Source organism: Mustela lutreola, chromosome 7 (genome assembly GCF_030435805.1).
Source record: "Mustela lutreola isolate mMusLut2 chromosome 7, mMusLut2.pri, whole genome shotgun sequence".
Taxonomy (NCBI): Eukaryota; Metazoa; Chordata; class Mammalia; order Carnivora; family Mustelidae; genus Mustela; species Mustela lutreola.
This window is the reverse complement of record NC_081296.1, coordinates 101,671,078-102,776,900: the sequence shown is the minus strand read 5'-3', so window position 1 is coordinate 102,776,900 and position 1,105,823 is coordinate 101,671,078. Positions and strand designations below refer to the sequence as shown.

At 35.8% G+C, this 1,105,823-nt stretch overlaps 2 protein-coding genes, 1 long non-coding RNA gene, 1 other non-coding gene and 2 pseudogenes across 4 annotated transcripts in view; 3 read left to right on the top strand and 3 right to left on the bottom strand.

Moving 5' to 3' along the window:
- LOC131835354 (uncharacterized) overlaps positions 1-2,599 on the top strand; it is a 4,639-nt gene extending 2,040 nt beyond the window's left edge. Inside the window, exon 3 of the long non-coding RNA XR_009355146.1 lies at positions 2,381-2,599. This is a non-coding gene — a long non-coding RNA (uncharacterized LOC131835354). The remainder of the gene's footprint in view (positions 1-2,380) is intronic.
- Positions 2,600-131,171: 128,572 nt separating this feature from the next.
- Positions 131,172-155,550, bottom strand: LOC131837230 (sterile alpha motif domain-containing protein 1-like). Its single transcript, XM_059183425.1, has 5 exons — positions 155,428-155,550; positions 154,781-155,025; positions 154,112-154,690; positions 141,411-141,504; positions 131,172-131,340 (listed from the first exon to the last, which is right to left on the bottom strand). Exons 1-4 carry the CDS (start codon positions 155,548-155,550, stop codon positions 141,441-141,443), a joined length of 1,011 nt encoding a protein of 336 aa, XP_059039408.1. The 3' UTR covers positions 131,172-131,340; positions 141,411-141,440.
- On the top strand, positions 154,682-1,034,295 carry MDGA2 (MAM domain containing glycosylphosphatidylinositol anchor 2). Its single transcript, XM_059182014.1, has 17 exons — positions 154,682-155,946; positions 512,744-512,883; positions 610,321-610,495; positions 688,101-688,297; positions 712,446-712,578; positions 734,078-734,347; positions 777,026-777,355; positions 802,820-803,113; positions 901,873-902,142; positions 937,324-937,472; positions 980,384-980,561; positions 988,656-988,676; positions 997,232-997,387; positions 997,883-998,041; positions 1,014,065-1,014,195; positions 1,027,360-1,027,465; positions 1,029,919-1,034,295. The coding sequence occupies exons 1-17, from the start codon at positions 155,667-155,669 to the stop codon at positions 1,030,005-1,030,007; spliced, it is 3,078 nt and encodes a 1,025-aa protein (XP_059037997.1). The 5' UTR covers positions 154,682-155,666; the 3' UTR covers positions 1,030,008-1,034,295.
- LOC131837385 (U6 spliceosomal RNA) lies at positions 499,291-499,396 on the bottom strand. The gene has a single exon (XR_009355998.1). It is a non-coding gene; the product is annotated as a U6 spliceosomal RNA (small nuclear RNA).
- Positions 543,235-601,104, bottom strand: LOC131835423 (large ribosomal subunit protein uL24-like; annotated as a pseudogene).
- LOC131837365 (U4 spliceosomal RNA) lies at positions 606,966-607,032 on the top strand (annotated as a pseudogene).
- Positions 1,034,296-1,105,823: the final 71,528 nt, after the last annotated feature.

Here is a 1,105,823-nt window from a genome sequence, read left to right as displayed (position 1 = left end):
TGCTGGAGCCAGAAGATTGAGCATCATGAGGAACAGACCTGAACCCAGTCTGTCTGGAGTTGGGATCCTGAAGCCTAGCTTCTGGTATATAGCCCTACCCAGACACAATGTTGTCAATCCATGACTCATGCATGTGAAAATTATTTTTTCTATCTTTAAACCATGGAGTAGTTTGTTATATAGCATTACTGTAATAATAGCTGACTGATGCACATCAGTATTTCAATTAAATAATTTCATTTCTCGCCATAATACATTGTTATGACTCATCTACTTTATAAAATTAACATAATGTATTTGGGTAAGGAGCTGATGTTAAAATCACCGTGAGAGAAATAATTAGAAAATAACTTTTCATAAGTAAAAATGAGAGTAAGATTTTAGCACAACTGACATTATATTCTCTAACCTTGCACAAATTTTTCTTGCTTGTGCAGAGTATCTCCCTTTTGTTAGTTTGAAGACCAAGTGTAAATATCTTCACAAATAGAAAAATAACTGAACTAATAGCAGTAAATTTATAGGGGGATTTGTTGTTTACTGGGATGAATATTACCAAAAACAGTCTTTAACTAGAACTCATATTACTTATGCCAATCATCAAAAATATTTATGAAATAAAAATATATACAAATTTCACATATAAGCTAAATTTCCTATTTTTTTGATCTGTTATTACAATGCTGAGACATTCTTATTTTAATAATCATTCCTTTTTCAGAGATAGGAAGACTGAGGTCAAATTTTTTGCTAAAAAATGTTAGTAAACAAAGTTTGTTTACTACTTGAATCAAATATGCTCTTAATATGTTTAATAGATAAAATTGAAAACATTTAAAGATTTTAAAACTGTTAATATTATATCCCCCTCACCACTTTAAAACTAGCTATTTCAGCCACTTCCTAAACATCAGTACTCCACATGTGTCAAGGTGATGATGGGTAAAATATATCCTAAAATTTCTATCAAAGAAGTTCTTAGAAAAATCCTTCAACATAATAATACAATGGATATCTTTTTTTTTTTTTTAACATATAATGCATTATTTATTTCAGGGGTACAGTTCTATAAATCATCAATCTTACACATTTCACAGCACTCACCATAGCACAGACCCTCCCCAATGTCCATCACCCAGCCACCCTATCCTCCCCTCCCCACCCCTCCAGCAACCCTCAGTTTGTTTCCAGAGATCGAGAGTCTCTTACGGTTTGTCTCCCTCTCTGGTTTCGTCCTGGTTCAATTTTCCCACCCTTCCCCCACGACACCCCCTTCCACCTCTCAAATTCTTCATATCAGTGAGATTATATGATAATTCTTTCTCTGATTGACTTATTTCACTTAGCATAATACTCTGCAATGACTATCTTTTTAAAATAAAAAACAACAAAACAGCCTAGAAAAATTAGTTCCTTCAAGAACATGAATGTTCTTTACTGTAAAGAAAATATTTTAAGGAAATTAATGCCACTAACACCTTTACTTCTGTCAATGAAACTGACCCAGGTGATCTAAAGAGAAAAAAATATTTAACTCAGAAATTTACAAGCAAGTCATAAAGCCTAACAGGCAAATGGTTCCATATAATAAAAGCAAAGTAAGAGCAAAGGGACACAAGAATGGCAAGTTTTGTAGGACCAGTGTAACTGGTGTGTGTGATCTGAAAACAGTGAGGCCCTTTCCCTTTGAGATGTAACTGCAGCCCTGTCATGCTCTAGTACTCCACAAGGCAGTAGAATAATTGGAGCTAATATTGACTTGGACAGTTCTAGGGAGTCTCTATTTAGCAACAGCTGTATGACTAACAAGAACCTAATATTGTACAACCAGATAGACAGTGAAACAGCACATGATCTTTTGGTCATGGGGCGCTTGTTAGATAAAAGCGTCTATGTTGTTCATTTGAGTGCAGCCAGCAATTGCTTATTAGATTAACAATAAAGGGCTAGAGTGGAAACTACACGACATGCGATTGTAATAATCTTCCCTTCGACCCTACACAGATGTGTTAGTGTGGAGCATCCATCCATAGGTTAAAAGCCCATTTCTATTTCTTTGTGAAGTGGTATATCAGTGCTTAGGATGAAAGAATTTAGGAACTAAAGGTCTGAGTGCAATTCTCCACTTAGCTACTTACTACTGATCTGACCTAAGACAAATATCAACTTCCCCAGTTGTAAAAGGAGAGAAACAATGTACTTTACTCAAGAGTGCTTTGCCATATGTCAACTAATAAATGTTAAGCCCATAACAGACTAACTCAGATGTGGTAAGCTCTTGAATATAGTTTTTCTTCTCTTTTCATTTTCAGTGCTATCATTAATCCATTTTCTTGTGCTTTTTCTTAGTATTTGAAGTTTTTCTCACTTCATGTTTTAGACCACTTAATTAGAAGACATAGCTCATGTGCTCAGAAAAAAACACGAGATGGTCAGACATGATGATGAGGAGAGAGAGAGAAGAAGTGAATAAAGAACATCCGTGTAAGAGCTGTTAAGGTTTTTGTTGTGTTCAGATTTGCACTGATGTAGTAGTTCAACAAGTCTAGAAATCAATCAGTACAATTCTCTCATTAAAACCCAATAAAACATGTCTTGCTCTTCCTGCCACATACAGAAGAAAACCACCATTATTGCCTGATGTAGATCAGTGGCTCTAAACTATATAACAACTATTTTCTAAAATTCTTTTATTGCCAAAAGACATTCATAGAAAACATAACCTAAAACCACTCACTAGAATAACTCCAAAGTCACATGTTATTGATGCAAAATCGTACGTTATATTGATTCAGGAGAATCAAAGTAATGCTTTAACTGTAAAGGAAAGAAAACCTGATGTTCAGTAAAGTAATTGGCTACGATGTTGGCTATTAATGAAGTACTTACATTTTTGTACCTCCTTACAGCACAATTGGTGCAGGGAAATAGAAGAACATGGATGTGTGTGGACACTAAAATAAGGACTTTGTTAGGCTGACTAATAGTTGCTCTTTGTTGATAAGAAAATAAATAATAATAATAATAACTAAAACTACAGACCAGTGATGTCCAATATGGTAACCAATAGCCCTGAATGGCTATGAAGCCCTTGAAATATGGGTCGGTGCTACTGAAGAACTGAATTTTAATGTTATTTATTTAAATTAAATTTACTTAAATTATACTAAAAGCTAAATCAGCATTAAGTTCCTCCATAATGTTTACATTGATTATGGGTTGAAATAATAATTGGGAGATATTATATGTTAAATATATAATTAAAATTAGATTCCCCAGGGTTTTTTTTGTTTGTTTGTTTGTTTGTTTTTTACTTCTTAAAATATGGTCACTAAGACCTTTTAAATCTATATTGCTCACATTTGTGGCTTGCATTATATTTCTATGGCACAGTGCTGCTATACAAACTGAATGGTAAACCCTTGAGGGTAGTAGCAGGATAAAATGAACAGTTAGGAAACTTCCTAATTTGTTTCAACATGTAATCTCTATAACCAAGACACAATATTTCAATAATTAATTTCTACTACCTAAATTTATTTCTGCATTATAAAAATTAAATTACATATATATAATTTTAAAACAATCTTTATTAATGAAATTCAGTGAGAACCTTGAATTTTATCTATACTATTGAAGTTCAAAGTATGTTAAAAGGAATCTCATGTTTCCTCTGTTCTATAGACACATTGGTGGTAACACTTTCACCAGAATTTTTCCAAAATTACACTACAGACCTGTCAGCTGTCAAAATGTTATTGGAAATCTAGAGTAATTTGCTTCCAAAGAAGTGTATATGAGTCTTAGCAACATCCACAAGTTTTCCTAAGTAGATTGATTCAGAGTCCTTTGGCCCCAACATTAGATTTCAGTTCAGTTAAAAAATTCTAAAAATTTTGGCTAACATGTTCTTCATCTGCTTCACATGGATTAACTACTCAATCCATTTTTATATATTAAACCAAAATTCTTAAAAAATCTAATCATCCTCTCTTTAGTAGCCATTCAAATGAAAGCAACTTACTTGCATCTATCTAGCTTCTGCGAAGATAAAAGCTGTAAAATGTTTGGTGCAAAAAATAGTTTTAAATAATACATGTTTGTTGACAAATCTTATGATAATTCTGTACACTATGAAATTGATCATAAATTCTAGGATCCCATACAAGATCCCATTTAACTTTGCAAACATATAAATACATTTACAAGAAAAGTCATCATTTTGAGATATGTGAATTGTAATGCCCGATTTTTTGTTTAATAAATCAAAAGTTATTTTAAATAAGAAAAAAATTAACACTGTACACTGAAAAGTCACCTTACTTCCTAGTATAAACTCTAGTATCATTGCAGCTTACTCCTAATTTTATTATTAACACTTTACTAACTTTGAAATATTTCTTCAGCATCCCTGATATCAACAAAAAACACAATGAATTACGAAAGCACCTACAGCCATTAATGTCAACTTTAAACTCCCATTATACACCCATCACAGCTGCTATTGAAGCAGTGATATTTGGAAAGCTGATGTTTTCACATGAACTATTTTTAAGGGCTTTTTAGTTGACAATCTCTACGTATCCATTCTCAATAATTTTGAAAGTTCCATTCTCATCATGATTTATTACTCTTTACAACCCCTACATATATATAAGCAGTAATGATTCATTTTCACATAGAATACTTCTATGCATTGTATGAAAATTTGCCCAACTGCCATTCATTCCACAGCTGATTTTCACCACCTTTCACAATCTCATCAAGCCTTCTTGATAAAATATCATTGCTCAGTGAAACACAAAAATTTTTCCCATTTGAGCTTCTTCCTGTAAGTAAATATAACTTCTCAATCAGCTATAAAGATTTTCTTTAATATTTTTTATTTTATATATCTTATAATGCATTGTACTATTCTGTAAGAAATGAGGCCTTTCTTTCTCTGATTAGGGTATATTTAAAACAGTCTGGTCATAATAAGACCGTTTTCAAACTTTTCCTATAAATTTCAGTAGGATGACAGGTCCTTGCTAATTGAGTCAGTGTGTTCATGTAATTTGCACTAAATTTAAGTGGTTTAAAGGTTTCCTTTAAAAATGTGTTTTTAATATTAAAGTTATTGGTCTACCTGGGTGGGTCAGTTGATTAAGTGCCCTCTGTGCAGGTCATGATTCCAGGGTCCTAGGATCAAGCCCTCATCAGGCTCCTTGTTCAGTGGGGAGCCTGCTTCTCTTTTGCCCTCTCCCTCTTCCCCCAACCCCCTTCATGTTCTCTCGCAAATGAAATATTTTTAAAAATAAATAAAAAATAAGTAAAATGTGTTGTTATATTAGAAAGATGAGAAATTGTTCAGTTATCGGACAGACTATAAAACCCAATGTTAAATAATCAACTGAATACCATTGATATATTTCCTTTATATTGACATGTTAAAATAAGGATATTTTTAAATTTTTATTTATTTTTTTAAGATTTTGTTTATTTGGGGCACCTGGGTGGCTCAGTGGGTTAGAGCCTCTGCCTTAGACTCGGGTCATGATCTCGGGGTCCTGGGATCCAGCCCCGCATCAGGAATCTCTGCTCAGCGGGGAGCCTGTTTCCTCCTCTCTCTGCCTTCCTCTCTGCCTACTTGTGATCTCTGACTGTCAAATAAATAAATAAAATCTTTAAATATAAAAAGATTTTGTTTATTTGACAGAGAGCTATACAGTAAGAGAGGGAACACAAGCAGGGGGAATGGAAGAGGGAGAAGAAGGCTCCGCACGGAGCAAGTAACCTGATGTGGGTCTTGACCCCAGGAACCTGGGATAATGACCCAAGACAAAGGCAGATGCTTAATGACTAAGCCACTCAGGCACCCCTAAAATAGGGATTTTTAAAAATACAGTTATATAATTTCCATAAATGTAATAATTTTAAATACAAATTGACACAAGTATTTTTACATTGGTGACTCAAATATCACAAGCAACATTGTCATTGTAACCTAATCTTCCAAAACAGAAATCAACCTCTGGCAAAATTTGATCAGAACAAGGGATAATGTCCCTTTAATTTATAAATGAATTCCAGAAACTTTTGGTATATATAAAACCATGGAAAATATTTTGTGTATACATATAATTGAGTTAGGTTTTAGACAATGAGAGACATTCGAAATGTGTCTTCAGATTGAAATTTTTTTTTATTATGCAGGATTTCTCTATGCTTTATAGCATGTATAACATTCTTGGTTTCTACCTACTAAAACAGCAGCACCTCCTAATAATTTAACAATGAAAGAAATGCCTGCTTCTCCCTCTCCCAGTCCCCTTACTTGTGCTCTGTCAAATAAATTAATAAAATCTTAAAATAAAAAAGAAGAGAAGAGAAGAGAAAAAAGGAAGAAATGCTTCCAATAAGTTTCCAAAATGACCACAAGGGTTGTGCCTTTCCCAAAGAGAGCACTAAGCAATAGAACAGTGAAATCTGCTACCCATATGCAAACTGTTGCAAACCATGTCTTCCACCTGCTATTTAGTGTATTTATTTATTCGTTCATTTGTTTGTTTGTCAGACAGAGAGAGCGAGCACAAGCAGGGGGAGTGATAAGCAGAGGCAGAGGGAGAAGCAGGCTCTGCCATGAGCAGAGAGCCCTGACATGGGGCTCAATCCCAGGACTCTGAGATCACGACCTGAGCCAAAGGCAGATGCCTAACCAACTGATCCACCCAGACACCCCAGTGTCCTTTTATATTTATTGAGTAATCTTTGCTAAATCTCAATCCCTTTCATAAAAGCAGGGGTTATTTAAAAATTAGCATTTGAAAGAGACTTTTGGGTTTGTCACAAAAAGGTATGGGGGAACTTTTTTTTTTTAAGTTTTATTTATTTAAGAGAGAACATGAGCAAGAGAGCAGAACAGGGGGAGCAGCAGAGGAAAAGGGAGAAGCAGACTCCCTACTGAACCTCAGGGGGTTGCTGAATGCAGGGCACGATGTGGGGCTCCATCCCAGGCACTGGGATTATGACCTGAGCCAAAGGCAGATGCTTAATGGACTGAGCCACCCAGGTGCCCCTGTTGCTGGGATACTTAGAACAAGTTCATGAAAATGAATTTTCTTGCTTGTCTTACATGAAATCTGTAATGCCAACTTCATATTTTTATACTATAATACAAAATACATAGACTCATCTTTATATATCTTTTAGACAAAGACAACAATTTTTAGCAAATTTTGCAGTGACCACTATGCATTTTAACATAAGAAAAATCAACACAGCTTTCCTCTATGATACACATATAAAAAGGAATCACAGATGTGCTTCTGCAGGAAATATTTATGTCTTTGCTTCAAACAGAGGAAGGAAGACTAACATTTAATGTGTACCTCATATTGGCAAAAATATTAAAATAATTCCTTAATTCTTACAATAATCCCAAGTTGACTTTTTTTTTAAATGGGGGAAAAAGTCTCAGGGAGTTAAATTAGAGTGATGAAGGCTTAGTGAAAATCCAGTTTAGTTCAGTCTTTCTCCTCTACCGTTCTGTCCTCCATCTTGAATGCCCAGGAAGTGTTCCAAATTTTCCTTTTAAAAGGGCCCCTTATACTTATAATATTACAATTCTTTTTTCCCAGAATATCAAAATAATTTTGGAAGTGGTGTTTTAGTATATTTGGGGGTGGTGATGATGATGATTATTTGAACATTCTGCCCCTTTACTTACTGTCCTTTCATTCAAGGTGGCCCCTGCTGAAGCATCCAGCTATCCTTAATTATGTCCTCTTTGATACAATGAACACTGAGGTTATAGAATAAGTGATATGTGCATATACCCCCTAAAATATGTTTGGTATAGTCTCTGGATTAGCAATATGGATTTTGAAGACAAAGCTAAGATTACTGTGTTTTATATTTACATGTAAATATTGATTTTCCCTTAAAAGGTAAATTTAAAAGTTGTACAACAATGGAAGGATTTTAAAGATCTCGATGATTTCATAATTAGTACTGTGGGAATATCCCCTTTAAAAAAAAAAAAAAGATTTTATTTATTTATTTGAGAGAGAGTGAGAGAGAACATGAGAGGGGAGAAGGTCAGAGAGAGAAGCAGACTCCCCGGAGCTGGGAGCCCGATGCAGGACTCAATCCTGCAACTCCAGGACCATGACCTGAGCCAAAAGCAGTGGCTTCACCAACTAAGCCACCCAGGCACCCCAAAATCCCCTTTCTGAAGGCTCATCACAGCTATCCATGTCAACTAAATCTGTTTACTCTTTTTTAGACTATTGTTTCTCAGTATTTTTTTTTTCTCCTGAGATCCTGCCTATAGCCATAGTTACTTTTGAATACCCATAAATTGTCCATTCCATCTGCATTAGTCTCATCGACAGGAACATTTATGATGGGCTAATTTGGAAGGCTGCTTCTCATCTTCCTGTGCTCACTCGGACTTTCACCCCTCGCTTACTGTGGCGGCATTTCTTCTTGCCTTTGCAGGGACAGTCTCAGCCCAGCCAGGCTATTCATTAGTCCCCGTATAAACTAACATTTTTATGTGCTTGCTTCGGCAAAGATTTACCAATTTCTCTCACTGCTTTACTTTGCTAATTGGTCCAGTCAGTGTTCCTTCTCACAGCTTCTATCCCCATCATCTTCCTTTAAATTTTCCACCACAGAGTAATTTTCCAGTGTCCCAGAATAATTAACAAATCCTCCCTCTGATTCCACTATGGGTTCTCTAGGACCTAAAATGCTCCACATTCTATGCCTAGACAAAATTCTTATCCTTTAAGCAGGTAGAGCTAGACCCATTTCTGGGGCGGGGATGGAGGGAGATAAAATATTCCTGGCCTGGGCATGCTAGGGTAAATACCTGCTGTATGTCAGAGTTTGAGATTGTCTTCAAGTGGTGCCTGGCTGGCTCTGTTGGTGGAGCATGTGACTCTTGATCTCGGGATTGTAAAATTGAGCCCCATGTTGAGTATAGAGATTACTTAAGAAAAAATAAAATCTTAAGAATATTAAAAAGATTGTCTTCAAGATAACTGATTATCTTCATTATCATGCTCTCTGGTATCTCATTTTCCTTTCTTCCACAATTTCAACATTTCACCAGTCTCTCAAATCCATCGTGGGGGGAAAAAAGCTTCTTAATATTAAGGGAAGAAAGCTGCATAAAATTGTCTTTTCCTCAATCTTAGTATTGATACGCTTTAAAATTCTATTTGTGCATCTGAACATCATGAGGCTAGATAACTGCTTTTTGTTGATTCTTTACATCTATATAAAGTTCTTTCATTCAATGGATAGTCCATAAGTGTTTGATTTTTATTAAGAAATTAATTAATGGTATACTGGTAAAATTTCAAAACAGCTTCTATTATTTTCTACCATAAAAATAAATACTTATAAATTGGATGCTGTGTGTATATTTTGGTTTATGTGGCATTGGCTGATGAAAGAAGTGATGTGACAGGTAAAAAGTGTAGGGGAAAAGGCAATTTCTATGACTTTTAAAGATAAGAGGAAAAACTAATAGGAAGGAAATTAATACAGCCTATTTTGGCCATAACACAAAGCAATTAGCCTGGTTAAAAAAGGAGAAAAGAAGGAGAAAATCAGATTACTGAACTTATAAGTGAGGTATAATATCAAATTCTTTAATAGGATCAAAGAGTCTCATTTAAGTTATATAGCAGAAAATAGGTATAAAATTCTTAAAATTAAACTCATTTTTATAATTAAAATCTAATGTAAGGAACTAAAGCAAGAATATAGGGAAAAAAAAAGTTATATACATTGTACAAGTGTAAATATTCCAAAAGAAAAAAACCTTAAGTGTCAATTCATTTCATGTTTGCAAACACATACATTGGGATACTTGCTTTGGCATAATTAAAAATAATAACTGAAAGCAATTTTAAAACATCTTATACTGCAAAAAAAAAGGCTGTTCCTAAGAAAAGGACTGTAGGAAAATAAACATTCCAGAACAGATTCTCCACAAATACACCTTTTACTAAATCATTTCCCCCAATCCTTGCATTCAGACCCCCTGTAGTTTTCATTGATTTCTGTGAAACAGAGAAAACATACATCTGCCTGTTAAGAATACCTCATTACAGTGATTTCTGGAAAGAAATGTGCTTGAAAAACCAACATATGCAATATATTCAAAATGTCTAACTTCATTAAAAACTAACAGAAAAAGATTCAATATCACTAAAATAACCAAGATCTATATGTTCAATATCACAAGTAAACACATGTACATTTAAACAATGAGATAACATCATACCCTATAAAATTAACAAAACTTAAGATAAAATTTATTTAGATTATTTAAATGAATTATTTTCTATATAACTCTAAATAATGTTTATAAAGTATGCTAGCACAATATTGCCATAGACATTACAAGTTAAACTGTCTATATTATCAGAGCAAAAAAAAAAAAGAAATTTTGTGTGAACCTACAAAATTGATGTCAATAAAAATAAATGAGTAACCAAGGAGACCATGCATTCTGGATGATCTCTGAATGGCTGTGAAGCATAGCCCCTTGAAGATCCATTAGGATCATGTATCCTCAGAGAAAATTCAATGTGGTATCGACATACTGAAATTGTGGGGTCTCCAGACCCCTGAGAGTCTGAATGTATATGTGGATACACAATACTTCCTGAGCCCCTCCAACCAGAAAATCCTGTCCTCTCCTCTCAGAGTGAAAGAGAAGGGCTTTATTGAGATCACTGGTATTTCCAAGGAGTTAAAGCTAGGATTAGACATAAATTAAGGGTTTAAATTAAGTATTACTTTAATATTCTCACTACTTAATAGGCCCTCTGGGAACAACAGCCTAAGAGGTACATACTTCTTGAGTCTGAAGATGACTTAGGATATAGATGAGTAGATAGAAGAGTAAGTTTGGAAGTCAGGACATCTGGATTTAAATATTCATGTCACCACATATTGGCATTGGCCATGTGAACATGAACCAGTTATGAAATGTCTGCAACCTCACTTTGCTCATTTGGAAACCAGGGATATTAAGTCTGTTTCCATACAGCTGTTCTTTGGATTGAGTGAAGTACACTAGGAAAGCACTTGGCACAGTATCTAGCATGTAATTAGAATGGGTAGTTATCATATGCTAACTAAATAAAGAGGAAGTATAGTATTACTAACATACCTTGATTCTTCCACCAAGATACTCTTTGATAATTCATAATTTATGTGTTGTAAAGAATCACTGTTTTACTTCCTGCTTTTCTATTCTCTTTTCCTTAAAAGTTCGAGATAATATTAATTTTTTCATGACACTCTACTCAATATTTTAAAATTTCAGACTTTTATAATTAGATTATTACATATTGGTGATTAAATATTTAATGTGGCACAGCCATAGCAACTTCTTAGAAACATAGCCAAAGGCAAGGGAAGCAAGGGCAAAATTGAACTATTAGAACTTCATCAAAATCAAAAGCTTTTGCACAGCAAAGGAAACAGTCAACAAAACCAAAAGACAACCTACAGAATGGGAGAAGATATTTGCAAATGACATATCAGATAAAGGGCTAGTATCCAAAATCTATAAAGAACTTACCAAATTCAACACCCAAAGAACAAAGAATCCAATCAAGAAATGGGCAAAAGATGTGAACAGACATTTCCACAAAGACAACATCCAAATGGCCAACAGATGCATGAAGAAGTGCTCAATATCACTTGGCATCAGGGAAATACAAATCAAAACCACAGTGAGATACCACCTCTTACCAGTCAGAACGGCTAAAATTAACAAGTCAGGAAATGACAGGTGTTGGCAAGGATATGAAGAAAGGGGAACATTCCTACATTGTTGGTGGGCATGCAAGCTGGTACAGCCACTTTGGAGAACAGTATGGAGGTTCCTCAAAAAGTTGAAAATAGAGCTACTCTATGACCCAGCAATTGCACTACTGGGTATTTACCCTGGAGATACAAATGTAGTGATAGGAAGAGGCACATGCACCCCAATGTTTATAGCAGCAATGTCCACAATACCCAAACTATGGAAAGAGCCTAGATGTCCATCAACAGATAAGTGGATAAAGATGTGGTATACATACATAATGGAATATTATGTAGCCATCAAAAACGAAATCTTGCCATTTGCAACAACATGGATGGAACTAGAAGGTATTATGCTAAGTGCAATAAGTCAATCAGAGAAAGACAATTGTCATATGATATCACTGATAGGAGTATTTGAGAAACAAGACAGAGGATCATGGGGGAGGGGAGGGAAAAATGAAACAAGACGAAAGTAGAGAGGGAGACAAACCATAAGAGATTCTTAATCTCAGGAAACAAACTGGGAGTTGCTGGAGTGGAGGGAGGTGGGAGGGATAGGATGGCTGGGTGATGGACATTGGGGAGGGTACGTGTTAGGGTGATGATTGTGAATTGTGTAAGACTGACGATGCACAGACCTGTACCCTTGAAACAAATAATACATTATATGTTAATAAAAAAATTCAGTGTGGCCAAAGGTTGTACAAAAATTAATCACTGTCTGACTTATGAGTTTAATATGGTGCCTAGCCCAGAGTAGGATTCAAAAAGGGTAGCTTTATAAACAAATCAATCAATATTTCACTTGACAAGCAATTTCAACACATTAACTAGAAAGATATACATGATATCCTCTGGCTTTCATTATTCAGCATAACCTCAAGATCTCAGTTAAGCAAAACAATAAACCTCTGGATTTCAAGTGGGAGAGAGGGTTGAGCTAAGCAGGAGTGCTTTTTGAGAATTGAGAGGTAACTGAAAAAAATCCTATTGAGCATATCTGTAATCTTGAATCATTTTCTGTTTTGTCCAACAAATTTCTTTCACTGTTTGCCATTGATCTGTGACCTGCCCGAGACCTGCTTTACAACAAAGTGTGTCCAAGTCATCTTTGTCTTTCCCATTTTCCCATTTATGACGATTATCTTTCTTTCTTTTTCTTTTTTTTATTTGTTTGACAGATTACAAGTAGGCAGAGAGGCAGGCAGAGAGAGAGAGGCAGAAGCAGCCTCCCCACTGAGCATGGAGCCTGAGGTGGGGCTCGATCCCAGGACCCTGGGACGATGACCTGAGCCAAAGGCAGGGGCTTTAACCCACTTAGCCACCCAGGCTCAGGGGCCCCTATGACAATTTTCAATGAGCCATACATGTCACATACTCCATATATTAAAAAAAACTAGCAACTTCACCTCCAGAGCTATTTAAATTCTCACATTATTCTAAAGAGTCTTAAATTTCACTTCCACAAAACACATCTCCTATTTCAAATGGGATCACTGAAAGGCAAAAGCACTCATCACATTTTTTTTTCCTTTTTGTTTTTTTCTTTGTTTGTTTTGGGTTTTTTTTTTGTTTTGTTGTTTTTTTTTTTTTGTTTTTTGTTTTTTTGTATAAGAGTGTGGAGGTTCTAGATGGCAGTGTGTTGTCTCTTGAAAATCTGCTGTGTACTGGAGGAGTTTAATGTTGAATGACTTTGTCAACAGAATGTGGCACCGCTCTGGGCTGTGCTTCATGTTTGTAGTGCAATAGGGCTCGGAAACATTCTGGGAAAGCAATCACTTCTGCATTGTCTGACCTGAGGAATCTACCCCTCTTGTTCCTCTAGCTCACATCTCTTACCTGCTGGGTGTCATTTCAAGAAGGGCCTTGATTGCAAGTGGCCTTAGCAGCTGGATAGCTCTGGAGATAAATATTTTTCTGTTTCTCCTCTATTTTATCTATCTTCCAGTTTTTCTTCATGCTTTGGATTCCTGAGAAAGAATGAATGAATATATATATATATATATATATATATATATATATATATATGCCATTTGCATGGTATGCTGTTGATAGGAAGTTAAATTATCATATCAAAGGTTTTACTTTTTTTTTTTTCCCAATCTCATAAAACCAATCTTTTATTTTGACTGACCCTCTTCAATTTGAGTTATTTCACTTCTCTTCTAATACATTTAGAAATCACAAAGCTTCCCAAATCTCCCTTAACATTTTTTTAAGACTCCTATGTAGGAAACATACTCCTATGTAGGAAACATACTCAACAATGTAGCAAATAGGTCAGCTGGAAACTCCCTGGAGGAAGTAGAAAACATATCTATCAGTTTGGTATGCTTTTTACTAGAAGCCCATTTGAAATCTTATTAATGCCGAGTATGGCGATTTTTTATTTCCCTTTCCCTTTGGCTAATGGTTTATTTACATATTGACGTATTCCATGGGATTTGGGAGGTACGGTGGGGGGTGGGGACACTAAATGGACATTCGTCTGGAGAATAAAACAGTATTTAAGGGTATTCTTCGTATGAAAATCCTTCTTTTGTTGCATTAACAACTTTGAAATGATCATTGTGTCATGAAATAATCGCTAAATGACACATGGTTCCTTAATCAGCATTGTTCACTGCTGGCAGAATCATAGAATCATTGGACTTGCAAATGCAGGTTTTGACTTATGATGGCTTAGTGTAATGTATGAAAATCGGTGATGGGGTGTTTCAAACCAGGAAAATTCAACCTTGATTTTACATGCATGGATAGCACAGCCCTGCACAGCAAAATGAAATCCATTACCCATTTTATTGTTTTCTATTTGGTGTGGTTTGCTTCAGATTTTTGTGTGAGATGCTATATGAAATGAAAGATGTATCTTCAACTTTTTTTTTAAATTCTGTATATTTAGAGATAATGCAGCTAATGACAGAGCTAACATCACCATAATGTCAATTCTCCATTCCACATACATTCCTCATATGATTTATAGAAATGCCTCTCTCAGGGCACCTGGGTGGCTCAATGGGTTAAAGCCTCTGCCTTCGGCTCGGGTCATGATCCCAGGATCCTGGGATGGAGCCCCGCATCAGGCTCTCTGCTCAGCAGGGAACCTGCTTCCCTTCCTCTCTCTCTGCCTACTTGTGCTCTCTGTCAAATAAAATAAATAAAACCTTTAAAAAAAAAAAAAAAAGAAAGAAATGCCTCTCTCTAGGAAATACCAGCTCCCAATATTGGTCTGGCTAAGGTAATCACAAATAGAAACTTTTACTTAGATATAGTAAATATTACAATAAACTGAAATATTATCTGCTCTAATAACTTGGTACTAAATACAGGAACATTATAGTTTTACTTTTTTTTTTTTTTTAAGATTTTATTTATTTATTTATTTGTCAGAGAGAGAGAGAGAAAAAGAACACAAGCAGGCAGAGGCAGGGAGAGAAGCAGGCTCCCTGCTGAGCAAGGAGCCAGATGTGGGACTCAATTTCAGGACCCTGGGATCATGACCTGAGGCAAAGGCAGTGGCTTAACACACCGAGCCACCCAGGAGTCCCTATAGTTTTACTTTTAAATGGCAACTGTATTACTGATATCAATAGCTTTTACAAGTAGATATTATTGATACACAATATATTAAAGATTATTCCAATAAAACAGCACTGCATATATAGTTTATACAGGTGAAAAGAATCTGCCAAGCAAACACACATCAATTTTGTTTGTATTCGAGATGCAACAAACAAGACAACACAAACTTGATGTAACCTCAAAGTTGCCTCAATCAAATTGCAGTCATGAAGCATTTTTTTTTTTTTTTAGATAAACCAGACATTCCAAATATATGCTCATTTTCATGTGTTTATCTTGTTTAGATTTGAGTTATAACACCCGGAGATACTTTATTTTTTAGAAAAATAAAGTAAGTCTCACTGAGGTTAAGTGGCTTTTAGAAATTCAAACAACTAGTTAATGAGAGAGAGAACATTATCTTCTGTCTTCTTTTCCAGCACAGTTTCCATGAATCTACTGCAAATTGAGGAGAGTAAAAAAAGCAATCCACAATAAGAATATATCAATTACATCTATATTAAACAAAGCCTATATTTCCATTATAATCTCTCAGAAAAATATCTTTGTGTAATGAGACAAATTTAGGTTTGTTGGCTTCCTGGATTACTTTGTTGGAATGGATCTTAAGAACTCAGTTTATTGCCATGGCTTAGAGTAAATATCTGGACACATATGCTGCTCCCTGGATTTGTTTCAGGGACACAATTTGGCAGTCTGAGGCCTCGCTGGGAATGGTAACAAATTAAGAATGCCATTCTAGTAAGCTTTGCTCCTAAGCTTAGCACACAGAAAGAAATAAGAAGCCTGTGAATTTTTACCCGTACTATTCTTCTTATTTCTAATTGGTAATCTCTAAGACATCCTGGTTCAAAAATATTTGACATCATAGTTCAAAAAATATTGCTACTTATAAATCCTTTCTTCTGATTTGTTCTTTACCTCCTCAGTTAGAATAGGAGCTCTTTGATATCTGAGCAGTATTTCATGCCCTTTGCCATTCATAGTACACCAAAACAGAGTCTTTACACAGATTTTGAAATATTTCCTGATTTTTGATTATTTGATTCATTGGGTTTGACTTAACATGTGAAAATTTATCAATAGTTTAGAAACATTGTTATTTTATTATGTGTATCCAGATAAAATTGTTTAAATAATATTGCTTATTTTTTCCAATGATAATTCTCTCCATATGAACTAATTTCAGTATTTTTATTCTTAATTTTGATAAAAAAAACTTCAATTTACCATCCTTTTGCTTCACTAAGACTTCATTCATGTAACTATCAGAAATGTATTCTGTTAATAAACCAAAATTGTGTGCATATCTTCAGAGGTTCAATTTTAATTAAAGTCACTATTAACTTCTAAAATTATACTTCAGTGCATACTTTTATATATCATACCTATATATTTTCAAATCAGTATTCATAGTTTCTTTCATTAAATGGGCTCCATGTTTATTTTTAAACCATTTCCTACAACTGTATTTTAGACATGGTTTTGAACAATTTGTGTCTTTTGGGATCTATTGCCCTGGAAGGACTGCTCTTCTGTTACCGTGTTTCTATTTTATAAAACAATGAGGTATTTGGTTTAGGAAAGCAACATTCTGAGCTTCCACAAATAATGTTATCAATGTATTTTTCCCCCCCTCAGGCTTTTACTATTAGCTCTTGGGTTAGGTTATTCAATTTCTATTCATTGTTGAGTGTGTAGTAAGGTAGAAGTCAAGGTTCTATTTTTAAAATATTGGTGGATTCATAGTTGTTCTGGCACAATTTGTCAAAAAGAGATTTGTTTCTACACTGACTTATCTGTTTTAGATACTATTTTATTTGAAGGTATGCAGAAGCCTCTTTTCTTTTACTTTTTCTTCTGTTCATTTATTCATCTATTCCTTCACAAGTTTCACACTATCATGATTAGTCTACTTTTATAGTCAATCCTGAAATCAATTAAAGTAAGTCTTTAAATCTGCCTTTTCTCAAAACTGATTTGCCCTTTCCTATATAAATTTTGGAAACAGTAAGTCAATATCTTCAAATGTGTTTACTAAGATATTGATTGAAATGTTGCTAAATTTATACAGCAATTTGGAGAAAATCAAAATGTTAAAATATAAATCCTTTCATCCATGTACATGGTATATCTATTTTATTAAGTCTTTTTTCATTTCTCTTCCATCCCTAAAATGTCTTATTAGAGTGTAAACAATGAGTTTTCAGGGAATAGGTCTTGCATATATTTCATTAAATTTACAATGAAGTATTTTATGTTTTTGAATGATATTATAAATGATACTTAGTTTTTTGCTTTTTAATTAATCATTACTAATATATAGAAATTTAATTTATTTTTGGATATGGAATTGTTGACCTGAATTGCTGCTGAATTCACTTACTACTTCTAGTAGGTATTTTGTAGATTTCTTTATTTTCCAATTAACTGCTTGCATTAAGGAATAGAAATAAATTTTATGTAGAATTCAATTTTATGTATTCATACTGTGACCTGAAACACTGATAAATTCACTTTTAATTCTTCTAAGTATTTTTGCAATTTATTGTTTCTTTCTAATCTCTATATCTCATTTTTTTTCTTGACTTATACTAGCCAGTATTTCCTTACAGTGTTGAATTTAAAATCGAAAGAAAAATTCTTTGCAATATGGGGTGCCTGGGTGGCTCAGTGGGTTAAGCCACTGCCTTTGGCTCAGGTCATGATCTCAGGGTCCTGGGATCAAGTCCTGCATCGGGCTCTCTGCTCAGCAGGGAGCCTGCTTCCCTCTCTCTCTACCTGCCTCTCAGTCTACTTGTGATTTCTCTCTGTCAAATAAATAATCTTAAAAAAAAAATTCTTTGCTACGTTTCCAATTTCAGGAGGAAAGCATTTAGAATTTTATATCAAGGAGGATATTAGTTCCAAAAGTTTTTAAACACTTCATTTAAGGATATCTCCTCATATTTATAGTTTGGTGAGACATTTTCCATTATCAGATATTGAGTTTTGTCATATTTTTAATCAATTTCAGTAACTACATGACATTTTTCTTTTTTTTAATTAATGTGATGTTACATTCAATTATGCTTGAATACTTTTGAATACTTAAGATGAATCTTACATTCTTGAGCTAAACCATATTTTCTAATAATATATCTTTTCACGTATAATGTGTCTTATTACATTCAATTTGCTAATTTTTTAAAACATTGGATCCTTAAAAAATGAAAAAGAATGTTTGTTCCATCTTCAGGAGGGCTATTTGTCTGTAATTTTCTCTGTTGAACAGCCTTGTCTGGTTTTGAAAACAAATAATCTGATAATAAATTCAAAACACTCTTTTTCTTCTATTTTCTAAAATTATTTACATGTTATTATTATTGTTTCCTTAAATGTTTGAAATTCATTAATGAAGCCTAATGGCCTAGAGTTATATTAGCAGGAAACTTTCATAATTAAAAATTCAATTTCTTTAATATATGTAATGCTATTGAGAATTTCAGTTTTTTCCTATAGCAATTATGTCTTTTAAGAATTATTCTATATCATCCACTTGAATTTATTCATGCAAAATTGTTTATTACATTTTCTTATTATCCTGTTAGTATACACAGAATTTGTGTTGGGATCCATAGTTTCATTCCTTATCTTTGTAATTTATGGCTTCTTGCTATCTAGAGGACTTCAAATTTTATTAAATTTTTTTAGGATCAGCTTTTCACTTCTCTACTGTTTATTCATTTTTAGTTTCAGTTACTTCTACTTTTACCTTTATTTTTTCCAGCTCATATTTTTCCAGCTAATAAATTTCCAGCTGATAAGTACAGTACATAAATTTTACATATTCTTAATTTTTTAAAAGATTTTATTTTTTTATTTGGCAGAGAAAGATATCACAAGCAGGCAGAGAAGCAGGCAGGGAGAGAGGAGGAGGAAGTAGGCTCCTTGGTAAGCAGAGAGCAGAAGGCAGAGGCTTAACTCACTGAACCACCCAGATGCCCCTATTTTTAATTTTTAAACACAATTACTTAGAGCTTTAAATTACCCTGTAATGACTATCTTAGCCACATTCCACAAATTTTGATATTTATATTATTCATATCTATTCACATCTAAATATGCTACTCCTATCTAAATATTTTCTAAATTCCCGTGTGATTTTTCTTTCATATAGCACGTGGGTCATTTAGAGGGTTCCATCTAAGTTCCCAAAAGTTGTAGTTTTTCAAAATATCTTTCTGTTACAGACTTCTATTTTAATTCCCATGTGGTCAGAGAACATATTGTGTTTATTTCTGTTCTTTGTAACTTATATTGACACATTTTGTTAGATTTACATCCGAGCACCTCATTATTTGTCCTTTTGTAAATGGTATTTCTTTTTCATTTCAAAATATATGATGGTATGCATTTGTCAAACTCCAAAGAACATTACAGCACAAAAGTAAACTAATATATGCAAATTTTTTAAAAATTGGCCAGAAGATTAAATCTAATGCAATAAATACCCTTACAAAAGATTCTAACCGTATTACAAATGTATGCATATCCTTAGTAAAGTGGATGGGCAGAAAAGGAGCTGATCTCAGTAACTTTGGAAAATAGTGTTTGATTGGAAACTATAGGACGTAAGATTAAAAGACCTATACATAAATGTTATACTCCAGTGGTTTCTCTCAGGGACATGGGTTAACTATTCTGAAAGAACTATATCTGTATAAATAATAGATGCTGGATGTCAACTTTTAATAGTTTAATTAGAGAGCAAAGTTACATATAAGCAAGGAGATAGGTGACTAGAATGAACCATGATGTAATGGACTAGCCAGAGACTAACATGAACCCATGCTTAGCTTAATATATATATCAAAGTACAGAAAAATAATTGTTTATATTTGTGTATACAGGACTTAGAATACATATATGGGTTTTTTAATTATGACAGGTGAGAGGCCTAGAAGCACCTCTATTTGAAAATTTGAAAATTGAACCACCCCAGAACATCTGACTTCCAGGTCTTGCTTTCTAAAACCATTCTCTAATAAAATGTATTTCGAACTCCTCAGAGAAATGGCTTAATCTAGGGATGGGGCTGGAAATATACAAAATGAACCTGGAACCTCTCATAGTACTGGAAAGTAAGGAAATGAGCAGAAAACCAATAGGATTAGTAAATGCCCAGGGACACAGTCACCAACCTGAAGGAGCACCCAGTGGCCAGAGCAACAAAATAAAAGCTTAGTACTTCAGTTAGATTTGTGATAACACAAAGTAGAAGATAAGTATCAGTGAGTCCATATCAATATAAATAAGTAATTTAATGAAGGGAGCATAAGAGATAAATCTACTCAACCTAAGAATTCTAAATAATTTATGTAGATATTCTTCTCTCAAGAAGGTGGAACTTAACTCCTTGAATGCAGGTTGGACAAAACACTCACTCGCTTTCAAAAAAAGTAGAGTATGGAAGAGGAGGGAGTACCTTTCTAGAGGAAAAACCTGCCAAACACTATTTTAATGAAGGTCAATATCATCAATACTAAGTCATGTTGCATGCGCCATTGTTGTGATATAAATGATACCTCCCAATTGGAAGCTCTTTTTACTCAATTAATTTTCCTTTCATTTCTAGTTTTACTGGTATTCAACAAACTTTGGCAACATGAAGTCTTCTGGTGCTTATTCCTAATGACTCTCCCTTTCATTATTCACAGGTATTACCGTGGGTAAATATTTTGAGCTTCTAACTCTGTCTTGAGTAAATTTCCTGGAGGAACCAAATGACATTTGCTTCTAATGTAATAATTGATATGTTTGTGTTTAAGTCGACCAACTGGTATTTGTTTTCTATCCGCCTGTCTGCTCTTTCTTATTCTGTTCATCTTTTCCTGCCATCTCTAGAGTGAATGGATATTTTTAGTATCCCAATTTATACTGTTGACTTTTTAGTCACATCTTTTTGTGTTATTTATTTTGTAGTTTCTCTTATGCATTTTTAATTTATCAAGTCCACCTTCAAATATAATCTACTACTGGGGCACCTGTGTGGCTCAGATGGTTAAGTGTCTGCCTTCAGTTCCGGTCCTGGAGTCGAGCCCCATGTCAGGCTCCCAGCTCAGAGGGGAGCCTGCTTCTCTCTCTCCCTGTTCCTCTCCCCCTGCTTGTGCTCTCTCTTTCTCTTTCTCTCTCTACTAGAAATAAATAAATAAAATCTTTTAAAAAATGTATTATCTACTATTCTATAAAGAAACCAAGAATCTTACGGAAGTATACTTCAAATCACCACCCTCCTGGGCTTTGTGACTTCATCATACATTTAACTCTACATATGCTATATATCTCACAATCTATTGTACTTTTACTTTAAAAAGTGGTGCCTTAAAGATACTGAAAGAGATGGATTAGATCAGATACATTATAGATAGACATAGATTAATACAAAGACCTGGACATAAGTGAAGTGTAGATATTTAGAAATAGCTTTAAATCTATGTTTTTGATATTTACTTATTTATTTTCTTTTTCTGGTGTTCTTTATTGTTTCCTACAACCTGAAGAACTTCTTTTAACTTTCCTTGTAGTGAAGATATGGAAGTGATAAACTCTCTGAGCTTTTGTTTATCTGAACAAGTCTTTATTTTACCTCTATTTCAAAAGGATATTATCTCTGAATGCAGAAATCTCTGTGCATAATATTTATTTTTCTGACAGTGAAAGGATGCCATTTCAACATCTCTTTTTAATCATTTCTAGTAAGAAATCAGCAACACTCTTATGTTGGTCCTCCATAATGCCTTTTTTTTTCTCTAGGTGTTTTTACTATTTTTTTTCTTTTCTTTTGGATTTAAGTACTTTGACTGGGATATGCCTATGTGCAGTTTTGTCATATACATTATGCTTAACTTCTGAATTGAGGCCATGTCCATTTTTCCAAGAAAAAAACTTGCTATCATCTCTTTAGAAAGCAGGAAATATTTAATGATAAGTTTTTTTTGTTTTTTTTTTTTTTCCATTCATCTGTTTTTTTTTTTTTTATTTTTTATTTTTTATAAACATATATTTTTTATATACATATATTTTTATCCCCAGGTCTGTGAATCACCAGGTTTACACACTTCACAGCACTCACCAAATCACATACCCTCCCCAATGTCCATAATCCCACCCCCTTCTCCCCAACCCCCTCCCCCCGGCAACCCTCAGTTTGTTTTGTGAGATTAAGAGTCACTTATGGTTTGTCTCCCTCCCAATCCCATCTTGTTTCATTTATTCTTCTACCCACTTAAGCCTCCATGTTGCATCACCACTTCCTCATATCAGGGAGATCATATGATAGTTGTCTTTCTCTGCTTGACTTATTTCGCTAAGCATGATACGCTCTAGTTCCATCCATGTTGTTGCAAATGGCAAGATTTCATTTCTTTTGATGGCTGCATAGTATTCCATTGTGTATATATACCACATCTTCTTGATCCATTCATCTGTTGATGGACATCTAGGTTCTTTCCATAGTTTGGCTATTGTGGACATTGCTGCTATAAACATTCGGGTGCATGTGTCCCTTTGGATCACTACATTTGTATCTTTAGGGTAAATACCCAATAGTGCAATTGCTGGGTCATAGGGCAGTTCTATTTTCAACATTTTGAGGAACCTCCATGCTGTTTTCCAGAGTGGCTGCACCAGCTTGCATTCCCACCAACAGTGTAGGAGGGTTCCCCTTTCTCCGCATCCTCGCCAGCATCTGTCATTTCCTGACTTGTTGATTTTAGCCATTCTGACTGGTGTGAGGTGATATCTCATTGTGGTTTTGATTTGTATTTCCCTGATGCCAAGTGATATGGAGCACTTTTTCATGTGTCTGTTGGCCATCTGGATGTCTTCTTTGCAGAAATGTCTGTTCATGTCTTCTGCCCATTTCTTGATTGGATTATTTGTTCTTTGGGTGTTGAGTTTGCTAAGTTCTTTATAGATTCTGGACACTAGTCCTTTATCTGATATGTCGTTTGCAAATATCTTCTCCCATTCTGTCAGTTGTCTTTTGATTTTGTTAACTGTTTCCTTTGCTGTGCAAAAGCTTTTGATCTTGATGAAATCCCAGTAGTTCATTTTTTCCCTTGCTTCCCTTGCCTTTTGCGTTGTTCCTAGGAAGATGTTGCTGCGGCAGAGGTCGAAGAGGTTGCTGCCCGTGTTCTCCTCAAGGATTTTGATGGATTCCTTTCGTACATTGAGGTCCTTCATCCATTTTGAGTCTATTTTTGTGTGTGGTGTAAGGAAATGGTCCAATTTCATTTTTCTGCATGTGGCTGTCCAATTTTCCCAGCACCATTTATTGAAAAGGCTGTCTTTTTTCCATTGGACATTCTTTCCTGCTTTGTCGAAGATTAGTTGACCATAGAGTTGAGGGTCTATTTCTGGGCTCTCTATTCTGTTCCATTGATCTATGTGTCTGTTTTTGTGCCAGTACCATGCTGTCTTGATGATGACAGCTTTGTAATAGAGCTTGAAGTCCGGAATTGTGATGCCACCAACGTTGGCTTTCTTTTTCAATATCCCTTTGGCTATTCGAGGTCTTTTCTGGTTCCATATAAATTTTAGAATTATTTGTTCCATTTCTTTGAAAAAGATGGATGGTACTTTGATAGGAATTGCATTAAATGTGTAGATTGCTTTAGGTAGCATAGACATTTTCACAATATTTATTCTTCCAATCCAGGAGCATGGAACATTTTTCCATTTGTTTGTGTCTTCCTCAATTTCTTTCATGAGTACTTTATAGTTTTCTGAGTATAGATTCTGTGTCTCTTTGGTTAGGTTTATTCCTAGGTATCTTATGGTTTTGGATGCAATTGTAAATGGGATTGACTCCTTAATATCTCTTTCTTCTGTCTTGCTGTTGGTGTAGAGAAATGCAACTGATTTCTGTGCATTGATTTTATATCCTGACACTTTACTGAATTCCTGTATAAGTTCTAGCAGTTTTGGAGTGGAGTCTTTTGGGTTTTCCACATATAGTATCATATCATCTGCGAAGAGCTATCATCTCTTTAAATCATTTTTTTATGCATTCTTTTCTCCTGCTTGGGCTCCAAATAGAGGTGTTTGACCACTTTATAGTCCCATAAAACTTGCAAGCTCTTTCTACTGACCTATATTTAAAGACCCTGATTCATGGACTCTTTTCTGCTGATAAGCTCATCATATGAATTGTTTGTTTCTGTTACTGTATTTTTCATTTCTAATTTTTATTTTTGAGTCAATTTTATAATATCTATCCCTCTGATGATATACCCCATTTGTTCATGCTTGTCATCTGCCTTTGGTCTAGATCCTCTAATATATTTATCAGAGTTACTTTAGTATAGTTGGCCTTTTCCATGAGGCCCTTTACCATTTTTATTAAGTAACTTTTAAATTGCTGATAGATGGGGTGCCTGGGTGGCTCATTGTGTTAAAGCCTCTGCCTTTAACTCAAGTCATGATCTCAGGGTCCTAGGATCGAACTCCACATCGGGCTCTGCTCAGCAGGGGAGCCTGCTTCCCCTTCTCTCTGACTACTTGTGATCTCTCTCTGTCAAATAAATAAAATCTTTAAATAATAATAATAATAATAATAAATTGCTGATAGATAATCCCATAATCTTTTGACTGCTTCTTTGTTGGGTATGGGACTCTTTCTTCTTAATCTGTCTAATAAATATTTTGGTCTTTTTTTTTAAGTGTTTTTATTGTAAGAAAAGGATAGGACCTATGGCCAGAAAGAGGGAAGATCTGCCTAAAGGGAATGAGTTTGTTTTATTCTGTTTCTTAAGCAGGCTCCATACCTAGCATGGAGCCCCATGCTGGGCTTGAACTCATAACCCTGCGATGAAGACTGGAGCAGAGATCAGGAGTCAGACATTTAACCAACTGAGCCATCCAAGCACCCCATGTCTAATAAGTATTACTTAAATGTCAGACAATTTTTGAAAAAAAATATGGAAAAACAATATTTACACCTATGGAAGAATACTTTCCCGCTTTTGAGTCGATTTTATCTGTAGATGAGGTTGATGTAGAATCTGTTGCTTTAGTTAGATTTAGTACACTGGCATTTCAAATGATTTCACATTGAGTTCAAAACCTTTCCTTTACTAGACGTGGAATCAGAGTATCTTGCGCTATTTCCCTGTTCTCCTGTCCTCAGACTTCAGCAGGCCCCATGCTTATGCACCCTGGGGAGTTCTATCTCCTCTCTTTCCCGCATGCACTCACACAGGACTTCTGCCTCATGCACATCCTAAAACCTAGAGGGTTTGTAGAGATGCCCTCTATTGTTCAGCATGGAGAAATCTCTGTGCACCTGCACCTTGAAAGTTACTCCAGCCCTCCTCCAGGCAGAGACAGATGCTTAGCCTGGCTGGGTATGAGGCGCGGAGGGGCTGGGGGCTCTCTCTCTGTTATGCTTACCCAGCCCTCACATTTTAGCGGGACCTTCCCACCACTGGCCAGGGAGTACCTGAAGTGCCTGGGGGTTTCTCGCAGTTCAATCATCCTCCCCTCAGACTTCAGCAGCCTCTACACACCTGACTCTCCCGTGAAATCTGTCTCAGCTCTCCTGTGCTGTTCACAGTGTTTCCCAGGAGTGCTTGGTGAAGCTTGTGCAAAAGACTTGGCAGGTAGTTGCAGATTTTCTTTGTCTCTGCCTCCCTGGGATTCTAAACTGTCATACCAGCCCATTATCAGTCTTTAACAACTTATTATAAGTATAACTGTTTTCCCTTTAGTCATAGCTCTGATGGCTTTTTCCTCCCCCCTTTGTTTCACAAGACTTAAAGCAGCCATGGATCACTTCTCTTCTAGGACAGGCTAACCGCTTAATGGGTTATAATTCATCTCTCTCAAGAGCTTAAGAAACTAGGACTTTAAGGTTCTTATTGCTAGGGTGGAGGGACATTCTCTTGCAACTCTATATATCCCACGTGGAAGCAGAAATCTTCATTTATTTGGGTTTTTTTTTTTTCTGTTTTGTTTAAGACCTATTTGTTTAAGACCTATTTGAGAGGGTAGGGAGCAGATGAGCAGGGGGAGGGACAGAGGGAGAGAGAGAAACAGACTCCCCACTGAGCAGGGAGTCCAACATGCAGGTCTATCCCAGGACCCTGGGCCAAGACCTGAGCCAAAGGCTGACGCTTAAACAACTGAGCCACCCATGTGCCCCCGTCATTTGCTATTTTTTAATGGACTAATTTCTTCAAAAATATCTTTGAACAATGATAAATAAAAGATGTTTTAAATTTAAATATTTGCAATTAATTTATCTAACTCCTGGAAGTTTATCACTTTTAATTTCTCTGACAATATTATTGAGATGCCCACCATTTGGAATTTCTCAGAAAGATATACAATTTCTAGGTCCTGGGTTTATGAAGCCTTAAATCATAAATCCAATATACAGTGGCTGAGTAGCATACATGGCTAACTGCTAAGAGAATCTTTACGAGGGGTATTTCCCTGTATGTAAAGCTAGAACAATATTGTTATGGAACTACGAGAAGATTATGAATTCTGAAGTGTAAGTACAAAAGTTCAGGTGAGATTAAGGTAATTGCAGAGACATTAAAAGTCTTGTTGAATACAAAGATTTATTGCTTAAGTCTAATTCTAGAATAATAGAAAACTACTGCAATTCATTGAAATAATAAAGGGCCCATTTCTTAGACCTTATATAAAGCGATGTGTAAAGCTTAAGGGAAGCAAGACAATATGCTTGATATAACCTGAATATAAAATATTTCCTGCATTTTCAGATACAGTCACCTTGAATATAAGCTTGAAAGCTTCATGTTGTTAAAAAAAATGCTAATAAATTATTTGGTCATCAAAATAAATATTATTAAATAAATTTCAAAATGCATGTAATCATCCCAATATAATGACAAATTGATATTGCTGTATTTCAACAATGCATTTCTAGTTTTAAAGATGCATAACTGTCCAACTAATCAAGAAAGTTCTGAGTTAACGAAGTAACAACCAGGTAATCCAAAAACAAAGAGAAGAAACAAATACTTGATTCAATATGCAGATAAATATACAATAATGGTAACCAAAAATTGCATTTATTATTAAAAATCCCTGATGAATGAGTCCTTCAGTATAAAAGGACTAATTATAACTGCAATATGAGTAAAAGGAAAGTAAAAAAAATACTGAATTTGGAACACCTGGGTGGCTCGGGCGGTTAAGGGTCTGCCTTTGGCTCAGGTCATAATCCTGGGGTCCTGTGGGGAGCCTGCTTCTCCCTCTCCCTCTACCCGTCCCCCTGCTCATGCTTGCTCTCTCTCAAATAAATAAATAAGATCTTTAAAAAAAATACTGAACTCTACTTAAGGCATGTACACTGTGCCTGGCACAGTCACATCAGAGCTCGATGTACTAATCCTATTGCGCATTTTATAGAACTTGGGGCTCAGAAGCCAATATCCTGGCTCAAGTTAAAGACAAACGGGGCTTAGTTTCAAAATCAAGGGCTATCCACTTTTAATTCCATGTCCTGAGAAAAAGAAAGTGGAGGTGATAGTATCAGAAGGAGCAGCAAAGAAGGCCTAAACTTCAAAGACAGGACGTTTCTGTGAAAGCAGGGAAAGCAGATATCAGAATGGGGAAAGCCTTCAAACAATAAAATTCTCTCAGGAACCATTAAATCAATTTTTGGCCACAGAGAAAGGAATACAAATGTTGCGGCAGCTCTACGCACTGGTTATCTAATAGTGAAACAACTTGGGCAGGATTTAAAATATCACCAAATCACTGAGGGTTACGGCCAGAAGCATCCATCAAAAAGAGGCATAAAAATGCCTCTTCGTAGAGTCTAGGGACTCTTTATAAAATAAAGTTTGGTTAAAACAGAGCTAGAAAATCAGCAAATAGCTTAAATATCCTCCAGCGATGCTCAAGGCAATGGAAGAGTTCACTCTGTTCATATACACAGCTCCAAGATATCCGAGTAGTAGTAAGGCTAGCAATTTAAAGACACAGAATGATCCTGAAATACAAATCACCTGGAAAAGAAAACGACCTTTTATTTTTCTGAATAACTGTCTTCCTCCTGCTACTTACTGCTCCCTGAACAGTCTTTATGAAATTAATTAAAAATTAACTTTATGCATATTAACTTTCTAAACTCAGTTCACTAGTCATTATCCTCATAATCCGTAAAAGCTTAGAAGAATGCTCTACATTTAGATCACAGATTTTATTTATGCCATTAAAATGTAGATGTTTGAAAAAAATTAGGAGCTTTTTATCTGGCCTATATCATAGGACAAAAGGCATAAATGATTGGAAGTGGAATTTTGTATATCAGAATTCAAGCATATAGATAAATACACATATGCATATATGAAGTCAAGGACCAAATAGAAAGGAAATTTTCCTGTGAATGTTTACAACCCTTCCTGGAGATTTCCTGGGATAGTCTGAAAACAGGCCCCACATGCTGAGGGCAAGGAGAGCCTAAAGAAAGAGACAAGCCACTCACTCCATGTTGCTAGGTGGCAATTTTAATAACAGCAAAAGGGACTTACACACAAGGCTTGTCCTGAGCTGCAGCAAGATGACTGAATTCCCACACCTGTCCTCCAAATCTTAAAAGCTTATAAAGAGGCCCTGACTGGGCTCAGTCACGTGTACTGCACAGGTGTTTCCAACACCACATCACTATCACAGTTACTCTTTCCATGATGTAACAAAAGTATCAGAAATCTGAGTCGGCATCAGTATTAGCTCAGATTCATTTGGATTTAAAGGACAGGAAACCCAAAATTAAAATGAGGTTAAAAATATGGCAAATCTTTATGACATAAAAGCTCAGGCACATGATCTCTTGCCAGAAAAGTGCTTATGGAATTGGGACATCTAGCCTCCTCCTGTCTTGTTTGTGCCATTTCTATTTGGCTTTCATTCCCAGTTTTGGCTGGAATTATATAATCTGCATTCTAGACAACAATAGGAAAAAAGAGGGCAAAAAAAAAAAAAATCAAAAGTGGCCGATCTTTCATCAGAGTTCAATGGTGTGACAGTGACAAGCATCAAGAAAAGTTAATAGAGGCTTTATTCCGAGCACAACTAAAATTCAGAAAATCTGTTATAAAGAAAAGGGTGGAATAGCGGTTCCTACTACAATATTTCAGCATTTTTCGTGTTTTTCCTGAGATAGTAAATGATTGTTCCAGAGGCACACATATGCACAAGATTTCACTTGGGCACTGCCATCATTCAATGGCAGGAGGCTGGAGAGGGAAGAGCTATCTTCGCATACCTCTCCCTCTGTTTTCTAAGGGGGGCAGAGGTATCCATTATCCTTTCCCAGTGCCCCCTCAGCAGACCTCCGATTGCAATTCATTTGGACTGAACGAGGTCACCTGCTCATCTGTAACTGCAAGGACAGCTGGCAGAGCAAAGATCTGTCCAGAGAATGAGGGGCCTGTTTGAGCAAGACCAGTGAGAGTTAATCCTATTAGACACTGGAGTCAAAACAAAATTAGAGCTTTGTTAGTAGGCAATTTTGGAGAATAATATTCGCTAAGTAAACCACAGCTTTTGCCATTATAATCCAGTGTTTTGTGTGTCCTGTTAAACATGAAGGTGGAACTTGCGGTGCCTGGGTGGCTCAGTCAGTTAAGCATCTATCAACCTTTGGCTCAGGTCATGATCTCAGGGTCCTGCTCATGCATCTGGCTCCCTGCTCAGCAGAGTCTGCTTCTCCCTCTACCTGCCTCCTGCTTCTGCTCACTCTCTCTTTCTCTCTCTCTCTCTCTCTCTCTCTCTATATATATATATATATATATATAAAATTACAGTGGAACTTAGGACCAGATAAGGTGAATGTTCTTCAGCTGCTTTTAAAAATTCAATGGCATATTATAGCAGCAATGTCCACAATAGCCAAACTATGGAAAGAACCTAGATGTCCATCAACAGATGAATGGATCAAGAAGATGTGGTATATATACACAATGGAATACTATGCAGCCATCAAAAGAAATGAAATCTTGCCATTTGCGACAACATGGATGGAACTAGAGCGTATCATGCTTAGCGAAATAAGTCAAGCAGCGGAAGACAACTATCATATGATCTCCCTGATATGAGGAAGTGGTGATGCAACATGGGGGCTTAAGTGGGTACGAGAAGAATAAATGAAACAAGATGGGATTGGGAGGGAAACAAACCATAAGTGACTCTTAATCTCACAAAACAAACTGAGGGTTGCTGGGGGGAGGGGGTTTGGGAGAAGGGGGTGGGATTATGGACATTGGGGAGGGTATGTGCTTTGGTGAGTGCTGTGAAGTGTGTAAACCTGGTGATTCACAGACCTGTACCCCTGGGGATAAAAATATATGTTTATAAAAAATAAAAAATTTTAAAAATAAATAAAAAATAAACCAGAAAGGTCACCTAAGCAGAAAGACAAGATAATTAGAGCTGTTGTTTAAAATAATGAAGTAGTACTCTATCATGGTACTCTATCAATTACCTGTTGCTATGTACAAACCATCCCAAAATACAGTGGTTTAAAACAGCAAAAAAAAAAAAAAAACTCAATGGCATAATAAAGCCAAGAATAAAAATACTCAGCACACATATTCAGTTTTGGAAAGTGGTATTAGAAAATGGAAGAGAAATTTTTTTAAAAAGAAAGAAAATAATTTTTTTTGCAGTTCCTAAATATTGCTTGAGTTAAATAAGAAATCAAACCATATTGTAAACTATTAGAATTGAACGAAACTGGGACTGTAACATGCAAAAATACTAAATGATAAGGCTGAAATTTTTCAGAAGAAAATTAGAAGTCTTAAATGTTATGAGAAAATAAGAAAGAATGACCAATAAACATTTCATTTTGGAAGTAATAATAACAATGTATCAAATCAAATTTTAAGAAGAGATACACAAAAGTGAAAGTGAAATCTTATTTAGGGATAAAAGCCAAGAATGTTTTAGAACTAAACATCTATTAGCCTAATTTACTATATTACTAGGTCAAAAGATAACAATATTAAATATATCTTTAGATGTTACAGGAGAATTTGAAACCATCAGTATGCATTCTTGATTTTTAAAAAAAAATCTTATAACAAACTAAAAATAAGAGAAAAATACCTTTAAGAGTATTATGAATCAGGGCACCTGGGTGGTTCAGTGGGTTAAAGCCTCTGTCTTTGGCCCACGTCATGGTCTCAGGGTCCTGGGACAGAGCCCCATTTTGGGCTCTCTGCTCCCCAGAGAGCCTGCTTCCCCTCCTCTCTCTCTGCCTGCCTCTCTGTCTACGTGTGATCTCTGTCAAATAAATAAATAAAATCTTAAAAAAAAAAAAAAGAGTATTATGAATCAATAGGAAACCCCTTAAGAGTGAACAAGTAATGCCTCAAGTCATCAATTATTTTTCACATTATTCTTCTAATAAATATAGTATGAAAATTAAAGAATTTAGTCATCTAAATGATGGAAAGTTAATAAAAATGATTATTGTTATTATCATTAATAATAAATAGAAGTATATTATAGGTTATAGTATCATCTTGGGGATGATGCTTGTTTTTACGGGTGTCTTTCTCACAATTTCTAAGGGCATAAACTTGTACACTGCATACTCATGCTTCCAGAGACCCTTGGGAGCACAAGAAGCAGCCAAGAACATTCTGATAATCTGGTATTGAGTTCCATCTCAAGAACCAGAACTGTCAGCCAGTACCTGGCTATAAATCTAGTATTTACAACCTAAATATCTCTCGGTCTCCAGCTTTATTTTGTGCACCAAACTCAAGCTTGAAATAAAATTCTAAACACTGCAACAAACAAAGAGTTTGATTAGCACAGAGTAGTCAAATTTACGAGCAAAGTCAGAAAGATGCAAGACAAAATACACCATACTTTACACTGTGTCCTTGCTCTATACCAAAGGTCAATAATATTATGAGAAATAACCAGTTTTTATAAAGCTCATACAGAAGTATTTTATTTACAACACAAATAAATAAGAGTAAAACAAACTGTACATTGAGATGCAACACTTTTACGAAGAAATAATAAATATTTACTTTAAAACATAAAACACGATCTTGAATAGAGAGAGATCACGTTCCTAAAAAAAAAAAAAAATAGTAGTGTGGAAAAGATTTCACTAATCTTCAAATCTATATAAATACAGTACAATTAAGTTTTTTTTGTTTTTGTTTTTGTGATTTTGCTTTAATGATTTTAATTTGCATTCACAACAACTTTTTTTAATTTTAAAAAAATTTTTTATAAACATATAATGTATTATTAGCCCCAGGGGTACAGGTCTGTGAATCCCCATGTTTACATACTTCACAGCACTCACCATAGCACATACCCTCCCCAGTGTCCATAACCCCACCTACAATTTTTTTATCATCCAATAAAAACTGGATTTATGGCTTTCCCTAAAATATAAGCTTTACAGAGTTCCTAAAATTTAATTGGGAGGTCCTGGGTAGACTTCAATAACTGATCTGAGAAGCAACAGAAAACTTCACAAAACTGCCAATTTCAAAAGATATGCATTAACAGATCATAGTTCTACAAAATGAGCCATGATTTCTATTATAACGACCATTCCTCCCCCACCCCCCACAGAACACCAAAAACCACAAATCCAACGAGTTCATATTCCATGTAATAACTTGAGATATAGCTACTGTTCACTCTATGTTGAGAAGCCATAGATCTTTTTTCAATAGTAGGTGATAGTTCTGCTGAGCCAAGCCAACTTAGTAAGTTTAACATAATGCCAGTGGCAATCCCAAGTTAATTTTTTAAGTTGAAAAAAAAGAATGCTCCTAAAGTTAATCTGGAAAGAGTAAATATATATATTCTAAAGAAAAATCATAATGGGCTATTTGTCTTACCTGTTAAATTTAAAAGTAGTCTGAAAAGATATCATAAATGAAATGTTCAGTCACAGCACCAGATAAAGGAACAAAACGAAAAGTACAGAAACAAACTCCTAAGGAAATGTAGGATTTGATGAAGCATTGAAGGTAATGATATTTGTTCATAAAATAGTGTTGGAATAGGCAAGTACAAATTCAGGGAATAAAATCTTTTATATCTGTTCCTCATACCATAACCAAAAAATGTATTAAAGTAATAAACACTACACATTTCAGAAATACAAACAAAACACAGGTAAATTTTTAGAGGAATGTATGCCAAATATTCTGATGGAAGTTTTTCCTAAGCGTAGATGATCAGAGACAGCAAAGAGAATATAGTGAAAAGCTATAAATTACCAGACCCTCAGACCTCTGTAAGAAACCTCAGGATTAATCCTTACAGGAGACATCTCACAACTTTTTTCCTTTCCTAGAGCATGATAATTTGAAATTTTTATCAGCCCTTTAAAATACGTAACAAATTATCTGGCAAAATGAATATTTGGTGTTAGAAGTGAGGATAACAGTCGCCCATGGTGGGGGGAATAGTGACAGGAGAGAAAGAGAAGAGGGGTGCCTGGGTGGCTCAGTGGGTTAAAGCCTCTGCCTTCAGCTCAGGTCATGATCTCAGGGTCCTGGGATCAAGCCCCATACAGGGCTCTCTGCTCAGCAGGGACCCTGCTTCCCCTCCTTCTCTCTCTGCCTGCCTCTCTGCCTGCTTGTGATCTCTGTCAAATAAATAAAATCTTTTAAAAATAATAAAAAAAATTTAAAAAGGAGAAAAAGAGAAGAAAGAAAGAGAGAGAGAAAGGCAGGAAGGGTGGAAGAAAGGAAGGAAACTCTTCTTTAATATTTAGAAATCGTTCTTCTTTTTTCATCTTGAACCCATATTTCTGTTTTACTTCCAGCACTAAATTGCAAGCTAATATGATATCGTTTTATGATTAAAGATTTTTTTTATTGCACCCCCTTCTTAATTCTGTCACAAAATATGTATATGCTCTAAAATTTTACATTTTATTATAGAAACCTTTGCTAAACCATATTTCTTTTGGATTAAGTTGTGTTACAATTGTTATTAGTACATAATTGATCTTAGTAAAAACATTACAAATCTAAAAGCAATTTTCACATGAAATTAAATATTTTTAGAATGCATATTTTAATGAGATTAATAAAGCTATTTTTAATTACTGAACTTAACCATGGATACCTATGAATTATTGCTAGAATATGACAGTTTGCAATCAATCTTACTGATACTTTTCATTTTATTATCTGAAATAATAAAGAAACATTGATATGTATGTTGATTAAAATGAAAAATGTTTAACAACGTCACCTCATTCTCTGAACTCTTAAGAATTACATGCCAAAATAAAATAGTGTATAATCAAAATTATTATTAATTATAAATCAGTTGGCAAATGGATTAGTTAATACATCTGATTTGTGGAAAGCAAAGAACATGAAACAACCTTTTTTGGCTTTTTTTTCCCCTCTTTTAAACAGGTATTAGTATCATTCCTTGTTTTGATCTGGGGGAAATTTGATGCTTAATTTTAGGTGTCAGCTTGACTCAGTTAAGGGATGCCCAGATAGCTGATAAAACATTCTGGGTATCTTTGAGGTGTTTTTCAGAAGAGATTAGCCTTTGAACTGGTAAACAGAGTAAAGATTGTCCTCAACATCCCAGGTAGGGATCATCCAATTCTGAGGACCTTCATGAATAGAACAAAAAGGCAGAGGAAGAGAAAATTTGCTCTCTTTGCTGGAGCTGAAACATAACATCTTCTGCCCTCAGGTATAGCTTTTCAGGTTCTGGGGCCATGAGACTTGGACTGGGACTTACACTACAGTTCCTTGGTTCTTGGGCCTTCAGACTCTGACTGAATTACATCACAGGCTTTCCTGGGTCTCTAGCTTGTTGATGGCAGATAGTGGGCTTCTCAGCCTCCATGATCATGTAAGCCAATGTCTATGATTAATCTTTTACATATATCTATGTATAAATTATTGACTATGCTTTTCTGGCGAACCCTGACAATACACCATTACTAAAAAAACCTGCACTGAAAACCATCCTAAAATGATGGGAACATGAGTGACTCGGACAGTTGGGAATCTGACTTGGTTTCAGCCCAGATTGTGATATCAGGATCCTGACATGGAGTGCACGTTGGGCTTCATGCTCAGTATAGGGTCTGCTTAAGATTCTCTCTCCCTCTCCCCCACCCTGCAACCCCTCCTTTCTAATAAATAATGTTTTTTAAAAAATCATCATAAAATGATTAGAATTTATGCACTTGGTTAAATTCTTTAACCATGCACATTGGGTGAGTTAGGTAGGGGAATAACCAGCAAAAAACACTGACAACCAGAAACAATAACATAAACAAACCTTTTATTACATTAGGAATTGTATATCCATTTGAATCCAACACTTAATGGCGTTTTGAACTATGAAACACTAGAAGCATTCCAGTTAGAATCTGAAACATGTTATCACTAACATTTCTCAGTTTTGTAACGGAAGTTCCTGCCAGTGGAATCTCACAAAAAGAAAAAAGTGGAGAGGCATTACTACTGGAAAGAAGCAATCAAAATTATTATCATTGCAAGCTATATGATTCCTCACTTGCTGATAAATTTAAGACCGTTAAAAAAAAAAAAAGGAAGAAAGAAAGAAAAATAGACCTAATAACCAATTTCAGCTGGTTATCAAATAAAGTGATTAGCATTTGAATCAATAGACCTAGTAAAGAAGATTACTCTCACCAATCAGTTGGGCATCATCCAATTCACTGAGGACCTGAATAGCACAAAAAAGTCAGAGAAAGGGTAAATTCGTCCTCTGCTCCAGCAGGGACATCCATCTTCTCCTGACCTCATATTGGGTGCTCCTGGCCTTGGGCCTCAGTCTTGGTCTGGGACTTACACCATTGGCTCCCTGATTCTCAGACTTCAACTCTTAGAGTGGAACTATCCACCAGCTATGGCAGGCGTCCCTCTTGTTGACAACAGAATCGGAGACTTCTCAGACTCCAGTCATGTGAGTCAATTCCTTATAATAAAACTGTCTCATTTCTATTTCTCTGTACTATATTTCTCTGAACATATAGATATCCTACTAGTTGTTTCTCTGAGGAACCCTCACTAACACAGGAGGGAAACCCAAAGATGCTTTATCCAGATTTTGCAAAGGCAATTTACCGTACTTGTTATTTTTTCCCTTCGATGCATCTTGTTTAACCTGACATGCTAAGAAAGGGCTCCTTTATATTGGGTAACTTCTGTGTGCCCCTCTGAATTTATTCCCTCGTCTTTGCTCTGCTCTCTGCTCCATTGTATCACGTATTTGGTGGGCTTTCGTGCCTGCTAATTTCTCTCTGCTTTGGTTAATAGGAAGCCCTAGCAAATTATCTAAAAGAGAAAAGTGAGTGAAGTCAGGGTGTTTATTCTCCAGGATCCTTCCCTTCAAGGCTGCCCAGACTGCGTCCCTAGCCAAAGGTCAATGCTCATTTCCAAAGGGCCTTGTCTACAAGATTAACTCTCCTTCCAGGTTCCAATAAGCTCTCTCTTCTTTTGTCCCTTTGGTTAAGTGCTGGTGACAGCTTCACTGCTGCCTGTCCCTAGTTCCCATTTTATTCCCGCAGTTCCTCTGTAACTCCAGTGCTCCCCTTTAATTAGTCCCTTTGTGAATCAACGATCCTCAAAAACTCTAAATTCCATGTCATCTTTTGAGATCTTGAGTGATACAGAGTTGAAGAAATGAAGATATTTTAATTAGGTTACAATTTTATTAACTTAGTATTTTAAAATGTTCTTGAACTTTAAAGAGACTTTTGTCAAGATATATTGGAACTGCAAACATTATTAAATGCGTAGAGTATTAAATTTGAAATAAGGTTATGCAATGTATATAGCCAAAATTAGTCATTTACAAAGTAAAGAACATTATAAAATAAATAATTTCCTTTGATAAACTTGTGTGGGTACATATATTATTGGCTTTTATTTATTTATTTATTTTGGGCTTTTAGAATGACTAAATAAGAATCAAGAAAAAAAATCAGAAACAAATCCATTTAGTTTGTTATAATCATTACCAAATTTTCTCATTTATTTAACAAAAGAAACAATGATTATTAAAACCAATAGATCTGATAGTCAGAATACAATTTAATTTTTGCAAATTAGAGGCAAAAAAAATTAAATCTTTTATAAGTGTTAATAAGATGAGAGTTGGTTGTGATTGGAGATATAGCTATTGATATGATTTAATAAAATGGGTTTTAACTTCCTTATTAAATAAGCAGAAACTAAAAATCAGAAATCTCTCTCTCACACACACACACATTTTATATTAAAACTTATACCTTGAAAAATTTGTTATACAACATCTCAGATACATTTACGTTGATTCTACAGTTTGAAAATGCTTTCATTACGAGGAAGAGTACTGAGAATAGCTTATAAAAATTGCTTATGATTAAAATCCTAGGGTCAGAGAGGATCAAAGATAGTGGTAGCATTCAGTAATTTCTTTGTCTTTTCTTGGGCTCACAGAACTCTCTCTTAAGTATGATGAATTCCTTACTAATAGCCAGGGGTTGGAAGAGGTGATGTTATTAAAGGAAATTTGTCATCATACAAACCATCCCATTCTGCCATATATCAGATCCATTACATTGCATAAGAGGTCAAATGTCCCCTTGCAATGAGCATGTTTTGTATGCTTCACATACTTCATTCTTAAAAGACATATTTATGATAGAAGAAGACAGTAAGCCCTGTGGGTTTGGGGTGCATTAATTAAATCATTAAAAGTAGTCATTTTTTGGTATCAAGTCTTTATCTAAATTCTAGTTAGTTGACATGTAGTGCAACATTGGTTCAGGAGTGGAATGCAGTGATTCATCACTTACGTAGAACACCCAGTGCTCATCACAAGTACCCTCCTCAATACCCATCACCCATCTAGCCCATCCCCTGCGCACCTCTCTCCATCAACCCTCAGTTTGTTTTCTATAGCTAAGAGTCTCTTATGGTTTGCTTAAAAGTAGTCACTTTATTTGATGTCCTGAAGACTGTCAAACAATACATTTTTGTGGTTAAGTAAACTCAAAGATCTAAAGTTCATTTTCTTAAAACTATCTTACAGATTGTATTTGAAATGTGTGTAACAAAAGATTTGACCTTAACCAAATAGAGGTCTGACCTCCACCTTTAGCTATTAGTCAGTAGAAGCTGATCTCCAGACCCTTAGAATGTCCTCCCCGATAAAAGTATCTTTATTTACTTGGAGAGCTTTGGCACTAGACATCTAACAATGTCAATTATGCTAAGGACTTTGGGCCTTATGGTAGTCACTCTGACCCAAGGAGCTTGAGACTAAGTGGGAAGTCAAACTTCAGTTCAGTTCAGTTCAGTTACAGGAGCTTCAGTAAAAACTGGATACTATGGCTCGCATGAGCTAACCTGGTTGGCAATATTCTGCTTATGCTATTGCATGTTGATGCCAGGAGGGTAGTGTATCCTAAAGAAAATGAAAGCTTCATGTTTGGAGCCCTCCTTGACTCTGTCTTATCTTTCTCTTCCCATGGCTGATTTTATTTTATTATTTTATTTTATTTTATTTCATTTTATTTTAGGGTTTTTTTTTTTTAAGATTTTATTTATTTATTTGACAGAGAGAGAGCACAAGCAGGGGAAGCAGGGGGAGTGGCAGAGGGAGAAGCAGGCTCCTTGCTGAGCAGGGAGCCTCATGTAGGGCTCAATCCCAGAGCTCTGGGATCATGCATGATCTGAGACGAAGGCAGTTGCTTAACTGACTGAACCACCTGGGGGCCCCACTTTGGCTGATTTTACTCTATATTCTTTCTCTGGAATAACTGTGTATATAGCTTTCAGTAAGTTCTATGGGTCCTTCTAGTAGTTTAGTAAACCTAAGTGTGGTTTTAAGGAACCCCAAACTTGTGATTGGTATTAAGGACAGTCTTGTGGACTATGCTTCCTAGCTTCACAGGAAATATTTCACATATTCCCCCCTTACAAGTACTGCCTTTAATGACATTGTACTATAGGACTTTCAATGCATGGAAATTCATGGCTAACATAGATCCTTAACATGATGTTAAAAAAGTAATAATGAGGAGTCCCTGGGTGGGTCAGTGAGTTAAGTGTTCAACTCTTGATTTCAGCTCAGGTCCTGGTCTCAGGGTTATGAGATTAAGCCCCCTGTGGGTGCTCCGTGCTGGGTGTGGAGCCTGCTTAAGATTCTCTCTCTCTCCCAGCCTCTACCCCTTTCTCCCTCTCTCTATACATACATACATACATACATACATACATACATACATACATACTGTATTGAGCTGTCCAGCTACCAAGAGATCATAGGAGGTAAAAGGATTCTCTTAGAGTGTTGTTCCCAAAGGTACCAGTTCCTGGAGAAAAGAGGAAGCACTGGGTCAGAGAGGATCCTGCTGGCAACTATAGCTATAACTTGTGCTGCTGGTATTTATTGACTGGGGCATCCCCCAGGAGGATGACAAGCTAGAGAGACATGGTAAACTGGAGGAGCCTGCTGACGTCCATCATCCCAAAGTGTAAAACAATGAACATCTGGGGAAAAGGCTAAAGGTAGATCTGCGCTATGAAATATTGCTTCACAGTGGAGAGTTTGACCCTCCAGTAAGCCTGGGCTTGGAAGAATTGTAGAAAATCACCAAAATTTGAGATTGTAGCCTAACATTTAAATTTTTAATAGAAGATGTGGTCTCTTAAAAGAGCCCTTTAGTGCTATTTTCTAATTGGATTTCATATAAAATTAGAAATGCATTCATCTGGAAAATAATTTCCTCCTAAGAATTACAAAGCACTTCACACCTTATAATTAAGCCAAAGTTTAAAATTTATATATATACACCTATATGAGTATACAGATGTTTAAAAATAATTCTAATAAACTAGTAATAATATTTAAGTAACAATATGAGCTGCAATTTACATTTGGCAGAGAACCTTAAAAGTCTAGGAAAGTCAATACAAGTTTAACTAAAAAAAAAAACAAAAGTGAACTAAGTTCCCTTTGAATTACCTCACTTGTGTGACAGAATGTAAACATGTAAAGTAGTCTTTTGTGGATCCTATTTGACTGTTTCTGCAATGATTGGTTTTTAGTAAGAACCAATTTACTTTGGGCTTTACGGGGGAATCAAAATGCTATGTCAACAATAAAAGATAGGGCTTTACCATTGTAAGAGAAGTTAAGGAAATAATGGGAGAAATACTTATTAAAGTATGTAAATTTTAAAAATGTAATATTAACGCGGGCAATGCATATTTAATAAGTTCATTGTTTTTATTGTTGTTTTGTTTTAAAGATTTTATTTATTTGAGAGAGAGAGTGAGAAAGTGAGCACAAGCAGGGGGGAGCAGCAGAGGGAGAGGGAGAAGCAGGCTCCCTGCTTAGCAGAGAGCCTGACATGGGGCTTCAATGCCAGGTCTTTGGGATCATGACCTGAGCCAAAGGCAGATGCTTAATCAACTGAGCCGCCCAGGAGCCCCTAACAAGTTCATTGTTTAAAAATCCTGTGACAGGGGCACCTGGGTAGCTCAGTGGGTTAAAGCCTCTGCCCTTGGCTCAGGACATGATCTCAGGGTCCTGGGATTGAGCCCTGCATCAGGCTTTCTGCTCCGCAGGGAGCCTGCCTCCCCCCCCCCTCTGCCTGCCTCTCTGCCTACTTGTGATTTCTCTCTCTGTAAAATATATAAATAAAATCTTTTAAAAAATAAAAATCCTGTGACAATGTATTTCTGAGTATTATTTCTATATAGTAAGGTATATTTGTGCCCAGTGTGCCTAATAAAATGCAAAAGTACAGAAGCATACAGATGAAAGTCATCTATCAACTTATTACCCAAGAATCCCCAGTACCTTGACTGAGTGGGGAAAAAAAAATTAGGCACTGAACATAGTACTCAAGGAACCATAAGGAGACAAAGAATTGAGAATACATTGGGAACATTCAGCAATAATTGATCTCTGATTGTAAGTGCATTCTATGGACTACACACACGCACAGAGTTTATAATGACATCTGATCAAACTGGTAAATTATATGAAGTACTATTTAGTGGCACAATCTGACTCTCCCACTCTCCAGTGGCAGGAAGAAGGCTGAGGAATTTGCATTTGCAATTTTGGGAGCTTTCAGGGAAAACGATCTTTGTCTTTTGATAAAATTAAGAACTGTATAAATTTCTATGATGCGAGGGATTACAGCTATCTTTCTTGGACTTCTGGAAGTTGATGTTTTAATTGCAAGGTCATAACCAGGCATAATACATGTTTCTGAATGGGTGTAGTAGATTTTTGCAATGTTCTCATACGTAGAGATGTAAGGCCCTGAATGACAGCAGAATGACAAAGGTGGCTCAGGAATAGCTCACCAAAAACCTTCAAGACGAGCAGCTAGTGAAGAAATGTGATCCAATATCTCCACTGGGCTCTTAAATCATTGCATTTCGGCAGGAGATTGGGGAGAGAGGGAAAGAAGAAAAGAACAATAACACAAAGACCAGAAATAATGAAGCTATAGCCATTTTAAGTGATTTTAAATAACTCCCTTTTATCAAATTTTACCTGTGTATGCAAGGCAGTGTTGTCTGACATAACAGTTGAGAAGTAACATTTATTACTGATAGCCATTCAGGCTCTTTCCAAGGGAGGCAAATCTAAGCACTTCTCCAATGCAGCCTTATCTCTCTGAGGCAGCGGCCCTGGGAACACAGGCGCTCTGTCTGTGTTACAGACTCTGATCTTAGCAGCTGAGCAACAGCAGGTAAGAGACTCCTAACCTCTGGGGAGCTGGAGCAATCAGACAGCAAATAAATAAATACTCGGCACAAATAACTCATTGCATCATCACTGTTTACCTATCTAGAGCTCTTTGGAAATTATGCATTATCAGTTTCAAATCATACACCTTAAGCTGCCTGATGTGTGAGGCTGTTGTGTTTGGCCAGAAGCCTGAATTTCAATGGGCTTGAGATTCTCAGTGTTTTATGAATATTGTGGCTTTGATGCTTGTTTCATTTCATTATGATGGACAATGCTCACGTTATTTAATGCATTTTACAAAATTGGCCCTGTGCGAGGAAGTGTGATGTTTGAGTGAATATTTTTGTAAAAGTAAAAGGAAGAACTGAAAAAGAATTTTGGTTTTAAATTGCATATTATTATTTGTTCAGTTGTTGTTGCCTTAATGAGCTGTTTTGTTTTTGTCTTTGCTTTTTACCTATTATTTGTTCTGTTTGTTGAAAAGAGGAGCAGGTGGTTTTTCTTCACACTTAAGTAGCCTGATAAAGCATCCAAGCTGGAACAGGGAGGGAATATAGAATCCCTTGGGACTGAGCAGTAGGTCTGTATAATTATTTCAGGTACTCATTTTACTGATGTTTGTGACATATATTGAATATTTTTAAAGAGATACAGATTACTATGTGCGACATAAAAATTCTGCTTTCTAGGTCATGAAATATTGATGAATTGGGAGAGAATAATTGTTAACTATGAGCTGGTGATGGTGAGTAAAGGATTTTTTAGTAGGTGAGGACTGGTGTGTCAAGCCCTTCCCCAGCTGAATGTATATATCTCACTGGCTTCCCTCCCCACACTAGCTCTGTGTACTTGGGCAAGTTCCATAATCTTTATGTTATCTCTCAGTTTCCTCATACAAAAAAATATGTAAAAGGAGATTAAGCAGGACTTTTGTGAGGAGTAAATGAGATAAACCCTGTTAACAGCCTAGAATCATACCTGGAACAAGGGGAGTGCTTAAAAAATGCTAGCCATTATCTCTGCCCAAAGTCCCTTCAGCAAGTCACCAGGTAAAAAACTGACTTAGCTAAATTATAAATCCAGTCATTCTAATTCTTGGGATTTGGTCACTGGAAAAATGCTCATTTTGTTCGCTTAAGTCTTTTTTGTTATACTGTTCATAAAATGTGGGGATAATACCTAGCATTCTATGTTCCTTCTAGTTTTCAATGACAGTTGTTCAGGTTTTAGGGAGTATAACATGACGTTCACGAGGGAATAAATTTTGTGTTCAAACTGAGAAACATTTGGCATATGAAGAGATTTTTGAAGTCTTTTGTAGTATTGGCACACATTGCCTATTTTGGATTTAATTAAAACTTCAAAAATGTAATTTTCTTAGAAGTAGTCTCCTTAATGTCCACTCCAAATACATTATTTTTATAAATAAAGCACTTGGCTTTGTAGGGTAGCCGAATATGCCACCCCAGAGTACACCACACTGGCATAAGCCTTATTTTGAGCACAAGGCAATGGAGAGGAAGTACATACAAGTGAAGCTCTCTGCTCTCCCACTATATGCCCAAAGGCAGGACATAAGCTTGCAAAGGTGCCCTCCATTCCTCTCTCTCACAGGAAAGACAGAATTATCAGAGGCAACTCTATCATTTCTGAAGAAACGAATTAACCAGAAGTTATTTATTTATTTATTTAGCCTTTCCTTCCTTTCTTCCTCTCTTCTTCCCTCTTTCTTCTTTTTCTTCTTTCTAATCTCTAGGCCCAAAGCTGCATGCTCTCCTGGCGGAGTCAGCCCCACACCCCTGGTAGAGACAACTCTCTCTCCTTATCCACCTGAAGGCTGCACCAGAGGAATCTCCATCACAAATCTTCCTAAAATGAGCCTTTACCTAGCACTGGTTTTCCTTATACATTTGCCTTCTCACAATTTGAATCCCTAGAAACTTAGAGTCCTTTTCTTTTGTCTTCTCCCTTCTCTAAAAATGTATTATTCTTTTGTTAAAATGCTGTGGAGGCCCAGTTCTCCATCCCTTAGAGTGACTCAACTCTGGCTGTTCTCACGTGTAAGCAGGATGCACACACTAATACACTTGTGTTTGTTTTTCACTTGTTAATCAGTTTCTGAGACCCTCATCAGAGATCCTAACTGGGTAGAAGGGAGAAGAACGGTTTCCTCCTCTACAGCCTTCTGGGAAAAGCCATTGTGTGTTTTTAGTTTGTTATATTCTCAAATTAACTTTATGCAGAGTTCAAGAGAAGGTAGCTGTTACAAAATTTTAAGATGCTATAGAAATTTATTAAAGGTTTAACTGTTCACCTACTGGCTGATACTCCAGATTTAATATTTAGTGTTTTAGTTTTGCTAGCAAATGTTTATAAAATAGAGACTCTTTGATGTTTATAAAATAGAGACTCTTTCTGTACAGAATATGTAAAACCCACTTAGCTGATATTAACTATTTATATGTCAGAGTGAATGAGTGCATTCCACGAATTTCCTCAATATTTAAAGATGTTAAAAGGGAAAAGTACCATGAAAATATGAGTATCCATGGGTGGGAAAGGGGCATAATTAGGAAGTAAAGTGAAATAAATACGAATCTGAAGTACTATAAAACATCTTAGCCTAGTTCATAATCCCCTCGTGTTAGCCCTTTTGTACTTAGAAGTTTGGGGAAAGGAGACCCCAGCGGCTACTGCCTAGTGACAGTGCGGGGAGGGAATGAAATCTCATCAATTTCAGTCATTGTGGTTTAAAGAACAGATCATGGAGGTAGACCAGGACTGGGAAAACCCAGGGACAAGAAGAATTTAACTCTTTGTTTGTGTCATGCTGAGACATACCTGTGCTTGACAGGCAAAAGAAAAAATGTGCTCCCTGATACGCGCTTATCCAAAATAGTACCAGATCCCACTTGTTAAACCAGTAAGAAAAAGTAAATGAAAGCTCTACAATTTAAAAAAAAAAATTATAATTAGATACAAAGCCCTACATTGCCCAGCGTGGTTCTGTGCTATTGTCAACCCTCATTAGCCCACCTCAGATCATGTGACAGATCTGCAGCTCTGGTTGGAACCGGGGGCTCATTAGAAACCACTATTCCTCCTCCACAACACAGGGTGCTGAAACAAGCAATAGCCCATCTTTATTTATAATGTGTCCACCAGAGATTTTTTCATTAATGTTTATTTATTTATTTTTTTTTTTTTGCTGTCCCTGTGCATTTTAGGGCAAGTTGAGAGCCTCCTGTGCCTCATCCTGATCAAGGCCCAGCTGCTCACACACAGGTTTCCAGATCCACAGAGGTAAAGGTAACGGAATGGGACTAAGCAATTATATAATTTGTGACAATTATACAACAAATATACAGAGAGAATTTTATAATGTGTGATTCATGTTTTCTTTCTCATCAACCTTTTGGTTTTTTATTCTTTTTTATTGTACTTCTACAGTGATTAGGAACCCTATTACTTATTGATTTGAGGTACACTTACTGTATTTTTACCATATTCACAATATTAAAGAAATGTTTCTAACACTTCCTCATTAGGAATCATTATTACTGCAGGATATTGTTAGTTATTGTGTGTTAGGTTAAGGAAGCTTCCTCTTATTTAGCTAAAAGTTTTCATCAGACAAATTGCCAAATTTTATCAATTGCTTTTCATATGGCTACTAAGTGGTATTTCTCTGTTTTATAATATAAATTACAATAATTGGTCTTGTAATATTAACTATCCTGTCATTGTTTTTGAATTATGCTGATTAAATTTCCCTGCGTTTTATTTAGGATGTATCCTTCTAATCAACTTGCTATTTTCTTTTCTCATACTGCATCTGATATCTGTATCAATGTTACACTGTACTCAATAGGAGTTGGTAATGATGGGGTCAGGGCAGGCTGCCCTAATAAATTCTACTTTGGCATACAGATTATTTCCAGCTGAAGACAATCAAGGCCCATCAGACTCCAAGAAGAGCCTTTACCTCCCCTTTAATTGCCGAAAAGAAATTAGATGGAGGGCCTGTACCAGGAAGAGAGCTATTATTACTAAAGATCAATTTTTTTTTTTTTTGAACCCAGAAAGACTTCTCTCCATCATTTCTTCTCCCATCTTCCTATAAGTTGTTTCCCTCCCCTTTGAGGTCCCAGACATCGGTCTACCAGCTTCCCCTTAGGGTGCCAGAGATGCCTCATTTGCCTGCCTGGGAGTCTAAAGAGAAGAAGAGAAAAGTTTTCCTTCCCTACAGAAAACTTTCTATCATTTTCTCTCTTCTGGAATTTTGTAGACAATTTAAATTATTTATTCCTGGGGAGCCTGGGTGGCTCAGTGGGTTAAGCTTCTGTCTTCAGCCCTGGGGCGCCTGGGTGGCTCAGTGGGTTAAGCTTCTGCCTTCAGCTCAGGTCATGGTCTCAGGGTCCTGGGAGGGAGTCCTGCATCAGGCTCTCTGCTCAGCAGGGAGACTGCATCCTCCTCTTTCTCTGCTGCCTCTCTGCCAACTTAGGAGCTCTCTCTCTGTCAAGTAAATAAATCTCTTTTACCACTTTAATCATTTCAAGGAAAGGATTTGTTGCTTTGTTGAGTCTCACTTTTGTGTGTCTATTTTCAGGTTTTAATGTTGCAGGTCATGCTCCCTGGGAAGCAGACTACATACAGGTGAGATTTAGCACAGGAGGTTGATGGGGGCATGCTCTTAGAATTACCAGCTGCAGGGGAAGGGAAAGGATAGAAAGACAAAGAAGTCGCCTTCTGCTTCTTCCATGGCAAAGGCTTCAGCTAATCCCACAGAGAGTTCTGGATGGCTTTTAGAGTTCTTCTGAGTTATTAAGACTGAGCCAGGACTTTATAGCCTGCTTTCCACAAATGTTGGATGCAGTGTGCTCCTGGGAAGTAGAAAAGACTTCTAGCAAGGCACTCTACCAGGCAGCAGTGATCTAGCAGCTCATGGAGTAGTAATTTTTTGGTAGACGTGTGGTGAAGTACAATGTCAACTTTAGAATTTAGAATGTCCATTTTTATTTTTTTAAAGGACATTATTTTTTATTTGAGAGAAAGAGTGCACATAAGCAGGGAGTAGAGGCAGAGGGAGAGGGAAAAGTAGACTCCACGCTGAGCAGGGATCCCAAGGTGGGGCTCGATCCCAGGAAAAATCATAACCTGAACCACAGGAAGACGCTTAAAAGACTGAGCCACCCAGGCCTCCCAGAATGTCCACTTTCAGAATTTATTCTGCTCTAATCTACCTCCACATGTACATTGGAAGCGAATAAGGGGCAGGCTGGGCTAGGTAGGGAGAGAGAGGTAGGAGGCTACTGGTTCAGGCTCACAAAAATAAAAAAATGCAGAGATGTAAGGAAATCAGAGATAAGTGACAAACCAGTCCGCCCCACCCTAGGTGTCAGAGGTGGGCTCTTGTTATAATAGCTACTTTGGATCAACAAAGAATTACAAGACCCTAAAAAGGAAGTAAGCCATTAAAGGAGTTATCACCAGTCCTTACTCAATGGTGCTATCAATAGAGATGTTAAAAGGATTTAAGTCCTCTGGTTAGCACTGAATAAAGAACCAACCCTTAAAACCCTCAATGGCAACCCTCTTGGGACCCCTCTCACTCCTGAGAGCTTTTCCTATATCCTCACTTAATAAAACTCTATTGCTTTACTTACTCCCCTTTGCAAGATTCATTCTTCGACTCCCAAGACAAGACTCTCACTCTCCCACTTCATAAGGAGCAGCGTTTCCATGGTTGGGGTGTGCTTTTTGTTTGTTTGTTTATTTTTAAACATTTATTCATCTAATTGAGAAAGAGACCACACATACATTGAGGGGGTGGGCAGAAGGGAGGGAGAGGGAAAGAATCTCCAGCAGATTCCATGCTGACCTAGAGCCCTATGGAAGCTTGATCTCAGGACCCAGATATCATGACCTGAGCAGAATCCAGGAGCCATCCAGGTGCCCCCGTTTATGGTTTTTTGTTTTTTGTTTTTTTCCACACAAATTCAGAAGCGAAAGGTACCATCACAACCGTCAACTTAGCTGCAGAGTCAGAGGCTACAACTGATACTCCACATCTCCCTCCTTGTTATGGACTGAATGTTAAGCGTCTCCCCCAAATTCATATGTTGACACCCTAGTCCCAGTCTGATCGCATTTGTAGGTGGGGCCTTTGGGAGATGATTGGGTTTAGATGAGGTTGATGAGGGAACAGAAGGCAAACTGAGGACAAAGCGGAAGCTGAACCACCCCCAACCCCACAATGGAATATATGTGACATTCCTCAGGCTCTCCTGGCTGCCCTAAAGGAAAAACAAATAGTCAACTTGTGGAGATCACAATCCTGCAAGACAGGAATCTCCCCCAGTTTACTTACAAAAGCCTTAGCAGTAGCTTCCAGAAGGGAATGCAAATACAATTACATGTCTTTATAACTTGCGGCCCATCTGCAGATATTTCAAGTGGGCAGAGTGTCAAGTTCTTCCAGGGACTCTCCCAACTGTCTTCATGTTAATGCATTGCTAGAGGGGTAAACAACCTTAACTTGATCATTGCAAGGCCTCTGGTATCTTGTAGATCCATTTAACATATGAAAGTACTTTCTTGAAACCTCCCTTTTTCCTTACCTCTACCAACCCCATAGTACATAATCAGCCATGCTTCACCACTCCAGGGCAGCAGCTCTTTCTGCCCATGGGTCCTGTCCCCATGCTTTAATAAACCACCATTTTGCACCAAAGATGCCTCAAGAATTATTACTTGGTCACTGGCTCTGGACTCCAACCCACTGAAGCTCACCTATAGTCCAAAACCAGAATAAGGAGGGTAGGGCCCCATGAAGGGGTTAGTGCCCTTATAATAGAAGAAGAAGAAAAGACCAGAGCTCACTGGCATTCTCTCTCTCTTTTCTCTTTTGGTCATGTTCTCTTTCTTCCCTGATCATGTGAGAACCAGCAGGAAGGTAGCTGTCTGCAAACCAAGAAGAGGACTGTCACCATCAGCACCTTGCCAAACCTGCCAGCACCTTGACTTTGAACTTCTGGCCTCCAGAGTTATTAGAAATATCTGTTGTTTAAGCCACCCAGTCTAGGGTATTTTATTATAGCAGCCTAAACTGAGATACTCCTCAACTCTCCATTTGCATTCCCTTCCATCTTAAACAGCCCCTGGGGTGGTTCAGATGGCAGAACTCCAGATGACTTAGACCTTCCCCCATGAGGGATCTGTAGTCCTGGTTACAGTATCTTCTCAGGCTATGGCAGATGTATTATTACACGTGCTCTCCTCTTATTACACAGCAGTATTACCTTTTCCTGTTGTTCAGATCAATTAGCCTTATCAGTTTGGGAAATTCTCATCTGGCCCCTTGAAGAAAAAAATTGCCCGAGAAGAAGACATAACTTAAGTTCCTTGGCATTTTTGTAGGGTCCTGGAGTCAATGGATTTTATCTTTATCAGTCAGAACTTCTATAATCTGTTTGAGCTCTAGGACTGTTCGCCTTAAAGCTCCCAGCTTACTGAGTTTCCCCAATAGAAGTGCAAATTAATATTCAGCAACATACTCAAGGGGACCCTGTGTGTGGTCCTAGAGTTTCTCCTTCAGATATTTTCCTTCTTTGGTTATCTGTCTTACACATTTCTCATTCTAGGTACTTTAGCATTCCTTTATTCTGATCTCTGTCTCTGCAGGTCAGTGAGTTCAGGCTGGGGAATATACTCTTGCACCAGGGTTTGGAAAATGCTTCCAGGCAGATCCTAGGGCTCACTTTGTTTCCTTGTCCCTTGGACCACAGTTTTATGTTGCTTATTGTCTTGTTTCTGAAAGTGCTTGACTCACACATTTTACATGTTTTCTAGATATATGTAGTGTTGGGAAAATTGTTACACATCACAACCAGAAAAGGATTCTATATCTTCTCATTCTCGAGAATATTTTGTCATTTACTTATTTTGTGATTTCACCCATTGTGTAGACAGTTAATACGTCGTCATTTCATATTCCTTTTGTGATTGATGAAGTCCCAGAACCTAAGTCAGGTTCGGTGGGGTGAGGAGGTTCGGAGCCAACGACTAAAGAAAGAATTCTTAAGACGTCGTTGGTGCAAAAGGTGATTTATTAGAGCACGGGGACAGGGCCCGTGGGCAGGCAGAGATGCGGCTGCCCCGGGTTGTGAGGGGTGGTTGGTTATATACGCAGGAGTTGGGTAGGTGAGGACAAAGGGTTATTGGGGCAAAGAATACTATCAGGATATTGAAGGCTTAGTTACTATTAAGTAAAGACAATTGAGAGTCTCCTGGTGGAATGTTACATTCAAACATCCTTGTTTTTTTTTTTTTTTTTTTTTTTTTTTTTAAAGATTTTATTTATTTATTTGACAGAGAGAAATCACAAGTAGATGGAGAGGCAGACAGAGAGAGAGAGGGAAGCAGGCTCCCTGCTGAGCAGAGAGCCCGATGCGGGACTCGATCCCAGGACCCTGAGATCATGACCTGAGCCGAAGGCAGCGGCTTAACCCACTGAGCCACCCAGGCGCCCTCAAACATCCTTGTTAATGAGATTTAGGTTTAAAGAAATTTAACTTTATTTGCTTTTCCTTCTACCTCCGCCTCCTTCGGTTTTTATGGAGGGGAGGGTGACATTAGGCTTGAGAAACTGAGTTCTGTGTCTTTGGAATTTGGGCTATTGATAAGGTAACTTCTTTGTTTGTAAATCTCAAGGACATTTGCAAACCAAGGGAGATTCCTGTCTTGTAGGATTGTGATCTTAGCAAGTTAACTATTTATCATTTTATGGCAGTCAGGGGTGCCTGAGGAATGCTACACCTATGGAGGGGAGCGGATGAAGGGGGGGGGGGTGCAAGGCGCCAGCTCTTGCTTTGTCCTCAGCCAGCCTCCTGTTCCCTCATCATGATCATCCCAATAACCGAAACCCTTCGGAATCTAAATTAGGTGTTTGTTGTTTCTGATGTTTCACCCACTTTGGCTTAATTTATTTAATCTCAATCTTTGGGTATTGTAGGATCAACTTTTTCTCCAGGGATTATTAGAAATGATTTCTTTTGGAGACCTGGTCCCAGCTTACTAAAGTAATGCGAGGTTCCTTCAGACTTAGTCTAGAACATGATGTTGATAACAACTTTAGTCTCAGGCTGACTCTAAATTTCCCTTTTGTGTCTTAAAGGCAATTCACTACTGATTCTTTCTCAGGATTCAGATCATTTTTGTATGTTTATTAGGTTATCTAATTTTAGAGATTTACTTATTTCCATGTAAGCACAGCAATGCATTGAAATGTAGATTTTATGAAGAATCTAGAATGTGAATTTATTGCACTGATGCTGGACCTTGTGGTATATCTCTCCCTAAATAAGTGTTTTCTTCCCTTCAATCTGACTGTAAACAGTAGCACCCATTGTAGCATATGTTTGATTTGTTTTTTATTTAAATGTTTCATATGAAAACTACATACTACCTTAATTTTTACATGTTTCCTCATTGTAGATAAGCCTGTCTTGCTCTCTGGATTTTTTTTGTGTATATGTGATCTACCAATTAACTACTTTTGCAGTTTTAATCTTGTATTATTTCTTCAACTTTGTTTTGTGTAAAAGGGGAAAAATTTAAAAAGCTGGAATCCACCCCCAACCAAAATAAAAGACTGAGCCACCCAGGCACCCCCAGAGCTTGTGTTAACCACTGTGCTTAAAACTGTATCACCAACACAGAATCCTTTTTCTTTAGGTACAATGGATAAAACGCCTGGAGTCGGATTGTGTTTGTTATCTATTGCTGCATAACCACTGGCTGAGAACAATGAACATTTATTATCTCAAAGTTCCTGTGATTAGAAGATTCTTTTGTTGTTTATAAGCAGATATCATTTGAATGATATGTCATTTACCTGCTGTCTAAGATGTTCACACATATACAAATACGGAGAATAATTCTACAATATAGAAATATTGATTTTAATGGAGTTTCAGTTAAGGCATAAATCAGTGTTCCAACTCTTGGGAAAGTGGAGGGTTTTTGTTGTTTTTTAAATGGAAAACTGTCAAATACAGTGTTTGGCCATCTGAAATGGGAATTGTAATAGCACTATTTTGATGTAGTTCCACCAATATTATGTGGCAATGCTATTTTGTTTTACCAACAAGCTCTGGAACATTTAGCAGTCATTTTCACTGGCACAAGAGCCTTTTATATGTCATTCAGTTTAAACTTTTAAACCAAAAATTTTGTGGTCCAGTGTCTTTGGCAAAAAGATGCTGAAGGGAGGGGTGCCTGGGTGGCTCAGTGGGTGAAAGCCTCTGCCTTTGGCTCAGGTCATGAACCTGGGTCCTGGGATCAAGCCCTGCATCAGGCTCTCTGCTCAGCAGGGAGCCTGCTTTCTCCTCTCTTTCTGCCTGTCTCTCTGCCTACTTGTGATCTCTGTCAAATAAATAAATAAAATATTAAAAAAAAAAAAGATGCTGAAGGGAAAGTAACATACAATTACTATGTAACTATATAGAAAAAGATACAAATTGCCATGTTATGGTCCTGCCTTGAAAGAGCACAATGAAGTATATCAATGTATTGTGTGATTCTTTATGAAACTTCCATGTTGTGTTGTTTTGTGTAGACCATAGCCTGTCCTTTGGGCCAGATGTGGCACACTTAAATGCAATTATCATCTCATTCAATGCAGATGCATATAAAATGTCCTTTAGTGCTTCAACATTTTACCTAACTTTTTGTACGTTTTATGACCGTGAGTTGTTGTTTTCCAAAGCTGTTCCTACCTCACCAGGAGGCTTTCTGGATTGTTATGTATTATAAATGTTCTTTATGAGACAGACTACTGTTTTTCTTCTCATTTATTAAAAGTTAAGTAGAAAAAATTTTTAAAAAAGTATTCCTGATGGGTTATTTTTGTTGATTCTAAATATCTTCTCTTTGTCTTGGGTGTTTTGGTTTTTCTGCATGATATTTATGTGTAATTTTATTTTATTTTGCTCCAGATTCAGTATACCTCTCAAAGCTTAAGATTCATGTGACATATATTTTGAAAAAAATCCTAATCTTTTCCTTTCCCCTCTTGTATCTATTGTATTTTAATCTATTACTTTTCTTCGTGTCTTTCTCTGCTTTAGTCTGTGTAAAATTCTCTGCTGTGTATTAATGATCTTTTTCGAAGTGTCTTACCTGCTTTTTAACCATTGTGTCAGAGACACAATATTCACATTCTCATTTGCAGTAACGCAATTTGTATATGAATAATTGAACACCTACCTTAAGACATTTGCGAGGCTCCATGGCAACTATTTATGGCTAGATCAATGGGAATTAAGTAAAATTGATATGTGTAACTTTTGGATCACAGCCTTAAAAGGAAAGGAACCGGCCTCCTATTTTTTTCTATCACTCTGGTACAGTCGGGTGCAGATGTGATGGCAAGATGTGAAGCAGCCTTGCAGGACACAGATGTAAAAGCTTAACGGAGATGTTACACAAAGAAATCTGGTTTGTTTGGCAATGTGGAGATGTGTTATCAGCCACAGGATCAGCCACAGGAGCCCTGAATTGCTGGCATTTATGAGAGAAATAAATATTGATCTTATTTGAATAACCGTTTATTTGTTATAGTTTCCTATATCATGTTCCAAGTCTATATCTAACTATTAAACCCATATATTAGAAGGTTGCTCTTTATTTAATATATTTTTCATTTTTATAACTTGCATTTGGCCCCTTTTCAAAGTATTTGCCTTTTTATGCCATCTTATCTCTTATAGTAATTGATTTCTTCTTTCCTGCTTCATTCAATTTAAAGCTACTTATTTTATAGTCTCTGTGTCGGTCAGAGTTTGATCTGAAAAGCAGAACCACCAGATTTGGGTATAATAAGGGATTTATCATAAGGATTTGCCTTCATATATTTGTGGGAGTTGGTTAAACAATCTTGGTGAAGCTATTATTTCTGTGTCTTGTGCTAAGCCTGAAGTCATCAGGACATGCAGTGAGGGAGCAAAGATGGGTATGAAATGAGGGAGCAGGGACAACCAGGTACCTGCAGGAATAAACCAGAAACCATCAGGACAGACCGAGGCCAGTTTAGTCTTTCATTGCTTCGAAGTCTTCAGCCTCAAAGTTGGGGTGCACCACAGGAGGCACTGATACCAGTTCAAACATGTCTCATTCAGAAGTCAGAGAAGTTTTAAGGGGGAATCTGGCAGGGGTGGCCTTACTGTGGGTCCAGCTACCATTCCAATTCAGCCGGATAAGACAGCATGTAAATGACAACCCACTTGAATGGCAACATTGCCTCCCTGATTTCTGAGAATAAAGGGAATACAGCTCCTGCTTCATTTCATCCTTCCAAATCTCATGCAATATCTCTTTCCTGGTCCTCATTCACACAGAACTATGCTAGGACGGGGAGTCTGGGGAAAATATTTTTTTGAACATAATTTGGCATAATACAAAGCTATCACAGTCTCTGGGTTTCCCCAAGAATCATTGCCCCCTGGTGTTCACACCCCTGTGAAATCTCCTACCACATTTAATAGGACTGACCTATGTGACAAAAAAAGGTACTGCATAAGTCACAGTGTATGATTTCTGAGGTTAGCTCATTAAATACATTACAGCCTCCTCCTTGGTCTTGTCTCTTAGACTGATCCTTCTGGGGACAGCTAGCTACCATATCATGAGGATGCTCAAGTAGCCCTATAGCGAAGACCATTTGGAGAAGAGCTAAAGTCTCCTGTCAACAGAAGCACCCATTTGCTAGCTGTGTAAGGGAGCCATCTTGGAAGCGGCTCCTCTAGCCCCCATTAAGTTGCTGTCATAGTGAGGGTTTGTGTCCTCCCAAAATTTATATGTTAAACACTTAAAGTCCAAAGTGATGACATATGGAAAGTAATTTGGTAAAGTTATTGGAAAGTAATCGGGTAATGACAATGGAACACTCACAAATGGGATTAGTGCCTTTGTCCCTTCGACCTAGTAAGGATACAGGGAGAAGTTGCAGTGTAGTGGGTCCTCATGAAACACTGAATATACCAGCACCAACGTCTCAGACTTCCAGCCCCAAACTGTGAAAAATAAATTTATATTTTTATATACCACTCAGTCTACAAAAGTCTACAACTTTTGTTGTAACAGCGCAAACAGACGAAGCAAGTCTTCAGGTAGTTCTAGCTAGTCAGCCCTTAAGTTTTCCAGCTAATATCACAAAAAATCATGGAAACAGAAACAAATTATCCCCTCCTCACTGTGTTTGTGACCCATAGAAACTGTGAGATAATATGATAGCATTATTTAAGGCTACTCAGCAACAGTTAAAAAATATAATCCTTAGCTCTTCATATTGCTTTGAATAGATTATTTCTTCTCATGCTTTGTAATTTTGTATTTGGAACTCATTTTTGAGGGGCTTTATCTGAAATGACCCTAGGTGTCTTGGTTTGAGGGTATATACCACCAGAGTGTTTTGCATTTGTTTCTGTCAGGTGAATGAATGACCTGAGTATAACTTGACATTGATACTTTCAGCTTGAGAATTCACTGAATTACATAAATTCGAGCCCCAAATGTACATGAGGTAAAAATCCATTATTTTAATTTTTATTTCTCTGAAAGCATTACTTACAATACAATAACTTGTGTATTGGTGTCATATCTGGGAGGTGATCCCAGGAAGTTGGATTGAGGAAGTAAGTACAATAAAGCTGGGCAGGATGTGATATATCTTCCTGGGGTGGGGTTTGTCTTCTAAGAAACAATGTTCCTCAGAATCTTCCTTAGAAGAGAAGGAGTTGAGAAATGTTTTTCCTGGCTCTCCATCTTCCATTGATTGAGGGTGGCCCAACATGTGTTAGGGACTTCAGAGAAAAATAGGGGGTGGGGGGCAGTAATATGAGATGGAAAATCTGCTAAATGCATGGAAACTGAATAACACAGCTGAAGGTGAGATTGCAGATGGGCCCAGAGCATGAGATAGAGAGCCTCAATAGCATCTGCTATATATATGGTCTCAGATTCTAAGGGGAGTATTTTTTCTCTCCATAAGTCATGATTTTAAAAGTTTTTGGATTATCTTACTCTGTTAGGTAGAAGATTGTTTTTCAATTCCATCATTTCATTGAAGGTTTAGCACTTTGTGGATCCCAGCTTTACATGGCAGGCCTGGCTGCATTTCCACTACCATCATCCCTACTTAATCTATTCTGATGTGGACATTGGAACCAAGATACTACATAAAGTTTCTTTGTTCCCTGACAGTAAAGCTGCAACATTGGCCTATAAGTTTACCACTCTAATATTTTATCCCATCATCAGTCTGAACCATAGAGATTTTCTTTACTGAAAGTTCAGCTATACATGTACAAGATTTGTTTCCCAGTATTTTTATTCAGTATTTTAGGTATTTTACAATAGGAAGATATTCAATACCTCTAGTCCAACACGTTAGCAAAATGGAAAACCCTGATCCTCCTGCTAGATGGTAGTGTGGAAATTGAGGAAAGAGACATTAGTCTGTCTGTCACTAAATTCTAATCACTCTTCAGTTGATAGGGAAGGCATTTTGGATACAAAAATCCTAATACTACCCATGAAATAATTTTGTTTTGGGGGGAAATTGAGAGGGGATGGACAAAAGCTGTTTTGGCTGCAAAGTATTTCCCTAATGTTTAACCTAAGATTGAAACCATACTTAACTTCAAGCTAAATGAAGTAGAGCATTGCAGTGATTATCTAAACAATTCACACCAAAATAAAACCTAAGTATGTTTTACATATATTATATATCTATTTCAGAATACTATCTATTTTTAGGAAGTAATGGCATAGGGAAAAAATTATTTCATCACCCTAAATTTCTACAGTTATATTCTATAGTCATATTTTTTATAGTTATACCCTCTAACTATATAGTTATAGTCTATATAATCATAGTCTATAGTTATATTTCATTTCCTTCTATCAGGGTATAAGTTAAAGAAGCACTTAACTTTTCTCCACTTCATTTTATACTTGCCCAGGGATCCTAGCCAAGTTTATATTTTCCCCTTTTCTTTCTGTAGCTAAGGAAGCTTAGATCTTTTTACCAGGTTTGAGAGGTTATCTTATCTAAATTGTTAATCATAGTTGTGGCTCTCCTTTGAAGAAAGGCATATCCTTGATCCCATAAATTGATGCAAATTTACTTTTCAAGATTTTTTCTAGTCTTACTCACTGCTTCTAAAGAAGTTCTAAAGTTCAAAAATGACCAATGGTTCCTAAGACTGGCCACACATTAAGTATCAGCGAGGAAAGCTTTTAGAAAATTAAAAGAATCCCCACCCCGACAGGAATTAGTATTTACAAGGAGGTGGATCAAGTAATGATACTTTTAAGAACCTTTCCAGGTGATACATTTAATTTTTGATTAGTCCTAATCCTCAGATTAGCAGTAAGAAGCAATGAGTTAGAATAAGCAACCTATTGTTACTCAAAGATTTAGACTAAATCAGGTAGGTATTCTAAAATTAGAGGTTCTCTACGGGCTTAAAATGTCCTGGTATAAAATATTTTTGAATGAACAGGGGAACTGTAGCTTAGAGGAAAGGAATCAAAATTATTAAAGTCAGAAAAGAGTCCAGTCACTAAGGAAATAGATCACCACCACCCCCAACAAAAAATTCAGGTCAAACTTCCAGTCATTTTTATATGATCAAAATGGATTTATATGTGAGTACAATATATGCATTTTTAGAATTAAAAGGCTTCAATTTTTCCTTCAATAATTGAGGTATAATCAATATATATCAAATACACATATTTGTAGTTAAGATTTATTTTTTAATCAAGTTTTTTAATTTTTTAATTCCAGTATAATTAACATATCTTTTGTTAGTTTCAGGTGTACAATATAATGACTCAACAATTCTATACATCGCTCAGTGCTTCATCACAATGGGTGTACTCTTTAATCCCCATCATCTATTTCACCCATCCCTGCACCCACCTCCCCTCTGGTAACAACCAGTTTGTTCTCTCTAGGTAAGAGTCTATTTTTTTTTGTTTGTCTCTTTTTTTTCTTTGTTGGTTTGTTACTTAAATTCCACATTGAATGAAATCATATAGTATTTGTCTTTCTCTGACTGACTTATTTTGCTTAGCATTATGCTCTCTAGTTCCATCCATGTTGTTGCAAATGGCAAGAATTCATTTTTTATGGATGAATAATATTCCATTGTGTGTATGTATCACCTCTTCTTTATCCATTCATTTATCAGTGCACGCTTGGGCTGCTTCCATGATTTGGCTATCGTAAATAATGCTACAATAACCATAAGGGCACATGTATCCCTTTGAATTAGTGTTTTTGTATTTGGGGGTAAATACAATAGTGTAATTACTGGATCATAGGGTAGTTCTATTTTTAACTTTTTGAGGATCCTCTGTTTTTCACAGTGGTTGCACTAGCTTGCATTCTCACCAACAGTGCACAAGTGTTTTTTTCTCCACTTTCTTGCCAACACCTGGTGTTTCTCATGTTGATTCTAGCCTTTCTGATAGGTGTGAGGTGATATCTCATTATAGTTTTGATTTGCATTTCTATGATGATGATGTTGAGCATCTTTTCATATACCTGTTGGCCATCTGTGTGTCTACTTTGGAGAAATTTCAATTCATCTCTTCTGCCCATTTTGTAATTGGTTTATTTGTTTTTGGGGTGTTGATTTATATAAGTTCTACCTATATTTTGTATACTAACCCTTGATTGAACACTTCATTTCAAATATCTTCTCCCACTCCGTGGGTTGCCTTTTAGTTTTATTGATTGTAGCCTTCACTGTTCAGAAGTTTTTATTCTGATGTAGTCCCAATAATATATTTTTGGTTTTATTTCCCTTGCCTCTGGAGAATATCTAGAAAAATCTTGCTATGGCTGATATCAGAAAAATGACTGACTGTGCTCTCCTCTAGGATTTTTATGGCTTTAGGTCTCATACTTAGGACTTCCAACCATTTTGAGTATATTTTTGTGTAGGGTGCAATAAAGTGGTCTAGTTTTATTCTTTTGCATGTAGCTATTTCAATTTCCCAAAACCATTTGTTGGAAAGACTGTCTTTTTCCCATTGTATAATCTTTCCTTCTTTGGTAAAGATGAATTAACTGTATAATTGTAGGTTTATTTCTGGGTTTTCTATTCTGCACCATTGTTCTATATGTCTATTTTTTTTAAAAAAGATGTTATTTATTTATATGATACAGAGAGAGAGAGATCACAAATAGGCAGGGGGCAGGCAGAGAAAGGGGGAAGCAGGCTCCCCACTGAGCAGAAAACCCAATGCAGGGGGTCAATCCCAGGACCCTGAGATCATGACCTGAGTTGAAGGCAGAGGCTTAACCCACTGAGCCACCCAGGCACCTCGCTGCATGTCTATTTTTATGCCAGTGCCAGACTGTTTTGATTACCACACTTTGTAATATAACTTGAAATCTGGAACTGTGATCCCTCCACTTTTGTTTTTCTTTTTCAAGATTTCTTTGGCTATTCAGGATCTTTTGTGGTTCCATACAAATTTATAATTGTTTGTTCTAGTTCTATGAAAAATGCTGTTGCTATGTTCATAGGGATTGTATTAAATGTGTAGATTGCTTTGGGAAGTATAGACATTTTAACAGTATTTGTTCTTCTAATCCATGAGCATAAAATGTTCTTACCATTTCTTTGTGTTGTCTTCAATTTCTTTCATTAATGTTTCACATATTTTAGAGTCTTACACCTCACAGGTCTTTCACCTCTTTGGTTAAGTTTAGCCCTAGATATTTTATTATTTTTGCTGCAATTTTAAATGGGATTGTTCTCTTAATTTCACTTTCTTCTACTTCATTATTAGTGAAATTATTAGTGAAATCTGTTGCATAGGAATGGTTGAAATCTGTTGCACAGGTACCTTGATTTTGTATTCTGGCAGTTTTTTGGGAGTCTTTAGGGTTTTCTATGTATAGCAAAACTTGATCTTTTTAAAAATTGAGATATATTTTTCATACATTATGTAAGTTTAAGGTATATAACATACTGTTTGATTCATTTATACTGAAATATGATTCTCTAATGGAAGCTCAAGCTCAAGTAAATGTGAATTACACCACTATAACTCAGGAAATCTCACTTAAACATGTGTCTTAATAAGTTTGGAAGAGGGACAGTAGAGAAAAGCCAATATATTAACATTATTAATCCCTGAGCACTATTAATTTAATAACTCTGTAGAAATTTAGGAATATCCATGTCGGGTTGCTTTGAGAAAATTTTGGGGAAAGCAAGACAGGTAAATATGGAAGGGCTAACAAAAAAAAAATGGGTTTTAGAATATTTAGAAAAACATAGAATTTTTAAATGGTCAGTAAGATTTCTCATTTCCTAATAAGAGTTAAAGGGGGAAAAATGGGTAATTCTGAGAAGTTACTTACCTTTTGGTTATTTAAACTATGTTATTTACAAAATTACAGAGTAGTTCAATTCTATTAGTAATTTACAAGGTATTGTAACATTTCCTTCATATTGGCATCATAAGATTATTTTCAGCTAGGAATATTCAAAATTACAAATATGACATTAATTACAGGTCCACATAACCATTGAGATTATGTTTCAATCTTACTTAGACACACTTTAGAAATAAAATGTTATTTTCATTCAAACAAACTGAGCTGATCAGCTCATCCGGGAAAAAACCCTTCATCTGCTTAATTATTTGATAATCATTACAATTATTCCTTATTAAATGTTAAGAAAGCTCTATAGTGTGATTGATCCATTCTAGCTAAACTCTTCATGTAGCAAATATTCAACATTTTTCATGCCATTAAATTTCCTGTCTTTCATTTTTCTTTATATCCCATGTAATCATTTCAACTATATTCCTTTTCCCCAACATATTTTTCTCATTAAAAAATAGCCATATGGTAGCATACCTGTGTGGCTCAGTAGGTTAGACATCCAATTCTTGGATCTCAGGATTTTGAGATCAAGCCCTGAGTAGGGCTCCACACTTAGCAGGGAGTTTGCTTAAGATTCTCTCTCCCTCTCTCTTTGTGCTTCTCCCCCATTTTCTCTCTCTCTCTCTCTCTCTAAAATAAATAAATAAATCTTTTAAGAAATAACCATATGGAAATCCAAACAATATTGAAAAATATAAGGGAAAAATTTAAATACATAAATATAAGGAATAATGTTAAAATCACCCAAAATTTCACCCAAAATTTTCACAAAATTTCACAATTATATATATTTTTGAAATATATATGTAAATATATATACTCTGTTCAGAGCCAAACTACTTTCAAATAACTTGACCTTAGTACTAAGTCTAGCTAAAATGTCCTGTCTTCTTTATAGTAATTTTCTTCTGATAGGCCTTTTGGGTTTTCTTACGCATGTCATTACAATTCTAAATATCAAATATAGTATATTTGAACCTCTACTGGGATGCAAGAGAGTGTCCATTTTCTAGTCCAGAAGTCTTATGACCTTCACAGATGCAGAGACAGAAGATAAGTGCATCCACACTTCACATGGCAAGACCAAAGTCACCAAACACCATCTATAGAAAACATGTCTAAACCATGCCCAGGCAATGGTGGAGAGGAGCAGGCAACAGAATCAGTGTCCTCTTCTCCACTGCCCATCTCCCTCTACTCCTTCCAATCTCAAAATTTCAGTCTCTTGGAGCATCTTTAATGACCCTGAAAGCAAATACATTTGTAAGTTGCAAATTTGGAGCTTACAGCTAATAAGCATTTTCCTAAAAGACCACAGAGAAATACCACAGAGAAATTCACCACAGAGAAATAAACTTCATTTTCTTTAACTATCTTTGAATGATAATTTCAAACATGAAAAAAGAAAGAAAGAGAGAAAGAAAAAAAGAAAGAAAGAAAGAAAAGGAAGGAAGGAAGGAAGGAAGGAAAAAGAGACTTTCTGTTTTGTTCTCTAATCATAACATGAAGGTTTGGCCAATTTTTCCCTAAGGATGTTTATTTTCTTAGGAAAATAAAATTAAAGGATCTTTCTTTTTGGCTATACACATAAAATCTGTTATTTAATTTATGTTGAATTTAACGAGGAATTAGCCAATGTGTTATAACACAGTCTGCTGTTAATGGGGAATGGCAATTCTGTTTAATGATTATTACATAGCTTTATTGCCAAAATGTGTCATTAATACACATTACTAAATTGGCATGGAATCTGAAACACAAACTACATTAATCGTTTCCTTTTTGTCTTCCCCATATTTTCCCTCTGCACCACTGCAAACAGGTGACACCTACAGAGAGCTGGTTGCAACGTCACTAAGTTTTCTGAAGCAGAAGTCCACTCCAGCTTCATAGGAACTGTATCACTCAGATTCACTCACGTATTGTATTCCAGAAATTAATCACAGAGGATGAGAAAGCAGATTATGTGGGTTTTTTTCCCTCTGGAAAATTTAAGTTCAGAAAGAGAGCTCATGCGGACATCATGTATCACCCACCCAAACTAAGAGGGAAGGCTAAGAACTAAATATGAATTAGGAAGTGAGTTGATTCTGCCCTGCAGCACAACTGCTTGCTAGTAGCAGGAAACTATTTCCAAAATATGAGAGTCAGGACAAAATGGAGTTGAAGTACTAATTTCTTTCTTCTGTTTGTTCATTATTGGTACTCTGTTAGAATTCTCAGTGTTTTTTTTTTTTTTCCCCCAGTGCTGTCATGTTCGTAAAATGAAAGCAAATAAAATTCAATCATAATAGAATAAGCACCATGACAGAGGGTAGCTAAAATGATATATCATGAATGACATGGAAATATGATTTAAGGAGAAAAAACTTAGTTGCTTTTAAGCCATCATTGCAGAATATATTAGTGAACAAGGACAGCTTTTCAGTGTTTTCCATGGCTCCCCTTATCAACTTAATCTGAGCTCTCCAATACTCCCAACAGTTCCTTCCAGTGTTATTGTTACTTAGCATGTTTCTTTATTATGCGACAGAGGGCGGAATATACACCATTCTTTACTTTTCCCCTAAGATATAAAAATGCAAAGATAAAGTTGTCTTAAGTTGTTTTAAGCAAATAATAAATATAAAAGTTGAAAACAGTTTCTTTGAGGACCTAGATCTGAAATCTTAAGACAAAAGAAAAGCAGTCTAAAACTGATTGCTGGAAAATGGTAAATTATTATATATCTCAGTTTCTCTCTCTGTCTCTGTGCATGTGATGTATAAAATTGTTTATAACTTTGCTTTCTTTTCATTTCCATATTTCCATTAAAATGAAGCAGTATTTTCCCAGAAGACTCTACAGTTTGCTAGGAACTCATAAAATTGGAGACTAGAAAAACTGAAAAAGAAATGAGGAGAACCACATTTAGCTCCTCTTTATTGCCTATAACAGCATCACATAATATCAGTGATGAAACAGCAGTTCTCATTTCGATCTTTTTAAGTCCTATATGTGTAGTGTATCTCAGCTTTGGCAATCATAGTTATGTTTGCTGAAGATTCATTATGTTCTTTTGAGTAAATAAATACCATAATTTGACCTAAAATGTTACTTTACTTGTATTCAACTCTTATTGTCTTCAGTGATATTCTACAGCTAAATGGAAATCATATTTCTGGGTTTACTGATGCTCCAATGGTAGTATAAAAAATACTAGCCATATCTGGACATGAAGTATAGCTCAGTGATTATTATTGTATTTCAGATCATAGAACACCCTTTGTACGCAGAGCAACTCATAAATGTTGTGAACACTTTTACACATAGGTAACTGGATTAATTGCCATTTGAGACCACAGGCATGGAGACACCTTTCTTTAAAAAAAAACCTAAAATTTGTCGTCTTTTTTAAAAATTTATTTTTTTATTTATTTTCAGCATAACAGTATTCATTATTTTTTCACCACACCCAGTGCTCCATGCAATCCGTGCCCTCTATAATACCCACCACCTGGTACCCCAACCTCCCACCCCCCCGCCACTTCACCACTTCAAACCCCTCGGATTGTTTTTCAGAGTCCATAGTCTCTCATGGTTCACCTCCCCTTCCAATTTCCCCCAACTCCCTTCTCCTCTCTAACTCCCCATGTCCTCCATGCTATTTGTTATGCTCCACAAAAAAGTGAAACCATATGATAATTGACTCTCTCTGCTTGACTGACTTCACTCAGCATAATCTCTTCCAGTCCCGTCCATGTTGCTACGAAAGTTGGGTATTCATCCTTTCTGATGGAGGCATAATACTCCATAGTGTATATGGACCACATCTTCCTTATCTATTTGTCCGTTGAAGGGCATCTTGGTTCTTTCCACAGTTTGGCGACTGTGACCATTGCTGCTACAAACATTGGGGTACAGATGGCCCTTCTTTTCACTACATCTGTATCTTTGGGGTAAATACCCAGGAGTGCAATGGCAGGGTCATAGGGAAGTTCTATTTTTAATTTCTTGAGGAATCTCCATACTGTTCTCCAAAAGAGGCTGCACCAACTTGCATTCCCACCAACAGTATAAGAGGGTTCCCCTTCCTCCACATCTCCTCCAACACATGTTGTTTCCTGTCTTGTTAATTTTGGCCATTCTAACTGGTGTAAAGTGATATCTCAGTGTGGTTTTAATTTGAATCTCCCTGATGGCTAGTGATGATAAACATTTTTCCATGTGTCTGATAGCCATTTGTATGTCTTCATTGGAGAAGTGTCTGTTCATATCTTCTGCCCATTTTTTGATATGATTGTCTGTTTTGTGTGTGTTGACTTTGAGGAGTTTTTCATTATAGATCCTGGATATCAACCTTTTGTCTGTACTGTCATTTGCAAATATCTTCTCCCATTCTGGGTTGCCTCTTTGTTTTTTTGACTATTTCCTTTGCTGTGCAGAAGCTTTTGATTTTGATGAAGTCCCAGAAGTTTATTTTTGCTTTTGTTTCCTTTGCCTTTGGAGACATATCTTGAAAGAAGATATGCTGTGGCTGATATCGAAGAGATTACTGCCTATGTTCTCCTCTAGTATTCTGACCTCTCACGTTGAGGTCTTTTATCCGTTTTGAGTTAATCTTTGTGTACGGTGTAAGAGAATGGTCGAGTTTCATTCTTTTACATATAGCTGCCCAGTTTTCCCAGCACCATTTATTGAAGAGACTATCTTTTTTCCATTGTATATTTTTTCCTGTTTTGTCGAAGATTAATTGACCATAGAGTTGAGGGTCCATATCTGGGCTCTCTACTCTGTTCCACTGGTCTATGTGTCTGTTTTTATGCCAGTACCATGCTGTCTTGGTGATCACAGCTTTGTAATAAAGCTTGAAATCAGGTAATGTGATGCCCCCAGTTTTATTCTTGTTTTTCAAAATTTCCTTAGCAATTCGAGGTCTCCTCTGATTCCATACAAATTTTTGGATTATTTGCTCCAGCTCTTTGAAGAATACCGGTGGAATTTTGATAGGAATCGCATTAAAAGTATAGATTGCTCTAGGCAGTATAGACATTTTAACAATGTTTATTCTTCTGATTCAAGAGCATGGAATGGTCTTCCATCTTTTTGTGTCTTCTTCAATTTCTTTGATGAGTGTTCTGTAGTTTCTTGAGTACAGATCCTTTACCTCTTTAGTTAGGTTTATTCACTGGTATCTTATGGTTCTTAATGCTACAGTAAATGGAATCAATTCTCTAATTTCCCTTTCTGTGTATAAGAAATCCACAGATTTCTGTACAATGACTTTGTATCCTGCCACGTTGCTGAATTGCTGTATGAGTTCTAGTAGTTTGGGGGTGGAGTCTTTTGGGTTTTCCATATAAAGAATCATGTCATCTGTGAAGAGAGAGAGTTTGACTTCTTCATTGCCAATTTGGATACCTTTTATTTCTCTTTGTTGTCTGATTGCTGTTTCTAGGACTTCTAATACTATGTTGAACAAGAGTAGTGAAAGTGATACATCCCATTGAGGATATTATTTGCTGTGGGTCTTTCATAGATAGATTTTATGAAGTTCAGGAATGTTCCCTCTATCTCTATACTTTGAAGCATTTTAATCAGGAACGGATGCTGGATTTTGTCAAATGCTTTTTCTGCATCAATTGAGAGGACCATGAGGTTCTTCTCTCCTCTCATATTAATTTGTTCTATCACATTGATTGATTTGCAAATGTTGAACCATCCTTGTAGTCCAGGGATGAATCCCACCTGGTCATGGTGGATAATCTTTTTAATGTGCTGTTGGATCCTGTTTGTAGAGATCCAGACATGTATAATTCTGATCTCAGGCTGATATCATGGGTGATCGGAGTTCTTTGGTGGGTAATCAGCTCACTTAGGGTACAAATTGAAAAGGTGCCTCATCCTACTTCCCCGCCATCTTGTCCCCCCCTAAAATTTGTCTTCTGCATGATAGCAAATAACTACTATAAAATAAAGGAGAACAATTAAAACAACCTTTAAGATTAATAAGGTAGATAAATGAGTTTGATGTAGATATATAGATACATAGATGATTGCTAAATAAATGGATAGATAGGTAGATAGAATCTATATGTGAGTTTCAAATTTAGTTTCTTAACTTGGTAACTCTAAAATTGCTTTAAAATTTTCTACCCAGCTTAAGCAGTTGACCTGTATATTTAAATGAAATGCAATCCACTGATCAGATACCTCTTACCTGCCCATGTCTGCTTTGTTTCTGAGTGGTACCAGACAGTGAGGTCTTGCCTTGACTCCAGGAACTACATACTGTTTTGAAAGTACAAATTTCCATGAATGAGTATCCCAGTACCTGTGGAAAAATCTCTCTCTCCCTCTCTCTCTCTCTCTTTTTTTAAGATTTTATTTATTTATTTGACAGAGATCACAAGTGGGCAGAAAGGCAGGTGGGGTGGTTGTGGGGATAGCAGGCTTCCTGTTGAGCAGAGAGCCTGATTCAGGGCTCAATCCCAGGACCCTGAGACCATGACCTGAGCCGAAGGCAGAGGCCCAACCCACTGAGCCACCCAGGTGCCCCAAAAATCTCTCTTGCTTTAACATATGCCTTTCTGTGGCTTTTCTCTGGCCATTTTATGGCCTACTGATTGATTGACAAACTATAACAGCTGAGATTCCACCCAGAGTTAATGATTCTCTCCCCACAGAAAAAAGCTCCCGATTCTGTGTGATATTCATATTACTTTTGCTAATTAACTACCGAGAAGGTAAAAATTCTCTCTAGACTAGTTTTTAGAGACTTCTATTCTATAGCTTTCCTTTAGTTGCAGACTGAGTGTAAATTGCTTAACTATCACCATGCTTGTCATTACAGTCTTTTATTTTATGAAGATGTTAGCCAAAACAGACCAAATGATAACAAATGTTTATGTTAGCTGTTCTGTTTTAAATATAATTTATTATGGAAAAGGAGACTTTTTTTTTTTTTGGAAGTATAATCCCATTGCAGAAACTCTTCCTATACTGCAATGTTTTATCTCCACATTGTACTTTCCCAAATACAAACACTTTTAAGAAAGAGACCATCGTAGATGGATATGAAAAAGCACATGTTTTGGATTGGGTCATATGAAAAGGCAGATTCCAGACCACATAAGAAGGCACATTTTAATGGCTGATCTACTCCAAATGGAATAAGATCATTCAAGAACAAGTGAGTAAAACTGAAGATATTAAAGTATAGACTAACCAAGTACTAAATGGTAATGCTATATGTGAGTCTTAAAATCTAAGGGCTAGAATAGTTTGGGATATGATCTTTAAGATAAATCTGAATTTGATGATTCTATAATATTATGGAATGGTGAAAGTGTAACCAAGTTTATAAACCCAGCTTTCTCCACATACCATAGTCCCTTGTTAAATCTGCTAATTTTTTCTATCTTCTGCACACTCGTGTGCAAAAATCATGCTTGCTTTCAGGGCTGTGGTGAGGATGAAAGAGTTTGTAAACTTCTGAGATACTTTATTTGTAGGCAACATTATAATTTCATTACAATTCTTATTAAAACAGTGTTTGAAGGTGTTTAAGGGCCACCTAATTCAAATACTCCCTTAAGTGCTTAAATTTTCTTTATAACATTACCGCCAGATGGTTATGTAATTCAGTACTTGTAAATTGAACCATAGTTTTTTTTTTTTCCTTTTGAAATTAATCTTACAAAGGCTGGATATATAAAGTATATAAATGTGGGATTGTTTTTATTGAGTTAGGGATGGAGATCCCTTGTCCTACTAATTTGCCTCCTTGGTTCTATAGTATCTTCTAAACTTGAAAATCACTGCTTTTTAATATATTTTCACAGCAGTATAACACTCATTGTTTTTTAAGCTAGTGAATAGCTACCAGTATTAGAAGGCTTTTTCATGTGGTGAAAAAAAAAATCTGCTTCTCAGACTCTTCCTCTTCACGATGGTGGCTCAATAATTTAGGCCCACAAAGGGCAAGTCTACATATCCCTCCAGTGATCATTCTCAAATGTTTGTAAACAAAAGTTAGATTTACCCCCAGTCTATTTTTCAAAGATAAAATTTCCCAATCTTAAGGAACACTCTTCATACACATTTGTAAATGTCCCTAAACCTATCAACATTTTTTTTTATTTATCTTATTGTTGTCACTATAACACCCAGGTTATTATATGATAAAGTATAATAAGACTATGTCCTCTCTTATTCTCAAAATATAATGTAAATTTTTATCCATTTTAAAAATCATATACCATTATTGAGTAATTTTGAGGTTTCTGCCAATGAAAAGTCCTAAGACTTTTTTTTACACAGAGTGTTGCTAAAATTCAGCTACCTTATCCTGAATAGGCAGGTTATTTTTTTCTTTTGACCTAAATCTACTTGATTTTGTTTTTAAAAATCTGTCAAGGATAATAAGTATGAAGAACTATTTATCCTAATATTGATTAAAAGTGTAAAGATAGGGACGCCTGGATGGCTCAGTTGGTTAAGCAGCTGCCTTCAGTTCAGGTCATGATCCCAGCGTTGTGGGATCGAGTCCCACATCAGGCTCCTTGCTTGGCAGGAGCCTGCTTCTCCCTCTGACTCTGCCTGCCACTCTGTCTGCCTGTGCTTGCTCTCTCTTTCTGACAAATAAATAAATAAAATCTTTAAAAAAAAAAAGTGTAAAGATAGATGTGGGGCACCTGTGTGGCTCAGTGGGTTAAGCCTCTGCCTTAGGCTCAGGTCATGATCTCAGGGTCCTAGGATCAAGCCCCACATCTGGCTCTCTGTTCAGCAGGGAGCCTGCTTCTCCCCCACCCTTTCTCTCTGTCTACCTCTCTGCCTACTTGTGATCTGTCTGTCAAATAAATTTTAAAAATCTAAAAAAACTAAAATAAAATAAAATTAAAATAAAAGTGTAAAGACAGATGTAAATGCAAAGCTTGGCAACCTTTGTCCAGGATGACAATAAATAGTCGTTGAATGTGGTTGAACACAGTTATTTCAGCCATCCAAAGCTACTATAAGCATTCAGCTTTTATTTCTTCATCTTATGCATTAAGGACAAAAAAAGACATATTCATAAGTCAATTTTAAAAATGTTCATGTATTAAATTTGTTGTGCCTTTCTCTACTTGTTCTATGATTGTTGATGATGATAAAAGGAAAGGTCAGCCCAAGTAAAATCTACTAACCATTTGTTAAATATTCATATCTTTGACTCCCACAGAGTCAGTACATTTTTTATATATAAAAAGCAAGGAGGCTGAACTTTTGACATCTATAGAATCTGAGGCATGATCACTGGGTGATGGTATTTGCATATTTTGTATTATAGCACAACATTCAAATTCAACCATTTATTCTTATATTAATAGATATGATGAGAAAGGGATATATTTATGATATAAAGGAATAATTTTTCAGTTTCTATATTTATAATAAAAGCTTCAAGTGAGACAATTGCCTTGTTAAAAAGATGTCTATAATATAATTTCAAGAATGAAAGTTTTTACCATTGCTACAGGATTAGAAATTATAGAGGATGGTCAATAGGTACAAAACAACCATCAAGTTAACTCTAGTGCTGATGAAAATTGGATCTCAATGCCTGAGTAAGATAATATACTGTGAGAGCGATGGTCAGTCATTCGAATTTAGATAAATAGACTAGTTCTGAAAACATCATGAACATGTAGAATATTTCCACAGAAAATCATACTTCATATTTTGAGTGATAAACATTCATTTTCTTCTTCTAAGGGGAGTATAGCAAAGCATTTTTAAAGAAAATAGTTGTCAGGATGGAAATATAGGTGTCTGGTCTTATGCAAAAATGTATGTCAAAATCCAGGAAGAGAAATTGAAGATGTCTGATACCCAAAAGGATATATACTTTAAAATCACAAGTGAAGCCAATGGAGTTTATTTCCTCTGCAGTAATGATGATCTTTATGCATAATTCATTTCAAAAGATCAAAATATCAATCAAGCTTAGTATGTAGAAACTATTATTTCTAAAATTCAGAATGATATAACTTTACCATCTTTGAGTCTGCTTTTTAAAAAAAATGTCAAAGGTTCTGAATATAATTTCAAAAAAACATTTAAAATGGTTAGATCAACAGCATTCTTTAAATATATTTATGTATAAATACATACATTTAATTTATTCATTTTCCTTTTCCAAAAATCTTTAAACCCAGGAGTGACATATTTTGAAGAAGTGAGCAGTCTCTCAAAGTGCATGATACCTTGAAAAACAGTTTTTAATGATACAAGCTTCTGGAAAATTTATTCATAGACCACCTTACACCAGTTAGAATGGCCAAAATCAACAGGACATGAAACAACAAGTATTTAGAAGATGTGGAAAAAAGAGAACCCTCTTAGATTGTTGGTGGGAATGCAAGTTGGTGCAGCCACTTTGGAAAACTGTGTGGAGATTCCTATCATAGGGTAGCTCTATAAATAGAGCTACCCTATGTCCCTGCAATTGCACTACTGGGTGTTTACCCCAAAGATGCAGATATAGTGAAAAGAAAGGCTATATGTACCCCAATATTCATAGCAGCAATGGCTGCTGTGGAAAGAGCCAATATGACCTTCAACAGACAAATGGATAAAGAAGATGTGGTCCACATATACAATGGACTATTATGCAGCCATCAGAAAGGATGAATACCCAACTTTTGTATCAACATGGTGGGACGGGAAGAGATTATGCTGAGTGAAATAAGTCAAGCAGAGAAAGTCAATTATCATATGGTTTCACTTGTGGGGCATAAGGAATAACATGGAGGACATTAGAAGAAAGAAAGTGAAAAGTAAATTGGGGGAAATCAGAGGAGGAGACAAAGCATGAGAGACTATGGACTCTGAGAAACAATGAATCTTGGAACACTGAAAAAAATAAAAGTTAAGATGTTAAAAGAATCATTAGTATTATTTCATGAAAGTATATTAATTTCTTTAAATACAACTTAGAAATAGTAAGCACCATAAAGAGACAATCTTTATGGCTGAATTAATATGGATTTCCTCTCTTTTCTTATTATATGGATGAATTTATATTGTCAGTAATTTACTTGCTCTTATATTAAGAAATTAGAAAAAGAGTTTATGCCATTTAAAAATTATATAACATCAATAACTGTTTATCTTCCTTTATTTAAATAATTCCTGAAATGGAATTAACTATTTTAATGGACTTCTGTAAAATTAGTTTTTAATAATCTATTTTTTAACTACAACTGAAAAGATTTTATTTTCAATTTTATTTTTTAATAATCCACAAAATAAAGTTTCAACATAGTAATTATTCATGTGGCATTTCATTATATATTCCATTTTATAAGAACTGGCTATTTTATTCTGATGGGCTATTAACATTAGGGCAGATAAATTGAGTGTTATTAATAAATGTGTATCTCCATGAAAATGGGATGGATGAAGGAAAAAAAATGCTATGACATGAATATTTGATATTTTTATGCAGTAGTTGCAAGCAAACTATTTTATAACCAAAGTACTTCAAGCTGCTGTACTTTGTGGTCTGTATTTTTTAACCCTCTAAGTTACTATATAATGGGACATAGGCAAACATTTAAATTGTAAAGTCTACTTGTCTTGAGATCATATATTATTGTGTTAATTGTTTTTATTTTAATAATCAAGAAGATTATATTTTAAAATCATTCAACAAATCTTATCACTATCTGCTATGTCTTAGGCAACATTCTGGGAACTGGAGATACCTCAGTGAATGAAACATTTGAAAATATTCCTGTTCTCATTCTTAAATTCTAGCATGCATGTTTGAATAAATGGGCAGGAAGTGGATGTCACCTTCCTTGTACACAATAAATATTTTAATGCTGTTGACAATTCCACCTTCTTAATAGAGTCTCTCTTGGCTTTACTTCTTTGCCAAGTCCCATTCATGGTTCTTCTTTTCTCCCTACTTGATCTTAGTCTCCTTTGGTAAGTCTTCCTTTCAGTACTTTCAATATTGGTGGTTCTAAAATTATATCCTTTAGGAACTTTGCCTCTTTCTACTCTTGCCCCAAACATTTCCATTTACTCCCAAGGCTTCATATAGCATCTTTATGTATGTGATGTCCATTCTAATCTCTGCTCTAACCCATGCTTTGTAATTCAAGATCATTATTTTAACTGCTTCTGGATCATCTTCCCCTATGTGCTCCATAGGAAAGTTCAAGGCAAAAGCATTGTGTGAGGCAAATAGGGTAACTTTAACTGATAAATAATAAATTTAAGAGAACCTGTACCCCTGGGGATAAAAATATATGTTTATAAAAAATAAAAAATTAGGGCGCCTGGGTGGCTCAGTGGGTTAAGACGCTGCCTTCGGCTCGGGTCATGATCTCAGGGTCCTGGGATCGAGTCCCGCATCGGGCTCTCTGCTCAGCAGGTAGCCTGCTTCCTCCTCTCTCTCTCTGCCTGCCTCTCTGCCTACTTGTGATCTCTCTCTGTCAAATAAATAAATAAAATCTTTAAATAAATAAATAAATAAATAAAAATAAAAAATTAAATAAAAAATTAAAATAAAAAAAAAGAGAACCTTAGGTACCTAACAACATAACCTATGTAAAATGTAAAAATTGGGTATTTCAGGAGGGAGGAGTCAAGATGGCGGAGTAGTAGCAGGCCGAGACTACATCAGCTAGCCGGAGATCAGCTAGATAGCTTATCTAAAGATTGCAAACACCTGAAAATCCATCGGCAGATCGAAGAGAAGAACAGCAATTCTGGAAACAGAAAAACAACCACTTTCTGAAAGGTAGGACTGGCGGAGAAGTGAATCCAAAGCGACGGGAAGATAGACCCCGGGGGGAGGGGCCGGCTCCCGGCAAGCGGCGGAGCAACCACGCACAAAATCAGGACTTTTAAAAGTCTGTTCTGCTGAGGGACATTGCTCCAGAGGCTACCCGGGGCAAAGCCCACACAGGGTCAGCGGGGCCTCAGGTCCCACAGGGTCACAGAAGGATCGGGGGTGTCTGAGTGTCGCAGAGCTTGTGGGTATTGGAACGGGAAAGCCGGCTACAGAGACAGAGCCGACAGTAAGCTCGCAGCTCGGGGTGACCTTGAACGGGTCACAGGCTCCGTGAGCTCGGAGCGCGGCTGGAGGTCAGGCAGACGGGAGTAACTGGGCGCAGTTCACTGAGCGCGCACTGAGGAGTGCGGCCCTGGGCTCTCGGCTCCTCCGGGCCAGAGACCAGGAGGCCGCCATTTGTATTCCCGTCCTCCGGAACTATATGGAAAGCGCTCAGGGAACAAAAGCTCCTGAAAGCAAACCCGAGCGGATTACTCACCCTGGCCCCGGGTAAGGGCGGTGTAATTCCGCCTGGGGCAAAGACACTTGAGAATCACTACAACAGGCCCCTCCCCCAGAAGATCAACAAGAAATCCAGCCGAGACCAAGTTCACCTACCAAAGAGTGCAGTTTCAATACCAAGGAGAGCAGCAGAATTCTAGAGGAGGAGAAAGCAAAGCGCGGAACTCATGGCTTTTTCCCTGTGATTTTTTTTAGTTTTGCGGTTAATTTAACTTTTTTCTTTTTCATTTTTTGTTTTTTTTACTCGCCTTCGGGTAAAATTTTTTTTTAACTGTTACCTTTTTCTTTTTTAACGATTTTTTACTAGTTTATCTAATACATATATTTTCTCTTTTTTATATTTTTCGTAGGTGTTTTCTTTTTTTAAATTCTTTTCTTTTTTTTTTCTTTTTCTTTTTTTTCTTTCTTCCTTTTTGAACCTCTTTTTATCCCCTTTCTCCCACCTCACGATTTGGGATCTCTTCTAATTTGGTTAAAGCATATTTTCCTGGGGTTGTTGCCACCCTTTTAGTATTTTACTTGCCCCTTCATATACTCTTCTCTGGACAAAATGACAAGACGGAAAAATTCAACACACAAAAAAGAACAAGAGGCAGTACCGAAGGCTAGGGACCTAATCAATACAGACATTGGTAATATGTCATATCTAGAGTTTAGAATGACAATTCTCAAGGTTCTAGCCAGGCTTGAAAAAGGCATGGAAGATATTAGAGAAACCCTCTCGAGAGATATAAAAGCCCTTTCTGGAGAAATAAAAGAACTAAAATCTAACCAAGTTGAAATCAAAAAAGCTATTAATGAGGTGCAATCAAAAATGGAGGCTCTCACTGCTAGGATAAATGAGGCAGAAGAAAGAATTAGTGATATAGAAGACCAAATGACAGAGAATAAAGAAGCTGAACAAAAGAGGGACAAACAGCTACTGGACCACGAGGGGAGAATTCGAGAGATAAGTGACACCATAAGATGAAACAACATTAGAATAATTGGGATTCCAGAAGAAGAAGAAAGAGAGAGGGGGGGTATACTAGAGAGAATTATTGGGGAGAATTTCTCCAATATGGCAAAGGGAACGAGCATCAAAATTCAGGAGGTTCAGAGAATGCCCCTCAAAATCAATAAGAATAGGCCCACACCCCGTCACCTAATAGTAAAATTTACAAGTCTCAGTGACAAAGAGAAAATCCTGAAAGCAGCCCGGGAAAAGAAGTCTGTAACATACAATGGTAAAAATATTAGATTGGCAGCTGACTTATCCACAGAGACCTGGCAGGCCAGAAAGAGCTGGCATGATATTTTCAGAGCACTAAATGAGAAAAACATGCAGCCCAGAATACTATATCCAGCTAGGCTATCATTGAAAATAGAAGGAGAGATTAAAAGCTTTCAGGACAAACAAAAACTGAAAGAATTTGCAAACACCAAACCAGCTCTACAGGAAATCTTGAAAGGGGTCCTGTAAGCAAAGAGAGAGCCTACAAGTGGTAGATTAGAAAGGAACAGAGACCATATACAGTAACAGTCACCTTACAGGCAAAACAATGGCACTAAATTCATATCTCTCAATAGTTACCCTGAATGTGAATGGGCTAAATGCCCCTGTCAAAAGACACAGGGTATCAGAATGGATAAAAAAACAAAACCCATCTATATGTTGCCTCCAAGAAACTCATTTTAAGCCCGAAGACACCTCCAGATTTAAAGTGAGGGGGTAGAAAAGAATTTACCATGCTAATGGACATCAGAAGAAAGCAGGAGTGGCAATCCTTATATCAGATCAATTAGATTTTAAGCCAAAGACTATAATAAGAGATGAGGAAGGACACTATATCATACTCAAAGGGTCTGTCCAACAAGAAGATTTAACAATTTTAAATATCTATGCCCCCAACGTGGGAGCAGCCAACTATATAAACCAATTAATAACAAAATCAAAGAAACACATCAACAACAATACAATAATAGTAGGGGACTTTAACACTCCCCTCACTGAAATGGACAGATCATCCAAGCAAAAGATCAGCAAGGAAATAAAGGCCTTAAACGACACACTGGACCAGATGGACATCACAGATATATTCAGAACATTTCATCCCAAAGCAACAGAATACACATTCTTCTCTAGTGCACATGGAACATTCTCCAGAATAGATCACATCCTCGGTCCTAAATCAGGACTCAACCGGTATCAAAAGATTGGGATCATTCCCTGCATATTTTCAGACCACAATGCTCTAAAGCTAGAACTCAACCACAAAAGGAAGTTTGAAAAGAACCAAAATACATGGAGACTAAACAGCATCCTTCTAAAGAATGAATGGGTCAACCGGGAAATTAAAGAAGAATTGAAAAAAATCATGGAAACAAATGATAATGAAAATACAACGGTTCAAAATCTGTGGGACACAACAAAGGCAGTCCTGAGAGGATAATATATAGTGGTACAAGCCTTTCTCAAGAAACAAGAAAGGTCTCAGGTACACAATCTAACCCTACACCTAAAGGAGCTGGAGAAAGAACAAGAAAGAAACCCTAAGCCTAGCAGGAGAAGAGAAATCATAAAGATCAGAGCAGAAATCAATGAAATAGAAACCAAAAAAACAATAGAACAAATCAACGAAACTAGGAGCTGGTTCTTTGAAAGAATTAATAAAATTGATAAACCCTTGGCCCGACTTATCAAAAAGAAAAGAGAAAGGACCCAAATAAATAAAATCATGAATGAAAGAGGAGAAATCACAATTAACACCAAAGAAATACAAACTATTATAAGAACATACTATGAGCAACTCTACGCCAATAAATTTGACAATCTGGAAGAAATGGATGCATTCCTAGAAACATATAAACTACCACAACTGAACCAGGAAAAAATAGAAAGCCTGAACAGACCCATAACCAGTAAGGAGATTGAAACAGTCATTAAAAATCTCCAAACAAAGAAAAGCCCAGGGCCAAACGGCTTCTCGGGGGAATTCTACCAAACATTTAAAGAAGAACTAATTCCTATTCTCCTAAAACTGTTTCAAAAAAATAGAAATGGAAGGAAAACTTCCAAACTCATTTGATGAGGCCAGCATCACCTTGATCCCAAAACCAGACAAGGATCCCATCAGAAAAGAGAGCTATAGACCAATAACCTTGATGAACACAGATGCGAAAATTCTCACCAAAATACTAGCCAATAGGATTCAACAGTACATTAAAAGGATTATTCACCACGACCAAGTGGGATTTATTCCAGGGCTGCAAGGTTGGTTCAACATCCGCAAATCAGTCAATGTGATACAACACATCAATAAAAGTAAGAACAAGAACCATATGATACTCTCAATAGATGCTGAAAAAGCATTTGACAAAGTACAGCATCCCTTCCTGATCAAAACTCTTCAAAGTGTAGGGATAGAGGGCACATACCTCAATATCATCAAAGCCATCTATGAAAAACCCAACGCAAATATCATTCTCAATGGAGAAAAACTGAAAGCTTTTCCACTAAGGTCAGGAACACGGCAGGGATGTCCATTATCACCACTGCTATTCAACATAGTACTAGAGGTCCTAGCCTCAGCAATCAGAAAACAAAAGGAAATTAAAGGCATCCAAATCGGCAAAGAAGAAGTCAAATTATCACTCTTCGCAGATGATATGATACTATATGTGGAAAACCCAAAAGACTCCACTCCAAAACTGCTAGAACTTATACAGGAATTCAGTAAAGTGTCAGGATATAAAATCAATGCACAGAAATCAGTTGCATTTCTCTACACCAACAGCAAGACAGAAGAAAGGGAAATTAAGGAGTCAATCCCATTTACAATTGCACCCAAAACCATAAGATACCTAGGAATAAACCTAACCAAAGAGACACAGAATCTATACTCAGAAAATTATAAAGTACTCATGAAAGAAATTGAGGAAGACACAAAGAAATGGAAAAATGTTCCATGCTCCTGGATTGGAAGAATAAATATTGTGAAAATGTCTATGCTACCTAAAGCAATCTACACATTTAATGCAATTCCTATCAAAGTACCATCCATCTTTTTCAAAGAAATGGAACAAATAATTCTAAAATTTATATGGAACCAGAAAAGACCTCGAATAGCTAAAGGGATATTGAAAAAGAAAGCCAACGTTGGTGGCATCATAATCCCGGACTTCAAGCTCTATTACAAAGCTGTCATCATAAGACAGCATGGTACTGGCACAAAAACAGACCCATAGATCAATGGAACAGAATAGAGAGCCCAGAAATAGACCCTCAACTCTATGGTCAACTAATCTTCGACAAAGCAGGAAAGAATGTCCAATGGAAAAAAGACAGCCTCTTCAATAAATGGTGCTGGGAAAATTGGACAGCCACATGCAGAAAAATGAAATTGGACAATTTCCTTACACCACACACGAAAATAGACTCAAAATGGATGAAGGACCTCAATGTGCAAAAGGAATCCATCAAAATCCTTGAGGAGAACACAGGCAGCAACCTCTTCGACCTCAGCCGCAGCAACATCTTCCTAGGAACAACGCCAAAGGCAAGGGAAGCAAGGGCAAAAATGAACTATTGGGATTTCATCAAGATCAAAAGCTTTTGCACAGCAAAGGAAACAGTTAACAAAATCAAAAGACAACTGACAGAATGGGAGAAGATATTTGCAAACGACATATCAGATAAAGGACTAGTGTCCAGAACCTATAAAGAACTTAGCAAACTCAACACCCAAAGAACAAATAATCCAATCAAGAAATGGGCAGAGGACATGAACAGACATTTCTGCAAAGAAGACATCCAGATGGCCAACAGACACATGAAAAAGTACTCCATATCACTCGGCATCAGGGAAATACAAATCAAAAACACAATGAGATATCACCTCACACCAGTCTGAATGGCTAAAATCAACAAGTCAGGAAATGACAGATGCTGGAGAGGATGCGGAGAAAGGGGAACCCTCCTACACTGTTGGTGGGAATGCAAGCTGGTGCAACCTCTCTGGAAAACAGCATGGAGGTTCCTCAAAATGTTGAAAATAGAACTGCCCTATGACCCAGCAATTGCACTATTGGGTATTTACCCTAAAGATACAAATGTAGTGATCCAAAGGGGCACGTGTACCCGAATGTTTATAGCAGCAATGTCCACAATAGCCAAACTATGGAAAGAACCTAGATGTCCATCAACAGATGAATGGATCAAGAAGATGTGGTATATATACACAATGGAATACTATGCAGCCATCAAAAGAAATGAAATCTTGCCATTTGCGACAACATGAATGGAACTAGAATATATCATGCTTAGCGAAATAAGTCAAGCAGAGAAAGACAACTATCCTATGATCTCCCTGATATGAGGAAGTGGTGATGCAACATGGGGGCTTAAGTGGGTACGAGAAGAATAAATGAAACAAGATGGGATTGGGAGGGAGACAAACCATAAGTGACTCTTAATCTCACAAAACAAACTGAGGGTTGCTGGGGGGAGGGGGTTTGGGAGAAGGGGGTGGTATTATGGACATTGGGGAGGGTATGTGTTTTGGTGAGTGCTGTGAAGTGTGTAAACCTGGTGATTCACAGACCTGTACCCCTGGGGATAAAAATATATGTTTATAAAAAATAAAACATTATATTTAAAAAAATGTAAAAATTGATAGAAATATATACATATATTAAAAGCATAGCAGTAAAGACAGCTTTTAACACATCCCTCAGCTTGTGATAAGTTATACTAATAAATGGTCAATACGATTACCAAACATCAAAATGCATTAACTAGTAGAAAGATAATGATTTGTCAAATATTGTAATCAAAAGAGACTAGATTTTTTTCAAGAACTTGTAATGCCTTTATGAAATTTCAAATGTAGAAAGTCTGTTCAGATAAAAATCTGTAACTACAACAACAAAAACAGAAATTCTATGTGAAAATTAATAACAAGATTCTGCTACATAGAAAGTTTTAAGTATTCTCTAAACAACATTTAAATCATGGTTAGAAAACCAAAGCTATTAATAATAGTTACAAATTAAATACTAACAAATTTAACTCAACAATAACTTAAAACATTAAGATAACTTTATTAATTAGTGTTCATTATTGAAGTTGAATGAATTTATTAATGCTATTGATCATATCTACAGTGAAAGTAATTATACATTTTTAAATCCTAAAAATTAAGTTTGATTAAATTTATCATCTATTCCTCATAAATCTCTTAACCAACTTGAAGTGGAAGGTACTTGCATAATATGTTAAGGAATAAAATTTAAGACAAGTAATTAAGATTGTATGTAATGGCAAAAATTTTAAGACATTTTCATTAAAATTAAAAGGAAATAGAGTTCCTTAAGTTCTATAGGAAGAATCAAAAATGTATTTATATTAGAAATTAAAATTATAAGAACTTGAGTAAAAAATTAAAAACGGCAAGATCTCTATGAAGAAAAATTTAAAGTTAATATGAAAAACATAAATGAAGATTATACAATAGTTTTAATAGATATAAATGTTGCTTTCTCACCGGACCGCTCCATTCCTGGGGTAACTCTAATTCATACTCATCACGAGGCTGTGTTCTTTTGTCTAACTGGGCCACTTTGTTCCTATCACCATTAGTAGCTTCATCTTAGAAATTTGGATCTAGCCTCATTGTTACCTCCCTTGGCTTTTTTTGACAATCCAATTTAACCTAGAAATTCCAAATGTCACCTTTACCCCAAATCACCACCAATCACTCTTAAGTTTTCATAGTAATTATCAATATCCACAATAATTCTGAGTCTAAAGTCATTTTCTGGTTTACTATTTGTTTCATGAATACTAATTTTGCATTTCCCACAATGAGACTAGAAGTTCTAAGAAAGCAGGCAACACACAGTCTTGTCTTCTCCTGTGTCCCCAAAGCTAGAACAGGGCCCAACCCAAAAGAGGCGCATAATAAAATTCTGTTATAGTCATTAATCAGCATGTCTAGACACATCTCATCTCATAACTGGTTGGTGCAGCTTCTAAAAGTTGATTTATAGATCCACTAGTTGAATTAATGTTTATAATATCTAAGCCTGGGAAGAAAAAGTAGTCACTGGAGAAGAGCTGGGTCTGTTTTGAAGACAGTTTCCCGGCCATCCCTCACCTCTATAGGAACCTTAAGGTGAAAGAACCTGAATGCTGTGTCTGAGACTACTATGGCCTCGAGGGGCTCAGAAACACAAGCTTAGGAATCAGTGCTTCAATATTTTGGTGACAATGTGTGTGAGAAAGGAGTTGTCCTTGTGTATGCAAAAATGTGTCTTTGGCAGATTAAGAACTCAGTATTTGAATATTCTTTATAGTGTCATAGGCTTTTGTATATTGCAAGACATAGTAGACAACATTCTTAGAGTGGCTGTCAATGTTATCAAAGCAGACTTTAGACAAAACAGGAATGAACACATGTAGCAGCTACCAGCCATCAACAGCTTCTAGTGAGTGAGGTAGATTTATGGCAAATAATCTAAGAAAGCTGAAAAACATTATGCCAAACATTTTAAAAGTTAGGTGCAATTAACAAACTTCTAGAAAAAGTTCAGTTAAGAAACCACTTCAAAAACAAATAGATAATTTGCATAGCCTATACCTACTAACAAAATTAATTCATCAGATTATGTCTTCCCACAAAAATGCACTAGACTTACTTGGCTTTATTGGTGAATCCTACTAAGTATGAAAAAATAAATGATGATCTGTGCCACAAAGAAGAAGAGGGGAAATAAGTCACAACTCATTTATGGGATTAGTGTAACATTAATACCAAACCAGATCAGGATAGGATGGGAGAAAAATTTTCAGATCAATCTCATTCTTGAATGGAAACACAAAAATCCAAAAGGAAAATCAGCAAACAATAGAAAGCATTATGAAGAATTTGAGGTTAACCCAGAATTTCAGGGTTGGTTTAACACAGAGTTTGTTAATGTAATTCACTACATTAAGATACTAAAGGAAAAAAATCCAAATAATCATTTGGATAAATGCAGAGAGAAAAATGTAAAATACAAATCTATATTCTTTCATGTTAAGTCCCTTAACATAAGGAAAAAAAGGAAACTTTCTCAAAATATGATAAAGAATACTTACCCTAAACTTATACATGAAATATATTAAAATAATTTATTCCAGACATTATAAATCCTGACTATGTATATCCACTGTGAACAACTGTATCCATCTTTTATAGAAGGTTCTAGTCAGAGTAAGAGAAGATAAAGAAATAGTATGCAAGAACTGAAAAAGAAGAAACAAATATTTTTAAATGGGCACATTATGATACTTTGAATAAAAAACCAAAAATCTATAGATAAATAATTATAATTAATATACAGTTGGTGTCTTCTGCCTGCTTAGAGATCCAGAAGTGTATAATCCTACATCTCAGGCTGATTCCATAGGTATTCAGAGTTTTCTGGTAGATATTTTGCTCGCTTCAGGAGACCGGTTGAAACAGGGTCTCCTACTTCTCTAGCATTTTGCCCCTCTCCTCCCTACAATTCAAGTTATTGTAAGGAGAGCAAAAATGACAAGAGGGATTTAAGTTACTAAACTGTTGGGTAGAATGGAGAAGCAATGGAGTTTACATGGTATCATGGAGAGACCAAGGAGGACAGGGAAGGAGATCAGGGACCATAAGAAGCAATGCCTACTCCAGAAGGAGATCTGGTGATCTACCCCAGTGTCAGGCATTCCTTTAAAAGACTCCAGCCTTGCCAAAGCCTACATTCTTCTGAGACCAAGTGCCTCTGCGCCAAGTTACTATCTACTCAGGACAGAGCCAGAATGTGCTTCCAGTTACCAGCACCACCTTTGTTAGAATCCTCAGTTTCCTGAAGTAATTGCTCCTTTGGTTGTTACCATTAGGAAAGCCCAGAGTTGCCTGTGGAAGCCTTTGGCTTCTATTTTACTCCAGCATCCTTCTCTCTCCCTTTTTGAGAGTGTTGCCTTTGGCAGAAGCTAATCATACTTGAGCTCTCACTGGGAAATACATTTTTAAAGCACCTAGCTCCAATGGTAGAGAGAGAGTACAGGAAGGCGAGTGTGGGCCTAGAACCAGTAGAAAATGACAGGTGGAGTTAATAAGAGAGATGAGGAAGTTTGCTAGATGTGGAACTAGATTTAGTCACTATAGAGGGGCACCGGGGTGGCTCCGTGGGTTAGAGCCTCTACTTTCAGCTCAGGTCATGATCCCAGGGTCCTGGGATAGAGCCCACATGGCAGGGGGGGGTGTGTCTCTGCTCAGCAGGGAGCCTGCTTCCCCCTCTCTCTGCCTTTCTCTCTGCCTACTTGTGATCTCTCTCTCTGTCAAATAAATAAATAAAATCTTAAAAAAAAAAGTCGCTATACAAAAATAAATTAAGTTTTAATATAAATGATCAATCAGAAATTAAGTACTAAAATAGAATTTAAAACTTTAATAAAAATGGATAACTATGGAAGATGCTAAAGCACTAAAATAATAGGACTAAAACTAAAATTATGAAACTTTATCATAAGACATTAAAGAATACCTGAATGAATATCAAATTACAGCAAGATTAGACTCAGTATTACCAATATGTAAAATTTCTCTAAATTGACATGTAGGATCAATGCAACTTCAATCATCATTATATCCTCTTTTTGTCATTTTGTTTGTTTTAACAACTCTAAAATTTATATGGAAGATCTAGGTCCAAGTCACACCAAGAACAGAATTACAAAATTGTTCTATGTTGAGATTTGAGTGTATATGCGTGTGTGTGTGTGTATAAATTAAGATCAAGTTATGGTAAGTGGAACAGACTGCAGTACCCAAACTTATATATATATGCCAAATTGATATATTATAGAACTATCACTATCAATCAATAGGAAAATTATAGACTATTAAAAATATGCTAGCAAAATTAGTTGATGTTATTTTAAAAACTAATTGGGATTCCTGTCTCTCATCCTATACAAAATCATCTCCATGAAGACCAAATATATAGCAAAATTAAAACTTTTAGAAGGAAACATGAGGTAGGAAATAATGATATCTGTCTATCATAAGTCAGTATTAGACAAAATATAAATTGAAGAAACAAGTATTTTAAAAATAACAGCCAACAAATACTGGTACCCAGAGACTACAGATAATTTTTACATATTAAATACAAATAATTCAATAGAAAATGAAAAAAAGCATTTCATGAAAAAGAAAATATGTCTGTTCCAATAAACACATGAAAGGATACTCAGCCTAATTAGTCTTTGTAAAATACCTCTTACAGCCACTACATAATACAATTTTACACCCACCAGACAGAAAATATTTAAAAGTCTGGCAATATTAAATGTGAGCATGAGGAACAAATATTGGTAAACTGTAATTTGACAAAATAACTTTGGAAAATTATTTGACATTATCTGGTAGAAATTAAAGATGTGCATATCCCATGACACCAATATTCAACTTCTGAAATAAAGCTTGAGAAACTCTTGCACATATAGAGACCTCACATAGATGTTCACGGAGGTCTGGTTTGTCTTCGCAAAACCTGGAAACAATCAAAGAGTTCACTGAAAGGAAAATGATTAAGTAAATGTTTATGTAGTTAACGTACTGGCTTACTATAAAGCATAGAATATTCCAGAAATCTAAGACACTCGAGCACCTGGGTGGCTCAGTCACTTAAGCCTCTGCCTTTGGCTCAGGTCATGATCTCAGGGTCCCTGCTCAGCAGGGAGCCTGTTTCCCCCTCTCTCTCTGCCTGCCTCTCTGACTGCTTGTGATCTCTGTCAAATTAAAAAAGAAAGAAAGAAAGAAAGAAAGAAAGAAAGAAAGAAAGAAAGAAAGAAAGAAAGAAAGAAGTCTAAGACGCTTAAATGCAGGGGAGAAAAAATATATTTCTCAGACACTGCTAGTGGAAGCTCACGTGGTTAAAGAATAAACTTGGACTACCTTGTCCTGTGGTATAGCCATGCCAGATAATTTACCCCAACTCCATCCCCTCACATACTCACACCCTGATCTCATCCCAAAATGTACTTTCTCACTTGTGACAGAAACAAATTCCACCTAAGTTTGCAAAGGAAGACATTTACCAGTCTCTCCCAGGAAGGTTAGGAACAGTGTGAATATGTTCTTGTCAAAGTCCTTATACTAATTTTCAGGGCTGCACATATTCTAACCACCATCTATCTCTTTGGTCCTGATTTCAACTCCAACTACTCCTTACTTTGCTTTTTCTGTTCTATATGACTCCTCAAACCCACCCAGCAAGTTGCCAGCTCAGGGCCTTTGAACTGGCTATTCCTTGTAGCTTAAAAGCTATGCACAGGCTCACTCTTTCACTTTATTCAAGGCTATTCATCACCACAATAATTCATCCTTGATTACTTGATATAAAATTGTAACTTTATCCTTCATCCTCAGGAGTCCATATACCTTCATCAATGCTCTATTTTTTTCAACAATGCCAATCAGCTTCTATATTACAGTTTTGTTTGCTTTTTTACGTATTTATTCATTGACTCTCTCTTCCAAATACAATGTATCTGCCATAAAGTCAGGCACACTATTTTTTTCTTTTTGTGTAATGATGTTTCCTTGGTCTATTTTAAATAGTATCTTAATGCTGAGTGCATGACTTATCAAATAGATATGATTTTACTCTTATGAATTCTGGCTGTTACTGTCAAGAAACACCCTCACTGTCCCTACTGCAATGAACAAACACCGCTATGTTATATATACATATTCCCACATTCACAGAATATCCCCATATTCTGGGAATGTGCCCTTAAATTACAAACTCAGTGCAGCCATTTTGCAATAAAAATTTCTGTTTATTTCAGTCTTACCATGAATCACAAATCCTTTATCTATAAAATTGAGCCAGAACATATTACCATTAGACAGATGCTTGCTGGTTTGCATGCTTGTTGAGACATATAATACTGGACTATGATGCTTGCTTTCCATGCAAAACATTTATTCCAGTATAGGAAATAAATATTCTGCTTAAAATTTTTTTTAAGATTTTATTTATTTATTTGACAGAGAGAGAGAGATCACAAATAGGCAGAGAGACAGAGAGAGAGATGAGGAGAAGCAGGCTCCCTGCTGAACAGAGAGCCCTATGCAGGACTCGATCCCAGGCCCCTGGGATCATGACCTGAGCCAAAGGCAGAGGCTTAACCCACTGAGCCACCCAGGTGCCCCTCTGCTTAAAATTTTTGAGATAATAACTAGATCACCACATATTATCTATCTTTCCATGTACTGGAAAAAAAAAACCTCTTAGAAAAAAGTTCACTACAGTTTATTCTAGCAGTAATAAATATCCTTGGGTTTGTTTATTTTTTATAGATAAGAGAAATGAAATCTATCTAAGTTATCAAAAACAGAAATGCTAGAATGACAAGTTGAGAACAAAAGAATAATAAATCTGTGGCACATGGTGGCATATATCTGAGAGTTCTGAAGGTTCTAAAGTACAAACCTTTATCTTTACAAAAGATAATTAATACTAAAACAATAATTTTCTAGAAGCACTCAAAGTTGTCTAACTTTGTTGTGGAACTTAATTTTTTAAAAAAAGATTTTATTTATTTATTTGACAGAGATAGACACAGCAAGAGAGGGAACACAAGCAGGGGGAGTGTGAGAGGGAAAAGCAGGCCTCCCACAGAGCAGGGAGCCCAATGTGGGGCTTGATCCCAGGACCCTGAGATCATGACCAGAGCCAAAGGCAGCTGCTTAATGACTGAGCCACCCAGGCACCCCTGTTTAAGAACTTTAAAGATGAGGGAATTATGGACCAGTAGGATTTATAATTGCTACTCCCTTTTCCCTCAATAAAAATCACAAGGTAACTGAAAGAAAAAATAAACCTAGTAATAAAATACATAAGTGAGTGTAATTACCCAGGAATAAACTATTACATTTCTTATGAAGGCACAAAAAACACTGGCCTCAATAGGTGAAAACTAACATGTAAGCCATCTCAAAACTACAACATATATGTGAAAGAGTTCAAAACAACAATGAATAAAGAAAGGAAAGTTAGCCTTTTAAAAATCAAAAGAAATTTTATAATTTCTTAGTGAAAAGATGAAAAAAATAATTAACCTTGCATTATAGAAAGTCATAGATTAAATATGAAGTGAGAGCTACAACACAAAGCTAAAATAAGCAACTAAAACCAAACTGGGGAAAAAAATAGTTAACTTAAGGGCCATAGTCCCTATCTTAGCACTACAATTCCTAAAAATGTCTTTAACAGCTATATATATCTCTCCACCATACATATTGAAACTTTTAAACATATATGGTAATATTTTTTAAGGACATTAAATAAGATTATTTAGTTTCTCTTTTATGCATTAACATTATTATAGAAAAGAACAAGTTTAAATATTTCTTAGGTGCTTAGTATAGATAAGTGTAGTAAACAGTCTTTTAAGATGGTTCCATAGTTCCCAAGGACTCCTGCCTCATTATTCAGGTCCCTCTATATGTGTGGACCTGGACCCAGTGACTTGAATTTAACCAATGGAGTACAGCAAAAGCAATGGAATGTCACCTCTGTGATTAAGTTACAAAAGATTGTGACTTCCATCTTGCTAGCACATGCTCTCTCTCTAATGTCTTCTTGGCTTATACAGTTTGATGAAGCAAGATGCTGTGCTCAAGAGGTCCATGTCAGTCCCAGCCCAACAAGCAGCAATAAACAGAGAATGTCAGTCCATCAACCCTTGAGGAGCTGATTCATACCAACAACAACACAAGTGGCATGGGAAGTAACTCCTTGCCTAGTCATAGCTCCTTTATGTAAGATCGCCACCCTAGATTACATATTGAATGCAGCTTTGTGAGAGAAGCAGAGGACCAATCTAGCTCTGCTGAGAATCCTGACCCACAGAAACTGTGAGGTAATAAATGAGTTTTAAGCCAGTAAGTTTGGGGCAAGTTGTTAAATTCAGCAGATAAGTAATGCAGCAAGAAATATGTATTTAGCACTTCTAATGTGCCGGGCACTTTTCTAAGTGTTTAGCATCTTTTGAAGTGATTTAATCTTTTAAACTCCCCCTTTGAGATAGATGCAGTTATTATCCCAAACATACGCTGAAACAAAGTCACATAGATGAAACATCTTCAAAGTAACATCCTCAGCTAGCAAGCAAAAGATACAGGATGCAAACTCAGCTCATCTCAGATAATCTGACTTTGTTCATTAAAAAAAATACATAAGTATATGGTCTTCACTATTCTATATCACAGTTCACTTAACTCTCACATCTGACATTTGTATATTTCTCTGTGAGAGATTGAATTTTTTAGCTTATTTCAGGGGTGCCTGGGTGACTCTGTCAGGTAAGCACCTATCTTTGGCTCAGGTCTTAATCTAGAGGTTCTGGGATTGAGCCCCACATCAGGCTCCCTGCTCAGTGGGGAGTCTGATTCTTCCTCTCCCTCTGCTCCTCCACCCCCACTTGTGTAGTCTCTCTCTCTCAAATAAATAACTATTTTTAAAAATTAATTACCTTATTTCCTTCAATCTATGAAATAACAGAGTATTTTAAAAATCCTGTTTAAAGAAAGATGGAGGAGGTACCCGACCTGATTTCAAAGTTTATTTTAAGTTACGCTAATCAAAGTAAGTGAAGCAGAGAAAGTAAATTATCATATGGTTTCACTTACTTGTAGAACATAAGGAATAGCATGGAAGACATTAGAAGAAAGAAGGGGAAAATGAAGGAGGGGAATTGAAGGGGGAGAAGAACCATAACAGACTGTGGACTCTGAGAAACAAACTGAGAGTTTTAGAGGGGAGAGGGTGGGGGGATGTGTTGGCTCAGTGATGGGTATTAAGGAAAGCACAGATTGCATGGAGCACTGGGTGTTATATGCAAACAATGAATCATGGAACACTGCATCAAAAAACTAATGATGTACAGTATGATGACTAACATAACATAATAACAATAATAACAATAACAACAACAACAACAATAATAAAGACAATGTGGTAACACTGTAAGGATAAATAGATCAATCAGAAAGAAAGAGTAGAAAAAGGAATCCACAGATATTTGTTCAATTGATTTTGCACAAAGTCACCAAAGGAAGTCAACAGGTAAAGGAAAGTCTTTTCTATACACACCAAAACATGAATAGTGGGATAGCATTATAGGAAAAAATTCTCAATTCCTATTTCACACCACACCATACCTAAATAATAATTTGAAATGGACCATTGACCTAACATAAAGGTTTAAACAATATATCTTCTAAGAAAAAAAAAAAGTGAATGATGTCTTTACAACTTGAGTAGGTAATGATTCCTTAGGTCACGAAGGGGTTATCACAAAAAGAAAAGGGGTAAATTGGATATATTCAATATGAAATCTTCTGCCCATCAAGAGATACCACTAAGAAAATAAATAATGGAGCCACACACTGAGAGGAAAATTCAATACATAGGTATGTCAAAGGACTTTTATCTATAACATAGTCAATATGACTGATACCCTCCAAAGAAAAACAACCCCCACTTAAAAGTGGGCAAAAGCTTTTAATAGAAACTTCACAATAAAAGATGAACAAATGACTAACAAGCACATGAAAAGATAGTTGACATCATCAGTAGTCAAGAAAATGTAAATTTAAAAACATTATATACCATTTTACACATACTCTGATTAACTTTCTACAATTAAAAACACCAAACATTTCTGGGAATGTAGGTTACCTAAAATTCTCATACGTTGTTGGTGAGAAAGTACAATGGTATAACTAATCACTTTTACAAAGTGTTTGGCAATTTCTTAGCTATTTCCTACACCTACCCTGTGACCCAGCAATTCTGTTTCTAGATATATATCCAAGAGAAATAAGTGCAAATGCCTTCCAAAATAAAAAGGTTTGTGAAAGAATGCTTGTGGAAGTTTTTTTCATAATGTGTCCAAACTGAAAATGTCCATCACTGCAGGAAAATTAATTAACAAATTATTATATATTTGTACAATGAAACATAAAGAAAAGAAACAAACTGCTAATCACATGACCTATAAATTTCAAACACCTTGAGTGAAAGAAGCCATATATTGTCTATGTAAATATTGTATGATTTCATTTATATAAGGTTCTTTTTTAAATTTTTTTAAAGAATTTATTTATTTATTTGACAGATCACAAGTAGTCAGAGAGGCAGACAGAGAGAGAGAGGAGGAAGCAGGCTTTCTGCAGAGCAGAGCCCAATGTGGGACTCGATCCCGGGACTCTAAGATCATGACCTGAGTCGAAGGCAGAGGCTTAACCCACTGAGCCACCCAGGTGCCCAATATATAAAGTTTAAAAAAAAAAAAAAAAAAAAAAAAAGCAAACTAGGGGCATCTGGGTGGCTCAGTGGGTTAAGCTTCTGCCTTCAGCTCAGGTCATAGTCTCAGGGTCCTGGGATTGAGCCCTGCTTCGGGCTCTCTGCTCAGCAGGGAGCCTGCTTCCTCCTCTCTCTCTGCCTACTTGTGATCTCTGTCTGTCAAATAAATAAATAAAATTAAAAAAAAAAAAAGCACACTAGGGCACCTGGGCAGCTCAGTCGGTTGAGCATTCAACTCGATGTCAGCTCAGGTCGTGATCTCAGGTCCTGGGATAAAGCCCACATAGGACTCTGAGCTCAATGCAGTCAACTTGAGATTCACTCTCCTTCTCCCTCTGCCCCTCCCCACCCACTCATGTTCCCTTTCTTTCTCTCTTTCTTTCAAATAAATCTTTTTTTAAAAAAAAATAGCAACTAGTCTGTTTGATAGAAAGAGGTATCAGGTGAGTGAGACTCACAAAAAAAGCGTCATCAGAAAAGTTTCTGGCGTGATGAAAATATTCTAATATTGATCAACATGATCATTGCATGACCTTTACACCTGTCAAAACTTAATAAAACATATACTTAAGGTCTGTGCATTTTTCTATATGTTAATAACACAAGAAAGAACAAACAAAAAAGCCCTTCATATATGCAAAAAAAAAAAAAAAATGAAACTCTGGTAGATTAAGTAATTTGCCCAGGATCACACTGTTAAAACATGGTAATATCTGGCCTGGGTCATAGGTCTGCTGCTTCTAATTTATTGACTTTTTTTTTTTTTAATTTGACAGAGATAGGCACAGAGCCAGGCAGAGAGAGTCGGGGAAGCAGGCTCCCCGCTAAGAAGAGAGCCTGATGTGGGGCTCGATCCCAGGACCCTGAGATAATGACCTGGCCTGAAGTCAGAGGCTTAACCCACTGTGCCACCCAGGTGCCCCTGAAACCTTTTAACTTAAAACCTATCCCAAGCCATGTATTTTAGGTGAAAATATATTTGCTAATCCAGAAAAAAAAAAGCCTTTGGCATCATGATAGTTTCTCCCTTAATATTTTACAGCTGTCTGCTGTCGCTTAATTCAATGTTTTTTTGTTTTTGTTTTTGTTGTTTTGTTTTATTTTGTTTTGGCAGCTTACTTAATCCAGTCTTTTTTAAAGATTTTATTTCTTTATTTGACAGAGAGAGAGAGAGATCACAAGTAGGCAGAAAGGCAGTCAGAGAGAGAGACAGGGGGAAGCAGGTTTCCTGCTGAGCAGAGAGCCCAATACGGGGCTAGATCCCAGGACCCTGAGATCATGACCTGAGCCAAAGGCAGAGGCTTAACCCACTGAGCCAGCCAGGTGCCCCCCACCTTTTTGTTTGTTTGTTTGTTTGTTATTGACGTTTCTTATTATGCCAGTTGCTTTCTAGTATGCTTTAGAATAAACACTCATTTCTTTTCAAATGAAATCTTATTCTAACAGCTTGGTAATATATAATGTTTGAGAGGAAAACATAGCTCTTAACATGTATATATTTATGTGTGTGTATGTGCAGTGTATAAACTAGCGTGACCTTTTGGTGGGTATATTCAAAACACTTATTAATAGTAAACATGTATAAAAATATCAACTAGAAAGTCCATTATTAGAACTTAATTTCATAGAAAACAATAACAAAGAAAAGTTATTGATTATACCTTCCTTATAACAGCAAAAGAGTAAGAGTAACCAAAACATTTATCTTTGGGGAATTAGTAAATAAATTATGTAACATCATTATAACAGAAACCAAGACATTTCTTGAAACAATGTTATAGATCTATATATGGTGACAGAAAGATCCTTGAGACACAATAAGTGAGAAAGCAGAGTGCCTAGGAATGTGTGTATCACAACTCTATTCAACTGAAAATATGAGCATACAGATATATCTAAGTGCACAGAATGCTTCTAAGAAGACACAGAAGTTATTAAGGAGAAAGGGTTGTAAGAAAGGGATAGAAGGAAGATTCATTTTCACTGGATGATTTTTGACCTGTTAAATGTTTTTTTAACAGACTGTGTACATTTTTCTTTTACATCCAATAAAAGAGCTCCCAAAGTTTATGTCAACTCATAAATGGCAGTTCCTTTTCTGCGAATAAGAGTGTGTTGAGATGACCCAAGGGCATAGCAGCAAAGGGGTCTAGAACGTAAGCCATGATGACATACTCCTTTCAAAAAGAAATTGGAAAGTATGTTAAAGATCAATTATTCTAAATGCGGAGAAGAGGATGGATTGGCATTTGACATTCTATTGTTCTACAGTTTTTTTCTCCAAGCTCAGGAAGAGAAGGAATAAGAGAGAGAAGAGGGAGGTGAGAAAGGGAGGACAGAAGGAATTAAAGAGAGGGAGAGCGAAGAAGCGTGCAGAGCAATGGAAGGAGACATGAAGAAAGGGAGGAAGAAAAAGAAGAGGGAAAAGCATCTTATATGGAACTCCAAGCAAAACAGGAGAGAGCAACACCACTCTTGATGCAGCTAGGAGGAATGTAGATTCCCAGATTCCTGACCTGGTTCTGTTGCAGCCCCTGTGTATCTCAGAATTTTTGCACTCTTTAGAGCACAGTACATAACTTCTACTCTGTATCGTAGCAGGCCTCAGTGTTTGCAGTTAGTATTCACTCTCTGGACATGCTAATATCTCCATCAGTGGGCAATCTCCAATGAGATCAAGACGTGTTTACATGCAAATTCTGGTCTTGAGAGCCACATTGGAGTTGCTTACCCTCAGTGTGTATTAAGTTTTCCATTTAAAGTTAATAAGGGTACACAAGGATACAAACTCACCTCATAACACTGGGGCTAGAGTAGAGAGGGAATAACATTAGATACAAAAAAAAAACACAAATTCTATAATATGACATCTATGGAAAAAACGGCTGCCTTTGGTTGTGAGGGATATGGAAGTTAGCATTTATTCTTCATGTGCAGTTTTTGGGAGAAACTACCATCTGCTGAATTTTTTAACACTGGACAGTGGTAGAAAAGTAAAGAGAAAGAAAATCTATCTCAAGTAAGTGAGTTAACTGCTGACTTAGCTGGATCATAACCTGAATAGTCCTCAGATTCAGTCATTTTTAAAAAAACTTATAAGGAAAGCTTTCCTGGGAGTCCATTTACATAAGAGTCTGAGAAACTTACCTGAAAAGGAGTCATTCTATGATAACATGAATTCAATTTGTACAACATCCTACAAGGTAAGTAGTGGCCAGTACTGGGGTATTCTTGCTTGAGTCTTAGGGCAAAAAGTCTGCAGTAAAAACACAGGTAGGGGCACGTGGGTGGCTCAGTCGATTCTGAAATTCTTAATTTCAGCTCAGGTTATGAACTCAGGGTCCTGGGATCAAGCCCCACATTGGGCTCTGCACTGGGTTGGGTGTGCAGCCTGCTAGAGATTCTCTCTCTCTCTCCCTCTGCCCCTCTCCATCCCCTACCCCCATTCTTGAGCAAAGTGCACACTCTTTCTCTCTAAAAACAAACACAAAACCACAGGTAAAACCTTTTCACTCTGACACTGAAAAAGCAAAGTATGCAACAAAAAATGGGTGCAAGCGCCTTCTGAGAGGAATTGGGGATATTGATAGAACTTGCTGTAAAAGAACTGTGTCTGAAATAGCCAAGAACAATCCTCAGTTATAGACAGACGCAAGAGGGGAGAAGAATCAGTGATGGCATCACCCTTGGGCTCTGGCAAGAGTAGCTGTTTGTTTACATCACTGGGAACCAAACCTATCACTACAGAATGTTGGCATGACAGAGGAATAAAATGGTAGGTGCTAAAGGGAAATTAAAAGTTCACATCCAGAAGATTTAAGGTCTTGAGCACCATTCCACAGAGGAGATAAAGATATATAGTAATAGATATACTCCCTCACTTCACATAAGTAAATGGAAGTCAGGGGAAGACTAGTATATAATAGACAACAAATAATGTTAAAAATGAAGTGTTTGGATAATAACATAAAAGCAATATTAGCTTACAGTACGTACATAGGAAAGAATCTGTTAAAAGCCCATAAGAAATAAAGCATCAATGAGTGGTGCCATTTCATGTATTATCTGATATATTTCTCCAAAACAGACAATGTTTTCACTTAATGTTAGAGTTCCTAAGGCTCTGGTGTCACCTTTTTTCCTCTTCATTCTTTCCATAGGGAAATGCCTCCATATATCCCTGCCCTATTTTCTATCTGTCCTATGACTTTAAAATTCATATCTTCATCCCAGACCTCTCCTCTGGGCTTCAGACCCATAAAGCCAAATATCTATATTTCAGATACCTAAAAAGTATCATAAAATGGTATGTGGAATAATTAAGATCCTTCCCATACCTTGAAGAAAGCCATTTTCCAATGTTTCTTCCTTCAATTACTGATGTCACCGTATTTCCTGCACTTCATGCTACAAATCTACCAGTCACTTTTGGTGCCTCTATCATTTTCATCCATGGCAAACTCCCTCAGTGCCTTTTGGTCTGTCTTCATGACTACCTCTTTAGTCCAAGCTAATAGCAAGCATCTCTTATCATGAATCTTTCTCCAGCCTCCTAATTCATCTGCCCTCCCCCTATGACCAATTTCTTTTTTACAAATTGTAAGATATAGGATGACGCTTTCAAATTTCAAGTGTAATCATATCACCCTGATATTTAAAACCCAACAGCAGCTTCATACCATTTTTTGGATAAAGACCAAAATCTTTAACCTGGCATGTGATGGCCTTGCATTGTCTGGGCCCTGACAAGTTTTTAAGATTTATCAATATTTCCTCATTATCTGCTTGCTCCAGACACTGTGGCTTTCTTTCAGAGCCTGAGATTCAACACTTTCTCTCTATTGTTAAGACCCTTGCTTAGGTTTTCTCTTCCGCTCAGAACACTCTCCCCTTCCCCAAGCCCACCGTTGTCCCCTCCATGCTTCTACTCCCAATTCACTCTCAGTCCTCTGTAAACTCTGGCATAAGAAAAAATATTCCTTGAGCCTCCCCCATTCTATACTGAATACTTGAGCACGCATTTTCAGAAGGCAACATAACTTTCCTCTCAAACACTTGGGCAAGTGTGAATTATACATTTAACAATGTGACTGTAGGTTTAATGTGTGCCTTCCCTCATGAGACTGTGAGCTCCACACGGCCAGAGACATCCTCTGGTGTTTATCTGAGCAACAAATCCCCAACATTGCCCAAAATCATTTTTTTATATAAATTATAGACAGATACCATGAAACTACTTTGTATTAGTCCTCACAGCCTCTAGAATTGTGTACTAACATGAAATAGATCCTCTCTTTTTCCCTCTCTTTGAAACAGAGCTGTACACACAGTAAAGCTTACAGCATAATTCCTTCCCACGGAACCCAGTGGCTTCCCTTTACTCCTCTCTATGAACCAAATACATAGTTCTATGTTTTGTAGATTTATATATTTCTTGAGCCATTCTAAATGAGATATGCACATAGGGTGATTCAAATGGTTCTCAGCAATTCTTAAAATTCAGGCAGGTATTTCTTCTGATGAAAAATCTGTAAGCAACATTCAGGCAGTTGTTGATGATGGCTATCTCTGGGCACAACCAGCACAGCTATCATGACTCCTCAGAACAAGCAAAATATAGCACTAGTGTCCATAACACTAGACAGTCTACAGAGGTCTTACGGATATTTCATTTTGCTTGACTTCCTGATACCGAGCCAGGCAATGTAGAGAAAGTTCTCCTTGCTGACTTCGTCTGCTTCAATGGCCGATCAGATTCAGTCCCTTTACTGCCAGCCCCACTGACCATATAGTCCTCGCCCCATCCCAGGCTAGATGATGCTTACCTACTCTCCCGGAGGTCAATGTGGTATTTATCTTACTACTCTACACTAATTTCAAATCTCTCAGATAATTTGACTTTTTTATTTTCAAGGGCTTTTTTTTTTTTTTCCTATATGTGAATCCTTGTGGTTTTGTTTTGTTCTGTTTTTGAGAGAGAGAAAGAGAGAGCGAGAGAGCAAGCTCACATTTGTGAGCAATGAGGGAGGAGGGGCAAAGGGAGAGGGAGACTGAGAATCTTAAGCAGACTCCACACCCAGTGCACAGCCCGACTCAGGGCTTGATCTCACAACCCTGAGATCATGACCTGAGCTGAAACCAAGAGTTAGACACTTAACTGACTGAGCCACCCAGGTGCCTCCAAATACTTGTTTTTTTAAATGAATAGTTTTGACTTTTAGAATGATTGTACTGATGTGGCTTTTGGAACTCACTTTGGAATTCTAAAGACTTTATTTATTTATTTGACAGAGATCACAAGTAGGCAGAGAAGCAGGCAGCCTGCTGAGAGGAAGAAGCAGGCTCCCTACCGAGCAGAGAGCTCAATGTGGGGCTCGATCTCAGGACCCTGGGATCATGACCTGAGCTGAAGGCAAAGGCTTTGAGCCACCCAGGCGCCCCTTACTTTGGAATTCTAAATCAAAATATTGACTGGATCTTTCTCTTCATGTTCTTGCCATAAAAATTTTATTCTCCTACAGATGATGTAAGTGTCTTTGATTACACAGAAAAAGAAAAGTACATTTGCGAGTATTATAGTATATCATCTCACTACACATGTTCATTAAGCACCTACATTAAGCCAGGGAAATGGGACATGAATCTCAGGAATATCCTCTCAATGAGTGTTCTCCTTCAGTCACGCGGTCAACAAGGAAATACTTGTGTAAATCACTTGAAAAGTGAAAGCAGCCAGCCACGTGTGTCACACTTACAGCATGAATAAGTGGTTTAATGAAAAGAATATTCCTCCAAAAAGAAACCTAAGGACCATTTAAGTTACCATAAACAGGAAGAACTGTAATCATCTAGAACATTATATTTAGATTATGAAGTGGTATGCTTTATGATATTTTAAAAGATTTTTATTTATTTATTTGACAGACAGAGGTCACAAGTAGGCAGAGAGGCAGGCAGAGAGAGAGAGAGGAGGAAGAAGGCTCCCTGCAGAGCAAAGAGCCCGATGTGGGGCTCGATCCCAGGACCCTGAGATCATGAGCTGAGCCAAAGGCAGAGGTTTTAACCCACTGAGCCAACCAGGCAACCCTATGATTCTTTTTCGTATTAGCTTCATTTTGGTTTCATTTTATGTTCCTTCCTTTGTTTTTTCATATTTTTCCTGTCTCACACATTTCTAAATTATGTTGTATGTGTTATATATGTATGTTATGTGGTGTATTTTCTGTATTATTATATAATTTTTTTATTTTTTATAAACATATGTTTTTATCCCCAGGGGTACAAATTATTGATTTCCTTTACATATTTTTGGAACAAGAGAGTAGTAAAATAACTAGGCATAATGCAAAAATAGGGCATTTCAGAAAAAGTTAAAGATATACACATGTATGTTAAGAGTGGAGAAGCAGATCAGCAGCTAGTCTAATCCAACAATACCATCTTACCCAAATAATTATTGTCTCTGGAGGGTCTTTTTATCCTTATAAAGTACATTCTCAACCAAAAGTGCTCAGTATGCATGGGGTGCCTGGGTGGCTCAGTTGGTTAAGCATCCAACTGTTGATTTTGGCCCAGGTCCTGATCTCAGAATGGTGAGATTGAGGCCCTGCTGGGCTCCCCTCTCAGTGGGGAGTCTGCTTGAGATTCTCCCCTCTGTCTGCCCCCCCATGCTATCTCTCTCTCTCTCTCTCAAATAAGTAAATCAATCTTTTAAAAAGTAGTTCTCAGTATGCATTAAAATCAGATGTGTTATATACCCAGTAGTGCAATTTATATAATGGAATATTACTCAGCCATCAGAAAGGATAAATATCCAACTTTTGTATCAACATGGACGCAACTGGAGGAGATTATGCTGAGTGAAATAAGTCAAGCAGAGAAGGACAGTTATCATATGGTTTCACTTATTTGTGGAACATAAAGAATAGCATGGAGGATATTAGGAGAAGGAAGGGGAAAAAAGGGGGGAATTAGAAGGGGAAATGAACCATGAGAGACTATGGACTCTAGGAAACAAACTGAGGATTACAGAAGGGAGGGGTGGAGGGGATGGGCTAGCCCAGTGATGGGTATTAAGGATGGTACGTATTGCACAGAGCACTGGGTGTTATATGCAAACAATGAATTATGGAACACTACAGCAAAAACTAATGATGCACTCTGTGGTGACTAACATAACATAATAATAATAAAAATAAAGCTCATTGAGGGCAAACAAAAAAAAGCAGATGTGGACAAATTCACATGGGCTGAAATATATGAAATAAGTTGAGAAGAATGGCTCTGCACTGGGAACATGGCAAGCATTGCAGTCATGAATATAATATTTGGATAGGAGTTTAGGTCATGGAGAAAGTAAAAGAAATATTGATATCAGATTACCAAGAAGAGAGACATCAATGTAGGGCATATACAGGAACAACAAAAAGAGATTCCCAGACTGCTGGTCAGGAAGATATACACCATCAGAAAAAGTGCAGAAAAAAAAAAAAAAAAGTGCAGAAAAAACAGGTGGAGAGAAGAATAAAAGCTCTATTTCTACATATTAGATTAAATGGTGGGAGATGCAGCACATAAAATGAATAATAATTGAAAATATTTAGAACATGTCTTAGCTCAGACTGCTCTAACAAAATACTACAAATTAGGTGACTTAAATGGCAGACATTCATTTCTCACAATTTTGGAGGCTGGAAAGTCCAAAATCCTGGTGCTAGCAAATTCAGTTCTTGGTAAAGACCCTCTTCCTGGCTTGTAGAAAGCTGCCTTCTCATGTATCCCCACAGGGCAAAGGGAAGAATTTCTGGGGTCTCTTTCTCTTCTTATAAGGGCACTAATCCCATGATGGGGCTCCACCTACAGGATCTCATCTAAACATAATTACCCTCCAAAGGCCTCACTTCCTAATGTAATCACACTTGTGATTAGGCTTTCAACAAATGATCAAGGGCACAAGCCTTCCGTTTGTAACAGAGCATGTTGCAAGAAAATGAGGGGCAGATAATGCAATCAAGGCAAGACCACTTGAGGCATTCACAGAAAAAAACGGGATAAATGCCAAAAGGAGTTAACATGTTGTAAGATACTGACCACATGTATTTTTCAGAGGACGAAAGGCCTGTGGACACAGTGAAGACTTTGTTTGCAAAATGTTCAAGTATGAAAACACTGCTTCTGAGCCTAGACTTCCAGAAGGTAACAAAGCTGACTTCAGCAACAACAATTTCCCTGGAAGTAGCCAAACTGAACAAAATTTGTTAACTGTCAAAGAAATTTAGCAACACAGTGAAGAAGGATAAAAATGGGGAGAAGTACTGTTTACTAACATCCTTGTGCCATGTTCTGTGTGTTTGCATTCCTATACCTCAAATACTGTAGCGGTACAAACGGGGTGGGATAAAACAAAGACATTTATAAACCAGATGTTAGGAATGTCACCAATCAGAAAGCATTTCTTCATTTAAAGAAATTAGGCAAACCAGGTTGAGGGTTTACAGAACCACTGACTTAGAATCTTTAAAAAGGCTAAGGTTATAAAAGACAAAGACGGATGAATTGTTCCAGATTAATGAGGACGAAGGAGACACGACTGCTAATGGTATCAGAGGGTTCTATGAAAGTTAAATAACAATACCAGAATTTTTCTAGGTTACGTGATACTGGTAGTATTTTTCAACTTTTTAAAATTTGTCATGTGTTATGACTTTTTATTTTCTTTTATTTTATTTATTTTTTTAAAGATTTTATTTATTTTGACAGACAGAAATCACAGGGAGGCAGAGAGGCAGAGAGAGAGGAAAGGAAGCAGGCTCCCTGCTGAGCAGAGAGCCTGATGCGGGGCTCGATCCCCGGACCCCAGGATAATGACCTGAGCCGAAGGCAGAGGCTTTAACTCACTGAGCCACCCAGGTGGCCCATGACTTTTTATTTTAAAATAAATATTCTTCCCAATCCCATCTTGTTTGGGAGGGAGACAAACCATAAGTGACTCTTAATCTCACAAAACAAACTGAGGGTTGCCGGGGGGAGGGGGTTTGGGAGAAGGGGGTGGGATTATGGACATTGGGGAGGGTATGTGCTTTGGTGAGTGCTGTGAAGTGTGTAAACCTGGTGATTCACAGACCTGTACCCCTGGGGATAAAAATATATGTTTATAAAAAATAAAAAATTAAAAAAAAAAACTACCCAGCCAAAATATACAGGGGTAGAAATATTATAGAGGTGAGCCAGGTACTTAATACAAAAAATTATTTTTCTCTCTGCATTGTATTTGTATTGTCAACTTTTGGAGATTTGTAATTCGTTATTATTTCTTTTTTCATTTGAAATCAATATTCATATTTGTACTGAAAAAAAATAAATATTCTTTCACCCATTTTATTTTGTAAAGCTGTATTCTTTTTCTTTTATGGCTCCCCTAAAAATATCTGAGCTTCAAGCCCTCCAAAGCCTTAATCTCCTAGAAGATGAATAAAAGAATATAATAAAAGAAAAGGGGGAACGTTTTTATAGATAGTCATGTACAAAAGAAATGGGGGTGTTCATCCAAAAACATGTGTTCATCTTCTGGCTGAAGTGATTCCAGACCTTTAGATGGATACAGTTAAATTCTAATCTTGAAGATCAATGCACAATATTTAAATCATCAGTTAATGTGTACAGAGAACTTACAGATACAGTAAAGAATTACTTACCTATATTACTAGAGAGCCATTTTACAGAACGGCATTTTCACTTAAGCAGAATGAATCATTAGGTCTCTACTGGAGTGTTTAAACTGTGACAGAAAAGAACTAATTTAAGGACTGCAGAAGTTAAAAATGCACAACTTAAAGCAGGATTACCCTAGACATTTGCCTTTAATTTTCTAGGCTCCCTTTTCATCCTGTCCACCTAGTATTAGCCAATTCTGTAATGACAACATGAACATCAATAAGCATAGGCTCCAGGCAGAGGTTTAGGTACCCAGTGTTTAAAAACCAAAAAGTTCTCATTAGTGGGTACAACTATTAGCTTTCTTTTCATACAAGTAATCAAAAGAAGAAGATCTGGCTTTCTTCTATGTCAGCTACATTTTAAAAATCAGCATACATGTCCTTAAACTATTATAGTGCTAGTATTGCTCAGTAATTTTTTTGTCCATTTGGATTCTCAAGCTATGTCTTCGTTCAATTGTCCTAAAAACTAGGCAGAGTTTATTAGTCATTGACAGAATTGCATATTACAGAATCTATAAAAGTAAACAAATAATATATTTTATTCAATTATATATTTGTACACAGACTTTTGTGTTCTGTCCAAGTGAAGGAATGCTTTGAGTTTCAATAGCCTCTTCAATGCTTCAGAATAACATGTGAGATACTCTTTTTTTTTTTTTTAATATTTTATTTATTTATTTATTTGACAGAGAGAGATCACAAGTAGGCAGAGAGAGAGGGAGAAGCAGGCTCCCTGCTAAGCAGAGAGCCCGATGCGGGACTCAATCCCAGGACCCTTAAATCATGACCTGAGCCGAAGGCAGAGGCTTTAACTCACTGAGCCACCCAGGTGCCCATGTGAGATATTCTTACACGGTATTATGGCATAGCCTTCTGTGGGGCATTCGAAAGATTTGAGTATAGTTTCTAAGTCACAGTCACTCATTATGTTAAATACATGGTGCTAAACTTTAAATTCATCAGTCACTCCTTGAATGTTGTCTTAGTCAAAAAAGTCTTGTTGCTGGCTTTTCCCTGGAGTATACCAATAGGGTATTAGTACATTTATTTGTGACATCAGTCATTAAACTCACCAACAAACTGTGACTCGCAAACAAGAGATGGGCCTTTCGAAAAGAGCATTAAAAGCCTGTCAAAATTCCATTAAGTACTGACTCCTCTGGGAGGGCTGCCTTCTTAGCATCCACTCTCTGACATTGATTAGAAGCATAGGATCCAAGGGCAGCTCACACTTAGTTAGCCCCAAAATTGTACTCTAGAAAGAGATACACGGCATCTGGCTGAATTCTATCAGAAATTCTTTCAGACCAGGGCCAAAAAGAAAGATTCTGTATCTTATTTTTGCAGCCAACACACTGTTAATTTCTAATCTAGTACAAAGATCTGATTAGTCAATGAACATATTTTGTTGATAAAAGTTCCAGAAAACAATTAAAATGCAAACTACTTTGTTTTGGAAACTATTGATGCTGTCTAAAAGACTTGCATCTGGCACCCTAAACATTTCAGCTTTCATCAGACTCCGCATGTCCCAGTTTTTGGCCATCTCAATTCATGATTATTCTCAAAATTTTTGGAAATAACCAAAAGACTAATTAGGTCATTTGTAGCTTGGCTTCAGTGCCAGGTCCAGAATCCCAGCTGGAAGTGAAGGCACTTAGGAGAGCAATCACCATGTCTAACACTGCCGCCTGGCTCTGGGGATGATTGACATCTCAAGAGCAGAACAAGCTTAGCATTGAATGAAATGCATTGAGGCAGAGCGGACAGTAGGAAATGAACACATTTGTTCTACAAATATTTGCCAGGCATTTGCTATGTGCTATCCATTGTTCTAGGTGTTTGGAGATAGAAAGGTTAAAATGAAATACCCCTGAACCCCCAAAACCATAGCCTATGGATACAGACAAGTATGTGATTTACAAGATAGTGTGACAAATGCCACAACTGAGGCAAAAAAAAAAAAAAAAAAAAAAAATTCAAAAAAGGTAAAGTGTTGAAAGGAACAGCACATTTGTTAAAAAAAAAAAAAAAAGCATGATAATGGAATACATGGCATCTTCTGGGAAATCAAACTGTTTAAAGTATGGTGTACAAGCACCTTACCAGGAGTTTCAATGCTCTGCATTGTTTACCAGCTTCTCCCATTTTTAGCATCCTTCAGCTGTTCGTTGTTATTGAGTTGCTCAGGCCTTTGTGCAGATCCTCCAATGCTTCACGCTCTTTGCCCACATACTTCTGCCACGACTGAGTCAATCTTATCCTTCAGCACAGCTTCTCTATCACCCCTGCAAAGACACATTTAAAGGATAACATCTCCCTTACATGATTATTCTCCATCATGGCAACCTAAAGAATCTCCATATGACGAGGCATCTCATTTTGTAATTAGTTCTTCTTGCATTTATTTGTTTATTGCTTATGTAATGAAAATCTCTATCTGAAACTTGGTCATGTTGCTTTCTTTCATGCCTCTAATTTAGTAGTATTTTGATGAGTATTGAAGCCTGATTTAATGGTCCCAGATGAAAGTGATCTAAAGTTTTATTATATCCGATATAGATGACATTCTCATTGTACAGTATACTTAATATTAAGTACATTTCATTATTCACTGTAACAAAAAATAATGATAGGTTCCTTGAAACTTAATAAAATTTTTTTTATATCTAGATAAGCATTATAAGACTTTTGGTCATCTTTAATCTCTTTTTAGGATATCATGTATATACAACATAAGTGTGGTATATGACCAGAATTTCATAACAGATTAGCAGTAGAGCTCAGGTTTGAAAGCACAATATTTGTACATAGACTTTGGTTTGGCCTTAAACTAGGCTTGGTTTCTTTTCATCCTTCTTAGCTTGGTATTTCTCAGATTCATCAGATGAAAGAAAAATAAATGTGTCTCTCAAAGCCTTCCTTATTCAAAGAAGTTCTTTTTGCATTGCAGATCTTAAGTTCTTTTTGTGAGCATCTTGTATGAGCTCGTGCCTAAATAAGCTGCAGAGAACTATGTATTTATAAATCTCATTGTCTCATAAAAATTCACAAGTCCTTAAGTGTGGCTCAAAAACAAGTGATCAAGAAAGAAACTTTTAAGTAAACACTAAGGAAAAGTGACATAGCAAGTGACTAACAACAATAAACGAATAAAATCTGGCCTACCAAACTAAAATAAAATTGAGACCATCTTAAAGAAGATAATAATCCTAATAGCTTTTAATTGTTAGAAACCTGCTACTAACAAAAGAAATTAATCATTTCTTAAATCCATGCTTCTATGATCCATAAAATTAGAATCTGCTTTCCACAAGCTAAAAAGAAGACATCAGGGCATGAAAATGTTGTGACTATGCACTTTGATGTTCTATGACCTTACTAGAATATTCTGTTTCTGAAAGGTAATTTATTTTTATTTACTTCTATTATTTATACATCATTGATTTCGCTTGTCAAGATCAAGTTCATTGACAGAAATCTTTACAGGATGGCTGAACATTTCCTAAGGAATACAACGTGAAGTGTACCCTACATTTCTAAAACGGTGCCTACAAAGAGAAGATAGGACCTAAATGTCTAAATGTCTTTGGTCAGGGACAAAATATCATAAGGCAGTTTTACTAGAGACAAGAAAATGAGTTATTGAAGCAGTAAGCCAGCCATGTCTCCCTTCCTTACAGACAATCCACATTTTATAGTCTGTCCAAATATCTACAGAAGCAGTAACCTGAATTAGGGCTCATGATCTATTTTCTTGTTGCACTTACTTTCTGGCCTTTTATAGTAAAATATAAACTTTTAATTCCACTTAATGAATAATAACTTTCTCACTATTTTTAAGAAAGCTATTATTTGCCAAAAAATATTAAGCAAGAAAGTGGTCTTTTTTATTGATATTATTTCTAGTTTTTGTGATATCATTGATTATTAGCTTTAAGCAAATTATTAGCATTAAGCAAATCAATTGATAATATGGTTTGGGTGGGGGGAAGAATTTCATAGCATTTCTAAAGCCTGTATGATGAATTTATTTCTATGCCACAATAAAATGTGATTGACTGAATATTTACAACGGTTAGGGGTGGGATCTGAGGGGGCAGAGGGCAACAACTGGACAAACGTCTTCTCTGCGGAGTCTAAACCGCATTCTTTTCCCTTAAAATGAGGCAGAGCCAAACCACCATGGTGCTTTATTTCTTGTACACTACCTCCCCTTATCTGTGGAGGATACGTTACAAAATCCCCCAGTGGATGCTTGAAGCTGCGGATAGTACTGAACCCCACTGTTGCTATGCTTTTTCCTACACATATATTCCTATGATAAAGTTTAACTTATAAATTAGGCACACTGAGAGATTAACATCAATAGCTAATGATAAAATAGATAGGTAACAATATTCTGTAGGGTAAGTTATGTGAATGTGGTCTCTCTCTCTCTTCAAACCTTACTGTATAATACTTACCTTTCCTGTTAGGATGGGAGATGATAAAATATCTACATGATGAGTTGGAATGAGGTAAATGACATAGCCATTGTGATGTAGTGTTAGTCTGTTTTTTACCTCCTGACAATACATCGGAAGGAGAATCATCTGCCTCTAGACCATCAATTGCATGGAAGTAACTGAAACGACAGAAAGTAAAACTGTGGATAAGAGGGATGGCCATATTCTGGGGCTATTTCACTTCTGAACTTCCCAGCCAGCAGAGTACCATCAAACACATCCATGCTGGCAAAGTTCCCTGAAGAAACAACTGATACACACTTCTACCTGCTTTCACAACTGCTGGGTATTTTACAGGTACTTTCTTTTAAACCAAAGGGAATGTTTAATATCATTTTTATGTATTACTTAATATGTATTCTTCCCTTCCCTCCCTCCATCACCACTACCTACCCCCCCAACACACACACACACACACACACACACACACACACCATTATTTTGTGGCCCATTTCAGGTTCCATGAATCAGAATTTTAATAGGCTCAGCTGAAGGAATCTGATATTTTATTAAGGAAATAAAAATTTGAAAATCCACGGCTCCAAGCTTTTAATAGCCAATAGGCTATCCACCCGTATACTTTAAGAATTTTAATGATTCTCAAAGGTTTGTTTACCACCAGACACAAAAGGAAGGAATTATCTCACCTCCCTAGTTAAGCTCTGAGAATATTCTAAAATTTATATGATTGATGAAAAACTACAACAATTTAAGCTATGAAAGAACAAAATGTATTATATAATCTTAATGACAGTACTACATTGGTTGACTTTATGACAGTTTTCCCAAAATAATAAGGTATTTAATCATAGTTCTTTCAGTTAATAAGAAATGTGAATGTTTATGTCTGTCCTACCTACTAGCATCTCACAACTGGTAAATGTAGTCAGTGTTTTATTTCGCACATTCAGATGTGAGCCCATCCTTTCATCTAGCCACTGCCCAGCATCAATGCTGTACTCCTAAAGGAGCAACCTTAAAATATCCTTTTATAATTTTAAACATCCCAAAGTTCATTTTACTTATGACAACCTATGTTTTGAGTGAGTATAGAAAGAGCTGCTAGCAGATATTCAAGGTTTCATAAAACAGAGCAATTGGGGAAATGGTTTTAAAGTCACTTGATTTGACTTGATTTAGATAAATAGGGTAGATTAAAAATTAAAAAGGTGGCTTTTATGTATATGTGAATTGGCAGGAGAGGTGAAAGGTAACTGACCTGTTTAACCTCCTTTCTGAAATCGACTAATAACATGCTGTAGTTGAAGTAATACTTGGCAGACACAAGAGGCTCATAAACATAGGATGACTTGAGTTCTTCATTTTAAAAAAGCAAATGGCACTGTAAAAAACTCTTTTCAACTTTTAAATTTAGAGTATATAAAAGATCGAGAAATGAAAAACATGCCTTGTATAGAAAGAGAGCAAAAAGTTGCATTCAGAAACAGTCTGCCTCAAAGCAAACTGGGTAACACCTAAAAAAAAAAAAAAAAAAAAAAAAGGCCAGGTAATAATTCTTACGAATTGTGGTGAACCAAATAATGCTTTTTATGCTTTTTATAATTTATATATTTGTATAAGGCATTTTATGTTTGTGTAATGTTAATTGATTATATATATTTCATGTTAGAGAATGTGAGCTATAAAAGAATTGTCATCTTAGTATATTCACCATTGGTCCTTTCTTGTTTTTGTTTTCTGTTTGTAAAACTGGGGAAGATGACTGAGCAAAATTAAGTCATTTAGAAATTCAGTAAAGGAGGGGTGCCTGGGTGGCTCAGTGGGTTAAAGCTCTGTCTTTGGCTTAGGTCATGATCTCAGGGTCCTGGGATCCAGCGCCCTCAATCAGGCTCTGTGCTCGGCAGGGGGTCTGCTCCCCCCGCCCCCACTTCTGACTACTTGTGATCTCCCTCTCTCTCTGTCAAACAAATAAATAAAATCTTTAAAAAAATTTTTTAAAAAGAAATCCAGTAAAGGAACTAAGAATAGAATAGTTTTTACTAAAATTCTTTTTTTCCCCTAATTCCTAAAAGAAGTCAAATTTTGAAAATTATAATTTAATTATAAAATTGAAGTTTTTGCTCTGAATTGTAAAACACTAAGTATGACAAAGATTAGCTGTGAAGCATGGATTCCTACAAAGTCATGTGCTAAAGCAATTTTTGGGAAACTCTAATTTCTTTTTTTTTAGAGAGAGAGAGACAGTGAGAGAGCAAGCATACACGTGTGAGTGGGGGTGAAGGTCAGAGGGAAAGGGAAAGAGAGAATCTTAAATGGGCTCTGTGAGTGTGGGGTTCGATCTCACAACCCGGAAATCAAGATCTGAGCCAAAACCAATAGTCTGATGGGTTAACAGACTGAGCCACCCAAGTGGCCTGAGAAACTCTAAAACACAGCAAAAACAAAAACATCCAATATGAGAATTATGTTTTGGCTTCAAGGCCCACAGGTTATGAAGATTTCCAATAAGGATTCTCCATAGCCAGTCTGATCAGCTCACTCTAGGTTTGGAGGATGTGTTTCAGTGCCATCAATTTTGATCCCAAGATCTCATCCTCCTTGAATACAAAGTAAATCATGCTTGCCATTGGTCCCATATTTTGTACCTTCATAACTACAGAACTTCAGCCCCTTTCTAGGAGAATGTCCCTTCTAAAATCTGTCGAACACTGGATTATAGACCCAGTGAATCACAGAATCATCAAGGCCAAGTTTAGCTCCACTGAGTTGTCCATACTCTGCCAAGCCCACTCCTCTGTTTCCCACTCAGGTGACTATCAGAGTACCATTCAGGCTAATGCTCAGGTTTTAATGGAATTGCCCCATTTGATGGCATCATCTCTGTTGTATGAAAAGGACAGTGAAATGTCTTCCTTATTTTTATTGTGCTTCTGTACAGGACAGCCTCAAATTAATACAGACTTTAGGGACATGCTCTTCCAGAATTCACACAGCAGATTATCCCCGTGGCATATGCCTGCTTCCAAAAAGTCTAGGTGAAGACTGCCTCAGGCTGTGTTGTTAAACCTGCCTTATCATACAGCACCTCACACATCCCAAGGTAGAATTCTCTCTGAAAACTCACAATCCCGCCGCCCACCTCCACTCTTGGGTCTCAATCTATTAACCTGATAAGTCTACACATACCACTTTCCTATGAGGCATTTCAACTTCCATGTAAATCAGGAGTAAACACACTCTAGGTGTTGAGAGGATAAGTGAGAGCAAATCATTACCTATTTCTATAAACCATTCTTCACATTAAACAACCCAGCACAAAAAAACTTAGTTGCTATGATGTGCAGAAAATTATTGACAAATGAGTGTTATCAACTTAACAAGGCCTGCATTGTTGTATATTCAATTTCATAACCTCTTAGGAAAGAAAGTATTTATCTTTCTCAAGAATTCACCAGGAAATTATTTTCATGGTACAATGCCATAATCATGATTTTGATCATCCTCTACAACAACATCAATGAGAAAAACAAGCTTTCAGGCTTATACTGTTCTTTCCCCCATGGTACCAACATTTCACAAATATTTTAGGATGCTTTGCTCTTTGCAACATACCATCTTGTGGCTCTAGGAACATAGTTGGAGTAGAATGGACATCTGCAGTAAGTATTTTTGGAATAAATAAATAACCTCTGTCAGTTTACTAGGTACATCATAATAAAATACGCAGACTAAGCAAGAGAAATTTATTTTCTCACAGTTCTAGAGGCCAGATGTCCCAGATCAAGGTGTTGGCAGGTTTAATTTCTTCTGGAGACCTCTTTCCTTGGTTTATAGATGGCAGCCTTCTTGCCATGTCCAGATGTGGTCTGTTTCCTGTGCACATGTCACTGGTGTTCCTTTGGGTATCAAAATTTCTTCTTCTTATACCACCAGTTAGGTTGGATTAGGGCTTACCCTACTAGCTTCATTTTAACTTAATTCTTTCTTTACAGGCCCCATCTCCAATTACACTCACATTCCAGATACTGAGGTTTAGGGCTGCAATGTAGTAAGTTTTAGGAGAACACAATTCAGCCCATAACATAAACGATCAACGTTTATACCATCCAATCAAAATTTATGATTATAATATAAGAAGCAAATGCTGACTTCCTTATGCATATAATTTCATTCCTCTCTGGTTAATATACAGGCATATTCTACAAGAAATCTAAACTATACAGAGAGGAAATTCAATAAATACCATGAATTTTAATGAGAAAAAGTAAAAAACTTAGTTCAAATGCCAGTGTGTGTGCAAGGAAACCAGTTAACAGTTTTTGGCAGTTCTCCTAAGAACCTCTTACAAGTATATTAAGTGAGTAATCCTGAGAGAAATTGTGAAGAATGAAGAATACCAAGCAAAGGAGAAAGTGAAAGCAAAACTCTAAGGGTCTAAACCCAAGGGCAGCATTTATAGTTCAGAACTTAATTATATAGATGGGGTCCATAAAAAAAAAAAAAAAATTCCTGAAAGCACTGGGAGAGAAAAGAAAACTCCTGCAGTGGTTAAAAGCAGCAACCAGGAACAAAACTGACCTGTGCCTGAATCCTTGTCCCACCACATCCTGGCTGTGATTTGGAAGAATTTGTTAATCTTTCTGAAGCCATTTCCTCTTCTGTACAGTAAATAATGATTGGAAATTAAGGAAAGAAGTTAAGGAAAGGGCTTGTGCAATGGCTAGAAAACTATGAATATTCAATGAATGACAGTGAAAAAGGATATAAATTAAACAGAATGCTAAATATTCCACTATCTCATGCCAACATATGATTATGCACATGTGGTTCATTTGGCACATATGTAGCACTGATACAGAGCCAAGGGTACAACAGATTGAATCATCATCATCTTCAGCAGCAGCAGCAACAACCTTTATGTAACTTAGAGGTGTTGAATATTTACTCTGTGACATAATATTCTTGAAGTTTTATATGCATGATCTAATTCAGTGTTGTCTCTCTCTCTCTCTCTCTACACACACACACACACACACACACACACTCACACACTCCTTATAAGGCAGTTATGTTATGTTATGTTAATCAGATTATTAAAAATGTCCAGGGTTAAAATATATTAAAATTATCTTTTATTGGAAATCTGAATAAACAAAAAAAGTCAAGTGTTTTCTCTTGTGTCCTATTTTATAAAGAAAACATAACTGTCATGTAGAGGAGTTGACTTTGGACATATACTTAAGAAGGTAACTAATCTCGGGCTCTTTCACTGAATTGGAATGGGCCAAGGGATGATCCCCCTAGAGGACAGATCTTTGCTATTCACCTTCAATAAACCCTTTGCACTAATCAAGAGATGGTAAATTAGAGAGAACCCATGCTCTTTCTTCTTGCCTACCTTGGTCACTGATATGGAAAGACAAGATGCTTGGAGCAGCGTCTTGATGACAAGAACCATTGATCTTGTCAATTGTCACCATGACAGTAAAGCCAAGAGCTTCTCAGAGGTGCTGAATTCAACAACTCCCAAACAACAGGCATTAGCAGTTCTTGTTATAATTCTTAAATTAATTGTCCTTATTTTTTGTCATATTTCTTTTTCTTTTTATAAGATTTTATTTATTTATTTAAGAGAGGGAGAGAGAGCAAGCATGAACGAGGTTAGTGGCAGATGGAGAGGAAGAAGGAGAAGCAGACTCTCCTCTGAGTGGGAAGCCAGACATGAGGCTTGATCCCAGGACCCTGAGATCATGACCTGAGTTGAAGACAGGCGGTTAGCTGACTGAACCCCTCAGATCCCCCTTTTAAGCCATGCTTAATTGAGTTTTCTCTCAAAGAGAGCTAAAAATTTCCCTGAATGACCCGTTTGTTTCTCTGTGCAAAAATCTTGACTAATTAAATGTGAATTAACTGTGATAACTTTTTACATTGATTGATTTTTCTCTCCACTTCACATACAAGCTTTCTATATTCCTTCCCAGGGAAAAGTAGATGATAATTTTAGAATAGAGAATATGGAAAATTGTTCTTACACAAAAACTATTTTTATATATGATTAAATTAACAAAAAAGGCCCTGGGCAAAAAATGAAAAAATTCAGCAATAATTTCACCGATGATGTAAAAATTTTCCATGAAGCTCTAATTATGAGTATATTGCCCACAAAACAATTGTTACTTTCCATTGTCAGATCAATATCATGCCACAAACTAAAAAGTAAAAAATGCCTCTTGCCATAATTTTGGATAGTTTTGCTAGCAAGAAATTTATTTAGTTTTGTGTATACTCTTTCATCGTCAGTAATATAAGAATTTATTCTATCTTTCTGCAAAAATTGTCACACAGTATATTCTCAGTGCAAACTATTCAGAATTTGAAGGCTTGGTTGCCTATGAACGGTGTGTAATACTATTGCTGATACTCTCCCTGGCACTTATTATCCATGAAATACTTTCCAAAGTTTTCAAGCTATCATCACAGAATGACTTGACACCATGGCCTCTGCACCATCATTGAAATTTCTTTTAAGGGCAAATGAAAGAACAAGAGAAAACATTCAGAAGCCAAAAAGACACTCTTTTTCCCCTAAGAGGTTTAAAACTATCACAGATTTTCAAGCAGAACGGAGCACATGTGAATACAGAAGAGCAACAATACATCACGGATTTGAAGGGCACATCACCCACAAGCAAAACAAAAATAGTTCTTTTAATGTAAGTAGTTAATATACATTAGACACCCATGAGAATCTTCATAATTTACCACTTTCAAAAAACGGTAGAATTTCTTTTTCCCTTCAAAGACTTCACAGACATATCCATGGTATACTATAATATCCCTGAAGATAGGCAATGTGCTGTAATACAAAATAAAATGCTATGTGTTAACCTGTCTGCAACAGAGGTTTTAGATGTTTAGCATATATTCTTTTATATCTCTTTAAATTTGACAATTCTTTATCAGGAGAGATTTTCCTTTATTCTATGATTTTTTTAAAAGATTTTATTTATTTAACAGAGAGACAGATCACAAGTAGGCAGAGAGGCAGGCAGAGAGAGAGAGGGAAGCAGGCTCCCCGCTGAGCAGAGAGCCCGATGCTGGACTCGATCCCAGGATCCTGGGATCATGACCTGAGCCAAAGGCAGAGGCTTTAACCCACTGAGCCACCCAGGCACCCCTCCTTTATTCTATGATTATAATTTTCCTATTACATATTCAAAGATAATTTCCATTATGTTAATGATGGCAATACCGCTGACAGTTTCAGCAAATTAAGGCCTGCCAATAACCATGTGAATGAGCTTGAAAGCTGATCCCTCAACCCTTGTTAAGTCTGGAGATGAATGCAGATCTAGTTGACAGTTTGACTCTACTCTCATAAGAGACCCTAGACTAGACTCTCTCAGATAAATTGCTCTAGGATACTGTAACTTCAGAAGCTATATTGGATAATATGTTAAGCTGCTAAGTTTTGAGGAATTTGTTACCTAGCAATAAATAACTTCTACAGACAAAACAAGAACAATTCTCTTGGTCATATTATTCAAGAATAAATAAAAAAGGACTTGATGACTATAATCACATTGTAGCATTCACAGTTCATGGTGAATGGTAAAAATTGCTTATTTTAGACTTTGGGTTTGATGAAGGTCAACATGTTCTTTTGCCTTTGTACAACAAAGGCCCAAGTTAACAAGGCCTTGTATGAATGCTTATCCATCTAATAGGTTTTCTGCCTATCTATCTATCTATCTATCACCTGTTTTTCTTTCTACCCATCTATCCATCAACTGATCTATTTTTCTATCTAAATATTTGAGCCAAGTGAACTCTACCTGAATGTTAGTCAAGATTATTGAGTCTAGAGAGGGAAACATCTTTCTGTATTACTGATTCTATCTTCAAGAGTTTAAATTCTTAATGTGCTATATATTATATAATGATACTTACTGGTGTTAATCTATAAAATCCTAACATGCAATCTTGGACAAAGAAAATGAAAAAAAAAAAAAAAAAAAGAACTGTTGAAGATCAGTTAAAATTTAAGTAATAGTAAAGACATGGCCAACAGATCTAATCAATCTTACTGAGGCAGATATACTATGGGATTTTTGCTAACATAGAAAGTTTCACTTTAACCATATCACACTTTACCAATAAAATTCTCTTGAAAACATTGTGGATTTTCTATGAGTTTTCATGGGCTTTATTTTATTTAATCAAAACTACACTCACAGATCTTGTTAAGGCAAGACCTCTTATACTTCATTTTGTGAGATTTGGTGCTGTGAACTATGCTTTCAAGATTTACAACCTTAAGGTGGTTAGAAATACCTTTCTCTAGATAAAAGAATTTCATTCTAAACACTGCCTTAAACTTTTCTGAGATCTTAATTCTCAATTTGGAACTGACTCTAAGTTCATGATTTACTAGCAGTACCTTGGAGTGGGTTTTTGTTCTGAAGTCATTCTTGCTTTGAAAGTCTTGCTGTCTAGAGATAATGTTAAGTCGAAAATTCTTGCTTAGTGTCCTTGACTACTGAAGTATTCTTTTTTTTTTTTAAGATTTTATTTATTTATTTGACAGTCAGAGATCACAAGTAGGCGGAGAGGAGGCGGGGCGGGGGCAGGGGGGCACGGAAAAGCAGGCTCCCTGCTGAGCAGAAAGCCCTATGCAGGGCTTGATCCTAGTACCCTGGGATCATGACCCCAGTGGAAGGCAGAGACTTTAACCCACTGAGCCACCCAGGCACCCCTGAAGTATTCCTTCTTTACGTCATTTTTCTCCTGTAATATACAATCATAGGCAGTTAAATGTCACCAAATTCAGTGGCAAAATTCTGCCTAGAAATATATGCATCCAGATGTACAATTTCACCAAGTCCAATTTTTATTTTCTATATTATTGGAGATGACAGTCTCACCAGGTGTTTCAATAATACCTAACATAGGTTTCCTATGTTCCAGTAATTTCAGTAATGCCTTCCCTTCTAATCTCTACAGTCTCTTTGCTGCCTTTTAGACTGAAACTAACACTATATGTTTTAGGTTTTTGTCATGACAATATCCAACTTCTAGGTACCATTCCATCCCAATTTTTTACTGCTGGATGAACAAACCCAAAACTTAGTTCATTTTTAAAAAGCACAATTTATTATTTCTCATAATTCTTCAATCTGACCTAAATTCCTCTGTGCAGCTAGTCTGTTCTACATGGACCTCAAGGTGTGGGATCACAAAAGAAGCCTTCTTCATTCTCAAGCTTCGTGCCTCAACTCAAAGAATCGCAGTTTGCAACTGACCCATCATTTTTCTCTCCCCACTTGGACTATTCACATGTCTAGCTTAGGCTTCCTGACAGTATGGTAATACCAGACTTCTCACATGGTAGTTGGCTTCCAAGATTACAGAAACTGAAGCAACCAATACTTTAAAAGCTAGGTCCAACAGATGAATGGATCAAGAAGATGTGGTATATATACACAATGGAATACTATGCAGCCATCAAAAGAAATGAAATCTTGCCATTTGCGACAACATGGATGGAACTAGAGTGTTTCATGCTTAGTGAAATAAGTCAAGCAGAGAAAGACAACTATCATATGATCTCCCTGATATGAGGAAGTGGTGCTGCAACATGGGGGCTTAAGTGGGTAGGAGAAGAATCAATGAAACAAGATGGGATTGGGAGGGAGACAAACCATAAGTGACTCTTAATCTCACAAAACAAACTGAGGGTCGCTGGGGGGAGGGGTGTGGGGCAAAGGGGGTGTGGTTATGGACATTGGGGAGGGTATGTGCTTTGGTGAGTGCTGTGAAGTGTGTAAACCTGGCGTTTCACAGACCTATACCCCTGGGGATAAAAATATATGTCTATAAAAAATAAAAAATTAAAAAAAAAAAAGAAAGCTAGGTCCAGAACTGACACAGTGTCACTTCCATCTCATTCAATTCCACAACCAATTCAAAAGACAGCTTAGATTGAAGAGGAAGGGAAGTAGTATATATAGCTTCTACTTTGCTTAGACTTCATTTAAGAGAAATACATGTGGGTTAGCTCTCTTTGCAGTTACAAACTGCAAAGAGAGCTAACCCCCAAATTCAATCCACTGAGTTTTAGAGAAAGTCATATTTGTGATCATGCTCACTGTTTTACATTATGGCTTAATGATAATCACTTTAACTGCTGTCCACTAGTTTCTCATTTAACTAGAATCCTGGAGAACACAGTCCACAGGTATTAAAAATAAACCTAAGGGGAACCTGGCTGGCTCAGGAGAATATGCAACTTTTGTTCTAGGGGTTGTGAGTTCAAGCCCTGCACTGGTAGTAAAGCCTACTAAAAAAAGAAAATAAATAATAAATACATTGGAGCAGTTGCTTTTCTTTTTTTCTTGTAATGTGAGTCTGTTGATTTTTTTTAATTTAAGCAACATCTTGATGCTGTATTTTACATGAGTGTTCATGAGAAGCAAGTACTCTAACCAATCAGATGTTTCCATCTGGGAGTTTGAATCTTGAAATTCTGAACCAGTGTCTCAGGGTGATGGTAGCCATTTCGTTGACACTTCAAGGAGCAATATGAAGAGTTGAATGGTATATTGCAGTAGCAATGTCCTAACCAAATGATTTCTATTACAAGGCCTTAAGCATGACCTCTGCTACCCGTCTCCACTGGGCTCTACCTAATTTCTGAACTTTCTAAGTTCTTTTTCAGTTTTTCTGAACAACCTAATTATTTTTCAACTGATTTTCTGCTTGGGTTACTAAGGATATGTTTTCTTAGCTTACAACCAAGAAGCCTAACTAATACACATGCTTAATCACAGTTTAACCCAATTTTATGTGTTAATACAAAACCAGAGTATATCCAAGATGTTTCCTTAAATAGCAACACATGATTCTCCAAATATTATTAATACGTTCTCTGACAGGTCCTCTATTGTACCAGTAGAGCCATTGCTAAACTGTGGTGAAGTTTGTGTGTGTGTGTGTGTGTGGCTTTTTTTTTTTTTTTTTTACAGAATCTCATTGATTTTATTTATTTTAAAGTGTCCTTAGATGAAAAGACCTCAATAGTTATTATGAACTAGTGATCAGCAACAAGATTTTAAAAACAAGTTAACCTTTGGCAAGTCACACAAACTCAAAAACAATAATGAGAAACCTTTCTTTGTTTAGATATTCAGGAAATTAATTACTAAATTAGTAGAAATTTCTAGAAAACAAAGAACTAATCCTTTCCCTTCAATAGCCAAAATATTATTTTTATTGTCATCATTACTTATATTTATCTTTAAGTTTTATTGAAAAGTACACTGGTCATAAATGTTTAGGTCATTGAATTATCACAAAGTGATCACATCTTGTAAGCAGCATTAAAATAAATAAGCAACTATTACAACCACATGGTAACTTTTGAGTAATCCTTGATTACTTACATGTGTATGATTTTTACTTCTACGGTTGTTTACTCAATTTGTTTTCATTTCGTCTCAGCTTGACTATAATATAGGTGAGAAAAGTAACATTTTGCTCTTTCATTTTTTTTTCACTGTTAAATAGGACATGTTCAATAAATGATTAGTTAATGGATGAAATAATAAAGTGGTGAGTGGTTGGAGGTTGTGTGAATGTTATAAATTCCCTATTACTGTTTAAAGAGTATTTGATTCCTGATTTTGACCTGAGTCCCTAATAACTGTTATTTCAGTATCTTTTCTGTTGGAGAGCCTGTTTCTGTACTTATCATATAGCAAGAGTTGTTATTTGTAGACAGATATATGTAGTGTATGAACCTGTTGTCTTGTGATCAGTAGAGATGACCTTCTACCCCTCCAAGCCCTGCTAAAGCTGTGCACAGTGCATGTATTTCAGTTAATGCTTTTAACCTTCCCCCACCAAGTCAATATTTTCTTCAGGTTTTACAAAGTAGCTGTTTTCTCCAAGGACCTTTTTCTCCTTAATTCTTAAATTTTAAAGTGAGAAGAGCAGGACGTAAGTTAGAAAGCATGCTTCATAGGAAACATTCTCATTGCAATAAGTGAATAGTAGAATCTCTTATTACTATTGTGATATTCAACATTATCTCTTCTGATTATTTCCAATACTAATACATTTCATATTGGCAACAGCAGGTAAATAGTCACATATGTCAAAAGGAAGAGGTGTACAAATCACCAATTTATACTGTCTACAAAAAAATTATGTTGATTCATCCAGTATCACTAAAAACAAAATGTATTAAAATATATTACCTTAAATCATTCAGGATTATATTACTCAAATGACTGTTATCTAATTACTCTCTTTGGTAGTCAGAACATGTATCCTGGAACCATATTATGCAGTAATTAGTCTACATTCATGTTAGTAACAAGTGTGGCTAAAGATTTTTTCATACTTTGTCATTTGACTAATAAGGCCTTACCTTAGAGATTTGAATAGATTTTTTTTCAGTGTTTCTGTAAAATTTTTTCCAAAATAAACGTATTGAGTGCATAGCAGACATTTCAGTATTTGGGGAGCTGCTTAGTATCTTAGTATCTTTCCATTTTTTGAGAATTGTCTATGAGTCTTGACTGGAAGTATCTATCATTGGTTATATTAATTAATTCTCAAATTCATTCAAGGCCTTTTGGACTTACTTTAAGGATATATAAAGATAGATATCTAAATATCTACTATCCACATATCTATCTACCTACCTACATGCATTTTCTCTTTCTTCTCTATATGAGTTTGTTGAGGTTAACTTTGTAAGTCTTTAAAATATATATTATATATCATATTATTTCTGTAATTGGTCATGAAGAAGTATCTGTGACTTCCTTCTCCCAATATTATTTCTTAAATTTCCTTTCCAACCTCAGGTGGTTTTGATGTTTTACCTGGTAAAGTACATCAAACCATCATTTCTGAAGTATCTGAGTCCTTAGTGGTTTTGACTTTTTGTTGTTGTAGTCATTGCTGTCATTTTCCATTTACATTCACCAGTGATCGTGGAAGCATTAAAAGGCACCTCAGAGACTCCTTTATTGTGTGGCAGCAAACCGATCTCTCTTTAATAATTAGGATCAATCCAATCACTCCACCAGTGATATGCAAAAACTTAAAATGTGCAGTCTTCTCTTCAAAGTGAATGGAAGTATTATTATGTTTTTTGATGGAAATATCCTCTCCTTGGGAACTAATATCTCTAGTCCAGAACACTTCAAAGTCTTCAGGATAGGATGCAAACATTCTGTGACTGGTAAAATAGTGAAAGGAGTTCCTTCCTACCTTTGATTCTTGGAGCCATGTATTCTGGCTGTGGGGGAGACACAACCATATAATATTTTGTTTAATTCAAAGTATATACTATATCCTATGAAACAACATCACTTTAAGCTGATGTCTTACAACTGCCACTATAAATGACTCCTAAGTAAGCCATTTCATACTTTGTATTAGGTGAGCTCTGTCTGGGTGAGAGACAGGTAGTAAGACCTGAGAGTAGGTAGTAAGACCAATTAATGCCACGATTCTTTTGTAGCTCATGCTGAGAAATTGGTTTCTTCACCAGAATCAATGCTTTATAAAATTTCATGACAGTGATTAAAGTACTCTGTGAGTCTGCAGGTGGTGGTGCTAGAAGCATCATGGGCATTGAAGGCAAATTGATATTCAGAACATATTTCTATTCCAGTAAAGTTAAAACTTTACCTGCTTTTTCATGGTGAGGGTGCAATGTAATCAATCTGTTTTCAAGTGGTAGATTCCCTATGTGAGTGGTGACATACAGAAAACTCAATGTTGGCCAATGTAACTGGCAGATTGGGCACTCAGCATTAGCATTCTCAAGGTTAACCTTGGTTAAAGAGTCCTATATTATTAAAGTCCATATTTCATACCTACTGCCATGACCTCTTTGCTCATGGGCCCATTGAGTAGGCATTGTGTTGGCTGGGAAAGACGTTATTGAAAACTGTAGAGTGAGTAATTTGTCCATCTTATTATTTTGAGTGTCTGCCTTTGGGTAGACATCCACAAGTCAAATAAAATATCTTCACATTCTATGCCCATTCAGAGAGGTCCATACACATACCTCTTGACCCAAGAGCTCCTTTTCACCAATCTTCCATTTTTGTTCTTCCAAGTTTGTATTTATCCAGATGACTCATCAACAACCATTAACAACTATTATATGAACAATGTAATCCATCCTTCTTCTTATCTCTCAGTCTATCCAAAGTAAAATATACTGTTTGGAATTCTGTCTAGTGGAATGTTGTACTTCATTATAGTCTCTTAGAGCCATCATTATGGAGACTGTAAATATAAAGTGTTCACTTACAGGTGACATGAGCATACTGTCCAGAATCATGTACAACAGCATAAAATTTCCTTTTTTCCTCTGAGTTTATGAATCATAAGAACTCTCCATTAGGCCAGAAATGTGGATTGAGAGAGTGGATTGTAGTAGGAGTTGTTTTCAAGTAAATCTGAACCACTGACTCATATAACTCTTTTGTATCTTTGGAATCTACCTAAGTCCAGTCTCTTATATACTCTTTCCACTTGATAATGTATTGTATTTGTTCATGCCCAACATTTAGTTTGATAGGTCAGAAAACAACTAGTTGATGACTGAAAACTCAGACTTCACAGTTACCTGATATCCCATAGTTAGCATTAAGGCTTTATCAAAGCCAAGTATCAAGTCAGAAGCTGTTTCTCATAAGGAGAATAGCTATCTCCTTAAAGGCATAGTTACGTCCCAAATCCTTAAGGATTGTGTTACAATTATCCTCCAAATTCTTGCCAGATTTTCCATACAGCATTCTTATTTGCCACAGATAATGTGAGTATCATTGGATCTCCCGGATTATAAGGTCTGAGGGGGAAAGCAGATTACACTGAAACCTGACTTGTTTCAAAGCCTTCTTTTGTGCTAATAGAGCAAATTAGCAGGAAATTTGTATATAGGTTAAAGTAGAACACACAAATGTAGTATAGGCCATTTTCAAATTCCAAACATCATGCTTCTTTTGTGTATGTGTCTGTGGTAGGTTGTATGCAATAAACTGTTTCACCTTGAAGGATATATCTTGTGCTACAGACCATTGGACTTCCAGAAACTGCCTTGAGGTGACAAACTTCTGAAATTTTGTGGCATTATCTATGATTCTTTGGCTCAGATTTGTCTTATTAAGGAATCTAAATTATTTACAACTTACAGCTCATCTAGACCAATCAGAATAATATCAATTTATAGAAACAATGCGATGTTTTGTGAAATGACAGCATGATTAAGATCTTTGCAGACTATGTTATTGGGGAAAACAACAACAACAACAAAAACAAGAGAGTAGACATAACTCTGAAGTATGACCATGAGCATATACTGTTAGTCCTGTCAAAAAAAGAAACTATCTAGCAGTCCTTGCAATTTTTTGTATGGAGAAAAATGGATTGACCAGGTCAACATCTGCAAACCAAGTCCTAAAGGCTGTGTCAATTTCTGCCAGCCAAAAGAGGCTGTAATATTGGCTACAAACAGTCACCAAATTCATTCTCCAAGATCTATCCAACTTTTGCACAGGCCAATTATATATTCAAGAACTAGAGAAATTGCTATGGGATCCATATTCTAACCATCTAGGTATTTGCTGTGAGTTAAACTTGGGCTAAAACTTCAGGTTTACCCTAACTACCATGAACTTCTGGTTTGACTGGTGAGTCACAGCAGTATTTAGAGTGGAGGAAAAATTTCCTGGAGAGTGCTAGCTTCAAAGAAGCAATGAAGTTTGCCGCTTTGGGACAAAGAAAATTTCCCAGAAGTCATGGACTTATAATCCACGAGAGCTGGTGCTGTAATGAATTATCCCAGGATCCTGCATGTGAGTTCAGGGGCTGCCATGTTGAATAGAGCACACCGGTAAAGAAAAAGAGATCCCTTCCTCCTGTAGGGATCTTGCAATGGCCTTCCAGTGCCCTATATTGGCAAAATCTAACATCAAGTCAACTGGCAAAGGAGAAAAGTCTAGAAGGTCCACTTCAGGATCACAAAGCAAAGCAAAGAAAGGTGAATTTGAAGCTGAGAAATAATAAGTAAATAACTGGCACAAGATGACATTAATTGAGTGAAGTATGTGACTATATCTCTAATAATAGATTTTAGAAAGAAAGAATAGCTACATCCCAGGTAAGTAATAACCCAAAGACTCCCATTGCTATATCATTAAGTACAGAAAGTAAGCTTCTGCGTGGTTGTCATTTGACCTCTCTTCCCTGCCAAAACAGTATTCCATGAAATTTCAAGTCCTTTATATATATCACACACAAATGAAATATCTTTTTCAATTCTTTTAACATTTAACTTTCAACCTATATCTAAAGTGAGTCACTTTAGTGTAGATAGCCTTCAGTTGGGTGGTCTTTAAAAAAAATACGTATTTCCTTTTAATTTGGAGAGTTTACTAGACATTAACCTAATTACTGATAAACAAAGTCTTATTTCTGCCATTTAGCTATTTGTTTTCTATAAGTTTTATATTTTTTTGTTTTTTCTTTTTTTTTTTTTTTTTTTTTTTTTTTTTTTTAATTTTTTATTTTTTATAAACATATATTTTTTATATACATATATTTTTATCCCCAGGTCTGTGAATCACCAGGTTTACACACTTCACAGCACTCACCAAATCACATACCCTCCCCAATGTCCATAATCCCACCCCCTTCTCCCCAACCCCCTCCCCCCGGCAACCCTCAGTTTGTTTTGTGAGATTAAGAGTCACTTATGGTTTGTCTCCCTCCCAATCCCATCTTGTTTCATTTATTCTTCTACCCACTTAAGCCTCCATGTTGCATCACCACTTCCTCATATCAGGGAGATCATATGATAGTTGTCTTTCTCTGCTTGACTTATTTCGCTAAGCATGATACGCTCTAGTTCCATCCATGTTGTTGCAAATGGCAAGATTTCATTTCTTTTGATGGCTGCATAGTATTCCATTGTGTATATATACCACATCTTCTTGATCCATTCATCTGTTGATGGACATCTAGGTTCTTTCCATAGTTTGGCTATTGTGGACATTGCTGCTATAAACATTCGGGTGCATGTGTCCCTTTGGATCACTACGTTTGTATCTTTAGGGTAAATACCCAATAGTGCAATTGCTGGGTCATAGGGCAGTTCTATTTTCAACATTTTGAGGAACCTCCATGCTGTTTTCCAGAGTGGCTGCACCAGCTTGCATTCCCACCAACAGTGTAGGAGGGTTCCCCTTTCTCCGCATCCTCGCCAGCATCTGTCATTTCCTGACTTGTTGATTTTAGCCATTCTGACTGGTGTGAGGTGATATCTCATTGTGGTTTTGATTTGTATTTCCCTGATGCCGAGTGATATGGAGCACTTTTTCATGTGTCTGTTGGCCATCTGGATGTCTTCTTTGCAGAAATGTCTGTTCATGTCTTCTGCCCATTTCTTGATTGGATTATTTGTTCTTTGGGTGTTGAGTTTGCTAAGTTCTTTATAGATTCTGGACACTAGTCCTTTATCTGATATGTCGTTTGCAAATATCTTCTCCCATTCTGTCAGTTGTCTTTTGATTTTGTTAACTGTTTCCTTTGCTGTGCAAAAGCTTTTGATCTTGATGAAATCCCAGTAGTTCATTTTTTCCCTTGCTTCCCTTGCCTTTTGCGTTGTTCCTAGGAAGATGTTGCTGCGGCAGAGGTCGAAGAGGTTGCTGCCCGTGTTCTCCTCAAGGATTTTGATGGATTCCTTTCGTACATTGAGGTCCTTCATCCATTTTGAGTCTATTTTTGTGTGTGGTGTAAGGAAATGGTCCAATTTCATTTTTCTGCATGTGGCTGTCCAATTTTCCCAGCACCATTTATTGAAAAGGCTGTCTTTTTTCCATTGGACATTCTTTCCTGCTTTGTCGAAGATTAGTTGACCATAGAGTTGAGGGTCTATTTCTGGGCTCTCTATTCTGTTCCATTGATCTATGTGTCTGTTTTTGTGCCAGTACCATGCTGTCTTGATGATGACAGCTTTGTAATAGAGCTTGAAGTCCGGAATTGTGATGCCACCAACGTTGGCTTTCTTTTTCAATATCCCTTTGGCTATTCGAGGTCTTTTCTGGTTCCATATAAATTTTAGAATTATTTGTTCCATTTCTTTGAAAAAGATGGATGGTACTTTGATAGGAATTGCATTAAATGTGTAGATTGCTTTAGGTAGCATAGACATTTTCACAATATTTATTCTTCCAATCCAGGAGCATGGAACATTTTTCCATTTCTTTGTGTCTTCCTCAATTTCTTTCATGAGTACTTTATAGTTTTCTGAGTATAGATTCTGTGTCTCTTTGGTTAGGTTTATTCCTAGGTATCTTATGGTTTTGGATGCAATTGTAAATGGGATTGACTCCTTAATATCTCTTTCTTCTGTCTTGCTGTTGGTATAGAGTAATGCAACTGATTTCTGTGCATTGATTTTATATCCTGACACTTTACTGAATTCCTGTATAAGTTCTAGCAGTTTTGGAGTGGAGTCTTTTGGGTTTTCCACATATAGTATCATATCATCTGCGAAGAGTGATAATTTGACTTCTTCTTTGCCGATTTGGATGCCTTTAATTTCCTTTTGTTGTCTGATTGCTGAGGCTAGGACCTCTAGTACGATGTTGAATAGCAGTGGTGATAATGGACATCCCTGCCGTGTTCCTGACCTTAGCGGAAAAGCTTTCAGTTTTTCTCCATTGAGAATGATATTTGCGGTGGGTTTTTCATAGATGGCTTTGATGATATTGAGGTATGTGCCCTCTATCCCTACACTTTGAAGAGTTTTGATCAGGAAGGGATGTTGTACTTTGTCAAATGCTTTTTCAGCATCTATTGAGAGTATCATATGGTTCTTGTTCTTACTTTTATTGATGTGTTGTATCACATTGACTGATTTGCGGATGTTGAACCAACCTTGCAGCCCTGGAATAAATCCCACTTGGTCGTGGTGAATAATCTTTTTAATGTACTGTTGAATCCGATTGGCTAGTATTTTGTTGAGTATTTTCGCATCTGTGTTCATCAAGGATATCGGTCTATAGCTCTCTTTTTTGGTGGGATCCTTGTCTGGTTTTGGGATCAAGGTGATGCTGGCCTCATAAAATGAGTTTGGAAGTTTTCCTTCCATTTCTATTTTTTGGAACAGTTTCAGGAGAATAGGAATTAGTTCTTCTTTAAATGTTTGGTAGAATTCCCCCGGGAAGCCGTCTGGCCCTGGGCTTTTGTTTGTTTGGAGATTTTTAATGACTGTTTCAATCTCCTTACTGGTTATGGGTCTGTTCAGGCTTTCTATTTCTTCATGGTTCAGTTGTGGTAGTTTATATGTTTCTAGGAATGCATCCATTTCTTCCAGATTGTCAAATTTATTGCCGTAGAGTTGCTCATAGTATGTTCTTATAATAGTTTGTATTTCCTTGGTGTTAGTTGTGATCTCTCCTCTTTCATTCATGATTTTATTTATTTGGGTCCTTTCTCTTTTCTTTTTGATAAGTCGGGCCAGGGGTTTATCAATTTTATTAATTCTTTCAAAGAACCAGCTCCTAGTTTCGTTGATTTGTTCTATTGTTTTTTTGGTTTCTATTTCATTGATTTCTGCTCTGATCTTTATGATTTCTCTTCTCCTGCTGGGCTTAGGGTTTCTTTCTTGTTCTTTCTCCAGCTCCTTTAGGTGTAGGGTTAGGTTGTGTACCTGAGACCTTTCTTGTTTCTTGAGAAAGGCTTGTACCGCTATATATTTTCCTCTCAGGACTGCCTTTGTTGTGTCCCACAGATTTTGAACCGTTGTATTTTCATTATCATTTGTTTCCATGATTTTTTTCAATTCTTCTTTAATTTCCCGGTTGACCCATTCATTCTTTAGAAGGATACTGTTTAGTCTCCATGTATTTGGGTTCTTTCCAAACTTCCTTTTGTGGTTGAGTTCTAGCTTTAGAGCATTGTGGTCTGAAAATATGCAGGGAATGATCCCAATCTTTTGATACCGGTTGAGTCCTGATTTAGGACCGAGGATGTGATCTATTCTGGAGAATGTTCCATGTGCACTAGAGAAGAATGTGTATTCTGTTGCTTTGGGATGAAATATTCTGAATATATCTGTGATGTCCATCTGGTCCAGTGTGTCATTTAAGGCCTTTATTTCCTTGCTGATCTTTTGCTTGGATGACCTGTCCATTTCAGTGAGGGGAATATTAAAGTCCCCTACTATTATTGTATTGTTGTTTATGTGTTTCTTTGATTTTGTTATTAATTGGTTTATATAGTTGGCTGCTCCCACGTTGGGGGCATATATATTTAAAATTGTTAAATCTTCTTGTTGGACAGACCCTTTGAGTATGATATAGTGTCCTTCCTCATCTCTTATTACAGTCTTTGGCTTAAAATCTAATTGATCTGATATAAGGATTGCCACTCCTGCTTTCTTCTGATGTCCATTAGCATGGTAAATTCTTTTCCACCCCCTCACTTTAAATCTGGAGGTGTCTTCGGGCTTAAAATGTGTTTCTTGGAGGCAACATATAGATGGGTTTTGTTTTTTTATCCATTCTGATACCCTGTGTCTTTTGACAGGGGCATTTAGCCCATTCACATTCAGGGTAACTATTGAGAGATATGAATTTAGTGCCATTGTATTGCCTGTAAGGTGACTGTTACTGTATATGGTCTCTGTTCCTTTCTGATCTACCACTTGTAGGCTCTCTCTTTGCTTAGAGGACCCCTTTCAATATTTCCTGTAGAGCTGGTTTGGTATTTGCAAATTCTTTCAGTTGTTGTTTGTCCTGGAAGCTTTTAATCTGTCCTTCTATTTTCAATGATAGCCTAGCTGGATATAGTATTCTTGGCTGCATGTTTTTCTCGTTTAGTGCTCTGAAAATATCATGCCAGCTCTTTCTGGCCTGCCAGGTCTCTGTGGATAAGTCAGCTGCCAATCTAATATTTTTACCATTGTATGTTACAGACTTCTTTTCCCGGGCTGCTTTCAGGATTTTCTCTTTGTCATTGAGACTTGTAAATTTTACTATTATGTGACGGGGTGTGGGCCTATTCTTATTTATTTTGAGGGGCATTCTCTGAACCTCCTGAATTTTGATGCTTGTTCCCTTTGCCATATTGGGGAAATTCTCCCCAATAATTCTCTCCAGTATACCTTCTGCTCCCCTCTCACTTTCTTCTTCTTCTGGAATCCCAATTATTCTAATGTTGTTTCGTCTTATGGTGTCACTTATTTCTCGAATTCTCCCCTCGTGGTCCAGTAGCTGTTTGTCCCTCTTTTGATCAGCTTCTTTATTCTCTGTCATTTGGTCTTCTATATCACTAATTCTTTCTTCTGCCTCATTTATCCTAGCAGTGAGAGCCTCCATTTTTGATTGCACCTCATTAATAGCTTTTTTGATTTCAACTTGGTTAGATTTTAGTTCTTTTATTTCTCCAGAAAGGGCTTTTATATCTCTCGAGAGGGTTTCTCTAATATCTTCCATGCCTTTTTCGAGCCCGGCTAGAACCTTGAGAATTGTCATTCTGAACTCTAGATCTGACATATTACCGATGTCTGTATTGATTAGGTCCCTAGCCTTCGGTACTGCCTCTTGTTCTTTTTTTTGTGGTGAATTTTTACGTCTTGTCATTTTGTCCAGATAAGAGTAAATGAAGGGGCAAGTAAAATACTAAAAGGGTGGCAACAACCCCAGGAAAATATGCTTTAGCCAAATTAGAAGAGATCCAAAATCGTGAGTGGGGAGAAAGGGGATAAAAAGAGGTTCAAAAAGGAAGAAAGAAAAAAGAAAAAAAAAAAAAAGAGAAAAGAATTTTTTTTAAAAAAGAAAACACCTAAGAAAAATGTAAAAATATATATATATATATTAGATAAACTAGTAAAAAATCGTTAAAAAAGAAAAAGGTAACAGTTTAAAAAAAAAAAAAATTTTACCCGAAGGCGAGAAAAAAAAAAAAAAATGAAAAAGAAAAAATTAAATTAACTGCAAGACTAAAAAAAATCACAGGAAAAAAGCCATGAGTTCCGTGCTTGGCTTTCTCCTCCTCTGGAATTCTGCTGCTCTCCTTGGTATTGAAACCGCACTTCTTGGTAGGTGAACTTGGTCTCGGCTGGATTTCTTGTTGATCTTCTGGGGGAGGGGCCTGTTGTAGTGATTCTCAAGTGTCTTTGCCCCAGGCGGAATTACACCGCCCTTACCCGGGGCCGGGGTGAGTAATCCGCTCGGGTTTGCTTTCAGGAGCTTTTGTTCCCTGAGCGCTTTCCGTAGAGTTCCAGAGGACGGGAATACAAATGGCAGCCTCCTGGTCTCTGGCCCGGAGGAGCCGAGAGCCCAGGGCCGCACTCCTCAGTGCACCCTCAGAGAACAGCGCCCAGTTACTCCCGTCTGCCTGACCTCCGGCCCCGCTCCGAGCTCACCGAGCCTGCAACCGGTTCAAGGTAACACGGAGCTGCGAGCTTACTGTCGGCTCTGCCTCTGTAGCCGGCTTTCCCGTTCCAATACCCGCAAGCTCTGCGACACTCAGACACCCCCGATCCTTCTGTGACCCTGCGGGACCTGAGGCCACGCTGACCCCGCGTGGGCTTCGCCCCGGTTTAGCCTCTGGAGCGATGTCCCTCCGCGGAACAGACTTTTAAAAGTCCTGATTTTGTGCGCGGTTGCTCCGCCGCTTGCCGGGAGCCGGCCCCTCCCCCCGGGGTCTATCTTCCCGTCGCTTTGGATTCACTTCTCCGCCGGTCCTACCTTTCAGAAAGTGGTTGTTTTTCTGTTTCCAGAATTGCTGTTCTTCTTCTCTTCGATCTGCCGATGGATTTTCAGGTGTTTGCAATCTTTAGATAAGCTATCTAGCTGATCTCCGGCTAGCTGAAGCAGTCTCAGCTTGCTACTTCTCCGCCATCTTGACTCCTCCCCCTTTTTTTGTTTTTTCAATTTCACTTTACTGCTTTCTTTTGGCTAAATATATTCTGGTGGACTATTTTAATTTCCTTGTCATTCTTCTTACTATTCTTAGTTATTTTGTTTAGAAATTGAACTGAAGATTGTGATAAACATTAATAGCAAATAAATTTTTAAAAATTCACAAATATGTGGAAACATACTCCTAAAAATCAATGCTTCAAAAAAAATCAAAAGGAAAATTAGAAAATTCTTTTATATGAAAGAAAACAAAACACAACAAACCAAAGCATGTGGGATTCTTTAAGGTGAGTACTCAGAGGGAAATTTATAAAAGGGAATATGTGGGGGGTCCTGGGTGGCTCAGTGGGTTAAAGCCTCTGCTTTTGGCTCAGGTCACAATCTCAGGGTCCTGGGATCTAGCCCCGCATCGGGCTCTCTCCTTGGCAGGGAGCCTGCTTCTTCCTCTCTCTCTCTGCCTACCTCTCTGCCTACTTGTGATCTCTGTCTGTCAAATAAATAAATAAAAATCTTAAAAAAAAAAAAGGGGGAATATGTGTGTTGAAAAGGTTCTCAAATTAATAACCTAATCTTCTACTTGAAAAAACTAGAAAAATGAAAGTCTAAACTTAAAACATGTAGAAGGGTGGGAAAGAATAAAGATTAATGAATTTATAACAAACTTTCTTAAACTCTTCCAAAAAAATAAGAGAACACTTTCTAATTCATTCTATCAAGCTGTCATTACCCTAATACCAAAGGCAGATGAAGACAACACAAGGGAAAAAACTACAGACCAATACCCATTATGATGATAATCCAAAAATAATCAATAAAATACTAGCAAGCTAAATATAACAATATATTAAAAGGACTATACAACACGACCAAGCTGGATTTATCTCAGGAATGCAAGAGTCATTCACATATATGAAAATCAATCAATGTAAAAACCATATTAACAGCACGAAGGGCAAATCCACATGGACATTTCAATAGATGCAAAAAAAGTGTTTTAAAAAATCCAATATCCTTCCATAGTGCAATTGCTGGGTATAAAAAATAAAAAATTAAAAAAAAAATCCAATATCCTACCAAACAAACTAGGGACTGTAGTAGGATGTTGCTTAAATGAACAAAAGGTATTCAAGAACATATTACTAACATCACACTTCACAGTGAAAAATTAAAAGCTTTCTTCCTAAGATGAGGACAAGACATGGATGTCTGCTATTGTCACTTCCAGTAACATTGTACTAAAAGTTCTAGCTAGAGAAATTAGGCAAGTAAATAAAATAAAAGACACCCAGATGAAAAGGGAAGGAAAAACCATCCTGACTTGCACTAAACATGATCTTATGCATTGAAAACCCTTAAGAATTCAGACACACGGGGCGCCTGGGTGGCTCAGTGGTTTAAGCCTCTGCCTTCGGCTCAGGTCATAATCTCAGGGTCCTGGGATCGAGCCCCACATCGGGCTCTCTGCTCAGCGGGGAGCCTGCTTCCCCCTCTCTCTCTGTTTGCCTCTCTGCCTACTTGTGATCTGTCTCTGTCTATCAAATAAATAAATAAAAATCTTAAAAAAAAAAAAGAATTCAGACACACACACACACACACACACACACACGCATACATACACACAAAAATTAGAGCTAACAAATGAGTTCAGCCAAGTGCCAAGACACAGGATCAAAATACAAAAGTCAGTTATATATCTATACAATTTCACTGAAAATTTCACATTTTCACAATCTGAAAATGAAATTAAGTAAACAGTTCCATTTATAATAGCATCCGAAGAATAAAATGCTTGAGAAAATAATTGACCAAGAAAATACAGGACTTACACACCAAAAACTACAAAACAATATGGGAAGAAATTAAAGAAAAAAGTTCAAGTGGAAAGATATCCCACATTCCTAGATTGAAAGCTAATACTGTAAGTTGACATTATTCCCCCAAATTGATCTCCAGATTCAATGAAACACCTACCAAAATCCCAATTGATTTTTTTTTTGAAGAAGTGAACACACTGATCCTAGAATGCATGTGAAATTTAAAGGGACACTAGGCAGCTAAAGCACACTTGAAAAGAAGAACAAAGATTCACACTTGCAATTTCAAAATTTACAAAAAGCTACAGTAATAAAAAGATGGAGATTCTGGTACAATGATAGATATATAAAGGAATAGAATTGAATAGAATTAAGAGTATAGACATAAATCTATACTTATTTGGTTAATTGATTTTCAAGAAGGATGCTAAGACCACTCAATCTAGAAATAATACTTTTCAGCAAATGATGAAGAAACAACTGGATATCAATGTGCAAAAGAATTAATATGGATCCTTATCTAACATCACATACAAAAAATTAACTCAGTATAAAGAATTAAATGTAAGAGGTCAAACTAAAAAAAACCTAGAAGGAAACAAAAGTGAAATCCTTATGACCTTGGATTAGTCAACGGTTTCTTAAATATGAGACCAAAAGCACAAGTGTCAGGGGAAGAAAAAAAAGATAAAGGAGACTTTATTAAAATTAAAACTTTGTGTATTGAAAGACACTATCAAGAAAGTGAAAAGACAACACAGGGAGTGAGAGAAAATATTTGTGAATCACATGTGTTTATTATACAGAATAAAGAATTCTTACAACTCTACGAAAGTTGAACAACCCAGTGAAAAGGTGGGCAAAAGGGTCGTCTGGGTGGCTCAGTGGGTTAAGTCTCTTGCCTTTGGCTCAGGTCATGATCTCAGGGTCCTGGGATCGAGGCCCACATCAGGATCAGCAGGGATCCTGCTTCCTCTTCTCTCTGCCTACTTGTGATCTCTCTGTCAAATATATAAAATCTTAAAAAAAAAAAAAAAAAAGAAAGAAAAGGTGGGCAAAGGTTCTGAACAGATATTTCTCCAATATATACCAATGGCCAATAAGCCCATGAAAATATGCTCAACATCATTAGACATCAGGAGAATTCAAATCAAAATCATAATAGTATGCCAATTTATAGCTGGTAGGATAGCTATATTTTTTAAAGGAAAATAACAAATATTCGTCAGGATATGGAGAAATTGGACCCTCAAATATTGGTGATTGGAATGTAAGATGTTTTAGGTTCTGTGGAGAACTTTTGGAAGAATTTTGGTAGCTCTTCAATGAGTTAAACATAGTTACTATAGGATACAACGATTCCACTCCTAATAGAATTAGAAACACACATCTACGGAAACATGGACATGGATGTCCATAAAACATCTTTCATAATAGTCCAAAAGTGGAAACTACCAAAGCATCCATCAGCTGATAAATTTATATTACAAATACAGTATAGCTATACAATGGAATACTATTCAGTCATTAAAAAGAAATAAAGTAATGCAGTGCATGGGTGGCTCAGTCGGTTAAGCACCAACTCTTGATTTCAGCTCAGGTCATCATCTCAGGGTCCTGGAATCAAGCCTGCTTTGGGCTCCTCACTCAGTGGGGAGTCTGCTTGTCTCCCTCGACCTCTTTCCACTCTCTCAGTCTATATCTTTCAAATAAATAAATACACTGAAAAAAAAAAGAAATTAAGTATTGTTGCATGCAACAACATGAATAAACCTTAAAAACATGATGCTATCTTAAAGTAAAACAAAAAGGCCACATATTGTAAGATACAATTTATATGATATGTCCAGAACAGACAAATCTGTAGAGACAAAAAGTATTAGTGATTTCCAGAGACTGGGGAAAAGAAGAAATAAGGAATGACTGCTCAATGTGTATGAGATTTCTTCTGGGGGTGATGAAAGCATTACAGAATTAGGTACTGTTGATGGTTGCAGAACATGATGAACATACTAAAAACTAGTGAATTGTATACTTTACTATTAAAAATGCTATGTGAATTTTATCTCAAGAAAAAAGTGAAACAAATTGAAGACAGTTTTTGCTATATATACAAATATATCAACATAATCATGATGGTGTTATTTCTTCTTTACATATCTTTATATAATTTTAAATAGACTTTTTATTTTATTTTTTTTAAAGATTTTATTTATTTATTTGACAGAGAGAGATCACAAGTAGGCAGAGAGGCAGGCAGAGAGAGAGAGAGGAGGAAGCAGGCTCCCTGCTGAGCAGAGAGCCCAACGTGGGACTCGATCCCAGGACCCTGAGATCATGACCTGAGCCCAAGGCAGCGGCTTAACCCAGGCACCCTTAAATAGACTTTTTAAAAGCAATTTTACATTATAGAAAAAAAGAAGATACTACAAAGGGTTCTGGTTTACCCCACACCAGGTTTCTCCTATTATTAACATCCTGCACTATTATAACACATTTGTTACAATTAAGAAATGATACTGATGCACTATTATTAAGTCCATAATTTATTCAGATTTCCTTAGTTTTTGCCTAATGTATCTTTTCTATTCCGTGATCCCATTAAGGATACCATGCTACATTTAGTTGTCACGCTTCTTTAGGCATCTCTTGGCTGTAACATTTTGCCTTTCCTTATTTTTGATGACCTTGACAGTTTTGAGAAGTATAAGTCAGTTATTTCGCAGGATGCCCCTCTGTTAGAATTTACTGTTTTTTCTCTTGATTAGACTGGCAGTAGTTCTGCTGCTATTAAAAATTTAAGAACTTTCTGTCTCCTGTATTATGTCAGAGGAATTAACTCCATTATCTAAGAGGCTAATCAAGAGATATTTTTCATCTTTATTGAGGTTTAACTGACAAAATTTTCCAATTTTTAAAGTGTACGATGTGATGATTTGATTCACTTATAAACTGTATAAGGATTCCTCCCAGAGATCTTACCTAAATAATCCCTTCTCAATTTTTGCTTCTCCCAATATAGCTGAGGGACATTGCCCTCAGGTTTCCTAGAGGCCACAGTGTAATGGAGGGGATCTTTGAGTTATTACCCCTTATCTCTCAGAGTCACATCGTGTGACTAAATATTCTGATCTTTTGATCTCTCTGATGTTTCAAGGGAGGACTTTAGGGTCACATCATCAGTATTTTCTGTAGAGTATTTCCTGATAGTGAATTTCTTAATTTTGACTTCCTTTGTTATTTGGGAGAACCAGTAGTTTTCCAAGTTGTCACTTCTCAGTTTTAACAATATTCTCAACTTACATTTATTCTCTCAAATTTTACTATAAGCAGTTAGAATAAACTAGGCTACATTTTCAACCCTTAGCATGAAAATCTCCTCAGCTAAATATCATACAATACTTTAGACAATCTACCCCTGTTAATGGATATTTTGGTTTTATTCTCTTCTACTATGACAAATATTACTGCTATAGAGTTTCTTGTACATACATCTTTTTATATATCTTGTCAGTCGGTATTTCAGATGGATTTATAAAAAAAGAATTTCTTGATAAAGGAAAACAGAATATGTAATTTTGCCAAATTACTTAATTTCCTTCCATGTTTTTAAGTGATTTTTGTACCACATGATAGTATCTGTTCCCCAAGTCTTGCTAACAACATTTTCAAACTTCAGTGCTTGGCATTATGATACATAAGATATTTTTGTGCAGTTTTATCTTGCATTTTGTAAGATAAAATGCATTATCTTGCATTATTGTAAGCATAAACATTTTTTTTCTACTATCAAGATCTCTTCATTTTTTTTTAACTTTTGAAGAATATTTTACCCAAAAGTTAAATATACTAAAATATGGTATGTTTAACTTCTTTGAATACTTTGAAGATTTTATTTCATTATGATATGGTTTCAATTTTGTTTTTCTGTTTCAGGGATCTGGCTTCAATCCTATTGTGACTCTTTTGTCAGTAATTTTTCTTTTTTCCTGGATGCTTTTATCATTTCTGTTTGTCTTTTTGTTGTTTTTAGCACTTTTACCTTGTTATGTGTAGGTACACATTATTCACTTCTTTTTAACCTGAGACTTTATACAATTATTGTTTTTTAAAGATTATCAGCTATTCTATCCTATTTACTATTTCTCTCCCCCCCCACCTTGGATCTAGTTATTTTGGCATAGACTTTTTTTCTTCTTACTCACTTGTTTCATATGCTTTCTTCTCTATTCTCCATCTTTTTTACATTTTCATGCTTCATTCTACAATTTTTTTTCTAAACTTTCATCAGTTCAATATTCTCTCTTCGTCTATATCAAATATATTATTAAACTCATCTGTGAGTTCTTAGTATCAGCTTCTGATTTTTTTAGTTGGCTTAGTCTAATAGTTTCTCATTTTATTTCTTTGGATTTTTTTTTTTTAGGTCAGTTGTTGAAACTCTACTATCTAGATTCCCTGTAAATACTATAGGTATTTCTGTTTTCTGTTGTTTCTCTTAGACTTAGATCATTGTAAAGGTGTGTTAGGGTGTGCTACGGCTGTCACAAGAAAGCATCACAGACTAGACGGCTTACAGAACAGAAATATATTATCTCATAGTCATGCAGGCTAGACATCCAAGATCAAGGTCAGCAGGTTTAGTTCTTTCTGAAGCCTCTCTTCTTGGTGGGTAGATGACCATCTTCCTCTGACATCTTCACATGGTCTTTCCTTTGTATGTGTTTATGCCCTAAACTCCCTTTCTCATAAGGACATAAATTATATTACTTTAGGGCCCATCCATAACATAAATTTTATCTTAATTACCTCTTTACAGACCAGACTGTCTCTATTAACAGTTATATTCTGATGTTTTAGGGGTTAGGACTTCAACATATGAATTCACAGGGAAACAATTCCATCTCTAATTATCACTTTGTCTTATTTCTTTATATCTTTGTAGGACTTATTGAAACTTAAGATGACAGTGCCTTTCTCCAGAGGATTTGTAGTCGTCTCTGGCATGTGGCCTATACATTAAAAATTCTAGATAACCTTAATCCAGTATGTGCTGGAGTTGATTCAAAGCTGTGATTCAGTGAGGGTAGGTCTATTTCAATTTCATCTTTACTCCTAACCTGCAGTCCTGGGGTTCCAATTCAAACCAGTTTTTGTTTGTTTGTTTGTTTGTTTTTTGTTTTTAGAGGTGATTTCCAAGTTTGAAATCATGTTTGAAATTTCAATTTCTTTATTTGTTTTTTTATTTTATTATTTTTTTCGGTGTTCCAAGATTCATTGTTTATGCACCACACACAGTGCTCCATGTAATATGTGCCCTCCTTAATACCCACCACAGGCTCACTCAACCCCCCACCCATTTCCCCTCCAAAATCCACAGTTTGTTTCTCAGTGTTCACAGTCTCTCATGCTTTGTCTCAGACCTGGTATCTTATCAGACTTTATTTTTGGTGACCAAAATTCTGCCCCTCTTGGTCTTTGAATTTGTTGAAAATTTTGCTTAGCTTTTCAGTTTTTCATCTACTTCTTTGGGAATATGTTTATTGTTCTTCAGCAAAAGTGGACACAAATGCTGGATTATACTGTGTTTCCATCTTTTCTTAGCACTTAGCCTTGCACTTCTCACTGAACTGTTTGTTCTCTGTTGTCTATATAGACAGACAAATAGATACATATAAAGGCACAGATATGTAGAAAGTCACATTTCAACTTCCTAATTATGCTGTCAGTGGAAGAAATGATTGAGATTACCTACAATGCCATCCCTAGGAACAAATTTCCACCCTTATCACTTAATAGGCTCAAACTAGACATATAACAATGACAAGAAAGGAAAAATACATTTAAATATTAATTTTTTTTTCATTTATATATAATTTCAGTGTTAAAATAATTATTTGAGAGCTAGAAGATTAATGCTAGGAAGTTTTACCATATTGTTGTTTTTTTTTTAAACAACATCCCTAGAAATGTATACTCAAATATTTTCTTCATTGGTTGATTTAGATGGATAGATTAGATAGCTCTGAGTAAATGAATTTGGTAGAGAAATGTGTATAGTTTAGATACTTGATAAACTAAAAAAAATGTCAAATATATGTTATCTGCAGAATAAACAAAGTAAGTGAGAGAATTTTCAATTCTGTATACTGGAAGTCTGTTTCTGAGAATGAGGTCTTTAGGTTGAAAACTAAGGTCAAAATAATAGTTACTATAAATTATCGTCAATAATTAAGGATCTGTGTGTAATTTATTTTGTACTTATTAATTTTTAACAATGGGTAAGAAATCAATATTTTGTGTTTACTTGAATGTTTTAGTAACTAAAAATGATAATGGTATTATTTGAATAGCCAGAAGATATATTTGTTCCATACAATCAAAGGAAGAAAAACATGAAAATTTTATTATGGGCCTAGAGTTTCTCAAAGGGTAATGATTAGTCAGATATGCTTTACCAATTTCCTATTTACAATTTAATTTTTCTTTTAAAAATTTACTAATTCAAGATGTAAAAGGAACATAAAATCCAGACAATATTCTGAAATGCCAATAAGTAGCTTGGTAAAGTTTAATATCAGTTCTTCATATCTGTATTAATGAGAAGGCTACATTTTATCTGAAAAGATCATGCACTGAGTCAGATGCTGCAATACCTGTCTCCTTTGACTTTTCTCCATAAGGAAGTATCTGGTGAATATGGAAATACTTTGTACTGCAGAGAATGACTGCTCCAGAAATACACTGCATTATGTCACTTTTAAAATTAATTACTTTGAGCACTTTATAAATTCAAAACTAGTTTTTTAATTAACAGATGTATCCTAATAAAAAGGAAATTATCATTCTGAAATGTCTCTAGTCTTCCTAAAATAAAACTGTCAACATAGATTACGACTTAAATCCAAATAAAACAATTACTTGCAAACCTAAATTAAAGTTAGAATGTAATACTTCAATATTAGAAATTATTAATGGGATTACAGGGTTTCTTGGCAAAATAATCCAGCTCCAGGTGGGAAGTGGTAGAGTCTCTTAAAAAATCAGTGTATTTCTTAGATGATCTTTGAATATAAGATACTACTTCCCCACTTAGTTCAAACTCATATAGTGAAAATAATATTTTTTAATCACTTATATATCTCTCTCCAATTCATTAAATCCAAGTTTTAGTCCATTTCTAATTGAGGAAAGCATTCTCCAACAAAATGTTTGGAAAAATTGTATTATGTTTCCATGTAAAATATGGTGGAAACATATTGGGGAGCAGGTTCATCTTTAGATTAGACTTAATAATATACAACAAAGCAGGGGCAGTATGAGTAAAATGAGAGGATGTGTGCTATTTGCTTAAAAGACGCATACAAGGTAGAATAGTGTTTATTTTTGTTAGTCTGAGTAGTAACTGAAAGTGAGTGTGTATGTTGTGGGAGAATCGGGGAGTGCTAATTCTATTTGTTTTATCTGGATGCTGTTTCCACAAATGTATTCAGTTTGAGAAAACTCATTTTGTTACATATTTACAATAACGTGCAGTTTTCTGTATGTATACTGAAATTCCATGAACATTAAAAAAAAACAAGATATATAAATCAAGCATGGCAAATACTGGTATTTATTGAAACTGGGCCACAGTTGCAGCATTATTTGCAATAGACAAAAATGTCAGAACCTAAATGTTTATCAACAGATGAATAGATAAAATATTATCTATATAATGAAATATTATTCAGTCTTAACAAAAAGGAGATGCTCCTTCTTACAACAACATGGATGAATCTGGAGGACACTATGCAAAGTGAAATAAGCCAGACACCAAAAGAAAAAAAAAAAAACTGCACGATTTCACTATATGTGTAATCTAAAAAAGTCGAATATGTAAAAGCAGAGAAAAGAACAGTGTTCAGTAGGGGCTGAAGGTGGGGAGGAGAAATCGGGTGATGTTTGTTAAAGGGTATAAAGTTTCAGTTATTATGTAAAATGAGTAAGTCTAGAGAGCCAACATATAGCATGATGACTACAGTTAATAAAACTGTATTGAATACTTTAAGTTTGCTAAAAAAGTAGTTTTAGGTGCTCTCATCACCAAAAATAACGATAACTGTGAGGAGATGATATGTTGTTAGTTTGAATGTAGCTATCATTTCATTATGTATATGTATAAGGAATCATCATTTTGTACATCTTAAGTAAATATAATTATTTTTAAAAATATGGTAAAGACTAAAAAAGGAATTGGATGACAGAAAATGTATTTATGTTCTACATTTAGAATTCTAAGCATTGTAGAATTTTCTAAATAAAAACAAATTTTAATTTAATTAATTAATTAATTAAAACTTTAAGTAGGCTTCACACCCAGCATGGAGCCCAAAGAGGGGTTGGAACTTCTGACCCTGAGGTCAAGACCTCAGCTGTGATCAAGACCTCAGTTGAAATCAAGAGTTGGATGCTTAACTATTGAGTCCCCCAGGTGCCCCCAAATAAAAAATTTTAAATGACACCAGGCAGATAGCTGATTCAGAAACCATTGTTGACTTCCTGACATGAAGATTTTGCACAGAAAATAAACACTATTATTTTTGTGTAAAACAATGGCTTGGGGGGAAAAAAAGAAAACACTTAAATAAAATGGTCTGGAACAAACAATTCATGAAACATCATATTCCTTGACTGATGCCTCTCCCTAGTACTAGTTTGCGATCACATATACGTCTGGGACTTTCCTCCTTTTTTAGGTGGGCTTCCCTTAAAAACACAGGAAGCACAGGAAAGTGGGGTCAGAAGGGGAAGAAAGTCAATAAAAGATGCATTCATGAATGGGCACTGCTGTGGACACCTGGGGCTCAGACTCCCTGACTATAACTTGAGAGAATTTTCCTACCAAGGAGTGAAGAAATTGAGGTTATTTATCTACCAACAAATGTCCCTTATTGTTTTGTTTTTGTGGGCATTAGCTCCTTTGCATTTATGACCTGCTTCTTGGCAGAACTAATGTGTTTCTACAGCAACAGAAAGCCTTCAGACTCAGGTGTTGAGGTAGGAAGCCATTCATTCATTCAATGACTTCTTCATTAAATAGCAGGTGACCTGCAAGATGGACCAAGAGACCAAGGCCAGACCCTTATACAGATAAAACACTTTCTTATGTATAGGTTTAATTTTTAAAAAAATGGAATGAATTAATATCACTACCCATCTAATAACTTTTAATTTGGGTTTTGTGGTTTGATTCCTTTTCTTTAATACAAAGTTGATAAAAAATAAAATAGAAATTTAGAACATATGGAGTACAGGGATTTTGTATACTTTCATGGTTCTGAGTATTTTCTCCAAGATTTTGAAATAAGAATTCTCCCACTTTCAGAGCTGATGACATGCACTGAATCCACCTCCATTTCAACTCTGTTGTTCTAGAGTGAGATTTGTATTCTAAAAGATTTCACTTATGATTCCATCATTCTATTTATAGGTCTCTTGTAATAAGGACAGTTTAATTAACAGAATTCAAAATAACCTAGGGAATATAGACCATGGAAATCCATTATGCTTACCAAGTAACATTTCTTTTTTAAGAGATTTTATTTATTTACTTGACAGACAGAGATCACAAGTAGGCAGAGGTGCAGGGGTGGGGAAGCAGGCTCCCTGCTGAGCAGAGAGCCCAATGCAGGGTTTGATCCCAGGGCCCCACCTGAGCCAAAGGCAGAGGCTTAACCCACTGAGCCACTCAGGCACCCTAGCAAATAATATTATGAAGAGGTATACAACTCATTCTAGGCTTGCCTATGTATTAGAAGTACAGAAAATAACTTAAAGTGAAATAAGATTAGAAAATTCAATGTGATAATTCCCATTTAAATAACATGTGGCTAATTGGCACTAATGCAGGCTCATTCCTATGGAAAACATTCAGGAAAAGACAAAAATTAATAAGTAAAACAGACACTTAATCTTAGGCTAGAATCTGGGAGAAACTGGCATATTTTAAATATAAATAGTAGTTGAGGGGGAAAAAAGAAAGAAAGGAAGAAACCTACTATGAATTTAATTCTTCACTCAAGTCAAGAGCCTTACTGAAAGAAAAAAAAGAACTAAGAAAGATGCTTTATCTGTTCCCCAACTAAATGGCACATTTCAGGAGCTATTTGCAGAGGAAGCACCACAATACCTGCATTCTGGAAAGTATAGCTCACTACAAGGGAGCACTGAAGAGGGGACAGACACACACACACACACACACACACACACACAAAAGAAAGAAAGAAATTCTGTTGCTGCATGCTGGGACTTATATATTTACCTATTTTTTTTTTTTTTTTTGGTTTAGAATCAGAAAAGCAGATAAGGCAAGTAGTAGAAAAATCCCCTGGAGTATTCGAGAATTGCAGGGCCTGCTCCTTAAGGCTCCAGTAGTCTGCCCATTATGATGACTCTCAGAAGAGCATTTCTCCATTACTCAAGTGGAAAGGGAGTGGGACCCAAGACAATCCATATATTCTGTTAAGAAAATTACATCCTGATAGATCTAAACTCTCTTTAAGAAAAATAATCAGCATTGGGCTAGTAAAAAATTACTGCCACAGAAGAGAAAGAGACTAGCACAAAGACGAGTACATCTCTGACAATAATTTATTGCAAGATCCAGAAGAAAATTACAATTACTTATTTGAAAAGGCTTAAGGCCTTGCCAGTGTCAGGTAAAGACATAAGAAAATGGGATGAAGAAAAGAAAGCAATAAATGAGTTGTCCAAGGGCTTTAAGGACAATTTTAAATTAGTGATAAAGATAAAATTTCCATTTGGCCCTGGTGTGGATATCCACTGCTGTGGAAAAATCAAAGCAGTGATGTGGACCAGAAGCATGGGAAGTTTTCCCAGAACACAGAGAAAAATGACAGATTTGATGAAAGAAAGTGAATACTCACATCTTATATATATCAAAATGAATGTATGCAGAGAGAGAGGAAAAAAAGAGTAAAGATAAAGTCAAGAGTAGTTAAATCCCCAAAGAGTATAAGCAGTCTAAACAGAGAAGATATAAATAAGAGAAAACATTTCAGGATATCAGGGGTGAAAAAGGATTTACCACACATAAGGTATAATTCCAGAAAAATCCTTATCCAGGCAAATCCTGATAAAATATGTGAATCACCGACATGAAGTGAAAACACTGAAACCACCTAAGGAGAAAAAGCAAATGTCTATAGTGAATAAAAATTCAAACTTGCCACAGACCTGTCCTCTGTAGTAATGAATGATAAAATACATTGGTGTAACAGGCATTAAATATTATGAAAATATAGAAATGTAAGTAATCTAATTAAGAAGGTTGGTTTTATATATTTATATATAAAACTTCGTATCTCACATTAAGGATTCACAGTTACTTTCCGAGTCAATAAATATTTACCTGGAAAAGATCTTCTAACTGGCCACAAGGAAAATTTCAACAAACATAAAAAAGAAGTTGTACAGTCTACATTTTTTGTGCAATAATTAGCATAGCAGATAATTAATCACAGGCAGCGATTTTTCCTTGGCAGCTCCTTAGTTAAGCAATAATTCAAGACTATAATTATTGCAATCTACATTGAAACTAACAAAAGAGATAACATGTTATGTCAAAAATAAAATGAAACAGTGAATTCTATACTCAGGACAAGATGTATAAATCTAAATAGTTTCATCAGTCAATAGGTAAGAATAAACATAAATAAACTAATTATTCAGTCTAAGAAGCTAAAACTGTTATGCCAAAATTATCCCAATTAATCTAAGAGAGAGATAGGAATAAGGAAAGATGAAAACTAACGCACAACTTGATTAATTATAAAGCATACAATGGTATAATTGACAAATCTGAAAGCTAGTAGATTGAAGGGACAAAAAAGATGAAAACTCAAGAATTCACAAAACATATATATGAATACATATACACACAAAGAAAATAAAAGTACAAGTTTTGAGAATGAAAAAAAAGTGATGTAAGCATAGATTTAGAGGAGCTATTTATTCAATTTTAAGACTGTGCTACTCATGAAATTATATTTTAGTAAACATTCAGAAATGCATGACTTACTATGATGCCACAAATTGTATAGACTAACAGGGAAGACCCTTCAAAAACACATGGGTCCAGATGACGAGCAGGTGAGCTCTTTTGAACCTTTGTATAATAATTTCTATGATACTCTGGAACTCATAAAAATCATAAACTTCCCAGCTAACCTAAAAAAAAGAAATTTCAGACAAGTTTCAGAGAAGAATATAAATACGAGAAAATTCTAACTAAAATTATTAGTAACTCTAGTATTTCATTGAGGTCTTTTTTTTTTTTAAGATTTTATTTATTTATTTTTTTTACAGAGAGAGAGAAAGAGAGTGAAAGAGAGAGATAGCAGGAGGAGAGTGGGAGAGAGAGAAGCAAACTTCCTGTTCAGCAGGGAGTCAGATGTGGGACTCAATCCCAGAACCCTGGGACAGTGACCTGAACCAAAGGCAGACCCTTAACTGATTAACTACCCAGGAGCCCCTATTGAAATCTTAATACAGTATTACAAGTATGTTTTTTTGTTTTTGTTTTTGTTTTTCCTGATCCACAAAGCTATTCCAACATAATAAGCTCTCTGTGCCTCAGTTTCTTCATCTATGAACTGGAATTAATGAGAAATTCTTACCTTATACTGTGATTTCAAAGATGAATGTATTAAGTTTAAATGGCTTAGATATTTTATTTATATGTATCCACTGGTGGTATTTCTCAGGAGAATCCTGACTAACAGATCTTCACAAGAAACCCAAGTTTAAAATTACCATAAAATAACTATAACTTATACCATAAAGGCATTTGATTAAATTCATTAGTCATGCATACTGGGCGAGTTAGGGGTGTGTGTGTGAAGGGGTGTATGGCTAGGAAAAACAAACCTACAACCAGAAACAATAGCACAAAACCTTTTATTAAACTAAGGATTGTATACCCATTTGAAACTAACACTCAATGGCATCCTGAACTGTGAAACATTGGAAGCATTCCAATTAAAATCTGAAATACGTTATCACTAACGTTTTTCAGTTTTATGACAGAAGTTACCGCCATAAACTACTGACAGAAGTTTATGACAGAAATCTCACAAAAAAGGAGGAGTGGGGACTCATGACTCCTAAAGAAAAATCAATAGAAACTATCACTATTGGCAGATTATATGATTGTTTTGCTATCTGATAAACTTAAGACAACTGAAGAAAAAGAAAAACAGACCTAAGAAGCGATTTCAGCTGGTTATCAAATGAATATACAAAAATGAAATAACTCTCTTACCTACCAACAATAACAACTTAGAAAACATAATTTTAAAAATTTCTCATTAGTAACAATAAGGTATAAATTTCCAAAATATATAAGGCATACATAAACAAAACTGCAACATAGTATCACAGTCTTTAAAAAGGCTAAATGAATTCAGAAACCATCAATGTTCCTAGGTGTATGAAAATTGTTTGTTCAAATCAAAACTACATTGAGATCCCACCTCAATGACTGTCAAAATGACTAGCATAAACAACACAGGAAGCAATGGATGTTGGCAGGGATACAGAGAAAGGGGAACTCTCTTACACTGTTGAGGTAGGCAAAGTGGTGCAGCCACTCTGAAAAAAGTATGGAGCTTCTATGCCTAATAGGGCATAGAACTGCTCTATTCCTCAGCATTTGCATTACCAGGTATTTACCCAAAGGATGCAAAAAAACTGATTTAAAGGGGCACATGCACCCTGATGTTTATGGCAACATTATCAACAACAGCCAAATTATGGAAAGAGCCTAAATGTCCAACAACTGATGAATGGATAAAGATAGGTAGTATGTGTGAGATTAAGAGTCACTTATGGTTTGTCTCCCTCCCAATCCCATCTTCTTTCATTTATTCTTCTCCTACCCACTTAAGCCAAATAAAAAAAATTATAAAAAAAAAAAGATAGGTAGTATGTGTATATGTATGTATGTATGTATGTATGTATATATAGTATATAACAATGGAATATTTTTCAACCATTAAAAATAATGAAATCTTGGGGCACCTGGGTGGCTCAGTGGGTTAAAGCCTCTGCCTTCGGCTCAGGTCATGATCCCGGAGTCCTTGGATCAAGTCCCGCATCAGGCTCTCTGCTCAGCAGGAAGCCTGCTTCCTCCTCTCTCTCTGCCTGCCTCTCTGCCTACTTGTGATCTCTGTCTGTCAAATAAATAAATAAAATCTTTTAAAAAAATGAAATCTTGCCATTTGCAATGACATGGCTGGAGCTAGAGTGCATTATGCTAAGCAAAATAAGTCAGTCAGAGAAAACCAGATACCATATGATTTCACTCATAAGTAGAATTTAAGAAACAAAACAGATGAACATAGGGGAAAAAAAAAAAGAGTGAGAGGGGGGTAAACCATAAGAGACCCTTAACTACAGAGAATAAACAGGGTTGCTGGAGCGGAGGTAGGCAAGGGATGGGCTAAATGGGCGATGGGGATTAAGGAGGGAACTTGTTATGTGCACTGGGTGTTGCATGTACAAGTGATGAATCACAAAATTCTACTCCTGAAATAGTATTACATATTATTACATATTAACATATAATATTACATTATATGTTAAGTAACTAGAATTTAAATACAAATTGGAAACATTAAAAAAAGAAACTGAAAAAGTAAATAAACTCTGAAGTTGACTGTAAATTTTATATGACTAGTACCGAAACTGATTCATTTGTTTGTAATCATACCCAATATACTTGTTGACTATAGACCCTTTTCCTTCTTGGGATAGTCTCTCTTTCTTTCTCTTTCTCTCAATCTCTTTCTCTCTATTTCTCTTTGCATCTCTCTGAATTGTCTAGAGGTTTCCCCTGCGTGGAGAATAAAATCTTCTTTTCATACTGGTCTATGGAGTTCTTCATGAGTTGGTCCCTAATGACTTTCTAGAAAGCTATCTTCCTGTCCTTCAATGCAATAGACTCCAAGAACCAATGTTTTGCCATGTGTCTGTACATCTCTTCTCACATCTATATGTGGCCTTTTGTTTTTCAGGTCTATCTCAAAATCCATTTCCTAATGATACTATCTAATATAATCCTCAATGTTTTCATACTCTATTATATCCCACTTTTTAAAAGTATTTATTGCAATCTGCAATTATCCTTATAGTTTGTTTGTCTGATTATTGGCTATTATGTTTCATTCCATTAGAATGTAAGCTTTTGAAAGAAACCAAATGCTCAACAAAGGGAGCTTGGTTAGGCGATTCCATTGCACACACACACTGGGATTGTTGTTCAGTCATTAAGAATGCTGCTAAAGGGGCTTCTGGGTAGCTCTGTAAATTAAGCATCTGACTCTTTATTTTAGGTCATGATCTCAGGGTCCTGGGATCCGGCCCCATGTGGGGCTCTGTGCTCAAGGTGGAGTCTGCGTGAGAGTCTCTCTCTCCTTCCCTTTCCCCTTCTGCCACTCCCCTCATTCACTCTCCTGCTCTCCCTCTTCCTCTCTTAAATAAACAAACAAACAAACAAACAAATAAGTAAAGTCTTTTTAAAAAGTGCTTCTAAAGATGATCACTTATTGCCAAGGAAAGATGTCACTCTATATAGAAGAAAAAGAAAGGATACAAACAGGTAAAGAAATATATCATTCAAAATATGTATCTGTAACAATTTTCCCTTTTCCAAATCCTAACCAAGAGATTTATTGTTTCAGGACATGAGAGTTAGGGTATATGCTCTTTTCAGAATTTTTCATTAGGAAGAAAAAAAATTTATTAATATTTTAGCAACATTTTTTAGCAACATTTCAACTTGTAAAAAAAATAGGCATTTGCATTAAATATGCTGCATTACACATTAAGGACTTAGAGAACTAAGTTTAGTATGGTCAGGCCATATTTTTTTTAAAAGTATAATAATACAGAAGATAAAGGAACTGAATAGAACAGAATGGAACATATCAAAATACTTTGGTGCAAAGGGTAATATTATGAATAAAAATGTGTTTTGGATGTGTGTATGTGTACTGAGTCAGGATAAAAATATATTTATTATGCTGTAATGGAGGTAAGTAAATGGCAAGAAAAGAAAGTTTGGAAATGGCTGCTATAAATGAGTTTTACTTGGGGGGGTAGATGGGAAAAATAAGAAAATTCCCCTTTTCTGGTTATAGGAGTGTAAGAAAAAGAGGGGGAAAGAGAAATATGAGAGGTCTCCTATATCCCAGACTTTTGCTGAGTAGAGGGGTTTGTCAGATACATGGAGAACAGAGGTCAGAGCTACCTCTGCTTCTATTCTTTTCCATGAGATCCCAGGCTTCTCACTGTTTTATATGGGAGCAACTGCATCCAAGTGAACTTGAAATAGGAGAACTTCAAATCTAGTTTTGGTTCTCCTTTTGATTCCCTAGGAAGGGAATGATCCCCTCTGTTTTAAACAAGAACTATTCCATTTAGCTCTCATGATTACTCTCCTGAGTAACACAAGTACAGCTGAGGTAGGTTGATTTGTCCAAGCTAGGAAAGTGTGATTCCATAAAGATTTCGAAGAAAAATTCCTAAAGACAAAGGTCTGGATAGCAGGCTCCAGAGGGCTTGGCCAAACAGTTTTTGTGCAGACTCTTGCCCAAGAGACACGTGTGAGCTCCTGCCTTTGTTTCTTTTGGCTGCTGGAACAAAGCACCCCAAACTGGGTGGCTTATGACAACAGAAATTTATTCTCTTAACGCTTCTTGAAGCTAGAAGTCCAAAATCATGGTGTCGGCAGGGCCATGCTCTCTCTGAAGGTGCCAGGAAGGAATACGCTCCTTACCTTTTCTTAGCTCTTGGTATTGCCAGCAGTCCTCCACCTTCCTCAACTTACAGATGCATCACTCCAGTCTCTGCCTCTGTTGCTGCACGGTATTCTCTGTGTGTGTCTGTTTCTGTGCCTTCTTCTCTTCTAAGGACATTGGTCATATTGGGTGAAGGGCCACCCTACTTCATGATGACCTCATTTTAACTAATAACATCTGTTAAAACCCTACTTCCAAATGGGGCCAAGGTCTGGGATTCTGAGAAGACAAGAATTTGGGGGGACACTAACCTGGTACAGCTCCCTGCGCCTCCTTCCCTCTTCTCATCTCTATCTTGTTGTATTCTTCCTGGTTAACCTTCAGACTACTTAGCCACATGTTAGGCTTGTCTTATTTTCTTTGCCAATTTGGTGGCACACTGGGCTTATTCAATCTCCTAATTACTACTTTCCTATCTATAGTTTTGTTTTTCTTTCTCCCTCCTTTGATGAATCTGTTATGAATTTCCCCTGGAAACCCCCAACCCTCCACTTCTTTGGATCTGCTCCTGAAGTTTGAACTTGGATAATAATGTTTTGCTTCCTTGAGCCACCCGTAATAGACAGAACCCAGTCCTATTCCCTTACTGACTTATTTATAGAGGATCGGGATGTACAACTCTAGCTAATATTTTGAAATATTATCTTATATTCAATTTGTTTCTGATTTCCTGTAATTCTTGCTTCTCTAAGGTTCTACACTTATCAAAGCTGAGCACACCTTCAGGGAAAGGGCAGAAACCAAGGGAAAAAGAAGCGTCAGGCATTTGAAAGAAAAAAAGGTTTTTTTTTTTTTTTTGGAAGATCTAGGCTTTAAATTATTAAGCTTTAGCTTGGAGAATTCAGACCACAGCAGTTTTTCTATAAAGCAGAGAGTAAGAGAATGCAAGATTCAAATGACTTTCATTTTTCCCTTTGCAAGGATGGTCAACTTCCCTCTGGCCTGGTGGGAGTTTTATGGCCAGGAAGAATAGAAGAGCATAGAGAGAGGAAGGAAAATGTGATGTAGAGTTGGAAGATAGGGATATACATATTTCTGAGGGGGACTTCCCTGTCCTCTCTTATGCCTGAAAGGTAGTAGTGACCTTCGTATACGTTAGGTATTCCATGGTATAGAAAGCTTATTTTTTTCAATCTTGCCTTAACTTTTGGATGAAAATATCTCAGAGTGTAAATCAGGGAAACTACAAAGGAATATAAAGATCAACATGGCATAGTCAGGTAAAGAAAGAATAAAGAATAATACCATATGGTTTCCAAGGTGTGTGGTGTGGAGGAGATCCAGACTTTCCTGATGGCCCCAGAGAAGAATGAGAAAATTCTTCAATGTCAAGAAGTCTGGGAGAAGCCTGAGGTCAGAAGAAGGTAATAGCTGTGTCCTTATCACTGAAAGACACTGGGTGAAGATGTGAGCCATGGGTGCCATGGGGTAAGTGGCAGACACTCAGAAATCAAATGGAAGTCTAATGATGTTGGGTGAAAGAACACACTTCTCTCTAATATAAGGACAAAACATGAACCAACCATTTGTGGGATGAGGACAAAGTGAAGGGCACATGAGAGAAACCCTGAAAAACTAGGTAATTAGATAAAAGGTGCTAAATTAAAAAAAAAATGGTCTAGAGAGAGAGAGTTCCTGCACAAGCCCAGTGGGGGAGAGGTAAGGAGGGGGTGGGTAGATAATCCCAAGCAGTGTCCACACCCAGCACAGAGTTCAGTGTGGGGCTGGATCCCCCAATCCTGAGTTCATGACCTGAGCTGAAACCAAGAGTTGGACACTCAGCTTACTGAAATACCCAGGCAACCCAACATATGCTAAATTTTAAATCAAGAAGAGGCTGTGCTTCCTTGAGTTTTCCCAACCATTAGCTGATGTGAGTAGCTTGTCAAGAGGTCAAGTTCAATTACAATGTTTAAAGTCTATGTTATGTTATGGCATATTATATTAATTGTATTGGTGTTGTGATGCTAAATTTTGAAACCAGTACCTGATATGACCCAAATTTTCTTTCCTTTATTTCCTGTTACATGCACAAATATAAATTACTCCAAATATAGAATCATGGGGAACATTTTAGCTCAACTCTCTTCTAATCCTTTATATCTTATCTGTGGCTTAATCAAATCGCTTTCTTGTCAGAAACAGTGGGCTTCTTTACATTTCTACCACAAAATTGCTAATCCAACTTTGATGTTGATCTTTAATCTAGTCTACTGGTGACCTAGAAGTGTAAGCATTACTTCATACCAATCTGTTTTTAAAAGATAGTAAACCAAGAAAAATGATAAGTGGAAACTTCTCTGTGTTAATATTTAAGCTGTGGAGTTTTCAAAAATAATCTTGAAGTAGAATTGTACTCTCAAATTTTCAAGTTTTCAGACAATCTTAAGCTTTTCCTAAGTACTAAAATGCCAAACCATTACAGATAAACTGTAGGAAGACTTCAGAATTCAATGTAACTGGACAGAAATGGGACAGATGAACTTTGAATGAAAGCAAGTAACGTCATGCCTTTTAGAGAAAACACTTACTTCATCATGCTTATAAAACTAAAGATTCTGAGCTGTTAGCTAACGTCAAAATGGAAGTGATTCAAGTCGTGGTCACATATACTAATGCTCTTTGACAACTAACAAATATTATCAATAAAAATATTAGGAGTAATAATATATTATTAGAGTACTATGTGTCAGGTGCTGAGCTATGTATCTTATGTGCACTACTTTACTTAAAATTCTTAATAACCTCTTGCTCTTTTTGTTTTATGAAATAAGGGAAACATCAAGGTCAAACTGACGTCAGATATTCAAGCTCAAGGCAGTCTGATGTCAAAGCTCAGACATTTACCTACTATGTTACACTGCCCTGAACTGAACATCTTCTACTCTGGAACAAATCTGCATTTTTTTCTGTTCCTGAAATAGTGTCAGAATCAAGGGAGACGTGCCAGAATAAGAATAGATCTAGGGCAGGGCTACTAAAATTGTCAAGGCTATGGTATATGAGGGTAGGCTTTAAAAAATAATAATTATAGGTTCAAGATACAAACTATAGAAAACATGAGTGGTTCACAAAATCCTGGAGGTCTAGAACTATAGACTAGCATATCTGTCTTAAAGAAGGAGGGCATATGAGAGAGAACGTTCTTTACTAAATCTCGGAGATTTGCTATTTTTAAGCTGAAGATAGAATATAGAATATCAAGACTATAAAGACCTTGCCTCATGTTTTCTACCTCTGCCTCTACTTTCCTGTGTTTGTGAGGTACTTCTCACCAGCAGCCACAATATATCTGAGACCTTAGCCCCATCATCTGGTAACAAATTACCTTGGCATTCTCTCAAAACAGTCTCCTTATAGTCAGCCTTTCCTAGGTACCTCCTTTTTCATTTAGACCCTGGATTTGCTACCTCTGGGGATTATCCTTTGGGTATTTTGTTACTTCCTCAAGCCATATATCTCTCCTTGATTTCTTTCAGTCCATACAATGGGGATTTGATGTGCTTCTTTATTTCTAATTTAGCAGTTGCCTTTCTCACTCCCCTTTTTGTTCTCACTAAAGCCCTGTTGAGGGACAATCCTGTTTCCCAAATGAAATCCTGAGTTCTGCTGTTTATGAACAAGTGCCCCCTGCCTGTCTTCTGGAGATGACCAGACCCCCAATACTATGCTTTGTCTCACTGATAGTAAATCATGTCTCGCTGTCATCTGAAACAGTCAATTCTAGGTGATGCTGCTTAGGTTTTTTCTAAGCTTGGATGCGGTGAAGCTATTACCAAGTGGGAGAAAATGAAACTAGGTGGACAGTCATTTGGTTAGAGAAAACTTATCAGAACAGAATATTTTGTAACCTACAGGAATGATTCAATTGTAGGGTTTAATTAGACTTTATTATAATCTGAGTTAGCTTTAAAGAGAACTGGTCCATTGGGCAGAGGTTGAGGAAGGGATAGTTTTGGGTCTCAGATTCATATCCGAGCCACAGAAAAATGGAGTTTGCATTCACAGATTTTGGAAATATCAGAAGTAGATTTAGCTTCAGGATAAAAGGATGAGGCCAGAGATCTGTATACACAGACAACTGAGATATGATTCAGGGTGAGTTATAGTCCAAATAAGATGTGATATAAACCAGGAATCTGTGATCAAGAAGAATAAGGCAAGCACAAGGAAGTGTGGGGCAACAGATTAGGGTGTGTAGTTTCTGAGAGATAACCTATATACCCATGATGATTTCTACATTCTTGCTTAGTTTTATAAACCAGACATGGAATAGTGTATATGTGATTTAAAGGACCACTGGTGGAAACAGGGAGTAACCGTAAAAATACACAAGACTTGGTATTTGCTTTATGGGAAGAGGCTAGGTTAGAAAGAAAGGACAGATTTGCTACTAATATTCTGACTTTGCCCTACTCCGCAGTATCTCCTGAATTACTAGCTTTTCTTCTTTCCGTCCCACTATCTGGGGTGTATCTTGTACTAAGCCCTGATTCCCTCCGTGACATTGCCTCTCCCACGTTATCTAGGTTGGAATGTCACGCTCATGCTGGAAGATGGAGATAGAAATTAAAAAGAAACCATAGTTAATAAAACTATAACAGGTTATTAAGGTAATAAGGGTTGTCAGAGGAGAGCCCCTAAATTCTCATGGTCCTGTAATCAGAAAAGATTAAGTGTTCACTGCTGTTCTTATTACAAGAATACTCTTCAGTGAGCCTTAGCAGATGCAACGTGGGATTCCTTTGGGCTCAATGCAGCGTCCATACTCACAAGGCAAAATCCAAGAAGCTGGTAATCCATAAAGTTATTTACACTGCTCCTACAGCAAACTACACTAATTGGGCTGCAGAGTGTCCTGGGTCTGATTTCATTGCAGCCTTTGGACCTGTCTTCTAAAACTCCTCTCCTCTCTGATAAATCTTCTCCCTGCCAGTCATTAAGTCTCAGCTCAGGCTCACCACCTGGAGGCCTTTAGTCGCTAGTGCTAGGTGTGGCTGAATACAACACACTGGGTTGGTCAGGGCAGATTAAAAAAATGTTGAATTTCAAGCAGAAAACAAAAAAACAAAAAACAAACAAAAGACCTTGATTGGTTGAACTCGCCATTTGTTTCCAAGAGTTATCTATCCAATGTTTTCATAGGAACAACAACAAAAAATATTAAATCCAGTGCAATTTTTATCCTCATTGCCATGTTACTCAATTAACGGTTGCATGTAAAATTTGCCACCTAGTGCCTTGGGACTTTATTTATATAATACCCATAGTAGTGGTGCATATGTTGACCAACACACCCTGTCCACTATGTGTGTTTCTTTAAAGGAAGGGATTCTGTCTTATATATTTTTGTATGTTTCAAATCTAGAATTAGGCCTGGCCCAGAGTACATACATCTGGCTGTTTCCTCAACTGAAATAAATTCTGCAATGTCCAGGTTCTCTAAGTTCTCTCCAAGCTCCAAAGAGTTCATTCAGGAACTGCTGAGGTTTCCATGGCTGAGATGTGCACTACGTGGAAAATAAAGGCCCTGTGAGTTCCCAAAGCTTATACTCTAATGTTCAAGGTTAAGGAAAAAAATCTCCATTAGGGATACTCACTTAGTCTGGATTCCTTTGTAAATGGGATATACACTGAGATTCTGTGATAATAAGATATTTAAATCTAGAGTTCTGCAAACAGTCAAAGGGCCTAGGATTCCATAAATACCCCCCCCCCCCCCACAAAGGACAGTGCCGGTATGCAGGTGAAGTACTATTTGCAGAACATGAGCAGCTAAAATCTGGAAGTACCTCGTGGACATACTGTGAGCTGCCATCTGAGAGTTGCAATTTACAGTCCCTTGAAGCTGCTGTGCTGTACTACGCAAGAATGATTTACTTTTAAAAGACAGATCTTCAGAAACTTAAGACAATTCCTACCGCCCACCTTCCCTACACAAATGACTAGTGAACTTCATTCTCTTGAGAAATGACACACATTGAGTTTTAGTTCTAAAATGATACTTAATTCCATCCTTGAAAGTGGCATTTCAAAAGAAGGGGTCCCCAACAACATGTGAGTCATCCATTGGGACCCTCTCAACATTCTTGGTTCCTCCTATCTTGGAAAGCCAGAGGGTAAGCACTAGATCACACCCTAAAAAGATAAAATGCATAATTCACTTAATTGAGTTAAAGGACCTCATTGGAGACAATGGGGACTATTCATTTTCATGTGTTTGGAGCTCCCTCCCCACAGCAGAAGTAGCAGGGGGAGAGGGAACTGCAGTATGTTATGCTAATTTATTATGGGAGCAGATAAATGAATACTATGCTCCAGATTCTCCATAGCAATTACTTTTGTTACCCATGTATAAATGCACTTTTTTTAAAGCTATTTTAATCACTTCCTTATCCATATGCCGTTTGAATTGTGAAGAATATATTCAAGAAAGTGAATTGCACGCAGGAAGCACTAATTATTGTAATTATAAAAACAACTCACAAACCACTTCTATATTCCCAGTTTTCCCTAGCAGAATTTGGTTAAGTATTCCTACACTCGCTCCAATGTAAATTAAAGATGCCTCCAATTTTCTGATCCTTTTCTAACTACGAATTTCTTAAACTCAGTATCAGAACTAGCTAGCTCTGCTCCCAATGAGAGTCTGTCTTTCACAAAAGAGAAAAGATTTTCAAAGCAGCTAACTTTAGTAGGAGACGTTGCATATTAAATAAACTAAGCTCTGAACTCCTAGTGTTTCTCCCCTAGAGAGGAGAGACACCTCATCGCCACGATGACCACATTTCCATTTAAAAGGATGGAAATGGAGAAGAAACGAAGGCACTTCCAAGTGGCTGCTGGCCTGTTCTGCCCTCTAGTCAAGCAGAACGGGTCCTGGAAGACCTTGGCCGGCGGGGAGGAGGAGGTAGTGTGTTGTAATTACCCTGATCTAGGCTGGTAGCCGGCCCTTCCGCGTGCAAGCGCAAACAGCGGCATCAGGCATAACAGCGGCGGCAGCGCCGCGGAGCTCCGAGTCCGGGGAGGGCCTCGGCGGGGAAAGCTGGAGGCCGGATGTGGCCGGCCTCGCGGAGCCTCTCGGCGCTGTCCATACTGATGAGCTCCTCGGCTGACACAGGCAGGCTGAGCGAAGGCGGAGCAGAGGAGGCAGAGGAGGCGCGGAGGCAGGCGGCTGAGCCGCGCACCCGGCTTTGACGTCGCCCAGCTGCGGCTAGCAGCTCGCGCTCTCAGCACGTAGCGCGCAACGTGACCACACACAGCCTCTCTCTCGGGCAGCCCGGGAGCCCGTCCGCCTGCTTTCGGCTTCGCCCTCCTCTTCCACCTCCTCCTCTCGCCTCCGCGGCGCGCACCCCCGCGCACACCCAGAGATTCCGGCCGGCGTCGAGCCCTGGGCGCTCCGCCGCCCGGCCCGGCACCTCTGCCGCAGCTGGGGCCCGACCCGCGGCCACGCAGCTGGGTGTCCTCCTCGGGCGGCCGCTCCCGCGTCCAGCTCTGGATGCCAGCACTACGTTAGCCCAGGCGGGGAACCCCTTCGGCGGCTCCCTCCTCTAAACTCCCGCCTGTCCCGACCGCCCCCACCCCTCCACCCCTCCACCTGGCGGGGGCGGCGCGGAAGCCCAGAGGACGCGCGCGGTGCCGGTGGGCACGCGTAGACGTGTGTGCGGATCCGGTCTCTGCTTGGCATTCTCCCTCTTTCGCAAGTGGCGGTGCCTGGACTCTGCTTTCGGCTCCCGGAATTGGTGCGGCCGCCCGGAGCCCCTTCTTCGCTGGCAGGGCGCTAACGGCTATTTTGGAGAACGGTGGTGGCGGCGGCGGTGGCGGCGGCGGCGGCGGCGGCGGCTGAGGCTGGTGCCCGAGAGAGCTCCAGACGCACACTCTGCTCCGCGTCGGTCCCTGTCCTCCTTCCTCCCCCTCCTCCCATCCCTTCCTCCCCACCCCCGTCTCCCTAGCCCCACTCCTCCTCTTCCTCCTCCTCTTCCTCCTCTCCCTGCTCGGCGATGCGAGCCTGTATCGTGTAACAGGATTGGCGTTGCAATGGCAACTGATGGAATGGGGGAAGGCAAGACAGCAGGGCTGGGGGCTCCGGACTGCGGGCGGGCGGGCCGCTGCCGCCGCTTGACGCTGCTCCGGGGACCTTCGCGAGTTACTTTGTAAAGGCGAACCCAGGCGAGGACGCCCCTGCTCGGTGCCCCGAGTCAGAGGCCACTTCCTGCTCCGTGGCTGCCCGCGTCAGGCTCGCACCGCTCGGCACCCCCGGACCCCGGCCCGCGCCCGCTGCCAGCCCAGCGCGCCGCCGCCGCCGTAGCTGCGGAGACTCGAGCCCGCTACCCTGAAGAACACTTCGCCTCGCGGCCCCCTTCCCATCACGCCCCCTGCTCCTCCCCGGCGTCTGCGATTTTCCTAGGCGCCCGGTGTGAGTGCGGCGTGCGTGTGAGTGTGTGTCAGGGTATTGTGTTGTGTGTGTGTGTGTGTGTGTGTGTATGAGTGTGGGGTGTGCGGGGCTCCTGCGCTCCGCTCACGGACGCTGCCGGGGAAGGACGGACAGACGGCGCTTTCTTCTTCGGCGAGCGGTTCCCGGGCACCTCGGCGCGGCCCGGGCGCGAGTGGAGCGCGCTCGGCTAGCCGCCGGCCTCCGGAAGGTCCCGCTGCGTACCCCCTGGGCTGGATATGTTCATGTTCACGTGAAGATGGATTTAGTGTACGGTCTCGTGTGGCTGCTGACAGTCCTCCTGGAGGGGATCTCTGGCCAAGGAGTATACGGTGAGTGGAATAGCGACGCTATCGTGACCTTGTGATTCTTAGGCAAGATGGGCTGGCGAGCGAAAATGCACGACTCGCACCGTTGCGGGGCCCCTCCCGGCGTGGTGTTTGATTTACACTTCATCACGTTATTGGGAGCGGTAAGGAGGCAGCGAGCGTGCTGCGGATTGGGCTGCGAGCCGCTCCCCCGGCGCCTCGGCTGGGGCTGGGAGTTGGGTCGAGCCGGCAACATTGCACTCTTGCGAATGAGTGGCTTTGCGCTTGGTTTATCCCCGCTAGGGCCCCGAGCTCTAGCAGTCTTTGATTTAATTATCAGTTGGCTCCTTGCATTGCCGCGGTGTCCGTGCCGCGGTTTCCCCTGAAGGGAAGCTTCGAATGTGACCCTAGTGAGCTTCCCATCCCTCTCTGTCTCCCGCCTTTTCCTTCTCTCCACCTTTTCTTTCCTTTTCTCCACCTTTTCTTTTCTTTCTCTCTCTCTCTCTCTTTCTTTCTTTTTTTTTTTTTTTTTTTTTTTTTTGGTGAATGCCTCTATGACTTGATTTTCCGGCTCAGGAAGTGGGGTGACAGTTGAGTTGCGTTCTGCACCAGCGTTGCCATGAATACTGACTTGGGGAGGGGAAAATAGCAGGCAAGACTCTCGATGCCAGACACAATTAAGGGACATGTTTATGTGAATGGATGAGCAAAATGCATGAATGAACGGTTGGCCAAGTCTGCGCGTCTGGGCTCCAGGGCAGGACACCAGCTCGCTGCAACAGGAACACAACCTCAGTTTTCTGGAAAACCCAGGTCTGGGCGGGTTAGGACCAAGGCAAGCTTGTTAATTTGGAGATTTTTAAGTCCTCAGGAGCAAATCCAGGTTCCTTTGCCTGTCAGCAGTTGGCACCCTTGGCTTTCGGGACTGAGAGATAGACTCACATACACATACCCAGGCTCTGGTTGAAATGTGGGTCTTTTCCTGGGACAAGCAGGCAGTGCCACAAGGGGAACATAACTTTTATCTCAAAGATATGGTAGAGAGGTTAGGAGGATAGCTCTTGAGGGTACAGCAGGCCAAAAACTCTCCCAGAGCTCCCCTACGGTCCCTGTGTGCTGGAAATCAACCTACTACCTTTGTTATCTATCAAAGTGCTGGGGGTGGGGGGTTGGACCCCAGCACTGCAGTGCTAGGTCAATGGCTGTTCTGGAGCAAAGGGCATGAGTGTTTGTGGAAATGTCAGAGCTCTCCTTGCAGACCCCAGAACTAACTGCAGAGAGGGCATGGGTGCAAGGGGACCTTGAATACTCTAACTCTCTGGGAATGTGGTGTGCGCCTGGGTAGATGCTGGGGAAGGGATGTGGGAGATCCCATAGTAGCCTTTACTGTCTCCACTGTGTTCTTCCTGGTCTGAGCAGTGGGAGGGGGTTGTCCGGAGGGGGTTCTAGAGCCACGGAATTCCATCTGCCACTCCCCTTTCCTGTCTTCCTAGTTCCCTTTTAGGCTTGGGCCGGGAAATTTTCACTTTCTCCCACTTAAAGACATCTTAATTTCTTTTCTCTACCCATCCCCTCATTACCAAATGAAAGAGAACTTGCTTGACAGAGGTGGTGGTGGTGGTGGTGTTTGTGTGTGTATAAAGGAGATGTTGAGACTCCAGGCAGATCTTACTGCTTGGGCTGACAGCAGGAGGTGAGGCACTGAGGAAGGCAGGAATGAATTGAGTGCTCTTTTGACTTCTGCTGGTCTCTGGTGTCCCTGAGATGAGAGTGGCTGAGATTCTAGGGATGGAGGAACGCTGAAAGTAGAGGCTTCTGAAGGAGCTGTTCCTTAGCATGGGGGAGCCTGGATTCCTTTTATCTCAAGTCTAAGTCATTTATTTCTCTTCCATTTGTTAGGACCATCCCAGCTAAACGGATTTAAAAAAAAAAAAAAACAACTGTTTGTGTGTATGGTGTGTGTGTGTATGTGTGTAGGAGATAATGAAAAGTTATCGGGGACAGGACGTTCGAGAACTCTCTCGATTAGAAAGGCACGGTTCCATTTTTCCTGTCACTTTTTGTCATTCATATTATTGTCCTGGCAAGTTTCATGTTGGGCAGTGGAAAAGGGTAAGATCTAGGAGTGGAGATAAGTAGGAAATAATTACATGGAAATAATGCCAATGGTGCTTAACAAAAAAGGGGGAGGCAGTTCTGCTACTGAACTGATCTTTGCGATGAAAGTGGTGGTCTTGTTTTGCTTGTTTTCTTTTAATATTGATGTGGGTATTGGGCATCTGACTTGGAATAGAATGAGTTTTGTATGAAAATTAGTCAGCAACTCTGGTCGTTATGAATGCCACAGCTATTAGGTGGGTGAACAAATATATTTATGTGTTACTTTTTAAGTATGTCTTAGCACACGTTAGGTTCTTACAGTGGGAATCCCTAACCTTCAGCATCAGCATCACCTGGGAACTTGTTAGAAAGGCAAATTCTCAGGCCCCCCTCTTTTCTAAATCAGAAATTCTGGATGTGGAACCCAGCAGTCTGTGTTCATGACCTCAGGCCATGATGACTGTGATGCTTGCTGAAGTTTGAGAACCACCAACATGGACTTAAAATTTCATTGCGTTGACTTTGTAAATCATGACCTTTCTTAATCTAAAGTAGTTTGAATTTTATTAGTGAACGTGTGTATAATGAAGAGAACAGGTTTTTTTTTCTTTTAATTTAGGTATAAAATATTGATCAATTGTGAAAAGGACACAGAAGAGTTAGTATAAGATTATAGATGTGTTTTGAACATTTTACATGAAAAGCCTTGAAAATGAATGAATAAAAAAGGGCAATTATAGGGGCACCTGGGTGGCTCAGTGGGCTAAAGCCTCTGCCTTCGGCTCAAGTCATGATCGCAGGGTCCTGGGATCCAGCCCGAAGTCAGGTTTTCTGCTCAGCGGGGAGCCTCTTCCTTCTCTCTGCCTGCCTGTCTGCCTCCTTGTCATTTCTGTCAAATAAATAAATAATTTTTTTTTTAAATGGGCAATTATAAACAGACTTTAAGACCTACATAGGAACTTTGCTACCATAAAAATCTATATCGCTCTATCCTTTTGTCTGTGTTTGCTAATGAAAAACCATTCATGTAACACACAAAGTATTATTTCTTAATTTTGTTTTCTAGTAGCCAGCTTTAAGAAGTAAAAATTATGTGCAAATCAAGCGAAATTATTTCTTTGCAGCTCAAATTAACTTCTTGATTTAGTAATTCAGGTTTTTTTTTTAAACAGTATATTTGTTTTAAGGCACAGATGATATTATCTTGAGTTACTATAATCTTCTTTCTCTTATGTTCAATCAACTTGACACCATGTGCAGTACTTATGTGTGAAAGTTTATGCTGTAGACCTAGAACTGATTGTCATTTATCTTGGGATATTGCTCAGCAAACTAACTGCACGCTAGCTGAGATTTGCATATGTGTGGCATTTGGGTAAGGGAACTTATCCTTCACTTCCACCGATATCCTCCCCTCTACCAATAATTTTGATGTCATTTAAAAAGGACATTAAAAAAACTGACATTTTCCCCGTTTATTTCTTAAATACTCTGTATCAGTCATGGCATCGCAGTGATATAAATTGTTTGAAAACACTTCTGAAGGGAAGATCACAAAAAAATAATTTTTTATAATAGAGCTGCATCAGAAGAGTCGATGTGGACTTCCTGAAAAAACTGTTAACTATTCTAATGGATAATGGTCATTTGGAGGTATCTGTATTTGTGTAGTTTTTAAAAATCCATTTTCTTGAGTTACAGATTTGACTTTCTTGAGTTTTAGATAGTTATTTGCATTCAAAAATTTTTTTCCTCAAAATAGTCTTCGAATTTTAGTGTTTTAATTTTCCTTACACCGAAAACCAAGTCATTAAATGAATAATGAAATGGTATCCATTGCCGGCATTATTTTGTTGGACTTCCCTTGTATGAGGTTGAGGATAACTAATTAAACATAGGATCAGAGGTCATAGTAAATCCCAGCTATGTGTCTATTTAACTGAAGTACCTAGAACCAAGTGATCCAAAGCATTTTTCCAGTTTTGAAAGTTTTCTTTGTAAGTTATTCTGTGTCGTAAATTGTTTGGGCTGTTTAGCTATGTTTCCTTTTCTTTTTCTTTTTAAAGATTTTATTTATTTGTTTGTTTATTTAGCAGAGTCCTTAAGTGGACTATTAAGTATTTGGATTGAGCAGGTGTATGTCAAACCTAAGGAATCAGTAGGAGAGAAGGAGAGAGAATCTCAAGCAGACTTCGTGCTGAGCACGGAGAGGGACGTGAGACTCTACCTCACTACCCTGAGATCCTGACATGAGTCAGATGCTTAACCTACTGAGCCACCCAGGCACTCCCTAACTATGTTTTCTAGAGATCCTCTTGGTAAGGCAGCATACTGAGAATCGTATCTCCTGGTAAACTTCTCAGTTGTTTTGCTAAAGATAAAAATAGCTCTATTGCCACACACTGTATTTTTACCTCTGACCCATCAGGTCCTTAATTTCCAAGGAGGCTCATAAAAGATTATAAATGCATTAGCACAAGACAAATCTACAAATGAAAAACAGAATTATAGTCTCAGTCTGAGTAGTTTTTAATGGGAGCCAAATCAGCCAATGACTGGGTATCCTGAAATGGTTAATGCACCCTCTATAAATAGCTCCCAGGATGTGCAGGAAGCAATAAACAGAGTAAGCTTATCAAACATACTATAGTCACTCAATTCCAGTAATATCAATTATAGCGAGCTATATTCACTCAATTCCAGTAATGTCAGTTAATATCATATAATTTAGGAATAACATCCCAGGCAGTAGCTATATAGAAAAGACTTGGTGGGATTGAGAATCAGGGGATAAGGTGGATTGGAAGGGTCTGGAAGGTATTTCAGACTGTCAAGGGATTGAATCTGAATGGATAGATTGGCCCAAAAGGTTAGGTGCTCTGGAACGTCTGTTAACCATTACATCCAGTCCCAGGATATTGCCACCCTCATGGCAAATTTGTTCCAAGTGCACGGAATTGTGATTTTTGTCCAGTTCGAGTTTGGAGATCTTATTATATTATATGCTGCTTTTGACTAAACACATATATAGGATGTCAGCCTGTGGGAGGAGAGGCAGATATGACTTTAATAAGTGTTCCTGAAAAAAAAAATTGGTCTGAAGCTCTATCACATGTAGTCAGCTTTTTCTGTCTTTCCACTACTTACCCCACTGCTCATACACATTCACAGACTAATATCATCACATCACCACCTTGGCCAGCATCACAAGGAAAAGTGACCTGCCCTTTGTAACCAGGATTATTTTTGTTCATTCAGAGTCGTCCTTGCTGGTCACATAACTGAGAATTCACAAGTAAAATAGGCAGATTATTTTATGTAGTATTACTTGCTCATGTCTTATAAATCCCTAGGAAAATCCTTAAGTGGACTATTAAGTATTTGGATTGAGCAGGTGTATGTCAAACCTAAGGAATCATTTTCTAGAGAATAAGTCAGAAAGGATTCCAGGGTTCAGATAATTAAGAATCAGAGGTAAACTTAGAAATGAAGTTCTGGTGAATAAATGTCACAAAACAAATCCAAGGAAGGAATTTTTTTTTTCATGATCTTGATTTCTTGGCTTAATTTTATTGTCCCTTGTTCTGACACTTCTTATTGATACTGTAGAATTATTTTGGGGTGTGTGTGTGTGTGTTATAAGGTGAACCCCCTGAAGTCTTCTTTGAGAAACAGGATACAAGCAAAGTTTTCTGAGAGAACATGCTTTGTATTCTTTGAAAAATTAGTTTTGATGTGATTGTGGTAGCACACATGGAGATGGGACTTACCAGCATGAGCCCTATGGGTTGAGTTTATGTCTTTTTAAGACAGTGTTAGGAACTGTGGTCCTGGGTTGTTTTCCAGCTGTAGAGGTGATTCGTCATTCACATTCTTTGGTCTGGTCCTCGTGCTTTGGGAAGGTCTTGAGAGAGCTGGTTTTAAGGCTTGTTACTTACAAAGGTGGAGGCAAACAGCAAACATACCCACCTGGTTCTGATGTTGATGCTGGTGTTGTTTAGCAGCTGCAGTAAACTGAGGGTATGGGCTCTCAGCTGGGAGCTGAATTGGAGCATGTCTTACTCTCCTTTTAGGCTATTTTGGAAAGATAAGCAGCGTATTGTATTGAGCGCATTTCAGGTATGAATAGGGTGAACATTTTCAGCTTCATTGTAATTGCTGTTAACTGAATAGTCCCACAAAATGAAATTTCATTTCTTTGTCTCAGTGTCAGTGTAAATACACAGTTTACAGCAGACAGGAATGATGGCATTTATAGAAAACTGTGTCCTATTTTTATTTTTGAATCCAGTTAATAAACTTCTGGGCTTCTACAATCATAAAGTTGTAAGTGAGCAGAGACTTTAAGATATTATTGAGTCTTCACACTAATTTAAGATAGAATATGTCAGTCAAATAGTGGTCTTAGGTTGTTTGTGAGATTTGTTTACAGAAAGAAATTTCACAACTCTTTCAGAATCCAGGCACATCCATTGGATGGATATTTTTTTTTTCAACTTACTAATAGAGCCCCTCATGTTCCATTATTGGGGCATGCACTTATTTTCCATTTTATACTAGTACAGTTCCATTTCTTTCTTAACTCTACCACCTTGCACTGATGCCAGTTAATCTCTTTTTATGTTGATTTCTTTCTACTTTTCCAAGACACTATGCCTTTTCTAATCTTGGTTTTAAAACACTTCAGTTCCTTTTCTGTTAATATCATTGATTGAATTCAGTAAGAAGAAGATTTTCACTTTATAATCCAAATCATACATTCCCCACAAGTTTATAATCACAGAAAAGGATTTCAAATATTAGGAGCATACTTTTGGTCTATTACACATTTACTGTAAGTATATTAGTTGAAGACATATTATTAGGTAGGAACAAGGATACTGGAAATTATGATGTAACTTATTTTTGCCTTTTAGTGTGTAACCTTTATAACTTTTCATAAAAATAGGAGACATCAGTTTCTTACTCTTTCCACTCGAAATTATACCAGAGGTTGCTGTGTGCTAGACAGATAGGGTCAAGTATGTGACATGTTACCGTATTTACAAGCGGCATATTTTTTGTCTTATTTTTTTTGTAATGAGAATGGGAGGTATAAAAATAATTGAGTGATCCTGCGGATAGGAAAACATGTCTGTCTGAAAGAGGAAAGGTTGGTTCATAGCCAGGCCTCCTAGAGTCCTAAAGGACAGCACTAAAGGCAGCTGAGATCTCAAAGAGGTAAGTAGAAAATAGGATGTCAGCCTGGAAAATGCTGTTAGGAAAATGTATCTGCGCCTTAAGTAATGGTAAAAGCAAAATCATTTTTTTCTAAAGTAATAAGAACTTTATTCATGTGTGTCAAACAGAAGAAATAAAATGGTTGCCATCTGACTGAAGAACATCTTCAGGGAGAATTTTCTGATCTGAAAGGGAAAGATGAGGAACTCTTAAATAGAGCCTGTGGTCCCTGTGGACCAGATTATCATGCCTGCTAATTAATTGTATGACTCAGGTACATAAGGAGAAACAGGAACAGATTAAACATCAAGACATTCTATCCATTATTTTGAGTAGAACTGTGTACTGAGTCTATACCTTGCCTCAGGTAGATTTTCTCCTGAAGAAGACGAGGCTTCTGTAAGTATCCTGAGAAGGATAGAAAAATCTGAGGAAGATATGCAGCTTTTGGGAAACTATGGCCAGTGGGGATTCTGCACAGATTCTGGGAGGATGTAGGGGAAGTTCTGGTAATTCAGTCAACAAATTAATGTATTACTGCTGTGGGTAACACATGTGGTTGCGTGAAGGGCTGTGAACGCAGAGAGTTTACAAGTTAATTGAAGAGATAAAACTAAATGGAATATGAAGTAAGACTATGAGAAACATATGAGTTTGTGCCTAAACAAAAGAGAGCAATTACAGTAGGTGTCATGGTTGGAGGAAACTAAAAAAAGCCGATACACCATACGTTGAGCCTTGAAAGTGGGTTGGCACAATATAGGTAACAAAGAAGGAAAAGAAATTGCTACAGCGTGGATCCTAGCTGTGGGAATAGTGGTACAGAAAGAAAAATAACTCTAGAATGCATATCTAAGAAAACCTAAGCTATTCCTCCAAAGTATGCCCCAACTAGAAAGATGTTTTCTGTCATTTAACCTCTCCCATCCCCCACAGAAGTCTGTAAGTCTGGAAAATAAATTTCATTGTGTGATACTCTAGAACTTCCTGAGATATTTAGGTCCACCAAGATTTGGGTTTTGTTCAGTTGGGAGCTAACTGAGTGCTCATTAGATGATAAGACAGTTGTGTTTAAAGTTCCTGGGAGGGGTGCCTGGGTGGCTCAGGGGGCTAATGCTTCTGCCTTCGGCTCAGGTCATGATCCCAGGATCCTGGGATCGAGCCCCGCATCAGGCTCTCTGCTCAGCGGAGAGCCTGCTTTCCCCTCTCTCTCTGCCTGCCTCTCTGCCTACTTGAGATCTCTGTCTGTTAAATAAATAAAATCATAAATAAATAAATAAATAGATAGATAGATAAATAACGTTCCTGGGAAATACTGTGCCCTTCCAGATTCTAGGCAACCGTAGGAAGCTTTGAACCTACACAGCAGCTCCTCTTGGAGTTAAAGTCAAAAGACTTTTCAAAGCCTTTTTAGAGTGCCTACTACTTAGAAGCAGCGAACCATGGGTCTAGAATGACTTGAAATATCATGTTGATTTTTACAAATGTATAGCCTGGGAGATGAATGCATTGCCCTTATAAAAAGAGAGGTATGTGTTTTCATTATTGTTTTTTATCCTTGTGCAAAGCAGCACAATGTGGTAGAAACCAGGGAACTTGGACTTGCTCCTTGTTCAGCTATTACTTTATTGGGTGACCATAGACAAAAATCTTAATCTTCTATCCATTAGTTTCCACATCTAGTAAACTCTTAGGAAAGAGAGATGTTACATAAAGGATGGCAAGAGTGAAAATGTATGGTTGCTTTTTTATACCTGGAATAGACGGAGAGTGCATGGAAAGTGTTCCCCATCTTCTTAAGAAAGTACACACAGGTGCTCTAGCAATTGGACCTCCTAACAGGATGGCCATTTGGTTCTTAGAACCACGTAAAGGGCTAGAAAGTATCAGAGAGCAAGTAATTTTTTCTGGAAAAAATATTCCAGTGTGTCAGCCTAACAGAAAATAAGTGGTCTATTTTAAAACAGTATATCTAACATTAATCTGTGCATGCAAATGCTACTTGATATTGCATCTCATATACATGTATAGCTGACACTGCTCTTCAGGCTAACCCCTTCTCTCCCATCAGCGTAACCCTGGAATTTCTCCTTTTGCTTCTTACTGGTGGGGTGGTAGGGGGAAACTCCTATGCCCCCTCATTTAAAAGCTCCACTCAATATTAGTATTACCCAAACTTTATGAGTTTATTTATGTATTTATATTCAAATGTATATATAAATCTTGCTTTAGTACCAAGAAGCAAGAATATTCCTAATGTTGTGTCATTTTTGAGACTAAGTGAAAATTAGTAGTCTATAAATATTAATTTCCAAGTGGGAAAAAAGTAGAAATTATTTGTAAAAATATAAATATTTGAGAGTGTAAAAATAAAAACGGAAAATGAGACTATATTACTAAAGAGGCTATCCCATATTTATTGTGTAGCATCTAATCTTGACCCAAAAGTGACCCAAATTGCTGTTTTTCACCTACTCAACTAATCATTAAAAAACAAAAACAAAAACTTTTAGATTTAACTGAAAAGGCAAGGATCTTTTTAACATTAAACTGTGACAGCTATATATATATAAGAAAATATTTTTCTACTTAATGATTTTTTTTTAAAGAGTTTATTTATTTATTTGACAGACAGAGATCGCAAGTAGGCAGAGAGGCAGGCAGAGAGAGAGGAGGAAGCAAGCTCCCTGCTGAGCAGAGAGCCTGACCCGGGGCTCTATCCCAGGACCCTGAGATCATGACCTGAGCCAAAGGCAGAGGACTTAACCCACTGAGCCACTCAGGCACCCCTACATAATGAATTTTAAGTATACTTGGCAAACACTGTGTTTTTGAGGGTGATAGGTAGTTTATGTCGATAATCCCTATTCATATAGCTAATAAGATAGGAAAAATTAAATAGGCTAGTCATTTGAGTGTCAGGATATTAGTTAGATATATTAGTTAGAAATATCTGCTACAAAACCAAAAGGTCATATTTTCTTGAGACTTTAAATAGACAACAAAATTATTAGTTGAGAATAATTTTCCCTATTATGTGGAATGAACAATACTGGCTTTGTGAAGGAAGTCACTATAAGCGTTGACATACGGTAGATTCTGTAGTGTGCACAGATTTAACTGACGTGTAGTTTTGGAGTTCTCAGTCTTTAGTCTTTTAGAATTAGTCAAGTTCTTATTAAGAAGTCATAGAGTGCTATTTTTGTCTTGGTTTTGAACTTGCCCTTTGTTTTTTTGTAGTTATTCTACACTGCTGTTGTGATTCTCCCCTTGTTCTTTTATTCACATATTTATAATCTGGTTCATTGTTCATACTGGACTATTCACCTGTACCCTTTCCCTGTACAGAACTGTTATATTAAGTTTAAAGTTTTCAGTCTTACTTCACAATTAACCAAAGCTCATCCTTTGGCTAATTTTGTTCTCACTTTGTCACGCATAGATTGATCTTCGTATAATTGCATAAGGAGATGCAACTCTCTTCCATTATAACCATTCCCTGCAATATTGTAAGCTACATGATGACATCATCATTGTGAAGACTGAGTTTTATAAATTTCCTATTCTTTACCTAAGACAAGAATATCTCCCAATGGGCTGCAGCCTTTTATTCAGAGGCTACTTATTCTCTGATTATTTCCTGTGCTTCTCTGCAAACATCCCTCCAGTGGCAGCAGCTGGGGTTGAAAGTGGCCTTCTTTCTGCTCACTGTGATTTTGTAATTTTACCATTGAACTCTATTCTAATTATATGTGATTTGGGTTACCATTTCAAAAAGCATGTAAGTTTTTAGTTTTCTGTCATCATTAAAAACTCCGCTTGTTAATGCCTAAGATCTTCAAGCTTACTTATGCAAAGATGTACTTTGAAACGTTTATGCTCTACCACCTCTCCAGTTTCAGAGAAAGGTTAAAGAATCTTCTCTATCAATCAGTGTCTGTCTAGATATAAATAGATATACACACACTACAAATATTTATTTATATGTAGAGTATATGTGTATATGCTCTAAAAATATATTCACATATATTAACTGTATTTAAGTATGTGTGTTATGTGTGAGTGTGTTTGTAGATCTGTAGAGTGGGTGTCGTGGGTTAGTAGCTATACTTTGGATTAAGCAGGAGGAATCGAGTGGCTTTCCAGCTTTCCTTGCCAAGGTGACTCTGATTCAGTGTTGATGGCAGAACACGCAATCTCTTACCTAACTTTCATTTTGTTTTTAAATACCATTTTGTGATACTTACATGTTCTTAATTGTTCACCAGTTTAAAATATTACCTCTAGAAGCTCATCCCTTCTCTTCCCGTCTATTTTTTTTTTTTTTTTTTTTGCAATTGATAGGGGAGAAATGTTTCTTAGCTGCATAATAGCACTACACATGCAGTCTCTTTTACTTGCAGAACAGTGAGGAATACACTTGAAGCCCAATGTTACTGGTATGCTGAGAAGACCATCCCTCTTGTCTGTTAGCCAATTCTTTATAGTAGGTCTTTCTTCCTTTTCTCTGTATTCAAATGAGGACAGTAAAATAAATCCATAAACTAAATTTAAGTTACTTGGATTATCTACCTTCTTTTTCCTTCTATTATTGAAAAATAATTAAAAATAGGATATAGTATTTTTTCCATAAAATAATTGCCATTTATTAATTGTCTACTATTGCCATACCTTGTACTAGGAGTTTTATGTCTGTTGTGCAATCCTTTAATCTTGGAATGAGATGATGAGAAATTAAATAACCATTGGATAGTTACTATTGACTAAATTTCAAATCAGATTTGAAGTATATGTAAAAATAAATATTTGTATACTTATGTGTACTGTTAAGTTACATTCATGTATGTGGATGTTTATAACTATGATTAAAACATGCAAGTTAGCTAGCTCATGTTCCATGCATGAAACTTACCTCAAGCAGTGTATGTTTGAAATGCAAATTGGATAAATTCTAGCTTTTTGCATGAGGAAAATATATAGGTAGTTAATGTCAGCATTTTATATCATGCAGTTTTCTTTCTTAGAAAAGAGGGTTAGGATTTATAATTTTGGGTTTTTTTTTTTTCCCTTTCTTTTTAGAACCAAAATGCCCCTACTGAGGGCTCTCCCTGGTATAATTTATTTTTGGACTGATAGGATATTTTAAGCTTATTCATAATTAGTGACCTGTAAAAGTGAAGACATGACTCTACTAGATATTCTGCAGAAGTAGTTCTTTTCTTCCATGTAAAATAGTAGGCATGTGCTTATAAAAAATAACCACTGTCGAGTGTACTACTTTATTTTTCCCCAGGCTGATTAACAATCACTGGCCTTGGTAAGATTGATAGTTAAATGTCATATTTGGCCTGATTTTGCCTTGAGTTCCCTGGGGGTATTGCTTGGGCATTTTTTGCACAGAGTTAATTGAGGGGACTATATCAGCGGGTTCCTTTTCTTAAAAATCTTGTTGTGCTCAAGAGGACAGTTGATTGCAAGCTCTGTCCTTCTCTTAGCTGCCAGTGAGTTCCTCAACCCTCAAAGCTTACAAATTAGTGCAGTTTAGTGATTTGTTTTAGGCTTTTAGCTACAGCATTTGCTGCCATAAAAGCCATTTTTTCCGATACCTTTTGAATGCAGTGATTGTGTCGTATAGTATAACCCTGTACCATTCTGGCTATTGTGTGATTGATACAGAAACTGCTTCGATAGGAAACCATTTCAAGAGAGAACAGGAAAGGTATTATATTCGGCTGTAGTGCCATGCATTTCTAAGCAGCTGATGTTTTCTTTAACTGATAACCACCCCCTAAATTTTCAGAGGCAATTGAGCCTTTAGAACTTTAACTCTTAATTCAGTCTGGCTGCAGAGAGCAGTGTCCTGGAGTTCATTATACATTCACATTTCATTAATTCATTCTGGAGTATGACTCTGTTGCTTCTGTTGTATTTTCAAGTCAAACCTCTTTAAGAACATGGAGAAGTATAAATTTAATGAATTTTTCTCTAAACAATGACTCCTTCATACCTGAACCAGATACTTGAAACTCTTGAGATAGTACAACTTTTTAGCATACTGAAAATTGTGATAGTATTCTCAAAATGGAGTGGGCCATCATGTGTTTTTAAATCTTTTTTTCCCCCTAAAGCTTGTGGTTTTTTTGTTTGTTTTTGGTTGGTTGGTTTGTTTTTAGGTTAACTCTACCCACAACATGGGACTTGAACTCACAACTCTGAAATCAAAGCCACATGCTCTCCCGGCTGACCCAGCTAGGTACCCCATGTGTTTTGTTATCTAAGAATCTCAAATTAAACTGTAAACCTCTGTGAAGGAATAGAGTCAAAGATGAATCAAATCACAGTTCAAAAGAGTTTAACCTTAGATTTTATGTTTTTACTACCTCACACATTTAGCAGTATATTTGGGAGTATTTACAGTAGATTTTAGACCTTATTTTTATCTTTCTCCTCTTTAGATTTTTAAATTTTGTGATCCCTTAGATGCATAGTTTAATTTGGATGAAGGTGGATAGTATCTTGGTGATTGAGCTATACAATTATATACCTAAGATGTAAGTACATCTGTATGTTACAGTTTATCATTTATTTTAATATTATATAATACTGGCAATTAATACTCATTCAAATGAATGTCTATAAAAGCTGAAATAAAGATCCTTAAACAAAATAAAGGCTGAAGTACCTTGTGAATCTGAAAATGCCATTTAAATATCTTCACTTGTTAGAAAATTTAAAGTCTAGATATTTTCAAAGGTTATTCTCGGATTGCTCTAAGAGTATTTTCTGGTGGCTTATATTGATGGCTTCTCGTTCACTGTATGTAGGTGTCATCCTCCCAGCAATTATCATGGTATTGCAGAGGTTTGCTCATTATTAATAAAAGATTCAGGATTTCTCTAAATGGGAAGTAACTGATAAATTAAATAAATAAAAACCATTAAAGCAGACTTCTGACATACTACTGCATGCTGGTTCGGGAGATTAGATTTCAGGTGGCATGGGGAAGAACAGGTATGTTAGCCTGGTCATAGTATTGGCCTAGAAATAGGCAGAATGCACTGGAATAGATTTACTATTGTAGGAGATAGTTATGGTTGTTATAGGAGATATGTAATGGGAACTAGTAGGATGGATCCAGGCAGAATGAGGTGTCTACATGTCAGAGTTTGGGTTCCCTAGGAAATGAACACACAGAAGACGACTTATATACAGATGGTTCATTAGGGAGTACTCTTGGGAACAGTACCTGTAAGGGAGGAAGGGAGCCTAGATTGAGTAGAGGGTGATTCAGTTACAACAGAGTTCTAAGCTGAGCTGATGGGTGCTCTGAAGTTGGGATGGACATGAGAGATGTCACAGATAGAGGAAAGGTCCTTTGTACCCACTTTTCTAGCAGTCATTGGATGTATGCTGCTTCTGGGTGAGGTGGCTCCCTTTGGTTGAAGGCAAAACCTGGGAGGAACTCAATGGGAAGCAATCAGTAGGTTACGCTCTAAGGAGCTGGGAGAATTGGTGTCTTCATGCAGAAAGATTCTGAATGATGCATCACATTTTCTAGATGTCAGTCTTTATGGTGATTGTACTCGGTTGTTTATGAGAGTTCATCCCATTGGGGAACTGGTCCTCTGGAAGCAAGTTTTCTTTTCTTAAGGAAACATAAGAAAAAAGTTAGTGGACTTAACTTAAGCCCCTGCTACTATGCCGGATCTCAGAACAATTTCTGACATTTATCACGCTCTTTTCTACCACCCCTTTTAGAGGTTCCGCCCCACCCACCGCTAGTAACTCTGAAGTGACCAGGAATGGTCTGTGAATTCTGGTCACACTTCCCATCTCAGACTGCTTCTACAGATACTGCATCAGTCATTTTGCTTTCAGAATCAGTAGGGGAGCATAAACAGATATTTAAGTGGGTCCCTGGGTACCAGATGTCATTTTCCATCCTTACAATGTGTTACAGCAGTCTTGCCTTTTCTTAGCAATCAGGGTTAATTGTCTCTGTGTGAAAGTTGTCTCCTTTCTTGGCCTATTGTCTTTAGCCCACAGTGGCTAGTTGGCAATATTCATAGGAGTTCAGAGTTCTGGCTTTTGTCCTGGGGGAAGTGTTCCCCCTCTGGGGACCAAGGACATCTTAGCCACACAGAATTTAGAATTGTGGAGACTGAAAGTCCAGGTACCCCATGTAGGTTACTAGGAATGAAGTTAAATGGGGCTCTTGGACTTGTGTATTCTACTTATTAGGGATGCAGCTCCACATAATGGTCATTAACCTAGGGTTATCCCAGATCCTGGGCGTGTGGTGACCAGTCTACTCAGGGCATTGTCTTGAAGCTGCTGTATCAGCTGCTCCTTCAAAAGGCTGTTCTATTATTTTGTCCAGCCCGTAGCTTTTGAGTGGCACATGATGTGATAGGACCAGTGAATTTTATGATCACATTCATCGTTACACCTTTTATCCTCTCCAGTGGATCCCTTTGTTTAGTGCAATTTTATGAGGGCTCCTGTTTGGGTAGGTGGCATATACTGAAAGATCTCGAGCTGAGGTGCTTGCAGAGATTGTTAGACAGTAGAGATAAACCCAGAACTGGAATATGTGTCGGCCCTAAAGAGGATGACTCTGCTCTCTCATGGATGAGCAGGATCCAATGTAGTCAATTAACACCAAAAGACTGGTTATTCTCCTTCAGGAACGGCATATATCAGGGTCCATCTTACTGGTCAGTTGGACACTTAGCAGCAGCAGTAGCTGGATAAGCCTTGATGAATGGGAACTTCTGTGGCTTGGTACATGCATATTGCTGTATGTTTCTCTATGGCTGCTTCCTTCTGGGCATCTATTGAACCAAAACTGTGGTGACTGACAGCAAGCCGACTGATGTCAACTGGCCAAGTCATTCTGTCTATTAGGCTGCTTATTACCTTCCTCTAATTACTGTTGCTCTGTAAAACACCATCCCAGTTTAATGCTATAAAATAGACATTTTGTTATGTTCATGGATGGTATGGGCCAGGAATTCATATAAAGGACAGCCAGAATGGCTTATTTTTGCCCCATAGTTTCTGGGCCCTTTCCTGGGAAGACTTGAAAGCAGAGGATGACTTGACATCTGGAGACTGGAACCATCTGGAGATATCACTTCCATGCAAGGTGGTTGATTCTGGCTGACAGCTGGGACCTCAGCTGGATTGGCAGATGGAATACCTGAAAATGACCTCTCCATCTGGGCTCTCATGTTTTGGACTTCGTTACAAGCATGGGGGCTGAATTTTACGAGCATGTATCCCAGGAAGGTAGAAGTGGTCTCTTGGTCTTGTCTGAGAAGTCACATGTGTCAATTCTGTGGTATTCTGTTGTTGGAGGCAGAGACAAAATTCCACATAGGTTGAAAGGAAGAGAATACAGATCCTACTACTTGATGGGAATAGTGTCCCGTTCACATTAGAAGAAGGCTTCTTTTCTGGGATTAGAGAAACTGTTGCAGGCTTCTTTAGAAAGTGCTGTCTGCCACATGCCTCATTCATGGTGGATACACTGTTGGGGGCAGTAACATGCAAGACGAAGATCTGTGGACTTGGGGTACTTGGGTGGCTCAGTCAGTTAAGCATCTGCATCATGATCCCTGGGTCCTGGGGACAAGCCCTGCATTGGGCTTCCACTCAGCGGTGAGTGTGCTTTTCCCTCTCCCTCTGTGATTTCTCTTTTTGCTTTCACTCTCTCTCTCAAATAAATAAATAATTTTTTTTTTTTTAAAGAACTGTGGACTTTATGCCTACTTGCATAGGTACATTTGCATGTCTCTTCTCCTTAGTTAATGTTGCTGATACTTGTTCTCTTTCCAGTCCTCCATCTCACTAGCCAGCCAATGTATGTACTACCATCAAAGTGCGTGTGTGTGTGTGTGTGTGTGTGTATGTGTGTGTTCTCCAGCCACTTTTCTTTCCACACAAAGTGTGTGATTACTGAAGCTGTGCCTATTGAGTGGATTTCCCTTTTTTTTGCTGGCTTGAAGGCATCCCTTAGTGGAGCTTCAGGGCCAGTGCAGTACCTTTTTAGTTTGCACTGCATACCAAACCAACCCACCCGTGGAGCATCATTGGACTTGGTGGTTATATGGGACTTTCCATGAAGTCATGGGTATAAGTTGAGGGTAATGAGCCAGTGCTTTTTACCCAGGGTAGGTGCAGTAGATGCAGGGGTCTAACGTACTTGTGCATTCTCTGTCTACTCAGGTGCTGAGCCTCAGATGGACCATTTTCATCTAATAATGGATTGCTACTGGACCTGCTTTATCTTGTATGATTTAACTGACAAAATCTACCTTCTCATAGACATTTTTGGTTATAAGGTCTTTTAATAGCCTATGGTCAGGCATTCTGCCTAAACAAGGCCCAGTAGTGCATCATAAACTAATTTTCAAATGGTTTATAATTCTCTATTGCAAATGGCATGGGCTTGCTCAAAAACCTTATGTGTCTATGTTGTGATTCTCTTTTTGGGGCTCGCCATGAACTCTGCATGGTGACTGCTCTCACCAAAAATACTTCTGATATGGAATTTGTAAGGTCATATGGCCCAAGCTTCAGGATTTCTTCAGTACAGTTTGTTCCTCTGTAAAGTCTTTGATTTGCTTAGTCTATATTCCAAACCAGCATCCTTCTGTGGTGTATGGTAAGTGGGTGAGAGTAGTATTTCTGGCCAGGGATATGTCGCTCCTGAATCAAGAGTCCTCTTAGGGATTTTGCTTCCTTCTTATTGATGCATGATGTGAGATACAATAAGTTGTTCTTTGGAAGAGTTGTCCTTGCGTTAGTGAGGCCTTAGATCCTAAAACTTTCACTGATAAGGTGTTTGTTTTCTATCCTCCGATAGAAGGATGTCTTACCAACTACCAAAGTAGTTGCCACTTTTTGCTTATCTAACTCACTTAGTTGAATGCTATAGATATAATGGGGTAATGTAATATTTTACACAGTGTTCAGTAAGTTCAGATACTTTCAGAAGATATTATGACAGAGGATGAAAAACTTAAAATTGAGTCAGCATGGTAGTTTACTGTGGTTTGCCCTATACTGGTTCTGGTTATCCAACTTTATGTTCCATTCCCTATTGACCCAGCATCCACAGACTCAGTCCCAAAGTTACTCTACTGACTTTGTGGGCAGTGTTCACTAGGTCCTGTGGCTCTTGTCAGCCACTGATTGCTCCTTTCCTCGCTTTGTAGGCTCAGCATGTGCTCAGCCAGTTATGACTTACTCCTAGTTATTGGCCTTTAGGAGGAAGAGAACATAGTGGTAAATCCTAAGAGGGGCTTATGTCCTCTTGGAGAGAATTGTCTTCTGAATTGTCTTCAGGGAGGAAACAGGAAGCACTAGCCTTGGGCAGGAAGGAGTATACCACTTCTGTAGGCACACAGAGTCCAGGGGGGCGCAATGATTGAGACTGTTGAGTGTATCAGACATGATGTTCATTTCCTGAATATCCACAGCTTTCCAGTTAAGCCCTTTATTTTGATGTAGCAGCCTTTTCAGATGAATTTAACTGTATCCAGAGCTCCTAACCTTATAATTAAGTTCTGGACATGATCCTCAGGATTCTTTTACCCTCTGTAGGAAATGAGATTGCTTTCCTTTACTAACAAGGAGGCTCTTTGGTGTTCACATTTCACTTTAAACTGATGATTGTATTTGTTTTCTATTGTTGTTATAACAAATAATCAGAAACTTAGTACTTCAATACAATACAGTTTTCTTGTAGATCTATAGGTCAGAAGTCTGATATGGGTCTCCCTGGGCTAAAGTCTAGGGGTCAGCAGAGTTGTGTTGACTTCTAGAGGGTCTAAATGAGAATCCACTTCCTTGTCCTTACCACCTTTTAGAGGCTGCCCTTATATCTTGGCTTATGGCTCATTCTTTAATTTCTAAAGTTAATACTGTTGAATCTTTCTGTTCCTTTCTTCTATAGTCATATCTCGCTCTGATTACATTGGTCTAACCCTGATAATCCAAGATATTCTCTTTTAAGATCAGCTAATTAGCAACCTTAATTACATCTGCAACCATAATTTCTTTTTGACATGCAACCTGATACAGTCACATTTTCTGGGCATTAGGAAGTGGACATCTTTGGGGAGAGGCAGTTTTCTGCCAAGCATAATAAAAAAATTAATGTCAGCTTCCTATTGTCTTTCTCAAGTGAATGGGTAGTTCCTGGAAATAAACATCTATTTCTGTACTTCTGGTAACTAACTGCTTACCCTAACCTCTCAAGTACCTGAGACATTGTACACATTCCTTTGGTATATCATTTCAGTTCAGCTAGGTAAGACATAGATAAAATTGCACAGAGCTCAGGCAGTCTTTTATAGATCTCAGCAAATCTCAGCAAAAAGCTATTGTCTCCACAGTATTCACCTTGATAAATGAATTTTATTCTCCTGGGAAATTTGTTAACTACTCTCTTATTTATAGTTTTTGTGTTCTATAGAAAATGAATTTTTTAATTCTAGAAAAGCTTAACTGTAGCAATTTCAGCTTTTATGATAAGAACTTTTTTTTTTTTTTTTTTGGTCCATCTGTGATTCTTATTAGATAGTAATAATCTGCCAGTATAGCATTCATTACCACCTGTAGCTCCATGAATTGTTTATTAGAAGTTAGGGAGATGAAAATGCAGAGAAGATGGTCTGTCAGACAATACCTTTTTCTTAGCCTGAATCTGACTCAGACTTTCAGCTACTCTGGTGGTTTGGTAATTTGTTGGCCATGTCTGCCAATTCTTTAGGGACTTTTGAGATCCTTATTTCTGAGTTTGAGTCTTAGTCCTTATTCATTTTAACTTTTTTGAAAAAAATAAAAGTGATATATTTCCTTTCCACTATCAATTTTTAATTTCTGGAGAAGTGTGTGTGTGTATGATGCCAGAAAGATCTTTGCTGTTTTTAAAGTTATTAAAAAATTATAAGATACTATTTTCTTACACAACCACAATTTTCCTGTTTTGTTGGTATTTGACAGGACTTGTTTTCCCTCAAGAAATAATTAAATGGAGGTACCTGGGTGGCTCAGTGGGTCAAGCCTCTGCCTTCAGCTCGGGTCATGATCCTGGGGTCCTGGGATCGAGCCCCACATCGGGCTCTCTGCTCAGCGGGGAACCTGCTTCCTCCTCTCTCTCTCTGACTACTTGTGATCTCCGTCTGTCAAATAAATTAAAAAAAAAAAAAAAAAGAATAGGGAAAGGTCCCAAGTCAAAACTGATGTGCTGAAGCTGGAATGAAGTCTTTGATACAAGACATTAAAAAAAAAAGAAATAATTATATGAATTTGAAACAATTTTAAGGTCAACTTTATAAGCTTTACACATATAAGTCAAAGTCTAATTCTATTTGAGAACATATGTATACTATAAATGTTGAATAAATTAATATTTGAAGATAAAAGAAAATTACTCACTAAATTTCCCACCTTTGGGGCTAGTCTTCTTTATATATAATTTAAAAACATTTATGTGTCATCTGATACTTTCATTGGTTGTTAGGTATATATAATGAAAGTTCAGGTTTCTCTGTGAATAATTTATTATGTCTAATAGAACTCTTGTTCTCAGGAATAATAGATGAGAAGAATATCAGCCATATTTAAGTTTTTTGTAAATAACTTTCCATATTCCAAAAGAATGTGAGATGTCCTAATAGTACTTTATAGGAAAGGAAAATAATACTTTCTAACAACAACAAAAAATCTTTCATAGATAATGTTTCCCTGTATCCTTCACTAGTTCTTCCTCTTCTTAATTGCAAGATATTATAGATCCTCAGAGTTCTGTCCTTGTCCTTGTCTTTTCTCCTCACTCTGCACCCTGTTGCTTTGGGCATTTTAAATACCATCTCTGTCTAATGACTTTCAAACTTGTGCTCCATATCAGATCTTTGTTCTGGGCTCCAGACCAATAGAGGTAATTGCCACATTCACATTTATATTTAGGTTGCTTGAAGGCATCAAAATTAATATGTCAGAAGTTGGAGTCTTGATCTTTGCCTACATCTTTTTCCTCAGCCTACCCCTTCTCATTAAAGGTCACCCATGTCTGTACATTTCTATAGTGTATTATATCATCCACCTGGATGTCATGCTTTTGACCTGGCCTCTCCTTTATGCCCCTGTAACCAGTCTCTTACCTTTGTTGTGGATCAGGCTGGTGGCACCATACTGATCAATGCCATTTTTATACTTTGTCTCTGTAGATGCCCTGGTTTCTTAACTGGTCGTCCCTAACCTCTGTGGAGAACACCCTCCCTACTTCATTTATCTCCATACACACATCCATACATAAAGCCTCCATGATTTTTGAAAACATAAATCAGATGATATCACTACTTTAAAAATCATTCTGTAGTTTTTCAATATGAAGATAAATTTGAAACTCTACTCTTATCCTTACACATTCAAGATGTGTCTACCTCTAGCCTCATCTTGAATTGCTTCTTTCTCTGTACATAGTGATGGAGACATAATTGTTTTTATTTTATCCTGTAAAAGCATTAGCTCTTTCTTGTTTCATAGTCATTGCGCATGCTTATCTCTTCCTCTTACATTTTCTCCCCTGTATTAGTCAGGGTTCTTTAGAGAAGCAGTACCATTAGGATGTCTGTATCTACATCTGTATCTATATCTATATTTTTATCTATATCTACAATGTGAGAGATGTATTATAAGAAGTTGACTCATGTGATTATAGAGGTTGACAAGTCCTAAGATCTGCACTTGGCAAGCTGCAGACTTAAGAGAGCAGATGGTATACTTGCAGTCTTTGGGCCAGGAGCCTTGAGACCCAGAAGCAACCAGTGTTTCAGTTTGTATCTGAAGGCAAGAAAAATTGATGTCCCAGCAGAAAGGCAATCAGACAGGAGTAGTTCCCTCTTATTTGGGGGAGGATCAGCTTTTTGTTTTAGGTAATCCTTCAACTGATTAGATATGGCCCACCAACATTGGAATGAACCAGTTGCTTTACTAATTTTATCAATTTAAATGTCAATTTCACAGAAATACCCAACAGTGCTTTATCAAATAACTGGCCACCTGATCACATTTACACATAAAATTAACCGTTACATTTCCCTTACCCCTCCCAGTCCTCTCTGCTTAATTTATTCTGATTTTTCAATTCTCAGATTAAAGAGAGCAGCCCTCCATGACCATCTACTTGATTTAAGTTTAAGTCCACTATTAAGCTGTCATAGCTTTGTATATTTTATCTCTGAGTGGTTTTTATGATTTATTATTCTGTATTTATTTGTGAAATAAGTTTGATATGTATCTTCCCCACTAAATCAGGTGACCCAGAAGGACAAGGTCTGCTCTGACTTGTTCACTATTTATGCTACATAGAACAGTTTGTAGTTTGCCTGACATAACGGTTATTTTATTAGGGGCTGGATAATGAATGGAAAGATTTATGAATGATTTCTAAATTTGTCATAGATAATGTTCATTAAAGTCTCAGGATAATAAACAAGAGGAAAGTTCTTCCTATGTTAACCATTTTCCCCCTTATTCCTTAAGAAGAACAAATTACCACATGGATCTTTTGATAAAAGTTACTATGAATTATTAGGACCATAGAAGTAATGATGAATTAATCCAGTGAATACACAAGTATTTTATGGAATTGATTTTAGAAATTTTCTAGTGTATTGACATTTCTAAAGAAATAACTGTTCTAGCTATAAGACATGAGGTTGGAAGACATAGATAAACCATCACTGTTAACTTGGTGGCTCTAGATACAACAATTGTTACTGGTATAATTTTAGGTTAAAATACATGATCTTTCTTCCATTTCTGTTTACATTCCAAAGAATGGTTTAAATATGGTTTAATAAAATAGTATTGAAGACACTTGAAAAGAGCAGAAAATTAGGTAGACTATTATATGAAAACTTCATTTAGGTTGAAATATCCTTCTGAAATATGTTCTGTGGAGACCATTGTGTAATTTTATTTATCCAGTCTTATTCTATCTGGAAAAGCTTCCACTTTCCAATTCTGGTCCTGCCTACCATTGATACTTCCTTTACTACACCAGCCCACTCAGATCCCATCCTTTGAACTTTTCTTGTACTTGTTTTTCAGTGCCTTATGGTTTAGTACTTAATTGTTCTCTATTTCTGGTTACAATTATTCATTGAGTAAATAATAATTAGACATAGTATGTTACTTTCCAGACATTCAGGAAAATATTCTAAGAATTGTGATAATGATCTTTGTCCTCAAAGAACATATACTCATGTTAAAGAGACAAGTTTATAATCATGCCCATTATAATACTATTCATTGCAAAATGAACTATGTGGTAGAAACTTTATTTCCTGATTTCTCAAAATACTTGTTTAATAGTACCCCAGAATTCAGAGGAAGAAGATGAGTCTCAGACAGATTGTGTAATTTGTGAAAAGTTATGTAGCTAATAAGTGCCAAAGCCCAGATTAGAAGCCAGAATGTCTAACTCTACAATCTGTATTCCTGTCTCTTAACAGTGTGAAATAGCACATCATGACATAGGCAGAGAATCAGAGGAGTCACATGAAACATACTTTGAAATTGTGTGTATGAAAAAAAAAAAAGAAATTGTGTGTATGTGAGTGGGTATTTGAGGACACAATCTGACATGGTAGTCATAGTATATTTTCTAGGCTTTTAAAAATGCATCTGTATTGGGGTACCTGGGTGGCTCAGTGGGTTAAAGCCTCTGCCTTGGGCTCAGGTCATGATCCCAGGGTACTGGGAAAAAGCCTGGCATTGGACTCTCTGCTCAGCAGGGAGCCTGCTTCCTCCTCTCTCTCTGCCTGCCTTTCGGCCTACTTATGATCCCTGTCTGTCAAATAAATAAATAAAATCTTTAAAAAAAAAAAAAAGCATCTGTATTAATCATGATTACTTTAAAGAGTTGAAAAGAAAACAGAAGGAGGACCAAGATGCTACAGTGCATATAGCTGATTCTCCATTTCAATATAGTTCATGTTTAATGCTCCAGAACTCTTAAAACATTTATAAAAGATATATTTGGGACATATGGATATTAAATTTCTATGTTATTTTATGGTAGTATAACAGAGGCAAGCCACCCTATCATAATAGTATTCTCTGCCTAGAATACTATAATTGTCAAAATGGGTGATATGACTACTTTTGTCTACAAAAGGAGATCATATTGTCTGCAGTGTTTATAAAAGGCCAAGTTTTGTTTCTGAAGTTCAGTTTTACTTATCCAAGATAAGATATCTTAAGATATCCACTCCTTAAGTCAAATGGTAGAGTGGAATTGAAAGAAATGATGATTTATTTTTTTACCTTATTAGCTTGTATCTGATGTTATATGATATGATTACAGGGAAGAGCCTTCCCAAAGACGGCATTACAAAGATTCAGGCAGTTCAATAAAACAAATAATTCCATGAAAAAGTCCACATGTTACTACTGATCATCTAATATCATGCACTGAAATTAATAAGAAAACTTTGAGACAGATTTCATAAGGTGAGGCTTTAAAATATATGTGCAGACTCAAAATAGACATACGCAATTATAGACTTTTTAATCTTCCTAGTTTATGAGTGGCATGCATTTTGGCAAGTGGATGAAACATATATTCATTTGAGATATTAGAACGCCATATGTGAAACTAGAGGTAGAGATTCATCCAAACAGAATTTTCCATCAGCAACCAAACTTCCTGTGAGAGGACAGTGTGTTTCATTAGTGAACTACCTCTGATTTAGATATCTATGTAAATTGCAGTGTAGTAGAGTGCTTCTAAATACTTGAGTTAAACTTAGTTCCATGGAAGCATGGAATTCAAACACTATTCATCAGTTGTATACACATTAGATAATGGGGACATAAGGAACTAGTAGATTCTAGCTTCGAATTTCAGATTGATGAGCAATTTTGTTTTATTTTATTTTATTTTTCTGATTTATTTGAGAGAGCCTGAGAGAGAACAGGGGGAGGGGCAGAGGGAAGACGGAGAAGCAGACTCCCCATTAAGCTGGGAAGCCCCGTGTGGGACTGGATCCCCGAATCCTGGGACCTTAACTGGAGCTGAAGTCAGGTGCTTAACTGACTGAGCCACCCAGGTGCCCCTGAACAGTTTCATTTAAATAAAACTTCTTGGTGATGTAAATTCACTCCTGAAATCAAACATGTGCCAGACTTTGTGGTGAGTGTTGTAAAACAGAAAACCATGTATAAAATAATAACATAAATAATTGAAATTGCTCTTGTGGTAGTGCAGGCACTTTATAAGAATACATGTATGTTGCATACTTTGATGAACAGTGCACTGTTGTTATCCCCATTTTACTCATATGACACCAAACTTAGGGAGAATAGTTATTATAATAAATATAATAGGGAGGGGGTGCCTGGGTGGCTCAGTGGGTTAAAGCCTCTGCCTTCGGCTCAGGTTGTGATCCCAGGGTCCTGGGATGGAGCTCCGCATTGGGTTCTCTGCTCAGCGGAGAGCCTGCCTCTCCCTCTCTCTCTGCCGACTTGTGATCTCTGTCTGTCGAATAAATAAATAAAATCTTTAAAAAATATATATAATAGGCAGGATGAACGTTCATCCAACTAGCAAATATTTATATGGCTATATACATACATATACACACACGTATATATATTTGTATATAGGTATATACATGCATATAGAGCTTAAAGCTGGTTTTACATACATAAAAACCTTAAAAAAAGCTGAATGTGTAGATTCCTGAAGTATGCTTTAAGAAAACTAGTTCGATAATCCGTCCTCAATACATCTTTAGCAGGTAAAAATATCGGTATATTGTGTGTGTTTATATCTTGGTATTTAACATTGACTCTTTGAGAAATGAAAGTTTTTGCATTCACGATGGTAAAACTGGGGGCCCTTGTGTGGCTCAGTTGGTTAAGCGTCTGCCTTCCTCTCAGGTTATGATCTCAGGGTTTTTGCATCCAGCCCCACATCCTCTCCCTGCTCAGCAGAGAGTTTGCTTCTTCCTCTCCTTCTGCCCCTCTCCAGATTCCCTGTCTCTCATTCCCTCTCAAATAAATAAAAATAAAATCTTTAAAAAAGATGATAAAACTAGAAATTTTTCTCTTTTTGTGTTGTAAATCTTTTTTGAAACATTGGGAGTTACATTTTTTTTTTTAAATTTTATTTATTTATTTGAGAGAGAGACAGTGAAAGAGAACATGAGCGAGGAGGTCAGAGGGAGAAGCAGACTCCCCATGGAGCTGGGAGCCCGATGTGGGACTCGATCCCGGGACTCCAGGATCATGACCTGAGCTGAAGGCAGTCGTCCAACCAACTGAGCCACCCAGGCGCCCCGGGAGTTACATTTTGATTGAATCTTATTTTGATCAGTGAAGACTTTTTTGTTAGTGCTGGTACTAGATTTATGAGAACTTAAAAAAATTGTGTAATAATAAAACATACATGTCTACCTGAAATTAAGTCCTTGAAAGCAATTTTTTTTTCTGTTTAAAATTTTCACTTTTGGGAGAAAAATGAAGGTGATGATGCAGAAACTCTTGCAGATAGGAAAGAGGCAAAAACAGTTTTTCAAGAGTGAAATAGTTCTAAGAAATAGAGCTATAAGGATAGCTTTAAGATAGTGTTAAGATGCAGGCTCCGTTGTTTTTGTAAACACAGTGCATTACTTTCCTACTACTGTTAGAACAAATGGCTGTAAACTTAGTGGCTTAAAGCAGCTCAGATTTGTTATGTCACAGTTCTGGAGGTCAGAAAGTGAGACGGATTTTACAGGGTTAAAATCAGTGTATCTGTGGGACTCTGTTTTTTCTGGGGCCTCTAGGGGAGAATCTGTGTCCTTGCTTCCCCCTCCTCACCCCAGCTGCTGCTGCTTTTTTTTTTTTTAAAGATTTTATTTGTTCATTTGACAGAGATCACAAGTAGGCAGAGAGGCAGGCAGGGAGAGAATGCGAGAAGCAGGCTCCCTACTGAACAGAGAGCCCAATGCGGGTCTAGATCCTAAGACCCTGAGATCATGGCCTGAGCCAAAGGCAGAGGCTTTAACCCAGGCAAGCGCCCCTCCTCACCCAGCTTCTAGAGACTGCCCTCATTCTTTGTGTTAAGTCTCCTTCTTCCCTCTTCAAAGGGAGAATAGTAGCATCTTAAAATCTTTCTCCGCTCTGATATTCCTGCCTAACTCTTAATAGGAATCCTTGTGACTCTGTGGGATCCTTCCGTTGGAGGATAGTCCAGGATAATCTTCACATTAATTACATCATCAAAGTCCCTTTCGCTACATAAACCAAAATATTTACAGGTTTCCAGTGTTAGGATGTAGACATCTTTGGGGGACTTTATTCTTTCTACCACAGCCAGATACCAAAATATAGACTAAATGATTGTTTTCATATAAAAACATATCTTTATAATTCTTATTACATGTGTATAGGTGCTCTAATAAAGTAATTTAAAATTAGCCGTGAGAAAACTCACCTGCTCCACACTCTGATCTACTGAATGACCTTTTAATGGCTCATTTCCTCCTTTTCACTATGTAAATTATACCCAACAAGGAGAGTGCTTGGTAATAAGCTTTTAGTGATTACTGCATTAAAAAAAAAGACCCATTTAATCAGTTTCCCTCACATATTTTTTTCCTGTTTAAATAAAGAGGAATGAAGAATCAACCATTCCATTTTTATTTTAGCACAGGATTTTCTTTTTGAGTAAAACAAAAAAGTTAACATTTTGTTATTCTAGTAAAAGATCATTATTTATTTTTTTATTTTTTTAAATTTATTAATTTGACTGAGAGAAATCACAAGTAGACAGAGAGGCAGCCAGAGAGAGAGAGAGAGAGAGAGGGAAGCAGGCTCCCCGCTGAGCAGAGAGCCCGATGCGGGACTCGATCCCAGGACCCTGAGATCATGACCTGAGCCAAAGGCAGCGCGGCTCAACCCACTGAGCCACCCAGGCGCCCAAAGATCATTATTATATAAAGAAACTACCAGTCTAATTATGACTTCTTGATATTTTAGGTATACAGCAGAGCTTTTAAGGAAAGATTAAGAGTTTTCATCAAGTATTGTTAACAGTTGGTACCTGCTTAATTCTCATATTTTGAGTGGCTGGTGATAAAAAGATGCAAGGTTATATTCCAATAACTAGGATGCTATTCCCTTGCATATTAAACTACTTCTGAGTGATGAATATTGAGAAATTATTGGGAAGAAATTACCATTTCATATTTACATCATTAGCTTCCCTACACTAAACCTGATGGGCTTAGAGAAATCAGTGATTTGCATATGCATGTACAAAAATGGTGAGTGTTAGTGATTTCTGCATCGTTTTTAATGATTGACAAGAAGTACCAGAGATGCTTAAATAGTCTGCTCATTAAATATCTTTCAACTCGATAGGCATTTTATTAAAATGGTATAATGTAGTACTTTAAAATATTTTCCTTTTGCTTCATGAACAGAATTTAAAATAAAGTAAAGAAACATGCACAGAATCCATTATATATTTGGCTTTTTTTTTTTACAAGTAGAATATGATTTCTCATCAGCAAAGAGAAGGAGTATAGTCATTGTGCTTTATCCAGAATAACAATCATGTTAATAACAAAAGCTCACTTAGCACTTGCTATTTGCCAGGTAATATTCCAAGTGCTGGGTCACCTGGGTGGCTCAGTGGGTTAAAGCCTCTGCCTTTGACTCAGGTCATGATCCCAGGGTCCTGGGATCAAGCCCCGCATTGGGCTCTCTGCTCAGCAAGAAGCCTGCTTCCTCCTCTCTCTCTGCCTGCCTCTCTGCCTACTTGTGATCTCTGTCTGTCAAATAAATAAATAAAATCTTTAAAAAAGAATGTTCCAAGTGCTATATATACATAATATTCCAAGTGTTTTATATACATACATACGTTGTCGATATCCTCATTTGATATATGAGAAAATGAGGCAAAGACAGGCTAAGTCTGAGGTCCATAACTAGTAAACAACAGGTCAGGTTTGAACCTAATCTGTCTCAAAAGTCTGAACTCATCACAAAAGAAATTGTTATTGTATTTTTAAAAGTATTGTTAAATAGTAATTCCAATGAATATACAAGAAATCTTCGGCTTGTTATTTACAAAATTAACTTTTTTTTAGTTAGTGGAGGTTAGAGTACTTACAATGTCTATGGTGTAATGCAGGAGCTGTGAGGAGCAGTGAGGGCTCTAAGCCTTCTCGTGGTGGGGAAGGGGGGTAGGAACTGGAAGGGAGGATATGAAGTTGTTTTTTCCCTACCTATGTGTATGAGGTTGAGAAGATGTTGATTTTTGATTCAGCTGTATCTGATGGATAATGAGTGGGAACTGAATCTCTCAGTCCTCCTGTGGAATGGCTGCTGGATATAGGTTCTTGACTATTTTTGGTCTGTTGGAAAGTCATGTTTTTGAGCTCATTTTGTTATCTTAAAAGGCATACATGTATATTGAACACACATACATGTATCATGCTCATTATGTACCAGGGCTATTCTCATTGTCTTGGGAATATTAATTTATTTAATTCTCATAACAATCCAGCGAGGTAAGTACCACAATAATCCCCCATTTACTGGCAAGGAGACTGAGTAGGGAGAAATAAAAAGAACTACCCAAGGTTGCCAAGATAGTAAATGGCTGATCCAGGATTTGAATCTAGGCAGTCTGTCTCCAGAGTCCGTCCTCTCTTTATAAACAAAGTAGTCCAAATCTGTGAGAACAAATTCTTCTTGGGAGAGGAGCCTTTCACCTTCTGATTTCAGCCCAGTTCTCACTTTTTCCTACTTCCCTGTCACAACTGGAATGAGATAATTAAACATTATGGCACTCTCCCCTCACTCTTCACCCCTTCCTTGGCTTCTAGCTTTTATTCTCATGCACAAATGCTAAGGCTTCTTTTCTCTCTTCTCTTCTCCCTTTTCTCCTATCTTTGCCTCCCCTTTTCTCTTTCAAGAAAGTTAAAACTAAGGTATGGGTAAGTGAATTTGTATACAGTAGTTCTGTAGTGGCATTTTATGTTAGGTATGTAAGAAGCTTAGCTCAAGTTGTAACATGGGAATGAAGTATTAGTATGTTGTTACATGAGAATGAAGTAAAACTTTCTAATTATTCTGTATCAGGTTTATGGGGTTATCATAATACCAACCCAAATTGATATGTAGGATGAGGGTTAAATTCTTATGATGACGAATAGCTAGTTAGAGGACAGCCCGTTGCTCATCAATCTTTCCATTGATCTCTTATTAAGTGTGACCTGGACTTTTGAACTCTTAGTCATCATTCAGCTCTCTAGTCAAATACTGCTTTCTTTTAGTATCACTTTCTTACTTTAGAGTTTCTCTCTCACTTCCCTTTTTCTCTAATACTTGATCCCCTCATTATAGCATTTTCAATAATTTACCTTTTATAGTCACATTCACCCTTAGAATTAAGTAAGTAGAAAGGGTGAGACATCTTTAGAAACATTCACTGACTCAGGGATTATGCTCCCAGATAGGCAGAATGGATAATGTAGGTGAGGAAACAATCGATCATGCTTTGGGAATCAGACTTACATATACTTGACAAAGGGACCTATTTTATTCTTTGCACCAGGCATGGTAATATAAGCATCAAGGTAGTGATCTGTATCCGTGATTATACTATGGAGTTCTTGGCTTGACTTCAAGTGTATCAAGATTAGACATATTTAATTTGCATTAGATGCATACATATGTATAGGTGCATTCATCTACTTTTGCAATTTCTTAGTTGAATGAATAAAAGAAAAAAAAAATAGAATGCCTGCTTATTTCATTCACTGGGAATAATGAAATGAATACCTTGCCTTGAGAAGTTATAGTAGGAGAGGCAGAAAAATTTTTAAAAAGTTGCAAATTAGTTTACTCAAGAAATGTTTGATAATATATATATATATTTTAAAAGAGTTTATTTATTTGAGAGAGATACAGAGACAGAGAGAGAGAGAGCACAAGCAGGGGGAGTAGGAGAGGGAGAGGGAGAAGCAGATTCCCGCTGAGCTGGGAGCCTGACATGGAACTCCATCCCAGGACCCAGAGATCATGACGTGAGCCGAAGGCAGACGGTTAACCATCTGAGCCACCTAGGTGTCCCTGATAATATACTTAAGAGGTGCAAGTCCTACTAAGCTCTGTATATGTAGTTGTAAACCAGAGAGGTGGTGCTCCTGCTTCTGTTGTACATAGGCTGTGATTTTATGTGATATGTGCAGTAAAGGAAATGCACAAAAGAATTGATGATAGCAGAAGACAGGAAGTCTTTGGGTTTTTTAAAATATTTTATTTATTTATTTATTTGAGAGAGAGAGAGAGAGAAAGAGAGAGAGAGAATCTCCAGCAGACTCTGCAGTGTGGAAGGAGCTACATCTCATAACCCTGGGATCATGACTGAGCCAAAACCAAGAGTCAGACACTTAACTGACTAAAGTGCCCAAGTGCCCCAAGACAGGAAGACTTTTAGAAAAAATGATATTTGAGTGAGTGTTTATAAAAGCACCAGTAGAGGTGAGTGGGGAGAGTGTATTGCAGACAGAGGAACCAGCATGGTAGTTCTTAACATAAGAAGTAATAACTCCATGAATGGACATATTTGTGTCAATATTAAACGAGGGAGGACTCACTGAAGAGGCACTCTGAAGAAAGGACCTATAGAAGCTGGAAACTGGATATGCTGGTGAGAGAGGAAAAGTGATTTTCCAGTCCTTGGTATGTGTGGATTCCATTTCTCAAGATCTTGTACGTAGAACAAGGGGCCATTTGAGCTTAATACTAAGGATGAAAGAAGAAGAGATGGGGAAATACATGACTTACTTTTGAACATGTTGTGTCTTAAATGTTCAAAGACATTCAAGGTGAAGGAACCAGACTCAGTAGGAACTGTGGCTCGGAAAATCTATGGAGAAGTCTGGCTTCAACTTATGTAGAAGTAAGCTGACTAAATCTGAGGGTGAAATAATTTGGGAGATCTGTGATTCCTACTCCTTTACGGAGGATTGGGGATTGCAGGAACTAGAGAACCTCACACTTGGTACGCATTTGATGAATGTTTGCCTTAGACTCAGTTCCATCTTCAAGGAAGCACAGAAGAGAAAGTTCTGTTTAAGGTGCTAAGAATCATTCTAGGTACTGTTTGTTCCTAAGTTCTCTCATAGTAGAACTGGATTTCTAAACTATCATCCTGTGAATTCTCTCTGCCCCTCATTCCTATTGCTCAGATTATATTTATTTCGAATGATTTCAACTGCAAAATGGGTTTTACATTGATATCTAAAAATTGCATCTACATACACATCTGTATGCACAGGCGTAATTTGTGGATGCACACAGAGTTATTGGCACTAATTTCTTTACTACTGAGTATTTCTGCCTCTGGATGTCAGGGGCTTCATCTAAATTCTTTGTGTTAGGCATCATTAGGCCAGCTTCTTTGACTCTGTTGTAGCTTTGAAGACCATAATCACATGTTCAAAGCCTGGCAGGATTTGATTGAGAATGATGATGACAAAGGAGACAGTAAGCCAAAGAATCAGAGTTGTGTCATTTCATCTCCTTGGGTAACCGCACAGACATTTAATCTGACCGTGTTGCTGTTTGCTGCGCCAAAGGCAGTGTGGGAACAGAACTATGTAATTAGTATGATAGTTCATTCAAAAAGAACAATGAAAGGAGACCAGCTAGCATTTAGGATTATATATATCACATCTGAAATCTGACATTTGCCCGATCTAAAACTATCTTGCAGTCAAATTTGAATAACATTTTCTATGGTGACTTTATACTGATTTGTATTTTATATAATATACTACATAAGGGCATTTTTATACAGAATGGCACATTTAAAATAACAGTATTTTGATTTCTTAGAGGTAAGAGCGGTGTGACCTTTCTTGGGCATTTTTTAAGTTTTAAAAGTTCTTTCCTTGGGCGCCTGAGTGGCTCAGTGGGTTAAGTTGCTGCCTTCGGCTCGGGTCATGATCTCAGGGTCCTGGGATCGAGTCCCGCATCGGGCTGTCTACTCAGCGGGAAGCCTGCTTCCCTTCCTCTCTCTCTGCCTGCCTCTCTGCCTGCTTGTGATCTCTGTCAAATAAATAAATTAAAAAAAAAAAAGTTCTTTCCTTAAAGTCTTTACAGGGATATTAGTCTTAGAAAAGTAAAATTATAATTTATACTAGTTATTTTAAGTGATCATTTGGCTCTGTTATTCCAGAAGGGACTAAACCATAGAAGAGAGGTCATTTTCTCTCAAGGTATTTTGCTATGTCTCTCTTATTCATTTTCTTTATTGACAACTATGCCAGTCAGTTATCTTTTTTTTTTTTTTAAGATTTTATTTATTTATTTAGCAGAGATCACAAGTAGGCAGAGAGGCAGGCAAAGAGAGAGAGAGGAGGAAGCAGGCTCTCTGCTGAGCAGGGAGCCCGATGTGGAACTCGATCTCAGGACCCTGAGATTATGACCTGCGTTGAAGGCAGAGGCTTAACCCACTGAGCCACCCAGGCGCCTGCCGGTCAGTTATCTTAAATAATTTAGTGTCCAAAGTTAAATAGCTTATCCCTAAATTAAAATTGTTTATACTGAATTTTTAACTATGGGCATCTTAACCACAGACAAAACCGGCATTACGAGGTAGATAGAATTAGAAGTTCTGGGTTATCTTATTGGATTTGAATCCTCTTTGTACTTTTAGCCAGCTTGGTGATCTTGGGGAAGTCATTCAACTCTGTATTCTCTTCTCTGTGTATGTGTATATTTTATGAGACTGTTCCCTTACTTATAAAATGTGAATAGAATACTAGATTTTATAATGTAGCCTTGTAGACTGAATCCAGAAAATACGTATATAGTCATACCATCATGCTTAGCACAAGTCCTTAGGAATTTCTTTGGTTGTTTGAAGTTGTTGGGTATATAAATGTACAGAATCATTTATTAATGCTGGTTTGTGGACACTCATATCTTCAATTTATGTAGCTGTCTCTAGTCTTAAAATAATTTTTGGTAGATTTTGCTCTGATGATTTATTCAGATCTAGAAACCAGCAAAAGTTCTCTCCTTCATTTGTATTCAGTGAAAGCAGATTAGGCTACATTGTGGTTTCATATATTTTCTTTGCAGTTATACTTAGAAGTTGTTGCTTTTAATAGTAAGATTAATATTCTCTGTTATCTTTTTGTTTAAGTTCAAGTTATACCTTCTGGAGGCTATCGTTTTAGGAGTTGTTGAGTCTGGGAGAAACAAAGTACTTGAAAGTACTATATTACCATGAAAAGATCAGATGTAGTAATAAGATAACCATATTATAAGAAATTATTGTCCTTTACTGAGAAGCGTTATTCCGTCGGCAAATTTTTGAAAAATGTTCCTTGCTTTCTTTTAGTTGCTCATGGAGAGTTTTAAAGCAGGCAAGTTTCTGAATGAAGATTTGTTCACATATGTTTTTTTGTCAATAGGGTTTAATCTCTGACTTCCATTCCTTTAGATTATGTATTGCATAAGGTGTGTCTGTTTTTACCTTCTCTAAAATGATACCTTTCCACAATTTTCTTGGATATCACATACACTGCTTTGGATGAAACATCTTCTCTCTGGAAGGTAACAACAAAGCATGGATATTTTTTATGATGGAAAATCAGCACTGAAGGCCCTTGTTGTTCCTGAAAATTTGAGTTGCCAGGCTATAGAAACTGCCACTAGTGATTTCAAGGACCATTGAATTTTGAGGGTTGATTATCTTCTGTGAAGATAGATTCAAATCAGAAAATGACCACAGTCCTCTCTATCACTGCAATGATATTTTTCATATTCTTATAGGAAGGTGTTTGTATTCTGGCATCTGAGTACATTTAATACCTAAGAGATAGTGACAACTTAAAGACATTTGACTTCAAAATGAATTACATTCATGTTCCCTTGGTAAACTATGTTTTTTCACAATTTTACCTCCTTTTAAAAATTATTGTTTGCATGGGCGCCTGGGTGGCTCAGTCCTTAAACGGCTGCCTTCTGCTCAGGTCATGATCTCAGGGTCCTGGGATGGAGCCCAGCGTTGGGCTCCCTGCTCAGCAGGAAGCCTGCTTCTCCCTCTCCCACTCCCTCTGCTCTGTTCCCTCTCTCACTGTGTGTCTCTCTGTCAAATAAATAAATAAAATCTTTAAAACAAATCATTACTTGCAAGCCATCTGATGTTCTTTAGATGATTTGCCAGGCCATATAAAATTTAAGGAAGAACAGACTGATTACATTGCGTTGATTTCTGCTTTATAGGTCTTATTTAATACTGTCTGAAACTTATGATGTAGGTATTTATCCCATTCGGTTAATGAGGAAACTGATTCTTAGAGCAGTGACCTGCCTAAGGTCAACTTTGAGATAAAGAGAAAACTGGGGCTTTCTTTTAGGAAAATAGCATAAAGTTTGTTTTTTGCCATGGACATTGTAGAGTACTTTATTCATTTATTTATTTTTAAAGATTTTATTTATTTATTTGATTGAGAGAGAGAGAGAGAGCATGCACCTGCAAGCAAGTGAGCCCCTGGGTGGGGAGGGGCAGAGGGAGAGGGAGGAGCAGACTTCCTGCTGAGTAGGGAGCTCCACAGGGGTCAAGGTCCTAGGACCTTAAGAAGGTGACCTGAGCCAAAGACAAACGCTGAACCAACTAAGCCACTCAGGCGACCCTGTAGAGTACTTCAATCAAGAAAAAAAAAATTTATAAAACCTAGTTCTGATTAAAATTTATGTTGCTTACCTAGTGCCTGTTACTGTTCAAAGTGCTTGCCAGCTATAAACTATTGGGTAGGCATTATTATTACCCATAATAATAACCTAAATGAGCAATTGAGCAATTTGAAGCACAGAGATATTAAGTAACTTGCCTAAGGTCATACAGTTTAATAAGTAAGTAGCTGTGATCTGATTTCAGAACCTTTTTTTTTTTTTTTTTTTTTTTTTTTTTGTCTTTTTAAAAGATTTTGTTTGTTTATTTGAGAGAGAGAGTATGTGAGTTGGGGATCTAAGAGGGAAGGAGGATGGGCAGGGAAAATAGACTCCTTGTTGAGCGCAGAGCCCAAAGCAGAGGTTCCATCCCAGGACCCCAAGATTATGACCTAAGCAGAAGTCAGCCATTTAACCAACTGAGCCACCCAGGCACCCCTCTGAGCCTATTCTTAAGTTCAGTTTTCTTTCCTGTTAATGGCTTCTTCTGAAAATGATTCAGTTAAAGGACCAGTGCATAGTAATGATTTTGATAGAAGACTTTGTAAACAACGGTATGCCTTTTCCCTAGCATCCTACATATTGTTCATTTTCACAAAAAATAAAAATAGTTTTCATGCTGTGTAAACTGTGGCTGAATAACTCACAAAGTTAAATGAACTGATATTGAAATGAGCCTTTCTAGCCAAAGTCTATGGTTTAGACATGAAATATAGAGGTGAGCATTTTTATTTTAGAAAATATGGTTTATAAAAGCTAAAATAACTTTTTTCTTTTTTTCTGGAGACCAGACTTACAGAAATTTCTTTCAAAATAATCACCTGGGACTAATTTTTATATTTGGGGAAACTAAAAAATAGATTATTTTAACAAACTTGCATATTTTACAGTATTTATTACAAATGACTATTCAGTTATACACCTCTAATAAATTATTGCTATCCATATTCTCAGTTATTCCTCAATGTGAATATATCATTTTCACATAACTGAGATTGATATACTTAAAATAGGCTCTTGATTTCATACTATATAGCAACATAATGCTTACAATATAGACATAATTTTAATTTTAAGGGCTATGTATGATCTGTCATAATACTAAACAGTTTCTTCATTTTGAGTACAGTTTCTAGTTTTCCCCTATTTTAAGAAATATCACAGTAAACTTCTTGATGCATTTGGCTCTTTTGTTGTTCTAATGTGAATTTACAGAGGCAGGAGGACTAGGTCCAACTACACAAATGCTTCTCGAAAGACATGAACCTTATGTTCTTTCTTAAAGAATCCATTTGCTGGTTGGGTACACAGTGCTCTGTATTTCATCTTAAAAAAAGGACAGTCTGTTTTTCAAACCTTTCGCCTTCACGGTATGTATATCAAGATAGAGTTTCTCATCTGAAACTCTTACCCAGTTAATGTAGTTTGCATTATCCCTCAAATTATGAAAGCTTAGGTTGTTCCTAATCTGTGGGGAACATTCTTGCAGGTGATTTGGGTAAGAAAAAATCTAGGAAAAAGGATCTGCTTTATGTTTAAGGTGAATTATAAACTAGAAACTGTAGTGTCTTTATGGAAACAATGTTAGTAGAATTCTGCAAATTTCCCTCAATGTGCAGGGTAGTTCACTGTAGAAATTACTGATATGACACCAGTATTTCAAAATGTATCAGAATTATCTTCTTCAAATTAAAATTTCATGGTTTTTTACATAGGCTTATTGAGTGTCTTGGCAAAGGTTTTTCAATGAATTGATTGAGATTTTACATTTGCTAAAATGTGTACAACATAAAGTAGCATACCAAATTAAGAATAAAATTTAACATTTAAGATTATTCCTGAATGGTTTAATTTACACACACACACACACACACACACACACAATGGTTATCATTCCTTTGGTAAGCAGCATGTTGCTTTTAAAAGTGCACAGCCCTTGCAGTTGGAAAGTTTCTTTTTAATTCTGTAGCCCTTGCTTTTTTACTGAACTACTGTTTAATAAGTACTGTTACAGTCTCATCTGTGTGCCAGATGTCAGGAATTCAACATTAAATAAAATGGACATGGTCCTAACCCCCAAAGAGCTTCCATATAAGTGGGAGATGACCCAAAAGATAAAAGACTTTGTCATTCTGTGTAATGGAGACAGTGACAGGTGCAGGAGAGGCCATGGTGAGAACACTTAGGATACTGACCAGAAACAATTGTAGCTTCCCAGGAGCACATGGATTAATAATATTTATTGACAATATGTGCCAGGCAGTGTGCCAAGCACTTTACAAGCTTGCTTTCATTTCATATTTACACAGGTCTGTAAGATGAATATATCTGTTATTCTCATTTTAAAGATAAGGTGACCATGAATTAGAGGGGTTCACATGGTAAGAAATGAGAGTCCAAAGTATAATCACCTCCTGTTGAACTAACATCTGAAAGCTCAGTGCAGTGTTATCCAGAAGGGAAAAGAGTTTGGGGGAGCAGAAAAAGAGAATGGGGGAGGGAGGGGGGGAGAAGAGAGAGATAGAGAGAGAGAAGGAGGGAGCGAAGAGGGAAAGGAATGGGGAGGAGGCAGGGAAGGTGAGAATGAAAACAGACATGTAGAAGTAAAGAGGAACTGGATAAGTTAAGGATCTAGGTTAGAATGGTGACAAGTTTAGGAAGTGCTTATTTGATGGCTTCTACTTTCCTAGTGAAATGAAAAATGATGGGATGCCTGGGTGGCTCAGTTGGTTAAGCGGCTGCCTTCCGCTTGAGTCATGATCCCAGCATCCTGGGATCGAGTCCCACATCGGGCTCCTTGCTCGGCAGGGAGCCTGCTTCTCCCTCTACCTCTGCCTGCCATTCTGTCTGCCTGCCATTCTGTCTGCCTGTGTTTGCTCTCTGTCTGATAAATAAATAAAATCTTAAAAAAAAAAAAAAAAAGAAAAGAAAAAAAAAGGAAAAATGAATGAGCCATGCTTATACCGAGAAGTGAGTAGAGCAAAACTGAGTTATTCAGATGCTCTAGAATGCTGGTTCCCAGTTTTGACACAGGTTAGAATCACCAGAGAAACTTGTGCATTCTGTGTGTGAACATCAAACACCAAGGCTGTTGATGTTGGAATCCCTGTAAGGTTGGATCCAAGAATTATTACTATTTTTTAAGTAAGCCCCACACCCAGGTGGAACCCTATGCAGGGTCAGAACTCAGGACTGACCCCGAGGTCAAGAGTTCAAGGCTTAACCAACTGAACCACCCAGCTGCCCCCAGGAATTGTATTTTTAAAAATCTTTCTTGGAGATTCCATTGTGTAAGGAGGGTTGAGATCTTGTAAGAGAATTTTTCCATTTCTTTACAAAAGACAACGGAGTGACCTTGCTCTGTGACCAAGAGCAGTTACTTAATGTTTCTGTTTGATTTGTTGAGTGGGCATAATGGGACCTATTTGGCATGGTTGCCTTAAGGAATGGGTGAGTAAATGGATAAAAGCAGCACAGTAAATCCTCATGAATATTGGTTCTGTTCTTCTTTGGATACAAGTAGAAAAGAATCTCAGAAATGTGTTTCCTTTCTAGTACCTGGCTCTTTCATGTACTCAGGACATTCTTTGGAATGAAGGGAATGAATTCTGGATGCTCCTGTTTCCTTTAGTACTGTCCTAATCATTTAAGACTTCGACAACACATGGCTTATTTTGATATTTGGCTTTGTTCTTAATATTCTGACACCTGAAAGTCTAGCTTTCTTCTTAGAAAGTCTTTGTTGTATAGATAATTCCATAACCATAGAAAAAAATGAGATTTTTACTAAAGAGTCATGGAAAAAAGAATAGTTTGTGAGCAGCCAACTTGTATTATTTGTCATTTATCATATAACATTTGGTATACAAAATTTGACACACATATACACATACATCATAATATATATCTACATTTCCTCCTGAAAATAGTTTCTGCAGTATGAAAATAAATTAGGAAGCTATTCATCGCCCCATGTAATTCATACTTCTTTCTTTCTTTCTTTCTTTCTTTATTTTACAGAGAGAGAGATCACAAGTAGGCAGAGAGGCAGGCAGAGAGAGAGAGAGAGGAGGAAGCAGGCTCCCCGCTGAGCAGAGGGCCGGATGCGGGACTCAATCCCAGGACCCTGAGACCATTACCTGAGCCGAAGGCAGCGGCTTAACCCACTGAGCCACCCAGGCACCCTTGTAATTCATACTTCTAAAAGCGTAAAATTTTGAGGTTTACATTAGAGAAGTGGTTTCATTTACTTCCCACTACTCATTAAGGTTGACTAGGTTTCTGGTATATGCATTTTATAAATTACAGTTAAGTGGCTAAGTGACTTTTTAAAAAAAATATGCTTGTTGTGTATGTGTAACTTTTTACTTCAAAAAATGGCATATATCCTTTTTTCCCCACTGAGCAGTATGTCAGAAATATTGCTTTCTATCTAGATCATATTCTGTGATTCCTAGTCACATGTTCTTATATTTTTTTATACCCTGGCTTCTCACATTATGGTCCAGAGACTGTCAGGATCAGGGTGCTTGTTAGAAATGCAGGCTCTCAGGTCTCACCCAGACCCCCTGACTTTGAATCTGCATTTTAATGAGATCCTTTGGGTGATTTGTGTGCACAATAAAGTTTGAGCAGCCCAGATGCCTCAAGGGAAACTTGTTCTTCCCAGGTAGACATTTTCTAATGAGCTGCAGAGGAAGAAGAGTATATATTCCTTTAGAAGAGTATGTGCTTAATTTTAATTGCTTAACTACAAAATATGCATAATTAAGGCACAAAACAGAAAGTAATAAGAGTTAAATTTTAGCTCAGCTAGCTTGCTGAAAAACAACTGCCAAAGTCAGCTAGATAATTCTTTTATTATAATAATAAACATTTATACCTTTTTTTCTTTTGTATAAGGTATCCCTTCTTATTCTGGAACTAGTAATATCTTTATCCCACAACATTTATGCCTTTATAAGGGTGACCTTTCATTTTCTAGAAAGGTAAACAAATCACTGTGGTGTGGTACACATATGGCATATTTACTCTCTATTATTTCCTCCCTTGACATAAAACCATCTTCAAAAATGTATTTGTTCTCTTCAGGCAAATACAGACGACAGTGCTTAATATTAAAGAAACCTGGACAATATTGTCAACATATCTATAAACATCCAGTCAGCTCAAATTAATCAGAATTGCTATTGATACAATGCTTTTGAAAGAAACTTCTGGTACCCTGCTAAGAGCTTTAAAATTTCTTTAGTAATAATCTGTACATCTTCACAACACTGACATGTCACATGTTCTTTATCTACCATTTTTATCCACATAAAACACAAATGTTTTTTTCTTGTCACAGATGAGTTTGCTATGAAACATACCCTGAGATGGAGTTGAGCATGCAGGATGTCTGTTAAGACTGGCTATTAGGGGGCGCCTGGGTGGCTCAGTGGGTTAAAGCCTCTGTCTTTGGCTCAGGTCATGATCCCAGGGTCCTGGGATCGAGCCCCACATTGTGCTCTCTGCTCAGCAGAGGACCCTCCTCTCTCTCTTTCTCTGCCTGCCACTCTGCCTACCTGTAGGTAGGATCTCTACCTGTAGAGATATCTGTCAAATAAATAAATAAAATCTAAAAAAAAAAAAAAAAAAAAAAAAAGACTGGCTGTTAGGATCAGTGCTTTAAACAGGGAAGGGATGAAAAGTATGAGTGGGTAGAGGGAGAGGCTGAATGATGATCCTGTCCCTCTGCCAGCCTCTGAGGACCCCATGGAGAGCTCCAGAGGTTGGATGGCTTTTCAGCATTGTCTCAAGGTGGGGTAAAGGGGTTGGGCCTTTAGACACCCAAATGCAGGATGTCCCAGGAAAGAAGTTGGACCTGAAACAGTGGCTTCCTTCAGCAGAGATGATCCCCCTAAAGTGAGCTTACAAAGGAGGGTCTTCTTGCAACATTCCCACCAGATTGGGGGATAAGTCTTCATTCCTGAAGAAGGGGGGATGGGGTGGTATATCACTTCATGGTCATTTTTCTCTTTAAGATGGAAGTCTAAAGTAATATGAGGTTCTTCACTATCTGTAGAGAATCAAAGGAAGGTTAATGTTGGTCTGCATAGTTTAAATATTAGGATTTTTGATTCGTCTTTGAAAACTGCCCATTGATTTATCTAATATTTAGTGAGAAGCCACTATAGGCAGTTCCGCACTGTATAATTCTTTATCCTTAGAAATTCAAATCAAATCATGAATTCTCCAGAACAGTGATGCTTAGTAGGAGTCTTTCAGCTCCTTTAACAAATATCTCTGAGCCTGCACTGTATATCACTAAGTCTAGAGTGATGAGCAAAACCAACATAGTCTTGGAGCTCATGGAACTTATAGAAGTTGTAGAGACAGACTAAGCAAATAGTCACGTGAGTAAGTAAAAATAACTATAAATTTTGGTAAGTACTATGAAAGTAAAGCAAAATATGTGAGGGGATGAGAGGTGAATTTTCTTTTTTTTTTTTTTTTTTTTTTTTTAAAGATTTTATCCATTTATCTGACAGAGAGAGATCACAAGTAGGCAGAGAGGCAGGCAGAGAGAGAGAGGAGGAAGCAGGCTCCCCGCCGAGCAGAGAGCCCGACGCGGGGCTCGATCCCAGGACCCCGGGACCATGACCCGAGCCGAAGGCAGAGGCCCAACCCACTGAGCCACCCAGGCGCCCCGAGAGGTGAATTTTCTTAAAAAATGGGTAAGGTGAATGACTTTCTGAGGAAGTATCATAAAAGATCTGGGGATGAACGAAGGCACATGGGTGAAGAGGAGCACTTGAGACAGAGGGAAGAGAGTATGTTAAAGCTGAGGAAGAGTTCAGGTTTCCTCCCCCCCCACAATGGCAGGTGGCATAGTGGGCAAGAAGAACAAATTTGTCAGGTAGGTAAGGCTGGAGACCTGGCCTGGACAAGCTCAGGTAGGGCCCGTGGAGGCTCTTCAGAATTCAGAGGGTGACTCTGGACTCTCTTTTTAGTAATGTGATCAGTTTAGGGGGGGGTGGCTCTGGCTGGCTCTGTTTGTAGAACACGTGACTTGATCCTGGGGTGGTGAGTTCAAACTCCCATTGGGTGTGGACCCTCCTTAAAAAAATAAAAAAAATAAAAATAATGTGATTAGGTTTGCATTCTTTTATAACAACACCCTAGCTGCCATGCAGACTCAGCCCTCAGACTGAGAGGCAAAGTACACTTGAACAAAGCTTTAAGTGTGGTGAACTCAGTTGTACCAATGAGGAACAAGAAAGGATCCTAGAGTGAGGAATTGGAACAGTGTATTGGAATTTACAGAGACTTAAAACTGTCTTAGGTCCTGGGTTCCTGTGACTAGCTGTATAAGGCTAGTAGAGGAGCCTGGGGTTGAAGAAAGGGAGGGGCTAAGTCCTAGGGACTTAGAAATAGACACTGAGGGATTTTTCCTTTATTCTGCAAGTTATCAAGTAGTAATGAAGGCTGAAAAGCAGAAAAATGAGTCTAATAAGCCTATTAGACAGGTAACTCTGATAACATGTGAGGTAATATTGGAGAAAGGGGGATAGTTAGACATTTCAGTAATCCAGATAATAAGTGATGTGGCTTATTTTAAGGCACTGAAACTAAAGAAGGAGGAATGGAACTTAGAAATATTAAGTATAAATGTATGTATGTCTCTTCTCATATTATTCATCTCTCTTTTTTTTTTTTTTTAAAGATTTTATTTATTTATTTGACAGAGAGCGATCACAAGTAGGCACAGAGGCAGGCAGAAAGAGAGAGAGAGAGGAGGAAGCAGACTCCTCACCAAGCAGAAAGCTGGACGTGGGACTCGATTCCAGGACCCTGGGATCATGACCTGAGCTGAAGGCAGAGGCTTTAACCCACTGAGCCACCCAGGCGCCCCTCATCTCTTTTCAATTATCAGTTTTATTTAAGAGTCAAAAGTCATTGAACAACTTTGATAGAAACTACAGTGACCCTATTTAAGACCTGAAAATAAATATTAAATATTGTATAATATTGCTCATTGCTTTTGTTGATATTATGAATACCACCATTGGTATGTTATTAGAAGGTACAGTCTAATATAAGTTTTAATAGGAGACTAAGTGAGACATTGTTACACAAAACTTTTAGTGCAATAAAGAATCTTGCATACAGACGTTAAATGAATTTTTTTTAACTTACACATTGTTTAGGTATCTGTGTTCTATGACTCTACTCTTGTTCCAAATAAAAGAAGTTTTGACCAAATTTTAATAGAGACAACTACAGTGCTTCAAAATAAAAAATTTCAAGATGAACAAAAACTGATCTCAGGAACGATTATACTGTAACCTGTTGTTGAGAAAGGAAACATAAATTTCAAGAGACATAGCTTAAAGGTTTTTAACTATAACTAGAAGCAATATCTTGGGAAATAATCTAATTTGGGGGACTTATGTGTTGGTCAGAGCAAGTAAATTACACTCAACTGCACAAGCAAGGAAACAAGAAAAATTGGAGTTTGAGTGATTTGTTTAATTTCATATGCTAAGGTAATGGTCGAAACAGGCCTAAATGAGGGTTCCATTTAATTATGACTCTAATAGAAATGCCTATATGGGCAAAGGTAAAATGAATCTGTACAAAGCCAACTTGCCCTGTATTTGAAAACAGTTTTATATGATGCCTGCCATTTTGTCTACTTGTTTCTCTGTGGTATAGTCTTTGTTTTATCTGAAAAGCATTTATTAGGTGTAAAGAAGATAAACTGAAGTGTGTATTTCCTAGTTTGAGATTAAAGGAACTAAATTGGGTTTTGACTTCTACCAGTTCAGTGTGACCTCAATTTTAATTTAAAATTAGGAGCACATAGGAAAGTTGTTTACCATCTATTTCATAGCCTGGAGCTTTTTTCAACTGATTGGTTATAAGAATATTCATTTATTTTCAGGTCTTGGAACCAACCCCTTGGTTCTATTTATATCCTTATAATTTGATAAAATGTATAGATTGTTTTTTTCTTAAGGGTGAATAAAAAGATCTCTCAAACAAAAGGAACAAAGTTTTTTAAAGTTTATAGTAGTTAGGGGTGCCTGGTAGCTTAGTCAGTTTAAGTGTCTGCTTCGGCTTAGGTCATGATCCAAGGTCTTGGGATTGAGCCCTGCATGGGGTTCCTTGCTCAGCAGGGAACATTCTTCTCCATCTCCCTCTTTCCTTCTCCCCTGCTCATACTTGCTTTCTCTTGTGCTCTCTCCCTCAAATAAAGAAATAAAATCTTAAAAAAAAACCAGTTTATAATGATTAAATTAAAGCAATATTTGTCTCAGAAGATGTTAAGGCAAAATCAGTACCTCAAAAAGGGTGTTAAAACTGACATAGATTAATAACTTACTGAAGATAAGATGCCTGTGAACACAATTCTCTCAGGAGTGACCAGAAGTCAGCCATTGGCTTCTGGTTTGGGACATGTTTGAGGTCATGGGCAATTTCTGTTTATACTAGGATTTTGTCATGTGAATCAACCTCTGATTTTTCTTCATAGATTTCTGCTTAGGAGGCATATATCAAAGAGTAATACACTGGGTTCTACCTATAATCGATCACAAACACAGCTTGGGACCTTGGGCAAGTTTTAAAATTTGCCTAAACCTTAGTTTTTTCCAACTACAAAAGGGAGATACTAATATTGTTCCTCTGTTACTCACAACATTGTAATGACAGTAAAATGAGGTATTTGCAATGAATGTGAAAGCACTTGAAATAAAGGGAAGTGCTAGATAAATAAAGTAGTGATAATCTCTTAGATCACTTAAGTCATGCCTGTGTTTGGTGGTTGCGGAGAGCAGTGTCTGATACATCCTAATGATACTTGTAGACAGCCACTCTTGTCAGATAGGATAGGATACAAAACCTAAATTTAAAAATTAAAAAAAATTTTTTTTAAATGCTTCAGCTTCACTGAGACCTCCAGTCCCTTGATACCTCTCCTTTGCCGTATCTGGGAGTAAAAGCACCTTCCTTAGTTTCCTGACTTAAACGTCATGGTCAGCAGCAGTAGCCGCGTCCATGCCAGTCTCAACAATTCCAGTTCCTGTTGGCTTCCGTGCAACCATCTGGCATCAGAAGCGAGTCTGGCACAAGCCACCTGCCTGCTTGCCTATGACTAAAACCAGTCTGAGTGTCGCTTTTGAAAATCATACCACTCCGTAGACCAGTGCCACTCTCATGCTCTGCTTTCCAATAAACTGGCAATAGTGCCTTGAAAACTTTCTCAGTCCTCAGTCAACTTCCTCTCTTGCTCTCTGTAATGGTGACATCAGGCCTTATGTAACTTCCTGAGGATCAGGTTTATGTCCTCCACCCTTTTAGTGACAACAGATGGTTTTAACTGTTTTCTCTGGGAAATAATAACCATTAGCTCTTAGCTTTTCATGGAACATTCTTTCCATAGCTATATTTTCTCTCCTTCATCTACCTATCTCCCATTTATTCTTGAGGCTACAACCTGAAGAAAACTTTTCCATTCAGAAAGATGCAAATAATTGCTGCTTACTTTTTTTTATCTTTTGTCACTTAAAAATTTTTTTTTATTTTTTATTAACATATAATGTATTATTAGTCCCAGGGGTACAGGTCTATGAATCATCAGGCTCACACACTTCACAGCACTCACCATAGCACATACCCTCCCCAATGTCCGTAACCCCACCACCCTCTCCCTCCCTCCCTCCCTTCAGCCACCCTCAGTTTGTTTTGTGAGATTAAGAGTCTCTTATGGTTGGTCTCCCTCCTGATCCCATCTTGTTTCATTTATTCCTTTCCTACCCCCAAAACCCCCCATGTTGCCTCTCAACTTCCTCATATCCGGGAGATCATATAATAATTGTCTTTCTCTGATTGACTTATTTCGCTATAATTGCTGCTTACTTTTTATTAGTTACTCATCTCAATGAAGGTGTGATTGCCCCATTCACAGTTGTCTCCTTAATGCACATCACTGTGTTTGACTCATGGTTAGTGTTCAACAAATATTTATTGAGTAAAAAAGTGATGTCCTCATTCTTTCTTCCCTCCTGCCTCTAAATGTTACTGTTCTTCCTACTGTGGCTCTGGTCACGTTACTTTTTATTTCTTTCTCCTTTGACTTTATTTAATACATATTTATTAAGTGCCGGTCAGTCTTCTAAGCATATCAGGAATTACTATTTAGACTACATAGTTCTCTTTGAAGAACGTGGAAATATAAAACAGATACCTCTGGAAGGTTGCCAACTTGACAGTAACTCACACTGATTGAATATTTCCTGTGTCATTATCATAGTGCTTATCTCCATTTACATTCTCTCATTTAGTTATCGCCATAAACCTGGGCAATAATGTACTAGTTTTCTCTAAATTATGCTGTACTAACAGATAATCCCCAAATTTCAGCAGTTTACAACAACACAAGCTTATTTCTCCAGTACGTGTTGGCTGAAGTTTGACTGTGATTCTGCCCTATGTTCTCTTTACTTTGGGAACTAATCAGAAGGAGCAGCCCCTATTTGGGACATGCCTTTCTTGTGCTCACAGTTCACTGGCTAAGGCAAGTCATTTGGCCAAGTCTGATACCTGCGCTTTGTTGTGTTGTATGTATAAATAAATGCTGTTGGGGCGCCTGGGTGGCTCAGTGCGTTAAAACCTCTGCCTTTGGCTCGGGTCATGATCCCAGAGTCCTGGGATTGAGCCCCACATCGGGCTCTCTGCTCTGCGGGGAGCCTGCTTTCTCCTTTCTCTCTGCCTGCCTCTCTGCCTTCTTGTGATCTCTGTCAAATAAATAAATAAAATCTTTTAAAAAAAATGCTGTTTGCGAAGGGGACAAAGTCAAGAAAATTACATGAGAAGTGGAAAGAATTTGTGATTAATATTGGGTGGGCGGGATCCTTTGGGTGCCTGAGAATTAAGAAAAGTAAGATGGAAGAATGGAGAAGAATGATTGTTAAGGACTACATCTTACATGTATTTAATAAAGAGTTTAGGGATCTGTGAAGGGGTTGAGGATGGCGAAATAAAGTTCAGATAATGAACATGAAGGTCTGAGTGGTGGGAAAGGGGGTTGGGAGTTCATGAGACCATGTGGTAAGTCATGTTAAATGTATGGATTCAGACATCAAGATTATTGAATTTGGCAAGTCCTAGGGGGTGACCAGAATTTCAAATGATTTGTTCCATTTAACGAATCTTCAAAGATTTGTCCTATTAAAGTATGCTGGAAGTAAGTGACTGAACCTAATTTTCAGCATTGGGGATGTTCAGTGATGATAGTTATATTTAAACTTTAGGTGACGAATGTGTGCATTTGCCCACCCATAGTTTACAGTGCCTTGATTAGAATGATGATACAACTTAGGCAGTCTGACCACACAGAGTGAACACGAATATCCAGCCATGAACTGCTGGGGGAATTCAGTTCTCTGCTCCAAAAGCCTTGAAAGCTACTGCCTTTCATTGTTTCATTCTCTCCCCAAACTTTATCCTACATGCAAGCCATAAGGTGGAATTTGACTCTTATTTTCTTTCAGATTGCTTTTGACACTTAAGAGCCAAATGTATTTGCTAATCGTATCAATTTTAAATAACTATATACAAAAATTGTAAGGCAAAGCATATGGCCCTGTAGGCAGAAAGCACTTAAGTTTTTCAGCTTTCTCATCGTTACTTGCAGAAGGAGGCAGAGTGGTTGTAAGCATGTGAAATATACCTATTACCTGAAATGTACTTACATTTAGGTGGATTTTTATGATTTACAAATTTAGAAGGCAAATTTAGAAAATTAAAAAAAAATTGTTACTATTCATTTAGAATCACTAATCTTTCCATTTCTTTTGAGAAAAGAGTATATATTGTATTGATTTAGCATGATACATTAGGAAAAGGAGAACTCAATGTGTTACCTTTAAAATTTAGAGACTAACTGCATGGAATAATTTAATTTGCATTTGTCTTTGCATGTGTTAACATTATTTTATATGGTACACTATATATCATACTGTTCCCCCTGTCCTTGAGTAGGCCACAGTATCTTTTTTTTTTTTTTTTTAAGATTTATTATTTATTTGACAGATCACAAGTAGGCAGAGAGGCAGGCAGAGAGAGAGGAGAAAGCACGCTCCCTGCTGAGCAGAGAGCCCGATGCAGGGCTTGATCTCAGGACCCTGGGATCATGACCTGAGCTGAAGGCAGAGGCTTTAACCCACTGAGCCACCCAGGTGCCCCACAGGCCACAGTATCTTAACTAATATAGCTCTAATTCAGAAAGTCAGAGCAATTAATACTTACCTCTTCAATCCAAAACAGTGGTTGGTAGTTTGATAAAACATTGATATTAACTTCTTAATAATTCACTTATTTCTAAAAGCTGGCATTTATTTGGTGCCTTGGTTGTCATGATACAGGCACTGTTAGATCCTAATTCATTCCATTCTCCAGTATTTATCTCTAGATCTCAACCATCAGCATTAAGCCAAGGATAGTGTGTGCATCCATCCCAGAGTTTCCTAAGAACACTTTGTAGGGACCTCTTTCATGGCCAAGATGTGAAGGTTTGGGCCAGCAGAATCAAGTGGATGGCCGTATGCTGTGATGAGGACAGCAACAGATCAATCTCTGGATCAATCATGCTCCACCGTGGAGAGCAGAGCATCTGTGGCTGACAAAGTAATAAGTGAAATTGCAATCACATTTAGTATCCGTGTTGAAAGCCTGTTCAGATATTGACTGTGTGGGGAAAAGTGTCCAATCAGATGGTTGAGTTTGTCAAAGGAAACAAAACATAAAATCGACAGCCTTTTTAAATGTCAGTACCAGGCTTGAAAAGGGCAGTGTGGTCCCTTATGCTCCGTCTGAGTACAAGGAAGTACCTACTCATCTGTGAGTTGTGCTGTGTGGTCTCTTGAGAGCTGAAATTTCCAGTCATTCTCAGATTCTGTCTCTGCCAACATAAAGTTTGAGCACTGTTTCACTGGGTTCTCTGTCTACCTCCTTATGCATATTCTGATTGAATACAGAGCCCTGATTCATGGTTATTTTTGCCCTTCACCTGATATGTGGTAGAAAAGCCTTTGATTTACCTATGAAATTATTACTATTAGCTTTAAAGTACTTCACTCTCTTTGCTTACATATTCAAAAAAATCAATCAGCCTGCCCTCTATTAGCAGCCTACTTCATACTGATGACAATACAGGTGATCACTATTCCATGAAGAGTACTGTTTTCATTCACGTGACTTGTGTTTTGAATATTATTATTATTAGGTACTAAAATTATTAGGTACTATTTATGAGTGGCTACTTAGAGTCTAACAAATGATAGGTGTTTTACATATATACTTTTCAGCCATCTCAGTGGGTTCACAGAGAAAGTCTTGCTATATATATTTAAATTCAGACACTGAGGCTCAGAGATTATATTAATATATCTAACCCAGAGATTTCCATTCCTGTCTTTGTGCCAGAATCTTTGGGCCTTTTGACATGCATAGAGAGGCCTAGCCGAGAGCCCCTGGTTGGGTCTCATGTGACCACCAGGAATGGCTATTTTATTCCTTATTTGTGTTTGTAAAGCACAAACACGGTCCTTCTCTATGAATCCTGTCAGTGGGAAGTTTGGAAGTTTGGAAGCTTCAAAACCTGTAGAAGTTGTGGTACTGGAATTTCAGCTTCAGCCTAAGTTCAAAGCTGCATTATTTTGCCTTATCATGGCTGATTTTGTTATTTTGTTTTGTTTTGAAACTCTTTGTTTGTGCTCTGAGTTTAATACTCTTTGTTTTTATGGCTGGTTAAAAGTACTGGACCAGCTCTTGTACCAAAGCAATGAAAAGAAGAAACCCAAAGTCGTTAGAACATGTACTCGGCATTTAGAAAGATTGCAAAGATGAGCAAGCTAGAGTGCTTACTTACAACAGACTGTGAGTCTTTGATAGAGCACATGTTATGTCAAGAGAGGTACAGAGGGAGAGTTTTAGACTATTGAGAAAGGATGCATCACTTTCAGGGAAGTGATTGATGGAAACATCTTGATTGATATCCAAACATACATGCATATCAGCTGGTACTAGAATTTTTTTGCATTTAATGTTCTTCGGGCTCTTCCCCAATAGTGGCATCGTAGTTCTGATGTAAAATTTGCATTAATCCACTCATTTGTGTACAATGAATATGAAATGACCTGCCACTCTCCAGTTAATTGTTCTTCAACATGTTTCTAGCTCTATTTCTATCTATGTATAGTATTTAATACACTCATGCATGTTGCATGCAAATATGTGAATAATATGCATCTGACCTAAGAAATTGGCAATAACTGTAAGTTATTTTTGTACCACACAATCTAGTAACATATTTTTACAGTTTTACCCATAAAGAAATTGTCTTAGGAGTCAACAAAGACTCAGCCTCTTTCTCCCTCTCTCTCTCTCTCTCTCTCTCTCTATATATATATATATATATGTATGTATGTATGTATGTAGTGTCTGTGGTGACTGCTGATAGCAGCATGCAAGTTCACTATTTCCTCCTTTAAAATAGACTAATAAAAAATTTAAATTAGAAATGCTTTATTATTCACCTAGCTTGTCAGATTATATCCACTCTTCTCTATATGTAAGAATGTTAAATCATTTGGAGGCATATGAGTTGAACTCATTCAGGTCTGTCATTTAACAATTAGGTTATTTCAGCAGTGATGCTTTAAAATCAGTGGTGTGGGCTAGAACTTACTTTGATGATGGATATGTTCTATATATTTACTGTCCAATAGGACAGTTGCAAACCACATTTGACTTTTGAGTACTTTAAATGTGACTTTTAAACTTTATTTACTTTTAATTAATTTAAATTTAAGAAGTTGTATGTCATTCGTGACTACCTAGTGGACAGTGTGTAGCTTTAAGTGCTAGATAAGGTCATATTTATAAGGCTTTGGACAAATGTGTGTACAAATGAGGAAACTTGCAGTACATTCTCTTAACATTGCTGTGTTTCTTATGTTATGGTTACTTAGATGAAAATTTTAGAATACCAGTGGGGTTTCAGTTACCCATTTGTGTGACAACTTCCAAAGTAACAGAAGTCACTGCTTAGCCCATTCTCTTGTACTTAAAGCAGACTCAGTAATTAGCAGGAGAAACATAGAGAAGAGTGTTTGGAAATTCAAGCATGCCTCGAGTAAAAAGTTTCCTCAGTGAAAGCGGTTCTAGCCTTGAAACAACACTGGCAGTGGGGAAGAAGGAACAAGAGTTTAAAAACATTATAATATCAGATTTTTTTTTTTTTTTTTTTGGTCAGGTTAGTCCAGTGTCTAGATAAGTAATAAATTGTCTGTCTCAGAAATTTTATAAAATAACATAAGTGCATTAGCAGATACTATTAAAATAAACCTTGTAAATAGCTAATTCAGAGTTTACTGCCGGGAACAAGGTAATCTGGGAGTTTTAGCAGTGCATCAGAGGAGGAGCAGACAGTGCACAGACGTTCACTTTGATTCTTCTGTCAAATTTGACAGTAATGCCCCATCATATTTTATTGTCTGCTTCAAAAGTCAGAATCAAATGTATTTTCGTGATAACATTTCAATGCATAGTGCTTATTGGTCATAGGCTGAGATTTTAGTGTCCTGATCATTCCTCCTAGGAGAGGTGGAATGACTTTTCTTCTTGGTGAGGTTTGAAGGAGAAACATGGTTTTACTCTTTAGTGTTCTCAGGTCCTCCACTCTAACATCAAAACCCAGCTCCAACGGTGGACGCTCAGACTCTTCATTTGCTCTCAGTGTGGAGATGGTTAATCCGTCAGGTCTGGGGTCAGCCTCAGGAAGCCCAGTTGCTGGCACATCTCAGCTATGTCTTTCAATTTCATTTTTATCAATAGTAAACGTGAAGTTTGGTCTTATTTCCCAGTTCATAAGTCAGGTGAGGAAGATAGGATATTTTCTAGACTCCTTTGAAATCCAGTGGTTCTCACCTGTTCTGGGGAGGAATGCAGTTGAGAGTTGGAGGTTGTCCATTAAAATCACTGGAGTTGCTTTTTCAAAGTGCGTTTGTCCTCTTCCTTCTGTCCTCTCACAATTAACCTCACTCCACCTCAGCCCCGGTACCTGCCCCCATTGCAGGCTGGCCTAGATGTTGGAAAGACCCAGTGACAGTTTTGCTTAGAGTTTATTTGCACACCCCACAATTCATACTGCACCAGGCTACTCTACTGTCAAACATCCTGTCTAATTGGCTTGGGCTTGTCAAACATGTTAGGTTTACCTGGGAAGCCCCTCAGTATTTGAGGGAGCTGTTGATCTGGGTAACCAGAATTATTTAAAATGTTCATGTTTTTCAAATGCTACATTTATTTTAAATAACTATACATTATCATAGAATGGTCAAATCATTATTTTGATAGGAATTAAAGGCACTTCAAAGTCAAGTGTTATTTTTTTTTATATTCTTAAGTGTATCATTTCATATTCAGGTTCTATTCCTGAGAAGGTCAAGACAAATAAAATACATGTACTTGTCATTTCTGATGACCATGGGGATATAAAAGAGAACTAAAAAATAAAATAAAACCAGAAATAACACACCAGAAAGATGGATCAACCTTACTATAGATTATTTTTTTAATGTATATACTTTTTTTTCTAAATGAGTTTTTAGTAAATAAGTTTTTAGTTAACCTACCAATTAATTGGAGGAGAGTCCACTTTATAACTACCAAATAATGATGATGATGACAATAATATTTAACTCAGGGAACACCTACTGTGTAACCAGATATAGAGCTAAACCTTATGGATACAATCTTTTAAAAATCCCAACCCCACTTGAATTGAGTACTATTATTGGGACAGTTTTATGGAAGAGAGATATGGAGGAACTGTTTCACTGCTAAACCTTAAATGCATGGATGTTGACGTCTTCCAAGTGTTCTGAATGGATTAATTGATATTTGAGATATATTACAAAAACTGCTACCCTTCTTATGTACACTTTCCTTCTTCATTTACCCAGTTAAAATTATAAGCCAGTAGAGATTTGATCTGACTTGGTCGTGTTTTAGATACTTGCTCTACTGGAAGGTTCTAAATTAGGAAGCCTGACATTGTTTTCCACCTGCAACCATTTCTGAAGATTGCTGAATGGTGGACCTTCTAATTTATATGGTTTCATTAAAAAATATTATATTAGAATTTATCTGTAATTGCTCCATTGGTTAGCACAATGAATATGAAGATAAATAACACAAATATGCATAACAAAGCCAGTATTGGCCTCAAGTATGCTTTCTGCTCTGGGAAACTGAATGGAATGCATCTGAGGGAAAACATTAATTTAAAAATTGAATAACCAGTTTCTGGCTAAACTTAACCAAAATTTTATTATGGGAAAAAGAGTTTTTGGGGGGTCACAGTTTATCAACTTTATGTACTTTATACTATATTAACAAGTTTATACACTTTTAAATAACACATATATATATATATATATAACACAAATTTTTATATATATATATATATATATATATATATATATATATATATAAATTTCTTCTAGAATGGCACAAATTATGTTCTCAGTTGCTCCAGTACAGTTAAAGAGCATAAAAAGTGAGAAATTACTTGGAGAAGATTTAATGCTTCATAAGTAGAAGCACACTTAAATAGTTATGCATAGACAGTGGTGAAAAAAATAGTAAATGTACTTCAAAAAGCTTAAAGACAGTATACTCTTTGGTTTTAATAAAATTTAAAATTCACATGCGCAGTTACAACCTTGGGCATCTGAACACAACTCCAAATATAGCAAAGATGCTTTAGATGTGTCCATATCTAATGAGGGAAATTTAAAATATTTCATATAAAAGTATAAGTTAAATAATCCTAATAGTGCATAAAGTTTTACTTTTAGTGTGATGTGAGAAGTTAATAATATGAGTTTGAGATGTTTTGTTAGTAAAGGAAATGATATTGTCAACTCGTGTGAAGAATATTGACATGACAGATGTGTATTATTCACAAAGAAAATTAGGAAAGCTATATGTAAATGTAGGTGTAGAAAACATATATAGTTGACCCATGAACAACATGGGGGTTAAAGGCACTAATCTCCCTGCACAGTGGAAAATTGACATATAACTTTTGACTCCCCCAAAACTTAACTACTAGTAGTGAGTCTACAGTTGACCAGAGGCTTACTGATAACATAAACAGTTAACATGTATTTTGTATGTTATATGTATTATATATTCTATTCTTACAATAAAGTAAACTAGAGAAAAGAAAATGTTATTAAGAAAGTTATAAGGAAGAGAAAATACATTTACAGTACTGTACTGTTATTTATTTATTTATTCATGTATAAGTGGACCTGCATATTTCAAACCCATGTTGTTCAAGGGTCAACTGTAAATCCATATTCTAAAATGCTTAGATGATATTGGCCCTAACAATATGAAATCAGTCCCTCTTTTGTGATAAATGGTACTGTAGCGAGTTCAGGATTTGCTTTTTGTTGTGTATATCTCTTGAATGTATGTGCACACTTGCATGCATGTGTAATAAAAAGTTGCCAGCAAAGTGTGAATTCAGAGCCTTTCTCCCAAAATATGTACTCTCCTCTCTTGGTGATTGTTTGACATTCCACCACACAGCTTCTTTAAGAATTTGTTAATTGGTTAATGTGCGAAACTCATTTGTTAGGAGATGCCTTAGGCAGTTTGCTATCTAATGAAAACAAGGCCATTAGGGTCAGACAGAGCAGGACTGACCTTGCCAGATGACTGTCCATAGGGAAGTTATTTTTTCTATAAGGCTTTTAATTTTCCTTTAGGGAAATAAAGTAAAGTAGTTATTCAGAATTGGTGTGAAAAAGAAATGAGAAACCTATAACAGTTATCACCATAGCTGGTATATGGTTGGTGCTTAAAACTCACTGTGAATGATCTGAAATTCTTCCCTGACTTTGTGTCAAACCTAGGTAGTAAGGGAAAGAAAACATGGTATCTGTAGGTTTCCAGAGGATGCTCAAGAGGAAATGTCCTCGAGGCCCTGGAAGGAGAAATCCTATAGTCAAATTTGGTCTACTTTTAAGTTGTTCAGACAGATTTGCCTAACAAGTTATAAACCAGCCCCATATTAGATGTGAGTCTAATGTGTAACCTAAGCCCCAAACTAGAAGAATCTTCATACTTTTTTACCTGTGGAAATAGATTATGTTTAAACTACACTTTACTTTCTGTATATAACATATTTTCTGAGCCAGAAATATTATTTCAACACTTTGTTTGGAAATGTTAACTTTAAAAATAAAACTCTCCATTCTGTTACCTGCAAAAATGGGTTTATTTGAGAACAGAGAATGGTAATTCTGGACAAGAAAGTTATGGCAAAATTCTAGGCAAGTCCAGCAAAGGACAGGAATGCTATTTTATGGAGGAGGAGAAAGTTGGGAAAGGTTTGCTTTGAAGGAAAGTCCATTGGAGAAAATCAAGCTTTCAGGGTAATGATGGAGAGTCACAGGGGTCATCGATTTCTTGTAGGAGATGCAATGTATATCTTTTCCTGTTGTGACTTGTAATTGATGATCCTTTCCAGCAGACCATTCTTCTGTTGTGTTCTGTAACTGACAGTTCTTCCGTAATTGACATTGAGTGCTATGGCCCTTCTAGCCTTGGGACTCTACTATAGTGAAGTTTCCCTTTCTTAATTTTCAAAGAAAAAAAAATACAACACAGGTAGTGCTTAAAGAGCATAAAAAGTGAGAAATTACTTGGAGAAGATTTAATGCTTCATAAGTAGAAGCACACTTAAATAGTTATGCATAGACAGTGGTGAAAAAAATAGTAAATGTATTTCAAAAAGCTTAAAGACAGTATACTCTTTGGTTTTAATAAAATTTAAAATTCACATGCGCAGTTACAACTTTGGGCATCTGAACAGCTTACAAAAGTTATAGAACCTAATTTTTTGTTGTTGCTAAAACTTATGACTGTTTCCATTTTAAAGTATTTCTAACATAAATTGTTCTTTTATACCTTTGGTCTTTCTCTAAGTGTGTGTAACCTTCTAAATTCCTTATATGAATTCTGTGCAATAAGATCCTGTTCTTACTAGATGTTATACTGAATTCCAGAGTCTGACAATTAATAAAACACATAAAACAGGTACATAAACATATATTTAAAATATAAAATCGAGGGATGCCTGCGTGGCTCAGTCAGTTAAGCATCTGCCTTTGGCCCAGTTTAGGATCTCAGGGTCCTGGAATCAAGGCCCCGTGTTGGGGTGCCTGCTCAATGGGGACCCTGGATTGCTTTTCCCTCTCTATCTGCCCTCTGTTCGTGCTCACTCTATCTCAAATAAGTAAATAAAGTCTTTAAAAAAATATAAAATAGTATGTGGTGAGTGCAGTGCAAAAATAGTATTAGGGTGCAGATTAGAGGAAATACTTTCCTTGGATTAAGCGTTCATTTCGAACTTGGGAAATATTTCCACATAAGATAGCCAGAGTTTTTCCCCACTAAATGCTATGAAGATACCCAAATAATTTTTAATATTGTTTGTTCTGTGCTATCAACGTCTTGTGAAACACGGGCTTCTACTTTCAGGAAGTAATAGGCTATGGTGAATCTCTCCTCACTGAAAAAGTACTATTCACACAGCTGACACTGCTTGCTCCCCAGGATTGCTGAGAACTAGCCTTTTTTATGTGCTATGTTGGGTTTGCTGACCAAGAAGAAGAGACTGTAAAACAACCAAAGGTGTTTATTTAGGGCTTTAGGGATTGCAATCTGGGAGATATAGAGTGGCTGAAAATTGAAAATGTGCTCAAATGGCAAGTGGAGAGTGCAGGCTTATAGAGGCAAAAACCACTAGATTACATAATTTGCTTTGCAGAAATTATGATTGGTGCCAACAGAGCTAAACTGACTAACACACATTTAGCTATCTAGCTAATAGATGTTACATTATCTCTGTTTCAGTCCAGAGTACAAAGATGTGTTCCAGAAGGTGGTCAGAGGTGCAGTTGGCAAAAGTCAGAAGTCCAGGACGTTATAAAAACGGAAACAGGCAATGTGCATGGGTCTTCCTTAGTATCTTCCTAGCCCCTACTGTGAATGAAGCTCGTAGCAATGCTTCCTTCACTTTGGAATCTTCTTTTGTATGTTGTTGGCCAAACAACCAAAATTAAATTGCTCTACTATTCTTGGGCCAATTAAATGTTAGGATAATTTGTTCGTACTAGTGCATGGGTTTTGTTGTGTTTATTTAAGCTTCCTTGTGTTATAACCTTTCCTAACACATGACATTCTCTTATTCATTAAACTGCTAATAAAATGCTGAAGTTTAAGAAGTAGGCAAAACTGGTGAATTATTTAATAAAAAAACAAAACCAAAAACTAATTCTCTGTGGTTCATGGAGAGAGGCATTTTAGATTGGCACGAGATGTGTGCTTTCTGACTCATTCACAGCAGTTCTTTTTGTCCTACAAACCATTTCTTCCCAGTGGGAAACAAATCATATCCTACATCTTTAGAAGTGTCTTGCGTGCTAAAGGGAAGGGTGGTATCTGTTCACAGTGATGTGGGTGGGTCTGCTGAACAAAGCAATAGTACCTTGAGTATTTAGCCTCAGATATGAGTTTTGAGCTGGAGGCCGTGATTCTGGCCTTACTGTGTGCAGTTAGGTCTCAGTTACCTCTCCTGATGGAGACGGCAGGTGTCTTATGCCCTGACACCATGATTACTAAAATACTCGAATATATGAGATGTATATTTAGCTTTTGGATTAAAGTATATATATATATATATATATATATATATATATATATATATTTTGACGATTTTATTTATTTATTTGACAGAGATCACAAGTAGGCAGAGGCAGGCGAAGAGAGAGGGGGGAGCAGGCTCCCTGCTAAGCAGAGAGCTCCATGCAGGGCTTGATCCCAGGACCTCGAGACTGTGACCCAATCCGAAGGTAGAGGCCTAACCCACTGAGCCACCTAGGCGCCCCTAAATTATATCTTTTTTTTTAGTGAGTAATATTAAAAATAGTTTGATGGCCATATCGAAATTTGGCTTTCTTTTCCAAGTGGTGGTTTGATAGAAAAGGGAAATGATTCCAAAGGGTGTTCTGTGGTAGAAACTACATGGGATTGATTTTAGTCTGGTTACGCAGCCAACTGTGTACTTCCTGTTTAGTTCATTTACCATTCATTCAATAAATTTGTGTATTCTGGGTGGTAAGGACATAGTAAGGAGCAAGAAAAGGAAGGTCCCTGATTTCATAAACTCTATCATTTAGTTGAAAATAAAGAAATAAAATACAAATAAAAATGTAAGATGATTTCAGTGAGTCATTTGTGAAATGTGAAATCTTATAACCAGATTAATATGTGAAACACTAACTTGGGCGGGAAGGGGTCACCATTAGCTAGAGCATTGGGAGCCGGCCTCCCTGAGAAAGCAGCATGAAGGGTACTCGGCGGATCACCAGGAGACAACGGTGTGAGTGGGCCAAGCATATTTGAGAAAGACCAAGGCCATGAAAAAGAAGGGGAGAGTTGAGGGACAGGAGGAAATATGGGGAAGGAGCTAGCTAGCTTCCTTAAGACATGATATTAATGGAATACACATGTACCTTATAATCAATAGCAGTGTAAATTGTGGGTACCTACTGTAAAACCTGTTTCTCTTTTTATGGGGGATACTTAATCTTCAGTTTGTGAGAAAGAATCTAGGGGAATCACTTCCCTCAGAACCCATGTTAAAGTTAATTTTGGGAATCCTAAAATTTATTCATTGTAACCATTATAAAGCTTACCTAGAGGACTCTGGGGATGTTGCATATTATCTTAATTTTGTTTTTTTGAGTTTTTGCTGCATTGATTTGATGTAATTTTCCCCATTCTTGTTCATGGTGTTCTATCTGTAATATCTTTTTTTTTTTTTTTAATTTTTTATTTTTTATAAACATATATTTTTATCCCCAGGGGTACAGGTCTGTGAATCACCAGGTTTACACACTTCACAGCACTCACCAAATCACATACCCTCCCCAATGTCCATAATCCCACCCCCTTCTCCCAAACCCCCTCCCCCCAGCAACCCTCAGTTTGTTTTGTGAGATTAAGAGTCACTTATGGTTTGTCTCCCTCCCAATCCCATCTTGTTTCATTTATTCTTCTTCTACCCACTTAAGCCTCCATGTTGTATCACCACTTCCTCATATCAGGGAGATCATATGATAGTTGTCTTTCTCTGCTTGACTTATTTTGCTAAGCATGATACGCTCTAGTTCCATCCATGTTGTTGCAAATGGCAAGATTTCATTTCTTTTGATGGCTGCATAGTATTCCATTGTGTATATATACCACATCTTCTTGATCCATTCATCTGTTGATGGACATCTAGGTTCTTTCCATAGTTTGGCTATTGTGGACATTGCTGCTATAAACATTCGGGTGCATGTGCCCCTTTGGATCACTACATTTGTATCTTTAGGGTAAATACCCAATAGTGCAATTGCTGGGTCATAGGGCAGTTCTATTTTCAACATTTTGAGGAACCTCCATGCTGTTTTCCAGAGTGGCTGCACCAGCTTGCATTCCCACCAACAGTGTAGGAGGGTTCCCCTTTCTCCGCATCCTCGCCAGCATCTGTCATTTCCTGACTTGTTGATTTTAGCCATTCAGACTGGTGTGAGGTGATATCTCATTGTGGTTTTGATTTGTATTTCCTTGATGCCGAGTGATATGGAGCACTTTTTCATGTGTCTGTTGGCCATCTGGATGTCTTCTTTGCAGAAATGTCTGTTCATGTCCTCTGCCCATTTCTTGATTGGATTATTTGTTCTTTGGGTGTTGAGTTTGCTAAGTTCTTTATAGGTTCTGGACACTAGTCCTTTATCTGATATGTCGTTTGCAAATATCTTCTCCCATTCTGTCAGTTGTCTTTTGATTTTGTTAACTGTTTCCTTTGCTGTGCAAAAGCTTTTGATCTTGATGAAATCCCAATAGTTCATTTTTTCCCTTGCTTCCCTTGCCTTTTGCGTTGTTCCTAGGAAGATGTTGCTGCGGCAGAGGTCGAAGAGGTTGCTGCCCGTGTTCTCCTCAAGGATTTTGATGGATTCCTTTCGTACATTGAGGTCCTTCATCCATTTTGAGTCTATTTTTGTGTGTGGTGTAATATCTTATAGAAAAAGAGTAAGGATACAACAGTATCTATCTAGTATCTTTTCTATCAAGTGACTCATAAAATCCTGTATGTCCATATACCCCGCTTATAGTTAGGACTTCCTATATTTTACTTAAATTTCATATAGCTATGATTAAAAGTGTGTGTGTGTGTGTGTGTGAGTGTGCACGCGCACACGTGCGTATGTGTGTGTGTGCGCACGCATGTATCCACAGACTCAAACACCCATGTTTTGCCACTTAATTATTTTGCATCTTATCTGTTAAGTATAAGTCGTGATTGCCTTCATTCTGTCTCACTGAAGTTAAATGAATTGATGGGTGTATGGTTAAGTGCTGTGCTACTTATTAAAAAACTTACTTACCCAAGGACACTCCTGTACCTGACACATGTCAATAGCATTGTAGCACAAGACAATTTAAATCATAGAGGGAGAAAAAGAGAGGAAGAGTGAAAGAAAACAAGACAGAAATCAGAGCACAGTAGTTGTATGTTGCTTTGTAACAGACTATTCCCCAGTGCAGTGGCCTGAAGACAATGACCATTGGTGACTTTGTGGTTGGTGTGATGGTTCTGCTGCTACTCTTATTGGATTCTGTTATGCACACGCTTCAGCAGGCAAGTCTGCTGGGATAGGGGGGCCTCTCTGCATGTGGTCTTTCAGCCTTTAGGAAGCCAGACCAACTTTTTCAAAGCATAATGATCTCAGGGTTGTGAGAGGATGAGAATGAGACCTTCCTGGAAACGGCAGGATATCATTTCCATGAAAATCACAGGGCTGGTCCAGATCCAAAGGGTGGCAAATAGACTCCCCTTCTTGAGGGAAGGATCACCAAACTTTTTAATCTGAGAGAGCTAGAGTGAGATCATGATTAAAGAAGGAGGAACGGGGGTGAATGGTGTGAGGTGGGGAGAAAAGAGGGAAGGAGGAGATGGGAAGGAAGTGAGAAAAGTGACATTTGAAATACCAAAGCAGAAGTTGCAAGTATTCCTTCCATGTCTTATCCTGATTTGGCTCAATTTCATGTCTGTTCAAAGTCTTCCAAGGGTTTGGAGACAGTGGGCCTGGAACGGAAACAGGAAATGAGAAAGTGGGGGAGTGGGCAGAGAAAGAGACAGAGGGACAGAGTTACTGAGGGATGAGTAGGGGAACTGGAAATGAACCCACATCTAATTTTAGCTCAGTCATTGGACAAAATGCATTTGCTAGGCAATATACTACAGAATACAGATCTCTTGTTCAGAGGAGCAATGTGGCACAGGAACACTTCCCAATGTGACGTCAAATAGTACCCCTGTTTGAAGTAGCTTTTCTTTGAACAGTGCTGATTTTTGTCTGCTATACATAATTTGAGGATATGCTCTGATGCTTTGGACTAATGCATCACTCCGTGGAACCGGTGCTGACTGATGTACTAGTTTAATAAAGCATTCAGATGAAATCTGATAGTTTCATTAATGTCTGGTAAAGGACTGTAAAAGCAAAATCAATTAGTAGTGGGACAGAGGAAAAATTAGGATCCCTGTCTTTAAATCACTGAAGGTGGAAGAGTAAATATTATTGCAAGTCTCTCTTTGCATCTTGGCAGACAGACTATATTGTTGCTTCTAGAGCAGTGGTCCTCATCCTCGTTAGGGTCGATTATATAATAGACTCATTAATCCAAACTCTTAAATTGAGCAGCTGAACTTGAGAAGATAAACAGGCTCCTATGGTTTTGTGTGGGCAATAATTGGATGGAAGTCATATGTAGATTCTAGATTACATATGACTTACAATTTTTCTTTCTCCTTTCTTTTTCTTTAAGCTTTCAGACTTACCAAGTACTTCACTTGGACTCCAGAGAACCAAGTTCGAAAGTGCTATGCAGCATTCAACCTCACTTTCTGCACTCTGGGGCCTCTTCTCTCTAGAATAACACATTTCACAGTCCTGGAACTCTGCACCTGGGAAGCATGGTTGTTGGGTTGGTTTTACTCCCCAAGGTCTATCTTTTCATCAGTTTTGCATACCACAGATAAACTGTTGGTAAGTTTTTCAGCCATTGGAAGCCACAAGACAAAAGTCCAACAACTTTCTCTGTTACTTTTATTCCCCAAAGGGACAAAAAGAAATTCCTGTTCAAAGTCTTCTTTACTGGAAAGAGTTTTCCGTAGAGACATGGTAGGAAACTAAACATACACAAATTTTAACCTAGTAAGAGAGGAAGTTTGGTGGTCTCCTTTTTTTCTAGCTTTTAGAGGAATTATAATTGTTTATATTTTATAGTACTTCTGAGTTCTGTAAACACCCTCAAAAAGTTAAAGTGGAATTGTTCTACTGTTTTAATGAGCAACTCATGTGATCAAAATGAAAGCTCATCCCTCTTGGTACTGTCTGATCTAAAAGCAGGCAATAATCCATGCTTCCGCTACATTCCCTCTGTACTAGGCTTCTTGGTCCCCACTATCCTTTTTGGAAAAGCTGGTACTCACAAAACACCTTTGTGATTGGGCCTGTCAGTTGCCTAGTTGTTTAACATGGTCTTTTCGTAAAAACATGAAGTTGCTGGTACAAGAGAGAAGAAAAACATATGCCACTAATTTAAAAAAGTAGTTTCTATTTAGATTTAAATTAGTCACAGGTTTCCACAGTCCAGAGAGGAGCTTTCTTACAATAAGTATGTTAACATAGGTTGTGTTCTTTCTAAATGAGTGAATTTCCTATAGTGGTCAGACCTGAAACAGTACATGATGACTCCAGGAAAATAATTGTAAACCAAAACTCCAAAGTCACAGGAGAGAATATAATTTTTGTACTTGCATGAATTGAAGAGATTTCAAGTTCAAATTTTATTAAAGACTATTTATTAGTATGGGCTCAGACATACACAGGCTTTCTTTTATTCCCAGAACTACATATGCACTGGGATGACACATCCAAGCACTGGTCAATGATGTCACTGGATCATGACCTTTAACCTTGACTCAGATACCACTGAAACTGGAACAAAAAATCTTTTACTTTTACCCACACTTTTTAAGAACAAAATTTGAGCTTCCTCTCAGCTATGCATGTAATTCTGATGGAGTACTGTCTTTCTTATTTAAAAGAAAGAATTTTTTTTCATAAAGGCATTAAGTTTCAATGTTAAATAATGGACAAGGAAATGAATATAGCTACTTTATTCTAGACAAGTAGACTAGTAATAGAAAATAGATTTATATGTAAGGACACTTTATGGTTTCAGAGCCATCCCTTAAGCTCTTGCTCCCTGAACTTTTATAATCTTCCTGGAAAACAGCCGCCCTGGATCAATACATTTATTTTTTCTTCTGTATCCAGGATGCAGACTTATTGTTGGGAAAGTCACAAGTGTTGATTTCTAGCATAGTAGATACAGGGCCTCCTTGAGTCTTTGATCTTGCTCAGTAACCAAACCAAAGCTGTTCCAGACATTGGCACCTAGAACACTCTGCAACTATGAGACGCTTTCAGTATTTTCTTTATGTCTTCTGTCTGACTCCTCATATCTAGCTGATGGCATCAACTAGTTCTTACTCTGTAGAGTAAAAGGACATACAGCATATTTGGTGCTCAAAAATAAATGTTAAGTTAAATGTTTAGTGTGGCTATTTGAGTTGATGTGAAATATGTGTCAGCGTGCACTTTCTTTGAAAATCCTGTGAAGGCAGACTTAAACTATTACTCTCTATAGCCATGCAGTCTTACAGACAATAGGCATTTTGTGGAACATAGCTCCATATGTCTTAAGAAGTTGCTGGTAATAACAGCATGTGATTTTTCTATCATTAAATTAAAATTTCTTGTTAAGGTTGCCCATTAAATCATGGAAGACTTACTGGGTAGCGTGATATTTTTTTTTTGTTGTTGTTAAATGGCTTTGATTCATTCATCAGAAAGATATTTAAAGATAATTTAAAGATTTTTTTTAGCAGGAGTGATGGATTTATACCAATTTAAGTACGGTCTTTCCTGCTCTTTTCTGTGATCTGATAAACAGACATAAATAGTTAATGTGGCTTACAAGGAAGAGAATGATGGAGGCTGCGCATCCCCACCGATGGGTTTTGATTTATTTCTTTTGTCCCAGCAGTCTGAGACTTTAATGAGTCAACACTATTGAGAGCCCTAGAGAAGGTGTGGGTCTGATTCCTGTTACATCCAAAAGCAACCATGTCACTCTTACTCTTAATTCAGTAAGAGTTAGGTAAAGTATTAAGCTATTCTCCTGGGAAACTATATCCAATATTAAAGAGGAAACCCACAATAGTCATGTAGCCAATATGGCCACAAATCAAATATATTTCATTTCCTTGTAAATTTGAATTATAGTTCTTTATTCTGTGTAGTATAAGCTAAAAACTAAATCTATTATTTTCCCTCTGTGGTAGTAATATTACTTACCCAAGATATTCAGAACATACAATAGGTTATCTACCTAAATCTATATTAAATTTTTACTTTTAGTTGAATATATTTTATACATTTCAAACAGATTTATTCTTCATTTCAAAGCACAATGAGGTGAGTTTATAATGACACAAAATAATTCCTCAGTAGACTTGATACCTAACCTGGCTCTCTTCTTATCTAGCTGGGTGATATTGAATAAGTAATTAAACCTCTTCTGGCTTGAGAAAGAATGGGGTGGGAGCAGGCTTATCTCTAAGAATCAATTCTAATTATAAATCAATATAATTTAGAAACACAACCTTGTAAAGTGCATGAAGGAGGTATTATATTTTCCAGATGGGGAAACTGAGGCAGACAAAGATCTGTTACTTATTTAAAGCCTTTTTTTTTTTTTTTTTTTTTTTTGGTGGTATGGAGTAAAACTCATTGGTGGAGTTGAATGAAAAACTCATGACTCCTTATTCCAAGCACATGCCACTTTCTACTACTTCTTGGAAGAAATATTGAATGCAGTAAAATACTCAGCCTCAGCTGTGTGGAAGTGCTTTGAGTTCCGTGTACTGCCTTTTCTTTTTGTGCCTAAGTATATATCCGTAATTATCTTAATTTGATTTGCTGCCATTTGAATAAAATGGAAGAAACCAGCACTTGTCTTAGTTTCCAACTGACTTCATTCTTTCCTGCTAGCAGATTTTCTGTCTAGTTATGTTTCAGATGGAATGACTTGACAGATTCCTTTTAAGTTAAAATCATTGACTCAATTATGGAATATCCTTCTTGTGCATAATGATGTTGTGAAGCATACTAGCAGAGGACAGACATGATGTCTTCCCAAAACGATCGTAGTTTCTAGTTTAGCAGATGAAACAGATGGGTGGGAAACAGAGGCTGAGACACTGCTGGTGTAGCACCTCAGTTCTGTGATTTGAGCTGACATTCCTTCTCTTAACCTGCATTCTGTCCAGCTATTAAAAATAACCCTTTCTTATATCTGATGACAGCTGACTGTGTCTGTGGAGAAAGGCTCTGAACCACATTTGTGTGGGGAAGAGTCTGGAGCTGATTACAGGCTTTCTTTTTCAAAATTAATATGATTTTAGTAAAATATACATAGCATATAGTTATCATTTTAACATTCATAAGTGTGCAAATTCGGTGGCATTAAATACATTCTCAGGGTTGTCTAACCATCACCACTATGTATACTAAAAACTTAACTGTCCCCAACATAAACTCTGTACTACTAAACATTAACTCCTCCCCACTCTTCCCCCAACCTCTGGAAACCTTTACTTTCTGTCTCTATGAATTTGTCTATTTAGGTTCTTCATATAAGTGGAATCCTGCAATATTTTCCCTTTTGTGTCTGGCTTATTTCACGAAACATGTTTCTAAGATTCATCCATTTTACAATATGTATCAAAATTTTGTTCCTTTTGGGGGCAAAAATACTCCACTTTGTGTGTGTGTATATATGTATGTGTACACCATATTTTATTTAAACATTCATCTGTGGACTGACTCTTGGGTTGTTTCCATCTTTTGGCTAGAGTGAATAATGCTGCTAAGCACATCAGTGTACAAATATCAGAGTTTCTGCTTTCAGTTGTTTTGTAGATATACCGAGGAGTTGAATTTCTGGGATAGATAGTAGTTCTGGTTCAACTTTTTTGAAGAAATACCAAACTGTTTTTTACAGGGACTGTACCAGTTTACATTTCTATCAACACTATATGAGATTTGCAGTTTCTCAATATCCTTGTCAACACTTGATATTTTCTGTTTTTTTTTTTTTTTTAGCTTTGTTGTTTCTATTTCATTTTTTGGAATATTTATTTATTTTTTAGATTTCTTTTGTGTTCCAGAATTCATTTTTTATGCACCACACCTAGTGCTCCATGCAATATGTGCCCTCCACAGTACCCACGACCAGGCTCACCCAAAATCCCACCCCGCTCCCCTCCAAAACCCTTAGTTAGTTCCTCAGAGCCCACAGTCTCTCATGGTTCATCTCCCCCTTCAATTTCTCCCAACTCCCTTCTCTCCATCTCCCCATGTCCTCTGTGTTATTCCTTATGCTCCACAAATAAGCGAAACCATATAATAATTGACTCTCTCTGCTTGACTTATTTCACTCAGCATAATCTTCTCCTAGTCCTGTCCATGTTGATATAAAATTTGAGTATTCATCCTTTCTGATGGAGGCATAATACTCTATAGTACATATGGACCACATCTTCTTTTAATAGCCTTCCTAGTAGATGTGGAGTGGTATCTCATTGGCTTTGATTTATGTTTCCCTAATGACTAATGATGTTGAGTGCCTTTTCATGTGCTTATAAAACCTTTCTTTTGTAGCACATATAATAAAGCATACTTTGTCTTTATATCTTATAGATATATTACTTGATAAAATTTATACATACTCTTGATGTCTTATTCAATCAATATCTATCCTTTCCTTGGGCTTGGACAGTTCTATCTCACAAGTCCAGACTCCTGTGATTTTTTTTTTTTTTAAGGAAGCTTCCATATATTTAACTTTTTCATTGACTATAATCTACTACATTGGAGTCTGACATGGAGCTTCACCCAGGAACTGAGCCGAAGGCAGACACTTCACCAATGGAGTCACCCAGACACCCCTACTATATTTTTTTAAAGGAAGTCATTGTAGTAGCCCTGGAATCCAGCCAAAGATACATGAAAACATCTTGAAGTTTTTATAGTAATGATGGTTAGCAAGAAGAGTATTAAGCAAAGATCATTTTGAGTCAAATGACAATTAGTGTGTCACATTTATGTTTATAAGGTATCTCTTTGGAAGGGAGGCCTTATAAAATTATTTTCCAAGTTTTCAGTTTTTGAGATACAAAAATACAAGGTGAAGGCCACTCATATAATAGTTGGAATATTTTACCAACATTATTATTTTTAGTTCATGTTGGAAAAGACTGTTGATGAATTTGTTAGAAGAAAAAAAGAATGTGGGAGAGTCTCATCTATGATATTTTTTCTTATTGATTTGAGTTTTACTGAAGGAAAATATTTAATTGAAATATTCATTCTGTTTAAAAAATGGGCAGACAAGTACGTAGATATCACTTCTTGGTAATGGAAACAGACAATCTGGAAAAATTTTTAAGAAATAGCCTTAGTGATTTATTTTGATGATTACTTTAGATTTTTCTTAACTGACTACCTAGATAATTTACCCTTACAGGGAAAGTTTTCACGACCTCAGTTTCAATAGTGACAGGGTCTCTTGACTACTTGAGCACATGTATCTCTTATAAAACATTTTCATTTTCTTTAGAAGAGTAGGATTTTAAATGTCTGGCCTCAGTGGGTAACACAATGAGACACTGACACATTAGCATGAAGGCCTCATTTGGTGTAGCTACTCCTTAATGCAGAGCAGAGTTCTTATAGAATGTGCTTAGGCACCAGAACATTTTGATTATGGATACAGGCTCTTGATTTGGACTTGAATCAAGACTCCTTAACTTACTAATTTTTAGAAGTTAAGAAAGTTGCCTAATTACTACATGACTAGTTTCTTTATCTTTAAAAATGGACATAACAAAATACTGACTTTGGAGGGATATATTGAAGATTAAATAAATGAATCCAAGCAGCAGAATGTGTGGGAAATACATGTTGAGTCAGTATTAGCTAGCTAATGATATTAGTAATAAGTTTGGTAGCGGTATAAAGAGAAGAGACAAGTGCAGTTTCTAGGCATTTGCTATTCCTTAATTCTAGATGGAGCCCCACAGACAAGATGGAAGACAATGGATTTCCTGGGAGGAGGCAGGGTAGAAAGTGATGCCAGAGGTGGAGCTGGATATTGCGCAATGGCAAACTTCCCCTGGCTCATAATTTCACCATGAACCTAAACGTATGAAACACTAAAAACCATAAATAAGAAAAAACACCACAGAAAATGACTTTCCAGAATGAATCAGAAATGCTTTCTGGAGATGATGAAGAAAGAGTCGCCTGTTTTTAGGTTTCAGTTCTTAGAATGAATCCGTTGCATGAATTTCATTAGTTCTCATCAAGTCCTGCTTCTTGACCATAGAATTACTAGGACAGAACTGGAGGCCTTTTATTTTATTTTATTTTTTCAACTTTAAAACAAATTTTATTGAAGTATAATTAGTGTACAATTAAATGCAGCCTTCTTATGGGGCACCTGGGTGGCTCAGGTCATGATCTTAGGGTTGTGAGATCGGGCCCCATGCTTGCTTTAGATTCTCTCTCACCCTCTCCCTCTGCTCCTCACTCCATACTGTCTTTCTCTCTAAAACAAACAAATAAATCTTAAATGCAGCTCTCTTACATGTACAGGTGAGGGAGTATTGGCAATGTATATACCTGTGTAACCACTTCTACAATCAAGATATAGAAGAATACTAACATCACTCCCCCCAAACATCTGGTTTTCCTTTGTAGCCAGTCCCTACCCTACCATAGCCTCAGGCAATACCTAGCCTACTTTTTGGAATTATAGACTAGGTTTGGTTTGTTGTTGTTGTTGTTCTATAATTTTATATAAATGGAATCATATAGAATATGCTCATATTTGGCTTATTTCATTCAGCATAGGGGTCGCATTTAAAATGAGATTTGTTCCTATAAAAGAAGGTATTGTCGGGTATCTGGGTGGCTCAGTTGGTTAAGCGACGGTCTTCAGCTCAGATCATGATCCTGGAGTCCTGGGATTGAGTCCTGTGTTGGGTGCCCAGCTCCATGGGGAGTCTGCTTCCCCTCTGAACTTCTTTCCTCTCATGCTCTCTCTCACTCTCTTTCTCAAATAAATAAAGAGAATCTTCAAAAAAAAAAGACCTTGTCACCCAAACTCATTTTTTGTTTTAAGTTAGGTCTTTGAAAACTAATGAATTGTGTAGGAAAATTGAGTTAAGGGACAGAGATTACTATATGCCTACATGATTCTGTGTAGTGTGGGTATGGCCTTGGTGACTCATTCCAGGTGACAAACATTTAAGATGCATGCTTGAAAGTGGCTTCTTCAGAGTATAATTAATGCCTCGCCCTCCATTATGTTGTCATGTCTTTGAGTGAATTCTTCTCTTGGATTCAACTGGAAACATGGTAGGATGAGTTTTTGTGGGTTGCTTCTCTTTTTTTATTCCTTAGAGTATATCAGTTTTTATATTTTCCTTTAGTGCTGGGGATAAGCAAAGAAAATGTCTATTGGATCATCTTTTGAAAATCCCAGTTATCATGCTTGGTTGTGTCCAAAATAATCAGCACCCTAAAGTATGCATAATATTTTGTTAGACACTTTGGGGTATGAGAGAGCTTAAGTTATAAGCCTTGCTCTAGAAAAGCATATATATACATTGGAGTGGGGTTTATGAAAAAAGTTAGGTATTTACTTAGACCTTGAAAATTGGTAATGTTTTAATTGTGATGAGTGAGAAGACATTCTCAGATGAGGGGTGAAAAGTATTGATAAAGGCTAAAAAGTTGGAAGGATATGGAGGAAATTGGTAAGACAGATTAATAGTGATATATACCATATCATCTGTTTTATCCATTACACTGGAAGTAACTTGAGAACAGAGATGCTGTCTTCCTCTACTCTATTTGTAGCATTTATTTACTTTTTATTTTTTTATTTTTTTAAGGTTTTATTTATTTATTTGTCAGAGAGAGAGCACAGGCGGGGGAGCAGCAGGCAGAGGGAGAAGCAGGCTTCCCGCTGAGCAAGGAGCCTGAAGTGGGACTTGATCCCAGGATCGTGGGGTCAAGATCTGAGCTAAAGACAGACACTTAACTTACTGAGCCACCCAGGAGCCCCTATTTGCAGCATTTAGCACAGTGCTAAGTATGTAGGAGATACTCAATAAATACTGGTTGAAGAAATGAAGAGGTGCATGAAATTTCATGTCAAGTACTGGGCCTAGTGGGGAGTAGTTCTGTTTCTCTTGTGCCTGCACAGTTAAGAACCTAGACCAAATTCTTGTTTAAGTAATGAACAGAATTGCATATGACTCCTGAGTCTATGAAAACCAGGTAGGAGGCAGCACTCCCCCTCTAAGCTCTGAGGAACATTAAACCTAAAAACTCCATTTCAAAAAATTGACAAGAGACCCAGTTTGTTCAACCTGAAACTTGATGTTTCTGTTACTATATACTTTAATATTGAAATAACTTCATGGGTTATTCAGAGGAATCTGTAGAAGAATCTATCCTTAATGGGAAAGCTGAATTTATTTACAAGCTTTCAAGACTTTCTCTTTTTTAAGTGCTCTCCACACCCAGCATGGAGCCCCACATGGGGCTTGAACCTAGGACCCTGAGATCAAGACCTGAGCTAAGATAAAGAGTCAGATACTCTTGGTTAATTGAGCCACCTAGGTGCCCCTCTCAAGACATCCTACTTCCTAACACGTTAAGAAGAAAAAAAAAAATCAGAACAAAATCAGTCATCAGAAACAGTAAGCTATTATAGAAAAAAAATAAATAAAATCTAGTTAATATATAGTATAATACTGCTGCCTTTACATGGGACTGAGTTTTTCAGATTGTTTCGGTTGGTGTCAAACTTAGCAAATAAGTCTGAAAGCATGAATGGAAGATGTCCAATCCTAGCAGTTAAACCTAGGAATTTTCACATCAAAGATTATCAGTTTTCCTTTGCCATAAGGATGAGCAGAGAAAGAAATTTTCTTTTGTAAAATTGGTACTAAAATTTTATAAGATTCTATAGGAAAGAGTAATTTCTTATGACATATGAAAGTTCTATTCATTCTAAGTATAAAGATGAAATGTCCTGTCCTGCTCCAAAATTAGTCTGTACTTGGGTTAAATTTTCTCCAACAGTTCATCATTATTTGTTGGTTAATCATCATATTTCCAAAATATTACTTTGTGGAGTCAATGGAAGAATTTCCTTGTTCTAACTGTGGATGTTGTGAGCACATTATGAATATTGCAGTATTAGTATAGTTGTCTCAAGATACTGCATATGAAAATTTCTTGGTTTAACTAATCTGAATTATCTTCTTGGTATTTTAATAACTGAATTTACCATAATGAGGTCAGCCCTTCTTTTTCTCTGTTCTTTAAAAAATTCAGATATACCTAGTGTTGTTCATAGTCCTGCCCTATACCTTTCTCCCTAAATATTTTTGCTTATACTTTTCCTTCTGCCTAGAATGTATTTTATCTTGTCAAAATCGAACTCATCTCTTAAGATCCATCCATATTCTTTTATTCGTACTAACAAGTGGTCACTACATGTCCTGAAACTTCAGTTATTTGCATTTTCTTTTGGCATTTATCAGATTCTGCTTTTCATTTATTTGTACTGAACATCAGATACTAACCATACCATGAACTAGGGCACTGCTGAGTTTATATTGTGATGGGAAAGGTAGGTAATTTAATATCCTATTAAATTAAAGGATGATATCTGCTTTCACAATTTCTCTTCAACATTAGGGCCTAACTAGAGCAATTAGACAAGAAAAGTAAATAAAAAGCATCCAATTTGGAAATGAAGAAGTGAAACTATTTCTATTTGCAAATGACTGGAGTTTGCTTATAGAAAACCCTAAGCAATAGATGCATAAAAACTATTAGAACTTATAAATGAATTCAGCAAGGTTGCAAGATACAAGGTCAGCATACGAAAACTACTTGCATTTCTATAAACTGGCAATGACCAATCTGAAAATGAAATTTAAGAAAGCAATTTCATTTATGATGCCATCAAAAGAGTGAACTGTTTAGTAATAAATCTAATAAAAGAAATGCACAATTAACCACTGAAAATTATTAAACAATATTGAATAAATTAAAGAAAACCTAAATAGCTGGAAAATGTGTCATGTTCATGGATTAGAAGATTTACTGTTAGTTAATATTATGATGATCTCTAAGCTGATCTACTGATTCAGTACAATCCATCTCAAAATCTACACTGCCTTTTTTGCAGAAACTGACAAGCTGATTCAGAAACTCACATGGAAATTCAAAGGAACCAGAGTAACTAAAACAATCTTGAAAAAAAGGGAACAAAATTGGAGGACTCAGTCTACTTGATTTCAAAACTCACTACAAAGCTACACTAAACAATACAATGTGGTATGATCTATTAGTATAGACCAGTGGGATAGACTCTAGTAATAAACCCTTATATTTTTGACAAAGTAATTTGCTTATTCATATTGTATTCTCTTGAAATCTGTGAACCCCCTTATGGCAAGGACTGTATTTCTGTGAGATGCTGTATCAGATAAGATAGTAGTTGAAGGGAATAGGACAATAGGACACATAGTCAAGCCAACAGTACTGGCTATATGTCGTAGGAGTAGATTCAGCTATATGGCTAGAAGTAAGGAATCCAGCTATCTGTAATCAGGATTAAGCTATTGAGCTCCAAGAGAAAGACAGTGGAGTATAGCTGTGGCTATCAAGAAAGTTTGAACATGACTACTAGTCAGGGACTGGATGTTCACTGAGAATGGATTACTGGACAGAGCAAAGGAGGTCTCAGTCGTAAAAAATACATGGGAAGCCACTTCTAAAGAAGACTCTGCAATGAACAGCCCAGGTCCCCTTGGCACTCATTGTCCTCATATTGATATCCTCCGTATGCTCCTATGACTTTTTGCTTGAAGAGTGTTCTTTTAGCTCCCATGGAATATTAAGAAATGCTTGAGGATGGACATACCCTGGAGCTGCCCTCAGCAGCTAACAAATGGACATTGAATGATAAATATTCCAAATGCCTCATTCCTTGGAAGGGGCAACCCTGAGAAGTATCCCATACCATTATCTAGAGGTGCCCAGTGGAGCTGAGTCCCTGATTTTTGCAGAAATAACCTATTCTTGGGGAGTCTGGGTGGCTCAGTGGGCTAAAGCCTCTGCTTTTGGCTTGGGTCATCATGATCCCAGGGTCCTGGGATCGAGGTACTGCATCGGGCTCCCTGCTCTATGGGAAGCCTGCTCCCCCCCCCAATCGCCCCCGCCTCCACCTGCCTCTCTGCCTATTTGTGATCTCTCTCTATCAAACAAATAAATAAATAATAAAATCTTAAAAAAATTAACCTATTCTTTAATGCATACCACATTGGTTTTCTTCTGTTTCTTGTCTTGTCTTGTTTCATACTGATTCTTCCTAGGATCATCTTACAAAATACTCAGACTCATCCTTATATTTGGGTTGGCATCTGGAAAAATCATTTCAGATACCACCAAGGCAAAGACTATGAGTTAGGATATTAGGGAGCAATATGGGTGATAAACTAAATCTCACTGACTCACTTAAGTGGCTAGGGTAGAGCATGAAGACGTGTTCTTAGGGTTGTGGCAAAAGTAGTACTAAGGACAGTCTGATGCCAACGGTTAATGCTGCGCACCACTTCTTTAGGGCATAATCAATTGAAAGAAAAAACAAGCTTACTTTAGCTAAAGTCAGGTAGAAAATGGAAATATTATTAAGAAGGATAATATAAAAGCTCTCGTTTCTGTCTATCCAGTCTCTCTCCTTCCCCATTCTGGTAAAGACTTCACTGGCCCTCTAGAACTCAACAATTACCATGTGATCTAGATTGGACCAGTTCTAGTAGCTTTTCCTTCCATCTATAGTGTTTGGTTCCAAGCTGCCCATCTTGGTCCATTCAGGTTGCTATAACAAAACGCCATAAACTGGGATGGTTTATAAACAACAGAAGTTTACTTTTCACAGTTGAGGAGGTTGGGAAGTCTACAACATGGTGCTGGCAGATTTGGTGTATGATGAAGCTCCACTTCCTGGTTCATGAATGGCTGTCTTTTCACTGTGTCCTCATATGGCAGAAAGGGAAAAGGAGCTTTCCGGGGTGTATTTTATTAATGATGTTAATCTCATTTTATGAGGGCCCAGCTTTAATAACCTAATCACCTTCCAAAGGCCCTATCCCCAAACACCATCATTTTGGGGATGTGGAGTACACAGACATTGTGGGGTACACAGTCAGCCTATAGCACTGACCAGTTAAAAACCTCACAAAAATTATATAAACTGAGGCTAAGAAAGTGCATGTTTCTTGCCTCTTATTTTGCTAAATGGTTTGCCAAAATTGAATGATGTAAGCTTTGAGCTATGGGACTGATGAAAGCCATATACAATGCAAAAGAATTGGAACTATATACAATTTGGAACTATATAATGAAGAGAGCAAGACAGAGAGAAGTAGGGAGAGGGAAATTGATTCTGAAAATGGAAGAAAATTAATGAATTACGGCAATCTATTAGACACCACACTTCCTAGTCAATCACTTTGTTTTGGCTTTCGTTGATTTATGTTGGGTCTATGAATTACAATTGAGTGTCATAACTATTAAATAGCTGTTTTTCCTAAGCACTTTCTCTGTGTTAGACTGTGTTTTCCATACTATGTATATATTCTCATTTAATCCTGACAGCAGCTTTGTAAGATATGTATTGTTGTATTCGCCATTTTACTGATAAAAAGACTGAGGTTTAGAGATAAGTAGTTTGCTCAAGCTTAGGTAGTTGTTAGTGGTGGAATCAGGGTCTTAAACATAAGTTCAAGTTCTTTCATAACCCAACATTGTTCTGGAAGCTAAGTGGTGCTAATGCCTCAGAGAAAATGTTGGCAAACCTGTAGCTGGAGAGTTAGAGAAACTCTCAGGAGTTTCTCCTGAGGAGAAGTCTCTCAGGAGGCAGCCATCACAGTTCATACATATTTTTGTTCTCTACCATACCTGTATTCTGCCTTTCACATAGTCATTTATTCTTCAATGTATTGTCATTGAATGCCAAATTACCTATGTAGAAAAAAGATTCTGACTTCAACAGACTTTATTCAACCAGGAAGGGATATATCTGTATACGTATACATTTTTAGAAGTGCGTTAGAGTCTGAGCATTGTGATTTAAGTCCATATTAATGGTTATAAGGAGCATTCAGGAAGAAATAAGTTTTTACTTGAGGGAAGTAGGGTTCAGAAAAAGCTTTACAGAATGGAGTCTTGATGTGAATAAATCTGTGCTATCAAGGTGAAGAGGAAGACATTCCAAGGAAAGAAAGTAAGTGGCAAAAACATGAAGCCATAAAACAGAATTCACATTATGGGAAGTGTAAGGAGTCAACTTGGCTGAGTTGTGGGGTATTGATGGGATGTAGGCAATGATTAATTCATAGAAGAACTTCCATGTAATTCTAGGAAATTTTAATTCTATCCAGTAGAAAAGAAGGAACCATTAAAAATTTGTATTCAGAAAGATGAAATGCAAAGATAGACTTAAAAATGGAAGGTGATTTTCACTTAAGGAGGACCGGAGATGAAGAAATCATTTAGAAGACTTTGTGACAGTCGAGACACGAGACTCTTGAGTTTCTGAATCAGTGTTGTAGGAGAGGGGAAAAAGAGGCAAATAGATGGAGATGTTGAGGAATTATTTTTTTTAAAGATCTTATTTATTTATTTGACCTAGAAAGAGAAAGAGAGAGAGAGAGAGAGCACGCACAAGCAGGGGTAGCAGCAGGCAGGGAGAGAGGGAGAAGGAGACTCCCCGCTAAGCAGGGAGCTGGATGTTGGACTTGATCTCAGGACCTGGAGATCATGACCTGAGCTGAAGGCAGATGCTCAACTCACTGAGCCCCCCAGGTGCCCCAATGTTGAGGAATTTAGTTGTGGTTTTTTTTCTGAAATATGAAATTTGGTTATCTGTACTGCAATAAAACAGTGCTTTCCTCTGTATAATACTTATAAGTAAAGCTGTATCTGATTTATGGTTCCAATCTTAAGATTATCTCTACATAGCATAATATTATCAGTAAGCAAGTACTGATTGAACAACCATCACATGCCAGGTTAAAGTTTAATCTGTAATAAGTAGATGGTTATTCATCGGTGTGATCATGTTTTACATTGTATAACATTACATCAAAAAAAATGACAACAGTGATTGCCAGGAGAGACCACACTTGGTCACATTTGTGTCATCACTGCTTAACATTATTTATGGATAATAGAATGTGCACAGTACATGCTTGTTCAGTGAAGCACAGATGAACAAATTTCATGGAATTGCTGACTTTAAAAGAAATGAAAAGTTTTATAAAAATGGATTATTTCATTACTTAAAGAAACATCTATATGTTTATTGTCATCAGGAAGGTAACTATCTAAAGATGGTTACATTTTATCCAGATACTTTGAAACTATGAAAATACAGACAACAGGCTAATCAAGATTAAGTAATTTAATTGCCTCAGTTTACTCATTAGAATAGTTGGGATAAGATTGTTTTCCTTCTACATTACTAAAATGTGTTGAGGATTATTTGGGTTTAAAGTAATTAAAAATACGTCTCAATGGATGACTAAGCTCTTCAGAGAAAATGCTGTTTACACACAAGGTAATCATTTCAACTTCTAAAGTCGACTAATAAAGAATTCATCTTAGAAAGTAATCACCTGTTATCTGGTGATCTTATTTTGGCTTGAAAACAGATGCATTTTTATATTATCTTAATCCAAGATCCAAACATAGGGATTTAAATAAGGCGTAGGTAGTCATTAATAAACACATATATTTAAAATCTACCATTTTCTCTATCCTTCTGAGAGTTAAAAGCAGACAATTTTGTTCCTGGGACCTAGACTTTTCATCAGTTTTTCAAGGTAGAGAGGATTCAGCATATGTATTTGGAATACAAATATGTTTCAAAAAAATTTTGATTATTCAACACCCAAAGTCTGGTACACTAAAATCTCCAAAAATAAATTAGAGCACAATTACATAGTTTTAAAGAGAATTGTCAAGACGAGTGAAAGGCTCCAGTTCACATTTAAGCTAGGAGTTATAAATCTCTCTCTGTTGCCACTGGATTGCTGCTGCTTGTCATTCAGAGCTCAGTGTAAATCTCACCTCTGAGAGAGATGTTTTCCTTGGCCATCTAATCTAATCGAGCGGCTCTCTATCACAGCACTCTGTCTTAAGTCTCTACATCACACTACATTTATTCATTTATTTACTTGCGCATTATCTGTTTCCCCTTAAACTCTGTGATACTGGAGACCTTGTCTGTCTTGCTTACCTCTCTCTCTCCGTTGCTCAAAACACAGTGCATTGTGTGTTCTTGGTAAAAGTTTATTGAGTTAATGAGATAGGAATAAAAACTCACAATTTGGTTCTATTGTCTTTAGAATAAATATCTTCAGTTTTCACAAGGTGGTGTTATTTACCCACCAAAGAGTGCTGTGGCAAGCACAATAAGATGCTCTGTTGCCGTAGTTAGAAGTTTTTAAACCGAGTTGAATATGGCAAAGCAGTTGAAGTGGTGACTAATTCTGAATTATGAGAAATATTTTGAGGGGTGCCTGGGTGGCTCAGATGAAGCATCTTCCTTCATCTCAGGTCGTGATCTCCAGGTCCTGGGGTCCAGTCCTATTTGGGAAAAAAAAAAAAAAAAATTCCTGCTCAGTGGGGAGTCGACTGCTTCCTCTCTCTCTGCCTCTCCCCCTGCTTGAGCTCTCTCTCTCTCTCTCTCCTCTGTATCTTTCTCAAATGAATAAATAAAAATCTTAAAAAGAGAAATATTTTTAAAAAGATTTTATGTATTTATTTGACAGACAGAGATCACAAGTAGGCAGAGAGGCAGGCAGAGCGAGGAGGAAGCAGGCTCCCCGCGGAGCAGAGAGCCTGATGCGGGACTCGATCCCAGGACCCTGGGATCATGACCTGAGCCAAAGGCAGAGGCTTTTTAACCCACTGAGCCACCCAGGCGTCCCACGAGAAATATTTTGAATAATGCTATAATATCAAATGGTACTGATAAAATATAATTTTATTAATAATACGAAAGAACTTCTAAGAATACTGATTTATTCTTTGGTCATTAATTTGTTTTGGGTTGAAAGATGGTCATGGAGAACTAGCCTAATAACCATACATACTATGCTCAACTTTTATTTAAAGTAAACCAAAGAACAAATATTACATAGATTGCATTTAGAGTAAATGTAAGTTATAGTATTTATTCTATAATCAGCATTGATATCGCAAATTTATATTAAAAATATAAATTATTATAATTTTTAAAAAATAGATAAGAAATCAAGACATAGAGTCATGAAAAATGGTTAAAAATAAATTCTTATACAGAGGAAGGGTGTTTAGCATATAATAGAAACACTTCTCTCAAAAGGATTAATACTTTCAGTGTGAAACAGTTCATATTTGATCACATGTAAAAGTCATTTGTTCTCAATATCACATCTTAAAAGCGCTAATTTATTTTTGTTCCCTTTTGCTGTTGCATTGTTCTTGGAAAATCTTGAATAAAGTGTTGAGGTCAATTTTCATTGCATGGCCATGGATGACTGACCACTGGAAGGATGCCCCAGCCCTTCTTTCCTCCTACTTTCATTTCGTATTTCCTACGAAAATGACAGGCCCTTATGCAGGCTCTGTCATGTTAATATTGTCAGTAATTAAGACACAGATAATGCGAAAAATAATAATATCATACCTAATATTTGCTAGATGCTTACTGTATACCAACCATTATACTAACGATTTTAAGTCTATTATCTTACATGGTCTTCATGGTAATAATAATAATAATGAGATAGGTAGTATTGTTATGCCAATTTTACTACTGAATAACTAGGTTTGCAGAAGTTAGCTTACCGAAGGTCCATCTTATTTCAGAGCTTGCATGCTTAACTGCTATTGTTTTGCTTACTGTAGTGAATGTAGTTCAAGACAGAATGAGGGGAATGAATATGGAGAATAATTCTTGAAAGACGTGTATTAGTTGGGTTTCTGTAATAATGGACCTTAATTGACAACTTCAAAATTTCAGAGACTGTAAAAACAAAAACACTTATTTTCCCCATAGGTTCAAGTAACTCCATGTATTTTCATTCTGGAACTGGTAGCTGCTGGGGCATACTCTTCCTACGGAGGAAAAAAAGAGCAAAAGAATTTTGTGCTAACTGTAGCCTATGCTATAAGTAGACACACTGTCACTTCTGTTCAGATTCAAATGATCAAACAAGTCACGTGACCAAGGCCAACATTAATAAGGCAAGAAAGTGGACTTCTCCCACAGAGTGAGAATTGTGACTAGGCTGATGTCCTGTATATATTTTCATATGGCAGAACCTTCTTTCTTCTCCCCATGATTTCCAAATGTATGGATCCCATCAACCTTCTTATTCCTTTTAAAAGACTCTATTTGAACATATTCTCATAAAAACTTGATTAGTCACAATCCTCAATTCTCATCTCTTCAGGTAATCAAAATAGTGGTCCTCAACCAAGAGCTGGGTTATTAGAAATTTAAAGATTGAGCGAAGTTAGCAGGCAAAGGTGCTTTGGAAATGCAGTCTCCTCATCCTACTCCTACCCTCAAACCTTGTTGAGAACTGCTTTCCTAAAAATACTGCTTTTCTCTATTCAGAAAGTAGGCCCCCATGAAGAAAGTAACATAGGGTAGTTTGGAGACTGAGTTGAGGTTTTTTTGTTTTTTTTTTTTTCCCTTATATGTTCGTGGAGATACACAGTTAGGACTTCCATTAGCTTGAAAGCTGAATTGGGGGACAAATCTTATAGAAGAGCAAATTGCTGAAGAAATGTGAGGCAGTATGATAACTTGTGAATACTTCCTGATTTTAGATAATTAATGTCTTGCTTTACCCAGTTACTGAGCCATCGTGGCTTTAAATTTATTAGCAGTCATTTTTCTTTTCTAAAACAATGTGTGTTAGAGAAGGCTGGTAAGCCAGGCAACTGTTGATGTGCCTCTTCGATGTGGGCCCTGTGGTGAGGGCCATTGTCACTAAGTTGGCTGAGAGGCAACAGGCAGCATGTTATGTGGCAGAAGCATTATTCCTCATAATTGCAAACCATGGGGTAAGAAAACCAGTGCCTTGTTCTGACTTAAAACCTCAGGAAAATATAAATCCATATTGTTTCAAAGAAAAAGAATGACTTCCAAGGGAAATACTGGCATTTTTTTCTTTGTGCTTTTAAATATGTAGAAAACCAATATGGATTCTACTCTTTTCAGAGATTACTGGCAGGTGAATATTTTCTCTTTATATTCCTTTTCCACAATTTCATATTGTTTCTTGATATGGTTTAAAACAGTGTGTGGAGTGAAATTCTATTTCTATGGTTACATTTTGTGAAAACTAACTCACTTGTAAAACTTGAATTTTGGAAATATGAAAAAAAAATAAATTAGGATAAAATAAAATAAATATGTAATAGAGTAAAATACAATAAATAAAATAGAATAAAATAAAAGTACAAATAAAATAGAGATGTGTTCAAATAATTATTCTGTCATTTAATTGTGATGTGAATTTAGCAGAAAAAAGGAATTTCTTTGGAGCTGTTTCCCCAGCTATAATATATGAAGATTATAATTTCTCCCTCTTGGACCTACCTTATAAATTAAATAATAGCATAATACTCTATATATAGTATTAGGTGTCTAATTTCTGTCTCTAAAAAAAAAAAAAACTTTTAACTAGAAAATGGACATACAGAAAGAACTATCTACCCTCTGTCCATTAGGGTCCATTGGATCCAATTTTAGCTTTTAGTGTCTTTTGAGAGCTATTCTAACTCTTTATAAAGATTGATATACCATGACTTTTATGGTTTCTTAGAGGTCTTCCAGAGGAAAAAGAGACCATTTACATTTTTTTAATTAGAGTAAAACTCATCCTCTCTTGTAATTATCATATGAATCCATTGAACCCTCTAAGATATCTTGTGGGATTTTAGTGATATTATTTTTTCCATACCTTGAAACATTTTGCTATTTCATCATCCTAGGAATTATTTCAGTATTCAGCTTGTATTCTCAACAATTCCAAAAAAGACTTAAAAATACAAAATTAAAAGGGAAGATGTTTCACAATTATTAAATGAATCAGAAGATGAATGAAAAGAACACAATAGACTTTAATGATGTTGCTGAAATTTTTTATGTGAGATCTCAGCACATGAATCTTCAGATTATGATATTCTAGATAAATTTTCTCCAAATCAAGAATAAGAGTACGAATAATGCATTTTTAAGGACACAAATATATATGACATTCTCACTTCATTAGTCATTCAACTGGAAACATTTAATCATATAATACTTTACTACAAAACCCTGATCCATTCCATTTTGATAAAAGTTTATCTTTTTTAATATTTATATCCCAAAATTCACTTAAGAGATTGGTATATTTAAATTCTTGTCATAAACTATACTAAAGTTTTTCACTATTTTTATACTGACGTAAATTATTCATAAAACTTAAAAATATATATTAAAAAATTAGATGCAGATGGTAAATGGTGATGATTAATTTTCCTGGCATGATATGGGTAAGATAGTCATATACTTCGGGATGCCTGGGTGACTTAGTTTGTTCAGAGTCCCAACTCTGGATTTCAGCTCAGGTCATGATCTCAGGATTTCAAGATTGAGTACTGTGTCAGGAGCCTGCGTAAGACTTTTTTTTTCTGTCCTTCTCCCTCTGCCCTACCCTCCTCACCTTCCCCCACCTCTAAAAAAAGATATTTATATACTTTGATAATGTTGTCCCCCAGATACTTGTCCTGAGAAAATATTTCAACCCAAGGAAGAAGAAATTCACTACAGCACAAAATGGAAACAAGCTAAATGTATAACATATAAAATGCTTTAATAAATTATGGTTCACCAACAGGATAGTACATCATGTAGCCTCTAATAATGATAATTATGTAGACCATGGAAATTTAGAAAAATATTTATGATGCTAAATAAAAACAACAGTATGTTAATATATACTTAATGATTATAGATGGACTAAAAATAAAAACTTTAACCATGTGTGTTGTCCTTCAATTACAAAACAGAAAGCAAATTATCAAAATTGGCTAAGCTTAATTCTGCTCTTAATCATGTCTTACTCTCTTTGCTTGGCTGTGGAGGTGAACTCAGATTTTGAAAACGTCCACAAAGTAGAACTTCATCATGTTTATGGGACATTATGAAGTCATTTTGGATAAATTGGTTATTTCTACTCTCCACTTCTATCTCCTGTCTCATTTAACTTCCTTCTTCCAAGAGATATGCACAATAGCTTGAGCTATTTTGCAAACTTTCTTCAAGAATACTCTGGGTAGGGGTGGTTGGGTGGCTCAGTGGGTTAAAGCCTCTGAGCCCCACATGGGGCTCTCCGCTCAGCAGGGAGCCTGCGTCCCCCTGCCCTGCCTGCCTCTCTGCCTACTTGTGATCTCTGTCTGTCTAATAAATAAAGTAAAATATTTAAAAAAAAAAAAAAAAAGAATACTCTGGGTAGGCAGGAAAGTGTATGGGCTTTCAAAGAAGGCCAGCACATTTGTTTTAAATTTGAGAATCTAAAGAGTTTCATTTGATGCTCAATGGCGTATTCTTGCCTGTTTTTTCCCTTTCCTAGTTAGGTTGTAAGTTTTTTGAAGGCAGAGCTGTTTTCCCAGTTCATATATGAGAATAAAGTTAAATGCTTCTGAGAATAAACCTGGTGCAATACAAACAATACATCTTGAGACAAGGGAAGTTACTGAAGAAAACTGAGATTTCTTTAGTGCCTGAAATATGCCAGTCGTAAGGATGAAAATTCTGTCTATTCCTACAGTGATTTTTCACTAAAATTTCTAAAATATATATTTTCACCCATATTTTTAATAGATGATAGATTTCAGGCCCCTAAATGTTACATTTTCAATATCACACTGCTGTTAAGTTCCTGGACCAAAATTCTAATACTAGTCTTACATTTCTACACATGGTCTATATACCGTGCACTACTCCATACTGTGAAAAAGCAGAGACTGTTCTCTAAGGTTGAGGACACTTAACACAATTAAGTGTTAAATTGGTTGCCATCTTTTACAATAATGACAAAACCTAGAAAATGTGCAATGACTTTGACTAGTCCAAGGTTGTAGAATGGGCCACTGGGGAAAAAAAATGAACTTTGATTGGGTTTTAATTCCCAGTTTTGTGTCCCATAACATACTAGTCGGTTTGGCCTTATGAAACATACACATATTCACAGGCACACACACACACAGACACACGCCAGTGTGACATCTTTACAAGGAACCATCTTATTACTACTATTAAGTAATAACTGTTAAGTTACTGAAGCTGTTGAGCTGGATGTAGCAGCTCTGCGGGCATACGTCATCTGTGATAAAGTTCAAATAAGTGGGAATGAAGACAGGCAATAACTAGGTTACGATGACAGATGTTTGGGGGCATTTTTCCCCCTTCTGTTTTTATTTGGAAAAGGTATAGCAAGCAGGTCATGGGTTTGTGTTAGCATTTCTATAGTCTGCACTCCAGGAAAACCATAAGTTTACAAAAGCACTGATCTGGCTGTGGCGTTGGGAGTGCATTTGTGGAATTTCATTTATAAAGAAAGAAAAGACTGTAAATGTGATGATTTGAAGAAACAAAGGAATATTGGGAAATATTTCCAAGTTACATTAGTGTGCTGAGGTTTCTTCCTGACCTTATTAAATCTTACCTCCTTTTCCCACTGGATTTCATAGTGTTTCCCCAGCTTTGTTTGCCTCGATAGATTGTGGGTGGGGCATTATCTCTGTGACATGACCGGTATTTTTTTTTAAGACTACAAAGCTGAAAAGAGGAAAGGTGAAACATACTGATGGAGAGAAGAGAATTAGCAAACATAATCTTGCATTCTTTGGGGTAGGCTGATAAGAGGTGATTAGTTAAATGAGTATTGCTATTTTTATCATCTGTACTAATATTTTATTTTCTCCCCAAAATATCCCCCCCGGTATATTTATGCAAGGCTCTGTTCTCATGTTTGCTCCCCACGGGCTCCATTTGGCTTGCATTCTTTCCAAACTGCCTGGTTTACTTTGGGGTATAACATACTGGAACTATGGCTCTTTGATTTTTATACTCATTGAAATACTCATTTTATACTCATTTGATTTTTATACTCATTTTATACAATACTCCTATTGTACCATCAAGCATAATTTGATTTTGTGGTAAGTATAAATAGGGAGACGAAGAGCCAAAGTTACAAAGAAGAAGAATCCCTCTATTTTTAGTTGTTCTTAAGATCATACCAATTATTCACATTAAGACTACAATAGAACAGCAGTTTTTAAAATATTGATCTGTACTCTAGAAAGATAGATTATTTTTAGGGTAAACTTATGTTTGCATTTGTTTATTTATGTTTAGGGCCTACTGTTTCATTAAAGCTCTGAGGCTGGTTTAAAAAAATAGGAATCAGAAATAAAATAATAAAAGAGAAGTTGAATTAAAAAATCCATTTCAGGGGCTCCTGGGTGGCTCAGTGGTTAAATGTCGGCCTTTGGCTCAGGTCATGATCCCAGGGTGCTGGGATTGAGCCCCACATCAGGCTCTCTGCTTGGCAGGGAGCCTGCTTCTCCCACTCCCCTCGTCTGCTGCTCTGCCTACTTGTGCTTTACTCTCTATCTCTCTGACAAATAAATAAAATCTTCTAATTTAAAAAAATCTATTTCAAATATAAACATGCCAAATTAGAAGCATACAGATACTGTCTCTGAGTGACACTCAGATTTGGTTCTTAGCTTCCAGGAAGCTGGAGTTGGGTTTTAGGAAAAAGCAAACATGGTATAATTATGTGGTTTATGATACTGAACAGGAATATATATACCAGTTCTTCAGAGGAAGCACAGATTTCTTTAGCACTGAATTCGAAAATGCAACATGTGGGTTTCTAATGTGCTTGGATATGAATTTATATAATGGAGTCCTAAATTATATTTTTACATGATATTCAATATTGAATTTCATATATGTTTTATATGCCACTCAAAAGCTGTTGGCACAATATTAAAATGTGTTTCAGGAAGGTAGATTTTGTGAGGGGCATAACTGATGTAAGTTAAATACATATTCTTACAGGAGCTGATTTTGATCTCTAATAAAACGTAAAGTACTGAGGAACAGATGGCTTATACCTTTTTTTTCTTAAATGTGACTTCTTATCCTAGAAGGTTAATGGATGGCAGAGCATCCAAGGTTTTATTTTCTGATCAAAACCTATGATGCTGATGTGACAAAAGTAATTTTTGCCTGGAAATACTTGAAAGTTGATATTAACAGTCACCATTGTTCAGCCAGTTTGTTCAGTGGTTCCAAGTGGCCTGGTGCACTTCTCTGCGAGTCTATGTGATGTTTAACAGAGACCAAATGATTTTAGCTATTTGCTGAAAATAATGCTTTTCGCTTTTGATGAATTCATGTTGAGCTCTTCTTTCTTTGAGTACTTAGGCCTCAGGACCAGGTTCTTGTTTTTTGCTACTTTATTTGGAAGATATCCATTATGAGAATACAAAGCATTGCAGTATTCAAAAGGGTCTTCCTCTCTTACTCTTCACAGTGGCAATTTTTACTATTTTTTTCAGCTACCTAATGAAGTGTTTCTGTATCCTTTAATATACCACAGCGGTGTCCTCTGCAAAATTAATATATTGATGGCCTTTTGTAAAATGGACATGGTGATTAGAAATTATCTTCATCTACTTACTCAGAAAAATGATTTGGAATGGAAAAGTCAGCAGCTGTTTACGTTAATAGTAGTACTAGAAATAGAGGCAAGGAACATTCCTTATTTTAAGGAAAGAGTTTAGACAGTACAATTGTGCTGTCATGGACAGATTAACTAGAATTGGGTTATAGTTCATGATTAAGAAAATCAAAGTAGGGGTGCCTGGGTGGCTCGGTGGGTTAGGCCGCTGCCTTCGGCTCAGGTCATCATCTCGGGGTCCTGGGATCGAGTCCCGCATCGGGCTCTCTGCTCAGCAGGGAGCCTGCTTCCTTCTCTCTCTCTCTCTCTCTGCCTGCCTCTCAGTGTACTTGTGATTTCTCTCTGTCAAACAAATAAATAAAATCTTAAAAAAAAAAAATCAAAGTAAATTGTTTAATAAAAGGAATAATTGTAAATTGTATTCAGGCCATCAAAGTGGAGTCAGAAATACAGAGCTGGGCTGTAGGGGTGGATGAAGTAGACTGAGAAGTCAGGGGAAAACGTTGCAAGTCCTGTTGCCCAACCAAGGATAAGAACCCAGGGGAGCAGAAAGGCACTTCTGAAGCTGGCTTATGCACAGGATTTGGGCGTGGGGATCTTAGCAAGGAACCTGGGAGTATAAAGGAGTAGGGAAGTATTACAATTTAGGCTCATGATATGGGTAGAGCCACAGATGCCAGTCTTTAGCATCCTGAGATCCTAATATATGCTTGCGTATAATCCACTCTCTTCTTGGTCTGCCTCCAGTCTGCTAAAAAGCCTCAGTGCACACAACCCATCTTTCCCTCCATAGGAATTTACCTAGTGTCTTTGCTTATACCTGTATATATATATCATCTGGATTTTATTAGCAGAGCAAAGAGAAGAGAGAGCAGTGAAAAAAGGCAAACCACGTCAGTTTGGGTTCAAAAGCGCTCTTGGTATAGTCCATGGAATCCCAGATATTTTCTTCCCACAGTGTTAAATTTTATCCTCTACAAGGTGGTGAGGTTTCACTTTTCTGGGAATTTTAAAGATAGCAACATCCTACAATGAAAACATTTCTTAATTTTTAAAACAATGTTAACAAATTAACGAGTTGTATAAACACTCCTTCCATGTCATTTCCTCCAATCAGCTCTTCACATGCTTTTAGTGGGTTTCCTACTGCTTATTAGGAGCAGCTGTGTTGAAGCAGCTGGAGCATAAGTTGGCCAGTAAATGCATGCTATATAGATATTTAATACCACTTAGTGTATTATCAGGCTTTACAACCTTTAATTAGTTAAACCATAGAACACCCGGGCACATTAGGTAATTATTACTTTCCCCCCATTTCACAGATAAGGAAACTGAGCATGAGAAAGATTTGTTTTGTACTAGATTCTAATAGTTAAATGAAGATGCGTGTAAGCTGAATATTTGGTTTGTGAAAAAAACGTGTTGTCTACTGAGATGGCAAGTCCTTGGGGCTCTGGCAATGAGAAGTCTAATAACATGTCTTCCGCTTTATCTAAGGATTATAATGTGATTAATAACATGCTACTTTTCCAGGGCTAGAAATAGTCTATGTCTATTATGTTGGATTCTCTACCCAACAGTTCATGCTTAACTGCTTGGAAAACACTCCCCAGAAGAATAATGCTCGTTTCTTCAGTGTTGTTATCTTAATTAAGTCTCACAGTATTTCATATTTTCATTGATAATTTGATGGAATTGATGTCTATAAATGTTGCCAGAGGTATAAAATAGGCAGAGAAGCATGTTCCTTGATGGATATATTCAGTTACAGAATTATGTGTTAAATGAGAGAAATAATCAATTGTAGAGGGATCGGTCATTGGTCATTGTTTCAAGGGACCTGTTCAAGGAAACATAAGATTATGGTAAATGAATTAAATTTTTGATTCTTAGCACTGTTTCTGTCTTTAATTACAGCTTTGCACTGGAGACAATATGAAAATATCAAAAGATAAAGAACATGTGTATCAAAATGCTAATCAAAGTTGAGTAAATTTGTTTTTTTCTTTTTGGCTAAATTTATTTGTTAAATGAAATTTAAATGAGCCTGTTGGTCTGGTTGGTTTACACAGTTGAATAATGCTGCTGAGGCCAAATTTCCAGTTCCATATTTATATGGACAGATTAATTTTCACTGAGAAAAAAAAAATCTGTTTCTGTAGCCTGTATCCCCACCTCCAGCTAAGCATCTTCCCAGGAAGTAGGTTGGCTGTTCTGAGTATGGAGGTAGTGAGATCTCCCTACCAAGAGACTTAAAAAAATGAAATACTGACTGTTATAGGTTTTGGTGGAACTTATACCTGAGGGATAAGTTACTTGGTCTTTTGTAAGCCACCTCAGGAAGAAGCTGTGTATTAACTGGGGAATACTATTGGTTTATCAGGTGAACAATTTAGTGAATAAGCCTAATGCTTTAATCAGGTTGGAGTTTTAAAAAATTGTCCAACTAAAGCTTGAATCATATTCAAGTGATCATTATAATTAATAACATTACAGATTTTCTAATTCAAGCAAGATATATGGCTAGGCATTATGAGGATTTCAGTGCATAAAATATGGCTCACGGTTCATACATCTTAAAGTTTATATGGGGTTTTGATTTTTGTAATGAGTGGCATATAGAGGTCAGAATCATTGCTCATGGCTCACTGTGCATACACATACCTTGTATTTTGTAGAGAAGGAAATTAGCGAGGCCAGACATCATAAATATTAGATGCACTGCAGGAATTTGGAGGAGCAAGGGATTGGCTAGCCTAGGATTCAATTTGGAACTTTCTAAAGTAGAACAAAAGTGAAAGGTGTGCTATGCAGAGAGAATATTGAAAGTAAATAATGGAGCCCAAAAACCAGATTCTGTATTATTACTCCGTTACTTTTTAGATTTGACATATGAGGAAAGTGTGTATATGTGTGGATAAAAATGTACTATGCTGGTATATTCTGCTGTGTGTGTTCATATATGCTGTACATTTTTGAGAGAAGATGTGTTTTCAGTTGAAAGTTTGAAATAGAAATGTGGAAAAATACATTTTGTCCCATAAAGTATCATTTAATCTTCTAACAAAACTCTATGGAAGAGATGGCATAATCCTTGTCTGACACATGAGTGTGCTGAGTTCGCGGGTGAAGGAACTTTCCTAAGGTGAACATACATGTCTAACTCCAGGATCTGTGTTTACTCAGATTCCATTTTAGGAGCTTACGTTAGGTAGAGTTTATACTTAGGGATAGTATATTCAGAAAACGAAGTATGAACTAGTATATCTTGTTTCCTTAACATAGGAAAGTGTTCCTCTTTTAAGTTTTCCATTAATCCTATGGCATAAAGGACAGAGAATTTTTAAGATTGTTATTTTAAAGCAACTTAACTGGCTACCCTTTTTTAAAAAAAATTTATTTGAGAGAGAGTGGGTGCACAAGTGGGGTGAGGGACAGACAGAGAGGGAGAGGAAGAGAGAGAGAACCCCAAGCCGACGCCCTGCTGACCACGAAGCCTGCAGCCCAGCAGGATCCCAGGACCCTAATTTTGTGACCTGAGCTGAAATCAAGAGTTGGAACCTCAATTAACTGAGCCACCCTGGCACCCCTTAACTGATAATTTCTAATAATATATTTAAATGAAACACACCTCCTGTTTTCATTAAATTTGGTTAATATACAGAGTTAAACTTTTAATTTCATTTTAGAGATTTTTTTCATCTTCATCAACAATGTGATTTGTTTTGCCTAAACATTTCACTTAACACTTCACTAAAATTCTTGCTTTGAAAATTTAACCATAAATCTTTAAAAGCACCTCCAGTTCCCATGCTTAAAATAAATCTTTCCTCAAAATTTATCTTTTTGAAATTAAGACATTAAGTAGTATTACTTTTCCATTACTTGTGGAATATAAGACCCCAAAAGAAAGATCAGTATCTGCAGTAAAATTAAGTTTGAGGTCTCAACTGGGTTATTACTGAAGTATATTGAATTAGCTATGATGCTGTGAACTGTAAGTAGTGGAAATCTGGCAAAAAATGGCCTAAGAGGGGCACCTGGGTGGCTCAGTGGGTTAAAGCCTCTGCCTTTAGCTCAGGTCTTGATCCCAGGGTCCTGGGATTGAGCTCCGCATCGGGCTCTCTGCTCAGTGGGGAGACTGCTTCCTCCTTTCTCTCTGCCAGCTTCTCTGCCTACTTGTGATCTCTGTCTGTTAAACAAATAAATAAATAATCTTTTAAAAAAATGGTCTAAGAAATAAGGATATTTCTTATCTCCAGAATTTGTCAGTGCTTAAGAATTTATTTTGACTGAACCGAATCACTGGGCCTTTCAGGCTCTTTGCCCTGCCATCTTGTTCCTAGGCTATCTCTCATTGTGGTTGCAAGTGGGCTGAGAGTGTGAACTAGTACTGTGTGCATGTTTTGTTGCCTTTTTTTTTTTTTTTTTTTCATTTTTTGTTGTTGTGTGAGAGAAAGAGAATCTATTCCCCAATTATGAAACGTAAATCCTCTCTTATGTAACTGGGCCAGATTAAAAAGTAGTTGCCATGTTTAATGCCATATATTGGCTACCTCAGAGTAATCAAGATCTTTTTCCTGGAGGTAGTGATGGGGAGAATATCTGAACAAAATTATGGATTGAAAGAGGAAAACAATGATCAGATTTTGGACCCTAAACACTACATATATGCATTTTAAATAATGTTATCAAAGTTAATCTGATATAGGATCTTTGATTATGAGACAGAATTATTTTTAAAGGCAAATATAGGAACTAACAACACAAGGAACACAAGGTTAGGTTTTATTATTTATTTCAATATTTAGCCAAGCTTTTATCAGGAATGGCAGTAGTTTTAAGTTTTAGCTAAATGTGAGAGAAGAAACTTATGTAGCAAAAAGAAGTAATAATCTCCAAATACTGACTTAGTTCATGAGCATCAGTGCTATCTTAAAAGGTGTATGTTTTATAACCAGCAAAACAAGTGCCATCTAAAATCGATCATATGAAAATTCTGCATTATTTTGACTCCAGCAACAATTTCAAATATGCCAGGCTTTTCTTATTACATACTACACTCATTGACAGAAAGACAATTTTATTAGTCTACAAGGATTTCTTAACAATGATTATCTAAATGCTCTTCATTATTTTCCCCAAAGAAAACAAGTTCAATAGTTTTGGGGGGTAGTTTTTATGATATGGAAGTTGGTATAAATGACCATATCAATATGTGGTGAATATTCCAGTGGTGAATCACCTATGTACCTTCTCCAAAGACATGTTTTAGAGTGTTTCTTTACCATGAAGAGAATGTTCTTTTGTGTGTGACTGTGTGTGTGTGTGTGTGTGTGTGGTGACTTTTCTTTTTTTGCTAAAAATTGATGGTTAGTCTACATCTCATACTGTCATATTCATTATTTAGACATGGTTTTCACAAAAAGAATTTACAAATAATTGCATTTGTTACATTGGAATAATTCATTCAGTTTTAGCTTTTATTTTAAAATAATTAAAAAAAAAAAAAAGACTGATGGTGAATACTTTAAGTGTATAAGAATAAAGTAAGCCGAACACCCTTCATTCTCTGACTTGTAGTACTGGAGTAAAATTCCCCAGAACAGCAGTTGGTTGATGACTTTAGTCTATATAGACAGCATGAGGGCCATAAAATCCACATGTGGTTTTAACACTTTTAACTTTAATGACCCTCCTTGTGTCATAACTCAGGCAGGCCAGAACATAATCCATACTGTTAGGGCCCCAGCAGTACTGGCTAGTGAAGAAAGCAAGGGAACCAGGATCCTTTGGAAATGTGGGAATGAGCCCAGGAAAATTGTAGGGCTGGCTCCACGTGGGAGCAGCCAGGAAAGTCCATAGTAGCCAGTTTTTTGGTGCATGCCAGCAGGCAGAGGGACAGGAGCTTTTAGTGAATTTGACAACTTATAGCAGAGTTCCAGTCAGACGTGGGAGTGCAGCAAATAAAATACATCTCACCAACAAAAGGGACATGATTTCATTTGTTTATGTATATGATTAAGTAAACAGTAAATATATTTATATAATTAAATATGTTATATATTATCTATAATTAAAATCTAAATATGTACACACACACACAAACATATAAACACAACAAAGACAGAGATACCATGTCAAGTTAAGTGGGCTGTTCTAGGATCAGGCCTCCTGGCCCAGCTAGAAATGGGTGTTAGGGAAGATGAAGTCAGAATCCTAGGAATTTTTTGGGTCAAGCAGATGCAGATGGTAGCAGCTGCCTCAAGCGGGTGTGTGACGCTCAACTCTCCCACCAGGGCTAATGCTATGAGCACCGGACAGCATAAAACAAGACTCTTAATTTCACCTTACCCATGAGTATTGACTGTAAAGGCACTTCCTGTAGTGGTTGGCATGGACACAGAAAGTTGTTGAAATTTCACTTTTCAATTAGAAGTATTGTTGCTTGGGTAAGCAAATGTTGAATGGTTGCTAGAGTTTCACCATTTACTGTCTCTGTGACAATATATGATAAATGTTTGCCTCTCAGTTGATGTGTAACTCATTTTAGCTAGTTGTAAGTAAAGCTTACCACTTCATTCTACTGCAGACACTGGTGTTGGACAGATTCTAACATAAGAGTATATTGCAAATGCTCATATATGATGGGTGTCTGAATTATCTTTTTAAATACTTTTAAGTAGTGTTTTATTTTAACCTTTTGTCTATTATCTTACTATCTTACTCATTTTTAACATTTAAAAATGCTTAATTATTTGAAACTTGTCCACAAAACTTGGACAATTTCATGCAGAACTTTTTTCTTTTTTTTGAAAACCATATGTATACACTTTTATGAAAATTTTTAAGAAAATGAAGTAATTTTATATAATTTTTAAGAACACGAGGTCAATTTTACATATAGCTGCCTATTTTACTCCCTTACAAAGCATAATATGTCTAAGCAAGAATTCTCTAATCAGGGCCCATGAAAAGTTCTATTATTAAAAATAATCATTTATCAGCATAAATTTACCACTAGGTTTTATTATAACTGTCATTATGTAATGTATATTCCAGATCTGCCCTAAGGGAAAGAATAAATTTATATGCACTTATAAAAATGCAAGCGTATCACCACTGACTGGCAGGCAACACATAGTAACAAGGGCAGAAAACTCATCGAAATTGACAATGATGTGCATATATATATGTTGTCCCTGAAGACAGAGGCTAATTATAAAATTTACTACTTAAGGGCCTATTTTCTTTTGTCAGTTCACATCATTTATTCCTGAAATCCAGAGATGTTTACTCATTATTTTTGGAATCTTGACAGTTGTTCTTCATTTTGTTTAGGTACAAATAATGCACTCCCCCAGGGAACTGCATGGTGAGTTAGTCATTTGCAATAAACATCACTTTTCTATTGAAAATACAATTTCCTTCAGATAGAAGCTGGGTTAAAATCAAAACTGACATTATACCACACTAGACCTAAAATTCAAGGATATCAGAGTGGACTTATTTTGTCCCTACCCCTGGCCACCCATACTGCAGATCTTTTTAAATGAGATTGGAAGTTATTTCAAGAATAATGTCACTTTTAGAAAGCATTATACTATTATCCACAGGCATAGATGACAATAGTCAGAATCCTCACCCAATTATAAATCTTGCTTAGAATGACTCTAGAAGTTTTTGGAGTCATGGTCTCGTTGTGGACAATCCAAAAATAAATTTACTTAGCTTACGGATCTGTTTGTAATTCTTTTGTTTGACAGTGTGGAGAGGTGGGTTTTGCATGTATGAGCTAAGAAGTGAAGCCAAAGATCACTCACCAGTCTCAATCTCTCTCTCTCTCTCTCTCTCTCTCACACACACACACACACACACACACACACACACCCCTCAGTTGTAGACTCGGGGTAAAGCGTAGTGCTTGCTAACAGACAGATCTTTTGTTCATCATTATAGCCATAGTGTCTGATAGAGAACATGGCACATGATAGGTACTTAGTGAAACTTTATTGAATGAATGAATAAATTAACAAATGGACTTAGTTGGACACAATGTGACATCTATAAAGAATTTTCTCTTGATTTGAAATTTTTAAAAAGATTTTATTTATTTTTTAGAGAACAAGCACAAGCAGGGGGAGCTGCAGGTAGAGGGAGAGGGAGAAGCAGGCTCCTCCATGAGCAGGGAGCACATTGCGGGGCTCAATCCCAAGACCCTGGGATCATGACCTGAGCCTAAGGCAGATGTTTAGCCAACTGAGCCACCCAGACACCCCTGATTTGAAATTTTGAAAGATGATTCAAGCTACCTAGCATTATATCTTCCCATCCTCGTCTGCTTCCCCACCCCAGCCTGCCTAGGAGCTCGAAATAGAACTGTCTCATTCTCTGGTTCTTAAAGGCCTACTGTATAAGAGTCTTTGCTCACAGATGATTTCTGATATTGGACTATCAGGAAATTTTACAGACCTAAGATTCCAGATGAGAGTCACTAAAACCAAACCTATTGACTTTATTTTACATGTTTATAATCGATAATATACTAACTTTTGTCCATCAAGTTTTTGTGAATTTTACCTCCATTTTGATTTGTAAATCTTACTTCCATCATGATGCTCTTTTTGTTCCTATTTTATCACTTAGTATTAAGTAATTCATGAAATGTGTATTTTGTGCTTACTTCAGACAAAACAATGAGCTGTGTACTCTGGGGAGTAGAAACATCTAGAAAACGTGGGCTTTTCCTTCCAAGGAAGCTGTGACATGGGGCAGAGTTTGTGGAGATCGCTATCAGGGCAGGTAGCATTTATTTAACTATGTGTGTCTTTGCATCAGCTACTTGATCTCTCAGGATCTTTGTTTTCCTTATTGGTGAAATGGGTTAACTGGCAGATCACAGTTATTGTGTGGATAAAACTTTTTTTGAATGGGGAAATTTTAACAAGCTGTAAAATACCACCTAAAGGTACTAAACGTCCTAGAAAAGCTTAGAAAAGGACAGAAGTATTGTATAATCATAAAATGTTTTACTTTTCATATAATAAAAAGTATCTTTGAGATTTAATTTTAATAACAGTAAGTATTTATTGGGCAGGTATTATATGCTAGGCATTTTTATTTTAAACTCAGATTATCATTCCCAAAACTCTATGAAGTTGAGACTGTTACTGTCCCTACTCTGCAGGTCAGAATATAGAGGCTAAAATAGCTCAAATAACTTGACCAGTGTGTTCCAGCTGGTGTTCTAGTGGAGAAGCAGGGATTCAAACACAGGCAGTGTAGTTACTGCTGTTTTGCTCAAGGTGGAAAGGTTTTGGAAAATGAGAGTTTACTTCTGGCTGTACTCTGAAAAATTGGCTCTTTGCTGTCTAGCCTTGAAAATGTATAGAATTCTAACAGTGGAGATGGAATTCTGAGAAGGGTTTTCTCAAATCGGAATTGTATGAGGGAAGCTTCAGAGTGGGAAAGCCTTGGGTAGGGTTTGGAATCACTGATACAGTTATCTGGTGAGAAGTGGGGAGGAAATGAATTATAGGTTTTGATAGTGGGGTTAGGTCAGATTGTAGAGTCTTAAATGTTAGTGAATGGAATTTGTGTTTGATTTAATGAGCAACATGGTCCTATATGCTATGCTTTGTGGTATTTGCAATAACAGAATCAAGTTTAGGGCCAAAGGTAATGTAGAATCTAACAACTGATTCTGAGAGACACCAGTGAGCCTGCCCACTTGAATGCTGCTGTGGTGAAAATATACCCAGGAGTCAGAGAGCAGGTATCTGGATGGAAGTCATTCAGCAAGAGTAATTGAAAGAACCCAAGCCAAAAGGAGACTCTAAATTAAAAAATATGGGGTGCCTGTGTGGCTCAGTGGATTAAGCTTCTGCCTGGGGCTCACTCAGGTCATGATCTCAGGGTCCTGGGATGGAGGCCCGCATGAGGGCTTCCTGCTTGGAAGGGAGCCTGCCTCTCCCTCTCCCTCTGTCTGTTGCTCTGCCTCCTTGTGCTTGTTCTCTCTCTGTCAAATAAATAAATTAAAAGTAAATAAATTCAGGAATGTGAAGATGCAAAGCAAAGGAAATCTTCAAGCTCAGACAGTGATTTTATTAGGTTGCAGCCTGTTTGCAGAGTCACAGATTGCTCTCAGTTATGGCTGGGGGAATGGAAGGATTCTGGGGTTTAGAAATGGGACAGACATGGAAAAGAGGATAAATGACAGAGTTGAATTTGTGGAAAAATTAATGGAACCATAGGTTACGAGATGGGTAGAAGACATTGAAGTTAGAAGAAGCAATTTGAAAAGGAATATAGCAAAGTTTTCGCCAACTGAGTTATTTTGGGAGGTGGAGAAGAGATAGTGACTCTCATTTTTGTGGGCTTCCTGTTGCTCTGTTTTCTTTTTGAGGAAAAAGAAAAATAGGTACTTTTCAGTGTAGAGATCATAATTTTTAGAACTTCTTTAAAAATCACTATAATGGACTATTATACTCCCACTTCTGAGTCTTCCTCCTAAAGATGTAGTCAAGTGTTGCTAGCACACATATTGGTCAGAATAAAAATGCTGTCTTTCCCGGAGTTAGGAGTATGGATTCTTAGCTCCATTTCATGCCTGATATCATCAGCCTCTCTTAAATATAACTCACAAGTTCTCCACAACATCACACCCACAGTTTTCATGAGTATGAGACCCCCATGACTGATAATGTTGCAATATTGATGAAGGGACAGCAACGGAAAGTCATGGTTTCTTGGTTCGAATTCTAGTGCTAGTGCTGGCTAGCTGTATGGCCTTGGCTAAAAATATTTGCCTTCAGTTTGCCAGTTTAAGCCAGAGGAGGCACTGGCAATCCTTCACACTCCACATCACTCCCTGCCACCATGAGTGAGAATGCACGCAGTATTAAGGCTATCTCTTGTTGCCAGCCTGCACTTGGACAAGACCAACAGTCTTGCTCCAATAATCTTCTTCCCATAACATCTATAGGACATAACTTAGCATTCAGAATATTGCTTTGGCTGAGCTGAACTTCTTTATTTATGTATATTTGACTTTATTCTACTGAGGGAAATTAGGAAAGAGAAATATGAGAATAAGGAAAGTACAGGTAAAATAGTGCCATGGAAGCCTGTGGCTGAAGTTTTCTCATCAGTAAAAGAGAGGGACTAAAGGAGGTAATGGATGTTCAAGGCCACTTCCAAGTATAAACCTCTAAGATTCTGTATTTGAATATAACCAAAGTGTCCTGAGGGTAGTGGTTTAGGATAGAAAGAGTCCAAGTGTAGTCATTGACTCGGGTAAAATGAAAAATGAATTTATTTTAAAATTAGAAGATAGGATGAGGTCATCATTAAAACACCTGCCAGTTAAAAAAATTCTTTATTGTGAATACACTTAGGGAAACACAAATTTATTGAAAATACTGGTAATAAAAATAACCTGCTCCTTGGAAAATTTTCCAAAGAAGTTTTACTAACTTATTGGCCATCTAGCATACCTCTATATGCATGTCTTCATCCATCTGGGAGAGTTGAGTTCTAATGTTGCTGGGTGGTCTGTGAAGACAAGATGATTTTTCAAAATTTTTTTCATTCTTTTGAGCTTATTTTTCTGTCCTTTTATGCAAATATAGTAAAAAACATACACTTCAAAAATAAGGAGTGTTCAAAGTTATTTTTTCCTAGCAGCAAAATTTCCATCCATATCTCTGTTTTCCGGTGAAATAAAATACAGACAAACTGCTAGGTGTGCAATATACTCATCACACAGTCAGATGGCAAATGTAGAGTCTGACTCAGAGAAAGGAACTCAGCCTAAATCAATAACACCTGTAATGGAACTCCCACGCTGAAACCCAGGACACAGGCATCCAGGGAATCAAATGCTCTTCCATAATGGAGAGTGATTTCAGCAACTGAATGCTCATTGAAAGTAAATGGATTTCTTAAATGATAACAAAAAAAAAGAAAAAAAAAATAGGAAGAAGGGTTAAAACAGCAAGACCCAAACTAAAGTGTATAGAACTGCCGTATCCCCACAGGAAAGTCAACAGATTGCTTGACTTCATTTTATCTCTGATTCTGGTATTAAGAAAGTGTAGGGTATTTGCATATTTTATTTATTACTAATCATGTTTATTGAACACTTATATGTAGAAAACATTGGAAATTTCTAGAGATGTAAAAAAGTGTAAGAAAGCCTGTATCTTCATATGCTATAAATAGGTAAATTACAGTTCTGGGAAATCTCTGATGAATTATAACTAGACTTGAATTGGTCTTTCAGAAATAGTGTTTCAGAAATGGTCTTTCAGATAACCTAAATTTCAATAGTATGGGATTGTCTAAATAAATTATGGACATTCAGTGGCCTATGGTGGCACTATTAAAATTTTTTTTTTAAAGATTTATTTATTTTAGAAAGAGAGAGAGTGGGGAAGGGCAGTGAAGAGAGAGAGAGAGAGAGAGAGAGAGAGAGAGAGAATCCTCAAGCAGACTCTCCACTGAGATACAGAACCTGACATGGGGCTTGATACCAAGACCCCTGAGATCATGACCTGAGCTGAAATCAAGTTTAGCCCCTGAACCCACTGAGTTCCCAGGAACCCCTATTAAAATGTTTTTGACAAATTGTTAATGACCTGATAAAGTGTTTAAAATTCAGTGTATTTTTCTTATTATGTTATGAATTATATCTTACAGTATTGGCAAACATTCACATATATGGGTGTGTGTGTGTATGTGTGTGTGTGTATGAGAAATAACAAATATTTCAAAATAACAATAACATTAAGAGATGACATTATCTTTTTATCTTTTGGAATTTTGTAAAAACTTTCTAATCACACACTTGTTTGTGAAGAGGAGCTATTTATACATTTAAAATTTTTTTTAAAGATTTTGAAATCTTTTTAAAGATTTTTTTTTTTTTTTTTTTGGACAGAAATCACAAGTAGGCAGAGAGGCAGGCAGAGGGAGAGGGGGAAACAGGCTCCCCACTGAGCAGAGAGTCTGATGTGGGGCTTGGTCCCAGGACCCTGAGATCATGACCTGAGCCAAAGGCAGAGGCTTAGCCCCACTGAGCTACCCAGGTGCCCCTTATACATTTTTTAAAAGATTTTATTTATTTTGAGAGAGAGAGCGAGCTCTCATGTGTGAGTACATGTGAGTAGGAAGAGGGGCAAAGGGAGAGGAAGAGAATTGCAAGCAGACTCCCCACTAAATGCAGAGCTCAACTTGGGGCTCAACCCCACCCTAAGATCATAACCCAAGTGAAACTAAGAGCCAGTGTTCAATGGACTGAGCCACCCAGGTGCCCCCCAGCCCAACAATAGCATTTAAAAAATTAAACAAATAATGAAATGTTTTATGCATTTCACATATTACTTAATTAGTTAATTATTTGTTTCTATCACATAATGATACAAATTATTGACTATCTAGCAGCAGTTCCAAGTGGCTGAGCATAATATACTCATTGACTTCTGGACATCTCCATGCCTTATCACCATATTTGTCAACCACTTTTTTTTTTTTTTTCCCCTAGGAAGCAACAATATAACTAGCAAAATAGACAAAGTCTTTTGCCATCAAAAACTTCACATTCTAATGGGGAAAGTTACGTAATGATAACACGTACACAAAAAACACATCAGTTGATAAATATATAGACAAAGTAAAACAATACAGTGGCACAGAGAGTGCCACAAAAGAGGTCAGGGCTGCATTTTAAAATTAGGTGATAAGGGAAGGTCTCACTGAAAGGGTAATATTTGAATAAAGATCTGAATTGTTTGAGGGAGCCAGCCAGCAGATAGCTGAGAGAGAAGAGATCCACAAGATTCTGAGGCAGGTGGTTTCTTGGGGTGTTTGAGGTATGGAAAGAAGCCAAATGCAGAGTGAACAAGACTACACTGAGAGTGGTAAGACTGTATAGTGTTTCCTAAGCCACTGTAAAGAATTTAACCATTACTCTGAGTATAATAAGCCATTGGTGGACTTTGAGCAGAGAAATGACATGATCTGCCTTTCCCCCTCTTTTCTTTTTCTTATTCTTTAAAGGATAGAAAGATAAAGATCAGTTAGGAGGCTATGATAGTTGTGTAGTAGGGAATGGGGTGGTGATCTGGGGGCCTGGGCCAGTGTGGAAGGAGTGGGAATTATCAGATGTGATCAGATTCTGAATATGTTTTGGTGTGACCTATAGTATTTGCTGAAGGGATTGGATATTGTGGGATGAGAGAAGGAAGGGAATCGGGGATTGCCCTTATATATGATTGGACAAAAGAGAGGCTGTACTTATAATTTCCAGAGGCCAGTGAGACTGCTGGAGACCCTCTCCGCTCCTTTCTACTCCCCTCTTCTCCCCTCCCCTTCCCTTCCCTTCTCTTCTCTTCTCTTCTCTTCTCTTCTCTTCTCTCTCCCCTTCCCTTCTCCCTTCCTCCTTCCCTCCCTCTTTCCCTTTTTCCCTCCTTCTCTCCCTGCCTTTCTCCTTCTTCTTTTTTCTCTTCTTCATTGGGATAAATCATGAACTCAGTTTTAGACATATTGATTTGGAAATGCATATATAACATCCAGATCATATGAGTAAGTAGATAGTTTGGATAGTCAAGTCTGGAATTCAGGGGCGAGGTCCAGGCTGGAGAAATCCATTTGGGAGAGGTTAGTTATGAGACTGAAATATTGAAAGGGGTCCTCTAAGCAAAGAGAGAGCCTACAAGTGGTAGATCAGAAAGGAACAGAGACCTATACAGTAACAGTCACCTTACAGGCAATACATTGGCACTAAATTCATATCTCTCAATAGTTACCCTGAATGTGAATGGGCTAAATGCCCCTGTCAAAAGACACAGGGTATCAGAATGGATAAAAAAACAAAACCCATCTATATGTTGCCTCCAAGAAACACATTTTAAGCCCGAAGACACCTCCAGATTTAAAGTGAGGGGGTGGAAAAGAATTTACCATGCTAATGGACATCAGAAGAAAGCAGGAGTGGCAATCCTTATATCAGATCAATTAGATTTTAAGCCAAAGACTATAATAAGAGATGAGGAAGGACACTATATCATACTCAAAGGGTCTGTCCAACAAGAAGATTTAACAATTTTAAATATCTATGCCCCCAATGTGGGAGCAGCCAACTATATAAACCAATTAATAACAAAATCAAAGAAACACATCAACAATAATACAATAATAGTAGGGGACTTTAACACTCCCCTCACTGAAATGGACAGGTCATCCAAGCAAAAGATCAGCAAGGAAATAAAGGCCTTAAACGACACACTGGACCAGATGGACATCACAGATATATTCAGAATATTTCATCCCAAAGCAACAGAATACACATTCTTCTCTAGGGCACATGGAACATTCTCCAGAATAGATCACATCCTCGGTCCTAAATCAGGACTCAACCGGTATCAAAAGATTGGGATCATTCCCTGCATATTTTCAGACCACAATGCTCTAAAGCTAGAACTCAACCACAAAAGGAAGTTTGGAAAGAACCCAAATACATGGAGACTAAACAGCATCCTTCTAAAGAATGAATGGGTCAACCGGGAAATTAAAGAAGAATTGAAAAAAATCATGGAAACAAATGATAATGAAAATACAACGGTTCAAAATCTGTGGGACACAACAAAGGCAGTCCTGAGAGGAAAATATATAGCGGTACAAGCCTTTCTCAAGAAACAAGAAAGGTCTCAGGTACACAACCTAACCCTACACCTAAAGGAGCTGGAGAAAGAACAAGAAAGAAACCCTAAGCCCAGCAGGAGAAGAGAAATCATAAAGATCAGAGCAGAAATCAATGAAATAGAAACCAAAAAAACAATAGAACAAATCAACGAAACTAGGAGATGGTTCTTTGAAAGAATTAATAAAATTGATAAACCCCTGGCCCGACTTATCAAAAAGAAAAGAGAAAGGACCCAAATAAATAAAATCATGAATGAAAGAGGAGAGATCACAACTAACACCAAAGAAATACAAACTATTATAAGAACATACTATGAGCAACTCTACGGCAATAAATTTGACAATCTGGAAGAAATGGATGCATTCCTAGAAACATATAAACTACCACAACTGAACCAGGAAGAAATAGAAAGCCTGAACAGACCCATAACCAGTAAGGAGATTGAAACAGTCATTAAAAATCTCCAAACAAACAAAAGCCCAGGGCCAGACGGCTTCCCGGGGGAATTCTACCAAACATTTAAAGAAGAACTAATTCCTATTCTCCTGAAACTGTTCCAAAAAATAGAAATGGAAGGAAAACTTCCAAACTCATTTTATGAGGCCAGCATCACCTTGATCCCAAAACCAGACAAGGATCCCACCAAAAAAGAGAGCTATAGACCGATATCCTTGATGAACACAGATGCGAAAATACTCAACAAAATACTAGCCAATAGGATTCAACAGTACATTAAAAAGATTATTCACCACGACCAAGTGGGATTTATTCCAGGGCTGCAAGGTTGGTTCAACATCCGCAAATCAGTCAATGTGATACAACACATCAATAAAAGAAAGAACAAGAACCATATGATACTCTCAATAGATGCTGAAAAAGCATTTGACAAAGTACAACATCCCTTCCTGATCAAAACTCTTCAAAGTGTAGGGATAGAGGGCACATACCTCAATATCATCAAAGCCATCTATGAAAAACCCACCGCAAATATCATTCTCAATGGAGAAAAACTGAAAGCTTTTCCGCTAAGGTCAGGAACACGGCAGGGATGTCCATTATCACCACTGCTATTCAACATCGTACTAGAGGTCCTAGCCTCAGCAATCAGACAACAAAAGGAAATTAAAGGCATCCAAATCGGCAAAGAAGAAGTCAAATTATCACTCTTCGCAGATGATATGATACTATATGTGGAAAACCCAAAAGACTCCACTCCAAAACTGCTAGAACTTATACAGGAATTCAGTAAAGTGTCAGGATATAAAATCAATGCACAGAAATCAGTTGCATTTCTCTACACCAACAGCAAGACAGAAGAAAGAGATATTAAGGAGTCAATCCCATTCACAATTGCATCCAAAACCATAAGATACCTAGGAATAAACCTAACCAAAGAGACACAGAATCTATACTCAGAAAACTATAAAGTTCTCATGAAAGAAATTGAGGAAGACACAAACAAATGGAAAAATGTTCCATGCTCCTGGATTGGAAGAATAAATATTGTGAAAATGTCTCTGCTACCTAAAGCAATCTACACATTTAATGCAATTCCTATCAAAGTACCATCCATCTTTTTCAAAGAAATGGAACAAATAATGCTAAAATTTATATGGAACCAGAAAAGACCTCGAATAGCCAAAGGGATATTGAAAAAGAAAGCCAACGTTGGTGGCATCACAATTCCGGACTTCAAGCTCTATTTGGGAGAGGTTAGTTAGCGATGGTATTTAAGGCTTTGAATCTATGTAAGATCTTTGAGTTGAGTGCTTATCTAATAGGAAAGAAGGTCAAGGGCTGTTTATGGAAGCGCTGTAATATATAGGGTCACTGAAATGAGACAAAAAGCAAAGGAGATTAAGATGGGATGGCTAGAGAGGAAGGAAGAAAATGAAGAGAGATGAAATGTCGAGATATTACCATTATTATTATTTTAAAGATTTTATTTATTTACTTGACAGAAATCACAAGTAAACAGAGAAAGGAGGAAGCAGGCTCCTCAGTGAGCAGAGAGCCCCATGGGGCACTTGATCCCAGGACCCTGGGATCATGACCTGAGCCGAAGGCAGAGGCTTTAACCCACTGAGCCACCCAGGCGCCCCATTGAAATATTATTTTTAAACTAATTTAAAACTAAAACCCAAATGACCATAAATCCTTTAGTAATGTTGGAAAACAGAAAAATAACTAGAATCTTTTCATAATTATTGTTGTGGATGTTATTTCTACTGTTGCTTCTCCCTTTCCTCTATACATATAATAATTTCCTTTTATTGCTCCAGTAATAACAAAGATAGACTATACTGGGAAAGGGTAGAAGATAGTTGATTTTTTTACCTAATAAGCTTTCCATAAAAACATAAAAAATTTGAAAAATATGCTTATAGCTCCTTTTGAAGTTTTGTTTTCCACTATGTCAAGGAAGAGATGTGAACATGTAATATTAAGGTCTTGGGAGACTTGATGTTGAGTCTATTTCTATTATTTTCTATTTTTGTGTCTTAATTCTTGGGCGATACTAGATTTGTAAATACAGAAAACATTTGATAATGTAGAAACCTCCTCATTGGAGATTAGTAAAAATCAGATTGGGAAATGGTTGGAATTTTTACCAAGGTGTAAAAATTTTACTTGAATAAAATGCCACCAAGAGATTTCATGGAGACACAGAGGAGCTATATGTATGTACTTAGCTGGAGTGGGAAGAAGTGAGAACATCATAGTATTCAGCCTGAACTGTAGCCACATGTAGTAGAAATTTTTAATAGAACAGAAAAACATAGAAAGCAAAAATGTGTATCTCCAGGCAAAGAGCAGGCTTAGTGATTTCTGAGCTGGTAATCAGATATCACTCTACTAGATTAAAGGCTAGTCTGTGACAAAAAGCAAAATGAAAACCATCTACCTATCTGGAGGCAGAGTTTAGAAGTATGTATAGTTCGAAATATTTTTTGAATCAAACACAGTCTCCTCTGAGTTATATTGAATAATTATTAATTAGAAGATGTTATATTGTGCTTAATTTCTTTATAAACTTTGTATCATTACTGAAAATTTAAAAATATATATGTATATATTTTTAAAATTTTATTTATTTATTTGAAAGACAGAGATCACAAGTAGACAGGCAGGCAGAGGGAGAGGAAGGGAAGCAGGCTTCCAATGGAGCAGAGAGCCCGATGCAGGGCTCAATCCTAGGACCCTGGGATCATGACCTGAGCCGAAGGCAGAGGCTTTAACCCACTAAGCCCCCCAGATGCCCAAGAAAATTTTAAAATATTTTTAATAAAATAAAAATATATTTAATAAAATATATATTTTAATAATATATAATTAAATAAAATGCATCTTTCATTAAAAATACTTCATTGAATATTATATCAAAAACTAATAATGTACTATACCTTGGATAATTGAATTTAAATAAATTTTTAAAAACACTTCAAGCTATGGAAGTGTTCCAAAAGCAAGAATGAAAGAGACTCTGCTTTAAAAAGACTGGATTGGCTTTCCTCCTTGATGCTTCATTGGGACATTGTGGGAGGCCAAGACTTGACTTGTAAAGGGAAAGGATCCTCAGAGAGAGACTACTACTCTTTCAATGTGTACCTTGAGCCAATATCTGAGCTTTAAATTTAATGAGGGAGTGTTTCTTGATATGTTATCGGTCATTGAAAATGAGATTATGCTAGGCAGAATTGGATGTAACTTGTAGCAGAGAAAAACCATTGTGCCTTCTGCTAAATGCAGAGAAGGCGTCTATTTATAAACAGTCTTATGAAGATTATGGGTGAGACAGGAATTTGGTTATTTTATGTGTTTTCAGAACAGTGAGTTGAAAGTTGAAAAGGAGAATCAGTGTTGACTTACTCTAAGGATTATTGTGGTTTTTTTTTTTTTTTTAAAGATTTTTTCTTTATTTATCTGACAGAGATCACAACTAGGCAGAGAGGCAGGCAGAGAGAGAGCAGGAAGCAGGCTCCCCGCAGAGCAGAGAGCCAGATGTGGGGCTCGATCCCAGGACCCTGGGATCATGACCTGAGCCGAAGGCAGAGGCTTAACCCACTGAGCCACCCAGGTGCCCCAGGATTATTGTGGTTTTGTTTATTCTTCACCATTGTCAATTTTACTGGTAGGTTGTTTGGAGGTGAAAAGATACATATTTAATATTAAGTCCACATATGCATTAGCAGTGATGGTGATAGCAATTTTGCCTCTCTATGCTTGATGATACTGATTCTGAAGAGTGGTGTAAGTGTTAAAATGTTGACATACCTTGCCAAACACACCATACTGTATCTTATAGCCATAGCCACATACATGGGGAAGAATGTGATCATTTTCTTTACTAAGAAGTCACAAGAGAAAAAAAAAAGTACTATGTAACCTTTAATCCCTTGTTTTAGAAATGGACACTAAATAGCTTTAGAAAGCATTTTTATAAAATCACCTCTGCTAGAATATGAGTCCAGTTAGCTGGGAGTGGGAATCATTAGTAAAATTAGGAAAGGCAAGCAGATTGCTGATGTATAGTTATGAGGTCTAGTTGGAACATGCTGAGATTATGAGCCCAGAAGGACATCAAAGAAATGATATCTAGAAGGAAGTTAAAAATATATGATGATAGGGCACCTGAATGCCCTCGGCTCAGGTCATGATCCGAGAGTCCCAGGATCAAGTCCCACATCAGGTTCCCAGCTCCATGGGGAGTCTGCTTCTCCCTCTGAACTTCTCCCCTCTCATACTCTCTCTCACTCTCTCTCTCAAATAAATAAATCAAATATTTAAATATATGTATGCTAATAATTTACAAGTGAGTTTAGGACATGAGAAATAGATTTGGGAGATAGTTATATTCATCAGGTTGGACTGCCATAAAGAACTACCACAGACTAGGTGGCTTATTTCCTCACAGTTCTGGAGGCAGGAAATCTGACATCAGGGTGGTGACAGGGTCAGTTTCTGGTGAGAGTTCTATCCCTAGCTTGTAGATGACTGACTTCTCACAGTTGTGCTCACATGGCCTTTTTTCATGTGTGTGTGTGTTTGTGTGTTTGTGTGTGGAGAGAACTCTCTCTGGTGTTCCTTCTTATTAGGACACTAATCCTGTTATATCAGAATCCCACCCTCATGTCTTCATTTAACCTTGGGTACATTCTTAGGGTCCCTGTCTCCTAATAAAGTTACAATGGGAGTTAGGGCTTTAATATACGAACCTCGAGGGAACTCAGTTCAATCCATCACAGTAGCCAAAACCAGGGAGTAAGTGGAATCACTAATGCTTTATGTATGAAGACCTGAAGGAAAAGTCTGGTATTCAAGAATAATGAGGACTAAAGAAAGCCATTGACTCTACATATTAAAATGTATCATGAAGGAAGCACTTCTAGAATGGCAAATAAGACTACCCTTCCCTCCCCATGTTCCTGCTATTCAGTTAAGGGAGAGAGTGAGAAAAGAAAGATAGAGAAAGAGGAAGACGAAGACAGAGAGAGAGAATGACTATTGGCAAAAACTGTCAATCTGAACTTTTTCAGAACTCTGTATATCAAAAAGCTGCAATAACCTAAGCATATTTATTCAAGAAGGAGCATTGAATCTCTCTAAGAACAGAGTTTTTGGCATTTTTTTACCTTCTCTGTATTCATCTACCTCTCTCTAACTCCACAGCAACTATGAAAACCATCAGCCTCCCAAATGCAGTAGCAATGAGAACTAGCAGCCTATTAACCACAGGAAGGGGAAGACCATTTTGGAGCCCCTCAAATATCTCTGTTCCTTAAAACAACAATGGGATACTACTATGCACCTATTAGGGTGGCCAAAATCCAGAACACTGACGACACCAAGTACTGGTGAGGATCTAGTGTAATGGGAGCTCTCATATATTGCTGGTGGGAATGCAAAATGGTACAGCTAGTTTGGAAAACATTTTGGTGGTTTCTGACAAAATTAAATATACTCTTACCATATGATCCAGCAATCATGCTCCTTGATATTTATCCAAAGGAGTTGAAAACTTATGTCTACACACAAACCTTCACATCAGTGTTTATAGCAGCTTCATTCATAACTGCCAACATTTGGAAGCACTAACATGTCCTTCAGTAGATGAACAGATAAATAAACATTGGTACATCCAGACAACAGAATGTTATTCAGTACTAAAAAGAAATGAGCTATCAAGCCATGAAAAGACCTTAAAAGTATATTACTAGGTTTAAAAAACCAATCTGAAAAGGCTATATACTATATAATTCCAAATACATGACATTCTGGAAAAGACAAAACTATGGTGACAATAAAAATTTCAGTGGTTTCCAGGGGTTGCGGAGTAGTAGGGAGAGAAGGATGGATAGATGGAGCCCAGGGGATTTTTAGGGCAGTGAAAATATTCTTCATGATACTCTAATGCTGGTTATATGTCATTATACATTTGTTCAAATCTACAGAATGTATAACACCAGGAGTGAATCTTAAGGTAAACTGTGGATTTTGGGTGGTTGTGCATGTTAATGTTGACACCATCAGTTGTAACAAATATATCATTTTTGTGGGGAATGTTGATAATAGGGGAGGGAATGCATGCATTTGAGAGCAAGGGGTATAAGTGAAATTTCTATACCTTCCTCTCAATTTTACTATGAACCCAAACTTCTCTAAAAAAATAATGTTTTTGTTTTGTTTTGTTTTAAAAGCGTCATCTCCACTGAATTGCCACTATCTGACCTATTTGGTAGATTCCTGGAAAAAGTCCATTAATGAGGCCTGTCTTTTTAAATTTTTTTTTCCAAGAATTATTTATTTTAGAGAGGGAGAGTGTGTGCATGAGTAGGGGGAGGGACAGAGGGAGAGAATTTTTAAGCAGACTCCCTGCTGAGCACATAGCCCAATGCAGGGCTTAATGTGGGGTTGGATCTCAGAATCCATGAGATCATGAACTGAGCCTAAACCAAAAGTCTGATGCTTTACTGACTGAGCCACCCAGGTGCCCCAGTAGGGCCTGTCTTTATTTGACCTCATTTAAAGGTTCCTCAGTGATAAAAACCTTATCATCAAGGGGGTCAGTTGAAAAAAATTTTAACTACCATTTTAACAATTGAGATGGTGACACCAGTTGGGCAAAATAAAAGACTAACCAAAATCTAAAAAGAAAATCTGAGGAATAAGGAGTCCATAGGGAATACGAAACTCTCTTCCATACTCCTGGGAAACTAGAAGCTCACAGCCATACACATGGCTGTATGCATGCCAAGGAAGTAATTCAGAAGAACTTAACTTCTTACCTCTGGCTGACCTTTAGGGTTTAAACAAATATTTAAAGACTAAGACAGAGTTTAAAACTGCTGTAGTTTTTTTTTTTGTTGTTTGTTTGTTTTAAGATTTGATTTATTTATTTCAGAGAGAAAGAGAAAGTTAGCAAGGGGAGGGGCAGAAAGAGAGGGAGAGCAAGAAGCAGGCTTCCTGTTGAGCAGGGAGCCCCATGCAGGGATTGATCCCAGAATCCCTGAGATCATGACCTGAGCTGAAGGCAGATGCTTAACTGATTGAGCCAGTCAGGCACCCCCCAAACTGCAGTGGTTTTAAAGGCATGAATCCCATGTACATACAGAGCTTCTCTTCAAAGGTTTAGAAACTTTATTGGTTCAAGGCATTTAAAGAAATCTCTGTACACTGAGTTGATACTTCAGTGGCTACACATGACGAAGAATACAGACTTCCATAATGAGTCCAGGAGATTCATTAAACAAACAGCAACAATAAACTATGGGCATGAGGGATCTGATTTATTAAGTTGCATAGTTTCAGCAGAGAAAACCAAAAATATGACATATAGAAACAAGAGGGAAAGTGTGACCCATATATAGGTTAAAAAAAAAAAAAAAGTTGAAAGAAATAGCGCCTGGGGTGCCTGGCTGGCATAGTCAGTAGAGAATGGGCCCTTGATCTCAGGGTCATGAGTTTTCAAGCTCCATGTTGGCTTAACAATTACTACCAAAAAAAATGAAAAAATAAAAAGTAAAAGAAACTGTCTCTGAGGGATCTCAGATGATAGGCTCACTAGAAAGAGACTTTAAACCAGTTATTATAATAAATACGTTTGGGGTGGATCAGATGTTAAGCATCTGCCTTTGGCTCAGGTCATGGTCCCCGGGTCCTGGGATCAAGCCCTGCACTGTGTTCTCTGCTCAGTGAGAAGATTGTTTCTCCCTCTCCCACTCCCCCTGCTTGTTTTCTCTCTCTTGCTGTTTTTCTCTCTGTCAAATAAATAAAAATCTTAAAAAAAAAAAAGAAATTAAAAAAATAATAAAAAGTAAATAAGTTTACCAAATAAAGGAAATCATGTCTAGTAAACTAAAGTATGAGAATGATGTTTCACTGAATAGAGAATATCAGCAAAGAGATCAAACTTAAAGAGAATAGTTAATTAGAAATTCTGGATTTGAAAATGTAATCAACTAGAATAAAAAATTCATTGGGTAGGGGGTGGTGGTAGTGGTTGGCTTAACAGCAGATTTGTGCTGACAGAATAAATAATGTGTAAACTCAAAAGGTAGGTGAATTGAGGTTTGAGGACTAGAAAGAAGACAGAAAAATGAACAGAGCCTTAGAAACCTGTGAGACACTGGTAAGTGTTCCAAGATACACATAATGAGAGTCCTAAAGGAGAGGGGAAAAGGATAGAATGAATATTTGAAGAAATGATGGCCCCAAATTTGATTAAAAAATATTATTCTAAACACCAACTCCAAGTAGCATAAACTCAAAGAAATTCAAACCTATGCATATCATAAATAAACTGTCAAAAACCAGAGACAAATAGAAAATCTTCAACACTCCAAGAGAAAGCATTTTATAACACACACAGGGATGCTCAATACGACTTTTAGGTACTTTAATCAGGAGCCATAGAGGCCAAAAGAGAGTGGAATGATCAGTCATGAATTCTGTATCCAGCCAAACTATCCTTTAAAAGTAAGGTGAAGGGGCACCTGGGTGGCTCAGTGGGTTAAAGCCTCTGTCTTTGGCTCAGGTCATCGTCCCAGGGTCCTGGGATTGAGCCCCACATCGGGCTCTCTGCTGTGCAGTGAGCTGCTTCCTCCTCTTTCTCTGCCTGTCTCTCTGCCTACTTGTGATCTCCTCTGTCAAATAAATAAATAAAATCTTAAAAAAATAAATAAGGTGAAATTAAGAAATTTATAGAGAAACAAATTGAGAGAATTTATCAAGAGTAGACATCCCCTACAAGAAATACAGAATAAAGCACTTTAAGATAAAATGAAAGAACACTAGGCAGTATACCCAGACTCTCATGAAAAAATAAAGAGCACAGAATAAAGGTAACTACATACATGCATATAAAAAACAGTATGATAATATTTTTATTTGTAACTCCTCTGTTTGACCTAAAAGACAAATGTATAAAACAATAGTTTTAAAACTGTGTTGATGGCTTTATAATACAGTAAGTTATAATTTGTATGACAATAATAGCACAAAGCCTAAGAGAAAACAGATAGATATATTGGAGGAGAGTTTTTGCATGCTGTAAAATTCGGTTGGTACTAATACTGACTAGATGGTTTTTTAATTCTTTTTTTTTTTTTTTTAAGATTTTATTTATTCATTTGACAGACAGAGATCACAAGTAGGCAGAGAGTCAGACAGAAAGAGAGGAGGAAGCAGGCTCCTGGCTGAGCAGGGAGCCCGATGCAGGACTCGATCCTAGCACCTGGGATCATGACCTGAGCCGAAGGCAGAGGCTTAACCCACTGAGCTACCCAGGTGCCCCCTGACTAGATGGTTTTAAGTTAAGACATTAATTGTAAACCCCAAGGTAACCTTTGAGAAAATTATTTAAAAACATACCAATAACATCAAGGAAATGACAATAGTGTCCTTGCTAATATCCATTTAACACAAAAGAAGAGGATAATGGAAGAATTGAGGAAGAAAAAAACCCATCTAAGATGTCATCTAATATGTGTAAAAACAAGTAACATGATGACAGGTATAACTTCGAACTTATTGGTAATTGCATTGAATGTAAATTAAAGATTCCAATCAATATTAAAAATAAAAAAAAATACTACAAAGGAGATTAGAAAAATAGCACGAGATGAATGAAATGAAGATGGAGAATACCAGACTGCACTGGATGCTGCTACACTGGATGCTGAACTTACAGGGAAGCTATAGGTGTTTTTTGTTTTTTTTTTTAAAGATTTTATTTATTTATTTGACAGACAGAGATCACAAGTAGGGAGAGAGGCAGGCAGAGAGAGAGACAGAGAAGCAGGCTCCCTGCCGAGCAGAGAGCCTGATGTGGGGCTTGATCCCAGGACCCTGGGATCATGACCCGAGCTGAAGGCAGAGGCTTTAACCCACTGAGCCACCCAGGCGCCCCTGCTATAGGTTTTTAGCTGTGAATATCTCTATTAAAAAAAGAAAATATTCTTAAGTCAGTAACATTTCACCTTAAGAAACCAGGTAAAGAAAGCAAAGTAAAAGGAGAGCAAGCAGAATGAAGGAGAAACAAACAAAAAAAGATTAAAATAGAAATAAAACAGAGAATGGAAAAAGACTAGAGGGCATCAACAAAACCAAAAGTAGTTTCTTTGAAAGATCAACAAAATTGGCAAACCTTTAGCTAGACTAACCAAGGAAACAAAAACAAGCAAACAAACAAACAAACAAAAAAGGAATCTCAAATTACTAAAGCAGGAAATGAAGAAAAAGAGAGATCACTATCAACTTTATAAAAATTAAAAGTTATAAGAGCATGCTAGTGCCTTGGGTATCTTTGATTGCTGTCTCAAATTACCACAAATTTAGTGACCACAGAACAAATAAATTTACTATCTTACAGTTCCATAGTTCAGAAGTCTACAATGAATGTCTTTTGGTTAAAATCAAAGTATCTGTCAGGTCGCATTTTTTTCTGGCAGTCTTAAGGAGAACTAGTCTCCTTGCTCTTTCCACCTTTTATAGAATACCCACATTTCTTTGCTTGTGGCCCTCTTCTTCCATCTTGAAAGACGGCAACAGCAGGGGAAATTGTCATATCACATCATTCTGACTTCTTCTTCTGCCTTCCTTTTCCACATTTAAAAAATGTGGCCTCACCCAGGTAATCCAGGATACCTTCCCTAATTTTAAGGTCAGATAATTACCGACCTTAATTCCATCTGCTACCTTAACCGTCTTTACCATGAAAGGTAAAATATTCATAGGTTCCAGGGATTAGGATATGAACATCTTTAAAGGACCATTATTCTGCTTACCAATTATATAAACAACTGTATGCCAAAAAATTAGGTAATCTAGATGAAACTGACAAATTCCTAGACATACGGAATCTACAAACTGATTTTAGAAGAAATAGAAAAACCTGAATAGTTATATAACAAATAAATTTTTTTTTTATTTGTGGGAATAATTTTTTAAATTCCCACAAAGGAAAGCCTGGGTACACATAGCTTCACTGGTGATCTACCATACTTTTAATTGAGAATTAATTATATTCCTTCACAAATTTCCTCATCCCCCAAAAAGAGTAGGAAATACTTCCCAACTCATTCTATGAGGTCAGTATTACTGGTTACTGAAACCAGGTAGATATCACAAGAGAACTGGGGCCAATATCCTTTATAAGTATAGATGAAAAAACACCAACAAAATGCTAGCAAACCAAATCTAGAAACATTTATAAAAGATCACTCAGCATGACCAAGTGGGACTTATCACAGGAGCTCAAGGTTGATTCTATTTCTGAAAATCAATCAGTATTAGTAAACAACAAAAATTATGTGATCATTTAAATAGCTACATTGAGCAATCAAGGAATAGATGTGAACTTCTTCAACCTGATAAAGAGAATCTACAAAAAAAGAAACCCAGAACTAACATTATACTTAATCATCAAAGACTGACCACTTTTCCTGTATGATCAGAAACAAAAATGTCTCTATTCAACATAGTACTACAGCTTCTAGGCAGGGCAGATAAGCAAGAAAAAGAAATGAAATACATTTGTTTTGGAAAAGAGGAAGTAAAACTATCTCTGCAGAGAACTTGATCTCATTTATGGAAAATTCTCAGGAGTGCTTAAAATTTAGAACTAATAAGTCAGTTTAACAAGATTGTAGGGTACAAAATCAGTGGAATATAGGTCAATGGGATAGTATTGAGAGTTCAGAAATTAATTCTTACCTTTATGGTCAGTTACTTCTCAGCAAAGATGCCAAGATCATTCCTGGGGGAAAGAATAATCTTTTTTAAAAAAATGATGCCGAGACATCTAGGTATCTACATGCTAAAGAGTGGGGTTGGACTTTTACTTGACACCATATACAAAAATGTTTTCAAAGTGGATCATAGACTAAAAGCTAAAACCATAAAGCTATTAAAGTAGGAGATACTCTCGACTTTGAGTTAGACATTAGTTTCTTGTATATGACACCAAAAGCATAACCAGCTTATTAGTAGGTACATTTGATGTTTAATTAAATTGAATTTTTTTTGTGTGTTCTAAGGACACCATCAAAAGGAAAAAGGAAAAAAGGAAAAAAACCCACAAAATGGGAGAACACATTTGCAAATCATATATCTTACAAGGGACTTTATCTAGGAAAAAATATATTCATTGCAATTCAACAGTAAAAAGAGAAATATTACAATTTTTAAATTGACAAAGGATTTGAATAGATACTTCTCCAAGAAAATATATATATATGATTAATAAATCTCTGAAAATATGCCAAATAATTAAGTTTTCAGGGAAATTCAAATGAAAATCATAATGAGATACCTCTTCACAACTGCTAGAATGGCTTCAAAGTTAAAAATAAAACAAAAAATAGAAAATAAAAGGCACTTGGATGGCTTAGTGGGTTAAAGCCTCTGCTTTCTGCTCAGGTCATGATCCCAGGGTCGTGGGATCGAGCCCCACATCGGGCTCTCTGCTCAGCAAGGAGCCTGCTTCCTCCTCTCTCTCTCTGCCTGCCTTTGCGCCTACTTGTGATCTCTGCCTGTCAAATAAATAAATAAAATCTTTAAAAAAATAGAAAATAGAAAATAATAAAGTGTTGTGAGAATGTGGAAGAAACTCAAATCCTCATAAATTGTGCGTTGGAGTATAAGATGTTGTAGCCACTATGGAAAAATTTTGGAAATTCCTCAAAATATTATTTATTGACCACATGACCTACAAATTCCACTCCTATGAATATACCTCAGAAAAGTTAAAATGTATGTCCCCATAAAAACTTATACACAGATGTTCATAGCACTAGTATTCATAACAGCCAAAAATTGGGAATAGCCTAAATAACTATTAACTGATGAACTGGTAAATAATATATAGTATATCCATACAATGGAATATATTTAGCAAAAAAGGGAATAGAGTACTGATACCTGTTATACCATAAATGAATATACAAATACTATCCTGAGTGAATGAAGGCAGTCACAGAAAACCACATGCTTTACTTTCCACTTACGTGAAATGTACTGAATATACAAATCCATAGAGAAAGAAATATTAGTGATTGTCAGGAGTTATGGGAGGGAAGTAATGTGGGGAGTGACTGTGAGTGGGTATTGGATTTGTTTTGGGGGGGTCATGAAATTTTCTAAAATCAGATTTTGATGATGTTAACACAATTCTATAAAACACTAAACATTTAGTTGTATAATATAAAAGAGTAAATTTTATGATATGTAAATTATATCTTAAAGGCTTTTAGTTAGAAATATCATCATTAGACATTTTGCTAGAAGAGTGGTAAAGAGAAAAGGAAAACTGCAGAGAGGTTGAGATTGAACCATTATAAAATATACTATTACCCTTTTAAGAACTTTCTCTGTAAACAAAGAAGAAAGAGGACAGTTAACGTTTAATGGAGAAAAAGAATCCTTGATAAGTTCTGTGGAGACTGAAATGTTTGTAGACAGAAGGAAAGAAATTAAGAGAATAATGGAAACTGTAAATGTGGTAGTATAATTTGACCATTTTATTTCATGTGAAAAAAAAACTTTCTTTAATACCAACAAGTTGCTTCTAACTATAATTGATTGCTATTGTTATCAAATTAAAATGATCTAACTATCTAATTTATGTTCAGTTCATTTCTTTCCCCAAAGTCTGAACGACATCTAACCCCAGCCAGACCGGTGAGTTAGGTCTATGCTAATACTGTGAATAGCAAATTGGAGAGTCATTTTAACCTTGACCCTCTGAGCTATGAGAGGTGGCCAGGCCTGGCTAAAATCTTCATGGTTTTCTCATTTTTCAGCACATGCTAGTTCTTTACCCTTTGCTGAATGGTTAACAGTTATCAAATGTTGAAAATAGGAATTTGTGAATGTCATTCATCTGCTTACAACAATTTGATTATTGGCTTTAAAACATCCCAAGGCTGTTATTTTTTTGTCAATTCTAGGCAAGAAATATATTAAATATTTGTTACCTTATTAGAGCATTTGACTTTTGTATATTCTATTCCCTGGTATCTCCAAACTTAAAATTCTTTGAAATCCAAGAAAATATTATTTAGAGGTTCATAACTAGCTGTATTTTCAGTATGTCAAAGGACTAATGGAAGCCTATATTTACCTATCATCAGGCTACTCAGAGTACCTAAGGAATCAAGATCAGTTGTTTAAACTGGAAGTATATCCATGCAACGTGGAAATGCAATCCTGTGGTTACATCTTGCAGGATAGATGCCATGATTGTATGTCTAGATATCTTTCTATCTATATATTAAAAATGGAAAGTTACTGTGTTCTTTTAAAACCAAGTAAGTTGGCTAAAAAAAAAAAAAAATCCCTTTCAAAAATCTCTTTAAAAAGGCAATATAGAAGTCATATGGGACGTCTAGGTGGCTTGATTGGTTGTGTCAGACTCTTGGTTTCAGCTCAGGTCCTGAGATAAAGCCCCATATCAAACCCCTCCCCCACAACAGACCTGGCCTCCATGCTCAGCAGGGTGTCTGCTTAAAAATTCTCTCCCTCTGCCACTCCCGATTTGTGCTCTGGTTCTCAAACACAAAAGGCAATATAGAAATCATAAACAAAATTCTTCAGATATTCATTTGTTGATGGACATCTAGATTCTGTGTAAACCTGGTGATTCACAGACCTGTACCCCTGGGGATAAAAATATATGTTTATAAAAAATAAAAAATTAATTAAAAAAATCTTCAGATATTGCAGTGCCTACCTCTTTAGAATGGAGAAAATGTGGGCAAATACATCAATAAGTAAATTAACTTTTATTCTTAAAGGAATGACTGGCATCTACTTTAAAAACTAGTAAGTTTTGACCTAATGAGTTCATTAACTGTTTCTGGAGTATCATGGCAGATTTACAAAATAATATATCTCAACCAATATGTTTGGTTTGCTTGTGAAGATTTCCAGAGTGGTGTAGTTTCTGTTTTGCCTATGTTTAATGATAATGAATAATTAAGAAAAATTGTTCCTCCCAAATCTAAAGAGACTATATAGATTTAAAATGAAAATATTAGAAGAAATAGGAGTTAATTTATATGTGCCAGGCAACCTTCTGGGCATTTTTCTTTCCTTGTTAAGTCAGAAAATCATTATAGCCACCCCATTATCAAATAAGACACAGAAGACCTGGGAGGTAAAGGAGCATTCAGAGACATGCAGACAACCAGGTTCCAGTGCCTTCATTCATAATCATGATTATGCACTGCAGTTTTCATCTTTGCTTTCATTAAAACAAAATATTTTTCTCAATCCTCCTTCTTCCCAGCTTTACCAACACCGCCAAAGTGAATGCATTAAAAATACGTTAAAATCATGATTATGGGGGACCTGAGTGGCTCACTAGATTAAGTGTCTAAGTTTGGCTCCGGTCATGATCTCAGGGTCCTGGGATGGAGCCCTGCTTTGGGCTCCCTGCTCAGCGGGGAGTCTGCTTCTCCTTCTCCCTCTTGTGTTCTCCCTGTCTCTCCCTAAATTAAGTATATTTTTAAAAAATCTTTAGAAAATTGTGATTATGTATTCCTTTTTCTTCTTTTAGGAAAAGTGTATCTAGATTTTATGGCACTAAAATTATTGAGTTATTCACATTTTACTTCTTGTCCACACATTTAATGCTTAAATTATTCAGATAGATGAGCAAGTTCAGACATTTTTTTTAAAGAAATACTATATGACAGTGGGACCCAAATGTATTAAGACTCATTTCTCATTCTGCACATGAAAATCGTGTTCATTATTAGCATGGTTGTAGCAATAGTTGATTTTAAAGGACAGCACTGATTATAGAAGTTGTCTTTACATTTAGCTTCTTGAAAGAATTAGGTTTGACATAATTTTAAAAAGTATAGAATAATTTTTTCAAGGCTTGTTGAGAAATTACCTTGTTCCTTTGAAACTCAAGACATTGTTATTCAAGGGAGTGAGGGCATAACATTGGCAGTACGTTATTATCTCATTTGAAGGACTAAGTACTCATCCTTAAAGTGATCAAATTAAAGTCTCTGACTTTTGGGGCGGTCCACTTAAGAAAAGAGAGGATAATCCAGGAACTAGAGGGACCAAGAAACACTTAAAGTTTTGAAGTAATAGAAGCCCCAGACACTTAACCCTAATCCTAGAGCTCTCCTCCACCCCTTCTCTGGGTTGTCCAAGTCCCTTGTCAAAATCAGAGGCATTTTCTATGTGCCTTTCTTTAGAGAGTTTCCATTTCTGATATTCTTCAGATAGAGTTGGAGGCAGAAGAAGATCTTCACGGGTATGGAATAAATGCTTGATGGTCCAAATAAGGGCCTTGAATTTGTTTTCGCATAGGAATGTAATGGCTGTCTTCATACTCAATATTCAGTGAATATTATAGCCCACTTCAACAATGCTATAACACTTCAGATTTTGTGTATGAAGAGCTCTGTGTGTGGGTATATGTATGTGTAAACACACACACAGACACAGCCTCAAGTGAGCTGTGTGTGTGTATGTACTTCTACACTGTCTTGGGATCATATGTTCAGAAGAAAATTGCCCATCAAATCAGTCCATATTATTGGTTGATGAATAATTGCGTGTTCTATGCCTTCCCCATTGCAGCCACCTGACATTCTTTGGTGCTCTCTACTAGGACTCTTCCCAGCATACATATTACATGCTGCTTTCACACTCTGCCTTGTTAGTTTCTATTTCTTGCCTTTGCTAGATTGTCTTCCTTGTTAATTAAACTATGTCATCTTGCATGAACTGTGTTTTCCAAGTTCATATGGAAAGGAACCTTCTACAGAAAGTATTTCCCTCCCCCATCTAAAAACTCCTTTCTTCTGAAGATTTATAGGCTTCTGTTTGTATTTATTTCAGTGATGCTCATATTCCATTTGATTAATAGTTTTGTTTTTCTCCTAGGCTCAGTACGTTCTTCTCCATTTCATCATCATACCAGTCATATAAAAGGCAGGGGTTGTGTTTTAAACATCTAAAATATCTTCAAAGTGCCTAGCACAGCATTGCATGCTTAGGTGAACACCTGAAACACAGCCTTTTCATAAACCTAGAAAAACATCTCAGTAACCTCACACTATTCTGAAATCATTCACAGTGCACTTTCAAGTCTCTCCACCTCCCCACAACCCCTACTCTCCCCTTTATTTCTGTTTGTAACATACTGTTACACCTGAGACTGCTGCTGGTTTTTCTTATTCTCACTTTTAAAGATGCATTGTAAGGATCTAAGCAGGTTTCCCCCCTCCTCCCTTTTGACCATGACAGAATTGTTAAATGTCATTGATTGATATTGTGGATTTGAACTGTATTTTGAGGAAGAAAGCCTTGTTGGCAGAAAGTCACCTGTGTAAATAATATATCATAAGTAACACTCTGCACAGTTTTCATTGGTTTTTGGTATATACAGAGCTTTAATCTATGGCTTTCATTCTTGTTTACAGTGTATACCAAATCATGAACCTATTCCTTTTTGAAAAATAAAGTGTTATCTAGCACAGGATCTCTGCCCCCTCTCTAATCTTTTCTAATCTGTAAAAACATGAGATGTTTTCAAACCAAATATTGAGTTTAGCTGACCACAAAATGGAGATTTCCTCTTTCAATAAAAGTGTGTGTTGATGGATTTTATAGTGTGCAGTTTAAACTGCTTCCTAGCCATTAATATGGACACTTAAATACATCTAGAGCTTAGCCATCAGCTTTTAGTGGTATCAGAATTCTATTTTGTTCTTTTATTTGCACAAATTTATTAAACACAGCCAACAGTGACTTAGAATTAATTCATGGATATGAAACCCATTTGTCACAGAATTTGACAGATTTTCACAATATCAACACAAGGCCAGAATTTTTCATTTAAATATTGAACTTAGTGTTGCATAGTTGAATAATGGAAATGATCCATTTCTGGAAAAAAAAATCAGTTTTAGGTGGCACCGATCATATAGATCATTCTTTTCTATGCACTTCTCCTAATACCATTTTGTTGGTGAATTAATTTAAATCTAGAAAAAAGTTGGTTTAACTTTAAAAATAAACCTATCCTGTACCTGCATATCTCTGGTGCTCTAAAGTAGTTACAGGAATCACTTCTTTCATACTGGTTCTGTGATATGACTCTCAGTTCATCTTTATTTTATTATACAGGTTTGATTCCATTAGATAATCTTTGTATTCTCCAATACAGATTGGCTGGAAGAACACGTCTGATTAGTTATGCTAATTAGCTTCTTCCCTCTGGTGGGAAGAAAGAGGCCTTATAGTCTAATACTGAGAAGTTATTAGCCTGCTGATTTGCGATTTAGCACACACCTCTGGAGGGAGTGTGACCATCTCTCTATAGAACAGACAAACCAACAAATTAGCAACAAAGCAAACACAAAGAAGCAAAAAGCTCAGCAGTAGATATACTAGGCAACTTAGTTGGTGGGAGATATTAGGCTTTGCCGACTTATGATGGACATATCCAATGTACCCATTCATTTGGAATTGGATTTGAAGTGGCTATGATTATTTCACATTAGTTTTTTGGCACTGAAAAAACATGGGAAATTTAGGAGGCACGTATTACAGTTGTTGGCCCATGATTATGTGTTTGAAATAGGCAAATCATGCATTTTACATCTGGAAAGCAGGTTAATAAATACAGGCCATTCTTTTTTATCTAATTAATTAATTAGCTAATGAATTAATTTTTTAAACATTTTATTTGAGAGAGAGAAAATATGTGTGAGAGAGAAAGATTGAGAGCACTAGCAGGGGCAGGGGCAGAGGGAGAAGCAGACCCCTTGCTGAGCACCGACCCCCCTCCCCCCACCCGGCCCGCCACTCTGTTTTGGGATCCTGAGATCATGACCTGAGCCAAAGGCAGATGTGTAACCGACTGAGCCACCCAGGTGCCCCAGTAAAGGCCATTCTAACCTTCTAATGCCTTTGTAAAAACCAAAGGTGCCTAAACACTTTGTCTTATAACTGGTTAAGCCTAAAGACAATTAAAAGATTTTTGATTACTGTTATTTTCTCACTGGTGATATTAACCCCAGCATTTAGTCTCTGATATATTTTCTATACTCTCTATCTTTTAAATATTTGAGCATTATCTTTAGTTCATTTGAATATATTTATCATTAGAACTTTATATGAGCCAATTTCAAACCTTCAACATATTCCTGTGAATGAGTTTGGTTAAATGTTTCATGATAAATATATTGGAAAATGTACTGGATTAAATGAAGTTTATAACATTTTCTCAGAGCCTTTTTATGTTAATGTACTTTGAGACTCTTGCAGGGTTTATAAGCTGCCCCTGACTCCCTACCTTTTTTTTTTTTTTTTTTTTTAAAGAAAATCTCACTGGACTATTCTGTGATATTCACTTTGCTGAATGATCTTCAGTGCTTAATATCTTACAAAGCATCTTTCAAACACATCTCTCTTGATGATTTATAGATTTTTTTATGGGGTCTGGTAGCTAGATTACATGATTTATGACTATAACTTTAACAGACTGGATGAGAGAACTCAAGATACTTTTGAATTATCTGAGTAAATTCATTGGAAGTGGCCAGAATAAGGGTCATTAACTTATTAACCATGGGGAAAAACAAAAATTAATGGTGTCACCTGCTCAGAAAGTATATTCCATTTACTGTTTTGGACCAGACCTATGTCCTTAACTGTCTTAAATCGGAGTATTAACATCTTTACCAACTTTCTCCTTGTCTCTGAGTTAGTGCTTACACTCTGCTTGACCCCCTTAAGGCAGTAAAGTGTTATTCATGACATAGCTTTGTACCTGAGGGGCTTTGTTATACTTTTGTAATTGAAATTATTAATTATGTTCTTTTCTGCATCTTTTCAATGTTTTTTTACTTCCCATGTTTTTAAAAAGTGTGACGCATCACTTTTGTTACTTGAAAATCAAAATGCTCTTATAAATCTATTTTCTAATTCAACACAAAGCATGCTACATCTTTGTGTTATCAGTTGTCAATATCCAGAAGTTGATAACATAACAATATAAGAACATTTTTTATAGCAACATTTTGGAAATTCTGTCTCAAAAAATATTTTAATCTAATATGACTTAGAAATATATGACAATTTTTCTTATATTTTTTTAATCAACTCATATTTACTGTTGTTAAAGAAACCCTAAATGATGTCATTATGTCTTCAGGCTAGGCATGATCTTAAATCGTGTCTTTCTTTAAGCTATACTACAGTCAAAGGCTGTAATAAGTGGTTGGTTCTGAATTTAGCGGCAATAACATGAAATATCTCCAAGGTGAAAGGAAAGCTAAAAGAACATCAACTAGACCTGTTGTAATCAACCTCTGACTTCCCTTGTGTGTTAGCATTCTGATCAAATTTGCTTCCCAGAGGTTATTACAAAACCTGGGGAGAGTTTGCTACTTACACATCTTTTTGGAAATAAACACGAGTTTTTAAGTGTCTGTTAAAGGCATAAGAAAAGATATTGTGAGTAGAATACCCTTTCCATGGACTCTAAAGGAGAAACAACTACTTTGTTAAAAAATAAATATTTTGGCTCTATAAAATACTCTTTCCTCTCGGGTTGTTATTTTTTTTTTTTTTTTAAGATTTTATTTATTTATTTATTTGGCAGAGATCACAAATAGGCAGAGAGGCAGGCAGAGAGTGAGAGGGAAGCAGGCTCCCTGCTGAGCAGAGAGCCTGATGCTGAACTCGATCCCAGGACCCTGAGATCATGACCTGAGCCACAGGCAGAGGCTTAACCCACTGAGCCACCCAGGCACCCCTCCTCTTAATTAGTTATTATGACCATGTGTTCACAGAACCATGGAGCACAAGTAGTGCTTTAAGACTATGGAATCCATTCTTTTGTCTTTAAAAGGAGCTACTTTGTAAGAAAATAATTACCTATTTCTTTTTCCCTGCCCCTTCTCTCTTTTCTATCACTATTTCTGTCTAGTTCTCTTGTGTTGGGTGCTGAGGAAAGAAGATGATAGTGAATTAAGAGAATAGTTCAATAACTTTCAATGTTAGGTGGCGGAATGGAGTTATGGTGCCAGGTATTTGACTTTTATAAGAGGACAAGCCTTCTGTGATTCTCCTTATTGAGGAGAAATGGACTTAGGCTCCTCAGGGGAAGAGCAGCCAGTGGCCTGGGGAACAACTAAAGGATTATATTGGGAAGTGATGGAAAGGCTTAAGAATGATATGGCAAGGTTTCCAAGGGAGTTCAAATACTGTGAGGAAATTAAACATTGGACGTGTAGAAATGTATTCAATTTCTCATAGCAATCAAGAAGTAGAGCTGTAATTCAGTTTTTGTTTTTTTTTAAATTCCAAATTGATGTTCCTTCTGAAAATTTACTAAGGGTCACTACTGGTAGACAATACTGAAAGAATCGAGGATACACAGAGGGCAGAGGGAGAAATGATATCTTTATGGTGGCAAAGAGAGAGGGTTGAAACATTATGAGTTCGAGCACAAGTACAGAAACAATGAATTTTGAAATCAACAAATTCCATTATCTACCAGTGAAGGAGAAGCGTGTGGCCTCCTGGCTGCTGTGGCTGTGTATATTTTGTTTATATTTTGCTTATTTTTAAAGTGTTTACATTTTATTTTTGACTTCTTTTGTTCTTAGAACAAATTTTTACAAAAGATTTTACTTTTATTTATTTGAGAGAAACAGAGAGAGCAGGAGTAGGGCGAAGGAGAGGTCCATCCCAGAACGCCGAGATCATGACCTGAGCTGAAGGCAGAGGCTTAACTGACTGAGGCAATCAGGGGCTCCTGTCCTTAAAATGAATTAGCACCTGTATTTACAAACTAAGTGATTATGCCTGAAAATTCTTATTTCCTGTCCCTTTTGAAGTCTGAACATGACAAGGCTTGGCTCTAATTCTTGTGTGGCTATAGTTCCCGAGAGAGAGATGATGAATAGCTGCTCCCTTCATACAGGGCACACCATATTCCCTTTACCCAACTACTTACGTCAGCCAGCTCGACTGTTTATATTACCTGCCTGATATCTGTACTCATTGGATTTTTTAACCTCTAAATTAAGGCATGAACAATAATAATCTGTGCCTAGATTGTAGAATGGAAGTCATTCCACATATATTTATTGATCACCAAGCATGTGTTAGATACTGATCTAGTACCTAAAACACAGTGTAGTGAAGACACCAGGAAAGTTCCTTCTCGGAGTTTATATTCTAATGTGGGTGGCAGGCAATTACCAAAATAATCAACTAAAATATATAGTGTATTGGTGATAAATGCCAAGGAGAAAAATGGAGCAGAAGAGGGGACAGGAGGTATCTATCTGTGGGTTGTTATTTTAAGTAGGGTATTTAAAGAGTCTTATCAAGAAGGTTACATTGCTAAGAACCTGAAGAAGAAAGTGAGTGAGCAACCACTGTACCTCTTGGAGAGAGGGATTTTTTAGGCAGAGGGAATTACCAAGTGCAGTTGCCCTGAATGGATTTCTTAGTGTGTTAAAGGAACCTGTATGGGGCCAGTCCTGGGGGAGGGATAGGCAGGGCATGGAATCAACCAGTGGGAGAGTAGCAAGGGTTTGGAGCTGGAATGCTGTATAGATGATTGATAGTATCCCAGCTTTCATTCTGAGTACGACCTGTATGACCATAAATACTGGGCCCTAAAGAAAGTGATTGTATGCCAGACCTGCTGGAAGCTACACCATGAAGCTGTACATGACTTACCTTATCTAAATACCCCTAGGTCTTTCAAATACAAGTAAAGGTAACTTAAGCCCTTTGAACTACCTAGATATGCCACTGCAACAGATTGGTTAGAAGAGAGAATGTGGGTAGGTCCAAAAGATAAAAGTATCAGAATGATTGGGTGCTAATATAAGGTTTTGTTGAGGATAAATTCCTCTTTTGCTGAGTGATGTTCCAATTATTGATTCATTGCCTCTGAGTTGCAAATCCACCCTTAATTACCTGCTCTGCTCTAGTGGAGTTAGACCCTATAAGCAATTTTTTTCCTTTGCAGTGATGTCAGAATTGAGCTTTGTCAGTAGAGGGCACTAAAGCAAAATTGTGGAAGGAAGAGTGTTTCCCTTCTGGTTCTGTTGCAAATCTGTTTTTGCTGCTGCTTCTGTTGCAAGAATGCCAGTTTAGGAATGTGCAGTTATACTCTGCTTCAACAACATACCCAGAGCGTGTGGTCTGGTGTACCACTTGGCTGTGGCTCTCCCTGTGGGATTCCATATACAGTAGGTTTCCTGCTGATCTGACAGTAAGCAGGCTTCTAGTACTCTGACTCTATCTGTATGCCCACCTGCCTGCACCCCAAGGCATGTTCTTCCCTAGCAACTGTAGACCAGCTCTGGTGTGGACAGCACAGCAAACTTCACTGTCCAGTGGGCTGAAGCCATACTTTCTCCACTGAGATATGAATTCCAGACATGGGGAGTTCTCCCCACCTGGGCAGATTGTGCCATCTTTGGGTACACATCCTCAGCTTTAGAGTTTTTCTTGAGTTTTTATGATACCTTTATAATTTATATTAAATAATTTTTTGTTATTTGATAATTGAAAAATTATTTCATTTTTCTTTGCTATACTTAGTAATTCTTTTACACTTTGTCAGTTCAAATCATGCATTTTCTAAATCCTGATTAGACCCTCAATGATACAGTTGGTAAGATCAAAGAAGTCTAGAACTTACAGACACATTTTTTTTTTCAGTATTCTCAAGGATGCATCAGGTTGAAAAACTCAGCCACAGTGTTGTTTGAGTTGCAGTTATCAGAGAAGTCAAGAGTAGGACTAGCATGACAGGTGGAGTAAGAGGCAACGGACTTAAATGTAAAGCATTCTTGACTAGCAAAGTTTGTGCACTTAACAAGGGATAAACAGAGGTGGTTTAATTCATGACCATGCACATTTATTGAACAATTTTTTACATGCAAAGCAACTGTGCCACTTGCTTTGAAACTTACAGCAGTCCATTTATTCAAAATGCATTTGATGCTTGAACTATGTGGATCTACTCATATGTGACTTTTTTTTAATAGTACATAGTATAAATGTATTTTCTTCTATTCCTTATGTTTTCTTAATAACATTCTCTCTATTTTAAGAGTACAGTATGTAATACATATAACAAAGTATGTATCAGTCGATTGTGTATAGTATTTAGGAAGGCTTCTGGTCAACAGTAGGCTATTGGTAAAGTTTTGTGGAGTCAGTTATATGTGGAATTTTGATTGCATGGGGACATCAGGATCCATAACCCTTGTTATTGTTCAAGATCAACTGTATATATTCATTGAACATCAAGTAAGTGCTGGCATTGGATTAAAGCTGGGTAATTGCTCTGATAATCACACAAGGTAGATAGGGACTTTTTACCTTTCAAATAACATAGAGTCCTGTGTGGGCGGGAGAGAAATACACACACACACACACACACACACATCAATCACATCATGATGTGATAAGATGATGATGGAGGTGACAGAGTAGAAATGTAATAGAAAGGTCAAGTGTTCCTGTCCTGAGACTTAGAGATGTTTTTGAGTGTGAGCAACCCTTCCATTAAGACCCTAATCTAGACATACTGCACTGTTATCTTTACATGGTAGAACACTAAACCTCAATGAGAAAGGTAATTTCAGAGTCCACTTACAAGACTGGGATCCATTGATTTACCACCCTCTATTCTAGAACAATAATTTATTGAATCACCTGGTAGTTGAATACGAAGTCAACTTCTTAGATGCTACTCAACACACACAGAATAATTTACTGTCCAGGTTCTGTTGATTGGAGAAAAAAATTGATTTACAAATTTGAAATACCATGCCAAACCAGCAGTCAAACTTGAATGAAATGTTAGTTCAGGAGAAACTTCCCGTAATTTTGTTTCATCAATAAGCCATGTATATCCAAGGCATATATTTGCATATGGTTAAAATGTGCTAGCATAGATTCAAAATATCATATCTTTATTTAACTACTGCCTCTTTTAAATAATTAGGACATAAAACAGTCTAACATTGTAATTTAAATTGCAAATAGAAAAACACAGAGGACCTATTTATCTGAATCTGTATTGTCTTAAACATCAGTGCTGGTAACAGTGCTTTTCATTTAACAATACTTTTTCCTATCATATAAATAATACATTAGGATATAAAACTGCCCACCTGTGTTGTACATGGTTATTATTCATTATGTTGTCCTTGGGAGGTCTGGTTCCTAAGTATTTATTGGTATGAACTCATCAAGTTGTTTTAATCCTTAAGGAGTATGTTGAAATCTTAATTCTGTTCTTTTGAGACTCAGCGAACCCTAGAATTAATGTGGTAGCCAAAATAGGGGGAAGTTTAAACCACAATTCTTTGGCACAGGATCAATGGATCTGTTCCACTGTAAACAAAGGTTGGTTTAGTCAAATCAGCCATCTGTCTCTGATGAATTTAAACAGTGATGTGACATATTTCAGTACTGTAACAAGCTTTTGCTTATTTTTAATTTGTTTTTTTATAGAGAGAAGGTATCAATGGGATAATAGGTCCCAGGTTTCTTCTTGAGAGTAATTCTTGAATTGCATGGTGGCATCCCTTTTCCATGTCAGCAGCTGGTGCAATTTGTTACAGTTACATGTTTGAAGAAACTTCCATTTCTAGATTCTGCTGTCCTTAAATTATTTCAGTCACTTGACTTCTTTTCAGTCTTTTTTCTTTGTGGATTAACCGATTAAGTCTGACATTCTTTCGTAGTGGTCTATAAGCTTTTCATTACACGCTTAGGTTTAGTGCCATAGAATAAATAGCAAGAGCTAGAAGGTGTCTACTTATTTTGCTCAGTGACTAACTTTGGGGCAAGATCATATATTTAGAGAAATTAGACTACTGAAGTACCATGATGGCCAACCTATAGGGAATATCAGACTGAGCTGTCAGTATTGTTGGTAATTTAAAGATAAACCTTTTACTTCTTATAAAAAAAGTTATTAGTAGTTCTCACTTGTCTACTGGAAGATTTTCACTTTGTTACAAGCTTTCAATTATGTCTCACAATGGTATAAATATATTCTGCTATTTATTCTACTCCAGTGTTTGAACTGGTGTGATCATTGACTTGTGGGATCAGTCAACGGAGTACTTGTGAACTCTCATTCTAAGTAATAGAACACTTGGAAACTCTCACCTGTTCTAGCAACATGAGACTCACAAGAACCTTCATACTTCACAGTAGGCATATGTAAGACAATTATTACTTTGTGTGTCTGATGTTTATATTATATGTGTACACCTAACACCCAAGGTTACAGATGTGCTCTAAAAGATTGGACTGCCTGTTGGAGGGGAAGCTTATGTCTTAGCTCTTTTGGGGCTACTTTGACAAAATATGAAAGATTGGGTGAATTTAAAACAATAGAAATTTATTTTCACAGTTGTAGAGGCTGGGAAGTAAAGATCTATGTGCCTGCAGATTTTGGTCTGGTGAAGGTGACTTTCTGGTTTATAAATGGCTGCCTTTGGCTGTGTCCTCACAAAAGGGGCAAGGGAACTCTTTGGGTGTCTTTTATCAGAACACTAAACTCATTTATGGGACCTACCCCCTCGTGACTTAATCACCTCCCAAAGGCCTCACCTCCAAATACTGTACATTGGGAATTAGGTTTCAACAAACGAGTTTGGGAGGGGTGGGGGAAACACATTTAGTCTGTAGCAATGTTTAAGTCTGTTTTTTGTAATGCATTTGTCCGTATTTCACTCGGTAGTTTTCATTCGTTTGACCGTGGTTTTTTGTTTGTTTGTTTGTTTGTTGTAGATTAAATTATAGGCCCTAATTCGTCACCCTGTCCTATGTTGTCTGGTTCATGGCCCAGGGATGATTAAGGCAGAGGAATATTTTCTCTTGAGTTGTGGTGGCCAGATAGAGGAGATAGAGCTCTGAATTAGTTTGCATATGAAAGGCATGCTTCTGGCTGAGCCTTTTTTTTGCTGTCTCTAAGAAATGGCTAGTCCAGGGAGGATCATTCTCTCTCCAGCCAGAAAGATTTTTAAAGATGTGAAAATATAATATATATAGAGAAAAAAGAACACACACACACACACACACACACACACACACACACGATATGCTAGTTGTCAAATCTTCAGAAATAAGAAGGTCTAGTTTTAGCATATCCTGTTACATGAAAGAAATTGTGTAAGTGATATAAATGGAATTTATCTGACTTTTTAAATTTTTTTCATTTTGCTTGACAGAGCTTAAAATATAGGCTGAATCAATAACCAACACTGGCAATTCTGATGATGACCAATCGATTCTGAAGAAACAAAACTGAAAAACATGTTGTTATATTAATATGGTTTTCTGGCACGTAACTTTTCATAACAGCATTTCTAATTTGGAGACACAATCTGTGTTTCCCTAGGCCTTCCCCGAGTGGCATTCACAAAGGGCTGCAATACTGAGCAGATAAGAGCAGCAACATTGTTTTCTTGAGCTTTCTCCAGAGTCATCTGCGAGACATCCAGGCCCTTCAGTTTCTCTGCAGATAGTTCGGGAGTTCCTGGGGAGATTCTGCATTACGTGCTTCAGTGCCATCCTCTAATCTCTCATATGTTGTCTGACATTTTCTGCTTTTCCTGCTGTTGGTGCCCAGTACATTCTCTAAAAGTCCACAGACCTGGTTCACAGAGCCAGGGTCCTCACCAAGACAACCTGTGCCCAGGAAGCGGTTGTATTGGTTCTTGCCAAAGCTGTCGAACCCAAAGCCAGCCCTTTTCATTGTTACTTGCTTTTTTATTAAAGCCACCAGCCTCCCAGTCACCCGCACCTGCACTTTGGGATTTATGTGTGAATTCATGAAGAGTGGACTATAGATCAATCACAGCGATGGGATGTTTTCCTAGTTTAGAGCACTCCGAACTCGTCAGCACTATCTCACTGCCCTTGAACTTCTTTGGAGCCTCACATCTCACCCACATGGTATATTTTCCCAATTTTCTCAGTTCTGTGATGCTCCCTGGGCATATTCCCACCCATTTGATTATTATGGTGTAAGATTTAGTCTGCTTAAACTAGGACCTCCTGTGAAATACAAAGGATATCTCCCAGTGATTGAGATATTTGACACCTTTAGCTGTATATACTGTGATTAATGCAATGTCAAATGGTACTCTTTGCCTTTGGTCTTTACTAATTGAAGAACAGAATAATAATTACTATTATTTAACAAATAGATATTTTGGACTGATTATGCATCATGTCTTGCTGAACTTTGGAACTAATAAAATGATCAATAACACATGATTTATTCTTCTGAATATGTATACTGTCTACTAAGGACACATGTACAAAGGAAACATATTTATTTAAAATATATGGACGTGATAGGATGGATATCAGGGCATAGGCAGTGTAATGAGGTCATAATTCTCCAAGTTTCAAATTAGACCCCAGCCGTGAAAGTATGTGCTGTTTTCATTTACATGCCAGATGCCCAATTGCTTTAAGTATCCTTCCTGTGTTTGTGAAGGTGGAAAAGATGGGTAGACAGACACACACTCTTCTATTCCCTTGATCCTCCAAGCATCTGACCTAGTCCTAGATGGATTTATATAAACCATTTGCTCCAAATATGTCTGTAGGTTGGATATTGATCAAACCAATAACTCCCAGCATATGTATTAAGAATCAACTAATGGATCTTCTGCAGTGTTTAATATTGTGGGAATGGAGGAGAATTTTGTGGGAGGGAAGATTAGGATTAGGATTTATCCATGACCTGTGTTCAGAGTCTGTAATCTGATTGGTACATGTCTCAGCGACTAGTTCCCTTTCTCTCAACATAGTAAAGTAAATTGATTTTCCTTTGAAGAATTCTGCTTCCATTCTAAGCCTGGGTTATGGGAAAACTTGAAGCTACCTCTGACTTGGTAGACCTGTCTCTGATCTCAGTGATTGACTTAGGGATGTACATGTGACCTAAATTAGAACAAGGGAGAAATAATTCCAGGATTTGTGTGGAGGCTGTCAAAAAAAGGTGCAAAATTCTGCTATGGGGACTGTGATATGGGAGTTGGGGACATAGAGCTAATGCAGCCACTTTGCTACCATGAGGAAGGGCATGATGTTGTTTAAGCAGCCACAGTATGAAGGCTCAGATATAACTTATTCTCTGGAAGATAAAACAGGGAAGTTCTGAAATCAGATCCTTGATAACATTGCTTGAGCCACTGGATAAAACCTCAGACCAAATCAAATCAAAACTAAATCTAGATTTTAATTTGAGCCAGTGAATTCCCTGAGTAAAATGAGTTTGGATTGGTTCTACTTTACTTAACTGACATAAAGAAAACATATTCAGAGGTATAAATAGTAGGGGAAGGCTCAATATCAGGAAAGGAGAAGAAGAAAACACCCTGGCAAGCACAGATTAATTTTAATGGGGAGGTGCAGGGAGACAAGTATGATCTGGTGGAAGCGTACTAAAGCAGATTTTCCCTGTCAGTTCCTGGAAACATAGGACTGGAGTAGGGATGATGGGAGAGCTAGAGAATCGGATTTGTGGGCAACAATGAGAGTGATGCTTAAATTCATTAGAGATGAGCTCACAGAAAATGAACATGGTAAAATGCAGTGGACTTAAAGAAGAAACTTCAGTGCCAAGGCAAACCCGGCGTGTGAGAAGACCATGGAGACCCTAAGAAAGAGGGAAGGAAGACAAGGTCAGGAACTGTCCAGGTTATAAAATCTGAGGGAGGACGTTTTATTTCCTGGTAAAACTGAACATTCATAATGCCAGTTAAAAGGAATAGACCTGGTGTATTTCTTTAAAGCTACAACTATCATGGTAATTGGCTTGGAGGATAAAAACTGGAAAATCGTCTCCACCTTTAAATCAGTGCAGAGGGGTTTGTAGTCAATCCTAAGTATGTAGGGGTCAGAGGCTGCTGTTTGAGGCACAGCTATCGGCTTCTTTAGCTCTTCCCCACTCACTGTGCACTGTTAGCTTCAAATTAAGTGAAAGGCTTCACAGCCTCAAAGCTGCCAGCTCTCTTCCCCTCCCCCTTGTGCTGCTTATTCCAGAAATGGTGATTTGTATTGAATGACCCTCAAGGTGGTCAATTTTCTACAACATTTATTTTGATCATAGAAATATATGTGTTGGCCTTGTCTTCATCAAATCATTTTCAGGATCTATCTCCCTTGATCTTTCAGACTAGTGAATATGTATGCACACAATTCCCTGAGCCACTTAGGGTATTTAACTTCAAACTTAGAGGGGTTTTACCTAGATGGAGAGAAGTACCACAGATAGGAAACCATTATTTCCTCAATTTCAGAGGCTGAAAGTGTTGTGTTGCCATCAGCATTGGACAGAACTTTACCAACATGTTTTATGTGTAAGGAGGCCTCCCCAGTGACTGAATAAGATGACTAAACTAAGCAATACTGCTTAGTTTAATGCCTTCAAGTAACAACAGTAGATACACTGTGTCCCCAGCACTGTCGTGAATACTCTCTATGCATTAGATTATTTAATCCTCATAACCATTCTGTGAGGTATATTATAATCCCCTTTTTATAAGCAAGGGATTGAAGCCCAGATAGGTTAAGTCATACACCTCATAATATTGTATTTATCCAGTGCTGGTCTGAAATAGTTCAGATACTTCTCTTATCCTTTTTTTTTTTTTTTTTTTTTTTTTTTTTTTTTTTTTAAAGATTTGTATTTATTTGACAGAGAGGCAGGCAGAAAGAGAGGAGGAAGCCGGCTTCCTGCTGAGCAGAGAGTCCGATGCAGGGCTAGATCCCAGGACCCTGGGATCATGACCTGAGCCGAAGGCAGAGGCTTAACCTACTGAGCCACCCAGACGCCTCCCCTTTCCCTTCTAATAGGGGTTTTTATTAGTGTTGGCTTTTGAAGGACAATGTAACACATGCACATTTTGTGATTATACATCTTGAATCCTCATTTTGAAAGTGATCACATTTGAAGTTTGCTGAAAGACAGGTACCAAATGCCAAAGAGTGGCATCTTCTGCCTTAAAACTCAGTGTTCATTTCCTGGGCATTTTTTAACCTCCTTTGCAATACTAATTTTATCCTGGAAACTTAATGGCATATGTATTACATGAACTTAATTAACATAATTTGGATAAGGAAGCCTTTAAGGTGAATGCTACAAGAAGTGATTCCCTGTTTTATTTTATCTATCATTCTGACTGCCGCTCTGTCATGTTTGCAAGCAACAGATATTCAAATTAAGGAAAATATGATTCATGTAACATGTACAGAAAATGTATAAATTGTATAATTATGTCATAGTTATACATACCCTATAACTTCCGAGCAACTGTACAATTGTTTTTAATGACAAGATTTCCAAATTAGGGAAGTATCCAGCTGTGACAAGTATAATAACATTTAGTTAGATGAATGTTTAAATTTACTCCTACCCACCAAAAAAGACTGTCCTTCTAAGTGTAGCTCTTGTTGACCATTCACAACATTTTTCATGAAAGAAAAGAAATCAGAAGTTCAGGTTAGGAGTTCAGAATGCTGAAATAGAGGTCTTTGTTGAAGGTTACTAAGAGTGTAGAAATAATGAAAAAGGGGAGTAGCATTTTATGTTTTACATTTATAAAAATATTTTTTATTAATGAAATCTCTGTAAAAAGTACAAATAATAAATATTCATGGCAGATTTTCCAAGAAAGGATGGAGTTAACGTGTGTGTCTGATTTGTAGTTTTTTTGGGGATGGTTAGCTGCAAGGGAACTCAGTATGGCTATACAGTGCTAGCTGTGTTTCAGATATAGTTTGTTATCACTGATACGATAGGAGATAATGCTACCTGCCCCTTGCCCAGGATTCTTTCTAAAACTTTTTCATGGAACCCAAAGAGTCTGACCTTAAAATGGATGTTTAGATAGATTATTTTCCTGGCACAGTAGAGAGGGTTGTTTTACAAAATAAAATCTATTGGTAATTCTTCCCTGTCAGGAAGTGCTTCCCCGTTAGATGCAAAAAGAACATTTTATTTTAGACGAGGTAAAATTATAAGAGCATTATTTGATTTGACCAGTTTAGTCTAAAAACTAATGTATTTGAGAGAAACTAAATGTTAACCCAGTTGATCATTTCTATTATAAAGATCATTTAAAAAAATCTGTAAATGTAACTTTTTAGGCATTTATTTGTTCACTGAATTTTTTTTTAGAGAGTATTTATTTTTCCAGTCTTAGTACTTAAAAATCTGCTGGAAACCTATTAGGCAATGACAAGAGACCATGACTTCTTTCTTTAATTAGAAGATGGGAAATGCCACGGGTTTCTACAGCCAATGACTGAAGAGCTTCCACATTTTCGACCCTCATCAATATGGTGGTCTGATGGAAGAATACACCATTCTGTAAGCAGCTAGAGTGTGAACACTTAGCAGGGCAGGGATGTGTCTGTTTTGTCCACTACTGCATTCTATATGCTAACCATCATGCTCTGCTTGCAGGAGGCACTAATTAAATATTTTCTTGAATGAAAATACTAGATGGTAGACATGGAATTTAGCAGTGCTGTGTCTTGGTACAAGAGAAAGAATATGAACCCACTTGGGCACAGACAAATGGGGAAAGGCCTGACTTAGTAGCAGTTCTTCTACAAAAAATGTGGTGTTAAGTCTGATGTGCTCCTGCTCTGAAAACAAAAGAAAACAAAAAGTCAGGGATAATCGTGTTCTCTATTATGACATCCAATGAAAGGATCTTATTTGGTGAGCTTTGTGTTCTCTCATTCATTTTCAGTTCCTGCCTTCTGATTGTTCCTCTTTTCAGTCTTTTAAGGTGCTCAAGTCTCTCCAGAGTTAGAAGTAAAGAACTGTTTGGGCTTTTACCCACTGCTTTGATCTCTTTCCTTTATCTCATGTCCAAATTATGAAGGAGAATCACTGACAGTTGATGTCTTTTGTATCTCCTGTCTCATTTCCTCCTACCTTCTGCCGACTCACTCTGCCATCACTGCTCTGCTCAGAATATTTCCATTTCAGCCTGCAGTGTTGGCATTATAAGGGTCAGATACAGAAGGTATTTGTCAGCCATTGTGGATACTACTGGAGTCTTCTGCTTGTGTCTTCTTTCCTGAAATGCTGTTCTCTTGCTCACCGAGATCCTCATAGTGCCCTCCTTTCTATCTGCTCCACCCTCCCCTCTCCCCAGCTTTCTCCAAGCTTCTCTCCTGAGTTTTCTGCCTGCAGCGTTTCTCATGTACTTATGCTTCATAGATAATCCTTCCACTCTTAGCGTTTTCAACCCATCCTATGTGCCGATGGCTGCCTTTTCCTTACTTTCACATCTCCTGTCCTTTCTTTCTCTCTTCTTTCTGTCCCTCCTTTGTTCTTTCCATGCATCTATCTATAAAAGTCTTGGTACATAGACTATAAAGTAGTGGCTGTCTCCTGGTGGGAATCAAGAGGTAGTCTCTACTTTCTTCTTCCTCATTTTATTCATTTTCTGATATTTGCACAGTGAATATGAATAGCCGTTTTAATCAGAAGGAAAAACTAAAATTACTTCTAATTAGAAACAAACAGAAAAGGGAATCTGCTCAAGAATGAATGCTTTCCTTGACTCACCAGGAATCACCTCGCACACTTAACCCTAACTCTCTGTGTTAAACAAAAGGAAGAATGTGTGGGTTCCACATTGTAATCATCTTTGTAGATTGTTCGGTGCAATGTTTAGGGTTTAGCAAATACTCGGTGAACGTTTTTGAAGTATGACAACTCATTGCATGCTGCACAATTAAAATAACATTAAAATCTTGAAGACATGGGTGAAAACCCAAAGCAGGCAGGATGTGGGCCAATATCCTGGAGAAGAGAGACCACCATGGTGATCCTAATAATCATTCTACTTTTCCCTCACAGAATCTGTCAGTATTCAGCAAGGAGGAGAGAGACCTAGGAGCAAGCCCAGCTAGAGGCTTGTAACAGATTTGGGCACTAGATAGAGAATTTAGCATTCTGGGCTACTGGGTAGATCAGGACTTGACACAAGGAAGAGATCTCTGAGACGGGAACTACAAATGAGGAATGTGGTTTCCTCTGAAAGCATTTGCCAGCTTTTAGGCTACATATGTGTAGAGTGAAGTTCCTAGAAATCAAGGAGGAATCTTTCCCAGGAGACCAGAGAGCTTCATAGAGATAGCAACCTGGTGGTCTTGGGGAGAGAACAGTTAGAAGTTAGGGCTGATGAAAGTGGAGTGGCCCTTGTAAATTCCACAGGCTTACTGTCTTGATCCCAGAAGTACTATGACCTACGAATGAGGACAAACTGGAGAAAAGGTCAACCCTAACAAAACCCCAAACCCACATCTGCCTTTTAGAATAAAATTCTCTATGGAAATCACATCAACCAGAGCCTTTACAATATTTTATATATAATATCTACTAGTCATTTAAAATGGCCTGGCATATGCAAAAACAAGTCCAAATTACTGAAAATGAAAACAAATGTCTATATACAGAGACCTGGAGGATGATTCAGATATTGGAGATATCATATAGGAGGCTCTAAGGCACTATGATCAATAGTTTTTAAGAAAACAAAGGGGGAAAAATGTGACTTTTCCCAGAGTCCCAGAATCCAAAAGATGTAGTTAGTGAGAAGTAAAGATTTGGTGGTTGGGTTAATAGCAGATTTGACATAGTAGAAGAGGAGATTGGTGAACTGGAAGATAAATGATTTAAAATATCTACCTATCAATAAATGGTGCTGGGAAAACTGGACAGCTATATGTAGAAGAATGAAACTCGACCATTCTCTTACACCATACACAAAGATAAACTCAAAATGGATAAAAGACCTCAATGTGAGACAGGAATCCATCAGAATCCTAGAGGAGAACATAGGCAGTAATCTCTTCGATATCAGCCACAGCAACTTCTTTCAAGATATGTCTCCAAAGGCAAAGGAAACAAAAGCGAAAATAAACTTTTGGGACTTCATCAAAATCAAAAGCTTCTGCACAGCAAAGGAAACAGTCAAAAAAACAAAGAGGCAACCCACGGAATGGGAGAAGATATTTGCAAATGACAGTACAGACAAAAGCTTGATATCCAGGATCTATAATGAACTCCTCAAACTCAACTCACATGAAACAGGCAAACATATCAAAAAATGGGAAGAAGATATGAACAGACACTTCTCCAATCAAGACAATACAAATGGCTATCAGACACATGAAAAAATGTTCATCATTATTAGCCCTCAGGGAGATTGAAATTAAAACCACATTGAGATATCACCTTACACCAGATAGAATGGCCAAAATTAACAAAACAGGAAACAACATGTGTTGGAGAGGATGTGGAGAAAGGGGAACCCTCTTACACTGTTGGTGGGAATGCAAGTTGGTACAGGCTCTTTGGAGAACAGTGTGGAGATTCCTCAAGAAATTAAAAATAGAACTTCCCTATGACCCTGCAATTGTACTCCTGGGTATTTATCCCAAAGATACAAATGTCCTGAAAAGAAGGGCCATCTGTACCCCAATGTTTATAGCAGCAATGGCTACGGTCGCCAAACTATGGAAAGAACCAAAATGCCCTTCAACGGACGAATGGATAAGGAAGATGTGGTCCATATACACTATGGAGTATTATACCTCCATCAGAAAGGATGAATATCCAACTTTTGTAGCAACATGGATGGGACTGGAAGAGATTATGCTGAGTGAAATAAGTCAAGCAGAGAGAGTCAGTTATCATATGGTTTCACTTATTTGTGGAGCATAACAAATATCATGGAGGACAAGGGGTGTTAGAGAGGAGAAGGGAGTTGGGGTAAATATTGGAAGGGGAGGTGAATCACCTGAGACTATGGACTCTGAAAAACAATCTGAGGGGATTAAAGTGGCAGGGGCGTGGGAGGTTGGGATACCAGGTGGTGGGTATTAGAGAGGGCATGGATTGCATGGAGCAACTGGGTATGGTGAAAAAATAATGAATACTGGTTTTCTGAAAATAAATAAATTGGGGGGGGGGGAGGGATATCCCAGCTATCTTAATAGCTTGCTAAAAAGGGCAGAAGGACCTTGGTGATGGCAAAGCCTCTGGTATCCTGTCTCTTATAGGTCCTCTTTAGCATATGAAAGTTCTATTGAAACCTCCCTTTTTCTTAATTCCCCCACCCCCATGGTACATAACCTGCCATGCCTCACAACCCAGGGCAGCAGCTCTTCCTGCCCACAGGTCCTGTCCCCATGCTTTAATAAACCACCATTTTGCAGGGAAAACAAACAAACAAACAAACAAACAACCTACCTAAAATCCCAGAGGGGGAAATGAGGAAGAATATTAAATGAATATGTGATATATGATGAAACTGGAAGTTTATGAGTTACCAAGTAAATGGCCAAGAAAGAATTCTTGAGTTGCTTTTGGTGCAAAAAGTGATTTTATTATAGCATGGGGACAGGGCCCATAGGCAGAGGAGCTAACAGGGTTTGTGCAGAGTGAGTGATTATACACTTTTTAATTAGCAGGGGTTAGGGATAGTTTTAGTCTCTAAGGAATTTGGAAGCAAAGTTTTCAGGACCTTGAGAGGCTGACTGCTGTTAAGATAAGGTTACTTTTAGTCTTTAATAAAACATAAACATTAAGGCATTAAGGCAGCCAGTGAGTTCCTTGAGGAAGGTCACACTTTGTATGTTTCAGGTATCCATCAGTGGGCTGAAGCTGTAAGGAGATTTAATTTAAGCTACATTTCTCTTGCCTTTGTTTCCCTCATCAGTGTGTGCCTAGCATACATATAATTGAGGGTTCTAGGAAGTGAAGAGCAATAGAGACAGAATCAATGAAAATCTTCAAAAACTGGCGATTAAGACACAGATCCAAAAATCCTCAGACTCCAAGGAGGTAAATATAATGAAAAACCACATCTAAGTGAATTATTGTAAAACTGCAAACAAAGAAGAGAACTTCTTAAAAGCAGTGAAACTATGTTTTAATTGTGTTCATTTTTGAGTTCCACATTTATAGAAGGTGATTGAAAAACTAGAGTGTATCCAGGGCCACGTGGATATGGAAAATGTCCGGAAATCATGAAAGACTTAGAGACTGGCTCTGGAGACCAAAAAGTAATAAAAAGGTGAGGGAGGTCGGAATGTTAAACCAGAAAGGAGTAAGAGAGACAATTTTGGTAGTCTTAAAAAATTTGCAGTGTTGTCAGAATGAAAGGGCAATTTACTAGGTCATTGTTATCCAAGGGACAGAGGTAGAATACAAGTTGAAATGAAGGGGTTTGTGGGGTGCCTGGGTGGCTCAGTTAGTTAAACGTCTGCCTTAGGCTCAGGTCATTATCTCAGGCTCCTGGGATCACCCACGTTGGGCTCCCCACTCAGAGGGGAGTCTGCTTCTCCCTCTCTCTCTGCCCCTCCTTGCCCCTTCACTCATGCTCTCTCTCAAATAAATAAATAAAACCTTAAAAAAAAAAAAAGCAGTCTGTGACTCAACAGAGGAGAGTAATAAATAGATCTAAATGACAATGTAACAGTGAACTCCCAATCATTGAGATTTTTAAACTGAGGTTTAGATGACCAAACTTCAGAGAGGAAGAAGGTTTTCTTGTTTTGTTTTTAGATTTTATTTATCTATTTGACAGAGAGAGTAGGCAGAGAGGCAAGCAGAGACAGGGTGGGCGGGGGGAAGCAGGTTCCCTGCCAAGCAGAGCGCCTGATGGGGGGGGGCTCCATCCCTGGACCTGAGATTAGGGCCCTTAAGCCACTGAGCCACCCAGGCACCCCAGAAGAAGGTATTCTTAAATTGAGTGTGAGTTTAATGAGCTCTTCTGTAAGACTCTTTGTAACGCCAAAGTTAAATAATTCTGTAATGTGCATTCCAGTGAGTGATGGTTGTGTTTTCCTGACTGCGACTGATTTAAGAAGCTGTTTATTTAATCATTAACTCAGCAAATATTATTGCATACCCACTTCATGTAAGGTCCCATCACAGACAGGGGAGCTACCAAGAGACATAAGACACGGTTCCTGGCATCATTTAGATCGTGCACTTGAAAAAAGCCAGTTCTGGAGAGTTTATAACTTATTCAGGTCACTATAATATAACTTAGTACAAGGGAAGACAGGACATATATTATTAAAATGGAGCTGAATAGTGTAAAAGAATAATTCATCTCCACTAAATGGGTATTTTATTCCTTTTTACAGAGGCGATTACATGCTGTTTGTCAAATTGAACACAACTGCTATAAATATAACCCTTTTCAGGGCACCAGATGATCTTAGCATACTATTGCCTCAGTGTTCTAGAAGGCATGCTTGGAGCCTCAGCGGCATTGAAGCATCTGTATGTCTTCAACAATCCCTAGTTTCTGTGTCAGCTGTTAACGTAACCAATTCTGTCATGGAGTGATCAAATGTGTCCTTATGTAATGGCAGAAGAAAGAGTTATTAATAGTAATTTTTAAATGCACTTTCTGTGCCATTAAATCAAGACACTGCAATTATTTTCTACCCCAAATATTTTCTCCTAAATCTAATGGGATTGAGGATCTTTGATCCTATCATTTTAATAACCCAGGCTGAGGTTGGTTTATACTGTAGTCTGAAAGTAGAACAAGGCGTATCTTTAAAAACTTACTTTTCATGTCAAGTTGCTGTTTTTAAAACTATCTTCGTAGTAGACAATATATTTTACATTTTAAGAGCACCTTTTTAACTGGAGGGGGAAAAAAAGGTTGAAATACCACTTGCTTTGGGTGTTTTTTATCTGTCCTTGATTTGCCCTCAAGCATTACTGAAAAATATTGCCAGTTCCACTGCCTGAAGATTGTTTTCTGGGGAAAATAAATGTTTCAACTGTGACATTGTGTTCTCATTTGATACACCTTTCAACTTGTAAGCTGCTGAAGGAAAAGATAGGGATATTTTGTTTCAGTCACAAACTAAGGCAAAGGCAGCCTCCAAAATGATGGATAGCAAAATAAAAATGGAGATGTCCCTTCGTTGGGATCATGTGCTGAAGACTTAATGAACCTATGTGTGCTCCAGCTACATGCCTGTGTGTGGGAGGTACCTGAGCTGGGAATTCCTGTGGGATGGGGTGTCTGGAAATCAAAGCCAAGGGCCCTTGTCTTTCCCTTCTCTCTGAATGGGCCTTTCCTATAGTTCATGTGAACTTGACTTCAGAGAATCTGACAATTCTGTGGACTGATTACAGAGGTAACCCCTGTGTGTTCCCATTTAATCTCTATCAACTCTGTTTTCTGCTGCAAATAGGAGAATATACTAACAAGTGTACTAACCTAAGGGGACTTCTCTAATACTTCAAATATTTAAAAAATTAATAGCTAATAATTTAGGGTCAGTATCAATGAAATTATATTCAACCATTCCTGTTCGCGTAAACCCCTACTGTATGCCCAAAACTATTTTTTTGATTCTGATTAATGTAGGTTTTACATTAATAAGATTATGTACTTATGTACTTACTTTGTCATTTGAAAACTCAATGAGCAAAATAAATGGACTTGATTGTATTTTCATCTTTTTTTTTGGTCCTCCATGGCCTTTGCTTAATTGGCATGCCCAGATAGGGAGGATGGGCTGTTGCCTATTTCAGAAGTCTGTTGGTAGTGTTTGATAACTATATAAATGTACACAACAATACTGATGAGCCAATGAAATTAAGCTTTTCAAAGGGCAGCTTTAATTTGTTGATTTGGAGCTTGAAAATGTGGGTTATTTTGTGATTGAATAACATTCTTGAATGTTTAATGCATGGCTCCATTTACCTTGATTAGCTCAGCAATTCGCTACACATTATTTCCAAAGATGCTAATCAATTTTAAATCAAAATAGATTGAATTGCCTCTGAAATTGTGAAGATTGCCCAAAAGTGTCAGTCTCTTTGGGAAATTGAAATTCTGGCATCTTAATGAATATAACCTAGTTATGGAAGTACTGTATAAGAATAATGGGTTTTTGAAATACTATAAACCAGGGATAAATTTCTGAACATAATAGTTACAATAAGTATCGATTTTATCTCCCTTGGAGGAGGTATCTGTGGCATTATTGTAGATCTTACACCTTCTAATTGATAAAATACGAAATTTAGAATTACCATCTCACTAATTATTTGTTACCTCATTCACTTCTTCTGAACTGTCTGAACTTTATGATTTTAAAGATTATCCCTGATTAAATGTCAGGGACATTGCTCAAAATTACACATTTAAAATTAAAACAGAAAGAAAAGACAATTTCTTTAGTGAACATATCCAACTGAATATAGCATTTCTAGTTACATTTAATTGTGTTTACACACACGTATTTATTTATATGTACACATATAACACAAATATTAACATATTTAGGGTATTCAAATATGGGAAGACAACATTGTGCTTTTTATTAACCTATTTAACATATTAAATGCAAGCATTTATACCATAAAAGAAAATCATTTGCTTCTCTGTAGAAAGAAATGGAAATGCAGAGTCTTCTGACCATGAGTTTATTTTTATTCAGAACAGTATTTAGGATAAGAAGGGAATGGAAAGGAGGAATCTGTTCCCACTGAAGATTTATTCAGGGTCTAAGATATTAAGAAGTGGAAGGAGAGGTTTATCAATACTTTTTCAGATTTTATTTTATTTTTTTAAAAATATTTAATTTATTTATTTGACACAGAGAGAGAGAGAGATCACAAGTAGGGAGAGAGGCAGATGGTGAGAGAGGGGGAAGCAGGCTCCTTGCTGAGCAGAGAGCCCGATGCTGGGCTCCATCCCAAGACCCCTGGGATCATGACCTGAGCTGAAGGCAGGGGCTTTAACCCACTGAGCCACCCAGGCGCCCCTCAGATTTTATTTTTAAGTAATCACCCAATGTGGGGCTCAAACCCACAACCATGAGATCAGTAGTCATATACTCGTCTGACTGAGCCAGCTAGGCACCCCTTGATTTTCTTAAATATGAAGGTATTCTGAGAATGGTTGTAGCATTTTGGAGTGTATAAGATCCCCTTCCAATCGTGAGCTCCCCTCATTACTGTCTTTGCTGCTTTAGTCAAATTATCAGAATCTTTAAGCCTCATTTTTCTTACCTATAAAGACTAATCACAGTGCTAGTGTGTGTGTGTGTGTGTGTGTGTGTGGTTTTTCTATTTTTTGCAAGAGAGACTGTAGTGACAAGATCAAGATTTACTGCAGTATGTGTAAAGAACTTAGCACTGTAACTGGTAACTGTTCTTCTTATAAGTGCTGTGAATGCATGAATGATGAGTCAGGGAACTTTGCAAAGTAGAGCGAGTAAGGCAGAAAAGATAACGTGTGTGAGCTTCCAAGAAATAATTCTCCAAATCCAGTTTCTATTGTCTCATCCAATAATTGAATATTAAGAATAACAGTCATTGAACCAATCATTAAGATATTCTGGAAGGTGGAAGCAAGTCTTTTCATGAGAAGATTAAAACTAGATTTGAGGGAAGTGGGAAATCAATTTTAGTTTCTGTGTATGTGTGTTTGCAGAGTGGAAGTTTATTAATTATTATATCCATGGCAGGTTATCCTATTCTTGAATTTAAGTCAACGACAAACTATCAATGCTTTTCAATAAACATTAGAAAAGAAATAAAATTCTGATGTGAATTAAAATTCATTCTGTTTTAAAATTGTTTTACAAATTATTTTTCCTCACTTCTGGATGACACAATTCCTATACTTCAGGAATGGTTGATCCTTTAATTTGGACTCATCTTTAATTTGAAGAAAATTTATTTGTGCCTTTCATGTAATGAGTCCAATAGTTCGGAATCATATTTGAAGGAATGGTCACTGATTCCTTCAGTGTTCTGAAGTATACATTCATTTCCAATGTGTCAAGCGGTTAATTTAAAGCACTTATTGATTCTTGATTTTTGCTTGGCTGTGAGCTCATTTATTTTAATGGAGTTGTTAATAAAATGTCAACTTTCTCCTGTTCTGTGTTCTGTATCTATTTTCTGACTACACTTACTTGTGATCTGTCATAGAGAAAAATGATTAATACAATTTCTCAGGGCTTGCAAACTACTTGCACTTTAATGTCCATCTTATAGATTTTTACATTACAAAGTTCACATGGGTTCATAATATGCAGTTTTACTTATCATTGACATCAGCCTCTTCCGGGAAATTAATCCCATGAGTTGCCTCCAGTATGCTAATAGCCAATATGGTTTTGGACAATTATTTTCAGTGCTTTAAGATTTTAGATTGACTGATTGATTGATTTTCAGATATCCTTGAGTGCATTGTGTTTGGCAGGTTTCTGGAAGGGCAAACTTACTGAGTCCAAAACTTACATAACTTAAAAAAAGAAAGGAAAACATCATTAAAGAGAGAATAGTCCTCAGCGAATCCTTAAAGAATTCTTAGTGCTGAGAATAAGTGAAATAGGGTGATTTATTGGAGTGGTGCCTCACAAGGAGGTTGGCTTACCTATCGGCCCTTCATAGATCTTGAATCAGCTTATCTACAAAGCCAAGTGCATAAACATGGACGTACCTTTTGCCAAATCAGAAACAAATTTTTTAAAAAAATTATTAGTTCTGGTATAGTTCTCTTTGTTTTCAAGCAGTGAGCTCAACTGGTTTAGTATCTGGTTTCATAGAGAGAGAGAGAGTTTATTATCAACAAGAGTCATGACCTTCCAACTTAAAGCAGTGTTTTACCTGGAATAAATATTAGAGAGATAGGGCGGGAAACTATTGGACTTCTTTATTGGTTTAATTCCAGAAAAGAGGAAAAAAATAATTCTTACTGAGTTGGAAATAATTTTCTCACAAACATTATAGCTATTTAGATACCCAAATGTAAGAATGCCTATGTATGGTATAAATTCATAATTTGTTTCTAGCTGATAGGCTGACTCTAGAAGGCCCGGTGAAAGGGCTTTAGAAAGTAATCAGAAGGAGTAATGAGAGATACAATATCTCCTCTGGTCTTCTGACAAGAAAGGAAGTTAAAAAAGTCAAATGAAATCTTGGGAGAACTTAACCTTTGCCATTCCTGTACTGTTATAACCCATTTTATTCAAAGAAAAAAATCAACTATTTCAATTAGCATTATATATAAATTCAAATTCTTTCTCTTAAGATGGAATTTAATTGTTCAGAATTGTTCATATGTCATACATAAAGTTGCAATTTAGAAGAATTGTACGAGAAAACGAAACAGGTGGCCTAAGGCATGTACATCTACCATTTGATGAAAACCTTTGGAAAAGACTGAATCAAAAAAATGAAATCAGCTCCTTAAATTAGAATGTAGCCATGTGTGAAATGCAAAATAGGTTAAGAACTAAAAATAAAATTGAATAAAATGTTTTTTTTCACTTGAAGGAATTTTAAAACTACTATAGTAATCATGTTCTATGTTTTTGAACATTCTACATAAAACAGAAATGAATATTCTGTAAGATACTCACCAGTGCTTGCTAAAATAGGAAGCAAAATAGCACTAAAACATTTGGTTGGGTCTAATAGCAAGGATTTCAATTAAAAAAGGACATGTGGCCGCCAGAACAAGCCGCAGAAAGTGTAAACAGTAAAAACGGTGATGGCTGAGCAGTTAGTTTTGTGTGTCTCCTAAATGTGTGTTTGACAAGCTTCCCATGTCACCAGACCTTACATAAAGCAGATTGCTGCTGTAGGTGGCTCAGTGGTTTTAAGTAACTATTTGTCAAATTCCTGTAAGTGTTCTGTGTCTTTCTTTCTTTCTTTTTTTAAAAGAAACCTTCTCTGTAGGGATATCAAATGTTACAGAATATTAGATAGGAAAAGCATATAGAGTATTGTAAAATAACAATTATGTTTTCCTGGCAAATACACTATTGCAAATTATGTACACATTCCTATCCATTTTAAGGTGTAATGTGTAGATCAATAATGGAAAGTCTAAAAAGTCATAAAATAGTGTTTTGTTTTGTACTAAACAATTATTTAGTGTCAGGTAAAAATTTATACCAATTTTTATACCTATATAAACATACATCTATGCATATATATAAAATTTCAGCAGGTCTTTTCTCCAGAAATCATTAGGTAGATATGTTACAAAATTGTTACTATTGTTTTCCTCTTGTTCAAAGGAAATTTGCCAAATCTTTTTTACCTTATCATCTGTAAAGATTGTTGACCTTACCATCACCTGCACTTCCCCACCCCAACAAATTTGATATGTTTTTGTGGGTAGAATATTCTGCTTCTAGAATTCTGGAATACCATCTGTCAGTTGCTGGGGAAGAATTATTTCTTTGATCGAGAATTATTTCTTGATAATATATATACGTATGTTCACTTGTATCAGCATAACAGTATTTCCTCACTGTTTACTGGTCTAACCACCTGTAAAGTCATGCTCTCCTTAGCTCATCTATATAATTCCCCTTCCCTCCAATACACATAACCACTCTTCTTACACACACAAGTGTGCATACATATATTCCTTCTCATCATGGTCATTTATACCTTAATTTTCCATACTGTTGGATTTCAAAGGTAATAATAATAAAAAAAAAGAAAGAAAAACAAAAAAAATGAGGAAATTTAAGACACACATTACATTGGAGTTGGTTTTTTTTTTTTTAGATTTATTTATTTATTTTGGGAGAGAAAGAGAAAGAGCTCGAGGGTGAGTGGGGATGGAGAGGGAAAGAGGGAGAGGTAGAGAGAGAACTCAAGCAGACTCTGTGTGAGTGTGAGCCCCACCTTGGGCTCAGTCTAATGACCTGGAGATCACAACATGAGCCAAAACCAAGAGTCAGATGCTGAACTGACTATGCTACCCAGGTACCTTGAGATGTTTTTTCTTTATATCAAAATATTCCAGTTTTCTGGTTAGGAAGTAATATTCCATAAGATCGTAAATAGGGGATTGATGAACTCATACAATAGGTTATTAGGCATTTTGTAATTTTTATGCATCCAAATTTAAGTTATTCTTCATGATATTTGAATAATATGATGCTACTCAGTGGTTTTATATATAAATGTGTGAGGTAACTGAAGGTCAGGTGTCTATGTACTACTTGAGTTCACTGAGCTGATTGCATGGCAGAATCTAAATTAGAATTCATTATCTCTGTCTGTCTGTAATGGTCTAATTTTATATTGAATCATCTAACATAATATTTTGCATGTGATACCAGTTTAACATATATGTGATTTTTTAATTTTCTCTCTGACTTGTACGTTACTTTTTAAAAATGAAGTTAAGCAAAGTTAATATTTTTGGAAGTTATAACCTAGCTTCTAAATATTTTACTGTAAATATTCTGCTTTCTTCTCCCTTCTTGTATTCTTGGGATAAGTGTACACATAGTGGCACACTAACATCGGCGCATTAACTTTTGCTGAAGGATATATTTTGACATCATAATTTCCCTTCAGAGTTCTAGGGTGTTTTAAGCTTGACTTGTCTCGATTTTAGTCATTGAAAGACTCCCACTTGCAGTCAGAGCTAAACTGTAAAAGTCAGGTGTAAGCATTTTTGGCAAGCATGGTTTTTTCCCCCATGTATTTGTGAAAAAAATTCAGTTTAAGATGCCTTTTATCTGACTGTCATTTTCCGTCTAAAAGGAGGATAAATAGTCATATGTGAAGACATTTATTGATGTTTGTAAACTATTTGTTAATATCAAAACTACTCTGAGTTTCAATCTGCAATTCCTTCTGATTCAACTTCTGATTGTTTGTCTGATAGATGCATTGCATTAGATAATTATTTTGGTAAATAAAATGTTCAATTTTTGTTCTTCTGTGTAAGAATATGTTTTCTAATAACTTTCTATTTTTGCTCTTGATTTAGGAACATTCCAGTTGCATGTGGTAGGAAACAACACAAATTGGCTTAAATAATAACAAATGATTTTGACTCATGTACCCACAAAATAAGTGATTTTATGGACTTTGACTCAGTTTGATTTAAATGTTCTCAGTGTCATCCAGATTTTGGTTTCATTTCCCGCAATTCGCTAGCTGTGCACACCCTGTATTTTGGCTTAATACCCAGGTCAGCTTCCCACATGGTGGCACAGAGGGTCAGACTTTATAATTTCACACGATGAAGTTCAGAGAAATCTCCCCTGAAAAAGAGAGAGGGAAATTGCTTTTCTCGGAGCCCCAGCAAATGCCTCCTTTATGGTTCATTGGCTTAATAACTATTTCTGAACCAAAGTTTATAGCTCAGAGTATAGAATTTACTACCTGGTTTAAGCAGTGTGGCCTCCTGAACTTGTGACTTCAATGGCTGGAGATAAGGTCAAGGGGAGTTGCCAGTGGAAAGTCTGGGGTTGTTGGTAAGAGAAATGGGGATTAGATATTGAGGAGGTGGCCAACCCAGTTGTCTTCTACAGGTTTATGTACAATACTCCTTGTGAAAAGTAATCATTAATGTGCTAATGGTTTTACAGAGGGAGGATAGGCTTCCAGTACAGGTTTTATTAAGGATTAGCGAATACATAGGGACGCCTGGGTGGCTCAGTCCTTAAGCATCTTGGGCTCAGGTCATGATCCCAGGTCCTGGGATTGAGTCCCACATTGGGCTCCTGCTTGGCGGGAAGCGTGCTTCTCCCTTTCCCACTACTCCTGATTGTATTCCCTCTCTCATTGTCTTTCTCGCTCTCTCTGTCAAATAAATAAATAAAAATCTTAAAAAAAAAATAAAGAAGTAAGGAATACTTGAATGGAGGCATACTATAGATATAAGCATCCTGTAGAGAATGAGTCTCATTTCCAGTAAACTATACATAAATGCAGTCAGTGCATAAGAAAATGTCCTTAGTCTTTTGAATTGGGGTTGATGATTGAACTATACTTATTTTTTATTGACTCTAGCAATAAAGGGTCTTTATCTGGATTTCAGAGAATTCTCTTTAAGTTCCTAACAGTGAAATTCAGGCGTCCTCCACTTAGCAATTGATTGTGGTAACAAAATATATTTTGTTATAAATATATTTATATTTTTTATTTATATTTTATATTTTTATATATTTATATTTTATTCCACTCCTTGTAGTGAGCATGTGGTTATTGATTCTGTACTATTTTCAGATGCGAAGACTGAGGTTCAGAAAACTTAGTGAATTTGCCCAGGGTCACAGAGCTATTTAGGTTTGGAAACAGTATTTATACCTATGCAGTCTGTACTCTGAATCAGCTGCATGACTGTCCTTCAAACTTGGTGCACTTTTCTCTTTAAAAAAAAAAAATGTGGTACTTGATGATTCATATTTCCAGACTTGCCTGTGATGCTTATTTATCTCTTCATTGTGATGAAGCATGCTGTTCTAAGCCTTGAAATTAACCCACCCCCCCAAAACAGGAGACTCTCCTTCTTATCTTAATCATTTATTGATATTTGGCACCTAATTACTGACTACCCATTCTATTTTTGGTGCGTCTGTGTGGATTACAAGAGAGTTAGAAAGCCATGCCCCGCTGACCTCTGTGCGGATGAAGGCAGCAGACACTTCATTTTCCTGCTTTCTTTCTGCTAAAGGGCCCTCATGTGAAGCTGCCCACCCTCCCCGATCCAATGTGAATTTTATATTGTGATGTGTGCAGGCTGTTCACAAGTGATCCCTGTTAGTGGTGACAAACTTGAGAATCTAGCAGTACTGCTGGAAGTTACTGTGATGATGCTAGTGGCTCCCTCCTCAATAGCAGTCCTGTGGCATTACCTTTCTGTAAAACCAACTACCAAGCCCTGCAACCCAGGTCTAATTCTTTAGATTTCTACACAAGTCTGTGAGCCACCCTAAATTCCTTTTCTTCCTAAGCTCTTCATCATTACTTTCTTTCTTTTTTTTTTTAAGATTTTATTCGTTCATTTGAGAGAGAAAGAGAGAGACCGAGAGAGAACAAGCAGGAGGAGAGGCAGAGGGAGAGGGAGAAGCAGACTCCCTGGAGAGCCAAGAACCTGACAAGGGGCCCGATCCCAGGACCTGGAGATCATGACCTAAGCCAAAGGCAGACGCCCAACCATCTGAGCCACCCAAGTGCCCCTTATCATTACTTTCAAACTCTGACTGGCAGTAGCATGTTTTGTACTCCCTGTTCTTTAACTAACCTGTTCATGCAAGAAATTTATAGAAGTAAATACAAAATGAGTGCATTTACCTTTGCATCTATGAAGAGACAAAGTATAGTCAGTCTGTATCTCAGAGATAACCAGACTTAGGTTATATCTAGAGCATTGCATCAGAGGAGATAGGATGAAGCCACTGGTTTCCTGGGGCATCAGAATAACTAGAGAGGTGAGAAAAAAGGAAGAACTTGGGGAGAATTTTTCACACTGTTTTGAGTCCTTGTAATCTCTAGCTTGGCCTGATAAAAGGTTTATCTTAAGGTTGCAGAGAAATAAATGGAGAGGAGAGATGAAATAAGGAGAGGGAGACGGAGAACCTTTCGTTGGGACTATTATTCACAGATGATCATTCAATCCTAAGGGAGAATTTACCTTATGCAGGTGAAATTAAGTACCAACTATATGAAATGTGCTGCAAGGCAGGGGATAGAATGCAGGATACTTAGGATAGAATTTCAAGATATTGTTTAATTCCCAGTACTGGTGTTAATAGGTTTGTGATTTTTGGGGAACATCTCATGAGTTTTCACTGTTGTCATTTACAATACAAAGATCAGAGACATCCATAGCTTCCTTCTTCTCCAATCATCCTGGAAAACTCAGAAGGAACATAGAATTCAAGAAGTTAGTTTTAGCTTGGAAGGGTTTTTTGATCAAATTTTGCTTGCTTTCTAAACCCACTGGAAGCTCACAAACCAAGGCTGCCTTGCACACACCACCTTCCTCAGGCATCTGGGGACATTCCCCATCTGTCTTTTAGACTTTGAGGGAAGAGGCATGTTAAAAGGATGGGGGTGAATGTGTCAGGTGGAGTTTCTTACTCTGTAGGTAGTAATGATAGCAAGTACCCTTCCATCTTTCTGAAAAACAAAATAAAGTGAAAACTTCATAAAAGACTGTTAAGCTGCCCCAGCTGAAGTCAGAACCCCTTATTAATTGTGCTGTTGGTTGCTTTGTTGTCAGTGTCATTGGATTTTACATGGCATTTTAGCCCAATAGGCTGTTTCTATAAAATCAACAAATTTGTTGAGCATTCGCTATATTTCAGATATTACATATTATCTCAGTATATTCCAATAGCATCCAGGTACTTAAAGAGGAAAAACATAATAAATGTATGTTGAATTGATTTGTGAGTTTCTGACTATTTTAATTTGGACAAGCCATATAATATTAATTTTTAAAGCATTAGAAACAGAGGTCAGTTAATTCATAACTGAGGACATAGGGAATGCTAACTTAATGTACTTTTTAGTCCTTTGAATTGAAAACATTCGGCAACTATCACTCATGTATGGTTATTAGCCTTAGGGACAATACATATTAGAGCATACACGCTAGGGAATGTTTACACTGTAATTGATTCTATTACTGATGAAATGCTCATTTACCCATTAATATATTTTAGACCCCTAAATTATCACTCTGTTTCTCTTTGTGGTTAGAAAAGTGATCACTAAAAATACTAAGTAGGAAAGAACATACTATTTCAACATTTTTTATATCAGGAGCCATAAAACAAAAATATTAATTTATCCCATGAGATTATTATAATAGTTGTTTTAGAATATTTCCTTTCTTGAAAGCTCCATTAGGACATAAACTATACTATTACTGTTTTGTTCACTGCTGTATTGGGCGTATAGAAAGTTCTCTAAAAATATCTGAAGAATTCAGGAGGCTGGTTCTCTTACATAATTTGTTGAATTTCCTACTTTCAATTAGCTAGCACAATCTCTCATCACAGATTTTACTTCAGTAGCACAGCTGTCTACGATACACTGTTTTTGTACAATTCTTACAGTATATTAGATTTGTTTGAAAGATATGTGTATACTAAAGACACTGAATGAATGGATACAACAGGACAAGATAATACAATTCTAACCAAAGTGTACATGAGACATAAATTATCTAACAACTAAGTTTTGTAATATATGATATTATTAAAATTTTCTTTGTGATGACATTTGGCTAATTTTTTATGCTTTTGTATAGAAACAAAGCAGAGTTTCAAAGGTCAGCTCTGAACTGTGATGAGCTTCAGAAAAGAAGGTACGATAACATGGGATGTTTTCTCCCCATTCGTTCATTCAACTCAAAGATGGCGACACCCTCACAGTAAGAGAAAGCCATGGATTTTGAGTGGCTGTACAGGGAGTCTGCTGTATAAGAGACTGACATCAATAATTTCAACATTATGCTGTCATCTCTTAAGAAAATCATTGAACTGTGGATTTAAATTAGCATTTCACAGTTGAAGTACTGTTAACTATGGACCTTGGCATAGACTACGATAGATTTATGATGTCGATAGAACAAGGCATCTCTTCATAAGTCATTCAAATCTTTGGCACTTGAAAGGTTGATACCATTTCAGTAAGTAAAGTGGATAATTTGATTTATGATTTTGTAGTCCTCTAATTTTGGGATCTCTTTGAATCTTTATGAGCAATTTTGAACTATAGCTGGATTGAGATCTTATTAAATGTTTATATCCAGTGAATTACTATTATACCAAAATTTTTAGTGATGTTTCTAATGTAGAAAATTAGGAGAAAAGTTTTTCAAGAAATAAATCTGCAAATCTGCCATTTTTTTCCAAGCCAAGACATAATTCAGTTTTCATTTATTGTTGGAAGTCAAAGTCAGACACAAACAGTAAATATTTGACACTTTAATACTTTTATGTGTCTAAGTATGTTACACGAACTTAAAAAGGAAATATTAGATCAATTGATATGCTGTGTTCACTGGGCAGTTTTTAGTAGTTCCAATGGTGTCCCATGAAACAGTAATATATACCAATTCTGTTCTTGGCCAGGATTTTACTACGCTCAGGTTTTATTATTTGTGGGTTTTTGTCCTCATGTACTCAAGATGGCTAGAACAGTTTGGAGTATGTAAGCTTTTCTATTGCTCTCTCTCTTCTGTGTTTGCCATATTCAACAGTTATAAATTTTAAAAAAATCATGGAAACATTTTTATTTTCAGGAAAGTCTATATCATAATAGGTCTGTTGAAACAAGAAAGGGCAAATGAAAACAAAACCAAAACTCTCCTACATGTTAATTGTTTGCACATCAAATAAATAATAAATATTTAAAATATTTAAATATTGTGGTGCTTGGGTGGCTCAGTGGGTTAAGCCTCTGCCTTAGGCTCAGGTCATGATCTCAGGGTCCTGGGCTCTCTGCTCAGCGGGGAACCTGCTTCCCCCTATCTCTCTGCCTGCCTCTCTGCCTACTTGTGATCTCTCTCTCTCTGTAAATAAATAAATAAAAACTTAAAAAATAATAAATAATAAATAAATAAAATCCTTTAAAATAAAATTAAATAATTAAATATTTAATAGATTTATTTTAATAGATGATCTCTGTATTATAAATTGTTACATTTTTCCGTAGACATATTTGATACTCACTTTATGGTATGGCCTTTCAAAATTTAGCTTCCTTTTCACCAGTAATGAGATTTCCATTGGGCCACAGTTACAAGTTGGCTTGATTTGTTTTAACTCATTTTAACATGGTTTGTTTACAAAGAGCTTTCTGCCTGTTCAGTACTATTCCAAGGTTTGGAAATATACTAACAAGTAAAACAGAGTCCTTGATTTCATGGAGTTAACATGTATAGGTAGATTGGTAGACACAAATCAAACCAATAAAAGTAAGAAAACTGTAGTTGATGGTGATATCTGCCATAAAGATACTAAGATGGGACAATAGAGTAGAGAGGAACAACTTGTATGGGCAGTCAGCTTTATCTAAGACTGTTTGTACCAAGAAGATAACATCTGAGCTGAGATCCAAACTAAGGGAACAAAGCCCTCACATTCACAGGCAGGAATTCGTTGGAGAATACCAGGGACAGAAGGAAGGCATATTTGATGGAAGGTAAAATGTGATGAGGTCAGAAAGGCAGGAGCCAGATAATGTAAAGACTTACGGACAACCACAAGGAGTTTGGAGTTTATTGCAATAACAATGGGGAGTCATTGGAGGGCTTCCCGTTTGTCCTTACATCACTTGGATGACATCAGTCTTCAGTTCCAAAAAGAAAAGTGGGTGAGAGGAATAACTAAAGAAAACAAGATTATTTGAGGCGGTGCTGATTATGTCAGATTTTTAAAAGAGACAGTGAGGTAGAAAATAAATAAAATTATCTTGGAACACTGAAAAAATAAAAATAAAGAAAAATAAAGAAAATTGCATAGAACTCTCAAGCAATATCAGAAAGGCTTCTGAAGAACCAAATAAGTTGAGGCTTATAAACTTGTTATCAAAAAGGGCTTCTTTTTTTTAAGATTTTATTTATTTATCAGAGAGAGAGAGTGAGGCAGCGAACGCACAAAAGCTGGGAGAGCAGGAGGCAGAGGGAGAACCAGACTCCTCACTGAGCAGGGAGCCCAATGTGGGACTCCCCTCCCAGGACCCTGAGATCATGACCTGAGCTGAAGGCAGATGCTTAACCATTTGAGTCACCCAGATGCTCCCCCAAAGGGCTTATTTTGAATCTTATTTAAAGCAACAAGTTAACAGGGAGAACTCTGCCTCTTTTTCACTATTTGCCTCTCTTCCATATTTCATTGCCTCCCCACTTTTGAAATATAGGAACTCTCCAAACCTCCCTCTTCTGTGCAATACACTGCTTTCTTTGAATGATCTGATCCACTCTAATGGATCATAACTATGCTTATAATCCCCAAACTGATATCTTTAACTTGTTCTCTTTAGTTTCAGGGAAAGTATTCCTGGGGTTTTATTGGATATATCCACAGTCAACCCCACCCTATCCTACAAAGCTGCTTCTAGCATTCTGTTCTCTGCGGTACATGTATATTTAAGCACATTATGTAACAAAATGACTTTTGAAAAAAATGACAATATGGAGAAATAATATGTGAATGACAAAATACATTAGGATAATTTCATAAGTAGCTTGAATGGCTGTAATGAGATCTTATGAATGAGCATACATCATCCCCGAGGGAGGTCTTCTGTACCATTCTCATGGGTTTAATTTTTAATTTTGTTGTTTACAATTCTTGTTTATTATTTTTAAAGGAAGATTGCTAGCATCTTGGTAAAATCTGCAGATAACAAACAATCTGCATACAAGATTGGGATGCAAGTATTTTTCTCAATAGTTTGGAGTCATAAGAATGAGTCAACAAAGGTAAAATTGAATAAAAATTAATATAAAGTGTTTTTCCTTTGCTAAAAATTTAATTTTACATATACAAAGAACAGCATATTTTTTAAACCTAATAATTTAAAATGAGTAATTTTCTTGTGTTATTTGTTGTTATACAGGAAAAGCTTTAAGGGTAGCAAAAGATTGTACTGGTTTTAGCATAACGCTTTGATCATAATAGATAAAGTAATGGTTCGTAACTATTCTTCACTGATCAAACTCTCTTTTAATTTTGTAGCCCCTTCTAGAGGTCTGCAGAATAAAGATCCATGCTCCGAAATGAATGAGCAATTATCAATCATTTATCAATATCATCTATCACTTTATTATTTATAAATATCAATTATCAATATCATTTACCTTTACTAAACATTACATGTTTATTCTGAAAAGCAGACTTATCGGAGATATAACTGTCTTTGAATATTTGAATTGTAGTCTTGTTGAAAAAGAATGAACTTTTAATCGGGAACCTTCTTTAGAGGATTGAAATGATCACACTACTCGATCAGGAAGACTTCCTAACAAATAGAGCCATTCAAAACTAGGATTCTTTTTCACTGATGTCAGGAAGTACCTGGTGATGTTTAGGCAGAGGCAAATCCTTATCAAGGATTCAAGCATGAGGGTGAGTTGGACAACATTAGATTTCCAGTCACTGTTTCAATCACCATTTCAGTTCTGATTCTGTGTTGGGATGGAGTAAAGAGCAACCTAGGCAACAAACTTTAAGCCAAAATTTAATTTCATCAGTCACCGACATAGTCTTGGCAGCCACAAAATTTTTGTATGAATTATTTAGGCAGTTCTGACAATGAAGATAAGACCTATCTGAGTATTAGCTGGAAAGAATCCTTTAGGTATAAAGAACACCGAGAGAATAATGCATTACCTTTATCACTAGGGAAAAGTTGAAATTACTCTTCAGCACCTTTCCTCTACTGTCTGATAATCTATAGCTAACATGTTACAGCTACTTGAAAGGAACTTAAAGTGAGAGGTTTATCAGCTGCTTTTTAGTTAGGATCACACATGGATAAGTGAAATCCTGTCTTCTTCCTTATTCAGATCTGGCCTGGCTTGAATGTTGTTTACATTTGGTTTTATACTCAGCTTATTTTCTAAACTTATTTCTAGGCAAAAGGGATTCTAAACTGACTTTTCAGTCCTACTTTCTTGCAAGTTACTCTTCTGATTTTTTAACTCACTATTGAATTTTTTTCATGAGCTATATTAGTAATTCCCTCTTCTAAGTCGTTTTCTGTATTTTATGTTACCTAGTTTGAAAGTAACCTAGTCTCTGTTACCTCCTAGGCTAAAATTACAGCTAGATTAATCATCTGTTGTAACTGCAATTCTGAATTCTCTAGTTTCCCACTCTCTTCCCTCTTACACACTCTCCTTTGTGATATTAACTGATTAGATCTTGTAATCTGTCCTTACTTCACCTCATTAAATGCACACCTGCCAACCAGTGTTTGTCAAATTATAATGGAATACTTGGAAACACATGTGATAGCACATGGTAGGGGCATTAACTGCTTTGTTAAGAATTAACTGCTTTGTTATTTCTTCTTCCTCTGTCTACTACAGACTGTAGGGAAAGAAGGTCTGAACAGCCTGCCATCCAAGGCCACAGCATGAAGTCTGGATGTTAGAGGTCTAGCCTGGCTCTGCTCCAGGAAATCATCTAGGGATCTTGATTGTACTCTTCCCTTGGCTCCATATTTTAGAGCATTTTTCTCACATGTGTTCCTGAACCTGATCAAATGCCAGAAACTTCCAGCCTATGGGAAACAGAAAGTGAGAGAAATAAAACTTAGGGCAAGAAGTACATTTAAAGGAACAAAAAGGGGCACCTGGGTGGCTTAGTGGGTTAAAGCCTCTACCTTCAGCTCAGGTCATGATCCCAGGTCCTGGGATTAAGACCCGCATCTGGCTCTCTGCTTCGCCAGGAGCTTGCTTCCTCTTCTCTCTCTGCCTGCCTCTCTGCCTACTTGTGATCTCTCTCTGTCAAATGAATAAATAAAATCTTAAAGAAAAGAAATAAAGGAACAAAAAGGGGATTTGCACACAACATTTGTTTTTGTGTGCCATGACAAGAAGTTGGTCACATGGCCATGTCTAGCTGCAAGTCAGGAAATACAGTTTTTAGATGAGTGGTCAAGGGAAAAATAGATTTTTGAGGAGACAGTTTGCTGTGTGCTATGTCCTTCATCATTTCTATTTTCCATATTTCTTTTATTGTTTATTTTATGCATCAGCTCCAGTTCTTTGGTCATTGTGGTCAGTCTACTTGAATGTGGTCTCTAACATCCAGACTCCATTTGTCCAAGCACTTCAAACTGAGCGCCACTTTCCCCACAAAGAATAAGGTGACCATTCCAGCCAATAGTAATCCATTGAACTGCTCTGGTTCTTTATCTGTACTTTCTCCCACTAAAACCTTCCACATTTTATTAGTTATTTATCTGCCTGTCTTACTTTTTCTATAAGCTTTTGGTTCAAAGATGATATATCCTTTGTCCTAGTAATAATTTTCTACCAACCACTGAAAAGAATGTGCTTTGTGTATAATTTCTGCTTAATATTCATTCAGTTGAATACATGAGTAAGATGACTATTTTTTTTAAACTTGGGTTCAACAAAAGAAAAAAATAGTAAACAAGACACATAATGGAAATATACAGAGTAAGTGAAAGCTTTTCTAGAGATTGGAAAGTATTCTGTAAGTAAATGACTCTGCATTCCAATTCCAATTATATTCAAACATTAATTTTGAATTAATGTCACAAAAGACTGTATATAAGTTGGAATTTGGAGTTTAGTTGAAATAAGGGTAGATTAGTCTGCATTTTGCAAATAATGGCATAAAAAATCCCTAGCATTTTTTTTTACTAGAATGGATTATAATAACCTAGATTATTCACTTGAAGTTTATTTATTCATTCAACAAATAGTTATTGAGTGCTTGATGCTGGAACAGGCATTTTCCTAGGTGTGGAGATGTAGCACGAATAAGTCAGATGCCATCCTCAAATTCTCCTTCTCAGATTATAATATGATATAATATAATATGGGGAGAATAGAGAAGATGAGCATTGGAGATACATATATCTGTATTTTCCCACCTGTTATGAATATTATCGGAACTAGTAAGTGTAGCAGTTTCTTAGTTTATAATCTAGTACTCAAAAATGATTTCCATGTCCAAAGAATAATTTGGGGACCATCTACTAAAAAGATAATTTTCAGAATGAAATAGTGAAAAAATGAAATCACTAAACCGGTTAAAGCACCAAAATCTTGAAAGAGTTGGTTTAAAATTTTTTTTTTTTTTTTAAGAATGACTTAAGGGAGGTCCAGTGAGTTAAGAGAGGTTCTTGGCCTCCCTTAACCTCAGATATATTGGTTTTAGTATAGAATAAACATTAAAGAGCATCATAAAGTTGTCATGTACACTACAATATTAAAAATATCTTAGGTTTACACGTTTTATGCATCTCTTCTTAGCAACAGGCCCTATAAAGCATGGGAAATCTTATTTCAGTACAAAACCTAAACTTAGTATTCACACACTGAACACAGGCTAACCACATTCTAAAAGAGAGTCACAGGTAAGTAATGCAAAAGAAAGTGGTAAGCAGGGCATTCAATGTTCGTACTACTCAGACATATTCCAGAGAACAAGTTCAGTATTGGCAGCCAGAAAGGGACCAAAAAAAAAAAAAAAAAAAAAAAAAGTGGGGGGAGCTAAGAACCTGGGATGAGTTTGAGATAGTAGAGAGTAGTGTAGTGGGAAAGTAGCGAATCAATTAATTTTATAAATCATATTCCTAATATAAGACTGTTTATACAAAGTCACTTAAATGTGGCTTGTAGAAAATGGTATCTGAGGCATTTTTTTCTCTTTGACCCTTTGGTTGTTCCTGAAACTAATTCTGAACATGGAAGTCACCTATCCACTATATTGATTATCAATAAAACTTTAAAACAGCTTTATATTTCATATATTTAAAAAAAGAGAATGATCTACCTCTTTTCAGTATAGCCTGTAACTGCAGTGGAGAATTGTCAGATCACTCAGTATTGTTTTGCAGATTTAAAAAAGGTTTTTAAAACCTTTATTTAAAAAAAGTGTTTTTTTTTAAATAAAGGTATTTAAAATACCATATTTAAAAAAGGTTTTTAGTTTCTATGAAGCACCCAGGTATGTTCTTCTTAAAATTACTTTTAATTAGGAAAATGGATTTTGTATTTAATATTTTGTGATGATTCATAAAATATCTATTTTTTTCATAATATGCATAAAAACTTTTCCAGAATGTGACTTGCTAAGGTCAGCGTAACAATATTATAAAAGGAATGGATTTGTCATCATAGAACTTGATGAATGGCATTTTTCTGGCTAGATTCTTCTAGCCAGAAGTTTCATGCTTTGATCCTATATGGATGAATCCAAATGGAGTTTGGGAAGGCAGCCTTAATTTCAGCTATATGTTCATGGCCTAAGTACTCATTTTCTTTTTTCTTTTCTTTTCATTTCATTTCTTTTTTCTCTTCTCTTCTCCCTTCCCTTCCCTTCTCTTCCGTTCCCTTTTCTTCCCTTCTTTTTAAGCATTTCTTATGGATCTTTTAAGTCTCATCAAATGAAGCAATATAATATAATTAACCCTATGTACCCATAACTCAGCTTCAATAATTAAGAAGAGTTTTCTACTTTCATTTCTTCTCCCAGCACACATTTGCCATATATATAGTATGTATATGTACACACACATACATATATACAGGCATACACATATATATATATATATATATATATATATATATATATATATATAGTGATTTAGTTATTTTAGAGAGAAAGAAAGAGAGAATAGGGGAGGCGGAGAGGGAGAGAATCCCAAGCAGATTCCCTGAGGGAGAGGAGAGGGAAAGAATCCCAAGCAGATTCCCTGCTGAGTGCAGAGCCCAACTCAGGGCTCTCCATCTCAGGACCCTGAGACCATGACCTGAGCCTAAATCAAGAGTTGGATGTTTAACCAACTGAGTTACCCAGTTGTGCTCATGTTTGCCAGATTTTTAATTGAAATCTCACATATCACACCATTTCATGTGTAAATACTTGATAATGGATTTCTAATTAATAAGGAAATTTAAGTGGTATATTAGTTTAGTAGGGCTAAACTATAACAAAAAATACAACAAAACCATAACAAAAAATACAACAAATTGGAGATGTAAACAATAGAATGTTATTTTCTCACAGCTCCGGTTGTTCGAAGTCTGAACTCAAGATCTTAGCAGGCCATGTTCCTTCTGAAGGCACCAGGGAAGGAGCTGTTCTGCACCTCTCTCCTGGATTGCAGATGGCCATCTTCCCTGGTGTCTTTTTACATCATCTTATCTCTATGTGTGTCAGTCTCTGTGTCCCAAGTTTCCCCTTCATGACATCATTCTTATTGGATCAGGGCCCACCTTAATGATTTCATTTTAACTTGATTACCTTTGTGAAGACTCTCTCCAAATAAAATTATAGTCTGAGATATTGATGGGAGATTTGGAGTCCAACTTACCATTTTGGGAGGGGCACAATTCAACCATAATGAGGAGTAATCCATTTAACATGATTATTACACTAATAAAATCCTTAATAATGTCTAATACCCCAGTTCCTATTCAAGTTTCCTTGTTTAACTCTAAAGTAACTTTGTAGAATTAACTTGTTCAAATCAGGAGCCAAACATATATTCATACAGTACACTAATTTGTGATTTTTCTTTTTTTATTGTATAATGGGCTGTATTCATCTCTTTTTATAAATGCCATTGACTTCTCAGAATGATTCATTTGTCCTGTAGAATGTTCTGCATTTTGGATTTGACTTAGTAATTTCTCATGGCATCATGGAACCTATTCTGCTCTCACCAATTACCTATAAACCAGTAGTTATATCCAGAAGACTGATCATATTCAAGTTCAGATTTTTTATATTCCTTCTATTAAAGGCCCACTTTTGGTGATGCTAAAATTTATCAGTAGTTTCAGAGGTTGTTACCCTTATTTCTCCATTATAAATTCACCATCAATGTTTAATCTAATAAATTCTCTGATGATTACTACCCAGATCTCTTATTTCATTAGAGTTATAGAATATCATTCTTCTGATAATATTGCTTTTCATAATTTATGAAGAACTCTCTCATTATCCAGATTATTTTAATTATGGTATATTCCCTTTACTTACCAACTTGCAGGATGATAAGTTGATCGTAACTAACTTGAATTGTATTTAGTTGGTCCTAACTTTTGTTAGTATCATTGTGAATATATGAACTTTTAAATATTTGATGGGTTTGATCAGTTGTAGTCATGATTCCTTTTGATGCTAAAATTATCCCATCTTGAATCTGTTGCAGCCCTTTTGGCTTGGTTCTGGCAACTTCCGTATTTGCGAACACATGTCCTAGGCTCATCTTTTATGTATCCTGTTCAGTTATTTCTTCAGGAAACCCCAGTTTCTTTAATGGAATTAGTATTTAGTTAACACAACCTTGGTACTAGGGGTTGAATTTTGATTTTTAATGAAGTCCTACTTTAGACTTTCTAGCTCACATATCTAATCTAAATATCTAAATGAGTATATATTCTTTTTTTTTATTTTTTATAAACATATATTTTTATCCCCAGGGGTACAGGTCTGTGAATCACCAGGTTTACACACTTCACAGCACTCACCAAACACATACCCTCCCCAATGTCCATAATACCACCCCCTTCTCCCAAACCCCCTCCCCCCAGCAACCCTCAGTTTGTTTTGTGAGATTAAGAGTCACTTATGGTTTGTCTCCCTCCAAATCCCATCTTCTTTCATTTATTCTTCTCGTACCCACTTAAGCCCCCATGTTGCATCACCACTTCCTCATATCAGGGAGATCATATGATAGTTGTCTTTCTCCGCTTGACTTATTTTGCTAAGCATGATACGCTCTAGTTCCATCCATGTTGTCTAAATGAGTATATATTCTTAACTACCAGTTTTTATCTATCTTCGATTGTGGTTTTAATTTTTTTTTAATCTCAACAAATAGAGAAGACTCCTAGTCACATTTGTAACATTCAAAATAATTTAAATTGGGAGGGATTTCCTGTTACTGTATTAGGCCTTTAAATGTTCCTTCAGTCACAGGATTAATTTAACTTTTGAAAGAACTTATAGCATAACCAAGTAGTTCAGTCATTGGGAGAATGTGGGGAAATTTATATCACATGGGTTTTGCCCTAAATTTAAAGTGGTATGAGCCTAAGACTTATGTGTAATTGTACATGCTTTCATGTATATTGTCCCATGTTTTATGACCATCTGCAAATGATTTTTTGGTAGACTAGACTTGAAGATAAAAAAAAAAAAAAAAGCAACTTTAAATATTTTTATATTGGTGTATTTTCCAACACTGTTTACCTCTAAATTTCACATTTTCTTTCATCTTTGAGTTAAATATAGGTGCGTATTTCCCTATGGTTATCTGGGCAAAGATAAATGCCAGAACACAAACCAGATAATGCACAGTTTTCATAGACTAAATTAGATCTGATTGAAAAAGAAAATCTATTTGTAAATTCTGAAGCCTGGAATTACAGTGCCCATGAACTGTTTCTTCTCAGAAGGCAGTTCCTGGCTGTCCTGATTTAGTAAGTGCAAAAACTCATCAAAAGATAACTGTAGGTTCTGCTCCCATTGGGGCTTTTATTCCTCTCATTATCTTTGGAATAGCCAATATCTGCTCATCTTTGTTGTTGGAAGCTATAGGAATATAGGCTGATGGTGGTAGGGAGCTTTGGTACAACAGCACTGTTAAGATTCTAGCAGTGCACATTAAAATTGATTAATTATCTGCTCCCCATTTGTAAAACACTTTCTTGATCTAGAAGAATAGAGAGGATACTGTGGCTATAAGTAGAAGGGCATTAATCTGACTGATTGGTTATAATTCTGCATGAATTAGAGAAGGCAAAACTGTTTTTCATATTGGACCAGAAATATAAAATAATTTTTCGATAACTTTTCCAAAAGTAAATAAAGATATGCAAGATCTATATATAAAGGACAAAGCTAAAAAAAATTTAAAAATAAAGGACAAAGCTCCCCTTGATATCTCCAGTACTCTAGGATTTGCTCTGGGCCCAAGATATCTCAATCTAACAAAGACCAACAACCAGTGGGAAGAGAGCCAGCACTTGTATGCAACTTTATTCCATTATATTATGGACCAGCTCCAGCTGGAATGATTAGGAAGAAATATGCCTAAATAATGAACATACACCTTTGGTTTAAAAAATGAACTAGGATTAGTTATCCTGGAAAAATACGAACATAGTAGCACATGATACAATGAAAAGAAATCCCACCCAAGAGAAAAAGTGCCAAATTGTTAAGTATTAAAATCCTGGCTGACTCCTTCCCTGTTATATGATTCATAAATTGTGGTTTCATAAACTGTGAATGGCGATGTCATGACAATGAGTAAGAAAACTTTTTTCTTTTCTCTTCTCTCTCTCTCTTTTTTAAGTTTTCAGACAAAAATATTTATGATACACAGGATATTTGTATGCCAAAAACTGCTGTGCTGGAATCCTTCTCTTTATAACAACATCTTCCTCCTTTCTTCCTTCCTCCCTTCCTTCCTCTCTTCCTTCCTCTTTCTCCTTCTCTCTTTCTTTCTTCCTTTCTGTCTTGATTTTACTTATTTATTTAAGAGAGAGCGACCACAAACAAGCAGAGGGGCCCTTGGGAGAAACAGACTCACCACTGAGCAGAGAGCTGACACGGGGTTCAATTTAGGACCCTAGGATCATGACCTTAGCCAAAGGCAGATGCTTAACTGACTGAGCCACCCACGCAGGCGTCCCATCATTTTCCCAGCTTTCAGTGCAAGTCTTGACATGTTTATTTCTTAATATTTTTATTTTGCTAAGCATTAGGTACCTTTATTTTCATATGCCATTTGTTACTGTGGAAATACTAGTTCTAGTGCATTTAATAATAATTTAAATAATGCCATTATTTTTTTATGACTTAAGACTGTATCTTAAACAGGTACTTTGTTGGTGAGTTCCTGAAGGGAAGTCATCTTCTGTTCCTTTATGAAACACTGTTTCCGTTGTATCTACCATGGTGGGAAACGCATTGTGAGCACATGTATTTACTAACACTAGAGTATAAGGATGAGAATTTCTTCCTAATAGTACAGATGTGACTAAAGAATTCAGCATCTTCTATATCTGTATTGTTCCAATAACAGCTTCATGTTAAAAAGCTTTTGTTTGCCTTTCGCTCAGCACTTTGTAGTAGGAATATTAGTAAGTGAACATGTCAGCAACACATAGAATTGATAAGAGGGAGTAACTGTCTCCAAATATTCCATGGATTTGAGGCAAAAGAAGGTACATATAGGAGATGCTGGTATCCAGATGTTGCTAGGAAATTCAGAGATGTACAATTGCTATATCAGTCATCTTGGTCCTTGCCCTCTTTCATCTGTGCTTCTGCCGTTTGCTCGTTTCTCCCAGTGGAGCTTATTGGATAATTACTTAACTTTTGGAAAGAGCACCCCAAAGAGAAAACTATAACTGATTCTTAAGGGAATTTTTACCAGAAAAATAATATACAAAATGCAGTACTGCAAATTATCTTGTATTTTTCTATTGATCTCCACCAATAGTTCAGACCTATTTGTTAGTATTTGTAATTTATTCTCAGTTTCAAGAGGCTCAGACCCTGTATTTTTATAGCTTTCCGAGCTTTGCTAATATCAGAAATCAGTGGTAACAGATAGTTCTTAGATAATAGATAATCAATTTAAAGAGAATGTTCTGATAAAGTAATCATACAAGAAAAAAATATTCTAATAACACTAGTAATTTTACACTGATTTCTTTATTTTTAAATTAGAGTTTTACTATGCTGTTTTTTCAATTAGAACATATCCTATTCATAGTATATAAAGTCAAATTTTAAGCCCTCCATTAAATTGAAGCTCGGAGTCAATCAATTATCCAAAATCCCTCTCCAAGCCAATGAGTTAGGTAATGAGGGACTTGTTTTTAACTGAATTTCTGTATTGAGATGCTTGATATTTAAAATTTCAAAATTAGTCAGATCTCATTCTCAACAAACGGTTTTCAGGATTGATAAATTTATGAAACAAAAGTGACCTGTGGAAAAATATTTGATGCAGACTTTAAGCTTTTCATGTTACTGAGATTATTATACTTAATTAAAGAGGTTATGTGAGTGTATTTAATTTCTAATTAGAATGCAAATCAAATGTCTTCCTTTGAAAATGGTCTTACATAAATTTCTTATCTTACTTTTTCAAAGCTAAAAGTTAGGATTTTATAAAAAATAAATAGGCCATAGGATACTATTTGTTCCACCTTCTCATGATCCTAAAAATAATTCCTTACAAGCATTCATTCATTTGAATGAAAAATTTTTTACTCAAGAAAGATAAAAACACAAATTATTAATATAGTTAGTATATAAGTACTAAAAATATATCCCAATTAGTAAACGTACCAAGTATATGAAGAAAGAATTTATCGCAAAATACAAATGTCAAATAAACTTTTGAAAAAATATGACATCTCACTAATTTTTCAAAGAGGTTAAAATGAAAATTCTAAGTAATTTTTCAATGGCCAAATTAACACAAGTTTTAAAAATGATGAAACTCAGGGGCACCTGGGTGGCTCAGTCGATTGAGCATGGGACTCTTGGTTTGTACCCTGGTTATGATCTCAGTGTGCTTTGATTGAGCCCCTTGGGGAGCCCATGTAGAGCCCTGCCTGCAGCCTTATGTGGGTCTCTTTGCTGAGCGAGGTGTCTGCTTCTCCTCTACCTCTATCCCTCCCTGTTGTGCAAGTGCATACTACTGTGTGTTCTCTCTCTCAAAGAAGTAACCTTTTTTTAAAGATTTTATTCAAACAAATAATCTTTTAAAAAAATGATGTAACTCAGTGATTTTGAAAGAACAGTGGAATGGACATTTGTATACACCATTACTGAGAATACAAATTTGTTTCCTTTTTTGAAAAACAATCTGGAAATATGGAGGTGAAGTAATGATAATTTCTATATCCTATTGAATGATCGTCATCCTCATCAATTGTTCTGTAAAAATAAGCAAACATTACTTGACTAGTTACTCTGCTACATTACACATAAAATAACACTTAATCACCACAAATGCCATTTTATGATAATAAAGATAGTTCTGTTCCATTTTGAGGATAGAAAACTGAGGCCATGAAGAGTAAATAAAATTGTTCAAAACTATGAAGATGATAAATAGGGCACACATGATATGAAAATACGGTCGTATGTGGTTGATATGGCTTACTAGGCAATTATCTGTGGAGGACTTACAGGTAAAATCAAAACAGCGTGGTACCTAATTTACCAGAGCAATGTTACCAAATGTCTTTCTTAAAATTTTGTTCATGATCCTCTGAAATAATATAGCTTTGGCCATCAGCAATAGTTTCAAAACAGTAGGGTAGTTACCCAGCCGTGGTCATTAGGGGATGAATTTTAGGGAAATTCAGTATATATTACACCCCTTACATGGATTTCTATAAAACTCAATTAGATATGTTTCAGAGTGAACCATATCTCTATCTTCCTCTTGAATGGCAGCTTGATGCCTTCTTTTTGAAGACTTGCAATTTATTTTTAAAATGTTTAAATCATAAGTTCTGTTGGATATATCATATGTATTGGTAATGGCAAAAAGAACAGTAATTTAAGTGTTATTAACTATTAGTGGAATAGGAAAATATTCCAAGGTAGAATTTTAAAAATATTTGAGAGTTACTTTTTGAGATATTTAATTTTAAACAAACAGATACTTGAGATCTATTTTACTTGATTTTGATATATCAGTGTTCCAGACACATTTTAATATTAAAATATTGTACATATATATTGAGATCTTTCTGAGATGGGGAAATAATTGGTTAAATTGTAAGTACTCTATATTTGGCTTCCTAATAGAAGTCTGGAAATATTGAGGTAATTATATTAAATGTTTCATAGATGGATTAAAATGTAGAATTAACAAGTGTTAGAAAGCCACATTCATGAGAGCTTTTATTGTATTATGATTCTGGTGGTAAAATATTATTAAAAGAGGTATAGTGTTTTCAAAAGTTTAAAAAAACAGTTAAATGGTAAGTGTCTGCAGTTTGGGAGAAAATAAAGTGAAACACAATTTCTCTAGACTCATGTAAAGTAAGTACTATGTAAGTTTTCAGTTTATTTTAAGATATAGCTGACTCACCTTGAATTATAAACTAAAAGACTCTAAATGTATTATATAAGTCCAGTATCATGGAAATGATACTTCTGTTATTACTGGTAAAATTCAGTAGGTTTTACAGGGGGTTCAGAATATCTTTTTAAAGTTTCCCTTATGTTTTTGATAGCACTACTCATAGAAGGGTTTTTATTCTATGCTTATTACAAATCAACCATATTTTAACTTATCTATAGTGATCAAAAAAATCTCTTTAAAGCTAACCTTTAGTGAAATGAATGAATAAAGCCAACTAGCCAGAAATGATATTTCCTTCCATTGAAGTAACAGACATTTTCTTTGAATCTCTGTTGTTACTTTTTCATTTTCTGTCCTGAGTCATAACTTTGTACATATATTGTGACCATTCATATTGTAAGTTTGTTGAGGGTGTGATCTCTTATTTGCTTAATGCTTGTATTGTACGAAGAACTAAGCTTGAATGTTGTGCTTAAATGTGATTAAGGGGGTACACTATTCCAAAGTGTGGAGTCAGGAGAAGGTTTCCATATAACAAAGCAAGAAATTCTTCAACATCAGTTGGGTGTCCTACACTAACTGGAGATGGTGTTAGATCCCACAGGTTAAGGGGTCCTACAAGACTGTCCTCTACATTAAATGGTAAGTTGCAACCCCTGGTTGTTACTTGTGCTTCTATAGGATCAACTGGCTATAAATTGTAGATTCCCATGAGCTGCTCTTTGGGTTTCAGATGGCAGTCAAAAGTCCTGGTTGTTACCTGTATGTTGACCAAATGGCTATAAATCAGAGATTCCCATGACCCCTGACTTGGGTTTGATTAATTTACTATAGTAGCTCATAGAACTCAGAGCAATATTTTACCTACTAGATAACTAGTTTATTATAAAAGGATGTAACTCAGGAACAGGCAGATGGAAGCAAACATAGGACAAGTATGAGCTCTCTATGAGCATACTGTCTCTGAGAATGCCATTCTTGCTTAAATCTCTCTGCATTCACCAACTGTGCTCTCCAAACTCCCATCTTTTTAGGTCTTTATGGAACTTCATTTTATGGGCTTAATTGATTAACTCATTGATTCAATCATAGCCCCTCTCCATTTCCCAGAAATCAAGGGGTGGGACTGAAGATTTTATCTCTCTATTCATGGTTAGTTTCCCTGGAAACCAGCCCCCATCCTTAGATACTTTCCTAAAGTTACCTCATTGACATTAACCTGCTTGTGGTGGAAAGGATCTTGTTATGAATAACAAGACAGTCATTTGATCTTTATGCCTCTGGGACAGTTTTAGGAACTAAGGACAAAGTTGTTCATACTGCTCTCATCAGTCAGGAAATTCCAAGGGTATTTGGAATCTGTGAGCCAAGAACTGCAGATGAAGACCAAATGTATATTTCTTATAAACCATAATATTTCAGAGATAGAAAATTAATAAAATTTTAAAAATAGCCGAAGGAATGAATAAACTATTTCCATCTTCAGTTCATCTCTACTCTGATAGCTTTGAGATCAGAAACAACAGCAAATTTAATTGGCATCTTTGGTTTATTATAATAAAATCAACATTATCAATCTATTTTTTAAAGATTATTTATTTATTTGTTTGTTTGACAGAGAGAGATAGAGAGCCTAAGTAGTCAGAACAGCAGGCAGAAGGAGAGCGAGAAGTAGGCTCTCCATCAAGCAGGGAGCCTGATGCGGAGCTTAATCTCATGACCCTGGAATCATGACCTGAGCTGAAGGCAGACACTTAACAGACTGAGCCACCCAGGCATCCCAGATTATCAATATATTAATACTGGAAAACTAAAGATTAATGAAAGTTTGAGACAAGGGTAAAATTTGGACATTCTTGGTATGAAGAAACAATGGAAGGAAAGAGGAATTTTTATTTTTGTAATACCTGGTTCAAAAAGGCTACGTGTTCTTGAACGGTCATAGATTGCTGGAGACTGCAGACAATTCCACTAACTGGTCTAATGTAGCTTCCAATGTCATTGCCATAAATAGAACAACTTATTTATTTGTTGAAAGAAAAATGGATATTACCAGGAATATGTGAAAATACTATCATCATTCTGTGGTCTAATGTGGTAACTCTTTGTTAGATTTTTTGAAGAAAAACTACTATATACCTTGAAAATTAATAATGGTTTTAAGGTCTTAGATGTGTTACATAGTGACTGTGGTACATACATAAAATAATAATTGTCCAAAGTTACTGTTTATTGGCAAAATATATTTATCATCTTGGTAGAATTCCTGGGGAGAAAATAGATCTTTGTTCCCTTATCATGGCTATACATCCAGGTCACCAGTTCATCTTTAAAAAAAAAAAAAAAACATGAAAACAGCTACATCTTCTTAGGCCTTTATTTGAGTTGATCTCCATGTTTGCTATCATGGAATCTGCTGAGTTAAGCTATGAAGCAAATCTCTTGCTTAAGTAGAGGTTCTGGAAGATGAAAGGTTTATCTCTCCTTTCTGTAAGCATCCTTCATCTTCATGGTTAATACATTGGTGCCCTTTCTCACTTAGCTTTATGTAGGGAAAAGTTTCTATCTCCCTTTCTTCCCAGAGTGAAAAGAGAATCTTTCTCATTGAGAAATCCGTATTCCTCATAAGACCCTCAAAAAAAAAAACTGAAGAAAATTTGATGCCTTGGTGTTTAGTAGTTGTAGGGTCAGCTGTGCAGTAAACTCTGTATGGTGTTTGGTCCTGACTCTGAGTTTATGCACATCTCTTTAGAATGAAGGCTAATTAATGAATTTCATTTTTAGCTAAAAATTTCATTTTCCTTCATAATTCTAGGATAACAAAAAAATTGCATCAGTGTCCTGCTAGAATTATTCCCTAAAAATCAAGCTTTCTTTAGAAAGGGATTTGATTTATTTATCTAGCTCTCCATCCATCTGTAGCTTAAACTATTGTCAAAATGTCAAGGGCCAGTTCTCTCAGTTTTTTAACAGACAAAAAACGTGAAATTAGCTAGTTTCTAAAGAAAGAAGATTTTCAACAGGAATCTTGTCACAGACCCTGTGAAATGTTCTACTCTCTGATTGCATATAAGCAGTTTATGTCTGCACCTGCACTAGACCTAACTATCTGATTCCTAGAAGGGGAAGCATTCTACCAGTGGCAGAGAATTCTCTCCAGTCTCCTGTGACAAGGTGATATTTTGCTTATTACATCTAATCTGACTTTCTTCATTGTCACTTAACTCATGTTTTTAGATTTTCAAAAATTTTTTTTCTTTTGTAAGCTCTTATTCTATATTTCCTTTTGCTTAAAATTCTGCAATCTAACACCTCCCATGTTGCTTCTATTATCACCTTTTAGCAACTCTTTCTTATTCCCACAAGTACACCTCACATTGTGAAAATGAGATCTGGCAGTTGTTGAGTTAATGTGATCTGCATAGAAGAGACAGACTACACCATCTGATTTGGTTTCAAAATGAATCTTCATTTAGTCCTCAAAGAGGTATTATATGATGCCGTCAGTCACCAGTTATTGAACAGTGGCTTATTTTCTTGAAATGTATTCAGAGTAAGAGTTGTTGTTGTTGTTGTTTTTTGCAGCTCTTTGATTTCTTTAGTTTCCCTGATAGTATTTCTTTAAATAAAATGTTTTTAAATCACGGAAGATAATTCCTCTGGGTATACATACACTATTTTTACAGTAGTCAGTTACAATTCAACCTTTCTGCAAATAGGGGGGGTGATTTTGTATAAATAATTTTAACAAACACAAAAAACTAAAATTCAATAACATGTCATAGTAGCTAACCCCAGGAGTTATAATTTATCCACAGTTTATGGACAAAAAAGGCTCCCTACTCACATTGTTGTAGGCCTTTGTTAGGGGGAATAGATTTTACTGTTGACAATACTACTTCTCATTAAAGCCACTATCACTGTCTCATTTTCATCTTCCAAATTAAAAGTATGTGCACGTAATCATTCTTTGTTAGAATCCCTGTAGAAAGCAACCTTCTGCAAAAGTGTATAGGAATGTGAAGACTGCTGAGTAGTTTCTAATCTTGAAAGTTGTATAGTTTTCAGATATAACCCATTAAGTTGTAAAAGAATACTGATGATGAGCTTGAGCTATGTAAAATCCATCCCAGTGATTAAAAGAATGCTGAAAACTTGAGACTTGCAGAGAACAAGTGCTACCCAGCTCTTTCATTGAGTACTTGTGTGACTTAGGCAGCACAGCATCTGCTGCCTCAGTTTTCTCTTTATAAGATGGAAATCATAACTGTCCTGAATGCTTATAGACCTTTTAGTGGAAAACAATATTTAAAAAAAACTAGAAAATTTTAAAATTATATTATTCCAGAATTACATATGCAAAATACTGTGTGGATTATCAGTCTCATTTGCCTCTCTTCTGATGATGTAGGCATTTCACCAATCACTGGGACCTCTGCCAAATAGATAAGGGGCAGAGAGTAAAAATGGTAACCAAAAAGGCTATAGCATGTGTGAAATGTCTTGTCTATTTTTATCAACTAATTTACTTAGCTATTAGTTTTTTGGTTAAGCATTCAGGGACAAAGCAAAAAGTGAAAGACTTGTTCCCTTTTAAATAGGTGAATCCTTAAAGATACACCAAAAAAAAAAAAAATCATGAATTCATTGTATAACAATTTAATGACGACCATTTATAAATCTGAGAAGAAAACATTTAAGATATGTTTTGTTTTGGTTTTCTAAATAGTACCCCTTCTTAAAGTCATCATCCTAAATTTTTCTAGTGTCACAGTAGTGCTAGTTTCTCTTTAAATATTTATATGGTTAAATCCCATCTGTCCTTGAAATTGTTTTAGCATAACAAGGAACTTCCATTGTCCATAGCTCTAGATATAATTTTAGTTAAACCTATATCAGAATAAATACCAGGGTTGATAAGCATAATAGAAACTACTTAGAATAGTGCACAAGAAGAACCACATTTCATAATTATATTGTGTGGTCAGTTATCAGATTATAACTTTTTCCTGTCCTCTATAGGAGGGACACCTCTTAATAGTTCATGAGGAGTACCACAATCATTTCTCTCGTTCAGCTGATTATGCTATGTGGCATAATCATATTATGCTATGTGGCATAAACATGGCACATTTTTAAATCTTTTCCTAGTCAACTTGTATTCTGTGGAAGTGGATTAATTATCATCCTTGGTTCATTACATATTTTCAGGATTTTTCTATGTACCACTTGTATCGACTTATTTATTGTTTATTAACCTTCTTATTTACTTATAAATCTTTAATTAGTGCTCACTAACCATACTTCAAATGAAAACTAGGAACTTGACTGTGACCTACTTGTAGTTATGTGGTCCTCCATCTTCTCATTCCTTCCGTATGTTTTTCTCTTGTTCTTTTTCATATAGTTTTAAATTTATTAACATGATGCATTAGAAGTCTACTTATGTGAATTGTTTTTAACTTTATAAAAGGAGTAGAATGACTTTTTATGGTACTTTAACCATAGGAAGTTTTCAAACTGGTTGCAAAGCACACATGTAAAACAGTAGAATTATATGAGGCAGGATGTCAAGAGCATAATAAATTCTTTGAATTTGATCTATGAACAAAATGCACTGGCCAGATGCTTCATTGGGAGAAAGAGTTATTCAGTTTATGTCCCATGCTTTGCAAAAGTTGGCTTTGCAAAGAAATTTTACTTACTGTAGTTTTGAAATTCAAGGGGTCTATTTCTTCTCTGGCCTAAGTGTACTCTGTCTTAGCTTGAAATCTCACATGTCAACTCATGCATCTGACCGACAAGATAGCTCACACAGTGACCTACTGAATTCACTAAAATATGCATTTATACTTAGAATACACAAGGGTCTAACTAGGCTAGAGAATGAGTGGCTTGGAACATGGAGATAGCCCGGAGAGCCCCCAGGGCTCAATAGCATTAAATAATTCCTACCAGGTGATATAGACAGCCTGTATTCAAACAGATATTCCTAACCTACCAATAATTTTATTTTCCTACTGTAGCAATGAGGGCAGAGGCTTAACCCACTGAGCCACCCAGGCGCCCCAACTGTGAGTCTTTTCTATGCCCCATGTTCTACTTAGCTTAATTCATTCAACCCATACAACTACGTTGATTATTTTTATAATTTTGTTTCATACATGAGGAAACTAACTGAGAAATATTTAGTAAATGACCTAGTTGTAAGGTTTTTTTTTTAAGATTTTATTTATGTATTTGACAGACAGAGATCACAAGTAAGCAGAGAGAGAGAGAGGAGAAAGCAGGCTCCCTGCTGAGCAGAGAGCCCGATGAGGGGCTCGATCCCAAGACCCTGAGATCATGACCTGAGCCGAAGACAGAGGCTCAACCCACTGAGCCACCCAGGTGCCCCTCTAAGTTTTGATAATATATTGCTCACATTCTTTTTATGAAAAAAAAAATGCTGAATCTCTTGAAAGTTAGAACTTAATGGTTCTAGCCTTGTGTCTGATTGAATGTGATGTACTGTACCTCTCTTGCGATCATCCACAGTAATGTTGCTATGCCTGAACATCTATCAGGAGGATTTGAGCAAAGCAGTGTTTCATAAGGTACTTATTTATGTCCCTTGTTTTGAACAGACTCTGTGACACTGTTTTCTCTAGGTTTGCCTGAGGAAGGCATGATTGAGATGAAATTAGCAATCATTCAAACTGAGCAGTTATTTTTCATAGCATATCATAAACAGAGATTTTTTGTGTTTCTAATTTGTGAGTTGATGATGAATGCATAAACTTTCTCAAACACATTTACACATGAGAGTGATAAAGGAAAAAAAAATGTAGTGTTAATTTGGTATTTTTGTGTCAGTTTTGAAGAGCTATCTTAGACTGAAGAAATCTCCATGAATTTAACATCAAACAGGAAAGCAAAATTAACAGATAGTACTGTATCCATTGGCAATTTGAAGAAAACTTTGTTATTAAACCCTCTTTTAAATAAATAAGCATCTCTGCAGGTTTTTGACAAATCTGTCCTCTTATAAAGCACTAATTTATGAATCATTCATTTTTACTAACCAGTTTCCATCAAAAGCTGCTCTACTGAACGGACTCAAATGTTGTACTTTATTTTTCAGCCATGTACAGTAAATGAATGAAAACTGAAAACCAACATGCATTGTTTCACATCTCATTGTCTCTTTGGAAGGAAATTCGTTGGAAAAATATAAATACCTGACCCATAAGTTTTGTATCATACTTACGGTATGACTTGGTATGATAAAGCCGAAACGTTAAAAACAATTGCTAACACAAAAAATATTATAAGGTGATACAGGTATGTAGCCATGTACTTATTCTTCATCTTAGGGTTTCTCACATTCATTGGCCCTTGAACTTATATTATTAAAATAACGAGATAACGTTTCTTTTTAAAAACTGTGAAATGTGGGTGAGACAACTGCTGGTTAGAATTTGTACTCAAGGGTTTTGACGCCAACAGACGTGTACACTTGTCACCAACTCCAAGCAGTTAAACAACAAAAAAAAAATTGATGAGGAGTGGGAATACTCGACTCCTTCTTGGGGACTAGAATATGTCCTTGGCACTTGTCTTTGTAATATCACGCTGTTTAAAAAGTGGAGACTCAAGAACTACTACATGGTGAAAATAGATGCCAGCCACTCGCTGCCTGCTGAGATCTGCCAGTGTGAGTGGAAAGTAAGGAGGAGTACTTGTGGGAAAATGAGGTAAATATGAATATGTTAGCAGATGGAAAGCCACTGTTATTTTGACTTCTGTGATGTACTCACGAGTTTTCAGCTTTGTCTGTCACCATCTGTACTTCTCGGTACATTCATGGTAGACCTCAGTGCTCTGTGAAACGAGATTTACAGCAGCTCTGTGTTGCAAATGTTTGAAATGTGGTGTCTCAGATAATTAGAATAATGCTTCAAATTGAAGGCTCTCCAAATTGATGGTCCGCTTTGGACACGAGAATGATGGGGCAGGAAGAGTTGAGGGAGAGGAACAAAGCAGCTGCAGTGGTCATGATTATGATGATTTGGGGGGGGGGGCTGGAGGCAGGCTCTTGCTCCTCAGGGTTTCTGATTGAGGGTTTGACAAAGGCAGGCCAGTTGGTGTAAAGGGAAGAGTGAGAACAACATGGAATGTGGAGTCCATATGTGGCCATTGAAAATAAATACAAAATAAATACAACATGGAATATCTGTAGTACATTAAAAAAAATTGACACGTGTTTTAGAATTGTGGAAAGGGAAAGAGAGGGTCAATAAAGGCCCTTAAAACAGCGTTCTCTGGGATTCCTTCATGTGATGGTGAGCACTTGGGACTCTGAAAATGATGTTCTTACCTTATGATCACCATGATCTAAAAAATGTAAGTGAAAAGCTTTCTGAAATGTTAATTTTTTAAGACTTGAAAGTATGCCATGAACCTCAATTCGGTATTGCAAAAAAAAAAAAATAAAATACTGTCATTGATTTGTAAACTTGAAAAGGAAAAATAAATGTGTCTGTAGAAGGGGAAGGGTTGGGACTGTAGAAAGGGACACTCCTGTAATTCCCTTCCTTCCTTTCCCCCAATTCGGTCCTTCAGCAAATCTTGTTGGCTGTATGTATCTTCAGATTATATGGAGAAGCTGACCATTCTCTCACCGCCTCTACTACTGACATCCTCATACACGATATCATTGCATAATATATGGTCTCTAATAAGTCTCCCTGATTTCATTGTGCTGCTGCTTCTTCTTCTTCTTCTTCTTCTTCTTCTTCTTCTTCTTCTTCTTCTTCTTCTTTTTTAAGATTGTATTTATTTATTTGTCAGAGAGAGAGAGAGATTGAGAACACAAGCAGGGAGAGTGCCAGCCAGAGACAGAAGCAAGCTCTGTGCTGAGCAAGGAGCCAGAGACAGGACACCATCCCAGGACCCTGGGATCATGACCTGAGTTGAAGGCAGACACCTAACTGACTGAGCCACCCAGATGTCCCCCCATGGTGCTCCTTATAGTCTGTCAACATAAAAGTTAGAATGATCAGTGGTCAATACTACTGAATGGGTGAATGAATGGAAAATGAAGAAAATGGTATCATGATGTGATGTCTTTGTTATCTTTCTTTTGTTTCACAATGTAAAATTTATTTTTTTAAAGATTTTATTTACGTATTAGAGAGAGAGGAAGCATGAACAGGGGGAGGGGAAAAGGGAGAGAGAGAAACAAGCTCCCTACTCAGCAGTGAGACCAGTGTGGGATTATGTGGGATTATGACCTGAGCTGAAGGCAGATGTTTAACTGACTGAGTCACCCAGGCACCCCCACAATGTAAAATTTAGTTTCAAATTAGGTTTTGTCAAACAAATTACTGTTACTTTACATTTAAGAAATAGAGGAGCACCTGAGTGGCTCAGTGGGTTAAGCTTCTGCTTTTGGCTGGGGTCATGATCTCAGGGTCCTGGGATTGAGCCCCACATGGGGCTCTCTGCTCAGTGGGGAACCTGCTTTTCCCTCTCTCTCTGCCTGCCTCTCTATCTTCTTGTGATCTCTCTCTCTGTCAAATAAATAAATTAAAAATCTTAAAAAAATAAATTAGAGATTTCTAGATTTTTCAAGGTTGGAATGAATTCTAGTCCTATTCTCTCCGTGCTAAATGAGGAAGCTGATGCCCAGTTAAAAAGGTGTAGATATTATGTTCTGTGCCATAGTTTTATTTATACCTGGAACTAATTTCCAGTCCACGTGCTCCTTCCAAAATATAATACCAATCCCAGTGTACAAATGAAAATGGTTGGTAAGAAATTGATTGGTGTCCTATGTCATGCAAAATACTGTTTTGTAAATGGTCCTTTTTAAAAAATTATTATTTCATTTAACTAACATTTAGTATATCAGTAGTTTTTGATGTAGTATTCAATGATTCATTACTTGTATATAACACCCAGTGCTCATCACAACACATGCCTTCCTTAATAGCCATCACCCAGTTACCCCAGCCCTCCCCACCCCCCTTAATAAATGGCTGGTATCTGAGATGGATAAAGAACTTATTAAAGTCAACACCCAAAAAACAAATAATCCAGTCAAGAAATGGGCAGAGGACATGTACAGATACTTTTCCAAAGAAGACTTAGAAATGGTTAACAGACACATGTAAATGGTTCTATTGTAGAAATGTATAATCCTTTATGTAACGTTTTTTTATTATTATTATTTTTTTTTGTCGTAGGGAAACTTTGGTCTATTCCTCTCTTCCTAAATGTGTGTCATTCCTGAGACCATATAATTTTTCTCCATACTTGGAAGTCAAAACTTCCAGAGCCAAAGGCTTCTTTTTTGCCTTTCACCTAGAAATGATAATGCCTTTAAGAACCAGCTGTGGAGCCACACTCACTGTTACAAGCCCGTGATGAATTCTAGCTGGAAAATCTAGGTTCATCCTATAGAACTGGTTCATGAATAATAATATTTTACTAAAATTATGTCATATAAGGCCTACTTCTATATTACAGATCATGTGTATCTATAACATTGTGAAAATGTGGGTTAACTATTATCACTGTAAGATTTTAACTGCTTATTTCCAACAATTTATGTAGTCCTTCATATATAGTACCTGTTGGGTATTTTATCTTTATATTTTTCAGAAATAATCTATAGTACTTTTAGTAAAAATTCTGTGTTTTCTGTGATGTTTTAATTTTCATCGATGAAAATATGTGATGCAATATTTTTATTACAAAACTTCTAAGTCAAATACAATTCATTTCTGAACCATAAATGTTTCTCTGTCTTTGAAGACTGTCTACTTAAAATGGATGAATTAAGCAAAATTTAATTTATCTTATAATAAAAAAGACTTAAGCCATTTGGCCTGGCAAGTGATTATGTAACTTGAGGATAATTTCATTACTTTTGTCTGTAGGTAAAGAGTGGTATTTTAAAAGCAGAACTGCTTTGTACTGTGTCAAGGCACAAAGGAAGCATACTAGCAGTTCAGGATATTAGTATCTGTTTGAACTCATTCCCCTTGGCTATTAATGTGTTGGACAGATACCTTGCATCTGTAATCCTTATTTTACGGTATGGTTAGCCATATAATTTGCAAATTTCATTTCCTATAAACTAGTGCATCATGTAAACACTGTCAAACAGAACTCTGATAGTCTGCTCAGCTAGATGTTGTTTTTAAAATTTCTAAGTTGAATCTGTTTTCTGCACCCTGGAAATAGTACTGGTTCTTTGCCATGTCAGATTTCCTCCTACGCTTATCACTTTATATGTGGCACAGGGAGTAAAAGAGTAGGAAGAATAAGGCTGGTATCTTTTCTTAGCATCACATTAACTTAGGCAAGGGATTGGACCTACTTAACTCACATTTGCAATGGCAGTGTCATTACTTATGTACCTTTTAGGGATATTACTAGTTCTCAAGTGTTAGGTATTCTTATATAAAGACTTCTAATTTCTTGTGCTCCCTCCTTCTTTTATCCATTGCTACTCTCATACAATATGAGATTACCATTAAAATAGCAAGATAATTATTGCTATTGGAACAATTCTCTGGGGTGCTTTTGCCTATCAGAGTAAAAGTGAATCATATAATCATCCTATAGTTTGAGAATTTTTACAATAACACATTGCCCTAATTACTACAGTAGAATTTATAATATCTCATTCTTCTTAAAGATTCCTATTAGAGAAAAAAAAAAGTCTTTCCTTAGTTTGTCTTAAAACTACTTTTCACGGGTACCTGTGGGTGGCTCAGTTGTTAAACATCTGCCTTGGGCTTGGGTCATGCATGATCCCAGGGTCCTGGGATGGAGCCCCTCATTGGGCTCCTTATTCGGCGGGAAGCTTACTTTTCCCTCTCCCACTCCCCATGCTTGAGTTCCCTCTCTTGCTGTCTCTTTCTCTCTGTCAAATAAATAAGTAAAATCTTAAAACAAACAAACAAACAAACAAACCTACTTTTCAGAAGGTACAGAGGGGACCAGTTTTGGTGGACCAATAAGTTTATCTATTTCTTCCTGTCTTGTGAATGATAGTTAAGAAATGAAATGCATCTTTAACACTTTTGAAAAAAAAAAGTGAGAAAACAGTATTCTTTTTTTCTCATAATATAAATATCATAGTAAACAATCCAAACCGTAGTTTTGATTTAAAAATTGGATAATTAGTACTTGTTGCATGAAATGTTAATTCCTACCATTTTACTAACTGATAACAGAAATTGGGGACTAAATGTTAATGCTGTTGGCAAAAATCATTTATTGCAGATACATTGTAGGTATTACTTTTTTAGAACTATTGCTACTTAGGCTGAAAAGATGTGCCAGGAATGTTAATTATTTTATATATTAAAACAGTCATCCAATGCTTAGTTTAAATACTGTTAGAGGCTAGGGCACCTGGGTGGCTCAGTTGTTCAGCATCTGCCTTCAGCTCAGGTCATGATTCCAGGGTCCTGGGATCCAACCCCACATAGGGCTCACTGCTTGGTGGGAAGCCTGCTTCTCCCTCTCCCACTCCCCCTGCTTGTGTTCCCTCTCTGTCAAACAGATAAACAAAATCTTTTTTTTTTTTTAAATTTTTTTATTTTTTATAAACATATATTTTTATCCCCAGGGGTACAGGTCTGTGAATCACCAGGTTTACACACTTCACAGCACTCACCAAATCACATGCCCTCCCCAATGTCCATAATCCCACCCCCTTCTCCCAAACCCCCTCCCCCCGGCAACCCTCCGTTTGTTTTGTGAGATTAAGAGTCACTTATGGTTTGTCTCCCTCCCAATCCCATCTTGTTTCATTTATTCTTCTAAAAATACTATTAGAGGCTATTTTACCTGAAATTATGCTTTTCTTAGTTTGACTCTAAAACGTAATACGTTAGGTTGTTTTTCCTGGAAATGTTTGGCTGTATGTGTGTGTTTGTGAATTGATTTTACATGTGCTAAAGTATGGCTAATTTTTGAAGAGCTGTCCATTAGAAGTTTTCAAATAAATATTAAAGAGGGAATGCACTACATATGTAGTATAATTTTTAAATAATGAAAACACTTGAACCTTTTCTTCTGTAAATGGACCACATTATTTACAATTTTTTATGCCCAGTTGAACATAACAATTTGAAAGGGATGAACCTGTATGGAGAGAGAACAGAAAGAATGTAATTGCATAACCTTTGGAAGATGAAATGTGAACCTTAACAGTAGCAAGGGTGATAGAAATGGACCAGACGTGATTTGATTTCAGAGATATGGTAGGCACTGGGAAGCATAAACTTGTAGTATAGGGAGGATTCTGAAGTTTCCATGTGGTTAACTGGGGGCATGATACCATCACTGGGGGAAGGACTTGAGGACATGTTATAAACAATTAGTATTTGGAATAACTTTTTTGTTAAGCTATGTGAAATTTTTTCCATACTTGTAAGATAGTGAATGTTCACCAGTGGTTATTTAGAAAAACATTTCACCAAAGATAATGTTTATGGGAGTAGGTTTTTATGTTGTATGTTTTAGACAATAATTCCTTCTACAAAATATGCCTGTAATTAAAATTAGATACCAAGAGGAGGCAGAGGTCCTTCATTCGATTGGACAGTTTGCACCTTTGGGTTTACTAAGACTATAGCATGGAAAGTGTTGTCGAAGTGTTTTCTTACCTAGAAAAAGCTAGAGCTAGCTTTTGAATTGATTAGAGCTTCATTTGAAACTTTTACATTTAGTGTTGTAAATTACTGTTTAAATTACCATCATTCCATTCTATATCTCAAAGGGGAATATGCTATTAATTTTAAGATATATTTTAGTTTATGTTAAGTTCTAAAAAATGATCTTGTATTCATCTATTTGATTTATAATTAAGTAAGGAATTACTGTTTCTGTGCAGAGCACCTTGCAATTCAGTTTAATTGGTTAAAAAATGATCATGTTTATAGGTTTGCTATTATGAAGAGGCTACTACTCTTACTCTCAAAAAATAATTGTTTTAAAGTGAGCCATGTGTAATATTTCCTTTAGATGAAGGAGTGTACAGGAAACTACTGCCAAATCTGACTTGCCTACAAGGAGCCAAAGGTGAGGCTCTCTAGAAGTTAGCTGCCATTTCAAAGCCTTCAGGATGTCAAAAGATCTCCAACACTTCAAAGCCATGTCTTTCCCCCATCTATTTAGCATGATCTGTCATCCACTTGTGAAACCTTCTCTGCTGAATTCCTAATTCATAAGAGGCTTTTCTCAATGTATTCTCTGTCAGAAAGGTATCCATTTGAGTTGATTGTTGCTTGAGAGGTACTGCTCTTGGATGTGAAGATATATAAAATAATATTTGTAAATACAATGGGATTTCAGTAAAAGTATCACTAAATACAATTTTCGATATTGCATAACTGTCTTTGCTTTGGCCTCTAGAATATATGCATTATATCTGCATCTTGAAAGATAAACTTCCCACAAGAAAGTTCAGCAATGAATTTCGGTTGATCTAACATATGAAGGACAAAATTTCTACCAAGTAAACTGCAGCTTTTTATAGCTGAACTAAGTTTTATTTTCTTCAGAAAAAATATGTAGGGTTTTGCCTTAGACATTGTGAACTAGAATACCAGAAGTCTTGTCCATTTTAAAAACAAAAGCAATGAGTTTGAGCTGTACTGGGTTATTCTAAAGTAGCTTAAAAGCAGCAAGGGGGACGCCTGGGTGGCTCAGTGGGTTAAAGCCTCTGCCTTCCGCTCAGGTCATGATCCCAGGGTCCTGGGATCAAGCCCCATGTCGGGCTGTCTGCTCGGCAGGGAACCTGCTCCGTTCTCTCTCTCTCTGCCTCTCTGCCTACTTGTGATCTCTATCTGTCAAATAAATAAATAAAATCTTAAAAAAAAAAAAAAGGCAAGGAAAAATAAAGCAACAAGCTATTGGGGGAAGAGAAATGGCCTGGGAATAAGAACAGCTGAACTCAGTTCTCTTACTAATTAGCTGTTTAACCATGGATAGGATACCTTAAACTTTGGGGGCAAAGTTCCCTTTTCTGTAGAAGAAATAGGTTGTGCTGGATGGCCTATCAAGATTCTTAGCCCTACATGTGTGTTTCATATTTATGAAATAATGATTTTTTTTAGATTGGCTAGAGCTGGAAAAGAGCCTTCTAACACACGAAGTCTATTGGGATTTCTCTCTCTACCTAAAAATGAGTGAATATCAGTCTTACATCTCAGAGGATTAGCACAGAAAAACAAAAGTTGCTATGATGGAGGGACATAAGTTAAATATCACATATAATTCAGCAAACAAAAACTAGCTCCAAGGTGGAAATCAAAGTTGAAAGCCAGTAATTACTTACATTAAGTAAAGAAAAGCCCTGTGAAACAAAAAACCCATAGAATCACACAGGAAAATTTGGTAAGAAGAATCAGGGTGTGGACTTTGGTTAAGATGTTATATGCTCCAGGAACATAATTTCCACATCACATATTCATTTTTTCTTCCATTTAACAAGTATTTAATTTGTATTTCACATTACTTTAGGTTCCAGCAATTGAAAATTAATAGGTTTCCTAACATCTAAAACTTAAGCTCTTACAAATCAGATGTCTAAAAATTGAATAATCAGATATTTATTGAACATTCATGTCAGTAATTATCTTAAACATTTTACCTGTATTGTTGCATCTAATATATATATGACTCTCTAGTACAGATGCTATTAGTTTATTTTTAAAAACTGATCTTTATTCTTTTCCTACCCCTCCACCCCCCACATTGCATCTCCACTTCCTCATATCAGGGAGATCATATGATAGTTGTCTTTCTCTGATTGACTTATTTCGCTAAGCAATAATGCCCTCTAGTTCCATCCACATCGTCGCAAATGGCAAGATTTCATTTCTTTTGATGGCTGCATAGTATTCCATATATATATATATATATATATATATATATATATATATATATACCACCTCTTCTTTATCCATTCATCTGTTGATGGACATCTAGGTTTTTTCCATAGTTTGCCTATTGTGGACATTGCTGCTATAAATATTCGGTGCACATGCTCCTTTGGATCACTACGTTTGTATTTTTAGGGTAAATACCCAGTAGTGCAATTGCTGGGTCATAGGGTAGCTCTATTTTCAACTTTTTGAGGAACCTCCATGCTGTTTTCCAGAGTGGCTGCACCAGCTTGCATTCCCACCAACAGGGTAGGAGGGTACCCCTATCTCCGCATCCTCGCCAGCATATGTCATTTCCTGACTTGGTTAATTTTCGCCATTCTGACTGGTGTGAGGTGGTATCTCATTGTGGTTTTGATTTGTATTTCCCTGATCCCGAGAGATGTGGAGCACTTTTTCATGTGTCTGTTGGCCATTTGGATGTCTTCTTTGCAGAAATATCTGTTCATGTCCTCTGCCCATTTCTTGATTGGATTATTTGGTTTTTGGCTGTTAAGTTTGATAGGCTCTTTATAGATTTTGGATACTTGCCCTTTATCTAATATGTAGTTTGCAAATGATGGGATTGGGAGGCAGATAAACCATAAGAGACTCTTAATCTCACAAAACAAACTGAGGGTTGTGGGGATGGGGGGTGGTTGGGTTATGGACATTGGGGAGGGTATGGGCTATAGTGAGTGCTGTGAAGTGTGTAAACCTGGAGATTCACAGACCTGTACCCCTGGAGCTAATAATACATTATATGTTTATAAAAAAATAAAAAATTATCTAAAAAAACTTATCTTTAAATAGATTAAGAATATTGCTGATGGAAGAACTGGCTCTCAGTGCCTCATCTGACTGTCTTCAAAGATCATGCTATTACACCTTCAATAATACTTTGTCTATTATAAATATCTATACATATGTCCACATTTGTTACTGGAACTATTTAAAACATGATTAAGGAAAAGAAAGCTAATTGAAAAATATGTAATCTCATGCTGATGATGTCTGTCATATCTTTTCTAGGCACACATATATAATTCACCCATGAAAAAACAAATGCTACTGCTATGTGCTTTCTATTTCTTTTCTTTACTTGAAAATATCTATTTTTTATGTCAATAAGAATTCATGAATTCACATTCAACAAATGTATTTCCTGTGTCATTTTTTCTTTTATTTGCTGTGTTATTAATTAATCCCTACAGTAAGAATTTATAATATCCTCAAACTTTTCTAATATTTAAAGTTCTAAGTATATTACCTTCGTATTTAAACCTTTAGGAACATCCTAATTTTATTGTCTAGGATATTATAGATAAAGTTGTATGGATACTTCTCACAGCTTTGTTACATTTTGTCAAATTGTGCTAGCTATGACTGCTTCTTTTCTCTTGTCCAACATGAGATTTTTATGCATGTACATATTTATATATTTTTGATAATATGCAAGTTTTTATGACCTTCCACTGTTACTCAGGTTGAATATTTTTGTCAATGCTTTAGTTAGTCAATTTTTAAAAAATAAATTTTGTCCTTGAAGCTTGTCCATTTTTCTTTTTTTTCCTTCATTTTTCTTTTTTTTTTCCAATTTTTTATTTAGATTTTAGTAAGTTAACATGCAGTATAATATTAGTTCCACATGTCAGATTTAGTGATCCATCACTTCCACATAACACCTAGTGCTCATCACAGTAAGTGCCCTCCTTAACACCCATCACCCACTCAGGCAGCCCCCACTCAGTTCCCTTCCAGTAACCCTCAGTTGGTTCTCTATTACAATATTTGTCTTTCTCTGATTGATTTATTTTGCCTACCATAATACTCTCTAGCTCCCTCTATGTTGTTACAAATGGCAAGATTTCATTCTTTTTTATGGCAGAGTAATATTCTATGGTATGTATATATGTGTGTATACACACGCATATATATACATAAAATGTCTTCTTTTTTTTTTTAAGATTTTATTATTTGACAGAGAGAAATCACAAGTAGGCAGAGAGGCAGGCAGAGAGAGGGGAGGAAGCAGGCTCCCTGCAGAGCAGAGAGCCCGATGTGGGGCTCGATCCCAGGACCTGGGATCATGACCTGAGCCGAAGGCAGAGGCTTTAACCCACTGAGCCACCCAGGCGCCCCCATACAATGTCTTCTTTATCCATTAATCAGTTGATGGACATTTGGGCTCTTTACATAATTTGGCTTTTGTTACAAACATCGGAGTGCATGTCTCCCTTCAAATCAGTACTTTTGTATCCTTTGTTGAATACCTAGTAGTGCAATTGCTGAATCATAGGGTAATTCTATTTTTAACTTTTTGAGGAACCTCCATAGTTTTTTCCAGAGTGTCTGCACCAATTTGCATTCCCACCAACAACGTAAGAGTGTTCCCTTTTCTCTGGAGCTTGTCCAGTGTTCTACTGGAGTATTCGTTTCAGAATTTGCTTTGTAGGTTTTTGTTGTTTTTTTTTTTTACATGTAAAAATGTTAACCCTTTTATACTTTATATTTTAGTCCCCACTCCTCCCATTTGTCCTTATGCCTTCTAATTTTCCACATAATGCCTTTTCTCCTTTTTAAAGGAGGTCAGTATTAATGTAGTCAAGTCTGTTGAGGCTTTTCCTTGAATTTCTGGCTTTGGTTTCAAAGAGTTTTATTTTAAAATATGAAAAAGACTTGTTCTCTCAAAAATTGTTCAAAGTATATGTGCATTTTATTAGGTACTGGTAAGACTATTATAAATTGAACTTTTATCTTTTATTTTTTAAAAGATTTTATTTATTCATTTGAGATGGAAAGAGACAAAGAGAGCTCAAGTAAGGAGGGAGGCAGAGGGAAAGGAAGACGCAGACTCCGCACTGATCTGGGAGCCTGATGTGGGGCTCCATTCCAGGACCTGAGCTAAAGGCAGATGCTTAACATCTGAGCCACCCAGGCACTCCTAAATCTAACTTTTAAAAAAATGTCTACAGAATGGGAGAGTTGTTACATCTATGGTTTATTGTGTGATGTCTTAACTCAGATGAACAGAATTGGGAGTGCCCAACGGGGCTACCAGCTGGCAGAGCTGGTGGGCCTTTACCTGATCAGTGCCCCTCCTTGTTTATAAATGCTTTGTCATATCCTTCCATTTATTCTGTTAAGCTCAAGGTATACCTTACTTCTAGGTGTCCTCTACTATGAGTGGCTTTTCCGCCCTGGGAGCATGCATTTGCTTCTGCTCACATTTTCCGAAATGAACCTCCTGGGTTCTCATGCTCAGTCATAAAGCCCTAGACATGGTTTTTTAATTGACTAAAGAATTCCACCAAAACAATGATGAACACTTTTTATTTTTTGTTTTTGTTTTTGTTTGGAACATGCTAAAGACTCTGGTAAGCACTCTTTATGAATAAACTTCTTCAGTCTCCCAATCATTCAATGGAGTAGGTATTTTAAAATTATTGCCATTCCACAGCTGAGGAAATGAAGACTTAGGGCTTTTAAAGTTGCCTAGCTGGTGAGAGAAGGAGTCTTTTCCCCAGTTTCTCGGCCTGAACATCTTTATCCCTTCTCTGTATATTTAACCTGCATGAGGATCAGGTTTACCTAAACCTTCCCTTACCTTTACTGCCACTGTTTCTAGCCCATGCCTAGTTAACATCCCAAATCCACTTTAAACATCTCAACCTTAACCACCACTGGCATTAACTGAAGGTAACCTATCTGTTATGGCTGCAGAACTAATAGTCTGTTCACTCACTTTTGGATAATCAATTTTGTATGTGTCTTCAAGAACTTTTGTATGTGTCTTATAAATTATACAAATTATCTTATTACAAATTATCTTATCGTTGGCTGAATAGCACAGTAAGTCATACAAAGGAAGCACTTTGTGGGTTTCTGGCTGGCTCTGTTGGTGGAGCATGTGATTCTTGATATCAGAGTAATGAGTTCAAGCCCCATGTTGGGTATAAAGTTTACCTTAAAAAAAAAAAAGTAATCACTTCATAACTGTATTACAGAAATGACAAATATACAATGATAAGAATTAAGCATTCTATGTTCTAAAATTGAGACCTACCTTTATTTCCTGGTAGACATAATACAGTGTTTAAACTCTGTGATTTTAATGTCCGTAAGTTAAGCAAACATAGTATACACACCAGGAAAAAAAAAGAATAAAAATCTGAGCAACTCTGACAGCCACAAAAATGTGAATGGTAACATATTATGGAACATATAAAGGAACTAAAGTTGTATAAATACTTCACTAAGTTATCATTTCACTTTTAAACAATCTCAGATATTTTAGTTAAAAAGGTATAGACTAGTTATTTCACAGAGTAGCATGTAGTCGTTATTAATGGCATTAGAACATAGAAAAGCATATGAAATAAATGTTAAGTGAAAAAAAGTACAAATTCTAAATTTGTATATATACTATTATTGTGGCTACATATTTTGCAGCTAAAATATACATATAGGCATAGCTGAAAACCTAATAAGCCATAATAAATCATTGTGCTGGGATATTGGGATTATTTTTCCCCCTTTTTCTGGATTATCATTAGTTTTGATATGTTACTTTTATGATTTAAGGGGGGAAAATCACATTGTTGTTTTTTATTTATTTCCTTTTCCCCAATATAGCTTCCTAGACTATCTTGAATAAAATGAATAAACTTAAATTCAATATAATAACACTATCGATATTTTACTTACAAAAGTCTGGCCTATGACAGGCTATAAGTTATTTGAAAAGAGATATAAGTGATTTTTTTAGCTATCATCTTCCAATTAAGTAAATTATTTTCTGACACAAGATTGGAACTCATGGAACACAAGAATTATTGTACTTGCCAAATCTTTAAGGTTTTCTCCATTCACAGAGTTTATTACTCGGTTAGTTCCCAAAGAGTAAATATGCCACTAAAAAGATTTGAGGCAATTTTAAAATTTGGAATTATATGAACATTAACTGAGCAAAATTATCTAATATTAGATATTTTATTTAAATTTGAATAAATCAATTTAAACAAGAGTAGGTATTTCTTTCTTTTTTTTAAAAAAAAGATTTTATTTCTTTCTTTGACAAAGAGAAGGATCACAAGTAGACAGAGAGCAGGGGGCAGCAGGCTCCCTGCTGAGCAGAGAGCCATATGTGGCAGCTCCATTCCAGGACCCTCAGATCATGACCTGAGCCCAAGTCAGAGGCTTAATCCACTGAGCTACCCAGATGCCCCAGATTAGGTGTTTCTAAATGAAAAGTGGAAAACATTTTGCCAGAGAAGATTGTTCTGAAAAGGGAGAAAAGCTACCGTGATATAACTTTCTTAAATAAATAAATGTTTTGCTAAATTATATTTCTTGGACTTGTTAACATGATAATTTTCCTCCTCATTTTGCTTTAGTTAATTTTAAAATATGTTTAACTAGTTTAATCTAGAGTAGAAATAAGTTGATATATTTTAAATGTGAAGACAGATTTACAACTTTCTGCATTAGCATAAATGGTGTTAAAATGGAAATGTGACGTCATCCAGAGTCTGTTACTAAACAAACAAACAAAAAGCCCTTCCATCAGTGCCATTAGTCACAGGAAATAAAAGAATGCTCAAGAAAATCACTCTCCTTGAGGTGCCCAGGTGGCTCAGTCTGTTAAGCAGCTGACTCTTAATTTTGGCTCAGGTCATGATTTCAGGGTGATGAAATTGAGCCCTGCATTGAGCTCTGCACTGAGATGGAGCCTGCTTGAGATTCTCTCTCTCTCCTTCTCCCCCTGCCATTCCCACTGCTAGCATGCACTTGTAGGAGCTCTCTCTCAAATAGATAAATCTAAAAAAAAAAGAAAGAAAGAAAGAAAGAAAGAAAGAAAGAAAGAAAGAAAGAAAGAAAGAAAGAAGTAAAGAAAGGAACATCTCTCCTTCCTATGTAGATTCTATTCTGAGAGCCCTCTGGCTTTTACCCGGCAATATAAAAACAACAACAACAACGTCAGCGCACCTGTTTCTTGCACTCTCCACCCCATAATATTTTGGGATACTAAAACAGTGGTAAGGGTGATCTTGAACCACTCCCTAACACCACCCCAAGTAGAGAAAGGACAGTAATCTTCCCTTACTCTCTCCCACCAACTTTGAGATGAGACCTACTGTAAACACATCCACTGTTGCTGGTAAATCTAACACAGGAATTCACTCCATGAAAATTTCTACTGTAAACTTTCGAAAGAAATTGCTTTCTGTTAGCTGAGTATAAATTCAGCTTCATTTGATGCTTTCATTAATTGATGCCAGTATGGCCACTCAAAAGAGCTACTCCTGGGAGAATTTTTCATTATTACTCTTGACACACATTGTGGGTAATCCTTTAGTGGACGTCCCAATAACCTGGAGAAACCAGTCCCATAGGAAGTCTTATAAAATCTGCCAGCTGACACTGTGACAGAGCTGAACCTTCACAGTGAGTCTGGCTGTTGTGTCACTGGCTATTGTAACGTCATACAGAGGAGGAGGAAATACCTGAACTGTCTTCATAGACATTAACTTTTAGGTTGCCCTTCGAAGATAACAAGAAGATGCTAATTTCTTCCCAAATCTAATTCAGAATTATGTTAAATAAGCCTGTTGAGATAGCAGTTTCTAAGTATTTGTATCATGCTTTCATGTAGGTCATTGTATGCGATTTTCACATTTCTCTGGGGTATTTTATATATATAGCAATCAAATAGAATAGAATTGTATTTATTTCCAGAGCTCTCCAATGGATGTAAAACCTGAAAAAAATTATTTTTTCAAATTTCCAGTCCTCAGTGTGAAACAGATTTGACATTTCAAAGGCAATTTTAAGTGATTATTATTTGCATAGTAAATTCTCAAGATGCCCTATATGCTCCAACACTTTGCAATGAGCTGAAGTCATTTGAAAAGCAATGCACCTGGCATTTATATCCAACAGAGGTGCCAGGTTTAACTAAAACATACTTTTAGAAATTTCCCCATTGGTTTACACTAGATTATGATATTTAAACTCCTTAGTTAAAGGAAAAATTAACCCCAAGAAATTCGATTTTTGAAGTCACGAGAACCTCTGCTGGGCATGGTTAAGGACTCCAGTCTACCTTTGTTTTACCTGATTTATTTAGAACCAGATTAATTTTGGCCTCAGCTGCCAACCCTCCTCACAGTCGGAGTTGCTGTCCACATTCATCGTTCCTGGAAGAGGCAGAAAGAAAAACTACTTATTCCAATTAGCTGTGATTAAGAGTTTTCTAGCATATAGGGACAAATAATTGGTGTCAAGCTTTTCAGGTTAGAGATAAGATCAAGGGGCAACAAAACCCGTATGAGGGTCCATCTGCTTTGAAGCTGACATAATTGTATTCACTTTGTAATTTCCATTAAGAACAAATCTACTCATCTCTGTGTCTACTTCCTTTAGACACCATTTGAAGATCACAGGTAGACAAGGCCATAAAAAATTGGACTAGGTCTCATGAGGTTAGTTTGAAGCCATCCCAAGACTGCTTTTGTCACAGTCACTGCCCCCCAAAATGCTTGCACTGGGGGCTTCTGCAACATTCTCCTGATGGCTCTCACTCCTCAGCTCTTTGCTCTTCTGTATGCCTCTGATGGCAGTGCAAAAAGTGTTCACTGTGCCACCGCTGCAAGCTTCTGCCCTTCATGGATACACGTTATTATGAAAGTAGGTCCACTTTCCTTAACCTGTTAGTGACCCAGTTCCTTAGACTTTTGGGCTCCATCATGACATAAACATGTTGTTATATGAGAGAGAGTGTGTCCGAGTTTTCCCTTTAATCATCTTTTAAGTGCAGAGCCCAAGTTTATTTTATAAAGATTATGAATAAGAAGAGTTAATGTTAAAATAGTAAATGATATATATGATTATTATGTATTAGGTTCTGTTCTAAAAACACACACACTTATTTGATCATTAGAACAACCGCACTTATTCCTCATTTTGCAGATTAAAAAAAACTGAGGCACAGAGGACCAAATGCCTTGCCCAGGGTCAAACAGCTCGTAAGTGGGAGAGTGAGGGTTCATATCAGCAGTATGGCTCTAAGACACTATCCATTTACCCACTGCATTATGCAGCTTCCTTAGCTACTTCTGGATCCAAACCTATGCCAGGCTATCAAAACCTTTAAGTGATGCCCTCATTCAAGACATTGCAGGGCACCTTGATGGAAGGGGGAGGACGTAAAGGGACAGTCTCCTTCCCTAGAGCCCTTATCCAGAACCTTTATTGTATGTCATGCTGCAAGATTCATGTCTCTGCACTCCTAGATTCCCTATTGCTTGGAACTTGATTGTGTTACTTTTGCATTTCTATAACACATGTATTTTGTATGTCATTATTTTGATCATTCAGCTACTAATAGTAGCCACTGATATATACTAATGCTTAGTCTTTGAGGAGGGTAAAGGAAACCTTTCTCACATACTAAGAGGCTTCGTTTTTTTCCCCCGTCTCCAAATGCCAGCCTTATTTTGGCTTCTCCTTTTTACTGTTTTGGCAAGTATTTGTCATAAATCTTTGTGCCTTTTTGTTGAGAAAGTAGGAATTTATGATCATGGTGCCATTTTAAAGAATAGAATTACGTCCTTAGTGGCATCTTCTCTATCTGTCTTTAGTATTAATTGCTCCAATCCACACACTCTGAGTTGCTGATGTGTCTCAAACACTTGGCTTCGTTCCTCCTAGACGTGATTCAGTTGCCATTCCTACTTCTTTGCAATCCCCTCCATTACTTACACTGTTCACAATAAAAACAACAAGCTTTAGAAAGTGAAATTGGAGAGACCTATAGAATGAAGGAATGTGTGTGTGTGTAGAGCTATATAATATTACAGTATTACTAATATTCATTAGTAATGTATTATTTATGTATCTAATACATCACATTTATGTGTACAGACTACCATATATCAGAGGAAGATTTTGAGGACTTCACTTTGAAAAAACATTCCGCCTGAAAGGTATCTCTGTTATTCAAGGAATAGGAACCCACTCTTTCTAATGTAAGGTGAAAGAGGACAGCAAGTTATCTCACGGACATCCAAGTTCCATAAGTGAGGCACAGTCTTCTTACAGAAAGACTGAAACCAACATTGGAAAATCAGGGAAGCTGACTCCTTTGTCTACCTGTCAAGGATAACACCAGCACTCACTTGCTTTCTCTCTCTGTCATCCACCTGTCCGTCTCATCTTTCTCCATCTTTAGTCTTTGTTTTCCACCTTTAGTCTCTGGGAATCTCTGAGTAATCTAAGTATGAGTATCAATTAAAATACTTGGAAGAGAGAGAATTGGACTGATTTTTCCTAACCTCTGGGTTGTTTCTTCTTGGATGTTATGTTCACCTCTGGCCCATTAACAGTCCAATCAACTGTGATTCATGTCTTCTGTCAACAACAAAGCAACATAAGCCATGTGGGTGCATGTGCCTAGTAAGTTAGAAATAAGTTTTAAAACTAAACTTCCCAGATTACCTATAGTAATTGTTCTAGAGAGAATTTGTAAGTACTGTTATAAGATTCTAAGATTAGGCACATTGGTGATCTGTCTTAAGTGTGGTTTCTCTTCAAGCATTTGGCCATTAAATTGAGCTATTAGGTACAATATTATACTCTAAGTCATACCCATTATAGGCTAAAGGAATATCATTAAATAAGGAGTAATCAGAAGAACACTAGAGTTCCTATGCTATTGCAGGAAAGGAGTCAAAATAGTAATAGGAGTATTAAATGAAATGAAAACTACTTGGCATAATGGATGGCATATAACTGGTGATCCAAAAAGTATAGCTATTATTTTAACAATACTGTATGTATATATTCCTCTCTTTAGAAGTTTCTTAATGTCTAAGAACTCTTAAGTCCAGGGGCACTTGGATGGTTCGGTTGGTTAAGCATCTGACGCTTGATTTCATCTCAGGTCATGATCTCAGGGTCCTGGGATTGAACCCCACATCTGGTTCTGCTCAGGGGGGAATCTGCTTGAGGGTTTTCTTTCTCTCCCTTTGTTCTTGTCCCTCCCCACCCAAATTAATTAATTATTTATTAATTAATGTATTTTTTAAAAGAACTCTTAATTCCAGAACACCCCATGTTCATCTCTTTGTATATACGAATTTCCCCATTTTTCAAGTTACCTTATCACTATTTCCTACGTGAAGATTTAGCTGATCAATAAGGCTCATATACATGAAATCCCCTTTCATTTCACTTTTCTTAGGATGATACTCAGTGGCTTCCTATTGTATCACATATAACTGGACTCTTATATATTATTGACTGCTACTATTATTGTAGTGTTTGGATGTCTGCGCCTCCTCTTTCTCCACCTAAATTATGAACACCCCGAAAATAAGAGCTTAAATTTAAAATGCGCACTCTGTCTACCATTGCACTCCTTGCTTGGAACAAGCATTCATGTGATTTCTTTTAGGTATTGTAGATAAATAACTCTCAAGAATTCAGTAAAGTGGGACAGGAAATAGAGTAATTTAATAGAAATTCAGTTTAATATACAAATTTGTTGAAAACTGCTGTCTATGACATAGTATTTATTTTCATCATTAGGTCTATACTAAGTTTTCAGGAATTATAAACTTACTGAATTATCCCTGTTCTTTTCCACGGCTTAGAGTTTACCTTATTTCCTCAATACACACATATACACACACATACAAATATATATTAGAGATTTCTTCTCTAAAACTATCATTAACTTATATAGAATTTTTTGTAGCAAACCACAGCTCTACATAAATGCTTCAGTGTTGCTAGTAAAATCCAGTTTTGAAACTTTATGTGCTCTGAGCATCTATGATATGTTGCTAATGTGTTCACTTATTTTAGTGTGAGAGATAGGAAGGGGAGAAGCCAAAATAATTGTTTAGCCTTGAAATCTTCTAAGCCAAATTGTAACTTACATTAGTCAATTATTTCCGTTTTTAAAACACTCTATTATTGGTATCAAGTAAGTATTTCCAAAACTTCCATGTTGATGATACTTGTTTGGGACACTGAGCATTCAGCTTCCTGTCCCTAACTTGGAGGATTCTGAGTCAGTGTCTCTCTTAGGTAGAGGTTGCAGTTTTATCAAGAATTTATATTTTTAACCATAAATTCTATTCTGGCAGGATTTCATATTTTTAAAAATTACCTCAGGCAAATCTTATCATTCAGGAAGTTTAGAAAACATCTGTATAAAGCCGTTATCCTTCTTGTCTGCTTCCTTCCTTGCTACTTAAAAATCCTTGTAGATATTACCTACCACAATCACTGGCTTTATTGGGAACATCGCTGGTGGGATGAATTTAAAGGTGGCAGAGTGGTTAGAGTTTATTAAACTTCTTTTTATGGCAAAGACCTACGAGTGCTGTTAGCTGGTGAATTGTCTCATCACTTATAAAATATTTTTAATTAGAACAATTTACTGTCCTCCATCAAACACTATAGGGAACCGACAGATTTGAATTTGGAGACTGTTCCCGAAAACACATTACTCACCTATGAATTTATTTTATTCTTATTTCTGTCCTTTTAAAGTGCTCTTCTTTGAAATTACTTGAAATTGGGTTTCAGGAAAAGCAAATGGCTTTGAACTTCAGTAGTATCATTCACTTCCCATAAAAATAAGAAAACCAGGATCATATGGTATTCAAATATTTTTCATTAAGTATCTACCTTTGGTTTTCTTTCCCTTTTTTTTCCTTTTTTTTCTTTTTCTTTTTTGATGCCTTATTGTGGTTCAGTCTGTAGTCTGCAATCATTACAGGTATTTGTGGGGCTTGAATATGTTTGAGCCTCTGAGCACAGAGTCTGGGAAGGAGCGAATGCTCACAGTGGGAAGCCACTTTCCTGAGAAATAAATGTACCACAGGAAATTTAAATTGCTTCTATTTTTTTTTTTTTTACAGTGGTATTCTGTTTATAAAACTAAGACATGCTCTCCGTTGTTATTTCCAGGTCTGAATTCCCTCTGTTCTAAGATTATCATTCTCTTTCTTATTTCTATTTTGAATAAGACGTTTGACCAAATGTTCTTCCTGGCGCAGCTGTCTAGACCCTGCTGGCTTTCTGTTTCCATTTCACAGTGTGGATATTTTTTAACTTAAGGTGCAAGGAACTCTGAAAGTACTTAATTTTGACTCTTTAATGAAATAATTCAGAAACTTGGGGTTTTTCTGATTGGACTTCATGCTTAGACTCCTCCCTTCACCTCCTTAGCTGGAAATCGCTGTAGCTTAGCCACCTGTGTAGGGGGAGCTCTTCAAGCTGAGGTGTAACTGATAAGCGGTTTTATTCTTGCATGACCAGAGTTTATTCCCTCAGCTTTGGAAGGTTTCCTTTTTTTGTTTGTTTTTTAAGTCAGATTTGAGGCAGTTCCTTGATAGAATGTGAAGCTGTGTGGAAGGAATGACATTGTATGCACACTTCTTATTTGAATGTTTATAATTAATGTTTACACAACTGGGTAGGTAATAAATATACACCCTCAGTCCAAGTAAGTGAATAAAACTCACTTTCTTGGGCTGTCTAAATTTCTACTGATGGGACTTGTGGACCACGATAGTTAGCTTGGGAGGTGTTCCTAGGTGAGCAGATATGGACCAAGAATACTCATGTTATCCTGTGTTCTGGTCCATGTGACTAGTCCCCACGTAGAACGAGGGGCTTCCTGACTTCTGCCTTCAGTGACCATGGCATGACATTAGCTGATACCTCTTCTTCTCAGGGGATGAGATATTAAACATTGCAATACAATGCTTACTTTTTTATGTATTTTTCTTTCAATTTTAACACATTTTACTTTGCTCCTATTTTCTTTTCAAACTATTTCAAAATCATTTCCAAGCTCTACATTACCTTTTCTTTTCCTTATGTATTCATATTTGCATGCAGAGCAATAAATGTATTATTGCATACGACTCAAGGTCACTTAAAGAATCACAGGTTATAACACCTGGAACAGGAATGAGATCCCCTCAGAATATGTTGTGTATTAGACATAGCTAAAAAAGAACATTAAGTCTCTTAGGAGTCAAATTTAATAGTGAGTATGGGTGAGAATGAAAAAAATGGTATTACCTTTTTTTCCAAAAAAGGAATCAGATCAGGTGAAAATATTTCATTTTGTAATTCTGAACTTCACAATAAGAGATTCAAATTAATGTATACAGCTTTTACTGTACTGAAAAATCTACTCTGGATCCATAGAATATAAATTACCCTGGTTTGCAGATTATGAACACACTATTTTCCTATCTTTTCCTACTACTCTGAAAATAATTCTCCTTCTTAGCATCTTTAACAAAACTTGGCAAAAGTAGCTACCATAAGATTTAAATTAGTTCATTTTGGTATTAATGAACTCTCATAAAATTTTTGATAAGATCAAGAGAGTTTGAGACATAAAATTATGAAATAAAATACATTTAGATTACTTGGCATTTTCCTTTCAAGGTATTATTTCAGTTTAAGACTTTGATATATTCTTTCTACAAGTTTCTCCCATTGAGAAACACACACATACACAAAAAAAGGAAAAAAAAAAAAAACCAGGAAAGAAAAGGAAGGAAAGATTAAAGAGAGGAAGGAAGGTGATTGAAAGATCTATGTCATAATTCTGGAAAACAAATGAAATTAACCATTGCACAGTGCCATAGTATACAGTGAAATAATTAAAGAGGAGTTCTTCACCTTTTAAAATGTTACAGTCTATAGGCGCCTGGGTGGCTCAGTCGGTTAAGCTTCCGCCTTTGGCTCAGGTCATGATCTTGGGGTCCTGGGATTGAGGCCCACATGGGCTCCCTGTTCAGTGGAGAGTCTGCTTCTACCTTTTCCTCTAGCCCCCACCTTGTGTGCTATCTCTCTCTCAAGTAAATAAATAGAATCTTAAAAATAAAATAAAATAAAATAATAAAAATGGTACAGCCTAGGGCGCCTGGGTGGCTCAGTGGGTCAGGCCGCTCGCTGCCTTAGGCTCAGGTCATGATCTCAGGGTCCTGGGATCGAGTCCCGCATCGGGCTCTCTGCTCGGCAGGGAGCCTGCTTCCCTCTCTCTCTCTCTCTCTCTCTCTGCCTGCCTCTCCATCTATTTGTGATTTCTCTCTGTCAAATAAATAAATAAAATCTTTAAAAAAAATGGTACAGCCTAGTTTTTAAGTAATTGTTCTTGGGCAAGTCAGAGAAATTTTCCCTTTACTCACTGTCAATGAATGAACAATTCAGAGATATTACAGAGTGTAATAAAGGGGGAGTTGATGGCATCACTTTGCCTTCTGGAGGTATATCTCCAGCATGTAATATTCTGCAGAACAGTAGAAACAGGCTGAGCCATGATAATTTAGAGATTTTTTTTGGTCGAAGAATATAGACAGCCTCAAATTCACTAGGACATTAATATATCTCTTCCTAGTTAAAAAACCATTGGAGGGCAGAGAAAAATATACCTTCTTTCCACAAAACTATACTAGTTGAATTTTAGGCCATTACTGGAAATTGAACTGGAAGCTCTGCATATCAACCCTGTCAAGCAGTAGAATATTCTTACAGTCCCAGGAGACAATGGATGTGCAGATACTGATTCATAACATCCTCTCCTTCTGTGAAAAGACTTGCTGAGTATCATTAACCCAGGATGTCAGAGCAGTATAACAAAAGTGGCATGGTAGGATCTTGTGGAAAAGATAGAAAAATTAAAAAGTTAGCTGCATAAAAGTCAGTAATATCTTCCTAATCACTTGAAAAATGAATGCTCTTATGAAAATAATAGTACAGTAAATTTCTTATAGTAACAGTGGATGATTTTTAGAAAATATCTTCTAATGCCATTAAAAAAAACCAAACAACAAAATTCAAATAAAAAGCAAAATAAAGCAACAAAAATGACCATGTGCCCCAAGAATAGGTAGCTATAATAAAATATTAAAATTATATTTTAAAAAAGCGTAGCCTGGTTCAAGCTCAGATTAAAAAAAAAGAAGAAGAAAGCTAACTTTTTAAAATAGCAGCAAAATTAAAATAAAATGGCATAACTAACTCCAAACATGGGACAATGAACAGCAGAGTTAACAGCAGAAAAAGCAAGTAAGTAATCTAGAGGAATACCGGTAGAAGCTTCTCTGTCTTCTTCAGAGAAAAACATTATCTTCTCCCTGTCCAATTTTTTCCCCTCAGTTACTATTTATAGCATTCCCAAACCACTTACTCCATGGCAGCTTGAATTGGAATTGTTTGTTTTCATGTATTAATTCAATTCATGTATTAATTAATTTATGGGAGGTAATGAGTTTGTGTTGGTGTAGTCCTCACTATATTTATTAGATGTTTGCTGAAAGCTTGTCTTCTGAAATGCATGTCATTTGCTAATATACGGTACATACTTTCTTTTCTGGAAAACCACATACCAACAAGGAATACTACATTTTTTCCAGTCTGAACTGGTAAAATACATGTTAAGACATTTACAGGTAGTGCCATTTATCTAACTTCACCACGTAACCCAGTCCTTTGACCATACACTACTTTGTTAATTCCTATGTGCTTTACCAGAACATTCCCTCACTCGTCCCTCCAGCAATTGGATTCAGGCAGTTGTTGCAATATGTCAGCATTGGTTCTAAATATTTCCCCATGCTGGCTGATCTAGAACATCTGCAGTGCTGACATATTTTTATCCAGAGTCTACGTATAGCATGACATTTTTTAGTATGTTTTAAGCTTTTCTTAAGTAAACTTATTCGGGAAGGCCTGGTGCTGTTTCAAACCAAATACATTCACAAGCTGAGAGTCATCGAATTTCTATTGCTCCTGTATAAAACATTAGCGATAGGATGTCCTTGAAAATTTTCAGGCATCATATTTCTTTCCTAAAAGAGGTTACTCCATTTAATCATTTGCATTTATTTATCTCTCACACAGGGACATTCTAACTTGCCATTTGTCTTCTGATTCATCCTTCACCCTATGGTTTCACATCTCTCTAACTCTTTAAAAATGTATACAACTTTCTTGCTAACGCTGACTCAATTGTCTATTTTAGTAGAAGCGTTATAATCTGTTCTTGAAAACTTTTCTGTGATCTCTTAATATTCTAAAATGTCATACCCTCTAAAACCTTATAATAGACATTAGAGTTTGAAGGCTTCTCCTTCCCTCCTCACCTTTCTTTCAGTTACAGTATTGGATACAAACCCATTCAAGCAACTTCATATTTTATTTACCACAGCCCATTCTCATTCATATCCTACTATTTAACCATAAAAGTAAAACACAAAACAAAAAAATACCCTGTTTCTGTGGCTCGTCTTCAAGATCCTAACTTGGTGCATCAGAATTCTTCAGTATGTAATTTTATATTGTTTGTTATATTTATAGTATTTCCTCCCACTTCTTTAATATACTGCATGTCTTTTTAACATAGTTCTACTTCTATGAATTCTTAAAATCTAGAGACTGTGTATCCATAAATACCTTCATATTCATTTCAGTTCATTACTTTATACGACAGAAATGTTACATCTCATGTTACCATTTTTGTTTTTACATAATGCACATGCTTTGTATAGTCTAATGTTCATAGTTTTAAAAGGCCTTACATGATATTGTTTCCTCATCTCTTTAGACTGTTGAATAAAGCTGAATGAAATGTATACATGCTTCTTCAATCATATTATTTTGTGGACTTCTCCAGTGTCGTTTTTGGTGTTCATTTGTTAGCACTACTCCCAACATTCCCCATTTCCAGGTGTTAATGTCTCCTGATTCTTCAAATTTATTTTCCCTTGAAATCATCTTGATTGGAGGAGTCCAAAATGATCTTACTCAGAAGAGTGAAGTTCAGATCTGATGAGACCCTGAAAGATAGCATTTTTTCTCATTCATTACTTCAGGCAGTCATTCAACACCCTTTCAAAGTCCCCTAATTCTAGGCTTCATAATAGGTGCCCTCAAGCCAGCCTCTCAGTTGGAATCCTTTTATCTAGACAGCACCACTGGAACAAGAAACGATTATATAGCTCAGAGAGTCAGGCATAAATGTAAAATTATATTCTTACTGGGCATGAAAACTATATACGCAGTTAAAAAAGTGGGAGAGTGAATAATAATTTTTACTGATTCCTTAAGGACATTAAGTATTATAGAGTTAGCTTTTGGATAGTTTTGGTTCTACATTTATATATTTAAAGTATTAAAGAAATACTGACGTTATAAATATACCACAGACCAGTCATTCCTCTTTCTAAAAAGCAGAATGTAAAACTTCATGATTTATGATAAACAGTACTGCTTTTTTTCCCACCGAACTTTCTCCTTCATCATAAATAAATGTTGATGCAGTTTGGAGGGGAAAGTAAAGTCTGTCACATGAATTTCTTTTGCTCTGTCAGACATCAAAAATTACAGAGTCTGCTGCCTAAAACACTCTCTCACCTCCCCGGATGAAATAGAAGCTTCCATCCATCACATGGATCAGTAGTCTGAGGAACAAAGCAGCTACATTTATTAAGCTAAACCTCCCCATTGGGGCCCATTTCACAATTCTAGTAGCAGAAGGAGTGTATAGCATATAATATGACAAATCAAAGATTTTCAAATACTGTATACCATAATTTCAGCATGACATTTAGCATCTGTTCCCTCATCTTTTTAAATGTTCATCTATGTGGCTTGAATATTCCATGGGATTCAAAGGCAGAAGCAGAGCGAGCCCTTCCTCTGCCATCAGCTAATAGCACCTGTTTATAGAGATGACTGCACCTGTTGGGTGTCAGCTCTCACCCACAGTCAGGTCTTGTCAGACATTTCCAGCTCTTTCTAGCTCTTTAGATCATTTAATACATTGGTTATGGGTTAGGCAACTATTTAGTGGTTTCAAAACAGAAGTGTTTCAAACATACTATAATTACATGACTAAAATAATTCTTACCAGAATGACTCTTTTAAAATTTAGTTAACTAATATTCTTTTGGCTTGAAATTGTATGGGACCTCAAACCTTGCATTTTTCAGTTTGGCCCATAGATTTTCAATTTGGTCATAGATGAAACTGAGAGGTAGATGAATCTTCAGCAGGGAGGGAAGAGAGTACTATGTACGTCCATATGGTGAGAAATCTGAGTAAAAAAACAAAAACAAGCAAAAAAAAAAACCAACCAAAAAACTTCTAGAACATTTAAGATTTAAATTAAATACTCAACTCAATGTTTACTACATGAGGAAGATGCTGTGAAACTTGTTTCTTATCTTTTACCGAGTAACAAATCACCTCATATTTAGCAACTTAACAATAACACACATTTGTTGTTTTCTAGGATTCTGCAATTCACATCTTGAATTTGTTAAAAACAAAAGACCTAATATGTATTGAAATTCTACAAAATCCCTTTGTAAAGAAAAATTTTATATTTAAAAATAAGAGGGGAAAGAAAAGGAAAGTTAAGATGTAAGAAAACTAGAATAAGCAAAAGCTAAACCGTGGCCTGGTCAACGGTTGACCATACTTGAAGAGGTTAGGTAGCTTTTACTTAAAATTACTGTTTTGACATTTCTTCTGTTGCCATTATTGTGCACAGTAATAGAGCACCCAGTATACTGCAGTATGGTTGTGTGAAATATGTTAAACTTCACTAAAGAAAGGAATTTTTTTAATTTCTATTACTCAAGGTGGACTGTTATAACAAAGTAACCCCAAAATATGAGTGACATAACAGAAATATGTATTTTTTAAAAGATTTTATTTATTTATTTGTCAGAGATTAAGCAAAGCAGTTGGAACAGCAGGCAGAGGGAGAAGCAGACTCCCTGCTGAGCAAGGAGCCTGATGGGGGTGTTGACCCCAGGACCCTGGGATCATGACCTGAGCCTAAAGCAGATGCTTAACCAGCTGAGCCACCCAGGTGTCCCCAGAAATATAGTTTTCATTAATGTAACAGTATAATATGCTTGTAAAGTTGGTGGATTTCCACAGTGTGATTCATGGACTTAAATGCTTTCAGTCTTATGTCTCTTATGTCTCTACCATCCCTCACGATGCTGGAGTTTGGCCTTCTAGGCAGAGGACAAGAAATCAGTGCGTGGAGAAGGAATTCCAATTTCTTATCCTTTCATTTTAGAAATGGCATATGTCACTTCGGTTAACATTCCATTAGAGAAAATTAGTTATATGATCCCATGTAGTGTAGTGGGACTGGGAAGTACACTAGGTTGGGCTGGTTCTTTGGAGCAACAGTTACAGTTTTTAGAAAGAAATGCTAAATCTTTAAAAGACCACTGGTCAACACCGGTGGCAGTATGATAAAATCTGTTTTAGGAGGGATACTAAAACTCATCTAATACAACTGTACGTCAGATACTTGAGTCTTTTCATGAAATTCAATAAAGTGGTCACCTAGCTCACAGGTTCTCTGTGGAACAGAACATATGGGTGTACATCTACCAGTTAGGAGATAAGTCAAAATCAGTGATGTAAGTAAAAACTAGTAAAGTACTGAAGTTTTCAAGGAATTTACTTCTGTTATAAGATGGGTGGGTGGATTTATGGTTACCTTCACTTGTATTTGTTCATGTTCTTTCATTGTTCAAGTCAGATGGTGGAGAGTCTACATAATTTATAGGCTGTCTAATCTGTACATTGGTTCCCTTCAGCAAAGTCTGGGGAAGGTTGTGAACATTTTGCAAATATCATCCGTATATATGTGTGTGGTGAGGAGAAATGCTGAGAAACTTTTAATCTACTTATTAACCCTCAAGACTACGTTTTCCATCTTTTTTTTTTTTAAGGTTTATTCATTTATTTAATGGGATAGTGGAGGGGCAGAGAGAGAGAGAATACCAAGCAGACTCCCTGCTGAGCACGGAGCCTGATGTGGGGCTCGTTCTCAGGACCCCAAGATCATAACCTGAGCTGAAATCAACAGTCACATGCTTAACTGAAAGACCCACCAGAGCATCCCTGTTTTTTCCATCCTTAAAGACTCTTACTAGAAAGTTTTTTTTAAGTGGCCAGAAGGCCTGTCTTCTTGAAGTCTTTGGCCCTTAATTGCACACCATATTGAGCAAATCTACTACTTCTTCACTTTGGCATTCTTCAGATATTCCCAGAGAAATTCTGTCTCTGTGTGACTTCAACCTTCAGCATGGTATATCCTCTGACTATCTTCCCCATTCTCCTCTGAGCCTTGGGCAGTCTTTCCAAGATCTTATACTATGACCATATATCTCCATTTGTTTTGGTTTTGTGTCAGTGTGAAAATGGCAAACAATTTCTTATGTTATTCAGGATTCATTTACATAGGAAAGGATAAATCTATTGGCCAGGACCAAAATTTCATTACATTGAGCAGTGAACTGCCTAATGTATCAATGTCACCTCTATGTAGTTAACAAAGAATAGATTCACAACGAAATCTGTGACTAAACTCTTCATTACCCTAGGTTTTTAGCCCATCATCTGCATTCATTTCCCTTCTTCATAGCCTGGTTGACATATATGTTAGCTTCATAGGTTCTTTTTTTTTTTTTTTTTTTTTTTTTTAAATTTTTTATTTTTTATAAACATATATTTTTATCCCCAGGGGTACAGGTCTGTGAATCACCAGGTTTACACACTTCACAGCACTCACCAAATCACATACCCTCCCCAATGTCCATAATCCCACCCCCTTCTCCCAAACCCCCTCCCCCCGGCAACCCTCAGTTTGTTTTGTGAGATTAAGAGTCACTTATGGTTTGTCTCCCTCCCAATCCCATCTTGTTTCATTTATTCTTCTACCCACTTAAGCCTCCATGTTGCATCACCACTTCCTCATATCAGGGAGATCATATGATAGTTGTCTTTCTCTGCTTGACTTATTTCGCTAAGCATGATACGCTCTAGTTCCATCCATGTTGTCGCAAATGGCAAGATTTCATTTCTTTTGATGGCTGCATAGTATTCCATTGTGTATATATACCATATCTTCTTGATCCATTCATCTGTTGATGGACATCTAGGTTCTTTCCATAGTTTGGCTATTGTGGACATTGCTGCTATAAACATTCGGGTGCATGTGTCCCTTTGGATCACTACATTTGTATCTTTAGGGTAAATACCCAATAGTGCAATTGCTGGGTCATAGGGCAGTTCTATTTTCAACATTTTGAGGAACCTCCATGCTGTTTTCCAGAGTGGCTGCACCAGCTTGCATTCCCACCAACAGTGTAGGAGGGTTCCCCTTTCTCCGCATCCTCGCCAGCATCTGTCATTTCCTGACTTGTTGATTTTAGCCATTCTGACTGGTGTGAGGTGATATCTCATTGTGGTTTTGATTTGTATTTCCCTGATGCCGAGTGATATGGAGCACTTTTTCATGTGTCTGCTGGCCATCTGGATGTCTTCTTTGCAGAAATGTCTGTTCATGTCTTCTGCCCATTTCTTGATTGGATTATTTGTTCTTTGGGTGTTGAGTTTGCTAAGTTCTTTATAGATTCTGGACACTAGTCCTTTATCTGATATGTCATTTGCAAATATCTTCTCCCATTCTGTCAGTTGTCTTTTGATTTTGTTAACTGTTTCCTTTGCTGTGCAAAAGCTTTTGATCTTGATGAAATCCCAGTAGTTCATTTTTTCCCTTGCTTCCCTTGCCTTTTGCGTTGTTCCTAGGAAGATGTTGCTGCGGCAGAGGTCGAAGAGGTTGCTGCCCGTGTTCTCCTCAAGGATTTTGATGGATTCCTTTCGTACATTGAGGTCCTTCATCCATTTTGAGTCTATTTTTGTGTGTGGTGTAAGGAAATGGTCCAATTTCATTTTTCTGCATGTGGCTGTCCAATTTTCCCAGCACCATTTATTGAAAAGGCTGTCTTTTTTCCATTGGACATTCTTTCCTGCTTTGTCGAAGATTAGTTGACCATAGAGATGAGGGTCTATTTCTGGGCTCTCTATTCTGTTCCATTGATCTATGTGTCTGTTTTTGTGCCAGTACCATGCTGTCTTGATGATGACAGCTTTGTAATAGAGCTTGAAGTCCAGAATTGTGATGCCACCAACGTTGGCTTTCTTTTTCAATATCCCTTTGGCTATTCGAGGTCTTTTCTGGTTCCATATAAATTTTAGAATTATTTGTTCCATTTCTTTGAAAAAGATGGATGGTACTTTGATAGGAATTGCATTAAATGTGTAGATTGCTTTAGGTAGCATAGACATTTTCACAATATTTATTCTTCCAATCCAGGAGCATGGAACATTTATCCATTTCTTTGTGTCTTCCTCAATTTCTTTCATGAGTACTTTATAGTTTTCTGAGTATAGATTCTGTGTCTCTTTGGTTAGGTTTATTCCTAGGTATCTTATGGTTTTGGATGCAATTGTAAATGGGATTGACTCCTTAATATCTCTTTCTTCTGTCTTGCTGTTGGTGTAGAGAAATGCAACTGATTTCTGTGCATTGATTTTATATCCTGACACTTTACTGAATTCCTGTATAAGTTCTAGCAGTTTTGGAGTGCAGTCTTTTGGGTTTTCCACATATAGTATCATATCATCTGCGAAGAGTGATAATTTGACTTCTTCTTTGCCGATTTGGATGCCTTTAATTTCCTTTTGTTGTCTGATTGCTGAGGCTAGGACCTCTAGTACGATGTTGAATAGCAGTGGTGATAATGGACATCCCTGCCGTGTTCCTGACCTTAGCGGAAAAGCTTTCAGTTTTTCTCCATTGAGAATGATATTTGCGGTGGGTTTTTCATAGATGGCTTTGATGATATTGAGGTATGTGCCCTCTATCCCTACACTTTGAAGAGTTTTGATCAGGAAGGGATGTTGTACTTTGTCAAATGCTTTTTCAGCATCTATTGAGAGTATCATATGGTTCTTGTTTTTACTTTTATTGATGTGTTGTATCACATTGATTGATTTTCGGATGTTGAACCAACCTTGCAGCCCTGGAATAAATCCCACTTGGTCGTGGTGAATAATCTTTTTAATGTACTGTTGAATCCTATTGGCTAGTATTTTGTTGAGTATTTTCGCATCTGTGTTCATCAAGGATATCGGTCTATAGCTCTCTTTTTTGGTGGGATCCTTGTCTGGTTTTGGGATCAAGGTGATGCTGGCCTCATAAAATGAGTTTGGAAGTTTTCCTTCCATTTCTATTTTTTGGAACAGTTTCAGGAGAATAGGAATTAGTTCTTCTTTAAATGTTTGGTAGAATTCCCCCGGGAAGCCGTCTGGCCCTGGGCTTTTGTTTGTTTGGAGATTTTTAATGACTGTTTCAATATCCTTACTGGTTATGGGTCTGTTCAGGCTTTCTATTTCTTCCTGGTTCAGTTGTGGTAGTTTATATGTTTCTAGGAATGCATCCATTTCTTCCAGATTGTCAAATTTATTGCCGTAGAGTTGCTCATAGTATGTTCTTATAATAGTTTGTATTTCTTTGGTGTTAGTTGTGATCTCTCCTCTTTCATTCATGATTTTATTTATTTGGGTCCTTTCTCTTTTCTTTTTGATAAGTCGGGCCAGGGGTTTATCAATTTTATTAATTCTTTCAAAGAACCAGCTCCTAGTTTCGTTGATTTGTTCTATTGTTTTTTTGGTTTCTATTTCATTGATTTCTGCTCTGATCTTTATGATTTCTCTTCTCCTGCTGGGCTTAGGGTTTCTTTCTTGTTCTTTCTCCAGCTCCTTTAGGTGTAGGGTTAGGTTGTGTACCTGAGACCTTTCTTGTTTCTTGAGAAAGGCTTGTACCGCTATATATTTTCCTCTCAGGACTGCCTTTGTTGTGTCCTACAGATTTTGAACCGTTGTATTTTCATTATCATTTGTTTCCATGATTTTTTTCAATTCTTCTTTAATTTCCCGGTTGACCCATTCATTCTTTAGAAGGATACTGTTTAGTCTCCATGTATTTGGGTTCTTTCCAAACTTCCTTTTGTGGTTGAGTTCTAGCTTTAGAGCATTGTGGTCTGAAAATATGCAGGGAATGATCCCAATCTTTTGATACCGGTTGAGTCCTGATTTAGGACCGAGGATGTGATCTATTCTGGAGAATGTTCCATGTGCACTAGAGAAGAATGTGTATTCTGTTGCTTTGGGATGAAATATTCTGAATATATCTGTGATGTCCATAGGTTCTTTAGGTTAAGATTAGAAGGAGGTTTCAGTGAAAAGTTCCACATTGCCTTTCCCCAGAACCATACTTTGCTATTTCTGTGACTTCCAAAGGCAGAGAAATACAGGGGGACATATTCTCAGTCTATGTTGAAACACCAGGTACATAGAATGGAAATTAGCAGGAATTTGATCAGGAGAAAAAAAAAAAAAAAGCAGAAACCAAACCAAACCAAATCAGAACACACACACACACACACACACACACACCCCAGTTTGGAGTCATATGTCCCTTTATTCCGCTCATAAAACCACTGCAGTTTCTCCCTTTATTACAGGTGTCTTCTTTCTGTGTTCTTAAAGAATTTTTGATGGGCTTGGTTCAAATCAGGGAACTCCCTTCTGGGGTAGGAGAGTTTGAGCTTAAGATTTTAAAGTGTTCACATATACAATGGACTATTACTCAGCCATCAGAAAGGATGAATATTTACCTTTTACTTTGACATGGATGGAACTGGAGGGAATTATGCTACATGAAGTAAGTCAATCAGTGAAAGACAATTATATGCTTTCACTCATCTGTAGAGCATACGGAATAGTGCAGAGGACAAAAGGGGAAGGGAGGGAAAACTGAATGGGAAGAAATCAGAGAGGGAGACAAACCGTATGTGATTCTTGAATCCCGGAAACAAACTGAGGGTTGTGAAAGGGGAGGTGTGTCGAGGGATGGGGTAATTGGGTGATGGGCATTAAGGAAGGCATGTGATGTGATGAGCACTGGGTGTTATATGCAACTAATGAATCGTTGAACATTATATCAAAAACTAATGATGTACTATACATTGGCTAATTGAATTTAAATTAAAAAGATTTAAAAATGTGCAGCTCTAGTTAGCCTTTTGATTCTGCAGATGATAAGCATTATGGCAGTATTTTTGGAAGGGGATTTTGGGGTTTGGAGGGGTGTAATAATGGAGAGATGTGGTGAAGAATCTTCTGAGGTACTTTCCTAGAGTGGCTACCATTTTAGATCCCTCTGTGGCAAGCCATGGTTACTGACAGATAGATACCTGTCTCTCTCAGGTTCCTCTGATGAGTTAGGAAGTAAAAGAAGTCGAGAGAGTACCTGCCCTAAACAAATGTTAACTCAGTACTGCCCCAGCTAACTATGAATTTTGAATTTGAATTTTTAAGTTTATTTGAAAAGCAAGTCCTTAGGTTCTCTATATCATTAACCATTATTATAAATTCCAATAGCAATCACTTGAAAAAAATTATACTATTCACAATTTTGTGCAACAATTGCACTTCCTTCATGTTGAAAATAAGCAGTCTTTATTCATATTCACTAATGCAACATTTCTTCCATTGTCATAAAAGCTATGTGTAACTGCTCTGAATTTTCTAATGTATCACTCTGGAGTCTCTTCTCAAAAATGTCTTAATAAGCAATGAGAAAAATCCTAAATAACAGGTAATAAAAAAACAGATTGCATTATTTGACCTTGGTATTTTTAAATTTCACCCTTATATTTATTCTGGAGATTCTCCTCAGTGGCTTTGATGGTGACAAATGACGTCAGTGTAAATGTAACACTGCTGGGAATCTACTTCCCAATTTCTGACCCAGCAGCTCCCCTCTGCAGCTTACTTAAGGCTGGAAATACGTGATATTCCTTTAAGTCCAATCTGTGGGATCAACCTTTTCTCTGCTTGCATTGGCTTGAAGGCAGTGTGTTTCCAAGGACTTTGCTCAGAGAAAGTAAAAAGAGAAAAGTGACAGAACCACAAAGCTGTGTTTAAATACATTGAGAAGTTAATATTTACTACCAAATATTAAGTAGCTCATACTTCAGTAAGGTGAGAGTAAATCTCAAAAAGAAAAAAAAAATGAAGTGCTATTTATTTTCAGATCTTAGCAGGAAGATATGAATTAAGAGCATATTCCTTGTCTTTCTATCCATGAGGACTGCAAAAGGAGTATGAGGTGATTTAAATTTATGAAGTCCTGTTTAGAGTGAGTAAATAGTTCTTCACATTTTTAGATAGTAATTGTTTTTTGATGATGACGATGATGATGATGATAATGATGATGATTTTGCATACGAAAAAACACATTTAACAGAGAACAACATGGTGGTTCCCAGAGAGAAAGTGGGTAGGTGAAATGGTGAGGAGCCCTGACAAATGTATAGAATTGTCAAATCACTATATTGTTCATCTGAAACAACTATAACACGGCATGCTGATTATACTTGAATTTAAGAAAAGAAAAAGAACACATTTATAGGAAGTTCTGATTGGGATCTTTTTCAGAAAAATGAAAGGAGTTGGTGTCAGTATCAGCCAGAAACTCTGCTTCTACTCTGCTGTTATGTATATTTAGAAATTCTGAAGCTTAAAAAAAAACTTTTTTCCATCCTTCTTATTATCTTTTGGCTGTGTGATTGTTAGTGACTAAATAATGCTAGTGATCTTTCAAGTGTTTTCACGTTCTTAGCTAAATCTATATTATTAGAGAAGGTAAACAAACTGATTGCTAAGTTCATTTCTATTTCCAAACAAAAAATGATGCGCTTTGGAACAACACACCCACGATGGGTCCCTCCTCATTTGTCCCTACTTTATGAAAAAACTTTGCTAGGCATGAAAATTGGTTTAGAGATTGTCATAAATTAATTTGTAATAGGGATGAATTTAACTGTATTTCTGTAGCAAAGATCTCATGAACTCCTGCTTAAGACCATGTCATTTAAAATACGAACGTAAAATATGAAACACTCTTTCTTTGGTCTAATAAATAGACTCTTTCGGATATAAATAGGAGTGAGGTTCTAAATATAAAGAACTAAACAAGTTTCGAGTACCTCCACGTTGTTAAGAACCGTACTGGACTATTTCTGGACAGACAAAGGCAGTGGCAAAATACCAGTTTCGTGAGTCTTAGTTGCTCATCTTCTTCCAAGGTATACAAGAAGATGAAGAATCAAAGGGAGTTAAGATCCCCTGGAACGAATTGGGGAGATGTTTCCTTCTTACCCCAAGTCACATGAGAGGGTTTTTAAGATATCCTTCTTCGATCTTGCAGGAGGTCACCTGGGGTTTAGAAGAGCCCAAAGCTGGGATATTCTGTTTCTGCCTGAGCAATCCATAGGCAGTTGGCTCTGACTGTAGGTGCTGGCTTGACTGCCTGCCTAAGAGGTTACTTATTGCATAAGAATGAAATCACTTCCTGCTAATGGTAGGAGCAAGACTCCTCCTTTTCTATGAACCATAGTGGAAAACTGGGGAGGAAGTCAGCCCAAGTTGAATTTAAAGGGGATTTTGCTAGGACTGCTGCCTGGGGGTAGAGTTTCTGGGAGGTATACCTGGTTCCAGTCTTGAGGATTAACAGAAGTGGCCAACTGGAAAAATGCATTGCCATATCTCCAGTCACAGTGCAGCTTTTCCATGTGGCCCTTATAAGATCCAACAAGATAAAAGTATTACCTTTACCTTGCCTTGCAAGTACCATGGAAGGGAGCCCGGAAGCCAGGTGGTATCTCCCCTCCCTTAGCCTTTTCCATCCCTTCGTATAACTCCCTAAATGGATTCAGGGAACAGAGGGAGATAATGGGGGTAGGCATGAGAGAAGATCCTGACCTATTCTTTGTCCTCAGAGAAAAAGGCTAAGAAGTACTAAGCTGAGCCGAGGTAGAGACTGTGGGAAAGCCTTAAGTTTTGTTGGGAGAAATTAGGAGTTCCCTGGACCGGACAGTTTTTTTTTTTTTTTTTTTTTTTTTTACTAAAATGGTGATATTTAGCATGTGAGAGTAATGTGAAAATACTGTATTATCTGGAAATAAAAGGAAAATATTTCATGTAAGGGTTAGAGAAGCATGAGTCCGTGGTTCAGGTTTAAGAGAACGGTGTGGGTTAAAAAAGTAAATTGTTTTCTGGTTATATTCCATGGAGTTCCGCCCATTCACTATAATGATTAAAGTGACTACAAAGATGCATGAAATTCATTCACAGTGTGTAAGTAGAATTCTAGTCTTCCACACGTAAGTCTACAATAGAGGGGGATGATAGAAATGTGACAGATATTAACATCACATACTTAAATTTGACTTTGGAATGTGGCTCTCCTTCAATCTGACACCCCCCACTTTGTTTTTACTTCTCTATTTTGTATACCACATATCCTGGTTCAGGCTTTTTAATTTAACTGAATACTGAGACGAAGCTAAGGAGATGTCAAAGAAGAGAGTGGATGATCTCATTGACAAGTGGTGAAGGTTTTTTTTGAAGGTTTATACGTTTCACTACAGTCTTTCAAGTCTTCATGAAGGGAGAACGTTCTTTCACTTTTTTTTCCTAGCCCCTAACCACACTCTCTACTTTCCTTTTTACAAAGATTTATCATTTGGGAGAAGCTCCAATCAAAATGTTTCTGTTTCCACTTCTGTTACAATGAGCCACACCCCAAAGGGAGGAGAATTTCACAGTTTTTCGGTGTAAGCTGCAGTTTTCTTTCCATGTTGTTTTGAGGAACCTGTATAAATTATGGATCACAAACACATTATTTTTGCCAGTAGTCCACTGACTGGATAATTTTCCACTCATTTCCTGTATAATCTGCTCACCCATCATCACAAGAAGTTTTCCTTTGTTACAGCAAACCCAGTGCTCATACACATCTTCATGGAAAGTTTGTGTTGGCAACCCATTTCTCTTCAAAGTTCCACACTGGGCCAACTCTGTGGTACAAGTTAGTTAGTTAATTAGTTTTTTTTGTTTGTTTGTTTGTTTGTTTCTTCTTTATTTTCTTTCTTTCTTTCTTGGCAGTAAGTATAAAACTGGCCAGTGATTTTTATGTATTATTACTACTACTAAGTCATAAATAATTACTTTCCCTTCTGTTGGCACATAGAGATAAAGCCTGGGGAATGGTAGTATTGTGAGCGCTTCTTGGAGAAAAAAAAAAAAAAAAAAAAAGGGATATTTCATTCTAAAACCACAAAGCTATGCACTTGTCACATGAACAGTGTTGATCCACATTGCTTTCTGTGTCCTTAAGAGATTTATGGAAATAAATTATATTTTGTTCCATTGTATTCCTTTCTTTTCTATTTGTCAGCCATCATACCCTCTACTATTGTGGTATCGAGAAATTGAATTCCATTTCTGACTCATTGCTTTGCTTTTCCTATTTGTGCTTATCATTGTCCCAGACCATTTACAAAGGAGCCACATGGCTTCCACTGAAGCTGATGTGCGGCACTTTTGCTCTTTCCCCTCCCCTCCTCTCTCTCATCCCCCAATAACTTCTTCAATTTCTTATTTTCTTTCTTATTACCATCTCCCTCTGGAATTTTTTTTTAATTTTGTCTTATTATGTTTCATGATCACAAAGGTTGAGAAAGAATGGGTAAGCATGCAAACTGAGAAATTAAAGTTCTGTTTTTTAATAATACTTTTCCATGAGTCTTTCCTTGCCATCTAATAATAATTAAAAAAAAATGAAGTTGGTGAAAATGAACTCAACTAATTAAAAAGAGAAAACACTCCAGTTATGCTGTAAATGGAATTAGAATACACTAGGTGTGACTTGAAGCCGTAATCGTTGCACTTGTTATTCTTTCACGTTCAGGGGGGGATATATGAGGGGAAAAAAACCTCTGCTTTCTGGACATACAGAATTTTGTTCCTTGAATGACTTGCATACATCGCATAGGCAGTTACAGTAAAATGACAGAGGTGGCCAAGGACAGATTCTCTTTCATGACCTTGCTGCTGTTTCCAGTGTTTTATTTCTTCCATCTTTCTTTTTCATCATACAAAACATCAGTATGGAGCTTGGCTGTGAGTACCAAATGCCCCCGTCCTGAACTTCACTTGTCCTCTAAAAGGGAAAGGCATAGCAACAGATTGACGAGGCAAATAGAGTTACACTTCCTCCCCTCAATTTTGTTCATCAGAACCCCAGATTCAGCACTTACCTGTCTTTCCCTCTTTTCTTTTTCCATGCCTATCCTCTAGACTAGATACTCCCTGAGGAGCAAATACTGTGAAGACTGTATTATTCTTTGAAATATTCATCTTCTGGGAGGCAAAGTAGATATTATGACAATACTCAATGAAATTGTGATATATAATGATTTCGATGTATAACCGCTACTTTAAATCTGAGAAAGGTGTTTGATCCCTCCTTCAGAGAACTATTGCTCTGCTGTTACAAGTGAAAACTATGATGCTAAGTGCTCAACTTATTTAAAACCTGCTGTTACCAAGTTTGTCCTTCCTTTTGTCTAACAAGTTTGGTAAATAACCTAAGCTCCAATACCAGGTGATTCTGGAAAACTCCCATACCAGCTTTATAGTCAGTAAACTAAGAAGTTTTCCTCTTCAGCAAGGAGCTTCCAGGAAGGGGAATCACCATCAAAAATAAGATGATTTCTTGGAGCAATTGGGTGGCTCAGTTGGTTAAGCGTCCAACTCTTGATTGGCTCAGGTTATGATCTCGGGGCCATGAGATTGAGCCCCATGTCATGCTCCATGCTTAGTGTGGAGTCTGCTTGAGCTTCTCGCTCTCCCTCTGCCTTCCTCCCACCAAATAAATAAATAAGTCTCAAAAAAGAAAAAAAAAAAAAGAGTAAGATGATCTCTCATTTAAACAGGTATTTCTTTGATGTCTCTTGCTACAGCCTGTGCTATGGGGTGAAAAAACCTACACAGTGAGGTTATGATCCAGTAGATATATAATAGAAATGGAGCAAAAACGGTAGCCCTAGAACCTATATAGGATAGAAAAGTAAGACTGCCAGGGAAGTCCTAGGGTTGAAGAGTGTCCCTGGGTGTGTCCATAGCAGAAGGTCTTGGACCTTCTCACGCACTATGTGGATATCTGAATTCCAGCACTTTGGGTCTCCTTTCTGTGCTGGAGATCCCCTCATCAGGGCACCCCTAGTCAGTTGCAGGTGAAAGGTGTTTTTCCTTGCTGGGGATAATTTACTGGCATCTCAGCTTTAACTCTGGATTTATTCTTCATTGAAACATTGTTATACAAAGTTGATAGTTTCTATAGAATTGCCAAAGCATGAAATAGTGAAATTTCATGTAGTGAAATCTCAGTGCTGAAATACAGAGATAGAAACAGAGATAGGCAGAGAGAGAAATGTAATTCTTTTCATTTTATGAGCCTAATAACACTATTTTTATTTCCCAGTCTATTTTGAAGCTAGAAATTTCTTAATGCTTTATACAAACACATGGTATCTGCAAGGAGGTGGTAATTGTGGGGGGTAGGGCACACATTCTGCATGTCACTCACTGTGCCCATTGAGTCCATATCTTTATGCTTTTATTTGTCCAAATGGAAATATGCAATATAATAATAAAATCATTGTGAGATAAATATGTCTTTTTTTTTTTTTTTTTTTTAAGATTTATTTACTTAACAGAGAATGAGAAATCACCAGTAGGCAGAGAGAGGGATAAGCAGGCTTCCTGCGGAGCAGAGAGTCCGATGCAGGGCTTGATCCCAGGACCCTGAGATCATGACCTGAGCCGAAGGCAGAGGCTTAACTTACTGAGCCACCCAGATGCCCCAAGGATAAATATGTTAATCCTCAGCTCCTGCCTTCTTTAGGCCTCATGGGCCACTCTTTTTGCTCACAGTACCCCTGGGCACAGGCCTCCACGTTGGTCTCCGACCTGGGTAAGTGTGTCCCTTACTCCTGGCTGTCCCCTTTCTTTTCCCTCTGTCAGGAATGCTGAGCCTCCAGACAGCTGCCTTCCTTATGCTCTCATTTAGGTTGCTCTTCAAATCATTAGAGGCCTTTCTTGGGCTCCTTAGTAATGATTGGCTCATTATTCTCTTACCTTCTTGATTTTACTTTAAGTGCACCTGTCATTGGAATTAGATTACATTCTTCCTCTTTTAAGTACTTATCACTATCTCTCCACCACTAGAAAGTAAGCTCCAAAAGGACAGGAACTTTGGCTGTTTATGCATCATTATATGTGAAACATCTGTGGTAGTGCCGGGCACTAAAAAGACATTCAGTAAGCATCATTTCAGTGAATAAAGGAACAAATGAATAAATGTTTATGTATCCCTGAACTGACTGCTTGTCATATAATAAGAACTCAAATTATGTTATCCATTACCTTTATTACCAGTATGATTATTACAAATTGATGCCAACCTATGATAAATCATAGGATGAATCCTGTGTTTGGTTCTCAAAAGTTTCTATACACAGTCCTGTTTATCTTTTCTCTACTACAGGTTTTTTTTTTTTCCCCTAAGTGAGAGCTAAAATCAATATATTTGACTGGTTTTATCTATTTTCTGAAATCAAATAGAAAAATATTTATTCTGCTGCACAGAATGTGTGCATCTGACATTGTGAGCCTATCCCGGGATAGACTGTGGCAGCTGTTTTCCATCATTCTTAACTTTGCACTTGTGGTATTGTGTCTCCATGATAAGTTTCTTTTAAATTTCGGGTATTGGTTTATATTTCTGTTAAGGCTATTCTGCCTTTTGGCATAATAACCTGTATGCACATATACACTTTTTCCACCAATTACTGATTTTGCTACTCAGCTAGTTGTCACATCTTGTACCTACCATCAACCTGATTTTCAAAAAATTGTAAATTCCGTGAGGAAATGAGTCTGTCTACCTCAACAGTGCAACCCTCATGCTTTATTATAGGTGTTTAATATAACGTTTGCTGAGAAAGTATTTATTTACATGCTTATTGTGGTAGCTAAAATTATATTATCCCTTATCTTAATCTTTCTAACACATCCTTCAGTGTAGCCAAAAAAATTTAAAAAATGGCTTGCTTCCGTTGCTTATTGACTTTCTAAGAAATTTGTGTTATTAAGTGATTTTATGAGGTTTATGCAACTTTATTTTCTCATGTTTAGATTAGTTATCAAAGGACTGTGGTATTGTTTCTAGTTATAACTTCTCATTACATTTTTATTGTTTAAAATTCCACAATTTATAACTGATTAATTATTGTGTTAGATCCAAAAGTTTTTCATGAAAAGAATTTGTTAATATGCATTGTTAATGATTACTGTTCCTCTTTCCTTCTTTGTGGGAAAGAGTATTTTAGGTGTAAGTTTTGCTCTGTTATTCAGTTATGATTTATGGCTATTGCAAATGCCTGCTGAAATTTCCAAAGTTTTCAACGTAAAAAGTGTGCTTTAGATTTCCCCTTACTCTTTGTTCACTGACCTACTCTGGCCTAGGAAAGTAGTAATTTCATCTTACCTTCCCTTTCTCTATCAAAGCTAGCTGTGACTCATAATATTTCAGAAACCATTCACTCTAAGATAAAAATCACAACTGTGCTAAAATTCCCCTTCTTTGCAAATTTGCATTTGTAAGGACCTCAGGTCCGTGGCATTCAGTCACAGTGAATTCAGCCAGTGAAGTCTTCAAGGCATTCCTGAAAACTTACTAACTACCCTGCACCCCACCGCCACCCCCAACTCCAGTCTTGCTTAAACATTTTAAGCTAATGCTACCCACATGACCCATTCTGTCTCTGCTCTCCATGGTTGCCTTCCCCCACCTGCTGCCCAGTCTCCATGCAGCACATCTTGTCATGTTGTTTTCACCTTGGACGTCCTCTCCTCTTCCCTGACTCAACTTTACCAGATCTCTTATGTTAGAGGACCTCAGCAGCCGTCTTGGGCATGCTGCTTTGCCTGACTAGCCAGTTCAGAGGTCATCCATCTCACCTTTCAGCTCCCATAAGCCTTTGTTTGTGTTTCTCTGTGAGGTGTGTATTTTCTTCCCTGCTTTATAGTCTCTGTGCACAAATCTGTCTTTCCTATTATACTGTACTCCTGAAGGTAGGAAATGCTGTTGAATGTGAATGTGCAGTCCCCAAATGGAATCAGGACTTGCCATATTCAGTTATTAGCTGTGACCTTGAATTTAATTCTTCCTCTGGAAGAGATAAGGGCCTGAAATAGGAAAAATGATGAATTTCTATAAAATAATGCCTTGGAGTCCAGGGAAAACAATCATATCTTTCCCTCATCTATGCATAACTGTGGAGGCAAAGGGCACTCTTAGAGGAAGGTCTTTTTGTTTTCTATTTTTTGACACTTTTCTTCCCAGGGTATCTCTGGAAACCTAGAACAAGGGTACAGTTCTGCTGAGTAAACCAGCTTTTCTTTTATGAACTTGGAGCTACCAAGATACAAACTAGAGGAGTCTATTCTCTTTCACTCTCTTCTAGAAGAAGATAAAGTTGTCTAGTGATTCTCAGTTCTTGCAGGTCTAGATATAACACACATGTGTATCTGAGGTTGCCCTAACTCTCACCAGAGGCGGACCCTAAGATAAGGTTTCATGAAAAAGTGGTTTATTGGAAAGCATTCTCAGGAGTGAGAAATGGCACGGGGAAAGGAAGGTCAACAAGTAAGGATGTGAGATCAAACAAAGTCCCATGGAAAGTACCTAGGACTTATCCCTAAGGGGATTCTGGAGATAGTGGGGATCACACTTTCAGAGCTGTTCTTTCAGGACATGGTATCTATATGTTCTCACTGAGATCTGCCTCCAAGGATTCATCTCTTCCTGTGTGCAGGCAAAACCAAGTCCAGAGCTTGAGGGCATCCCTTCTCTGGAGAACCACAGGTGCTTGCTATTGGGGGTGAAAGCATGTTGGAACCAGTGCAGAGGACGGTTAAAAGAATCAGAAGCATTGTAGATAGAGCAGAGGCATTGTCTGAAACAACAAGCCTACATTCCTGCTATAGGTTTGTGCAGAGAATCCTGGCCCAGAGGGGAGAGCTGATAGCAGTGCACTCTAATAAGGCAGCACAGGCAATAAGGAGGTGTGATGTCTGTCAAGGATCCACAAACAAAAATAAAATAAAACTGGCTAAAAGTAGATCTGCTTTTTTTTTTTTTTTTTTTTTTAATCACCATGCACCACCAGTTCCTAATACTTAGGCTGATAAACTACTTCCAACCTCCCTCCCTCCAGCCCCCGACCTCCATCCGCCCCCCCGCCCCCAACACACATCCTCCACTGTTAGGTACTCAGGTATATCAAATTTGAATCCTGCCATGTTTAAAAAATATTTAGATAAAAATGCATCTTTTTAAAAATGTCAGTCATTATCCCTATAGTTACAAATTATTTGGTGTTCTTTTAAACCACATCACGAAAAGGAAAATATTCTTCTGTATCTATGAAGTAAAATGTGTCCTCCCACTACTGAATCATCATAGGCATAGAGGGGGTTGGGGCAGCAGAGAGGGAGGACCTATTGACTATGTGGGAATGCTAACCTCACATTTCAATTCATCCATTTCACGGATGTTTCTTGAAGAACTGCTGGGTGATTGCTGTGCACATTTTGTGTTAAATGATTATGTAAGTATAAATTATTGCATACATATGTATAGGAAACACACACACACAACATATGTATGTATACTAATTATGCACATTTCTATCTGAACTGTGGTTCATTTCCTTATTTGACTTAACTCAATGCCCTGTCTCCCAATATAGCCTGCTATATTTATCTCCATCATACCAAACTCTTCTAAAGAAAGACTCTTCTTGCCTTTGGAATAACTTTTCTCCTTATTTTATTTTATTTTTTATTAACCAGAGCGCTACGGCAGTTCATCTAAGCATCCTGAGCAAGACAAAAGGACCTAATTCACTACAGAAACCTAATGCATAGTTAAATTCTGCAGATTATTTGCTAGTGAGTCAGCCTATTTACCAAGATAATTCAACTTGCAAATTAGTCATGTAGAAAGATTTAGTTGGCGAAGATAGAGTAGGCACATTTGCCCTAAAAATAGACACACTATGCTTGTTCCTAAAGCAGTACAGTAGCACCACACATAAGAGACAGTGAGGCAGCGAGAGACTTTTTTTTTTTTTTTTTAACTTATCCAAATGATCAATTCCTTTCCCTGATAGAGCTTGGAGCACATTGCCAAGCATTTGTGCCAGCTTTTCTCTACACTGGAAAATAACCCCTGGCCCATGGTAATGAATCCGGCGCTAGCAGTACCAATTGGTCTGGTTCTTCTTTTGCTTTTTGCATTGCTGGCATTTCCTCCTTCCAGCTTGCGAATCGCAGCTGCAGGAATAGAGATGCAGCATATTCTCGACTTCTGCCTCTCGAAAATGGCATCGTGGAGCTAGAGGAGTGAAGTAACTGTCTTGGCTTACATAGCTCAGGAGTGGAGGCTGTTTAGAGCTTGATAAGGAATATTTGAAATCCTTTGCAGAAATGCAGTGTGCTGGGCTGTAAGGTCAGAACACAGTGTCCCCCTCCTGGGTTCCATCAGTGGCATTTCTTTCAAGGTTATGGGGTACACCTGAAGGTTCAAGCACATAGGTGCCAACTTTTCTTTCTGGAGTGGGACATTTGTTCTTTGTATGTTCTTGGCTATCCCTATTTGCAGCACTGCAAAAACACCTTATCTTGGAGGGGAGCTAAAATATTTTGCATTTAGTTTATTCTTTTAGGCTTTAAGTGTGTAAATGAAGTAGGAAGTTAAATCAGTGCACAAACAGCTAAAAACAGTACGGTTAATAAATGGATAGGTTGAATACATCCATCCATTGGTATGTCTGAATTGTGTTCCAATGTGGACTAGAATGTGACAATTCAGTCTAGAGGTACTTCAAGATGAGGTGTTGAGACATGGCCCCATGTGTATATGACAAGCTATCTATAATGGGAAAAGATTCTTGATGAAGAAGACTGGCATTTTGTGGGGAGAGACACTTATGACCTTATGTAGTACTCAGGAAAATGTTGCCTTTATTAGAGTATAGCATGACTGCTCAGAATAAACCAGTGCTAGAGCTCATTAATGAGGCTTCTTCAGTAAATTACTTCTACTGTGGATATGCTTGCATATTGCTGGACCGAAATACCAAAATTTGCATGTGTTTTTCCAGCTGTGCTTGTTTGTTTAATTTAAAAGATCAGCTGCAAAAGAAATTCTGATCATATTCTTAAATTATGAGAATGGCCCCAGTTCCCTGATCACATTTAAAGGCTGATTTGTTTCATTCAGTGCATTCCTGTCATTTGTAGCTTCCACTCTGCCCTGTACTCCATTTGAAATTTGGTGAACCCATTCTATGTACAAACTGTGGGTGTATTTGAGTCCAAAGCATGAGGAAATACTATGGCCGCTAAAGAAATGCAGACATAGTTATTGTCTTCTAGCAACTTGCGGTATTTCTAGAATGGCATCATTTATATATATATATATATATATATATATATATATATATATGTATATATTCACACACACACTTTGCATATAAAGGAAAAATATATAATATGGTTTGAATAATTAGAAGCCTATCAAAGATATGAAATAGAATACAAAGCTATAAAATAGAATACAAATAATAGCTAGTATTTACTGAGATTTACAGTTGGGTGCATTACCACATTTAGTTTTCTCAGTTCAGTTGAGATATCTGAGGTACAAAGAGGTAAAATATCTTGCTTTAAAATTCCAGGGGTGTCTGAGTGTCTCAGTCGGTTAAGCATCTGCCTTCAGCTCAGGTCATGATCTCTCAGGGTCGCGATCTCAAGTGGGGAGTCTGCTTCTCCCTTTCCATCTGCTCTTCCCCCCAACTCATTCTCTCTTTATCTCAAATAATATCTTTTAAAAAAGATTCCAAAAAAGCTAGCCCTTATAATTTTCCATTAGTCAGTGTTTATGCCCCTATTTAACTAGTTTGGAAAGGAGAGGATTACTTCACATAGAGGTGAGTTTAAAGAAATTAGAAAAAGGCACAATTCTAGGCACCAAAGGTAGAAAAATGATTCATGTGAAAACTCTTTCAGCAGCTTTCCACATGGTGGTGAAGACAAACAAATCGACCAACATTACACTCTGTAGTCAACATTGCAGAATGAGAAATGTCATGGTCTGTGTGTGTGTGTGTGACTCTGAGGAATACACAGAGGGCATGCAAAACCCAGAGTAGATCCTGTTCTCCCTCCAGCAGGTGTGGATCAGTGAGCTTGGATGGAAAACTCGGATCAGAGCCAATGCTTTATTTAAGAAAGGATCTGTCTATGGAATACTTTGTATGGTTTCCCTGGAAACCTGAGATATTACAAGGAGATGTGGTAGGTTGACCCATAAAGTGTAGTCTACTGTAGCTGACGATTATGTCCAGTTTCCTGACTTTTTTCTTCCTACTCTACCTATGAAATCCATTTTGGGTTATTATATATAAATGTATTTAGAATTAGATATCTATTTATCTGTACATATAGTTATACATGTATATGGTTACATTGTATAGTATTACATACAGTATATATTATATGTAGTAAGATATTGTATATTATAGGTAATATTATGTATACTATAGATAAAAAAGAAAATGCCATCTACTCTGGACTACTAGAAATGGGCTATAGTTCATACATAAGCGTGGACTATATATAGCAACATTAGACATCTTTCTTTCTAACCCCCATTCCATTAGAGTGCCTAATGTATTAATCCAGGACTAAAACCTCCAGCCATTTTTTTAAAACCAGAATCTCTTATTTTTCAATTTATCTTTACGAGAGGAGCACCCTCTTGAATAGAGAGAAGAGAAAGCTTTGGATATTAGAGATATATTCATGATCAGCTTTTCTGTGAGATGACCCAGTTTAAAGAGAACCATAAGCTAAGATCTTAACTGTTGAAGTATTGGGTGCACAGAATGCAGTCGAGCTTGAGGAGGCCTTTCTTGAGGAGGACAGGCTGTGTGAAAGAAAGGAACCAGCTTTAGGGAGTGAGAAAGAAGGAAGAGTCTTAGAAAAAGGCTGAAGGTTTTTGATAAGTCAGGTGGGAACAATGTTGACTTTCTAGAAGACAACTGAATGATACAAATACTGTTTTATGGGCCATGTCCTGCCAAGTTCATAAAGAATGAATTTGAGAGGGCTGAGTCCAAAAGCACAGAGCTCAGGGAGGCTATTTTAGTAACCTGGTCATGAAGGAATGTGGTCTTTTATTACAGCGCTGGTGACAGAAACATAAAGTCATGTCCTCCCTAGTAGAGGAAAGATTCGGGAGGCCTAAATAAGCCTTGGGTATTTGCCAGTTGTTACCGTAAATGCAAATAGCAACTTATGGTGACCCTAGACAGTTTTACAAAGTAAGTTAAACACTATGAAGGCAATGGGAGCTGTGCTTCATGGGTCACAGAAAATGCTAAGCCAGGTGGCTAAACTATGGGTAAAGGGTTTTGTCACCGAAAATAACTTGATGCTCAAGAAAGCTGATTTCCAGGCATGCTAAGACATGCTGGTCTACACTTAAGAGACCAAACTTAAAATAATGTGTGGGTCTACTAAGGTGAAAATATGCCCAGTTCCCAATTTAAGAAATGATGGAAGGTCTGGGGGAAAATATATTTGCATTTCAGAAGTGCATTCAAGAAATGTCTGGCAATACACAAAGGAAATCTTGGCTTCGCTAAAATTGAGCAGATCTGATATTTTTAGGAAGGTGTAGCCACTCTTCTTTGTGTGTGACACTCCCACTAGAGCTAAGTATAATAACTGAGTGGATTGCTGTCATAAAGTACAATTTTATTTTGCAGGATTGGTTTTAATTAAAGCACTGCATTTTTTTTTCTTACTGGGTGTTGAAGTATTGGGACCCAGAGTAATCATACCAAAATTTATATAACCCACACTCAGATGTTGCTCTTCAAATACTTACCTGGGTGTGTGTGTGATAGGTAGGTAGGTAGGTAGGTAGATAGATTTTACTTGTAATTATACCAGCTAATTGCCTTGTCTTCTCTTTACCACCCGTAATTTAGTAGCTAGTCCTCTCTTTGATATATAGGGAGTATGCTTTTATGATTAGGCAATTTCCAGTACTAAGATATATAGATTCCATTTTCTCTACTTTTTTTCCCTTCCAAATGACTCCCATTTGTATAATGCATACATTGATCTATATTTATATATTAAATAAATTTTATCCCCATTGATAGAACTATGAACTAAATTTGAAATTAATTTTTTACTTACTAGTGTTTAGAAAAATAAGGGAAAAGGTCAAAAACATTAGCAGAATGCTTTAAATCCCTAAATAACTCTTTTCTGTGAGTCCTTTTTCTCTCTTCTCCATATTGATATAAGTATATTCAATATCTATTAGTAACGACTGGGAAAGTAACATGTATTAATGATAGTATCCATGTACCACATAGTCTGCTAAGTCCTTTACATGGATAGGTGTAGGAAATGGCAGGTGAGGAAAATGAAGCTCAGAATTGTTAAGTGATTTGCCCTGGGTAACACAGCTACTAGTTTGCAGAGCCCTGATTCGAACTCATATTTCTCCCTCTGTCTTCCTCCTTCTCTGCCTCTCCCTTCCTCTCCCCCTTCCTTAGTCTCTCTTCCTCTCTTTCCCTCCTCACTGTGTACATGTATGTGTGCTTTTTTGTCTTTCTCTCTGTACTGCTCAACTTTAATATGGAAATTACATGGAAGCTGAAAATTAAGTTTCTATTCTTTGTATATTAAGGTGCTTTATTTTCTTATGTAGTTTTTGAAAAGTCATATGGTAGAACTCAATATATCGTTTTTCTACTGAATTTTTTCAGCAACTGAGATTGTTAAAGCCAAAAGATATGGGTGTATATGTGTACCTGTGTGTATACACACGCGCACACAAACACACAGTGTTCTGAGAACATTCAGTTTATCTCCTTTCACCAATTTAATCCTTATTTAATTTTAAAAGAGAATATTTTTGAAGTCCAGAAAGATTATCCAGTTTTCCAGAGATCACTGAATATGTAAAGGACATAGATGGGCATTTGGACCAGACTCTTGACTTAAGTACTCTTTCTACCCATCTTCCCATGGGCATCAGGACTTTATCATCACTTCAACAATATGATTATGTATGTTAGAAATTAGAATTATGTCACTCCTAAGCCTTTAAATTGTGGTCATGGTGATTCTGATGATTTCTTAAGCAAATAGCGGAATTCTAGATGCCACATGGACTCTACAGTGGATTGTACAGTGTATGGTCAGTGCAGTGCAGACGTAACGGATTCTTACACAGAAGCAATGCACATCTGTGTAGTTTGGGTAACTGGTCTCTTTTTGTTTCTTTTTTCATAAATTAATTTAATTAATTTCATGATTTCAGGCTGATGTGAGAGCTCACATCCTCTACCTGTCTGTTCATTGCCCAGCTATCTATAATCCAGAGCAGATAATGACCAGTAATTTCATAGTTTTAGTTTTTCTAACTAAAGGAAACATGATGAAAAGGCATCATGTGTTGATAAGTTGCAGGAGAAACCAACCTGGAGTGTGGAGAAAGAGGTGGGGGGTATAAGAATATAGAAAGTTAGGGAAAAGAAGTAGCCCAAGTGTGATGGGAATTGCAGCAGCTTCCAAGGTAGATCTTCAAACAGAAATTTTCATTTAAAGTTATCAGACGATTTAAATTTAGCTTATCTGATAAGTCTCTTAATCCCTTGTGTATTTCTGTGAATTTGCAAAATCCTTGTCCTTGAAAAATATGGTTCAATGTTAATGTCTTATTGGGAAAGGCTGCACCAACACTGACATTCACATCACAAACTTCAGATTTGGGATAGCATTTTTCATACTACCTGACAAAACTGTCTCAAATAATAGTGCACACATCCACTTAGACAATAAAATGAAACTAGGTAAATAAACCTTCACTTAATATCAGTAGGAAATAAATGTTGAAGAAGTCACCTAGAAGGACAAAATGATAGTGTCTATCATTATCAAATCCTGAGAACACTTTCTAGTGGAAAGTGTTGAGAACTAGTCAATTTTATGTCAATAAAATGTCTAGGAGTAAAGGAAATATTAAATAAACACGTAGAAATACCACAGAGGCTGGAAACTTCCAGGAACAGGAAACAAAATTGTTTTCTGTATAGGGATGTTGAAGATATTTTTGGTGTTAAGATATTTTTCACAAAGGTATAATTTAAAAGCCCATTTTCTTCAGAGAATTTAAGGAGAAAAGTTCATTTTAGTGTAATTATGATATACTATTCTGAGCCTCTCTATATGTATATGTGTGTGGATATATATGTGTATATGTGTATATATATATACATATATATATATATAAATTTTGACATGTTAGACTTCTAGAAGAGTTAAGAAATAGTGTAGCACTCCCATATGCCCTCTACCCAGCTTCCCCTTATGCTGATATTGTACATAGCCACAGAACATTTATCAAAAGTAAGAAATTAACTGTTACACAATACCAGTACTAAATCAACAAAATTATACAACTTTTAAAGATTTCACTTTTTTTTTAAATTTAATTAATGCCCTTTTTGTGTCCTAGGATACAATCTAGCATCGCACATTTAATTTAGTTGTCATGCCTCCTTTGTCTCCTCCGACTGCGATGATGGTTCCTTGTCTTTCATAGCCTTGATGCTTTCAGAGTACTGTCATTTATTTTGTAAATATCTATCAATTTGGGTGTGGCTTATGCTTTCTCATGGTTAGATTTATGGCTGCATATTATTTGAAGAATACCAGAGAGATGATATGTCCTTTTCATTACCTCATATTTGGGGGGTGGGGTGGGGGGGACGGTGGTGATGTACATTAATGATCATGTTAATCTTGATCAGGGAGCTAATTTGCCAAGGTTCTCCATTCTAAACGTTTTTTTTTTTTAATTATTTCTTTTAGTAATTAGTGTATCTTTTTAAATTTTTTTTAAATCACTGCCATAACAGATTACCACAAAACAACTTAAAGCCACATACATTATCATCTTATAGCTTTTTTATTATTAGACACATGCCTCACTTGAATACAATCAAGGCATCTATAGGATTGTGTTCTTTTTTGCGGGCCCTAGAAGAAAATCTTTTTCTTGCCTTTTCTAGCTCCTATAAGCCACCCGTATTCCCTGGTCTGTGGCCCCTAACCTTCATCTTCAGAGCCAGTAAGGGTGGATCTAGTCTCTTTCACACTGCAGAGTTCTGACCTCTTCCATCTTCAAGGACACTCATGATTCCACTGGGGCACACCCAGATAATTCAAAATAACCTCCTTAGTTTTAAGGTCAGCTGATTAGGAACTTTGATTTCATCTGCAGCCTTAATTGCTCTTTGTTATGAAGAATAACATTCACAGGTTTTATGATTAGAATGTGGACATCTGGGGCACCTGGGTGGCTCAGTGGGTTAAAGCCTCTGCCTTAGGCTCAGGTCATGATCCCAGGACCCTTGGGATCGAGCCCCGCATTGGGCTCTCTGCTCGGCAGGGAGTCTGCTTCCTCCAGTCTCTCTCTCTGCCTACTTGTGATTTCTTTCTGTCAAATAAATAAATAAAAATCTTAAAAAAAAAAAAAAAGAATGTGGACATCTTTGCAGGGACACTATTCTGCTTACTGCACACAGTATTTTTATTTTTATTTTTTTTATTTTTTATAAACATATATTTTTATCCCCAGGGGTACAGGTCTGTGAATCACCAGGTTTACACACTTCACAGCACTCACCAAATCACATGCCCTCCCCAATGTCCATAATCCCAACCCCTTCTCCCAAACCCCCTCCCCCCGGCAACCCTCAGTTTGTTTTGTGAGATTAAGACACACAGTATTTTTAGGTGATGTCCTGCTTACTAAATTTTTGCTCACTAACGTCCCTCAGGCCTATGGCACTTGTTACAAACTGGTGATATGATGGTGATTTTTTGAATTCTCCCATTTCATCTATATTTTACTGATTGAAATTTTATTTAAGAAATAATTGCCATTTCCATTTATGTCTTCAGCTTTTTATTGACATAAATAGAGAATCATGGATATTTATTTTATTCTTTGGGTTGCAATCTAAAACCATCATTATTTATTTTCTTGATCGAGTTGTTTCAAATTTGGCCAGTGGGATATATTTCAGGTTGGCTTCTGTGCCATTTTGATATTCCCCTACTTTATCTTTTCAGTACTTTTTTTTTTCCTTTGACCATTTTGTTACTCTTTGGTATCACAATATCATCTAGGTATGAGGTCCTTTTAATGGAATTACAGTGACCCTTTCAACTGTGAAATTGCTAAAAAATGAAAGTTTCTAGACTTAAAAAATAGAACCTGAAATTATTTTCTATAAAGGCAATAGGTTAATATTTTGGAAAAATAATTCTTTGGAATAGTATCTCTCTGTCTCTCCCTTTCTCCATGTAAATGTTGTGAAAAATCTCAAATTAAATTATAGTGTTTGATATATGTAGCCTTAAGTATGATAAAGATCCATTTTTATAGAGGAGGAAGGACATTCTTTATATATTACTTGGGGAAGAAGAGCAAGCTCTGGTTGCTTTGCAAGTTATCATGAGTTGCCTTAGAAAAAAATTTTTTTGAAGTAAATATACCAAAGTAATAATAGTAGACCATGGCTGGTGAATGTCAGGTGCTCTTTAAACTGTTGGATAATTTAAGTAAAAATGTTATGAATTTGATTGTTTTTAGATTGGCACTGTTTCAATAAATCTGCTCTTAACAAATAAACTTCCCATAAACTGCCATTGTGCCACCATTGTCAATATAGTAAAATGTTATGAAAAGCCGTTACTTTTTTTGTACTTTTACAAAATGTCTCAGATGTGTTCTCTGAAGGCAAAAAGAATGTAATACCTACTATTTCTCCTAGAAAAGGCTGAGACTGATGGGAATACAGAGAAAAATTTAAAGAAAATGACATTTTTGGTTATAATAGGAATAAAGAGCTGAGGCAGGGTAGGTAGAGGGAGGAGAGGAAATACTGTGATCTCTGAGGGTTAGGGTTTACAGATACTTTTTGCAACACTATTCTAAATACTCCTAGTGCTCACCAATTTGATTCCTGTAATAAGGAAAAAAGAAGTGTTTGGACCATGTTCTCCTTGTCATTTTGTTATTATTCTTCCAAACATAAATTGCAAACACACCATCTCCCCTGTTCTCCTTGTCATTTTGTTATTATTCTTCCAAACATAAATTGCGAACACACCATCTCCTTATTCTCTGCAGTTTTTTTTTTTTTTTTTTTTTTTTTTTTTTTTTTTTTTTTTTTTTTGTAATGTTCTCATTTGAAGTAAAACTTAACTGCAACTGAGTCATTGTTTCTAAAGTCAATGGTGGGATTCAAGACAGGGTCAGAAAAGCCAAACCGTTTTTCTCTTTCCTGGGACATAATGTTATTCCAGGTACTTACTCAAGTGCTGAATTTGTTTCAATTGTCTAGCAATACTTTCCCTTAGAAAGTGCCAATGAGCAGTGAGTTAGGGGCAACATCACATGGTTCTGCTAATCATCTGATTCAGTGCAGATTGTGTGAGAGATGTTCTTCTCATTATTGAGAGATCTATCGTTGAAACATGCCAAGATTAAAATTTATCATGCAGTTAGTCTAGATCTATGGATTAGCTGCACCTAAGGAAGAAAGAAACTATTGCTAAACACCTAAGAAAGATAAATTATTCTTTGATTTCACTAAAGCACATTTATTGATCTTGCCAGATTTTTCTTTCCTTTTTTTGAATTGCTATTTTAATTTGATGATCAGATCACAGAGAAGCTTTTCTAGGGATGTGTTGCATTGAAAATATATCATTCTATTTTGTGTGCCAGTTCAAACAATACTTAATTGGAAATTGAAGAGAAAAATCTAAAAAGCTTTTTTTTTTCCACTTTGTTGTTTGTTATTACTTATGAGTTAGGATAATTAATCAGGAGAATACCATATCAGTATTATCCAGTTGTTCTCATAGTTGAAAAGATTAATGTGCAGTTCTGAAGTTTAATTGTGTTTCGCAGAAATTGTTGTTACGAATTGTTTGAAGGTTTCAATGAGGCCTTTTCTCCTTATATTTGAGAAGTACAGTAATTTTCATGATGAGTTATTATGCATTCTCACCACAAAATAAAGACATTCTCTTTAGCCTATATAAAGACTAATTTTCAGAATAAAGTTTATATTTGCTTTTTAATATTTGGAATGTGTTTATTTCAAAATGAAAAATATCACCTTAAAAAAGAATACAGTTCTCAAGAATCTGCATCTAGAACTTTCATACATACCTGTTTTGTAGTCTAATATCTTATTATCCTTCAAACCCAAATAATAGATCTTGCTGAGATAGCCTTCTCTAAGTAGTGTTTTTCCCTGTTATTCTTCTCTTACATAGAAATCTTTATATACATGGAGCTGTTCTTCATATATGGAGCTTTCTCTTATTCTTCTTCTCCCCCCCACCAAGTTATTAGCCTTAATAACATTTTTGTAAAATGCTACATGAAATAATGATTTATACAAAGTAATAAGGGCTTTTTGAACATAGTTCAAATCACAAACTGACAATAGGACCATCCATATGTTACTGTACAATAAAATTGAGGAAATCATATAGGTATAAAATAAAAGAATAGATGTATACATAATGCACATATTTTTATATATACACTTACACATATACAAAAATCTCTGTATTTATGTATTGGTTTCAGATAATGGTGAGATAATATAAAAAGATAATATAGAAGTCTTTGATATTTAGTTCTAATTCTTTCTCACTAAGGAAATTATAAGCATTCTTTGCAATTGTATGTCAAATAATGGTCATGCATCCTCTGGGCTTCTCCTTTATTTATGTGCAGAATTCCCTCCTAGGATATTCTCATCTCATAGTATTGTGTTCTGGAATGTTCTTAATCTTGTTATAAAACTTACACCTTCATCTGCGTCTGTGCATTAAGGATTATCAAATGCTCAAAATTCACTTTAGTACAATCTTTATAAATTAATTTTTGTAGACTTGATTTTCCAGACAAAATTAATAATGGTAGTTTCATTTACTACCCACATAATGGTGTATTCATTCATTGTAAGAAGTTTTATAGGGCTTCTCAATGTCCTCAGCACCATTCTTCATACTGAGGATAAATCAGTGAAGAAGAGAAAAAAATATTTCTATCCAGTGGGAAAGATGGGCAGCATTAGCAAATAATTTCATGTAATAATGAATCCTAAGAAGAATATAAAATAATGTAATAGACTTAGTGTCTAAGTGGGAAATGAAGGGCGGGTATAGCACAGTATAATGTAATTGGTTGAAAAGGTGACCTGGATGTTAATGACAAGAAAGAGCATTCTAGAAGGAAAAGCAAGGACAAGGTCCCTGAGGTAGGAAAGCAATAAGGACAGTATAACTAGCATGTAGCGAGTAAGGGGAGAACGGAGTAAAAGTCAGAGAGATAGGCAAGGTACAGATCCTATGCCCTTTGTTGGCTCTTCAAAAGAGTTTGGATTTGATTCTAAAAGTATTGAGCATACTTTTTTAAGCAGAGCAATTACATGATCTGTGATATATTTGTAAAAGACTGTTATACAGGGAGAAGCAGGAGATTGTGGAAGTAGTTTAGGAAATAATTCAGAAATACAGAGTGATTCAGAATATATTTGGAAGTAGAACTATTAAAATATGCTGAATAATTGATCAGCATTCATAAAGTAAGAAAGGAATAATATTTATTTATTTATGTTTCTCTTGACCAAATGAGTAGATTGAAGTGTCATTTATTGAGATGGTGAAGACAGTAACAATCTTCCATTTCTGTCCTTAGCCAAGTAGTGTTCTATGACCAGATTTGTCTTATCTGGCATATGATCTCTTTGCCATGATCTGTATTCCTTTTGCTAGACTGAAAGAAGTGCATATTTAGTAAATTTGAGTGGAAAGAAACACTTTTATTGGTGTTAGAAATTTTAAATATCTAAATAAAAATATTTCTTCTCTATGGAGGAGAAAGTAAAAGGAGTATCATTATTTAAGGGAATCATGATTCAAAATCCTGCTCCAAACTACATAATAGAGCTACTTAAAACTCATTTCTTTTTTTTTTTTTTTAAGATTTTATTTATTTATTTGACAGACAGAGACCACAAGTAGGCAGAGAGGCAGGCAGAGAGAGAGAGAGAGGAAGGGAAGCAGGCTCCCTGCTGAGCAGAGAGCCTGACATGGGGCTTGATCCCAGGACCCTGGGATCATGACCAGAGGCTTTAACCTGCTGAGCCACCCAGGCGCCCCTCAAAACTCATTTCTGTTTAAACATGTGAGATCCTATGTCAAATAAACAGTGTGAGTTTATTTAAACTTCTTTATTGAAGTTTAAAGTCCTATTCAAATGCCGGTATCCTGTTCATTGAAATGGTGGCAGTGCACAAGGTGATCAAGTGTGAGATTACCTAAATTCAGTTCCTAGTACCACCGTTCAAGCTGTTCTGCCTTGGATACATCATTTCATTCTTTTTCACTTTCATCAAGTGTAAAGTGTTATCTATCTCATAGGGTTCATTTCAAGATTGAATGAGTGCACACAAGTGAAGGGCTTATAATTATTCATGGAATAGGAACTCATCAAGCATTCACTATTGCTTTTATTGTTTTTATATTATTATCTGTTTTCATTTGGAACCGTCTGTGTACACACAAACACATGTGCACGCATGTGTGCAAACTCTAGTGTGAATAGATAATCATGAAACAGTTAAACAGAGATTACAAACACCACCATAGGCAATGGCAACTCACTTAATCTTGGGTACTGCTTCACAGGGGAAGCTGGTTTGGTTTTTTTTTTCCTTAAGAGCAATCTTAGGTTCACAGCAAAATTGAGCTGAAGTGGTGTAATGTAAGTTTTAATCACTTGGTTTAAGGAGGGGGAATAAAGTTATCATACAAAATTTTCTAAATTTAGTAATAACCCTGCTTAAAAGAAATTTTGGATATTTATCTTCTCAGTCAACATAAACATAGAGTTCTAGTACCCATATCATATGAGTATTATGTGAATTTTTTGTGGTGATACATAAAGTGTTAGTCCTGGTATCTAGCACATAAAATCCATTATATACTATGTTTTTGTTGTTGTTATAATAGAAAAAGCATAACACTAGAGGTAAGTCCAACTCCTGGCTTTAGTAATAATTATCTCTCTCTCTCTCTCTCTTAAGATCTTGTTTATTTATTTGAGAGAGAGATAGTGAGAACACAAGTGGAGAAGAGGGGAAGAAGCAGGTTCCCCACTGAGCAGGGAACCAGACAGGGGAAATCCCAGGACCCTGGATCATGACCAGAGCCAAAGGCAGATGCTCAATCCACTGAGCCACCCAGGCGCCCACACTAATTATCTCTTAAATATATCTGATCCTGGGGACACCGGGGTGGTTTTGGTAGTTAAGTGTCTGCCTTAGGATCAGGTCATGATCTCAAGGTCCTCCTCTGCCCCTGTCTCTCCCCTAGCTCTTACTCTCTGTCTCTCTCTCAAATAAATAAAGAAAATCTTAAAAAAAAAAATCTGATCATGTTTCAAACCTTCCCTGAAGTGCTCTTCTTTTTACTCTGCATAAGTGAGGATTTCTAGAGTAATAATATCATATTATTACAAAAAATAAGCTATGCCTTACCATAAAATTTTTTGAAACAATAGTAAAAACAAAGAAATAAAAATAAGTAGAGAATTAATAACTGAAAATTTGGGATTTGTTTACATTCTGTTTTTTTTTTTTTTAATGACAATTAAAATTGAAAAGACCCTGCAGTAGAGCACCCTCCTTAAATTTGCCTAATGTAGGCAAAATAGGCAAATATTCTACAACATATTTGACTAAATTCCTTTATTTCAAATAACCCTGTTACCCTCCTGAGGCATTACTACTTCAAGGGACAAAGTTAGGGAGATGCAAATGTAGCTAGTAAATTATTTATGTCAACATTTTTACCCAGTGAAGATTAACATAAGTGACCAGCTCTTGAAAGAGAATGTCCATTAGGTCTATATACTCTATAAATAGTTTGGCTAGTCTCTGGGTGTCTGTGCAGATTTCTATCTCTGATTTTAAAAAAGATTTTGTGGAGTAATGGGGTTTCATATGGACATTTTAACCTCATGATTTTGTGGTAAAAGAAAATTATTAAAAATCTATGACACAAAGCAAAAGTCTATTTAATCTTTAAAGTTTTGAACTATAACTTTTAAAGTATAACTTTCAAGTTTTAAAGTATAAACTTTAAAATATAACTAAAAAGTTATACTTGAATTAACTTCCATTTGTGATGATTGAGGAAATCTCACCCTTATATGTTAGGTCACAGTTCTGCTTAAATTTTATCTAGCAGTTGAAATGTCTTCTATTATGTTGTCTCATATATTTCTGCCAAATTAGATTTATAAGCTCTTGGAATCAGAATCTGTATATTCAAGTGATTTTATGTACACTTTCTGGCTCCCACTGTATCTCCATTAGAGGAGGAAGGGATTTCTCCACAGTGTGTCTGGTGGAAAGTACATGCCAAAAAAATGATAGGATCTCAGTCCACCAGTGTATTTCCATTTTCACTTATATGAACAGAGGCCTTATGAACTACCTGATACTCTCTGTGTCTTTCTGGAAAAAAAAAAAAAAAAAGAAAAAAAAAGAAAAAAAAGAATGCTGTCCCAGCTGAGAAACTTGAAGAGAAAGAAAATTCTTAATGTGAATACTTTGAAAATTGCCCTCTTAGTCTCAATATGACTCATATATGTAGCAGTTTAAATAAATCATATTCCAAACAATGGATTTTTAAAAGAAGACATTTTAGAAGATTTAGTTTAAAACTATTACCCTTATTTTATTTTGTCAGATGACCTAGGTAAATGTAAATAGAAATTTTAAAGATTTAATGATTATTACGGAGATTGTTTGCAGATCAAGAGCCAATTATCAATAGATTTTCAGTCATGCATTTCTTCCATATTTTTTGAGTACCTATCATGTTCCAGAGTGGGGCCAGATACTGGGATATAGAGATGAAGAGAAATGAACCATTTTCCATGCTCTTAGGGAACTGTTCTCATGGTTATATGAGGAAGACATGTACTAAGCTAGTGATTACAGACATAATTGCTTTTTCAAAAGGGAAGGGGCAGGGTATAAACAGGGCAAAGGAATTTGTAAAGCACAAGTATTTGAGGAGAGATACTAATTTGGGTAATTGGGGTTTGGGAGAAGGGGGTGGGATTATGGACATTGGGGAGGGTATGTGATTTGGTGAGTGCTGTGAAGTGTGTAAACCTGGTGATTCACAGACCTGTACCCCTGGGGATAAAAATATATGTTTATAAAAAATAAAAAAAATTAAAGTCTAAAAAAAAAAAAAAAAAGTGGTCACAGTGACAACAGTTTTTCATTAAAAAGCACTTTGATAATATTAGACATAGAAATCTTAAAACCAACAGAGATGCCCTTCTGAGAAACAGAGGCACCTCTGTATACCAGTTGGTTTCTGAGCCAGGACTGTCTTCTGGAAACACTAGGTACTGACTGAGAAAGCAAGCAGCATTCCACCTGATTGAATTTTTTAGAGAGTTTGATTACTTCAACTAAATGCATAAGAAAACTGAGAAGACAAGAAAACTGAAATAATTTAGAATTACTTTGAAAAATATTTATAACCTACAAAATAATCAACATGACAATGTCCAATTTTGAAATAAGTAACCTGATAGCTTAATGAAGATACTCCTTAAAGTTTTATAAAACCTAACTCAGGGGGCACCTGGCTGGGTCAATTGGTTTAAGCCTCTGCCTTTGGCTTGGGTCATGATTTCAGGGTCCTGGGATCGAGCCCCACATCGGGCTCTCTGCTTAGCAGGGAGCCTGCTTCCCCCTCTCTCTCTCTGCCTGCTGCTCTGCCTACTTGTGCTCTCTTTCTCTCTGTCAAATAAATAAATAAAATCTTTAAAAAACAAAACAAAACAGAAAAACCTAACTTAGGACTGAAGAGACATTTGGAAACCTATTCACTAGGGAAATTAGAAATTCTGGTTCCAGGACATCAGGGAATTGAAGTGTTGTGGGACCAATGCTGCCATTTACATTGTTACTCCATGAAACTGGCATAAAGCTGTAGACTTGAATGGTAAGCACACTGAGAAAAATGAAATCATCGTTTTGTTATTCAGAGCAGACAGAGCATTCTCTGCTATTTAAATATCTCATCTAGTTGTGCAGAAAACAAATGCATGTGCTAATTCAGGAATGTGTTGAAGTTTCACAGAGCTTAGCCCAAGATACGGTCAATGATACAATTATCAGGCATTGCTGAAGCTTGGCAGGTGTCGGAGAGTCATGGTGGATAGATCTAAAGTTAGCATCAGCATCCATGATTATTATTTTCAAGTTAATTTTGTACCACTGCTAAGTAAAGATAAAGTAAATGTATCTGTTAAAAGATAAATAAAAGGCCTTTGGTATCTGAAGAAGAATCATGATACACAAAAGTCACTTTGCTGGTAAAAAAAAATAAGAGCTTTAGCTGTGAGATTACTGTTAAGTTCTCCAATTTTAGAATAATAATCATGTAAGAACAACCTGTCCATGGGGCTCCTGGGTGGCCCAATCGATTAAGAGTCCAATTCTGGACTTCAGCTCGGGTCATGATACCAGGGTCACAAGACTGAGCCAAGCGCCGGGCTCCATGTGGTGTGTGGAGCCTGCTTAAGACTTTCTCTCCCCTTCTCCCTCTGTTCTACCCTCCCCCACAAAAGAAAAACCTGTCAATTATTGAATAGATGATGTCTATTTTTCTTGCCAAATGGCTCCATTTTTCTGTGATATTTTCAGTTTCGACCAAAGTTCAACTGTCGCCACAGTATTCAGATACAGACAGTCTTGAAAATGTAAGTTAAACACCTTACAGTAATTTGCCAGTTGTAGGTGTCTTGTGCTACTGGGGATTTCATTGTTATCCTTTAATTTGTCTCAAAACCAGACTATAAACACTGCATCTGATACATCTGGGATTCTTTGTAAAGCTTTATGAAACGCTGTCTTTTGAACTCATTGCTTTCCAATGGACTTTTCAGTTGGAATATTAGCATATGGTTTATGCATTCATCAAATGTTTCTTTCACTAATTTTAGACTATTTCACGTAAGTCAAAGAGAAGGCAACATTTATTCCAAGTGGGCCAATCTGGATCTTTATATTTATTGTCTAAACTGTATTTTTCACAAGTAACCATAGGGTTTCCTGAGGATGGCAGGAATGTTTACTGGGCTCAGCACAGAGATATGTGGGAAATAGAAATACAGCCATTTATGTTGATTGGGCTAGTGTGGTTTCTGCCTCCTTGACCTGTTCCCCTTCCATTGTAATTCAGTCCTTATAAATGGCTGAACAAAAGAAGAGGCATGAATTGTGGCTTTCATGGTGGTGGCATTTGGAAGAAAGGATCAAACTTGTTTTTCATGCAGAGTTTTAGCTAAAACACCTCTAAATTTTATGTGAATGCTGAAAGGATACCTGGGATTATGAATGGGGTAGAGACAGATACAAAAAGTGTACATCATAGAAATTATAAAAAGTTAGAAAACTTCAGACCTAGTTTTGAATGAGGGAAACAAAACTCCAGCTACTTTTTTTTTCATTTGAACCTTACATTTTAAAATCTTTAAAATGTACTTCAGAAATATCATGGCAGTTCTGTCATTTTGGGGGAGATGTATTTGACTAACTCATTTTACCTTTTTACCTGGAATCTGGTAAAATTTTACCAGATTACATTTTACCTTTGTTAACCTGCAATCTGGAGGAGAGTAGTGGGGGTGACTGGGCGACCACAAAGATCTTCCACATTTGCCTTGCTAATCAAGATCAATGGAAAAACCTAGATTTCACTGGTAAGAAAAGCATTGGAAGGTCAACATCAGCACTCATATTTTCTCTTTATTTAACAGAGACTTTGCTCTTGAGTAAACTCAACTACTTAACTCATTGCTATCACATGTTGAGAATGCTTGCTGAAAGAGAGAGCAGAAAATTTGAGTTTAGGGATAAAAATCAGAAAATACTCAGGCCTGAAAATTTAGTAAACAGAAGAGAGAAGGTGACTATCTATGCTGTAGCACATGGAGAGCAACTCCTATGTTTTATAAGGAGATCAGTATTCTGTTTAGTGACACTACAACTTCAAAGGATATTGTAAAAGTTGTAAAATGCTTTATTACAGTCATCGCACCTCCAAAATTGTCTGGTACATGATTTCTTTTAACTCGGAAAGATGAATTACAAAGTCAACACAATTTGCAGACAATTTAACACCAAAGCAAACACAAAACAAAACACACACTCTGAAATATTTGAAAAAATTAAAGGTGTTTCTGAGTAATCTGGTGTTTGCAATGGAGATGATCAAAACAGTCTTCAGGATGATGCTCCACACACATTTCTTCTTTCTGATAGAAGAAATAGAGTTTGTGCTATTGTGGCTTTAAAATTTTTTTATTTACTTCTTGTTTGTTTCTAGACATTGCTTTTACATCTAAGGAAAATGAAGTCCTTATAAAATTTGTGCCTGATATTAAAAGTAAAGGCCTTTTTCAACTCGCAAAGCCTATAATCCCTGCCAACTCCATGTAAAAAGAAATACAGTGAAAAAGGTTTCTTAAACGCTCATAGTCTTTGAGCCCTTCTGGCTAGAAGCTTTACTTTTTCATCTGTTGTAAATTTTAGTATCTTGTTTTTTGTTTTTGTTTTTTCTCTTTTCTGCTATCCTAGGCTCATTAAAAGACCTAAGGCACTTTTCATATTATTTCATTACGTGATCTTTTTCCAAAATGTAGAATTTTTTGGAATCACAATAGATTTTGTCATGCTTAAAATACCATAGAATATTAGTAGGAGCAAGGAGCTATCTTAGACCTAGTCTGTTTCTTTCTCTTCATATTTGAACTTTTTATCATCCATATTTATCTTGTTATGTGGACAAGATTTATTTTTTGAAGTGATTTATGTGAATGGATAACTTATTAGTTATCAAACTTGAATTGCTTATGTGACTTTCAATTTAAAATAATTATTCTGGAAGTAATTTTTAAAATTCTGTTTTAAATATTGTTACCATACATATCGTATGCCAGTGCTATTACACATACATATGGGCAACCTTTGGATTCTCTGATTACATATCTGGTAACTGTTTTTGTTCTTCTTCCTTCTGTCCAAACCCCACACTTACATAATCTTGTCTTGTTATCTTCCTTATAATCAGAGCTTTGTCATCTTTTTAATACTTGGATTATTCCTTACTCCTAGCTTTTATTCACACTTAGAAGGCTTATTTCTTATTACCTTGTATAATTTTTGGATTATCCTTCTTCGTATTTGGATGCCATGTTCCCTTACAGAGATTCAGGCTTTAGTATGTATGCCTAGCTCCATAGAAAGGTCCCTGCATCCCAAAGAAATGGTCCTTATGGAAAAATATTTCTTACGCTTTAATGAATTATTAAATTAATTCTATAACTATCAATTTAAAATTTAAATTTGAATATTTGTTATATTTTGTTGAATAATGGACTTAATCTTTCCTAAGCGTATTGAGTGGTATGGTATATTTTCTTTACACGTTTTAAAAAATCTAATTAAATTCACTCAATGCTGGACTCATACTAAGCATATGTAAATGAGCAGTGAACCTGTGTAAGGAGTGGGTAAGGGAAGGCCATGACTAGTGGGTATGAGAATATAAGAGCACTAAAACCAATCGAACTCATCCTTCTGTACTCAGGTGTGTTATTTAGAAGAGGCTACTATAAAGGGATATTTTGTACATTTTTCTCATGATTACTGGAAACTTAACCATCTTACTTTCTTTGCACTGTGTTGGTATTTCAATATCTAAATCCTTGATAGAAACAAGAGAGAACTCCATTTTCCTAAATTCTTCTCTCAAGTGAGCAATACTGATAACATAGGAACACTGGTTTTTATTTATGGTCCTGTGTCTTTGCATTTAATACCACTTCAGTTTGGAATCGTCTTTCCCTTACTGATATACCTTTGACAATCCCAGTAGTCTTTCATAGCATGTGAGTATCAACATAAAAACCAATTCTAACATTGGCCGATGGATAACTGATATACCCATATAAAGTGAATGACTTGCTTAAAGCTGTGTTTCTTAAAAATAAATTGGAATTACTTAGTTCTGTGCCCAAATATCTCTTTAATTTCCCTTTAATATCTCTTTAATCCTTTTTACATCTGCAATCTCTGTATATGGCAGAAAATGAATATTGCACTACTTTTTGTCACCAGAATTTATAGGGTGCTTAGAGTATAGTAGCAAAATGTTTATGGGACAAATGAACCCTCTCCAATGAATCAATTTCCTTGACACCTTTTCTGATCTAATATCTTCCTGTTCTCTTAGACCTAGTTTCTGTTGCTCCCATACCAGCTACATATAATGCATGGAAAGTGAGGTAAGAAAGTAAATTGCAATAAGATGTTAATAAATGATGTCTGAATATGTTTTTCCTACTAAAGTTATGTTTGTTTTACTTTTAATAAGTCAGATAGAAGCTGGGCTGTATAATTACGGGGGATAAATCTCTACTGGTGAAATGTCAGATAGTCTGATTAACTGTCCAAGAAGATAGTTTGATTAAATGAATCTTTCATCCTGGAAATTCTCCCATTTTTTCTCAAATTCAGCCAGGGTGGTGACTGCTTATTTCATTTGTGCAAGGTACATTGGGGGACTTTGCAGTTTATGAAGGAAGTTCATTTTGCACAATGCCTTGAGTGTATTCTGTTTAGATTTATACAATAATTCTTACAGGGTTAGCAGGACTGGCACATCTGTAATGAAAGAAGGGTCTTATGGGTTTAGAAGGAAAGTTGAAAATAAATCCTGAAGAAGGAAACATTTTAATGTATTGTTTAATTTAATTTGCTGTTTAATTTACACATACGAATATGTGTGTATATATGTAGTTATCTAACTTTATATAATATAGATACACAACTCATTTTAAGCTAGGTAGAATGACTAAAATTGGCCAAATATAGAACATATGAAAGTGTTTGCTGTCTGTGACAATGAAGCAAAGACAAATGACTCAGTTTGTCACTCAGAAACAACTCTACTGATTAATCCACATTTCTTCTTTATATGCAAAAAACCAAAATCATATATGCCTTAAAAAGGTTATTGGCCTTTAGATTGCTCTGCACTTGGATCCACTTGGGTTTATCCAAACAAGATTTTCCAGAATAGGTTTCATCATGTCAGAATTGTGACATTAATTTTAAAGGGAATGCATGAACTTAAAAGCAAGTCATGCTAATTAAAATACCCAAAATTATATGTAACTATATACAAACATTTAAATTTTAGCCAAGGATTCTTTGAACAAAAATGAGTTCTTCTTTTATGGGTTTTTTTTTTATTTGCCATAAAATTAGATTTGAATCCTTACAACCTTAGTAAAAATGATGATTGCATTAATCTTAATGATTATTCTTTGACTTACTTTTATCTCTTTTTCAATATCTGTTTTGTTGCATCTAAATTTTTGTTGGGTCCTTGGTTACATGGTATGAATTTAAATCAGGATAGAACTTCATAAATCTTAATAATGGTCAAATGTTCAACATAGTGATGCACACAATGAAATATGAATCTAAGAAAGTAATTTTGAAAACCCAAATCTTGACAGGGTTTATAGTCACAACTACAAATGTGCATTAGCATTTTTGTAGAGCTCTAGCAACTTAATACTATTTTTTTCAGTTTTTACATAAATTAGCGAATCAGCAAGTATTTAATCTGGTTCTATTTATTTCCATTTTCTTCTGTCTCTGTATATATATCAAGAAATTTATTTTTAGGCACTGATTTGTAATTTGACAAAGAACATTATCCTTGCTATTAGTAGCTAGCAGTTATTAAGTATAGTAGTATATACAGGGATCATTTTTTGAATTATATAATTTAATTCTAAAAATTAACCTACGGTGTATATGTCTGATTATTCTCATACTATGTTGAACATAATTAGTCTTAGAAAGGATACATTATATGACTAAGAACACAGAACTCATAAGGGATGGATCTTGAGTTATTAAGAAGATGTTTGTTGTTTGTGAGTGGTTTTGACAGCCACGCTCATAAAACTTATGGAGATGAAGAAGTTAGATTCAGGATAAGCAGCTCAGTATTATCCTAGGACCATAATTTCATTTCACAGCACAAGTCCACACTACCTTATCCACTGGGATTTCACACTTAATTTCTATAGGAATTAATGCTTATCATTTTCACCTTTTGGCCTTTAAGAAATGCTACTTAACATTTTATAAATGCCATCTCCTGAATACTTCTAAGTCCTGGAGAGTCTGCATCATTTCCTCTTCTCTCCTTGGAACTTAAAAGAGTCTGGGACATAAACCCTGTGTATTGTTAGTGACACTGAGGACGAAAATGAAACTTAAATTCTCTCTGTTCCCCAAATTCTAACACCTGTCTAAATTTGCTGTTACTACAACTGATTCACTTGCTTCCCACTATGTTCTCTTGTTTGCTTAATGTCCTTTTGCAACATAGGTTTCTCTGAGCAGGTAATTTTATCTTTGGTTCAGCCTCAATGAATTAATAAGATGCTTTGCTTTTTCAATTTTCATTTTTAGTCTTTTCAATTTTTATTTCTTATTGACTATTGCTGGTAATGAATAGACCATCAAGCAAGCTGTCCAGTCTGTGTTACCGTGTAAGTGTTTGTGACTTTCTTGTAAGTGTTTGAATTCTTCCAATTACTTTGTGGGCATTTTGTGCTCTTTAATTCATAGACTCATTGAGGATATAGGCAGTGGCTTTAGGGATTTTTTTCATTCCCTCTTTCCATGGAACTTCTCTTGTTACTACTACCCTCCCCCTTAAAAGCAGAGATGACAGACATCTTTAGAAACTCGAATGACTAATACAATGCATAAAATGCTTTGTAATGACTTTTCTGAGCCTAACTTTGTTCAAGGACATCTTCACAGCCTCAGAAATTTGGCAGATACAGGCTCTAGCCGAAGTACCAAGAGTTTAAGAATGTGCTTTCCTTGATGTCTCTTGTTTACTTCCAGTCAAATATTTTGCAGTTTCATGAAAACTTTGGTTGTTTGATAGATATTTAATATTGACAGACCAGGTTTAACAGCACCTTAAAACCCTGAAATATGATTCCAATGTATAATCAGTCTAATGGAATGATATTACTCACATGGATTTTCTGGACTAATACAAAAATAGGTCTGAAAAAATCAAATGAAATTTTGATGAGATGTTGATAGTCTTCAAAGGCACATTAATGAATCTCTGAGAGATCAGTTTCCTTTATTTTTAATATATTCAGCTTTGAAAGAACACATGGATGAAACCCTTTGACTTGTGATTAAGGAGGAATGCAAAACTGTTTAGCCCAAAGCTGTTTTGCAAATCTCACCTTGAAATTGTGTGAGCAACATGTGGTTTGGTTTGTGTGTACACATGAGCAGCATCTGAAAACCTTGGGGCCTCTTTCCCAGGGAAGTCCAGGAATCCTGATGTTGATGACAGCCTAGAGCACTACTTTCATTCCAGCCTGTCTTTTCCTAAGCAAATCTCCTGTCAAAATAATTTATTTTTCTGCATAATTTATACATTATCAGCAATCTACAACATTTCAAAAGTATTTTTGCACCTTGAAATATTTCCATTTCTATTTCGTTTTTCTTCTGAATAATTGTAGAGCTTCCTGTCTCAGGCTTTCCCTGCCTCACATTATTCATCCTACTCCTTTCCCATGAAGATTGACAGACACGTTATATCAGACAAACTGAAGACTGTTGTGAGTGAGTGCTTTGATGGTTGCATTTTCCTTCTTCCTTCCAGAAAATATTAGCAAACTAACAGGAACTAGATTGTATTGGATTATTAGATGTGGGACTTTAGGAAAGGTTTTTAATTTAGCTTTGAGTTTCAGTTTCCCAATCTGTAAAATGGTAATACTGATAACAGGAGTACTGCTAATAAAGGTACCTACTTCTTAGTGTGATTTATTATGTGCAACAGTGCCTGGCACGTAGCCATATCCCACAGGCAACATGCCAGACCTTTATGATTTTATCAAATGCCCTGACGTAGCCAGGGCTCTGGTTCACAGATAAGAGCCTATGTTTGAGGATCCATCTTAGAATATGCATTGATAAGCAGAATGTATGAATTGGAAGGAACAATAGAGCAGATGGCTGTGATCTTCCTGCTTTCCACATAGATTACTGCTGACATTTTTCTTATCTGTGCCTTCATGAGCCTACTGCCAGTTAATATTTTCCATTTTCACATGGTTTTTTTCCCGTCTTCTGGTCTCCTATGAATTTGCCTTTTCAGCTGTTGTTTCTTATTTCCTGAGACCAACTTTTATGGTCCAACAAATGAAATGAAATTTAAATAATGGCAATCAAAAGTTTGGGTAAGCTTATACTTAATCATTTTAGGGCATGCAAGATTTGGCCACAATCTTCCTACCCAAACATAGAAGTAAGGGGCCTTAATTCTCTCTATGATTATTTTATCCAGATTTCCAGGGCATTCTAGATTGTTCCAATCCAAGTGCACATGCCCCTCTTATACATACCTTTGTTTTCTTTTTCCTAAAAATACTGTGTTCTGCAGTGTACTTTCAAGGCCTAAGAATACTTTTTGACCATTCTGACAAGGTGGTTCCCCTTTCTCCACACCTTGCCAACACCTGTTGTTTCTTGTGTTGTTAATTTTAGCTAGTCTGACAGGTGTGAGGTGGTATCTCATTATGGTTTTGATTTGTATTTCCATGATGATGAGTGATATTGAGCATCTTTTTATGCATCTATTAGCCATCTGGATGTCTTCTTTGGAAAAATGTCTATTTATGTCTTCTGTCCATTTCTTAACTGGATTATTTGTTTTTTGGGTGTTGAGTTTGGTAAGTTCTTCATAAATTTTGGATACATAACCAGTTATGTTTCAACCAAAAACAAACAAACAAACAAACACAAAAAACGAAAACCCTCAAATATACAACCCAAGCTTACAAAGGAGCTAGAAAAGGAACAGCAAGTAAAGCCTAAAGCCAACAGAAGAAAGGAAATAATAAAGATTAGAGTGGAAATAAATGATACAGAAACAAACAAACAAACAAACAAAAAAAACCCAATAGAACAGATCAACAATACTAACAGATGTTTCCTTAAGAAAAAAGATTTTATTTATTTATTTGTCAGAGAGATAGAGGAGGGGGGAGCACAAGAAGAGGGAGAAATAGGCTCCCACTGAGCAAGGTGGCTGCTTAGCCAATTGAGCCATCCAAGCATCCCAAGAGCTGGTTCTTGGAAAGAATTAATAAAATTGATAAAACCCTAGCCAAGCATATAATAAAGGACCCAAATAAAATCACAAATCAAACAGGAGAGATCACAACCAATACCACAGAAATATAAACAATTATAAGAGAATATATGAAAAATTCTATGTCAACAAACTGGACAATCCGGAAGAATTGGACAAATTCCTAGAAACATACAAACTACCAAAGCTGAAACAGGAAGAAATAGAAAATTTGAACAGATCCCTAACCAGCAAAGAAATGGAATTAGTTATCAAAATATCCCAAAAAATAAAAGTCTAGGGCCAGATGACTTCCAGGGAAATTCTACCAGACATTTAAAGAGTTAATACCTATTCTTCTCCATTTGTTTCAGAAAATAGAAATGGAAGGAAAACTTGCAGACTCCTTCTCCAAAGCCGGCATTATCTTGATTCCAAGATCAGACAAAGAACCCACTAAAAAGGAGAATTACAGACCAATATCTCTGATGAACATGAATGCAAAAATTCTGAACAACATACTAGCAAATCAAATCTAATAGTACATTAAATTATTACCACAATCAAATGACATTTATTCCTTGGATGAAGGGGTGGTTCAGTATTTGCAAATCAATCACCGTGAAACAGCACAATAATAAAAGAACGGATAAAAAACATACTATCCTCTTAATAGAGGATAGCATTTGGCAAAGTACAGTAACCATTCTTGGTAAAAGCCCTCAACCAAGTAGGGTTAGTGGGAGCATACCTCAACATCATAAAGGCCATATACGACAGGACCCCAGCTAATATCATCCTCTGTGGGGAAAAACTGAGAGCTTTTCCTCTATGGACAGGAACAAGACAGGGATGTCCACTGCCACCATTACTTTTTAACATAGTATTGGAAGTCTTAGCCTCAGCAGTCAGACAACAAAAAGAAATAAAAGGCATCCAAATTGGCAAGGACAAATATTTCCTTTCTGATTACTCCTACTCCTAGAAGAGATTAGCCTTTTCTCCCCCATAAACTGATAATATCTCTGTCTACAGGAAACATACTGATATCCCACATACGAAGGAGCCCTACACCAAGTTAGTCAATGATCTGCCAAATATATTATGATCAACATTCAAGTAGAAAAAGACATAGATTTCACCCAGAGTTGAAAGCTTAGTTACAGACTAATGTTGAACTAGAAAACTGTGAAATCATCAAAGACAAGGCCTGTATCTTATATTTTATTTTTAATGATTGGCATAGCTTGGTGAATAGTAGCCATTGTATAAATACTTGTTAGTTCAATGAAAAAAGTATGTTCAATATTAGACCAACTTTATCTAACATAAAATACTATCAATTTTACATTAGGGAGAACTTGTGGTAAAAGTGATGTTTATTATATAGAAAAATCAGGAATGGAAACACATCACAAATATTTTACGATAGAATGCTTTTGAAAGTTTTTGCTCTCTGAAATGCAATACTTTCTCTCTTCATCCATTTATACATTCATTACATACATGTTCAAAAATATATGTATATATCAGATCTCTTTTATATAAATGATTATAGTTGGTATGTCATTTGTTGTTTGAAATCACTACTTATAAGTTTGGGAAGAAGGAGTTGAGCTACAGACATATAAAAACAAAAGGAAAACTAGTAAATTCCAGTATCAAATTAGTACAACAAAAATGAAAGGAAAGGCTATAGATCATCTCTTGGTCTCTTTGAGTGACTTTTAACATTCTTGTTTCTAAAAATTCAAAGTAGTGATAATTTGCTCATCTTTTCTTCTTCCTCTCTCTCGCTCTCTCTCCCCCTGCCTCTCCCCTTCTTTCTTTCTTTTCATATTTCATCTTCCTGTTAAGTAAGCTATAAAAAACAAGGCTTACTCTGGATTAAATGCTTCTCTGGGTACTAAATGGTTAAACCTGTTAGTGCCAGACACTAATTTATAGGTATGTCTTATAACCAGTGAGTAGAATGCAAAATGGTCCTTATTCACATCCTGACAAGCTTCCTGTTTGAAGATAACATAAATTAGTTGACTTTGTTACTATTAGATTATTGGCAGAAAAAAGAAGTTTGTTAAACAGAATGAAACTCATAGACTATGTTGCTTATGATTGAGCAGCAATCAGTTATGCATACTTCACAGACTTTGGACATTTTTTATTCTTGACTCCTCCGAGATATGTAAACATTGTTTACAAAGACTGCCTACTTTTTTTTTTTTTTTTTTTGATTGGATTGTTCTGTGCTTTTTCTTCTGAATGCTCCAATCCAAAAAGGGGAAAATGGTGAATTAAAATCAAAGAAGCAGTTTTCCATTTAGACTCTCTATTGATGATTATACTCATCTTGAGGTTTCTTCATTCTAAAAACAAATCAAAATAATATGAACCCGTTTTTTTAAAATAATTAAAAAAATTTTTTTATAAACATATAATGTATTATTAGTTCCAGGGGTACAGGTCTGTGAATCACCAGGTTTACACACTTCACAGCACTCACCATAGCACATACCCTCCCCAATGTCCATAAACCCAGCCACCCTCTCCCTACTGCCCCCTCCCACCAGCAACCCATACATAAGAGTCTCTTATGTATGAACCCTGTTTTGACTTCTAAGTGCCATCTAAGTTGTTTGACATGATATAGCTTGTGAGAGAAGAGGTCTGGAGGACCTCTGGCATCATAGAAGGTCCCTCTTCTCAAAGGCCTGGGCTGTACCTATAGTACTGATTTGAGGTAGGGATGGCCACATGCAGCTTTTTATTAAACTCACTTGAAAATACACAGTTGACTTTTTAAGGGTCTAGTATGAAGTTGAGAAAGAATACACATGTAATTTTTGACCAGTGTGATATGTGCTAATAATAGTGTGATGTGTTACAATAAGTCAAACTGTGTAGAGGTGTCATGGAAGCTTCCTGGAAGAAGAACCCCTTAAATGTTATATGTAAATTGAAAAATTATTATTTCCTGAATAGAATCCCTTCTCATCTCGATTTTCACTGCCTTAGTTTCTGCCATTATCATCCTTTGTGTAGATTAATGATGTAATCTCTGAACAAATCTCCTGGCTTTTGTCCCTGCTCCTCTAATAGCCTATCCCCTGTACAGCAGCTGGGTTTTCTAGAAACATTTATATTAGATCATATCACTGATCCACTCAGAACCTTTCAGTGGCTTCCTATTTCACTCAGAGTAAAAGCTGAGTTTCCCAGGACTAAGATGGCACATGCTACCATTTCCCATACTTCTCAGACCTCCTCTCCACTCCACTCCTTCTCAAGCCCTACCCCACCCTACTTCAGCCACAAAAGGCCTCTTGCTGTTGTTGAAAGACACCGGGTCTGTGTTAAAGTCTTACCTCTAGCAAGTTCCTCTGCTTGGGACGACTTCTCTCATATGTCCACTTGGCCAATGTCCTTACATCCTTTTCTCAAATCTTACCTATTGTGAGGCCCGGCCTGGCTACCTATTTAAAGCTCCATCTGCCCAGTCTCCTCACACAAGCATTCCTGATCCCTCTGACCTTGCGTTAATTTTAATTCTTCTTAGAGCATTTGATGCCTTCTAATATCTTACCTAATTTACTTACTTATTACACATTTTGTATTAGTTTCCTATTGCTGTCAGGAAAATTACCACAGATAAAGCGGTGGCTTCAAATGATACAAATTTATTATCTTGCCGTTTTGTAGGTCAGAGGTCCAGATTGGCATGCTGGTTTCTGTGCTCTGGATTTCATGAGGCTGAAATCAAATTGTTCATCACCTGAGCATTTCTCAGATGGCTCTGGGCAGAATAGACTTCCAAGCTTAGGTCTTGGCAGAATCAAGTACCATGTGTTTAGTGGAACTGAGGTCTCATTGACCTTGCTGGCTGCCAACTTGGGGCCACCCTTAGCCCCTAGAATTCTTTCTCCAGTTCTCACATGTTGTCCCCTGCATCTCAGAGCCAGAAATTTCTTATCAAATACTTCTAAGGCATGGAATATCTCTGACTTTCCTTCTGCCTCATCTGTCTTCCACTCCCAGCCAGAAAACAGTTCTTTCTTAAGGGATCATCTGGGTCTGCAAGATAAATAAAAATAAATTCCCTGTTTTAAGGTTCATGAACTAAATTTTATCGGCAATGTCCGTTTTGCCATACAAACTAACATATTCACAGGCTTTGGGGATTTGGGTACAGACATCTCTGAAAGCTGTTTTTCTATCTTCCACACAATATTGGTTGCTGTCTCTAGAATGAATGCAAAAACTCATGCAGACAAGAATCTCCATCTGTTTTGTATATTGATGTACTCAGGGTGCTTCAAAGCAGGCCATTCCCCTGGTAGCTGCTCAATAAATATCGTTGTATGCATGCATGAAAAATAACTATCATTTTCCATATAATAGTAAGTTGTTATGCAGTTGCTTAATGATGACTCAGATTAATGGTGACAAGAAAATTTTAATTAGTGTATAGAACATTTAACCTTGCTATGAATATGTGTCCTTGGTTAGAATCTGATTACATAAATGCATTCTCATACTTTTCTCTAAGAAAGATTAATATTAGAAAATCTACTAAAAGCCAAAACACTACCAAAAACCCTGTTTTAGGGGTAAAAAACACTAGTTTTTGGTAACATTTGAAGATATCACCATAATCTGTAAAGAACAAAAATTACAGTTGAAAAAGGCAACATAAGAATAAACAATCAGAGAATAAAAAGATATCTAATAAAAAATAAATGATTAACTGCATTAATTAAATATTAGAAAACAAAAGAGTTCAAGTATCAAAAGTAGTAACCAACTTATAAATGGTTACACTAAATGCTGGTTACAGTGCCATAAATATCTAACAAGTAAGAGTATAACTTCTTATATTCTACAAAGCAAAAAAAAAAAAGAATATGCTATGAACTTTCAAATCAGTCCTAAGTGTAGCCTGCAATGCACAATGGAGGAAACATACCTAATGCAACAGAAACTTGAACCAAAATTAATATGCAGATCTATTTATTTCAGTGTTCCAAGGAATTAGAATCAACCAATATCATGTTCTGATAAGTGAATGAATAGCATATTACAAATAATACAGTAATTTTACGTGACTTGAGAAAATGTGCACAATATAATGTTAAATGAAAAAAATGTAGAATTAAAAGTGTGTATATAATATAGTATATGTTCCTATATTTGTATATCATCCATAACAAGGGAAAAACATCAAAATGTCAAACAGTCTGTGACCTTCCCCAGGTAGAAAGATTGTGAATGATATTTATGTTCTTTATACCATTATGAGACTTTGTAATTCTCTTCACTCGACTGTATTACCTTAATATTCAGGGGGAAATTATTTAAAATATTGAAGGAGAATTCATATTATCTTCAACATGGAATGGGAGTTTTATTCATTTAAGCACACATGTTTCTTCGGCTAAGTACTAAGAATAGACAGAAATGAAGAGGAAACAACCCAATTATTACTTGAAATATTTTGTAGCTATTTCTATACCTTCTTCATAACGGATGCAGAGAAGAGGAGGAAATAGAAATGGAATGAGATATGAAGACTAGAAAATGTCATGTTTTTCTTTGGTCCAGCCTTTTCAGGTAAATTCTGTTCCTCAGACTTGCATTTTCTGTATCTATACTTGCTGCCATTTTAGTGATCACCTAGGAAGGCATTCTAGATTTCTGCCACAATTAAGTGGATACTGTATTGTCAGCCATGTCAAAGGATGCAGCAATGAATTTCATTTTAATTTAAATGTGAGTTTCTGATTATTTTGTTAGGACATATTTCTTAATTGGGTAAAATTTATTAGGTTTATTGAAAATTATTTCCAAATTTCTCTAAAATGAAACACTAACTTTCACTCCTCCAGCAGTGTGAGAATGTCACTTTCTTATATTTGTGTTAATTCTTATAATTATGATAAATTCCTTTCTTGCTCTGGGCCTTGTCTTGGGTTAAACTACTTTGCATAGAATTTCCTCATAAAGAGATCAATGTATTTCAGTTTCTGTGGACCACATAATCTACGTTTGGAAATTTATACTTTACAGGGAGCTGTTAGTTGTACTTAAAACTGTTGGAAATCTATGCCCAAGTTTGAAGTTCTTAATTACTTTTCCTTTATTCAAATATTGACTGTATAGGTACTGTTAAAGTTGAGTCATGAATGTTCCTTGGTAATTTTAAGAAAGATCATTTATGAAAGTAAATCTTTTGACTGAGTTTATGTGATTGCTTCCTGTGTCATTTATACTCTCACAATTCAAGCATTTTAAATCTCCCTCTCATTGTCTTCATGCTCCAAGTGCTTGGAAGATTATGTAAAATGATGTGACAAAAGGCATAGATTCTAAAAATAGAATTTGTAACTGTCAAAGTGATTTTGCAGTTCATAATTCAGGAAAGGTGCTTGGAAGAGACTCTGAAATTGGACAAACTATTGCACCTTCAAAGTCAAGTGTGTAGCTTTGTTTGGGGTTTGATAGTTCCATTTTCTTCCACTGGTGAGGATAGCAATATTGCCTAACATTACTACTCTCCTTATCTTTGAAAAACATGCAAAGCATAAAAGAAATGTCAGGAAAGGGAAATAAATGATTAATTCTCAAACATTTTTTAAGAAACAGCATGTAACCATCTTTTTCATGGCTTAAGACTTTGTGAAATTTATAGATATGACAGAATATTACACTCTAGCAGTAATGCGTCAGAGTTCATATTCATCAGGAGAGAGCCAAGTGGAAAACACAAGATGAGGATATGACTTAAATTTTATGTAGGAATTCAGTTAAAAACTGTAAGATGAAGGATGTGTTACAGTTCCTTGATTTAAAAGGCAGTTTAATTAATTACTTTGTACCCTTGACAAAGCTGCATCGAAGCACACTTGTTATTAATCATTTTTACATAAACACAATACATGTATACATCGGAGAAGAAATAGATAAAATGTTGTTTTTTTTTTTTTTGAGATAGTGTTTAAAAGCACTGTTTAATGAATGATTGCTGTAAAAACATCATTCATTGCTTTAGACTCCAAAATTTCAGAATTATTTTTAATGTGTACAGAAACTGAGCTGAAGCTTTTTTTTTTTTTTTTTTTCTATTATTGCTGTCTGGGTTCAAGGTTTTATTACACAAACAGATGACCTAAGATTCATTTTGGGGTAAGATAAGAAGTTTGCTTAAAATCCTTAAAAGATATGTATCATGATTTTCTTTTGTCAAAATCTATAAGGAAATTAAATAAAACAACAATTCCATAATAGCTCTTTTTTCTTTTTTCTTTCTTTCTTTCTTTATTTTTTAAAAGATTTTATTTATTTTATTTGACAGAGAGCGAGATCACAAGTAGGCAGAGAGACAGGCAGAGACAGAGGGGGAAGCAGGCTCCCTGCTGAGCAGAGAGCCTGATGTAGGGCTTGATCCCAGGACCCTGAGATCATGACCTGAGCTGAAGGCAGCAGCTTAATCCATTGAGCCACCCAGGTGCCCCATAATAGTTTTTATTTTTTAATGGCAAGTTGGAAAGCCTTTTAAATAACCCAAATTCAAATTCAATTGAGGGAGTTTTGGGAAAGCTTTGATAAGGATATGGCCTCTGAACACCAGTCGTGGAGAGGGTATTTCTAGGATTGAAGGCATGAAAGAGTAGCAGGATCACATAGGGGAGCAAGACATCTGGGTGAGCTAGCATAAGAATCCATGCTGGAGATTTATGATGGAGGATACTAAAAACAGTAGAAAGGAATAAGACCTTAGAAAATTCTTTTGCTGTTTTGAAAGTTAACATCTTAATTAGCATGTAATGTTGGAAACTAGTAATTTTATTTGGATCTGCACAGAGGTTAAATGAGTAGATTTGATGGTTGGTGGTGGTATTTCTGGTGGTAGAAATGGTTGAGAAAAAGCAGGAAGAACTGTTAGCAAACCTTGTGGTGGTCCAAGTGGTAGAGGGTGATCGGTTGAGCTATGGCAATGGTAGTGGAAATAGGGCACATCGGAATTTGAAGTGATTACTGGTAGAATGGATAGTTCCTTGTGCTCAGTGGATTGCAGTGGGGAAAGGGAGAGGGAATGTGACTGTGATCGTGATTGACAATGGTTCCTCTAGAAAGCAGAGGTATGGGAGTTTGCAAAAGAGATTGATAAGGAGTATCCCTGGGGAAAAGAGGAAGAGTGGGGTTTCCAGATTCCAGGATGGCAAATGAAGAAGAATTAGAGGAGGAGGGCAGTGTTAACCAGAGTAGGACAATCAACTTGGATAAGAAATGAACATGCCAAATTGAATGAGCAGTTAGGGAAGCTTTGGATTTAACTAGAGTGGTTTCATAGATTTGGGAAGGATGAAACAGAGTTGCTGGTGAATATGTTCCAGGGTCAGAGGATGGTGACTGGAGGTGAATCGCAAACAGTTATGAAGGCTAGAAGGGAGCACACAGCATGGTAACCAGAGAGAGTTCAGAGGATGGTTATTGCTGTTGTTTTGTTTTTAAGATTTTATTTATTTATTTGACGGACAGAGATCACAAGTAGGCAGAGAGGCAGGCGGGGGGGTGGGGTGGGGGCTGGGGGAGTGGGGTGGGGTATGCTCTCTGCTGAGCAGAGAACCTGATGCAGATCTCAATCCCAGGATTCTGATATCATGGCCTGAGCTGTAGGCAGAGGCTTTAACCCACCGAGCCACCCAGGCACCCAGATGTCTATTGTTTTTTAGCAAGCTTTAGAACGAGCTCTAGGATGATTTTTTTTTTTTTTAAGATTTTTTATTTATTTATTTGACACAGAGAGAGAGCGATCACAAGTAGGCAGAGAGGCAGGCAGAGAGAGAGAGGAGAAAGCAGGCTCCCTGTCGAGAAGAGAGCCCCATGCGGGGCTCGATCCCAGGACCCTGGGATCACAACCTGAGCTAAAGGCAGAGGCTTTAACCCACTGAGCTACCCAGGCGCCCCAATAAGATGATTTTGTGTTGAGGAGAAAAGACAACTCAAGAAGGAAAAAATACATATGGAAGAGAAGAGAATTAAATGATGGTGCCGAGTACCTGGAAAGATGAAAAGGTACAGAATATTAATCCACAGGATTAGGAACTCTTTTTTTTTTTTTCTTTTAATAGAACAGAAGAGACTGTGTTTTGAAATTAGCTGCCATTCTTAATGGATACCGTTTTAATGATCCCTGTGTTTCAGTCTCCTCATTTGTAATTTCCACATTGCATTCAGTTTTTAAGGCAAAATGAAATGTGTGTATGTCATATTGTATAAATTATATAATGCTATATGAATGCAGAATACCCTTTTTAAAGGAAAACAGTTCATATTCTTTCTTCTCATTCTGTTTGTTCTTTCATTTTTTAGTCTCCCCTGCCACTTCCTTTTTCCACGTTGTTCTAGAAGTATTATGGAATAAACATGTTTTGTAGCCAAAGAGAGAGCTTCTTATCATTTACAGAATTGCATGGGAGGGATAATGTACTCCTTGGTGAGATGGAAATGTGGCACCTGAAGACAAGTTTACACCTCTGCTTGCGGCAAATAAAAAGGGTCTGTTAGGGTAGCATGCCTTTTTTTTCTTCTTCTTCTCCTTTTTTCTGTAAGGCTTATGTCCTAGTGTAAGTCAGTTATTTATTTTGGGGTATGTGGAATTCAAAATCAGGTTTGTGGAAACACAGAGGCAACAATACCACTTCGGTGTGATTTAACTTTCTCCTGTTCTTGCAACAATGCTGGAGGCTCCTTGAGATCTGGAACTCTTGTCTTTAATGACTTTTAAAAATATGCTGAGGCTACCTGGGGCAGATCTGTGAATCTGGGTATAGAAACAAAGTTTAATTTGCTGAATAAGAAACAAACCATGAGAAAGGCTTAAGTACTACTGCTGGTCTGTTTAAAAGAGGCATTGATAAAATACATACTGTGATTAACTTTTGACCACAAAACAGAATGTGATGGTCAGTGATTTTCATACCTTTAGGCCATGTTCTAAAGTCAGCCTGTCACTTGTTATGAGGCATTTGATTAGTGTTTATTTACTATCTCTCAACTGTTACTCCTTAGAGATTCATTGCATTAAGTCTGCATTACAGTAAAGGAATCTTCACAGCAGACATCATAATTTATCGCTTAATTAAATCAGAGAAAAATATGTAATCAGTGGTCCAGCCAGACCTGACATAGACTGTCATGGGTTTCTGAAAAAGATCTCTCAGGGGACGGTGCTGGAGATGTGGCTTACGAAGATGGACATCAGGCTTCTGAGTGAATTGATCTGATTGAGTACGTAGAGAAGGCCACTCAGCACTTGTGGGTTATGGCCTGTGGGTTATGTTCCTTTGCTGCCGGGTAGCCTGATACCTAACATGATCATGCCCCAAATTCAGTGTTATTCCATTTAACCACTTGATGCTGACATGTAAACAGAGTCAAACTACAGGAATTTACTGTTAAAATTCAAGCATTTTAATGAGTGCCAAACACTAAGATTAATCATGCTGTTTGTAGATAATTGGGCTGCCTTATTGCCTTTCTCAGGCAAGGAGAATAAAACTTGCTTTGCTGACTCTCTCTCCCCTTAACTCCCATTTATCTTATGGCTCTTAATATTATGGTACCCTAAGCTTTCAGTTTTAATATACATATTCCTGTCATCTTGTGTAATAGACTTTCACTGCTTCAAGAGGCTGGAATTCCATTCTGTCTTTTCATCCCAATAGTCCTGTTGGGATAAATGGATGTAAGAATTAATGAGTATCTGAATAGATGAGGCAAAAAATGAGCAATTGTTTTGTTATGGTATTTGGTAATTTATTCACTTACTTGGCATGTTTTTAGTGAGATTCTACTATTAATTAGGCAAGAAAGACACCTAGAGCAAAACAGTTACTGGGAACATAGAGGGGAAAATATTTGCCTTGCTATCCAGGATTTAAAAATTGATTTGTTTGTTGTTTTCTTTCTAATGTTCTGTCCATTGTTGGTAGTCACCAATATAAACTCTATAAAGTGTATTTTATTACTGGCTAAACAAATATCACTGGTAGTTTTCCAGACAGAGCCAAATATAAATGTAGAAATGTAGGAGAGTAGACAAAGCAGTCTAAAAGTCTACTCTGCATAAATGGCAAGTGATGAAATAGGAGTTACAAAAGTAATTTTAAAAAATACAGTCATGAAAAGCAGAGAATTTAAACATTGAGTATAAAGTTGGATGAGTTTCGGGGAGAATTCTGATTAAATGGTAACTGTGGTAGCTTGGGGCCAGGAGTATATATGCAGGCAAGTAAGATTTTTAACATTAAATTGTGAAAGAAGCAGGGAAAAAAGCGTACTATAAGAATATGAGTATTTCAATAGATTTTTTTCATGATAAACATGCATTTTTAAATGCTCTAGACTTTGACTTTTCCCCCTGTATACGATTGTTCTGTCAACAAGATTATTTTTACCAGAGCATTATGCATTCAAACTGGCAGAACACTGTCAGGGGAAAAAAGGAAGTAAATTGGAGATACATGCTATTCTTGTGCCATGGGTCAGGCTTTTAGGTGTCACAGCTTAATTATATATTCTTGGTACCACACTAAGAGACTTGGATGGTGACCAGACCCACCTCCTTATGGATGCCTTCTTTGACCACATCAGCTGACCCATGGTGATTTTTCCTTTCCTCTGAAATCCTAAAGCTTGCTATTTTTACATCCCTAATGTGATACTTGCATATAGCGTTATACAGCATTAATTTTCTTCTAAATCAGACGTAATTTGTTTCCTGAAGTTTATGTAAACTCTTTTGTGGATGTAAAGAGACATTTATTGAATATCTGGGCTTTGCTAGGCACTTCTCAGTATTACGCACTCCATCAACCTCCTCTAGCCCCTCATTAATGTGCTCTGTGTGCCATAGGGGAGAGAGAGGCATTTCCCTTAGGGCTGGACACTGTGGTGGTGTCCAGCTGTAGTGTTCCCAGTGTTTCAGAAGTAGAGTTTATCATATTAGGAGTTTTCTAAGGTCTCAAAACAGATGGAAATAGATCTACTTCTAAGGTAATGGAAAAGTGGTTACTTATTTTGAGAACAAAAAGGCAGGTATCAGACTATTTATTACTCCCCATTCTCCCTTTTCTTGTTAGGCAGATAGCCATTACCAATCCCGAGTTTCTTTACCAGAATTTCCCATTCTGTAAACTCTATTGTTCTTTCATCTTCTTATCCCCACATGGTTGTATACAACGAAATTCCAAGTAATACCTGTTCCTCCTCCTGTTCCCGTCTCTTCCTTCGTCCTTCTTCGTTGTGGTCCTTTATGCTGTTCTTTAAGATCGATGCTGCTTTCTCTCTTTTGTCTTATTTTTGACACTCGTCTTTAACATGTCTGACTGAAAATTTCCCTTTTGTGTCACCCATGACATCCGAAATATTTTCAGTCACAGGATTCCTGGTGTAACCAAGTATTACTTCTTGGCTGGAGAGGAAAAAAAAATGTCGGGAGACACAGAGGGCCAGGCAGATCAATTCAAGTAGACCCACACTATTTGCCGAAACTTTGTTCTATAATGAAATATAGTAAGGTTACTTGTTGAGTACACAGGCGCTGTTGTGTATAGATACCGCTTATTTTTCCCTCAGGAAATTTGTGGTTTTATTGCAGAAGCAACACCATACAAAGCTAGAAATACCTAAGTCCTAACTGATAACTTATAAACTGTGTATTACAGACATATTCAAAATCTAGAAAAAGGGGTGGAAAATTAAATAACTAGGGGAGAGAATGGAAAAGATGAAGTGTATGCTTTGCACTGAAGGAGTGTTTAAAGCAATGTGGTGCCCTACAAATTGCTTGGAATATAGCATCAGAGAACCTGGATTCCAGACCCTTCGCTACTACTTAATAGCTGTGTGCTCTTAGGGAAATCTCTTATACATACCCTGATCCTTGATTTTCTCATCTATAAATGGAATAATAATGACAGTTTAATAATAGCTATGGTTTATAAAGTACTTTGTTATGTACCAGAAAAATGTGTGTATACTTTCTCTCATCTCCATAACTACCCTTCTAAGAATGCGTTTTTCTGATATAGTATAAAATAGTAAAATGAGGCTGAAGAAGGTTAATACACGTAGTTGGACACCCACGTCTGCCTGGTTGGATTGTGCCTCATATGAGAGTGTCAGGAGAAATCAATGCAGATGAAAGTGCATCTCAGAATAATGTCAATTTCTATACTTCACTAGTTTCTGAGTTATAAGTAAACTGGATAGACTATATTTAAGTTCTAGATCATGAAAAATTTGGGCTTAGACAGTTAATTGAGGGACGATATAGCATAATGGTAGAGCGCATGGACTTTGAAGAGAAACCACTCATGGGTTTGATTCCTTATCATGGACCTCAGTCATGTTGTTTACATTTTTGGTGCTAGCGCCTGGGTGGCTCAGTTGGTTATGTGACTGCCTTTGGCTCAGGTCATGATCTCGGAGTCCCGGAATCAAGTCCTGCATTGGGCTCCCAGCTTCCTGGGGAGTCTGTTTCTCCCTCTGACATGCTCTTTCTCTCTCTCTCACTCTCTGTCTCAAATACATATATAAAACCTTAAAACAAAATGAATTTCTGGTGTGTCAGGTCTTCTTCTGTAAAATTAGGATATTAGTAATATGAGGGTACTTAAGATTAAAGGGAGACTAAATCAAAGTGCTTGGAACAGTGCTCGGTGGGGTAGTGTTAGCTACTAGACACTGCTGATCACTGAAGCATTGAACAGTTGAGACAAATACACATAACTGATAATGAGAATTCTATATTCCTTGCATTATACCTTCCTAACCTGGGTCTCTTCAGCCAGCCCCCAATGCTACCTTGTTGCTTCTAGAACAAAATTATACAACATTGGGGATATTTACTGGTCTATAGAGAAAAGAAGCTCTTGATATGCCTACACTCTATTTTATTTTGGTTTTTGAAGAATGTCTAGATACTGTTCCCATTGGAATTCAACATTAGGTCTTAGTTTCATTACAGAGTACCTATAAAAGTCTGTGAGTATGAATTGGACTACAAACTAAAAGCCTTCTGAAATATGTAAAATACTAATAGGAAAAAAAAAAAAAAAAACCTTTAAAAGTATCTTAACTTTGTTTACCAGAAAAATTTTTAAAGTGTTTAAGGAGGCCTAAATAAATGATATAATATAACATTAAAATGAAATTCTTAACTTTGAAGATACGCTTATTAAGAAAATTTTGTATATTTATTTCAAGTTATAGGCTGTGTTTGCTACTGGAAATTGATTTGTGCACTCCTCTTTTGAATATTAACACATAGTTTACTATCTCATCTTGACTTTATCGAATCTAACACTTATGAAATATGTAAGTTACCATATTAGTCAGAAGATATTCAAACTTTGGGTTTACTTTCTTCCCTCCCTACTTATACACAAAAGTAAATATGGTGACTAGTGGCAGAAATTGCTAGTTACTTTCCAGTTAGGAGAAAATGTCTTTTATACAATTAAACATTCTGGTTTAAACATTCTGATTATTATAATGAACTTAAAACTAAAATGGGTGACAATACTTTTTTTTTTTTAAAGATTCTGTTTATTTATTTGACAGACAGAGATCATAAACAGGCAGAGAGGCAGGCAGAGAGAGAGGGGGAAACAGGCACCCTGCTGAGCAGAGAGCCCAATGCAGGACTAGATCCCAGGACCCTGAGATCATGACCTGAGCTGAAGGCAGAGGTTTAACCCACTGAGCCACCCAGGCACACTTGACTATACTCTTTTTATACATGAATGTGATTTAAAACTTATAATTGTGTGTGAACTAATGTTTAACTCTCACGCTTTATCAAGTAAAATCTACTCAATTGATATTTCTCACCCCATAATTTATAAAAGTGAGTTATTAATATTTTCATTGTTCATAATTTGTTCATGTTTATTTTGCTTTCATTCCATACATTTTTAAATTGGCCTACAGTTTTCTTCGTAGCTTCTAAGAATCATATTCATGTGGAATAATATCATTTTCCAGTAACTTGCTATTTACTTTAGGCTAACACATTAAAAATTATTGCTTACCAGCACATTTAATCTTGTGTTTGGTAAGAGCCATAAAATAAGAAACTTAAGTGTATTACAGACAAAATGTTATATGTAAATACATACTGTCATGTGACTCATAATGTTTTTTGGTTCTGTGCAGAACACTTCAGAGAAATACATGTACATCTCTACTTTGAGTTAACTCCACTTTGGGAATTTATTTTCAAAACTGGTATAAATAATTTTAAAAAATCTTTTTATTCTGCATCAAACTAATTTCATTAGGGGCCTAACTTGTGTAAGTTTGAGATTTAAGTTGCAATATATTAATATCTAGGCATATCAGAAGTTGTTTTCAAGTCGCTAATACATAACTTTACATTTGTAGTCAGTAATGTTTCATTTTAAACTTTTGATCCATTGTGGTTTTCAGCATAATTTACGATCATAATATATTTTTTTCTAATTGCCTACTTTATATTTTAATCATGTGAATAAATCCACACATTTTAATAGTTACATGGTTATTAAATTCTCAAGTTGAACTGTTAAAATTTTGAAAAGAACCACTGAATAGAAATGGAAAAGCATGGGTATTAGAATATATTAAGGGAAATAATACAAATTCTTTGTGTCTGTGTCAGATGGATCCACTCAAATGGCAACATAGAGTTTCTCTGGTTTGGGATTGATTTATGTTTTCAGTTTTAATGAAATAACCATTCTATGCAAGATACTTTCTGGTATGGTTAAATTGATAACATGGTTGAGATTAATTTCACAATGATTTTTGACTGGTAAATATTTGGAGTTTGGGACATTTTCCAAGATGTATCAAATGCCTTTTTGCTAATCTATTGTGTTCAAGAAGCTTTTGACTCTAGTCCAAGATGAACTATCATCCTTCAGTTGGTCACTCAAAGCCTCAGTAACATAGTTGCCTTAATACTAAAAACAAGTACAATATATTGTTCCTACCTTGATAGATTGTTTCAAAGCTCAAATTAATGAACAGATGCAAAAGCAATTGAAAAAAAAAAAAAAACCAGTGTCAGATGCTAACAAACATATAGCATGTTTATTACATAAAAATATTATTTTTCTTGTGATGTTAACTTTTTTTTCAGTGGAAGAAGTTGTGGTTTTTATTTTCACAGGGGGAAATAGAGGGCCAGAGAAAGGCAATTTTGTCTTTGGAGAAAATGTTTAGTTTTCCTCCTTCTGTTTCCTAAACCACTGCCCAAACTGAAGGTCCAGTGACCAACTGGCCTAGTTTTAGCACTGAATGTCTCTTTTCCCAAAAGAAAACTCTTAGTCCTTGGGAAATCAGTAGGATTAGTTAGGCTGTGGACACATTTGTTTACTTCCTGTTCAGGCATAAATTACATGATGCTCTCACTATTGAAAGACGGACAAGTAGTTGAGGATCATATAGGTAGAATGTTAATTCATTATAGGCATCACATTCAGATTTTATTATTCTCTGATGCTTGCACAATTTTGAGGTTGAGAGGAAAATGCTTCTACAGAAATAGCATAAGGACCCATACATATGAGGGATCTTAAGCTTAAGCTTCACGGGAAGATTGCTTCTATTGGTAAATCCACCTTTTTCCTTCCTCCATATATGCAGAATTTAAAGGAAATAGCTATTATTTGTGGGTTTTAAATTTTTAAATGGGAAACATTCATGCATTAAATATGTAATTATATTTTATTTAAAAATCAAAGAAGCATAATTTTAAAACTTTTTAAAAATTAAAAAAAGAGAAACTTCTGAAATAATATACTAAGAGTTTCAGGTCTGGAGGTTACAGCAGTATGATTTAGAAGTAGATTACATTGCAGCAGCACATACATAGATTCTTAAGGATGTAAAAGGAATGAAGGCTTTATATTTTGCATCAAAGCAACTCTAAAGTTGCTTTTTCCCTCCAAGCTAGCTATTTATATACCTTTTTGCAATTATTTTTTTATTGTCTGGTCTATTTAGCTAGTAACAACTTAGGGTTTATCTAACAAACACTCATGTTTTTGAGACTTTGGAAGACCAAGTTTTCATTTGTCACAAAGGCTTCTCGAGAAACACTGGGCTAATCTGATGTTTCTTTCCAGAATTTTCTTGGTTGATGATGAAGAAATGAGTAGTGAGACCCCCAAACACACATTATTTCCACACTCCTGAGACTTCATCTCTCTAATTTCATTCACACAGGAATGGACTTATGTGCTTTTTGCTTAAATTCAGAAATCTCATTCATCAGGTAGTTTTTTCTTTTCTTTTTTTTTTCTTTCTGCATTTTTTCTTTAAAAAAATTTTTTTAAAGATTTTTATTTATTTATTTGACAGACATATATCACAAGTAGGCGAGAGGCAGGCAGAGAGAGAGATGGGGCAGGCTCCCTGGTGAGCAGAGAACCTGATGTGGGGCTCTATCCCAGGACACTGAGATCACCACCTGAGCCGAAGGCAGAGGCTTTAACCGAGTGAGCCACCCAGGCGCCCCTTAGGTATTTTTTTCTTAAGTGTTTCTTGTTTGTCAAAACAACATTCCTACCACTGGACAGCAAGTTTAAGTGGAAATATAAGCTGAGCCCAGATCACCATGCATGGCTCCTCTTTCTCTCTTCCAATGAGATGCTCACAGAGCTTCATTCTGGCCCTTCTTGCGTCCCAAGAGGAATTGCAGGGTATGTGCAGCTCAGAAGGCCTCTCTGGATTTTTTGCCCTGAAAATCCACCTGCTTCTTTGAAGGCAGGGTCCACATTATTTTGTGCATCATTAGATCTTTCACTCAAAGATGTTTATTGAAAGAATAAAGCTTTTGCTGAAGTCAGTATTCAAAGGATCAGTTGCATGATTCCGTATTATAAGGAACATTCTGTTGTGCCAGCAGGAAGTATCAGCAAAAATCAGGTCTTGCATCATAATATATATGACTAGAATTTCCCATTATTAAGGTTGGATCACTAGCTTCATGAAATGAAAAAAATTAATCATTTCTAAGCTTCACCACTTCTTCACCTTTGACTTTAATAAACTATAATAAACTGTCTTTTCCCTTTCCTCAACTTCACCCTATACTAATTATGTAATTACTTATTTATTTATTTATCCATTCATTCACTCACTCATTTACACACACCTGTTTGATGCTGTCCTTGGGAGATCTCAGGGTTAAGAGACTGACATTCTGGACGTTTGATAAGATCGAAGAGAACTTAGTTTAATGTCTCCCTCTTACAGGTGATTTGCACAACTTTGGCTCACAAGCATACCATGAGCAACCTTGGCATCTTGTTGACCTTCTGGCCTTTTGAGGGATGCATATAAATATAAGTACCAAACAAAAGAAAGAATATTAATAGAAAATAAGTTAGTAAATAATCTTTATTTTTTTTAATAATGAGAATGACCCAGAAATTGTTCTTGGGGAAAAAGAAAATGAATGGAAAAAATAACCTTTACTTAATGCTCCTCCGTTGCTTATATCAGATCTTTGAGATGCGTATGCTGAAGGGGACTTACAGTCACAGCAGCCCACCAAGGAGAAAATTGGGTGTCTGACACTAATCATATATGTCTAAGGGTTTCTAGTATTTACTGATGTTGACATTGAAAATTACTGTGGGAGTGACTTTTAGAGATAATCAAGGTCACACCTAACATTTTCTAATTGGCAAAACCAGTATCAGAGAAATGCCTTGTCTCAGTCATTAAGTTAGTGTGCTATATTTATATGCATTCCTGTGGCTAGAACAAGTGCAATTTAAATAGATGTTCAAAGTGCAGTGAGATTGTCCTATAACCAGACAAACCCCACTAGATGGTATCCACAGAGTCCCAAAGGCTGCCATTTTCTTGGGTCTGACCTTCACTGCCTCAAAAATTCAGAAATACTATGAATAAATCATTCTTCTCAGAGGCAGTTTCACAGTCACCTACTCAAAGAAACTGATTCATAAAAATTATGACAATACAATGCCAGCCAATTTTATAATGTGAGATCACTATCATGTGAATAGGATTTCTAGAGCAGACTGGTGCATTTTCTCCCTTTAGCAAATCTATACTACATGCAGGTACAATGAGAAGATTCCTTGGGGAGGAGGGGGGGGCATGAAATCAGAGTGGAGATTGCGGTGAGTTAACTGTTTCCAAAGTCTTGTTAGGAAAACTTAACAGAGGAAATCGTGCCAGAGGACAAGGTGATCCAACCAGAACAAACAGCATCTTAAAGGCTAGAATCAAAACTAGATGCTGTGTCTCTAGTCATACCTTGGATCATAAAGTCTGCAAGGAAGGTCTTCTGCTGGCTGGGTAGTAGTTGAGAGGGCTAGAAATGGCATGTGCTAGGTTTAAAAAGGTCAAAAAGAGCCAGACCTTGAAAAATTTGGTCCATTCTATGGCAAGAAAGAGAATTCAACTAAGGAGACAGAAAATGAACAGGCAGAGAGAAGTAGGAAAAATTCCAGAAGTTGGTGTCCCAGAAGTTAAGAGCTGGTTTTGGGGAAATATAACTGAAAACAAAATCTTCTCCTAACCCAGAAAACCTCTGAACTCTTAAAAGATAAACTGAAGTGCATTAAAATTTCCAAGAGTTTATTTGAGCACACATCCATTTGAGTCAGCAGAGCAAACCAAAAGTGGTTAGAAGCTCTACAGGAGCTCTATGGGAGCTTGGGGAGAGGTTTTTACAGAGAAGCTAGGGAAGCAAAGCATGGGAATTATTTGACTGGCTGTAGGTTAAAGGGGTTGCTTTATTTGGGAAAGCCTCACTGACTGTTGTGACTGGTTGCTCTTCAATGTCATTGTCTCAGATTCCAGGGCATTGACTCTGGCTTGGGTGTTAGTTGCTATCAAGTCATGAGAGCCACTTCAGTCTAATAATCTCCTTTTTTAATTACTTTAACATCACAAAGGTACCAAGGAAAGAAAACGGCTTTAGTATTGAATAATCATGAAACCAGAATGTGATGTACATCACAGGCAATCTGCTAAGAGACTGCAAAGACAGAAGGAGGTCATGTACTTTGAGATGGCCCTTGCATACACTCTGTCAAGATAAACAATAACTAGTTCTTCAGTAAGAAAACTTGACAACCCCACTTGGCACACACAGTTCATCCTAAATTTACTTGGCAATTGAAGTGACCCTATGTTTAACTATTTGGCTTTATCCAAAGGAAAAATAATTAGATCTTTATGACAGGAGGGAGTTTTGGTGCTAGGCATCTGCCAAGGTTAGGCTTCTGTCTGCCCAGAGACTAGGAGATAGGGGTGCTATGTCCTTGATGATTACATTTCAAGGCTTTGATTCCCAGGTCCTAGAGGAAGACATTACTGGGTTGTAAAGCTGACAAGAGGCTAATCTAGCTTTAAAAAAGAGTTACAGGGCTGCCTGGGTGGCTCAGTGGGTTGGAGCCTCTTCCTTCGGCTCAGGTCATGATCCTAGATTCCTGGGATCAAGCCCCATGTCGGGGGCTCTCTACTCAGCGGGGAGCCTGCTTTCCTTCTTTTTCTCTGCCTGCCTCTCTGCCTACTTCTGAGCTCTGCCTGTCAAATAAATAAATAAAATCTTAAAAAAAAAATAAAAAAGAGTTGCATACATTTCAAAGAGACAGAACATAAAATACAAGTTTTCTAAAGAAAATATTATAAGAATATGGAGTGCAAAGCTGTCTCTTCCCTTGTATTCAATAGGGAGAATTAAACTCTTAGCTTATATTTGTCTTTATGTCAGGGAAGGGTATTCAGTTGATCAGCTACCTTTGACTCATGTACAGGATTTTTAAAAATGGAGAAGGGCAATAGAGACATGCAGAGAACGACCTATTTCCAGTTTAAAAGGGGCTGGTCTGCTTCCATGAGTTTTCTCAGAGAAAACAATGCAGCCTGGTTCCTTCAGTGTGCTCTTAAAAAACTCATGGAAGCTGAGCAGAGAGCCCCCGACGCAGGGCTTGATCCCAGGAATCTAGGATCATGACCTGAGCCGAAGGAAGAGGCTCCAACCCACTGAGCCACCCAGGCAGCCCTGTAACTCTTTTTTAAAGCTAGATTAGCCTCTTGTCAGCTTTACAACCCAGTAATGTCTTCCTCTAGGACCTGGGAATCAAAGCCTTGAAATGTAATCATCAAGGACATAGCACCCCTATCTCCTAGTCTCTGGGCAGACAGAAGCCTAACCTTGGCAGATGCCTAGCACCAAAACTCCCTCCTGTCATAAAGATCTAATTATTTTTCCTTTGGATAAAGCCAAATAGTTAAACATAGGGTCACTTCAATTGCCAAGTAAATTTAGGATGAACTGTGTGTGCCAAGTGGTGATGCAACATGGGGGGTTAAGGAGGTAGGAGAAGAATCAATGAAACAAGATGGGATTGGGAGGGAGACAAACCATAAGTAACTCTTAATCTCACAAAAGAAACTGAGGGTTGCTGGGGGGAGGGGGGTTGGGAAAAGGAGGGGTGGGGTTATGGACATTGGGGAGGGTATGTGCTTTGGTGAGTGCTGTGAAGTGTGTAAATCTGGCGATTCACAGACCTGTATCCCTGGAGATAAAAATACATTATATGTTTATAAAAAATAAAAAAATTTAAAAAAAAGAAACTTACTACTAAATAAGTAAATGGCCTTTTTTTTTTTTTAACTATCTTTTAAAAGACATCTGGATTAATTCTTAAAATATTGTTTGTATTTGAGGGATTTATGTTGGAATCCTCTACCCTTAGGCATTTTGAAGTACTTGACTGTGACAACAATTTTTATTCACAGCTCTCTGGGAAATTATCCACCCCCCCCTTTTTTTTTTTACCCTGAGGCCCAGGGACTGCAAAGTAGGGCAGAGTTCTTACTTCTCATTTCCACAGCTGCAGGGGGTGAGTAAGTCTGCTTTTCTGTCTGAAGGCTTTTTTTTCCCCCAAAAGAGAAATCTTCAAGTCTTCTGTAATTGTTCACACAGCATTTTATTTTTCATTTATTCTGTTGACCGAATACATTCCTAGAGAGCAGTTTCTTAGAGCCCACATTACAGCATTAACAGCAATAAAATAATCTATATTGGTTGAAACAAGTATTTCTGTATGCCTTTTAAAATCACAAAAATTGGTAAGGTCAGCTGAAGAAACATAAACAATGTATTATTAGATACTTTCCTAGTCATTATATGTTAGCTTGGAGACTTAAAAAAAAAATATTTGGATAATACCTCCTTTCTTTTAAGAGTCAACATATTTATATGTTTACACATAAGTTTTTCTATCCAGAATTCATATAACATTTATGTTTTTATTTCATCAATCAAAATGTACACAATGTTTATTAAAAGCTATTATGAAACATCAACTATTTGCTAGTACCATGCTGTGTATATTGGGAAACAGGGAAAAGTAAAGACTTGATATTGGTCACAAAAGCTTACAATCATGGTGGTGAAATATGCCTAATGGTCATAGACAGTGCATAGTACAGACTTTTGTGACTCAAAATCTCTTTTGGAATGGAATTTCCAAGACAGAGGAATCAATAAGCAAAATCCAGGAAACTTGACACAGATGGTAAACTATGACCTTTAGTTTGATAGTCAATGCCTGTGTTAGGACCCATATTTATAACTAACAAATTCACTCAGCTGTCTTGGGCAGAAAGCAGCCACTACTGAGAGAAGGCAGACTAGGTCATCATTATGTGATCATAAGTGATGATAAGGCATTAAGTGCTAAGAACCAAAACAGCTCTGCTTTGCCCTCTTTTGCTCTGGGGCCACCTATTCCTCTACCTAGACTTTTCTAGGAACACCTCTTCCACTTTCTCTTTTTCCCAGAATCTATTTTGTTTACTTTTCTGTACGTGTTGGCAGATTACAACTCATACCCCATCCTGAGTTTTTGTGTTCTCAGTTTAAGTGCCTACCAAATCCTGACTGGCATTTTACACTCCTAATCTCAGTATCCTAAGACAAAGTGGGTGTGACTTGACCAGCAAGGTCAAAAGGGCAGCCAGATTGGGTAGATGCTGATGTAGGAAAGACTTTAGGGTTCGAAGCCAACTGCCAAGATAATTCTTGAGACATCTTTGGTGTAGAGAGGTGTTTTATTAAAGCACAAGGACAGCACCCGTGAGCAGAAAGAGCTGCTCTGGAGTCATGAGGAGTGGCTCATTATATACTTTCAAGCTGGGAGGGGATTGGGGTAGTGGAAGACTCCCAGATATTTTGGAAAAAAGGTTTCCAGGATCCAGAGGGGGCTAGTTATTGTTAGGAAAGGTCATTTATTACTTTGAGTAAAAACTCGGTCATGAGACCATTAAGATGTATACTGGTGGGTCATTTGCTTGGGGGATGTTTGCCAACATGTGTCTTGGGCAGTAAAGATAAAGGAGGTTTCCAAAGGAATTTTATATATTACAGTAGACTTGCAGCATCTGGGGGGGGTGACCTAAGATTGTCTTTTGTGCTTAGGAAAGTATCAACATCAAGGCGGCAGTTGAGTCCCTAGAGGAATTCACTCTACCAGTATCAAGGACTTGTCAGTGGGCTGTGAGTAGTAAGGAGACTTCATAATTTTTCTCCCAACTTTATTTCCCACATCAGATGCCATTAAAGCATCCCCTAGAAAAGGAGTGAGGTAGGCAAATGACAGAGAATTCTGGTAGAGATGGAAGTTGTGGGAGTGCACACAAGCAGGAGGAGCATTTATTGGTATGTAAGAGAGAAAATCACATTGCAAAATCCAGTATGCCTTTCTATGAAGGGTGTGTGTCTCTTATAGAAGAATATCTTATTGAAAAGCTGTGGAATCTGACAGTGTTCCAAGTTGAGAGACAAATAACAAAGACCATTGAGGAACAGCGTGGTACAAATCCTCTCCTTCATTGCCTCTCTCGAGGGCCTCATAACACGGCCCTTTTGCCCCATTTAATAGCAGAAGATACTGGATTGTGTTGAGTCCAAGTTTAGAGACTGGGCTGTGGGAAGGAATTGAGTTCTTCTGGGTATGAAAACAAAACAGATCTAAGTCAAGGTTCCAGCAGATTAAAAAGACTTGAAAGATAAAACTGGGCTCAATAAATCAATCCAGTCAATGTGTGAAAATAAGGGACTTCTAGTTACTAAGATCAGTAACCCATATGAAAAGTTTGGTCCATAAGCCTTTAAAATGGTCTCTGTCAAGAGCAAGAGACACTCCTTATGTCATGAATGAATCATTGTCTCATGGTTTCTTGGCTGGAGAAGGAAAAGTAAAGGGATGAAAAGCCGGGTTCTTCCTGTCAGTTGATAGAGCCTGATCATTCAATATAGTCGAGAGTCAGCAGCATAGAAAAGAGGGTTGAAATCATGAAGAGAAATAAAATATATAGTATGAGTAAGTGCATGCAGAGCAAGAGGAATAAAGGATCTAGGCTCAGCCGCGAGGAATGTGCATGGTTATAGGGAAAGAGGACACAAATCTTACAACAACCACAACAAAATCTGTCAAAATGTCAATGGAGAACCAGGATTTGAAACATCACAGAAAAAGGTGGGAGGAAGCAATTCAAGGAGGGGGAGAATGTATGTCCAATGCGGCAAAAAGATGAAGAAAATGAGATTAGAGTAAAGGCCATTGCATTTGGCAATAAGGAGGCTAATAGTGACCTTTGGGAGAGTAGAATCAGGAGATTGATTTGTTCAGAAACCAGGTTTCAAGGGGTTAAAATAAAGAATGGATGTGAAGAATGAAGTATAAATCAATGGTTTTACATGCTTGATAGGGAAAGGAAAGAAATAGGGAATAATAGACTTTTTATTTTAAGTTAGAGGAGGCAAATATTTGAAAATTTTGTCTACCTATCTCTACCTTCCATAGTCTTCATTCTCAAGTATCTTTGATTTCTCTAATAAATTTTTAGTCTCTTGGGTTCCCCACCCCCTTTGTACTGCTTATTTGTCTACTGGTTTGTATAACTTCCATTTTTCTGTCACTGATACAACTTCAAAATCACATACCTATACATTTTTAGGAGGAATTGGAACAAAGTTTGAAACAGTTGATTTTGTGTTAATAAGGAATTACTTGAGGATTCAATTTAATTTACTACTATTAGCATGGAAAATAGTGGGCAGTATTTAATTTCAAACTAGATTTAGAGAAGAAATTCTAACTAAGGAATCATTTGTAATACCACTTATTATACATCTCCATCTCTAGTACAATTTCAACTAGCATTATGGGAATACCTAATGGAAGAAATGAAAACAACAAAAAACAAATGAAAACAACAGACTCTCAAAGCATCTAGTGATGAGTTCTCAGGATAAGAAAGGAAAATATGCTATTACTTATTCCAGTTTGTGGTCTGTCAATAACCAGATATTGAGAATAGGGGACACAAACAGTGTATCTGATGAATGTTCAAAAGTGTGGCTTGTTGACCAAAAGGCATGTCCCACCCACATGATATCTATCATTTTCCCTGGTAGTAGAGGCAATACTATATCTGGGCCAACCCTGAATGCAGATGGGTTTGGAAATAGACAAGGGATCTTCTTATATATAAATATACCCTCAATCCAGAAAGATGGTAACATCAATGACTTTCAGAGATGGCATATCCATTCTACAGAGGGCCTGGAGTATTCTACATTAAGAGTACAGGATGTGTTTACCCTGACTCAAAGATGTTTAATGTACAAATACGTTTATCAAAATTATGCCCACATGATGACTTTTTAAAAATTTTTATTTATATATTTGACAAGAGACAGAGATACTGAGAGAGGGAATACAAGCAGGGGAGTAGGAGAAGGTGAAGCAGACTTCCTTCCGAGCAGGGAGCCCAACGCAGGGCTTGATCCCAGGACCCTGAGATCATGACCTGAGGCGAAGGCAGATGCTTAACGACTTAGCCACCTAGATGCCCCTGACATGATGACTTTTGAATAAAGACATGTTTTCTGTTGCAAAAGTTTTTAAAATAATTGAACACTTAGATGGGTTTACTAAACACAATCTAGAGCAACTTCTAGTATTTTCTTTTTAAAATTTTATCTGGCTATAATTACGTCAAGAAAATGTAAAAGAGGGGCGCCTGAGTATCTCAGTTGTTTAAGCAACTGCCTGTGGCTCAGGTCATGATCCTGACCAGGACTGAGTCCTGTATCAGGCTCTCTGCTTGGCAGGGAGTCTACTTCTCCCTCTGACCTCCCCATTCTCGTGCTCTCTCCCTCTCTCTCTCTCTCAAATAAATAAGATCTTAAAAAAAAAAAAAAAGAAAGAAAGAAAGAAAGAAAAAAAGAAAAAGAAAATATCAAAGTAATACAGAGAATTGTTGGGTGAACATAAGATGTAACTGTAGAGACGTCTGGATGGCTCAGTGGGTTAAGGCCTCTGTCCTTGGCTCAGGTCGTGATCCTAAGGTCCTGGGATTGAGCCCCGCATTGGACTGTCTGCTCAGCGGGGAACCTGCTTCCCTTCCTCTTTCTCTGCCTGACTCTCTGCCTACTTGTGATCTCTGTCTGTCAAATAAATAAATAAAATCTTAAAAAAAAAAAAAAGATGTAACTGGTAGACAGTGATGAGAGATAGGAAGAAAAAGTGAGCTATTCTGAAGTATTGATGACATATGAATAATAGAGTCAAAATATTATTAGTTCCCACCTCCAACCTCTGATCTTTCCTCCCCAAATGGTGGCATGGAGTGAGGAAAATGGTGGGTGTGGCCAAAGCAACCCACTTTACTCTGCCTTGGTCTCAAAGTATCTGTTCATGAATTAAAGAAAGAAAACCAACTACAGAATCAATTTGGCCTACAAAATTCTGAAATACCTGTTATAGAAATCCTTAATGTTTTCTGAGGTGGTATAGTAATGAGCTCCTAAAAAGAAATTCTAAAAATAGCATCAAAAATGACAGTCATGCCCTTGGAAGATGACTTTGAAGAATAGAACTTACGGGGTTGAATAGTCTGGCCATAATGTTTTGTTATTGTTTTGAATTCATTGTTATTGTTTTTAATATGCTAAGAGATGTGACTTACTGAGTGCTTTTCATGTGTCATATATACTTTCTGTCATTTAATCCTCATTTAAAGCCCAGTGAAGTAGGTTACTAATGCCCTTATTTTGCATATGAGGAAAGTAAGACACTTTCCAAGATCACACAGCTAGTGAATTGTGGAGCTGGATTTGAAGCCAGGCAGACGTCCTTGTGAGTTCATCCTTAGTGCCACTCCTTTACACTGAGCCATTCCATGTCTCAAGTATAATCTCTGAATGATCCAGAAGTCGTAGTTGTGGATAACCTTAAAAGGTATTGATAGTGTTGGTACTTGACTGTTCATTTGTCTCTTTTCTCTTTACGTGTTTTCAGTCTGCTTCTGTAGCTAATCAGTACCTTTCAGCAAGGTTCCCATTTTATATTGTCATTCCCTAAGGACTCTTTCACCTTGTAATTGTTACTTTTGTTACTTTTTTTTTCTGGGATGATTACCATGTTCACATCTTTGAGGAATGGTGGCCATTTTATTGTGAATCTAATGGTAATGATTATCTCTTCATTAACTACATGTTATCAATCAATGGTTGTGTTTTTTCCTTTGATAGAATCCACTATAATCAGTTCCTATGAAATCAGAATCATTGAAAAGATTATAAATGAAATCTATACTTTTTTAAATTAAAAAAGTGACTGATGAATATAATATGGGTACCCTTATTTCATTATACTGCTCTGAATGATAATCTGCATTTATTATTTTTCCCTCTGTCATGCATGTGAATGGATGGATACAGCCCTGGGATTTACTGACATTATAAAGATGAGGCAGCTGTCTCCATTGTAATCATCACTGACTTTCTTTAGAACATCTTAGCAATTAATTTTTTCATTGTGGTCACACAAATGCTCTGTATCTCTCCATTCCTTCCTTCTTCAAAAGAAGACAAGTGTATAATTTTTCTGCTCGTAGTATTTAGAGACAGGAAGGCATTGCCAATGGGTGAGTGAGGAGGATGCATGAAGGAGGAATCATTAATGGTCACTTGCCTTTCTTTTGCATTATCTAAAACATTGGAAAGAAAAAAAAATAGCTTTTTAATTATCATTATTTGCTCCTTAAATAACCATATATTATGGCTCCATCTTTGAAACAATGACCTATAGGCCATTCTTGAAAATATTTTTTTTCTTAATTTTTCTTAAAGATTTTATTTTTAAGTATTCTCTCACCCATTGTGGGGCTTGAACCCACAACCCTGTGACCAAGAGTCACATACTCCACCAGCAGAGTCTGCCAGGCAACCCTCTTGAAAATATCTCTGACTGTGTTTGAATTTTTCATCTTATAAGTACTTTCATATGCAAAAGTTATGATGTCTGATATTACTCACAATAAATTATTCTTATCACTTATTTAGGAATTCCTTGTCAATTTTTACTAAAAACATTTTTCTGTCTATAGGAATGAATGTCAGTTCCTAATCTTGGTGTACAGGACATTTCTTACACCAGAAATGTTTTGTTTGGATCCAGAACCTACCAGAAACACTATAGATATTTATATCTCTATGGTTAAAATCTTGTTTAATAACAATTTGTATAAAAAATTCTTAGAAATAAAAAAGTATTATTTTATAATTCTAATTGGGTCACACATATTGTTACAAGTGCATTGTGTATGTGAGATGGATCCATATTATCACCCCCTGGGACTCTGATTGTTCAGTTGCTTTGCCCAAGGTTACACAAATAGCTAGTAATATAGCTAGGATGTTAAATCATGTTGGTTCACATCAAGAACAGCATTTACTCCCTTTTAGGAAACCCTGGCAAGACAGATTTGAAATAGCTAAAGGCATCAGAAGTGTTCATTGTAAGGCTACTCCATTGTTAAAGGCTCAGCTGTCTTTGTGTTCCCAGGTTGCATAGTTTCCTGATTAGCTCTGCAGTGTTCTGTTCATCTGGTCCACCCCACTGGGCTTAACACCCGCATTTGTTCAGTGACTTTCAATTTGTTTTGCAATGTTTTCTTCTGCACCGGGGAGTCTCTAAGTGGGTATATCAGGTGGGATGGAGCCACTGGGAGCCGTGTGGAAGTACCGTGGCACCCACCCTAGCAATCAAGAGCAGTGATTTTGAAGGCAGTAGGTGGTAAAATTGTTCTCTCAGCCATACTGTAGAACATAAAAATATGAAGTATTCTAGACTGGAGAGGAAAGGATGCAAATAATGGTAAACCTGATTAGTAGTTCCAAGTGTCATCACTACCATACCAGGGAGAAGTCAGAAGAGCAGGCGAGGAAAGGAAGAGCAATACAATGTAATCGCTCTATGAGAAATGATCCTAGAAAGTTAATCTTGAAGAAAAATAAAATAGAATTTGTACCTTTGACTTTTTCTAAGTTTTGAGACTATGGAGTTTAAGATTACTGTGAGTTTGCAATAAATTAATATAAAGTATATATAATATTCTATATTACATATAAAAAAGTATAAAAGTACAAAAAAGCATTAAAAATGTATAAAAGTGTAGGGACCTTACTTAGCTTTGGTACAGCCTAGTTTTATTTTATTTTATTTTATTTTTAAAGATTTTTATTTATTTATTTGACAGACAGAGATCACAAGTAGACAGAGAGGCAGGCAGAGAGAGAGGAGGAAGCAGGCTCCCTGCTGAGCAGAGAGCCTGACATGGGGCTTGATCCCAGGGACCTGAGCCAAAGGCAGAGGCTTTAACCCACTGAGCCACCCAGGCTTCCTGGTACAGCCTAGTTTTAGCCCAACTTCAGAGTTGTCTGGATACTAGAGCCCCTTTCCTAGCTTGGCAGCAACCCTCATAATATTCCGTCCTCTTGATTCAGTCCTTCTGCCTCTGTTAGTGATACTGAATCTGAGATCTCTTACTTTCTTCACTGCATTCTGAACTTTGCTGTTAGGTCTATAGGATTAGCAGTTTCTATTTTACAGTACTTTGTAAGCCTCTAGGCATGTTTGCCTATTCAAATATCTGAGAGACTGTTTGATGAACTACTCACTAACCAATAGAGCACACCGTCATGCTATATCTGTCTGTGTATGAATACCACACACAGAAGCTTGATGCTCTAGGCTGCCATTAAGCACTGGGCAGTCCATAGAGGGAAGCATTCTGTCTGAGGCATTTAACCCATTAGAGTGACCTGTGCATAAGAGGTTCTTGGGAATCTGTGTTCAGAAGAAGGATGTGTTTTTGGTCAACCACTAAAATAGAATTTTATTAATTGTTTCCTTACATAAGCACAAATTGGATACAGTGGTTAGTTAATTCCTAGACCTTATTAGATAAGCATATACCACGAATTAACCGAGTCTGTTCATCTTCAATTTTATCATTTTCTTCTTTTTTTAAGATTTTATTTATTTATTTGACAGACAGAGATCACAAGTAGGCAGAGAGGAAGGCAGAGAGAGAGAGAGAGGAGGAAGCATGCTCCTTGCAGAGCAGAGAGCCTGATGTGGGGCTCGGTCCCAGGACCCTGGGATCATGATCTGAGCCGAAGGCAGAGGCTTTAACCCACTGAGCCACCCAGGCGCCCCCAATTTTATCATCTTTGATCTTCTGAACTTTCTGCTTCCACTAACTCCATGTGTTATGCCTTAAATTTCAGTTTCCATATTCCTCCTCTCTGCTTTTTCTAGCCCTTCTCCCTCTGAATAGCCATCTCTCTCTTCCCTCCACAGAAAACCACAACTTTTTTGTTATGTTAATTTATCTCATTCTATCCAGGGCTCACTGCTCTAAAATTTGCCTCTTTAAATCCAGAAACAATAACCCTTTCTGTATTTCTTTGGGTCATATTTCAATAATGCTTTTAAAGAAAAAAAATATTTATGACACTTGTTAAAAGACAGTAAGACTTCATCCAAGGAACCTACTACATGGAGTTTTGTGTTGGAGGACAGAGATTGGGCTCAACTCCAAATACAAGAATAAGTGAGAATTTATAGCCAAAAAGCAAGGTGGGGGTCAGTGGATGGAAAATCACTAAGAGGAAACGTTAAGGGTAAAAAGTGGGGTGAATTCTGGCTAAATAACCTAACAGAATTCTTCATAAAAGCAGGCCGGGAAGATCTGACATCACTTGGGAAATAGTAAAGAATAAGAAGCTTGGTCAGATATCAAGGGTGATCAGACATCGCAGGTGGAGATTCTGGTTGAACTGACTCAGCAGGATTTTTGCTAAAGTTGGACAATGCGGAGCCAAATATGGAAGCTAAAATGTCAGGACATAGTGGAAAAGAGAATTCAGAGGAGCCTGACTAATTTGATCAGGGAAAGATTGTCAATTCTTATTGTTACTCTAGCTTGTAACATGTTGGTTTTTTCAATTGCTTGTAATTAATCTTTATGAAAATTCACATTTGTTTATTTTTTTCACTCCAACTGAATTTGAAGCTCTTTAAGACTATGCATTTTTATTTTTTCTGCATCCTTCTATGGTCCCCAATTCAGTTCCCTGTATAGAGTGACTGCTCAATACTCTTGCTCTGGAACTAATTACATGTTTTGTGGGAATAGCATGATATGTGTGGCATAGTGACATGGAAATCTAGTGCAAGAGCAGTTGCACAAAAACGAAGGGGCCAAAGAAAACCAGTAAGTATTTCCCAAATTTTAATATTCCTATTTGAGGAGAAAATTAAAGTAAAAGAAGATAGGATTTTGAAAGTTAGCATTAAAGAAAAGTTGTTCTGAAAAATAAATTTGTGCTTATAAGAAATTTGTGTTTGTAATTTCTTTGCAACTTGCAAAAGAGAACAAACCTAGGTCTGAGTTTGACCCAATAATAGTTGGGTTACACAGCTATAGCTTTATTTTTTCTTTTTGTTAGCTATGTTGGCTTTTATATACAACAGACATATAAATATAGATGATAATGCTGTTTACTAGGAAAACAAGTGTGGAATGAGCCTGTGTGAAATATTTGGCCTCTTTGTAGGAGGTGAGGGCCAGAATCTTTTTTTTTTTTTTTTTTTTTTATTGTTTGTTTGTTGGTTTTTGCAGTTTAACTCTTGGTGTTATGCACATAGGTATCCACAAACAAATGATCAAAACCCCCAAACTAATTAAAACACAATTAACATAAAACTGATGGATATCCTTTGAGATTGAGGCATTGGAATAAATTGCATTTGCTGTTTAAGTGAAATGCTGTATAATTCCTTTTCATTGTTTTAAAGATGTTTAACAGAATCTTTTCTGTTTTATAAAGTGAATACAATGAAATTTTATTCTCTTAATGATCAGAAACATGCATTACCTTGAACAGTCTTAAAAATATAGATAGAACTCATCTGGCAGATTGAACTGAAAGGAAAAAGACAAAGGAAAAGCAAATCAAGTTTTCCAGTTGGCCATGGACTAACCACTGAGCACAAGGTACTTTTTCTGTGTATGTTGTGCTTTTTGTGTGTGTATAAAAAGCACACATAAGACACACAAAAGTGAAGAGAAACATTGGGAAGTAGCTTCCAAACACTTAGTAAAAATACAAAATTAACCTTATGAACTCTAAAAACTATCATTTTAGAGGTTAGCTATGGCTTCTAGTTAGAATAATTAGGAAAATTTTTACAAAGTAGGTAAAAATTGAGATCTGGATATTTGTGATGATTGGGACAAGCAAAATTCCATATTGTGTAAAAGGAAACGGAAATTATAAAATGTATGTAATCACAGATTTGGTGATAAACAAATTAAAAGTTAGTATTCCTTTTTTATTTTTCCCCCCTAAGGACTGACATCAAGAAAATGGCAGATTTAGGAAGAACGAATTATTTCGAATATATATCAGTTTTACTGAAATGGAAGGAAGATGAAGCCAGATTAAGAAGGATCTTAAAGGTCAAGCTAAAGCATTTTGAGTTTATTTGGCAAGATAATCCCATAACCTGGCACTAAAGATTTTGAGCAGTGAAGACGAATTATATTTTAGAAAGATAAAACTTGCAGTAGTATGTGGTATAGAGTGAGGATTAAGTTAGGTGTAAGAGCTTTGATTAAGATGGAAATCGTAGGCTAAGAAGTTAAGAAAAAGAGAATTAACAACTTTTGAGTGGTTTTTCTGGGGAAGAGGCACTGTATTAGACTTTTTTTTTTTTTTTAATGATGACTAATTTAACCCCTTTGCAGAACTACAGAGTAGATATAGTAGTCTCTGCTTATCCATAGGGGATATATTCCAAGATCCCCAGAAGATGCCTAAAACCGATGATAGTACTGATCCCCATATATATTGTGGCCATTCCTACACATGCATTCCTGTGGTAAAGTTTAATTTATAAATTAAGCAGTTAGAAATGAACAACAATAATAATAAAATAGAAGAGTTGTATCAATATACTGTAATAAAAGTTATGTGAATGTGGTCTCTCAAATTTCATTATAAAATACTCATTCTTCCACTTGTGATGATGTGATAAGATGTAAGATGAAGTGCTTACATAGTGAGATGAAGCAAGATGAATGACATAGGGACTGTGACATGGTATTAGGTTTCTACTGACCTGCCAACATGTCCGAGGGAGGATCACCTGCTTCTGGACAGCAGTTGACCCCAGGTAGCAAAGTCAAACTGTGGGCAGGGAAAGACTGCTGTAGTATCTTCCCCATTTTTATAAGTGAGGAAATACATTTGGGAACATTTTTTTTTTTTTAAGATTTTATTTATTTGACAGACAGAGATTACAAGTAGTCAGAGAGGAGGGCAGAGGGAGAGGAAAGCAGGCTCCCTGCTGAGCAGAGAGCCCGATGTGGGGCTCTATCCTAGGACCTGGGACCATGACCTGAGCGGAAATCAGACTTTAACCCAGTGAGCCACCCAGGCTACATTAGGGAACATTAAGTAAGCGACCAAGTAAATGCTTAGAGAATAGCTGAGCTAGAATTCAAGATAAACTCTATCGGACTTCAAAATTCAAGTTCTTAACCACTAGAACACACTCGCAAAAAATATATTTGGAAATGTTGATAAATGATCAGTTATGGGATAAGGTCAGGTTAAAAGAAAATTGAATTGAAGATGACTGTTCCCGGGAGGGGGCACACTTGAGCAAGTAATAGGCTTTATATTTAATATATCTGGCATCTAATAAATATATAGGTATGTGTATAAATTTTAGAAGACATACCATTTCAAATACAAAATTGGAACTTAAAGGATCATGTACATCGAATTCTAAATAATCACTTTTAACACTTGAGGAAGAAATGTGCAGAAAACTGAAGAAGCAAATCCAGTGTGTGTTTTTCCCCAGCACCTGCAACTTTTTCTTGCTTGCGTGTAACACCCCTAAATTTATCTGTCACAGATTTTGAAACCATTTTGATATTTAGTTTGGAAATGTTAGTGGCTGAATTCATTGCTGAAAACCACGTTTGGAAAACTGCAGTCTGAAAGTCAGTATCCATGCAGTAATTTTAATCCCCCATGAAGTAAAAATAGACAATGAGTATTTTAGTAATTTGAATACCAAGGAATATCCGGAGTCTTGCCCAGATTGAAAATTGGGATATTATATCCCATTTGTCTCATCATCTGGCAATCTTACTTACACAAAGCAGAGAAGAACCAAAAATTGAGGAAAATGACATTTGAATAATCCAAACTGATCTCACAATATGTTATATATTTAAGGTCAGGTACAACATTTGTGGAAACTCTGGTTTTCTCTTAAATGAAATTTCTTTTACTCTTATTAAGAAGTATATTTAATGAGCTCTGCTTTCAAAGAAAATTAGTGGGAAATCTTAAGAGAACTCCTGTTGTAACCTTGATTTACATTAATATTGCACTTAAATTAGATTATATCATAATGTTAAAGGTGACGTTTGTATTTTCAAGAAAAGTATGATATATTTTTATTAAGCACTGTTTGAGAAGTCAAGTAGCTTTATAACAAAGTATCAAAGCTTCCCAGCTTAAATAAATAATAACTAAATAATAATAAAATAATAATAAATACATTTTCCTAATCTAACATTGAAGAGAAAATATTGATAATTCACGTGGAGATTTTCAATCAACAGGAAATTTTACTTATATGGAGTATTTTTTTCTTGTTTAATGTCAGATTATAGGCTATGTGGTTTAATGAGCATTTACATTTAAAACTCAATTTGTTAGGAAACATTTTACATGTTCAAAAAATACTCATTATTTTTTCAGCTTCCTTGAGCTATCTTTTGTACGTCATACGGTTCACCCATTAAAGTGTGCATCTGGGGGCACCTGAGTGGTTCAGTGGGTTAAGCCTCTACCTTCAGCTCAGGTCATGATCTCAGGGTCCTGGGATCAAGCCCCTGTCATATGGCTCTCTGCTCAGCAGGGGGCCTACTTCCCCCCGCCCCCCTCTCTGCCTGTCTCTCTGCCTACTTGTGATCTCTGTCAAAGAAATAAATAAAAAAAATCTTACAGTGTGCATTTGAATGTTTTTTATATATTCACAGGGTTGTACAACCATCACCACAATCTAAATTTAGAACATTTTTATCCTCATCAAAAGAATCCCTCTGTTAGCAGACAACCCAACATCCTCCTCTTATGAGACTTCTCAGCCCTAGCTCAACAATAAATCTACTTCCTGCCTCTGTAGACATGTCTTTGCTGGGCAGTTCACATAAATGGGATGAAATATCATGTGAATTTTTGTGACAGGCTTATTTCACTTAGCATAATGTTTTCAAGGTTCATCCATGTTGAAGCATGTATCAAACTTTATTGTTTATCATTGCTAAATAATATTCCATTTTATGGCTATGCTGTAGTTTATTCATTTGTCAAGTTGATAGAAGTTTGACTGTTACAGATAATGATTTTATGAATGTTTACAAATTTTCATATGGATGGGTACTTTCATTTCTCTTGGATATATCCCTAGGATCACAGACATATTTGGACTAATATCCTGGAACTTACATACTTTACCTTTTAATGGTCATAATTTTAAAAGGTGTCAAAATATTTTCCAAATTAATTAAATGAAATACTGTTGATATCTATGAAGAAAAAATAATCCTCCTTAGTCTTTCTTTCCATCACACCCTCCAAATAAGCAAAGGTAATTGCCTATTGAAGTCTATCCTATGCTGTTCTCAAATACTTATATAACACATATATACAAACTTTTAAAAATACAAATTAACTTATGCACACATATGAGGAGTTAATTGCATGACAAATTTAGAATGGGCTAATACTGGTGTTTGAATTACTCTGCAATGCAAATTGATTTTCTTGTTTAAAAACTTACCAAAAAAAAAAAAAACTTACCATGAAAAATGTAAATATGACAAAAAATGTCATAACTCATTCTTCTAATAATGACACAATATTTCCTAAAGTGGTATAACAAAATTTAAATAAACATTTGATAGTCAAATATAGTTATTTCACCTTTTAATTTTTTGCAACTATAAGCAAAACTACAGCCATCACCCTTGTACATATGTTCTTTATAAGAATATATTAATTTCTATAGGCTAGATTCCTTAGAATAGGGTTAACGAATCAATAGTCATCCTTATTTGTAATGCATGTAGTTAAATTAATATAAAGAATGAAACAATTCATACTCCCAACCAATAATTCATGCAAGTAACTGTTTCACAGCATCTCTACAACACTGGATATAATATATGTTTTTATGTTTGCCAATTTTATATGTATTTCATTGTTGACAATTTACATTTCTCTGACTACAAATGAGAGGAAATGTTTTTTTCTTCTGTTTTTTTTCATCTTCTCATACATTGATTAGCAATTGAAATGTCTTCTTTTGTGAATTGCTAATTCTTTTCCTTTGCCCTTTTTTTTTTTATCAAGTTTGTTTCCTTTCTTATTACAACTTACTAGAGCTCTTTATATATTAGGGATAGTAACATTTGCTTATCATTTGTGTTGCAAATTTTTTATCATATTTTTGGAATTTGTTTTTATTTTCTTTCACATATAAGTCTTAATATACTCAAAATACATCTATTTTATTTTTCCTTTCAGTCATTGTAGTTTTATCAGGAAGGTTTCTTCTACCCATTAATGATAGAAATATTTTCATACTTTTTTTAACGCATTTCAGCTAATATTATGTTTAAGCAAAGGACATAATGTTTCTAAGGTATTCAGTAATTAGAGTTCATGTAAAATCCACCATTTTCTTCATGAGTCTTTTTCTAAATACTGAATGCTTTATAAAATCTTAGAATATTTTATAAAGTGAAATTATATATTTTATGTATATTATGGTTCAAATGAATAATGAAAAATTTTAGTACATATTATAAATGTTTAATTCAAAAAAGTCAGGCTACTTAAAATATTAACAAACATGAAATGGAAAAAAAAAAGATATTTTTATCCAAAAAGGAGACATACTGATTCCTTTGATGCTATAATATAAAATTTTAAATTATAGACCTAGAAATCACCTTAGTATATACTATTTTCTGGTACCTATGCAGTGAAAATGAGAATCCATTGTTCTTAGAGTTGAAAAACCCTTAAGGCTATGGAAAACTTAAAATTCATATGAGACCTCTTGATTAGCACATTTTGGGGTTGAGGGGATTACAGGAATATTATCATCTAGGAAACACTTTTTGCATTATTATTTTCAAGCTATTTATCTGTTTCTGTGCTTCTCTGGGTTCTATTCAGAATATAAAAATGTGCCTGGGGCCAAAATGATTAATTACTATAATGTTAATATTTTATGAGAAAATATATTAAATCCTGTCTGGAATACAATTCATGGTTGGAAAGAGTCAGTACATTAATTTAGATGACTAAGAGAGATTGATACTTCTAAATAAGGAACTTGGGTATGTATTTGAGACTTTATGTACTAACTTTAGATTTTATAATTTTATACTAAATTTTAGTAATTATTTCATTGAATTAGAAAGGTCAGTATTTGGAAAAGGATCATGCATAACTTTTAAAAGGTCATAATTGTTACGCTACTAATATGATTCCTTAAACTAAACTTCCTGTAGGAAAAATCCAGTGTCATACCACTGACTTTTGCCTTACAATTTTATTTGAGAGAAGAGTAAAAGTGTCTCCTTACTTCCCAAGTTTATTTCAAATTGTAGAATTATTTTTATTTTATGTGACTCCTTTTTTGCCTCCTATTTTATTTTGGCGTCTTTTAAGGACTATTTCAAGTCAAGAGATATTTTTAAATTCCTTTTTTGCTGTCTACTAGATACAGGTTATATCCCTAACTCTGGATGAATTTGTTATAAGGTTAGAGATATAAAATGTACCCTCAGGAATGTATTAACTGGAAAAACAGGAGACAAGATTTTATAAGCATTTAGATAATATAAAATCAACTTTGTAAAATGGAAATACAGAAATACAGAAAAATATACCATTTGAGTTTTGAGGTTTAAGTTTCACTGGAAACTTAAAACAAGTGTATGATTTTCATTAGTGTGTACATAAGGGGTGGCTTATACACTGGTCGTTGCCAGAGGAAAAGAAGAAAAGCAAAAATGGTTAGCTGCTATGTTTAGAAGTTGGGGTAGGTAGGATATTTGAGAATAATAGTTTGCAGAATTCCTGTTGGAGCTTTATGAATTTGGCAACAGTGAATATTTCAATGACTTGAATTAGTTTGAATAATACAATATAAATAAAAACTATTTTGGTGAACAGCACGTTATTTAAATTTATTGAGAATATTTAATGATATTAATATGGTAACTTGTATATGAATTTCTTTATAAATATCTGTACACAGAATCTTAAACACATTTATAGTTACACAAATAATAAATAGACCAATAAAATATTCACCCAGAGATCAGTGATCTAATCTAGATGGAAGAAATATTTTACTTGTAAATGCATTTTGTTAAAGTTGTGTTTGCTATGTCTGTAGCATCACTTATTCAATTCAACTCCAGATTAATGTGGCATATCTTCCTTTTTCTTTTTTTTAAGAGTGTGGCTACCATAGGGTAATTTAAACTGAAACTCAGGGGGAAAATAATAAATCTTATATTTAAGACCACTTTACCTTTGCAAAGATATATTTTTACTTTCCCAGATAATAGGAACATCACCTTAGTAATTGACAGTCTTATTTAGAGTCACTTACTCTGAGGTCAGGTTTGGAAAAATGCCAAAAAGGAACACTGGCCAAGTAAGGGAATTAACTAAAACAAAGAAAACTAAATTTCAGAAGGGGATTAAGAGGTCAAAATGTGCATGCTTATAATTGTTGCTCTTGTTTAAATTAGATTTGTTTTGGTGTTAACCAACTGCAGAAGAAAAAGAGTAATATTATTTTTTGGAATGGTTCCACCATAGTAATCTGGTAGTTAGTTAATGAGCTATTATTCTGTACTTTTACTTTGCAAAGGTGTTACTCACAACTAGAAAATCCACATTTAGTTACCCGGGAAGGGTATTTTTGGTAGTAATGTCAAATTAATTCTATATGAAAATAGAAACTAATGATATCTTAATGTAAGGGTTTCCTGACTAATGAAGAGTTTACTACACATTAGTCCTTTAAGAGCATTTTAATGTCTGTCTTCTATATGGTTCTAAATGGTGGGTTTCATGAAGATTTTTGTTTAGTTTTGTTTCGTCTCTTAAACTTAATTCAAAAGCAGTCTGTTTTTCCAGGATAAGAAACTTAAAACACTTCTCCCCTCTTTCTGACTGTTGTTGAAGTTGGAAGTTATTTTAGGAATTTATATTGAGTAGTAACTACTCCTATTTAAAAAAGTGAGATAAAAATTGCTCTAGCATTTGACATCTGTGTATCTAAATTAAATGGAAGTCAAAAGCAGATGATTTATGATTCAGATTAGGTGGTTTGCAAATGGAGTACCAGTGAATAAAATATTACTGGTTTGAAGACATTTTAAGAGACCTACATGTGTAGGAAAGATATAAATGATTTTGAAAACTCTAGGCCTTATCATTCGCTGAAATAAAGATTGATGGGTATTATTGCAAAGACACAAAATACAAGTTTCTGTGAAATTACTTATGAGAGTTAAGGGGTGAACCAATCCCACCATGTTTTATCTCCATACTATAAAGTGAAGAACAGCAAAGATAGTCCAGTTATGTTTGTATTCCTCTGTGCATGTTAATAGTAATTAGCTAATAAACTCCAACTGAGTTCTTATTTACAACTGTCAGTCTTTCATTTGATAATTAGACTATGGAACTCAGCTATTTGTCACTGTCCTAACCGTATAAAGTTTCTGTTCATCAGTTTTTACTTCTACACGCATATTTGTTTTCTTTCTTTCTTTTTCTTTTTTTCTTCTGCTAGAAGCAAAACTGGTGAACCAACATCAAACTGAAAATGATTGCAATATGTCTAAATTTTGGCAAAACACATATCACACATAATCTTTAAGGAGTTCAGATATGCTTAGATAGAAGTATTGTTATATGGATTGAAGTATATATAACATTTTTTATTTTTTTTTTTATTTTTTTTTTAAAGATTTTATTTATTTATTTGACAGAGAGAAATCACAAGTAGATGGAGAGGCAGGCAGAGAGAGAGAGAGGGAAGCAGGCTCTCCGCCGAGCAGAGAGCCCGATGCGGGACTCGATCCCAGGACTCTGAGATCATGACCTGAGCCGAAGGCAGCGGCTTAACCCACTGAGCCACCCAGGCGCCCTAAAATTTTTTTTTTTTTTAAAGATTTTATTTATTTGTCAGAGAGAGCGAGCGAGAGCGAGCACAGGCAGACAGAGTGGAAGGCAGAGTCAGACGGAGAAGCAGGCTCCCTGCGGAGCAAGGAGCCCGATATGGGACTCGATCCCAGGACGCTGGGATCATGACCTGAGCCGAAGGCAGCTGCTTAACCAACTGAGCCACCCAGGCGTCCCTATATAACATTTTTTAAAACTCTGATGAAATAATATGTTTACTTGTGCAAAGGCAAATAATGATAAAAAAAAGTAGTAATAATAATAATAACAAGAAAGTGAAGAACCTGGTCTGTACTGATTAATGATAAGTTAGCCAGAGGTAAAATTTAATTAATTATATATACTTTAAAATATATATTACATATTATTTGTAACAGATGAATATGTTATATTGACCATTTTTTTGACCATTTAATAGGCAGCTTATTACAGTATAACTCTCAGTGTATAAGTAACCAGGTGAAAGATGAAGAGAATTAGGAAGGGATATCTATTTGACTGTTAACTTTTGCCTTCTACTAGGACATACCATGGATAATGGGTTTGTTCTGGCTAATCCTGGGATTAGAAGGAACCACTCTCTCTAGGAAAATTCGAGAACAGATCCCTTTTATCTTGGCTCTCTTGTGGACTAAAAAATCAGACCCAAATTCCTTGGGGCATTAACATTTAACAATTCTCTCTACCCTTTATGCAGAAAAGACACTCTTACCTAGAAGGGATTGGTGCTTGGGACTCTCCAATCCAGCACTCTTCAGTGGGTTTCCTGACCTCCCTCCTAAATCCCCAAAGCCTTCAGTGGGGGAAGTTCTCCGCTAAGTGAAGGGACCCTCGACTGCTCCAGCTGCTGTAGCAAGAATAGGTTGTGTTGCAAGGAATGCAGCTATTGGAAGTATGACTTACAAGACAGGTTTGGAGCTAGAATTTTTTTTCCCCTTCTTTTCTCTTGCCGGCATGGTTATTGAGATTGCCTTTGTGATTGAAGTTTTGGCACCTCCGCTCTAAAAAAGATTTAGATAAATTAAAAGAGCTTCCGAGAACAGCCACAAAAATGATGAAAGAGTTGGAAGTATTGATTTATAAGGAAAGATTAAAAGAATGAATATGTTTTGGCTTGGCATCAAATTAGGATGTGGTGGCATACTATGGCTATAAATATTTGTAAACAGAAGAAGGAGGGAAACTTCTTTACAGTGAGCCAGTGAAGCAATATGTTATGCAAGAAAGAAAAGGTTAAGGCCATATTTAATGCCCTTCCTTCTGGGTCTTCTCTCTACACACTTGGAAACAGAGTAAGTGACCATTTGCTATCTAGAAGAACTACCTTCTCTTGCTTACCATGGGAGAAAAAGAATAAAACTGAGGGAATTATTATTTAAGTAGAAATGCTGTGTGGTGTTTCTGAGCTTTCTTGACCTTTCCCAAGTTTCTGTCTGCTCGTGCTGGTCACAGTGCTAAGCAGCTTAGCAGTGGCAACGGGTCATGCTGTCAGCAGTATCACCTCAGCTCTTCATGTTCCACAGGGGTGAAGAGCTCCACTCATTCATTATGGGCAAAGCTATCTCTCCCTCAGCAGCTGTGCATGCTGCCAAATACAGCTTCCAGGGGCAAACCTTAACAGACGGGAGAGGCAGGGGTGGGACACCAAGAGGCACATTATCCAGCTGTGCTCAGGAAGGCACGTCTTCCTTCTAATCCAGAAGGAGTGGGGGGGGGGGCAAGATCCATCCTATGTCTTTCAGAAATAATACAATACTGAGAAATGGATGGAGGTGAAGGAATTAAATTTTATTTGATTTCTATGATAATATACTTGAGCACCTGTTTAGTTGAGATCACACTGAATAGTGTAGAAAACAAAGTACAGGTTTCCCCAGAGGAACTCTGTTGTGTTTACAGGTTTTGTTCAGATTTTCTTAGTTGTTTCTTAGAATTCATGCATATTATGTCATGAGAGCCGTGTTATACTTGCTAATTCAATTTTAGGCAAAGCTATTAAATCCCATTTTACCTACAAACTACTACTAATTCCATTTTGACTTTACTAGGCAACTTTTCTCACACCATTTATATAAGAAGATGAACTCTAAGATCCAACTTAGAATTCAAGGAGGACATTTCTCTGGAGGGCCAGTCTGCTCAGTGAAGATCTGTGCAACACAGGTTAGCATCAGTCCCATTTGCTTTAAGAGAGGATCTCATTTGGTTGTCACTCAGTTAGAGAATTGTACTCTTCTAATATAATTCAGGAATAGCAGATTAGTGGATTCAGTATTAGGGGATTTAGGATTACTTATATACCTACTCTTTAGAGTTGATGCATACATATTGTTGGAACAGAATTGATAAAACTCAGAATCACCACAATGATTATGTGAAATAAAGATGACAAAGTCAAACACTTGGGAATGCTTGAATTCTATTTGAGGTTCATCTTTAATCAGGGGATTTGGATAGGTGATCTTTCTTTCTTTCTTTTTTTTCTTCTTTAACTCAGAATTTCCAAGAAATTCATTTTTGTTCAGGCAGCTACTGTTTTGAAAGATATGAACACATTTCGATCCTTCCTTCTTTCCTTTTTTTCTTTTCTTCCTTCCCCTCCTGCTCCTTCTGCTTCTCTTCCTTTGTTATCTTTCTTCTTCTAGCCCCTGTTTATAAAATAATTTGATTGGGTTTAATTGAGTTTCTGTATTAATTTAATAAGCAGGAACTTTGAAACTTGGATCTGTAGTCAATATTTATTAAAGCATACAAATTCAATAAAGCCCAGATACAGAGGCATTTTTAATAAAAGTGAAAATCTGAAAGTGTATATAAAAATATATGAAAATAAAGTATATACAAGTGGAAGAAGACATTCTTGCACAGCTTATCCCATCACCAAGATGATAAAAAGACTCTCATATGTTTAGCTTCTACAGAGTTTTTCCTAAGGGAGAGAAAAGGAGGCTGGTTTTGTGAGCATATAAAGTTATGCATTCTAATCAAATTTTTAAAGTATTTTCAAAAGCTTTGCTAATTGCTTTTGCATCTGATGCAAATATTCAATTCAAAATAAAAACTATCAGACAATTTTAGTCCTAAGTGCTCTTACAGAATGTAGGAATGCTAGTTGCTAACAGTATCCAATCCATTAGTACTATAGTGTATGATGCATTTATTTTGAAGTAATTTAGGATAAGTAAAATAAAATAATATCTATTTTCGAAACTTGAAAAAAAACTTTTGAGAAAGCTTCCATCTTGAATATTATAATAACATACACAATGTCATAATGATAGGAGATAGCAAATATGGAACATAGTTTTGCTAAATATAATGAAGTTTTGGGAAGACCTAGCAGCTGATGACTTTCACTTTACACAACAATTTTGTAATCTATAGAGTCAGAAAAATCTTGTTAGAAGAAAAATACAAGGGAGGGAAAAATCTACATAGGCAGAAAAAAAAAGTAAAAAGTAAATACACCCAATTCAATCAATAGCTAGGTTGTATTAAGCATATTAAGAATATCAATATTCAAAATGTTATTTCTTATAGTATACTTAGTATAGCTAATCCATGGACTGTAAAGATAATAAACATGATATAATCAAGAATTAGATTAATTGAAAAAGGAATGAGTTATGTCATTGTGTGCATACATAGTAAACTTCTTCAAAATTATTTGATTTTTATTATTTTAAAAGTCTGCTTATTTATAATTTCATTTTAACACATATATGGAAAGGAGTTTGCTTGAAGGAAAGGGAAAATAAGGCTGTTTCAAAATTCAAGGACATGTTAGTACTCCCTTTATGAGATTCAAATTAGTGATGCAAATATATTTGTATGAGCATGCATTAAATCCAACACCACCTGGGGCAGAAGGCCAAATCAGGCTTCTGGTTCAGGTTTAAGGACTATTGAATTTAATGGTAGATAAATATTCTATCTAATCTGAGGTTTCAGACTTTCTATTTTGCTAAGTATGGTGTTAAAAACAAAAACAAGAACAAACCCAACTAAGATGTTCTTTCAAAGAAAGGACACATTTTATTTAAAAAAAAAAAAAAGTTTTTTAAGATTTTATTTATTTATTTATTTATTTGAGAATGAGAGAGAGAGAGAGAGAACGTGAAAGGGGGAAGGTCAGAGGGAGAAGCAGATTCCCTCTTGAGCCGGGAGCCCGATGTGGAACTGGATCCCAGGGATCATGACCTGAGCCCAAGACAGTCGCTTAAACAACTGAGCCACACAGGCGCCTGAAAAATTTGTTTTAAATAAACAGAAGTATAATATATCAGAATAAAGAAAGTGCTTCAAACTATATAACTAGCCTTTTATAAAACACCTTGCAATATTCTTATTTTTGTCTAGTTTTCCTGTATTCTGGTGAAAACCTTGCCAGAGAAGGATGTCTGTGTGGCTCATAGGTTGAGTGACCGAATCCTGGTTTTGGCTTAGGCCAAGACCTCAGAGTCCAAAGATCTAGTCCCTAGTCAGCCTCTCTGCTCCGCGGGAAGTCGGCTTCCCCTCTTTAGCCCTCCCTTCGCCCAGCTCCTGTGTGCCCTCTCTCACTCAGTATTAAATATTAATGACAATATAGGCAAAATTAAATTTTAGAGAATAATATAGTTACTTTACTAAAAATGCTCATTAATACCTGTTTAGTAATTTATAATCTACAGATAGCTTTTACATGTATAATCTCACCTATTCCATATAATAATCCTATGGGATACATAAGCTAAATTACAATATATATAAGAACATATGATATTTATTTTTTGAAACTACCATGTGTTGGGCATTATGCTGGGCATTTTATAAATGTTGTATCAATTAATCTTTTAACTCCATATCTCCACCCCACATCAAAATAAACCAAGACTGGGGAGCCTGGCTGGCTCACTTAGAAAGCATGTGAGTCTTGATTTCTGGGTCCTGAGTTTGAGACCCATGTTGGGGTTGGAGATCACTTGAATAAATAATTAAACTTTAAAAAAAAAAAAAACTCAGGATAAAAAACAAATAACTTCCCTAAAATGTCATACCTTCAATTGTAAGTCCTATGGAATTATATATTTGTTTTAAGGACATTTGAAATTGAGAAGTTCTATAATAAAATGTTTAGTTTGGACGTGACAAGGCTTACTAGTTATTGTTGTCATTTGTAACTTTAAGTATTTTGGAAATATCTTATAATTTCCCTAAAATCAACTATGAAGCTATTTCCTTTCTAAGTTAGTTGGCAATTCATCATAATTAAAGGAACATATTCTTAATATAAGACCTATGATGAAATGACATAATGCTGTATTTTCAGAAATAAGAAGGGGTGGTGATTATACAAGAAATTCATTGATTTAAAGATTGCCTAAACATCTAGACAGTTGATATTCAGACCCTTGTATCTCATTTAAAACTGTTTTTGAGCATTAACAAGCAAGGTTATATTCTTAAAGATATTGAATCCTTGCCCTTGGGAAGTTTACAGTTCACTAAGGGAAGAAGAACTAGAATTTTATCCGGTCATTATGACAGACTGTTTTTTGGCACCTGTCAACTCGGTACAGGTTATGAAATTCAGGGATACCTAATCATATAATAGAAATCTACACGCACAGGATGCCACTCTTATTTCTCTCACACTGGTTTTCCCACAACACTGTGAGAATTCCCTTATCTTCTATCGAAACCTTTCATTGACATTTCTTTCTACTCCCCAGACCCAGCGACCAACTGAAACCACTCAGGAACTTGATAGCTACTGAAATGGAAATTCATTAAAATGATAGGGTTTATATCTCTGTCTCAAAGACATATTCTTGCAGTGGGATTAGAAAATTCAGACATTCTTTGAAAAGTTTTTTGAATGAAAGCTTTATATACATAACTATTATATATAGGCATAACTTTATACACATAACTATATATATGCAGAGGAATGTCTCTTACAAAAGCATGTTAAAAAAATGCTCTATTTTGTATATTTAGAATTTGACATATGACATTATGTTTAAATACGTAACTTTGGATAATTCCAATATTCCATCAATATTCTGGCTCCTACGTAGAGTCCTAATCTTTTCACCTGTCATTTCCAAATACCTGACTATTCTTCAGCCTAACTGGACAGCTCTACTATCTTGAAAATGCCCTGCCTTCTTTGACCTTACTATTAACTTCTGTCAGAAAAGGAGGACCAACAGATAGAATTATTTCTTTTTTACTGGACCAGAAAATTCACTGGTGCCTTGAGTGGACGGATCTCCATATAAACAGGGTTGCAAATCATGGGTTGGAAGAGCAGTGACAAATGACTGTTTAAAAGATGGCAGTGTCTGTCTTAAGGAAGTAATAAAGTTAACAAAAATACTGCTTAAAGAACAATGGCCAAAGAAAGTTACAGTCATCTCATCAAAGTAGAAATGTCTTTTGTGGTGAAGAAGTGGAAGTCCCTTGAGGATTAACGTAGTTCTCCATGATGTCAGAGACCAAGGATTATTTCTTCTATTCTCAAAGCCACTTATTATCCAAGGAGGCTGTGGGAATGCTCATCCTTATTGCCTCTCAGTCATCAGGAAATCATGAAGAAAGGCTTGCTTCCTCCCTTTAAAGACGTTCTTGGAAGCTATATTTGTAACTCTTACTTATATCCCATTGGACAAACCTTAGTTATAGGACTACAGTTAGTTGGAAGGGAGATAGAGAGATGGAATCTTTTGTAATATCTACTCCTGCATTTCTGTGGCAAGGTAAAAAATACATTAAAAACTGAAGGAAAAAAAGAATAAGAAATATTGAGATTAATTGGCAGCTGGTCACATGAATAAAATAGAAATTACCCTTCTAGAACTAAGATAAGGCTAACCTTATCTCAACCAGGTTGAGTCATTTGGCTTACTGATGTAGGTTTTTTAAATTTTCCCAGGTAGGAAAAAACTAGTCTCAAAGCTTGAAACATACTGAATTTGTCATCAGGGATCAAGTATCTATAACTGGACAATAGAGTTTAATGAAAGCAGGAAATCAAATAACTTACTTCTAAGATCTTCTGCTGGGAGGAGATGGTCAGAAATAGGAGAAGCTCTTGGAAGAGGGATACTAAAGAGCCCTACAAATTGACATCTTTGGAAAATAAATCTTAACGAATTATGTGTTCTAGCCACATCTGTTGAATAGAATTTCTCATTAAATTCTACTTCTTTTTTCACCAAAATAGCCAGAAAATGGTTAACGTTTAATAAGGTCTAGTTAAAAGTTCAGCATATTTTGCATACTTTCAGATGTGACCTAATGAGTTCCCTAAATCTAAATGGATAAAACGACCTTTATATAGCATAGGGTCCTGGCAGAGTTTATTCTCTAGTGCCTGTCCCATCTTTTAGTGCTTTTACAATGTTCTGATAGTCTGTACTTCTCAGATCATAGGTCATAACTCAGTTATCCCATAATAAATTAACTGTTACCTCTTTTGTTGATTATTTACTATATCTAAAGAACAGAGGATTATGTATTGATAAGAGTCCCAGCAAGAAACAGATGGAGCAAATAAGGTAATAAAAAAACAAAAAACAACAATAAAAAACTTTAATAAAAAGAGTTGGGGGCACCTGGGTAGCTCAGTCATTAAGTGTCTGCCACCGGCTCCTGTAGGTCATGATCCCAGGGTCCTGGGATTGAGCCCCTGGGTCTGGCTTTCTGCTTGGTGGGAAGCCTGCTTCTCCATCCCCCCCTCCCCCCCAGCTTGTGTTCCCTCTCTGGCTCGCTCTCTCTCTCTCTCTCTCTCTCTGTCAAATAAATAAATAAAATCTTAAAAAAAAATAAAACAAGTTAAAATAAAGAGGGTGAAAGATAGCTGACCTTAACAGGATGAGAGAAAGAAGTGGTTCCTGCAACTCTGTGAGTGCCTAGCTGGAGGGGAGTGCCATCTAACAGGAGTTCTAGGTTTTGGTAGAGAAACTGCAGCCAGTAGAGAGGAAGCCAGGGGAATCAGTACCCAAGTTTGCATTTTCTTCTGCCCTCCCATTTCCTGCTGTTGCTTCCCACTGGCTGAGCAGGACTAGAAGGCAGAGGACAAGGGAGAGTCAGGTTGATGGCATGACCTAAAAGATTAGCCTTCTGGGAATACAGCACAGCGTGAGAAGGGGATAGAATGGGCACAGAGAGGTCAATAGTTTATAACTCAGGAAAAACCACAAAGAACTGATTCTGTTACTTGTTATGGTTTTTTTTTTTTAATCTGTAAATAGTTAATAATTTATCTTTAGATGATAAGATAAAATTTAGTCACCTAAAATTTAGTCACCTAAAATTTAACATTTTCTTAATATCATCAGAATTAATGATCAGATGTTCTGGATTGTTTCCTGGATTGCAGTTGGTTTATAAGAATCAGGATGCAAACAAAGACCACATGTTACATCAGCTGACATTTCACTTAAGTCTCTTATGATCTACAAAGCCCCTTCTCTCTCTCTCTTTTAAATATTTGTTGGAGGACTTGGGTAAGGTATCCTCTAGATTTCCCCTGTTCCAGATTTTGTATATTGCATGCGTGTGAAATTTAGCATGTTCCTCTATCCCCTGTATTTCCTGTAAACATTTAATTTAGGTCTCTAGCCATGAACAGATTTAGGTTTATAATTTGCTGAGACTACTTCACAGGGAGTGTTGTGAAGCAGTGATTCCATCACTTTAGCGGTGAGATGACATCTGATTAAGGCTGATCCTTTAATGTTAAGATTTCATATACCATCCCTCCTAGAAACGGGAAATATCTGGAGATAGTGACATTCTGTGGTCTTAAATTACACCACATGGGTTACTTGCACAGTTTTTTGCGTGAGTGCTTCCTTAGAACTCTGCTATTAAAATGTTTGTTAAAAATTACTTCCTGGGACGCCTGGGTGGCTCAGTTGGTTAAGCAGCTGCCTTCGGCTCAGGTCATGATCCCAGCGTCCTGGGATCGAGTCCCATATCGGGCTCCTTGCTCGGCAGGGAGTCTGCTTCTCCCTCTGCATCTGCCTGTGTTCACTCTCTCTCCCTCTCTCTCTCTGACAAATAAATAAAATCTTTAAAAAAAAAAATTACTTCTGACTTGGGGTGCCTGGGTGGCTCAGTGTGTTAAAGCCTCTGCCATTGGCTCAGGTCATGATCTCAGGGTCCTGGGATTGAGCCCGGCATCGGGCTCTCCACTCAGCAAGGAGTCTGCTTCCCCCTCTCCCTCTGCCTGCCTCTCTGCCTACTTGTGATCTCTTTCTATCAAATAAATAAATAAAATCTTAAAAAAAAAATTACTTCTTACTAGGTAGACAACATGTCATAGGCCAGATTTGTACTGTTTCCCGAGTTAAATTCATGACTCTGTATAGACAAATTTCTCTTGCCAAATTTTTTTGTATAGATCATCTGATCTTCATAATTAGGTAAGTTGACAGAGAGGGTCTTACTTTGATGCTGATGAGATTTAATACAGATCTTCTCACTTGCTTTAGTCTTTTTAAATACCATGTACCAGATGTGATTTGTATTTTTATATATTTTGATAAAAGGGGCTCTTATATTTTATAAACCTTTGGTACCATAAATCCTGAACTGGTTCTTCATGTAATCAAAGCTGAACACACTTGACTTGCTTTCTGTAATTACTGAAAGTAAAAGAAGATTTCTTTACCTTGGGTTTCCTAGGTTTGGAAGGCATCCCTTTTCAACCATTAGAAGATGGTTATTGAGAGACCTCTGCTTCTGTTCTGAGAAAAGTCTAATATTCTTCTCTGATTTTACTGGTTTTGAAAGAAGGCTTCCCTCCAACCTTTGCAACATCTGGTCTCCAACCCAGCTACAGTAGCTCTGAGTAATTGGCTTGGCCTTCTATAGCTTCATTTTCACAAATGCAATGAAAAAATGCGTTGTATTTGTCCTCCAAGGGGGATAGCTTTTGTAAGTATTAGATTGCAATTTAGTCTGTACAAACATATTTGTGCTGAAATTCTTTCCTTGCTCCCTACCCTCTGGCATGACCAGTGATGAGAATGTAGCTTAATATTAGTGCTTTTTCCTTTCTCTCAGAGTGAAGACATTGCAATTTTATCATTATGCTCCCACCTTTCTCAACTGACTAAAGTCAATACATTTTATTCTGCAATTCATCTTATTTAAAAAAAAACAAAAACAAAAACAAATAACAATAACAACAACAAAGTCCTGACATTCTTCTGAAATAATGTTGAAGCCAAAGCAAGAAAAATCTATTATTCTGAGGACATAGCAAACTTACACTGAATAGTTATATATATTTTTCTAAGGAAGAAAGTTTATGTTCACTTAACTACTTAGCATTTGGAGATATTTATTACATGGTTTCCATTAAACACTTGCGTTTCGTTGCAAAATTTATGATGGCATTGACTTTGGCAGTAGCAATAATGATGCTAATCTTTGTTGAGTGTTTATTATATGTCAAGCACATAACTCTTACCTAGTCCCTGTGCTGCAAAACTGAAGGGGCATTTTTCTCATAAATTACATATGTTATCTCACTTAATCTCATAACCACCTTATTAGTTAAGAATTATTCATCCCACATTTCACACCAGAGAATTTCAGAAATGTTAACCCGCTCTTGCAGGTCAAACAATTGAAAGGTGACAAGGAGGCTCTGAATTCATGTCTAGGTCAATCCAGTGTCAATACACTCTACTGTGCTCCTGTGGCCTTTTCATGTTACTTCTTCTCTCCCTGTCATGTTTAGATGTCTTGGTCTGTCACTTCAGGTAGGCTCTTGGGAACACTTTCAGCTCCATTTCCCATGGCAAACATTCAAACATGTTAAGGGTTCTTCTGTCAGAGCTGCCTGTCAATACCCAAACCCTAGATCAATTCAAGAACTTACTTTATTCACTCCTACACCATGAATTCTGTACAAAACCACTCAAAGTCTAATAAATAAAACAATCGATTTCACTATGAGTTTATTTTCTCTACCCTTTGTGTCTCAACCAGATTCTCAATACATGAGAATTCTTCTGTATTTCTCAGTGGTTTTCTTTCTTTCTTCTTTGGAGGTATTTCAAAGTTCTTCACCTTTGCTTGCAAACTAGCTTCCTCCTCTATCAATAACTTCAGCAAATAACTTTGGCTTCACTTTTCAGATGAATAGCAGCCATTGAATTAGTTCTGTAAGTTCTTGCCACCATATCCAAAAGGTTTTTGCTTCTGCAATCACTTTTTCCTCCCTCTCTTCCTACCTCCTCTTTCTCTGTGAGAGTTGAGGAAGTGTTCTATTACTTTCTAAATCAAATCCCTCCATTGTACTGTGTATTTTATCCTTTCTCACCTTCTCAAGGGAACTCTCTCAAGTAATTATCTTTGACCTTTCATTCTCCTTACGTCCCAAATTATCATTTAAACATGCTAAGGTTAGTCCTGTCTTAAACACACACAACCACACAAACAGCAATAAAATGTCTTTAAAAGACCCCAAATATTCCTACAACTATTAGACCTGTAGTTTTTTTCTCCCTTTATTTCCTTACCTTAGAGTCACTACACAACCTTCATCAGTTTATCTCTCTTTTTTTTTTAAAGATTTAATTAATTTATTTAACAGAGAGAAAGAGATTACAAGTAGGCAGAACAGCAGACAGAGAGGGGAGGAAGCAGGCTTCCTGCCGAGCAGAGAGCCCAATGCGGGGCTCGATCCCAGGACCCTGAGATCATGACCTGAGCGGAAGGCAGAGGCTTAACCCACTGAGCCACCCAGGTGCCCCCATCAGTTTATCTCTTTACCGAAATCTCCACTCTTGACTTCTTCTGAGGGACCTTTCTCAATTCTGATTTCACTTGATCTCTTTCTAGCATTTCATTCTGTTGAACATTTTCTTATATCTTGATTCTATAACAACACACTTTCCTCATTATATACTGTATATCAGACCATTTCTTCTCATTTTGTGGACTCTTTCTTCTGCCCATTCTTTAGTGTTGATGCTATTCGTAATGACATTCTTAACACCTTTCTCCTCTGCTGCATATACTTTCAATGAACCATTCATTAAACTCCCATGACTAATTTCTGCTGTACACTGAAGATTTTCACTCTCTATCTTCAACCCAGATTCCTAACCTATGCCTCATGTTGAGGTACTATATGTATCTTAAATGCATGATGTTCAAACTTAAAAACACAGTCTTCACCCAATCTGTATTTCCTCTTTTGTTCTCTAGCTCTGAATGAATGACAACACCATCCACCTAAGAGGCTAAACCAGACACCCTGGGATCATTTGTCCGTTTGACTCATAACCGATTCTTCCCATCCCCTATGTCTGATACCACTCATAATAAATAATCATGTAACTTCTTTAGTTCCATCATCATTTAAACATCTGCTCATGTTACCACTTTTATGAATTCTCATTGCTACTTTTTCTACTTTTTTTCTAAAAGCTACTACCCTCATTTCTTATTCAAAATACTGCCATAGTCTCTCCTTCTCTCTCTCTCCCTTTTTTAAAAAATTTTATTTATTTATTTTCTCTCTCTCTCTCTTTTTAAATTTTATTTTTATGTAATCTCTATATCCAACTTGGGGTCAAACTTACAACCCTGAAATCAGGAATCACATGATCTACTGATTGAGCCAGACAAGTGCCCCGGTTGCCAGAGTCTCCTAAACAGTATCCTGACCTTCATTCTTACTTGCTTAAGTTATTATCCACAATTGCTCTCAGAATGAGTCTTAAACCTGAAAATCTAACTGTTTCACTTAGAACCTTAAAATTCATTGCTTTTAAAACAAAGTCCAAACTTCTTATAATGGCCACTGCTCTGTTTTCAGTGGTTCCCTGCTTACGTCTGATCACTCCTCATTTCCTTCTCTATTTCCTTCGGAACCTGCCATGCAGAGGTTTCGGTTCCCCGAGTATATAGCTTGTGTTGACTCTGGGCCTTCTACATGGACTGTTCTCTCTGCCTGTGTGCACTTCTGCAACCTAGTTCTCCCTCCACCAGGCTCATCTTTCCATTCTCAGATTAAACACTGATTTCTTCTCAGCCTCCCTTGGGTTCTAAGACACAGAAAACTGCTCAAAAACATAGCAGTGCTACTTTATAATGGCCAGTTTTTTTGTTTTTATCGTATTTGAGTCATATTCTTTATGGATTATAAGCCTTGTGAGGGTGGAAAGTATGTCATTTCATTAACCATTAAATTCCCAGCACTTAGAACAGTACCAGACACAATAAATAATAAATATTTATTGAATGAATGAATAAAAATAAGCTATATTTTTAATAAAAGTACAAATAAAAGGAACATTTAATCCAGGTGAACGATTAATTTATAGTATGCAAAGTGTTTTATGTACATATATCATGCATTCTTTAATAACAGCTCTCTGGATGGGAGAAACTTGCCTAAGGTCAAAAAGAAAGAGATTAAAAAAGGAAAAGAAATAGAACTCCTGACTTCTGGTTCAGTGGTGCTTTTGCTGAAATTCTGAAAGGATAAAGTTTGCATACATTGTTCCATTATACAGGTTTATATGATGCACAAAACTAGTATGGCCAGCTGGTTACTAGTAGTAACATTAAAACAAGAGTAATAGTTACCATTTATCGAATGTTTGCTTTGTTACCTGCTAGTTATTCTCTAATAGATAACAGCTTAACTATTTGAACAGAATGACTTTTTCAACTCAGTTAGATACCATATGCAAATGTGTGTGTTTATAATGAAAGGAAAACAGACAACATCTAGTATTTGGGTTAGCTAATTTATGACTATTCTTTGAGCCTCATTGTAATTCATGTGTAGTCTTACAGTGAAAGAATTCTCATGCTGGGGAGATTGCCAGCTCTCTATGGTTTTATCATTTAACCAAGTAACTCTATTTGAGAGTTGGGATGTGGTGGTGGATGGGGGGGATGGTTATACATTTTCAAGTTGTAAAGGGACTATACAGCTGAGAGTTATCATCCAGAAGTTACTAGAAGCAGAAATTCAAAAACACCTTTGAGGTTTTGTCCCCCCTCCCTTCATTTTTTATTCTTGTAATACTTCACTTGCAAAGGGATATTGTAAGCTGTTGTTTGGGAGATATTTATTTGCATAAGGACTATTGATACAATCCTTAAACCTATTGTTTTACAGACTGAGATTGTAATTCTTACCTTCTATTCATAGCACGTGAAGGAAGTATATTTTAATAGAGAAGGGACAGTCTGAAGACCATCTTTGTTTCCTGTTGGGGCATTTCCAGATTGGATGAAATCAAAAGGGAGCCATCTGTTGAATATTTAGTATTCAGAACGGTAAAACTACTCCTAGCATCTGGTTTGGCCAAGTCCTAGCTAAAAATAAATATTAAATAGAACTTGTTTCTTTTTTTCATTGGTTTTGAACTCTTTTAGAAAAGGTGGTAAATTCCCAAGGGAAAGAAATGTAAACATTTAATTTTTCATTTTGTTTGCAAAATATTAGGTTGAAATTTAAAATCAAATACATCAAAACATTTCTACTTCCATTTCTTTATTTCTCCTGTGAGTTTTTTTTTATAAGTTGTCATGAAATAATGATTACCAATTCATTGATGTTGCATATATCACACAACTCCACTCCCCCTCAAGCACACATATCTTTTCCATAGTCTTAAAATTAAGTTGCAATTCTATAGTAATATAATAAAAATTTCAAATTATGCACTCTTTTGCTGGCTTTGGGGAATGCAATTTTTGTATTTAACTCATGACTGTTAGTTCAGTGTCTTTACCATGTAGCTTACATAGACTCCTTCAGACATTAAATAGTGCTTTATTAATAAAAGTATCCTACCAGATGGGAAGTTACATACAAAAGTAAGAGACAAACTGAATTAACACATTTTATATAGGTTAATAATTAAACTTCTGTGCAGAATAATAATCTTACATGATGCAGAAAAATTACGAAGTTTTGTAGAAATTACCTGCTCTCAAGGAGCCAAGGGGACAATTTGTTAAAGAGAAAAAAAAGAAAGAAAAGAAAATGGGGGCGCCCAGGTAGCTCAGTCCTTAAGTGTCTGCCTTTGGCTCTGCTTGGGTCATGATCCCAGCATCCTGGGATTGAGCCAGCATCCAAATCCCTGCTCAGGGGGAAGCTTGCTTCTCCCTCTCCCACTCCCCATGCTTGTGCTGCCTCTCTCGCTGTGTCCCTGTCAAATAAATAAATAAAATCTTAAAAAAAAGGAGAGAGAGAGAGAAAGAGAGAGAAGAGTAATGCCACATTTTTTTAAACAAAAAAAAAGTGGTAGAGAACTACAAAATATTTCTGTTTTCCTTTTTTAGAATCTACCCCATACCAGACTATGTAGTTTTTTGTTATTAGCCATCATATACCTTGTAAAATGTTCCTTGATATTGACTAGGACTTTGAAAAACAGATTAAAAGAGAGAGTGGCTCACTCTTTAATCATCTTTCTAGGAGAGCAAACTACTGTTTAAAGGAAGAATAAACTATTTCATAATTGGCTCTGGTTTTGCCTGGCAAAACATTGCATCAAGACTATTTGTTCTTGTATTATTGAGGAGAGGTTCTTTACACATAAAGAATGTCATAGACCCCACCCTGGCTAATCTTTAACAATAGGATGAGAGACAAAACATTGGTCCTGACAGCCTGGCATTGTGAAAAATACTTGGCTTGTGCTCTTGCCAAAACTGAAAATGCTTTCCTCTTTATAAAATAAAGAAATCTTTTACTCCTCAGAAGCAATATTTTTGATAGGTGCCAAGGATAAAGAAGGCAGAAGGAAATTGGGAAGAAAAGGAGGGAAACCGTTGTAGTGGAGCATCATTTTGAGGTAAACAATGATCAGCTGTTGGCACTCAGGGGGGCTGGCAGGGGCAGTTTAGTTATTTCTAGAAGTGCAGAGGTATACACTCTTCCATTTCTCCAAGAGTTGGGGTAAATGAATAGGCTGTGAAGTGGTGGAACTCATTATTTAATTGAATACTGAAAAAGTTTTTAGAGTTTTTAGATACATCTGAATGCTTTATTTAAAATTATTGCATATTACCATAACCATTTTTAACGCATTTTAAAATGCATGCAAGCTATATAATTGTGTGATGCAGGGGGAAAAAAGAAAAAAAAAATAAAGGCTCAGAGCACTAGAGAAAGATTTAACAAATCAATTAGTAAAACAATGAAATTATCATAACCTAGATGCAAAATTTTTTTTTCTAGGAGCAGAAATAACTTTCCTGTTGTGTTATTATATTTAAATAATGAGTGAAAATGGCATTTTTGTTCCTTAGGGTCTGCCTTCTTTATTAGAGAAAGTATTTTTATTCTGTGGCAGTTAATTACGTCTTATCAATTCAAGATAAAACTAAAAAGAAATCATCTTGAAAACATTAGGGGCAAAATGACACAAAGGCTTGGAAAGAATAGGAGTGGTTGTATCTGGATGAAACTGATAAGTGAAATTCAGTGATGTTGATAGAATGAAAGTATTTATTTGGAATTCAGAGTTAAGACTTTTCGCTCTAGGTGATGCCCTCCTTTGAACTGTGGGAGAGCATTCATTTCATCACAAATTCAACCTGTCTCTTTACTACTCATAATTTAGGTGACATTGCCTTCCTGATGTAATGCCGTGCCCAGGATTCAATAGTCTGTCCCTTAAGAATTAGACCATGTCTCCTTTTAATAGCTTAAGACTTTACCACAAGGATTATCAGAAATTAGTTCTTGTCAGAGTAACCTCAGCATTTTCATTAATCCATCAATAATATCTTGAACACCTGTCCCCCAAGATGTGGCCTTCCTGTTCAGGTAGGAAAGAATCTCTTCAGATCTGTCCCTGGCCTCCTAGCCGCTGCCTGCTTTTCCCACTCTGTGGGAGGCTCCCTGAGGTAGTGTTTTTCAGATAAAGCTTTTCTTGCTCCCATTACTCTGACTACAGAGGAAAGGATATGGTTTTCACTAGGCTCTTTCAAGTATAAAATAAGCCCTTCTTCCCCCCTCCCCACCGCCAGCAGAACTTAGCTTTTAAATCTGTAAGGAAGTCTTTTTTTGGATAATAGAAGTTCGAAATGGAAAAAACCTTACTAGTACTATTATGAGTGGCTTCTTTCTGGCCATCTGAATCTGAAGCCGTTTTCACAAAGTCCCTTAAGCCATCTTTTGCTCTGCTCATAAGCTGCTTCATGCCTAAGTTTAGGAACATTTACCTCCTCTAAGGGGAACACCCTCCATCAAGTGACCATTTTCAAGTGACCCTCCTAAAAAACATTTCTCCCTTTACCCATGGAATGCTTCCATAAGACTCCACATGCTCTGTCCTTCAATACAGTTCCTCCTAGTAAAATATGTGACTGCTCTCTTGAGAGGAAACCATCACCAACTTCATCTTCAGATAAAACAAAACAGAAATCTGAAAGAAGTATACCTCTCTACTTCTGAGTTATTCAGGAAGAGGCAGCAGAGAATGTAAGAACTTGAGCTGTCGATAAATACAAAGGTTTGTATTCAGCTCCACTACTCAGTAGCTTTGAGTCTCTGTTTCCTCATCTGTAGAATGATATCAATTAGTATTCGTTCCATATGGAGTATACATAGAAAACATTTTGTCTGAGCTAGGCATACATTCTCATGAGCTGTTAGCAAATATAAACAAATAAAATCACTAGGCTGGAACTTGCAGAACAGCTTATGAATCTCTAAATAAACCGGGTCCTTAGCCTAGTCATAGCCTCTCCCACAAGGTCTCCCTGCTGTTCTGTCCACTTGAGCTCTCCATCTTCTGCAAATGCAAAGAATAACTATATGTGGTCAGTTACTTCTGGGGAAAGAGAAACAAATTGACACTTTTCCCCAAGGAAACATCAAAGCTTGCTGAGATAAATTTTTAAGGCTCTTGAGGTAAGGCTGATTTGTCAGACATATCCTTAGGTAATGAGATATGTATTATCAAAAGTCGCCTTATTTACATTGAGGTAACTTCCCTGTTTTCATACTTCCTTGGAGAATTGAGTATGGTTGTTGCATCTTTGTGTTGCCAAACCAACAAGGAAACAAAACAAAAACAAACCTCTCCAAAACAACAAAACAAACAAAAACTTGGCTTACAACTTACCCCAAAGTAGGAAATCACATACCAAGGCGTAGATACTTCTTTTACCTTCAATATGATTTATTTTCCATTTAATGATCATCAGTGTTGAAAAAAACAAATATAGCCTTAGTCACTTCACTCCATGACAGCTATCAAAAGGGTTTATCTGGCCATATACCATTGTATCAAAAAGCCCAGAAGCCTTGGGTTTTTATTAGGGTAGATACTATTAATTTCACTTGTATTTCCTAAAAAATAGTTTCCCAATCCAGCCTATTATTCAGAAGTCAACTGTTCCTTTGCAGATCATTAAATTGCAATGTTCCTTACCAGGAAAATTTAGAATAAGATCAGCGTGGGAGGAAGCGCAAGATTATGTGATGGCAGATGGGACGAAGTACATAGAAAGCAGCAGTCAGCGGCTCCCCCAAATTTGAAAATAAGACATTCATTCAAAATGAAGTTAACAGAGTATTAAATATAGAGGGTGAGATCAACTGTCTGTATAAGAAACCCACCTGAATCAATATTTTGTGAATGCTGGGTCTGAAATTACAGCAACAGCATACTATAAGCTGGGAGAGTTCTGTGGCATTGAATTTTGAATGTTTGAATACATCACGCATCTGAATAGTAATTCTAACTCTGGGATGACAAATAAATTTCATTAAAAATGACAATTTTAATCAAATTATAGTGACTGCCTAGATTGCTTGCTACTGTCATAGAATCTAAGACTAAGTCCAGATTTATCAGAAAAGAAGGCTGTAATTAATGTCTGCTATACTATAGCATCAAGGAGTGGCCGCAAACCATTTGCTTAGCCCCTTGGTACTCTGTGTGATAAATGTTATGGTCACATACTCTAGGAGATCAGTAAGATTTTTTTAAGACAATTTTGAAATGAATTGTTGGTTTGATTCTAGTGCTAAAAAATGAGAGCGCCATGACTATCTGAATTCCCCTGGAAGTTATATCCCTGTGATTGAGATGGATTCCACAAAATGGCATAAGTACATGGTACTAATGATTGATGTCATCTCCCCTAATAACCTTGGGTCCTGAAATCATGATTAAAGTCAGTACTCTGGATATTTTTTATTCCCCATATTGTTTTAGTCAATGGGAAAGAACATACAGATCAAGAATATATAAGTATTTTGTTTGGCACTCATATTTTTTGTAATGCATTAGTAGTTAGGAAATCTGTTTATACATTGGCATTAGTGTCTTGAAAATCCTCCCAGTTGAGTATAGCTTGCTGTGATCTCTGGTTGGGTGACAAAATTATGATGGTCTGTGAAACTGAGGACCCCAAACTCTGGAGTATCTAGTCCTGATCGTCTCTGCAAGGCCTCCCGTTATCATTGCAATATCTTTAGTTTCTCCTAATAAAATTCTAAAATCAAAAGCAATTAATTAACTGTATAGCCACATTTAAAAGACACATGTTTGATAAATTCTGGTATTACTATATAAGACATGGTATTTGACTTATATAGTAGACATCAGTAGGAAAAGCATGTGTATACAATATTATTTATATACATATACAAATGACCATGTAAGTTAGCTTTATAATCTTGCTTTTTCAGTTATTAAAGTTTTAAGATATACTGCTTCCAAACTTTTATTAACTTATGTCCCCTCTTTATGAGAAACATGAAATTTTCTTTAATAATATTTAAAAAAAATTTTTTAAGATTTTATTTATTTAGTTGACAGAGAGAATGATCACAAGTAGGCAAAGAGGCAAACAGAGAGAGGAGGAAGCAGGCTCCCTGCTGAGCAGAGAGCCCGATGTGGGGCTCGATCCCAGGACCTGAGCTGAAGGCAGAGGCTTTAGCCCACTGAGCCACCCAGGCACCCCTTTTTTAATAATATTAACTTATTTAATATCTAGTAAAAAAATACTAAAATTAAATATAACTATTCCCCAAGTATTGTTTCATTTTCTCACTATTCACGCCAGTTCCCTCATTCTGCTACAACCCCTAAAGATGCTATATATATACCCATGAACTTTTAAGACTGGATGATGACAAATGAAGCCATTATAGCCCTTTTAAATGGACTGTCCCTATATAAGGTATGTTAATTACCAGTGATTAATTTCAACCAGTATAAAGTAGACATGATCGTGATTTTTTTCCTTCTGAAATGGCTAATAGGCTTTTAGAAATTTTCAAAATGTGCAACTCCTAGTGAATGTGATGGCTAATTGCACTTTTTAAATTAAATTAGAATTTTGTGAATCAGTTAGAACATCGTATGAACAATAGTACAAACACTTCATATCACCTAAAACCAAGTTTCAGGAACAAAAATGCTTAATTTTGGGCTTCATATATTTGTAAATATCTGTATGTGTTTCAGAGTTGAGGAAGTAAATCATACTATACTATATATCAAAAAACCTATGTCTTTCAAATAATTACAATACTTCTATGAAATGCCCTTATTTGAGTCAATAGATATCTTTGGTTTCTGCACAAAGAAACTGACCTGTTGTAGGTAGGATTGTGAGGTATGCATGAATTGCAACTATATCTCCACAGGACTCTTGATGGATTGACTAAAATGGTCACCCCTGTTGACCAACTGGTTTGAACATTTTCTTAGAAGTGGCTCTTTGTTTAGGTGTTATGTGACCGCTGCCCTATGTTGTAATTCCAGCATACAACTGGGTTAACCCTGTGTTGTAATTCCAACATACAACTGGGTTAATAATGCGCCTTTTAAGAGACAGAGGCAAGCACGTATGACTCTCAGAAAAGAAAAAAAGTGGGGCTTTGGTGTATCATGCTATACTACATACATAGAGGAAAGCCAATCTAAGAGGACACCTCTTCACTCTCAGCTTTGAGCATGAGTCAATGAACTTCTGAATAATAGCTAACATCATTAGTATCAGAGCCTGTAGGCTTGCATAAGCTGTTTAGGACATAGGCAAGATTTTCACTATTGTCTTTTAAAACCAAAATCTAATAAATATGTCAAATCCATCTCTCTTGCCGTGCTTGAAAGCTTTACAAGCTCTGAAGCACTTAACAAATTTTATTCTTACTTAATTGCACTATAAATTTGCATAAATCAGTGAGGATGTGATCATTCTTTTGGGTTAGGATTGAATGTCAGGAACGCACACATGCAGATATTGTAGTCCACTTACACATATATCACTAGTGAGTCTATTCAGATATACCTTTTGTCTTTTCAGCAATGTGTTCCTTCCTCTGATGCTATCTAGTTCTTAATGGGGTTCTTCAGTATTCGGTATATTCTATCCAATCAACAAAGCGATTTCCATACACTTACACAAACTGTTTAAAGCGGACTGTATGAAATACAATAAAATCTCATTTACTCTAATCCTCATGATCTAGTTTGATGACATGCTAATTAAGAAGAACAAATACACAATTAGGGTAAAACAGCTACTGAAAACCCGACTTGTCTCTCCTAGATTATTTGAAAGAGTAAAGTAAATACAGAGATTATTTTAAGATACTTTGAGAACAAAATTGTTCTGTTGTACCATACAATTATTTAAGCAATTCTTAAAGGAAAAAACAGACTGTGTAATAGAAACTACAGTGTAGTGTTCTGGGTGTTTATGTCATTTAAAAAAAAAATTGTATCATGGGGTCTGAGACATTTTATAAATGAGTATTTAGACATCAGTTTATTTCAAATAAAGTGCAGAGCTTAGTGACATATTTCTTGATATCTCCTACAATATAATCATAGAATAATATGTGAAATTTTATCATGTGCTATTGAATACTCTGCAATCCTTAATTTATAGGATTTAATATCATAGATTTTATTAGGGGGAAAAATTATCAATGGAACCTAGGCAATGGCTACCATATGAACAATTTATTTCCCCTTCCTCTTGTTTTACTATTTCCTAATCTTCTTTTTTTTAATCATTTATTTTTAAATTTTAATTTCAGTATAGTTAACATACAGTGTTATATTAGTTTCAGGTGTACAATGTATTGATTCAGTAATTTACATACATCACCCCGGCGCTCATCATAAGTGTCTTCCTTAATGCCCATCGCTTATTTAATCCATCCCTCCACCTATCTCCCCTCCGATAACCATATGTTTGGTCTCTATAGTTAAGAGTCTGTTTTTTGGTTTGTCTCTTTTTCCCCCCTTGTTCATTTGTTTCTTAAACTCTACATATAAGTGAAATCATATGATAATTGCCTTTCTCTGACTCATTTCTCTTAACATTACACTCTCTAGCTCCAGCCGTGTGATTGCAAATGGCAGGGTTTCATTCTTTTTTATGACCAAATAAGATTCCATCATATATGTATATCACATCTTTTTATTCATTCATCAGTCAGTGGACACTTGGGCTGCCTTTCGTATCTTTGCAATTGTAACTAATGCTGCTACAAAGGTAAGGGGGTATGTATCCTTTTGAATCAGTGTTCTTATATTCTTTGAGTAAATACCTAGTAGTGCAATTACTGGCTCATAAGGTAGTTCTATTCCTAATTTTCTGAGGAAAGTCCATACTGTTTTCCACAAACTGGCTCCACCAGTTTGCATTCCCACCAACAGTGCATGAGGGTTCGTTTTCTCCATAGCCTCACCAACACCTGTTGGTTCTTGCCCCTCTTTCCTTTTTGTCATTGTTTCCTCCTACCTTATCAAAGATTTTTTTTAAATTTCTCTTAGTTTTATTTTTGCAGCTCCTTTCCTAGTAAATAGTATTGTATTATCAGTTGCTAGTATTCATATATAGAAAAATTTATAAGTACCTCTCCTCTTTCCCATTTTTTCCTTCCATCTTTTTTTTTTCTATCTCTTTTCTCACTTAATTTAATTGGCATGAGAGTTTGTTATACTTCTCAACTTTGATAGATGGAAACTTTAGTTTATAAGCAGATTTATGTCAGCATTGATCAAAAAGAAATATGGCCAATAAGGCAAACTAGTACTTACTTTTCTTTTTCTCGTGAAGTGAGCCTGAAGGTTTTTGGTGTGTCAGTGGAACCCAAACCGTGTTCTAACCAAAGGCTCTCTATGTTGCAAACACTGTAAGTAGAGAATGTGGGCAAGAGAATGTGAACAGTAAAATAAATTATTTGGAACTAATACAGTCCTTTGAGCAGATACTTCAAGAGTAATACCTGTGAATGATACTTATTGTGGCTCTATCTGTAATACAGTTTCAAGCGTTACCATTACTGAAGTTCTAGAAAAATGAACTAATTTCAATGTCTACATTTCCTAATTTAACACATTCTGTTGACACATTTTTCATTTCTTCAATTTTTTACTGTATTTCACTGGTTATTTTTATGAGAAGCTGAGTGAATAATATAATTGATATAAACACATTATCACCATAATTTAGTGCAATGTCACATTCACAACTACTATGAGTGTTTGAAATATAAATGAAACTAGATTTGAGAAGAGAACTAATGAAAATTTGTAGTTTTTCTAATGCTAAAGAGAATAATATCAAGAAGATAGATATGTATTTCTCTTCTCTATATTGGCATGACTGTGATTAGGGTGAATAAAGGAAAGGTAGATATTCATTCAGTGAATGTTTATTGAGCAGATACTAGTCTGAGCACTGTGCTCAGTACTGTTAAAAAAAATGAGCAGGTCTGAGAAGATTCTTGAATTCACTTATATTTGGGACAATAAACAAATAAATAAGTGAAATAGCCATACATTTTATCCAGTACTCCTATAGAAGCATATTCTATGATATGGTATACCCCATAATGTGGCAGAGTTTTGAGGGGGCCTACTCTTCTTTGAGGGGGTGATGTTTAAGCTGAGATTTTAAGCACCTACCATTTTTAAGCCACTGCATAAACATTTAATCTCTGTCCTCATACCCTGACATGTTAAGAACCTAAATAATTGACCTAAGGCAGTGACTCAAACTGGTACTTTATTTATGTATTTATGTATTTACTTATTTATTTATTTTAAGATTTTATTTATTTATTTATTTTGAAGGGTGGGGGAAAGGGGCAGAGGGTGAAAAAGAATCTCAAGCAGTCTCCACGGTGAGTGTGGTGTCCGACTTGGGGCTCAATCTCACGACCCCGAGATCATGACCTGAGCTGAAACCGAGAGTCCACACTTAACTGGTGGAGCCACCCACGTGCCCCTCAAAGTGGCATTTTAATTTAAATAATTTTGTGGTGACATACAATTGCAGCTTGCTGGTTTTGTGATTTAGGCCCAGTTACTTAAGGTTTATCAAATAGGAAAAATAATGTCAACTTCAAAGGATTTTTATGAGGATGCATTTATTTCTTTCTCTCAGAGATATGCCTCTTTACCATATTCTTGCTCCCACTCTCCATTTTCTGTTTCTCTACTCTTGAGCAGCTCCGTAGTTGCTGATGTTAATTTCTCTCATGCCATTCTTTCTCAAAACCAGTGCAGCCAGACGTCATCCCTTTCCACTAACTTTCTATTAGTGTCCTGTTGAGCTCAAAAATGACTTCTATGTGATATGTAAAGGTAAATGTTTAGTCATCATTTTATTAATCTGTGAGAATCACCTAACATCATCAAGTCAATCTTTCCCTTCTCTGTGGTTCTGGTCCACTTGATCTCCAGATGCCACTGAGACTGTGTTTCCTCAGTACTGCTCTTTATTATTATTTTTTCACTTCTGTCTTCTTTAGTTGTTCTTTCTTACCTCCTTCTCTCCCTCCTTCATTCTTCCCTTCCTTCTTCAAATATAGGCCCCCTTGTCGACCCAGGACGCCATCCTCTGACCTCTTCCCTCTTCCGTCTGCATGCACTTCAGACCTCAGGAGAGCTGATATCTGACTAACAAACACCTAAACACATATCTGCAGTTCAGACTTCCCTTGGAAACCCCAAACCACAGACCTAGCTACTTCCTTGGCGTCTCTTTGTGAACTCTAAAACACATCATGCAGGGCACCTGGTTGGCTCAGTGGGTTAAGCCTCTGCCTTCAGCTCAGGTCATGATCTCAGGGTCCTGGGATGGAGCCCCGGATTGGGCTCTCTGCTCAGCAAGGAGCTTGCTTCCCTTCCTCTTTCTGCCTGCCTCTCTGCCTACTTGTGATCTCTATCTGTCAAATAAATAAATAAAATCTTTAAAACACATCATGCAACTGCTGATGTGTATTAAAACTGACACTTTCCCTGGCCCTGAACCTTCCTCTCTTACACTTTTTCTTATCAGTATTAATGGAAGCTCCATGACTTCATTGCTTAGATAGAAACCTTGGAGTCATCCCTGAATTCTCTCCAGGACCAGCTTTCTGAGACAGCAACCTATGCAGTCATGCAGGACTCCACACTCAGAAAGTCTCTGTGCTTGGGCTAATGTTCTACTATCACTGTGTAAAAACGCTTAATTTTTTTTTTTTCAACAAAGACCTTACATTTTCATTTTTCACTGAGCCCCACAAATAGCTGTCCTGCTCCTCTTGCTTACGCTGTATATTCAACTCTCACCCAGTCTCATCTCTTGCAGAGATGAGACTGGGTGAGAGTTGGTCTTCCTGCCTCAGGGTTTGTCCCCCTTTAATCTGTTTTCAACCCAGCTGCCAGAGGGATCTTATGTGTGTGTCATATGGTTTATATGTTATGGCATATGTATAATGTGTGTATTACATGCATGTGTCATTCCACTGTATTTAATGACTGATGGTTTCCCATTGTGCTCAGAGTAAATGCAATTAACAAAAAGTCCTACATGATCTGGTCTTCCATAATTATTGTCTTCATTTGCCATTACTCTCCTCAGTCTGTCCCACTCTGTAAATACTCTCTACTTTAGGGTTTTCCCATTGCTGTTTTTGCAACCTGGAAGGCTCTTCCCCTGCATATACCCATATGGTGTACTCTCTCATCTCTCATCTACATCAAGATTGACCTCAAATATCTTCTCTTCAGGAAAGTCTTCTATGATGACTCTATTTAAAATTGCAATCCTTCTCTTCAGGAAAGTCTTCTATGATGACTTTATTTAAAATTGCAATCCCCAAACCTCTGGAAATCCTTTTTCACCCTATACCTTTTTGTTTTTTGCCTCTCACAGTATTGATCACCAAATAATATAGCATATAATTTATTATTTATTTATTTAAAATAACTGTCACAGCCTCTACAATGTAGGAGTTATGAGGGCAAGGATATTGTCTGCCTTTCCACTGCTGAACCTCAGCTTTGTAAAAGAGTTAGCACATTGTAGGTGTTCAGTAATAGCTTTGAATTAATTACTTTAAATAAGGCAATATACATAAAGGGTATGCTCTTTGGTTTATGGTAACTATAAAAATATATAATAATACATACTAATTATTTAATACTTTCTTTAAAAAATCCAGTTTTAGGGCGCCTGGGTGGCTCAGTTGGTTAAGCGACTGCCTTCAGCTCAGGTCATGAACCTGGAGTCCTAGGATCGAGTCCCACATTGGGCTCCCAGCTCCATGGAGAGTCTACTTCTCCCTCTGACCTTCTCCCATCTCTTGCTCTCTCTATCTCTCAGATAAATAAATAAAATCTTTTAAAAAAAATCCAGTTTTAAAGCTAAATGTGATCTGTTTTCAGCAATTATGGTGTCCAACATCCCTAATATTCCCCTGTGTGGGAAAACCAAGTGTTAACGATTTGAAGTGCTTATTTAACAGATATTGCTCATTCAGTGCAGACAGATCTGTTCTTGACCTCTCCCCATAGAGACCCTTTCACCACATCAGACTAGCTTCCTGAGCACTCAGAATCCCTTGCGTTTGATTCTACTTGAATTATCAATCATGCCGCAGCCAGAGTTTTTCTGACACTCAAAATGTGGTGTGAAAGACACTAGTAAGATGTATATTTGCTTATAGAATTGTCAGCAAAATGTAAATAATTAAGATAACCTAATTTTTATTTGTTTTTTAACATTGAAAAAATGAAAAGTACTGAATAATATATTTAAGTAAAATTTTAAATATAACCACTATTCATGGCATGCAGTTTACAGGGATTATCTCATTAATCCTCTTACAGATTCCATAAGGTATCATTATCTCCCCGTTAAAGGCAAGAAAATGATACTCAGTGACTTTCCTGTGATCATTTAAGTAGTAAATAAAATTTGAACTTAACAACCATGCTACCTTACTCCTTGCATTTTAAAAATGATACTAAACAAAACAGATTCAATACACTTTAAGATGCAAATCTCCTACTAAAAGGATTTTAAAAATGCATGTATGTATAATTAGTGTTTCATCCTGAATGAGCCAAATTCAATGTGACCTAAAGATGAAAATAGGCTTGCTATATCTTAAATCTAGATGATTTTTATATTTTTATTTGTTCTCCAGTGAGTCTGTACTGTAGAGCTTTCCCTCAAAAAACCAGGAAGATTTTTGCTTTGTTTTTATATGTCACTTGAAAATTCCAAACACTTCTATCTATCACCTTTTGAGTGTGATGAGTCACAACTCCATTATGGACTTATTTTTAGTTTCTTATTATCATCCCAGTTGAGAGCTGTGATTCCCTCAAATTCTGAACACCAGCATATTGCTAGAGGGAATATCTTAACCATAACTTAAAATACATAGGGATCCAGAAATCTTAATTATTTGTTACCTGGAACTAAGAAGTCCTTTCACATACAAAATACTACAACTAATATGATGAGTATTTTTAAGTGTGGGCTTAGGATACTATTCTCATTCATTTGTCAGATCAGAACAGAATTGAATATTAACACATTTTGCTTCTAAACATATATTCAAAATAATTATATTTGTGAAGTCATTTTATTTTCTAAGATAGTGAATTGAATTCGTGTATGTGTGAACATCAAGATTGAGGGTAGAAATTGGGAGAAATGAGGGATGAAGACTTATTTTTGTTGTTGGTCTATCACTGATAGAAAAACTATGGTTAAATTCAGTAACTCTTAAAAATTAATACTATAAGTGCTATTGTACTAAGACAAAAATTCATATTGTTGAAACAAATAAGAATTGTTAGATTAATGGACTATACTGATCATGATATCATAGCCAAAGCAGAGGCTGTTTGATATTTGCTGTAACTTTGAAACAAAGCGTAAATCGTATTCTGTTCAACTTATTTTCTCTATCTATTAGAATGCAACTAAATTTAAAATTACTGGAAAAAATGAATTCTTTACTGTTGTGATACTTTATTGTTTGTTTGTTTGTTTCAGGTTTTTATATAAATTTTGGTTAGTTAACATAGAGTGTATTACTGGTTTCAGGAGTAGGATTTAGTGATTCATCACTTACATGTGCTCAGCACAAGCGACCGCCTTAATACCCATTACTCATTTAATCCATTCTCCACCCACCTCCCCTCCATCAAACCCTCAGTTTGTTCTTTGTTATTAAGAGTCTTTCCTGGTTTGCCTCTCTCTCTCTCTCTCTCTCTCTCTTTTTTTTTTTTTTGGTGGGGTAAGTGGGGCAGAGGAAGAGGGAGAGAGAGAATCTTAAGCAGGCTCCCTGCTTAGCCTAAGCCTGACGAGATCATGACCTGAGCCAAAATCAAGTGTCTGACTGAGCCACCCAGGCATCCCTGCCTTCCTCTCTTTTCTTTTCCCCCTTTCCCTTTGCTCATTGGTTTTTTTCCCCTAAATTTCACATATGAGTGATATCATATGGTATTTGTCTTTCTCTGACTGACTTATTTCACTTACAGTCTAGCTCCACCCACGTGGTTGCAAATGGCAAGATTTCATTCTTTTTGGTGGCTAAGTAATATTCCATTGTGTGTTTTTGTGTGTGTGTGTGTGTGTATACACACATAACACGTCTTCATTATGCATTCATCAGTTGATGGACATTCGGACTCTTTCCATAATTTGGCTAGTGTTGTTAATGCTGCTATAAACATCAGGGCGCATGTGTACCTTCAAATCAGGATTTTTGTATCTTTTGGACAAATACCTGTAGCACAATTGCTGGGTTGAAGGGGAATTCTATTTTAACTTTTGGGGAACCTCCATACTGTTTTCCAGAGAGGCTGCACCAGTTTGCATTCCCACCAACAGTGTAGGAGGGTTCCCCTTTCTCCACACCCTTGCCAACATCTTTTGTTTCCTGACTTGTTAATTTTAGTCATTCTGTAAGGTATGAGGTGATTCCTCATCTATTTTTGTTTTGTGTTTCCCTGATGGTAAGTGATGTTGAGCATCTTCTCATGTGTCTGTTAGCCATCTGTATGTATTCTTTGGAAAAATGTCTGTCCATGTCTTCTGCCCATTTCCTAACTGGATTACTTGTTTTTTGGATGTTGAGTCTGATAAGTTCTTTATTGATTTTAGAACTTCATCTTCTTAAAATAGTTTTTCATTTAATTTTGATTTTTAAATTTAAGACTAGTAATGATTTTTTTTTTAAATAATCTCTACAACCAACATGGGGCTTGAATTTACAACCCCAAGTTCAAGAGTTACGCGTTTTACCAACTGAGCCAGCCAGGCGCCCTAGCACTCTTTTTTGAAAGAAATTTTACACTAGTATTGAACTGGCTTTGACTCAGTCTTGAATTCTTTTAAAGTACATTCCACCTTTTTCTTTCCATAAAACTCGGTAAGGACCAGACTTCCCTCCCCTCCACATTGGAAGACACGTTCTGGTGTTTTGTTTTGTTTTGTTTTTTTAAGATTTTATTTATTTATTTGAGAGAGAACATGAGCAGGGAGAGGGGTCAGAGAGAGAGGGAGAAGGAGAAGCAAATTCCCCACTGAGCGGGGTGCCTGACTCAGGACTCGATCCCAGGATTGTGGGGTCATGACCTGAACCAATGGCAGACACTTAACTGACTGATCCACCCAGGCACCCCTCAATAATATGTCTCTCTCTTTTTTTATTACTATGTTATCTTAGTCATCATATAGTAGTACATCATCAGTTTTTGATGTAACGTTCCTTGATTCATTGTTTGCATGTAATACCCAGTGCACCATGCAATCTGCTTTTTCTTGACAGGGTTATAGTTTTTTGTAGTAACTTAAATTGACTATTTACATTATTTGTGTTATCATTGTTTTGATGTTGTTTGGATTCAGCAGCATGTCTGAATTTTGCTAATGTGTCCTTACATGTAGTTGCCAAAATTGAGTGCAATAAGGCTTGTGTAGTTACTTAGCCAATTTCTGAATGCAAACCAATCACTGATTAACTGAATTTGAGAGTTTATGGGAGACTTCAGAATTATCTATATTTGTTTTCCAAATGAGTAAACTGGGGCGTAATGAATATAACTAGCTTGTAGAGAATCACACAGAGAGTTAATGGAGGTGGGTTTTTTTTTGTTTTTTGTTTGTTTGTTTGTTTGTTTGTTTTTAAGATTTTATTTATTTATTTAACAGACAGAGATCACAAGTAGGCAGAGAGGCAGGTAGAAAGAGAGAGGAGGAAGCAGGCTATCCGCGGAGCGGACAGCCCGATGCGGGGCTCGATCCCAGGACCCTGGGATCATGACCTGAGCAGAAGGCAGAGGCTTTAACCCACTGAGCCACCCATGCGCCCCAATGGATTTGTTTTGATTTAACTCTAGGATTTATGGGATGAACGAAATGGGCCTGGAGTCAAACTTAATATTGTTATTATGTGTATGGACATGTAGAAGATTTTATGACGAGACATAAGAACAACTGGATTTTCTTCCTCTTATTCCATTATCCGTGTCTCCCTAGTTAAATTGTTTGTCTTCTTTATGCCCAAAATATCTCTAGGTACTAAATGAGAGTTGGAAATTAGAGTTCACTAATAGACAGATTTAATCATTAATGGAAAAGGTGTCATGGATCTAGTTAAGTTATTAAGTATATACAAAATAAGGCATTTATTAATGGTCTTTATTAATCCTATTATCAAATAATCTAATAAACATCTCCCTTCTATCATCCCAATAAACTAACTTCTTAGCAAAAATCAGCGTTGTTAAGTAGATTTCCAAAAAATTATTAAAATAACTCAGATTAAAACCAAGTGATTTGAGAAAAAGCAAGGAAATATGTTTGCATGAGAAAGTGAGAGAGTTTTATAAGTTGTTTTTTATTTTTTATCAAGAGGAGCATTTTTGTGAAAGAGAACTTTTTTTAGATGTCTCTGTTTCTAAAATAAACTGTATATGGGTAGATTAAATTCTAGTTTCTGCAGTATAAATTTTATTTTAGCACCTTCTTATTTCTTGGCATAATGACATATATAGTAATTTTTCTGTTGATTTTTCTTTCCTGCTTCACACCAAACTGCTCAGGGCTAAATACAGAAAATTACATTTTCTTTCTAATCTGAGCATTTGATTGAAGAATTATGTCATCTTATAAGAAGAGTGTTTTTTCATAAAATACATTTTGCTCTAATGTTGAAAACAGTTGCTTTTTAAAATTTATATATGTTATGCTGTATACACATATATCTTTAAAATACCATGACATTTTTTCATTGATCTTTAATGAAATGTCTCATGGACTGGTGCTGCAGTTGACAAAATTTTCATCATAAAAAAAACCTTCTGATTAGTAAACTTATCTTGCGTTAAGAAGAATTAGATTTTTAAACACTGATAAAAACAAGGTTGGCGCATTTTCGACACCCTCTTACCCCTGCCTGCCTGCCCCTGGCAACCACTGTCGTATTTTCTGCTTCTGTGAATTTGACTGTTTTTAGATCTCCATGTAAGTGAAATCACACTGTATTTGTCCTTCTGTGATTGGCTTATTTCACTCAGCATAATGTCCTCCGGGTATATCCATGTGCTTTTTTTTTTTTTTAAAGGCTGAATTGTATTTCATTTGTTGATGGACACTTTGGTTGTTTCCACATCTTGGCTATTGTGAAGATTGCTGCAGTGAACATGGGTGTGCAGATATCTCTTTGAGATCTTGATTTTAGTTCTTTTGGATATATATCCAGAAGGCAGAAGGCCAGATGATACGGTGGTATAGGGGAAATGGAGAGCCTTTGTTTGGTGTATGTAAAGTGTCATTTCTGCTATATGAATAAGTTCTAGTTCTGCTGCACTGTAGTTAACAGTACAGTATTGTACACTTCATAATGTTATTAGAAGACATCAGATGTTAAGTGCTCATACCACATGCACTCACAAAAACAAAGGAACACAGGAAAGTCTGGGAGGTGTTGGATATGACTAATTCCCTGAATCATAGTGATAATATCATGGATATTTGCATATGTCCAAATACATCAAATTATACACATTAAATGTGTGCACTTCATTGTATATCAACTATACCTCAGTAAACTTATTTAAAAAAATTCTTTAAAGTTAACCCAGTCTGAAGTTCAGTAGTAATGGGTAAATCCTACTTCTCTACACCTCACGAAAACATGCAGAAGGGATTATATAGTCCAGACATAGATAATTCTTTCATAAAATCCAGTTTTCCATCTTTCTTTGCTTTTTGAAAGATGGGGATTTAGATAGGAAGGAAATCTGAAAAATGTTGCCCAGTAGAACTGTTATAATTATTTCCACATTTCACTCAAATATGTTGTCACAAAGGAAATATACTCTGTGGAATTATTTGAGAACTCATTTACATAGGTTTTAGATCTAAGTATCTCATATCTTTGAATTTTCTGTTGTTGTTGTTGTTCTGGTAGCCACAGAGAAATATGAAGCATTATGATGTGGTTCTCTCCTAATGTCATGACTGAAATTGACTTGGTAATACAAGTTATTCTGATTATACCTTGTCATAGGGGAAGAAATACACATGGTACATCTAGGTCTCTTTCTTTTCTTTCTTTCTTTCTTTCTTTCTTTCTTTCTTTCTTTCTTTCTTTCTTTCCTCTTCCTTCCCTTCTTTCTTTCTTTCACTCTTTTTAATATTTTTATTTATTTATTTGACAGAGAGAGAGAGACACTGAGAGAGAGAGAGAGAGAGAGAGAGCATGCAAGCGAGTACAAGCCGGTGGAGCAGGGAAGGGAGAAGCAGGCTTCCCGCCAAGCAGGGAACCTGATGCGGGGCTCAATCCCAGAACCATGGGATCATGACCTGAGCAGAAGGCAGAGGCTTTAACCCACTGAGCCACCCAGGCACCCTAGGTTCTTTTTTCAAAGCTATAACTTCACTTTATCAGAATTCTGCTTTTCCAATTTAAAATTTACCAAATGTTTGTGGATTATTCCCTTTGATGTTGCATTGAATTATGAGACATGACATTAAATACTGTTTGAAAGATACATACTTTTTTCTCTGTATTTCATTGTATATTCCAGTTATTTAAAGCATAGTCACATACCCCAAACTATGGCAGTTAATGCCTCTAGTAGAAATTATATTGTAGGCTAATGTATCACAAACGATGGAAGACTAATAGTCATACCCAAAGTGTATAAAAATTTTAGATCTAGGTTTATAGAAGTAAATCAAATTGACATACAGGATACCTATCCTAAATTAATATTTTTGCTAGGTAACCTGTAACTCACTCATAAAAATGAGAGAAATTGAAACCATTCAAAATTGTTATTAATGAAATATAAATGTAGATGTGGATACATTGATTTTACTATTCTTCCTTTCAAATTGCTATGCCTTAATATTTCTAGCCCGAGTGGTTTCCTGGCAGCTATTTCAAGAAAATAAAAAAGAAAAATGGCAGTTTGAATAGTATTGAAACATTTGATTTGTGCACTGAAAGTATTTCCTTTCTTCCTCTCCTTGTAAATATAGAGGAATTATTTCACCTCCTACTTGGTATCTTGAACTAACTTTTAAAGTCTATACTCTCAAGTCCAAAGGACTGACTTTGTCCAAATCACTTAATTTTTCTTTGCTTCGGTTTTCTCATTATGCAATGATAGACTTCTGTGAGTCTTGATTTTATGTTTGCTTCTGCCTCTCTCTTGATATCAATTGTATGTATTCACTAACAAAAATTAGTTCATAACTGTCAACACCTACCATTTTTACTGTGACAATTTGAGAATTTACAAGCCAGTATTCATGATTTATATAGTTTTAAAAATTCGTAGAAGTCACAAGATAAAGGAGAAAAAAACCTATGAAGTGATTACAGACACCTCTACTTTTGTATTTGGAAGGAAAGAAATCACCCTTGAATCTTACAGTACAAGTACTGAGTTCATTACTGGGAAGTGAGAAACTTTTGAAGACCGTCCATCTTGAGCAGCTTGGACAGAAGCACCTATTTTTCTATGCCAAGAACTATGTGTGGAAGGTTCACTTGAATCCTCTTCTAGCCGACTGACATCCTCTCCTATGCTCGTGTTCTCCTTTCTTCTCTGTTTTTCTCTTTCATCTCTTCCTGCTTCCATCCCTCCCCCCTTCCATCCTTTCTTTCAAAATAAGTCTATTTAAGAAAATAACCCCCCATAGCATGCAAGGGTCAGCCTAACAAACTATGCTAAGCAACTTGGCTTTAGAAAGTCTAAAATAGAATAAAGAGTACAAAAAATAATGATAACTTAGTCTCCTTGAATCCTATAACAGCAGCAGAATTTTGCTTGCTCAGGCTGTAAATTAGGGGAAAATTGAGTTGATCCAGTTACATAATTTGTTAATTCAGAGTGAAAACCAACCAACCAACCCACAATATATTGTGGGAGTTTGTTGCTGGATGATAATCTGAAACCTAGAAAGTTACCTTTAAGAACCAGCAAAGCCAACAAAATCAGAACAACGAAATGATAGAGAAGACAGTTGCAGACATAAGAATGATGCCTTTTATGTATAATTGAGGGCACCACTGGGGGCCTGTTAGCTGTGGCCCACCTACATATGGGTATGGCTTAGAGGACAGAATGCTTGCAGATACAGTGTCTCAAACATTTTTGCATCCGTTGCCAACATTGAAATGGGAGGTTTCCCAAAAATATGCATACACCTTCCTCTTCTCTTCAAAAAAAAAAAAAAAAAAAAAAGTTGTATTAACAATGGCAACGATAGCTGGAATAGAATAAGCCCCCTGTCCTTATCCCCTGGGTTCCATACTTCATGGGCCTTATCCTTTGTGGTTCTCAATAGAACCCATCTCTCTCTCTTTCTTTTGTTCCCAACTCCTGATCTCTTGCAGATGACACCTGATCTGTCCCCCTGGGCCTGTGAATTTTTCCCCCTAGTTTAAATCATATACATTTATATGTATTTTTATTTAAAAAATTATGGATTGGTTTAGTGGGCTATCACATATATGGTATTTATCAAATAAGCAATTAAGAGCAAAACCAAAAATAAATTAAGAATTTTGTTAACACGTCCTCTGTTCACTTGATCCAAAACATGAGAGTTGTCAAATGTTGCTGTAATTCTTATCTTCTTTGGGGGGGGGGGTGCAGTACCCTTCAAAACCTTTCCTTTCTTCACAATCCTAGTTAATTAATGAGAGCAGATTCTAAAAAGAATCCATGACTTCTATTTCAAAAACACTGGGATTGTTTGCTTTTTTTTTTTTTTTTTTTTTGGTCTTATATTTATAAAGGGAAATGGCTCTAATAACATATTTTGTGCAAAGCTTTTTCTTTGATGAATGCTTGTTATCTATCACATCTGATACCTGGAAGAATAAAAACAAAAATAAATTTAAAAAAATCAAAACCAGCTGGATACATACACATCAGGAATAGGGTTCTTTCAGACAGACCAATGCATTCACACTTGCCAGTTTGTTCCAAGAGGATAGGCAGTGAGAATGCACAGTGTGAACAAAGGCTCTTCCAGTAGTGCATAAAATGTGTGCATTGTAAAAATAGGTTTGTATTACTTAAAATCTTAAAAATGCAGCATGATATTAGCATATATTTTGGTTGTATGCTCTACAAAAAGAGCAATAGTTCCTATAACACACAGTTTTCCTCTCCACACTTTTTCATACTGCCTCAGCTGATCTTTCAAGTTTCCCCTGGTTGGTGGAAATATAGAATTTCACAGTGGATGACAAACACTGTGTGGAGAAAATCTTTCTCTTTATATTTCCTCAGGAATTTATGTACAAATGTACATTGTCTTCCAGATGGTGATTTGCTTTATCTTCTTTTGTTACCATGAAGGGCTCAGACCAAAAAATTGTATACATGTAAAGTGATGTTTAAATAATCACCTCAATCCTTTGAAAATGAAAGAGCTTTAAGAGGAGGCTGACTTTGTGTTATCATAGGGTAAGCCATATTTTTGTTTGTTTGTTGTCTCATAAAGAAATGTATAATAGTACATTATGTGATTCAGCAGTTTTAGATGGGAAAACATTGTGACTAAGAGTGTAACTTTGCATTAGATTCCTGTGGTTTGAACTCTGGCTTCCATCTTTTCCTGAACCTGTGAACTTTTGTAATTTATTTCCCTTCTTCAAGCTTTGGGATTCTTCTATGCTAACTGTAGATGATATATACTATCCAGGGTTAATGAACTGTCAATGAGTAATTTAATGTGAAATATGTAATGGAGAGCCAGGTATATTTAAAAACTTGAAAATATTCACATGCACATATTGTGTATATGTGTGTATATGTGTATAGTTTTATTTACGTTTTGTGTAGTAGTTTACATTATACACTGTGAATGAATAAATTATTATGGTAAGCAATTCTAAGAACCATGAGGAGTAAAGAAACATTATTTCTGGAATAGGAGTATACTAATCTGGTCTTGCTCTGCATTAGGATTTATTTGTTGGCAATAAGCATTTACACATGTCTCTGCCTGCCAAAAATCCTTGATTCTGCTGTAGGTAAGAGGCAAGACGAGTCTAGCAGGAAGGCCATGGGAAATGGAAGCTCAGCAGGCCTTTCTGTTGATGAGTGTCAGATGACATGCTTGTTTCTTATGTTCACATAGACTTTAATTTACATAATTTTGTGTCAAGAACAAGACTGATAAATATCAGGAAACAAATGCCTGGATATTCCCCGTTTATTCTTCCATTTTCACTCTCCACCCTACATGGGCTGACACCAGTGGACTCCCTTGTCTTCTAGCTTCTAATTGCATGAGACCAGTAAGACCAAAAGGGTGAGATGGGTTTGTAGAAGAAGAGGTTGAGAATTTCTTCTCTTCGCTTACTCTCTGAGAAGACCACAGTGTTCTAGTGGCTCCATTCCCCTGGCTTAGTGATGGCTCTTGTCTGGTGGCCCTGTCGGCCACTAGTTTGTCCAGGTCCACACTTCTTATCCCTTCAGACCGTGGCTGGGGTGTGGCTTCCCCCTCTTACCAGTCCCAGAGTCTTCCACTTCCTTGCTTTTTCCTTACCTCTGTCCTTTCCTTGGTAAACAGCCCCTTCATTAATATCTCTTTAATCATGCCTTTTGAAAGTGGCATATGATTCCCGACAGGACCTTGACTGATAAAAATGTCCTCAATGAAACAAACTTAATGATTTCTCTGTAGAGAGAAAGGAATAATATATTATTCTACTCCAGGGATCAATAACACTTAATATCTCTATTTCTAAAGCCAAGACAAGCCGTAACCGATTTGCTTGAATTTCTCTCTCTCTGTGATTAAGAGTTTATAAAAATGCTACAACTGTGTGTATATGTATACTATTGTGTGCGCCTAAGGGCAGAGCAATGCTGTGGTTTGCATTTCAGAACAGCTGGTGTAACGGCATAATGGAGAGTGGCTTGAGAAGGGATAAAACTGAAGGCAGGAAATTATTCAGAGACTGTTGTGTGGTTTAGGTAAGAGATCAGAGTAAATTTGACTAGGCCAGTGGGAGGAAATGTACTGGAAAGTAATAATTTAGAAATTATTTGGGAGGTAGGATTGCACAGTGGTTAGCTTCTCACCAGCTCTGTGACCCCAGGCAAGTTCTCTTACCTTTCTGAGTCTCTCTCTCTCTCTCTTTTTTTTTTTTTTCTTTTTTTACCTTTTCAAGTCTCTATATTTTCCTCAATCTGCAAATTGGGGAAAATAGTACCTGTATCAGAGGACTGTAAGGTTTAAATTGGTATGTTTAATGTACAGAGAACAATTCCTGGCATGTGGCAGCCTCTAGCATCCACTTACAATATTATTAGTCATATCTTTATGGATGCAGGGTAGGGGTGGACCTAACATGTCTGGGGTCACTTGCAGATAATATAATTTGGTGGAGTATGTGATTTTTTGGTGGCATTCCCTGAAATAGGTAATTGAGCAGAAATTTCAGATCTTTAAGTTTTTCTGTTAATTCCACGTAATTTTTTTTTCTTCAGACTTAAATTGTTGCCATCTTATATTACTGTGTCTTGCTGTCATCCTCATGTTCAAAATACAGCTAAATAAAACTCACATTCCTTCATCTAGAATTCCGAGTGCATTTGAGGGATCTTCTACTTGACTGGTGTCTTAATTGATCTCTTTATCCCCAGTGGAGTCCCCCACAGTGGCCAAGGGCATCTTTCTTGCAGTTTGTCACCTAAATTGGCCTCCTTGTAACTTAATCTGATTTACTCTTATGTGTCCTCAGAAACCTTTTGTGGCTCTCTGTTTTTTTTTTCCAGAGTATATGATCTTAGCTCCTGACTATAGAATCTAGAATTCACAGCCCTCACTAATTTGGCCTGTCATAGTGTTTGATTTTCTCATTCTATTCCATCATCAGATATTTACATATCCTTTAGAGTTTTGATTTATTTTGCCTCTGAGTCTTTCTTATAGCTTACCCCTATATCTGAGATAGATCCTTCTTTCCTACGTGTGCCCAATGAAGCTCCACTCAACCTGCGAAGGTCAGCTTGGTCCCAGTTTCTCAGAGAGATAACCTTCAGAATTCCTCCTGTGTTCACTGTGTCTCTCCTTCCTTCCTTTCCTTTGCCATGCTATAGTACTTTTCAAAGTATTCTTGTATTAGAAAATAAGTTCCCAGATTTTATTTTGAGTATCAGTCATTAATACAACTTCTTGGATCACCCGATCCAAAAGATTCAGATTCTTTAGGCCTGCAGGTTTTAATGCAGATGCTTATCTTAGAATGATAAATGGTCAACGAGAAAAAGGATTGACCCTTCCTGTCACCTGTCACCCAGCCCAAACAGCTCCTTTTCCTGGCATGAATCCATGATTTCAGTGATTGAGATGTCTGCTCCCCTGGGTGAGCGGATGGATGCAATCATCCCAGTGTCAGTTGATTTATGACTGAACATTGTTGAATTCCCTGATTCAGTTTCTTAGTTTAGGGTAATTTGAGAAATAAGTCACATCCTGAATGTCCAGCCCCCAAATCAGAATCTGCAACCAGTCATACCCTTATCTTCCATGTGATTCCTGATCTCATTCTTAACACATTCTACTTTTCATTCCCTCTGCTTCTTAGGCTGGCTTTTACTTCCAAAACCATGCTGTGACACAGTAGTCATGCCCTGTTACTTGCTTTTGTAATAGTACTGTTCTGCTTTTTGTTAAGATGCATGTGCCTAGGGGCGCCTGGATGGCTCAGTGGGTTAAAACCCCTGCCTTTGGCTCAGGTCATGATCCCAGGGTCCTGGGATTGAGCAGGGAGCCTGCTTCCCTTCCTCTCTCTGTCTGCCTGCCTCCCTGCCTATTTGTGATCTCTGTCTGTCCAATAAATAAATAAAATCTTAAAAAATAAAAAAGATGCATGTGCCTATTTGTCCTTGCTCTATCTTCACAGTTTCCCATGTCATATATGGAGCCTGCATCTTTTTTATTTAATTACCCTGAAGGTTGCCTAATTTCCCTCTCCTCCTCCTCTCTCTCTCCTTAGCTTCTTCATAGAATGCTGAACAACATTTCTAGCACGTTGCATCCTTTCCTTTCTTACCTAGATAACCATTGAACAGAAATCAAGACAAAACCCTTCACATTTTAAATATTTCAAACAACTTACAAAAATTAACAATTTAAACAACTTACATTTGAATCTAAAATATGGAGACAGAGGTTCATGGTCAGAAAATAAATGTGAATGCATTTGTTTTCTTTGCATGTTCATCATATTTTTCAAGCAAACCAGGAAGGAAAAAAAAATCATGAAAAGATTATCTTAAGATACTTTTGATAAAACAATGATTTGGTTCAGTGGTTGTTGGCCAGAAAAGTCAGCAGAGAATTCCAGAATCTGGACTAATCTGTAATGAAGAAAGAAAATATTCTGACTTTCTCTAGATGAAAGGTAACTTTGACACTTTTCGAGTCGTTAATGGAATCTCATTTTTAACATGCATTTCCAGTGATTATGATACAGCTGGCCCATGGACAACACTAATGCATTTGACTTTTCTAATTATACTTTGAGCTTCTGCAAGAAAGAAAGAGTGTTTTATACACTTTTGTCTTACAGATCTTAATACATTTTGTACAAAGTATCTACCCAATTAAATATGTCCCATATTGAATTGAATGGTATTATTCGACACTGAGTTTTTCTTATACTTATTTCTTTCGTGCTATTTCATGCTTTTATTCTTGCTATATTCCTTTCTAGTTAATTTTACGTTCCTCCCACTTGGCACTCTTACATCGCTATGCCAACCTCCACTTTCGAAGTTGCATTGCAAACTAATTCTCATTGAGGATGCCATTCCAGTTGAGAATGCTAAGGAGCTCTCTTACAGTAGGGTAGTCAACTTTATTTTCTTTTTTTTTTTTCTCCTGTTTAGGAAATGAGCTGTTAATTTTATCATACCTATTAATCAAGTCTAGCCACAAGTCATTTTAAGAATAACTGTGGTTGAGCCCTTTAATTTTGAATCTTTGCATAAAGTCACTCAGAAGTCTCATTTGGAAGTATATACGGTATACTATATACATGACTTAACAAAGTTCATTCCTGGACTGTGGTTCGAGTTCATGTTTAAATGAGGGGAGGAATCTTCTACCACTCTGGAATTTGTGCCATTGCTTCTCTGACAGCCTTAAGACTTTCTCCTATTTATCATTTGAGGTAACTGCAAGCTTTCTATTAATACGAAGCAGTTTCTTGAGGGAGAGCAATGTATGTGTTTGTGAGAGCAGGTGGCAGTGGAGCTAGAAATCCTGGTTGCGAGGAGGGGAGGGGGCAGTTATACGTTAGCTGACATAAGTCAGTGTGGGCAAAATATTTCATGTATTTGCATCATGGCTCATGGTACTGGAAAAAAGTTCAGATTTTAGGTAAAAAAGCATAATTTAAAAAACAATACTAGTGGGGCACCTGGGTGGCTCAGTGGGTTAAAGCCTCTGCCTTTGGCTCAGGTCAAGATCTCAGGGTCCTGGGATCAAGTCTCGCATTGGGCTCTCTGCTCAGCAGGGAGCCTGCTTCCCTCTCTCTCTCTCTCTCTTTCTCTCTTTGCCTACTTGTGATCTGTCTGTCAAATAAATAAATAAAATCTTTATTTAAAAAAATACTAATCTACTCTTCATAAAATCTAGAATTATTGTACTCTGTTAGTCCAAATGGAGACTCTGAATACTCACAGATGACAAATACAATTATCTGAGATGTGGATTTGACACTGAAATTACGTTTTTTATATGCAAGTCATGTTTTAGGTAGTGTTGCATTACAAGTCCTGTCTTCTGTATTCTAGGCCTGTTCCTGAAGGATAAAATCAGATTGAATTCTGTTTCTCCAGGATCCATGTCTCCTTGTCAGGTTGCTTGACTTCATTAAATTTTAGCAGCAATCTTTATTTTTCAGTCTGTTATTTTCTTTCTAGAGATCACTAATAGTAGAATAATGAGTAATAATAATAATAGTAATAATAAAGCAGTAAGCAAATTACTTTGCAAACCTATTCCCCAAGAATGCTGCCAGAGGGTGACCTAATTTTGACACTTCAAAACTTGTCAGCAGAATACCTACTAAAGGAGAGAAAATATTATTTTACATGTAGGACCCCTTGACTTCCCCTATTCCCTTACAACTAGTTAGTCTGCCATTTATAGCAATTTCTGTTGCCTAAATTTTTAAAAACATATGCTCTGTGACATATGGGCTCCTGTGTGTCTCTGGTGATAGGGAATCAATATAAATAGAACATTGTGAATAAAATTTTTTTTCTTTATATAGAATATCTCGGAATCTCTCTCTTTATTTCACTCAGTTTGCTACTACATGTGAAGTTCAGTATTTTGAAAAAAAGTCCTTTTTAGCATTTTAATAACAGCCTAGCTATTTCTGTCTAAATAGAAAGCAGCATGCAGTTATAGAATCATAATTTCCAGAACTGAAAGGGACCTTGTTAAATTATTACAGGGCAAATTATTAAATAATTGGTAGTCTCTTTCCGAATATATGTGATCAATAGTTTTTAATGGCAGAGAAGATGAACAAAGGAAATATGACTTTGTGATTGTGGAAGCTTGTTTTGGTAATGCAGGGTGAGCCCCTCCTTATAAAGATCATCATGTCCTTTTTTGAAGTGCCTTTAACTTGTATAGCTACACTGTTCCTCATTACAATGGTAGGATACTTTTTCTTTTTTCTCTGGATCAGATAAAACTGTAGTAAGTTGAGTAACATAGGGTACTAGATGACTACTACTTAGCTTTAGTAATTCTTGCAAGATCTGTTTATAGTACAGAAGAAACCACAGCACAGGAAAAGATAACCTCATCCCCAGATTGAGGACAACTGGCATTGAACTCTGGCAAGCCTACCAGCTAGATGTTGGGTTTCAGTCGACAGATTTTAAGGCAACCAACATATGGCAGCTAGCAGTGGAATGCATCTTCTAGTCAAGGCCTTTCCTCTGATAAATAAAATTTGCAGTTACTATTACATGTGAGCTTTTTTTTTTTTAACATCTTAATTTTATTTTATTTTTTCAGTGTTCCAAGATTCATTGTTCATGCACCACAGCCAGTGCTCCATGCGATACGTCCCCTCCTTGATACCCGCCACCAGGCTTACCCAGCCCACCACCCCCTTCCCCTCCAACACCCTCCATTTGTTTCTGAGTCCAAGTTTCTCATGGTTCATCTCCCCCTCCAATTTACCCCAATTCACTTTTCCTTTCTTTCTCGTAATGATTACATGTGATCTTAATGCTATATTGAATACAAGGTATGTCAAAAAGCAATTAATTGAAAGAAAGTAAAAATAACAACAGACTGTTTCCTTACTGCTATGATCTTGGTGAGGCCTGCCCAACACACAAGATGGAAGCTCAACAGCCAGTATATAAAGATTACTCAGAACTGATTGAAAAGTCACTTTGGGGTGTGTGTGTGTGTGTGTTTCTACTTTCAAGATAAAAAAGAACAGCTAGCTAACTCCTCAGAATCACAATCTACTCTGTCTGCCTTCTTTCCCCTTCAAATATGCCATTTTCAGGCACATATATGATTTATATTGTTCCTGGAAACGTGTCATTCTTTCCATAGTATTCAATAGGGTGTTCTTGGAACACATCAGCCTGTGAAGTCCATGCTCATGTCCCCTTTGGCCATTAATTCCTATAAGTTTTAGTTTACTTTTATATGGTTAACAGTATTCGATGGGTAAATGGCAGAGACAGATGGCTTTCTCCTAACTTTAGTACAAATACAGATACTCAAGACAGTCTTAAATCTCTTATATCCACACTATTCTCCTCCAGGAAAAATACAGGGGAATTTATGTTTTTGATAAAAATTTTAGATTTGATAACCACCTCTTCTTTATTCTTACTGTATTTCAGTACAAAATAATGGACTTCTCCACTCAGAAAACTCAAGTTTCTTTTTAACAGTGTTACTTGGAGATTATGTGACATTCATCATGCTATCCAAAGGAAGGGAAGAAGGAGGGAGGGCAGAGAGAAAAAAATAGCAAAGGAGGGAAAGAAGAATGGAAAAGAGAGGGAAAAGAAGGGGGTAGGAAGGAAGGAAAGATGAATGGATGTGTTGCTATCACCTATCCGTTTTGGTGACTGTATCATCAGGGGACATGTCAAGGTGTGAACCCCTCATCTTTCTCACTAGTTGCTCAGTAGTATCTCTAGTGGTATCTCTAGTTCAGTAGTCTCACTAGTTGATCAGTGGTATCTCTAGTTGTATCTCTAGTTCAGTAGTCTCACTAGTTGTCAGTTGTTGAGTTTCTTAGTGCTGCCTTAACGAAGTAGTACAAACTGGGTAAACTTGTGTCACAGGTCTGAAGGCTAAAAGGTTGAGGTAAAGGTTTTGGCAGGATTCATTCCTTCTGAGGGCTGAGAAGAATCTGTCCCATGCTTTTCCCCTAATTTCTGATGGTTTGCTGGTCATCTCTGGTGCTTCATGGATTTGCTGGGTGCATCACCCCAATATCTGCCTTCATATTCACATGGTGCTTTCCTGGGGTACATGCCTGTGTCTGAATTTTCCCTTTTTACAAGGACATCAGTTACATGAATCAGGGCTCACTCTAATGACTTCATTTCAACTTGATTACCTCTGTTAATTTCTATCTCTAAATAAGGTCACATTCTGAGGTATTGGGTTTCAGAAATCCAATATAGTTTGGGGGTTCAAATTTAGTCTATAACAAATAATATATCTTTTTTGTTGTAGTACAAAAACTTAAAGCATGTGGAGTATGGTTCTCTTACTGCTGTCACAAACCATCATAATTCAAGGTAGTAGAAGTATAATGTTGCCCTATCCCTCCCCCCAAAATCAGTAGGTAAGATATGTCTCTATCAGTGGGAATTTCTATCATTGCAAATAAACCTCTGTTAATTTTTAGCAAGTCAACAGAAAATGTGGAGATGAACCTGAAGAGATGAAATATCTCTGACACCCTCTTGCTGAAAATTGGAGTTCAGTAGCATATACTGATTGAAAACAGAGTGTGCTTTCAATCTTTTAGTTTAAAGGTACCCCTCCACTAGAAGGAGCAACTTAAGTTTAACAGACCAATAAATGTCCAATTATGGATAGAGTCCATTTCATTTTTGAAAGACAAATAGAATTTTGCAGATTATAATGGATATTTTGCAGTTTGTCTGCAAGTTAGAAATGTACAATTGTAAAAACTGATTGGGAAGAGAAAGTTTGTCTGAATTTTGTTAAGCCTAAGGATATTATTTATAAATGTCAGTATCTGTGCTTCTCCCGCCTAAAGTAGATAGTTTGTTGTTCCAGTCCAGAATTACAGATGACTGAAGATCCACCAACCAGAAAGAAGGATATTATAATATGACACTTAGTGAAGATATTATATTATAAATCACAATATACATTTTAAGCAGCACATTCTAAGACATTTTATATGTAGACATTACCACATAATAAACAGACTATAGGAAAGACAGCAAAAGGCTGTGTCCTCAGGCTAAGGAAAGTTATGATGTCAATTATTTTACCAAAAGAGACAGGGCTCTAGATTAGTCCCATTTGCTGGAACGACAATCAGTTAGGAAACTTTTGAAAATAGACGTGCACATAATCTGTAAAACTGCACTTCTAGTCCAGTCAGGAATTATGCATAGCTTTTTTTTTTTTTTTCCTACAGTCCTCTTTCCTCCTTCCCTTTCCTGCCTATTTTGTACTAAATGCCTATATAGGCTATTGTTTTTTACCGTATCCATACATTTTTTCAGTAAACATTTAATGAAATATATGCTGGACACATTGGTAGGCGCTTAGGATATAATGCTGAATAAAACAATAAACCTTCCTGCTTTTCTGACATTTACTTCTAACTGGAGGAGACTGACTTTCATAACCACAAAGTGTGTGTAAACTTGTATCTATGCTAAGCAGATAGATAGTTGCTATCTAGAAGAAGAGGCCCATGTTGCTCTGAGTGCCCATAAGTAATGGATTTGATTTGTCCAGAGGAGCCAGGGAGTGTGTGCCTGTGGTGAAAACAATGGAGGGAGTTGTGAGTCAGGGATAACAAGGTGAGAGGAAAAGACTTTGGACCCAGAGAGAACAACACGTTCAAAGACCTTGGACCAGAGTGAAATCCAGCAAGTTAGAGGGACTGGAAGGGTGAGTGGGGACAGTTTGAGTTCCATGTGGAAGCAGGGGAAGAACATTCAGAGTTTCCAAAATCCTAATAATAGCAGTTTTATTTTAAATGCATTAGGTTCTTGGGGCACCTGGGTAGCTCAGTGGGTTAAGCCTCTGCCTTCTGCTCAGGTCATGGTCTCAGGGTCTTGGGATCAAGCCCCGCATCGGGCTTTCTGCTCAGTGGGGAGCCTGCTTCCCCTCCTCCCTCTGCCTGCATCTCTGCTTACTTGTGATCTCTCTCTCTCTCTTTCCAACAAATAAATAAATAAAATCTGAAAAAGAAAATAAAAGCATTAGGTTCTTAAGTAAGGGATTGATATGGTCATTTCAAAAAATCACTGGTGTGCTGTGTGGAGATGCAGTTGGAAAGGGGTCATCAGCTAGAATGATTTTGTAGTAGTCTGAGTGAGAGATGATAGTGGCTTGAGATGGCATGCTTGTGCTGAAAATGGAGGGAATGAGCCAGTTAAGAGGGTAAAGTCAACAGCTCTTGGTAATGGTGTCAAGAATGAGATCTAGGTAACTGCAGGCAGTTTTTCTGATGGTCTTGCCATTTGATGACACAGAAAAGGCTGAAAGAAGACATCTTTTTGAGGAGAGAGAGATGTTATGGATATGTTATATATATTATATATTATGGAGGTGTTGAATTATGTGTATATAATACAGGATGCATATTATATATTTGGGGTATATTAGACTATATTAAGACATTCGAGAGAAACTGTCAAGTAGACAGGAGGGTACAGAGACCTGGAGTGTAGGACCAAGGTCTGTGTTGGCAGTACGCACTTGTGAACCATTATATAGATGGCACCTGGGCCAAACCATAGCTTAATGCTTGTGTACTCTAGAATGAGAATGGATCAGAAAAGCCTGGAGTAACACTGGAAACAGCCTTACAGGGTTTGACACCTTTTCCTAGATAACCAGAATGAGACCCTTCCCCCATGTAAATGACATATGGAAAATGAGGTTGTTCCAAGGGAAGACTTCTTCAATGCAGGAAAGCACTACAGGAAGCTTTTCTTGAGAAAATGTAATTGGAAGCTTTAGACAAACTCTTCCAGAAAGTATAAAAGCCCTTAATTCCACAGCACACTGTTCAGCAGTCTCCACTTGATAAAAGGTCACATACCTGTGTGATCTGTTAAAAATTTTAACCTGTTACCTTATATGAAAAAAAAAAAAAAAAAAAAAAGATAGGGACAAGTATCATGTTAGCATGAATTATATGTTTTTTGTTTGAGGTGTTCTCATGGGCATATACATAGCCCATACAAAACACTTTGTAGTTAGAGTTCTCAAAATCAATAATTTTTTTATTTATTTAAAGAGGAAGTTTATTTCCATAATTAAATTATATAGCTTCTGTACTAAATGCTAAGTTTAAAAAAAAGATTTTCAACCTCTCTAAAGCTATTTATCATCCTATTTAATTTTTCTCTAGTGTCTCCTCAAATAAAGTTGAAACAGAGGCTCTTCATGTTTCATTGCTATTGAGGTGCTCTTCTAAATATTTGGCTAGAAACTGTAATCTGAATTATTATTGTGTGAAGCGATTAATTTGCTGTCATATTTGATATACTAATGTAGGTCAGTGACAAAACACCACTTAAAGGTACTGGTAGCTAATAGGAACATATCGACATGAGAACCTGTCAAAATGGCCTTTAATTGGAAATTAAGGAACATTTGATATATGTCAAAATAGCTCTGGATTTAGACCTTCATGTCTCTCGTCCTCAATCCTTAATTAAAATGGAGGCTTCATCTGCATAATAACATTCCTGGCTTGTGTCATTCCTCCATTATTCACTTTAGTTTTTGAAACTTCAGCATTGAAAGTGTCATTTTGTAATTGTTTGGATATGTCTTTGAGATTTTTACAAATTTTTGATTTCTTTTTTTTTGAGATTATGGTAGGGAATCAAATACATGCTTTGCACTTGGAGTATTAAAATATATTTCTAAGAATGCTGATTATGTGATTAATTAAATAAAAGCATATCTGAAATACTTCTCTATAGAAGTACGTACTTGTTCTTCTGTAGATGTGCCTACTTGTTCTTCACTAAGTGTTTTCTTATTTTTTATATTTTAAAATGGTTTATGATAGTAAGTAATTTATCCTTGAAAAGCATCAGTTTCAGTCAAAATTTTAAGCAACAATTTTCATTTATTTAATTGATCAATGGGCCTCAAAAAGAAGTTTATATTTGTCAACAAATTTGATCATTTCAGCATATGGACAGTTTATATAAAGTTGATGTCATTTTTAAACATTTTTTTTCATTTTATCTCATGTAAATTATTGGGAAGAAAATGTATTGATTTCACTAATCAGCAATAATATTATTTTTTCAATGTTTGCTCCATACATGGAGATTTCAGGCTGTCAATGACTAAAACTTTGAATGCTTAGTGCTGTCAGCCAGACACTGATGTAAGCTTCAGATATACATTGTCAAATGAGATGGCTGAAGCAGTGTGAGGTAAAAAGTTTTATCATCCCTATTTGATATATGAGGAAGGTGAGACTATCCAAGATTTTATGCTAGTATTTCTGACCCAGGAAACTCAACTTCAAACCCAGGACTTTATCTATTTATTTCCTTCCTTCCTTATTTATTTTAAAGATTTTCTGTATTACTTTATTAAGAGAGACAGACAATGAAAGAGAGCATACATACCCTCACATATGGGGGAGGGAAGAGAGAGGGAGAAGCTTAAGGAGACTCCAGGCACAGGCCCAAGCCCAGTGCAGGGCTTGATCTCAGAATCCTGTGATCATGACTTGAGCTGAAATCAAAGCATCCAATGCTTAACCTACTAATCCACCCAGGTGTCCCGTATTTATTTGTTTATTTTTTTATTTATGAGAGAGAGCATGTGCACACACATGCAGGAACAGAGGGGAGGGGCAGAGGAAGGGGGAGAGAATCTTAAGCAGACTCCATGTTGACCATGGAGCCTGACTTTTGGTTTGATCTCCCCACTGCGGATATCATGACCTAAGCTGAAATCAAGAGTCAGACACTTAACTGACTGAGCCACCCAGGCGACCCCAAACCCAATACTTTAAATTTAAAATGTTAGAAATATTAAACTCTTTTATCACTAGAAACTTTTTTTGTAAGTATTTTATTTATTTATTTGAGAGAGCGATAGAGTGAGTGCAAGTGTGGGGGAAGGGGCAGATGGAAAAGGAGAAGCAGAATCCCCAGTGAGCAGGTAGCCCCACATGGGTCTCGATCCCAGGATCCCAAGATCATGACCTGAGCAGGAAGCAGCCTCTTAACCGACTGAGCCACCCAGGCACCCCTAGAAATTTTTTGAATTAGAGGAATACATAGATACTCATTGTTCATTATGTACGAATAACATAAAGCAGGTGTGGGAGAAAATTACTTATGGCAAAATGTTTCTCTTGAAAGAATAAATAACATCTTTTTGCTTAAAGTTTTGACTGTTTTAGTTATTGGTTTAACTTATGTTAATTATGTAAAATTGTAATGTTGGTGTTGGTGAGGTAGGTCCCTGGGAGAGTGAACCAGTAAAAGTGGGAGTGTAAGATGATATCTGAGTGATGGTTGCTTACAGGGGACCTGGAAAGGTAGACAGAGCTGGTGACCTGAATCATAATGAGCTTAGTCATTCATTGGATTTTATCTATCAGAAAAACTTGGCAGAGCAAGGAAGAAGGTGGGATATTTGAAGTCCAGAAACATGATTTAATGAAAATCAGAAGACTAATCAATTTTTTAAAATGACTCTAATTTCATGGGAAAAAACCTAGTGGATTCAGACAGAAAAGTGTCACCTTTATCCACTGAGATTAAGAGAATTAGTACAATTGTGAAGTGGAAGCAAAGTTTATATATTTTTGAAATTGCTAAAGTTTAAGATTTAAAATAAATAGGTGGATGATAATATTTACTAATAATTGCTTAAGTTTCACATTGCGTGATTTAAACAGACATTTTTATTCTTTCTCTTATGGCATGAACTAATTTAATAAAAATGCTTTTTGCCTATCAGTATATAAGTGATCATTTTCTTTCTGTATTCTGTTTTTTACCCCTAAATTCCAAAGATATAAAGGAAGGTCTGACCTCTTAAAAAATGAAGATGCAACATGGCAAAATGAAACACAATAAAATTTGTTTTTTAGGGTAAAGGCAGAAATGTAGTTAAAACTAAACTTTGAAATTTACTAAGTTTCACTGAAGGTGTCTCACTTTCTTTTTCTTTTTTTCTTTTTTAATTAACATATAATGTATCATTTGTTTCAGGGGTATATATCTGTGATTCATCAGTTTTATGTAATTCACAGCACTCACCATAGCAGACCCTCCCCAATGTCCATCCCCCAGCCACCCCATCCCTCCTACCACCTTCTCCTCCAGCAACCCTCAGTTTGTTTCCTGAGATTGAGCCTCTTACAGTTTGTCTCCCTCTCTGGTTTCATCTTGTTTCATTTTTTTCCTCTCTTCTCCTATAACCCTCTGTCTTGTTTCTCAAATTCTTCATATCAGTGAGATCATATGATAATTGTCTTTCTCTGATTGACTTATTTTGCTTAGCATATTATCCTCTAGTTCCATCCACATTGTTGCAAATGGCAAGATTTTGGGGGTTTTAATGGTTGCATAGTATTCCATTTTATACACCACACACACACACACACCCCACATCTTCATTATCCATTCATTCATTGATGGACATCTAGGTTCTTTCTGTAGTTTGGCTATTGTGGACATTGCTGCTATAAACATTCGGGTGCACTTGCCCCTTTGGATCACTACATTTCTGTCTTTATGGTAAATACCCAGTAGTGCGATTGCTAGGTTGTAGGGTAGCTCTATTTTCAACTTTTTGAGGAACCTCCATACTGTTTTCCAAAGTGGCTGCACCAGCTTGCATTCCCACCAACAATGTAGGAGGGTTCACCGTTCACCACATCCTCCCCAGTATCTGTCATTTCCTGACTTGTTAATTTTAGCCATTCTGACTGGTGTGAAATCTTGTCTCCTTGTGGTTTTGATTTGTATTTCTCTGATGTCAAGTGAGGTTCAACACATTTTCATGTGTCTGTTGGCCATTTGGATGTTTTCTTTGCAAAAATGTCTGTTCATGTCTTCTGCCTGTTTCTAGATTGGATTATTTGTTCTTTGGGTGTTGAGTTTGCTGTATCTTTATAGATTATGGATACTAGCCCTTTATCTGATATGTTGTTTGCAAATATCTTCTCCCATTTTAATGGCTTCCTTTTGGACTTGTAGACTGTTTCCTTTTCTGTACAAAAGCTTTTTATCTGATGAAGTTCCAATAGTTCATTTTTGCCCTTGCTTCCCTTGTCTTTGGCGATGTTTCTAGGAAGAAGTTGCTATGGCTGAGATCAAAGATGTTGCAGCCCGTGTTCTTCTTAAGATTTTGATGGATTCCTGTCTCACATTGAGGTCTTTCATACATTTTGAGACTATTTTTGTGTGTGGTATAGTTTCACTCTTCTGCATGTGGATGTACAACACCATCTGTTGAAGAAAGTATCTGTTTTCCACTGGACATTCTTTCCTGATTTGTAGAAGATTAGTTGACCATAGAATTGAGGGTCTATTTCTGGGCTCTCTTATCTGTTCCACTGCTCTAGGTGTCTGGTTTTGTGCCAGTACCATACTGTCTTGATGATTACGGTTTTGTAATTGAGCTTAAAGTCTGGAATTGTGATGCCAACAACTTTGGTTTTCTATTTTAAAATTCCTCTGGGTATTTGAGGGTGTCTGGTTTGGGGATCAAGGTAATGGTGGCTTCATAAAATGAGTTTGGAAGTTTTTCTTCCTTTTCTATTTTTTGGAACAGTTTCAGGAGAATAGGTATTAATTCATTTTTAAATGTTTGGTAGAATTCTTCTGGGAAGCCTTCTGGCCTAAGACTCTTGTTTGTTGAGAGATTTTTGATGACTGCTTCAATCTCCTTACTGGTTACAGGTCTGTTCAGGATTTTTATTTTTTCCTGGTTCAGTTTTGGTAGTTTATACATCTCTAGAAATACCTCCATTTCTTCCAGATTATCAAATTTAGTGGCATATGAACAAATACAAATTTGCTCATAGTATGTTCTTTTAATTGTTTGTGTTTGGTGTTGGTTGTGATCTCTCCTCTTTCATTCATGATTTTATTTATTTGGGTCCTTTCTCTTTTCTTTTTGATAAGTCTGGCCAGGGGTTTATCAATCTTATTAATTTTTTTCAAAGACCCACCTCCTAGTTTCATTGATCTGTTCTACTGTTCTTTTTGGTTTCTATTTAATTGATTTCTGCTGTGATCTTTATTTCTCTTCTCCTGCTGGGTTTAGGCTTTCTTTGCTGTTCATTCTCCAGCTCTTTTAGGTGTAGTGTTAGGTTGTGTACTTGAGACCTTTCTTGTTTCTTGATAAAGGCCTGTATTGCTATATACTTTCCTCTCAGGACCACCTTTGCTCTATCCCAAAGATTTTGAATAGTTGTGTTTTCATGTTCATTTGTTTCCATGAATATTTTTTAATTCTTCTTTAATTTCCTGGTTGACCCATTTATTTTTTAGTAGTGTGCTATTTAGCCTCCGTGTATTTGAGTTCCTTGCAACTTTCGTCTTGTGATTGTGTTCTAGCTTCAGAACATTGTGGTCTGAAAATATGCAGGGAATGATCCCAATCTTTTGGTACCAGTTGAGACCTGTTGATGACCCAGGATGTGATCTATTCCAGAGAATGTTCCATGTGCACTAGAGAAGAATGTGTATTCTGTTGCTTTGGGATGGAATGTTCTGAATATATCTGTGATGTCCATCTGGTCCAGTGTGGTATTTAAAGCCTTTATTTCCTTGTTGATCTTTTGCTTGGATGACCTGTCATTTCAGTGAGGGGGATGTTAAAGTCCCCTACTATTATTGTATTATTGTCAATGTGTTTCTTTGATTTTGTTATTAATTGGCTTATATAGTTGGCTGCTCCCATGTTCGGGGCATAGATATTTAAAATTGTTAGGTCTTCTTGTCGGACAGACCCTTTGAGTATGATATAGTGTCTTTCCTCATCTCTAATTATAGTCTTTGGCTTAAAATCTAATTGATCTGATATAAGGATTGCCACCCCAGCTTTCTTTTGTTGTCCATTAGCATGGTAAATGGTTTTCCACCCCCTCACTTTAAATCTGGAGGTGTCTTTGCATCTAAAATGAGTTTCTTGCAGACAGCATATCGATTTTTTTTTTTTTTAATAATCCATTCTGAGGGGTGCCTGGGTGGCTCAGTGGGTTAAAGCCTCTGCCTTTGGCTCAAGTCATGATCCCAGGGTCGTGGAATTGAGCCCTACATCGGGCTCTCTGCTCTGCAGGGAGCCTGCTTCCCCCTCCCTCTCTCTCTGTCTGCCTCTCTGCCTACTTGTGATCTCTATCTGTCAAATAAAATAAATAAAATCTTTAAAATAAATCCATTCTGATACCCTGTGTCTTCTGATTGGGGAATTTAGATCATTTACATTCAGGATAACTATTAAAATATATGAATTTAGTGTTACTGTATTGCCTGGAAGGTGACTGTTACTGTATATTGTCTCTGTTCCTTTCTGGTCTGTTACTTTAAGCCTCTCTCTTTGCTTAGAGGACCACTTTCAAGATTTCCTGTGGGGCTGGTTTATTGTTTGCAAATTCTTTTAGTTTTTGTTGTTGTTGTGGAAGTTTTTTATCTCCCCTTCTATTTTCATTGACAGCCTAGCTGGATAGAGTATTCTTTGCTGCATATTTTTCTCATTTAGTGTTCTGAATGTATCATGCCAGTCCTTTCTGGCCTGCCATGTCTCTGTGGATAGTTCTGCTGCCAATATAATATTTCTACCTTTGTATGTACAGACCTCTTGTCCTGAGCTGCTTTCAGGATTTTCTCTTTGTCTCTGAGTCTTGTAAGTTTTACTATTAGGTGACTGGGTAATGACTTATTTTTATTGATTTTGAGAGGGGGTTTTCTGTACCTCCTTGATTTTGATGCTTTTATCCTTCCCCAAGTTAAGGAAATGCTCTTGTATAAGTTGATCCCATATACCTTCTGCCCCCCTCTCCCTTTCTTCTTCTTCTCGGACACCGATTATTCTAATATGGTTTCATTTTACGGTATCACTTATCTCTCAAATTCTCCCCTTGTGATCCAGTAGTTGTTTGTCTTTTTCTCAGCTTCTTTATTCTCCATCATTTGGTCTTCTATATCACTAACTCTCTCTTCTGCATCATTTATCCTAGTAAGAGCCTCCATTTTTTATTGCACCTCATTAATGGCTTTTTTTTTTTATTTCAACTTGGTTAGATTTCAGTTCTTTTATTTCTCCAGAAAATGATTCTCTATTATCTTCTATGCTTTTTTTGAAGCCAGGTAGCATCTTTACAATCGTCATTCTGAACTCTATTTCTGACATCTTACTTATGTCTTGTTGATTAGGTCCTGAGCAGTTGGTTCTACTCTTGTTCTTTTTCTGTGGTGAGTTTTTCTACCTTGTCATTTTGTCCAGAGAAAAATAGGTGAATGAGACAACACAATGCTAAAAGGGTAACAGTGACTCCAGAAAAATATACACTAACCAAAGCAGAAGAGACCTAAAACCGAAGGGGAGAAGATGGGGGGGGGGGTGTATATATATATATATATATATATATATATGAATAATTGGGCTGCTGAATAGAACAGAGGTACACACTTGATTATGGGTATATTTTGGTCTTTTAGAAGAAACAGCCTCCCAAAATTTTAAAGAAAGAAAAAGTTATGTATATATAAAAATATGGGTAAACGTGATGAAGTGATGGAATATGACTGTAAAGCTGAAAATTTTAAAAAATTTTAAAAAAGGAATTGGTAACATAAGCAGTTGGTTGAGAAAAAGAGAAAAGAAAAAAAAAAGAGAAAGTGATCAGGCTGGAGACTGGAACAAAGCTATACGCTAGATTTAGGATGTATTTTGGTCTGTTAGAAGAAACTGTATCCCAAAATTTTAAAGAAATAAAAACTTACATCTATTCAAAAAAAAGTTTCAATACAGTGAAAATATGGAATAGGACTAAAAAATGAAAATTAAAAAAGATTTTTCAAATGGTATTAGTAAGATAAAATAGGTTAAAACAGGAAAGAGAAAAAATTAAAAAAAAAAAAAACAGAAAAAGTAATGAAAACTAAAAATTTAACTTTGCTAGACTAAAGAATCATGGGGGAAAAGCCATGAATTCTATGTGCTGTATTACCCTACCACAGGTGTTTTGTGGTTCTCACTGATTGGTAAACTTGGTCTGGGTGGGATGATGAGTTCTTGCAGGGGCCTTTTGCAGTGATTCTCAGACGTCTTTGCCTGAGGCAGAAATGCACCACCCTTGCCAGGGGTCAGGCCAAGTAATCTAAATGGTTTGGCTCTTGGTAGCTTTTGTTCCCTGAATGCTTTCCATACAGCTTTAGAGGAGGAGAATGAAAACAGAGGCCTCTCAGTTTCCGGCCTGTAGGAGCTGGAGCTCAGGGCGCCCACTCCTCAGTGAGCCCTCAGTGAAAACCAGTCAATCCCTCCTGTCTCCCTGGTCTTGGGTCACACTCTGAGCTCACCCAGTCTGTGACCAAGCGTTTCTATCTCTGGTGTATGGCCCCATTTGGAGTCTCCAAACCCAGCAGATTTTCTGCAGCGTGCTCCCCGCCACTCTACCCAGTGGAGGATGTGGGGGTCTCCCTGGATCTGCTACTTGTCGCGTCCTGGCTCGAAGAGTAGTTGCCCGACTGTGCCTTCGGTCATGGTTTAAGGTAACCGAGACCTGAGAGTCCCCTCCGCAGCTCCCTTTCTGTAGTCGGCTTCCCCACTCCGATACCTGGCTGCTCTGCCACACTGAGAGACCCCAGGTCTGTCTGTGATCCTGAGGGTCCTGAGGCCACGCTGTCCCAGCGAGTGTTCCAGCCCCTGCTTGGCTACTGGAGTGACGTCCCTCAGTGGAGCAGACTTCTAAAGTTCTGATTTTGTGCTCTGTTGCTCTCTCACTTGCTGGGCACCGGCCCCTCCTTCTTCTGTCTGTTTTCTCGTATATTGCCTCAGATTCACGTCTCTGCACATCCTACCTTCCAGAAAGTGGTCAAAAATATGGAACACTTCATGAATTTGTGTGTCATCCTTGCGCAGGGGCCATGCTAATCTTCTCTGTATTGTTCTAATTTTAGTTCTGTGCTGCTGAAGCGAGCACAAGTGTGTCTCATTTTCTTAAATGGAAATTAAAGGTATACATCAGGATTTAGAGAGAATTAAAGATTGTCAAAACTCACATGTGTTACACAGGTTCTGGTGTTTGCTAAATTCTCAGTCCATGAGAGCATTTTCCTATGATGTCTGACTCATTCTTGCTTAGTGATAATCGCTCTTCTGCTCTGTTCAGAAAGGGACTTTGGGTGTGGGTCATTGTCACACTGATTCCTGTATTATGGGGTCTAAGAGGCATTTTTCTGTCATGCTGAGGACCTTGTCCTTCTTGGGATTAGTCACAAGCAGCGGCAGGGATTTCTCATTGGAGAGAAACAATGGGGAAATTGGCAGGCCAGATCCTAAAATTTCCCTGCCTGCCATTGCCGCTCTTGGAGAAGCAAATTGAAGTTTTCATTTTTGGCATATTCTGTAGTAAATCTCATTTGTTTTCTTGATGAGCTAGACTGGAAGAAATACCCAATTTGTGATTAAGGTTGCAGCACAATGATGAGACTAATTTCATTTTAGTTAGTATTTGCTGTAGCTTTGTAAGTTCTTTCCAAGAAAGCTAAAAAGCTCTTAATTTCAGAGAGAGGAGTGTATTTAGGTATACATTTCAGTCCGTAGGGGTAAAAAAAGGAAAAAAAAAAAAGATGTAATCAGTATCTGTGGTTTGGGGAGTCTTGATCTCATAAGATGTGGTGATAATTCATAAGAAGCAAGGAAGATGTGGTTCAAAGAACCTTGGAGGGTTCACTGACCATATGACACATGGCTTCTGACATTATTAGGAGGAAGCCATTTCATAAGTTTGATTTAGAGGGAGAAGTCCTAATCAAATGTTTTAAGGATTAAATGCTGCCTTCCCTTGCAGTGTTATAATCGTTTCTCTGTCTTCTTCACTATGCCCCCACACTGACTCAAGGCACATAAAGAACAGTGCCATCTACATCTGAAACTAATGAGGTACTAAGTTGACTAGTTGAATTTAAATTAAAAAAGAAAAAAAAAAAAAAAAGAGAATAGGGCCATCAAAGCAAGAGTGGATTTATCTCAGCATTTTGTTGTTGAAAGTCTATGGCCTAGCCCCCAAAGTGTCTGGCATAGTTATTTTTTAATTTTCTAAAATTTATTAATTAGAGACATGATTCAATTCTTAGTTGGAAACAATTTAGAACTCACTATAGGATACAATAGAAAACCAAGAACTTGCATATAGTGTATCACATTCCTACCGAGGAGAGGGAGTGTGAAGTTCCCCTTAATATTTCAAGTTGGGATATCCAGCTTAGTTTATGCAAATTCTTTGTGAGCAAAATAGGAGATTAATGAAATATTTGATGGACTTTCAGACATCCTCAAGGTGTAGGTCAGCTGTTTTCCCTTGAGAAATACCAGGAAGTACATCATGAGGACTTGGGGTGAGAATGTCCATGTAGAGACCGGAGGGCATACATGACTGGTGCCAGACTTGTTCTCTGGCACACACATTAGAGCTTGTCAAATGCTCTATTTGAAAAATATGTTATAAACCGTAGATTCAGTGAAATGTGTATTTTTTTCTTCTATAAAACATGGAAGAGTCTGAAGTTTTAGCCATAGATATTAAGAGGTTATGCTTCTAGGTGAAAACAAAGAAAGATATTTCTGATGAAATCTCAAGTTGCAAATGTAGAAACCTTCATGTAATAAAATTAAAAAAAAACATTTTTAAGATTTTATTTATTTATTTGACAGACAGAGAGAGATCACAGTAGGCAGAGAGGCAGGCAGAGAGAGAGAGAGGAGGAAGCAGGCTCCCCGCTGAGCAGAGAGCCCGATGCGGGACTTGATCCCAGGACCCCGGGATCATGACCTGAGAGCCAAAGGCAGAGGCTTAACCCACTGAGCCACCCAGGCGCCCCTAAATTTAAAATTTTTATACTGTTTCACTTAAGAAAAATAAGACTCAAAAATGTCATTTTGTGGAAAATATTTTAGATTAATATTTTGCAGTTATGTGTTCAATTTTCCATAAAGTCAGTACCCTGCTTGGAGAATGACATTACATGATAGTTCTTTTCTAGAAAAATATTGCTTTTATTGTTTTAACATTACAATTTAAATTGCATTATTGCTTTTTATGTTTAACATCAAAATTTCATGTACATAATTACATTATTTTTGAACGTCATTTCCTTTTCTATTCTTTTTTATTCTATTTTTTATTCTTTCTATTCTCTTTTTATTCTTTATTTATTATTTTCTATTCTTTTTGTGTTTCACTGTTTTCCCACACACCTCTTCTGGTACGCAGCAATTTGTTCTCTGTGTTTAAGAGTGTTTTTTGTCTTTCTTTTTTTGTTTGTCCATTTGTTTTGTTTCTTAAATTCCACATATGAGTGAAATCATGGTATTCGTCTTTCTCTGACTGACTTATTTTACTTAGCATAATACTCTCTAGGTACATTCATGTTATTGCAAATGGCAAGATCTCACTCCTTTTTATGGCTGAGTAGTATTCCATTTATCTACAGATGAACACTTGGGCTGCTTCCATCTTTTCACTATTGTAAATGCTGCAATTAATGTTAGGGTGCATATATCTTTTCAAAGTAGTGTTTTTATTTTCCTTGAGTGTAAGTACCAAGTAGTGGAGTCAGTGGATCATGTGGTAATTTTATTTTAAATTTTTGAGGAACCTTCATATTCTTACCTCCTTTGTTGTAGGTTAATTGACCATAAAAACATGAGTTCATTTTTGTGTTCTTTATTCTATTCCATTTATCTGTGTGACTTTTTTTTTGTGCTAAGGTACTATTTAGATTAACTTTGAACTATATTCTTGAAATCTGAAATAGTGATAACTCCAACTTTCTTCTATTCTTTCTTTTTAAAAAGATTTATTTATTTATTTGTTTGTTTATTTATAGAGGTGGGGAGTGAGGGACAGAGAGGGAGAGGGAGACAGTGGATCTCAAGCAGACTCCTGCTAAGCACAAAGCTAGACATGAGACTTGATCCCACAACCCTTTGATTATGATCGGTGCTAAAATCAAGAGTTGGGACACTTAACCAGCTGACCCCTCCAGGCACCGCTAACTTTATTCTTCTTTCATAAGATTACTTTGGCTATGCAGAATCTTTTGTGGTTCGATACAAATTTTAGTAGTATGTGTTTTAGTTCAATGAAAAATTTTGTTAGTATTTATAGGGATTACATTAAATCTGTAGATTGCTTTGGGTAGTACAAATATTTTAACAATATTGGCTTTTCCAATCTAGAACATGGAATATCTTTCCATTTGTTTGTGTCATCTTCAATTTCTTTCATCAGTGTTTTAAAATTTTTCAGAATTCAGGCCTTTTACCTCCTTGGTTAAGTTTATTCATAGTGATTTTATTATTTTTGGTGCATTTGTAAATGAGACTTTTTTTTAATTTCTCTTTCTGCTACTTCACTGTTAATGAATAGACATGCAACAGATTTCTATAAATTTTATATTCTGCAACTTTACCAAATTCATTTATCAGTTCTAGTAGGTTTTTTGGTATATTTTTTAGGGTTTTCTATGTAGATTATCATGTCATTTGCAGATAGTAAAAGTTTTATGTCTTCCTTACTAATTTAGATGCCTTTTTTTTCCTTGTCCATTTTCTGTGGCTAGGACTTAGAGTGCTGTTTTGAACAAAAGTGGTAAGAGTGACCATACTTGTCTTGTTGCCAATATTAGAAGAAAAACTCTAAGTTTTTCACCATTGAGTATGATATTAACTATGTTTTCATAGATAACCTTTAGTATGTTGAGGTATGTTTTCTCTAAACATACTTTGTTTCTTTATCATGAATGGATGTTGTTGAGTTTTGCATCAGTGTTCATCAGAAATATTTCATGCACATAATTAAGTTGTTATTGAAAGTTATTTTCTTTGATAATGAATTTTATTCCATCTTTAATAGTATTTATTGCATATAAACAGGTAAGTTTTAATTTTTAATTTAAACTCTACTTTAAATTCTTTGCTAATATTAATCTAAAAAGTCATATCAAAATCTATTATTTAGAAAACATTAATAGCTCCTTTCTAAAACTAGAGGCTTCAGGGCTTAATTTTTTTTTTTACCTTATCTTGGGCTTTGGAGAGTCTCTCAGGGAAGTTCAATTAATTTATAACAGTGCCTCTCAGGATATACTGAAGAGACATAATATGCAAAATATTCAGAACTTTTCATGTTAAGAGTCCATCAACAAAATCATTTGAGGTTGATATGATCTTTTTTTTTTTTTTTTTTTAAGATTCTAATCATTTATTTTAGAAAGAGCGGGGCGTGGAGGGGGCAGAGGGAGAGGGAGAGAGAGAATATCCCAGACTCTCCACTTGGAGCCTGATTTGGGATTGATCCCAGGATCCTGAGACCATGACCTGAGCTAAAGTCAGCTGCTTAACCAACCACCCAAGCATCCCTAGATATGGCCTTCTTTTGATTAAATCTGGAATAATCAATAGGATCTTGCATTTATTTTATAGCTCATCAAATTACATATGAAAAAGTATTTCTCTCTAGTGGAATAGGAATATTGTGTTAACAAAATATAAGGGTTGATGGAAAAGGTGTAGGGAAATAAGTTCATATATATGCAGAAATATTAGTAATTAAATGAATCAATGAATCAGACAACTCAAATAAGCTAAAAGCTTATGTATTTATTTTTTATTGAGCTCAAAGCTTATTTAAAATAAACTGTATGCTTTTTTGTGTCAGAATATTGCTTTATTTAGGATTACTTAAATGGTAATGACAGAAAGATTTTAACTATTGTTAGAAAACATATACAAATTGGATGTTCTGTTTATGTGCATGTTTGATATGTTTATATTCATGAATTTATATTCAATTCACCAATGCCTATTATATACTGAATAGGATGTAATAAGTCTGTATTGTTTTGAAATGTACAGTAAGGTGTAATTTCATAAAGGTCTTCATAGTTTCATGGAAGCAAAGGCATATAAACTTAGACTGAAGGAGAAGTAGAAGATCAAAATAATAACAAAATTAGCAGCTTACCACCTTCTATTTTCCTGCCTTATCTTTTTTTTTTTTTTTAAGATTTTATTTATTTATTTGACAAACAGAGACCACAAGTAGGCAGGGATGCAGGCAGAGAGAGAGGAGGAAGCAGGCTCCCTGCTGAGCAGAGAGCCTGATGCCGGGCTTGATCCCAAAACCCTGAGATCATGACCTGAGCCAAAGGCAGAGGCTTTAACCCACTGAGCCACCCAGGCGACCCTTCCTTTTATTCTTTTACAAATACAAGCAATAGGGAGAAGTCAGGCTGCTGTGATCTGAGGACTGCAAAGCAGGGCAGAAGGATGGCTTAAATAAAAGGTGCACCATTATTTCTAATCACTAAAATGTAATGGAAACACAAGAGGAGGGCTTGATGGGAGAATGAATACTGTTGTTTTATCTCTGGTTTTAAAATATGAATTCATGTAAGGATATTTATGTGGTGTGGGGATTAACCTTGATTTTATTTTTACAGAAGAGATTAGGTAGTTTTGAGAGATTTCTGCATATGTGGTACAAAGGTTGGCAAAGTGAACTTGTAAAAGAGTAAATAAAAGGATGCCTGGGTGGCTCAGTCAGTTCAGCATCTGCCTTTGGCTCAGGTCATGATTCCAGGGTCCTGGGATTGAGTCCCGTATCGGGCTTCTTGCTCAGCAGGGAGCCTCCTTCCCTCTCTACTTCTCCCCGTGCTTGTGCTCGCTTCCTCTCTTTCTCTGTCAAATAAAAAAATTAAATCTTTTTAAAGAAAAGAGTAAACAGAAAAGAAAAAAGGAAGGAAAAGAAAAAAGATGGGATTTTAGGGAAGTTAATTTTAAAAGAATGATGAGTACTGGAAAATAGTCAGGTATTGCCAAAAAAAATGGTTATGTTGGAAATAAAACATTATGGTTTGTTTCTTGTAACATAAATAGTCTCTGCAATCCTGAGATAGTGGCATAATATTGTTAAAGTATTCCATTTTATACATACCATTCTTTTTTACATGGGTAAACCTCAACTGCAGTTTTGCTTTTTGCCCTAAGCTCAGTTTGACCTACTAAGCCCTCTCCTTCTCAATCAAACCTTATCTCATTCAGCTTTTGACCCCCATTACTCTGACACCGTATCTCACTCAAAATTCACCAATGCCATCCTAGCTGTCATAAGCAATGACCTTTTGTCTGTGATCCTCCAAATTTACAACTCTGTTGTAAGTGAACAGGTTTGGACAGTTCTCTATGCTTCAGCATCTCTTTATGTCACTTTTAAAGCACCACATTTTCTTCTATTTCTCTGACTTTAGAAACATAGTAAGTCTTTTTCCTTGGCCTCTCTGTATTAAGAATTCATTCTACTCATTTCTGTCATTATCATCTTAACTTCTCATTCTAAAAATTCTCTGTTTTAGAGATTTCTCCTATTCTTTTGTCAACAATGCACTACTGTTTAGAAGCAGTAGGTTTTTGTGTCCAGTTATGACTTTTCAGCTATTGGTCAGCTCACTATCAGCATCTGAAACTGAGTTCTTCATCTCCTTTCCCAGATCTTCCTATTCTCTTCTTCCCTGTCTGTGTCTGTGATATGAGAATATGTAAAGTAGTGACCCTAAGCAGAAAGGTATTAGGCAAAAGGTTGTAAACAAGAGGGATAGTTATGGACCATGCCTATAGATACAATACTTAATTGAAAATTTGAGTTGGGAGATCATTGTTAAAAAAGGAAGGGGAGGACTCAGGTCATGATCCCAGTGTCCTGGGATTGAGCCCTGCATCGGGCTCTCTGCTCAGTGGGAAGACTGCTTCCTCCTCTCTCTCTGCCTGTCTCTCTGCCTACTTGTGATCTCTGTCTGTCAAATGAATAAATAAAATCTTTAAAAAAAGAAAAGGAAGGGGAAGAAAACTTACCTACTATCTTAAACTAGTGACTTGGGTAGGAAAGACAGAAAATAAGAAAGGAAGGCACCATTTTTATTTTTATTTTTAGAATTACTACTCAAATGTGCTATATTGGGGATTGTGAAATAAGCAGAAGAGGCCAATTGTTGTTAATGTCAATTAGCTAAATGCAAGATGTTATAGAAGACTAAGAAGTGTATTACGAAAGAATGTAATCACTTAACTCAAAAGAAAAATGGAAATAAATTTGGTTATTGTTATATTTCTTTAAAAGCAAAACTGAATGCTTGCTAAGAATGGTGTTAAATAAGTGTCAACTGTATTATCTCTTGATGCATGAGAGCAGTAATGTGAGATGTTCTCTCTGTCTCTGTCTCTGTGTCTCTGGACCTCTGTCTCTTGGTAGAAGTGTGAAGCATGCTGGTGCAGGGTGGCTCACTGATGTCTTTCCCAGGGCTTCTAAGAGGGGGCCACTGAGCATCCCCCTCTCTGCCTATTCCAGGATATCTGTGGTCTATGTCAAGAATAAGCTGTCTTGACCTGGTGTTGAAAAGCATCAAGATTATATTGGCAACTTGAATTTCCAGAGAATCGTTGCATCAGAGATTTGAGGGATTTACCAGAGTGCAGAGCTCTTACTTGGTGATCTTAAGATGAGAGAAAACTCCAAATACCAAACCTATTTACTGGCTGAAAACAATGAGTCCTTCAGGAATGGTGCCTGCTACCGGACAGCTGCGGGCAAAAGTGTGTCTTTCGAAAACGCTTTGCAGCTAAGTCCTTAGTATAACAAAGTCCTCCATGATTTGGGCTCAGAACTCCTCATCTCAAATCTCTCCCATGAGGGAATAATGTGGAGTCCCTAGCGATCAAGAAAGCATTTATTTCCTTCTTTCTTCCTTTTCTTCCTTCCTTCCTCTCCTTCTCTCTTTTCTTCTTTCCTTCCTTCATCCCTCCCTCCCTTCCTTCCTTCCTTCCTTCCTGCCTTCTTGGGTCTAGACCTAACATGAGGCTCCAACCCATGACCCTGAGATCAAGAGTTACATATGCTACCAACTGAGCTAGGAAGGTGCTCAAGGGAGCATTTTCTATTAAAACCATGATCTTTTAGGGCACGTGGGTGGCTCAATCAGTTAAGCATCTCACCCTTGGTTTCAGCTCAGGTCATGATCTCAGAGTCATGATCTCAGAGTTGTGAGATCGAGCCCTGCCTTAGGCTACTTGTTCAGTGCAGAGTCTGCTTGTAGCTCTCTCCCTCTACTCCTGTCCCCTTCTCTCTCTCTCTCAAATAAATATATATATATATATATATATATATATATATATATATATATTTTTTTTTTTTTAAATCACCTTTTACATAGTTAATCGAGGTATAAACTTCAGTGTCATCTTCACTCCTCCTCTTTCACTCCACATTCAGTTAATCTTCAACTTCTGTCTAACAAAACCTCTGAAGTAGGTCTCTGGCCTCATTTCCATTCCCAGAGCTATACAGTGTCTCTGCTGCGTCTGGACACATAATGGCAACTTGAGAGAGTGGCGCCGCTGTCAAAATTCAGAGTAAGTCATAAACTACGTGGACCACATTTTAATGGAGTTATCTCCTAAACACTGTAGGCAGTCTCTTACAGACATGTCTTTGAACACACTGCTTCCTATCTCTGGAAATGTCCTTTCCCTTTGTTCTCTTCACATGCATTTTTGCAGACCTAGGTTACATGCCATTGACTCTGTAAAACACATTGGAACCCTCAAGGCAGATTTAGGCATCTTCTCCTTTGTCCTCTTCTCCTACTCTTCACTTTCTTCTGTTAGAGGACCTATCCTATTCAACCATAATTGTTCTTTCCTCCCTCTTCCTTCCCTCTCTCCTCCCCTCCTCTTTTCCCTCCTCCTTCCCTCCCTCCTTCCTTCCTTCTAAAATGGATGGACCCAAGAGGTTGTAAGCTGCTAAAAGATACAACTCATGGCATTACGTTTTATATCCCCAGAACATAGCCTATTGCCTGATCTATAGCCGTTGTTCAGTAAATACAAGCTTGAAAGCCTGTATATGAGAAGGAAAGCTTACAAATGCTCCTGGTTGTTGCCATTGGAGAATAATTTATTTGTGTTCTTTCTCCAACAGAATACAGAGAGAATTTGGTTTAACTTTCAAAAGTATACTCTAACAAGATAAAAGAATGTCTCTCTTTTGCCCTTTTAGGCTGACCTTTTGAACCCAAGGCCAATTTACTCGAATTAAGGGAGTTGATGTGATTAGTGTTAGGAAAGATTTTACGTAATGCGATTTGGTTTACTTCAAACAAATTTGGATGAATATGAGTCTCAGGCAATATTTTAACATTTTAATTCATTGCTGACTCTACAGGGCAAAGGGACTCATAACCCTTAGTCCAATTTCAGGATGATGAATTGAGGCTTTTTTCAACAAGGCAGAGGATAAAAGGCGACTTGCTTCAGTGATCGTACTGCAAATTGCGTTTATATTTAGAGTAAATAAATTCAGTGCCAAAATATTGATATTTTTGCTAAACTAGGATGTTGGTGTCATTATATTGATATTTACTAAAACAAATTACAAGTTAACTATTAAAATAAAATAAATTATTAAATATAAACATAATCTATGCTCTGAATCATGTGGTGTGGGGCATATGTCTAAAATGGTACTTGGCAACGAAGTGCTTAATATAAAGTCAGCATGTTAAGAACAGGGAGAACCACTGGACAGTACCTCTCTCCTGAAGCCAAGAAAAGAGAATCATTGCTAAATAACCCAAGAAGATTTCAGGAACGTTGATCTATCTATCAGTCTGGGAATTCTAGATGGGAGGATATGGTGAGCAAAGGCTGTCACATGGGATATATAGTAGTTGCTCAATGAATATATGCTTGAAATTCTGTGTGTGAGATCAAAGGCTTAAAATGTAGGTGATTTTTACCTTCCCACCGATGTTGGGCTGATGTTACAGAGAAGTAGGATTTCAGGTTTTATAATCAGTATGAGGACCTTTTCAGAGCACCTGCAGGCATTAGAACTCTGTGAAGGGTCATGGATTGACATCATGAATCCCTAGGCAGGAAGAGCACATGATGAAAATAGGAATTACAAAATACTATTTTGGCAGTTGTGAGATTTCCTGGGTTTGGCAGTAACTGGAGGCAGAATGGTGAATTGAAACATTATAATCGTTGTTTGTAGCAATTATAGTACTCACATTGCTCATCTGCTTATGGTGCTCGAACAACTTCATGAGCAGTTTCTCAATCTTTTTTTTTCTTCTTCTTCTTTTTTATTCTCCTAGTCTAGTGTACATATAGTTAAGGACTTATTTAGAATCCTAATTTATCTGTGTCAGACATCATTTTAATAGCACGAAGTAGAGAAAAAAACAAGGGACTGTTGGTTCTGCTCTCATGTAGGCCACAAGTAGCTCCAAGCCTGTGAGCAGGTCACTGGATGTCCTCAATCTGGAAATAAGAGAGGTGACCTGGATGAGCTAAGACCTTTTCAGTTGAGCTTTCTGTAGACCAAAGCTTCTTGGATGCTTTCAAAATATTCATCTTATCATTGAGCAGCAAAAGTACTCTGCACATATTTTAATGCATACTAGGAAAAATACATCTTCCACTCCTAAAATTTGGCAGAATATTCCACCCTCCCATAAGAGAGACGGGAGGTTCATATAGGCAATTACCGTTTCCAAGAGTGTGTTAAAATATAGAAGAAAATAGCAGAAAATTAACCCTTGTAAATGAACACAATGTGCTTCCTGTATAATTTAAATGGTTTAAATAAAGCTACTTGTTTGCATTATGCTCCTTTGGAAAGATATAGCTTAAAAATAACAATGCTATTCATTGATTTGAAGTTAAAACAAAAATAAGGTATAAATTAAGCTGGAAAAATGTCCTGCTACTCTATATGTAGATGTACTAGTAGACATGTGCTAGCACTTAAGCTAAATTTGGCATGGCAATATATTTCAAAGTAATGAATCTGTATTTTCTATTTATATTTTGCCGATTTTTATTGATTGTCATCAGTTTGTCAACCTCTATAATATGCATATACTTTGTATGATAGATGTTTAAAAATAAGTAGCTCTCTAGTATTACTTATCTAAATTGAAGTTAAAATTTGATCACCGTAGGAAATGATTTATAGGAAACATTGTGTGAAATATATCAGAACACCCAGAAAAACACTGCAGATAAGAATTTCTAATGTCATAAAACTAAACAAATTACTATAATGTCTAGACAGTGTCCAATGACATGGTTTACAATTTTTTTGGTAAATTGGTTTTATAGACCAGACAAAACATTTGATTTGTTTGAGCATCATTTAATTTTCTAAACCAGTGAAATAATGCACAGTATGAAGTTTAGTTACTTGAAAATATTAAAAGGAGAAGGATATTTTATCCTTTGGAATATTTTCCTTTAGTCAGCACACACTAGTAAGTTTTAGAAAATTATTCCTAGCCATCTGGTCTAAGTAGCACTGGCATTGCTATCATTCGGGTGTTTGGTAAAAATGCAGATTCCTAGGTTTTTCTGCATACACAACAGGTTTCTGGCCATACCTCTGAAATCTGTATTTTTTTTTAAGATTATATTTATTTATTTGATAGAGAGAGAGATCACAAATCGACAGAGAGGCAGGTAGAGAGAGAGGGGGGAAGCAGGCTCTGAGCAGAGAGCCTGATATTGGGCTTGATCCTGAGACCCTGAGATCACGACCTGAGCCAAAGGCAGAGGCTTTACCCACCGAGCTATCCAGTCGCCCCTGAAATCTGTATTTTAAGAAAGTTTCTGGGGAGCTTTTTCTGCATAGTGATTATAAGAACCACTAAATTCTCATCTTCTTATCCTGCTTTTGGAAATTTTTGCCTTTCATTTGATGCAGATTATTGGAGAATGGAATTCTGAATTTGAAAGTTGAAGAACAGGACTCAGCTTGGATATCCAGAAAAATCTTGAAATACCCAGTTTCATTATTATCTATAAATAGGCTTTTCTATCCTTCAGTTTCTGCTTGAAATTGAGAACCTTAATATGTTCTTTTCAATTGTTAAATACTAAGAGTGCTGTATACATATGGTTCTATAAAACAAAGCATAGATATTGGAAGCTTTCTTTTGTGTTACTTTCAGAACACAGGTTATTTCCAGAAGGAATTTTCCCATAATTTGGACTTATATTCATTTTATTGCATCCATAGAATCACCAAGTTTATCCAAATTCTATAACATTCATGACCCTTTTTAATGTTAAATAAAAAATTCCAAGTATGTCCTGATTAATTTTTAAGAAACCATAGCCTCTGCCGGCAATACTGTTGTGTAGGTTGAGATTGCTACAGGGAATTCTAGAGATTATTGTCCTTCACCTGTAGATTGAGCCCTCCCACTTGCCTTTATTTAAAATAACAGTATGTTGGCTAGCTGAACATAATAATAATAATTTTAAGAAAACACTTCCTCTCCCAAATGTATTTATTTCAAACAAAAATCCTGGATTCACGAAAGGGGTGATCTCCAATTTGAAATTAGTGACTGACAGTCATCTCCTTGGTGACAGGAAGCATATCTTATTATCCAAGTGTTTCTCATGACTCATTTTGCATATAGTGGATTTCCAATGATTTGTAAGTCAGTGAATGCTCGTCAGGTTTTATTGAAAAACCTGTGTGGTATTGAAAAAGTTGAAAATTACACTTAGGAATTTGGATAACTTCGTGAGAACTATGTCTCTTGAATCAGAGTTTAATATTTGGGCATTAATGATTCATTGCCTTCGTCAGTGGCTTAATTCACGGATCATCTTCTGCTCATATCAACAGAAGAGTCTATAAATATTAAAAATCAAGTTGGTTTCAGTTCCTCATAACCAAATCTTCTCATTTGTTGGCACCCCATTTGCACCATGAGGCTTATTAAATTAATAGAAAAACGCCAGTAGCTTTCATTCACATTCTTTTTTTTTTTTTTAATGTCTTTTGAGTTTGTCTTTTTTCTAATGGTCTTTTGAGTTTGCACTACCTGAATTTTGGACATCATCCTTTACTATAATAAATTTTGGGTTTCAGAAAGGAAGGGATCTCTTACATTTTAGCAGTCAGATTTTATCATGTAGTCTTATAATGATGGTGATTTCCTAAGTCACAGGTGTTCTCCCATCGTCCTGCTCCCCTTTACCATTTTCAGAATGTCTTGGTGAGTGTTAGATAAATCTGAAGCTTTCTGTCCATCAATATCTTTAATCCCTTGGGATTGCTCAAAGTGTTCAGATTGATGGATCTGACCGTGTTAAAGTCTAATAAGAATTGCTCTTACAACCAGGATGATTCATGGGAGGACAGTTGACTTATTTTTTTTAATGTATCTTGTCTCCCTTCTTCCTGACTCAACAGCTCCCCCAACGGTTCGTATTGTGCATTCAGGCTTGGCCTGTAACATTGAGGAGGAGCGCTACTCAGAAAGGGTCTACACCATACGGGAAGGAGAAACTCTAGAACTGACCTGTCTGGTCACAGGACATCCACGTCCACAGGTGAGTCCCGAACCGTGACATTGAGGAATAAGATCTTTGATCTTTCTTGGAAGTCAAAACTGTGTATTTTGAAGATTTAGCTAGGAAAAAAAAAAAAACAAAAAAAACCCTGTGTGTGTGTGTGTGTGTGTGTGTGTGTGTGTGTGTGTGTGAAATTTAAGTAACTGTGTGTGTGGAATGCAGGATAAGGGTGATTGCTGAACATTCATGCTTGACATACTCAGGTAAGATGAAGGAAGAAAGAAATTTTTGTTTTGGTATTGTGAGAAATTTGGAAGACACTTCTAAGGAAGCTGTTAAAAGACAACTACAAAAATATCTCAGTCAGATAACAATTCATATGGCAATGAGTTTATTTTAGAATGTGGAGCATGATTTCATGATGACATAATTGCAGCCGAGGAAGCATTTGTTCTGAAGAATGTGGTGCACGAGGTCACATGTACTTTCCTTACTCCTAGTCATTATATCCATAGAAAACTTTAAAAACAAATGTTTGCAGGTATATGCATTTCGTTGTTCAGGGTCATCTGCTACAGCTTTCATAAGGTATTTTAGTAGCAGGAACAGAAATTGAGAGTTTCAAAGACATTAAAATTATGAATAATGAACAGAAAAAAAGTTTGTAGGCATGAAAGAAAGGGTTAGGAAGAAGGTAATATAGTTAGGCTGGGATGAAATGTGATTTTTGTGATGAAAAAATTAAATTATGTTACAATGCAGAATATTCAGGATTTCTGAATATTTATGAATTTCTGAATTTCTGCCAATTCTTATTGTCGTATATTTAACCTGACTTGTTCAAAATATTCACCGGTAGTCAACAAAGACATTACAATGAAAAAGAAGTCTCTTCTGGTAGTATATAAATACTTATATATTTTAAGTATTAGTGTTGCAGGAAGAAAAAGAAAATCCAGCTAATACCACTACATAGAAGAAAGTAAAGAGCGATGTGGAGATTTTATGAGTTCATCATTTTAATCTTGTCTTTTGCTCTCACCATCCTTACCTCATAATACTCAAAGATGTTGAACCTTACCATTTTGACCTGAGCAACAAATAAAAATAATCATGTGAACTTTACAGAATGAAACAATAGGTTGATAGATAGGACCGTGACTAGAACTAAAATGGTAAAATATGTTTAATAAAATTTAATGATATGCTGTTAGCAAAATAATCTTAAAAAATAGTTGTTAAAATAGTTATTAATTATTAATAATAATATTAAAAATTAAAACTCACAGTGGCTTAAATTGTAAATTATAACATTTACTTTTAACTGAAAATTGATTGATGAATAAAATTGTCTTAATAAAATTGAGTTCTACAAAATTTGGCCCATTATGATTAGACTTGGTAGGAAAAAAAATGATTGTAAAGCTAAACGTAAAAAGAAATAATAGTTATTAAAATTTGATATAGACAAGCTGATATGTCAAGATTTTTATTTTAATATTTATACAGGAAGCAATGGAGTCCAGTGAAAATAGTAAAAAATGATAGCAGTAACTCAAAAATATTATCTCAAAGAAAATTTAGTGTTGTGAGGATTTGATTCTAATTTTTCTATTGATATACATAGAATAAAAATTCCAGAATCAAAAAGTTGGGGTCAAAATAGGAGTGTCCATACAAACCTAAAAGAACCCACAACCTGTTGTGTGAGAGGTTGGTTTATGGCAGGAGAAAAGTCATTAATGCTTTCATTATTCCTGTACCGAATGGGCCAAATTTAGCACCTTCTAAACTACAAATTTTGCTTAAAAATAAAACTTCTTATCTTTTTTAAAAGTCATCCCCGCTGTTCTGCTCTCCCTCATCTCCATCTTTATATTCCCTTAATACTAGGAATTTCTTATTTTCTCTGTAATGATTTACAATCTGGACTGTAATCTCTGATGCCCGGCCAATCCAAAATAAGTTCTGGAACAAAGGAGTAGATTATTACTTTATTTTTTTTTTTTTTCTAAGTAATTCCATGGCTGGAACCATTTCAGTGTGTTCTGACCCTACGAAAAATTTACTCCAGTATTGTTATTTCTTCATTCCCAGAGGTATTTCAGGTATTTGCAGGTGAATCAGTTTCAGTTTATATTGCCTGTTTGAAAAATTAACTGGGCCTCTTCTTTGTCAACAAACTGTATAAAGAAAGCTGACAGAACAGCTGGGCCTTGGCATCCCAGCCAAACACTAAAGGGCATGCTGGTGGCAGCTGGTCCTGAGGATGGTTCTTCTTGCCTGGGAGCATGAAACTGGAATGCCCTTCTTGTGGTGTTTAATCTGAATATGATGATAGTTGGAAATGCAGGGGGAGGGAGATTTCTCAATCTGTTGCCTTTTCTCTTGGCAACGAGAATCGTAAAGGTCTCCGTTTCCAGAAGTATTCAAAAGCAGCATTTTTTTCTAGATTAAAAAAAAAAAATTCAAAAATATATCATCTGGCAATGCATGATAGCCTGAGTACTGTTGTACCCAAAGGAACGAAATGAAGGAGAAAACAGTACTATGCTGTGTTCCATAGCATGGCGTGGGACTTAGACTGCCTGGGTAGAACCCAGGATCCACGGCGCCTGCTGGAGTGACTTTTGGAAAGTTCCTCAACCTCTCTGTTCTCTGTGCCTCGGGTTTCTTACCTATATAAAAGGGGTGATATAAAAGGGGTGACAGTAACCATTATGCCTAAATCGTAGACTCCTTTTGAGAGTTAAATGTATATTGTAAATATACAGGTACATGTATTATGTATATACACACACATGTATATATGTACTTGGCATGTAATAAGCATTATGCCAACACATAATAAAACATATGCGAGATTGTTATAATTTCTAAGTAATTTATACTAAGACTCTAAGGTCTAGTATTGAATATGTAAGTATGAAAATGTTTCTTAGCTTATAGTCTACTTTAAATTAGATGCATTTAAATAAATTTCAGTCTTTTTGCGTTTTAATACTCCTTAGAGACTTTACATCTTTGCTAATTATCTTTTTTTTTTAAGCTTGCAAGGACTAGAACTATGTTCAGATTACTTTATTTAATGAGGATTTATTATAAAGATAGATGGAGAGATAAGAAAGAAGGAAGGTAAAGATTTGTTGGTCAACCTACCAACCTAATATTACCTCTAGATGCCCATAATTTCAGGATTCAGCTACCTACTCTCTTTCTCTTCCTTCTTTTCTTTTTTCCCTCCTTTCCATTCTCCCTTCTCTCCTTCCTCTCTACTCTCTCAATATTGTCACATCAGTACCAAATGAACTGTGAATATAGTTCTCTTGTAAATGATTTAAACAATGAGATATTTAACTTCAGTGTTCCCTGTCTCTCTGCCACCCACCTCCCAGAGGTTAACATTAAATAGTTGGATGTATTGTCTTGCAGTCCTTTTTTAGTGCATTTCCATAAATAGGATTATATAGGTTAATGCTTTATTTTCATTTTTTTTAAATTGGACAATGAAAAGTATTATCCTGTGACTAGAATTTTTCACTTGGCCCTGTGTCCAAATCAGCAAGTATAGATCCAGCCCGGTGGTTCTCAGTGGGTGATCCCTGGAGAGTACTGGTGAGAAATGAAAGTTCTTATGCCTGTGACATCAGGAGCTCTTTCCTGTGTGGGGGTCAGGGATCTGCACTGTCACAAGCCCTCTGATGATTCTAATGTACACTAAAATTTGAGAACCACTGACTTAGAGCATTAGCTTCAAAAAGGATGAATCGTACTCTCTATGAGTGCATTAGACACATGTAATTGCTGCTATTTTGTTCAAAATTGTATTACTTATAGATTTTTTACTGTTACAAATAATAATTTAGGGAAAACTTCTGGAATGTGTATGTATTTATGCACATCTTTATTACATGTATGCCAACATCGTTGTGGGATAGTTTCCTTCTTCAAAATGGAATTTAGCCAGTTAAAGTTAAAGGTGACTCTTGTTTCCTTAGCATAAGTGGATCTTTAATATTTTTGCCGATTTGATGTGAGAGGGTAAATTATACTCCAGTGATGTTTAAATTTTCATTTTCTTAATTACTAGTCAATTTGAACATATTCCCACACATGTATCAATCATTTCTTCCTCTTTCTCATCTATTGATTGTTCTTATCTACTTCTCTTTTTTTATTGGTTAGCCGGTTGTCTTCTGGTGGACCTCTGGGGACTTTTTATTCACCATAAAAATAATTTAAGTGTCTACAAAATACATTGCAAATTTTATCTACCAGGGCATATTTGTCTTTTAATATTGTTTATGTTACTTTGTTACTTCTACCCAGAGATTTTTGTTTTTAAAAAGATGAATCATTTAAATCTTTTCATCTTTGGTTTCTGAATTTTGTCCCTAGTTTAGTAGATCTCTTTCATATCAGTATATTGTACATTGTATGTGTTCTTTTAAAATAACAGCTTATATAGCTGCTTATATACTTAATGATTTAATCATTAGGAAACAATTTGTCCATAGTGTGAATATTAGTCTAGTGTTCTCTCTCTTCTTCCCTCTGTCCTAATCCAGACAGGATAGTTAACGTTCCACCCTATAGCTTTAAATTGTTTTTTTTTTCTCTTTTTAAAGAAAATTGAGGTACAGTTGACAAAGAACATTATATTAGTTTCAGGTATAACATTATATTAACACATTATAATAATATTAACATTATATTTTATATTATATTAACATTACATTAACCTTGTATCAACATTATCACATATACATTAACATTATATTGGTTTCACATCTAAAATGTAATGATTTGATATTTGTAAGCATTGAGAAATGATCACCACAGTTAAGTCTAATTAACAGATGGTTAACATATGGTCTAATTAATGTATGGTTATAAAAATTTTGCTTGTGATGAGAACTTTTAAAAACATTTTAACATTATATAATGTTTAATGTTAAACATTAAAGCATTTTTAAAAGTTCTTAATATGCTATCTTTATCATGAACAAAACTGTATTATTTTATTCTGTCATTCTAGTTACTTCTTCTTATACCATGCCATGCTATTTTAATTTCTGTAGTTTTACTTTTTGCTTTGCTATATAGGAAAGCAATTCACTCCTTTGTTGTTTTTCAGTGTTTCTTTGGTTGGCCTCAAACATGTTTCCCTTTCTTTGAAGTTGAAAATGAGCTTTTCATGTCTCCCACCCAAATAAATGTTGAAATTTGAATTACATTGCATTTCTCTCGCCATGAAGCCATGTGGTCAACAGTATAATGGAAAGGTTTTTTAATTTGTTTTAATAACAAACATGGGTATGTATATTTGGGAGGCTTTCTTTCTGTTTTCAAAGACAAAACAAAACAAAGATGAAAATGATCATCAAACCAAAATAGCTCTACATTTATGTGTTTTATATCCTGGCTTTCTAGATGAGATTTTTGAATATTATTTTTCATCACTAAAATATTTTTGAAAACCATTCTTTAAAAAAGAATTATATATGTCCAAAATACTACCCTAAAAAGCATTAAAATTGTCTGCTAGTTTATTACAGCCCATCCTTAGGGATTGTTTGTTTTTTAAATTTAAAAAAAAAAGGGGGTTAAGACCATTTCTCAATTTTAAAATGGGATCATATCAGTCATTTGATTGCTATGTAAATGTGTTCTTGACTGCCAAGCCTGTTGCTGAGTTATTGATGTTTTTATCCTTGTTAATTTCATATGCAGATTTTAAAGTAATAAACTTACCATAATGAAAATCCTTGCAAACCTTCCTAACAGGTTTTTCAGTTTGAAACCATTACCACTATCTGTGTGTTGTTCTTTGCAAATATTTTGTACATATTGGTTCATATTTCCATATTTTTTTGAGTCAGTCTGTTAGATTTCTTACAATAATATTAACACATGCACATGAAAAAGTGATGTATTTGATTTTTGAATTTATGTTCAAATTAATGAGCAGAATTAGAATCAATCATCTAAGCAGAGATCATCAAATATTACATCAACTCCTTCTCATGGTCTATAGAATTCAATACAATGTACTTTTTTCATCTATGATGAATCTATCTAGATTGGATCTGTCTGCTACATCATGTAAGAGATTCTCCAACTAAAACATCTAATATTTTTTCAATGCCTCTTTGGATAGGTTGTGGGAAAGGCTTTAGGATTTATTGTATTCAAACATATATTAATCACAGATTCCATGTCAGTAACTACTTCCCAGTCTGTCCTCCCACACACATATGCACAGACCTACTCTTTTCTCCTGGAGATTTGTATCTTCTTTAAGTTCATGGTTACATGGGTAAATGTACTCACCATAGCTCATTTAGGAGGAAGCGCTTATAGTGTTTCTGATGGTTGAAGTCATACCTTTGAGTAGTTTTGTTTCCATTGATTTTTATACAAAACATGGGAAGTCTTTTTTGGCTGAACACTTTATACTTTTATATTCCCAGGATATCATCATTAACCAAAGAATTTTTTTAAAAAAATCTAACGGAAAAATTTAATGAAAACCCTCATTACATGAGGACTACATTATAAACAGAGAGTCATTTTTTTCTTCTTAGGCGATCTGAATTTGTCTACAGTTATCTCAGAGTTCATTTTTGTTTAATTCCATGGACAGTCTTTATGCATATAAGAAACATTTATCATCTATTCCAGATAAGGACTCAAAAGATGTTAATGTATTTAATGAAAGCTTGAGAAGGTAGGAATGTTAGCACAGATTTACTATATGATACTTGTTTTTAGAGAGTTCCCAAGGGATACTCTTGTTATCTGGTCAGATGGGTGCTGGATCTTAGAGAAGCTCAGGGGTGGCTGTCCTTGGGAGACCAGTAGGAGATGCTGCCATAGAAGCAGGATCTCTAAAATCAGCAGGATGATAGGATTCTAAAATGGCAGAGATTGGGTGGTAACACTTCACCAATAGACTCAATGTGAACATAAATAGTGTAATGAGCATCAAGGTTGGAGTAGCAACCAGGTTGCTACTCTGTAGGGCTTTGTGATGGAAGATAGATTATGGTGGCTTTCAGGATCAAACGGGTAGCTGACTATAGTGGTACTTGATTCATATTAATAAAAAAAGGAGGTAAGAGGGAAGTTGACATTTTCCACTATAGTAAAAAATCACGATCACTCATTTGGTTTCCAAATCTAAGCTAATTCACAGAGAAAACACTCATTGTTTGAAAAGGAAGCCAGGTTTCTTTGAGGAAAGATCTACCAGTATCACTACAAGCTTACACCAAGAATAGTATCTGTCTCCAAAGGGACCTGTGGCCATTTGTCATAGTAATTTACATTGAAGAAAGAGAAATACCAAGACTTTTTGAGGGCTTTTCAAGAGAGGGATTCTATTGGCCCTGAAATCAATGGATTTGTAATACTAACATAGAGTGAAGGCTTAAGCGGCCAGATGATAAACAGAGTCCTGGATCCGAGAAGTGGGTTCATGGTTATTTCTCCAGACTCCCAAATGCATATTTGGAAGAGACATCTTTAATAACGGGCAGGGTCCCCACATTGGTTATCTGATGCATGAAGTAAGTCAAAGTCAATATTATAGGAAGGACCAGTGAAATTCTGTAAAATTTTCCTTCCCAAACCAAGACATTAAATAAGAAGTAGTACTCCTTCCCAGAAGAAATTTCAGAGGTTAGGTACGACCATCCAAACTTTGACAGTGAAGGAGTGGTAATCTCTATTGTGTTCCAATTTCTTTCACGTATAAGATACCTAAAAAGCCAGGTGGAGTATGGCAGATGATGCTAGACTATGGTAAACAATGAAATCAATGCTGCTTCTGTCAGGTATATCTTCAATGGAGCAGATTAGCTAGTAAGCAGCTAGTCATCTGACACATGGATGCTTTTCAGTTCTCATCCAGAAGATTTTTAAAGTTTGCTTTCATGTGGGATGGACAGCAGTTCACATGTACTACTCTGCCCTGGTCAAATTAACCCTCTCCCTCTCTGTAATGTTACAGTGCACAGGGAGCTCGATTGTCTCAGTAATCTACAAAGCATTATATTGATTACATCATGTCATTTTGACCTTCTGAAAAGGAAGTAACAAGTACTTTGGATGCCCTAGTAAGATATAAACATGCCAGAGGGTGAGAAAGTCTTCCAGATGTTACTGGTCTGTCAAATAGGTAAAGATTTTTTGGAGCCCAATGAGGCGTGCTGGGATCATTCCATTTAAGGTTATAAAAAAGATCTTGCTTCTCACAGCCATACCTCTAAGAAAGAGGCTTAGACTTTTTTTTTTTAATTTTAGAGGCTACATACATTACATTTGGAAATATTGTTCCAAGTGACTTTATTGCACGACTTTAAAAATTATCAGTGTCAGAACAAGAGAGGGCTCTGCAGCAAGTCCAGGTTCTAGTGTAAATTCCTTTGTGGCTCAGGCAATCCTACAGTGGTAGCAGATTTGGTGTTGGATGAGGATGCTTTCTGGATTCTTAAGTCCTAAGAAGAGGGTCACAGCACACAACTTTAGATTCTGGAACAGGACTCAACTTTTTATAGCTGTTTGAAAAGTGGTTCTTCAGTCTCTAGGGAGTAGGATCCAGTTGATATGTGCCATTCTGAAACACATTCTGCATGGTTCCTCCGAGAGTCGCAGTAGAATGGAGCCCCAGTCACTCTCAGCAAAGACTAGCACATCAACAGTTTTTTGTATGTTTTTTTTTTTTCTTCCTTCACTATAACACTCTTCACAATTCCCTACTCTGTTTCCCCAGGATTAATTACAAAAACAAACTATTTACTTGTAATCTCTTATCTCGGGCTTTCTTTCCCCAGGGCAGTTCTATAAGACAGTATCCATTTCCTGGACTCAAACCTAAAGAGGAATACATTTACACATTTAACCCTAGATTCTTCATCCTTGCTGCTGACCTTGTGTTGCTTCATTGTGATTCAGAATTATTATACTTCTACTTTTCCTGAAGTCTTTAAGAGAAAGTCACAAGTCATTAGCAAAGGTATGATGTTCAATCAAATTTTATTTCTTAGGACACTTATTAACATAATTAGCATGGTAATTTATTCTCCTAAACCTTTAAAAAAATATATCTTGTACTTGGATTAAATCTAAGCAGTGAAAGTTTGCAAGTCCATGCACAAGGAATTTCATGTGATGGTGATTGATTACACACACAGACTGAGGATTTGTTTGATTATGGCAGCTTTACCTGTCATGGTCAAAATTTAATCCTCAGATCAGAAAATGGATCTCAAAACAGAGTCAAAATTGTAGTTATACAATCATGTAGAAGTCTGAAATTATGGGCACTTGGGTGGCTCAGTTGATTGAACATCTGACTTTGTCTCAGGTCATGATCCCAGGGTCCTGGGATTGAGCCCCATGTAGTCCAGTAGCCCAGCTCTCTGCTCAGTGGGAAGCTTGCTTCTCCCTCTCCTTCTGCCTGCAGCTCCTCCCTGCTTGTGTTCTCTCTCTTTCTCTGTGTCAAATACATAAAATCTTTATTAAAAAAAGTGTGAAATTAGATATCTTCTTTTGAAATCTACATATTCTAATGAAAAGTATTACAAATAGTAGTGCTAAGATCATAACCATTATTTTATTATGGTAGTTGACATAAAATAAATACTTTAAAATTATCAGGGCATTTCCAGGAGATAGATGGAAATCAATACTGCCTATTAACATATAATTGAGAATCTGTTGGTTGTGTTGTTTATAGTTGAAATGTATCATTTTAAGGTAAACAGTTGCAGTTCTTTTATTGTAGAAGTTTTGAATACTTACATGGACATTGATGAACTGGATTTTGTATTTTTCATTATTAGCATAACACTCCTATTGGTATGTTTTCAGGTATGTCTTATTTAACTAGGGTGATTGCAAAATGGTAGAGATCCCACAATGTTTTTTTCCCCCCCTCAGATTTTAAAATCTTTTTTCTGAGTAGTTATGGAGTGTCAACAAATATAAATTCACAAACCTTAACATAATCTGAAGTGAATTTTTTTTCATGGTGGAGTGATAGTCAAATTAGTTGACCTATTTTTGAGTCTTTATTATATATGTGCTGTGACTTTGGATATATACATATATATCCATACACACACTTACTGCATATATGTACTTACATATATGCACAAAGATAAATTTACAAAGTATGAGTCGTTTGGGCATGTTCAACATGATGTAAATGGTCATTTATAGTTATATCCACCCCTACCACTTTCAAAAGGCAGCATGTCAATAAGTATAGCAGTTGTCTGCTTGTAATCCTACTGAGTGAAATTTATTCTCTGCATTTATGGCTAGGACATAAAGATGCCCATTAAGAGAATTGGATTTACCTAAATTTTCAAACTCCAATCTAATGGATCATTCCTTAAATTGATTTTAATACATTGAGGTTTCAAATTTAAATTTAATAATTTCAGTACAATAATAGAAAGCCCCACTACCCCCCATCTATTCCATGCTAAAGAATATCCTATCAGCGGTAATTAATAATCTATATCAGTGCTGGTTGTAAACATGACATATTTGTTCTGAATTAGGCTCATCACTGCCTTTCCCTGAAATGCTCAGAGGCGCCTCCAAAAAATCAATAAGGAATAAAAACCTTTCTGTGATCTGAAAAAAGTTAACTTAAGCTACACAGGGAAAGTGCTTGTACAATGTGAGTATTTCCAGGACTGAAAAATAAGAAAACAGTTATTAGGAATGACTCAATCAATTCTTTTTTTAGGAATTATTAATCTTTTATTTTGATTTTCTCTGAGTGCCAGAGTCTTAACAAAAATGTAAAAATAACATTTATTTTCCTGACAGTTTTATCTTTTTCCATCAGCAAACATTGATTTCTTCCTTTTTCTGCTTCTCATGGTACATGAGGAGACATTATCCCGTACTTCCTGGCACCTTCTTGTTTTCTTACTTGCCTTTGGCAGAAATCATTAAATGATGTTGGATATGCTTGAGCAGAGCAAAATCCTTACTTAATTAGTGTCATTTCTGTTGGGTGTCTGTGGTTTTTGAGGTTAACTTTTAGGCATCCAGGTCAGCAGCATAGTGATGATTTGCATTGATATCATGTATAATTAGAACAACTGACCATTTTGAATATAGTGCTGTCAGGAAGATCAATTATAGCCAATCATTTTGGAGGAAGTTATCTGAAAGAGCACAGGAGCACAACATGGGCTATTGTATAAAACACATGTAAACACATTTTATGAGATATATAAATTCTACATCAGCTAATGTCTAAGATTAGCCTAAAGGATCCCTAATTGCAAAATTGTACAAGTGTCTGAATTTAATGATTGTGTATCTTACTAGTTTTCTAGGGCTGCCAAACAAACTATCACAAGCTGGTGGCTTAAGGCCCCCCAAATTTATTCTCTTACAGTTTGAAGGCGAGAATTCTAAAATCAAAGTGTCCTCCAGGCCATACTCCCTCTGCGATTCTGCACAGAATCCTTCCTTGCTTCTAGCTTTAGGTGGTGCATCACCTGCATCATTCCAGTCTGTGCCTCTATCATCGTGTGTGTGTATGTGTGTGTGTGTGTGTGTGTGTGTCTCTTTGTCTTTGAATAAAGACACTAGTCATACTGGATTACAAGCCCACCCACTCCAGTGTGACCTCATCTTAAGTAATTACATTTTCAACAACCCTGTTCACAAATAAGGTCACATTCTGAGTTACCGGGTGTTAAGACTTCGACATATCTTTTTGGGGGCACATGATTCAATTCATAAGATATAGGCCCTGTTCGTTTAAATTAGATAGCTCCTACCTTCACTGGGCATGTTCTGGGGTTGCCTTTAAAGGGCACATTATCATATATGATGACTGCTGTGTACCATTAATCTCAAAGAAAGCTGTAGTGTTTTGCCTACAGATTTTATATTTGTTGTTCTTCTACTTATCTGCACCCCTGCCTTTTGACTAATAGAATAAATGACTTGTTTGTCACCTCTTCCTGAAACCCTCGCTTGGTCTAAGAGGCTAGCTTAAATGTCATTTCTATTGGTCCAAGATACCTGGCCATTTCTTAACATGATGAATGCAATACAGGATGCTGCTTTGGGGGTTGAGTGAGATTTTAGGCTCTGAACTCAAAACTGCATGGTTTTGAATGCCACTTTCTCCACTTTCTAGCCCTGCAAATGGAAGTAATAGTTAGCCCCTCTTTCATTTGTTTTTGTCATGTATAAAATGACGACAGTAGTAGTAATGATATAGTAAGCTTCTTGCTATTTCAAATAAAATCACAGAAGGAAAGACTTCAGAAAATGTTGAATAATGATAAGGATGATAGAAATAATAAAATAGAATAATTGTATTGTTTTTCTGCATCCTGTATCACTTAGTGGACTCCTAGAAATGAATGAGTGAGTCTTGCATTCACTTTAAATGCATATATGTTCACTTTAGAGTGAACATATGTTATGATTTTCCTGGGATGGTGCTAGTTGATGGCTATTGTGCTGATTCACTTATTAGTATCATCCTTTTACAATCCCTAAAAATGTCCTCTTGTGGAGAATAAAATGTATGGGACCATAAACATAAAAGCTTTACACATAGAGGATCTCAATTATTTATCGAATGAGGGAATGTGGCACGCATTATCACTTTAGGCTAATTGTTCAATATTTTAATTAATTCTAATCTCTTTAAAAAATATGAAATTGTGTTTGCCTGTGCCTATGCCTTTTACCTCTTAGAATTAGTCATTTAAGGAAACCTTCAGATTGACTTGTGTAGACACTGTTGGAAACCATATACCTCAATGCCTGCAGGAATGCATTAAGCACTCCCTTGGTGGTCTCGAAGACTTAATGTGTGTTCTTACTTTACTATCAAGCAAGGATTTAAAGACACTTGGGAAATGGGACTCAATAATATGAAGCTATTAAAGTCCTTCAGTCAGAGAAGACTCTAAGTTTAAACACTCCATGCCACTTTTGACAGTGGTATGCATGTTTAATTACAGATGTTATATTGCAGCATTGGGATCTCACATGACTGGAACATATGCACAAAGTTTCAGACAAAAGCCTGGTAATTCATTGCTTGGAATTCACTGCTTAAAACCAAACTACAGAGTTGAAACCCTATCTTTAAATAAAATATAGATGATGGATCCTGGTTTTTATCAGAAAAGGGGAAAATCAGTATCAGTAGAAAGTAGAACAGAGTTTGAAAAGGTGTATGCTAAGACATGTTCAACTTTGCTTTTACAACTAGTCCTAGTTAATTTTGCTAGAAGCTTTTTGCATGATGGGGGGCACAGAAGGAGAGAGGGAAGGAGAAAATAAGCAAGTAGGCTCCATACCTAGCATGGACTCCAGTGTGGGACTCCATCTCATGACCCTGAGATCATGGTCTGGGCTGAAATCAAGAGTAAGATGCTTAACCAGCTGAGCCACCCAGGCACCCCAGAAGCTTTTGAAGGAGGATAGCTTCTGTTGTTCATTGGAGTCTAAACAGAAAACCCAGTGGTAGAGTTAGTTACTTCATAAGCACAGGGAATTTGGGTGCATGAATTAAGATGGGTGATCTAGAGATATTTTTTCTCACATACCTTTGGATCCCCTTCCTGGAAACCAGGTAAGCTCCTTGGCCAATGTGTTAGTTAACCAAAGTGGTAAATATTGTGATCACATCTTATCTAACACCATGTTTATCAGTCTGAGTATTGCTAAGCATTCTAAACCAGCTCTCTCAGGATATGATGTTTACAGATTAAACTGTAAACAAATATTTCATTTGTTATTAGACATAGACATCATCTAAGTCTGCCCCCACAACCATTTGTCTACTTGAGATTTTGATTCCCTCTGATTGTTCATTGATCATCACCATGAGTCACACACTCGGTTTATGACTACTTAGTGTGGTTGTCTGGTATATTTGCCAAAAATTACAAACCAGAATTTTTATTGATTTATATGATATGTACTTATTTATTTATTTTTAAAGATTTTTATTTATTTGTTTGACAGAGAGAGACACAGTGAGAGAGGGGACACAAGCAGGGGGAGTGGAAGAGGGAGAAGCAGGCTTCCTGTCAAGCAGGAGCCTGATGTGGCACTCGATCCCAGAACTCTGGGATCATGACCCAAACCGAAGGCAGATGTTTAATGACTGAGCCACCCAGGTGCCCCTGACTAATGTGATTTTATAAGTGGATCTGTGTGTATGTGTGTTTGTGTGTGTCCATGAACACACACCTATTACTTCTTGAACAGATGGTTATAGTTACTACTAGGTTCTTATGTCAAATGGTGATCACTTAGGTTTGGACAAGGGAAACAGAAACCATTCTGATTACTTAAAACCCTGAGTTGAGAACTGAAGAAATTTAATGTAGGTAATGAGTTACACTGGGGATAGAAGAGACTGAGAAGAGGGAGACGTACTTGGCTTTCCTTTTTCTTCTGTAATTCGGTCTCATACTACTCCCAAGCCATTAGCTAAACCAGTGAGAGTCTGGGAAACATAGTCTGCAAGGGTTTAGTCCCTCCCAATGATGAAGAGCAGAGCAGATGAAGGTTTAAAATTTTAAAACAAGAGTTTATGGGCAAACTGGCCATAGCCAGCCCTCACAACAGTGCAGAGAATACCACCTGGGGAATTCTGGCTTGCTTTCTAGGTAGTCATCTGAAGAGACACATTTTTGCCTTGGTAAATAAGGTCATTCAGGTTCTAATACTCATTTTGCATGTTCATAAGCTTGTTTGTGTTAGTATAATCAAAGCAGATAAGGGATGACTTTGCATTTTCTAAACTCATAAAGACTCATACGTGTACAAACAATGCAAAAATTGGGTTAGACATTTCTAATGAGAAATGCAATTGCAGGTCCTAGCAGATTGTCCCACTTATAAATCAGTGTAAGTGAGCTACAGAGAGCTAAATTAAGATCAGAGTGCCCATTTTTAGACTTGCAATGGCAAATCGATTGGACATTGCTCTTGCCTACCGGGTTCACTCTCTCAGTAGGCAAACCAATGAAGAAGCCAAATAAAAATCATATTGGTGAGCGAGGGCATTCAACTGAGGTCGCTGAAGGCCATCAGATCCATTATTGGAGGAGAAACTCATAAGGTTTGAGTCCACTAGTAAAGATTTCCCCTTTTTGGACAGTTCCCGAATAGATTCTACTTGCCAGTTTGTTCTCCTGAATGCTTATTTTTCCATTCCTAAGGCTGACCAATTCCTGTTTTGATTGGCACGTTCTTTCTTTAGGTTTATTAGTATTAATACATTCAGTCACATTATAGTCAATTCCTAGAGGTGTGTTAACAATTTGCCTTCATTATGCTGACTTTGCACATCTCTATTCTGAATAGCTGTGGTTAATTAATTATAATTGCATTCCCTAAGGACAGTCTTATTTCCTATATTTCTAATTTCTTTAGAATGGGTGCACCTTATTATATTTTGTTAGAATCCTAAAACTCTGATGAAACTTTGAGTACAGCTTATCCTTTCTTCTGCAGTTCCTCACACTAGGCTAGAGAAGTTGAGTGACTAAGCTCAGGCCCCTTAGACTTTGGGGACAGGGACTAGATTAATAGGTGGCTCCCAAACTGCTAACTTTGTACTCCTTTCTACTCATCTGTGTTTTTGAAACATTTGTACCAATTTCTCCCCTTTTTAGGAATTACAACACTTTTCAGCCTGGTGGCCAGAACGTGATCTTACTTGATCAATACTTTGATCACATTTTATTATTGTTACACATTATAGGGGTGGCCCATCCAACTTAAATTGTGGTCCATGAAACAAGTGTATCAACATCACCTGGGAACTTGTTACAAGTACAAATTCTTGGGCCTCATCCAGATTTACTGAATCAGAAACTCTAGCAGTGGGGCACAGCAATATATATTTTATTTTATATTATATTTTATTTTTTTAAAGATTTTATTTCTTTATTTGCCAGAGAGAGAGAGAGAGAGGATGCACACAAGCAGGGGCAGCGGCATGCAGATGGAGAAGCAGGCTCCCTGCTGATCAAGAAGCCCGATGCGGGACTTGATCCTGAACTGAAGGCAGATGCTTAACTGACTGAGCCACCCAGCTGTCTCAGCAGTTTGTATTTTAATAAGTCTTTGAATGATTCTGATGCACGTTAAAGTTGAAGGTCATTCATTTAGTGGATTTATATAGTGATGCATTCGAGAATATATGTTACCAGAATATCCCTTGACTCCAGGTGAATGTGGATCCTAGATATTTACTTACCTTCTAAGAGTTACAGCATAGTCACTGGGTGCATGGTTTCATTTCCACAGACAGGCCGTTCTTCAGCAGTCAGGGACAGTTCTCCCACTGTTGGAGACCAGCACTTTCAAGAGGTTTTCCTGCTGACTACACTCATCTGTCCTTTGGAGGCAGTTCTCTTCCAGAACATGGTCAATGCAGGATGACGCTTAATAGATGGTTTCAGACTTACTTCCTTGGACATTTCAGAATGTAGTGGTTCATTAGAGCCTGTAAGAAAAGATACATTGAGGTTCTAGTTTTTACTTTGCCTCTTAAAAGGTTTATATGAGGATTAAATTACATAATGTGTGTAGGAGATTTCAGCATAATGACTAGCAAGTGTTAGGCACCAGTGTAGATGCTAATGTTATTACTGCCGATATTACTGATACTACACAGAGAGCATATTGCTCCCCGAAACAACTGCTGTGTGGGACACCTATGCCTTCTTTTCCAGCTAAAACACAGAGTTTTTTTTTTTTTTTTTTCTTTCTTCTTGTCCCCAGTGATGTCGCCTCAAGCAGCTATTCTCTGGTACATTTATTATGATCTCAATAAAAACATCAACAGTTTTTTTTTTTTTAATAGGCAAGGTTTATTCTAAAATGTGTACAGAAATAAATAAGAAAGCAAAAATAGCTAAACACTTCTAAAAAAGAAAGTTAACTTGGGAAGATTTGCCCTACCACATTTTTAAAACCATGTAAATAGTAATGATTAAATACCATACAAATACCACATAATAATAATAAATAAAATAACATGGTATTGTTGCATGAATAGACAGACTGATAAGCAGATTATAAAATGCTGGAAAAGAACCTTATACACTAACAATGGAGATATTAATTTAGTGCCAATGGAAAATAAAGGCAGTATTTCATACCATTAGAGGAAAGTTATATTATTTCATTAGTAGTTTTGACACAAAATGCTAACTTTCTAAAGCAAAATACATTTGAATCTTTACCTCAAATTTCACACTATCAGATTAAATTGGGACCATCCATTCAGTGGAACTCTGGGCATCTGTGAAAGAAATAAGGAAGATCTCCATATATTACAACAGAATGATCTCTGTGGTTGAGATCTAGCTATCAATCAATCTATCATCTCTCTGAATTTATTTATGTCTATATAACATTTTTGATATTTTTAGAAAAAAATAACATAAAAACTAATGAAGATTGTTACCTTTAGGAAATGGAAGAGAACAGGATTGAAAGGGTAGAGATTAAGCTATATATCTTTGAATTATCTTATTTTTAAATTCTTACTTATTTAATTCAACTATAATTAATGCATAGTGTTGTATTAATTTTAGGTCTACAATACAATAATTTAAAAATTCTGTACATTACTCAGTGCTCATCACAATAAGTATACTCTTAATCCCCTTCACCTATTTCACTCAATCCCCCCCATCCACTTTTTCTCTCGTAATCACAGTTTGTTCCCTACAGTCGAGAGTCTTGTTTATTTTGGTTTGTCTCTTTTTTCCTTTGTTCATTTGTTTTGTTTCTTAAATTCCACAAATGAGTGAACTCATATGGTATTTGTCTTTCTCTGATTGACTTACTTCACTTAGTATTCTGTCCTCTAGACCTATCCATGTAGTTGCAAATGGCAAGATCTCATTGCTTTTTATGACTGAATAATAGGCTAATATATATTCTAATATATGTTCTATGTGTGATGTTGACAGTGAAGGAAACCATCAATGATTTCCTTCCAAAACCACTGAATGGGATATTTATTTGCAAATGAGCTATTAAGTAAGGGGTTAATATCCAAAATATATAAAGAACTTATACAACTAATACCAAAATAATAATAATCTAATTAAAAATGCAAAGAACACATGAATAGACATTTTTCCAAATAAGGTATGCAGATGGCCACAGACACATAAAAAGAAGCTCAAAATCACTAATCATCAAGGAAATGCAAATCAAAACCACAATGAGTAATTTTATATGTTTTTTGAGTTGTATTTTTTATATTAAAGCCATGCATATTTACATAGCTCCAAACAAAGTAAGTTATTTTTAAATTCCTAAAATTTGAATACAAATGGAAGCAAACTAACACAAGTCCATATCAAGCTGATAGAATCAGCCCACAAGAATTATATCAAGTGATTTATTATAGAGGGAACAGATTGCATGGAGCACTTGGTGTGGTGCAAAAATAATGAATACTGTTATGCTGAAAATAAATAAAAAATAAATTAAAAAAAAATTTGGTCTTTTGGTTATATCTTAGTGGGATATATCCTAAATGGAGGCAGGGAGGGAGAACTGAAAAACAGACTAAGCTGCATTTGGTAGTTGTTCTTTTAGTAATAATATTATTGTTATTTTACAAAAAAATTGCTTTGAATCTATTTAATATATATGTTAAATATTAAATATATCTATATCTTAGTTATAGTATGCTGAATAATAGCTCCTAAGGATATCCATGTCCTAATTTCTGGAACCTGTCAATGTCACTTTGTATGGCAAAGGGAGCTTTGCAGATGTCATCAAGTTAAGGGTCTTGAGATGGGAGATTACCCTGGATTATCTGGATGGGCTCCATATGCTCCTAAGAGTCCTTAAAAGAAAGAAGCAGTAGGTCAGTAAAAAAGAGAAAATGTATACTGCTGGCTTTGAGGATGGAGAAGGTAGCCTCTATTTAAATGACATAAGCAGTTTCAGGAAGCTGGACAAAGCAACAAGCAAAACAAACAAAATGAACACAAAAACACCAGATTCTCCTCTGGGAACTTCAAAGAAATTCAGCTTTGGGAACTCATTTTTTTTTCCTCCTAGTGGTGTAAGATAATAAATTTGTGTGTTTTTTAGCCTCCAAGTTTATACCATTTTGTTATAGCAGCAATAGGAAACTAATACAGTAGGCTAAAGAAGATAATTAAAGATATATGTAAGTATACACTCAGACATTTAAATGAAAACTTTGGGGTTTTAACTTTTAGTTGGCAATGTCCATATGAACTCATAATTTATTTTTCATTTTTAAAACGTATGCAGTTCCTAGATCAATCTAATGAAAAATGATAGAAATAATGTAACAAGCACCTGGATTTTTATCTCTAAATAGGATTTTCCAGTAAATGGGACCAGGTCTCCTTGGAAAAATGGTCAATTTCTGTCCTGGGGCAGGGAATATGTAAAGTGAGCTTTAGGTTTTTATTCCAGCCATTAAAAAAAAAAAAGAAAGGAAGATAGAAAGGAACAATCAAAGAGGACTGAGGTCACTTCCAAAGAACACACTCAACCGGAAAGGGCTTTGACTGGTCAAATAAGAAATAATATGAATCTTGGGGTGATTGTATTAATGTCAAAGGAAAAAAAAATCTTTGAGTATATAATAATAACATGCTAAAACAAATCAACAACAAAATGAAACAACTAAACCAACAAAAACTTAATGAACATATTTAGAATTTGCTAAGACACATAAGCATTTTTTAAAAATTGATAATAGTTGAGAATTTATCTTGCTTTTTTTTTCCTTTAAAATGTACTCAGCTGAATTTTTTTTAAATTTTTTTATTAATTTTTTATTTTTTATAAACATATATATTTATCCCCAGTGGTACAGGTCTGTGAATCACCAGGTTTACACACTTCACAGCACTCACCAAAGCACATACCCTCCCCAATGTCCATAATACCACCCCCTTCTCCCAAACCCCCTCCCCCCAGCTTTTCTATACAAACTGTATTTCAAAGTAAACAAATACTTGTTGAAGACACTGTCTTCTTTAGAGATGAATTTCAGTATATACATGCTGAAAAAATGAACAGAATTTAAATTTGCAACCCCCTCAAAAAATAATGATGTAGGCAGGAGTCATTTATAATGACTGAAATCATTAGGTGAAATATGTTGAGGAAATTTAAAGTGGATGGCTCAGTATGACATCATCTGGATCCTCTGATCAGTCTTAGCCTTCTTGATGAGCAGCACTAGGAAGTACACAGTGCCACGCATTAATTATTCTTGCTCCATTTCCAAATAAATTACAAATGAACCTATATATAAGGAAGCTTCTAGAACTAACTAGCAATTTCTAGAAAACATAGGGTTAGAGAACAATGCTAATTGACACCAGGATGCAGTCACCTAAATACAGAATGTAGGAAAATGTACAGGATAGATCTTCTAGTAGACAATATGGGGTGGAGGGAGAGGAGGAAATGTTACAGATTGAGATACCTAAAGGTCATGTCATTCTTATGCAATGGATAGACTTTTTTCAGACTCTGAAAAAATACATATTTAATACGACGTTTTAAGTCAGTCAAGGAATACTGAGTACAACCTGGTTATTTTATATTCTTTAAAGGAGTTTTTGTTAAAATTACAAGGTGTAATAAATGGTATTATGGTTACATTTTTTAATGTGCTCTCTGATAGAGATAATATGATGTATTTACAAAGGATATGAACCAAGGCCTGGAATTTGCTCAAACACTTTAAAAAAATAAAGATAAGTGATTTTTTTTTTTTAAATGAGAGGAAGGATAGGAGAAACTAAATGGCAACTATTGCTTATTGAAGCTGCATGATGGGTACATACTAATTAAATCATTCTCTTTACTATATTGAAGGTTTAAAATTTTCCAGGATAGGATGATAAACATAAAAAGTAATATTGGATTCATTCCAGCACACAGGTGACCAGATTGTAGCCTGCAGTCTTGTATCTCAGAGCTTGGCAGTCAGAGTTTTAGCCTGGAAGACATTTTAAAGCAGATAATATTTAGAACATTTTTTTAAATTGTGATGTAACTGGCGTATAACATTGTGTATACTTAAGACATAGAGCATGTTGATTTCACACATTTATATATTGTAATATGATTTCATCCACAGTGTTAGCCAACACCTTTATCACATCACATGATTATCATTTTTTTGTGGTGAGAATACTAAAGATCTAGTTTCTTAGCAACCCTGAAGTATACAATATGGTATTGTTAACTACAATCACTATGCTGTGTATTAGATCTGTAGAACTTACTTATCATCTAGTTGCAGGTTTGTACCCTTTACTAATATCTTCCCAGTTCCTCTACCCACTATCTGTTTCCATGAGTTTGTTTTTTAGATTCCTCGTATTAGTGATACCATAAAGTTTTTGTCTTTCTTTCTTTGTCTAGTCTATCTCACTTAGCTTAATGCCCTCAGGGTTCATCTGTGATGTCCCAAATGGCAGGATTTCCTTCTTTCTCATGGATGAATAACACACACACACACACACACACACACACACTCTTCTGTTGACAAACACTTGGGTTTCCCTATCTTGGCTTTGGTGAGTAATGCTGCAGTAAACATGGGAGTACAGAAATAATTTTTGATATCCTATTTGGAAAATGTTATTTTTAATCTCAGTAAAAATTATAACTTTAAACATGATGACTTCCTGTTACATTTATCATAAAAGTAATTATACAGTATTTAGTAAGTCATACACAAGAATTGACGTGGGTTTTTTTTGTTGTTGTTGTTAGCTAGATAGGTGAATGTCTGAAAATACCTTTTAAAAAGAAAATAGAACAATGATTTCCTTGATTTATTTATTATTTTTGAATTAACATATAATGTATTGTTTCAGAGGTATAAGTTTGTGATTCTTTTTTTTTTTTTTTAAAGATTTTATTTATTTATTTCACAGAGATCACAAGTACACAGAGAGGCAAGCAGAGAGAGAGGGGGGGGGGAAGCAGGCTCCCTGCTGAGGGGAGAGCTGGATGCCAGGCTCAATCCCAGGACCCTGAGATCATGACCTGAGCTGAAGGCAGAGGCTTTAACCCACTGAGCCACCCAGGGGCCCCTGCACACCTTTTTTAACATCTGTTTCTTCAGCTTGTGCTCTCTTATTTTTTGTCACGTTCACCTTCAGATTAAAATTATAATAATAGTTAAAAGTTGGCCCAAGGCTAAAACCAATATGGAAAATATTCACAAGCACAGAATGAAAATTCCTATATTTGGTTTCATAACATTAAATTCCATGAAGTATAACTCTAGGCTTGGCCCTTCTGAAAAGGATACCTGGGTTCTTATAGGACCCAAGGCATAAACTGACCTGGTAATGTTTTCCACCTGGTAAACTAACATAAATTTTAGAAACTACGTGTATCATGGATGTTTGCTGTCTTCTTTAGTGGTATAGCAAACCTAAAGTACTGTGTTCACTTCTCAACTCATAACAAAAGGCTTTTTTTTTTTTAAGCTAAAAATTCCTTAATTTGTTTTTTAATATAATTTTTTTATTTTTTATAAACATATATTTTTATCCCCAGGGGTACAGGTCTGTGAATCACCAGGTTTACACACTTCACAGCACTCACCAAATCACATACCCTCCCCAATGTCCATAATACCACCCCCTTCTCCCAAACCCCCTCCCCCCAGCAACCCTCAGTTTGTTTTGTGAGATTAAGAGTCACTTATGGTTTGTCTCCCTCCCAATCCCATCTTCTTTCATTTATTCTTCTCGTACCCACTTAAGCCCCCATGTTGCATCACCACTTCCTCATATCAGGGAGATCATATGATAGTTGTCTTTCTCCGCTTGACTTATTTCGCTAAGCATAATACGCTCTAGTTCCATCCATGTTGTCATAAAGGTTGGTAGTTACTTTTAGGGAGAAGGAGATTGGGATTGGGAAGGGGCATGTGAAGAGCTTTCTAGAGTGCCTGACAAAGGTTATTTTTTGCCTATCTTATATGAATGCATTCAACTATTATTTTATGCAAATAAATAAAAAATAAAGGGAAGCCTAAGTGGCTCAGTCTATCAACATCTGCCTTCAGCTTAGGTCATGATCCCAGCGTCCTGGGATCAATTCCCACATGGGGCTCCTTGCTAAGTGGGGATCCTGCTTCTCCCTCTGCCTTCCACTGCCCTTTTTGTACTCTCACTCTCTGACAAAAAGACTCTTTAAAAAAATAAAAAGGAATTAGGACTTTGGACTTATTCTCTAGTCCTTTTTAAATAGCAGGAAGAGCTTTCTGGTAAAGCATATCTAGGGTCAAGATAAACCATTTCATCTGAATTTAAAAAAACAGTGTGTGTGTGTGTGTGTGTGTGTGTGTATGTGTGTATTTGACTGTCTGTCTGTCTCTGTGTGTATTCTGGAGGTATCTAAAAGTTAAACTTAGAAAATGCAACAAAAATACTAGTGGAAACGGATTTTTCCCCCAAAAAACATTAACATTAACATTAAACATTGATAACATTAAAGCCTAAAGCCATAAATAAGAGACTATTATATTTGAGTACACTAAATAATGAAAATGATGATGGTAATAATAAGCAAAGTAAGTTTGGGGGAAAATCCTAAATTAAATTAAAGGCAAAAATGTCAATTTATATATATATAAAAAGTAATGTTTCAACAAAAGAAAGCACAACATATTTAAGGAAAAGTACTATAAATGAAGACAAGCATAGTCAAAGAATGTGAATATGCAAGAAAAAAAAAAAGGAAAAGAAAGACAAATGTCCCTTAAACAGACCACAATTAGCTTACTCTGACATTTATATAAAAAGGTTGATGAAAATTGAAAAGGGAGACTCGAATCTATTGACAAAGGTAAAATGCAGTTGATAATGCAGTATCTGCACTATGTAAGGGAGTGAATAGTCTCTTATATTGCTGGTAAGAGCATAAATTACTAAATCTGTGGCCAATTTGGAAGTATAATTAAAAATAATACACCTAGATTTTGACAGTTACCTCATTTCAGTGCATTCATCTACAGAAAAACACATGTGTTTCTGATGTTACATATTATGTATATATGTCTATCAAGAATTTACACTGCCACATTTTTGTAGTAGTAAAAACATGGAAACAACTTTAGTGTACAATAGTAGAGACCTAGATAGATAAATCCACAACACCAAACAAGTATACAATGGAATACTATGCAGTTATTAAAAAGAATAAGACCCTCCTATATGTTTTGATTTCAAACAGTCCCAAGATATATTGTTAAATAGGTTGTGGAGAGGTGGATGGTCGGACGAGTGGAAAAACAGTGCTAACATTCGTTTGAAAAATTCATGAAATAGCCCTGAAAAACAAAACTAAAACAATATGTACTGTATCTTAAGCAGGAGAGGTGAGAGACATAGGATGCAGGAAAGAGTCTTTATTTTTAACTGTATCTGTTTCTTGTTTCTTTTGAATTGTGTACATATGCATATATTGACTATATTGTAACTTAAAAACAGGTAGTATCCCTAAGGGGATGGCTGGGATTAGAAAAAGAAAAAAAGTATTATTCTAATATGGCCTCATTCAGTAAGCTCACTACCTAGTACATTCTTTAGATGATTAGACCAAAATTTGGGGCCCAGTTTGAGATTTCACTGGGGATTCAGGATGCTTGGCAAGTGAGTCTGTCACTAGGCTCCTGTCTATTTGTGAGGGAAAGTGGTCTCTGTGAGTAGACAGAGGACCTCTAGGGGGCAGTGTTTCCTAACACGACTGCCAGGCTTACAGTGTCAGTTCTGGCCTCATGAAAGAAAATATCCTCCAAGAGTCGTATTTTCATTATAACTACTATTATTTTGCATATTAAATTCACTCCCTGTTATTGTAGCTACTTCCCTGGTTTTCCATGTTCATTATTCTAGCTATGTAGATTTTAAACCTGAGCTGGTTTTCTTTCCCTTCTCTATCCTTCACCGCCTTCTATAGCTTTGAGTGTTCTCCATCTCTGCTGCCCCCCTTAGCTAGCTACTGCCTGCAATCCCCCTGCTTCTTTTATGTCCTCTTCACTTCATCTTGGGGCCAGTCCTGGGCAACTTCTCACTTTTTCACACAGCAGCAGGACCAATACAGAGAAATTACTTAGGTTGAGGATTACAGTTATCAGTGTTTCCAAGAAAAGTGGGATGATAAGATTGTGAGCATGCTCAGCGCTATCTAATTCTTGGTGCCAAAACATTCAAGAATGGTGCATGAGCAGTTCAGCCTTCTTAAGCTTTGAATTCATCTTCGTCTGGTTCCCACTGTGTTTCTTGCTCCTCTCATTCGCGTTGAAGAAACATGTCATTGTTCTGGAAGATTAGGTCCAAGTAATCTATATAGTTTGCCATAATTGACAACACTTAATTTCCACAAATTAATATTAATCCTGTTTTCTGAAGTTAAATAGATTTCTTCTCTGGAATCCCTCTCTGATCAGTATTGCCCAATCAAATGCACAGGAATTAGTTGTTGAGTATAATGTGTTTTATAATTGTTCATAATTTTTCACCCCACATGTATTTATGGAGCATCTACTAGCTAGTCAAAGCAAGGTGATAAAGATGGTCTCACTGTGCTAATAGTTATCTAAGTCTAGCTTCCTTGAAAAATATAAATTCATCTTGTTCATTGTGTGTCCTCACTGCATATCATTTTCACTATTTTTCTTCTATCATAGGCTCTTAGTTCAGGTTCCCTAAAAGGAATTCCTGAGGTGAGGTTTGGTGTGTAAGTGATCTTTAAGGAAAGTGGTGATAGGAAAGAAGGGTAAACAAAGGTGGGGAAGAGAAGGAAGCAACACCAGCCATGATGTTAGGCAAAGCCAGTTTAGTGGGTATCTTCACCCTAACTGTGAAGGGGAGCTCTGCATGTAAGTTTAAACTCCATTTTCCTGGCCCTTGTGGCTTCCAGTCTAACTGTGTTCCCTGCACACAGTGATCTAAACCTGATAAATATTTGTTAGATAAATGAAAGGAAAATAGACCTGCTAGGGAATATCAAGGAGCTTAGAGTCTAAACAGAGGTTAGGATAAGGAAGAGCGTGATCAAAGCTATGAGAGGAGTACAAATAAATAGTGGGTTCCAAGGAAGAACAAGTGTCTTTTCTTACCTATCATTTTTTTAATATAATGATAATATTTTTAAAAAGCTTTTAAGGTATTCTTAGCAGTCTCTCAGATACAGGTAGAATCCAGAATGAAAACTAGGATATGTAAACTGGACTTTGCCTCAGGGCCTCCAAATTAGAGGACACAAATCTTTGAATTATTTGAAGGAATAGAGATATTTTTCAAATGTTTACATTATGTGGATCTCCTTTCAGCACATGCACTCCTTTAATTGAGCTTAACCTGCAGCTAGCAATAGGGTAATGTCAGTAATACCCTTCTGGGAACTACACTGTCCATCCTAAAATTGCTAGGATTCTGTGGCCAAGTTGCTAGGTACAGTTCTGCGGGAGTCTCCCCTGCAATACACTCGTGGAAGAGGATTTCACAGTGTACCCTGCTTCCGTGCCAATGCTTGTCCTGTTACCTCCGCCTGGAATGAGCTTCTACTGTTCTTAATTTGGTTCTTTCTTACTCATCGTGCAAGGCCTAATCTCAGACGTCTTCTTAGCTATGACACCAAAAGCACAGGCAAGAACAACAACAACAACAAAACAGACAAATGGGACAACATCAAAATTAGAAACATCTGTGTTGCAAATAAGATCAAGAAAGTGAAATAATCACACACGGAGTGGGAGAAAATTTTTACAAATCGTATGCCTGATAAGGAACTTGTATACAGAGTATATACAGGTGCTAGGGGTTCCTGGGGGCTCATTCAGTTAAGCGTCTGACTCTTGGTTTTGGCTCAGGTCATGATCCCATGCGGGGCTCAATCCCAGGACCCTGAGATCAAGAGTACACCACTAAGTTGACTGTGCCACCTAGACACGCTGACACAGACGTTCTTAAAGCATTACTTATCACATCCCCGAAATGGAAACACCCCAAATTTCCTTAACAGATGAATGTTTAAAGAAAATACAGTATATCCATACAATGGAAGGTTATTCAGCAATAAAATAGGAATAAAATACTCCGTACTATAACAGGATGAACCTTAAAAACACTGTGGGAAGTAGAGAACTCAGTCACAAAAGACCACATAGTGTATACTTTCATTTACATGCAATAGCAGATCCATAGAGACTGAAGGCAGATTAGTGGGGTGCTCAGGGGTGGTGGGGTAGGAGTGGAAGGTGATGGTGCAGGGGAAGAAGACACGTGTCAGCCAATGGCTATTGGGTTTCTCTTAGAGGGACAAAAATGTTCTAAAATTTGATTTTGGTGATGACTACATAGCCTAGCGAATACATTAAACATTGAATTATAACTTTTAAATGAATGGATGGTATACTATGTGAATTATACCTCATTAACACTTAATACAGCTCTAAACAAAACAAACAAACAAACAAAAACCCCTGAATTAAAGGTATCCTCTAGAAAAAGATTTCCTCAGAGGCACCTGGCTAGCTTGGTCAGTGGAGCATGGGACTCTTGTGGGTTCAAACCCCATATTAGGCATAGAGATTACTTAAAATATAGTTATAAGATATAAATATATATTATAAATAAATATATAATAGTAAAATAAATAAAATTAAATAAGTAAAACGCAAATAAAATAAATAATATATTATAAAAATATATACATAAATATATAATATATAATATAATTACTTGAAATCTTAAAAAAAAATGAAAAAGATTTCCCAAAACCTCAATTTGAGCTCATTACCTTTTTTGTGTTTCTGGAGCATATATTTATGTTAATAGTCATATTGCATTAAAATTCCTCGTATGGCTGGCTTTATCACTGAACTAAATTCCTTAGAAATGAATTCTCTTCTTCTTCCACTTCATCCCCTCCTTCTCTTCCTTCTACTATTGTTATGTTGCTAGTGTCTAGCATAGTTTTTCATGTATAGGAAGCAAACAACTGAGCTTAACTGTATTATTTCTTACATTCTTTTGAGGCTATTTCATAATGTTAACACCAAATTTAAAATGCTTGTAGGCAAGAAGAATCCCTAAATGTTAGAAAATGCTATCTGCAATACTCTTTTTTTTTTTCTTCCTTTTTTTTTTTTTTTAAATTAATGGGTAAATGTTTTGCCTGGAAATTATGGATGATAAAGACAAATCATAAGAGCATATAATCAATATTCGCATACAAAAGCACAGCATATACTGAGCCATTAAAATGACTTTATGAAGGACAAATCAGATCAGACTCATTTTTACTTTCTTCTCATAAATTTACATAAATTTTACTTTCTTCTCATACACACTTTATAAATTTAAAAAAACCTTGTGATTATTTTATCTTTTGTTAAAGAACCATTAAGCTTTTCAAACGCTGTTAATTTGCTCTAACTTTTCCTTGTCTCATTGCACTTCAATGAAAGAAACAAGTTGAACCACTAAAACTCTTTACTCTAATATTATTATATGATTTTACTAAAGACTTCATTGTCATCCAAGTTTCATTAATAACCCCAGAATATTATTTGATGGGGTATTTGAAGACAGCTTTAAGTAACAATTATTAATTGGTTTTATATTCAAAATTCTGTTTGGAAAAAACAAAAATCCTTTACCTCAGTGATTTTCAAGATTTCTTTCTTTTTTTTTTTAAGATTTTATTTATTTTTTTGACAGACAGAGATCACAAGTAGGCAGAGAGGCAGGTAGAGAGAGAGGGGGAAGCACGTTCCCTGCTGAGCAGAGAGCCCAACGCAGGGCTTGATGCCAGGACCCTGGGATCATGACCTGAGCGGAAGGCAGAGGCTTAACCCACTGAGCCACCCAAGCACCCCTGAACTGAATTCTTAGCCAAAATCTTTTCAAAATCCAGTATATAAATCATGTAAGAATAGAGATGCTCTGCTAATTAGAAGTTGAAAAAGAGGGTCAAGAGACCCAACCTCTAGCCACAGTTGTCCCCCAGGGCACCTCCAAAGATTGCTTATGGCTCCTTAGGGTAAAAATCACTGCCTTAGTTAGCTGAAAAGTAGGTCTAGGCATCTCCCTGCACCTGGGGAATTATATTTTTTATAGTAACCAATTACCTTGAACTAAGCCAAGTTAATGGCATTTTGCTAACTGATTAGCAAACACTGGAACCCACATCATATGTGTATTGTTTTATATAGACTTTTTAATAGAAATATGTTAATAGGTACCTCTATGATAACACACTCATGTGATGGAAACAGCTGTGAAATGGGTTGCATGTAATTTGTTACTAGCAATATTTAAAGTGCCAAATTTTGCAAATGGTTCACTTGAAAAAAAAAGAAAATTCAAAGTTATTTCTATTAACGTTATTTTTATTCCTTTTGCTTTCCTTCTCTGAAAGCCCTAACTGGAGGACAGAGAAAGAAGCAGAGTTAACAGCTGTCATGGGAATTGCTTATAAGTCGAATATGACTTTGGGAGTAGGGAAGGGAGCGAACAGTGTCCATCCACTTCTTCATCTCCATCCCAATATCTCTGTCTCTCTTTCTCTCTCTCTTTTCTCTTCGGGATCACATATTTGGTTATCTGTATAGGTCTGCTATTCACCCACAATGGAATCTTCAACAAGACTTTTAGTTTTCTGGTCTAAGAAATTTATAATCGTGTCACCTTCCTCCTGGGGCTGTGTGAGAGCTATGTCATACAGTCTGTGGAAAACACCTAGCACAGTACATGGCTTGTAGTTAGGGTTCTTTGACTAGTAAAGGTTTGGCTTCTACTAAACCATTTCCTTTCTTTTTTTCTTCCCTTACTTCCTTAAATTTCACTTTAACATTTCTTATATTTCTTATATACTTTATACTTACTGAAGAAAAGAATGTGAGGCATTTTCATTAGACTTTTCCATGTTTTGGTTTGGGTGGGTTTTTTATTTGTAAAGAGAATAACACACAATCGTGTGCATAATTTATAAAAGAAGAACAAAACATCGTTACTCATGAATGTCTAGATTATAAAAACTGGGAGAGCACAAAATAGCAAGATATCAACACAAATTAACCAACAGTGATTTTCAGTCTACTGTGACTCTCACTAAGTGTGAGGTCCTAGATTAAACTGTGTTTGTAAGAGTCTGTCACTCTTAATGGGGAAAGAAAATTATTTCAGAAATTCAAGGGAAAATATGGAACAAATAGTTACTTGGGGGGAGTTATTTAAAAGTAAAATTTTACTAATAGTTATGTTATTTATAATTTCTTTTTTTTTTCATTTTAACAACTTTTATTTTACTTTATTCCTGCATCTCCTCGATTGTTTCTTCCTTATGTTTGCCCTTTCCCTTTCCTTCTTGAGGAGATTTGGGTTTTACAATTCAAGGATCTTTTTGTGGTCTTTGTCCAGTTTTAGTCTAGGGATACCCCCGCCCCCCCTTGCTAGAGTTAATGCCCACATAGTCCGTGGTGCCATCCTCCTGCTCACGCTCTCTTTGTTCCATGTAGAGGACAATTTCTTCCTATGAACCCGGATGACCTTGCCAATTTGCTGACCTTTGTAGTGTCCTCACAGAACCTGTACTTCAGCCTCCTTTGGGATGGGCATGAATCAAATGTTTCCTCTCTCTCCACTGTTTGTAAAGAGGGGAAGACATAATCTTACTGCACATGTGGGAAGATGCGTTGAAATGCCTTTTATAGTTCTTGTTTCCGTCAGAAGTCCCAAAGGGACTGAGCTTTGTTTTGGCTGCACGCACTTTAGCGATGGTGGCAAAAGGGAAGAGTAATTTTAATAAGTTGCAAAGAATTATCTTCTAACATTAGTAGTGTTGCTCCTTCTAGAGGGGGACAGTAATGGTGTCTTCAGCCTCTGTGATTTATCCAGAATCAGGAGGTTGTAGAGCCAGTCATGGGGCTGGGGATGGGAATTCTGACTTTATCATTCCTGCTGCTACCTGGTGCCTGTTTACAGGGCGGTGCTCCCAGGGTCTTTTCAAATTGCAGGCTCTGTATTTTACCAGGTTCTCTGGGTACTCATTTCTCATCCTTTTCTTTAGAGAAACTCCTTCCCAAAATACCTAGAACCACATTTTAGACTTTCAAATTTCATCCATTATTTTCTTTTATAATGACACAAGTTTTTTGATCGTTAGCTCACAGACTTGTTCACACAATTTCCTGTGCTTTTGTAGGGATTTTCTTTTCAAAATTGGTGGTGAGGAGGCTGGGGAGGACAGAATTACATTGGTTATTTCTAAGTGCATTTAAAAGATTAAAAATAAAAGGAAGGAAGGAATTCAGAGGTGATATCTTTGCTGCTATTGGTGGAGTGAGGATTGAAGGAGGGGCAGAGCCAAACCTTTGGGGGAAGGGAGGTTAGTCCTGTCCATATTGAGATTTGGAACCATTTTAAGTTCCTCTCTCAGATAGTGAGGATATCCATACTTGGACTGGCTCCTGTCAGAGATATGCCTTCACTTCTAAAGTGAGGAATCCCACACAGGAAAGAAAATGGCCAAGAATTACAGAAGAGGAGGAATCACCTCCTCTTTATCTCAGAAAAGCTTTAATCCTCTAAGTATAGATTTTCTCCACACGATTATGGTAGCCGAAGTTACTTGAGTAAGCAAACCTCCATGGTTTTGAAAATCTAATCAAGTAACGTATCTTCCATAGGTATCTCTTATTATTTTGAGTGTACATTCACACACACACTACTCACATACCCACATATATGCAATCTGTCCCACAGATAATTAGATACCTGCTAATTTATTAACTTGTCATTTTAAATATGCATATATTTAAAATATATACTGTATAAATAAATAAATAAATATATATATATTTAAAATATATACTATAAAATATCTAAGTAGTTTGGTGTTTTTCCATCACTAGGTTTTGTCCTAAAAACACTGTCAAAAAACTTCGGCAGATCTCACTTCTCATCCTGGCCCATCTTGTCATTTGAGTGACACATAAAAGAAGAATAGATAGAAAATTGTATTATAATTCCCTTTCCCCATTAACATTAATCTATATGCTTTGAATATATTTGACTTTTTTTTTTTTTTGGTACTTTCTGGGCTTATTAAATTATAGCAACTAAAGCTCCTTTCCCTCTGGTTTCCTAAATGGCATATGCCCATATTACCAACATGAATATTAATGCTTCTCTGCTCAGTTATGTCTCTTTGACGTGACTGGTGTTCTCTAGTTTATGTAACCACTTAGTCTGTTCTATTAGGCAAAATCAGGATTGCATATACATGTGATAGAAAATTCTCATCCTGTGGCAAGAGAGTAGAAAAAAAATTGCACTGCCTTTTTTTAGAGCACGAATAACCTCAGAATAGTGTTTAAGTGTCTAATATTGCTTAATGGAAAAATCCATGGTACGGTTCAAACTAAATGAAATAATGATGTAACTTAGGGTGCTCCTTGAAACAGCATCTTAAGTAGATACTTATGTACTTCTGAGTTCGACCCCACAGCAGACATGCAGCCTCAGAGCTTGCTAGGGAATTTCATTTTCTTTTAATGGAGATGGCCCCATGCTGGGCTTTTACTTTTCCAACTGTGGCGGTAATAGTTAGTAATCAAGTCATAATGTAATAATCACAACTACAGGGAAATGCTTCCTGATGTAATAGGTTGCAAGGCGAAAAAATATTGTTGTTTTTCCAGACCTTATTCCATCTGTCTTTTTGTTGTTTTTTGGAAGAATCTAGGCTTATAGGTAAAAACAGCCCCTCAAAATGCTTACACAAATAAAGCTCTATCACTTGCATAATCCTGGTGATTTTTTTTTCTTTCCATCTGTGGACTCATGAAAACTCACATATTTGGGAATTTTATGTTGAAATCTGAAAAGTGTCCTCTGAGCAAGAGCCAGAGCCTTCCTAATTCTCAAGTCCCTCACATATTTAACTGGTATTTTAATGAAACAGACATCAATAAAATATTTATATTCTATATCTTGCAGTTATCTGACTTCTTCCAAAAACTGCTTCGATATTCATAAAAAAAATGCTCCTTGCTGCTTAGAGGTATTCCTAATGCTTCTTGTATTCTGGACCCCAAAATTATCTCAACGAAGGATACAAAGTCCTTTAACTTAGAAGTGTTCTTTATACATTCATTCGTAAAAACTATGTGGTCTATTCTGTTCATTTTTTGGATAAGGAAACTGGCCCCTGGGAAGTTAACTATCTCTGTATTCTTTACTTGCAGGGTGATACTAGTGACTATGGTTAATGATGATAATGGATCATTTCAAATGGCCTATAGCTTCTCCCCCACAAGAACAAATATATGACATAACCTAGGTGGAGAAAATGTTCCTCTAAGAGTCCATGAAATCCTACTATATGTTGTTCTAGGCACTAGAAATTTTTAAGTTGAGATTTGAATAATTAACCAGATTAGAATGGGAGTGTCAGGGAAGAGTAGGAGCAGAAGCTTAGCCCCTAAGGCAGAAGAAGGTGCCTGTTCAAAAGTCAGTGGGTAAAAGCATGGCACCTTCTGAGAAGCAGAAGTTGGTCACTATAGAAGGGGACATTGCAGTGTCAGAGCCTGAAGAGCAAATCATGAAGAGCTTGGGGAAATCCTTTTTAAGGACTTTGGTCTTCATTCCAATCCTCACTGAAATATTTTAATGAAGATATTGACAGAAGCAGACTTTAATTTTTGAAAGATTATTCTAGCTTCATGGTGAAGAATGATTAAGCATGGCAATACAGGGGATTGTGGCAAGATGGAAGGAATGGAAATCAAGCAGGAGATTCTCCTAGGCCAGAGATGATGGTAACCTAGAATAGGATAGTGGCAATAGAGATGAACAAATTTGAAACCTATTTTGAAGTATAACCTAGTAGTTTTAGTGATCAAGTAAGTGTACTGTTCAACATCAAATACACTTAGGGCTTCAGGTTTAAACACTGGGTGGATAGAGTACAAGTGAGATAGAGATCCCAGGTCTAACAAACATAGTGGAATTAAGAACAGGCTTATGAGTTCGGTAGGTGTGGGTTTGGGTTTCTGCTTTATCCCCAGTGTTATTTGGGCTAGTTATTTAGTCTTATGTAAACCCCACCAGTGTGCTCACCTTTAAAATGAGGATAATAGGGGGCACCTGGGTGGCTCAGTCACTTGAGCATCAGACTCGATTTTGGCTCAGATCATGACATCAGGGACGAGAGATTGGGCCCTGTGTCAGGCTCTGTGTCCGACCCACCTTGTCTCATCACTCAGTGTGGAGTCTGCTTGAGATTCTTTCTCCCCTACTTGCTCTATATCAAATAAATAAATAAAATAAGAATAACAGAAGTACTTCCCCCATGTGATTGTGAGGGTTATATGAGGTACTATATATGCCAACCAGATCGGTGCTTAGCAATAGTGGTTGATACTAATAGGGTTAGTTGCAATAATATCAGTAAAGGTTTTTAGAGGCTAAAGATTATGGTTTCTGTATACTTTATGTGGAAGGTATTAGGATTTGTGGCTTTCTCTTTAAAGGCTTGGAAACTATGCGATTAGAAGGTACTGAACTTCTGTGCTGTTAGGAACTTGGGCTCATTAGTTTTAGTCTGTATTAACATGGAAGGCCTCTGAAGTGAGAATAGATTATACTGACACCACTGATCCTCAGTAGCATTGTGATTTTTTTTTTTTTTTTAAGATTTATTTATTTAGTTGACAGAGAGCTAGAGAGAGAGAGAGGTCAAGTAGGCAGATCAGTAGGCAGGGGAAAGTGGGCAGCAGGCTTTCCACTCAGCAGGGAACCTGATGGGGGACTTGATCCCAGCACCCTTGGATCACGGCCTGAGCTGAAGGCAGCTGCTGAACTGAGTGAGCCCCCCAAGCGCCCCAGCACTGAAATTTTTCTAGGACTTTTCAGAGATTTGCCCAGCAATTTTTTTTCTTTTTTTTTTTTTTTGAACAACTTATCATATCATAAATCATCCAGTTTAAAGAAGATATAATTCCCCAAACAAAAGCAAACACTGGCACAGTAATATCAAGTTCATGCCCTGCATTTAGTCTTTCCATGAACTTAAAAGAAGATAGTAACATATTTCAACTACCATGAGTAGAAATATAGCAACCAATAAAAAAAAGTATATAGTGTATTTAGATGATGTTTAAAATATGGATTTTACTATCCTGACGATAGATATAAGCTTAAATCTTGATTAGCTGTCATAACAGAAGCTGTGGTATACTTGAGCCAGCACTTAATGGCTTGTGAAAGGTAATTGTTAAATACACATGTTATTAAACATTAAATATGATCTTATGATTAAATAAATTATATTAAAACCGAAGGTAATAAATCTTCAAAACTAATCACTTCTTAATTATTTTACTATGTCTTGTTATCAATATTCTTGATGTTATTTATTTCTCTTCTATCTCTATGGTAGAGATATCTCTTTCTAGCTTTGCATTCAGTGTCTTTATATTGGTAATTTGATATCAGCTCTTCTGGAAGCATTTACACCACAGAAATTGGCAAATGGTAAGTGTCAAGGCTTTGTGTTTTGTTGGAGAACTGGTTGTTAAACATTTGCTAGCACACTGCTGAACAAAGGTAACCACTTGAAGATATAATCTGAAAGATATTGACAAGGAGCAAAACAAGGAAAAGCACTAATCAGGAAGAAAACATTTAAAAATTCTTTGGTGCTTCCTTAGAAGGTAAAACTTGGAATGTAGAAAACTTAGTTGTTATGAATGTAGAAAACTTAGTTGTTATGCCATTTTTTTTTTTACCTACTTGGAAGAAAGAATTATGAATTTTAATAATAGTTGTTTATTGGTTTTTGTTTACTACCTTTTGTTTACCACCTTGATGGTGATATCTATAAAGACATGAAAATCTGCAATGATTTGAAAGCAGAGAAGTGAAGATTTCTTCGCCAAGTAATTTTCAGCAAGACATGAGTTTTTAGTGAGCGCTGTAGAGATGAGGCTCAGAAGTACAAATATAGGAGAGGGGCTCAGAAATAGGACCTCTCTGCTCCTTGGAAACATTTGTGGCTATTAAATTATTCTCCAAGGACATATTGACTTAAAGAGCTTGCTTTTTGATTTTCTTCCTGGGTTCAGGGAATGGTGAAAATGGTAAATTCTGTGAAATAAAAGAGTACTTTGAGTATCACAGCTTTGGATAAATCTGTGACAAAATGGGACATGACTTGGAGAGCTTATGTAACACCACAGAGGCAGGCTGGCTTAGTCATAAGTTAGTGCGTATTGGGGTTTTTGAACTCAGGGTCATTTTGTTATTTTTCCTCATGAAAGAGAAAAAGAGACATCATGACCAATGACATCATAAAACTTAGGATAAGGTGAATCATTGTCAGTTGTAGTATAAGGATGGCTTACAACATAGGCTGTGAGTGGATATTCAGACAATCACAAGGCAAATGTGAATGGTTTTGCTGTGCTGTTGTGATCCCTGCAATGACATGAGGTCTGGGAGTTGGCCTATGAGGGTATGATACCGTTGCAGTGAATTTGTTGTAGCTTTCTAGCTCCTTTGCCTGTGATGACAATCATGTTAGTCCTAAATATAGGACATCATCAGTCATTCTACTGTAGGAGTTTTTTAAATGAGTACCTCACTGAAACGTGAAAAACCAGTAGTAGATCAGAGATCTTTCTAATACAAAGAAAGGATGACCTCTCACAAGGAAGTATAAATCAAATATGTTTTGGGAGGGGCTTGAAAAATGCTGTTCCATACCACGATTTAACCATACCTGCCTTAGTATTTTTCTTTATTGCATACCAAAATGAGATTATAAGACTGAAGGTGGAAAATTACACTTTGTAATTTGAATCTACATAACTAAGTAAATCTCGATTCTTTAAGTTCTAAGATTTGAGGTTATGGAGAGTCAGATCTCTATGATTCTACTTACCTAGATTTAAGGCAGGGGAAGGAACTGAGTAGCTGGGATGTGACCAGGAGGATCTAGCCTGGATGGTGGGCAGGCAAGAGCTACACAGCGGGAGAATACCCTGGCGAATTTGCCTCTATCCAAGGTTACCCCACAGACTGCCTGGTAGGCTCTAGAATCAAATTTTTCAGTGAACTTGAGAGGTAGACTCATGCCAACTAAAACCACGATAATTTTAAGTTTATTGGTTTCCTTGTTTATTTATTATGAGAAATGCAATGGCTAAGGAGGCAGTTTCATTCTTTGACTGGAATATTATTTCATTGTTAGAAAGCTCTAAGGAAAGCCAAATTTTTACCAAGCCACATTTAACTTAAATTAGGTTTCAAAAAATCTATTCTGTTCATGTGTGCGGGTAAAGTCCGAGATACCAGATACTGTCAGGACAGATATTAGCACCTTTTTGTCCTATCTTTCCTGGTCATTGCTTGAACAGGGACGACCATCTGCATCTTTTGATGATACTTTGTTCCTCTGTTCAACTTCTGTCCCTTAGATTGTTGGTCAATGGTGAGGTTGTGTCAGCAAATGCACTGGGCAAGCAAGGAAAATATTAGAATTTCCATTTGTGCTTATATTCATAATTTACATAATATATAATGATTATATAAATGGTATATAGTGAAAAGTATATATTGGTCACTGTTCTAAGGGCTTTAAGTTGATTAGTTCATTTGATCTTTAGAATAGCTTTGTGAGAAGACATACAGATGAAGCCCAGAGTAGTCACCTATTTGTCCAGAATAGAGGAGCTGAGATTCAAATCCAGGTTGTCTGGCTTCATATTCTATGCTTTTAACCATAACACCACACCAATTTTCCAAAGTAATCCCTAGGTATAATTTATAGATGAATGAATCCATATATGTTAGTGAATACTATTTATTGATGGTACCGTACAAGTGAACCATTTTATAAACCTCAAACTCTTCTTTCTGGTTTGGGAGATTTTTCTCACATCTCTATGCATCTCCCATGCCCTGATCTGCTTGTTGTATGTCGGTCTTATAAGCAAAATGCCTGTGGGTAATCACAGCTCACTGCTCACACCCATCCCCAAGGGGTCCATGTTCTTAAAGTGGTTTTCTGGCATCACCTTTAATAATCCCAAGGTCACTCCAACAATATTTACTGTCACCAGATTTAATGAATTTTTCTTTCTTCATAACTAATTCAAAGACCAGAGAATTCTCCAGTCAGCTTGTTTAATGTGGAAAAAAAAAAATTCTCCACAAGAGTATGAAGGATAGCACTTTCCTCATAAGTTGTGTGTTTAGTTTACTCTCATTATCTCCATCACACAGGTAGGCTCATAAGACAAGGAAGCCTCATTCAAGGAGAGAGGTTAGTTTCTTTCATCTGAGCATGGCAAGTACCCAGATGCTTGAACATATGCAACAGACCAAGAGTAATTCAGAAAATAGCATCAAGTGTAAGGGGGGGAAACCTTTTTCTGAAGTGAGATTCTTTCTAAAGGTGTTTTTGCTGCTGTACTTGGCATCTTGTTAATAAAAATATTACTTGGGCTATTTTAGTTCTCTCCATACTTATGTGATATAGCACTGTGACTTAGGCCATCTGTTTTTAACATCTTATATCATTCTTTGCCGCTTTTAGCAGATGAATCTTCCAAACAACAGTTCATGAAACTTAATCCTTTCCTCCTTATTGCATCACCTTTTTCTTTGTTAAAATCCTGTGGATATCCCAGAGCTAACTCTGTATTCCACTCTTCACCACCTTGCGTTGAGATGTAAACAAGGGATATTTAGTAAGGTAGAGACCATATTGTTGTAAAATGTTTTAGCTAAGTATCATTTTGTCCATTCCAATTTGATGGTTTCACTTTGTTTTGTTTAAATCCTGAACTTAGTATTTTAATGAGCTTGAAGAATATGGTAGATAGAAGACATCAATAATGTGCTACAGGTTTCAAGAGCCGATGATTGATTGGTCCTTTTAACTATATTTCTCCAAACCCTCTTTATGCCTCCATGGCTTTCGCTGTCATTGCTATGTGATATGACATGGAAGTGATTTGCTTTTGCTTAACTTTTATGCCATTCTTGTCCGTATTATTAACTCAGTGGGCTAGAATGCTAATAACTTTAAATAGCCCATTGGTTGTCATAGTAACTGATATTAAAGCTAAATATAAGTCTGTCTCTTGGATTTCACATTTAAACCGTTGCTGGAATTTGCATACTTTAGGAACTTGATGGACTGATGATAGGACTTTGTACAGAGGGGGGCCTTGAACATTTAGGTTTGAAGTAGGAGTTGATTTAGTCACATCTGGTTTTCAGCCCTTAGTTTATGATTTGTTCAAATCAGTCCAGTTCCATCAGATATATGTTCAGAGACCCCTAAAAAAGATGCTCATCTAAACATTACAAGGGTTATATAGACAAAAGTTTTACTTTTCTAAATTGTTGCTATTCACTGTGGATATTTTCCGTGCTGGTTTACTCTTTTACTTACCGGTGTGATGATTTCTATAATGTTCCTAAATTGCTTTTAAAATCACACTCTGAGAAGGGGTGCCTGGGTGGCACAGCCAGTTTTAGCTCAGGTCATGATCTCAGGGTCCTGAAATCAAGCCCTACAAAAGGGTCGGCGCTCAGCGTGAATCTGCTTAAAACTCTCTCTCCCTCTGTTCACCCCCACCCCTGCCGCCCTGCTCACATTCTCTCTCTCTCTCTAAATAAAAATACATCTTTAAAGTAATAAAATAATAAAGGTTAATTACAGCCTGAATGCTGAGAAGAGAGAGGCACGTTCAAGGAAGCCTTTTAGAGATGACTGCTGGATACCACCTATGCTCGTTTTAGGGGCCTTCTTCCTCCTATCTAGGGGCTTCATACAGACTTCACCTCTGTCTTCAAGCCTGACTGTCCTCTTTCACTTCTCTTGTGTCACTCTTTTCCCAAAAATATGTGCACTTCATTGAGCACACGAAATTTTATTATAGTTCTAGGCAATCTCTGAGAGCAAGCTGACTAGGTATTAATTTATGTTGTGTTAATTTAAATAACTCATTACTCTCATCCTAACTGTGTAATCTTTCCAGGTAGTTCACACATAGCATTATATTTTGGGCTCTGCTATCCTTTTTTTACCCCTGAAATTAGCATTTCTTTTTTCCACCTAGCACCAGTTTGAGGCTGAATGAATTTTCTCCCTCGATCTCTGGAGATGCAGAGTTATTTTCTGTCTAGGCTCCCACCCCCAGCTTCCAGAAGAAAGAACACTCTGTTATCAGCCGCAGCTTATCTGTTGAATATGTATGAAGCATCCTAGATGTTGGACAGTCTTGTCAGTCTCTTATATAATAATTTGGTGGTGACATTGAGTCTTCTCCCTTCCCCCATATTTCTTGAACTAGCCCCTTTTCTGTTCTGAATATGCAATATCCTGTTCTGCTCCTGGGTCCCCATCTACTCTCTCAGATTCCTTTTCACCAGAATTCACTTTCCAATGACAGCAAGCCCTTATTTTCTACTTATTTTCTAAAACTCTATTTTTTTTCTAAGTTCCTACTTTACCACACACACACACACATATGCGCCCAAGTCTTTCAGTAGCGACATCTAGAATAGTGTTAAACATGTACCAATGGACTATTAATTCTCTGGGTTGTCAAATAATCTTACAAGGGAAAAGGGTTCTGTGTTAAAAAATTATTTAGAAGGGCTGAATTAAACAAGGCAAACAGAGAACCGTGAACAGTGACTATTCACCAGAGAACAGTGAATATTATGAATCTCTTAAGAAGGAAAGAACAAAAGCATTCCTGAAACATGTCTACCTCATGAAAGTTTTAGAACGCTTATTTGTGAGATTTTGTTACCTTTCTTTTCCTTCCTTCCTCCCTTCCTTTCTTTCCTCTCTCTCTCTCTCTTTTTTTTCTTTATGCCTTAGCAGCAATCTTCAAACAAGTGTCTGTGAGTAGAGGAATAGTTTTAAGGGAATTAACGAGAGTATTTTCAATTTCTTTAAAATTGATATGCTTTAGAGAGGATTGGGGGGTTTTAAGTTGTCACCCCACCATCCATGATAATCACTGTTAGACTTTTATACAAAAAAATACAACAACAATACAACACCAACACTTAGAGTTAACAGCCTTAATCTTATTTTTGGTGTATTACCTCAGGGTGAGGAAAACAAAAACAAAAACAAAAACCTTCAAGAAACCAAACAAATGGAAACTAGTTTTGGAGTTGAAAAGGTAAGTGACTTCTGTTTGGGTAACAGATTTTTCCCACAGCTAAGATAGTTTCCAATTCTTTTTGCTTTCAACAGAATTGAAGATGAAGTTCTTAATGAAGACAACTTCTTAATGAAGTTATTACTAAATAGGTTACTGGAAATAATGTTCGATGATGTGGGATGGCACTGTATGTTATTTTTCCCAAAGCTGGAATTAATTTGAAAAAAAGTAGCTTTATTCATTGGATTAAGAGATACATTTTCAATAAATACTTTTCAAAAAATATAATGTATTTATATTTTTAGATCAATTACGTACTAATATGATTTTAGTGATGACTCAAAGTACTTTAATCTCAACCTCAAAAATACACTCCATTTCTCCCACAGGTAATATGAAACATTAATCAGTAAATGACTTTCAAGCATATAAACATATTACCTCAAGATAAAATACTCTGGGGAAAAGTGAAATGAAACATGATTCCATGAGGAAAAAAAATGATGTAAAATGTCTATTACCAAGACCATGTTTTCATATTTTAACAGATGATATTGTGCATACCCCCCTTTTATTTTCCATAAGTTATGACTGTTTATTGAGCAAAAAGTGACAAAACTTTTTTCATCCCATCTTTGAAAGGATAGGTTTTGCTAAATGTACAACATCAAAGATGTTATTATAAGTGGTTGCTAAAAAGGAAAATAAGGAAAACATAAATGTTCTCTTTTAGTTATAGGTGAATTTAGTTAATCTCAAAGTCAGAACTTTGGCAGATTTTAACTTTGGAGGCAAGCCAAAGTTCTTTTTTTTATTGTTAAACAATTTGAAATTAATATATAATCCATATACCATAAAATTCACCCTTTTAACGTGTAACAATTCAGGGGTTTTAATATCTTCACAATCCATGGATCCTGTTAAGTGAATGATATAATCATATTATTTTCAAATCTCAATAGTTACCTTACATCTTTGCAACTAAAGTTAAGAGAATAATGTTAGAGGCTAACCTGAAAATATGTGAGGTATACTTGGATTTTAGCAGTTAGTCTTTTAGGAGATATGTGGGCAAAAATGTTTGAAGAACACAACTCTACATAAGATTCTTTGGGAAACATTGATCTCGGACTCCAGATTCTTGTTCTGGTTCTTATTTTCCCATGTCCTTCCCATTTTTTCAGGCTAAGTGTCTGTTTCTGAATAGAGCTCCTGAAAAACTATGAAATGGATTGATTATGCAGTTTAGATAATAGGTAATAGATTTAGGGTTCAACCATTACAAAAATCTTACCGAGCAACACTATGTATCAGGCACAATTCTAGGTGCTGGACAAACTATCAGTGAAAGAAATGACACGAGTCCCTGTTCTTGGAGTGCCTGGGTGTCTCAGTTGTTAAGCGTCTGCCTTCAGCTCAGGTCATGATCCCAGGGTACTCAGATCAAGTCCCACATGGGGCTCTCTGCTCCACTGAAAGCCTCCTTCTCCCTCTCCCACTCCCCCTGCTGGTGTTCCCTTCCTCACTGTGTCTCTCTCTGTCAAATAACAAATAAAATCTTAAAAAAAAAAAAAAAAAAAAAAAGAATATACTGATAAGGGGACAAAGACAAAGCACAACTATATAAGTAAAATATAAGAGTAGGAGCACTGTGAATTGTGTAAGACTGATGAATCACAGACCTGAACCCCCTTAACAAATAATGCGTTATATGTTAATAAAAAAATTTAAAAAATGCGTTTGAAAAAAAAAGAGTAGGAGTTGTGGAGAGCTGAAAGTGGTTTATTTCAAGTTTCAATAAAATGTTCAGGGAAAGCTTCAGTGAAAAGCTGATATTTGAGCAAGTACTTGAAGGAGGTATCGGGGTATGGCAAAACATTTTCGGAAGAGGACATAACAAGGACAATATCCCTGAGATGAGATCATACCAATTGTTAATGAGGAAAAGGTCAGAGTGCCTGGACTAGTGTGAGCTATAAGAGCATAAGAGATGAGATCTGAGAGACAAGGAGGGCAGAAGCACAGGGTCGTGTTGACTGTTGAAAGAATGCTACTTTTTATTCTCAGCTGAAGTTGTTTGGAGTGTTTTGAGCAGAGGAGTATACATGCTGCCAGCCACAGTGTAAATGATAACTAAATTTATTTTAAACCTGGACTTTCTTAACCTGATACTATCTCTACATATATCCATTTCTCTCCCTGTCTATACCTTTCTAGCCTACTCCTGTCTCCTTTATTTTTCTATTTGTTCCCTTGCCCTTTTTTTCTTTCCCTTTTTCACACCTCTGTCCATATATAACTAAATATTTTTTAAATTTATTACATTTAATAAAAATTTTGTGTCATTTTTCTCCCAAATTAAACAGCCAATGACCTTGAACCTAATCAAATATAATAGAGAAAAAAATATATATGCTATTTAACATCATGATTAAGTAGAATCACTTCTTCCCTTAATGGAGTGTCAGAATTTCCTTCTAGAGAAATGATCTTTGGGTAGCATATTATCTTCTTTAAGTGTATAAGATGAGCACTTGAATGCCTGGTTTGGTTGGAAAGGAAGAAGCAAATAGATATAAATTGTTTTACTAGAGAAATGCTCCGAGATTTGCTAGTAAGGGAAACCAGAGAAGGGGAGGAGGGGAGTCAGAGGGTGAGGCAGAAGGAGAAAGCAGTTAGAGAGAGAGAAGGGTCACTGAGCAACATGGAAGGGGAGGGCACTGTTTGTTAAAGTGTCAGCTACTGATAAACTCCTGATTGGAATGGAGGGAAAGTAGATGAAAGATTTTTGGAGGTGCAAGTATTTAATATTGTATTTTCAGCAGTTTTCCTGGTAATCCTACAATGTAACCCCCACCTCTCCTCCCAGTTATTCCAAAATTCAGTAGTCTCCTACACATGCTCTAGATGAATTATCTTAACACCAAGTGAAAGGGAATGTATTATAGGTTGATGTGGAGCATGGAGAAGAAAAATAGCCATGGGAATGTGATATAAGTGAGATCAGAGGTTCAGAAAAACCTAGAAATTTGAATTTACAAAAACAGAAAGCTAAAATAACCCAAGCCTTGAATTTGTGGAAATCTGGAAGTGCGATTCAAATGTCCCATTAAACGTAGATGGGGGAGGGTCAATTTAATTTTATGTAAAACTCTCAGTGGTCAGAATGACCTCAGCTAGCATCTAGGCTACATGTACAAATAGCGCTTGCTTCCAGTAACACCTACTCTCCAGTTTCGTTTACCGGACAAGCAGGATTAACATGAGGGTAATGCTCAGACAGAAGAATAGTGTACTGGGAAATTGACTGTTGTTAAAAACACATTGAATGAGACCAAGAAATGTGGTACGAGAAGCTATAACTAGCAGACGCCAAAATGAAAGCCGTGCAACTATGAAACCAAATTGCCATTTTTAAGTAACAAGGGAAAGAAAAGTCCAGTTTCAGTGACATCTCTTCTTGTGAAAATTGAGTAAGTCAACCAAAAGTGAACATTGAAAAGAGGAGAAAGGGGGTAGAGTCTGGAAAAATTCCTCGAGGAGAAGGTACTGCAAATACATTTTTGAAAAGTTCCTGTAGCTGATGCAGATGTAGGCCAGATGGACAAAGCTAAGCACTAACAACCTGGACGTAGACACCTATCCACACTCAAAAAACACAAATCTGCTCATGTTATCCCCTTGCATAACAGCACCTGTGGAAACGTGTTCTGGCTTTTGTTGACAACACTTCCTCCATCCCTCACGATTCTGTGGTATGCCACGTTCCAATCAATCCATTGCCAGGCTCTTCTCTGACATACAGTTTTCCTTCACACTGCTATATTTTGGCTAAGATTTGGAACATGTTCTTTGTTAATCTTTAGTATCTTTAATACTTTAGGTATTTCAATATTTTGAAATCTTTGGATGTTTCATAATTTGGAAACCAATAATTTAATAATTTGAAAGGGTCACAATATTTGTGTTAAACTTTTCCTCTACCACTTCCTAGCTGAAGACCTACATCAAGTTATTCAACCCTATGAATCCCTCAGTTTACCAAATCACACCCCATCCATCTCACAGTAGCTAATTTAGTTTTATATAATGTTGAGATAATTAAATGAGATAATACATTTGAGGATCAGCTACAACAGTGCTGAGAAAATAGTGCCTACTAAATAAATGTTTGTTTTCTTAAACTTACCGAATCACCATTTTTCGAAGATGACATATGAATGACCAACAAATAAATGAAAAATGCCTTATACCTTCAATGATTAGAGAAAGTCAAATCAAACCACAATGAAATATTATCTCACACCTGTCAGAATGACTAAAATTAACAACTCAGGAAACAACAGATGTTGGCAAGGGTATGGAGAAAGGGGACCCCTCCTACACTGTTGGTGGGAATGCAAGCTGGTGCAACCACTCTGGAAAATAGTATGGAGCTTCCTCAAAATGTTAAAAGTAGAACTAGCCTTTTACCCAGCAATTGCACTACTAGCTATTTACCCAAAGGATACAAAAATACTTATTGGAAGGAACACATGCACCCTGAAGTTTATAGCAGCATTATCAACAATAGTCAAATTATGGAAAGAATGCAAATGTTCATTGACTGATGAGTGGATAAAGAGGAAGTGGTACACACACACACACATACACACTCACATGCACAGGAATATTACTTAGCTACGAAAAAAGAATGAAATCTTACCACTTGCAATGATATGGGTGGGGCTAGAATATAATGCTAGGCAAAATAAATCAGAGAAACAAATGCCATGTGGTTTCACTCATATGTGTAATTTAAGAAACGAGAAAGGGGAAGGAAAAAAGAGAGATGCAAACCATAAAACAGACTCTTAACTATAGAAAACAAACTGAAGGCTGATGGAGGGAAGTGGGTGAGGGGATGGGTTAAATGGGTGTTGGGTATTAAGGAGGGCATCTGTTGGGATGAGCACTGGGTTTCACATACAAGTAATGAATTACTAAATTCTATACCTGGCTAATATTACACTCTATTTTACTAAATTTGACTAAATTTAACTTAGTTAACTGAATTTAACTAAAAACTTGAAACTAAGAAAACAAAAATAAAAACAAACAATTAAAACTCACAATCTTTTGAATGACTACTATCTAAAAAGCAGAAAATAATAGTCATTAATGTGGTTGTAGGGAAATTGGAACCCTTGTGCCTTGTTGATAGGAATATAAAATGATGTAGCCTCTATGGAAAACAGTGTGGAAATTACTCAAAAAATGAAATTCTGTCTGATCCAACAATCCCACTTCTGAATATATGTCCATAATAGTGAAGGCAGGATCTCAAATATGTATTTGTACACCCATATTCATAGCAGCATTATTCACAATGGCCAAGAAATGGAAGAATCCAAGTGTCCAGCATCAGATGAATAGATAAAATGTGGTATATACAGTGGAATATTATTCAGTCCTATACAAGGAAGGAAAAAATGCCACATGCTACAATATGAATGAAGCTTCAAGACATTTTATTAAATGAAATAAGCCAGTCACAAAAAGATGAATACTGTATGATTCCACTTCTCTGTGTAATCAGAATCCTAGAAACATAAAATAGAATGGTGGTTGCCGGGGGCTAAGAGCAGGGAGGAACCAGGAGTTGTTTAATGGGTATGCAACTTTAGTTTTGCCACATGAGAAGATTCTAGAGATCTGTTGCACAACAATGTGATTATATTTAACAGCATTGAACTGTATAATTAAAAATGGTTTAAAAAGTCTTAAAAAAATAAGTCACCGAAAAAAAAATGATTTTTTTTCTTTTATCGAGACTTCACTCTTACCCTTTTTCCTAATGCCTTTGAGAATTCCTTCCAATCTTTATTAGCAACTGTCCCAATGTCTAATAATAATAATAATTACCTCTTCACCTGTTGTATTTCTCCCAAGAAGGTATGCTCCTTGAAGACAGAATCCAAGTCGTATTTCCCCTTGCATCTCCACCCATAACCCATGCCTGACATATCTTGATGATTCAGTGAACGAGTAAAGAATAGAATCATCAACCATTTGCCATCAATTTCAACCCAGATTTTCTTTTTAAAGATTTATTTATTTATTTATTTATTGGAGAAAGAGGGCACGCACTGGAGCAGAGAGAAGGGCAAAGGGGGAGGGAGAGAGAGAGTCTCATGCAGCCTGCCTACAGAGCGCAGAGCCCAGGACCCTGAGATCATGATCTGAGTCAAAACCAAGAGTCAGATGGTTAACTGACTGAGCCACCCAGGTGCCCCTCAACCCAGCTTTATAAAAGGGCGGGGAATGGGGAACCAGACACAACACAATGAAACCACTTTACAGTACTCAGACATCACGTTCCTTGGACAGCAGACCCTGAAGTGCCAGTATGGGTTTGCTTTCGATTAATTGGTTTGTAAGTAGGAAAGACTCTAATGTTGATTTTCGTGGGCTGAGCTTCACTAGCAAGTTATTTTCTCAATTTCATAAAGAAAAGCTGCCAAAGAAGTATTAACTGGCATATTGTCCTTATGTCTGATATTTCCTGTTTCAGTCATTTCTATTTTTCATAAGATATTCCTGTTAGAAAGTGGCTTTTTGTTTTCTTGCAAAATTATTGTATGCAGCATGTCACACATAAATATTATTTTCTTTTTTTACTGAGACATCACTCTCACCTTGTCCTTCTCACCACCCTTTTGGTAATTTTTGATATTTTCTAACAAACAGATGTATTTAGTGTGTTGGTAGGCATCAAGCTTTTGATTGAAGTTGTCACTCCCAAACTGTGCTCCTGTTAACACTCTCATTTTATCACCAAAATGGAATAATGCTGTTGTGTCTCAATATGCAGCAAAAACACAGAATTTTAACAGATTAAATTTTCTTAATTCTATGTGTTTTTTCCATAAATAATTTTAAACCTTTAGAGCTATTACTAGCTTACTAGATTATGAAAACATAACTATCTATCCCATAATAATAGAAATGTGCAAAACTAGGACTAAATATTTTTGTCCCTTTTTGAGACAGGACCTGGGTATGCATGCCATCATTGTATTTTATGTGAAAATATGGATGCCTTCCACATTTAAATATATCCCAACCTTTTCTGTTCTGAAAGTGGTCTGCCTGAATAAGTTTGAAATTTTATTTGTTATTTTTTATGAGAGTATCTCGTTTTTTTTTTTTTTTTAAAGATTCTATTTTTTTGACAGAGAGAGAGAGACGGCAAGAGAGGGAACACAGGCAGGGGGAGTGGGAGAGGGAGAAGCAGGCTTCCTGCTGAGCAGGGAGCCCTATGTGGGGCTTGATCTCAGGACTCTGGGATCAGGATCCGAGCCGAAGGCAGGCACTGTTTTAACAGACTGAGCCACTCAGGCACCCCATAGACTATTTTATTTTTAACAGTGTTTCTGTACTACATGAGATTCTTATATTTAGGATTCTAGATTTTTCTAATCTTTATCTTTACTTTTCATCAACACGTGCACCCCTCCCCTCTTCCTCTCTGTGTGTGAAAGGGCCTGATTCAGTAAAAACTGATATCTTTTTTACCATTTTACAAATCTAGATTGGGACTGAAGTCATGTGGTCATGGCAATGGAGGAAGTAGATAGAATAGATGAGGTGTGGGGGAAAGGCCATAATGGTGATATAGTGTGGCTCTGGGGGACTGTTGTCATTTCCCTTATTTCCACTAGCCCCTTCCCTCCCAACCACGACAAACTAAAACAATTATCATCATCATCAATGACAACAACAGCAACAAGAGAGACCACCCTGTTCTATGAGTCAAGTATTGTTATTTTTCCTGTTTTTTTTTAGATAGAACTAACTCAAAAAGAGGTTAAAGTTCTCGTTTGGGACCTTGTACTAACAAATGGAGATGACCCAGGTAGCCTTTTTTGTGTGTTCATTGTGTTTGTCAGCCTGAAGTTGTGTTTTGTTTTGCTTTATAAGTAAATGTTTCTTTGTCTTGAGTGATATCCTTTATTTCCAAACGTCGTCAAACTGGTTTCTGTGCAAATGTGAAAGTCTTAATGATTCATTTGGTAACCTAAACATCTTGGGGTGCTTTGTGTGAAAACAATGAACAGGTGATGTTTACTTATAGTCACCATGTTTTTACAGACAGAGATTTACATGATAGTTTATTCGTCTTCAGAATAACAGTGCCCAAGGTATGGCATGTATGTTTCAGGGCTAGTGAGTCATAGTAGACACAACCCTATATCCTTTCATTCACGTAATCAATATTATTGACTTGCCTATAATGTAAGGGGGCTGTTCTAACCTTTGGAAATATAATAGTGCACAAAAGCTTACATTTTAGTGGAGGAGACCATGGATAGTGAACAAATACAGTAAATGATAACTTGTAATGGTGTTAAGTGGGATAGAGTGAAAAAGCAGGAAAATGAGGTAGAGACAGATTGGGTACTGGACTGCGATACTACTCCGGATGGAATGGCCAGAGAAGGCTTTCAGAGATAGTGATACCTTGCTGAGATCTAAATGAAGAGAAATTGCTGATTCATGTGAAGATCTTGGTGGAGTATGTGAGACAAGAGGCTGAAGGGAGACTTTCTAGGTAGATGAACTAGTAGACAGAAAGGCCGTGAGGCAGGGAACAGCATGAAGAATTCTAGGAACAGAAAAGCAAATATGTATGAAAACAAAGGGTGCTATAAGCACTTGAAGTCTCCGTAACAGGTGGGAGTAAGGAGGATTATAATCAATACATCTCAATATGTGTGTTTAAATGTTATTTTTCTTTCTTGTGTGAAGAATGGGACATAGGGTCAAAGAATTAAAGCAGTGCAACCTGCTGACAGGCAATTAATCCATTTCAGATAAGATCGTAATAATGGCTTAGATATCAACTGAGACGTTGCAAAATGGTGAGACTGGGATATGTTTTGGAAGCCAAATGAACAAAGATTTCTGAGAGATTCAAGAAAAGCATCAACAATGACTCCTATGATTTTGTACTTAAGTGGGGTTTGGCCCATTAAATAAAATTGCCAGCAAGGCTGGGCATTTTAGAAGATCTCAGTTTTCAACCTAGCCATTACAACTTTGTTTATTGTGACCTTGAAAAAGTCATTTAACCCCGTTCCCTCCTCCACTCCCCTGCTCCCCCCCCACCATATGTGGGGCTTGAACTCAAGAGTCGCCTGCTCTACCTACTGAGCCAGCCATATGCCCCTCATTTAACTTTTTTTAAATATTAGTTTCCCCAAGTACAAAGTGAGGGAACTGATAGTACACAGAATTGTAATAATGATGAAATGAACTAATATATGTGAAAATACATACAGTTGACAGTATATATTTGGTGCTCAATAAATTTTTCATGTACATTCAGCCCTCTCCATATGCCAGACGTTAAGTGTTAAGAATTTTATTGTAATTAATAATATCATTATTGTTACGGCTATTACCTTGTATTGCAGAGCAATGCAGTGATAAACTGCACAGTGGGCAGTCAAACATTTTAATCAAAATTCATTATCATTTTTAATCCACAGAGAAATTGAAGGAAAATAGTAAAAATGGCCAAAACATTTGAGAATTATAACCTGAAGGAAGCAATTTACTTTCTGTGCATTCTTTTGGATCCAGAGCCCAATTGGAAAACAGACACATCCAACTAAGGCCAATCAGAGAACTCTGTTGAAGATGTAAATACTTTTTGATCCTGGTGGTTTATGAATATCTTACCAGTGATGCTCAAAATAATTTATAATCTTATCAGTGAAGTAGAACTTTGGGGTTTTAATCACTTATTCATTTGGGCATTAAAGCAAATTCAGAAGGTAAATCTTGGCCCTGTCCATAGAGTTCTCTGTTCACTTTCTGGTAGAGGTGGTTTGCTTTTTTTGAGACATAAACATGGCTATACTCGATAGTTTTCCTTAGAGAATGTCAAACAATCTGTTGGCTTCTCGTAGATGTTGAAGGATATACATTAAACCATATAGGATCATACTAAATTTGCACCATTAAATAGATGTATACTTGGACCTTTGACAGGGAATAAAATTGAATTCACTGCTCCTTGTCACCATCCAATATATTTATCAAAAGCTGCACGAGAAAACTTTTTTTTCCCCTAAGATTTTATTTATTTATGGGCACTTGGGTGGCTCAGTTGGTTGAGCATCTGCCTTTGGCTCAGGTCATGATCTGAGGATCCTGGAATAAAGTCCCACATCAGGCTCCCTGCTCAATGGGAAACCTGCTTCTCCCTCTCCTACTCCCCTAACCCATTTGTACCCTCTGCCTCTCAAAAACAATTTGAAGAATTTATTTATTTATTTTTAATTTAATATTTTCAGTGTTCCAAGATTCATTTTTATGTACCACACCCAGTGCTCCATACAATATGTGCCCTCCATAATACTTACCACCAGGCTCACCTTACCCCCCACCCCCACCCCCTCCAAAACCTTCAAATTCTTTCTCAGAGTCCACAGTGTCTCATGGTTTGTCTCCCTCTCTGATTTCCCCCAACTCAATTATCTTCTCCATCTCCCAGTGTCTTCCATGTTATTCCTTATGTTCCACAAGTAAGTGAAACCGTATGATAATTGACTCTCTCTGCTTGACTTATTTCACTCAGCATAATCTCCTCCAGTCCCGTCCATATTGATACAAAAGCTGGATATTCATCCTTTCTGATGGAGGCATAATATTCCGTTGTATATATGGACCATATCTTTATCCATTCATTTGTTGAAGGGCATCTCGGCTCTTTCCACAGTTTGGCGACTGTGGCCATTGCTGCTATGAACATTGGGGTACAGATGGCCCTTCTTTTCACTACATCTGTATCTTTGGGGTAAATACCCAGTAGTGCAATTGCAGGGTCATAGAGTAGCTCTTATTTTTAATTTCTTAAGGATCCTCTGCACTGTTTTCCAAAGTGGCTGCACCAACTTGCATTCCCACCAACATTGTAAGAGGGTTCCCTTTTCTCCACATCCTCTCCAATACTTGTTGTTTACTGACTTGTTAATTTTGGCCATTCTAACTGGTGTAAGGTGGTATCTCATTGTGGTTCTGATTTGAATTTTCCTGATGGCAAATGATGATGAACATTATTTCATGTGCCTGTTAGCCATTTATATGTCTTCTTTGGAGAAGACATTTTTTTGACATGATTATCTGTTATTTGAGTGTTGGGATTGAGGAGTTATTTATAGATCTTTGATATCAGCCCTTTGTCTGTACTGTCATTTGTGAATATCTTCTCCCATTCCGTGGGTTGCCTCTTTGTTTTGTTGACTGTTTCCTTTGCTGTGCAGAAGCTTTTGATCTTGACGAAGTCCCAAAAGTTAATTTTCACTTTTGTTTCCTTTGCCTTTGGAGACATGTTTTAAAAGAATCTACTGTGGCCAATGTCAAAGAGGTTACTGCTTATTGTCTCCTCTAGGATTTTGATAGATTCCTACCCTACGTTGAGGTCTTTTATGCATTTCGTGTTTATCTCTGTGTATGGTGTAAGAGAATGGTCAAGTTTCATTCTTCTATACATAGTGGTCCAATTTTCCCAGTACGATTTATTGAAGAGACTGTCTTTTTCCACTGGATATTTTTTCCTGCTTTGTTGAAGATTATTTGACCATATGTTTATTTATTTATTTATTTATTTTTGAGAGGGGTAGAGAAAGCCTGTGAGTGGGATAGGGAGTAGAAGCAGAGGGAGAATCTCATGCATACATGACACTAAGTGTGGAACCCCTCAGAGGGCTCCATCTGACAACCCTGAGATCATGACCTGAGCCAAATCAAGAGTCAGATACTTAAGTGACTGAGCCACCCAGGTGCCCCAAGAAAACGTTTTAAAGCTATTTTTAAGGACTTACTTGTCTTTAATCAATGCATTCATTCTGCCAAAAAGTATATATTAAATAGGTATTATATGGAGACATTGTATTAAATGTTTAGGATATAGTAGTAAAAATGACTAGGACACTCAAGGAGCTTGGAGTCAATCAAGGAATAGAAGAATCAGACCATTGTTTGGATATATTTCTACAGGGGTTTCTCGTGTTCTTGTCTGTATCAAAAGCAGAGGCGGGATGCTTGGGTGGCTCAGATGTTTAAGCAGCTGACTGTTGATTTTAGCTCAGGTCATGCTCTCAGGGTCATGGGATCCATACCCGGGTCAGGCTCCATGTTCAGCAGGGATTCTGCTTAAGGATTCTGTCTCCCTCTCAATCTCTGCCACCCCCCACCCCCAGTGTTTGTTCTCTTTCTCTCTCTCTCAAATAAGTAAATAAACCTTTAAAAAAAAAAAAAAAAAAAAAAAAAAAAAAAAAAAAAAAGCTTGCTTTGTTCCAGACTATTTTTTCAAAGGTTTTTATATAGCAAATAGCCTTGAAAATTGGAAATAGCGTCTGTCTGGAACAGTAGACAGGCATGCTTACTATCTAGTATAAAAAAAAATCGGGGTTCCTTAATGCAGGAATCATGCAGATCATCAGGGAATTTCCTCCCCAAATTCTCAGTGACCTGTTCCTCACCATTTGAGTGAAACCTGTGGGAAATGTGGTTTTTGCTTGAGAACACTTATGTGTGCCCAAACCACAAGTGCTCTGAGAGGCAGCCTCTCCACCAGTGGCCACTCCACCAGCTGTCTTCTCCATGGGACTCCTCACAGACAGGCTGCAGAAACACTGGCTAAACTGACGGATAAACCAGTAGTTTGCCTCACTGTGCCGGCTGGATCACTGCCTCAACACAGAAAATAAAAAGCATTTCATTCTAAACTGAAAAGAAAAAAAGAACAAAAAAATCCCCAAACCTGGGTTGCCTGATCTGGACCTCCTCTTGCTGTTGCACTGTGGGAATAGAGAGACTCAGGGAACTGGAGCAAATGTGCACATCCTGATGACTGCCAAGGCCATAATAGCAATATTGGTAAAGCATTTCTTTGTCTCTCACCCAAGAGTAATAAAGTCTTTTGTCTCTTATCCAGGAGGCCTTGTCTTCTGCCAGCATTTTTTAAAATGTGGCAGACTAGTTCAGCTTATCAGCTTGCAAATAGGGTTAAGTTGTAGCTCCTGCATGGATCTTGATATCCGTTAATAATCCTGAAGAGTTTATGTTACAAAAGAGAGTAAAGAGAGTAGGGGAGACCTAGGTTCAGGAAACGCACTCTTGGGAGATGATATTAAAGCTGAGACATCAGGGTTGAGGAACTTAAGAATGAAAAGGTCTTGGTGATAGTAGTGGTTCAAGACAGAAGGAAGAGCTTATGGAACAATGTAGAGTAGAGAGAAGGCCTGACATGGAAAAGGAACACGAGAGGTTTAGCATGACCTATCCCATGCCATTTACTTTTCTTTTCTATCTTGCTTCTGATTTATATTATTTTATCCCACAATATTTTATGTATCCATATTTTATGCATCTTTTATGTATTCGTTTTTTGTTTGTCATAGTATAACAAACCAGCCCTAAACGTAGTGGTTTAAAGTGATCATTTTGTCGTAGCTTGTGATTTTGTGGGTCAGGAATTTTGTTAGGACTCAGCTGAGTGCTTCTTCTTTCTTTGTGATTTTGATGGAAGTCGCTTGGTGGTACTTATTACCAGTTAGGCTATTTTAGATTGTCCGGTAAGGCTTAATTCATTTGGGCTTTGCCTCATCAGAAACAGCTGAAAGGCTGAGCATGCTGGGAAAGATAGCCCCTAGTCCTTATGATGCAGACCCTCTCCCATAATGACCACCCTGCAAGATGACTCAGGACTCCAAGAATGAGTATTTCAGAGGACAAAGTGGAAATTAAATTGCCTTCTGTGGCCTACCTTTGGATGTCTCTTGGCATCACTTTTGCCTTTTTGCTGTTATTCAAAGCAATCACAAGTCTGCCCACATTCAAATGGTGAGGATGTAGACCTCATCTTTCAATGGGAGAAAGGCCTAGGAATTTGTGATGATGTTATACAATTGTCATAACATCTTAAATCCTATTTTTTTTTACAGTATACCTATATGTGTGTGGATTGGTTTTTAATTTGTTAAAAGTAGGTATGTAGGTAAATAATAATACAGTGTCCTCCAGAATTCACCAACAGAAGTCCTGCTCCCTGAATCCCTCATGGCATGCCCCATGTTATCTGCAACAGATGTTGACTATTCTGCTCCCCAAAAGTCTAGAGACTTGTCTTGGCCTCAGCAATAACATGTTCTCTTGGAAAGGTCCATACAAGCTTTGCATTCTTTGTTACATTCTAGGTAGGGACCCATTGACTTGCTGTCAAATATATTATAAAGCATTGGGGTACTAAAGATACAGATAGAGTTCACAGTGACTGAGACACTCCCCTTCCACCCCAGAATCTTCCTTCGTAGCCCTGTATCTCTGACACATTTTCCTGAGGAGTTTAAAGACACTTCTTAGACCCTCCTCACATGACCATATTAGACTTTGAGTGTTCTCTTACAGCTCTCACAGTGTGAAAGTCTGTTTCCCTGCTAGAGAAGTGCCAGGTTATAGATGAATGTCTTGCAGTACCTTGTCTCATTAGCAATTCTTCAAGAACAGAATCTGCTACACAAAAGGAAATACAAAGATCAGTTTAAAAAAAATTTTTTTCAATAAGTGAATGTCTTATTCTTCAGCCCTTGAGCTCATTCCTGTCCTAGGAATATCTGAATCTGTTTCTCTTCAAAAAATAAATAAAAAGATCACCTATTATAATTAATCTTTTTCTTAACAACAGACTCTGAAGAAAGTAGAGGGAACATAAGAATGTTGGTAGAAAAGATTAATTGAAGCATAAATTTAGCTTGAGTTTCAGACAAGATTATTGACGTCAAATATACTATTTTTACCATTTTTTCTAAGTTCTTGTAGCAGTGTTAATTATGGTTATTCTAAGAGTAGCAGTTAAAATTATTTGCTAGCTGTTAGAAAAATAAAAACAAGATTTTTATTTGATAAGTCTGATATTGTGTTGCTCTTAAGCCAACGATTTCATTTTCTAGCCACTAGACTCATTTTGTTACTATAAAACTATATAGCCAACAAGACATTAGGGATTTGTCATGTATCTTTTTAAGTGTAATCTTCTTTTTGGCCTTTTTTCTTTCTTTTTTATAATCATTTTTCTAGCTCTAAAGGGAGCAAGCTGAAAACTGGACTCATCAGTTACTGGAAGCAGAGAATGTCAGGCAGTGCTTTGTACATAATTTGTGCTCAGTGTATATTTGTAAAATAAATGGGCAGAGTGTTAACATAAAATCAAATTGCTAGTCAGCCTAGGCACCAAATTCATGTTCTGAATGGGCTGGAGAGACTGTATAGCATCGTGGGGTCGTGGGTGAGCTTGAAGAACTGTGGCCTCAGAGCCAAATTGCCTCCAGTTAAAGCCCATCTCCACTCAGTTGAGATCCTCGTGACCTCCACTGGACACTTGATTCATAAGACACTCCACAAGACACTTGATCTCCTGATCTCCCCTTACCTCAGGTTTGCCACCTGCAAAATAGAGGTCATAATGACAACTACTCCACTGTTGCTCTGAGTCCTAGATGAGTTAATAGTATAAAGCTCCTTAAAAAGCACTCTCTCCTGGAGTCAAAGCTTCATGAGTGATTGTCATTATTATTCTCTTTAAGGAAATGATTGCAAGTAAGGGCAGGGCATTAGAATACTTGAGGGAACTGTTGACTAGGTGATGAGCTATTTTAATGTTTCACAGAGGTATTTTATACGGGAAGTCAGGCTAAGCTTAAAATCCTATGTATTTACCAAAAATATCACCCCTCTGTACCTACAGTTTTACAACTTGTTTTTTTTTCCCCACTTAAAATATATCTTCGACATTTTTCCATGTCCAGACATATAAAATTGTCTCTACTTTCATAGCAGTTTAGAGTTTGGAAGGAACTTTGAGATAATTTATTTTACCCTTCTCTCCCTATATTGTGGATTGATTGTACTTCTTGAAGGAACCGCAGTGTTTCTGATTTTGCATTGCAATATGCAGTTGGCAATTCTATTCAATGTGCCACAGTCAGCATTTGGTTCTTTTGTTGTTGTTTAGAGTGAGTCCTCAGCCCCTCCCAAAGAAGAGAAAATAGCTGTTATTATTCATAATACCCTGAGTTCTTTGTAGTGGATCAAGAAGCCAAGGCCTTTGTAATCACCTGAAATATTGCACACAGAGCAGTAGCAAAAGTTAATGTGGAACAATATAATCTTTTAAAGTCCAGTTAAAAGTAATGGATTAAACACGTGCATTAAGACTGTTGCATTATAAGGTTGTAAAAATGACAATCAGGTTGGAGAGGGAGATTTCAGCAAACCAACCATTGGAATATAAATAGCAGCTTGTCAGCAGGAAGGGGGCAATAGAGCTGAATTCCGAGCCGGCAGTATTAAAACAGAAGAAATGTGCCTTACACTACAACATCCCTACTTCATACCATCAAAAGCTTATGAACGAGCAGCACCAGGTACTCGTGGATGTGGAGGAGATGGCAAGGCTACAAAACTGGGAGAATTGGCCCAAAATCTGTTTGAAAAGCAATTGGACCTTTATTCTCTCTCCTTGACTCTGTTATTTGAGTGATCACTCCTCTCATGCTCTGACAGAGATGAAGGTATTCTATTCTGGAAAAGGTAAAAGTCTCTTTCTAGGTAAATTCAGGGGGCACTAAATTAAAACAGGGGCAGTGAGTGAGTGACTATTGAGGTGATGAATTTGCGATACCTGGTACCTTACCCTGTCCCCCTGCCACTTCACAACCAGCGGTCTACATCCTCCAGTTTTTAAAGTGGAAGATACTTTTATGGGGAGTCTGGGGTGAGGGGGGAGAGAATCCTAAATATACTGAGGGATATCAGAGATCCCCAAGCAAGTGACCCAGGAAATCACCCTATAATGAAGACCATAGTTAGTAAGTCTCACTCATGGGCATGAAATTTCCAATCAACTTTTGGTGTTTTGCTCTTAATATGAGCAGAAAACTATAGATCACTCATATTTATGGAAGACATCTGAGATGAGAAGTGGAAGCCAAAAACCCACAATCCGCGCCCCCCGCCCCCCACTGCAAAACCCAGAAAACCATGTGGAAAAAAGACACTGAAAAGGGAGTGAAGATATCCTCAAAAGTTTTTCATTAGCAATCTTAGAGTGATCAAACATGCTATCACATCCATGCAAACAAGAACAGTTTGCTATTAAAAATAGTTATCAAACATAAATGAGTTCTTAGCAATTAAAGATCAAATAGTTGTGAGGGAAGTCTCACTAGGAGGCTTGGAAATTAAAGAAATCTCTCAGAAAGTAGAGCAGATAATGAAATGGAAATTAGGAGACAAAAAAAAATTAGAAAATTTTTCTTAAGAGGTCCATCTCATTTGAATAACATGAATCTCAGAAAAAAAAGGTAAGAACAAAAATGGAGAAGTGATTATAAAAAAGTAAAAAAGCAAGAGACCTTCCCAGAACATAAGGAGAGAACATAGGAAAGAAGTGAGCTAAAACTGATAATGGGGAAGGGATGTCTGAGATTACAGCTGCTAAGCAGATTCAGAAAACAACCTGTCCAGATCAGAGACATAGAATCTCTTGGCAGGGATTTATTTCACAAAAATAAGTGAATGAAATACTTAATGTAGTTGTATATACCAAGGCAGATAAGGTCTCTGATGAGAGTTGAGAGTGAATTAATGGTGACTATATTTAAAAAAAAAAAAGATCAGACAAAAATCACAGTTAGTTACTTCAAGGGAAAACAAGAAGTGGTGCAAGAAATGAACTATTTCATTATATACTATATGGCTCAGCAGTGACTATCATCACCCAGTCACAGTACTACAAATTCCGAGTAGTGATTAAAATTATGATATAACTATGTTTGGGAACATGAGGGGCAGGTAAGAAGTGTGTTATGTGTTCGTACATCTGTGCATCGTTGTGGTGCAAGTGGGTGAGGCTGCCCAGGAGAGCTAAGTCCCCAAAGTCTGTAATGGAAAGCCAACACAGAATTCTCCAAACAGTTTATATGTTTCTAGGAATGCATCCATTTCTTCCAGATTGTCAAATTTATTGCCGTAGAGTTGCTCATAGTATGTTCTTATAATAGTTTGTATTTCTTTGGTGTTAGTTGTGATCTCTCCTCTTTCATTCATGATTTTATTTATTTGGGTCCTTTCTCTTTTCTTTTTGATAAGTCGGGCCAGGGGTTTATCAATTTTATTAATTCTTTCAAAGAACCAGCTCCTAGTTTCGTTGATTTGTTCTATTGTTTTTTTGGTTTCTATTTCATTGATTTCTGCTCTGATCTTTATGATTTCTCTTCTCCTGCTGGGCTTAGGGTTTCTTTCTTGTTCTTTCTCCAGCTCCTTTAGGTGTAGGGTTAGGTTGTGTACCTGAGACCTTTCTTGTTTCTTGAGAAAGGCTTGTACCGCTATATATTTTCCTCTCAGGACTGCCTTTGTTGTGTCCCACAGATTTTGAACCGTTGTATTTTCATTATCATTTGTTTCCATGATTTTTTTCAATTCTTCTTTAATTTCCCGGTTGACCCATTCATTCTTTAGAAGGATACTGTTTAGTCTCCATGTATTTGGGTTCTTTCCAAACTTCCTTTTGTGGTTGAATTCTAGCTTTAGAGCATTGTGGTCTGAAAATATGCAGGGAATGATCCCAATCTTTTGATACCGGTTGAGTCCTGATTTAGGACCGAGGATGTGATCTATTCTGGAGAATGTTCCATGTGCACTAGAGAAGAATGTGTATTCTGTTGCTTTGGGATGAAATATTCTGAATATATCTGTGATGTCCATCTGGTCCAGTGTGTCGTTTAAGGCCTTTATTTCCTTGCTGATCTTTTGCTTGGATGACTTGTCCATTTCAGTGAGGGGAGTGTTAAAGTCCCCTACTATTATTGTATGATTGTTGATGTGTTTCTTTGATTTTGTTATTAATTGGTTTATATAGTTGGCTGCTCCCACATTGGGGGCATAGATATTTAAAATTGTTAAATCTTCTTGTTGGACAGACCCTTTGAGTATGATATAGTGTCCTTCCTCATCTCTTATTATAGTCTTTGGCTTAAAATCTAATTGATCTGATATAAGGATTGCCACTCCTGCTTTCTTCTGATGTCCATTAGCATGGTAAATTCTTTTCCACCCCCTCACTTTAAATCTGGAGGTGTCTTCGGGCTTAAAATGTGTTTCTTGGAGGCAACATATAGATGGGTTTCTCTACACCAATAGCAAGACAGAAGAAAGAGATATTAAGGAGTCAATCCCATTTACAATTGCATCCCAAACCATAAGATACCTAGGAATAAACCTAACCAAAGAGACACAGAATCTATACTCAGAAAACTATAAAGTACTCATGAAAGAAATTGAGGAAGACACAAAGAAATGGAAAAATGTGCCATGCTCCTGGATTGGAAGAATAAATATTGTGAAAATGTCTATGCTACCTAAAGCAATCTATACATTTAATGCAATTCCTATCAAAGTACCATCCATCTTTTTCAAAGAAATGGAACAAATAATGCTAAAATTTATATGGAACCAGAAAAGACCTCGAATAGCCAAAGGGATATTGAAAAAGAAAGCCAACGTTGGTGGCATCACAATTCTGGACTTCAGGCTCTATTACAAAGCTGTCATCATCAAGACAGCATGGTACTGGCACAAAAACAGACACATAGATCAATGGAACAGAATAGAGAGCCCAGAAATAGACCCTCAAATCTATGGTCAACTAATCTTTGACAAAGCAGGAAAGAATGTCCAATGGAAAAAAGACAGCCTTTTCAATAATGGTGCTGGGAAAATTGGACAGCCACATGCAGAAAAATGAAATTGGACCATTCCCTTACACCACACACAAAAATAGACTCAAAATGGATGAAGGACCTCAATGTACAAAAGGAATCCATCAAAATCCTTGAGGAGAACACGGGCAGCAACCTCTTCGACCTCTGCCGCAGCAACATCTTCCTAGGAACAACGCAAAAGGCAAGGGAAGCAAGGGAAAAAATGAACTATTGGGATTTCATCAAGATCAAAAGCTTTTGCACAGCAAAGGAAACAGTTAACAAAATCAAAAGACAACTGACAGAATGGGAGAAGATATTTGCAAACGACATATCAGATAAAGGACTAGTGTCCAGAATCTATAAAGAACTTAGCAAACTCAACACCCAAAGAACAAATAATCCAATCAAGAAATGGGCAGAGGACATGAACAGACATTTCTGCAAAGAAGACATCCAGATGGCCAACAGACACATGAAAAAGTGCTCCATATCACTCGGCATCAGGGAAATACAAATCAATACCACAATGAGATATCACCTCACACCAGTCAGAATGGCTAAAATCAACAAGTCAGGAAATGACAGATGCTGGCGAGGATGCGGAGAAAGGGGAACCCTCCTACACTGTTGGTGGGAATGCAAGCTGGTGCAGCCACTCTGGAAAACAGCATGGAGGTTCCTCAAAATGTTGAAAATAGAACTGCCCTATGACCCAGCAATTGCACTATTGGGTATTTACCCTAAAGATACAAATGTAGTGATCCAAAGGGGCACATGCACCCGAATGTTTATAGCAGCAATGTCCACAATAGCCAAACTATGGAAAGAACCTAGATGTCCATCAACAGATGAATGGATCAAGAAGATGTGGTATATATACACAATGGAATACTATGCAGCCATCAAAAGAAATGAAATCTTGCCATTTGCAACAACATGGATGGAACTAGAGCGTATCATGCTTAGCGAAATAAGTCAAGCAGAGAAAGACAACTATGATATGATCTCCCTGATATGAGGAAGTGGTGATACAACATGGAGGCTTAAGTGGGTAGAAGAAGAATAAATGAAACAAGATGGGATTGGGAGGGAGACAAACCATAAGTGACTCTTAATCTCACAAAACAAACTGAGGGTTGCTGGGGGGAGGGGGTTTGGGAGAAGGGGGTGGGATTATGGACATTGGGGAGGGTATGTGATTTGGTGAGTGCTGTGAAGTGTGTAAACCTGGTGATTCACAGACCTGTACCCCTGGGGATAAAAATATATGTTTATAAAAAATAAAAAATTAAAAAAAAAATAATAAATAATGCAACCATAATTAAAAAAAAAAAAAAAAGAATTCTCCAAACAGAAGAACAGAGAAGAGGCAATATAGATATGTTATTTAGATTTATGGAAGTAAACATCACAAAAATATGCTGAAAGAGTTTGAAGTTATTCCCTATGGTAAGCAGGAAGTACTTTACAGGGTTTTGGATGGTATTTCAATTTTAAAAACAAATAAATGAAACAAGATGGGATTGGGAGGGAGACAAACCATAAGTGACTCTTAATCTCACAAAACAAACTGAGGGTTGCTGGGGGGAGGGGGTTTGGGAGAAGGGGGTGGGATTATGGACATTGGGGAGGGTATGTGCTTTGGTGAGTGCTGTGAAGTGTGTAAACCTGGTGATTCACAGACCTGTACCCCTGGGGATAAAAATATATGTTTATTTTAAAAAAATAATAATTAAAAAAATACTGAAAAAAACAAATATTGTAAAAATTATTTGGTATTAAATTATATATATACACACACATATATATGTATATATACATTTTATATATATATATATATATATATACACACACACACACACACACACACACACACACACAGAATTATAGCGGGGAAGTAATTGGCTTTTTTCAACTTTATAATACTTGCAGATTCCTCATAACTAGATTGTAAGAACAAAGTAGGGGGAGGATCCTTCAAAAATTGTTTTTACTTATAAAAAAGGGCCTTCATTTTCTGCTGTTCTATTCAGGAAGTTCAGGAAAATGCCACAAGTAAAAATTGCAAGAATTCTATATCACCTTCACCACTCTTGGTCCCAGAACTAATTTCTTTAGGAGGTGAGGTTGAGAAACTCAAATATATTTTTATAACGCATAGGAGAAACCCCGCTTTGATGTGGTACTAGTTTACCTGCCAGCATATGTTTAAAAGTGAGACTGCCACTGGTAAATCTTTATAAAATTTACTTACAAAGAGTGATCTTTTTCCTGCAGTCATTTTTCCTCTGTTCCCCATTCTTCCCCTTGATGATGAAGAGACCATTTGTGCTTAGTCTGTTTTTATTATTTTACAGTATTATTTTTAAGAGACCAAGGGAACCAAAGACTGTTTGGGAAGTGTATATCAAAATATACAGACACAGCCCACCTTTTCAATTACTTTTTTACAAAATAGCATCTCTATACTTTTAGTCAAGATGTCATGTCATTGAAGAATGTCAGTTGGTCTTTGTGCTGCAAACTAGACACCACTTTGGCCAGATAGACTTGACTCTATTTTGTAGCAGCTTTGGAAAATCAGCATTGATATAGGTACAAGGATCAGTCCAAAGGATAGAAGGAAAATGATTTAAGGAATTACTGTAATTACATTTGCAAAGATGTAAATACGATTTTTTGTTGAACTTTTATTGTGTGGCCAAAACTTAAATATTAGACACTGGCAGCCAGAGACAGGCCTCCTCAGAGCTAAGTCTAGTAAGAAAGATGATATATAAATTACAAGAGTATAAAATCACATATGTAGTTTTACGTATTTTATTCCAGGAGATAATATGACTTCTGAAAATACATTGTATTAGGGCAAGTAGAAGAAATAGCAACATTGAAATTAGTGGACTTGTGTTATCTTCTCTAATATGTTGGATGTTTGTTCATCCATCGAACTATTTCATTATGGTTCTACAGGTAGTTTTTAAGAGCCTACTATGTTTCAGACAGTCTTGCTAGCTGCTAAGGATAAAATATAATTAAGGATGAGGTTAAGTTTCTTCCAGCAAATGCAGAATCACAAGGGAGACACAAATAAAGAAACAATGATCAGATTGTGGTAAATGCCATTGAGGGATAGTTATCAGAATGGGAATGGATTCTTTATGGACCTTAAATTTTAGAATTATAAAAGTTATAGAATTAGTCTATAGAATTATAGAATTATAAAGAGCCTGCTGTGGTCATCTAATTTTTTACAGACCAGTGAAATGAAACCCACAGAAAATATAGCTACAGACAGAAGCAAAACAATCTCATGCGTGTTCTGATACTGCTGTGATGTGGTCTCCAGTCACCACTTGCAGTGGTTGGAATGTTTGGCTCCACAGGAATTTAATATCCTGTATGCAAAGCAATATCTTATCAAGCCATTTGATAATTACATAATTATTGAAAAACAATGGCAAGTATGTGTGGCAAGGGGTTACAGTTGGAATGAACAATTATTCTAAATGAAAAGTTAGCAGTAGTAGTAGATTATTAGAAGAAAGCGTGGGTTTTACAAAGTGCCAGGGAAGCAGTGAAGACACTAAAATGAACAAAAATATTCCTTATTCTCATTTTCCATACCCCCTTTAATTTTTTTCTTCACAGTAGCCCTGTGAGTCAAATATAATTGTCTCCATTTTACTGGTATGGAATGTGAAATTCTAAAAAATAAAAGAGTAACTTTCCCAGGATCACAAAGCAATTTCATGGTAGACGAGGGATTTCAATGTAGCATGTCACAATATTAGCGATGTTTTATTTTGTTTTGGTTGTTCCCTTGCCTAAAAAACATTTGTAGGTATACATAACTTTGTTAATCTGGATACTACACAATTGTAACCCCAATGGAAAAATCTTAGAATTATGCTGTAGGGTGTTATACAATGAAATATTCTGAACAGTGGGACAATTAGAGAAAAGGAAGTTGGAGGATGTAAGATTCGGACAAATCTTTATATTTTTCTCCTTGTGGGAATTCATACAAACACTTTGAGCCACAAATAATTCACAGGAGACCTAGTCTTTCAGTGCAAAAACTGATCAAGAACTGATCTTCAATGAAAGGAAACATGCTTGCTAAAGACAAGCAACTAAGACCTCTTCCATCATTAACAAAAATTAATACTTGAAAAAATCATTTTTTTTCTTTTAACCTCAAAAGGAATTGACATTTTAATGGAGAAGATAGATTTTCTGAAGCCAGGTGGGAGTGCCCCCAAGAAGATAGACTGAGACAGTATGAAGATGTTTGGTGTGTAAAAATAGGGAGGCTGAATGTGAGCAGTATCTTTACTATTTTGCCCAATGTACTTGGTTTTTTATTATAATTCATGTACTACCCTACCTCTAAGACACAATAAGGGTCCTAAGAGTTGAGTTACACCTGTTTTTAAGGAAATATTAAAGTAGCATTTTAAATGCTTAATCTTAAAACATCAAATTACTCTGAATGCCCATCTCCTGGATTGGGCAGATGCCTAAACACTAGGTAAGTAGAATATGAAAACCCTCATTGATTTCAACAAATGTAGCTAGGCCAGGCTTCTTCCAAATAACCCATTTTTCCAAAATCACATACACGCACACTCATACACGCACCTTTTCACACTCTCTCTCTGTATAAAATTACTTAAAATCAGCTAAGTCAGTGAATGTTCTAATGAAAGCATATGATTAAAGCAATTGGCAGTAAAGTATGAATAATTAACTGACACCAGCCTCCTTAATGACAGTTGGTTTCAAGAGGTGTGGCTAAGTGCTCACTAATTGGTGAATCAGGAGAGAGCAACTGTGATTGGGCTGGATGCTTGTGTTCTACACTGTCTATATTGTCCCTTCCGGGTAGTGTGGTTTTATCCAAAACATCTTAGTTGTGTATCATCTGAAACATGTACTACCTCCGTAGCATTAACAGTTCATTCTTCTGTCTGTGATTTCCATAATTTCTTTTTAAACGTTTTCTTTTTTTCCCATTACAGTACTGTGCGCATTCTCATTTTCAATTTGTGCCTCCTTCCACATGGCATTTCCACAGAGACAGTCACATTTGATGTTTCTTTCCTTATATTGCCAATGCATTATGCTTCTTAAATCCTTCTAATTATCTAGTGACTCTTGATTATTGTGATGGTTATTTTATTGAATGTTCACTAACTGAATATACTCCTACAACCTGATTTGAGAAACAAAACATTATCAGCACATTACTCCTCTTGAAAAGTGTTTCTTATTAAGAATAGTGTCCATGCTCCCATTATTTCTGGTGAGATCACTTTGTGTTTTATCTGATATTTGAATGACAAGGTTAGGGCAACTGAATGTGCCCAAAATGTTTCAAGGACTGAAATATTTAGAGAAAAAGTTTGCTACTATACCTCAGGAAAAAAAAAAAAATTGTACACCAAAAAAAAAAAAAAAAAAAAAAAAGGTGATATAAAATTTTGATATGAAATCCTACTGTTAAAAAAACTGAGGATGGGGGAGGAGTCAAGATGGCGGAGAAGTAGCAAGCTGAGACTGCTTCAGCTAGCCGGAGATCAGCTAGATAGCTTATCTAAAGATTGCAAACACCTGAAAATCCATCGGCAGATCGAAGAGAAGAAGAACAGCAATTCTGGAAACAGAAAAACAACCACTTTCTGAAAGGTAGGACCGGCGGAGAAGTGAATCCAAAGCGACGGGAAGATAGACCCCGGGGGGAGGGGCCGGCTCCCGGCAAGCGGCGGAGCAACCGCGCACAAAATCAGGACTTTTAAAAGTCTGTTCCGCTGAGGGACATCGCTCCAGAGGCTAAACCGGGGCGAAGCCCACGCAGGGTCAGCGTGGCCTCAGGTCCCGCAGGGTCACAGAAGGATCGGGGGTGTCTGAGTGTCACAGAGCTTGCGGGTATTGGAACGGGAAAGCCGGCTACAGAGACAGAGCCGACAGTAAGCTCGCAGCTCCGTGTTACCTTGAACCGGTCGCAGGCTCGGTGAGCTCGGAGCGCGGCCGGAGGTCAGGCAGACGGGAGTAACTGGGCGCTGTTCTCTGAGGGCGCACTGAGGAGTGGGGCCCTGGGCTCTCGGCTCCTCCGGGCCGGAGACCAGGAGGCCGCCATTTGTATTCCCGTCCTCTGGAACTCTACGGAAAGCGCTCAGGGAACAAAAGCTCCTGAAAGCAAACCCGAGCGGATTACTCACCCCGGCCCCGGGTAAGGGCGGTGTAATTCCGCCTGGGGCAAAGACACTTGAGAATCACTACAACAGGCCCCTTCCCCAGAAGATCAACAAGAAATCCAGCCAAGACCAAGTTCACAACCAAGGAGTGCGGTTTCAATACCAAGGAGAGCAGCAGAATTCCAGAGGAGGAGAAAGCCAAGCACGGAACTCATGGCTTTTTTCCTGTGATTTTTTTTAGTCTTGCAGTTAATTTAATTTTTTCTTTTTCATTTTTTTTTTTTCTCGCCTTCAGGTAAAATTTTTTTTTTAACTGTTACCTTTTTCTTTTTTAACGATTTTTTACTAGTTTATCTAATATATATATATATATATTTTACATTTTTCTTAGGTGTTTTCTTTTTTTAAAAATATTCTTTTCTTTTCTTTTCTTTTCTTTTCTTTTCTTTTTTTTTTTTCCTTTTTCTTTCTTCCTTTTTGAACCTCTTTTTATCCCCTTTCTCCCCACTCACGATTTTGGATCTCTTCTAATTTGGTTAAAGCATATTTTCCTGGGGTTGTTGCCACCCTTTTAGTATTTTACTTGCCCCTTCATTTACTCTTATCTGGACAAAATGACAAGACGTAAAAATTCAACACAAAAAAAAGAACAAGAGGCAGTACCGAAGGCTAGGGACCTAATCAATACAGACATCGGTAATATGTCAGATCTAGAGTTCAGAATGACAATTCTCAAGGTTCTAGCCGGGCTCGAAAAAGGCATGGAAGATATTAGAGAAACACTCTCGAGAGATATAAAAGCCCTTTCTGGAGAAATAAAAGAACTAAAATCTAACCAAGGTGAAATCAAAAAAGCTATTAATGAGGTGCAATCAAAAATGGAGGCTCTCACTGCTAGGATAAATGAGGCAGAAGAAAGAATTAGTGATATAGAAGACCAAATGACAGAGAATAAAGAAGCTGAGCAAAAGAGGGACAAACAGCTACTGGACCACGAGGGGAGAATTCGAGAGATAAGTGACACCATAAGACGAAACAACATTAGAATAATTGGGATTCCAGAAGAAGAAGAAAGTGAGAGGGGAGCAGAAGGTATACTGGAGAGAATTATTGGGGAGAATTTCCCCAATATGGCAAAGGGAACGAGCATCAAAATTCAGGAGGTTCAGAGAATGCCCCTCAAAATCAATAAGAATAGGCCCACACCCCGTCACCTAATAGTAAAATTTACAAGTCTCAATGACAAAGAGAAAATCCTGAAAGCAGCCCGGGAAAAGAAGTCTGTAACATACAATGGTAAAAATATTAGATTGGCAGCTGACTTATCCACAGAGACCTGGCAGGCCAGAAAGAGCTGGCATGATATTTTCAGAGCACTAAACGAGAAAAACATGCAGCCCAGAATACTATATCCAGCTAGGCTATCATTGAAAATAGAAGGAGAGATTAAAAGCTTCCAGGACAAACAACAACTGAAAGAATTTGCCAAAACCAAACCAGCTCTACAGGAAATATTGAAAGGGGTCCTCTAAGCAAAGAGAGAGCCTACAAGTGGTAGATCAGAAAGGAACAGAGACCATATACAGTAACAGTCACCTTACAGGCAATACAATGGCACTAAATTCATATCTCTCAATAGTTACCCTGAATGTGAATGGGCTAAATGCCCCTGTCAAAAGACACAGGGTATCAGAATGGATAAAAAAACAAAACCCATCTATATGTTGCCTCCAAGAAACACATTTTAAGCCCGAAGACACCTCCAGATTTAAAGTGAGGGGGTGGAAAAGAATTTACCATGCTAATGGACATCAGAAGAAAGCAGGAGTGGCAATCCTTATATCAGATCAATTAGATTTTAAGCCAAAGACTATAATAAGAGATGAGGAAGGACACTATATCATACTCAAAGGGTCTGTCCAACAAGAAGATTTAACAATTTTAAATATCTATGCCCCCAATGTGGGAGCAGCCAACTATATAAACCAATTAATAACAAAATCAAAGAAACACATCAACAATCATACAATAATAGTAGGGGACTTTAACACTCCCCTCACTGAAATGGACAGGTCATCCAAGCAAAAGATCAGCAAGGAAATAAAGGCCTTAAATGACACACTGGACCAGATGGACATCACAGATATATTCAGAATATTTCATCCCAAAGCAACAGAATACGCATTCTTCTCTAGTGCACATGGAACATTCTCCAGAATAGATCACATCCTCGGTCCTAAATCAGGACTCAACCGGTATCAAAAGATTGGGATCATTCCCTGCATATTTTCAGACCACAATGCTCTAAAGCTAGAACTCAACCACAAAAGGAAGTTTGGAAAGAACCCAAATACATGGAGACTAAACAGTATCCTTCTAAAGAATGAATGGGTCAACCGGGAAATTAAAGAAGAATTGAAAAAAATCATGGAAACAAATGATAATGAAAATACAACGGTTCAAAATCTGTGGGACACAACAAAGGCAGTCCTGAGAGGAAAATATATAGCGGTACAAGCCTTTCTCAAGAAACAAGAAAGGTCTCAGGTACACAACCTAACCCTACACCTAAAGGAGCTGGAGAAAGAACAAGAAAGAAACCCTAAGCCCAGCAGGAGAAGAGAAATCATAAAGATCAGAGCAGAAATCAATGAAATAGAAACCAAAAAAACAATAGAACAAATCAACGAAACTAGGAGATGGTTCTTTGAAAGAATTAATAAAATTGATAAACCCCTGGCCCGACTTATCAAAAAGAAAAGAGAAAGGACCCAAATAAATAAAATCATGAATGAAAGAGGAGAGATCACAACTAACACCAAAGAAATACAAACTATTATAAGAACATACTATGAGCAACTCTACGGCAATAAATTTGACAATCTGGAAGAAATGGATGCATTCCTAGAAACATATAAACTACCACAACTGAACCAGGAAGAAATAGAAAGCCTGAACAGACCCATAACCAGTAAGGAGATTGAAACAGTCATTAAAAATCTCCAAACAAACAAAAGCCCAGGGCCAGACGGCTTCCCGGGGGAATTCTACCAAACATTTAAAGAAGAACTAATTCCTATTCTCCTAAAACTGTTCCAAAAAATAGAAATGGAAGGAAAACTTCCAAACTCATTTTATGAGGCCAGCATCACCTTGATCCCAAAGCCAGACAAGGATCCCACCAAAAAAGAGAGCTATAGACCGATATCCTTGATGAACACAGATGCGAAAATACTCAACAAAATACTAGCCAATAGGATTCAACAGTACATTAAAAAGATTATTCACCACGACCAAGTGGGATTTATTCCAGGGCTGCAAGGTTGGTTCAACATCCGCAAATCAGTCAATGTGATACAACACATCAATAAAAGAAAGAACAAGAACCATATGATACTCTCAATAGATGCTGAAAAAGCATTTGACAAAGTATAACATCCCTTCCTGATCAAAACTCTTCAAAGTGTAGGGATAGAGGGCACATACCTCAATATCATCAAAGCCATCTATGAAAAACCCACCGCAAATATCATTCTCAATGGAGAAAAACTGAAAGCTTTTCCGCTAAGGTCAGGAACACGGCAGGGATGTCCATTATCACCACTGCTATTCAACATCGTACTAGAGGTCCTAGCCTCAGCAATCAGACAACAAAAGGAAATTAAAGGCATCCAAATCGGCAAAGAAGAAGTCAAATTATCACTCTTCGCAGATGATATGATACTATATGTGGAAAACCCAAAAGACTCCACTCCAAAACTGCTAGAACTTATACAGGAATTCAGTAAAGTGTCAGGATATAAAATCAATGCACAGAAATCAGTTGCATTTCTCTACACCAACAGCAAGACAGAAGAAAGAGATATTAAGGAGTCAATCCCATTTACAATTGCATCCAAAACCATAAGATACCTAGGAATAAACCTAACCAAAGAGACACAGAATCTATACTCAGAAAACTATAAAGTACTCATGAAAGAAATTGAGGAAGACACAAAGAAATGGAAAAATGTTCCATGCTCCTGGATTGGAAGAATAAATATTGTGAAAATGTCTATGCTACCTAAAGCAATCTACACATTTAATGCAATTCCTATCAAAGTACCATCCATCTTTTTCAAAGAAATGGAACAAATAATGCTAAAATTTATATGGAACCAGAAAAGACCTCGAATAGCCAAAGGGATATTGAAAAAGAAAGCCAACGTTGGTGGCATCACAATTCCGGACTTCAAGCTCTATTACAAAGCTGTCATCATCAAGACAGCATGGTGGGGCACCTGGGTGGCTCAGTGGGTTAAGCCGCTGCCTTCGGCTCGGGTCATGATCTCAGAATCCTGGGATCGAGTCCCGCATCGGGCTCTCTGCTCGGCAGGGAGCCTGCTTCCCTCTCTCTCTCTCTCTGCCTGCCTCTCCGTCTACTTGTGATCTCTCTCTGTCAAATAAATAAATAAAATCTTTAAAAAAAAAAAAAAAAAAAAAAAAAAAAAAGACAGCATGGTACTGGCACAAAAACAGACACATAGATCAATGGAACAGAATAGAGAGCCCAGAAATAGACCCTCAAATCTATGGTCAACTAATCTTCGACAAAGCACGAAAGAATGTCCAATGGAAAAAAGAAAAAAGACAGCCTTTTCAATAAATGGTGCTGGGAAAATTGGACAGCCACATGCAGAAAAATGAAATTGGACCATTTCCTTACACCACACACAAAAAGAGACTCAAAATGGATGAAGGATCTCAATGTACGAAAGGAATCCATCAAAATCCTTGAGGAGAACACGGGCAGCAACCTCTTCGACCTCTGCCGCAGCAACATCTTCCTAGGAACAACGCAAAAGGCAAGGGAAGCAAGGGAAAAAATGAACTATTGGGATTTCATCAAGATCAAAAGCTTTTGCACAGCAAAGGAAACAGTTAACAAAATCAAAAGACAACTGACAGAATGGGAGAAGATATTTGCAAACGACATATCAGATAAAGGACTAGTGTCCAGAATCTATAAAGAACTTAGCAAACTCAACACCCAAAGAACAAATAATCCAATCAAGAAATGGGCAGAAGACATGAACAGACATTTCTGCAAAGAAGACATCCAGATGGCGAACAGACACATGAAAAAGTGCTCCATATCACTCGGCATCAGGGAAATACAAATCAAAACCACAATGAGATATCACCTCACACCAGTCAGAATGGCTAAAATCAACAAATCAGGAAATGACAGATGCTGGCGAGGATGCGGAGAAAGGGGAACCCTCCTACACTGTTGGTGGGAATGCAAGCTGGTGCAGCCACTCTGGAAAACAGCATGGAGGTTCCTCAAAATGTTGAAAATAGAACTGCCCTATGACCCAGCAATTGCACTATTGGGTATTTACCCTAAAGATACAAATGTAGTGATCCAAAGGGACACATGCACCCGAATGTTTATAGCAGCAATGTCCACAATAGCCAAACTATGGAAAGAACCTAGATGTCCATCAACAGATGAATGGATCAAGAAGATGTGGTATATATACACAATGGAATACTATGCAGCCATCAAAAGAAATGAAATCTTGCCATTTGCAACAACATGGATGGAACTAGAGCGTATCATGCTTAGCGAAATAAGTCAAGCAGAGAAAGACAACTATCATATGATCTCCCTGATATGAGGAAGTGGTGATGCAACATGGAGGCTTAAGTGAGTAGAAGAAGAATAAATGAAACAAGATGGGATTGGGAGGGAGACAAACCATAAGTGACTCTTAATCTCACGAAACATACTGAGGGTTGCCGGGGGGAGGGGGTTTGGGAGAAGGGGGTGGGATTATGGACATTGGGGAGGGTATGTGATTTGGTGAGTGCTGTGAAGTGTGTAAACCTGGTGATTCACAGACCTGTACCCCTGGGGATAAAAATATATGTTTATAAAAAATAAAAAATTAAAAACTCTCAAAAAAAAAAAAAAAAAACAACTGAGGATGTAGTATAATTGTATATATGGAGAAAAAAAAAACCCTAAAGAATGTCTATTAAAATAGTGACTTTTTAGGCAGGTAATTAAACTAAGGGTGATCTGATTTGTCAAGAATTGAAGCCTATTTTCCCTAAGGAAGATACAATTTCTTTTTTTTTTTTATTAAAGATTTTATTTATTTGACAGACAAAGATCACAAGTAGGCAGAGAGGCAGGCAGAGGGGTGGGGCGGGGGGAAGCAGGCTCCCCTCTGAGCAGAAAGCCTGATGCAGGGCTTCATTCCAGGATCCTGAGATCATGACCTGAGCAGAAGGCAGAGGCTTTACCTACTGAGGCACCCAGTCGCCCCAAGAAGATACAATTTCAATATATTGCAAAGGTAGTAATAAAATAGCCATTTGACTTATTATGGCTCTTTTTGGTATGTGTTCCCTTGAAATGTTAAAAATTAACAAAAATTGTCCTCAATTAAATTTGTATGCCTGGTACCTTTTTAATATGAAAGAAGCCTTTTATGTTTCACATCAAATTGATCAAAGCATATTGCCTGCCTTTTTCTAAGCAAGCACATCTTTTTGAGAAGGCTGATTTTCTCATCCATACGACACTTTATAAATCATTTTATATAATGAAAGCGATTCACATTGGACATGTTGAGGTAGAAGCCTATTCTGAAATATTTATGATTAAAATAATGATACTTTTCCTTAACTCAGGATTACTAGCCCATAAAACTAATGCTGTATGACACAGCTTGTCTGTAATTTAACTGAGCACTTATCAGAGCCCTTTCCTCATAAATCTAGGCTTTCTTATGGCTGATAGTCCTCAGGATCACAGAAGATGCTTGTTTCCCCAAGCCAGTGTGACATTCATGTTAGGTTTTCACTAAAACTTTGAGTGATGGCAATAGTTAATAACACTCAAATATGTGGCAGATAATTCTTTGGTAGCATTCTGAGAGAAGTCCAGCCCTGCTGCATAGATGCTCATAATGGAATATTTGGCAAATAATAAACAGTTAATTGCAGAGCTAGTCAGATTAATTTACATAAAAATATGTGATATTCTTATTAATTTTGGACTTTCTACCTCTTAGCTCATCTTTTTATTAATTTAAAACCATTCTTCTAAATTATTCTGTATTATTTAGGGTCCCCTGGTCATATTTGGCTAAAAAACTTGTTGTCATTGTTGCTGTTTTGTTCAGGTTTTTTTTTTTCTTTTTGTTTTTACATCATTGTTTGTGGAGAAGTTACTGGAATACATTTCTTTTTTTTTTTTTTTTGTTTCTGAGCTTTCACTTTATTTTCTTCCTAAAACTGCTGAGCTTTAAAGTGTTTTCATAAAACCTCTTCTGTGAATAAAATACCCTTCTGGGAACACGGTGTTTCTACATTTATTTGGAGAGGTCTGTAGAGTAACTTAAACCACAAACATTTTAATTAATAAAGTTGATGCTTTTATTATTGCTGAATGGGTAACCCCCTTTTCTTGAGAGCCTTTATAAAGTTGAGTTTCTTAAACAGAGTGCACAATTCTCTCAGAATTACATGAGGCATTAATGAGGTCATTTATACTTTCTAATGCTTACCCAGGGAGTTGTAAAGAAAGGCAGCTGGATGCCTTATGGAAGGAGGTGGGCATTAAGTATCTACTAAGTGTGGGGCACTATTGTAGTTTGGCGATATAGCAGTGAACAAAATCTACCAAATCCTAGCCTTCATGGAGGTTATAGTTTCTAGGGGGAAATGGACAATAAACAGAAATGCATGTATTCTGATCTCTGGTACTGATTAATATCCCGAAGAAGATTAAACTAGGTAAGATGACTGAGAATAACAAACCACTATTTTCTTTTAATTTAAATTTTTTAAAATTTTTTATTAACATACAATGTATTATTAGCCCCAGGGGTATAGGTCTGTGAATCACCAGGTTTACACACTTCACAGCAGTCACCATAGCACATACCTTCTCCAATGTCCATAACCCTACCACCCTCTTCCTACCTCCTTCCCCTTGGCCACCCTCGGTTTGTTTGTGAGATTAAGAGTTTCTTATGGAACAAACCACTATTTTTATATAGGATGGTCAGGGAAGGCTACAGTGAAGAAAGCACTTTTAAGCAGAGTCTTGAGGAAAGAGGAAAGAGGAAAACAAAGGCAAAAGCCCTGAAACAAGAGGAATATGGATGTGTTTGAGGAGGGAGTTCAGAATGACTGCAGGGCAGTGACAATGGGGCCGTTGGAGATGAAGAAGGGTATATGGCCTGATGAAAAAGAATGGGGTGCCATCCTACTTGCATCCATTTTGGGAAGCTAGAGAAGGGTTTAAGCAGAAGCTAATACCTTGTGACTTATGTTTTAGCAGGATCAGTGTGGCAGCAATTTGGAGAATAGATTAGAGAGATTGAGAGTGGAAGCTGGGTGCTCTGTTCAGAGAGAAATGATGGTGACATCGGCAATGGGGTTCATGTTGGAGGTAGTGACAGAAAGTAGTAGATCAAATATACTGTGAGAGGTTTTTGTGGAGGATTGTATATGAGAGTGAGAGAAGAGCAGTCAAAGATGATTTAAGAATTTTAGTCTGAGTGGTAAGTGCCATACATACAGATAAGGAGTTTTGATTTACTAATTTTTTGACAGTAAACTTCAAGGGCATCTATATCCATTATCAACAGAGATACTTGCATAACAAATTTGAGTTTTCTAATACTTCTGTTTATAAAGTAATATTCTGTTACTCATTCCAGAAGATTATTTTGTCTTTTTTTTCCATTTCAGTCCAAGATTTTATTCTTAAAGATTTTTATTTTATTTTATTTTATTCTTAAAGATTTTTATTATTTATTTTAGAGAGAGAGAGAGCATGCAGGCAGGGGATGGGGCAGAGGGAGAGGGACAAGCAGACTCCCCACGGAGCTTGGAGCCCCACAAAGAGCTCAATCTCAGGACCCTGAGATCAGGACCTGAGCCGAAACCAGCAGTAGGAAGCTTCACCAGCTGTGCTCCCCCAGGCGTCCTCCCCCCCACAATTTCGCCTCCAGTTTTAATGACTGAGGAGAAATAGATAATTTTTACCTATAAAATCAGGTTTATAAGACCTACTCTTCATTCAGAATCATTTCTACTATGTTGTCTCAGGTGAGTTTGGAGGTAGAAAGAAGAGCTTACATTAGAGGTAAAGCCTAGGAGACCTGGGTGTGAAACCTACACAGTAAGTGTTGCAGATCCGTTGATCATGCCGGAAATTAGGTTTCTTAAATTTCCTTAATGTGACTTTATCAGGGAACTAAGGTGTTTTAGATCTAAGGATCTTACTTTATTGGATCAGACCCAGGGAGTAAGTGACTTCTTTCTTTGCAAAGCTCTCCTTTTTATGCACCAGGTTCTCTGGAATTCTGAATTCATAATAAGCGTGTCTAAATTAGATTTAGGTTGTGGGAAAGGGAAAGCTTGCCTTACTCTAGGGGAGGCAATAGCTATTTTTACAGGAACCTGAATCTTGTAAGGACTGCATTTTTAGGGTGTTTGCACGAGTTAGTTATATTAATAGGTAACTTGATAACAAATTTCTAAGAAGTGGGTCAGAGAGAAATATTAAATTGGTGCCCTGTAAGTTTTTCTAACAGCTTGGCTTATTTTGCAAGCAAAGTTGAAGAGTCCCTTTTCGTGGAGGCTGTCCTTTATATTTTATGGCCTGGCTGAGGAAAAAGTTTCTTGAAATACTAGCTTTTTTTTCCCCTTCCCTCCCTCTCTCCATTCCTCCCTCCTTTCTTCCCTTTCTTCCTCCCTTCCTTCCTTTCAGTATTACAGTTAACTTGTATTAACTATTTTTAAAACAGATAGGTTCCACTAATATGGAAAAAGTCACCATATCCCTTTATCCCCTTTCTGAAGTCCCTGAAGAGGCCCTTCATTCAATTTAACTCTCTCTGAGGGGTACTGTGAGATGCCAGCCATCATTGCATCATCAATCCTTACCCAGCAGCTTGGGCGGTATTTGAGAGGACGTCATTACCAAAGTCACTGCGTTTTTACAAACCTGTGGGGAAAAGCATACTGACTACTTAGCACTTCTCTATCCCGGAAAGAGCATGCCACTCTCAATCTCCTTCATCAGTATTATCTACTTATGACTTTTCTCAAGCACTCACTGCTTCTAAACCTTTCCTCCTACAGTTAACTGTATCCTTCAGCTTTGTTCTTTGGAACACCTTTCTCATAATAAACCATTGTCTCCCCACAATGGAATCTTCTCTTATGATCCTGTTTTCTCTGGCTACACCATTGATTCTCCACTGTTTTTTCTTGACCCTTGGACCCAGGCATTGGCAGTGACCAAGTCCTTGATTCCCAACGCCATTTCTAGGTCTTTAGATCTGGCTTCCTCAAGAGCCCCTGGAGCCAAGTAATGAAGCTCAGACTTGTTAGCTCTTCTTGGCATGAATCTAGACAAATAGGAAGCAAGACACAGGCGGTAATAAGACAGATTAAATTTCTCTTAGTTTTTCCCCTTAAAGAACTGCAGTGAAAGTCTGTTTCCTCTTTGCAGATCTTCCAGATCATCCTCCATGCAGAAAAACGGCACATCCCGAGCAACAAATCCTTTGCATTACTTCCTGTCTCTCCTTGCCTCAGCTACCCCTCTCCCCTTTCCCCCTCATCTTCATTTCACTGGACTTGAATCTCGAAAAGAAACTGTCAACACCCAAATCCCTATCTAAGGCTCTGATCTTTGAAGAACCAGGTCAAGATAGATGGTATTATTCACCTACATTGAGCAAAGATTGTGGAGAAGAGAAAGGACCATAAAGTCCATTTCTGCTTAGACTCTTGGAACTGCTGTCGTTCAACTATTCTTTCCCTAAGTAGTTCGTAAAACAAACAAACAAAAAACAAAAATTTCTCTTTCAGAAGACGTAGAAACCTTGCCCCCAGCCTCCCGGATTATTCTGAGAATTTTCTTATTTTTAATTTCTCCCTAGTCAGACTTATAATACAAATGATCAATGTGTCATACATGAAGACCTTGAGTGAATCGAAGGATGGTGAGATTTCACTAATAGTCATTTTGGCATGTCATAGTATGTAATAACACAAAAATTATTCTGTGGCTATTATATATACACGTGAGACTTATATCATTATCTTCTTTTAATTTCCCTCTTAAATCTTGTTAACTTTGGAAAGTAAGTGGTTGGAAAGACAGTACTATAGGTGGTTCTCAAACCTTTTCTCTTTTAGGTATTTAATAAAAAGCGTGCAGTCTTAAAATCAATAAGATAAAGATTTGGATCATTTCAGGATACTCTGTAATTATATAATTAGATATTATAATTACATGTTCAAATGGTTACACATATGAACACTGATTTCTTAAAGACAATTACGCTAACTATGTAAATATACAGTCATCGACTAGAGTGATAAAATCAAATAAATACTTCCATCAAAATGTTAAGGAAAAATGAAAACATGTAGCTTTTGAAAAAACCTTTCAGTGGACTTTTCTTATTTATTAGAAGTTTGATTTGAGTTGCATTCATTTTTCAGTGAGCCTTTTAACAAGATTGCAGTAAAACTGAAATTGTGAATGTGTAAATGTATTAGAAGAGGCAAAAATCTTTTTCATGAATGTAATGGTAGTATCTTGGAATGTATGTCATTTTCTGTTACCGGATAAGTTCAACATACATTTTTCTCCTTTTGGATTTGTATCTTTACCATGTACTATTGCCAGAATAACAATATTCTATTCCTACTGGCATCATGGCTTCAGGCAGAGTACCAATGTACCAATTAACATTGGTAGATGTACATTTGTACCTTTAAATAACGAGATCTTAGGTATTTCTAATTTTATATACTTAATACATTATATGAAAACCATCTAAACCATAATTGATAGTTGATAAATGGTGTCTGTAATTGATCTCATGTTATTTTCTATATTTTCACTATTATACTAGAGGATCTATAATTGTAGTTTTATACATATGCATATATGTGTGCCTATATATGTGTATATATGACATGAAATATAAATACATATGTTTATATTGAATATGTTTATACCATGTATTATTGCAGCAATACTTACTAATTATGGGGAGGCTGGTTATTGTATCTCTGTCACTTACTATATGAATTTAGTTTTGTATCTAGATGTATAAAATGAATTAAAAATGTACAAATGAAGTTAATAAAAATAAAAGATATTGAAATAAGATATTTTATAGTGCCATGTGTGCTGGTTTTAATTTGAACTGGCAAGGTAGGAGAAAAGAAAACATTTTAGGGGTTATCCTTAACAACTCAGGAGACCATAGGCTGAACTAGTTTCATCTGCATCACCTATTTTCCTAAAGGACCTGAATTCAAAGTTTGTGCTACAGGTGACATTCTGTGGAAGTAGGGACTCTATTTCATGACTTCAGGAAGGTTCGAGCTCTCCCTGACCCTCAGGGTGGAAGTGAAATGTTCTCAGAGATTTCTCAATGTGAGTCTGAATTAAAAGTCATGTATGCTGTTAGGTCAGTACTCTGTCTTTTAGGTAAGGAACACTGCATCATTTCTAAATAGACTTTTAAAAAAATAGAGTTTTCTGGTGCTTTGCACCACATTTTGTAGAACAGCTTCTTGTTTTGATGATCAGCGGTCCTTCATGTGTTTTCTTCACCTACCATGATTCTGTAATGTCTCCCCTCACACCCAACACCCACGTACTCTCCTATCACATATCACACTGACGGTATTCAAACCCTGACATAAATTTAACAGAGTGGCGAGTGAGGCCTGAAAGTGTGAAGGCTGCCTTTATGTCTTTAAAATTAAGGACAGTATACTGATGGGAATTAAATATATTTCCTCACATTTACTGGCTTGAAAACTAAATTTTTTGGGGAGAGGGGTGAACAAACCTTCATTGTAGGCATTGTATTTTTGACCTACGTCGTGCCATATTAACTTTGTCTTGAGTATTCTATTTCCGTTTTACCTAAAATACAGTTTAGCTTTTCATGTGCAGCTGATTCCAGATATTGTGAAATAAATCTTCATTTATGTCAGGATATGACTAAGCATTCCTGAGTTTTTTTTGTGTAGATATTGGTGTTGACTTTATATGGGTAAATGAACTTGTAACATGATTTACTATCAAACAGCAAACATTTATTTTTAAACTTCCTAAAATAATTTATGGAAATGCCAATACAATGATACTTTAAACACTGATGGTGGAGCTCTTTTATAATAGTGCTTACCTTCCCTTGAAGACACACCAAAGTCTTCATGAATCATGCAGAGTAGCTTCTGTACATTCCATGCAGCCCCCAGGACGGTTTCTGTTTAGCAGAATGTGACTTCTGACTGCTTATGCTCTGTTGCAGATGCCACCTTCCCCTTCAGTTACCAGCACCCGCCTATTCTCCTTCACTGCCCTCTCACTCATTAAAACTAGAGGATTGGAGACATCATTTAAGCTTGCAAATGGATAATACTTGGGCAGCCAAGAGTTTGTGTCAATATATTAATTCCCCTGGGTACTTAGATTCTATGGTGCTTATTAGGTCTATGAAATGTTGACATCTCTAGCAGATGCTACCCAGGTAATACTAAGGAGAAGAGAATTCATCTGATGGATAGAGAGGCCCCTGAGGAGATGTAGTGCTGCCATCGTACTTTAATCCACTAGGCCTGACTCAGACTGTGAACCTGATCGAGGGCAGGTGACAGTGAGAAGAGGGGTGCATCAGCCAGGGTTCAGTTCCAGGTAACAGATTCTGTTCTAGCTAGTTGAAGCATAAATGAATTAATCTAGATATTTAAGTCCTTTCAAAACTAATTATAAGGGTTGCAGGTGAAGGCCATTAAGCTGGACCTGTAGGAATGAATTGTAGAATAACACCATGGCATCTGTCCACCAACAGCCCTGCTTCCTCTGTGGGAATCACAGTGTAGCTCTCCCAGCCATTAGCTTCAAGAGACACATACCTTAGTTATGATCAAGGGATTGAGCTATCTACTCTGGAACTATTGACTGTTTCATAGCCATGTCTACTGTGATTCACACCTGCAAAAATTGATTCTTTTGTGAGAGTGCTCTCTTCCCACTTAATTTGGTTTTCACAGTTTTCTATTGATAAAGCCCCAAATCTGTCCACAACCTTAGTGCAAGAGAATCTGTTTAGCTTTCTGTCCTCTGAAATCTAAGGACACATCCTTGTCAAAAGTTGGAAGAGGTGGTAGGAGACCAGTGAACTGTATCCCGTGGTCATATGGGACAGTCATATGGGGCAGTTTCCCACCCACCTATTCCCATACTCATTTGATTTTTATTATATTTGGATGAAAGTCAAAATATCTAAATTTCTATTGAAGACCTACCTTGAAGCTATTAAAATGTTGATGATTATATCCTATCAATTCCCTGTTATTTATGGAAACCACTCTGTTTTAGGACAGGCTTCTCTGTAGACCTTTCTCTTTTAACTTTAAAATTTTTAATCTTTCCCCTTCTTTGTACGGCAAGAAGATTCAAGTTCCTTTTCTTATTTCTTTTCATGTCCCAGGAACATTCAGTCCCCCAAATCCAGGTAATACCATGCAGGGTGATTTTCTGCTTTGTTCTTCATCTCCATTTCAATTAGGAAATGTATTCTGGTAGAAATATAAATATGTACAGAAAATGTTACAGTGGGTCGGTAAAGCACACATAATGTGTGCTCTCTTTGCTAAGAATTAGAACAACTGTCTAGTTTCACATGTTCTTGGAGAAAAGTTTCTCAATTTGACTGAACTAAAGCCACCGGAGCTGTTTTCTATTCATACATCAGAGTCAGACTAAAAACAGACTCTGCCTTCAGAAAGAGGGGAACCCCTGTCATAGGCCCTCCCAAGTATTAGCTGGGGGATCTTGGGCAAATCGTTTTACTGTGTTCACTGTAAGTTTTCTCATCTGATATAGTTGGAAGGATTAAATGAGATACCTTAATAAAGCATTTGGCAGAGTAAGCCCTTAAGAGATATTAGTTATTTTTAGTAGAAATAAAGAGTCATCCAGATGCTTGTTAAGATCCTGGGACTACCGTTTACTAATTGGATGGTCTTAGGAAAGTTAGTTAACATTTTTGAATCTCAGTTATCTGAATATTGAGGATAACTGTATTTACATGTAGTGTTGTTAGAAAGACAGTAATGCAGAAGTGCCTACTTATGGAACCCAAGGCAATATTACCTTCCATTTCTTCCCTTTCTAATCTTTATTCAAAATCGAAACAAATTAAATTTAAATTCTTGCGATATTTAACCCCAACAATAATCTAGAGGGCTAAAATGTTTCAGATGCGTACAAGATTAACTGACCTGTGAATCCTGCAGTTAGGCCCTTGCATGAACATTTACAACAGTCCCTTCTCATAGGCATTATTTTTGATGCCTTGGTTTAGTTCTATGTGCCTTTTTGTTGATAACTTTCAACCACCTAGCTGTTGATTGAGTTTAAGTTCCAAATAGGAACCTATGAGTAAAAGACATTCACACCTCTGAATGTTGCAAGGTATCCATAAAATGTGTTCTTGTTTTTGTTCTTGTGTTTTCTGGAAGTTCCTCAAATATTTTAGGGAAAAAGTGTGAGGTAAGATTTTTCCCTAAAATTGAAAATGTACTCATAGGAATTGGAGGTGTTAATTTCTCTTTCCAGTTCCAGGTGCCTAGAAAAATGCAGAAGGACAGATAATTCACTCGAAAATATTTTCTTGAGCCGATTAAATGTAACTTTTTGGGGTATTTTAGATGAATTATTAGAAAACATGAAATCGAATCACATTGAATTTCTTATTTGGCAGATCTGGCTGAATTTATCTGTTAGGAGAATCTAGGATACCATCGTTACAAACATCGTGTCAAGTCTATATGCCAAAGATATTTTCATTTTTCTTTAAGTGTGTGGGTGTTTTTTTTAAGTTTTTTTTTTTAAATTTTTTATTTTTTATAAACATATATTTTTATCCCCAGGGGTACAGGTCTGTGAATCACCAGGTTTACACACTTCACAGCACTCACCAAAGCACATACCCTCCCCAATGTCCATAATCCCACCCCCTTCTCCCAAACCCCCTCCCCCCAGCAACCCTCAGTTTGTTAAATGGCAAAGTTCACTTGGTTATCTTATGAATAAATTTAGCTACTGCTTCAGTAGAGCGCTATCTTGGAGAGAGTAGAACAGAGCAATTTATTTTTTATTACACTTTGAATACTCTGCAGTGTCTGTAATACTGTTAATTTAGATTATATTTTATTATAAAAAATCATTAGGGAAATTACTGCTTCCCTTTCAATAAGACTGAGGATGATAGTGAAAAAATTTCTCATAAGAAGCCCATAAGGAAGAAAGTGGGAAGCTATTCAGTGGCAACAATTTAAAATAATCCTTAATTAGAAAATTTATGGTAAAATAAATATTGATTATTAAGTATAAATGAGCTAAATTTAAATCAGAGAACACTTTTAAAGTCCTAGAAGAAACAGAAAAACTTAACTACCTTAACTATTCACTTACTATAAAAAGCAAGTGTATTTGGAATATACTGTATGTCATTACAGCATCTCCCCTTCATAAAAATGATGCATGGATGATTAAGTTATAAAGGCGCAGTTTAATGATTTTCTTATTTTTTTAACTGATATTCTATTCTTTCTCTCACAAGTTGTCACTCAGATCTTTTCTATGCTTTAAATATGGCATTCCCAATGCATGCAGTTTATTTATTTGAATACTTCTAGTTGTTTCTTCAAGGTTATTACTTTCATTATTTCACATTTGAAAGACAGATATTTTATTTATAGAGTCTGCATATGTTACAGATGGATTTCTTATATTTTGCTTAATTTATTTTTTTTTCATGGCAAAATGTCTTTGGCTGCTAATTGCTGAATGCAGAAATAATAGCTTAAGTAAGATAAGCATCAGTTCTGTCTAGAAGCTAAATCTAGATGTTGAGAATACTGAGATGGTAGGATGGTGTCAGGGTCTCATAGGGACCCATCCTTCACCCATGACTTCTCTCTGGGTGGTGGCCACCTATGAATCCCCAGCTACCATATTGGAATCTGAAGAAAGATGGAAGAAAAGGAGAAAAAAAAATGGGCCTATGTTCTGTACTTTTAAGGAACTTTTTTAGAAGGCCCACACAACACTTCTGCCACAAGGCATATAAGTATATGGAAGGACTTAACCTAGCAGACCTGAGAACACCATCCTCAGAAAGACATGCTTGCAAGGTTGGACCTTGCTTGGCATCTGGGAACTAGGATTTCCAGAAGGGTGCCACCATTCTCTGATTAGAGAGGCTTACTGTGCCTAAATTGTTATCCAAATCGTATGATGAATGCTCAACACCTGCTTTACTTTCAGAGTCTATATTTTGTCCTATGCTAGGCAGAGGTGCCTGGGTGAACTTCAGGAAAAACTGAGGCTCTAATGAACTTGTGGTAGACATTTCACATGTGTTGTCATAATTTAATCCTGGGGCAATTAAGTGCCTCCTGTGTGACTCCATGGAGAGCGGACTCTTAGAAGCTTGTGCCTGTTTTTCTCTAAGCTTTTCCCCTTCTATCTTTCCCCTTTGTTAATTTTGCTTTGTATCCTTTTACTGCAAGGTATCATAATCATGACTGTGACCGTGTAATGAGTCTTGCAAGTCCCCTTTGAATCATCGAGGCTCATTGTGGTCTTGGGGACCCCAGACAAAATGAGAATTCAGTAAGTGATTATTTTGCAGTTTCTCCAGGTATAAACCATATTTTAAAGACTATCACAGATCTGGTATTTTTGAACTAAAGTTAATAATATGATTTTGTGTGTGTGTTTTTTTTTTTTAAAGATTTAATTTATTTGACAGAGAGAGATCACAAGTAGGCAGAGAGGCAGGCAGAGAGAGAGAGGGAAGCAGGCTCCCTGCTGAGCAGAGAGCCTGATGTGGGGCTCGATCCCAGGACCCTGAGATCACGACCTGAGCTGAAGGCAGAGGCTTAACCCACTGAGCCACCCAAGTGCCCCATGATTTTGTGTTTTTATTCACATTCTCTTTTCATCAAGGTAACTACAAAGTTTGGGTCTGAATGACTGGAAAGAGGAACTTGCTATTCACTGAAGTGGGAAAGGCTGGGAGGGCTGGTTTGGAGGGGAGAGCGAGAGCTCATTTTCCATATATTACAGTGTCGATGGAGGATAGATGGTGGGGCCAGGAGACTGCCCTGAGCTACTAACACAAGCTTAGGAGTTAGCATCATGTACATGATACTTAAAGTATTGGAGAAGATGGCCCAGAAATGAGTACAAATAGAAAAAGACCATGTTTTAAGGCACGCAGCAATTCAGTGGTCAGGAACATGAGTAGGAACTGCTGGAAAAGCCCAAGAAGGAGTGGCCAGGGAGGAAGCAGCTAAACAAATCTCTTTCCATCCACCTTGTGGAGAACTTGGAGAATATCTTATATTCTTTCCTATTTTTCTACAGCTTGTATGGCATGTCATAATCTTTAAAAATTTGGATGATGGTAAAAAATGAAGTCAAAACTTTACATTTCAATCATATTTGAGTATATATAGCAAAGTGTTCAATATTATACCAGCTGTATATACTGCTGGTCCACTTTGTAGTCTCTGTGTATTCTATGAGACTGACGCGCTACCTACTGCGCTAACGAGGCACCTTGTAGTCTCTGTGTATTCTAAAACGTGGGGGTGGTTTTATGATAAACTGTTTCATAACTCATGTCATCTGTTTTTTTTGTTGTTGTTTAATTTTTTTTTTAATTTTTTTTTTTATAAACATATATTTTTTATAAACATATATTTTTATCCCCAGGTCTGTGAATCACCAGGTTTACACACTTCACAGCACTCACCAAATCACATACCCTCCCCAATGTCCACAATCCCACCCCCTTCTCCCCAACCCCCTCCCCCCGGCAACCCTCAGTTTGTTTTGTGAGATTAAGAGTCACTTATGGTTTGTCTCCCTCCCAATCCCATTAATTTTTATGTGGTTTTGCTCCAATATTGCTGGTTTTCTTAAAAAAATTTATCTTTATAAATTCTACTTTTTCATCTCTCATAGTTGATTTTTGTCCTGTTTAATATCACTAATTGCTTATTCAATAACAGCTCAAACACTAATTTGACACTAAAAAGGTATCATTTAATATCTTCCTCTAACTTCAGCCACCCATGTTCTAAAGAAAATCCTATGCTTATAAAGAGTAATGGGCAAAAATATTTAGATGAATTGATATAAATTCATTAAAATTACAGAATTTAAATAAAAATCCTTTTGTGATATTTCAAACTGAAAGTGGATGAGTAAACTCAACTTATATTTGAGTATATAATAAAAAATCAACATCTGAAACTTACTACACTGTTAAGTGCATTGTTGAGCGGGATTTTGTCTAATTTAAGTTTGCCTTGTCAGCAGAATTGGAGTGCTTGGGAATTCATTTAAGCAACAGCAATTTTGTTAATGTCTGTTTTGTCCCAGGCTCTGTGCTTTGGGCTGGAGACATCAACATCAAGAACAATGGTTTACAGTTTGTTAAAGGCAAAAGAATTGTATCTTAGATCTGGTTTTTTGGAAGCAGGGTTTAAGATAAGCCTTTCCTTGCAAGTGATTTATTAAGGAAATGGTCTTATGGCTAACTGCTAATGGGGCAAGAAAGCTGGAAGGGAAAAGGAAAAAGGAGGGCAGAGGTGTGATTTTAGGAGATTAGGCTTGGCTGGATCCTGCCAAGGAACTCTGGAGGGCAAAATGTGCTCCTGAATCCATCTTAACTGGAGATGGGTGTGCTGGGCTTTCATATCTGCTCTTTTGTTTCATTGCTTAGAGCCACGGGGTGAAGGTAAACTCTGAAGTATTTCTAAGACTCTAAGAGCAGAGTGGCTTCATAGCCCGAGGACCTTCTTGAATTAAAACCAGAGAATCCTAGAGAGGCCCAGATAGGAGCATAAAGGGGCTCTGAGAGCATCAGGCATAAATATCTAATTTCTTAGCTTGTGATGAGTACTTTTGTAGAGGGGATTGCAAGGTGCTATGGCCACAGACAACAGTTATAATAGAGCTTTATGGGAGAGGGAAGGCTCTCTAATAAAATGATTTTTGGATAATCAGAGGGAGTTAATGAAATTAATAAGAACAGGGCAAAGAACTCTTAGGTCAAAAGGAGCCCAGGGTACCAAGGCACAGAGTCACGTGGTCCCAGAAGAGCTGAAGCTATAAAATGTGGGGAAAACATTTACCTATGTTTTAGAGCCTGTCATGGGATTAAAATCAGATGATGGAATATAAAAGCATTTTGTGATTATTATTTTTTTTTTTAGTTTTTACTTTTAAGTAATGTGTACACCCAACATAGGGCTCAAACTATGACCCCAAGATAAAGAGTCACCTGCTCTACCAACTGAGTCAGTCAGGTGCCCCCGTAAATTTTAAAGAAGTAAAATTTTGGAGTGTGTGGTTAATGTTTGGTTATGCTACAAAATAAAACCCTTCCGTGAAGCAGTCTACATTAATCCCCAGCTGTCTGTATTTATAAGTATGTATTTGTTTGCACCAAGACATACTATGCTCTCTATCACCCTTGGTTTGAAATGATGCTTCTAGGCTCTATTGTGGTCTCCTAACTATGTTTCGGGAACCTGGCATTGTCAAGGGTTAGCACTGCATTTATTCAGTTTCTCTCACAGTTTAGTCACCTAGGAGTAAGTTGTTGAAGGTGTAAGTCCAAAGAAAAGCCACAGCCAAAAAGAGTATTAGAAAATCTAACTTTTCCCTGCTTTAAGGCATACCTAGTTTTTAGAAACCCCCATGTCTTCATCCGTGGCTTTCCCTCCATGCCCAGTGTGTTTACCATGTTTACCTCCCCACCATCCTATTCTCTGTGGGGGAGAAGATCCCTCATTGATGTTCAGACTCACCTTTCCTTATTGCTTCTCTGAGCATGTTTGCGATACTTACACTGAGAAATTCTTTCTTATCTCACTCTGGATAGATATCAGTAACTCTAATGTATAGAAATCTTGTAAAAATGTCTATTATGTTGTTATTAGCAATAGTAGTAGTAGTCATGTTGGTAGTAGTAGTGATCTCCAGTATTCTGAACATACAGAAAAATGTGATGTTTTATGCATAGAGTATAGGGGTTTTCAGGTTATATTTTTGTTGCTTTGTCAGACAATTGTGGTTCTTTTTACAAAATTGAATTTAGAAGCAAGTGTGCCATTTTGCTCTAATTTATAGTAGATGGATATGACTTATTAAAAATTGAACCTGTATGATCTGGAGTCTGTGCCTCTCAGAATTCTATTTATTATATTTAGTAATTTAAAGAGGACTGTTTCCTCTGTAATTTTCCCTGATATTAATGCGAGATAAGAGGATAACCTTTATTTTCAAAACTGTAATGAACACTGTCTGCTCATACTCACCTACCATAGATATATCCCTTTAGGGATATAGCCCTTTAGGCTGATACCCTATAGCTAGTTGTTTAGCTCCCAAAGCATGTCACCAATAATTATAGAAGATCAGATTATCTTTTTTCTTTAGAGTTTTTTTTTTTTCTTTTTGAGATTTACTTATTTATTTGAGAGGAAGAGAGAGAGAGACGGAGGGAGAAGCAGACACCCTGCTGAGCAGAGAGCCCAATGTGGAACTTGATCCTAGGGCCCTGAGATTATGACCTGAGCTGAAGGCAGATTCTTAACCAACTGAGCCACCCAGGGGCCCCTAGATGATCTTTATCTTACTTTTTCTTTGACTTTCTTTTATTGATGAGGGATCATCTGTCAGAATACAAATAAGGCTGGGACAAAGCTCAGAACTCTACAGATTGACTTACGTATAAATGCCCTAACTCATTGACAGCTGAGAGAAAATAGCTTCAGTTCACAAATCCTCATTCACTAGACATTAATTAAAGGGGGTGGGGGCTAAAATTCTTAGCATTGTCAGGACTAAGTCCTTATTGAGTTCATAACATCTATGTAATATACTTTTTAAAGTTTATACAGGTCTATCTTCAACCTATGTTTCAGGTTCTTAACATTTTCTTGAGTTATCTCAGTTCACACTGATTTAAGACTACATAAAAACAATGATGTTTCAGAAATAGCATTCTATGGAAAAACAAAGTAGAAAATTCTTTGTTGGGAGTTGGATAACCCTAAGCTAACTGTTATGTTCTACAACCTGAGAGGATCCCCATATTGTTTGTTCAGATTAGGTAGACATTCCCTAAATTGTAGTAACTTTCTTTTTCTATTCATTTTTTTTTTACAGAAACAATTGTGTAATATTATTGTAACAGGATTTAAATACCATCATACTTAATAATGCAACATATCTGAAAATTAGACATGTTTTATTCCCACCGTGGCAGCAGCAGTAGTCTCAAATATTCTTTCTCTTTTCCAGAGTTATTGAATCATCAGATTTTTTAGCAGAGCCTTGGGAGAGAGGTGCTGTGTGAAGTAGAGTACACATTTCCCAGCCTTTCCTATAGCTTGGGTTAGGATATATCTATACGATATTAGCAGAAGTGTCATTAGGCAGCATCCTAGAAACTTTTGTAAAAGAGAGCTAGCAGGCACTTCTTGTCCTTTTCTTCCTTCCTTCTGCTGGGAATGGGATGTGAAAACTCTATCTATAGGTATGATTTTGGACCTTGAGCTCAAGCAGCACATGGGAGGGAGGGTTTCTAAAGAGTCTGAGTCCCAGAGAGAGCTATTAAATCTGCACCGGCCTGCCTCATTCCAGATTTCTTTTACATGATAGAATTTAACTTCTGTCGTATATAAATCACTGTTAATTGGTCAGTCTTATGGCTGAACCTAATCCTCACCATCATACCCACCAACTTTTCAAGTTCAAACTCAAGTTCCATATTTTCATTCAACATATGTGTATTAGTGGTAGTACTATAGTACTAGTACTAATCTGTATAGATTATCTATTGAACTAATTGCTGAGCATGCAGAGTTGAATTATCCAGAAAGTCTTCCTGTGGTACTTCCTATTTTATTGTTTCTCTAGTGACTTTCGGTCCATTTGTGCTAGGCTAGCTCATGAGAATCTCTGGGAGAAAAAACTAAAAATGAAAATGAATTCATTCTACTTGTATGGCTTAACAAGCAGTAGGTTAGAGTAGAGTTCAGCAACCTACATTAAATTAAAATAAATTAGATGAATCCTTGTTTTATTTATTATTTATCTATTAATGCATTCATTCCTTAATATAGAAGGTACTTATAGTTTATATTTTCCTCTATGTACTCTGTTCACTGCATTCACAGATTTTACTGTGAGATGATTTCTGTTCATTGACTTCTAGATTGCTAGCAATTTTCCTTTTAATTTTCTCTTTGACAATGACGAGATTTCCATGTAGTAGTCATTTTTGATAACTTATTTATAACTATACTCAATTAAGACTAAAGATGTCGCCTGCACTCTTTGCTTTTTTAATTAAGATTTTTTTCAGCTTCCAACTACATGATCAATTTTTGTAAATATTTAATGGATTCTATGTATGAAAGATTTTTTGATATTTTATTAGTTATATCATACATGTTGATTATATTTTTCAGTTCTTCCTTGTCTTTGTTATTTTTTACGTTAATAGAAAAAATTGTATCATCTAGAACTGTCTCGTTTTCAGAGAGTTGTATTGGAATTTCCCACTGCCCACTCCCTATTTCTCAAATTCCACTTCTAATTTTGTTTGTATTACATCTTTAGCTACTCTTTACTGTGTATCAATGAATGACAACAAACTTTTTAAAGTTTTTCCTTTTTTTTTTTTTTAAGATTTTATCTATTTATTGGAAAGAGAGAGCACAAGCAGTGAGGGGAAGGACAGAAGGAGAGGAAGGGACCCTGAGGCGGGGCTGGATCCCAGGACTCTGGGATCATGACCTGAGCCAAAGGCAGACACTTACATAACTGAGGCATCCAGGCACCCTAAAGATTTTATTCATTTGAGAGAGAGAGTGAGAAAGAGAGCACAAGTCGGGGGACAGAGGGAGAAGGAGAAGCAGACTCCTGACCAAACAGGGAGCCGGATGTGGTGCTTGATCCCAGGACCCTGGGATTATGACCTGAGCTGAAGGCAGATGCTTAACCAGTTGATCCACCCAGGTGCCCCATGACAATATATTCTTGCCACCAGTTATGACTTTTAATGTTATAGAAGGTAATCACCTTCCTTTCCAGTTAGTGCTTTAAAGTGTTAATTTGTTCTTATTAATTTAATCTTATAGTATATATTGTCACTCTTGATTGACTGGTTGATTGATTGATTTTAGTTTACATATTCTTGTTACCACTTTCCATGACCATGCCCTTCTTTTACAGTCTTGGTTTCCACAGTCTTGATTATCAATCTTTTATGGTCAGTTTATCTGCATGTATACACACACACACACACACACATCATATATCCATATATATATGATACATATTATGCTATATATACACACAGAAACTTTGATATATAGCATAGTATATATCATATATATATGGATATATGATGTGTGTGTATGTGTATGTGTGTGTGTGTATACTGATACATATATATCATATAAACTTGTTACCTTTAAATCTAGTCTAACAGATCCTTTTAATGGATAAATTCAGTCTGTTCATATTTAGTCTATGACTGATGCAATTTTTTCTGTCTTACCCTATGTTTTTTATTTACTTAGAATTATATATTTCTCTTTTACTTTTGCTCTTTTTGCTTATGTTATCTAATTTCTATTCTCCCATTTAATTCCCCTTTTTCTCATTTTCCTTACCATTAATAGGGTTGTGTATTTTTGTGTATTTTTCTGTTATTTTAGTCAGACATTTATGATTCTATTATTTATAAACAAAATACTTATCCTCCATAAAGGCATGCTCTTTCCCTTTCCAACTCTCCTAAAGTTTAAGACTTTAGTGTAACTTATTTCTCTCCTCTCCTTTCCTTCCATCTCCATAAGTCATTAAGTTTTACCTCTCATTTGTGTCCTACACCCACCTCAAACTCCAAGATTTTGCTAAGATATTATAAATCCCCTTATCCTATGTTCTTTAGGCTTTAAGAAATTTTATTTGATACTTAAATTGTTTATTACCCAGAAAAAACGATACTTACCCATTAAATGGACATGGGTTAACCCACTCACTACCATATGCTTTTCTTCATCTTGTCCAAAACCAAACCCTCAGATTCAGTTTATTCATTGGGTGATTATAGGATTGTCTCAAGTATTTTTGTCAGGTGGTATTATTAGAACCCTGAGGTTCTGCATGTTTTAATATCACTGAATATTTTTCATTCACACTAGATGAATGAGATCTTGACTGTTCCATACAGTGATAGAGACCCTTCCACCACCTTTTTTCTGTAAATTCTGATGCTCTTCCACTGTTTTCAAGCCGTCTGCATTGGAAATGAGATTCCTGAGGACAAGCTGACCTTCTGTACCACCCCAGGCTTATCAGTTGGAGCTAAATTTGGCTATTAGTTCCAGAAATTACCCCCCAAAAATGACAGAAACAAGTTAAATTTTATTTCTCTCCCATGTAGAAGCTCAGAGCTATAAATAGTTTAGGACAGGTAGATGCAACTCCATGATGTCAGACATTCAGATTTCTTCCATTTGATTGCTCCTCTGGGCCGCACTTTCATTTCAGATCAGCTCATCATCCAAAATAGGAGCCAGTGGAACGTGCAGAAATTAGCAAAATGCAGGACTGCTTCCCTAGGAGGACATTTCTGCTCAAAACACACTGGCAAGAAAGCAGATGTAGATAGCTGGGAAATGTTGTTTTTGTCCTGGGCAGTCGTGTGCCTGATTAATAATTTGGGGTTCAATTACTATGGAAGAAGGAGAGGCAGCATTAGGAAGTGAGCAGGCTCTGACAAATTCTGACAGTTTATTCCTTCTAACTGGAAGTTTACAGACTTTGAAGGCACAGCTTTAATGAAAGTCTATCTGGAGGTTTCTTTTCTCATCAGTGAGGTGGACAATGTGGTCAGCCCTCTCAATGAGTAGACATGTCTTTCTATGGCTTAATAATATTTCCTTTTAGTATTTAGTTTTTTAAAGGTTTGAAAAAGGAAAGAAAATTGTCATGTGGTTATTTTTGTTTTTCTCTATTTCTTTTTAGTTTCTTGTATTTCAATACTGAATTATATTTCTTTTTTAAAAAAAACTTATGATAAACAGTATTTGTTTATGGTAAAATAAATTGTGTAAGTAAGAATTTTAAATAAAAATTTTATAAAAAGAATACATTTTCACTATCTTCTTTTTTTCCAATCCCACTCATAGTTAATCAGTGTTAAGTTTTGTGTGTTTTTTTGTATAATTCTAATATAGTACATATGGACACACACACACACATACTCTTTCTATACAGATGGGAATATTTTCTTCTCTTCCTTTTTTCATTTAATAATATAGTTTGTATTTTGGTTCTTTTAATGGCTACATTCAATTTAATTTTAGAGTCAGTTAATGTGTAACTACTTACTTTCATTTGATATTTATATTGTTCTCATTGTTAAACTATTATACATTCATTTGCTGCATTCTTCTGCAAATGATAGTAAGATAAACACTAACCAGATAATTGCTAAGTGAAAGTGTGAACGTGTTTCCATTTTTTTTTTTTTTGACAAAGTTTTCTTTTAGAAAGGGAGCTTCTACCAATTTATCCTTCCAGTCCTGCTATGAAATCTCAACATTACAGGTAGTTTCAATATTTGTGACTATTGCACCAAGAATTTATTTCGATGTGAAGGGTGGTTTGGAAGTTTTGCACAGTGGCAGTATTGTAGCCAATGAGTTTTATCCGAGGCACGATTATTGCTAATTGAAGGGTGGGTTGGAGAGTCTACTATCTTTTATTATTATTATGGATATAGAGTCAGTGGCCCCAACACCACTGATTAAACAGTAAATGGCTAGAGATAGATACAGACATAGGTATGGCTGTTTCCTATATTAACAATCACTGTTTCTTGAAATGTGTCTGCTGGATCTCTAATGGGACCTTGTGATCTTTATAGGAAGCTTATGAAGAAAACATTTTTTTTTTTTCACTCTTGCATTTGCAGTGATCGTGCAAAGCACTGGTGGATAAAACAGGCAACACCTTAGCACAAAACAAAGCACCGAATTGTGCTGTCTATACTCGTCCCTACTTTCTTCACTAACTTGCAATCACAGTGGAAAACAAACAAAAACAGTATCATTAAGAATATCTTTAATAAATCAGTACAAATCATCATTTGAACATCTTCACACTTGAGTACTCTATTTTTAATATTTCATGGGTCAAGAAGAAGAAGTCCTGTAAAGCATTTCTGCTACTTCCTAAAGTACAGAGTTTGTCTCAAGGTAAAGGACTTGTGTGATTGAGTTTTGTAATGAACTTGCCACTGTTTTTCGTAGAGCATAAAAGGATGACTATTTCACAAATTATGGTTATTCAGACTTGGGTATTTGGCAAACCTTTTCTTAAAAATCAATGAAGTGAATGTGCATTTCCAAAGAAAACACCTTAGCCATATTTGTTGCTAAAGATATAATTCAGTTTTAAGAGAAAAATTAGAATTTTGCAAAATCTTCCCACATAAGTGTGATGGCTTCCCAAAATGTAAAGACTCTTCTGAAGAGATCAGCAGTGAGAGTCATAAATTTGCTCTTCTTTTAGTATTACGTGATGAAATCTGTGAATATTTGGAAGATCTACATAACTCAGTGAATTCATATTTTCAAATGACTAATGCATAATGTTACAAAATCATGTATGAGTAAAAGATCATTCAGAGTGCAAGATAAACCAGTGAATTTTAATGTTACAGAATACAGAATGTTCACTGATATGGTTTTAGAGTTTACTTTACAGACAAACATTAGGAAACTATCATTGAGAAGTTTTAGTGTAGTATCAAAGAAGGACTATCCATGTTTATGTGAAAAAGCTATTGTAATACTCCTCCCTTTCCAAAGGGAGGTCAGATTTTCTTCATATATTTGAAACAAAGCAATTTGTTGCAACAGATTGCATGTAGAAGCTGTTCTGATTATCTAGTTAGCTCTTTTTCACTAAACCAGATATGAAGGAGATTTGCAGAACTATAAAACAATTCCGTTCTTTTTACTCAGTTACTTTTTGTTTTGGAAAATAGTTTTCTGACTAAGAATCTTCCATGTGTTAAGATGTCATCGATTTATGAATATAATTTTAAATGAGTTAATAATACATAGTTTAACATTGCCTCAGCTTCAATTTCTAATACAATAATTGTGAATGGATATAATCATTTTAAATAAATGGAAGTTATTTAGGATCCCTTATAATTTTTTAATATAAAGGCATTTGAAGACCAACAATGTTGATAACTGCTGGTTTTCATCATAGTTTTTTCTCTCCCTGTTTTTCTCTCTGTTTCTGCCTCTGTCTTCTCTGTGTTTCTGTCACACACACACACACACTCTTGCTTTCTCTGTCCCCTATTTCTGAATGATTTCTAGTACTGTACCAGTATAACCCTAATTAATCACTGCAGCTTAATAACATTTTTAGTATCTGGAAGGGCTAGGCCATTTCCAGAATTGTTTTTATCTTGAACTTCCTTTTTATTATCTGAAATATATATTATTTTAAAATCAATTTTATATTATATGATTGTATATTATATTATGATAGTCAAAAAACTTGGTATCTTAATTGGAATTGTGTTTTATTTATCTCAGATTATATCTTAGAAATAACAATTATTGTAGAATTATCATCTGTCTAAAGAAGAACAAAAAATCAGTGCCTTTGTTACATGTTGTCTTTTTATGACCATATTAGTAACTAGCTTATAAATTGCTTGAAGTCAGGAGTCTTGCCATTTATTTTTGTGTGTATTCCATACACATAGAAGATGTTGAATAAATATTTATTTTTATGAATTACCCAGTTTTTATAAATAAGTAAAATTTTCATTTCATTCACAATTAAGAACAGACATGATTATATTCATACTGATGTTTTAATGATTGGGGAACTTTTAAAAGATACTTTTTATGTCATTTGATTATAGATTTTAACATTACATGAAAATAGCATAGATAATGGCAGTATTATAGGATTTCATCTTTGAAGACTCAGTCTTCAGATGCATTTCTCAGTGTTTCTTCTTATATGTTTGACCAAGGATTTCTATCAACCATTTATCAACCTAAAAATAACAAATAAAAATAAATATCTTATCCAGGAGAGACAAAGAGAGAAGTAAAACCAAATCCTCTTTACTTACCACTTTGTATCACTTTATAGTACCATTATGTGGCTTTCGTTCAGGTTTTATAAACTAAGATACATAAAATTGGAGTTGAATGCCAGTCTTTATTGCTAGCCAAAACTAAGTCTGTTGTACACAGCTGTGTTTAAGAGAATGTTATTGTTTATAATGAAATGTTTTAGATATTCAAAGTGTTTTGGCAGTTAAATAGAAATTCTCTCTTTGGAAAAGTTTACACATTTTTTGAAAATAATTATTGATATAAAGTGAATACTAATTATCTGAACAGACAAGTCATTTGTAGACTTATTAGACCAAAGCCATTTTAAAAAAAAAACCCACTTGTAACAGCCAGGTATATATAATTATACATAATCTCAATAAGCCATTAGACTAATCTGCTCAAATTATCCAAATCAAGTAGGAAATTTAAAATAGAATAACATAACATGTCTGAAAAGTCATTAAGAATCTACTTGTACTAAATAAATAAAAAGTATCTTAGGAGGGTTTGAAAAATAGAAAAATTTAAATTCTCAACAAAAAGAGAAACTAATCCATATTTCCAACATATTACATATGTTTAATTCCAATTCCCTTTATGTTGTATTTATATTGCCCCTCACACTGATTCAGTTATTCATGAATTCCTTGCAATTGAATTAGAGTTACATACGCTACACAACAGTGACCTTGCAGTCAAATTTTTTTAATTCAATTGTGCATACAAATTTAAAATTTTTCCCAATAACTTGCCAGGAATGGCATATAGCATCTCCGAAAGCAGACTCTTCGAATGAGTAATGGCTATTTGATTTTTCTTTGAGAAAACCAACCTAAAGTAACAATCTCTGTTGATGCTTGCTCAGATCAGGTGGACCAAAACAGCAGGAAGTGCCTCTGACAGATTCCAAGACTCAAGTGTCTTCAATGAGACTTTGAGGATTACAAATATTCAGCGTCACCAAGGAGGCCGGTATTACTGTAAAGCAGAGAATGGCTTGGGGTCCCCAGCGATAAAGTCAATCAGAGTGGATGTATACTGTAAGTAACTTTCTCAGAAAACTATAATTAAGTCTACTATGGCTTTCTGTCCTACAGCTTGAGATCCATTTTTTCTATCTATTGAGAAAACCTATGATTTATTCCAAAGCATAGGATTCTGTTTAGTTGAGGATAAAAAGTATGTAAGATAGCAAAAGCTCATTTACTATATATTTACTGAATAAAGAGTCTCCATTAGGAATTTTCATAATATTTATGTGAAAGTAATACATTTTCATTATAGAATATTTAAGAACCAGAGTAACAAGAAGTCAATAAATATTACTGATGATCCCATCAATGGTCATTAGGTTTGAATGTATATACTTCCTACTTTTATATAGAAGTATATAAATGCATTTTTATAACTGCATAAGGAAAATAAACAATTCATACTGTAACTTGTTTTGTTAACTTTACCTCTGTATGAATTTAGCTGTTCTTGTTTTTGTAAAGGCACACCATGTACAAGGTACTATTTGAATTGGCTTGTGAATGACCAAAATCTCTAGGTAGACTCTGTTTTTGATCCACCTGTTTTTGAAGGCAATCAGTACCTTGGGCAATGCTGTGCCACCTGGGAAGTGTTTGTTGATTTATTTTGGTCCTTAGTCTCATTTTTCCACTTTTTGCTGTTAGCAAATATACTTAAAATTTTCTTGGTCTCCTTAACTTCTTCCCCACCAAAAAAAATCAAGGGCCTACATTCAGTTTGTTCTTTTGCACAGGTTTAAATCCATCATTCTACTGCCTTTTGATGAGAACTTGCATTTTTTTAACTCTCTACTTTTAGAATAAAATTTTTTTTTTTTTTTTGCTCTTCTCAAAGTAATTCAGACATAAGTAACAAGTGAGCAGTTCCTGTTTTAGTTCCTGTTTTTCTATTTTTCATTGTGTCCCTTTTCTTTGTTTTTCAGTGTGGAACAAGCATTGTATATTTAGGAAGGTGACTGGAATTACACATGATTTATTTACTGTAACATTTGTTGCAATTTGTTGCACCATCTCATTCAGTTATTCAGGTGACTGGGAAGTGAATGGCAGGGCTGCCTTTGTGATTTATCATGCACTTGGATGCTTGTTCCCTTCCTAGAAAGAATGAGAGAGAAGACCTGTCCCATTCATTCTAACACCTTCTAACCCCTTAGTCATCCCCTGGCGTAACTCAGGCACCTGTATCCTGCGTGCTAATCTCAGCACACACAGGTCAGTCACACCCATACACCATCTCACCACAGTATAGCCTCTGGCCCTTCTCCTGATCAAATATTTCCAGTTACGTATACTTAAACAACAACAACAACACTGTTTTTACTAGTTTTGTTCATATGTAATTATTTATTTTTTTAAAAAGATTTTATTTATTTATTTGACAGAGAGAGAGAGAGAGAGAGTATGTATAAGCAAGGGGGAAAGCGCAGAGAGAGAGGGGAAACAGACTGAGCAGGGAGCCCAATGTGGGGCTTGATCCCAGAATCCTGGGATCATGACCTGAGCCAAAGGCAGGTGTTTAGCTGACTGAGCCACCCAGGTGCCCCCATATATAATTTTTTTAAGTTTTTATTTAAATTCCAGTTAGTTAACATACAGTGCCATACTAATTTCAGATATATGACATAGCATTTCAACACTTCCATACAATACCAGGTGCTCATCACAAGTGCCCTCTTTTTTTTCTTTTTTCTTTCCTTTTTTTTTAATGTTATATTAGTCACCATACAGTACATCATTAGTTCTCGATGTAGTGTTCCATGGGTCCTTGTTTGTGTGTAACACCCACTGATCCACGCAATACATGCCCTCCTTAATCCCTATCGCCAATTTAACCCCCTCATCTGCCTCTTTTCTGGTAACCATCAGTTTGTCTCTATTGTTAAGAGTTTGTTTCTTGGTTTGCCTCTCTCTCTCTCTTTTTCTGTTTGCTCATTTTTTTCTTTCTTAAATTCCACATATGGTATTTGTCTTTCTCTGACTGACTTATTTCATTAGCATAATATTCTCTAGTTTCAGCCATGTTATTGCAAATGGCAAGATTTCATTAAAAGTTTCATATGAATAGTCACTCTGGGAAACAGTATGGCTGTTCATATCATAATTTTTAATTAAACTAAATTTAATTTAAATGAATTACACACTTGTATAATATAACTTTCTAGAATACATACTTGTACTTTTCTGTTATTACAGATTTGGTCATTAAATCTTAAAGAATTTTTTTTTTTTTAAAGAGAGAAAGAGCACAAACAGTGGGGAGGGCCGGAGGGAGAGGGAGAAGCAGGATTCCCACTGAACGGGGAATCCAATGTGGGAGTCGATCCCAGGACTTTAGATCATGACCTGAGCCAAAGGCAAACAGTTAAGTGAGCCACCCAGGTACTCCTTGGTTATGAAGTTTTAAAACACACAACTTCAGTACCTTCAACACAATTCTAAAATCTAAAAAGTTCTAAAAATTGAATGAGTGTATTTGCTACTTGCTTTGTTGGACTTTATTGGTAATTTTTTTCAGCAAAACCTGATATGAACTAGTTTGGTGGCAACATCTGATTTAAAATTACTCAAATAGAAAAATAGAAAAGACTTTATGCTCTTTATTTACCCTACTTTGTTTGAATAATCATGTGTTTTGCTCAGGAAATAATGTATCTGATTACACAGTATTGCCACAGAGCCTGCTGGATATGTTATGTGATGCGTGGTATATATATTATATTATCTTTTGAAAATCTGAAATAGTCTAAAAAACATACCCGAAAGGTTTTGAATAAGAGATTGTGACTTTCACTGCCACCCCAAGAGGTTTCATAATAATTTATATACATAATAATAATAATAATTAAACAATTATATTACTGGGTTAAAAATCAAATAGAAAGGGGGCAATGACATTTTTAAGGACTTAATACTTTTTTTCTTCTCCTCTTACTATGAAGCCATTTCAGTACTAGTCTGCATTATACCCACCTTTTTCTTCTTCTTTATTTTTTTTAAAGATTTTATTTATTTATTTGACAGACAGAGATCACAAGTAGGCAGAGAACTATGTTCCTTACCTTGTATGACCTATGATTTTTTTTAAAGAATTTTAAAAGCATTCCAAGGGTTTTATGAGCTATAATTTCTTAGTAAAAGCATATTTTATAACTAGGCAAATTTCATGACCACATAGTGATTTACTTTTTTTTTTCTAAAATCTGACCTAGTCATTTATACAATATTTCTGATCAAAAGATAATTGATTGCAACTTTTCATTTGCTGGGATATGGTTTCTGAGAGTCTGAAAATTAATAGTTGTATGTTTGACAGAAACATGTAGAATTAGTTCTACTTAATGCACTCTTCATGTCTTCTCCCTAGACCCATGCTGAAACACTAGTAAAGGAATAAAACAACAATAACAAACACAGGATAGAAAGAATGGGAGAGGAGATAAGGAAAAACAATTTTGAAGGAAAAGAATCAGATCAGGAAATGGCCACTGTTTAGCATACTCAAGAATGCTTGAATCAAAGGCATCAATTTAAAGGACAGAACTAGCGTACCTATGCTGTAATGCTGTAGAATCCTTAAAAAGCTCAGTAACTGGAGACGCCATTAAGTTCTTGAGTGAGATATAATTTAGTTTTAAAACAGGAGAAGTGACTGAAAGTCTGTATTAGAGTTACATATCCAGATCTCCGTCCACATCTCAAACAGTTCTATGCCTAACCACCTCCTTTTCCCTGCCAGCTTCCTAGTCAATCCCCACAGAAAACCAGAATTTTTAAAATTTATTTTTATTTAAAAAAATTTTTTTAATATGAGATGTTTCATTGGAGAGATTTTGAACTAAGAAACTTGGATTCATCAGAAACAGGAGGCAACATACTGTAGATGAATCAGTTATTAAGTCAAACTTTATATATTCAACATGGTCTCTTCTCACATTTGATTCTGAAAATGCCTTCCTGGTAGAATATTAGAGAATTCCTGTCCAGGAAAACCTATAAACTGGAGGAAAGGCTACGGATCTTGACAAGTATGGAACTTGGCGACAATAATTCAACTAATACACTTACAATAGAGCCTCCTATTGATCAACAGAACTATCAATATGCTCTTTCATAATAACTATTTAACGTGAATATATCCTATACCCCCACATTTGAGACAGTCTTCAAACAAAAGAAATATACCCAGAAAAAGAAATAAGAAAATGAAATCAGGAAACAAGGATAATTCAGGGGGCCAAAATACAAAATAAAACACAATTCATTGATTGTTTTAATTAGTATTCAGAAAAAAAAAAGAAAATATTGCATGTATGTAACAAAAACAGGAAAACTAAAAACAAGGAATTTTCAGAAAACAAAAAAGAACTCTTGGAATAATAAAAATGATAAGATAAAAATCAACAGAAAGTATGAAAGATAACTTTGAAATCTTACAGAGAGTAAAGCAAAATTTATAAAAGGGATAGACCAAGAAAGAGAAGATAAGAAAATGAAATAATTAGCCCAGCTGATCTAACATTTGAATAAAAATTCCAAACAGATAAAATAGAGGTGGAGGAATTGTTTTTTAAATAATTAAGAAAATTTCCTATCATAGTTGGACATGAGTTTTCAATAACTTTGTGTCTAGTATAATGCAATAAACAAGATCCACACCAAAACACATCAATATGCAATTCAGAACACTAGGAAAAAGTGATCTGAAAAATTTCCAAAAAGTTTTTCATTTTTTCCCAATATGGTCACATGTAATGAATTAGGAATTAAAACGCACAGGTCTTCTCAATAGGAATCAGGAAGAAAACAACTGAGTAAAGCTTTCGAAATTTGGAGGGAAAATTATTTCCAACCTAGAATTTTTCACACAGCCAGTCACTGTGTTTTCCTTTTTTCCCAAATATCAAAGAAGATCCTTTTTAGAAGAAGACATTTCTAGACCTATAAAATTTCCAGTTTTTTCCTGCCTTGTTTCCTTTTTCAGGACTCTACTTTTATATATGTTGCACCAAAACTAGAAATCAAATCAAAAAAGAGAAAGAGATGTAATAATAATAACAATAAAATAGGAGATTGTGTATAGGAGAATATAGAAGGGAATCCCAGGATGATATTGAAGCAAGACACCATGACAATAGCTGTGCATTGAGTCTCGAGGACAACCGAGACAGACTGAAGCTGGAAGAGACTCTGTGAAGGGTGTTTTTATGAAGCAGATGCATCTGATCAGCTGCCTGGTTTTAGAGAGGAACTTCATGCTTTTCACAGAATGCTTAATAACGGGGTGATGATAGAAGCATTCACAATTGAGGACTTGAAGTACAGATGTTACTGACAGAAGGCAAAGAAGAAGTTGTATGAAATGAAATGTAATTGAAATATATTACAAGGTTCAACTGTTCAGAATACTTACATAGCCATCGATAACAAGAGCTCTTGACTTAACCAAAAGTATGATATAAGAAAGATGGGAGAGAGAGGATTGGTATAGAAGGGTTAGTATAGTTGTAAAGGCTACTCTTGAACAGGAAAAAATCAATAAGACAATATGAAAATGAAAAGAAAAACAGCCTATAAGTAGCAGTTAGAAATATGAAGGCAAAACCAAGACTGATTAAGAAATGAATTAGAAAAGGTTGCCTCTGGGTACTGGAAATACTTGAGGTTGTGTTTTGTATAATTATTTGGCTTTCTAAACTATGTGCATGTATAATTTGTTATTTTTTTAATTCATAAAATATAGATTTGAAGATTTTGCCTTGGAGGACCTTGTTATGAAGCCCTTATAATATGTCAAAACTGACTTCACTCCAAATTGTATCAGAAGATTATTGTCTTCTAAAACTTAAGACTAGATTTATATTCACATTTTTCTTGAATTCTTCATAAGAATTGATATTCCTTGATATCTGACATGAAATAAAGTTGGCTGAAAAGATATCTTACAAGTAAAAGATAGGCAATAACAAGGGACATTCTAAGTAATTTTACCCCAGAACACGACAGGATTAAACTGAGGTTACTCTCCCCTACCATTTATTTGCACATTGTTTAGGATGAAATTTAATAAGTTTTGACTCTTCATTCATTCAGAAAATATCTAAGTGGCTATTCAAAATATAATCCCCTTAAATTTTATGAGGCTACAAAAGAATTATCACATAATTTGTAGTTTCATTGAGTTTAAACTGTTTAAAGAGACAACACGAAATAAATAATTCATTTAAATGGAATACAAATGTAAAGCAATTGGATAAATAATATAAATTATACCACACAACATGAATGATGTGTCAAATGCCACAGAAAGTATAGTGCTGGGTATGAGAGGGTCCTGTGGACTCTTACCATAAAAGCAGTAGGGTTTACATTGTAGTTTGAAGGATGAGATTTCAGAGAATATTCCTCATGACATTTCTACATGTCTTTTGGCAGTTTTTGTTCTGAACTCTCTTTTCAAGGGTGTTTGTATAGCAAACGGCCTCTAATATTAGAGATAGTGTCTGTCTCCAGGGCAGAGAGCAATTTGTTTCCTGACCAGGATAATAAAGGTAATGTCTATCTCAGAAGCCAAGACTGGGCAGGTTTGCTAGCAGAACTTTTAAGATTGGAAGTTTCCTAGGCTCAGGATTCCTTAGCTGTGTCACAAACTATATGTGCAGCATTCATCTGGGCTGCCCCTGGATCGTCCCCCTCGAAATTGAGGGAGGAGGAGAACCTATGAAAACATAAGGCTTATATATCCATTGGAGATCTGAGTAATAAGGTCCTTTGTCTCTGACCCAGAAGTCTCAAGTCTTCCGCAAGCATCCATGAAATGGTGACAGGCTAACATGTTAGCCAGGAAAATAGGGAAAATACCAAATTCTTAAAAGAGTTTGACACAGTTTACGTAAGTAGAGGGGAAGGCCAGAGGTAATCCACAGTGAGTGAGCATTTTGATTAAAGGCATAGAAGAGGATTAAATGAACTGTATTTGGACCTGGGCCGGAGGATGGGGGGGGGGGGCGGGCAGGGGGGGGGAGGATACTGACTAAAATGGGGGGATTAGAGGAGGAATGAGAGCTTAATTTGAAAGATGGGCTGCCAGATTGTGTTGAAATCCTACTGCCAGCGTTTTCAGACCAAATGAATGATTCTCTGCCATGTATGCTAAGATCTAAAAAAATTAAAACTTCAGAATTACTAATGAGAGTCAGCAATCTCCTAATACTTACACTGCTTCATTTGTCCTAAGAAGCAGCAACTATTCATTGAGAGCCCCAAGATTCACTTTTGGAGGAGTATAATAATTTATATTTATAGAAATTTATATGTGTATAAATAGATATGCAATATATATGATATATAATACATATACACAATTTATATAAATGATTACACTCCTTTAAAAATTATATGAATTATTTGATATATATTTATGTGAATATAAATATACAAATTATATATCTACATAAAATATAAATATTATACATATAAACATATAGATATGATATAGATATAAATATATACATAAATGTATATATATAAGTAAATATAAAGCAGGCTCATGGAAGTTTGAAGTTTTCATACTGAAATATATTTGTTACCTTGAGATTCTTGAGGGCATTTAAACAGTTTTCTGAGAATGTGTTCTCCTAATTCTTTCACTTATTCTTAGCCATGACTATATTGCTCACAGGGTAATAGAGGTCATACAACTCTAAAGGTTAGGGTTTGATTAAAGATGATTTTTAATTCAAAAAGAAATTAGATTCAGAGGCATTAGCTTAATAAGTTTTCATGTGTGCAGACACTGTTCACACATGAGACAAATCTTTTTCAATATCCATTAAACATTTTGTAAGCCTTCTTATTTCTGAAACATATTCCGTACTTTAATTTCACTTAGTCGATTGCTGCATTTCATTACATTCAGACCAAGCAGTGATTTTTTTTTTTTCATCCTTGTCTGTTAGATTTACTTATTACATTTTTACCTGATAAATTAGTGGGAAATTAGGATGACATGTCACTGATTTATTCCCCAAATACAATTTACCTGTGTTAGAAAGAAAAATCATAAACTATACAGTTAAAAATTATTGACAGTGAATTGTTTCGGTTTATTTTAATTAGACCCATCAGCATGATTTCTGGATAACAAAGTTTAGGAAAAGGGCTAGAATGACAAATATGAATTCTGGTACGAAGGTAAGCCCTGCAAGAAAACTAATGCCTGAAGTCAGTCTCATCAAGCATTGCTTTCTTATTTTCCACCCCTCCTCCCAAAACCTCAGTCTCAGATTTGGAAAGTCTTAATAGTGTTTGATGTGGTAATTACAATGCTTATTAAAAATGGGTTACTGTCGTGATAATTACCTATTAATAATTTCAAGACAGAATTTGGCAACATTGTGTATGCTGCAGATGAAGAATACTTACTTATCAGAGTTATATGCTCATGGAGCACATGACCAATCACATTTCAAACAGTGTTAGAGTTACTAATAAAAGAACTTATAAAATATATCCTTCATTAAAAATAAGAGGTAAGCATGTAGAGACTCCTACCAAGACAAGGACCATGTCAACATCATGCTGAGAGGGTCTGATTCATTGTTAATTTATTGCTAATATGTTAGTTTTATTGTTAACTTATTGTTAATATGTTAATGTATTTATTTTAACAAGAATTTAGCTCTTTTTAAAGTGCTTCAATTTTTTTCTGCAACACTTGTTTGTAGGTTTTTTTTCAAAATAGCATTGGCTCTTATAACTTTTAGTATGCAAACATAGGTCTACTCTGTCTTTCTTGTGACCATTTTGAATATTCAAACTGAGGCATTTTAATGCCCTAAGGTTGTTTTTTTTTTTTTTTTTTTAACAGATTCATTATTTCCACTTAATTTATTATCCTTTGCATGTGGTATTTCCAAACATTTTATCTTCTAGTGTACTCTTTTAACATGCAAAATTTTGTCAGTATTTTTCCAAAAACTTTAGTAATGCTGATTCATAGTTTTACTATAGATATGAGCTGATCCATGTAGTGTAAATTGGAGGTATTATCCTTATAATCAAGAAATGTGAATTCTTACTAATAAAATTGTTAGTTTTGGTTTCTTAAAAAATTTAAAACAGTAATATTTTACTCTCTTGACTCTATCTTGTGGTTAAATTTTTTAAAACATACTTGAAAATTGACATTCTGTTAACATTATTTGTACAACTGATCATATTGTAATGCTAAAGGTAGAATCATATATTTATTACTGTTTAATTTCAGTTTTTTTTCATCTGTGCATACATATTTTAAGATTTTAAAATATATTTATTATAGAACTTCATTTCCTAGTTTTTCATTTCTTTTTTCCCTTGGTATTTTTCTATTTCACTTAAAAATATTATTGTTTCTTATTTTTCACTTAATTCATTGCTAAACATATTCTCTGGGAGCAACACCAAGATCAAACCACTTTAATATACTACAAACACATCTCTAAATTTCAGGCTATTAATCATGACCTGTAGTAGACTCTTTCTTCCAATGTTTATTTCCTTAATACACAGATGAACTCTGTTTCTCAGTCTTGGTTCATCTAGTTGTGGTCATGAGACTAATTTTGGTCAGTGGTGTAAGAGAAGAAGTGATATATGTCACATTCAGGCTGAGTGCCTGAAACATCTCATGTAGTTCTTCAAACATTGTCTTGATTTATGAATCTTTGCATATACAGGCTCCAGTAATGTGTCTAAGGATCCTGTGGTTTTTGGAGCCACATGATGGAAGAATGTTGAATCTCAGGGTCACCATTTAGAGGACGGCAACCCAGGAGACCAATTAGTGTAGGAACAATTGAATTGGAATTTTTATGAAAGGAAATTGTTTTGTTTTGGGTTAAGCCACTGAGGTTTTAGGGATATTTGTTATACTTGTCCTAATTGCGGTCTTCTTTTTTACTATTTCTATCCATTCTCCATTTCTACAATGTATTCATGAAGTTATAGAGCGTGTCAGAAAATGTGTCAGTCCATATTTTTTTTCAGCACATCTGAATGACTTAGAAGTAAGTACACTTCAACTTGTGAAAGTTGTGAAAAAGAAGAAATCCATTTTTTTAATATATTCATGAAATGGATACAGTAGGAAAATCACTGATTTCTTAGATCTTAATTTTACTATCCCTACCCCCAGTCTAGGAGATACTCCTGGTCTGAGACCTCTCCCCGCCGGAACTCTATGTTAATGCATTTTGAGGCTGATCCATTTTCTCGTTTCTCAGTTCTCCCCTTCTTTTGTGAAATGTGCGGTAGGACTGTTTCTCAGTGGAAGAATATAACACTAGGATGTTAATTTGTTTCTGTGATGAATTCTCAGTATTTATAGTACCTCACTCAAATTTGGTCCTTAAAAAAAATTATCCAATTTTTATTTGTCTACAGTTGCTACAATTGGAGTATAAAGAAGTAGTTATTGTTTACTTAAGAAAGCCAATTTAGTGCACCTGAGCGGCTCAGTCGGTTGAGTCTGGCTCTTGGTTTCCACTCAGGTCATGATCTCAGAGTCATGAGATTGAGCCCCACAAGGGTCTCTGCACTTAGCAAGAAGTCTGCTAGATATTCTCTCTCTCCCTTTCTCTCTATGCCCCACCCCCACTGCTCACATGGTTGCATGCTCTATCTCTATCCCTAAAAATTGTGGGTATTTTTTAGAGATAGAGATAGAGCATGCAACCATGTGAGCAGTGGGGATGGGCCATAGAGAGAAAGGGAGAGAGAGAAAATATGTATACACACACACACACACACACTTAATATATATATTAATATAAGTATATATATACTATATGGAGTATATATATGTAGTATATATATACTTATATATACTTTATATATATTATATATGAATATATACTCTATATATTATATATACTTATAAATATTGATATGTAATTGATATATATTATATATATACATATATACTTAATATATACTTATTATATATATATACTACATAATACACACACACATACACACAGGTATATTATTCGTGATAGTTGGTATATAAATACCCCAGCTCTATTGCTCCTTGGATGGGATGACTCAGAGAGGCCGTTTCACCATCCCAGAATTCCTCAGGAAAATTAAATTCTAATTCCTTGTGGTTGTTACTAGCTTAATAATGCACTCCTTATGTTTATTTCCCTCACTTTTCCAATAACCTACTGGTGTTTCTGGGAACACTGTCAAATGCACTGCTTGCACTTGAATGTTTGTCTCAGAGTTTGCCTTGGGGGAGATTCAGAAAGCACATCAATAAAGAAAGGGTGTTTAACTTGTTATAATGATACATTATTTTAGAATGTGCAGGTGGGGGGCGCCTGGGTGGCTCAGTGGGTTAAGCCGCTGCCTTCGGCTCAGGTCATGATCTCAGGGTCCTGGGATCGAGTCCCACATTGGGCTCTCTGCTCAGCAGGGAGCTGGCTTCCTTCCTCTCTCTCTGCCTGCCTCTCTGCCTACTTGTGATCTCTCTCTGTCAAATAAATAAAAATAAAAATCTTAAAAAAAAAAAAAAAAAAAAAAAAAAAAAAAAAAAAAAAAGAATGTGCAGGTGGATTTTAGCTTTTAGATTTTAGGTAGATTTTAGCAACACAGCTCTCTGACTTATTTGTATTTTTAGAACATTTATCAGAAGTTACTTTGCACTGAGTAAGTATTAAAATATTGATTACCACATATTTTGGCTGACTTACTAATTTTTAATATGATTTCTATATAATCACAAAGCATCTTTTAAACAATAATTTCAACATAAATTTCAAGGTAAATTTTATTTCATCTCTGGAGAAGAGCAAATCTTGAATTCATTTTTTATTCTCTTCTCACAGTGAGTTTCTGAAGCATGTCCTTGGGTCTGTAGAAGACTTAGCTTTTCTTAGCTCCCCATAAACATTACCTATTTCATATCTGGTCACTGATGTGTTCAGTGAACATAATGGAAGAGTTGCTTTTAAATCAATGTAGTCCTGTCTTTATCGAGCTGCTTATTATCTATTTGCCACTGATTGAACATATCCTTTCAAGAGATACTCGTGGAGGACCTACTGGAATCCTTCCCTCATTCCACAGGCACACAATCAGAATAGCTACCAGCAGTTTTCTTTCAGTTGCTCTGCACCTGTTCCTACTGCCTTTAGGTTGTTGTGCTTATTCAGTCTGATTCTGAAAATTGCAAATGTTCTGTTAGCCGTCTGGATTGGAGGTCCCAGAAGGCCATTTCCAATTAGAGTCTGTCAGTTTGCAATGTTAATTGGAGGACTCACTATTGCAAAAGATTCTGCTATAAACTATGCTGAGAAATAAAACAAAATTACAAGGCCTTTGCCCTAAAGAAGTTTATAATTAGTTGGAGATTTTTAAAAGTAGACGTAAGAAATAGAAATCAAAATAGAAATAAGAATAGATATAGAAATAAGAAGTAAACTGGTGAGTAAAATTAGTATGAGTATTAAAAATACTAAAACAAAAGTGAATCAAAATATGACATTAATTAGAAAATACTCCCACTAAATATATTAAAGCAGTCAAGAAAATAGATATAACTACTATATCAACATACATTTAATTTCTAGGTTGTTAATTTTATAAAAACTATCAATTCTTGAGCAAACTTCTTAACTGAAAAGTAACATTTTTTCACAAAAGTTGATGACTGTTTAGGCAAGGAAAGTTTGCATCCAATTTCAATAAACGTTATCCCTCATATCTACAGATTACTTACAAGGTCACCTGGGTGACTCAGTTGGTTAAGCGTCTGCCTTCAGCTCAGGTCATGATCCCAGAGTCCTGGGATCCTGTCTCACTTTGGGCTCCTTGCTCAAATGGGGAGCCTGCTTCCCCCTCCTTCTGCTCCTCCCCACTGCTTGTGGATGCTCATGCTCTCTCTCTCTCTCTCAAATAAGTAAATAAAATCTTAAAAGAGATAAAAATTACTTAAAATTTTTATCTCTCATAGTAAAGTAGTAAATCCATTGATTAAACCAAGTAAAAGTCCCTTGAAGAAACAGATTTATTGGCTCTGTGAGATTCTTTAGTCAAAGTTTAATGACAGTCAGATGCCTCTGCTGAGTCAGCCAGAGAATTGGAGTTGGCATTCACTGTTGTGATTTCTAGTCAGTTCATGAAGTGTCTGAGTCTAGTTTTTTCTTTAAGAGCAAAGTCTCCTATTGTCAACTCTGTATTACATACATACTTCATTAAAAAAAAACAAACAGTTGGGAGAATGGTATAATTTGTACAAATACAGTGAGTTAATAAAATGATTTGGATCTTAAAAATAGGTAAGAGGATGTTTAATTAGATTGATTTCACATGTTTTTAAATCCAGCCAATTCTGAGTCTCACTGAAAGGATAAAGTAAAAGTTTGAATAGCAAATTAGTGCTCACATATATTTAGCACTTGAGGCCATCAAATGACTAATACTTCCTCTGAATGTATTCAGGATGCATCATACTTTCTAAGTGAAATTTATAACAGGCCCAAGAAAACTTAGTAAACTTTGCTTCTGCCATTCTGTCTGTACCATGAGTTAGATGAAATAATTTGAAATATCAGTTCTTGACTAGCTTTATAAGGACAGTGTGGAAAGATTCTCAGAGAGTAAAGAAAGCCATTAGACGTATACAAGATGAGAAGCTCTTCAAAATTATAATGATTTCTACATCCATGTTTCAGGAACAGTTTTTTTTATTTTTCCCCTTGACAACTGAAGGAAATGGTTCTTGTCAGTCTGGCAGAGGATATCAGAGAAGACATCTGGCCTTGTCTTGGTACTTTATATTTTCAAGATCTTAGCTCTGTTCTTTTAATAGAGAAAAAAATTTAATTAACATTTTTTTAGCTTCTGAACTGTACTTGCATGACCAGATGCGAAATACTGAAGTATCTTAAAGTAGCCGACTTTCAAGACTTTAAAGTTCTTGGGTTGAAAGTGAAGTGAAAACATCTAAACTCCAATTGAGAACAGTGCACTTATTGTTGTTGTTTATTTGTTTTAAAAATTTTTTGTTCGTGGCCACTTGAGTCTGTCTTCAGGCTTGGAATATAAAAATCCATGCGTCATGAGATACCTATGACCTGCATTAAGGACATCCAGATGGCTGTGAATAAAGTAAATGAAGGGTTTGTTCCTTTTCAAACATTTTCAGGAGTCCATCCCTAAGTGTCATACTCAAAATGTGGAGTGAACATGTAAAGAGAGGCTTCTAGAAATCCTTTCTAGTTTTCAGACTGAGCTAAATTAGAATAACAGATGCCATTTTGTAAGCCCACCTTACCAGTCCCTCCTAACCTCCTACCTGGCCCCTACCAAGCGCCTCCCAGCTGACCTCTTCATCAGGAATAGTACTCTCCTGGAATTTATTCTGCGTTGTCATTTCCAGGTCAATCTCTGAGATACAGTCTCTTCCTAGTTCTTGTCAATAAATTTCACATTCATTGTGTACTTTTTTTTTTTACCAATTAAAATCTAACTTTCTGTGCTTTTTTTTTTTTTTTTTCTATTTTGTGGAAATTTAATCCCTCACCGCTCAAAGCAAAGTTTTCCTCATCTGATCTCCCCTCTTACTCCTGCCCCCTCGCCCGCCCCCTGCCAGTACTCTAGCTGGCCTGACCCTCTCTGGCTTACTTCCACCTCCATACTGTCCTGTTGTATCTTCCACATCCCCAGCTCCTCTGTTGTGTCCAGTTACCCTGTCTTGCTCCTCCTTCAAGATTCTTTGCTGACCGCTTTAGCTCTTGCTTCATCTCCTCTCCTGGGAATTGTAACATTTTTTTTTTTAATTTTATGCCTCAAGAATGTAGCGTGATTATTCACCTGTTTATTTCACATGTCCACAACATATGTTGTGAAGACTTGAGGCCATTTTAAGACTCAGAGTGTTTCAGATTTTAGAAGGTTTATTGTGAACATAAAATATTTTTTGTAACATTACCAGTGAGACATGGAACACTTCATGATGAAAAACATTACTATTCTGTAGTTCTCTCTATATCCTGAGTCATGTCAATCATGAGCTAGGATACATGAACTTTATAAATAGCCTCAAATCATTCGAAGGCAGCGTCTGTCATCAAAAGAGCTCAGGTCATGTCAGCTTTTGCTTTCAAATGGCTTACAGAAAACTTTCTTTATTGAAAGCTTTATGGACTTCAAAATAATGTATAAGAAATTGTGGAATTGTATATAAGGCACTGTGTACCTATGCTAATAGTTATTGTGTATGTTGACAGGTATTATATAATGATTCATACCTATAAATTTTGTTTTTCTAAAAGTCTTGCAAACTCCAGGAAAGCAGGGATCACTTTATGTCATAATTTAATATGGTCCTGTTCAAATGACCAGCTCTGCGCCAAACTTATGGTAGGGTATAGGAAACAGGTGTTTGTAGAGGGATAGATTAATTACTTAAGGACACCTGGAGGTAGACTCAAACCACTTGATCTTCATTCTTTCAGAATGTGTATCTGAATTCATCCTTCTTATACTTGTGGCCTCTCTTTTACGACCTCTGCATTATTAGAAATAGCCTATAAATTTCCTCAAAGCAAAGATTCAGGCAAAGAAATGGTGGCATGTGTCCATATTTCTACTGGGTAAAAGAGAAATGAGTAGTTTCTTAACAGCAACTCCCTGAGAGGGCAGAATGCTATCGTTGGAAAACTCTGAGTTAGAAATTTACTATTTCTTTCCTTTTATTTTTCCCCCTCTCTATCTCTGTGTGCATGGAGCAATGTTTTCAATGAGAAGCTGACATCTGGAAAACAATCCTTTTGAATAGTGCCCTCTGTGGGAGTGAAATTCTATTTCATATGATGTTGTATATAGTCAACCATTCAGTATTCATTCAACAAACAATTCTCAAATGACTTCTGTGTGGCAGATTTTGTGTGACTCAGTGTTGAGAACAGAGTGCTAAAACAAAACCAACACAGTTCATATCATCAGAGAGAGTGTGATCCAGAGCAAAGCAGCAGAGTTAAGATATTTGCTGTGGTAGCTGAAATACTGAGCTAAGATTGAGGCATCGTGGTTCTATTTCTTCTTATGTTATCCCTAAGACTTGCTAAATTATGACTTCAATAAAGAGACAGTGTTTCTGGATTTTCTTTTTTCTTTCTAAATGAATAGATTGAACTAAAGCATCCTTAATTACCATAAAAATATTTAGATTCTTTGATTCTGAATTTCTTTTTTATTGAAAGGATGCTTTAAATGAAACAAAATCACATCCAGAGTGAAGATTTTGAGTGTGTGCTGGGGCCTGGAAGAGAAAAGGAAAAAAAAAAAACCCTCTAATATACAGATACTTACTTTTCTAAGAACTGGTTTGAAAAATTATATGATCTGTCAGTAAACATTTTCTGAACACCTCATTGGCTTGGGGATATTTAAAATATATAAAGCATATTATCCACCCATTAACAACCTTTTCATGATAACCTCTTTTGGAAGTAAGAATAGATGCAAAAATCATAACTACAAAGATGTATTATAGATATTTAGGGAAAAAGTCTGGAAAGATTGGCATGATTGGAGGAATGACTTGAAGCAATAAAGAGTAGACTCAGACCAGTCAAGATGAGAGAGGGAGAATATTTCTGATTGGAAGAGTGGGACTGGCTAGGTGTGGGTATGGAATTATGTATGATATTCTTAGGGGAGCAGGATTCTAGTTCATTAGCAAGAGAGACTGATTTTGGTAAGGGTTACAGGGCAAGTGTTCTCTGAATATTTAGGCAGTGTCCTGGAATGCCAAGGTAAACAGTGTATATATCATGGTCAGGGCAATGAGGAATGTGGTAGAATTGCTAAACAAATATATATACACTTTATAATGTGGAAAAAAAAAGGCTGATAGAAATATGAACAATGAAGAAGGAAAGCATTAAGGCAGAAGTTTTTTTTTTTCCTTGTGACTTAGATCACTCTTATTTTAAATAGCTTATTTAAGTCTTCGCAGTATTGGTGGCATAGTAGGGATTAGAAAGGAAATATTTTAACTGAGTGCCCATGGTATCACAATGAAATTGTCTTGGAATCAAATAATGCTGGTAGTAAAGAAACTGGGAAGTTTTCCTCGTCAGTGTGCTATTTTTCATAAACTCAGCAAAACCCTGTGGGCCTGAGCTGTTTGAACAATTATCAATAAGCTTGTCCTTCTCCTTTTGGAACAATACTAAATATAGGGAGGGTGTTGCAAATAATAGAAATTATAAAGAAGAACGAGAAAGAATATCTGAAAGAAGACAAATTTCATCTTCAGTGCAGTTTGGAAGAGAAAGCAAAACCTACATGAAATGAAGTAACATTATTACATGGTGTGGCATGAGTACATGAGAAGATACAGTTTAATTGTTTTCTTTTTCTGATTCAGTTTCCTTTCCCTCTTTTAACTGAAGGCCATGTAGACACACACCACACATCCTCTGTATAACTTTTTTTTTTTTTAAGATTTTATTTATTCATTTGACAGACGGAGATCACAAGTAGGCAGAAAGGCAGGCAGAGAGAGAGAGAAGAGGAAGCAGGCTCCCCACTGAGCAGAGAGCCCAATGTGGGCCTCTATCCCAGGACCCTGGGATCATGACCTGAGCTGAAGGCAGAGGCTTTAACCCACTGAGCCACCCAGGTGCCCCTGTATAACTTCTAAATGAAGGTCAATTTTAATCAGTCTTTGCTGCTGAATTTTCTCACTCCTTATTCGTAACCGTTTAGCTTTGTCTTCTCTACACTTTCTTCTTGCAAGGTAAGCATGAGGAGTTGTGCTAAAACAGGAGTGAATCACTGTAATTGGCAATTCTGACTACAAGTGATAGAAAAAATGAGGTGGAATGAACACACTTAATATGCATAAAATGTTTTAATTAGTAAGGTTTTCAATAAAGATTGCATAGTCCTTTGAAAATGTTTGCTATGTATGTACTCATTTCTAATTTTCTCTCTTTTTATTAAATATCCCCATACTTTTCTTTTCTATGTGTTAGACTGTGTGCCAACTCTAATTTTTCTTGTTGGCACCTCTCAGGACTCACCCTCCCTGTAACCTTGCTTAAAAGCCCCAAATATATTTATCTGCTCCTTTGCAACCAGAGTGTATCCTTGAGAAGTGTTATACAAACTTCTTTCTCACAGCCCTAAAGCAACAGTGTGGTTCTTACCTGTGGTTATATATCGTCATCTATTTTTTTTTTTTAAGATTTTACTTATTGATTTGACAGACAGAGATCGCAAGTAGGTGGAGAGAGAGAGGAGGAAGCAGGCTCCCTGCTGAGCAGAGAGCCCGATGCGGGGCTCGATCCCAGGACCCTGAGATCATGACCCGAGCTGAAGGCAGAGGCTTTAACCCACTGAGACACCCAGGTGCCCCTATATCATCATCTATTGTGGACACTCAAAAAAATTACAGGTCCTTGGTCCAAGACATTACTCCTAATTCAAAACGAGGCATATGCCTCAACTTCATGCCACTTTCATACTCCCTCAATGTCCAAAGCTCTCTCTCAGGATTTCTGAAAATTGCTTTGGTTTATAAAGCCCTCTACCTCCTGGCCTTTTCTCCTTTTCTGTCTCTGTTGCTGTGCAATCCCATTTCACCTAATTAAGAAGCAGGGTCTATCGATTTCATGGGAAACTGCAATCACCAACAGTCCATGAGCACAGTAGACCTTATTGAAACTTGTCCAGATGTGGGAGAGGCTGATTTGCATCCAGCAATACAAACAGCCAGCCTTACCTGGACCCAGTGGAATTACTGATCTTAGTTTCTTGTGCCCCTTTGGGGGCAACCAGACGTTCTGTATATTCCTGGTGCCTTTTCTACATTCCTTTCTCGCCTTCTTCCTTTCAGGAATAGTACAACAGTGTCTCCCCATATGCCACCAAGTCCTCTATCATGAAAAATAACATCACCATCTTCTGAAGCCTAATAGGATCTCCTTCTGCCTCTTCTAGTTTCACTTCCCTTGAACACTCACAAATGGAGGTTTTCAAAGAGTGATCTTCTTGGGGAACAATTCTCAGATATTAGATTAATAAACTGTCTCTACCTTATTATAGTTACATAAGAAGTATGTGGATATCTGTAACTGCATAGTGCCTAGGCAGTATCCATGACTGAGTGTTCGCTTACACCTTTTTTTAAATGAGTATGGGTATGCATTAAGACTCTAGAGGCAAAGTTTCAGTTTCAAATCACACATGACAACTGAAAACTCTTTTCAGATATTTAACAAACCAGAACGAGAAAGAAAATTGTTTTCCAGTATTTCAAAGATTTCTCTTAACTTTTTTTTTTTTAAGGTTTTATCTATTTGAGAGAGAGCACACACCAGAATGAGTGAAGGGGAGGAGCAGAGGGAGAGGGACTAGCAGACTCCCTGCTGAGCAAGGAGCCTGATGCAGAACTCATCTCAGGGTCCTGAGATCCTGACCTGAGCTGAAGGCAGACACTTAACTGACTCAGCCACTCAGGCGCCCTCTATCGTGTATTGGAAATCAGTTATGTGCCACTAATCGGGACTGTAAGGTCAGCAAAGTATCATCCTTATGAGTACACACATGCAATCCGGGATGTCGTTCTATAATTTCTGTAACCATATAATCTGTACAGTTTTACTCTCTGAACCTCATGTAACTAATTTTGCTCCTTAAAAAAAAAAAATGGAGGTGATAATAATACCAGAATTATACAGTGGTTGTATGGATAAAATTAGCTGAAGCATGTAAAGTTTCTGGGTAAGTGGCTGATGCAAGTCAGAGTTCAGGAAGGTCATCTCCTGACTGCTACTGATGGGCAGTATGCTAGGGGTATGGGGGAATATGGAGTAGTTTCAAGAAGGATGGTCATCATTGTCAGAATTGTAAATTTTAGGGGTGCCTGGGTGGCTCATTGGATTAAGCCTCTGCCTTCAGCTCAGGTCATGATCTCAGGGTCCTGGGATCGAGCCCTACATCAGGCTCTCTACTCAGTGGGGAGCCTGCTTCCCTTTTCTCTCTCCGCCTGTCTCTTTGCTGACTTGTGATTTCTCTCTCTCAAAAGAATAAATAAAATCTTTTTAAAAAATTGTAAATTTTATATGGATGGAAGTCTGAAAGGAGATAATTAAAAAAAAAATCAGGAAGTTAGCATTATGGCCTTCAAGGGTAGGAATTAAGTGAAATAGAGTCAATGAATTAATCTAATCACAAGGGTCCATCTCCACCTGTACTGGCTTTATGGTCTTGGGAAAATTGCTTAGCTCCTTTCTAAAGGACTAATAATGGTGGCATCTAACAGATATCTAATCCAGATAGGTGCTGTCATTACCTAATGATCATAACTATGTTTCCTAACCTTAATCAAGTGTCTACTTTTAACTTGGTAAAGTGTTAAGCCATGGTAGGGATTCTGTTATATAAGTTTTACAGCTGCAAAGTTTAGAATGGTGATTGATGGGTCAAGAATTCAGTAAAGGATGTCTAGAAGAGAAATGTGGGAAGAAGAGGTAGTGGGATGTATCCTATTGATTTTATTTATGTGTAGGTTAAAAAGACTACATCGGGCATACAAAAATAATTGTATCACTATTAATGCTATCCCTACTTAACTAACTGATAAAGTATAACATTTCATAGAACTTTGTAGGTACCATTCTCTAGGTCAATACTTCATGTGTAACATTCATTACATGGTGCACACGTTCCATCTCACAGACACTGAAACTGAGTATGAGGAAAGACAAATGATGCAAGAAAGCAGTATTATTTGTGGGAATTGAGATTCTGAGGGAGTCAATTCAAAAATCTCAGATAATTTGAGTTAAAACCAACTTTCTTGCTTTGTAATCCCAAGGCAGGCAAGAAGGAGAAAGAAAAAGATCCAGATATAGTAGGCTGGCAGTGGCTGGGAAGCTGAAGGAGTGCCTATCTGTTTGATCTGTTAATATATAAGGTAACATTTGCTGAGAATGTGGGCAGAGGCTTGGTTAGAGGTCTGAAGAAAATTCTGCATTTTTGGAGCAGTTATGGGGAACAGGAAAGCTCATTTATTTGGAGGAGAGGCTTGTAAAGCAGCAGGAAAGGTTCATTTAGTTTAACCTGCAGGTGCATGGGCAACAGGGGAAAGAAAAGAATAGGAAACATCTGCATTTACAATAACAGAGATAAATGCCTTTGTGGGATTTGACGATCAAGGTAAGAATCTGGTGAGAGGGTTCCTGAGCTGAAGTGAAAGTTACCCTGCTTTCAGGAGAGGGTAACTGGGGAATATTGAATATCGAGCTAGTGAAGGTGGATTCAGTATTGATGTGGGTATTGAACACACTGCGTTGGATGGCGGGAGTCATGATGGCAGATGAGGTTGTTTACTAGGTGCAAAAAAAGGTCTTGGAGAAGTTGATGGAATGGACAGGTGATGATGTAACAAGCAGAGAAGAGAGGAGAAACTGCATATATGAGTATTTAAAAACTAGTTTAGTTGGGGCGCCTGGGTGGCTCAGTGGGTTAAGCCTCTGCCTTCGGCTCAGGTCATGATCTCAGGGTCCTGGGATGGAGCCCAGCAGCGGGCTCTCTGCTCAGTGGGGAGCCTGCTTCCCCCTCTCCCTCTGTCTGCCTCTCTGCCTACTTGTGATCTGTCAAATAAATAAATAAAATCTTAGAAAAAAAACAGTTTGGTACATGAATTATGGTATTCAATTATTACTTTAGAACTTTCAGTAAGCCAAATCTGTTTTATATTCTATATTTTATATTTTATAAGTATATGTATCATGTTATGTATTACAGATATAACTATATTCTATATTTTATATAAGTATAGGTATCATGTTACATATTATAGACATATATTAAACATCTGTTCTCTTTTATTTCTCCACTTTTCACATTTCACTCTTTTTTGTTTGTATTTAATTTCCTAATTTTTTCTCTCCTTTACCCTTCACTTTATTTGGTCTACATATTAGAGCTAATTTTAATATTATAAATATTATTTGCATTTTTATACTACTAAGATCATGATATGGTTTTATATTTTAAATTTATCAAAGAATGTTTTTATTATTGATAATCCAGATTTTGCTATGACTAATTTGTTATACATTTTGTTCTTCTGAATCTTCTGAATTACAAATTCATCTCTCTATTTTTAGCAAATGGATCTGAAACATTATCAGCAAGTTGAGAAGGCAGTGAAGGAAGAAACTGTTCTTACATAGCCCTACTTAAATCATTTAACAGATACGTGCATGCCTGTTATGTGTTTGGCGTAATATATGATTGTTCATCTTTAATCTGTATGATATCAATAGAGCACCCTACTGGGAATCAGGAAGCTAGGCCTCATCCAGCTATGTCATTGTCTCTGTGACCTTAGATTAGCAGTCACTGTGAAATGAAGAATTGAGAGAAATATTCTAATATTCTCAGGTCTGATCTAGTACTAGCATGCTATTGCAGCCAGTGAAAATGCATAGTTTTGAGGCAACAAATGATTGAAATTTTTTTAAAAAAGTAGAAAGTGAATATTTTCCACAGCACTTATTATATTTCTGCCAGAGATGCTTACTGTAACTTTTCCATAATGCTTCGTCAGATTGAAAGAACAGCACTATGTCAAATCCACCTTTTTCCACCATCACATGGCAGAGATCGGAGAGTGAGAGCAAGTTCTGCTGTCTTTCCTGATAAGGGCACCAATTCCTTTTATGAGGCCTCTACCTAATTACCTTCCAAAGACCCTCAGCTCCTAATACCCTCAGGTTGGGGGTTTGTATTTCAGAATTAAATTAAGAATTGGGGGATGGAGGAGCGCCTGGATGGCTCAGTGGGTTAAAGCTTCTGTCTTCAGCTCAGGTCATGATCCCAGGGTGCTGGGATAGAGCCCCATCAGGCTCTTTGCTCAGCGGGGAGCCTGCTTCCCCTTCCCTCTCTGCCTGCCTCTCTGCCTACTTGTGATCTCTGTCTGTCGAATAAATAAAAAAATCAAAAAAAAAAAAAAAGAATTGGGGGATGGAGCGTAAACATTCAGTCAATAGCAGTCGTGAGTCCTTTTTAAATATGTATTGTAGAAATCCTCAAGTTGTGGAGTATGATACACAAATCCAAAGTTGAAAGGATACTTTTAAGTAATAAACATAATTTTTTAATTGTTTTAGATGCGAAAGTTTTATAAATGCTACTGTATTTAGTGTCTCTAGTTTTTAATGTTATGCCACATTATTTGTGCCTATAATGTATCTCGTATGTTAGACTATCTAAAGTTATGCAGAGCAAAGTAGTAGCAAAAAATATAAACTTGGGCAACAGATAATATGTTTTGAAATTCTGGCTCCAACATTTAGAAGCTATTTAATCTTAAATATTTAAAACCTCTGAACACCAGTTCTCTTACATAGTAAATTAAAATAATGATTTCTATATCTCAAGTTTGTTATGAGCATTAAATAACAAAATACAAACCAAATCTTGACCTGATGTGTTAAGCTATAGTAGGTGATCATTTAATGCTATGCTGTAGTACTAAGGCACAGTTATCTCTCTCTGAGCTGAGCAGATTAAAAAGAAACTACTATTATTGCTGTTTCTGCTTATACTGCTATTATACTATTACTACTACAACTATTTACTATGTTTGTTGTAATATACTTAATGAATAGTGAATGATTCATATGACGTGCTTAGTGTTTTATATAAATTTCTAAACTCAGGAGAAAATTAATTTAGTAATCTTTCCCTGAAGAGGATTAATGAAAAGCAGAAAACATATTTTCTTTTTATGAATACATTACTCTTAGAAATTAAATAGCTCATAAAATTGTTATATAAAGATCTTATTTTAAAATCTTCCTTATAAGCATAATATTTAACTTGCATCACAAATATCATTATATAACTATAAATATAAAACTATATATAAAGTAGTTGTAGTTAAAAAATCTGAATATCTGAAATGTCCCCAAGTAGGATGTATAAGAAGAAAACTGTCATTAAATTAATATTAGTCTTGATATAGAATGCTCAATAATTCATAATTTGCTGATTTTTCTGTTTGTATAGGTTTTAAGTTTATCGTAAATGGAGTTTTTATTATTTTCCATTGCTAGGCATAATTTTAAGATGACTGTCTATAGCTAATTTCTGTAGGTCTCCTGCATCTAAGATGTCATCCACAGACTGAAGAGAATATACAATTTACTTAAAAGTTCCTTAACTGTCTTCTTGACTCCCAGTTGTCTGTTACAGACTAAAGCAAGCTTTAAATCTTTGTTGCAATAGCATTTTAAAATCCTATCTGAGATATAGAACAAAAGTCAGTGAACTGTTAGAACTTCTCATTCTTAAATATTATTGATTTTTAAGTAAGCTGTGTATTTCCTTATCTGAATATTAAATGAAACCTTAATATGATGGTAGTTAATCTGTATAAATATAATTTCCTGTTAATCATTTGCACACGGCACAATAAAATCATTTATCAAACATACCCTACAGTGAGATCTAGTATAGATTCTGCCTTAATGTCTTCATGTTTCAGTAATAGATATTTCCAAAGACTGGTATTTTAAATTAATTAAAAAATTTTAAATATGTTCCTAGGGGGACATAAGAATATTTCCCTAGTTAAATGGTAATATTATTATCTTTGGACTCTTAGGCCATAATTTTGTCAAAGGTAGATGCTTTTCATGGTAGTTCAATAAATGTAAACACTATTGCCAACATTGATAGAAAAAATTAAATACAATCATTGGAACTCAAATTACAAATAATATCTGTAAGAAAAGAGTGTACTTTGAAGTTGAAAGAATGAAAATTTTCACCCCACTGGTTTTAAATAGAATGCATACTATCTTTGTTTAACAAATACACTGAAGTCTTTGCTGAAATGTAGGAATTGTACTTGAATGCATAGGAGAGAAAAAGTGAGAGCCTGTGTCTTCTATCAAACACATCCATATCACAATCATTCCAGAATATATAAAACAAGTAAGAAAGTTTTATTTTGTAATAGAAAACACAAGCAATGCATTCATTGGTCCTGTCTCAATGTTTAATAGCTAAATGACTATGGGAAAGTGTCTCTAAACTCATGTTTTTTATTGCTATAAAAAGAATAATGGTTATAATCTTGTACAGTTTTCACAAAGAGAGATAGAGATAGAGAGACCAAGATTCATCTAATTACCTAATTGCAATCCTAGTGCAACTTAAAACCATCTTTATCTACATGTTGTCCCTTTATCTGAATCTTCAGTCCAGTACCATTGGGGTGTGTGGGTGGGTGGGTGAGTGTGTAGTTTCTTGGTTTTATTATGAGCTAATCACTTTATTTCTTCATACTCAACTACTTATCTTTGAAACTGCTTCCTAGGGAAGGCTTTAGGTAACCTAGTCCAATGAGAACTCTTTAGTACTCTCTCCTAGAAAAGGGGGTGATCCCAGAATATTTTTAAAAGGCACAGAAACTTTCATGCCTGAATACTGTAAAAAGGCAAAAATAAGACCAAATTGGATGAATTAACTGAAATTCTGCATCAAAAAACAACTGAATAAATTCTATGTATCCAATATATACATATAAAGGAAGGCTGGTTTGAAAACACTTTTTGTAAGATCTTTTATTTCTGGTTATTCAGCCAAAGAAAAATGGAAAATTAATAATCCACATTCTTCTGAATAAACTTGAACCTGGATTTTCCGAATCCATTTTATTAAATCAGCCTGTACTTCAAAAATTTAAAAGCATTGTGTCTAGAAATTATCTCTCAGTTAAATTTTGGCTCTATTGGGGCACCTGGGTGGCTCAGTGGGTTAAGCCGCTCCCTTCGGCTCAGGTCATGATCTCAGGGTCCTGGGACTGAGTCCCGCATCAGGCTTTCTGCTCAGCGGGGAGCCTGCTTTCTTCTCTCTCTCTGCCTGCCTCTCTGTCTACTTGTGATCTCTCTCTGTCAAATAAATAAATAAAATCTTTAAAAAAATTTTTTGGCTCTGTTACCAAAATATGATTTTTTTGTCCAGGATACTATATAGTAAATACAAACACAAATATGATAATTATCTGGAAAAAGTTCTTGTACATTCCTTTGAAGTACAGTGTTCTAGGCAAGCGATTGTTGAGTTACTTATTCTGAAGAAACAAATTTTTCTGATCTTCATGTCAGAGGCTAATGAGCAAAATATTGCAGCTAAAATGACTATTTGATAAATATACCCCAACACTAAATAAAAGGAAGTCTACTATTTAGAAGCCTATCTTCTTAGTGTAGTCTCCTATTTTTGTAGTATGTCTAAAGTGATTTTGTAAAAAAAAAAAATGTGACACGGTATTAAAATGCCATTTTCAGGGGCTATCTGAAGGAGCCACCAAGATGCACCAAAAAGAAGGCACACAGTTATATTCTCATTCTCTGAGCTCTAGGTATTCTGTGAACACTGGGCACATTAAATCATTCTGTCATTCTTTGTTTCATAGCACTTACCAGTAGGTTTCTGTATGCTTATATTGGAGATCCAGTATCCTAAGTAAGCCCTTCACATGCATTATCTCATTTAATAAATACAGTTACCTATGAAGAAGGTACCACGATAACCACCACGTTTTCTTTTTACCTTACGCATTGAGAAATCAAAGGTCAGCAAGGAGACAAATTCTCTAGCCTCAAAAAGCTGATGGGATATAATAATAATGAGAAAGTAGATGCAGTCACATGGTTAAGATTTCTGACTCTAGACAAATGGGTCCAAATCTTAATTTCACCCTAACTAGCTGTGGGACAATAATTAAGATTTTAGATATTAAAATCATTGTTAGTGGTATGAGTGGTTACAAGTTAGAATCAGTATGATAATATAAAAAGTGATCTTAAGTGTCCAATGATTTTAGCTATTTCTGCTGTGACTACTATGATGGCTATTGTCACCGTTCTGGTTATTATGGAATATAAACAAGGGTACATTAATGCTGAAATTTTAACTGTCAAGATGCCTGGGGAGCTTTCTAAGAAGGATAATACTTGAGCTAAGTCTTGAAGTATGAATAAGAATGTCACCAAATAATTTAAGAGTCCCTAAATAATAGTCCCTAAAGTTGGGATTTTTTCAATGATTTTATTTATTTATTTATTTGTTTGTTTGTTTGTTTTACTTTGCTTACTTATTTGAGGGAGTGAGAGCAAGAGCTAGAAAGAAAGAGCACAGGAGGGCAGGAGGAGAAGCAGAGGGAGAGGGGGAAAGAAAATCCCAAGCAGATTCTGAGTTGAGCACAGAACCCAATGTGGGGCTCCATCCCATGACCCTGAGAGTATGACCTGCACTGAAACCGTGAGTCAGACATTTAACTGACTGAGTTACTGAGGTGTCCCCTTAAAGTTGGAATCTTTAAGCAACGTGATGATAGGCTTCAGATAGACCTAACAGGAGATTTACATGTAAATAATATTGATGGCACCCGAGTTTGAACCCATGGGACTGCTGGAAGTCCAGGGGAAAGTGTTTGTCTGCAGCAGTGATTATCAATCTGTTTTTGCAGGTGGCTAGTTGGAGGACACCATTGCTTAAAATCAGTAATACATGGTTGGCTTCTTTAACTGAAACAGTTAGTAGCTAACAAAATAATTGAATATATCTTTTGAAGTAATTAGTATGCACTTGGCTGTTACAGATAGAATAAATAGTTGTATACAGTGAACTGTGAACAATATATGCCAGAGATCTACTAATATTAAATTGTATACCCTTTCCCAAAGAAGTAGCAAAGCAAGTGTTTCTTTTCTGTTCTGACACAATTTCTCTTAGTCTGTCTCATACTTATCTGCACTGGCATTGCCATTGCCTTGCCTTATTATTATTAACTATGATTTGCAAGAAGTTCTCTACATCTGCATTTGTGCAGTTTAAATATTAGATGAAGACCCCTCCTTTATTGCAGAGCTAGTTGTTGCTTTCTCTAATCTGCTCAATAAGATGCAGTCAGTAACTCATTATCTAGAGTTTAAATTTTCATTTCCCTGAACCTTAGTGTTCTGCACCTTTTATTAGAATCTAGGTTTCTCTGCTTTCCTGTTCACTCACCATGTGCTCTGCAGGTAGGTTTTCTACTGTGTCCCGACTTTCAGAAGGAAAGCTAACTGCGTGTGTGGCCTTGCTAAGCATTTCTAGTTGCAATACATCAATCAGATTTATCATTTAACCAAAGTGTATTCATTAATTACAAAGGTTGACCAGTAGATGAGAAAACAAGTAGAGAAGTAGCAACTCATTATCAGTGAGAAAATTCAGAAAGCATTATTATTTAATTTGGTGATCGATTGTTTTCATGGGCATAGAGTCATTTTCTATGAAGAGTTTTGAATGAAATAGCATCAGTTTATAGATACCTTAATCAAATGAAAATGTTAAATTACAGATATGATAACCAAAAATTCTGAAAAGACAGAGATGGCCCTAAGATAGCCTTTTCTAATAATGGATACTATAATCAGAATTGGTGGATAAAGTTTCTAGTATTTTCTCAAAAATATTTTTTTTTAAGATTCAGACACTAATGATTTTATTTGAATAGAAAGCAATTTTTGTTCTTCTTAAAGTGAAATAAATGGTACTAGTTTATCCTTTGAGAGATCTGTAAAGGATACTTTAAAATACTTTTATAAAAGAGGGGCACCTGGGTGTTTGAGTGGATTAAGCCCCTGCCTTTGGCTTAGGTCATGATTTTAGGATCCTGGGATCAAGCCCCAGGCTTCGCTTCAGGCTCCGCCTCAGGCTCCCTCATCAGTGAGAAGTCTGCTTCTCCTTCTCCTTCTGCCCCTTACCCCTGCACATCCCTCCCCCCAACACACACACTCTGCAAACTCCACTCATGCACTCGCGTGCACACTCTCTCTCAAATAAAATCTTTTAAAAAAATTTAAAAAATATTTTTATTAGAGACATATAAGAAGGAACATTATGGTAGGTTTTTTTTTTTTTAAAGATTTTATTTATTTATTTATTTGACAGACAGAGATCACAAGTAGGCAGAGAGGCAGGCAGAGAGAGAGGAGGAAGCAGGCTCCCCGCTGAGCAGAGAGCCCCATGCGGGGCTGGATCCCAGGACCCTGAGATCATGACCTGAGCCAAAGACAGAGGCTTTAACCCACTGAGCCACCCAGGAGCCCCTTATGGTAGGTTTTTAAGGTCTTCATTTTGTTTTCAAATTTGTGAAGTGCTAATATACATAAAATTCAAGTCTTGGGGAGGAACATGCACACACACACACACACACATATTTTAATTAACTAAATACATTAACTAAATCCAAATACTACAAATAATTCAGCTGCAGATACTATAAATAATTTTAAACTTTAAAAAAAAGTTTTTAACATTTCAGTGGAAAAACTATCCACCTTCCCTAAATCTAATACAACAGCTTGTAGGGCAGGTCTCAACCTGAGGCATTTTAAAACAGTTATGTGAATGAGGACCTTCTGAAAAGGTGAGGTTGTAAAGGGGGAAAAATGACTGTACTAACTGACCCCATAACTATATTGTTTCAAACGAAGTAATGTAATAAGATTTAAAACTCCAGCGCACGTACAAGTCTCCTACATTGGATTTTCCACTATATGACTCCAGCGCGTCATAGCTGTATTCTACTGAGAATGTGGAGAGAAAATTGATTTAGATAGTTCTGTACTCAACCATTCCCTTCCCCTCCCCCACTGGAAAGATTTCTGTTGATAAAATGCCTTTCGTTAAGGGGGAAGAAAAGAAAAATATTCAATAGTTTATATGCCATCATGATCTTCTGAACATTGCAAGACTAAATGTTACATAATGTCATACAGTTATGGCAATCTTGTAGAGATGCATTATATATATATATATATATCTCCAAAGGTAATATTTTAAGGGCTGTGTCATTTCCGAGAACTTTGACCTTACATTCAAGTTGATCTGTAAAGCAGTTTATTGAATTTGCTGATATTTATGTTTTTCCACTAGAGAGTATGAGAGAAATTCCAAAGAACACATGACTTGAAAGCACATGTGTTAATAGAGTACAACATGTCTTGACTGCCTAATATTTCAGTCCAGAGGGACAGGCAGGCCTTTCCACCTATGTAATTGATTTGGACCTGGCTTGTTGTCCTGGGAAGCTGTGTCTACTGCTGTCAGTGAGACTCATTACACATTCATACTATTTTGCCACAGCAGTGTTGCAAAGGGTCATTAGGTTCTGACTTCTAGATCAGCAAAGTGGTCATTTCCAGACATTACACAGAAACAGAAAGATGCTGTGCATTTCAATTTGCACAGGATCAACTCTAGCCTCATTTTGGATGTTGTGATAGGTCAAACTGATTTGAATTTATCAGGGCCCTAGTAAATACGGAAGCCAAAAACCCAAGCCCTACTGTTAGATGTTGCCAGCACCCTACAGCAAAAGCAACAGATAAATGAGAGTAACAATGGGAGTTGGCAGACAAGGGAAATCCTGGAGAAGTCATCGAAAGAGTGACATTTTACTAGGGTGTTAGAGCACAGCCTCATCATTTCTTTTTCTTGCTACACTGAGGTGGGTTTTAGGTGTCAGCTATTACCGTATGAGTGAGAAAGACCACCAGAAATGATCCCAGACACACTAAGTCCATCTCCTACCTGACATGATGATTGAAGGCTTAACTCTTCAAGAACCATGTGTCTGAGCTCTGCCTCTCACATTAAGGGGTTTAAATACAAATTGAAATGCAGTACCTGTTTTTGTGATTTAGGAAATCATTTGGGGCTTAAAATTAAATGATGCTTGTTTGCCTAATGGTACAGGCATGTTTTCAGTCATGGTTAAACCTGCAAATCAGTAATGGCATTTTTGTTAAAGAGGTGATTGGGAGGAGGAAAAGTGGATGGTATCAGACTCTTTGTTATACTAGGAAGAATAGAAATGACACTGACTCAATGTCAGCAGCTGTGGTTGCCAGAAATAATATTTTTGACTATTCTCGTGATTCTGGACAGCCATGGAGAGGTAGTTGAGCCAGCTATATTCCATGACTCTGGGGACAATATCAACCAATGCTTTCTTGTCAGTCATTTTCAGGGAGAATATTTTTACAAAGGAGCAATATGATGGCTTTAAACTGCCCCTGTTCCCTGCGGGGTTATAATAGCACACCTGATCATCAATTGATAAATTTTAATGTGTACTTGTGAGTGTATGTTTGTGTGTGTGTGAGAGAGAGAAAGAGAGAGACAGAGACACAGAGGAAGACAGAGACAAAGAATGTGTGCCACAGGACAGAGTAAGTTTGGGGGTGTGAACTCAGCACTGCTGGCCCTCCTGTGGGCTTGCCTTTAACTGAAAACATGTCAGGCAAGTGAGCTCTCTCTAGCAGCAGCTGTACAGTGTGTTTCTAAGGCTTATGCAGATTTCCATGAAGATGGAACCTGGTTGGGATAGGGGAGTAGCCACAAGCATCAACACCACAGATTTATGCTATTCTTATCTGAAGTTCAGTAATTTTTGTGAATAAATCTTTCTCAGTTTGTGCTATAACCGAGATCAGTTTTGGAATTGGCATTTTGAAATGTTTGTTGCTTTCTGGGGAGAGGAGTTGTGCACTTGTTGATATCCTTACTCTGTCATGCTAGAAAGTATCTCTGCTAATCATCTTTACTAATATATCAAGAATATTTCATTTTTGTTCTTTTTAACTTTACTGATAGGAATATTTTTGAATTTCACAGTCTATGTTTTCCTAAGAATAGGGTGTTACTTATTACTGAATAATAAATTACCCCCAAACCCAGAAGCTTAAAATAACAGTTATTTATTATTATTATTTTTAAAGATTTTATTTATTTGTTTGAGAGATAGAGAGCCAGCAAGCATGAGCAGGGTGAGTACAGGAGAAGCATACTCCCTGCTGAGCATGGAACCTGACCTGGGGCTCCATCCCAGCACCCTGAGATCAGGACCTGAGCCGAAGGCAGATGCCTAACCAACTGAGCCACCCAGGCATCCAAAATAACATTTATTATTTCACAGTTTTTGTTTGTCAGGAATACCAGCGTGGCTCAGCCAGGTCATCGTGCCTCAGGGTCTCTGCCTGTCACCAAGTAGTCATCCAGGACTGCAGTCATCTCCAGGGATGACTGGGGGAAAGTTCTCTGAAGAGCTTAGTCATGGTTACTGGCAGGCTTCACATACACACTGGCTGGTCTCTAGAGACAGAAGTCTCTTCCGCATGGCAGCTCACAATATGATAACCAGCTTCCCTTAGAGCAAGCAAGCAAGAGAACAAGAGTGAGCACCCAAAAAGAAAGCTGCAGAATCCTTGTAGCCTAATCTTGGAGGTGAAATCCTATTATTTAGGCTACATTCTGTTTGTTAGAAGTGAGTCATTAGGTCTAGCCCACACTTAAAGGGAGACGTTTACACTCAAAGGGAGGGAATCGTGGGGGATCATTTTAGAAGCCGTTTACCACAAAGGGTGACATGTAACCCACGGTTTTAGTGAAAGAAGAATGGACATTTACTAAGTCATTTTTATAAAATCTCAAGTGGAAAAATGATTTTGTCTTCAGATTATTTTTACCTTTAAATTTTCACATCAGGGATCAACTTTTTATAATTTGATGGAGTATTTAGAAATATAAAAAAATGCAGAGATATAGGAGAACAAGCACATACTTATCTACATCCTGTTTTACTAACATAAACAAGGCCGGTATAGTCAAAATCCCTCTCTGAACCGTTTCTTTCCTAGAGATAATTGCTGCCCTGACGTTGATGTTTTATTATATTTTATTTTCACTTTGATATTTTAATTTTCAAAATACGTGTTTGTATTTTTATTATATATAGATATGCATTTTAATAATATATTATCATTTTGCTTGTTTTAAAAACTCCTACGAATAGTACCTCTGTTCTGTATATTCATATGCTTCTGAGAACATATGTTAAAAGTTGTTGGAAAGAGCATTATTTATAACAGCAAAACAAAAAAGAAAAGGAAGCACCTATATATTCATCAATAGTAGGAGGGACATAAAAATTGCTGTATAGTCATAAAATTAACTGCTATACACAGTGAAAACGGATGAACAAAAGTCATGCATTACCATGGACTCATCTCACAAGTTTTAAGTTGAAGATGCAGTATTTTTAATCATATATATTTTCTCCCAACTAATTTTTAAGTCATGCAGTATTACTCTAAGTTACTTGTTTAAAATGTGTATAAAGAAGCTTTTTATTAGTTGACTAAATAAATGATGTTATCTGATACCTTATATTCTTTAGTCTACCAACTGGTTATATGGGGAAATTAAACAGAACATTTCTAAAAAATCACATGCAAGGGTAAACATTTAAAAACTACTAATTACAAGCCTGTCTTATGATGCTTATTGTATATGTTAGGTATTGTTGGGAGTTATGTAGGTCCATTCAATTTGAAGTTTGGTGCTCTGGAAGCAAATTATTCTTATTTGGTTGTTTTTCGGATTTTATTGTGAATGCCTAGAGAGTTGATGGATGTATTTGTGCCTTCCTCTCCCAGCCTCATTTTCCTGTCTTACAATTGGGAAAATTGCAGCAGCTGTGGCTAACTATTTACATTGAAAATAATAACACGCGTAAATAGGATCTTTCTAACTCTTCGTTATTGGCAGCAAAAATAAGTGGGGATATTGGCCCAGCCTCATCAGAGAAACAGAGCCACATCCAGAGTGAGATAAAACAAATGATTATAAACTCATAGCAAAACAAGAGAACAAATTAACCAAAGAAGGCAGTAATAATGATAATCAACAATACATAATAATCGGAGAAAATCTAAGCTATCCAGTAGATACATTTCTTTTTGAGAGGATTTATTTCTATTTGTTGAATTACAAATTCTGAGTTATTTGAGTGACTAGAGGTCCCAATGACAATTAAAAGTCAACTTGTATTTAAGGCACATTAGATTCAGTAGAGTATATGGTTAATAACATGAGCTAGACTGTCTGGATTTGAAAATCAGCTCAGTCACTTAATAGTTATGCAATCTGGAGAAATTTCCCAAATTCTCCAGGTCTGTTCTCTCACTTACAGTCCTTGTAGGCCTCATAGTATTTCTTTCAATATTTAGTGAGTTAGTATTTATAAAGCTGCAGAAAATTAATTAGCCAATAGTAAGTATTCTGTAAATGTTAGCTTTTATTATTAGTTAGAGGTCAAGAATCTGAGATTTTCCAATTACTCGAAAGTAGTTTATATTATTGGTTTTAAAGCAAATAGTTTTATTTCTGTAAAAATCCATACTCCACCCATCTTGGATATCAGTACCTATGTATCTACAATATCTAGTGATATTAGAATTAAATTTCTGGGGTGCCTGGGTGGCTCAGTCATTAAACGTCTGCCTTCCGCTTGGTTCATGATCAGAGGACCCTGGGATCAAGCCAGGGCTCCCTGCTCAGCTGGAAGCCTGCTTCTCCCTCTCCCACTCCCCCCCTGCTTGTGTTCCCTCTCTTGCTGTGTCTCTCTCTGCCAAATAAATAAATACAATCTTAAAAAAAAAGAATTAAACTTCTAATTAATAATTATAATTAAACAATTTTATTAAAATTTATTGCATTAGTCAAATGACATTTGACAGACTATCAAAGAGAGAAAATTTTTGCTTTTGTTATCTGTGGTTTGACGCATGTGTTACATATTTTTGTGCACACAAATCATATATATTTTTGTATTTTAATAGTTACAGAAATATTATGAAACTATATATATCCTTTTGCAACTTTTTTTTTGATTCCACATAAACTTTTTGAAGTTGTCCAAGTTAATACATGAAGATTTAGCTCATTCATTGACCTGCAGTACAATAGTCTAGTGAATGAATAATGACACTAGAACTTTTTACCTAATTTTCTACTAGGAAATAATGGAATCTATATGTACATGTCTGTGTGTACATCTAATGTTTTTCTTAATGTATTCATTTGGAAGCAGAATTACTAGGATTCACTCTTGAAGTCCTTCTTCAGCTTCAGTATTGCCAAAATGCTCTTCACAGTGGCTGTGTCGAATCTTATTCTGATAAGAAGTCTATTAGAGTTTTTGTTTCCCATGTCTTTATCAACAGATGGTATTTTTGCCAATCAGAAAAATCTGTTTTTTTTGCCAATTTTCTTATTTTTGTCAATCAAAAGATTAAAAAACCCCAAATGGCAACTTATAATTTTTATTTGGTATTTTTAATTACTTTAAAAACACATATTTTTTCATACTTATTAACAGCCAGTCTTTATCAGTAATAAATAAATAATAAATAATAAATAAAGTATCTTTTCCCAGTCTGTGACCTTTACTCTCCTGTCTTTGGATTTATAGATTTAAAATATTTTCATGAAGTTAACTTGACCCATCATTTTTTTAGAGTCTGTGAATTTTATACTCACTTAAAAGATATTTTCCTCTACCCTGACCTTATAAAATATTATTCTGTATATTTTCTGAAGGCTTTAAAATTTTTTTATTCTTGGGCATCTGGGTGCTCAGTGGGTTAAGCCGCTGCCTTCGGCTCAGGTCATGATCTCAGCATCCGGGATCAGCAGGGAGCCTGCTTCCTCCTCTCTCTCTCTCTCTGCCTGCCTCTCTGCCTACTTGTGATCTCTCTCTGTCAAATAAATAAATAAATAAAATCTTTTTTAAAAAAAATTTTTATTCTTAAGGCTTTAATATTAAGTACCTGCATTTTGTATGATGTCAGGTGAAGTTTTGTAGTGATTGCTTAAGAGTCACATAATTAAAGGGATTCACAAGTTTCTACAGTGTTTTAATAATTGTAGAAAATATGACACAATAGTATAAAGATGCACAGCCTACCATAAAGAGATTGCAAATAGTCAGGTGTGCCCCCTCCCCAAGGTAATTCTTGGTTGCATAGGATGTACTTTTCTTCAGATTATGCAGCAATCAAGATACATGCATGGTATCTTAGTCAAGTTGTGTGACCAGTTAAACCAGATGAAAATTATCATTTTACATAATCCTGAACAACGTGGACAAGTTCATAGTGTTTCAAGAAGAATTATAGGATTTATTTTATTTTATTGTGCTAAGAGCTCTTCACATGAGATCTATCCACTTAATGTTTAAGTGTATAATATAGTATTGTTAACTGTAAGGACAATGTTGTATAGCTTATCTCTGAGACTTTATTCAAACCACCCCCCTTTTTTAGTGAGGGGCTTGAACGCATGACCCTGATCAAGACCTGAGCTGAGATCAAGAGTTGGATGTTTGGGACGCCTGGGTGGCTCAGTCAATTAAGCTTCTTCCTTCAGCTCAGGTCATGATCCCAGGGTCCTGGGATGGATTTTGGTGTTGGGCTCCTTGCTCAGCCAGAGGAGCCTGCTTCTCCATCTGCTTGCAGCTCTCTCTGCTTGTGCTCTTTCTCTCTCTTTCAAAAATAAATAAAATCTTAAAAAAAAAAAAAAGAGTTGGATGCTTAAGTAACTGAGCAACCCATGCACCCCAAGACTTTATGCCGTTTGATTAGCAACTATGATTTCCTCTTAGCCCCTGGCAGCTGCCATTCCACTTTCTGATACTACTTGATTATCTTACAAACCCCCACATAAGTGAAATTCTGCATATTTGTCCTTCTGTGACTGGCTTATTTCACTTAGCATATATCCTCAGTGTTCATCCATGTTGTTGCATATGGCAAGATTTTCTTTTTTTCCTATGGCTGAATGATATTCAATGATATGCATGTACCATATTTTCTTTATTCATCTGCTGATGGAGTTTAAGTTGTATGCATATCTTGGCTATTGTGAATAATACTGTACCGAACTTGGAAGTCCTAACAACTTTTTGAAATCCTGATTCCAATGTTTTTAGATAAATATTGAGAGAGAGGAAGAGAGAGAGACTCTCCCATCACGCAGTGGTGCATAATCATAATTTAACTTTTCTTTCCTTCAGCTTCATTATCTGCAAAATGGGAATATTAATAATACCTAAATCATAAAGTATTTTGTGGATTAGTTAGGATAATTAATGTAATGTGTTTAAGAATGCTAACTAGCATTCTAGATTGTTCTCCTGAAAAAATTATCCTGTATTATAGAGTACTTACACACTTTTTTGAAGTTTTTGCCTAATTTTTTGTTATTAATAGTGCTGCCATAATCTGGTTAATAATTACCTTCTCTCATCTTTTTACTCAAATACCTTGTAGCATTATGTTAATGTGTTTATGTATGTCTCTGTAAAGAGGGTGTCATTAGGTATTTTGAAAGATATATGCTTATCTTTTATTGTCAAGTTACATGAGTTTGGTTAACTTATATGTGACATATTTCTAACATCATTCATTAATTTCTGTTTTATAGTTTGCTTCATTTTATTTTTTCATAATTTATATCTGATTGTTCTCATTTTTACTTATTCTTTTAGCGTATTTTAAAATCACAGTTCTATTTTTATATTTTAATGGCTAAACCTAAATTTTGACATACATATTTAACCTTCTGCATTAAACATTAATCAGTATCTCTGTTCTTTTCATAATGCATGGGTTTTAGATATTCAAAATCTGCAGTTCGATCTACATGCTACAAGTCCATTGATATAATTTTAAACTTTTATATAGTGTTGTTAGTACTGAGAATTAAACACAGAACATCATGCTCTAGTTTTCATAAAACATGTCTTTTACCCTGAGTCTGGTCTAATTAATGGTATTTTTAAAGAAGTAGGATGATACTGTCATTGAATGATCTTTGTTCTGCAAAGCTGATATTGCTATTAATTAACTAAACTTCTTTTCAAATTGCAAATTTTGCTAGTCTTATAAGAAAAATTGCACCAACTTGTGAAGGAGGGAGGGAAGGAGAAAAAAGAAGGGAGAGAAAAAGAGGGCAGAAGCAGAGGCAGAGGGAAAGCGAGAAAGAGGGGGGAAATGAATAAAGAGCTTCATCTGCACCACATAGCTATTTAATAAAGTAACCCAAATTTAAACCATTATATGGGCTGATTTCTAATTAATGACATGGACAAAAAATGTTCTAAAATATCCCAATAGAGGTCTAATTTGCAGCTGTTTGATTGTTTTTCCCTACTATTATCTGCAAAGCAATTATGCATGAATAAAGACTTCTTGACTAGCTTTCAAGGAAATATTGACCACTAATACATTTTAATTAAGGAATATTGAAGCAGAAGAATTTAAATTAACAAAATAAACAATGTTAAAACGGTGAAATCTCAACAGTAAGCAATTCTAAAACCTATTAATGTTTCTGTTTCACATTTATAAATATATATGCATGTCTATATATAAAACATACCTGTATATATATGCATATAATTAAAGATTTATTTCTGTAGGATATGTATAATGAATGTGTAATAAATATAGTGTCTTTGCCCTAAATCAAATAGGATTTAAATAATTATTTCTTGGAGAGGGGCATTATTTTGGAAGGTTTGTTCATGCAGTTGATGTCTGAGACCTTAAAAAATCAAGTGATAGGTAGGGATGCAAAAAGGTGATAGAGGGCGCCTGGGTGGTTCAGTGGGTTAAGCCGCTGCCTTCGGCTCAGGTCATGATCTCAGGGTCCTGGGATCGAGTCCCGCATCGGGCTCTCTGCTCAGCAGGGAGCCTGCTTCCCTCTCTCTCTCTCTGCCTGCCTCTCCATCTACTTGTGATTTCTCTCTGTCAAATAAATAAATAAAATCTTTAAAAAAAAAAAAAAAGGTGATAGAGATTTGTGGGTAGAGGGAACCATATAATGCATAGAGGCAGGAAAATGCATGGCGGTCAGTATAGCCTCATACATCAGTGTCTGGTAGGCTTAGATTAGAATTCTAATGCTGAACTATTTTGGAGAGTTTATTTAAGTTTAAAGACTTTGGTAAATTCTAATGATAATATTGTCTATATCAATATTATGTTTTGGAGATTTGATATACTTATGTACATATGCTTTTTGCGCATTACTAGCCCAAAGTAAGTGATCGATAAATAAGCTATCGGTTATTATTGTTATATCATTATTATTACAAAGTTTTCTATAGCTATTACCATTGCTCATTTAAGACATTAGAATTATTATTATTATTTTTTAAAGATTTTATTTATTTATTTGACAGAGATCACAAGTAGGCAAAGAGGCAGGCAGAGAGAGAGGAGGAAGCAGGCTCACCACTGAGCAGAGAGCCCGGTGTGGGGCTCGATCCCAGGACCCTGGGATCATGACCTGAGCCAAAGGCAGAGGCCTTAATCCACTGAGCCACCCAGGCGCCCCTAGAATTATTATTATTTTTAAGACACTAGAAGTATTTAAACAAACTTGAGCATGCCTAAAAAGAGTAGTAAGAATTAGGATAAGGGAAAGAGGTAATCTGGGGCAGATTATGACCCATTTTATGAACCTCATCAAAACATTGAAACATGGGGGTGCCTGGGTGGCTCAGTCGGTTAAGCATCTGCCTTCAGTTCAGGTCATGATCTCAGGGCCCTCTGATCCAGCCCTGCATTGGGCTCCCTGATCAGCAGGGACCTGCTTCTTCCTCGGCCTGCTACTCCCCCTACTTGTGCTCTCTCTCTGACAAATAAATCTTTAAAAAAGAACCAAAAAAACATTTAAGCATTATTTTGGGGCAAAAGGGAGCTATTGAAGTAATTATCCAATTTGGAATATAGAAGACTTTCCCTTGCTATACAAAGAATGGAACCAGGGACATGAGGAGTGAAACTGGAGGGAGACACATTTATAGCATAAGTTAGAGTTGATGTTTGCCTAAATATGGTAGGTGCAGTAGAGATTGATAAGATAAAATCTGAAATATACTTAGAACTTATTGGGCCTAGAAATTTATTAAATTCAGCCCTTGAAGAGAGATGAATCAAGGGTGATGAAGAGATCTCCAATGTGATAAATTAGATATATAAAGATTTATTCCCAGGAATGACAAACACAGAACTAGGTCATGGGAATGGGGAAAATTAGTCTGGTTTTGTACATGTATAGGTGCAGATGCTCAGAGAACAACAAAAAGCATATGTCTAGCAAGTGTTTTGCTGAACTGGATTTCAGTTCTAGAGATACATTAGCTGAAGATAAAGCATTAAAAATAATTAGCGTTTATGTTAAAATCAAAGTCAAGGAATGAGTTAAATTAAATTGAGATACTATAAAGGGTGAGAACATACCTAGGGAACATCCACCCACATTTAAATATCAGATGAAATAAGGAGAGCTCACAAAAATGTCCCCCAAAAGCGGTCTGACTTATTTGAGAAAGTGCAGACTTTTCTTTGAATTTCATTAGGTAAGAGGAATACCGATATGAGTTCCAGTTCTTGTAAAGTGTTGGTGTCATTTTCAACTAATTGGAAACACCTTCTATGATTAAAACCATTCTCTTAATTTCATGTTAAAGTGTACATCTTTGGTTAATATCTTAGTCATCATAATATGGGTCGTCATAACAAAATACCATAGGCTAGGAGACTTAAACAATAGAATTTTATTATCTCATAGTCTGGAATTTGAAATTCTCAAGCAGCCGGAAAGGTTGGTTTCTGGTGGGGCCTTTCTTCTTGTCCTGCAGATGGCCGCTTTCTCACTGTGTCCCCAAATAGTCTTTCCTCTACTTACAAAGCCAACAGTCCTTTTGGATTAGGGACCTACTTTAATGACCTAATTTAACCTTAATTAATGACCTAATTTAACCTTATGACCTAATTTAACCTTAATAATATCCTTGAAGGCTCTATATCCAAATATTGTCACATTGAACATGAGAGCTTCAGCATATGCATTTTGGGGAAACACAATTCAGTTCATAATAGTTACAGTATCAGAATAACTTGAAAATTTGAATAAGCTGTATGATGAAAATAGTTTCAATTAAAAAAATAATCATAAGAAAATCATCTCTCCTTGAAGAGAACACTAAAGATGTAAGAACTATTCTGATGTCACAGATAAACAGAAGAATCAAAATATTATGAGAAGTGCCTCTTCCCCATGACATATATTTGGTATAATTCCTGGCATAGATTAAGGTGATAAATTATTGTTTTGAAGGAATGTTGAATGAAAAAGTGACATTGATCAGTTCCCCAAAAAATAAATGTAGGAATGTAGACAATGAGAAGTTTATATAATTGGACTAACAAATGAGGTAGTTGCAAATTTTTATTACAAATATGGTGAAATTAAAATTCAGACAGGCTAGATGCTTTTTTATATCATAGTTATTTAATAGAGAAAAAAATGGGTCTGGAACTTAGTCCTTATAATTTTTGTTTCATCGACACCTATTCATGATATATAATGAGAATGGATCAAATGATTTGCAAAGCAAAGTATAAAGATAGAAAATGGGAGAAAAGAAAGAAAAGACAAAGGGAAGTTATATTCACTTAATAAATAAGAAAGAAAATTAAATAATTGAAAAAACAAAATTAGAGTTTCAACTCAAGTGGATTTTTATTCATGAATCTGAAATGAAAAAGTAATAAGCTACCGTTTATGAAAACCACAAGTCAAGATGATCTTTATATATTTATGATTAAATAAAAAACCAAGTGAACTAAGTTTTAGGAATGAATAGAATAAGATAATCATATCATAAATAAAGAGAGATGACTAGTTTGTTTTATTTAAATAAATATTTAAAATATTTTTTGGACACTAAACTTTTTTTCATAACTATTAGTTTAAAATTCTTCACCTGTCTTTGTGTTCCCATAGAACCTGTATTGTTGTACTTTTTTTTTTTAAGATTTTTATTTATTTATTTGACAGACAGAGATCACAGGTAGGCAGAGAGGCAGGCAGAGAGAGAGGAAGGGAAGTAGGCTCCCTGCTGAGCGGAGAGCCTGATGCAGGGCTTGATCCCAGGATCCTGGAATCATGACCTGAGCTGAAGGCAGAGGCTTTAACCAACCCACTGAGCCTCCCAGGCACCCCTATATTGTTGTACTTTAATTGGCTTTTAAAGATGCTATATATCTACAGTAGCCTGATAGAATATCAAATAAAAAATACATATGAGGGCAGAGAGAGAGATCACAAGTAGGCAAAGAGGCAGGCAGAGAGAGAGGGAGAAGCAGTCTCCCCACTGAGCAGGGAGCTCAATGCAGGCTCCATCCCAGGACCCTGAGATCATGACCTGAGCTAAACCCATGGGCCACCTAGGTGCCCCACACATGTGATTTTGTAAAGAAAATTCCAAACCTATAATGATATGTAAGTGGGACTTGAATTAATATAGATATGTATTATTAACATGGTTTGGATGTCTGCATAGTTTGGAGATTTCCACTTTTCATAAATAGATAGTAGTTTATTTGGAATAATGTGTGATGGGTATTAAGGAGGGCATGCATTACATGGAGCACTGAGTGTTACATGCAAACAATGAATCATGGAACACCACATCAAAAACTAATGGTGTTACTGTATGGTGACTAACATAACATAATAATAATAATAATAAAGAAAGTGTCATGAAAACAATGCTTGGCTTCAGATATTGTTAAGCTACAGTACAGATGTAAACAGATGAAAAATAGTAAAAATTTCAAGTGATGGCAGTACATAAAATGGACCATAAATGGAAATATTGATGTTTCAAATTAGAAAACTTTAAGGCCTAAAACTTAAGGCCTCCTGTTGATTTGGCTACTCCCCCATAACATTGTGCACCTGTAATTATTAATTACTTATAATTATTTGTTTAATATTCATCTTCCTCAGGAGAACAGTCACTCTACTTGGTCATAATTGTTTCTCCACAGTCTAACAAAAATCCAGGCACAGTAGATGCTCTATTAAAATTGGTTATAAAGCAAGTTAACATTATAACATAGACATGTATTCATCATTTACCCAAGGCATTGGTGGATCTTCATTGCTGACAAGACCAGTACTCCTATGTGTAACTTTAATAACTTTGAACTTGTAGTTTGCTAAATGTACCATGTTCTCTTATACCTTCAAGTGGTTGCTGTTTACTCTGCTTGGAAAAGGTTAGCTTCTATTCACTTTTCTAACCTCAGCTCAAACTCGTTCTCTGTATTCCCTGTTCAGGGAGGATTTATTGCTGTTTCTACCTGGGTCCCTGCATAAGTTTGGGTAGGTTGTGTAATTACATATTTATAATATAACTGTTCCCAAGAGTTTCAGTACCACTCACCACATGAAAATGTTTGTTTTTCTATATTTTCTGCCTCACTGAATTGTGAGCCCTTCCAAGATAGAATGTTTATTTTATATTTCTGTACTGAGCTCAATATCTAGTATACAAATGGTAGACATGAAACAATTTTATAGAGTAAATGAATTAACTGAACAGTGCATTTTGTAAAATTTCTTTGAGAATAGGGAGAAGATCCCAAAGTTAGAAATAGAAGACAATATAGTCAAAGCTTTACTGGCATTGTCCCAGGTTTAAATATTCACTGTGCATAGTGAAAAAAGTCTGGTGTCAGTCTTGTGGCTCCCAACCAAGTAGAGATTATTTTGAATGGTCTTTATTTATGAAAGGAAATAATAGCTCTAAAGAACACCTCAAAATTTGATGGGTTGCCAAATGTGCATTTCCTATGTTAGAGCAAAAATGGCACTGTCTTGTTTGTTACTTTAAAATACTATAACGGTTTTGTAATGAATTTTAATACAATTTAATATCTTTTTTAAAGATTTCTTCAATCAAACTGGAGCTATTCAGAGGGCTTTTATTTATTTATTTACTTACTTTTTTATTGTTTTTATAAAGTCCTTATTTATTTATTTGACAGAGAGACGAGAGACAGAGAAAGAGGGAACACAATTAGGGAGAGCGGGAGAGGGGGAAACTGGCCTCCCACTGAACAGGGAGCTGAATGCAGGGCTGGATCCCAGGACTCTGGGATTAGGACCTGAGCCAAAGGCACACGCCCTACAACAGACACACCCAGGTGCCCCCAAGGCTGTTTTTAGATTACAGAGTCTGTAACACCCACTTCCCTCAATATGTTTCTTAAGTGTTTTATCTCAGAGATTCTTTCCAAGGGGTTCTGTGTGACACTATTAGCTATGAGACAGAATTGATTATGATAAATTTTAGTAAGTACTTTTATAGTTAATCTGCTAAGCATTTCTATTAACTCTTCTTAATAACAATTCACAAACAGAAAATCAGTAAAGAAGGTCTTTAAAAGGACACTGGGTGGTTCAGTTTGTGAAGTGAAGTGTCTGCTTTGGCTCAGGTCATTATTCCATAGTCCTGGGATCCAGCCCTGCATCAGGTTCCCCGCTCAGTCTGTTTTTCCCTTTACCCCTACCCTTGCTCATCTCTCTCTCCCACTCACTCTCTCAAATAAATAAATAAAATTTTTTAAAAAGCCTTAAAAATACGTTCATATGTCATAAGTTGACATAACATTTCAGAAGGAAAATAGATTCTGAAATAATCACAGTACCTATCTGCAATAAATATTGTCACTGAAGAAATTATATCCTTTTAAACAATAAGAAATCACCTACTTTTTTCTGTATTACTTGTCAATAATGAACACCGAAAGAAAATTCTAGAGAGGTAGTAATACCTTCCATGTAAACTGACCTTTGCCTTAGGCCAAGAGAGAACAAAAGATAACCACTTAATTTTTTTCCTGTGAAACCCAAGGATTTTCTCAATCATTTCAATGAAAGCAATGTTATATTACTTGATGTAATTTATTATTTCATTTTCACTTATTTTTCTAGTGTATGAAATTAAAAGGATTTATAACATAGTCATTATGCTTTGGGCCATAGTATTACTGAAGTCAAGAAAAAAATGTTTTTGTACTCTTAGAGGTCTTTTAGTGCACATTTCATATTTAAACCTCTAGTACATTTTCACAATCTCTTAAGAGACCATGAGTTTTAAAATTATAAAAACTGTATTTTTTATAAAAATGAGAAATTCTCTAATAAGTTATGATCGCCTAAGAAATTGCTTTAATTAACTATTCAGGGGTTGTGAACCAATGGCTTATGAGTAGTATATGACTTTAGATTCTTATATGAAGATTTAAATTTAGCTACATATATTAAGCCAATATATAATGTTTCAAACCATCACTTCTTTTGATATTTTAATTTAAAGATACATGAAGAATCTTAAAGTAAAACACTTATAGGGTCATTACAATTTAAAAATCACATTCTTTTATTCACCTTTCTTCTAGAAGGATAAAAATCAACAGAAAAAATTTATTTTGAAATTAATCTATAGAAATATGCATTTTATATAGACTTGTCAGAAATTTTTTAAAAAACTGTATAGAATGTTTTATCTATCTGCCATCTTAAAAATGTGATAACTGTATCCAATAGTATTGTACAAATTCATAATCATTGAAATTCTAATGAAGTATAAAGTATCCAGGGTTTTTCCCTCTAAACAAAGTATCCATAGTGTTCTAATCTTTCCTTCTTGCAAAAAGAACTTTCAAGTTCAGTAGACTTTTTCTTTTCTTTTTTTTTTTTTTTAAAGATTTTATTTATTTATGTGAGAGAGAGCATGAGCGAGGAGAAGGTCAGAGGGAGAAGCAGACTCCCCATGGAGCTGGGAGCCTGATGTGGGATTTGATCCTGCGATTCCAGGATCATGACCTGAGCCGAAGGCAGTCGTCCAACCAACTGAGCCACCCAGGCATCCCAGTAGACTTTTTCTTGAATCATTGCTCTGCCATCTTTGTCAAGTCACTCGACATCTCTAAGAAACTGTAAGTGGGTAGTTTCCCACCTGTAAACTGGCAATGGTTGTGGCTCCCTTGAAGTACTCTTGTAAAAACTGGGTGAATATCAAATGCCTATACAGCGCTTGGCACATAGTACGTTCTGATAAATGATAGCAAATAATTGAGTATTATTTTTTATGGTTTATGATTTCTTTCTTCACTGTCAGCCTTTTTAAATACCATTTCTTGCTGCCATTGTTGGTATTTTTCTTCTTCTAATGTACTTCTGGTTAATTGAGGATTTAGCAAATAAGCCAAGAAGCAATTATGATTTTATCTAAAAGCTTGGGAGTTGAGTTGGGGGACAAAATAAAGGTGTTGTACCCCATTTCTTTTTGTTTGCTCAAATGACTTTGTCTTTATGTATGCACACTAGAGTTTGTTCTGGTGTTTGGCAATACAGACAAATTAATTCAGGATAATTGAAGTATTATTTTATTCATCTACCATTTGATATTTATTTGATAATATACTACATTGCCTTGACCTGACAGGAACATTGGGAATGGGGGGAAGAAGGGAGGGGAGTTCTGTAATGTACATAATTTATTTCTTTCAATTTCTAGATGACTTTATCACTTAATATGTTTGATTTATAATTATTAACATTTTGGAAAAATTATCATTTAAGAGTTCTTTATTCAAGAAATAATCTACTTAAGTTGAGGGGCAAAGCTGTAGAAATGTTTTGATTCAATAACTAGAAAATCTTGTCTATTATAATTATTTCTATTTAATCCTAACTGTCAAGTGAAAGACTCATTTTGTTTTACTACTAAATATAAGGTATATTAGTTCTTGAAACATATATTGCTTATTTTTTTCCTAATTAAATACATGGGTTCACATCTTAGTAATAAACATTTTGTTTATTTATCTAGGTAATAGTTTATCTGAACGTTAGTAATCTTTAGAAATCCTTAACAAAAACTGTTGATTACCAATGAATGTGAATCTTTTCATTAATATTTATGGGCAAATGAAGGCAACAGAATACATTTTTAAAATTGTAGATGCACTTTGATTGTAACTATATAAATCTATGGATGTTTTAGGAGCAAAAAGTGGAAGAAAATGTTCTGAAAGGAAACTAGTTGTTAAATTTAAGTTGTTATGAGTTATTCTTGGTCATATTGTTGAATTTGTAAGCTAGGTTTCAATATTCCGCATGACTATTTTAAAATATGTAAATAAAGCAAACTAGCTTTATCTATTTATTTAGCTGGGAAACTAGCTTTTAAATTGTTTCCTGTCATCCTACTATGCCCATTTGGAAGGAGAATTTTAATAACTAGGATAAACAGACTAAATAAATACATAAAATCAAGTAATTTTCCTTTTGTATGCCTCTGAATAAGCTAAAAATCAGACCAATTAATTTTATAACTAAAAAGACAGTAAAAGATAAGGTTAAGTCTCATGATATTTTACTTATATCCATAAACATCTTAATATTGCTGAGGTTTAACAGACCGAAATACTTTAGGTGAATCAGTTCTCAGTCAAAGGGAAACTGTTCTTAGGTACATGTAACTTTCATTGAATTAGTGTCTTGAAGGCAGAATTTCTTCCATTAGCTTCATTAGCATTTTATTACTTTACTGTGAAATTCCACCTTCTTAAATTTAATGTATAAATATAATTTAAGGGGAATTAATTTGAGTTTGAGGCAGTTCCTTAAAATTGAACTTGGTTGATAACTTAATACTAGACTATAAAATTTAGCACATACATTTATTAAACTTATATTCTTTTCTAGAATTCAGTACATGCTCTTTAGTTGCAGTATATTCAGAACTATGTAATGTCATTTTAAAAGTTCTTTTAGTAGAAATTTTAATTAATAATTTTTTATTAATTACCAAATAAGAATACATATAGTTTTGGGAAAAGAAGTCAAGCAAAAGAAACACACGGTCCATGCCAGTTGAGTGGCATTCTCAACTTAAAAGGATCTAAAAAGTTGTATATTAATTTGGCAGCATTTCACTCCAATTATGATAAAGGGTGAAAAAGCATATGGAGTAGAGAAGTTATTGAACATTAAATGGAAACTTAATTATGGTCAAGATGTTAAGCTTTTATAATGACATTTTTTTTCTAACATAAGTAACGGATAGACTATAAGACTTTCTTCACATACCTGGAACATCCCTCACACACGGATGCATACACAAGCCTGACAGTTTCATTCTCACACCCTTTGTCCTCTTTGCCTTTGTAAGCAAAATCATGGCTTTGATTTCTAGTCCAGAGCAATATTGGGAAATATCTTTAGAAAAGGAAAAAATAAATGTGATTGCTTTCCTTAGATAAACAAATAAAGAAGAAAACCCTCAATTTTTTGGTAACTTCATGCTATCCTTCTATATCTGATGATATCACTCGGTGTTAAAAGTGAAAATTTTAATTTTCAGAATTTTTCCAGTGACCTGAAGTCCTGCTAGTAGCCAACTTTGTTATTATTTTCTTGCTAGGGTTTATTTATAAATTAGTATGGAGAGATGTAGCCCCTTCTCACTAATTCATAAATAAGTGACCATCAATCATTTTGATTGACAACCTCCAGTTTGGTAGAAACAGTATGACCAGATTTAATTATTTGAGCCCTCATGATCACCAAATGCAGATTCTTTTATCATTTCCAACAGGAGAACATATCTGACTTCCTTTCCTTGTATGTTTTGGGAAATGTGAATAGTGGATCCATAGAAAACTACACAACAGATAAAACAATGGGTATGGCATGAAGCAGGACATGGGCATTGTGAAGTCACATTCAGTCTGGTTACATCTCTGATATTTATGATATTCTTGCTGAAATTTGCATAATTTTGAGGGATATTACTGTATCTCTCTTATTTGAGTGGCAAGGGGTTGCTCTTAGGCTTTAAAAAAATTATTTTAGAAATCCCATAAAAGCAAACCAAAATGGCAAAGAAAGACAAATGTCAATTAAAGAAATGTGTAGCTAATCCCATAGCATCCAAGCAAGTTACAAATGCACAGGTCTTACGGATGTCTAATATATTGAGGATGATCAGTCGAGAATAGAGAAATAGTAGAGGTACTTATTTGTAAACAACACACATGGCTAAATGCACTGGAATTGTATATTTTGTCTATTTGAAAAATGCAATAAAAATAGATTCAACCATACTGGAAATAAATTAAATCATTCCCTTGAGACATTACAAAGCCAGCAGTTACCCATTGTTCCAAAACTTGTTTACCAAGATTATAAGGTTTTAATGGATTTTGAATATAAATAAAAGAATTGCATTTAGAGTGAACTCCCATTTTTTCCATATATACCACTCATTAGTTAAGCAGGAAATCTAAATCTATTTCTAGGATACGTCTTCCTAAGTATTTCTAATAACTCTCTGAGATTCTTCGATGTGTGGTTAGAAAATGTTTTAGCACCTCTAATCTGATGTCCCAGAGATGTGTGACTTAATCAGAGCACTGTCTGTCGCTTGTAAATACCTTTTGGGGATTGCCCCTTTTGGGTTTCTACTACTTTGTCTCTTGTGAGAAGAATGCCCACTGCTATGGATATTCTCCTGGTAAACCTCCAGTGCTCTGCTCCTTCCCTTCTCAGCCAAAAAGTCCTTCCTGCTTTTCACAGTCAGCTGACCGAAGGGTGGTTCCCACAGCAGAGCACATATAAATAGAAGACTTGGGTGCAGGGAAAGGTTAAGTAACTTGCCTTAAACTGTAATATTATTAGTATAGACCAGACCAGAGATCTCGGTGACTACCCAGTTCTCTTTGTGATGAGTAAGTTAAATTGGTTCTTATTCAACTTTAATTAGAATTGGTTTCATTCAGTTACTTTTTAAACAGGTATCAACTTCAGAAATACTAGTGGGTGGCTTCTCACAAGTAGAGCATGCCAGTAGTGACGGGTCAGGGTCTACATTTGAGAGGATGCTAATTTCTCCCAATTTTTGGAAAGCTAAATCCAGACCATTAGGATTTGACAGCTAAAAGCAGAATCAAATATGCTGGAGACTGGCTTGATTGCCTGATATATTCTAGACACAAATTGTCTTGTCTGCCTATGTGGAGCCCCTGTTGGTTAGTTTTTAAATTAATAATTAAAATGAGGAGCAGTTGGTATCAGTGGGAGGTACAAAGCTGGTTAGTTAGTTTGTTTGTTTATTTATTTATTTATCTCTTGTACTGCCAGGCCAGCACTGGACTTGTGTTTAAAACATTCTTTGCCTCAGGTGAGGTTTTTCTCAAGCTTGTTCATAATTTTTCTTCTTCTTTTTATTTATTTATTTATTTATTTTTATTATTTTTTTTAAGATTTTATTTATTTATCAGAGAGAGAGGGAGAGAGAGCAAGCACAGGTAGACAGAATGGCAGGCAGAGGCAGAGGGAGAAGCAGGCTCCCTGCTGAGCAAGGAGCCCGATGTGGGACTCGATCCCAGGACGCTGGGATCATGACCTGAGCCGAAGGCAGCTGCCCAACCAACTGAGCCACCCAGGCGTCCCTTCTTTTTTTTTTTTAAATAATGATTTGTTTCAAGTGTTTTTCCTGCAGGCTTTGTCATCTAGAACAGGACAGGTTTCTCTCAGTTGTTTCTCATTTTGAGGCATCTTTCTTCTACCCTAATGACCCATTATTTTACAGTGTGCTACTAAAGCTATCTTGCCCAATATCAGAAGATGCTGATGCTTGTATTACAGATGAAATAACTAGTGTTAAACTAGTGTTAAAAAAAAAAAAAGAAAATGCACATTTTATTTCCTATGAGAAGATGGATAAATGAATAATTAGATATCTAGAAATACATAGTTTTGGAATGATGAGCTAAGTATACTATGTATGTGTTAGCTATCATTGGGATTACATCTTTCTAAAAAGTTTCAAACAATAGATAAAGATTAAAAGAGTAAACAAGGCTGCTTATAAAACTGGAGAAATAAAAACTTAGAGCAGAGGGTGTATACTGACCTACAAAAATGGAGTCGTCTTAATATTTAGCCACCAACCCTATTCTTAGATTAAAATTAAGTAGGATAAAAATGTGTGTTTTTATTGTGCCTATCAGTAAATAAGGGGCTTGGTTTAGGAAAAAGTTTATTAGAAGGCCAAAAACTCTGTGAGAGGGCTCATAGTTGCAAAAGTAATAGAATGCTGCTTTGCATTGTCTCTTTGCCTATCAGTTTTGGCAGAGACCTAAAGGCTGATAACAACTTAGATGTTGCCAGATAGTTCTGGCAAAGTGAATTGGTAGACCATCTATGCTGATAGTGGAGACTACTCCCCACCCCAGTGGTATAAGCAGTTGAGATTGGAAGCGAGGGATGGAAGACATTTTTTTTTTTTTTTTTAAATTGCTTGCGCTTCTTTGTTCCTGCAGGTGGTTAAGAAGGTTATGCTTCTTTCTTTCCTCTAGCCAAGTGAGGGGATTTAGGTAGTTCTGCCTGAAGATCTGCAGATTCTTTCCATCTACAAAAGACAGGGCTTCATTTTCTCTTACCTCTTGTCCTTCAGTCATCATCATCATGTCTTTAACCCTGTAAAGATGAGCCCCTGTGACTATGAGAGTAGAAGGGAGGAGGCAAAGCACAAAGTAGGTGAAAGGGAGAAAGGGGGCTAAGTAAGCCCTTCATTATTCCCCCCACTCCCCAGGCTTTCAGGATATCAACCCTGAACTATTATACAACTGAAGAGAATGGAGAAGGTCTAAATTAGAGCATTCACAAGTTTGTTTGTTTTTTTAAATTATTGAACTGGGCATTTTAATTACAGAAATGGGACTGTGCTTGTGAATTACTACGGAGAACTGGAAAAACTGTGAAATGTGCCCCAAATCTCATTAAGGAGCAGAAAAAGCAGTAGACTATCACACAGGCTTTAAGGGCCAGTGGAAGAAAGAACAAAGTTGATTTATACTTGCCTCCTGTAACACACTGCTATTTCAACAAACCATTGCATACAAGCAGAAGAGTTCAACTCTGGCTAATTTTAACTATCTAAAAGAACTAATAAAATTAAATAGTGGGGTTGTTTTCAGTCTCCAGAATGAAATTTAAGAAGTAATCAGGGACCAATAAGGCTAAATGACATGGAGGAGTCCAATCCCCAATTCCTTCACAAAACAGGGCTGCCATTTCTGTAATCAATGAATTTTATAACATATCCTGCTGTTGCTCATTCAACATGGGATGCTTTCATTAGCACAGTTACCCCTCCCACCCAGGAAACCCAAGCTTGTTGCTGCTTCCTCTACCACCTACCCTGGAATGGATCTTCCATGGTTCCTAATCTTTGCATTAATAACTCCCAATTCATAGCCTCTAGAGAATGCATCTAGTTAGATGACCCAGTCTCATATGACCACACTCTGGCTACAAGGAGATTGGGAGAGAAAGTATCTAGGATTGCTTTTTTTTTTTCTTTTTGGGTGGGAGATAGGAAATACACCAAATGTAAGTTTAAATGTTAGCCCCCATACTTGATGAGACCTAACACTTTACCTGTTTTTGCAAATATTTAAAGATCCCAAATCGGGGAGCATAATATAAGAAACCCAATTTCTGAGGTCTTTGACTACTCAAAATTGTGCCCTATTCTGTCCTGATTATAGTCTCAACTCAGTCCTCCTGTTAGGATTTGTATATTTGTGTATTTGTCATTTATGAGCCTCTGTTTTCATTACAAAGAATAAAGTTCAACTATATTAGGCCAATGTTTGTTTATTTCACTAGAATATAAGCTTCCCAAGGGCGAAGTGAATAATGTTGGTCTTTTTCTCACTCTCTCTTTCTTCCCTCCTTTCCTCCTTCCCTCCTTCCTTCACTTCTGTTGAAAATTCAGAGTGCCTAGAGGAGTGCCTGGAACATATTAGATGTTGATTAAATTACAGTTGAATGAATGAATGAATGAATGAATGAGGGAGAGATAGAGTGAATGTTTAAGAAAAGTATATGATACCATAAGAAAATGCTTATGATATAAGTTATATGCAATATGATTTTTGGACTGAAAGGAAATATATACAGATTAACTAAAATTGGATTTATTTATGGATTTATTTTTACTTCCTTTCTTGTACTTTTCTTTATTTTTCTATTATGTATGATAGCTGTTAATGGGGGAAATGTATTTAAAGCAAGAGTTCATAAATATTCATTATTATTTTTGAACACTTTTTATCAGAAGAGTATAAAATCCAACTAGGACACACTTGTCCCTTTTATGAGGCTTAGTGAATTAAGGTACTTCTTCATTAATATTTCTTATAAATATCTGAATACCTGTATTTGGGGACAAGAATGCTACCTGGCCTATTTATCTTGTTAATTTATGCAAAATATATTGTGATATGGAAAATATATTTATGAAATTTTCCACATAATTCACTAATTATAATTAAAATTTAATTTATTATTAAAGTGTACATTTTCAGATTCAATTCTTGAAAAGCTAAATAATGGAGAAAAATAAAAGAATTATATGATTCTGTGAACTAGGATTTTGTTTTCAAAGACATTAGATGTATATTAGCATTAATGATTTTGTTGGCATAGATAGTACAACTTATTGAAAAACACATTTAGAATACAAAATCATATCATTAAGTAGAGATTTTCTTTTTTATGACATTTAATTAGGTATCCAATCTAGATTTCTTTTGCTCCAATGAACAAAAGAAAAAATTATAGATGAATATTTGTGGCAGTGAATGCAAAAATTTTGGATAAAATCTAACAAATAAATTAACTAGTAGAATAAAAATGCAACATATATTACCAAAAAACATCTATTAAAGGATTACAAAGGTGTCTTATTATCTACAAATGTATAAATATATTACCAATATGTGTTTTTAAAAGCATTTAATACATTTTTACAGCCCTTCCAAATTTTAAAGCAAATCTCTAAATAAGAAGTAGAAAAGAAACTACTCAAATTGAGAATGTTCAATTTTAATTTAGCCTAAATGAGAAGAAGAAAAAACTAAAATAATTTCAGTTAAAATTAGGACCTAAATATGAATGTTTGCTATTTTATTGTTTTCAGTTTCTAGGAAATGTTCTAAGAAAATAAAGTTATTGATGTAAACTTAAAAAATTAAAAAATAATTTTGCAGATAAATTATAAGACAGAAAATATCTTAAAATACAAATATTATGTATTTATGGACTAGGAAAAAGTTCTAGAATATTTGGAAAGACAAGGGGGTTGAAAATGTATTTGAAGAAATAATAGTAAACTTGCTTGATCCAGGGAAGAAGCAAATCCAAATCTGGGGGCACAGAGATTCTCCAAAAAAAATTAAAACAAGTAGGTCTACAATAAAACACATAATAATGAAGATGGCAAGATGTAGTGATAGAGAATTTTAAAAGCAGGAGAAAAAAAGTATTTACATACAAGGAAAACCCCATAAGGCTGTCAGTTAATTTTTCAGCAGAAACTTTTCAGGCTGAACAGGAGTGATAAATTCAAAGTGCTGAAAGGAAACAATATGTGACCAAGAATATTCTGTCCATCAAGGTTAGAAGGGTAGAAGGATAGATAGTTTCCAAGATAAAATTAAGGGAATTCATAACTACTAAACCAGCCCTGCAAGAAATGTTAAACAGGACTGAGTGGAAAGAAAAGACCATAAGCAAGAGTAGGGAACATAGGAAGCAGGAAAACAATAAAACTAAGTATATCTATAAAAATCAGTGAAAAGACTCACAAAATAAAAGGATATAAAATATGATAGCATACATCTAAAATGTAGGGAGAGGAGTAACAAATGGGTTCAAAATTTAAGCAACCATCAATTTCACATAAACTGTACACAGAAGATTTTACATAGAAATTGAATGGTAATCCCAAACCAAAAACTGGTAATAGATATGCAGAAAATAATGAGAAAGGAATCCATGCATATCACTAAAGAAAACCAATGAATTGTGAGAGAAGAGAACAAGAGAAGAAAGGAATAGAGAAACCAGGAACAACCATGAAACAAATAACAAAATGGCAATAAATAATACCTATCAATAATTACTTTGAATATAAATGGACTAAACACTCCAGTCAAAAGACACAGGGTGACAAATGGATGAAAAAAATAAGACCCATGTATATACTCCTTACAAGAGACTCATTTCAGACCTAAAGACACAAGCAGATTGAAAATAAGGGGTTAGAAAAGCATTTATCATGCAAATGGATGTGAGAAGAAAGCCACAATAGCAATATTTATATGGGACAAAGTAGACTTTAAAAGAAAGACTGTAACAAGAGACAAAGAAGGCAGTATATATCATGAAGGCACAATTGAATGAGAAGATATAACAATTATAAATATTTATGCATCCAACATGAGAGCAACCAAACACTTGAAAGTTATTAACAATTATAAAGGAAGTGATCCATAATGCGATAATTGTAGGGGACTTTAACACCCCACTCACATCAGTAGGTAGATCATCCAAACAGAAAACTGACAAGGAAACAGTGGCTTTGAATGACACATTGGACCAGATAGATTTAACAGATATATTCAGAACATTCCATCCTAAAACAGCAGAACACAGGTACACAGGGAACATTCTCCAAAATAGATCAAATATTAGGCAACAAAACAAATTTTAAAAAGATTGAAGTCATTCCATGCATCTTTTCTCACTACAACACTATGATACTAAAAATCAAACACAAAATCTGGAAGGAACAAAAATACATGGAAAGTAAATAACATACCACTGAACAATGAATGAGTCAATGGAAGAAATCAAAGAGGAAGTAAAAAAATAGATTGAGAAAAATGAAAATGAAAACAAAACTGTCAAAAATCTTTGGGATGCTGCAAGAGCTGTTCTAAGAGGGAAGTTTATAGCAATATAAGCTTACCTCAAGAAGCAAGAAAAATTTCAAAGAAATTCTGCAACCTTACACATAATGGAGCTAGAAACAAACAACAGCAAAAAAACCCAAACTAGTAGAAGAAAGGAAATAATAAAGATTAGAGTGGAAATAAATGATACAGAAACTAAAACAAACAAACAAACAAACAAAAAAAGCCCAGCAAAACAACAACAAAACAAAACCAGAGGAACAGAAAGGTAAACCCAGGAGCTGGTTCTTTGAAAATATCAACAAAATTGATAAACCTTTAGCTGAAATCATAAAAAAAAAGGACTCGGGGCACCTGGGTGGCTCAGTGGATTAAGCCGCTGCCTTCAGCTCAGGTCATGATCTCAGGGTCCTGGGATCGAGCCCTGTATCAGGCTCTCTGCTCAGCAGGGAGCCTGCTTCCCCCTCTGTCTCTGCCTGCCTCTCTGCCTACTTGTGATCTCGCTCTCTGTCAAATAAAATAAATAAAATCTTTAAAAAATAAATAAATAAAATAAATTTTAAAAAGGACTCAAATAAATCCAGAAATGAAAGAGGAGAAATAAAATTGGCCCCACAAAAATATAAAGGATTATAAAGAATATTATGAAAAATTATATGGCAACAAATTAGACAACTTAAAAGAAATGGATAAATTCCTAGAAACCTATAACTTCCCAAAATTGAATCAGGAGGAAATAGAAAATTTGATTGAACCAATTACCAATGGTGAAATTGAATCAGTAATCAAAAACTCTCAACAATCAGAAGTCCAGGAGCAGATAGCTTCACAGGTGTATTCACATTTAAATAAGAGTTAGTACCTGTTTTTCTCAAACTATTACAAAAAACAGAAGAGGAAGGAGAACTTCCAAAATCTACTAGGCATGCATTACCCTGATACCAAATCCAGAAAAAGGACAAAACAGAAAGAACTACTACGGGTCAGTATCTCTGATAAACATAGATGCAAAAATCCTCAGTAAAATATTAGCAGACCAAATCCAAAAATACATTAAAAAAAATCATTCACCACAATCAAGTGGGATTTATAACTGGGATGTAAGGGTGGTTCAATATTTGCATATTAATCAAAGTGATTAGAAAAGAGAAAGGATAAGAACCATATGATCATATCAGTAGATGCAGGGGGAAAAAAAAAACCATTTGACAGAGTACAACATCCATTAATGATAAAAATCTTCAACAAAGTAGGTTTAGAGGGAACATATGTCAATAAAATAAAGGCCATATATGAAAAACATACAGCTAACACTATATTCTATGGTGAAAAGCTGAATGCTTTCTCCCTGAGATCAGGAACAAGACAAGATAGCCCACTCTTACCAGTTCTATTCAGCATAGTACTGTAAGTCCTAGCCACAACAATTAGATAAGAAAAAGGAATAAAAGGCATCCAGATTGGTAAGTAAGAAGTAAAACTTCTACTATTTGCAGATGAAATGACACTATATATAGAAAACCCTAAAGACTACACACACACACACACACACACACCCCAGAACTGCTAAATGAATTCAGTAAGGTCACAGGATAAGAAAATCAGTGTACAGAAATCCACCACATTTTTATACACTAATAATGAAGCAACAGAGATATTAAGAAAGCAAAGACATTTACAATTTCACAAAAAATAATAAAATACCCAAGAATAAACTTAACCAAGGAACTAAAAGACGTGTAAACTGAAAACTATAAAATATTGATGGAAGAAATTTATGGGAAGATAACCCATGCTCATGAATTGGAAGAACAAATATTGTTAAAATGTCTATACTAGCCAAAGTAATCTACAAATTTAATGCAATCTCTATCAAAATACCATTATCATTTTTCACAGAACAGGAACAAATAATCCAAAAATTTGTGTGGAACCACGGAAGTTTCCAAATAGCCAAAACATCCTTGAAAAAGAAAGAAAACTGGAGGTATAAAAATTCCAGATTTCAAGTTATAATACAAAGCTGTAGTAATAAAAACAATATGGTATTGGCAGAAAAACAGACACATAGATCAATGGAACAGATAGGAAGCCCAGAAACAAACCTACAATTATATGGTCAGTTAATCTTTGACAAAAGAGATAAGAATATGCAATTGGAAAAACTGTATCTTCAATAAATGGTATTTGGGAAACCGGACAGCTACATGCAAAAGAATGAAACTGGACCACTTTCTATATAACATATGCAAAAAATAAAATGGATTAGAGATCTTAATGTGAGATTTGGAACCATAAAAATCCCAGAAGAGAGGACAGGCAGTAATTTCTCTGACATTGGCTATAGCAACATTTTTCTGTATATATGCCTGCTGAAGCAAGAGAAAGAAAAGCAAAAATAAACTATTGAGACTACATCAAAATGAGAAGTTTCTACACAGTGAAGGAAACAATCAACAAAATTAAAAGGCAGCCTACTGATTGTGAAGTGATATTTGTAAATGATATATGTGATAAAGAGTATCCAAATATATAAAGAAGTGATACAACTCAGCATCCCCAAAAAGAAATAATCCAATTAAGAACGAGAAGACATGAGTGGACATTTGTTCAAAGAAGAAATACGGATGGCCAAAAGACGCATGAAAAGATGCTCACCATCATTTATCACAGAAATGTTAAAACGATAATGAGATATCACCGCATACCCATTAGAATGGCTAAAATTAAAAAAAAAAAAAATCACAAACTACAACAAATGTTGGCAGGGTTGTGGAGAAAAAGGACCCCTCATGCACTGTTGATGCACCACATGACTGGTACAGTCACTGTGAAAAACAGTATGGAGATTCCTCATAAGTTTAAAAATAAAACTACCCCAAACACATGAATTCAAAAGGAGACATGCACCCCTATGTTTATTACAGCACTATTTACAATAGCCAAATTATGGAGCCAGCGCATGTGTCCATCCATAGATGAATGGATAAAGAAGAGGTTACACACACACACACACACACACACACACACACACACAAGAATATTAGTCATAAAAAAGAATGAAATTGTGCCATTTGCAACAACATGGGTGGAGTTAGAGAGTATAATGCTAAGTGAAATAAGTCAAGCAAGGAAAGACAAATATGGTCTCACTCATATGTGGAATTAAAGAAACAGAACAAATTAACAAATGTAAAAGAAAAGAGACAAATCAAGAAACAGATATTTAACTGTAGGGAACAAACTGGTGATTATTAAGGGAAAGTGGGGTGGGGAAATGGGATGGAATAGGTTAAGGGGATTAAAGAGTGCGTACACTTAATTATGGTGAGCATTGAGCAATATCTAGAATTACTGAATCATTATATTGCACACCTGAAACTAATATAGCACGGTTTATTAACTATACTGAAATTAAAATTATAAACAATAAAATTTTAAAATTATAGAAGAAGCAATATAATCTGTGTAGGTAGATCTGTAAGAACAGCATCTCAGACAAGAATGAGGCTAGGGACGCCTGGGTGGCTCAGTGGGTTAAGCCTCTGCCTTCGGCTCAGGTCATGATCTCAGGATCCTGGGATCGAGCCCCACATCGGGCTCTCTGCTTGGCGGGGAGCCTGCTTCCCCCTCTCTCTCTGTCTGCCTGCTTGTGATCTCTCTCTCTCTCTCTGTCAAATAAATAAATAAGTAAATAAATAAATATCTTAAAAAAAAGAATGAGGCTAAATATTATAGATATCTTCACTCTTATAAATGAGTGAAGACTGGGGTGTCAAGTACTCAGTTTTTTGTCTGTTTTCTTTTATAGGTTGTCAGATAAAATTAGTCATTGTACAGAAAACACTATGTAAGAAAGTATATACAGAAAACACTATGTAGGAAAAGATATGAAACTTTCTTGTCATCAATACTTGCACAAAATTTCTCATAGATTTATCTAAGAAAATGGTGTTTTGTATTGATATCTGTAGAAAGTGCTGCAAATCATTGACATTGATGCTTTGTTTATAATGAATTACTTTTTCTTGATTATTGATATGTCTAACAATTATTTAGTAAGTTTCTTTTTTGTATAGCTTCAAGGCAACTTAATTTTATTCAGGTTAGTTAACATTATTTATTTTTCTGTACATTCATCCTGTAGTTATAATAGTAACATAAATTCTTACCCATAAAGTGAGAAATAATATACTTGATTAGCTTTAGTGCCTACAAGAGTATTGAGTGGTTATATTCCTTGAGGAAACATAGTAAGGTTTTTTGTTTCTGTTTTTGTTTTGTTTTGTTTTGCATAGGATTCTTAAGATTTCTAGAACTTCCCAGAGGGGAAAATGACATTCAGTATGGTATTTAGTGTGTCTTTGCCATCTGGGTTTTCAGATTCGTTTGGTTTAATTCAAAGATTAAAGACAGAAAAATTGGACCAAATGGTAGACTAAAGCCCTGTGGAAAACATGCCTCTGCTGTGATTATTTTTGGGATTAATTGATTCTTTAACTTGTAAGTACACCCCATGACTTCAGTTGCAGTTAATAACTGATTAACCATAAGCACGTAGATTAATTGTGCCCGTGCATGCTGGGAGAGGATTTAACTCTTTTATGTCACTAGAGTGTCCCAGTTTAAGTTCAGAGTAGACTAAACAAATGATTTAATGTAACTTATTTCAAACAGGACTATCGAATATATAAGCACTACTTTTAGATTTTTTTAAGGTAGAAAATCTATGCCTTTATTAAAAAATACAGAGGAGGCAAAAATAATTCCAAGTTTTTAATCTAAAAGATCAGAAGCTTGGGAGGATACTTCATAAAAAACAGGAATATGCTACTGATAAGTCTTAAATGATTCGAGTTATAAGAATTCATGTAACTAGGGACGCCTGGATGACTCGGTTAAGCGTCTGCCTTCATTTCAGGTCATGATCCCAAGGTCCTGGGACTGAGGCCCACATAGGGCTCTGTGCTCAGTGGGGAGTCTGCTTCTCCCTCTCCCTCTACTTCTAACCCCCCTCATTGCTCTCTCTCTCCTATCTCAAATAAATAAATAAATAAAATCTTTTTAAAAAAATCCATGTAATATGAAAAAAAATTCCATGTAATTATACTATTAAATAACTAGTTCAGATATTGACCATTTTCATAAAGTCCCCTATTGTCCTATGTTTTTCCTTCTAAATTCTTGGTTCTTCTTTATTTGTATTTAAGTATATATCTCTCAGCTTAGAAGAAAACCAAACAATGAAAACAGAGCAGGACTCATGACTGCATGCTATTCTCTAGCTTCTTCTCTCTTTCTTGCCAGAGCCAAATTTCCTAAAGGATATATCTATGAATCTCTTCATATTTTTACTGGCTTTCATTGCTTTAAGGTACAGCAAAATGACTTTTGGTTCTTCTACTCCTCTGAAAGAACTATGGTGAATGCCACCACCTATTTCTTGCCAAACTTAAAGTCACTTTTCAGTTCTATTCTTACCTTGATTTCTTTTTGCCATTTATTCTGGTTTCAACTCCTCTATGGCAGTGGAGATACTTTTTATTTTGTTTCCCATTGATCTGTTTTGTTTCTACCTTTCTCATCATTTTTTCTTCAGTTTTTTCCTTATGTTTCTCTTCTATTTTCTTCCACTTGGTGTTACCCGGGGCTCTCTCCTTGGACCTTCCATCTCTTAGTTCTGCACACTTTTTGAATGGTGTCTTCCCTCACACAGTATAATGATGACTCACAAAACTGTATCTGTAGCCCAGACTTCTTATTCTGCCCAATATGTTTTAGCATGATTTAAATTTAGCATGATTTAAACAAGAACAACATCTCCACCTTTGTTTTATTTTATATTATTTTATTAATTTTTATTAATTTTATTTTATTTTATTTTACTTTTCAGTGTTCCAGAATTCATTGTTTATGTGCCACGACCAGTGCTCCATGTAATATGTGCCCTCCATAATACCCACCACCAGGCTCACCCACCTTTCATAATCTCCTGTGCCTCCTCTGGTCAAGAACAGGTTTATTTTACATTTCATATTTCTATTAATGCACTGTCCACCCCTCTTCCCAAGCCACATCCTTCCTAAACTCCCTCTTTTTACTCAGCCCTGTATCTAATCAGTCACCCAGTTCAGTTCATGTAAGTTTCTAGGATTAACAAAGGTAGTATATATCATCATAAATATAGAAATATATATGACTTTAATTAGGCAATTCATGACATGTTTAATCAGCCAAAGAGAAAATTTCTAGCAAATTATTTCAATTAGGAGTAGTGGTTCCATATATGGGAAGAAACTCATTTTCCTTCAATAACTTTATTGTATGTGTGAGTAGCCTTGTTGAAAATTGACATTGATCATATTAGCCACAGATCAGTCTTCTTTTCATTGACACATTAGATCATTATTGAGTACTTATGTCCATTATATCAGGTTGTAGGAATACAAACATGATTAAGATATGGATCTTATATGCACATAGATATATTTTGTAGAAAACCATGCTATGTCAGTAAGATGTATTCAAAGCAAATATTTATATATTCAATTATATATGTGATTTATTTCATAAATGCATAGTTTAATCCTCTCTTAAATAATAAAAATAATTCTTTTTACTTCAAAGAATATTTTGTATTTGTCAATGAATATCATCTCTACGTATTTGAATTTCATATATTCAGCTTATAAACTAAAAGAAATTTATTTTAAAGAGAAGAAATAATTGAGATAAGTTTCAACAATAACAGAAAGTAGTACAGTAATATTATCAAAGCCATTTAGTATGAAAACTGAATATTAAATAAATATTTGAGAGATCTTATATCACTTGAACTATATATATAAAGACTAAAGAAAATTAGAAATGATAACCTCAAGGTCCTTGGATAAAACTGTGTAGCAAGTACTCTGTCTAAATCCTGGGCATATTGAAAGATGTTGACTTTCAAGTGAATCCCTCTCATGAAATTATCTTTAGCTGGAAAGAACTACCCAAAGTCAAGCTTTTCCAATAGGGAAGCACTAGCCCAGTGACTGATCAGTCTCCTTTATAGAAAAACTCTGCAGGACAATTATGAAAGTCCATCCCAATCCTAAAGCTTCTTCTGGATCATCTGGAGACTTTGCAGTGACCATCACAGTTTAATTCCTCCACTGCCTGATCTTTTCTACTTTTTTTTTTTTTCTCTTTCCAAACCACACAGGAATTAATCTTGAGGGCACTCTTCCGTAAGTTTCCTGAATGCATGTCTTCATCAAAGAATCATATTTTCAAGAAATCATTCTACATGGTCTCAGAAATAGGCTCTAAGACAGAATGTTACAATTAGATCACCCCATCAGTCCACTAATTGGCTGACAAAGAGGACCCCATTTCTAGTAGTAGGTGGACTACTGATACCTCTCAAATGCTGTGGCAGTGATGTTGTTAAAACCTTCACTGATGGTGAACAAAAATAGGTACTAGTAGAAGGTAGTGCACTGTGAGTTCATTATCTTCGGCTTTTGAAGAATTCAGGGAAAATCAATAATTGTAAGGACAGTTGAATCAGTTTTTGCTGGGTTCTATTCATGCAGTAGAGAAAAAGAATGAAAGGATGAGTGTGAATAATCATGAGGTAAAGGGTAAATGTGAGAATAAGGAGGTCTCTTTCACAGCATATAAAGAAATTCTCATCTTCTTTAGCCAGAGGTCATTAAAGCTGATAATAAGGCTTTGGATTTATTTAAAAGCATAGCGGAGCTTTATAGAAATTTGAATCCTTAGTCCTGACAAATCAGCTAAGCCAGTTTCTGAACCTTGGTTGAGAATAAATGGAACTCTGACTTGAGGGGTTGGAGTACATTTGGGTTAATAATCTCAGATATCTTGAAGCCTAGTTCTCCATAGACCTTCTCATCCTGCACAAGTGATCTGTTCCTCCCAGTTAAGAGTTGTCGTGTCCATCTTGCCTAAAGGTGATTCAGAAACTTCTTCCTTTTATGGTAATACCCTTCTGAGGATATACCCTCACCTCTATTCCTGGCCTCCAGCTCAATATATAGGGTCAATAGATGACATCAGATGGCCACAGAAATGCTGTGCCTCTAATTTTGGAACGGGACTATGCTTTAAATGAGAGGCAGTTGCTAACAATATTTACTGGCAGGAGTTGGGAAAGTATGTATGGAATTGAATCCTAAGGCTGCTGGATCAAATGGGATGAAGAATAAGATTGAATAAGATAGGGGATGGGGAATAAGATCAAATGGGGATAGAGCATAAGGGTTTTTGATATGGTATTATTCTCCCATGTTACAAAATGTAACATCTTGGCAAGGATAGTAGGAGAAAGTTACTGCTACTAGATAGCTGTTGGAACCTTGAAGAAAACAAATATTTCCACTAAAAAAAGTACTAATGCCAGAGCTGCTGTGCATATAGTAGAAAAAGGTGTCAAGAGACTCAGATATGTGAACATGTTAAAGTGAATATACCAGTTAGAGTCCAGAAAAGTCATTCATTATCTTCTCTGTAAAAGTTTTGAGGACACCCCTAAAGCAATAAAATTGTTCTGATGACTGAGATCAAGCCTTGGTGGGAAGCTCAGAGGTGATTATTCTCTGTAGGCAAATATTGATGGTAGGAGATGCTAATATAGAATTGAGGTCCCTGATAGGAGTGGGAATGCCAAGATCTCAAAATCATAGAATCTAGGTGACAGTCTTACTTGTCACAAGCAAGGTTACACACAGGTATCCTAATGAGCAGCACCCAGGGCTCTAGACTCACAGAGAGCTCTGAAGATGGACAATAAAACATAGCATCCCACAGGGCAAAATAAGTGGACAGTCAACAAGGTATTATCCAGTCTACATTATTAAAGAAATCAAATGGATGATCAGGAGGCTGAATATGGTCCTATGATGTTAAAAACTCATGATTCCTCACCCAATTGCTGCACTTAATGTAATTTTCATACCTTGAACTCTTTAAAAGGGAGACTGAGTCACTAGAAAGAACCCTGCAACACCTCAGCAGGAATATATGGTAATCATTCTCCAAATTCTTTGTTTAAAGAACCCATATCCACTTAAGTAACCATTTTCTCAGAAAAATAAATTTGTGAAACATTTTGAGGACTGTGGTATAAAGAATCTTAAGTTGATCTTGATACCTAAGATTCTCCAAAATTATCATGCCCTTATATTATTAGAGCTGGGCATATAGGTGCCAGGTAATAAATGGAATCGTGACCTATGTTTGGTCACATTGGGTCTACCAATCCACAGTTCCACCCTTTCATCATTTATCTTGTCTCCAGTTATGTCATTGGAATGGACAAATTTGCTAGTTGTTAGAACCTTCATATTGATTCCTTGGCTTTTGGGGTAAGAGCTATCCTAGTGAGAAGGTCAAATTGAAGCTTCTGGAACTTCCCCACTTTCAGATTTATTAAATACAGTATTATATCCTAGGGGGAATAGCAGAGCTTAATGCCACCCTTAAAATCCTAAAAGAATGCTGGTGGCAGTCCATATTATATTCCAGCTATTGACCTTGTTGTTTCCTGATGAAACCAGACAGATCCTAGAGGAAGATAATGGAATATCACAAACTCATCCAAGCAGTGCTGTCATTGTATCCTGTACCAGATCAGCTACTTTTGCTAGAGTAGAATAACATGGCCTCAGATACAAACTATGGGTCCAGTAATGTACTTAATGTGTTCGTTTTCATTTCTGTTAGGAAAGAAGATCATAAATAATTTGCATTCACTTGACACATGCGATACCATGTATTTGAAGTCTTGCCTTAAAGCTAAATTAACTCTCACACTCCTTTTCATAACATAGTCCAAAGATATATGGACCATCTGGACATTCTGTTGAACTTGTTATTGGTCCACTGTATCAATGAGATCATGTTCATCAGTCCAGATAGACAAGAGCTAGATATCTTGGTAAGGCACATATAATCCAGAGGATTGGAATAAGCCTATGAAGATTTAGGCACCCACAGTATTAGTAAAATTTTAAATTCTATTGTATGTATCTTACCAGGATATCCCCTCCAAAGCAAAGCACAGATTATTGTATCTCATAATTCCTATCCTTCAGAGGAAAACACAGTGCCACAACACAGTCTCTTTGGGTTCCAGAGCACATTCCACACATGGAAATGAAAGACCCCCCCCCCTGTCGTTAACTAATTAACTGCTCTTTTGTTGTGTAAGAGTACCCCTCCTCCCCTTGCAGTGAAAAGACCCTTCCCCCAGGGTTGAATTCAATGTAACTGCTCTTTTGCCTTTCTGTAACTGCTGGGCTTTTAGGGCATGACACTTGTCTCCTGTTTGAACAAGATACCTTCTAATAGCCGAGGCATGGTCACATAGGCAAGGGGGCTTGCATGGTCACATAGGTCACGTAGACAGGGGGCTGCATAGTCAGGTAGGCAGGATGTCTTTCTGCTGAGTAATAAGGTCAAACTTCCCCTCTTTGTTTCCCCTTCCCGCCTTTCTCTTCACGCGAGGGGGTCTTCCAAAGCCAATCCACTAACACCAAGTATGCCTTTTTTCAAATGTTCAAATTGTCAGCCAATCGGCCCTGTCCCATTCGGGACTTGTATGTACCTGTCTATAAAAATCCTGCACCACCCCAGCCAGGTGTGCTCAGCTAGCAGGAGCTGCTGACCACCCGCAGGCGCCTGCTTAACAATAAAGAACCTCTTGCTGTTTGCATCCTGTGGCAGTGTTGAATTCTTGGGTAAGGGGATCCGCAGGTCTTTCAGAAATACCATTTCAAGCCATTAATCTGGTGATTCTGAAGGCTTGAACCATCGACTTCAACTGTGTTTCAAAGTAAAAAGTGGTTTTCTCATATATCTGTGCTGTGATGTAAGTGACCCTGGTGCTTCAGTCACATAACCCATCAGTGCTGGGAAAGGTGTGTGGTTTACAGCAATACTAATAGAAGATTTGCAAACTAAATTTCTAGGACTATTACTAAAACTATACTTTCTACTGTCAGGAATTATGCTCTTTCATAAAATAGCTCTTATTATGCTACTGGGCACTGGTAGGGATGAAGTATCTGAATATGGAACATCAAATGACCATGTGGTCTGAACCACTGATCAGACGTTGGGTTTTGTCATATTTACCAACATCCAGCCATAAAATAGGTCAGATCCATCAGTAGTTCATCATACAATGGAAGTGTTAAGTTCAGGATAAGGTATAGCCAGGGCCCAAGGACCCAAGTGAACTGTACAAGGAGGTGCCCAGATCCTCATGACGTCTGTGAATGTTTTACCAGTTCCTTTTTCTCAGATCATGTCTGGCCACAGAGTGGATCACTTATAAGTTGATGGTGAAGAAAAAAGGTGAAGCTTATTTTATGATGGGTCAGCTCACTGTATGTATGCAAGCCAAAAGCTGGACTGCTACTTCACTAGAGATCCCCGCCGCCCTGGGATGTCCCTGAAAAAAATGAGGGAACGTCTTTCCAGTGGGCAGAACTTTGGTTTGGGTGGTATCCCTGGTCAACTACTTTGTGGAAAAAGAGATCTGTTTGACTGTGTTAATGGACTTATGGAAGTGCATATTCTTTTTTTTTTTTTTTCTTTTTTAAAGATTCCATCCATTCATTTGACAGAGGGAGAGAGATCACGAGTAGGCAGAGAGGCAGACAGAGAGAGGGGAGGAAGCAGGCTCCCCACTGAGCAGAGAGCCTGACGTGGGGCTCGATCCCAGGACCCTGGGATCATGACCTGAGCTGAAGGCAGAGGCCCAACCCACTGAGCCACCCAGGTGCCCCTGGAAGTGCATATTCTTGAGGACCAGAAAGTACCTTCCATAGCAGCACAAAACAATGAAGTAGACAGAGTAGTACAATCAGTTGATAACAACCAGCTTCTGTCATTGGCTACTCATAAACAGCACAACAGGGTCATGAATAGAATTGCCATAATGGTAGGGCCAGAGGTTATGCATGAGTTTGAACCATGGGTCCTCTCGGATGAAGATTGTTGTATCTACTGCTGAAAGACCTGCGGATCCCCTTACCCAAGAATCCAACACTGCCACTGGATGCAATCAGCAAGAGGTTCTTTATTGTTACGCAGGCGCCTGCGGGTGGTCAGCGCGCGCCTGCGGGTGGTCAGCAGCTCCTGCTAGCTGAGCACACCCAGCTGGGGTGGTGCCGGGTTTTTATAGACAGGTACAAACAAGTTTTGGGTGGGGCGCAACTGATTGGTTGACAGTTAGAACTTTTGAAAAAGGCCTTAGTGGAGTTTGCTGATTGGCTTTGGGGACCTGCGCGCACGAAGAGAGAGGCGGGAAGGGGGAACAAGCTGATTGGTTCTGAGGGCCCACGCGCGGGAGGAGAGAGGCAGGGAGGGGGAACAAGAAGGGGGAAGGTAGGAGTGCCATCATGGCGTCTTCTATTATTTCTATAAGCCAAACAGTTACAGAAGGGCAAAAGAGCAATTAATAAGCAATTAATAACCTAATTTGCGCCTAAAAGCCAGCGGCTCACAGAAAAGCAAACAAGCGGTTAGTTATCCTATCTGTCTACTAAGGGAGGGGTCTTTCATTCCCCCCTTTTTCTTTATCATGGATAGAATCTTCTATCCATTCGTCTTGTTCTTGCATGTCCTGCCCTTGCATTGAGCTAGTCCGGGGTTCTGTTTGTTTGAGGAGTTGGTATCGCTGTGTCAGTACCATAGTCTGAACAACAGACCGGCGATCTTTAATGAACTGTACTATCCTGTTTAAGACACAAGGACCAAAAGTTAGAATTAATAACAGAATGATGAGAGGGCCCGTTATAGATGACAACAAAGTAGTAAGCCAAGGCAATCTGTTGAACCAGTTTTCGCAGTGGAGAAGGGTGAAGAGGGGGTGCAAGGCATCAGCCCCTTCTCCATCCTCAGCCAGCCTCCTGCTCCTTCATCATTTCCCCCTGAACAATTTTGACTCTTAAATCTTTAAGGTGGTTGAAGGTGGAAGGTCTCATCTTCTGTAACTTCTTCCTGCTGAATAGGGGCGTAGAGCTGTCCCTACCTACTGGGGTCAATATTGATCAGTGGAGGAATGTATAGGGGAGTTACAAAAAGCGGAGGCAGCCGAATCCAGCGCTGACAGTGAAGAGGCGTCCTCTCATGCGACAAGGATCGTCTGTCATGGTGAAGTCATTGCAGCAATGGAGTCTCGGCACCAAGTAGAGAAACACTGAACAAAGCAACATATTAAGGTTAATGAGGTGATAAAAATGAGAAGCCCGAGAAGGAGATTTGGCCATAGTCCTCCTTCAAACCAGGAACTTAACCAATCACTAAAAGAGAGAGAGAGAGAGACTTATCCCTAAGACAAATCTGGACCTGATGTGAAGTCATTACAGTCAGGGACTGTCCCATAGTGAACTTTGAGGCTCTTTTATGAGGGAGGCTGTTCTAGGTTTTGCTAAAGCATCTATTTGCAATCGCACCTCAACAGAGGTGGCCTCTAGGATAAATATGACTAAGGGATGAAACCAATAAGAAGACCTTTGAGTGGTCCAGCCTTAACAATATCCTGATTACAGAGGATCACTGGCAAGTGAGAAAACTTGTCAAGAGATAAGGGGAGTCCCCCATGCATCATCCAATCCACTCATAAAAGTGGGGTCATCCATTATCTCCACAAGTCCATAGTTAATCCTATGGAGTGCAATAGGCTGGCTTCTAGGCAATTTCATTATCCCAGCCACACATAAGGTGTTAAAGTTATATAATTGTAGGAAATTAATCCCATTTTCCAGTTGTTTAATCATGTGCTGTGGGGTCTGCTAATATCCCCACAAAATAAAAAAGCAAGAAGATCATCTAAATGAGCTATTGTGTAACTTCTCTGAAGTTTACCTCTAATTGTTTAGCTTAGGTAAACAAACATTTAAAGACAATCAAATCTAGAATTTAACATCCATAACGGTGTGTTACTAAAACAATTTTTCTCTCTAAAATAACCCTCATTTACAGAGATAGCCAAATCAGGACTAATTCACTTGAGAAACAAGTCCAGTTTTAACAAACTTGGCCTAATTGTTTACATAAGCTCAGCAAGAACAGTGAGTGTGATCAATAGATCTTTTAGAATCTGCTTTGCTGGAACTTCTTATAAGGAATCTCTAGGTTGAACTTTTAGTAGCCTCTCCGGGCCAGAAGCCAAGCCCTGTACTTGCCATGAGGCATGCCTGCAATACCTTTGGGCGAATTCCTCTTCCCGAGACTGCACCTACCAAGGAGTGACATTCTTTACTCACCTGGTGGGGCTGCTGGGAACTCTGTAAGCAAGGTATCAGGCCAACAGTCCCAAGGGGCTTTATGGCTCCAGGTTTCATAAAGTCAACCTTAGTTCCTTAAAGCTGTCTGGTCATATCTGAGTTTATGCATGTCTTTCTCAAATATGACATCCCAGTCAAAGCCTTGGTAAAATAACCAGTTTCCAATGGTGTCCTGTTACAAGGAGAACAGATTCTTATTGAACTTATGCAAATGACTGATTGCCATGGAAGAAAGAATACTTACTGAGACCTTTTGGTTTCAGAGGGTTCAGATAGAGAGAAAAGGTGAATGCTTTGAGCACTGTTACAAATGAGCACTTATACATCTCTATAAGTTACAGATAACTTAAGAAAAAGTATCCCTAGTCTGGAAGAGCAAACATTAGAGAGAACCAGCAATGTTTAAAGTAAGACAAAACATTAAGAGACACAACACTATAATCTTTTAGTTCATTTAGTCCCATGTTACTAATTCTGGTGAATTCGGCTTTAGTCAGTTCTGGAAATTCTTACCCATTTCAGTTTTAGGATTTTCAAGTATATCCAATATCTGTATTTGTCCTGAAAGTCCTTTATAGGAATCTACTTGAAGATAAAACTCATTTTACCAGAGAATTAAAACAATTATAAATGACAAAAACTCAGAATGGATATGGTTAGAGCTAAAGAGGGGAGTTTACAATTTAGCTGCAAGGAAATCAGGTTATTTCTGTGATACATAACATTTCCATAATTACAGTATCAAGCGGTGATCTCAAAACATTAAAACTTTAGGAAGTGTGTAGAATCTCTAGAATAGTTCTAGCATTTTCCCAAATGTAATTCAAGGTTTATCATTGGTTCAGTAGTACTTCATGAACAACTTCACATACCAAGGAAAAGCCTGAGTTAAAGAGATTTACAATTTAAATCCTGTCAACATTTCCTAAAATTTTAGAAAGTGTTGAAGCACATGCCTAAATATAATTAGGGATGTTAAACACCTGATAAAACTGAACATAGAAACTGGTTTTTCTGGGCAGGCAAAGAGAAAACCATTTACATTTTCTTAACAGCAGATCAATTGATCTAAGAAAACATTGTCCTTTTGAACAGAGACAATTTCAGTCTTGTACCAATGTACCTTTAAAACCCATTCATTTCAATCTTAATCCATTCTTGACCATAGATAAAATTCCTTTTCTGAAGATTTCCCTTCACAAACCTTCTACAACTTTCCTTTGCATTCAGGTTTTGTCCCAAGCCATTTCCTTCTAAACAACCATCTCATTTAGGACAAAATTACCTTCCTTTACCTTCAACAAAATGTATTCCCATTCCTTAAGTCTTTCTTACATATCTCCTACTTTCCTACATACAGTTTCCCTTTATTTCCATCAGTCTTAGTTACACTAAGCAGAACTTTGTATTCTTAGAAACACCTTTAGTTATTAACCAATTGTGAACTGTTACAACAGAATTCTTCAGGTGGCAATTTATGAATCAGTTAAGTGGCAAACAAGTTTACCAGCAGATTTAAATACTCTTAGTTTCTTTGCAGTAAGTAAAAAAGCACAAACCTACATCCAGTAATGAATGACTTAGCATTTTATCCTGTTTGGTTAAGACCTAGATGTCCACAATTTAATTCCACTTGTCATCCAAGCAAAACTTTAAAACTTTCAGGTTACCAAAGACTTTGAAAGCTACTTCAGCAATTACCCATTAGAACTTTGAGATAGACAATTAACCATCAGTTTAGCCATTTCTTTGCTAACAAATTTTAATAAATAACACAAGCTTATTTGACCCTCAGTAAACTTTGATAGAATAAAGCTTCACATTTACTGCTGTAACTTCAAAGACAGGTCTTATCTTAATTAAATAAACTTAACTTAGTTCCAACACTGATTTACATTCCACCTGGGCCCACTCCATTTTTAATGTTTACCTGAGACATGGTTGGGAAGATCTGGAGTGGGGGGTGTTAGGTCCAGGGGGTACTCTTCTTGCTCCTTGACAGTGAGGAGAGAAGGAGCTGTGGTGCATGATCTAGAGGCCAGTCATGCAGGCTGCACACACGTTGGTATAGAAATAGGAGAAGTGGGAAACAGAAGAAACAAAGTGCTGCCAAGAGGCAGAGAAAGGATTCCCGGTTTCGGAGCTCCTAAGCCCCAACAGAGGAGCAGACGCCATGCTTTCCCATCAGCCAGGGGGGAGGGGTTAGGCAGTCCAAGTCAGGCCAGAGAACACAGGGAAACTTCCCCGAAACAAAGAGAGTTTCGGCAGCTGCTTGGGAATATTCCTTATAGTCTCTGTCTCGAGTTAGACCAACCCCAGTTGGCTCCAGTAATAGCCATTAACACGGGAAGTGAATGAGGGAGAAGCTCCATTTTAGAATCAAAGAAAACACCAAGGACAACGAGTAGAACGCACAAAACAATTAACAAAAAGGTCGCTGCGCGGTTTCGGTATGCTACCGAAAGCAAGGTTTCCACCGGCCCAGAGGAGCCTCGAGATCTCCCTGCGGTGGACAAATTCCGTCCAGGGCCGAGGGGTTCCTCTGGAACGGACAAACGGATATAACCCTCGGACAAATGAGGGGCTCCAAAAATTGGGCCCCTCTAATCCCTGGGGCGTCCCCCAGGGTGGCAGGGGAGAAGTCCGAGCTCGTCAGCTCCTTCTCAAGCTGCCTACAAATACAATCCAACAACGCGCGCTGTTGTACAAACACTATACCGCTACCTGCAGTATAGGTCAAACAGAGGCCTCACAAGACTAGAGACAAACAAGAACACGAGATTGGATACAAACGAGAACATGAGACAGGAGACAAGAATGCTGGCCAGCTTACCTCCCGGTGGGAGTCAGTTGGATCCATGGGCAGGAGTCCGATGGTCTCCGTGGGACCTCCAAATGAAAGACCTGCGGATCCCCTTACCCAAGAATCCAACACTGCCACTGGATGCAATCAGCAAGAGGTTCTTTATTGTTACGCAGGCGCCTGCGGGTGGTCAGCGCGCGCCTGCGGGTGGTCAGCAGCTCCTGCTAGCTGAGCACACCCAGCTGGGGTGGTGCCGGGTTTTTATAGACAGGTACAAACAAGTTTTGGGTGGGGCGCAACTGACTGGTTGACAGTTAGAACTTTTGAAAAAGGCCTTAGTGGAGTTTGCTGATTGGCTTTGGGGACCCGCACGCACGAAGAGAGAGGCGGGAAGGGGGAACAAGCTGATTGGTTCTGAGGGCCCACGCGCGGGAGGAGAGAGGCAGGGAGGGGGAACAAGAAGGGGGAAGGTAGGAGTGCCATCATGGCGTCTTCTATTATTTCTATAAGCCAAACAGTTACAGAAGGGCAAAAGAGCAATTAATAAGCAATTAATAACCTAATTTGCGCCTAAAAGCCAGCGGTTCACAGAAAAGCAAACAAGCGGTTAGTTATCCTATCTGTCTACTAAGGGAGGGGTCTTTCTAGGGGAGGGGTCTTTCACTGCCACCACTGAATATCTAACCTGGCAGCAACAGAGGCTAACACTTGACACGTAAAGTACCATCCTTCAAAATTCCAGCCAGTCCCTTGGTAGCAAGGTGTCTCTCTGAGACTCAGACAAGTAATGACCGGGAAGGAAGGAGTGCTATGCTCTGAGATAAAGTATATTCTAAATCAATGACCATTATTATATGATTTTCTTTTTTTTTTTTTTCCCTGTAGAATACATAGGTTCGAAACCAAGGAGTGACCCCACTTCTACCATCACATTCAGTGGCCCACTTGGGGAATCTGTGTTTCCCTTTCTGCCACTCTGGGCCCTGCCAGGTTAGAAGTTCTAGTTCTCAGAAGAGGAAAATGCTTCTTTTAAGTGATACTGCAAGAGCCTCATTAATCTTTAAGCCATGGCTGCTACTCATTTACTTGAGGCTTCCTGCATTAGGAAATAGGAGATAAGAGGAATCACCAGCCTGGAGGGGGTTAATTGGTGCATCTGATCAGCGGGAAGTAGGTCTGTTGTTACACAGTGAGACAGTATATGATATGTTAATACCCAGACGATCCACTGAATCATTTCTTGATATTCTCCTGATCAATTTGGGGGCAAACAGCTAAGTGCATCAGTCATGGCTCAAGAAGAACCTGGTGACTTGGGGCTCAAAATCCTCAGTGACAAAGGTATGGCAACTTTACTAGGTAAACTACTTATGCTAATAGATGTACTAGCCCAGGATGAGAGCAACTTAGAATGGTAATAATAGAAAGAGGTGAGGAATATCTCCCAGGAAAGGTGATTAACCAGCATCCTGGAGTAGCTCCCCCTCCCCCACCCCATAGAATGAATTACCATACCTAAAAAAATGGATTTAAGCAGATGCTATAGAGCACTAGCCAGATCCCTTCCTGGGTACTGAAGGACTCATTCCTCCCACTGGTGAGTGTTTTAGCCACCCATGGCTAACAGCTAAATCCTTCTTTAGAAATTACCCTAAACCAAATGGAGCTATTCCTCCCAAGGTCATGCCCCTAGGTTGGGGTGGTGTCTAAGGCTTAGTTCTCTTGCCTTAGGGCAAGACAGTTCTGAGGAGATACTATAGCTCCATCACTTCTCTAGAGTGAAGGAGACCTTTTTTGCAACTAAGGTGCAGCTCGACTCTCCTCCTCAACAATCATGTCTTTTGCTAGAAGTGTTGTTCTAGAAGGTACTTCCCAGTGTACTTCCTGCACATATAACTCTTTAAGACAGTTTCTGTTTTCCAAGAAACCTGACCTATGGTAAATACACATATTCAGTATACATTCAGTAAAACTATATAGAGTTTGTGTTAAACATATATCCTGCTTTAAGTGATATATATGCATGCATATTGAACTATATATATATATATATGTGTGTGTGTGTGTGTGTGTACACCCACACACACATAAAATACATTTTTTAGACATGCCATTATTTGACTTTTCTAGAAGATATCTTGTCCTTGTCATGTTTGTTTTTAAGTCCAAAGAAGTATCATTTAGGGGCTGTGTGAAGTAGAAATTCCTAAACATGGGTGAATCCAACAGATAATTCTGCCAATAAAATTTTTAGTAAGCCATTGTCACAGGATTGGTTTTTTAGAAGGCCAGTGACCCAAAGCTTACACAGATCTGAGAAAAGCATGTTTAAGTGTTTGTTCAGGTTTGGTCTGTTCCTGACTGAGCCTGTTGACACCACCACCTAACAAGGAGAGAGCTAGGTATATGTCAATAAATGGATGTTTTAAGGACAATAATATTAGCTATTTGGAATCCAAGGAGAATCATCATTGTTATGTTGACCATCATCCAATTCTGTTTTGTTCCTAAACTAACTGGCTTCAGAATTTTGTTTTTATAACAAAATATAGCTCATATCTTTTAAAAATGAGACTATGACTAAAAGAAATTCTGTTTTGAATAAGAAAAAAAATACTGTCAACTCACAATACCTTTTTTCTCAAGTCTTTAAGGTTGAATTCAGTTAATCAAACTTCTTTAGGATTTGATTTGTATGTGAAGGACTAATCACCAAGTAAGCGAATGTTTGGTAGATTTTTAAAGACCTCTAAATGTTTCATGATAATGATACTGGTATCTCTAAGTACACTGACTATTAAAACCAGATAGTATATATCCCTGCATAGCTAATAGAATGAATTGAAACTGAAGTTTCCTTAAACTTTACCAAAAAAGGAGCAGTTCTGCAAATTTATACTACTGTAATTAGAGGCCTTTGAGGTAGCTGTGAAAAGATTCTGATGTTGGGGAAAAAAAAAAAAACTCAGAATGTTGCAAAACTAGAAATTTAAACAAGGCTGTCAGGCAATTCACATTTGGAAAAACCTTTTTTAAAACCAGGGACATTTGGGATTCTGTTCTTTGATTCCTTAGGGCAGCTATTACTTCACAACTTTTGTTGGCTTTTTATTATTTTAATGCATTACAAAGAATCTTTTCTAAAAGAACAGTGCCTTTTAAATATTCAGGGTAGCATATGCTCACACACCCCACTATTCTTACGTTTGTATAGTATTGTAGCTTCTCTTCAGTGTTCACATAAAAGTATTGGTCGTATAGAAAAAACTGCTAGCCTGAACAGATGACAAATGACACTTTTATCTCTTTAAAATGAGAGTTGAATGCCTTATGAATTGGTGAGATGAAGGTAAGAAAACAATGTGGAATTAATGGAAGTCTAAATGAAACCCCAATAATGATGATAGTAATAATAATAATAGCTAACTTTTATTAACATTTACTATGTGCCTAAGGCTTTAAGGACTAGCTCATTTAATTCTCTAACAGCCTTAATAGTAGGTACCTTAATATTCCCAATTTATCGTTAAGGAAATTAAAGACCATTGAAGTTATGTAATCTTTCAGTTACAAAGCCAAAGGGGGCAAAATGGGGTGACATTAATATTTAAATACAACAAATGTTTACATCACACTTGGTAACTATATACTGAGTTTATATTAGCACATGGAACCAAGAGCTTGTTGTTTTAGTTTTTCCCACTTTTTTTGTTGAGCTATAATTGTATTATATTAGTTTCAGGTGTACAACATGATGATTTGATATTTGTACATATTGCAAAATGATCAGCACAATAAGTTCAGTTACATCTATCATCATGCATAGGTACTGATTTTTTGTGTGTGTTTGTTTTTTCCTGTAATGACAGCTTTTAAGATTTACTCTCTTAGCAACTTTCAAATATACAATACAGTTGTTGTTTTAAGGCAAGTTCACTTCTTAATTTCTTTTTCTCTTAATGAAAGAACCTGGAATATGGTAAATCAGGGATTGGCAATCGATGCCAGACTATGACCCACGATGCAAATTTGGTTGTGGCATCTGCATTTGTAAATAGTCTTACTGGGACTCAGCAACATTCATCATCCATTCATTTACTTACTGCCTTTGACTGCTATTACACTATAATAGTAGGCTTAGGTAGTTGAGAGGAAGACTCTCTGAACCCAAGTTCATACAAAGCCCCAAGATATTTATGTATTGTTCCCCCACCCCAGGAAATATTTACTAAACACTATGGTGTATGCCCCTTCTTGAGAATGCATGTAAGATGGCAAAAATTTAGTCCTCATATCCAGCCGTAGAAATATTAATGCCTTTTAACACTATCTTCTAGTACCACATTTCAAAATAGCAAATACATTCTGGGAAATAAAATCTGAGATGAAGGAAAAACTTAACCCAGTATAAGATCATATTTCCTTACTATAAAGATAATAATTTATAAACATAATTCTTTATTGCTTTAAATATTCCGATTATAAATGTTTGAAGAAGTATATTAAGGGAGTCAGTTGAGCTGCTTGGTATTTATTTCTCTGTCACTATGTTTCATTGTTTTGGTTCATCTGTGAATTGGAGGGTCTTGGATTCTGATCTCTCTCATGGAGCTCTGTTGGAAATATACAGTCATTTGTACTATCTCAATAAGCAGAGATCTTAGGAAGCAACTATTATTCATCTTTATTGTCTATGATTGGAACTTTCTCTAAACATGTTCAGTAAACCAAATTTTAAAAAATGAGTCTAGTGAAGTGCAATAAAATCAAATATGAAAATGCACCTTTGGTTAGATTTTATATGTGTAATATCGTTGTAACACATAACAGTGTCGTTTGGTTGTTTTTAAATTTTTTTTTTTTTTTTTTTTTTTTTTTTTTTTTAGATTTGGATGACCCAGTAGTAACTGTTCATCAAAGTATAGGTGAAGCTAAAGAACAATTTTACTATGAGAGAACAGTGTTCCTCCGGTGTGTGGCCAATTCAAATCCACCTGTTCGGTACAGCTGGAGACGTGGTCAGGAGGTATTACTACAAGGATCTGATAAAGGAGTTGAGATTTATGAGCCCTTCTTTACCCAGGTAGGAATTAAGGTATTTACACCCCATTCTGCTAGAATATGTTTCTAATTCAGGTAGCATGCAATATTATGTCTATTTGAAAAGACTCTCCAGCTCTGACCTTTTAAAAATCAGTATGTTCTTGACTGGAAGATAACTCAAATAGTAAAAGACAATTTGTTAATTTTTTATGTGCTCATTAAATTTAAAATGTTAACATTTGAAAAAAAAATAAGTTAATGTATCCTAACTTGTATTTCTTTATAGGTTTACCTAGGTTTCACTATAAAGTGCATAATTTAACTTTCGCTGACTGCTTTATTTTTTGTGGTACATAGTTCTTGAAGGGAGAGATTTTGAGTTTCCTATTTGCAATGGCAAATACATTTTAAAGGAATGAAGAAATCTACTTGAAATCCATCTAGCTTTGGTTTTAGGAAAAAGTCTCTGATTTCTTTTGTTCATTTTGGGTTTTCACTTAGGTTAATAATAGAGCCTTAATTATGTAAAAACTAAAATATCTAATGCATCATTAACTTATTTAATAAAAAATTGAATTAATTTTACATGGAGTGAATGTGATATGGAATATTCTTCTGTAATATATATCAAGAGTGGAGAATTAGTAATTCTTTTTTTTTTTTTAAAGATTTTTATTTATTTATTTGACAGAGAGAGATTACAAGTAGGCAGAGAGGCAGGCAGAGAGAGAGGAGGAAGCAGGCTCCCTGCTGAGTGGAGAGCCTGATGCGGGACTCGATCCCAGGACCCTGAGATCATGACCTGAGCCGAAGGCAGCGGCTTAACCCACTGAGCCACCCAGGCGCCCGAGAATTAGTAATTCTTAAGAAAGACACTTTATGGGAATATTTGAGTGCCATTACTATAAAGCTTTTTTGGTGACTGGAAAGGAAGCAAGCCTTATTAACAAAGAAAAATATTTTAATTTTAAAATAGTCTATGGAAAATTATCAAAATAATTGTGACCATGAATAACAAAAAATATATAGATAATAAAATAAACAGGGATTTGGCCCCATTATCTGTAGCTTTGAAATATGTGACTATCATAGGACAATTTACAACTAAATTTTATATATTATGAATATTCTACTGCAAAACATTAAAGATAAATATTATGTTTTACTCCTCAACTCTCAACTCTGTAATAACAGAAGGTCATTGTGAATTTTTTAAAATTTCTCTGCATCTCCTTTTGTACCATTATATATATTTTCTTATGTAGTAAACCATTTACTTATAATGTCTGAGTCCTCACCCCTTTCAATTAATATAATTGCCAATGTTTAGATACTGACTGTGGAAGAATGCATGATATACAAAAAAACATCTGAACACATCATATATACTTACACTGCCATTTGAGGGTGTAGAACAGCTGGGACTTACCAATATATAAATCTCTAAAAATCATTCTTGGATACTGAGACTACCATGACAGCCTGTTTTGATCTGACCCTCTCCTGACTCAGGTCAATATAGCATCAACTGCTTTCTGTCAACAGAGAGGATCACAGTTTCACACATTCTGCAACACTATAATTCATTCTTCAATTTTTACTAATATTTATTTATTTAGAAATATTTATTTAGAAAATGAACAGAATATTTGTTAGTAGTATTTAGTTGCACGAGTGCCTCTAAGGTTTAGAAATAAGATAAATGATCACCTACCCCCTTTTTTCTATTGTCGATGTTTTTAAAGAATATATATGTTGTTTCTTCTAAGTTTTTATTTAATTCCAGTTAGTTAACATACAGTGTAATATTAGTTTTAGGTGTACAATATAGTAATTCAACACTTTCATATATCATTTGGTGCTCATCACAAGTGCCCTCCTTAATGACCATCACCTTTTTAAGCCATCCCCCCACTTACCTCTCTCTCCTCCTTCTGGTAACCATCTGTTCTCTATGATGAAGAGTCTCTTTCTTGATTTCTCTCTTTTATTTTTTTCCCTATTGTTTTTTTTTCATAAATTCCACATATGAATGAAATCATACAGTATTTGTCTTTTTCTCACTGACATTTCACTTAGCATACTCTGTAGTTCTCTTCATGTCTTGGCAAGTGGCAAGATTTCATCCTTTTTTATAGCTGAATAATATTCCATTGTGTATATGTACCACATCTTATTCATCCATTCATTAGTTGATGGACACTTGAACTGCTTCTATATCTTGGCTATCATAAATAATGCTGCAATTAACACAGGGGTACATGTATCCCTTTGTGGTAGTGTTCTTATATTTGGGTAAATTGCCAGTAGAGCAATTGCCAAGTCATAAAGTAGTTCTGTTTTTAACTTTCTGAGAAACCTCTATAAGACTTTTTTCCACCTTGACTACATCCATTTGCATTTCCACCAACAGTGCATGAGTGTTCCTTTTTCTCCACATACTCTCCAACACCTACTGTTTCTTGTTTTTTCGTTGGTTTTTGTTTGTTTGTTTGTTTGTTTGTTTAATTTAGCCATTCTGGTGGATGTGAGATGATAACACATTGTGGTTTTGATTTGCATTTCCCTGATGGTAGATGATGATGAGCATCTCTTCATGTGTCTGTTGGCGATCTGTGTGTCTTCTTTGGAGAAATGTCAGTTTTCTGCCCATTTTTAAATTGGACTTTTTGTTTTTTGGATGTTGAGTTTTATAAGTTCTTTATATGTTTTTGATACTAACCCTTTATCAGATATGTCATTTGCAAATATCTTCTCTTATTTCATGTATATTGTTAAAATTTAGAAAATGTGTTTTCCTCTAGAATCTTGTGAAACATTATAACTTTTACAGATACTAAGTTAACACTGTATAGCCATTTCTTACCTATAGGTAGATCTGATCTCTTGGACATGTATACATGTGCTCTGTATAAATTTGGGAGAACAATTATACTGTAAAAATTATTGGGCATTTGTTTATTAAACAAGCACAATGAAACATCCCATTCATTCTTTTGAATCTGTTTCTAGCTTCTATGTTAGCTTCTCTTAAAAACCATCTTATGAGAACTCTCAAATAGCTGTAACACATTCTGCCTTGTAAAAATAACTTTTATTTTTTCTTCCTCTTCTTTCTTCATTCTTTTATGAGAAAACAACTTTTAAATTTGAACATTTCAGAACAGAATATCAGTCTTTACTGTTCTTTATAAGACAAGCTTTCTCTGTGGTGGCTGGGCTCATAACTCTCTGCTTAGACCATCTGAATCCATTCTCTTAAAAAGTATTTAAGGAAAAATCAGACTTTCTTGCAAAATTCTGTGTTTTGGATTCACCTGATGTAGTTGAAAATTACCAAATAACATGCAGTTTAGCTCCTTTGAAAAGATATATTTCCTGCTTTTGGTTCCTGTGTTGCTTATCTCTCCCCCTGAAATAGCTACTTTGTATTTGTATCTGTCCTAAAAATTCATGTAGCAGCAAGGAATGCTTCCATAATTCTATGTTATGAATGTACTTAATTTGTTAATATCAAATGTGTTTTGTAGACCAAACTAATAGAAACTCAAATAGCAGCACATGGATAATTTAGTTCTTACAGCCATAGAGAATGTTGGTTTTCTCATAAATAAAATACTATCAATAGTTTTACGTCATATCACAGGTGATATACTGCATATAGACCTGATATACACAAGTACAACTGTATCACAAAACTTTCATTATCTCTCCATGGACATTTATAGTAGTGGAATAACGGGCTGCCATGCTCTATTACCCCAAACATCTGTCTAATCATTTAAAAATAAAAATCTGGGGCACTTGGGTGGCCCAGTGTGTTAAGCTTCTGACTCTTGGTTTCAGCTCAGGTCATGATCTCAGGGTCATGAGGTCGAGCCCTGCACTGGGCTCCCCACTGAGCATGGAGCCTGCTTGGGAATCTCTGTCTCCCTCTCCCCTCTCTCTCTGCCCTCTCCCACACACTCTCATGTAAGTATACATGCATGCTATCTTTCTCTCTCAAAAAATAAACAAAAAACCAAATAAATGAGGGGAGGAGTCAAGATGGTGGAGAAGTAGCAGGCTGAGACTACTTTAGCTAGCCGGAGATCAGCTAGATAGCTTATCTAAAGATTGCAAACACCTGCAAATCCATCGGCAGATGGAAGAGAAGAAGTACAGCAATTCTGGAAACAGAAAAACAACCACTTTCTGAAAGGTAGGACCAGCGGAGAAGTAAATCCAAAGTGACTGAAGATAGACCCCGGGGGGAGGGGCCGGCTCCCGGCAAGCGGCGAAGAAATGGAGCACAAAATCAGGACTTTTAAAAGTCTGTTCCACTGAGGGACATCGCTCCAGAGGCTAAACTGGGGCAAAGCCCACGCGGGGTAAGCGTGGCCTCAGGTCCCGCAGGGTCACAGAAGGATCTGGGGTATCTGAGTGTCGCAGAGCTTGCGGGTATTGGAACGGGAAAGCCGGCTACAGAGACAGAGCCGACAGTAAGCTCACAACGGTGTTGCCTTGAACTGGTCGCAGGCTCGGTGAGCTCGGAGCGCGGCTGGAGGTCAGGCAGACGGGAGTAACTGGGAGCTGTTCTCTGAGGGCACACTGAGGAGTGGGGCCCTGGCTCTTGGCTCCTCCGGGCTGGAGACCAGGAGGCTGCCATTTGTATTCCCGTCCTCCGAGCGCTCAGGGAACAAAAGCTCCTGAAAGCAAACCTGAGTGGATTACTCAGCCCGGCCCCTGGTAAGGGCGGTGCAATTCCGCCTGGGGCAAAGACACTTGAGAATCACTACACCAGGCCCCTCCCCCAGAAGATCAACAAGAAATCCAGCCGAGACCAAGTTCACCTACCAAGGAGTGCAGTTTCAATACCAAGGAGAGCAGCAGAATTCTAGAGGAGGAAAAAGCAAAGCACGGAACTCATGGCTTTTTCCCTGTGATTTTTTTTAGTCTTGCAGTTAATTTAATTTTTTTCTTTTTCATTTTTTGTTTTTTTTCTTGCCTTCTGGTAAAATTTTTTTTTAACTTTTACCTTTTTCTTTTTTAACGTTTTTAACAAGTTTATCTAATATATATATTTTTTCTTGTTTATATTTTTCTTTATTTGTTTTCTTTTTTAAAATTCTTTTCTTTTTTTAATTCTTTTCTTTTCTTTTTTTTTTTCTTTCTTCCTTTTTGAAGCTCTTTTTATCCCCTTTCTCCCCCCTCACGATTTGGGATGTCTTCTAATTTGGTTAAAGCATATTTTCCTGGGGTTGTTGCCACCCGTTTAGTATTTTACTTGCTCCTTCATATACTCTTATCTGGACAAAATGACAAGACGGAAAAATTCACCACAAAAAAAAGAACAAGAGGCAGTACCGAAGGCTAGGGACCTAATCAATACAGACATTGGTAAAATGTCAGATCTAGAGTTCAGAATGACAATTCTCAAGGTTCTAGCCGGGCTCAAAAAAGGCATGGAAGACATTAGAGAAACCCTCTCAGGAGATATAAAAGCCCTTTCTGGAGAAATAAAAGAACTAAAATCTAACCAAGTTGAAATCAAAAAAGCTATTAATGAGGTGCAATCAAAAATGGAGGCTCTCACTGCTAGGATAAATGAGGCAGAAGAAAGAATTAGTGATATAGAAGACCAAATGACAGAGAATAAAGAAGCTGAGCAAAAGAGGGACAAACAGCTACTGGACCATGAGGGGAGAATTTGAGAGATAAGTGACACCATAAGATGAAACAACATTAGAATAATTGGGATTCCAGAAGAAGAAGAAAGAGAGAGGGGAGCAGAAGTTAAACTGGAGAGAGTTATTGGGGAGAATTTCCCCAATATGGCAAAGGGAACGAGCATCAAAATTCAGGAGGTTCAGAGAACGCCCCTCAAAATCAATAAGAATAGGCCCACACCCCGTCACCTAATAGTAAAATTTACAAGTCTCAGTGACAAAGAGAAAATCCTGAAAGCAGCCCGGGAAAAGAAGTCTGTAACATACAATGGTAAAAATATTAGATTGGCAGCTGACTTATCCACAGAGACCTGGCAGGCCAGAAAGAGCTGGCATGATATTTTCAGAGCACTAAGCGAGAAAAACATGCAGCCCAGAATACTATATCCAGCTAGGCTATCATTGAAAATAGAAGGAGAGATTAAAAGCTTCCAGGACAAACAAAAACTGAAAGAATTTGCAAACACCAAACCAGCTCTACAGGAAATCTTGAAAGGGGTCCTCTAAGCAAAGAGAGAGCCTACAAGTGGTAGATCAGAAAGGAACAGAGACCATATACAGTAACAGTCACCTTACAGGCAATACAATGGCACTAAATTCATATCTCTCAATAGTTACCCTGAATGTTAATGGGATAAATGCCCCTGTCAAAAGACACAGGGTATCAGAATGGATAAAAGAATAAAACCCATCTATATGTTGCCTCCAAGAAACTCATTTTAAGCCCATAGACACCTGCAGATTTAAAGTGATGGGGTGGAAAAGAATTTACCATACTAATGGACATCGGAAGAAAGCAGGAGTGGCAATCCTTATATCAGATCAATTAGATTTTAAGCCAAAGACTATAATAAGAGATGAGGAAGGACACTATATCATACTCAAAGGGTCTGTCCAACAGGAAGATTTCACAATTTTAAATATCTATGCCCCCAACGTGGGAGCAGCCAACTATATAAACCAATTAATAACAAAATCAAAGAAACACATCAACAATAATACAATAATAGTAGGGGACTTTAACACTCCCCTCACTGAAATGGACAGATCATCCAAGCAAAAGATCAGCAAGGAAATAAAGGCCTTAAACGACACACTGGACCAGATGGACATCACAGATATATTCAGAACATTTCATCCCAAAGCAATAGAATACACATTCTTCTCCAGTGCACATGGAACATTCTCCAGAATAGATCACATCCTCGGTCCTAAATCAGGACTCAACCGGTATCAAAAGATTGCGATCATTCCCTGCATATTTTCAGACCACAATGCTCTAAAGCTAGAACTCAACCACAAAAGGAAGTTTGAAAAGAACCCAAATACATGGAGACTAAACAGCATCTTTCTAAAGAATGAATGGGTCAACCGGGAAATTAAAGAAGAATTGAAAAAAATCATGGAAACAAATGATAATGAAAATACACCGGTTCAAAATCTGTGGGACACAACAAAGGCAGTCCTGAGAGGAAAACATATAGCGGTACAAGCCTTTCTCAAGAAACAAGAAAGGTCTCAGGTATACAACCTAACCCTACACCTAAAGGAGCTGGAGAAAGAACAAGAAAGAAACCCTAAGCCCAGCAGGAGAAGAGAAATCATAAAGATCAGAGCAGAAATCAATGAAATAGAAACCAAAAAAACAATAGAACAAATCAATGAAACTAGGAGGTGGTTCTTTGAAAGAATTAATAAAATTGATAAACCCCTGGCCCGACTTATCAAAAAGAAAAGAGAAAAGACCCAAATAAATAAAATCATGAATGAAAGAGGAGAGATCACAACTAACACCAAAGAAATACAAACTATTATAAGAACATACTATGAGCAACACTACGTCAACAAATTTAACAATCTTGAAGAAATGGATGCATTCCTAGAAACATATAAACTACCATAACTGAACCAGGAAGAAATAGAAAGCCTGAACAGACCCATAACCAGTAAGGAGATTGAAACAGTCATTAAAAATCTCCAAACAAACAAAAGCCCAGGGCCAGATGGCTTCCCAGGGGAATTCTACCAAACATTTAAAGAAAAACTAATTCCTATTCTCCTGAAACTGTTCCAAAAAATAGAAATGGAAGGAAAACTTCCAAACTCATTTTATGAGGCCAGCATCACCTTGATCCCAAAACCAGACAAGGATCCCATCAAAAAAGAGAGCTATAAACCAATATCCTTGATGAACACAGATGCGAAAATACTCAACAAAATACTAGCCAATAGGATTCAACAGTACATTAAAAAGATTATTCACCACGACCAAGTGGGATTTATTCCAGGGCTGCAAGGTTGGTTCAACATCCGCAAATCAGTCAATGTGATACAACACATCAATAAAAGAAAGAACAAGAACCATATGATACTCTCAATAGATGCTGAAAAAGCATTTGACAAAGTACAGCATCCCTTCCTGATCAAAACTCTTCAAAGTGTAGGGATAGAGGGCACATACCTCAATATCATCAAAGCCATCTAGGAAAAACCCACCGCAAATATCATTCTCCATGGAGAAAAACTGAAAGCTTTTCCGCTAAGGTCAGGAACACGGCAGGGATGTTCATTATCACCACTGCTATTCAACATAGTACTAGAGGTCCTAGCCTCAGCAATCAGACAACAAAAGGAAATTAAAGGCATCCAAATTGGCAAAGAAGAAGTCAAATTATCACTCTTCACAGATGATATGATACTCTATGTGGAAAACCCAAAAGACTCCACTCCAAAACTGCTAGAACTTATACAGGAATTCAGTAAAGTGTCAGGATATAAAATCAATGCACAGAAATCAGTTGCATTTCTCTACACCAACAGCAAGACAGAAAAAAGAGAAATTAAGGAGTCAATCCCATTTACAATTGCACCCCAAACCATAAGATACCTAGGAATAAACCTAACCAAAGAGGCACTGAATCTATACTCGGAAAAGTATAAAGTACTCATGAAAGAAATTGAGGAAGACACAAAGAAATGGAAAAATGTTCCATGCTTCTGGATTGGAAGAATAAATATTGTGAAAATATCTATGCGACCTAAAGCAATCTACACATTTAATGCAATTCCTATCAACGTACCATCCATCTTTTTCAAAGAAATGGAACAAATAATTCTAAAATTTATATGGAACCAGAAAAGACCTCGAATAGCCAAAGGGATATTGAAAAAGAAAGCCAACGTGTGGCATCACAATTCCGAACTTCAAGCTCTATTACAAAGCTGTCAACATCAAGACAGCATGGTACTGGCACAAAAACAGACACATAGATCAATGGAACAGAATAGAGAGCCCAGAAATAGACCCTTAACTCTACAGTCAACTAATCTTCGACAAAGCAGGAAAGAATGTCCAATGGAAAAAAGACAGCCTCTTCAATAAATGGTGCTGGGAAAATTGGACAGCCACATGCAGAAAAATGAAATTGGACCATTTCCTTACACCACACACGAAAATAGACTCAAAATGGATGAAGGACATCAATGTGCAAAAGGAATCCATCAAAATCCTTGAGGAGAACACAGGCAGCAACCTCTTCGACCTCAGCCGCAGCAACATCTTCCTAGGAACAACGCCAAAGGGAAGGGAAGCAAGGGCAAAAATGAACTATTGGGATTTCATCAAGATCAAAAGCTTTTGCACAGCAAAGTAAACAGTTAACAAAATCAAAAGACAACTGACAAAATGGGAGAAGATATTTGCAAACGACATATCAGATAAAGGACTAGTGTCCAGAATCTATAAAGAACTTAGCAAACTCAACACCCAAAGAACAAAGAATCCAATCAAGAAATGGGCAGAGGACATGAACAGACATTTCTGCAAAGAAGACATCCAGATGGCCAACAGACACAGGAAAAAGTGCTCCATATCACTCGGCATCAGGGAAATACAAATCAATACCACAATGCGATATCACCTCACACCAGTCAGAATGTCTAAAATCAACAAGTCAGGAAATGACAGATGCTGGCGAGGATGCGGAGAAAGGGGAACCCTCCTACACTGTTGTTGGGAATGCAAGCTGGTGCAGCCACTCTGGAAAACAGCATGGAGGTTCCTCAAAATGTTGAAAATAGAACTGCCCTATGACCCAGCAATTGCTATTGGGTATTTACCCTAAAGATACAAACGTAGTGATCCAAAGGGGCACGTGCACCCGAATGTTTATAGCAGCAATGTCCACAATAGCCAAACTATGGAAAGAACCTAGATGTCCATCAACAGATGAATGGATCAAGAAGATGTGGTATATATACACAATGGAATACTATGCAGCCATCAAAAGAAATGAAATCTTGCCATTTGCGACAACATGGATGGAACTAGAGCGTATCATGCTTAGCGAAATAAGTCAAGCAGAAAAAGACAACTATCATATGATCTCCCTGATGTGAGGAAGTGGTGATGCAACATGGGGGCTTAAGTGGGTAGGAGAAGAATAAATGAAACAAGATGGGATTGGGAGGGAGACAAACCATAAGTGACTCTTAATCTCACAAAACAAACTGAGGGTTGCTGGGGGGAGGGGGTTTGGGAGAAGGGGGTGGGATTATGGGCATTGTTGGGGGAATGTGCTTTGGTGAGTGCTATGAAGTGTGTAAACCTAGTGATTCACAGACCTGTACCCCTGGGGATAAAAATATATGTTTATAAAAAATAAAAAAATAAAAAAATACCAAATAAATTAAAATGTAAATGTATTAAAATCTTTTTTCTGCTTTAATCCCTCCAGTGACTTTCAAATATTTAGGATAAATCTAAATAATGTATTGCTACCTAGATCATGTTTTACTTTGCTCTTCCTTGCTCTCTCTTTCTTAATCCATACTTCACTCATACGATTTCTACTAGCCAACCATGTCTATGCCTGGGGTCTCCATGTTATTAATTCTTCTTCATGTTTGCTTAGATAATATGCCAGGGGCCTTCTTCTTCTTCTTCTTCTTCTTTTTTTTTTTTTAATTTTATTTATTTATATGATAGAGAGAGAGCACATGTGCAAGCAGTGGGAGTGGCAGGGAGCGGGAGAAGCAGACTCCCTGCTGAATAGAGGGCCCAACACTTGCCTTAATCCCCGGACCCTGGGATCATGAGCAGAGCTGAAAGCGGCCACTTTTAACAGACTGAGACACCGAAGCACCTGGCAGGAGCCTTCTTAACACTGAAGACGTCACCTTAGAAAGGCTTCCCTTACACATATCTCTGAAGTAATATTCCTTGCTTTCCACATTGTAAATGTGGAAGTTGTATTTTATTTTTCCCATAGCGCTGAATCCATCAAATTATCTCATTTGTGTGTTTGGACATAAACTCACTAATTATAGAGACTTTATCCTTTCAATAGCTCAAACAGTGCCCAACACATGGAATATTCTCAGTAAATATATGTTAAATGTTGAGCCAGCACTTCCATGGAGAAGTCTGGATTTTGAGCTATGGTACAAATAAAACTGAATTCAAGTTACTAGTAACTCATGAGTCACTCTCTGTAATTCCATCCCTCTTGACCCTCTGAAGACGTCTCAGTGAAGTGTGAATGAGAATGATGTTATAATTGGTTCCACCTTAATGTATTTAGTTTCTAAACTGCTACTGATTTTCTAGTTAGTTTTTAATTGATTTCTAGTCTAATTTCACTATGTCAGAAAGCACACTCTGAACAGTTGTAATCTTTAGAAATTTGTCGAGATTTGCATTATGCTAAGCCTATGATCTGTTTTCATATATGGTCTATGTGCAGCCTCAAGAATGTGCGCTTCACATTTGTTTTGTGTCAGATAGGTCACATTTGTTATTGTGTTGTTCAGATTTCCTTTGTATTTTCTGATTTTTGTGTCTGCTGTTTTAAAAAACTATTTACAGAAGTTAATGTCTATTAATATGGCTGTCTATTTGTCTCATCTTTATTTATTTTTATTTATATAAGGCAATTCTTGCCTTATATATTTTGAAGGCATATTAATAGTACATATGGATATAGAATTATAATTTCCTGCTAGTTTACCTAAGTATGTTATCTTCCTACGCATATTATCTTCTTGATAATATGCTTCCTGATAGATTATCTAAGATATTTTATCTTCCTGGTAGATTATCATTAAGAGTGTCCGTTTGTACCTCTGAAAAAATGCTTCTTGCCGTAAAGACTGTTTGTCGTTCACTAATTTAAGAAGGTATACAGGTTTTTACGTTTTTATTTGAATTCCAGTTAGTTTCAGGTGTTCACTATAGTGGTCTAGCACTTCCACACAATGCCCTGTGGTCATGACAAGTGACATCCTTGATCCCTATCACCTGTTGCACCCATCCCTCCAATGCACCACCCTTCCGGTAACCATGAGTATGTTCTCTATAGTTGAGTCCGTTTGTTGATGAGCCTCTCTTTTGGTTAGTCTTTGGCTTATTTTGGGGGTTGGGTAAAATGGCAAATATTCACCTTTTACTTTCAAAATTTAGGTGTCTTTATGATATGTCACTTGTAATCAATATTTAGATTTTGTTGTTTTATTCTGGTAGGACAGGTCTTAGTTTTTAGCATATGTGACGCTTTGGTTTTGTTTTGTTTTCTTGTACGTGACCCACCTATTTTATTTTACTTGTCTATTCTTGCCTTCTTTTGGATTTAGCAAATATTTTTAATTATTCCATTTACTCCTCTATGTAAGAGTCGTAAGTTATCATAGTATATTTTATTGGTTACTTTAAAAATTACACCTTGCCTCCTCGATTATTACTTTATCACTTCTTCAGTAATGATAGGAGCTTAACATACTTTAACAATATGTACCCCTTTTGTATTTTATGTTATTTTTGTCTAGCGTTTTAACTTTGTTTTAAAATCAGCAAGATAATATCATTTTGTGCTCTAAAAAAATATTCATTTATATTCATTTTGAGTTAGTTTTTGTTTATGGTGTGAAGTAATGGTTGAGGTTCATTTTTTAGAGATAAATATACATGTGTTCTCCCACCATTTATTAAAAAGATCATTCACCACTAAATTTCTTTGGCACGTAAATTGAAAATCAATTGGCCCTGTATATTAGGGTCTATTTCTGAACTATTTATTCTGCTTCATTGATTTATATGTCTGTCTTTATGCTAATATGCCACACTGTCTTAATTACTGTGGCTTTATAATAAGTCTTAAAATCAGAAAGAGTAAATCTTCCAAGTATATTCATTCTTTTCAGAACTTATTTTAATGTTTTGGCCTTGTATTTGCACCTAAATTTTAGGATCATTTTGCCAATTTCTACTAAAATTCTGTTAAGATTTTGAATACAGTCGGTTGAATCTATAGATCAGTTTGAGAAGATTGCTTGCTATTGAACCAAGATGACGGATACTGGCAGTGTATTATAATCAAGCACAGAAAAACTCAATCTTCCTTATTTTGATTTTAGTGCTTTATCATGTATAATACTGCTTTACGAACGATCTGAGGGCATATGTAAAATTTTCTGGCCAATTTTACTTAGAGTTATCAACTTTTAAGATATAAGTTTTGAGTCTCTTTGTCTATATGTATATTTATCATAAGTGCATAGGAACCTGGTTATTGACTTAAGAAATTCTCAAGAGTTTCTTATAAAGAAATTGCGTCTCAGGGGTAAGGCAGACAGGTGTAGACAGCTACCTGGAAATCCCGAGGTTTCGTTTTCAATGGGCACAGTCAGTTTACTTTTGTGCAGGAAACACAAATACAGATTTTCACGGAGACTAATCTGGTCATATATATATATATATATATATATATATACATACATACACACACATACATACATACATATATATAAATCTGTCTGGTAGTATGAAAATAAGAACTGGTGAAGTTTGCTGTTCATGTCCCACATCTTAGAAAACAGTACAATGCCTATTGTCAGAATTCTGTATTTGGCCTTCTGGGCTGCCATTTGGAAGCTCTACTCAGGTCCACAGTTTCTTTAGGAGGGATGCAGTGGTACTTATGATAATATTACTAGTATTTTTTTTTTAAAGATTTTATTTATTTATTTGACAGAGAGAGAGTGTAAGAGAGACCATAAGAGGGGAGACGGTCAGAGGGAGAAGCAGACTCCCCATGGACCTGGGAGCCCGATGTGGGACTCGATCCCAGGATTCCAGGATCATGACCTGAGCCAAAGCCTCAACCAGCTGAGCCACACAGGCACCCCAATAATATTACCAGTCTTACATGACTCCAAACACAGAGAATTATGGAATAGGCAGTTTTCCTCTAAAAGGTCTATTGAATGACAAAATTAGAATTAGTAGATCAAAAATTCTGGGGCTGGAATTTTTATAATACAGATAAACATGATACAGGGCACACTTTTTTTGCCCATGAATCTCCTTGATGGCAAACAACATCCTCATTTGTAGCCTCTAACCCACTTGGAAATTTGGAAGACTGTGAATTATGGTTGACCAGCAGTAGAAAGCAGCAAAATGAACTTAGCTTGTGGTCTTTATTTTTATAATGATAAAATGTAATTTTTATGAAGGTTCTAATTTAAAATGTTATCATATCTATTCTTTTTCTCTACGGTGGAATATAAACCCACACTTTTCTAAGCGACTATCCAGAATTGTGTTATTGATTTAAAGGCATTATTCGTTTATTCTACATATCAAATTTGCTCGAGATTTGAAATTAATTCTGTGTTATATCCTTGAAATATTTCCTAAGATATATTTGCCTCCCTATAATGGCTTTGGCATTTATAATGAGATAGGAATGGTATTTATTGCTTGTTGTGCTAGTGTTTTTATGTGTGTATTTATGAATATATAAAATTCTTAGGTGTTATTGATTTCTTGGATAGTTCTTTCCTATTAACTACTGTGTAAACTTCATGATTGAAAAACTTTCCATATTAACATCATTTGTTTTGGAGCACTTTAGTAATATTTTAAATTATTCCCAACAGATCCTATGACCTTGTGGCTTCCTAATGTAAATAAGATCCAGTTAAAATAACTGAGATCTACTATGTGTAAGATATGGGAACTCTCTGCCAGAGATATAGAAGTTACTAGGTACGGCTCCTCCTCTGCTAACTTTGTTGATATGTATGGGGAGAACTTAAGGTAAATAATGATTATGATTCAAAGTAGAAATCACTGTCAAAATAGAGGCACACAATAATGCCATGGAGAAAGCATTCAAGGTAGAAAATAATAGTATCTGTAATAATACAGAAGGAAGACAATACTTCCAGGATTGGGTGGTGTTTCTCTGGTTGGCTGGATCAATAACTGATGTAGGCAGGGAAGAGTAGACTATAAGCTGGGACAGTATACTAGGATTCTATTGTAGAATAATCCACATTACAGATCATAGTGTGCTTATTTTTTAATATTAGAAAATAAATTCTTAAGGATGTTATGTTTTGTTCTTTAATACTGATGTCTTGTTTTATATTAAGGATAATTTCCCCATTCATATTAATTATATCAATTTGAATCAAATATTTATTTTACTATCCTGTTGAGTGAGAAAATCTTACTTATACTTTTTTTTTATATAACTCATGTTTCTGAGGTAAAATTGGCCTGAGTTCCTAAGTCTGATAGAATTTATAAGAACATAATGTAATAAATTTAAGAGGAATAATTATGCATTTATACTTCTTCATACTGAAGATGTAAGCTAATATATAGTGTCAATTTATAAATTAATAATAAATTAGTTATTAGAAATAGAAAAATGATTGTGAATTAAAAGGTTTTAATTTTTTTACTGGTATTGGAAAATAAATAATTATAAATTTCTAATTCGTTTTATGAGAATTTTAGAATTAGTGCTATAGGAGTATTTTACTACACAATGTCAACAGTGGTAAGGCCTACTGACTAATATATAGAATATCTTCCTTTTTAAATTTTATTTACAAAAAGTAGTTTTAAGAGCTTAAAACTATAGGTATTGCAAATAATTTGGTCAATATTAAAGAAAATGTACTTAAATTTTATAAACTGCACACATTTTTGCTATTTTTCTAGAACTTTTCATAAAGATTTTCATGACATCATCTTGTGTATTGTAATTATATCATCTAATTACAAGACCGAACATATTTACATCAATTACATAATTAGTTATAATTAGGCTAATTAGACTAATTATACAATTAGACAATAATCAACTGAAAATTCCTTTTTACAAATCATGGAAATTCACATGGAAAAAGCCTTCTATCATCACAGAATATTAAATGTATATGAGCAAAAGAATAAAATCAATTTTATGTGATAAAACCAGTTATAAGTAGTAAAGTCTAATCGGTATAAATCTATATTCAAATGTATACATACATGACATTTGATAGCATATATATGTATGCACACATATATTGATATATTTTGTTATGCAATATGCTATATATATATCTTTTTAATATAATGGACTTTGGGAAATGTTTATTGAGGGGAACAAGGTAATCCTGAATGTCTTCATCATTTCCAGGATGTAGTAAATTAATTAAGTAGGTAAGATTCAAATTTTCCCATAACTCACCATGTTGTTTTCTGTATTCCTTCAATAGGCTTTGTCTGTATTAGCCCCTCTCACTCTTTGGCATGCTGCCTAATCTTACATATTCACTTAGATGGCTATCCGGTAGGTTCACATATCTTGGTACCTTATTTTCTGAATACTAGATATAAATTTCTTAGGTCACCCAGAATAATTCTCCAATCCCATGATAGCTGAATAACCCAGCTATCATGGATCTAAAGTTCACAGTAAAAGTTATTCTTTTTTTTTTTTTTTTTGGTCTTTTCTTCTCATGTGTCTATTTTCCTGCTCCATTCTGCATAAGAATTAACTAGAATATGCTGTGTGCAAACCATTATATTTATTGGGCCATACTTGTTGTGGGAGTTATCTAGAAGGGCGACATGAATCCTCTTTTTAAGGCTTAACAATATGTATTCTTACTTTTGAGTAATATAAACACCAGGCACATTCCTAATCACAAAAACATAGGTACACAAAACATTTCAGGAATACATCTACTACAGTAGTAACCTCTGTATTTTAATGGCCAGAGCATCATTGCTGTTGGTTCAGATGTATCTGACTGTTTTGTATATTTCCTTCCCTTGTGACTTATTTCCCATTTACATTTTCTAATTCATAACTGACTATAATTCTGTGGATGGCCCCTAACTCAGCTTTATAAATCTATATTTCAGCCTCACCTAATGTTAAGAATTTTTTATTCCTATTACTACTTGAGTCAATATGGTTAAGCAATGTTGACTGAAAGCTTATGTGCAAGGCAGTGGTTGGGTATCTATTTTTTTCTAGTCAGCAATCTTGACTGAATTGACAGCATATACTCCACAAATGACAGGGGTGGAATGTCAGGTGAAGTTATCTCATATAATGGAAAAGCCAGATCGATACAAATATCTAATTCAAAAAAAAAAGCAAAATAAAAGTGAAAAAATATACAAAGCAAATGACAGAAAACATATACAGACAGTCCCCAGTTTGTGATGGTTCAATTTACGTTTTTTTGACTTTACAATGGTGTGAAAGTGATACAAATTCAAGAGAAACCATACTTCAGATTTTGAATTTTGGTCTTCTCAGGGCTAGTGATATACAGTTAGATACTGTTCTTGTGATGCTGGCAGCATAAATGAGCCAGAGTGCCCAGTCAGCCATGTGATCACAACAAGAGTGATACCCAACTGATCACAACCAATACCCGTATAGCCATTCTGTTTTTACTTACAGTATCATATTCAATTAATTATCTGAGATAGTCAACACTTTATTATAAATGGTCTTTATGCCAGGTGATTTTGCCCACCTGCAGGGAAATATAAGGGTTCTGGGCATGTTTAGGGTAATTGGGCTAATCTATGACATTTGGTATATTAGTTATATTAAATGCATTTTCTTTTTTTTTAATTTTTTATTTTTTATAAACATATATTTTTATCCCCAGGGGTACAGGTCTGTGAATCGCCAGGTTTACACACTTCACAGCACTCACCAAAGCACATACCATCCCCAATGTCCATAACCCCACCCCCCTTCTCCCAACCCCCTTCCCCCCAGCAACCCTCAGTTTGTTTTGTGAGATTAAGAGTCACTTATGGTTTGTCTTACTACATGCATTTTCAACTTACAGTATTTTCAACTTAGGATGAGTTTATCAAAGATCATTCTCTCTTTGCTGCGTAAGGTCAAGGAACAGAATTTCCAAGCACATCATTCCCTCTATGGTTGTAGTTAATTTTAAGTCAAGAAACTGGCTATTTCTTAATATATAACAGACAGGAAGTGCATGACTAACCTAACATTTAAAGGATTTGGCTGTTTCTCATACAATTTTTATTTTTTACCAAGAACAGGGAGGAGCAGGAGAGTTGGCCATGTGTTCATTCTAATAATCCACTTGAAAATATTCAAATGTAGAAAAATTACAGAGAAAAAATCAGTATCTGATTATTAATGTGACAAGTTTAATAGGAAGGGTAGAGAAATGAGAAAGTAATAAGGATAATACAAGAAATATAGCAACATAAGCAAAGGACCAAGTGCTTAGTGAAGAATAAAGTCTAATTTTTATAGATTTTATGTTTTTACCTTTTATTTTAAAAGTCATTTTGATTATATATTATGACTACATTTCTTCTTGAAGGATATAATGGGTGGAAAAGACTGAATTTTAGTGCATTCTTAATCAACAAATAATTTATTAAGCGATGGATAGGAAAATTTCTTACTATGTATTGTGAGAGAAACAGGATACCTCTATCCCAGGGGCCTTACGATTCATTTAAAGAACTTAAGGCAACCACTGAATGGTAACTCACAAGTAAGCACTAAATATTGACTTATGAACAGAGGGCATGTGATGTGATGAGCACTGAGTGTGATACGCAACTGATGAATTATTGAACACTACCTCTGAAACTAATGATGTACTGTATGTTGCCTAATAAAAATTTTAAATTAATTAATTAATTAATTAATAGATGTCTTAGTATAAAAATGCAATGAAAGTTCCAAAGAAAGTAAAAATTTACTTCTAATTGGGAAGGTCAGAAAAGAGTGGAGAATATGTACAAATCTTTTTGAACTGCACCTTGGTTAAGCTGGGAACAGAAAAAGATGCATATCAGGGGTTGGGGAGTGTTTTCTTTCTTCTTTTTCCTAAAGAATTATTTATTTATTTTAGGGGGGGAGGAGCAGAGGGAGAGGAGAGAGAGAGAGAGAGAGACTTTCAAGAAGACTCCCCGCCGAGCAGAGAGCCCAATGCAGGGCTCCATCTCAGGACCCTGAGATTATGACCTGAGCCAAAATCAAAAGCCAGATGCTTACTGACTGTGCCATCCAGGCACCCTGGGAGTGTTTTCTTTAAAGATGACAGAATTGAATATTATAAAAAGACAGTTCAAAATAGTGATGAAACTTAATTGATGGGAATGAGGAGTTTGAGGAATAAGGAAAAAGTAATTTTGCTTAAACTGCATAGGATCTCAAATGACAAACTGAAGTTTTTGAAATGGTGTCTTAGAAGAAAGTTGGGTAGAGTTTTCTAGCATGGACATGGCACGAGGCATGTCTGGTGGCAGCATCAGAATGATTATAATAAAAGAGAGCTGCAGTTCTTCATAGTAGACCATATATTACCTTAGCCAGAAAGAGCACTCAAGCAATGTTGGTTAAATCAGTGATAAGGGTCTAAAGCAAATACTGTGCCTATATGATTGGAAAGGAAAGGTCATTTCGTGAAAAGAAAATTAAGAATAATCTAAAGCTTAATGTCATTGAATGTGGGGTAATGAGAAACAGTAAAAAATGAATGATGCCATGTCTTCTGAGTCTGGATTATGGGAGAGTGATGGTGGCTTGCGTTAAAAAGAACATCAGCAGAGAAAATAGGTAATGCAGCCATTCTAATGGAGTGTAATAATGAACTTTCTAAGTTTAATATGACCTCGTATGCCCTACTGATGAAAATCTCCATCAAATAGTTATCAAAGAACATGACATGAGGCAGAAAGTCAGAGGTATGATAGGGAGAGGAGAGGACATGTACAGAGAGGCCAGGGCCATCCAACAGGAAAAGAAATACAAACTAGAAATAGAAGAGGTTGGGACACCTGGGTGGCTCAGTCAGTTAAGCATCTGCCTTCTGCTCAGGTCATGGTCCCAGAGCCCTGGGATCCAGCTCTGTGTTGGCTGGGCTCTCGGTTCTGCAGAGAGTGGGTTTCTCCCTTTCCCTCCGCCTGCCGCCCCCGACCCTGCTGGTGCTCTCTCTTTCCCTCTTGCTGTCAAATAAGTAAATAAAATCTTAAAAAAAAAAAAAATAGGGGCACCTGGGTGACTCAGTGGGTTAAGTCTCTACCTTCAGCTCAGGTCGTGATCTCAAGGTCCTGGGATGGAGTCCCGCATTGGACTCTCTGCTCAGCGGGGAGCCTGCTTCCTTCTCTCTTCCTGCCTTTCTGCCTACTTGTGATCTCTTTCTCTCTGTCAAATAAAAAAATAAAATCTTTAAAAAAAATAGAAATAGAAGAGGCAAGCCTAACTTGTTCGTTGGCAAAGTATAAGGTGGTTTCTTATAAGGGAGGCGGGTAATACAGGAAAAATAGAAGTCAATAAATGATATAAAAAATACATAAAAAAAGAATGATCAAAAAGAATTAGAAAACCAAAACAGATTATCTTAAGAGGTCCAGAGTGGGGGGAAAATACAAGTGCAAGATCATAATTGCTAACAACTGCAGTTAAAAGGATAGGAAAAAAATTGGAGAAGTTCTATTTTATTAATTATACTACTAATGGTGATTTTTTTAAAGCGTGTTTTTTTCTGTTGTTTTGCTTAGAGATTTGTCAGGAACCTATACATTGATGCTAATAAATACTATGATAATGGATCATATTCCACTGGAGATATATTAGTAGAAGATTACAGACTAAAATTTGTACAATAGATAGAAAATGAAAGGGAAAGCAACCAAGAAGTGACTAAATTATGATACAATAATTACATACAGATAGGGGCTGTCAAAGTAGCAAAGTGTTAGAAATAATCAGAAAAGTATAGAAGCATAAAAAAGAAAGATTTACTGAATTATAACAAAAGAGCATCATTAATGACAGTAGGTACAGTTTCAGTGGAGTGTCGAAATATTATTTTAAAAATATGGATTAAAAATAATTTTTCATTGGAAACAGAAACAAGTACTGACAGAATATAATTAACTGTGAATAAAGAGAATTTATCACTAAATATACATCTAAATGACACTCTTTCTCCTTTGTATGTATTTGAGAATCATTATTACTTTATGATTGCTTTTAGAATGTTAACTATACATACATTTACATCCTTTGAATTCATATCAGGTACCAAGCAGATAATAATCCTGGAGAAATAAATATGTGCAAATGCTTGAATGGTGAAATATAGGTAGTTATAGCACTTTCAATTCATTTACAAAGTATCTCTCCTGTGCTAAGTCCTGTGCTAGATGCTTGGAACTGAGAACAGGACAGACATAGTTAGTGCCCTCTAGGTACTTCCTGGCAAGGGGATGGATGAGTCTGGCAGAAAATTAATCCTTTCCTTAAATAAATGGAAAAATGAGACTGTATTATGAAGAAATAAGAGCACACTTCACCAAAAGTGATTCCTCCTCTTCCAGAAGGTGAGGCAAGGTTTACCTGTGGAAGTAGGGAGTACTGGTATCTAAGAATGAGATGAATTTGATAAGGCCTAGAGATGATGAACCAAGCACATGCAAAGGTTCTATGGTAGAAGGAAGCTGGATAAGGAACTCAGAGAATGAGGTGAGACTAGGGAGGAAAGGAGAATAGACCATATAGGGTTGACCATCATGTTAACAGCAATTGTGTTCACTTTAAGAACAATAGTTAAGTCATCGATGTGATTTAAGCAGAGAAATGTCATGATCAGATTTTTATATTAAAAAGAAATTCTGGTTGCAGATCGTTATGCTTGCCTGTGCTTTTTTCAAGATTTTATTTATTGGGGGCGGGGGGAGGATGCACAGAGGAAGGCGAAGAGAGAGAATCTTAAGTAGGCTCCATGCTCAGTGGAGCCCCATTGTAGGGCTTGATCTCAAGACCCTGAAATCATGACCTGAGCCAAAACCAAGAGGCAGACGCTTAACCAACTAAACCATCCAGATGCCCTGCTTGCTTGTGTTTTTAAACTATACTAACTGTAATCAGGAATTTCTTAAAGAATGTAGGATGTAGAGCATTACATTTAAAAATAAATAAAAAGAGTGGTCAAAAATGAGCATGTTTGAAAGTCAATAAAAGGATCTGGGAGGGAGATACTGAATATATGAACAAGAAGTAATCGAAAGTTCAAGATTCTTGTTACTAAAGAAGGAAGAGGAAATTTAGAGGACTGGATCTGAAGTTCGGTGTAGGATACGTTAGTTAAGTTTTAGGTGTCTGTGAGGCGTTAAAATGGACATATTGAGGTAAAAATTTGGTCTATGTATCTGAAACTTAAGGGAACATTCTGGAATAGAGATGTAGACATGAGGAGGAGGGCAGGAAGGTAGGGCTTGTAATAGTAAGAATAAGATCACCTAGGGGAATTTTATAACTCACAATTAATTGTGGGACAGGCAGCTCCAGGAATACCAACAGTTAAGTGTTGAGAGGAGAAAGGAGAGTGAAGAAATCTAACGAATGATAGTCACAAAGGTAGAAGGAGTAAGATATATCATTTCATTCAAAAATTGTCTGAGTCATCTGTTTCTGGTATAATATTTTCTTTCAACCATGCTAATTCTTTCAAACATGCTTTCTAACTAAGCACACACTTTTCTAGCCATTGTATTTAGTTAATATAAATGGGAACTCTGTAACACACTGAGAGCATGTTTTAAATATAAGTTCTAGAAACACGCACATTGACTTATGTATATTCATGTGGGATGCATTTGCTTTCGTTTGTATAGAAAAAAACCAGTGTCTTTCCTAAAGAAAAATTGGAAGATAGAAGATTGTTCCTTCTTAGTCCACTGGGGAAAGTAACTGATTTAAGACCAAATTTTGACAGTGCATGAATGGAATTATGGCCACAGCGCCCTTGCAACCTGAAGGAGAGATTGATTTGATGCATTTGAAAAACTAGGTATCCACATCTGTGTGTGAGCAAGCTTTTTTGCAAATGAGCAGGCAGTCCTTTGTGTTGTTACTAATTATTCCAATCCTTCTGAAGAATGTGTGAAAGTATTGCATTATTTAGGATTTGAGTGATATTACACATGGTTGCATATAGATGTTATTTGGAAAAAAATTAACATTTTGAAAATTGCTATACCAAATATGATTTCACTGGGATACTGTTTACTATTTCCATAATTAAGTTACTTATGAGAGGAACTATTTTGAGAAAGTACATTAATCACCTTACAAAGTAAGGAAATCTTAAAAAACCCATTTTGAGGGCGCCTGGGTGGCTCAGTGGGTTAAAACCTCTGCCTTTGGCTCAGGCCATGATCCCAGGGTCCTGGGATGAGCCCTGCATCCGGTTCTCTGCTCAGCAGGGAGTCTGCTTCCTCCTCTCTCTCTGCGTACCTCTCTGCCTACTTGTGATCTCTGTTTGTCAAATAAATAAATAAAATCTTTAAAAAAAAAAAACCCATTTTGAACTGGGAAGTTTTTTCTTTAATTTTTATTGTTGTTTGTTTGTTTCTTCTTTTACCATTTCAACAATTTCAATGCCATAATTTTACATGGCCTTTCCTGGCTCATCAAGAGTTTGTAAGATATTCCTGGCTACTTGCCTGATTTGAGTCTATCTACAGTTTTGCAGATTTACCTGGAAGATCTAGACCTTGAACTCCTGAAAAATAAAATTGCAAAACAATAATAATTTTTTCCTTTTTTTTTCATTTTTTTCATGAATGCTTCTTTAAGACATTTTACATCTGTCATTGATATGTATGCACAAAATATTTATGTATATAAATTTAATTGCCTGTCATTAGCTTGACTTCAATAACTTTGTTCTACCAGCAATGTTTCATTTATCGGCTCTTCTTCAGAATCCATTCCTTTCGAAACATTTCATGTTGAAGTCTGGGTAGATTGCAGTATTTGTTGAATAAACTCCATTATTAAGTACACTATTCTGATCCTTACACAATAATTTGCATAACTACCACCAGAAATAGACTTCTCCCCCTAGGAAGCTAGTTTGCTAAGAAAATGTTATGAATTTTCATTGTAGTCTGTTAGCTTTTATCTCCAGGCACATCATAGTATTATTTTTAAATGCAAGTTTTTTGTTTTGGTTTTTGGGTTTTTTAGGGCATTTTTCCTTAAAAAATAAGACAATCTGCCATTTTGATGATAATATGATCTAATACAACATAATGCCATAATTCATTCATTCATTCATTCATTCATTTTTGTTATCATTGACTTTTTCTAATGACCTTTTCTACATTTTCAGGGTGAAACCAAGATTTTAAAACTAAAGAATCTTCGACCTCAAGACTATGCTAATTATAGCTGCATTGCTTCAGTGAGGAATGTATGTAATATTCCAGATAAGATGGTGTCATTTAGACTTTCCAATAAAACAGGTATGAAGCTTTCTCTCAATGTTTTATGTCTGTTATCCATAGCTAATATTTGAAAAGGTTAAGTTTCTTATACACCAAATGATTCCTGTAGTATATCTAGGAAAAAGACACCTTTTCTTTTTCTCTCAGAGAAGTCTATGATATCTGAAAAGTCATTGGTAAATGCATGCTGTAAAGTTTAATTGCTATATGTTCGCATGTAATGTTTGTCTATATGTCATACAAAATTATAGTTCCTTAAAATAGTGCATTCATAAATATCACAATCATACCCATAACGTGTTCAAAGAAATTCTGAGAAATATTAGATTCTTCACATAAAAATTTATGGTCTAAATTGCTAAAAGTGTTTTGTGATTCCAAAGCTAAGAAAAAGAATCTCTCTCTTACTCTGTTTCAAGTCAAGAACATTAATTGGTAATTTCAGGTAGGTGTTTTTAGGAAAGTATTTTTGTAGAAAATGTCAAAACATTAGTAAGCTTGTGACTTAAGTTAGCCTGTGTTTAGTAATAGAGACCTCAGAATAACTGCAAGCATATTAAGGAAGAATTGCTAAATGAAAGAGCACGGAGAGAGTGTGGGAATGGACTGTCTTTTGCATGATTGTGTGGAAATAATCACTCTAATAAAATAGAATTTGAACTGGTTTTGAGAAACTTTCAGTAGCAATTAATGTAAATTTTTTACTTTCAAATAATGCTATTAAAATAGTTTTTAAAAGTAATTTTCTCATTAACAAAAACCTTGCATAGTGTGGGTTTGATGTGCCTGGGTGCACATTTTGATTCTGCCACTTATTAGCTCTTGGATCTGGTTGAACAAATTGCTTCACACTCTGCCTCAATTTCCTCACAAATTCATAATGTTGTAGGCAAGAATTAGTGAGTTAACATACGTAAAGCACATGGCACATGCTTTGTCAGTTTTCCAACAAAGAGCTAGTCAGCACACAACACATTTGATGAAAAGATCATCTTTTCACCTAAAGTCCTTTTCACTTAGGACTTTATTGGAAGGTGAAAAAAACGTGTGCTCAACTGTTGATTCACCATCCCAGGTTCCACTGAGTTGTTAAAATTTTGAAAGATAATTTAAAAAAGTATTCATTCATGTATTCGTCAGAGACTTCCTGGGTTCCTACTATGGGTCTGCACTGATAGGCTTAGGAATGTTGGCTAAAATGTAAATTGCCTTAAACTAGAGAAATGCTTTATTAAGCACCAGGTAAAAGTCATTAGTGGAAGGTAAAAGAAGAATGTGGGACATGAGAATAAACTCTATCAAGAAGGATGAGAAAGACTTGAGGGAAACAACATAACAGAAAAATAAAATCTTAGTGAACCTTAGACTTATAAAAGTTAATAATCTCATTTCACTTAAAAAAAAAAAAGAAGAAATAAGCTGTTGAGAAATAAATATCAGAGATTAGCATGTAAGAACTAGGGGTGATTATGTTGCTCTTGGCATGAAATACTTGGTGAATTATTATAATTATCTTTGTTTTTCTTAGTTTCTTTAATATGTTTTTACAATACACATGATCCAGGGAGAAAAATTAGAAATAAAATGGAAGTCCCATGGGTTGGGTAAACATATTACAGTAAGAGTCAGAACAAAGGAGTTGGTATATTACTACATATGTTATGGACCTTACCCTTGAGCAGTACTTTATTACTTTTAAAAGTATTTCATGTTTATTATTTCAGTTTATCTTTATAACTATTGGGCTATAAACAGGAGGGTTTTTCTTTCTTTTTTTGTTTGTTTGTTTTATCATGTCTTTATCATTTGACACATAACCCACTAACCCTTGGTGATTAAAGTGTCCTCATTAGATTGTTTTGAGAATGAACTAAATCAATAAAAACAAAAATTCTTTAAAGACTAAGAGGTACCATAAAATCATATTTAACATTTTTTCTGCTCTAGGAATGTATATTTTATTATTTCACAATGTCCCACAGCTACTAACGAGTGGAGACAAAATTTATCCCAAAGTGTGAAGAATTATTTTAAATAGGAGACTGACTAGCTACTATCCACAAAATTTTTGTGAAGCCAGAGAAAATGAACCTAAATCTTGGCTAGAGTTTTATTACGAATAAATAAGCATTTCTTAACCTAAAGCTGAAAGGAGGAGATTACCATGAGAGGTCATAGAGTTTCCAGTTCCTGAGGTCTTATGAAACAGTTGGGTAACTTTGTTTCTGAGGTGATTTTTGACAACTGCCAGCTCAGAAAACAAAGACTTGACTCTCTGTCCTGTGGAGAGAGCACAGGAACTCTGTAATATAGATGTTTTGTTTAACTTTTCAGCTGTCTCGTTCTTTATTTTTCAGTCTAAAGTATTGTGTACCTAGACTGAACCAAGAAAATAAACTATCATTCTCTTTTATAAATTATCTCATGCAAATTTTAGATTCATGTTCACTGCAAATTGATCATTAGAGTTATGGTAAATAATTGGATTAAAAATAATAAGCTTAGGACCTTGTCTGACTTTTCGATTACTATAATCAAATCTGTCATGTGACTGGTGCTTTACATATTCAAACCTGGTTTGCTTCAGCATTTTTCCCATCTGGTTGAAAGAGTTGGTGCATTTCAAATAGGTGAAGTCATTGAGGTAGCTCTCAAATTACACCAGGATTAACTTAAGCTTTCAGCATCTTCATCTTCCTGCAAACAGGCCTATTAAAACACAAGTGCATACAGGCTAGTTCATCGCTTTCTAACACTGGAAAAAGATCAGGAGTCACCATTGGGATAATAAGTGTGAGAGGTTTTTTTTTGTTTGTTTGTTTTTAAGATTTTATTTATTTATTAGAGACAGAGCTGGAGGTAGAGTGAGGGCTGGTGGGCAGAGGAGAGGGAGAAGCAGACTCTCCCCTGAGCAGGCAGCCCCACATGGGGCTCGATTCCAGGACCCTGGATCATGACCTGAGCCAAAGGCAGACGATGCTTAACCAACTGAGCCACTCAGGTGCCCCAGAGACAGGTACTCTTGATGATTTCACTCTTGTGAATCTTTAAATGGCATAAAGTTCCCATATTTTTAACTCTTGGTTGCAAAATGTTGAATGTATTTTAAATAGTATAATATGTTTGATTACTCTTATCTGTTAATTAATATGTTTAAGGTAACTTTGGAGATAATTTTTGTAATGGATATGAAATAATTGACTATTAAATATATTTTTGGTACAAATAAAATTTTATTTTAACAACTCTAGAGTGAAGGAAAATTTTTAAATATAATCAGTTTATTGACCTGATTTGAACAATGCCCAATGACATGGCATATAAAGATGGAAACAGTGTCTGCTGTGAATAAAGTTTTGTAAAAGTTTTTGCAGCAGAACAATTGCATCACGGAATACAGTTTTCTGGGTCCTTTCTGTACCTGCTAAATTAGACTTTCTGGGAATAACCTGCAGTGTACACACTTTAAATAAGCATAAATGATTACTTTGGAAAACAGATACTGTCTATATTATCAAAATGTTTTCCGTGAACCCATTCTACTTTGTGAATTGAAACTTTTGTTAAAAATAAGTCTATTTTGGGAGTGCCTGGCCGTTAAGTGGCTGCCTTAGGCTCAGGTCATGATCCCAGGGTCCTGAGATCCAGCCCTGCATCAGGTGCCCTGCTCAGCGGGCAGCCTGCTTTTCACTCTCTCTCTGCCTCTCCCCTCTGTTCCTGTTCTCTCTCTTTCTTGCTATCTTAAATAAATAAATAAATAAAATCTTTAAAACAAAAGCCTATTTTTTACAACTACTTAGAGAAGCCATGTTTAGTGTCATTTTAAAATGAAGTATCATCTGTAGATTTACCAATAACATGTTTTCTTAACTTTCCTGCTATAGATTGATATATGGTAGAGCTTGTAGTTGCGTCTGCCATGGAATAACCAATCATTTGGTGGCCCCTGTTGATTACTTGTTATGCTGTGAAAAATCTCATGTCACAGAAGTGTCATTATTTATCATACCTAACCTAGCTGTCTTAGCACTTATCATGACAACTGAAACGATTGTATAATACATGAAGCTTTAGGTTTATTTCTTTATTGTCATAAGGTTGTAGCAGGGTCCAAGTTGTTTTGGTCATTTTCCTACTCGCATTTGGAAGAAAAAGAATGTTAGCTCTTGATTGATAAATTCTCAGTGTAGCTGTATTTTTCTTAGTTCATTAAAACAAACCTTTAAAATTTGTAAATTTAGGGACACCTGGGTGGCTCAGTTAGTTAAATGTCTGCCTTCGGCTCAGGTCATGGTCCCAGGATCCTGGGATGGAGTCCGACATTGGGCTCCTTGCTCTCCCTCTGCCTGCTTCTCACCCTGCTTGTGCTTACACTCTTTCTCTCTCTCTCTGACAAATAAATAGATGGAAATTTTAAAAATATTTTGTAAATTTAGAATATTGTTAAATATATGTATATATTTTAAATTATCATAATTATGGTAACTGAATATTAAATATTGAAGTTTCTCAGGTTATGTATATTTCTAACTTGAGGGAATTTAGAAATTATGATAAAACAAATTTCATTTATTTTAATATATTTTAAGTACTTATATATGTTGATGTCTAGGGAATTTAGAAATTATGATAAAACAAATTTCATTTATTTTAATATATTTTAAGTACTTATATATGTTGATGTCTCATGATTTCAAAGGCAAATAAGAATTAAGTAGTTTACTTATATTAGGATTAAAAGCATATTACATAATTGCTTGAGAGAGAATTATGCATTCTGTAAAGAAATTGGACAGGTGGGGCTAATTTTACTTCATTATATAGGTCCTTTGATTCAGTCTACTCACACTTAGCATTTATAAAAATTATTTGATTAAGATGTCTTCCTTAAATTTAATAACCAAGTCATTGCAAAAGTATTACTGGCCAAATAAATAGGGAAAACCTATGTCCCTTTCTCCTCTTCCTCTTTCTCTTCCTTCTATTTTTTTCCCCTTATATCTGTGTTAATAAATTATCATAAAATAGGTAGAGGGCTAGGGGACATCTCTGTTTATTATGTTAGATATCTACTGTTATCTATTCTTCTTATTTTATAGAACCCACAGCGAAAGTGTAATATAATAATGCCCAGCAGTTGCAATAAACCTCAATATAAAATTTTTGCACATTGTGGTTTATTTGTGGTAGTTTTCTCCTATGTTTATGGGAATTTAACTAATGTATCTAGGTGTTATGAGAAATAAAATAATATTGCAGTTATAAAAATTCGGTAGGAATAGCTGTAGATAATGAAATAAAAATACATAAAAACTTCCTTTTGTAAAGTGGCATTGTCATACACATTTGGTCACATGGTCATTTTAAGTGCAAAGGAAGGGGCAGTAGACATTTTGCTGTACATCTGGGTGTTAACCTCATGCATTTTTCTTAGCTGCATAGATATAGCAGTGCCTTGCCTTTAGGTGATCTCCCCAGTATCTACCAAATCAATAGCATCATTTATTAGAATGTAGATATGGTATTTCACTAACAGTGATAACTTGAAAAGACCAAGTTTGTGAGAAATATATAGTGCAAATACAGTGACTTCCTGGACTAGTTTGCTTGGCCTACAATAACGGAACACCACAGACTGGGTGGCTTTAACAGCAGAAATTTATGTTTTCATAGTCTAGAGGCTAGAAGTCTAAGAGTAAGGTGCTGTCAGAGTTGATTTTTGGTGAGGCCCCTCTCTCCTGGCTTGTAGATGCCGTCTTCCCCCTGTAATCTTTCATCTGTGGTTTACAGAGGAAGAGAGTGAATGAACAAGAGCTCTAGTGTCTCTTCTCCTCTCATAAGGGCACAAGCCCTATCAGATTACAGTCCCACCTTTGACCTCCTTTAACCTGAATTATGTCCTAAAGGCCCCAACTCCAAATACAGTGACACTGAGGTTTAAGTGTTGAACATAAGAATCTTACGGGCACACCTCTCAATCCATAATACTTTTAAATGACTGAAAGGTGGGCTTTGCATTTGGAATTCATTTTCTTTTAAAATTTCAGGTATTAGGGTGCCTTGGTGGCTCAGTCAGTTAAGCATCAGCCTTTGGCTCAAGTCATGATCCCAGGTGCCTGGGATAGAGCCGGAGACAGGGTGCCTGCTTGGCATGGAGACTCCTTCCCCTCTTCCTCTGCCCCTCCCCATCACTCATTTCCTCTCTCTCTCTCAAAATAAATAAAATCTTTGAAAAAATAAAAAATAAATAACATAAAAGTTCAGGTATAAGTTTATAATCTGTGTTAAATGTAGAAATAGGTTGGTAGAAATGGTAGAAATTAGTTTATAATCTATGTTATATATATATATAAAATCTATGTTATATATATATACAATCTATATTATATATGTTATATATATAATCTATGTTAAATATAGAAATAGATTGGTAGAAATGGTAGAAAATGAATCTACCATTTAGAGAGAAAAGACTTTCTTTAGTAGTATGTCAAAAAGATAACTCTAATGAGACTGTTTTGTCAACCAGTTATTTTTATCTTTGGAGGAATGATAAAGAAGCAACAGTAAAAGTTAAATAAAACTTTAGGTAGGGACAGAAATCACTTTTGTAATAGTATTATCATGAATTTTTAAAAGCATGGTCAAAATATTGAAATAGGATCAGAAATGATACATCAGTGAACCCATGCATTTTTTTTTCTCATTCTTTTTTTGTGATGGAGAAGTTAGTATGTGCTACAGAAGATAAAACAGAAGGAAAAAAAAAAAAACAAGAAAAAGCCAAGAATCATCATTTCATGCACAAATATATATTGAGAACATTAATTCCTTAGTAGATTTTTTTATCTTAGATAATACAGATTTTCTAAATGACAGTATTTACTACTAGATACACCAACAGAACACACATATTGTTGATGGGCTGTCATTAGAGAATGAGACCTTTCCTATAACTCTTTAGCATGGATTTTGAAATTCGAAAGCCTCAGATACAACTTTTGGTTTTCTAAACTTGGAGATTTATTTCGCTTCTCTAAACTTATTTTTCCCCTCCCTAAAAATGGGGATAACACAAAGTCCCACTTTATTTGGTTTTTTAGACTATAAATGCTATAAAATGAAAAACTTTTAAAATAAGTGTCTGGCACATGATAAATATAATATATAGTAGCTATATAAAATGTAGGGTTGTTAACCTAGCTAATAGAAAGAAAGAATAAAGTGGCACCATCAGTAAATGTGGTGAGATGATGACAAGAATCTTAGACTTTTGTTAGGATAATGCGTACAGCTTCAACCATTGATGACTAATCTTGAAATAAGTTCATAATCTTCTTAAAATTACTTTTACTGGGTGGATAAATTAAATAACATTTCTCAGAAAAGTCTATAGAAATGAACACATATTCTGGTATATGTCTGTCTAAACTGTTAGCAAAAATGTTTAACAGAAATAAAAATTGATAATGGTATGTAAGGAAAATTGAAAAAGCTTACAATTGGGTTGATTTACAGCAGATTCCTAATCCAAGAGCTCATCTTTTCCTAAGGTAATCAAACATATATGCCCTATTCTCATTAATGTATCTTTAGAAATATGAAAATATGGGTGATAAGTAAGCACTGAATCTGGGGACAGAAGCAGTGGTCAGTATGGGGTTTCAACTTTGGTCTTCCTGAGACTGTTTGCAGAGCAACAAGGTGACCCAGATTTTCCAAAATCCTATTACCATAATAACAGGAAGTTCGCATGTTGCTGAGATCTCCCTACACCTGCGTATTTTGTTGTCCTGGCAATGCATTTTTCAGGTTAGTTATATCCAGAGTTATTCTGGGACTACGAGTTCTTATATAAAGTATCCCTCATCAACTATCAACTCTCCCAGAAGCTTTCATAACCCAGATGCAGTAGATGTCTAAAAATAGAAGAATAATAAAAAACACTTTTAATCAAATGAAAGGAAATGCTGTCATATTCATTGAAAGACATGTAAATTATTGACATGTTATCTCACAACTTAACACAAATACTTTGGAGCATATCAAATAATTTGTGTTTTAGCGAACATCTAGAATAATTCATTGGTAAAATTGTTCTAACTGTAAGTAGTTACTATTCTTCATAGGCTATTAAACTGTAATTAAATTGAACAATTTTAAAATTACTTATAAGACTACAAAAGTTCAAATTATGTGTTTTATAATATTTCTTTCAGAAAATTGAGTGAAGATACGCCAAAATGATGTAAGAAGATTCCTAAATCTCTGAGAATAATTAATTTTTTAATTTTATTTTTTATTTTAATTCTAGATTTAATTCTAGATTATGGATTTGTGGACCATGGCTTAGGACTTCTTAAGATTCTTTTGTTCTAGTGAAACCCCCCCAAAGTACATGATTATAAATACTAATTAAATTGCTAGAAATGCATTTTAGACTTGTTGCATGGTTTTTGAGTTTGCAATTCATAATTTGTGATACAGAATTTGTGATACAGATACCTCCATGATCATTTACTGTAACATTTGAATTTATAGATTACTGGCTGTCATGATGAAAATACAATAATTTCCATTAGTGCATGTACCTTATCCTATTATTTATTCACCTTGGTCTTGAATTGATTATATCAGGTAGTCACCTTTCAGGTTGTCAATCATCCCTGTTTGTCCTAGACTCAATGGAAGTCCCAGTCCTGGAAAATCCTATAAACCCAGGCAAACCAGTGATCTAATTCAGCATACAGCCTTCCTCTGTACAAGATACTAGTCTTCATGACAGTCGTTAATGCTGGTGCATGCAGAGGTTTAAGCGATTCTATATAGAGAAACTTCAGTGAGAAGACCTGGTGTGGATCCTGGCTTTCCCTCCCCACTCTGCACCGCTGTGAACAATTCTGACGACTCTTTGAACTTGCATTTTTGCTCAGTCATAATGATAGTGGTCTCTGAGGTGGGTTTCAGGTAGATGAGAAGACACCATTCACTCTAAAATTTCATTTTTATTTAGCAAGATAACATCAACAACAATAAAAACTTAGATGAAATGAGGTAGCTGCAAAGAAGTAAATGCAGCCTCTACACACACACATACTCTTGAGCCCTAAGGTCCAGGCAAGAAAGGTTAAGGTTTTAAGAATATTAATACTTCATTGTGCTGTTGTCCTTTCATATGTGGGGCTTACATTACTATGCAGGAAAAAGTGAAACTAATAATTTGTGAACCGAATGCACCTCTTTGAGGGAATCTTTGCAAATATTGTGCTTTTAATATTACTTGTACAAAACAAAAAAATCACTGGCAGGGAGGCTTTAATGCCCCTCAAGACAGGATGCATCCCTGGCTACTCTTTTCCCTCAAACTCCAAGGCATTTAAAAGCATCAATTTCATTTTTAACTTGTTATACATTTTGGGAAGTTTAAATGAGATTAGCCACATTACTCATACGATTTAAGGCTCTGTGTTGTGGCTAAGTTGTAGCCTTGTGGTCACTTTTACCATCATAGGGTCATGGAAGCCACAACTGGCCATAACTTAAAAGGTTCCCATTGGTTCCTGAAGAATTTTAATGAAACATGAGAGAGAGGGGGAGGAAGAGAGAAAGAGAGAAAGACGGTGACGCTGTAGTAGTTTATACAGTAGGAGTAGGGTGTCTAGTGTATTGTTGCAGAGACTGGAAGCAGAGAGAAGACTGGTAAATGGGAAATGATAGACAAGCAGAGTATCAGAAATGCATTAACATCAATCTTTTGATTCTAAGTCCAGACATAACATGTACTTTTGGTTTGCTATTGTAGCAGTTATTTCTAAAGCATCACACCCTGTACTACTCAAGCATTTTATTGACTGCGTCTTTCAGTCACACACTAATCCAGTGAATGTGCAGTGAAGTCAGCAGTATTGATTGCTGATAGACCCATTGTATAATAGGAATTTATTGCTGATGGTCTTGGCCTCTTGTTTTATTAATGCCACCCAATATCCTGATATGACAAGAACAGGTGCTTTCAAGAAACCAGGTATAAAGTTTTTGGCATAACAAGATGTGCCAGTTGTATGAAGCTGCTCCTTAAGTTTTTACTTTGGTTTGGCATTACAGCATTGTGCTCAACCCAGCAAGATGTGGGATTTTAAGTCAGCCAAGGAAAGCGCTTCTAGGGAGTGTTCTGTCTCTCCAGCAAAATCCAGTGACCTGAGTTTGCTTTGTTTTACTAAGAAGTCTTTAGTTCTTACATGGTAAAATGCAGGCAGTTCCAGATAGTTTGACTTAACAGGTAACAATAGGTAAGAAATTCCTTCAAAACGATTGTCACATAAGCAAGGAGGAAAAAAAAAAATAGGCACCACAGGAAATAAATGAACAAAACTACTGGGAAAATGAGCAGTGTAAGATGGATTCTTGTTAAATTTCTCTGGGATTAAATCTACTAAGACACTTGCTTAGAGGAAACAAAAAGGGGGAAAAGAGGATTAACTCCAATTCTCTGTATCTTTCTAATTCTCTTGATGTTGATCAGAAATATTTAAAAACTCTAGTCTTGCCTCATTGCATATCTTTCAACTTTATCTTTCAACTTAACCTTTAGCTCAATCTGATAAAAAATTGTAATATTCATGTCTTTTTCCTTTTGCAATTGTAAGTAAAAAGCAATCTGGTGTGATAACCATACAGTATTATGACTCTGTGGGCCATACAGAAATATGATTCTACTTTTCAAGGAAGCAGAAAATTCACTGAATATACAATAATCTGCATGTTAAACATTGTTTTATGTGTCTGAGCAAAATGTTAAATATGAATATAGGTAGAGAAAATATTATTATAGATAAACAGATCCAAAGTCAATTTAATATGGATTTAATTTTCAAGTTGCTAAAGAATTAAATAGGCATATCAATACATATCAATATTAAGAACTTGAAGAAAATCAAAAAATCATTCAACATTGAAAACAAATGGTACAAATACAATGTATACAAATACAAATGGTATTTGTATTCTCTGAAAAGATAATTTCAGTAGCTCCTAGTAATCATGTAGATTGGGAAAATGCAGGTTTAGTGAAATCTATAGTGAAAATATCTAAATGTAAAAGCTGTATTTCTAATAACTTTGAGAAATAAAATATTGGCAGGACATTTTTATGTACATTTCTTATACATAGAGAGGAATTGAATTCAGAGGTGATTCAGTCAATGTTTTATCTCTCGTATTAAAATAGTATTAAAAAGGTTTTATTGGCTTTTAATCTTTCCTTAAGCAACATTCCATTTTGTGCAGCTTATTTAGTTCTTCTACACATGCTACATTACAGTATTATCTTATTCAAAAAATAAATACCTCCCTTATCGTGTAGCAGCATTGTCCTAGAACATGGCAGCAATATATTTAAATATTCTCTGAGTGTCTGAAATCCCAAGATAAGAAGTGTAGCTAGTTTAATGGTTAGACTTGAATTGACTCTCGTTGGAATTAGATCTATAATGACAGTGTTAAGCAGCAGTTACTATTTACAGTATGTCAACATGATACCGTAGTGACACCTCCTACAAGGCCTGTAGTTTAAAACTGTCATTTCCTCCAGTGTAAACCACAGTTGTATGGCTTTGTAATTCAGTCCAATAAAATGGTTCCTAATCACACACAAGACTTGAAATCAAATTTCTCTACTCCAGTACACTTATTTTTAACAGATTATGCTCTGATTCTTGTTAAGCCTTCCTTTTTCCTTTTTCACTTAATGAACTTTGGGGAATGAATATCAATAGAAATGTAATAGTAAGAAAAATGCTTAATATGTCTGCACTTGAAAGCCAGCGGCTCCTAAAAACATTCTTAGCCCTTTATAAAACAAAATCTGCACAATTCTAGAGTTTCCCAGGGCAGGTCTCAATTCATTAAGGCACCCTCACCTACTAGAATAAAATGCCTAATTCCAACATTTTCAAATGCATACATGTCCATTGAAGGCTGGAGAAGAAATTCCAGCTGCAAGGTTGGGAACAGATGCGTGCTAAGGAGCTGAGGAACTCATGAGACTACTAATCTGGGTGTCACCCAATTCAAATAATCATGATATGACAGTCTGTTTTGTAAAACCACTTTCAAAAATCCAAAGTAATTAATTGGGGCCTCTGGGTAGCTCAGTGGGTTAAGCCGCTGCCTTCCACTCAGGTCTTGACCTCAGGGTCCTGGGATCGAGCCCCACATCGGGCTCTCTGCTTGGCCGGGAGCCTGCTTCCCTTCCTCTCTCTCTCTCTGCCTGTCTCTCTGACTACTTGTGATCTCTGTCAAATGGATAAATAAAATCTTCAAAGTAAGTACCTGTTTTAATGCTTAAGTGTGTTATGTATGAATATATGTATGATTTGCATGATTTGATTTTTTTACTGAATTTTGTTCGACTACTGTATTCAGCAAAATACGACCACATTTGTCTTTCATGAAGTAGTATTTCATAGCAAACTTTAGAAGCATCAGCAAAAATATTTCTCTATCTGCGCCTTGCTAACATCTAAATATATGGATGTATTACTTCTTTTCTTGCTTTTTAAAATTATACCTTCCTATTTGGGCATTTTTGGAAAAATAGTTGAAATAGATGGAGGCGTGGTTTATCTTTGTGACGATACTTACTATGCCATGGAATAATGCACTTGTTTCAAACTTTCTCTTTTCTTGCTGGTAGATTGTCAACTATCACTGTTGTTTTCCGTTTTCCCATCTTGAGAAGCCTTTCCGTGTTTAACTTCCTTCTAACCTCTTGAAATCTGAGAATTTAAATTGCTGATTCCATTTTAGTTATGTATAAACATGTTAGGAATAATCACACTCTGAGCAATGGCCCAAGAGCCTTTTCCAAAAACACTTCAGAATTTAAGCTTTATAATTATGACTTAGGTGGTTCACAAGTCCTTTTTGCCTTATATTCTGAATGGAGACAACTTCTGGTAGTCTGACTAGCAAATCACGTTTGTTTTTGCCCAGCCCTTGTTTTTATAATGTAGTAGTGGATGATACTAATATTATCTCCTCTTTCTGTTAGGCTGCTATAAGTCATCTTCTGGCATAAATATCATTAAGAATTCAGTTAGAACTTTGAAATTATCAACTTTGTTCATTTCACTCTGGAGTTTATCTACAATGATTTATCTTCATCTCAAGCCAGACTGCCTAAATTAGAACCCCAGCTCCACAATTCACTACCTGTGTCACCTTGGGCAAGTTATCTAAACTATTTCCCAGATTTGTAATAACTAAAATGGATAATAGTAGTACCTACCTCATACAATTAAAATTTTATTTATTTATTTGACAGACCAGAGATCACAAGTAGGCAGAGAGGCAGGCAAAGAGAGAGGAGGAAACGGGCTGCTTGCAGAGCAGAGAGCCGGATGCGGGGCTTGATCCCAGGACCCTGGGATCATGACCTAAGCTGAAGGCTTACTAAGCCACCCAGGTGCCCCCTATTAAATAGGTCATATATATAAAGGTTTTTTTTGGGTTTGTTTTTTTTTTGTTTTTTTTTTTTTTTTTTGTGGAGCCTTTTTTTTTTTTTTTTTTTTACTTTTAACTTTTTATTTTTTATAAACATATATTTTTATCCCCAGGGGTACAGGTCTGTGAATCACCAGGTTTACACACTTCACAGCACTCACCAAAGCACATACCCTCCCCAATGTCCATAATCCCACCCCCTTCTCCCAAACCCCCTCCCCCCAGCAACCCTCAGTTTGTTTTGTGATATAAAGGTTTTTTAAGAGGGTCTGGCACATATTAAAGGTTGTAATTCTGTCCATCTAATCTTTGCTGTATCTTGGAGCCAATTTAGTTATTTGAATAACCTGAATAAGATGTATCATAAGGTTAGGAGACTATATGCCCAGGTGTTTTCCTAATCTAGATAGAAATTTGGTCTCGGCAGTCCTATAGGAATTATTTAAGAGTATCCCCTGGATATTTGGAGGGGCATACAGAGGTCTGGCAGAGTTAAATCTATTCAGCATTATTCTTCAAGATTAGCTAGGAGCCAGTCTTAGCCAGAGTAACTATAGGATAAAGTTATAGAATCATAAAACGATTCAGAATGGAGCAATATAATATGGTGTCCTCAGGCTGGATAATAAAAGGAAAGAATTAATCTTTATCAGATCAGCAAGAGAATAACCAGTAAGAGAGTGCCTCTTTGCATGGATCCCTCTGTGTTATATTACTGGTTATAGAAATACCAGCTTCCCCCATCTCAGCAGCTGTGGTATCCAGAACAGAATTATTGTTTTGTTTGCTTTGCTGCTCTGGTGAGGCTTCAGCAGTATAGCTGTGAGATCCACACCAGATGGTCTAGGAGGAGACGTCTTTATCTGTTCTGCTGCTTCACTATATCACTCTCACAGTAAAGCCTTACAGCCTGACTGATTTTTTAGGCCCATATTGGATTATCTATATACTGTCCTCTTATGACAAAGGTCACGCTTCCTTTATTTCAGTTTCAGGGATATAATTTGGCTTAATCATATAGTTTATTAATAGTAGTGCATGTGTCATAGCTGAGCAAAGAGCTAAGTATAAAAAAGTATAAATAATATGCTATATTCATTTTATGTGAGTGGTATACTAAATTTTGATAGTGCAATTCCTTGTCATCACCTTGTTAGTAATATAAAGTATGGTTAGTTTAGATGGATTGAACAATGAAAGTACTGGCAGGTCTTTATAACTAGTATTTTTTGATAAATGACTCATGAAATTTCGAGTCGTATGTTGCATTCTTTCATGTTATTGTTATTTTTGTTGTTGTTAATTTTATAATGAATAGTTGGGACTTAAGGGAAGTTTCTATTCTCTAATCTTAATTTTCATTGTAATTTTTATTTGAATATAGTTGACACACAATGTTACCATAGTTTCAGGTATACAGCATAATGATTTGACAGATTTATATGTTACCACAAATGTAGCTACCATCTGTTATCATATCTCACTATTACAATATCACTGGCTATATTTCTTGTTCTGTGCCTTTTATTCTTGTGACTTATTCATTCCATAACTGGTAGCCTGTATCTTCCACTTCCCTTTACCCATTTTTCCCATACTTCTACCCACCTCCCTTTGTATGGAAAAAAAAGTCACTTTTTTCCCTCTGTATTTTGAGTCTGATTCTCCTTTTTGTTTGTTTATTCATTTAGTTTGGTTTTGGTTTTAAATTCCACATAGGAGTGAAATCATGTGGTATTTGTCTTTCTCAGTCTGACTTATTTTACTTCACATAATGCCCTGTAGGTACATCTATGTTATCCCAAATGGTACAGTCTTATCCTTTTTATGGCTGTGTAATGTTCCATTAATATCACAACTTCCTTATCTGGTTGTCTAGCGATAGACACTTAGGTTATCTTGGCTATTGTAAATAATAATGCAAACAACATAGGGGTGCATATACATTTTTAAATTAGTGTTTTTGCTTTTTGTGGGTTAATACCCAATAGGGGGATTACAGGATCATATAGTATTTCTATTTTTAGTTTTTTGAGGAACATCCATACTGTTTTCCATAGGAGCTGTACCAATTTGCAATCCCACCAACAGTAATGTGAGAGCTCCATTTCTTCCAGAGCCTCCAAAACACTTGTTATTCCTTCTCTCTCTCTCTCTCTTTTTTTTTTTGCCACCCTGTGATATGATGTTTTATTGTGGTTTTGATTTGCAGCTACCTGATAATCAGTGATGTTGAGCATCTTGTTCTCTAATCTTTAAATTTAACATTATTTTATTTAACGAGACATTATTGAGTACTTAATTCCTCATGAGATCCTTTTCTGGTTGATGTTGATACAAACATGAAAAAAATCACCCTTCTCACCCTCATATCCTATTCCTAAATATCTCACAGTGAAAGGGTAGGGGTAATAGCTCTAATTGTCATAGTGGGGCATGAGGGATAGTTACTATAAACAACTATGGTCATACAAAGAGGAAATAATTCAACTGTCTTAGACAAGAAAACTAGGAATCCAGTGAGGAATTGATACTGACATTTGAGCATGGTAAAGCACTTGACCACTGGTTTGCCAGGTGGATAAGCATGGGAAGAGAATTCCAGGCAGCAGGTATAGTGAATTCATGCCCTACTGATCTCGTGAAGAGGACACTTTTCAAACTGGCAGTACTATTCAGCACCTTGTATCTTCTATAAGGAACAGGAAAATTCTATGGACAGCAAATTTCTTACTTGGAAGTATTTTTAAGCTTGGATTTCTCTCCATGAGTGACGACCTTCTGGGATTCGGCTGCAGCAGCAGATGAGTGCTCTCATTCTTATAAACTTGAATGAGACCAAATTTCCCAATATTTCACATTTTGGCAAGATTAGTTAGGTTTTATTGACTGAAAGGGTGAGATATATGTGGTTTTAAAGTTTTTTTTCATCATGTTTCCCAAAGTTTATGAAGACATATCAGGCCATTATGTATTAGTATCCCAAGTATTGACATAGCTTATTGACTAAAATAAAGATTTTGACTTCATTGTCTTTTGCTCATCTTAGAACACAAGTTCCTGGGTGCCCGGGTGGCTAGGTCATTAAGCATCTACCTTCTGCTCAGGTCATGATCCCGGGGTACTGGGATTGAGCCCCTCATCTGGCTCTCTGCTCAGTGGGAAGCCTGCTTCTCCCTCTCCCACTCCCCCTGCTTGTGTTCCCTCTCTCACTCTCTCTGTCAATAAATAAATTAAAAATTATTTTAAAAAGAATATAAAAAAAGAAAATAAGTTGCATTTCTAATTTTTCCATTTTATCTTGTTCAATGATTAGAATCAAATGTAAATAACATTTGTTCCGTTTTGTAATGTTTCGTTTTATAATGAATATCTTTTGGCAATTTCTATACTCATTTTGCTCATGTGGCATAAGCATCTTGATCAGGGATCATAAATGCACATGACTTCAAAGAATAGGCAGGTGATATAAATATATAAAATCACTTAAGACAATGGAGTCATGGGAAAAGGGCTGATTCTCTTCCTTCTAGGATGTGAGCTTCTGAATGCAGGGATTCTTTGACTTTTTTTTTTCCACCAGTACATCTCAAGCGCCTATCACAGGGACTAAATACATAGTATGTGGTCAATAAATACTTATTGAATGAAAGAATGTGTTGAAATTTGTTTTGCTAGGGAAATAAGCAACACACCTAAAAACATTCATTCTTAACAGCAGCAGCAGCAACAACGACAAAAATGATAAAACAAAAAATGTTGTGCTAACCCAGTTTGGCATTATCAACTAAGTCTCTTCTAGGAGACATTTCTGTAAATTTCCATGAAGGAGCATACTTACTCTGTGTTCTCAATCATTTCCAGAAATATCCAGTGTGTGAATATTAACATAATGAAAAATGCATTTGGGTTTCGATATCTGTAGCAAAGCCTCTCTCCTGAATTAGAGATTATTTATGAATACTCTTTCAAATGTTGCCATATCCTGGAGCATTGTTTAAACAGAATTCCTCAAAATGATGTCATTCCTGGACTTCATGAGAATCAATCAATATATCAACAATGATCATATTTGAATGGTATCCCAACTAAATGTATAGATTATTTTCAGTCTTCAAATCGACTTCTAAAATATGCTCATTTTTATTATGTGACGTGTTCACTGCAACCTGTATTTCAATGAAATGTGTATTGAAAATGGATTTCAGTGAAATTTGTGAAAAGATGGTGGTTTCTGCATCTCAGTGAAGTGAGTAGTTCTTTTGAGAGAAACTTTTTTCTATTCCTTGAGTCTATAAGCATAGCTTAAGTTATGTCTCACCACATAGAAGCTTGACTTGGTTTGTCTGTCATCTTTATATTTTTTAGTTTAAAAATTGTGGGGCCATAGAACAGAAGTGGGAAGTTAATCATGTGTATTTTTACCCCCTTCCTTCAACTCATACTGTGTTTTTATTCATTTCAGTTTGTGCCTATCTCCTGATGGATAATGTTGCCTCCATTAACCACCCATTCATTCCTTATTCTTTCTTTCTTCTTATCGCATTATTTTCACATAACCAGCTATTGATCGCAGATACATGGAAGGATATCCTAGCAGACCTTAGGAAATCCCTGTTTTCTCCTCTTAGCATGTTGTAGAGTTTACTGCGGTTTCTTTTGACAGGTTCCACATCCAGTATTCTTTTAAGGACTTTCTCTCCATTCAGTGTTACTCTTGTCCCCTTTTCAACATTCGTGTTTAATTTCTTTATCACTTAAAAAAGAGTTTAGAATAGTAATCTCTCTCTCGTACATGTTGTTATGAAGAATGTATGGGTGTCTAGATCTTGCAGTATGTTTTAGGACACTGTGTTTTTCTCATACTAAGAAGGAAACTGATGACCTCTGTGGTCTTACATGTTTATACTGATACAGTGATAGAATAATCTGACCAACACATGTTATAAGCATTTACTGAACACTCAGCTACCTATATGATTTAATGCAATGAGATTTCTCATTCTCATTTCCTATACACCTATGTAAGTGCTAAAAAGGAAGCTTATAATGCATACTCAGGATGGTTGGACAGTTTAAGGACACTGAGAAAAAATAACATTCATTTGCAAGGTAGATGATGAAATAGATATAGCAATTTTTGCTCATGAGCTTTGAAAAGCCCTATGAGAATGTTGAATTAGAACAAGTTGGGGGATGGGCAGAGGGAGGGAGAGAATCTCAAGCGGTCTCCATATGCAGCACAGAGCCCAATGTAGGACTCGATTTCATGACCCTGATATCATAAGCTGAACGAAAATAGAGTGAGGCACTTAAGTGACTAAGCCACCCAGGTGCCCCTGGGGTATTTTTAATATCAGCGATAATCAGAAAAATGAATGCCATCTTCAATAAAAAAGGTTGGACAATATTCTTTTTTCAGTTCCATTTTCGAAAAGAGGATTTTTTAAAAATATGACCGTGAATATAGTTCTGCATAGTACATTAGAGGTAGAACAATGGTTTTGTTATGTATGTGTTATTGTTTGAGCTTTGGAATTTTCTTGAGCTTTTTCCTTTAAATATTTTCTGTCTAATAGAAAAACAATTCTTCTTGTACAAGTCAATTTCAGGGACAAATATTTCATGAGTTTATATCACCATTGTATGTTTCTATAGTCCAAATATATGCTCTTTTTTAAAAAATTTATTTATTTTTTAGTTTCAGCATAACAGTATTCATTATTTTTGCACCACACCCAGTGCTCCATGCAATCCGTGCCCTCTCTAATACCCACCACCTGGTACCCCAACCTCCCAACCCCCCCACCACTTCAAACTCTCAGATTGTTTTTCAGAGTCCATAGTCTCTCATGGTTCATCTCCCCTTCCAATTTCTCCCAACTCCCTTCTCTCTAACTCCCCATGTATTTCATGCTATTTGTTATGCTCCACAAATAAGTGAAACCATATGATAATTAACTCCCTCTACTTGACTTATTTCACTCAGCATAATCTCTTCCAGTCCCCTCCATGTTGCTACAAAAGTTGGGTATTCATCCTTTCTGATGGAGGCATAATACTCCATAGTGTATATGGACCACATCTTCCTTATCCACTCATTCGTTGAAGGGAATCTTGGTTCTTTCCACAGTTTGGTGACCGTGGCCATTGCTGCTATAAACATTGGGGTACAGATGGCCCTTCTTTTCACTACATCTGTATCTTTGGGGTAAATACCCAGTAGTGCAATGGCAGGGTCATAGGGAAGTTCTATTTTTAATTTCTTGAGGAATCTCCACACTGTTCTCCAAAGAGGCTGCACCAACTTGCATTCCCTCTTAATGGTGCCTAAGCCTTGGGACTTTTAATTTTACTGAAACATGGTGTAAAACAAATGAGCTTGGTTAACATGATATAAAATTTGGAATCTTTAGAATTATATTTTAACTAAATCCATTTGTAAGAGTTTATAGTATAAATAAGGTTCAGTTAGGCTATAGGGAGATCTTTTACTTTTTTGTGGCAATATATCAATAAATATAATATCTGTTTTAAAAATATTTAAATAGTAATATCTCTTGTCAGCTTAACAACCTTAACTCTTCAGAGAATGCTCTTTTCTACTAAATGAGTGCCTTTTCCATATTCTTTTCACTGTGTACATTTTCTAATTTTAGTCATAAATCTTTATAATTTAAAGTCAACACCTCATGAGGGCTATTAAGACACTTTGAAAACTTCCATATTATTTAAAATCATGTTAGAAGGACCAACATGCAAAAATTATATTTAAAAATGTCATCCAGACAAACCGTGCCTCTTCCACAGTGCCATGATAATAACAGGGGATTGTTTTCTTGCTCTCCTTTTTTGTTTTGTTTTGTTTTGTTTTAAAAAGGAAGATGAATATCAGGCCACACAAGAATTTACTTTTTATTCTGAGAAAAACACTCTCCAAGTCTAAGCTGAAGTTAATAGAAAAAAAAAATCACATAGTACAATTGAACATGTTAAGCGTTTCTAATATGGATTGATTTCATACAATACAGTTTTGACTTTGGCATAAAATATCTCTGAATATGTGAGATTAAATACCAGCATACAGCATCTCCCTGTTTTTCTTTAGGGATGCATTGTTGGAGACCAGCACTGCAATGTAAGCAGAAAAATGCTGTCTGTGAACATACATATTTTTTGTGTTGTCTCTATTTTGAGTGTTTGATGAAAAGTCTAACACAGCATTTTTTTGAATGGATATTTTATCTTTGTATGTTTTAACCTGAAAGATTGCAAATGACTATTCTTACTGGGGAGATTATTATAAACTAAACATTCGGGTGGTTAGGAGGCACAGTTTGGTGACTATGTTTGAGCTCTCATTTGTTTGTTTTAAAGCAGTGGTGATGAGAACTCACTGTCTAGATCTTTTGTCAATGGAGAGGTGAGAGATGAAGTATGGAGACTGCATTGGAATTAGATAGTTTTGTTATGCCTTTCAAGATCAAAAACTAGGCCCATAGCTTAATAAAAGACTATAATGATCTATGCCTTTATCTCTTACTTCATTGTGTTCAGGTACAGAAGTGTATCATTTCACCTCAGAATGATCCCAAAATTAAATAATTGACAATCCCTACCATGAAAATACAAGGACTAAACAGCTGCAATACTTATACCTGGAAGGAAAGAAGCAAATGGTGATTGTCAGCATTCAAAGGGAAAGGGATTTTTGTTTAAAAACTTTAATCCTCCTCGTCATCCTAATTTCGGAACAATAATCTCAGAATACACAAATTATAATTCCTCTCTATATGTGTAATATTCTTAATACACTTCTATAGGTTTTTACCATGTAATTAATATAGTAACCATTTTATCTGGCTTAAACTTCATTAATACAATAAGATTTTGGCAAAGGAAAAGAGTATGTCTTTTTAATTGTTTGAATAAATATAAAGCATGCTGTGGAATTCCAGTTGTAACGGATCTAAATAGTGCATTTTTTGTTTGTTTGTTTGTTTATGTCTTTTAGCATCTCCGTCAATTAAACTCTTGGTGGATGACCCTATAGTTGTAAATCCTGGAGAGGCCATAACATTAGTATGTGTTACAACAGGAGGAGAACCTGCGCCCACTCTCACCTGGGTCAGGTCCTTTGGGACTCTGCCTGAAAAGACTGTTTTGAATGGAGGAACATTGACCATACCCGCCATCACCTCAGAAGATGCTGGTACTTACAGCTGCATCGCCAATAATAATGTGGGAAACCCTGCAAAAAAGTCCACCAACATCATTGTGAGAGGTGAGTTGGCCTAGAGAGTGTTACCACATTGATTTCTGGATCAACCAGGCTACTGCAAAACAGATAATGTTTGATATAAAAACATTTCCTCAAATATTGCATGTATGTATAAAATACATAGGAAATTGTTTATAATTGATGAATGATATCTAATGGATACTAAAATTTCTCAATCTTAATAACCATAATTTATATTTGCATTGGATAGTTTTTGTAACATTCTTAATGATATTATGAAACTATTCCATTGAATAGTTTTTATATGTTCTTAGTAAAAAAAAAATCATGAAAATGCAAATGTGGCATAGAGCATTAAACTTTATTATTCAGATTGTGTATTAGTTTAGGAATTTAGCAAATGTATCAGTTAGATGTTTAATAAACATTTATTGAATCCCTATTAGAAGCAGAGCTCTAAATTGTGGGATTATATAGAAATCTATAAAACATTACTTTGTACTCAAGGATTATACTATCAGTGAAAATAAAATACCTTGATTAATAGCCCTATGATACAGTGTTTGAGAGGCATAAACAAAAGCTATAGACATATAAAAATTACAGTATCTTCTAGCTGAGGTTTTAGGAAATATCTAATGACATTTACATCAGGTTCTTCAGACTGAGTAGAGTTTTAACAGACTGAGATTAGGAAAAGACATGGAAAAGTCAGAGCTCATGAAAAACAAAGTGTATTTGAGGAATTTACATAAATGTGGTCGCTAAATCAACGGTAGGATTGATGTTTTAGTGTGGCTGCTGCAAGTTGTAAAAGAGATGCTATCCCTCCAGTTTGGACGATGTAAGTTAGGGTGTAAGGAGACTGTGTTTCTGCATGTCTCACTTCACCTGGCATGGTCCTGGGTTAGGGATGGAGGATGGACACCAAGGGCTCTAAATTTAAAATAGATATCCATATGCCCAAGAGGACTCTTCTCACAGCAAATAAAAGTTTCTCATGATGGATGATTATAATGGAAGCAAAACATAATTGATTATATTGAGATTAACTTTTGTGATTTTGTGAACATGAATTATGGTGCTTTTGTTACCTGTTACTCTCCAAATTCTTAGAAATATGTTACTTAACCAAAAGCATGCTCTATTCAAAATATTGCAGGGTGTTAGATACAAATCTAGACACTAGAAAATGGGCTACCTGCTACAAAATCATGGGCCATACAATATTTAGTAATTGCAGGGTGTTCCATTATTTTATATATCACTACAAAGTAAAACATAACACCACTTAAGCTACCACAGTGTTTTCTTATGAAATAGAATGTTGCTGAAAGAAGTCTTTCAGATCTGTTTATACTTAGGTTTTCTTTTAAACCATATACCACTCATTAGTAAATGTAAAAAGGAAAATAAATTATTAAATTATTATTAATTCATTATTATTATTTATTATTAATAAATAATTATTAAATAATTAAATAATTATTAAATTATTCTTAAAATTTCACACTGAGAACCAATGCAACTGTTTTAATCCCAGTCTTTGATGACTATGGTTTTCTACCCAATGTCTTTCTCATTAAGAATGTTTATAATTCATAATTATAGAGAAATATTATCTCTGATTTTCTTCCAAGCCAGATCACCACAGCTGTGCTCTTCTAATAGTAGTCATAGAAGGGTATTGACCATAAGGTACATTCTGATTTTAGAGATATTTGAATGTGAACATAAATAAGGATTTTAAAACTAATGGAATGTGATCTTTATTTCAGTTGATTTTATAGATTTCTACTGGACAACCACCATAGTCTAACAACTCAGCAAATCTGTAAGGGATACATTGGGGTAACTACAAAGATCGGTGACTAAACCCCTACCCTCAAAGGAATTTACAATTCTGTAAGGAAGATAAGAATACAAAGGGATAATATATAGTAATAAATAAAAAGACAGGGTCCCTGAATGGAAGTATCTTAACCTTCCTAACTTCCATACCAATATCAGTGAAATGGGACTGCTCTAAGCCTTGTCTCAGTGAGTTACCAGATTCTGTTCTTCTGACACCTCAGTTTTCAAGAAAAAAGAACAGAACCGTACAAATCACCCATGTTTATTATTTCTGCTTTTAATTTGTTTACCTCTAAACACACGCTTTCTCAAATAGCCATGAAATAATTCTACCAAATCTTGCTACAAAAATTGAGATTAAAGTATTGCCAAACTATTTTTAAGACTCATGGATGGAATGGAGAACCTTTCATTCCATTGTTTTATAGTGAATAGGAATTCACTAGAGAAAAGTGATGCTTTAAATGTCGTTAGACCAGAAGATTATCTGCAATTGCATTGAATTCCTATACAACCTGCAGAATATCTAGCATAAAATATCTTGTGTTGCTCAGGCGCCCTCCATATGGGACTAACAAGCCACAGCCCATACATGCTCAGGAAGCGATCTGCTCTCTCCCATTCTGTCTAGCAATTTTCATTGTGTTCTTACAAAGGACAGTTTCCAACTTTGACAGGAATAACCTAAAAAAAAAAAATCATATAACTGAAAAATGTATTTCCCCAATTTATAATTTATCTTTATGCCTTTAATTTAGCTGAAGCGTACATTTGCATCACCGTATTATATTACCAGTGAGACCTCTCAGCAGTGGCATTCACATCATTCATAAAATCGAGTTTGTATAAAATGTTACTGAATATAGAAATAGCCTTGGTTAACGGGTCCTAGATTGCATGTGGGGAGAGAAACTGCTGCTATAATGTGAGGCATCTGATTTCTGCCCCAGAGGCCAAGGAATTCAGTTAAAGAAAATGGTTCTCTTTTTATTATATCAAAGAAATTATTTTCAAGTCTTCTGAATTTGTAGACCTCTATAGCGTCTCAGATTAGTGGTGTTATGGATATAGTAAAAATAGAACCCTACGTTTATTCCTCCCCCATTCTTATCTGTAATTAAATCGAAATCCATAGACCAGGTTTTCTCTCCAGGGATATTTTGTGCATAGAATTCCCATTACAATTTGAGAATATTCATGGACGAAAAAAATCAGAACATAGGGGGCAGACAGGAATAAAACTCTTGACAAACATTTCTGAAATTGTCATTTGATATTTTTAAATAGGAAACACTTTAAGTAATGTAGACAATACTTCATGTAGAAAGCAAGCTCAAAACTGAAGAGCACTCTTGTATGTTTTAATATTTTGTTAGGCATTTAGAAATAGAGCTGCAATGCCTTGTCTTAGGATTCTTCAAGAAATTTTAGTGATTGAGCCATATTTCTCCCAAGTCAGGAGAAAAGTAGCATGGCCTGGACTCAGTGCTTTCCAAACTCCTGTTCAGTACGTCATTTCCACATTTCTCATCTGTCATGAATTGAACCACTGTGCTGAACAAGCATGGTTCATAACGTGATCAAGACATTATTGTATTTTAGTTTCCTGTGGTCTCTTTAAATTTTATTCAGTGGTTTAATCTTCCCTGTTTCAGGAAGAAAAGTCAGGCATAGCCCATGACATTTATGCTCAGTATTAGAAATAGAGAGTCTTACAGTACATTCAAATCACAAGCATGGATTTAGTTCAATGTTTTTGGATGCATGATCCAACATAGTAGTAAAACTCCACACCTGATTTAATGTAAAGTTTCTCTCCTGACCAGCTTGGGTTCACACTGGGATAGAGACCTGCATTGGGAAAGCAGAGTTGGTGGTATGGTTGGCTTCTTTCTCTTGGTCTGTGGATCCTCCACTGTCCTGCCCACCCTCTCCACCCATGATCTGATCGCCAGGTTCTGACAGCCATAGCTTAGGGTGGAGTAGAGAGATCTTCTCTATATAAAACATTTTTCTTTTTTATGTGGCATCTTATTGGACTCTTGGGAGATTCCTCTATCTAGATGAGTGTACATCCATGTATATCAAGGATTGAGACCTAGTGATGGCATCTCCCGAGAGTCCCTTTAAGTGCCACGTTCTCTGAGTACAAGCTGTCATGCAGTGTCCTTTCCCCTTTCTGCTGAAGGCTTCTCTCTTTCCTCCAAGCAGCCAACTAAACAGAGCCTACAACAAGCCTCTCCTTCCTTGTGACTCTAATCTGTTTAGTGGAAATGCTTACTGGGAAACTGTGTGAGAGTGCACAAATTCCAGTGTGGTCACCTCTGTCCTATTGCCACACAGGTTTGGGCTTCCCCAGGTAGATCAGGTACATTTTCAAAGAAAATATTTCAGAGCTCCAGCTGGTCCCACAGAAAGCTCCCCAGCAGGACTGAGATGAAATAGACAGGCTCCCCTCCTGCCATCTTGATCCATGTTGGGTCTGTCTTCAAACTGTACTCTGAATCTCTGAATCTGGTTACGTGTTGCTAAGTTCACTGTCACCACCTTTGTGTAAACTATCAGTATATCTCCTGTAGTTGATTGAAATAGTCTTTTCCTTCATCTTTCTGTTCTGGCTCCATTTTTAGAAGACCCTTTTTTATCCACTTATGAGATGAGGTAGACTAGGCTGCTAACAGAACCATACATATAATTATGTGAAATAAGAACACTTTAGATTTTTCTCATGAAAAAGTTCAGATGTTTCCTAGTTGATAATGCTGCTGATGGTGTTGTGTGTGTGATTGGTGTGTGTATGTGTGTGTGTGTGTGTGTGAGATCAGTGTGTGTGATCAGTGTGTGTGTGGGTATGGAGAGTCTTTTCCATGCACTCATTCTGACACCTAGGTTGATGGTGTCTCAGCCATCTTCCGTCTGTGGGTTCTAAGGTTTCCCTGTCAGCTGGAAGTGGGAAGGAGCTTAAATGAGCACACATAGGAGATCTTTTATGGGTCAGATAAGTGTTAGTTTTACTCACATCCTAATGGTCATCATTGGCACACAGTCACACCCAATGACACGAAAGTTGGGAAACATATTCTTACTGTGTGCTCAAGAATAAGAGGGTATGGATTTTTGTCAGCAGGTAGCCATCTCAGTTACATTCATATAGGAGCCATTTCAATCACTTTGAAAATCAGATTGAAATGATCTCATCCTCCTGATGAAAACTCTTCCCCATGGCTTCCATCTCACCTAAAATGGAAGTCAAATTTCTCCTTATCATTGCATGTCCCTCTATTCTTTATCTACTATACTTTAGACACATTATTCTATATCTATAAAATAGCTGCTTAGAGCTATTTACACATATTTCTTTATTTATTGTCTGAATCTTGCATGGGGACTGTGGGGATGAAGAATTTATCCATGGTCATTCAGTGATGTATCCCTAGAACTTAGAACATTACTCAACATATAGTAGATGCTCAATAAATACATGTTGAGTAAATGGATCTCTTTAACAACTTTACTGGCTTATAATAAGCATTCCTTCCAGACATCTATCTCTCTCTGATATCCTAGTTATGTACTAAATGATATTAAGCTAAATTAAGAAACTTTATATACATATTAAATCATACTAAACTTCTGTGTGATATAACAATATGAAAGGTCATATTGTTCTGATTATTTACTGGTGTGTAATAAACCACCCCCAAACAGTAACTCAAAACTGAAGCTGTCAATTGTTTTGCTCACAAATCTGGGGGTTCAGAGTCTTAGCTAAAAAATTCAGGTTCTCATATGATTGTACTCAGGAAGCAGGTAGGGCTGGAATCATCTTCAAGGCTTTTCAAGGCTAAACTAAAAAGTTTAAACAGCTAAATTCTTTAGGTTAGTCTCTGTCTCTGTCATTGACTCTCAATAGTCTTACATTGTTTCTCCAAACGGCAGGCTCACAAGTAGCCAGACTTCTACTGGATCTCAGGGCAAAGACCCAAAGAACTGTGTGGATTCTTTTAACCTGGGCTCTGAGGTCATGCAATGTCATATCTGCATTCTATTCAAGGTGACTGACTGAGTCACCCATGTGCCCAGTCTACTCTTATTATTATGTTTACATAAAGATGTACAAACAGCTTAGTTATATGTGTTTATTTTATTAAAGCTTATATTGTCCTCCTTGGTAGATGAAGTCAAATTTACTCCACTTAAAAAGAGATGCACCAACTGGTAGTAGTGCTTTAAAGTCCATACTTGCTAATATCCAGAAAATAAGCCCCTTATTCAACTAACATTATTTTAAAAATTATTTAATCAGTTTTTTTGAAGGCATTTTATGTATTTTGGGTTTTTTTTTTTAATTTTTTATTTTTTATAAACATATATTTTTTATAAACATATATTTTTATCCCCAGGTCTGTGAATCACCAGGTTTACACACTTCACAGCACTCACCAAATCACATACCCTCCCCAATGTCCATAATCCCACCCCCTTCTCCCAAACCCCCTCCCCCCGGCAACCCTCAGTTTGTTTTGTGAGATTAAGAGTCACTTATGGTTTGTCTCCCTCCCAATCCCATCTTGTTTCATTTATTCTTCTACCCACTTAAGCCTCCATGTTGCATCACCACTTCCTCATATCAGGGAGATCATATGATAGTTGTCTTTCTCTGCTTGACTTATTTCGCTAAGCATGATACGCTCTAGTTCCATCCACTATATGTGGAAAACCCAAAAGACTCCACTCCAAAACTGCTAGAACTTATACAGGAATTCAGTAAAGTGTCAGGATATAAAATCAATGCACAGAAATCAGTTGCATTTCTCTACACCAACAGCAAGACAGAAGAAAGAGATATTAAGGAGTCAATCCCATTTACAATTGTATTTTGGGTTTTTGTTTGTTTGTTTAGATTTTGGTTTTTGGTTTTATTTTGTATATCCTATAGTTGTAAAATAGGGCTAAAACAATGATATTAATTTGAAATCTCCTAATTCACTCTTCTTTATCCTATTGTTTTTGGGGTTTTCTTAATTAAATTTTTAATTTAAATTCAATTTAGTTAACATATATTGTATTATTTCTCTCAGGGGTAGAATTTAATGATTCATTAGTTGCATATAACACCCAGTGCCCATTACATCCAGTGCCCTCCTTAATGTCCATCACTCAATTACCCCATCCCCCATCCCCCTCCTCTGCAGCAACTCTGTTTATATCCTATAGTTAAGAGTGGTAAAGGCTGTCCTATTTCCCAGAGAGGATCAAAGGGAGGCGTGCCAAATAATCTACAGACATGTTTTTTAAAAGGCATCACAATATGTGTTGTACTCCACAAACCATGTTCTTCACGTCAAATCCCATGTTGCCTCAAGCTCACTTATGACTCTTATTTTGTTCCCATTTTCTCCTTAATTTCATCAGCCCCTATCTTGAACCCCTAGCCTCTACTAAGTGACACTGTAAACTGTTTTTTTAATTTTAGAAATAGTTCAGACCATTTTTTTTGTTGGCTATTATCTCAGATTTCTAATATGGAAAGAGAGAAAAAGTTGTCAATATTGAAATAAATTTAGCCTTTATGTAGGAAGTCAATATGTATTCAGTGAGGCATGAATTTACACTTCTCTAACTTTGCAGTAATATACTGTAACGTCCAGGAACATCATAACCCCCTGTACTGAAAAGTATTGATTTAACTAACACTCGTGTATTCACATGAAATGACTGAATTCTCTCTAAAAATCTGAATTGTGGTATCAAATGTATTTGTTCAGAACTCACTTCCTGGAAATAGATCAAATATTAGCACTCCTAACATTACTAATATTACTAAGGGATCTTTAGGCTTATTACCAAAAAAAGTATAATTCTAAAATTCTAGGAGAAAAAAATATAAACAGTTGAATATATCAGTTCCACTTAGGTAATAGTAATAGTTAATACTGATGGGACATTTACTATGTATGAAACTACCAGGCACACTGTGTACATTAACTTTTCAATCATTCCAAAATATTTATGAGGTAAAAAATATTATGATTCCCATTTTAAAGAAAAGTAAAACTAATGAAGGACTAGTTAAGTAACTTTCCCCAGACAAGCCTTGTCTAAGCAGCAAAGCTGAGAATCAAAACCCAGACAATATGGTTCCAGGGCCACTGGCTTAACCAGGGTACTATAGTGCCTTACAAAATTTAGTCAAGTTTTAAAAAATATGCAATCCACTCCCTAGTTCCCAAACTTAGCTGACTAATGTCCTTTATTATTTCCTGTGATTTTTGCCTTGCCAGAGACTTACTAGGGATTCTTTCTTAAATATATAATCATTTTAAGTGGAGGAAATTCTGTCTTTGTTAGTCAGCACTTTCTCCTGTGGTAATGGTGGGCATACTTCCAAGTTCTAACCAAGAAAGTGTTTATAGTTTATGATTTTCTAAATGATATTGCATTGTGAAGGACTTAGCATGACTCCTTTACTTTCACTGGCTGTTTTACAAATTAATGTCTAAGAATTTTAAGAATTTCTATTACTTAGAAGAGACCAATTGAATCACAGAAGACAAAGATACAAAATAACTGCATGAATAAAGCATAAAATATAAACAAGGAATAGAACAAGTAACCTATACTTTAAAAAGTATGTTCATTGTTTTTGTCAAAAGATCTATCTCAAGCCATTGATCAGAAAGTTAGAATTAATTGACAATTTTCTAGAAATAATTGATTAAATTTAGCTTTCAGTATATTTTTAAAAGTATGTTATTTGTGGATTTTCAATAACAAGGTCATTGTACTTCTCAGGCATTTTAATCAAATTAAATTTCCATTTATCAACAGTTTTCTTCCATGATCTTTCATTAATAAAAACTATAACGATAAGACCTGAAATTATAAAAAACCATCTTTAACATTCTCCAAAAGCAAAGCTGTCGGCTGTGTGCAGGTGTCCCAATTATTCATGTAGATTAAATGCTCTATTTCTGTTTTCCCAATTTAATATTCTGTAGTAATTACCTCTCCCCAAAACACCAGAGAGAATTTTATTATATTATGTTTTATAGCTCTGAAATGGTTTCATTATTATTTAAAAAAAATTAATCTGGGCTATACAAAATATGAAAATTATCAAATTCAGTAATTCTCATCTGAATACAGATAGCTCAGTTTCTTTTCATAAATAGGATATATCTAACTTAAATTTGTTCATTGAAATAACATGAGGAATTATCATAAAATATAATTTCAAGTAAAAGAAGTTTATCTAGATACTGCCCTCTCTTATTATTTTTAAAGATTTTATTTATTTATTTGAGAGAGAGGGAGCGTGCATGCACGTACATGAGTCTGGGGAAGGGCAGAGGGACAAGCTGACTCCATGCTAAGTGCAGAGCCTGACTCAGGCTGGATCCCTAAGACCCTGAGGTCATGACCTGAGCCAAGCTCAGATGATTTAACTGACCGAGTGACTCAGGTGCCCCACCTGCTCTTATTATTATGTTTACATAAAGATCTACAGACAGCTTAGTTATATATGTTTTATTTTATTAAAGCTTATATTGTCCTCCTTGGTAGATGAAGTCATATTTAACTCCACTCGAAAAGAGATCTGCCAACTGGTAGTAGTGCTGTAAAAGTCAATACTTGCTAATATCCAGAAAATAAGTGCCTTATTCAACTAACATTATTTTAAAAATTATTTAATCAGTTTCTTTGAAGGCATTTTATGTATTTTTTTTGTTTTTTTAGTTTTTTGTTTTGGGTTTTATTTTGTATACCCTATAGTTGTAAAATAGGGCTAAAACAATGATATTAATTTGAAATCTCCTAATTCAGTCTTCTTTATCCTATTGTTTTTGGGGTTTTCTTAATTAAATTTTTAATTTAAATTCAACTTAGTTAACATTTACTTTAGTATTTCTTTCAGGGGTTGAATTTAATGATTCATCGGTTGCATGTAACAACATCCAGTGCCCTCCTTAATGCCCATCACCCAGTTACCCCATCCTCCCTACCGCACTCCTCTCCAGCAACTGTTTTCTACAGTTAAAAGTCTCTTAGAGTTTGCCTCCCTCTCTGTTTTCATCTCATTTTATTTTTCCTTCCCTTCCCCTATGTTCATCTGTTTTGTTTCTTAAATTGCACATATGAGTGAAGTTGAGTTGTTAATGTTAGCTATTCTGACCAATGTGAGGTGGTATCTCATTGTGGTTTTGATTTGCATTTCCATCATGATGAGTGATGGTCAGCATCTTTTCATGTGCCTGTTGGACATTTGTGTGTCTTCTTTGGAGAAGTGTCTGCTCATGTTGTCTGCCCATTTCTAGACTGGATTTTTTGTTTTTTTTGGGTGTTGAGTTTGATATGTTCCATATTGATTTTGGATACTAGCCCTTTATCTGATATGCTATTTGTGAATATCTTCTCCCACTCCATAGATTTTCTTTTAGTTTTGTTCATTGTTTCCTTTGCTGTGCAAAGGTTTTCTATCCTGATGAAATCCCAATAATTCACTTTTGTTTTGTCCTATTGTTATGACAGGTATTATTTCTCAAGTCTACTGATTCACCTCACTGAGTTCGTGTTGGTTAAATGGTCTGTAGGCAGTAAGATTTAAGGAAAGAGATCTGTGATATGGTTCTGGCTTCCCTTAAATTAGATATCAGATCATGAGTATGTAAACAGACCTCTGCTTCCTTTTCTCTACAACCAAGAAATTGCAGTAAATTAACTCTAAGATACTTTTGCTCTAACCATCTATGGTTCAATTTTGCCAAAATGCACCTTAACCTATACCCATTTCTTGTCTTAATCATTCTTTATTTCTCTTTACAAACTTACCCACAGAAATGCATGAGTACCAATACATGGCTCTACAGATTTACACATATTAACATAAACATTAAAGAACCATTAAACTTTAAAACAAAATTCTATTTTCTATATATATTTTTTGGTTACTTACCACAGGATATTAAACCTAGATCAATGTGAACGATGCTTTTCATAGGTATTTAGAAAATTTCTGCTCTAACCTGTATCTGTGTCAGTTGCTATGAAGGACAGGAAGAGGAACGAGTGTGGTCACTGAAACCACAGAGTCTTACATTTACAGGGAGAAAAGTATCAGGCATAAATCCTAAGAAAGACCATAACCACAATAGAAGCATGTGCATGAACTGTTGGAACCTCAGATGAAGAAACAGTTGATTCTGATTCGGGAGAAACAGGAAAATTCCACAGAAGAAGGTGACATATAAAGTGGTCTTTGAAAAATGAGAATCTTTACATATTTAGAACGAGTGTCTCTTTTCTTTGCTGCCCAGAATGGTGATGTTAACTAGCTTTTTGAATTTACTCTTATTTTCTTATTAATGACATGTTAGAAACTGTTGATAAACTTTTAAAGAAAAATCTATATTTAATTCCCCCCTTTTATAATAGAATATTTTCAGAAACTAATTTATACATCTTATTTTATGATTTTAAAATGATGCTTAAAAGTTAATTTTTTGCAGTCTTAACTTGCATGAGATTGTATATGCAATTTTTAATTGAATTGGTCAACCTGCCAAATTTTGTTTACTTTGTTTTTGTTTCCCTTTGAATTCTGTCTTAAATACTTCCAAAACCAGTGCTCTCTGTAAATGCTTCAGCAAATTTCTAAATAGAATCAATCAAACCTAGTTCTTAAATTATTTCTCTCCAGACTCCATAAGATATCTTCATTTTAGCTTTCAAAGAATCTTTTCTTCTTCTTCTTTTTTTACTCTTTTGCTTCAACAGATATACTTATCTGAAAATTGTGTGTGCCTGTAAATGAATCAACCCAGAAATTCAAGTTCCTCTTAACCAGAATTCATCTGTTAATTCAAGTGTTAATGACTAGTAAGTGAAAATTTATCCATGGAGAAGTCAATAAATGTATTCCCAAACTATTTAATTAATTTTCAGAATCACAAAATTGGGAAAATACTTTAAAAACCTTTCATTTACTTTTTAATTATAGAAGGTTTAAGTTGTATAAACATTAGGATTATTCTTTCCATGTTTTCTATAACTTATGCCCCATATAACTTTATTTACTTAACATGCATAGAGATAATACAATTCACATTTGAGTTTCAGCTATGATAGAATGGATGAGGCAAACCTATTGCAAAAAAAAAAAAAAAAAAGAGGGAGAGAGAGAGTGGTATCATTTTATCATTTTATTTACCTGCTTAGGTCAGTGGTTCTCAACAGGAGGCAGTTTTTCCTTTTAGGGGATATTTGGCAGTTTATTGAGACATTCTTGATTGTTTTGACTGGAGGTGGTAGTGACCTTTGGGTATCTAAAAGGTAGAAGCCAGAAATGCTGCTGAGCACTGACAGAAAAATAATTATCTCGTACAAAATGTCAATAGTGTTCCTTTCAAGGATGCCTGGGTGGCTCATTTGGTTAGGTGTCTGACTCTTGATTTTGGCTCAGATCATGATCTCAGAGTTGTGGCCTCAAGCCCCATATCAGGCTCCAAGCTGGGTGTGGAGCCTGCTTGGGATTCTCTCTCTCCTTCTCCCACTGTCCCATTTCTCTCTCTCTCTCTCTCTCTCTCTCACTCCCTCCCCGCCACAAACAAAACAAAAACAGTGCTGCTGTTCACAAACTCTGCCTAGATAAAAGTTTCCTTTAAAACCTATTTATTTATTTATTTATTTATTTATTTATTTTTAAAGATTTTTTTTTTGACTTTTAATTTTTTATTTTTTATAAACATATATTTATTTATTTTTAAAGATTTTATTTATTTATTTGACAGAGAGAGATCACAAGTAGACAGAGAGGCAGGCAGAGAGAGAGAGAGAGGGAAGCAGGTCCTCTGCCGAGCAGAGAGCCCGATGCGGAACTCGATTCCAGGACCCCGAGATCATGACCTGAGCCGAAGGCAGCGGCTTAACCCACTGAGCCACCCAGGCACCCAAAACCAATTTAAAAGGTACATAAAACTATTCACATGCACACACAACAAAATAAAAACAAAAAAAAAAAACACAATTCAAAAAAGCACTGTACATTCTGATACAATATTAATGTCAGAGTGTAACGATTTTTGACATTCATCTCAGCGTTTCAGAGGTCAGTACTTCTTAACCTGACATTCGACTCTCTCTGTGAGTCATCTTGGGAAAAGGCTGCATGGGCCGTCTTTACTGGGGACTTCCTCTTCTCTGTGGCCCATCTTCATCAGCTCCTATCTTCTGGGTTTTAATGATCTCTCTCTCTCTCAGTTTCAATTGTTCACCTAATCCATTTCTTAAGACTCTTCTGAAGCTCTGTACTCGCTTTGGTAACATTTCTCACCTGATTTGTTAGTTTTTCAATGTGTTTTCTAATTTTTGAAACCCATTTTTTTTTTAGATGGGAAAATTTTCTTTTTTTTAAATAATTATTTTTATGAACATATAATTATTATTTGTCCCAGGGGTACAGGTCTGTGAATCATCAGGCTTACATATTTCACAGCACTCACCATATCACATATCATCCCCAATGTCCATAACCCAACCACCCTCTCCTGACCCCCCCACCCCCAGCAACCTTCAGTTTGTTTTGTGAGTTTAAGAGTCTCTTATGGCTTATCTCCCTCCCAATCCCATCTTGTTGAAACCTGTTTTTTTGCTATGACAATAAGAGCTCTGTTTTAGGCTTCTAAAACATGCTCTCTCCCCCATGCCATCCATTGAGCCCCATGGAGTCAATGAACACAATATTGTCATTTATGGTGCTCCCGATTCCTATAAAATCTTCATGTTTCTCATAGCACTAGAAGACATCAGGTTATCGAAGATGTGAAACCAACATAATGGAAAATGAAATAATAGGTATTTATGTTGCCTTTATCAATTTCCTTCCTAAAATTTCTCCTAATTATCCTGGTGTATGTGTGTGTGTGTGTGATCTAAGGTAGATGAAAAATGTCATATTATAGCTCCTTTGTATAGTACAAGTCAAATGCTAACTTTCTTTACAGAAAATTGTTTTGAAGGATTGTTTCTAGTGTAGTACATTTCATTTCCTTTCAATTTCTTCTAACAGAAATAGAAAAACTCAAAAGGGAGGCATGTAACAGATTGCAGTTGGTCTATTAATATAGAAGTTTATTTGGTGGGAGTGCTCAGAGACATAAATGATGATACTCACTTAGATAGCAAGGTTCTTATTCAGTAGTTTATTTCTCTCGCAGTTTTGGAAGTCTAGACTCAGTGTCCCCATGATTTCGTTATCAGTTTTAATACTTGATTATCATAGAATGCCCCCTGCTTGCTGATGATATAATTTGACAATATTAAATCACTATCTTAAAAATGCAGTATAAGATATTAATTAATTTTAACCTATAAAATGTAAGAAATTGTGGAAGTTATAAGTACATAGCTTAATGAACTTTCAAAGAGTGAGCATATGTGTGTCATCAGCACCCAAACTGAGAAGCAAAGAATTAATAGCGGTCAAGCTTTCCTCCTGCCCTTCCTCCACAGCTTCACTGAAATGTGACCTCTATTCTGACTTTGAACTTCTCAGACTACTTTTGTTCTTTTAAATTTTATATAAAAGGAACTATACAGTGCAATTTGTGTCTAGATTTCTGTCCCAATATTGTATTTGTGAGATTCATATGCTGCTGTGTATACCCAGAGCCTTTTTATTTTCATTATAATATAATGTTCTCCTTGATACATATAACAAAATTATTTTATTTGACTGTTTATGAACTTTTATGTCCAGTTTGATAACTTTATGTGATAGTTATACTCAGAATATTTTTGTGCCAATCTTTTAGTGAATATACAAATGCATTTCTATTGGACATAAACTTAAGAATTATAGGGTAAGAAGGTTACTATCTAATATCAAATTTTCCAATGTACACTTCTACAAACTTTCCTTTTGTTCTACGTCTTTGTCAACATTTGATAGTGTCTGTATTTTTTTAATTAATTAATTAATTAATTAATTAATTTTAGCCCCTCTATTGGTACTATGGAATCATACTGTGTTTTAAATTACATTTGTCTTAGGATGGATGAGTTGAGCAACTCTTCAAATGGTTTTTGACCATTTGATTATCTTTTTGACTATTACTTTTTCAAGTTTTTGGCTGATTTCACCTCCCACTCCCCCGCCGCATATACCCCTTTTGGGTTATGTTTTTTTCTTCTTTATTTGTAGAGTTCTTTGTATATTCTGAAATATCACTTACTGAATATATTTATTGAAAAATATTTCCTCCTGCTTTATGGCTTGTCATAATCAATGTCGTCCTATCATGCATCAAAGTTTTCATTTTGATGCAGTCTAAACTATCAAAAAAATTTAAGATTAGTGCATTTTGTATCCCACTTAAGAAACCTTTTTCTAACCCCAGCTAATAAAGATATACTCATCTGTTTTCTGCTATAAGTTTGTTTACTTATAATATTTAACCCTTAATTCCTTTCGAAATGATTTTAATATGTAGTTTGAGGTGGGCATAAGGTAATTTTTTTTTCAATTTCCATGTCTGGTTGACTCATCACCACCTACTGAATTGACGGTTCCTTCCCATTACACTGCAATATCACCCTTGTCATGCATAAAACTATCAAATACATGTGGCCCTGTTTCTGGACCCATTTTGATTCTATTGGTTTTTGTTTATACTTACACTAATATTACTGTATCTTAATTACTATAACATTATATTAAACTTTTAAAAATCTGGCTTTTCTTTCTTCTTTTTCAAGATTGCCTTGGCTATTCTTGGCCCTTTGTGTTTCCACACACGTTTTCTGGGCAGCTTATTAATGTTCACCCTGCCACCAAAGAAAAAACTGCTGAAAATTTTATTTGGATTGAATATAATATGCAAATATTCCAGTCTATCAACATTATCTATCCCTTCATTTACTTCTCATCTTTAATTTTTTTCAAAAAAGTATGTGATTTTCAGGGAATGGTCTTAAACATTTGTTAGATTTATTTTTAGTACTTGATAGTTTTATTGTTCTTGGTAATGTAAATAGTATCATTTTTAAAATTCCACTTCCTATTTATCTTATGCTGGTATACAGTAATGCAAATGACCTTGTATTATTCAACTTTACTAAATTCACTTATTGATTATAATGATGTCTTAGATTCTTTTGAATTTTCTAAATACAGAATCATGTTGGCTTCAGATAATGAAAGATGTATTTCTTCCTTTAATCCTTACATATTTTATATTTGTTTCCTTATGTGGTTTATTGCCAAAGCCATACAAATTACATGTGTAATAGGAGTAGAATATCATGTATCCTCATTTTCTCCAGTCTCCAGGGGAAAGTTTTAAGTACTCTACCATTAAATATAATATTTACTGCTGTCATTTTAATTATATTCTTCTATTTATAATTAGCTAAGAATTTTTAATGAGTGCTAAATGCTGTCAAGTACTTGAATCATGCTGATAAACACAAGAAAAGAGGAATGGAGAAACAAAGAATATATGAGACATAGAAATCAGACCCAAAGGAGAAGAAAGAAAATAATTTTAAAAGGGCATATGTCAATGAAATATTAAAAAAAGCAACAAAACTAAAAAAAGCCAAAAATATATTCCTGGATGAAAAGTTGATAAATTCTTAAAAGGACTGATCAAGAAAACAATAGATAAACTATAAGTTACTAACATCAGGAATGAAAGAGGTGGCATTACTGTAGAATTTACAAATTTAAAAAGACAATGGGGGAGTTTAATGAAAAACTTTTTCTAATATGGGTTTATTGAAAAGCATAATTCATCAAAATTAATGTGAGAATTTTTTAAAAATTCATATTTATTATTCATCTTTTAGATATTCATCATTTAAAATTATCTAAAACAGAAAACATGGCCTATTGATATATAGGAATAAATAATGTCAATCCTATATACACACAAACAAAATTCATAAAGTCAAAAAAGAGAAAGCACTTCCCAACTCCTATTACAAGCCACCATAACCCTAGTAGTAAAAGAAGGCAGTAATATATTACAAGAAATGAAAATTAAATGCTAGTAGCCTTCATAATCAGATATAAAAATCTGAACAAAGTATTTTCAAATCAATTCCACCAATATATAAACAGGATAATACAGAGTTATCTAGTGGATTGTATCCAAGAAATGCATATTTGTTTAATATTCAAATAGCAGTTGATACAATTACTACATTAACAAATTAAAATGAAAAATAACATTTCAATTAATATGGAAAAAATTGGTAGAATTTAACATCAATTTTAGAAATAGAAGGGGATGGTCAATGTAATGAAACACAACTACAAAAACCTCCAGCTAAGATAATTCCCAATAACAAAATACTCAATACTTGCCTTCTAAAGACTGGCAACAAGGGAATGATGTTCATTCTCTCTGCATCTAGTCAACATTATACCTTCTGCAGTTTCCATTGGGAAATAAGACAAGAAAAAGAACTAAAACCCAGTAGATTTAAATGAAGTGAAACTGTCATTATTCTCTGATGACATATTCTTAATAAATCTATAAAAACAAAACTTATCATAAGACATTGAGTTTCATAAAATATTAAGAACTTCTGTTTATCAAAAGGCACCATTAAGAAAATCAGCCAGAAATTAGAAGAAATTACTCTCATCCCATAAGCATACGAATAACTTATAACCTGATTATATTAATAACTCCTGAAATTCAATAATAAAACAACAAACTTATATTTAAAAATAGGGAGATATTTGAATAGATATTTACATATGAATGGATACTAAACAAATGAAAGGTATAAACTACACTTCAGTACCAAAAAAGGTATTAAAAAAGCCAAGTCAGCAAACTTTTTTTTTTTTTTTTTTTTTGCTATGTTAAGTTTATGTGAAATCTGTGTTACTTTCTCCTTCATTATTTAGAAAAAAATTTTCAGAAGAAGCCCTCAGGCTTATAGATTGCTTTGTACAGAGATTTTCAATTACAGATTGAATTTCTTTGATAAATACAGTTGTACTGAAAATCTGTTTTTTTTTTAAATTTATTTGACAGAGAGAGACAAATATCATAAGTAGGCAGAGAGCAGAAGTAGGCTCCCTGCTGAGCAGAGAGCCCAATGCGGGGCTAGATCCCGGACCCTGAGATCATGACCTGAGTCGAAGCCAGAGGCTTAACCCACTGAGCCACCCAGGTGCCCCAAAAATCACTTTTTCACGGTTTTTTTTTCCCCTAAGAGCATGTTTCTTAAATTGTCAAGTTTATTGGTATAAAATTCCTCTAATTAACGTCATTATCTTTTTATTTTTTAAATTTATTTTTGGTTCAGTGGTGTGCTAGTAAACTAGTTTTCTGGGGGAAAAAATGGCTTGAATTTCCATGTTGTGTACAATCAGAACATGGCCAATTTCAGGTTGTGTAGTTGGGAACACATGCACAAAGTTTGTTGTTACGAGCAGGTATGAGGTAGTTCCAATATGCTTCTGTTGTAATCTCTAATAATACCGCGATATTGGTAATATATGTCTTCTTCACTCTTCTTTATTTGATTTTCCTTGGTTAGTTTTGCTTAAGGTCATTCCATGTCACTAGCTTTAAAAAACCAATTTTCTGTGTTTTTAAAATTTATGTATTTCTTTTTTAAGATTTTATTTATTTATTTGAGAGAGAGAGAGGGAGTGCAAGCGGAGGAATGGCAGAGTGAGAGGGAGAACCAACCCCCACTGAGCAACAAGACAGAGGTGGGGCTCAGGCTTGACCCTGATATCATGACCTGAGCCAAAGGCAGAGGCTTAACCAACTGAGCCACCCAGGTGCCCCCCAATTTTCAATTATTAAAATTTCTTTTATATTTTTTTTAGTTTTCTCTGTCATGCAGACATTTTTGTTATAATAATTTCTGCGCTTATTTCTTTTTTTCTATATCTTTAGATTTAAAATGCTGGTTTCCAACTTCTTATTGGATTGGATTATTGATTTAACCTTCTCTATTTTTTCTGATATAGGGTTTTAGGCTATAAATCTCCCTTTAAAGATAGTATTGGCTATATCCCATGAGTTTTGATATGTAATATTTTTATTATCATTTAGATTGAAATACTTTCTAATTTCAACTGTGATTTTTTTTTTCTTTGATCCAATGGTTACTGAAAATAGTATTGCTCAAGTTCTAAAAAACCTGAGGTTTTTAATTTATATTTTTATTATTGATTCTAGATTAATTTCATTATGATCAGAGTTCATATTCTTAATTACTTTTATTTTTATTTTAGGATTCAGTATGTGGAACATTTCTGCTGCTCCTTTTTTTTTTTTTGCATTCCTGAGGTGGGAGCATACATGATTGTATGAGACTTGAAACTTAAAACTTCATCTTTTCTGTTGTATGTATCTCAGTGGAATCAAATCCCTTCAGCACTTCTCTAACTGTGTACCACATTTTGAAATGTTTTGTTTTTATTTTCATTCAGTTCAATGTATTTTTCATTTCCCTCGGTATTTCCTCCTTGACCCATGAGTTATTTAGAAGTACGTTTTCCAGTTTCCAGGACCTTGGAGATTTTCCTGTTATCTTTCTGTTACTGATTTCTAGTTTGATTCTGTATGGTTTGTGAACTCATTCTGGATGACTTCAGTTCTTTTAAATATATTTAGATTTGTTTTACAAGTAGGATATATCTTCCTTGATATGTTCCATGGGCATTTGAGAAAATGTCCGCTCTGCTATAAATGTCACTTTGATCTTCTTGGTTGTTGGAGTTCTTCAATGTCTTTGATGATCTGCTATCTACTAGTTTTACCAATTTTAAGGAAGGGGTGTCAGAGTCCCTCACTATAATTATGGATTTGTCTATTTCAGTTTTCACTTCACTAATTTGGCTGCTCTTTTTCTTGTTAGTTGTTGTTTTGTTTTGGGGAGGGGTTGGTATATACATTTAGAACTGCTCTAGCTTCTTGGTGGCTTGATCTATTCATAATGTCTGTCTCTGAATTTGGCAATTTTCTTTGCTGTGAAGTTTACTTCATCTGATATTGGCATTCTTTCTCCTGTTTATCATTGATTGATGTTTGCATGATAATTTTTTTTACTTTTAATCTACCTATATAATTATTCTTAAATGGGTTTCTCATAGACAAAAAATAGTTGAGTCACTTTTTTAATTCACTGTGTCAATCTGTGTTTTAATGAATGTATTTATACCATTTACATGGAATGCAATTATTGAAATGTTAAAAGTTTAAGTAGGCCAGTTACCTTTTGTTTTCTGTTTGCTGTTTTTTTCTTTTTTATTAATTTATTTTATTCCTGCCTCCCTGTCGGTTATTTGAACATGAGAAACTCTTACTTGCTGGAATATGGAGTAGATGTACTTTTCCTTCTTCTTTCCACTAGCTATAACTCAACTTTTTTTTTTTTTTTTTTTTTTTGTTAAGACTTTATTTATTTTTTTGACAGACAGAGATCACAAGTAGGCAGAGAGGCAGGCAGGGGGTGGTGGGAAGCAGGTTCCCCACTGAGCAGAGAGCCCGATGTGGGGATCGATCCCAGGACCCTGAGATCATGACTTGAGCTGAAGGCAGGGGCTGTAACCCACTGAGCCACCCAGGCGCCCCTAACTCAACTTTTAAAGTCATTTTAATTTAATTAAATCTGTAGTGTTGTTTTTTTTTTTTTTTTTTACTATATCTCTTTGTGTGGTTTTGTTTTGTTTTGTCTTCCTGGCTATTTTTCTAAAAACTTTGTTTGCTTTGTTTTTGTTTTTTTTTAATCTTTAGATATTTAAATAGTTTTCCTGCTGTGTGCTTAGATATAGGTTTTCTATGTTTATCCTGCTTGAATTTTTCTAAGCTTTCTGAATCTGTGGGTTTTATAGTTTTTTTTCTTTACCCCTTCCCTTTTCTCCTCTTCTTCATTGGTTTCACTTATACCTAATGTTAGACTTTTCACTGAGTTTCATGTATCTTTTATACTTTGTTCTTTTTTCTTCTCTCCCTCTGTGTTTCAGAATTTTTATTTTCCTATCTTTTAGCTCACCAGTCCTATATTCTGTTGTTTTGACTCTACTATTAAACATACTTAATGTGCTCTTCATTCCATTTATTGTATTTTCATTTGCAAAATTTATGTTGTTTTTAGTTTTATAGATTCCAGTTATCTGGTGAAACTTTCCATCTTTTTATTTAGCTTTCCCCACTGTTTTATCTTATTTTGTTGATCATTTCAGTCATAACTATTTTATGTTTTTATCTAAGAACTCCAGTGTCTTAGTCAACTGTGATATGTTGTTTTTTTGTTTTTGTTTTTGTTTTTAAACATTGTCCTGTCTCTTGACAAACCTTATTTTCTTATTGGTTGCCAATTATTCTATATTAAGAATTGGCTTAAAATTATGTTATGTTTCTTCAGAAATATTTCTTCCTTAAAAAAAATTTAGTTTTATTGCTTCAATTCAGTCAGAAACTGAGCAGATTCAAGGCTGGGCTCATAATGCTCTGTCCTCTATTTGCCCTACTCTAGAGCATGGATTTTCAGAGCTTCCAACTGAGTACTCTAGGATATTCACGGGGGTTTTTTGCTTGGATCTTCAGCCCCCTACTACAGATAAGTGACTTGAAAGAAAAGTGGCTATAGTATGTTAGCTCACCTTCTTTGTTTTTCTCTTCTCTGGGATTTTGAACCCTCAAGTTCAGGTTAATGGAGCTGATATCTGATGCTTTCAAAAAGGACTTTTAAGAAATCTTACTGTCTTTTCTAATTTTTGCCTATGGGAGTGATGATCATCCAACAGTGACCCCAGTAAAGTCAAAAACAGAAAGCTGATCAAATACACTTTTAATAATAATGTATTTATAGTAATATAGGCTAACTTTGTATTTGAGAAACATTTGAAAAATAATGATAGAATGCAGAAAACTCAAAAATTATGAGCAAGTAAAATAGAAAATAGCCAAGTAGCTTAGATTTTTCCATCATAAAGTTGATGCTCTTTAAGTTCCTCCTGTTAAAGATAGCTTTTGTTACCTTTTTATTTTTAAGGAGCAAAAATGAGGTAGGTATTTCTGAAATAAAATGGTTGAATTATACATATTATAAAAAATGTAATAGAATACACTAAGATTTGCAATCTGATGTATTTACATGATAAAGATGCTAGCAGTAGCATAATTTTATAATATAATGATCAACAACACAGAAATAATAATTGACAAATGGCTCAATCAGCAAATAATGAAAAACTTAAATTGAGCAATAAATTCACAGTTCTTTCTTTCCTAATTGGATATGTCTTAATTGCAGACACTGTGCAGTGAAAATAATATGTTAATAGATATGTATTTTTCCAGTGACAATTTAAGAACCATTCATCGTTACCAGTTATTATAGTATAGCATTATGTGTAATTCAATCATTTTATTTCAGGAACACCTCATTTCCAAAAATAGGTTCATAATGATAGTCCTGTGCTGAATAGACTCTAATGTTTTGGGTTTTGTTTTGTTTTTCTTTTTTCCCAAAAGCACTTTGTGTCCAAATTCTCTGATTTTCCTGATCCTGCAGGAAAAACCCAAGTGCACAAATTAGAGATTTGATTAGATTATTTATTCTTGAATAATATATTCTTTTCTGAACATTGATACAACAATTTGTAAGAACTGGGAGAGTTGTGAGGTAAAATGTAAACAAGAAATTAATATTGTTCCAAAAGCAAAACAACAATGTTAACAACAACAGCAACAAACAGACCACACAAGTGAGGGCCTGGTCAACAGCCTTAAGTGCAGTAGGTGAGAAGGTCAGCAAGGAAGGAAACTGGGCAGTGACACCACTGCTATACTGGAACACAGAGGAGGGGGAGCAGAAGCCAGATGTCAGCAGATTATGGGAGTACCTGGGATTTGAGAAACAAAGGTTGTGAAGATGGACCGATTGAAATTGACAGTGAATATGAGAAGTAGGAGTGAAAGATTCTTTTTAAAATGACAGAGATGAGCATTTGTGAAAGGTTGACTAAGGTAATCAGTGGCAAGGGGGATGTTGAAAATTGAAGAGAGAAAGGGAAAGAGGGCACACTGCAGCAAGAGAGATCCAGGCCCAGATCCTGGCGCAGTGAGGGCAGAACCTCATCCTGAGAGGGATGGGAAAGAGTAAGAAGAGGTAGAACCACGGATAAGCTTTGTCTCAGTTGGGAAGGCATCTTAGTCATTTATATCGAATGCTATTTCTTTTTCTCAGTGAAGTAAGAGGCCATAGCTTTTGCTGAGATTGGGAGATGGGTTCAGATGGGAGTTGAGGGTAATAACAGATTTTGGAGAATGGATAAAAGCATGGAAAGGGTGGGGGCATAAACCATTGCTAAGCAACAGAGATTGTAACATTTGCAATGTTCTTTAGAAATGCCATCTTCTTAATTACTGTTCATTAATAACAATCACAGTATCATTCAAAACTAACCCTTAATTATTCATTATAACATGGCAGTACTTGTTGATTCTACTTCTTTTTCTTTTTCTTTTTTTTTTTTTTTAAGATTTTATTTATTTATTTGACAGAGATTACAAGTAGGCAGAGAGGCAGGCAGAGAGAGAGGAAGGGAAGCAGACTCCCCAGTGAGCAGAGAGCCTGATGTGGGGCTCAGTCCCAGGATCCTGGGATCATGACCCGAGCTGAAAGCAGAGGCCTTAACTGACTGAGCCACCCTGGTGCCCTTCTACTTATTTTTCTAGAATGATTGAATTTAACTGAAGTATTGGTTATTGTAATTCTTACAACGAAATAACAAGATATGCCTGGTGACCATAATTCCAAGTGGATCAGTCTCTCTACCTTTTAAGTAATGTGTTTTGTGCTATTTCTTTCAGAAAAATCAAGTCAAATTGTAATTATATGTATTCAGTAAGGCTTGAGGGAAAATAAATAATAATATGAAAATAAGCTGTATCTCCCTCAAGATTCCAATGCACATTTATAGAAAAGTATTTTTTATTTACTTTTTAAATTATGTTAGTCACCATACAGTACATCATTAGTTTTTGATGTAGTGTTCCATGATTCATTGTTTGCATATAACACCCAGTACACCATGCAGTCTGTGCTCTCCTTAATCCCCATCACCCCTCCCGCAACCTTTCTCCCCCTTAAAACAGTTTGTTTCTCAGAGTCCATAGTCTCTCATGGTTTGTCTCCCCCTCTGATTTCCGCCCCCTTCATTTTTCCCTTCCTTCTCCTAATGTCTTCCATACTAAATGAAACAAGTCAAGCAGAGAAAGTCAATTATAATATGGTTTCACTTATTTGTGAAACATAAGAAGAGTATTTTTAAATTGATAGTCGCAAGTGGTTTTCTCATTGAAGTAAAACCCTTCCAAAGTTTCTGTGGAAGAAAAATAATCTGGTCCCATGTCCCCAAATGAACTAGTGGCTATATAAATAGAACAGACATCTCTTCAACTGAAATCATTGAATTAAACATAAGTGCAATATAAATCAAGCTATTTTTACTACTGTTAGTCTGTAGCATATTCAGCTTTGTTTTAGAATCATGGTTCTGTATATGATGACAGACCAGGTCCCTCTAATAACTAAATTATGCAAATGATACTCAGTAAGTATCTATTTAATTGAATTAGACAAAGTGTTAACCTTCACCTTACTATAATTTCTTTATTCTGTTTTATTGAATTCCAGGTGAACTGCAAGTAGAAATTATGAGGAAAAACAACTGACCTAAATTGTACAGTATTTGACAGCACTCATTTCTCTTTTTTCTTTCTTCTTTTTTTTTGTCATCACAGCCTAAAACTACTTACTAACTGCATTATTATGGACATTTGGATTCAGTAAATGTTTTCTATAGTAAAACTGAGTGCAAAGGGACAGATAACGTGACTTTGTCACGAAACTTTACTATTAAAGTAATGTTATAAGAAATTATCTATATTTTACATATTTCATTTGCCTGCATTCCAGTATTATTTTATGCCAGCTTCTATCTCAAGTAATATTTGGAAAAAAAGATATACTTAATAAAAACAATACCATGTTAATATATTCTGCTATTTAAAAGGTTAAAGTAAGTAATGAAATTTCATCAATGCTTGAATTCTTCTCAATTCAGCAAACAGAAACTAAGTTGTTTGGAGAATTAGTAGCTTGTTCATCTCTCAACCATATTAGTGATATCTTACCAACATAATTTTTCATCATTTATTTTGTTTATTTGTCTCTTCTTTCAGTGGCTAAAAAAAAATCATCCAAACAATCTACAAATTATGGAGGGTCCTTCATTAAGGAAGTTTTATGTCAAGTGAAGATTAAGTAACTGTCAGAAAGGTCTGTTCATGGATATCAAAAGGTGATCAAATATTAGTGACTGCCTGTAGAACTATGTCCTAAATGATTTTAAGGTATTATCCAGACTGGATAAGAAGGATAGTTAAAACTAATGTATGATAATAGCCATAGGTGTATTAAGAAGTAGAGATACAAATGTCACATAATTGCCATGCTGAGTAATCAGTATAATTTTTTTCAAAAATTTACTTTTAAGAGATGATGTTATTACCCCAGGAAAAATATGTGAGTGAACTTCTCTAAGGTTTTACTTTAATAACTTCCCTGGAAATGTAGGTTGTGAGCTGTGGTGTCCTAACATTTAAATTAGATTTGTATTTTAAATATTCAATATGGCTGTCTTCTTTTATATGTTGCCATTATAAGAAGTTTGTGTCTTCAATACTCTAAACTAATTTAGGGTAAACTTGTACTTATCAGTGAACTTTAACCCGCACAGTTTTCATGGGAGGTATTCTTGCTTTTGCTGACTGTTGAAGTGTAGGACTTTGTGGTTAACTGTCAGTATAGATAAGTTGCCTTGTGGTTACATGTCAGTATGATCTCAAAGTTATTGCTGCTCAATCCCTTTCAGAATCTTAATTCAGAATATCAAATATATGGAGGAATTCACGTAAGGAATGTTTCTCAACTATTTATTTAGATTAGTAGTCCTCATCTATCTGATTCTCATGAATCAGAATCCTTGTTGCAACCTAGATATGCACATCCCCAAACTGCCCCCTAAGGTATAACTTACTTGGAATCAGAGGTGGATGTGCTCAGATTTTGTGACTCTGATGTTTACCTTCAGTAGGGAGCCACTGGCCTCAACGCACTCAAATCTGTCCCTGAAATGATGTATCATATATTGCCTCATCCCTCACATATTAAACCCCCTTCCCTGAATTCCCCTTGGCCTGATATTTTAGGTATGTACCAACCATTTTTTAAAAATAGATAGCCTTCTAAAATTATTCCTTGTTTGTTTCAAGAAAATGTTCAACGATATTACTCATTGTTCTAACCTGTACCCTTGTTGTGATGACCATTCTCAGGGGTGGTTATACTTCCCCTGTACAGCTATTTTGTTTTTACTATAAAGATACTATCAATTTTACAACTGGCCAATTTTTCTCATTGTTTGTGGCTGCTATCATGTTTAATCTCTGGTTTCCTTTTATCAAATAAATATTTAGAAGTTTATTGTATTTATTTTCCCCATCAGCTTCACTTCTGGCTTTCTTATTTTCCTAACTTGACTTTAACTTGGCTTCTTTGTTTCTTGTTGTTTTTACTGGAAGAAACAATATATTAACAGCAAATATTGAAAGTCTCTTAAATCCTTCTGAGAATATGGCAGGATATAAATAAATGAGCAGCAGCCTCTGACTTATGTTAAGTCTTATTATGTAAACAGTACAAAGTGACATCACTCATGTATAGCAATCATACAGAGCCCTCCCAAAAATGACGAAAAAATGAGAACCAAAGAAAATGAAAAAAATTACAAAAATGTAACTATGAAAAGAGAGAACACAACTGTACATGTATGATAAAGCCCATGCACATCTTTGATAAAAGATTTTTTGTTAGAAAGTAACAAAACGGGGGCTTCTGGGTGGCTCAGTCAGTTAAGCATCTGCCTTCAACTCAGGTCATGATAATAATTTTTCTACTTTTTATGATTTTCAAAGGGTCATAATAATTCTGTTTAGTTTAATATGTAAACTAACACAAACTCCCTTGTTGTCCCTAGCTACCAATTTTAAAATTGTGGGTATAAATGACAATAAATCAGTTTCTTTTTAAATTCATTTATCAAAGGTCTTAAGAAAAAAAATAATTGGTAAAACTAAATACATTTGTTCAAGTCAGTATTAGCTGATAACAATCAATATGGTAACTGCTTGGAAAGAGCTCCAGATATGTCCCCAGTGGATGAAAAATGTTACATCTTTGTCTATTTGATCTGTTCTTCCCTACTATTAACATAAGTATAAGACATGTAGAAGAGTGCTCAGGAAGACAGCGATATCACATACCTCTGTGTTCCAGAAGCATGTAAGTCCCCAAAATACAAAATAGTGTGAAAACAACTATGTGGAAGAGGGTTTTCTGACAGATATGGAAAAATGACAGTTTTTCTATCTAATTGCATGAATCGGGGAAAGTATTATGAAAGCAGTAACATTGGATCAGGGCTTAGGTGACTGGGTTGGACTTGGAGACAGCATAGAGAAGATGCCCATACCAGGGGAATGCAGTAGTAATGGCAGATTGTGGGGGCCTGCAAGCAACAAAAGACAAAGGGGAAAAGATGGTTTCTATAGAAGAAGGTGTCATTAATGGGGGGAGGGCGCGGAATCCGGATATTCTTTAAAGCAGGAATACAAGTAGTTTAAAAGGCACTTAGCCGAGTGATATGGAGCACTTTTTCATGTGTCTGTTGGCATGCTTAGCGAAATAAGTCAAGCAGAGAAAGACAACTATCATATGATCTCCCTGATATGAGGAAGTGGTGATGCAACATGGGGGCTTAAGTGGGTAGGAGAAGAATAAATGAAACAAGATGGGATTGGGAGGGAGACAAACCATAAGTGACTCTTAATCTCACAAAACAAATTGAGGGTTGCTAGGGGGAGGGGGTTTGGGAGAAGGGGGTGGGATTATGGACATTGGGGAGTGTATGTGCTTTGGTGAGTGCTGTGAAGTGTGTAAACCTGGTGATTCACAGACCTGTACCCCTGGGGATAAAAATATATGTTTATAAAAAATAAAAAATTAAAAAAAAAAAAAGGCACTTAGGCTCTGAAATGCTGCATCACATTGGAACCTAGCAAGGTGACTGGAAATAAACAACAGTAACTCAGAGAGGTTGGACCAGAGGGTTTTACTAAGGTGTCATCAGTGCTGAGTCAAAAACAGTGCATGTAGGAACGAGCTGTGAAGTGATAGTGTAGACAGAGAAGAGAAAAACGAGAGCCCAGATTTAGGACAGAGAAGTAGGGAGAAAGTCTGTCTGAGAGCTAGAAACAAAAGATCAGAACAAGTTAGACATCGCCAATGCTGCAGGGAGGGTGGGCTGAACTGCAACCCTTTGGAACATATCTTTGTTGGCAATTGTTAAAATTCTGGTACTGGTGGGACTCAAAACTAATTTGAAAGTGGGTAAGGGTGAGTGGCTTATATGTTAATGTTTTGATAATGAGAAAGGGAAAGGAAGTCAATAATAAGTAGCTCAAGGATATAAAGTTGAGGGAAAGCTTTCTGTATTAGTTGTTGTTGCTTTGTTTTAATTAATGAGGCAATTATGATCATGTTTATAGATGCATGGGAAGAACCTCCTTGTGAGACAGAATTTAAGAGAAAAACAGAGGAGAAAGTGGGAGGTGTGCGATACTCCATGCAGAGCTGGAACTGAGATCAGGAGCACAATTTAAGACGTTAACCTTGAAAGGAGGACCAAATTTGCTCCCTGAGAGACTGGAGGGGAATGGAAATGAGGGGTTGAAGTACATTTTGTGGATTCATGAGGGGATTTGCTTGAATCAGTGAAAGATGAATTAGAAACAATTGATGGTACAGTGAAAACCTCAGTTCCACATACTCATGATGGAATCTACTATCTGAAATGACTTTTCATCATCCTCGAGCCTATCTTCCTCTTCCTTAATTCTTAGGACTTCCCTGCCTTCTCCACAGTGACTAGTTGTGTATGTGTGTGTGTTTGTTTTAAAGTATTCCCTTCCGTAATAGCTAGTTCTCTAAACCCTTGTTTTTATTGCACTATAAATACAATTTATTTCTATGCTTTTCTCCACCACTAGGCTTTCCATCTCTGTACCTTTGACAGCAAGCCTTGTTAGAGATACATTGTGAGTCAGGTAGCAGCTGGCATCTACTGTTTGTTGACTCTGTGTTAGCATCAGCATACTCAGAGCATCATGGTTCAATTTTATTATCTCCATTTTTCGGATTTGGGAGTCTGAGTTAATTGCATAAGGTCACATTTAATAAGTGATGAAGTCATATTAGAACCTTGACAGTCTGACCCTGGAATACTTAGTCTTCACTGTTACCTTTCTTTTCTTTTTTTTTTTTTTTAAGACTTTGAGCACAAGCAGGGGGAGTATGAGAGGAGAAGCAGGCTCACTGAGCCCAGCATGCGGCTGGATTCCAGGACCTTGGGATAATGACCTGAGCCAAAAGCAGACCCTTAACAGATTGAACCACCCCTACACTGTGCCCCTACACTGTTACCTTTTTTGACTCTCCAAAAAGTCATTGACACTCAGATGAAAGCTGATAGGTTAGAATTTCTCAATCCCAAATTATGAACATATTAATTCTTTCAGATTTTCCCTAAATGAGGGTTAGATTCATAATACTTTGAAAGTTAAAATTTCTTGGGCAAAGAATGGTGACCTTAAGGTACTTAATATTAATCACTCTTTTTTTTTCCCTCATTCTTTTTTTTTTATTTTTTATTTTTTCAGTGTTCCAAGATCCATTGTTTATGCACCACACCCAGTGCTCCATGCAATACGTGCCCTCCTTAATACCCACCACCAGACTTACCTATCCCTCCACCCCTCTCCCCTCCAAAACTATCAGTTTGTTCTTATTTTTTTTTAAGGTAGATATATATATATATATATATTTTTTTTTAATTTATTTTCAATGTAACAGTATTCATTGGTTTTGCACCACACCCAGTGCTCTATGCAATTCATGTCTTCTCCAATACCCACCACCTGGTTACCCCAACCTCCTACCCCCCGACTCTTCAAAACCCTCAGATTGTTTTTCAGAGTCCATAGTCTCTCATGGTTCATCTCCCCTTCCAATTTCCCTCAATCCCTTCTCTCCATCTCCCCTTGTCCTCCATGCTATTTGTTATGCTCCACAAATAAGTGAAACCATATGATAATTGACTCTCTCTGCTTGACTTATTTCACTCAGCATAATATCTTCCAGTCCCGTCCATGTTGCTACAAAAGTTGGGTATTCATCCTTTCTGATGGAGGCATGATACTCCATAGTGTATGTGGACCACATCTTCCTTATCCATTCCTCTGTTTAAGGCCATCTTGGTTTTTTCCACAGTTTGGTGACCGTGGCCATTGCTGCTATAAACATTACGGTACAGATGGCCCTTCTTTTCACTACATCTGTATCTTTGGGGCGTGCAATTGCAGGGTCATAGGGAAGTTCTATTTTTAATTTCTTGAGGAATCTCCACACTGTTCTCCAAAGTGGCTGCACCAACTTGCATTCCCACCAACAGTTTAAGAGGGTTCCCCTTTCTCCACATTCCCTCCAACACATGTTGTTTCCTGTCTTGCTAATTTTGGCCATTCTAACTGTGTAAAGTGGTTTCTCAATGTGGTTTTAATTTGAATCTCCCTGATGGCTAGTGATGATGAATATTTTTTCATGTGTCTGATAGCCATTTGTATGTCTTCATTGGAGAAATGTCTGCTCATATCTTCTGCCCATTTTTTTTATATGATTATCTGTTTTGTGCGTGTTGAGTTTGAGAAGTTCTTTATAGATCCTGGATATCAACCTTTTGTCTGTACTGTTATTTGCAAATATCTTCTCCCATTAATCACTCTTAATATCTTTACCAGTTTGTGAAGAGATCTGTAAATCACTGGTTTTGTGAAACTTTACTTAGGCTTTAGCTATGTTGAAAGGAATAGTTACATGTAAATTTGTGTGAGGTCAATTTATTAAATTTTATATTAATACTCACAGGAGCCATTCCTTAATAATATTTCTGGTGTTATAATCACGATAAATGCTCTCTTGAGGGTCTTATAAAGCAAGCAAAACAAAACAAAACAAAACCCCACTGTGGCCACTTTTAAACATCTCCTTTAGTACCTCAGTCCTTTTGGATGAGCTGATGACCCTGTTCTCTTCTGGCTTTTCATTTTTGGAAGGTGGAAAGATAACTGTTTTTTGTTTTGTTTTATTTTGTTTTGTTTTTAAGATGGTAGTTCTTAAACTTGAACATATATCAAGAATCGCACGATGGATTTGTTAACATGGAGATGGCTGTGTCTATGCCAATAATTGTAGACTTAACTTGGGGTGGAGCCTACCCCTGGAAGTATAACCTCAATGTGAGGTCATACCCTAGAACTTGTATTTCCAACAGGTTCTCATGTTATGCTGTTGTTGCTGGTCTAGGGTCCACATTTCGAAAAATACTTTTCTAAACTACAGAGGTCATAGTTTCACTGTTCAATCGTTGTAATAATTTTCATGGATTACTAGCCTCATCATCTCATCGTTTTTTTTGAGAATGAGTTCAGATCATCATTTTCTACACAAAAGTTATTGTTTCTGATAAATATGTTCTAACACTGAACTAGTTTATAGCCAACAACTTGGTGAACAATGCAAAAGTTGATTTAACATGGTGATATATTGTGAAACCATTTTTTTTTTTTTCTTGAAGTGCTCAGTGTGATTCACTTCTTAAAGTACTTTCACTGGATGCTGGTACATGTAGCACTCCTTATCTTTTCCTTCTCCACAGGTATTCCTCTATCTACCTCTTCAAAGACTCTAGCTCCTCATTTAGCTTTTCTCCTTTCTAAGATTATGGGAATCTTACTTCTATGTTACTTAGCACTTAAAGTATCTGTTTTCTATAACTCTGAACATATAACACCACCCTAACCACAGCCATTAGTGACAGCTTCCCTGAGTCATTCTCATAGAATATAACCTTATATTCACTGCTGCTGAATCGTGACCAAGACAAATCTTTGCATTTATTTTTGACTTTAGTCTGAACACCTGTGCATCTAAACCATACTTTTCAGGTTCCTATATGTAAAATTGCTGTAATTAAGTCACCTTGAAGGACAGACTGACAAATAGTCCTATGAATTACATTATTATTATCATCACAGGTATGGTTTAAAGTGCTGCTTATTTTGTGTCTTATTTATACAAGTTCAGAAGATAAATTCCATTCAGATCTTGAAGGAGGAATTTTTTTTTTCATTTTTTTATTTGTTTAAGAAGATGGAGTATTTTTAACTCACAGAAACTATGAAATATGAAATGAATATCCCCCCATTACTTTTGTTCCTGTATAGATCAGAATCAATTTATGGCCCAACCACTAACTGAATGGAGGTATAAAAACATTGCTCTACCCCATCACAATGACAGTGTACCACTTGCGTATATGCCACAATTCTCTCATTAAAAAGAGGGAGTAAACTATAACACATATTTCTTAAATCTGTTTTAAAAACTTCTAAACCAAGTAGGAGGTACTTTTTAAAAAGTGAATGTTATGCATTTCTCTTTATAATATATATATTAAAGTTACTTAGTTTGAGAGCCTATCTCTTCACACTTTTAGCAGTCCTATCATCTGTTAGTTAACTCACAAATCCAGACATTTGTCCTGGAGTCTAGTATTAGAAACTCTAGACCTCCAGGGTGTTATAGATTAAGCAGGGTTTACCACTTTAGAGGAAACACGCCTTCCTAAATGGATTAAATTAACCTCTGTGACCGTCACATGCACTCGTACTCAAGTGACATTTCATCTTTGAACAACATACTATCTGTGTGTATGTGTTTGTATGTGTCTTGTAACCATAAGCATTATTTCCTTGGTGTTTGAAACTTTGCAACTGTGAATTTTCTAGATTGATCCTACTTTCATCTGTTTCAGTAATGTTTGCAACTACATCTATTGGTCTGAAAGAAAAATTGCACCTGACATGTTATAAAACAAGGAAGATTGTATTCAAGACTACTTAAACAGGGTGAAGACTACTGGAATAGAGGAGATAGATTAAACTTAACTCCACTGAAATAAAAGGTGGGAGGATTTTTACATGGTGGAGTAAGCTTATGGGTATTTGGAGGAAGGACAGTCAATGGTACTAAGTCATCTGTGTGCCTAAGTGTGTGTCTAAGTGGTCCTTTCATTTTTCAAAGTTAAGTTCCCACTCTCCTATAGAGACTGGGAAATAGAAGCACTATCTCCTTCAGTCATTAGTTTTTAAAGGGATGGCTCCCAAATGATTAAGAACGACATTTCTTAAGATATTCTGGCTTGGAGGCACCTAGGTGGCTCAGTCGATAAGTGTCTGCCTTCACCTCAAGTCATGATCCCAGGGTTCTGGGCTCCCTACTCTGCAGAAAGATTGCTTCTCCCTCTCCCACTCTCCCTGCTTGTGTTCCCTCTCTTGCTGTGTCTCTCTCTGTTAAATAAATAAATAAAATCTTAAAAAAAAAAAAAAAAGATATTTTGGCTTGTAGGAGATTTACATCTCAAAGGGGCAGAGAAAGATTTACGATTGTTAAGTTTTCTAAAAGTAAATTTAGCTCCAAGAAAAGGGAGGTCAGGGGCCTAGACTTAGGAAGAAACCTGTCTAATATTTGGTCATGTTGAGGGGATTGTTTCGTTAGTCTCATCCATGGTATTGAGTCTTCAGATTCTCACAAGACAAAAGCAGATAGAGATAATTTATGGGCATCTAAGTAGCTCAGTGGTTTGGGTGTCTGCCTTCTGCTTGGGTCATGATCCCAGGTCCTGGGATCAAGGCCCGTGTCCAGCTCCCTGCTTAGTGGGGAGCCTGCTTCTTCCTCTCCGTCTGCTCCTCTCCCCTGCTCTTGCTCCCTCTCTCTCATGGTCTCTCTTAAATAAATAAAATTTTTTTAAAAAAGATAAAATTTATATAAATTGTAGGCAATACAGGTATTTTTTTTATTTGTCCATTTAATATATCTGGGTTATTTTTCTTGATTTTTAATGTTAAAATGAAATAATATATGCAAATAATGTAATCATTGTTTTAGTTTAAATTGGAATGTGCATGGATCTGGTCGCAACATTTTGTGTATCAAGAAGCAAAACAGTGACCTCATGTTATCAAACAAGAGCAGCTGAATGAAAGGTAGAAGATTAAGGGAAACATCCGTGGTCTACAATTATGGCAAAATAAGTTATAAAAATTATTTCCTTCTCAACAAAAACTGACTTTACACCTATATATGAATAACAAAATCCAAATGAACTAAAAGGAACTCGAGACCATGTCATGACAATTGTGATGCTGGTAAGCAAAGCAAACATTCATTTTCATAAATATTATCTCATATTTTACCAGTTGTAGAAACCAGTAAAAAAGAGATTTTCAAGAAGGAAGAAAGAGTCAATAATGTAAAATGATAAGAAGTACAAAATGTAAGTAATATATAAAAATGGAAAAGGAGTGGAAAAAAATCATTGTATTAATTGGTTAAGAGGTTATTGCTCAGCTTTGAGTCTTCAGTGCTTTAATAACACCAATAAAAACCAATGTGTGAGGGGTGCCTGGGTGGCTCAGTGGATTGGGCCGCTGCCTTCGGCTCAGGTCATGATCTCAGTGTCCTGGGATCGAGCCCCGCATCGGGCTGTTTGCTCAGCGGGAGCCTGCTTCTCTCTTTCTCTCTCTGCCTGACTCTCTGCCGACTTGTGATCTCTCTCTCTGTCAAATAAAAAATAAATAAATAAATAAATAAATAAAACAATGTGTGAACTGGCCAGGTAAACGAGTTCCAGATGTAATAGTGAGGATAACTTGTGTTTCACTTTTTTTTTAAAGAAACATGCCACAAGGATTTTGAAGGAATATTAGTGTTAAGAAAAATGTTCTAAGTTTAGATGTGACCGACCAAAATAATTTTCTACTCTTAGAGAAGAGAGCATATGGAACAGAAAATACTGAAATTTCAAAGGCAAGAGGATATCCAAAAGAATGCCAGGCCTCCGGGTTCAGTGAGAGAGGCTGACAGATGGGCGGAATGAGTTTAGAAAGGAAAAAGGCCTTAGCTTTGAGAAAGAAAATGAGGAAAACAAGAAAAGTAAAGAAAGATTTCTAGTTTCAGTTAGCCTCATTATTTTCATCCAGTTTTCACTGCTATGTGATCGATTCCATAAATATTAAGGATCTACTGTTTTCAAAAGGACTTCAAAAGAATTATATTTAGCACAGGCTTTTCAAAGCTGCATTTCATTTTATAGATGTTTCTAGTCCTGGGTCTTTAAAAACCAATAAAAAATATAATTCATCCTGGATACATTCTTATTTCTCATAGTGAAGGAGTATTATCAAATTTGATAGGAAAGGTGAACTCGAACTATCTGCTAATTTGTGACATCTTACGGAGATAAGTTATTGCTGTTTAATATTCTCCTATTCATATAACTGGTGCAAAGACATCATGCTATGTCAAATACCATTTATGTCATAGCTATAGTATGAAAATGTTTGTGTTTATTTATAACATTATATAGGTACTTTGGTAATTGATAATTTAGGGGTAAAATGTTAAAAATGACAAAATCATAATGATGATATTATTTTCTGAGTCCACTTCTTTTCCTTTTTCTCAAGGTAGGGTTTTTACCAAAAAGCATGATTTGTGCCTATCTAAAAGATCCTTTCTTACTAGAATTCCTACCCAAAATATTTACCTGCGTTATTTTACTGAGCAAGGACATTTAAAAGACAATTAAAATTCCACTATACTTTGCTTAAACAATTTGAATGATTAACTATAGAAATTAGCTTTGAGTAAATTCATAAAATAAATAGATCCTTGATACTTCATAATTAAATAGAACCCCAACTTCCTTCCAGCATCTAATTCTGCATTCAAATGATCAGGGGTGCTATTTTAAAGTACTTTCAGGAAACGGGTGTAATGATTTTATTGTTGTTGTTCTTGCATTATTAATGAACTCTCATTCAGACTACAGATTGGCAATTGAAATTGTTAGATAAAGGAAAATGAGTATACAAATTCCTAATAATATATACCAAAAAAAAAAAGGCCTCCCCATTCCTATCCATCCTCAAGAAGCTTTACTGCTTCTTATAACACTTTAAGTGCTTTTTTTATAACAACATAAGGTGTAAATAAGTAAATATTGTTATTTCCTCAAGCAACTGAGTAAATTAAGCCTTACTAATTTATATCAATAATTGCAAATTGTATAGAAGCTAATACACTTAATCCCTTTTAAATGCTATTTGTATATTCCAAAATGTACATTTCCAAGATAGGAGCATGCTGATATATTAAATTTTTTAAAATGCTGGTTGGCTGGGAAAGGAAAAGAGACGACACACCGTTGTTGGTGCAGATAGGCTTATGACATGGCTCTGAAGTATGTTTTGTAATTTCATTGTGCCCTTAGATATATCTGAGCTCAAACATATTTCCCTTTCCTTTAGTTTTCTAGTCATAAATTTTATTTTCACAAAAGAATCTCATCTTGTCAATTATTCTGTGATGCTCATAATGGAAATTCTTGAAACGTCAAGAATGGAATCTGATTTTAGAATCTTTCTAGTGATTCTCATCAACTGATAGGTTCTCTTATTTTATCCTGTGAGATACTGGTCCTGAAAATGTTCCATAAATAAAGGTTTTTAAAAACATATACTCTGTGCCTCTCTGAGATATTGCAGTGTGCATGTCACCATGTTCAAAGTTCTGAGAAGTTCTGCAAGAAAGCAAATTTTATTCATATAGTCAGTCGCCAAACTTTGTTTGTTCTGCTTTCTTTTAACATGATCCCTCTTGACCTTTTTCTGAAGTAAGTTTTGGCAAACACTATTTCAGATAATATAACTGTGCTTAGATATCAATTTTCTTCATTCTTTCATCTTTCCTTAGAAATGATTATCAACTGAGCTCTAAGGCATATAAGCCCTCTTGCATGAAATTCAGGCTTCTGCCAAAGGAAAAATGAGTAACAGATATTACATTCAAAAGCTGACGTCCCTGACACATTATATAACTAGGATACATAACTAGCTAGTCGGCGGCCATGATGGAATGAGGTCTCCTGAGTTTTTCTGTACAGAATCCCCTTCCTTACATACATTCCTATATTAATAGTTTATTCATCAAGTATTGTTGTGTTTCCACAAAAAAAACCAAACAAGACAAACCAAAAAGCCTGAACCTTAGAGGACATGAAATCTCTTCTCTTTCTTCTATCCTGTTCCTCCTGTCCTGAGGCATCTCAGAACACAGGACCACCAAACAAAAAGAATTAACATGGACATATCAGACTGAATGGAAATGATTGGAATTTGTAAAGTTAATGCTTTGAAATGTCAGCTTTAATTAAATTTATCAAGTTTAATTAAATTTGACAAAAGATCTTGAATACCAACTCTAACAAGGAACCAGTTTTAAATTTTGGGACAATAAGGAAGAGTAAGGCATGGCCCCAACTCCCTAGGTGTTCACAGTCTCCTTGAAGAGAAAGACTGGCATCTAATTATAATAGGACAAATTATGTATACAGTCATTTACTATTTCTTAATTTGCTTTGCCTATGTAATTTCTTTCCAACTGTTTATTCAATTTGGCATCATGTGGGACTGGCAAATACTCGTTTTCCACTTAAATATTTGTGTTGTCTTTAATAGAAAATAAGTAGAAAATCAATTTTTTATTTGTCTAATGATGTGATTAATGACTTATAGATCCATTTCTCTCAGCAAAATTTTGTCAGTCATCATGTGATCCAAAATCCTACTGATATTATAAGAATTGATGTGGTTGGAGACTTTTAACTAATTTAACTACTTAGAAGAGTGGGCAGTGGTCACTCTGTCTCTAAAAGAGCTTCTTAGAAGAGGTTAAAAAGCTGATACCTGATATTTTGTATCTGCAAAGAGATGCTTCCTCATTAAAATTTAAAACATGTTCAATGTCATTTAATTGAAATTCACTTTATGTTCTATCTACAAATCATATTTTATTATGGAACTACTATGGGCTATATAATTGTAGAATATTTGACAAACAATCTGTGCATTTAACAATTTTAAGTCTATAGTTATAAACAGGACACAATCTCATAGCCTTGTCTTTGTGTTCCTCTGCATTAAGCTTATATTCCTGGAAGCCATAGATGTAGTCCTTTCCAAAGCCAGTAGTATCTCTTCCGAAGATAAACTCAAGAAGTCATATAGTTTTAAGTAATGGAAGTCTTCTTCAGAATTGTAGACATTCATAGGCAAAAATACACTTTCACCTCTAGGGGAAGGTCCACAGCAAGTGCCACCCAGGTCTTTGCAGTGGCCTGACTCTGATTCACTAGCTTCATTCTGTTCACAGAGCACCTTTGAGTGCAGCTAGACTATCCTTATGAGTAACTTGTCAGAAGTGAATGTGGGCCAAGTTTGTATTCAGTTCTCACAATATTAAAAAACCGGGGCTATGGGTTATATGGCAGTGCTTCTAAACTGATTACCCAAAACAGAGGCTCAGCTTGATGCCAATTCTTTACATGAACTGGCAGACTAAACAAGTACCTTTTGAGGTTCATCCATCACAATTTATGATACATTAAGCTAAATCTAATGTTCTTTCAGGCTGGTGTTGTGGGATTTTCAATAGTTTGACTAAGAAATTGCATTTGAGGAAAGGGATTTCTCCTTTCTTCTTCCAAAGAATTTCTTTAGTTCTATAGAGTCTTGTTATGTCTATTGGATCCTTGTTATACTCTGGTACTAATCGCAGATTGATTCTAAGCATTTGAAATCTTAACTGGTTAGCAGGAAATGACTTTAAATTAACATTGCATGAACTATTGGAAATTGTTCGCTGAAAAAGAGAGTGTTTAATTATAAACGAAGGAACCTGCTTCCCAGTTGATTAACTATATTAAACACTTTATATTTCCAAAGCTCTACACTATTGCTAATAAGCTGTTTCTCACAATGGGTCTCGCAGGGAGCCTAATACTATCACCTCCTATTTTTATAAATGATGCACTTGACCCATAAAAATGAGATTGCCTATATTGGACCACATAGAAATGAAAAACTAGACTTAGGTTTCAAGATATTAATGTTCCTGTGCTTAGTTGACAGAGCCATGCTTTTAGGTATCTGAGCAGCCAAAGTTAGAAAATCCATTAAATTTAACTTACTAGAGATGATGACATGCACGCTTGTGCATGGGTACACACAACACACACACACACACACACACAGAGTATTTCTTTTTTCTTAGAATGCTTCTGTTCCATATGCTAAAGTAGGTATTCTGTTATGGGGTAACATAAAACAAACTCAGTGAGATGACTCTCCAGTCTAATGATCCATGCTCCTTATTCTGATGTTTCTTAACTTAAGCGCACTTGCTACACTGACTTGTCCTTTTCCTTTTTAGAATCTGTCATTTGGAAGACTAATGCGATTGACACTGGCCAAGTTATAAGTGGTCTTATACTGAGAAAAACAATTATTTGTAGCAATGAGCTCATTTTAAAAGCCCACTTGATTATGGTGCTTATTATTAAAAATAGTTGTATATCATATTGAATTTTATTTATGGGTTATTATATTTATAAACTTTAATTTTCTTTTACTTTGGATTTTAAAAGTTATTTTCCATTAATAAAACAGTTTGTGGGGTGCCTGGGTGGCTCAGTGGGTTAAGCCTCTGCCTTCAGCTCAGGTCATGGTCTCAGGTTCCTGAGATCAAGCCCTACATGAGGCTCCCTGCTCAGTAGGGAGCCTGTTTCCCCCCTCTCCCTATGCCTGCCTCTCTGCCTACTTGTGATTTCTCCCTGTCTGTCAAATAAATAAATAAAACTTAAAAAGAAAAAACAGTTTGTAACACAAAATATATATTGTAATTTTATTTTATTATTATTGTTTTTAAGCCATGGCTTTTGGATTGTTTTTGTTGTTTAAGTCTAACTAATCTGAAGAGTTTTCAGTTCTCTTAATTGCAATATCAGTTTAATATGACACTGTGCAGGGAGCAGAGCTAGACAACAGTAACTACCTAGTAAATAAATGGTAGTCACTGAAACATCAGAATTTTTGTTTGTATATGGCCACCAACATAATTTTGAAATGAAATTTATTTAAAGGTATCCCATATGAAACTATTAATAAATTAACATATATATTTAAACTTTTAAAGTTAAGAATTATCTGTTTAAAATTTGTATTTAGCCATATCATTTTTCTATAGAAACAGAAAAAGCAAAATTCTTACCAAATAAAGGAAAGTCATTTGAATATTATGGTGTTAAAAAAAGTGAATGACCCTTGGAATACTGTTTTTTTAGAATTATTTTTTAAAAAAGGAAAAAAAAAAGTATGATACGGTTTACTATGTATGAAAAAACTTTAATTGCTGGGGTGCCTGGTTGGCTCTGTCAGTTAATCATCTGCTTTTGGCTCAGGTCATGATCCTGGGATCCTGGGTTGAAGCCCTGCCTCTGGCTCTCTACTCATGGGGATCCTGCTTCTCCCTCTTACTCTGCATCCCTCCCAGCTAGTGCTCATTCTCAAGTGCTCTCTCTCTCTCAAGTAAATAAATAAAACCTTAAACAAAAAGAACTTTCATTGCATTTGAATTATATGTGCACAATGTGTTACAGAAATTTAATATCATTTGGATTTTCATATTTGATATTAATATTATCATTTGAATATATCATTGAATTTTATATGTGTACAATATTATATACCAAATACAGTAGCCAATAGGCATTTTCAACGCTTTTCTCTTTATAGATACAAAGTCCTATTTCAATCCCAATAAAAATATAAAAGTATGGCACTGAGTAACAGGATGACATAATTTCTCCTAATTTCATCCAACTGTCATGTACTGATAAAGATATGGCTAGGAATAAATAAGGTTCATAAGTTTCATTTTAGTGTGGAAAAATGTAACAGACAATAATATGAGAATGTGATTTAAACATTTGTCTTTGGTGTTTTCATTAAGACTGAAGTCTTGTGCCTTTTATAATATTTTTTAAGATTTTTAAGTAATATTTACATGCAATGTGGGACTCCAACTCACAACTCTGAGATCATGAGTCTCCACCAACTGGGCCAGCCAGATACCCCTTCTAAACAATATTTTAAAGGACTTTTTGACATTCATATTCCTTCAAACTTCTAATATTTACTATCAATGCAGAGTGTGGTTTTTCTAGACAAGAGTATCATAAATATCAGATGGATAAAAATCAGATGTATAATCTATGAGTACAGAATTTGCTCTACGAATACATAAGAGTAAGGGTTATGTCTGCTTTGTTCATCATGTATAATCAAGGCCTCATCTAATACCTCATCAGGAGCCCTATAAATTTTTCTTGAATAAAAAGAAAGATATAAGCATAATTTTTGATACTCATTTATCTCTCCTCACTAAGATGCAAATAAAAGAGAAGGTGAAAATGTTGGGGGCTGATGAATAAAAAATAATTAAAAGCAAAAATTTTTAAGATTAAAACTTATCATCTCTAGTGCTTCTTACATAGTTCTTCAGATTTCCATGGTACTTCCGGCATTAATGGGATGAACTAAGGGAAATCAGGTTAAATTCGGGAATGCAGTTAAAAGGCCTCCATTCTCTGAGGATCTTCTAAATTCATGTAATTTCTGCCAGTGCCATTTATATATGGTTTGATGGTAAAAATGAATGGACAATATTTTATTCTGGTAATTACCTTGCTATGCATATGCTACATATTGTCATAGAGGGATAGAAAGTGATATTAAGGGAAAGGGAAATAGGTAGGATGTTAGTAGAGAGAAGAATATGTATATAAGAATCCCTGCCAGAAAAAGGAACATACCCTATTCTTCATTGAGTCCTGTAGTATCTATCATTCAAAGTTCAGAACTGGTGCCCTTAGGAGACCAGTAGAAGCCCCTTCAGAAGCCTCTGGTCATCTTCATTGCTGACCCAGGCTGTGAGAGCAGTACTGACCTTGTACCCAGAAAGCACTACTGTCGGAATACAGACACAGCATGTTTTCCAAACCATCTGCTGAGAGGTTCTTCTGGCCATCTGCACGAGAGAGCCAGCAAACTGTTTCAACTGGAAACATCTCTCTGTGGTGGAATAGGACAGTCACAGCAAATGTTTTGAAAACAATTTTCTTTTTCAGTTCAGATTATTTCAGCCCATGAAAATGCATTATGAATGTGAACTGACTCAATTCTTCCCAACTAGTTTTGGTCAGCATGTAGATAAAATCATACAAGAATTTTCTTTAATCTGACATTTGTGCAATATTTGAGTTGTCTGGGAAATTGTGCCTTAATTAAGGGATAACATAGATATCAAATTGGGCTTAATGATCCATTATTATTTTTAATTCTAATATTAATGATGTTATATAAACAAGTTGCATCATTTGTTCAAATTTCAATGGCAATAATGTTTAAGTATGATATAGACTTAAAGCATCTTTTATGTCACTGGAAGATATTACCCAATTTATAAAAACCAGTGTTTAGAGTCTCTAATTGACTTAGGTCTTCAGATATTTACAGGTTATTTGAATGAGGCTTATTGACATGCATGCTGCTTGGAAATAACAAACATATATGCATTTATTTTATTTTGTTTTACTTTATTTCAGCTCAGAGATGACTACCTAAGTAAATGAATCACAACATTATGGAAGTAACACTAACTACTTATGAAATTTTTATGTTGTAGCATTAAAAAAAGGACGATTTTGGATCACACCAGATCCTTATCACAAAGATGACAACATCCAGATTGGGCGTGAGGTGAAAATATCTTGCCAAGTAGAAGCTGTTCCTTCTGAGGAGTTAACATTTAGTTGGTTTAAAAATGGCCGTCCATTAAGAAGTTCTGAGCGGATGGTTATTACCCAGACTGATCCGGATGTCTCCCCGGGAACGACAAACTTGGACATCATTGATTTAAAATTCACGGATTTTGGGACATACACATGTGTAGCATCTCTGAAGGGAGGAGGAATATCTGATATCAGTATTGATGTTAATATATCCAGCAGCACAGGTAAGAAGCATATTTGTGATGCAAAATGTGTTCATATTGAGAATAATTTCTTTACATTTAGCAGACAAGTCTCCAGCCAAGCTAAAACCATTCTTATTCTTTAAGTTTCCTAAAACCAAAATCTAACATTCTGAATGCCCAATAAATATCATGTAAAAGACATTGCTATTTCTATTTTGATTTAGATTTATATGAGATTTTATAGAAATACTGCAAATAAAATTAATAGCATTGGCTATGATAGGTATAGGCTTCCAGTTTTTTTAATTAAATAATAGCTTTTTTTAATTAACTAAGAACCCTCTATAGACTCTAAAGTTATATTAATTAATAAAGTTAAACAACGAATGCTTATGGAGCTAAGACAATTTTGGAAACATTAAACAAACAAAATGTTTAATCCCAAGAAGAAAATACTGAGAAATAATTTAGAAGTACTCAAATATAAGATATATAAGAAATACATTTTTCACCAATGAAAACCAATGATAAATGTGTTAAACTTGTAATCAGATGTGACTTTCTGAAGAACGTTATGACAGAATCTCTTCACAATGAAATTGAGTAAAGAAAAAAATATATTGGAGTGAAATTCCTTCTTTTAAGGTTAGAAATGAAAAATATGATCCATTTTCTCCCAATTAAATGTACATCTGTAGATGAGGTAAATTATAGGATTATGGTATGGGAGGAGACATGAGCTCACCTATTAAGATGTTTGAAAGCCCTGTGATTCTGTGAACTGTAATCAGCGTGCCTCCAACAACACCAAAGTAGCTTTATTTGTTTTGCCAGCTTGTTACCAGAGTGAATTTCAGTTTAGTATTTTTATATAATTCAAGGGTGAATAATATGTGTTGAAAACGTAGACTGCACATGTAGCCAGCAGACCTACCGTTTTGAGAGCATTTAAACAGTTTTTCCTTTCCAGTCAGGCGGCATTTTGACTCTCACTCGGTAACAGACTGGCCTGTGATTTCGTGTCTTCTCATGATCTAAATTGCAATACACGCTAGATTGATTTTTCTCCTGTTGGGATTTAGGTCCATTCTTCAGGCTGACCAAATGTGCTTGCTTTTCACATTCTGCATTATTTCTAGGAGATAACCCATTTTTATCAGCTACCTTTAATGTAAAAGGAGGTTAGAGTGATGAGAATTACTTGTGTTTGGATAGATACCCTTTTCTAGAATATATAATAATAATAATAACTGTTTGAATAGTAACTATTATCTAACCTTTATTTCCAAATCTGTGCTAGCGCTAGGAGATGGATGCATTTCAGGATATCTAATAGGAAGCTCTTGATATACATGATCGTCATTCGGTGAATTTTTCATTCTGTCAACAAATATCCATTGATCGCATACATCAGTGTGCTAGGTGACATCCCACAGTGATATTTCCTGTCAGAGTGACAACAGTTTTGTAAGATCCAGGATTTTCTGTCCTTATTTATGAGTGACGATTTTCCAGAATTATGAGCATTGCTTTTCTGTTTGCTTGTTTGCCTGTTTTGTTTACTTACCGCTGTTGTTTTCAGAACCAGTGACACAAACCCAGATCCAAAGAATCCAGGTTGCTTTCAAAACAGACTTGTCTGATGGTAGCATGGTTCATTAAACTGAGATGGAAGAGGGAGCATAGAATGAACAGAAGAAAGGAGCATTATATAATATCTACAGGATTAATTCTAACATGCATTTTTAAATATACAACTTACATTACCCACTTCAAACTATGTGCTGTAAATGACAGAGAAGATAACTAGCATTGACTCATGAACTTTCTAAAAATCCTAAAAGAAAAATGCGAAAAGATGACCAGAAAAGCAGAAAACATTCGAGAAATGCCTCTTAGTTATGAAAGTTTACTTGTAATAAGTAACGTTTCTTAAATGATTATTATTCTGTCTGGTTACCAAAAGTAGCAATACCAGAAACAAAAGAGATATATGAAGTCCTCGTTCAAAATATACCCCTTTGCTGCCCCCCCACCCCATCTCAGACAGACTGGTTATTATCTGTCTCCTGGTTGGAGTGGAAGCTCCCTGAAGGCTGGGCCTTTGTCAGTACTGCTCATTGTTGTAATCTCTGCATCTGGAACAATACACGGCACTTTGCAGATATCAGAAAATAATAAGAAATGAGCTCATTTGTTCACATAGATTTCCTTTCTAGGTTTTCTTTCCTTCTTTTCACTCTGAAAGACTGGCATTTGGTCTCTCTCTTCCTGATCTTGTTGTTCCCCACTAACTTTAAGGAAAGTTGTTCAGCACACTAATTTATACTGTGATTTAAGATGTTATCACTCTTAGGGGCAAGAAGAGCTCCATCATTTGTAGTGTCCACTGAAAATATGAAGCAGACCTCTTGCTCAGAACTTACTAAGAATTTCACAATAGCAACATCAAAACATTAAGCACAGGGCCCTTCCAAGTTAGTCTGCATAGGTGTCATGGTCATGGGGCTGGCCTGTGCAGACTGTATTCTGATAGAGAGGCCTGAAGAAGAGGTTTAACCCAAAGGATGAGTCACTGAAGGCAATCCCATACTCTATTTTTATGCCCAAACTGGCTTTGGTGTTCTGTTTTGATTACAGTAGAATGGAATACCAGATTATAGTATAAAGATTTGTAGATCTAAGATTGTGTGATTCAACTGGTATCAAAAAAAAATTATTTTTATCCTCACATAGTAGAAGACGACACTTAAAGTGGTGCTTTAATATGAAATAAAGATATTGAAGATATTCTGGGGGGTAGAGTTTGAACAGTGAGAGTAACAAGCCATAACATGGAGGAAAATCTTGGACTCCATTAATTCTATGAACCACACAGTAAGATTCAGAGGAAATTCCCACAGATTGGGCCAGTTAAGTCAATTAGAAGGAAACTACTGTTAAGATATAAGTAAATATGTTGGGGGGGCTCTTAGATTCTGGATTTTGCTAGTTGTATCATTACTATTTTAGGGAATTTGGAATTGACCAGGTGGTCAGTGATTTTCTTGTGTTAGACATTTTCTATATGTTAAATGTAATCTATTTAGGGTGTTTGTCACACAAAATCTCACATTGTATCCTGGTTGCTACTGTGTACAAGAGACATACATGAAATTTATTAAGATGAGGGTGAGGCCCCATAAGGCACTTCTGCTTAATACAGTTAGAAAACTATTTTTTTAATTAACATATAATGTATTATTTGTTTCAAGGGTTTACAGGTCTGTGATTCGTCAATCTTACATAATTCAGAGCATTCACCATAGCACATACCCTCCCCAGTTTCTATCCCCCAGTCACCTCCTCCCTCCCAACTCCTCCTCTCCAGCAACCTTCAGTTTGTTTTCTGAGATTAAGAGTCTCTTATGTTGACAGCCACATCTCTAGATACAATTTTGAGGACTTTTAAAATTAATATATAAAATATCTCAGAAAGGTAAATCCTAGTTGACAGAATTTTTAATATTTAAAAAAATAATTATTTGATTTTATAAAAACTGAAAAGGAAACCTACATGTAGTTTGGAGTTTGCCTCATACATTTGAGTAACAGAAACTATGATATGTGATTATAGATTGTATCTTATTCCCACATTAATTCAACATTAACGTTTTTTCCTCCTAACTCTATAAACATTCAAATTATTTTATTGTAAGCATTTGTTTTGTCTGTTCAAAATCTGTGTTTCTGGTAGATTCTTCAGCTGAATGATTGCTCTATTTCTGGCCCTACATCATATGCTGATGGACAAATGGGCCTTGTTCTTAAGGACCTTACTACCTAAGGTTTCAAATTACTTAGTTATCAGATGACTTAGAAATAAGGCACAATCTATAGTGGGAAGGAAGCTCTACTTAAATTTGATCAGCCTTCTGTAGGAATGGTGAATGCTTTCTTCAGTATAGCCCGGGAAAGTTTCAGAGAAAAATGGCATTTGAGTTAGATTTTAATGGAAGTAATATTGTAATAGTGACAGTGGAGGGAGGGGATAGTTGGCAAAATCTACAGGATGAAGAAAGTCCCAGAAATATTATGTGATTCTTCATGTTCTGCTTTTACCATAGGATTAGTATTAATTGATATTAATATAAGCAAGTTATATTGGTTTCTTTCGATTTCATTGCTATCATTACTAAAGCTTACATCATACCTGTAGGCTGCAGATAACTGTAAAAACCACATTGTACTAATTGTGAATTACCACAGTAATTTAGTTTCACTTAATTAATTAAGTGAACTAATTAATTAATTTTCAGTAACTTGTCAGTTAAAAATAAATATACTGAAATTTTCCATCATTACAATTCAATTTCGTTAAATGAAAATCTTCACACATACTTGCTGAAAAATACATGTGCATGTAAGACAAAAATTCTGGCAACAGTTAAAAATCAATTCTTAAATTATTCTTACCTAATTGTTATTCATTTGAAAAAATATAATTGTTATCATAGATATTTAATTTTCAGAAGGCTTGCTGAAAAATATTCCATTGCTTCCTCCAGTGTGGTTCTGTGGTGAAGTCCTCAGGTGCTGTTAGCTTGCAGGCCCTCATCTGCATGACCTGATGGACCTGTAGGTTTATAGGAAACTCAGAAGCATCTGCATCATGCTAGAAAATATAAACTTTGAGATTGGGTAGAATTCTGATGTGAGACATCTGGTGGGCAAATAGAGCAGAAGACTAAGTACGGATTTGAGGATTCTTTTTTCCCTCTCATGTTAGAATACAGGAGCATTTTGTATAGCAGAAAATTGAACTAGATTTAGGGGGTTAAACCAGAGGCAGCAACAGAAGCATAGGTGCACAGAGGTGACTGATTGAAAAAATCAGTTTGAAATTTTAGCTTTGCTGCTGAGTACCTGACTGGTTAGTATGATCGTGACAGTTAACAAATGTCTGTACAAATATTCATATTGGTGGAATAAAAGTTCTTGATAATGTAGGGATAGAGTATACAACTAATAAGAAAAGTCAATGAGCTACAAGGCAAAAGAAAAATGACTAAGTCCAGTTCACTGATTAGGTTCTTTGCCCTTTTCCAGTTAAGGAAGAAGAGCAGCTCATGAAATTCTGATTAAAACTGAAGTCCTGTAGAATGACTATAGATGAATGATAGATCCTTTTATGTAACAGGACGCCATAAGTAATACCCACACATGTCAAATCTGACTGTGCTTTGCTCAGAGGAAGCTTTCATGCAGTCAAAAGTTATGTAATTGCTTCCTAAGTTACTGGACCCAGAAAAAATCATTTTCTTCCTTGACTCCAAAATTAGGAAGTTCAATCCATAACCTCTAAATTAATGGTGAAGAACAGAGGCCAGCAATTTTTTTCTGTAAAAGGCCAGATAGTAAACATCTTTAGGTTTGTGGGCTATCTGGTTTCTGTTGCTACTATTCTACTCCGCTCTTACAGTGGGAAAGCTGCCCCAGACAATAAAATGAATGAGCATGGCTGTATTCCAATACAACTTTATTTACAAAATCAGGTGATAGGCCATATTTGTCCACAGGCCATGGTGTGCTCATCTCTAACCAAGATTTCAGAACTCTATTAAGAAATAAATAATGAACTGAACTCTGTGGAAATATTAAAAAACTAAATTAAACCCAGTTAAACCACAAATAACTGTTATTAGTCTATACAATCACTATATATTTTCTAGAGATTGAGGCAGAATCTCAGTCTTTCTTTATTCCTCATTCATCTGTATATCTTATTGAGTCCCTTGTCTGCTAGGGTGATCAGAGCAAGGTCTCCTGAAATTACTTGAAACTGCTCAAGTGTCATTCCTAATATATAAGATTTTCTACTGCCATTCTATTCTGCTTGTGGCCTCTTCCACCTATTTTATATCTGTTTCTACATTTAAAAAAATTTTTTTCTTTGAATGGTTAAGGAGACAGTGATTAAAACACAACTTTAAAAAAATGAGACACCCAGAATCTCCTGATTATGGGGGTGAATGGCTGATTGGCAACTTTTCACACTGGCCTCAGGCAGGACTGGTTCTTACAGACTTAATTTACTTTCAGTGCTGAAGCTTCCCCTCTTAGTTGACTCTTGTGCTTATTGGAAGGGGTATTATATCTCTCCTTGATTTGGGCCAGAAAGAAGAACTGTATTCTGAGCAGTGTGTCAGTAGGGAGACTGTTGCTCCAAAAAACAGTGAATTAGCTCTTCTACAGTCTTCTTAGAGACTGTTCTCTTCTCCTCCAGTGTTGGGATGGAAACTAAATGTGGCTAGCATATATCTTTACTGTGGTATATATAGCCTTAAATTGCTGTTGTACCTAGTGAATTTCTAAGAGAGACACTGAACTGTAACATATAGTTTTTAATCGCCACATACACAGAATGTTCCTTAGGAAATATCAGGCTATGCATAGTCATAGAGATACCTAATTCGTTTCATCTGTGCTTTCAGTAAAGGGATGGTTTGACTGGTAGCCTGTATGGTAGGCACGGTTATCGAATTCATATTTAGATACAGTAAATTTTACCAAGAAGAGTATTTTATTTACCTATTTGAAGCGCTACCTATTTGAAAGTAACTTTTACTCTTTAAATTAAATGTTTTTATTTTTAAAAAAATTTAATAGTTTGGAATTATTTCTTCTGCTTACTTAGGTGAATCTCGCACTGTTTAGTGGCTGATGCGGGTTTTCTACAATGGAGACATGTAAATGCAACAATCTAGAAGTGTTAGGAGTGGCTATGGAACTTTTCTGGAATCTGTGTTTGTATAATTATTATGGCTTTTATTTAGATTGTATGTTTAAACTAATAAAAGAGAAGTAGTATAAATAGCAAAGTTTTCTAAAGATATTTATACTCACTCTTAAGTAAGTTTAAGAAAATATCGGTTGTCTGCAACAAATATTATTATTACTCGCATTCCGTTTTATTATTATTGTCATTTGTTTCAGGCACCATTAATGGAGATTTTAGGTTTTGGACTTAACGTCCAGTTCTTTGTTGTCTTTGATAACAACCATGCAAATAGTCAAAAAACCCTTGGTTGAATATTTTCAAGGTAAAGGTACCTTCATAAGGCTTACCAAGTACCATATTAAAATATGATGAATGACCTAAGATAAAAATTGTTAAATTACACAAAATTGAGGCAAAGACCTTTACAAAAACCTGAAATTTCTGAAGTTTTCTTAATGGAGATAGGAATGCCACCACAAGAAATGTACACAGTATTTATGGCTCACATTGTGTTTTTTTCCTTCCATCTGGTATATCTGACATTTATTTCACAGTTTCTCAGCTCTAAAGAAACTGCCCTGAGTGGAGGAAGGTGGAGGTTTAGCAATTTAAATTTGAAAGGCAAGGTCAACTGACAGGGCAAGCAAGAATAAAGCCACGTGTTCTAATATGACAAAGAGAAATTAAGTATAGCTGTCACCTGCAATTCTGGGATAAATTCATGAAACATAGTGTACATTCAATCCAAAAAAAGTTTTATTTGACAACCACAATAGGAAAGGAGATACTGGTAGAAATAAAAATCGGTAGGATCTAATTCATACTTGATTTGATATCCTAGTAGAAATACACTCGAAAAACTTTAATAACAGATGAAGTCTAGTGTTGCTTTACAGACTATCAGAGAAATTTAGAAACATGTCGAAGGAAATGTTTTAATCTGGTCAGCAAGAGTTTGATGGAGCAGGTGGCCTCTGAGCTAGATGAAAGATTAAAGGGGCACCTGAGTGGCTCAGTCGTTAAGCATCTGTCTTCAGCTCAGGTCATGAGCCAAGGGTCCTGGGATCAAGCCCCACATTAGGCTCTCTGCGAGGCGGGAATCCTGCTTCTCCCTCTCTGTCCCTGCCTGTGTTCCCTCCCTCCCTGTCTCTCTCTCTGTCAAATAGGTAAATAAAATCTTAAAAATTAAAAAAATAAATAAATAAAAAGAAGGATTAGATGTCACGTATCTTAGAAGAAAATGAATATAATTCAATCCCATTCACTCAGTCAAGAATGACAAAATAATTTTATCAAAGGGGTAGTAGGATCAGATTGGTGTTTGGGGGCCTATTCATTGCATGAGACTTCAGCGATCTGAAAAGAGATAGAGAAAGAAGGGTGGAGAGGTAAAACAGCTATTTTTAAAGATAGTTTTTATCTCTAAAAATTTTTTTAGAGAATTTTTTTTTTTTTCTTAGAGAGAGAGAGAGCTAACAGAAAGGAAAATTTTGTTAGGAGGTGATAAGGCAGTGGAGATAGGCAGTCCTTTATGGATGTGTCCTGAGAGAAAAAACTGGAAGCCTTAGATAATAGAAAAAGCAGGAGCTTCAATCAAGAAGGTCATCTGAGATGTCTGTAAACCTCTTTGCATCTTAGATTCCTTATCTCTCCATTATAGCTTTGGGATATTTTTAAGGAAAAGTTTGAGGAAATAGAATGCAAAAAAAAAAAGAACATTAAAAAAATATACAGACCGGAGGGTTGGGGGGAAGGACTGTTTATTCAGCTGAAGAGATTGATAGGAATCAGATGAGGCCTTGAGGAGCACTCATAACCTGTCCCGTTAAGGGCAGTTTAGTCAGTGGCCAGTGGTCTCAAGTCAGTGTAAGAGAGTCTGACTGACATCAGACAGTGTATGTCATGAGCATGTCCAGGGCTTATGAACTTAGAGCCAGACCCATTTTTACCACTTAATAGCTTTATGACCTTAGGTCTGTCTGGACCTCAAAATTTTTCATCAACTGGGATCAACTGGGTAACTGATTTTTAAATGGTGTTCCAATGACAACAAGGGATTTGGGGAAATATTTTAGGTCTGTCTGGACCTCAAAATTTTTCATCAACTGGGATCAACTGGGTAACTGATTTTTAAATGGTGTTCCAATGACAACAAGGGATTTGGGGAAATATTTTCAATGGCTACGGCACTGCAGAGGAACAGTAGATAACCATAGATAATTTACCCCTCCTCGCCCCCCTCTTTACCCCAACTCCATTCAGAACTAAGCATATATCTCTCTTATATTAGGACTTCTATGTAAGATTCTATTAAGACAAAGATTCTGACCGAAATTCACATGCATATACATGTGCAAATGGTTTAAACACACATAGTTGAAAACTGTTTGGTTCTATAAGTTCATCATCCAGCCTTTCCAAACTATATTTTACATCTATGATTCCAAAATGTTATACCTCAGTAGTTTAGAATATGGTAATGCCACATTCTGAGTGAGAGATACTAGGTTTTGGGAGACATTTGAGAGGACAGATTCATTTGGGACTATTTATAGCTGAGTGGTTGGTAAGACATCCTTGTGTTTCTGGTGACCGACTAAAAAAAGTCAAGTTTGATGACCACGGGAAAGGTCAGGAGTAAAACACGATTTCATAAGCAGTTGCAAAAATATATAGGTTGGAGGGTTGAGGGAAAGTAGATGAGCTTACCCAAGAAGAGATTATGAAGCAAAGATAAAAGATATCCAAGGAAATGGTGGGAAAAAAAGCAAAAACCATGAAGAAAATGAGAAAAAGTGTGGTCAATGGAAATCACAGAAAAAAGAGCTCCTCAATTTGTGTAGAACTGGGGGGAAATGTATGTACTTACAGCATCGTTAGGGCCTTTAATACCTCTTCATCAGCATGAAGAGGCATGTAATAGATTACATTTGATACCTTAATAATGATGCATGATTTTGATAATGGAAGCAGCTTTCATGTTCCTTCAAGTGAAAGTGTTGTGAATTGAGGGAGGGAGAGAGGAACGGTGGGACAGAGGGGGAGAGATTTATAGAAAGTAACATTGACACTAATTCTCTTTGCAATAAGATCATTTAAATAGGGAATATTTGAAATGTTTTTAGTTGGCCTTATTAGTAAGTTATAAATTGTTTTGAGAAGTATGGATTTTATCATAGTTTTTGCTACTTACTTTTTTTGAGAGGGCATAATGCAAAGATTTGCTACATTAATTTCCTATTTTCTATAATTGTTAAATAAACATTAATTGTGCTTGCCATTAGAATTTTCTCACTTAAAATTGAATCTCTGTAATTATGGAAATGAACATTGGATTCATAGTTTTTCTCTAGTTATTCATCTTAAAATGCACTTCTTTCCCCCAAATATCAAAACAAAGTTTCTACCTTACAGGTTATAGTTTAACAGTGGTTAGTTAGCTATTGTGTAATTACTTTCTATGTGCTGAATATTTTCTTCATTTGGCAGAGTTAAACATTTTTTTGGAATTCCTGGATTACATTAAGATAATAACAGGTCAATGAGAAGTACAAAAGAATACCCAATTTGTGCTTCCTATACTCTTAATCCTTTTAAAATGCAAGCAATGGAGACATTGGAACTATCTGAATTTTAAGTCAGTCAATACAGGTTTCTCTAATGAGGACTGAACACCATTAGTTAGTTTCATAATTTGCATTTGAAACTATAATAACTATCAATAATTTACTGGAGTAAATTATTACTACACTTTTGACAATATGTTCATTAACTGATGAACAATAAATGTCTCCATCAAATTTTTATTTAAGAATGGAATATAACTTAAGGTATATTATTTAAAGTTATAGTACCAAACTTCACTCTGGATCTTTTGCCTATAGGAGAAGAGATTTGTGGGAAGTAACAGTGTATGTACTATTTATGTAATTATGATCACACCTCAGAATTTTATGTTTGCAGATGACACTGCCAATTTACCATTATCAACTGAGGGACAGAGAAGTGAATAGAACTAGAAATGGAGACTAGGCTCCTAGATTTCATAGTTTGTTCACCATTTTGCTTGTGGAGCAGAAGCTCTAGAATCCTAGATCTTTTGGCATTAGAACAATTATTTTAGTGATTTAATTTGTTTGTAGTATGTGGGTTTCATTTTAGAGTTTAGAGTGTCTTAAATGAAAGCTATTTATTTCAAGAGCTCTAAAACAAAAAATTAGAATTACCATAGTGCAAAGAACTTTCCCCAAAGAATATGCTTACAAATGAATACATTTTAATAGCAAAAGGACCTCATTAATTTTCATAGTCTTAATTTCTCATCCTTTATTATGGCATATCAATGAAGTTAGGAAAGAGATTATATAAATTTAGAAAATCATTACAACTGGAATGTTGGTGATATAATTTTGGGATATGTATGAATTATATATTTTTTTAAAGATTTTATTTATTTATTTGACAGACAGAGATCACAAGTAGGCAGAAAGGCAGGCAGAGAGAGAGGAGGAAGCAGTCTCCCCGCTGAGCAGAAAGCCCGATGCGGGGCTCGATCCCAGGACCCTGGGATCATGACCTGAGCCGAAAGCAGAGGCTTTAACCCACTGAGCCACCCAGGCCCCCCGAATTATATCTATTTTTAAAATAAAAGATTATTGGGGCAGGTCGTCAGACACCACTTTGTAAGACATTTTTAAAATATTTCTGACTGTCTCATTTACTGCCATGGATTTTAAATATTGAAGACATTTCTTGATTACCTAATACCTTTCATTTTATAGAGAGGAAAATGGGCCCAAAGCTTAGGTACTTGCTTACTTCCTATAGCCACATTCTGAATTAAGTTTACAATCTCAGATTCAAAATCCAGTATAAGAGCTTGCAGCACACTGTACAATATTATGTATCATAAGTGGATCTTTCTCAGGGATTCTGAATTCAGTTACCCTCTTTGATAAGGGCTTTGCATGGAAGGATCACTAAAGACAGGTCTAAAAATATTCTGAAGGATTCAGGTAACATTCTAGTTGGATCCTGTGACCATGCCATCTGTTGATGACAGAGCACAACCGTCTCCCCTACTTTGAGAACACCACTCCAAAGAGTGTTAGGATGCTAGGTCCCGTTTACTAGTCTTATTCCAGTCACAAAAGCCAAGTGGGACCTTACGCTATTCCAACCAAGGCACATAGCTTGAAGAGTACTCATTCCACCAAAGAACACCACTTTCAATATTATATTAGGTTAAAAATCCTCTCATGTAGCTCAACATAATTATACTTATCTTCTGGAAAAGGGTGGGCCCAGGGCTTGGGTTTTTAAAATACTACTTTACTTAACCACATCTGGGATCTGAGTGGCATAATTTAAACACTAATGGTAACCCTAGAATATACATTAAAACTTACAGCACACAAACATGGATCACATTGTTTATGGTGAAGCATTTTTTTTTTTTTTAAATTTTATTGCAGTATGACAAAAGCCCGGAAAAATGCATGAATGTCAGCATGCAGCCTAGGAGTGACAACACATGTTATATAACCACACAAGATTTAAGAAACAAAGCTCTACTCTATGCTGAAGATTCAAAGTAATTTATAGACCACTGAACACAGAATACCTACTTATAAAAACAAACAAACAATAATCTAAGAAGTTTGGAGTGTTGTTATATTCCAATTGCTGGGCTAAACCCTTTAATTTTTTTTTAATATTTTATTTATTTATTGGTGGAGGGGGAGGCGTGAGCAGGAGGAGGGGCAGAGGGAGAGGAACAAGCAGACTCCCCTCAGAGTGGGGAGCTTCACACAGGGCTTGATGTGGGGGACCTCACCGGGATCATAACCTGAGACAAAGTCACATGCTTGACCAACCGAGCCACCCAGGTGCCCCGTGGCTAAACACTTTAAAATGAGAACTTCACTGAATCCTCAGAACACCATTTGAAGTAGGTTCTGCTGTGATTATACTCATTTTACAGATGAGAAACCTGAGCTTTAGAAAGCGTAAGTTACTGTACTAGGTCTCAGAGTTTCTAAGAAGTGCAGAAGGTACTGAACATAGGTTATTTCTGGCTGTAGAATCCGGATCCTTTACAGAAAACACACAGCCTGTCAATGGAATGAATGCTGAGATTTCAGGCTCCTGAGATATACTGTGACAAAGGAATTTTTCATGAATGAATTCCTCTCAGAATTCTCAAATCATATTGTGTCTGCCTTTCATAAACATCTTTGACTAAGTGAATGGGGCTTAAGAAGTCCTGTTGGTTCAAAGTCAGCCTAAGTAGCAGCTTAGAATCAGGACTGAAAGCATTAGAAAAGGGGATGTGACCATGATTTGCAGGGAAACAGCAGAATAAAGAACACCAGGCTGCCCTCAAGTGCCTGACAGGCAAATACGTCAGTATTTCCAAAATTTTGGAGCTGTTCTTTAAATGATAATTAGATTAAGAAGACGTGAAATGTGAAGCATATCATTACACTTTAAAGAAAGTTTCGATGTACAACATGAAATATACTGGTAATTTAAATATGTGAAGTAGCAATAATAAAAGGACAGACAGTTCAAATATCTGCATCTAAAATGCATTTAATATGAATTATAGTCCACTATAAATGAAACATAAGTAGTCCACTTTCACCAAGTCTGTCTAAATAATACTCGTAAACAAAATATATTTAGTTGACATTTAAGCAGAAATATCCTTGCTTAGGAATAAAATGCAATGTAAAACTCTATTAATAAAATGGTACTAAACTCTATTTACACTCACATATTAGCTCAGCATGAGTTATGTATCATTCTAATCAATGGCATTATATGAGTTTTTATGTGGTTTTAAAATTAAGCTCATATTTTTATTGTATCATTCCATACTTCTACAGACTGCCAGAAGGGATCATAAAATGTGATCATGCATTGGTAGAGTATTTGTTCATAAAGTATTCAGGCGTTATAAAAAAAAAAAAAAAAAAAAAACCTCCTCCTATTTTTTAATTGACCAGTTAGTTACCTACTAACAGATCTGTTAATTAAACCTCATTTGCCCTAAAGAACATGTGGCCTTGATCTGTTGATGGAACATTGTGTTCACTGGTTATTTCATTTTGCTCTTGACAAAGCGTGAAAGAGCCAGCTTCATTTTATGTCAAAATGTTTATTAATATGGCAGTAGTGTCTATTTTCACAGGATAAGGCATAGTCAGTGATACACAATCAGTGGTGTAATTAGGGAATTTGTAAACCACGAGCATTGTCCAGAGTGAACATTTATAAGGGGCCTAACAATGTCACATGGATTCTACAAGTAGACAAATAGCCTTTTGATTATAGAAGCAAATTGATTTTTCTAGCCATTCTGCATTGAAGAGTTTACCACTGTGAGCAACAGTTGCTGCTCTAGAAAGTAAAATAAATTGTGGATTGCTTTAAAGCATCTTTCTTTTGCTATGCTTTCATAAAATGCATTTGATATATAATTTATAGCTTATCATCCTTTTAATTTAGAATTCCTTCATCCACAGGAAAGCAGTCACATAATTAACATGATCAGACAGTTCCTTTTTACTTACCAGTCTGTGGTTTTCATGGCAACACCCTGACCTTTGTGAAAATGGACAGCACTGACATTTTGTCATCCTCATAAGGGAGGAATAGATGTGTTTAGGAATGTCTAAACCTCTTCATAGAAACAGAATGAGAGCTGGGATATCTGTATTATGTGCCATTTTAGGTTAATATCCAAACACATGGATCAAGTTATTGTGACTAATGAAGAAATTTGCAACCTTCTTTCCTTCGATGGCAGTGGGGGAGACCTCTATTCAGATTTTTTAAAAGTTCATTCCTGTCCTTTCCAAAATGTTTTCATTTTCAAATACTGTTTTCAACTGAAATGAATATATATCCAATGTTCTTGATCTTTTCCAGGAAAAGAGAAAAAAAATGCATATATATCTCCAAAACACATGACAATGGCAATGTGGTTTATTTATACGTATGTAAATATATATAATATAATATATATTATAAAATATTTCTTTGGCCCTGTGTATACCCATGTCCAATACTTAAGACATCATGGGTATGAATAAAGTTAAGACCTTTGCCTTCGGTATAGAAATATATGTACAACAGTAAAATATAGTCATTGATATCACACCAATAAAGGGCAATGATAAGGAAAACATAATGATTAACATACATTGAGTGTTTACTATATGCTAGACCTTGTGCTCAATGTTTTATGTATATTACACTGTTTAGTCCTAAAAAATGTGAAGTTGCTACTATTATGATCACTTTCTTTAGATAGTGTCTTTCAAACTGGGAGACGCAGGTTAGAGAACTTTCCCAAAGTCATACACCTGCTAGATGATAGAGTTAGATCTGAATGTAGGCTTCCAGACCTGGAATTCTTTACAAGAATATTGTAATATTGTAATATTATAATATGTAATATTCTTTACGAGAGTATTACACAACTCAAAATACTTCATGATTCAGGGAATACTCTAATGTCCATTATGCCATTGTATCTTAAATTATCATTAAATTCTCCTTTTCATCAGGCTTCTATACAGATTAAGAGAATAGATTAAGATGACCTAAAATTGGGCTGGGTTGAACTCAAGTAAAATTTCTATTATTGTATACTCACAACTCTTTCAAACTCTCCATGCCAGCTGAAAAGGGGCTTCTGATTTAAAAATAATTCTGAACAATTATCAGTTAGAAAGGGTCCTCCCAATTTATCCATTTCCATAATGCATAAGTGCATTTTTTGAAGGTAGCAAATGGCTTCATTTATCTCTTGCCCTCAGTCTTAAAGATATTTATCTGTTGAAGGGGATCTGAAAGGTGTGTTAAAATGAATTGGTGTTAGCTCTAAAATGACACATAAGTTTTCAGACACGCAGTGCTGCTTCTGTTATTCCCAGAATGTTTGCTATTGATTTAAGGGATAGTGCACACATATAAATGCATTTGGATAAACCATTTTAAGAGCAAGTAGGCAAAGACACAAATATATTACAGAATATAAGAACTGCAGGAAATTGGTGATCTCTGGGTTAATTTTATAACACTCTCTCCTGCTTGTTATTTTTAGTTTCTATAACAAATGTTTAGAATGCTCTATTTAACTTTTAAAGTTGAAATTCTTAATCGATTGCTTATACCCAAATAACTCTTGTTTTCCAGCTTTGCTCTGCATTATTTAAAAAAAAAAAAAAAAAAACCTACCAAAAATGAAAGGGAATTTGAATAATAGAAAGTGAAGTTGAAGAATTAGTCCCCTACTTCCAGAAATGGTTTTAGATTGATTATCTCTTTATCAAATAATCTACTCATATTTTAATAAAGAACTTAGTACTTTATTTGATGTTTTAACTCTTATAATACCTCCCTGGTTATTACAGAAAAAAAAAGTAAGTGCTTCTTTTACAGTCCCAATTTCTTTAACATTCTCAGACTAGTCCAGACTCCTATCTTGCTAAAATTTTAGAATAATTTGGGTGACTAGCAAGCAGAACTATCTTGCTCCTGTTTTTTTTCCCTTAATTTAGTTTTTTTAAAAGGTTTTCTACATGAGAAACTTTACATACTTAACCTGTGGCCAGTTATTTCTATATTCCAGTGCTTGAGAAACACATGCAGAAAGTCAGGGAAGGGAAATAAAAAACAGTGTGTGGGGGGGGAAGGTATGCTTTCATGTCTTTCTCCAAAGAGGTGAGTAGAAAATTATCTTTTTGATATAGACTTATCTTAATAATTCTAGAAGATATTTCCTTCTAAGCCCAAGTCAGAAAAGCAAATTACATGACGAGCCTAACAATGCCAGGTACTTGAAAACTACATTTAACCAAATGCTACATAAGCAGCCCTTCGCTTAAGTTCCCATTCACTTAAGTATTTATGAGACAGCAAGAATGGAACCTGTGTTTCTTTGCAACTGGCCTTGTAGCTTGTGTAGCAGGGAAAATATGAATGCCACTTAGAGCATGATTTTCTATTTTGTTCTTTCATCTTACACTTTGTGTTCTATTGAATCCCTCAGAGACTATTCTTGTGCCATAGCAACACCTGCTGGGAGAGGGAAGTTGGAACAGCCACACTATTGCCTGCCAAAGTTGTTTTCCTGATTGAATGGCACTGCGTGTCTCCCATCTTGCAATACTAAACCCTCCAGAGTTGCTATCCGCCAAGATCCTGCCTCTCCCCATATGTTTCAAATGACTAACAATGCCATTGTAATAAGATTTTTTACAAGTCTTTCAAGAATAAGCAATGTATATGTGTGTCTGTACGCGTGTACATTTCCCCAAAGAATTTGCAAATGCAGATGCCATGGTATTTCAATCTCAGGTTGGCTTTTAATATGTTTTCTTCCTTTTCTATTGCTAGATTTGCAAAATCATGGTCAATTTTATTTTATTTGCATCTCCTGACTTATTATAGGTGAATCAGTAAAAGAAAAAAATTGTATGTCAGTGCAAAACTAAAAAAAAAAGGGCGGGGGGAAGGCAGTTTTATTTACAGAGTGTGATAGGAGAAGTATTTATGTGCATTCATATCATGGACAGAAACAGTAGGCTAACCATCTGGTGTAAGGAAATGTTTAAAAATAAGTGCCTGTTTCATATATGATTTACCCACAAGACTGTAAGTAATACAAGTCTTAGAATATGGGTCTCTGGGGACATTCTGTTGTAGAGCCAAATAGCCTCTTCTTTACTGCTAATAGAGGAAAGCCATAGCGTGGGAAAATTACTCAATACTACCAAAAGCTTCTGATATTTTACTCCCTGTATCATTACTGTGACCAAATTAAAATCTAGTAGAATTGCTAAGTTTAAAGAAATCAATTGGGTTTTTGTGGTTTTTCTAATTAAAAAATAGAAAGTGTTCATGTGTGAAAAAAAAATGGTCTTGAAATTCATATACTCTATAATTAAGTCTTTGATAATCAAAAGGTGATTATTCATCAGTGGTTTTCTTGCTTTGTTTTCTTAATAAGTTCCTCCCATTTCTGAACTGGTGCTCCATCCATCAATCAAGAATTTATCAGGCACCTCTGAAATACTCTAAAATGTCCCGTGCTGTGGCAACTACCAAGGAAGTAGATGAAACCTGGAGCTGACCTCAGGACATCTGAGCTACATTTGTAAGGAAAGGAGAGGGCACTTTGTCTTGGCATCTATAGAATAAATTAGGTATTCTGTGATCGGAGACATGGAAAATAAATAAAAGGTACAGAGTTCAAAAAGACTTAAGGACACTAGAAACTTAAATTGGGCCTTAAAACAATGGGAGATGATTGGATGGGCATTTAAGGGAGTAAAGTAATTTCTGGATAGAAGGAAGGAAGGGAATGAGCCAAAATGTTAAGAGAACCCAAAGACCTGCCTAAATTGAATAGAAAACTTCTCACAGCAACATCATAGTTTGATAAAGTTTGGCAGGTAAGAGGGAAAACAAGCAATGGGATTTAGACCTCTATCCAAAAACCCAGAAACTACTGAAGATATTTGAATGGTGGAATGACAGGACTTTATTACTATATGACTATATTACTTTATTACTATATGACAGGACTTTATTAAATATATATTACTAAAGATTAATGCAGAAAGGGGAAGAACATTTTAGGAGGGGAGACACTAATCCATTATGTTATAGTAATAACATAATCAGTTATGTTATAGTAATTCATTTGTAACGGGGAAAATAATCCAGAAGGATGCATGGCATTCGATATATTTGCATTATATTACATTACATTAATTAACCTATAACTCAGAGAAGCTCGGCATACTTTAAAACAACTATGAAAACATTCTATGTGCTACAACTCACATAATTCACCATATTATCTATATCTGTGATTTTGCCAAATAGGAATTATTTCCAATAGTATCCATTTGGGGATTTTATTCCTTTGATGAGAAATGAGCTATAGAGTGTTGCTGCCTTTCATCAGACATTTTATGTTACCAGTCACGATCCCTAAAAGGAAGCAAATATTGGCAGGTTATTCATAGTGAGAGGCCTTTAGCATGCTGGATTTCATTTGTCACCTTGAAAATCTTTTAACCCCACCTTACTAAATATTTTAATTGACACATATCAGTCAAGAAAATGAGTCAAGCTTATTAATTTTAAAACTGTTTTGCTAGGCTTGGATTGGGATTTATTTAGGTTGAAGGAAATTTTCAAATTCCCCTTTCATAGTTGTACAGATATTCCCCAATGACCACAGAACATCACATTCTTAAATGTTGCATGTCCTAAGACAGTTTTTCCCCTCTTAGTTGTCTGTTAATATCAGCCGTGAGATGAAGATTAGACTATTTCCAATATTAGTGTATGAAGTTTTTAAAATATGGATTAAAGTAATGATGCTATTCTCACTTAATATTGAATATACTTTTTTTGAGTGGAAGAGAAATGCATAGTTACAATAAGCTTACTTATTGTAGGCAGAGAGAGACGGGGAAGCAGGCTCCACGCTGAGCAGAGAGCGCGATGTCGGGCTCGATCCCAGGACCCTGGGACCATGACCTGAGCCGAAGGCAGAGGCTTTCACCTACTGAACCACCCAGGCACCCCAAGTCTTACTTTTTTACATTTCTTTATATATAGATACCTGGTCAGCTTGAGAATTCCTGAATTCTGACCTCTAGGGGGTCACTTTCATAAAAACGTGTTTTTTGAGTCTTTTATTTGTGTTTTAAATATAGATTATATATCTTAATTTAAAACACACATAAGTGCTATAACTGTTTCTCCCTAAAATTCATGTATAATTAAATTAATACCATATATAGTTTAGGATTCTTAAAAATGGGAGTCTGGTTGTCCTTCCGGAGAAAATTCTACTTATTACTTACTTTATTGTAATTCTTACATTAAAAGAAATATATCTTTTGTTTCAATATCTACTATTAAAGTACATTATAAATAGTTACGTGTTTTTAGCCAGTAAGTCCATAATAAGCATATTGTTATATCTTTGTTTCAGAGAGCATGATATTTTCTCATACAGTTCAGATGGGCTAACTTTCCCTTGCATTCTTTTTAGTGAAAAAAATAGACCAGTCATTTTTTAGTAATGACTAAAAATTAAGTTTCCTCAGCTTCCTTCCTAATGAAGAAATGAAAACATTTGAATTTTCTGTATTTGTTTTATTTCAGTCTGTGATACAATGGAAATGTTGACAGAAAACCAGTTTAAATTACTTGTCTATGTATTTATGTTTAGAATGAGAAAGTCTGGTGTCATATCATGCTCTTCAAGTTTCTCTGATTATGGCATCTTCTACAGTAGCATTTCAGATAAGAAAAATAAAAATCGGAGCATGTATAATCTGTATGTCATAAACTGTACCTTTGTGTTTTCACCAGGAAGAAATTTTTTCTACTGAGTACACTGTGGATAAATGTAGATCTTACAAGGTGCAGACATTTCAAAATTTTCTACTTAGTTTGATGCTTTCACTGAGACAATATTTCAGGAAAAAATAATTTAGCTGATTAAAGAAAGGATATAAAAAACGTCATGACAAATGATAGATGGCATGTCCTCAAGCTACTTATTTCCCTTTTGTTCCCTTTAATTTACAGCTTATCTATTCGGATTTTTGTTTGAAGAGCTTGGAAATAATATCTTCTTATTTATTTATTTTTTTATTATGTTCAGTTCTATCTATTCAGATTTTTAAATGAAAGGCGAAAGACAAGAAAAACTGGAAGAGTCCTTGTTTGACTCTCAACTTTCTCACACACCCACATACATCTCAAGATATACCACATCTGAAATCTATACTAACAATATATTTTTCAGAAGATTCTGCTACTTATATGGGCTACTAATTATAGAAAAGCTATATTGCATTATTTATTGCTTTAGTTTTAATATCTTCACGATTGATGTCTCTCATATTTATCTCTATTATATACTCAGCCTTTTAACTCACCTTCTTACTCTTTTCATCCTCTCTCCCTCCCTTCCTTCTTCAGTTATTTCGTGACTCCCTGGTTTGTGCCAAGCAGGAAAGCCAGGCACTGTAGAGGTAGAGTCCTTCTCTGCACTCTGAGGGAGAAGGCACTGTCTGCCTTTAAGAAGCTGTCTGGTCAGGGATATAGATGTGGGAGGAAAGAGAGAGGAAAGCCAAAAGTATGGGTCAAACAAGTACCCAGCATAATAACGTGGCCAGGAAGAGTGAGCAACCTATCCAGCCTAGGGGGTAGGCAGTTATCACAAAAGTGGTAATATTTGGACTGAATCTCAGCACATGAGGCTGGCAGGGCCTCCTAGAAGTCAGCAAGGGCCAGGAATTCTGGCCATAAGAAAGAAGGGTTTGTTCGAGAGCACTGAGGTTCACCAGTCAGTGAAACTGCAAGAGAATGAATGTTCTAGAAGGGAGCATTTCTCAGACTATGTCATCCAGATTACCATGTCCAGGTGATACATTTTTGTTATTAAGAAGTGGAGTTTTTATCAGATGAGCTTTGGAAAATAGATTGCATTAACATCTTAGGTTTCTCTAGGCTTCTTAGAATCCGTAATATTCTCATTCACATTGCACATGTTGTAGAAGAGTGAAAGAGGAAGGGAAATATATGAAGAGAGTAAAATTCATCAATAATCCCACACTGAGAGAGAACTACTGTTAGTGTTTGGGTATAGTTCTTTCTGAATTTTCTTTTCCTCTAGATTTTTCCCATATATGCCTCTTGCTCTTCCCTGAATCAATGTACAGTTGCCTCCTTGTCTTCATTTGTACATTCAGCTTAACATGTTTTACTGAGTTCCTATCACGGGTGAAATAGAGTGCTGGTTACTAACAATATAAAGTCTATGCTTTCTTTCCTTAAAGAAGCTCCTTGCTAACATTCATTGGCATATGTCTTTTTTTTATATAAAAACTTGACACTACTGTTTGGATTGCTCAGTAACATCTTTTACTCACTTAATCATAGTGGTTATAGCTATTCATTCTGTTCACTAAGATGCTTTTCTTAACAATATGAGCATCTTTATCAATAGATGTAGGTCTATGACATCATCATCTAAAAGGCTGTATCATATTTTATTGTGTGACTATACCACGATTTATTTAATGAATCTGTCAGGCTGTTTTCAGGGTTGTTGTTTTTTTTATTTTTTTATTTTTAATTAAAACCGTATTGTGATGAGCACTCTCCATGAGAACTGTCGTTTTCATAGTGACATGAACAAAATTGTATTTAAAATGATAAAGCTCCTGACAGGGTAGCAGGAAGGCTGAAAGAATTAGACTGGTGAGAGAGAGCACTTATTATAGTGTCACAAAAAGAGAAAATGATGAATTCTACTAAGCAATCTACCTATAGCCATGAAAAGAAATAGGCAGTTATGAGAGATATTTTAATGAGGAACCAATGCAGCTGATTGGAAGTGGTAGATGAGAGGAGATGGTAAAACAAAGAAAACTCTATGGCTTTCAGTTAGCAGATGAGGTGTGTTGATAATTAACTACCAAACTAAGTCAAGAAATTAAACAGCACTGAGGTTTAGGGATTTGAAAGACTTTGGGGATATAGAATTAGGCTGCAATCATAGACTGGAAGAGCCTTGGGATGGAGTTAGAATTTGTATTATCAACATATAAAAGAGAGAAATCCATGAGGAAAAAAAAATATGAGATCTCTTAACAGGGAAATGTATAATAATTATGAAAGTTGCTTGTAGGATTCTAGAGAATGAAAAATCAAGTATGGAGAAGGAGAAGCTATCAAAACTTTGAGAAGTTATAAGGTTTTCTTCACCAAGAAAGATGCAAAGAAAGATTAACTCTGATTCCAAAATTTTAAAAGTTTCATGGAAGAGATGGAAAATAAACTCTATTTTAATTGGCTTTGCTGTTCAGCAAAAACTGGGCTAATTTATTTTAAAAATCTATTTTTATTTTAATGTAGATCAAAACAGGCTTACATTTCTGTAATTTTGATTATGTATGAGAAGTTTACTTAAATAAATAACATAAATAAATGTACAAAGGGAGTTTTTGAATAATGTAGCATGATAAACTAAAAAAAATTATATAGCTAGTCCACCATCTTTTTTTTTTATTAAAATCTCCTAATGAATTAAAGTCTTTGAATATTCATCTTTAAGTCTGGAAATAAACACTTTCATTTAGTACCACTTCTGTCCTTCACATTCCACTATTTGGTTTATGGACAGAACATTAATAGCCTTGTAGCTCATAAAGTACAAATTCTTAGTTTCAAAAATGAAGAAATTAATACTCAGAGTGATTAAGGTTGGCCAGGGTCATGTGGGTTGTTTTTGGAAGGAATGAGGAAGAGAGATTTCAAATAATAACCGTCCATTAAATAATCTTTAAGTTTATCATTTATTTTCATTTATTTCACAAAGATTTGTCAGAATTCAGATATATATTTGGGCTGGGGTATTTTATAAGCAATTTTGACATACATAAGAAATATCCTAATATAGATAGAAAGGTATTTAAGATAAATATAGACGTATAACATATAAAATAGATCAGATGATCTGAAAAGTATGTGTCATTTACCTCTTCAAATTTTTACCTTGGCTCTTTTTTATTGTCCCTGATAAAGTGACCAAGAGATAAGCAGGGAAGATTCGTCCAATTTGTCCCTGGGAACACAGCAGTAATGAGCTGGGCAGTGGGGGAGGTCCCAGTGCTAACTCCAGTTATTTATTCCAGATGCCAAAGTTTTCTGGAGACTGAGACAGGAGTCATTTCTCAACATTGGCCACCTGCTATAAATTAGTCTCAATTTGAATTTTGTTCAGAGCAAAGCATTTATTCTCTCTTATTCTCAGTGTTCTCATTTGTTAATTTTTAATGTTAAATATTTGATCCTTAGGATTATCAAGGGAATGAAAATCTAAAACCTCTAATTATGCCTGGCACATAGTAGGGCATAATTAATGTTAAATGCAGAGGTTATTGCTGTCGTTCTGTGTGCTTTCTCATGGAGGGTGAGTAAATATTACGGCTTCTTCCCCATCCTGCTTTTTAGAATTGCATCATTCCCTTGTGGTTCATTTCAGAAAGAACAAATTATTTAGTGAAATCATTAATATTTTTATATTTACAGAAGTCAATAATTTAATCAAATTAGTTGTGTAGGTTTTTAAAATGTAACAATTTTAGAAGATATATTTAATGCCAAATTCCAGAATGCATGTATCTACTTCAAAAAGGTGGTGGTTAGAGTTTCATATATGTTAATTTCTAAGATGCGTTATTCAACTAGTTTTTGAAAATAAGAAGTAGATGAAGGAATTAAATGAAAAGAAATAGACATAAAGGTACTTAAATAGCAAGATAATTAACTCTCCTGTCATTTTGGATTTAAATATATCTTTTTCTATGTGTCATAAGAGCAATAACACTTCAACGTAAGTTGAAAAATAATTTTAAAATTATGTTTGCTTTTGTTCCTGGGCCCTGGAATATAGTAATGCTAGAAGGAAGAGTAAAACCTTTGTTTTTTATCCATATATGTGGTACTGCCTCCAAACAGAGCACGTGGCATCTATCAGAAGAATAGAATTATTTAAGTAGTTCTGGTTAGTCTTATTCTGGCATTCTAAGTTAGCCATACTTTTTTTTTTTTTTTTGATAGATGTTTTATTGCACAAACACAATGGATTTCGTGTACATTTGTATAAGAAATAAGAGTCTTCAGTGCGACAGGTGATACTATTTGTAACAAAACAATTTGGGTAGCACTTGCCTCTTACTGGTTCATACTTTTTACTAAACCCTAGCATAAATATACTCCAGCTTAGTAAAATACTTTCCAGTCAAATGAACCTCTCATAAAAATCTTCAGTAAAATCAGGTATTTTACCTATTTTACCATTACCTGAAAAATTACAATTCTTATTTTGTTGAAATGTTTTGGAAAGTTCACCTAGAATCAGTTCTACTGAAATAGAGGCAAATTATGGCAAACTACTTACAGTAACCTTAAAATGTCTTAAAAGGAAGTTATATGAAGTGCAAATGTTTAAAAAAAAAATTGTTAGAAGTCCAAGGAGAGGAATATGGTGCGTGGATTCTCAGAGTGCGGCATTGTAAGTCAGTTTTCCCCTTGCATTTCCATTTCCGGTAGGGAAAAAAACCAAAACCCTAACCTTAGCAGTTTGGCAACAGTTTCTGTACCAGAGTCAGAGGAACTGTATCAGAGGAACTGTATCAGAGGAACTTTTTCCTTTTCCTGTTACTTTCATTTACTGTGCCAGCTAAGTTGATAATGTCTCTTATCCCTTTCTTTTAGCATTCCTGGGTAAGAGACAACAGCATAGGAAACAAGACTGAAAAACTGAATCCTACTTTCAGCAAGCAGGTTCACTCTTCTGTGAAATGCGGATGTTAAAAACCCAGTTAATGGCTGATAATGACAAGTCATTGAGTAGATTGTTCTTGTGTTGACCATTCCTGTTCCAATTTAATGCTCTATTTATTTTGCTAATGTTTGAAGACCTCATTGGAGAGAGTTATAGGAAAACAATTCAGAATTCTTTTAAGTAAGAGTATGTGTCACTGACTGCCAGGGTCTCTGTTGTATTTGTCATCTGAATTGTCACACCTCTTCAACCAGCAGAAATTGTTTCCTTATGATTTTCTGTGTTTGAATATGCTTTACCAGTTTATACTAACCTTGAAAAATTTTCTTTTTCCCATTTCAAGTTCCACCCAATCTGACTGTTCCACAGGAAAAATCACCTCTGGTCACCAGAGAAGGGGACACAATAGAACTGCAGTGTCAAGTAACTGGAAAACCTAAGCCCATCATCCTCTGGTCTAGAGCGGATAAAGAAGTTGCAATGCCTGATGGGTCAATGCAAATGGAGAGTTATGATGGAACACTGAGGATTGTGAATGTATCTAGAGAAATGTCAGGAATGTACAGATGTCAGACCAGCCAGTACAATGGATTTAACGTGAAGCCAAGAGAAGCTTTGGTGCAGCTCATTGTGCAGTGTAAGTAATTTCTTTTTTCTTTGTGTTCCATGGGAAGACAAGGGAAAAAAGGATGTGATTATTCCTCTAGTATAAGGAAGTGAATTTTGGAATTGGGTTAGGATAAATTGTTTCTACTTTGTTACTAGTCAATTGAAACCTTCCCTAAATCTGCTTGTTATTTGAGCTAATACTCATAGAAAAGTATTAGCTAGTATTAGTGTGGGAGGGGCGGGGTGGGGGGGGGAGAGATAATTTTGACAGGATTGTGTGATTGGTTAATGCCAAAGAATCAACAAATGTAATGGTTCAAAACTGGCCATGTTCAATGAGGCAAAGTAAAGATGGGAAGTAATTGCTAATTCAGATTACCATACTCTTGTTTTCAGAGTTCTTGTTTCTACTTCAGGCAATTGCATGCACCTTTGCCCAAATTATCAACCTATTTCAAAGCATCCCTTTGCTTAAATTGTGGAGACCTAATCATTGAAATGCTATGTTTGCATATCTGAAGTTTTAAGAGTAGATTACATAATTACCTACTAGTATTGAGATCATTCAAATATTAGGTCCTGAATTTTTGTTTGATTTGCTTAACTGAAAATGATTTACTGTGAGAGTTAAATATGATTGATTTTTAACTATTTGTGTTGAAATCACTGTTATAGTTCTGACCGCCCCCCAAAAATGTAGATATTACGTCCTTTGAATTTGCCTTTAGTATTAAAAGTACATAAATTTCTAAGTGTAAAAAATATGTATATTTAATGATGTCCCTGACATTGGGTTATTAGAGGATGCCCTGGTAACTTGGAAGGCAGGTGGTACAGATAATGCCAAAAGAAAAGCAGCAAACTAAACATAATCTGTTCAAACTCCAGTATTACTGCTCTAAGTTTTAATTGATATACAATTTGTTAAATACGTGGTAGCAAAATCTTTAAGAATATGAATGCATTAGATACACTATACACTTCAATAAGCAACGATGTTGTTTCCTTTCTATGTCTCTCTAACTCAGAAAATGGAAAATAGAATTTAGTCCAAAAACGTCTCTTTTTATATTAGATTTAAGGATGTTGGCAGATTGGATTAACTGACTTTAAATTGGAAAAAATAATTGAGATATGGAAGGAAGATTTGGACCTAATAACAAGTTCATTTGTATATAAGTTATGTGAGTTGTGGGGAGAGGAGCAAAGTTCTGGGCATTGCATAACCATTCCCTGTCTCCATTCTGGAGAAACTCAGATTCCTATTTGCTGTTTGTCCTGTAAATACGCAAACTGATATTTGACAAATGCCTTGGCTGATTTCCAATTGGTTATGAGTGTGTTTGTTTCCAAATAATGCAATTTTTATTTTTTTTATGTTTTTAAAGATTTTATTTATTTATTTGTCAGAGAATAAGAGAGGGAGAGAGAGAGAGCACACAAGCATGGGGAGTGGCAGGCAGAGAAACAGACTCCCAACCAAGCGAGGAGCCTGATGTGAGGCTTGATCCCAGCATCCTGGGATCATGACCTGATCTTAAGGCAAATGCCTTACTGATTGAGCCACCCAGGCATCCCCAAATAATGTAGCTTTTAGAAAGCAAGTTTTATTCAGCCATTCAGTATTGTTTTTTCCTCACTGGTCTTTATACTTATGATAAGCTCATGGGTAGGAGGTTCATGTGAAAACAGGTTCTAGACAGAAAAAGAAGAAATGACTTAAAAAAGAGAAACTTCTCCTTAATTCTTGAAAACAAAAACAAAAACTAAAACCTTGCCAGTGACCATAGAGGAAACTGATACAGTTTGAAATACTTTATTGTTGTTGTTAATCACCGAGTTCTGTGCTTCTTCTGGAGTTAGGCGCAAAGCTTTGGTGTTCCTAAAGCTATTGGGCTACTGGTGTTATTCTACTCATATATCTGTGATATGATGTGATGTCTGTGATGTGATGTGAAGCTCTGTGAGCTTCTCTGGGGAAGCTCTGATACAAATAAAAGTTAGGGAATCCATTAGATTCTAGGGAATTTTGAATTAAAGTTTTAAGAACCAGGGTCTCCAAACTCCACAGAATATTCAAACCTTCAGAATTCTTGAGTGTGTGAATTTTTTCTTTTCTTTTTTTCGTTTTGCTTTTTAATAAGTCCCATAGGAATCATTAAGTTCAGCACAGGATTTAAAAATTTAGTCTTGCAGTAGTAGATGAAAATAAATACTGGCATGGTTGTCTCTAGTGTCACAGGATGTAATTGACTAAAAGACAGCAACAGACATAGGCAAATTCTAGTTCATTTAATGTAAATAAAAATATCTGCATCCCCAAATGACTTCACAGAGCAGGGAATATAATCTAACAGCACTTCCTCTCAGAGGCAAGCTTCCTTGGCCTACGAAGAAGCCAGCTGGGTTCCTATAGCCTTGCCAATTTCAGGTAAGGATGCCATCATGTCTTTCAAGAAGCTCCCTTTCATGTATTCCCAGTTCTTTTGAAGGATGTGATTATGTGCCTGAGCTTTTGCCAGGTACAAATAACTGGTAACAACTCCAGATTATTCCTGAGTGAATCAAATGTTGATTTTCTAGGCACGTAATTCCTGCTAGCAAGTCCAACCTGCATGCCTAACTAAGGCTTATTCCTGCAAAACTTACAATGCAGGAATTTTGATAGTTTTTAAATGATAAACATTGCAACTTGTATAGTGACATCTTAAACGCATGAAAATAATATGGCATTTGTGCTTAACTTGCAGTCATGCTATGTGTGATAAATATCCATATAAAATACTAAGTTATTTCCCACACGTGTACACACACATCTACATACATATATGTGCATGTGTTTATATTATCTTCAGCAATTAGTTTTGCTTTGCCTTATCTATATTTTGTATTCTCAGCACAATACATTTTGCATTACAGCTATTCATTACCCTGCTGAGTAAATGTAAGTTTGATAACAAATAAAATATTTATATATATATATATATATATATATATATATGGCCTATTCCTTCCTTCTTACATGACTGATTGTTATTATTTAGGTTTCGGAGGTATCTGAGGACTTGATGCATTGAGTGTGAGGCCTGAAAGTGTTTTAAGTATATGAAGATGTCAGATTATTCTAACACTTATGAAACACCTTTTTCAGGACATGAACTCTACGCTTTAGTTTATTATGATTTCCTTTCTTAAAATGTTTATTACATTGGCAAATTCTGGGACAGTCTATTTTATATATATAATACACACACACACACACACACACACACACACACATATATATATATATATATATATGTAATTTTATGATTTGAAATGTAAAAGAAGGAAAAAGAGATCTTCATGGTAAATAAGAAATAAACAAAAATCTGGTATCTCTAAAGCACACTTTTTCCTTATTTAATTTTACTGTGTCCAGTTAAACAATAACCAGGTAAAAGGACTAAAGGAGCACAGAAATTGTTGTATGTAGGATGTTGATGAGATTCTAGTGCCTAAATATAAATAGTATATATTTATCCACAGTCTATAAATAATGGAATACTCCATTTAGTTTAATGCCCTAAATTGCCAAATGAGATTTATTGTTACCAACTGTTGGATTAAAATTATAAGGAAATCATTTTATTAAAACATATTGAATTATTTATTGAATTATTTACTATCTCCAGTTAATTTGCTGCTGGTGTTTCTTTTTTTTTTTTTTTTTTAATAAACATATAATGTATTTTTATCCCCAGGGGTACAGGTCTGTGAATCACCAGGTTTACACACTTCGCAGCAATCACCATAGCACATACCCTCCCCAATGTCCATAACTCCACCCCCTCTCCCATCCCCCCTCCTCCCAGCAACCCTCAGTTTTTTTTGTGTGAGATTAAGAGTCAGTTATGGTTTCCCTCCCTCCCAATCCCATATTGTTTCGATTGTTCCTCTCCTACCCCCTTAACCCCCCATGTTGCATCTCTACTTCCTCATATCAGGGAGATCATATGATAGTTGTCTTTCTCCGATTGACTTATTTTGCTAAGCATGATATCCTCTAGTTCCATGCATGTCGTCGCAAATGGCAAGATTTCATTTCTTTTGATGGCTGCATAGCATTCCATTGTGTATATATACCACATCTTCTTTATCCATTCATCTGTTGATGGACATCTAGGTTCTTTTCATAGTTTGGCTATTGTAGACATTGCTGCTATACACATTCAGGTGCACATGCCCCTTCGGATCACTACGTTTGTATCTTTAGGGTAAATACCCAGTAGTGCAATTGCTGGGTCATAGGGTAGCTCTATTTTCAACATTTTGAGGAACCTCCAAACTGTTTTCCAGAGTGGTTGCACCAGCGTGCATTCCCACCAACAGTGTAGGAGGGTTCCCCTTTCTCCACATCCTCGCCAGCACCTGTCATTTCCTGACTTGTTAATTTTAGCCATTCTGACTGGTGTGAGGTGATATCTCACTGTGGTTTTGATTTGTATTTCCCTGAATCTGAGTGATGTGGAGCACGTTTTCATGTGTCTGTTGGCCATCTGGATGTCTTCTTTGCATAAATGTCTGTTCATATCCTCTGCCCATTTCTTGATTGGATTATTTGTTCTTTGGGTGTTGAGTTTGATTTTTTCTTTATAGATTTTGGAGACTAGCCCTTCATCTGATATGTCGTTTGCAAATATCTTCTCCCATTCTATCAGTTGTCTTTTAGTTTTGTTAACTGTTTCCTTTGCTGTGCAAAAGCTTTTGATCTTGATGAAATCCCAATAGTTCATTTTTCCCCTTGCTTCCCTTGCCTTTGGCAATGTGCCTAGGAAGAAGTTGCTGTGGTTGAGGTCAAAGAGGTTGCTGCCTGTGTTCTTCTCAAGGATTTTGATGGATTCCTTTCTCACATGGAGGTCCTTCATCCATTTTGAGTCTATTTTTGTGTGTGAAATAAGGAAATGGTCCAATTTCATTTTTCTGCATGTGGCTGTTCAATTTTCCCAACACCATTTATTGAAGAGGCTTTTTTCCATTGAACATTCTTTCCTGCTTTGTCAAAGATTAGTTGACCATAGAGTTGAGGGTCTATTTCTGGGCTCTCTATTCTGTTCCATTGATCTATGTGTCTGTTTTTGTGCCAGTACCATGCTGTCTTGATGATGACAGCTTTGTAATAGAGCTTGAAGTCCAGAATTGTGATGCCACCAACTTTGGCTTTCTTTTTCAATATTCCTTTGTCTACTTGAGGTCTTTTCTGGTTCCATATAAATTTTAGGATTATTTGTTCCATTTCTTTGAAAAAAATGGATGGTATTTTGATAGGAATTGCATTAAATGTGTAGATTGCTTTAGGTAGCATAAACATTTTCACAATATTTTTTATTCCAATCCAGGAGCATGAAACATTTTTCCATTTCTTTGTGTCTTTCTCAATTTCTTTCATGAGTACTTTATAGTTTTCTGAGTATAGATTCTTAGCCTCTTTGGTTAGGTTTATTCCTAGGTATCTTATAGTTTTGGGTGCAATTGTAAGTGAGATTGACTCTAATTTCTCTTCTGTCTTGTTGGTGTAAAGAAATGCAACTGATTTCTGTGAATTGATTTTATATCCTGACACTTTACTAAATTCCTGTACAAGTTCTAGCAGTTTTGGAGTGGAGTCTTTTGGGTTTTCCACATATAGTATCATATCATCTGCGAAGAGTGATAGTTTGACTTCTTCTTAGTTGATTTGGATGCCTTTAGTTTCCTTATGTTGTCTGATTGCTGAGGCTAGGACTTCTAGTACTATGTTGAATAGCAGTGGTGATAATGGACATCCCTGCCGTGTTCCTGAACTTAACGGAAAAGCTTTCAGTTTTTCTCCATTGAGAATGATATTTGCGATGGGTTTTTCCTAGATGGCTTTGATGATATTGAGGTATGTGCCCTCTATCCCTACACTTTGAAGAGTTTTGATCAGGAAGGGATGCTGTACTTTGTCAAATGCTTTTTCAGCATCTATGGAGAGTATCATATGGTTCTTGTTCTTTCTTTTATTGATGTGTTGTATCACATTGACTGATTTGCGGATGTTAAACCAATCTTGCAGCCCTGGAATAAATCCCACTTGGTCGTGGTGAATAATCCTTTTAATGTACTGTTGAATCCTATTGGCTAGTATTTTGGTGAGAATTTCTATATCTGTGTTCATCAAGGATATTGGTCTGTAGTTCTCTTATTTGATGGGATCCTTGTCTGGTTTGGGGATCAAAGTGATACTGACCTCATAAAATGAGTTTGGAAGTTTTCCTTTCATTTATATTTTTTGGAACAGTTTCTGGAGAATAGGAATTAGTTCTTCTTTAAGTGTTTGGTAGAATTCCCCTGGGAAGCCATCTGGCCCTGGGCTTTTTTTTGTTTGGAGATTTTTGATGACTATTTCAATCTCTTTACTGGATCTGGGTCTGTTCAGGTTTTCTATTTCTTCCTGGTTCAGTTTTGGTAGTTTATATGTCTCTAGGAACGCATCCATTTCTTCGAGATTGTCAAATTTGTTGGCGTAGAGTTGCTCATAGTATGTTCTTATAATAGTTTGTATTTCTTTGGTGTTAGTTGTGATCTCTCCTCTTTCATTCATGATTTTATTTATTTGCGACTTTTCTCTTTTCTTTTTGATAAGTCTAGCCAGCCGTTTCTCAATCTTATTAATTCTTTCAAAGAACCAGCTCCTAGTTTCATTGATTTGTTCTATTTCTATTGTGTTTTTTTTTTTTTTTTTTTTTTTGGTTTCTATTTCATTGATTTCTTCTCTGATCTTTATGAATTCTCTTGTCCTGCTGGGTTTAGGGTTTCTTTCTTGTTCTTTATCCAGCTCCTTTAGGTGTAGGGTTAGGTTGTGTACCTGAGACCGACCTTGTTTCTTGAGAAAGGCTTGTACCACTATATATTTTCCTCTCAGGACTGCCTTTGTTGTGTCCCAGATTTTGAACCATTGTGTTTTCATTATCATTTGTTTCCATGAATTTTTTCAATTCTTCTTTAATTTCATGGTTGACCCATTCATTCTTTAGAAGGATGCTGTTTAGTCTCCATGTATTTGGGTTCTTTCCAAATTTCCTCTAGCTTCAGAGCATTGTGGTCTGAAAATATGCAGGGAATGATCCCAATCTTAGGATACCGGTTGAGACCTGCTTTAGGTCCGAGGATGTGATCTATTCTGGAGAATGTTCCATGTGCACTAGAGAAGAATGTGTATTCTGTTACTTTGGGATGAAATGTTCTAAAAATATCTGTGATGCCTTTGGCCCAGTTTATAATTTAAGGCCTTTATTTCCTTGTTGATCTTTTGCTTGGATAATCTGTCCATTTCAGTGAGGGGAGTGTTAAAGTCCCCTACTATTATTGTATTATTGTTGATGTGGTTCTTTGCTTTTGTTATTTATTGGTATTGGTTTATATAGTTGGCTACTCCCATGTTAGGGGCATAATATTTAAAATTGTTAGATCTTTTTGTTGGACAGACCCTTTGAGTATGATATAGTGTCTTTCCTCATCTTTTATTATAGTCTTTGGCTTAAAATCTAATTGATCTGATATAAAGATTGCCACCCCAGATTTCTTCTGATGTCCATTAGCATGGTAAATTGTTTTCCACCCCCTCACTTTAAATCTGGAGGTGTCTTCCAGTCTAAAATGAGTTTCTTGTAGGCAACATATTTATGGGTTTTGTTTTTTTATCCATTCTGATACCTTGTGTCTTTTGATTGGGGCATTTAGCCCATTAACATTCAGGGTAATTATTGAGAGATCTGAATTTTGTGGCATTGTATTATCTGTAAGGTGACTGCTACTATATTGTCTCTTTTTCTTTCTGATCTACTACTTTTGGGCTCTCTCTTTGCTCAGAGGGCCCCTTTCAATATTTCCTGTAGAGCTGGTTTGGTGTTTGCACATTCTTTCAGTTTTTGTTTGTCCTGATGCTTCTTATCTCTCCTTCTATTTTCAATCATAGCCTAGCTGGATATAGTATTCCTGGCTGCATGTTTTCCTTGTTTCATGCTCTGAATATATCATGCCAGTTCTTTCTGGCCTGCCAGGTCTCTGTGGATAAGTCCGCTGCCAATCTAATATGTTTACCATGGTATGTTACAGAATTCTTTTCCTGTGCTGCTTTCAGGATTTTCTCTTTATCACTAAGACTTGTAAATTTTACTATTAAGTGTTGGGGTGTGGAACTATTCTTGTTGGTTTTGAGGGGGGGTTCTCTGCACCTCCTGGATTTTGATGCTTGTTCCCTTTGCCATGTTGGGGAAATTCTCTTCAATAATTCTCTCCAATATACCTCTGCTCCCCTCTCTCTTTCATCTTCTTCTGGAATCCCAATTATTCTAATGTTGTTTTGACTTATGGTGTCACTTATCTCTTGAATTCTCCCCTTGTGGTCCAATAGCTGTTTGTCCCTCTTTTGCTCAGTTTCTTTATTCTCTGTCATTTGGTCTTCTATATCACTAATTCTTTCTTCTGCCTCATTTATCCTAGCAGTGAGAGCCTCCATTTTTGATTGCACCTCATTAATAGCTTTTTTGATTTCAACTTGGTTAGATTTTAGTTCTTTTATTCCTCCAGAGAGGGCTTTTATATCTCCCGAGAGGGTTTCTCTAATATCTCCCATGCCTGTTTCGAGCCCAGTTAGAACCTTGAGAATCGTCATTCTGAACTCTAGATCTGACATATTACCAATGTCTGTATTGATTATGTCCCTAGCCTTCGGTACTGTCTCTTGTTCTTTTTTTTGTGGTGAATTTTTCCCCCTTGTCATTTGTCCAGATAAGAGTATATGAAGGAGCAAGTCAAATACTAAAAAGGTGTCAAAGACCCAGGAAAATACACTTTAACCAAATCAGAAGAGTCCCCAAATCGTGGAGGGGAAAGGGGATAAAATGAGGTTTAGAAAAAAAAAAAAAAAAAAAAGAAAACAAAGAAAAAATATAAAAAGAAAAATATATATATATTAGATAAACTAGTTAAAAAACATTAAAAAATAAAAGGGTAAGAGTTAAAAAAAATTTAGCAGCAGAAGAAAAAAAATTGAAAAAAAATTAAATTTACTGCAAGACTAAACAATCATGGGGAGAAAGCCATGTGTTCTGTGCTTTTTGCTTTCTCCTCCTCTGGAATTCCGTTGCTCTCCTTGGTATTGAACCTGCACTCCTTGATAGGTGAACTTGGTCCTGGCAGGATTTCTTGTTGATCTTCTGGGGGAGGGGCCTGTTGTAGTGATTCTCAAGTGTCTTTGCCCCAGGTGGAATTGTACCACCCTTACCAGGGGCCGGGTTGAGTAATCCGCTCAGGTTTTGCTTTCGGGAGCTTTTGTTCCCTGAACCCTCTCTGTAGAGTTCCAGAGGACGGGAATGAAAATGGCAGTCTCCCAGTCTCCGGCCCAGAGGTGTCTAGGACTTGGGGCCCCACTCCTCAGTGCATCCTAAGAGAATAGCACCCAATCACTCCCATCTCCCTGGCCTGGCTGTGCTTTGAGCTCACCCAACCTGTGACTGGTTCAAGATAACACGAGCTGAGGACTCACTCCTCGGCTCTGTCTCTGTAGCCGGCTTCCCTGTTCTAATACCTGCAAGCTCTGCAACACTCAGACACCCCCGATCCTTCTGTGACCCTGCTGGACCTGAGGCCACGCTGACCCCACGTGGGCTTCACCCTGGTTTAGCTTTGAGCGATGTCCCTCAGCAGAACAGACTTAATAAAAGTCCTCATTTTGTGCTCTGTTGCTCTGCCGCTTGCCGGCCCCTCCCACCGCGTTCTATCTTCCCATTGCTTTGGATTCACTTCTCCGCCAGTCCTACCTTTCAGAAAGTGCTTGATTTTCTGTTTCTAGAATTGCTGTTCTCCTCTTCAATTTCCCGTTGGATTTGTAGGTGTTTGCAATGTTTAGATAAGCTAACTAGCTGATCTCCTGCTACCTGAAGTAGTCTCAGCCTGCTACTTCTCCGCCATCTTAACTCCTCCCCCAAATGTGCTTCTTCTTAATAGGTGTAGATAAAGAATGATTTAACAAGTGACAGAAGACTCAAAGTATTTTACACCATTCTATGTCCTGTTAAGAGTAGCTAAAGCACCAAAATAAAGTAGTTTAAATTATTAAGTTCTTGTGCATAGTGCTCATTCCTGGAAACAAACAAACAAAATTATACTATTTTTAATTTCAACAATTGCCAGTTATTGCAAGTGACATGGCCAGGACAGGTAGTTGCAAATATAATTCTAAAAGTTTGAAAAATAGTGATTTAAAATTAATCTAATCTAATATTAATTAATTAATCTAAAATTTTTAAAAATTGCCAGATGAAACTACAAAGTGTAATGTAAAGTTTTGATAACAGATCTTCAAACTTTCAGCCATTACTTAATTTCATCTCCATATTTTTGGAGCTGTATAATAGTTCTTTTTGTAACTTTACAGCTCATTTTTATTTGAAGCAGATTTATTCTATTACAGTGGCTTCTTTGAGAATAAAATAGTTATATATGTCAATTAATTCATATCATTTAAAAATCATAGTATGTATGGAGCTTATTTAGCAACACCAGAACAATTTCCTACAAAGTAACAGTAGTAGAGTAATAAAAATTAAATAATGCATAATTTATTCATTAGAATACTGAAAATATTGAATGTTGATTAAATGAAAATACTCAATGAGAAAATACTCAATGAATATACTCAAATATATATATTAAAAGAAGGAACTAAGATATGCCTATTGTCTTCCTAAAGGAAATTATTGTTTTTCTTTTTTCTAAGTACATAAGCTTTATTGTTATATATATATTTTTTACTGTCTTTCTCTGATTGACTTATTTTGTTTAGCATAATACCCTCTAGTTCTATCCACAACATTGCAAATGGCAAGATTTCATTTCTTTTGATGGCTGCATAGTATTCCATTGTGTATATATACCACATCTTCTTTAACCATTCATCTGTTGATGGACATCTAGGCTCTTCCCATAGTTTGGCTATTGTGGACATTGCTGCTATAAACATTCAGGTGCACGTGCCCCTTCAGATCACTACATTTGTATCTTTGGGGTAAATACCCAGGAATGCAACTCCTGGGTCATAGGGTAGCTCTATTTTCAACTTTTTGAGGAACCTCCATGCTGTTTTCCAGAGTGGCTTCACCAGCTTGCGTTCCCACCAACAGTGTAGGAGGGTTCCCCTTTCTCCAAATCCTTGCAAACATCTGTTGTTTTCTGACTTGTTAATTTTAGCCATTCTGACTGGTGTGAGATGATATCTCACTGTGGTTTTGAATTGTATTTCCCAGATACCGAGTGATGTTGAGCACTTTTTCATGTGTCTGTTGGCCATTTGTATGTATTGGTGTATTCTTATATTTGTATTATGTAAGTATACTTTTTAAAAAAAGATTTTAATTTTTTTGACAGACAGAGAGACAGGCAGAGATAGAGAGAGAGGAGGAAGCAGGCTCCCTGCTGAGCAGAGAGCTGGATGCGGGACTCAAGGCTAGATCCCAGGACCCTGATATGATGACGTGAGCTAAAGGCAGAGGCTTACTTAACCCACTGAGCCACCCAGGCGCCCCTATAAGTATACTTTTTTACATATATGTATGATATTTAAATATCTTTTAGTAAAACGTGTATATTTTCAAATACATTTTCTTGGAAATTAGTTGGGGAAGATATATACTGCACTGAATGTCACTTTTATTATTAAATCTTCATTATATATATGCACATTTGTTGTACCTACAATACAGATTAATTGGAGAAAATCAAATGTAATTTCATGTATACAGGGAATCCACACAGACTCGGAAATTCTAGAGACAGTCAAGCAAAATAAGGTACCTTTGTCATTTGGAACTAAGAAGTCGGTAGGGATCTGGGACTTCAAAGTGAAGGAATGCAATTCACAGGAAGATGTAAGAGTAAATATTTGGTAAGCCAAAATTTGTTAGGTAACTGGGAAACAATGGGACATAGGGGACTTCCAGCAAACAGTCCTCACTAGGTTCTTCCCTATCTATCCTAGCCTACTTTATAGCATAATGTAGTTATTTATGGTGATAACTCTCTTCCTGGAACAGGTTCTCTATCTAAATTCTGTGTAGGCAATTGATGGGGGAGGTAAAGAGTTTATCCTGAATCTGATAGGTTTGGATTATGTTTTAAGAACTCAAAACAATCTTCATGCCAAAGTAGCCTGTCTTGGTCTAGCCTACCCTTGGCAGCTACAAGATCATGGACCTTATAAAGAAAGTTAAATACAGATCAGAATATACTCGAATATCTATGCTTATTATTGTTAGACAACTTACTGAGTAGTTTTCTGTAATGTTGGGATATATAGAATGACTGTGTTGAGTGACTATAACTACTTTTTGAACTTTTTTAAACAGCAAAATTACTCTGAAAATAACTGTGACTGGAGATTAAAGCTAATACAAGGGAAAGTAACTATTGATTAAAAAAAAGAAACAAGGGAGCAAATTGTTTTCACATAAGAAGATATTAAAGGCTATCCAGAGGAATTTATAAGTGAATGCACAAGAATTTTAACATACTAGAAGAACAACAAAAGGGGTTTCCAGCTTAGTAACATATGTTACTTAGTAACATAACACACCCAGGTGCATTTCCTGTTTTCCATATTTATTCAGTTTATCCTTTCTCAGCCTTATAGACAAGATAATTTTGTTTTGAGTCTTTAGCTAGGCTCCACTCCTCCCCTCTCCTGTTCCCACCAATTCCTCAACTTCTTTTCACTATCAAGTCCTGACTAAGTCTCACCTCTTTAGAAAGCCTCCTGGTACATGAGAAAGGCCCTCCTTGATAGTTTTTTGAATATGTATTTAGTCTGCTCAAGACAACTTAGAACTTCAAAGTAAAACATTGTTTTGAACATATACATTAGATGATGTACTTCTTTCAAAAGCATTAGCTATTATTTCATCATCGCCTTCCTCAAAACTCACTTGTCAAATTGGTAGATTCTTGATTACTGATCCATTTCTAGTGTCTCTTTCCTTGGGAAAAGTTTAACAGTAAAGCTCTACTTGGTTACACTAAACGTCTAATGACTCATATTATTAACATCTTACTGGGAAACTTTGTAATATACTCTACTAGAATACAGGTTGGGAAAAGCTTTTAAGTTTACTAAGAATATAATATTTAAACATCTATTTTTCATATTTTAACAATTATTCTTGAGTAGAACTTAGCATTTATTATACAGTGTTCTTTTATTTGAATTAAGTGGCTATGCTTCTTTTTGTTGTTTGCAACCATTATTAGAAATATTAATCAACTGAACTCTAAGGTAATGTTAATATTATGAAAACATTAATATTTATTTTGTTTTCTCACATCCTACCTTTCCTCTCCCCAAGGTAGTTAAGATCTCTTCTTTGGAAAGAAAAAACAATAGTTTTACAAGGTGGTGTACAATTTAAACTGTATAAAATAAAATTCTCAAATTTCTACTTCTAGTCAGCATGTCATATAAATATATCTTACCTCATTTCGCAGTGGATTTAATGAGGAATTTTAATGGAACCACCTTGAAAACAGAGTTGTTTAAACATTTTATTTTTGTATTACTTCTGAATATTTGAAAATTGAACTTTCCAAATGGGTATGTTATTCTGCAGAAAGCCTTTTTATTATTTATTTTATTTTTTATTTTATTTTATTTATTTAAGAATTTAATTTTTTATTTATTTGACAGAGATCACAAGTAGGCAGAGAGGCAGGCAGAGGGAGAGTGGGGGAAGCAGGATTCTTGCTGAGCAGAGAGCCCCATGCGGGGCTCGATCCCCAGACCCTGGGATCATGACCTGAGCTGAAGGCAGAGGCTTTAACCCACTGAGCCACCCAGGTGCCCCCAGGAAGCCTTTTTTAAAAATGAATTTACTTTAGCTGAACTGCTCCTGCCATCCCAGGCAATCTTCTTGCTCCCTGTTTCCCCGCCCTTCCAGAGAAGATAGGAGTGTAGATAACCATCTAAGGAAATTGTCAGAGAAAACTGAAACTCTCTTTCTAAGAAGCTTCTCTGTGTACAACACAGATGTGATGTCTTTATTGAGTAATCGAGTACAGATTATCTGGAGAGAAAATAGGTTTATCCAGTACATAGATCATGTAAAGAAAATAAATTCATAATTTTCCTTGTTGTATCTCTGGTGCTATCCTAATGTAGATACAAGCATAGTTTACTATTTAGAAAAACTTACCCATTAAAAGTTTTGTTTTTAGTATCTATACAAAGAAGCAGGATGGGGACCAGCCAATTTTAGTAGAATGATTAAAAGTAGTCCAACTTTAACTCAGCCAAATCTTGTGTTAATTGATGTTGTCAGTTAAGTACTTATTCCCACCTCTGTAGAAATAGATTTAAGTGAATGATTACAGCATTTCCATAATCTGAAAAGACATTTTTCGTTGAAAATCTTTAGATCTGTGATTAAATTAAATGCATTTTGAATGAAGAAAGTTTATGCTGTCTCTTTTCCTAGGATCTTGTCCTCACCTCCTCCCTTTCTCATTTTATGAAAGTATATTAACCAAGAGAAGTGAACATAAACACATATTTAAATATGTGTGTGTGACAATAAAAATTCTGTTACTCTTTTCTCTTTCTCAGATAAAAACAGATTTACCTCTCATCCAAAAATAAGTGTATTCTTCCCAAATACAGAATTTAGACATTTTCTAAATACCATGCTCTTCTCCCATGAAAACAAAAAGATAATAATAATAATCCATTAAAATAAATAATGCATTGAAGTTTACAATAATATACCCGTGAATTTTATGTGATTTTATGAATTTATTTTAAATAATATATGACCAATAAAATGCTTAGTGCAAAGGAAAATATAAAGTAGGCAGAAGACATGGGTCTCTGATTAAGAAAAAATATGCTGGGGCACCTGGGTGGCTCAGTGGGTTAAAGCCTCTGCCTTTAGCTCAGGTCATGATCCCAGGGTCTGGGGATCGAGCCCCACATTGGGCTCTCTGCTCAGCAGGGAGCCTGCTTCTTCCTTCTCTCTCTCTGTCTGCCTCTCAGCCTACTAGTGATCTCTGCCTATCAAATAAATAAAATCTTTTAAAAAAAAAGAAAAGAAAAAATATGCTTATGCATTTTAGAATTTAGATAACAATGTTAGAAATTGAATGGCAAAAGGCATTTCATTGGTACATAAAACCAATCAGGAAGTGTGAAATCATAGGCTAGTATTGTGAAAGAACAGCAAGACTTCCTGTCCCTTCAGCAGAAAACCTACATTTAACCAGTACTCAATCCACCTGCAAACAAATAGAATTCATATAGAAATTCAGATTATGTATTGTTAGCAATTTTTATCTTTAGTAATTATCAATTGTTTGATCCAGTATCAGAGTTTGATATTTAATGCCACCCCAGATTTTTTTGTCTTGGCATGCATTAGGTTATTTGGGGTTCTATTCTCTTGTGTTAATAACATTTTTTTAATTTTATTTATTTATTTGACAGACAGATCACAAGTAGGCAGAGAGGCAGGCAGAGAGAGAGGAGGAAGCAGGCTCCCCACTGAGAAGAGAGCCTGATGCGGGGCTCTATCTCAGGACCCTGAGATTATGACCCGAGCTGAAGGCAGAGGCTTTAACCCACTGAGCCACCCAGGCGCCCCTGTTAATAACTTTTAACCTAAATAAACTCCTTTCATGTATAACCTACTGGAGGGTCTTCTTAAGTTCAATTATATTCAAACTCACATAGACACATAGGACATTGAAAGGACTTTACAGATATAAGATTGGAACCACAGCTTGCCAGCATGTCTTCTCACTCCCCACTCCTGGGGACACTTGAGTATCTGAAAGCATGTTTGATTGTCATGATTGGAGAAGGTGGGATGCTCCTGGCATCTGGTGTATAGAGCCCAGGAATGCTGCTAAATGTCCTAAGACATAGGACAAACTCCCAACAAGGAAGTATTCTGCCCAAAATGTAATAATTTGTTGTATGTGGGGGTTATCCTATTAATTTTAGGGCTTTGGGAGACATTCCTGGTCTCTAATCTTGAGATGCCACCAAACATCTTTTCTCAACAACAACCACAACAAGAAGTCTTCAAATATTGCCAGATGTCCTCTCATGGGCAAAATTACCCCAGGTTAAGTCTCACTACCTACATGGTTCATATATAAGAAGCAAGGAGCTGTATATTTGGGGATGGAGATTCTGGCAGAATCCTCTAGCCCCACAGGAACCAACATCTCTTGTAACAAATCTATAGACACAACCTCTAGTACCTGAAGTTACAGTCACCACACTAAGCTCAAAGCTGTGGCATACTATTAGATAGGATTCCTCTATTTTTATTCCTCTCGATCCAGGAGCAATTTAATACAGAAATATTGCCTAAAATCATAGTTGATGTTCTTCCCTTGTTAAGTTACCAGGAAAGCAGAGCAGAACTTTAAAAGAAGGTCAGATTCTTGTACAGCAGGGAAAAGGGTTTTGTCATCCTTTCATATGCATCTACTCTCCTGCCATGTTTAACTTTCTTAGTCATTCTTTTGCTCTAGTACTTTCCTTCATTTGATCATAATTACCGTTGTGTGTACTGAGCAGTTATGTTTCCAACATACCTTACTTTTTTTTTGGACTCATCTTCTGTGAACTGCTGTGCCTATATTCTTTCTTTGTAAGTTATTTGGCTTTGTCTCTGGGTTTGGGAAGAAGTAGCTGTATTTCATGCTGTTCCATCAAGACATTTGATCTCTTATGAATTCCTTTCTTGTGGCAAATGAGTATTTCCTTGAAGTTGTAAAGATTCTAGTAGGAAAAAGCAAAAGTTCTTCAAAAGGAAACTTTGAGACTTAAGTTGACCATGCATTGAGAAATTGAAAGAAATTCTCTCTTGATTTCACACTTATTAGACTTACTTTAAATGTGGAAATAACTCTTTCTTCTTAATTCCAAACAATTTTCAAAGAGAAAGAAGTCGAGTACATTTCTTGAAAATTAGTGAATATGTGGATTTTGTTCTTTAATACTGTTTCTCATTGAATGGAATAAAATATTTTCCTTGAGAAAGATTATTATGTAGCTTGAGTAGCAGGTTTTTTTTTTTTTTTCAATCAAAGAAGGGTTTAAATTTTAAAAAATTAACCAAGCATGGGACATATTAAAAATTAAGCAGGAATTGAAAAATACTTAAGAAAAGTGAAGTGCAGTTTCTTAGCATTTTAACTATTTGCATTGAAATGTATGAAATGGCAGGGGTGCCTGGGTGTCTCCTTCAGTTAAGCAGCCAACCTGATTTTAGCTCAGGTTATGATCTCAAGGTCCTGGGATTGAGCCCCCTCCCCCACCTCGGAGCTCTGTGCTCAGCAGGGAATCGGCTTGTCTGCCTGAGGATTTCTCCCCCTCTTCCTATGCTCCTCCTCCCCCCACTCAGGCACACTCTCTCTCATTCTCAAATAAATAAATCTTTAAAATAAATTACGAGATGACCAAATTATTCCGGTATTCCTTCAGTAATTCTTAGTTGTACTGTCAGTCAGTGTCAAGATTTTCTCCAGTGATTCTAGTATTTGAAGAAAAATGTTCTTAAGCACAAGCTAAATGCTTTGTGTACAACACAGAATGATAAATATAATATTGCTGAGTTAAAAGATTTAAGTAATCTGAGTATGTGAAGTTTTCACTGTAAATACTGACTTGAAACCCTAAGGCACAAATGTATGCATATATATAAGGGATACAAATGTGTATGATGCATGTCTGTCTGCCTATTGTCCTTTCTATCCATCCCTCCATCAATCCATCTGTCTGTCTCAATGTTGACTTCATGCAAACTACATGTTTATTGAGGGAACACTCATTAATATATTCTTTGCCTTTTAAGGTGCCATATGTGCTAGTTCTGTTTTTATCTTCCACTTATGTCTTTTTTGTTTGTTTGTTTTAGAGAGAGAGAGAGCACATGAGTAGGGGGGGAAAGCAGAAGGAGAGGGGAAGAGAGAATTTTAAGCAGGCTCCATACTCAGCACGGAGTCCCATATAAAATTCTTATCTCAAAACCCTGAGATCATGATCTGAGCTGAAATCAAGAGTCCACTGCTTAACTGACTGAGTCACCCAGGCACCCCACCACTCATGTCTTTATTTTTATTTATTCTTCCTTTCTCCAATAAGGTTTTGTTCCCATTGTTCCATTGTTCTCTTAATCCGCACTCCCTTGCTTGGTAATATAAGGTCTTAAAACATGACTCTGTACAGATCTTCCCTGCTCATTTGTATCTGAAGAATTCAGCCAGCTTCTGTGAATTTCAACTTTGTTTCCTGATTTATAAAATCTAATGTAACCAAAATTAAATTTGTAGTGTTCCTTAATTATTTTTTCTTCTCTTGAATTCCCTGCCCCACCTAAAAAGATCTCTCCCCTTTCTGTTATGAAAGTCCTCATTCTATCTTTTTTTTTACCCCCAACATGCATCTGAAAATCATGATATTGGATTCTATTAGAAACCTGGTTTAAATTCCAGCTTTGCTACTTTATCTATAATTTCTCTCAGTGTTCATTTTCTATATCTCCCATGATTGAGATTTATTTTCATCCATTATCTTACACATATTTCTGAGAACTGAAATAAATGATGCCAAAAGGTGTTTAACGTAGTGTTCGACACGTAGATAGTACTTTCTAATCATTAGCTCTTATCAAAACCTCAGAATCCATTCCTGCCTCTCTGGTTCAACTGTTGTTTTCAAAGATAGACCCTTTCATGTCCTGCAAGAAATTCCTACTACTTTTCCCACCGCTGATCCTCCCTTTCCCCCTCAGAATACTGGTGTCAGAAGAGCATTCCCTTATGAGCAGGAACACTTTCAGTTGCAAGTGACAGAAAATTCTTATCTGACTGCTACAAACAAGAAACTGTAGTAGGTTCCAGGAACTTAAATATTAACATCTTCTCAACCATCAGCTTGAGTTTCTCATTGTCTGCTTTATATTAGTGGTTCTCATTATTTCTAGGTATACCTGAGTGGGGGGCGGGGGGGGGAAGGTGCTCTTTTTTGCCTGTCATCCAAGGATTAACTCCAGTGGGATACGATTCACTTGGCTTAGGTAACCATTCTCTAAAGCAAAGGCATGACTGTAAGCATTCATTATTTCCTCTTTGTTTAGAAATTCTACATAGCTACTCATTACCCACAATTCAAAATTCAGACTCCTAGATTGGAAACAGGACCCTCCACCCATCTCTGAGATAATATACCATATTCCACTCAAGGTGAACAATTCATTATCTGTGTATTTTGAATTTGGTGCTTTTCATAATTTCATTTTTCCTCCATGAATATGCTTGAAGTCACCTGTCTTAAACCTAATATTTACCATTTTTAAGGCAACAGTTAAGTACCATTTCTCTCTAAAAACTCTATGTTTAATCTTTTTATCCTCTAAATTGACATCTTTTTTCTGAACTTAGCAATTTCAGCATTCTACTCCTAAATTATATATATGAGATATCTATAGATCTCTTTATCTTTCTAAATATAGAGATATAGATATGTTTTCTTTTCTCTATTTTATCTCTCTCTCATAAAAGAATATAAGCTTTGCCTTTCGTGAGTCATAATTGCATCTTCCAAAAGGACCTAGGTCAGTAAGTGCATAAACTAATGAATTATTTGAAATTTGTACTTCTGACTTTGGACATGTTTTTAAGTTGCTGTTTTGTTAATGAAGATATACCACCACATCACAGTTTTCACCATAAGTATGAATATGGGTACACCTCTAGGGGAGAAATAGACTGTAAATTGTAAGATAGGTTCTGATTCTGTCACTGGTTCTAATTCTAGCTGTTTTTAATATATGGCTAACTCTTTCCCTACCACCAATTTCCTTATGCAAGTGAAGAATTTAGTACCATGATCTCTAACTAATCATCCAGTTTCAAACTATTACCAACAAGGGTCTGATTTATAATTAATTCACATATCACAAAGAATACATATTTTATTAGCCATTTCAGGAATCTCCTAGAAACTGCTTATTTGAATTAAAAAGATGCCTGATGACATTTCATAGCAACAAGTTCTCAGTGTTAAAATGTCTGTTTTAGGTGAAAGATGAGTAAGAAATAAAAAAGATAACCTGAAGACAAATAACACATTAATTATATCTGCTTTATATCTGTTCCATCTAGAGAAAATACATTTGGAATCATGGAAAAAGCATTCTTAGTATAGATAATGACAAGATTTTTGTGCTGTAAATTAAAATTTTTGAAGTTTGTTAAACAGATTGTCCTTGTGAATTTTACCTGAATCTTTTCTTTGTTTGGTTTCTGATGAACTTCACTTTAAAAAAAATAGCAATGATCGGTAAGTACAATACGGAATCCATATACTGGTCCAAATATCATGCATACAGTTATGTGTTATTCTGCAGTTACTTATTTTTAAAGGCTGTGGATCCACCGTCTTATTAAGGATACTGCTATTTGGTTCCTTCCTTAAAACACACACACACACACACACACACACGCACACACACCCCATAAGAATACTTGTTCAAGCAACTTAAATTATTTTATTTTTGTTTGTATGTCTGTTTCTATGTAGATATCCTTTGCAGCTTATCTGTAAAGGAAATAAATTTTACAAAGCAATGGAAAGATATGGTAGCTTGGAAATTAGGACTTTCCTCTCATACACCATTTCATCTTAAATGCCTAATTTAAAAATTAGACTGCCTGTTTGCTTTAGCAAGAAGCTTTTTCAAAAAAGTTTCTGAGCCTTTTTATCTTCAGAGCAATCTGTTAAAAAGTTCTGCTTCCAGTGTTTAAATATATTAGATGAGTTCATTTGGGTAAGAAAACCCAGTTTGTTCAGCAAGCACATTAGTATTTATCTGGAATTGAAAAAGATTTTAATTGAAATGGCCATTTGACCTTGAACAATATTAAAAGTAGCATTTAATAAATGATGTGACAGCCCTACAGTCTGTGTTTTGGTTCCCTTCAGAAGTCTTGGGAAAATATGATTATTTTCTGAGGCAGCTTTTGAACCATCTTACCTTCAGAAGATCTCCTTCCTCCTCCTTTCTTGTCCTCTCCCTCCCTTCCTAGACACACACACACACACACACACACACACACACACACATAAACACACGTTTAGGGAGTTATAATTTGAGTCTATTGCTCCTTCTTTGAAAATGGAATATACCTTATCACTTGTCTGTTTTCATCAATCAGACTGGTTTTCTCTAGAATTCTATATGAGAAATTCTTGAACTTTCCCTTTTTTGGATGAATACCATGCCATCCGATGCTATTGAGTACACTTGATCCCATATTGCAGCTTAACCGTAAGGCTTAGATTTTGACATTGATGACTAAATAAGCTAGTGTTTCTTTAGGATCATATCTGACTTTAACATCCAACCCTAGGCTCATCTAATATTTTGATATTTCGTGAATTCATTTATAGAATTGCTTAACACTACTGTGCTTATTTTTATGATTTTAAGATAGAGAGGTTTCCATAAATGAAAAAAAATTAGTTTGGCAATCTGTATATGCATATTATTTTGTTGACACTCAATCTCAAGGTACTTGAAATTTCAGGTTTCAGGTTGAATGGGGGCCTGAAATCCTGGGTTCAATCTGTCCATAAAATTCAAGTAAATTTCTACATTCATCTGTATATACTAAAATTAATAGTAACAGAAATATATATTATTTCCCTTTTAACAATAGTAATGCAACATAAATTCAGTTTAGGTATGATACAGGTTTTCTGAAGTGTTTAATTTCTTTTACCATATCGATGATAATTTTACATCATTTTTCCATAAAAATGTTGATTGTTACAAATGCTTTTCCACTTTGTTAAAACATTAACAGCATAACAATAACAAATGATGAACCGACTTAAAAACTAAAGCCAAATTACAAAAGTTCATCTACTTGTAGATATTTTTCATGTCTCACCATGATTGTTTTGTATACTTCCTTTTTTTTTTTTTCCTAATCTGGTCAAAATAATGACCATTTTTCCTGCGTTATAAGCTCAAAATATTGGCATCGCTTTGATTCTTGGCATAGTTGTGTTTAATTTATTGTTAAATGTGTCATTCTTTTCCAAGGTAATGAAACTATCTCTCTGCCTCTCTCTTTCACATACGAATCTGGCCATCCCACCTGAAAACAGTGTTTATAATATACCTTTTATTTCTCCACATTTCTTTCTTTACTTCATTCCCTTGTTGGACACCAGTTATGCATTATCATCTTGGTGGTTAACCTATAGCTCCAAATGATCTCCATAATTTGACCTACCTTCTCCCATTGCTGTGATCACCTCTGCTGCTTGTCAACATTGCGATGTTGGCTATGGGCCTTTGTCCTTTCTTCCCACCTTTTACCACTGAGGAGTCAGTTGTTCTAGAGAGCCTTTCTTTTCTCTCTCTCTCTTTCTTTTATTTTTTTGAAAGCACATTATATGTGTCAGTATATTTTAGTCTGTGCAGCATCACTAAGTCTATAATTGCTTCAAGTATGTGTGTGTGTATGTTTAGCATACTTTTTTGAAGAAAAAGACATAGGCAAAGTTTGAATAGTTGGTATAGCATTATAATTTAGGAGATAATGGTCTGTTCATGAAATTTAACTATACTGAATAAGACTTTCTGGATTTATGCATTGCAAGTACTTTTTTCTTCTTTTTCATTTATTTTATTTTTTTAAAGTTTTTAATTTGACGAGAAAAACATAGCAAGAGAGGGAACACAAGCAGGGAGTGAGAGATGGAGAAGCATGTTCCTGCTCTGCAGGGAGCCTGATGCTGGACTAGATCCCAGGATCCTGGGATCATGACCTAAGCTGAAGGTGGGTGTTTAATGACTGAGCCATCAAGGCGCCCCTTATTTAAACTTTTAATTTAAATTCTAGTTAAGAGGTAGTGTTAATTAACTCTTCTTTTTTTTCTTAAACAATTGCTTTTTGTTGTTGCTTTTTGTTGTCTGCTCGGTGGGACACCACATTTACTTATTTGTTTTCACTCTGAGTATTCAAATGGGAATGCTTTAATTAATTCGGTCAATAACTACTGATAGTCTACAAATTTTTGTGCTAGCAAAAGGAAAATTCAAATAAAAAAGAAAGAAAGTCTGTACACTAGATATAATGTAGAACCAGACAAAAACTTCTCCATGAGTAACCCAATGTATACTACATGAGCACAGAAGAAATGGTGGTGGTAACTAATTATGGTTTTCCCTGAGAGTGTGCATGTTTGGTACATAGTTTTGCATTCAAGTTCACCAGTATTGACAGATATGGATATGAATGTGTACAAAGATTTTCCCCAATCTTCTCACTTCGTTTTGTTCTCTCAACTTAAACTTATTTTTTTTAAATATTTTATTTATTTATTTGACAGACAGATATCACAAGTAGGCAGAGAGGCAGGCAGAGAGAGTGGGGGAAGCAGGCTTCACGCTGACCAGAGAGCCTGAAGTGGGATTCGATCCCAGGACCCTGAGATCATTACCTGAGCTGAAGGCAGAGGCTTAACCCCCTGAGACACCCAGGTGCCCCTCAACTTAATCTTCTTTATAAAATGGCTGGAGCCCAACAATTAACTAAGAGTACGTTCTAGCCTGTCTCCCTAATATTTCAGGGGGGCCTCAATTCTTTTGTAAATCTCACTCTGAATTTTTCCTGTGTGCTTAATATCTACTCTACTGTCTTCCCTCCCTTAGCAAATTTTAATTTTCCCCACATGTCATTTCACTGAGTGGTTAGAATTTCCCCATAGCAGCCAGAATTGAATAAGGCTGAGAGGCAGAACAGACAACTAAACCTTTCCAGAAACTGGAGAAAGGAGCAGATTAGAGATGGAGATACTGAGAATGAACTGTCAGTGTTTCCAGATAGCAGTTGTTAACATTTCTTTCAGATAGGTTTAGATCTTTCCCTAATTCCCATTTGGTGACATCTTCACATTCTAACCCTGAGCCACTGATAGAAAGCACAACTCATATATATCTTACTTATAGTATATAGTAATTTACTTCTTTTCATGGTAATGATCTCTTTTTTAGACTGTCCCAGTAAAGACTACTAAAAGTGTTTCTTTTAAAGGGAAAAGAAAGCCAATTTTCCCAACAAAAATATATGATGTTTCTCAAGATCTATAAATTTAGCTTTCAAAACTACATTTTTTACTTTCCTCCTCTGTGTGGTTGTGTAAATATTTTTTGTGTGTGTACTGGTGTGTGTTTGCATGTGTGTGTGTGTGTATGTCTACAGAAGTGCATATCAAAGATAAAGTAGGTAAAGTACATTGGGAAAAGAACAGAGAATAATAAATGCCCTAAGTGTTGAGTCTGAAATTCAACAGTGATAAAAAAGGTAATACCAAAAGCAAAGGTGACATTTTTCTTGGGTGGCCTCTTAAACAGTTTGACATCAGGTAGGTCCTATTTTGCGCATATTTTGAAAGTCATTAGAATCAATATATTCAGATCTAAAGGAACACAAAATGGTAATGCTAATTTACTTGTGTAGAATCCTTCCCTTAAACTATGAGAGCCTCTACTTCCCGCACTCCAGAACAAGGAGACACAGACTGTCTCTCTAATAAGTGAGAACAAAAGAAGATTTTTAATAGTTTTCTTTTTCAATGTTATGTGGAATTTTAAAACTATTTTCTTAAGAAATCATGTGAATATTTTCTCATCTTTTCTTTTTTTCCCCTGCATGTGGAAGATTGCATGTATAGATATAAATGTTTAAGCTCTGATTTTAGGGTCTGGTTAAATTCTGAGGCTGTGTCGTATTTCTTTGTCTGGTTTCTTCACTTACTCTCTTTTTGTGTTGGTATCTCTTTCGTGCATAGTTGGACATAATATAGAATTAAAAGATATTTTACTACTCATTATATATTTTTTCCTTCATGATTTAAAATACTGATTAGTGGAATATTTTTAATTTCTCACTCAAAAACAATACACTTGATCTTAGCCAAAAGGCTGAGAAGTGATTCAAAAATAGTGCCAAAAATATTCATGTAACTTCATTATATATAACTGGATCTAAATTTTATTCCTTTTCTTTGTGTAAGTGTAGATTAATTCTTTTTGACCCTTTGGGTAGAGCTCTTTAATGGAACTAGGTTTCCCTAACTAGATCTAAAATAGAACCTGTCTCTATGGGCAGCAAAAGAGCATGAAGTCTGGAAATGTTTTCCTTTGATAAGCTTGAAAAGTCAATTTCAAGGATAAAGTACCTTGATAAAAGTCAATCAGACTAGATAAACACAAATGGAAAACAGGAGAAATAGAGACATAAATAGATATGTGGTTTCTCCTACTTCTCCTAAATAAGAAAGGCAATTAGATATAAAATGCAGGTGTTTTGCAAGATGTAAACATTAAAAAAGAGAGTGACCAAAAAAAAAAAAAATAATAGAATGTGAAAAATGTGAATAAAAAAAAAACTACTACAAATGGGAAAGTTCACAATGTTTTAAGCAAGTCTTTCAGAGACATTTAATCTGTGAGTTCTATAAAATTTCAATAACTATTAATTTTGAACCTATCCTGGGTGTATTAACAAAGATGTCAGAAGTTTAGATTCTTACTTTGGTTTCTTCAATTTTTCAATTAGAAGATATAATTAAAGGAAAATTAATTATGATAAAATTTCATTTAAAAAGTACTCACGCTTGCAATAGTCTCTAGGAATTTATGTGGTAAGGCTTTTTCTGACTCCAAAAGCCCAGTTCAGTTTGTATCATTGCAAACTCCGAATTATTAGAGTAATAATGAGAGTTTCAGGCTCTTTCTTTTTCCAATGGAGATTTTAAAATATAGTCAGAGTGAGTCACTAAAATGCATACAATCACAGCTTCTCTAGTGCATATATTTTAATTTCATATATAGGAAACTTTTCTATAAAATGATACCCTATGTTGACTTTACAAAGCAATATGTGAAGAATGAATTTTGAATGATAGAAAAATTAAATTAACTCACCTAGTACACTGTGTGAACCCTGAAGATCTGGCAGATTTAAGGATGATACATAATAATGGAGTCTATATTATTTAAGAAAATATTTAAGATATTATTAACAACACAATTTGGACTGTGTGTTTATTAGGAGGCTTTCTACTGTTCTTCAGAGCAATCCTGTGAGGAACACACACCTCACTTTTTTTCTTTTTCTGTTTTTTTTTTTTGTAATGACTATGGAATTGTGAACTGGAGAAAGTCAATGTTTTGACTGAATTAGTAAATGTAAGCAATTGAAAGAAATGGGATCCAAAGGACAATTTTTAGACTCTTTCCACTATATGTTGACTAGATACTTTTAAAATAAGTAGTTAAAGTTAGGAAAATTCTTTAAAGTTTTAAAAGGATTTCTGTCAAAATCCTACCAGCAATGTTGTATCTCCACCAAACAAACTGACACACAGGGCCATTTAATGCTTTACTGGTGCTACATTAGTGGTTAGTCTGTGAGACTCCTTTTTACATCTCCAAACTATTTAATCTTCAAAAAAATTCTGATTTCTTAGGTTTCCGTAATTCTCAATGTTGGGAGTTCATTCTTATACCTGTCTAGATTTATGAATATCATCTCAGACTCCTCATCCCTGAAGCTTATGCAACATTCTTTTCTTTCCATCTCAGGTGTTAAGTTCAGACCCTCCTTGCCTCTTTTCTACCCTTGCTTTAGTCCTGCTTCAATTTCTGGGCTTTCAAACTCTTGGGGTCCCATGTTTCTCATTTTCTCATAAACTAATTATAAACCCTTTAGCCTGGATTTTTGGTCCCATATTGTTTGCCTCAAGCTTCTCAGCTTTTACTTTTCTACACATATGTGGACAACTCCATTTTCATGTTCTTGTTTTCATGCTTCCACCCATTTCTCTTGTTAGGTATTGTTTGATTTTTATCTCTCCTTTGCTCTTTTACCTAACAGAATACCTGATAAAGTACATGCCAACTCCTTCAAATTACTTACCGATCCTCCTCACTGAAATATGATCTGACTCTAAACCAAGTTAACAATGAAAACAATATAAGTAATAATAAAAACAAGCATTTGTGAAACACTCAGTTTAAAAATACTGTAGTAAATGATCTTTTTGCGTTATTTGACTTAGTCTTTAAGTCACCCTCCAACTGTACATCATGTATTTTTATATTTGGTTGTGTCTTTATTTGAGCCCATTATGTCCATTTTCTAACGTAGAAACCGTAAGCTAATCAAAGCTTGTTAAAAGTAAGGCCATGATTGATTCATCTTTGTACTTTCTGCTATAGACATTTCAGTGTTAAGCACTAAATTGGTATTGGAAAAAAATATATAAAATTATTAAATTAAAGTATAAATCAGTGAACAACACCCACCCTGAGAATTCAGACTCTGCCATGTATGTTTGGACTGATTTATCATTTGCATCATGGATGTTGATTCAGTTGATCATTTTAATGACAGGTCAATTCATTTTATGTAGTTCCCTGTTCTCACAAACAGCTCTACTCACCTTATTGAGAAGAGATTTTCAGGACATTTTTAATGAATCTCTTCTTTATATCAATTTTTAAATTTTTCACTAGTTTACTTTTATTTTTTTTTCTCTGATCTTATCATCCTACACAATTTAACACAGTCATATACACACACGGAGATTGAAGAAAACATCAGTATCTTAATGTTAAAAGCAAACAAAATTGCAAATGACTAAAAAGTTGATGTAATATCATTCAAGAAAGTGCTGATGAAAATAGCATACATTCGGAATGCCTGGGTGGCCCAGTCTGTTAAGCGTCTGGCTTGGCTCAGGTCATGATCCCAGGGTCCTAGGATTGAGTCCTGAGTTGGGCTCCCTGCTCAGCGAGAAGCCTGATTCTATCCTCTCCCACTCTCCCTGCTTATGCACTCTCTCTGACAAATATATTAAAAAATAAATATATGTATATATTCATATTCATATATATTTACATACATATATGAAATAGCATATAGTCAACTGAGAAAATTGGCAAGGATGGAACTGAGAAAAATTTTGTTATTTCATTGTTTCTAATTTTAAATGATCTGAAAATATATTCCATTGAGGAAAAAAAGCAAATTATAATTAATTGCGATTTACCCTAGGATTAAATTGTCATTGTTAAAACTAGTAAGTGTTATTATTATCTTAACAGAATTCAGCTATGTGATGTTGATATTCTTTACTCTTTTTCAGAACTCTATGTCGATTTTTATCATTGTTATATAGTATTAAAAATATACTGTTGGAGTACCTGGGTGGCTCAGTTGGTTAAGCCTTTGGCTCAGGTCAAGATCTTGAGATCCTGGGATCAAGCATCATGCCTGGCTCCCTGCTCAGTGAGGAGTCTGCTTCTCCCTCTCCTTCTGCCCCTACCTTTCCACACTCCACCCATGCTCTCTCTCAAATAAATAGACTTTTAAAAAATCTTTAAAAAAAACACACTGTTAAAACATACTTGCATATAGCAGAGGCAACTTATTTTAAATATCATGCATTTTCCAACCAACAATTATTGTCAACATGACATTAAAGAAATTTTAAAAATTACGCTAGTGAAAAACTAATGGACTCTACATATGTAGTTAGTAGATACTGGGAAAAATTCATCTCTAGAACTCCCAATACAGTGTTTTGAAACATTTTGATGAAATAGTCTATGGGCCAGATAATATGTACATAATATGTACCTAATATATACATAATATGTAGGTTCAATAGAACCACCTAACAAAATTTTCTACTCTCTTCTCAACATAAAAACAGAATATAGATTTATTAAGTTACCCTCTAAAAGTTCATTTACAAGGCCATATTTAAATTTCAGAAATATGTCCTCAAAGAAATAATGTGATGAATGGTATGTACATGAAGACAGTCTATATCTATATCTATATCTATATCTATATCATCATCTATATCTGTATCTTTTTCTATATCTATATTATCTATCTATATCTATATCTATATCTATATCTATATATCAAGTTCATGAACCATAGCAAGGGCAATGTTATTTCAAAGTCCTAGTTCTAATTTTGTATTATGTGGAAAGTAAATGCTTTCTTTTTCTCCCTGAGCACCAGTTCTGCACTAGTTTAAGCTTTTCTTCTCCTTCTTCTTCTTCTTCTTCTTCTTCTTCTTCTTCTTCTTCTTCTTCTTCTTCTTCTTCTTCTTCTTCTTCTCCTCCTCCTCCTCCTCCTCCTCCTCCTCCTCCTCCTTCCTCCTCCTCCTCCTCCTCCTCCTCCTCCTCCTCCTCCTCCTCCTCCTTCTTCTTCTTCTTCTTCTTGCATGTTTCTATCTTCTTTCTGATTACCTTTGTCTAGCTCCAAATTGCTTTTTTCCTTCTCATGCTAAAAAATCATATACTACCGAGCGCCTGGGTGGCTCAGTGGTTTAAAGCCTCTGCCCTCTGCCTTCGGCTCAGGTCATGATCTCAGGGTCCTGGGATTGAACCCCGTCGGGCTCTCTGCTCAGCAGGGAGCCTGCTTCCTTCTCTCTCTCTCACTGCCTGCCTCTCTACCTACCTGTGATCTCTGTCGGTCAAATAAATAAAATCTTAAAATATATATATATCGTAGGCAAAAAAAAAAAATTATCTACTACCTTTTTCTTTCAAAATAAATTTCCAATCACCAACTTCAAATACTCTCTCACAATAAACAAAATGTAAAAATTATAAATTAATAAAATAAAACTCAACTTGCTTAGTGTACATGAACATTAGTAAGAAATAAATCTGATTAAATTAAATCATATGTCCATGACTTATATTGATTAATATAATGAAACGCTTTCATTTCAAAACACCAAGCTTAATTAACACAATATTTAGGTGGTGAACAAAAGTAACTTCAACTTTCTAAGATTTGAATGAGTTAAATGAAGGCAATTCTATCTAATTCTTTATATTCAATGACTCGAAAAATTTAGATTTTACATTATATTCATGTCATAATGAATATTTACCTCTACTCATCCTCACCTAATATTCAAAGTGCTGTGGACAACAAAACTGGATTATTAAGATATAGTTATGAATTGAGGTAATTAGTTCCACAACATGCAGATTTAAAGGGAAAAATTAATTTGCTTACTAGAATATGTCAGAAAGGTGAATTCTGCGCTTATTTTAACCAAATAGGTGTTTCAATATTCTACTTCAGAGTGTATACATTTAGCTTTACTGTCTATAAATTTACATTATTTTTCATATCTTATTTAATTTCCTTCCTAAGAAGATTTCAAAAGCTTACTTGATTAACTTATTTCTTTAGACCTATTCAAAAAGTCTATCTCGAGTATTTGCTATGTCAGCAATTGGACTAAGTGCTGAGAATACGAAGATTTTTGAAGTCTAACTCCTGTCCTTAAAAATTTCCTGTCTGGGTGGGTGGTCAGAAACAGGCATGGATCATTTGCAGGCTCATTGGTGAAGGGATGGGTTCTACAGGGACTTGATCATTAGTGGAGAACTTTAACAGAGATTCAGTCTTGCCTAGTAGAAGGAGGGACTCAGAAATCTTCCTTAAGGTGAAGTGTAAGCTGGGTTTTGAAGAATGTCCAGGACTTAGTTGCTTGGGAATGGTGAAAAGGGTAGAGAAATCAGCATGAGCAAGGCTCAGGAAACTGGACAGCGTGCTGCATAAGAGGGACAGGAAGTAGACTCAGTATTGCAAGAGTGAAAACTAAAGACCAAAGAGGCATAGCTAGAGAGATATGAGAGATCAAGTCATGGTAGGCTCCCTCTTGTGCCTTAGCTAAATGGTTAACTCTTCCCTTCCTACTGTTGTCCTCTCTCCCTGAGAGACTGAATTCAGAATTATTTTTTAGGGGGGACTTATATAGCAGGAATTTATTTCTCATGGTTCTGGAAGCTGGGAAGTCCGAGATCAAGGTGCTGGCTTATTCTTTTTCCCAGAGAGGGCCCTCCTCCTGACTCGCAGGTGCTTCCTTCTTGCTGTGTCCCCACACGGCAGAGAAAGGGGGAGCTCTGACAGACTCTAACTATTTCGCTGATGTTCTAGGACAAATTTCTTTATGTAGATTTTCTTTTTGAGTTTACTTTCCTTTTATTTGGATATAGTTCAATTCATATTTATAATAAACTCTTTTTCTTCAATTTTATTCCAGTTGTATTGAGATACAATTGACATTCATCAGTGTGTAAGCTTAAGGTGTCTGAAATAATGGTTTGACTTTTTTTTTTTTTTTTTACCTTTTGGTAAATACCTTTTTAAAATTATTACTGTTGGGGTTCCGGGATGGCTCAGTGGCTTAAGCCTCTGCCTTCGGCTCAGGTCATGATCTCAGTGTTCTGGGATCGAGTCCCTAATTGGGTCCTCTGCTTAGCAGGGGCCTGCTCTCTCCCCATCCGCCTGCCTCTCTGCCTACTTGTGATCTCTCTGTCAAATAAATAAATAAAGTCTTCTAAAATTATTACTATTATTTTTATTATGTTATGACACCATACAGTACATTATTAGTTTTTGATGTAGTGTTCCAAGATTCATTGTTTACATATAACACCCACTGCTCCAATTCTCACCCACACCTGATCAGATTCAGTAAGTATGTCCAATAGGGAAAATTAAGTGCGCAGCTTACCAGGAAAAAATAGAATCACAATTTAATGTTGTATAAATCATGCTATTAATTTATATCACATTGACCATAGCTAAACAATTCTGAAATCCTACTTATCAGAGATTTTTTTTTTTTCTTTAACTTGGTAATACTGATAGAACTTAAAATGTCTGCTCATATGTACTTAGCAGAAGAAAAGTATATATTGATTAAATGTTAAAGATTGGGACCTCCCTTTGACTGTTAACAGGCCCGGGAGGCCAGTTAACAAGTCAAAGATTCCATAATTACCAAGGGAGGCAAAGATTCAAGTAATATGATCCAAAAGGCACATGTGTAAAGAGTGGTCAAACTGAGATAAACTTTATGTTTTTTCTAACAGTGACCTTAAGAAATAACATAACGTCTTAAAATAACCAACTTTATTAGGATATCTAATTTTATTTGAACATTTCCATAATATGTTATTGCTCCAGTGCTTATTCAAGAAAACAAAATAATCTAATACATAAGTTAAAAAACAGTTGTAGTGGCAACTCTATTTATGTTAATGTAAACTGATCTATAGGGCTATTTGTATTCTATAATATTCTATTTTATTTATCTATTAAAGGAATGTTACATTAAATTGCATTGCCTGATTAAGTAAACTTAACCTGGTGATATATGCTAGGAAGTTTGATTTATGAGTTGTGAATGGGAATATTTTCTTATAGTTCTATGTTATTAGATTAAAAATAGAAATATGTAGATACTAGTTTAATTTTCTAAATAAGATTTAATGATTAAAGAGCTACAATGTGCCGAGGGAGAAATAAACCTATAAATTAACACTTAATTAGGAACTTAGATGTTTTTAAATAATATAAATATTATTGCAGGTAAGAATACACACACTTTATTGAGGGCACTGTGAGATCAGATAGGATGATGTACAATTATAGTTATGTAGTGTTTTAATTTTTAAAAACTCTTTCAAGTACATTATTTTATTATGTCCTCACTTCCAGAGAAGATATTTTATAGATAATGACATTGTAGCTTGAGAGGTTAAGTGACTAAACTCAATCACATACCTGCTTAGTGGCAGAACCGGGACCAGAATTTCTAGTCCAGTATCATTTTTAACTTCATGCTGCCAAATTCTGTATAAGATTTAAATATGTAAATCTGTACTGGGCATAAATATAAAAGATACCATGCTTTTTAACTGTAGAGCCCAAAGAACATGATAGAATGAGTACACCCAGATCAGTTCTAGGAATTGGAGACTGACTAGCAAGGTGGTGTAGGGCCTATTTAATGTCAAAAACTTAAGTCCATATGCCCTGAATAGAGAAGAGTTATCATTATTTATTTGCTTGCATGAGTTAAATACAAGAAAAAGAGCATTGAGACATTGGCAAATTCTCCAGTACTACCTGTTAGGAATTTTCTGATCCACCTTCAGCTTTAAAATTTTTATTTACAGTATGTTTTTGTGTATGAATAGGTCTCATAATCATTCTCCCCTTCATATATATCCAGAGTACCTCTGAAATGTTTTTGTTCCTCTTACATACACATATCTAAAAACATAGGTCCCCTGCCTTTTTTTACGTTTAGAATGAGACCTCAATACATTTATTCATTATGGAGGCATGATTATACAGTAGTTGTTTAACGTTTGCCATTTTATGCTAAGTAAACTTGAAATTTGAATTGTAGACACAAATAAGGGTCCCAAATAAAGCAAACATATTTGGAAATTGGATGCTTTCCAAAATAATTTTCATCATATTACAATTCACCCTGTGCTTATTTTACTTCCTTAGATTATAATTAGAAATGAATATAATTGAATATTTTTAGAAGTTGATTCACTTAAACTTGATATAATTCCAGCAGAGAAAACAACTCATAGTGTTGAAATCAGCATCATTTATACAATAGACAAAACAATCTGGTATATATTTATAACAGTAAAAGTGTAAATCAACAAGATAATTGAGGAGCAATTGGCAAGATGGAGAAATCATTGAAAAGTATCAGTGCTTTTATTCTGTATTCCATTTCTCTCCCTCTTTTCTTTCATTGTCTCATCTTAGAGGCGATAACAATAGACTTTCTAAGGTCATGATGGTAACATTCTGAACCACCCATGTAACATTCTGAACTGTCTGTGTAGTTTTATGCTTTACTCCTCAGAGTAGCAAGGTGCTGCTCACTGTAAGTATCTCCATTAAGTGATCCCTATTGTTCTCACGTAACATGATACCATGTAATCTTAATGTTGATTGAAAGAACCTTTATGTGTAGATGTATGGCAAGCACTTTCCAGCCAGATTCATTCTTGCCATCTTTACTTACCAAATCCTGTAGCACATCATAACATAATGAAAACACAATATAATGAAAATCTCAACTTTCAGTTAATTAAAAATTGAGCTGAAAAATAGTAGGGGCAGCAATAATTTTTGACTAGATCTTTTTTCTCAAAACATTTGCGTTAGATGTTTATAGTTCCTTTTGATCAACATATGTTGTTCTCTGTCATAAGACACTTCTGTGCATTAGTCCATCCTTTCCATAAAAATCTTGATTTAGGTCTTGGATTTAACTCACAAGACCACATTTATCACTACACTGTGATACAAATCCTATAAGAAGTTCTTGCTGATCTTTCAATCATTTCCTTAGCGAATGTTATCTGAGTGCATCACTTATCCAAAATAGTGAACTATGTAAAGGAAATGTTGCCTCCTAAAAATTTCTTGGCATCAGTATAAATCTATGGAAGCAGATAGGTGTATTAAGAAAGAACACTGCCTGGGGCACCTGGGTAGCTCAGGGGGTTAAAGCCTCTGCCTTTGGCTCGGATCATGATCCCAGGGTCCGGGAATCAAGCCCCTCATTGGGCTCTCTGTTCAGCAGCGAGCCTGCTTCCTCCTCTCTCTCTGCCTGCCTCTCTGCCTACTTGTGATCTGCCTCTGAGATCTCTCAGAGATCTCTCTCTGTCAAATAAATAAATAAAATATTAAAAAAAAATAAAACCAGCCTTTAAAAAAGAAAGAAAGAAAGAACACTACCTGAATTGCCCCCCCTCAAAAAAATTTATCTAAGTCTGCTGCATTCTAAATAACAGTATATGATACTATTTTCCCAGAATACTGCATATTTTCCTCCTTTACATCTACATAGCTAAAATGAGCCACCCAGGTGTTTCTTTTCAGACACAGGAACACTGCTTAAAGATGAGTTTGCATATTCCTTTTTAAAGAAAGGAAAAATTAGCAACAAGTCATTTCTGGGAAAGAGCTAAATATGAGACATCATCAGCTTCGCTGGCAGTAGAGTACTTAAAACATTTTTATTCTCCTTTTCTATACTTATATCATTTAAATTCTCTGAAGTGGTAGAACATTTGACTGAATACTCAGAAATTCACATTTTGTATTCCTATTGGAGTGATGCTCACTATTAATGTTACTAATGATATTATGTTTGTAAGCACTTATATCATTTATTAATCTTTACTATATGTCATAATGATCCACTTTTACACCATTGTTCTGTTTGGGTGTGTGTGTGTGTGTGTGTGTGAGAGAGAGAGAGAGAGAGAGAAATAGAGATTGGGGAGTTATTTCAAATTTAACTATTGTAAACTGTAATACTCAAATATCCTGAAAATAATTTGGGCTGAAATGAATTGCATCCTGATTGCTGAAATATATCTGAGATTGACTGATCAGAATAGTCCTCTCAATGCATGCTCAACCCTTAAAGATATAAATAACATTAATATAATATTTTTTTGACAATTCACTAATCTTACATATCAAACTTATCAACATAAGTGACAAATTTTGGTTTTCTATTATTTCCCAGAAACAATCATATTGACTGGTGAGCACTTTATAGGACCTTGGATAGTCCATTTCTCAGAAAACATGTTGAAAAACATGATCTTAGAGCAATCAACATAACATAAGTGCCAACAACCATCCATGTATTTAATTATAGAATATAAATAAATTATATAGAATATAATTTTATAATTATATAGAATATAATTTTAGAATTTTTAAAAATACCACATACTGTTTATAAAATATATAATGCAAAAATATATAAAAATATAAACAAATCACTCTAATTCTTAATATCCAGCAATTGGTGTCAATATCAGTAAGTTGGTATATATGTATATATATTGAGAGATGAAAAAGAGATAAATGTATGTGTACAAAAATTTTTTTGAAAATTATATTATGTTCAAGTTCTTTAAGAAAACTTAAGAGTAGGGAATAATTCCCAACTCATTTTATAATCCCAACATTACTCTGATACCAAAAAAAAAAAAAAAAAAGGCAAACTATAGCAGTATTAAAAAAAAAAAAATCGGGATGGCTGGGTGGGTCAGTTGGTTGGACAACTGCCTTCGGCTCATTTCATGATCCCGGAGTCCCGGGATCGAGTCCCGCATTGGGCTCCCAGCTCCATGGGGAGTCTGCTTCTCCCTCTGACTTTCTCCTTGCTCATGCTCTCTCTCACTGTCTCTCTCTCAAATAAATAAGTAAAATCTTAAAAAAAAAAATCAACTACAGACTAATATCCCTCATGAACATCAACATAGAAATGATAAGCAAAATTTTAGTAATCAAATCCAGTAATATATAAAAATGATACTACATTATGATGATGGGTGGTTTATTTTGAGAATGCACCATTGCTTAAAACTCAAAAATCAATCAATATAATTCACCACCTTAACAAACTAAAGAGGAAAACTCGTATGCTCCTTTCAATAAATGAAGAAAAAGCAATTGTTAAAATCCAACAGTTTTTCAAAACAAACAAGAAACCTCTTAGAAAACTAGCAGTGGAAGGTAACTTCCCAAACCTGTTAAAACTGTCTACTGAAAAAACCCAAAGTTAGCATCATGCTTATAAGGAAAACAGTGAATGATTTCTCTGTAAGACAGGAAAATGATAAGGATGTCTTTCTTACTAGGTCTATTCATTATCATACTGGAAATTCTAGCTAGTACAAGGCAGCAAGCCTAGGAAAATAAGTAAATGGTATCTATTTTGGAAAGCTGGAAATTCTAGCTAGTACAAGACAGCAAGTCTAGGAAAATAAGTAAATGGTATCTATTTTGGAAAGAAAGAAATAAAATTGTCTTTATTTCCCTGATGATGTGGTCATCTGTGTAAAGGATCTGATGGAATCTACAACAAATACTAGACTACTAAGTGAGTTTATTAAGGGTATGGAGTAAAATGCCAATCTACAAAACTAATTGTACTTCTAAACGTGATCAATAAATAAACAGATGAAATTAGAAAAGAATCTTATTTACAATAACATTTTAAAATATGGCACTATATGATTGTATGGAGGAAAATTTGACAAAAGATGTGAAAGATCATCACTATAAAATATTGCTGAGAGGAATTAAAGACCTAAATAAATGGAAAGATATATGGTACTCATAGATATGAAATTAAATACCATTAAGATTTAGACTTTCCCAGTTTGATCTATAGATTCAAACAAGCTCATATGAAACTCTAGAATTTTTTTGGTAAAAATCAATAAGCTCATTCTAAAATTTATGTGGAAATACAAAATAACTACAATCTCCAGAACAACTTTGAGAAGGAGCCAAGTTTGATAAATAACACTACCTGATCTTGAGGTTTCTCATAAAGACAGAGTGGCTATTCATATAAAAATAGATTAATAGATTGGTGGAAAAGAATATAGATAAGTCCACATGTATATGATAGGACACTTTCTTATTGACAAATTGTATAAAGGCAATTAAGTGGGGAAAGGACAATCTTTTCAGCAGATTTCACATTACAATGGGTTTTCCATACACTATAAAATAAACTCCAATCCACCCTTTGCTCCCTACCTAAGAATCAGAACAAAATGTATCATTAATTTGCAATATGTAATAATGTTGATTTCTTTTCATGTGATTATTTACCCTCCATATATCTTCTTTGTTGAAAAGCCTATTCATATCTCATCTAATTTTTTAAAATTTTATTTATTTATTTGACAGTCAGAGATCACAAGTAGGCAGAAAAGCAGGCAGAGAGGGGAGGGGAAGCAGGCTCCCCACTGAGCAGAGAGCCCGATGTGGGGCCGGATCCCAGGACCCTGGGATCATGAATTGAACTGAAGGCAGAGGCTCAACCCACCAAGCCACCCAGGTGCCCCCTCATCTAATTTTTTATCAAGTTTTCTCATTATTGAGTTTTGAAAGTTCTTAACATATTCTGGATATACATCTTTTATCAAATATAAGATGTTCAGATGTTTCATTATACCTGGCTTGTATTTTCATTCTTTTTCTTCCCATTTTTTAATTTAAATTCTAGTTAATATATAGTGTAATATTAGTTTCAGGAATAGAATTTAGTGATTCATCACTTACACATAACACCCAGTGCTCATCACAAGTGCCCTCCTTAATGCCCATCACCCATTTAGCCCATTCCCCCCCACCCACTTCCCCTCCAGCAACCCTCAGTTTGTCCTCCATAGGAGGTCATATATTCTTTTGAATTACTGTTTTTGTATTCTTTGGGTAAATACACAATAGTGTGATTACTGAATCATAGGGTAGTTCTACTTTTAATGTTTTGAGGAACCTCTATACAATCTTTCACATTGTTTCAGTTTATATTCATGCCAAGAGTGCATAAGGCTCCCTGTTTGTCTACATCCTCACTAACTTGCTGCTTGAGATTTTTATTTTAGCCATTCTGACAGGTATGAGGTGATATCTCGTTGTGATTTTGATTTGCATTTCCCTGATGACGAGTGATGTTAAGCATCTTTTTGTGTGTCAGTTGGCCATCAGTAGGTCTACTTTGGAAAAGTTATCTGTTTATGTCATTGTCTACCCATTTTTTTAATTGGATTATTTGGGGTGTTTTTTGGTGTTGAGTTATATGAGTTCTATATATATTTTAGATACTAACCTTTTATTGGATATGTAATTTGTAAATATCTTCTCCCAGAATGCTTTCTTTTTAACTTTTTCATTTTTAATTGGTTTATATAGTTCTCTGTTTCCATGTTAGGGGTATAGATATTTAAAATTGTTAGATCTTCTTGTTGGACAGACCCTTTGAGTATGATATAGTGTCCTTCCTCATCTCCTCTTAGAGTCTTGGGCTTAAAATATAATTTATCTGATATAAGGATTGCCACCCCAGCTTTCTTTTGATGTCCATTAGCATGGCAAATGGTTTTCCACTCCCTCACTTTAAATCTGGAGGTGTCCTTGGTTCTAAAATGAGTTTCTTGTAGACAGTATATTGATGGGTTTTGCGTTTTTATCCATCCTGATACCCTGTGTCTTTTGATTGGGGCATTTAGCCCATTTTCATTCAGGGTGACTATAGAAAGATATGAAATTGGTGCCATTGTATTGCCTGTAAGGTGACTGTTACTGTATATTGTCTCTGTTCCTTTCTGGTCTACCTCTTTTAGGCTCTCTCTGCTTAGAGGATCCCTTTCAGTATTTCCCACAGGGCTGGTTTGGTGTTTACAAATTCTTTTAGTTTTTGTTTCTCCTGTAATCTTTTTTATCTCTCCTTCTATTTTCAATGATAGCCCAGCTGGATATAGTATTCTTGGCTGCATGTTTTTCTCATTTCATGCTCTGAATATATCCTGCCAGTTCTTTCTGGCCTGCCAGGTCTCTGTGGATAAGTCTGCTGCCAGTCTGATAGTTCTATCACTGTATGTTACAGACTTCTTTACCCAGGCCGCTTTCAGGATTTTCTCGTTGTCACTAAGTTTTACTATTCGATGACAGGGCGTGGACCTATTTCTATTGATTTTGAGGGGAGTTCTCTGTGCCTCCTGGATTTTGATGTTTGTCTCCTTTGCCATATTAGGGAAATTTTCTACTAAAATTTGTTCCAATATACCTTCTACCCCTCTCTCACTTTCTTCTTCTTCTGGAATCCCAGTTATTCTAATATTGTTTCGTCTTATGGCGTCACTTATCTCTCGAATTCTTCCCTTATGGTTCAGTAGTTGTTTGTCTCTCTTTTGCTCAGCTTCTTTATTCTCCATTGTTTCATCTTCTATATCACTAATTCTCTCTTCTACCTCATTTATCCTAGCAGTAAAAGCCTCCATTTTTTATTGCACTTCATTAATAGCTTTTCTGATTTCAGATTGGTTAGATTTTAGTTCTTTTATTTCTCCAGAAAGGGCTTTTATTTCTCCAGAAAGGTATCTCTGGTATCTTCCACACCTTTTACAAGCCCAGCTAGCACCTTAAGAATATCATACTGAATTCTAGATCTGACATAGTACCAATGTCTTAATTGATTAGGTTCCTAGCCTTCAGTATTGCCTCTTGTTCTTTTTGTGTGTGTGTGGTGAGTTTTTCTGCTTTGTGATTTTATCCAGTTAAGAATATATGAACGAGAGAATAAAATACTAAAATGGTGGCAAAGACCCCAGAAAAATGTACACTAACATGATCAGAAGAGACCCCAAATCAGGGGGAGAAGAAAGGGGTAAAAAGAAGATAAAAAATTTTAAATATATATAAATATATATATATATATATATATATATATATATATATATATATATATATTAGACTGGTGAACAGAATAGAGCCACCCACTTGATTTTGGGTGTATTTTGGTCTCTTAGAAGAAACTACCTCCCAAAATTTTAAGGAAAGAAAAACTTTTATATATACAAAAATAAGGGTAAACATGAAGGGATGGAATATGACTGTCACGATGAAAATTTTTAAAAATCCTACAAAGGGACTTGATAAGATCAGTTAGTGGAAAAAGGAAGAAAAAGAAATTGGAGACAATTTACTCAGGCTGGAGACTAGAACAAAGACCTATGCTAGATTTAGGGTATATTTTGATCTCTTTGAAGAAATTGTATGCCAAAAAATTTTTAGAAAAAAAAACCCTCTATGTATACCAAAAATAAAGTTAGACACAATGAAGGTTAAAATATGGCTATAATAATGAAGGTTTTAAAAGATTTTTTTTAAAAGAAAGGTATTGTTAATTTAAACTAGTTAAAAACCATTAAAAGAGGAAAGAGGAAAAGTTAAAAAAACAGAATAAGAAAAAAATAAAATTAAAAATTTTTAATTAACTTTGCAAGACTAAAGAATAATGGGGAGAAAGGCGTGAATTCCATGTTTTGCTTTCCCCTCCTCTGGAATTCTATTCTTCTCCTTGATCAGTGAGCTTGGTCTTGGCTGATTGTCCTTGCTGATCTTCTGGGAGAGGGGCCTGTTGCAGTGATTCTCAAATGTCTTTGCCCGAGGGGGAATTGGGCAGCTCTTGCAGGCCAGACTAAGTAATCTGCTCAGATTCACTCTCGGGAGCTTTTGTTCTCTGACCGCTTTCCTCTGGAGGACGGTAATGAAAATGGTGGCCTCCTAATCTCCGTCCCAGAGGATCCGAGAGTTCGGGGCCCCACTCCTCAATGCACTCTTGGAGAAAAGTGCTCAATCCCTCCTATCTCCCTGATCTCTGGCTGCACTCAGGCTCACCCAGCCTGTGACCCAGCATTTCTGTCTCTAGCACACAGTCCTGTTGAGTCTCCAAACCCAGCAGATTCCTGCCCCCAGAGGAGAAAGATGAGTCTCCCTGGATCTGCCACTTTGTGAGGTCCCTGCTCAAAGAGCAGTGGTCTGACTGTGCCTCAGATCATAGTTTAACATAACCCCAAGCTGAGAGCTCACTCCTTGGCTCCGTCTCTGTAGCTGGCTTCCCAACTCTGATACCTGTGAGTTCTGCTGCACTCAGACACCCCAATCGTTCTGTGACCCCACAGGACCTGAGATCACACTGTCCCCGTGAAGGTTTCACCCCTGCTTAGCCTCTGGAGCTGTGTCCCTCAGTGGAACAGACTTTTATTATTTATTTATTTAAGAAAAAATTTTTTAGTTTTTTAATAAACATATAATGTATTATTAGCCCCAGGAGTACAGGTCTGTGAATCGCCAGGTTTACACACTTCACAGCACTCACCATAGCACATACCCTCCCCAGTGTCCATACCCCACCACCCGCTCCCTACCCCTCTACCCCTGGCCACCCTCAGTTTGTTTTGTGACATTAAGAGTCTCTTATGGTTTGTCTCCCTCCTGATCCCATCTTCTTTCACTTATTCTTTTCCTAACCCTCAAAACACCCACATTGCATCTCCACTTCCTCATATCAGGGAGATCATATGATAGTTGTCTTTCACTGACTGACTTATTTTGCTAAGCCTAATACCCTAGAGTTCCATCCATGTCGTTGCAAATGGCAAGATTTCATTTCTTTTGATGCTGCATAGTATTCCATGGTGTGTGTGTGTGTGTGTGTGTGTGTGTGTATGTAATCTTTATCCATTCATCTATTGATGGACATCTAGGTTCTTTCCATAGTTTGGCAATTGTGGACATTGCAGCTATAAACATTCAGGTGCACATGCCCCTTCGGATCACTACATTTGTGTCTTTAGGGTACATACCCAGTAGTGCAATTGCTGGGTCATAGGGTAGCTCTATTTTCAACTTTTGAGGAACCTGTTTTCCAGAGTGGTTACACCAGCTTGCATTCCCACCAACAGTATAGAAGGGTGGAACAGACTTTTAAAAGTTTGAATTTTGTGCTCCACTGCTCAGCCACTTGCCAAGAGTTGGCCCCTCCCCATGTTGTCTATCTTCCTGTCCTTTCGGATTCACTTCTCTACAGGTCCTTCCTTTCAGAAAGTGGTAGATTTTCTGTTTCTAGAATTGCTGCTCCTCTAGTCTCCTATGGGTTTGGAGGTGTTTGAAATGGTTTGGTAACTATCTAGTTGAACTTGTGTGAGCTGATATCATCTCAGTCTGGTACTCCTCTGCCATCTTGGCTCCTCCTCCCTGTGCCTTGTTTTAAAACCACACTAGACTTCCTTTAATAGTCAAAGGATTATTTAGGATTTAATTGTTATTATTTTTTCCACCTGTTGATACTTGAAAGAAGATTATCCATGAAAAGTCAGATATTCAGAGCTTGGATTATTTTGGGATGCTAAGAAAATGTGTAATTAAGAATCTAAGAAATTCAGTTCTCTTTCATGACCTAACACTACCCACTGCATGATATGAGGCAACTCATTTAACTACTTTGTATGGTATTTGAACTTATAGAATATAGAGACCTAGATGATCTTGAAAACTTTTGTATTATTTCTGATTCTAAAACTCTGTAGTTATTCTATATTATTTCTTCACAAATTTAGGGATTAGAATAACTGCTCTTCCTTTGAAAAGCTTATATTTAAATTCCAGGCTGTAATAGCTAACATCTCATAGTTAGCAATTTAATTTGCAAAGATCCTGCACAATTTTTTATTACATATTCACAACTGTCTGGAATGTTGGCAAAAATGGTATTATTATCCTTAATTGCAGTTATGTGCTTGATGTCCGGCTTTCCACCCTTCAACTTTCTTGTGAATAAGATGAATGTCACAGTATCTAACTCAGTGTTGTTGCAAGATTTAAATATGTCTGACATACAGTATGAGATAAATGGCAGCCATTAATATTAGTGTAATGTTATAGCTATAATAATTTTGCTATTCTTATATTTATAATTGCAGTTATTTTTAGGCAGGAAAATGAAAAGTTGCAAAGGATAAATAAACTTGTAAAATCTGTACAGCTAAGAAAGAGCAATGCTGAAATTCCAATCCAGATACTTCATGTTAAAAGTATTTATTATGTCTAATGAGCATATAGCATTCTTATGAAACCCAACTACCTAGTAATATGTGTAGATAGATGATTTAGCATGTCCAAATTTCTAAGATATATGTGCCCTTTAGGCTATCTCTTCACCAATTTAAATTGTCATGGTGATTCAAATTTGAGACGAGGGGTTTGATATCTACCAATAATCTGAGTGGGAGGGAGCAAGGGGATTGCCATTTTTTGTGGTTTACAGGTTGGCTGAAGTGGGAAGATAGGACTTTCCATATTTCCTTCAAAACCCTCTCCCTTCTCCCACAGCTAACTTTTAAATATTTAAATAATGTTAGACTTAATAACAATAAATTGTTTATATGAGAATAAGTTTACATCATTGTAAATTACATTATAATTACATTGTAAATATAACTATCAATAGTTTACAAAGTGGAATAGCAAGAAAAAAAGTTTTTATGCATTCCAAGTATGCTGTAAAAAACATACTATTTTTTTTAGATTGAGCATCTAAAGATGTTGCTTAGAACTAGGTAATTTGGGGGCACCCTGGTGGCTCAATGGGTTAAAGCCTCCGCCTTTGGCTCAGGTCATGATCCCAGGGTCCTGGTATCGAGCCCTGCATCAGGCTCTCTGCTCAGCAGGGAGCCTGCTTCCCCATCTCTCTGCCTGCCTCTCTGCCTGCTTGTGATCTCTGTCTGTCAAATAAATAAATAAATATTTAAAATAAATAAAAAACTGTTAGAACTAGGTGATTTTATGCCTGTTTGGGATATTGATATCTGTAATTTTGAAAAGACTTTTTAAACACTTGCTTATAATGATTGTTTTTTAAAAAAAAATCAAACTGCCATTTGTATGTCTTCATTGGAGAAGTGTCTGTTCATATCTTCTACTCATTTTTTGATATGATTGTCTGTTTTGTGTGTGTTGAGTTTGAGGAGTTCTTTATAGATCCTGGATATCAACCTTTTGTTTGTACTGTCGTTTGCAAATATCTTCTCCCATTTCATGGGTTGTCTCTTTGTTTTCTTGACTGTTTCCTTTGCTGTGCAGAAGCTTTTGATTTTGATGAAGTCCCAAAAGTTTATTTTCGCTTTTGTTTCCCTTGCCTTTGGAGACATATCTTGAAAGAAGTTGCTGTGGCTGATATTGAAGAGATTACTGCCTATGTTCTCCTCTAGGATTCTGATGGATTCCTGTCTCACGTTGAGGTCTTTTATCCATTTTGAGTTTATCTTTGTGTACGGTGTAAGAGAATGGTCGAGTTTCATTCTTCTACATATATCTGCCCAGTTTTCCCAGCACCATTTATTGAAGAGACTGTCTTTTTTCTACTGTATATTTTTTCCTGTTTTGTCAAAGGTTATTTTCCCATAGAGTTGCGGGTCCATATCTGAGCTCTCTACTCTGTTCCACTGGTCTATGTGTCTGTTTTTATGCCAGTACCATGCTGTCTTGGTGATCACAGCTTTGTAGTAAAGCTTGAAATCAGGTAGCGTGATGCCCCCAGTTTTATTTTTGTTTTTAAACATTTCCTTAGCGATTTGGGGTCTCTTCTGATTCCATACAAATTTTTGGATTATTTGCTCCAGCTCTTTGAAGAATACCGGTAGAATTTTGATTGGAATGGCATTAAAAGTATAGATTGCTCTAGCAGTATAGACATTTTAACGATGTTTATTCTTCTGATCCAAGAGCATGGAATGGTCTTGCATGTTTTTATGTCTTCTTCAATTTCTTTCATGAGTGTTCTGTAGTTCCTCAAATACAGATCCTTTACCTCTTTGGTTAGGTTTATTCCCAGGTATCTTATGGTTCTTGGTGCTATAGTAAATGGAATAGATTCTCTAATTTCCCTTTCTGCATTTTCATTGTTAGTGTATAAGAAAGTCACTGATTTCTGTAAATTAACTTTGTATCCTGCCACATTGCTGAATTGCTGTATGAGTTCTAGTAGTTTGGGGGTGGAGTCTTTTGGGTTTTCCATATAAAGAATCATGTCATCTGCAAAGAGAGAGAGCAGCAGAAGATATGAACAGACACTTCTCCAATGAAGACATACAAATGGCTATCAGACACATGAAAAAATGTTGATTATCACTAGCCCTCAGGGAGATCCAAATTAAAACCACATTGAGATATCACCTTAGACCAGTTAGAATGGCCAAAATTAGCAAGACAGAAAACAACATGTGTTGGAGGAGATGTGGAGAAAGGGGAACCCTCTTCCACTGTTGGTGGGAATGCAAGTTGGTGCAGCCTCTTTGGAGAACAGTGTGGAGATTCCTCAAGAAATTAAAAATAGAACTTCCCTATGACCCTGCAATTGCACTCCTGGGTATTTACCCCAAAGATACAGATGTAGTGAAAGAAGGGCCATCTGTACCCCAATGTTTATAGCAGCAATGGCCACGGTCGCCAAACTGTGGAAAGAACCAAGATGCCCTTCGACGGACGAATGGATAAGGAAGATGTGGTCCATATACACTATGGAGTATTATGCCTCCATCAGAAAGGATGAATACCCAACTTTTGTAGCAACATAAATGGGACAGGAAGAGATTATGCTGAGTGAAATAAGTCAAGCAGAGAGAGTCAATTATCATATGGTTTCACTTATTTGTGGAGCATAACAAATAGCATGAAAGACATGGGGAGTTAGAGAGAAGGGAGTTGGGAGAAATTGGAAGGGGAGGTGAACCATGAGAGACTATGGACTCTGAAAAACAATCTGAGAGTTTGAAGTGGTGGGGGGGTTGGGAGGTTGGGGTACCAGGTGGTGGGTATTAGAGAGGGCACGGATTGCATGGAGCACTGGGTGTGGTGCAAAAATAATGAATACTGATATGCTGAAAATAAATTAGAAATAAATTTAAAAAATCAAACAGCCTGTTATGTAACTACCTATAAGTACATTAATATTTATATTTTCAATTACCAAAAAAGAATTATATGGAAGATATCAGCTATTACCTTTATTAGCACTGTCAGGCAAAATAGGTGGACTGCATTGCAGCTTTTTTTTCTTTTCTTGCTGTGATAATGATAATTTTGGCCCTCTGATTCTGCATTTGATACTTAAATCATAATTCAAGTTGCTGTTTTAAAATTTAGCAAAAAAATCAAGGATTTTAGTGTTAATTAGCATATGCCTGAGATAATAATTTTCATTCATTTCATCCATTATGCACTTCTAGTCTGATTTATTATTTTATTGGTAGGTAATTTAGTAAACAGTAGTCTTCTTCGTACTGGGAATGGTAGGTTTTTGGAATGTCCCATGGTAGAACAATTTATAGTAGAAGAAACTTAAAATTCTATGGGATAAACAGGACAAAGGATATTAAGTTTATAAGAGAAGGTGTCAAACCCTTGACCATTTTATAAGCCTTTAAATAATATAAAGTCGGGGCGCCTGGGTGGCTCAGTGGGTTAAAGCCTCTGCCTTAGGCTCAGGTCATGATCTCAGGGTCCTGGGATCGAGCCCCGCATAGGGCTCTCTGCTCAGCAGGGGGCCTGCCTCCCCCTCTCTCTCTGCCTGCCTCTCTGCCTACTTGTGATTTCTGTCTGTCAAATAAATAAATTAAAAAAAAACTTTAAATAATGTAAAGTCAACCCCCTAGTTTAAAACCATTGAAATATAAAAAAAAATAATAAAAAGAAAATCATGGAAATATCATACAGCTATTTAATTGGTAATACTGGTTAGTGGATAGTGTCTGCTTACTACTCACAATTGATAAAATAAATTTCAAACTCTTCTTAGAAGTTTGAAAGACTGCTTGAATTTATTTTATTTTGCAGAGAATACTACAAGGAATATTACATAAGCATCAGATCTTCTACGAGGCTTTCTCACTTTAATTCACCGCTATTGGTTTCCACCTTCTAGTTCTCTTACTGGATTCAGAAATGCAAAGGAGCTTGATCTTTCAGTTTTAAAGAGTGGATAGAGTTTATGTAACCTTTATTTAAGGTTACTCAATTACTTAGCTCTAATAAACCTGTCAGGCAATCTATTTTTAAACCTTTCTCTAATAACGATGTTTATATAACCCCAGGTCTCCAAGACAGCTTCATGAGTTCCACCCTTCTTACAAGTGGCTTTGTTTCCTTATTCTTCATACCAGAGAAATGATTTTCGAAACCTTATGTATTTCACTTCATTTCCTCCCCCTCCCCTACTTGAAGCCTCTCTTAAAATAACTTTTTTCCTTCTCTGTCATTTATTTCTCTTTTTCTAAATTTATCACTCTTGGTTCTTATTTTTGTTATCATGATATTCAATAGGGATTATTCACAATCTGCAAATAACAAAACCATTATTTTTCTGATAAAAGAGATATACTCAAAATATTTACTTACATAGACCTTTGAATTTGGAGCATTGCAGCAGGGTCAATTTTTTTTTAATTTTTTATTTTTTATAAACATATTTTTATCCCCAGGGGTACAGGTCTGTGAATCGCCAGGTTTACACACTTCACAGCACTCACCAAAGCACAATTTTTTATAATACCGATATTTGTCACACCTAGAAGTTTCCTTTTTTCCATTATCATGGAATTTCACACATAATACTTGTGAAAACAAGCATTTTCATTCCCTCTGCACTTTTGAGTATGAATAGTGTTGAGCCCATAGAGATTTAAAGCAATAATCCAAGAATGGAAAATGATTTTCTATAAGCAGAAATTTGATGTTAATTTGAAAGTAATGGCAGAATGTAGAGAATAAAAAGCTTGCACTGAAACTTATGAAAATAATACTACTGTCTCATCACTCTTAAGATTCCACTTAAGGATTTTACAAGTTATTTTCCCACTCCCTTGACCAATGGCACATATAGTTAAGCCACCGACCACTGGTTTAGAAGAGCTGGCCATACACCAGTTTTTCTCTTCTTTTCTTTTTTTCGTGTGAAAAACTGAAATGGTATCCCATTTTGCCATTTAACTGAATCAAATGCTTTAATTTTATAAGAAATATGTTAAAATTCAACAAACTTGCTCTTTAACTTGCTCTAATCTTACATTCTTATTTCAGATTCTTATTATATTATCATATGAATAGTGTAAAGGATAGTTTTATATTAATGAAACAAATATAAATGTACACTGTTACATTAAAAATGTTTTATATTTCTATCTTCCTTTAAGATACATAAAGAACTAAATTTGCATATTAATAAAATTATTTTAAAGAAATTTCTGCTGAAAAAAAACTGGTTTCAAGATTGTCAAATGAAACATTGAAACATTCAGAATGACTACCCATACTTCATATCTGATAATGAATTCAGCAAAAGATGCTTTTAAAACGATTGCCACAGAAATAATTACCTGACAAAAATCACAAAAATTAAACTATCCTTGACAGTTTTAATTCATAGGATGCAACTAATTTAAATTCCACAAACATTTATATATTGCAAAGCAGTGTGCTAGGCCCAGTCCTGAAGAAAGTTTTAATTTAGTTGATCAATCGTTCTTAAACTTTGAATTTCAATCATTTAGAGAGCTTGTTAAAATGTAGAAACCCCAGGATCATACGGATTCTGCCAATTCTGATTATTTTAGGTTAGAATCTAGGTACCAAAAAACTATGTCTTTAGTTCTAATGGACACTGACTTGATCAATTACTGTAGTAGATGATGATGCAGTAGAATATAAATGAAAGCAGAATAAATGGATTTTTTAAAATTTTACTTTAAAATTTCAATTATAATTCATCAATTATAATTCATAATTTAACACTGCTCCAGATTCTTCTTATAAAATGATTTTAATTGGTATATAATGGTCTACCATCTCTATTTGACCAGAGAAGTATTATTCTACTCTGATGAAACTTAAGAAATACTGTTTTGCTCTGCACTACATAAGCTAAATTTGGAGGAATTCCAAATACTTTTAATAACAGTGTTGACAATTGTGGATATACCTACAAGAATACTACTATAATGAGGCAAGGTTTGAAAATAATGTCTTAAGATAACTGATTAGGGGCACCTAGGTGGCTCAGATCAAAGCCTCTGTCTTTGGCTCAGGTCATGATCTCAGGGTCCTACTATCAAGCCCCGCTTCGGGCTCTCTGATCATCATTGAGCCTACTTCCCCCTCTCTCTCTGTCTGCCTCTCTGCCTACTTGTGATCTCTCTCTCTCTCAAATAAATAAATAAAATCTTTTTTAAAAAGAACTGAATAAAAGAAGTACCCTTGTGTTACTTTTTCTCTTAACATTTTATCTTTATTATTTTTAAAGTTTTATGTCTGTTTCAAATTGTATGTGTGTGTGTGAGTGATTTATTTATTTTTATTCATTTTTAAAATTTTATTAACATATATTATTTGCCCCAGGAGGTACAGGTCTGTGAATCGTCAGGCTTACACACTTCACAGCACTCACCATAGCACATACCCTCCCCAATGTCCATAATCCAACAATCTCTCCAGACCCGCCCCTCCGGCAACCCTCAGTTTGTTTTGTGGGATTAACAGTTTCTTATGGTTTGTCTCCCTCCTGATCCCATCTTGTTTCATTTTTTCTTCCCTACCCCTAAACCCCGCCCCCCAACTCTGCCTCTCAAATTACTCAATCCTGGAGACTATAGGATAATTGTCTTTCTCTGAATGACTTATTTCACTCAGCATAACACCCTCTAGTTCCATCCACGTTGATGCAAATGGCAAGATTTCATTTCTCTTGATGGCTGCATTGTATTACAGTGTATATATATACCACAATCTTTATTCATTCATCTATTGATGGACATCTAGGTTTTTTCCATAGTTTGACATTGTCATAGTTTGAATTTCCCATAGTTGTGGGCATTGTTGTTATAAACATTCAGGTGCATATGCCGCTTTGAATCACTACATTTGTATCTTTAGGGTAAATCCCCAGTAGTGCAAGGCTGGGTCATAGGGTTGCTCTTTTTTTCAACTTTTTGAAGAAACTCCATGCTGTTTTCCAGAGTGGCTGCACCAGCTTGCATTCCCAGCAACAGTGTAGGAGAGTTCCCCTTTCTCTGCATCCTTTCCAACATCTGTCATTTCCTGACTTGTTAATTTAGCCATTCTGACTGGTGTGAGGTGGTATCTCTTTGTGGTTTTAATTTCTATTTCCCTGATGCTGAGTGATGCTTAGCACTTTTTCATGTGTCCATTAGTCATTTGGATATCTTCTTTGCAAAAATGTCTGCTCATGTCTCTGCCCCTTTCTTGATTGGATTCTTTGTTCCTTAGGTGTTGAGTTTGTAAGTTCTTTATAGATTTTGGATACTAGCCCTTTATCAGATATGTCATTTGCGAGTATCTTCTCCCATTCTGTCGGTTGTCTTTTGGTTTTGTTGACTGTTTCCTTTGCTGTGCAAAGCTTTTGGTCTTGATGAAGTCCCAATAGTTCATTTTTGCCCTTGCTTCCCTTGCCTTTGGCAATGTTCCTAGGCAGAATTGGCTGCAGCTAGATCAAAGAGGTTGTTGCCTGTGCTCTCCTCGAGGATTTTGATGGATTCCTGTCTCACATTGAGGTCTTTCATCCAATTTGAGTCTATTTTTGTGTGTGGTATAAGGAAATGGTCCAGTTTCATTCTTCTGCTTGTGGCTGTCCAATTTTCCTAACACCATTTATTAAAGAGACTTTTTCCCATTGGATATTCTTTCCTGCTTTGTCAAAGATAAGTTGACCATACAGTTCAGGGTCCATTTCTGAGCACTCTGTTCTGTTCCATTGATCTATGTGTCTATCTTAGTGCCAGTACCATACTGTCTTGATGATGACAGCTTTGTAATAGAGCTTGAAGTCTGGAATTGTGATGCCACCAACTGTGGCTTTTGTTTTCAACCTTCCTCTGGCTATTCAGGGTCTATTCTGGTCCATACAAATTTTAGGATTATTTTTTCTATTTCTTTCAAAAAAATGGATGGGATTTTGATAGGGATTGCATTAAATGTGTAGATTGCTTTAGGTAGCATGGACATTTACACCATATTTATTCTTCCAATCCATGAGCATGGAACGTGTTTCTGTTTCTTTGTGTCTTCCTCAATTTCTTTCATGAGTACTTTATAGTTTTCTGATTATAGATTCTTTGCCTCATTGGTTAGGTTTATTCCTAGGTATCTTACGGTTTTGGGTGAAATTGTAAATGTGACTGACTCCTTAATTTCTCTTTCTTCTGCCTTGCTGTTGGTGTATAGAAATGCAGCTGATTTCTGTGCATTGATTTTATATTCTGCCACTTTACTGAATTCCTGTATGAGTTTTAGCGATTTGGAGTGGATTCTTCTGGGTTTTCCACATAAAGTATCATATCATCTACCAAGAATGAGAGTGTGACTTCTTCTTTGCCGATTCAGATTCATTTTATTTCTTTTTGTTGTTTAATGGCCTATGTTGAATAGCAGTGGTGATAGTGGACATCCGTGCTGTGTTCCTGACCTTAGGTGAAAAGCTCTGTTTTTCCCCATTGAGAATGATCTCTGCTGTTGGCATTTCATAAGAGGCTTTGATGAAATTGAGGTATATACCCTCTATCCCTACACTTTGAAGAGTTTTGATCAAGAAAGGATGCTGTATTTTGTCAGATGCTTTTCCAGCATCTTTTGAGAGTATCATATGGTCCTTGTTCTTTAATTTATTAATGTATTGTATCAGAGTGATTGGTTTCTGGATGTTAAACCAACCTTGCAGCCCAGTAATATATCCCGCGTGGTCGTGGCGAATGGTACTTTTAATGTACTGTTGGATCCTATTGGCTAGGATTTTGGTGAGAATTTTCACATCTGTGTTCATCAAGAATATTGGTCTGTAATTCTCCATTTTGGTGGGGTCTTCATTAGGTTTTGGAATCAAGGTAATGCTGGCCTCATAAAATGAGTTTGGAAGTTTTCCTTCCATTTCTATGTTTTGGAACAGTTTCAGGAGAAGAGGTATTAATTCTTCTTTTGGTGTTTGTTAAAATTCCCCTGGGAAGCTGTCTGGCCCTGGGCTCTGTTTTGTTGGGAGATTTTTGATGACTGCCTCAATCTCCTTACTGGTTGTGGGTCTGTTTAGGTGATCTGTTTCTTCCTGGTTCAGTTTTGGTAGTTTAAACTTCTCTAGGAATGCATCCATTTCTTCCAGATTGTCAAATTTGCTGGCATATAGTTGCTCATAATATATTCTTATAATTGTTTATATTTCTTTGGTGTTCGTTGTGATCTCTCCTCTTTTGTTCATGATTTTATTAATTTCATCCTTTCTCTTTCCTTTTTGATAAGTCTGGCCAGGGGTTTATCAATCTTATTAATTCTTCCAAAGAATCACCTCCTGGTTTCATTGATCTGTTCTACTGTTCTTTTGGTTTCTATTTCATTGATTTCTGCTCTGATCTTTATGATTTCTCTTCTGCTGAGTTAAGGCTTCCCTTGCTGTTCTTTCTCCAGCTCTTTCGGTATAGGGTTAGGTTGTATATTTGAGACCAAGCTTGTTTCTTGAGAAAGGCTTGCATCGCTCTCTACTTTCCTCTCAGAACTGCCTTTGCTGCGTATCACAGATTTTGAACCAATGTGTTTTCAGTTTCATTGTTTCCATGAGTATTTTTCAATTCTTCCTTAATTTCCTGGTTGATCCATTCATTCTTTAGTAGGATGCCCTTTATCCTCCATGTATTTGAGTTCTTTCCAAATTTCCTCTTGTGATTGATTGTAGCTTCAGGGCATTGTGGTCTGAAAATATGCAGGGAATGATCCCAATCTTTTAGTACGGGTTGAGACCTGATTTGTGACCCAGAATGTGCTCTATTCTGGAGAAAGTTCCATGTGCACTAGAGAAGAATATGTGTTCTTCTTTGGGAGGGGGAGTATTGCTTTGGTATTGAATGTTCTGAATATATCTGTGATGTCCTTCTGGCTCAGTATGTCATTGAAGGCCTTTATTTCCTTGTTGATCTTTTTTTTTTTTTTTTTTTTTTTGAATGATCTGTCCATTTCAGTGAGGGGCAGTGTTAAAATCCCCTACTTTTATAGTATTATTGCCAATGTGTTTCTTTGACTTTTTTATTAATTGGTTTATGTAGTTGGCTGCTCCCATGTTAGGGCCATAATTATTTAAAACTGGTAGATCATCTTATTGCGCAGACCCTTTGAGTATGATATAGTGTCCTTCCTCATCTCCTTTTAGAGTCTTTGGCTTAAAATATAATTTATCTGATATAAGGATTGCCACCCCAGCTTTCTTTTGATGTCCATTAGTATGATAAATGGTTTTCCACCACCTCATTTTAAATCTGGAGGTATCCTTGTTTCTAAAATGAGGGTTTTTTTGTGTGGGTTTTTTTTGACAGCATATTGATGGGTTTTGCATTTTTATCCATTCTTATACCCTGTGTCTTTTTATTTGGGGCATTTAGCCCATTTACTTTCTGGGTAACTATTGAGAGATTTGAATTTATGACACTGTATTGCCTGTAAGGTGACTGTTACTATATATTTCTCTGTTCCTTTCTGGGCTACCCCTTTTAGGCTCTCTTTTTGCTTAGAGGAACCCTTTCCATATTTCCCCTAGGGCTATTTTGGTGTTTGCAAATTCCTTTATTTTTTTGTTTGTCTTGTAATCTTTTTTTATCTCTCCTATTTTCAATGATATCCTAGCTGGATATAGTATTCTTGGCTGCATGTTTTTCTCATTTTGTGCTGAGTATATCATGCCAGTTCTTTCTGGCCTGCCAGCTCTCTGTGAATAAGGCTGTTGACAATCTAAAAGTTCTACCACTGTATGTTACAGACTTCTTTTCCCGGGCAGCTTTCAAGATTTTTTCTTTGTCTCTAAGACTTGAACGTTTTACTATTAGATGACAGGGTGTGGACTTATATTTATTGATTTTGTGGGGGATTCTGTGTGCCTCCTGGATTTTGATGTTTGTTTCCTTTGCTGTATTAGGGAAATTCTCCACTATGATTCATGCCAATATACCTTTTGCCGCTTTTTCACTTTCTTCTTCTTCTGGAATTCCAGTTATTTTAATGTTGTTTTGTCTTATGGTAGCACTTATCTCTCAAATTCTTCCCTCATGGTTCAGTAGTTGTTTGTCTCTCTTTTACTCAGCTTCTTTATTCTCTGTCATTTGGTCTTCTATATCACTGATTCTCTCTTCTTCCTCATTTATCCTGGCAGTAAGAACCTTCATTTTTGCTTGCACTTCATTAGTTTTTTGTTTTTGTTTTTTTTTCAGCTTGGTTAGAATTTAGTTGTTTTATTTCTCCAAAAAGGGCTTTCATTACTCCAGAAATGGTGTCTCTGATATCTCCCATGCCTTTTTTGAGCCCAGCTATCATCTTGAGAATCATCATTCTGAACTCCAAATCTGACACATTATACTTATCTGTATTAATTAGTCCCTAGCCTTAGGTATTGCCTCTTGGTGTGTTTGTGTGTGTGTGTGTGTGTGTGTGTGTGTGTGTGTGTGTGTGTTTTTCTGCCTTGTCATTTTATCCAGATAAGAATATGTGAAGGAGAGTATAAAAATAATAAAAGGGTGGCAAAGACTCCAGAAAAATGTACACTAAGCATATCAGAAGAGACCCCAAATTCAGGGGAGGAGAAAGGGGGTAAAAGAAAAAATATATATGTATATATGATGTGTGTATGTGTGTGTGTGTGTGTGTGTGTGTGTGGTGTGTGTTTGGTGTGTGGTGTGTGTGTTTCTCTGCAGACTGTCTGGACCATCTTTGTTTCTGACACTTCCTGCAGTGGTTGGTTCAGTGGTCTCCAAAACCACTGTTATATTGGACAATTTGCTAAAAGGACTCAGAGAACTGATTGAAAGCTAGTATACTCAATGTTATAATTTATTAAATGGAAAACAGATTAAATCAGTCAAAGAAAGGGGCAAACAGGGCTCCAAATGTGAAGCTTACATTGTCTTTCCCAAGTAGCCAGCATATTTTACCCTCCCAGCATTGATGTGTGACAGTATTCATGGAATATTGTTAATGAGGATAATTATCCAAGCTTCAGTGTTTAGAGATTTTATTGAGGTACACTGGGTAAACACAATTGGTTGATTGAGTGATTGACCACATGTTTCAACTCAGTCTCCGGGTCAAACAATACTGTGTGACTCTAAAGATCTCACTCTAAATCACATGGTCTTTCTGTTGCGACCAAACCAATGCTGCCTGGTGCCACCCCCTCCCACTCTGTATAAAGACATTTCTGTCAAGTATGGTATTGCTTACCTTTCAGAGGCTGAGAATCTAGCCCTCTCTGTGAGCACAGCTAAATTCTTCACTTTCACTATATAGCTTCTTAAAGCAGAAAAATAAAAAGCTTGGATTAATTAGAAATAATCATCCTTAACAAATACGAACAACTTAGGAAAAAAAGTAAGAATTGTGTAAAATTCTTTATAAGTACTGTTCATTAGCAGTGATTTAAGAGCACAGGATTTGGGATTGATTATTCAATATGAAGTATTTGAGGATAAGAACCTAACTAGGTAGTGAAGGAAATGTCTTCAATAAATGTTGATAGAGGAGGTAAATTTGTTTTCAGGTGTTTTTTGAATAATTCAGATTCATTTATGAATAACTGGGATAAAATTGAAAAGTATGCATAATAAACATAAATGAAATATGCATAAAATGCATAATATTCCTATCCCAATAACCAGTTAACATCCTTTTTCATCAGAGGGGACTTTACTAGTGTATAAGAAGAAATATAGATAGATAGATAGATAGATAGATAGATAATATGGTATGTATGCATATATATATATCTATATTACTGGGGGTTAAATAATCCAGTTATTGGATAAAGAGATATATAATTTCAGGATATTTGGTTGAAAATATTTTCATATCATTATTATCACATATCACATATCAATATTAAATATGTGAGTGATTAGGTTAGTCAAGGTATATTTCTATGTCATTAATAAATTTCATGCATACCTTGGCCCAGGAATCATCAGGACAATTCTGGAAGCTATCAGTGTCTCACAATTCATTTATTAGGGCTAAGTTCAAAACATATAAAAGTGACACATTTACACAGCTATGCCCAGTACCTAGTAGCTTTTAGTGAAGTACAAATAAGTATAAGATTGCTGGTAGGCACCCAGCTGGTTCAGTCAGCTAAGCTCTTGATTTCAGCTCAGGTCATGACCTCAGGGTTGTGAGATTGAGCCCCACCCACATTGTGCTGTGCCCTGAACTTGGAGCCTCCTTAAGATTCTCTCCCTCTCCCTCTCGTACTCTTTCTCCCTCTGCCCCTCTTCTCTCCCTTTCTCCCTCTTTTTTTTTTTTTCTTTTAGATTTTATTTATTTGACAGAGACAGAGAAAGATCCCAAGTAGGCATAGAGGCAGGCAGGGGGTGGGAAGCAGGCTTCCTGCCAAGCAGAGAGCCTGAGGCGGGGCTCAATCCCAAGACCCTGAGATCATGACCTGAACCTAAAGCAGAGACTTAACCCACAGAACCACCCAGGCATCTCCTCTTTCGCCCACATTAAATAAGAAATAAATAAATCACTTAAATAAATAAATAAAGTTGCTGGAAAACCTGGGTCTCTAACTACTATGAGAAATGGACCAATAAGTGATCAGAATGATATAACAATATTCTCGAGTGAAAATCATTATACAAATAAAAATAATAAAAGTAATTCACTGTTGTAAATGTGTAATAAATTTAAGGCATAAGTTATTACCACCAGCTACTATTTTATACAAATTATTAGTAATTTTTTCTGTAGCACTTCACCATAACAAACATGAAACTATAGGCAGTTATCTTCTCCTAGGAAGAAAATAATTGTGAGATTTTTAAATTTTGTTAAAAAATTTTGGGTAATTATTTAAATGGAAAATTGTCATGAATTTGTTTTAGTAATTTTAATAGAATTTATCTGTATTCCATCTATTTTTTAATAAAAAAAATAGAGATTTAATTTCACAGAGGACATTTCAGTAACTTTCATCCACCTCCAAATGTGAAATTCCAATCTATTCAAATTCCATAAGTTTGCCATGGAATATCAGTCTCCATTATTTGCTCATGCTCACCCCAGCAATTTGAACTAAGAATTTTTAAATCATTGTCACTAGGAGAGCTTTGTTATCATAGTGTATACTTCAATTGCTGATCGCAACTGTTGGTTTCACTTGTTAGACAGGAAGAATATATTTAGGACTAGCTTTTCTCACCATGTCATGGAATCATGAGTTGAAAGCAATTATTATCCTATTTAGATGACACAATTATTTTTTTTAAGTGCCTTGCTAAAAACCAATGTATAACAGGGTGTTTTTGTACTTCAACCTTTGAATGGGATTTAAGAGAGTCTGATACTGAACTCTATGGTAAGGCAGATAGTGATCTAGCAAAGTTAATGTACTGAATGGACAAAGATATTTGGAAATTCACCTTTAATATTAAAAGTTTATTCTAAAACAGAGTTTCATTAACTATTCTGTTCTTGAAGTCATAAGGGAAAATAACTGCCTTTTAGTTCGGTGAATGAAGTTCACTTTTGTTGTTGTTAGAAGCATTCATTCCTGAGGAGAAAAACTGATCAGATATTGATGTAAGCTGTATGTTTGCAATTGCCTCCATAGACATCATTAAATTTTTTCATGAAAAAATATTATTGCTGTTTTCGTTTGTACCATATAGTACATATAAAATTGCCAACTAATTTAAATATTAAAGCCATAAATTATTAAATTTTTCTGCTTCAAATCTTAGACACAGAAAAAAAGAAGAATTAAGGGTTATTAAGGTAAATTATTGAGTGATTGCTGGTTGCCATTTGACAGGCGTTCTGCTTGACAAATAATCTAAGCAAGTCAAAATTTGACAAAAATGATTGTTTTTTAAGTATCAAAATGAGAATACTGCGTTTTTCTTTCTGAAAGCTATAAGATCTTCTTTATATTTCATTAAAGGTTTAAATTATTCTTGGGAGATGACCTTTCTAAAGAAGAGGATGTCTTCCCCATTATTATTCTTTATCCTGAAGTTTCTATTGAAGTATGTGACATTTCCACAGAACTTGAAATAGATATGTTAAGGGACAGAATAGGAAGTATATTCATATAATAATTAAAAAAAAATCTGGCTATTTGGCCCCAATAAGACAAGTTAAATATATTAACACAACTTATTTCATATTGAAAGACCAGATGGTAGCTAGAAAAATTACTGAGCATATAGCCAAATTCAGTGTGTGTGCTGTGATACTTGTAGTCATAATCCCATAGTCTTTTACAGACGTGATCAACAACCTTCTCCTTCTGTATCTTCTGCCTCTGTCTTGTGTATTTTTGAGGCCATATATAAAGACAAGTCAATAACTGGAATCTTTATTTTCTATACCTTGTCTAGCACTTAAATTGTTAAGCATATTACTATATATTACAACATAAAATTTGAAGTACTTTGCAGCTAAAATTTGTATTTATTTATCTGTATCTAGTTTCCTTAGTAGAAATTATTTTAAATCTTTGATCTCACTTTTTTGTATATGATATTTCAAAGGCACCATTTTCCACTGTTCATTGCATGCAATTCTGGACATTAACAGAAACTCAAAAATAAAAGGAGAGGTTAACAGTTTTGGAAAATATTTAACAAAAATAGAGAGGTTTTGTTATTGATATTGGTTTATAGTAATTCTCAACAGCTCTTATTTGTTAAAGCATATCATAGATTTCCAAAAAGAGAATAGAAACTCTGGCATTTTCCAAAGTTTAATATGAAGCTTTTTTATATATTTTTATTTATTAAAGAAATGTTTAATGAGTACTTGAATCACAATAGCAAATAAACCTGAATGAGTCCCACTCTTGTGGAGTTTATGTTCTAGGAAACTAGTCTCTCAGGACTAGTGCTCTATAGGACCTGTACAATAACTCACAAAGAAGGAACAAGGAATTCCATTAAGTGCCATATATATGCTATCTCGTTTAATTTTTAGAATACAATTATGAGTTAAGCACAAACATCATCCTCATTTTACAGGTGTGAAAATTGAAGCCAAAGAGAAATTAAGTTCACATATTTTAAGGTCATATGTCTAGCAGGTGTTAGAGTCTGGATTCAAACCTTTTAACCACACTGTATTAGATTAAGGACCGATCCTTAAAAAGAGCCTGCCCTCCATGAAACATGAATAGGCAAATGTTTTTCATATATATGAAATTTGGGGCTATAATTTTCATTTTGTAATATGGATAAATTGAGTAATAGGACATAGTAGCAGGAATTGGGGCATTAAGTGAGCTGTGGTTGTTGAACTGCTAATCTTTAATGTTTTTACAAGCTCTGAGCATTCTGTGATTTTTGAAATATTCATGGTCCACTTGCTGCACCACATTTTGTGGTCTCTGCTACCTGGTTTGGTCTTAGGTAGCTAATCATGTAGAGCATGTATAAATGTCTGTATCTAAGTGGAAGCTACTTTGAAAGTGAAAGCTGCCCATTTATTCATATTATCTGCATTTGTCACTCTCTTGTTAGCACAGCCACTCAGGAGTTAACTGGATGTGTTTTAAGTAGCTACTTCCAACAGACTGTTTAAGCTGATGTTATATTTAGTCTCTCCCATTGGTACTAGCATTATGTAATTCTAGCCATGTTGAAAAAAAGATTAGTCACATACCGTCAACTGCCAAGATTAAAAATATAAACTTTCCACCTTGTATTTTTATTTATCTTTAGTTCATTCTCCAGTAAGAAATAATTTTTCCCAAGCACATCTATTCTACTTTCTTCACAAGTGTCCTTTTATTTCACTGCAGCTATCCCATCTTGATATTTCAGGAAAAGTTCCCTTTTCCCATCACTTTCCTACAAGTATTCCTAACCTGTATTGATATAACACCCTGTTAAGAGCTGCTAGTAGAATTGGGGCAAACTATGTAGTCACAGAACACAGAGGGTTTATAATGACATTGGAATTCAGAGAGCTATAGGGACAGATAAAAAGAAAAGTAAAACTGGGCAGAGAATTACAGGTGCATGTGATGAGTAATTTCTTGTTAGTATAAGGCACTGAAATTTATGACCTGGGTTTGCTTTTTAAATGTAAATTAAAAGAAATTAAAGCAAATTTGAGGGTATGCCTTGGATATGCTTTCTTTAGAATGAGTGATAAAGTTAAGAAAAGCAGTCCAGGGTCGCCTGGGTGGCTCAGTGGGTTAAAGCCTCTGCATTCAGCTCAGGTCATGATCCCAGGGTCCTGGGATCGAGTCTCGCATTGGACTCTCTGCTCTGCAGGGACCCTGCTTCCTGCTTCTCTGCCTACGTGTGATCTCCATCTGTCAAATAAATAAATAAAATATTAAAAAAAAAAAAAGAAAAGAAAAGCCGTCCAGGAACTGCATGTATTATATAGCATTTCTTAGTTCTTGCCCTGAAGCTGATACTACAAGAGATTGTGTTATTCATGAGAGTGTGATCCAAGTATCATGGTGGAAAAACAGTTGAAAATCATTCTTCTAAAAGGATCTGTTATGAAATATATGTTCTTCCTACTGGCAAATTATTAAGGAATGCATATTTCAGTTTTAAGAAGAGATAGGTAAATCAGATCTTCCCAGACTCTTAAAGCTCAGCTCCATCCATCCCTCTTTTCCAGTTTATAGGTGATGTCCTTGTCAGGACATTTGAAGGTAGTACCTTCCCATTCTCTTCACTAGTATTCAATTTTCTATGAGTCCTTCTGCTACTCATTAGATTTTTCCTGTCCATACTATGCCTACTCCTGTGTCAAACGGCTACACTGCATTGTCTGAAAGCTGAAACACTACTGTCACCACACATAGCCTCAGTAGCCTTTCCATCAGCCAACATGTCAGAATCTAACCTTTACTTTCCTGATGTCTCAGTTTCCATTAAGTTGCTTATGTTCAAATAAGACTTTATGAAAACAGCTGTCTGAACTGTAGAGTTAAAAAATTATGGCTACTTTACTTGATTTTTTATATCAACTCCTTTTTTTTTATCCTGTAAAGTAAACTCTGCTTTTTATTTGACCCAGTTTCTCAGTCCTATTTTTCAAAAATTATGGACTAATCACAACTCTCCCACTATGAATGTGATGACACATTTATCAACCGTACTTTGGAAAGAGAACAAACAATAAGTCTTTTCCCATAATCATATGGTTTTCCTAGCTAGTACCATCTTAAAAAGCCATCTTCACTATGACAATAGTGAGACTATGTTGTAAGAATTTGAAATGCACTCATTTTTTGAAAAGAAAGTTTATTGGAGCTATGGTAAATATATGTACCTTATAATGAAATAAAAACTTTCTTATGGCATTTTCAAGAATTATATTTACTCTCTTTATGCTTATTTGGAACTGTGCTTACACATTCCCTTTTCCTCTTATGCTAATACTCTTTATGATGAAATTGCAAATTTTATTGAGGAATTGGGACTTCAGGTTTGTGAGGGGGAAAAAGAGTAAAGAAGAAATATGCATGGAACAACTGAACTTAAGAGTGGGATGAGTAGGTATGAAGAAATTCAAGATGGTGGAAAGATGGACAGATGTAGGTTGACATGAATGAGGGAGGGTATGGTGGCCACATTAGAGAACAGAATGCCTTTTGGGGAGTGAGCACTTTAGTTTGTCCTCTTTCATATACCTTCCTGTCCTTCTATTTTCAACATCGTAGTTAGAGGAAGGGATATAAAAGACAGAACAAGTCAGGAGATAGGGAATGTGTTTAAATAAATGAGCTTATGGATTTGAAGTATTGGGATTTTCAGCTTGCATCCTTGAGTGCTTGATATTCCTTTGATGTCAATTCCTAGGCCGAAGTAGCTGCAGCTGAGGTCAAAGAGGTTGTTGCCTGCGCTCTCCTCAAGGATTTTGATGGATTCCTGTCTCACATTGAGGTCTTTCATCCAATTTGAGTCTATTTTTGTGTGTGGTATAAGGAAATGGTCCAGTTTCATTCTTCTGCTTGTGGCTGTCCAATTTTCCCAACACCATTTATTGAAGAGACTTTTTCCCATTGGATATTCTTTCCTGCTTTGTCAAAGATAAGTTGACCATACAGTTCAGGGTCCATTTCTGAGCACTCTGTTCTGTTCCATTGATCTATGTGTCTATCTTAGTGCCAGTACCATACTGTCTTGATGATGACAGCTTTGTAATAGAGCTTGAAGTCTGGAATTGTGATGCCACCAACTGTGGCTTTTGTTTTCAACCTTCCTCTGGCTATTCAGGGTCTATTCTGGTCCATACAAATTTTAGGATTATTTTTTCTATTTCTTTCAAAAAAATGGATGGGATTTTGATAGGGATTGCATTAAATGTGTAGATTGCTTTAGGTAGCATGGACATTTACACCATATTTATTCTTCCAATCCATGAGCATGGAACGTGTTTCTGTTTCTTTGTGTCTTCCTCAATTTCTTTCATGAGTACTTTATAGTTTTCTGATTATAGATTCTTTGCCTCATTGGTTAGGTTTATTCCTAGGTATCTTACGGTTTTGGGTGAAATTGTAAATGTGACTGACTCCTTAATTTCTCTTTCTTCTGCCTTGCTGTTGGTGTATAGAAATGCAGCTGATTTCTGTGCATTGATTTTATATTCTGCCACTTTACTGAATTCCTGTATGAGTTTTAGCGATTTGGAGTGGATTCTTCTGGGTTTTCCACATAAAGTATCATATCATCTACCAAGAATGAGAGTGTGACTTCTTCTTTGCCGATTCAGATTCATTTTATTTCTTTTTGTTGTTTAATGGCCTATGTTGAATAGCAGTGGTGATAGTGGACATCCGTGCTGTGTTCCTGACCTTAGGTGAAAAGCTCTGTTTTTCCCCATTGAGAATGATCTCTGCTGTTGGCATTTCATAAGAGGCTTTGATGAAATTGAGGTATATACCCTCTATCCCTACACTTTGAAGAGTTTTGATCAAGAAAGGATGCTGTATTTTGTCAGATGCTTTTCCAGCATCTTTTGAGAGTATCATATGGTCCTTGTTCTTTCATTTATTAATGTATTGTATCAGAGTGATTGGTTTCTGGATGTTAAACCAACCTTGCAGCCCAGTAATATATCCCGCGTGGTCGTGGCGAATGGTACTTTTAATGTACTGTTGGATCCTATTGGCTAGGATTTTGGTGAGAATTTTTGCGTCTGTGTTCATCAAGAATATTGGTCTGTAATTCTCCATTTTGGTGGGGTCTTCATTAGGTTTTGGAGTCAAGGTAATGCTGGCCTCATAAAATGAGTTTGGAAGTTTTCCTTCCATTTCTATGTTTTGGAACAGTTTCAGGAGAAGAGGTATTAATTCTTCTTTTGGTGTTTGGTAGAATTCCCCTGGGAAGCTGTCTGGCCCTGGGCTCTGTTTTGTTGGGAGATTTTTGATGATTGCTTCAATCTCCTTACTGGTTATGGGTCTGTTCAGGTGATCTGTTTCTTCCTGGTTCAGTTTTAGTAGTAGTTTAAACTTTTCTAGGAATGCATCCATTTCTTCCAGATTGTCAAATTTGCTGGCATATAGTTGCTCATAATATATTCTTATAATTGTTTATATTTCTTTGGTGTTCGTTGTGATCTCTCCTCTTTTGTTCATGATTTTATTAATTTCATCCTTTCTCTTTCCTTTTTGATAAGTCTGGCCAGGGGTTTATCAATCTTATTAATTCTTTCAAAGAATCACCTCCTGGTTTCATTGATCTGTTCTACTGTTCTTTTGGTTTCTATTTCATTGATTTCTGCTCTGATCTTTATGATTTCTCTTCTGTTGAATTAAGGCTTTCCTTGCTGTTCTTTCTCCAGCTCTTTCGGTATAGGGTTAGGTTGTATATTTGAGACCAAGCTTGTTTCTTGAGAAAGGCTTGCTTTGTTCTCTACTTTCCTCTCAGAATTGCCTTTGCTGCGTATCACAGATTTTGAACCAATGTGTTTTCAGTTTCATTGTTTCCATGAGTTTTTTTCAATTCTGCCTTAATTTCCTGGTTGATCCATTCATTCTTTAGTAGGATGCCCTTTATCCTCCATGTATTTGAGTTCTTTCCAACTTTCCTCTTGTGATTGTAGCTTCAGGCATTGTGGTCTGAAAATATGCAGGGAATGATCCCAGTCTTTTAGTATGGGTTGAGACCTGATTTGTGACCCAGAATGTGCTCTATTCTGGAGAAAGTTCCATGTGCACTAGAGAAGAATATGTGTTCTTCTTTGGGAGGGGGAGTATTGCTTTGGTATTGAATGTTCTGAATATATCTGTGATGTCCTTGGGGCCCAGTGTGTGATTTAAGTCCTTTTCTCCTTGTTGATCTTTTACTTGGATGATCTGTCCATTTCAGTGAGGGGTGGTGTTAAAATTGCCTCCTATTATAGTATTATTGCCAATGTGTTTCTTTGACTTTTTTATTAATTGGTTTATATAGTTGGCTGCTCCCATGTTAGGGGCATAGATATTTAAAACTGTTAGATCTTCTTGTTAGAAAGACCCTTTGAGTATGAAATAGTATCCTTCCTCATCTCCTTTTATAGTTTTTGCGTCACAATCTAGTTTATCTGATATAAGGATTGCCACCCTAGCTTTCTTCTGATGCCCATTAGCATGGTGATTTATTTTTCAGCCCCTCACTGTAAATCTGGAGGTGACTTTGGGTCTAAAATGTGTTTCTTGTAGGCAGCATATTGATGGGTTCTGTTTTTTTATCCATTCTGATCCCTGTGTCTTTTGATTGGGGCATTTAGCCCATTGCCTGCAGGGCTCGTTTGGTGCTTGCAAATTCTTTTAATTTTTGTTTGTTCTCGAATCTATCTCTCCTCCTGTTTTCAAAGATAGCCTAGCTAGATATAGTATTCTTGGCTGCATGTTTTTCTCATTTTGTGCTCTGAATATATCATGCCAGTTCTTTCTGGCCTGCCAGGTCTCTGTGGATAAGTCTGCTGCCAGTCTGATAATTATACCACTGTATGTTACAGATGTTTTGTCCTGAGCTGATTTCAGGATTTTCTCTTTGTCTCTAAGACTTGTAAGTTTTACTATTAGATGATGGGGTGTGGACATATTTTTATTGATTTTGAGGGGGATTTTCTGTGTCTCCTGAATTTTGATGTTTGTTCCCTTTGTCATATTAGGGAAATTCTCTATTATTATTTTCTCCAGTATACCTTCTGCCCCCCTCACTTTCTTTTTCTGGAATCCCAATTATTCTAGTACTGTTTCATCTTATGGTAACACTTATCTCTTGAATTCTCCCTTCATGGTTCAGTAGTTGTTTGTCTTTATTTTGCTCAGCTGCTTTATTTTGTCATTTGGTCTTCTATATCACTGATTCTCTCTTCCACCTCATTGATCCTAGCAGTAAGAGCTTTCATTTTTTAGTGTACCTCATTAATAACTTCTTTATTTCAACTTGGTTAGATTTGGTTCTTTTATTTCAACAGAAAGAGATTTTATTTCTCCAGACAGATTTACTCTAATATATTCCTTGCATTTTTCAAGGCCAGCTAGCACCTTGAGAATTGTCATTCTGAACTCTATTGTCTGTATTGATTAGGTCCCTAGCTGACAGTACTGCCTCTTCTTTTTTTCATGGTGTGTTTTTCTGCCTTGTCATTTTATCCAGTTAAGAATATGTGAACAGGAGAATAGAAATACTAAAAGGATGGCAAAGACCCCAGAAAAAGATATGCTAACCAAATCAGAAGAGATCCAAAACTGGGGCTAGAAGAAAGGGAGGAAAAGTAAATAGTATATATATATGTATATATATACATATATATATACACACACACACACACACACACACAATTTATTTACATATATATCTGTATATATCTCTCTATATATGTATGTATGTTAGACTGATAAGTAGTTCGGAGCCACCCACTTAATTTTGGGTGTATTGTTATTTTAGAAAAATTGCTTCCCAAAATTTTAAAGAAAGAAAAACTTGTATACATAAAAAAAAAAAAAATAAGGGTAAACAGGATGAAGGGATGGAATATGACTGTAAAGATGAAAATTTAAAGAAAAAATTCTAAGAAAGGAATTGAAAAGATAAGTTGGTTGGAAAAAGAAAAAGAAAATCTAAAAATAAGTGGGAATGTGCTCAGGCCGGAGACCAGAACAAAGCCCTTTGATAGATATAGGGTATATTTTGATCTATTAGAAGAAATTGTATCCCAAAATTTTCTAGAAAAAACAAACTGTATTTATACAAAAAATAAGTTTAAATACAATGAAGAGAGAAAATATGACTACTACAATGAAGGTTTAAAAGGTTTTTTTTTTTTTTTTTTAGAAAGTTGTTTATGATAAACTAGTTAAAAAATGTTAAAAGAGTAAAGAGTAAAAGTTAAAAAAATAGAATAAGAAAAAATTAAATTAAAATTTTAGCTATGCAGGACTAAAGGATCATGGGGAAAAAGCCATGAATCTTATGAGTTGCATTCCCCTAGCTCTGGAGTTCGGCTGTTCTTGATCCGTGAGCTTGGTTTTGGCTGTATGTTCTTGCTGATCTTCTCAGGGAGGGGCCTATTGCAGTGGTTCTTAAATGTCTTTGCCCGAGGTGGATTTTGCACAGCCCTTGCCAGGGACCAGGCTAAGTAATCTGCTCAGGTTTGCTCTCAGAGTTTTGTTCCCTGAATGGTTTCCGTAGATCTCTGGAGGACAAGAATGAAAATGGCGGCCTCCCAGTGTCCAGCCCAGAGGAGCTGAGAGCTTGGGCCCCCGCTTCTCAGTACACCCTCAGAAAAAAGCTGTTAGTCATTCCCATCTCCCTGGTCTTCAGCGCTCCCAGCTCACCTGGCCTGTGACCGAGCATTTCTATCTCTGGCTCACAGCCCTGTTTGGAATCTCCAAACCTAGCAGTTTCCTGCCACACTGCTTTTCCCAGAGCAGGAAGGTGAATCTCCCTGGATCTGCTAGTTGTGATGTCCCTGCTCAAAGAGCAGTGGTCTGACTGTGACTTGGATCACAGTTTAAGGTAACCGCAAGCTGAAAGCTCACTCTTTGGCTCTGTCTCCACAGCCAGCTTCCCTGTACCATTACCTAGCAGCTCTGCCATACTCTGACACCCCCAATCTTTTTATAACCCCGTGGGACCTGAGACCACACTGTCCCTATGAAGGCTCCACCCTTACTTAGCCTCTGGAGTCATGTCGCTCTGTGGAGCAGACTTCTAAAAGTTCTGATTTTGTGCTCCACTGCTCTGCTGCTTGCTGGTAGCCAGCCCTGCCTCATGCTGTCTATCTTCCTGTTCTTTTGGATTCACTTCTCCACATGCCTTAGCTTTCAGATAGTGGTCAATTTTCTGTTCCTTGAATTGATATTCTTCTTCTCTTCTATCTCCTGTTGAGTTTGTAGGTGTTTGGAATGGTTTGCTACCTATCTAGATGAACTCCTGGAATCTGATGTTGTTTCACTTGGCTACTCCTCCACCATCTTGCCTCTCTCCCCTGAATTCTTTTTTAAAAAATATTTTTTGAGTGTAGTTGACACACAATGTTACATTAGTTTCAGGTGTATAATATAGTGATTTAATAAATTTTTGCATTATGCTATGCTCTCCACAAGTGTAGCTATAATTACTCTCCATACAATGCTACTATAATAACATTGATTATTTTCCTTTGCTGTGCCTTTTATTCCCATGATTTATTCATTCCATAACCTAAAGCCTGTATTTCCCACTCCTTTTCACCCATTTGGCCATACTCCCCACCCCCTCTCTCTGGCAGCCATCAGTTTATTCTCATATTTATAGGTCTGATTCTGCTTTTTCTTAATCTGTTTATTCATTCTTGTTTTCTTTTTCTTTTTTTTTTTTTTTTGGATTCTATATAATAGTGAAGAAATATTTTGAAACTTTTAGTAATCTGTTTTTTTTTCCAAAATTTGTTTTGACAAATATGATCTGTTTTTGTGGTTATTCTTTACTTCTCTCCTCTTCTCTGTTTTAAACTCTTGATAATTACCATCTTGTTGACCATAATGCTGGGTTGACAGCATTTTGCCGAAGGCCTATAAAGTATATTCTCATATTTTTTTTTTCCAGATAGTTGGCTAGAATGTTATGAGATTCTTCAAGCTATCCAATATTTGGCTTATTGAACATATTCAGAATGATTTCTACTTTTAAAATGGAGACTTTCACCATAAGCTTCTTCTCTTATCCATCTCCATCTCCATAACTTGCCCTCAGCTCCCACATAATACCATAGTTAAAATTTTCTAGTTTCTGTCTACTCTGGTCTCTACTCTTTCTCTTCTCAATGATATTCCCCAATTATTATTTTTATATATGACATGATATTATGATACTAATTTAACTACTATTATTTAATCTTATTTTCACCAACATATGCTATAACATAGCTACCATACCACCACAGAAATCTATAACAGACACACACACGCATATACACAGCAATATGAGCATTCTATCTCAACACACTTTGTCATAAATATTTCCCTTACATTTGCAAGAAACAATGATTTCTCAGTATGGAGGATGCCTGCTTTTGAGGCCCTAATGGTGTTATATTACTGTAATTGACTTCATTCAGTCCAGGTTAAAATGCCTAGTACATAGTAGGAACTTGGTAAATATCATTGGCACTCATTTCCCTTGATTATCTAGGAGATATTATTCTAAATTTTCTGTGGATTTTATGCATATTTAGGAGATTGATTAAGCAAAAACTTTCACAAACACTAGTGTTACTCTTTAAAATGATTTTTTTTTTTTTTGAGATGACCATGGTAAATTCATTCTCAGTTTATCAATATGGCAAGTGTCATGTTGCTGCATTTTCACTCTGGAAGGCTCAGTAAATGGGTCTCATGCCCAGCTGCAAAGAGGAGAGAATCAATCTCTCTCTCTCTCTCTCTCTCTCTCTTTTTTCCTAAGATTTTCTATTCCTTTAATTCACATAATTCAATAATTCCTCAATAATTACTGATTCACAATGTTTTTTTTATTGAAGTATAGTTGTAACACAATGTTGCATTAGTTTAAGGCATATAGCATAGTGATTCAACAAGCCTATATGTAATGCTGTGCTCACCACAAGTGTATTATAATACACAATACAGTTATAATTATACCATTGATTGTATCCTTATGTTGTACCTTTTATCCCCATTATATATTCATTTCATGACTGGAAGCCCATGCCTCCCACTCCCCTTCACCTATATTGCCCCTCCCTCCATCCACTTCCTCTAACAACCAACAGTTTGTTCTCTGTATTTCTGAGTGTTTTTGCTTTTTGTATATTTACTACTTGTTTGTTTAGATTCCACAAATAAATGAAACCATATGGTATTTATATTTGGTTTATTTCACTAATTGTAATATTCTCTACATCCATCCCTGTTGTTGCAAATGGCAAGATCTCATCCATTTTTATGGCCAAATAATAGTCCACTGTATATATACACCACATCTTTATCCTTTCATTTTTCGGTTGACACTTGGGCTGCATCCATGTCTTGGCTATTGTAAATAATACTGCAATAATCTTTTCAAATTAGTACTTTTGCTTTATTTAGGTAAATACCCATGGATCACATGATACTTTTATGGTTAATTTTTTGAGGAACCTCCATACTGTTTTCCACAGAGAGTGCACCAATTTACATTCCCACCAACAGTGTCCAAGGGTTAGGAGAGATTTTCTTAAACTGCTCCATGGTTCCTGATAAAGAATAGGTCTTGTGGATATCACAATTGCATGGTGGATAATGACATTTTTTACTGTAGAAATTTTTTTAAATTAACATATAATGTATTATTTGCTTCAGGGGTACTGGTCTATGAATAATCAGTCTTAAACAGTTAACAGCACTGACCATAGCACATACCCTCCTCAGTGTCCATAACCCAGGCACCGCATCCCTCCCACCCCCCTCCACTCCAGCAACCCTTAGTTTATTTCCTGAGATTAAGAGTCTCTTATGGATTGTGTCTTTCCTGATCCCATCTTGTTTCATTTTATCCCTCCCTTCCCCCTACAACCACCCCTGGCCCTGCCTCTCGTATTCCTCATATCAGAGAGATCATATGATAATTGTCTTTCTCTGCTTGAGTTATTTATCTTAGTATAATATCCTCTAGTTCCATCCATGCCACTGGAAAGGACAATACTTTTTTGATGGCTGCATAGTATTCCATAATATATATATATTAATATATATATGATATGATATACATATGTATGTGTATATACACACACACACACACACACATATACATACATTATATACATATATCTCACATCTTCATCCGTTCATCTCTTGAGGGATATCTAGGTTCTTTCCATAGTTTGGTTATAATGGACATTGCTGCTATAAACATTTGGGTGCACTTGCCCCTTCAGATCACTAAAATTGTATCTTTAGGGTAAATACCCAGTAGTGCAATTCCTGGGCCATAGGGTTGCTCTACTTTCAACTTTTTGAGTAACGTCCATACTGTTTTCCAGAGTGGCTGCACCAGCTTGCATTTCCACCAAGTGTAGGAGGATTCCCCTTTCTCAACATCCTCTTCAACATCTGTCATTTACTGACTTGTTAATTTTAACCATTCTGACTACTGTGAGGTGGTTTCTCACTGGTTTTGATTTGGATTTCCCTGATGCTGAGTGACACTGAGCACTTTTTCATGTGTCTGTTGGCCATTTGGATGTCTTTGCAAAAATGTCTGTTTATGTCCTCTGCCCCTTTCTTGATTGGATTCTTTGTTCTTTGGGTGTTCAGTTTGATAAGTTATTTGTAGATTTTGGATACTAACCCTTTATCTGATACGTCATTTGCAAATATCTTCTCTCATTCTGCCGGTTGTCTTTTGGTTTTGTTGACTGTTTCCTTTATTGTGCAAAAGCTTTTGATCTTGATGAAGTCCCAATAGTTCACATTTTTCCTCTCTTCCCTTGCCTTTGGTGATGTTTCTAGGAAGAAGTTGCTGGGCTGAGATTGAAGAGGTTGCTGCCTGTGTTCTCAATAATTTTTTTTTATTAATTTTTTAAAACATTTTTTATAAACATATAATATATTTTTATCCCCAGGGGTACAGGTCTGTAAATCACCAGGTTTACACATTTCACAGCACTCACCAGAGCACATACACTCCCCAATGTCCATAACCCCACCCCCCTCTCCCGACCCTTCTCCCCCAGCAACCCTCAGTTTGTTTTGTGAGATTAAGAGTCACTATGGTTTGTCTCCCTCCCAATCCCATCTTCTTCCATTTATTCTTTTCCTACCCCCCAGACCCCTCACATTGCATCTCCACTTCCTCATATCAGGGAGATCATATGATAGTTGTCTTTCTCCGATTGACTTATTTTGCTAAGCATAATACCTTCTAGTTTTATCCACATCATCTCAAATGGCAAGATTTCATTTCCTTTGATGGCTGCATAGTATTCCATTGTGTATATATACCACCTCTTCTTTATCCATTCATCTGTTGATGGACATCTAGGTTCTTTCCATAATTTGGCTATTGTGGACATTGCTGCTATAAGCATTCGGGTGCATGTGCCCTTCGGATCACTGCGTTTGTGTCTTTAGGGTAAATACACAGTAGTGCAATTGCTGGATGATTGGGTAGCTCTATTTTCAGCTTTTTGAAGAATCTCCATGCTGTTTTCCAGAGTGGTTGCACCAGCATGCATTCCCACCAACAGTGTAGGAGGGCTCCCCTTTCTCCGCATCCTTGCCAGCACCTGTCATTTCCTGACTTGTTAATTTTAGCCTAATCAATATGGTCATTGGTAATATGTCAGATCTAGAGTTCAGAATGAGGATTCTCAAGGTTCTAGCCAGGATCAAAAAAGGCATAGAAGATATTACAGAAACCCTCTCCGGAGAGATAAAAGCCCTTTCTGGAGACATAAAAGAACTAAAATCTAACAAAGTTGAAATCAAAAAAGCTATTAATGAGGTGCAATAAAAAATGGAGGCTCTTACTGCTAGGATAAATGAGGCAGAAGAAAGAATTAGTGATATAGAAGACCAAGTGATAGAAAATAAAGAAGCTGAGCAAAAGAGAGACAAACAAATACTGGACCATGAGGAGATAATTCAAGAGATAAGTGACACCATAAGATGAAATAAAATTAGAATAATTGGGATTCCAGAAGAAGAAGAAAGAGAGAGGGGAGCAGAAGGTATACTGGAGAGAATTATTATAGAGAATTTCCCTAATATGGCAAAGGAAATAAGCATCAAAATCCAGGAGATGCAGAGAACCCCCTCAAAATCAATAAGAATAGGTTCACACCTCATCACCTAATAGTGAAATTTACAAGTCTTAACTACAAATAGAAAATCCTAAAAGCAGCGCGGGAAAAGAAGTCTGTAACATACCATGGTAAACACATTAGATTGGCAGCAGACATATCCATAGAGACCTGGCAGGCCAGAAAAAACTGGCGATATATTCATAGCGTGAAACAAGAAAAACATGCAACCAAGAGTACTATATCCAGCTAGGCTATTATTGAAAATAGAAGGAGAGATGAAACTGAAAGAAATGTGACAAACAAAACTGAAAGAATGTGCAAACACCAAACCAGCTCTGCAGGAAATATTGAAAGGGGTCCTCTAAGCAAAGAGAGAGGTTGAAGAGGTTGCTGCCTGTGTTCTTCTCAAGGATTTCAATGGATTCCTGTCTCACATTGAGGTCTTTCATCCATTTTGAGTCTATTTTTATGTGTCGTGTAAGGAAATGGTCCAGTTTCATTCTTCTGCATGTGGCTGTCCATTTTCCCAATACCATTTGTTGAAGAGACTGTCTTTCTTCCATTGGATATTCTTTCCTGCTTTGTCAAAGATTAGTTGACTGTAGAGTTGAGGGTCGCTTTCTGGGCTCTCTATTCTGTTCCATTGATCTATGTGTCTTTTTTTGTGCTGGTACCAAACTGTCTTGATGGTTACAGCTTTATAATAGAGCTTAAAGTCTGGAATTGTGATGCCACCAACTTTGCTTTTCTTTTTCAACATTCTTTTGGCTATTCATGGACTTTTCTGGTTTCATAAATGTTTTAGGATTATTCTATTTCTTTGGAACTAAAAATGGATGGCATTTTGGTAGGGATTGCATTGAATGTAAATGCATTAAATTTAGGTAGCATAGACATTTTCACAATATTTGTTCTTCCTATCCATGAGCATGGGATGTTTTTCCTTTTCTTTGTGATTTCCTCAATTTCTTTCATGAGTACCTTATAGTTTTCTGATTATAGATTCTTTGCCTCTTTGGTTAGTTTTATGTTCTGAATATATCTGTGATGTCCATCTGGCCCAGTGTGTCATTTATTTTCTTATTGATCTTTTGCATAGATGATCTGTCCATTTCATTGAGGTGGTGTTAAAGTCCACTACTAAAATTCATTATTGTTGTGTGTTTCTTTGATTTTATTGTTAATTGGTTTATATAATTGGCAGCTCCTGTGTTTGGGGCATAGATATTTAAAATTGTTAGATCTTGGGTTGCATGTTTGACTCAGTTGGTTAAGTGACTGCCTTTGGCTCAGGTCATGATCCCAGAGTCCCAGGATTGAGTACCTCATCAGGCTCCCTGCTCCATGGGGAGTCTGCTTCTCCCTCTGACCTTCTTCCTGCTCATGCTCTCTCTCACTCTCAAATAAATGAATAAAATCTTTTAAAAAAATTGTTAGAGCTTCTTGTTGTACAGACCCTTTAAGTATGCTGTAGTGTCCTTCCTCATCTCTCAGTATAGTCTTTGGCTTAAAATCTAATTTATCTAATATAAGGATTGCCACCCCAGCTTTCTTTTGTTGTCCATTAGCATGGCAAATGGCTTTCCACCACCTCACTTTAAATCTGGAGGTATCTTTCGGTGTAAAATGAGTTTCTTGTACACAGCATATTCTATTCTGATATCCTGTGTCATTTGATTGGGGCATTTAGGCCATTTACATTCAGGGTAACTTTTGAAACATATGAATTTAGTGCCAGTATTTGTGTATCTCTCTTTTTCTCATCTTCTTTATTCTTCATCATTTGGTCTTCTGTATCACCTATTCTCTCTTCTGCCCCATTTATCTTAACAGTAAGAGCCTCTATTTTTTTATTGCACCTCATTAATAGCTTTTTAAATTTCAACTTGGTTATATTTTAGTTCTTTGATATCTCCAGAAAGGGATTTTTATTTCTCCATAAAGGGATTCTTTAGCATCGTCCATGCTTTTTTGAGCCCAACTAGCACCTTGTTATTCTTCATTCTGAACTGTAGTTCTGACATTACTAATGTCCATATTTATTAGGTCCTTAACTGTTGTTACTGCCTCTTGTTCTTTTTTGAGGTGAGTTTTTCTGTCTTGTCACTTTATCAAGATAAGAATAGATGAATGAGAGAACATAATGCCAAAAGGGCAGCAACGACACCAGAAAAATATACATCAACCAAACTGGGGGGGAAAGAAAGGGGAGTGTGTGTGTGTGGGGGAATGTATGTGTGTGTGTGTGTGTGTGTGTATATATTTATGTATATATATATATATATATACATATATATATATATGAATGATTAAGCTGTTGAATAGTACAAAGTTGCACACTTGATTACTTCATTTTGGGAGTCTTTTGGTCTCTTAGAAGAAACTGCCTCTCAAAATTTTTAAGAAAGTAAAACTTACATATATACAAAAATAAGGGTAAACACGATGAAGCGATGGAATATGACTTTAAAGATGAAAATTTTTAAAATATTTTAAGAATTGATAAGTTGTTTGAAAAAAGGAAAAAAGTGGAAAGAATGTGATCAGCCTGGAGACTAGAACAAAGCCATGTGCTAGATTTAGGGTACATTTTGATCTGTTAGAAGAAACTGTATCCCAAAATTTTAAAGAATGAAAAACCTGTGTGTATGCAAAAAAAAAGTTTAAATATAATGAAAGGATAAAATATGACTATGACAATGAAAATTAAAAAGAAAAATTTTTAAATGTATTGATAATATAAAATAGTTTAAAAAGTTTAAAATAGGAAAAAAGAAAATTTTAAAAATAGAATAAGAAAAAATATAATTTAAAAAATTTAACTTTGAAAAAGTAAAGTATCATAGGGAAAAAGCCATGAATTCTATGTGTTGCATTCCTCTAGGTGTGGAGTACCACAGTTCTCTTTGATTGCTGAACTTGCTCTTGGCTGGATGTTCATGCTAATCTTCTGGGAGAGGGGCCTGTTGCAGTGTTTCTCAGATGTCTTTGCTTGAGGCAGAATTGCACCACCCTTGCAAGTGGCCAGGCTAAGTAATCTCCAGATTTGCTTTTAGGAGCTTTAGTTCCCTGAATGCTTTCTGTGGAATTTTGGAGGATGGTAATGAAGATGGCGGCCTTCCAATCTCCAGCCCCATAGGAGCTGAGAGCTCAGGGCCCCACTCCTCAGTGTGCCCTCAGAGAAAAACAGTCAATCACTCTCATCTCCCTGGTTTCCGGCTGCACTCCATGCTCACCATGCCTGTGACCGAGTGTTTCTATCTCTGGCACATGGTCCCATTTGGAGTCTCCAAACCCAGCAGATTGCTGCAGCATGCTTTCACGCTGTTCATCCCAGAGGAGGAAGGAGAGGGTCTCCCCAGATCTGCCACTTGTGGGGTCCCTGCTTGAAGATTGGTGGCCTGACTGCCTCAGATCATGGTTTAAGGTAATCCTGAGCTGAAAGCCTACTCATCTGCTCCATCTCTGTAGCCAGCTTCCTCACTCCAATACCTGGAGGCTCCTCCACATTCAGGCATCCCCCATCTTTTTGTGACCCTTCAGGTTCTTAGACCACACTTTCCCATGAGGGCTCCACCCACCACTTAGCCTCTTGAGCAACTTCCCTCAGTGGAGCAGACTTCTAAAAGTTCCAGTTGTGTGCTCCACTGTTCTACTGCTTGCAGGGAGCCAGCCCCTCTCCCCTGGTCTGTGTTCCCATGGCTTTGGATTCACTTCTCTACATGCCCTACCTTCCAGAAAGTGGTTGCTTTTCTGTTCCTAGAATTGCTGCTCTTCTCTTCTATCTTCTGTTAAGTTTCTAGGTCTTCAGAATGGTTTGATAACTATCAATAGTTTAATCAATTACTTGAGAGAACTGTCATTTGAGAATGAGATGTCAGGTAAGTTTTTGCTATATACCTTTCTTAAAATAAGTTGAGGTCAATGATTATCCTATGACAGGTATTTTAGTATCTCACTGTCATGAACAATTACAGATAGAGAGATAGATAAACAGGAACAGAATTGTGAGCATCACTGTAATGGCTTGAAATAATTAAGGCTACTTTGAGAAAATGTGAACAGTTACCTTTAAGAGTCATAAAGTGTGGGCATCTGGGTGGCTCAGTGGGTTAAAGCCTCTGCCTTCGGCTCAGGTCATGATCCTAGGGTCCTGGGATTGGCCCTAGATCAGTCTTTCTGCCCAGCAGGGAGCCTATTTCCTCCCCTCTCTCTCACTCTCTCTCTCTGCCTCCCTCTCTGCCTACTTATGATCTCTGTCAAATAAATAAATAAATAAAATATTTTAAAAAATCATAAAGTCCTTCTTCCAGAATGCTCCTGGGAAATCAGAAAGAATTCTTAACCATAATTTTCTGATAGATGATCAGACGTTCTTGGCAGGTTATGCTCTGAAGTATAAAATAAGTTACTCAGTTCTACTGACTTCAACAATTAAATTGGTTCTAGGCAATCAGATATAATTTACTGTTGATGATTTAGGACAGTTTGCCAGTGTGTTTGTAAGAAAACTGAGATAGCATGCTAAACATCTTATTGTCTTTTGGTAAACGATGTCCACAGACTCTAATTTTCTTTCCTCAGTACCTTGTTTAATATTTTCAGGTATCTAGCAAAGTTAAAGATATGAATTTAATCAGCTTGTAGATGAGAATCAGAAAGAAAGTCTTACATCAATATCTTCAGGGAAGATGGTTAGGAGATTCTGGGATCAGTGTCAGCAGATGCTCAGGTTGTCAGCCTTCAATATTGTTCTTCCAGTTTATGTGGTCATTAGTGTTGAGCAAAGCACCTCAGTGCTTTATAATTAAAGGGAGTAGCTTAACCTCAGAGAGAATCCCTATAGGGGTTTTGTTGATACAAATAATAAAGGCACAGATGTAGAGGTCGCTGATAAAACTTCTTGTACAAAAGGCTTCTGTATCCATTTTTGCATAATTGAGTTCTGTATGTGACACTGTTCTTGAATGGAAAACAATTGATATCTTTGTGCCATCTGTTATTTTGTGTCTTTGCCAAGTGCCAACACCGTAAGTAAAGACAATAGTTTGCAAGCACTGCAGTGTGCTAATACTCACTTGGAACCTGATATTCTAGCAAGCTTCCTCAGGTTGTCAAAGCTATCATAACATAGTGATGCTTTTCAGTCAGGCAAAGATAGTATTTACAGTGTTGTCTCTTGACGAATTAAAACCCAAGAAAAGCTTGAAGTTTTAGTTTCTCCTAGAAAATTGACCCCTTTACAGATAGCAAGTGGTTACTTGATAAGGTGGAAATAGCAATGTTAATGCAGTAGGATAAGTTGATAAGATCTGTGATTCTTACATCATCTGTCTCCTGTTTCACTTGAATACCTGATTATTGAAATTATATAAGGTTCAAGGAGGTGTTCCTTGATTTCATCCTGTGCTATTTTATTATCTGTATATGGTACCACCCCAGAAAAATTGAAAGCAAATTTACAGATGTCCAGTTCTTTATTAACTCAAGGGTGAACCATTCAAGTAGAAGTTTGCTCCATTGTCAGGAGAGATGCCATGTTTCTTTTGCTTGATATTGAGAATGGATTTACTCACTGTGGTCTGTCTTGGAAAATTATTGTTCATTTGTTGTAAGTGTATAGTATCCTTGTTGCCAGCACATGTTATTTTGGGTAGCTTTAAGTCGGAGAGGGGATGAATGTTCCCTCAAGAAAGCTGCCCTTTCTCAAAAAAATTATCTGGCCTACCCATACTATAAATCCCTGTAACATGCTTACCAAGATTAAAACAAAGTCAAACATTAGGAGGAATTTACACAGAATAATGCAAGGTATTGATGTATCAATTTAGCATTCCATGGGATCTAAAACCTTAAAATTTTAATGTATAATTACATAGAAATATATACCCTTCTAAGGCCATATACCCTTTTCAACAAATTTCTAGGAGAAACACTTTGTATTCAAGGATTTCTCAAACAAATCAGATAATCAGTAGAAATTATGTTGATAAATTATTTCCTGCCATAGTATTATTTTTTTTTGTTATTTCTTTTCAGTCACTTTCACTTCTTCATTCATTTAATGTTCATGAGAACTCATTAATAAAGACAGGAAATGTCTTGACTTAAAATTCACAGAGTAAAGGGTAGGAAAACAAATATGGAAAGTCTGTGGCTTTGTCCCAGTCACCCTGAACCCATCAGCCTCAGCAACAGGAAAACACTTCCAGTTCTTTGTCTGCAGTCAGTTTCTTCTGGATTCTTCCCTTATTCCATAGTAATTATACTCAGTAGGCCCCCAAAGGGAGTGAAATGAATGAGAAATGAAAGGGAAATACGATAATGAGTATTAAAGAATAATTCCTACTTAAAATAAAATTTGAAGGGAAGCTCAGCAAATACCTACTTAGGGATTTTAGTATTAACTGTAATTTAGAATGACTGTTATTCAGTCTGCTAAAGTTTTGCCAGTGACTTTGGTATTTGGAATGAAAAAGCAAAGTGGAAACTTCAGTTATGTGTAAATGGTGTACTTATGTCAACAGAAAATTGGAATACAAAAATAATTCTTAGCTCTTTGGCAAGTTAACAATCACAACATTTTGTCTATTGCAATATTTTGATATGATTGCAGGAGCGGATCCAGTTCAATACTTAAGGAGAAACTGTAGTGTTATAAATCACCTGTGTAAGATTTTAGCTGGTGGATTGATGGACTATGTAAAGATTCTTGAAGAATGTGATGAGGATCATTGGGTACAACTATCCATTGGAAACCATGGTCTTGATTTGGATATAATGGCATTGATTTGCTGGTTATGGATTTGTAAGCAGGAATCATTTCTTTTCTATGTAGAAATATTATGGGTGATTTGATTATATTTTGTATATTTGTATGATAAATAGCATTTTAACTCAACATTCTTAAAGGAAGGATCACATATGTAAAAAAGTGATCAAAATCAGCGATGAAATACTCCATAATGCATGGACAAGCCTCAATGAGGCCTTTTCATATAGTGTAATTCAAAACCTGGGCCAGCATTATTTTTGGAGGATCATTGTTGGTTAAAGGTGAGCAAAGAATCTTAAGGAAACCATGTGAAATGATTTATAAAAATTCACAAAAATAAGTTAAAAATAAAATTATGACTGTTAACACTTCCCTAGAGATTGTCATTCCTGATTTTTATTTCCCCAAGAATTAGAAGGCATGTTTGAGGAAATGGAGATGCATGTCAGATACTTATTTTCATACAAGGAAAATTAAATACTAGGTATAGTTTGTTGTTTTTGATAAAATAAGTAAAGAATCAAGGCTGAGAATGTAGAGATTAGTTAGGAAGACTTCCAGGAGTTGGAAGTCAGAGATTTGATTTGAGATGTTCACTGGAATCATGGAAAATATTTTGATGTGTCTTTATTACAATAATGTTCTGTCACTAATATAGCCTTATTTTTATACTTACTAATATTGTGATATTAAATATATATTAATAATAAATCAATATTCAAACTAGTTTTATTGAACACTTCAGTGGGTATTGCGAAGGTAGCATTTTGCTGGATGAAGGAAAGAATCAGCACTCTCATCATCTCTTCTCTGTTTTGAATGGCATAAATAACAAATATAATGCTAGTGAAAAGTACCATACAGCTGAAACTAATTTTTTTCAATGTGCGGAGTGTCAAAAACTTCAACTTTGGAAACGTCCAGTACAAGGACAGTGCTGAAAGTAAGGCTTGCAACCGGGAAAATATTGAAATTCATCCCTACACAGCAAGGGGATTGAACAAATTAAATGAGCGCTCAAATGAAAGACATTTAATTTTTAAATCTCCATAGCACTTTGGGATATCTTAGCTTTCAGTAGGAATATTTTGATGGCGCTCCTCTGGAAGCATATGTAAGAAGACAATTTTCTTAATAGTAATTCTCATTGATGGAGAAAAGTCAATTGAATATTACCTTAATTCAAATTTATTAATCATAAAATATACTGTGAAGTAAATTATAGGAAACTTTGTGGAAAAATTCAAAATAATATGGTCGTAGGGATAAATACATTTATTAGATAAATACTAATGACATAAGTATTCAATTAAGAAATTAAATAAGGTACATAGTTATATACTCAAAATAATTATTCTGCTTATTTTAATATTCCTGCAATACAATTTTTAAAATATTTCTTTATGAATGCATATGGATATGTGCTAAATTTTTAAAAATATTTTAATCAGTTTTTAAAGAAACTAATTTTTCATTCCATCAATATATTAAAACTAATTTGTAAGCCAATGGTTAAATATTTCAAAACTCATATAAACTTAATAATTTAGGGACCTCTTATACAAGGTTTGGGAAACTAATTGCATGATTACATGGTTATCCCACTTGTCTTCCTGCTAGCATTTGCATGACACTATCTTATGTAATAGTCACTAATAAGTACCTTATCTACTTGGGAAAATTGCAAGCAGGACTTGAGAGTGGAACTTGTGTCTGACATACCTCTGGAATACAGTGTCCAAAAGATTTAATTATTTAAGTGATGTTCAATGACTTTTGAATGAATGATTGAATGTATAAATCTGGCTTGATATCTGTCAAATACTACTCAACTTCTGACACCATGCCGCACTAAATATCATACCCTCTTATCCATGGCTATTGTCAAGCTTTTTGTTTGCTTTTTGGTTTGGCACCTCTCTAATTTTGTTCAAAGAATCATTCACTTCCATGGTCAGTCCAAATCTTTGAGTTAACTGAGACCCAGATATTTTTTTTTTTTTTTTTTTTTTATAAACATATATTTTTTATATACATATATTTTTATCCCCAGGTCTGTGAATCACCAGGTTTACACACTTCACAGCACTCACCAAATCACATACTATGGAGAGACCCAGATATTTTAATTGAAAGTTCAAGAAGAGTACAATGCCCGGATTTTCAGTCCCAGCACCTTTCCTACATAAGCATTACTTTCCTGCAGTTTTTGCGGCTCCTTCCTCTCTGTGTACTCCAAAGATTAACAACTACCTTATGAAGGCTTAAATTACCCCATTCCCCAGTGATGCTCTTCTCCAGTGAAAAACTTAAAGCATTAAATCTATATAAGCATTCATTTCACACTCACCATTGGACATTTCTCAAGCTCTTTTAAACTTATCCATTACACTATTTAAATATCCATTTATTTATACCTGGTCTTCCCCAGCTAGACCAGAAACTCTGTGAGGATAGGGACTTGTTTTATTTCTCACAGTGCCTGATACACTGATTTGCATACAGTGTTATTAAAAGGTACACATACCTTGTATTTTCCATTTCTTGTCTTCTAGTTCACACTCCAAGTTTCTTAAAAGTTAGAAAAAGTGTTATACACCGTGCTTCACATAATTCCCTTTTTCAATAGATATTTATTCATTGACATAAATATGTGTTTTTTTTTTTCAAGGATAAACAAAGGCTTTTAAAATCAGAGCTGGTCAGAACTTTTCAAAATCTGAAATATAGACATTTTACAAAGTCCCACACTAACCCAAATGTGTTTACATTTCAGTCAATGCATCTATATACAGAAACTCTGGGAAAGGACCGATTTTGCAAACTCAGGATTTAATATAAATGTACAATTACCATACATTCCAAAATGTGTGAATGGAGATATAAATACTGTCTTACATTTCTGAATCATTCTTTAGGAAAGATTTAGCACTTTTTAATAAGGCTTCTGTAACATTTCCCAATGTTTGCAAATGCAACAACTATGACTTGGCAGAAGCAATGAAAGCATTTCTTCCTCTGTTACCAACAATTATCCCAGAAGCTGAAACTTCATATACAGAGTTTCTTGCTGTAAACGAATTTACAGCATATTAAAAAGCGCTTTGCTTCTTCTGTCTTTACCATTGTGTAAAATATAGCGAAATAGTACAGGGGTTTTTTAGGTAGTCATTTACTGTTTTGAAGTATGTAGTATATCTTGAAAGCATTCACTGGAGATCCCTGTAATTAATGTCAGTAGCATAACACATGGCTGTTTAAATCACTACCTATATCTCCTATTTGTACACAAATGATATTTAAGGTACTTCTTGACTATTAGCATCTACAGTAGCCTTTCGTCATCCACAGGGGATACATTCCAAGATCCCCAGTGGATGAAACTGTAGATGATACCAAAACCTATATTATGATGCTTTTTGTATATATAGATATCTATGATAAAGTTCAGTTTAGAAATTGTAAGAAAAATTAACAGCTAATGATAAAATAAAACAATTGTAACAATAAACTGTTAGTAAAAGATATGTGAATGTGATTTCTGTGTCTTCTCTGTTCTATTTCTCCCTCTCAAAAAAATATATTCTTACACTGTACTCACCCACCTTCTTGTGATGATGTGAGATGATAAACTGTCAATACTGAGATGAAGTGAGATGAATGACAGGCATTGTGATGTAGCCTTAGGCTCCTATTGACCTTTTGTCTGACCTTATGTCTCATATTCTTCAGGATGGTGGTTGACTGCAGGTAATTGAAACAGGACCATGCAAACCACGATAAGAGGGGCCTACTGTATACTAAATGTTCTCATCAAATTATAATAAATGAAGAAGCCATTTTGATGCCCAAATTAGAATGATATATTAATTTAAGTATTTTCTGGGTGTAAGTGGTTGTTCTTAACAATCTTTTCATGAGAGTGTTTTCTTTGTTATTATAAGGCAGACAAGTAAATTAAAACAATGTATCTTATTTGCATATTAGAACTACAACTATACTTAATAATATAGTTTTGTAGCCACTGGAATTATAAACATATATTTTTTATATACATATATTTTTATCCCCAGGTCTGTGAATCACCAGGTTTACACACTTCACAGCACTCACCAAATCACATACCCTCCCCAATGTCCATAATCCCACCCCCTTCTCCCCAACCCCCTCCCCCCGGCAACCCTCAGTTTGTTTTGTGAGATTAAGAGTCACTTATGGTTTGTCTCCCTCCCAATCCCATCTTGTTTCATTTATTCTTCTACCCACTTAAGCCTCCATGTTGCATCACCACTTCCTCATATCAGGGAGATCATATGATAGTTGTCTTTCTCTGCTTGACTTATTTCGCTAAGCATGATACGCTCTAGTTCCATCCATGTTGTTGCACTGGAATTATAATCATTTTGGTTTTGTTTTCTTATTTGTTTGTTGTTTTTGTTGAAAATATTTTGTGTATAAATACATGAATGTACATGATAACTGTATTTAACCTTCATAGAAAATAAGATAACTAAAGTATCTACTAAATATAAAAACACTGAAGGAAGCGAAGAGCAAAAACCAAAAACCATGCAACTTCTACTCACTAATATTTTTGGTGTTGGAGACCATTTTTTTTAGCTCCTTCCTACCAAGACTAAAGCAACATATCATCTACTTTTGGTCTAGATTAAGCTTCATTATTTCATGTCAAGATTTTCCAGGATAATTCTTCATTGAATCCCCCTCTTTATTTCTGAAGATTTCTTATATACTAAGTTCACTATCATGTTAATGATCTATATTATCTATATATCTGATTTATAAAGGGTGAAGGAATTTACATTTCATTTGTCATAGTAGACATCTATTTTTTTAAGTAAAATCCAGTGATTCAACAAGAACAATCAACATATGAAATAGCTACATATAATGAACTTCTAGATAGAAAATGCAACATTTTAAATATATTTTTATTAGACCAACCTCATTCATGCTTTACTTAATTGGTGCTATTATCATATAACCATTTCTCCTTCCTTAAAAATGCAGGACTTCTACTGTATTGAGCACCATAACTGTTTCTTTGTTTCCTTTATTGTTGCCAAAAATCTGTGTAAACCATGCTCTCTTACCTTGCTTTCTGCTTACTTCACTTTCCTGTTTCCAATGTCCTGTCTTCTTTTCTAAACATCCCCAGTGCATGTGCTAGAGGAGTCCCCAAGTCATATCTATAAATCCACATCCCTTTTCCCAGTATCTTATTTTCATACCAGAACCACAATATTCAATGATTTTTATTTTAATTTATTCAAAGTTTAATTTTCTGTTCAGCACCAATACTTTATAGATCTCTTCATTTCCCTTTAATTCCATTAGAAATGGTGCATCCTTTCAGAAACAATTAACTGAATTTCACCTCCTGAACTTAAAACTATGTATAAAATGTAAGCTTCTGTCCAAAAGTTCTGAGAATTGGCTTTGTGATAATTCATAAGCTGTTGCAGCTTCTGAATGCTGATTCTTCTTCTATTAAATGAAAGTGAACATTAGATGGGTTTTTTGTTTGTTCAGTAATAAAACTTATTCTGAGGTGGTAGTGGAAGAAATGATTCTATTTGTGTTCAGTTTTATTTTAAACTGGACTGATTGTGAAACTGAACTTTTATAACATATATTAATTTTTAAAACACCAGGACAGTTACATGACATCATACTCTATAGTCCAGATTCAAAACCTGTCAAACTCAGTCACTTATTTTTGTCATTCACTATGCATTGTAAATCAGACATCAGCACAAATTGTGGATTGCAGTTTCAATTTCTGAGAAGGTTGTTCTGCTTAATTGGTCTTCCTGGTTGACTTAGAATTAATTAGAAGGCTAGTTATATTAAAATGATCCTTATTGCTTATGTTTTTGAAATATCCCTTGCATTAATGAATACAAACGGCAGAAAGGGTCGAATTTTTGAGGACTTAGTTTTTAGCATTTCTTCTGCTTCTTCACTAAAAACTCCATCTCAAATATTATTTGACTTTGTTGCTCTGAGTTAAGTTTCCAGCTTTTATGGAAGTATTTTAGCTTTCAAATCACTTAGTTCAGTTATATGGACACACAGTTAAGCTCTAAAAGGCCATAAAGGAAAAATCAGAGTAGATTTTAGGGCTAATTTAATCAATTAAAAATACCCCCAGGGGCACCTGGGTGGCTCAGTGGGTTAAGCCACTGCCTTCGGCTCAGGTCATGATCTCAGGGTCTTGGGATCGAGTCCCGCATCGGGCTCTCTGCTCAGCGGGGAGCCTGCTTTCCTTCCTCTCTCTCTGCCTGCCTCTCCATCTACTTGTTGTTCTCTCTGTCAAATGAATAAATAAAATCTTTAAAAAAAAAATACCCCCAAAATGAAATCAGTTCTATTACAGAAACTTCCTTGGATTATCCAGAATTCGTTTATTCTTCACTTTCTTTTAGGCCTAGAAACAGTATGGCTAAATAGTAAATAGTATCTATTAATCTTATAAAGCAAAGTTTCCCTAAAACGGGAGTACTGAGTATACTATCTTGTTATGAGGAAGCAATTGCAGTGGTTCTATAGATTATCCAGCATATGCCTTGTATCGATAATACAAATATACACACATTTTTAGTAGCATAACAATTTAATAATTATGCACCATAATTCCAGAATTCTATCTTGCAGAGAAAACTGTTAAGGATGTGAGGTAATAGTTACCAACAATCTCAAAATGTGTGTGAACAGTAAACACTAATTTTGTAAAGTGTATCACCAAATCTTTGGTGTTGCTTTCCTGCCAATGGTTCACAAATGTTATAGACAATTTTGTTTTTAAACTACATTCCCCTATATTGCCAACTTCTGAGGTAGACTAACACTATGCTAAAGACTCATTTATAATTTGCTTTTTTAATTTTTTATTAACATATAATGTACTATTAGCCCCAGGGTACAGGTCTATGAATCGCCAAGTTTACACACTTCACTATAATTTGCTTTTGATACTGCTTCCTTTAGTTGCTGTGTTGGAAAGAACATGGACTTTGAATTCAAGCAGTTTGGGATCTAAAGTGTGTCACTTGTATTGTGTAGAATGCTCCAGAATGCAACTTCCCAGATTTAGCTTCCTTATATGTAAGATGGAGATCATAATATAACTGTAGAAGGTTGCCATGAAGCGTTGCCTGAGTGGCTCACTTCATCAAGCACTGGACTCTTGATTTTGGCTTAGGTCCTAATCTCTGGGCCTTGAGATCAAAACTGAGTCAGTTCCATGCTCAGTGGGGAGCCTGCTGAAGATTCTCTCCTTCTTCCTCTGCCCCTCCTGCTCATGTGCTCTCACTCTCTAAAAATATTGTAGATAGATAGATAGATAGACAGATAAAATTGTTGTAAGGATTAAATGAGGTCATAAGTATGTGAAATGTGCTTGTACAGCCGCACAGAGTAGATTAATCCTAAAAGTGTTGTTTTAATCTCCATTTTTAAATATACACTTAGTCAAACCCTACAGAATTACCAGTACCTTTTTCTAAGTCCATCCTTTTTCATATATTTCTCTGCTGAATTAATTCAGGCTTATTTTAAGACCTGGTCGAGCAATTCTCTTATTCTTTCTGACACCAAATAATTAGTGTGTTTCCCAACACCAATCCTCTGATTCTTTGAAGCCTCTGGGAGTCCAAAATTCAATTCAATGCCAACGCTAACTGCCTGGAGTTAGTGAAGATCCCAGGAGTTAATGATGGGCTCAGTCCTGCAACATTAGCTGCATGTCAGACCAGATACAATTCCCAATTGCCAGCCATACTTCTCACCATCCAGCAGCAATTTTGAGAGTTCCCAAGACCTCCTCCCCTTCCAAGTTTGATAATTTGCTGAACACCTCATAGAACTCAGGAAAACATTTTCCTTAAATGTACCAGTTTATTATAAAGGATGTAGCTCGGAAACAACCAAGTGAAAGAGATGCGTAGAGCAAGGTGTGGGATGAGGAAGAGGGGTAGTTAAAAGATTCCTTTCTCTTTGCAAAGGCACCATTCTTCCAGAGCATGTGTTTACCACGTTTGTTTACCAACCTGGAAACTCCCCTAACCCCGTTGATGAGGTGTTTTTAATGGATGTCTCATTATGTAGGCATAATTGATTAAATCATTACCCAGTAGTACTTTAAGTAAGTCTCTAATCTCCAGCCTCTCCTCCCTTCCTGGAGGTGAGAGGATGGGGTGGAAAGTTCTAATCTTCAAATCCTGGCTTTATCTTTCTGGAAACCAGCCCATATTCCACATCCTTAGCTAGAGGCTGGTTGAGGTTCACTTCATTAGCATAAATTTCTGTGTGGTTAAAAGGGGCTTGTCATAAGTAACAAAGTGCACTCTTATCACTCAGGAAATTCCAAGAGTTTTAGGAACTCTGTGCCAGGAATCAAGAACAAAGATCAAACATATATTTCCCATTATACTACAGCAGTTAATCACCTATTGCCTCATACAAACTCACACATTCCTTGTTCATATTAAATTGTGCTTACTTACACATATTAAGATATTCCCTTTATACTAAGATTGTAAATTGCATGTTAACAGGAGTCATTTTTTTATTCATTTGCATTTAATCCCCTAATATATCATCATGTACCCACCATTACCTAAAAATTCTCTATTTATGTGCTTGATTGATACAAATGAGGATCTTTTGAATCCATATCCTTCTAGTAGCATAATGCTTAGCGAAATCACATGGTAAATTCTAAATTGCTAACATTTTGAAGGTAAATTGGCCTAGGTTCATATATGCTTGGTGTTTCTCACTGCATAAACAGGTTACTCATAATCATTTCTGAATTTTAGTGTCCTTACCAATAAGATGGATATAACTGCTGCAAGACCATGAAAAGATTTAAGAGAAGTACACACACAGACCCAGAAGGAGAGGTTGTCCTACAATAAAAGTAGCAACCTCACTACTCACTATTTTTTTGGACAACAGAAGAATTTAATTCACTAACTTAACACTCAAACCCCTGGATTTTCTACCTAAGTACTGGATTTTTATTTTTTTATTTATTTTATTTTTTTTAAAGATTTTATTTATTCATTTGTCATAGAGAGAGAAGCGAGAGCAAGCACAGGCAGACAGAGTGGCAGGCAGAGGCAGAGGGAGAAGCAGGCTCCCCGCCAAGCAAGGAGCCCGATGTGGGACTCGATCCCAGGACGCCGGGATCATGACCTGAGCCGAAGGCAGCCGCTTAACCAGCTGAGCCACCCAGGCGTCCCAGTACGGGATTTTTAAAATTATTATTATTAACAGCACAATTTCCCCAGATCTCCATAAACAACAGCAAAGAATAGACAAGTATTTCATTGGACAGGTATTTGGTTTGAGCAGAAATGGCTTTAGAAAAAATGACCCTACTGTGTACATGTTTAGCAGCGACCTCTCTAAGAATTAAATAACTAAGATCACACATAAATGGAAGTTCTCCAAACAGGTGACTATTTAGTTCTTCTTTTAATTATAATTAAACTGAAGATAGTTCTATGCTTATTTAACATCAATGGTCTTGCACTCCCTTAAAGACTTAAAAATGGGTTATATTAACATTTTTAAAAATTAGCTTGAAAGTTTATTTATTATAGACTTAAATGTCTTTTATTATTTGTGTAAATCAAAAGTATTGCTTTGTTTATAGTTTTGGTGCTCATGAGAACCTGGAAATTGTTTTTAAGAAATAGAGGTAAAATTTTATTCATACACAGTGTTAAAAGAAATCATGAACTCATCTCTGATCTCCTTATTAAGAAATATACACTAATGTACATTTCTCTATAGTTGGATGTTTTCATAGGTTACTCTTTCCAAATAAGTTAGACATTTGTATATGGATTTAAAGATTTAGAGCCATACCCTACTTGGAACATTTGCTAGACATCTGGAACCAGTAGATAAAAGAATAATAAATACCAAAAATCTGATTGTGTGCACTTTATACTCAATAATTTTATTCCAATCAAAATCCTTAATAACTGTAAAATGTTAGATCTTTACCGCCAGATAGCTAATCTTCTACATGCACTCATTATATATATATTAATACATAGATAATACAGAAATTCATTTTTATGAAGTACTTGTTATATACACAACATTTTGAATCTGGTTTGAAATCCATCATTAATAACACTTTTTTCCTTTAGCCTAGCAGTTTTATTACAATACTTTTATGCTTTCCATAAAACATAATTCCCATTTTTGACCTATTCAAGTTTATACATTCTAAATGACAGTGTGAATAGACCAATGTATATTTTCATTAATAACCTTAATAACCAATGTTTCCAAAGGAAATATTGTGAGAGAGCACTAAATCAGGAAAAACTGATAGTGTTTGTAATTGGGAAGAATGAAGCGTAGGTTATAGTTAGGAGCCTGCTCTCTGGAGTCAGATCAGCTTGCTTGAATCCTTATTCTGCTACTTTTTAGCCTGGTAACTTTGCTTAATGTCTCTATACCTCACTGTCTTTTAGAAAATGAGTTTTTGCTGTAAAAAGATAAATCATGTGAATATATTTACACAGTCCCTAGAACTCAGTAAATATTTAATATCAACATATATAATTATTTTTATTACTGTCACCCTTCAGTATATATGCAGGGAGATGGTTTAACAAAATGGTTGAACCTAGGTTACTAACATAAGTGAACACATTTAGTATACTACAATGGTATATTTTTAGAATATAATGTATAATTTTAGAATCATTTGTTCAACTGAGCACAACACAATTACCTATTTATTTCTCCTGAAGAGTCTTTCCTATTTAAGTGGATTTTTTTCTCACCATATATATATATTTATTTTTATATATATATATTTATATATATTTATATATATATATATATATATATTTTTACTTATAGTTTTTTAAAATTAAATGTTCATGCTTTTTATTTCATCAGAATAGTGAACTCTTAACTTTTTTCACACCTGAAGCTTTCTTTCATCATATTTAAAGTCTTCACACTACACCATTTAATCCAACTGTGTAAATCTCTTCTCACTGGGTATTCCAAGGAATGAAATGCTGAGGTCAATAATATCCAGCTTGCTTAAAGTGAACCTTATATCACAGAAGTTTTCCATAGGCAAATGTGACTGGATTACAGTGAGTGTGCTCAGTTTCACATTTTCTCACTTATTTTGAGATTATGGAATCACCCCAAATCCAGGTAGTTTCAGCATTCTATTAAATAACAGTAATGATTACTTTCATTTAAGGATGCTTTCCAAATCAGACTCTGTTGAAATTTATGAAAATACACTGTGTTTGAAGAGATTTAACTCAACACTATCAAATGTTTTTTTTTCCTTTAATTTTTCATTTTTTATAAACATATATTTTTATCCCCAGGGGTACAGGTCTGTGAATCACCAGGTTTACACACTTCACAGCACTCACCAAAGCACATACCCTCCCCAATGTCCATAATCCGACCCCCTTCTCCCAAACCCCCTCCCCCCAGCAACCCTCAGTTTGTTTTGTGAGATTAAGAGTCACTTATGGTTTGTCTCCCTCCCAATCCCATCTTGTTTCATTGATTCTTCTCCTACCCACTTAAGCCCCCATGTTGCATCACCACTTCCTCATATCAGGGAGATCATATGATAGTTGTCTTTCTCTGCTTGACTTATTTCACTAAGCATGATACGCTCTAGTTCCATCCATGTTGTCGCAAATGGCAAGATTTCATTTCTTTTGATGGCTGCATAGTATTCCATTGTGTATATATACCACATCTTCTTGATCCATTCATCTGTTGATGGACATCTAGGTTCTTTCCATAGTTTGGCTATTGTGGACATTGCTGCTATAAACATTCGGGTGCATGTGCCCCTTTGGATCACTACGTTTGTATCTTTAGGGTAAATACCCAGTAGTGCAATTGCTGGGTAGCCGAGACCAAGTTCACCTATCAAATGTTTTCATAGGCTGTTAATAAATGAGTGGACTGAATCTTCTAGGTTTGGATGAATGACACATTCACATATACTGAGGGTATAAAAAAATCCCTTATTTGAAATAATCTAATAGGTCAGATACATTTAAAGAATTCCCACAGAAAATCACTCATACAAAAAGTATATATGGATTTTAGGATATTTCCCTGGTAAGTGCAATTAATTATATTTTGACCTTTGCCATTTAAAAACAAACTTATAAGAAGAAAGATAAACAGTTGCAAACACTGTTAGACAAATACAAATATATTGAGAGTAAATGTGTATTCACTTAACATATTTGCATTTGACTCTAGTACCATTAATTTCCATTTCACTTCAGCTTTCCATTCCAGTAACTATATCTCTGATCTTATAATCATTCCAAATTTCCATACCTCTGAAATATTAAATTCCAACCAATTCTGTTTATCAGCTGCACCTTTCTGGTCTCCTGACTCCGTTGTTCTCAGTGTACTTGCTTTTCAGATTTTTAAATTGTCCTAGTAATTCAATCCATTGATTGTCTTCCCCTATTAGTTTCCTTCTAAGTGTATTTCCTTCTGGAATCAACTTGGATCCCAGGATCTGTTGCTTAAACTGTGTTCTCCCCATTGCCTGTCCATTTCTCATTTTGCCTCACTCACCAAGTATGTATTCAATATTAAACTGCAGAGTTTTGTAGGCTCAGAATATTGTGTCAGTTACCTGTTATTGTGTAGCAAACTATTCTTGATACCTAGGACATCAAAATAATCACACTTCATTATATCTAATTATCTACTCCCTACTAGTCAAGAATTTGAAGAGAGCCTGCCTGGGCTCTTTCTCTGTTTCATGTGCTATTGTCTGGGTTGCTTGGTAGTGTTTTGCAGGCAGGTTGAAGATGGAAGGTTGAAGATGGCCTCACATGTCTGGAACCTTGGTGGGGATGACTGGAAGGCTGACCTTAACTCTGCCCTTCCCTTCTCAGTAGAATCTCAGGGCCTCTTGAGAAGGTTTCTTTAGTAAGGTAGTTGGACTTATTTCATGGGTCTGGGCTCCCAGAATAAGTATTTTAAGACATAGAAAGTGAAACTCCCAGTCTGCTGTGGCCTGAGCCTAGAAAATGATAGAGCATTAGTTTTGATCTATTTTATTGGTCAAAGTAAACACAGAATCCATAGAGTAGACATAGAATCCAGGTCTTGATGGGAAGAATATTGAAGATATTTTAGACATCTTTACTCTTTTACATCATTCATTTGTTCTTTTCTTTTTTTATGCATTCAGTAATAATCTGGTACTAGCTATAATGCTCACATACAGAGAATACAGAGGATGTGCAATGAAGGGAGTTTTAAGTCCCTTTATAATGGAACTTACATGAACTAGATATGAACAAATAATGTTGCTAAGCAATAATGAATTATTATTAATAGTAGGAGAGATGCATTACTAATTGTTAGTCCAGGGTAGGCTTTCTGAAGAGGTAAAATACAAACAATGAGAATAATGCAGCCATGGAAAAAGTGAAGGAAAGAACATTTGGGGAAGAAAGTCTAGAATCCAGAAAGGGCTTCTCATACAGAAACAGGAAGAAAGCCTATGCTTCTGAAACAGAATAACTAAGATAAGAATGGTTGAGAGTATGGTTAGAGCCAGAACATGCTGGAGCTTGTAGGCCTGATTAACAAGCGGAGGTGAGTCAATAAAGTATTCTAAACAGGAGAATAACAAGAGTTTATTTCTCTTGTGAGAGAATATGTGGCCAGTATCTGAGAACTAGGAGGTCAAAAAAAGAAGCACATTGGCCTGGTAGAAGGCTATTGCAGGACATTCGAAGTAGTCCATGTGAGAGTTAATAGTGGCAGTGGAGACTGAGAGAAATGTATAAACTCCTGATATATTTTGAAGATAGAGTTAATAGAAAAGTTTCTTTTCTGATCATAAACAATATTATTGAACAAAGAGGCATCATTCCTGATCTCTACTATTCAGCCATCCCTTCATATGCCAAAAAATCTACAACACACATTGTATATACTAAACAGAAAATACTTTTGCTATAATCATTTATGGTATTAAACTTGTCTATATAAATATTTTTTTCAATCTAAAGTTGTGTATTGTTAACATTTGGCACATTTTATTACTTCATTTCTTTAAAGCATTCAAATCTTTTAGTTTTGTAATAAAACTCTCTGGATCCACATATCTCTCTGCTTATTTATATTGATTCTCCTGTAGTAGCTTCTATTTTCCTCTAACCCCATAGTGACTATATTCAGGAGTAAATCCAAATTTGGTATTTTACGTGTCTTTGTTTATACTCGCTCTGAGCTGTCTTAACAAAACTGTATCCTGCAGTCAGGCCTCCATCTTGAGCTTTATATCTGTATTTCCACTTGGTTATCAAAGATGGGTGTGATTCTGGGCATATGTTAGACAAAATATTCTACATCACTTTTCCAATGCAAACAACCAAAGGTGCTAGGAAGTTACTAAAAATACTATTAAAAGCATTAAAATGTTTATTTTAAAAATACGATGACAAATTTATAAGAAAGCTGGACAATGAGGCTGATTTTGCCCTGAGAGCATTTGCTGACAAGGGTGAATTTGAGCTTCAGTTGTGCTGGCATTTCTGGCCAAGGGGTACAAAATTCCAAACCCAGAGTATTTCCTGGGGGAAAATTCTACCCATAGACGTGGGAACTCAAGAGACTGTATCCATAGGAGAAGAGTAAAGTACAAATAAAACCCAGTCTACACATTCCTACATTTTAAGAAATTTGCCTTTGAAGTGAGCAGAGTAGGGATGATGTGGGAATACATACTTTACATTATAATCACAAACTGCCTCTTATCTGGATTTTTTAAAAGATTTTATTTATTTATTTGACAGAGAGATCGCAGGTAGGCAGAGAGAGAGAGGAGGAAGCAGGCTCCCTGTGGCACAGAGAGCCAGATGCGGGGCTCCATCCCAGGACCCTGGGATCATGACCTAAGCTGAAGGCAGAGGCTTTAACCCACTGAGCCACCCAGGTGCCCCCTTTTATCTGCATTTTTAACTCAAATTCATATCACCTTGTTGATTAAAGTAAAACCTTAAGCTAGGAACTTAGATTAATGTGATCCTAGACATTGATGTCAGTAGCTGCCTGTAGACACAAATCTCTCTAGAGGAAAAAAAAAATCATCTTAGACATTAAAGAGTTTATTTTTAAAAATATATTTTTAAAGAACATACATATTTTTAAAGACCAACGAATAGCACATAATCAGAATTAACCAAGAATACACAGAGAGAAATTACTCTGAGAGAAGGCCAACAGAAAAACATCCTTAAAATCATAATTGGAAATATCCGACAGTATAAAACAATCACTTTGTTTAAAGAAATAAGAGATAAACCTTACTATGTTTGCAGGTAATGAGAAAGTATGAAAGTAATGGCATAACAGGTATACAAAAGAACTATACAGAATACTTATAAATGAAAGCCTTGTTCTTGTAATTAAAAACACAGTGGATGGGTTTAGCATGTTCAGAAGAATTTGTTCATAATGCAATACAGGAAAAGCAAAAATGGAAAAGTTGGGAGAGTATAAGAGGCATAAAATAGAGAATGCAAAAGATGCTCAAGTGAGGACAGAAAGAAAAGAGCACAGGTATTATTTAAGAGTTAATGGTGAGATTTTCCAGAAATTTCTTAGATGAAGGACATCATACTTAAATCAATAGGTCTTAAAATCCAGCAAATCACAAACTGTTAAGTACAAAGAAATCTCTACTTAATAATATTATATTGAAGCTGTAGAACATCAAAGGTAAAAACATTTGAAAGTAGCTATAGAAAAAAAGCACAGTGACTTCAAAGTGTGAAAATTTGAGCTTACTTTTCTACAGCAGTAATGGACATCTAAAGATGGTAGAATGGTGTCCTAATATACTGAAAGAAAATAACTGCCAACCTCTAATCCTATGTACAAGGAAATCATCTTTTAAGAATAAGGTTAAAATATATATTTTCAGAAAATCAAGATCAGAAAGGTCACTAACGATAATTCTAAATCATGTACTTTAGATAATATTTGAAAATTGATCGTGGATTTATATGGTCTATAATGAAAAAAGGATTTAAAGGGAAATGAGTCGGCATATATCTGGACAATTCTAAAAAATTGTGCAGGTATAACATTATAGTAATGCCCAATAGGTTTTAAGAGAAGAAAAGAGAATTAAAATTAGTAGCAGGAAAAGAGTTGGAATAATCATTCAATCCATAAATCTGAAAGTAGACAAAGAAAAAAATCACAAAACAAAATAAAAAGTACAGAACAGGAAGGTACATTTCTACTCAAATATATCAATAGTCATAGTAAATGTAAAGTATTAAATGCTTTCAGTAAAATAAAGATTTCCAGACTTTCTTCAAAAAAATAGATTATAACCACATGCTATTTAAAAGAGATGCTTGTAAAGTATAAGGATAGTAGAACTTTAAAAGGCTGGAAAAGACATAAAATGCAACTACTAAGTGAATGTCAGGGTAACTATATTAATTCAGAAAAAAATTGAGTTTTAAATAATAAGTTGCAAAATGATAACTTCAATTTACCAATAAAATAAAGAAATTTTAAATTTGTATGTACTTACTAGTGTAAGCTCAAAATATATAAATCAAGAAGGAGATATAACTATAAGAATTTTTTTTAATTTTTTAAATTTTTAAAATTTTTTTTAAATTTTAAATTTTTTTAAAACACTTTTGGAAGTGTTTAACCACCATAAATGGGGTAAAAACCCAACAACTGCATAGATGATTTGGACAACTCATTTGTCAGACTTGACCCCCAACACCACATCACATCCCTAAATCACAGACTATTTCTTCTTTGCAAGCATACATATGACAAAAATCAATTATATATTGGACTATAAATCATGTTTCAACAAATTTCAGATGGTTGAAAGCATATGGTCTATTTTCTTCTCTAACCACGATTAAATTAAAAAATCAGAAAGAAGAGATAATAAAAAATACCCTGTATATTTGTAAGTGAAGAAACACTTGCCAGCTAGGTATCCCTACTGTGTGACTAGCAGGTGCACAAGTTCAACACGTCCACTGTACCCTAAACTACCTCTCCTCCTCTCCCCATCTTCATCACTGACACCATTATTTACCTATCTAAAATAACATTTGTGGTTTCACTGACATTGCCTTAGTTCAGTCTCTTAACAATGATGTTCTCAATTTCTCTGTGACCAGACTCTTCCCTTTGAGGTCTGTACTCCTCCTATCTGCCACAATATTCTTTCTAAAAGATTGGTTTAATCAATAAAGCTTTCATTAAAAAAAATAGATGGACTTAGAGGGTATTATACTAAGTTAAATAAGTCAAAGGCAAATACCATATGATTTCATTTACATGTGGAATCTGACAAAACAGAAAAAGACTTCTCATGGATGCAGGAAACAGAGGTAACAGAAAAAGAGGTAGGGGATGGATGAAATAAAATGAAGGGGATTATGAGATACAATAGAAAAAAATTAATGATTGTCAATACCAGCAGAATAAAACGCACACTCCATGACGTGATATTCAAGAATCCTTGAATAGAGTCTCTTTCTTCCCATCTTTATTTCTTCCTGAGCTCTCATGCACCTCTTGTGTACCAGCTATGCTAATTAATTTATACTTCTCTGAAAGCTCCCTCCTCTCTATCTTCTTTTTATCTCTGAGCATATTAATCTCCTTACCTGGGATGTTCTCTCTTACTGCTTACCCACCTCACCATTTCCTATATATGCTGGAAGGTAAAGCTCAAGTATCACATTCCTTGAGATGCCTTGAGTGGTCAGTCCTCATAGTGTTACTTACTTCTTTACTTTCTACCCAGGAATTGTTTTTTGTCTTTCAGTTTTGTAAATCAGCAATTTAAATATCTGCCTATTGTATTAGGCATATTACATGCCTCATAAATTACATGCAGACAGGAATTTTTTTCTCATTTATTTTTTTAAAATTCTTAACACTTACAAAGGAAGAGCTCAAAACTTGAATTTATGAGTAAAATGAAATTTAGTAAGATAGTTTAAACATTTTTATTGAAAGAAGCAAGAAGGGCCAGTCAATAGATAAGCAATGAGAAAGGACAGCAATAGTATAGAAAGTAGATGAGATAACATGTAAAGAATATTGGAGGGCACATTTGGTGTGGCTGTCCTAAAATCTTTCAGCACCTTGATAGAAGGGATGCCAAGTATATTTGAATGGTTTTTATACTGCATAACTCAAAAGGATGTCATACACATGTAGTCAAGGATGCAGTTATGCTGGGCAATGCAATCCTGAGTAGTTTCCTATCTTATTTGATTAAATGAACCCCAACATTAGTGTCAAGGAAGTAATTGTTATTTATCTACTGGGAGTCATTAAGAAAAGGATTATATTTTGCATATTCTACATAATGAGAGAAGTATGTAACACTTTATAGAAATCTTTCTATCAAATACAAAAATTTTAGGTACCTGATGTAGCAAGTTTTTAATCATACGGAAAACAATCACAATTAAAACATGTAAGTGAATCATTGCAGTGAGTTAGAAACCATGTCCACCTGTGGTATAATTTGCAGAGTTTGCTTAAGACACATGAATATTATGACTTTAAGTCAAAGCAGTTCAGACAAAATAATTTAGAAAATAAATTATATATTTGTGGGGTGCCTGGGTGGCTCAGTGGGTTAAAGCCTCTACCTTCAGCTCAGGTCATGATCTCGGGGTCCTGGGATCGAGCCCCGAATTGGGCTCTCTGCTCTGCAGGGAGCCTGCTTCTTCCCTCTCTCTCTGCCTGCCTCTCTGCCTACTTGTGATCTCTCTCTATCAAATAAATAAATAAAATATTTTTTTAAAAAAATTATATATTTGTGCTACTTATTCTGTTAAGTAACAGATACTTAGAAGCCAAACTAAGAATAATTAGAATTCACCAACTTGAACCCGTGGCTTTATCTGTTTCAAAGTCTTATGCTAGTTTGAAGATTCTGTGTTTTACAGCAAGAACATCAACTGGTTGCTGACTATATAAACCAAACATAGTCATAATATTTTGTTCTGGGAAGTAGCTAGAAAGGAAAATGAACTCTGCTACTTTCACCTGCAAATGCTTTTTCAAAGCAATGAATTTCATTCACTGCCCACAGTCCGTAAATGATGTTTCCCATTTCCCATTCCAAGCTGAAGTTCCTGGTTTGTTCTCCACCCACCTCTAACTCCTTCCCTGTTGCTAGATATGCTCTTAAAAATAGCTCCTCACAATAATAATAGCTCCTGGCTTATGGCAAACCGCGTGTTTCATCTGTTTTAACATGTCTTCTACAGATCCTCCTGCTGTGGAGCCAGCATTCCTGGAGATCCGGCAAGGACAAGATCGAAGTATTACTATGAGCTGCCGGGTTCTGAGAGCGTATCCAATACGGGTACTGACCTATGAGTGGCGCTTAGGCAATAAATTATTACGGACGGGTCAGTTTGACTCTCAAGAGTACACAGAATACCCAGTGAAGAGTCTTTCCAATGAGAACTATGGGGTTTATAATTGTAGCATCATAAATGAAGCTGGAGCTGGGAGATGCAGCTTCCTTGTTACAGGTAAGATCCTAATATTGCACCTTGTATATATTTTTGATGAAGGGATCTTAGGCTAAGTAATATAAGAAAGTGTTTTGCAAATCCATGGAACATACTGTGAGTAACGTGTCTACTATAGTTAGAGCTATTCATTTCTTTCAGAGGCAAATTTATTTTAACAGTTGCAGTTTATGTGCCTATGAAATTAGAAGTTTATGTGAATTCAAGATTTGGTGAAGAGGTTGGTTATTTGAGTGTTTAATAAAGTGACAAATCTTAACCAGCTTTTTTAGATCAAATTGCAAATATTAATACATATTTCTTCTGCAAGTCTAAAAGTGCTTGTTAACCAATACCTGCTTTGGTATTCTTAACAGTAGAAAGGGTATTTTTCTTCTTCCTATTATTTACTACCTCTGTATGTGTGGTGGAACTCATTTTGTCCTTGGCTTACCTTTGGTTAACAAATATTCAAAGGAAAAGCAATAAAGTTTATCTGGCATATAATAAATTAGAAAGAAATATCAATCAATATGTTTTGATATCATTATATGAGTATATTAAAAGAAATATTAAGTTTGTATTAAATCTTAGGTAATTATATAAATTATTTTATAATCTATATACTAAAGTAAATTTGTGTGATTTTTGAGCTCAGGTTTAGACATACATTAAAAAGATATATTCCTTTTCAGGATTATTTTGTTCTGGTAAAGTTAATTTTAATAGTTGGAATGTTCATGCTAGTAAAAGAAGAAACTGGACATTGTATATTATCTGAAAAGCAGTTGTAAATATTATGATTAAAGTGTTTCAGATTTAATTAAAATTTGTTCATTAGTAATATGTATTTTTATTCATAAGTTCTTACTTGTAAGAAAATTTTCTAAACATGAATCGCCTTGAGATATTTTGGCTTCTTGAAATGTGATAGTAGGTAGATAAAATGTAATGGATGAACCAATATGAAGATGTCCCCTCCGCTGGATCTTACCATCTCTTGATTTTGCAATCCCTTTTTTTAGCATTCAGTCGGACTTAAAGATTTCTACTTTGATTCTTAAAGTGAACTAGTCAAACAAAACCGGAAGTCCCTAAGACCATACTACTTGTTGTTTTCTATGTATTGGTAGAAACAGTTGACCTTTTCTTTTCTTTCTTTCTTTTTTCTTTTTAATTAACACCCAAAACAAAAATACTCCATAAAATTAACTACATCCCTTCCTTCAAACTTTTGGGACTTATATTCATTCTAATTTCTTTGTTATTCCTGACATTGTTTTCTAACTTTAGTTTAGGTCATGCTGCCTCTGTAAGATTTTTATTTGTTCTCTGTTATGTGACCCAAATCCTATTTTCTGAACTAGAAGACAAGCTAATTTCCATTCAAAATCCATGGGGTGTCGTAAGTAGATTTTGATAGCTCCAGAAAGGAATAAACCTGTTAGGGGTTGCCCCACAAAGGGAGAAGATATAGCCCCGTGAATTGATTTGTTTCTAGTGTGTATTTTTCTGTCTTCATGTCAGCCTCATCGTTTCAATATTTCCACATATAATCTAATATAGTTTTGAAGAAAAAAGAAAATAATTGTGTTCCAAGTACTGTATAATCCAGGAAAATATACATTTGACCCTTGAACAATACAGGAGTTTGGAGCATCAACCCCCCAGATAGTCAAAAGTTTTCATATAGCTTTTAACTCCCTCAAAACTTTACTAATAGCCTACTGTTGACCAGAGGCTTACTGATGACATAGTCTTAACACATATTTTGCATGTCATATATATTATATACCTTATTTCTACAATAAAGTAAGCTAGAGATGTTTTATAGACCATATTTTTATAATAAGGTAAGCTAGAGAAAAGAAAATGTTATTGAGAAAATCATAAGAGAAAATACATTTATAGTACTATGCTGTAAAATAAAAACAAAAAATTAAAAAAACAAAACAAAAACAAAAAACAGAAACCTCCATTTGTAAGTAGACCCATGAAGTTCAAATCTCTGTTGTTCAAGGGTTCATTGTTTGAAGAAATCAATGATTCCATAGAATCAGAGGTCTGGAAGAAACTTCAAAAACACATTTCTTCTATTAAAAACACATCACAGTTAGTAATCCTATGAATTTCCTGCAGTTAAAAACCCTTTAAAGCTATACTGAAGGGAACTAAGTAATAGGATATATTCAAGATGACATATATTCTTTATCCACAAAACAGATCTTTGAAGACAATTCTGTTTACTTCCTGACAGCCAAATTAAGAAAATTTTATTTTTTATTATTATAAATATTTTACCAAATTCAAGATCACTTTCCACTAGTCATGAATGTTATACATTTACCCAAAAGTGAACTTGATCTCATTATGCATCAAAATGTACAGAATTGAACTAAAAGTCAGTGGCAGCCCTCACATTTATATTTATCTCCCAGGAAAGCTAAAAAATTCACACCTTTTTTCCCAGTTATAGCATGTGTGTGTGTGGGAGTATGGAGATAGGTGAGTGAGGTTGTGTTTACTAAGAAGTCAGGGTGTGAGAATATTTTTGTATACAGAAAAAGAAGGTAAGCAAAGATATTTTGGGAAGTGAATAGCCTAGCTTGTAGCGCACTGTCTTGTCTGTGTTAGAAAATAGTAACTATAATATCACAAAATATGGTGTATTTTCATTTCTTTTACTTACTAATATTCTTATGGTAAAGATAAGCATAATTTTGTTTGTTTGTTTTATGGTTTAACTAAGCTTTGTGAACAATGGTAGGAACCCGAACACCATTTATTGCATTTTTCTATGGAGAGTATTTATAAGTTCCAGGAAGTATATATACACAGTTATATAAAATTTAGACTTATAAACCATTTAAGAATTTTATCAATGGAGACAATTTTAGATTCTTTTAAATGAAACTTACTAAAGGAATGTTGTCTTCTTTAACAGGTAACAGTGGATATATACTCTATAAGAATTTTTATTGCATAACTACAAAATATAATTGAACGTAAAACAACTTGTATGTATTATCTCCTTACTGATGAAAGTTTTACAATCAGGAAAATATTTAACAATTATTTGCTGCGTAACAACTATTGCTGGGCACTAGGGAGGATACTGAAAATAGAACATTAAATACTCTCTCCCAGAAATCTTTCACCATCATATATGTTTCTAAGTCTTATCAGTTTTATATCTGTTTGGTATTGTGAAGCTATCATTTTATTTTTACCCCTACTGTATTTGTAAAGCCTTATATTCTCTTATCTGGGATATTATAGTAACCTTTTATCTGATATCTGAGTATTCCTCCTCTTTTGCTTTCAATCCATACTGTCCATACTTCATACTGTGGGACTTTATTTTCCTGGAAAGTGTGTCTTACTCTTAGTGGAAAATGTTGATCTTCCTGGCCTCTAGATGCCATATAAATTCATTGTCATGAGTTTTCAAACCACTCATTAATATCCCAAATAGAATATATAGAATCATCTCTTCTTCAATCCTAACAATTATTCCAAACTCTAGCCAAATTAGATCATGATGCCTGCCACCAAATCATTACATATTTTCAAAACTCGGCTTTTGTTAACATACGACTTTATTCTCAAATACTAGCCCTTTGTGTATTCTTCTACTAGATTATGGTGACCCTTGTATATGACTTTACTAGGGTCATTTTGGACCTTGCCCCTCAGCCAACTAGAGATGTGTATATTGTAATAGTATATTATAATTCACAAATTAATTATGTATGTTATTACTGTTCAGGTATCTGAAAGTTTCAGTAAAACTCCAAGTAACCATATTTTGAGCAAGATAGAAAATTATTATGCTCCAGTTAAACCTTGAAGTTTCATTTTGGAAACTAACATAATGTCTCTTCCACAGTCTTCAGGGATTCAGGTTTCTTCCATCTTACTGCTCAGTCATCATCAATAGATGGCACACCTTAGAGCCCTTATGGCTACTGAAGTCCCAGCTTTACCTCTATATTTCATTGAATTACCTCTTTTTAAGGAAGCTTCTTTAAAAAGTAGTATTTTTTAGATACCTTTTCTGCTTGCAAATGTTGGAGACAACTCAGTCCTACTGGTACATCTGCAATAAAGGCTGTGGGGTACAGATTTTATTCTAAGATTATATCACACTTGCCCATACATATTTTAAATTGCCTTAATTGAAAATATTGCAATGAAATTAAATGGAGATTTTCAAGGAAAATCTAGGTTTCATCACTGTAACATTTAACACCATTACTGATAGGCAGCTTTTTAGGAACCATGGCCATTGGGGTCTTAGAATAATTTGAAAGACAAGAATAATATGTGTAATCAGAGACTTCATAAGATATTCTACTGATGAGCAATGGAATTGAGAGTATTTTGTTACTTACTGCTGACTAACCCACTACTACAAACTGAGCATCTTGAAACAGCATACATTTATAATCTATTTCTGTGCCAGGAGTCTGGACATGGCTTAGCTAGATCCTCTGTTGGGTCTCACAAGGCTGTGATCAAAGTGTTGGCTGAATGTTCTTATCTGGAGGCTCACCTTCAGACAGGAAGTTGAATCATGTCCAAACTTATTAAGGTTATTGAAAGAATTAATTTCCTTATGGTTGCATGATAGAGGACCCAAGTGTTTTACTCATTGTTGGCTGAGGCCACTTTCATGTCCTAGAAGATACCTGCATGTCCTAGAGATCACTCATAGTTCTCGATCATGTGGGCTTCCCATCATGGATGTCTACATCATCAGGCCAGCAAGAAGAATCTCTAGCTCAGCTCAGCTAAGATGGAATTCTTATATTGTAGCATAATTACTAAAGTGACATCCCATCAGTTTCTTCCCACTTTCATTAGGAAAGACTTATACACAAAGAAATGAAAACCAGAGGTAGGAATCACTGGAAGTTAGTTTAGGGTTTCTCTGCCACAAATACCAGCATTTTCTGCCACAAGGAGTATTTTTTTTTTTTTTAAGAGCCTACATATAAAGGTAACTAACTGATTTATCTATGGCAATATTTAAAGAAATCCTTCAATTTAATATCTTTCAATAAACATGGAAAATAGGGTTTTACCAAGCAAAAATTTGCCTGTGATTGTTATTTTTACCTCTAGTTTAGAAATATTTCTACTAGGATTATGCATAGTTTTCCTTTTGATATATTACAATGTTCAGATTTATGTATTACTACTACTATTTTATCCATGTTCAGCAACAGCAGATCAGATACAGAACTAAAATTTGATTCTAGAAAGCAAATAAAGCAAAGATGAGACAGTTTTGTGAAAGGGAGTACATGTTATCACTCAGTGAACACAAAGAAATTCAGGTTGACTGGGAGCTATAATGTTGCCTGAGACAGGAGAAAATACGTCGGATGACTCTTGCTTTGCTTAGTTTTAGAGAATGAAGAGAAGGAAATAACAACCAAATCAGATTTGACTCCAAATTAAAATATCAAAATACTCTATTCTTGTTTCCTAATGTCAGATTGAATTATATACCATCCAAATGAAAACATATTTTATTCTCTGGCAATGCATATGTTTGTTTTATTCAGCCAGATACTTAATTTCTTATGAATATCTAAAAATGAGCAACATAAGATTATGGATAAATCATTAACAATTATCAGAAGTAAGAGCAAATGAAATTGGAAAAATATCTAGCACAATTTCCTATGACAAGCTGGGGTACCTGCAAGGCTCAGTCAGTTAAGTGTCTGACTTGGTTTTGGCTCAGGTCATGATCCCAGGGTCATGAGACCAAACCCCACCTCTGGCTCCTTGGTGTAGTCTGCTTGAAATTTCTCTCCTCCTTCCTGCACCTCTCCTCCCCGTGTGCCCATGTGTGCTTACCCTTTGTATCTCTGTATATATTTCTCTCTTAAATAAATAAATAAATCTTTAAAAAAAAGTTCCTGTAATAACTCTAAAAGGCAAAAAACTTGCCTGTAAAATCAATTATTTTTCAGGGCAGAATTTTATTAAATTTATTAAAGTTTTATTTATCATAATAGATAAATTAGTAGATCCCAATGTTTCCGCCAGATTATGAGATTTAGCTATTTTTTTAAAGAGCAGAAATTGCATCATATATTTTAACAACTCCTAATGTGTAGCATTCTACAGTGTGTAAATTGATTCCACTTATATCTTTTTCATCTCAAACAATCCTGCGAATTGTGTGAAAGCAGTGGTATCACCCTCCTTTGACAGATTTGGCTGACAAAGGCTCAGGAAGCCCAAAATAAAATGTATGTCTTCTAATTGTAAATTCAAGCTCTTCTTGACACACCTCAGTGACTCTTTTATTAGTGGTGCTAAGGGAATTTTTTAATAATTAAGCTAGATAAAATGTAGGTGAGTCTATGATGAATCTGAAAAAGTAGAAATAAAAATGTGAATACTAATTAAGGAAGTCAACACCATCAGTAAGCAAAAACTGTACCAAAATTAGTCTAGGATCTAATTTACACAATATTTTAGACACATTTTATTTTTTTCCTCTAGTAAACACTTGACAGGTAATCTGTATTTCACATTATATTTAATGAAAAGCTTCAATTAAAATTTTTACTGTATTTGATGTAGAAGTTTAATGCTTTCTTAAATTTTCTCATTACTCATTTTCTTCATTATAAAATCATGTAATTCCTCCAATGAAAGATTCAAAGCAGTATGGTCATCCAAAGCCTATTGTTGGACCCAAAAATAAAACATGGCAATGTAACAGAGCAATTTAAGATAGATTTCATGCATTTACATTTCATTTATCATAGATAGTTTAAAATGTAGACAAACTAAGAAAGCTGTTCTTCTCATCTGATGCACTAATTTCTGAATGACACATATCATTATTTACTATAACACACTATCTGGTCTAGTAGACCAGAGAGATAAAGTCCAAGCTAAATTTGTTTTGTTTTCTTTAGGGTGTAAAGAATTTGATAAGAATGGAAATTAACTGAATTTATTAAAATTAAAGTAGATTTGAAAGAGTTAAACATCAAAGTCAGAAAATTTGGCCCTGGGTAAAAGAAGGAAAGCATAGCTGAGAGACAGACCTAGAGAGAGTAAGTTGATCACATCTTGGAATCAGAAAAGAAAGAGGTAAACATCTACATGCAATTAGAAGTGGGATATAAGACCCAAACTAGGGGTGACTTGAGCTATAGATTGAATTGTTTCCTTCAAAACTTCATATGTTGCATCTCCCCTTCCCCCATATATATATACACTGTCCCAGTGTGATAGTATTTGGAGATGAGGATTTTGGGAAATCAGTAGGTTTAGATGAGGTCATGAAGGTAGAGTCCTCATAATGGTATTACAGTACCTCCATAAGAAGAGATACCAGAGACCTTGCTCCCTTGCTGTTTCATGCCATGTGCAAACACACCAAGAAGAGGGCCATCTATAAGTTAGGAAGAGAGCAATCACCAGAAACTGGCTGTGCTGGTGCCTTAATCTTGGACTACCATCCACCAGAACTGTGAGAAAATAAATGGCTGGTTGTGAAAGCCATCTATGTTGTGGTATTTTGTTATGGGGTCCATGCAGGTAGTCCGTGAAGACAGCCTGCTGTAATCATAAATACCATACTGTGTCAGAAATCACTGTATCAGATTATAGCCAGGAGCAAAGAAAATAAAGACTCATGGTCTGCATGAAGATTTCTGGATAATATATTGTAAGTGTGACTGTCTTTCCTTCTTGGTAACTATATAAAGATAGTTCTTCATTGCCTGACAGATGTTAACAATGTCTAACAGTTCAATTTGTGTGTAGGCCATGGAACTCTCTGTGGCCATGGCTCCTTTATCTGTAGAATGGAATACCTGCTTCCCATAAAATATAATTTTAGGAGTACCAATTAAGTTAATCAGTGTAACAGTGCTTTAAAAGCAAAATGGTATGATCATAACAAGTTTAACATACATGGATTTTTGGATTTAGCCATAGGTAAGCAAACTCTTACTGCTTTCTATCTTGGTAACATAACAATGACAATACCACCCAAAAAAGTAGGGGAAGAAGGATGACTGATTGCGGAAATATTGTCAGTAATCAATACACACCTGAGCTCCGGACAAGAACAGTTGAGTGATGAGACAATCAGGCTGGAGTAGAAGCCAGTGACATTTTGGAGCTAATCTGATAGAAGACTTTGTATTTTAGGGGGGGAAGGTGTTATTTTTTTCTTCCTTCGTATATTATTTTAGATGGATTATTACCTGACATTATCATAGGGCAAAAAAGCAGACTCTCACTTGAAACACTAGAGGGAAAATTGAGAAAGAGAACTGGAGCCTTGCAGGGGTAGACAGTGTAGAATGAAGTCAGCCAAGATGGCTGGCTGGAATTGAAGTATTGGAAACTGGAAATACTGGGGAGATAAATTCCCTGAGGAGGATCAGGATGGAAAGTTAGAGAATTATGGGACTGATGCTGAAAGCAGTATCTCTCTGTCCTGAAGCACACCTCCACTCTCCCAGGAGGCGCACAAACAAGCAACTAGGCTATTTCATCTTTATAGGTGATATCAGACAAGGTAGTTAGGGGACTTCTGTGGAAAACAATATGCAAAATCAAAAACAAAATTAATATGAAAGAAAAAAAATTCATTTTGCAATGATGAGAGTAATAAGAAACAATGCTGAATGCCACAAATAAGTGTAAGAAAAAATGCTAAATACCACAAAACAACATCTTCAGAGAAAGCAGGGATGATATAAGAAATAGAAGGAAGAAAACTAGCAGTGAAGAAAAACTACTTGGTGATTATGGATATAAAAAATGTAATTGTTAAAATAAATAAGTAAATGACTAGCCGAAATATCCAGAATAGACACAGTCAAAGAATAAGTAGGTTAGCTGGAATATCTGGTTTAGAAACCTTCCCAAAAAGCAGCAATAGATCATATGATAGTTGTCTTTCTCCACTTGACTTATTTCGCTAAGCATGATACGCTCTAGTTCCATCCACGTTGTCGCAAATGGCAAGATTTCATTTCTTTTGATGGCTGCATAGTATTCCATTGTGTATATATACCACATCTTCTTGATCCATTCATCTGTTGATGGACACCTAGGTTATTTCCATAGTTTGGCTATTGTGGACATTGCTGCTATAAACATTCAGGTGCACGTGCCCCTTCGGATCACTATGTTTATATCTTTAGGGCAAATACCCAGTGGTGCAATTGCTGGGTCATAGGGCAGTTTTATTTTCAACATTTTGAGGAACCTCCATGCTGTTTTCCAGAGTGGTTGCACCAGCCTGCATTCCCACCAACAGTGTAGGAGGGTTCCCCTTTCTCCCCATCCTCGCCAGCATCTATCATTTCCTGACTTGTTCATTTAAGCCATTCTGACTGGTGTGAGGTGATATCTCATTATCTCCCTGATGTGAGGAAGTGGTGATGCAACATGGGGGCTTAAGTGGGTAGGAGAAGAATAAATGAAACAAGATGGGTTTGGGAGGGAGACAAACCATAAGTGACTCTTAATCTCACAAAAAAACTGAGGGTTGCTGGGGAGGGGGGTTGGAAGAGAGGGGTGGGGTTATGGACATTGCAGAGGGTATGTGCTTTGGTGAGTGCTGTGAAGTGTGTAAACCTGGCGATTCACAGACCTGTACCCCTGGGGATAAAAATATATTAAATGTTTATAAAAAATAAAAAAAAATAATAAAAAAGAATGAGATCAGCCCAGAGAACATGGCAAACTTAAAAAAAAAAAAAACCAGCAATAGAGAATACAAATATAAAGTGAAATTTTAAGAGATGGGAGAAGAGAAGCAAAAGTATAAATAGAAGTCCTCCCCCCAGCACCTGGATGAGTTCCTAGAACAGTGTATACTACTAATGAACACTTTGGAGGGAAGGAAGGAAGGAAGGAAAGACTGAATGAAATCATAGGAGAAGAAAAATATTTAAAGTTCATATATGAATTTTCATCCAGGTTAAATTAAACACATTATTTAAATTAGACTTTAAAGTTTTGGGCCACTTTTTGACTCTGTTTATATGTTTTAGAATATTTGTCAGTTCTTTTCTTTATACTAATTTTCTTTCATTTCTAATTTAAGCAATATCATATACTTAGCCTTACCGTAACCATGTCTTTAAAATACACACACTATACAACCCGTGTCTTTAAAAATTCCTACTTTTATAAGATTAAGGATAATTAATATATAGTGTTATATTAGTTGCAGGTGTACAGTTAATGATTTAACAATTCTGTTCATTTCTCATTGCTCATCACAATTATTGCATTCTTAATATATTTCACTTATCCCCCTGCTCACCTCTTCTCTGGCAACTGCCAGTTTGTTCTGCATATTTAAGAGTCTGGTTTTTTGTTTATCCTTTTTTGTTTGTTTAGTTTCTTAAATTCTACATATGAGGGAAATCATTTGGCATTTGTCTTTCTCTGACTTATTTCATTTAGTTCTATCCCCACTAGGTCCATCCATGTTGTTGCAGAGGTGACATTTTAATCTGTTTTATAGAAGATTGATATTGCCTTGTATATATATAACACATCTTTTAAGTCATTGAGCATTGTGATTTAGCTTTGCTAAACTCTTGAAAGTGACCTGGTAAAAATGAGTAGGATCAGCCTTTTTACTGTTTACTATAGTCTTTACTTGAGGATTGGGTTACAGAGGCAAGGTGAAACTATATGAGGCTTAGCATTTTCTATTTGGGTTTAGAGCAGAAAAGTGGTAGTAGAATTCAAGCAGTGCCAGAGGAAGCTAGGATTTCAGCAAAATAATATACACCTCCTTAAAAGTCCAGACATCCTGGTGAGATATCAGAAGGATTAAGCCTTAGGAAATAAGGGTCATGCTTGAGAAGGGCCTCGTCTAGATACTCCCTGGCAAAGCTGAACACCAAGCCCTGATAAGATTCCTGGGCAGGCAGAATTTAGAAGTCGAATCCCACTAAGTTAGAAGATTCTAACTTGGGAAGCACTCTAGGTTCTCCACTGATCTCACCCCAATAAAATATAAAAAGGTAGCATAAAAAAGTATCAGGTGGTTGGCAGGTAACTGAATTACCCAGTAGAATAAACACAACAGTCTTCAGAGGAAGAGAACATAGTCCAGTTATCTGTAATATTTAATGTTATATAGTATGTAATGTTATATTTATCACTAACAGTGTAGTAATAACAATTATAATTTATTACTGTAATGCTCAATAAACAATAAAAATTATTGACATGTAAAGAAAATAGGAAAATGTTACTCTGAGTTAAGAATAACAGTGGTCTATTAAAAAGGAGCTCTGAGGTAGCCTAAATATTGAGTATAGCAATAACTAGCTTTTACTAATAATTTCAAAGTATTCAAGGAAAATATGTTCTAAGATTTAAAGATAAATGCTATTATTTATGAGCAAATGAATAAGAAATTTCAGCAGAGGGGGAAAAAACCCTCTAATAAAGAACTAAATGCAAATGCTGCAACTAAAACTGTACAATAATTGAAACGAAAAAAATTACCTGATTGGGCTTAACAGCATACTGGAAAAGTCAGAGGGGTCAGAGAAATCGAAGACAAATTGAAAGAGCTGATACAATCTGATAGAAAAAGAAATGAAGACTAAAGAAAAGAGATTAAGAACTTGGGGGGATGATATAAAATGGTTTAAAATGGATGTGATTGAAGTTCTAAAAAAAGAGGATGAGAATAGGACAAAAAAATAAATTCTTCAAAGCCACAGATCCAAGCATATCACGGTACAGAAAGCAAGAAAAATAAAGAGAAAACCACACCTAGGTACACGCTAATTGAACTGCAGAAAACCAGACAGAGAAAATTTTCAAAGCAGACAAAATAAAAAACGATACTCTGATGATATGCGTGGCAGTTACCTTGTCATTAGAAACAGTGTGGGCTGGAAGACAATGAAAAAACATCTCTAAATCTTCAAAATTCTTTAAAATACTGTCAGTTTATAATTTTATACCCAGTGAAAACATACTTTAAAAATTAGCATCAACTGGGGCGCCTGGGTGGCTCAGTGGATTAAGCCGCTGCCTTCGGCTCAGGTCATGATCTCAGGGTCTTGGGATCGAGTCCCGCATCGGGCTCTCTGCTCAGCAGGGAGCCTACTTCCCTCTCTCTCTCTCTCTCTGGCTGCCTCTCTGTCTACTTGTGATTTCTCTCTGTCAAATAAATAAATCTTTAAAAAAAAATTAGCATCATCTATATTTTTCTGAACAATGAAAGCTAGAGAATTAGTAGTTAGCAAAACTGTACCACAAAATATGCCAAAGGATACTCTTCCTAATAAAGGGAAAGGTTATCAGTGGATACCAGAATCTATAAAAAGAAATAGAGTCTTTCCTCCTGTTTCCTCTAGGAATTTTATGGCTTCAGACCTTACATTTAAATCTTTAATCCATTCTGAGTTCATTATGTATGGTGATAGACAAGGGTTCAATTTTCATTCTTCAGGATGTGGATATCCAGTTTTCTCAACACCATTTATTGAAGAGACTATCTTCTTATAATGTATTCTTGACAAAGATCAGTTGACACATGTGAGTGAGTTCATTTCTGGGCTCTTAACACACACACTCAAACACCCGTACACATACTCACGCAAACATGCTCACACAGAGAAACTTTTGAAAGTGATGGGTGTTTATTACCTGGGTTATGGTTATGGTAACACAAGGTATAGTGTGTCCAAAATTACCAAACTGCATATATTAATCATGTGCAGTTTTTTTGTAGACCAATTATATCTCAGTAAAGCTGGGAAAAAATGAAATGAGGAGGATCAGATCCAGGAAATAAGTAAAGATAAAAAGATTATGTTTCTTTTTTTTCTTTTAATTTCCATAATAACCAGCCATACAAACAATGGTTAGAAAACTATAGCTTGGAGACCAGCCAACTGTTTTTTTGTAAATAAAGATTAATTGGAATATAGCCTTCTACACTGGTTCATACTGACTATGGCTACTTTCATGCTACAGTAGGAGAGGTGAGTGCATGGTGGTAACAACAATCCTATAGCTCATAAGCCTAAATGTATTTACACTCTAGCCCTTTAAGGAAAAGTCTGTCAATCCTTGATTTGAAGCAAAAGTAATCACATTATTAAATTAAGGTTTATAATATATTTAGAACTAAAATACCACAACAATAGCATAAATGATGGGAATAATTTGAATTATATGGTTATAAATTTATAACATTTGTGAAGTAAGAAGTGAATAGGGAACTCAGAGAATTATGAAATGTGAAATGTGACATATAAGTGATGTAATTTTTTAATTACATCTGTAAACTGAATCTATAAACTGAATCAATAAGTTAAAGTTGCACAGTTTTAGTCATACAGAAACTTCTAAAATTTTTTGTAAAAGGGATACATCAAAGGAATTAAAATGTACTTGATTTTACTCAAAATATTATAGGAAAAGAGCAATATGTGAACAATAGAAACATCGAAAGGACAAATAAAATGAAGAATAGGATTGTAGATTTTAACCCAATGATACCAATAATTACATTAAATGTAAATGAATTTAACACTCCAGTTAGTTATCAGAAATCACAGGACGGGATTTAAAAAAAAAAAAAAGTTATTTATAAGATGTATCCTGCTGTCCACAAGAAGCACAGGTTACATACAAAGACACAAAGAAGCGGAAAGGGAAAGAATGGTGGAACACAACAAGCAACATGCAAACAGCAGACAAGAAAGCTTGTATTGTATTATTATCAGACAAAGTAGACTTAAAGACAGAAAAATTGTGAGTTAAAGAAGGACATTTAAAAATCATAAAAGAGGAATTTACAGAAAGATGTAACAGTTCTAAATATGTGTTTGTGTCTAGTAATAGAGCTGCAAAATTAATAAATACAAAAGTGCCAGGAGAAATAGACTGTTCCATAATTACAGCTGAAGATTTTAACATCTATTTATGAATAAGTGATAGACTATGTACCCAGAAAAATCACTGATGTTTTAGAAGATCTGAGCTATATTTTCAAGAAAATTAAACTAATTAACATTTATAGGTCATTATACCCTAAGTTGTAAACCATACATTATTTCATGTGTACAGGGAATGAGTACTAAGCTATATAATATGCTGACTAAACATTTTCCTTCCAAGATTGGGAGTCAGACAAAAATACTCACTCTTGGGGCAGCTGGGTGGCTCAGTTGGTAAAGCATCTGCCTTCAGCTCAGGTCTTGATTCCAGGGTCCTGGGATTGAGCTCCATGTTGGGCTCCCTGCTCAGCGCAAAGTCTGCTTCTCCCTCTCCCTCTGCCCCTATCCGACTCCTTGTGCTTACTCTCTCTCTCTTTCTCTCAAATAAATAAAATCTTTTAAAAAATACTCTTATCCTCCACAAATATTGCACTGCAGGTCTCTACCACTGCATTAACACAAGAAAAAAAAAAAAAAAAGAAAAGAAAAGTAAATAAAATACATAAAAACCAGAAAAGAAGTAGTAAAAATAATTTTATTCTCAAATCACATGGCTATTTTTGTGGATAATCCTACTTAAATTAATAAGATAGTGATAGCATAGGTTGCAAAATCAGTCATATTTCTGTATAAAAATACAATGTAAAACAATCATTTTTGTATAATAGCTATAAGAATTTGAAATGAAAATGGGTAAAACACCATTTCTGATGACATCAAAATATGAATGTTTAATAAAATATGCACAAAATATACGTTGAAAAAAAGAAAAATTCCCAGTGAACTGAAACAAGACCTAAGGAAATGGAGAAATACACCACATTCATGGAATGGAAGAATCAATATTATTTTGATGCTTATTGATCCAATTTGATCCAAATTGATCTATATATTCAATGCAATCCCAACAAAATTCCCAGCATTTTCTTTTTTTGGTCTTTATTTTTTATTTTTTTTTTGTAGAAATTGAAAATCTTACTCTAGTTTTTAGTTGGAAAACCGAGGTCCAACAATATTTAGATCTCTTTTGGGGAAAAAGAATAAAGTTAGAGGTCTCACAGTACATGATTTCAAGGCTTACTGTAAAATCACAATTATCAAGATAGTGTGGGTTTTGTATAAACACAAGGAAGGATTAATCAGACAAGATAGAGAGTGAAGAAATAGGCTTCAGTGGTTGCATATATGATACATGTAAGGTCAACTGAGCTTTTCAAAATCACTGGCATAATCCATTGCAGAACTGATAGTTTTCTGGATAAATTGTGCTGGAATTGATATCCATATTGGAAAAAATAAGTCATAAACAATACCTTACATTGTCCACAAGATTACTTTAAGGTAGACTGTAGATGTGAACATAGGAAACTAAAACTGTAGAATTCTAGAAGAAAACATAGAAGAAAATCTATGCAAATTTAGGATTGGCAAAGATTTCTTAGAAAATAAACAAATAAAAGCACCAGTCATGGGGCGCCTGGGTGGCTCAGTGGGTTAAGCCACTGCCTTCAGCTCAGGTCATGATCCCAGGGTCCTGGGATTGAGCCCCGCATAGGGCTCTCTGCTCAGCAGGGAGCCTGCTTCTCTCTCTCTCTCTGCCTGCCTCTCTGTCTACTTGTGATTTCTCTCTGTCAAATAAATAAATAAAATCTTTAAAAAAAAAAAAAAAGCACCAGTCATTAAAGAATAATACATCAGAGGTCATTAAAACTTTCTGCTCTTCAAAAGACATCATTAGGAAATAAAAAGGCAAGGCACAGGCTAGAAGAAATGATGTGACAAAAGATTTGTATTCAGAGTATATAAGTAATTCTTAAAACTCAATAATAAAACAAATAGTCCAATTAAAAATTAACAAAAAGGAAACTTGAATGGACACTGCACAAAGGAGCATATAGTTGACCAATAACTGTACAAAAACTGGTTGCTATCATTAGTTACCAGGGAAATGAAATTTAAACCACAATGAGATAATACTACACACACATTATAATGGCTAAAGTTAGAAAGACTAATACCAAGTGTTGATGAGGTAGTAGAGTAACTGAAATTATCACACACTGCTTCTGGGAATGTCAAATGAGATGACTTTTTTGAAGATAGTTCATCTGCCTCTCAAATTTAAACATGCATTTACCAAATAATCTGGCAATTCAATTCCTAGATGACTACCCAACAGAAATGAAGGCATGCCTATATAAAAATTATGCACAAACTTAATTTTAAAAAAAGAAAATTTAAAGATTTTATTTATCTGTCATCTATCTATCTACCTATCTATCTATCTATCTGTCTATCTGTCTATCTAAGAAAGAGAGGAAGAGCATGACCAAGAAGTGGGGAGAGGGAGAAGCAGACTCCCCATTGAGCAGGGAGCCTGATTTGGGCCTTGATCCCAGGACCCTGGGACCATAACCTTAACCAGAGGCAGACAATTAACCAACTGAGCCACCTAGACACCCCTATGCACAAATTTTAATAGCAGCTATACTTGTAATTGCCTCTAACTAGAAACAATTCAAATATCCACCTACAAGTGAATGGATAGACAACTTGCGATCTACTCATGGAATGGAATTATACTCAGTAATAAAAATGGAAAAATAGTTAAAAATTACTGGTAAACACAATATAGGGATGGATGGATTTCAAAAACTCAATATGTTTCTGTCAGAACCTGACACAAAAGGTGCATTATTTATTATTCCATTTATACAAATTTCCTAAATAGGCAAAATTACCTTTAATAAGAGAAACTAGGTTCTTGTTTGGCTGAGACAGAGTAGAAATGATTAATTACAAAGCGGCAGGAGGTAACTTACTGCAGTGATGGAAATTTCCTATATCTTGACTGGGATGGTGATTACCTAGTAATAACATATTTTTCCCAACTCATCAAAATCTCTACAGGAAATGACAGATGCTGGCGAGGATGCGGAGAAAGGGGAACCCTCCTACACTGTTGGTGGGAATGCAAGCTGGTGCAGCCACTCTGGAAAACAGCATGGAGGTTCCTCAAAATGTTGAAAATAGAACTGTCCTATGACCCAGCAATTGCACTATTGGGTATTTACCCTAAAGATACAAATGTAGTGATCCAAAGGGACACATGCACCCGAATGTTTATAGCAGCAATGTCCACAATAGCCAAACTATGGAAAGAACCTAGATGTCCATCAACAGATGAATGGATCAAGAAGATGTGGTATATATACACAATGGAATACTATGCAGCCATCAAAAGAAATGAAATCTTGCCATTTGCAACAACATGGATGGAACTAGAGCGTATCATGCTTAGCGAAATAAGTCAAGCAGAGAAAGACAACTATCATATGATCTCCCTGATATGAGGAAGTGGTGATGCAACATGGAGGCTTAAGTGGGTAGAAGAATAAATGAAACAAGATGGGATTGGGAGGGAGACAAACCATAAGTGACTCTTAATCTCACAAAACAAACTGAGGGTTGCCGGGGGGAGGGGGTTGGGGAGAAGGGGGTGGGATTATGGACATTGGGGAGGGTATGTGATTTGGTGAGTGCTGTGAAGTGTGTAAACCTGGTGATTCACAGACCTGGGGATAAAAATATATGTATATAAAAAATATATGTTTATAAAAAATAAAAAATAAAAAAAAAAAAAAAAACAGATGAATGGAAAAAAAAAAAAAATTACTGGTAAACACAATATAGGGATGGATGGATTTCAAAAACTCAATATGTTTCTGTCAGAACCTGACACAAAAGGTGCATTATTTATTATTCCATTTATACAAATTTCCTAAATAGGCAAAATTACCTTTAATAAGAGAAACTAGGTTCTTGTTTGGCTGAGACAGAGTAGAAATGATTAATTACAAAGCGGCAGGAGGTAACTTACTGCAGTGATGGAAATTTCCTATATCTTGACTGGGATGGTGATTACCTAGTAATAACATATTTTTCCCAACTCATCAAAATCTCTACTTAAAATGTGTGCATTTTATTTTATGTAACTTATACCTCAGTTAAGTGTTACCAAATAAATAAGTGGTATTTACCAACTAAGGTAGGGTTGAGAATAGGATGTACTTTATAACATTAAGGTGCTTGTTCTATTTAATGTTTTTATGGATACAATTTTCCTAATCCATTTCATGTTAATATATTTAAGGTCATTTAAAAAAAAAAACTGATTGTATTTCAAAAGTCCTTTGTTCCTTTTCCCCCCACTAACCTTTAAATTACTCTTCTTTAGATGGAGACACTGAACTGGTTATCTTCACAGATTTCCCCTCCGCATGATAACCACTATCATCTTTTCTCAGTTATGTCCCTTACTTTAAGAGATAGAGGCTGTTACATTAAGAATACAGAACGACCTAATATGTTGGTAACAACATATAAAGTTAGGTGAGAGTGGTATAAATCAGATTTTTAGATTTGTGGAGGGTTAAAGCAAAACTGTGACTGTTGGGTAGAATGAAGGGAAGACAGAGATAACCTAACAACGTTAGCCTGTTGGATTCCGAAACTACTTCTCACAGATTCCTGATATTATTTCAGTAAGGCATTAGATCAAGTTTTCAGAGGGTAAGAAACAGTCTGAAATCACAGATAGCTTCCCCTGAGAGATAAGAGTTCTCATAATTTCACTAACTAGAAAAGAATAAAACAAAGAAGCCCAATGTAGAAGTGACACATATGTATATGAATGTTATTTGTTTAGTATTTCTATCCCTAAGAAAATAATAGGCCCTTAAAAAAGGATCTCTTTAGTTCTTAGTACAGTTGGATTTTTCAGGAGCTATTGGGTGGTAATAAAACCAATCTTTGGAAGAACCAAAGGGCTTTTTAGTTCAATGGAATCAAAGCCAATTCCCAAATTTCCAAGTGTCTATTTAAGCACCTGGCCTCTGTTTATCACCCTGAAGGGATGATTAATGGATGAGAACAGTGCAAAACTTGTTCCAAAGTCATGCCAAAAACCAGACTGAAAGTGGTCAAGAGAGATTCCACAGATGATGGCTCACCACCTGATCCATCGTCTTTTTTCAAGAGAGATTTTTTGACAGAGCCTTAAATTGAAAAAGTCAGTAAAGGTTTTCTTTTTATAAATTCTTTTCAGGTTTTAGACCTGAGGATAAAACCAAAGTCTTACAGTTTTACATTACTTAAGTAAGAATAACTTAAGAAAGCCCCTTCTTTCATCATTCTTATGAACTTTGTCTATTTTAAAAGCACTCCAATATTGCAGTTGCTAGAAGCTTCAGAATCTGACCGTAGGGAGATACCCACTTTGCAGTCAGATCCAGAGCAGTGCCTCTTAGCAATATGGTAAAAACAGTTATTTGTGTTAGAATCTTTTTTTTGTGTGTGTGCTAGGAGTCATATTCACAGATCTTTTAGCTATTCTTAGAGAGGCATGGTAATTCAGTTTCAATAACCAGTTTCCTTTATTCACATATAAATCCACTTTATTAATTCAAGTTATATGTTTTGGAGAAAATAAATGTTCCTAGAAGATAAACAGTGTACCTTCTGGGCTCCTCTCCAACTCTCTTGAACACCTTTTGCTCCCTGCCTAAATGATATTCAGCACATTCATATTCAGCAATGGACCACCCACATGTGCAGCAACAGCACTTGCCAAGAAGTTAATGTGGTCTATAAGTACGCCATTGAACATTCAGCTGTCTCAGCCTGAGAGCCACTGGGTCAATTCATCCATCTGTGCCCCTTCTGTGCACACGCCCCAACCAATGGTCCTTTAAAAGAACTCAAGGCTTTGAGATATTTGGCACCATTAAGTTTTTAAGGAATGTATAGTTTTAGGAAGGAATGGACACATTTATTTGCAGCTTATTATATATTCATTATTCCTGAGCTAAATATTTAATAAAATACAGGTAGCTCTCAATTCTAGAGATTGCATCAGTCCTTATCTTTATGAAGCCCTGAGTTGATACTCAGATAACAATATATCATGGCAAATATGGTTGAGTATCAGGGGTAAATTGTAGCTTCACTTTCTGTACTCACAGTGGATGGAGTAGGAAAGCAGGGATACTTTTGAGATTAGTGGAAGTGACATCTTACCAGAAAATCCACCAGCTTGTACAGTATTTGTGTGTGAACTAGGGAAAAAGTCCCCTTTATCGAACAGATTGACTTCTATGTCACTGCAGAAGCAGTTGCAAAAGGAATAGAGCCTGAATTTTAGCCCCTTCACCCTGTCAGCCTACACACTTGGTTGTGAGCGACCATTTCCAAGGCCATAGGATGCTGGAACAAGAAAGCGACTTTGGATCGCATGAATTCAGAACGTAGCTCTGTTGCTGAATAGTTGCTTCCTATAGGACAAGCTGTTTAAGAACTCTAATCTTCACTTTAAGCTTTTGTAAAAATGATAAGAATATTCTCATCGTGCAGGGAATTGTGCATTTTTAAAAACATATTGTGTGCAAGTTAATTAGCATAGTGAGTGACAAACAGTGAAACCTAGCAAGAGAAATGCCTCATAAACTCTTATTTTTATCTAGGAGAGATCAAGCATCAATTCTTCCTTAACCCAAGAAAGAACAGTTTTATTCTCTAGATTAAGCTTTTTTCTAACACTTTAGAAGCTATGATTGGAATATTTTCTGTGACTAGGTAGTAGAACACTAGAAGCACGTGTACGAAGTTACAAATAGGAAGAGAGGTCATTTATCCAGAAGTATTTGTGTTATATAAAGAGAATAAAAAAAAAATCCCTCAGGGTCTGAAATTACAAGACTGAACAAAAATAAATTGATGCCTAGTATCACACCATCCGTGGGATTTTTTTCCCTTTTAGTCGTACTTCATTGCAAATTTTGTACATTGGTATTTGCTTCACATGCTTTCAGTTACATAATTCTGATTCTTGTAAAATTTCCCCACAGTGTACACAATCTTCAGGGAACTGTTTCTTTGATGGAAGCTGGAATAAGAAAGGAATGGCACAAAGCCTGAAGTGATTGGGTTTTGTATTACATGTAAAAAGTCTTTTAGGGATTTCCAGAAAAAGCAAGGGAAAAGTTTGGAACATTATAAAAATATGGGTTTAGTATATAAACAGAAATTTTTGGCTTTTCCATATATTGGCTTATAAATGCTCTTCTTGCATTTTGAAGATAAATGCCCTTCTTGTATTGAAGGGGAATGTAGATTTCTGTCTCTTTTCTGGACTACATAAGAATAAGCAATTGACTTTCTAAACAAATTGTTGCTAGATACTTCACTAATTTGACTCTCCCGCAGGACTTCTTAGGTGTAGGATGACAGGATGAGCCAAGGAAATAAAACTGGTCAGAGAACAAGGGTACACTCAGTACAAAATAGGAAGTTTGTGTTTATCTCGGGTATTGGACACCATGCACATTTAATCATGCACATTTTCTATTTCTAAATCTGCTTTCATGTTGTTAAATTTAATGATGCCTAAGTAATTTCTTCTGCATTCTCAGTTATATTCCTGCTCCCTATGCCACCATACATAGTAACTCTTCTAGAGTTAGTTCATTCATAGGCATCATTACAATATATGAAAGAAGTGGTATACCTCTTGAAGGGATAGCCTAAAGGCCTTTACTACCCAAAAAAAAAAAAAAAAAAAAAAAAAAAAAGATAGCACAAAATCAACTCCTGCATCCATTATTGTGGCCCAGCCAAGTGTAGCACTCCAGATACCTCCTTGACCTTGTGTTTCTCTCACCCACTGACAATTGACATGTACTATGTATCAATGAAATTTTTTTAATGTAAAAAAAAAAAAAGCAAAAATAGTTTTATATTCTCTCTGTCTTAGGAATATTTTGTGCAATGTTTCTAAAAAGAGAGATTTCTAACAATTTCATTTTATCCTACCGTTCTTAAAATAATATACATTGAGGAAGGTAGCAATCAGATTCTCTGTTTGAAGGCCAGCTTTCTTTGTGTATTTAGGTGAATGATGTAACCTCTTTTCCTTCTCACTAAATGTTTGGATCTTTTTGAGGGATGATCTGCAAACCAGGAGAGGAAAGTAGTCTGCATTAGTTAAGTAATTATGATGTTCATATTAACTTTCAAGATTTGCAGCTCAAGCCAAGTAATATCCCTTTGCATATTTGCCCTTCTCAGACTCAGTGAAGACTAAAATAAGTTAATATTTGTGAAAGTACTTTTCAAACTGTAAATTCCTGTATAAATTTGAGAAAAAATTTTGTCCCTTAAGATTTTTCTTGCTCTAAGAGTCCTTGGTTGTAGTGGTAAATTATAGTAGAATAACTTTTAAGGCCCAGATGTATAATTTTCATAGGTGTCTCAAATACTGGAGAGGGTGGTGGGTATGCTGTATGGTATACAGAAGTAGTAAGTGAAGTACAGAGCCTTTTCTCTCTTCATACATGTCTTTCCTCTACCAATAATCAGCCATCTTTATTTTGGGAGGACCTCTCCATGTTATTTTTCTTTAGAACATGTATTTTGTTTTTGTTTTTGTTTTTGTTTGTTTTGTTTTGTTTAGCTTGATTTTTATTTACTTATATGAGAGAGAGAAAGAGAGAGAGAGAGCGAGAGAGCATGAGCCCGGGAGCTGCAGAGACAGAGGGAGAAACAGGCTTCCTGCTGAGCAAGGTGCCCAATGCAAGACTTGATCTTAGGACTTTGTTATCATGACCTGAGCCAAAAGCAGATGCTTAACCAACTGAGCCACCCAGATGACACAAACATGTGGTTTTTATACATACAACATTTACTTAGATATTTCCTTATAAAATAGCAGTGGATATATATTTCATTTCCAAACTTTCTTTGCCCCCTTAGCAATTTCCTATTTATGTGCCAAATGCGAAAGCTAATTGTTTCATCAAATCCAAGTCATCTTTTAAAATGTTTGGACCAGACCCTAATCGAAACCTATTCAGAATCATATTATTCATATTTTGCATAATTTCTAGCAAAGTACATTCAGAGTTTTAGAGTTAAAGCAGTTATTCATTTAAGTTGAAATGTTATCTGGTAAATACATATATTTATTTTATATTGCCCTAGACAGTATATATTTGGTGTGTAAGCCAATAACTACTTTGTATAAATATTTTGTTTTTTAGGTCAGAGGTGATTCAATTGTGTTGAAATACAGATTCATTAAAGTTTAAAGAAAGTAAATGGGCATTCATTTATTTTTTTTTAAAGATTTTATTTATTTATTTGACATAGATCACAAGTAGGCAGAGAGGCAGGCAGAGAGAGAGGAGGAAGCAGGCTCCCTGCCAAGGAGAGAGCCCGATGTGGGGCTCGATCCCAGGACCCCGGGATCATGACCTGAGCAGAAGGCAGAGGCTTTAACCCACAGAGCCACTCAGGTGCCCCAATGGGCATTCATTTAAATTTGTCTAATCTAGTTTTAAAATTGCTTCAGTTTCCTATGGTTCTAACATTACTACTTACTTTCTTTTCTTTTTTTTTTTTTGTGGGAGGGAATATAGTAAAAAAATTAATATTTATTTAAATCTATTTCCCCAGTGCTATAACTATTTTATACAGACTATATAAAATCTGTAAATAGAATAAATTGCATATGCAGATCCACTTGAATCTCCAGAGATAGCTTTCTAACCCAGCTAACTTCATAAAATAATTACTGGTTTTGAGAACCAAAAAACCTAATTGGAAGTGTCCTTGGCAGTAACTAAATGGATCTATTATTAGTAATATTTGCTGATTATACCATGTTTGTTAATTTTTTATCATTTTAATAAAGAATTTTGACTTTGTATGGCAGATCCCTGCCCAAATGAAATTATGAACTCCTCTGAGAAGAGACTTAAATTGGGGGAAGATTTGGGGTGCCTGGGTCGCTCAGTGGGTTAAAGCCTCTACCTTCGGCTCACGTCATGATCTCAGGGTCCTGGGATCAAGCTCCACATCAGGCTCTCTGCTAGCAGGGAGCTTGCTTCCCCCTCTCTCTCTGCCTGCCTCTCTGCCTACTTGTGATCTGTCTCTGCCAAAGAAATAAATAAAATCTTTAAAAAAGGGACGCCTGAGTGGCTCAGTTGGTTAAGCAGCTGCCTTCGGCTCAGGTCATGATCCCAGCGTCCTGGGATCGAGTCCCACATCGGGCTCCTTGCTCGGCAGGGAGCCTGCTTCTCCCTCTGTCTCTGCCTGCCATTCTGTCTGCCTGTGCTTGCTCTCACTCCCTCTCTCTCTCTGACAAATAAATAAAAAAATCTTAAAAAAAAATCTTAAAAAAAAAATTGGGGGAAGATTTTTACAATGGAAAGCATATCACATTAAATACTGATGTGGATATGTGTGGCTTGAGCATTTAGTGGCTCTTTAAAACAGACCCTTTTTTGCAAGAATTAATTACCCAACCATACTACTTTTGAAACCCCTACCTGGTTGCCTGTTTCAGTATGAGTGATTTCTTTCCTAATAACCAATCACAGGATTCTTAGTAAATTGTCATCTTTGCCTCCAATCATCATTTTCATTTAGCAAACATCCCTGGAAGCCATTTTCTTGGGTTGTCATTTTAATGGCCTCTGCCTTCCTAGAGATTAAGAAGAAGGCTAAATTATTAATACTTGAAGATGATTTTAGAAGAATTTATAAAATTGGGTCTTTTATTCATTCCACCTTACAGATATTGAAGTAAAAATACTTAAGACAATTTGAACTCATTATAGTTAAGTAATTTTCTAGTATATGTGCTGCCAAAGCGAGCACTATAGTTAAGTAATTTTCTAAGTTGGTATTTCTATAAACACACTTCCTCTAGATATTTAATCATTCAAAATCTATCTGTAAAGGAAAATTGAATTATATGGTAAAATATTATATTCAAATGAACTTACATTATTGAAGCAAACTATTAAAAAACTACGTTAAGGGATGCCTTGGTGGCTCAATCAGTTAAGTGTCTGCCTTAGGCTCAGGTCATGGTCCCAGGCCCAGGATCAAGTCCCCCATGAGGCTCAGTGGGGAGCCTGCTTCTCCCTCTGCCTGTCCCTCCCCCTGCTTCCTGCTTGTGTGCTCTTTCTTTCTCTCTGACAAATAAATAAATTAAATCTTAAAATTAAAAAAAAAAAACTCACTAAGTTAAAAGTTTGCACATAAGTCTAAGAATTTTCCTTCACTGGCTTTTTTAATTATGAAAAGAACATTGGAATCTACATAATTTAAGTTACTTAATAACTATTGTACTTTATGCTAATATATTTTAATAAAGGATATGAATTGTATGAAGTTATTTCATGAGCATATCCTGAGAATCCTACTATATGGTGGGGGGTGGGCAAAATAAGTGATGGGGAGCGTCAGATACAGGTTTCCAGTTATGGAATAATCAAGGCACAGGGACACAAGGCACAGCATAGGGAATACAGTCAACAGTGTTGTAATAGGGTTGCATGGTGACAGAAGGGTTCCTGCAGTTGTGGTGAGAATAGCATAATGTATATACTTGTGCAATTGCTACATTGTACTCCTAAAACTAGTATAACATTGTATGCCAACTGCACTTCAATAAAAGACTACTCATTACTTCAAATCTAAAAAATATTGAAGAAGAATCAATGAAACATGATGGAATTGGGAGGGACACAAACCATAAGTGACTCTTAATCTCACAAAACAAACTGAGGGTTGCTGGGGGGAGGGGGTTTAGGAGAAGGGGGTGGGATTATGGACATTGGGGAGGGTCTGTGCTTTGGTGAGTGCTGTGAAGTGTGTAAACCTGGCGATTCACAGACCTGTACCCCTGGGGATAAAAATATATGTTTATAAAAAATAAAAAAATTAAAAAAATATTACAGAAAAAAATAATGTCATAACAATGACTGATCATTTGAAATGTATTGACTGTCTCTAAACAGGAAGACAAAGTATGGATAAACATTTCTCTGTCTCAAGTACAAAGGCTTTTCAGTTAAATGATTTGCTTGGGTTATAAATTGTTACATGTCTCACAATTTTTTTTTTTTACACACTTTAAACAAATCATTAAGTGAGAGATGTTGTCACTGACTTCACAGCTGTATAATTTAGTTGTTACGTTTTTGTCCCCCCAACCCCCTGCACACATATTGACAAGTTATCACTGTTGAAAAATCTCTTGACATTCAGTTATTGCTACTGTAACATTCACTTTAATTCTAAGATAAATTGTTCTTTATCAGATACAATAGTTTCTTTTGTCAATATTACTTAGATATTTTCCTTTTTTTTTCATTCCCTCTTCGTATTAATTTACCATCTTTCTAGTCAAATAAGAATAGGCAGAATCCATCAATTCACCAGTGATTCCTTTATTACTTTCTTTTAACAAGATAAGGCCTAATATTAACTATTAAATAAAGGAAACACAAGTGAGTGTACTGATTCTTTTTAAAAATTTTCCTCTAACTTCACAGAATTAAATCTATTTGGTCCTCTGAATGCTTCTTATGCCTCCACTTCAAGGATACTAATCTTTACATAGTTCAAAATCAAAACATTAAGCTTTCAAAAGAATGGGATACCAAGAGTGCAATTCTTCACTCATCCAGGATGAGATGCATACAGTCATTCTTCATCTCAGTTAGAAACTCTAGTGTCCATTCAAGTGTCTGAAGATTGAAAACTTAGTTTACCACAGTATCCAGTCAGGACAAGTGCGAATTGGGTGCTTATCTGCAATGATTTTTTAATTAATCAGTCTTTCTTTGTTTCTCAAATCATGTTTTGTTGTTGTTTTGTTTTGTTTTTAAGATTTTATTTATTAATTTGACAGAGATTACAAGTAGGCAGAGAAGCAGGCAGAGAGAGAGGAGAAATCAGGCTCCCTGCTGAGCAGAGAGCCCAGTGCGGGGGTGGGGGGGGGGTTGCTAGAGCCCAGGACCCTGACATCATGACTTGAGCTGAAGGCAGAGTCTTTAACCCACTGAGCCACCCAGCGCCCCTTGCTGTTTTGTTTTAAGAGTATCTTATTACAGGTTTCTTGCCCAGGGCTTCTCACTCATCCAGTCCACACTCTTCTTTTCCACCTGTTATAGTTAAAAACTGTAAAATAGATTTGTATCATATTCCTGATTAAAAACTTAGAAAAACCCCCATTTCCATAGAAGTAATTCTTTCTTTTCTTTTTTAAAGATTTATTTACTTATTTGGGGGCGGGGCAGAGGGACAGAGAAAGAGCAAATCTCCAGCAGACTCCCTCTTGAGTGCAGAGCCCTACATGGGGCTTGATCCCAAAACCCTGAGATCACGACCTGAGCTAAAATTAAGAGGGACACTTGGGGCGCTTGGGTGGCTCAGTGGATTAAAGCCTCTGCCTTAGCTCAGGTCATGATCCCGGGGTCCTGGGATTGAGCCCCGAATTAGGCTTTCTGCTCAGCAGGGAGCCTGCTTCCCCCTCTCTCTCTGCCTGCATCTCTGCCTACTTATGCTCTCTGTCTGTCAAATAAATAAAATCTTTTTGAAAAATTTAGATAAAACTAAGGGGGACACTTAACTGACTGAGCCACCCATTCACCCAAATTTTGTTTTCTTTTTAACATGACTCAAGATTCATTAATTTGAAGAGAAAATATTTATGGTTCCAATGATTGCAAATTATTTCTTCTGTCCTGTGGAGGAGTGACAGTTGCATAGATTTTTGCTATAAATTATGTCTAATAGATCACAATGAGTAATCTACTGCCTTAGCTAGGTTATGATTCTGACTAAACACAATGTGACTTGACTTTGTTTGTTAGTTTCTGCTAAAAATGCGTACAGGCACAGAGCTATGATTCTTGTGATTTTAGAAGCCTTAAAAAGAAAAAACAACAGTGCATCATCAGTGTTTTAAGGTTCCTCAGTTCTCTGTGGCTACTCTTACTGTGATAATAAATACACATTTGAAAAATTTTAAATTGTTTTATTATTTTTGATACTTTGCAAGTGTGTTTTAATAATATTCCTTGATTATTAACATTTTGATTATTAATTTAGTTTTCATTCAGTTTGTTGATATCCCTGAGTTCATTCTGGGAAGTAAATATCAGTAGGTTTTCTCCTATTTAAGTGAGTACGAGTTAAAGTAATTGGAGAATAATTGAATTATATGGTAAGTAGCAAACATTTTATTATACCAAAGCACATCATAAGTTAGAACTCACATATTCCTGTCCTATTCAAGCACATGAGTGTGTTAGCAGTTATGTAACAGCTGATGAGACCTGTTCTTCAAAAGTGCAGGGTTTGGCAGGAAGGATAGGCACCACATGCTACAGTTGTATCAGCCCTGTGGAAATTCTAAAATATTATCTATAATATATTCATTTTTCTCTACGAAAGGCCATGCTTTGTTTCTTCTCTTCTTTATCCCTCCATAAGCTATCCTTGTCTATGAACAATTTCTTCTTTAAGATCTACAAAGATGTCAGTATGTCCCCTATGAAGCCTACCTTTGATCCCAATAGAGAGTATTAATTAATCTTCCAAAGAAGGTCCCATAGTATTTATCATTCTCTGTTGTAATTCTTCAGTGGTCTTGGGCATACTTATTTATAAATTCTATTTTATGTTTCTGTTGTCTATAGACTAATCCAGCTGTTCATTGGCTTTCTTAATCACTCATAGTTGAACATTTTCTTGTGTATTAGTAATGTTGTATTCTGAATTCAGATTCATTGAGGCTTAATTAAGAGAAATTCTCTGTGGTCTAAATTGAGAGCCTGTCTTTCAAAAGCAACTTGATATTGGATTTACTCAAGTGCTCCAGTGGTGTCACTGGACAAGGATGATTTTTTGTTAATGTAAATTTTTTTGTCATCTTCTTTCCTGGTGAGGGGAAAATTTTTTTCTAGTAGACTCTGTCTGAGACAGCTATTTTTACTGATGTTGATTATATGTGGTGGCCTCTTTTCTACCTTCTCATCTTGCACTGGCCCATTAACCTCATCTTCTATGGGCCTTAAATTGTACTCCTAAGAGTATAATGACCAACAACACTCCTTTCTTCTCTATACTCTTATTCAGTGCTGTGTTTTCAGTTCTGTGCTTTTTGACCCTCAATGAATAATTCTTTCATGCTTGCAAGCTTAGAGAAGCATCTAAGAAAAATTTCGGTTCTACATTAACATTTTAGACCAGGAAAGTGACATGTCATAGCTTCTTACTGTATCCTGAACTTTTAGCTGACGCATAAAATTGTATTTAAATCTCAACTTACTTTTCTTTTTTTTTTTAATTTTTTATTTTTTATAAACATATATTTTTTATAAACATATATTTTTATCCCCAGGTCTGTGAATCACCAGGTTTACACACTTCACAGCACTCACCAAATCACATACCCTCCCCAATGTCCACAATCCCACCCCCTTCTCCCCAACCCCCTCCCCCCGGCAACCCTCAGTTTGTTTTGTGAGATTAAGAGTCACTTATGGTTTGTCTCCCTCCCAATCCCATCTTGTTTCATTTATTCTTCTACCCACTTAAGCCTCCATGTTGCATCACCACTTCCTCATATCAGGGAGATCATATGATAGTTGTCTTTCTCTGCTTGACTTATTTCGCTAAGCATGATACGCTCTAGTTCCATCCACGTTGTTGCAAATGGCAAGATTTCATTTCTTTTGATGGCTGCATAGTATTCCATTGTGTATATATACCACATCTTCTTGATTTCATCAAGATCAAAAGCTTTTGCACAGCAAAGGAAACAGTTAACAAAATCAAAAGACAACTGACAGAATGGGAGAAGATATTTGCAAACGACATATCAGATAAAGGACTAGTGTCCAGAATCTATAAAGAACTTAGCAAACTCAACACCCAAAGAACAAATAATCCAATCAAGAAATGGGCAGAAGACATGAACAGACATTTCTGCAAAGAAGACATCCAGATGGCGAACAGACACATGAAAAAGTGCTCCATATCACTCGGCATCAGGGAAATACAAATCAAAACCACAATGAGATATCACCTCACACCAGTCAGAATGGCTAAAATCAACAAGTCAGGAAATGACAGATGCTGGCGAGGATGCGGAGAAAGGGGAACCCTCCTACACTGTTGGTGGGAATGCAAGCTGGTGCAGCCACTCTGGAAAACAGCATGGAGGTTCCTCAAAATGTTGAAAATAGAACTGTCCTATGACCCAGCAATTGCACTATTGGGTATTTACCCTAAAGATACAAATGTAGTGATCCAAAGGGACACATGCACCCGAATGTTTATAGCAGCAATGTCCACAATAGCCAAACTATGGAAAGAACCTAGATGTCCCTCAACAGATGAATGGATCAACTTACTTTTCAAAAGATATTTGCAAAATAGAGTAAATGTATTTTTATATAAATTCTATTTAAAATTTTGAACAATTAAATAATTTACCTACATATATTTTAAGAACCAAGATTCATATATATATAATGTATCTAAAAATTATCTGCTAGTTTAGATAATATATGTAGTTCTAGGTCATTTAGTCTAAAAAGATTTAAACTGGGACAACGTTGCATAAAAATTAAACTAGAATATAAAAGAGAAAAAAATTTCTTGGCATGCCTGCTGGAAGGAGGAAAAATGCCCAGAAGATAAAAAGGAAAAAAAAATTATGAATTCTTTCTGTGTTCAGCCAGCAGATGTCATGTTTGGTTGTCAAAGCCTATGATTATTATAAGGGTGTTTCCTTAGTATTACGGTATGCTTCTTACAAAATGGTTGTATAAATATTAAATGACTGGTTCTGAAATCAGAAAAATTTGTGTATTTGTGGGGTATTTTTTGTTTTATTTTGTTTTGTTTTTTACTTTTAAAAATTATTTCTTAAATAAAATTAGAAAGCTCTTTTCTTTGCTGGTTAATCCAAAACAGATTTAGTACAGATTTGCTGAGACATAAGCAATAATATCTATATTTAACTGTAACTAGTCAAGATTTTGTCTTTTTTTTTTAAGGTTTTATTTATTTATTTATTTGAGAGATTAGAGAGAGTACATGAAAGCAAGCAGGGGGAGGGACATAGGGAGAGGGAAAGCAGACTCCATGCTGAGCTGAGCTTGATCTCATGATCTGAGACGATGAACTGAGCCCAAATCAAAATTCAGACACTTAACTGACTGAGCCACTTAGGCACCTCAAAATTATTTATCAGTCATTAGTTTTTACTACTCAATATTCCTTCCATACCATCTAAAAACTTTTTCACCACTAACTCTGAGGTGTTGCAATTCAACTACAATTTAAAAATTAACAAAGTAATAAAATAAAATCTTCAACTAAAATAAAACTTTCTCTACGAGTCAAAGTCTAAATTTGTAATGGGGCCTGTTTTATCTGATTATTTATTAACATCAAATGTTGTACATCATCACCTTTCCTATTCTGTTCCTAAATTCATCTATCATATGAGATATTGGAACAAATCTTCTCTAAATTATTTCCTATAATGATGTTCCATGAACTGGTATTACATATTATGCTATAGTAATACAGATATATCAAATCAGATAAAATATTTAGAAAATATACTGGAGGGAAGCCTGGGTGCTCAATCATTAAGTGTCTGCCTTTAGCTCAGGTCATGATCCCTGGGTGGTGGGATCGAGTCCCACATTGGGCTCTCTGCTCCACAGGGAACCTGCTTCATCTTCTCCCTTTGCCTGCCACTCACCCTGCTTGTGTTCTCTCACTCTTTCTCTCTGACAAATTAAATGAAAAAAATCTTTAAAAATAAATAAATAAAATAAAAATATACTGGAAATCCTTCATAATAATCTGCAATTAAATGTAAAGATGATGGAATTTTACATTGAAATTTGATCTATTTGGAATACTTAAGCATTAGATGAACTTGAAAAGAATCTTGATAAACAAATTCATATTAATCACAGAGTCCTGAGGATTTTTTTGACTTTCAAGGTTAAACTGCTTCAATAACCTTAAAAGTATTTATTTAGGTAAACAATAACATCCTGAATTATGGCAATTTGCATTTATGACAGGCAGCCAGTTACTCTCCAGGCAGTCAACAAAGAAAATAGGATTAGATTACAGGTATTAGAAACATGAAATGGAATTTATAAATTAGTATGCTTAGTACAATTAAAGTAGTACAATAAAGAGTAGGCACCCTATAGACTTGAGACTCAGAGGTGCTTTAAAGGCCACTTTGTGGAAAGTCACCCACCTAAGCCCTGCTAAATGACTGGTAGGTATTGACCGAAAAAACCCCTGATGAAAGAAAATCAGTCTTCTGAGGTAGGTCATTCATTACACAGTCAGAAAGGATTGGTAGAACATTTTAACATCAGATTTTTTTTTAATTAACATACAATGTATTCTTCATTTCAGAGGTACAGAGGTACAGGTCTGTGATTCATCAGTCTTACACAGTTCATAGTGCTCACCATAGCACATGCCCTCCCCAATGTCCATCCCCCAGCCATCCCATCTCTCCCAACCCCCTCCCCTCCAGCAACCCTCAGTTTATTTCCTAAGATTGAGTTTCTTAAATATGTTTCCTTTTAATATCCACCCACTGGTAGTCACCTTATTTCACAGATTGGTTAAAATTTGACTGATTCTCTTTCTCTGATAAAATTTCAGGTTATAGAAAACTGCATCTGCCTATTTTTGAGAGACTTTTTTGTTCTTTTCAATGCCAAACAAACTGCAAGTTATGACTCTACTCTCTCTACTCATTCCATTGGAATGCATCATTCATTTTATGAACAAAGTGATGCTTAGAACTAAATTGAGAGAGCATGAGCATCTATGCAGGCATACCAGTGGGGAGAGGGGCAGAAGCAGGAGAGAGAATCCCAAGCAGAATCCTGGCTGACGATGGAGTCCAGAGAGGACTCAATCTCAGGACCCTGACAGCATGACCTGAGCTGAAATCAAGAGTCAGAGACTTAACCAGCTGAGTCACCTAGGCGTCCCTGGATGCTTACTTATAATCAAAACCCCTACTTCTTTATCTAGGCTACCATTAAATGCACATCCTCAATAACATTTGGTCTCAAGTACAAGTTATCAATGATATTTTGGGTATTGATTTCCTTATTCAGAATATTATTTTCCTCTCATCTAGATTTTGCTCTGAAGAGTTGTGGGCATGAATTTGTACTATCACTTAGTAATAAGGAAAAGTACCATAAAAAGATTAAAAAAAAAACAATAAAATGCTTGTGATGGCTCTTTTCTAGAGATCTCCTTTTATGCAGGAGATCTCCTTTCAATCCATTTTCAATTCAATAGAATATCCATAGAACATTTTTTCCAGTGCATATAATGTTGATGTGGGAGAATTTTTCAAAAGTTACTAAAATTCAGATATTTAATTCATGTGTTTAAATTCACTTATAAATTTAACAAAATTCACATTCGGTTCATCTGATATTGTTTTTTTTTTCCCAGTGAACATCTCTGGGATAATAGAGACTATCACTTCTATTCTTAATGGGCAAAATCCATCCTTTAATTATCTGTTAGTAATTTTTATGAGCCAGCTCTTCTGCAAGCACTAGATGATAAATGACTAAGTAAGAAATATGAAAAACCGGGTAAGAGAATTTCCTGCAAAGAGAAACCCATAAGGAAAAACCCTTCAGGATATTAATATTTAAACTAATTTTATAAAAGAAAAACAGAAAAGATGTTGAAGGAAAGGAGTGATAAAGGTACACCTTATTAACTCATCGTTCAGTAAGAACTACAAAGCTTTTGAAAAATTTAAGAAATGTTAGCAATCTCTATGAGGACAGAGGCTGTACTTCATTGTATCCCCACTGGCAATATACTATATGGCATTTAATAGGTTCTCCTTAGATATGGTTAATTTAACTTAATAAATAAATACTTATAGGTAAAAAATGGAAGGTATGAAAATAACTATATTATAGAATATCAAGAAGTTAGATCTATAATTCAAATGGTCTGTGCACTTTCCAATTTGATAACTGAAAAAAAAAAAAAACCAGAGGATTTGTATATGTCATATACATGATAGACATTTCATATATCCTTAAAATCTGAATAAAGTCTTCTTTGTTATTGGTCCAAATACTCATGTCATTATTAAGTCATTAGGTATTTTCAAATGTATTGACCAAACACAATATAAACACAAATTATCATTTTTACTGACTTTTTTTTTTTTGATAGAATTGATCATTCACTTGCTGATATACTACTTTTGACTTCTAGGATGCCACAAGTTTTATTTTCCTCCCATTCGCTGATTTGTTCCATCTCAGGCTTTGTTGAGGTTGTTATCTGCTCTCACCTCTCTTAACCTTGCATTGCCCCAGTGGTCAAGCTTTAGGCTTTTTTTTTTTTTTTTTGAGATTTTATTTATTTATTTGAGAGAGAAAGAGAGAGTGTACAAGGGGGAGAAAGGGCAGAGAGAAAGGGAGAAGGAGTTTCCCCACTGAGCAGGGAGCACAACTCAGGGCATGATCCCAGAACTCTGAGATCATGACCTGAACCAAGGGCAGATGCTCAACCAACTGAGCCACCCAGGTGCCCCAGGCCTTAGTCTTCTTTTCTATATACTCACAGTCCCTTGGTGATCTCTTCAGTCTCATGGCTTTAAACTTAAAATCTATTTATATGCTTATGGTTAATAAGATTATAGATCTAATTCTGGCCTCTCTGGAATTCTAGACTAGTATATACCATTTGATGTCTCCATTTAGATCATTCAGATCAGGAGGGAAACAAACCGCAAGAGACTCTTAATCTCACAAAACAAACTGAGGGTTGCCGGGGGAGGGGTGTCCATATGGTGGGCATATGGACATTGGGGAGGAATGTATGTGCTATTATGAGTGCTGTGAAGTGTGTAAACCTGGTGATTCACAGACCTGTACCCCTGGGGCTAATAATACATTGTATGTTTATAAAAAAATTAAAAAAATAATAACTTCTGAAGTTCTCCCCTAGAATTTGATCTTCCCATAGTTTTTCACTTCAGTTGATGGAAACTCCATTCTTTCAGTTCCTTAGACCAAAACACTTGTGGTCGAGCTTGATTCTTCTCTTCCTCTCACACTGTTCATCTAATCAACTAGGAAATCTTCTTATCTATTCCCAAAATTCTCCAGAAAATTGGTTAGATGTTAATAATGACTTTTCAAGTAGAAGAATTACTCCCGGGATACATGGTAGAATGAGGTAAAAGGGCCACAAAAGAACAAGCATGTTTGACTGTCATATGTCGTCATTCAAATTTAAGCACCCTTTCTATTTTTAGGAAAGGCCTATGCTCCAGAATTCTATTACGATACCTACAATCCTGTGTGGCAAAACAGACACCGTGTTTATTCTTACAGTCTACAATGGACACAAATGAATCCTGATGCAGTAGATCGGATTGTTGCATACCGGTTGGGTATCAGGCAGGTGAGAAATTTAATTCTTGTCTTTTGTTTTTTCTGTTTGTGGTTCTGTGAAGGCCTTGTTATTATGATATGTTGCTATAAATTTTTAATCATTTTGCATATTCCAGAATGTATTTTCCCACATGATAGATAATCGTGCTTTACATAGAATTGTTCTGAGTTAACCACAAATGTTTGGAATTAACTTACGTTTTCTACTGTGCCAGCAGACATTTTAAAGTGACATCCTTTGAGCCTTCTGAAATCCTTCACAGGGAGATATGCAATAGAAATAACATTGGATTCTTGCTATGAAAGAAACATTTAGGATGTGCTCACTCTTACCTGTGCTGCATAATTCTTTGTCTTATTTCCTAAGGAGCTAGAAGTCTTACTTATTTTTAATCGAAGGGTTTCAAAGTATAGAGAGAGGATATTTTAAGAGTGAATTTAATGTATCTGAAGAATAGAAATAATTTAGCACAAACAATCAAGTACAGTGTTTTCCTAAGGTAGCTGAAGATTACAGGTTTTGTGAAAATAGATCTTTAGGAATGAACTGTCCTTAAGCCTTGTTATCCTTTGTTGATGCAAATGATATTTCTGAAATTTAAATGTAAGTCTTTACATTGTTTCCTATTTACATAGTGTATTATCAGGGGTGACTGTTTCTGTATAACAAAATGTTTTCCAAGAGTTATTTGATCCCTCACAACTTTGTATTATCCACAGATTTAGAAAGTGTTGTTTTCCACTTCCTTAATGAAATCACAGAATAGCATTTTGAGTTTCTACAGTAAAGAGGACAAAATTTGCTTGGAGGAAGATTGATCAACCAGTAATAACCCACTCAGTTGCATTATCATAAAACTAGTGTGTTTCTACCTTGTTCAAGAAGTTAAAATAAAAGGCTGTGTAAGATACAGCATTCAAATTAGGATAAATTGTTAGTTGAATATTCTTGTCTTTCTTGTCTAATAAGCAAAAAGAAAAAGAAAAAAAAAACTTTTCTAGTGAATGTATCCTGGTATTTGGTAATCATCACTTTCTTGTCTAAGTATTCACAGGTCGCAGACACAGCAGACAGCAATGGATCATTGAGAAACTTTCTTTTTATCCCTCATTTACTTTAGTACCTAAGGATATCTGAGTAAATCTTAAACCGGTATCAAAATTGTTTGTTCTATTTGTTCTAATTTGATGATAATCTTCTCTGATAGAGAAAATATACACAAGAAAGTTTAGCAGTTTTTTCTCCTTCAGCTGGTGGACTTATCTTTTTTCTTTTCCTTTTCCTTTTTCTTTTTCTTTTCTTATCTTCTCTCTCTCTCTCTCTCTTAACACAGCTAACATTTTTAGATCTTTCATATTTGGAACTTCTTAGAGCATTCTTGACTTTAGACACATCAACTCATTTTCTAAGTCCTTATCACTTGATTTGGTCATTCACATTCATCTTGTATTATCTCTATTTTGAAATACCTAAGAACTAAATACCAAATTGCTATCTGTAAAATTAAATTATTTTCCTTACATGTCTTTCCTTTTTTCTGGTTATAGTTTATTTGCAATGATAAAGTCAGGAGTTCATCTTTGGTTTCTCACTTTCTTTAGGTATATTTTCTTGGAGTATCTGGGAAATGACCCACTGCTCCCTGTAAACCCGTTTTTGGTCTGCACAATTTTCCCAACTCTGCTCATTGTTCCCTTCCTTTGTTCTCACAGTCCTCAAAACTTTCATTCCTAACATCTCTACTTTCTACGTCAAATTCAGCAGAAAAGTAGTTACCATAAAAGTCTTCCCCCCAAATACATTTTTAGTAGAATTAGACTTCCTCCTAATAGAGATCTGGCTAATTGAAGTCCGTCCTTCTCATTTACATCTTGTAAATGAGTTATTATTACTTATAAATAACTTTCTGCACTATGTTTCGCTACGATAACTACACTCTTTTCAAATGGCAGTTTCTCTTCTTTCCAGATTTTCCTTTTCTACATTAACATCTCCTATAAATTCCTATCGTTATGTTTCTGAATCATAAAACTAGTATATAACTCCCTGATATGCAGTGACATACATTTTCCAGTCACTGTGTTGTTCCTTGTGAACAAATTAGATAATTTCCCCATACCCCGCTACTTTAGAATAAATTACATATGTGTGCCTATTTGTGTATAATTTTCCCTATGTTTTTATAAATTATGAATTCCAGACATACTTGGCTTGCAATTCTAGCCAGTCTAGCCTCATCATTTTTTAGCTAGATACCCTTGAGCCAGTTTCTGAACATACCTAAGCCTAGGTTCCTACCCCGCAAATTGAAAATAATGATACCTATTGGGCAATTTCATGTGGAGTGGAATATATCTGCACTTGTCCCACAGGCCAGCTTCCCCTGTGCAGGGCACTCCTTACTTGAACATCTGTGACAATTCTTATGCTCAGCCACCAGAGTTGTATAAGGACTAAAAAAAAAAAAAACAAAACCAAAAAACAAAGAAACTGCATTTTGAGACCTTAACACAGCTACTATATTTTAGTTTTATTTGGTATGCCATACATCCTAGGCCTAAGAATTATTCCAAGCCATGGTTTTCACAAAATAATTTCTGGACATTTTGTCCCTGTGTCTTATTTTCATTTCAAACCTGTTGTCTTCCATAATATCCATTTTACAGACTCACATTTTTCTCTTCCACCTTGAGTCTTAGTCTAAAGCCTTCTTGATCAGATCAGTAAGGCTACTGCTAATACTATTCTTTCCAAGTTTGTTAGATTCATGACTTCCACTAGAGGAAAACATACTTCTGGTGTTATAAGCCTTAGTCAGGAAAACAATTCCTGTCTCTCACACAATTTGTGAGGCTAACTCTTTCCTTGCCTCGCTTCTTTCTGGGTTTCTTTATTCTTAGGATTTTCTTTTATGTGTAGAGATAAGTATTATTTCTTCCTATGGTGCTTTTTTTTATGTTGCTTCATTTTAATTGGTAATTTTACTCAGATACTGTGTCTTGCCATGAGAAAGTTTCATACATATTTTGGGGAGATCTCAATAAGGAGTAATGGCCTCATGTAGATCTGCCAATGTGAATAGGAAGATGTCGTTTGTAGAACAGAAAGAACATGTATATCCACTTGTTTTTGCCACTACCATGTTATTTACACTTAACCCTTACATGAAAAAGTCTTTACATGCAAAATAGCCTCAAAGACAACATTTCTTTTGAAAATTTCCTTATACACCAAAGCTCAGGATGATAGGGCAAAAGCATCCTAGATACAATGAAAGTGATACAGTTTTTTTAAGACTATCCCTTGCTTAATAATAGGAAACAAAAGTATTAATGTAAAGTAAGGTTATTTCTTCTATAATATCTTAGAAAATTTAGATGTCTCCTTTCTCAGGCATGTACATTTAGGTATCAACTTTTTTTTTTTTTAAAGATTTTATTTATTTATTTGACAGAGAGAAATCACAAGTAGATGGAGAGGCAGGCAGAGAGAGAGAGGGAAGCAGGCTCTCTGCTAAGCAGAGAGCCTGATGCAGGACTCGATCCCAGGACTCTGAGATCATGACCTGAGCCGAAGGCAGTGGCTTAACCCACTGAGCCACCCAGGTGCCCCTAGGTATCAACATTTTTAAATATACAATCAGATACCAGCCCTTAAAAAAAAAAAAAATTCTTGAATTCTGATCTGATGGTCACTGCAATGAAGATTTTATATTACATACAAATGGCTTTTGTTTTTAATTTCCCAAGCTATCTCAGAATCCTGAATCAAGAGCTTTTGAATCAACTTAGATGATATTTAAATAAACATTAGGAATGTACCCCCAGCAACATAAGTTTTAGAAAATGGAAGTTCTTTCCTAGTAATTAATATTTATGCCTTTGATTATGAGATCAACTTTTCTTCAAGGGATTATTAATAATTAATGTCACATATTTCCTGTTTTTAAAGACTTATTACTTTAGCCTATATTTTTTTTAAAGATTTTATTTATTTATTTGACAGAGAGAGATCACAAGTAGGCAGAGAGGCAGGCAGAGAGAGAGAGGGGGAAGCAGGCTCCCTGCTGAGCAGAGAGCCCGATGTGGGGCTCGATCCCAGGACCCCGGGATCATGACCTGAGCCGAAAGCAGAGGCTTTAACCCACTGAGCCACCCAGGCGCCACAAGCCTATATTTTTATTTTGAGCCTATATATCTAAATAATTTCTTCTATCTGCAAAATATGTAGGTTAGCTAGGGCAGAGCACCTCTCCTTTTTATATTGAACATGGCTTTGATTATGTAATACATTTCTATATTGGATGAAGTCTGAAAAACAAATTTGATTTTTTAAAAATTAATGACATTCATTTCTAGAGATCCCTATTTTGTTTTTAAGTGAGAAACTATTAGAAACTTTATCTATTCTTAAATTAATCTATTCTTAAATTAAGATAATTATTCTTATCTATTCTTAAATTATTCTTAAATAAAACCACTACTTTATTATTAAAGCTTCAGCTGAATGGAGTTGGTAGACTGAACCCAGCATTTCTGCAGCTTTCTGATGAAATTGCTTGATTATTTCAATTAAGCTATTTGGCCTATATTTAAATATGATGAGGAAAATTGTCTTCATATTTGTGTGTTGGCTTATATACTTTTCTTAGGAGTTTTTGCAGTGTATTTAAAAAAAAAAGGCATTCTGGAAGCACTGTTTTAAGAGACTTAAAAAGAGAAGAAATACATTATGTGAAGTCAAAAATATTAATGTGTGGAAAAAAGTTTTCTCAAAATCTTAATGTCCTTAATTTATACTTTTTAGGCTCAGCTAAACAATTGTTTAATCTCCTTAGACAGCTACTAGCCTCTAATTACTTGCTTCATTTGTTGCTTAACAGCAAAGATAAAAGGTTATTTGAATGTCTGTTTCCCTTGGTATCTAAGGAATTAAGAAACAAGGAAAACTGTTTCTGACTCATCTGAATATACATGAACAACAAAAACATTATTTGGCGACATTTGAAACATACACAACTGTAGTTTCTAATAATAAAGAACTTTAGAGTTTTATATATTTTTATGCTCTGCCGTAAGAGATGCACAATGAATGTGGCTTTTTGAGTGTCCCCTTTGGAAAGTAGGGTGTTTTATTGAATAAAATAAAATTGCCACTGTTCCTGTCTCTTTGAATTATGACACATTAAAATGCTTAGAATTATCATATTCACTTGATCACACAGTCAGTCAATAAAACTTGAAGTAAATTAATCCTACAGTGATTACCAGGAGTTCAAAAAGGAAGCATTGCCCTTTTAGTCTTGTTAAAGCAATTGCTATCATAGGAATAGGTACAAAATGCCACAGGAACAGCTATAGAAATGGTTAGTACTGCCAGGTAGTGGGGTTAAGAGACGTGATCACCAACGTAGAGACTGGTTTATTAGTTTTTAATAGGTTTATATTCAATTTCTTTTAATAAATAGTAATCACTAATAATGACTAATCAAGAAATCACTAATTGCAAGTATACGTTTCAGTATAATTATTAGATGAATTTATTATCAGTTTCAGTTTGGTCTTCATACAGGTGACTGTAGTGACTGAGACATAGCTTATTTTTCCTTCCACTTAAAACATTTTTTGTTATTTTATTAAATAATTTTTAAAGTAAAGGCCTTATTTTATAGTAGATCATAGTAATTGAAATTTATAAATTTATTGTATATGCAAATGACTATATGGGTGACATCGTGGTTATTAATATTGCTAAGTACCTAGTTTAATGTGTTTATAGAAGCAGAAAATTTTAAGGAACTGGTTGGTCATGGGGGATGACTTCTTATGCTTTAGCAACTTGAATAAGGAAAACTATTAGCAGTCTACAGATGCTGAAGTAAGTGAGATTAGAGCAATGGACATGATTGACTGAAGCCAGGTGGACAGATTTTGTTGAGAGAGATGTTTGGAGGAACTGTTGGACATAGGGCATTTAATGTCAGCCTAAGGAAGTCTGTGGAGAATTGATAGATAATCTGGATTCATTGCATAGTCTTAAATCATGAATAAAACAGCATCTTCTGTAGACTAATCTAATCATATCATATATAGTATATTAAATGATACTACTATAGAGGCAGAAAAAAAGTTAGGCACTTTTGAAGTAAGGTCGAGTAAGATTTAGGTAAGAGTCGTGAAGGGGAAAGATAGAAAAATTGAATTAAGAGAATATTGAAATAGAACTTGAATATTGATTTAATTTTTGAGAAATGATTTTTAAAAGTACAGTGACCTTCGTTCCCTCCCATTTACTTCAGTCTCTTTAGTGAATGTTCTGGAAATCATCAAATATATAGAGGAAGAAGAGAGCAGGAGGGAGAAAGTTAAAGAAGCCATTTTGTTAATGGTTTCTTTGGCTCTGGAAAAGAAATAAGCCATAAGCCAGTTCATAAAAAGTGGTTATTTCCATTTTCCAAACCAAGGATACCACACATTTACTCTTCATGTATTCCCATAAATACTAAATTCACAATGTATTTTCTAGGAGGAATAAATATAATAAATTTGAGAGACCCTGATGAGCCATGGGCCTTTGATGTGAAAGGCTTTGTGAAATAGGAGTACTTTGTCTTGGAAAATTCCAGCTACTTTTTGAAGAGTTTTTCTGAGTCTGTGGCCCTTTGTACAGATTTCATTTTGTGTAGTAATACTGCTCAGGAGAATTTTCTTGATCCTGAATATAGTGGAAAATGAGCAACCTCAAAAAGACTTTTGGAGTGAAAGAGTGTTAAATTATTGACAAAAGTAAGATATTGAATCAAAGTTTGCATCACATTGACTGATTTGCAAGAATGATCAGATTTTTAAATTGGACTTGTTAAATTTGAATGATAGTGAACATAAACCAAATAAAGGGAGCCTGGTTGGGAACATGCTACTAGAATTTGAGTGAATACTTCCCTTCCAATATGTTAGCTTATGGGTCAGAAGCATTAGACTCAAGAAGTGAAGGCAGCAGAAATGTAGAGAACATAAATTTACCGCATGAACACAGCAAGGAAAGAGGTTCCAGTGAAAAAGAAATAACTATGAGGTAGAAAAATGTGTTGTGTCAGGGAAACTAAGGAAAGAATGTGTGACTGTGATGGGAGGGTGGTATTTGTGCTTTCAAATACCTTTTAAAAGTTTAAAAAAGGCCTAGAGTTAAAAAATACTGACAAACCAGTGTTAGTTTTTTAAGGTAATTAAGGGAGCGATGGAATAAAAAATATCTAGTAGGTTTAATGTTACTCCAAGGTCAACTGATTACAAGTCAAATTAAATTACCCTGAGCCTATCCTGGTTGTCCATTTGAATTAGTACTTTATTAGGAAGAGAAACCTGATTGATATCTTTCTTTGGATAAAAGAACACCTATTAAATGTCTAAATTGCATGTCCTACAGTCTGTAAATATAGTTATTATGGATTCTATATAGATGTATAACATATATATATATAAAATATATTCTGTGCTATTATATATATATATATATATATATATATATATATATATATTCATGGTATTAAATGACTAGGATTATAAAGTTCAGTGGAATGCAGTCATTTATTCTACTTTTTTTTTAAAGTTTATTTATTTATTTTAGATAAAGAGAGCGAAAACACAGGGTGGGGAGGGGCAGAGGGAGAGAGAGAATCTCAAGCAGTAGAGCCTGATATGGGGCTTAATTTCATGAGCCTGAGATTATGACCCAAGCCGAAATCAAACATCAGATGCTTAACTGACTGAATCACTGAGGCACCCCTTCACCTACTTTTTTTTTTTTTTAATTTTTTATTTTTTATAAACATATATTTTTATCCCCAGGGGTACAGGTCTGTGAATTACCAGGTTTACACACTTCACAGCACTCACCAAAGCACATACCCTCCCCAATGTCCATAATCCCACCCCCTTCTCCCAAACCCCCTCCCCCCAGCAACCCTCAGTTTGTTTTGTGAGATTAAGAGTCACTTATGGTTTGTCTCCCTCCCAATCCCATCTTGTTCCCTTCACCTACTTTTAAGGGAAAAAAATACCAGAATTTGAAATGGAGAGTGGACTTTGGATTAAGAGACTTTTTTAAATTAAGCTTTTTATTTTCATTTTAGTGTAATTAATATACAAGTTTATGTTAGTTTCAAGTATACAATGTAGTGATTCAGCAATTCCATACAACACAGAGTGCTTATTGCAAGTGGACTCCTTAGTCCCCATCTCCAGTTTTACCCATCTCCCACCCTCCTCCCCTCTAGTCACCATCAGTATGTTCTCTGTAACTAAGAGTCTGTTTCTTAGTTTGTCTCTCCCTTTTCCTTTACTCATTTTTTTGTTTGTTTCTTAAATTTCACATATGAGTGAAATCATATGGGTATCTGTCTTTCTCTGACTTATTTCACTTAGCATTACACTTAGCATTCTAACTCCATCCATGTTGTTACAAATGGCACGATTCCAGTCTTTGTTATGGCTGATTAATATTCCTTTTATATATACCACTTCTTCCTTATCCATTCATCGATTGAGAAACACTTGGGCTTCATTTTCTTTTTTTCATGCTTTAACACTATGTGAGTTGTTTGAATTCAGATTTGTATGTGAATTTATGCTCTATATTTGTACTCTCTTTACTATATCTATTAATAAACTGAACACACTATTTTCTGTGTTACAGCAGTGGTTTTCAAATTTGAGTTTGCATCAGAATCACTTCTTTTGCTTGGGAAAACAGTTGCTGGACCCCACCTCCACAGTTTCTGATTTAGTGGGTCTGGGGTATGGCCCAAGTGTTTGTATTTTTAACAACCTCCTGTGTGATCTTGATAAAGCTGTTTCAGAGCCATACTTTGAGAACCACTGTTTTATATTGCCCTTCTATATTGAAGAGACTAAGATCAGATTCCATCTTCATCTTTTAGCATTTTCTTATCATTAAGATTCCTGTATGATCTCAATATAAAATGAATGGGTAAATGCTCTTTCAAGCACAGAGCTTGGCATATGCTGTCCAACACCATTTGTGGAATAAATGAATTTGAAATGTACATCTTATAATGGGTAACTTATAATGGGTACAGTGGGTCTCAACCAGAGCTGTATCCTCTTCTTATGCCTGGCTTGCTGTATCTCTAACACTAATATTAAAAATATTAGTCCACAGTTGATCTTGACGATATACCTGGTAGACTGAGAACTCAAATGCAAATGTTTTCTTTGCTTCTTCCGGGAAAGATATACACAGTTCCTTAGGTTTGTATTTGTATATATTTTCAAGTTTGTTGTTGTTTTTTTTTTTAAAGAAACCTATCAATGAGGTATTAAGTTACTTGATTATGGTATGTATGAACTAAAATTTACATCTGGTAGTTTCCTAATGACTCAGTGCTTCACGAAGAAATGTGACCACCTTGAAACACTGACACAACTCCTAAGTGACCATTTCCTCAAATTTCAAAAATGAGTGATTGTCAAAATCATCTTGAATTGGTACCCATTTTCTATTACTTTTTTTCATTTTTAATTATAAATTACCATCACTTTAGCTTTATCATTTTCAGTTTAGTTTCTTAAGATGCCTGAAAATACGGAATCATACATATTTTTATGCCATTTTCATAACAAAAGCCTGATTAGTTTTCAGCAGTTAAAATATTTTAATTTAAGTGGCTGGAACAAACAATATTTACCTTTGAATAATAAGTGCTGAACCTGACAGATTTTTAAAATATTACATGATATCTACTGCTTTACAGTTGCTTGATAATGGCTTGCCTGGTTTTTTATAATTTTCTGATCTATTTCAACCTGTACCCCTGGGGATAAAAATATATGTTTATAAAAAATAAAAAATTAAAAAAAAAATCCAACCAAGGAATGCAAAATATCATAAAGTGTTTAAGTTGCCTTAGGGGACTCCAAGACCTGGAAACCATTTTTGAAGAGATAGAGCAGGAGATTGAATAGGAATTTGAAGGCAGTAGTTTGAGTAGCTTTGTCATTACTTATTCTCATCAGCTGTTCTTGAAGTATGTAGGCCATACAGTCAGATAATATTCTAGGTGCCCTATATATACTGCCATATTTAATTATTTAATCAACATAATGAGGTAGATATTACTGTTATTCTATGTTAAGGATGAAGAAAGGGTAAGGTTAAGTAACTCACTCAAGGTCAGAGAGTTAAATCAGAGGTGAAACTGAGATTTGACCGCAACCCATTTGGCGTGGAATCTGACAAGTGTAATTCAGCTGACTATTATTATCTGAGCCTTGTGTCTTTTTCTTGATCTTTTTCTTCTTTCCTCTTCCTTCTCCTTCTTCTTCATTTTTAAATGGTAGACTTTCACCTTGTTTTCTAACTTCTCTTGTAATAATTTCTTTTTTTTTTGTAATAATTTCTTATTGAAATTTAATACTTCTTTTTATTAACTTTAGTTGTTATACATATTTTAATTCAAATTATATACTTCTGTGTTTATATATCTATGCCCACATAATTGAATATTATATTTTTATTCCTTTAATCTTTTCCGTATTTGAGGATACATCTACATTTCCACTTACAGTGTCTATATTTTATGCAAACCTTTCTGACTTCAGAAATCTCTTCCTCAGTTTGTTATTTTATAATTTATTCAATTATGACATGATATGAATACTTGTTTTTGCTTTTTTAATTGTAAATGAGGAAGAAATAAAATAACTGTTTGGTTTCAGAATAAACATAAATATAAATTTTAAAATATGCCAAAATAATAATACTAAACACCAAAATTCCTTTGAAATTAGCATCACTCTTGTTTAGGTACAGACATAATCTTACAAATGTTAAGCTATATTACCATACTCTGCAGAGAGAGAGGACTTGGGAAACTGGAATATTAACCTTGTTTAATTTTGAAGGCTCTTATCTCAACGTCTGTGCTTTACTGCTGTGAAACTCTGTGTGCATCTATGAATCATTAGAATGTAAATGATGGGGTTTGATTGGAAAGGAGATTGGCTAGGTGGCCCAGAGCTCCCTTATGATAAGCTATCTATGTCTCCTCACCTCTTACTGCTCCTTCTATGCACACACACAGTTAAGTTTATAAATTAAAATACAAATACAAGAATAGCATCTTTGCTGTACCTTAAATAAATGAGACTAGACAAAATAGGGTTAGGCTTTATTGTAAATGAATGCTTAAGTCTACATTCTATATCTCATGTCAATTTACAAAGAGGTCACTCATAAGAAAGAAGAATTCTTTTATGTAATCAACCAAGTGTGTACTTAAGCTGAAATAATATATGAAGTACTCTGCCAAATATCTGTGAGTTGCCAAAGGGTTGAAGATGGGTAGGTAGGAGGATAGTTCTTGTCCTCAGGGGATAGATAACAGTCAATTACAATACAGTTTGATAGATATGATGATAGATGTGGATATAAGATACTGTAGGAAAACATTGGAGGGGAACCTAAGGTAACTTTGGGAGGTGAAGAATGCTGACAGAAATAATAGCAAACTTACATGGGAAGGGTGAATAGAAGTTACCCAGATCAAGGGATGGAGGGAATTAACACATTCCTGGATATAGAGTCAGCATGGTAAATTTAGAGAACTGAAAATAAAGCAACATATCTGGATCATAGTGCAAGAGAAAAGGAAAAGATCAAGCTGGATATATGAGGGACCAAGGACATGAAGGGCCATATGAATGGTTCCAAAGAAGTTAGACTTACCTTGAGAGAAGTGGGGAGACACAGAGAGAGCCAAAATAGAGGAGTCAAATGATCATTACTGTGGTACAAAATCCAGAAGGAACAGAAGGGGATGAAAGCTGTTGTTTTATTTCAAGTGATATATAACTACCCACACCAGTGCTGCTGCCTTGGTGATTGGGGAGAAATTGCTGTGGCAACATCAGGAGGATTTGATGATTAAATGTAGATTTCAGGAAGGAAGGAAGCAAAATGGCAGAGATGAAGAAGATGTACTTATGTACTTGTTGTCTTTTGAAAATGAATATTTGTTTCTCATTTCAATATGTTAAGAAAATATTCTTAAATATGTTTGTTTATATTAAGAAGAAAATGAACTGCTACTGAGATGAATGCAGGCACATATTTAATGTAATGTTTTCAAGGAAATGGAAATGGTACAATTTAAAAACAAAATCTAAAGGAAGTTTCATGTTATAATGTAAAATAACTTTAATGTATATCCCTGGAACTCTTTTTCTTAAAATGCTCTAAAATTTATTCCCAGAGACTCATATCTTAGCAAAGTGACACAATAAAAAATTCATGGGTAGTTTTCTTATATTTAATAAGCAGCTCCTCTGCTTTGGGAAGCTAATTTTGAACATATATATGCTTATGCTTATGGTATAAGGTGTTGCAATAATAGGTCTTCAAAAAGAAAAAGAAACTGAAGAATATTTACACTTAAAACTATATATATATATATATATATATATTTCACTTTATACTGTCTCTTCTGTAATTTTATGTTATCCTTTCTTTAGAAAGTATCTTGGTGCCCAATAGATATTGGTAGACTAGGTTAAGTGTTTCTATATATTAACATAAAATGATTTTTACAGTATCAATTGTTTTTTGAAGGGAGCATGTTAAAGCATGTACCAGCTCCTAGATCTTATTCTTGAAAGGGGCATACATCACTTCTGTTCATTTTTCTTTGACTAAAGAAAACCCTATGACTTGATCTGAAGTCAGTAGGACAAATAAGTGCTATCTTATGTACCTGCAAATTAAAAGAAATTATTTGCGAAAAGCGTGAATTACTACCCAGATTTATCTTTCTAGTCAACAGTGTTTGATTGAATATATTAATAATACCAATTGATTTTCTGATGGAAATACAACCTCGGAGAGATCTACTTCTCAAGTTTATTTAAGAATGAATACAGATTTTATTATGAAATTGTACCCTTTAGTTCAAAATAATGAAAGTGTAAAGAATTCAAAGGGGCTCAATAAATGTCTTTCAAGTGACTGAGTCAATAAAATTTGTTGAAATAAATGCCCCTGTATGCATATCATCTGTATAAAAGAACAATAAAATCTGAAACATGCTCCTGTATATAATTCATCAAACCCTTAATATTCTTTGATTCTTCTTTTGTAATTAGATGTTACATGCTGTTATATATACATGGGATAAAAAGTGGACTAGACAGAAAATATCCATGAGCTCAAAAGGCTCATATTCTGATAAAGAGCAGACAAAAATATATATAACTGAATAGATGGAAAAATTTTAGAAAGTGATTCATGCTGTGCAACAAATAAAGCAGAGATAGAGGAAAAACTGATATCATTAAAATTCATTCTGTATTCAGAGAATCTGCTGAAAATCTGAGAAGGTATCAAAAGTCTTTTTGTTACTTTTCCCACATGACATTATTTTGATACAATTTTTAAATCATGCTCATAGGAAGGGGACTTAAAAGTTCAATCTGGAGGAAAGAAAGAATCTAAATTTGAATAATCAAGTACATTGGCTAAAATGAAGCAATAATGATGTCTGCATTCATTTGCCATTTAAGTTTTTCTTAAAAATTAATTATAAGGTACAGTAAATGACCCCAAAATTCAGTGGCTATGTCCATACTCATAATTATATTCAGGGATGTGAAATAAATCTGAGTTGGGATATAGCTTAAATCTCTCTCTCTATATATATTTTTTAATTTTTGTTTATTTATTTGACAAAGATCACAAGTGGACAGAGAGGCAGGCAGAGAGAGGAGGAAGCAGGCTCCCTGCTGAGCAGAGAGCTCCATGTGGGGAGCCAAAAGCAGAGGTTTTAACCCACTGAGCCACCCAGGCGCCCCAATCTATATATTTTGAAGATATATTGTGACTGGTCACTCTGTAAAAACCAGTGACAATTTGCAAGATAGGGCACTTGCATAAGAACAAATTGCCAACTAAGAGGAATATATGAGGTTCTAAGAGCCCTTATCATAAGGACAAGAAGTCCTGCTTTTAAAGGCATTGATTATCCCAATGCTTCAAATATAACTGCATTTTCTTGCTTATTTAAATATGTATTTTATGGGACACTTAGGTGGCTCAGTCAGTTAAGCTTCAGATCTTGATTTCAGCTCAGGTCATGATCTCAGAGTCGGGAGATGGAACCCTGGTTAGGCTCTGCATTGGGCATGGATCCTGCTTAAGATTCTCTCTGCCCCTCCCCTACCCCCCCCCTTCTCATGCATGCTGTTTCTCTCACTAAAAGAAAAAAAATACATATTTTGAATTTTGTATTCTAATAGTCACAGTTTTTAAACTGGAATAGAATGTTCCTAAGTAGCTACAAAAAAGCTGGCTAGATTGTCAAGCTGATAAGAGATAGGTGACAAAAAATAAAACTGAGAAGGGAAGAGTTGCCCAGGGCAGCATGCTTACCACTAAGAAATCAAGAACTAAAGCCTTAGCTGTTTGCCCCTTCCAGATGGCTCTGTATTGCAGAATGGTTTTTTTTTGTTGTTGTTTTTTAGCCTTTCATTTCTGAAATTATGTGATGTTTTTAGTGCTCTGCATTTCTAGCCCATATTTTTTAAATAAGAGCCTGGAATGGTAATGTTAAGGATCATTCTGATTTTATTGCTAATAAACGGATAATGCTATGTGTAGCTTTATTTCATATTTTGTTTTATTGCTGAGAGTGGTATGATGATTGCTGGGGTTGCTTGTGAGATCTTATGTCAGGGCAATATGATGTTGCCTGGACCTCTTCCTGTTCCCTTTAAATAGGTACTTAGTACTTTTCAGCTGAGAACAAGGATGTGCCTCCCACCCTGAGCTAATGGGAAGTCAGAAACAGCCCTAACAACATACTCAGGAAAATTTCCTTATCCTGTGCAACTTTCCTTTTACTTAAGGAAGAAATCCATACACAAATAAACAGCTATTATGATTTCAGATAGGAAAAAAATTGGGAAGAGTGGTGGAATTCAGTAAGACAATGGCGTAAATAGTGAGCCTCTTGCTGTAAGAAATAGTGTGGTCGGGGAGCCCCTGTTTTAGGAGTTAACATTTCAGTACAGACATAAATGAGGTCAAGAGATAGGAGCCACACGGGTCATGATCTCAGGGTCCTGGGATCGAGTCCCGCGTCGGGCTCTCTGCTCAGCAGGGAGCCTGCTTCCTCCTCTCTCTCTCTCTCTCTGCCTGCCTCTCTGCCTACTTGTGATCTCTCTCTGTCAAATAAATAAATAAAATCTTAAAAAAAAAAAAAGAGATAGGAGCCACAAAATAATTAAGCTAAGAGATTAAAGCACCTTACAAGTATATTAAAGGAAAATAAAAACATGTAGAAATTATATATAGAGAGAGATATATATCTATATATAAAACATTTAGTTTTGTGGGCCAGATCTTCAAATGTCTATTTGACAAATAGAGTACTCTATTACAAGAAACAGTGGAGATCCAAATTAAAGATTTTTATTGTGAATCTGATCATTATAATAATACAAAGGCCTATAGGAAAGAATTGGGCATTCTGCTAATTAGAAGTATGAGTAGCAGATGTTTGCATATTGCAAGGATAAGGGTACTGATAAGATACTGGTTATGTGGGACAGGACAGTGCAGAGCCCACAGTGGATTTGCTAGAAACTAGGACAAGCAAAGAATGAAACTTTGTTTGTAATTGGTATTACTCAATGAGAGACAGTTGGTAATTAATCTAGGTGTTGGGCTTGAGTTTTTAATTAGCTATCTGTCAGTAAATCTAAGTAATGGCACAACATTTTGTCAAGATGGGCAAAATGCCTTACTTCCAATCCAGAAAGTAAGATGTATCTTCCCACTGAGTAGCCAGCTCAATAATGTTTATGCATGAATTCAATAAATATTAGTCTGAACTGTGAAAATATTAGTGACTCAAAAAAAAAAAAAAAAGAAAGAAAGAAAAAAAAGAAAAGCCTTTCTCTTCATGGAGCTGCATTCTAAAGAATAAATTAACCTATTGTCAGACAGTTGCAAAGAGCAGTAAGTTCTAGCTAACAAATGGCAAGTAAACAGATATTAGATATTATAACTTACATCAAACCTAGAATAGTGAAATCTTACTGATCCTAAACAGAACATATATTCACAATGTAATAATCTTTTGCACTATTTTACTAAAAAAGGGTGATGGTAAGTTTTTTTGGTTTTTGTTTTGTTTTGCTGTTGCTGTTGTTTTTTAAACATCAGTAAGGCCCAACTTTTCTATCAATATCCAGATTCATTTAGCATTTATCAAACTTTTGCTTTAACTCACAAAATGGAAGACTAACTTTGGTCCCAATTATTACCTCATTTTGGAAATATCCAGAGGATTATAAATTTAGGGGCACATAGTAAGCACTCAGTAAATATTAGTTATTATTTTAAAGAAAGACTCCTCTCATATTAAGATAAGTGAATATAAGCACTAATTTTGGGGGAACAAATTGTCCTGCAGATTTAATAAATGAGATGTTCTCAAAGGCAAGAAAAATGTTCTTTTCTGAACTACATTTTCACTTGCTATGCTGTAGTGCAGTATCTAGCTCAGGGTAGCCATACTAAATGCCCAATACTAATCAATAACTTATTCCTCTTTTACAGAAAGGTCTTAATGTGCCATTGTTTAAAAATAAGAAAATTTTTATGAATTGTATTAATGTAACATAAGGCTTTTTACCAATTTTATTTATATATCTATGCTATCTATGCATACTCTCAGTGCCCGTTATAGAACTCTTGACTGTCAAGGATTTATATCTACTTCAGTTATTTCTATAATCACCAACTAAGCTTAACTCTGGTTTCTGGCTAAAGAGGGGCTTTGTTTTATTTTGTTCTTGTTGTCTGATTTTCAAAGAGTTCAACATTTTTTTTTAACTTGTTGTCATGATGAATTGAATTGAACTACATGCTTATGAATGCTGCCTTTTTTTTTTTTTTTTTTTTTTGGCCGCTGGCTGGTCGGTTATATTGTTAAAAGGAACTATCAACAAAGGAATTGTGGTTTTAATATATTTTAATACCTTTTTATATAACCAGATAATAACTTGATAAATATTAATGTTTCAGCAGTATTTCACATTTCTCTATTTCAATTTACTTTCACTTGCTTCTATTTCCAATTTATGTGTGGTTTAGTGTGCATATGCCTAATGATACAAACTGGTGTCATTAATCATGAATGAGATAGCTTGCTTGCAACCTCAAAAGAATATAAATAAAAGTGTAAGATGGAATTTAGAAACATGAGTATATTTGCCAAGTGAAAAAATAAAACATGGTTTTAATTTGTATTCATGCAAATATTAGTACTAAGTATTTTGACATGGAATTTTAGACATCCCACTTTCTCAAAAACAGCTTTCTCAATCTTGAGACTGCACCTCTGGGAATTGCTTTGAATATCTGAAATCTTTTCTGTCATTATTAGTCTTTTGCATAAAGTGAGTCAGTCCTCCAGAGAAGGTGAAATTTTGGACTTTTCATCTTAGTTAAAGACTTAACTTCTAATAATGAAATAGGAAATGGTCTTACAAAAATGAAATGAGATGAAGGATAATCATGTAGGTGTAGAGTCTTCTGAGAGATTAAAAGTGTGTCTGATTGTTTTGCATAAAGCTGTTTCTGCATGTTTCATTAATATTGTTCTATTAAAACCATGACTTCTTTATGTCTTCCCATAACTTCAGAGATCCACACTTATTTCCAGTGGTCCCACATAGATTACCCTAGTAATACCACTTCAAAGACTAGGATGTAGTCATCCAAAGGTGCAAGTGTAAAATTTTTAAGAAGCAAAGATGCGGAGACTCTGAAGTTGGATGTATTAAAGGAGAAGTTACTTGAGTCCAAAGCTTTTAGACATTTCATGCTGTGAGCTTAAGAATTTTTTTAAGACCTATATATGCTATTCTTTATTTATATACCCCTATTTCTTTAAAAGAAAACATGCTGATATGAACATTGAAACATATTAGCATGTGTATTAGAGACATCAAAAAGACTTGATGAAAATAAATGGCTCAGATATGAATTTTCTCGAATATTCTTAGTGTGTTTGAAAACTTATGAATAATTCCATTTGGGGTTGCTCATCTGAGAATTGTTTTGGGCTCAGAAAAGTACTTACTCTGCCTTACTGACACTCTGGATGCCTGTTCTTTTATAGATTAGACCCAAGTTTTTAAAATTAGCACTTTTAGTAATAATGCCAGTGTCAATAATAATAGTGATGCTGAGATTTTAAATATTTTCAAAGGAAATTTTATAGTTTTTATAAATTTCCCAGTTTTTTAACAAATGTATATTTTGAAACCACTCTTCTTTATAAAGTCTTTCTAATTGACTCATCATTGTTAAAAATCTTATTCTTCCTTTTAAGTTAACATAAAATTCTTTGTAAGTTAATATAAAATTATTTTATAATGTGATCTATATTTGACACTTCTAATTAGATAAACACAAAAACTAGTAATCAAGAGATTGCTATGTACAGAGGTATTTAATATAATTTCAACTTCAAAAAATTGTTGCTTGGAAACCAGATCATTGTAATAAATGAGCAAGTTCTGTTCAGTTAATGAGCAGAGCCACAACCCAAGATAAAGCAGGATTTCTCTATAGCGGAGTGAGAAAAGCACTCCAATATGACATATAATACAAGTAATGTAATAGGAACGTATTGACGAACAATAAGTTCAACTAGGTTTTGTTGGAGAATAAGTAAATTATGTTGACTATCTCACACAGTGGCTCTATAATGGAAGTGAGGACAGAAAATACTTTCTTTGGTTGGAAACAGAAATAAGATTCCTGAGGTCAAATATAAAACTGGACATTTTGGTAAAGGTTAGAAAATATAACTTCTGAAGTAAGAAAATAAAATTTATTGTTTTAGAATAGTAACAAGTCAAAGAATATAGCCAACTGTCAGTTTTTTTCTGTAAAAGCCACACTAGGCTAACTCTTCCCTAACACTAAAACTAAGAGTGTATTTCTCAACATTAAAAAAACTATAATTTTCATTTTCTGGTAAAATCTATTACAAAGGGGTAATAAGGTTGTACAAGCAAATAAAGAAGCACCAATTAATCTGTATATTTAAGTAGATCTGTGGATTCTTAGTGCCTCAGAGATTGCAGCAAATGAAGTATTACCACACAAAGTACTGTAAATCTTGAGAAAATGCATATTTTTTCTCCTATAAAAGGCTAGATAATATTACCTTGAACATAAAGCAGATTCTTAGTCATTATTAGTTGATAGTATGAGGATATTATGGCCATATATGAAGCAATAAAGACAGACAAATAGTGTTATAACTCTCGTATTATATATTTTATGTATGAACACAGTGCAGTTGTTTTGAAAACAAAACAAAACAAAGCTTATTTTTAGAAAAATTCCTTTTAGGATAGCAAAAATGCTAGTATTTTGGAAGATACTTGTTTTTTCCCCAAACCAGTATAACTTCTATGTATTCAAACATATATTGGAAAAGGTTAAAGTGTATCAGGGAAAAGATTAAAAAAAAAAAAAAGTGCATCCTGTATATAGTTCTTTCAAGCAGATTGAGGGAGGAAGGAAATGTATCTGGAAAGAGGTAGAAGGTCAAGTTCCATAAATCTGTAGTTTCTTCTCTTTTTAAAGAGATCTGAGAATAATATGATAAAAAATTATTTACTTTATCAGTTATTACATGGGTATTTTTTAATGTATTCTGTGTAGTTTGGGCAGTTTATTTTTCATAGCTTTAAACCTATTTTTAAATTTAAATGCTTCTGTGGTTCAGATGTTTGGTTTTGTTGCCACACCATCTAATTAATGACTTTCATGAACTTGCAGCAAATGATCAGCCAGCTCAATCATTAATAGAATGGAAAATCTAATAGTAGATTAAGATGTAGTGTTAATAGTGCATGTCATGTACAGAATTAGATATTCCACAATGTTCAAATACTCAGCAGTTTTACTGCTACAGTGGATTACAAAGACCATCTTTATTACTGCAGAGGAAACTATAGCCTTCAATTTCTTCTTTGTGTCCAAATATAAATAGCAAATACATATAAAAACAGAAATATAAACCAAATAACCAGATTTAAGTATTCAATCCTTAACCATCCTGGAGCCTTTCGCTTTTAAGACATTTCAACTCCATTGGATGCCTTTTCTCTCCTAAATTTCTGATGAACAAATCTTGTCAAGTAATGCCCTTTGTTTTTTTATGATAAAATTCTAGTAATATGTGTAAACCACATAGAGCTGCAAAAACTACCATTTTAAATAACTATTAAAAAGAGCAAGTGCAACAAAAAGTTATACTTGAAATAGAAGAAAAACTATTAAAAAAAAAAAAAAAACCTCTTTGTGTTTCCACAAGTCTAGAAGCTTCACGTGGGGTCAGGAGTATACTGTCATAATGCAAAATCCAGCTGATGGCACTAACGAACTGTATTCTAAATAAGGCAGAGTTTTTCTTTCACTATAATTTTTGTGAGGTTCCTTGTTTATTATTCAACTTTTCTCATTTTTTTGTCTTATCACACTTATTGCTCTGTGGTATGTTATGATTTCATTATTCTTTAGTATTGTTGCCCACAGCCAAAATTTTAGCTTTGTGAAAACTGGGCATTTTTCTTTTATTCTTAGTCCGGTTGTTGTTATTATTAACTTTTTTAAATTGGGCATTCCTAGTGTCTATATGAGGAACACTATATCTCAGTCTAGTTACGTTCCTGACAGATAGTATGCATTCAATTAATTTTTTTAGTAGGTTAATGATGGCACATGATAAAAAATTCCACTATTTATCACTTATGTGGGTATTGAGAAGTAAAAAGCAAAAAGTAATAATTCAAACATTAAAAATTTATCAAAATCAAGATCTGAGTGACCCTGTTTAAAAAATGAACTAAGACTCATAGAAATGTCTTTTTAAAAGAAGACATTATATTTTTATATGAAGACATTATATTACTAATACATTTGCATATGTGTACATAAAACCCTCTCTTGTCAAGCAAGGGGAAAGAGAGAAAATAATAAGTTGTGCTTATGTACCCCATGAGAAGGGGAATGAAGGAATGAAGTTTATCAGTAACTCTGGATTTGGACCAGAATAGGAACTGTATGCCTTATGAAGTTATTACTAAAAACTCCAGAAGCCCAGGCAACATTGTTCATGGAGATGAATGATTAAGATCATTGCACAAAAGCCACAGCTATTTCTCTTTAAGTCTACTTCCAGACTTCCAGGCTTAGCCATAGTTCTTCAGTTAAGATTGCCATGCCAGAATGGGCCAGGAAAGCTCCAGCCTTAGCTACAGGCTCAGTTCTCCATTTTTTTTTTTTTAAGTAACATATAATGTATTATTTGCTTCAGGGGTACAGGTCTGTGAATCATCAGTCTTACACAATTCAAAGCACTCACCATAGTGCATACCCTCCCCAACGTCCATAACCCAGTCACCTTATTCCCTCTACACACCCCCAGGAACCGTCAGTTTGTTTCCTAAAATTAAGAGTCTTGCATGGTTTGTCTACCTCCCCAGTCCCATCTTGTTTTATTTTTTCCCTCCCTACCCCCCCACAACCCCCCATCCTGCCTCTCAAATTCTTCATATCAGAGAAATCATATGATAATTGTCTTTCTCTGATTGACTTATTTTGCTTAGCATAACATCCTCTAGTTCCATCCACATTGTTTCAAATGGCAAGATTTCAGTGTTTTTTGTTGGCTGCATAGTATTCCACTTTCTGTATGTATGTGTATATCTATACACACATACCACATCTTCTTCATCCATTCATCTGTTGAGAAACATCTATGTTCTTTCCATAGTTTGGCCATTGTGGACATTGCTGCTCTAAACATTTGGGTGCATGTGTCCCTTTGGTTCACATTTGTATCTTTAAGGTAAATGCCCACTAGTGCCATTGCTGGATCATAGGGTAGCTCTATTTTCAACTTTTTGAGCAATATCCATACTGTTTTCCAGAGTGCCTGTACCAGCTTGCATTCCCACCAACAGTGTAGGAGGGTTCCCCTTTCTCTGTATACTCAACAACATCTGTCATTTCCTGACTGGTTAATTTTAGCCATTCTGACTGTTGTGACGTTAGGTATCTCACTGTGGTTTTGATTTCTATTTTCCTGATGTCGACTGATGTTGAACACTTATTAATGTCACTGTTGCTCATTTGATATCTTCTTTGCAGAAATGTCTGTTTATGTCTTCTGCCCATTTCTTGATTGGATTCTTCTTTGGGTGTTGAGTTTGATAAGTTCTTTATAGATTTTGGATACTAGTCCTTTATCTGATATGTCATTTGCAAATATCTTCTCCCATTCTGTCAGTTGTCTTTTGGTTTGTTCACTGTCTTCTTTGCTGTGCAAAAGCTCTTGATTTTGATGAAGTCCCAATAGTTCATTTTTGTCCTTGCTTCCCTTGCTTTTGGTGAGGTTTCTAGAAAGAAGTTGCTGTGGCTGAGGTCAGAGAGGTTGCTGCCTGTGTTCTTCTCAAGGATTTTGATGGATTCCTATCTCACATTGAGGTCTTTCATCCATTTTGAGGCCATTTTTGTGTGTCGTGTAAAGAAATGGTCCAGTTTCATTCTTCTGCATGTGGTTCTCCAATTTTCCCAATACCATTTGTTGAAGAGACTGTCTTTCTTTCATTGGACATTCTTTCCTGCTTTGTCAAAGATTAGCTGACTATAGAGTGGAGGGTCCATTTCTAGGCTCTCTGTTCTGTTCCATTAATATATGTGTCTGTGTTTGTGCCAGTACCATCTACCATCTATCTTGATGATGACAGATAATAGAGCTTGAAGTCTGGAATTGTGATGCCACCAACTATGACTTTCTTTTTCAACATATAAATTTTAGGATTATTTGTTCTATTTCTTTGAAAAAAAATGGATCGTATTTTGATAGGGATTGCATTAAATGTGTAGATTGCTTTAGGTAGCATAAACATTTTCACAGGATTTATTCTTCCAATCCATGAGCATTTCCATTTCTTTTGTGTCTTCCTCAATTTCTTTTATGAGTACTTTATAGTTTTCTGAGTACTGATTCTTTTCCTCTTTGGTTAAGTTTATTCCCATGTATCTTATGGTTTTGGGTGCAATTTTCAACAGGCTCGACTTCTTAAATTCTCTTTCTTCTGTCTTGCTGTTGGTGTATAGAAATGTAACTGATTTCTGTGCATTGATTTTTATATTCTGCCACTTTACTGAATTCCTGTATGAGTTCACGCAGTTTTGCAGTGGATTCTTTTGGGTTTTCCACATAAAATATCATGTTATCTGCAAAGACAGAGTTTGACTTCTTCTTTGCCAGTTTGGATGCCTTTAATTTCATTTTGTTGTCTGATTGTTGAGGCTAGGACTTCTAGTACTATCTTGAAAAGCAGTGGTGATAATGGACATCCCTGCTGTGATCCTGACCTTAAGGGAAAAGCTCTCAGTTTTTCCCCAATGAGAATGATATTCACTATGGTTTTTCATAGATGGCTTTGATGATATTGAGGTATATACCCTCTATCCCTACACTGTCAAGAGTTTTGATCAAGAAAGAATGCTGTACTTTGTTAAATGCTTTTTCAGCATCCATTGAGAGTATCATATGATTCTTGTTCTCTCCTTTATTAAGGTATTGTATCACATTGATTGATTTGTGGATACAACCTTGCAGCCCAGGAATAGATCCCACTTGGTCATTGTGAATAATTCTTTTAATGTACTGTTGGATCCTATTTGCTATGATTTTGGTGAGAATTTTTGCGTCTGTGTTCATCAAGGATATTGGTCTGTAATTCTCCATTTTGGTGGAGTTTTTGTCTGGTTTTGGGATCAAGGTAATGCTGGCCTTATAAAATGAGTTTGGAAGTTTTCTTTCCATTTCTATATTTTAGAACAGTTTCAGGAGAAGAGGTGTTAATTCTTCTTTCAGTGTTTGGTAGAATTCCCCTGGGAAGCCGTCTGGCCCTGGGCTCTGTTTTGTTGGGAGATTTTTGATGACTGCTTCAATCTCCTTACTGGTTGTGGGTCTGTTCAGGTTATCTATTTCTTCCTGGTTCAGTTTTGGTAGTTTAAACTTCTCTAGGAATGCATCCATTTCTTCCAGACTGTCATATTTGCTGGCATATTGTTGCTCATAATATGTTCTTACAATTGTTTGTATTTCTTTGGTGTTGGTTGTGATCTCTCCTCTTCCATTCATGATTGTATTAATTTGGGTCCTTTCTCTTTTCTTTTTGATAAGTCTGGCCGGGGGTTATCATTCTTATTAATTCTTTCAAAGAATAAGCTTCTAATTTCATTGATCTGTTCTACTGTTCTTTTGTTTTCTATATTATTGACTTCTGCTCTGATCTTTATGATTTCTCTTCTCCTGCTGGTTTAGGCTTTCTTTGCTGTTCTTTCTCCAGCTCATTTTGATGTAGGGTTAGGTTGTGGTTTTGAGACCTTTCTTGTTTCTTGAGAAAGGCTTTTTTTAAGCTCTAGCACTGAGCCTGGGTCATCAAAGGGAAGGTGTAAACATGGCTTTTTAAAAAAGATTTTATTTATTTGTCCCGGAGAGAAAGAGGGATGAAGCGGGAGAGAACATGAGAACAGGCAGGGGAGCAGTAGGCAGAGGAAGAAGTAGGCGCCCTGCTAAGCAGGGAACCTGATATGGAGCTAGATTCCAGGATCTTGGGATCTTGACCCGAGCCCTCAGGCAGCGGCTTAACCTATTGAGCCACTCAGGTGTCCCTAAACATGACACCCTGAGTGGCTGGGAAAGCTAGAGACAATTGCCGATTGTTGAAATAGCATTTACAATGGTAGAGAAGGATGGAATAAGAGATTTTGGTTTATTTTCTTCACTGTGTTATCTGCAATGCCTAGAACTATGGCACATGGTTGTAGTACATTACTAAATTATTGCACATGGATACAATTGTTGTGTAATAGTTTAGCTGGACATTAACTCTAGGTTTTGTTTTGTTTTGCTTTTTCCTTTCCTTACAGCTTAAAAATATTGCTTTCATTGGCTTTTGTATGCATTGGTGCTATAGAGAAGCATGATGTTAATGTGATTTTCCATCTTTTATCATTGAATAATCCTTGCTTGCTAGAGGCTTCCAATATTTTTTCTTTGATATTTTTAAGTTTTACTGTAACTAAAGTGTGTTTGTGTGTGTGTCTTTTTCCCACCTTTATATATAGCTTCAGTGATTTCAAAATCTTTTCAAGATGGAGTCATTTTAAATTAAGGAAAAAAAACTTTTATTTTGAAACAATTATAGATTCATGAGATGTTACACAGAAACATATAGGGTAGGTCCATAAACCACTCCTCAAGGCCATTGCCAAGCCATAGTCTCACACAAATAGGGTATATTGTCTAAGCCTAGAAATTGACATTTATATAATCCATGGAGTTTAATGTGAATTCAGCAGGAATACAGTCACTCGTTTGCCTCTCAGTGAAACCATTTTTACTCTTATTCTGGAAATGCTTTGTCATATATAATTATTTTTTGAAGAAAGAATAGGGAGGAAAGAAAATATTCCGGTTATCAATATGCCTGCAACTGTTGTTATCCATTCCCAACCTGTTATACCTGGTGTGTTTAATTTTTGGATTCTTGGTAGAAAAAGCCTGAATAGTGATCAATCCATAACAATAATAAAGGGCAGGAGAGAAAACAAATTACGTGCTAAGCTATCTCCTCTTTGTGGCATGACCTTTTTTCCATTAGGGTCATGCTTGAGGTTACCCAATGATCTAGGGTAGCTGCTATAGTTTGAGACATCACGGCTGAATCACATACCATAGTGAGGTAAAGATAAAGATATAAAATTAAAATCCTTAAAAAAACAACAAATGAATAAAAGCCCTTCTTAGTTGATTAAACTTTCTTTACTAGTCTTCCCAGAACCCCCCCTGGCATTTCTACCTCGATCTCATTGGCAAGGATTCAGTCACATGACCACTTTTTGCTTAAAGGGAGGCTCAGAAACATAGTCCCCCGTAAAAGCTGGGTTTGCTTGCTAAAGAGCCAGGGGACTGGAAATGGGTTAGAAAGTAGCATTTCCAGTGTCACGGCTCTATTTCTTTCACTAAGAAAAGTATTGTGTCTCATTGGCCATAAAATCACTAGAAAATAAGACTTTATGTATAAGAAAATTTTAAAACTAAATTTTCTCTGACTCAGAAAAAAACTGCACAGTTTGAAATATTTTTATATTATATATTATATAATTTTTATATTGTAATTTATAGTTTAAATTATATTTAAACTATTTTAATATGTTTTATATGATACTTCGATATTATTGTCCACTCACCCTTCCAGTCTCAATTTAACACTGATATAATATAAAAAGAAATTACTCCGCTAGGTTCCTCATTGTTACTGTTTTTTGTCCTAATGAGTTTGACTGAATAAATAAATGTATCAGTCAATGAAGTTGCATAATGTTTCCCATGAAAAGAGAATATTATTGACTTTTTAAAAATCCAAAATATAGTAAGATATGCTAATCTTTATTGATACATCTATGTAAGCATTGCTTTTCTTACTGTTTTTTCTTCTAAGCCTTTAATTTTAGAATATTTTGATGGTTAAGACTTTTTATCATTGCCAATGATTGAATTAAAACTGTAACAGCAATACATTTAAATTTTTATATCATTATTTTCTATTATATAAAGTTTATTAAAAACATATTAACCTGAGGCTTCTCCTAGAGTGTCAGATTGATTGCCCAAGTGGATATCTATTTAAGTTGTATCAAGCTAAAATAGTCTCAGAAAACTTAGAATATATTCATAGGGATATTATAGATTTCAACTAAGCTGAACCAAATAATTAGTCAAAGCACATACTGTGTGCTCAATAATGTTAGCTATTATTTTAAACAATATTATAAAAGAGTAATCCCTTAGTTCATTTAAGCAGGAAAATAAGATTAAATTACTTTGGTGGCAATATGTAGGATGGGTGGGATTCAGAACTTACTAGAAGCAAGGAATGCAGATAAAAGAAGTTGTTGATGAGATATGGAAAGTCAGGTAACATTTATAGGATCAAAATGTAAAACTATTAGTAATAAACTCAGGACATAGCAGAAGTAAAATATCTTATAGATGTAAAGCAGCACACCAGGTTATCCCCAAAAATAATTGAAGGAAGTGACCTGATCCCCTTATATCAAAGAAATGCCAAAATGAAATGCCAGAATCAAAACCCTAAATACTGATGTATTTGTATATTCTAGAAACAGTAACTTATGAAGAAAGATGCTGACTAAGCTGCTTAATTCTTGTTTAGGTTGAAATTTATAAGGAATTAATCTTTAGGCTGAGGTGTCCTTTCACCTGCTGATCCAAGCATGGCAAGAAAATAATTAGACTGTGTTATTTCCAAACTTGATAGAAAACCAGTTTTTCTTCTGTAGTAATTTATCATTACCTGCTAAAGAATGATTATTTTTACTGTCATATGTGGTCTTTTGGGTGGTTCTCAATGTTGATGTTTTTGTTTTAACACATGAAAGTAATAAGTTCATGGTGGAGGGGCTATGCCCGTAATACACACAAATCCTTTCCTGAGGCAATATGAAATCCCCTGTCACTTAATATAACAGTTATGACCACAGAACTCAGCCCAACCAGGCATACTTTTACTGGAGTCCTGGAACAAAATTCAAAAGCAGAACCTGCATTCTCTTAAACTGCCAGGACTCACAAAATCAAAAGCTTTCTGTATGACTAACCATTCTCCTAAAGATAGATTCATTATCTTAAATCTATCATTCATTGTTATGTAATGCAATTCAACATAATTAAGCCCTCCACAGTGTAAAAGTCCTTTATCCCTTTTCTAAGGGAACGTGAATAAAGTGGACTTTGGTCAGAAAAATTTGTGAAAGCAACACATTTAATATAATATTTAATAAATAATATAATAATAGGAAGTGGAGAATAGTGATTAGGATTAGCAAAGTAGCCTTAAAATTGGACAATATTGAATTTCTGTATCATCTCTTGCTTCTTACTAGCTATGTGTCCTGGGAAAGTATCAGTTCTTTAAGTTTCCTTGACTAAGGAAATAAGGATAAGAATACTAACCTCACTGGATTTTTATTAAAATTAAATGAAAACTAACGTGTAGAATATTCAGTGCAATACCTGGAAATGGTGAGTCTTCAAAAAGTCCTCAGAAAGTTGGTAGCTTTTTTTTTTTTAACTTTTCTTGGTAGACAAAAATATTTTGAGTATTCCCAAATGTCATCCCAAACTGTAATTGCATAAATGGTTGAAAATTAATCAAATGCACTTTGGAAGGATCAGCTTTCCTGGTGCCTGGGGGTTGAATTAAGGGATATACTATGCAGAAGTTACCATGTAGGCACCCTACTGACCAAGGTCACAGTGAATGGGAGGGATCCTATTTTAATATGATTTGTGCGAAAAATACATTAGAGAATCCTTAAATAACCTTAATCTTTGCAATTAATTTCTTAATTTCTATATAAAGAACACTGTGGTTGTCAGGTTTCCTCCTAGAAATTTAATTATACTATTGAAATATGAATGTACTGTAACTGCATTTTTTATATTTGAAAGTGAATATTACTTCATGTTCCTTAAATGAAGTTTATACTCCATTTTTAACAAAGTTTGCTGCTTATGTCTTGAAAATTCATGTTTTTCATAATGGGACATTTCCCCTCGGGTAAAGATATATTAGCCTGACTGTGACCAAACTAACAATTTTTCTGAGTCAGAACCACCTGTATTCAGTTCCCCTACACAATAACATATGTGCTTGTTTAAGCCTACATAGGAAATTTATCAAACATTCACCTTTTGTTCCATTTTTACCTTAAAAATTTTATTATAATTATATTATAAAGAGAAAAAGGTTCATTATCAAAAAGTGCCCAATAATCAGGGAAAGCTTTGGGTGAAATTGTTTTGACAAAATTGTGGTTATTGGAATTATACATAACTTCTATTATTTAAACCAAAATAACTCTTTTTTAATAAACTGAAGAAAGATCATTTAATTATTGCATTAAGATTTACCTAAACTTGACCTTCATATGCTCTATCCATTTTACATAAAATCTTTTAAACTCTACCAATCACAAGTCTAAACTCTGTTATTCAATATTTATTGAAGTTATGAAGTTATGAAGTTTATTGAGTTACTAAATAACTCCATAAAACGTAAAATAATACTTCCCTCCCTTCCCTTTCCTCCTCTCCCCTTCCCTTCTTTTTTCTTACTGAAGACTAGTTGACATACCATGTTACATTAGTTTCAGGTGTTTAACATAGTATTTGGAAAGCTCTATACAGTATGCTATTACCACAATTGTGTCTCCCATCTGTCACCATACAGTGCTCTTACAACACCATTGACTATATTTCCTGTGCTGTACCTTTCCTTCCTATGACTTATTCATTCCATACCTGGAGGCCTGTGCCTGTCAATCCCCTTCACCTATTTTGCCCATCCCCCTCCCTTCTGGCAACCACCAGTTTATTCTCTGTATTTATGGGTCGATTCCTGTTTGGGGTTAGAGAAAAAACATTACCTTTGATGAAGTCCCAGAACCTAAGTCAGGTTCGGTAGGGTGCAGAGGTTCGGAGCCGACGACTAAAGAAAGAATTCTTAAGACGTCGTTGGTGCAAAAGGTGATTTATTAGAGCATGGGGACAGGGCCCGTGGGCAGGCGGAGATGCAGCTGCCCCGGGGTTGTGAGGGTAGGCACGTTATATACCTTGCGGTTGGGGGGAGGTGGTGAAGGGATGGGAGATTTCAACAGAGTTCTCACATGTTAGGGAGGGCCTACAAGGTGCCGGGGGAAGGCCTTGCCCTTATGGCCTGATCAATGTCACCTTTAATGGATCAAGAAGATGTGGTATATATACACAATGGAATACTATGCAGCCATCAAAAGAAATGAAATCTTGCCATTTGCGACAACATGGATGGAACTAGGTCAGGCACTAACATCAAGATAGTTGGGGGATTCTTGGTGGGGTATTATGATCCTGCTATCATTTACATTCCCTTCTACCTCAGTCTCCTCCAGTTTATGGTGAGGAGGGAGACATTAGGGCTTCAGGAACTGAGAGTTATTTGCCTCTGGAAATTTGTGCTGTTGATAAGGTAACTTCCCTGTTTACGTCTCTAGGACATCTGTAGAGCAAGGGAGATTCCTGTTCTGCAGGATTGCGATCCCTGCAAGTTAACTATTTATTGTTTTATGGCAGTCAGGGGTGCCTGAGGAATGCTACACATATGGAGGGGAGCGGGTGAAGAGGGGGTGCAAGGCACCAGCTTTTGCTTTGTCCTCAGCTAGCCTCCTGCTCCCTCATCACCTTTATTCATGCAACTGAAGATAAATGTGTTCTGCAAAGTTAAAAAAACAAAGATGTTTCCTTGAGCACTCCCTAAAAAAAGTATTAGCAGTTATCTTTCAAATACCTTGTATGTTACAAATGCTCCAAAATGTTCTTGCAAGGGGTGAGAAAAGAAAGCTAGCAAGATTCATTTGAAAATTCAATCTGTTCTGTATCTTCTGAGATACCATATTTATTCTTTTTCTCTGCTCTTTTATTAGTTTACTTTTTGAGTTTTTATTTTTTGAAACAGTAAATCTACACAAGGTACTAGAATAGGTGAAAATAGAATAATATGGTTTGACATTTAATTAAAATTGAAAGTTAATTTAACTCATTGAATTACTTGGGATTAAATTAAATAACTATAATGTTTAGAACAGATAGTAGTCATTCATAAATATTAGATATTTAATAATATTCTCATGTAATTCTTCTAATATATTTTAAAAGCTTACATTGGAAATGTAAAGTTAAGTCACACAAAAGATGTATACTAAATAGTTAAGGCTGTATAAAATGCTAGTCTCTGTTTCAAACCCTTCACCAGAAACTAAATTTTTTTCAGAGAGCTAAAAGACCTTTTATTCAAAGTTCTAGTCTAATAGTTGTTTTATTTTTTCTGGAACTACATTTTTAACTTTAAGTCATAAAACCCTTAATAAAGTTAGAAAGTTTTTGGCTCGATTTTTCTTCTTCTATTTCTTCCATTTCTATGGTCATTGAGCAAGAATGTTTCATTTGGTTATCACTGAAGACTTTTTTCTATGTGCCTTATGTTTAGTTCTCATTTTTTTAATCATCCTTGAAATACATTTACAGTGTCTTTCATTTATACACCAGCGGTATTTTCCAGACTGCCAAATCTCCAGCTTACATCCCACATGAGCAGTGGTTCATTAGGTAGACAAGGAAATAAGAATTTAGCAAACTAAAAGACTAAACTTTACTGAAGCTGTGGACCCATTCAGTGCTTTCTTTACCCGAGAGTTATTTTGTTCTTTTCTTTGTTTTGTAATCGGGTTAACTATTATGGTAAGGAATATATATTAGAAAACCTGTAGGGAATCAAGACATTCAAAACTAAATGCCATGTCTTTCTAATCTCCCTTGACATTAGTTTATCATGTAAGTTAAAAACTTTGATTACTAAAGGACAGTTGGGAATTTGAAATATTAAGAAGTGAATTTTTAAAATTATTGTAATCTTTTTTAAATCAATTGCTCCATTATTATTTAATGTTACAAGAGAGGATGTTGAGGATATGGTCCATTAATGTGAAGATACTTTCCAAGAATGTGAAGACAAACCCACTAGCACAAATTTAAACAATGGCTAATGAGTTTTGAATTTATTTTAAAATTTAAGATAAAATCATAGATAAAAATCAAAGTAAAAAGAGTAGCCTTGAGAGCCTAAGCTTTAAATCAGATGGAAGTTGTGGTAGTGAAGTAAGCAGAAGGTGGGTTGAGAGAGAAAATTGTTCAATCCATGGGGTTCCAGGGTGGCTTAGTGGGTTAAAGCCTCTGCCTTCTGCTCAGGTCATGATCCCAGGGTCCTGGGATAGAGCCCCACATCAGGCTCTCTTCTCTGTGGGGAGCCTGCTTCCTCCTCTCTCTCTGCCTACTTGTGATCTCTGTCTGTCAAATAAATAAATAAAATCTTAAAAAAAAAAAAAAAGTGTTGAGTCCAAAGCCTTTATGTCAGGGACGAAAACAATGGAAGAAATTCCAGTGCAAATACACAGAATCCCCAGGCACAAGGAGTATTTTATAAAAGTAAGGGAAGAGCAATAGAGTAATTACATCTAAACTTTCCCTGAGAAAGGCACCTATAACCCACGGGAGTAGTTAAGGCTATGCTTGCCTCCCAGTGTGTAGCCCACAAAGAATGGCCTGGAAGCTCTGGGTCCTGGCAGGGTGAGCCCTGGAGTAGCACAATAGCCCAGACTGAGTCAGATTTTCAGGTCCCCGGGGCCTGGCTAGTCTTTTGCTTCATTGTGGTGCTGGAGAAGCAGTCAAGATTTACCAAACTTCTGAGGAAGGGCAGACAAAATGCTTAGACCCAAAGAACCTGTGATTTGCCAATGACACAGGCTGAATAGAAATATTGACCCAGAGACCAAGGCAGTTTCAAAGATATAAGCAAAATATGCTAGTAGAGGACAAGAAAGACCAAATAAACTTGACTAAGTCTGAGAGAAGATCAGTAGGAGATGGGATAATCTAAACAACAGGCATCCTCTCTGCTACCATGCCAGGGGCACTTACACTAGGAAGTGGGTTTAATTACCTCCCCAGGTAGTACTCAGTACTCTAAGTGATTGGGTTTGAAATCTGAGTTTATCAAGTGCAAATCTTAAACATATGAGTTTAACTTGAATTATCAAGAATCAGTTTCTCAAAAAAAAGAATTTTTCATCATTGGAATGAGGTAAACAAAATTCAATTTTAGAAATGTAAATAATATTCAATTTCTAGAACAAATTATGAAAACTGCACTTTCTTTAATTGCTAGTGAATGTAGCTTTCTAATACTCCTCAATTATATGCTGTAACATTATTCTGAACCCCACCCTTTGGAATCAGATTTCCCAGATATTGTATAGTGGTTAGTTGTCCTATTACCAGTTAATATAATATCAAAGGAACTTTTTTTTAAAACTTTATTTATTTATTTATTTGACAGAGAGAGACACACACACACATACACAGTGAAAGAAGGAACACAAGCAGGGGGAGTTGGAAAGGGAAAAGCAGGTTTTCCACGGAGCAGGGAGTTAAATGGGAGACTTGGATCATGAAGTGAAAGGCAGTTGCCCAACCACTGAGCCACCCAGATGCCTCAGGAATTTTTTTTTTTTTTTAAATCATGCAGAATCTCACTGCCTAAAACAGCTGTTCTTATTTTGTATAAGATTGTGGTTTTATACAACCACAATCATTTTGTTTATATTTTGCACTCTGCTACTTTAACTTTACATTATGTTAGATATTTTTCATGTTTTTCCATCCTCTTCAAAATTGGAACATTCATCATATTGGTAAATAATAGTTACTTAAATCACTTTCCTAAAAAGTTCTTAACCAGTTACTAACTGAGATCACTATTAAGTAGTATCTGTTATTTTGTTTATGGATAAATCTGAAATTAAAATATACATGAATATGTACATCACTTTGTTAAGTTATGAGAATATATCTTCAAGTCAGAAGATTTTAGTGTCACTATGGCTGTTACCGAATTTTACCAAATAAGATTACAATGAAGTACAATGCCATCTGTGCTGAAAGACAATACTGCTCTAATCCCTCAATTCTGTTTCCCTGCACCATTTTTCTAGTGTTGCATATTTGGAATCCATTATATGGTAGTTATTAAGATGAACTTGTCAGCATTTAGCCAATAGAAGTTATTTACCAGACAACGTTGTTTATACAGATACAGACCTTGCTCTGTGTAGATTTCTGTCAATTTGATGGCCACCACAGTTACATTATTAGCATTCTTAGAGTTCTGATTTAAACACGGATCTCTAACATAATGTAATAAGGAAAAAAAGAGTCTAATACTCGGTTTTTTACAATATTTACAAAGTTAACAATAATTATGGGATGGTGAGTGTTACAAGTCTCTTGAAACACAATAAATTCTCTAAGTGAGACACTAAAAAAATACATAATAAACAGGATCCCTACACACTTTCTAAAAAGCCTTTAATATTGTAGGGTGATATACACGGAGAGACAAAAACTATGTACTTGGCATTGACCGATTCCATTTGTAACAATGGAAATGCAATGAAAAGCAGTAGGTGTTTCCCACATATCTCAGAAGACAACCCATTATCTTCAGTCAGCAGATGCTGATGCAGTTTGTTGAAGGACTCCTTACAAATCAGTCAGCTGAAAGCTTCAGGCTAGCTTTCAAGCAAAGCTATCTAACTTTCACTAAACATGATTCAGTTAAGAAAAATCACTCTAGCTTCCAAAGACGAATGACAGACAAAAACTATTAAACACCTGTGTATCTAAAAGAATGTACTGTCACTTCCAAAGGCATTAATATCTTGAGCAAAGTTTGAAAAACCAAATATTTCAAGGGTGTTGAAAAGTGCCTCTAATTCAGGAGATTTCGTACTGAGTGTGAAAAGAGTAAGACTCAAATTTGTACTAATGAAGGAAGAAAAGACATGTAATTAAAGGATAAACATGGAGGCTTAAGTGGGTAGAAGAAGAATAAATGAAACAAGATGGGATTGGGAGGGAGACAAACCATAAGTGACTCTTAATCTCACAAAACAAACTGAGGGTTGCCGGGGGGAGGGGGTTTGGGAGAAGGGGTTGGGATTATGGACATTGGGGAGGGCATGTGATTTGGTGAGTGCTGTGAAGTGTGTAAACCTGGTGATTCACAGACCTGTACCCCTGGGGATAAAAATATATGTTTATAAAAAATAAAAAAATTATAAAAAAAAAAAGGATAAATATATACTACTATTCTCAGTAGAAAAAAGAAATAAGGTACATTTACTGCAACAGTATTTATTAACCCTTTAACCCCTAAGGTGTTACTAAAATAATAGTGTATCTTAAAGCCCAGGTCACCTTTATTGAGGCTATAAGGCATCTGGATTTTAACCCATCAAAACATTATCTTAGCTCGTTTAGATTCTGTGGGATGATCGTAAGAGTATAAGATTTAATGACTGTAATACCTGGGTTTTTAAATCAGCTGTTATTTTTACTAGTAATGTAGCTGGTAAACACAAATGGAAGTTTCCGATAAAATGGGTACATCAGTATCTTTCTTTTCTTTAAAAGATTTTTAGTTTATTTATTTGAGAGAGAAAGCACAGGCACAAGAAGGGGGGAGGGGCAGAGAGAGAAGCAGACTCCCTGCCCAGCAGGGAGCCCTGATGCCTGGCTTAATCCTAGGATGCTGAGATCACAACCTGAGCTGAGAGCAGACACTTAACCACTTAACGGGACTGAGGCACCCAGGCATCCCTATCAATATCTTTTTTACAGGTTACCTCAAAATAAATGGCATAAATATGTATATGTCTTATATTCAGTTGATATACTCTCTTTTCTCCTTTAGGTTCTCACACAGTATCTTTCACTGGAGTTCATTATCATGCTGAAAGAGCTTTATGTCAAAAAAAAAAAAAAAAAAAAAAAAAAAAAAAAGGAAGAGAGAGCAGCTTTCCCCTCCTTAGCCACATTTCAGAATTCATTGCAGATTTCTACTTACAGGAGCTAATTTTATTCCTTTTAAAACTTAAAAAAAAAAATTGTGTTTTTATTTTTCCTTCTGTAACTTTTTCAACAATAGCATTTTAGCTATCTTCTGTGGTAAAAACATTAAACCACAGCTTTTAATAAAATGCTTCACTGTATGGAGATTTCTAGTTTCTGGGGCCATCCCCTAAATTATTTGAGAGGAATGTATCCCCTAGGAAAAGTAAAAGTTAAATGGAAAGTTAAAAAAACCTTGATAAGAATTTAACACATTGCTTTCATATGAACATGTGTATGGGGTACACTTACAATTAGGGTGCCACATTCTGTGAGGGTTTTGTGGTATTACCTCCAAACAGTGGATTGTTGTTGCATTTTCTTTTGTGTATGTGCAAATACTGCATTTAATTTCACATTTTAATGTTTTGCACAGCTCGCTGAGATATAATATGAAATATTTAATTGCTTATTCTTCAACTGCTGAAGTAGATACTTTCATTACAGCTTTAAAATTAAAGACTTGGAACCAAAGTTATTGCTTTTTTAATACACATATGAAGTTATGTACTCTAGAGTTTGTAGTAAGTAACAACATCATTGTATCTGCCAACTAAAATTACTTGAGGAGAGCATCTCATTATAACAACAGAATACCTACAATCCTCCCTGCGGATGCACTACAAATATTGGGTGGTTTTGAACTTATATTAACATCCAGAAAAGTTCACCTTGATTAAACTTGCTTGTTCTTAGATAATAGTTAAATGTCAAATCATTCTGTATGTATTTTTGTGAATTTAAACTACTTTTATCTATATTCTGAAATAAAAGTCCTTTGCCTTTAGTTAAAAATCTAAAAGCAATGAAGGAAATTGTCACTTACATTCTATTAACTTATAGAATACTTGGCCTCCAGAACTAATAGGAACTTTGTAGTCTCTAGTACCAACTAAGCCTGAGTAAAATGCTTTCTGAGCGATTGGGATTTTTGTCCATTTTTACCCTTACATGTAAATTCAGTGATTTTATGTGGTTATTGCTAAGTTAAGTTGGATTTCCTGCTTCACTCCTTGAAGGCCATTTAGAAATACACTACATGCTAGAATTTAATCTGATCACATCTTTATCACGTTAATGATCAGACACTGCAGGTATAAAAATTATTAAGAAATTATTTCTGGCTTATAATCTATATGCAAAAAAATACTTTAAGTATATTATAACTAAATAAATAAAGGCTCTGGTTAAAAAAAAAATAAGGGAGGCATAAATTCTGGAGAAACAAGGAAAAAGTGATGAGTGAAAGAGTCATTTTGTGTGTATAAACAAATTTTACAGTTGCTACTCTTTGGCTACATCACCTTAAAAGAGTTATGCTAACTTCTCTCTGCCTCAGTTTCCTTGTCTGCAAAACAAGGCTAGTATTAGTTCCTACTTACTAGGGGTTGTGCTAGATTAAATATAGTAAGTATAATAGAGTTAACATAGTGCTTGGTACATATATACAGATATAGTGGGGTTTTGTTTTTGTTTTTGTTTTTGTTTTTATTATGTTTTTAACTTAAAGATGCAAGTTAGACAGTCATCAATGTAGAGGTGTTAGAAGAAGCTACTAGTATCAGTGAGGTGGTCTAACAACACTGAGCTGCGCCTCACCAAATGTAGCTCAAGGACCATCCGCATCTCAATGGTCTTGTAGGGAACGTGGGTGGCTCAGTAGTGGAAGTGTCTGACTCTGGATTTTGGCTCAGGAGCATGGGGCTCCGTGCTGGGAGTGGAACCTGCTTAAGATTCTCTCTTTCCCTCTCCCTCTGTCCCTACACATCCTTCTCTCCCTCTCGAAAAAAATGTAAAAATAAAAAGTGAATTGCCTGGTGTCCCTGGGTGGCTCAGTGGGTTAAGCATCAACTCTAAATAGAGTGAAGTCCTTTGTTTACCCCTCACAACGGCATCTTCTTTTGGTGCTCTCTTAACCCACCCGACCGGTATTTTCAACTTAGTATTTACTAAGTTTTGCATTTTTTTATATCCAATGCATATCTATGCATCCCTCTTCAAAATACATACTTTGAATTTAATTTTTATAATATGCCTGTTTCAAAATTAAGTTTAGCTCAATATCACTTTTGTGAAATTTGTCCGTGATGATACATATAGTTTAGGTTCATTTTTCATGCTCTATTTTGTATTACATTTTATTATTTTATCTCTTATTGAGGTTTAGATCATTTTCTGTACTTTCTATGCCATGAATATTTCTGTTTGCATGTGTACAAATGCAAGAGCTTATCTGTTCTCATTGTAATATTGTTTTTATTGCCAAATTGCTCTTCAGTTTACATACTCATCAAGGCTGTATTTTTAGAAGACAATTTCCCACGGATGTCTTGCTTTTTTGCATATCATGTACACAGAAGCCCTGTCTTTTTATTCCAGCCTATCTTCCCAAGGTCATTTGTAGCACAAGCATCCTTAGAAAACAGAGATATTGTTTCCCTTTAGAGCAAGGAAAGTCTGTTTAACATCCAGTATAATAAATGTTTCCCTCTTCGGTGATGCCTGAGCAGGTTTTGTTACTGTCCGTCATAAAATACTAAGATTTATTTTTTTTTAAGTTTTTATTTAAATTCCAGTTAGTTAACACACAGTAGAATGAGAGTTTCAGGTATACAACATAGTGGTTCCACACTTTCATACAACCCCAGTGCTCATCACAAGTGCCTCCTTAATCCTTATCATTTTGTAAACCCATCTCCGCCTCCCCGCCCATCCCCCACACTCCTTCCCTGTCCCTTCTGGTAACCAACAGTTTGTTCTCTAGAGTTTGGAGTCAGTTTCTTGGTTTGAAGCTGAAGAATATTATGCTAAATGAAATAAGTCAGTCAGAGAAGCCCAAATACCCTCTATCTCTCATACCTCTCATAGGTGGAATTTAAGAAACAAAACAAATGAGCAAAGGGGGAAAGAGAGAGAGATACTAAGCTTTTTTTTTTTTTTTTTTTTTTTTTTTTGCTATTCTTAAAGATTTTATTTATTTATTTGACAGACAGAGATCACAAGTAGGCAGAGAGGCAGGCAGAGAGAGAGGGGGAAAGCAGGTTCCACATGGAGCAGAGAGCCCAAGCAGAGCTCGATCCCAGGACCCTGAGGTCACGACCTGAGCCAAAGGCAGAGACTTTAACCCTCTGAGCTACTCAGGCGCCCCAATACTAAGCTTTTTTTAAGCTCAGCATCCCTCAGCTGTGATACAAACGCAAGGCATGTACAAAATCCATGTGGGCCCTTGTGCGTCCCCCATGCAGGACTTAGGAGACAAGGGGAAACCAATGTGAATGTCAAGATTCTGCTGTATGCTGTGCCCTGAGTCCATTTCTTTGACCTAGCTGTCTCTAGTCTTCTGCTAGTCTCTGTAGCACTGTTGTAAGCTAACTCCTTAGCTTAAGGGGAGTCAGGTCTTACCCATCCTCCCACTCCTCTCACCCTCCCTGTTCTTGACATGTATAAAAATTCTCATTGTTGTCTATCTATGTCAAACTTTAATATTGTCATTTTACAAGTTTTTGTTTATCTGATGATAGGAAATGGTATTATGATTTTAATTTCCATTATCTTGGTTCACGGTGAGACTGCACCTTTTCTTTAATTAGTTATTGGGGTTTCTGCATCTATGAAATACCTATTCCTATGAGTCTGATGTTTCTCTTGGATTATTTTTCTTACTGAGTTAAGAGAGTATTAATATGATCATGTTCTAAATATCTTCCTCAAACATCTGCCTTGATTTTTGCTGTTTAGTGGGGAGCACTGATGAGAAGTTTTTCTACCAAAATTTTTAATTTAGTATTAATGTCAAATTTAAGATTGACTATTTTATCAATCTTTTTCCTTTACTAATTGTGCTTTTCTAATCTGCTTAAGAAAGCAGTATCTTACTTGAAGTCATAATGACATACTTCTGTATTTTTTCTAAGTAGTTTGATTTTTGCTTTTTATTAAATTTAAGTCTTATTTGATATTCATGAGATTTTTCATTTTTTTTTAAATATGGTATTCATTCATTTGAGAGAGGTGGAGAGAGTGTGCCTGCAAAGGGGCAGAGGGAGAGGGAGAAGAAGACTCCCAGTTGAGCAGGGAGCCTGATGTTGGGTTCAATCCCAGGACCCTGGGATCATGACCTGAGCTGAAGGCATATGCTTAACCAACTGAGCCACCCAAGTGCCCCTTTCTGAGACTTTTTCTATGTTTTTTCCATATACATAACCAGTTGGATGATAAATCTTTCTCTGTCTTCTATGTGAACAACCCCACAAATATGGATATGGGCTTTCTGTTTTATTCTATAATTTTATTTATCATTTCTCAATCCTGTGGTAATTGCATATATTTGAGATTTACATATCCAGAATTGTAAGAGATTAGGCTTTATAATTAAGACCTACTCACCCTCAGAAAACAAGCAAATATATAAATATATGAAAAATATGTATGTACATTTAATTATATACTATATATGTGTATATATATTACCAGGTAAAAATGGAAGGCAAAAATGGAAACACAAAGTATTTTAATTGGAATATCCCACCCAAATTGCTTTTGCCTTCAGCTGCTCACCAACCCAGACAAACGTAGAGTCTTATAGTTTGGTAGTGGTGATCAAACAGAAATCAAAATCCAAGGTCTGCCTAAAACAAGGGATCATCTCCACTTTAATCTGTGAAATGAAAGTAAAAGTGAACCATATTGTTGATGTGCTTAGGAACATGTCAGAAACAAAAGTCTATCTCTAAAGGAATATAACGGTGCCCTCGGTAACAGAGAACCCCCAGTAATAGTATTTTTAGTCATGTAATCAACACACATGTTAAAAATTAAAAAATACAGAGAAAGGTGCCAAAACAAGGATACTTCAGATATAAAAATATAAGGCAACTATACTTATACTACTTATATGAATAAAACTGAAAATGTATACAAATAAAAGAAAATATGAAGTGGCCCAAAAGATTTTTTTGAAAACTACATTTTTCTGGAGTAGTTGTAGGCTCATAGTAGTATTGAGCAGAAAGTACAATGATTTCGCATATACCCCCAACCCCAGCACTTGTGTAGCCTCTAGCAGTAACAACATCCTCCAACAAAGGTACATTTGTTACAACTGTTGAACCTACACTGATCCATTATTATCAAGCAAAGTCCATAATTTACATTAGTGTTCATTCTTGATGTTTTATGTTACATAGTTTATAATTATCTATATCCACCATGATATCATTATATGGAGTAGTTTCACTGTCCCCAGAATTGTTTGTGCTCAGCTTCTATATCTCTTCCTCCCCCCACTCCTGGCAACCACTTATCATTTTATTATCTCCATAGTTTTACCTTCTTCAGAATGTCATGTAGTTGGAACCATACATTATACCACCTTTTCAGATTGGTTTCTTTCAATGAGTATATGCATTTAAGTTTGCTCTATGTCTTTTCATGTCTTAATAACTCATTTCTCTTTAGCACATGTGAAATCCCATTGTCTGGTTGTAGCATTGTTTATTTGTCTCTTCGTCTACTAAAGGACAGCTTTGTAAGTCTTGTCTTACAAGACTTTGTCTTAGACTTTGTAAGTCTAAGTCTTGCCTATTATGAAAAAGCTAGTATAGACATCCATTCATGGGCAGATTTTTGTGCCAACCTAGGTTTTCAGCCCCTTTAGGTAAATACCAAGGGACATAATTGCTTGATTATATGGTACAGGTGTGTTTAGTTTTGTGAATAAAAACAAAGCAAAACAAAACCCAAACTATCCTCCAAATTGGCTATATCATTTTTGCATTCCCATTAGCAGTGAATGAAAGTTACTTTTGCTCTACAAACCCACCAACATTTGGTATTGCCAGTGTTCTGGATTTTGACTATTTTAATAGGTGTACAGTGGCATCTCATTGTTTTAATTTGTATTTCTATGATAACATACAATATGGAGCATCTTTTCTGTTATGATCCATGTTCCATTTTTTAATTGGGTTATTTATTTTCTTATTGTTGAATTTTGAGAGATCTTTATATATTTTGGATGTGTCTTTTACAAATATATTCTCCCAGTCTGTGCTTTTCCTCCAATTCTCTTGATACTATCATCATTAGAAGTTTTTAATTCAAAGAAGTCCAGCTTCTCAACTATTTCTTTCATGGATTGTACTGTTGGTATTGTATCTTCAAAGTTATTGCCAAACCACAGTCATCCAGTTTTTCTCCTATGTTATCTTCTGGTAGGTTTGTAGTTTTATGTTTTATATGTAGTCTGTGATCATTTCCAACTAAATCTCATGAAAAGTACAACGTTTGGATTTAGATTCAGTATTTTGCATGTGGATGCCCAGTGTTCCATTGCAGGTTGCTAAAATACTATTTTGTGCCACTGTATTATCTTGGCTTGTTTGTCAAAGATCAGTTGACTATAAAGAAGATATGGTATATATATCTTCAGAATGTTAATTCAGCCATAAAAGAGAATGAAATCTTGCCATTTGCAATGACAGGGATGGAGCTAGAGTGTATTATGCTAAGTGAAATAAGTCAGTCAGAGAAAGACAAATACCACATGATTTCACTCATATGTGGAATTTAGGAGTCAAAATGAACAAGCAAGGACAAAAAGAGAGGGGTGAACCAGGAAACAGACCCTTAACTATGGAGAACAAACTGTTACAGTTGGGGAGGTTGGTGGGAGGATGGGTTAAATAGGCGATGGGGATTAAAGAAGGCATTTGGCATGATGAGCACCAGGTGATGTATGGAAGTCCGGAATCACTGTATTGTACACCTGAAACTAATACTACATTTTATGTTAACTAACTGGAATTTAAATAAAAACTTAAGAAAAGAATACAATAGTAGTTAAAACATATATCTCTTCAAATCTTCAGTTTGAGACGGTAGTCGAAACTATTGTTTTATCCTCTGACTCTTAATAAAATAGCATATTAAATCTGTTTAATCAGCCAAACTACTCAGTGATAATTTGGTAGTTATCTGCAAACATCTGCATGGAAACATCTACAGAATTTGTTGCTTATTATAGAAACTTGAACTTTAATAAAATATATCCACATAATGTAATGTACTTATTTAATAAAATTTCAGAATGCTTTCTCACCCATTTTGTTAGAACACAGTAAGTATCTCTGAAAAAAATATTGGGGATGTTACTACATAATTCTTTTGATTTCAGGCTGGACAGCAGCGTTGGTGGGAACAGGAGATTAAAATAAATGGAAATATTCAAAAAGGAGAACTAATTACATATAACTTGACAGAGCTAATTAAACCAGAGGCTTATGAAGTCCGGCTAACTCCTCTCACCAAATTTGGTGAAGGAGATTCAACAATTCGTGTCATTAAATATAGCGGTAAGTAGTCTTTTAAAGTATTTATTTGCATATTCAACTGTCTGGAATATGTATATTGCAGTTATCTATTAAAGTTAGAAAAAACTAACATTTGGAATATTGATTTTCAGGGTCATCAGCCAAGTGACAGAAAAATAAAAACAAAACAAAACACCCAGCAAACAAGCAAACAAACCCATAGAACTTAATCATTATAAATTATATTTGATATAAATATAGAAATATAGAATGATGTTTTAGTTAACATTGAATCAATGTGATAATGTCAACAATGTCCCTTGATCCTTTATCCCATGCTATGACACAGTAATTCTGCATATTTTTTCAAATTCTTAATGTCTTTAAAATTTACATCATTAAGAAGTTAGCAAATGGGAGCGCCTGGGTGACTAAGTGGGTTAAGCCTCTGCCTTCGGCTCAAGTCATGATCTTAGGGTCCTGGGATCAAGCCCCACATCGGGCTCTCTGCTCAGTGGGGAGCCTGTTTCCCCTTCTCTCTCTGCCTGCCTCTCTGCCTTGTGATCTCTCTCTCTCTGCCAAAAAAATAAATAAAATCTTTAAAAAAAAAGTTAGCAAATGTTATCAAAACTTGCTTTTTAATTGATAGAGTTGATTTTTAAAGCATTTTTAAATTTACAAAAAAACAAGCAGGAAGTAGAGCTTCTATGCATTTCCTTTCCCCCAACAGCTTCCCATATTATTAACATCTTTCTTTAGAAAAATGCCATGCAAAATATTGAATCTAAATACAAACTTTATACTTTTCATGACATATAACTGAAAATGGATCACAGATCTACATGTGAAACATAAAACTATTAAACTACTAGAAGATAAAGAATACTGACATACTGTTATTAAAGCAAGTAGTTTACATTATTATTATGTTGTACTGTTATATGAATTGTGATAAGTTGGTATTATTTATTCACCATTACAGTGTCATACAGAATAGCTTCACTGCCCTAAAGATCCCCTTACTTACTCAGCCAACCATGTCCCCTCCAAACCTGACAATCACTAATCTTTTAATTGTCTGTTGTTTGCTTTTTCTAGAATGTTGTATAATACAGATAATGGAGCAAATAGGTTTTTCAAACTAACTTATTAATTTAACAATATGCCTTTAAGGTTTTTCCCATGTCTGGGGCTTGATAGTTCATTTCTTTTGATTCTTTAATGTCCCATTGTATAGATGTATTGCAGCTTGTTGAAGTACATTCTAGTTTTTTTTTTTTAGTCATTTTTTTTAGATTGCTAATGTTAAAAACACCTAAATGTATGTGAGTATGTTTGTGTGTGTGTGTTAGTGAAACAGATTAATATTTTATCAATTGAAATTTATGAGAATTATTTCAGTTGAAATTTATGATATTCATGACTACCTCTAGAATTGTCAGTATATTTTTCAGGGTTGAATGAATCATTGGCAAAATATTTCATATTTATTTCATTACTTTAGTGAATTATTACTCTCTTTATCATTGATCACCAGGGCTTGATTTTCAAAAATAATAGAATGTGTTTTTTTACAGTTGGAGTTCTCCATTCAGTTGTTTGTTTATTTATTTATTTATTTATTTATATTTTTTCAGTGTTCCAAAATTCATTGTCACACCCAGTGCTCCATGCAATAAGTACCCTCCTTAGTATCCATCACCAGGCTCACCCAACCCTCTACCCCCCACAAAAACCCTCAATTTGCTCAGAGTCCACAGTCTTTCATGGTTTGACTTCCTTTCTGATTTCCCCCAATTCACTTTTCCTTTCCTTCTCCTAATGTCCTCCATGTTATTTCTTATGTTTTACAAGTAAGTAAAACCATATGATAATTGATTTTCTCTGCTTGACTTATTTCACTCAGCATAATCTCCTCCAGTCCCACCCATGTTGATACAAAAGTTGGGTATTCATCCTTTCTGATGGCTGAATAATATTCTGTTGTATATATGGACCACATCTTCTTTATCCATTTGTCTGTTTAAGGGTATCTTGGCTCTTTCCACAGTTTGGTGATTGTGAACTTTGCTGCTGCTGTGAACATATGGCCCTTCTTATCACTACATCTGTATCTTTGGGGTAAATACTTAGTAGTGCAATTGCAGGGTCATAGGGTAGCTCTATTTTTAATTTCTTAAGGAATTTCCACACTGTTTTCCAAAGTGGCTGCACCAACTTGCATTCCCACCAACAGTGTAAGAGGATTCCCCTTTCTCCACAACCTCTCCAACACTTGTCGTTTACTGTCTTGTTAATCTTTGCCATTCTAAGTGGTGTAAGGTGGTATCTCAGTGTGGTTTTGATTTGAATTTCCCTGATGGCTAATGACGATGATCATTTTTTCATGGTTCTGTTAGCCATTTATATGTCTTCCTTGGAGAAGTGTCTGTTCATTTGAATGATGATCTGTCTTTTGGGTGTTAAGTTTGAGGAGTTCTTTATAGATCTTGGGTAACAGTCCTTTGTCTGTAGTGTCATTTGCAAATATCTTCTCCCATTCCAAGGGCTGCCTCTTTGTTTTGTTGACTGTTTTCTTCACTGTGCAGAAGCTTTTGATCTTGATGAAGTCCCAAAAGTTCATTTTCGCTTTTGTTTGCCTGGTTTGGGGATCAAGGTAATGCTGGCTTCATAGAAAGAATCTGGAAGTTTTCCTTTTGTTTCTATTTTTTGAAACAGCTTCAGGAGAATAGGTATTCTTTTTTGAATGTTTGGTAAATTCCCCAGGGAATCTATCAGGTCCTGGACTCTTGTTTTTTGGGGAGGTTTTTGATCACAGTTTCAATCTTGTTACTAAATATTGGTCTATTCCGGTTGTTAATTTCTTCCTTTTTCAGTCTTGGAAGTTTATAGATTTCCAGAAATGCATCCATTTCTTCTACGTTGCTTAACTTTTTGGCATATAACTGTTGATAAAAACTTCCGATGGTTGTTTCTGTTTCCTTGGTGTTAGTTGTGATCTCTCCCCTTTCATTCATAATTTTATTAATTTGGGTACTCTCTCTTTTCTTTTGGGTTAGCTTGGCCAGTGATTTTTCGATCTTATTAATTCTTTCAAAGAACCAGCTTCTAGTTTCTGATGTGTTCTACTGTATCTCTGGTTTCTAACTCATTGATCTCTGCTCTAATTTTAATTATTTCCCTTCTTGTGCTTGGAGTTGGCTTAATTTGTTAATTTTCAAGCTCTTTCTTTATTTTTTTTAAAGATTTTATTTATTTATTTGACAGAGAGAGATCACAAGTAGACGGAGAGGCAGGCAGAGAGAGAGAGAGGGAAGCAGACTCCCTGCTGAGCAGAGAGCCCAATGTGGGACTCGATCCTAGGGGCCTGAGATCATGACCTGAACCGAAGGCAGCAGCCTAACCCACTGAGCCGCCCAGGCGCCCGAATTTTCCAGTTCTTTAATGTGTAAAGAGAGTTGGTGTTTTCAGGATTTTCCAGTTTTTTTTTAGTGGGGCTTGGATGGCTATGTATTTTCCCCTTAGCACCGCCTTTGCCATATCCCATAGGTTTTGGACCAATGTGTCTTTATTCTCATTAGTTTCCATGAATTGTTTAAGTTATTCTTTGATTTCCTGGTTGATCCAAACATTCTTGAGCAAGATGGTCTTTAGTTTCCAAGTGTTTGAATTCCTTCCAAACTTTTTCTTGTGTTTGAGTTCCAGTTTCAAATCCTTGAGGTCTGAGAATATGCAGGATATTATCCCAGTCTTTTGGTATTGGTTGAGACCTGATTTGTGATCCATATGTGATATATTCTGGAGTAAGTTCCATGTGTGCTCAAGAAGAATGACTATTGTGTTGTTTTAGGGTAGAATGTTCTGTATATACCTATGAGGTCCATCTGGTCCTATGTGTCATTCAAAGCACTTGTTTCTTTGTTGATTTTCTGCTTAGATGATCTGTCTGTTGCTGAGAGTGGCATGTTAAGATCCCCTATAATTAGTATATTCTTATCAATATGATTCTTTATTTTGATTAACAATTGACTTATGCAGTTGACTGCTCCCATGTTGGAGGCATAAATATTTACAATTGTTAGATCTTCTTGGTGGATAGACCCTTTAAGTATGATATAGTGTCCTTCTGTATCTCTGACTACAGTCTTTAGCTTAAAATCAAAGTTATCTTATATGAGAATCGCTATACCAGCTTTCTTTTGAGGCCCTTTGGCATAAAAGATGGTTCTTCATCCCTTCATTTTCATTCTAGATGTATCTTTAGGTTCAAAATGTGTCTCTTATAGACAGCATATGGACAGGTCCTGTCATTTTATATAGCCTGCAACCCTTTGCCATTTTATGAGAGCATTTAGGCCATTCACATTGAAAGTGATTATTGAAAGATAAGTTTTTATTGACTTCATGTTTCCTTTCAAGTCCTTGTTTCTATAGATTCTCTCTGTGAATTTCTGTTCCATGTCAAGCTTAGATTCTTCTTTTATAGAACCCCCCCCCCCCCTTAATATTTCTTGTAGTGCTGACTTGGTGGTCACATGATCTTTTAAACCTTGCCAGTCTTGGAAGCTCTTTATCTCTCCATCCATTCTGAATGTCAGCCTTGCTGGTTAAAGTGTTCTTGGCTGCATGTTCTTCTCATTTAGTGCCCTGAATATGTCTTGCCAGCCCATTCTGCCTTGCCATATTTCTGTGGACAGGTCTGACATTATTCTGATGGTCCTCCCTCTGTACGTAAGGAATCTCTTCCCCCTAGCTACCCATAAGACATCTCTGAATTTAAGACTCCTGAATTTCACAATAATGTGCCTGGAGATCTTTCTACCCTTGTTGATCTTGGGGGGTGTTCTTTCTGCCTCTAAAACATGAACATTTGATCCATTCCCCAAATTAGGGAGATTTTCATCTAGATTTGTTCAGCAATATCTTCTAGTTCTTTTTCTCTCCCTCCACCCCCTCAGGGATCCCAATAATTCGACAGTAGAACCCTTTGTGGCATCATTTATTTCCCTAATTCTGTGTTCATGGCTTCTGAGCTGTTTGTTTCAACCCACCTACTGATCCTTCTTTTCTATCAATTTGTCTTCTAGATCACTAATTCGATCTTCTGCCTCATTTACCCTAGCTGTTAGAATATTTAGATTAGATTGGATCTCACTGATAGCATTTTTAAGTTCTGCCAGATCAGCTCTCACTTCCACGCTTAGAGATTCTATGTTGCCCTAATGGTCTTCTCCACCCTAACCATTGCCTGGATAACTGTTACCCTGAATTCTATTTCTGACATATTGTTTATGTCCATATCCAATAGTTCTGTGGCAGAGGTCACAGTCTCTGAATTTTTCCTCTGTTGGGTGTTCCTCCTCCTAGTCATTTTGGTGAGAAGTGGCTGTGGGGATGTATAGCTGAATATATCAACCATGATCCAGGCAAAGTGCATCTTCTGCCCCTGCAGAGATCCATAAGTATATAATCTTATATCTCAGGCTGATTTCATGGGTGTTCAGAGTGTTCTGGTCATTATTTAGTTCAATTCAGGGGACCCATTGAAGCAGGGTCTCCTACTCCTCCACCATCTTGCACCTCCTTTGAGTTCTTCATTCAGTTAACATTAACATGTTTTTCCTACTTAAAAGGGAAACTGAATACTATCAAAAGTAAAAAATATAGTGAAATTAATAACGTTCAATAGAGTTGTTTTTCATATGAAATCACTTATTTTCACTTTCTTCTCATCCTCTAGATATATTCAATTTTCATTAAAAATATGATATATAGTGTAGACTAGAATATTGATACCAGATCATGGATATAAAAGCATGAGAATAACTATCTTTTTCTTGAATATGGGCCTTTAAAAATACTCACTTGTAAAAGTATTAGAATCACTGCACACCTTTTCTTAAATGTGGTTTATATCATTTTTTAAATGATATAAAGATTACTATTTAATAGCAATGAATAAAATTTAATGACAGTAACAATTGCTATTCCATAATTACCCCTATGATTCCATTGGGCACACAATTAGATAGCATCTCAATATATTTTTCTTTCTAAAGTTTTAGTTTTATATGTTTTATAAAATATTAATTATTATGTCTTCTTATCTAAGTTTCATGCTCCCTGCCCCTAAGTTATAAAAATGTAGACAACTCAAATGAGGATTAGAAACAATGAATATCCAATCCTTAAAAAAAGAAAAAAAAAAAAAGAAGATATTAGGACCTGAAAGTTTTCAGTGTCCTGTAGATTTATACATCTATGAAATGACAGACTCTGAATAGAACTGGGGCTGATTGACCCCTTCATAGCAAGAGGATCCATGTTGCTTTCCTATGTTTAGAAATTATATGACTTTCCTCAAAGAGAAATAGAGGGAAAAAAAATTATAAGCTCAGTAGTTTTACTCAAAACTCTGAGGTAGCAGAGTAAAATGAAAATAGATCTGGAAAATAGATATTATGGTAGTTTCAGCTTTAATTATCTTTACATTCTTAGGCATACTTTAAAAAATCTTAAAACGGTTTAATTAAAATTAAATTTTAATAAAATTTTTATTTAAACTTCTTTATAATAAAGATTTGAGTGAGGTTTACTTAAATGGTATCTAGATATTTATGAAAAATTACACACAAAAGTTCAATTGTAAAAAGAAAAAAAATGGGCTCACTGAAATATTTAGAATTTAGAAAGGAAGTTTCCACTACTTACAGTGAATCTAATGAGTAGTAATATTGTAGCAGAAGACTCGATTAAAATCAGTGTGGTCAGAGATTAATGTACACTTGATCTTAGCCATAAAGGCCGAGAAGCGATAGAGGTTAACTCTACGTATGACATATTTTTTTAGGAAATAATTAGAATTCAAAGATGCTTACTTCTTGTAAGATAATATATGGACGGTTTAAAGTTTCGTATCATTTCATATCATTTATAATTTTCAAATTATAATATATTGATCTCTTACAAGAAAAATTTATTCTTTTTTCTCCACTTTAGTCAAACTAGTAGATACATATATCCCTTCTCTACTTAGATATTTCATAATTGACAATAGGGAAACAGAATCAGAAAACAAAGTAATAGGAATTTCTATATTCTGTAAGAAATAGTAAAAATATTTCATTGAAAAAGTAACTCACTTTGTTAAAGTTAATTCAATGTACTAATGTAACAATTACTATGAACATCCTTTGTGCAGTGTATGCATTTTTTACTATCATACTTCATTTGTTAAGTCCAAGTTTAACAAAAGTGGTTAATAGAAAGCACTAGGAATTAACAACAGAGCAAACAAACTTCTGCAAGTTAGATTAGCTGTCTATTATAATCCTGGGAAACCTCAACGATCTTTACTTCATCCAGAATGAAATTTTCTCTCAAAGTGATAAATAAGTAATCATTATACACAGATACCATTTTGTCTGTTAGATTAGATATATTTTTGTTGTTGTTTCAGTAAAATGGAAAGTATTCATTCCTCTTCATGTAGAAGTCAATTGTCACTTGTAAACACAGGTTCTTTTAGATAAATATGTCTTCTAGGGCAGAAAAACACAACTGTATTGCTTGTTATTTGAAAACTCTGTGTGTGTGTGTGTGTGTGTGTGTGTGTGTGTGTGTAAAATCAAACAAAGCAGCATTGGTGTAGTTATTTGTTTTAGGGTGCATGTAATAACATGATACAAGGAGTGCTTTATTTTCATATACATCATGTTATTTTCACCAGAAATAGATAACAACCAAAAAATCTAAAGTTTAATCTCTGTTGGATAATTGCCTTCATTGTTAAAACATCTAGATTATAGGTTGGCCTACTGTCAGCCTGAGTTTTGATTTCGGGGAGTTTTTGCATTGGTTAAGATATAAAAGATCCGCAACTCTGTTCCTTGGAAAATGAACAAATCCCACATGCTATTTAGCATTGATCTTTTAGGTACTTTGAGACTGTTAATGCTGAGCTCCAAAGTAGATTCTATTCAATCCTCTAGAACAAAATGGATTGCAGACATAATTCTTCATGGTCGCAGTGGGAAGATCATTAATTTTTGATAAGGAACTATGAGACACTGATTAGACTTTTATTTATAAAAGACATTCAAGCCATGCTAACATTATTTTTTGCTTTTCTTGTAGCTCCTGTTAATCCTCATTTGAGTAAGTATGTTTTTATTTTAATAATGGTACAGATTGCACAGTTAAGAAAAGTAGAAAACTCAGAGGCATATAAAGATTATTTAGCAACTGTTCATATTTGCTTTAAAATGGGATGGCTTAGAAACAGTAAAACTGGCATTAAAAATGAATGGCAAATTTTAAATTTCAATGGATATGCTTATAAAGACAAACTAATATTAATCATGGATTTTTATAAGTTTTCATAAATATGGAGACATTTCCTCCCACTTAACATTTGTTATTTGTTTAACTATGGGATTAAGTTTTTCTTTTGTGGCAATACATTATCATTTTTATTACTATTGTTTCTTTAATTTTTTTTATTTCTGTACTCCAGTTACAAAAGACTACAGTTAGAAAATTAATATTTGAATGGTTTTATCAAGATTTTTCAGACATCACTAATCTATATCCCCATTGTTAATGAAGAAGATAGTTTGTTCACCATCTTCTTGAATATTTCACATTAGAGTAAATATTGATTTTTGTATTCCACTTTTGTGCCTATGAATATATTGTTCTTGGCTAATAAGAGAAAGGAGAAGCACCTTTGCACTCTTCTCCTATCCATCCAATATTCTCCATCACTTATACTTAGTAAAGAGACTGTGTGGGTCTTTTTCTTCATTTTATTGTTTCCTTTCTTGTAATGGCCTTTCACTGATTATATAAGCCAAGACCAAACTACATAACCTGTTGTTACCTAATTTTCTACTAAAGATATTCCTTTACTCCATTTCTGCTTATCCAAATTATAATACTGAATACACTTATGGATCTTTACTGTTTTCATTTTGCTTTCATGCACAGTTCATTTTGTTCTCACCAGTGACCTTTCCTGTGGATGTCTTCAACCCTTTGAGGTTCATTTATTAAATTTAGCATAAATGCTTCTTTCTTGACTAGTATTCTCTCCATTAGATTTCCCAAAACAGTCTGTCTTTATCTGTGTTATAAGCTATTTTTTATTTTGTCATAAAATACTTATGAGCTAAATATGTTTCTAATTTCTCTCTATATTGCACTGTCTTTTGGCCTGCCACAGCATTGTATATTTAGCAGGTGTTCAATGATCATTTGTTAAAAGAAAAAATACACAACAGTTTCAAGTTGAATTGACTGCACAAATCAGGTTCTCCCTGGCTTCTACCCAGGGTACTATTGCTATTTAATTACTATATTGATTATAGTTCTTTTGTAGGTAAATTCTCTGACAATAATTTCAGTAGAAATGTTTAAAAATAGTTGTGGGAAGATTAAAACTTGATACTGAAAAAAGTTGAGTAATATTTCAATTCAAGGAAAAATTTTTAGTAGCTTCAATTTACTGGGAAAAATGCATATATAAAGAAATAATAGAGGTATTGTTTGCTAACAGATGAATTCTATACAATATGAAAAGTACCAGTAATTTTATGGCAAATGAAGTTTTTAGAAGACATGTTATTTGAACTGGGTCCTGAAAGCTTAATAAAGGTTCCTTAGGGGAAGAAGGTGAGGAAGGGCATGCCTGCTGCCATCGAAAGGAAAGTCCTGTTCGCATAATAACTGAGCAAAGCTCAGTGCGTCTAGAGTATATAGAGTGTATATTTCAAACATTACAGAAGCCAGAAATGTGCCGTGAAGATGAACAATATTAATTAGGATTTGAGTGCTTCTTTTAAAAGCTCATATCCTTTGGATCATAGTTACCCACTTCTCCAAACAAGCATTTTTTGTTGTTGTTAGTCAATGAATTGAATTTTCTACTTTTAAAATACTTTCCATTATAACTCTCTATATTAACGATTTCCATTGACTGTACTTCTTAAATTTTTTACTAAGTGTTCAATCTGCTAAAAGATTACAATGTTTAGAATAAAGACTTTTTAGTAAACATCAATGATTTTTCTAAGTTACTGAGTAATTATTTTTATGTTATTGACAGTCACATACATTTTCCCCTTATTAATTTCTTTAAACCTGTTAAAGAACCTCCAGGTCCCAAAGACATAAAAGAAAAATATTTTGTGAAGTGTACACATTCATTATACATTCAAGATCTTAATAACTTAGCCAGATATTATTCAATAAGAGGAAAATAGGACAACATGTAGAAGAAGGTCATGTTTTCTTTTAGATTTTGCTATGGAAAGTTATTTTTCTTCCCCTCAGCTAGACAACTTTGACCCACGATCTTCTTAAATGCTATAATGTCTTAAATTCTGTCATTGATTTTCAAAGCATAATTTATATATGGTAAAATTAACGCTTTTTTGTATGTATACTTCTGTAAGAAGTATTGACCAATTCATTTAGTTATGGAACCATCACAAGTTCCATGTTCTCTATAAAGTTTTTGTATTGCTTCCTTGTGGTTAAACCTGTTTTATCGCAACCTCAGGCAAATTTGTTTTTTGTTTCTACAATTTTGCTATATTAATTCAATTAGTTACAATATGCTTACTATTTACTCTCCACATTTCATTAAAACATATTTTTCCTGGTAATGATATTAACGAAGTTGAAGAGAAAGTGAAAATTAAGCAGTTCAGAAAAAAGTCAATGAGGAAAAAATTAAAAACATTAAGTATTTCTGATGTTTGTAAATGATTTCTTAAAATGAATATCTTACTTCTTAGGTTGTTTATAATTATGTGTAATGAATTCTTATAACACCATTTAGTCATATTTCCTCCATAAAAGATTATTTTCTACATAATAAAGTTTAAAAATCTTTTGAATGTATGTTGGCTCAGTTATAAATCATCTTCTTTCTAGAAAATAAAGGAATTTATATTATATTTAACATAATACATGTGATATGAGACATATATTGGCACCAAATCAAACTACTCTTAAATCCTCTTTTGCATTTTAACAACTTATATGGTATTTAAGTGAATTGACTTATCCTAAGTATCTATTTCCAATGTATTTGTATAGAATAAGTCCATGAAATTTTGTCAGAGTATGGTTCTTCATTAGACTCAAAACAATTACTAGATTTAAAAGAGGAAGGACTTTTGTTTATAGTTTCTTAAAAACTCTTTGGATTGAAACTTTGAACTGAATGGAAGGATGATTAGTTGTCAAGAGAATATTCTACAGGCTCCATTAAGTGTGAGCAGTGTCCTTCTCATCCATTGCTGTTTTCCTAAGGAATGTTACCCTTGGACCAAACCTGAAGTTTAGTCTGTGACTGGACTGTATTAATTGAAAAGAAAACAAAAATATTGAAATCATATTGAAATGAATTCTGAGGTCTCTCAAGTGTATCAGCAATGGAGTCAGAATTTTCTGTGAAGATGTTTTAAAATTTTTGAAAAGTATATTTAGTCTGATTTAGGTTCTGAAGTCCAAATTGTTAAAATTCAGAGCTTTTGAAAAAAATTTTGGACTTTTTTGGTTTAGATTAAGTACAAGGTAGTTTATACATATATGAAATACATATATAATCAATATTAATATGTATAATATAATAAATAATACATATGCATGACATTCTCACTATCTCTAGGAAATAACTTAAAACTGAAAAAGTTTACCATAATAACCCCTTCTAAAATAGCATCTCAAAGTTGGAACTAATAAACAAATTAACTAAAGTGACGTCATTCAAAATCAAAGTACAAAAACAGTGACATTTCTATGCATTCACAATGTGCTATCTGAAAAGGAAATTAAGAAAACAGTCCCACTAAAAATAACAACAGAAGAACAGAATATGGAGGAATAAACCTAACCAAAGAAGTAAAAGATTTCTACACTAAAAATTATAACACGTTGTTGAAGGAAATTAGAGAAGACAGGTAAATGGAAAGACATGGGTTCATGGATTAGAAGAATTAATACAGTTAGAATATTCATACTTCCCCCGAACAGTCTACTAATTCAGTGCAATCCCTATCAAAATGCCAATGACATTCTTTATACAAGTAGAAAAAACAATCTTAAAATTCACATAGAACCATAAAAGATCCCAAATAGCTACTGTAATATAAAAATAAAGCTAGAGGCATCACACTCCCTGATTTTAAAACATATCACAAATCTATAGTAATCAAAGGAGTGTGGTACTGCCATAAAAACTGTCATTGAGACACAGAATAGAAAGCTCACAAGTAAATCCATGAATTTACAGTCAACTGATTTTGGCAAGAGTAACAAGTACACACTGTAGGGAAAGGATAGTCTATTTAATCAACCATTACACATTATCGGCCGGAATGTAAATTGCTACATCCATATTAGAGAAAAAAGTATGGAGGGTTCTTTAAAAATTAAAGATAGAATTACCAAATGATCCAGCAGTCTCACTTCTCGGTAAATACCCAAAAGAAATAAAGCTCAATCTTGATGAAATACCTGCAAGGGCAAGTTCACTGCAGCATTATTCACAATAACCAAGATAATGGAAATAATCCATATATCCATTAGTGAATTTATTGATAAAGAAAATGAAGAATATTAGTCAGCTTTTAAAAAGGCTGTCCTGCCATTTGAGACAACATTGGTGAATTTGGTTTATTATGCTAAGTGAAATAAGCCAGACACAGAAGGACAGAGGCTGCATAGTCTCATTTCCATGACATCTAAAATACTCAAATTCAGAAGCTGAGTGTAGAATGATGGCTTCTAGGAGCAAGAGGGAGGGGGGAATGGGAAGATGTTTGTCAAATGTTATATACTTTGACTTATGTTAGATGAATGAGTTCTGGAGATCTAATGTGCAGCACGGTGACTGTGCTTAATGACTGTATTGTATACTTGAAGTTTGCTAAGGGGGTAGCTCTTTAGTGTTCTCACCTCCAAAAGAAAGAAAAGAAAGGGAGGAAGGGAGGAAGGAAGGAAGGAAGATAATGGTAACTATGCCATATGTGAAGTGATGAATATATTAATTTGCTTCATTGTGATTATTTCAAAATGTATATCAAACATCGAATTGTATATATCTTAAATATATATAACTTTTGTTTTTCAATTATATTTCAGTAAAGTTAAAAAAATAAAGTAAAAAATAAAGAAACAGGATAGGTGACTACAAGAGGGAGTCATTGGGCTAGAGGACTATCGGGCATCAGGCTGCTTATTCCAAAGTTTTATTCTTTACCATCATGACAAGAATTGTGGTAAATAAAGCACAGTTTTGCAGACCACGTAATACAGAATATTTCAAATATATTTCTTTATTTCCACGTACCTCCTGAAACTACCAAGAGTGTGTTATAGTTAGAAAACCAGTGAAAAATTCAATATCAAGTCAATCTTCAGTTGCATGTCTTTGTGAAAAATTCTGGACTCTATTACTTTCTTTTTTTATGAGATCTTTTAATATTTAATATTACATAGACTTTTGATAAGTTTTTACAGACAGATGCATTTTCACTATCTATCAAAATGTTCCTTATTTCAATAAAATTTTAAATGAATAGACTTTTACATAATTACCCTACATATAATGACAGGATAATCATAAGATTATTATGGCCCAGAATAGTGAGTTTTTCCCACTTTTATCTCCCTACTCTTTATAAAATCTTACCAGTAATAAATTTCTTCACTACAAAGATGAATGTCTACAGAAGTTATGAGGAACTATGGAGATAACTTATGTATCTATGTCCAATGGGGGTTATTGGAGTCTTAAGTCTCCTTCAGATTTATTGTAAACAACTTACATAATCTGTAAAATAATCAAATTATGAAAAATTTTAGGTCTATCTAAAATTATAGACATGTCTTATGTTCTCGTAAGCTGTCTTTTGCTTAATTTTACTATGAGAGGCTTCAGTTTTCAGGTTTTAAGAACTTGTTTTTTGTAGGTAAGTTTTTTCAAACAAGGCTAAATTATACAAAACATATGTTTAAGTGGTTTTATAAAAAACATTATATATACTTTTAAATGACATGAAAAGTAATATTTGGCAGCAGATTCATAAACAAATCCCAAATTTTTACATTTGTTTTTTGGTATTTTCTTTGTGTATACACAATATGTAATTAAACAACTGAAAACATTTAAAATCAAGCATTGCTTTTTTTTTTTTTTTTTTAATTTTTTTATTTTTTATAAACATATATTTTTATCCCCAGGGGTACAGGTCTGTGAATCACCAGGTTTACACACTTCACAGCACTCACCAAATCACATGCCCTCCCCAATGTCCATAATCCCACCCCCTTCTCCCAAACCCCCTCCCCCCGGCAACCCTCCGTTTGTTTTGTGAGATTAAGAGTCACTTATGGTTTGTCTTTATCGTGACTCCAAAGTAGCAGCTCAAAGTATCTCCTATTGTGCCTAAAAGGTATTTAAAGAAATGTATCCATGCATATAGTTATACTGTTGTCACCAACATTAGATCTCAGTTGATAGTATCAAGCAGTCCTGTCTTCTTTAGTATAAGATTTATGGCATAAATATGTAATGAAAAATATTTTATATGGAATGTTGTTTATATAGAAATTTACTAATTTAGAGTTCACTAAATGCTTATATTCCCTGTAAGTATTCCTATTCATAATATGAAATATAAATAAACACAAGTATAGCAAGTCTTCAATCTGAAAACAAAAACAAAACAACATATTCCTGAAATTCAAAGGGAAAGACTTCTGTTTTATTTTTATGTATATATGTCAATGGTTTTCTTCCTACTTTCCTTCCTATCTTCTTTCCTTCTCTCTTCCTTTTTTAAACTGGTATTTAATTTTTTTTTTTTTACTTTTAATTTTTTATTTTTTATAAAATTTAAAAAATTTAAGGTCTTTAAATTTTTAATTTTTTAAAATAATTTAAAAAAATTTTAAAGATTAAAAAATTAATATGAGATCTACCTTCTTAATAACATTTAAGTATGCAATACAGCATTGTTATCTCCACATAATGTTCTATGGCAGATCTCTAGAACTGACTCATCTTACAGAACTGAAAGTTTATACCTTTTGACCAATGTGTCTCCATTTCCATCTTCCACCAGCCCCTGAAAACCACCATTCTACTTTCTGCTTCTATATATTTGGATATTTTAGATACCTCATAAGTGTAATCATACAGCATAATTCTTCTAGGACTGGTTTAATATAATTTTCTTAGTATAATGTCTTCCAGGTTCATCAGTGTTGTCATGTATGGTCAGATTTTCTTCTTCTCTAAGACTAAATACTATTCCATTGTATGTATGTCTTCCTTATCCATTCCTCCACTGATGGGCACTTAGGTTGCTCCATGTTTTGGCTATTGTGAAATATGCTGCAGTGAACAATGAACATAGGAGTACAACTGTCTCCTTGAGAAAATGGTTTTAAATTTTTTGGATAGATACCCAGAAATAAGATTGCTGGATTACACAATAGTTCTTTTTTTTTTTTTTTTTTTTAAGGAGGCTCCACACCTAGTGTAGCCTATTGTGGTGTTTGAACTCACAATGCTGAGATAGAGAGTTGGACACTGAACCAACTGAACCACCCAGGTGCCCCCTGTAGTTTTATTTTTAATTTTTGAGGAACTCCACACTGTTTTCTTTACTACCTGCACCATTTTACATTCCTGTGACAGTGTATAAGAGCTCCAATTTTCCACATGCTTGGCAATGTTTGTTTGTTTTTTTTTTTTAGTTGCCATTTCATCGTGTGATAGCTCATTATGTTTTTAATTTGTATTTCCCTAATGATCAGTGATGTTGAACATCTTTTTATATGTCTGTTGGCCATTTGGATGTTTTTGGAAAAATGTCTGTTCATGTCTTCTTTGTGTCTAGTTGACATTATCTTCTTTATTTATGCCTATATTTCAAGCAGGGTACATCCCAGTAAGAAAACCCTTTGACACCTAGAAACATTATTTTTACCCTTAGTACAAGGACAGTTGAAGAAAGTTCTCACTGAACTATTTGTTGGGTCTGAACTCAGCATGTGGCAGGGATACAAGAAATGCCAGTCTTTCCACAGTCTTCATAAAAGGTTTTTCATTATTTCTAGTGAATTTCAGCCATCTGCCAAATCCTCATTCAGAAAAAAATGTAAAGATAACTACTTTTTAAAATAGTTTGCCATTATCTTCCCCTAAGTAAACTTCCATTTCTGCAAGTGGGTATATGAGAAACGATCTCCAGACATGGTGTGAAAAATTATAACCTCAAGGTATACAGCTTTAATGTGTTGTCAGGTAAATGAATAAAGCTCATTTTATATTTGAAAGTTTTCTTTGGATTATTTCTATACTCAAAACATGAAAGTTGGGAAAAGTGTTCAGCCATAATTCAAGAGTGAATTATATTCTTTAATTTCAATTATTTGAATATTTCAGAGGCAAGTGGTTTGGGTTTAAGTTATTAAACCAAGGGGCTGGCTTATATATCAAGATTATTTTTTTCTTTTTTGTTAAAAATGAAATTTTTATGTTTATTCATAAGCATGTGCCCTATTATGGCTCCAGTGCCACTATCTCAGTCTTGCATTATTATTGCTGTATAATGTTTTTAAAATTTTTGTAAGGATATTAAAGTGCTTATATTAGTTTAATTAATATTAATTACTTTAAAATTCATTAACAGGAGAATTTCACTGTGGCTTTGAAGATGGTAACATTTGTTTGTTCACCCAAGATGATACAGATAATTTTGACTGGACAAAGCAAAGTACTGCGACAAGAAATACAAAATATACTCCAAACACGGGACCTAATGCTGATCGTAGTGGCTCCAAAGAAGGTATGAGGGTATGAAATGTTGTGTTTATAACAATCACACTCTAGCCTCAGACTTTCAGAAATTAATGCTATTAATGCCATTAATATGACATGCAACAGAATGCTTAGCTATAGATTTGAAGATTATGGGATAAAACATTAAATTTTTAATGTGCAGTACCAGTAATTCAAATACTTCCAAAGTTTGTAGACATGAATCTTCTCTCAGAACTCACTGACATGTAGTTGAGAGATTGGAATTTTTTAAAATAATTCAAGTGTAAAATTCCAATTTTGTCCAAAGTTTTTATACATTTAAGCAATTTTTTGTTTAATTATGTAGACCATTTATTTATTCTTTTATATTATATATATAAATAGTTAATAAATTAGATCAAAAGTCTTCTGTGACTCTATAATTTTACTTCATATAAAAACTCTAAAATTTCTTCATGATTTCAAATTTCATGTCACCTAATAATAATGTGTTTAAACATTTTATATTGTCTTTTTAAAGGTTTTTACATGTACATTGAGACATCTCGACCCAGACTGGAAGGCGAAAAGGCCCGACTTCTCAGCCCTGTTTTCAGCATAGCCCCTAAAAACCCTTACGGCCCCACGAACACTGCATATTGTTTCAGCTTCTTTTATCACATGTATGGGCAACATATAGGTAAGACGGCAAGAATTATTATATTTCTTCTAGAGTATATTGTAACTAAGAAGAAAAAGGTTCATGAAATCAGTTTTAGTCAAAGACTATCACCATTGACTTTTAAATGACTTACTTGCAAATTGCAAAATAAGATGGTAAGAATGTTCCCCTATCAGGTCCTAATTTCCAAATGTTATATTAGAATGTGAACTTTTGGAGTATTACCTACCCTTTCTAGAATCTTAATTCCAGCAAATCATCAATGGGTTAAATTGTTTCTGATCTTATTGGGAAATTAATACCAGTATAACTTAGGCTGCTTCTTTATTAATGACCATGAAAAGGAGTGTTGCCATCTTTGGAAGACAAATACTTTTAGCACTTTGGAATACTAATAAGATATTTTCATGTTTATAAAATATGGAATACTAATATATTTTTTGGAATATTAATATGATATTTTCTTGTTTATAAAATATGCCTAACACAACTAGTAAGATGTAAGAACATCCTTGGTCCTGAAGAGCATGCAAAGATGAAGATACATTCCTTGCCTGTAGAGACCCTTGTACAGTCATGGAAGCCAAGATGCATAAATACATAATCATGCCGGATAGAATGCCACATAATCTTTAGAAAGAGCCTAGCAGGGGCACCTGGGTGGTTCATTTGGTTAAGCATCTGCCTTCGGCAGATCCCAGGGTTCTGGAAGCACCTCCGCCTGGGGCTCTCGCAGGGAGTTGTCTTCTCCCTTTGCCTCTTACCTTTCCCCCCGCTCATGCTCTCACTTGTGCTCTCTCTCTCTCTCTTCCGTGCACTCACTCTCTCTCTCAAATACATAAAATCTTTTTTTTTTTTTTAAAGAGCTTATCAAAACTCCTGTGGGAGGTGGGGAGAGATCATATGGGTCTACAGTTCTTTATGCACAATTCTAAAATCAAAAAAACCTGAACACAAAATTTTGTCACTTACTTATCTGACAGTGCATGCCAGCCTAATCTCTGTGCCTCAGAATATATGACCTGAGCTAGTATGAACTTATTTATAGTCTTTATTTATCCAAGTACATGTGAACTTTTATACCACTTGCAGCAAAAACATTACTGTTTAATTATGAGGTTCTGTTCCAGTTCCTTCCAGAGACTATTGTATAATATACAAGATACATATTCCTTTACCTATCCAAAATAAGACTAAATTCTGATGGTGAAGCCTCTAAGCTCACAGAGTTTGGACCAGGGATTGTGGATCTGCATCTAGCTGAAGAATAAGGAAATGCTTAGAGACAGAGGAAAACATTTCTTTATGAAAGACGGGTGCATTTTTGATAAACAGAGATAAACACAGGGAAGATTAAGGCAGTAATAATTAGGAAGTAAAATGTGGGCCATTAGGATTATATTAAGTGTTTTGATACAAATGAATAAATCTAAAAATATAAATATATGATTATATAAACTAATAAAATGGTACACATGATCTGTTCTACTGCACTGTTTAAGTGAAGTAATCCCCTAAATCAGTTCATAAAAATGGGCATCACTGTTCATCTTTTACAGTAGAGAACACTGAACCTCAGAGTGTGTATATGAATTGCAAGTGACCAGTTATGCTGGGGCGTGAACTCACAGCCAGCACTATTAACCAATGTTTTTCACAGTGGAGCACTAGGTGACAAATCTGGAAGGACAAATTTGTGCAGTCAAAAGTACCCTTAACATGAAGTCGAAATCTGGGCAGGAACTCAGCTGTTAGCCCTCAGTCATTGTAGGAATTTAGAGAATTCCTTTAAATTGGTTGGTGGCCTCCTCATCTGTAAAATGGGAATAATGATATCTATTTCAGAAATTTGTAGTTCAAGTTAAATGAGGTAACCTATATAAAATCTCCTATCAGATGGTAGATACTCATAATCTTAGGCTACTTTGAATCTCAAATAGCAGCAATAATAACAACAGTAAAGTAATAGTTAATGTTTATGGGCCAGGTCACTATTCCTAACACGTCATGGGTTATTTCTTTCAATTTTCACAATAAACAGTAGTGCTCCTTGAAGTCCTAATCCTATTTCATAGATAGGGAAACTGATACAGAGGATTTTACTTCACCGTACTTGTCATAATGTTACAGCCAATAAATAGAGAAGCCATACATAATACCAGTCTGGGAGCGGACACACAGTTTGCCCACTTCTTCACTCTGTGGGGAGACTTACTGGAATGCCATAAAAGTTTAGCTGATTTCGTGGTCAGGGGAAACATGACAGCTTTTGTGCAGACCGTGCATGATGAGATCTTTGATGTGGGAAAACAGATTTTCTAGGAGTAGGTAAAATCATTGAAAAAAAGTATATAGACTGGAAAAGCAGTTAGAAAGTTAGGACAGTGGTCATAGGTTGGTTCACTGCGGCCTAACCTATGAAAAGAAATCATAATCTCACAATGCCAAATCATCTTATTTAGTGTGAGATGTCGACTTTATTATAAAGGTAAATCTACTCTAATTTTTCCCATTAGCTGCTGATGTATGTTTTATTTATTCTTTATTTTGAATATATTTCTTAGACTTCCTTTCTCTCCTTCCAGATTACCTTGGAAGAAGGCTTATTTTAAATTTGTTTTTAAAGGTTTGGTTTTTGTTTTTTGGTTTTTGTTTTTTGACAGAGGGAGATGACAAGTAGGCAGAGAAGCAGGCTCCCTGCCGAGCAGAGAGCCCGATGTGGGGCTCGATCCCGGGACCCTGCGATCATGACCTGAGCCGAAGGCAGAGGCTTTAACCCACTGAGCCACCCAGACACCCCTTAAATTGGTTTTTAAATAAATAATTCCAAGGTCAATATTTTGAATTACTTTAATGAGTAAAATATGCAGTTTCTGTTTTTATGAAGCTAGCCCCTTCTCAAAACTTCTGCATATTTATGTTGAGATCCAAGATAATTTTACTATACTTTTTAACTTCACACGTGTTATTCTTTCCCTCTCTATTGTCAGCAAATGTGCCGCTGACCTCTGCTGGTTTTATCCGGATTGTTTCAGGAAGAAAGCACATCTCCCTTTCTTCCATGTTCTCATACATCTGCCACTTTGACGCCTGTGTCATTTCTCTGTTTCATCAGGTGGTTGAAGTTTGCAGGTATCATATATGTCACTTGAGTCCCTGTCGGCACGCCATGATCATGCTGCTTACTAAAATCCAGGCAAAAACACCTGCTCCAGACACTGACTCATCCATGAGGACCCCCACCCTCATTAGGGAGAGGTTGCCTATAGCTGAAACCTTCCCTCTTTGCAGATGTTACTCCAAGACACTCATTTATCTGGAAACCTGGGTGTATTTATAGTTACTAGTTTTACAAATCACATTCTCAGTTTGATTGATTCTCTTAGAAGTCCAGATTCAAAAGTGATTCATTCTGAATTTCTAATAGCCTCATTGCAGTTGTGATGATCTCTGCTGTTTAAACTATGACTAGTGCTCAATGGATCATTCAGAAGAGTTCTAATTTTTTCATACAAATAAACGGGCAATCAGTTATGCATTACTTAGAAAAGAGATTCCTCTTTGAAATAAAATCAAATATGTTGTATTACTTATCGATTGCTATGTAAAAAGTTCCCCCAGAATTGTGTGGTTTGAAACAACAAACACTGACCTCTGAGAGTCTGTGGGTCAGGAATATAGGTGTGGCTGACCTGAGAGACCTGTAGCTTAAGGTCTCCCAGGAGGTTATAAGCTGCCGGGCATGACTGCCCTCAAATTTGAAGACCTGACTTAGGGACAATATATTTTTAAGACTGCTTACTTGGTTTTTGGCAGGCCTCACTCCATCATGGTGTCAGACTAAGGACATTGATTTCTTGCTGGCTGTTGAATTCCTCTCAGCTCTCAGTTAGTTCCTCGGCATATGGACGTCTCTGGGACTGGCATGGCAGCAGGCTTCCTCCAAAGCAAGCAATCCAAGAGAGAGCAAATACATGCCTCTGGCTTTTAACTTCTGTCTTATTCTATTTCTTATAACAGCTGATAATTCCAACCCACACGTAATGGGAGGAAATTACACAAGAGTGCTAATGCTAAGAGGTAGAAATCATTGGGAGGCATCTTAGCGTTTATTTGCCACATTGGTACAATTTCTTGCTAGTTAAATGTTTCATCAGAATTGAAGAAAAAATAAATGAAAACTACACTGTCACCCTTAAACTATTGATTTATATGTAGATGATATAATATATAGCTATCTGATAATAGTATAAGATTATTTCAGCAATCCTGTAGCTACTAGCAGGCATTTTGATTCATGATTAGTCAGATGGATTTCTAATGTTCTTAAGAGGAATTGAACTTCATATGAGGTCACTGATATGACAAAAGATTATTAAATTCAGTAAAAAATGTACTTCATTTATTTCTAGAAAGAATGTGCGATATTAGTATCATCATAACATATCAGGAAATTAAAGATAAAAATACAAAAAGCACTTATGAATACATTCATTGAACTTGATAAGTATGGTTTAATAAAGTTGTGGCTCTAGAAAGCTAATTTCACTGTGGAACAAATGGGAAGCAAAGAAGAGGAGTACATTAATAGGCTCTGTTCTCATGAATCTTGAGGGTGGGGGAGAAGTGACCAAGTAGAGAGATGTGGGGTTATAGAAGTACCTATTTTAAGAGGAAAAAATAATAGAATAGGAAGTTTTTAGATACAAAACTCAAAGCAAAGCAAGTTTCTTGAAGAGATGGAAATTGAGAATTCTAGTAGGCGAATTAGCCTTGAAGAGGGAATAATGTCATTTCCACTGAGTTGGGAAGAAAAGAATTGAGTAGGAATGTGGCTTTTGATGCATTCCTAGATGCAAGAATAGCAAGCAGACTTGGAAGTTGATTTTTGAACAGTATCTCTTTCCTTCTGTAAAATAAATGCAGCTCTTATGTGTTCAAAGAGTAGACAGTTTCAGGAGAGCAATAAATGGAAGCAAAGACTGGTCAGTGATGTAGAGGTTATTGAAACATGTGAAGATCAGGATATCAGTCCTCAGTGTCTTGAAATGTGTTTTAGGATATAATACTCAGTTTTAATGCTAATCACTTCTTGGGTGTCTTACTGAATTTCCCTGCTCACTGACTTCCTTGTTGTCTCTTGGGCCCGTTGTTTCTGAGGTAGAGATCATTGTCTAAAACCAGTAACATAAGGGTTTCAAGGATATACGCCCCTCTGGCTTCTTCTTAGGGCAGTTGCATAGTCTATACCAGCCATGCATGAAGTCCCTCAAACTGAACTGACTTATATCTGGGGCCTTTTTTAAGACTTTATCTTTGTTCTGCTGAACTACATGAAACAAGGTCTCTCCCCATCACATGGTGCTCTGCAAATGTAAACATTTATTTACCCACTAAATAAATCCTAATTAAGCAAATGAGTATTTTTAAATCACATGATAGAATAAGTGTTTCTTCCCCTCTTAAATCATCTAAATAACTCATAGTTTTCTTTCAGAAACAAAGTCAGGGACATCGCTGAGATTTTTCCTCATCCTCTTGCTCCTTTTGTTCCCATAACACCTGGTGCACATCTCTATCATAATAATTGTCCCCCAGACCTCTGCTAGACTCTAAGCTCCTGGAGAGCAGCAATCATGATTCCTTTCTGTTTGATCCTCTGAAACAATAAAGACTCAATATATTAAAAAAAATAATAATTTACACTAGATATTTAAGCTTCTGAGTGTGCTAGAAGAAAAACAAAGCAAGGAGGTTAAAAGTACTGGTGTAGATTGGAAGCAGAAGGTCATTTCACAAAGACTTTATAGAATATATTGGGGGAAAAAAAATAGAAGTTAATCATTGACTTAATTTGTATTTGAGTCTAAGTGTTCTGGCAACTAAAGCCTAGAGGAAAGCAAAAATGTCACATATTTTTTAACGACTAATTCAAAGAGAAATTTATGTTTATCAAAGTACCCTTAGTTATAATGGGAAATGTCTTCATTTGGTACTTTTAGAAAGATATAAAACTTGATCAAATAAAAATTTTATATACTGACTGACCATAATACATTACAGGTCATGTCTTGAGCTACTGTATCATGGTCTAGGTATGTCACTTTATGACTGACTAACAGAATACAGAAATAGAACTTAAGAAATCTGTTATTAACTTCTAATTAAATTTATCTTAATAAAATATCTTAGATTACTTTTTAGCAAGAGTAAATTAAAACTTTCTCAGTGCCGACATTCAAAATTTTTAAAATGGAGACTTTTCTATAAGCTATAGAGAAGGCAATGGTGATAAGCTTTTACCTAGTTCTAGGAGTCTGATTTTTTATTCTCATTTTGGTTAAAGAGCGTATTTCTTCTGTTTAGTAAAAAAAGAAAGGTTCTTGCTTATATCCCAAATATGTTCTTCAAATAGGAAATCTGCTCACATTATTTTCCCTTGGAGTTAGACATTATAGGAAAGACAGTTTGAGCTTTTTTCAATAAAATCCTGTTTGTATTTAATACTGATAATGCCAGCATCGGTATGAAAGACATTCATTGAGTAAATAGCTTTGTTGAATTAAGATGTATTTTTTTTTCAAATGGGGGAGGATAGAACCTAGCCATGATTTACAACCACTTATTGAAATGTATTATTACACATACTTGTCACAGACCCTCTAATAAGACCATATGCAATATCTAGTGCACTTACCTTTTAAGTATGTGTTTTGAACGACCAACAATCCCTAAGTTTACTCTCCTCCTATTTATTTATTACTCAAACAATGAATAGTAGAAGCTGAGATATTTAAATGAAATTAGTGATATGATGGAGAAAGGCTGGTATTTCAAAATATATAGGTCTAATTCTTAGTGTAATAAATAAAGAATGTTATTTCATCAGTTGAATTAATGGTAACCAAATGGGTTGACTTGCTTTTGTTTCTCACCCAGTGTACCAAACTTTTTAAACTAACTTTACTAAAAGTACAGATTTATAGTGATTATTTTTGGCCTTAGGTCTTGAATTCACTCATTTCTGGTCAACAGAATGAACTGCACATGCTGTGGGCTTAGTGGTATATAGGATTCTATAGAAAATAAGAAAGAATTATTGTAAAAGGTCTCTATCCACCAAATAATTTGTCATCACATTTAGGATAATAAATTACTGAATAAAATAAAAACCAGAAAGTAATAGTCATCAAAATGAATGACAATCCTGTGCTATAGGTGAACAAGGGAGAGAACCCTGAAAACAGCAAAGTTAAAATAAGTTTTCTGTGGAAGTGAAAAAAATACAAACCATCTGAACAAGTATTTTTTAAGCAGAAAGCAAAGGTTACAAATGTGAGAAGAGCCGCATGTTAGGATGGAAAATAGTGCTCTTACAGCAGCGAAAGGGAAGTGGTGGAATCAAAGAGTGTCAGAGTCTACGTAAGGGATCTGACATATATCAGGGAAATAGAAAGCCTGATGAAGGCTATGTTATAGGAAAACTCACTGGACACTAATGTTGTGATTCAACAGGATACAAGGCATGGTAATGAGTAGAGAAAGTGAACTGATACTTTTTATTTAATGTATCATTGCAATTATATATTGAAAAATAACAGCAGATATACATAGCCATTTCTGTTCAAGCAGAAATTAATGATTTTATAATTTTCCATTTTTGTCTGTGTGTAAAAAACAAATGATGCTAACAATTACCTATCAGTATACATAGCTCTTGCCTGAAGCTAGGTAATTTGGGCACATCCTCTTCTTCCATGAAATGTGGAATACAAATTAATGTCCGTATTACTGATTAGAATAAAAATGTGATTTATGATCAAGTAATCCCTAGGCCTTAGAGTAAACCAAATTACAAATTAACTTCTATGAGCCTGATAATTTCAAGTATCTGTAAGAAATATGTATGCACATTTTAGGACATATATGTGAGTTATTTATATAAAATATATATTTATAATAAATAGTTAAAAATAAAATTATGTTAATGACTTAGTGAGAGAAGAGAACTAGGTAATAATAATTATAAATAATATTGATGCAAACTATATTATAGAGTAATTTCTGTGAAATCTTGTGATTTCCCCTCAATGCCATAAATAACTCCAAAACTTTGGTCACTGCCCATGAGATAATACAGCACTTCAGTCATTTAGACTTTCTGACCATGGTCCCTAACATGAGGTCAGTTCTCTCGAGGTCTTGCACCTGACTCTAGAAGGAGATGATCAAAAAATGAGAATTAGGAAACCAAAAGGAAGAAAAAGACAGTTAAGTTTTGCTTAGCAACTTCAAACTTGGATCATGGGACTATGTAGCATTTGAAAATCCTTGAGGTTGATTAAATTCTTACCTATTGATACCTGGTGCCTACTCAAGCATAAACACAGTGCCTCTAAGGACTTGAAATTACTTGTAAAGGGTATGAACACAATCCATCATACTCACTCTAGAATTTTCTTACTATAATACTATAATAATCTGCTGAATCAGCTTTGCTGAATCTAACTTCTCTTGCATTGCCTTATTCTGTTTCACAAGCTCTAATTTCATTGACCTAAATGCCCTGAACATGAGTTTATATAACTGTTGTCACTGAATTCTCTCTTACAAACTTAAAAAGCTGGGAACTTGCTTTAAAAAGGTTCTAAAGTCATTTATCTGTTAATATTGCTTTCAGCATAAAATAGGTCAGTGAATCAATAGTTTGGATTCATAGATAATGGAGTATAATTAATACTAGGTGCATAAGAATAAGACTTTTAAATTATAAGATATTTTAAGGAATTCATTTCAGTCAGTTATACTTTCAGTATCTTTTAAAATAAGTTATGCTTGCTTTTACAATAAAATTCAGACACACTTGACTATAGTTCATATAATCTATTCAAAAACAAATTCAAATCTAGGATAATCAGACCTAACTTCTTTAGACCTAGGACAAATATTTTTCACATAGTATATATTCAATAAACATAAATTCAAATAATTCAAGTTTGAATTTTTATTACATATGTTAAAAGGAAATATTAGGGATTCCTGGGTAGCTCAGTGGGTTAAAGCCTCTGCCTTCTTCTCAGGTCATGATCCCAGGGTCCTGGAATCGAGCCCTGCATCAGGCTCTCTGCTCAGCAGGGAGACTCTTTCCACCTCTCTCTGCCTGCCTCTCTGCCTGTTAAATAAATAAATAAATAAAATCTTTAAAAAAAAGAATTATTAATTAAAAATATAAACATGATCACAGGGAAAGCATACTCCCTGAGAAAAAAATATATTTGATCCTGATATAATAACTTACCATTATTGATATAATAATGGAAAGTCATATAGATAGATATAGATAGGTATAAATGTGTATTTTATTAAAGTATCTATTTTCTATTTTAAGTAAATTCTGAAAGACATAATATATGCTACTTTTTTGGCCCAATTACAACTAATCTAAAAAGACACAAATTTCCATGTATTGATTCAATGACAGGATTGATTCCTGTCACTTCAATTAAAATAACTAGTGATAATTCATTCCCTTCTGTTTACATTAACACCTCACAGTTACATTTACCTCACAGTTAAATTTACCTCGCATCTACTGGTAACTTTTAAAGTACGGAAAAACGTGAACTCCCTTCATAGCTTAGAGAGAGCATCCTTCATTCTTTTCATGCAAGATATAGAAGGACTTCTACTAGAAAGAGAAGCTAGGTCTTACATTTAAGAAATTAAAAAAAAAAAGATAACTGATATTTTCCTTTCTGTAAGGAAGTTCAGTTAGATAAATCAGTTGAGACTGTCACAGCACAACCCAATAAGTTACCACAGATACAGCCATAGGCTGTGGCAGACACAGGCTATGGAATAGATGAGAAGGTCCTTTTCTATCTAATGCACATACAGACTGTTTCTTCAAATAATGTCAGAAAGATGTATGCTTACACCACTTTGTGAGTCCAATGACAACTAAGGGATTCAGAAAGTATTATAACTTTATTTAATGTTTAACATAATTTGTTATTTACTTGGGTTTGATTTCATTGAATCCCTCCCTGTTGTAGATTATGTTCAAAAATAGAATGCAGTTACATCACACAGAAATATGTCCTGCAGTGGCCTTTCCTTTTGGCACAAGTTTGCCTTTCTGATGTACAAGATTCCAGGACCAACGGGGCAAAAAAAAATTGAACCACACTGAATATTTAAAAAGGAAAATAGAAAGATGGATTCAGAAAGCTACTTCTTACCATAGTGGATCATTGAGCACAATGGGAAAGTCCCAGAAAGTTCAACTCTTAAATGGCTCAAAGACATGAATGTTTTTCCACTATTCTCAGATTGCTAAATCTTGATATAGTAGTGAATCTCACATTAACCTGTTCTTCAGCTTTAGATCTTATAGGAGAAGCTAACAAAATCCACACCTATCCTGTGGATATAAAAGAAGCCCCATAAAATTGTTTGGGGGAAAATGTCAGAAGATTACTTCACATTATTTAAGGATGAATAAAGAGGATTAAATAAGAGAGAAAGAGATATTGAAATAATAAGGCTCTACTGAGGATTCCATAGAAAAAAGCAGAGCTAACATGCACATAGTAAAGGAAGCACACACTACTGAAAAAAAACTTACAGTTCAGGTGAAAGTAAAATTTATTCTGTATAAGCTTTATAGCTTCCAACAAATTCTTCATAAGAATGTGAACTTTATTAAACAACAAAAAATAAGAATGATACAACTGATGAATTGAAAAAAAGGACCTGAATAAAAGATTAAAATAAGGGGGAGCTTTATGAGATCAGACAGGAATGTAGCATCATAAATAATAGCCAAGTAAAGATGACATTAGAAACAGGAGAACATACTCTAGAAATTAAAATCAGTACTATGGAAGACAAACCTGAGATTCTTTCTTATACTGAAGGGGAAAAAAATACAAGAAAGTAGATTCTGAAGCAAAAGTGAACAAGCAACAAGATAAAACAAAAAAAAAAAAAAAAGAAAAAGAAAGAAAGAAAGCTGGAAAACATTATGTATACATATGCATGTATTATCCCTAAGTACAATACTAGCAAATGGAATTAAAGAGTACTAGTCCAATACCAAGTAAAATTGGTTCCTGGTATACAATCCTAGTTCCACATTAAGAAGCGCACTAGTACAATCTACTGCATCAACAGAGAAATAGAGAAATATTATTGGACTATCTTGATATATGATAGTAAAACACAGTGAGGACTAGGATGAAACATGATGTACAGTTTACATACTTTAACTCATTTTAATTTTCACCAAAAGCTTATGCCAGTTATTATTATCATCATCACTTGTGTGATGAGGAAATTGAAGCAGAGAGATTAAGAGACTAAGCCGAAGTCAGCCAGCTAGGGACTGGTGATGTTAGGAATGCAGGGGGTTTTGTTGTTGTTTTAAAAAGTACATATTTGGGGCGCCTGGTGGCTCAGTGGGTTAAGCCTTTGCCTTCGGCTCAGGTCATGATCTCGGGGTCCTGGGATCAAGCCCCACATCGGGCTGTCTGCTTTGCTTCCCCCTCTCTCTCTACCTGCCTGCTTGTGTGAGCTCTCTGTCAAATAAATAAATGAAATCTTTAAAAGAAAAAAAATTACGTATTCATATTTATGTGTTTGTGTCTAATATGAATATGTGTGCTTATGTGTAAAGAATTACATAAAATTGCTCTAAAAATCTGAAGGATGAACTACTCTATACCATATAATTGTACATATCTTGATATACATTTAAAAAAATGACTAGAGCAACATACACCAAAATATTAAGGAGGCCACCTTTGAGAGACCAATTTAATAGTGATTTTTATATTGTTTTTCCTGTTTTGCAATGTTTGTGTGCAATATTCATGTAAACCAATGTATATATTATAAGGAAAATAGATATAGATTTTAATAATAACATGATTATCTGTAAAAGTTATCAAAATAAGACTGTCTTGAAGCCACACAGTAGTTAACCGGCTCCAGATAAATCCTTCTGCTATAAACAACTATCAAAATGGGTTAAAGACAGTAAGTAATGGTTTTCAGAAAATAGAAGAGGCAGGGCAAGACTGAGATCTGTGAAAATGAGGTAATGTCTACAGGAGCCTTCCTCTGCCTGAGAATAATTCCTGGCCCTAACACAGAGCTCTTGAATTCAAGCAGAACATAGAGGTGCCACTGAGTTCAGGAAGCAGAGATGAGAGTACTGGGCAACTAAAGTAGTTAGAATCTGTAAATCAGGGTAAAAGAAAGGAGGTATGCTGAGTTGACTCTAGAAACTTCTATAGGGTTCCACATGTCTTTGCCTAAAGGCTAAGTTATGTAATAGTAAAAAAAAAAAAAAAACCCAAGGTTTACAATATAGCAACATATTGTTTTGTGGACTTGACAACAGAACAGAGATGGGCAGGTCAAAGACTCCTGGGGGAAGAACAGTAGGGAATATTGAAGTTGAAGCCATTTTAGAGTAAAGAGATAGCCTAACAGCCTCTGACAACATTAAACAAACAAACAAACAAACAAAAAACAAAACAAAACAAAAAACAGGCTCTCCCTTAGGGTGACACCCTAAAGTACTGATCTCTGTAGACCTTTCCTTTAAAAGCCCAAGTCTAAGCCCCAAAAAGATCCAGAGTCTAGACAGATTTGGAGGTTGATTCCCACAAAGTTAACGAGATTCGGGTGACAATTTGGGCTTTTCACAGGTCTGTATTATTACTATAAAGCCAAGCCTATCTATACAAGTTTAATATGATGAGTCAGTAATGGAATAGTCTGTTAGAACAAAACTGCCTTCTTAGAATGATTATAAAACTAAATCTCCATAATGTAATGTCTACAATGCCCATTATTTAGTGAAAATCACCAGATAGACAAAGAAACAGAAAATGTGATCCACAGTCAATGAAAGAGTAAAAAAAATCAACCCATAAAAATGAAACTGAAGAGGACCAGACATTAGACTTAGCAGATAAAAAAATTTTTTAAAAAAGGTATTTTAAATATGTTCAATGACATTAGAGTAAATATATTGCAAGAATCATAGGAAATAGAGTCTTTATAATTGGACAGATAGTGAAGTCTAGCAAAGAAAGAGAAATTTTACAAAAGAGCCAAATAAGATTTGTACCATTAAGTAGTAGACAAGACATGAAGAATTTACTGGAGGAACTTAACATATTGCAGAAGGAAAAAAATAGATAATAAACTTGAAGATAGACAAAATTTTCCAACCTGAAAAATGAAGGGAAAATGTTGGAGAAAAATGAACACTGCCTCTGGTAAAAGAATATCAAATTGCATAATATATATATATATATATATATAATTGGAGTCTGAAAAAGTAGAAGAAATAGATGAAGCAGAACTAAAAGGAAAGCTAAAAGAGATTCAGCAAACCCTACATAAGATATTTAGGCACACTATAATCAAACTACTGCAAACCAAAGATAAGGAAAAATGCTCAAAAGCAGCCTGAAGGAGAAAAGAAAAAAAAATACAGAAGGGAAAAAGATAAAATGATGGCTGACTTCACATTAGAAACCGTAATATAGAGAAGAAAATAGAACAACATTCAAGTGCTTAGGGAAAAATTGGAAGAATTTTAAGTCTTACAAAAACACGAGTGAAATGAAGTTATTTTTATATAAACAAATCTGAGAAACTTTGTCTCCAGCAAATCACCACTACAAAAAGTGCTAAAAGATGTCCTTCAGGCCAAAGGGACATGGTGCTAGATTGTAACTCAGAACTACAGGTAGAAATGAATACCATCAAAAATGGTAAATAAGTGGAAAATTTTAAAACTGTATGTTCTTATAATGTATAAAATACATCTTATAATGTATAAAATACATCTGACTATTCACTGTAAGGTGAGATTATATTTTAGGCAAAGGTAAAAAGATACAATTACTTCTAAAAATAGAAAGAAGACAGGTAAATTATTTATACTGTTGTAAGATTATTACATGTATGAAGTAAGATAGCGAATATAAAGTATCAGCTTTGAAAAGAAAAGAGGGAGGTCATAGTAAAACATGTATGCTGTATGATTTGTGAGCATGAAGAAGGAAATACTGACTATAATTAGACTATGAAAAGTTATGAGTGCCTCTTGTTAACCCTGAAACAACTGCTAAAACACAATTAAAAAGAGACATTAAAAAAAAAAAACCAAAAAAAAAAAAAAAAAAAAAAAAAAAAAAAAAAAAGACATTCAAAAATCAGTACAAGAAATGAAACCTTAAAAAAAAAATCAGCTGAAAAGAAAGAAGGGAAGGAGTCACAAAGGAATAAAAAGCAGAGGGGACAAGCAGAGAACAAAAAAGATAGTACACTTAATTACAAACATATAAAAAACCACAGTAACTATGACTTAAATACTAAAATTAAAAAGACAAACACAATACGTCAATGAATATAACAGAAATTATGCTGAGGAAAAGTAGCCAGACACACAAAAAATACTTACTGCATAATTGCATTAATAGGAAATTCTAGAAAAGGCAAAAATCATCGGTTAGTCAAGAAAGTCTTATCAACAGTTGCGTGGCAAAGGAACAAGGGTATGAAGATTAACTACAAAGGAAAGTGAGGGAGCTTTCTGGGAAGATGGAAATGTTCTGTATCTTGACCGAGTAGTGCTTACCCTGCAGTATATACCAGTCAAAAGTTTATTGACCTATACATTTAAAATGAGATAATTTTATTGCATGTAAATTATATCTCAATAAAATTTTTTTAGGGGCGCCTGGGTGGCTCAGTGGGTTAAAGCCTCTGCATTCGGCTTCCGTCATGATCCCAGAGTCCTGGGATCAAGCCCTGCATCGGGCTCTCTGCTTAGCAGGGAGCCTGCTTCCTCCTCTCTCTCTCTGCCTGCCTCTCTGCCTACTTGTGATCTCTGTCTGTCAGATAAATAAATAAAATCTTAAAAAATAATAATAATAAAAATAAATAAAAGTAAAAAATTTTTAAGTATATCAAAATACTGATTGCTTAGTGATCAATATATCAGACTTTGGAACACTGTGGGTTCAAATTTTGCCTCTGCTATTTACTTACTGTATGAATTGGGCATATTACTTAACCATTTAAAGTTTTCTCTATAATAGAGCTTCATAGGATCTGGAGTATGTGTTCAACATATATCGTGTTGTATTAACATCATCAACATGACTAATATTTTTACTATGTGCAGAACTGAAACCGTTGAAAAGAGGTATATCAAATCATGAGACAAACGTATTCTCATTTTATCTTCATAATTCTTTTAGAAGAGAAAAGAGACTTGGTTAAAAAGTAAATTGAAAAGGAAATGCTAACTGGTAATATAGGACAGGGCATTTAGAGTCAGACTTTGCACAAGTCACTCGATACACACACAGGCTATATTAGTTTCCTGTCACTGCTGTAACAGATAAGTTACCACAGCCTGTGTGGCTTAAAACAACACAAATGCATTATGTTATAGTTCTAGAAGACAGAAATCCAAAATGAGTATCAGGGGGCTAAAAAGGTGTCAGCAGGGCTAGGTCCTTCTGAAGGCTCTAGGGGAGAATACATTCCTAGCTTCTAGTGGCTACCTATATTTGGCTTGTGGCTTCTTTCTACATCTTCAAAACCATCCACAAAGTCTCTTCTTTTTCTTTCACATGACCTTCTTCTCTCCTCTATAAATCTCCTGCCTCCATTTTATAAAGATACATGGGGTTACATTTAAGACCCACCACGATAATCTAGAATAATCTGCCTCTCTCCCCATTTCAAGATACTTAATTTGGTCACATCTGCAAAGCTGCTTCTGTCATATAAAATAACATTCACAGATTCTAGGGATTAGGACACAATTGTCTTTGGAGGTCTTCTAAATGTCATAAAAGCAAAATTAGAAATAAGAGTGGAAGAAAGAAAGAGAAATTTAGGGTTCTGAGAAATTTTATTTTTAACAGTTTGAAAGTGTTAGGTCAAGGAGAAACGAATGTAAAACAAAAAAGAATATACAAAATAAAATTTCATTGTTATTTTTAGGTGTTCTAAATGTTTATCTGCGTTTGAAAGGGCAGACAACAATAGAGAATCCACTGTGGTCCTCGAGTGGGAATAAAGGACAGCGGTGGAACGAAGCTCATGTGAATATATATCCAATCACTTCATTTCAGGTAAGAAAAGAACGATCATTTTTGTGAAATGACTGCTGCACATGAGCATAAAGTTAAAGGCAGAACTTGAACAAACATAATATGGAGGTATAGAAACTCTGTGATATGGGCATCACAAAATGACAGTATTAAGTTTTTCTTTAGTTTTAAAAGCTGTTTTATGAAGAGAAAATTCCCCTTTTCTTTATTGATTAAAATCTATCAAATAATATGTTTGAGTAATAGTCTTTCAAAATCCAAATGACTTGCTAGGAGAAAATGTAAGCCATTTCTGTAAAATCACATAATACTTTGTTTACTGAAGATAAATAACATAGGTTCTTATAATAATGGAAACTGGATAGTCAAAGCTCAATTAATCTGTTTTAATTTTACTTGATGGAATTTTGCATACTTTAGTAAAATGGGTCTCCCTGAGGTAATGTCATTTTAGTGATTTATCACTTTGATGACCAAAGTCAGAGAACTTCGAAGTTCTTTTTCTTTGTTTTGATATAGAAAAGTAAGTGTAAACTGAATTAAGAAAGTTAGCTACAAATATATAATAGAAATTTTAATGACTAAAAATGGCTAGTATGGCTTGAGACAATATTTCACAAAACTATTTCAGTAGAGAAAATAATGTGATTTTAGTGATTTTATTAGCTATATATAGTATGTGTATTTTATATACTCAGGTTGGGTTTTTTTTCTACCATCAATTTCTTCAATGTACTTCAAGACATACACACACAAACACACACACACACACACAAAATAAGTACTTAAAACAATAGTTCTATTACTGTTCTGTTCAGGATAGTCCTTTATTGCCATAGACATCAATTTAATAATTGAGCACTTTCAAGACAATCACTTATTACCATAATGAACAGTTCAATAAATACTTTTTGAGCTACTCCTGTGTGCCAGGAACATTGCTAGGTTGAAGATCTAAAAATGATTGTTTATTTCAGATTGGTAGAAATATACACATAAACACTTACATTGCATACTGTAAACATTGCAGTAATAGAGGTGTGCACAAGGTTCTGAGCAAACCCAACCAATGAAAAGAGTATAGAAGAAAGTCAAGTAAAACTTGTGAAACTAGAGCCAAGGAGGGGGATTGCAAAGCAGAGAAAGAGCTAATATTAATATTGCAGCAGAGATTAGAGTAAACAGACACTGATGTACATAGGATTTGCCTGAGAAACAGAAAAACTTTTATCTGCAATTTGGTACATAAAGAGAAATCAGACTGGAGTGAGCTGAGGTTAAGGAACCCATGGTGCTTGGGTAATGGGGGGGTCATTGGAAGATTTTGCTCTGGGGATGACAGGGTACAGTGGTCATGTTGCTGGCTCAAAGAGGTAAAACTGGATTGACAAACCAGTTAGGACCTGTAAAGTTCACATAAAATGTGTTGAAGGGACAAACTAAGGAAGTGGTATAAAGAAAAAAGGATGATTTCAAGATACCCTTAGGTGTAAAAACCAGCAGAACATTTTTTGTTGTTGTTATGTTAGAAATTTGGGAAGCAGCCATAAATGACTTAAAAGTCTCTAACTAGGGAATCTGGGGCAATGCTTGTGGTACACATTACCTTACATAACAAAGAGGAAAAGAGACAAACTTCAGGGATAAATATGATTACTTCTGTTTTGGACATGTTGATAAGATGCCTATGGAATATCCTTTTAAAAATGTGGAGGTTGTTGTATATGTTGATCTGAAGCTTTGGGGACATGGACATTCGTGAGTCATTGGAGTGCATGTGCTACCTAGAAATGTGGAAGTGGTTGATATTTCCAAGGGAAAGTGTACATTTGTGAACAGTGATTAAATGCTGGAATCATACAGAACACTAACCAGTAATATGAACTATGGGAGAAGAGCTCAATCCTAAGTAGTATTTTTCAGTATGTTTTAGTGTTAAAGAGAAGGAGATCAGGAAAGTTTGGTGCCCACAGAATTTAAAGACCATAATACTCAAATAGTAAAGCAAGCTGAGTCCAGTGGGCTGGTCATTGCAGAGAATATCTGTTCTTGAGAGATTTGCATAAGGTAGTAAGGAAATTTGGAAACCAGCACCTGAACTAAAATTATTCACTACACTGCACCTGGGTGGCTCATTTGGTTAAGCATCTGCCTTCTGCTCAGGTCATGATCCCAGAATCCTGGGATCGAGCCCCATGTCGGGCCCCCCACTCAGCCATGAGTCTGCTTCTCTCTCTGCTCTTCTCCCACTGCTCATGCGCTCTTTCATTCTCTCTCTCAAATAAATAAATAAATAAATAAATAAAATCTTTAAAAAATGATTCACTACTCAATTAATAGAATGACCTACAAGCAGATATTAAATTAATATGTTTCTGCAAAGTTATTTTATTCAATATTTTTTCATAGAAAAAGCATTAATTTTATTTTGTTCATTTTGTTCTTGCAAGGGAATGTTTCTGCATTCAGGATGTCACAACAGAGAGAATCCAGAAGGGGAACATTGACGGGGTTTCATAGAGGAAAGAAATGAGAGGCAGTGGGTCCGCTCTAAGTTTGAGATTACAATCTTATAGAAAGGAATTGCTTTTCTTTGTTATTTGGCCCATCTTCCTCCCCTGTGTTTTGATACCAATAGTGTTGATTTAAAGAAGGGATTTCAGGACCTGAATTAGTCTTTTGTTACCGGGAAGGATGTGGTCAGTGTAAATTCAGAGTGGAACATTTTTACAACTACAAATGACAACAGATTTTCTGTAGCCTCAGGGACTTACATATTAAACTCACAAAAAATAAATTTGTAAGAATGTTTAAAGCAGATGTTCAATGGTGTTTAAATAAATAAAGCTTTTTCATAATAGGCCAAATCTTGGGAGAACTCTCTTCACTATAATCCTTCCCTCATTCCAACTGAGAAATCAGACTGGGTTTTTGCATAGTTGGTGCTCAAAGTAGTTATCATTTCTATTGCTTTTTGTTCCTTTTTGTAGATGCATATTTCCACCTGGTATCAATTTTAGTTTGCTCGAAGGACTTCTTTTAACATTTATTGTAGTATGGGTCTGCTAAACATGAATTCTTTTCACCTTTTGTACTTCTGAAAAAGTCTATCTCACCTTCATTTTTTTGAAAGATATTTCCTCTCTCTGAGTGTAGTATTCTGGTTTTTCCTTTCGAACTTTAAAGATGTTCTCCTGTCCTTTTGTTTGCATCATTTCTAAGAATAAATCTGTTGAAACTCATATTTATCCTTCTATATGTAATGTGAACAGTTGCTTTTAAGATTTTCTCTTTATCATTGGTTTTGAGCAGTTTAACTGTGACAAGCTTTTATGTCATTTTCTTCATTTTTCATGTGCTTGTGGTTCATTGATCTTGGATCTGTGAGTTTATAGTTTCTATTAAACTTAAGCATTGTCTGGCTAATGTTTCTTCAAATATTTTTAGTTCCTCCTCTTCTCCTTTGAGGCTCCAGTCCAACACCTTATGTATGTATGTAAGACCCCTTATTCATGTGCATACATATGAGGTGTTATATAACTGATTAATGCTTTTTTAGTGTTATTTTTACTTGTGTTTCATTTTGTATAGTTTCTATTCTGTCTTCACATTCACTAATCATTTCTTCTGCAATGCCTAATCTTCCTTCAGTCAGTCACATTCAGTGTATTTTGCATCTCAACCATTGTACTTTTCATCCCTGTGCGTTCAACTTGAGTCTTTGAAAAAATATTTTCCACGTCTCTAGTTAATGTTTTGAGTATATGAAACCCGGTTATAATAGGTGTTTTTTTTAATTAAAATATATTTTTTAAAGATTTTATTTATTTATTTGACAGAGATCACAAGTAGGCAGAGAAGCAGGCAGAGAGAGAGGGGGAAACAGGCTTCCTGCTGAGCAGAGAGCCAGATATGGGGCTCAATCCCAGGACTCTGGGATCATAACCCGAGCCAAAGGCAGAGGCTTTAATCCACTGAGCCACCCAGGCGCCCCTGTAATAGGTGTTTTAATATCACTGCCCACTAATGCTAACATCTGTGTCACCTCTTGCTTGGTTTTGACTGATTTTTTTTTCTCCTCATTACAAGTTATTTTTCTGCTTCTCTGCATGTCTGGTAATCTGATTGGGTGTCAGACACTTGGAATTTTACTTTGATAGCTAAAGTTCTTATGATTTTATAAAATACAAAATTTGCTGGTCATTTTTATATTTCTGTAAATATTCTTGAACTTGTTTGGGATGTAATTATTTGGAGACAATTTAATCATTTTTTGGTCTTGCTTTTAACTTTGTTAGGAAAGACAGAAGCAGTGTTTCATATAGGGCTAATTATTTCACACTACCAAGGCAAGAGTCTTCTGAGTACTCTGTCCAATGCCCCATGAATTATGAGACTTTCCAACCCTCGTGTGGGCTGGGTACTATTACTTTAGCGCATCTTTCTGATTTTTTCCCAGTTCTTGTGTAGTAACTACTGCACATTCATGTCCTGAATGTTGCTAAATACTTTAGGGAGACCCTCTGATGATCTCTGTAGCTCTGTCCTTGCTTGTATTCTACCCTGCACACTCTAGCTGCCTCAGAGTCCTTAAACTCTCCTCCGCTCCAACTCCTCCGAGATTTTCTACCAAGCTCTATCTTTTGCTTGCACCATTGTCTATCAATTCTGTGTAGGGCACTATGGGGCTCACCTTTCTGATTCCCATCACTCATTGATCATTGTTCTTCATTACCTGATGTTTATTGTTTCATATATTTTGTCTAGTTATTTGGTTGTTTCAGATGGAAGGATAGATCTGGTTCCTGTTCAATCTGTCTTGATTGGAAGCAAATCGAAGAGGAGCAGTTTTGGTTTATGTTTTCTGGTTTTTTTTTTTAATTGTTTAAAGAGTATCAGTTTTTAATGAAGTATTGTAAATAGCTTAAGTATTTAGTATTAAATAGTATTAGTATTAGATAGTATTTAATTTAGTATTAATTTAGTATTAAATAAGTATTAGTATTAAATAGTATTAAGTATTTAAATAGCTTAATTTAAATAAAGATAAAAATAAGATAAATAAAGATAAATAAGATAAATATAAGATAAATAAAAATAAGATAAATAAAGTCATATTTTTACTTTGATTTCTATGTTCTTTTATTCTTTGACACTAGGTCTGTTGTCTAAAGACTTTCTGTTATTTCCTAAGACTTGATTTTTAAGGAAACATGAAACACAACTACATCAGCCTACCCCATATTTTGCTTTTATTTTGTTTTAGTTTTGAGATTTTTGTTGTTTTGAACTTTTTTCTGACAAAGCATTTTTTAGTCAAAAATCATTTGTAAACTGTCGAGCTTTTCAAAAATGCTTGCTTTGGTATGTGATACCAGGAAAGCACAGTAAAAACTGTACAGAATATATTAGCATATAAATTAGGTTTTGAGAAGTTTTAATATTACTCAAATGTAGCTTTGTGGCATTGTAGAATGTCTTTACTTCAAGTGGAAAGGAGATCTCCTACCTCTTGGAATTTTAAATGAGATATAAGTGATTTTGAGCCTCTGCTGCACTGACACTTAGGTGGTTTTATTTGTTTGGGGTTGCATGCATTTAAATTATTTTGATTTATAAGCCCTTTAAAACACAACCACTTGCAAAGTCCTTTGTTTGAGTGTGTCCAATTAGTTTGCTTAGCTGAAAATAAAATTGTGTAGTACTTCTCAGGGTAAATAGAAGTTTTATCCTACTGAAATTCCCTTTGGGGCTCTTTGTCAAGAATTAATATAGCGTGTTCAGTGTTGTTTGTGATGCAAATATATTTTACAGGATTTGGAAAGATTATAGCAAAATTTCCAAAAAAACAAAATTGAGTGTTATTTTAGAATGTTACTTATAACATACCTTACACCAAGAAAAATATTTAACCATCCTCTTTAATGCTTTTTTTTTTTAAAGATTTTATTTATTTATTTGAGAGAGGGAGAGAAAGCACGAGTCAGGGGCAGAAGGGGAGGGAGAGGAAGAGGGAGAAGCAGACTCCCTGCTGAGCAGGGAGCCCATCTGGCCTGGATCCCAGGATCCTGAGATCATGACTTGACTGAAGGCAGGCACTTACCTGACTGAGACACCCAGGGGCCCTGCTTTATTTCTTTTTGTAGTATATTCCAAATGCTTTCTAGGGGAAAAATATAGAGACATTTTGAGACATCAAATACAATCTTTATGTTTTCTTTGTTTTAGGTGAAAGAAATTCTGGAAATCTTCTCTAATGTCCTCATTTAAAGATTTCAAAATGATGTTGAGACAGTATCTTAAATTACCTTAATCCTTAATATTAAATAAGGATTGGAAACAGATTTTAGTTCTGTTATTGCATTATGCCGCCCTCATACTTGTCTCTCTAATATTAATAATAATCTGGAATATATTGTCCTCCTTACTAGATACCACATGTTCATGTAGATATATATCTGGCTTTCTAAGCCAAATTCCAGGGCCATTATATAGAAATGGCAGTGGCTCCTAAAGTAACCATTAGAAACATTTTCCAATGTTAATAGCTATTTTCAACTTTATCTGTATCCGAGCTTTTCCAAGTGATGTACTCTGTCAGTTTTCAGACTTCCTCCTTAGACTCTGCTTGCCTTAACAGTAATAATCAGATGCAATATTTCTCTTATCTTGAAGAAAATATGCTCTGAACATTTGCAGAAGGCATCATTAATGCTGAAGACACATCAGAAGTGCACTGTATTCTCTGACTCCCCCCATCTACTTTCCCTCATTAGTATAGCATGGAGTTCTTCCTTCCTTCCTGAGAAATCTATATCAGAACACAGGTTTTATAGCATCATCTCTATCGCTATACTGACGTCTATAAGATTTAAATCACTATAACATATTTAAGAAATGGGTTAAACTAATTTTCTGTAGTGTCATTGTACTAATACAAATCCACACACATTTTATTAACTTCCCCTTTGAATATACCCACCAACAGTTAATTTTCCAATCATGCAGTATTTTCTACATACTAAGTTTGCGGAATTGCAAGCACACACTGTGAAAACATATAGAATTTTAAACTTGTCATTTTAGTTAAGGGAAAACATTTAAATAATATCAGTGCGATAATGTGTAAAAAACAGGTTTTCCATAAATTGAGCCTCCTTCCCCCTTTTTAGAAAACCTAAACTTTAACATTTTCTTCTCAAGTGTCTAGATGCCATTAATTTCTTCTTCATGACAATTAAACCAGATGCATTTCAGAAGTACTGCAGAGGAAAGGAACATAGTTTTATCCCTTAATGTAATAGTAATCAGAATCATGGCAGTTCTTCATAAAATTATGACAAAACTTAACCTATTAAACTAGAGAGCATTTCTTTTCTAAATGAATAAAATTCAGGGTTTTTTTTTTTCATTGCATACAGACTACAGCTTCCAAGTTTAGAAATATTGTAACAAACTGTTATAGTTTCCCCTTTTTATGACTGAAAGATGTTTGTCACCAAGTATTTTTTTTATAGTTTATATAATTTTTTTAAATTTTTTAAAAGATTTTATTTATTCATTTGACAGATATCACAAGTAGGCAGACAGGCAGGCAGAGAGAGAGGAAGGGAAGCAGGCTCCCTGCTGTGCAGAGAGCCTGATGCCGGGCTTGATCCCAGGATGCTGGGATCATGACCTGAGACGAAGGCAGAGGCTTTAACCCACTGAGCCACCCAGGCCCCTATATAGTTTATTTTAAATACAAGGCAGTGTAGCATTTTATAAATATAATTTATCCATCCCTCAGCTGTAGACTGTATCATATTTACACCCTCTCCTATTGCCAACAGTGATAAAATAAACTTCCTTATTGAGATTACTTTGTGCTCATGTTAGACATTTTCTATAGACTACATTTCTTTTTTTTTCTTTTTTTTTTTAATTTCTTTTCAGTATAACAGTATTCATTGTTTTTGCACCACACCCAGTGCTCCATGCAATACGTGCCCTCCTTAATACCCACCACCTGGCTCCCCCAACCTCCCACCCCCCCCCCGCCCCTTCAAAACCCTCAGATTGTTTTTCAGAGTCCATAGACTCTCATGGTTCACCTCCCCTTCCAATTTCCCTCAAATCCCTTCTCCTCTCCATCTCCCCATGTCCTCCATGTTATGTGTTATGCTCCCCAAATAAGTGAGATCATATGATAATTGACTCTCTCTGCTTGGCTTATTTCACTCAGCATAATCTCGTCCAGTTCCATCCATGTTGCTACAAAAGTTGGGTATTCATCCTTTCTGATGGAGGCATAATACTCCATAGTGTATATGGACCACATCTTCCTTATCCATTCATCCGCTGAAGGGCCTCTTGGCTCTTTTCACACTTTGGCGACTGTGGCCATTGCTACTATAAACAGTGGGGTACAAATGGCCCTTCTTTTCACTACATCTGAATCTTTGGGGTAAATACCCAATAGTGCAATTGCAGGGTCATAGGGAAGCTCTATTTTTAATTTCTTGAGGAATCTCCACACTGTTCTCCAAAGTGGCTGCACCAACTTGCATTCCCACCAACTGTGTAAAAGGGTTCCCCTTTCTCCACATCCTCTCCAACACACGTTGTTTCCTATCTTGCTAATTTTGGCCATTCTAACTGATGTAAGGTGGTATCTCAATGTTGTCACCAAGTATTTTTATAAACACTGGAAAGTTTGTATATATATATATATATATATATATATATATATAGTGTTTATATATAAAACTGGAAAGTTTGGCCAAGGTACATTGTTTAAATGGAATATGTATGCATTTTATTTTAATTACCTACTTTACAATCAAAAACAATATACAGGAAAAGGTATCTCTCTAAGTCTTAGTCCAGAAGCCACTTACGAGAGTATTAGAGTCTATAAAATGTTGTTATAATAATTCAAAGATATAGTTGGAGTTCAGAACATAAAAAGAACAATGCAATAAGGATCTCTTTGTGAGAGTAGGTAGGAATTAAAAAAAAAAAAAATCTTTGTAAGAGCAAAACTGCAATGGAAATTAAAAGGAAGCAAACAAATATCCCACACAGGATCTTTTTCTTCCTGTTCAAAGAGGACCCTGAGGAGGACTATGATACTCCTCTGGCCCAATGAATTGGATTCCCTATTATCACAAAATCACAAATAAACATTAAAAACACTAATTATATAACCATCCCAAGAGACTAATTGTCAGAAATTATTTTTATTATCCTACTAGTAACTACTATAATTCTGATTTATTTCCACACACGATATATAAAACATCTGATTTATTTCCACACATGATAAATAAAACACCTGCTATGCTTATACAGAAAGTAATTCAGTTGCTTTACTCAGTGACAAACTGTATTATCCATAGTTGTGCTGATAAATGTAACTAATAGACTCACAAATCAGCCAAGTATTATTATTAATCCTTAACTCATTCAGGATCCACAAGGGATGAAGTATTCATATAAGAGAATGTTCTAGATCTAAGCAGTCCTCTGAACACATGAAAATTTGACTTTCGTTGATTTGTATTTTTGTTGTTCCGCCAGCTACACCAGTCAACATATTGCAGGGAGGAAGCAAACACATTAAATTGCATCACTCAGTCTACTCTGACACTTACCACAGAAGGCTCTCCAGCACTTCCTCTCAGTCCTACAACAAAAGAAGTGTGTCAGTGTCCTCCACAGCCTCTCTGCTTCAGGACTCTGTTTTTAGCACCGACCCAGGTCTGACCTTGTGTTTAAACACAAACCTAGGTCTCACCTGCACAGGAAGGTGGAAGGAAGGGAGGTTACAGGAAGTTAATGGGAAAAGTAGGAGTGATTAATACTTTAAAGTCATTGAAAGAAATTCTGAAGGGTTTTGAGCAATGGCAGCATTATTCCAGGGCAAGGAGCTTTGAAAAATTCAGAAATGATTTTGATGTATTATACATTTTAGTTTTCACTTTTAAAACAGCCTCATCTTTTTTATATTTCCACCTACCTCCAGGTAACTAGAACTTGCTAAGTGAGAATAATTGTGAGCTTTAAATTAGAAGAAAATACTTGGGTGGATAATTTTATCACCTATTCACCTCTACATACCTAAGATGGAAAATCCATGTACTCCTAACCCGTTTTTCCAACATCTTTCCCAATGAAAAGATTATGACTTCAGTTTCATCTGTTTGAATTTCAAGTGTGAGCAGGTGCAGAACATTCTAACCTACCCTTATTAGTCTTCTCCCCAACACCTCACTTTCCACACAAAGAAATTCAGTCCCCTTCTTTGCTGTGACTGCATTGGACACCCCAAATTTACTGCCTTCTACAAGCAGTGCTTACAACCTTTCCTTCCCACACCATCTTTTAAAATTAAAACTCTTGATGACCGAAGAGGTTTCCTCTTTACCAAACAAAATTCTCTTAGTACATTCCCATTCCTGCTTCAGTCCAGACCTAAAACCTGACTGGAAGGCAGAAATCTATGATTTGCTCCATTCGATTCTTTTAGTACCTGCAAAAAACAAAGAATTGAGATGATAGCACTCCACTTTTATTCAGTTAAGTATTAGCCATGGGGCCAACGTGGAGCATGTTGGATTTTATGGATGCATATCATCATGAATCTGTGATTTCTGACTTTCTCCAAGATAACACTCCATTCATGTTGTTATCTTCAGGAGAGAAGACTCAGCATCACATGACTGAAACTAAGAAGGGGGTGGGAATAACCATTGATTTACTCTAACATTGATTCTCGACCAGGTAAGCAGCACATATCAAAATAAAACAAAACAAAAATACCCAATGACTAAAAAACCCATGGGTAGGAAAAAGGCAATAGTGCTGATAGGGGCAATTTATGATGACCTTAAAGAGCTGTGTGTTCTTAAAAAGTGTGTATATTAATGTTTTTAAAAATGCATTCATCCTGGGACACCTGGGTGGCTCAGTCTGTTAAACATCTGACTCTCGATCTCAGCTCACGTCTTGATCTCAGGTTTGTGAGTTGGAGCCCCATGTTGGACTCGCCACTGGGCATGGATCCTACTTAAAAATAATAAAATAAAAAATAAAATGCATTAATCTCAGTCTTGTTCAGAATAGCCGAAAATAATTTAAATGTCTACCAATATCAGTAGGGTGCTAGTTAAATAAATTATGTGATATCCATAATGTGTAATATTCCACAGTCACTAAAGTGACTTCCCCCTTTCTGATGTCAGTGCTTTTGGATTTTTATACCATTGATTTTGGTATTTTTAATTCTCACTTTGAGGACCTTGTGATTAAAACAGTCCTCTGAGGATTTTTTTAGCCACTTTCCAGATAACTTTCAAAAACACCACCCTATGTCAAATGCAAGTCATTATTTTCAGGCAGCCAAAGTAATACTTCATTGCTGATTCTGAGGACTGAGAATCTGTATACCACTAACTTGATTCTATACCATATTTTAATTCTGGTCTGCCATTTTGTTTTGGCTTCAGTGATGCATGGCATTTTGGATGTTTTTCAAAGAAATAGCTTTGGACAATTCTTTATTAACTTATTTATCTCAACATAGGTAAGGAGGAAACTCTTTCTACACAAGTTAAACATAAAAATAAAAATTTCTCTGAACCTTTTTCTCCTATCAAATCGTGAAAATTATTCTTACTCATGTGGATTATATTATATTCAAGTGCGGAAAAGGGACTCAGTACAAAAGTTGATAACTAAGGCTTCTGCTTATCACTTAGAAATCTCAGTCAATGGGATTGGGAGGGAGACAAACCATAAGTGACTCTTAATCTCACAAAACAAACTGAGGGTTGCTGGGGGGAGGGGGTTTAGGAGAAGGGGGTGGGATTATGGACATTGGGGAGGGTATGTGCTTTGGTGAGTGCTGTGAAGTGTGTAAACCTGGTGATTCACAGACCTGTACCCCTGGGGATAAAAATATATGTTTATAAAAAATAAAAAATTAAAAAAAGAAAAAAAAAAGAAATCTCTGTCAATAAAATTAATATAGTACATCAGAGAACAACAGATGAACTTCTCAAAGGTAGCCTAAGTTTTCTGAAAATCACCACAAACTTGCCTTTAGTGAACCATATCAAGATACTTTCAAAGGCAAAAACAAAACCAAGGATATTGGCATCGATAAAAATAGACTTTCCCTCTAATTTGTTGCAACGAAACAAGACTAGAAATTGTATAAAAATGCACACATCAGTTCAATGTTGAAACACCTTTTCATTAAGCTAATTTTTCCTTGGAAAGACCAAACTAGATATTTCATTTTGGCATGTAGAAATGTTTGTGAATATAATCACTAAATGCATAGTTGCTTTTTCATATCAAAAAGATTAAAAGGTTTTGCTAGAAGCAAGGAATAATTGTGGGGTTAGAGAGAAAATTTTAAAACAGTCTTATTTCTGTAAAAATGAAATAATAAAAATTTGCTGATGTCCTTATTTGTCACTGTATTCAGAATTTAGTAATAATAGGAGAGTGATTTCATTAGCTAGCTATTCTTTCAACTTTGATGTATTAAACCTCAATGTCAATCACTGTTGAAATTCAAAAGTCTGTCATTAAATACTCAACATAGGTAAACCCATAAATATCTTCAGTTCTTAAAGGTAGATTGTCAAAAGTGAAATCATAGATATAACGTATAGGAATGTGAGAAAGTTATTCACATTTTTGCAAGAGAGTAAACAAATTTCATAAAGATGGTAATCCCTTGTTCTGAGCTTCAGTAACCATAATACTGTTGTAAATAACGCAGAACTGATTCATTCCAGAAAATATTTCTAGAAAACCAGTGTTACGTGTTTAGACAAAATTGGAGGACATCTATTTTAGAGAAATACTGTTCAAATAAACCTTTTTCCTTACCCCTGAAAACAAAAAGTGCTGGGGTTTGTAGTAGTGGTAGTTTTTATTATGTTACTCAGTTTTGTTTCGTTTGAAAATCAACACAGAGCTTTTGATGTGAAAAACTAATAGTAAGCAAGGAATATCCTGTCACTGGTTTTGTTAAGAACATTTATGTTTTTTGTAAGTAACATTTTTAAAGACCATTGATAATAAATGTCAGAATTTCTGTCAGTTTTAGGTTTGGCTCCTTGATTTCTCAATAAAATCCATCTACAAATCAAAGATAGACATTTAGGTTTGTTTCATTCATATTTATAGCTCATTTTTGAAGGTATTCGAGGTCCTGGCATAGAAGGTGACATTGCCATTGATGATGTGTCAATTGCAGAAGGAGAATGTGCAAAACAAGACCTAACGACTAAGAGTAAGTGTCTATTCCTGGACTGGTTTGATGTGATATTAAAGTAACATAATAACTATTAAACTAAAATGGTCTAATTTTTAAAACTCATTTATTTTTGGTTTGTAAATTTAGAAATTCCTTATATGTGAGACACTAAAATTTTGAAGATTTTTTAAAACAAAGTATTAAATTTGATGGTATGTATATTTGACCTAAGATAAGACAAAAGTAATTTTGGCTTAGGTCTATGTAATAAATCAGCCCATTTTTTTTCTGGTATTCTGGTATAATTCTTCTATGTGCATCACAATCTTGTTTAGTAATTCGGTTTCATTTTTGTACTGTGGTTTGAATATTATAGTTTAATAATATCTTCAGATTTTATTTTGTCACCACAAAAATGTTTTGAATCAGAGACATAAATTTAAAAATTATAAATAATGCAAAAACATCAGAATTATGTATTGAGCTCCTTCTTAAAATCTTCATCTCCATATTATCCATGTACAGTTGAAAAACTAAAATCATGTCTTTTAAAATTTCCTCCAGTTGAAGTATTTTCATAGGCCCATCTGGAATCTTTACTTCCGTGTTTATATAAAGGGATATTGATCAAGCTAAATTTACACAAATAACTCATTAATTATTTAGTATGTATAAAAGGAGCATGAAAATCCATTTTGTTAAGTCTAGAGCAAATCAGAGTCTTTGTTGGTTTGAGTGTATTTAATGAAAAATTATATTAGTCTAGATGTTGAAAGTTAAATTTCTGCAACTACCCAGTGATTGCTCATACAAACTGAACTGACTCCATTTTTAAGCATTGTAAAAAGACAAAAACTAAGATTGTTTATAACAATGAGTCACTTTGCTCATAGTCTTCACCTCCTTGTCATTACACTTAGCATTCTGAGTAACAGATTCAGTAAAAATTTCTCCCTGTGTCTGGCTAATTTTGCTTTAGAAAACCAGTAGCAGTATCCACATGAAGTAGATTTGCAAAATGCGCAGAAAAGCATGCATTCTCCTTGGAGGAGGAGAATGAGATTTCTTTTGAATTTCATAACATATATCAGTCACAGTAACATTCTAGTAATAATAATAACCACTGAAGGTGGTTACTATCTTACATAGAAATTTGGATAATTTGGATAATTTGGATAACCTCCGTATTATCCATGGATAATTTGGATACATTTGGATAATTTGATCACCGAAAGTTATTATAAATTAAATTCAAAACATTGAAACTTTCCAAATGAGGAAAGAAAGAGAGAACATTCTCCCTCATGGAGAAAACAGAAGTGGTAAGAGTAGCAACAGTGAAATGAGGATGCAAACCCCAAAGGACTTTACTGTTACAAAAATACAACACTTTCAAAATCAGGTATCTTCTCTTCTAAAGTCAGAGAAATGTGTGGCTGTTTTAAATAAGATATATCTGTACATATTGGGGGTATTTTTATTCAGCCTTTATAAATCAGAGGAAGCAACCTTATTAAGCAGAAACATTTTCTTTGGTATGAGAAAGTATCCTGTTACACCTGTATCTACTTAACTAGTATTTGCTAAGCTCACGGTGACAAACATTGTTTGGTGAATATTAAATTAATGTTAATTTCTAAGTACAAACCAGCCTGGCAGCCAAAAGCCTCTTCTTGAGTGCTCTGGTTCCTAAACCTTCTCAGGCAGTACCACGGCCCACACTATTAAAAGCTGCACTTGTCTTTTGTGTCCAAAATCTACCTCTCTCCTAGGTGAGAGCCATTTTGTAACTTAAGCCAGATGACTGAATTATGGTACTTGTTCATGTTAGCCCTCCTGGGCAACGCATATACTCTACAACGTATCACTTGGACATGAAGCTTTATTTGAAACACCAATTATGATAGGAATCTTAAGGCAGAATCGTGGAACAGATTTTTTTAAATGGACTGATTCTAAAACTCACATTGAATAGATAATTATTTATTCAATTTATAGGTACAGGACTGACCTAAGCATATATAATCCACTATTTATGGTGGCTGATTTTCTACCCCTAACAATCCCTTCCTAGTTTTCATAGAAAGTAGTTTTTCTCTCAGCCTTTAATCTTAATCATTTTTGGAAGCTTTGGGGGGAAAAAAGGCCTCTTAGGATTTCTAACAATTTCTTATGTGTGCATACTTCCAGGTGGCTAGAAGGACTCTGAGGTTGAGTTCAGCCAAAAACTTAGACAAATACCTTCTGGACAAGTTCTCAAGCATATCATATCAACTTAAAAATATTTCTACTTTTCTAACAACACCTTTATTTTCCTTTTCACATGTCTTGGAAATAGACTAATAAAACAAACAAAAAAGTATTTTCCAAAAATATTTTCCACATACTACTGTTGTTTTATTAGTTCACCAAAGTTGTATTGGTAGCTACATAGAATATTTATTCTTTTTTTTTGTTTGTTTCTTGGCATTTATTTTCCTTGTCTTTAGATTCTGTTGATGGTGCTGTTGGAATTTTAGTACATCTATGGCTTTTTCCGGTCATCGTCCTCATCTCTATCTTAAGTCCTCGAAGGTGACCTTATCCTGGCAGAGGCTATAAAAGATTCACCAGGCACTGGCATGAAGAAAGAGTCTTTGTAAATGGACATTGAAAAAACAAACTACCAAAGATTCCTCCACTGACTACTGACTCAAAAATAAAATAATAAAAACGAATTTTTTAAAGCACTGGGGATAAAAAGACATCATGGAAGTATAACTTATTCCAAACTACATATAAAAGATAATCTTGACCTGAGTAGAGAAGAGACCTTCAGGTGCTTTTGTGGCTAAAAAGATTACAGCATCATCTGGTCATCTGGTTGAACTCTGGAAAAAAAAAAAAAAAAAAAGCTATAGAAATCCTTGTCAAAGCACAAAGTCATGGCTGGTTTTGTTTCAAATGAATAGTTTGCTTGTTACCATGGAAACCTAATGGCCTGCCAACAAAAACCTCACTGTAAACAGGGTACGTGAAGAGCTGGCATTTATTTTCCTTTCAAGAAGGTTTTACGTAGAGAATTAAATAAATGTAGGCCCTTTTACCTTTGGTTGTTACCGTTCCTTAAAAATAACCCGAACTCAGAATTATTTAAAACATTCGTGCTCCTCCCCACCTGTCCCCATCCCATCTTTATTGTTATTATTTGTTTTCCTCCCATGGCTAAGCTAGATAACTGTATGCTGTCTCTTTTTGCATGCATTACTATCCAGGATGGTAAACCTGGGCTTACATATTACACAGGCTTATCGGAGTTTGCTTGCGGCCACTTGAACACCCAAACTAAGTCATCTGTTCCAATGAAGAAACCAAACCACCATCTTTTATAAATTGCCATGGAAACCAAGTGCCTTCAATGAAACAAGCCTGAATAATTTTCAACTCAGAAGCTTGCACTGCTAAGAGTGGTTTGTGTAAAACTATTTTATAAACAAACTACAGAGCCTAAATGTGCAAATTACAGGCAAGACCACAAAAGCCGCTTCTGAAGAAGAAAGGACCGGAGCTGCTGCGTAAGCCCATGCAGACGAGATATTTGTTGTTTGACCTCCTAGACAGCCATGGCCTTTCGGCTTATTGTCCATTAGAAAATAACTTCCATTGAGACCAGACATGGGAGCAACACTTTTTTCTTCCAGGTTATTATATGGGTCAACCAGAGCAAAAGGTTGTTGAGATAATACTTAGCGCAGAAGGTGGTAAAACACAAGAGTGTTTTTTTTTTTTACTCTAACCTCCATTTGAAATGAAATTGGCCCTAGCTTTAGAGGGAGCAAGAAAATGTTTGTGATTGCAGTGTGCACAAACTCTACAGCGGAACTGGGCCTGAAAAATCTGGCTTTATTCTAAACACTGAAGGTAATATGCCTCTGCCCTTTAGTCAGACTCTGTGCAAATTGTGAAATATTATTTTATTATTTTACCAAGATTAAAAACACTTTTACAAAAAACCGAAAACCTGTAAAAATGATTTTGAGCTACCTGAGGACAAATCATACCTTTAACCAGCCAGTTTTCCAACGCATTGTAAATTTCACTTAAACCTGTTGGTTATGAAAATTTGAAGATCTTTTTCCTTAAATTATCTCAGCTTTTAACTTCATTTAAAAAGACTTTTGTCTAAAGAAGAATATTATTATTATTATTATATGTTCTTTCAACACCCCAGGATTTAAAAAAAAACTGATTATGCAAGTAATTGGGATATAAGTATTAAATTATAACATTTGCAAATATTAATATAAAAAGCACAACAAAATGTAGTGGAAAATGACAAAGCTTGATTTTTAAAAGAAAAAAAATTCTGTAGAAATGTTTGTGCAAATTCAATAATTCAACTTAAAAGATAATTTTACAGCTATGTTCAATAAAGCCTCTTTCCAGGTAAGGTATGCAAAGCGGTATGTGTGTTTGTTGAGCAATGTTTACTTGTCACCAAAATGAGATTAGTTATATAATTTATTGGTTATGTTACCATGGGATAAATCTTCAGGGCTTCATATACCTTAATGTCTGCAGGAAAGAATTTAATAGGAACCCCTGATGCACTCTTCCATACTTTTCATACATGTAACAACAACAAAAATAACAAAAGTCAAACCTGTGAAAGTAAAATATGAAACAGATGTGAACTTGGAATTTAATGCTCATTTTCGTAGTTAAAGAGGGGACCAGCTGGAATATCTAGGTAGTGATAAAAGAGCTAAACCAATTCCTTTAAATTAAACAGAATTAACTAATAAGCTTTGTAATTTATTTTAACACATCAGGCATATTGAAAATTTTCAGAATTACAGTCAACCATCTGTTTTATCAAATCCAAACCAAAGAGTTTAAACAATATTTAGGGCACTTAGTATTTACTAACTCTCATTCACCTTGACTTTCATTTTATATGGCAACTAACTACTTCCCTCCACTGTCCCACATTAGTGGATCATCCTTCCTAACTGATTTTCTGCACAATCATTGCTGATAATACTAATAAAACTGTTTTCATCTAAAGAAAGGCTTAGCTCATTGCAGCCTTCTTCCCTTATCTTGAATTTGATTTGAGTGAGACTTTCGCAAAGAACTAAAAGAAAATGTGTGTTTAGAATATTTGGATATACCTTCGTCCTTTCCAGGAAAATAATCAAGTCTTCTTTTCTCCTTATTAACACTGCATAAAGAAATTGTTGCAAGTGAAAGCTTCAATCCTTATAAAATACTGAAGTCCTTTATAACCTTTCACGCAATAAGAATACAACATGCCTCAGAAGTCATGAGAACTGGCTGGTACTTCAAAAATTAATTTTGATTAAATTTTTGAGAAATTGTAAATGAGTGCCAAGTACAAAGGGCAATGAGAAGAACTGCAAAACAATCAGATTTATTGATAAGGTAATAAATTAGAATATATATCTCAAGTGGGTTCATTTATATAAACCAACAATCTTTGAATTGTAGAATGTTTTGCATTCCAGATCAAATGTTCAGTTGCTTTAATTGAAAGAAAATGAATCAAAATGTGGGAAATTTTAAAAGGTTGGGATAAGTGAAATGTAAACTGTGTTAAGGAATCTCCTGTTTAACATTAGTTACAAGAATGATGACTTTAAAGCACTTACCTGTTTATCAACTGCCTTTCTTTTCCTAATATTTTTTGTATTTATTAAGAGTTGAACTCACCAACATATTTCCCTTTTTTCTTTTTGATGACATTTTAAGTGTAATTGATGCCATTTCTGTTATTGTTGTTCTTTATAGGAAGGCATCAGGCAATGGAGCTTTTAATTCTCTGGGAGAAAGATTAAACCATGTAATTTCCTAGAGTCAGTAACTGATCCGATTAATTAGGAACCTACTCTGTTTCAGTAGTTCAAAGATGCTTGTTCCTCCATATTTTAACATCTCTGCAACTGGGCCTATTTTAACTACAATTGGTCACATTTCTGTGTAGCGATACATAAAATAAAAGTGCATATTAAAACTGATGGCATCTTAGATATGTTGAAATTCACCAAATTCACTAAAGTCTCCAGAATAGCCAAATCATGCCCAATACCATTCCTTTTCAACAATCTCAAAAGTGAGAAAAGGATGCCCTGTCATATTTGTAGGATTTATATTAAATACTCATTGCCTATGCATTATTTAAAAATAACAACTTTTTATTTTGTGCTTTTAAAAAAATCTCAATCTTCTCTTACAGATGTTATATACATATCTAGCCCTTCTCTCTTTTTTTTTTCTTTCTGCTACCTATATTTTCGTCCCATCATGAGTTACAATATGCTATGTATCCCTGGTTTGAGATGTTTTCTTGTTCTGTGTGATTCGTAGTACTTAGTAAGTTAGAAGCTTGGTCTGCCATGAAATTTTCTTAAAGAGATCTGAAAGATGCATGGTACATACACTACAATGTCGTACAACAGGCCAAAACAAATGGTACTCCATTTCACATATACCACACAATTGACTTTGGCATGGCAGTGAATTATGATCATTATAATAATCAGAATTACAAAGCAGCTAGTCAGTTACATCATGTTACAAATAGTAAAAATAATCCCACTCTTTTATTTTAAAATATGACAAAATATGAATGACAACTGTACTTTCACCAAACATGCATTTTTACTTTAAGACTTTATAATAAACTTACCTGTCGAAGTGTGTAATTTGAAGAACAATTAATTAATTCAGTTCTATACTTAAGACTTATGAAACTGGCTGTGGTATTTTTCATGACCTATTTTGTTTGTTTTGATTAGTGATTTGAAAGATGGTGACAGACTAATGTGATTTTCAAAGGATTCTTTTTGAATGCGTTTCTTTAACAACAACAATTTTTTTTTTTTTTTTTTTTTTTTTTATGTGCCTTTCAAAGATCAGGGCCTCAAAACAGTATTTGAACTGGAAAAAAATTCACTTCAGATTCATTTCCTTTTGGTTAATGACTACTTAAAAATTGCTTTGCCTGCATCTCAACAAAGCAGAAGGTATATACTCTTCTTGCAACTGGGTAGTTGATATCAATGAGGAGTTATTGCATTTTCTGTGAAAACAATAAAGTCATAGGGTTCAAGCCCATGCTATTTCCTTTCCTACAACGTTCCTTTTGTGTCTAACCAGTTTAATTAGTTTTCTTAGTGCTTATTTTTAAAAAGCCGTCTCTGACATTTTTTTACTTCAACTTAGCAGAAAAGCTACCACAAAAGAACTTTTTTCAAAACTGGTATTAAAGAGCTCTTTGCTGAGTATTCATAATATCTACAAATATATGTTACTACTAGAAAAATTACAACTCAAAGATTTGAAATTTGAATGGGCAATATGTCAATTCAGAATCAATCCATCATATGTTCATGTCTGTTTAGAAACAACTGAAAGTTAGGGAGCAATAACCATTCCATATATTTCCATATGTACTTCTTTATTGACATTATTAGAATAAAAATAAAATATGAGTAGTGATTTCACTGCCCTGAACCCACATTGAGTACACTGAAATTAAGGGATCATTATTCAAAATTTTGAGCAGGATAGAGGTTAAACTCTGGATAGAAATGAAATAGTTTTCTCAAGAGAATATTTACAACTGATTGAATTTAATTTCAATTGTTCTAATTTTCCATGAATTGAGCTAAAAAATATTCTTATTTTTCAATAAAAATGATGGGAAATTCTATGAAATAAGGATTAGCTTGTCAGTTTCAGTTTGTTTTCATATGGCTCTTAATTGTTGTCCTGGATTTCCAGGATATCATTTTTATTTTTTGAATCTCATCAGTATATTTAAATGTGTAAGTTTAATCAAATATACATTGTATTGAATTTATATTGAATATTAGTTACATTTTAGATCTTGAAGTTTAGATTTAACTTACTTTTCATTTTGATATTTTACTTATGCTAAATAGTTTCAGATAGCTGTATGTTATTTTCCCTTGGATTTTCTTTCAATAAATGCAATTATGTTAAATACTCTATTAGTGTTTTGGGGAGATTTCTGCTGTCAATAAGCACTTAAGTTAGAAACAAAAAGCTATTTAGATTGGCAATTATATTTGCAAATTAAGATGAAAATGCCATCATTTCTTTCACTATTAAAAAGCTTTTATGGACTCAACACTGCAGTGAAGCACAATTAGCCCATTAAAGATATGTGTTGATTTTTACATCCTTTGTGAGGGATCGTTTATAAGATTATGTTAAACAAGTAGGCACTAAAAAATCTTTCTGAATGAATTGTGAATTAAGAATTATGGCTCAGTTTAGTAATTCTGGGCTTCTGCATGATATGTGAAATATCGACTAAATATTACAGCACTAATGTTCTTCAGGAAGATAGCTTCAGTCATATATTTCATGGGGACACTGTAGGCTACATGTGGGTTTTCTGAGGGAAAAAAATAACAGTGCTTGACAGTGATTCAAGTGAACCAAAGTATAAATGGAATCCTAATGAATAACTTGCATAGCTTAATTTTCTCTCTGTCTTTGGTATTATATTTCTAAGTACATCCATGAAATTTTAGGAAAGTGAATACAATTATCATTAATAGACCCATTAATTGTGTGTAAAAATCAACTCCTATGTATTAAAATGCTATTTATTCTTTATAAGCTATTTAGTTTAATACCTGAATTAAGGACCTTACCCATCTTTTGATTTCCTTTAGTACTTACATTCCTTCAAAGTATTCTTTAATTGTCTGAATATCTGCTCCCAGCTGAAATTGTAACCTACCCCAGGGCAAGGACTGTATCTTTTAACAAGTTTAAGTACTTCCAACTTATCTAGGTTCTATAGAGATTATTGAATTAATGGTGATTGAATTAACCCATGATTTAGAGCTATATTTAGAATAGAACTTATTCACTGAACCTAGGAAATAAGCAGCAATGTCACTTTCAGTGATAAAATCAATGAAATTTCACGGACAGAAGATGTCTCCTGCGTGTGAGAAAAAATGAGAAGACAAGGCAATTGAGAAACCAGCGTAAGCATTTGCAACAAGATTTCCTGGCATTTCTTTGTTTAATAAAAAGTGATTATATTTCTTAATGGAAGGGCAAATGTCAATGTTTTTGCAAACAAAATTACTATGTGGTTAAACCAAGGAAAATGAAATTAATTCTGCATGTTTTATGTCAAATGCCATTGCTATACATGAGACTAATACTGCATAGGATCTCTACTTTCAACCAAAATGTACTAATTGTAGAGTATTATGCTTAATTATATATTAGAGAGATCATGAACTCTAGCTAAATTCAATCTTAGCTCCTTTCTAGAGTTTGTTATAGTATATATTTTTTGAGATCCAATTATCCACTAAACTTGAAGTATATTTAAACAAGCAAATATTTTTATGAATTCTATAATAATCAAATTATAAAACACAATTCTAAAAATAGGGAAATATTTATTTAGTTCTGGAAATTTCTTATGTAGCATAAATTCTTATATGGAACAAAAATGGTAAATTAATTTTCAAAATTGAGAATTGTGTTGAACAGAGAGAACTAATTTTTGTTATTTTGTTTCTGTTTTAAATTATATGTTTTAATTTCCAATATTAAGACCATTCAACAGGCCAAGGTGCCTGAAATAAAAGATGGTACAGTGTTAGTACACGGTCACTACACAGTAACTAATTGTTAAGTAAGTGAAACTATAAGTAGTACAGTGTCTGTTATAATTTTTTAATGAAATAAACATGCATCTTTCCTTTTTCATTGGTTTAGTTTCTGACAGTGTCATGTACAAGCCTGGGATTTTGCATGTATTCAAAAAGCCTTTCCAATACAGGGGTATTTGAGGATACCAGAAGGGTAGCCATTCTGAATCAACATCCTCCACTAGGACTGGCCATTCCTCACCCAGCAGTGCTTTCCTCCATGCTTAGTATTGCTTTCTCCATGTAGTCTTTCTTCAGACTAGAAATACTCCTGTTAAGGAAGCATATTAGAGTTCTATAAAATTTGCAGGTGACATTTCATTAGCTAAAAGTTCTCAAATATCTAGCAAAATTGGCTGAGAAAACACTGACCTAGTGGAGGGGACTAAGGAACCAGGAGAGGCATGCAAAGAGGTGAAGTATGGCATTTCCAAGACTGTATTCATTTGGCAATTATCCTGAGGACAGGTCCAAATTACATATCCAGTACATAAAATATAGACAAAGGAAAGGAATGTTAGTTAGTTTCATGTAAAGGTTTACAGAACAGAATGAGAAAGCTTCTAGGGAGAAATATAAACAATGAGGCCCCCTAGAGGAGGACAATATGAGTAGATAAGGAGAATGCATTGAAAAACAAAACTAATCAAACCAGAGCCTTCACATTCACAGAAAGGAGAGGAAAGGAAAATCACATAACCAAATACATTTTGTAGAGATACTTAATCTAAAAACTGAAAATAAAATATTTAGATGAAGTAAATTTGAAAAGGTACCACAATAAATATATATGCAAATATTTTACCCCCCACACTTCTGGCTTTCTCTTTACTTGCAGGGACTGTAGTTACACTTCGACTTCTCTGTCTATCTACTTCTTCCTTGTGTAGATTCACAGTATGTAGGTTAGTTTAGGTTGAGTGTGCCAGTTTGGCAAGGAGCATCTTCAAGTTATTTCCACTTCCTGTAATAATCTTAATGCCCACGCAAACACACACACTCATAAATACACACTATTTATATAATTTATCATTTTCAAAATGTTTTCATTTCATCTGTTCCAGCCCATAACGGTTAGTGACTCACCATGGTACTACTTAAATCTTTGTTTGATGGATGCTTTCCCGTCTTCTTCCCATCACCCTGTCTCTCACTGCATGTGGATGGCCACCCTCCACGGTGTGAGCCAGGACTGAAAAGAACATGTTTTTAATAAGCAGTGTCTTTGGTATTTTATTTTGTCTGCTGTCTTTTTGTGCTTTTGTATTTTATTATCAGTGAACCTCCATGCTTTATCAAATCTAAACCTTATTTTACATACCTCTAATGAAAAAAAAACATTTTTATTGTGATTGTAAGACACCATGAGTTGATGGTAACAGAAAGTCCTATTTCAGAGATGTTAAATTGCAAAATAATAATAATCTTAAGGCTGATGAAATACAGCATCATTTATAATTACACCAGATATCTCAATTGACAGCTTCATAGGAAATCTGCTTCACGTGGTGTAATGCAGTTGAACTCCAATTCTATGTGAATCAAAATCCAGAATGGTTGTTGGAAACACAGATTCCAGAATCCAGTGGTTTTGTTTCAGTTGATTTTGAGGGAAGGGAGAGGGCATAGGATTTTTTAAAAGCCTCTTAAACAAACATGATCTGTGTGGCCAAAATAACCACAGTCTATTGAAGATTGGGGTATTGGAAAGAACTCGATTTCAAACCCTGATTTCTACCACTAGGAGATGTGTGATCTTGCACAGATGGTTTAAAATCTCCGTGCCTTAGTGCCCCTGGAGACACCATGGAAAAATGTGGCGTCAGACAGCCAGGGTTCTTCATTGCATGACATCATCTCCCTCAGTTCCCTCAGCTAGAAAAGGGGGTGTTGGGTTATCTAATTAAGCAGCTAATATGTGTAAAAAACTTAGAACATGAATGGCCTATAAAAAGCACCACATAAGTCGTTGCTCACCTGTAAAAATGGCACGGAAACAACAGTACTCACCTCGTAATGTCACAAAGATTAAATGAGACAATGCAAACTAAGCATTTATCAAAGAGAGAAATGGGATTTTTAATACACTGGTTTCATAAAGTAATATATCTTTTAAAACTCTTCTAATAGCTAACCCTTATTTCCTTGTCCTTGTTGTATCTTGAAGATAGACAAGGAAAAATTTTCTATGATATTTAAATGATTTAAATATTTTAATGCTCTTATTTATCTGACATGAAATGTAATAGCCCCCAAATGAAATAAGCTCTCTGATACTACTTTATGATGTAAATTATTTTTTGAATAACCATGCTTATTTTAGGGTATAGAAAATTAAGTTAGAAAAATGCTAGTAAGTAAGCACAAGTTTGGCATTCTTCAAAAATTACCTTTGAGAGTAACATATGTGTTTATATTCTAGACAGATATGCTGCTCATTTTTTTTTAAAAATAAACTTATTTTGAGATGATTCTAAGTTCACCTGCATTTGCAGAGATAACATAGGGAAATCCTATATATACTTCACCAGGTTTCCCCCACTAATTACGTCTTACAGTTATGTATGTGTATGTATTTATTTCTGTGTATTTTGATCACATCTGTAGATTCATGTATCCACCACCACAGTCAAGATACACAGTTCAATCACTGTAATAACTCCTTTAGTGTTGTCTTTTACTTTACACATTTCCCTCCTGCCTCCCCTTTTCCAACCCATCCCATATTCCTGGAAACAAATAAACTCTTTTCTACAATATTGTCATTTCAAGAATGTGGTATCATACGCTACATAAATTTTAGGGATTGATTTTTACAGACAATATAATTCCCTGGAGATTTATCCAAGTTGTGGCATGTAACCAATAGTTTGTAAACTTTTATTGCAGAGTGTAGTATTGTGTAACATTTTGTGTAACCATTCACCCATTAAAGGACATCTGGGCTGTTTCAGCGTGGGGCCATTACAAATAAAGCTGCTATGAATGTTCATGTGTATACTGTTGTGTGAACGTGAATTTCCATTTCCGAGATAAATGTTCAATATTATAAGAAACTGCCAAATTGTTTTCTGGAGTGGGTGTTCCACTTTTCCCTCCTACTAGCAATGCATGAATGATCCAATTTCTATGCATTCTCACCAACATTTGGTATTATTGTTGGTATTTGTTTTTATTTTAACTATTCTGATAGGTGTGCAATGTCTCATGATTTTAATTTTCATTCCTAATGACTAATGACATTGAATGCATTTGCCACCTGAATATCCTCATCTGTGAAATGTCAAGCTATATCTTTTGCCTATTTTCTAATTGGATCTTTTGCTTTGTTTGGTTTTGGTTTGGTTTTGAGTTTTGAGATCTCTTTTTATATTTTATACCTTAAATCCCTTGCTGGGTATATGGCTTTTAAGTAGCTTCTTTCAGTCTGTACTTTGTCTTATCATCCTCTTCACTTGGCATTTTGCAGAACAAAAGTTTTTAGTTTTAATGAGGAAGGTCTAATTTATTATTTTTCCCACTTATGGATTATGATTGTGGTGTCAGGTCTAAAGAACTCTTTGTGTAGCTCAAGATGCTAAAGACTTTTCTTACTCTTATTCTATTATAATCAATGCTTTAATCTTAAGATGGAAAGTTGGACAAATTTTAAGTCCTATTGTAATGTTAGGTACTTATTTTAGTTCAAAATACAAAATGGTGTTTTCCCAGAGCAATGATGGAAGGTATAAAATAAAGTAATAATTAGGGCTAACAACTTAGCTTCTTTAGAGGTTAAATCTAAATTTAGAATATTACATTTAAAAGTTACTTACATGATATTTGGGCATCCCATAAAAACTTTCATATAAAGACAAGGAAATTGCCTCTCTTCATCCCAAACATATTCAAAGATTACTGCCCTTAATTTTTAAATTCTTCTTTAATGCCATTTATAGGAATTGCCACGGAAAATCAGACAAGGAAGCAAATAATCATGTATTAGGATACTATGGCACTTTATAATGGTGAAAAAAAAATTGGAAACTATAAATGCCAATCAGTAAAGGAATGGTTAATTAAAGTATGGTTGTGCTCTTCCCATATCCGCTCTAGCTTTAACACAGTGCAGGCTGAAGACTGCCAATTGTGTGAGAGATTTCTTCAGGAACTACCCATGCACTATAGCTCAAAAGTGCCAGAAATTAAGAGCATTACAGCCAGCCCCCTATCCCCCCCCCCCCATTAGCAACCTTCAACCAATGTATAATGTCCCAGGTTTCTAGCCCCAAAGGAGACTAACTGTGAGATACCTGTTTTTAAAGACTCCCAGAGTTCCCCAAATAGGACCAAGTTCATTATCCATGGAGTCCTTGAATTAAGAACATTTTTTTATTGGTTGCCTTTCCTTTTCTCTTTAACTTCCTCATCTCTACTAGAATTCTCCAGTAATTACCTTCCAGAGAAGATACTGTATTAAAACCTTGTCTCAAAGAGAAAGTTCTCTCTTCTGGGAGAACCAAACTAAGGCAATAGTTTATTTACAGAAGAAAGAATCAGGAATCTATTTTTTTAATGGGCTTGAACTTTAACATACAAATATGTCTACTACATATTGTTAGGTTAAAAACACACCATATTACATGTAGTCTGATATATTTATAAAAATATGTATACCCCAAACTTCTACATTCTCCTGTCTGGTAGGTATGGTTTAACAGAGTTTCATTTTCTTTTATTTTTTTATCCTTAATTTTTTTGGCATTAAATATATATAAATTTTGTAGTCTGAACAACAACAAAAAATCCTGGAAGAGAAAAGAAATGACCCAGTGTAGAGGAAGATTGTTCTTTAGGATTTAATTGTTCAGAAATAGATCTCGTCTACATTTGGATGGCCTAGGAAATGGGGCTGTACCCATTTTATACAGTGGTATAAGACAGCCAGGAGAACCATATCTGCTTGGTGAGTTCTCAAAGATGTGCTGGGATAGTGAAAACAGGATAATTGTCAAGGGCAAAACCTCACTTAATGTTCCCCACTGACAGGAAATCAGGTAAGGTTGTGAAGTTAAAATAAGCTCTAGTTAGAGAGGCATACTTGATTCAAGGTTCTGATGGGAGATATTAATCAGAAAAGTGAAAAAAAAAATCTTGCTTGTAAGTTAATGAAAATGACAATGATTCCTGAATTATGAAGAACAATGAAGAGTTCACATGCCAGGAGAAATAAGCAGAATTTCTGTTTTATGATATAATGTACATATTCCTCAAGACTATTTGTCCATTTTTATCTCTTCCTTCCTGTACACTAATTATTTGTTGATCTCAACTGTGGTCTCTCAACTGTTTTTGTTCTGAAAGATAGTACACATAAGAATAATCTCTATCACAATGAGCACTTTTCTTTTCATCTTTTCTGCCCTGGTTAGCTCTGTTGATTTGGTTACGTGCTAATGAAGCCAGTCCTGAAGATTCAAACTCCATCCTAATTAGCTCCTCATAAAGAGATGCACTCCATGGACACACACTGATAGTCTCAGCCAAACATCTGACCAATGCTTGTTGGTGGTCAGAAATAGGACTACAATTGTGTAGCTAAATTGATGGTTTTCATGATCACAAGTGAACGAAAAATTTAAAACCTCCTTTTACATTTAGTGCATTAATAGCTGCTGCTTCTCCAGTATTCATTCTATCTCTGATGGCAGCAACACTCATAAGCCAGAAACCTAGAATCAACCTTGATGTCTCCCAAGTCTTCATCCCTTATCAAATCCATCAGCATGTCTTGTTGATTTTTGCCTCTTGCGTATACCTGGAAGCTATGTCCTTGCCACCATCCCTGATGTCACTACCTAGAAAAAGTTACTATGAGGGTGCCTGGGTGGCTCAGTGGGTTAAGCCGCTGCCTTTGGCTCAGGTCATGATCTCAGGGTCCTGGGATCGAGTCCCGCATCGGGCTCTCTGCTCAGCAGGGAGCCTGCTTCCCTCACTCTCTCTCTGCCTGCCTCTCCATCTACTTGTGATTTCTCTCTGTCAAATAAATAAATAAAATCTTAATAAAAAAAAAAAAGTTACTCTGAGCTCTTAATAGGATTCCGCATTAGTTTCTCACTGTAGACTTCTATATTGTCTTCCGTATTGTCATCCTCATTCTCTACCTGTAGCTTATAAAATTATCTTTAAAAACTTACACAAATATAAGTTTACTCTCCTTCTTAAAGCCTTTTAGTAGACTCCCATTGCTTGCCGAGTGAAGACCGAATTCCTTAAAGTAGCATAAGAAAATCTTCATGATCTGACTTCTGCTCACCAATCCAGCCTTATCTTATTCCCTGGGTACTGACATTCCCAAGTACCTATCATAATTACATAACCCATAGGTGGCACTTAACAAATTAAGATGAAGAATGAAAAACTCTCCTACCACTCTCACTTCTTGCTCATGTTGCTTCAGAGACAGAGCTTTTCTTCAGTTTCTCCAATGCTGCCTCCGTGCTTGGGGCCTTCATGTCTGCTGTTCCTTCTTCCAAACACGCTAAGCCCTCCTTCCCTGCAGCTCCATTCCTTTCTCATTTCAACTTAAAGAGGTATTCCTCTGGGAGACTTTTCTTCATCATTTAGATCAAATCAGTGTCTTCTATTATATGTTCCCTCTAGTTTTCTTTAGAACATCCCTCAGATGTTTAATTAAGTACTTGTGTATTTGATAATTGTGAGTTTCCCTTACTGCACTGTAAATTCTAGGAAACCAGAGGAATCATACTTATTTTGTTCACCATTTAAAAAAAAAAAGATTCAGAGTAGTGTGTCAACTCTTTTGTTAAGCGACAAAGAATGATTATATTTCCCCCCCTATCTGATCCTGTAGAAGAGTCTAAAGACCTTCCCAAGGATTCATTCTCTTCAGTCAATATGTTATTTTTGATACTGTTTATCACACTTTTTTGAAATTACTAACTTCCTGAAACTACCAATATTGGCATATGTTATCACATTTGCTAGCTTTTTTCTCATTATTTTGGATACTATCTATTGCCTCACTTGCCACCTACCCTACTTCTATCTTTAACTTTTCCAGTGGTCTAAGTTAATTTTAGTTAGTTCCATCCTACCCACTACAAGAACTACCCTTTCATGGATGATGTCTGAACTGACCTCATTATCCAGGTCTACATCTTTTATATAGATTTAAGATTTATGCTGAATACTCTTTATAGTCCAAATCAGTAATCAATTTCCTCTTCATTCCTAAAAACCAAATTCTTCCCCTGAATTCTTTATCTTATTAATTTAGCTACCATTATGCTACCATTTTTCTAGTGAACTATTTTTAAATATGTTTAAAACCTGCTGAAGCATCTTTACCTCCATTTCCCGTGTGTCCTAAATGTAATCAGTTTTGCCTCATTTCTGTCATTTTTAACCTTTTTTTAAAATTTCACTCTGCTTCACAGACATTAATATGAATTTTCTCCTGTGTACACAATGGCATAGCATCCTGAATGATGTCATTACCCTTATACCCCCTGTTCCCAAAATTAATCAAAACTCTGTCAAATTGGTCTTCCTACATATAGTTCCACTCTCTTACAAGAATGTGGAGCTTCCAACATATTGGTCCCCTGCTCAAGGATTCTCAGTGTCTACCTTTTGCATTTTGACTGAAATAAAAATGCCTAACTAAATACCCACAACTTTCCTTAAATATATCTAATATATCTTGCCAGATTACTGTACACTGCAATTTCACTGGAAAGCAAAACTTTCCTAGAACATACTCACCTTCTCTAAAGTCTTTGAGTTTTATCTTACTTTTTCACTTGACAGAAGTGACTTATGGTCTTGGGATGGGGGTGAGAGATAGGGAGTCCTACACATTCTTGAACATTCATGTCAACTGCTACCTTTTTACCCTTCTTGAAATTCATAACACATTTTCACACCTCTTATGGGACAGATATTTTGCTTTATATTATAACCATTGGGTCCTTGTCTTGTCTTTTTAATAGAGACTGTAAGCTCCTTAAGAGCAGGCATTATTTCTTATTAATTTAATGTTCCCTGCAATGCCAATTTCTGAGATTGGCATATACTAGGTGCTCAATTAATATTTGTTGAATTAAACTAAATATGTAGGAAACCAAACTAACAAAAATGTATATATATGTAGAATACTATTCAAGAAATCACTGAAATTTGTACATCAGAATGTATAGAATAAAGAATTTATTGTTTCTGCTGTATCATTTGTTTTATTATGATTTAAAATATTATTTATGTTTATATGATTTAATTATCTTCAAATATCCTAATAAAAAATTAATGTGATATTCCCAAATGCTTTGTTAGATAGAACAAATAGTCACATGCTCATTCTATACATCAGGAAACTGCTACACAGAGATTTTATAACTAACCTGCTCTTTAAGATTACATGACTGGTAACACAGCCAGAATTAAAATCAGGGTCATTTCACCTTTGTCATCCTAATGTATTACCTCTTAATCCCAGTATTATTTATCTGCAGATATAAAGCGAATTAATATATTAATGTAATTTAATGTTTCAAGTTCTGTTTCACCTGAAGTTGAAATATGTATAGAATACATTCTTTTGGATATTCTGAAAAATGAGAGGAAGATTAAAAAAAGCTCTTCAATACAAAAAAGAAAGAATATCAATATTTTGAATGTATTAATTACTTGCAATTATGTATACATGCACACAATTGAGTGTATATATGTATATATCAGCATATATACATATATCATATCTGATTGAAAATTCTAAGCTCATAATTATCTCTCCCAACCTCATGATTTTAGAATAAAGATTCTAGTGACTGTCTCTCAGAAGCCATACCCATCTCTTGACAAGAAATCTTTAATCTCATATCATGCAGTAGTTCAAATAGACAAAATTGAGAAAGATTTTTATTCTCATCAAAATTTAATCATATTCATTTTAGGATGAAATTATCTGTAACAGAACAGCATAAACTAAGGTTCATATAATGCAACCAGTTCCCCTATTTTCGAGTTAGCTGTGTACAGTTGCCTGAACATGAGCAAACCAGATTCAGATCCTTTATGAATCTGTAATTTTGAACCTAGACTCCATTGGAAATTGTACAAGGATGACACAGTCTTTAAACTTTAATAGTCATCTTCGCTCATCCTTAGCACTAAATGTAGTCTCGACAGAAGAATCAAAAATGCCATGCTGGTAGCATGAAATGTTCTGATATCAAAACATACATGAAATGTTTTTTTCTGACACATTCACACTGAGAACCTGGTGTGACTAAGAGGTTTAAGTGCACGCAAGGGCACTGATGTTGCTGAAAAAATGACATGACTTAGTAGAAAGTCTATTTTTCTAATTTCTATCCCCCAAAACACTTGAAAGTCCCAAAGCTATTTCTACCTAGTTATATCAAAAAGGGATTTCTAGAATGTTAATTCTATGTTGAAATTGAGAAGAGATCAATTTCATAGGGGTAGAATTTAAATAAATCAAAAGTTTAGGGAAGATAAATGTTTATAATTAATAATAATGTCCTGTGTCTTTTTGAAGGGTTTTCTAAGATAGCTACTACTATTCCTTTAAATGAATGTATTTTCTTCTTTAAGAATAAGATTAGAAAAATACTGATTTTTTGCAACTTGAGAGGACAAGAGCAGTACCCTACATGAAATGTAATCCCCTCTTTCATAAAGGAAAATTTGGTTCTAAGGAATGTATGCTGACAAGGGCAACATTTTAATCTTTTAAAATTAGTTTTAATAATATAATTTGATTTGTTCAATTTCTCAGAAAAAATTATTTTTTACATTTGGATTTTTTTTTTTTTCTTTCAAAATGTGAGTTGCATGGGTCTTTACTGTTGAGGGGAAGGCAGATGGATTATCTTTACTAGCTAGAGTATAAGTTTTACAGCTAAGATCATAACCATTCGTATGCTTCCTTTTCACTTGCAATTCATTCTTGTGCATCAATGCATTCTTGTGCAGTCATGCATTAATTCAACAGATCTCTGTAACATGCTGCTATGAGCCAGACCTAGTATTAAGATCTGGGAATGTAGGTGAGCAACGTGGATGACACTGCCCCTTCTCAAGTTACTATCACTAATTTCAATGGACTTCTGTTTTGTTTCTTGTTTTTTGTTTTTTTAAGGCAATCTAGTCTCAATCATCTGGGTGGGAAAAAGTACTAAACCTTGAGTAAAAAATTTGATGTGAATGTTCTCAGCTGTATTCAGTTCTCAGTAAATATCTTTTAAATATATCCTACCCACCTAGTACTTCTTCCTGTTGATTCCACTCTTGTTTTGCATTGCAAAACTTGTAGGGATCACATTGGAAAATAGAATAACACTCAATTTCCATAGACAAAGGTTAGAAGAGCTCAAAGGACTCAGCTCATTTAACCTAGCATCCTTTTATCTTGTGAAACTGCCATAGTGGCCAAAATGGGGTCATTACAAAAGAAAGGAAGGCCTTGGCTCTGAAGAAAGGATGCTGGAGACTCTGTGGTCAGTTGCTCAGAGAGCCCTCTCTTCTCTCAGTCCTTATCTTTTGCAAACTTACTAGGAAAAGTTAAAAAGTAAATATATTAAAAATTCTAAAGATGTAGTAACATATGTGAACTATCTTTTTGTAAAAGTAGCTCTGAATTAAAACTTAATTTAATTTTTAAAAAGAGGGGGAATATACTTACCAGGAGCTTAATAAAATCTGCGATGCTGTGTAGTCAATCGAGAAAGAAGCTATCCTGAGTCATTAGTTAAATATGTCCATTTCTAAAGAAGCTATTACTAGCCTGACTTTCCTTATCCTTAAGTAAAGTAATGCTTATCTGATTAGCTATTGCAAGTCAACCTTCCAGAATTGAGTTGCAAGTATAAAGAAAGAATAACCTAGAAATTAAATCATTGGGTTTGGAGGACATTCTATATTTTGTTTCCAGTATTTCTGCAAACTGTAAAAATTGTTATCTATTGCAATTTCTTTGTGAAGTGATAGATTTCATAGTGACATTATAGTCAGTTCTTTAATTTCCATTTAGTCAGTTATTAAAATGTAATAAAGTGTTTCTAGTCACAAATAATATGAGAAGCTTCTTTAGGATGATGGATGCACATATGCACCTAACCATCCAATTGTTTCACAACAACAACAAAATGAGTGATTTCTACGAGCCAAGCATTCACTAAGAACATGAAAGACAAAAAAATACCTTACTCTTGGGGCACCTTGGTGGCTCAGGGAGTTCAGTCTCTGACTCTTGATTTTGCTCAGTTTATGATCTCAGGCTAGTGGCACTGAGTTCTGTGTCAGGCTCAATGGGGAGTCTGCTTGGGATTTTTCTCTCTTCTTCCTTCTCTTTCTCTTTCCCCTCTGTCCTTCCCCTCACTCACGTGTTCTTTCTCCACCAAATAAATAAATAAATATTTTAAAAATACCTATTCTTATGGAGCTTATATTATAGTGCAGCAGAAATATAACCCTGTCAGCACAAATAACATATTAACAACAAAATAACTATAATATATTACATGTTAAATAGTGCAAATGCTACAGAAAAAGTAAACACAGCACAAGAGAAGAAAGAGTTGGAATTTTAGGATGTTATGATATCATTTGTTCTTAATATGTTTGAGAATGATTTAAGAAATAAATTGATAAAGCAACAAAGAGAAAAAATAATCCATTCTGTAACAAATCACCAAACAATGAAAATTACCTGAAAATTTGTTTTTGTGGTAAACTTACTAGGGGGAGCAGAAAAAATGAAAGCCAAGAACTTCAAATATCTAAAATGGGTTAGAATTAAATAGCACTCAAATGACTTTAAAAAGCTAGAATTTAGGGCGCCTGGGTGGCTCAGTGGGTTAAGCTGCTGCCTTCAGCTCAGGTCATGATCTCAGGGTCCTGGGATCAAGCCCCGCATCAGACTTTCTGCTCAGCAGGGAGCCTGCTTCCTCCTCTCTCTCTGCCTGCCTCTCTGCCTTCTTGTGATCTCTCTCTCTGTCAAATAAATAAATAAAATCTTTAAAAAAAAATAAAAAGCTAGAATTTATTTTTAATACATAGAAATTTAAAATATAGAGTCTTGATATTGTAATTTGTACTTCAGACATGTAATCTCACATGCACCTATGATGATTATACATGTCTTCCTTCTGCTGTGTGTCACTCGTTTTAGGAGCTGTATAAAAGGGCCATTTTCAAATAAGCTCTCACTTTTTGGCCACAGAAAATTCAGAGATACATTTAAGCCATATGAAACTTCTGATGCGTTAAACACACTTAGAGAGAAGAAAATAAGCAAAACAAAAATCAAATTCCTGCCTACTTATAAGTAGTTTATACATTACATTTAATGTTTAAATCACTAGCTTGCATTTAAAATGTTTGTATCGTGATAAATCTGCATTAGTCACTTGCAAATATAGCTCAACTAGTTGTCTTAGCTATGTGTAACATACCAATTCAAAGCTGTATTTCTTAATGACTTTAAACCATCCTATAATGAGCAGGGCACATGTCACAATTGTACATATGGGTTGAAATGGAATATACATTTAAGTATGCAACCACTTTTACAAACATTATGCAAATGTGTAAAATTTTTTCATTTTGAATACAGTAATCATGTTTAAAATCAGATTTCATTCAGGACATTGATTTGGACAGAGAGTGATTTAACAGACATTTTTAATAAATGTTAATAAATATTTAAGAAACATTTTACAGGTAATGAATATTTTACACACTTTACCTTATTTACTATGCAATTTAATTATTATTATTAAATAATAACACTGTGAATTAAATATGATTACTATGTCCAATTTAAAATAGATTTATTATGTTAAGGAAAGTCAAATAGCCTGGGTATGAATCTCACCTCCACTATTCATAGCTGTCTGATCCATTTGTTCACTTCCGTATACCTTAATTTCCCCATCCATAAAATGGGGATAATGATAGTACCTATCTCATAACTAAAATGAGAATTAAATAGGTTAAAACATGTAAAATTCTCCAAACAATGTATTCACATATTAAGCACTCAGGATATGTTAACTCTATAGTGGTGGTAGTTAGTGTCACAGGTAAAGACCTGAAGCTTAAAGAAACTAATATGGCATAGCTAGAAAGCAGGTGAACAAAGACACAAAATCAAGTCTTTTACCTTTCCAAAGTTCTATGTGATACATTGCATTTTGGTTGAGTTGCTGTGGATGTAGAAAAAAACATTCAGGTGTAGGTGTGTCATCAGAAGCTCTGTAAAATCAAAACTTTATTTTAAAACTGTAATTTTACTTAACATGTTTCTCATCTTTTGAGAAATGATTATTTGAGGCTTTATCAGTTTAAGTTGCCTGTGCCTTTATTACATTATTGTTTGATAAAATGGATTCAAGGATGTAATATTTTAATAGAAAAAAATAAACAAAAAGTAGCACTATCCATTAAATTAATCTTACATATTTTCTTTGTTGGTATTAATTAGAAATGAACCCTGAGCCCTAGAACTGGCTTGATATTAGTGTAAACATACTTTCCATTGTGTATTTCTATTTGATTTCATTTTTGGCACTGTTTTGTGATGGGATATATCCAAAGGAAGATATTAGCAAGAACTCATCATTACTGACAAGCATTCTGACCTTCAAAGGGTATGACTGGAGTAAAGGGACATGAGACAACACACAATTCTCTTTCCACTTTTCCTTCCTTCTCTTTCACAAACTGACGCCCTGACAAGCCAGCGTCAATTCCTTCTTTGTGCATCTTCCTGATCACGTTTATTGACCTTCACTTTACTGAGCTCTGGCTGACAAAAATAGATAATATACACAGTTTTAAGAAAAACAGTGGTCTAAAAGTACAATGTCCATCCTAGGAGGGGAGTTGCACTTCTGAAGACTTCTGCATCTAAAAAAAAATTTTTTTTATTATTATGTTCAATTAGCCAGCATATAGTACATCATTTGTTTTTTGACTTTTGCACTTCTTAAATTGTCTCTTTTTACTAGTAATATCTGAAAATTGTCTACCTGAACAGGCAGATAATTCTACTCTTCACAGTTTCACAGATTTATTTGATAGGTAGACAATTTTACCTGGAACAGGCAGGTAATTCTACTCTCCACAGTTTCACAGATTTATTTGATAGGTAACAAAGGGCTTCTATCTGGGTCCTCTTAAATGGGTGAAGTTTTGACTCTAAGTCCCTTTATCTCATGAAGCCAATTTTTCTTATACAGCAGCAATAGTATTCTATTAAAGTGTAGAGAATGAACTATGGCTTAAAAGTCACCACTTGGGGGCACTTGGGTGGCACAGTTGGTTAAGCGTCAGACTCTTGGTTCTCGTCTTGGTTTGGGTTGTGATCTCATTCATGGTCGTGAGACGGAGTCCTGCGTTGGGCTCCCTCTCAGCATGGAGTCTGCTTCAGATTCTCTTTCCCTTGCTTGCTTCCACTTGTCCTCTCTCTCTCTCTCTTTCACTTGCTTGCACTCTCTCTCTCTAAAATAAATAAATAAACCTTTAAAAAATAAAAGCCACATTGAAGATCTTAGTAAAATCTTCAAATGTAAATCAAATTTTAAATTTATTTAGTGTGACTAGTGTTCTTTGATATAGTCCCCTGCCAAGGCACATGAATGTGAGAAAGAAGGGTCATGATTTTAACTATTACTTCTAAATGTGTGTGTGCATACATACATCTTGTCTAACTTTTTCTCTAATCTATACTTCCAGATAAAGCATACAAAAGTTTGGTGAGATTTCAACTCCAATTTTCCTTTGACTCATTACCTCTCTATAATCAATCAGCAAATCTACCAATTCATTGTTCTTTTCGCCCTTTCATGTTACTGGTTTTTATACCCTTTGTTCTTCTGACTCTATAATTTTGTTCATGACATTTTCCTTTCTATCTTCTTTTCTTTCGGCACAAAATGGCCTCATGCATACTTTTACCTCAACATTTGTCTTAACTATTAGTTTTTCAAGGAGCTGTCCTTCACTAGGTGTTGCCCACTGAAATCATGTTCACTTGGCCATGTTCTCACATCATTCACAAGCACAGTTTATAATATTTTGTCCTGTTCTAACTTGATATTGTTTTTAGTTGACTTCAATCTTGGCAAATTCTTGGCCTGCTATGGCTTACTACAGTGTAAAAATGAGGCCTTAGAATTCTACACAGCCTCTGACATGAGTGGGCAGTGGGGAAGGTTGGTATTCTTGCAGGGGTTGAAATCCAACATAGCAAGTCGAAATTAACTTCTCTGCCAAACCCATTTCATGTTTCCTTTTCCATGTTGCATCTCCTCAGCTTAGTTCCAACTTCCTTAGTGATCCCAAACTATGAAGTGTATTCACCTCAACTGTTTTATATATCTCCTTAGACGTCTTTTTCCCTCTTGATTTTTCAAATTTTGGCCTCTGAAACTTAAACAGTTCCAAACATATACTGTTTAATAATTAATTGTTTGTTGAACTAAATTCTATCGAATTGGCAAGAATGTTAACTTGGTAACAAGCCACAAAACCCTGAGTCAGAGTTCTCTGAGTCCTTCTGTCTAATACCAATGGGACTGAGTTTAGATTTCATTGTTTCCTTTTGAAGGGAAAAAAAACTATAGGGCAGATCACTTAAAAAATATGGGGAAAAAAGGAGAAAAAAGGCTCTAAAACTGGGAAAAGATTGAGAACCAAGGATAATAAAAGGTAGTCTGTAGTGTCCCAGAGAGAGGAACATACTTGGAGAGATGCTGAGTCATAAGGATGATCGAGCCTTGTGGATTCTGCTGAGCTATCCTGAAGTCATGAGTCGTGCTCAGGAAACCTGCCTTCGGGGCAGTGTCTGTGTCTCCATCATTTTTTATTGTCCTTATTACAGCTCGTATCCTTAAAATAAACCATCCTTTAATTGAGGCACCTTTAGAGGATTTCAACTTCTCCCAGCCAAAGACTGGGCTGAAAAAAGTGCTCACCTAATTGTTTGACAAATAGTGCTATATATTGGTGTGAAATTGTGTGAAGGTTGCTGTAATATGCATGATATGTTTCTCATACCTGCCTGTTAAGCCATAATTATGATTTTTTCTTCCTGTTCAAAAATATAGCATCCAATGTTATATAGGCTGTTGATTAATAAGTTCTTTTCAAGCAAATAATGAGCAAGCCATTGATTTACTATTTTTATAACCCTCTTTCTCCAAATATGACTCGAAGTAACTAAATAAAATATAATTTGACTGAAGAATTTATTTGAAATATTTCCTAAGTTAAAAAAATAAAATTATTTAGTACAGATTCTTTTCACTGACTGTATTATTATAAACCCGAGGGCAGAAACCATGTTTTATTTATTGCTGATTTTCTCATTTAAGCATCTCTTAAAGTCTGATTCAAAGATAACTTCATCAGGGACGCCTGAGTGGCTCAGTTGGTAAAGTGTCTGCTTTCTGCTCAGGTCATGATCCCTGGGTCTTAGGATCAAGCCTCATATTGGACTCCCTGCTCAGCGGGGAGCCTACTTCTCCCTCTGCCTGCTGCTCCCCCTGCTATACTCTCTCTCTTCCTCTCAAATAAATAAAATCTTCAAAGATAACTTCATGAGAATCACATGGAACGCTTGATAAGACATGCATTTGAGACTCCATGCTGAATGAATCAAATATTTAGGAAAATGGAATTTAGGAATCTACATTTAACAGATTCCCCAGGTAAAACTTATGCATCTCACAGTTTGCAAACTCTTACCGAAGATACCGCCCACTACTTTAAAAAGAGACAAGCAGAGAAGCAGTCATCCCCTGGGCTGTGAGGTACCAGTTCAGCTCAGATGACTTCAGAGAGACTGACTGCCCGAGACTGCCTCTCTGGTTTCGATTCCTAGAAGATAGGGAAGATAGATCTCTGCTATTTCAAAAGCACCAGATTTGGGACATAAAGAGGAGATGAGATTTCTAGAGCAGCTTTGCCTACTCTACTGTAATAGCACAAAGAGTGCCCACATAGTAAAATGCAACGTAAAGCCCTTAGATGGAAGTCAGCTGGAAGTTGTGGCTAAAGCCAAAAATAATCACCCGTGGGAGACTATTTCTTTCTTTCTGTTTTTTTTTTTTTTTTAAGATTTGTATTTATTTACTTGACAGAGTGCTCATAAATAGGCAGAGAGGCAGGCAGAGAGAGAAGGGGAGGGGAATGCAGGCTCCCCACTGAGCAGAGAGCCCGATGCGGGGCTCCATCCCAGGACCCCGAGACCACGACCCGAGCCAAAGGCAGAGGCCCAACCGACTGAGCCACCCACATGCCCCTGGGAGACTATTTCTAAGTGAGTATTTTCTTGGTAAGGATTTTGCCTTTCTTACTAATTCTGTAATAGACAGATGAGAGATGGTGACCATCATAAAAAACACCACAGCCTCACCACCTCCAGTGTGTGACTGCCTGTGTTACAGTTCAAGGAATCAGCTCAATTCTTCAAAATCAGTCTCCTTTCCCTCTTCCTTCTTTTTCCATCATCCCCTGGAGGTAAAGACATAGGAAAGACCAAATTCACCCATCCCACAATATGAGCTACCAGGGCCTCACTGAACCTGCAAAGGGGAAGAGCAAGAGCTTTAAGTCTGCTGGAGACCTTTTTTTTTTCTTATGTGTAGGATAGACTCTCAGTAACTGAATCAAACTGTTTTAATAACCCAAGGTGAAAAGCAACATCTGGAATTAGGCCGTGATATCAAAAAGTAAACTTGATATCTAGCAAAAATGGAGGTAATAGAACAAAATGGTAAACAATTATAAATAAAACCATTTTCTGTTTATACCTTGGATGAAACTCTTAACAGAGCACAGCAAAAGTTTTACAGAAGCAGAGTATAAATGAAGTGATTTCATTATCAGGCTTAAAAGCTGACTCATGATCCATATAGGCTACCCTCGATGACACCAGCATGGCGGACAGACACCGTATCTCTAAGGATAACAGGAGTTTCCAAGGGGTTCTAAACTACGAATGAAACACAGCCCTTACCTCAATTCCCCTCAGGATTATAGAGGCTGGTTTACTTCTCACTGACTAATTAAGAAGTGAATACCAGGAAATTAGGATGCCTGAAAACACATGCTGAATTCTGCTGAGCTTTTAGCATTGGGATGTGGAGGATGAATTGAATCTTGTGTAACATTTGCTTATACTTGGGAAAGTGTGCATCTTAAAGATGCTTCTCAGATTGTTACATTGACAAAGGTGAATCGCAACTGTAGTGAGAGATAATGGGTAGCTTTAAATGAGCCATAAAGCCAGTCCATTGACTAAAACTAATTACTTGGCACCAGTGGTTGCTTATGATAACAGAGTATTCATTTAGTACAACGTAGAAAATTAGAATTATGTGATTATGCCTTCAATTCAGGTAAGAAACCAAGCATTGTTTTTCGATTAGAAAAACTGATGCCTACTTTGACGTTGTGGATTGAATCATAACTCATTAACCCCTTGCTAACCAAAATTGTTAAACACTTTACTGTGCCAATGCTCTGGAAGACTTCATGAGGTTTTTAAAGTGGTAATTTGGTTAAATATGAGAAGGAAATGAAAATATAGCAATGAAATACCAGATTATATGTATGTGGTTTCTTTTATTGCAGGGAAGAATAAACTTTTCATTTTGAGAAGAACCAAAGCCTTTGGCAAATCCTTGTGAAATATCCATTATTTAATATTGCATGACAAAGGGGTTTATTATAAATTTAAGAGAGCCTACATAATTCTAATGGCTAACCATGTAATTCTTTGAGCACAAATTTCTTTCTTTATAATCATTACTATAAGAATCTGAAAGCAAATGTACTACCATCACTGGCAATTACAAGTGCCAAATTATTAAGTGCATTAACGATTTTAGGCAATTGGAGTCCCACTTAATGCACTAGAGTAGCAATTTACTAAATGGACTCAAGTGGCCTGAAAGATCTAATGCACCCCACAAGGGTAAGCACTCAATCACTTTATTTCCATTTGGATCATCTCTATATTCAAGAAGAGCAGTATTGTGGGAGTTAAAAATTACCATTGAGAAATGAAAAAGAAAAATATACCATAACATGAGCAATTCAGGAGTTGCATTTTCTTGAGAAGTCAGAGCTTTTAAAAGGCTTCTTTTTGGAATATTAAATTTATTAAGCTTGATGTGATAAATTACAGCCAACAAAGTCATGCCTTTATGAATAATAAAGATTCAAAGAACTATCTTGAAATCTTATCTGCAAGTGATAAACACTGGAATGTGAAGTTACTCAAAGGAATAAGAAAACAACATCTCATAAGTAGATGGCTAAACATTCAAGGTCATTCAATTAACAAGCAAAAAATACATTTGACCTTATAAATCTAGCAGTTAATTTTTATAAAAATATACAGAACATGAGAGTGCAAATACAGTCTACGTTCTGAATATTTAAGAAGGTTTTTAATTTGGTTTGTTTTAATTTGTATTTCAGTTTAAGCTTCAAAGAGAACAGTGTATACCATCTTGCCTGAGTTGCTTTTCTAAATGAAAATAAGTTTACTCTAAGAATTATTGATATAGAGAGACGCCTGGTTGGCTCAGTCAGTTGAGCAATCAGCTCTTATTTTGACTCAGGTCACGATCTCAGGTTAGGGTCATGAGATCAAGCCAAGCATCAGCATATGTCTGCTGGAGATTCTCTCTACCTATCTCCCATCGTGTGCACACACTCTCTCTACCTCTCTCTATAATAAATAAGTCTTTAAAAAAAAAAGAATTATTGATACAGAATCCTGCAACCAGCTATGCTTATGAGGATCTATTTTAAAATGAGGTTATAATTGATGAATGTCAATGAATATATTTAATAATCAAGTCTCTTGCATGAATATTCCTTAGTTATAATTATATAAGTTCATCATACATTAAATGAGGCCCAAAATTATTTCAAAATAGATTTTATAAATGCTTCATTTCATAGTGTAGGAAATAGTCTTGTGTTTTTGCTAGACAATGTTGATCAGAGGAAATAAGGACTCACACAGGATATTTCAGGTAGTGAAGGATAAGATTAAAGACATACGTGGGGATTAAAGATCTTGAATTTCACATACATCTAAGAGGAATTTTTGTGTGACCAGAAACTAGGATTCTTTCTGGATCCAGGTCTTTGGCAAGCTCCCTGGCAGCAGGACTTCAAGGGTATACATGATAGTGCTCCCCACTTACAGTGGCTCAACTGTTCCATGTGTCTATTTCTCTAGGAATCTATCTGTGTCTCTTTCTGTTATGAATTGGCTGCTTTATTCATGCAACAAATATATACTGAGTGTCTACTATATATCAGAATCTGTTCTTGGCACATAGAACTATCAGTATAAAAGTATAAGAACATCAGTGAACCCAACAGAGAAATATCCAGACATCCTTGAATATTTTTTTCTTGAATATTTATGAAATTGTACAACTACTGAGAATAAACAATAAATAGACTTTTTAAAATTAAAGTATCTAGGATATTAGAAGATTATACATATTATTGAAAGTATAGGGGTGCCTGCGTGGCTCAGTGAGTTAAAGCCTCTGCCTTCGGCTCAGGTCATGATCCCAGGGTCTTGGGATCGAGCCCCACATTGGGCTCTGCTCAGCAGGAAGCCTGCTTCCTCCTCTCTCTCTGCCTACTTCTCTGCCTACTTGTGATCTCTGTCTGTCAAAGAAATGAATAAAATATTTTTTAAAAAAAAAAGAAGTATAAATACTATACATTGGGGCAAACCAATAAGAAAGCTTAGTGCTCCTTCCTTTGGCATGGACAGGTAGTTCAAGCCACATCAATCCCTGGCATACATAAAGGAACTTTACCTTGGCTCCCCCTTTAAGCCCAATAAAAGCCAAGACTAATCACCCCTCCTTGCTACCTCCAACCATTTTTAGACATGTGTGGGAGCCTCATTATGTTAGTAATCAAACTCTTCATATCCTTTTGGTGTGTAGTCATCAATCTTGACATCCTACCAATACTGCATGGGGCTCCATCTCTCCTTAGAGGACTGAACACAACACCCATGATCAGTAAGGCACATATTCAAATCTCTCACATTTATGGCTCCCTTCCCTTTTCATTTCAGGCAAATTGGGCATTCTAGATCCTTATGCATATCTGTGATGTTTCTTCTAGGCTAGTAAGCATGATTAGGATATTACTTTGATTGTGTTTAACAAATATATCTATAAGAACTTATCTTCTGCCCTATGAACCATCTCAGATTATACTTGGTAAAGGTATCAAACCAATTTCTTTAGAAAAACTAAAGAACATGCCAAAGAATGGAAAACTTGCAATAGAAACTGTACCCAAATATACATCCTACTCTTAATAGCTGTTCACATTCAAAGCCTTGCTTCCAAAGAAATATTAATATCACCAGACATTCATAAAGTCATTTTCTTTCCCATGCTTTTCTCAAACACCTAAAATAGCAGGCAAAACGAGTGATTTCTCAGATGTCTAATTAGAACCTAAGTTTATGTTTTATTTTGTTGTTTGTTTTCCTTTTCCTAGTGGCTGAGGAATGAGACAACTCCCAAGAGAATTGATACTGTCCCTTCAACATCTGCCAAGCTAAAATCATCAATCTTAAATTATCCCATGCATTTCAATGTTCCAGATATCCAAGGAGAAAAGTGGGTGTATAAAAATATTATATCAATCCAAACATTATCAGTTTTAAAATATCATAACCAGATATATGAGTCAATACCACTTACCACACTATTGATGGAAATATTTTATAGCAATATGCAAATATAAATTATTACTAATGGTAATTTTTGTTACTAATAGCACATATTTTATTATTAATTATTAGTTATCTGGAAGTTAAAAAATAAAGCTCAAATGTCTATTCTTCAAAAAGACTCACTCAAACTAGTAAATATAAGTTAAATTAAACAAGCTAAAGTCATATAGTTTAAAATACCCCTTTAGGGGGTGTCTGGCTGGCTCAGTTTGTAGAGCATACAACTCCTGATCTGGGTTATGTGTTCAAGCGGCATGTTAGGCAGAAAGATTACTTAAAAAAATAAATAAATAACTTTGAAAAAAAATTTTAAATATCACTTTATAGTAATTTTATAAATTATCCTATTCCCAATATATATGAGTATAATAGTTAACAGATATTTGAGGAATTGAGTCAGCTTTGTTTTAAGAAACACTGGATTATTTTAAAATTTATTGCTTCCCTAAACTGATAGATTCAATTTTTAAGGACAAGCACATTATTCAAACTTTTCCTCATTTTTGACACTATGATATAATAAAACTTTCCTTCCTAGCAATTATCATATATGACAAACCATTCTAACCACTTTTTTAAAAAAATCTATGCCTAAGGTAAAATAGAAAATAGAAAATTGATCTTTGTCCCTGGCACATAGCTCCTAAAACTCCTAGAATTTCCTGAGTAATAACAGTGACTTTGGTATGCTAATGAGATACATCTTAGTCGAGGGACTATCAGTAATTTGGGAATTCCTCAACCTGATAAAGGACATCTAAAAAAAACTTTTTAGCTAACCTTATACATAACGGTAAAAGTCTTTATCTTCTAAAGCAGTGAACAAGGAAGATCCAGATGTCCAATCTTACTACTCTTATCCAGCATTGTGTTGGTGATCCTTGCCTGTGCAATAAGACAAGAAAAAACAATAAAGGTATAAGTTTAGAGAGGAATATATAAAACATTTTTTTAAAGATTTTATTTATTTATGATAAAACACATTTTATTCACAGACAATATTATTATCTACATAGAGAACCCAAAAAATATCTACAAAAATTGTTGTTAGAAATGTTAAGTGAGCTTAATGAGATCAATATATATACAAAATTGCATACATAATTGCAACGAAAAACTGGAAATTGAAATTTAAAAACAATAAGATTTATAATAGCACCAAAAATATGAATTACTTCACTATAAATCTCAGAGAAGATATCTAGATACTGAAAAGTACAAAACACAGGTAAAGGAAGTCTAAAAGGCTGAAATAAATGGAAAGATTTATAATTTCAGGGATTGGAAAATAATATTTGGGGGATTTAAAAAGTCCCTAAATTGATCTATAGATTTAATGCATCCGAGTCACAATCCCAGTGAGATTTTTTTTGTACAAATTGACAAGGTTATTCTATAATTTACATGAAAAACACAAATTTTCATTTTAAAATAAAATTATAATATATAATAATACACAATTTATTTTTAATAAAATAAAATAAAATTTACAAAAGGGTGTCTGGGTGGCTCAGTGGGTTGAGCCTCTGCCTTCGGCTCAAGTCATGGTCTTAGGGTCCTGGGATCAAGCCCCACATTGGGCTCTCTGCTAGGTGGGGAGCTCCTTCTTCCCACTCTCTCTCTGCCTACTTGTGATCTCTCTCTTGTCAAATTAATGAATAGAATATTTAAAAAAAAATAGTCATCAAAAAATCCATAATCTTGCTTTCTATATCAAATCCAGATGGATAGGCCTCTCTCTCCATTTAATTTCTTGGATGTAGCTACTAACGTGTAACCTAAGATATCAAGAGACATGCTGGCTGTCTACCCACACTTGAAAGACAATTGTAGGACAGGTATAGGATTACTAGCAAAAACATCACCAATCTATACTAATTCTGAAATCCATCTGAACAAATGTCAGAAGTTCCTTGATGCCTGTAAGTTTCTTTAAAACCCTACAATTTGTTTCAGAATCTGTGAGATGATTTATTAAATTCTTCAGTGGGCCTTTTGTGTGAGGCACCACCACTGGTATTTCTGATGCCCTAAAATAAATAAATAAATAAATAAATTGCATTTATATCCTTGCTTTCATATTTAGACAATGATTTCCTTGTAGTGTCCTTCCTGCATTTGACCTTTTCTTGGCAGCCTCTGCTTAATCTTACCATTGTTTGTCTTCTGGAAAGCCTGACAATTCTCAATGCGATAAAACTCCTGATCATTCATGTGTAACCATCCCTCCATTGTTTGTTTCTTTTACATTTCACTGTAAGCACCAAGATACCCCCAGGCTGCATGTTCATCATGTAGGCTAGCAACTTTCCTAGCTAGATCATTCCCTTCATTAAGGATCATTTGTGATGCTTTCACCCATTGCAAGTATCCACTTGCCTTCAATTTTTAAAAAGGTTTTCCTCACTTTCCTAGAAGTCCTCATCTATAGCTTTCTCAAAAGCCATGGTGCTTCTACAAAGGATAATAATGACAATGATAGTTTTAAAAAACGTCTACAATTTTTTTTGACTGTCCTGCAACAATTTCTCTTCCCTTGAATAAGAAATTAATTAGCTAATTGTTTTAAATGAATAGGAGGTAGTACAACTGATGCAGCATGGCTTCTTGGGCCAAATTTTACAGATCAGTGCAGTTTCTGCCCAGCTCTGTCTCAGAACTATCATTTTTGGAATTCAGTCACTGGTGTGGGGCAGCACAGATCCCATAGAGAAATTGTTAGTCGACGTTCTAGCAGGAAGCCTCTGCTAACATAGCACCTGATAGCCAACATCAACTGTCTTGCTTGTGAATGAAGAAGACTTTAAGACTCCAGCCCTGGCCACTATCTGACTGCAACCCTATGAAATGCTGTGAGCAAAAAACACCCACCTGTGCTGTCATTCCCTAGAACCATAGAAATAAAAAAGAAGGATTTTTTTTTTTATTGTAGCAACCTTAATTTAAGTCTAGGACAATCTGTTATGCAGTAATGGATTAAAAATCAATTAGTTCAGAAATCAATTAATCCTATGCACATTAATAGAATAAAGGAATATACTCCTATGATCATTTGAGCAGGCAAAGTGGCTCAAAATACAAACATGTAACTAAAGCCAGGGAAAGAAGCTTATTGCCATGGTTTTGTTCAGTGGTATCTGGGAGAAAAGAGGCCTTTTATCACTGATCACAAAGCTGTGAGTATGTTATCCTAGAGTTTCAGAAGTAAATGCATGTAGCTTTTTGAGGAAATACAGTTGAAGGGAATAAAGCCGGAATACAGATGGATACAGAAATGAGGGTTGGAGAGAGAGTCGTGAATACATTTTAATCTGACGTTCTGATCACCAGTGCTTTTCCTTTAATTTTCTTATGTGTACCAATAAACTATCTCCTTGACATATTTTCATCAAAAATAGCTTAGGTTGAGACTTTGCACTTGCAAACAAACCTCATTCTTTCTCACGATCCTCTTCTAATTTCAACGTGCTGTTTTATTACTAAGTATGTTTTATATAAGGACAGAGCAGGTGGACGAAAAAAAATGACAGCAATTGACCGTAATAATGTAAACTAATATTGTTGCGGAAGAAAAAGACAATATTGGAGGCTTGAGTAAATTTTGCACAGAACAAAAGAACCCCAAACTGATAGCCAGTCTCCATTTTGTTTTCCTCTGACTTGAAGCAGGCAAGACAGAGAAGGGCTGGACCCTGAAAAACATCAAACACTTAAGATTGCTTTTCTTGAGTTATTAAAAAAAAATCCTATGTAAGATTTTTAGACATACTGGGGTCCACATAACCTTTAGCTCTTTTCCCCAAGGTGCAGCAAATGCAGATTAAAGGATAATAATTTTGTGAAAGTAATAATGAGAGGGGAGAGATGGCAAAGACAAACCAGAACCAAAGGAAGAAATGGTGCTAAGGCTTTTTAAGAGTCTCACGAAAATGATGTAGGAAAAGTTAGTAGAAGGTACATCAACAGTTGCAGAAGCCAGAGACCTCAAATGGACACGTTTCATAGGATTTATAGCCTAAAAGCAGGAAGACTCGAGGAAGAATATCCTAAGTATAAGGGATCTATAAAATCTATAAAACGAATTGTTTATATTTTGAAAGATGGGCTTTCAAATTTCTTTTTGCTCTTTGCAAAATATATAACAGTGTCATTAATCCATTAGAAAAAAATAAAAGCTATGTTGTAACCTGCAAACTCTCTCCGGGCTAACCCCCTTAGCACAGATTATGGTTCTTGATAACTCATTCCTGTCTCTGTCCAAGGCTAAATTTTATCAATGATTTTTCCTAGAAATAAGATTTTAAAAATGTGCTTTTCCACTCATGTTAAGATAGTAATTCAGATTCATGTCCTGTATCTTACCATGTTTATAAGAAGAGGAACACTAGGTGGGAGCTTTGAATCCTTTCATTCTTCATAGTTAATTTGTGCAACAATAAAATGATAAAAATGCCAGCAGTGACAGGTACCACAGAGATGTGGGTCCAACAGCTCTTTAGAGATGCAGTCTTTGTTGGAACCAGAGACAGCCATCCCTTATAAAATTGTGGAACTCTTTAAGCTAGTGAACAGTTAGAGCTCACTCAGAAGCACTTGAGACTGACCCTGATCTTGCCTCCTTCAGGCAAGGGACTGGATGGATCCCTATAGCATGATTGGTAGCCTACACTGCTGACGGAACAGATGGCCTTTCTCTGGAATCTGTTGCACAAGTATCTGCTTCAGGATAGCATATAGAACATTGGATAGGTAGGAACTTAGCTGTCTTGTGTTTGAACCATCTTTGACCTTACTATTGTCACAGCATGCGTTAATGATTTTCTCTGGACTCACTTTTTTTTTTTTTTTAACTTAAATGAATATATTTTAAAACAATATTTCATTATATCCAAACATATTTTAAAATTTACTTAACATTTGGGGCACCTTGTTGACTCAGTCAGTTAAGCATGGGACTCTTAATTTTAGCTCAGGTCAAGATCTCAAGGTTGTAAGATCAATCCTTATGTAGGCTCCGCACTGAACATTGAGCCTACTTAAGATGCTCTCTCTCCCTCTGCCCTGCCTGCACTCCCATCCCACTCCCACTTGCTCTAAGGAAAAAAAAAAAATTTTTTTCCTTAACACCATATAATGCAAAGTTGAAAGGGCATTCCTTATACTCACAACTTTATCTTTTACTTGTCATATTGCTTTACCACTTATTTTACATGTCATTCTATTGTATCTGACAGTGAGCTGCTTATGGACAGACAGAACTCTATCTCCTCTCTTACGTTCCCTCTCTTTCTGTTCTTCTAATCTTCACAACCTCAGCGTCTGCTGGAACTTAAAAGGTGATTAATAACTATCAAAGAATTGCTCAGAAACAATAAGACTGAAGACTTTCATTATACTCTGTCAAAAAATGGGTAAATGCAATAATAAACCTGGTATCCTAACAATGGAGTGTTAGGTGTTAGGTTGCATATCTTTCTGAGGAATATCTGATTAAATATGACTGTGCATCTTTCAATTTTTTGACAAGGCTATTTTATGTTCTGAGGGATAAAATGACTTGTGTTGTAGAAATCAGATGGCATTGATTTTATATCCTGACACTTTACTGAATTCCTGTATAAGTTCTAGCAGTTTTGGAGTGGAGTCTTTTGGGTTTTCCACATATAGTATCATATCATCTGCGAAGAGTGATAATTTGACTTCTTCTTTGCTGATTTGGATGCCTTTAATTTCCTTTTGTTGTCTGATTGCTGAGGCTAGGACCTCTAGTACTATGTTGAATTGCAGTGGTGATAATGGACATCCCTGCCGTGTTCCTGACCTTAGCAGAAAAGCTTTCAGTTTTTCTCCATTGAGAATGATATTTGCGGTGGGTTTTTCATAGATGGCTTTGATGATATTGAGGTATGTGCCCTCTATCCCTACACTTTGAAGAGTTTTGATCAGGAAGGGATGCTGTACTTTGTCAAATGCTTTTTCAGCATCTATTGAGAGTATCATATGGTTCTTGTTCTTACTTTTATTGATGTGTTGTATCACATTGACTGATTTGCGGATGTTGAACCAACTTTGCAGCCCTGGAATAAATCCCACTTGGTCGTGGTGAATAATCTTTTTAATGTACTGTTGAATCCTATTGGCTAGTATTTTGTTGAGTATTTTCGCATCTGTGTTCATCAAGGATATTGGTCTATAGCTCTCTTTTTTGGTGGGATACTTGTCTGGTTTTGGGATCAAGGTGATGCTGGCCTCATAAAATGAGTTTGGAAGTTTTCCTTCCATTTCTATTTTTTGGAACAGTTTTAGGAGAATAGGAATTAGTTCTTCTTTAAATGTTTGGTAGAATTCCCCCGGGAAGCCGTCTGGCCCTGGGCTTTTGTTTGTTTGGAGATTTTTAATGACTGTTTCAATCTCCTTACTGGTTATGGGACTGTTCAGGCTTTCTATTTCTTCCTGGTTCAGTTGTGGTAGTTTATATGATTCTAGGAATGCATCCATTTCTTCCAGATTGTCAAATTTATTGCCGTAGAGTTGCTCATAGTATGTTCTTATAATAGTTTGTATTTCTTTGGTGTTAGTTGTGATCTCTCCTCTTTCATTCATGATTTTATTTATTTGGGTCCTTTCTCTTTTCTTTTTGATAAGTCTGGCCAGGGGTTTATCAATTTTATTAATTCTTTCAAAGAACCAGCTCCTACTTTCGTTGATTTGTTCTATTGTTTTTTTAGTTTCTATTTCATTGATTTCTGCTCTGATCTTTATGATTTCTCTTCTCCTGCTAGGCTTAGGGTTTCTTTCTTGTTCTTTCTCCAGCTCCTTTAGGTGTAGGGTTAGATTGTGTACCTGAGACCTTTCTTGTTTCTTGAGAAAGGCTTGTACCGCTATATATTTTCCTCTCAGGACTGCCTTTGTTGTGTCCCACAGATTTTGAACCGTTTTATTTTCATTATCATTTGTTTCCATGATTTTTTTCAATTCTTCTTTAATTTCCCGGTTGACCCATTCATTCTTTAGAAGGATGCTGTTTAGTCTCCATGTATTTTGGTTCTTTTCAAACTTCCTTTTGTGGTTGAGTTCTAGCTTTAGAGCATTGTGGTCTGAAAATATGCAGGGAATGATCCCAATCTTTTGATACCGGTTGAGTCCTGATTTAGGACCGAGGATGTGATCTATTCTGGAGAATGTTCCATGTACACTAGAGAAGAATGTGTATTCTGTTGCTTTGGGATGAAATGTTCTGAATATATCTGTGATGTCCATCTGGTCCAGTGTGTCGTTTAAGGCCTTTATTTCCTTGCTGATCTTTTGCTTGGATGATCTGTCCATTTCAGTGCACAGAAATCAGTTGCATTTCTCTACACCAACAGCAAGACAGAAGAAAGGGAAATTAAGGAGTCAATCCCATTTACAATTGCATCCCAAACCATAAGATACCTAGGAATAAAACTAACCAAAGAGGCTAAGAATCTATACTCAGAAAACTATAAAGTACTCATGAAAGAAATTGAGGAAGACACAAAGAAATGGAAAAATGTTCCATGCTCCTGGATTGGAAGAATAAATATTGTGAAAATGTCTATGCTACCTAAAGCAATCTACACATTTAATGCAATTCCTATCAAAGTACCATCCATCTTTTTCAAAGAAATGGAACAAATAATGTTAAAATTTATATGGAACCAGAAAAGATCTCGAATAGCCAAAGGGATATTGAAAAAGAAAGCCAACGTTGGTGGCATCACAATTCCGGACTTCAAGCTCTATTACAAAGCTGTCATCATCAAGACAGCATGGTACTGGCACAAAAACAGACACATAGATCAATGGAACAGAATAGAGAGCCCAGAAATAGACTCTCAACTCTATGGTCAACTAATCTTCAACAAAGCAGGAAAGAATGTCCAATGGAAAAAAGACAGCCTCTTCAATAAATGGTGCTGGGAAAATTGGACAGCCATATGCAGAAAAATGAAATTGGACCATTCCCTTACACCACACACGAAAATAGACTCAAAATGGATGAAGGACCTCAATGTGCGAAAGGGATCCATTAAAATCCTTGAGGAGAACACAGGCAGCAACCTCTTCGACCTCTGCCGCAGCAACATCTTCCTAGGAACAACGCAAAAGGCAAGGGAAGCAAGGGCAAAAATGAACTATTGGGATTTCATCAAGATCAAAAGCTTTTGCACAGCAAAGGACACAGTTAACAAAATCAAAAGACAACTGACAGAATGGGAGAAGATATTTGCAAACGACATATCAGATAAAGGACTAGTGTCCAGAATCTATAAAGAACTTAGCAAACTCAACACCCAAAGAACAAATAATCCAATCAAGAAATGGGCAGAGGACATGAACAGACATTTCTGCAAAGAAGACATCCAGATGGCCAACAGACACATGAAAAAGTGCTCCATATCACTCGGCATCAGGGAAATACAAATCAAAACCACAATGCGATATCACCTCACACCAGTCAGAATGGCTAAAATCAACAAGTCAGGAAATGACAGATGCTGGCGAGGATGCGGAGAAAGGGGAACCCTCCTACACTGTTGGTGGGAATGCAAGCTGGTGCAACCTCTCTGGAAAACAGCATGGAGATTCCTCAAAATGTTGAAAATAGAACTGCCCTATGACCCAGCAATTGCACTATTGGGTATTTACCCTAAAGATACAAACGTAGTGATCCAAAGGGGCACGTGTACTCGAATGTTTATAGCAGCAATGTCCACAATAGCCAAACTATGGAAAGAACCTAGATGTCCATCAACAGATGAATGGATCAAGAAGATGTGGTATATATACACAATGGAATACTATGCAGCCATCAAAAGAAATGAAATCTTGCCATTTGCGACAACATGGATGGAACTAGAGCGTATCATGCTTAGCGAAATAAGTCAAGCAGAGAAAGACAACTATCATATGATCTCCCTGATATGAGGAAGTGGTGATGCAACATGGGGGCTTAAGTGGGTACGAGAAGAATAAATGAAAGAAGATGGGATTGGGAGGGAGACAAACCATAAGTGACTCTTAATCTCACAAAACAAACTGAGGGTTGCTGGGGGAAGGGGGTTTGTGAGAAAGGGGTGGTATTATGGACATTGGGGAGGGTATGTGTTTTGGTGAGTGCTGTGAAGTGTGTAAACCTGGTGATTCACAGACCTGTACCCCTGGGGATAAAAATATATGTTTATAAAAAATAAAAAATTATATTAAAAAAAAAAAGAAATCAGATGGCAATGCAAATGCTTCTAGTATATACTAATGTGAACATACTACGTTCAATAGAGAATATATATGTATATTTATCTACATGTTCAATTTTTATTTGAATTCATACTGGTTCTCTCAAAAATTAAGGACAAAATTTTTGACATACATTAATTTTATTTTTGTATTATTTTGTATTAAAGTAATAACTTTCATCAATTTGAAAATAACACCTTGTCAGCTCATATATGTAAGAGAAAACATCTTCAATAAAAGTCATAACTCCAACCAGAGGCAAAGGTGAGTCTTATTAGATTTCTTATAAAATATTTTATACTCATGTTTCATAAATATTATTATATTTCTTGTAGACATTTTCACAATATTTATACTTCCAGGATTGGGAGAATAAATATTGTGAAAATGTCTATGCTACCTAAAGCAATCTACACACTTAATGCAATTCCTATCAAAGTACCATCTATTTTTTCCAAAGAAATGGAACAAATAATCCTAAAATTTATATGGAACCAGAAAAGATCTCGAATAGCCAAAGGAATATTGAAAAAGAAAGCCAAAGTTGGTGGCATCACAATTCCGGACTTCAAGCTCTATTATAATGCTGTCATCATCAAGACAGTATGGTACTGGCACAAAAATAGACACATAGATCAATGGAACAGAATAGAGAGCCCAGAAATAGACCCTCAACTCTATGGTCAACTAATCTTTGACAAAGCAGGAAAGAATGTCCAATGGAAAAAAGAGAGCCTCTTCAATAAATGGTGCTGGGAAAATTGGACAGCCACATGCAGAGAAATGAAATTGGACCACTTCCTTACACCGCACACAAAAATAGACTCAAATGGATGAAGGACCTCAATGTGAGAAAGGAATCCATCAAAATCCTTGAGGAGAACACAGGCAGCAACCTCTTCGACCTCAGCCGCATCAACATCTTCCTAGGAACATCACCAAAGGCAAGGGAAGCAAGGGCAAAAATGAACTACTGGGATTTCATCAAGATCAAAAGCTTTTGCATAGCAAAGGAAACCAAAGGGGCACGTCCACCCGAATGTTTATAGCAGCAATGTCCACAATAGCCAAACTATGGAAAGAACCTAGATGTCCATCAACAGATGAATGGATCAAGAAGATGTGGTATATATACACAATGGAATACTATGCAGCCATCAAAAGAAATGAAATCTTGCCATTTGCGACAACATGGATGGAACTAGAGCGTATCATGCTTAGCGAAATAAGTCAAGCAGAGAAAGACAACTATCATATGATCTCCCTGATATGAGGAAGTGGTGATGCAACATGGGGGCTTAAGTGGGTAGGAGAAGAATCAATGAAACAAGATGGGATTGGGAGGGAGACAAACCATAAGTGACTCTTAATCTCACAAAACAAACTGAGGGTTGCTGGGGGGAGGGGGATTGGGAGAAGGGGGTGGGATTATGGACATTGGGGAGGGTATGTGCTTTGGTGAGTGCTGTGAAGTGTGTAAACCTGGTGATTCACAGACCTGTACCCCTGGGGATAAAAATATATGTTTATAAAAAATAAAAAATTAAAAAAAAAAAATAAAACTATCCTATGACCCAGGAAACACATTACTATGTATGTACCCAAAGAATACAAAAACACTACTTTGAAAGGATATATGCACCCCTATGTTTATTGAAGCATTATTTACAATCATCAAATTGTGAAAAGAGCCCAAGTGTTCACCAGTAAGTGAATGGATAAAGAAAAGTGGTGCATGTGTACAATGGAATAATACTCAGCCATAAAAAAGCATGAAATCTTGCCATCTGCAACAATATGGATGGACCTAGAAGGTATAATGCTAAGTAAAATAAGTCAGTCAGAGAAAGACAAATATCATATGATTTCACTCATATGTGGAACTTAAGAAACAAAATAAATGAACAAAGGAGGATTTCAGTCATTTAACTGTTTGCAGCTCAGGTCATGATCTCTAGTCCTGGGATCAAGGTCTACATCAGGCTCCCAGCTGAGCAAGGAGTCTGCTTCTCCCTCTCCTGACCCCCCTGTTTGTGTTCTCTCTCTATCAAATAAATAAATAAAATCTTTAAAGAAAATAAAGGAGAAAAAAGAGGAAAACAAAAAATGGACTTTTAACTATGAAAACAAACAGGATTATCAGAGCTCATTCCTTACACAACAAAAAATCACTGAAACGCTGTTTATATGAGGAAAGGATACTTTCTCCAAAAGCACCCCTTTATAGATTTTTACATAAACTATGCCAAATATCATCAACTTTTCACTTTTTATCCAGGCTAGTCACATGGTCAAGCCTAACTACAAAGTAGTGTTTCATTATCCAACATTTATAGTGAAAGAAATCAAGGAAGAAAGTGGTTGGGATTAGGTATCAACTAAACCTGCTTTTATGAGATAATACAGTGTCCTAGCTGTGTTTGTGAGTTTTGCCCTTCTCTACACTGGGGAGCCCTGAGGAAAGAGTGAATTACCCTTTTACTCCTTTCCTCCAGCAAGGACCACCTGATGCTGAGAATACTCAAGTACTCTTTGTGAGTCATAAAAGTAAAAAGGGTCAACTTAATTAAATTCCAAATGCAAAACTAATCCTTACAAAATGATTATAAGATCTAGCTTGTCTAACCACCTTCAGAAGTATATTCCTGGCCTGTGATCATGTGCCTCTATTGCCTGTGAAGAAATTCACTTAAGAAAAACTGATACTCCTTTATTCTAATTCATATAGAAAGCTAAACACCATTTAGTTTACTCTTTGCAGGTGTTGGATGACAATGTCAGTTTATATTATTATCCAAAGAACCATTCACTAATTAATAACCCCAGAAATAAGTAATGTTAATGAAGGCCAAATTCATATTTGCTATTAAGTGTTAGTTGCCCTTGAAATAACATTGCAATTTTCTCCAAAGCTGACTTGCCAGTTCTTCAATGCCCTTGGAGACCATAAATTCAGTCACTCTGTATTAATAAAGAAGCATCTCATTTATTTAGAAATGAGATAACCCTCAAACCCAAAGTACCTGATTATGAATAAATCATAGAAATATATTTTTGTGCCTGAGGGAAACAAGCACCAAATCATTTAGACAAATAAAATCTTATTTGAAGCAAAGAAAAATACTTTTTTACTGTATATAATTTTATATACATTAAATTTTAAGAATTAACTGCCTTAACTCCTCCCTATATATTTTTTTTTAAAGATTGACTTATTTATTTGAGAGAGAGACAGAGAGCACAAGTGGGGTTAGGGAGACAGAGAATTTCAAGCAGACTCCATAGTGAGCTCAGAGCCTGAAGCATGTGTTGATCTCAAAATGCTGAGATTATAACCAGAGCCAAAACCAAGAGTGGGTCCCTCAGTCAGCTGGCCACCCAGGGGCCTGGAGCCTTGGACTTTTAGCTCAGCTCAGGTCTTGATTGCTGGGTTGTGAGTTCAAGGCCTGCACTAGGCTCAGAGCCAGCATGGAGTCTACTTAAAAAAGAAAAACAGTGATCCACCTTTCTTTTTTAAATGAATTTACTGTACATTTATACCTAACAGAACACTATGGTGACATTTTTCAAACATATGAGATTGAAATTATTTAAGAGAGAATATCTATAAATACTACCTAGTTTCTATCATTAACACTTTGCTATATTTACTTTTTCAAAAATCTATCACGTATCCATTCATCCTTCCATTCATTAGTATACTTTTTGCTAAATACTTCAACATGCGTAGCAATTTGCAGTCAATATTTGTTTACATATTTTTCTTGTGAGATCACATTTACATACAATGAAAAGTAGAAATCATGGGTGTACTTTTTTGCAAGCATGCATTAAAAAAGTCATACACTGGTAAAATATATAAGTTTATCAAGATAGAACTTCACTGTAACTCTAGAAAATTCCCTCTTAAAATGCTGCCTAATAACACCCTGCCCTGCTTTCCATAAATGGATCCTTGTTTTCATTTTGATTGTTTTTCTTTTGTTGTAAACCTTGATGTAAAGAATATTATACCAATACATGTGTGTGTAGTGTAACTTGTTTGGCACAGCTGATAGGTAAATGATGATAGACAGGTAGATAGATGATATGATAAATAGATAAAAAGATGTATCCATGTTATTGCAGGTAGCAGTAGTTCATTTCTTTTTATCATGAGTAGTATTTCATTGTATGGATGATGTGTCACGGTGTGTTTTTTCATTCTCTTATTGATGGGCAACTGATCTTCCTCCAGTTTTTGCCTTTTGGGAACAAGACTGCTATGAACATTGTTTTGCAGGTTTTTTAGAATATTTGTTTCCATTAGCTTTGGGTAGACAACTATGAATGGAATTGCTGGGCTACAGGGTATGTATGTGCTGAGAATATTTAGTATAACCTCACTGTTTTATGGTACATTTTATAGAATATATGTTGAAATTTTAAAAAAAGCTTCATAAAATGTGAGTATAGTGATAACCACTGTTAACATTTTAATATATGTCTTTCAGAATTTCTTCTCTAAATATATATTAACATTAATACTGTGATTAACTTTTTAATTAAAAATCACCCAAAGATATATATATTTTTAAAGATTTTATTTATTCATTTGAGAGAGACAGAGAGAGAGAGTGTCAGGAGAGAGAGAGGCAGAGGCAGAGAGAGAAGTGGACTCCCTGCTGAGCTGGGAACCCTACCTGAGGCTCAATTCCAGGACCCTGGGACCATGACCTGAGCTGAAGGCAGATACATAACCATCTGAGCCACCCAGCCACCAGCATCCAAAAATATTTTCTTCTTAAAAGATTTTATTTATTTATTTGTCAGAGAGAGAGAGAGAGAGAGCGAGCGAGCGCACAAGGAGGCAGAGTGGCAGGCAGAGGCACTGGGAGAAGCAGACTCCCTGCCGAGCAAGGAGCCAGATGTGGGACTCGATCCCAGGACCCTGGGATCATGACCTGAGTTGAAGGCCGCAGCTTAACCAATTGAGCCACCCAGGCATCTCCAAAAATATTCTTAAGAAACAATTATATTCAGGGATACAATAAAGAGTAAAACAGAATTTACATGGGACTTGCAATGCAGAATAAAAATAATAGTTAACTGTTACACAGATGGATGTCAAGAACAAGATTTGAGGTGCATTTGCTTGAATTAGCTCAATCTCCACATCAACCCCATGAGGTAAAAATAACTTGCTTAAGTTTATACAACCTAGATGTGGAGACAAGGGATAGGAAATAAATGAACCCAGGAAGTCTGGACCCAGAGCCGTTGCCCTTTACCCTGGACAAGAGATGTACCCTGGGATGCCTTTCACATCATACTGTATGTAAATGGTGCTTCTGGATTGTGAAAAGCAGTGATTCTTAGTACCCTTCTTGCCAAGAATAGTGTATATATGTGTAATCTACTCATTCCTAATAACACATAATAAATACAATCCTGATGACTTTTGAACAGTTGAAAGTATTTCACTCTAACATAATTTTTTAAAATAATCTTTAACAAATAAGTCCCTCTGTTAAGAATCATGCTTACTCTACATATGTGAATATATGTTTTTTAAAAATATTTTATTTATTTATATGACAGAGAGATCACAAGTAGGCAGAGAGGCAGGCAGAGAGAGAGGAAGGGAAACAGGCTCCCTGTTGAGCAGAGAGCAGGTGTGGGACTTGATCCCAGGACCCTGAGATCACAACCTGAGCCACCCAGGCGCCCCTTGAATATGTGTTTTTGTACTCATGTTCTGTTGGTCTCTTGCATAAATTTTTACAGGTAGAGTTGCTCAGTAGAAGGATATTCACATTGAAAATTTTTGTACATATTTTAGGTTTTTCCTCCCCGAATACGTCAATATACATTAGTTGATAGAAAATTATTAGAGTATCCATTTTACAAAACCCCTTACAATACTAGATATTATTACTCCTTTTAATCTTTGAGAATCAAATATTTGAAATTTAGTTTTATTTAATGCATATCTCTTGAATTTCTACCAGAAAGTTAGTATCTTCTTTTGTAACGAAAGTGTTTGAGGCTGGGCCCATTTTTATTTTCTATTTATTTATTTATTTATTTTTCCTATACCAAGGCAGCTCCAAAGGAGCTCAACATATTTATTTATTTATTTTTTTATAAACATATATTTTTATCCCCAGGGGTACAGGTCTGTGAATCACCAGGTTTACACACTTCACAGCACTCACCAAAGCACATACCCTCCCCAATGTCCATAATCCCACCCCCTTCTCCCAATCCCCCTCCCCCCAGCAACCCTCAGTTTGTTTTGTGAGATTAAGAGTCACTTATGGTTTGTCTCCCTCCCAATCCCATCTTGTTTCATTGATTCTTCTTCTACCCACTTAAGCCTCCATGTTGTATCACCACTTCCTCATATCAGGGAGATCATATGATAGTTGTCTTTCTCTGCTTGACTTATTTCGCTAAGCATGATACGCTCTAGTTCCATCCATGTTGTCGCAAATGGCAAGATTTCATTTCTTTTGATGGCTGCATAGTATTCCATTGTGTATATATACCACATCTTCTTGATCCATTCATCTGTTGATGGACATCTAGGTTCTTTCCATAGTTTGGCTATTGTGGACACTGCTGCTATAAACATTCGGGTGCATGTGCCCCTTTGGATCACTACATTTGTATCTTTAGGGTAAATACCCAATAGTGCAATTGCTGGGTCATAGGGCAGTTCTATTTTCAACATTTTGAGGATCCTCCATGCTGTTTTCCAGAGTGGCTGCACCAGCTTGCATTCCCACCAACAGTGTAGGAGGGTTCCCCTTTCTCCGCATCCTCGCCAGCATCTGTCATTTCCTGACTTGTTGATTTTAGCCATTCTGACTGGTGTGAGGTGATATCGCATTGTGGTTTTGATTTGTATTTCCCTGATGCCGAGTGATATGGAGCACTTTTTCATGTGTCTGTTGGCCATCTGGATGTCTTCTTTGCAGAAATGTCTGTTCATGTCCTCTGCCCATTTCTTGATTGGATTATTTGTTCTTTGGGTGTTGAGTTTGCTAAGTTCTTTATAGATTCTGGACACTAGTCCTTTATCTGATATGTCGTTTGCAAATATCTTCTCCCATTCTGTCAGTTGTCTTTTGATTTTGTTAACTGTGTCCTTTGCTGTGCAAAAGCTTTTGATCTTGATGAAATCCCAATAGTTCATTTTTGCCCTTGCTTCCCTTGCCTTTTGCGTTGTTCCTAGGAAGATGTTGCTGCGGCAGAGGTCGAAGAGGTTGCTGCCCTTGTTCTCCTCAAGGATTTTGATGGATTCCTTTCGAACATTGAGGTCCTTCATCCATTTTGAGTCTATTTTTGTGTGTGGTGTAAGGGAATGGTCCAATTTCATTTTTCTGCATGTGGCTGTCCAATTTTCCCAGCACCATTTATTGAAAAGGCTGTCTTTTTTCCATTGGACATTCTTTCCTGCTTTGTCGAAGATTAGTTGACCATAGATTTGAGGGTCTATTTCTGGGCTCTCTATTCTGTTCCATTGATCTATGTGTCTGTTTTTGTGCCAGTACCATGCTTTCTTGATGATGACAGCTTTGTAATAGAGCCTGAAGTCCGGAATTGTGATGCCACCAACGTTGGCTTTCTTTTTCAATATCCCTTTGGCTATTCGAGGTCTTTTCTGGTTCCATATAAATTTTAGCATTATTTGTTCCATTTCTTTGAAAAAGATGGATGGTACTTTGATAGGAATTGCATTAAATGTGTAGATTGCTTTAGGTAGCATAGACATTTTCACAATATTTATTCTTCCAATCCAGGAGCATGGAACATTTTTCCATTTCTTTGTGTCTTCCTCAATTTCTTTCATGAGTACTTTATAGTTTTCTGAGTATAGATTCTGGGTCTCTTTGGTTAGGTTTATTCCTAGGTATCTTATGGTTTTGGATACAATTGTAAATGGGATTGACTCCTTAATATCTCTTTCTTCTGCCATTTTTAAATATAAGTATATATACATGGCTATCATTACTTATAAATTATAAGCATAAAACAATGATTTTAACACTTTGTTCAACATATCCATCAATTTTTTTTGAAGATTTCTCATTAATAACATGGACAGATCCTAAATATTTTTATTATCTTTTAATGTCTGTAGTATTTCTAGAAATGACTCCATTCTGACATTACTCTCATTTACATGCAAATCATTTTAGTAACAGGTACATTCTGTCCTCCACTGGTATCAGTTATACCAAATCTTTGCCTACAGCCTGAGAATCAAGAACTAGAAAGCGAAAAACTGAATTACCATGAATTGTTCTAACTGCTGTTTATTGGATGCCTTCAATCACTCACTACTAAAAACTTGGTATTGTTTTCACTATTTTCAGGGTATATATCAACTAAAAAGAAGAGAAATTAAAAATCCCTGTCCACAGGAGCTTACACTTTAGTAAGAGAAAATGGAGACTTAAGATGTTAAATAAATAAATTATTTAGTAGCTTATAAAATGATAAGCGCTCCTAAAAAAGGAGAAAGAAGAACAAGAACAGAGGAAGAAGAAGAAGGAATCTTGATAGGAGATGGAAAGGTGGTAAGGATGCAGTTTTAAGTTAGGAATATCATGGAGGGGCTCATGAAGAATAGTTTTCTAGAAAAACGTGAAGGAAGTACATTATAGGGTATGTTTATCAAGTAGAGTTTTGGTTTATTAAGCTACCCTGTCCAGGTCTTTTTATCTCCTTGGTGTTTATGTGGAAGACAGGTATGTTTCTAAGAGACATTTATTAAGTTTTTTTTTTTTTTAACTTTGTATCCAGAGAGCAGTGTAATACCTTTTAGATTCTCTAAGATTCATAGAGAAACAAAAATGCAAGAAATGTATACTGTGGGTAACACACTATAAAAATAATGTAATTCTAGTAAAACTCCAACACAGTTCCATACATTTTATGGTTGCAGAACAAATATTGCTTTCCTTGTTTCAATGAAAACTTTTGTTTTATGTGAAACTCTATTATGGAATTCTTAGCAGAAATCTGTTTTTCACTTCAAGAGTGTTCACAGTAGCATTCTGAGGAAGCAATTTGTTATGAATTCCCCTTTTCAAGCTGAACAGTGGCACATACTACCTGCAAATCCAAACGACCCACTGCATACATTAAGGCACTTAGCAAGCTCGAGGGTAATTTTAAAGGAAATATATATTATTAAAAACATTTTACCACTTGTCCAGCATTTTAGAAACTCTGTAACAATAGTGCATTTATTTCTTTCTGTATTTCTGATTTTGGTTATCAAAGTTAGTTTTATAAATAAAACTTGAAGAGGCATTCAAGTTTTTACATACATTTTTAGTCCCTCAGAGTTCTGCTAATGAAAATCAGTATTAAAAATCTAACATGAATAAAAGTCTAATCTCACTTGTGCATCTCTGCATAATTGTATGGGTTCATTCAAAGCACTTTGAGTATTCTGAAATAAACATATGACATAATTTCTATACACCTGAAAAGAAATTTTTCATAACCTACAAATTAAAATTAGTTTACATAAGTGCAACATATTGTTTGTTTTTCTCATGCTGCTATGCTGAAAAGGATGACAATTCTAAGGCAGAGTTTGTAAGCTTTCTTAGACAATTAAACACATGGAAAATAATTCATCCCCTCACTTCCACAAGAAATATTTCAAAAAATGAATATTGATTTTTGACTTTAGTTATTTAAAAAATATAAATTGGATGCAACCAGACATCATGTGCTGCTTGATAGAAGAACACATCACTGGTTATGAAGTAATCTTGCCAAAGTACCAATTTATAGAAAATAGAGAGATAGGGAAGTCTATAAAGTAACACCACAGGATGCAATCGACAGAATCCAAACTGTAGGAAAATATAATAAACAAGACAGGTTTTTTCATCAAATAATTTTCAAGAAAAAAAAAGAGAAGGGGTAATAGTAAAGAAAGAATTACATATATTTCTATTAATCATGATTCAAAGGAACAGAGTATAAATAAAATGATGCACGTGAGTTATTGGGACACTAACAGGATATTTGTTGAAATTATTTATTTTGGTAACTGCAAGAAAGATAGTGAAACTACATTAATTTTTGAGAATTTAGTATTACATATTGAGATATTTACTAAATCCAGGTGGGGTTATATGAAGTCTGAGGAGATAGGTCTAGATGTACACTAAGCAAGATTGACATGAATTGACAATCATTGAAGCTAGCTGATCTGTTCATGGGGTTTAATATGTTATTATTTTCTTTATTATATATTTAATATTTTATATAATATTTTAAATATAAATTAATTAATGGAATTTGATAAACTCACCCAAGAATTGTAACTCTGCTACATCATACGTCCCATTAACAAACAGACAAGCAAAACAAGCCACTCAGGAAAAATGTATATTTAATGTGTATTTATTGAACGTTATTGATGAAATGGAATTTCTCTTCAGGAGATTATCAATAGGAAACTGCATTTTAGAGGCCACTATTGTTATAGTTGAATATTGATGAATAATTTTTGAATATCATTTTGGATTGGATAGAAGCAGCTGATCACAACAAAATATACTGAATGTTATAGAATACAAACCATTTTTATTCATTATTTATGTGGTTTGTATGTCATGTGCTTATTTTATTGTCTAATTAGAATACAAAATAACATTTAGTTCTAAGCATGTGCAATAAAATTATAATTACATAAAAATAACAGGATTAGCTTTATGTTAATGTATAACAATATAATCATAAGCCTCTTATTTTCAGCTCAGGGATTCTGTGGGTTGGGAGTCTGGGCTCTGTCCAGTCAATTCACCTCCCAGGCTTTCAGGCTGGGCTGCGGTATCATTTGGTGCTCAACAGTCACGAAGGATCGATTACCTTATTCATGTGTTTATTTGCAGCATTAAGTTACTTGCAGACTGGTCAGACTGAGTATTTCCTATACTTAAGAGGAGATGCTTACCTTAAGGGCATAAATACTGGGAGGATCATAGTGGCACCCCAGAATATATCCACCATATTAACCAAATAAGGAATTATATAAATGTAACTACAAATCTAAAATAATAGAACAAAGTAATCTTTTTATTTTGCTTATTAGATTCATTTACCTAATCTCTTGCACGTGAAACTAATTTTTAAAATAATTTCATATATCACTCAAATATTTTGTGGAGCATTTTTTAGTCTTTTTGGCTCTTTGATTTTATTGAAAGTAGAAGTGATTGCTATATATAACTTATTTCTTGCTTCTCAACAAAATTATTGTATCTTTTAAAGTCAGTCATTTTCACTTAGATCTTTTTTTTTTTAAAGATTTTTATTTATTAATTTGACAGAGAGAAATTACAAGTAGATGGAGAGGCAGGCAGAGAGAGAGAGAGATAGGGAAGCAGGCTCCCTGCTGAGCAGAGAGCCCGACGTGGGACTCGATTCCAGGACTCTGAGATCATGACCTGAACCAAAGGCAGCGGCTTAACCCACTGAGCCACCCAGGCGCCCTTCACTTAGATCTTTTAACTACTATGATCATGACTATGAATTCTAAGTTTTATCCAGAGGATGCAACTCAATATTAATGTGAGATCTTTATAGACACTTTTTCACATTCTTATTCACAAGACCTAAAAATACTCTTGGTTGTAAAGGCTTAAGTAAAACAAATGCATCTAGTATTCAAAAAATCATAACTTCTCACTCTGGCTATGTCTTCACAAGGAAGAAAAAATTTAAAAAATTACCATCAAGTACAGTCAAATTTCCTTGGAGGGCCTGAAATCATCTACTCCGTGTTTCATTTCATTTTGTTTATGAGATGACAAATCTCATGCTATTACAGATTCATATAAAACAACCCTCAAGTAATTTCACAAAGAGAGGAATTTGGAATAAAATGGGTCTATTCTAAAAAGTCCACCAATGCGGTATAGGTATTAAAATACAGCAGGACCCCTGAATTTCAGCTGCAATCAACAAATTCATTCTAGCTAATTTAAAAAAAAAAAAGTAGCAGTGTGGAAAACTACTTACTGCATTCTTTGAAGACCTGGAGGAGACTCTAGGCTGAGTTCCCAGGAAAGACTTCTTGAAACAAGAAACACTGCCTCTGCCACAGCTGGAGAAGTTTGAAAAATGGATGAATGGGAAGCTAATTACTGGGGGAAAAAAAAAAAAAAAACATTGCTATGGCTTCTGGCTCTAGAACATCACCATCTAACTCAGAAACTACTTGCCCTATAATCTGCCTCTTACCCCTTCTGCCTTGATTCTTCATCAAAATCTCTCACAGATATACCTAATTGACAGGCCAGAACCATAAATGCAAAAGGGCATTGAGGAAATGCAATTTTTTAGTTTCCAGCTAATAGAGTCTTCATGCTAGAATGGAATACTGAGTCAATTTATATATCAATGTATATAAATATCTATGTCTAATATCTACATTTCTATTACCTAATTCAGTAGTAAAGAAAAATAACCTTAGGTATGTATTGCATTCTAATTTCAAATAACTTTAGTATCTTTATTGACAGAATCCTGAAAAAATGAATTTATAGAATTAGTTTGGTTGAAAACTTGGGCGTTCATTCAAATAATAACAATCATTATTCACATAGTAATATCTTGTATTTTGTGTGCTACTTTATTATTTTAAAGCATCTTTACCTAGTTGTAACCTATGTTCATTATTCATTTTTAACAGTTAAGATGGAATAGTCACTATATCCTATGTACGGAGATAGAGAAGCCCCTGAACACCCAATGTAATTTCCTTAATCTACTTGCTAACTAGTAGATCTTTATCTTAAATGTATTGTCTTACATGGGGAAAGCATCTCTTTCTACTGAAATCCTGCTGTTCAAGATAGCTTCTTTTAAGCAAGATTTCAGAATCTGAAGTTGGTTCTATATGGAAAAACCAATTTGAAAAATAAAGACTTCAATAAATTTAAAAAGGCACAAATTGCTACTATGAAAAATCTGTATAAATAAAATAAATATCAAAATAATATGATTATAATTGTATATCATTACAATGAGTATGAAATTTACAATCTAAATGTGAGGACAGTGGGTATAACCTTTTAATTCATCTATAACCAAACTCTCCTTTGTTCCTGAAGCTCTAACAGTTGAAAATTAAATTCTGCACTTTAAATAAGCTTGGCAATTTGAAGCTTAAAATTTCATCCATTTTTGGTAAGCATTCAGTTAAAAATTTCTTGCCCTTCTCCTGGCCTTGCCCAAGCACTGGGGCAGAGACCTTACCTCCTTTTGTGGTCCTGTGGGCCAAGACATTGTCTTATCTGCTCCTCATCTTGACTGGAGTATAGCTCTCTTTCAGCTTATTGGTTTCAACATGAGTTGTGAGGAAAGAGCAGATAAAAGAGACTTTGTCCAAACTGGAGGGGCAGGTAATTCTCAGATTCAGGTAACCACTGACAGAAATTTGCCAGATCTTTTGATATTTTGAGAGCAGAAAAATTTATTCCTTTGTAATCTTGTTATTTTCAAAATGCTGGCTCCTTTTTTTTTTTTTTTTTTTTTTAAATAGGATCTGTGCAGAATACGTAAAGCCTACATGGAGATTGCTGTTGGTGCCCAAGATGCCTGTTCACAGCACCTGACATTTTATCATGTCTCTACGTATTTGCATCTTATTTTTAAATTTAATAAAGTGGTAGAGTATTTTTTTTTTATATTTAAAAGATTGGCATCCTTGTGATGGTACTAATACTGTGATTATTCTTACAAGCTGTGATACATGTTTCTTTAGTTTCAATCATTGGTCTTACTAGCAGTCATCTGTTACATTTACCTATTAATTAAGATTAAATCACTCAGAAGAATTGCTCTCACTTCCTCCCATCTATATCCACCATTTCCCAGCAGTACTGGTAGGGTTTTTTTAATGAGAAAAAAAATTTTTTTTGAAATATTAGTTAGGTTGCCACTTCATGATAGATTTAAAGCCATGGGATTATCTCTATTCTCCCTAAAAATCATTACAGACACAGAAAAGATATAACTTTTAAAGTTATTATTCTATAAATACAAAGAACAGAATAGTAGACAAGAGATGTCAACTTTTTTTTTTTTTTGAAGATGTAAAACAAAGTGGAGATCAAATGATTGACACAGCAGAGCAAAGAACAGTGAGGGGCAAGCACAAACAGCGGAGAAGCCATGGAAGAGCCAGCTGCTTCACTCCCTAGAAACTGACTCAGAAATCAGTGCATAAAGTAGATAGGGTAGATGGCAGAGCTGAAAACTGGGAAGATGGGTTAAGACATTATAAGGAACAATTAGACTTCTAGTTTCTCTGCAACTCTGTGTAGGTAGAAACCACCAAACTCTCCCTTTAGGAAAATTGAGGCTAAGACTCAGCAGCTTGCGATGTATTTTACTGCAAAAATGGCAGTAAATGAAAGGCAGTATATGCTAAATGTTGATCTCTTCCCTCCAGCCCTGTCTTTGGTTCAGTTACCTGCAACCTAGTAGTTAAGTGTTTAATCCTTTAGGTAATAAATTACAAGATTCATCTCTGGAAAATCTGAAGGAGCCTGGGGAGAAAAAGACCTGTGCATTGTGAAACATTGTAATGTTCCAATGAAATCTTAGCAAGCCACCATGAATGGTCCTGCTCCCTCCCTCTCCTGCATGCATTAGTGCTCTCTCTTTCTCTTCTTCACCCTCTCTGGGTCACACACACACATACACACACACATACATGCATCTATTTCAATCATCTTTTTCAGAACCTCAATTAAATGGGTAACAAATGTGAAATGGTGAAAGAGAATAATGACATAAAAAAAAAAAAAATGAAAGCAAGGCAAAGTAAAACCAGGGAATGAGAGTGATAAAGTATCTCATTCATTTCAAAGGTCCATACATTTGCAAAAAGTAGGAATGCTAAAAGTAAGAGTTTCTAATTGCTTAATTACTGATATGTATCAGATATGATTTTTTTTTTCACAAAATAAGGACTCCAGTTTATTTTATTTATTTTTTTTTAGGACTAACTCCACTTAAAGGGGAAACTCATATACATTTTAATCAACCTAAGGTTTCTATATTTTCTTTTTTTTTTAAGATTTTATTTATTTATTTGACAGAGAGAGATCATAAGCAGGCAGAGAGGCAGGCAGAGAGAGGAGGAAGCAGGCTCCCTGCTAAGCAGAGAGCCCGATGAAGGACCCTGAGATCATGACCTGAGTCGAAAGTGGAGGCCTTAACCCACTGAGCTACCCAGGCACCCCAAGTTTCTATATTTTCTTGAGAGAAGTGCTATTATCTCGGATTATTTTATAATTATTGAACTTCTTCATCCACATATGATAATCGAAATGATCAAGACCTTCCAGAAGGACTACAGATACACCCAGTTTTCCAGTTTCTACAACCAATTCCAGATTGGTCATTGTTTCATGGTACATTTTGATACTTTTAGATTGACATGAACAGCTTGAAATATTTAACAGAATGGTTTTCACAAAATGTAGTTATAAGGTAGTAGACTGGATACTGAATGAATCAATAATCCTACTTTATGTGAATACTTACATTTGAAAAAAAAATTCCCAAGAGACATAACACATATTCAAAAGAAACACTGTAACACAAAAGTAGTTATAATTGTACTATGCTTCTTAAAGTAGACGACACTGGATATAAATCTTTCTTAAAAAACCTATTAGTCTTTTCTATATTGTGTAGCTAGATAGTAATACAATCCCACAGGATATAAATGCTAACAGTGTTTTTTGATCATTGTGGCTGATATCTTTGAAAAGAACAAAATTTTAAATTGAAAGTGGTTTATTTCCTAAAGGAATGAAAATATAATTTGATCTATGCTAAATAGGAATCATTTAGTACATACTATATAGAATGTTAGCTTGTAGTGATAAGATAAAATGTTTGTAATCCCAATAGATAATGTAAAAAAGAAAAGAAGCTTCTCCTACATACAAATATGGCTCTTTCTTATTTTGAAGCATTTATAAAACTAACACACATGTTCAACAGAACTACAAGGTAATTTATAGCAGTTAAAATATATAAATGCATTTAAGTGTGTAATTATCATTATGTAAAATTTAAAAATGGACTAATGGGTAAGATAGACATAAAATTTGGGGGAAAAACACTTACATGTTTTTAATAATACACCTTTCACTTACACCTGAAGATCTTTCTTTGTTGTCTAGTATAGCATGACTTTAATATTTAGTGCATACTTACTAAATCATTACAGTTGACTCCTGAACCACATGGGTTTGAACTATATAGTTCTACTCATAAACAGTATTTTCTTTTTCCTTTTTTATTTTAAAGATTATTTATTTATTTGACAGAGAGAGAGAGCACAAGTGCGGGGAGTGGCAGAGGGAGAGGGAGAAACAGGCTTCCCACTGAGCAGGAAGCATGATGCAGGACTCAATTCTAGGACCCTGAGATTATGACCTGAGCCGAAAGGCAGATTCCTAACCCACTGAGCCAGGCAGATGCCCTTTATATGCAGTTTGTTTTTTTCAATAAATACAGTAACAGTACTGTACATGTATTTTCACTTATGATTTTCTGAATGATTTTCTTTTCTCTAGCTTACTTTATTGTAAAAATACCATATGTAATACATATAACATACAAAAATATGTGTTTAACAACTGTTTATGTTACTGGTAAGACTTCCATTCAGCAGAGGTTATTAGTAGTTAAGTTTTGGGGAGGTCAAAAGTTGTGCATGGGGGCGCCTGAGTGGCTCAGTTGATTAAGCCACTGCCTTTGGCTCAGGTCATGATCCCAAGTCCGGGAATCAAGTCCCGCATTGGGCTCCCATCTACCTAGGGAGTGTGTTTCTCCCTCTGACCTTCTCGCCTCTCATGTATTCTCTCTCTCTCTCAAATAAATAAATAAAATCTTGAAAAAAAAAAAAAAGCTGTGCATGGGTTTTTGACTGAGTGGGTATTCGGTGTTCCTGACTCTTGCATTGTTCAAGAGTCAATGTACAATGAAAGAAAGTCAAGAAAACTTTAATATTAATTTATAAGATAGCAGGTCTGACATTGAAATACATCAGTATTTGGGTAGAATAATTCTTTTAGAATTTAAAATTATATGCCTTGGTCAGGACACGTACTTTTTAGCTTGCTGCAGTTCCCACTATTCTTGCCTTATAGCCTTTCGTTTCACTCATTGTCTTTACTCACTAGTCTCCAAAAGTATTTGAGTCTCTATTCTAAAGTATTTCGCACGTATACCTACAGCACTAACTTAGAGAATATATACATCATATCACAAAATCAAGTATTTATTTATAAATCTTGAGTAGCTACCATATACATGGCAGCAAAACAGAATTTGTGGCAAAAGAATCTGACTCATTTATTTAATTTTCCTTGTCTTTGAATAAGTCACAGAAAAATTTCAAAATACATTTCATCATATAAGTTCTATTCACTTATTGTATTCTCCAAGAAAAGCTTGGAGGCAAACACAACCTTTTTTTTTTTTTTTATCATATTGGTAAACTTTCTCTACTCACTAAACAGCATAACAAAAAAGCAAACTACTTCCTCTAGGGGGAAAAAAAAAGATCAAAGCATTTCCTCATATCAAATCCTTTTAGTGACTAGAATTAGGACACATATGTAAATGTATATTCACACCTATTTCCATACCTACACACATACATACATATACCAGAAATATACAGTATTTTTATGGGCTGAATTTTGCCCTCACCAAATGCATATGTTGAAGACCTAAGTGTCTATACCTCAGAATTTAACCATATTTACGGTTAAGGTATTTACTCATTAAGGTAAAATGAGGTTATTCCGGTGAGTCCTAATCCAATCTGACTAGTTACCTTATTAGTAGAGGAAATGTGGACACACTGAGAGACGCCAGAGATATGTGTGCACCAAAGAAAGACCCTGGGAGGACAAAGAGAAAGCCATCTATGTTCGAGTCAAGGTGTTAAAACTCGAAAAACCAAACCAGCTGACACCTGGTTCTTGAACTTGTAGCCTCCAGAACTGTGAGAAAATTAAGTTCTGTTTTTTAAAACTCCCAATCTGCGGTATGTTTAAAATGGTAGCCAGAGCAAATTAATACAAATATAACACCACTGATTCTAATCCAACCATGAAGAGTTCCTCCCCCCCCCCATCCTTACAATATTTAATAACCCCTTTTTCTGACAGCGAGTAATCAGATTTCTATTATCTTTAACATATTTACATATTTTACAAATCCCCCCTATGAAACCAACTTTTGATCTCTGCCTTTACACCTTCCACCACATAGACGCCCTCTCGAGAGAGGCATCTTGAGATGCCCTCACCCTATTTGGCCTCTAGGACATCACTCCTGTGTGAGAACACTTTCCTCAGCCCCCTTGGGCTCTACTATCTCCTAGTAGGCTATCTCAGCTGGGATCCTTTGCTTCCCCTTCTCAGTCTGATAACCCACATCATGCCATAACCCACCTCCACTGAGGTGGCCTCCTCCCATTTCCTTGGCTCTAACATCACACGCCAGGCCCACCCATGTGCGTCTTAGCCCGCTTACTCGGTGACACTGGGCTCCAGTCACTGTGGTTCTTCTCACCACTTCCCCTAGCCCAAATGATCACAAAGGCCTTCTTTTCACTGTCTCATTTAATAGATTTAGTACGTAATTATTCAGTAAAAGAAAGCTACAGCAAGGAGAGGAAGAGGAGGAGTGATATCCCCTTTGGGTATCCCCTTTTGGAGGGATTTATAATCTCCAATTTAAGAAACAGATATCAATGTGAAGTAGGAGTACATGTCATTTAAAAAAAAAACAACAACATCAAATCAGTAATCTGACTTTATTTCTTTTTCTGGCAGGTTCTGAGAAGGTGACGGTGCTAAAACACAGAATAAATTTATGCCATTAATACATTTGGTAAAGAGTCAGCAGAACTTTACCTGATTCTCAACCATTAGGTTGTATAGGGGGATTTAGAGATTTGAAAGGCTGTTCAAGGAAAAAGATATGACCATGAGATGGCAGTAGCACATAGAAATTTTACTGGGTGATGCTTTGACAAGTTTGCATGTGGGAGAAGTCACGGGTGGGGGGGGCGGTCCCTCACAGCAGGACTCTATCCAGAAGCTATGCGACAGGGGTCTCTACTCAGAAGGAGAGCAGGGCAAGGAAACTCCTGGGGGAGAGTGGCAGAGGAGAGAAGCTCTACATGCCTAAGTGAGGTTACTCAGCAGTACGGGGGTGGCAGGGTCTCTTGGTCAGATCACTCAGAAGGGCAGTAGCTCCAAAGGGGTCTTACAACCACAGGGCTCTAATTTATCAATGGCTGGGGGATGCTAATTTATATTTTGAAGGATATATACAACACATAGTATCTAAACAGTTAAGAAAGTATCGCTTCATCAGGCTACTTTAAAAAATAATTGGATGTGAGATAATAAATATGTATTTGGTCTCTGCCCCTGTTTTCTGACACAGAGTTCTTAAAACCCTTGTATTTCAGAGTGGTATGGATGCTAGACCTCTCTTTTGTTCTACTGTCATTGAGTCTTTGCCCCTGGTTTCTCACACTAAGTTTTGAGTCTTTGATCCCCAGTTTCTTACCCTGAGCTCCTAAAACCCCGGTAATCTCCTGAGTGATGAGAGATGATAGGGACATCTAACACTGAGTGCCTAAATCCCTTGGTATTTCCTGGGTGATAGGAGTGTCTTTTGTTCTAAAGAAATAACTCTTCATGGACCCCTGGGTAGCTTCACGATGGGGGCTGGTTTCCAAAAAGAGCCAACTATAATTAAAAGCATGGAGATTTCAGCCCCAACCACTTAACTCCAGGAAAGGGAGAGCAACTGCAAAGTGAGCCAAGAACTGATCACATCTCTGCAATGAAACCTCCATAAAGGTTCCTAGATTATGGCGTTTGAAGAACTTCTGGGTTGATAAAGGCATCCATGTGACTACAGGGTTGGCACACCCTAACTCCATTCAGAAACTACTGAGCTTCTAGATCTAGATCTAGATCCTTCTAGATCTTGCTCCATGTACCTCTTCTCTGGCTGCTTATTTCTAACCTTTATAATAATCTTTATAATAAACTAGTAAACATAAATAATGCTTCCCTGACTTCTGTAAGCTACTATAGCAAATTATTAAGTCTGAAGAGAGGGGTATGAAAACTTGCCATTTGCAACTGGTTGGTCAGAAGTAAGGATGATGACCTGGGCCTCATGACTTGTGTCTGAAATGGGGGCAGTTTTATGAGGCTGAGCTCTTACGCCATGAGGTCTGTGATAACCCCAGGTAGTTAATGTCAGAATTAAATTAAATTATAGGATACCTAGTTTGTGTCCAGAGATTTGGGGAACTGATTGAAAACCACACATATACCATGTCAGAAGTGTTCTGTGGCTAGAGAAACAGTTTTCCTCTAATGTGTAAAAGTTAGAGTTTGGAGCTAGTGGGCTTTTGGGTCAATGGGCCTCAGCCTACAGTGAAGAAAATAAACAAGCTAGGGGCCAATACACAGTGTCCATCTTTGGTTCATTTATAGAAAAGGTTGTAAGACCTGTGAGGGCAGGTACCATTTCTCCTTTTGCTCCCTGTTTTCTTCCTTGTGTTTGGTACATGGTGGATGCATACTAATTATTTATTGAATGGGTGAATGATGTAAGATCACTCATTATTTAATATTAGAATTATCCAGGTTATATTTTCATCTGCTTTTCTATTTGTCACCGTTTGGCTGACTTCAAACATAAATTGTTCCCTTCAGGGGCAAGATACTACAAGGCCTGTTATGATCTGAATGCTTATCCCCCCCTCACTCCCTAATTAATATGTTGAAAACCTAATGACAAATAAAAACTAACTGCATTAGAATGTAGGGCCATTAGTAGGAAATTAGGTCATGAGGGTCAAGAGGTTGCAGAGAGCTAGCTTACCCCTTCTACCATATGAGGATACAACCAGAAATCTACAATTGGGAAAAGGGTCTAAACCTGACCAAGCTGGCACCATGATTTTGGATTTCCAGTCTCTAAATTATAAGAAATAAATTTCTGTTGTCTGTAAACCAGAATATATGAGGTATTTTGTTATAGCAGTGAAACCAACCAAGACAGAAAGTTGGTACTGAGAAGTGGGGCTACTGTAAAAATAAATACTGAAAAGTGTGGAAGTAGTTTTGGAAGTGAGGAAGGGGAACTGGCTAGAAGGGTTTGGAGGTACATGCTAGAAAAACACTACATTGCTGTGAATGAACCACTCATAGCAATTCTAATGAGAAGAGATGTAGAGAAAGCCTCAGTCTTCCTAGAGAATACCTAAGTGGTCATGAACAGAATGTTGATAGACGTATGGATGGCAAAGGCCACAGATGGCATAAATGAGGAACATGTTGCTGGAACTAGAGGAAAGACAATTCTTAACAGAAAGTGGCAAAGAGCTTGGCTGAACTGTATTCATGTCTAAATGTTTTGTGGAAAATAGAACTTGTGAGCAACGAAATTGGATTTTTGTTTGAGAATATATCTAAGCAAAGGTTAAAGTAGTGACTGCTTACAGTAAGATGCAAGAAGAGAGAAAAGATATAAACAGAGAACTACTAATTAAAAGTGAAGCAGGGTTGAATCACCATGTTGCACACCTAAAACTCATGTAACATTGTTGTCAACTAAACTCAATAACAATTTTTTTTTAAAAGCAGAACTTCACAATTTAGAAAACTTTAGCCTATTCAGATTGAAAGGAATGAAAAAGATTTTTTGAAGAGAAAAGAAGAAGAATGTAGCCAAATTTGATAAGGATAATAGACTGGGTTGGCCATTTTAACAGAACCTAGCTGTTCTTCATGAAGACAGTGGAAGAATGACCCTGAAAGTATTTTGGAGATCCCCAGAGCTGCCTTTTCCATCACAGGCCAGGAGTAGGGCAGAAGGATTTCAAAGGAGGGGGCTGCTGCTGCCTGGTCTAATCCTCATTCTGGTGCCATGCTCCCTGATCATTCCAGTGAGCAGGATTCCAGTGATCATTCCAGTGATCATTCTATGATGCAGCTTTTCTTGCATCCATCAAAGCATCAGGACTGTGTCTGGTTCCACCTAGATTTTAAAGGATGGAGCCTTTTCCCATGGGCATATAGCCCAGGCAAAGGGCTTCTTCAGGAGTGCCTGTGTCAGAGAATCTTCACTAGGGTAAAGGAGAGCAGAGTTGTGGTGGGAGTGCAGAGTAAAGTGGTGCCCCCACAACCTAGAACCATCTACAAGCACCAAACTGCAATCCAGCTAGGGATATGTGTAGCATGGGCTGTTCCCAGCAAAGTCTGGCAGATAGGGTGCTTGGAGCTTTGGGGACCCGACTCCTGTTCCAGTGTGTCCAGATGGTATAACTGCAGCCCCAGTGGGTCCAGAAGGTAGGACATGCTGTCAAGGAGGATTGGGGATGTTGTTCTTGTTTACCCTATCGGTTTTGGGTTTACCTTAGGCCCATTGCTCCTTTTTTCTTTTCTATCTCTCCCTTTTGGAATGGGAATCTCTCTTCCATGCCTATCCCATTATTGTGCTTTGGAAACACATATGTTTTATTTCACAGGTTCATAGCTAGAGTCTCATCTGTATCTAATTTAGATGATATTTAGATGACACTTTTGTCTTAGACATTTGAGCTCATGGCATGTGAGAAGGGCATGGATTTGGGGGGCAAGGGGCAAAATGCTATGGTCTCAATGTTTCTGTCCCTCCAAAATTTGTATGTTGAAAACCTATTGTCCAAGATGCCAAGGACTTACCTAATACTGAGGAACCAGTAGATTAGAAACTCCCCCTTGTTTTATGAGGAAAAAAAGGCTTTTCATTTTCCAAAGGCAGCAACTTCAAGGAAAGCAGTGCTGTCATTTCCACCAGTGTAGATGAAGAAATGTTGCGATTACTGGCACCCTGCTCTACACTGGACACATGAAAAAAGCACATGAACCTGGGCAGTTAGCCTTGTAATGACATTCTCCTTTTGTGGTGTGCCAATTTAATCTTCTTAATGCTACCCTATGTACTGGTCAGCTGACCAGTTCCAGGATAAGACAAGAGTTTGTAGAAACTTGACCACAGGATAATTAACATAGGCTAATATTTCATTTAGCTCATTGCTATGTAATAAAATTTCTAACTTGAAGGCATTATGGTGTTGTATAAGACTGGCAAAAACCCTTCAATAACCAATGATATTTGCCATAATTTCCTCACTTATCCTGCTAAGCTTCTACTACTTCTATTATTAGTAGTGTAGCTACTACTAATGCATAGGAATTTCATCTAAAATAGGAATTTGTCTCTCAAAGTCATAAAAAAAGTTACAAAATTTGAACTGCACTTGACCTTTAGTTCAGATGACCAAAACTCTAGTTCACTTCAAGCTAAGTCAGCAGTTTCATCAATAAAAGAGGGTAGCTCAAATGTATCCTATATAAATTTACAACTTAGTAATTACATGATTCTAGGTAGATCTCTCTCATTAACAGGAAATATAGGGGTGCCTGGGTGGCTCAGTCATTAAGCATCTGCCTTCAGTGCAGGTCATGATCCCAGGGTCCTATCAAGCCCCACATTAAGATCCCTGCTCAGCAGGAAAACTGCTTCTCCCTGTCCTGCTCCCCCTGCTTGTGTTCCCTCTCTTGCTTTTTCTCAATAAAATCTTTGAAAGAAAAAAAAAAAGAAAATTCAATCATTTGACTATGTTCCTTAGAAAATGAAACTTAGAAATATTCTTATCCATTGTACATATGCCACAGTATTAATAAGTGTTCAAAATTTTTCTTACAACAAAGTACTAAAACCATGGGCATGACACTGAGAAATTCACCAAATATATGCTGGATTTTGTTCTTGACAAAAAAAAAAAAGTATTTTTACTGCTTAATAAAATCATCTGCAGCATAGAAAAGATATGAAATGGCAAATTACTAGCACATTAATACATGAAAATTAGAGGAAAAGGTAACTACCCACTCCTCTTCTTTGGGACATGGATATTAAGGGTGAGACTCACAGGCCACTCCTCCCTGAAGAGTCATCTAATAGCCTTCCCTGGCCACCTAGTTTTGCTTCAGACAAAAATATAACTATAACATTGTTACATGTGCCATTTTACATAGGAATTTCTGCTACATCTTTTAAGATTCAGGAAAAATACAAATTTTTCTAGAAAGCCTTTTCTGATTCTTATCTGCCAAATTCTTCTCAGTGTCTGGGAGTATAAATCACTTTTTAAAAAAAATTTCTTATTCTCACAACTTTTTGTTAATACCTATTACCACTTTGTTGGGTTTTTTTGTTTGTTTGTTTGTTTTTGTTGTTGTTGTTGGGTTTTTTTTGTTTGTTTGTTTGTTTTAAGGGAGTCAAGGGCGCCTGGGTGGCTCAGTGGGTTAAAACCCTGCCTTTGGCTCAGGTCATGATCCCAGGGTTCTGGGATTGAGCCCCACATTGGGCTCTCTCCTCAGCAGGGAGCCTGCTTCCCTTCCTCTCTCTCTGCCTGCCTCTCTGCCTACTTGTGATCTCTGTCTGTCAAATAAATAAATAAATAAAATCTTAAAAAAAATAAAAAAAAAATAAAAGTGAGTCAAGAACACTCAATGGAGAAAGAACGATCTTTCCAACAAAATGGTGGATAATTACCCAACACCCAAAGAACAAAAAATCCAATCAAGAAATGGGCAGAGGACATGAACAGACATTTCTGCAAAGAAGACATCCAGATGGCCAATAGACACATGAAAAAGTGCTCTACATCACTCGGCATCAGGGAAATACAAATCAAAACCACAATGAGATACCACCTCGCACCAGTCAGAATGGCTAAAATTAGCAAGTCAGAAAATGACAGATGCTGGTGAGGATACAGAGAAAGGGGAACCCTCCTGCAGTGTTGGCAGGAATGCAAGCTGGCGCAACCACTCTGGAAAACATGGAGGTTCCTCAAAAAGCTGAAAATAGAGCTACCCTATGACCCAGCAATCGCACTACTGGTTATTTACCCTAAAGATACAAACGTAGTGATCCGAAGGGGCACGTGCACCCGAATGTTTATAGCAGCAATGTCCACAATAGCCAAACTATGGAAAGAACCTAGATGGCCATTAACAGATGAATGGATAAAGAAGGAGTGGTATATATATACAATGGAATACTATGCAGCCATCAAAAGAAATGAAATCTTCCCATTTGCGACGACATGGATGGAACTAGAGGGTATTACGCTTAGCGAAATAAGTCAATTGGAGAAAGACAACTATCATATGAAATAAGTCAATTGGAGAAAGACAACTATCATATGATCTTCCTGATATGAGGAATTCACAAAGCAACATGGGGGGGGTTGGAAAAGAATAAATGAAACAAGATGGGATCGGGAGGGAGACAAACCATAAGAGGCTCTTAATCTCACAAAACAAACTGAGGGTTGCCAGGGGGAGGGGGTAGGGAGACTGTGGTTGGGTTATGGACACCGGGGAGGGTATGTGCTATTGTGAGTGCTGTAAAGTGTGTAAGCCTGGCAATTCACAGAACTGTACCCCTGGGGCTAATAATACATTATATGTTAATAAAAATAAAAAAGTAAAATCAGACCCCTATCTTACACCACTCAAAAATTAACTTAAAATGAGCTAGAAATTTAAACATAAGATGCAATACAGGAGCATTCCAATAACATTGAATACGGGAGAGGTTCCCTGATGCTGGCCTTGGCAATAATTTCTTAAATACAATATCAAGAGTTCAAGCAATAAAAGCAAAACTCAACAAGTGGAGCTGTGTCAAACTAAAAACTTCTGGACATCAAAAGAAACAATCAGCACAATGAAAGACAGTATATAGACTGGGAGAAAATTTTTGCAAACCATATATCAGATAAGGGATTAATATATTCAAAATACATAAAATGCACATACAACTCAATACCAACCCCTCCCTCAAAAACCCACAAACAATATGAATAAAAATGGGCAGAGGAACAAAGAGACTTTTTTTTTTTCAAGGAAGTCAGCTAAATAGCCAACAGGTACATGAAAAGATGCACAACATCACCAATCATCAGGAAATGGAACAATGAGATATCACCTCACACATGTTAGAATGGCTGTCATTAAGAAAACAAGAGATCACAAGTGCTGACAAAGATGTGGAGAAAAGGGAACTCTTCTGCACTGTTAGTAGAATGTAAATGGGTATAACCACAGTGGAAAACAGTATGAAGGTTTCTCAAAAAAATTAAAAAACAGAACCATCATATGGTCCAACAATTCCATGTTTGGTATATATCAAAAGAAAATGAAAATAACACCCCATACTTATCTTAGCATTTATCGTAGCCAAGATATGGAAAAAATATATATATGTATATATATCAAGAGAAAGAGAATAAGATATTTAGCCATCAGAAAGAAGGAAATTCTATCATTTGCAACAACATGGATGGAACTTGAGGCCATTATGCTAAGAAAGATAAGTCAAGCAGAGAAATACAAATACTGTACAGTATCATTTATTTGTCCAGTCTATGTAGAAATAGAGTTATATAGAACTTGTAGAAATAGAAACTAGTATGATGGGTACTAGGGTATGGCCAGGTAGGGAAATTGGGTAGATGTTTAAGAGCACAAACTTGCAACTAGTAGATGAATACATCTGGAGATCTAATGTACAACACTAGTGAAAACTGTCAACAATACTGTATTGTAAACTACCAAGTAGCTAGCGAACTAACCTTAATTGTTCTTACCACAAAAAAGAAATGCTAATTATATGATATGACAGAAATGTTAGCTAATTCTACTGTGGTAATCATTTTGCAATGTATGTATATCAAATCAATACACTGTACACCTTGAGCTTATACAATGCTGTAGGTCAATTTTATCTCAATTAAAAAAAATTCTACTATGAAGCATATTACTAACTGTGGTTGTGTTCGTGTCTGCCTGTCCATTTTTATGTTTCTGGTATCTAGACTATCACCTCAAACACAGGCGCTAAATCTGTTGAAAAGTGAATGTATCACAAGTTATAAAGTAGGAAGCCATCCTGCTATTTCCAACATGACCTAACAAAGTTTTAGTATTTTCCTGTGATCCTCACACATCTAGTATCTAGTCTCTAAACGTTCGGGTTACAAAATTGGTTTTATCAATACACCGAGAAGTAATTGGGCTTTGTGACAGCAGATATGCCAAATTAAATCCCAAAGACTGATTTTTATTCTTAAATTGTATTAGTGTATGCTGCTAAGTATAACTACCAAGTGCACAAAAACTTCACATCACATTGCCAGACTATTCCTTCACTTTTAAGGATCTCTACAAGGGAAGCAAAATTACAACCAGAGAGTGTTTGCTGAGCATATGTATCATGAAAAATCATAACCAAGGTTTTAACAATAGTTCATCATACAGAAGTCTGGTAAACTCTCTCTGGTTAAATTTGTCAAGAGGAAAATGATAATGACCTTAAAAGCTGGGACAGGAGTTTTCTACTCTGAATCTTGCTGGAGAAGTATTCTCGCTTCTAACTATGTTTTTCTTTACGCAGGTTAATGGTCCTTCTTTGTCAAAATAACAGTTACCTAATTTATGTAGCCTACACTTCTGTCAGTTACAATGTTTTCAGAAACACCAGGCTCAATAGAATCGATTTAAAGATTATCTCTCAGAATGTAATAAGGCTGCAAATCACGAATATCTTTATGTGTTGAATTTTATAATTTTTGGCTGCAGAGGGGAATCTTTACCTTAATATTTGCATAAAAAATTGCAAAGCAGGAAAACTTAAAATTCTGCTCTGCAAAGAAGAAAGAAAATGATTTACACTGTTAAGATAGGGTTGCAAAATAATTAAGTATGTGGGGTAAAATGACTAAGTACGTATTTAGAGTAGGTAATAGAATATATTTCTTCAATAATAAATTTATTGGATCATAGAATAATTTCTCTTGGGAATTTCTGTGGAAAAAATTGAGTTTATATGCAGTATTGATTTTCTTTCTACCTAAGCAAATGACTCATTGAATTTTGTATTAATAAAGAAGTAATCCAAGAAAAAGCTGTGATAAATCTAAAACTTGATTGCATCTATTACAAAAGTAAAGTGATTCACCGAGAATAAGGTAGACTATGATAAAAAATTTTTGCCTAGTTTAGCTACCAGACACTCTATTTTTTTTTTCTGATAATCATCCAGATAGCCATTTCTAAACCAAGATGCTGGTTTTATATTTGTTTTCCTAGAAATATATTCATCCTAATTTCAAAAAAATGTATCTAAACCAAGAGCATAAAGAAATTTTAGTAACAGAATTCCTTGGATGATTGAGTTGATTCATTTTGATAATTTAGGACATGAGTCAAGCCATCAAATTGAGTTGTGATATTTACCAGAAGACAGCTACAGTGTAATGCATGACCTTTCCTCTCTCAGATAAAAATGCAACATTTTTTCATTTAATTAGTTTTATCATATATATGTGCCACTATAAATTTTAGACTCACATTACTTGTAAAAAACTATTCTGAAAATAAAATGAGATCACTGCTGAGGTTTTAGAGAGGGAAGCTGTTTTATGTATATTCTAAGTTAAAACTAACCATATGCTTCCAGCTAGAAAACATCTGTGGTCACAGCTAGACCTAATCCATTGGTTTATATTCCCCGTATGGATAGTGAAGTATCTTTTGATTTCCTCTGCATGAATTCTTTCTACTACTCTTATATTATAGATATTTTTCTTAACTGACACTAATTAAATAGAATTTTTTAAAAAAGAAGTCTCTCTGTTTTGCTTTAAATGAAATTTCAGGAGAAAATATATTATTGAAAAACGGTGGACTATATATGAATTAAGTGCCATAACCATAACATCTCTTTCTCTTATTTCCCCAATGTTTTCATTGTAAAATATCACTGTTCTCACTCCACAGTGAAAAGTAATTCCTTCCACGAATGTTGTTGTTGTTTTCAAAAAATGTATTATTATTATTATTTCTAAAGATAAAAGGGATAAAAGATGAAAGACTCAGTAATCTTGTTGGGGGAGAAAAAAAATATATATATCTCATATAGATATCACCATTGAGCTTGGTTCCTTTTATTGTGATGTAAAGATTTTTAAGCCAATTTTCTCTTTCTGTCCCTAGAGTCACTTTCTATAAATAAAAAGGCCAATAGTCACCATATTTTACTATGACTGTATGGGCTTTGTCTTTCATAAAAATCACATCTTCTTGAAGGTCAACAACTAATCTGTTTTAATACAATACACCACTGACATTCACGGTCAGTTAAAAAGAAATATATCCATTCCCAAAATGCTATACCTTATTAAAATAGATATCTTTTTAATATATCTAACATTTATTTTTTTTCTATGAATAAAACTATTTAGTTGTCAGATTCATAGTATAAATAAATAATTGTCAGACACTTTTTAGTTTTTAAGAGATCACGGTTAATTTAGCTTAGTTTTGTATTTTTGTTCTCTTACTCTAAAAATGCTTTCATACACATTGTTGTTTACAAGAGGTGAAAAACTCTCAATTACAGGCTTTTACAATATGCATGAAAATGTTGATTAAAAAGCATTGGGATTCCTCAGATTTCTATCGTTTGAAAGATGTTGCTGAAATTAGAACAATACAAACCTCAAAATCTAAAACTGTTACTTAAAATTGTTCAGTCAATATGTAAAGATTTTGAAATAGTTAAAGGGAGAAAAATTAAGTAGGACATTTGGTAATCATGAATAAGCAATAAGCTCAATTTTTAATAAACATATATTCAAAGATATTATGCTTATTGACACATAAACTAAGTAAAGTTATCTCTCAAATTTGTTAATCATAAACCAAAATAGGTTTAGATTTAGATACCATTATTACTTTGAACTGAAAGCATGTACACTATACTTATTTCCTAGTATTTATTTCAGCACTCAGAAATTTCAGCAATAGAAAAATGTTGCTTTGATCTCATGCTCTGTATCTTCCAGAGAAGTAATGCTATTGATATGCTATGACATTTTATTCAAATACTCGATTTTTTTCTTACATTATTTATTTGGGATAGCAATATATCATAATGGCAATATAAAACAAAAGTTTTATGTATACATGAAAATGACATTTAAATTGTTAAAATAGTTAAACTACAAATTTTGAAAATTGCTTAACTTTTAAAGACACTTTCTAAACACATAGAATGCCCATCTTACAGAAATCACTCAAAAGTTTGTGGTTTTTTTAAGATTTTATTTATTTATTTGACAGGGATCACAAGTAGGCAGAGAGAGAGAGAGAGGACGAAGCAGGCTCCCTGCTGAGCAGAGATCCTGATGCGGGACTTGATCCCAGGACATTGAGATTATGACCTGAGCTGAAGGCAGAGGCTTAACCCACTGAGCCACTCAGGTGCCCCACTCAAAGGGTTTAAATGAATGAGTGAATGAATGAATGAATGAATACAATTTCTATCTATGCTTTTCTAAGATCAACATTTAGTACTGTGTTGGGGTTCCCCAAGACCACCCCCAAATTCAATGACTCACTTGGAGGAATTATAGGACACAGTGTATATGTTTATAGATAATTAGATAGATAGATAGATGACAGATTTATTCTTCATGACTGTGGTTTAATACAGTGACAGAATTCAAAGGTAAATCAGCAAAGGGAAAAGATGCATGGGGTGAAGTTTAGAGGAAACCAGGCACAATCATACTAGAGTTCTCTTCCAGTAGAGTCCCATAGGTTGAGTTTAATTCTTCCAACAATTAGTTGTGACAACACATACACAGTCTTGTCTACAAGGGAGGCTTTCTTGAGCCTAGTATTCCAGGAATTTTATTGGGAGCTAGTCACATGATTGACATAATCACTGAAAGTCCAGACTCCCAGAAAGAAAGCAGATACTCTGGGGCACCTGGGTGCTCAGTTGGTTAAGCATCAGACTCTTGATCTCCGGGTTGTGAGATGGAGCCCTGCATCAGGCTACATTCTGGGTGTGGAGCCTGCTTAAGGATCTCTCTCTCCTCCTCCTCCCTCTGTCTCTCCTTCTTCCCTCTCTAAAGAAGAAAAGAAAAAGGGGGTAAAAAAACAGATGCTCAGTATAAATTGCATTTTATAGGTTAGGCATAATGAGCCACTCTTGTTATTTAGCAAAATTTTATGTCACCATGAGAAAATTCTCCCCAGCTAAGCTTCTAGACCACAGCCAAGGGCCAATCTGACAAGCAGGCCTTTCTAAGAATAGCAGTATTGGGATTGCTATGTTGTTTTCTGCACTTGGATGAAAAACAAAAACAAAAACAGATGTTAGCACCTATATTAGATGTTTTATAACAAACATAGTTTTGATTTTCTTATCCAGGAAGAAAACCGAAATCAAATACTATGTTTAGAGCTCAGATAGTAGAAGGTGTGCTGGATATCTTTCACTTTCCTCTCCAGAGTCATCCTTCACTCTGTGACTCAGAGGCATCAATGGACTGCATTAACTAGCTGTCTACCCCCCGCCAGCTTCTGCTTCTGTTTGGCACAGCAAAAGACTGGTAGGAGGTGAGTGAGTTTATCAAATTTATGAATATTGCATCAAGGTGCAGGACCTCTGCCGTGGTCCTGACTGATGCAGTGTTGGGGAGCAAGAATGGCTCCAGGACAACCTCTCAGAAGGAGATTCGGAGAGCTGACTCTGAAAAGCACGTCAGTAACTTCCTATCTGACAGATAATGGCACATTTGTAAGCCCTGCCACATAGTGAGACCATTATTACTGAGATTATCACTGGTGGTGCTTGAGATAGCATATACATGGAGGGCAAAGTATTGGGAGATAAAGTAGTACAGCAGTCAGTCACTATGGTGACAAAAACGACTATAAATATCACAGTTTCCTCTGATAGCCCTAAAGAAGACCTAGGAAGAAGGAGGCATTTATGGCTGTAAATATCCAACATAGAACACAAATGGAAAATAAAAAAAAAAAAGCTTTGGAAGTAGCTTTAAAGAAAGACCTCATCTCCTGCTGCAACTGGGCACCCAGAATTAAAGGTGATACTCACATCTTGATTAAAAGTGTTGCAGAGTTGCTGTACTAATTCAAGGTCCAACCATCCCAGGAATGTAAGCAAAAGGAGTGGGGCCTTATGACATATGTCTGATTCCGACAGGATAGGAGACACGATGAGGCTGAAAACTGCATGTGAATCTCCTTCTGAACTTCTGCTGCTAGAAGCAACTGCTCTTCACACCCACTCTGTTGAAAACACCAGGCTTCTCCTGTATAAACCTTTTAATAACAGCATCTTTGTAATTGGCTGCATATGGAGGCTTACAATCACCATGGCACAGTGTCTTCTGTCCCTTTCTTTTAATGGGCAGACATGACTAATGGGCAGATGTGACTAATTATCTTACAATATCTCACTCCATCCTTTCAGCAGGGAATATACAGTCTCTTTGCCAAATTCAAAATTTTAGACTAAAATGTTTCTATAATCATGCGTAAAGAAAGGAACTGCTAGAGATTTGGGGTTGGGGGGCAGAGGGATGGACATAAATACAAGGTCTTTGTTGACTACATTCCTTGAGCTTGAGTTATCTGTGGTTTTAGTTTCATAGAATTCATAGTCTCTCTTTCCTCCTGGGCACTCCAAAAATACCTTCTTTCAGTAACTTATATACTGGAAATGTTATCCACTAAGCTAGCACTGTGCTATTCTGATCTCTGTCTCTCTCAGACATGTTTGTGCCCCTGGCCAGCTGCTTTTGTGTAATGATGAGTTGCATTATATCTCAATTCCTCTTGACAGAAAGATTAAATTCCATATTGATTTTAACCTCTTAAAAATCTTCCTATGCTACAGAAACATGAATGCCATTTTACTTTCCATGTAAACCATTAAATACTCCCTTAGACTACAACAAACTGTGATTTAATCCTGTAATCATTGTCTTATTATTTTCCCTTACATTGGGTAAATGTTCCCCTTTTTAGATTTTTCAACTCTTGAAAGTATCAAGGGCACAAATGAATATTCACTTGAATCATTTCCCTTATTCTTTGACATGGGTTGGATTTAATTTACTCCAGCTACCAGGAGACCATCTTCCCTTTATAAGCGTGCTCCTAAAAGTTCCACATATACCAGAACCACATAGAGTGGTTCTTGTTAAAATATAGATTGCTGGGCCATACTCCCAGAGATTCTGATACAATAAGTGTTTTTTTTAGGTCTGAGAATTAGGATTTCTAGCAAGTTCTCTGATGACATCGATGTTTCTGGTTGGGGATCTCACTTGGAGAATCACTGCTCCAGAATGATGCCTCACTTCAGCCTGAATAACCTTATTAGATTCCATTCTTCCAGGTGAAAGTGAGTTACAAAATTAAAATAGGATCCTGTCATCTTGACAAAGGGATAGTTCAACTTGCGCTGTTTTAACTATTCTTAAAGTCTGAAAATTGATCATGGGACTCCTAATCATGTCCTGAAGAGTACCAGGCATGGGGATAAAATGTCTTGGATTTGTTTGAGAATTTTTATTCTCTGTAATCATCAGGGACTCTTCTCAGTGAGTGAGAGGGTCTTTCAGTGCTTTAAGTGTGGTTGTTGTTGTTGTTGTTGTTGTTTTTCCAGTTGATAGGGGCCAAAGGCATTGTTCCTCACCACCTGCAAAATGTGCCACTTTAGCATATTGATTATTTTAAATAAAAGCCACTTAAGAGACCCTGTGCAAGAAGGACACTGAGATCCTCCTCTGTCCCCTTGGAAGCAGGATATAAAATCTCTCTTGTGAAAGGAAGCTTTTTGGTACCAGGAGTTAAAGTGATATCCTTATTACCAGAGGCAGAGAATGTAGAACTGAGAACGTTGTATAAATAAACCTTGTTACTTTTCATTAATTTACTGCCCAGCCCAAATTCTGCTTAGAATTCCTTACTAACCAAAGCTACCCAACATGGGTTTTCTTTGTCCCATCGATTCCTCTCAGGTTCATTGTCTCTGCCTAAAAAATATAAACACTGCCCACTTCGGTCATTCCCTTGGGTTTCAATTTCATTATGGGGCTCCTGTGTGCATGCAAACTTTGGTTAAACAAAGTCCAACTTTGTTTTTTTTCTCCTGTTAGTCTGACTCATGTTGATTTAATTCTCAGACCAGCTAGAAGAGATTTGAAGGATAGAGTAAAAATTTTCTTCTTCAACAAATTCAGTAGAAGTTGTAAAAAGCATATTTGAGGTTAGATACAGTGACAGTTGTGACACAAGCTGTCGAAAGTTCAGCAATATAATGGTTGGAGCAAGCAAGAAAGAACATTTGCTTCTTGTGGATATGGTTGCTTTGCGTGAGGAAAAAATGATAACATGAGACCAAAGGCTATCACTATACTCAAGATAAAGAACCAGGGTTATTTGGAAATGGCAGGATGAAAAGATCTCTGTCTCTCCTTTCTTCTGTCTCTCAAGAGGTTAAAAGAAATGGGGCAGTCAAGAAAGTATAAATAGAATCCGACATTGCTAACATTAGGTTTAAACAGTCTTTACCTGAATCATTCTGGCTGTAAAACTATGTATCTTCTATTCCATGGAATCTGCAGCAAAGAAAGCATCTTTTTGTTTTTACCTGCAAGCAAGAAAAGATAAACTGGGATGTTAAATGGAATTTTGAAGATCATGAGCTAGAACAGTGCTTTTTAAAATTGACTGCACACTCAAACTGAAACAGGGAAAATTCCAATGCCCAGGATGCCCCTCAGATCAGTCCAATCTGAATCTCCTGAATGAGACCCAGACATTCATTTTTTTTTTTTTTTTTGTACTCTCCCCAGGAGATTCTACTATACAGCCAAAATTAAGAACAAATCTGACTAAACTTCCAAAGATTAATCCTTGCCAAAGTAAGCAAACGTACTACATGGTCTTGTTTTTTGCTTGTTTGTTTTTATTAACATATATTACTTGCCCCAGGGGTACAGTCTGTGAATCATCAGGCTTACACATTTCACAGCACTCACTATAGCACATACCCTCCCCAATGTCCATAACCCAACCACCCTATCTCTACCCCCACACTCCCCAGCAAACCTCAGTTTGTTTCATGAGATTAAGAGTCTCTTATGGTTTGTCTCCCTCCAGATCCCATCAAGATGGGATCTTCTGGGGTTTTGTTTTGTTTTCCCCATGAAACATGGTTTCAATCATTTGGGATAATTTTTAGTAAAATAAAGAACTTAAAAAGACAAAGATATTTACATTACAACCCTTTTGTAAATAGGAAATTTAAGGATAGAACTAAAGTGATTAGTTCTCAAACTTCTATTCAAATGATTCTTCCCTTATTTTTCTTGAAGTACTTGCTCAAATCCGCTTTCAATCCTTCAATAAAGTGATCCAGTGCATCAGCCTAGAGTTGATGCATTATTTTAGATGTAATTGGATGTTAGAGACATTGAAAGCTGACAAATTTGAAGACACTTAACTAGCCAATTAACCTCAAGTATCAGATTCCTATATAACTCTTCAAAGCAATTTCTAGAATCACATTTTTTTAAAGTGTTTTTACAATGAAAATTTACTGTTCTAGAACTGGAAAGATGTATATGCTTTTCTGCAAATAATATCATTACAATCTTTTTCTTCCAACCATTTGTAAATGTTACTCTGTTCTACTGGTGATAATGAAGAAGTTACAAACATGGTAAGTGCTTTCAGAAATAATCGAAGCTGATTATCTAAACCTAAAATATTTTTCTGCTATTACAAAGCAGGGAATGGTTCACTTCTTTTACATATTATATAACAAATATTTATTGGGTATCTACTCTGTGAAAGGCACCATGCCAAGCATTACAGAATATTTTAAAAAATGATCCAAACACATTATCATCTGTTCATGGTTTTAAACTGCAAAATTCTATAGAATTGAAAGAGATTATTCTCTTTTTGGCTCTGAGCAGTCATTCACCAGTGATATTACAGGTCATTTTTGCTGCCCATTTATTGGGAATAAGACTGGGATTCAGAATGCATATTTAAAAGTAATTATAATTTGAATATTCTCTTATACAAAAGATTGATGTTAAGTTACCTCAGGCAAAATCATCTGAGTAAATAATCCACTTTTATAAAGGTTTAATTCAAGGGTCACAACCTAAAATGCCTTTAGGATTATACTGGTAAATAGAATGGAAATAGGACAACAGGGAGTGAGGTAGAATTATGAATTAAGAGGTAGTGTGATTTAAGGAGAAAATAAAAGAAAAAGTGGTATTACTGATGCTATTTATAAAGATAAATAATCTGTAACTTATGTTTTCTAAGTGTTTAATGTTTGTCTCCAGGTAACATTGGCTTGTATTTGGCATTTGATATTCAGTGGTTTTCTTTTAATGAGATTATAGCTTTTCAATGTGCCTTACTATTAATTTTACAAGAAATCTATGTTTCTATTCCATAGAAGCCATTGAAAAACTATTAGCTATGTAACAAGTCTAATTTATGTCTAATTTAAATAAATTTATTTTTATAAATGCTTTCTTCCTATTTCTGTTTCTCTTGTTAATATGAACTAATTTAAATAGCTCATATAATTTTGAGATCCTAAATTTAGGAATTTGTTAGTTCTCATTTGTTACTCTCCTGTGCCACTCAAGAATAATATATAAATTATATGTTAACATTATATCTCCAATACTAACAATATATTAACAGTATTTAAGTCTTTCAGATATAGGGGTATGATTATATCAAATGAAGAATGAAGTATTCTACTAGGTTTTAAATTGAATGCATGATACATGGTTTTAGAAAATAAAGAACAACAAATTATCCTTTTCTACTTCCTTAAAGTATTAACATCACACTTAGTAAGCTTTATTTTGTGTATGTCTGTGTGTCTGTGTGAACTACAAGTAATATTATCAGCTATTCTAGGAAGCAGAACATTGTCTTGCCTCATCGTAGACCTCCTATTTGAGGAATCTTAACATGTTGTGTGACTGGTCATGCAGTAATAGAAAGAGTAAAAATTCTGGCAATTGTTTGGAGCATCAAGTTGTTTTGCCTAGATTTCTATAGAATTTAGATAAATTATTCTTCATATAATTTGCAAAAGTTATACCATAAATAAAAGACCAAATTTGATATTCCCAGTTTTAATCTCATCTTCAGCCGCTACTGTTGCTAGATGATACTTTGATTATACTCAGTCTAGAGTATAGTTAGAGTCAAGTTAACCTGTCTGAACAAGACTTGTCCATTATGGCTTTTAACTCTAGAAAATTTTTTTTCCAATACAGAAATTGAGTTTTATATCTGTGGCCATACTTATAAAAGATTAATAATAGTAAATATATATATATACACACATACAAATATAAATAAAAATATTTAAAAATAGTAATACTAAAAAAACTCCCACACAATTTTCAGCATGTTTAAGTTTCTTTCAGTTACAATTAACTGCTGGTTTAACAAATAGCTGTATTTTAGCATATATGCATTTGGAATATAAAAGCATGTTCAGCAAACTCATTAAT

Bases quoted from the DNA above. Each gene is read 5' to 3' on its own strand.
- LOC131837230 (XM_059183425.1), bottom strand. From the start codon at position 155,550: ATGGGAAGGGGGCCGCGAGGCGAAGTGTTCTTCAGGGTAGCGGGCTCG. The intron at 155,026-155,427 runs GTGCGAGCCTGA...CACCAGCCTCAG, and splicing joins GGGTCCGGGGGTGCCGAGCG to CCGCCGCCGCCGCCGCCGCC. The intron at 141,505-154,111 runs GTAATTACAACA...TTTTCTCCTTAG, and splicing joins GGCTACCAGCCTAGATCAGG to GTGGTTTCAGTGTTTTCACT.
- MDGA2 (XM_059182014.1), top strand. From the start codon at position 155,667: ATGAGTGTGGGGTGTGCGGGGCTCCTGCGCTCCGCTCACGGACGCTGC. The intron at 688,298-712,445 runs GTAGGAATTAAG...CTACATTTTCAG, and splicing joins ATGAGCCCTTCTTTACCCAG to GGTGAAACCAAGATTTTAAA. The intron at 712,579-734,077 runs GTATGAAGCTTT...TATGTCTTTTAG, and splicing joins TAGACTTTCCAATAAAACAG to CATCTCCGTCAATTAAACTC.